Source organism: Cydia fagiglandana, chromosome 5 (genome assembly GCF_963556715.1).
Source record: "Cydia fagiglandana chromosome 5, ilCydFagi1.1, whole genome shotgun sequence".
NCBI classification, from domain to species: Eukaryota; Metazoa; Arthropoda; class Insecta; order Lepidoptera; family Tortricidae; genus Cydia; species Cydia fagiglandana.
In genome coordinates, this window is record NC_085936.1 from 8072068 (window position 1) to 9080757 (window position 1008690).

The 1008690-nt window shown below is 36.9% G+C and overlaps 29 protein-coding genes and 2 long non-coding RNA genes across 74 annotated transcripts; 16 read left to right on the forward strand and 15 right to left on the reverse strand.

The window, feature by feature from the left end:
• Positions 1–36981: 36981 nt before the first annotated feature.
• On the forward strand, positions 36982–37976 carry LOC134664807 (uncharacterized). Its single transcript, XM_063521547.1, has 2 exons — positions 36982–37096; positions 37358–37976. Exon 2 carries the CDS (start codon positions 37358–37360, stop codon positions 37931–37933), a length of 576 nt encoding a protein of 191 aa, XP_063377617.1. The 5' UTR covers positions 36982–37096; the 3' UTR covers positions 37934–37976.
• A 12500-nt stretch (positions 37977–50476) lies between these two features.
• On the forward strand, positions 50477–51289 carry LOC134664808 (aquaporin AQPAe.a-like). The gene has a single exon (XM_063521548.1). It carries the CDS (start codon positions 50510–50512, stop codon positions 51275–51277), a length of 768 nt encoding a protein of 255 aa, XP_063377618.1. The 5' UTR covers positions 50477–50509; the 3' UTR covers positions 51278–51289.
• Positions 51290–74906: 23617 nt separating this feature from the next.
• On the reverse strand, positions 74907–79643 carry LOC134664724 (venom allergen 5.02-like). Its single transcript, XM_063521471.1, has 5 exons — positions 79616–79643; positions 79239–79357; positions 76678–76759; positions 75460–75641; positions 74907–75022 (listed from the first exon to the last, which is right to left on the reverse strand). The coding sequence occupies exons 1-5, from the start codon at positions 79641–79643 to the stop codon at positions 74921–74923; spliced, it is 513 nt and encodes a 170-aa protein (XP_063377541.1). The 3' UTR covers positions 74907–74920.
• Positions 79644–100301: 20658 nt separating this feature from the next.
• Positions 100302–218998, reverse strand: LOC134664382 (fasciclin-1). Its single transcript, XM_063520970.1, has 13 exons — positions 218764–218998; positions 139032–139170; positions 119614–119792; positions 117662–117801; positions 110840–110936; positions 109338–109515; positions 108384–108544; positions 105510–105667; positions 103991–104081; positions 102746–102966; positions 102178–102340; positions 100878–101025; positions 100302–100510 (listed from the first exon to the last, which is right to left on the reverse strand). Exons 1-13 carry the CDS (start codon positions 218863–218865, stop codon positions 100317–100319), a joined length of 1971 nt encoding a protein of 656 aa, XP_063377040.1. The 5' UTR covers positions 218866–218998; the 3' UTR covers positions 100302–100316.
• Positions 146881–150071, reverse strand: LOC134664678 (uncharacterized). The gene is made up of 5 exons (XM_063521424.1): positions 149932–150071; positions 148809–149396; positions 148600–148727; positions 147985–148131; positions 146881–146986 (listed from the first exon to the last, which is right to left on the reverse strand). The coding sequence occupies exons 1-5, from the start codon at positions 150025–150027 to the stop codon at positions 146881–146883; spliced, it is 1065 nt and encodes a 354-aa protein (XP_063377494.1). The 5' UTR covers positions 150028–150071.
• A 20876-nt stretch (positions 218999–239874) lies between the features above and the next one.
• LOC134664679 (arylsulfatase B-like) lies at positions 239875–246239 on the reverse strand. The gene is made up of 7 exons (XM_063521425.1): positions 246225–246239; positions 245330–245495; positions 244318–244541; positions 242326–242434; positions 241303–241455; positions 240440–241099; positions 239875–240354 (listed from the first exon to the last, which is right to left on the reverse strand). The coding sequence occupies exons 1-7, from the start codon at positions 246237–246239 to the stop codon at positions 239975–239977; spliced, it is 1707 nt and encodes a 568-aa protein (XP_063377495.1). The 3' UTR covers positions 239875–239974.
• An 18814-nt stretch (positions 246240–265053) lies between these two features.
• On the forward strand, positions 265054–268094 carry LOC134664397 (odorant receptor 2a-like). 2 transcript variants are annotated; one of them, XM_063521019.1, is made up of 5 exons: positions 265055–266004; positions 266081–266180; positions 266453–266557; positions 267363–267518; positions 267984–268094. In XM_063521019.1, the coding sequence occupies exons 1-5, from the start codon at positions 265217–265219 to the stop codon at positions 268035–268037; spliced, it is 1203 nt and encodes a 400-aa protein (XP_063377089.1). In that variant the 5' UTR covers positions 265055–265216; the 3' UTR covers positions 268038–268094. The 2 variants fall into 2 exon arrangements, with proteins under 2 accessions (XP_063377090.1, XP_063377089.1); XM_063521020.1 differs by lacking the exon at positions 266453–266557 and having other exon boundaries at positions 265054–266004.
• Positions 268059–456549, forward strand: LOC134664396 (odorant receptor 2a-like). The gene is made up of 6 exons (XM_063521018.1): positions 268059–270200; positions 271530–271629; positions 272054–272158; positions 276632–276787; positions 278131–278195; positions 456538–456549. The coding sequence occupies exons 1-5, from the start codon at positions 269413–269415 to the stop codon at positions 278182–278184; spliced, it is 1203 nt and encodes a 400-aa protein (XP_063377088.1). The 5' UTR covers positions 268059–269412; the 3' UTR covers positions 278185–278195; positions 456538–456549.
• On the reverse strand, positions 297865–311551 carry LOC134664375 (arylsulfatase J-like). The gene is made up of 7 exons (XM_063520960.1): positions 309975–311551; positions 308423–308582; positions 303183–303409; positions 302374–302479; positions 299360–299512; positions 298252–298932; positions 297865–298168 (listed from the first exon to the last, which is right to left on the reverse strand). Exons 1-7 carry the CDS (start codon positions 310089–310091, stop codon positions 297957–297959), a joined length of 1656 nt encoding a protein of 551 aa, XP_063377030.1. The 5' UTR covers positions 310092–311551; the 3' UTR covers positions 297865–297956.
• On the reverse strand, positions 312599–337314 carry LOC134664384 (arylsulfatase B-like). The gene is made up of 8 exons (XM_063520973.1): positions 337198–337314; positions 327691–327778; positions 325127–325286; positions 324331–324557; positions 316821–316929; positions 315605–315757; positions 314183–314851; positions 312599–312971 (listed from the first exon to the last, which is right to left on the reverse strand). Exons 1-8 carry the CDS (start codon positions 337224–337226, stop codon positions 312616–312618), a joined length of 1791 nt encoding a protein of 596 aa, XP_063377043.1. The 5' UTR covers positions 337227–337314; the 3' UTR covers positions 312599–312615.
• On the forward strand, positions 355070–357083 carry LOC134664400 (inositol polyphosphate 1-phosphatase). Its single transcript, XM_063521023.1, has 4 exons — positions 355070–355618; positions 356009–356159; positions 356271–356473; positions 356751–357083. The coding sequence occupies exons 1-4, from the start codon at positions 355171–355173 to the stop codon at positions 356984–356986; spliced, it is 1038 nt and encodes a 345-aa protein (XP_063377093.1). The 5' UTR covers positions 355070–355170; the 3' UTR covers positions 356987–357083.
• LOC134664407 (RNA-binding motif protein, X-linked 2-like) lies at positions 357216–358846 on the reverse strand. Its single transcript, XM_063521033.1, has 5 exons — positions 358700–358846; positions 358471–358623; positions 358225–358354; positions 357674–357823; positions 357216–357328 (listed from the first exon to the last, which is right to left on the reverse strand). The coding sequence occupies exons 1-5, from the start codon at positions 358711–358713 to the stop codon at positions 357242–357244; spliced, it is 534 nt and encodes a 177-aa protein (XP_063377103.1). The 5' UTR covers positions 358714–358846; the 3' UTR covers positions 357216–357241.
• LOC134664390 (esterase E4-like) lies at positions 359293–364505 on the forward strand. The gene is made up of 4 exons (XM_063521010.1): positions 359293–359434; positions 359733–359873; positions 361624–362909; positions 364300–364505. Exons 2-4 carry the CDS (start codon positions 359745–359747, stop codon positions 364454–364456), a joined length of 1572 nt encoding a protein of 523 aa, XP_063377080.1. The 5' UTR covers positions 359293–359434; positions 359733–359744; the 3' UTR covers positions 364457–364505.
• On the forward strand, positions 366191–372324 carry LOC134664409 (transcription initiation factor TFIID subunit 13). Its single transcript, XM_063521035.1, has 6 exons — positions 366191–366322; positions 366467–366645; positions 367209–367366; positions 368077–368131; positions 371771–371806; positions 372218–372324. The coding sequence occupies exons 1-4, from the start codon at positions 366281–366283 to the stop codon at positions 368088–368090; spliced, it is 393 nt and encodes a 130-aa protein (XP_063377105.1). The 5' UTR covers positions 366191–366280; the 3' UTR covers positions 368091–368131; positions 371771–371806; positions 372218–372324.
• LOC134664386 (uncharacterized) lies at positions 372834–423507 on the reverse strand. 3 transcript variants are annotated; one of them, XM_063520975.1, is made up of 14 exons: positions 423367–423507; positions 422580–422753; positions 418020–418214; positions 417115–417225; positions 415304–415324; positions 412829–412940; positions 412241–412358; positions 411228–411363; positions 388962–389101; positions 382934–383052; positions 380406–380560; positions 379353–379482; positions 378647–378828; positions 372834–376792 (listed from the first exon to the last, which is right to left on the reverse strand). In XM_063520975.1, exons 2-14 carry the CDS (start codon positions 422746–422748, stop codon positions 376677–376679), a joined length of 1704 nt encoding a protein of 567 aa, XP_063377045.1. In that variant the 5' UTR covers positions 422749–422753; positions 423367–423507; the 3' UTR covers positions 372834–376676. The 3 variants fall into 3 exon arrangements, with proteins under 3 accessions (XP_063377045.1, XP_063377044.1, XP_063377046.1); XM_063520974.1 differs by having other exon boundaries at positions 415271–415324; XM_063520976.1 differs by lacking the exon at positions 415304–415324.
• On the forward strand, positions 389856–393286 carry LOC134664408 (uncharacterized). Its single transcript, XM_063521034.1, has 4 exons — positions 389856–390007; positions 391472–391582; positions 392101–392234; positions 392925–393286. The coding sequence occupies exons 1-4, from the start codon at positions 389928–389930 to the stop codon at positions 393122–393124; spliced, it is 525 nt and encodes a 174-aa protein (XP_063377104.1). The 5' UTR covers positions 389856–389927; the 3' UTR covers positions 393125–393286.
• Positions 397327–401224, forward strand: LOC134664405 (uncharacterized). 2 transcript variants are annotated; one of them, XM_063521031.1, is made up of 4 exons: positions 397327–397847; positions 398935–399117; positions 399664–399824; positions 400572–401224. In XM_063521031.1, exons 1-4 carry the CDS (start codon positions 397816–397818, stop codon positions 400751–400753), a joined length of 558 nt encoding a protein of 185 aa, XP_063377101.1. In that variant the 5' UTR covers positions 397327–397815; the 3' UTR covers positions 400754–401224. The 2 variants fall into 2 exon arrangements, with proteins under 2 accessions (XP_063377101.1, XP_063377100.1); XM_063521030.1 differs by having other exon boundaries at positions 397330–397847; positions 399664–399836.
• LOC134664376 (thioredoxin domain-containing protein) lies at positions 424866–430253 on the forward strand. The gene is made up of 6 exons (XM_063520961.1): positions 424866–425072; positions 425233–425418; positions 426271–426409; positions 426834–426995; positions 427674–427799; positions 428729–430253. The coding sequence occupies exons 1-6, from the start codon at positions 424940–424942 to the stop codon at positions 428928–428930; spliced, it is 948 nt and encodes a 315-aa protein (XP_063377031.1). The 5' UTR covers positions 424866–424939; the 3' UTR covers positions 428931–430253.
• LOC134664378 (ELMO domain-containing protein 2) lies at positions 430235–432140 on the reverse strand. Its single transcript, XM_063520962.1, has 2 exons — positions 431517–432140; positions 430235–431293 (listed from the first exon to the last, which is right to left on the reverse strand). The coding sequence occupies exons 1-2, from the start codon at positions 432033–432035 to the stop codon at positions 430871–430873; spliced, it is 942 nt and encodes a 313-aa protein (XP_063377032.1). The 5' UTR covers positions 432036–432140; the 3' UTR covers positions 430235–430870.
• On the reverse strand, positions 434234–536654 carry LOC134664387 (glutamate-gated chloride channel). Of its 30 annotated transcripts, none has more exons than XM_063520979.1 (17): positions 535981–536654; positions 458233–458319; positions 454657–454746; positions 452776–452864; positions 452584–452679; positions 451655–451719; positions 451244–451396; positions 451129–451149; positions 450813–450963; positions 450579–450719; positions 450016–450090; positions 449047–449199; positions 447665–447879; positions 445636–445686; positions 444620–444682; positions 444023–444133; positions 434234–443226 (listed from the first exon to the last, which is right to left on the reverse strand). In XM_063520979.1, exons 3-17 carry the CDS (start codon positions 454734–454736, stop codon positions 443080–443082), a joined length of 1611 nt encoding a protein of 536 aa, XP_063377049.1. In that variant the 5' UTR covers positions 454737–454746; positions 458233–458319; positions 535981–536654; the 3' UTR covers positions 434234–443079. The 30 variants fall into 30 exon arrangements, with proteins under 30 accessions (XP_063377049.1, XP_063377047.1, XP_063377050.1 ...); XM_063520977.1 differs by lacking the exon at positions 449047–449199 and adding an exon at positions 448711–448863 and having other exon boundaries at positions 535981–536652; XM_063520980.1 differs by lacking the exons at positions 449047–449199; positions 451129–451149 and adding an exon at positions 448711–448863 and having other exon boundaries at positions 535981–536651.
• Positions 455962–456789, forward strand: LOC134664725 (uncharacterized). Its single transcript, XM_063521472.1, has one exon. It carries the CDS (start codon positions 455962–455964, stop codon positions 456787–456789), a length of 828 nt encoding a protein of 275 aa, XP_063377542.1.
• LOC134664379 (uncharacterized) lies at positions 488997–492978 on the reverse strand. 3 transcript variants are annotated; one of them, XM_063520966.1, is made up of 3 exons: positions 492683–492858; positions 491134–492076; positions 488997–489326 (listed from the first exon to the last, which is right to left on the reverse strand). In XM_063520966.1, the coding sequence occupies exons 1-2, from the start codon at positions 492828–492830 to the stop codon at positions 491136–491138; spliced, it is 1089 nt and encodes a 362-aa protein (XP_063377036.1). In that variant the 5' UTR covers positions 492831–492858; the 3' UTR covers positions 488997–489326; positions 491134–491135. The 3 variants fall into 3 exon arrangements, with proteins under 3 accessions (XP_063377036.1, XP_063377033.1, XP_063377034.1); XM_063520963.1 differs by having other exon boundaries at positions 488997–492076; positions 492683–492978; XM_063520964.1 differs by having other exon boundaries at positions 488997–492076.
• LOC134664726 (uncharacterized) lies at positions 511701–512576 on the forward strand. The gene has a single exon (XM_063521473.1). The coding sequence runs from the start codon at positions 511701–511703 to the stop codon at positions 512574–512576; it is 876 nt and encodes a 291-aa protein (XP_063377543.1).
• Positions 536655–550519: 13865 nt separating the features above from the next.
• LOC134664423 (poly(rC)-binding protein 3) lies at positions 550520–575052 on the reverse strand. Of its 7 annotated transcripts, none has more exons than XM_063521066.1 (12): positions 574857–575049; positions 574267–574472; positions 570863–570919; positions 570409–570525; positions 568600–568752; positions 568308–568415; positions 567356–567475; positions 566083–566190; positions 563576–563681; positions 562516–562640; positions 561874–562028; positions 550520–555266 (listed from the first exon to the last, which is right to left on the reverse strand). In XM_063521066.1, the coding sequence occupies exons 2-12, from the start codon at positions 574345–574347 to the stop codon at positions 555182–555184; spliced, it is 1215 nt and encodes a 404-aa protein (XP_063377136.1). In that variant the 5' UTR covers positions 574348–574472; positions 574857–575049; the 3' UTR covers positions 550520–555181. The 7 variants fall into 7 exon arrangements, with proteins under 7 accessions (XP_063377136.1, XP_063377137.1, XP_063377131.1 ...); XM_063521067.1 differs by having other exon boundaries at positions 563588–563681; positions 574857–575048; XM_063521061.1 differs by lacking the exons at positions 550520–555266; positions 574857–575049 and adding exons at positions 559549–559900; positions 574574–574733.
• Positions 575053–588145: 13093 nt separating this feature from the next.
• On the reverse strand, positions 588146–832817 carry LOC134664810 (uncharacterized). Its single transcript, XR_010098290.1, has 4 exons — positions 832009–832817; positions 714743–714779; positions 640031–640070; positions 588146–588188 (listed from the first exon to the last, which is right to left on the reverse strand). It is a non-coding gene; the product is annotated as an uncharacterized LOC134664810 (long non-coding RNA).
• LOC134664809 (uncharacterized) lies at positions 749359–750251 on the forward strand. Its single transcript, XR_010098289.1, has 2 exons — positions 749359–749668; positions 749892–750251. It is a non-coding gene; the product is annotated as an uncharacterized LOC134664809 (long non-coding RNA).
• A 40683-nt stretch (positions 832818–873500) lies between the features above and the next one.
• LOC134664414 (uncharacterized) lies at positions 873501–878066 on the forward strand. Its single transcript, XM_063521038.1, has 8 exons — positions 873501–873666; positions 875112–875360; positions 875688–875956; positions 876440–876626; positions 876706–876805; positions 877107–877211; positions 877307–877462; positions 877548–878066. The coding sequence occupies exons 1-8, from the start codon at positions 873524–873526 to the stop codon at positions 877599–877601; spliced, it is 1263 nt and encodes a 420-aa protein (XP_063377108.1). The 5' UTR covers positions 873501–873523; the 3' UTR covers positions 877602–878066.
• Positions 878067–923986: 45920 nt separating this feature from the next.
• On the forward strand, positions 923987–941841 carry LOC134664415 (molybdenum cofactor sulfurase). Of its 3 annotated transcripts, none has more exons than XR_010098247.1 (8): positions 923987–924023; positions 931743–931847; positions 932460–933267; positions 933628–933922; positions 934955–935573; positions 938490–938917; positions 939577–941457; positions 941609–941841. XR_010098247.1 is itself a non-coding variant. In XM_063521040.1 (8 exons), exons 1-8 carry the CDS (start codon positions 924002–924004, stop codon positions 941637–941639), a joined length of 2526 nt encoding a protein of 841 aa, XP_063377110.1. In that variant the 5' UTR covers positions 923987–924001; the 3' UTR covers positions 941640–941841. The 3 variants fall into 3 exon arrangements, 2 of the variants coding, with proteins under 2 accessions (XP_063377110.1, XP_063377111.1); XM_063521040.1 differs by having other exon boundaries at positions 939577–939794; XM_063521041.1 differs by lacking the exon at positions 923987–924023 and adding an exon at positions 931522–931652 and having other exon boundaries at positions 939577–939794.
• LOC134664416 (migration and invasion enhancer 1) lies at positions 941718–942614 on the reverse strand. The gene is made up of 3 exons (XM_063521042.1): positions 942448–942614; positions 942266–942363; positions 941718–941987 (listed from the first exon to the last, which is right to left on the reverse strand). The coding sequence occupies exons 1-3, from the start codon at positions 942513–942515 to the stop codon at positions 941824–941826; spliced, it is 330 nt and encodes a 109-aa protein (XP_063377112.1). The 5' UTR covers positions 942516–942614; the 3' UTR covers positions 941718–941823.
• Positions 942615–942965: 351 nt separating this feature from the next.
• Positions 942966–951857, forward strand: LOC134664426 (ras-related protein Rab-27A). The gene is made up of 5 exons (XM_063521070.1): positions 942966–943316; positions 943628–943695; positions 945786–945900; positions 946355–946551; positions 951597–951857. The coding sequence occupies exons 1-5, from the start codon at positions 943173–943175 to the stop codon at positions 951700–951702; spliced, it is 630 nt and encodes a 209-aa protein (XP_063377140.1). The 5' UTR covers positions 942966–943172; the 3' UTR covers positions 951703–951857.
• LOC134664420 (uncharacterized) lies at positions 947066–950386 on the reverse strand. Its single transcript, XM_063521055.1, has one exon. It carries the CDS (start codon positions 949637–949639, stop codon positions 947741–947743), a length of 1899 nt encoding a protein of 632 aa, XP_063377125.1. The 5' UTR covers positions 949640–950386; the 3' UTR covers positions 947066–947740.
• Positions 951858–1008690: the final 56833 nt, after the last annotated feature.

The following is a 1008690-nucleotide window of genomic DNA, read 5'->3' on the forward strand; positions in this document are numbered from 1 at the left end:
AAATAATACAATGATGGTGACAAACAGGAATACGGCCCGCCCGATGGTAAGCGATAACCGTAGCCCATGGATGCCTGTGACGTCAGCAACAATGAGACTTGTCGAAATGTCGCACCTGTCACGTTACGTCACATTGTCACGCCAGGGAGTACATCTGAAAATTGTGTGTTCCCATTTGTCCCCATACCGATAAGGTGGGAAAAAATGGGAAATATTTACATGCAAATCCTATTCCATCTGTTCCCTACGGGCATAAATGGGAATACATCTGAAAATTGTGTGTTCCCATTTATCCCCACCCCGATAAGGTGGAAAAAATGGGAAATATTTACATGCAAATCCTATTCCATCTGTTCCCTGCGAGGATAAATGGGATTACATCCGAAAATTGTGTGTTCCCATTTGTCCCCACCCCGATAAGGGGGGGAAAAATGGGAAATATTTACATGCAAATACTATTCCATCTGTTCCCTGCGGGGATAAATGGGATTACATCTGAAAATTGTGTGTTCCCATTTGTCCCCACCCCGAAAAGGTGGGAAAATTGGGAAATATTTACATGCAAATCCTATTCCATCTGTTCCCTACGGGGATAAATGGGAATACATCCGAAAATTGTGTGTTCCCATTTGTCCCCACCCCGATAAGGTGGAAAAAATGGGAAATATTTACATGCAAATCCTATTCCATCTGTTCCCTACGGAGATAAATGGGAATACATCCGAAAATTGTGTGTTCCCATTTGTCCCCACCTTGATAAGGTGGAATAAATGGGAAATATTTACATGCAAATCCTATTCCATCTGTTCCCTGCGATGATAAATGGGATTACATCCGAAAATTGTGTGTTCCCATTTGTCCCCACCCCGATAAGGTGGGAAAAAATGGGAAATATTTACATGCAAATACTATTCCATCTGTTCCCTGCGGGGATAAATGGGATTACATCTGAAAATTGTGTGTTCCCATTTGTCCCCGCCCCGAAAAGGTGGGAAATATTTACATACAAATCCTATTCCATTTACGTACAAAAATGTCCCCCTGTCAACTTTCAATCGAGATTTAATCGATAATTTATTCGATTAATATTCAGATTAATGCAATTTCAATCTATGTTAGGTCGACTAAATTAATCGCGATTAAAATATGAGGATTAACTTTTTTTTATTCCACGGCATGGCTCTTACACTTTGAGAATATCTGAAAACGAATGAACACTAGGAGCCATTTTGCAAATCCAGTAACTTTGTTATTACTTTTGACAGCGCGTGTCATGTGTCAACACAGAGTCGACACAAAGTCGAAACATTTGCGACTACTTTGTGACTGCAATATTTCTCAGCCTTAAACCATATTTATATACATCATAATTAACAAGTTTCGTAGTATGTAAAGCGTTATTTCTGTTATTTAAGTATAGTATACGCATCGAAGTACTAAAAATGCATCAAATAATATAGTTATGAACACAGGCACTGAGAAGTAAACAATTTCATTTCCGGCTAAACTAAAACAATGTGGTGGCGCGTTGATTATATTACACTTAGTTTATCAAATCACTCGAGCAGTTTAATTCCCCATAATAATTTAAGTCCTATTGTAATATAAATGCAAACAATATATAATTACGTCTTGTAATCCGTTTTAGAGATGGCGTATTAATGTCACTTATTTTTATTTAAGCATTTTTCCATCTGACAGTTTCCATTTGACAGGAACGAAATGAACGAATGATTTTGGCATAAAGTAGTCGCAAACCCGAAACAATGTGTGCACACGGCGACCACACTTTATGTCACTTTGTGTCATGTGTCGACCCTTCCCCATTTCTGGTAACTGTGTCGACACGGCGACGACTCTGCGACTGGAATTGTGACCGAAACAGACGGTGTCGACACAAGATGTGTCAACACCGCGTCGTAACGGCGACTAGAAATGGTTGTATGGGATCTATCATCCGTTTACGGCTTGATGTCGATTTCTGGGACACCCTGTATATATTTCCTACATACGGCACTTCAAACATGTGTTCTAGTTTCGATTCTCATTTTTGAACTGTCAGCCTGGTAAAGGGTTAACTCATTATACAATTGATTGAAAAGGCCTTTAATAAGGATGATTAGTTAGTTACTTAAATATTACTCAAACATATGGATGTGGTGATTTCCTGCCACCTTATCGAGTTCGATATCTACTCGCCTAATTTAAGTCGACTCGTCTTGGCAACCAGCCCAAGATAGCAGCCAATTCTCCTATGTTTGCGTTCTTTAAAATAACACCGGTAATTGTGCAGATTTACTGTGGAGGCCACGTTAGTAGAAAGTATTCCCCGATTCTGGCCCCGCCTCTCAGTGGTCCCCGCCCGATCCTGACCCCAAGGCCGAGCCACCGCCCCTGCTGAACCTAAAAAAAAAAAAAAAACCATTAGCCCCCCATTTGAATTGATTGCGCTAGGTCTCAGCAGTGCCCGGCGCCTCCTTCAGGGACTTACGAAATACGCTAATTAAACAATACACCTTGTTCACCACGGTAACAATAGGCTTATCGACCCTTTTCTATTGTTCGATCTCGACTCGGGCGTGCTATTGTGTTACCGAGCATACTACCTGCCTGGACCCTTTCCTTAACCCACCGACGTCTCCATTCATGCCTTCTTTATGTGTGTATACTGTAGGTGTTTGTGATAGGTATTTTGCAATAGGTATTAGCGACAGCTATTTGCAATAGGTATTAGCGATAGGTATTTATTTGTGATGCATAGGTACTCTAACTATCAACTCTAATAACCCGCATTATCTTATTACCTCTTGGAGCTATTTCGATTTATAAGGAATACAGTTCTAACCTTCTTCTGACGTAGAATTTACACTAGTAATCCTTTGGCAGCCTAAACTAACCTTAACCTTTTACCAAACCTAACTTATTCTTCGAAAACCTAACCTAAACCTAACTTGACCAAACCTAACTAAAATCAACCTAACTCATTTCAAACTAACCTGCTTTCACCTAGTCTTCCGATATAAAGTAAACTCGTAGTTACTTGTTTCTTTCTATTATTTAAAAAAAAAACGAGGCGTGTGAGGCATTTCTTGTGCACTTGTGTTCATTGTTATAATAGCTTAATTGTTTTATTGATAGACGTCTATTATATTTTATACTGACAATGGATTTATTGTTTCCTATACCTATTCTTTTATAATTTGGGTTTGAGTAAAGAGAACGTCTGTTTAGATGAACTTGTTGATACATGTTACTTTGTGTGATTTAAAAAAAAGAACGAGACATGTCAACTGGTTTCAACATGATTTAGTCTAATACATCAACATTTCTTGTGCGTTGCTATTCATTGTTATAACAGCATAATTGCTTTATTAATAGACGTCTATTATATTTTATGCTGACAATGGATTTATTGTTTCCTATACCTATTCTTTTATAATTTGGGTTTGAGTAAAGAGAACGTCTGTTTAGATGAACTTGTTGAGACATGTTACTTTGTGTGATTAAAAAAAAGGAACGAGACGTGTCAACTGGTTTCAACATGATTTAGTCTAATACGTCAACATTTCTTGTGCGTTGCTATTCATTGTTATAACAGCATAATTGCTTTATTGGTAGACATCTATTATATTTTATACCGACAATGGATTTATTGTTTCCTATTATGCTTTTGAATTTGGGTTTTAGTAAAGAGAGCGTATGTATTAGATGAACTTGTTGAGACATGATTTTAACGGTACTGTACCCTGGTCATAGTGACACAGTATAAAAGCCGAAGAGAAATGAGTTTGAGTAAGTATTACCGTCGTGGCAGTCCACTGTATCAGAGCTCCTTGTATCTATTGCAGTATATAGAAATATAGTGTTAATTCAACAGTGAAGTGTTTAAGTGTTTATAGAAAGACCCAACAATGGATGTAAGTATGTCTTTTATTACCGTAACTTACTTTGTTTTGTTTTCACTTGTGTTCTTTGTGTTTTAATTATCAAGATTGTAGACAGTGTGTAAATTATTGTTTTATATTGTTTCAGTTCACTGAAAATACTTTCAAGAACTATTACTACCCGGATAATAATAAAGACGAATCAAGCGATGAAGAGGGTACGCTTGGTTTCAAAGTTAAACAAGCCATCGCAAAGAAACGTTCAGGAAACAATATCGATAGTTTCTTTGAACGACCTAAAAAGCAACCCAAAATTGTGAAACGGTCTTCGAATGTGAGCAAAAGTTCACCAGACGGTGTTGCAAACTTATCATCCGGACAAGACGACGGGGCGTATGCATCACATTTGATTAAAATCGAGATATATGATATGCAAACAATTAAAAACGTCCCACCCATGGAACACTGGAAGCATGCGGACTTCAGATTGAAATATTTTGCGTTGGAAGACGATTTGGAGCTACAAAATACGCGAAATATTATTTATAACATAACAAAGCAATTAGCTTCTAAGGACAGTAGTGTGAAATATTTTATAGATAATAAGAAACAGTGATAGTTATAATTATTAATGATAGTAGTAGCTTAATGATTGTGTTAACGTATTTCTCATTTTTTACCTCTCCTTAAGTACATTTTCCATGTAACAGATTTTTTTGTGTCGTCTCGTTTTTAAGTAACAAAGAATGTTAAGAAATATTTCGTAAATAATAAAATTTAAAAAAAATGTATAGTTTAGAATGGTCTTTGTATTATATGAAAAAATAAAAAATCTTATTTAAGTACACGTATTATTTTATTTCACAAAAAATGTTTTAAACATATTCCTTAATATAAGGTCATTACATACAGAATTATCAGAAAACAAACTTATCATATCTTTCATAGTTTTTCCATGATATTTAAAATACAAATAAACTAAACAATATTCACCACAAACTGAAGTAAAATGGTTTTGAAGAGGTTTATTGTTATAAAACCACTGTCTGGTGTTTCTTTTTAAAAATAAGTTATGGTAACCTGAAGGCTTCCTTCCAAAGGAATCAAAATATTCTCCTATACCAGTAACATCAATGTGTATGGCAACCCAGTGGGAGCCTGGTTTCGTGTCAGGGTCCAAATTACTAACAATAAAGACAGGTAGATCGACCCAAATAGGTATTTTGTTAGCAGCAAAAACATTTGTTTCAAAAAGTGGGTTTAATTTCTTCATACAAAATTGTATCTCATTAGTATCCATAATTACTTAATTAATAACAATTTTGTCTTGATGATGCTGCAAACAATGACTACAACAAAATAAAGTAAACGAAAGAAAACATTGTATTTATATAATTATGTTTTTCAACTATTATAATCTACAGATACATCACGGTTTTTGTTTATTTCAATAATGTTATCAAATTCTGCATAAACGATACAATTAATGGTGCTAGTTAGAGCCGAATCAAAGCGTACTTCTATCCGAACACTTCCATGTCTAACAAGATTCCAATGTGAAGTTGAACTAGCAGATAAATCTGGGGTTAAATCAAAACATAACAAACAATAACCTCCACCATAATCTGTTCTACTTATTCCATTACCTTCGTTGTGAAAATGAATACCAGTTCCGGAAAATAAGGTGTGATATGCCGCCGCTATTAAACCAGAACTAAATGACGGTTGCAATGTTTTAGAAGGAATTTCATGACCATCTACAAACAAACTAAATGAATTCATATTATAGTTTTGAAAATTAAATGGATTCAAAGCTAAATTTCCATTAAAACCTGAATTTGATACAAATCCAATAATACACCGTTTAGGAATTTGTCCGAGAAATATATTATCCAATGTTTTACCCTGGACCCCTGATGGTATTGTGAGAACCTTAACTTCTGCTCTCGTAATGGGGTACTTCGCAGTCGTTGTTGCCAATACTTTTTGATGGGCTAACAAAACGCTAGGATTAATTTTTGTTCTTCTAACAATGAGACTAGCATCTGTTATTTGTACTTTAAATTTTTTATCTTGATGACAAATTAAATTAAACGATTCTTTTGATCGGACTAACTTAATACGCAATTCAACGCCATTTATCAAGAATTTCTCTTGGTTAAATATATCGCCATGCAAATGTCCAATCATTTCCACTTGCTTACTCTCTTTGATAAATTCTAGTCTTTTCTGAAATCCTTTGTTGTTGGCGTCAACGGTATCCATAAAATCTGGGGTATCCTCATACCATAACCCACAAGTAAGATGGGTTTTTTTGGCTGCCGGTCCATAGTTGAGAAGATTTTCCATATAAGCACGGTAAGCATATGTATTGTTTGGGGGTGATATGAGTTTTTGATTTAAATATACATCAAGTTGGTTGAAAAGGGTATGTAGCCAGTTATTGGTGGGTCCAACTCCGGCATCTGCTTTTAATTTTGTCCCATCTTGATTCAACACTTTAGCAGTAATATGTAACATTGTGTGTGATAGATCAATGTAGTCATCTCCTGATCCAGGTACTTGAAATTCAATGGGGCCATCATCACTTAAAGATGAAATTGGTTTGTAATGAATCCAATGTCCGCTTTCAATACTTGTTTGAGTTGATGGAAGGGCAAATATATCTAATTCTGATTTTGCACATTCACATGAATGACTGTGTAGAAATGACATTGTTTAACTTGAAAATATATCGTTATTTTTATTATTATTTTTACTTCCTCTTCGTCGCAATGCTTTTCGAGTAATGAGCGGTTCTCTTCTTTTATTCGACATTTTATACCCAGATCCTGACATGAGAGAATCAATTTTTTCATCAGCCTTTCTTTTTAGGTTAGCGCTCGCTTCCTTAAATCGTGATCGAATGGAACTATCCATAGGACGAGAATTTACCATATCAGATAACAGACCAACCCCTGCCCCTAAGGTTTCTTTTCCAATGGTTTTTAAACCGCTAGATAACAAAGGGAGCACTGATCTAAATAGTCCACCCAAAAAACTGCCTATACCATGTCCTCGTTGGTATGGAACTCCCTTATAGACAATACCTATCCCAGAGCCGGCTTGGTGTGAATAATAATGTTCGTAAGGACAAGAGACTGACGATCTGTTGTAAATCATTTTACTCGTTGAAAGTGTAGCTTCACGCAAGAAGATCCAAATTGAAATGGTACTCTGACACCAGTCGTTGTTCTTATATCTATTTCAATTGTATCGAACTCTCTTCGTAAAACTGGTACATAATGAGCGGGTGAGAAGATGTGAGTTTTATAAGCTCCATAAATGAACTTAGTTGGATCTAAAGGTATTATTCTGAGTAATGAAGTAATAACATCTCCGACTACTTGTGGATGTATTATATCAGTATAAACAAATATTTGAGATGGTAAACCTAAATATAAATTTGCAGGGTTTTTTCCTAATGTATTTTGTTTTAAATTTGTTCTCGGTTTAAAACCCAATTGCAGACTTAGTATCGGAGTTGTTATGATAGATGTTATTTCTTTATTTGTTGTTGCTATTCCAACCAGTTTTGTTAATCCATCATATCGAAATTTTACGTTATTTTTTAACTGTGGGTTTTCATTAAACGCTTGAAGAAAATGATCTATATTATCATATGTAGTGGCTGGTATATGAGTTTTTATATCCACTATTTTTGTAGTTTTATCGGTGGGTGATAACACCGTTTTCTTTAAATAAATGATGTTTTCGTGCTCTTGAACATTATACATGGAACAAGGGTATTGAAATTCCACCAACCCAACTACCCATTCTCCATCCAATTTAATGGTCTTTGGTAATTTAGTTAAGAAATGTGCAGTCGTGTTATCCGTGTAGTAATCTGATGAACTATTACTTAACAAAGTTAGATAAAAACTATTTTCACTCATATTTTCTTTAAGTTTGATTCAGGTATCCAAGAATTAAATTTATTAGGATAACCTTGCCACTTAACTAGTATTTCCTTTCTGCCAGCAACTCGACGCGAGCGTATTATTTTATCAATTTTATACTCGTTGGAGGGGAGGTAAGTTACTTTTTGTAATTCTTTAGAATAAAATGTACCAATGATGGGTTCACCTTCTAAATCCTTTATTGTATAAACAACTCGTGGCGATCTGTTAATAATCGAATCAATAATAAATATTTCATCACTCCAATTACTTTCACAACCTTTTTGAAACACATGCTTATATTTAGTGAATCTAACATGATCACCTACATTTAGTTTTTTAGTTTCTGATGAAATTTGCCTATCTTTTTTGCGATCATATAAATTACACCAAACAGTCATAATATTATTAGAGCTAACATCAACTGGGCGCATTTTAATGCTAGAATGATAGCTATGGTTGTAAGAATGTAAAAGATCTTGTAATATATTTGTGTAGTTATATGTATTCTTATGAGTGAAGTAACGCCACATTTTCATTTTAAGTGTTCTTTGAAACCTTTCTACTATACTTGCTTTAATGTCGGGGTTATTAGTGGTATAATAATTAATATTTTTGCTCTTAAAGTAATCTCTAACCGCCCTTGAAACAAATTCTGTACCTTTATCAGATTGGATGTGACGGGGAACAGAGTTGGCTTCAGTAAATATGCTTTCAAAACATTGTTTAACAGTTACTGAATCCTTCTTCTTCATGGCTCTTGCAAAAGCATATTTACTGAATACATCAATAACACAAAGAATATATTTGTACCCATCATTATATTGACTATAAGTACTCATATCACTTAAATCGGCTTGCCAAAGTTCATTAAAGTTCGAGAGAATGTATTTATTTCTAGTAAATCGTCTATGAGTAGGTTTATGCAGCGTGTACGTATCTTGAGATTGTAACCATTTTTTCACTTCCTCTTTGTTCATTTGACCTTTCATTTCCTTTGATAAATTATTTAAACTGCTATAGCCAGCTGGATTAGAGACATCATAGTAGATTCTGTTAATGTCTAATAAGGAGTCCATCTTTCCCACTCTATTTTCTTTCCGGATCGCTTTTGCTCCCGTGTAGCAAGAGGTGTAGAAGTATTATTATCTTTATCTGTTGAGGCTCTCGTCTTCACAGATGTGGAGGGGGTAAAGGGTTCAATCAAAGGAGTACCTTTAATAAATGCTAAATTTGTAGGATTACCTATGCATGACCTAGGAACTTCGATATCTTTTAAAAGTAAAGCAAACAGTTCCCATCCAATTGGCTTAGGACGTTTAAGACATCTAACGGTGTCGCTTACCAAATCAGTAATATTACTATTTTGAATGGTTTGGTTATTTATAACAACTTCACCAGTCTGTTTCCACCAAATTTTCGGTTTACTTGAAACAATGTAATCTAACAACGTTCGAGCTTTTCTTTCATAAGATTTAGGTAATATGTTTATAATTTTTGATGGACTAATTGGCATTAGTTCTTGATTTATTTCACCAGGTGGTGTATTAAACGATGACGGTGTGGCTGCTTCAGTTATATTATCTGTAACTGACTCATTTCAAAGTCAAAGTCAAAAATACTTTATTCATGTAGGCCTAGTAACAAGCACTTATGAACGTTTTACATAATAATATATTATCTTAAGCTAATTATCAGAGCAATTTATTGAAGTTAATATTATTCCATATTAATATTGGATTATTATACAGATCAAATTTAATACTAAGAATTTCACAAAAAGATCGTCAAACATAAAAACTAATTGTATAAAAAATACTAGTCTAGAATGTTTCTAGAATAAAATCTAATAACAAATGTCAATAAAACTTAACAAAGAAGTACATACATTGAATTATCTATTTCGAGTCACCATTAATCCCACGTTGTTTTATCACTCATGTAGTCTTGTGTGGTATAATAAGCTTTAGAAATAAGTTTACGCTTTACATAATTTTTAAATTTATTAATTGATAATTCAGTAATATGGTTTGGAAGTTTATTATAAAATCTTACACAATTACCCATGAATGATTTTTTAATTTTATGGAGCCGTGTGAAGGGCACTGCGAGCTTATGTTTATTTCTAGTATTAATATTATGAATGTCACAATTTTTCCTAAAATTAACAATATTTTTATGTACATACAGAATATTCTCATAAATATATTGACAGTGCACTGTCATTATGTCAATTTCCTTGAATTTATCTCTAAGTGAGTCTCTATGGTTCAATTTATATATTGCTCGAATAGCCCGCTTCTGCAGAACAAAAATGGTATTTATCTCTGAAGCACCGCCCCACAGTAAAATACCATATGCCATAATGCTATGGAAGTAACTAAAATATACTAATCGAGCTGTTTTCACATCAGTTAACTGACGGATTTTGCTCACTGCAAAAGCTGCAGAACTCAGTCTACTCGAAAGAGTAGCAATATGGGGACCCCACTGAAGTTTAGAATCTAAAGTTATACCAAGAAAAACTGTACTATCAACTAATTCCAATTCCTCATCCTTCACAATGACACTTGTTTGCACATGCCTTACGTTACTATTAGTGACAAACTGAATACATTTAGTCTTTTTCTCATTTAACAATAAATTATTAACATTGAACCAATTTACTACCTTTGAAATAGCATCGTTTACATCATTGTACGCTTGTTGCTGTCGTTTGACTTTGAAAATAAGTGAGGTGTCGTCTGCAAACAATACTATGTCATGGTGGGTCTTTACAAGGAATGGCAAGTCATTTATGTGACATTATTTTCATTCTCCTCCTTTTTGTTCACTTTTGTTTTTATAATATCATTACTTTCGTTGATGACTTGATCTAGCCCCTCCATCACGATGGGTATTGTTACCATTATTATTTTAGGGGGCTAATTAAAATGGAATAAAGGAAACTAGTACATTACTTATAATACATTTATTTGACTAAACGACAAATATCTAAGTTTAGAAGTGTCAAATGTTAACTTATGACATTATAATATATTAAATAGCCTCGGCTAGCTTACTACAGACTTAACTAAAAATATGAGAGCAAATGTGGGTTTGGCGGCTACATTTCTTATGGTTGGGCACTCTGGGTACGTGGTATAAAAAATAAGGAAAATTATTTAAAGTAAGTTGGGCGCCTTGGAGAATATAATAAATTGGTTGTCTCTGACCTTTTAAGTAGTGACATTAGAAGGAAGGTACCACTGCCGACACACTAATGGAGACTCATGTCGCAGTACCTCTGCATCCATGGTAGTTGTAGTAATAGCGAACAGGCCCCGACCGCCGGTACACCAAGCTGGCTGGGGGCTGCCTTACAGCCAAACTGTAGACTAAGTGGTAGGCCCTGTAACGAGTTACAGGTAGTAAGACAGGGTTCACAGACTTTTGACAAGCTGGAACCTAAATAAAGGAGAAAAATCGGTTCATGATTTAAAGAGCGGACCCCCGCATGGGCGTAAGGATTACGAATTCAAAAACAAGTAATTAACTTACCCATCGAGGAGAAGCGGCATACGTGGCCGGGATTGACCAGCATGTCGACTCGATGAGGCCTCCACCAACGACCCATCGTCTCACACGACTTCCATATAGGATACAAATCCGGGACTGTGAAATAAAATTCACCACGCTATTAAATGGAATCTTATGCACAAAACCCGTCGCAAAAATCACCAAAATACTCACTTAAAAAGGAGATGTCTCCCGATGGGATGTATTATAGCCATGAAACGGCTTTCATACGGCGAAACACCGCAAAAGAAAACGGTCCACGATCTTCATTTTGACAGGAAGAATAATGACAAGTCAAATGGCAGAGTTGCCACAGCCCGAACTGGATTCGTGCGATCCTAGGTGATTTTGAAAAGAAAACATTACCTTTCTTCTTTACTTTATTTGGACTAATATTAAATAGAAAGAAAAAACAATATTTGAAGACAATTTTAATTTACAAACCCCTTTCGATTAAAAAAATAAACAAAAATGTAGGAAGGCACCGAAATTATTTTTAATCTAGCAACCCGGACCATGTTGTTATCGACTGAGCTCGCTAGATCGCGGTAAGGGTATCAAACGAAGACGGGTCACAAACTAAACAGTATTGAAAAAATGCAGAGTTAAAATTTTATTGTTACAGTGCTCCCCTACCCGAAGAAAATTTTGACTACGGCAAAATTTTGAGCTGGCCCCCAGCTCGCAAAACCACCCTCTTATTTTCTAGACGAAGTCCCAAAAAAAAAAATCGACACTAAAGGCATAAAGGAAAGCAACGACCACCCAATTCGAACCCACGCATTAAACTATAATAAAAAAAATAAGCACAGCCGAGCTGTGCCCAAGTTACCACCTACGAACTATAATATTACTGTACTGTAATCTACACTACGATACCCTAAACGTATATTAACCTAAACGAAACTAAACGCTAATAAGCGAAGCTGCAAAGCTCCCTACCTACGCACTGCTTCGCTGTATATCTCACTGTGGATAGACGGCTTATAGCCAATGAAATTTAACTAACTAATATCGGTGACTGCTACTTTACACCATTCAAGTAACGCGCATTTATCAGGCCGTGCCTTAAGTCGACACAGGTCTGGACGCGGAAACGAGACAAAAACACAACACAACGATACGTTGACCAGCTGTGTCTGAACGACAGGCAGACGGTAACGTTCGAAACAACACGAGACACACAAGGAAGTCGACTGTACAGGCTCCATTTCAAGCAATGCAAGTCTGTCAGTCTGACACACAAAAATCCGATGTTTGCGGACGACGCTTTAAGGCGTGTACCGCATAACAACCCCCTAACATCAACATTAACGTTCACGCATATGGTTTAAGTCATACCGCAAAGCGCTAACAAAAGAAGACGGCACTGCTATTAAGAGCTTGACGGTTTAAAATCCGCCAAAACCCGACCAGCCAGTGCCGATTGGAATGCTGGTTTAAAGCGCCAGCACCCCGGTAAAACACGCGAAGAGTCTTTAAATCGTCCTCTCCGCCCACCAACAACAAACAAACCACGTGACTGAGTTACGTTTGCTCAGACACGATCGAAAGAAAGTAATACGTAAACAAAACTCCTGCATGCAACACATAAAAAAAACTCCTACCGAAACATCAACAACAAAAAAAAACTGCGCGATCACGATATTAAACTAATAAGTAAGTATTTACTTCACCGAAGGTAACAACAATAAGGAAAAAACTCGATTTAAGTCGAGACAATAGATAAGGAAAAGTAGGTAATAAACATAACTCCCGTACGAAACCACTTTCAAAAACCACTACAATAAGATTCGACCTTAAAGGTAAACCGCTATTTGAATATCGGTAAGTTATTTAAAAAAAAAACGTAAGTCAACAACAATAATTGTGACTGACTGTACCCAACCACGTCAAGAAACTATTTAATATTAATTTTATTTATTTTAAACTTCAACTCCAAACATCCCGTAATAAACTTAATAAATGTAAACTCCTGCTGACTGTACTTCACTATAACCTCCAAATTTGCTCCCTTTACATTATGTAATAAATTTATAATACGGTCCATCCTTTCAAACAAGATTACCATAGTAGTACAATTACCAGTAACTAATCCTTCACATCAAGTATATAAAAAAAACAATGGAAATTAGGTATTAAATTTTTAACACTTTACTACTAACCCTCCAGTAAATTATAAACTTTTGTTTGAAAACAAGTCACCAAAAAAAAATTGAAAGTAAAAAATAAATTAAAGTTTAAGCACTTAAGTACCTCACTACCCGGTAAGGGTTTAACCTTCTGTGAGTGACTCTAAAACATGATATAAATCACAAAAAAAATTACAATAGTCAAAACATAGTGTGTCTGCTATCCGGTAAACTACAACGTCTTTTATGAAGTAAAACTTTTAACATTAAGAGATACTAAGGAAATACATTTATAAAATAAATTGTCAAGTTTACGACAATTGTCTAAAATTGCTTTAAATTAATAACATCTGGAGTTTTTAAATACCAGCAAATGAATAAGTAATTAGACTACAACTCCTTTACAGTACAACATAAGTATATAAGTAGATAATTGACAACATGTGGCTGTCCTAACCACAATTAAATAGTGTTAATTATTTTGAATATTGCAGTAAACAAAGGTAGGTACAATAAAGCAAACAGGATGTCCAACCATAAGTTCCTTTAGCTAACTTATATGTGACTAAAGGGTGCTCGCCAAAAGAAAAGCCCCGCGATGGGTGACACTGTTACCATTCTTATTTTAGGGGGCTAATTAAAATGGAATAAAGGAAACTAGTACATTACTTATAATACATTTATTTGACTAAACGACAAATATCTAAGTTTAGAAGTGTCAAATGTTAACTTATGACATTATAATATATTAAATAGCCTCGGCTAGCTTACTACAGACTTAACTAAAAATATGAGAGCAAATGTGGGTTTGGCGGCTACATTTCTTATGGTTGGGCACTCTGGGTACGTGGTATAAAAAATAAGGAAAATTATTTAAAGTAAGTTGGGCGCCTTGGAGAATATAATAAATTGGTTGTCTCTGACCTTTTAAGTAGTGACATTAGAAGGAAGGTACCACTGCCGACACACTAATGGAGACTCATGTCGCAGTGCCTCTGCATCCATGGTAGTTGTAGTAATAGCGAACAGGCCCCGACCGCCGGTACACCAAGCTGGCTGGGGGCTGCCTTACAGCCAAACTGTAGACTAAGTGGTAGGCCCTGTAACGAGTTACAGGTAGTAAGACAGGGTTCACAGACTTTTGACAAGCTGGAACCTAAATAAAGGAGAAAAATCGGTTCATGATTTAAAGAGCGGACCCCCGCATGGGCGTAAGGATTACGAATTCAAAAACAAGTAATTAACTTACCCATCGAGGAGAAGCGGCATACGTGGCCGGGATTGACCAGCATGTCGACTCGATGAGGCCTCCACCAACGACCCATCGTCTCACACGACTTCCATATAGGATACAAATCCGGGACTGTGAAATAAAATTCACCACGCTATTAAATGGAATCTTATGCACAAAACCCGTCGCAAAAATCACCAAAATACTCACTTAAAAAGGAGATGTCTCCCGATGGGATGTATTATAGCCATGAAACGGCTTTCATACGGCGAAACACCGCAAAAGAAAACGGTCCACGATCTTCATTTTGACAGGAAGAATAATGACAAGTCAAATGGCAGAGTTGCCACAGCCCGAACTGGATTCGTGCGATCCTAGGTGATTTTGAAAAGAAAACATTACCTTTCTTCTTTACTTTATTTGGACTAATATTAAATAGAAAGAAAAAACAATATTTGAAGACAATTTTAATTTACAAACCCCTTTCGATTAAAAAAATAAACAAAAATGTAGGAAGGCACCGAAATTATTTTTAATCTAGCAACCCGGACCATGTTGTTATCGACTGAGCTCGCTAGATCGCGGTAAGGGTATCAAACGAAGACGGGTCACAAACTAAACAGTATTGAAAAAATGCAGAGTTAAAATTTTATTGTTACAGTATTCTAAACGGTTTTCGATCTGTTTCAATAAAATGTAGAAATCTTTGTAATGCTTGAGAATATAACGTCCACTTTTCGCGATCATTCATTTTACTTTTAAGGATCTTTTGCATCTCTCCATCTAGCCGAGATGAGGAATTTTCGGGTGGACTCTCATTCCGTTTCAGTCTTTCAATAAAATCTGATTCTACTAATAACATATTTTTGTGTTTTCCATTTTGTTTATGATAAAGAGTTCACTAAAGCACTTAAAACTGCACCTAAAATAATAGGTAGAAATGCACCTCCTTTTTGAACTATAACAGTTTTTCTTATTTTATGTTTCCCTTTCGAAACTAATTTTCTTAAAATATCTTTATATTTTTTTAGTTTCGTCTTTTCTTTTTTTTCTAATGGAATTTTCCCATTTAGGACGTTATAAATACACTCACAAATAATGTTGATCTCTTCATCGTCACAAGATTTAAGTAACGCAGTACGATATTTGGGTTTAAGCAACTGCAATGCTTCAAGTAAATGTTTATATGTGTTTACTCTTGCATGCATCATGTAGAACTGACTAAAATATGCTGATTTTTATCATATTTAAAACCCTTTTTAGGTACATACACTGTGCAATGCCCATCGAACGGAAATATTTTTGTTTTGAAACGGCATATGTCATTTGTATTTTGTTTCAGGTCAATCATGAGGTAACCATGAGCCTCCTTTGTAGCATCTTTGTAGGCTTCGTCCACAAACTTTGAGTTTTCTGGGTAAACTTGTCGTGACAGGTAGCGTATTTGAGTTTGACCTTGATGAAATATGTTTTGTGTAATATAAAAAACACTTAAGTTTCTATGATGACTACCTTTCGTAAAAATGTCAACGATTCGTCCATCTGATTCTCTCATCAAATCATCTATAATAAGAAGTTTAGGTTTCTTCCCATCAAAAATTGAAAAATCTGGTATTCCTTGACTATAATTTACATTTTCCAGATTGTAGAGAGGTTGCATTTCATCATAACACCAAATAATTTCATCAAATTCAACATTACATATCTCTTTGGAGTTATTCAAAAAGTTTGTGACAAATTGAGTTTTACCACAGCCACTAGGACCTGCGACAATGGTGGTGAAAGGATGATGAAAGTGAATCATTATTAAATATCGTAATCTATGTCTATGTGTGTGTGTGTGGGTGAGTGTTGATATGTTAACGGATGGACTTTAAATGGTAATATTCAGAAAGAAGATTACTATTTAAACAACTCAGATATAGTAGAAAAAAACAAAAGGATTACGTAAAAAAATAAATTTATTATATATGATCACACTTTTAATTTTTTTGTTTCTTATTTACAAAACTTCCTTAAAAGATACAATAAAATAAAATTCATACATTTTTTTTTACATGTTTACAAGTAATATCTTAAAAACATACAATGTACAAACAATAATTTGGAATTCGAATGTTCTGTGTGATTAAATTACAACTTTGAAACTTTTTAATTAATTATTGCGGTATTTTATAATGACCCCACGCAAGAGTGTCAGAAGAGTTTTCTAATAAGTATCGTTTTGTATCTTCATGCGATAATGATATTTTATTTATTTTTTGAGTGAATATTATATGTTTTATAGACTTAAATCTTAGCATTTGAGCGCGTTGCAAATTTTTATTAAATAAACACGTTTTGTAATTGTCAAGAGTAAATTTTTTTGTAACACATTTATTGACTCCTTTGGCTTTTGATAAAACACCGTATTTTTCAGTTTTCTCATCATTCTCGTCATATTTTTCAACATCTAAGGTATACATTTTAGATCTCAGACCTACGAATTCTTTTAAAATTCTACCATTATTTTCATCTTTGAAAAACCCTAATCGCTTTTTATTAATTAACGGCAAATCATATTTATTGTTAGGAGGATAGTCAGATGTATCAAAATATAAATTAAGGTCTGATTTTATATCTGCGTAATAATTTTCCGTGAAAATTTGATATACTAAGCTATCAGTATCTGTATAAAGAAGCTTAAGATTGTCTGGATATTTGGTTTTCATGTAGCTGTAGTGAAAGTCATACATCAAAGTTTTTGATATATCTAATACGCAAAATCCCAAATAAATCGGTTTATTATAAAATATTCTAGTTTTATTCAACTGAACGGCCACTAAATTCTCAGAGAATATGGATAAACTATGGAACTCGGGTTTCGCTATCAAAGATTGAACCCCCTGCATTTTTCCTCGATTTTCCCAGTTATTTAATAATTTGACATTTACACGTTTTGCAACATTTTCCATGGTCTTACCGAACACTGAATTATTCATTAGTTTAAAGAAATCTTTTTCAAAATCGGATGATGCCTGTGATCGCATGTGGGTGTTCAAATCTATGTAACTTTTTAACCACATAGACTGCTGAAATTTAAGAATGCGATGGATCTTACTCAATTTCAAACCATTTTTTAAACACTGTTTTAGATTTCTATAGTGAATGACATAATTCGTTTTTTTATTTAAATTAGGAATTTTTTTTTTCTTTGGAATTACCCAAACAAACGTTTTCAGGACAGAATGGCAAATCTGAATGAGAGCAAAATGGCAAATCATGCAACTCGTTAGGGTATTCGAGATCAACTTCTAAAATTAAACCATGATCAGCGTCATCAGATATATTAAAGTCAGTATCTGTATTTACCCATTCAAATTTACCGGTAGGAAGACATTGAGACATAGCCCACCCGTAAAGGTTATTTGCATCAAAGTACATAAGAAATGACGATGGGATATTTTGATTATAATCTGACAAAAAAATATTATTAGCCTTCGCATATCTATTACTACATTGTGATATGCCACCTCGAATATTTTTCGCTATAAAAGCTATTTTATCGATATCAGTTAGGAGTTCTAGTTTTATTTTTGTAGTTCTTAACATTGCATCCCAACTTAATCCCGGAGCAGTATAATAATGAGCGGGGTCTAATCCATACGTCTTAAGACAAAGGTTTCTAAAATTTTCAAATATATCAGTTAGTAATAAAACATCAGTTTTTAAATATAAATCAGAATAATCACCCATATTTTTGCATTGAAAATGAGACCAAACATCTTTTGCGTGATCATAATCCTCCTCTGAGATGTGACTATCAGACAAGGAACTAAAGAAATCATCTTTAGAGGGAAGAGCTGTTAAGTTTAAAGAATCGTATGATGACATGTGTTCATAGGGATATACACCCTTTCGTAATAAGCGTTTAAAATCCTCCTCGCATGAAAAATTCAATTTTAATTCATGAAATTGTTCAGGCAACAAGTTTTTTGCCAATTTGTCAAGACTACTGGACATAAATTTAAGTGAATCAACAAATCTCAATTTAACTGTGCGATTATTTATTTGCAAGTTCTTAGAAAATGAAATGTATTTCTCTTTGTTCTCTGGAATCAGTTCAATGTCGCCTTCCATCAAACCAAGCCCATGCACTATAAAATGACTATCATAGTTACACAAATTATGGAAAAATACAGGTACAAAATTAGGTGCCCTGTATTTTTCAGAACAAAATTTATGTGCCACTCCTTCATAAAGACCAGTATGGTAATTATAGGAAATGACTGAATCCTCGTTTAAATTTTTATCACAAATATAACATGTACTACTCTGAGAAATATGCACATTATTTGCATTAGATAAAGGCAATGGAGTTTTTACAAAAGTATTTCTCCTACAAATGGCCTTTAAGTCTTGTTCCATATACTTCATAAATTCCTGGGTGCAATTTTTGCCTTTATATGTTCTGTACACTGACAATTTATCATTATAAGAACATTTAATATAGTATCCAAAACTATATACCTCATGTTTTTGTATATTTGTTGTTGAGGATGTAGTAGGATTAATTTTACCTGTTTGAATCGGGTTTAGAAAGGCCTCGAAATCAGCATAAATAACAAAAGGTACCCTTAATTTACGTTCATAATTATCGAAAGTAAGTATATTGGAGGAAACGTTTTCATTGAACCAGTTTTTCTTTTTATCCTGTTCTGAAGGTAAATGTGTACAAACATGGAAACAATCGTTTCTTTGATGATTCATTAAATTGTCACGAGTTGTAAAGTTCGACAAACAACCATCACAAATATGTGCGGCATGCTGTGTATTTGATAATTGTTTGGATACTAACCTAGATAAATTTTTGATATAGCAATAATGCCCCTTACTGTCTTTGGATATGTACAATAAGTTCAAGTGGGTAGCTTTTTTGCACTTTGTTAAGTGTAATGGGCCTACTACGTCATGTATTTTACTTTTCGAATTGTATTCAAGACCAAAAACGTTTATACTTATATCATTCATTTTTTCAAATTTCTGAATATCTCCAACTTTAAGTGGGAAAGTTAAATTTCCAAAATTTAATTTATTTTTATGCGCTATATACGATTTCGTAGTGTTTGAACGATGACTTGTAGGTGGATACAAGCCTGACAATACAGCCCATCTAAAACATTCATGATCACTATTTTTTACATTAATAACTGCTTTTCTGTTCTGAATATCACGTGGTAATTCGATATAGGAAGAACCACGCAATGGATTAAATTTGTTTACATTGACATCTAGATAGTTAAATTTTACTAAACTCCATCCACTATCTTTTCTCTCAAAGTTAAATAATTTTGTTAATATATCTTTAACAACTGACTCGAAAATCTCATCTTTGTCGCTGCTAACATCAACTACATTGTTACATAATTGGAAATCAAATGTATTATTTACTTGTTTGCTCTCTTGAGTAAAATCCGCATTTAAAATAAAGTTTACTTTTAAAGCATGGTGATCAGTGAGGGAACGATCCAATAATGCAAAGATTTTATCTTTATTTCCTAGTAAAATAGATTCGGGAGTAAATGGTTGGTGAACATTTTCATTCAATAGTATTCTGTAAGTGGCCACCCTATTCTTAAAAGCATTTTCAATTAACTGAACATTAACCCATTCAATGTCAGCCCTTAAAACATTATTTTTGTGAAGATTACTATTTAAATGATTTTTAAAATATCTTTTAGAGACAAACTTATTACACACAGAACATTCAATTTCATGATTATTATTTGTACTCACAATGACATCGGGAACTGGTTCGGGTGATGTTGATGTGACAGGTTCAGCAGCTGCTGGACGGTTTTTCTTCAACAAGAATTCTTCAGTCTCCAAAACTGCAGCTGTCCTTTTTACTCCCCGTCCTATTTGAGAAGATCTATAACAATACAAAATAAACATAAATATCTTAATGTGAGATAAAATAAAAATAATTACTAAAATGGTTGGTTGTATATACTAACGTAAGTCTTTTCGACATTGCTGACAATAGGCCTGCATCATCAAAACTCCATCAATCACATCTGATGACTCAGTATTCCCCTTGGAATTTTTTATATGCCCATCACATGGTGTATAATACGGTATAATATCAGAATCTTCCAGTAACGTGTGAGGTAATTTGTTTGAAATGTACCACATTCTAATATTTCTATGAAAATATGATACAATAAATTCTTTACTTAATTCCTCAATCTTATCACGAGGTAAGGTGAGACCAATATGATAATAAGTAAACACCATTATGGGAAAGGATATCACAATACAAGCACGGCACCAAAACACTGAATGATATGAACTCGAGATACCCCGCTTATATAACCAGTCCTCTCCCACCCCACGTTTATCCTAACAATTAGTTCAGGTCACAACAAGTTACGGACCCATCCTTTGTTAAACAGGTACCGGTTAAGAGTTATAAACATGTATGAACAGGAATATTTTTACTTACGCCTCTCGATGAAGTTGGCTCACAAGACGGGCAGCCTCGCATAGATCTTCATTTTCTTCTATTTCTTCACAGAGTCTGATAAGTTCAAGATCGTAGACATCACAGCTCAAAGAGTCCATTATGAAATGAGAAATCATACAGTGCTTTCTTTCATTTAAATAGTTGACTACACGTATAAGATTTCTAAGAGTGGGGACTGTGACCTTTACAAGTGAGAAGTTTAAATTAAAACTTGTTGTAATGTTATACAATAAAAATAATCTGTTACATGGAAAATGTACTTAAGGAGAGGTAAAAAATGAGAAATACGTTAACACAATCATTAAGCTACTACTATCATTAATAATTATAACTATCACTGTTTCTTATTATCTATAAAATATTTCACACTACTGTCCTTAGAAGCTAATTGCTTTGTTATGTTATAAATAATATTTCGCGTATTTTGTAGCTCCAAATCGTCTTCCAACGCAAAATATTTCAATCTGAAGTCCGCATGCTTCCAGTGTTCCATGGGTGGGACGTTTTTAATTGTTTGCATATCATATATCTCGATTTTAATGAAATGTGATGCATACGCCCCGTCGTCTTGTCCGGATGATAAGTTTGCAACACCGTCTGGTGAACTTTTGCTCACATTCGAAGACCGTTTCACAATTTTGGGTTGCTTTGTAGGTCGTTCAAAGAAACTATCGATATTGTTTCCTGAACGTTTCTTTGCGATGGCTTGTTTAACTTTGAAACCAAGCGTACCCTCTTCATCGCTTGATTCGTCTTTATTATTATCCGGGTAGTAATAGTTCTTGAAAGTATTTTCAGTGAACTGAAACAATATAAAACAATAATTTACACACTGTCTACAATCTTGATAATTAAAACACAAAGAACACAAGTGAAAACAAAACAAAGTAAGTTACGGTAATAAAAGACATACTTACATCCATTGTTGGGTCTTTCTATAAACACTTAAACACTTCACTGTTGAATTAACACTATATTTCTATATACTGCAATATATACAAGGAGCTCTGATACAGTGGACTGCCACGACGGTAATACTTACTCAAACTCATTTCTCTTCGGCTTTTATACTGTGTCACTATGACCAGGGTACAGTACCGCTAAAATCATGTCTCAACAAGTTCATCTAATACATACGCTCTCTTTACTAAAACCCAAATTCAAAAGCATAATAGGAAACAATAAATCCATTGTCGGTATAAAATATAATAGATGTCTACCAATAAAGCAATTATGCTGTTATAACAATGAATAGCAACGCACAAGAAATGTTGACGTATTAGACTAAATCATGTTGAAACCAGTTGACACGTCTCGTTCCTTTTTTTTAATCACACAAAGTAACATGTCTCAACAAGTTCATCTAAACAGACGTTCTCTTTACTCAAACCCAAATTATAAAAGAATAGGTATAGGAAACAATAAATCCATTGTCAGCATAAAATATAATAGACGTCTATTAATAAAGCAATTATGCTGTTATAACAATGAATAGCAACGCACAAGAAATGTTGATGTATTAGACTAAATCATGTTGAAACCAGTTGACATGTCTCGTTCTTTTTTTTAAATCACACAAAGTAACATGTATCAACAAGTTCATCTAAACAGACGTTCTCTTTACTCAAACCCAAATTATAAAAGAATAGGTATAGGAAACAATAAATCCATTGTCAGTATAAAATATAATAGACGTCTATCAATAAAACAATTAAGCTATTATAACAATGAACACAAGTGCACAAGAAATGCCTCACACGCCTCGTTTTTTTTTTAAATAATAGAAAGAAACAAGTAACTACGAGTTTACTTTATATCGGAAGACTAGGTGAAAGCAGGTTAGTTTGAAATGAGTTAGGTTGATTTTAGTTAGGTTTGGTCAAGTTAGGTTTAGGTTAGGTTTTCGAAGAATAAGTTAGGTTTGGTAAAAGGTTAAGGTTAGTTTAGGCTGCCAAAGGATTACTAGTGTAAATTCTACGTCAGAAGAAGGTTAGAACTGTATTCCTTATAAATCGAAATAGCTCCAAGAGGTAATAAGATAATGCGGGTTATTAGAGTTGATAGTTAGAGTGTCTATGCATCACAAATAAGTACCTATCGCTAATACCTATTGCAAATAGCTGTCGCTAATACCTATTGCAAAATACCTATCACAAACACCTACAGTATACACACATAAAGAAGGCATGAATGGAGACGTCGGTGGGTTAAGGAAAGGGTCCAGGCAGGTAGTATGCTCGGTAACACAATAGCACGCCCGAGTCGAGATCGAACAATAGAAAAGGGTCGATAAGCCTATTGTTACCGTGGTGAACAAGGTGTATTGTTTAATTAGCGTATTTCGTAAGTCCCTGAAGGAGGCGCCGGGCACTGCTGAGACTACCTCTTTTTTTTTTTTTTTTTAGGTTCAGCAGGGGCGGTGGCTCGGCCTTGGGGTCAGGATCGGGGACCACTGAGAGGCGGGGCCAGAATCGGGGAATACTTTCTACTCACGTTCTCAGATCCATTGTGAAAGCAATTTGTGAGGTAATTACGAGGTACTTGAGTAGCTAAGAAATACTGCCATTTTAAAAGGCCCACTTGCACCATTCCACTAACCCGGGGTTAACCGGTTAAAGCTGGAGTTACCATAGTTACCAGTACAATTTGACACTGAGATAACGGTTTAACCGATCCTGTCCGGCCTGTCAGTTATTCGGAACTGTCAAAATTTTGTTCTAACTGACAGGCCGATACCGTCCGGCGGACTGTTAATCAGTGGGCCCCTAACTCGGGTTAGTAGGATGGTGCAAGTGGGCCTAAGGCTATCTATAAAACTATAGTAGGTATATTACTATTGCCAACAATTCCAGGGCAACTCCTTTTTTATTTAGATTATTAATCTATAAGTATGTATATGCAATCAAGTGCACTGAAAGAAGGGAGCAAAATTTGTATAACCTAGTTATTTATTCAGTACTATGCTGGCTAATTTACAAATATTTCACCAAGTAAAAAAAAATGTTTACTGAACCAATATTATGACGAATAGGATCTTTGCATGTTTGTGTAAAGTGTACGTACAGTCAGCCAAGAAAGTGGTCTACCACTTTTCGACTCTATCATTCTGATTGATAGAGTCGAAAAGTGGTAGACCACTTTCTTGGCTGACCGTACCTAGTAATTTTCCTATCATAATTTTGTTTCTTTGAAACACGCAAGATAATCCTATAGGATAACAGGCTATCAAACATTACGTTTTCGTTTAATAAAAAAAAAACATAAATCGATCTATGGGCTGTGGTTTTAAGTCATTAATATTTGGTATTAAAATTAAGCTACGCCTTTCCTCCATTTTTGTTAAAAGTGAAAAACTGTGCCGCAGTCGACTGATTTCCATAAAAGGAAAGATAGCTTCTACTCCTATGATGGCGTATATTTTCTAACGGGTGCGTATCGATGGCTATAAACATTTTTATTATAATATCAGTTGCAATAACGCTTATTTAGTATAATTAATAAATGATATAACAACACTTAATATATTTTCATACGATATAAATTATCATTTTATATAAAGATTAATTGATCTAATAACATTTAGCATAACATTCTTCAAGTATAATGCATATTTTCTATACTGAATTTATGATATAAAGTTATTTCATCTAAAGTAGAATTGCTGATATAATGTATTAGATATATAATTCCACATTCGTTATTACACACTAGAAAAAACGACTATTTCTACATATAACGAACTGCTATTTATAACTAGGTAGGTAATAAGGTTAAGAACTGCGACCCCTACACAAAACCAACCACTACCAGAATACTAGGTTAGGTTAGGTTAAGAACTGCGACCCCTACACTAAACGAACCGCTACCAGAAAAGTAGGTTAGGTTAGGTTAGATTTGCGTCCATTACACAAAACAAACCACTACCTAATCTGCGTTAAACATTTACATATGTCGTCATAAAAATACCTTTACTATATTATTATACCGAATAATGCTTATATAATAATACTTGTATAATAAATGAGCATTATATCACATGATCGTTATAATAAATGAATGTTATATCAAAAGATAATTATACAAAATGATATGAAACATTTTAATAATATACCAAATGTATATTATACAAAATGAGTTATTATATTTTCTGAAATTATATTAAATGTTGTTATATCTACAGAAAATATATTAATTATTTTTATATCGATCATTACACACCCTTTTCTAACATACCTATTATGATTTGTGATTGCTATATTAGGTTGTTATATATGTATATTGGTGGAGGGTAGGGTTAATTCTCCCCGCGCGCCCTCTGGCGCCGGCACTTTTGTAACGTTTGTCAGTCCGGTAATAAACCTATGTACTGAACGCACGGTTTTCTATTTAGCACCCCCGAGAACCCTTCGTACCATTCCCCTGGGCTTATATATACCAATTGGCGACGAGATTCTTCGAGCTTCACGCGAGCAGTGTTGGCAGTGGCACGAGAACGCGTTGTTTTGCGCAGTATAGTGAAGATAAGAAAATAGTGGCGGGTAACGGCAAGATGGCGGTGGGCAAGTTGGAGCCGTTCGATATTCACAAAGGCAGCTGGGAAGCGTACAAGGACCGAGTGGAACAATATTTTGTGGTGAATGAGATCAAAGAAGAGAGGAAAGTTCCACTGCTGATCACGTTGATGGGTGCAGAGGCGTACGAGCTGTTAGTGACTTTGTGTACGCCGGCAAAACCGTCTACTTTAAAGTACGACCAAATTCAAAAACTGTTATCCGATCATTTACAGCCTACGCCCAGTGTTTTGGCCGAAAGGTACAAGTTTCGTCAGCGTAAACAAGCAAAAAGTGAAACGGTAGCAGATTACTTAGCGGATTTGAAGAAATTAAGTAGGTTTTGTGACTTTGGTACTTGGTTGGACGACAGTGTAAGAGACCAGTTTGTGTGCGGCTTACATAGTGAGAGCATTCGTTTACGGTTATTTACTGAAAAGGACCTTAAATTAAAAACGGCTATAGACTTAGCGATTGCAATGGAGGCGGCGGAGTTGAACGCAGCGGAGGTAGCTCGTCGAAATAATCCGGGAGGCGAGCGAGAAGCGGCCGGTTGCCATGCAATTAGCGAAGCAACGAGTGCGAGCGGTGTGTTACGGGCTAGAGCGAGAGGCTACACACGAGCGGCAGCAAGTCGCACCGAAGGCACGCGAGGCGGCGCGACGACAAGCGGGAGCGGGCGAGCATGGCCGAACGGACAGCGTAGATATAATGGCGGCGCTAGCGCTGACATGACACTGACAGCTGATTATGGTCGAACAAAAGTAGGTCACGGTCAACTTTGTTCGGTTTGTGGACGGGATCATTGCAGTGAAACATGCAAATTTAAATTATATTCATGTCGTGTGTGCAACCAGGAGGGACACTTAAGAGTGCTATTACATTTCGGGGTTGAGCGAGTTTAGGTATTTTACGCGCTGCGGCAGGCCGTGCGAGCTCAGTATTCCGATCCCTTCTACCACACTCGCACTACAATTATGGATTAAACATTCTTGATCCATTGCGAAGCATATTGAAATCAACCATAACAACACTAACTGTACTTAACTTATAAAGTCCTAAAACTGTTATTTGGTAAGTACGAAAATACTAAATGCAGTGCAAATGTACATAGGGGCTGTTCATAAATTACGTCATCTATTTTTGACCCCCCCCCCCCATCCCTCAAATCATCTAAAAATCATGCTTCGGATGACTCTGTTTCCTCCTACGTCATGCTACCATCATCCGATGTCCAGACCCCCCCCCCCCCCCTAGAAACTGAAGATACACAGGGTCTGATGATGGAGCTGGAAGGTGGCCACGGGTACCAGTCTATCATGTAACTAAACCACTTCGTGTTTGGGCTCGTTTGATTCGTCTCAACAAGATCTTTGACACTGAAGATACACAGGGTCTGATGATGGAGCTGGAAGGTGGCCACGGGTACCAGTCTATCATGTAACTAAACAATTTCGTGTTTGGGCTCGTTTAATTCGTCTCAACAAGATCTTTGACACAAGACAGTACTCAGGGTCTGATGATGGAGCTGGAAGGTGGTCACCATTACCAATCAACCATACAACTAAACCACATCGTGTTTAGGCTCGTTTTATTTATCTCAACAAGATCTTTGACACTAGGTGATACTCAGAGTCTGATGATGGAGCTGGAAGTTGGTTACCGGTACCAATCAACCATGCAACTAAACCACTTCATGTTTAAGCTCGTTTGACTAGTCTCAACAAGATCTTTGACACTAGGTGATACTCAGAGTCTGATGATGGAGCCGGAAGGTGGTCACCGGTACCAATCAACCATGCAACTAAACCACTTCATGTTTAGGCTCGTTTGATTAGTCTCAACAAGATCTTTGACATTAGGTGATACTCAGAGTCTGATGATGGAGCTGGAAGGTGGTCACCGGTACCAATCAACCATGCAACTAAACCACTTCGTGTTTAGGCTCGTTTGATTCGTCTCAACAAGATGTTTGACACTAGGTGATAAACCAAACACGAAGCCCAAACACGAAGTGGTTCAGTTATGTGATAGATTGATACCCGTCGCCACCTTCAAGCTCCATCATCAGACCCTGAGTAGTATCTTGTGTCAAAGATCTTGTTGCGACGAATCAAACGAGCCCAAACACGAAGTGGTTCAGTTACATGGTAGACTGGTACCCGTGGCCACAGTCCAGCTCCATCATCAGACCCTGAGTACTAACTTGTGTCCAAGGTCTTGTTGAGACGAATCAAACGAGCCCAAACATGAAGTGGTTCAGTTACATGATAGCAGTGTTGGCAAAAAATCAATTCGAATTGACGATTGAGAATTGACCGATCAATTCGAATTGACGATTGACGAAACTAATTCTAAATCTACTGATTGAAGATTGACGATTACTAATCGTTAATTCAAATTGATCGGTCAATCCTCAATCGTCAATTCGGATTGACGATTACTTTGTATGTACCTACCTAATGTCCTTTTTATTTAGGCCATTTTTGTGAAACTGACCAAATGCGTTCAAAAGCGGTGTCTGAGTTTACCAAAGGTTCCGAAACATGTTTCCGACGGCTATATGAAGGATGTCCTTTTTGGAACATTTTCGGGACTTTCCTTAAAATTAACCGATAGCGTTCAAAATCAATATCTGAGGTGCCCAAAGGTTTCGAAACTTGTTTCCGAGGGAAATATTGAGAGATGTCCTTTTTTGAGACATTTCTAGAAATTACCCGATTGCGTTTAAAATCGATATCTGAGGTAAACAGACATTTCTAAACATTTTTTCAACTGCAATATTGAAAGGTGTCCTGTTTTGGGACATTTTAGTGACATTCTTTGAAAGTGACTGATTGCATTCAAAATCGATATCTGAGGTGCAAACTATGGTTTCAACGGCAATATTTAGATTCTACACTTTAGCCGCGTACTTACTTTACTACCTGCATTACACCACCCTGCTGAAAAAAGGTCATTTCTCGGTATTGCCGTCAGAAACATGTCTCGAAACCTTTGGGCACCTCAGATATCGATTTTGAACGCAATCGGTTAATTGGAAGAAATGTCCCATAAATGTCCAGAAAAAAAAAGGAAACTCCGTCTGTATTGCCGTCGGAAACATGTTACGGAACCTTTGGAAATCTCAGATATCGTTTTAAAGTGCCAACGATCAATTTAAAAAAATGTCCCGAAATGGAAGGGACATCCTTCAATACTGACGCGCGAAACATTTTTCGGGACCTATGGTCGACATCGATTACGAATATGAACGTAATTGGCCAATTTCGAAAAATGTCCCTAAAAGGGACATCAGTCAATACTGACATCAGGAACATGTTTTCGAACCTCTGGGAACCTCAGATATCGACTTTAAGTCCAGTAAGTAAGTGCTTAAAAAGGACACCTTTGAAAACTAATCTTAGGGAAGGGAAAGGGACCCTAGGTTAATCTAGATTGAGAATTGATTTAATCCGAATTGAGGATTGATGCGTTAATTCCAATTGATTCAATCGGATTGACGCGTCAATCAGAATTAAATCAATTCGAATTGATCAATTCGGATTGATCAATTCGGATTGACGCGTCAATTCGATTGATCAATCCGGATTGATTTAGTTCAGATTGATGCCAACACTGCATGATAGACAGGTACCCGTCGCCACCTTCGAGCTCCATCATCAGATCCTGAGTACTATCTTGTGTCAAAGATCTTGTCGAGATGAATAAAACGTGCCTAAACACGAAGTGGTTCAGTTACATGATAGACTGGTACCCGTGGCCACCTTTCAGCTCCATAATCAAACCTTGTGTATCTTCAGTGTCAAAGATCTTGTTGAGACTAATCAAACGAGCCCAAACACGAAGTGGTTTAGTTGCATGGTTGATTGGTACCGGTGACCACCTTCCGGCTCCATCATCAGACCCTGAGTACTATCTTGTGTCAAAGATCTTGTTGAGACGAATAAAACGAGCCTAAACACGAAGTGGTTTCGTTGCACGGTTGATTGGTACCGGTGACCACCTTCCGGCTCCATCATCAGACCCTGAGTACTATCTTGTGTCAAAGATCTTGTTGAGACGAATAAAACGAGCCTAAACACGAAGTGGTTTAGTTGCATGGTTGATTGGTACTGGTGACCACCTTCCGGCTCCATCATCAGACCCTGAGTACTATCTTAAGTCAAAGATCTTGTTGAACCGAATCAAACAAGCCCAAACACGAAGTGGTTTAGTTGCATGGTTTATTGGTACCGGTGACCACCTTCCGGCTCCATCATCAGACCCTGAGTACTATCTTGTGTCAAAGATCTTGTTGAGACGAATCAAACGAGCCCAAACACGAAGTGGTTTAGTTGCATGGTTGATTGGTACCGGTGACCACCTTCCGGCTCCATCATCAGACCCTGAGTACTATCTTGTGTCAAAGATCTTGTTGAGACGAATCAAACGAGCCCAAACACGAAGTGGTTTAGTTGCATGGTTGATTGGTACCGGTGACCACCTTCCGGCTCCATCATCAGACCCTGAGTACTATCTTGTGTCAAAGATCTTGTTGAGCCGAATCAAACGAGCCCAAACACGAAGTGGTTTAGTTGCATGGTTGATTGGTACCGGTGACCACCTTCCGGCTCCATCATCAGACCCTGAGTACTATTTTGTGTCAAAGATCTTGTTAAGACGAATAAAACGAGCCTAAACACGAAGTGGTTTAGTTGCATGGTTGATTGGTACCGGTGACCACCTTCCGGCTCCATCATCAGACCCTGAGTACTATCTTGTGTCAAAGATCTTGTTGAGACGAATCAAACGAGCCCAAACACGAAGTGGTTTAGTTGCATGGTTGATTGGAACCGGTGACCACCTTCCGGCTCCATCATCAGACCCTGAGTACTATCTTGTGTCAAAGATCTTGTTGAGACGAATAAAACGAGCCTAAACACGAAGTGGTTTAGTTGCATGGTTGATTGGTACCGGTGACCACCTTCCGGCTCCATCATCAGACCCTGAGTACTATCTTGTGTCAAAGATCTTGTTGAGACAAATCAAACGAGCCCAAACACGAAGTGGTTTAGTTGCATGGTTGATTGGTACCAGTGACCACCTTCCGGCTCCATCATCAGACCCTGAGTACTATCTTGTGTCAAAGATCTTGTTGAGATGAATAAAACGAGCCTAAACACAAAGTGGTTTAGTTGCATGGTTGATTGGTACCGGTGACCACCTTCCGGCTCCATCATCAGACCCTGAGTACTATCTTGTGTCAAAGATCTTGTTGAGACAAATCAAACGAGCCCAAACACGAAGTGGTTTAGTTGCATGGTTGATTGGTACCGGTGACCACCTTCCGGCTCCATCATCAGACCCTGAGTACTATCTTGTGTCAAAGATCTTGTTGAGCCGAATCAAACGAGCCCAAACACGAAGTGGTTTAGTTGCATGGTTGATTGGTACCGGTGACCACCTTCCGGCTCCATCATCAGACCCTGAGTACTATTTTGTGTCAAAGATCTTGTTAAGACGAATAAAACGAGCCTAAACACGAAGTGGTTTAGTTGCATGGTTGATTGGTACCGGTGACCACCTTCCGGCTCCATCATCAGACTCTGAGTACTATATTGTGTCAAAGATCTTGTTGAGACGAATCAAACGAGCCCAAACACGAAGTGGTTTAGTTGCATGGTTGATTGGAACCGGTGACCACCTTCCGGCTCCATCATCAGACCCTGAGTACTATCTTGTGTCAAAGATCTTGTTGAGACGAATAAAACGAGCCTAAACACGAAGTGGTTTAGTTGCATGGTTGACTGGTACTGGTGACCAACTTCCGGCTCCATCATCAGACCCTGAGTACTATCTTAAGTCAAAGATCTTGTTGAGCCGAATCAAACGTGCCCAAACACGAAGTGGTTTAGTTGCATGGTTGATTGGTACCAGTGACCACCTTCCGGCTCCATCATCAGACCCTGAGTACTATCTTGTGTCAAAGATCTTGTTGAGATGAATAAAACGAGCCTAAACACAAAGTGGTTTAGTTGCATGGTTGATTGGTACCGGTGACCACCTTCCGGCTCCATCATCAGACCCTGAGTACTATCTTGAGTCAAATAAATACATATAGAATGTCAGGTCGTTTCAAATATTTTTAATCCTGTTCGGTAGTTTATTAAACTGTACCATTATAAATTATAATACTATAAAAACAGTGCTAGGATCAAAGTCTCTCGTTGCGGTTTACACGCACACAGTATAGCGTTTTACACGGCGCCCGCCGCACACAATGATAAAAACCGCGTCGTCGCCGTTGAAAATGTGCGGAGCCGACCGACACACGTCCTGCCTGTACAAGCTCTGCCGCGGCACTGAGCTGGCGAGCGCGCGTCATCGGTAATATAGAGTAGTTTTCAAAAAATTGCCAAAAAATTATAGTAGAATTTCATAAACACTAATGTATACCAACAGTATAAGCAAACGTTGCAGATTGCTTGAGTATGAAAATGACTTCGATATTAAGTAGATTTTCGTAGAAATTGACACTTGTTTCGGAGAGAAAATTGAGTTCGTTTTACTTTGATTTTCTCTTTCTCAAAGGTATGTAGGAAAAATATCGTTTGATATGCCTAAAGTACAGGGTATTAGTAATACAAAATAGCCAGGTTTAGCAGAGTAAACTTCTCAACATTTCCAAATAAGAGCTTGCCGTTCAGTGCTTCACGGGGTTTTTCGGAAACGACCATCAGAAAAAAATTCATTACTAATTTAATAAGTCCTTTTTCTAATATTTACAACGATATTTAAAAAGATAAGAAGACGCTTTTACTGGAACAAGTACTCATTGTTTCTAATAATGAGCACAAAGTCCTGAATTTCGTCGACTAGTATCATCAATTTTGCATTATTTCGACTTTTCTTGTAAGAGCGCTCTTAAAGAAGATGTGCCCGCGATTGTCCCGTTCCGTGGGACACCATTATGTTATTACGGAAACGGGAAACCAATCGACCCCGGATGATGATTTAGAGGTAACAAATCTTTCTTTTGTTAAACAAAACAAGGCTGATTCCAAATATCCGCCGTACAAAATGATGATAAATGTGAACAATAGGGATATATTTATGGAAATTGATACTGGCAGCCGAATTTCATGTATTAGTACGCAATTTTATGAAACTCATTTTAGTGATTGTGTGTTAGATACCAGCAATTTGAGGTTAAGTTATTTGACAGGAGAAAGTGTGCCTACGTTAGGAATGATAAAATCTGTAGTGCGTTTGGGCAACTTGAGTAAAGTTTTGAACTTGTATGTAGTAAATAATGGCAAGGAAAACTTGTTAGGAAGAGAATGGTTAGAGGAATTTGGGATTATTAAGAGGGTTAAGCAACAGTTAGAATTAATGCATTATGTAAAACCGAATGAAGTTTTTGATTTGACGGAATTTAGTTCCAGATTTAAAGACGTATTCTCGGAGGGGCTGGGCCGGTACAATGGCGGGCTGGTCACGCTGCGGGTGAGAGACGGCGCCAGGCCGGTATTCATGCGCGCGCGGCCGCTGGCGTACGCTCTTCGTGGACCAGTGGAGCGGGAGCTCGAGCGACTGCAGCGCGAAGGTGTCATCACACCAGTGGAAACAGCAGACTGGGCAACTCCAATTGTGCCCGTGGTCAAGTCAGATGGATCCCTCCGGATTTGCGGAGACTACAAGATAAGTTTGAACAAGTATTTAGAAGTGGACCGTTTTCCCTTGCCAAGAGTAGAAGATTTGTTTGCCAAATTACATGGTGGTAAGAAGTTTAGTAAGATTGACCTGTCACAGGCATATGCACAGCTAGTTCTGGATGATACCTCCAAGTATACAGTCATAAACACACACAAGGGCCTATTTAAATATAATCGTCTTATATATGGTCTATCCTCGAGCCCCGGAATATTTCAGAGGATTCTGGAACAAATGTTTGTGGACATACCTCGAGTTGGTGTGTTTTTAGATGATGTGGTTAGATTACAGGGTTAGATGATCAAGAACATTTAAAGAATTTAACTGCAGTTTTTGAGCGACTACAAAAGTATGGTTTAAAAATTAAAAATGAAAAATGCTCTTTCATGTCGGAATCTATAACATACTTGGGTTATGTAGTAAATAGTGAAGGTATTCATACTTGCCCTAAGAAGATAGAAGGAATAGTGAATGCAACTACACCTAGCAACGTAACGGAGCTGAGATCCTTTATAGGCATGACAATGTACTATGCTAAATTTGTAAAAAATATTAGTACAATAATGGCCCCATTATATGCACTATTAAAGAAGGAAATGAAGTTTAATTGGACAGCGGAGTGTGATATGGCCTTTAATGAAATTAAACATTTATTGTCTTCCAGCAAGGTGTTGCTGCACTATTCACCGGATCTGCCGCTGATTCTGACTACTGATGCCAGCAGCTATGGAGTGGGCGGCGTTATATCACACATTATGCCAGATGGTACAGAGAGAGCTATAGCATATGCTTCCCGAGTTTTGAATAAAGCAGAACGAGCATACTCACAGATTGACAAAGAAGCACTGGGAATCATATACTCAGTAAAAAAATTCCATCAATTCCTGTATGGTCGTCGGTTTGTTTTAAGAACCGATCACAAACCATTAGTGACAATCTTTGGGGACAAAGCCGGTATTCCAGTAATGGCTGCCAGCCGCTTGCAAAGATGGGCAGTGATCCTGGGTGGCTATCAATACGACATTGAATACATTCCAACAGCTAAGAATGCAGCGGATGCATTATCAAGATTACCATCGACTAGTCAGGATGTCAAGGACTATACAGAAGTAACATATATAAATTTTGTGCAAGATTTCCTACCTATAACCAGCATGGAGGTGAGGAAAGAGACAGAAAAAGATGAAACATTAAGGAAAGTAAACCAATTTTTAAGCAGGGGCTGGCCAGATCATTGTTCAGAGGAAGAAATGAAACCATATTTTGCACGAAGACAAGAACTATACACTGATACTGGCTGCATTATGTGGGGGTATCGGATGGTCATACCAGCAACACTGCGACCTACTATTATGAAGGAATTACATAGCAGTCACCAGGGTATGGTGAAAATGAAAGGCATAGCCCGCAGTTTCGTTTGGTGGCCAGGTATTGATAAAGATATTGAACAAATTTGCAAGCTTTGTGCAATCTGTGCGGCAGACGCAGCGGCAACTGCGAAGTCAGCACCACAGCCCTGGCCATACCATGAGCAAGCATGGAGTAGACTACACATCGATTTTTTAGGCCCCTTTGAAGGAAGAATGTTCTTTGTCATTGTGGATTCCACATCAAAATGGATTGAAGCTTTTGTAATGCAGAGGACTACAGGAACTGCGGTGATTAAGGTATTAATGGAGATATTTGCTCGCTTCGGGTTGCCAAAAGAAGTGGTTTCAGACAATGGACCGCCCTTCACGAGTCAGGAAGTGGATCAGTTCATGACACGGAGTGGAATTAAACACACTTATAGTGCACCATACCATCCCGCTTCAAACGGAGCCGCAGAGGGGGCTGTCAAGCTATGTAAACGGGCTCTGCGGAAAGCCACCAAAGAAAAGGTAGACTTGGATGTGGCATTGCAGTCCTTTTTATTTAACTACCGGAATTGTCCACACAGTACCACAGGTGAGTCTCCAGCCATGATGTTACAGAAACGAGCTCTGCGCTGTAGGCTAGACTTACTTCAACCAGGCGCCACAGTCGATCAACGAGTCCGGCAAGCTCAAGGCAAGCAGGTGGAAAGGTTCGCTAGCAAACCATCATATCAAATGAAGCAGGGAGATCCAGTTTGGTTGCAGGAATACAGCGGCCCCGATAAATGGGTGCCAGGAACAATATCGGAGGTAAAAGGAAACCGCAACTATGTCGTGACAAGGGAAAACGGTACCACCAGTCATAGGCATACTGATCAACTAAAGAAAAGATTCAAATATTGTGTACCACTCGGGACCCAATTTAAAAACAAGGAGGATATAGGTATAGAAGTGCCACAGTCGGTCGAGCTTCCGACCCAAACCGCTCAGGACGCGCCCGCGGCGCCCGCACAGCCCGGCACCAGTACCGACCCGCCCGCTCAGGTTAAAAGTCATGAGAGTAAAAGAGTTAGACGCCCGCCCGTCAGATTTGGTTTTGAGATAGATTAAGTTTCACAATATTCTTGTTAATTGCTTTTATAATTAAGGTAAATGTCCTAGGGCTTGACCTACTGTTTCTAAGTGGGAATACACAGATATCACCTTCGTTTGACATGGAAGGTAAAACTAACGAACCACGGTCAAGCTCTGGAGCACACGGTAAATTTATATGTTCAATAACTACTGTTATTTAAGAAAAGGGGTGTTATATATGTATATTGGTGGAGGGTAGGGTTAATTCTCCCCGCGCGCCCTCTGGCGCCGGCACTTTTGTAACGTTTGTCAGTCCGGTAATAAACCTATGTACTGAACGCACGGTTTTCTATTTAGCACCCCCGAGAACCCTTCGTACCATTCCCCTGGGCTTATATATACCATAGGTAAGTATACGAAATCAGTGAAATCACTTAATGTAGTGTAGGTCATTATAATAGGGGGCATGAAAGCAGTTATCTAAAGGTCATGTATATTTCAAGTAACTATATATTTAACTCCGATAACTAAGTTCATGTGTTTGTAAACACGTGGTTTATGTAGGTACTATTATCGAGTCACGTTTCTTAGTACTACGAAGGAAAGATGATACAGACTGATTGTTTTTTTTCAACATATTTTAATACATTTTATATTATATTAGGATATCCAAACCTTTTTAACTTTTCTAACATATATTACGAAAATGACTGTACCTATTGACTCTAATTAAATTGCAATTCAGTATCAGAATTTTTGTATCTTATTTACTTAAGTTACTAATTTAATATTTATTTTACTAATTAGCTGTCAGCAAAGCTAATAGTTTTGCTGATTAAACATAAGATTGTATTTTTGCTGTAATAAAATTGAAAATAGGCCGTAAATTTAGAAACTTATAGTGATAAAATTACTGCCAAAGTATATTTTAGCCTAATTTATTAGCGATTATGGTGAACATCATGTATAATGTATATAATAGTATTCATAATAGTTAAATAAATAATTATCAAGTGCAAATGCACGACTAATTGATGTTTATACGACTTGTGACCTGTTATCAATGCAATATACTCTTACTGTTAGATAGCCGGTCATTTCCTGCCTATATAATACGGAACTGTTTCAATTCAGACTCATTCCAGATTAAACTAGAAGAGAGAGTTCACCAAAGGTAAATGATAAATATATTACATGCATTTTGCAACATTTGATAACTTTTAATATGATAACATCATACCTCTTAAAGCACTAGTTCTTAACCTTTCGATGATAAGAAACCACTGGGAAATATTTGCTAAGGACCACCAATTATCTATTAGGAGGGAGCAATCTAAAACTTTCTTCTGTTGTTCTGTTTATAACTTTGCTCTCGGGATCACTGCCTTTAGTGAATCATGATATTAATGATTCTGATCGCTTTTATTACTTACAGATGGATACTGGGACCATAAGGGCATTCGCGATATTCCTGGCTGTAATACAGCCTACCATCGCCGAAATATTGACGAATCAACCCGATTGTCAAGATTTTAAATCCTGTAATTCATGTCTATCAAAAGGATCGTGTGTGTGGTGTGTTAACAAGGCCATATGTACTACGGATTCATGTGGGAACGACAATATCATATATCCATCCCACATCAGAGCCCTCATGGCGGGCTCACAGTTCTGCCCTAGAGTTGTGACGCCAGAAAATAAATTAGTCGTTCAAAGTGGGAAAGAAGAAAGGATAGTTGTGAGAATAACGCAAATTTATATGTATATGGCATTTACTCCTTGGAAGTGCAAGATTTCTCAAGATGGGAAAGAATCGATAATAAACGCGACGCTAGTTGCTGACGAAGTGTTCTGCGAGCCTGTGGTTTTGTACAGTTATTCGCGGCCATACGCAGATGCTAGTGTATCCGTCCTATGGGAACACAGCAAGGCGTTTGATGGGGCGCTACCGTTGATAATATGCCGATGCGATATGGATCCTAACTGCCCGGCATGTAAGAAGCAACGTTAACTAAAATAAGTTTGTATTATTAAATGTAATTTTAATATGTAAATTCTTTTTTCTTTAGCGAATTTAGCAGCTACGTAAGTACCTAATTAATAGGTAAAAAATATTTTATTAATATGATGATCATGAACTAATTTATATATATTTAGGTACTTACCTGTCTGATTCTGTTTGAATCTGATTTAGGGGAAATCAAATGGCAAATAGGTACCAATTTTAATTCGTCTTCATGAAAATGCAATAGTGTAAGTTTGTATAAATTGTACATATGGTAGGTAGGTACCTAATTACCTATTCTAAATCGCAATCAACAAATAACGCTTCACGCACTTTTTCTAAAAATAATTGCAGAAGGTATATCTCAACATCTATTGCCCTAAAGCAAGAGCGTAAGAAATATTCTAACAAATTTTCTATTTTCGATGTTCGCAGTAGGCGTCAAACTCCTTACACAAAAGGTTAAACAAAAGAAGTTTACGTTTAAGCCGGAGACAAAACGCGCCCACGACAGCCGGGCAAGTTTCACGGGCCGACGTATGCAGGGTTTCTATTGTCCCGAGATATTGTTCAGGTGCACCTTTTGAGCGCCTGATATTAATTAGGGAGCTTACTTTGCCTAGCCTGAGTTAACGAAGAGAATAAATCAGTTTCTCTAGTAATTTTATTTTAAAGTGGCTCGGGAACTGGCAGTTTTCGGCGAGGTGGATGTTAAGAGGACGACACATGATAGGTAATAATAATTATTTTTGTAATTGTTTTGGGTGCAAGGTCGCAGTCATTGTATTCATCCGAGCATTATAAAATTAAATGTGGCAAAAGGACCTAGATAAGATTCTGGATTAAAAAATCGAACTTAGATAACGTCCCTAATAGCATTTTCTTGTAGGGATTTTGTTGGGCCTTTGTTTACGTATTAGTTGGGCAACCGTTATATTTGGCCGTACGATTTGCTGGAGGGCCCTCGACAAAGGCCCTCCCGAAGATTCCCAACAGAGGGCCATTAGAGTAATTTTTTCGTTGGGCCTATTTAAATAAATCATACAATTATTCAACGGTGGTGGTTTTGGTTGGGCCGTGGTTGGGACTATACACATTTGTTTGATGGTTGGTTAATTGTTACATTTGGCCGTATGGCTTGCTGTAGGGCCAACTGCAAAAAAATAAAAAAAGGCAATTTTTTCGTTGTGCTTCTGTTTGCAAATTCAACAATTACCCAACGGCAAGTCAGGTAGGTCGGTAGGTAGTCGTGCACCAGGTTGAAGGCCGAACACAGCTTGTCCCACAAAGGGCCAACATTGTAACTTTAACGTTGGGCCTTGTGTAGGATTCTTACAATACTACCGTAGGTACATAGTTGTGTAATTTATAGTGTGCCTACAGTCTAATTATGTAATGGGCTTTTGTTTACGAGTCCTACAGTTACCCTACGTTAAGTAAGTGGTTGTGTAATACGACGTTGGGCCTTTGCTGATAAATATCACAATTACACTATGGTAGGCATTGGTTGTATCCACATGAAGGCCCTAGGCAGCAGTTGTTATTAATCTTCTCTGTATCGTTCCAATTTTAGTATATGTACTGCCGAAGCAAGTACACTTACTATACACTCTAATTTGTATATATACTAACCGCCCTTCGAAACTTCGTAAGCGAGATTTATGTTTTTTGAGATTTAAATTGAGAAAATGTTGGTAAAATACAATTTTTTAAATGTATGTATAAATTTATAGTTATAGCTATTAGATTTATAAGTTACTTTAAAAAAATATTATGATAATATCCGGAATAATCGAGAAAATAACTATAACTTCGATGTTTGGAGACAGTAACGCCATCTAGTGACGCCACAAGCAAACTCAACTGGTATTGTTGGGCATCAGTACCACAGCCAATGTTGGTAAATGCGATATTTGTGCTCACTGGGCCAACGAATGTTATCGTTGTTTAGCCACCGGTACCAAAATACACAAAGGCCCATTGTTAGGCGTCAGTGCCACAGCCAATGTTGGTAAATGCGATATTTGTCATCATTGGGCCATCGTATGATATCGTTGATTAGCCAACGTTACCAAAATAAACAAAGGCCCATTGTTGGGCATCAGTGCCACAGCCAATGTTGGTAAATGCGATATTTGTCATCATTGGGCCATCGGATGATATCGTTGATAAGCCAACGTTACCAAAATACACAAAGACCCATTGTTGGGCATCAATGCTACAGCCAATGTTGGTAAATGCAATATTTGTCGTCATTGGGCCATCGGATGATATCGTTGATTAGCCAACGTTACCAAAATACACAATGGCCCATTGTTGGGCATCAATGCTACAGTCAATGTTGGTGAATGCGATATTTGTCGTCATTGGGCCATCGGATGATATCGTTGATTAGCCAACGTTACCAAAATAAACAAAGGCCCATTGTTGGGCATCACTGCCACAGCCAATGTTGGTAAATGCGATTTTTGTCATCATTGGGCCATCGGATGATATCGTTGATTAGCCAACGTTACCAAAATACACAATGGCCCATTGTTGGGCATCAATGCTACAGTCAATGTTGGTGAATGCGATATTTGTCGTCATTGGGCCATCGGATGATATCGTTGATTAGCCAACGTTACCAAAATAAACAAAGGCCCGTTGTTGGGCATCAATGCTACAGCCAATGTTGGTAAATGCGATATTTGTCGTCATTGGGCCATCGGATGACATCGTTGATTAGCCAACGTTGCCAAAATAAACAAAGGCCCATTGTTGGGCATCAGTGCCACAGCCAATGTTGGTAAATGCGATTTTTGTCATCATTGGGCCATCGGATGATATCGTTGATTAGCCAACGTTACCAAAATACACAAAGGCCCATTGTTGGGCATCAATGCTACAGCCAATGTTGGTAAATGAGATATTTGTCGTCATTGGGCCATCGGATGATATCGTGGATTAGCCAACGTTACCAAAATACACAAAGGCCCATTGTTGGGCATCAATGCTACAGCCAATGTTGGTAAATGAGATATTTGTCGTCATTGGGCCATCGGATGATATCGTGGATTAGCCAACGTTACCAAAATAAACAAAGGCCCATTGTTGGGCATCAGTGCCACAGCCAATGTTGGTAAATGCGATATTTGTCATCATTGGGCCATCGGATGATATCGGTGATTAGCCAACGTTACCAAAATACATAAAGGCCCATTGTTGGGCATCCGTGCCACAGCCAATGTTGGTAGATGCGGTATTCGTCACCATTGGGCCAACGAATGTCATCGTTGTTTAGCGAACGGTAGCAAAATACACAAAGGCCCATTGTTGGGCATCACTGCCACTGCCAATGTTGGTAAATGCGATATATGTCATCATTGGGCCAACGAATATTATCGTTGTTTAGCCAACGGTACCAAAATACACAAAGGCCCATTGTTGGGCATCTGTGCCACAGTGAATGTTGGTAAATGCGATGGTGGGCCAATACAAAATTAATGTTGGCTACGGAACGAACCTCATCCCAACGTTTTCCCTACCGTTGGCACCGTGGGCCCCAACGAAAATGCTACTAGGGGTCTAAGTTATAATATTTTTTAAAATGGTAGTATCTAATCTAGCAGCAATATGTTGTAGATATGTAAACTACACTCTAGAGAAATACACATATGTTATCAGGTCACTAGGTATGGATAGTGATCAAGAAATAAGAAGCAATAATAAAAATTTAATTATCCAGGTCTGGGCAACGATAACGTTATCAATCAGCAACGGCTACCTACCTAGTTGTTGATTTATATCTAACGTTAAGATTAAAACTTTTTCGATTAAATGCACATGCATGAATTACCTTAGAGTTACAAAGTAAGATTTTCATTCCAAATAGTGGCATGTTACTAAACTTTACGGCTAGGTTAAGTGCGCGAAAAAGACTGACAAGTTTTGACGGCGAAAATCTAAGAATAAGATCCAAGCCAATTTTTGCGCTTTTGAATTTGGAATTTCTTTTATTTATACAGAGTTCATAACTCGAATTTAATTTGAACTTGTACAAGTACGCAGGAACTTACGAAGATAAGTAATGAACCCTACTTTTACGTTGCAAAAATATACTTTTAACTATTTCTTTTGCCGTCTGCTGTCTGCACGCACCTATGAAAGCGCTTTGAATTGAGAAAAGCGCTCCTTCAGGCCCCAATTTCACATCGGTGACAGGTGCGACGAATTGTAAAATCACTGTTGCTGACGTCACAGGCATCCATGGGCTACGATTACCACTTACCATCGGGCGGGCCGTATTCCTGTTTGCCACCATCATTGTATTATTTAAAAAAACTTTATTATATCGGAATAAAACAGATATTTCTCCTGCGAAGTTTATGACAATTGTCAAAGATTTAGAAGAATTGTAGGTAATTCTTGACAGGTAATGAGTTATATGTCGGAATTTCGTGACAATTGTAGTGTTTCTCGTGACAATTGTCATAAACTTAGCAAGAGAAATATCTGTTTTTTTCCGATATCATAAAGTTTTTTTAAATAATACAATGGTGGTGGCAAACAGGAATACGGCCGGCCCGATGGTAAGCGGTAACCGTAGCCCATGGATGACTGTGACGTCAGCAACAGTGATTTTACAATTCGTCGCACCTGTCACGTTGGTGAAACAGGGGCCAGGTGTGAATTATACTTGAAGGTGTTTTGTTCAATTAGAACGGGTATTTCCTTCCCAAGTACCTACTGCTCGCCGAGAGAGGAGAATAAACAAATCATGCCTGCTTTTACACTCGGCTGAGTCGGAATACCTACTTCATCAAATTGTGAACATCTGGTGCTAATGTTACGTTCATTTTGCCCTAAATTGTATAATAAACAATATTTATAATATTAATTAGAGATGCCCGGAATAGTGAATTTGGCCGAATACCGAATATTCGGCCCCTCTCTCGGCCGAATGCCGAATATTCGGTGGCCGAATATACGGCATGACATGCGGACATTTTGAGTCACAATTATTATGAAAACTGTTCGCCAACAAAGCACAACGTTTGCTAAGATAGTATTAATTAATTTAGTAGAGTCAATCAAATCAGACTCATGATAAGAATAAAATATTTTGTAATCAACGAATGCTCAAAAACGTGCCTTCGTATTTATCTACTTTCCAAGAATACATTTTAAATTTTAAGTATACCTAGTCTTTGGTTATTTTTTTGTGTAATTTTTCATTTTAGGTAGGTGCAACAGATATTCGGTATTCGGCGGAATAAGCAGGCAACATTCGGCCGAATACCGAATAATTGCCGAATATTCGTGGCATCTCTAATATAAATACATTAAGCGCCTACTTCGGTTCACCTACATATAATCGAAAGATATCCTTTGTAAAATAATATCAGCTATACGTCGTTACTATATACTTTTAAATTTTATCGTGAACTGTAGACTAAATCTAACTATAATATTTATGTTTGTAAAAATATATTTGGCAGATAGAGATTTCAATACATATGTAAGTATTTCAGTTTCGGTTAAATATGTATAAGCACAGAAACCTTTAAATTTGGAATAGTTCGAAATTATATAATTATGATGGTCTAATAGGTAAAAAATTAAAATTGTATAAGAGGGATCAGTGAAAGGGTAGCTACTTGCCACTAGCGTAACTAGCGGAAGCTCTTAAAGTGCGGTTGTACAATTGCACATGCATTTAGTCCGCAATAGAGCGTGCTCGCCCCGTGCATTCCAAATGGTTTGCTTTCATCAAGAAATAAAATATTTCCCTGTCCAATTCTCCTTTGAAATGAAGATGCATGCAACTGTTTCGGATTGCAACGTAAAATTGTACCTATTCTATTTTAATAATTTATTTTTATGTCTGTGGGTGTGGAAGGATAATTGTATCTGGGGTTTCCATTAACCCTTTGGTTTTAAGGTCATTAATTTCGCAGGCCGACCCGACCGATACGTTGGCATGTCTGGATTGTCTGGGCTTAATACGCAAACCATCATACTTAGGCCCACTTGCACCATCTCACTAACCCGAGGTTAAGCGGTTAAACCGTTAGCCTAGCGTCAATTTGTACTGGTAACCATGGCAACACCAGGTTTAACCGGTTAACCCCGGGTTAGTGGAATGGTGCAAGTGGGGCTTAGGTACGTAACTATGTAACTCTAAAGTGTAAGAATAATACGAGTAGGTACGAGTCGTGTAAACTTAAGATTTAAATGAAAAAGTAGCTTTGGAATTTTATTATTCCTAAAAATGCTATAAAATCAACATATTTTTTAATAATTTTATAATATAGAAACAAGCAAGAATAAATAATTAGAGGATAATTAATATAATTATGAACGTAGGCAAAAAACCTAAATTTTGACATGTTGAACAGGTTTCCTGACACTCCTAACAGGATGCCGTGTGTTCTATACTTAAACTAAACATTCATTTTGTAACCTCAACTCATGTTTTTTTGTAAATTAAATGTTTTTTTAGGTAGGTATAGTATAAAATTATACTTTGTTTTATTAAATTGTAACCCACAAGAAACTCCTGACTTTTTCCAATTCAATGAGTGTTCCGTCAAACTAGATACGGGCAATAGATATTAATGGCGGGGTTCCCGACGCGCAGAAAGGCCAGAAATATGAAGCAGTCCAACCAAGCAACGTTAGCCTTTTTGCCAATGATTATAAGGATTTTTGGAGAATCTTGGCGCTCGTGGTTGTACCCCGGCTCGCAATTAATCAGTCGGACGGCGCGGCGCTTCAGCCAGGATCATAGCAAATGGCTGGGATTAGACACGCATCACTTTCCCTTTTTATTCAACAATTAGAACTGATGTTGGCTGAGTTGCGCCTATCTCGCTTTTGCAGATCTGTAGACGGATAATAACGGATGGTATTTCATTGTACTATTATCAGTAAAGATTACTGAGTCTGGTTGATAGCTTGATAATGATGAAAATATATTATTAATTGTGTGCTGCTCTGCAGCGGCGCCACCATAATGAATACCAATGAATTATATGGTGAAATGATGTACCTAAAAGGTACATCATGTACATATAATGTTTATGACTGTACCTGTGATACGAAACGAAATAATCGGCATTGAAAGTGGCGCCGCTGGAGAGCATACTCCCCAGCGGCGCCACACAGTACTCATAGATAGAAATGATATTAGCTATTTTTTTCTTATGTAAATTGATGTACTAATGCTGTTTATTACGTACCTATTGGAAAAAAGAATTATTTTGCATTGATTAGTGATTTTATTTACATTTTAATTCCGCGTTCCGCCTAAACGATACGAGTTGTAAGAGAGGCGCGCGGGTGAGCGAGATGGAGATAGAAATTCTTCCCGCGGGACCGCGCTCCCGCGGCTCGCTCCGATTTTCAATAATGAATATTTTTGTTTATGCTTTCGTTATGTTTGTCTGTACTTCTGTATCAAAAGGAAAATTATATTAAGTACGTTATATTGTTATATATTTAAAAGTATATAATTAAATAACATTTTCTGTATGATAGAGTCAGACCACAGAAAGTATGCAGCGCTAAATAAAAAGTAGCTTTTAGAAATCAGTATAAATAAAAATAAATAAATAAATATTAGAGGACATTTTTACACAAATTGACTTAGCCCCACGGTAAGCTCAAGAAGGCTTGTGTTGTGGGTACCCAGACAACGATATATATAATGTATAAATATTTATAAATACATAGAATACAGCCATGACTCAGGAACAAATATCTGTATCATCATACAAATAAATGCCCTTACCAGGATTCGAACCCGGGACCATCGGCTTCATAGGCAGGGTCACTACCCACTAGGCCAGACCGGTCGTCACCATAGTATACAGTATAGTATGTGCCAACACCATAGAAAATGGATTAAATAGTCTTGATACTTGTGAAATTTCGACCATATTTCGTCATACGTTGTATTTTTTTATAATTAAAAGTATATCTAGACACGCGGCAGCGTGTCCAGCCAAGTTCAAAGAAAAAGGAACTGGCGACGCAGCAACCGTGTGTAATATTACACGAACCATTTCCAGCTACTTTTGACCCCTTCACAACTTGAAACCTACTTTACACAAATGAAATTTGGCACATGTATTCAAACCCTTTAGCTTGTCCAAAATACAAAATTTTATAACCATAGCTCATATAGTTATTGATAAATCAACGTGTAAAAACCGGCATTTTTGTGACTGATTGACATATAGACCAAAAACCTAACCCACTTCTATATGACTTAGAAACTTGATATTTGGCATGAAGGTAGACTATTAGGTGTATATAAAGGGAAAAATCTGAAAACTGGAAATTATTGATATTTCGATGGAAAAAAAATACTTATAGACCAAAAATCTAACCCACTTCTAGATGACTTAGAAACTTGATATTTGGCATCAAGGTAGATTTATTAGGCTTATACAAAAGAAAAAATCTGAAAACTGAAACTTTTTGACAGTTGACCGCGCGTTAGCGAGGGTCTTCTTTTCAGCTGAGGCAAACTGCTTTCATGATGAATAGTAGGGTGTTTCATTTTTCCGAATTTTCGATTTTCATCTGACTTTGCTCGAATTTTAACTGATAAAAAAATATTATACGTTAAATAAATTAAAATCGGTCAACATTTAGAGGTTGCACAACATCAACAAAGATTTTTCAAATAACCAACGACTCTACATCGGAGGATAGAAAATGGTTTAAGAGGCTACCATCAAAGCAGAGAGTAGTGTGATACTGAACCTTCTACATATAAATAAATTTTAAAATTAGTAGTAAACTTAGATTTTGGTTACTTGATAAATGTTCTAATTAAGATTTTTCAGTTTTTCCACCTGTTTCCAAAGGAAAAGTGCTTTTATCGTATTTTAGACGCCAAATTCAGTTTTCTCATTCGATTTTAGTATCAGTTCATTAGATTTTGTCGTTTTAAAACATAGTTCATTTTCACGCAATGTACCTATGGGGTTCTCACTCTACATTTTCAACTTGTGCTACCTCTAAACGTTATTCGATTCTTTTGAAAATTGAAATAGATAGTTTTTTTTGTGTGGGGAGACTCCATTGGTGAGCAAAGTCAGGAAAAATATTACAACTTTTTTTTCTCCATACAAAAGTGAATCACCCTAATGAATAGAATACTTACTATAGTAATTTCTGTACAAAAAGTAATGATATCCCAACAAAAACATAAATGTGAAATGAGAGCCAAGTTCAATATTAAGAATATGTGTCGTTGTTGACTCGCCGACAAAAGAATTGAGATCTATATGCGTGCCAAGTTCTGTGCTGTCTAAAAAATCCTGAAATTATAAAGGATTCGTCTTGGCTAGTTTATTTTATACCTAATACGTAACGTATAAGTTAACAACTCAAAATTTGCATTAAGTAATTTAATTTTCACTACACCAACCGGTAAAGCTCTCTTGATTGTTCAAAAACTGATAGCAAGGTTGCATTTTATTCACATGTGAGGCAAAGTAATCAAATGCAAAATTTGAGTTCTTTTCTTATGTTTGCTAGCAGAATTGACTTTTAAACTGTCGCTCATGCTTTGAAACCATGCTTTAGCTTGAAAACGAGCGGTTAAACAACTTTGCCCCTTGTAAAACAACTATTTTTCTTTTTACAGAAACATAAACATAACGAAAGCCAGAACAAAATTATTATTGATAATAATAAGTTCAAAAACCAAAACCCGACTACCGAAAAACGCAATGAAACAAGATAAAATTCTTATCTCAAACTCATCATTCAGGCCTTTAGCATCATGGCAGATGATTTATGCAGCGTCTGTTAGCGAGGAACATTGTCTCTCGTGGCTGTATAAGCCAATGCGGGACCGGCATTTGCGACCGCATTTATGGCAGCTGAAGCAGGGAGTCATGTCGGCATCATCAGGTGGATTGTGCCTCTTTGCGCGTTTTCGGGCAAGGTCTTGGAATCATGCGTTGTCGTGGATTTCGATCTGGATCGACCTGGATCTCAAACTATCATACAGAAAATGTTTTTAATTAAAAGTATATACTTTTAATTATAAAAAAATACAACGTATGACGAAATATGGTCGAAATTTCACAAGTATCAAGACTATTTAATCCTTTTTCTATGGTGTTGGCACATACTGATTTCTAAAAGCTACTTTTTATTTAGCGCTGCATACTTTCTGTAGTCTGACGCTATCATACAGAAAATGTTATTTAATTATACAGGGTGATTCAGGAGACGTGAGCAGGACTAACACTGTGCATTTCGTATATTATAAGCAACTGTTTCCTATCAGTATTAGTGAGGTTAACGTTAATTTTCTAGTCGTGTTGAAAAAAAAAGTTAATAATTTATTTACGACATAGATGGTCACTCTAACATTGGAATACTAAACTAGCGATATTCTGTGTCAAATTGAATGTCATCACTGTCATCACGGTTTGCTTACTTTTGAAAACTCGTATCTCACTCAGGTTTGACATTTTATTTTCTTCGTAAAAGAGGTTTTATGTTTATTAATTAGGTCTTGTAGGGTGACCATGATTGTAGAGAATTAAATTTGCCCTCACCAAAAAGTTGAAAAATAAGAAAAAGTGTGGTTGTTTCACCTACATACGACGGTGATCGATCAATTATCAGTTACTGATTGTGCAGGATTAGTCCTGCTCACGTCTCATGAATCACCCTGTATACTTTTCAATATAAAACAATACAACGTACTTAATATAACTTTCCTTTTGATACAGAAGTACAGACACAGAAACATAACGAAAGCATAAACAAAAATATTCATTATTGAAAATCGGAGCGAGCCGCGGGAGCGCGGTCCCGCGGGAAGAATTTCTATCTCCATCTCGCTCACCCGCGCGCCTCTCTTACAACTCGTACCGTTTAGGCGGAACGCGGAATTAAAATGTAAATAAAATCACTAATTAATGCAAAATAATTCTTTTTTCCAATAGGTACGTAATAAACAGCATTAGTACATCAATTTACATAAGAAAAAAATAGCTAATATCATTTCTATCTATGAGTACTGTGTGGCGCCGCTGGGGAGTATGCTCTCCAGCGGCGCCACTTTCAATGCCGATTATTTCGTTTCGTATCACAGGTACAGTCATAAACATTATATGTACATGATGTACCTTTTAGGTACATCATTTCACCATATAATTCATTGGTATTCATTATGGTGGCGCCGCTGCAGAGCAGCACACTATTAATTGGGACTGTAAAAACAAATGGCTAAGTGTGTGTTCGGGATTCGGGATGTATTTTCCTTCTTCTTCTTTCTTCCTTTCAATAAATATAGACACTCTGTATTTTGTTTCGTGCCTACATACAGCGGATGTAATGTTGATAATAAATAATAAAAGATTAACTGGAAGAAATCCCTTAAAGGGATAAGTTCGCCTTTGTACTGCCTATCCTGTGACATAATTTTGTGTTTTGTACAATAAAGAGTTTATACATACATACATACATACATACATACATAAATACATAAATAAATAAATATTATAGGACACTCTTACACAGATTGACTAAGTCCCACAGTAAGCTGAATCTACACTGAGAGAAAAGGATAACAAAAACACACTTAGAATTACAAAAATAAACTTAATCCGGGGACAAGGAGAGTCAACTAATAGGAACAAATTGACTTTTGCAATTTCTATTAGTTCTTGCAATTTCTATTATCTGTTTGTTGAAATTAGATTTAGGATTACTGAGCTGTTTGTAGAAATAAATAAACTTTACAGAAATAGTGAAACGTCTATAATTATTACTAAACTTCATTTTTTCCCCCAGTACAGAACTGTTTTGTACCTAATAATAATCTTTAATATAATCTTTGTCGTTGTTAATTTGTTTATGTATAACATGCGATTGGTCTGCTCGTTTGCCTCCCTGTTTGTATATAAAAAAAATTGCGTTTGTTCGTAATAAAACAAAAAACGCGAGTTCATAAGCCATATTAAAATATGGAATTTTCTTACCAAGTGGTCTTGATTATCTTACTCTAATCTCAAATAAAAAGCTAAAATACTTACTTAATCATATTAAGATAACTGAAATGTGAGAGTAAAGATCTCACATCTAAGAAATGTAACCAACACAGTCGTAAAAATAGTAATAAACGGATAACAATAAAGAAAAATACTCAAATAATGGAATTTTACTAGGTAGGCACTTTTAATATTTAAATATAGTATCTATAAACTATAAAGGATTACTTTGTAGGTTTATCATATTTTAAATAAAGTATAAGCGTATGAGCTGCGTCTTATAATTGGGGTTATTGTAGCGCTAATCCGGCTTGATAACTGGTTCCATGTCGCTGTATAGCTGTAGAGACGTCAATATTACTTAAACCTCAGCACAGGCGCGCCGCCGCGTATTTCGCTCGCGAGGATATTCACTTTCGATTATTTTAACAGGATTGTGTTTCCGTCATTCGCACTTTACTGTTACCTATAAACAATGGCCGGACAATGAACCACTTATGGCTCAATGTGCGTGAAGTGAAGCGACTAATGGCGCTTCTTGCCTAATACATATAAAGAATTTGAAAAAATTACAATGGTTTTAACTAACATGGAATCGATCGTTACGGTGGCAGAAAACAAAGTTAAACATGATGCTTCGACCGTTGTGGTATCCTGGTGCCGTTCAAACTGGACCAAGCTTGTATCGGAGGTTGTTGCCACGTTCTTACTGATATTTTTGGGATGTGCGTCATGCATACCTATAGACGGGTTCGACCCTATGCCGCCCATGTACGCGCCGCTCACATTCGGGTTTGCGGTTCTGATAAACGTGCAAACGTTTGGTCACATTTCTGGGGCACATATGAACCCCTGCATAACTCTACTATCAATATTCTGGGGTAAGATATCAATAGTGTTAGGAGTATGCTATTTCATTGCACAAGTTTTGGGATCTACTTTTGCGTCGTGGGTTTTATTAAATGTGTCACCAGTGGATTTTGTTACGGAGGGAGTGTGCGTGACGCAGCCCCACGTGCGGCTCGAGGCGTGGCAAGCTGTTGTTATAGAAGCGGTCTTGACGTGCACACTTTGTCTCACAACCTGTGCACTTTGGGATCCTGTTAATGAGAAGAACCAGGAATCTACTGCGATCAAATTTGGGCTGACTGTGGCTGGTTTGTCGTTGGCGGGTGGGCCGCTGACCGGGGCTAGCATGAACCCGGCTCGCACGCTCGGCCCAGCGCTGGTGGCCGGTAAATGGGCTGCACAGTGGGTCTATTGGTTAGGACCGCTCCTTGGAACTTTCATAGCAGGGTTATACATGTTTATATGGCTCGAAAAACCGAGAAAATCGTTATAAGACTACTACTTAGGTGCTAAGATTTTTTTATATCTCCAATAAAATTATATTTTTTATTATTACCTGTTGTCTTCTTATTTGAACTGAACTTACGTGTACAATATTTTATGCATGTACTTACTCGTGGCTAGCAATTTTGCCGCGGTAGGCCAGGTAGGCAAACACAAGACATTGACACATATTGTAGTAAAATGTTGACTTGAAATTTTTGATATTAGCTAAAAATTACATAGAATTTTTTATGTACATATTTAAAAATACATGAATGGTGCTACTTTAGTTCCACTTCCACCTATAGATTGTATATGAATAGTCCTAGTGGGAAAAATATCACCTTGTACTAATAAGGGTTGAGTACGCCTTACGAAATATCCTAACAAAATATCATCCGTATTATTTTATTTTTAATAAAAAATAGAATAATACGGATGATATTTTGATAGTAAATTTCAAAGAATCGTTCGATCTGTTGTTTATTTAGAATCCACGACGGCGCCTGTTAAAAAGGCGAGCGACATACCGTTAGGCTACCAACGCTTATCAATGCGCTTCATGTTAATCAATGTGACAAGATACACTACCGTTAAATCTATAATCCCAATGTCGATATATCAAATAACACTGCGTATAACATGTACCTAAGTTGTTTATGCGTATGGCTACCGAACACTAACTACTATTATCTGTTACGCAATTTATATTTACGATCCTTGTGTAATTCAGAATTCAAATCACATCACAATAGGCATCACATCAAATGAAACGCATTATGTGCGACTAGGTCGATCTGTGTATGTACCTACAGTAAAATTGTCCTATAATATTTATTTATCCATTTATTTATTTACCATTCGAGGTTAGGACGACATTTTCCCAAGTTCATTTTCCTTATCTAGTCCTCCGAGTATACTATAAGGAAAACCAAAATACCACAGAGATAAGCAATGTAAAAATAATAAATAATTGATGGCTCCAAAGTATTGTACATTTCTCTTACTTTTTGCTTGATAAATGATTCGCCTACTTTTATTATTTATTTATTAACATAAAAGTATACAGCTTATACAGATACAATGTCCCACAAAACAGTTTACACGGTTTGACTGTGGGATCGTGCAGTCTCTACTCTCTTATATTACATTAAAGTTTACATCTGTCAACCACCATCTGTTTACCAAATTTTACTTTATTGACTTCCTGTCTGATATATTAATGGACTTAACAAATAGGTACCAAAGGTAACATTAAGTACATAGGTACGGATAAAATATTGCGAGGTAGGTCAGAGGGCGTTCACACTGCCACGCCATCACCGTGTTGAGTCTCGGGCTGCGTGTTTCATCGTGAGCGAGGTTAGCCCGCTACATTCAACTTGTATACCGCGCTTGGATTGCCACCTTTCCCCTTAACCTTGCGGGATCCATCCGAGGGCTTGCCTTGGAATGAGATCAGGGTCGCATATAAGAAAGAGATGTGTGATCTGATTGATAAGTAATTATTTAGGTAATTTAAAGCCTGACAACAGTTTATTTAACCCTGAGATAGTGTCGCTGCAAACAGCTTACGTATGGCAATAATGTACGTCTCTTCTTCTTCTTCTTAGTCGGATACTCTTGTCAGAGCAGTCGTGGTCATTGAGGTCGTTGTACGGCCTTTTTTGTTGTTTCCGGCCATGCTTCTCTATTTATTGCATTCCGCACGCACAGATTTAAAGGTGACCCGGTGAGAGTTTTAATTTGGTCGGTCCATCGCATTGAAGGCCGCAATCTGGGTCTTGTGCCATCCACTCTGCCTTGAACTACCAGCCTCTCCATGGCGTCGTCTTCCCTGCGCGTAACGTGACCGAAGTAGCTAAGGATACGAGAGTGAACGATTGCCGAAAGTCTTTGTGTAACTTTGAGCTCCTGGAGAATGGATATATTAGTGCGACGCTGAGTCCATGATATCCGCAGCATCCTTCTCCAGCACCACATTTCCAAAGCATCAATGCGTTTTAGTTCACTCTCTCTCACTGTCCACGTTTCAGCACCGTAAAGCAACACTGGGAAAACGAGAGATCTTACGAGGCGAGTCTTCGTTGCCTTTGTGATGTTACGGTCTCTCCATATCTTGCAGAGTTTCTCCATTGCAGACCTAGTAATAGCTATGCGTCGCTTGATTTCATCTACGGAGCCTCCGCTGTCTGAGATCAATGACCCCAAGTATATGTACGATGATACAACTTCACAGTTTCCAATCGCTTTTGGTTTCTTTACGATGTTACGGTAATAATGTACGTACGTCATGTATTTTTTTTTATATTATTATGAATGGGCTTACTCATGGCCACAGACCAACCACAGACTAGCCGAGGCGTAGACGTGGCCTACGATGTAGCGAGCTCGCCCAGAAGGTGCCTGTTCACTCTTGATTTGAAGGTTGCCGGGTTATAAGAACACGGAAATATAGACGCCGGCAAGGAATTCCATTCCTTGGCAGTGCGCATAAGGAAAGTGGAAGCAAAGCGCTTCGTGCGAATTGGTGGAATATCTACCAAGTAAGGATGGAAACCGGCCGTGCGTTAAAAGTCCGATGGTAGAATGGGGACGGTGGAATAAGCTCGTGTAGCTCTTGGGCACACTCCCCGAAGTGCAACCTGTAGAATACCGACAGGCTGGCGACTTTAGTCGTAGTATAGTCGGGGTAGTGGGCATTGGCTTCATGTTGATACTCGTATAATGTCAAAACATTGCTTATAGAGAATTCGGTTCTTTCAATTTACCTATTCGTCAAAATCTGATTCGAAATATTCAATATTTATATATTCTTCGTTTTCTGACTCTGACGAAGTCTGATTTCCATCAGATGTTGTGTCGCTTTCAGGACCACCAACCTGGATTATAAAACGTTCAGTTTCCAATTCGATTATAGGATTTTTATCGTCGATCTACATAAACCTTAAATGAAATATTAAAGTTTAAACCAAACAACTAACCAGTTCAATAAAACCGCACTATAAAATGTCAATACCGGTCATGTCAACAACCAACTTTAAAACATTGTTTATTAAAATGCTATGTAATCCTTCGTCTTTTTTAAGCTGTAAGTATTTGATTGCATTCACTACAATTCTTTTCACATCTTTGGTAAAATTTTTTGGCATTTTTGTAATAAAACCGTTTATATTTGAATATATTCATAGATATTTTCCGTTTGTTTACATCGGTGACATTCGATGACATCCAACGTTCGTTGTCAAAGAGTACTTGTTGCCAGTAAAAGAAATTAGTACCATTGAAAATCCGCAAAATGGCGAGGGTCAAATAAACTGTTGTCAGGCTTTAACAGATTTCTGGAAGGCGTTCGTTCGTTTCTGAAAGGTGTGCATTTGTATGGGGCACCGTCAACGATTGATGTAAATCATATAATTAAACCCCTTTATTCATAACATTAAACTTAGAAAGCATTTGTCAAAGTTCTCTCTACGAAAAATACAAAGGGACACAGTGGCGTAGCTAGCATGGGTGGCACCCGGTGCGGAAATTTTGGGTGTCATCCCAAAATTCAATCAAAATTATATTTAAAAAGAGTAATTGTAATTTTTGTTAAATAGCTGAGGATTTACTCCATCGCTTTCTTTTTACGAATTTTTATAGGTGGCACTACTGATGTTCACGGTCGGGTGACACCCCCGCCCTCGCCCCCCCCCCTCTAGCTACGCCACTGGGGACACACGATAACGGCGTGTTAGATTTGACAGACATTTTATGAATAGGTACCGTCATGTATGCATGCACGGAACAAAATCTTTTTACAAACTATTAATGTAACATCTTACCTTCTGAAATATCAACTTCAAAGTTTATTTTTGAAAAAAGTCGGCACAAACCGGACTTTCCTCATCAGATCGTGACCAAATTTAATGTGCCTTCGTATGAGGGGGTCGAGGTTACTTTTGGTATTATACGAGTATGACATTGTCTAGGATAATAAACATTAATAGTAATAATATATACAATACAATACAAATACTCTTTATTGCACACCTCATTAGGTACACTATACTATTATTACTATTATGTTATATACTGTAGGTATTATATCGATTATTTTCTGACACAGATGATCGTCGATGTAGAATAAAGAGTTAACTAATTCATTGGATTCGTTAAAACTTGATCGCATTAGCAACTACAACTGATGCCGGAACAAGGATTTTCACTTAGCGCGAACTAGCTCTCTGAATTTAAAGTGCTTACATAAAATCCAATCTGGCATCAAAACGGGCGGTCCCAGATCGAGGCGCGGAACGCGATACGTCAGCGGCCTCCGACGCAACACGATTTGCGAAATTGAACGGAAGGGCCCGACTATTTTGTCGGGTAATCTTTATAATGCCAGCAAAGTAAGGGGGAGATTTATAGCCTACGCCGCATTCTCCCGGTGACGTTCCGTTGTGTCCCCGATAATAATATTGCAAGCTACCTACCTGTAAATCACGTAGGGTAAATAATGTCTCGAAATATTTACCATCATAGTCTTACGTTTCTCCATCCTCTTTTTCCTCTTCAGTGAGTCAACTTACTGCTTCACATTTATTTTTATGTTCAATATTAAAAGAATAATATACCTACTTAGTGTTTTTTCCAAGTAACTAATTAGGTAATGTAGAGCATTGATCATCATCATCATCAGCCTATAAGTGGAGTTAGCAAAACTTAGCATTGCTAGACATTGGTCTTCCCTTAGAGGGATTGGGGACTTCGCATGCTGAATGTCTTTGCTTCTTCTATTTTGCAGGTTTCCTATGTTTTTACAAAAAGCTAATGGTGGCATAGACTTACGTCCAATATTGGACGTCTTTCGGCTGATATGATGATGACGACTAGTATCAAAACAGTAATTTTGTTTCAAAGGGTCATTAACTGTTCAAAACAGAGGTTTCATAAAGTGTGCGATGCTTCTTAGCACAGAGCGACTTATGGTGGTCACGACCCTCAGACATGAGGATTCGACTAGGAAGAAGAATATCATAATGTTTTAACCGAAATTAAGATTTAACAATATAAAAATTGTAAAATACATAAATTAACATCCACTTTAACAATTCATGTAACAATTTTGTCAGTGGATGCGTGAAGGACGTTGATCTCGATCGGACACGTATCTCGACGCGTCGCCCGCTCGACCCTCGTCATAGCCACACAATAACGTAATATTCACGAAACGTTCCGCATCGACTATAAGCTCGTTCGTAGTTTACTTTACCTAAACCTAAAAGCGACGCTAGTGATTTGAAAATTGTGCCTACATGTCAAGCAAGTGCCGAGACACGACATGAGCATTCGATTTATTGATACTTTAGGAGACAAATCCCTCACCGTCAACACAAAAGCTCAGAGGGTGGGACAGCTTAGTTAGAAATTATGAAATCTTATTTCACTACTATGGCTTATGGTCATATGAAACGGTCGATATATGTATAACACAGGAAAAAGACACATAGGAAAAACCTAAAAGCAGCGCAGCGCAGCGCAGTTGAGCAAAAGATCATATGAGTTGGAGAACATCAAACTTAAGCAGTTTAATTCTTTCGGTTGACACGATACGGTATTGACTATAAGTATTGTATGCGTTTTATCTATCTATCTACCTATCTAATTATTTATTACTACGATACGATTACTACTTATACTGGTCTGCCTACGGCGAAGTGCTCGGCATGAGTTCTAAATTGCACAGCAGATCGCAGATAGAGATACGCCTGCTTGTTAGCGGTGCCGGGAAATGCTAAAGATACGTCACATTACCTCTTCTATCAATCCATGGGTAGCTAGAGCGTATAAAATAAGCAGTCAGTGCTCTAGCTTATTAAATTTTTACCTACATAATAGTGGAAAGGCCAAACTAGTTTTTTGAGCAGTATACTGCTGACGACTGCTGTCGTTGTATTCAGTCACGGTTCTGACGCAGGAAATCAGCGGTCGTCACTTTCTAAAAGTGTACTGAGGATAGCTGTGACATCGATTTTCAATCAAATGAAATAAATGTGTATCTAGATTTTTTTTTTAATTTTATGGCATACATCATTTATTATTCAATAAATATATCACCGTTAATACATTTGTAAATATTTTCCTCACAAATTCATAATATAAGAAAACAATTCAAATCAGAACATAAATAATAAATCTGTTTAATTCAATAGTTGCTAAATATCGATTAGGACTTGTTGGTATTTCAAGTATCATTGTATAGGCATATCCCTGTTTTAAATTCTAAAAACTGGGATAGAATGGTAGCTCGTAGCTCGAATAGATAGGTACCACGTCAAATTTCGTAAACAAAATTTGGTATGCAAACAACAACAGCGATACGCAGCCGGGTACACGCACAGGAAAAACGAAAAGGAGTATTGCCAGCGTGGAGCTAAAAAATTTAAATTTTTAGCTAAATCCTAACTAAAGCTAAAAAAAAACTGAATGAAATTCCAGAACATGTTTCAGATCGTAAAAAGTAACTTTAGAGTCAGTAAAGGCGAGTTAAAACTGTTAAAAGTGTTGAATAAACTGTGGGAGGCAATCAATGGATAAATTTTCAATAAATGGATGTGGGTATCTCCGGACGCAGCTGGGGCTGGTATTAGAGCTAAGTGAACCTCGGCTTACGGTACGCCTGGATTCAATGCATCGCTGTTAATGGAAACTTTCAGCAAACAACCTTTTGACCGGCACTGGTCAAGCGGTCAGCTCTTACTGAGTAATTTATGAAAAAGGGCTTACTAGGCACAAAAAACCTGTATCGATTTAAATGTTCACGATTTTTAAACATTATGCTATTCTTTTAACAAAGAACTTATTAGGCTCATAATAGCTGAATTACTAATATAATGTCCCCCCTGTATTTATTATAAGTGAACGCTGTAACGCAGGCCTTCTAGTTAGGAGCCAATGATTTTTATGTACCTACATAACGTCGGTATACTTCAAAAACATGATAACTGACGAAATGGTCAAAAATGAGTTATTTATACAATTTTGTTCAAATTTTATTGCTTTAAATATATATGTGACATTTTTTAAATTATGTTTATTATTTACAAAGTTACACAGTGTAAAAAAGTACTAACAGACAGGAAATTAAATATAATGTACACGTAAAACATAATAAGAGTATTTAACACTACCTTATCTCATAAAACTGGTCACGCAAAATATATAAAGTAACGTTAACATTTTTTACCTGAATGTACCTATAATTAAGAACCTAGTTAATCTAGTTATAGCAACTGGTAAAACATTATAACATTATTCATTACTATTTACCTGTAGACATTTCTTTCAATACGCTATCTATTATACAACTAGACAATATTAAATTCACTTTAAACTGATTAACATTATGCTCGTTAAACGCTAAAAAAATCAGTTACATAATTTATTGCAGTAATTTAGTTAATAAGGAGTGTATTGTCACATGTTTCTTCAATAAAGGAGGGAAAAGTCAAAAATTGTAATATTAGAATCACTTATAACTGTTTACCTGTAAATAATAACATGTTGTATGTAATTTATTACTTTTTGTTGCTAACGGTAGTTTTTAGAATTTACTTATAATGCCGTGTGAACTAGTATTTTTATCACTGTCATTATTTTTAATTATATATAATTATTTTTTATATGATTATAAATTACTAAGGACTGTTCAGTTTACTAAGCGGACACTCTTACACCTCTTTTAATCGGCGAATTTAAAATCAATTGACGTACAGCTCATAACAATATAATTAACAATCCCTTATTTATCAATTGCTACATATTTGTTCCCATAATAGTCAAATATTTTTCCCGAAGGACCGAACAAATTTGGAACATAGCAAGTTAGTTCTGCAATAAGGATGCACAGGCTAGTATTCACTGCGAAAAATCGTAAATATGTACAAATTTTCCAAGTTAAACGTGAATAAAATTATTAAAACATTTGCAGAGCATCATATGCTTGATCAGATTTTACAAAATCCCGGCACAGAAGCGGCCCGGCCAATCCAGAAACAAAAGTATTGTCATGCGGCTGTTAAAATCAATAAATTACTTATCGGTTCGCGAAATTTCCTAAGACAGCAGGCGTTAGAGTAGGCACAGATTAAAATATAAGAAGTATGTACAATAAATGGACCCATAGAAAGAAAAAAATGGACAAAATAATTACAGAGCAGCGAAAGCAATCGAAAAAAAGAAGCGTCAAACTGTACTACATTTTACATTAAGATAAATTTCGTAGCATTTTAATGGACAACGGAAAATGCGTAAAATGTTGCTGTAGTACGTTACCAATGGCCCTGATGCTACCATGCCGTTGTAGAAGATCATATATTCGACGAGGAGAGTAACATCAAAATTAACCAATTCATGAAGAAAGTCCTTGTCTGGCAGGCAATTGGTTCCTGTGGCCTTAAAAAGTTTGTTCTATTTTGCGACATGAACTTTGGTTGCGACATTTACAGAAAATAATGCATCTAATAACGAGTACTTTCCGTCTATCAGACGCATAATGTCACCTCTTCATTTCGGCCTGATTTGGCAAGTGCCCACTATGCTGGTCAGAAAGTAAAGCTACTGAATTTGAAAAACATTGATTTCGTTCAAAAACAAGTCAACTCATCTAATTGCCCGGAGCTCCACTCCATCGAGTGACACTAGACCAATGTGAAGATGCACTTAAAAAAGGGTAGATGAGAAGCTAAAACATTGAAAGAATTCAAACGAATGTTGTTTACAACTTGTCAAAAAGTGTCAAAAATTGATGTGCAGGCACTTGAACGGCGCAACCGTGTAAAAGTACGAAAATCTTACCGATGTTATTATATTATACTATATTTACATTAAAATGTTTTGCGTTGGTTTCCGTTTTTATTATATTTATCTAAATAAAGCGATTCCAGAATTAGAAAAATGTAATTTATACTTTTTTGTGTGTCCGCTTGATAAAATGAACAGTCCTTAGGCAAATATCAGTCCATTTTTTATACAGGCAAAACATGATAACTAACACATCCCATGTTTTTGTCGGCCAATATTTAATATTTTTCGGTTCAAAAACATCAGTTTTATCACTTTATAGACAATTTTAATATCCAAAAATTTTAAATGTTAAACTAAATTTGTAAAAACGCGTTTCTAAATTCCCACATTCGAGGATCAAACTTTCAACTCGCGTTTTCTCGAAACTATGTTTCAGGTAGTTATCATGTTTTAGAAGTATACCGACGATAATTCCATATTGTATGGCTTTTTAAATTGAATTAGCATATGATTAATAAACTTCTTAAAATCTCTCTTTTATAATGTTACAATTCTACTACAATTCAGTCTAAATATAATTTATTTTAGCAGTGCGATTACATGACGTGGAAGCGAACACTCGAAACACTATGATGGATACAACACTTGACTGTTAAGTAGTAATTAGTGTAACTCGCAAAATAAATGTACGGGCTGATTACAATTTATATTAAACTCGAATTAACTGCTTAATGTATCGTTTATAGAGATCATTATTGAATCATTTATATAGAAAGCATTTGCAATTCACTTGAATGTGTCGTAAATAACTTAAAATTAATTGCTTACCCCATTGGTTAACTACGTTGAATTATTATAGTATTGTGTGTGTTTATTGGATAAATTTATGGAGACGAGGGTCGAGTAGTAAATGTTAAAAATACATAGATAGACAGCAGCCGCATGAATATTTCTGCTGCGTTGCAAGCTCCGTGAAGTATGCAGAGTGGCAGAGGTAAACAGAAATATTCCGCGCGGAACGTCGAAAATAAGTTACGAAACGCTACCAAACGTAGAATTTTAAACGGATTAAAACAATGCTTATGAAGCATGTTTGGCGTTCCTTAAATAGCATTGTAGTAAGGTCCTGCCCTGATGTAATGAATTATTCTCATTGTAGGTGTAGACTGTAGCCGGCGCGGCCCGCGGGTCCTGCCGCTCTAATATTTATGTATACGCCGTACGAGAAATTCAAAGTAACAAGCTAGAATTTGCTCTGTCTATCCCGCGTTGTTAGGTGTGACTTGTTTAGAACTAAGACTGTAAATAATGAAATCTTTCAATGAAAATTGATACTTAATGATTTAGAAGTAGAAGAACGAATTTTAATCACAGTTGAACAATTATAATGATTTATTGAAGTATATATATTTGTAATTTTTTTGTGGGTTTCGCAGAAGCTGCTGGATTTCAGTAATTGTTTCTTAATTGGTCCAATAATATCACTGCCATGTCAAAGAGCAATTAAAATTCCAGGGAATCAAACCGAATAAAAAAAACAGTTCATGTTAAAATTTCTCCAAGAGACAGGTCTTAATTACACTCGCCTATCGTACAAAATATCCATGAAATCGAATATTTAGTGTTTTTTTAATTTACCACCCCGGGAGTCAAACCCACTTAGGGTTTGACTCCCGGGAGAGACAATGGAATTAAAAAAAATCTTTGTATGCAATTTCGCTTCTTTATAAAAAAATATTTCATTTCAGTATAATGAGGTAACTTAAAGTTTTAAGGTACTTTCCTTCCAGGGCCCATTAATATTTCCACACTGTATTGTACTTGTGTATGTGTAGGTACATGTTATATTTTATTGTTACAATTTGCATTAAGCCGCATTAAACCACACTGTGTATGGGTGAAATGAACATTGTTTTCATCATAATTGACTAGTAATCAGCGCCAGCGGGTTGCAAGTAGCTATTGTTACTTTGATAATCGTAATTAAATATAATGGATGTAACAATGTTAGCGTTTAGTAGCACTTCAACATTGGGTTAAAAGCATTTCATCCCATATCAAATCACAAGTGATTACTGATTTCAAATTGTGGATGTAATTATATTTGGTGTTAGGTACATTGAAATATTTAGGTACAATTAGATTATGATTTAAACATACCTATTATGCATTATAAATAGGAGTAGAAACATACCTTCTAACACTAGATTTGTAACTATTATTATACGTATCTCTATTAGCCTGACTTTTCGCTCCTTCATTTAAAATGGTTCGATGAGATAGTCGTGGATGTGATGTTTTGCTCGCTTCGCTTAGAATGCGACGGGCATAGTAGCTGTGGGACAAGTGACAATTATATAAGTAGGAAACACACATTGAAACTAAGATAATGTATGAAAATGATAACGTTACACATAGGTAGTTCGTATCAGTCATCTCAATACATTTTTCCTTTTTAATGACAAGAATACAATACACTTAGACAAGTAATTCGACAAATATTACTTAGCAATATAAATTCAAACTAATTTGGGAATCCGGATAGGATTTATTGGTTTGATTTTCGTATTTTTACGTTTCGGAAAGCTTAAGTCTCCAGTTTCAAGCACTAATCAGTGCTGATGGAGCCGCGGTCACGTTTGCCTGCGTTAATCTCTCTTAAAGCTTGCAATCTTAAGATCGTAGGATTATTCGTAGGTAGGTATAAAAATAAATACATTAATATACCTGTAAATAAACACGATAAAATGCTAACACTACTTTCAGATGAAGCTGGCATTAGCATTTGTATCGTGTTAAGCAATTAGTATTCAATGAAACAATAACATAATTGAGAACTCCGTGTATTCCACCAGTCAGTTTGTTCGTTACAGTTTTTGCTTGGACGCGTCGGTCACGTTATAGTCACGTGATCGTAGTGTGTTCCAAAACGCCTTAACTAAGAACATGATACATCTTCCCCCTTATGTGATAAGTCTGTCTCATAGTCTTTAAGATAAGCTGGAGGGTTAATAACACGTTTAGGTCTGCCTTCACAATTAGCCGAAGGTCCAGGTTCCATCATTCGTTCAGAACCCATAGGCAACTCCGAGTCCCCATCCTCAGGTATAACGCATCGCCTCGGCGAGCTAACAGAAACATCTGATGGTATATTGGAAGTTGCTGATGGCTTCAGTTGCAAAGAGTTCCTTCTTAACATAGAACCCTGATCATCTTGGATCAAGTAAGACCTGGGCGAACTGTGAGAGTCCACTATTTTGGCTGGCAACCATACATTTTCTCTGCGATATACAACATCTTGCCCTTTTTCTAGAGTATAATTATAATGTCTGGCAGTTTTATCATAATTAGTTTTATTCATAATGTTTCTTTTTTCATTAATGCAACTAATGGTTGATGATCAGTTTGGACTACAGTATGCCTACCATATATATAATAATGAAATTTTTTACAAGCAAATAAAATGGCTAAAAATTCCTTGTCTATTTGACCATATTCACATTCAGTTTTACTTAGGCTTTTAGATGCAAATGCAACTGGTTGTTTAAACTGCATCAAAACGCAGCCAATTGCATTTTTTGAACTATCAGTCTGGATAGTTAAAGGTTGCTTGGGATCAAAATTTCTTAAAACAGGTGGACTAATAAGAATGTTTTTGATTTGTTCAATACACTTTTCATGAGTCGCTGCCCACTGAAACATAACATCTTTTTTTAAAAGTTCTCTTAGCGGGCTTGTTAATTCGGACAATCTTGGGATGTAATCTCTCATATAATTTACCATGCCCAGAAACCTTTGTAAACTTTGTTTATCGGAGGGCGAGTCATAATCCATTATAGCTTTAACCTTATTTTTATCAGGCATCAGGCAACCATTAATTATCTCATGACCAAAATACTTTACTATTTCAGGGAGATATTGAAATTTTTTAAGATTAAATTTAATGTTTAATTCTCGTGCCCTTAATAAGACTTTTTCTAAAGCCACATCATGTTCCTCTTTTGTTTTGCCATATATTAAAAAGTCATCAATGTATATAAATGTATTTTCTATGTTTTTGAAACAATTTTCACAGTTTTCTTGAAATATTTCAGCTGAAATGTCTAATCCGAATGGTAAAACATTAAAATTGTATGTGCCAAAGACTGTTGAGAATGTACAAAGCTTTTTACTAGATTCAGAATGACCAACTTGCCAAAAAGACTCTTTCAAGTCTAGGACCGAGAAATATTTAGCGTCAGATATTTTAGATTTAAGGTCATTTATAGTTGGTATTTCATAATATTTCTTAAGAATACACTTATTTAGATCCCTAGGGTCTAAGCACACACGGATTGCATTTTGGTCTTTCTCAACTATCACAATTCTATTGATCCATTCTGTGGCTTCATCCATCTTTGATATGACACCTTTTTTACACAATCGTTCAAGTTCAGACTTAAGTTTTTCTTTTAATTTTAGAGGAACACGATGAGGTGGTTTTGAAATTGGTACAGACCCTTCTTTTAGTAGTATTTGACATTCAGCTGGAAATCTCCCTGTCCCAGTAAATACATCTTGGTACTTTGCAATTAATTCAATTTTCCTTGGATCATCTGTAACAATGTCATTTTCCAGTGAGTCAATTTTATTAATGTATTTTCTTTCAACCAAACCTAGCATGGAACAAGCATCTCTGCCCAGGGTTGGTTGAAACTCTGAATCTGTAACAATAAATTCTATAAAATAGCATTTACTCATTAATTTGACTTCCAACAATATAGAGCCATATACTTTTATCCCTGTATTGTTGTAAGCATAGAGATTACATTTAGAAGATTCCAACTTCAGGTTTTTTCTTTGTTTAATCGCTTGATAATCACTGAACGGAATCAAGTTAACATCTGAACCACAATCAAGCTTAAACTTGATACTCTTGGTGTCTTCTATTAATAATGCTTGTGTCCATTCTTTAGAACGTACCTTCTGAACACTGCCACAATAAAATTCGCCATCACTATCTTCCTGATTGTCTGCAATAGCTTTTACATATTTGCTGCGGCACACTGTAGCATAATGGTTGTACCGATTGCACTTTGTACATAATTTGCCACGAGCCGGACACACTTCGAGTTTACGCTCATGTTGTTCTCCGCACCATTTGCATTTCAGTACCATATTATTATTATGTACCGGTTTGCTGTTCGATTTTTTTTCAATCACCTTATCAACCTTGACTTTGCCTTGGACCTCTGCAGCATGTTGACGTCCTAATTCGGCAAGTCGCAACTTTGTAATTACCATGTCCAATTCTGCATCGCCTTCTATGACTATCTTTTTCTGGGTATGCAGGTCATTGGTACCCAATACGAGTCGGTCGCGAACAGCATCATCTTCTTCCGCTCCAAATTTACAACTCTTAACTAGCCTCTTTACATCAGTTAGGAAGCTGTCAAATGGTTCACTCTCCTCCTGCTTTCTGGTGTAAAAAAGGAACCTTGAATGAAGAACATTCTTTTTAGGCTCACAATAGTCCTTGAACTTCTTCATGACATCTTCAAACTTTACGTCTTCCGTCGTCGTCAACGCAAAGTTATTGTAGATTTTAATGCCATCCTCACCAATTACATTTAAAAGGATCGCCACTTTCCTTGTGTCATCGCTTTTGTCTAAGCCGGACGCCACCAAATATATTTTCAGGTTCTGTTCAAACGTTTTCCAATTCTCCGACAGATTTCCTGATACGTTTAACTTTTCAGGTATGTTAAACATCGACATGATTGACGGAGTAGACTGCGACTGCGCCATGTATCGTGTTAAGCAATTAGTATTCAATGAAACAATAACATAATTGAGAACTCCGTGTATTCCACCAGTCAGTTTGTTCGTTACAGTTTTTGCTTGGACGCGTCGGTCACGTTATAGTCACGTGATCGTAGTGTGTTCCAAAACGCCTTAACTAAGAACATGATACAGCATTGATCCCAAAATGTGGTTATTTGATATGTTTTTCCCACCACATTTGATGCAATTTAGCGCTTCGACGGCGGCTTAATGGAGGCGGCTAAAGTGGAGCAAATATATCTATATTGCGAAATGTTTATACATAAATGTGCCTACATGTGCGCACTTAATTTAATTCAGTTCGGTTTTTTGAGTGGAAAGCGTGAGATTTGTGTCACTTTTTTTAAATATTCTAGAATGAAATATGTATTTAGATATCATACATATTTTTATTTCTTTTACGGTACTTGATGAATGAATGAAATATGTACCTATTTAGAATTTTAGATATCATACATATTTTTATTTCTTTTACGGTACTGGAAGACATTGAATTAGACTTACAGGCCACTTCAGTGGGTCCAGTCAGCAGAGCAAGTTGCTAAGCGTGTTTCTGTTCAAAATGATCTGAGCACAACTTTATTTTAAGTAAGAGCGTGTACTCGATCACTTTACCCGCTTAGCTACTTCTATTTCTGACTCTGCTCTTCGTTAACTGTAGTTTTAAAAAATTAGACCATTCAATTTAAAGCCAATAAAACACTATATTTCAAAGTACAATTTAAAAATGAAATATTCAATAGTATCCGATGTATATTTAAATAATGGTGCAAAGGCTGGCCATCGCTATCCAACGTGGTAACGCGGCAAGTATCATGGGCACCTTTGCACCCGGTACAGCCCGCGGAGGTCTTTTAGATTAAAATATTTTAATATTTAGATATATTTAAGTTACTTTTGTATGATTATTTATATACCATTAACCCTTTGTATAATAAATAAATATATTTTTTAAATAAAAGTTCTTTCTTAATTTTAACTTTATATTATTCCCTTTTGTTGAGGTTTATTTTCAACCAATAAACGTGAAGCAAAATCCAATTACTGAGAAAATAAAAAGCTAACAGACACCGATCTTGTTTACCGCCGAGGCAGGTATGTAAATTAATTTACCCGGGTTGACTTTCACGCCTTTAGAAAATTCTCACGTACAATTTATTATATTCGTATTAGTAGGGGTAGACGCTGTAATAACTGGTTGGTACAGTCGACTTCACAAACGTGAGAAGCCAACGTTCCAAAAATATATTTACACGCCTCTAAGATACTTACAATATGTTCCTGTAAATATATTTTTGGAATGTTGGCTTGTAAAGGTGTTTGTGAACTCGGCCGTAACTACCTATAAGTTATTTGCTCGTATCAAAGTTTATCGTTTAAATAATTTTTAAGAAAAAAAAACCACTTCTATGGGGCCCGGTGAAAGATTATGGTAGATGGCGCACTATGTAGAAAAGGAGGTAAAACCAGTACTTTCTAGTAGCATTTCGTTTCCGTAAGGGTCGTAGTTCTAGCCTAACCTAACCCACTTCTCTGATAGCAGTTCGTTTCTGTAAGGCTCGCAGTTCTAACCAAACCTAACCCACTTTTGTTCGGTTCTGTGAGGATCGCAGTTCAAACCTAACCTAACCCACTTAACGGCGCATGCGGTGCGGTGTACGGGGGTTTGAGCGGGAGGGGTTTGGCATCATCATACTTTATACCTACATTTTATGGTAGGTAATCATAGCGGTTTATTTAGTTTAGGTATCATAGGGGTTTTCCGGGTCAAGGTCCGGGTCTCTGAGTCCGAGTCCGGGTCCGAGTCCCGGTCCGAGTCCGGGTCCGGGTCCGGGTCCGGGTCCGAGTCCGGGTCTGGGTCCGAGTCCGGGTCCGAGTCCGGGTCCGGGTCCGAGTCCGGGTCCGAGTCCGAGTCCGAGTCCAGGTCCAGGTCCGGGTCCAAACCGGATCCGGGTACGAGTCCAAGTCAAAATCGAAATTCGAAATCACCAAACGTGTACTATGCGTCGTTGAAGAGTTCTGTTCTGATCATCATCAGCAGTTCCACTTCATCAAATGCGACAGTTTTTAATGTAAATGCTTGATTTTATGATGAAAACACAGAAAATTCTATACGTATGTCTTTAAGATTTGAGGAGTTCCCTCGATTCCTTATGGATCCCATCATCAGAACTCGAGCTTGTCAGAAATGTGGCTTAAAAACTAAACTTGCTTAACAAACATAACGAAGAGGACAAATCGCCAAACGTGAACTATGCGTCGTTGAAGAGTTCCGTTCTGATCATCATCAGCAGTTCCACTTCATCAAATGCGACAGTTTTTAATGAAAATGCTTGATTTTCTGATGAAAATACAAAAATCTCTATACGCATGCCTTTAAAATTTGAGGAGTTCCCTCGATTTCTCATGGATCCCATCATCAGAACTCAAGCTTGACAAAATTGTGGCTTAAAAACTTAACTTGCTTAACAAACATAACGAAGAGGACAAATCGCCAAAGGTGAACTATGCGTCGTTGAAGAGTTCCGTTCTGATCATCATCAGCAGTTCCACTTCATCAAATGTCACGTTTTTGAATGTATATGCTTGATTTGTTGATAAAAACACAAAAATCACCATATGTATGCCTTTAAGATTTGAGGAGTTCCATCGATTCCTCATGGATCCCATCATCAGAACTGGATTTTGACAAAAACGGGACCAATCTGTATGCATATACATACAATCAAAAAAATAATTTTCAAAATCGGTCCAGTAATGACGGAGATATGGAGTAACAAACATAAAAAATAAAAAAAATAAAAAAAATAAAAATAAAAAAAAACATACAACCGAATTGATAACCTCCTCCTTTGGGATTTGGAAGTCGGTTAAAAAGTGAACGAAGCGTTAATATTATTGTTTTTGTTACACATACTCTTACCTATATTATGTGTAATACATATAAGAAACCAAAGTGTTTTTTCATCTCTCGTTCTTATTTCACTCAGTTGGTAAATTCGTTTCTTACAATGAAATAATATAACGTCGGGTGACAAGCAAAAGTCACTAAGTACTACCAAAATATTACAGTAACATTGCACTTTATTACACTTGTAACACGGTTTATTGTCCAATAATTTCAATGGTGTTAATTAGTGACTTTTGATTGTTACCCGACGATTTGCAAAGTAAGCTAAGCATGGGGATTGGGGATACTTTATCACGGGTGAGTTTTTAATAATTACCTGATCTTATAGTATAGCATGATTTAACGTTTATTGGTTATTAGTCATCATTACCTCATACTTATAGCGCGCTAAAAATCAGACACAATCTTATTTGTAGAGCCATAAGAGCGTGTCAAGTATTTTTTCACGCTTCGTTGTGGATGATTTTATTGCAGGCGACTTTTTGTTTCAAATCAATAAACTACCTACCAGGAAAAATAATTTATTAAATTATAGGTATATGGTTCATTATACTTACAGTAATATGAGGATATTACTCTACCTCCAAATAACTAACTAACAAAAACCGATTCATTGAGTATGTTTGCTTGCAATCAAACGAAAAGGATAAAGCCGGAATAATTTGCCAACTAACAGGAAAAACAAAACTTATCATTATATGGATCATTGTTTGTTCAGCGTTTCTCTAACAAATGAATATAGTTAGAGTTTCATAGCATATTATAATAATAACAGCTGCGAAAAGTAGGTTTTATTTTCCATGTTTCTAATATTTCTCGGAACTGTGGTGTTATTATGTTATTATGTATACCTGTTGAGGGATATAGGATAACATGGATAGGTACGTTGTCCTAGTCCCAAACTACAATCCATAATTCTTTAGGTTGATTCCTTATAATCTTTAGAATAACAAAAACATTATCTATATTGCAATATTTCTTTTTTCAAAACCGACCGTGAAATCTTCTTTAAAACTTTTTTTATTAGTTACAGATTTCTGCTTGTTTTACAAGTTACAAGGATTCATTATAGCGACCCAAGATGGCAATTGAATATAGATGGGAATTGAATTGATAAATAAAAACCAGCGCTTACCTTGAATCTTGTAGTTATGAGAATAACAGCATTCCTATAGTTCAGAGCATAGACTAGGAATCCTCTAGACCGAGTTTAGAGCGATTATTTCATGCAACCGATGATGCCAGAAATGCGGGGGTGCGCGGGACGACGTGAGCGAAGTCCGTGCCGTGATTGGTCCCTTCAAAGACACGGACGTCACACAAAGACACTTTCTACTCGAATATGGAGTAAAACTACCGTACGCGTGGCAGAGGGGGTCGAGCGACTATGCTCAGTCTGGAGGATGTTTTGTCTAAGGTTCAGAGTGGCATTGCAAGTACAAGAAGTAAGTCTTCGGTAAATTTCGAAGTACTCGCATTCCAATAGTGTCGCGCATACCGAGACACGAGACAGCCGGCCTCTAACTTTCCGGTGGAAACTTTAACTCCACGTTAAGGGGCAAGATGTCCGATGTCCTTTCTTTTTTGTCACAACTTTTAAATGAAGCTTCGTCGTATTGTTTCTAGTGCTTCGCTTAAACTGCTTCGACAACTTTGTACTGTGTAAGTTGTAGGTACTAAGTTTTAAGAGTCACCTTGGAAATATGTTTTTAATTTCTCCTATTAAGGGAGTTTACTTTTGATATGTAGATAGCCGGGTTGAAATTTGCTTTTCCTACACAAGGGAGTTCCACTTTAAGAAGGCTCTTGTCTTAAATTTTTAGATTTCCATCAAAAATTTTGTTCAAAGTATTCAATTCTGATACCATGCCTAAGATAAAACCTAGTGTAAGTTTTCATTGCTAAATATTATGATTGTTCGCTGCAATATCAAAGAGTAATCAGAAAACGGGCAAAAGTGGAGTAGGTAAATTGATTATATTATTGAAAAATAGTATCCTACGTAAAATAAAAAAATAACACAGTAAATGAAAGCAACATTAATAAAAACATTTTAAAATGTATCAAGATGTATAAATGATAAAGCGATAATCTCATTAAATATCCACACCGTAAATTTCAGTTTACTATTTTTATTCTGGAAACGAGTTTTAATCAGATCAGAAGCTGCGTAAAACTGAGCTATGCCTTTTTGTGTACATTCGCGAAAATTCGTTTATCGACCAAACATCACTCCGCGTTGAATCGAAAAAGCTCCATTTGCATATTCATGGACACACGAGCTAGTTTAAAAATCGTTTACTGCAATAATAACAATCCCTGTGTTCAAAACTATAATATTATTTTAGACTATTTGCTATGGTACACTAGTTGTTGATAGTTAGGTACTGTTATGTTTGCGTCACTTCGAAAACACATTTCAACTTCGTGACAGTTCAATCAAACCGTCACAAAAAAGTGCGCGAATATTTTTGATATATGCGATATCTACTAGTTGCTTCGAACAATACCAGGAAGGGAGTCGGCATTCGCACTATTTCTCTTCTGCCGAAGCACATGCCCAACTGGGCATGCACACAACTAGCGCGGTTCGTGTTGTGACTCATACTTACACAAAAAGAAATCGAGGCCTACAAGATTTGTCTTTGACGTGTGTCATTTTCTATGTATGTGAGTCGTCATTACAGATTGGATTTTGTATGTAATAAGTGAGAAGTGCGACTGTGCCCACGTTTTCCATCGCAAAAAATGGCGGAACGATTTGTATGGTATTAAGATATCGCTTGGGGTCCTTACTTCCGACGTGTCGGAAGCCGGTGTTGCTCAGAGTCTAGATGTCTCTGTGTTACTTTTAATATTCTGTAAAGGCGTACATTTGAAAAAGCGGGTTTATCTGATACAGGTATATATTTACTAATAAGGAGGACTCAAATCCAAAGGTGGTTTTTTATTTAACCTAATAAACTTATTTCATTTTAATTTTTCAATTGTACGAACCTTTGCGTTAAAAAAACTGGAAGGTACGAGTATACATAGAAAATATGTCAATTTTATTAGGTACATGTTTGAAATTGAAAGCACTTGCAAACAAAGTAACGTATTATATGGCCGGTTATGTTCAGTGATCCGTGTTAGTTCCCTTATGTAAATTATACCTTTCACTTTGGATATCTAGTCGTAACGTATAGGTACCGTATTTTCTGTGAAGTTTATTCAGTTGAACGATTTTAAGAGATCTCGACCAATCCAATACATAACCTTTCAGTCTTGTGTTGTTTTAAGGACCCTTTGTAAATATGTACCTATGTAGAAACTTATTTCGTGCCTCAAATGTTTCTTTGTCTTGTGATGTTATGGTTTTTTTACGTTGAGTGACCGTTACATGGAGTATTTTTGGTAGGCAATAGATGTGGTATAGATATAAGATGTTTTATTAAGTGTTCACTATGTATCTTCTTAAAGAATTTTCAAACTTTTAAATTCATTGGAACTCTGAACACTTAAGTTGAAGTGTCATTCTTATTCCTTCTGTCTACTTCTGTCTTCTTTATTAATTTTATTATTTATTAGTTAGTCCGTTTGCGATGGGGTTACGCACTACTTAAATTAAAATGGTTTTACTTTAATTTCTTGTTATGAATTTAAACTTTTTAGTTTACCATGGCATAAATAAATTATGTTTAATAAAACCAGTGAATCATGTGACTTTCCGTTGGAGTCTTCTCAGCACATGGAGCATAAGGACACTTTTTCTGATGGGAAGTCACAAATGATAGGTGGAGTCAGCAGCAGAAGTTGATAAGCGGGACAGGTGTTCAGAATGATCTTCACGCGACTTTGTTGCTAAGAGAATAAGAGCGTGTCAAGGTAATTTTGAACACCTCGCCCGCTTAGCAACTTCTACTGCTGACTGCACATCGGATGATTAGCTCTTATTTTCCCGTGTTTTCTTGCTTAACAATAATATCCATAAGGCCTATGGCAGGTGCGGTTTACGCAGCGCAGGTAGCCGGCAGCCCCGTTGCTGGAGTAAGGAACTTGGCCAAGGAAGTTGCCTCTGAAAAGGAAACGCAATTTTGTATGGAAGCATTGAAACAATGTTAAAAAATATGAATATAATAATATACTCGTAAATAAAATTCATTTTTTTTTATTACTCATGGCCACAGACTAGCCGAGGCGTAGACGTGGCCTACGATGGAGCGAGCTCGCCCAGAAGGTGCCTGTTCACTCTTGATTTGAAGGTTGCCGGGTTATAAGAACACGGAAATATAGACGCCGGCAAGGAATTCCATTCCTTGGTAGTGCGCATAAGGAAAGTAGAAGCAAAGCGCTTCGTGCGAATAGGTGGAATATCTACCAAGTAAGGATGGAAACCGGCCGTGCGTCTAAAAGTCCGATGGTAGAATGGGGACGGTGGAATGAGCTCGTGTAGCTCTTGGGCACACTCCCCGAAGTGCAACCTGTAGAATACCGACAGGCTGGCGACTTCATACGAACCAAGATGAATGGGTGTTACTTTAAAAATCCTAATGCTTATTTAAATTAATAACGTTTTTAAATATTTTTACACAATTTACAATTGTGGCTGAATGCCGGATGTCCGTGCCAGAAGCCTAGCCTGTCAAAAATTTACAAATGGCGGACATCTGTTTGAAATGTTACCGTACTTAGCTCCGTAAAAGTAGCTGCAATAATTTCAGAGTCGTCCTAGATACTAAATAATGGAGTAAGTATCTGAAGTATTTGTCCGTCAGAAAATATTTTTATTTTATCAATATCTCCCTAACTGTTGAATTTTCAAATTCAATATCATCAGTCATCAATTTTTTTTTTCAATACAAAATACAAGTTTATTGATAAGGTAGATACAAATATTAAAAATGAAAATAAACTAACTTAAGTCATCAATTTAGAAAATTGTTAGTATTAATTGTATAGATAACTTAGATAAGATAATAAGGATAACTATCCTAGTTTGAAACTACTATACTGCAGCGAAAAAACAATCTACCTTCATCGTTCCTTGACAACTACGCTTTGCATAAACCTATTTGTGATCACGGCCGACGCATGCCACTGAAAAATCAAAGGTAAACCACCAATAGGTACTGTTGATCAATACGTCAGACCAATCCTGCTTTTCCCTCTGATTCCACATTTTACTTTTCCGGTTTAGGGTTATTCCCAAGAGCTGGTATAAAATGGTTAACGGGATTTTCGTTTCCAGTATGTCATCACTATCGTCCTACCTGTAGAGATACGTCCCTCTGCTGGGAATGGCCGCTTCTAGTGGATGAGTGGAATCATAATTTATCTATGGTTTTTCCTGGTAGTTAATAAAATAAATTACAAGTTTATTTCTTATGTGTTACTCAGCTATAAATAATTATAAAGGTGTACCTAAGGATTATTTCGGATCACCGCCTTCCGTATTATCATTATTATTTTGGATAGAGACCGTCTAACCTCAAATCAAGCTTAAGCTGAAGTCAAGCTGACTTTGAACCGATATGAACAGAACAACGTGAGGAGTGTAGACTGATAAACTTCATATTATCGTAAAAAAATGACATTTATAATGAAATTACATACTTTGTCATTGCAAATATCACGCTTGGTCCGATTCCGTCGAGCTTTGATTTCTTATCTCACCAAAGTTTTATTAGTGAAAATAAATCTCACCATATTTAGGTACCACTGGGAATAGCCCCTATTTCGGCTAGCCTGTTCATGGTTTACTGCGAGATATTTCAACGTAAAATTGAAATTGAAAACAACAGGGTTTTCCAATAGGTAAGCTGATAAACTCCGCTTAGAATTCCCTTTGCAAATGCTCCTAATACAGTAACAGTTGTCTACATTTGCTCGCATAGAATTGTAAGGCACTTGGCGATTGCATTATCAAGTGTTTTTCTAAAATGTTGCAGAAAGCATAAAACAACAGGAAACAACTTGACTATGAATTTGCTGGCTCCTTCACACGCGCTTACTTACTTAAATTAACGACAATAGTACACAGTTACATGACAATTGATAAAGCTTATAGCAACGGCGTAAGGACTATCTTCTATCAAAAGCTAGTTAATTTATGCTAGTCTAATTAGTCCTGTACTAATAAGGTGTAACTTACGTGGGGGCGTAATTACAAACAGTCAACGTAGTGGTCCAACCGTTCTCTTTCTTCTGTGAGATCCCACAGCCGACATGGGTAGACTCGGCCCACACCATCTGAAAACCGCATGTATGTAATGTGTTACCTACCGGATAATAATAATAATCTTTATGCCTACCATACCTACTATAACCAATTATTTGAACAGCCCTCTTAAGGTAAATGTATATTAAAAGTCCTCCCGGTTTAAGTTTGTCCTTTACTTAGACCAAAAATCATCATGTAAACATAGTTATAATTATTACGGTATACATATTAAACAATAATGTGCATACGTAGTACATACTCGTATATGGCAAACCTAGCTAGCTAAAAGGTCACGTGTTACTTGGTACGGGCCCTACCTCAATGTATTTCTTGTTATTATCCAATCAGCTTTCTTTCGGGTTCGTTAGAAATTAGGACAGTACTCGTCTAGGTATTTTTGTATGTAGGAGCCAGCAGCGCTAGCAGTGCTAACCAGCATTCGTTGATAAGTATTATTATGCATTACTTGCGTGTAGTGACCAATAGGTCGCGGCGTAGCGAGGCTGTATGGCTCAAATCCATAATTTGCGTGCTCGTCAAACCAGCTGTCCAGGGCTTCCTCGATATTCGGAATAACTGGCACATAGAACGGCCTCGGCAACGTGTTTATAAAGACATTTTCACCAATCTGGCCCCATCTTTGTGAGCCTACAAAGAGAACAAAGGCTGAAATGGGATGACTTGTTCACATTGATCCAATCTTACATTCAGCTCTTACTCGTGGTAAGTACATATATTCGCTTGTCCACAGATTATGTTGTTGTGTTCAGCTTAATTATTTGGTTAATTTTACAATTTAAATATAAGTAAGTATTTAGTTTTTGTATTCAAAATTATATTCTTCCAACTCTTGTAATATTATAATTTAATATATTAAATAGGATACAATTACGAAAAACATCATTTTAATATAATCGGTTGACCCATTGATGATTTTTGTCCAAAAACCATCTCTACTTATTAAAAGGTACAAACCCCTTCATTATGCGTGGCTCGACACGCACTGGCCAGTTTTTATCTGTTTTACCTCTCGTATCGAATAACGGTCCCTATGACAGTTCTTTCAAGTATCTCTTGGTTGGGCTTAATTAAAAAAAAAAACTGATTTTCAAGACCGAAGTGATCCCATAAGTGTACCGCGAACAAAGTTTTGTGCGGTACACAAATAATTGAAGAAATCGAATTTTACCGTATCTTTATTAATTACTTAAATGTTGAAGAAATGTATCTAAATAAAGTAATGTGCTAAACTACCAATAAATCTCTACAAACATTTTACGTGACTGCTACTCCATATAAAACTTAACATTCATAGAGACCATCGTTGGTCTCGAGGGGTATAATCAATCATTCACCAATTGACCATCCTTAAGTAGGTAAGCGGCTTCACGTAAATTACGTAGTAATGACCAATTAAAGTAGCTAAACATCGAAATTAGGCTAGAGAACTTCCGTAAGTTTCTACTTATGATACGAGTATTATTAGATTATTACTTATTCAGTGGCACTAGTTCGATACGGGGCGGTTTGAAGAAGACTGATTGATACGTATTGAAATGATCGCTGAATCGAATAGTAATTCAGGGAAACATTCATTTCGGCAAAAGCGGAACCAAATGTTCCAGCGAATATTCGATTCTGTTCTGTATTCGGCGCATTACTAATCAAAGGGTAGTTTAATTACCAACGGTCTTAACTGGATTATGGCCAAAGATTCCATTTTCAGCCCATCTCGCTGCTTTTTCTGCTAGTTCTTCGTCCCACACCTAAAAATAATTATGATATATTTCAATTAGTATAGGTATTTACCTACCAATTTAACCTTGTTTTGGTTGTATGCAAATAATGTTGTTCGTTTCAGTTTCACACAGCTGTTTGCTGACGCAAATGAGGCACCTGTCATTAATTAACATAAACTGAAAATTAGTTCTGTATATTAGCAATTTATTGTATTTTATTCATTTAATTCAAGTAACATGGCTCATAAAGCTTTAAAACATATCAAATTAAATTAAAATACAAACTTTTAATATTAAATTATTACTAAAATAATTTATTTATTTTACTATAACATGTCATACGTAGGTACAATAATTTTTAAGAAAAAAAAACCGACTTCCATGGGGGCCGATGAAAGATTACTGTAGATGGTACACTATGTAGATAATTTTTAAGAAAAAAAAACCGACTTCTATGGGGCCCGGTGAAAAATTATGGTAGATGGTGCACTATGTAGAAAAGGAGGTAAAACCAGTACTTTCTAGTAGCATTTCGTTTCCGTAAGGGTCGTAGTTCGAGCCTAACCTAACCCACTTCTCTGATTGCAGTTCGGTTCTGTGAGGATCGTAGTTCGAACCTAATCAAACCCACTTTTCTAGTAGCATTTCGTTTCTGTAAAGCCCGCAGTGCTAACCAAACCTAACCCACTTTTGTTTGGTCTGTGAGGATCGCAGTTCAAACCTAACCTAACCTACTTAACGGCGCATGCCGTGCGGTGTACGGGGGTATGAGCGGGAGGGGTTTGGCATCATCATACTATATACCTACATTTTATGGTAGGTAATCATAGCGGTTTATTTAGTTTAGGTATCATAGTGATTTTCCGGGTCAAGGTCCAGGTCTCTGAGTCCGAGTCCGGGTCTGAGTCTGGGTCCGAGTCCGGGTCCGAGTCCGGGTCCGAGTCCGGGTCCGAGTCCGGGTCCGAGTCCGGGTCAGAGTCCGGGTCCGAGTCCGGGTCCGAGTCCGGGTCCAAGTCCGAGTCCGAGTCCAGGTCCGGTTCCGATCCGGGTACGAGTCCGGGTCCCAGTCCAAGTCAAAATCGAAATTCGAAATCACCAAACGTGTACTATGCGTCGTTGAAGAGTTCTGTTCTGATCATCATCAGCAGTTCCACTTCATCAAATGGGACAGTTTTTAATGTAAATGCTTGATTTTATGATGAAAATACAGAAAATTCTATACGTATGCCTTTAAAATTTGAGGAGTTCCCTCGATTCCTTATGGATCCCATCATCAGAACTCGAGCTTGACAGAAATGTGGCTTAAAAACTAAACTTGCTTAGCAAACATAACGAAGAGGACAAATCGCCAAACGTGAACTATGCGTCGTTGAAGAGTTCCGTTCTGATAATCATCAGCAGTTCCACTCCATCAAATGCGACAGTTTTGAATGAAAATGCTTGATTTTCTGATGAAAATACAAAAACCTCTATACGCATGCCTTTAAAATTTGAGGAGTTCCCTCGATTTCTCATGGATCCCATCATCAGAACTCAAGCTTGACAAAAATGTTGCTTAAAAACTTAACTTGCTTAACAAACATAAGGAAGAGGACAAATCGCCAAAGGTGAACTATGCGTCGTTGAAGAGTTCCGTTCTGATCATCATCAGCAGTTCCACTTCATCAAATGTCACGTTTTTGAATGTATATGCTTGATTTGTTGATAAAAACACAAAAATCACTATATGTATGCCTTTAAGATTTGAGGAGTTCCCTCGATTCCTCATGGATCCCATCATCAGAACTGGGTTTTGATTTGATTCAATCAAAAAAAGAATTTTCAAAATCGATCTAGTAATGACGGAGATATGGAGTAACAACATAAAAAAAAAAAAAAAAAAAAAAAAAAAAAAAAAAAAAAAAAAAAAAAAAAAAAAAAAAACATACAACCGAATTGATAACCTCCTTCTTTGAGATTTGGAAGTCGGTTAAAACAGATAAAACAGAAAAGAGACCTAAGAATATATTTTGATAATTTGACGCTATTGATGATAGTGAACGGCCGCGTCACCATACAAACATAGTTCCCATTTTCCTCCTTAAATATCGACATTATGGAAAATCCAACAAATTTTATGGTTTAACTGACGTGTTTTTTAGTCACTAGCGCGACACGTTAAATCGTAAAATGAGCTTAATGCTAGTATTAATACATTTAGCGTTTGCGTTAAATCCGGTAGTTCTGATTTTTTGCAGACTTGTTTATTTCGATTTTTGACAAAGTTGCGTTCGGCGCTCGATGTCACAAACTTGGACTATTCATTGGGCCAACATCATGAATAAGTCTGCAAAAAATCAGAACTACCGGATTTTACGCAAAAGAGCCAGGTTACAAAATTCGACATAGTTACTGGATTATACAATGTCTCACGACATGCGACATTTTTATTTTGTTTTTATTATTGGAGGCCTATGTCCAGCAGTGGACGTCATCTGGCTGATATGATGATGTCCCTTCAACTCACCATGTATATCATGTTGGCGGCCGTAGGCTGGCGCGGCACGACGCCGCGCGCCACCCTTTGCCGGCGTACGTTATGTCCGTCCACGAACTGTTTTATTTGCGCACATGACAGCTGCAACCCTGATGTTAAAGATAAACGTCAAATGGTATTAAAAATAATTCATTTTGAACTAAAGACACTCTGAGTTTCTCAGTTAATTAACTTTTTTATGAGGCGGAGCGTCGATGTAACTTGATTACCATCCGCTTGTGATTGAAAAGAGTTCAGCACCTTATTCTACAGGTATTAAAGAAAACACTTAAAATAATGTATTCTCGACAAGCTTTTCGCATATTTTATAAAAAATTTCAAAGGTTTATTAGATTTTATCTCCAAACCGTAATTATGGCAAAATATTTTGGACATCATCAGGAGTTCCACTTCACCAAATGGCACTGTTTTGGATGAAAATGCTTTATCACCGCGGTCATCGTAATAAAGTGGGGATCATAGCTATAATAGTATATCTATTATGGTAACAAATTGCATGGGCTATCGGGCTAAAGCTGCGAGATTAATAGGGCCGTTTTGAAGAGCGGCACCAACTTCTCTCGATTTGCATTGTCATTTGCCGCGGGTGCACTAAGCCCGGCGGGTAATGAATTTTGTACTAGCGTTAGGGTTGTTAACGTTACCATTTATTAAAACGAGCCGAATAAAAATATCCAAACTGTTAAAATTTGTTCACATTTTACAAATCCCATCCATCAACTAATCTAGACGCTTTTCCGTTTGCCCGACTTTAACATGTTTGTAAAAGCAAATTAAAAAAAACCGGGCAAGTGCGAGTCGGACTCGCGCACGAAGGGTTCCGTACCATAATGCAAAAAAAAAAAACAAAAAAAAGCAAAAAGAAAACGGTCACCCATCCAAGTACTGACCCCTCCCGACGTTGCTTAACTTTGGTCAAAAATCACGTTTGTTGTATGGGAGCCCCATTTAAATCTTTATTTTATTCTGTTTTTAGTATTTGTTGTTATAGCGGCAACAGAAATACATCATCTGTGAAAATTTCAACTGTCTAGCTATCACGGTTCGTGAGATACAGCCTGGTGACAGACGGACGGACGGACGGACGGACGGACGGACGGACGGACGGACGGACGGACAGCGAAGTCTTAGTAATAGGGTCCCGTTTTACCCTTTGGGTACGGAACCCTAAAAACCGGACAAGTTCGATTCGGTCTCGCCCACCGAGGGTTCTGACCAAATTTAACTTGTATTTATTGTTTACAAATGTATCGTTTTCTGATTTTTCCCTGTCTTGTAGTGTAATACGATATTACTTGCCAAAATTCATAGTTCTAGGTCAAAGGGAAGTACCCTATACATTTTGATTCCCTTGTGAGTGTCGAAATATACGATTTTTGCGGCATAAACGGCCGTATCTTTTTACGTTAGCTTATAAGCTTAATTTTATCACAGCTTCAAGGCACTGTAGACCTAAATATAATTTACGTATATAGTTAGTTATTATTCAATCTAGCTAGCTACGTGCACGGGCAGCGTTCGGAGCTGAGAGATTATGACAGGCGGATAGAAATTCGTTATTCGTAAATCGTTATTTCGTTATTTGCCTCTCTATCGCCTTTGGATATTATTAGATAGATACAGAGGCAAATAAACGAACGAACTAAGTGGTTCGCGGTAGGCCCTTGGGCTTTAAACTGTACCGATGTCGTTCGATTTGCATTGTCATGAGCCGCGGATGCATTAAACCCGGAGGATAATACATTTTGTACGAGCGTTATTGTACAGGTTTCCATTTAGGGTAAGGGTTCAATTGGACCGAAAAGTAAGTATAGTTCGTTTTTTTAGCATTAGAAAGAACTTGAAGGAAGGTAAGCGATCTTGACATGTCTCTTATTATTTATTTATTTAAACTTTATTGCACAAAATATATACAACAATGTACAAATGGCGGACTCAAATCAAATCAAATCAAATGGTGGGATGGTGGATGGGTCTTTTAATTGAAAAACGCTTTTTAAAAATCAGTAACTATTACTTATGAAAGCAAAAGAATATAAATGATCGTATTGGATTCATAATTGTTACATATTTGCCCCGACTTATTTTAAAAATGTGTTTTTCAATTAAAAGACACATCAAGATTGTTTACCTTATTTCTAATGCTAAAAAAAACGAAGTATAGGTAACTTCAAAATAAAGATTTACAGATATTAGTAAATAATCATTGTGTAAACGGGGTCCTAGTATGAACCACGACAGTTCAATTTAAATTTTAGTTTGCGTTTTAAAACGAGTACCTATTTTTTCAGTTTTCACTTCCTACGAAGAATTATGATATACTTCCTAGAATTATGATATAAAAAGATTTTTTTTTTTAAGTTTTAATTTCTAGAAAAAATATGTTTTTACTACGTCATTGTTAGATCTATTTTCGTATGATCTGTAAATAAGCAAATATAATATTTTTCAGTTAAAAAGTCTAAAGATTGACCACGGAAATAAATAAATGTAACTTACTTTGTGGACTTGCACTATCACAGTTATAAAGGAAAAACGAAAATACAAAAAAGAGCAAGAACAACATTTTGATGATCTAATACTAGTATTTAAGCATGATAAATAATAATGTCTGTTGTCAACGTTTGATAACGCTGGTGTGAAATGTGTGGCTTGAAATTGTAAGTAATATTAATATATCACTTTATCCAATTGTGTAAATAACTTAGGTATGCAGAAAATATTCTGGCAAGCAAATATGACTGCAACTGTTACTCATAATTGAGTAATAAACTAGATACGCATACATATTGTTACCATTATTATTTTAGGGGGCTAATTAAAATGGAATAAAGGAAACTAGTACATTACTTATAATACATTTATTTGACTAAACGACCAATATCTAAGTTTAGAAGTGTCAAATGTTAACTTATGACATTATAATATATTAAATAGCCTCGGCTAGCTTACTACAGACTTAACTAAAAATATGAGAGCAAATGTGGGTTTGGCGGCTACATTTCTTATGGTTGGGCACTCTGGGTACGTGGTATAAAAATAAGGAAAATTATTTAAAGTAAGTTGGGCGCCTTGGAGAAAATAATAAATTGGTTGTCTCTGACCTTTTAAGTAGTGACATTAGAAGGAAGGTACCACTGCCGACACACTAATGGAGACTCATGTCGCAGTGCCTCTGCATCCATGGTAGTTGTAGTAATAGCGAACAGGCCCCGACCGCCGGTACACCAAGCTGGCTGGGGGCTGCCTTACAGCCAAACTGTAGACTAAGTGGTAGGCCCTGTAACGAGTTACAGGTAGTAAGACAGGGTTCACAGACTTTTGACAAGCTGGAACCTAAATAAAGGAGAAAAATCGGTTCATGATTTAAAGAGCGGACCCCCGCATGGGCGTAAGGATTACGAATTCAAAAACAAGTAATTAACTTACCCATCGAGGAGAAGCGGCATACGTGGCCGGGATTGACCAGCATGTCGACTCGATGAGGCCTCCACCAACACACCATCGTCTCACACGACTTCCATATAGGATAAAAATCCGGGACTGTGAAATAAAATTCACCACGCTATTAAATGGAATCTTATGCACAAAACCCACTGCAGAAATCACCAAAATACTCACTTAAAAAGGAGATGTCTCCCGATGGGATGTATTATAGCCATTAAACGGCTTTCATACGGCGAAACACCGCAAAAGAAAACGGTCCACGATCTTCATTTTGACAGGAAGAATAATGACAAGTCAAATGGCAGAGTTGCCACAGCCCGAACTGGATTCGTGCGATCCTAGATGATTTTGAAAAGAAAACACCACCTTTCTTCTTTACTTTATTTGGACTAATATTAAATAGAAAGAAAAAACAATATTTGAAGACAATTTTAATTTACAAACCCCTTTCGATTAAAAAAAAACCAAAGATGTAGGAAGACACCGAAATTATTTTTAATCTAGCAACCCGGACCATGTTGTTATCGACTGAGCTCGCTAGATCGCGGTAAGGGTATCAAACGAAGATGGGTCACATACAAAACAGTATTGAAAAAATGAAGAATTAAAATTTTGTTGTTACAGTGCTCCCCTACCCGAAGAAAATTTTGACTACGGCAAAATTTTGAGCTGGCCCCCAGCTCGCAAAACCACCCTCTTATTTTCTAGAAGAAGTCCCAAAAAAAAAAAATCAACGCTAAAGGCATAAAGGAAAGCAACGACCACCCAATTCGAACCCACGCACTAAACCATAATAAAAAAATAAGCACAGCCGAGCTGTGCATAAGTTACCACCTACAAACTATAATATTACTGTACTGTAATATACACTATGATACCCTAAGCGTATATTAACCTAACGAAACTAACGCTAATAAGTGAAGCTGCAAAGCTCCCTACCTACGCACTGCATCGCTGTATATCTTGGCGGCGCAGCGAGCGACCTGGGTCGCGGGTTGCACGTCCAAGTTATATGGCGGAATGTGCGTAAGGTAACAGATTATTCCATAATCTGTGGTAATGACTGAGTACAGTCAATTACCCATATGAGTTAAGGGCAGTGTCCGATAGCTCGGCTAAAGAGCCACTGAGCTAGCAGTCGACACTCCTCACAGGAACACTGGTCCTGCAGTGCGAAATCAGGGATTTCGCCCTGTACTGCCAACACTCACTGTGGATAGACGGCCTATAGCCAGGTAAAATTTAACTAACTAAGATCGGTGACTGCTACTTTACACCATTCAAGTAACGCGCATTTATCAGGCCGTGCCTTAAGTCGACACAGGTCTGGACGCGGAAACGAGACAAAAACACAACACAACGATACGTTGACCAGCTGTGTCTGAACGACAGGCAGACGGTAACGTTCGAAACAACACGAGACACACAAAAATCCGATGTTTGCGGACGACGCTTTAAGGCGTGTACCGCATAACAACCCCCTAACATCAACATTAACGTTCACGCATATGGTTTAAGTCATACCGCAAAGCGCTAACAAAAGAAGACGGCACTGCTATTAAGAGCTTGACGGTTTAAAATCCGCCAAAACCCGACCAGCCAGTGCCGATTGGAATGCTGGTTTAAAGCGCCAGCACCCCGGTAAAACACGCGAAGAGTCTTTAAATCGTCCTCTCCGCCCACCAACAACAAACAAACCACGTGCCTGAGTTACGTTTGCTCAGACACGATCGAAAGAAAGTAATACGTAAACAAAACTCCTGCACGCAACCATAAAAAAAAAACTCCTACCGAACATCAACAAAAAAAAAACGCGCAATCACCGATAGTTAACTAATAAGTAAATATTTACTCCATCCAAAGTAACAACAATAAGGAAAAAACTCGATTTAAGTCGAGACAATAGATAAGGAAAAGTAGGTAATAAACATAACTCCCGTACGAAACAATTGTGAAAACTACTACAATAAAATTCGACCTTAAAGGTAAACCGCTATTTGAATATCGGTAAGTTATTTAAAAAAAAACGTAAGTCAACAACAATAATTGTGACTGACTGTACCCAACCACGTCAAGAAACTATTTAATATTAATTTTATTTATTTTAAACTTCAACTCCAAACATCCCGTAATAAACTTAATAAATGTAAACTCCTGCTGACTGTACTTCACTATAACCTCCAAATTTGCTCCCTTTACATTATGTAATAAATTTATAATACGGTCCATCCTTTCAAACAAGATTACCATAGTAGTACAATTTATTATTCGGGCCCCACGTTGGGCGCCACTGTTACCATTATTATTTTAGGGGGCTAATTAAAATGGAATAAAGGAAACTAGTACATTACTTATAATACATTTATTTGACTAAACGACCAATATCTAAGTTTAGAAGTGTCAAATGTTAACTTATGACATTATAATATATTAAATAGCCTCGGCTAGCTTACTACAGACTTAACTAAAAATATGAGAGCAAATGTGGGTTTGGCGGCTACATTTCTTATGGTTGGGCACTCTGGGTACGTGGTATAAAAATAAGGAAAATTATTTAAAGTAAGTTGGGCGCCTTGGAGAAAATAATAAATTGGTTGTCTCTGACCTTTTAAGTAGTGACATTAGAAGGAAGGTACCACTGCCGACACACTAATGGAGACTCATGTCGCAGTGCCTCTGCATCCATGGTAGTTGTAGTAATAGCGAACAGGCCCCGACCGCCGGTACACCAAGCTGGCTGGGGGCTGCCTTACAGCCAAACTGTAGACTAAGTGGTAGGCCCTGTAACGAGTTACAGGTAGTAAGACAGGGTTCACAGACTTTTGACAAGCTGGAACCTAAATAAAGGAGAAAAATCGGTTCATGATTTAAAGAGCGGACCCCCGCATGGGCGTAAGGATTACGAATTCAAAAACAAGTAATTAACTTACCCATCGAGGAGAAGCGGCATACGTGGCCGGGATTGACCAGCATGTCGACTCGATGAGGCCTCCACCAACACACCATCGTCTCACACGACTTCCATATAGGATAAAAATCCGGGACTGTGAAATAAAATTCACCACGCTATTAAATGGAATCTTATGCACAAAACCCACTGCAGAAATCACCAAAATACTCACTTAAAAAGGAGATGTCTCCCGATGGGATGTATTATAGCCATTAAACGGCTTTCATACGGCGAAACACCGCAAAAGAAAACGGTCCACGATCTTCATTTTGACAGGAAGAATAATGACAAGTCAAATGGCAGAGTTGCCACAGCCCGAACTGGATTCGTGCGATCCTAGATGATTTTGAAAAGAAAACACCACCTTTCTTCTTTACTTTATTTGGACTAATATTAAATAGAAAGAAAAAACAATATTTGAAGACAATTTTAATTTACAAACCCCTTTCGATTAAAAAAAAACCAAAGATGTAGGAAGACACCGAAATTATTTTTAATCTAGCAACCCGGACCATGTTGTTATTGACTGAGCTCGCTAGATCGCGGTAAGGGTATCAAACGAAGATGGGTCACATACAAAACAGTATTGAAAAAATGAAGAATTAAAATTTTGTTGTTACAATATGTACAACTTGCGGAAATTTTATAAAGCGCATAAGAAGGATCGCCAGCAGTCTAGATTAAAAGTACCTACATATTTGATTAAATAAAGGCATGAAAAACGCGTGGTTACGGCTCTGTCCATTATTAGAATTCCAAGCTAGTGCTTCAAATTCGAACTAGCGTACCTAGTCTTCGAACATCGATAAAAATAAATCATGAAAATATCTCTTTTGATATTTTACTGCGCTGCGCTTCCAGTGCACACGTTAAATATGAGTTGAATGGGCATTAATTTCCCTGGGTCGATGGGAGTATGTGGCAGGGCGGATAGATTGGTGAGCGAGGGCGGAAGTCGAGGGCGGGCGCTTCCGGCGGTTCCTTCCGGAGACGCGAGTAAACTTGAATCCTAGATGTGTGTGCATTTCGCTTACCGAGTTATCGCTTCAAATACTAGTACCTATATAAGTTACATAGGGAATAGCGGTCAGTCTCTCCCGCAATTCTAGACGTCAACTTCATTAAGTGATCTGAGCAAATATATCGTGCGAAAACTAGGACCTTGTTCGAATTTGAAGCAGATCCACTGACAGAGACACTCAGCTTGGTATCACGGAATGACCTATAAAGCACTCTCCGTTATGCTGCTTTTCAGTCAATCTTAGTAACTAAGACAGGATGGCTAGTAAAACAAAAGTTTTAAAATGTACTGTGATTTATTTTATTTAAATTTTGTTAACAATAACAACTAACAAATTACCCTGTGGTACACCTTATACCGTTCTACCCTAAACACTGACAAAATAAGAGTAGATAAAAAATAGGGATTCAAATTGCTACTACGGATCTCGATGACATATTAATATTATCCTGGTTTGGCTTAAATTAGGTGAGCGCTCGTGGTTTATAAGAATAGCAGATCTGATTCTCCGTACCATCCAGTTGCAAGCAAATTATTGGTTTGGAAACTTACCGACACTAGCAAATATTATTTCGTTTGCTATCATCAACCCTTTCAGGAGTTGTAACTAGCTTACAAGCAACCAACCAAACCAACACACCAACCAACCGACCAACTAGAAAGTTCGTTTGTTTTCTATTTTTAGTTACTTCAATATAATTAAACAATCTTAGAGCAAGATTAGATTTTTGTTAGAAAAAGTTTATTTTAATGCCTAGTGGCTTCATCTTGCCCTAACTTTTAGATAAAACAATGATTTCTACAGGCGTCGGTATTCAGTTTATAATAACAGGTTATGAATTAGATCTGAATTAATTATGGATTAGATCTGTCAGTCAATCCATGACTAATCCAGATCTAATTTATATCCTGTCATTAAAATCAGAATACACCTGTTAGTCTGGGCGTAAACCGCAGAGGGAATGTGAAGCATGCCAGCTAAAGGGTTAACTGACTTTAAAATTTTAAAGTAGTTTCGGGGTTCTCATTTAGTTCGAATAGCTCTACCTACTGACGGTCTTATATTCATCTCTTGATTTATTCTTCTTCTTAAGTTAGGCATTTTATAATATGAATATTAAAACACTAACAAAACATTAAAAAATACATACTAACACATTATAAAAAACCTAACCTAAGACGCCGCATGCAGCGGGGCAGATGCCCAAGCTGCCGTGCCGGTACGAGTAATAAATAAATAAATAATTATGTCGGTTATGTTTTATTAACTAGCTTTTTTATTAGAAAAGATATATCTACTCTCTGGCATGTGCCGAGTATTGTCGAGGAAGCTTCGACACGGCTGCTCCCAGTGGACACTCGTTATCGCCACTTGTGTGTGCCCGCTGCCGTCGACAGATGACGCGTTAGATAATGTGAATTGGAAAATGTTACGGTTTCTGTAACAATGGTAGATTTTTCTAGAAATATGCTTTCCTCGCCCATCCAAACGGATTTAACCCCTTTATTTTTAACTTTCTATGTCACGGCAGGCATGGCTTACTCCGCGATTTCGTCGCTTTGCTACAGGTAGCTAAAAGTACATCCGTTCCACACCAATTTTGGTGGCTAGCCATAAGCCGCGCGTGGCGCTGTTGCCACCTAGCGGCTATATCTGTCCTGATCGTAACAGATGCGCTTTGTTAGAGTGAGTCTTCTCTACCTAGTATTATTATTTATTCTGTGATCACGGTCAATGGTCGACACATACAAAAAGTATTTTAAAACCATAAGAGGGCGTGTAGTGCTATTTAAGCGAAAAAAGGTACGCTTTCAAGTTTTTAACACCTACGGTCGGTCGGCTTAAAAACAACTACAGTTAGTTATCATTGAGAGAATTGAATTGGTACGAGAATTGTTAGCTTCGCGCGGTATTTGCCGATTCCACTCGTGCAGCTCCCGATGGAGGCTCGTTATCGCCGCTTGTTTGCCGCGGCCGACAGATGGCGGCACACATTACAGAACCTCTAGTTATGCCTCTTAATGACGCGAATTACAATTGTTGCAGAGACGAGTTTGTGTGTTATGTTACCTACTGAAATATATTAGATGTATTTTTTTGGTTAAGCACAATTGAAGGGATGCAGGCGCGGATCCACCGTTGTGGGCACGGTGGGCATGCCCACAACCCTAATAGGGTGCCCGATTGATTCCTCGAGTAGAATTACGCCGATTTTTGTTTCGCAGACGCTTTGGCAGAGGAACTTTTGACAGAATTTCATTAGGTATAAATACGCAGAGTAGGTAGTCAGTTGATCGATAGGTAAGCAGATTTACTAACTTATTGTAGAATGATCGTTGAGTTTGGTAAACGTCAAAATTGCCCGAGTAAATTAACTATTGGCTGAAACACGGTAGGTACCTATACCTATATATATTATACCTATGAAGGTACTTAGTTAAATAGAACTACCTGTCATAAGTATTTAGTATCAGCTGACAACTCAAATTATTAGTGATACAGAATATAAACAGCATTTTTGTTAATTGTTAACTTATGGAGTCTTAAATTTAAATTTTAAACATGCCATGCCAGCTTTCAATTGACTTTGACTGTCATAGGAGTTTTAGAGCGCATGTCTATATGGGCATGGAAAGGGCTCCAACTCCATAGACCTTACAAAAAATCGCATGCCATTTTTGGTCAAATTCCGACTACTTCAGTGTAGGGGCAAGTGCTCTAAATGTAGACTCTCTGCTCTCTGCTCTAAATGTCATAAACTTATTTATTTCTTTTGAATAATTATTATATAGTCTATAATTGCAGACTAGTTTTGTCACGTTAGCTAAATAGGAACCATAGATATAAAATAGATGTTAAAATTTATATTTTTGTCCATAGGTACATCTACTGTTTGTATAGGCAGGGTTTGTACCTATGGACAATATTATTGGTACAACTTTTCAGCAATTATTATGGACTTGATATTGTCTCCAGGGTCTACAAAGACTTCGGAATCATCGTTTAGTATGCAAAGCTTTAGACGAATAATAAAGTTTGATTTTTCGTTAGTCAGGGTGTCCTAACTTCGCTTCACTTCGGAGTTTTAGGCCCAGATGAAGATTGATACCCGGCCTTTTTGCAATATTGTTAACAAAAAATTCACAATTTTCAGAATTTGCGATATTATTAACAAAAAAATTCGCGCTCGCTGCGCTCGCGTTTCTTTTTTGGTTCTATAGATGACCCTGTATCTATTCATATTAGCTTGTCTGGTAAATTAATGGAGCGTACGACCAAGAAAAGTCTGCAATGATTTTGAGAGGCATACGCAGTGCAAGTGCTATTTATAAGTCATCATTTCATAGAAGTTTTGAAGATTAAAATAATAAATATAATTTGTGATTTGTGTTTTGTTTTTAGATATAATTTGTATTGGCTTTGTTCACATATATATGTGCTTGCGATAGTGCGTAACCTTAGTATAAGTAGTACCTGTTAGTTTTAATATTATGTTACTACCTGTAAGTTCCTATAATTGGCTTTCTGTATCCACTATAATGTCTATGGTATTGTCATAGCTGTTGGTTCTACAAATAAATAAAATAAAATAAATAAAATAACACTTGCTCTGCGAGTGCTATCAAAATTGTTATTGTAAATAAATTAAAAACGCAAACTTATTTCCCTGTACTGAATATGCTGTGTGCAGAATTGACTGTAAGAGGCCCCGAGCCTCGCACTGCCTAGGGCCACATGCTTAATCCGGCCCTGGCTGCGTCCCTTGTAGTGGCCTGCGTTGGCCCATCGTATAGAGGAGCCATAAGCAAATGCTTTTTTTTTTAAGTTCACGATGGTATAGTCTATCTATCGTTAGTAGTTCTTTAAATACCAGCAGTGTCCACAGGCAAAACCGTCCACAATACCTATATGTAGTGTGATCGAGTGCCACTTGACAAAAACTTTAAAAAAGTTATATAGGTAACGTTACTCGACTGAAGGTTGCTTGATGAAAAGATTACTCTACCAAATTGGTCTGCTAATTTACACAGAAGCGAACTGAATGATATGTGAATCAAGAGTCTACCAAAAGTTACATCTACGAATAATTGACTCTGCGAAACCATTTTCGGCGAAACGTTGTAGGTAAGCGAATCGACAATTTGCTAAAAATTGGTCGGAGAATTATTAGGCTAGGTACCCCAGCTGAATACAGAGCCCTAATTATTTGCAAGAATTATATATTTACTAACAGGGGCAGTTATTTCTAGCTTAGTTTTTAGCTTTTTAGCGTAGTAATCTATCTAAGTGTGTATAAGTAGACTGAAATAAATCGCTTGCGATCCCTCTGCGAATTTATTGGTCGGGGATCATCAGGTACCCTCGACTCGCACTTGGCTGATTTTGGAGTGGCTGTGACCACAACCTTTTTTGAGGGCTGGATCCGCGCCTGAAGGGATGTTTACAAAAACAACATAACTGACTACACTGGTTGACACCTGAAACGATTGACAATGTTCTTAAAAAAGTATCAACCGCTCTAAGCAGATAGATAGATAGATAGAATACTCTTTATTGGCACACCTCAGTAAAAAGATACAAAAGAAAAGTATAATTATGTTAAAATACAGTTAAAGTACAGTTATGTTGTTTTTGTAAACATCCCTTCAATTGCTTGCTTCATAATATGTTATTGATGTAATGTTTTAAGCCTTTACGTACTAGGCTAAAGCTAGGTTTAAACACTTTAAACGTCAGTACTGGTTTCAATAGGCCTTGTCTTACACATGGTTAGTCCCTGGTTTCTCCCGGACCAGGGCCCAGGGGGGCTACCGCGAAAACCGAAATTCGCAAATTGCGGGGATCTTTCTCTTTTACTCCAATGAAGGCGTAATTAGAGTGACAGAAGAAAATGCCCGCAATTTGCGAACTTCGATTTTCGCGGTAATAGCCCAGGTGGCATGCGTAAACGCATTTCCCCAACGCCCCAAAAAAAGGCCTCTCTATTCCCGCTAGGGATGGCAGCCATTTATACGAGCCAGACCCAAAAACAAGCCACCACTGGCAACCACCACTGGTTTTGTCGTCGACTTTTTACACTGTGCTAATACTTTTTACAAGTACTTTTGCTCATTACTTTTAGAAGGCAATATAACTTATTAAATGTGTTAGGAAATTGCTTAGAATCTTGTACATAACAACATTATGAGTTCCTGAGCGAGTTTTAATAATTTCAAGTCAGGCCGCGGTTCTGAGAATAATATCGCAACTTATTACGAGTTATAAAAGCCATCTCTTTCCCAATTATCATTCTAAATTACAAGGCTTCCACTATTACATTTTCATAAATTAAGCAATATTAAAAGATGGACTTGCTGATTATATTGATCGCTCTTTTAGAATTTAAATTGCAAATCCGACTTCCATTCATTTTCCTCCACGATTTATCTTATTCTTTACCCTTAAGATTTTGCTGTGATTTTCAATGGAGTCGGTTCTTATTTAAATCGAGGGAATTCAATTCTTTTTCACGTACACTTAGCTCAACCGTATTTCTGTGTAAGCAGAGGGTTTTGATTGAATCCCCTTTTGCGCGTAAGTATTTGCGGAAATGAGGAATGATGAGCTTGCCTAACGGTTCCCGGCCGCCTGAGTGAGTGTCTGCTTACATATGTATATGAACATACTTATTATTTAACTGTAAGATTGCGAACTTTATACAATACGGGCAATAAATTAATCATTAATTAAGATTTTTTAAATGTAAAGTACAGTTAATTCATCTTCTTCAACCTATAGCGTTTTCCCGGTCTAGCGCCAGGGCTATAAGCTATAACCGCGAAAATCGAAGTTCGCAAATTGCGGGGATTTTTCTCTGTCACTCTAACTACGCCTTCATTGGAGTAAAAGAGAAAGATCCCCGCAATTTGCGAATTTCGGTTTTCGCGGTAGCCGCTCAGGGTCCGCTTTCCTGCTTAATCTTCGCCACGCTGTCCGGTCTTCAGCATCATCAGGTGTGAGATTGGTTAAGTAGGTACAGTTAATTATGACCCCGTAATTAATTTTTGTAAATTTACCAAGCAGCAATGTACTGCAAACATTACGAGACATAACAAGACAATATGACATTACGAGATACGAGCTTTTAATAGTAACTGCCAACAAGCGTTGACACTGACAGTTACTATGAAAAGCTCGTGCCTATTTCGTAACTTGTGTGTTACTTTACATTGCGGGCCGAATAATTTTGTATGGATAATTTTTTTATTGATTTGTAAACGAAAAATATCTCAATATAGGTACTTCATAGTAATCTTAGGTCCTATGCTAACCACCGTTTAAATATTCGCCCGTATTGGATTTAGGTACACAATGTATGTAAGTTTATACATCATTGTTATCATGAGATGGTAAGTAGCTAGTTTGGTAATCAATCTTACGTGTGTTAGTTTTTTATTGTCGAATTCTTGAATTGATTTGATTTCATTTGACTCATTTTATTGAAAAAAAAAATGAATTTAGCACGAATTTTCATAGCATATCTAATTATATTTTATTGTGGTTACAAAAAAACCATCACAATACTAGCTTACGTTTCCTTTTCACGATTGGACAGACAGACGGACATCGTTTCGCTAATAATGTCCGTTCACTGCGTCCGAAACTATTTCAGCGCAAGTTCGGCCATTAAAAGTTGTACGTACTTACCTAACTTGTTCAAGTTAAGCTAAAAAGAAAGCAAATAAATATCAGTGAATCGGTCATAAAATATGAACGTGTGATTTTTTAAACTACACTTACTCGTACGTACTTAAACTTTATGCTCACGATAATAAATTATGTGGACGTGCGTGATATTTTTGAGTTAATTGTAGCAGGTTTATATGTATTTAGCGCATTTATATTGATGCGCGCGTTACATATTTCAACGCACTTATCGTTTTTCAACCAGTCTTTTGTCAGTAGGTAAATACCTACACCGTTCTACTCTAAATATACTATACTGAACGGTGTAAATTGTACCACAGGGTAAGCTGTTGGTTACTAACGCTTGTTCTATGTCACGTATGAGGTTCGCTTCTAGGGGAACGGAAAACGAGATTTGTTTAATTTCTATATTTTTTGTACTTGAAGGTACCACCTTGAGGTGTACACATTTGTCCCCGCCAGACTCAGATGGGAATAGGCGCTTCATATAAATCATTTCAATTTATACCCACCTCATGTATGGCGGCGGTCACGTGGGGCGGGGACAAATGGGAATACACGTACTATTTGATATTATTGTAGATTTTAAAACGAATTATTGCTAAGAAGGAATGTTTTGAGCAATCTTTACGGTCCGTTCATTGTTAAGTACTCCAGATTTCAATTTCAGATTGCCTGAAGTTAATTACTTCAATAATGATTGTTGTTCTGAAACTAAATAGGACGTAGGTAACAAAGGTCTTCTATTCTAAAGGAATTAAAAGGATTTTGAGCTCAGACGTATCTGTAAATGCTCAGTGAGATAAGTTTAGTATTTAGAATCAGAGAATAATGATTATCTCGGTGAGGTACGATCACTATTAGAGTATTTAATATTTTAATCTCGTTAAAGTAGGACCACTCGGATAGAGTAATAGAAAACAATTTTACAATACCTAGCTCGGCACGAAAACTTTCTATTTAACTAAGATTATTAAGAGTGCTATACATTTTGTGACAAGTTTGTTATGTGCACAGAAGATTGATAGCATTCCTGTTCAAAAAAAGTGGGCACCTCCGTTGCCGGGGAGTTATTTTCGTAGACCACTTCCACTTGAGGCGCGAAGATAAATCGAGTCTGTAAAAACTTTTATTTTGCCCCACCTAGGAGCAGGCTTCGTAACAGCTTGCATTTATTTTATAAACGATATGGGAAGAAAGGTGCCTACTGTGAGTACCCACGGTGCCTTTAATATTTCGCGACCCTCGTATTTTCTTTAGGAGGCTGCCAGTGAGCGATATCAAAATAATAGAAGGCGCTCGTGATAAAATGTTTATGTGTAAGGCAACTAATCAACGTAAAACTTTAATGCTTTTTAGCCAATAACGCACCAGAGTTATGTTTTAATAGCATCTATTATAAAGTGTTTGACAGCCTGCGATTAAAACGGTTATTCGCTATTATATTAATTCAGCGTGAAGTCGTCCAGTCTCTATTAATTTTATCCATGGCATTCGTTCTATAATTAATATACTATGCACCTACTTACGCATCTTATTATATTATATGGTTTATATGTACGTATTTACTTTAAGTTAATTTTATATTGGTGTTTTCGGCTGATATTATTTCATAAGGCGCCCACAATCTCTCTTGTTGCCTTAACTTTTCTTTAGTTCAATCAAAATTAAATAAGTATACCTACTTAAATTGCATGAACATTTTCTATACCTAACAGCTAAAACCTTTACCTGGAGCTTTAATATCTTTACTTAAATATATGTTGCAACTTTGAAATCGGATTTCCAATACCGCTTAGTTATCTACTCACCCGATTCGACTGAGATTCAGCGCACGCTAGACTGACTCTTTTGCGGTAGACTGCACTGTTTCACTGCCGATATTAAAAATCGGTCACAGAGTTATCTTCCACGGAAAAATTGTACTCTAACAAGGGCCACACAACGAACGGAAATAAAATTCCATTTCTCGCTCCTCTGTAAACTTACATAATAAGAGTAGGTACTCTCACAAACTTCATGATTTGCCAGCACCGAGTTTATCGTAAATTCACTATTGTTGTCGTTCAATTTTCCGTACGTCTATCTACGTAAGTGCGAATACAATACTTGTCTATTCACAAGAAAAATAGGGGTTGTTTATGAGAGAAATACGACTTGGATAAGGACATAAATAATTCGTGAAAAAGTATGCCACATAAATACATGACTTCATAGTTTGCGAGATACACAGGTACAACAGCTGAAATATTGAGGGAGCAATCTTCATTTATATAAATTTATCCTGGTTCAAATGAGGGTTGAAATAAGTTGACTAACCCTACTCAGAATGCGCTGGGTTTGGGAAACGACCCGTAGCTCCAGAAACGTTATAACTTTCACGCCGTGATTAACATTCAACTGGGCTCTAACCCACTCAGCTTTCCTTTGGGATATTAACTTAAAAGTATCTCGTATGTAAATCATAAGGTGCGATTGATTTATTGATGCTAAGGAAATGAAATGTGCTCTTGTTATGGTACTGACACACATATACATAAATAATGAGAAATTTGCATAAAAACTAGGCACGTACTTAAATGTTTTTTTTTTCTACTCTTTAAGTACTATGGCTCTAAAGTTTTATTACATGCTCGCAGGTGGCCTAGCGATAAATATAGAGTGCGGTTTCCGAACAAAGTGGTCATGGATTTGAAATCTGGCTCGTACCAATGGTTTTGAGCAATCCCAATTGAAACTGATGATATTATTACTACGGTACTTGAAGGACAACCAACTACAGTGCGCCCTTAAAATACCCTTGTAACCAGGACGGATATTATCTTGCTTGGGTGGAAGGTAACATATTCGGGGTATCTCGGAATGAGCGGAAACAGACCGCACATCCCGCACTGACGGTGTGACCGCGGTGAAGGCTACGTTTCAATTGGCGGATCGATCCAACTGATGTTTTACTGAATACCTGCATAGTCATATAAAATCTTAGTTAACCATTTTGTTAGAGTGGGTGGCGCAAATTTCGTATTGAATTTTTGGATAAGTAGGTAATTTGTATACTGTAGGAGCATTCCACGGGCTGTCCCGTACAGACGTATTTTATTTTCTGTGTTGCGAATTTTTTTCGGCATTTAAAGCAGGCGATTCTTTTTCTGTGCATAATTTAGACCATTTGTCATAGAAAAGAAAACTCATATAACTGCAAATCGCAAATTCGCGTTCGTACGGGACAACGGTAGACAATTTCATGGAACGCTCCTGTAGGTATGTGAAATCTGAAACTTTTTGCGTAGCTACAGCGTTAGCGCGATCATTTGTCAATCTTCTTGATAAAAAAAGAGGGTTGATTTAAACGTTGTAATCGTGACAGGCATTCGGAAAAGTCAATAATGCAATTTTACAAGGAAATTAACCGTGATATTGCAAACGTCAACGCTGCAGCAATACCTACCCAAAACAAAATCATCAAATTAACGTTCACTCACATCTGATTTAGGTAAATTTTATCCTTTACAATTTTTCGTTCAGTGTAAGTAAAATATAAATTAATCTTAGATCTTCGATCTAAAAGCCCTGAATATCGCAAATCACGTGAGTTAGAACTATACAGCTTGATTCCTATCCATCAAGGGATTACAATAAGAGCTTCGGTCCGTCGTCGCAGGCCCTTATGGATTAAGTCGTCGGGCTGTCTAACATCCTCCATTATTTAGCTTCGCGTATGCTTCACTTGGGAAGGGCCAAATAAGGCTAATAACTTTGTTCGTGATAATAATAAGCCGCTGCTCTTTATTGTTACAGTCATCATAAACTAAGATATCAAAACAATTAAAAATCAGTATAAGTTTATTAAGTCGTGCTGAGTAGTGACGATCAATTTTAAAGTATCGATGAACGTTATTTCTATTATTATGAAGACTGATTATTAAGAAATTTGTGTCAGGAAACAATCGATAAGCTGTAGACCCTCGTTATTACCTGCTTAGAACGCTATAGTATGATGAATACACCAGTGAAACCAGTGATATGAAGATATAGTCGGTCAAGCAGATCTTGTCAGTAGGAAAAGGCGGCAAATTTGAAAAATGTAGGCGCGAAGGGATATCGTCCCATAGAAAATTTGAATTTCGCGCCTTTTTTTACTGACAAGATTTGCTTGACCATCTATAAGTATTTATTATTAGCTGTGGCTTCATTTTATGATATTACCAAGTCACCGCACCGAGAGCAAGGGCATTATTGTTTTAGAACGGACGGGTAATTAATTACAAAAAAATATGAAATGCAATTCTTACTCGTAGGTAAATTCTTTATTAATTCAACACGTACATTACTCGTCATTCCTCCTAATTTGACGTAATCCGAATACGACGAACACACCTCCGATGGAATCCAGTGCCGCCGCTCACCAAATATTTGGTTCAATATTTGGTCACAGTATATTGTCTGGGGTATTTACGTCCCAATTAACGTTTACTTCAACTACCATTTTAAAAATCTGCTGTATACAGGTATATAGTTCAAAAGGTAATACTACGACTTATGATAATGACTACATTTGATAGTTTATTGTAGTTTAACAGTAAAATCTTATTCAAATACTCTTATAATCTGGAACCGGTTGAAATAGCATTAAGCTTTGGCTTTTATAAACTTACTTAGTTATTTGTATATTATGTAAACCCTATAAAGCGAAAGATTATGTTTTTATCAGTATGTTAGATATAAACGGCAAAAACCAACAAATACATAATATACTGTAGGTACCCTATACCAATATTATCTTCTACCTAAAGATTTTATTTTCTAATAAATGCTGCTTTTTGCCTCCTTGAAACAGCGAATATGCCTTATGATATTAATACATTTTCATTAAGTATACGTAATAATAAGTAGTGGACTCACATTTCTCAGGAATTATAACATTACTTATAGAGTACACACGTCAATCATCAGAGAAGTGTTTTTCTTTGAAAGAAATATATAAAACTTTCAATAAAGCAAAAAGCATCATTTTTACAGTAAAAGTATTTGATACCTTTTATTAGCATAAGGTGTGATAATGTTTTAATTTTCAGTCGCATTCAAGTAATAGCTAATAAATTAGAGTACGATAATTATAATGGACTATAATTAAACTTACACAAATTATTTACACCTGCTTATCGAAAATAAAAATTCACAATCGCACCGTACTGTAAGCACACCTTTCTTTCAATAATAACTAGAATTTTACTTCTTATTAAATACAATATTAGCAATTCAATAAATATTGGACACACCCATATCCTTTACATGTTTCTAAATATTCACTGAAAATCGTCTTTTATAAGCATAATTTTAATCACTACAAAAATTCCCGCCCGTTCATAACTTTTATAGTTTCAAATTATGGACTGAAAGAAAAGACGACGAGAATACTTTTGTCATGGAATGATAACATTAATAAATTTGTTAATAATATTTGAATATACTAAATAGATTTTTCAGATAACAACATGGAATGTAGTCTATGAAGATGTTCACAGTAAATAAGATTTGCTCTAGGAGATAGATTTAAATAAATAATTATTTAATTTCCAAAGAAGGCACGATGGACCAAAATTCTCAAATAAAGTAAACGATTTTAGTAACATTAATACTGGGTAATAAAGAGCATGCTCTCAATATCATTTTTTATAACTGAATTTGTTACTTGTACACGTGAAATTATCTTTTTTTATGTTGGTCATTTCATTTGTTATTTTATTAAAAAGGTACAATTATATAAACATATTTATATATAGTAAATTTATTTAAAATCAAGATATTACCGAGTTAATTGCTTAAATGTGGCAGTTAAATTATTTCAATGCACAATACCCCCATATCGTACACAATTCAAAAATATACAATCAAACCTAAGGTAACTAAGTTTCAAACTCTCGTAACTATAAGTATACCAATTAACTACCACACTAAGATACTGAGATATCATCATGTACAAACTCTTATATACTAAAATTTATACCGTTGAATTAATATCTCACTAAAGTTGAAACCAAAACAATTAGAATATAGCATAAAACAAGTTCAACTTGTTAAAAATTAAGCTGTAAATATTACAGCTTTAAATTTGGCAACCAAACAAATATAATGCGATTTAGAAAATGTATGAACATAAATATGCTGTAGGTACACCCGACGGAGCGCATCGCGATTGCTTTTCAACTTTTTGCATGTTACGTTCTATAAACGTCACGTTTAAAAAAAAAATTGATTGTCCACACACTAAATCGAATCATCGAATGTTAAAATATAAACATTCTTCTTTTAACACACTCCGACAGGTTACACGTACCTAGAGTCAGACCAAGAATAGTCTGCAGCGGATTTGATAGCCCACGCAGTGCAAGTGTCATTTATACGTCATAATTTCATAATTATGACGTATAAATGACACTTGCACTGCGTGGGCTATCAAATCCGCTGCAGACTTTTTTTGGACCGACTCTAAACTGAAATCCTGTTCGAATTATTTTATTTACAGCTAGTGACATAGCGACCATTTACGGTTTTGGTTAATATGAGTAGATGCGATTTTACCACAAAAATACTTTCCTTAATGCATAAAGTTAAAGTGGACTTTTTATATATTTTACTTTATAGTTTTGATGTAATACTTGTCAAAAGGTTATGCTGAAAATAGCATTGGAGACGTCTTCCATTCTACATCATTTGCTATGTCACAAGCTGTAAAAAAATCTATCAACCTTTTCGACGCCGTGTCAAACACAAAAACCGTCACCCGGAAGCCACGTCACCGAAGTGTCAAAACTGAAATTGAACTTTATGCTTATGCACGTAGGTCTTTATGCTTATGTTGCTCTGTGGTCAGTCTTTGGCGTTGAACCTGCGGTGCGGATATATCGGTCATTGGCGTCCAAAAGGTTAAATAACCTCAGTTTATTGAAGGATAGTAAGACAGATTGAGATCAGTAGCATTGCAGCCGCGTGCGCGAGCGGCGAGCCGGCGCCGGTGGCGCGCACGTCGCTCTCCAGCAGGAAGGGCTCGTCGATCACGTGTATGATGCCGTTCGTGCACTCCACGTCCGGCCGGAACACGTGTATCCAGTGCCCGTTCCATTCCACGTAGTAGTCTGGCCGGAACGGAATTTGAATTAGTCGACACGTTTGCCATGTTAACAATGGAGATGTGTAGGGATATAGTATTTGCGGTTTAAAAAAACTCGGCGAGTAACAGAATTATTTGTTTACTTCTCATTTTTTCAATAAATGAAGCAAGAATAGTGCAAGAATACGAGTATAATGTAAGTACTTGTGACCGATCCTACCTTTCAAATTTAGTCTGATTGATGTATGTATCTCGATTGTTCAAACTTTTAATTTAGAGAATTTTAATTTTAAAAGGCATAAGTTCCACCGATGTACAGTTAACAGTGTGAGCCCACCGCTCGGCGCCGCGCCGAGCGGCAGCCAGTCCCGCTCTAGTATCTGTTAACTCACTTTTGTCAGACTCCTTGACACGCAGTCGTAGCGGGTCGCGGCTCGTGGGCATCACGAACGGGTGCGTCTCATTGGCGTGAAGCTTTAAGTCCGAGATGGTATACGAGCGACTGGCGCGGATCACGTGCCTCTCCAAAATTTGTTTCGTCTGTGGAAAGTAGGTAGTTTTAATAAAAACCATCCCTCCTCACAAATCTCGAGGATACAACAAGTCCTTCGCAGTGCGTCCAGTGAAGCTGTGGAATGAGCTGCCTGTGTCGCTCAGGCAGGCACAATCGGTTGCGTCGTTCAAGGAGAGGTTAAAGAAGCTATGGTTATCTGATTTGACTGATTAATTTGTCTATATTTCTATTGTATAGTTGCTTTATATCGTTCTAATTCTTTCCAATTTTTAGTGTATTTTCCCCTTTCCTTTTTGTGTAATATATGTATGTTTATCCTATAAATTTTGTATGTATTTATATCCTTTATCTTTCTGGTACCTTGTTGTACATTTTGCTGCATTTGTCACCCTCTTTTCACTCTCTCCTCTCATCTACTCAAAGGTTAACTGGAAGAGATCCCTCAAAGGGATAAGTTCGCCTTTGTACTTCTTGCTAATTGTATGTTATTTTTAATATGTCTTTTTGTACAATAAAGAGTTTACTACTACTACTACTAAAAACACGCTTTTCTGTCATTTGATCAGTGACACTGATCACTTGATCAGTTAGCACCTAATATGATTAAGCAAATTCTGTGAAAAACATTATCTCAAACATTTTACCCTACATTTCCTAAATTCATGGCTGAATTCCTAGTGAATAAATACTTATACGCATATCCGAGACAAGGAAACTACATTAAACTAAACCCTCGCGTTGCCTTAGGCGTAAATATGCCCCAGCACTTTTGGAATGTCCAAAATGGAAATACAGGAATGTTAAGTCGTTCACCACGATAATTTGCATTCGGGGTCGGCATGTCCACACCCTTCCGTATTAAAGTCATAAAATGTATGGTTTAGGGATTCACCACGTTTATCGATGCCAAGTATTTAGCTGACGTACAATTTGGCGGCAAACGGATGCGACTGAAGCCGTTTGGACTGTCTGAATTTGTTCGGGAATCGTTAGCACGCTAGCGTAATGTCACTATCAGAAATTCAGTATGAAGCACGTTCGTTAACGGCCGATATTTAGCCGTGTCCTCCGAATCCAACCTAATGAGACGATTGTTTCTTTCTTCTAGGGACATATATTTTATATCTACGAGTAGATGGTGACTCCCCTGATATGTTTTAAAATATGAATAAACTTACGTAATACCCGAAGTCCATTTTGAACAGCGCTTTGAACGCTGAGGGGTGTCGCACTTGGAATTTGAGCCATGCATGGTCGCGAGGTACGAAGTATGTGTACCGGTGTTCCAAGTCGTTCAGTTGTGTGTTGAACATCTCCCGCTTGCCCAGATTGTATGTGATGCTGCGATACATTAAAATACATATAATGACTGACTGTAAGCCTAATGGATGAATGTATGGAAAGACGGTGGGAGCCTCGAAAAGCTTTTTGTGACCGGCAAAGTGGATGGGAAAAGGCCTGGACGTGGACGTTGGTTCCACCAGATCCGCACCGCTCTTAAATCCACAGTCCACATAGCTCTCCACACCGCCAACAAAACCAGATATAGAGAGATCGTGAAAAAGAAGGTGATTTAAAAGGGAGGTCACGACCCTCAATACTTAGGATTGCGACGCAAGGAGGAGGTAAGCCTAATAAAGGGCATGTGTCCGTCTACGTTATTTTAGCGTGACACTTCAAAAAAGTTAAAACGAGTTAAATAAGTTTCAAAGTAAATGTTCTCAAACAGTTTAGAATATGTCTTACTTCAGCATAGGGTCCGTCTTCAACTTCTCAAATATAGTGGTGTAAGGAACTCCCAGAACTCTGTCGATGATGTGAACGAAGCCGTTTGTCGCGGCGATGTTGGGCAAGGTCACCGTGGCGTTTACCCCGCCCCCCTCCACGGTGAGAGTCTGATTGTTGTTGTGGGTGAGCACGTTGAAGTAGAGGTACTTGCGGTGCATCGCTGTCGGGGCTTGGTAGATCTGAAACATGAAGAGATGTCTTATACGACTCATACAGGTTTCAATAATGGACCAACAACCATCAACGAGGTCAGGTTTAATGCTTTAACCTTTCGTATACTCCTGTCAAAAATTTGTCATTTATATTGCAATCATAATAAATACATGTTTTTTAAGTTGAATATATGGAGCAGATCTGCTCCTAAGCGTACCAAAGGTTAAGCCTGAAGTCTTATATTTTGAGTTGAGTTTTTACAGGGTTAAGTACACCACATAACGCTGTCAGTGCCATGCCTACACATATTTTGCCTACGTTGGACACTTAGGGGAAAAACAAAGTTTTGAAAATTTACTTTTACATTAAATTGGCACAAAGATTAGTACACAAATAAACATCTACGTACATTGAAACAAACAGCCATGCATCTACCTAATTTGATTCCAGTCCAGGGAACAAGTTTAAAATAAATAAATAAACAAAATATCACGAATAGGTACTAGGTGTGATTCCATATTTTTTTATAAAACCATTCTGATACAGTTTCGGTATTCGTAGAACATGCTGTCTCTAACATTGACGTAGCCGAATCAAAGGGAAACTAAAATTCACAAAAGCTTTGTAATTATTGTATTTTGTTAATGCGTCCGACATTAAAATTTCATTCATATATTACACGTACAGTTCCAGGGAGCTGAGTCCGCGCAGCCAGAACCACAATAAAATACAACACATGAGATTAATGTTAATAATAGAATTGCTTTCTGCGATATTAATGTTGCCTCGTATTTTCGTTCTCTCATAGATTATCCTTTTACTAAATCAATTGTCTTCTTTCGAGACAATCGGGATTAATACACAAAATAAAAGTTTGTCCGGTTGCGCAAGTTCGGGTTCGTTCGTAGAAGATAACATTTCAATGAAAGTTAATGCTGATTATTATTTTACATATTTGTTAAAAATTCACTGTCGTTACTTTTTAATACCGACTGTCCTGATTTGCGCAAATAGACTGCAACATAAGAATAAAATAAGCAATAATATTACCTGATTCATGTTATTGTGTATTATAGTATCCATAGCCAGTCTTTCCCGCACTAGATGCAAATTCAAGATCTCCTTAAGTTTCTGGTGGTTCCTGAAAACACGATTCTCAATAAGATAGTCATTGGGAAGTTGCAGAGATAAGTAAATTTAAAAAGAGCATCAACTCTCATACAGTGCTATCGTGTGCTTCATGATTAGATCACACTATTGATTGTGATTGCATTTCGCGCAGACCAATTAGTGCGAGCAATCAAGAGATGAGTCAAAAAATAATATGAAAGATGTCTATTTTTCATTTATTTTCATACCCTGCATACCACAGCGGTTTATTTTTAGTATACTCGTAAAATAGCTAGTGATACTCGAATTACCGATGGATTTAAACAGCCAAACAGCTAAAATTTTAAACAGAATTATACTTTCACATTTATCAAGATATGTCTTCCGTTGCAAGTTTCGCGCAGCACACCATATCCTTAGTTCCCTTCTAAGTAATTCCCTGGCTTTACGTCCACTTTTAAGAAATCGTTGACTCAGAACCGGCCTCCAGATCCCACGGCAGTAATCAGATACGCATATCCGCCCACATTATATACCTTTCAATTACCGTTTCCCAATTCTTTTCTCTTCATCGTTCGGGAGATTTTCAGGGGATTTTATTAGATTTATTGTATTGGGTTGAAATGAGGATTTATGTAACCCACATCTTGTTTATGCATTTGATAATTAAATTAATATCTTCAGCCACTCGCGAAATTACGTATGCTATCGCATTAACCTTGTCTTTCATTTTTTATACATAACATCTTGTAATTTCACCGTTGTATACATACAACTTTACATGTAAAGTAGAAATACCTAATGTAACATTATTTAACTAAAATAAAATGCCGCGCAATTTTGAATAAAATACATCTTGTTGATGATTATTGTTTTCTACGGGATTCCATCAAAATATATTGTTGTTTATAAGTCATCATCATCATCTCAGCCATAAGACGTCCACTGCTGAACATAGGCATCCCCTTTGTTTTTAATTTGTTTGACCTGTTTAACTTGTTTATAAGAAGTACCTATATTGAAAATTGTTTTTTACTTCACGATAATGTGAAAAGCCCATTGACGTATAGTATCTAAGGACGGGCACTACGGGCACTGAAAATGGTACTAGTTCAGCGGTGTTATTCACAAATTCCAGCCAATCGTGCAGTATAACGCAACTAGTTGCGACCAATAGCGCGTGTAATGCGAACTCATCAACCAATCGCGTTGTAGCGGTGTCACACTGCTGTACTGGCCCCTGTCATGCCTCATTAATTCAGACATATAGATGGTCAAGCAAATCTTGTCAGTAGAAAAAGGCGCGAAATTCAAATTTTGTATGAGACGCTATACCTTCGCGCCTACATTTTTCAAATTTGCCGCCTTTTCACAATTTGCCCCGCGGATTCCTATGTCTGCTCATTATTATTGCCCGTAAAGCCAGTCCCAATATCTATGTCAATGGAAAAGCCCATACCTGACGATGTTCTGCACGCTGGGCTCGTTCCACGCCTCGTTGGAGGGCGCGAACAGCGTCATGTCCTTGGCCGTGGTCAGCTCGTTGAGGAACTGGTTGTTGTTGCCGAGGTCCAGGATCACCTCGTAGAACTTGCACAGCGGGCCGTCCTCTTTTTCCTGTCGTATTAACATGTTTATGAGAATGTGAGGTTTTCTTACCTATCAACTGCCCAGTTTCGCCTATTGTATCTACATACTTAAATGTTTACGAGAATGTGCCAATATGCTGTTTTTTTCTTAGTATATTCTATAGGTACCCAGTTATTTTTAGTGAAACTACATTTTTTTTAATTGTAAGTAAACTGAACTTAACTTAGAGATGTATTTTTTGCCTTCGTTACAAATTTTTATCATGAATGCATATTCTACAAGCAACGCAATGACTCTGATATTTCAAATTACTTACGGCGTGATTCGGGAAATGAATTAGAGATTCACTAGATATGCGGCACGGCAAAAGGTACCATTGCCCCGGCTGAATATTGGAGCGGCGGCGTTAATAATAGCGTAAGTCCCAGCCGCCGTAAGGTACCTTTTGCAGTGGAACGTCACATATCTTTACTATTTCCTATCTAATGAAGCTCTAATTCATTTCCCGAATCGCGCCGTTAGCACCAATTAGGTACATATATTGTACGCGCGAGGCGCTAACTTTTCAGCAAGGAACGTGAACTTTTCATGTGATTGAGCAGGTGTAATAGAAGGATGACTGTGGCTATTAAACTTGTATTCTATTTTTAGTTTCTGAATACGCTTCCACGTGGCGAAGTTTAAAGTAGACCTTTTTAAAAAGATGAAAGATTTGGGGCTTCAAAGAAAAACTTTTTCTAAGGAATAAATTTCTTCATAACGAATCACTCTTAAGAAATATTCGGATAGGCAGTGTTATACCATCATCAATTTCATCGTAGATAATAATTCGGTTAGTTAAAGGGGTTATTTATTAATTAGAATTTATATATGGAATCACCCTTAAAAATGTTATGTAGGTAGATACGTTAGCATAGATGTTAGACATGTTCGTAGCAACATAATAATTTAGTGTCCTAAGGAAAATACTATTAGTTTATACTTACAAGAGCTCAGTAGGCAACATGGGATAAAATTAGCTCTTAAAGTACAAATAGATATTCAAATACCATTTACCTTATCGTTGCGTAACAAATAAAAATGTAGTTAATATTCAAAGATAGCATAGGGTAGATGCAACCATAAGAAAAGGTAGGAAGTGTGGAAACAATGAGTACGGTACAAGCCAACCAACATGCGACTACCGGATACTTACAATCCCCTAGAATAGTGGTAAGTCATGCAGGGTCCGCGGCGGGCAGGGCGGGCACAAACATACGAAAGAGAAAACATTGCTTCATCGGCACAACTATCCAAAATAGATTTACAAATAGAATTATCCACGTGATACACTTATGATAGTTACAGATGTGTATGAATGTGTTTCATGTTTAGGTATAAATATAAAACAATTGAGAATATTTCACTCAAAAACATTCCTGATTTAGAAAGACCTGTCTTGAATTTTTTACTTATTTATTTTTGCGGTTTTTCTTCACCAACTAAGCAAGGCATGACTGGGTGTAATCATAACCGCAAATATAATTTGAAATCAATTAAATCACCGCCTTGATTCACCGGTGAAAAGCAAGGAGAGGTGGAAAGCCTCTGTGTTTGGTACCAGGGGTATGAAAGTTCAGCGTGTCTACACAGGTTACCAAATGGTTTCTACGCAATGCTACTTACTCAACTTTTACTATAGGTATTTGCTACGGCGACCTTACAATGATTTATTCAAATTCAACAAATACTTCAATGGTTTTATAAACGTAATTACCGTTTTCTATCATAATACTTACAACACTTCAATGTACGGCAGAATAATCTACATTTCAAAGGTAAACGTGCTCAATAAATAATTAGTAAAATTAAGAACAGTATCAACAAAAAGAAAAAGTTTTAATGGAGTAAAGGGACACTCACAAAAATGGATAATTAGAAGAAATAAATGAGACTCTTTTAATTTTACCTTCATTGCCTGGTTCCGTCATGAATGGAGCGGAAAGTATACAATGATAGTATACAACAGTTTAATAATGACGTTTTTCAGCAGTAAATAAAAGACATTTGTTCATAAAACTCTTATAAAATATGCAACGTAAGTAGGTTACGTAGAGACGGAAATATCATAAAAAGTTTCGCATTAATTTATTTACAAATTTAAATATAAAAGTCATTGGGACTAGGTTTTGGTGTTATGAAACTTTTAACACAAATTGATAATTAATATAATACAATCAGCCAGTAGCTAGGTAATGATAAATGTTTACGGCGACGACCGGCATGATATCTGGAGGTTAATATTGTATTATTAGTGTATAGAAATTCTAACACTCTTCGTTCATGTACTTATATAATTAATAATATTTCATTACAATTCTGATTTTAAGTATAGAATTGTTAAGAACGATATACTCGTATTTCATATTGTTGCTGTTTGTACGTACTCGTACTGCCTTGATTCACCAACTGCATCTAACTAAGATCTTATCATAAGTATGCTAATAATTTAAATAACTATCCAGTAACCTTTATTATTAAAAGATCAAACGTATATCGTAACGTTTAAAGCAAAGCATCCCCTAACTTCAAACATTTTCAAAGTCCTTGAAGTTAAACGTTTCACAGTATAATTTGTTGGTCTGATTAAATATAATGTGCGTGCTCTTTGACTATATCTGGAGCCGACGAATTTTGATCGGCATTATGAATAGTTTATGTGGTAGTAAAGTGTGTATATATTATTGATGTGAAATTGTAGTACCTTGAGGAAGTCGATAACGCTTGTGTCGACGACCATGAGCGGCCTCTGGATAAGGTGGACCACTCCGTTCTTGACGGGAATATTTGCGCGCACGATGTCCGCCAGGACGACCCCTCGGCTGTGCTTCGCGTCTCCCGCAACCGTGTTGGATTTTACGTAAGCTGTATAAAGGTAATAACTGTCAGTTTCAATCATAAGATAAGCCGGTTAGCTCGGTCAAAGATATATTGGTTGACCTGACGTTCCTAAACGGATAGCCGGGTGGAAAAATAACGGCACCTGCACACATCTCAAAAACAGGGAACTCCATTTTCATTATCCTTTGAAACGTATTTATCGTGCTTCCCATGGACGTAAAGGAATTTTTTAGTAAATATCCACTTACAAGTATACACTTTATTTTAAAAGTAAGTAAGTGTTTTATTAAGATACTAGCGACCCGCCCCGGCTTCGCACGGGTTACCCAAAAACTTAACAAATTATACACCTAAACCGTTGTCAAGAAGTGGTCAAGAATCACGGTATTGATAGATGGAAACTGCATGAAAAATCGCACAAGAGTTATCAAATTTAGTACACAAATAGACAGACGCGACGGGGGACTGTTTCATAAGGTGTAGTGATTAAGTATTAACAGACACCAATATTTCTATAAGTTGAAAGTAGGCAATAAACTACTCCAATACTATTCGCGTACAACTTACTGATTATAAACTGAAATAAATGTCATATACTAAGAAAAAGTGACCAAGGCCTCTAGTGCCCCAGGCTGGAATCGAACCAGCGTCCTCTGCTATCGCGGCAGGTGCCTGAACCTCTCGGCCACCGTGCCACAGCGGCATAGGTCGAATTTTTCCAAGTATAAGTATGCACCTCTTACTGAAGGCTTGTTAATAAAGCTTGAAGCTTGAAGGCTTGTTGTTGTTAATTTGTTCAAATACTTCTAGAACTTACTGATTTCCTCATTCCCATTCATGGCGGTGCTGAAGGAGATGATGACCTTGACGTTGTCCCCGAAGGCCAGGGTCTCGAACTCGCGCGTGTCCGGCGTGGCCTTTGTAAAGAGCACGTGGTGCGGGATCACGTGCCCGTCTATCACCTTCGCGTCTATCAGGTCCGAGCGGGTCGTTGGCTAAAATAATACAACAAGTTTTAATTTTTAACAAGCAAAAACGTCTGCAAACGATGCTATTAAGCTTAGAATACATTTAAAAGTGGAAAAATTAAGCTTAGAATAAATTTAAAAGTGGAAAAATTACTGTCTTGGGTGAGACTTAAACTCAAGGCCTCTGGATCGATACTCCAGCGCCACACATCTGGCCACGTAGCCAACATGCTAATCGCTAACGCTCCGTAGCGAACGAAACGCAACTGTCACTGGGCCCGATTCGGATTTTGAAATAGACATTTATTAGATATCTTTTAGACATCACCAAGATACGATAACGATATGTTTAAGATCTAACCTGTCAAATTTGACATTTGCGAGATTCTGGAGATACTCTTGAACGATTTCTACAGGATATGACTTAGAGATCAAATTCACATCTAATAGATATCTTACTCTATCTAACGTAAAAGTGACATTGGTTGTCCGAATTGCGCTGCAAAAGACAACTAGTTGATATCTAAACTATAACGTATCTAGAAGCGGGAGTAGCAGTCAAAATTCAAAAATATGTTATTCATCTCGCTCGCGCTTATTTATTTAGTAGTAAGAGATTGAAAAAATTGAATGCTGCTCCTAAATATAGGTTGATATAATAAGTACATATTTTCTATACAGAAACACTCACAGTGTATTAAAACTGCTAGTTCATGTAGTTAAAAAATATTTTATAGTTTCACACTGTAGCGCTAATGGAAATCAATAACACGGTGAAATTCGAATATGAATTTCTGGTAAATCTCTCAATTATCATGGAATAAATGTTATACCGCATGTTTCAAAACTTATATTAGCCTCGGTAAACGCGCATGGAAATGACGGATTCGTTCGCTACTGAGGTTAGGTATTCGTTGAAATGGCTATACGTGGCGTCGTAGTCCGTAGCTTTAAAAAATAGCAAAAACCTTCTGTAGAGCTGCATTAATGTGTCGAAATTAACTTTAAAAAGATGTAATGTTTTAACTTCTATTCAGATTAGTATATATTATAGGTATATTTATTGTCTGTACAACCAATACAATCGGTGCTTTATCTTTGCTCTTTAAATAGGTAGGTATTGATAATTTTGAATCAATACAAAACATAATAATGTAATGTACTACAATTTTAAAAGTGATACAGCCAGCTACCCCGTCCTAAAGGAAAGAGAAGCGAAGTTGTCCAAATTTCGTCAATCCATCTAAAGTTTTCCTTACCTTTCAAGAATATTAATTTCTGTAATTATGCTAAAACGCAATAAAATATACCGTAGATGTAGAAGTTCCAATGAATTTTTAAATTTACAAACCTTAAAGCCTTCGTCCACAGGAATAAAGAAGGTATGCTTGCCGTCGGCATTAAAAACTTCTTTCTTGTGAAGTTGATTAACTTTTTGCCGGAATGACCTGTATAAAAGAAAAATATGTATCATTTTATCCGCTATAAAAGAGTTTTTAATAACCATTTAAGTATTCTCGTAATACAACTTGCTGCGTAACAATTTATCCAAGTTGACCTACTTTATCAGGTTGAGTACTTATTTGCGATGTATGAGTTAGTAATAATTAAGCTGTTTCAGCCCTCGTGCGTAATCCCTTAAGAAACCTTAATAGAGTTAAGTTTGTTGGCGCGCTCGTACATAAGGCTCGGAAGTTATCATTTTATGACTTGCTTTCACGACAGTAATTTGATAACGGCAATGAATATTTATGCGCCAACATGTCATGTTCTTCGAAGGTCAAAGTTTTAGCAGTTACCGTCACGGATTTGCGTTCCCTTTTCCCATAAAATATTAAGCGAACCAGGGTCGAACGGGCGCGCTCCTGGCAGGCACACTTTCATTTTTCATTTTGTACTTGTTTATAATTTACACGGTGAAACGCCATTACTTTTCTTTGACATAACATGAATGCTTTAGAACTTTTATGAAACGAAATTTGTTCTCAGCAGCCATTTAGCCGAGGCCCTCATTTGCGGTCTATTTACAGAGTAAATAAATTAAAAGTTCATTTAAAAGTTCTGCTTTTAAAGCAATTTGTAGGTGCCGACATCAAACTTGGTAAATTGTGTATCGCGTCGAGTTCCAGAAGTTAATGAAATATTCGGCAGCGAACGGGATCGAGTTCAATAGATTTTTATATTTGTACCGTGGTGGATATTTCGGACGTTCCCGCGCGGCCAGGATGTATGTGGTTATCTCCGAACGAACGTGCGGCTGAATAAATAACTCCGATTACAGCGCTTTTGCTGCACCATTTCAATAAAATATAAGTTTCAACCTAACCATCCCAACTCGTTTTTAATAAAAAAAAATCCATCAACTTGTAGTCGAAAAGTAGATTTTGTGAAGCCTGCAAATGATATAGTTTACGAAAACAGCTTTTGAAATGTAATTACCAATCTCTAGGAAATCGTTTATTATTTTGCAGGATATGTAAGACCCTAAATAATACTCATACTCATACTCATACTCATTTATTCATAATATTCTTAAAATATTACATGTCAACATCAGAAAATAAAATACACATTATTATCACATTATTGAGAATAATAAAAAATGTATGTCTAGAATTAAAATTACAATAATCATTATGTTCATTAGATTAAAAATACAATTGAAATAGTATGACAAGATTAAAATAGGTAACATGTCATGTTAGTAGATAGGTACATATTAGTTATAGTTAGGTAATAATTAATTAGTTATTGCATTTTTCAATTTCAAATAATTGCATTACAGTATAAAAGGTTCTATCAATAAGCCATTTTTTAAGTTTGTTAATAAACATATTAGTACTATCTAACATTTTGATGTCATTGGGCAGTGCATTATAAATCTTCGGACCTAAGACATGCATGGTCTTTGAAGACTTGCTTAGTCTGTGGGGTGGTGGTAGCAGTCGTTCCTTGCTACCTAAACGGGTGCGTGTGAGTTTGTTGGTAACAAAAGTGTGTTTGTGTGTGTGTACGTGTTTAGCTATGTTGAATATGAATTGAGAGGGTAATGTGAGTATCTTCATGTCTGCAAATAGATGTTTTGCTGACGTACCTGGTGAGGCTCTGGCTATGATTCTTAGGGCACGTTTCTGAAGTACAAAAACTCGATGCCACTCTGCCGCTGTGCCCCATAGTTCCAGGCCGTAGCACATTATAGAATGGAAGAGTGAGAAGTAGGTTGATCGTAGTTCTTTATAAGGCAGTACGTGAGCAAGCTTACCTAAAGCAAAGCATGCACCGGAAAGCTTCTTACAAAGGGTGTCTATGTGTTGGTCCCATTTGAGGGCGGAGTCTAAAGTTAGCCCCAGAAATTTTGCGTGTTGAATTTGTTCTATGGGAGTGTGGTCAATGTGAATTGATAGAGGCCTAGGAGGTCTACCACCTAAGTTGATGTGCATTACTTGTGTTTTCACAAGGTTAAGGACTAGGCCATTGAGGATGAACCAGTTTTGCATTCGATTGATGTCCTGTGTTATGAGTTCCTCTAGGTTTTGTATGGAGGGTGCTGTCAAAATGTCACAGGAGTCATCAGCGAATAGGTACATGTCACCTTGGACGTTAGCAGGAAGGTCGTTAACCTGTAATAAAAAGCACAGGTTGGCCAGCGACGATCCTTGAGGTACACCGATATCTACCCCCCCGTATTCCGATTGTACCTGGCCTCCGTTCAAGGCCACCACCTGCTTTCGCTGTTTTAGGAAGTCAATCATAAGTTTATGTGCTGTACCGCGAATCCCGGCGTGGTGGAGTTTTCCCGCTAAGACGTCGTGATTACATAAATCGAATGCGCGGGTCATATCGCACAATAAAATAGCGACGTGAGACGAGTTCTCTTTAGATTTCATAATTTTATTTATTGTTTCGCGGATCACGTTAATGCACGACCTGTTTTTCCTGTACGCGTATTGTTTATCGCTTAGTATATTAAAACTTTCGAAGAAAAGGGATAATCTTTGGCATAGACAGTATTCAAAAAGTTTTCCAATCGCTGGTATTATACTAATTGGTCTATAGTTTTTTATGTCATCGATTTGCCCTTTTCCTTTATAAATTGGTACAACTTTTACGTTTTTTAGAACTTGTGGATAAGTGCCGTTTTTAATTAAGAAGTTGAAGATATGTATTAATTGTTGTAATATGTACGGCAATGCGATTTTTAAAAGTTTTGTGGAGATATTATAAATGTCGAAAGCATTTTTACAAGCTATTTTATTCATTACGACGTCATGTAGTTCTTTGCCCGTAACAGGTTGTAGGTAAATTGAGACATTGCTAGGATTTGCGGTATGTAGTAACAAACGATATGATTCGATTGGATTTGCGGTAGGGGCGTGAACGGCGGCGGCCGCAGATAGAAAAAATGTGTTTACGTCGCCTGCCAACCGGCCTAATGACTCATAATACACACCTTCGCTGTCGCGCAATGCACTGAGACTGCATTGATGTTTTGATGAAGCTCGGCCCGTGCATTGATTAACTATTTGCCATAATGTTTTTTGTTGGTTAGTACTTTTTTTTAAAGTGTTGGAATAGTATGATTGCTCTGCACGTTTCATGGTTTCTTCTAGTTTTAAGGTTAATGATAGTATTACTAAAATGAAGTGTTTATCTTTTGTGGCTGGGCCGTCTAACTGTAACAGGTCGTTTAGTAGTTGTTTTTGCATAATTATATCATTCGTTAGCCAAGGGCAGAGATTAGTGCGAGTGCGTGAGTTGTTTTTAAGTGGAAAACAAGTGTTAGATTTGCTATTTAAGATCTGGATTATGTGTGAAAGAAGTGCAATTGGATCGTCCGTGTGTTTATTTGACACACTAGTCCAGTCAATGGAGGAGATTGCCTGTTTAAAGGAAATTAGACTCTGATCGGAGAAATTACGGGTGAGTGTGTTTACCGTACGATCGACTTTAAGTTCTACTGTAATTTTTTGTGCATAATGATCTGACAAATGTGTTGTAGGTAATACTAACAAGGATTTATATTTGGTACAGATTTTGCGATTTATACTAGTGATAAACGATCACTTTCAAAGAGCGATGACTTATTAGGCATATATTATTTATAGGGAGATATTTCTCCGCCGTGCTGGAAAGATTTGATAACATCAGTTCTCGCGCGCGTGAACGCAACTCATGCTAGACCGCCTGTTACATAGAACTTCGTTGTAGTATTTACGCATCAAAACTGCCGTACTTAAATAGAGATGCATCAGCAACATTAATATCATCAAAACAAAAACGACCAGTATGACAAGAATGCATAACTGAAAGCGATAGCACTAACTAGGTAAATGCTTTCCATAACAGACCCGAACGAGATGGTACATTTTCCGAGGCATTATTCACTCGAAAGCAAAAAGTAGAATGAGAGTTGTATACGCAGTTAACCGGTCGTGTTTCGCAGTAATTGAAACACGCGAAACTCTAGTTAGACGGCACACGGGTAATCGCTGTTGTATCCTAGTTCCATCCTAGTTCGCGGTGCGTTCATTCTCGTTGCAATGTAACTTATCGAACAGCTATAGAGGTAACGTACTTAAGTGGGAGCTGAGGTGAAATACCAATACAAATTGGTCTATTAAATCTCGAACTTGCACGTAGTGAAAGTTCCTAGGGCAGTTGGGATATGTCTGTCTGTATACATTGTGCCGGTTATATAGAATTACACGTGGCGCTTTTTATTTAGTGGTAGGAAGATTTTTTTTAGGTTTGGATTGGATTAAATTTGACCGGTTTGAAGAGCTTCTCATAAAGGAAGGAGAAGGGCGAAATAAAAATAAATTCCAAGATAGGGCAAAAAGTTATTTTCACCACACCAGCTGGTAAAGGCTCTCTTGATAGTTCAGAAACTGATAAGAAACTGCATTTTATTCATATGTGAGGCAAAGTAATCATTTGCAAATTTTTATTTGTTTTCTTATATTTGCTTTTAGAATTGATTTTGAAATGATGATTTTGAGTGATAAATATTTAGAGGTTAAACAACAACTTTGCGCCCTTGTAAAACAAATCAAATAGCTATTGTTATATAAGGCGGCTAAGTTGTTGTTTAACCGCTCGTGCTAATATTGATACTCGAGCAAGCGAAAGATTCCAAAATTGACACACCCGTCACACCCTATAATCTCGTCACTATTATTTCTGATGCTCAAATAATATTACTTATCTAAAGGCCTTTTATGATTTTAACACATAAGTTATTTTAATAAAATGGAATCAAATCGGGTAAAACACTTACGGGAATACATATTGAAAGAAAAGGGCCTCGCAGGTGTGACTTCGCCCACGGCTAGATTAGTTCACGCTACACCTCTGATAATGGGTTGGTCCATTGGCGCTTAATGGTTTTGGTTAAGAGTTTTATTTATGTATGTTGAATAACGTTCCTGTTTTATTTGGCCATTTAAATCTTCATTTTTGATCTTTATACAACAATTGGTGGATGAGTTTTTACATTTAGTAACGCCAACGGTCTCGGGAACGACTTACAGCTTGGCAAAAAAGAGTAGAAATTAAAAAGTGGCAACTCTGTAGTGTCGTCCCTTTCAAACCAATTTATATAAGAAAACGGGAAATAACTACAATGTTGCCACTTTTTAATTTTTACTCTTTTTTGCCAAGCTGTATTCTCAACAAATAAACTGGGAGACATAAAAAATATCAACATCTGTTATTTTTTATAAAATTATACTAGTAAACCACTGTGTCTTATATTTATGTTCTTAAAGAATAACGTCGGCTTTTACTAGACATGCAAAGGATAAATACCAGCGCCCCAGGCCTTTGACGCGGCGGAAGACAATGAGCGAAGGCACGGGAGACGAAGCTACTACGAGTAGTTTGCATTAAATTTTGACTAACTGAACTCCAAAGTTGTTAAACAGCAATTTTGTTCGTAACGAGAATATGATACAGTACAGTTTGCCTGCAATTTTAAAGTTTCTATGAACTACGGTTAGATTATGCTTATAACAACTAGGCATACTGAAGCAAAAATAGTTTCTTGTGAAACGTAGGGTAATATTGTTAAATCTAATAAAAGGAACAATGGGACGCGGTTGGCTTTTATGACTCGAGTTTGTAATATTGTTAACTTCCTAGTTCACATAATTTTTCATCACACTTGCGAGGAAATAAATTCAACGTTACAATTACAAATGTTAATCACAATTTAACTGATAAACAATAGTACACCACTATGTACATTGTACTTGGAATCAAAAACCCATAGGTACTTCTAGGCACCGGCATAGCTATAGTCGCCATCAGATATATCGGAGCGGCCGAGGTTCTCACAAATATCTGAACACGTCTCTATTGTAAAGGCGTTAGAGCGCGTGTTCGGATATTGTGAACACCTTGGCCGCTCCAATATATATGATGGCGACTGTACAGCCAGGTACATCAGCAACAAACAAGCGTCGATTCATATTTAAACAGATTATTTTGGTAGTGCCTACTAAGTAGTAATAATAGTGAATTAAACTTTTTAATTTAAGTTACAGGTACTCGCTTCCAGTACAGGCGGCCTACACGTACGAGGAAACTTAAAGCAGTATATTTCCTAAAAACTACAAAACCACCGTATAAAAATACACCGTCGAGATATAAAAGCAAATTTTGTAGGTCACCGGGTGCATACACTTCCAGAGGATAAACTTTTCACTTGAACCGAGTCCATCTAAACTTTCAAACATTTCACGTGTCGGATATAGGTGCACCACTGTTTTCAATTTAAAAGTATACGAGAGCATGTTCTTTTTATATAACATTGGAGAGCTATATTTTCATTTGCTTAATTTTATTGCACCATAAAAAGCAGTCGCCCCTGGATATAAGCAACATCAAAAGAGCCACTTATTAGTTAACGACTTTTGATAACCCTGAATACTTGGTTCTTTAAGAACCCCATGTTATAACGTAAAGGAGATATCTCAGGAGTTACCTCATTCCACATACTTACTGCACGTTCCAAAGTGTCATTTTATAGAACTTGCTAACTATGTAAACAAACTGTCACTGAATGATGATTTCAATATGGTGGTTTGTTTACATAGTTAGCAAGTTCCATAGAATGACACTGTAGGGAAAAATAGATACCATGAACTCTGAGGAAAAATTATCAGTTAATTACCTGAGTCTGTGCTGGCCAATGTTGAAGAGGTCGGAATGCTCGAGGAACTGGTAAGCGTTAGGGCTGTAGACGGGAGAGCTCAGAGAGCCTGGCCCGTGTGGCTGCAGTGGCTGCAGCACTTGGTCTATCACGTGGAGGACCTACAACAAACTGTAATTGTTATACACCGTTTTTTACTGATTTAATTATTGGTAGAATAACACCTTAATCAATCTATAAAACAGTCCCATTGCTACCAGTTTATGTATGTTATTATTTTTATTTTATTTCAGTTTGTACATTACAAAGAGCTTCCCGCTTATTATTTTGCTACAATAATGTGTACATATCCGAGCAGCGGGAGAGAAATAAAGTTTACATAGGTGTAAAATCAACTTAAAAATAAAATTAATCTCATAAATATCGGTTTGATTGAATTCTCGTGAAATAATGAATGAATAACCATTCAATTCATATTTAATTGCAAGCCAGGATTTAACATATTTGATGCATTTTATGTTTTTCTTTCTCGAAGCGCGAGTTTTAAGTACAGTATGAAATCTCGATAATCCGGAACTTCGATGGTCCGGTATACCCAGTAATCCGGCACTAAAATTGGGATATAAATGATCATTTTATGTCCTAATTTACTATGTGCGCTTACATTTTCGCTCTTCTATCTCTTTATAAATGGCTGGTATCGTCTTGGGTCGTCCCATTCGTTTTTCGTCAAGTTCTTAAATTAGTCCTAGTTATTCTGTTTTCGTCACTCATTCTACATTGAAAGCCACCGACGATTGTGACGAATGTAGCATGAGTTCCAGATAAGAGTATTTTTTTATTTTATTAAAATGTATTTCTACGACATACTATAAAACACATCTATAATATTATGCAGATTTGCTCTAACTTCCAGTAAACCGATTTGTCCATTAATCCGGCTCTCTTGTATCAGCATTAGTGCCGGATTAGTGAGATTGTAATGTAATTAGTTTTAACATTAATCTGAGAGCAAAGTTACATCTTCGTATGGCCCGTATGGGTGTAGGTTTCAATGTAAGCAATTTCGACGTCGAACCGCCGAGTACTCAACCCCCTGAGCCAATTTCAGCTAATGGGATGTCAAATTATTCGGGCTCAATGAGCTGTAAACTAAAGAGGTAATGTATACTTTAGTTTCGTACATAATCGGTAGCTTTGCAGGATTTGGATTTAATAAACTCTACTTGTATTTTTAATAATAGACTATTGCTTTCAATCTAATACACTTTAGGTATAGAAATGAACGTACACTTTGACTTGCTACGTTCGCAAATTCTGTTTAAACTTTGCTCTTTAGATAAAGTTATTTTTATACTTGGTCAAGCAAATCTTGTCAGTAGAAAAAGGCGCGATATTAAAATTTTCTATGAGACGATAATCCTTCGCGCCTAATACATTTTTTAAATTTGCCTCCTTTTTTTACTGACAAGATTTGCTTGACCAAGTATATGTAGGTAATTTTATAGTATTACAATGTTTACATAACCGATTTCCGAAGAAACCTTATGTCATATACAATGTATTACAATAAACTATTTATCAAAGATTTCGATCCATTAGTAATATTTTTAAATATTAGGTCTTCGTTTTTAACATATTGTTGCTATAAAATTATTAAGGGTAAAAATTTTGAGCCTAATTTTGTTTACCGTCCAGAAACAAATGTTCATTAGGTCAAGTTTAAGATTATTTATTCGAATTGAATAGTTCCAAGTCTTCTAGTAAAAGTTAAGCTTAATGAATACTAATGTTACGTAACTATCGGTATAACCATTCAGCCAGGTGGACTGACGCCCTAGTAAACGTCGCGGGAGTCCGCTGGATGCGGGTGGCGCAAGACCGGTCATTGTGGCACTCTTTGGGGGAGGCCTATGACTAGCAGTGGACGTCCTCTGGCTGATATGATGATGATGATGATCGGTATAACTGACCTGCCGTTTGTTATTGGAGTTGGTGGTCTGGTAGGACCTCGCCACGAGCACCTTGGCGTTGTTGACGTATAGGTCGTCGTGCGTGGCGTCGCGCCGCCGCGTCACCCACAGGGGCGGGTTGCCGTCCAGCTCTGACGATATTGCGTAGTCGATGTTGGTTAACGTTGTCGCGAGGTTCGCTGTAAATAAAAACAACCCTTTACTGGTTTATCATGGGTATTACAATGTGTGTAGATTCCTAACTGTCAAATTCTCTAATAAAATTCGCGAATCAACCTATGTAAGAATAATTAACCGTTAACCCAGTGTCATATTGTACTGGTAACCATGGCAACTCCAGGTTTAACCAGTTAACCCGGGTTAGTGGCATGGTGCAAGTGGGTGTTAAAGTCTGGAAATGAGGGATTGTTTATTACGTGGGCTAGGTATGGTAGGTACGCCAATCGTTCCAAATAAGGGGTATAGTGCTTTGCATTCAATAATGGCCGCGTGTCGTTTTAAATAATAGTGACAAATGCTTACTATTGTAAAATACTGGAAAAACCATTAAATTTTCGGATTTTGATTTTATTTCTTTTCATGACTTAGTTATGTCACGGCAAAAGTCAATGGAAAGAGTTAAGCAGGCTAAATTTGCAATAAAATTAGTCAAATTTGGTCTACGTAAATCTTATAGGTATTGAGATACAGCTGCCCACAGTTAAGTACTTGTTTTTCATGATACATATAAGAATTAACATTGTCCAGAATTGGTAAACATCAGAACCGGCTTTCATAATTTTGTTAGGCATAGTATTAAGCCTCTAAAACAGTCCGCAAATAGTTGTGTATGTCTCTTTGAATATTTAATCAGCTTTCATTTGATACTGATGATGTGGCAATCAACTGTTTGGGTGCGATTTGCACTATTTGTAATAAAGCGGCAGGCATTTGATGATGTAATTAGTGTAATTACTCAGGAAATTGACTACATCAAAACTATAATAATATGACTGTAACAAATCAGCCAAACCTTATTTAAGTGAAATAAAGCATTTCAATGGCCTATACACGTTTTGTTGTAGACCAGCAGTCGGCAACCTGCGGCCCGCGAGCCGCATGCGGCTCGTGAACCTGTCACTTGAGCCGCCTTGGCTATTTTGTATGTAATACTGACAAACGACAATGTCTCATAAGGGCATTTTCACTTAATTGAACACCTTTAACGGCCGGTTAGCAATCGTTACAAAACTGACGATCAATGTCAAATCCCATACATTTTGTCAGGAATGTAACGGTTAAACGTTACTGAAACACGACTTAAGTCGCGCTTAACTTGTACAAGTTAAATGAAAATGCCCATAAAGTCATAAATATTAACAAAGTACGGCCCGCATCACCTCCGTTAACTACTATGTGGCCCTTGGCTGCTAAAAGGTTGCCGACCGCTGTTGTAGACGATGCAATGTTCCCAGCTAGAGTAAAAAAATATAGGGCATTTTATCAATCTATTTATTTCGATTAGTTGAAATAACCCCGCAGTCGAAATTATCCCCACCTTATGTGATATTTACATTAGAAATGTACCCCCAAATAAGCCCTAGTGGACATAATAATAGCAAAAAGCCTGGTACGACTTATACAAACTCTCAACAGAAACAAATGCGGAACTCAAATTAAATTTAGCTTAGGCCGATGTTAGCTGATCTCTTTCGTAAATAATTCACGAAAGGCAAATGACAGCTCGTGAAATGTTTGTAGATACGTCCGACTAGCGGCTCGATTCTGGAAATGAATTAGAGATTAACTAGATACGATCATACGATATAGTAAAGATATGTGACGTTCCACGGCAAAAGGTACCTTATGGCGGCTGGCGCCGCTATTCGGGAAATGAATTAGAGATTGACTAGATACGATATAGTAAAGATGATATCTTTCCATCGCGCCATAGTTGTAGTAAATTCTGACACGAGTCGGGATTCATTTGGATGTTTATTTTACCAGACTACGAGTATGGGAAGGGTAAGATTTAATAGGTATACTGTTTAACTCAGGCGGTTGATAAGAAGTTATTATGGTCAACTACAAACTGGTAGCTTAACTGCATAAAGCTGATTTACATAATTTTAAATAAGTGAAGTTGTATACCTTGTCTAATGTTCTATTAATGGTGCAAACATAACATCGAAATAACCTCAAATAACTTGTAAATGTTAGGTAAAGGAGATCAGCTGTTTAATAATTTGCGCTCAGCCCGAGGCATGTATGTTGAGGAGCAACCTATACATACATGTCAGAGCCCCGTACTACTTGATTAAGAGTAGAAAGTATTCCCCGATTCTGGCCCCGCCTCTCAGTGGTCCCCGATCCTGACCCCAAGGCCGAGCCACCGCCCCTGCTGAACCTAAAAAAAAAAAAAAAAAAAAAAAAAAAAAAAAAAAAAAAAAAAAAAAAAAAAAAAAAAAAAAAAAAAAAAATTAGCCCCCATTTGAATTGATTGCGCTAGGTCTCAGCAGTGCCCGGCGCCTCCTTCAGGGACTTACGAAATACGCTAATTAAACAATACACCTTGTTCACCACGGTAACAATAGGCTTATCGACCCTTTTCTATTGTTCGATCTCGACTCGGGCGCGCTATTGTGTTACCGAGCATACTACCTGCCTGGACCCTTTCCTTAACCCACCGACGTCTCCATTCATGCCTTCTTTATGTGTGTATACTGTAGGTGTTTGTGATAGGTATTTTGCAATAGGTATTAGCGACAGCTATTTGCAATAGGTATTAGCGATAGGTACTTATTTGTGATGCATAGGTACTCTAACTATCAACTCTAATAACCCGCATTATCTTATTACCTCTTGGAGCTATTTCGATTTATAAGGAATACAGTTCTAACCTTCTTCTGACGTAGAATTTACACTAGTAATCCTTTGGCAGCCTAAACTAACCTTAACCTTTTACCAAACCTAACTTATTCTTCGAAAACCTAACCTAAACCTAACTTGACCAAACCTAACTAAAATCAACCTAACTCATTTCAAACTAACCTGCTTTCACCTAGTCTTCCGATATAAAGTAAACTCGTAGTTACTTGCTTCTTTCTATTATTTAAAAAAATAACGAGGCGTGTGAGGCATTTCTTGTGCACTTGTGTTCATTGTTATAATAGCTTAATTGTTTTATTGATAGACGTCTATTATATTTTATACTGACAATGGATTTATTGTTTCCTATACCTATTCTTTTATAATTTGGGTTTGAGTAAAGAGAACGTCTGTTTAGATGAACTTGTTGATACATGTTACTTTGTGTGATTTAAAAAAAAGAACGAGACATGTCAACTGGTTTCAACATGATTTAGTCTAATACATCAACATTTCTTGTGCGTTGCTATTCATTGTTATAACAGCATAATTGCTTTATTAATAGACGTCTATTATATTTTATGCTGACAATGGATTTATTGTTTCCTATACCTATTGTTTTATAATTTGGGTTTGAGTAAAGAGAACGTCTGTTTAGATGAACTTGTTGAGACATGTTACCTTGTGTGATTAAAAAAAAGGAACGAGACGTGTCAACTGGTTTCAACATGATTTAGTCTAATACGTCAACATTTCTTGTGCGTTGCTATTCATTGTTATAACAGCATAATTGCTTTATTGGTAGACATCTATTATATTTTATACCGACAATGGATTTATTGTTTCCTCTTATGCTTTTGAATTTGGGTTTTAGTAAAGAGAGCGTATGTATTAGATAAACTTGTTGAGACATGATTTTAACGGTACTGTACCCTGGTCATAGTGACACAGTATAAAAGCCGAAGAGAAATGAGTTTGAGTAAGTATTACCGTCGTGGCAGTCCACTGTATCAGAGCTCCTTGTATCTATTGCAGTATATAGAAATATAGTGTTAATTCAACAGTGAAGTGTTTAAGTGTTTATAGAAAGACCCAACAATGGATGTAAGTATGTCTTTTATTACCGTAACTTACTTTGTTTTGTTTTCACTTGTGTTCTTTGTGTTTTAATTATCAAGATTGTAGACAGTGTGTAAATTATTGTTTTATATTGTTTCAGTTCACTGAAAATACTTTCAAGAACTATTACTACCCGGATAATAATAAAGACGAATCAAGCGATGAAGAGGGTACGCTTGGTTTCAAAGTTAAACAAGCCATCGCAAAGAAACGTTCAGGAAACAATATCGATAGTTTCTTTGAACGACCTAAAAAGCAACCCAAAATTGTGAAACGGTCTTCGAATGTGAGCAAAAGTTCACCAGACGGTGTTGCAAACTTATCATCCGGACAAGACGACGGGGCGTATGCATCACATTTGATTAAAATCGAGATATATGATATGCAAACAATTAAAAACGTCCCACCCATGGAACACTGGAAGCATGCGGACTTCAGATTGAAATATTTTGCGTTGGAAGAAGATTTGGAGCTACAAAATACGCGAAATATTATTTATAACATAACAAAGCAATTAGCTTCTAAGGACAGTAGTGTGAAATATTTTATAGATAATAAGAAACAGTGATAGTTATAATTATTAATGATAGTAGTAGCTTAATGATTGTGTTAACGTATTTCTCATTTTTTACCTCTCCTTAAGTACATTTTCCATGTAACAGATTTTTTTTTGTGTCGTCTCGTTTTTATGTAACAAAGAATGTTAAGGAATATTTTGTAAATAATAAAATTTAAAAAGTAAATGTATAGTTTAGAATGGTCTTTGTATTATATGAAAAAATAAAAAATCTTATTTAAGTAGACGTATTATTTTATTTCACAAAAAATGTTTTAAACATATTCCTTAATATAAGGTCATTACATACAGAATTATCAGAAAACAAACTTAGCATATCTTTCATAGTTTTTCCATGATATTTAAAATACAAATAAACTAAACAATATTCACCACAAACTGAAGTAAAATGGTTTTGAAGAGGTTTATTGTTATAAAACCACTGTCTGGTGTTTCTTTTTAAAAATAAGTTATGGTAACCTGAAGGCTTCCTTCCGAAGGAATCAAAATATTCTCCTATACCAGTAACATCAATGTGTATGGCAACCCAGTGGGAGCCTGGTTTCGTGTCAGGGTCCAAATTACTAACAATAAATACAGGTAGATCGACCCAAATAGGTATTTTGTTAGCAGCAAAAACATTTGTTTCAAAAAGTGGGTTTAATTTCTTCATACAAAATTGTATCTCATTAGTATCCATAATTACTTAATTAATAACAATTTTTGTCTTGATGATGCTGCAAACAATGACTACAACAAAATAAAGTAAACGAAAGAAAACATTGTATTTATATAATTATGTTTTTCAACTATTATAATCTACAGATACATCACGGTTTTTGTTTATTTCAATAATGTTATCAAATTCTGCATAAACGATACAATTAATGGTGCTAGTTAGAGCCGAATCAAAGCGTACTTCTATCCGAACACTTCCATGTCTAACAAGATTCCAATGTGAAGTTGAACTAGCAGATAAATCTGGGGTTAAATCAAAACATAACAAACAATAACCTCCACCATAATCTGTTCTACTTATTCCATTACCTTCGTTGTGAAAATGAATACCAGTTCCGGAAAATAAGGTGTGATATGCCGCCGCTATTAAACCAGAACTAAATGACGGTTGTAATGTTTTAGAAGGAATTTCATGACCATCTACAAACAAACTAAATGAATTCATATTATAGTTTTGAAAATTAAATGGATTCAAAGCTAAATTTCCATTAAAACCTGAATTTGATACAAATCCAATAATACACCGTTTAGGAATTTGTCCGAGAAATATATTATCCAATGTTTTACCCTGGACCCCTGATGGTATTGTGAGAACCTTAACTTCTGCTCTCGTAATGGGGTACTTCGCAGTCGTTGTTGCCAATACTTTTTGATGGGCTAACAAAACGCTAGGATTAATTTTTGTTCTTCTAACAATGAGACTAGCATCTGTTATTTGTACTTTAAATTTTTTATCTTGATGACAAATTAAATTAAACGATTCTTTTGATCGGACTAACTTAATACGCAATTCAACGCCATTTATCAAGAATTTCTCTTGGTTAAATATATCGCCATGCAAATGTCCAATCATTTCCACTTGCTTACTCTCTTTGATAAATTCTAGTCTTTTCTGAAATCCTTTGTTGTTGGCGTCAACGGTATCCATAAAATCTGGGGTATCCTCATACCATAACCCACAAGTAAGATGGGTTTTTTTGGCTGCCGGTCCATAGTTGAGAAGATTTTCCATATAAGCACGGTAAGCATATGTATTGTTTGGGGGTGATATGAGTTTTTGATTTAAATATACATCAAGTTGGTTGAAAAGGGAATGTAGCCAGTTATTGGTGGGTCCAACTCCGGCATCTGCTTTTAATTTTGTCCCATCTTGATTCAACACTTTAGCAGTAATATGTAACATTGTGTGTGATAGATCAATGTAGTCATCTCCTGATCCAGGTACTTGAAATTCAATGGGGCCATCATCACTTAAAGATGAAATTGGTTTGTAATGAATCCAATGTCCGCTTTCAATACTTGTTTGAGTTGATGGAAGGGCAAATATATCTAATTCTGATTTTGCACATTCACATGAATGACTGTGTAGAAATGACATTATTTAACTTGAAAATATATCGTTATTTTTATTATTATTTTTACTTCCTCTTCGTCGCGATGCTTTTCGAGTAATGAGCGGTTCTCTTCTTTTATTCGACATTTTATACCCAGATCCTGACATGAGAGAATCAATTTTTTCATCAGCCTTTCTTTTTAGGTTAGCGCTCGCTTCCTTAAATCGTGATCGAATGGAACTATCCATAGGACGAGAATTTACCATATCAGATAACAGACCAACCCCTGCCCCTAAGGTTTCTTTTCCAATGGTTTTTAAACCGCTAGATAACAAAGGGAGCACTGATCTAAATAGTCCACCCAAAAAACTGCCTATACCATGTCCTCGTTGGTATGGAACTCCCTTATAGACAATACCTATCCCAGAGCCGGCTTGGTGTGAATAATAATGTTCGTAAGGACAAGAGACTGACGATCTGTTGTAAATCATTTTACTCGTTGAAAGTGTAGCTTCACGCAAGAAGATCCAAATTGAAATGGTACTCTGACACCAGTCGTTGTTCTTATATCTATTTCAATTGTATCGAACTCTCTTCGTAAAACTGGTACATAATGAGCGGGTGAGAAGATGTGAGTTTTATAAGCTCCATAAATGAACTTAGTTGGATCTAAAGGTATTATTCTGAGTAATGAAGTAATAACATCTCCGACTACTTGTGGATGTATTATATCAGTATAAACAAATATTTGAGATGGTAAACCTAAATATAAATTTGCAGGGTTTTTTCCTAATGTATTTTGTTTTAAATTTGTTCTCGGTTTAAAACCCAATTGCAAACTTAGTATCGGAGTTGTTATGATAGATGTTATTTCTTTATTTGTTGTTGCTATTCCAACCAGTTTTGTTAATCCATCATATCGAAATTTCACGTTATTTTTTAACTGTGGGTTTTCATTAAACGCTTGAAGAAAATGATCTATATTATCATATGTAGTGGCTGGTATATGAGTTTTTATATCCACTATTTTTGTAGTTTTATCGGTGGGTGATAACACCGTTTTCTTTAAATAAATGATGTTTTCGTGCTCTTGAACATTATACATGGAACAAGGGTATTGAAATTCCACCAACCCAACTACCCATTCTCCATCCAATTTAATGGTCTTTGGTAATTTAGTTAAGAAATGTGCAGTCGTGTTATCTGTGTAGTAATCTGATGAACTATTACTTAACAAAGTTAGATAAAAACTATTTTCACTCATATTTTCTTTAAGTTTGATTCAGGTATCCAAGAATTAAATTTATTAGGATAACCTTGCCACTTAACTAGTATTTCCTTTCTGCCAGCAACTCGACGCGAGCGTATTATTTTATCAATTTTATACTCGTTGGAGGGGAGGTAAGTTACCTTTTGTAATTCTTTAGAATAAAATGTACCAATGATGGGTTCACCTTCTAAATCCTTTATTGTATAAACAACTCGTGGCGATCTGTTAATAATCGAATCAATAATAAATATTTCATCACTCCAATTACTTTCATAACCTTTTTGAAACACATGCTTATATTTAGTGATTCTAACATGATCACCTACATTTAGTTTTTTAGTTTCTGATGAAATTTGCCTATCTTTTTTGCGATCATATAAATTACACCAAACAGTCATAATATTATTAGAGCTAACATCAACTGGGCGCATTTTAATGCTAGAATGATAGCTATGGTTGTAAGAATGTAAAAGATCTTGTAATATATTTGTGTAGTTATACGTATTCTTATGAGTGAAGTAACGCCACATTTTCATTTTAAGTGTTCTTTGAAACCTTTCTACTATACTTGCTTTAATGTCGGGGTTATTAGTGGTATAATAATTAATATTTTTGCTCTTAAAGTAATCTCTAACCGCCTTTGAAACAAATTCTGTACCTTTATCAGATTGGATGTGACGGGGAACAGAGTTGGCTTCAGTAAATATGCTTTCAAAACATTGTTTAACAGTTGCTGAATCCTTCTTCTTCATGGCTCTTGCAAAAGCATATTTACTGAACACATCAATAACACAAAGAATATATTTGTACCCATCATTATATTGACTATAAGTACTCATATCACTTAAATCGGCTTGCCAAAGTTCATTAAAGTTCGAGAGAATGTATTTATTTCTAGTAAATCGTCTATGAGTAGGTTTATGCAGTGTGTACGTATCTTGAGATTGTAACCATTTTTTCACTTCCTCTTTGTTCATTTGACCTTTCATTTCCTTTGATAAATTATTTAAACTGCTATAGCCAGCTGGATTAGAGACATCATAGTAGATTCTGTTAATGTCTAGTAAGGAGTCCATCTTTCCCACTCTATTTTCTTTCCGGATCGCTTTTGCTCCCGTGTAGCAAGAGGTGTAGAAGTATTATTATCTTTATCTGTTGAGGCTCTCGTCTTCACAGATGTGGAGGGGGTAAAGGGTTCAATCAAAGGAGTACCTTTAATAAATGCTAAATTTGTAGGATTACCTATGCATGACCTAGGAACTTCGATATCTTTTAAAAGTAAAGCAAACACTTCCCATCCAATTGGCTTAGGACGTTTAAGACATCTAACGGTGTCGCTTACCAAATCAGTAATATTACTATTTTGAATAGTTTGGTTATTTATAACAACTTCACCAGTCTGTTTCCACCAAATTTTCGGTTTACTTGAAACAATGTAATCTAACAACGTTCGAGCTTTTCTTTCATAAGATTTAGGTAATATGTTTATAATTTTTGATGGACTAATTGGCATTAGTTCTTGATTTATTTCACCAGGTGGTGTATTAAACGATGACGGTGTGGCTGCTTCAGTTATATTATCTGTAACTGACTCATTATTTTCATTCTCCTCCTTTTTGTTCACTTTTGTTTTTATAATATCATTACTTTCGTTGATGACTTGATCTAGCCCCTCCATCACGATGGGTATTCTAAACGGTTTTCGATCTGTTTCAATAAAATGTAGAAATCTTTGTAATGCTTGAGAATATAACGTCCACTTTTCGCGATCATTCATTTTACTTTTAAGGATCTTTTGCATCTCTCCATCTAGTCGAGATGAGGAATTTTCGGGTGGACTCTCATTCCGTTTCAGTCTTTCAATAAAATCTGATTCTACTAATAACATTTTTTTTGTGTTTTCCATTTTGCTTATGATAAAGAGTTCACTAAAGCACTTAAAACTGCACCTAAAATAATAGGTAGAAATGCGCCTCCTTTTTGAACTATAACAGTTTTTCTTATTTTATGTTTCCCTTTCGAAACTAATTTTCTTAAAATATCTTTATATTTTTTTAGTTTCGTCTTTTCTTTTTTATCTAATGGAATTTTCCCATTTAGGACGTTATAAATACACTCACAAATAATGTTGATCTCTTCATCGTCACAAGATTTAAGTAACGCAGTACGATATTTGGGTTTAAGCAACTGCAATGCTTCAAGTAAATGTTTATATGTGTTTACTCTTGCATGCATCATGTAGAACTGACTAAAATATGCTGATTTTTATCATATTTAAACCCCTTTTTAGGTACATACACTGTGCAATGCCCATCGAACGGAAATATTTTTGTTTTGAAACGGCATATGTCATTTGTATTTTGTTTCAGGTCAATCATGAGGTAACCATGAGCCTCCTTTGTAGCATCTTTGTAGGCTTCGTCCACAAACTTTGAGTTTTCTGGGTAAACTTGTCGTGACAGGTAGCGTATTTGAGTTTTATCCCTGGGATTTTTAAAAAATACAATGTAGCTTGTATTCAATGAAATATCACGTTGACCTCGACCTTGATGAAATATGTTTTGTGTAATATAAAAAACACTTAAGTTTCTATGATGACTACCTTTCGTAAAAATGTCAACGATTCGTCCATCTGATTCTCTCATCAAATCATCTATAATAAGAAGTTTAGGTTTCTTCCCATCAAAAATTGAAAAATCTGGTATTCCTTGACTATAATTTACATTTTCCAGATTGTAGAGAGGTTGCATTTCATCATAACACCAAATAATTTCATCAAATTCAACATTACATATCTCTTTGGAGTTATTCAAAAAGTTTGTGACAAATTGAGTTTTACCACAGCCACTAGGACCTGCGACAATGGTGGTGAAAGGATGATAAAAGTGAATCATTATTAAATATCGTAATCTATGTGTATGTGTGAGTGTGTGGGTGAGTGTTGATATGTTAACGGATGGACTTTAAATGGTAATATTCAGAAAGAAGATTACTATTTAAACAACTCAGATATAGTAGAAAAAACAAAAGGATTACGTAAAAAACAAAAATTTATTATATATGATCACACTTTTAACATTAATTTTTTTTTGTTTCTTATTTACAAAACTACCTTAAAAGATACAATAAAATAAAATTCATACATTTTTTTTTTACATGTTTACAAGTAATATCTTAAAAATATACAATGTACAAACAATAATTTGGAATTCGAATGTTCTGTGTGATTAAATTACAACTTTGAAACTTTTTAATTATTGCGGTATTTTATAATGACCCCACGCAAGAGTGTCAGAAGAGTTTTCTAATAAGTATCGTTTTGTATCTTCATGCGATAATGATATTTTATTTATTTTTTGAGTGAATATTATATGTTTTATAGACTTAAATCTTAGCATTTGAGCGCGTTGCAAATTTTTATTAAATAAACACGTTTTGTAATTGTCAAGAGTAAATTTTTTTGTAACACATTTATTGACTCCTTTGGCTTTTGATAAAACACCGTATTTTTCAGTTTTCTCATCATTCTCGTCATATTTTTCAACATCTAAGGTATACATTTTAGATCTCAGACCTACGAATTCTTTTAAAATTCTACCATTATTTTCATCTTTGAAAAACCCTAATCGCTTTTTATTTATTAACGGCAAATCATATTTATTGTTAGGAGGATAGTCAGATGTATCAAAATATAAATTAAGGTCTGATTTTATATCTGCGTAATAATTTTCCGTGAAAATTTGATATACTAAGCTATCAGTATCTGTATAAAGAAGCTTAAGATTGTCTGGATATTTGGTTTTCATGTAGCTGTAGTGAAAGTCATACATCAAAGTTTTTGATATATCTAATACGCAAAATCCCAAATAAATCGGTTTATTATAAAATATTCTAGTTTTATTCAACTGAACGGCCACTAAATTCTCAGAGAATATGGATAAACTATGGAACTCAGGTTTCGCTATCAAAGATTGAACCCCCTGCGTTTTTCCTCTATTTTCCCAGTTATTTAATAATTTGACATTTACACGTTTTGCAACATTTTCCATGGTCTTACCGAACACTGAATTATTCATTAGTTTAAAGAAATCTTTTTCAAAATCGGATGATGCCTGTGATCGCATGTGGGTGTTCAAATCTATGTAACTTTTTAACCACATAGACTGCTGAAATTTAAGAATGCGATGGATTTTACTCAATTTCAAACCATTTTTTAAACACTGTTTTAGATTTCTATAGTGAATGACATAATTCGTTTTTTTATTTAAATTAGGAATTAATTTTTTTTCTTTGGAATTACCCAAACAAACGTTTTCAGGACAGAATGGCAAATCTGAATGAGAGTCATGCAACTCGTTAGGGTATTCGAGATCAACTTCTAAAATTAAACCATGATCAGCGTCATCAGATATATTAAAGTCAGTATCTGTATTTACCCATTCAAATTTACCGGTAGGAAGACATTGAGACATAGCCCACCCGTAAAGGTTATTTGCATCAAAGTACATAAGAAATGACGATGGGATATTTTGATTATAATCTGTCAAAAAAATATTATTAGCCTTCGCATATCTATTACTACATTGTGATATGCCACCTCGAATATTTTTCGCTATAAAAGCTATTTTATCGATATCAGTTAGGAGTTCTAGTTTTATTTTTGTAGTTCTTAACATTGCATCCCAACTTAATCCCGGAGCAGTATAATAATGAGCGGGGTCTAATCCATACGTCTTAAGACAAAGGTTTCTAAAATTTTCAAATATATCAGTTAGTAATAAAACATCAGTTTTTAAATATAAATCAGAATAATCACCCATATTTTTGCATTGAAAATGAGACCAAACATCTTTTGCGTGATCATAATCCTCCTCTGAGATGTGACTATCAGACAAGGAACTAAAGAAATCATCTTTAGAGGGAAGAGCTGTCAAGTTTAAAGAATCGTATGATGACATGTGTTCATAGGGATATACACCCTTTCGTAATAAGCGTTTAAAATCCTCCTCGCATGAAAAATTCAATTTTAATTCATGAAATTGTTCAGGCAACAAGTTTTTTGCCAATTTGTCAAGACTACTGGACATAAATTTAAGTGAATCAACAAATCTCAATTTAACTGTGCGATTATTTATTTGCAAGCTCTTAGAAAATGAAATGTATTTCTCTTTGTTCTCTGGAATCAATTCAATGTCGCCTTCCACCAAACCAAGCCCATGTACTATAAAATGACTATCATAGTTACACAAATTATGGAAAAATACAGGTACAAAATTAGGTGCCCTGTATTTTTCAGAACAAAATTTATGTGCCACTCCTTCATAAATACCAGTATGGTAATTATAGGAAATGACTGAATCCTCGTTTAAATTTTTATCACAAATATAGCATGTACTACTCTGAGAAATATGCACATTATTTGCATTAGATAAAGGCAATGGAGTTTTTACAAAAGTATTTCTCCTACAAATGGCCTTTAAGTCTTGTTCCATATACTTCATAAATTCCTGGGTGCAATTTTTACCTTTATATGTTCTGTACACTGACAATTTATCATTATAAGAACATTTAATGTAGTATCCAAAACTATATACCTCATGTTTTTGTACATTTGTTGTTGAGGATGTAGTAGGATTAATTTTACCTGTTTGAATCGGGTTTAGAAAGGCCTCGAAATCAGCATAAATAACAAAAGGTACCCTTAATTTACGTTCATAATTATCGAAAGTAAGTATATTGGAGGAAACGTTTTCATTGAACCAGTTTTTCTTTTTATCCTGTTCTGAAGGTAAATGTGTACAAACATGGAAACAATCGTTTCTTTGATGATTCATTAAATTGTCGCGAGTTGTAAAGTTCGACAAACAACCATCACAAATATGTGCGGCATGCTGTGTATTTGATAATTGTTTAGATACTAACCTAGATAAATTTTTGATATAGCAATAATGTCCCTTACTGTCTTTGGATATGTACAATAAGTTCAAGTGGGTAGCTTTTTTGCACTTTGTTAAGTGTAATGGGCCTACTACGTCATGTATTTTACTTTTCGAATTGTATTCAAGACCAAAAACGTTTATACTTATATCATTCATTTTTTCGAATTTCTGAATATCTCCAACTTTAAGTGGGAAAGTTAAATTTCCAAAATTTAATTTATTTTTATGCGCTATATACGATTTCGTAGTGTTTGAACGATGACTTGTAGGTGGATACAAGCCTGACAATACAGCCCATCTAAAACATTCATGATCACTATTTTTTACATTAATAACTGCTTTTCTGTTCTGAATATCACGTGGTAATTCGATATAGGAAGAACCACGCAATGGATTAAATTTGTTTACATTGACATCTAGATAGTTAAATTTTACTAAACTCCATCCACTATCTTTTCTCTCAAAGTTAAATAATTTTGTTAATATATCTTTAACAACTGACTCGAAAATCTCATCTTTGTCGCTGCTAACATCAACTACATTGTTACATAATTGGAAATCAAATGTATTATTAACTTGTTTGCTCTCTTGAGTAAAATCCGCATTTAAAATAAAGTTTACTTTTAAAGCATGGTGATCAGTGAGGGAACGATCCAATAATGCAAAGATTTTATCTTTATTTCCTAGTAAAATAGATTCGGGAGTAAATGGTTGGTGAACATTTTCATTTAATAGTATTCTGTAAGTGGCCACCCTATTCTTAAAAGCATTTTCAATTAACTGAACATTAACCCATTCAATGTCAGCCCTTAAAACATTATTTTTGTGAAGATTACTATTTAAATGATTTTTAAAATATCTTTTAGAGACAAACTTATTACACACAGAACATTCAATTTCATGATTATTATTTGTACTCACAATGACATCGGGAACTGGTTCGGATGATGTTGATGCGACAGGTTCAGCAGCTGCTGGACGGTTTTTCTTCAATAAGAATTCTTCAGTCTCCAAAACTGCAGCTGTCCTTTTTACTCCCCGTCCTATTTGAGAAGATCTATAACAATACAAAATAAACATAAATATCTTAATGTGAGATAAAATAAAAATAATTACTAAAATGGTTGGTTGTATATACTAACGTAAGTCTTTTCGACACTGCTGACAATAGGCTTGCATCATCAAAACTCCATCAATCACATCTGATGACTCAGTATTCCCCTTGGAATTTTTTATATGCCCATCACATGGTGTATAATACGGTATAATATCAGAATCTTCCAGTAACGAGTGAGGTAATTTGTTTGAAATGTACCACATTCTTATATTTCTATGAAAATATGATACAATAAATTCTTTACTTAATTCCTCAATCTTATCACGAGGCAAGGTGAGACCAATATGATAATAAGTAAACACCATTATGGAAAAGGATATCACAATACAAGCACGGCACCAAAACACTGAATGATATGAACTCGAGATACCCCGCTTATATAACCAGTCCTCTCCCACCCCACGTTTATCCTAACAATAAGTTCAGGTCACAACAAGTCAGGGACCCATCCTTTGTTAAACAGGTACCGGTTAAGAGTTATAAACATGTATGAACAGGAATATTTTTACTTACGCCTCTCGGTGAAGTTGGCTCACAAGACGGGCAGCCTCGCATAGATCTTCATTTTCTTCTATTTCTTCACAGAGTCTGATAAGTTCAAGATCGTAGACATCACAGCTCAAAGAGTCCATTATGAAATGAGAAATCATACAGTGCTTTCTTTCATTTAAATAGTTGATTGACTACACGTATAAGATTTCTAAGAGTGGGGACTGTGACCTTTACAAGTGAGAAGTTTAAATTAATACTTGTTGTAATGTGATACAATAAAAATAATCTGTTACATGGAAAATGTACTTAAGGAGAGGTAAAAAATGAGAAATACGTTAACACAATCATTAAGCTACTACTATCATTAATAATTATAACTATCACTGTTTCTTATTATCTATAAAATATTTCACACTACTGTCCTTAGAAGCTAATTGCTTTGTTATGTTATAAATAATATTTCGCGTATTTTGTAGCTCCAAATCTTCTTCCAACGCAAAATATTTCAATCTGAAGTCCGCATGCTTCCAGTGTTCCATGGGTGGGACGTTTTTAATTGTTTGCATATCATATATCTCGATTTTAATCAAATGTGATGCATACGCCCCGTCGTCTTGTCCGGATGATAAGTTTGCAACACCGTCTGGTGAACTTTTGCTCACATTCGAAGACCGTTTCACAATTTTGGGTTGCTTTTTAGGTCGTTCAAAGAAACTATCGATATTGTTTCCTGAACGTTTCTTTGCGATGGCTTGTTTAACTTTGAAACCAAGCGTACCCTCTTCATCGCTTGATTCGTCTTTATTATTATCCGGGTAGTAATAGTTCTTGAAAGTATTTTCAGTGAACTGAAACAATATAAAACAATAATTTACACACTGTCTACAATCTTGATAATTAAAACACAAAGAACACAAGTGAAAACAAAACAAAGTAAGTTACGGTAATAAAAGACATACTTACATCCATTGTTGGGTCTTTCTATAAACACTTAAACACTTCACTGTTGAATTAACACTATATTTCTATATACTGCAATAGATACAAGGAGCTCTGATACAGTGGACTGCCACGACGGTAATACTTACTCAAACTCATTTCTCTTCGGCTTTTATACTGTGTCACTATGACCAGGGTACAGTACCGTTAAAATCATGTCTCAACAAGTTTATCTAATACATACGCTCTCTTTACTAAAACCCAAATTCAAAAGCATAAGAGGAAACAATAAATCCATTGTCGGTATAAAATATAATAGATGTCTACCAATAAAGCAATTATGCTGTTATAACAATGAATAGCAACGCACAAGAAATGTTGACGTATTAGACTAAATCATGTTGAAACCAGTTGACACGTCTCGTTCCTTTTTTTTAATCACACAAGGTAACATGTCTCAACAAGTTCATCTAAACAGACGTTCTCTTTACTCAAACCCAAATTATAAAACAATAGGTATAGGAAACAATAAATCCATTGTCAGCATAAAATATAATAGACGTCTATTAATAAAGCAATTATGCTGTTATAACAATGAATAGCAACGCACAAGAAATGTTGATGTATTAGACTAAATCATGTTGAAACCAGTTGACATGTCTCGTTCTTTTTTTTAAATCACACAAAGTAACATGTATCAACAAGTTCATCTAAACAGACGTTCTCTTTACTCAAACCCAAATTATAAAAGAATAGGTATAGGAAACAATAAATCCATTGTCAGTATAAAATATAATAGACGTCTATCAATAAAACAATTAAGCTATTATAACAATGAACACAAGTGCACAAGAAATGCCTCACACGCCTCGTTATTTTTTTAAATAATAGAAAGAAGCAAGTAACTACGAGTTTACTTTATATCGGAAGACTAGGTGAAAGCAGGTTAGTTTGAAATGAGTTAGGTTGATTTTAGTTAGGTTTGGTCAAGTTAGGTTTAGGTTAGGTTTTCGAAGAATAAGTTAGGTTTGGTAAAAGGTTAAGGTTAGTTTAGGCTGCCAAAGGATTACTAGTGTAAATTCTACGTCAGAAGAAGGTTAGAACTGTATTCCTTATAAATCGAAATAGCTCCAAGAGGTAATAAGATAATGCGGGTTATTAGAGTTGATAGTTAGAGTACCTATGCATCACAAATAAGTACCTATCGCTAATACCTATTGCAAATAGCTGTCGCTAATACCTATTGCAAAATACCTATCACAAACACCTACAGTATACACACATAAAGAAGGCATGAATGGAGACGTCGGTGGGTTAAGGAAAGGGTCCAGGCAGGTAGTATGCTCGGTAACACAATAGCGCGCCCGAGTCGAGATCGAACAATAGAAAAGGGTCGATAAGCCTATTGTTACCGTGGTGAACAAGGTGTATTGTTTAATTAGCGTATTTCGTAAGTCCCTGAAGGAGGCGCCGGGCACTGCTGAGACCTAGCGCAATCAATTCAAATGGGGGCTAATTTTTTTTTTTTTTTTTTTTTTTTTTTTTTTTTTTTTTTTTTTTTTTTTTTTTTTTAGGTTCAGCAGGGGCGGTGGCTCGGCCTTGGGGTCAGGATCGGGGACCACTGAGAGGCGGGGCCAGAATCGGGGAATACTTTCTACTATTAAGTATTTATAACATGTTCTCTTGGCATACCCCCTTCAGTGAAATTTGCTTCAGATAGGATTTATGAACAGAAACGAATTGGTATACAGGATGGCTAAAAAATAACTGCATTCCCGTTGCCAGGGAGATTTTGGGATTATACCTACTGAGCAACTTTTACTTTTACTAAAAAATTTGGCTGTCTCATACATTTTGGCTGGTCCCACAGACCAACCTGAAGACGGTTTTCTGTGGGCTGATCCATTTTCTATGGGAGGGTGCGTTTTTTTCCGCGATTTCGGGGCTGGTCCCATAGTAAAAGTTGCTCAGTATAATCCCAAACCCTCCGTGGCAACGGGAATGCAGTTATTTTTTTGCCATCCTGTATACCAATTCGTTTCTGTTCATAAATCCTATCTGAAACAGATTTCACTGAAGGGGGTATGCCAAGAGAATAAGTAATTAGTAATAGTTATGTACTAATCGACATCGATTAGTTAAAAAAAGCCTAATCTATTAAACTCGGGCTACTAATTTAACAATGTTATCTTCTGTATAAATCTGCGAGGACATCAATATTAGCTTTTATCAACAGGCAAGCTGTAATTATCCAATGCTATTTGGCAACCTGTGCCAAATCGGGCGAAATAATCGGGGGAGACTAATGTAGGTACCTACACAACCGTGCATGGAAATCAGCTTAAACACACATCTGGAGCAATAAGCCAGGTCTCAGTTGGAGCAGGCCTAGGACTACGCATTATGATTGCCTCACTGCCCAAGCTTCGCATACTCTAAATTACTATGTAATATTTTATTAGATTACACCCACTGGGTAAAATTGTATTGATTCTCACTGTATTGCCCAGCGTAACATGTACACAATTACGCAACCAAAATAAAATAAAAAAAACATTTATTTATACAATTGATTTTTATTTGTAGAGTTAATGGTATTTTGGGGACGTTTGTGCCGGGTACTTACTGGATTAGGCTACAGATTTTTGGCTTATTATTATGTGATTTGTAATGACCAATTCCTTTTAAATTTGACGATGCGTGTTGCGGATGACATATGTAAAAATGTACACTTTATTTTGACGAAACCTGAGGAGCTTGCGCTGTGGATCTGAAGGTACCTATGCTATTATTACTAAGTTGGTTTTTTTTGGGTCAATAAATTAAATATTGAATAGAATGAGGCGTTACTTTGCTTTGTATTATTCTTTTGGTGGTGGTTTGTTATATTTATTTGCGTATTTATTTTTGCGGTGGGAGGGTGGGAACATTAATTTCATGTAAAAAATACGCAAGTAAGTATAAGGGGTTAGCACTGATTGACTAGCACGTTATCTTTTGCGCGGATTAGCAAAGTAATATTTTGGTTATAATCAATAAATTAATATATATTTATCTAAATACTTACAGATGTGGTATAGCACTAGATTGTCGTCCATCTCTCCGTTGTACCGCTGGAAGGCCTCGTTGGTGGGCGCGAACAGCGTCATCTGCCGGTAGTGGAGGCTTGTGTTAGCCACCGCGTTGCGCGATAAGAGGGCCAGGAACTGCAACAAATTATATTTCACATTGGATATAAATATGTAAATAAATATTATAGGACATTCTTACACAGATTGACCAAGTCCCACAGTAAGCTCAAGAAGGCTTGTGTTGTGGGTACACAGACAACGATACATATAATATATAAATACATAGAAAACAACCATGATTCAGGAAATATCTGTGTCATCACACAAATAAATGCCCTTTCCAGGATTCGAACCCAGGTCCATTGATCATACCCGTTCGTTTCACAACAAGGATAAAGTTTCTGGATGATTCTGAACAGGTCTCCTGTTCTTGAGCTACTATGACTACGAGTATGAGACAATGACACTTATTTACATAAAGAATGGGCAGAGAGATAAAATCTTCAACTTGTAACCTCCACTCCTTTGCATCTGAGTGATTCAAACCTGCAAGGAGCATGGCACGTCAAAAGATAACGCAGTTGGGATAAACCGTACAACGCGCCTAAATTGTTGGTTATACTGTTTGGTAGTAACATCATCATCATCTTCCTTGCGTTGTCCCGGCATTTTGCCACGGCTCCTGGGAGCGTGGGGTCCGCTTGACAACTTGGGATTAGGCCGCTTTCCTCGCGATGTTTTCTTTCACCGAAAAGCGACTGGTAAATATTAAATAATCGTCATCATAATTCTCTTGGCCTTGTCCCATTCACTTGGGGTCGGCGCAGCATGTCTTTCTCTTCCACACCTCTCTGTCGCCCGTCATTTCAAATCAAATAATATTTCGTTCATAAGTTCCGAAAACTCATTTTTACGAGCCGGGGTTTAAACCCACGACCTCCGGATCGCAAGTCGCACGCTCTTACCGCGAGACCAGCGCTTCTATTTTTCTATTTGGTAGTAACATTCTTCGTATTATATCCGAAATACTATTAATAACATATTCACGAACATGAACAATTTCCATAAACACTGACAACATTCTAGAGCTTCTGCACGACACTGCACTTATTAAATTTGTATCTAATAGCTAAGACTTTACTTACTAAGATGTTAACGTTTCATAAATGCATGATAGAAAATAACAGCATAACGATATTTGCAAGCAAATAAGAGCAGGTGTTCTAACAACCCTAAACAAACACTACCTTCTCCCATTAAGAGCTAACGCTCGGCTATCAATTCTCGAAATAAATAAAATATGTTAAAAAAGAAACAAATATGACTCTAGTCTAGAGCATTTAATATACCTATATTACATATATAACATATATACATACATTACCTACACTACATAATTATGGCACTAGTGCGATAATTATCACATTACGTGTAACTACGTTGAAAATTTCCACGCAGAGAAGATTATTTTATTAATTTCTATTTATAATTTTCTAAAAGTTGGTATCCAAAGGTTATCTCGAAGAGATCGCTAATTCGCGATAAGACTGCATGTTGTTTACTTCTAATCATATTTTACATATTGTATTCTGTATTTATCGATATACTAATCGGAAGTCGATAAACGAGAAGTCCCTATGACAGTTCAAAAATGCTACGAGAATTCCGGGCTCTGGTTATGAAACAACTAATAGCAAATAATTTTCAGTTGTAATCTCTGAATATTTCATGCCGCTGGATACATTTAGTTAATTATCTAGAAATGTAATAGTTATCAGGAGGAGTATTCAAATTTCTAAAATATTATAGAAATAAGAATTCCTATACTTTTTACCGAGAGATTAATTGTACCAAAATACAGGTAGTGTAAAAAAATTCAAGCCTTAAAAAGTAAAATGCAAAGAAACTTAAGTATTTAGAAGTTGGTGAGTTGCCAACTTTCAGTAAAGAAATTGTATTTTTCCTCAATTACAAAAGGTGAAGTATGGTGAAGTATCCCGCAGAGATATTCCTATCCGCGTAGTTATTAAAATCCATTCCCTAACGATTAAATCAGACACAAGCAGGGTGCTCACTCTCTACAAGTAAGCCAAATGGGTCGCCCGGCCGGATTTAAGGTGGGCAAAACTCGAAATGGCTAATAGAAATTACGTCCCTAGCGCTAGTACCGCTGCTCAACAATGAAGTCCCCTGAGAACAAACTTTTGCCGCCATGTCCAATAATAACTACGTGGAGTTGAACCCTCTTGCCATTAGTTAAGATCTATAATGTTAATGTACCTACATAAATTGATCGCTGTTACACGACCATCGACCATTTTGCTAATAGGTGATACATTTTCTAACACGAAGGTGAAACTAAAGACTATGTAACATCAGGTAGGTACATATTACTTTTGGGAGGAAATTGATTCTCCTTTTTGTTATAGTTTATTTAATTAAATACTAAATTGGTTTCCTGTATGTAACCTTTCACTTAACAGGTAAGAAACCTTACTTGATTTTGCACAAAATGTATAAAATATAACCTGCCTAGGTACAGTGAGCATCAAATAAATATCTAGTGACATTGGCCAATTATGTATATCGTAACACCGTACGTAAAGTATACCGTCGGGTGACAAGCTAAAGTCACTAAGTACTAGCAAAAAATTAGGGTAACAATGCACTTTATTACACTTGTGACACGGTTTATTGTCCAATAATTTCAATGGTGTTAGTTAGTGACTTTTGCTTGTCACCCGACGATACCATAGACAAGGATATACAAGATACATATACATAATTATCTCGATATATTTGGCCATTTTACCCGCCACTATTTGTTTGATGCTGGCTAACCTAACGATATACTAGTATGATATGATACGAATGAATTGACAAATGAGTTATATGTCAAACTTTACGGAGGCGTTTACAAATGGCACCTATTTGTAAACACGCGCAATTTGGCAACATTTACCGTGATTAACGGAAACTCTGTGACGAGTGGCGGTTAAATCGCACGGCACTAACAGCGCCCCGCCGCCGCGCCGCTATAATCTACCTGCTATCATAGAGTAATACCTATAAGTAAAGAAAGAGTAACCCTATACCTACATCAGTGTTCTTACTAAAACCACAGAATAAATAATAGTACTAGGTACTGTAACAACAAAATTTTAATTCTTCATTTTTTCCAATACTGTTTAGTATGTGACCTATATTTGGTTGATACTCTTAACGCCATCTAGCGAGCTCAGTCAATAACAACATGGTCCGGGTTGCTAGATTAAAAATAATTTCGGTGTCTTCCTACATTTTTGGTTTTTTTTTAATCGAAAGGGGTTTGTAAATTAAAATTGTCTTCAAATATTGTTTTTTCTTTCTATTTAATATTAGTCCAAATAAGGTAAAGAAGAAAGGTAATGTTTCTTTTCAAAATCACCTAGGATCGCACGAATCCAGTTCGGGCTGTGGCAACTCTGTCATTTGGTCTGTCATATCCTGCCAAAATGAAGGTCGGACATTTTCTTTGGAGTTGTTCCGCAAAGAACAAGCCTTTTCAGGCGATTTCTAACCCAATCGGGAGAAATCTCCCTTTTGACCCAGGCGAAAAAGTGGGGCACATGCAGCCCCAAATTTAAGGGCCTTTGTGGCCGTGTTTTATAGACCTCGCTTGTGTCGACATATGTTGCAGAGCACCCTTTGCGGGCCATTTTTCCACAGCGAGGTCTACAATTTTACCTGTAAATCCGCCTGGCGCGGGTTCTACCTACTTGTGTGCCCGGTGAACAGCGTTGACTGGTGATCGGCGGGTGCTGCCTTGGCCTGTACCGAGAGGTTGACGACGTGGCGGTGTTGTTGGTACCCTAAACTCTGCGGACCAGGTCAGCTACTTCCAATCTTTAACTTACTTCTACGGCGCCCAACAATATTCTAGTTAAATTGTAAATTTTCGAGTAAAAGTGTTCAACCATAATATTTTAGCCGCTAACCCACATTCGCTCTCTCGTCCCTAGTGTAGTCTCAACTTAGATAAAATTAAGAGCTAGTCTAAGATAACTGCAGTGTTTGCAAGGCCCTTAAGGCCCTAGTAATAACTTTCCTTGTCTTTTTTTTATAAGAGAATAAACGTTGTAATTACAGTGGTTGTATTTTTTTCTTTTCTCGCCTTAAAATCTTTAGTATAGCCACCCTAAAATAAATTTTGGTAACAGTACAGAAGACTCACTCTCTAACAAAACGCGTCTGTTACGATCAGCACAGATATGGCCGCTAGGTGGCGACAGCGCCACGCGCGGCTTATGGCATATCCCAAAATTGGGGCCGAACGGATGCACTTTTAGCTACCTGTAGCAAAGCGACGAAATCGCGGAGTGAGACACGCCTGCTAAAACGCGAGTTATTTCGTAGTCGACATCTAGCGCCAAGTAGCGGAATTTATAAGTACTGCAAGTTGACAATAGATGTCGCGGCGATCGAAAACGCTAATGCTAATATTATAACCAGTTAATCCGGTAAAGCTATTTTCAACTCATTTTGCTTATAATATTAGTTGTAAATTGTTTTAGTAGTACCTAAATTTTTCGTCAGTAGCGACATTTGTGACATCTGGTATCAAGTAGAGGTACTGATAATTCCACGGTTCCACTACTTATAGTTAGATGTCGACTACGATATAACTTGCGTTTTGGTAAGAGAACTGATGTATGGAGTATGGAAGGTAGAGATGAGGAAAACAATCTTCATGTATTAAAAAGTGTCCCTCAAAAACATTAAATAGGCCGCGCCGCGGCGCCACTGTGCATCGCGAACCAATTTTTGACGGTCTTTTAGCCTTGTCGGTAGTGACCCCGCTTATGAAGCAGGAGGTACCGGGTTCGAATCCCGATAAGAGTATTTATTAGCTTTTTATTATTTGTATTTGTAGGTATTTAATACCAATATATAAATTAATATTGATATACATATGTAAGTTGAAAAAGATAGAGAACAGAAATTGTGATGACCAGCATCACTGGAGGAGGCCTTCACCCTCACAGGAGGGGTTGTTGCAGAATAAATTACAAGAAAAAAATATAATTACTTACTACTTATTACATAACCAAGCATAATAGAACATTGATTTGAGGAATATTAAATATTATTGTAATACTAAACCTAATGTAAATTTAAGTTTATAATATTGTGTTTGTTTTACCGGCGAGAAATAAAAGGCTCTTTTTTGTTTTTCGTTTTTAATATTAATATAAAAGTAAAATATAAAAACACTTACAAAACAAAAAAAAAACACCCGAACACATTTTTATATATGTATAATGTAGTGGCGGATTTGCAGTCTTTGCCGCCCTAGGCCCCAGGCCCTGTAGCCGCCCCTTTCTCAGCACCCATCATATTGACTACATTTTGAGTTATTTCTTGTTAACATCAGCGAATGTTTTGTCACAATTTGCCTGCATCTGACCCTTGATCCAGTCTCTAGGTGTTGGTCGAGACTCTTCGCTATGAGACCGTCCGCTGAGACGACTATCGCAACAATGATCGTCGAGTCAACATCCCACATGGCGGTAATCTCGTATATAAAGTATTACTTACCTAAGTATCACTAGTGAGATTGAGTTGGAAATCAAAACCTGAGTGTGCGCGCTGCGCGGTAGTTTTCAGCGAATGCGAGTTCTTAGTTCGGGGCGAACTATTAGTAATTAAGACAATAACTTGGCATTTTTTCTATTCATTTTAGTTTTGGTTTTGGCTGCGGCGTAACGTTTATTTTTATATTTTGCCAGAAAGTGGGCTCGCATAACTACGTACATATCGATAACATTTTTTAAATATATGTTTGAAATGGTCGACACGTCCAACTTTTATCAATGCGCCTTTTAGTCATTCTTGCGTAATTTCACTGATCGTCTCCATATTGGTTAAAGCTTTGCTTATTACTCTTAACATACATTTCTCTATCATTTTGGTCAGATTGAATAGATCGTCACTAGCATAAATTAACCCGCCGTATAAATCCATTTTATCGATTACGTCGTTTCTCACTAACAGTGTTCCCTCATTAGGACTCATTTGTATGAGTTTCAAACAATTATTGCATTTTACGATTTTTCGCAATTTGCGGACGATGTACCCAGCAATGTAAGACTGCACCGCGTCACTGGTGACAGCCTCGTTGTAGTCATGGTCTTCATAACCATCAATCAATGGTTCACCATTATCTAGTATATGGTCGAGGCTTTCCAGCCATGCTTGCTTAGCCTCGTTTGAACCAGTTACCATATCCTTTGCTCCTAGTAAGTTCTTCAGCAAATCTTTGCCGGAAACGTTACAACCTTTCGGAGGGCGTATTAGGGAAAAACAAGACGCCAATCGGTAAACTTGTGCAAACATTTTGGGATCAGGGTGATCGTTTCCTCCACACGAATATCTCATGACGGAGAAAAATCTCTGAAAACAAGTCAAAATTATTATTCAATAAAAAATATAGGACCTCGGGTCTCAAACTATCTCCATAATTTTATCTAAATTGGTTCAGCGGTTTAAGCGTGAAGAGGTAACAGACACACTTTTGCATTTATAATAGTACTAATATTTGTATGGCTATGTTCGTTTTTTTAGCATTAGAAAGAAGGTAAGCGATAAAAAACGTCCACAGCCCAAAGTTACGCCTCATTTCAAAAGAATTAAACCCAAAAACACCAGGCAGAAATATATTGATGGGTACATTAAGTATATGGACTAGGTAGGAACTGTATCCAAAAAAAAAATATGTGCCACCTGTCATGCTTAACGGAGCTCTCTTAGACAGAGTACAGAGTTTCAAGTACCTAGGGCATATTGTTACTGCGGACCTCAAGGATGATGTGGATATGGAGCGGGAGCGGCATCTCTTGGTATACGCGAAGACATAGCTTGTATCAAATTGAATACAAGATCAATAAATTTTTGTGTTGCAGTTGAATCCTTCAATTCCTCGCAATAGGGTTGATAGTGAGCCATGGCGACCGAAATTTCGTGACCAAACACCTGTTTTTATAAGATTAATAATATTAGTTTTGATGAGCCGAAAGTCCTACGAAATAAATCCGGACAATCAATGAAAATTATTGATTTATAAATTCCTTTGGCAATGCTATAATTCGCCTACAAAATGATTATATAATAGTAACGTTCTGGCATCCTCTGTAGGCTGTCAACAAGGCGACCCGCTCGGCCCGGCAATTTTTAGCCTCGCTATACATCCTTTAATTAAGGAACTAAATTCTAAATTGAACATATGTTATTTAGATGACGGGACCCTCGGCGGCGAAGCGACTTCCGTCCTCGAGGATTTAAAAAAAATTAACATAGACCTGAAAGAAATTGGCCTCTCACTAAATTTTTCAAAGTGCGAACTTTTTATTACAGATTCCTGTCCCCGGACAAGGACAATACAATCAACCTTTTTAGACAACTCGCCCCTGGCATCAAAATTGTAAACAAAGAATCGCTTCACCTCCTTGGCTGCCCCGTCCTAGACCAATCCTTTGAAAATTTCGTTGACTCAAAAATTCAAAATTTTACAGCGACATCACACCGCCTGGCCAAAATTAATCTACATTCAGCCTATTCCATCATTAAGCATTGTCTTTTCGTTCCAAAATTCACGTATATTCTTCGCGGAACCCATCTTTGGAAACACCCCAATTTGGTCTCAAAATTAGATACATTGGTCGTTGAAACACTCACATCCATCTTTAACATCTCTTTTGACGAAAGGTCTTGGACCCAGGCTAGCCTACCCATTAGGTTTGGGGGCCTGGGCATCCGCAAAATTTCTTGTGTATCCTTACCTGCGTTCTTGTCCTCGGTGCATGGTGCTCAAAGCCTTATAGGGAAAATACTAGGTCCTTCTATTGGATCTATGGAGGCCGCGCACTGCTCCGAGGCCAAGAACGTCTGGTCTATAACCTGTCCCAACACAGACCTGCCTGAAAACCCCTGCTCGCACTTAATAGAGGCTTCTGTTGACCAGAGGGCTGGCCACTATTTCGCCCAGCGTATTAGCATCGCTATACAGCGGGGAAATACGGCCAGCCTTCTGGGCACCTTGCCCGTTGACGGCGATCTGGGGCAAACTTCTTGCTCAAGTTTCTTTTTGTATTATTTTACGTCTTCAATTATACAAATACAGTATATTATAGCGTCGCCTAGTACCCATAGTACAACTTTTGCTTAGTTTGGGGCTAGGTTGACCTGTGTAAAGGCCAGTACACAATGGGCCAGCGTGGGCCAGTCTGGGGGACGCATTTATGCGTTAGAGGGAGCAAGTGATATTGCTATCTCATTCTACCGCATGGCAGCGTCCCTTGGCCTGGCCGGCGCTGGCCCATTGTGTACAGGGGCCTTTAGATGTCCCCTAATATTTATTTATTTAATATGTTTTTGATAAAAAGCCGTAACAGACTACCGCACCATACCGCGACTTTAGTGCGGTGCGGCGCACGTATCGATAGTCGTAAGGTGGTCGCCGTACGTGCGTTAAGAGCCCCCTCCAGACTATGCGAAGCCGCGAACGCGAGTGTGGAGTCCAGAACGCAGACCTGCGAAATCGACTCCACACTCGCGTTCGCGGCTTCGCCCGCGATTCACGCGCATAGTCTGGAGGGGGCTAAGGATGTAGCTATAATTTGGAGCGTGAAAGAGATATTTTAACCGCACCATCAAGGTCGTGGCGCGGTGCGGTAGTCTGTTACGGCTTTAATGCCGGCTACATACGTAACGATAAATCGTTGCGATAAAACTGTGCAGTCCGATTGTCCGATTGTCGATTATCGTAACGATTTGTCATACACACGGTTCGATTTATCTGCACAGTCGGACTGCACAGTTTTATCGCAACGATTTATCGTTACGTATGTAGCCGGCATAAGACTTACCGTCCTCTTCAGACGCTTGCATTTATGTACAAGATTTGAAGCTTGCCGTTTAGCTTCTGCCATTTTTTGTAATAGAGTTGAAGTGGAATTACGGTTCTGCAAACGATTTCGTAATATTCGACAAGATTTACATCTTGGGTACTGTTGATTTCTTTCGTAAGTATCATCACCAATAATCACACCTTTACAAAATCTGAAAATTGATGTAATTATTAGATAAATTCGTTTTTATCTTTGATTATTCTCCTGTACCATTGTTTATGTATAAATAGTGCTTTAATCTACAGGTACCTACATAATAAGGGTTCTTAAAATACACATAAAAGTCGAGTTTTAATAGGATAGGTTCGAGAATTAAGACCTATTTAATGTACCGTTACATACAATATTTTTAATGACAAAAATGTTAAATAAAATCAAAGTTAGGCTTACGAGTTATCCTTTTATTTTAAATACAACTGTTACATTATGGTATATATATTCATAAGACGACTGCAAACAGTTGTATTATCGCCTACACCCATAGTACAAGCTTTGGGGCTAGGTTCCTCGTATTCGAAATGAAAAGTAGAGTGTTTAACTCGGGTGAATGGCATCATTTTAGCCTCGGACTATACTCTCACTGCGTTCATCCCTTGGTTAACAATCTACCAAAACTTACTTATTGTCGTCAATCTGAGTACCAACGCACAAAGGCCATCTTTCAACCGATTTTAAGTAATCGTAGGTGTTGTCATATGAATTAATTTTCTCCTTTAGTGGCAATTGTTCATTATTGGGAAAAATTACCTGCAATTAAATAGCAATTATGTTTCGTTACAAATTCAAATCATGCCAACCGAATTTATTGTTACATTAATAAACACTTACAGTGACAGTTAGATCATCGTTTAAACGTATATGATGTTTAATCTTCTGAGTTTTTGGATCCATTCGCATAAATTCCAGCCCATTAGGATTTTCTGCATGTAGCCAAAAAGGCGGCAACAACGAAAATGCCCGAAACTTACTTTTAAAATTCTCTATTGGATTTATTGTTACATTAGTATCCTGATATTGACTAAACAATGGTTCCGCAAAGTCCTGTTGTATCATTTCATAATCCATTAAATAATTAGAATCATTTTGATCTTCTGATAATTCCTGTTGCTCGGCATTGATTTGTTGTTGCTGCTCGTCCTTAGGTTGATTGGGGTATGGTTCGAAAGATTCCTCTATGTGAATAGTATTGGCTTGGAGTTCATGTTCGGGAATGGGAATAAACTGATGCTCAATCGTGGGCACAGCTTCTTCCTTAAGCGTTTTTCTTTGTGTAGGAATATATTTGAGCTCTCCTTTAATAGTTAACTTTTCGTACATATTTATATTTTCTTCTTTAAAATGAAGATGGCAAATATAATCATTTGCTTTTAATGCAATTCCTAACGACTTTTTCCAACTTTCTAACCGTGCCGGAGTCTGAGAATTAATAGAAAAATGAAGAATTGTTGAAGTGAAATTGTGAATTTTATAAGAAAAATATAAAAATCACAATATAATATTTTATTAAATAACTAGCGACCGGCTTCGCACTATAGTTCGTTTTTTTTAGCATTAGAAATTAGGTAAACAATCTTGATGTGTCTTTTAATTGAAAAACACATTTTAAAAATAAGTTACGGCAAATATGTAACAATTATGAATCTATTACGATCATTTATATTCTTCTGCTTTCATCAGTAATAGTTTTTGAATTTTAAAAAGCGTTTTTCTATTAAAAGACATGTCAAAATCGCTTACCTTCTTGCAAGTTCTTTCTAATGCTAAAAAAAACGAACTATAGTCAACAAATTATATACGTAAACCTTCCTCAAGAATCACTCTATTGATACATGAAAATCGAACTGAAACCGTCCAGTAGTTTGTTTATCGCAAAGATACATTCAAACCCACGAACAGACAGTCGCGGCGGGGGACTTTGTTTTATAAGGTGTAGTGAAAATTACATACTTACCGTTGGTTGGAAAAAAGATACGGATTTCGTAACATTTTTCTGTTTTTTCCTCTTACGCCCACTTTGGCAACTGTTTACGATGCAAACTTTTCCCATTTTTACTATAGAAAATATATCCTATAGCGGTGGATTTGCCCTAAAGCCCCACATTCACACTCCTACCTTGTAGGCCGCCTCGTAGTCCACGTCGTTGGGTAGGATTGTGTATGGGGGTTGCGGACTACGAGTCGTCCTACCGTTTAGCCGTTTGTAGGACGGCTCGTAGTCCGCAACCCCCATACACAATCCTACCCAACGAGGCGGACTACGAGGCGGCCTACAAGGTAGGAGTGTGAATGTGGGGCTTAAGGCCTGGTAAGCCCAGGCCCGAGGTGGCTAGATAACAGAGGTGGCAGTCTATATGATGCGTACTGAGACAGGGGCGGCTAGTTTTACTGCACAAGGAAATCCTAAATTAAATAAATCACTTTATGAAAATTTTTAATAAAATTTCAAAAAACTGACAGCGTACTTCACTCAGTCAATAAGGTCTAAATTCATGTTAGTTCCCGGTGCTACCTACTAGCGCCACCGGAGAGATTTCGAACTATTCTTTATACTGACAGCTGGACACTTTTACAACCGTCTTATCATAAAAGATAGCTCTCCTTTACTTCTACACTCCATAGTATGGAGTGTCCACTCTCTCTTTACTTTATTACTCTATGCTGCTGTGCAAACGTAACTATAACAATTTGAATTACAAATTCGTATTGGGTTCTATTTACATTATATATATACTATCAGTATCACTAGGTATTTAGCTCTAATAGATTAAGTTAATCTACATGCTAAGTACTAAACGGTGGGGTCGTCATTTCATCGGTGTTTGACATCACTACGGTAACCGGCAAGGTCACATCACTAGAGGTGGTCGTCCATCTTAGATTGGTTTTACGCGAGAGCGTCCTTGCATATTATTTTCAGAACTATATTCTAATATTTGTGATTCCCTAATAAATGTTGTTATAAAGTGGTGTCTGGTGTTTTTACTCTTACAGCTTCAGAAGTGCGATGTGACCTTTTCGCCTACTACGATATATTTTGTCGTAAATTGGCAATACAAAATTAACCGGGCGTAGTCCTTTCTTGTTTCATTGTTATTGAACGTTATCGTTATATAAAATAATGAAACTGATTGTAATGAGTAAACGCATCAACACCACTCATCAGTTAGGGATTAAAATATACAAGGTCTTACCGTCCAAGACCTACAAGGATAACCTAACTAACCTCCTAAACCACTGTCGGCTGCCGACGTACTTACGTACGTACGACGTACGCCTTTGCCTTTTGTTGTGTTTACTTTCAGATATCTATTTCAGTTTACTGTCCATCATCAATGAACATGTCTGGCTAAAAAAAATACATATAGACAGTGTAATACAGCTGACTCCAAGATGATGATGATGGAGATTACAATATTCACAGCAGAAGTTTACAAGACATAAACTGACAGTATGGTGTAATGTATAACAAAATAAATCCTTGGGATTACAAAGTAAGAATTAAAGTTGACTCAGGTAAGCAGTCGTTGATCCAACACCTAAGAATGCTCCGGGGCCAAAGTGGTAAATATTCACTGCCTCTCTTATATGTTGTGTTATTTTTGTGATTCATGTGCTTTCAGATACATAACATAATGTGATTATATACACATGACATATTAACACAATGCTATGATCATTTTCTAATGGTTGTGTGCGGTGAGAAGTACATTCAAGTAAAAGTCATACAAAACAATTTTGGTAATATAAATTTACCTTGATTGATACTATGTGTATGGTGATGTTATGCTTTCACAATTAACAATGAGCGCTACTTAATACTTTCCCTTTACAGTCAAATTAAAATAGATTCCAAGTTTTCAAAACCACAAACCGGTAAGGAAAGTGAATTGTTGTTTCACATATGTGTGTGTGTAAAACATGCTTATTGCAACTGAAATAATGCTTTGTTAGTATGTTTTTGAGTTGTGTAATTTCCAGAAATTTGACAGCAATGATTCTTGAAGTGAATTACCATACCGTTGAAGGCATTAGAGCTCAGACCTCTATAATGAACCCAAATCGACATGGATAATATTTCAAAGTTAGTTGGTTATGGATGCCAGTTATATTATGTTCAAGTAATTCATTATATGCAGAAAATGTTGATAAGTGACTAATCTCTGATGTCATGGAAAATGAGGTATTTATTTAGAAATAAAATTATTGTTCATGTTTTACATGGATACTAATGGTTAGTATGTGTTACATGGACTGGGTTGGTAAAATGCACTTTGTGAATAAGCAAAAGGAATTATTGACATCTATTTGTAGCTGGTTAGTATTGTCTGTGACAGGTTTAGTCACTCCATGTTTCCGGAGCCTACTCAGGCTGAATATTTAAAAAAAGATGTTCCATATCTCATATAACCTCATACATCCTTGCAATTCATATTAAGTTGGAGACATACTGCTATAGTATCTCAGTAAAAATGGCAAGGAAAGTAACAAGGATAATTTCTGTCTGTCTGTACATATTATCTTATTAATTATGAATAAAATGTTTATCCAACCGTTCCATACAACTTATAGTATGTTGTGTTGTGATTGTTTTGTTCATAGGGATGTTGGTTTATGTTTGCATTGCAAATATTTTTCACAAAATGTCATGTTATAAAATGTACCAAAGACATATATTTAAACAGACTTACCAAACTAATGAAAATTTTATTGGCATTACATTGTCAAGTGTTTGAGTTATTGACAAAGATAATCATTTGTGTTCTAGCAGTATTTTTCAGATGCATTTCCTTATAACAAAACTTGATTGCTGGTGAAGTTTTGATCATAACTTTATAATATTTGCACCGGTGAAGTATGATTACAGGAGTTTTCAAGGTTTAAATCTTATGAAAGAGATGGACATATTGAACTAGATATTTATTTACTGAGCTGAATATGATTGGTAAAGCAGGTTGCTGCTAATGGTAAGCAAGGTGAATTCTTTCAGGAGTCAATATAGACTTTGACAGTCTACATGATGTACATGTCTTTTACATACAATTGCTACTGGACTCTAAACGTACCGGTCAGTTAAATGTTAAATGGATGAATACTAAACGAAGGTAAATAGCTTGGTTAAAGCTTTCTAAGTAACTATTTTAACCCGTTCACTGCTGCTGAACATTGACCGAAGGATATCATGTCATCATGAGTTACTGTTTGAAGTTATTAATGGTTTTCGTCTGAACTTGTAGTGTGTTATGGTACTGTTTGCATTATAAAACAGTACACTTTTATTGCTTCTGGGTTTCATAAATCAGAAGTTAAAAATAATAATAATAATAATGTTTCACAAATTTTGTGGGTTCACTAAGTATCTATTTCATTGTTTTGCAAACTGCATAAATTGTGGTTTATTATGTTATGAACTCATTTACTTTTAAATGTGTGCTTGCATGGCATTTAACAAAATTATTTAGTTTTGTGCAGGTATAAGATGATGTGATGAGTTACCTACACATAAAATGCACATATACAGCTGAAGAAAATCAACCTTGTGTCTTGGGATTGAAAGCTTTATGGTTTAAGCATATGTGCCATTGATTCGGCTGATTGATCATTATCAATATACACTTTCATGATGGTTGAAAATACAAATTTGTGAAACCTCGGTAAGACGAACCTGGGTAACAGAGGAACCTCGATAACGTGAACTTCTGTTCAGGCTCTACTGTAGTTCAACCGTGGTATAGTAAGAGTGTTGCCTTTATTTAGGGGCACGGAAGAGGCACGCCAAGTTGCACATGATCATTTACATTGGTTGCATAGTAGCAACTGCTTATTATTTTATATTTTCCATGTTCACGCCAAATGCTGTTATTTCAGGTACCGTTTTCAGATTAAGAACTGACGACGAGTATATTCTCAGATTAAGAACTGAGATATAATTTTATTAGACACTCGGATTAAGAACTGAGTTATTATATTATTTATATTACTTACTCTCGGATTAGGAACCGAGTTGTGATTTTGTTTTATTCCAGATTTAGAACTGGGTTACTGTTGTCATACTAATGTGTTTTGTTAACGGGTTTGCCGACTAATGAAGGCAAGTGCTGTTATTTCAGGTACCGTTTTCAGATAAAAAAACTGACTATATTTTCAGACTAAGACTGAGTTATACTTTTATTGAATACTCGGAGAACTGAGTTATTATTTATATTACTTACTCTCGGATTAGGAACCGAGTTGTGATTTTGTTTTATTCCAGATTTAGATCTGGGTTACTGTTGTCATACTAATGTGTTTTGTTAACAGGTTGCCGGCTAAACCTAGAAAATAAACACATTTGCGCTTGATTAAATATTGTAGTAACCGTGGTAATGCTTGCGATATGTTATTTTATGCCACCTCACTGTTAGCCATTTTAATCGAAAGGCTGGTTCATAATTCTACCGGTTGCTTCAATGTCTGCTATAGAGCTTAAATTATTGTGTGCTCTTTAAGAAGGGCTGTTACTTCGTCATGGCAAGGGATACTATCCTTAAGAGGCTAGTTCCTGGCGCCGGTAATAGCAACAAAGGCTTTAAGGAGCGGTCTGTTGCTTGTCACTATCCTTAAGAGGCTAATTGTTTTTGGTTTCTGCAGTGTAGGCCTTAAGAGGCGGTCCATTGCTGATGACATAATACTAACCTTAAGAGGCTAGTTGTTTTTGGTTTCTGCAGTGTAGGCCTTAAGAGGCGGTCCATTGCTGATGACATAATACTAACCTTAAGAGGCTAGTTGTTTTTGGTTTCTGCAGTGTAGGCCTTAAGAGGCGGTCCATTGCTGATGACAATTAAGTCATAGTATTAACTATCCTTAAGAGGCTAGTTGTTTTTGGTTTCTGCAGTGTAGGCCTTAAGAGGCGGTCCATTGCTGATGACATAATACTAACCTTAAGAGGCTAGTTGTTTTTGGTTTCTGCAGTGTAGGCCTTAAGAGGCGGTCCATTGCTGATGACATAATACTAACCTTAAGAGGCTAGTTGTTTTTGGTTTCTGCAGTGTAGGCCTTAAGAGGCGGTCCATTGCTGATGACATAATACTAACCTTAAGAGGCTAGTTGTTTTTGGTTTCTGCAGTGTAGGCCTTAAGAGGCGGTCCATTGCTGATGACAATTATGTCATAGTATTAACTATCCTTAAGAGGCTAGTTGTTTTTGGTTTCTGCAGTGTAGGCCTTAAGAGGCGGTCCATTGCTGATGACATAATACTAACCTTAAGAGGCTAGTTGTTTTTGGTTTCTGCAGTGTAGGCCTTAAGAGGCGGTCCATTGCTGATGACATAATACTAACCTTAAGAGGCTAGTTGTTTTTGGTTTCTGCAGTGTAGGCCTTAAGAGGCGGTCCATTGCTGATGACATAATACTAACCTTAAGAGGCTAGTTGTTTTTGGTTTCTGCAGTGTAGGCCTTAAGAGGCGGTCCATTGCTGATGACAATTATGTCATAGTATTAACTATCCTTAAGAGGCTAGTTGTTTTTGGTTTCTGCAGTGTAGGCCTTAATAGGCGGTCCATTGCTGATGACATAATACTATCCTTAAGTGGCTAGTTGTTTTTGGTTTCTGCAGTGTAGGCCTTAAGAGGCGGTCCATTGCTGATGTCATAATACTATCCTTAAGAGGCTAGTTGTTTTTGGTTTCTGCAGTGTAGGCCTTAAGAGGCGGTCCATTGCTGATGACATAATACTAACCTTAAGAGGCTAGTTGTTTCTGGTTTCTGCAGTGTAGGCCTTAAGAGGCGGTCCATTGCTTATAACATAGTACTATCCTTAAGAGGCTAGTTTGTTCCTGGTATCTGCAGTGTAGGCCTTAAGAGGCGGTCCATTGTATGTGATATGAGATTATCCTTAAGAGGACCATTATTTCTACTACCGATAACTGTTTTATCTATATCGTACTATTTGTTGTTGACCTTGAGAGGTTGGCTTGAGACTGTTTACAAAAGGATATTTAAATGACCTTAAGACTGATGATCTCAAGGTTACCTTGAAAGGGTTGCTTGCACTAATACCTTCTAGAGATCGCTGGCGCAGTTCCGGATCCAGTAGACGTTGAGGTAGTGCCTGTTCAAGATGCCCAGTAGAACGAGTGCGTGCAATGGGCTCCGTGACAGCCTTATCGTGAAGGGCTGACTTCTACGGTCGTTGCCCCTACAAGGGCAGTGATATTCTAGCCTGCATGTGGTATTTTAACACGGTAATGTTTTCTTTTTGTCCAATAATCAAATCTGTGGTTATATGCCATTAGTCACGATGCTAGAAAGCGGTGACATGAAGTACCTACTTGATTACGTCGCCATTAAGGGTGATTATGTAATTTATTAACAATGTTGCTAAAGAGTGCTCATGAGTTCTGTCCAATCATAACTGCATCTTTCTCATGTATTTACAGAAGTAGACCTTTTGACTGTGATGGTTATTACGGTATAATTTTATGGCTATCAAGCCGGACCTGTGATCAAAGGGTCTAACTGTGCCATTTGCGCATTAATATATCGTCGAAACCTTATCATGATTATTTTGAACAACATTGTGGTATGCTAATGCAAAGCCTATCGATGGCGCTAGGGTGAATTATAACGCCTTAGTTATATTAAGGAACTGAGGCTTTTCACATGTATGTTATAGAGTTTCGTGAATAAGAGTTTGTACTGTTTACATGTGCTGTATCGGAGGGCACCTATGCACATGCATGAGACGTGTCCCACATTAGCCTCCCACCAGTTGAGGAGCCAACTCAACGGAGGAGCCAACCAGTAATGAACTGGTGGAGGCTACCGCCACCTGGTGAAGGCCCAGCTTGCTGCGACTGCGTTGGCTGCGGCAGTCTTCAGTGGCGGCCTTGATAACGGTGACCTGACGGGACGTAGGTCGGGTCAGAAGATGGCCGAGCTAAACGGTGGGGTCGTCATTTCATCGGTGTTTGACATCACTACGGTAACCGGCAAGGTCACATCACTAGAGGTGGTCGTCCATCTTAGATTGGTTTTACGCGAGAGCGTCCTTGCATATTATTTTCAGAACTATATTCTAATATTTGTGATTCCCTAATAAATGTTGTTATAAAGTGGTGTCTGGTGTTTTTACTCTTACAGTACTTAGTTAAAACCAGAGGCTTTTGACCTCAAGTTGACCAAATGCGGGTCGCGAACTACACAACCGTATTTAACATTATGGATTAGTAAGGAATATTAGTCTGGCTTTATGATACCTAATCAGACATACTTACAAGTCTTTTTTGGCAAAAACGAGTGTTTAAGAGTTACCGAGAAATTTTAATCAACCACGAAACGGTACATAATTATTTTATTACATATATATACATATTTAGTACTTACAAATTAAAACGTTAACTATAGTATACAGTATCAAACTGCACAACGGGACTTAATCGCGTATTTAAGTTTTAAGATTTACCTCCGACGTTTCGAGGACGGCGTTGTCCCCGTGGTCTCGGAGAAGACTGGCTCAAGTTGACATCAACATCTTCTAGCCGCGCGAGTTTTTCGAACTACCCGCACTTGGTCTTGTTTATCAGTTTGAACGTTTTGCGCACTAGGGATGTCACTCTGTCGACACACAACACTAACGATATTCGATTTATCGACTGTCGATATTCGTTTCCGCTTGCATTTACTAATGACTGGATTCCATGTGGATGAGATCTTAAAACCCTCGTCCCGATTAAAATTGCAATGTTTTTTTATTTCAATGGCTTCCCGCACTTTTCTACTGTAGAAATGGCGATCCGTGGAAAGGATTTTAGGGTTATGCAGCTCAATCCAGTGGTTTGGTCCTGACTCCAGCAAATGCTTAGCCACCGCAGACTTGTTGACCTGACGATTTTTGACAGCTGCGATATGTTCCTTAACTCTTTCTGCTATGGTGCGCTTAGTTTCTCCGATATAGGAACTACCACAACTGCAATCTATTTTATAAACGCCAGGTGACTGGAACGGAATAACGTCCTTCGGTGACCTTTTGATGATGTTTAATAATCGTGAAAGTTTAAATCAGTGTTATAGTATACAGTGGCAAAATAATAGAAAACTACCAACATATCAAAAGAGAAGAAGATATCGAACGTGTTATGTATTTCGCGGTAGCTATCTTCTTATAAAATGTAATCAAAATCTAAGTATAACGTTAAGGTAATAACATCGATAACAGACATGTCGATATTTTATTTAGTCAATTATTTTTTTTTGCCACAAAAACTTCTACGTCTGTACCTAATAAGTACCTGTAACAATAATATGATAAGATAACTTATACATATAACCCTTCGCATAGCAAATTCCCGCAGCGGAACATGTATATTTGAAATAAAATTATTTGACAGAAAGTTATAGGTAACTACAGTCTCCAATAACTTTAAAACCGGGCAAGTGCGAGTCGGACCCGCGCACGAAGGGTTCCGTACCATAATGCAAAAAAAAAACCGGGCAAGTGCGAGTCGGACTCGCGCACGAAGGGTTCCGTACCATAATGAAAAAAAAAAAGCAAACAAAAAACGGTCACCCATCCAAGTACTGACCACTCCCGCCCGACGTTGCTTAACTTTGGTCAAAAATCACGTTTGTTGTATGGGAGCCCCATTTAAATCTTTATTTTATTCTGTTTTTAGTATTTGTTGTTATAGCGGCAACAGAAATACATCATCTGTAAAAATTTCAACTGTCTAGCTATCACGGTTCGTGAGATACAGCCAGACTGGTGACAGACGGACGGACGGACGGACAGCGAAGTCTTAGTAATAGGGTCCCGTTTTACCCTTTGGGTACGGAACCCTAAAAAGGCTACGTAGTTATGAGTGAGTATGTAGGTAAACGAACACCAGGAAGGGCTTGAATATTAGATTGCTTACTTTTAAAGGAAAAGTATGGGTATGAAGAAACATGCATGTGAAATATTACCTAGCTTCGTGCAATAAATCCATAAAGTGCAGAATATAGGTAGAAACATTTAATAAGAAGCCCCGCATTGCATCTTAGCACGGCATTGCAGCTTAAGGAGCTTAGTAATGAAGAGGCAGATTTCAAAGAAAAACGTAAATAGGATTTCTAATATTATACAAAATTAGTACGTGCAGCGTCGTTACGTTACAAATAAATACATTGTGTGTATTATGAATATTATGATGTACAAAACCTTAGCAATATCTCTTCTTCTCAGCATATTTGCGTCCGCGGCTGAACATATGCCTCTTTTATGGATTTCGATGACAGATACGGCCGGCCCATTCTTACATCAGTAGCACAATTTTTTTGGCGATGTCGGTAACTTTCGTGCGTTGGCGAATGTCCTCTTTTCGAATTCTGAGCATCGCGCTCTCCATACCTAGCAATAGGTATCTATTTCCATCAAAATCTATTTAGTACCGAAATCTGTTAGCTACGAGAGCAGCGAAAGTGTTTTTGGTTGTTCTCCCGCTAACTGGAATCCCGGATAAACCGAATGGAAGTTTTCGTTATCTAAACCCAAACATTCCCTTCAAAAGGCAGCGACTTCAAAGAGATTCTAGTAGTAGTGCGGTAGCACCTTCTGGTTTGTCCCGATTCAGCCCGTAGGTATATATATAACTAGAGGGAATCTTAATAATAGATATGCACAGTGCATATCTATTATTAAGATTCCCTGGCTTTGTTTGGCTGATTGTAGAAAATACAAATTTTCTATGGGTCCATATTGGGTCGCATAATAATTGATTGTCCTAATGTAATGTTACGCATATAACTCATTTCGCATAGTTGTTATTGTGCTGGAAATATTAACATTTCTGAAAAATTATAACACAAACCTAACCTAATCTACCCTATTCTACACAACCTATGCAAAATATTTTCGAAAATACTTTCTGTTTCAGCTGGAGAAAAAATAGGTATGCGAAAAGAGATTTATGCGTAATAACATTACATTATGACAATCAATTATTATGCGATGAGATAGGATCCCATTTTCAATCTATATTTAATTAGTCAGTGCAAATGTTGTGTTGCATAAAGTTTTTGCTTGCAGTAAATAATACTCAATCCAATCAAACAATTCAGGCGACGGATTTAAAGCGAGATTTTTTAAAGGAGATATGCGTCTGAAATAGGTACATTTTACGCGATTTCAGGGTTGGTCCCATAGTAAGTAAAATTTGCTATAGTCGCGCCAATAAAAGTCTGCAGCGGTTTTGATAGCCCACGCAGTGGAAGTGTTATTTACACGTCATAATTTCATACAAGTTTGACGTTTAAAATGACACTTGCACTGCGTGGGCTATCAAAATCGCTGCAGACTTTTTACGGTCTAACTCTAAGCGTGACCCCGTAAATTATTGCAGGTGACTAAATAAACACCCTGTATATTAGACAGCAGAAACAAGCCAGAGCGCTATGGTCAGTTTTTTTTACATTCACTTTTAACTTTAACCCGTAAAAAGGCAGAGTAATGCCCGCGCAGGTGCACGAACGGATTACGGCCGCGCGACTAATCCCCCGAGACACATATTTAACCACAATACTCATACTCACTCAATTAAAGCCTTCATTAATAATGATTACAAGCGCTGCCTACAATACGATTGGGTACATTCATTGCATAAATTTAATTAACTGCTTGTTTTGACTACATGACTAATCTCTGATTTATACAATGATAGCAATGTTATCATTGTGCTAAATGTGATACTTAGGGGCTAAGATTTGGCTAAACGCCCGTGACACTGGAAGAAAAGCTAAATCCTAAATAAAGGTGCGGTAAACAGTGTAAAGGAAAAAAAAATATTTAAATTGCGTAACAGCCCTTTCGCATGTCAATGTCAGTTGCTAGACTAAATCAGTCAAGGAAGTATGATTATTTTTTGGGCGTCAGGAAAATGTGGCAGCGAACAGGGCAACAAAATGAAAATATTTTAGTCAGCAGGGATGTGAGCTGGTTCACTTGATTGATTAGTACGTCTAGCAGACAAACAATACAGATAAAGTAGAGAGACTTTAGTACCTGAAAGCCGAATTTATTTATGGGTATTTATACCGATCAAATGAGTACCTATAATAAAGGTAACTTATATGAACATAACTTAATGAAGCTGTTTGTCTGTTTCATTCTCACGGCTTAACTACTAAAATAAAATATAGAAAGATTAAGAGTGGATTAAGTAGTTACACTATAATAGACAGAAGGCATGAGAACGAAGAACATTTTACCAATAAAGATAATAGGTGACTTGGTTTTGTCTTTACCACAGACAAAAATAGAGTCTCAACAAAAAAAGGATGGGAAAAGGTTGTAACTATTACGTTAAAGCGGGCCATTTAGGGTCCTAGCTAAATTGGTTGTTCAATACTTACGCTATAGACTTTCCAATTTATCAAGAAGCCTAAATAGCATAACAACCCCGTGTTGTGACTACTAGTACATCTGCATCCATCTTAATAATTATTCTTATTCAACATTCCTGCGACTGTCTCAGTACAAGCAAATGGCTGCGGGAGCGTTCTCACGCGGGACGGTCCTTGCAAATAGAATTACTTAAGTATGCAAGGCGTGCGGAGACCGACGGGACACGTTAACGGGGACAGGTCGTATCTTGCCGCAACTCCTTACTAAGGAGACTACATCACTAGCTTAGTTATACTTTTTTGACAACATATTTTTTTCGTAGGTAGACAATTAACTAATTTTGCTCTCTTACGCGTAAGCCAGTTTTAAGAGAAATCGAACAGATTTTTGTTATTATGATTGCTTTTCAAGCGAGCTGAGTTTCAATTTCCGGTAGAATTCGTTTCGGTTTTTATATGTAGGATAAATATTATACGAACTTTGCCTAGTTCAGTTGTATGGTTGGTAATGCTCAGTTTAGGTTTAATATAAACGTAATAAGAAGTAATCAATTCCTATAGATTCAGGGTATTTTATTCAAACATGCATAATTTATACAGATTTAATCTTTCACGATTTTTACACATTTTAAGTAATTAATTACGAAAACGGGACTTAATCGCATATAAGTTTTAATATTGCCTTCGACGTTTCGAAAACGGCGTTGTCCCCGTTCTCTCGGAGAATACTGTCAGTTTTTCTTTAGTACATTACGATCACATTCTATAATATATATGGAGATTAGATCGTACGTCTTTAGAACCTCTACATGCTTCAGTATTTGTAAAGAAAAATACAAGGAGTACACTACGCTAGACCATTATCCTAGTCCCTCGGCTATCCTTGAAAGTCAACATGAGATAGTACTAGTTTGAGTTATAGAGCCGTTTAGCGTGATATATTATGCCCATTACACACAACATCAATATTTACTATCACGGCGCGGTGTTGACAGATCCACTGACAAAGTACTCAGCGTTGAGCACCTAACCAATGAGTTGTGAGCAATATTGGCGGGTAACATAACCTGTAATGATTTTCCATCCTGTCTCTTCAAATATGGTTTATATTATTCTTCAATCTTGTGTTATTCGTTTAATTTAATATTTATCATTCTATAGTATAACAGTATAATAATACTGTTATACTATAGAATGATAAATATTAAATTACACGCATTATGCATATTTGATTATACACGATTAAGTCCCGTTTAAGTACCTTTAGAGTCGGACCAAGAAATGTCTGCAGCGGATTTTATAGCCCACGCAGTGCAAGTGTAATTTATACGTCATAATTTCATAGAAGTTTGACGTTTAAAATAACACGTGCACTGTGTGGGCTATCAAATCCGCTGCAGACTTTTCATGGACTGACTCTACCAAGCTGACAGTTCAAAAATGACAATCGAATGTCACTATCAGTCTTAGTCATCGAAAATAGAACACAAGTATGAAGGTGCCGCATGTGGGAAATATATATCCCTTAGCCTGGTAAAGGGTTAACAATGTGTAAAAATCGTGAAAGTGAATATTTCTACAATGTATTGTTTTCTGTGTGCTGTGGCCATTCAAGGTAATGTATAGTAGCCGGAAGACATCAATCACGAGGGTGCGGTTAAACAGAAAACTTTTATAGTTCAACTTAAGCGGACTGTCTCTTTGAATTCATTGATTTAAGACTGCAGAATACAAATTAGTCTTAAAAGTTCACAAATATTGTTGTGTGGTCAACATCGAATCCAAAATAAGGGTAAATAATTATGTCGATGTAGCTAATTCCGTCATACGGGAAATTCCGTCAACAAGCGTTTTTTTCTAAAACAGCACTCAATTAGTAATTTACTCGATAAAGTAACGAGTGCTTTTAGTTTCAGCAAAGTATTTAAATTTATTACGCGATTGAGAACGTTGTCATAAATTTTGATTTTAAAGGAAAGTAAATTACCTACGCGTCAAGATTTCCTTAAGCGATGTTGATGATTAAAACACAGCTCATCAAAATCTAATTAATAAGTAATAACCTAAAATGAAAAAGCTCAACAGGAAGCTTAAGGTTACTTGTAACTTTAGGTTTGTTTTATTAGAAATAAAAATATTAAAAAGTGTTTCTGTTTCCTTTTTATCACATCTGCGGTAAATAAGCATTTAATCTGTTGGCAAGCGGTCGCCGTAGCATAAGAACGGTTTCAAATATGCGTTACCTAATCTTACATTTTAAATAAATAAAAAATATTTTTTTATTTATTTATTTAAACTTTATTGCACATACAATAAAAAATAATTTTTCATAGTTTCAAAGCGTTAAGTAGACCTCTACTGTACTCCGCCCTTTGTGTTAGAGCCCTTGTTTTCTTGTTTAATATAAGTTTCTTATATATTTCCTTAGTAATGTCTGTAACAGGTTGCCTGGCGCCAAGGCGGTTTCAATAAGCAGCCGCAGCTGGGGCACTGCCCATGGGGTGGGTGAACTGCCTATATTTTCACTGGGACTATTGCCTTTCTGTGCTTTTGTTTGCCTGTCAAAAGTTTACGCCGCCTTGCGGAAAGGCAATCAGAATCTTTATCTTTTTAATTCAGATGGTTTCTGCAATATATGTAAAATATACTGGGTACCAATGTGGATGAAATGTGTAGGTAACGTCTTCTACTTCCTCGCGTTGTCCCGAAAAATGGATGGATTGTGTGGATAAAATGTGTAACTATATATCAATAATATAAAATGAAGTACAGATTATTTATAATATCACACATTTGTGCCGCCCGCCCCATCCATGGGCACTTGTTATATTATTTATGTTAATGTATGTCTAACGATTGATATAGATAATAGACACGTTCATAGACATTGTCATAGATAAAAGACACGTCACGAATAATTTAGAAGTCAAACATAAACATTGTGTGGGAGAAACATTTACTGTTACTTAGATTACGAAAACTATGTACTTACTTAATATTGTATAGTACCTGTATAGTCTTAAAGAAAAGTCGTAGAATTTTATAAGAAGTTATAAGTAATCAAACAAAACTTATTATTTTAATCGGTTAACGGTCATTAAGTATGCGGGAGACTGTTCTTAACCTTCTTAGATAATTATAGCTAGAATTGGTAATAACCAATTTAACTAGTAGGTAGTAGTAGGTAGGGTAGTAGGTAGTTAAGTTAATAAGTCGTAATGTCAAATTAAATATAGTGGTCAAGCTCTATTTGTGTAGGGTACCTCCCGCATGAGGGTCTGACACTTTTGTTATTAAACACCGTTATTATGATGTAACGTTTTCGGATGTCATCAACAGACATCGTAACTTTTACAGCATTTTTGGTGCAGCGGAGTGGTGTTAACGGAATTTGTATAGATAATTCCAACTGAAATGGTAAATTAAGGTTAATGTTAACGTAAATAATGCTAATTAATCATTAGGGTTGAAATTGTTTATACCGATTCCGTTAACACCACTCCGCTGCACCAAAAATACTGTAAATGTTACGATGTCTGGTCTTCAGATGTGTTTTAACAGTAGTCAAGTTAGTTAAATATAGGCATATTATTAATATAGCAGACACCTAAAAGTCATCAAGTTTTATTTAGCTGATGTTTTTGAAATGTGTTGCGTATAAATAAAAAAGTAGGTACCTACCTAAATACTAAATAAAGGTAAGCGCTTTTAGAGGGAACTTTTGTGCTGGTAGATTTGTACAACTAAATAAAAATACGAGTATCTACCCTAAATCAACATGCGACAATACAGAAAAGCCAATGTTTTTTACATTTTGATTGCTCATCTGACATACGTCTCATTGTAATATTGTAATAGTAGATAGCCTTCAGAAAATCATGCTTGAATATGAATAAGTCGGGCTCTTTCCAAGTAAGATAACTAGGAATAAACAATGCATTGTCTACCCGCCAGCGGAGATTGCGAACGGCGATAGTTTTCCCTCTAGAACAAAAAGTTGCCCACAACAATCAAACCTCGAGTACATACGACATTGTCTTATACGTAGGTACACGAGCAAAACATGGCGAGCCCTTCTAATTAGGGAGCGCAATAGCGCCGCAGCCTGTCCTGCATGCGATTATGCGAGGAAAACCACAAATGGTATGGGATTTGAAACAATAGCTCCTGCAATAATACACCGCCTCTGGCAACGACAGGTTTAGGCATAGTGGAATTGGATTAGCGTTTTTCGCGTGAATATAAAATCCACAGAGCAGCGATCGACAAATTGAATTAAGCAAAGCGAATTGAAAATTATTGTAATGACGATAAAATTCGTAGAATAAAGTGCAATAAGTGGTTTATAATTTCTATGCTGTATAATGCGAGCAAGAAACACGGATAACAATAGCAGATTAAGATTAGATTTTAAAAGTTCAAATAGGGTTCATCCATAACATCATACGCGGACATACCTATAGGCAAAGGACTTATTATTACGAGTACGTAATAGGATTTGAGTCACTTTATGTAAAGTGTCATTCTATGGAACTTGCTAACTATGTAAACAAACCGCCATATTGAAATTGTCTCTGAATGATGAATTTACTAGTGACTTTTGTTTACATAGTTAGCAAGTTCTACAGAATGACACTTTAATTATCAGTATTATCACGATTGAGTAAGTACTCGTACTTACTACGTATATTACTCCCGAAATTAAAACAGAAAACATTAAAATTTTAAAATGGAAATAGAACTCGGTTTAACTTAGTTTTGGGAAAAATATAGCTATTAAATAAAATAGTTTTAATGGAAAATGTCGAGCTTAATCGAACGTTGAGCGAGCGCGCTTAAAGTTGGCTAAGTGAAAATTCTGAACTTGTTTAGACCATTGGAAAGCTCCCAAACTCCGAGTTTTATAAAACATAGAGTAGTAAATAAGTTCACAAGAGCCTAATCCCTTAACTTCCTTTTACACTTAACCAACAGAAAATCTAATAATAAAGCTCCTCCCTTTGAAGTAACCTTATTGACTTGTCCGAGGGTTAGCCGGCTTTAAACCGAGCTGCCGTGCGCCTCGCGAATAATGTTTTTATAACAGGTTGAGGGACACTCGTAAATCACCATAAAATTGTAAGAGCGTACTTTTGTAAAACGAGTTTGTCAAATTTATAGCAATCTCAAACCATAAAAAGTACTTACACAGATTTATCCCAAAATACTCGGCACGAGAATTTTCTTTTGGGTATCAGTGAGTTTTTTTTTCTGGGGACTTGTAGGTACTTTAAGGGTGTAGCAGATGGCAATGGAACAACGATGCGGGTACCAGATTTTCTTGTAAGTTTATTTAATGATTCTTTAAGGTTATGGTGGATTGTTATGCTCCACTTTCTACGCATTTTATTCTTAATAAAATGTTGAAAGTTAGCTTGAACCCGTATTTACATAATAATGTTTTTTTTTACTTTGGCGTTTTCGATGAAATTTACAACATAGGGATAATAACATAACATAGGGGGAATGTTAATTAAAAAAAAGAATATAACAACTAATTTAGAACATTGGAATTTTAAACTGAGATTATCTGTGGTGAGTGTTAATTAAATAAAACATTGACTGTGGTGGATAGAATTTATAATATATATAGGTAATTGTTTATAATTAATACTATATGTATAAACAAACTCTAAATTAATTTTACAGTAGAATGACGTCAGATCGTCATATACCTACACATCTAGAAATGATGGCTGTTAAAAAAATGAAACTGTCTAAATATTTTTGTGTATGTACCTATGACATTATAACCACGAACAATATTTCCCTATGCAAACAAGAATCAAGTTACCATTTCTCACGCCGCCGTCGACACATCAACAACCGATGTTTGTGCAAGTCACTTTGATAAAGCAAAGGTGCAGGACAGGGCGGGCATTAAACAAACAGGAGCACCTTAATGCAGTTATGTATGGAATGACATTTAATGCACTGAAAGCGTAGTGAGTCACGGTGTACATTATGGATGGTGTAGACAGATATAGACTGCAGTTAGCCGCGCGGAATACGCTGCTAAGCGTATAAATCGTATCAATCCGTGAAGACGCGCCCGACTTCATATTAGTGCCGAATGACAAGAAGTGGGAAGAGTATGGTGCGAAGAGTAAAAATGAGTATGAGTAAGAGTATGAGTCTTTGTGGGGTCATACATTCACATTCTACATCTGCAGGAAGCCGTACATATGGCGGGTGACAGAAGCCTATGGAAGAGACTGGTCAGCAACATTAGGACATGATGTCACGATCCTCAGCATTGAGGGAACGACTGATGATGATGATGACATTCACATTGGTATTTTAATTAAATCGTAAAGGGGCCCACTGATTAACAGTCCGCCGGACGGTATCGGCCTGTCAGTTGTTCGGAGCTGTCAAAATTTTGTTCTACCTACACAATTTTACACACAACACACAACACAAAACAGTAATTTTGGACGGAACATCGAACCCTTTCCATTTGATATGTGAATATTTTTTATAGACTTACTGTTTGAATAATAGAAATTAGAAGTCTACTATTATAATAATAATAAATAAATAAGTTGCTCAGATTCACTCAATTACTTTATTTCAAATTCAGTTAAAACTGTATCATAAACTATGCGTAGGTTGTACTATGTGATTATTAAAGAAATACGAGTACAACATCCTAAAGAGCAACGTGAAACAGGCAGGTTCATAAATTAACCGTTTAAGATTTTGCGCTGAAACGAAACTGTAATAAACTATACAGCAAGCAGCTATGCGATAAAGGCACTAATTCGTTTTTTTTCTATCTACAAACAACATTTTCGTTTGAAATCTAAATACGAATTCTCTGAGTCTTGATTTTTTTATTACTTTTCTTTTTAAATTGCTTTAGTTTTTAAATTCTATGTTGTGATTGTTTTCAAATTAAGCACGTCCGTATTAAGTAATTTAAACATTTAAAATTCCACTGTAAGTATGCTTTAACGCTTGAGAGTATTTTAAATGAATTCTGCGAACTATGTTCAATATTGATGGCTAAATCCGCGATTTAGCTGGAATCACATTTAGAATCCTCAAGTAGAAGTTGAAGTGCTCGTGTCTCAGTTCTCATGGGTCGGCGGTTACAGTTGCGCTGCTGATCTCACTTCAATCTACTTGAGAACTTCGGTTCCAGCCATTATAGGCACCAAATGGGGTTTAATGGGAGCTTAAATCTGAATCAGGCATATTGTAATACCTAGCGGTAGCGGTTTGTGGTTGCGGCTCTTTCCAATAAATCGGTAATATAAAATAGTTGTCCGTAACAAAATTACTGTGACTATCTCCGCTTATTTTATACAAATCTACGATAATTGTTTTGCAAATTAAATTGCAATACGTAACTGTGTTTTGTTAACACCAAAGAGGCATCCCTTATAGAGATCGATTTTTTTTTTTAATTAACTTCAGTTATCATCTTTTTGTATATATTTTCCATTGCCATTAAATATATTTTCCAGAAGTTAGTAAATCAAGGCAGTTCTCCAAATAGTACTAATAATACCCAAAACTTCACATAAAACTGTTTTGTAGTCGTTCACTTAACGATAAAATCAAAACGCGCGCAACCCCCCGATAACAACGTGTGAAATTGTTTATTTCCACTCGCATTTAAGCGCCCCATTGTCACCAAATTCAAATGTAAAGAATTACATTGTGACACCCTAATCTTGATCCCAAATCGTTCACAATGCGCTGTTAAAAGTGAGTGTTAATCAGATTTAATATATTGTGTTTGCGCGACAGGAGACGTGTATGACATTTTTTGGATTCAAAGGCCCGCCCATGGAGGGTAGAGTGAATTGCTTTAACGACACTATCTTGGCTATTGTCAAATTAATGGTCTCGGCGATACTGTAGACGCCGCAGTCGTAGAACATCAGCTACCTTTTATTGGTACCTTTACTAAATTGCTTTGTGGAGATTTATTTCAAGCTACTTTCTGTGGCTTTGTCTTAGTGAAGTGGTGATGATAAAAACTATGCTTTAACAGTTTCCCGGGACTCGAACTATCTCATACCAAATCTCAACTAACATACTCGGTTCGGCGGACAGACAGAGTTATCTTCGCATTTAAAATATAAGTAGATATTACATATTTGTAATCTGATTTACTAAATTCCGTCGAGATGTAGGACTTGAAATATGAAAAAAAGGTAACGTAAACTCATTTAACTCCGTCACTAGCTCATGTCATGGAACTTTCCTAGATGCAAGTTAGATGCGAGTTGATAATTTGTATTTAAGAATTGCAAAGAAGAAATTGCCAAGTTAGGACTGATAAACACATTTTTATTTCGGTTACTATAAAATTATAGAATATTTTTAAATTTTTCTTTATCCTTGGTTATAAAAAGGTAGAGGAAGGGGGACACAATATTTTACTAACTTCATAACTTGGTAGCGGCTCATTTCATCATTTTATACTACATTTCATTTACCATGTCAGGATTCCATTTGAGGCGGTCATTAGGCGTAACGTAAACAATACGAGAAGTGACAACAAAAGATACCCGGCATACTTTTTGCCACCACATGCTGACTTTGAAGAGCAGAGGTCGTAAAGTAATCGTTATCAACATTAATGCTTCTCTTTTTGCAGTTTCAAGTGGAATCTCGCTATGGTACCTAAATGAAATGGTGTATACTTATATGGTTCAAATTCAAGTAAAAGCTCATTCGGAGATAGAATCGGAGATCTCAGTGGTCAATGTATATTTAGCAGAAGCTGTACAATAAACAATCCTTATCGGAATAATCCAAATCGACCGTGAATACAAGTCTAAAAGACGACGATTTTATTACGGCATTAACTCCGCTAATGTTGAAAGCAAAAGTTATTTAACAAATTTATATTTACAAATAAATGTATTGCGAATAGGGATTATCTACTCGGATAAGAAAGGTCGTAACGAATTCTGTTCGGGCATCGCTAAATCTGTGTCAAGGGATAATACAACAATGAAAATTGGACTTCAAATATTGCTTTAGCCGAAAGCTACGAATTCTTTTATGATGAAACATTCCTTTCACTGGCAAAGATAATATCATTTAGTCAAACGTAATGAAATTCTGACTGTGCTGAAAGGAAAGTATTTTATATATTGAATTAACTAATATTTGTTGGGGTTTCGTTGGTACCTACAGAAATGCAAGGACAGATATCATCATATTCATCATATCTATGACGTTGCATTTTTATCGTAAATCGTGTCATGCTAGAAAGGGATGGACATATGGACAGAAGGTATTAAAGAAGAGTCGAAGGTATCGATTTCATGTTTATCTCGCATTTTTTTGCATTGCACATTATCAGATGGACCGTACACCATCTAAAGTGATGTAAAAAATGTTAGAGATCCCTAAAATTAAGTTCTCATTGATGAACGATGCTTATTAAAAGGACCTAAGAAACTAGGCGTCTGAAGTACCTAGACTATTATTTAATTTAATGCACTATTTGTGACGTTCTACAGTTAAAGGTACCTTATGGCGGCCGGCGCTTAAGTTGTTATCAACGACGCTCCAATACTATCGCGGTGTTACGCGACGTAAGTTCCAACCGCCATAAGGTACCTTTGCATGGTGACGTCACTTTTAGTAATTATTTGTCAGTGAAATTTTAAATCAATTAAATAAAACATACGATAACGGAAACATTATTCTGACATTATTCAACCCGTATGTCAAAGCCGCCTCAATACTGAGGTCGTGGAGAGGACTTATGTTTAAGTTTCAGGAATCTTAGTTTAAGTAGGTATGTATTTGCTCTTCTCACTCGGGCCCGGCGGCATTTCCTATTTCCTTGTTGATTTTAATTTCAACGACAGCCAGAGTGCTGGTTCGTTTCAATTTTGCTAGACATATTAATGTATACATGTACCTATCACTTAAATACAATACGAAATGTTTACTAGAACAAGATGGGTTTCAGATTAATTTTGTTATTGTCGGAAGACTGGCTACACGCTGAGGGTGTTAAAACTGTTAACTAATTTAATTTAGATGTGTATTTATTTATTTTGTCTTTTCTTTTATTTTGTAGTTTCACAGTGCCTTGGTTTTTATACTGTAATACTGTGTTACATTTGATAAATCAATCAATTGTATTCAATGTGTTGTGATAAAATGTTATTACAGTCATGTTCAATTGCAAAAGGAAAGAGATCATACGCACCTTCGATAAAGTATCGCCTCACTGCCAAATGTTTTGGCCTAAATAATTTAATTAGTTTCCGTTTCCGTTCCCTTTGGGAAATAAGTGTGATTATAGATAATGTATACCTACATGTAGGTTATGTAAGTTAACCTCACGAACAATTAATAGTTTATATTATGTGTTTATTAATTGCTGATATCCAGCATTTGCGTCCACTGCCGACATCAGAAGAGCTAAATAAGCACGCTTGACAATAATTTATCTACGTCTTTATAATAAAACAAAATCTGTCGCCGAAATAATGACCTCATAAAGCTAAGAGATAATAAACGTGAAAGGTTTCCTGGTATTGAGATAACCAATATATTCTCATTAAATTATGACTTTTGCCAAATTTATTGCGCAGGTTATTAAAATACAAATTGTAATTTGTTGTTGGATTTATCCAGCCACGTTCATAATTTACCGTCATCCGCCGACATCAGATAACAATATCAGCATATTGCACAGCTAAAAATACATTAGTTTCAATTGAAATGAGGAATTCAAATGTATTGCCATACATATACACGGTGTAACATAAGTAAACCGAATTATTTTAACAGCGTATTCCTGATCATATTTAGAGACAAAAATGTCCTATAAACTTTTTTGAAATTCGCCTAGTTTCAGAGATATTATTAATTAAAAAATAAACAAGTTTTTATTGTTACATAGTGTAAAAGGCCTTTTTGATGGTGATGTTGCTCCTATGGGACGTAGTCTAAATATCCTTATCTATAGATGTCAAAAAGTGACAGTAACACTTTGCAAAAAGTGGGTTTTACGAAAAAAAAATGTAAAAATCAATTTTAAGTGACAAGTTTACCAATAACATTTATTTATTAAGTACAAATACATTCAAAAACGTGAAAAAAACAAAACAAAAAAAATTTTTTTTGGCGGAATTGACCTTAACTCATATTTCATTTTTTACTTCTTTTGACCTCAGAAATGCGTGGTTAAAATTATTCGGTTACCTCATGTTACACCGTGTATTCTGATTTAATCAGTTTTTAAACTATGATAATCTCACAGGAGATAATCTCACCATGGCCAATTTTTCGACATTTTGACTGAAGGAGAGCGTCCGAAAGACGATACTATTTTGCCAATATTGACTAACAGGCCAATGACTTTTAAAGCATGTCATTTAGATATCGTGCATTTCGCTCGTACTTGTCCGTATCGTAATTGGCCCAAGCGTGACGCACGAGAACTAAATGACATATAGTTGGTCAAGCAAATCTTGTCACTAGAAAAAGGCGCGAAATTCAAATTTTCTATGAGACGATATCCCTTCGTGCCTACATTTTTCAAATTTGCCGCCTTTTTCTACTGACAAGATCTGCTTGACCAACTATAATTCTAATGTCAGTATACGTTCTGTCAGCTGTACACACTCGTTATCGGCCTGTCTCGGGGTCTCTCGACGCGTATGTACAGCCCGCAGAATTAGCCTGTAAAGCAAAATAAGTTACGTACGTGAGATAGTAATAGTTTCTTGTTTTGGTTAATATGCAAAAAGTCAACCATGACAGACTCTGACGTCTCTTAAATTCAGAAGTAAAGTGTCTTATTCAAACTTTACCACGTCCTAATTGTGAAATCACAAAGGAATGTTGCAAGCACGTCTTTTGTTTCAGAAAAGTTGTTAATTTGATTAAAATTTATTACGAAAACGGAATAAGGAATGAATACAAAGGTGCTTTTAATGCCAATATTTCTCCCTTTTATTGGGCAATTTCGTCACCAGCAGAGAAGTTTCGAGTTTGAGAATTTCTGAGATGTCAAACTTAAATATTAAAACACGAACACTTAAAGCACGTAGGTACCTAATGATTTGTGATAACAAGATGATTATTAGCCCTGGTACAGTCGACGTCAAATATATGCTTACATTTCTCGCCTTATTACAAAGGAGTAAGATGCAAAAATATAAACATATCTTTGACGTCGACTGCAACGGAAAGTTTTAGGTGAATAGCCAATCTTTACAAGATAATCCTGTAAAGTTACCGATGACAGAATTGACTTATTAGCTGCCTAGAGCATGGCACATATTTTTCTTAAAAAAAACCTAAAAATAGCAAAAATAATATGATACTTTATTTTTGTCATTTAAATGCCCTAATAATTCTCAAGAAGGGAATCCTAGTTAGAGCCCAGTAAATTAATGAGAGGGAAAGTGGAGGGAAATGTTCCAGTTTGTTAAGCTCATTTGTCGGCACCCAGGCACGGCGGCTGCGTGCTTTAGCTCGTGGTTTTTAAATTTTAAGGCATTGCATGTTATACTACACATACATATTACAATTTGAACATATACCGGGTGTGGCCTGTAATATGAGCAAAAAATTAAACTGTAGGCCTCATAATGACCAACAATTGTTCAGCATCTTTTAAAAATAACTTGTGTTTTGAATTTTAATACACTTTAAAGTTTATTCTAAGACGCAATGTATTGCGAATTTTGTTATGTTTAAGGCGTGACAAGCAATGTCAATCACAATGATATGGCGTGGCGATGGCGTCCATTGAAGATAATATTTATTTTGTATGAAAAATAGTGAGTCTAAAAACTTCATAATTTTTAAAAGTTGTAGAACAAAAGTGTCACCGTTTGAGGAGTACGATCTATGTTTTAATTATTTTCTCATGTTACAGACCACACCCGGTAGAATTGTTAGGCGACGAGTCCGGAGATATTTGAAGTTTGAATTCTCTCTCTCTTCAATCGGTCCCTCATTGCTGCGGATCGTGACTCCGTTTGATTCCGTCAACTAGTTGTCTTCATCGGTCCCGTTCTGTAGCTTGGTGGAGTGCGTCGCTGAAGTTAAGAAGTTTAAAATAAATAAATAAATAAATATTATAGGACATTTTTACACAAATTGACTAAGCCCCACGGTAAGCTCAAGAATTAATTAATCAAATTTCAGTATGGTATACACGGGTGTAAGTTGTAACAACGTGTTTTTAAATTAGGTATCCTTATTGGAATAACATCGATCGAAACAGCTAACGGATTTGGATGTAAACAAAGTATCAGAGGCATAGAAAGTTGTCTTAAAAATATGATAAATGTCATAACGGGCTGTCAACAAACACCGTTAAATTTCGCCCCTGCGGATAATTCTGGTACATACACTTGCCGCCTCATATGGTGTGCAAGGGTTGGCAAAATAAATATTTGCTTTAGTAATTAATGTAACAGATTAACAATTTTCAGGATTCATTGAATTAAGTTTAACGAATTTGAGCAGAATATTGCCTTTTAGGAAATTATTTTAGAAAACTACTTACTAAATAAATAAGTATTTAAACATGCTTTAATATCGTCAATCATTCATCAAAAAACATGAATCAAACCCGGATCAGCCGTTTGCTTGTACAGACATCATTTTGAGAGCTGCGATGCCATGGACAAGACGGTTATCATATCTTGCCGCAATTCGTAGGTACGACTTCACATATCAAGTCACGCCGAAAGATTCTTCTCGCGCGAATCACTGCAAAATATGCTAGCCACTTATGCTTATACTCAGAAATACAATATTCGTGTTAAATTTTCAGCTTAGATACATAAATGTTAAAAAGGTGTATCTCAAATAAACGAACGACAGTTGTTTTGAGCCTGAAATAATTTGGCCAAGTCCGAGATAGCTCGAGGCATTTAGTGTTCCGTACGGCTACCATCAGTTTGGCATTGACATAAACGATATCGTGAACGTAATTTACTTCCTATAGGTATATCTCTTTCGCACTAATATGTCAGTACGAGCGAGATGCATAGAAAGTAAATTACGTTCACGCCCACGGTAGCGTTTATGTCAATGCCAAACTGATGGTAGCCGTACCGCTCGCATCGTTACATTTTACAGAGGTTGTTTGCCTGTTTTTAGGGTACCGTATTCAACTACACACACAGAACAATAGTACAAAGTGTCTAAGTGCGAAGGCCGAAGGCCGAGCTTTAGCAAAATGTCATCGCTTTAGCACAGAGCAATAGTACAAGTGTCTAAATGTGAAGGCCAAAGGCCGACCTCCGCGTAGCCCGAAGGCCCGAAGCGTCCAGGATGTCAGTGCTTTAACACAGAACAATAGTACAAGTGTCTAAATGCGAAAGCCGAAGGCCGAGCTCAGCGTAGGGCCGAAGGCCCGAAGCGTCCAGGATGTTAGTACTTAAACACAGAACAATAGTATAAGTATCTAAATGCGAAGGCCGAAGGCCGAGCTCCGCGTAGGGCCGAAGGCCCGAAGCGTCCAGGCTGTCAGTTCTGTGTTTAACCACTGACATCTTGCAGGCGTCGGGCCTTCGGCCCTACGCGGAGCTCGGCCTCCGGCCTTCGCATTTAGACACTTGTATTAATTACCTGTGTTTAGAACTGACCTCCTGGATGCTTCGGACTTTCGGCCCAATGCGACTTCAGCCTTTGGATTTTGCGACTTAGACACTTGTACTTAAAAATACTTGGAAAAGTTACGGGAGGCGCGCGTCTGTCGGACGCTTCGGATCTTCGAATCGCTCCTTCGGCCTTTGCATTTAGTTAGATTCTTGTACTATTGCTTTGTGTTTGAATACCGAAGTCGAGCATCTCGCGAATGCTTGATGTATTATAATAATTTAGAGTAAGGCCAAGCGCGCACCACGATTTTTTGTCCTGCGATAATTTTGTCGCAGAAATGCAACGTATGTGTTTATATGTTAGTGCGCGCATATGCGACAAAAAAATCGCAGCGATTTTTAAATTGTGATTTGTCACATTTTTCCGCAATTGTTCGCGACGCGATTGTCGCAAAGTGAATTGCAGCATGCGGAGTTGTATGGCCCCGCGCGCACTATGATAATAAAATCGCACCCCGGCCGGACCTCAGTCGGCATTTCGCTCTCCAAACCCCAACATCTCGGCACCTGCACCTCCAATGGAGTCTCAAAATGAGACGCTAGATGTTGACCATTTAATTATGGAAATAGACGGGGATCACCAGTCATACAGCAATCGCATATTAAAGACACGTTTCATGACAAGCGACTGGTCGGCTTTTTCATTTTCATCGCAGTGCGCGCAGTGAATTTTCTGCGATATATTACAGCGCGATTCTAAAATCGTGTCGCAAAAATTTATATCGTGGTGCGCGCTTGGCCTATAATACCTTAAAATGTAACATAACTCCTTCAATTTGAATTTAGAACTCATTATTATTTTTTATTTGATTTTGTTTCTAGTTCTATGCCATATATATAGACTTTAATATTATTTAGAACTGCTAATAAAAAAAACACTAATAAGTTCAAAAACTAAAACCCGACTACTGCAAATCGCGCTCTAAAAAGTATGAAACAAGATAGAATTTTTATCTACAATTATCAAGCAGGAAATATTATAAATGTTACCATTTTTTTATATAAAAATACAACGTAATATAATTTACTGCTTTTTTTTAAACATATTTACAGAGATTCAGAGGATCACCGTGGTCGTATGCCACGATTATAAACTTAAAAGTAATGTGGCATACGACCACGGCTATCCTCTGAATCTCTGTAAATATATAAAAAAAAAAATCAGTAAATTATATTACGTTGTATTTTTATATAAAAAAATGGTAACATTTATAATATTTCCTGCTTGATAATTGTAGATAAAAATTCTATCTTGTTTCATACTTTTTAGAGCGCGATTTGCAGTAGTCGGGTTTTAGTTTTTGAACTTATTTTTTATTTAATTAATTTTGGGGTCATGATTTCGTTACTAACTTTTTGAAGTCACTTTATATTACTTTTGCGCGGGCGTCCTCAGTACAGAAATGTACGCAGAGCGCCGCCTATATCGGGCTACGCCCAACTCCTTTAGTGCCTATGAGGGCGCCGATGGCGGCCGTCTTTGGAACGCGTACGTCGGGTTACGCTCGACACTTTAGTATGAGGGCGCCGCAGGCGCCCGGTTTTGTAACGCGTACGTCGGGCTACGCCCGACTCTTTTAGTATGAGGGCGCCGAAGGCGCCCGGATTTGGAACGCGTACGTCGGACTACGCCCGACTCTTTTAGTATGAGGGCGTCGAAGGCGCCCGGCTTTGGAACGCGTACGTCGGTTTACGCTCGACTCTTTTAGTATGAGGGCACCGAAGGCGCCCGGCTTTGGAACGCGTACGTTGGGCTACGCCCGACACATTTAGTATGAGGGCACCGAAGGCGCCCGGTTTTGGAACGCGTATGTCGGGCTACGCCCGACTCTTAGTATGAGGGCGCCGAAGGCGCCCGGCTTTCGAACGCGTATGTCGGGCTAAGCCCGACTCTTTCAGTATGAGGGCGCCGAAGGCGCCCGGCTTTGGAACGCGTATGTCGGGCTACGCCCGACTCTTTTAGTATGAGGGCGCCGAAGGCGCCCGGCTTTGGAACGCGTATGTCGGGCTACGCCCGACTCTTTTAGTATGAGGGCGCCGAAGGCGCCCGGCTTTGGAACGCGTACGTCGGGCTACGCCCGACACTTTTAGTATGAGGGCGCCTTCGGCGCCCGGCTTTGGAACGCGTACGTCGGGTTACGCTCGACTCTTTTAGTATGAGGGCGCCGAAGGCGCCCGGCTTTGGAACGCGTATGTCGGGCTACGCCCGACTCTTTTAGTATGAGGGCGCCGAAGGCGCCCGGCTTTCAAACGCGTACGTCGGGCTCCGCCCGACTCTTTTAGTATGAGGGCGCCGAAGGCGCCCGGCTTTGGAACGCGTACGTCGGGCTCCGCCCGACTCTTTTAGTATGAGGGCGCCGACGGCGCCCGGGTTTGGAACGTGTATGTCGGGCTCCGCCCGACTCTTTTAGTATGAGGACGCCGAAGGCGCCCGGCTCTGGAACGCGTACGTCGGGCTACGCCCGACAATTTTAGTAAGAGGGCGCCGAAGGCGCCCGGCTTCGGAACACGTACGTATCTTGTAAAAAAATTGACTGTTTCATACATTTTGGCTGATCAGGACTTCTATACCTGTTCACGTTATAAAATGTTGCAGGACATTAAAAAAACACCATGTATAGCCAAACAAATTTCTTTTGCAAAAACCTTCTTGTATCGCCGTAGTCGAGTAACACGCGGATAGAATCCAGAGCGCTTGTAGATTCTTAGTTCGAATCACCTAACCGATAAATTAATGTTTTATCTGGCGCATGCAAGCAAAGCCGGGTGCAAAAGCTAGCAATATTTATATATTTGAAATGTGCTAATTGAGCTCTTTCCAATGATGTATAACACATCATCATTACTTAATTTTAGTTTTTTGGTTCGTGACTTTATGACCTCTAGAGGGCGCAATGTTCATTTTTTTGTGATGTCATATAGCCTATAACCAGCGGACGATTAAGACGATTCGAATGACACATCGTTTGTTAAATTATAATAAGTACTTTAGAAGTTATGAGGGAACAGATGAACATACATACATACATACATACATACCCACATATGTACATACCGGTCAAAATCATAACCCTCCTTTTGCGTTGCCGTAGTCGGGTAAAAAACAAGATCGGCTTACTTTAAATATTTCGTCAATTTTACCTTTGTTTCTAAAAAACTGTGATATTTAACTGTCATATAGGTACTATTTATTAATGTCTTCCAAAATTATTTTCTCGTAACAGGACTGAGGGGCTACCGCGTAAACCGAAATTCGCAATTTGCGGGGATCTTTCTCTTTTACTCCAATGAAGGCGTAATTAGAGTGACAGAGAAAAATGCTCGCAATTTGCGAACTTCTATTTTCGCGGTTATAGCCCTGAATCTTGTTGCTCACCGATCCGTTCAAAAATATACATAAGTACTGAATATAATTAATAGATATTATAATTATACAATTAATACAGAAATGTAATGGTACTTAATGAAAAGGAATATTGTGTATATTGTTTCGACGAATCAGATACTCTCAATAAAATCTATACATGAGGCCAAAGCTGTTCATAAATATTAAATGACTTTATTATCTCTATACGCCTTACTAACTCTATGTGTCCTATTGTGGAAAAAAAAACACAACGACAGTCAAGAACGGAATTCTTAATTTGAATTTTTCAGATTTTTGAGATGCTAGTCCATTGCTTGGAAAGCCCGTTCGAAATTGAAACTTATTTGCAATATAATAAGGTCGTATTTTGTAGATCTCTCTCATACTTATAGTAGGCTATTAAGATAAAATTAAATATCCCACAAAAATAAGCAAGCAGAATTAAACTTTATGTCAAAGACATAAGTCATAAATTTCAATGCCAAAGTTTTAACTAAGGATGTTTCTCGCCTAATATGAATTGACCAGTGTAAGCATCAGTTAGCTAGCCCTAAGCAACCAAAGGTCAAGCTGCAGTTGAAAAACTAATAAAGATAAAGTTAAGCTGATAATTTTCCCGCCGTCTCCATGCTTCTTTAAGTTGGGTATTGACTGGTCAGCTGCCTGTTAGCTATAGTTTTCGCGAAAATCGCCAGGACAGAGGTGAAAATTTTTGTATGAAAACTTGCAACTTTAAATGCATTTTTTGACGAAACTATTGCAGTCTAAAATGAAGTCAAAATCAGTCCATCGACTCAATTTTTTGCAAGCTTTCTAATGGTACCCCACACGATTCTTACAAATGAAAAAAGTTTCAGCCTACCCCTCTCAACCCCCTAAATTTCCCCCTTTAATAAGAAATAAGCAGTTTTGACTTATTCACAATATGAGTGGTGGTAATTGCTATAACTGTTCCAAATTTTAGGTATCTATGTCAAACGGTCTCTGAGAAAAACGTATTTAACTGATTTGCAAGACCGAAGTGATCCCATAAGTGTTCCGTAAACAAAGTTTTGTACGGAACACTAAAAACCAGACAAGTAGCAAATAGCACTTTAACCGTTTTCAATACCTGCAAATAAATCGTATTATATCGGCAGAAAGAGATCAATGAAACCAGAGCGGCACGCATCCCGATGGGTCGTAAAACAAATCACCGCTGAACAAATATTTCACGCACGGGATATTGCGATCAGGAAATAAGATCGCCCGCCCGCGGCCGACATCTTAAGTACACCTGGATTTAATAAAAATGTGCATGAAAACTCTTTTATGTTGTTCAACTGCTCTCTACAACGTATAGACACCTTTTATAACTTGATAAAAAATGGAACAAACGATAAAATAGTTTTGTTCTTTGGCAAATAGGGAAATGTAAGCTATGTAATCGGTTCCTTGCTGAGGTAAATACGTTTCATTATATAATTAAGTACATACCTAAGCAAACAATACAATGGTTTATCTGCAAGAAATACATTTCTCTTTAAAGATGCGGAGGCGGATGAATGGTTTTCTTTTTATCTTATTAACAACATGAACGTAAATGATCAATGATCTGTACATTTATATTAACATAATACCTAACAGTGAAGTCAAATAGAAATCGAATATTAATTAAATTTCTAGCGCCGCTCCTGCTCCTGACAACATGTCACCAAATTAAGTCGAAGCAGGCGCTTTGTCTCGACGATTAGCTCGTCCCCAGTTAAACTTATCTTTGAAATCCGTAAAATGTATTCGTAACTAGACAAACATATCCTATTCAGCCTGGAGGGTGCACTGAGTAAGTGATGGCTAGAAATGTCCTCAGGCTTTATTCAGAATAGATAAATTCAAAATCAATCCAATATAAACATGAAAATTGCTTTCTCCAGCGAACGAAGAACCCAATCTAAAATGTTTTCAATGCCATTTTAATGTCATATTCACGCTGAAGAATAAGGTCCCTGGCATGAGCACAGACTGCGTTGACTCAGCTGAGTGTTGAATAACAAAGTTGTGTCTACTTCCCTAAATTCGGCGCCAATGCGTCGCGCCGGCGGAGCCAGGACGGCGCCAACAGGGGATGTTGGCACCAGACGACACTCACCCGGGGTCACTGTCCGAATGAACTTTAATTGCACTCGCGTAACGCAGTAGCAAATTACGACTATTGCCCTATTAAGAGGCAGCATTCGACTATTTTTTAGCACTACTTTACGGTCATACTACAATTTTGGTGATCTGTCCACTAAAATTCCTATGTTATTTCCCGGGACTCAAGCTGCTAAATTTCATCTAAAGCGTGAAGAGGTGACAGAAAAACCTTCGCGCTTACATAATTATAATTTAGTAGGGATAGGTACCAAAGTTACTTAGCATAGTCCAGATATGGAATAAGAATAACCCACTGAAATAATAAATATTAATCAGTCGTCAATAGTGTATGAAATACCTGTATTTAATTTATAAACACGGTCTACCTTAATAGTAGTTATTTTTGGTATATATATAAGCAAAATGAATAGACATTTTGCTTATATATTAAATACCCAGGTACTGTAATGAGAAAAACTCGGCAGGGTGTTTATTTGCCTTTCTGTGTTTGAAACAATAAATTAATATGCAGCTCAGAGATCAGTTTAAGTTTAAAAAACTTACAAAGCTATTGTGGATATAAACACACCACAATAATATTTACCCAAACATAAAGTATATATCTCTCGTTTGTTTTCGCTTTACCGTTAGCGAGTTTAAACAATAACGATAGTAAAAACATAACTCGCAGGAATCGCAGGAGGTACGCTTGGTTCCAAGGTGAACAAAGGAATCTGGGAATATTTATTTTGCGATGATAGTTTATTTACTCTCTTCCATATTGTTAACCATGAACGACTGCGTCATATGCATCCGTGAATATAGGTAAGTATAATACATTTTTGGGTTTCTCTGTTTTAATTATATATAATATTGTTTACATATAAATTAATTAGTGCACGCTAGCCTAAAAAGTGTTGTTTTATAAGTGTGTAAGTGAATTTTGTAAATTCTTAATGAGACAATAAATGTCTTAAACCATAATTGAAAACTTCAAAATTAAGACTTTTAAAAACAATCCTCCAACCAGCGTGCACGTACCATAAATCGGCTAAATATTTAAATCCCGCCATGTGTGACAACAGAAGGTCGACGCACAAAATCATACCACTTTCCCCGCGAGGGTGCATCGCACGGATATTAATGATTAAATTTGCAGGAACAATCGTCCGGAGCTTTGTTCGGTTGATTACGGGCTGCTTCCTCGCTGAATGAAACATAAGTCATTTGACTTTGCCGACCCCATCGCACCCTTTGTTGTGGATAACTGAATTACAAATTAGTACATGTGATATCTACCTGAGTATAAGTTTAATTACAATGTAATTCTAATTCAATCACGCACCCTATCCATGGGATCCAAACAGGTACCAAAACTGATTTATCCTGTTGTATTTCATGCATCCACAATCATTAAGTATGTGGTCTTCATCATCAGGTCGATTTCATTGAATTGATGGTTTTCGAGGCGAAATTCTTGAGTTGCTTAAAGAAAACATCCAAAACACCACACCTGTGCCTTTAAAAATTGAGGAGTTTCTTCAATTCCTGATAGATCCCATCATCAGATCAAAACCAAATTGATATGAGACCACCTAGGGTACATAACTCCTTTCAAACAAAAATACGAATTACTCAAGTCGGTGGTCGGGGCTCGAAATAATCGGTGAACATTAGGAAAATAAAAATAGCCACAACAGAGAACCTCCCTCTTCTTGGAATTATTGGAGTTGGTTAAAAAACGTATAAGTTAATTTGAAACCGAAACGTTCTTTGATGTCGGGCTTGCAATACATGCGAACGTAATAAATACCAAACCTGATGAAACCGGAACGTGCTCGTAGCTATCGATTTTCCAAATCCGTTCCATTTTTTGCGCTAGCTTTTTAGTTCTCTCCATCAAAAGGTAACAGATAGACAAAAACCTAGTCTAGAGCGTTTAAGAGTCCTTGCAAATGTTCCGCGAACTCGTTTACGGGCATATTAAAAAAGTCGGATTTTTTTCCACGAGGTGAGACGAGAAAATCTTAGGATTTTCGTGTCCCTCAGAGTTTACAAAGTGAATCCTGTAATATTTTTTCAGTCATCATTTTATTATATTATTCTTTGCATCAAATTTTCTACTTCAGTGTGGTATAAAATGATGGAAAACAAAACTAACCATATATTTATACAAATCACCTGTTTTAAGGCAGGTACTACAAACAATCTATGCATATTTACCTATATGTACTCGTATATACACACAATATTTCTATCCATCCCCATTTTTTCCATTGTACATATTTTTTTAAAGATTGTTGTGTAATCATAAAATAAAATAAAAATAAATATATCCTTGTGATTTTTTTTCAGGCACCTACATAAATGTCTGTGTAAAAGCGTCAGAAGGAGGATATTTCGAGTGGTGTTCTTGAAGCAGACAGTAGGTGGCGGAACAATAGCACCCGCATACTCGCAGCAGACGTATCGCTGGAAAATGGCTTTTCAAGTGCTAGCTAATCCTTGCTTCATTAGTGAAGATATACGTCGTCAGTTGCAGGTTATGTTACGAATTACTAAGGTTTTAATGATTCAAGTCAGTCTGGGTTTCTATTAAAACAAACTTGGGGACCAGTGATACACAATAAATAAAGCCAAGGGATCTATCTTCGGATGTATGCGAATTCAAAAATTTGTGATGTCTACCTACAATTTTGTTATGGACACTTCGTCGGCTAGTTTCTCAAATCTTTGATTTGTCATTTTGCTGGAACATCATTTATCTGTCACCGCGACCACCTGCGTCACCTGCGTCTAAACGTCGGGAAAGGTAACAAAATAAATTCGCGAGTGACCGTATAAATATGAGTTTTAATACGAGTTCAAAACGCGAAAGTTTTAAATGTTATATTGGGTCAGTATACTTGTAATACTTATTTTGGAACATATCCTTGAATTTTACATAGATATTTCATTTTAATTATCAAGGTACAGTCGTCCATGGGCACTTATTCTTGTATTTATTAATATAAATTACTAAAAGACATAAACGGGAATATAAAACTTAAACTATCTACAATTAAAATAAAAAATACTTAAAATTATAAATACCTATCAATATTTGGTGCCTTTGGCACTTATTAAGTCCCTAGTAATATTAAAATATTAAAATAGAAAGTATTTAATGATATAAATCATTAAACAGTTAGTTGAAAATTAAACATCTATCGTGATCAAACAAAATCATAAAAGCAATATATACCTAAACACAAATAAACTCCACTATCACGAGAAAGTAAGAGCGTCATGCAATATTTATTGTACGATGTATTGTATAGAGAGTAGCACTTTAAAAGCGAATACAGAAAATGTAATATTGATAGTCTCTAGGTATCGCGTGACTTTATCCAGTTGTGCGACCTCCGTTTCAGCTTTTAGCCTCAAGGATTCAGTGGATTTACCTAGGCTTACAGCTAAGCAAACCCGCATGTAGCCGACTGATATTAAGGTCAAGACAGGAGACGCTAACTACTATACCGATAAATGTAGATGTAATAGAACTACCATCTTGTTTAACCTGGACATTGAATATTATTGACTATTATGTTACTTAAATTGCCGCTTATTAACTACATACTTAGTACATTACAAGTATATTATTACAACGAAAATGTTGGGTGCAACGTCTTATTATTATTACTTACATAAATAGTAAGCCTTATAATTCCGAAGTTCGATAATAGGCAGCTTGTTATTTCAATGTTAGAATATTTATTACATTTTTGTACCGCCATTGTTTGCTTACATAGGAATTATAATATTGTAAGTTCAAAGACGTGGCCTTTACGCTCTTCAGATGGGATGAAACCAGATACTTATTCCCGGGATATTACGCCTTCTAAATGAATATCAGACCACCAAGCGCGGAGTTCCTGCGTAAAAGACCTTTTGATACGATGGCTGCCCGCGCGGCGCGCTTGGTTGCATTTTAATATGAGCTACTTTACCGAGGACAAAAGAACCAAGGTATTGTTATTATATTGCGAAGGGCCCCAATAACATCACCGGTATTTTTTGCCATCAACTTTATTTTGTCGTGAATTTTTTTTCTCGATTGTTATAAACGAAATATTTTACATATAAAGCTTCGCATTAAAATATATTTCATATATTTTGTCTGTACTTACAAAATCTCGTTTCATTCAAACTAGGCGATCTAATTTCTTACCATCCCGCGTAGCCAACATGCCAATCGCTGACGCTTCGTAGCGATCGAAATGCAAGTGTAACTGTCGCATTTATGTGGAAGAATGATAGAGAGACACAATGCGTTTCGTTGTCGAAGCGATAGCGATTGACATGTTGGCTAGGCCGGCAGTATTATAATGACAAGATTAAAGTGTTTCTATCCACTTTCACTCTGAACTATCAGCATGTCCCTAATGAACTTTTAATGTGGGTACAGAAACGATGACATGACAATGGAAGCATGCCGGACACGGCCCGTTATCACACGGACGCCGAATTCGCTGACTGATGCTTTCGGAACATTTATTGATGGTTCTATAGCAGAACTGCCATCGATTCCACTGGACCCATATAAATCAGACAAGCGGAGTTCTGAAAACTGTGATCATTCATTTCGCTGCAACGTTTGTGACAGATGTCCCGGCGGACAACGCTGTTTTAGTTTTAAATAGAAACTACTAAGGATTATACCCTGTAATTAATGAATAGTGGTATGACACTTGCTTTAAAAGATAACGTTTTGTATGTGACACTTTTGGGTACGCGAGAAGTGTATTAGACAAGGAGTGAAATATTATTCTTAATTAAGTAACTCGGCGTAGGGTATTCTCATTACCTTAAGTTATATTGCTTTTCAAAATGAAGAGTTTCTCAGAAGTTAATTTATTTTCTACTTTAATTGCGATTTTAAGAGGTATTTATTTTCCGTAACATGATAAAATCTTGACTCGCGTAATTAACGTTATCAACCTCGTCGTTTATCTAAATATACAGGGTGATTCATGAGACGTGAGCAGGACTAATCCTGCACACTCAGTAACTGATAATTGATCGATCACTGTCGTATTAAGGTGAAACAAGCACATTTTTTCCTATATTTTAAATTTTTGGCGAGGGCAAATTTAATTCTCTGCAATCATGGTCACCCTACAAGATCTAATTAATAAACATAAAACCCTCTTTAACCGCAATGACAGCATATTGATTACGAAGAAAATAAGCTGTCAAACTTGAGTGAGATACGACTTTACAAAAGTAACCAGACCGTGATGACATTCAATTTGACACAGAATATCGGTAGTTTAGTAGTATTCTAACTGTAGGGTGACCATGCATGTCGTAAATAAATTAATAATTTTTTTTTAACACGACTAGAAAATTGCACTGCACCGCACTAATACTGATACGAAACAGTTGCTTATAATTTACGAAATGCGCAGTGTTAGTCCTGCTCACGTCTCCTGAATCACCCTGTATAGGTATAGGTTAAGGATGCCACGAATATTCGGCAACTATTCGGTATTCGGCCTATTCGGCCACTTTGCCGAATATTCGGTATTCGGCCGAATGTTGCCTACTATCCGGCTGAATACCGAATACCTGTTGCGCCTATCTAAAAGAAAAATTACAGAAAAAGATAACCAAAAACTAGGTATACACCGTGTTTTCTTTGATTTCCGTTAATTTCAAGGGTGCATTCCTGAGCTTAAATCAAGTAACTTTCTCAAAGACACCGATATTCTAATTAACTCCATTTCGGAGATAATCAATAATTTATTTTTTTCCTATAAGGCCTCTACAAGCGTGTACACTTGCCTTAGGGCCGGTTTACATATTGATTAGTGTTTAGAATGAGTTCATACATTTGCTACTAAACTTAAGTACAATCTCGGTCGATCAATGTTCGAAATAACATTGATATCTCATAGATTTCAATTGTTTGGTTGAGTTAAATGTAATGCCCGTGTTACAACAACGCTATATACTACATTTAATTAATTTTTAAACTTAATTTTTTTTTTACAAAAAGAAGCACGGAAATATTTTTTTTTTTGAAAATTAACTATGCCATTTAGTTCTCTTATACGTACTTAACCATACCCCGAAGTTAACGGAATTCAATAAAAACACGGTGTATAATGTATTCTTGGAAAGTTACTTAAATACCATGGTACGTTTTTGAGCATTTGTCGATTACAGAATATTTTATTTTTATCATGGGTCTGATTTGATTGACTCTAACTACATTAATTGATTCTGTTCAACATAAAAATATATGTTAGCAAACGTTGTGATTTGTTGGCGAACAGTTTTCATAATAATTGTGACTCAAAATGTTCGCATTTCATGCCGAATATTCGTCGCCGAATATTCGGTATTCGGCCGGTGGGTGGGGCCGAATATTCGGTATTCGGCCAAAGTCACTATTCGGGGCATCTCTAGATAGGTACCTATAAACGATCGAACAACGAGTAACTTCAAATCTATATAAATGGTAGCTTTAGCAGAAAAATCTTTTGTCAAAATGACCCTCGTCATTTTATAAACGTACCTGGCAATAAAAATATTGGTTTAAACATTTTATGTGCCATTACCCTACTACATATATAATATATATAATTATAGCATTAAGTAGGGACCGCCGGAAAGTAACCACAATAGAGCAGCTAATGACAGCTTAGCAGCTAGCATAATTTATGGTACTGCATGGTACAGTGAAGTGCAAAAATATAGGTGCATACAACTTTCTTCACAATATCTCCCATAGTTATTTATTCGCCGACGTGCTATGGGACATTTTTGAGTAAATTATAATTATTGTGTGCACCCACATTTTTACATTTTACCAGCCAGTCTGTCTTTAGAATTAATAAGTCCGTAAAAAGTAGCTTATACATGGTGTGTCTGACCATGGGGCTTTAAATCGTGGGCTTGATTTTACTCGCTAAACTGAGATACTTTTACTATGGGACCAATCCTAAAATCGGGGGGAAACTTTTGGCTTTTCCGTAGAAAACATCGACATCTGATCAGCCAAAATGTATGAAGAAGTAAAAAAAAAATCGGGATTTCGGGGTTGCTGCCATAATAATAGTAGCTCAGTTTAGCGAGTAGAATCGAGCCCTGAATTTAATGCCCCATGGTCAGACACACTCTGTAGAATGGGTAGCTGATATTAGTGACTATAGCCACATGTCCCTAATTCCTCTATCACAGGTGACACGGTTGCGGTGTGAAGCCGTACGGCGCAAGCCGGAACGGCCCTTGAGGAGCTTCCACGCCACATCATCCATAAATACGTGTATCTATATATAGGTATACGTGTCGCTATCGCGCTGACTAATCATCCTAAAACAACCACCGGCGCGATTCGGGAAATGAATTAGATACTCACTAGATATGAAATAGTAAAGAAATGTGACGTTCCACGGCAAAAGGTACCTTATGACGGCCGGCGCTTACGTCTCATAGCGCTGCAATAATATTGGAGCCGCGTTAATAATAGCGTAAGCGCCAACCGCCATAAGGTACCTTTACCGTGGGACGTCACATATCTTTACTATATCGTATCTAGTTAATCTTTAATTCATTTCCCGAATCGCGCCGTACGTCAATTTGACGGAACATTACGATTTTGATCGAAATTATGGCATTTACAGCTCGGCAGTAAATATTGAAATCGGGTCGCTCTGACAATCACCTGCGCCTCGTGTAATGTACTCCTCATTAGATTATTGCTTTTATTATGTGTTTAGGTTAAATATTCAGATTATTTTTAATAATTGAATAAGTAGTAGATTGTACAACAAGGGCATAAAGTGACCCATTTTTACCCGAGGCAATTTTTTGCGAAGACCAAAATAGTAGACGAGGGTAAAAATGGACATTTATGCCCTTGTTGTACACTCTGCTTTTCACTTCGATTGCGAGGAAAATAAAACAAATTTTTCACGGGAATTTACACCACGAAATTGTCGTAAAGCGAAAGAACATAATACATAACCAATTCCCGCCAACTAACTTTTTAATTTTTTTTTTAATTTTCAACATGTGATCAGAGTTTCAGACGCTTGGTTTTCTGCCAAGTGAAACATTTCGGAGCATTTTTGAACGAGAATCGACTCCTATTTTATGTGATTTACTAAATTTAATGACAGAAAATACGAATTTCAATAAATTGTAGCAAAAATAAAATAATATAACAAGTTTTGTCATCTACACAATTTTATTGCTCAGTAAAATTGTGAGATATGTTTTAACTGTTTGGCTGTTGAGACCGATTACCTTAGTCTTAGAAGAAAATTTTACTTTTATGCTCTAGTCTAGAGCATAAAATGCGATTTTATGTTGTCTACGCACGACATAAAGGTGCACTTTTTGAGCATGAGAAGTGAAAAAGGCTTTTTTAATTGTAACATTGAAGACTATGTTTTACTCTCCTCGCTCTTTGTGTAACAGAAACACAAATACAAACGTTTACTTATTTATTTTATTTTTACATGTCAATCATAGTTAATTAAGGTTAATAATAATATATGCCAGTTTACTAAATATTGAATTTCATTTTTATTAAACGTGTTTTATTATTTCACTCTGAATCAGCTATATGGGTATTTATTTGAGATAGGTTTATTATTTTTTATATTGATTATTTGTTTTTCATTCCATAAAAGTGATTTGCAATACGCTTATGCTGTTTTGGTTATAAATATACTACTATAAATAATATCATTATGTGAGTTATGCACGCACCGTTATTATCATAATGCACACGCGCTCGAAAAATATAATCCATAGTAGCCTAACACGGATAATGCCCGCATTTTCAATTATGCAGCACAATGGAACCCCAAATATTATCATTGTCCGTCGCCGTCACATACATGCTCGTGTGCTAATACTAACGCATACACAATGCCATGTTACACAACAAGCAATTTTTTGTGTCCTGACAAAAAAAAGCAGAGCTCACAACACGTTAGCACGTTAAACCATTTCGTATGACAAATAAGCGGCGGATTACACCCGAATTTTACTGCAGCGGGTACTTTTTGTGGCGTTTAGCGGCGCGTATGGTGTTTACTTTCGCGTATCGATGTTTTAATGGCCGCTGGATTCGGAAAGAGCTATCTGCGTTTGTCATAAAAGTAAATTTATTGCCTGGTCAGATGTTCTTCCCCTACAGTCAACAGAAATGACTGTTTTTGTTTATTCTAGGTACCTAATAATGTAGGTAAATACTTATTGGATTTTACTGATGCATCCAGATAAACTTTTTTTATTTAATTAAGACTCTTTTTCTTTTTTTTCCTAGCCTTTTTATAATAATGTAGGTATTTATGTAGGTTAGGCAAGATAACGACTCCATAGAGCGACTGGTCGTACACTCTAAAAAAAATTTGGTTGGCCCTATCAATATTTTGATAGTCGTAATCAAGCATCTTGATTCCATACGAGCCTAACAAGGACTTCGACATTTCAAATAAGGTAATTCTGATTGATCTTACTATTGCTATGTAACTGAGCCAACTAAGATCTTGTTCAATATATACATGAAAAATAATTATGGTAACTAATTGACCCTAGTAAGATCAACTAAGCTTGATATTTATTGAATCAACCTACGTTACATAATTATGTCAACAAGTTAATAATAGATGCAAGGTATACAATTGTTAGGATTAATAAATACCTACTTTATTAGTTCAATCACAGATACACTTATTGTTTTAAGTAATCAGCTTTCATTGATTTATATAAGATCGTAATTGTTGTAATTAACTTAACGTCAACTAAGTAGAAACTGCTCTTAGTTGGTCTTCATTTTTTAGAGTGTACAAGGAAGAGTGGAGGGAACCAGATCATGCGGCAGAACACCTATGCGCTGGACTGACCAAATAAACTCCGCAGTGGGAAACCGCGTACCTGACTGTGCCAGACAGTCTGCCAACAGGGAGAGATGGCGGGAGATCGTGCGAAGAGCTGTGTCCGCCTCTACTACCGATGCAGACGCCTCAACGTGACCACGACCGCTCTGTCAAGAGCGATACGACAGAGAAGAAGAAGACGAGGTATTTATGTATCTTATCTATCAAAAGCTAGGTGAATCTTTGAGACCCTGTTCTTTACTCACTCTTACATTTAGGCATTATCTAGTTGAATTTATACTGCCAGAACTTTGTCCCAAATTTCTCCAAAATTAATTAAATTTGTTCAGTTGAACTGTCGTTAATCCGGTTCATTACTTTTTAACAATTTTGGTATAAAGGCGCTTTAACAGGCAAAGTTTGCAAGTGGAAAATAATAACTTTTTTTACTAGGAAAGTGTCGAACACGGACCTTACTGGAAACTCGAACCCCACCTGTAGCGCAAGAAAATAAAAAAAATCAAGTACCAAATCATTTACAAATTCAAAATGAATACGTTATATGTATAAATTGGAATGTGAGAACTGTCTCATTGTAACACATGTTATTATTGAGTTATTTCGTAATAGTTAATTATTCTGTTCCTCTGTTCGTTATTTTATTACGAATAAATTATTCTGGTGAGATTCAATTATCTGATTATGCACAGAAGATCCAAACAAAATCTGTTAATGTAAAACGAATAAACCTGTTTATTTAGAATCACATTGCTCAGACCGGCAGGACCCTAAAATATTTAAAACAACAGGGAGGCCTGTGAGCCTGTGATAATGGTAAATCTAGTGTTATTAATGAATTAATAAAAGCTATAAATTAATATTCGTAATACGTGACATAATCCGGCGCATCTAAGAGTATTAAGCTCACTAACTTACCAATAAATAATAAGGATAAAATAATAACGACGGGGGTTAGAGCATGAGCAGCTCGGTGCAGGCTGTTCATTTAAATTGCAAATTCTCTAATCGGCTGAGATAAGTCGAATTTGCGACGTTGAATAGAAAAGGAGCCAGCCCGTGGCTCTGGTAAAATTGTATCTATACTTTATTACTGGTAAAAGGCTGCTTTTATAAGGCAAGTTCAGAACGGTAAAGTTAGTCCAAACGGTAAAGTTGGTCGAATGATTGATGGTTTAAACAACTAAGCATCTTTATTACAAGTCTATTTATAAACAATTTGTGCGAGAACTTATAATAATACGTTGTTGGTACAAAAGTTTGTTTAATATCAGTTTGATTTGATTTACTGCGAAATTTACCCTCGGGTATATATCGCTTTTAGGTACTTTATCAAATCTTGCATTACAAAAAGTGGTATCGGACACCCTTCAATCAGATTGTTTCTTTTAAATAGTCATTTGTAATTTAAATATCCATAGTCCTATTTAAAAGCTGGAAATGTATTAAATATACGATGTTTTCACTATCAGGTAAATCTTCCCCTATAAATTAATTCTAAATTGAAATAGGAAAAAATACAACCTCTCATAAAATTACGCTTTTTAACATATTTATTTTAATAAGATTTCGTTAAGTGGATACAAAAATTGAAAAAAAAAACATAGTCTAATATAAACCCATTTCAATATGATTTTTAACATTATTTTAATTTATTCAATAACAAAACTTATACAAACTATTATTAAAATTAAGTATAGACTAAATAAATTAAAACTAAAACTAATAAAATAAATAAATAAATAAAACTTACCCACCTACCTTAGATCCCCCAGATCTGTCCCCTGCGGAAGTGTGCCCATAAGGCTGGCTACATTCCCACGCTGAATAGCTATGCCTATTCTTTGGCCTAGGAATGAGCCAGCCCTAGGGTCACCCGTCGTTTCCAACAGTCTTTTTTTAAGGTCTTTAAAAAGGTTGTGGGCGTCACGACACCACGGCCCCAGGGTCTCTACCGCGAACGCCGCAAATATGTGGTTGTTTGTAAGACCAGCATATTTGCGGCGTTTTAGGGTTTCAGCCGCTGCTGCCGCGCCGCCAGCTCTCTGAGACGTGGCGACTAGATGGGACGGCGCTAGGGTGTCTACACATGAGGCATCCCAGATGAGCGGCCGTCCCATCTGCCAGGGGATGAGGGTTATTCCATATGATTTTGGAACTTGAATAAAAATTACCGTGAAGCCAATATCAAATTAACCGTCTACGACACAGGGAATTTCAGTTAGAAACGCAATAATTTATCTCATTGGTTCATTGTGGAAGTTTTGTCGCTGATCATGGCTCATCAAATTTTATTACTAGGGAGTAGGGCCGACAAATCGTCCGATGACAGAGCCAATGGGCCGTGCGTTCGTTTTAAAATCCGTCAAGGGACATGATTCATTCGGAGTCGAGACGATGATTATTCAAAGTAATTGAATGTCAACTCGGTTCAAAAGTACTTTAATGAACTTAATGAAGAGAGTTCCGCTATTAAATTTGTCAATAAATTAATTTAATTTCTAAACAGTTTAACATTCGTCAGATTTCATTAATTTAGATGTTAAGAAATATTAAACTCCCTTCATGCGGTAGATTCGATTTAAAAATTTTATATATTTCTTAGATATTTAATACCTTCGCCTTGAAGATAAATATAGAGTGGCTAAAAAGTAACTGCATTCCCGTTGCCATGGGAGGTTTTGGGATTATACTGAGCAACTTTTACTATGAAACCAGCCCCAAAATTGCGAAAAAACAATTTGGCTGTTTCATATATTTTGGCTGCTCCATTTTCTATAAGAGGGTAATTTTTTTCGCGATTTCGGGTTTGGTCCCATAATAAAAGTTGCTCAGTATACTCCCAAAACCTCCCTGGCAATAGGAATGCGATTATTTTTTAGCCACCGTGTAAATGCTGTCGGTATTTAGCCGATTGAGATGTTAACGTAGTATTAAAAGCATAATTATCAGTAACTAACTAGATTGAGTGCGTATAGACGCCACCACATGCCCTTTGCGCCTCTACTCTACTGTTTTAATTTTTCTGTGGCGATGTCAACGTGTGATAGGCACATAGTAAAACTCGGGGTTGGAAGAAAGGAGTTGATTCCGAGCACGTGACTTGCGAGATCTGCCAACCCGTCTCAACAGTATCCGCATTAAGCAAATGTCGGACTGGCGGCGAGAAAGTGACTAGCGAGTGCTAGCGATCAACTAAGCATTGAAAATAAAAATAATTTTTTTAGCAGAAATTAATGAAAATATTTTACATTTTTAGACCGCAAATTCTACGTAACAAAACATGAAATTATTTACTCTAGTCTAAATTTTACCATAGGTAGGTACATAATCGACGGCAATAATTAAGTCTAGGCACCTAGTATCTCCACATATGTAATATATGAATTACGATTTACATTATCTATTTTAAAGTACAAGGAACAAGAGTGTAATTGTAAATCCCATGTGACCAAACCAAACTGACTGTTTGTGTTTGCTAACTTTCTCTGGGAGAATACACCAGCCCTCATAAAAATCCCTCACCGCTTCTCGTTTTTCGCCGGCGCTCTGACAGCTACCTAATGCGTGTCCTCCATCCCCTTTTATTAGGCCAAATCTCTTAAAAGCGCGCATGCCCCGAAATAAACGTATTCATAGCTTGTTTATTGTAGCGACGTGTTTTATTCCTATATAACAGTTTTTGCATAAATCTACCTTTTTGCTTTTACTACCCTTCTACACCTCCATAAAATCGCGGCAAAAATTTCGCATTGTTTTTTGATAACTTGTGACATCACATAATATTTACCCTTACCTTGTAATAAGACCATCAAATCACGAAAGTTTCTTTAAGTGAGTCCACTTAACTCAAATTATATACTAAATTTGCCATTTTCAGAACAGGTATTTATGGTATGAATCTTGTATTGACGTTATACTTAGAATTTACCCATAGTTCCTTTAGAAGTCGATTTTCGTAAATACTATACTATAAGTAAATTTTTTAAATTATTATCTAAGTGGATATTAAAGGTTATCATTTCACCGGACACTTCGAATTTGCCTTGTGTACGTTCAAAATTAATTTTATCTCGCTACCTGTTTCGCAGCTAACGTCACATTTGGGACCAAACTACATTACGCTTTTATGTTGAGGCCGGGTCATTCTAATGTCTACAAACAAAGCATTAGGAAAAGTCATCCAAGACTGCCAAGTCAGGAATATAATACATACTTACAAACTTTAACAGTATACGTAAATAGGTAAACTCTCTGCGGGTCGAGTAAGGAAAGACAAATGCCTCCGTCATTACGGTTGCTCCCCGCGTAGTGAACGAATGGGCCTGAAACTAGTGGGAAATGTTTTTCCGAATGTAATGCCCATTTAGAATCACTTCTTTTGATTTATCAATCATCCGTATCTACTTTCCTTTTCATTCCTAGTGTAGAGACTATGGTTGGACCTAGGTATAAAGGTAAAGATTAGAATAATGATGATGGTTACATATTTTTATTTTTACTTTTAATATTTTTATCTTCTTCTCTTCTTAATCGCTCCCCCATTGCTGAGGATCGTGACTCCACTTGCGATTTATAAATTGCCTCCAACTGTTGCGGTCTGATGCTTGATGGAAGGCGGTGGTAACAGGTAGCTCCAGCTGTTCGGAGATCTGGTCCGACCATCTCTTTGGACTTCGTCCTCTAGGTCTTTTACCCTCGACCTTTCCCGTCACCACTAGTTTTTCTAAATTGTTGGCCCCTCTTCGTGCGATATGGTCAAAGTAGGTAACAACACGGTGTAGACATATAGAGGACAGACGTTGGGTGTTCTCCATTCTGAGTTCTTTGAATATAGCTGTGAATATGAATATGTTAAGGATGTATTTATACATGTTATTTTTAGTACTTATTACACTTTTGGTAAGGACAATGAGGATCGAAGCGTTTGTGCGGTGGGCTGTCCAATAGCGGAGTCAGTTATGAAGTTGACCCAAAAATGTTTTATTAAGCTATGAGCTTCATCACATATGATCTTTGAGTAATTCTAAGCATTTCAAGCCTGGGAGGCAATAAGGGGAGGGGGGTACAAAGATGGCCGCCACCCGTCATCATTCAAAAAAATCTGTTCTGGTCATGGTGGCTACTAGGGCAAGTTTGGTATCATTTTCGTATAAACCGGAGACGTAGAATTCATTGCTGATATTTATTTTTTTCAGCTTCATAGTAATTTTACAAGAAAAACGTAAAAAGATGAAAATTTAGGATGGAGGTTTTTGCTTTAAGAGCTAATAACTTTTGTATAGTGGCCAAAAATATCATATAAAAAATACAATAATAAAGCGTAATTCATGTAGATTCTAAACATATACACGTTGAGTAATATCCTACTGCAAAAAGATGGTGAAAAAATTATTAAATGACCGCAGCGCGGGTAGTTGGACTTTCGTTTATCTTGCGGACCGTCGTTTATCTTACAAAATGATCGAGTACGAGTATCTACGTAGGTATGCTTACTTTGCTAGATTTTATGATGACGAATAAAATACTTTCATCCAGACATAATTCATCATACAGACATAATTTTATGCACTTTAATTTTAATGCACTTGCAACGATTTGAGTGGGGCCTAGTGTTATTTGACCGGTGTTTTCTGTAAGGTGGAGGTAAGTACGTACTTCTCCAGTTGGGCTCTGCTCGGATAGATCTGGAATGACATCCGCTGTGCTGTGCCCTACCACTCAAAGCGAGATGACATTCACAGTGCCCATACCTCTCTTTTGAACGTAGTTTAAGGATATACCCGGGTCCAAAATTGGGTCCGAGAAATAACTATTATAAATGAAATTATTCTAATAAAATAGCGCTCTTATTTTTGCTGATAATATTAAAACACTATTTATGAGATAAATTGTACTACTTAGGAAGAGGCAAAATATTTATTTCACGATCATTTTCATGCTATAACTCACTTTAAGTAATTTTATAGGTACTTACTTGTTGTTTTTAATAAATAACATCAACCTGCACATAACATTCATTTGGATTTGATTTGGTTTGATTTTGTTTGATATTTTACATTTAATATTTGCTTCAGGTTGGTGTGGTGAAAAATTATGTGTTTCACTCGGCGGCAAATTTTGTTTAACCCTCGTTCTTTGAAACCCTTACAACGCTCAAGATTCCATTTTTCGAACCACTCACTACGCTCGTGGTTCAATTTTGAAATCTTTCGCTTGATCGGGTATCAATATTAGCACGAGCGGTTAAACAACAACTTTGCCCCCTTGTAAAACAAATAACTATTATGCTGAGAGCTTACATTTAGAAATCATAACAGCTATGTATATTTGTCATACTAATATAGGTTATGCAAGTATGACTTGGTGACAAACCAACGAAGCCCCGCCTCGCGGGGCTTCTATTTTCTGCTCTGAGGGATAAAAGATAACTAACGAACCTAACCTAACCCAACCTGAAATTGCGGTTGTACATGATCTTATTTGTTAAGCGAGCCGCCCTCCTCTTTAGACATGGGGATACCTGTGTGTATTTTTTTAACCTATACCAGAATTATGTCTGTGTACTGGAAACTGCGGACATTAGATATACAGAAAGCATTTTATTTGTCATCATAAAATCTAGCAAAGTAAGCATAGTTACCTACGTAGATACTCATACTCGACCATTTTGTAAGATAAACGCCGCCTAGCGAGAGTCCAACTACCCGCGCTGCGGTCATTTAATAATTTTTTCACCATCTTTTTGCAGTAGGATATTACTAAACATGTATATGTTTAGAAGCTGCATGAATTGCGCTTTATTATAGTATTTTTTGTATGATACTTTTGGCCACTATACAAAAGTTATTAGCTCTCAAAGCAAAAACCTCCATCCCAAATTTTTATCTTTTTACGTTTTTCTTGCAAAATTACTATGAAACTGAAAGAAACAAATATCATCAATGAATTCCACGTCTTCGGTTTATACGAAAATGATACCAAACTTGCCCTAGTAGCCACCAAGACCAGAACAGATTTTTTTGAATGATGACGGGTGGCGGCCATCTTTGTACTCCGCCCTCCTCGACTAGACGCACGCTTCTTATCGCCTCCGAGGCTAGAAATGCTTAGAATTACTCAGAGATCATATGTGATGAAGCTCATAGCTTAATAAAAAATTTTTGGGTCATATATGGCAGCGATCCGTAACTGACTCCAGTACAAGGAATCCTTAACATACGGCGCCAGCACCACATTTCGAAAGCATCGATAATAAATAATATTTTATAATGCTTTTTATATTATGAAGTAATGACTTAAGTTCCTGTCAATAAGGTATCTAGTTTAGTATTATACGTAGATGTGTTGTTACTAAAATATTTTGCGATAAACTGCTTGCTTTGTTGATTGTTTGACCAATCAAGGTAAAAAAATATTTCTATTGAATTGCACCAAATCACCTAATAAAATCTAATAATTCTTTAACAGAATCAGTCGCCTAAATGGAACAAGCCTTTATTTTTCCTTATGTTCCTTTATATTTTTTTACCTTATTCGGCATAGCATTTTTAACTGCGAGAAATAATAAAAAAGTATTTTATATTTGTGTTTATGTTACCGTATAGGTAACTACTTATGTAAATACTAAATAATATTTTGCGTACCTATTACCCAAATATTTGAGTATATTTTTTTGCCTCTTTTATTTGTGAGATGTGCGACATTTTCTACTGTACATACCTAACTAGAATTCATGATAATAATGGCACTTATTAATATTCCGTTGACACACAGATAGGAATCGACACGTGCGTACAGCAATACAATACACTTTAAATATAGATGTTAGACTGGAAATGGAAATTCTCAGATATAAGGGTAGGTATAGCGAACATAAAGACCTCGCATCTCGATGTCGGTTTACTCTTCTGAATATAAAGGGCTTCCACCTGCGGGTGACGTGACATGAACGTGTTATGTGCTTCCGGAATGCTAACCTAACATTATTGGATTCCATTCGTTTGTCGTCAGCCTGCGCTCGGATCCCATTAGGTACGTCTCGAGACGCTACGCGCGGATTCTGGTAATTGGTTAATAAACGAGAATCCAAATCGAAGTTCTCGATGACAGCGTCAAGAGCTACGCGCTTGAAGTTTTAAATGTTTTGCCAGGATTTGGTAAACAAGAGCTTGGAGTTACTCTGGAACAAATAGACTAGGCAGTAAGGTAGAGAAAATACTGTTGATTCCATTGTGTAAAAAATAAACATAAACGCATATTTCAACAGGAACCTTTCAATAAAAAAACACTCAAAAGATCAACTGTGGTCTGTAAAAAGTTCGTTTAAATGATTAAAAGTTAGTCAGCAGCATAAATTACAAAGCAAATGAGAATCCCGGGTATCGGTTGACACCCGCATCACTGTCAAGTGGCTCCGGGCTTTATTCGCGTCGGCAAAACTCCCGGAACAACCCATGTCATATTAAATTAAAATGTTTGAAAAAAAGCTTGTAAGAACACGCACAAGTGGGTACTTGGCAGCGCAGGTGCCTTCAAAATTTGTGTTAATAAACTATATTTACTATTTTAAATTATATCGGTCACATGTTGCTTCTTATTGGATTGTAGTTGCATGTGGGCTAATTTCTTTTAAAAAACCTACTTTTCAATTTTAGGATACTAAGACTTCACTGTCCGTCTGTCTGTTTGTCACCAGGCTGTATCTCATGAACCGTGAAGGCTATACAATGAAATTTTCTAAGATTTTTTTTGTTGCCGCTATAACAACAAATACTTACTAAAAAGTACGGGACCATCGATGGGCGAGTTCGACTCGCACTTTTCCGGGTTTTTTTGGAAGGATACTTAGTGTATTACTGAAACGAACTTCTAGTCGACTAAGAACAACCTTTCGTTGTGTTTAATTATATTTCACAGGCTAAAGGGGCCCACTGATTAACAGTCCGCCGGACGGTATCAGCCTGTCAGTTAGAACAAAATTTTGACAGTTCCGAACAACTGACAGGCCGATACCGTCCGGCGGTCTGTTAATCAGTGGGCCCCTAAAATAAGTAGTTTTATTGCATTGCATTTAAATATAACCTATGCGTTATAAATGCGTCCACGAAAACTTCACACACACAAATTTATATCAAATAACTGGTCTCATACTCTTTGAGTCAAAGCCACAAGGCATGCAGAAGCAGTCACGTAGGACAAAGCCCGAGATTGGGCTACGTAACTAACTTAGGAGCATTATTACAGCGGCATCCGTAATCTTATGTCAGCAAGCATGTGGTTCAGAAGGCTTGGAATGATTCACATTGAGTCTGTGAAGCTACGGAAAAAGTGGTTGGGTTGTTGAAGTACTGGAAGACTGGAGAACCTGGGCCGTTCCGATATATCTATATATGATATATGACGACTGTACAAACCATTGGTTTAGCATACCTAATCATTTGGTTGGCACAACGATAAGCTCGCCTTGCCGAGTTACGTAAAGAAATCCCAAGAACGTCCAACTTTGAAGATATTCTCCCAAAGTTTCGCATTGTACCTAGTAATTATTAGAGCTCCGAATGACTAGTCAAAATACTCGACAACAAGGGAAGCCTTTGTGCATTCCTCCCGCTTATTAAATGCTGCCCGGAGACCGTTGCGAAAAAAAAAAACTCTTGTGAAATAAAATCAACGTTTTCATTTTCATTGAAGCCGTACAAATGACCAAAGTTACATACAATACCTAACTCTTTCAACAATATTTGCTGGAGTTGTGAACATATTGCAGCTTTACAGACTTTCTTTACGGGTTACAAGTACCTATAAAATTATTAAGCAAAATGAGTACCTAGCAATATAAAAGCTTCGTCAAAATGTATTGCTGATTTGTATAGATGAAAATTTATACCTAATATATTCACATGTTTAAAGATGGCGTTAGAGTGATTCAATTCAACCCTAAAGGTTTTTATTAGCAGGCATCCTCGGATTGAATTGACGTGACGATTTTGACAGTCCATAAGCCAAGTCAGTGTGACAACGCACATGTCGCCTAAGAACAAGATATCTATGTAGGTTTTTATTATTTTCAAAGTGCTTATTCGACTTTAATTGGCCAGAATTATGTATTTTGTACCCACTAAGCAAAGTCACATGCTACGAAAAGTCACTTGACTATTTTCATACATTATTTAAGTTTCAATTGGCTTTTTCTAACAACGATTTTCATCTTGGCTAGGCCCCCACCCACATAGAGACAAAACAGGGATAGAATACACAAGTGACAGACGCGCGTCACGCGCAGGGCCCGCATCCATCGCCTTTATTGAATTCCCCGCCAAATGATACTCATACTTCGTCACCTCCAGGAACGCCGGATACGATAACAGGAAACATTTGGTGATTTATCGCAATGGAACCTGTTTATTTATTCAATTTTTCTAAGCACGTAATTGATCGTTACTTCAGGTACATTGTGTAGATATTTAAATTGATATATTTTAACGGACTGTAGGAAGCTCAATGCCACTTATAATAAGCACAGGGTGTCGATAATGGAGCACCAGATGTACTGTAAAGATATTTTCCTACTCGTCGACTATAATTCTTGAATTAAGATTTCTTATACCAAACTTCTATTGGGTATTTTTAATGTATGGGCTCCCAACTCAACTATAATATTCATTACGATACAGTTTAGTCAACTATAATGAAATTGACCAATCACAGCTCTCCGCGATCAACAGGACGAAACAAAACCAAAGCTCAAATTAATTATTTATTTTAGGTTGTATAGTAGAAACAATTGGTTCATAAATCAGGAACGCGCATGTGACACCCTTAAAATAGCAACATCCATAGACTACGAAAACCACTTAGTGTTGCTTGTTAGTCTCCATAGGCTACGGTGGCCAAAATCGAGAAAACAACAGTCTAAAAATTTAACTTAGCGCGGAGCAAGTACCAGGGCCTCATGAGTTACGAGAAGATGTGGTTGACCAACGCGCCGGGCGCGGCGGCGGGGGCGCGTACCAGTATGAAGGTATCGCGGGGACTTGCGTATTTTAGCTGTGTATACTTTTGGTTTGGTTTGTTTGTATGATTCTACTAGTTTAAAGTATTATTTATGTTGGCTCGTAGAAAAAGTATTGTATACAATAGTGATATAATCAAGCTTTTCAATCTCGTACCTGACTTAGGCAACTTAGCAAGCTTCGTTGCCTAAACACGGTACTCGACTGAAAAGCTCTCTATTATATCACGATTGTATAAAATACTATTATATGTATTCGCATTTTTGCACTGTTTTATGTTCAACAAGTCTAAAAATATTTAAATATATTTATTTAAAAAAAATAGTTATGAAAACCTAAACCTAAACTATCATTCTATTATTCTTACCCCAAATTCTAATTCTAAATTCTATTATTCTTACCAGTAAATTAATTATTATTAATTAATTATTGGAATTTCATTTGCTTAAGCGTAAAATGAAAAATGGATTTGGTAGCGAAGTATTTATTATATAGTAAAGAATAAAATTTCCTCTTAAGATAATACTGCCTGTCATCTCACGCTTAGTTGGATGAGTAATGTTGTTGAGAGATGAACTAACCTCATCAAAGCCGACCCAACTGGGAAAATCATCAACTAAATTAAGTAATCGGTATATTTCAACTAACATGAATGTTAGTCTAACTTTTCACTTGAATGGTGTAAATAAAGACAAATTATGCTAACATTATTGTAGGTCAACATCAAAGTATTTTTACTGCAGTTAATTGACTATGCAAAAAAACGTACCAACTTAACAAGCGGGGTAAATGTTAGACGTAAAATTTTACCTCTGTATTTCCAATAGATGTATCAATTTGCCGTTGCACAAAGAATTTTACATTAAAACCGCTGTAATTTCCTACTTCACCCGATTCCAATTACTCCAGACCTGGATGAAACCACACAAAGAAAATACGCGGTATAAAATACACCCGGAAAATGTTATCGTAATTCCAACGGAGATATTGAATTCATAATTGAGACAGCATTCAAATGCTACTATTAGTTTTATTATGTGTTCATACACCTAAAACTCGATTTACTCTATTTCACTTTGATGACTTGGTAGCTAGTAACAGTAAGTTTGATGACTAGGTAGTAAAAACTAACGAGTAAAAGCAGTTTTTTTCCAGCAACTTCATTTGTTAAATCTCCCCCTTATATTACCTTGTAGTAAAGTATAAGTATTTAAACACAGTTTGTAAATTTTGTGCCAGCGAGAAATGAGAAAAACACGGTTGTATGAGACTTAACGTGGATTTAGAAATATTCAAATGTAAACATTTAACTTTTATGAATGTTAATCCTTTTTCTCTTTTTGAGCCAATCCATTTAGATCCTCCCCTGACCTTTATGTCTGTCATTCCGTGCAAAGAACTGTTTATGCGCATACCTGGCTCGAGAGAAATTTATTAAAATACTTTCACTCTGACGGATAACGTGCCATTGTAATGCTGTTGTTGATATACGAAATGTTTTTAATATTAACATTAATAAGTCAATTTATCGCAAACGCGTGGATAGCATGAAATTAATAGACACTCTCAATTCTCTTCTCCACGCGTGAATGGCCTATTTTGGACTATAAATACATGTTAATATTACCTCAACGATTTAACTTGTGTGCGTAGCCGATTCAAATGAAGCATATTATAGACTTTCGTTAAAATATATAATCACGAAATGTTTTCAATAGAAAATAGCTCCACTACACACGACATTTGAGCCCGGGTCTTATTGGTTCATTTTAAAGTGGTGTTGATGCGTCCACATCATTTTATTAGATCGGGACCCTCATGGGTTCCTCTTAGGTAACCTTATATCCATCATGAGTCGCAACCTCTACAAAGGAAGCTCAAATGAAATTTAACTGCCCGTTGATCGACGAACGGATCCGTTGTCCACAATAATTACCTCTAAGAGGAAGTGAGTAAGACGAGATCAACAAGCGTGGTCCAAGAATTTACAATTTTAACATCTGTTCCAACGCGATTTTGGTCATTTTCACTTACCAGTGTACCAGTAACGGCTGGTTAGCAAACGTCACAAAACTAACGGTCAAATGTCAAACCCCATACATTTTGTCAGGAATGTGACGGTTAGACGATACTGAAACACGACTTAAGTCACGCTTTAAAGTACAAGTTAAAATGTCCTTTTACATCGTCTACAGATATCTAATTCTCTTGAACGCTGAAATGATACTTAAATGCCGACAGCCTCGAATTAAATTCTTGATAATGTTCGCTCATTTAAAAGCCGACTTTGGATTACATTAATTGTTCTAAGCAACCAAAATATAAACAATTTGCGGTAAAGTTTCGCAACCGTACATTTAACTCATTCACAATGTTTTCATTTCATCGCTTAAAATTAAATGAGAGTCATCATGGTCCCTGGAGTAGAAATGGCTGGTGCCGTTAATGTCCACATTTCTTCAGACCCATTACCACGCCATGCACCGTCGAGTGTAAGTATCTAGGACGCCTGCTATTACGCCGATCCTGTGTTTCCCTTTTTAACCCTCGCTCATCTTTGTAATGTTGCGGATGATTGTTTTATTTTTGCTTATTTTTTGTCCCTGTTGTGAGACTCATTTGAAGACTAAATGAAAAAGTAGGTATGTTTTTCCATGTACATACGGAGGAACTGAAATTTTATTTGAGAACAATATATTTGAATGAAATTTATCCTATATTATTCAATCAATACAACCAGATTTTGTAATATACCTGCAATGTTACCAGTTATGAAACTGATATATTGTTGTCAAAAAGAAATTATTAGTTTTACACAATCGTGTGTTTTGGAAGTAGATCGTTACTTCCTATCTCATTTTAAAAGATAGAATATACCTGTTTATACAATACAAAGACCGTTAAATGGAAACGGCATTTTCATCTGAATAAGAAAAGTTTGAAATAAAGTTGGACCACAGCGCAAGTTAACCAACATAAACGGATGCAACCGTTTGAGACGCTGCGTTCAATTATGTAACCAAGGCCTACAGCGACTTCAGTTTCTGTTCTTTTATAGTTAGTGCTGAACTTTTAATAAGAAGTTAAAATACTCGTATGAACTTTACTATAAAACACACAGTTGAATTTATAACAAAGTCAAATAACTTGTGGTTGTTTTCTAAAGAAAAATATAAATATCATTTCTTTGTATTTTTTAGTGTCCGTTAACCGTCATAAATTACTCATTTTCTATCTATTTAACTGGATTATACCCACCGTGAAATTCAATATATTGTGTTATCAATATCATCTGATATACAGTTCAACGTGTCCAGTCGATATCAAACCAGCCGGCCTAGCCAAGGTTACAATCGCTATCGCTTCGACAACGAAAAGCATTATGTGTCTCTATCACTCTTCCATATAAGTGCGACAGTGACAGTTGCGTTTCGATCGCTACGGAGCGTAAGCGATCGGCATCTTGGCTACGCGGCCTGACGTTTCATCGTAGAGCTTTAGTAGTACTCTCAAGAGCCAGGGATCTCGAGTTCGAGATTAATTTGACCCACGTAACAGACAGCTGCAGCCCTCCAGATGCTCGATTAAGTCAAACTGTAATCAACGTGGACAAAGACCGTTTTGACGTGGTACAGTCGACGTCAAAGATATGTTTACTTATTGACGTACTTATATTTCAGGACTGGCCTTACGGGAAATAAGAATATTGTATGAATGGGGCCAGTACAGCGGTGTGACACCGCTACAACGCGATGGGTTGACCCTTTAGTACCGTTTGGTAACCAAAATTTCGTAACCAGCTACAGAATGGGAATCAAGATTGGCCAGTTGGTATTTCTTTCCCGTTTCAAGCTGGTTACCAATTTTTAGTTACCAACCGGTACTAAAGGGGGTTGACGAGTTCGCAACACGCGCGCGATTGGTCGCAACTAGTTGCGTTAGACTACACAATTGGCTCGAATTCGTGAACACCGCTGAACTAGCACTATTCTTAGTGCCGGTAAGGTCCGTCCTGAGGTATACGTCAATGACTTTACTCCTTTGTTAAAGGCGAAAAACGTAAACAAATTTTTGATGTCGAGTGTACCTTCTTCTCAATTTCTGATTCGTTGACTTATGAATGTTAACTGTTGCGGAATTGCTTTGTTGCTTGACATCTGATACCGCCCGAAGGTAGCTAACCTCACGGCGTCCTCAAAGCGTTGATAACTCGACTAGGAGGTAGGTATTCAAATTTCGATTTAGAATATTCCGATTTCATAGTATGATACCTATAATAGTAGGTATTTTTAAAAGTTGATAACTGTATCGGACAGCGATCAAAATACTGGAATAGTTTCTGTTTTGGCGGAATTGTTTAATTTCGCAGCGTTATATTAGTTTTTAGGGTTCCGTTTTTGCCGATTAAGTTACGGATTACTTTGTTATAGGATCACTTTGTTGTCCGTGTGTACGTGTGTTAAGAACCTTTTTCCCAAGACGCGTGAAAGTACTATGTTGAAACTATAAACTAAATAAAAATTAATAAAAAGCATAACATGCGAATACTGCGTCGTTGACGGTTGAGAAGCCAAGCTGCGAGTAGAATGCAGAGACATGATCATAATTGTGTAGGCAAAAAATGAAACGAATACAGCTATTGGGAAGGCGATCCAATTTATCGAGAAGTACTTCGAATATGTCCGGATAACATACATCAGCATCACCATAATCAATATTGAGTAGAATAAGAGTATTTATTCAGATAATATTAGACTAGTCTTAATGGGCAAAAAGTGCTTGAGATTGTTAAGAGAATAAAAAGAGCTCTTCCTTCCTTTCTAATCTTCCTTCTTTTCTTACCTTCTTTAGATGATTTCTTTCAAATTACCCGTAGTTACCCTTTTGGTTCCTATTAAAAAATACGGCATTGTAGGACGACGAATTTTATTGCATTGTAGACTTCCAAATTGAAATCTCCACATGCATTTTTAATTTCATTCCCAAGCGAAATGTCGGTTTCCCTTGTCTCATAGCAAAGCGAAGCCCATAAGTAATACACGATTTTCCGGGATGCAAATAAGTTTGCATGCAGATGTAGAATTAAAAATAAATATAAATCAACATTGAAGCGCATAAACGTCCAAATAAATTATAAAATGGTTACTTTCTGACAAAGAAAATTTCCAGAATGTGTAATTCGCTGTGTTTTCTTACTATCTACAATTCTACATAATAGTAACACATTGTTTAGACCCCCTAAACGACTTGTCGCAATTTGCACCGTGGTCAATAGGATAACTTAAGTAATCTAGGGACTATAACCTCTCTGGGTGAATGTCCTATCATTTGTAAGCATCACAATAGTTGATATCCTGTATGTTACTTTATACTGATAATAATCACATGTAGTATGCACCTGACTTTATACTTTTTGGTTATTGTATCTATGGTCATGTTTGTTGAGGGAGAACTGTCAGATTTGGCGGCAGGGCTTTTGCCCCGAGGTTATGTCCGATTTGATCTTTTGTAATCTTATAATTAATCCTGTATATCGATGTAATAAAAGAAATGTTACTGGAAGCAGTGGTTTGAGTGCTAAACCCCTTTTACTGAGCACTAAATCTATATATGATTATATCTCAGAAGTGGGATTATGAATGCAAATGCCCACATAGAAATTGGTTAATTGTTTTCACCTGTATAGAGGTGCTATATTGAACCATCGCACTGGGAGATTTCGGCACAAGATCGGCAGAAGTAGAGGTTTTCAGCGAATAAAAAGTGCAAGCCTTTGAAGAGCAGAGGCGAGTCGAACTCGACGCAAGATGAGTTAAAGGCCCGAGCACCTGCGGTCATAAACTACAATTTTGTCGGAAGTGTGCAGACCTGCGGTGAATGTGGATGTTCATTCACTGCAAAAATAGGCTACGTCAGCCACCTGAGAGGTCACGATCATCGTTCTCACTAGCCAGTGAATACTCAGTCACCGAGGCCGAAACCGGCTAGGACAGGATGATCAGAGGTGCGTAGCAATGTATGTTGCTTGGTTTTTTTTTTTAAAGTTTGAGTTTGTTTGATTGACAATTGGTTTCATTTGCTTACCATAAAAGGTGTTTTAAATTTGCAATGTAAGTACTTGACGTTTGCTATGTATTGATCTAGTTACTAACCCCTGTTTTTTTTGTCATTGTTTGTTTTTGGTCTGAGAGATGACACGTTGGAATACAATGAGAATAAATCTCGACGAAAACGCAAGCAAGCAACCATCAGCTTCATCACAGTGAGATTGGTGAGACACAGAGCCAACATGGTTACGAACGAAGTCAAAAGGGTAAGGATGACATTTTGCAGTATTCAGGTACAATATAGGTGCTTAGTGAAGTTATTTATTAACACTGAGTTGTATAATGACATTAGGTGAATATATACTAGGTATTATTACTATTTTGGATAGTCTAATGACACTAAAAGGTATTTTATTTCTAATGATGTATGAGTATAATGCCTATATATGGCAAGAGATAACAATAAAATGTTATGGATTGGTATCACAGAGGTTATTGCCATGATGAATTGATAGGATAGCGAAGATGAGAGGAAGAAACTGATAGCGGGCTAGAATTGTAGATTGGCCCATGACGGTTATCAGTGGAAAGAGTTAAAAGAGGCTTTTACCAAGCACCACACTTATTGAGATATAGCTCTATTTCTATATTCCGGTCTCTAATTCAGAATAGGTGGTAATTTATAATAGGTGGATGTGCATATAAATTATTTTAGATAAAAGACTGAAGTTAGTTTTTGATTTGACAACAAAGAAATTATTTATAAACTTTTGTATATGAAAAAAAAAATGTTAATTGAAGATATTGAATGGTATATTCTACATAGGTTGGTACATGCATTTAGTTTCATATCATTGTTATATTGGAAATTATCAATCTGGATACTTAGAGAGAAGCACATACAAACAATAATGAATGAATGAAATTACACACAGTATAAATTCGAAATTTGAAATGACAGGTAGTTTCACATCTATTTCATAACATTTATTTAAAGGTCATGCATCTCAACAATCCAATTCATTAGATATGTAATTCATTCTGAAGCCTGAATTTTGTATATGAGCAAGGTTTATATAATTTAAAAATGAAAAACAGATGTGCAGAATTTTTGGAAATTGTCTAGGCTTACCTCACGCTTCGCATACAAATCAAGGAAGTTTACATTAATGATATTAATATTTCAAAATGTAAAAGAGACTTGTACTATTAATGGTGTCACAATTATTTTACATCAATTTACCAAAGAATTAAGTTTGAAAATATAAGTAACAATTTCAAAGCATCATTATTATCATTCAGGGAACATCATGCATGGTCGCATTGTGGATACTGACATTGCATATTAAAATGAAAGGGTTAAGATCTCCTTGTAGGTATTTAAAAGAAAGTGAATAAGTTCACTCTATTTGGAATTCTATATAAGTAGATATCTACTTCATACCTTCGAATTGTTGACAATTGGTATTTATATTTAAACCTTATTGCACAAAATAGGTATACACCAGTGTTCAAATTTGTTTTTCTAAATTTATAAATTTAATGCAGGTCTTGTCTAATGACTCTAGTGAAAGCGTTTGATGTATGGGATTGGCTAAACAAGAACAGATTACTTTTCGGTGTTGACACAATATTTATTGTCTAATAATATTGCATAATATTCAGTTATATTTTTAAAATTTGACTAGGTATGCGAAGTTGAAATAGTACAGTTATACATCTGTAATACCATGGATTGCGATGAAAAATTATTATGATTACAATCCAGTAATAAACCACAAATGAAACTATGAATTATTGTTGCTATGAAATACAATTTATTTGTGGCTTTATGGTTTCATTTGCATAAAAACTTAACAGCTGGTGATGCCTAATTAAGTTAATCAAATGGACGGATCCTAGAGGTCATAAATTGTGGAATTTGGGTTGCTAAGAGGTGGGTAATGGTCAGGAATAGTGTCGGTCGAATGCAAAAGCAGATTACTTGTATATACATTATCAATTATAAGAGGGTCCATTTATAAAATTAAAATGTTGGCAAGAGCAGTGCCTGTTTGAAAAGACAAGACTTAAAGAATTCTCATTGAAAATTGACTTAAAGAGTAAGGTCGATGAGTGGGTACAAATAATGTCACAAGTTTTAGTGCAGGGTTTTAGTATGGTTTTGTGCAAAAGTCTGTGACTGACTTAAACAAAAGACTCAACACCAGAGTAAGTTGAATGAACGAATCTAAAAGTATATAATATTCAAATTTAAAGAAGCCTTATAAAGTAAGCTGTGTAGAAGTAACTTGGAGTTAATTTTTATTTTACATTTCTTTTCAATTCATTAAACTTTGAAAGTATCCTTAAAATTTGGTTTATTGTTAGGTTTAACACATGGTACATTTATGATTTTATGACGAAGACACAGTGATGACAAGAGAAATAGGTTGGTGATATTAACCATGTGAACCATGATTCATAAACACAACATTTATGGTTGCAGTTTTACAGCCATAGCCGATTGGCTCTAACTATTAAAAAAAAAAAGGTGTATAAATATATTGGAATTTAATTACTTCCAATAGTTTCAATAATATAGTAGGTGGGGTAATGACGCTAGTATTTGCTACGGTGTACTCGGTGTAGTATACGCTTGTACCTATTTGGAGCCTTTTCTTTCCGGGTGCATGTGACCCCGAGGTTTAGTGTTGCGTTTTTTACCATCCCTGTGGCTGAATATTACTATGGTGAAATGTTGCACGAAGTTTAGGACGAAACATCAGGACTATCAGGTTATTGAATAAATATCTGTTTATATAAATTCAACAAAATAAAACATGATTTAAATGTAATCTTCTCAAAGTTGATAAATTGATGAATATTTATTATTTTATTTTATTAATGTTGAGGATTTTTGATGAAGATAATGATTGATATCCATGACGACATTGACGTCTAATTACAATTTTAGTAACGATGAGTAGGTGTCTAATATAAATACTTTATTTATAACGCTAAGGAAGATCTTAGGTAACAGAGGTCCGATAATGATGATGATGTAGGTATATGACTGAACATGTCTACTAGTTAAGTAAGTGTCGATGTCGGCGACAATGTTTGCTCCGTGACTATGACAGGGTCAATAACTGGCCATATCGATGATAAAAACGGAGCTGGATGATTTCGATGACAATGTCGGCGATAAAGCTTGACTGACCACTTTGATGACGATATATAGATGACGTTTATAGTAAGATTAATTGATGATGGTAATGATTGACTGATTCCATGTGTATAATCAATGATTAAATTGTTGACGAGGACTGAGACTAAAATGATCGTTGCTACTGCCAATAATTATAACATTTGTTTTTATTTTTTTATGTTACAACGCTGGTAACCTGGCTGAATGGATGAAGTTGATAATGAGCGAGGGCTTCGCAGCAAGAGCTGACTGAAGTAAAGGAGGTTAAACTGTTAAGACGGTGCTGCCAGCAGTGGGCAGGGCCCAAGCTGCCGATGGACAGGGCCACAGAGCGAAGAACCGACACACATACGTGCCGTGTCCGAGATTACTGCCTTCTGCATCTGATCCTTGATCCAGCGACCAGCGAGAGTATCTACAGGTGTTGTTTTGGACTCTTAGCTGACAAGATTGCTATTATATTAATATTATGAATCTAGAATATAACCGTTGAGTTTTGGCAGACTGTCTAGTGCAGGCCGTAATGGCAGACTGTCTAGAGCAGGCCATGACTGTTTATTATGTTAGTTTATGCTTTGGCAAAGTTAGGTTCTTGTAATATGGGCCTTGTTGTCTGATCCAAATAAATATATATACATATTAGTTTATACTTTGACAAACTGTCCAGCGCAGGCCTTGAAGGCAGACTGTCTGGGGCAGGTCGTGATTGTTTATGATGATTTATACTTAGGCAGACTGTCTAGAACAGGCTTTGATAGTAGCCTGTCTTCTAGAGCAGGCCATAACAAATTAATTAAAATAATTAATTAGGTATGAATGTGCAGACTGTCTAGAGCAAGCTTTGATAACAGCCTGTCTTCTAGAGCAGGCCAAAACAAATTAATTCAAATAATTAATTAGGTATGAATGTGCAGACTGTCTAGAGCAAGCTTTGATAACAGCCTGTCTTCTAGAGCAGGCCAAAACAAATTAATTCAAATAATTAATTAGGTATGAATGTGCAGACTGTCTAGAACAGGCTTTGATAGCAGACTGTCTTCTAGAGCAGGCCGTGATGGCAGACTGTCTAGACAACTCAAGTCTAGAGCAGGCCATAACAATTTATACTTTGGAATGATATCTAGAGCAGGCTTTAAGGGCAGACTGTGATTGTTTATGATAAATTATACTTTGCCAAACTATTTAGAGCAGGCCTAAATGGCAGACTGATTGTTTTGATGAATTATGTTTTGCAAATCATTTAAAGCAGGTCTTAATACTGTGATTGTTTATGATGAATTATGTTTTGCCAAACTATTTAGAGCAGGCCTAAATGGCAGACTGATTGTTGTGATGAATTATGTTTTGCAAAACACTTAAAGCAGGTCTTAATACTGTGATTGTTTATGATGAATTATGTTTTGCCAAACTATTTAGAGCAGGCCTAAATGGCAGACTGATTGTTTTGATGAATTATGTTTTGCAAATCATTTAAAGCAGGTCTTAATACTGTGATTGTTTATGATGAATTATGTTTTGCCAAACTATTTAGAGCAGGCCTAAATGGTCTTAATACTGTGATTGTTTATGATGAATTATGTTTTGCCAAACTATTTAGAGCAGGCCTAAATGGTCTTAATACTGTGATTGTTTATGATGAATTATGTTTTGCTAAACTATTTAGAGCAGGCCTTATAAGGGTAGACTGTCATTGTTTGTGACGTTTTATACTTTGCCATACTGTTTAGAGCAGGCCTTGAGGGCAGATTGAATGTTAATGTTGGCTTATACTTTGGCAGATGTCTAGACCAGACCAAGACTGTAAGTTAGTTCATATGTATTGAAAGTTTATTGAAAGAAGGCTATTAATGCTACCAGGTGCTGGTTGTATTAAATTACTGTTTAGTGTTTATATGATCTCAGGTTATAGCATGTGAAGATTGTGAAGTGTGAAGACTGATTTCTCAATAAGGTTAATATATGCAACTAGTCATTGGTTGTGTGATTGACTAATAAAAGTCTATAGTCAGAAGTTTACAAAAACTGTTCTTATGAATGTTTGTTTGATATCGATAAAATTGTTATGATATATTGCTGTTGTTATTAATGTACAATTGTTTTTAGTGAGAGGACTCACTATAAATAAAAGGACGGCCGAGTTGTAAGCATCACAATAGTTGATATCCTGTATGTTACTTTATACTGATAATAATCACATGTAGTATGCACCTGACTTTATACTTTTTGGTTATTGTATCTATGGTCATGTTTGTTGAGGGAGAACTGTCAGATTTGGCGGCAGGGCTTTTGCCCCGAGGTTATGTCCGATTTGATCTTTTGTAATCTTATAATTAATCCTGTATATCGATGTAATAAAAGAAATGTTACTGGAAGCAGTGGTTTGAGTGCTAAACCCCTTTTACTGAGCACTAAATCTATATATGATTATACATTAGAATGCAAATGACCGACCTAAAGATGGGAATTGGGATTAAGTGCGGTGCCGTGTATGACAAGTAGTGGGTGGTGCAAATTGAAATTGCATTTTACAGACGTTTTATTCTTTATGTTGATTTATTTTTGTTATAACACAAATTGTGCGAACGTTAGAACATCGAGGATTCAATAAAAGCGTTTATACGTAAGAATAGAGTACTCAAATTTTGAAACTTACCTCCATTTTATCATTTTTGTGTATATTTTAGTGTCCGTTAACTGTCGTAAATTAGGTACCTACTCATTTTCTCTATCTATTTAACTAGATTGTAGTATGAGGTTAAGAATATAGTACGAGGGACAGCGCAACCTGTACATGTACAGTCGCCATCAGATATATCGGAGCGGCCGAGGTGCTCAAAAATATCTGAACGCGCACTCTAGCGCCCTGATAATAGAGGCGTGTTCAGATATTTGTGAGTACCTTGGCCGCTCCGAGATATCTGATGGCGACTGTAATTACATTTAAACTAGTTCGTTGAAAGGCACATTTGACAATATAGTAGCTAATATAACCTGTAACCTTTTTTGTTTTCTCTTTGTTCGATTTGTTGCTGTAAGTTTTGTTGCGACAATAAATGACTTTTTATTTTATTTTATTTTTTTATAATATTTTGGTTAACATTTATGTACTTATAATGAAAACTACACTTTAATAACAGTACCTACCTTCTTTTGAACTGAAATGCTTTTAAAATTACGTTCAAAGCTTTGCACGCAATTATTTCTATTTTTTCAGTTCGCAAATTGAACTTTGTGTTTGCACTATAGAAACCCATCGTACCTCGCTATGACCTACCACGATAAAGAGAGAAAAACACAACATAAAGGTACTGTAGTAGACTGAAAAGGAAAATGTGAAAGATAAGTGGTATACATACAGAGATGTGAAAAATACTTTATAAAAAGTATTTAAATACAAAATACAAATACTTCCTTGATAATACTATTTCAAATGCAAAATACAAAATAGTTTTTGAATTTGTATTTAAATACAAAATACGAAATAGGTATTTTCAAAATACTTTTTAAAAATACAAATACTTTGCGATAAAAGGTACTCTGAGTAGTAAATACCTAGTCTGAATTAAAAAGTATTACTCGGAATTTCCGAGTTGAAAAGACTCTCTTTATTCTTTGAAATCAATCCTCTATCTAAAGTGCAAATTTCTAGTTGTTTGCTCATATTAACCGGTAGGATGTAGGTATGGATGATGGTTTTTAACGGCCAACTTTTAAAGCATTAATTTGTAATGTTTTACAGCTAGTATAATGCCTCTCGTTAGTGTGATGAAAACGTCTCGTTTATGTTTCACCAGGGCAGAAAAGTTTGTTCTCCTCTCGTGCCTTGAAACCCTCGCAACACTCAAGATTCCACTTTTTTAACCACTCGCTACGCTTGTGGTCATGTGCGACGTTACTAAACAGATTCAACAGTTCCATGTTAAAAGAATGATAGAGTTGCCAGGATTGTAACATTAGAAGCGATTGTAACTCCTACCTACATTACCTACCTACTATAAAGTATTTTGTATTTTGAAAATAGAAAATAGGTCCCAAAAACTATTTCAAATAAAATACAAAATAGTTTTCTTCAAAAGGTATTTAAATACAAAATACAAAATAGGTATTTTGCATTTTGTATTTGCATTTTAAATACAAGTATTTCAAATAAGTCACATCTCTGTATACATATACACATATGACGTTCTACGGTTTCACTTCGCGGTGACGGTGACTCACGACTTAAACACCAGGAGCCAGATGGCCGGTTACAAATCATTGCAAATTGTATGCAGCTGCCGGATTGTGTAATTTTATACAAACTCTGTATATTTAATTAATATACCCTTTCTCTAATACGATTAATATAACAATCGGCGTTAGTCATCGGTTTAATCCTTCGTGTGTTAAATGTTTCCTATTGTAATAATGTCTTTCCTTTATATCTCAAACGAAAGTAACGCTCATAATCCATACTAATATTATAAAAGCGAAAGTGTGTCTGTCTGTTACCTCTTCAGAACCGATTTAGTTGAAATTCGTTATTAAGATAATTTGAGTCCCGGGGAAGGACATAGGATAGTTTCTATGTCGGAAATCATCCCTGAAGAGAGTGCAAAGGGGGGTTGAATTGAAAGAGTTAATGAGTTGCCTAATAATTGAAGTAAGCAATACGCGAATTGAATGATTGCTATTAGCATTATCCGGGCGCTATATCTACTTAAGCTGCTGTCACTAATTCCACGAAGATGAAGTCGCGGACAAAAGCTAGTAGGTACCTATATTTTTAGTGTTCCGTACAAAACTTTGTTTACACTTATGGGATCACTTCGGTCTTGCAAATCAGTTATTTGTAAGTGTATTGTAAGCACAACATAGGTACCCAAGCCCATTTCTCTTTATTATTGCAATGTGCACATATACAGTCGAGCGTGGAAATTCAAAGGCCGGGACGGGAGCGGCAACAGAGTAGACTCTAATTGCCCAAATAAATGGACGCACCATTTTGTGATTTTCTAGGCAAAATAGTGAAATGCTTTATCGAAACCACAGACACTGATTGACGCCACCTAAAAATCTAATGGTAATCAATCTTTTAACCCTGGTGGCCTAGCGGTAAGAGCGTGCGACTTACAATCCGGAGGTCGCGGGTTCAAACCCCGGCTCGTACCAATGACAAAATATTAATATGTATGTACGAAATATCATTTGACATTTACCCATTCCTTTTCGGTGAAGGAAAAACATCGTGGGGAAACCGGATTAATCCCAATAAGACCCAGTTTCCCCTCTGGGTTGGAAGGTCAGATGGCAGTCGTTTTCGCAAAAACTAGTGCCTTCGTTAATTCTTGGGATTAGTTGCTAAGCGGACCCCAGGCTCCTATGAGCCGTGGCAAAATGCCGGGATAACGCGAGAAAGAAAAAGAAGGTACCTACAATCAATCTTTTAACCCTTAACCTATTCTTGTCTTACACCAATTAGCACTAGATAAACTTACAATAATATTGTTCATTCCCCGTTTATCGCTTTAATACATACAATAACATGCGTGAGTTACATGATGTACTTACCTAATGTTAATTGCGATCAGTAGCATTATGAAAATAAACACGGCCATCATAATACCTATTTCACAACAACCGTGCTAATAAAATACCTAAATGTGGACCTTAGACTGCCTAGGTTCTAACTAACTAACGGCTCGATTCGGGAAATGAATAAGAGATGCACTAGATATGAAATAGTAAAGATATGTGACGTTCCACGGCAAAAGGTACCTTATGGCGGCCGTAACTCTGTGGAATAGGTACTTAATGTACATTAAAATAAATATAAATATTAAATAAATATAAATATTAAATAGTTATTATAGGCACATTATGTAGTACTATTACTTATTCTGTGACATTATTACACAAATTGACTAAGACCCACGGTAAAGTCAAGACTGGTCAAGACGGCTTGTGTTGTGGGTACTCAGACAACGATACATATATAATATACTCGTACAAATACTTAAATACATTTGTATTTGGTAAATCAGTTTTTGTTTTAAAGGGTATAAGGACTGTACAATTGATCATGTTTATTGTCGTCACGTCATGATCTGGAAAAATCAAGAGAACTCGAAAATAAAAAGAGAAGAGAACTTATAGGCCCACTAAAATATTTGGTGATTTGGGTATATTTGATAGTAATTCGTGCATTTACCTCGGAAAGTCTCATTCGGTAGAATACAACTGCTGATGGAGAACATACATTGATGGCATATTGTTTTGTGACTTCGGTTATTTGAAAAAAAAGACAAATAAGCAAACCGTACGGTACAAGGTCTGCATTAGGGGCCCACTGATTAACAGTCCGCCGGACGGTACCGGCCTGTCAGTTGTTCGGAACTGTCAAAATTTTGTTCTAACTGACAGGCCGATACCGCCCGGCGGACAGTTAATCAGTGGCCCCCTTTTGTAGTAGGTTTCACGAGTTGACCTGAGTCCTGAGTACTTAATTCAGTATCCCTTGCCAAAAGTTTCTAAAAATATCTTTGGTTAAGACAACCACATTTTTCTAATATTAATCATTCAAAACTTATAAAAAAAGCCATACTGACAACAGTACCTATGCCTTTTTTCTTCGCTCATTTATGAAATCGTCTATTTTGAAAAAAATAAACCTGATAAGTTTGTAAGGTAGATTTACCTACTTATAATAATAATATATGAAGTTCATGCTTAATTAAAAAAAAATCTAGAATAATTGTCCTAACTACGAATGCAAAGTCACTTATTATATATGTACCTACTTTAATGTTATAAAAAATTATAGTATTGAATTCGATTATTCAGTTCAGATTAAGTTCAGACATTTTTAAAACTATTTTACTAGGTACCTCTCAGATAATCAAACCTAAAATAAGATAACTAGTAAGTAGGAATCTAGAACTTTTCCTGTTCAAACGGAGCACCAAGTGCCTACCTAATTGGAAACTTTAACTTCTCATCCTCCAATCAGATTCAGAAGTCTGAACTAACATAACTTACTCGTACCTACTAGTACCGGCACATGAAGTTCCCGATCAAATCCCTTCCTTTAATGGCAAAACTAAACAACGTTTTAACGCTCGAAAAAGTTCGCCGAACCTCAAGTTCCCGAATCAAACTTAACTTTAACATACCTGCGAGAGGTCCGCATCTTCCATAAGTTTCTCGGCTATGCTCATTCTCCTGTCGGCCACGGCGCTCGCAAACATCACAAAGAACAACACTAGAGGTCCCATGTTTACGTTTATGTTATCCAGATCACTTTGAAACTTCACTGTAACTCGAACACTCGCGATGTCATAGGCGTGGATCGCGCGAAGGACGCGCCGCAGTAAGTAACTGCCGGAATAGCGCGGGAGGTACTGACGCGGCTGCCGCAGCCGGCGCGCTCCCCTCCTTCCCACTCGTCCGTTACGTTAGTGTATACTCAGACTGGTCATTCCAGTCACCGTAATGTGGCCGTTGTGAGTTCAAAATTGGCACTCCGGCTCACTCCGAGCGGAGTACACTTCATTGTCGAAGATTAGTGCTCTAACTGTGCAAACGACTGAGACAATGGCTAATGGTAGTACTTAGAGCCAAATTATGCTTTGGCCAACGCATAATGTGGGTCGTACGTTTTCAAAACTGTCCTAATTCTCCTGTGTCCAAATCAAGCAGGTACCTTACTCAAAAGCATTCATCCAACATTGGTAGGTATTTTACGGTAAACTCAAAAATAAAATTCTATACATTGGTGCCCTATTTGTACGAATATTGTATTATTATATAATTTAAGCAATACATATTTATTTTTCCGATAAAGTTCTACAATTACGTGGGCCATACTGAAAGTTTCCGGATTCTGATATATGAGACGACTTATTTTTTCTAAGTAGCCAGTCCAAGAATTTTCAGTATGCCCTAAGTATAGGTCTTAAAGGTCACGCTACACCAGTCGACCCGAGAACGCGACTCACTCAAGCTGACGCTCTCGCTGCCTTTAGGAATACGCGCTGTTTTTACCTGCCGTCAGCCTCTCAGCGACGTGACGGAAACCGATTATTGCCTATTGTTCCCTATCGCGGGGCATCTTTGACTTTCTCCCACTTTTTCTACCCTTTTGTTACTATCAGTGGCAAGTTAATAGGACTGCGTTATGTAATAACGAATTAAGCGCCAAAATCGGAAAAAAAGTTATGAATGCAGATCGATTATAGCGGAAGCAGTTATAAAGTTGACCCAAAAATTTTTTATTAAGCTATGAGCTTCATCACATATGTTCCTTGAGTAATTCTAAGCATTTCAAGCCTGTGAGGCAATAAGAAATGTGTGTCTACTCGGATTTGTAATGGATTCAAACTTTCAACCCCTTTTTAACCCTGTTAGAGGATGAATTTTACAAAACGCTGAAATTACTTTTCCTGTCTTTTAATAATATCCCCAAATACAAAGATTCAAGTGCTGCGTTCGAAAATTTTTTTGATATCCATACAAACTTTCAACTCCTTTTTCACTACCTTAGGGGATGAATTTTCAAAAACGCTGAAATTAGTTTTCTTGTATTTTAATAATATATCGTTTTACGAAGTTTCAAATTCCTAGCTTAAAATAAAACTTGAACCCCATACAAACTTTCATCCCCTTTTTAACCCCCTTAGGGGTTGAATTTCTCAAAATCGCTTCTTATCTCTTGTACACTTTATAAATGTAATCTAGTGTGCAAATTTCAACTTTCTATCTTTTGTAGTTTCGGCTCCGCGTAGCAAAAATCTCCAACCAAATTTTTCACCTTTTTACGTTTTTCTTGTAAAATTACTATGAAATTGAAAAAACAAATATCAGCAATGAATTCTACGTCTTTGGTTTATACGAAAATGATACCAAACTTGCCCTAGTACCCACCAGGATCAGAGTAGATTTTTTTTAAAGATGACGGATGGCGGCCGTCTTTGTACCCCACCCTCCCCCCCACTTCAGGCTAGAAATGCTTAGAATTACTCAAATATCAGATGTGATGAAGCTCATAGCTTAATAAAAATTTTTTGGGTCATGTATGGCAGCGTTACATAACTGACTCCAGTATTATGGGCATGATAAGCTATGTACGTAGGTCCTAGATAGACCTACCTCATTAGTTATATTATGTTATATAATAATAATCTATGTCTGATTGTGTTAACTATCGCGCTACTTGTCGTAACTGTGTCGGCTACCTACAGGACAGGCACTGCCTAGTGTAGGAACCATGTATAATTTACTCTTGGTTTATGTTATTCGAGTACCTTCCTATGCTTTATGTTTAATACTTATACCTACTCTATATCATATATGTACTGAAGTAAAGATTTACTTTACTTTACTTCATAAAATAATTTCTATTGCCTTATTACAAGAGGTTGAATTAAGCAAAATGTCAGAATTTGTTACGACTTATTCACACATTCGTTTTGTAAAAAGGGAATTATGGTAACATTCCATTTCTAACCGCAGCTGCACTCCTAGCACAGCTGAACGCGTCTGTGCTATTGTCAATTTCCATAGTAAAATGAACAGTAATGCAGCTGTCATTGGAAAAAGCCAATGCAAAAAGCACATTGTTTTTATCACAACGAATTAAACGCTCACATTTTGGTAGTTAATCCGTTACTGTTTACTATTTATCTCTACTAAAATTGTACTCTTAACCTTAAAAAACTTGTAAAGAATGAATATACGTCAACCAATTAACTATAAGTTACAATATTATCTTTGTAACCCATCTTCTCAGTTTTAACTCAGTGTCGCTTGATCGCTTATTACATAAGTTACATAACACAATCCAATTAGAAAAAGTAACTTTCCATACAAATTAGCTTTCCTCCGAAATACGTTTTCCATTTTCATTTTTATTGTACTCTTTAGTGAGGTTTCAGTTCCATTAAGCTCGGCTAGAGATTGCAATATTTGACGAACTACAATAAAACAGTATTAGATAACAGTCCGCCATTTTTACATTTTTCTTTGTTTTTTGTGCAATTAAGTTTAAATAAATTAATAAATAAATAACACATCCATGTTGTCTCCCATTTTAACAAGGAGAAGGCAGAGGACCTACATGCATGGAAATCGCTCCACCGACAAGAGTCTCTTAAATTATGATGATGATTTTATCCAGATTTTTCATGAAACGCTACGGAGCCACGCCGTTACGTCGTCGCCCAAATCTAATGTTTAGTTAATTTAATTTTTTATGTGTATTGTTTTTCTTTGTCTTTTCTTTTACTTTGTAGTTTCACAGTGCCTTGGTTTTATACTGTAATGCTGTGTTACTTATTTGATCAATAAAATAAATAAATAAATAAATGAACATTTGAAGATTAAATTAGCAGTATTTATAAGACAATTAGGTACCTACTTCTACTCATATCTAAAACTACATACGATTACCTTTTAAAGTAACAGCCTCAAGATAACATTATGGTGCTGTAACCTCTGCTAACCGGATTCCGTGCGTAATTTCATTGCTCTACTGGATGTATAGAGGCTACTTTAGCTTTCAGCTTTATTATTTTAACGAAATAAAAATGAAAACGCGACACAGGTGCTACGACGCTTCCAAAACGTTATATAGTAGGTAGTAAAATATAAAATTAAATAATTATTTAAATATTAAGAAATAGTACACCGCCATCAGATATATCGGAGCGGCCCGGCCGAAGTGCTCAAAAAATATCTATACACGCACTCCAGCGTCTTGAAATTAGAGGCGTGTTCAGACAGATATTTGTGATATATTGGAGCGACCAAGGTGGTCGGATGGCGACTGCAATGTACCTATTTAATAAGAAAATATAAAAATCAATTGTTTCCTAAAAGAGAACGTAATAAAATTGCCTATTTAAGTAGGTACATCGTGCATGTTACTAGAAACAATACCTGGTGTGGCTTGTAATATGAGCAAAAAATTAAACTGTAGGCTGTAAGTACTCCTCATACTGACCAACATTTTGTTCAGCGACTTTTAAAAATAACTTGTGGTTTGATTTTAATACACTTTAAAGTATATTCCAAGACGCAATGTATTGCGAATTTTGTTATGTTTAAGGTGTGACAAGCAACGTCAATCAAAATGATATGGCGTGGCGATGGCTTCCATTGAAAATAATATTTATTTTGTATGAAAAATAGGGAGTCTAAATACCTACTTCATAATTTTTGAAAGTTGTTGAACAAAAGTGCCACCGTTTGAGGAGTCCAATCTATGTTTTCATTATTTGCTCATGTTACAGGCCACATCCGGTATATTCTTAGTATTATAATGATAATTTACTTATTTTTCTTTTTACTGATAAATACTTACTAGTAATGAATTGATAAGTAAAATGCAGCGATATCCAAGTGGTTACAGCGTGCGACCAATAAATAAGTTTCTTGGAAATTATGCACAGAATATTATTTGATGTTTGCCGACAGTGTTTACTAATAGATAAAAGAAGCTGGTTTGTTCACAAAAAGTTATATTACTTATCGTTTCAAGATTGAAACTATAATTAATATAGGCGGCAGTTGCTTTAATTTAGGTATAACTTGTGCCCATGGCATAATATTTGATAGTTACATAATCATAAGTTTATTGATTTATATTAACCAGCCATTTTTTTGTACTTGATTTGACAGTCACCTTAAATCTTGCAGATTAAACAATTTTGAAGGGATGCCTCACGGTGATCAACCAACTTCCACTGGCAAACCACCGTCTACACGATCGAAAAGCTTACGTTGGTCGGAAGCTTTGTTGGCGCCCGTGTGGCCACCCCTTAATCGAAGCTCCTAGATAATTGAGCAAACAGCGAGCTAATTCTGTCGAATTACACCACTAAGGCCTTCGTCTGCAAAGTTGTCGAATAATCCATTGATCAAACAATAGCTCTTGTGCCTCATTAGGCTCATTATGATTATGCACGATTGGAGAATTATAATAAGACTACATCAGATGTTGATATATATAGCTTAGTCTAATTAGTAGTCTAATTTTAGGTTTAAGGAGGTTCACGTACTCCGTGATTAAAGGTAACAGTCCATTTCCAACGACAGCTGCATTAATGTTCATTTTACTACGGAAATTGACAATGACAGCGACGCGTACAGTACCGATAGTGCAGCTGCGGTTAGAAATGGAATGTTACCATAACGGAGACGGTCCTAGCATTATATAAGGACAACATGAATCAAATTTTATCAGCATTCCAGTATCAAACTCCTTAAAATGCCTTCGATGAATTCTTTCAATACCTACCTACGGTTCTGATTTTAATTATTGGTTCTGAAACTGTTATGAATTTGACCTGTCAGCTGTCGAAAGTGACATTACTGGACCAATCGATAACAGTTTCAAAATAAGATATTAAAATAATAATCGGGCTCCAGGACTAAATAAAGTTGCGATGCGATAAGTTCAAACTCAAGCGATATTTTTAAGTTACTGTTGGTGTCGCAATAGACAAATAAAAAACTTTGAACGAACTATCAAAGTTCTTCGTAGTCGAAGATTAATCAAGCGACATAGGGGATTAAAGTTCGCGTATATCTCTTTGCATAAAAGTAACTACCGTCTACCTACAAGTAGGTAAGTTTGTTTATGAAAATATTCTCACTTATAAATAAAAAGTAAAGTAATATTTTGTAAAACTTGACCGGGTATTCGACTTTTTAAATCACGCCCATGACATGACGTGATGGTAGCATGACAGAAAATGCAATTTAAAACCAAATAAAAACACAGTGATAACGTAAAAGAGGCAAAAAAATGCGACAGAAAATGAGCAACAGTATTTACAGGATGAAATAACTGAAATAGTTATTTAAACCACAAATGTGGATATGAATCTATGATTACTTAAAATAATTTTGCCATTCGTGAACAAATTAGTCAAAATGTACATACTTAATAAATTATTGTTCCAAAGAATTCAACTTCGCTACCGTGAATTTTGACACCGGAGTCTGACGCTAATGACATGCTACAAATGCTTGTAGAAACCGTGATTGCCTCTCATAACAGAGCACAGGATAGCTTATTTTCCAATTGAAGGGGGATTTAAATCTTCTCGGGGCAGAGGTGTACGGTTCGAGCCGGTAAAGGTTTATTTGACGTTCATAAGCGCATTGTAATATGCCTACTTGAATAAACTATTTTTTATCTTTTTTTATCTTTATCTTTGGATGCTTCACCTGAGTCATACACATTTTATTGTAACTCGTTCACTCGTTCGCATCTTTCCTGTAGCCAGAGCAAAGTTAAGAGAACCAAAAGCTAAGTTTTCATTGCACACTTAGCTTACATAATACGGGATTCTTTTTTCAGTACTCGAGACTTATTTTAAAAAAATCTGATGAATATGTACTCTGACCGTAAAATTTTATTGTTTTGTCTACAGACCTGACCTTTCTGTGATTATGCGTATGATCCACCTCGTTATCATGAAGCTACGGGATGGGAATAAAGCAAAATTTTTTCATATTGTTTATAAAATGGAGTTCATTCTACTTATCTACCAAAAAATCAACATCACGCGCTATTACGCGGTCGCTGCAAAAAAAGGACCAATCAGTTGAAGAATTTAAAAATACATTAATATGTAATGCAACAAGTCCTTTAAAAGGAGACTGCATTATCCGGAAAATAAATGAGCACCAAATAATTGTTGATTTGTTTCAAATGCTGTTCTTATTTTATATGATTGTCTTTCTGAAAAAATAAAACCATACGATTTAGATGTTATCTACCTTATTCGGTATAGTCGCTACTAGTTCGTTTCAGGGGATGCGTTAGATGCAATGTGAATAACAACAGAGTACCTAATGAGAAGATCTATTGTGAATGCGGAGCGCTGGTTCAACTGACAATAACAAAATAATGCAATTGAATGCCGATGACTATGATACAGACAGACAGATACGAGTATACCGGGTGTGGCCTGTAACATGAGCAAATAATTAAAACATAGATTGTACTCCTCAAACGGTGACACTTTAGTTCAACAACTTTTAAAAATTATGAAGTATTTAGACTCCCTATTTTTCATACAAAATAAATATTATATTCAATGGACGCCATCGCCACGCCATATCATTGTGATTGACGTTGCTTGTCACGCCTTAAAAATAACAAAATTCGCAATGCATTGCGTCTTTGAATAACCTTTAAAGTGTATTAAAAATCAAACTACAAGTTATTTTCAAAGGTCGCTGAACAAATGTTGATCAGTATGAGGAGTACAGCCTACAGTTAAATTTTTTGCTCATATTACAGGCCACACACAAATACCGGTATTTGTTCAATGCCCATCGTCAATATACATTCTCCTCGGAGGAATATACTATTTATTTTATTTTTTGACAGCTTTTGACATTGCAATTCGTTTGTCATTGTCGAAATATGTCTAAATAAACTAGTATTCCGAAATATGCACTCAACATTAATACCTAATAAAAGACCAATTTATCTAATCATCATCATAATTATAAGATCGAAATTGTTTTACATTTTAAGTAACGAATGACTAATAATAGGTATACAAGTACTGACTTATATCGATCGAAAGTGTTTTACATTTTAAGTAACGAATGACTAATAATAGGTATACAAGTATTGACTGGTACATGCGACCAGTCAATTCAGACTCGCTACGATAACCGTCCGCCCTGTCTTCACTTCCTAGAACGTAGCCACTAACCTGCCTCACAGATCGCCGGAGGCAAACTGCCACAAACCCCAACCTTACAGTTGAGTTCAGCACAATCTGTAGAGACATCTACGACGTCATAAATTATTTCCACTAAGTTTCGGGATGTACATCCATTAGTCTCTTAATTACCTCGGGTTATACAGGAATAATGTATAACAACCGCCCGTTTCGCTCTGTCAAGATATGAAAGCCCTTTATGCTAAAACGGGCGAAAGTCAAAGTTCGTCTAGACAGCCCGCCGAGCTGCGGTTTGCGATAACCGAGGAAAATAAATTAGTAATATGAACACATTGTCTTGTGTAAGAGTAAATCTTTATCCAGAAACTAGTTTTGTATCAAAACTTCGTCTTCAGTGCTCAAAACTAGAACAGCAGATTCGATATGAAGGAGTAGGTATAAAGATTATCAACAGTATAAGATTCCAGCTTATATCCATTTTTAACTACACTACACCGTGTTTTTTTAAACTCCGTTAATTTCAAAGGTATAAAGGTATAAAGGTATATTAATCCTGATCGTAAATTAAGTTAATTTGTCCCAGACACCGGTAGTCTAATTAACTCTGTTTTAAAGATAACCAATAATTAATGGTTATCTGATAAGGCATTTCCCAGATTGCACAGTGCACAATTGCCTCAGATTACTCGTATAGTCTGAGATACGTCAATCAGTTGACAATACACGAAATGAACATTGTAATTTGTTTGTTGATAGGCAAAATGAAACTACAAATATCTAATCTTGTTTTATGCATTTTGTTAGTTAGGCATAAGGGTCTCTAAGTAACCATGAAAAACGGTCTCTCATTTTTTTGTAAATCATTTACTGGGAAATGTAATGAATTTGAACATAATCTAATAAAAAGAAAGATGAATATAGTAGTGTACCCTATGATGGGCGTGGAACCAGTAATGGGACAAAAAACCACAAATCCTGTAAAATAAGTGTCTAAAAGTAGTTTATAAACACTGCCTGTATATTATCATAAATAAGAGTCCTAGAGCTGTTTCCGTTTGAATTTTTATTAAATTTGGTTGTTTTTTAAGAAATTGGCGTCAACCCAAAAGTTGTCGTGTCACTGAAAAAAAATACCACTACGAATTCTTAACAACTTCGCTAAGAGAGGCGAGTTAATTTATTAAATTTTAATTAATTAATACTTGATGAAAACTAGAATGTGTTTTGTTAATTGAATTTACCATGAGATAAGGTATACAACATACTATGTTGTGACTCCACAGATGTAAAAAAATAGTGGTATTTGGCCCAATCCCATTATAGGAGCTGTAAAACTGCATACTTCCTATAATGGGACAATTTACATAATGATGCTTGCCATGCCATCATTTCATGTTTAAACAATACAGAAGTAAAATGTAGTTACGAAATATGTCAACCAGGAGGCATTGCTCGGACTTCGGATAAATTAATATCGTTTTTTAGTGTGGGTCAAATCTTGGTAGCCGAGTTTGAGCCACTTTCCCGTTTTCCGATTGAGTTGAAATTTTGTATTCGTAATTAAATATCCAAATCGGATGATAATGCAATATTATGATAACATGGACCAGATCTGATGACCTATTTCAATATTTTATACTGATAGAGCAGTGTCCATTACTGGGGGGCCCATTACTGGAGCTTTGGTGTCCATGACTGGAGAAAAATAGCATAGTTTTAATTTGTTAAGTATGTGGAAACTCATTGCAGTATCTTTGATACAACACGCCTGAAACATGAAAGACGGGTAGGACTTTCATCTTTCAATACGCTAAGCGGTAGACCATTCACATGTATTAGGGAAATATCACAAATACTCCAAATTCCCTCTTAAATGTCCCATGACTGGTGCTGTTACTATATATATATATTTTTATATTCATCTTAAATTAATGGAAAGTATGGAAGTGAAGTATGTGTGTTTTAAGGATGATTTTAGGTTTTTATGTAGTCTCTTGAGTTCTGTTGATAAAACAAATTGCAACCGACATTTGCTGATACTTGCTTTCGTTAAGAATGAACTACCTATCTTCTTACACCTAGATTAAATGTAATCAACGCTTTAATATGAAATCACAATCATTTTCACTGAAGTAGGTAACTTATGGGTTGAGTAGATTAATCGACTTACCTTATAAATTGTTTTACATAAAATATGTACCAATAACACATCTCTATTACATTATTATAAAAATAGGTTCTAATAACTCTCCGGGCGAAGCAATGCGGTGCTGGTAATTAAATCATAACAAGTCTAGATATTCCCCGAACATTCTGGCACATTGCTAATAGTTTTCTTGTTTATACAACGACTTGCGAAATAAAACCAAAATGTTAAAGGTGAACAATGAACATCAACCAAGTTTAATTAAATAGAAGACAATTAAATGAAAGTTGGTTACAACCAAATTGTCAACGACTGACAAAACGCCGACTTTTAGTTAATTAAAATAATATCATTCGTGAAGTCGGAGACACGAATTGTAAAGTCGTAAACTCTGAAGAATGTACCAACCCGTAGCAGCGGATCGTAATACTTGGCTCGTGAATTTCATAAATATACTTTATAATTAGGTATGGTGGAGGTAGGTAACTTTTTACGTCGCACACAACTTTAAGTTACCCCATTATTTTACAACCGTGTGCACGCTTGTATAAATTTTATCGAATATAGGCACCTATCTACTCAGATATAATTTTCATCACATAGGTACTACTGGATACATTGAGCACAAACATATTTTTATATTACCTAAGTGGTTTAGGGCTTTACACTCACTTTTTAACTGTTTCGCACATGTTTTTTTCTGTTTTAATTACAGTTAAAGTTAAATGGCCTTAAAAAAGAAAGGTTTTTCGAGGGCGGAAGCTACTCTCTCCTTACGTGTGCATATGAGTCGCCCACAAGGTTGCTTGTATCTTTTAATTGATCTCACCTCGAGGCGGCATTTCTCGCTGCTGGCTCCTAGTGACAGCTTGAAAATCGCAAAATTACATCTAAATAACTTCCATAATACACACCTGTAAATATTTTCGAAGCAATTTTATACAAGCGTTAAGACGTGCTGCATTCAAACAGAAAATCGTGACTTTCATGAAATTTGTGTATAAAATTCCAGGTAGTCTTTGGTGTCTAATTCCTAAACAAAACTTAGTTTTCTCTTTGGAAAATATCTTCAAAGCGCTTAAATAAGAAGAAAAGTAACCTTTTTATCCCAGATACCTTAACGAGAGACACCACTTTTTTACCACGAAGGATGCAAATACGCTTAAATCCCTCCCTGGTCGTAAACGGTGGCTACAGATTACTCACATGCACATTTTGACCCTTTTAATAATAATTAACTCGGTGTAATTCAGAGGTTTAGATATAAAGCTCGGAATATATTCATCAAAGAAGCCTAGGTCGTTTCTCAAAAAGTTGGCACCGCTAGGTTAAATTTATGTTTTTCAAAAATTTTGCATTTTCGCATTTTTTTTTATTGGGATCGTTAAAAGGCAACTTAAACTATTAGAAAATGTGGAAGGGAAGCAATTCCTTCCATTAGTTTAGAAGATATAGGCGTTTGAAATTCAGGTGAATGATATCAAGGGCAGGTGAAAGATATTTTGACTCCAGGTTATCGATAGTAGAAGCAGGTTATCGAGAAATAAGTACAAATTCCAATGAAAATATTGACAGGTTATCGAGAGGCGTCATTAACCTGTGTCTGTTGCCGTTAACCTGGTTTCTTGTCATCATTCACCTGTAATGAGTGTCATCCACCTGTCCACCACATCATTTCAATGCCTTCTAAAAAGAATCGAAAAATGTGTCATCTTCAATAAAAAGGGAACTTATTGTCCACCACGATATTAAAATTTTGGATTCTGACCCACCTCACCTTCGATTCGATTCCCAATTTAACAACAAGTTTCTGTGAATAAGTAAACATTCAATCTTGCTGTCTATTCACCCTGGCAGTACCTAGTGGAACTCAGGTTTGGTGCAACATAGACACACGCTGTTTTGGTCATCCAACACGTCTTGATGAGCACTTGGAAGTGCAGTACCCAAGATAGAGCTGATGCTGAGCCCTCGCAGTACCTACTGGAACTCAGGTTTGATGCAACATAGACACACGCTGTTTTGGTCAGTCGACACGTCTTGATAAGGACTTGGGAGGGCAGTACCCAAGATAGAGCTGATGCTGAACCCTCGCAGTACCTAATGGAACTCAGGTTTGGTGCAACATAGACACACGCTGTTTTGGTCATTCGACACGTCTTGATGAAGACTTGGGAGAGCAGTACCCAAGATAGAGCTGATGCTGAACCCTCGCAGTTCCTAGTGGAACTCAGGTTTGGTGCAACATAGACACACGCTGTTTTGGTCATTCGATACGTCTTGATGAGGACTTGGGAGAGCAGTACCCAAGATAGAGCTGATGCTGAACCCTCGCAGCACCTGGTGGAACTCAGGTTTGGTGCAACATAGACACACGCTGTTTTGGTCATCCAACACGTCGTGATGAACACTTGGAAAAGTGGTTACTAAGATAAAGCTGATGCTGAACCCTCGCAGTACCTAGTGGAACTCAAGTTTGGTGCAACATAGACACACGCTGTTTTGGTCATTCGACACGTCTTGATGAGGACTTGGGAAAGCAATACCCAAGATAGAGCTGATGATGAACCCTCGCAGTACCTACTGGAACTCAGGTTTGATGCAACATAGACACATGCTGTTTTGGTAATTCGACACGTCTTGATGAGCACTTGGGAAAGCAGTACCCAAGATAGAGCTTGATGATGAACCCTCACAGTACCTAGTGGAACTCAGGTTTGCTGCAACATAGACACACGCTGTTTTGGTCATCCAACACGTCTTGATGAACACTTGGAAAAGTGGTTACTAAGATAGAGCTGATGCTGAACCCTCGCAGTACCTAGTGGAACTCAGGTTTGGTGCAACATAGACACACGCTGTTTTGGTCATTCGACACGTCTTGATGAGCACTTGGGAAAGCGGTACCCAAGATAGAGCTGATGCTGAACCCTCGCAGTACCTACTGGAACTCAGGTTTGATGCAACATAGACACATGCTGTTTTGGTCATTCGACACGTCTTGATGAGCACTTGGGAGCGCAGTACCCAAGATAGAGCTGATGTTGAACCCTCGCAATACCTAGTGGAACTCAGGTTTGGTGCAAGGTCAGGTCAGGTTAGGTCCGGGTTCAGGTTTAGATAAGAGCCGGGATCCAGGTCCAGGTCTGACTCCGGGTTTGAGTCTAGGTCCGGGTCCGAGTCACAGTCCGGGTCCGAGTCCGGGCCCGAGTCTGGGTCCGGGTCCCAGCCCCAGTCCCAATCCAAGTCAAAATCTAAATCGCCAAACGTGTTGAAAGAGTTCTGTTCTAATCATCATCAGCAGTTCCACTTCATCAAATGCGACAGTTTTTAATGAAAATGATTGATTTTCTAATGAAAATCCAAAAGTCACTATACGCATGCCTTTAAGATTTGAGGAGTTCCCTCGATTCCTCATGGATCCCATCATCAGAACTCGAGATTGACAAAAATGCAGCTTATAAACTTATCAAACACTTAACTTAACTTAACAAACATAACGAAGAGGACAAATCGCCAAACGTGAACTATGCGTCGTTGAAGAGTTCCGTTCTGATCTTCATCAGCAGTTCCACTTCATCCAATGTCACTTTTGTGAATGTATATGCTTGATTTGTAAATAAAAACACAAAAATCACTATATGTATGCCTTTAAGATTTGAGGAGTTCCCTCGATTCCTCATGGATCCCATCATCAGAACTCGAGATTGACAAAAATGCAGCTTATAAACTTATCTTGCTTAACAAACATAACGAAGAGGACAAATCGCCAAACGTGAACTATGCGTCGTTGAAGAGTTTCGTTCTGAGCTTCATCAGCAGTTCCACTTCATCCAATGTCACTTTTGTGAATGTATATGCTTGATTTGTAAATAAAAACACAAAAATCACTATATGTTTGCCTTTAAGATTTGAGGAGTTCCCTCGATTCTTCATAGATTCCATCATCAGAACTGGGTTTTGACAAGAACGGGACTAATCTGCATATACTTATACTTTTTACAAAACATTTTAATATATGTCTAAAACTAAAAACCCTCATAAGGTACCTTTTCCCGTGGGACGTCACAAATCTAGTTTGAGCATATGTAACGTGGATTTTAAATAATTATCGATCACCTGTCATATGGCAGGTGAATGACGCTTCGTTCACCTGCCATTGCATCATTCACCTGACTTTTTTGGACAGGTTAACGAGACTTAAGACAAAAGTACAAAAATTTCAATAATATGCAGCTTTAACAGACAGGATAGTTTTTATTCCTAAATTAACACACAAAAGCGATATAACCGCTATATAATTATATAGTTACGAGTATTAGTTGGACGTAGTTTAGGGTAAAAGATCCAATCCACAAAAATCTGTTAGTAAAATTTGAACTTTCTGTCAAAGGGAAAAGTCATTCATTTAAATGACAAATTTTAGAGGATGGATCTTTTACGCTAAACTACGTCCAGTTGTGGTATCAGTGACATTAACCTGCCGCAAAATCTCATCCACCTGGCAGTTTTAGCCAGGTGGACGATATGCAGGTGATGGGGAAAATGGCAGTTATATCGCGAATACACAAAATGTATTAGCTTGATGAACTCCATACTTAGGCATATAAAACTAAACTATTGTTTACGTTACATATCTTGATAGTAATGCGATAGGTTACATAATTAGCAAGATATCGACTCCAGGATAAAGAGTACTTACCCATTACAAACTCCAATTTCCGATACTTTGTCGTTTGTGTTTTATTTGCGAAGCACAATAACCACGTCTTCGTCCTACCAGGTGATAGCTGATAAGTGTCGGCTTCAGCTCGTGCGGAGTGAGACGGGAAAGGTGCGGTGGGGGTTATACAATCGTCGTGAACGTGACGCGACAGGTGACTGTTAAGAATTGCCTTGGACAAACTTTGAAGCCGAATAACTTAAAATATAATTATAATATTGTTATGCAATAGTAATACTTTAAAAGTTAAGGATATATGTTAATAAAATACGGTAATGCCGTTAAATTAAGTTAGTATCTTGTGTGGTTTTCATAGCTCGGAACATCAGTACCTCGCGTTGGGACACGGCAGGTTAACGGATAAACGTAGTTACAATAATTTTTTTTTGTAATCAATATTTATTAAATCTTTTTCAAAGTATTAGGCCTCTGTGTAAAAAGTCTCTCTAAATATGTATTAATTTTTTATATATAAAAATAGTACATAACGAAATAAAGTTCTAACATAAACCTATTTACAGGTGGCGGTGCCAACTTTTTGAGAAACGACCCCAGGTAACAGTAACGTTCATGTATATTCTATGACAACGGCGCCGTGTTAATCGTCAGCACGTGGCGGTACCTAGTGGCTAAGGCATCATCTAATGAAAATGTAAAGCCGTAACTTGGCAAGAGAACTGTTGCTTATTTAGGATCACAGGACACCGAGTAATGCATAATAAAGTTGTTAGTACCCGGCCGCTGGCGAGGCGCCAGAATGCGTGCCACTGACTGGAGATACAAGGAACTTGAGTTGAAGGTTACACGTGGCGAGTTGAATTCACGAGAACAAAAGTAACTAAATTTACACGAAAGACTAGACTTTGACCACGTTAAGCGCAATCATATTTTAGTCCACTCAGCTCGCAGTTCGTAGATAGTCTACAACGACATCTGTCTCTGCATATAAGCGGCTCACATTCGACTTTCAAATTTGAAACGTCCTGCTTAAACTGCCTGCTCGTTGGTAATATAGGTTAATCTAGCCTTGGATTATCACACTTTTGGGGCCCGCTTTGTACCTTGCAGATATGTAAATTAATGCCTGTAACAAATAGGACTGTAACTATGCGTTATTGAAACTGCGTCGAGCTAATGAAATGGACATACTCGTACATGGCAACACGTCCTATTCATGAAACTTCATTTAAACTTAGCCGATCCTGTATATTGGTTTGGCTGAGCATCCAACTCGTGATGCCATCGGAACGCCCCCTGCTTATAGACAAATATGTGGCTTCAAGGACATCGCTCCAGCGGAGGCTGAGATTAGAACCATCTTGTTAGGATAATGGCGGAGACGTGACACTGGCTTAACACTAGAGCCAAACTAAATTACGATCCGTTCAAGGGACACAATTTTGCTATCGAGATAATGGCGTGAAGACATCATCTAATTAGAATGTTATTTTCAACTTGCTGGAGTTTGTAATTAACTTATTTATCATTTGCAGTTAGCACAAAAAAGCGTGACAATGTTTTATAAATAACTAACCTCTTTGTATATAAAACTTTACAAGCCTCATTTAATTAAATTATGTTTTATCCAGCTTTTCAATGTTGATTAGTTAGTATTAGTACCTACATATGTCCTTACTCATTACCCAGTAAATATACATAATGAGTAGATTTTTTGAGTACTTATTAATTCGAGAAATACCGTAGGTAATACAAAAGAAATAAGACGCCAATTGAAGTTATTCAGCTGTTTCCATCCTAATGCCTAACAAAAACAAAATGAAAGCAAAACAACGTTATAGAAAGTTTTGAAAGAAGAGCAATTTTTCGCAGATCACTATTCCCACAAGCCAGCTTTGCAAGAATGCAATACAAATCGGCCTGAACAGAAGCTGATATATATTACTCGTTCGGCGTTAGATTAGACTCTAGTCGTCGGGATCCAAGATTTATGCTGGCAATAAGTACCTAAGTCGATTTAAAACGTTTAGCAATCCTTTATTGCGCACTTTACTTTAAGTAGGTAGTATAAAAAAAACTGGCTGTTTAAAAAAGTTGTCACTTTTTTTACAATGGCTGGCCGACGCAATAAGAAAGTAAATACAGATTTATATATTTAAAAACTTGTAGGGTTGATTGATATTTTTAGTGATCCATAAGACTCGAGCCCGGTTAGCTCTTTTTTTAGGGCTAGCCTCATCTCTTGACGCCTAAAAGGCTAAAAGCCTATTTTTCTAATTAAATGGAAAAGGCTCTCTTTCTTGTCTTTTTCTCTCTTTAAGTCTTTTGGATCACTAGATATTTTGGCTACGGACTAAAATCGGGTTACTTCTTCTATAACAATACACAGTAGATATGACTAATCAGCTGCTTTCAAAGGCTATTTCAAAAACCGATATAAAAATTAAAAAGTCAGATCTCTAAAAAATCCGCTCTTTGATGCATTCTTAATGAAGATAGAAATTAAGCGAATAATTCAGAAATGGAAAGAATGGCTGGTTTACAATAAATAACTAATACCACAGGAAATGAAACCTTGCAGGAATTTAATATTTTAGGGTTCCTTGTGATCATTAGTGGCTTGCTCGGATGAGGAAAATATATTAAGGCTTTTATCGTATCCAAATAATTTTAATATTACCTCCTACATACATTCTTGTTAGAAATGGTAAAAAAGTAATAAGAATATTTTCTTTTACTCACATTTAAGAAACCGTCACACAATACACAAGTTATACATGCTATTATTTAAGTAGTGGTTAGTTATAAACAGTGTATTTCAAGTCAATTTTAATTTTATTAAATATAATAATAAAAAAAATATGGGACTAGAACTCGAACCCAAATCAATCTAGTCGTGTGGTTACTGGACAACGAATATATATAACAATGATAATTTTGTATATGCAGGTATAACAAGACAACGATGTGAACAAATACTTAAATGATATAGAAAACATCCATAACTCAGGAACTTTAATGATAAACCTTATCGAATTTAAACTAATAGGTAGCCTTATGACCAGTGGCGTGCAGTGGAGATAAGACTTAAATCGGGCTCTAGAAGAGTCATTCTTGAAGGAATGTAACGCAAACTATAAAAATCGGCAACTTTTTTTTTGGTCATTTTGTATGGACTGCCTACCCTAGTGCCTACCTTTTTTTGTATGCACTGCACGCCACTGCTTATGACACTGACATATTCCCTAGCGTGTGCGTAACGTACTTTCTATGCATCTCGCTAGTACTCGCATATTAGTGCGAGCAAGATGTATAGAAAGTAAGTTACGCAGACGATAGGGAACATGTTAGTGTCAATTCAGTGATAAGCTCGTGGTAGAAGTAAGGATCTCTAAAATATTTCAGTTTTAACTCGATTACTCGAATTTTAATCCATTATAATCCAAAACTCACAAATAAAATGAAAATCGTACATTTCACAATGTGTACCTAGGTGTTGCTTTTTGTAGGGTCATGGATTTCATTCCAATTATACGAGACCAATTGGAACGGTAGCATCGGATGTATTATTCATGATGCGTCACTCCAGTTTTGTTTTGTGCCATAATGTTTTCTTCGTGGTCATAAAGCTTTTGATATAATATCTTCTGTCCGTAAATATACTTACAGAGAGAAATATATAAGTAGATTGGAGTGGTTAAATTTCTCTAACTGTTTGTCCTAAGCAGAACAACGAGTTTTGTGAGTTTAAGTAAACTATGTCCTATTCGAAAATACTTCACATCTAAGCAGGTAGGTAGTCAATCAATCCTTCATTTTTAGGGATTTCATTTAGATGATTTTGATTACCTAAACAACTGTTTAATTTAATAAAAAAGGATAGATAGATAGATAGATACATAGATAATTAGATATAATACTCTTTATTGGCACACCTCAGTAAAATATAGAAACGAAAAGAACAATAGATTAAAATGTAGAGGCAGACAACGGGCGGTCTTATCGCCAAAAAGCGATCTCTTCCAGACAACGCTGGAAGAAATAGAATATAGGAGAGACAGAATATGAAAGTTACGACGAAAACGAATAGGCGGCCACTTGAGCTGTGAGCGAAAAAGGATTATGGTTATTATTTTATGTAGGTAAGTAATAATGTAGGTAAGTACGTATGGGTGAGTGGATAGCTAAGTACCTACCATGTATGTCGTGTGCTTCATCTCGTAGCGTTGAAACTACTACTGAGCCGATTTTGATGCATTAGGCTTTAATCAATTTTCTTTTTTTTTTGTTACAGGATGCTTTTTGCTTAGAAACAGCACGAGCAGGCAGTGCGATTTTAAAGTAGGTATTTTTGTGATTTTGACTAATCGGCAATAAGTATGAAAATATGATATCCAGTTACAACAAAAAAAAACCTTTTTTAGTAATTGTTAGAAAACAATAAACTCAATCAACTATTTTCAGTTGCAAAACCATTTACTCCAATTAAATTGCACATCTCAAATTAAAGCAATAAAAAATAGCAATTCGCAAGTTAATTTTCACCGTGATAACGTGTGTCCGGACGGTTAGGTGAACCCGAAAAGCTGACCAATTTCCCCATTTGCTGCACGCACTGATCAAAGGGCGGCCGACGAGGCGGTGACAAAAGACTTCATCGGTTCATAAAATTCGTTATTTCGGCGCGGTCGACCCGCCATCCCGTGTTATTGCTCTTTGCCTTTGTTCAAGCGAGTTCAAGACTCAGTCAAAAGGGCCTGTAATTTGCTAGTTATGATTCCATTGCAATATTCGACTTTAAAAATTCCTTCATAAAATTATTTATATTTATTCTACCATTAGGTATAGGTACTCAGGTATTCATGCTTAGGCTGTCACTTAACAAACCCACACCTATTTTTATTAAAGAGAGAAGTACATATATTAAAAGTGTCTTAAAGGGACCCACAGACAGTCCGTCGGACGATATTAGCCTGCCAGTTGTTCGGAACTGTCACCTTTTGCGATTAACTGACAGGGGGTCGTGCACAAATCACGCGAGGTATTTTCGGCTACTTTTTGACCCCCCCTCCCTCCTGGTGATATTTGGTGAGATTTTTGGTTACCCCCTCCCCCCACACAACCTCACGTGTATTTTTTGAATTTTTTTTATTCGACCTAATTAAAAAAAAAATTGTATTGTATATAGAAAATCTTGTTTATTTTTCTATTTTCGTTAAATGGACTCGCTATTTTGAAGTGCAGAGTGAAGATTTATGTTTAACGAAACCGAGAAAACATGTGGTAGGTGTTTTTTTCATGGTTTCGTTCACTGTAGAAAAATACACGTGAGGTTTCCTTATACCCCCCCTCCTCCAACGTGATCTATCGTGATTTTTTCGTGACCCCCCACCCCCTATCGAGCTCGCGTGATATGTGCACAAGCCCCAGGCTGATATCGTCCGACGAACTGATAATCTGTGGGCCCCTTAAAAGAGACAGAGGCGTCCTGACATAGCCGACAAAATGTGTGTTAATAGATATTAATCACCCGGGGGTTTGACGCGACTTTTCTAAGCGCTTGGAATATCACGCCTGTCTACTGTGACGCGAGCTCCTCTTGACTCTTAATTAAAGAGATAACCAACATTATAAATAGAAAAATACTTGTACAGTCACCAACAATAATATGCACACACATCTGACACGATCATATTTGTAGAGCTATAATGTCACATATTTTTGCAGCCTTCGAAGAGTAACATACTATTGCAGGTGACTGTACTTTGTTATATTTAGGGGTTTAAAAGTTTGTTGTGCAAATTCTGTTGTCATTTTATGCAAGTAATTTGCACAGCGGTTTTCTAGTGGAAGATAACGTATTAGTTAGTTACCAAATCTAGTCGTTATTTACCATATTTACTTAGTAAGCTTTAGAGTTAGACCAAGATAATACTGCAACGATTTAGATAGCATACGTCATGATATACCTACCTATATAATACCTACTGTATTTATTTACCAATACCAATATAATCTTAAGTCTAGACATGTTGAATTGCTACCAGTCACGGAATAATCAAACTGGCAATCTCCACTACAATAACTTTCTTCGTCTATCATTCATGCAACGAAATAAACTGTAAGATAAAACCACATCATTTACATTTGTTTTGTGTTTTTTTTGACTTAGTTAAATCTGCAATTTGATTTGAGTCGACTAGGAAAAATAAATATTCTACCAAAGTTCCATTCAGTTCATAGCTGTGGCTGTATTACCATACAAAAAATAACAAAATCGATAGTGCTGCCCGGATTTAGGCAGTAATGCAGTTAGCAGTAATGTCACGCTGCATATTGCTCCAGTAATGCTGGTGTCGTTCTGAATCCGAATGGGTACCTTTAGTCGAGCAATTAAAACTTATAATAATTTAATATATTTTATTATTAACATAATAACTTATAACCTAGCAGCTGTCGGACTTAGTTATATTCGGACAAAATATTCAAATAGATACAAAAGTTACAACTATAAAAACATTACTTATTTAGCTCCTTGACACTGCATACCTACCTAAATACAAATAAAGCCTGAGGTTACATTTTATTCTAAGTTTGTTATTAATTATGTTTATGATTAAAAAAAATATAAATATTTTTTTAAACCAATTTTTTATAAAGTGAATATTTAAGCTCTACAGCTAATTTGTATTTAGTTAACGTAACGTAAGCGCAACGTAAGAATCAGTTATTTTATGAATTGATCCTTAGGTATTATGAAGCTAAGACGGTTTAACTGATACTTACCTTGTTGGTTGGTTTTTGGTTTCTACGTTACGCCGACTATAAGAACACAAATATTACAAAATAAACTAAAAATTAAACAAGCCACCGACGCTCGTAACAAATGATGCTCCCATGTTTTTAATGTACTCGTGGATTTTATCTTTGAAAGAATTTAAATTGATGTCGACAACGTACTGCAGTTCATCTCTTGACACCTGTAAAGGAAAAGGTGGGACGGGTTTTCGTGGTGCATCGATTTTTTCTTCATTAGGTACCCAAGAGAACCACACGTAGTTCTGATTTGACGGATTAGCTCTAGGATCCGCTTTGGGTAGTCGCCTTGGATTCATTTCTGTCCAGAGACCTCTTAGTCGTAAACTCATGCGTCTAACTATATCCATTTTTGCATGCCACAGATCAAAAGCCTCAGTAGGATCTTCAGACACTTTAAATAGGCAGCCTTTTGCTGTAAAAGTAAAAAAATCGGTGTTTTATATCGGTTGAGAGTAAAGGTATTCAAAGTAAGTTAAATAAATATTGCGTCAATTCACCTAATGTTGGAAAACAAACTGCCTCGTCTGGTATATCATTAACAGTCTCTACCAGTTTACTGTTATTGCGCATCTCGTAGACTGAGTCTATGTTTAAACGCAGATCCAGTGTTTCTTTAAATACTAAGCATGCTTCCGATGCCAGTAGCACATTTTCGTACGGAAACGGGCCATGTCGCACTGCCTTGAGCTCTTTGCCTTGATATTTACTCTTCTCTTTGCTTACATTCCCCACGATTATTTTATAGTCACCTTCTCTGAACGCAGCCCAACCATTAAGATCGTCAATTGTTATTAGTACGCTGTCCCGTTTAGATACTTCGCCCTTTACAATTGTAGGCAATTGGTCGATTCCGTCAATATTTTTGGGTATATCGCCACCTGCGGCTGACAGCAAAGTGGGCAACCAATCAGTAACGTGGAATATCTGATCATTTCGGTTAGGGGTCACTGAAGCGTGCCATATGAGAGCCACAGATCTAACAGCGCCTTCCCACGGAGTACTTTTCTCTCCTCGCAGCGGCAAGTTGCATCCAAAATTTTCAGTTGCACCTGCTCCGTTATCAGATACGAAAACTATGACCGTATTTTTTAACATTTCCCTCTCTGCTAAAGCTGCAATTATATGTCCAACGCTCTTGTCCAAGCTTGCGACAAGACCTGTAAATGTCCAAATTGTTGTACACATTTATATAAATCTGCTATCTGTTTTTCATCACATATTAGCTTATACGAATACGTATAAGTTAAGCTACTATCACACACGACATCGACAATAGAAACGCATGGGTTAAGGTCGTGTATTATGACAATCTTATGCGTTTGTCGTTCAGTTAGGAGAATACAGTAATAAAAATGCATACCGGCATACATGCGCCTAGCTGTGTGCGCTATATGGCTGTTTTCAGCCAAGGTGTTGACAGGTGGCTGCAGGGACACCAAGCCTCCGCCGGTGTGTGGAGCCGCGTGCGATACGTGGAGGTACAATGGCTTCGATGTGTTGTGGTTTCTTATCACTGGAATATGTTAAAACATAGACGTTAGATTTAGATTCCAATCTGGTTTTCCTGAGAATCAAACGTCTATACGGGTACGGGACCCATCGCATTGAAGCAATATACGAGTAAAAGTCAGAAATTACAGTCAAAGTCTGATCATTGTACTTTACGTACTAAACGCATGTTACTAAATTTTATCGTGACGTCACGCTTATGTTGAAGCCGTCTCGATATATCGAAAACGTGAAAATTACTATTTTGACGGCGAAATATTGCGTTTATAAATGTATATCGCACGGAATCGTATCATTTTTTTGATGTTAAAACACCTTAAATTTTGTAACTTAGAGATCTTGTATTTTTAATATGTATTTCCATATATTTTTTATGCCTCATTTTCTTAACTCTTTGAGATTTTGTTATAAATTTTAACTTGTGAAGCGAATTAAAAAAAACATATCCGTTTTTACGCTGACTTCACAGATCTCTTAATTAATATCTCAAGAGGCATTCATTCATTTATTTATTAATTCTACTGACGTGTAGGCTTTCGATCAATTACAATCCCAGAGGTCGTTGCATCATAGCAATCATTGACAGGCTTATTGAATAGATGAGGAAATCAATTTTTATTCAAATATATTATAAGAAAATAATAACGTAATAAAAATGGGGCACTTTGTAGGGCCATTTTAGACAAGGTTCAATTGCAAAAACTAAATTTTTTTACACAGAATAATACAGATATTAAATTAAAGAAATAAAACTTTCTACAAAACTAGAAACCGAAACCGTTTACGGAGTATTTCCAGCTTTGCTTATATGGCAGGTTATTCCTCAGTATGCCTAGAGTGCGGACTCAAAGGATTTGTCGGGAACACCACTTACATTTAACAGCTCTGTCAGTGAGTATTTCCGTAAGATGTCCACTTAGATCCTCCACGGGCGCCAGGTTTTCATAAAAATTGAGACCAAAGAATGATGTGCCGTTACAATTCTGTAAAAATAAACGATTTTATACTTGGAGATTCTTGTTAGACAATTTTCTAGACCTTAAATAAAACAGTAAAAACCTGGAGCGGGAAAATAAATATTTTAAGCTAGGTACGTAAAAGGTATAATTAACTCGCTTTTACTCTTAATATGAATGTATCGTACCTGTGGTCTCGGTTACAATGGTTATTGTAACCGAGACCACAAGAATATGAATGAAGAATATGTAATGAACAATAGTACATTACTACAGAGGCCGGGACAAAAGGGGTTGCCGGCCGAAGACATATAGACGGCCGAGCGAAGCGAGGCCGGATAGGTCTGAGCGCGGGCAATCCCATTTCCCGCTGAGGTATGTATAGTGCTTTTCTCAAACATGCAATGAAATAAATAAAATAAAAAATCCACGAAACCCAAGTTTTATTTATAGAAAAAACTAAAAGTAAACTACACCCAAAATATAACCAACACGTACCTATATCATTATCACGCGTATGTTTTACACGAGTCGTGTATTTTTACTACCCGTATATTTTCATGTATCTTTGATTTTTTCGCCTTGTATCCGTCTGACTGTCGTTTTCGTCACATAAGTTTACATAGTATTTCATATTGATATCATGTTACACATACATCGTTGCTTTATGCATGGAGTAAATAAGTATAATTTCCACAGTGTTGACGAATTTGTAGTTACATTCATTTAAAATATGCCACAAAACTGTTTCTAATAAACTGTAAGCCATTTTTCTTAGTTTCTTAAATAATAAAATTGCCATAAGCAACCATATACATACTTCGTCTTTGACTTGGCGGCAGAGGCAGCAAGTTATTTAAAATCAATTCTGCTTACGCTGCCAATTCCAACACCTACGATTACAATTAATTTCATTATTTCGTCGGAACTCGTATTAAAGTAAAAAAATCAACAACGCACCATAAATCCAATAAAACAGAATGAAAAATTTTCAACTTTACCTCCATAAAAATTTAAAAAAAATAACTACGCTTGTTTGAGTAGACCTTTTTACCGCTAACGTTTAGATGAAATATTTTAAATGTTTTTATTTGTGTAGTTAAATTTATAATTCAAAATTATAAAATTTGGTTAATAATGTATTATTTATTAAGTTCATGTTGATTTTATACAAATAAAACTGCAAATTATAGCAAACATTGTTTTTTGTTTTTTTTTATAGGCGTAGTGGCAGTGTCATTACGAACCATAAAGCCAATACTGCCCCTAGTTTTTTTTTATGGATGAATGCCACGATGCTGTGTCACAAATATCTGTGAAATGAAAATTAAAAAAGAGGACTTTGCCGGCCTAGGCCTGCAAGATTTGTATGAAATTCCATTAAATACCTTTTGTCCTAGCCGCACCTGAAACGTCATACTTCGCAGCCTATTATAAGGAACATAACATCAATATTTCATTGCATGTTTGAGAAAATTAATATTCGAGTTTGGTTTACTGTAGTAATTATGATAATGTTCGTTATTCATCAGTGTTTAAATAATTTTACGGCAAAGCCTAAATGAAAATACCTATTATAAGTAATTGATTTTGATATCAGTAATGTTTAATCGACTTAACAGATAATGAAGGAGAAGGTACTATAATGTCACTGTTATACCTATTTATTTTGATTTTTATATGGTTTAGAAAATACTTGTTTATAATTACATAGGTACACATAAAAGCATGCTACTTTCTATACAATTTGCATAAAGTACCATCGCCTAATTAGAGTCTGTTCGTAAAGAGAAGAGTCGTGGAATGTATTGGGCCTCATACATTCCACGACTCTTTTCTTTCCGCACAGACTAACTAGGTTAATCTATGTCTAATTAATCTTAAGCCGACCAGTAGTCAACTAGTCATACCTCGACCAAGTTGTACGTATAGTAATCCACGGAGCCGTCGAGGAAGCCGTAGAAAGTATCAAATCCCCTGTAAGTAGGCAGATAGTGTTCCCGGGATTTGCCGACGTGCCATTTGCCAACCAAGTGCGTGTCGTAGCCTAGTTCCCGCAGGTACTCGGGTAGCAGCCTCTCCGATACTGGGATACCTCGGTCTTCTGTTGCTAGTATGGAATCGCTTTGTGTGCCTGTAAGTTAAATATACAACGCGTGCGCTATTTGAAAATGCTCCTCATTATGGAGCGAAACATGTCGAGCAATCATCGACATTATAAATGTGAGTGACGCGGTTTAACCTCCTAAGTCCTTGCGTACAATTTTTTGTACGAATTCCAAAATCGATTTTAAACTTTTATTTTGTAACTAAGGGTTCAAATTTCAAGAATAAAATAATTGCTTCTGGGTCTCAGGAGGTTAATATATTCAATATGTCAATGTCTCACGGAAGTTTTGTTATAAAAATTGCCTGAAAGTTGTTACACGTTTACTGCAATAACTCAGTTAGTGTTGTATTATTGACTATTTGAATTGAGTCAGACAGGCCCTAATAATGATTTTCTGTGTTACTGATTGATATTTACAAGAAATAAAGCTAGGAATAATAAAATATGCAACACTATGTTAATTTTACAACACAAATGTGGTTATTGATATTTTAATAATATATATGGGTAATGTACAATAAAATTAGTGAAGTGGAAACCAAAAGCTGTATAAATACTTACTTTTTAATGAGTGATTTGCAATGAAATTGTTTGTAGTTATGAATTTGTCCTAATACCTTTTCATACTACGTTTTTTGATCCATTTAGGTTTGTGTTAAATATTTCTAAGTAAAATATTGTGATTTCAAACGTCGTAACCTACAGTAAAAACCTTGAAAACAGGCTCTCCATGACACATTTTCAATAAAATGTTAAAGCCTGTTGGGAAAAAGCTCGTAAACACATTTTGCTGATAGTAAAAAAGTATTTACCGAGTCTCATAGGGTATATTCCTGTGAAAAGGGCGCTCCTGGCGGCCGTGCCCTGCGTGTCCGAATAGTATTGCTGAAGGATGGTGCCCTGGTAGGCGAGCACGTCGATGTTAGGGGTCATTATTTGATCGGACCCGTGGAAACTGACGTCATCCCAACCCTTTAATATAATGTTTTAATGTTTATTTGGGCACAAACGGTACAATAATCCTTACAGATAGTAATATTATTCAATGTCTGAACAAATGAATGTGTAATACAGTTTTGATGTAAGTACTTATACTTTAGTTCTTATGAAGAACTAATACAATTTTTTTATGTAAGTAATAATATAACAAATCGCTAAAAATAATTAGTTTAACTGAAATATAAACTGACATCATTAAATTTTACAAATCATCTGATCAAATATCTTAAAGTAAATTCACTCATTTTAATAACGGCCTTGCAAAATATATTTAGCCCTAATAATTTTAGCTTAAATGATATTTACAATTACGTAAAATGAGTGATACAATTTTGTAGATAATAATAAACTCTGATAGATACAAAAGAGACTTTTTCGAGCCTCGCTAACAGGTTATAAAATTAGGCTCTAACCTTAAGTGAATATTTTAATATAAGTACATTTTTATGAACAGCTTAATAAATTAAAATATCATTTGAATCTTCCTTTACAATAATAATATATTGTTTAGGCATATAATAAAATAATTGTGTTTATAATATGTTTTGTGAAGTTTTTTAACTGTTCCAAATAAATACATTACTTTATTTGTAGACGCATTTACGCAAACCTAATTACTTACATACAATATGTAATTATATACCTACTATATAACTTTTTCACGATAAAAACATTAGTAACATAAGAACTATAATATAAAAAACTTACCAAGTCATCCGCCATTATAAATACGATATTCGGTTTTTTATTAGCTTGTGCCATAACACATGTGACCAATAAATGCACACAACTGAAAAAATATCATATTTTAATAAGTAATTATCACTTAAACTTAACCATGTGTATGTATTGAAAACTTTTCCTCGCGCATGTTTTAACAGTGTATCTAAGAAACTCACCAAACATATTTAGATATCATAGTGAACAAATTAATCCTGAAGTCAGTTGTTTGAATCGGCTTTGTTCTTTTAAAAGAGCCCACTTGGTCTTTACTGAGGATCGCAGGGCACACAGACAATCGTTAACGGAGCGTGTAATAAAATTCACAGAAAGAAGACGTCCTGATTAAGTAAAATGAATAATCGCTCTTGAGGAATAAAATCTCTCGCAGTCGGAAAGTCAAACAACTGAAATATCAGGTAATAATGACCACAGCTGACAAGCGAAGAAAAAGGTTTTCACGATACAAATACATTAATAAGACTGAACATGTGATAACGAATTTGTATTGTATTATTTGCCACTGTGTATAATATAAACAGGTAGGTATATACTGAGAAATTACCCATATTATTCATAACTGTAATGTTATTTCAGATGTTCGAGTAACTAACTGAAGGACCGTCATTTTTGGGCATGTGGCTTTAACTTATTTAGCGTAAGTATTTCATTGAAATCATTATTTAATTTTTGTAATCATTCTGTCCAACGTAGTGTCTCAGTGAGTTGGTACAATGTTTCAAAGAATTTTATAATGATAGTAATTACCTAAATATTTCATTAAGTTGTAAGTCTGAATAATTTTACTATAATGGTATGACTATCATTTTCATACCTACCTACTTACTTAAGTATTTTGTAAAAGAGTTACTGAGAACATACAATATTTTAAAGTTTCTAGTAAAATTTATGCTTAAAACTTTGCGCCAAACTTCAAAAGCATTTGAAAAACGTAGGACTTGTTGGAAAACTTGCGTGGGTTTAAAAAATAAGAACGTTTAATTTTCTTTTTTTTCCTATTTGGATTTAAACATGTAGGTACTTTCAATGTAGTGTAAGTAGTATGTAGTCTACCAAGTTAAAGTTTTTGCAAGTTAATGCAGCTACGTTTCGTATAACGCTGGGAAATGTTCAGCTATCATTAATTATGCGTTCGAATGGGTACTTTGCTCCCCTTTTTCATCAGGCGCTGAGTACATGTTCAGTCGAGTAGAGGTATCGACATCTGATTTAATAAGTAATATACTGTACTGTTTGTCTTAATAACTTCGGTGAGACAAGATTAATGAATATTGCTAGTGATTTTGATTGATTGTCAACTTGATACTTATTTAATAACATAATTATTTTTCCCCAATCTTTTTGTCATTCGTCATTCTGTCATTCCATCATTCCAACTACCATATTGTAATTAATCATGACATTACTTATTTATGTCTGGTGTCGGGTCCGTAATATCAAAAGGTAACAATAATTTTATTAACAAAATAATATAATTAAAATTCTGGTAAACGTAACGCCTAGGTCACAGAATAAATAATAGTACTAAGTACAGAAGACTCACTCTCTAACAAAACGCGTCTGTTACGATCAGCACAGATATGGCCGCTAGGTGGCGACAGCGCCACGCGCGGCTTATGGCTTTCCCCAAAATTGGGGCCGAACGGATGTACTTTTAGCTACCTGTAGCAAAGCGATGAAATCGCGGAGTGAGACACGCCTGCCTAGGTACCTACTCACTCACGAATGTGAAATGTATATTCTTTGCCTTTACTATGCCCTTATTATTTAGGTCAATTATTTGAATGTCGAATTTCATTTAAGACCAAATTTTTGTATTTGATGGAAAAATATATAACATAATAAAAAAATAATAACATAAAAAGGGCAGACACTTGTGTGTCTGCCCTTTTTATGTTATTATTGTGTTATTATAGTGTGTATGCCATGCCAAAATTTACTGGGTAACATTATTTTCTCACGTCATCCTTTCAAATAGGTACATAGGTAGTTTTTTTATCTATTGAAATTAAAACGTTTGTGAGAAGAACGAAGCTTTTATTCAATATACTTAAAAGAGATGCCTTGCTTACATTAAAAATATATTATGTTATGTATGTTATATGCTGAAAACTCGAAGTGGGTATTTCCTTGTACCTATCTTTACCTTTACTTTACCTAGAATCCAGAAGAACAACTGTGATCGTGTATGTGTGTGTGTGTGTGTGTGTGTGTTACGAGTATCTAAGTTATTTTCGGACCGCTCAAAGTTTAGGTGTTGCGCAATTATAGAGCAACTTTTACTTTATTATTGTCTGATACATCGTCTTGGGGCCCGATTCGGATTTTGAAATAAATATCTAATAATATCGTTTAGACATCACCAAGATACGATAACGATATGTTTAAGATCTAACCTGTCAATTTTGACATTTGCGCGATTCTGGAGATACTCTTGAACGATTTCCACAGGATATGACTTAGAGATCCAATTCACATCTAATAGATATCTTACTCTATCCAACGTAAAAGTTACAATGGTTGTCCGAATTGCGCTGCAAAAGAGATCTAGTTGATATCTAAACTATAACGTGTCTAGAATGGATCCAGTACGTGTCGTCTCTTGTGAATATCTTGAAATTCGAATACGGCAGTTGAAAGCAAGTTTTAGTGCGCAGATTATCAACAATACTAAACTAAAATAAAATAAAAATAACAACATTAAATAACAATAGACTTTCTCATCCACTGTGTACCTATAGGTATATCTAGTTTGTACCTATTTATAGATCAGTCGATCAATAAATAAGTTTTTCTCAAAAATGGACGGCAAGGTCGACTTTGCCGTCTAAAAAATAGGTCGCGAAGCGCGTAGTTTATGGTCACTCAAAAATTAAAAAGTTAAAAACATTGCAGTCTCGCTTTTGGGACTGCAATGTTGCATACAAATTCCATTATTTCTCGAGTTCCAAACTTTTTAAAATTTGATATGGCCATATTAAATGAAGGCACAGGCCCATTAAACAGCCAAACAGATGATTAGTACCGCGACTATTTAGTTGTCTCAAATAGGTTGGCGTATTTTCGGCAGAAAAATACACTTCTATTTTTTTATTAAAAAATAAAAAGGCGGCAAGGACTTTTTTCTGTGAAAATATATACGTAAGAACGTTGGTTTTGTAAAATATTTCTATGATATTTATATTTCTTGCATCATTTTTGAGAAAAGCACTATATATGACTCGGCTGGAAGGCTACTTGCTGGCTTCGGATTCAATTAAACGGACTCCCAAGGTCGTCCGTTTAAAACGAATCCTCAGCCTGCAAGTAGCTACTTCCGAGCCTCGACAATAATGTACTATTAGGGTAAAGCTAGTCAGCTTTACCCCAAAACTTTGTTTTGCATTGGGTTAACAGATTTCCAACATTGTCTTCACTCATTTATTTGTGGCATCTGGGACCGCAATATTGGTTTAACTTAGACACAAATAAAATTCAAATTCCTACGTATAAAGAAATTATAAAGTATTTTTTTTATCTTTGTGATAGGTATTGTAATTTATATCCCACCAAAAACATAAATGTAAAAAAGGAGAGCCAAGTTCAATACAAAAATTATGCTTGGCTGTGGGGCTCGCCGCAAAAAGAATGGAGATCTAAATGAGTGCCACTGCCAAGTTCTATGCAAAATCCAAATATGTATTTATAGGAACAAAATAACATTATAAACAAGTATTAAACTCTATTTCTTTGCTTTATTGGATACCTATAACAATTGCTGTTATTTAAAAAAATGTGAGATCTTAAAGTAGGTTAGATTTGACTTGGCCAGTTTTCATTACATCAATCATTTTATATATATTGTAATTCTGATAAAACCTGGCCAAGCCAAATCTAACCTACTTTAAGATCTCACATTTTTTTAAATAACAGCAATTGTTATAGGTATCCAATAAAGCAAAGAAATAGAGTTTAATACTTGTTTATAATGTTATTTTGTTCCTATAAATACATATTTGGATTTTGCATAGAACTTGGCAGTGGCACTCATTTAGATCTCCATTCTTTTTGCGGCGAGCCCCACAGCCAAGCATAATTTTTGTATTGAACTTGGCTCTCCTTTTTTACATTTATGTTTTTGGTGGGATATCAATACTTTTTGTAAAGAAAACTAGGCAGATATTGAGATTTAATGTTTTTTCTTGTGTTTCCGCTGTATGGTTTTTACTTCTGTTCTTTGTATAATTATGTGGTGCCGCGTGCCGCCAACGACACACCGTTGGCCGGTTGTTTAGAGCGTATTACAAGTTTTTTTGTATGGGGACACCACTTATTTTTTGACTAAACTTTATTTTAATATAGCAAATGTAATAATACATATATTGGGGTAGTTTCAAATATCTGCTTGTAACGGTTCCAACGCTACAATAAAAAATATTTTTTTGTATGGGGACCCCCCCTATTTTTTTACTTTTTTTTATTTTTAGATTTTTTTCTACGCTTACACACAATAACCGAGCTGGATTCCAAATTTCATCCTTCTAGGTCATCTGGAAGTAGGTTAGGTTTAGGTACTTACATATATGTCAGTCCCAATAAAAAATGTTTTTTTTGTATGGGGACCCCCCCTATTTTTAAACTTTATTTTATTTTTAGATTTTTTCCTACGGTTACACACAATAACCGAGCTGGATTCCAAATTTCATCCTTCTAGGTCATCTGGAAGTAGGTTAGGTTTAGGTACTTATATGTCAGTCCCAATAAAAAATGGTTTTTTTTGTATGGGGACCCCCCCTATTTTTAAACTTTATTTTATTTTTAGATTTTTTCCTACGGTTACACACAATAACCGAGCTGGATTCCAAATTTCATCCTTCTAGGTCATCTGGAAGTAGGTTAGGTTTAGGTACTTATATGTCAGTCCCAATAAAAAATGGTTTTTTTGTATGGGGACCCCCCCTATTTTTTAACCTTATTTTATTTTTAGATTTTTTCCTACGGTTACACACAATAACCAAGCTGGATTCCAAATTTCATCCTTCTAGGTCATCTGGAAGTAGGTTAGGTTTAGGTACTATAAGTCATAAGTCAGTCTTAAAATTTACGACTTTTTGACCTTCATATCTTTATAACCGTTTGAGCTAGCTTCATGAAATTTGGGCTTCTAGATATCCTTATGGATATAATTAAACACACGTAGTTTTATGTGTTTACGTCAAAGATGTTTTGAGTTATAGAAGGGTCAAAAGTGGCACCAAGTGGTTCGTGTAATATTACACTCGGCGCTGGCTAGCCAGTTCCTTTGCTTGAACTTGGCTTGACACGCTGCCGCGTGTCTAGATACAGTCAGCAGCAGAAGTTGCTAAGCGGGCCAGGTGGTCAAAATGATCTTGACGCGACTTTATTGTTAAGAGAATAAGAGCGTGTCAAGGTAATTTTGAACACCTCGCCCGCTTAGCAACTTCTGCTGCTGACTGTACAATAGGTATACAACGTATCCGTGAAAGACTCACAACCTAATTCGAGTTATCTTTATAAGATCTGTTTCTGATATGATTGTGATCAGTCAGTGTCAAAAGTGACATTTCTTTAACCAAAAACGTCTTATAATTAACTAAAAGTTTTAATTACTAAAACTTAATAGGCCTGTTAATAGATTAAATGCCTGCGAGTATTTCAGTAAAATATCAAGAAAGTGTTTTTAAGCAAACACAAAGTGATAATTATTATTCATAACATTATTTCTTGGTAACTAATATAAATACTAGCGGTCCGCCCCTAGTACTAGGCTACTAGGGTAAACAAATTATACAGCTAAACCTTTCCTCAAGAATCACTTTATAGATAGATTCATTTTTTTGAGTATATCGCGAACAAACAAACACACAAACAGACAGGCGCGGCGGAGGACTTCGTTTAAGATGTGTATGTGTAGCTACCTTACCTACCTATAGTCCGTTTTTTTAGCATTAGAAAGAACTTCGCAGAAGTTCGCTTGTGGTTCTAAATCTGGCACTTTTAGCGGTAAAAATTTGAAGTAAATTATATGTATTGACCATGCTACATTAGATAATTCAATAATTATTAACAATTAACGAGCCTGATAAAAACTGCACGCTTGCTTCTGCGGAGTTCTTTCTAATGCTAAAAAAACGAACTATATATCAATTCACAGTTGATACAGCGCCTAACTACTGCTCGTTACTTCCTCGTATCTTTTCGTATAAAATGCCGATTTGCACGGAGCTGCAGGGCATTATCGCTGTCGTTCTGTATATTATGGTAATAAATCTCTCTAATAGCTATTTTGATATGGAACGCTGTTTTTCTCTTGCTGAAGTAACAGCTCATAAAATTAACGCACTCTGAAAATAATTGGCGAAAATATACATTTATAATTACATATACATTATTTATTTATATACGCACATAATATAATAAAGTCAATATGATTGTCGAACTTATTAAATAATTAATTTAATGCGAGGGCACGGCATAATGAGAATAAATTTAATTTTATGCAAATATACCTATTTAATACCCAGGAGATTGGTTACGAATGGTGGTTTTACTCTACCTAAAGTTAATCTCTGATCATAAAATATAATATCGAATTGTCAAGCGGATATCATGAAACCGTTCGTAGCCGCATTATTTTAGAGGATTTGTGGTTTTATGTCCCATTACCGGTTCCACGTCCTTTATAGGGGTGTCTACTTTGGGTACTGCCGCAGTTAGAACATTCAATCCGTCACTTATTTTATCCAGAAAATTGACAGTGACAGCGCCCGTGTCAAGGCCGTACCAATAATGCTGAAACAGCAATTCAGCTGCATTTGCCATTCGAATGTCACTTTTAAGTAAATTTTCTTTTAACTAGACTTTTTCTTTCTATTTAGAGGCTTTTTTATTGGAGGAAGACTATGTCAGGTCAATAAAGTTATACAAGGTGTCCAGAAAGGGTATCGGGTATTTGTTTTAGCGCCATATTCGAAACGGGGCCACGAAAGGGAGCGGAGAGGGGTTCGTGGCGTGCGCCATTTAGTGGAGTTTTAGCCACGATGGAAGTACTCGGGGACGCATCGCGCATTTTGCGTACGAGCGTATTATCGTAACGGTGATTCAATAGTGACTGCTCAACGTCTGTATCGTGCAGAATATCGTACACGCCACGCGCCAAGTGACGAAATGGATCAGGATGTTCGAGAATACAGTTTTGAATTTTAATCGTCGCACCTGTATTCTCGAACATCCTGATCCGTTTCCTAATGCTATCGTCACTTGGCGCGTGGCGTGTATGATATTCCGCACGATACAGACGTTGAGCAGTCACTATTGAATCACCGTTACGATAATACGCTCGTACGCAAAATGCGCGATGCGTCCCCGAGTACTGTTCCATCGTGGCTAAAACTCCACTAAATGGCGCACGCCACGAACCCCTACCCCGCTCCCTTTCGTGGCCCCGTTTCGAATATGGCGCTAAAATAAATAGCCGATACCCTTTCTGGACACCTTGTATATCAAACTTTTTGTTGACAACAAAAAGGCTCTCATGGAAAACAAAAGAATTTTGGCCACATTTGCAAAAAATAACGATGACGCTAGCGATCTCACAAATTTTACTAAAATTTGATTGTACACTGTTCATATAAAGTTCAAGTGATCATTATGGAATATTTCTTAATTGATATTATGATTTATAACATTAACAATGTTAACATTTTGCATTAAAAAAAAATGCGTAATTATGCTGTATTAAATTTAATTTAGTACTTATAGCGTTAGAAATCCGCAGGCGGTTTGCCGGCCGTTTCCTTCAGGATTAACCCTCCGACGTACAGTAAGCAGACAGGAAAACTGCGATCAGAGAAGGAAAGTAGGACATATTTCACGGCGTGGACACGGGATTACAGCTGAATTATATCGACGTGAACGGATCGAGCCGGTCATAGATTGTGTATAAATCCGTTTGACAGTTCGGCTTTGGGAAAAAGAAAGTTCATTTATAATGTACTTAAATGTACCCACCATCTATGTTATGATAAAAATGGTTTGTTGCTTCTGATACTGAAATGTTACCTTGTTACAATAAAAGCACTTACTACAAAAGTGCTACCTTGGCAGTTGGTTTGTAAAATAGTTGATACATTGTTATTTCACTGCGCAAGTTACTTTCTTGTGTCTACAGGCAACAGCTCGGCAATCTAAATTGTATATTACTATATACAATATATCTGCTCGTTACTATTTTCTGTATTATGCTAAAGAGGCAGGTACCACCTTTAATATAAAAAAAAACAGTTCAATTCAACAGGATAGGTATATTATTTTACAAAAAGAGTCCTTAAATCAAAGAATGCAAGTTATCATATTAATGTTTAAAATGAAAGGCAGAATTTTAAATCGAAGTAAAGATTGTACGAGTCCCACCTCGGCACACGTGACCGCCAACTTACTGAAACGAAATTCCCCAAACCTGACGCAACAGCTGCTGACTGAATATTTCCACAAAATTTTCTTCCAATTCTCACATTTTTAGAATGTCTATTTTACATATTCGTCGTTTGTTTTATTCGAATTTTTCCCAGTCTTTCGCCGATGCAATAACCAAGTATTCCAGCTATTTCTTGCTGGTCGGAGTGGAAAAGTAAAACAGCGATTACCTAACTGTGAGGGCGAGTTGGTGAAGAATTCTCTTTGATTGCGAATAAAAAACACGCGGCTGAACTGTAGTCTGCCGGAAACCTTAATGCTTTTTTGAAAGTTAGGGAACTAATTAAAAGTTGAACACCTCTTGTTGGTAACGTTTCCGAGGTGTGCCGGCCGCGCCCGCTTGCAAATTACTTCGAGTTTACATGTTCGAACGATTTACCTTCGCAACACTTTCACCTTGTAATCAAAGCTAATTTAGTGATCATTATTAGATCTTGTAGCTTTCCTATGTATACATATAGCTTACCTACAATTTTCTTGGTATAGTTAAAGCAAATGAGTTTATTGAGAGTAGTAAATAACGAATCTCGGGAATGTATGAATATAACTGCGAATCAAATATTTTCTTGTTCTTGATTTGTAATACCTTGAGCCTTATTCTGATTTTAATTTCTTCTTTTAAAACATGGGCCCTTGTCATTCTGGTATGCTTCAGTCTACGAAGTGCATCGTAGTATTCGTAGTGCACGGAGAGCAACATAACTATAATTTATAACCTTTTTAAACTTTTGCGTATTGAACACAACAATATGCATAGATTTTTTAACCTTCCATCTGCCCTACAGAGATTTTGAATAACGAACGAACTAACCAATTGATAGTTGTAGTAATTAAGTAACTGCGGCAGTGACTTTAGTCATTTGGGAAATTAGTCGAAGCGGAACTAAAACTAAACTTAGACCTTTGACATTTTAATGGCTTTTGTTCACAACTGACGACGCTAACTCCAAACATGCCAATGCGCGACTGAAACTATGCTATTAGCAGTGAATAGTAAGGCATCAACCGCACCGAAGCTTAAAATAAACCAATTCTACATAATTGTATGCAAAGATTCGATTCGATTTATTTAAGTAAGATCCCGAAATGGATTTGCAAATCAACTGTTCCGTGTGCTGTTCTACTTCAGTGAATGATTTAATTTTACTCGATTGGTATTGTCCCTATTAAGTCAAGAGATGCTAATACTGCCATTCTAATCCAAAATCCATAACTGATTACAACCTAAACTACCTATATAACATGTAGGTTTAGCTCCGTACAATTAGCTGTTTGTTTTGTTCCACTAGCTCAGTTACCAGCTTTGGCAAATTGTTTTGTTACTAAGTCAAACACACAGGATTGCTAGGAACGTAGTTACAAACGGAGTTGTAAGCGACGGCAACACTCCTTACCCAGCCTGGAGCTACAATCCAATTTCGAAAAGCGGACTCCAAGGCCTCGGTGGACGTCTGCCGAGTGCACTTTACTTCTACTCAAATAAAACTAATTTGTACTCCCCACGACCTAATAAATATACTACGTATGCTTTGTACGGGTACAAAGGCCAGTGTTTAATATGGAACACAATATGTTAGCTTCGCTATTGGGAAAGCATTTTCTGTTCACGTTTATAGATGAAAGAATTATTCGCAACGTGTTTGTGTGTAAATCTTATTGTTTTTCTCATCTTCTCTCCACCGGCCACTAGCGCGAAGATTACAGTTAATGGGGGATTTTAATTAATATTTATTTAATAATATTACCAACCATCGGATTCTAGAGTGAAAAATTTAATGACAGGCAGAGAGTTTAATATAAATAAACTCATTATCGATGCTTCTCTTTCACTCTCTTCTCTCTTTACTTTCTACGGAAAATTCCATACATAATGCTTTATTTCTTTTATTTGTAATTTAAAGCTTAAAGTTAAGTACTTTTTAATTATCCGATTAAGACGTTTCGTATTATTAAAGTAAGAATAAAAAATTCTGAAACTATTTTATGTGATAAAAACTGACATTTAGTGCTAATTGCACTGATCAATGTCACTCATCAATGAACTATGAAACTACCAATACAAAAACATTTAGCGAACGTTTTATCTGTGACAGAAACGACAGACATGGTTTAGTGCAACCGATCCTTATGACTGGTAATTGCCTCTCGCAAACTTTTAGCTATCTACCATATATTAATATAAATAACTGCCTATTTGTGCATGACAAACAACCGACAAGTTTAAGCAGCGACCAGCCGTTGAGAAAGAATAGGCTATAAACCAAAATATATTTTGACGCACGTTCCTAGCAAGGGTTGGCTGTACGTGTACGAGCCGAGTCGTAAAATAAATGGAATAACTGGAATACTTCATCTTCAAGGTTTTATGGGGACTAGCCGATATAGTCAACTGATTTACATAGATCCAATTTTACTTACACAACGGTTTTTTTTTACAAATGCGGTCAATTAATATATTTAGTCTGTTAAGTGCTAATTGAACTAATTGAAAAAGCGCTGGTGGCCTAGCGGTAAGAGCGTGCGACTTTCAATCCGGAGGTCGCGGGTTCAAACCCCGGCTCGTACCAATGAGTTTTTCGGAACTTATGTACGAAATATCATTTGATATTTGCCAGTCGCTTTTCGGTGAAGGAAAACATCGTGAGGAAACCGGACTAATCCCAATAAGGCCTAGTTTCCCCTCTGGGTTGGAAGGTCAGATGGCAGTCGCTTTCGTAAAAACTAGTGACTACGTCAAATCATGGGATTAGTTGTCAAGCGGACCCCAGGCTCCCATGAGCCGTGGCAAAATGCCGGGATAACGCGAGGAAGAAGGAAGTGCTAATTTAACTAGGACGCTGATTCTGACTTTATTAGTATGTTAAGGTTTAGATCTTGTTTTGATACGACCTTGACAATCGCTTAAAAATGCAATCAGAGAAGTGTTGGTTATTGTTGCGTGTGACATGCCTAGAATATACCTGGAGCGACCTTAGGAAAAAATTGGGTTTCTTTGTAAGTATAAAATGATCGTAAAATTAGTTCAATTCTTTATTTAGTCGAACTATTCATGTAAATACTTACATTGCTGTGAATTTTTGTCTAACAAAAATCTCTTGTCTATAGAAATGCCTGAAGAAATTCTTATATCACCCCGTTTTGCAATATATATATGTAGGTACTAGTAAATTCATTAATTTTACATATTTCCAACGTAGATTTTCCCTTCCATTTTTTTCTGTAACTTAAATTAAGTACAAGCTGTTGTAGTAACAATTAATTGGTGTCGGTAAATTTACTCATAAAATCTCGACATAAATAAAAAGTAATTGAATGTTAATTTCAGTGATGCAAGCGGATTTTCTTTAATCATGAAAATCCGCAGTAATTGGATGCCGGCATGTGGTTATTACTTGTTTTTAATATTAAAATAATCAACATAAAATTACTTTTGAATTATGCGACTGAATAAAGAAAATTATAAAAATGATTTATGTCATTTCTAGACCGTAACCGATATTTGTCTAGTAATTTATTATAGGTATGTCACCTAAACAAAATGTAGGAAAATATATTAAGTCTGCATGTTGGCTATCGTTGCCGACGCTACTATTGTTAATGTTGTGATGATTTCACTCATGAACTGTAAAATTTTGCACTTCTACATAACGCTTTAAGATTCAAAATTTGAATCCTACTATGACGTTGTGTTACAAGATTTTGTAGCAGATTTTTGGAAATAGTATTTTTATTTTTATTTTAGACAGTAATAGCTGTGGCTTTCGCCATAATGACATCTATGTCAAGAGGTTGCAGTTTCATGAGCTGCCAAACAACAATATGTAATACCTCGATCGGACTTATAATTGGATATGGTTGTAATTATCCGATCTGTTATAGAACTCAACAAGGCACTGCCGGCGAGCGGTAAATTACGGCCGTCATAGCCGGCTGATGATTATAATCGGCCATTGTATTGATGATTCACGTCAGCGGTCGTGATGACACACGTGTGCCACTTGTCACGCCAGTTTGTATGAAAGGTGGAGCAATATTTGCGCAGTTATTTTGATAGGTGTGTTAATTGTCAATTAGATATTTTTCAATGCCATCTGCTTGTTTCATAATCATAGTTTATTTATTACATCCATGATTGTTATAGTAATAGTAAGTTACATATGGACCCAGCAATAGTCTTAAATCTAAATTATGATATTAAACAAATTAGGTATTTTAACGATGGTTAGGAGATAGAAATTTAAAATTGTAATTTATTGTTGATTATAGTAAGTAGTAAGTAGGCATATTGTCAGGACTATACTACTTATACAGACCTCTGATTGGAAGTATGAAGAAACGAGAGCGTATAATTACTTACTACGTCAAGCCAGTACAGATGGGACTTAAATAAGACTCGTACGTTAGAATTTTGTAGAATTAAGTACAAGGGAGCCCACCGAGGGACAAATTTCCCTTTTGTATTTTAGCTATCGTTTATTCTGTGATGCCTGATTCTGATACCTTTAACTTCTTTAATATTTATAAGCCTTTGATGTTCCTTAAAATGAAGGTGAAAGTACGCTCCTTTTCTTTGTTGTTTCAATTTACAATTTACTTAGATTAGCAGCTATTACCGCTGACGATTGTATTGAAAACGGCCGTCAATATCAGGATCGGCGTAGACTTCACCAAATTAATTAGCTCGCTTGTTAAATTGATTGCGGAGAAGCGTTCGTATCACGAATTCAATTAATTCGCAATGTTTAGACTGAGGCGGGGCTCATAGATCACAGCCGGATGTTACACTTCCATCAATTCACCTAGCAACACTTCGGTCATGCCTGCTTTCACTACCGTTCTGATTTCATGCACCTATACCTCTTAGGCTAGTTGAGAATTCCTGTATTGTAACCTCGTATAATGGGGCTGGCGTTATTGCTATTTTGTGTTTTTCATATTTTTTAATGTACGAGTACGGACGTGGTATACTAAGCATTATTCAAATTATTTTGTAAAGAATAAAGACTTAAAGAATCAGCCATAGTATATAGTATATAGTGTAGTATATAGTTGAGCCATTCTCAAGTAACGAAGTAGGTACGTGCTTACACATCATTTTCAAAATATCTGTAGAAATAAACCTCTAAGCTAACTTAAAATCTCCAAAGAGACAATTTACATATTATTATAAATTTGCTATTTCTAGCTCAAAGTATTTTACAACGAATCCTCAAAAGATTTATGTTATTTTATTGGCGTATCTATGCGAAAATATGAGACTATCTAAAACTGGCAATCCGAACCCAGAGTTTGCAAATGACAGTATCTTATTCGTATGTAAATAGATTTGAGACGAAAATATTCTTAGATTTTTGTGAAAAAGAATACGTATACTACGTAGGTATACATTTCTTGGTAAATAATCAGTCTGATCTGATGTTTTCCGGTGATATTTTCGTGAGTACATATTTATTACTTAGTGACGTATTTATTGAGATTGAATAGCATACGATGATTGCTTGCCAAAATGAATTTTGTCACGGACTTTTGGATTTGCCTTCTATAAGTGATAAATTTTACTTACATGTGAGTTATAAAATTTGCTTCAAGGACTGTAAACGGATTAAAACAGTCGCCAACTTTTTACGCGAGTTTAACATAACACGATTCCAAAATCTGGAGAACGTCAGCTTTCAACATAATGACGCCCCTAATATGACGGTGCCTGGTTACAATTGTTGTTATACAGTGTTACAGAGCATTACGCGATTCGAGCAATGTCTCGTCACGCGGGGGGTTAGGGTAAGTAGGGGGTAGTGGGTGAAATAATGCTGATTCTAACGAGCACTCCGCCGCGGCGCGTGACGTGGATACTCGCTTCACGTGGGTACGGTGCGTTCCACTCGACAACTCACAAAGCTTTACGTGTTCATTTAGAAGTTCTCAGTTTGAATTTGAATAGGATTCCGACGAAACATGAGATGTATGACGTACTTGAAAGACCATGCGTTTCTTATGTTTACTTATAGCCCATTGGTAGGTACACATCTGACGTGTTCAAAAGCCGCACGCTTCATATGCCTACTTATGTAGTCATGTTTTTTATAATAGGTACCTACACAATACACATGTACTTTACTTTCCTCGTATTCGAAATGAAATGAACGTTTAACTCGGGTGAAAGACACCATTTCAGTCTCGGACTGTTGGGTGTTGGCGCTCTCACTGCGTTCAAGCGTCAAACTATCTAGAGTAGATTAAATGTCTTTCCACCCCCTAGTTAACAATCTACTGCTCGTATAACTAGTAACCTGTTGCTGTTCATGGCGTAAGTATATGTCTATACAAATGAATATTCTGATAGATGAACGAACGGACAGTCGGACAGCTAAGGGTTAGTACAGTCAGCCAAGAAAGTGGTTTACCACTTTTCGACTCTATCAATCAGATATTAGAGTCAAAAAGTGGTAAACCACTTTCTTGGCTGACTATACCAAACGGAATTTCGGTCGACACCCTCCGGTTACGGAACTCTAAATACTGATTTGTTAAACAGCGTAGTTTTTAGAAAAGTGGAACCGGCGCGGCGCAAAGGACGCAATGTTTCACTAATTATTATTACCTACATGTGGCGTCGTTCCCTGAATCCAGAATCACACCGCGATGGGGACAATGACCCTCTTATTATTAATAGGGATACCGTACTAATAGGATCTTATAACGACTCCATATTTACTTAAGTTTAATATAAGTACTTAATGAAAAGTTACAGTATAGGAGCAAATGCGCGAAATCCCTCAAATTGGACTTGGATACTCGTAATGAAATAAGACGGACAGTATTTTGATTGTTATGCATATTGAAAGCGTTTTTATGTTTTGATTTTATTTAAAATTAAAAGGAGAAATGGTGCGTTGGAGCTGTTTGATGGTGGGTGTGTTAGTTGTGTTACTATATGAATAATTTGTAACAAATACCCTCATACTGACATTACCAGAACATAGTTTTATGTTTACACAAAATTAATAAAAGAAGCAAAAACAAGGTATGATGAAAAAAGTATCTACGTACTACGTACATAATAATTAGATATTGTTCTGAGTGGCTGCCGTTGCAAAGACTCATTAAGGTCAGCTATTACCTTTTTATTTTTTTATTTTTTTTATTTTTTTTTGCTTTTTAGTCAGTAATGAGAGCCTGTATAATACACAAGATGATACTGAACTGCACAACATTGGTACTGAATGTTTAGTATTATTTATAACTAAAATCAACTTGGCCCGCAGATTCTGTTTTAATTGAATGCTCACCGCTCTTGCTACGAGTATTTATCATAAAATCGACTCAAGGAAAATGAAAACAGATGTTGAGAATGGAATAAGGAATTCAGGAAAGCTTCGGTTCTTTGGAGCGGACTTGGAATACAGATGAACAAAGATTAAGTAAAAAAACCAGCCAAGAGCGAGTCGGACTCGCGCACGAAGGGTTCCGTAACATTACGCAGAAAACGGCAAAAAAATCACGATTGTTGTATGGGAGCCCCACTTAAATATTTATTTTATTGTGTTTTTAGTATTTGTTGTTATATCGGCAACATCATCAGCTGTGAAAATTTCAACTGTTCATGAGATACAGCCTGGTACAGACAGACAGACGGACAGACGGACGGACAGCGGAGTCTTAATGATATGGTCCCGTTTTTACCCTTCGGGTACGGAACCCTAAAAATTATCTGATGCTTGCCTAAATAGACTCGGAAATGTTGACACAGTTCGTATCGACTGCTGTCTCGGAAATCCCTATGGAAATAACATGTTAAATAGCAACGGCTTTAGTAGGTACTTTTGTCTTAGTATACACTGTTTACAATATATTTAAATGTTCTTGAAAATTATATTATGAAGTAGTAGTGTTTTGAACAATTTATCAAGAAATTTACGAATACACATAGCAAATACAAACTGATGCTTTGAATTCAATATTCGACGCTAACCTTTTAAAAGAAACAATTTTATAAATGATAGAACAGTTGATATTTATTAGAATTCTTATTGTGCAGGTCAAGACACGCTTTTGATTAGCATTCTCAAAGTACAGATTACTTTTAGAGACGCTTGTCGCGCTTGGTTTAGTTTTTGTTTCACAAATACTTACAGCCCAAGTAGTCAGAACCATCCATTTGTCCTCTTCATAGCGCTGTCATTCAACAAATATGTGTAATATTTCGTCCAATGAAACAACATTATGTTTACAGATAGATTAGTGTTGCCATTAGATTAGTTATGCAGAATATGCCAGCGGTCTTTGCGTACCGTCGGCGGCCCGCGCGCCCCCGGCGGAATACAAAATGAACCCGAGTTTTCCGTTAAAATTGAGCATTTAGCACTAAAGAGATTTTTAAAAGCCCAACAAAGGACCTGTTAGTATTTCTTGGGGCTTATGGTGATATTAACTGAAGGGAAAATAGGCTTATCTATTGAAACATGTGGTACACTTGAATATATACATACAGGCTAATATGTAGAAGTTTAAGTGTAAGGTTACATATAGCAAATGCGACACGTCTGGCTACGAGGTAGCTCATATATTTTATCAAAATATTATAAGTACTCAATTATAATATTTCAAAGTCCTTCAAATCAAAGTCCTGGGTACAATTAATTACTTTTATTCTGCTCCAAGTTCTTACTTCAACACTTTCGACATTCTTAACTTAACACGCAGTAAGCCTTCCTACTCAATGTTACCGGTTCAAGCGCCAAAGCGAGAATCACTCTAGCGACTGGCAGCTATGAGCTTGGAGAATATTATCTCGGTCGCTGGCTAACGACGAGTTATCAGAATTGGCGCCACCCATACCACAGGATCTAATGCCTCCTACGCTACGTAGTCACCTACGATTCATTAATACTTAGTACCTGCATATCAAATCATCCATATAGGTACATTGACTAAATTTCGTAACTTTAATCCAAAAATTCGACTACTTTTTTTATTTTGCGTTCCTAATGGACATTATCAATGACAATGAAGGTTAGTTCTCAGAGCAAAAGTTTTACGTGTTGGTATTAGATTGAAATTGTGCTTATTGATAGATACTTACCCACTTCACTAACCTGAAAGTCCTGAAACACACTAGATGTACGATGAACTGATACCTAATCAAACTTAATCTAAATAAGATTGAATTAGATTAAGACACGTAGAATGCTGGCTCTACTTCAATTATGCGTCCCTTTGTGTTAAATTACAGGCAAGGCGACGTGATTTGATGTTTGTTACTGATTGATGACAAGTCGCGTAGAAACTTCGAATCAATCCGAATAGTTGATGAATGACGCAGCGGCCATTATTTTGTCAGCTCCCGTCTCTACTAATGTCAGGTAATCTGGTTTACAAGTCATGTCGTGCTATAATTTGCACAAACTATTGCATTCTCTACCTTCTTATGGGAGTTTGGCCTAAAGCATAGGAGATTTAGAATGAAATTATTCTTAATATTTTTTCGCTTTTGTTCTTTCGTAAACGTAAACTGTATTATAATGAAGCACAATACTTTTATGCCCACGCCGCATTTATCTGTTATTACTTAAATTGTAGCATTGACAATTTACAGGCGGTTTTTTTGTTATCTTTACATACACTCGTGTATGCCAGATGTAATATTGAGATTACTTTGAATTTACGCAATTACTTAAGCTCTTAAATAAACATAAAAGTCAAAACGCTTATCAAGGTAATTAACTACAATTTGATTGGTGTATAAGTATTTTATTTAAAATATTGGTGCAAGTCTATTTAGCCCTAAAACTTCCGACCTTAGGCTTCTAATTACGCATACAATCAATACTTTTGACAATTTATACTACCGCATTAATTGCATAATAAATAAATGTATACTACTCACAAGAGGGAGGCCTATGTCAGCAGTGGACGTCTTATGGCTGATATGGCTAAAAAAACTAATCAGTTAAAAAAAATTGAGCGATACTGAAATATATAAGACGAAAAGAAAGAGATTTACAGGAATAACATACCAAAATAGCTTGGTTTTAATATTACTAACGTAGATTTTTGAAAATTACAATTAACGATTTTTAGAATACAATAGAAATTATTGTTTTCTTTATATTAAACGCCTACTTGTAAAAAAATTTAACTTAACTAATAAGTAACGTGACTAAGACAAATAGAATAAGAAAAGACCATCGTTGTCTTTATGACAAACATGAGACTCCCTACCTCTTGTCACAAGCCGGCCACTTAACGTCACCCGCACGCGCAAATTCTCACCCAATATTTTCACCATTTGTCATAAAAGAACTCAGGACTATTGCCTTTAACTAGTTTAAGGAACTAGCGGTCTACACGCATTCATAAAAAAAAAATGACCAAAAAAAAACAACATAATAATAACAGCATAGGTACCTTCAGATCCACAGCGCAGGCTTCGTCATCATACAGTCAGCTCATCCACCTCAGGTTTCGTAAATAAAAAAATAAAAATGTCAAAAATACTTGATCAGAACATGAAATTCGATAATATCTTTTGGATTGCCACAACAGCAATGCGTCTGAATCGATCCCATCCTTTCATCCCGCGGGATAAGAAATGGCGCACTCAATTTACTGCTATATCAATTTTATCGTTTTTCTGTTCTTCGTTCTTGATGTATTCAACATTTTTCCACGACATACCGTGTGGTGCATATGCTGATGCTAGCAAAAGTGCAATAATGTCAATAGTTGCTATCACGATTACGTACAAGTACTTGATTATTTTGAGATATCAGGAGTCTATTGTCGATCTTATTCGCATTGTGGATGAGGATTACGAACTGGCCAAGGGGTTCTGTGAAGAAGAGCAACGCATCGTTTATAAGTACGCTAAGAGAGGGGTAAAAGTTACCCAGTACTGGTTCGTTTCTGCTTGTTCGACGAGCGCTATTTTCCCGCTCAAAGCGTTTGTGCTTATGGGAAAGTCTTATTTAGCGGGTGAATTCCAACTAGTGCCGTTGTTCGAAATGACATACCCTTGGATTCTGAATGATTATAAAAATGTTCATGTCGTTTTCGTAATGTTATTCGGTTTAACACTCTTCTTTGATATTTATGCGACTTCGATGTATGTAGGATTCGATCCGATTGTCCCGATATTTATGCTTCATTTGTGCGGGCAGTTGGATATCCTTAACCTGCGCATATCGAAATTGTTCTCCAATACAGAGGACTCCGCAGAAACTAGGCGAGAAAACTTAAGACGAATTATTTTACAACTTCAAGATATTTACAAGTAGGTATAAAACGATTTATTTTATTCTCTACCTTTAGTGGTTGACGTTTGGATGAAATATATTTTTGTCTTTCAGATTCATTGACATTATTAAAACCAACTTCACAGTGTTGTACGAATTCATGATGAAAACTACAACTTTTCTACTTCCTCTGACTGCGTTTCAAATTACCGAGGTAAGAAAGGGCAAAAATGAGCACGTGATAGCATCAAGTTACGCGCGTGATAGCCAAGTTCAAAAGGGAACTAGAACTTGACACCCATATGAATCTCAATTCTTTTTCCGGCGAAGTCAACAACGACGTATTATATGTATTTAGTATTGAACTTGGCTCTCATTTTACACGTAGGTTTTTTTTCTTATTTTTTTATATAAGAGATATCGTTACACGAGGATAGGACAGAATAGATAAGTCCTCTAACTCAGTAAATATTTATTTTGTTTCAGTCTCTTCGAAACGGAGAAATTAATATAGAATTCATTGGATTCTTTAGTGCCGTGATATTACACTTCTACATACCTTGTTATTATAGCGATCTCTTAATGGAGACGGTATGCGTGTATTCTTATTTTAATTTTAATAATTTATTGTTTCATTTTTTACTAAAGGTACTTGAGAGTAAAGTAAGCAAAACGCGTATTCACCAATATATTTACAAACCGAACTGAACTCAACTTATCTATTCGTTTTTCTTAGCTGTGTAATTTATTATTTATACATTTAATACACTTCTTAAATAGTTAATTACAGCAACTCGCAAATAGAGTTTCGGTTAGCCCATCTGCCTACTGATAGTAGTGGTATATTTCGTCGGGTGACAAGCAAAAGTCACTAAGTACTATCAAAAAATTAAAGTAACAATGCACTTTATTACACTTGTAACACGGTTTATTGTCCAATAATTTCAATAGTGTTAGTTAGTGACTTTTGCTTGTCATCCGACGATTTGATGTCCAGTCTATAAATGATTTCTGTCGTGACATTTCTGTTTGTTTGAAACAGACTAAAATTAACACAGGTTTGTAAGAGGTTGTTAAATGAGGGGAGATGGGGTAATTCGCCAGTAACTGGCCACGGGCCAATAACTGGCCATCCTAAACTAAAAATGTCACCTATAAACAGAATTCATTTTAGTATGTATAAGGTTTCCATAGCTGGGCAGCCTTTAATAACTAGCCACCTTGTACTAAAATGAATTCTGTTTATTTCATTAGATTAGATTTAATTTTTAGTTTAGGGTGGCCAGTTACTAACAGGTAGCCAGTTACTAACAGGTGGCCATAGTGGCGAATTATCCTAGGTAGTCTTTTACGCGCACGACAAACGTACAAAGCGTCACCTATTTAACTCGTGCAGGGCGAAAACTTCCGTCTGGCGATATATTCTTGCGGCTGGGAGAAGCACTCGGACACGCGCGTGATGCGCACCATCCTGTTCATGCTGACACGCGCCCTCAAGCCGATCGTCATTAGCACCGTCTTCTGCGCCATCTGTCTCGACACCTTTGCCCAGGTAACTTATCGAGTATTATCTTTGAGCTTTTTCCCACATTACTGACGTCCAGTTTTATGCAAGAAGATATTCTGCGGGATCCCTTTTTAAGTTTTTAGTAGTATATGAGCTAATAAAGTAACGTTCACACGAGGATTCTGTTTGCGGATACTGCACGCATACTACTGGAAATGGGATCCTGCAGAAAACCGTACTCCGCAATAATGGTAACATTCCATTTCTAACCGCAGCTGCACTACCGGTACCTACTGAACGCGTCGCTGTCATTGTCAATTTCCATAGTAAAATGAACAGAGGTGCAGCTGTCGTTAGAAATGGACTGTCACCTTAAACTGGACGTCAGTGGGACAGAGCTCTCAGAAGAGGTAATCAGTAGTGTGTTTTGAATATTAATCAGTAATATCAATAGCCTAAATTTAAAATATAGTCATAGCAAAAAAAAAACATTATTTTTATATTTTTCAGATGTGCCGAGAAGCGTACTCCATATTTAATCTCATGAACGCAGCTTGGGCTTAGGGTGAAGCTTTAACGAAAAAAGTATTAATCCACGCTTCTACAGTTAAAAAACAAAACATATTTTTAGCCAATACTATTGAATAAATAAAGCACTTTATAACATAATACTTACACAAAACATCACTTAAAAATCCATGAATTCTTTAGCAGTTTAAATTTTGGTTTGCCAGCGCCATCATAAAGTATTTATAACTTCGCTCCTCTCGCACTATTCACACTAAAACGCAGATGTTTTTTGAACGAGAGTGGAGTTAATAAATATATCGGGTATTAAAACACGGAGTACACATGTAACCGTTATGTAACGTAATGATTACTGACGTCACGAGTAAACTACGTAGATGACAAGTTATATGTTCAGATGCAACTACTATTATTATTACAAACTACTTAATTAACATATATTTTATGTTTTCATCGAACGCTTAAGAAAATGTAAAGGCAATTAAACAGCCGCTTGATTTTGTGGCAAACCATGTTTCTGTTACAACGCTTACATGACAACTTACATGAGGTGGGTGATGATTAACGTCAAGAGTACGATGAAAAAATCACAGCGGTGTGCCGTCAAAACGTGACGACACGAAAAAACATCGTTTTAAAAAATCTTAGTACATTTCAGATTTGAGAATGTACCTATTAATACATAACAGATTTAAAATACAAAGTGCGAAAATCTTACTTACTACATATCGCAATGCCTAATAACTATTGGTTAAATAAACTGTAAATAAAATTATTGTCAACAATTACGAGGAAGGTAACCTAATTTAACAATTTGGCGAACTCCGCTTAGATCGTGTGGACCAGCATCTAACAATTTTGCATCATGTTGTTCAAGATATTTGACAGGAACATATTATTATATGTATGTATTAAGAAGCAAGTACGGAAAATCACAAGAGCCTAATAATAATAATAGGCCTTTTCATCTGTGTCAGATGTTTTAAGCAGCATCCTAGTGACGACACAATGCGTTCGTGGCTGTATAGTACCGCGTGAGGATCCTGCGTCCACTAGTGCCTATATATAACGAAAATAAGAAAAATAACATACATACATACATATACACTGTGTGGTCCCGAAACTAGGGCCACAGTATATTACTTAGTTAAAAACACTTGCAGTGCCCGAAAGGTACGGTTACGACATTTATGTCACAGATTTTTTCGGAACGGTAACGATAGTCACGGTTTTTTTTTTAAACGGTAATCTAAATGTAACGATTTTCCCGTGTCTACAACTCACAAGCTGATCAATTAATGTCACCCGCACGCGTCCTGTTCTCAGGTAAACTCTTCACCGTTTGTTACAAAAGAACATCGGACTGTTAACTTCAAGTTTTCTCGAGTAGTGGTTTACACCAACAGATAAAATGTCCAAAATTCTAGACGAAGATATGAATTACGATAAGATTTTTTGGATTGCTACAACAGCAATGCGTCTGAATCGCTCACATCCGTGTATCGCCCGAGACAAGTTCTGGCGCACTCAATTTATTGGAATTTCGCTTTTATCCCTATCCTGTTTCATATTTTTATTGTATTCTATTCTTTTCCACGATATACAATGTGGATTATTTGCTGATGCTAGCAAAAATGCTATAATGGCTATAGTAGCTTTCACGATTACCTACAAATACTCGATTTTGTTACGATACCAGGATACCGTTATAGAACTTATTCGCATAGTTGATAATGATTACGAATTGGCTAAGGAGTTCTGTGAAGAGGAACAACGTATCGTGCTTCACTATTCTAAGCGAGGAGTCAAAGTATGTCAGTATTGGTTCATTTCTGTTTGTTCTACGAGCGCTATTTTCCCTTTGAAAGCGTTGATGCTCATGGGAAAATCATACATGGCCGGCGAATTTCAATATGTGGCAATGTTCGAACTTACTTACCCATGGATCTTAGAAGATTATAAGAACGTTCATATTATTTTTACTATGCTATTCGGTTTGGCATTATTCTTCGATATTTATGCAGCCTCGATGTATGTAGGGTTCGATCCGATGATCCCGATATTTATGCTTCACTTATGTGGGCAGCTCGATATCCTTAATCTTCGTATATCAAAGATTTTTTCTGACACTAAAGATTCCGATGAAACTGTTGGTAAAAATCTAAAAGAAATTATATTGAAACTGCAGGATGTTTACAAGTAAGTTTTCCGTATGTTAACTACTTATTTATTATGAACACAGTTCGTTCGTATTACCTACTGTTATATGTCTGAGCTATAAATTATTTTTCTCAAACATGCAATGAAATATTGATGTTATGTTCCTTATAATAGGCTGCGAAGTATGACGTTTCAGGTGCGGCTAGGACAAAAGGTCGTTAATGGAATTTCATACACATCTTGCAGGCCTAGGCCGGCAAAGTCCTCTTTTTTAATTTTCATTTCACAGATATTTGTGACACAGCATCGTGGCATTCATCCATTAAAAAAAACTAGAGGCAATATTTGCTTTATGGGTCGTAATGACACTCTGCCACTACGCCTATAAAAAAAAAAGCAATGTTTGCTATAATTTGCAGTTTTATTTGTATAAAATCAACATGAACTTAATAAATAATACATTCTATAATTTTATAATTTTAAATTATAAATTTAACTACACAAATAAAAACATTTAAAATATTTCATCTAAACGTTACCGGTAAAAAGGTCTACTCAAACACGCGTAGTTATATTTTTTAAATTGTTATGGAGGTAAAGTTGAAAAATATTCATTCTGTTTTATTGGATTTATGGTGCGTTGTTGATTTTTTGACTTTAATATGAGTTTATTTTGAGTTCCGACGAAATAATGAAATCAATATTAATTGTAATCGTAGGTGTTGGAATTGGCAGCGTAAGCAGAATTGATTTTAAATAACGTGCTGCCTCTGCCGCCAAGTCAAAGACGAAGTAGGTATGTATATGGTTGCTTATGGCAATTTTATTATTTGAGAAACTAAGAAAAATGGCTTACAGTTTATTAGAAACAGTTTTGTGGCATATTTTAAATGAATGTAACTACAAATTCGTCAACACTGTGGAAATTATACTTATTTACTCCATGCATAAAGCAACGATGTATGTGAAACATGATATCAACATGAAAGACTATGTAAACTTATGTGACGAAAACGACAGTCAGACGGATACAAGGCGAAAAAATCAAAGATACATGAAAACATACGGGTAGTAAAAATACACGACTCGTGTAAAACATACGCGTGATAATGATATAGGTACGTGTTGGTTATATTTTGGGTGTAGTTTACTTTTAGTTTTTCCTATAAATAAAACGTGGGTTTCGTGGATTTTTTATTTTATTTATTTCATTGCATGTTTGAGAAAAGCACTATACATACCTCGGCGGGAAATGGGGTTGCCCGCGCTCAGCCCTATCCGGCCTCTCTTCGCTCGGCCGTCTATATGTCTTCGGCCGGCAACCCCTTTCGTCCCGGCCTCTGTAGTAATGTACTATTTACTTTGCAGATTCATTGAAGTAATTAAAACGAACTTTACAGTGTTGTACGAATTTATTATGAAAACTACAACATTTCTGCTTCCACTCACTGCGTTTCAAATTACAGAGGTAAGTATGCAAAAAACAGTGCATTAATATAATTCTACAATGATCCCATTTTAACTGAAATCATGTAAACAAGTGTTAACGCGTGTAAAAATCGTTGTGTAAAATAAAATAATGTTTTATTTTATACCTACGTATGGAAACGAGATAATATAAAATCACTTTGTCTTACAAAAAATTTTACACACATAATAAAATTATAACATAGGTACTTCTTTATCACGTATCAAAGACGAAATTATCCCTTTATGTATTTCTTCCAATTAACATTTGAGCAGTTGAAGAAGAGTCAAAGTCACAGATGCAGAAAGGCTGTACAATAAAAAACTATGTGTAACTTAGTAATACACCATACAAATATCATAAACCAGATAAATATCTGAATTTCATATTTTGTTCTGAAAACTTAGCATTTATTTTGTTCCAGTCTTTACGGAATGGGGAAATAAACTTTGAATTCATCGGCTTCTTTACCGGTGTCATTTTACACTTCTTCATACCATGCTATTACAGCGATCTTTTAATGGAGACGGTAGGTACAGAGTATTCAGAGTATTCAGACATAGAAGTTTTTGTGGCAAAATAAAGTGATTGACAAAATAAAATACCGACATGTCTGTTATCGATGTTACCTTAACGTTATACTTAGATATTTATTACATTTTAAAAGAAGATAGTTACCGCAAAATACACAATACGTTCGATATCTTCTTCTCTTTTGATATATTAATAGTTACAGTTTACGTTTTAATTTATAAGTACTAAATATATGTAACAAAGAAATTATGTACCGCTTTGTAATTTATTTGCATTGTTGAAATTTCTCGGTAACTTACTATACTAGTAGAAAATACATATTTTAAATAATAATCTAAGTATCTACTTATCGATAACAGATTTATCTATGTTTCATTTTCTCAAACACTCGTTTTGCCACAAAACATTCTATGTCTGCTTATATTATATCAAGTCTTAATACGCTATGACAACGTTATAATTAAGGCGTACCCTCAGGCGTAGTATTTCCAGTAATCCCAGCGCGAGATAGCACAATGAATGTCGAACGGCAATTAAAATCATAGAGTCAATTCAATCTGCAACGCAAACATGGCTTTTATTGATTCAGACATTGTTACTACGAGTATATTTAATTATGAAATTTCCATATCAATTGTTGATCTAGAAGCGAAGCAGATTTGTTATAATGACAGTTTTTATCATGTATGTTATATTTTGGTGATGTTTTGATCTGCTGAAGCCGCTGAAACTGAATGGGATCTGGGAGCCCATTATCGTGCCGTATTTCTACTATATTAAGCGCGGCTTGACCAATAAAATTGTGCGAATCAAATGTTCCCTTTTTCTTACCACTTCCATCAAATGCTTTCTGGTCATCAAATAGTCATTGAACAGACAAAAAAAAAACATATGTACATAGGTCTTTTCAAAAGACCTTTGACTTAGGTGTCTACTTCTTAACTAAATAAATAAACATAACTCTTTATTAATATTTTATCTACATACATAGACACACTATGCGTCACTTAGGTACAATTTTGCCACACAAAACCAACTAGTTATTTATTAGTTAATAGTTTTTATAGGTACTTTTCCCGACATTTCGCAATGACAACAATGATTGTTTTTATTCGGTCCTTTTCACCTAAACTATCGCACCTAAAAGGAAAAATCGTGTCAGACCGTGGCGCTCTGGACACAGCTTAGGCAGTCGGGCAGAAAATGCTAAAAATGAGTATAACTTTATTCAGTTACGAAATCGGCTCAGAGACCGCTCGGATTTAGACACGATTACGTCCCAAGACGATCAATCGCAGTTATCAATCAGATGGACACCATACCAAGATCAAGGAAGAGGTTTGGCCGAAATTCCGCAGCCGGGTCATTCTACTTTTTCGTGGTCATTAATCTATTGCCAGAAAAAAATATGAAAAATATTGAATTCGTGTATATAAATTTGTATTCCTAAATTGTACCAAACGATTGGAATTTGTTGTCCAAAATTCATATATTAATATTAACGCAGTGATATAGTAACAGCACCAGTCATGGGACATTTAAGAGGGAATTTGGAGTATTTGTGATATTTCCCTAATACATGTAAATGGTCTACCGCTTAGCGTATTAAAAGATGAAAGTCCTATCCGTCTTTCATGTTTCAGGCGTATTGTATCTAGACACGCGGCAGCGTGTCAAGCCAAGTTCAAGCAAAGGAACTGGCTAGCCAGCGCCAAGTGTAATATTACACGAACCACTTGGTGCCACTTTTGACCCTTCTATAACTCAAAACATCTTTAACGTAAACACATAAAACTACGTGTGTTTAATTATATCCATAAGGACATCTAGAAGCCCAAATTTCATGAAGCTAGCTCAAACGGTTATAAAGATATGAAGGTCAAAAAGTCGTAAATTTTAAGACTGACTGACATACCTATAGTACCTAAACCTAACCTACTTCCAGATGACCTAGAAGGATGAAATTTGGAATCCAGCTCAGTTATTGTGTGAAAGCGTAGGAAAAAATCTAAAAATTAAAAAAAGTTATAAAATAGGGGGGGTCCCCATACAAAAAAACCATTTTTTATTGTGACTGACATATAAGTACCTAAACCTAACCTACTTCCAGATGACCTAGAAGGATGAAATTTGGAATCCAGCTCGGTTATTGTGTGTAAGCGTAGGAAAAAATCTAAAAACAAAAAAAAGTTAATAAATAGGGGGGGTTCCCATACAAATTTCTTTTTTATTGTGACTGACATATAGTACCTAAACCTAACCTACTTCCAGATGACCTAGAAGGATGAAATTTGGAATCCAGCTCGGTAATTGTGTGTAAGCGTAGGAAAAAATCTAAAAATAAAAAAAGTTAAAAAATAGGGGGGGTCCCCATACAAAAAACCTGTAATACGCGCTAAACAACCGGCCCACGGTGTGTCGTTGGCGGCGCGTGGCACCACATAATTAATACAAAGAACAGAAGTAAAAAACATGCAGCGGAAACACAAGAAAAAACATTAAATCTCAATACCTGCCTAGTTTTCTTTACAAAAAGTATTGATATCCCATCAAAAACATAAATGTAAAAAAGGAGAGCCAAGTTCAATACAAAAATTATGCTTGGCTGTGGGGTTCGCCGCAAAAAGAATGGAGATTTAAATGAGTGCCAAGTTCTATGCAATATCCAAATATGTATTTATAGGAACAAAATAACATTATAAACAAGTATTAAACTCTATTTCTTTGCTTTATTGGATACCTATAACAATTGCTGTTATTTATATTAAAAAAAATGTGAGATCTTAAAGTAGGTTAGATTTGGCTTGGCCAGTTTTTATCAGAATTACAAAATATATATGTTGAATAACTTTATAAAATGATTGATGTAATGAAAACTGGCCAAGTCAAATCTAACCTGCTTTAAGATCTCGCATTTTTTTTAAATAACAGCAATTGATATAGGTATCCAATAAAGCAAAGAAATAGAGTTTAATACTTGTTTATAATGTTATTTTGTTCCTATAAATACATATTTGGATTTTGCATAGAACTTGGCACTCATTTAAATCTCCATTCTTTTTGCGGCGAACCCCACAGCCAAGCATAATTTTTGTATTGAACTTGGCTCTCCTTTTTTACATTTATGTTTTTGATGGGTCAAAGATACTGCGATGAGTTTCCACGTACTTAACAAATTAAAACTATGCTTTTTTTCTCCAGTCATGGACACCAACGCTCCAGTGATGGGCCCCCCAGTAATGGACACTGCTCTATCAGTATAAAATATTAAAATAGGTCATCAGATCTGGTCCATGTTATCATAATATTGCATTATCATCCTATTTGCATATTTAATTACGAATACAAAATTTCAACTCAATCGGAAAGTGGCTCAAATTCGGCTACCAAGATTTGACCCACACTAACTAACAGGGCAAGTTAAATGAAAGTTTGGAAAAACGATATTAATTTATCCGAAGTCCGAGCATACCTCCTGGTTGACATATTTCGTAACTACATTTTACTTCTGTATTGTTTAAACATGAAATGATGGCATGGCAAGCATCATTATGTAAATTGTCCCATTATAGGAGGTATGCAGTTTTACGGCTCCTATAATGGGATTGGGCCAAATAGCACTATTTTTTTTACATCTGTGGAGTCACAACATAGTATGTTGTATACCTTATCTAATGGTAAATTCAATTAACAAAACACATTCTAGTTTTCATCAAGTATTAATTAATTAAAATTTAATAAATTAACTCACCTCGCTTAGCGAAGTTGTTAAGAATTCGTAGTGGTATTTTTTTTCAGTGACACGACAACTTTTGGGTTGACGCCAATTTCTTAAAAAACAACCAAATTTAATAAAAATTCTAACTGAAATAGCTCTAGGACTCTTATTTATGATAATATACAGCCAGTGTTTATAAACTACTTTTAGACACTTATTTTAGAGGATTTGTGGTTTTTTGTCCCATTACTGGTTCCACGCCCATTATAGGGTACACTACTATACTTAATGCTTAATTTTCATACAAATCGGGACTATCGGGAAACAATCAAGAACCACTAAGTTACCTACTGATGGGCTTAAGAATAATCATATTAGTTATGTATTGAACAAAGCTTTCGAGATTGATAGCCTAATTAAGCATATTTCTCTAAATTAAAGTAATGACCAAGTACAGTCAGCCAAGAAAGTGGTTTACCACTTTTCGACTCTATCATCTCACTGATAGACTCGAAAACTGGTAAACCACTTTCTTGGCTGACTATACCTGTTCTAAATTATGCATTTTACGAAAGAGTGTCAAAAACTTCTCTATGTAGGTACAACAAAAAGTAGAATGGCCGGGCCATTTCCCTGACACCACGGGGTTGCGTAACACTTTGAAAACGTAGTTGGTTCTAGTTTTAGTTTTACATTTTACGACAATTTTTTCATAATTATGCTTGTTTTACGAGTATGTGTGTGTTGCAGGGTGAAAAGTTTCGTCTAGCAATATATTCTTGCGGCTGGGAGAAATACTCTGACAAGCGCACGCTACGCACCGTCCTGTTCATGCTGACGCGAGCCATCAAGCCAGTCGTTATCAGCACGGTTTTTTGTGCCATCTGTCTTGACACTTTCGCTGAGGTAAGTCTGTGAAGTTAGATGTCGGATAGGATACGAAATAGCAACAATTTGCATTACATTATGATGGTCAGCGAGACTTACTTTATTCTGGTTCTTACTCTAAGAATATCCAGTAGAAGGAAACCGGAAGGGTAGGTTCCGGAAGGCATTCTTATATAAATATCCTCGTCATATTGTAAGTTAAAATTATGGTGCGACATTACTGTCGCTCTGTATCTTAGACTGCGTTTACACGCAGTCTAAGATTCAAATCACACCATTATCTGATTTGAAGAGACAGTACTTTATTACTTAACTACATATATTAATTAAAATGTGACCGTGGCATTTGGTACTGTCTAATATTTGATAGCGTGTGAACACAGGACAACCCGTAGGCCGTTTTCTGTGAAGTACCTACTTACGCAAGTCCACTATAGTCCGGCTAAGCTAACTTTGCACTGGCTTGAACAGAACTGAGGAAGTGTTATTATAAACATAATGTTTTCATATAAATTTGCAACACTTTGTCATTACAAATACCTGAAATATTTTCCATGTAAAGTTAGTTTGGTCCCACTCTAAAAACCCAGCCGAGCCGGGAGAAGATACAAAGTCCCTGCCATATCTAGCAGTAGTTTGGTGTGACTTGTATACTTTGCGCTTGAACTTCCACAGTATTTAAATTTCAAAGAGTTGAAATGGTAGGTAATGGCAATTTAGGAACACGCTTGTACTTACGGCACATAAGTCAATACCTTTCTAGAATTCAATCGTTGACTATTATCAGAATAAACTTTCCTATAAATCTGAATCGACTTTGCATCTCCCTTAAGTATAGGTACTTAATATAAAACCGTGTTTGAAGCGTGAAAGACGTAGACAAAAATTTTACAGGCATATTTTATTTATTATTCAATGACCCGAGCTCAGTTCGGGTTTTCGCGACCCCTTCCGTCAGTTTGTCGCAAGCACTCGCCTGCCAATTTCCGCGTTTCCGGCAGCCATGGCCGTCCGACTTCCGCCAGCATTTGTTTAAAAGAATAACTATATATACATATAAAGTATTGTATAGGTACATAAGCAGCAGACGGCTTTCGAGTTTCATTCAGAAAACTTCTAGCAAAATGAAAACACTCAAACTGAGTGGATTCTTTAAACATTCAATTCTCATCAAAATCATTGTATTCGGGAAAATAATCACAACGCCCATTTCTGAGGCACTGCTTTTAAATGGAAATTATTCATATATAGAATTTTGATGCAGAAATGCATCAAAATACATAACAGTTTATAGACTGTTATGTATTTTGATGCATTTCTGTAAACTGTTATGTAAATATTCATGAATGCTATTTTTTCAGATGTGCCGAGGAGCGTATTCTATTTTTAATCTGATGAATGCAGCTTGGGCTTAGTGTCTCAAGGAGTCAGACATTCAGCACTTACTTAAGTAGTGGTACTAGTGGTAGAAAATATAGTACCCTGCCGCAAACTTATTAATCTCAAGCACTGAAGCTATAGTATAGTATTGTAGCAGTACGAGGGTCGCACTGAAATATTCGGGAATGGGACACTTAGAAATAACATAATAGAAAGAGGCATATAATTTATAAAAATGTAACTCTTTATAAAACTTTTAAGGTATATTCCATTTGGTTGTCATTTGTATTTAAGAATTACTGGCAATTTGAAAATTGTATGTCGAACATTATTTGAATTTTTGACCAAGTGATTTTTCGGATCATATTTTTAAACGGTTTTCAATATGCCCTCAGCGAACAAATAAAAGTTACAAAGGGCTTCTCTTATTTTTTTATGAACTAGAGTTCATCGTACGCTCGTTTGCAGTTAAAATTAAATATGAAAGTCACTTTCATTTTATCCCATGGGTGATCTTAAAGAAGCATGTCATTCCAAAGCGACGTCAAAAATTAAAATCGCATTTGTGCTGTTAATTAAAAAGACTGCCAAAAAAGTTGCATGTCGGCAGATTTCGACATTCCTAAATATTCATATGACAACAGTAAAAAAATCTTTTATATACATATATATGTAAAAAAAACTTCAATTCCGTTGGCTACTCCACGAATTTCATACAAAACCACTAAGGCCCCAAAATCGCCATACAAAAAGGACTTTGGGATTATGAGCCGTGTGCATTACAGAATGATTACTTTCAAAAGAAAATTTATATGCGTGGTCAGTTTGAGTTTAAGTATGCATTAAAATAAAGATTGACTGTCTAGATGCGACAGTTTTCTCTATTCCCGACATTTTCAGTGCAACCCTCGTAGTAGGTAGTGTAGTATAGTAGTAGCTGGAACAGGCGACGGCAACCGTGTTTAACTTTTAAGATTTTCATTATTCTATGTAGATATGTTAGTTTGTAAGGTATATATCTAGGGGCCGTATATACCTGAAAATAAATGATATAAAAATTAATTTTCATTACCTTGTAATTTATAATTATTGGTATACTTACGAGGTGTTTTAACAAAAATTATCCTTATTTTGCGAGCAATATTAGCAATATTTATCGTCCTAGGTACTCTAGACAAGTACTTATTTTGTGCGTTAATTAGTGGTCCGCAGGAGCAAAGGATATGCAAGGTACTATCTTATGCTCTTCTAAACCTGTTGGAAAACCAGGCCAGGTTGAGATTACTTCAGTTGCTCGCAATGTTTTCTTTGTCAGAAACCTACTTAGTAGGTACGAGTCAAGATACGAACCCCTAACAAATACCGGGTGTGGCCTGTAATACGAGCAAAAAATTAAACTGTAGGCTGTACTCCTCATACTGACCAACATTTGTTCAGCAACTTTTAAAAATAACTTGTGGTTTAATTTTTAATACACTTTAAAGTTTATTCTAAGACGCAATGTATTGCGAATTTTGTTATGTTTAAGGCGTGACAAGGAACGTCAATCACAATGATATGGCGTGGCGATGACGTCCATTGAAGATAATATTTATTTTGTATGAAAAATAGGGAGTCTAAACACTTCATATTTTTTTAAAGTTGTTGAACAAAAGTGTCACCGTTTGAAGAGTACAGTTTATCTTTTAATTATTTGCTCATGTTACAGGCCACACCCGGTATAGAGTTCAATATCTGGTTTTAAGTAACCTGCCTTTAATCTGTGCCTAAACACAAACATTGGAAGATAATTCGCCAAGATAATTGTTAGATAATCGTTAGATTATGATCGAGGTGGGTGCGTCTGACACGGCGGTAATAACGGTAGTAAGCCCCCGACAATCGCCTGCTCGGGATAATTGGTTGTGGAGAAAATATCACCAAACCCTCCTTCCTGCCCACAACATGTCATAGACAAGCAGATAAACAATCTACTTAAACATATATTATAATTCTAGACCCGCATGTTGGTTATTTACTACTTATGGAAATACAGCAGTAAACGTATAGGATTACAGCAAGAAATTTCACAGTAATACAAAGACTCATTATTCTCATTAAATGGCTTGGAACATCCATTAAGGACCATTTGAATAAATATTCGTTTAGGTGTCTTATTAAGCAAGTCTCAAGGTATTCCGATTTTTTTATTGACAAGTTTATGTAGGTACTTGTGGCACATGATTGTTGTCCCCATTGCTATTATTATTTTTAGGGTTCCGTACCCAAATGGTAAAAAAGGGACCACCCTATTACTAAGACTCCACTGTCCGTCTGCCCTTCTGTCAGTCACCAGACTGTATCTCATGAACTGTGATAGCTAGACAGTTGAATTTTTTTCAGATGATGTATTTTTGTTGCCGCTATAACAACAAATACTAAAAACAGAATATAATAAATAATTTAGTGGGGCACCAATATAACAAACGTGATTTTTTGCTGTTTTTGTGTGATGATCCTTTCGTGCGCGAGTCCGACTGGCACTTGGCTGGTTTTTTTTATGATTACCTAACTTATTTATTATTTATGGGTGATACATAGATGGCGATCTCTCAAAATAAGGTAAGCGAAAAGAAACAAGACTAACCGACAATTATTTTTAACTAAGCAGTTTTTAACTAGTTAATAAAAATGTAGGCAACTAAAGAAGCAAGCATTTATTTCAGTATGTATATTATAAATAAAATTAGCATGAAAGCGTAGCGACTACGTTTCTGTAGGAATTGTTAGAGTAAGTGGAGGAAATTCTTGCAATTAAATTTGTACGTTTAAAACGCTAAATTAACCGAAGCGACAACAGGCTAATTAATTTGGGCGATGCTGAGTAAGTGGCAAGATAAACACCAAACACTAAGAATTACAGTGAAACAGACCGGCAAGGAGAGCAATTGTGCTTCTACAGATTGTTAAAGTCATATCTAGTTAGTTTGGCACTAACCATAATCTTCAAAGTTGGGAAAAGGTACATTCAAGTATTTGAGGAAAGTCTAAGATTTAAGTATATTTTCCAGAGATAGGTTGTCAACGACGCATCATCATCATCATCATCATTTCAGCCTATATACGTCCCACTGCTGAGCACAGGCCTCCTCTCATGCGCGAGAGGGCTTGGGCTATAGTCCCCACGCTAGCCCAATGCGGATTGGGGACTTCACATACACCTTTGAATTTCTTCGCAGATGTATGCAGGTTTCCTCACGATGTTTTCCTTCACCGAAAAGCTACGACGCATATATAACATTATATTTAGCCTAGTGAATTGTATTTATTTAAGTATGTCGAACTGAGAATGAGGTAAATAAACTTGCACGTAAGTATTTCAGATTTTTCACTTAAAAATCTTCTCCGCAAACGAGCTGAGCAATGCTGGGTCAATTTCTGAACACGATTTTTTTTCTGTCCGTGATGAAAATCGCGGGTTAGCATCAAATAATACTTACCATTTTTTTTTTACATAAAGAAGCCACACTTTCACACCGGGTTCCATATGAATTCACTGATTAATTGGTTTTTAGAGTACACTTAAAAATACCTAAAGGCTCAAATTACTACTCCCGTGCCCTGTCCGGAATCTACTTTTGAGCATAATGAAAAATCCTACGAAAAATTCTACATAAGTCACACTAATTTAGTGTCAAATACTTAAACTAGATGATATTTACTATCACTGAGCACATACACTATTAACTTCATTGTGGTAAATAACTCGTGATCGAAGTTTAAATTTTGTCCGAGCGCGCGAGTAAAATTTCGTCGGCAAAACTCAAAGGGCTCTCACAGCCGACGTCTGTATCTGAACCGCCTCGTATCCCGCCTCACCTGTACTGGCAGTATTCGGCTGATACTCAAAGCAAGCGGATGTACGTCAAGCCGCGGCCTGTTCGAGCAAATCGCATAAGTATTTCGGAATCCGGGAGGGCGACAATTTTTTTCTAATTTCGATGCCCCTTATAAATTTTATTTCCCACATAGCTTTTCAAAAACAATTGTCATATTTAGGAGCCCTTTATGTATCTTTATGTAAGCGATAACATAACAGTTTGGTTAAACACGATTTAAATTTTTGGCGAATTTTTTTATTACGAATTCTAATTTCCGTGCCCTAATTCCCATAGAATATTTACCTAAAACAGCTGATTAAGTGGCACGGGAATTAGAAAGTATTACATTTATTGTCAACAAGTTTTTAATTGGGGGCACTGTAAGTTAATTGGCAATGTTTACGTCATATTATTATTACATATATATATATTGGCCTTGAATATACATTATATGTAATAATAAAATGACGTATATCTTTCTATTTTACATTTAAGGAAATCTCAGAGAATGCACAAAATTCTATGAACGGTTTTTTAGTATAAGTACTATAGTACATACTTACAGGGTGGACCCGAATAAACCGGGCAATTTTAATCAGTAAGGTAAAGTGGGGTAAGACGACACTGGGGTAAGACTATCACTTGTATGGAATCCTCGTACTGTTAGTCTTGCGCCGCCTTACCTTATTCATTTATCATATTATAATATTAAAATATTATATAAACATAAAACTATTTTTGGAATTATTACATATTATAATACCCGTACCTAAGGTTACATGAAACAAAATGAATCAAATTTACAATGGTTTTATTTTGTAAATTTGACAGCTGACAGCGTAAGCCGTATAAAGTTTAAATATCTGGGAGACCGAGCTTTGCTCGGAAAACATATACCTACCTAAAAACTCAAAAATGCGCGTTTTCCCAGAGACACCTAGCTAGATCGATTTTTCATCCCAGAAAACGCCCATACATGATCAAATTTCATCGAAATCGTTAGAGCTGTTTCCGAGATCCCCGAAATATGTACAAGAATTGCTCGTTTAATAGATTAGTTGTTATAAATTAGCTTTTCTAATAGGTACAAGAAAAATTAAATATATCCTATTCTTACTATATTATAAATGCGAAAGTATCTCTGTCTGTCTGTTATCTCGTCACGCTTAAGCCGCTGAAACAATATCATCTTGATAATACATATTTGGTATGGAGATAGTTTGAGGCCTGAAGAAGGACAAAGGATCTGGGAGCACGGCAGTGCCACCGCCAAGTCGAGCAAAACAAAGTGGCACGGCCGTACCATCAAATATTAATAACATTCTATCTAAATAACATTTAATTTGAGCATGTAGTCTAAGAATTAATACACTTTAAAATCCCTTAGTTTTGTCACTGGCACAATCACTCTCAATCAATATTATTTTAAGGTACTTCTAGCATACCCACAAGTTCCAAATTTGAAACGTAATTAGGTTTTAGCTTTTTAAGCCAACAAAAATCTAATAATACTGCAATATTAGTCACGTTCTAAAGATAACTGCATAATTAAGTTTGTAATCCTATAGAAATATATGCGATAACAACGTTACCTTTAAGTTCTTACAATTAGTAGGGAAAGTAAAGGTACACTACGATGGACGATGTGAGTATGAATAAAGATGTATTATGATATGTATATACATAGTATCAGTATGGTATGGGTATGTTTACCCGAAAAGAAGGACAGCCTACAAAAAGAGATGGGATCATTTCAATTCATGTAAAAAGATGCAAATCTCGCAACGCAGTTCTTCTACTCTACTACAAAAAAGTTTTGGGATGTAATGTGAAACCAAGTCGGTTATTTTAGTCAGTGCCAGGGGGTATTTTGTAAGCAAGTTTTTTTTAGGAAGATTATGATATTTTTGAAAAATTACTTAACCAACCTACACTTTGAAGATTTTCCCGCAGGGCAGGGACACCCCGTATACCTATGTGTAAAGTAAGGTGGGGTAAGACTAACTTAGTTTATTTTGATCGGGGCAAGACTAACAGTATGAGGATTCCATACAAGTGATAGTCTTACCCCGGTGATAGTCTTATCCCACCTTACCTCATATGTGTTCAAACAATTTTTTGGGTTATTAATTTATGAAGGCAGCATATTCGATTTCTTCAGATTAACTTACACAATAACTTCTTCTCACTGTGCCCCTATTTATTTCTTAGTATCATTTCCTATAAGACCATATACCAGATCATACACCTTGTACCTATCTACATGCAAATACATAATGACACTTTTTAATGAATAGTTTTGTATGTAAAGGCGGACAAGTTTACGAAACTACTCAAAGTATTGTTTTGAAATATGTACATTTTACTAAGAAAGAGAGATTAGTTGCCATTAAAGTAAAGGAAAGGATTAGTCAAATACGTAGTTTTAGTGTAACATACTTTCGTAGATTTGTCGTTCGAAACTAAAATTAAAGAAGGTAAATATGTCCGATACCACTTCAGTATGGTTGCAGTATATTATTGTAGATTAAAATATACATAAATAATAGTTTTAAGTACCAAAATAAGTTAAGAAAACAATTCCCGTGCCGTGTTCTAATTTCCGTCCTAGTAAAATCTAATTTCCATGGACACACTAATTCCCGTGCCCTGACCAAAATTTTAAATTTAAATAACTTTTATAGTTTTATGAATATTTTTATCCCATAAGAAAATTAATATTTATTATATTTTATATCAAATTCTCAGCATATTTTTTTTGTGTAATGTTGGTATTTCAAAATTCCATGGAAATTAGACAAAAATGTTCGTTTGGTGAAATTGACCCTGCTGATTAAATAAGTCCATTAACCGAGTAGAGACTAAAGCGAGCCCTGAACAAACAAACAACAATTTCCACCATTTGTTTCGACATTGGCGATGCATTTTTTTTCTTAGTCTGTCCGTCCGCTTCAATTAGCCCCGACCCGACGCGCGGTGGCTGACAGCTCGACACAATCCTATTCATCACACTTTCTTAATTAATGCCTTAAAATTTGCTCAAATATATTTCCTTATTGCTTAGGGTACCGTTTCAGTTTTAACAAGCACGCTCGACACGCATTTAAATAAAGAGTCGGCGTAATTACTACAGTTTTCTCTATTCCAAAAACTTACAGTTGCCCCTCGTATATATAGAAATATTGCAGGTTCAATAAATATATAATAGAAGGGATCCCATCTGTATTTTGTTTTGGATCTCTCATTAAATCATTGTCGTAAAAAATCGAATCAACCAGAATATTTAGCCAAAGGTACATTCCTAGAGTACCTATATAATATTAAATATTAATAGAACGCTTTTAATTATCTATTGTGATTACTGTTGCTAGGAGACTTCAAAACTCACAAGATTTCCGTCGATTAATTAATCAAACAAAAGTAGTCATTAAGATAATTAATTTCGAACGTCTATATTTTGATTTTGGTTGAACCGCTTCAACATTAATTAATAAGAATTTTAATAATCCTCGATAACGGCAATGATTAAATAATAGCAAACTTATAGCCGTCATTTTATGGACCTATAATACTTTTCAAACTCGATGGGTAGGATGACAGCTGTCATTTCAATACAATTTTGCGAGACTTGGCGTTTTTAGGTTAGGTATAAATTATATGGAGACGACACTTGCCATCGTACCCTTCGAGTTTGAAAAATATTATAGTATGGCGAGGTTTTCAGCAAAAATTTTATTTCACTGGAATATTTAAGTACCAATTTTTTTCTAGCACGTTTAATAAACTTCTAAGTTCTAGTATAAATGAGCTTTCATTTGACAATATTTTGACTTGATGAACTACATACTGGTGGAACGTTTCTAGGATTCTTGCGTAATTATATTATATTATAACCTAAAAATATATCAATATAATGTAAAATAAATCTGGCCATCTTTTTCGTAACCGCATCTTTACTGGCCTACCTAATATTGACGGACCGATGGGCGAGGCTGGTAAGTATACTAATCCACTTTAAAGGGGTCGGTTTAAAGGCCCCATAAAATTTTCCTTAAAGCATGGTCGTTACTTTCCATACAAAAGAATGCAATGTAATAAATTCACCAATTCTAGTATTACTGCTTTTCGTCTCTTCTACAACCGCCACTCATTTTAACTATCATATTAACTGTAATTTTAGTTTTATTATGTAATATTGTAGTCATAATGTGTTCTTTTATAATTTAGACGTAATAATCCATGGCCCCGACGGAAGACCAGCGCTAGACTTTAGGCTAGCACCTGCTGAGTCGGGACCATTTCGTGACCGTGGTAGTATTACTTACCTGTTGTTTTATCTATTAAGTTTTGTCACGAATAAAAACATTCTATTCTATTCTATTCTAAATAAAGTTAAAATAGCAGCGGTAGTATTTACACTTTATAAGTATTTTCTTTCTTTCATCGGTCAATAAATGAACCTGCGTTCATAAAGCGATTCGACGAAATTCATTTGAAGATAGGAGGAGGAAAACGATGACAATCCATTTTTCTTCATTGTAGATGTTACTACGTAGTAGGTACCTACGTTGTATAAGTCAGTAAAATGACTGAAGGAAGGAGGTAAAATTTGTTGTTTCGAACCGATATTAATCAAATGTTGTAGATTACATAGGTACTCTGAGAGAACTTTAAAAAAAGGCAGTAAGACAAAAGAGAGACGGTGTTGAGAATATTATAGTATGTTGCTAAATAACTTCGACTCGTGTATTAGAACTATGTTGAGTGTGTGACATATACTTAGTATAATTGAATGCATTGTTAAACATTAATTCGATATTGGAGGGATATGTTTAATACCAATACCGCATTAGTATAACTTTTATAAAATCTTTTCTATAATACGATGAATTGCCTGCTTAATACGAGAATATTCTGAAAAGATCCTGATAGCAATAAGAAAGAGTTCCTGCAACGGAGCAAGGGAAGGCGTGGTAAATACCCTCTCAGTGAGTCAGCTGCGGACCGGCGATCCATCACCGTCTCTCTGGGACACTAATACTGCCTTACACTTTTGTTCGTGTAAGTTTTCAACTATTAATTGAAGATTGAGTGGATGAGGTGCATTCGAAAATCGAATCTAAAAGTACCCTTAAGCTCCCATATTCGAACTATTTGAAGTGCCTAAATAGGTAAAGCAACATAGATTGAATATTGCGTTTTCAAACTTAGCTGTCACAATAAGTACCATATACCTAACCTACCGTTCGTGAATTTGTACATTACCTAGCACAAGACTGTTCTCTGTCCTACTTTCGCGTGCTTATCCATATTGTCATCGTCTAACCTTGAGACTTCCATCCGAGAAGTAAAGAAAAACGGCAAGTCAAGGTGTTCTTGCTTTATTTCCATGCAATAACATTTTCGTTACTTTTTAAGCCAAATATTTTTAGACGTATAAAATTAAATATTAAGTTACTTCAAACTACTTTTAAAACAGTACCAATAACATAATAGGTAGGTAACGAAAAAAATATATTTATCTAACACATTTCCACTAATAAAGACCCCAAAGTTCTATAGAAAAACAGTTTTTTTTGGATATTGGGATTTCGATGTTGGAGCCATATGAAAAAACTACAAAGCTATAGTGCTAAATAGAATAACTGAGAATTAACCTCACACAGGTAGACTGTTCGAAACGCGCTATAAAATTACTTTACCATGCTCTTATGCATGAAGCTAACTATAGAGACTTCAATGTGTTGACAATGTGCTTACAGGAGTTACAGGGCATTCATATACAGGGTGTTACTGACCATCGGGCTTTAAATACAGGGCTCGATTCTACTCGCTAAACTGAGCTACTTTTATTATGGCGCCAACCCCGAAATCCCGAATTTTTTTTTTACGTTTTCATACATTTTGTCTGATCAGATGTCGACGTTTTCTATGGAAAAACCAAAATGTATCCCCCGATTTTAGGGTTGGTCCCGTAGTAAAAGTAGTTCAGTTTAGTGAGTAAAATCAAGCCCTGGAATTAAAGCCCCATGGTCAGACACATACTGTATTCATATATTGTATATTGTTACCAGGGCGGATTAGGCAGAGGGCCACAGGTAAAATGTTGTCGGCGCGGCGTGAGTCAGCGAGGTCGCCATCCATCTATCAGCTGCCATACTCGTAGCTGACCTCGACCGATACAGCCGAAACCCGACTGACTAATCTATTAGGTTCAAATTTCCGGTAAAATGTATTTTTACTGCAAAATTTATGAGAAAAATAGAAACAGGTTAGGTGTATTTTTAGGTAAAATTGTCTAAAGTACGAAAATACGTTTATTATTTGCATCAAGTAGGTTTGTATCGGTACTTGCTGCATAAAATTTACTTCCACTTCATATTCTCGTCTAAATTTTGCTAGGGTTGCCATTCTATTTCTTACCTAAAAAGATATGATTCCTTACATAGTACAAAAATATAATTGTATTTATCTATTTAACGTTTATTTCACAAAAGAAAACATATCGTGCAAATGATGGACATAATGCTTTATGATTTCTCTGTATCATGTCTAGTTAATGTAATGCGCCATACGATTAAATAAATAAATGCCTTAGCTATATATATTTATTAATAATTTACCAGTGGACCGTGGAATAAAGCAGATAACTTATTCAAATGTGTGTATTTCATACAATTGAAATCTGTACTCGTCTCCAGTTGAACCAATTATTGGAAATAATAGTCAAGTGCATAAATTTATATCAACGTTAGATAATTAATGCTTAAATAGAATAACTGAGAATTAACCTCACACAGGTAGACTGTTCGAAACGCGCTATAAAATTACTTACCATGCTCTTATGCATGAAGCTAACTGTAGAGACATCAATGTGTTGACAATGTGCTTACAGGAGTTACAGGGCATTCATATACAGGGTGTTACTGACCATCGGGCTTTAAATACAGGGCTCGATTCTACCCGCTAAACTGAGCTACTTTTATTATGGCACCAACCCCGAAATCTTTTTTTACGTTTTCATACATTTTGTCTGATCAGATGTCGACGTTTTCTATGGAAAAACCAAAATTTATCCGCCGATTTTAGGGTTGTGTAACTAGCCGTAAGCCCTATCTATAAATATAAAACATTTAAGTAATAAAAAGCCTTAATTATGAAATTGAATTAGATTTTACTCATACTTCAATATAAATATTAAGTTAAAACGTTTGATAACAACGCCATCTGTGGGCAGTGGAGGGAATTAAGTTCATAATAAGTTATGTATTGACCGTCGGAGCGTTATCGACGAGACACCTAACGTTCAAGTAGTTGCGTAAGAAATCCATAGATGGCTCTAAGATGTGACATCAATCAAAAATAAATCTTACGTGTGAGGCACAAAGGCTACACAGATAATATGTCGTTACGACCTTTGGTTCTGAGGTATCAAATGTCCCAATTACAGAGCGTGTCTGAACTACTTCGTCGGGCCAAAATAATTCTTAAGTGAAAGATGTAAGGTTGATTTTTGTAGATAATTCGTTGAAGATAGGTATAATTTTCAAGGTAAATGTGACTGAACTAAGGGTGGAGGCGCAGGTGCGCTCGTAACTCGGACATGATTCTTGGAAGAAATGTCTGAGGTAGGCAGGTGTTCTGTCTCAACTAGGGGTGGCGCGCAGGTGCGCTCGTACTTCGGACATGATTCTTGGAAGAGATGTCTCAAGTAGGCAGGTGCAGCACAGATGTTTTGTCTGAACTAGCGTGTCTGAGTTAGCAACGAATCATATAAAAGGGCTGAGAGGAGCGGTCACAAGTTTAGTTTATCTTCAGCATCCGGACCGACACCTGACTTTGGTTTTCATAAAGTGCGTCAAAATTACTGGTGAGTGGAAAAACTCTGTTCATTTTTCTAAGTGTTTGGCTTTATCGAGGAAAAGACTATGTCTTTGTCTCATAGAGTTAATATTTGGAATTCGTATCTTTGTTTGGCATTGTGGAAGCAATGTTTTGTTTTCATAATGTTTAAGCTTGGGTATTATTCGAGCGGAGTATTTTCACTTTGCTATTAATTTTTAATAGGAGTTTTGTAACGAAGGTTTAGAGTCTAGTGAATACTCTGGTTATCTATCGTTGGCTTTCGGGGACGAATGTTTTCGGAAGGCTAGAGTTAGAAGATGTGTTATTGTTCGGACAGTGCGGGGTCAATACTTCGTAACGTTGGAATTTAATGCATCTGTACTGAGTATTTCACTATCATTTTGGGCCTTCTTGACATAGAAATGAATTAGATTCAGTTTAGTTATTTGTTTTAAGTATAATGTCTATTATATGGCATTATTATTGAATAATTAAGGATAATTGTTTCAAAATTGTACCTGAAAACTCCTAGACTATTTTTATATATTTCGAAACCAAATCAGTGTCTAGACAGACAGTTTGTCTAGCCTTTCATCTGTTATCCTAACGGTGACAAACGACGGATGGAAGGAGGTTTTTCCTATTTACCAAGATGAGGGTTGTCTTGGGGCTTATCTTTTTACCTACATAGAAAGCCAAATATCTCTCCCTCCTTGGTCTACCGATGTCCAGCTGTAGCTAGTAAAATGGGAGATTTCACGTGTGAATCATCTGGAGTGATCCGGGCCCGTTTGAAACCTACAGTATTCGGGGACCTCGTATATTAAATATATTTATTTATACCATTCTTAGACACAATAGGGTCGTCCTACCCGAGTTGCCACCAGGTCTTTGTACCAAATGCCTCGGGGGGGGGCAATAACTCGAGCCTATAGGTTGAAATTCTCAGAATCGCTCGCTGAATGATTACAGCTTCTCGTAGGGACTACACTTGCGTATATTCCAAAGTACCAGGTCAATGGTAAGAATGAACTGTGCTTTGGTTATACTAGATTAGGGACAGTGGTTAGAGTTAGGGTAGAATCACACACTCATTTGTTGTTTTTTAGGGTTCTTTTAGTTCTAGTTTATAAAATTAATATGGTTGATATAATAATAATATATTTATCTTTAAGGGTTTAAAAATATGGTTTCTTTATCCTAAAATATGTGTGTTTAAAAGGTGAAGGTTCTACTGTCTAAATCTTCCTATTTTCTAATTTATATGGGGATCATTAACGGTTTTATAACATTTCTAATTTATATTTCTGATTTTCTGGTGTGGGGACGAGGTACTGAGTGGTTCAATCAGGTTTTCATGATCAATACTTAAATATCAAGCTGGGTTTAGGAGTACAGGCTGGTCTGAGATGGAAGGATCGAAGATTAGTTCTGTTTTAGGGACCCCTTTGGCAAGACAAGAGTAGTTCAATGGGAAAAGTTGAGTGAAATAATGCTCATCTTGATATTTCAGTTTCAATAAACATAATAATTAGCAAATAAACTCGGTACTTTGTTTATACATCTAGAGAACTAGGAATTCTGACTATATTATCAGTTCTGGGGAATGGGACTAAGGGATTAGTATCCCTAGCTTTTGAATATAAAAAAGATAAGTAATTTTGATGACTGATGGATACTTTGGCACTTCTTTCCATCGTCATCTAGGTGCGCATAGGTTCTGGAGTGCTGGTCAAAGCCCGTCTGGCTAGAGGTAGGGTAGGTGATCCGATTGATATTGTTATCGGACTAAGAGCTCCCAGACCTGCATCGAAATATGGAGGCAGTATGTGTGAGTAAATCACACGTCGTTTAGAAGATGATAGTTAAATATAATTATCCTTAAAATGCTAGGGAGTAAATGAGCTTACCTCAGGAGTGCTGCCTCTATAGTACCCCGGGAGCTTAATAGGCGTAGCAGGATTTTACCAAAAACATTTTTAAATTCAATATTATATTCATACCATTCGAATATTTAACAATAACAATAATATCTTGCCTTGAAATTTGTTCAATATACTGTGTCTGAGACTCAATTAAAATACCCTTCTGATTATTCTTTAATATCATAATAAAACATATCTTCAGTACTATAATCATCCTTTTACAATCTAGGTAAAGTAAAGTAAAATTAGAGTCCAAAATATAGCTGTTACTCATTAAAGAATCTAGGGTATCTCGGTTCACTTCAGAGGGGTCCTAACTACTAGACTAGACGATCACGTGGCCAATTATTAGTGTAATTAGGAAAATATGTATTTATATATTTATTTATATAGGTTAAGAGGGGTGGAGAGTGACAGTTGGTCCCGTAGTAAAAGTAGTTCAGTTTAGCGAGTAAAATCAAGCCCTGGAATTAAAGCCCCATGGTCAGACACATACTGTATTCATATATTGTATATTGTTACCAGGGCGGATTAGGCAGAGGGCCACAGGTAAAATGTTGTCGGCGCGGCGTGAGTCAGCGAGGTCGCCATCCATCTATCAGCTGCCATACTCGTAGCTGACCTCGACCGATACAGCCGAAACCAGACTGACTAATCTATTAGGTTCAAATTTCCGGTAAAATGGAATTTTACTGAAAAATTTATTAGAAAAATAGAAACAGGTTAGGTGTATTTTTAGGTAAAATTGTCTAAAGTAAGAAAATACGTCTACTATTTGCATCAAGTAGGTTTGTATCGGTACTTGCTGCATAAAATTTACTTCCACCTCGTATTCTCGTCTAAATTTTGCTAGGGTTTCCATTCTATTTCTTACCTAAAAATATACGATTCCTTACATAGTACAAAATAATTGTATTTATCTATTTAACGTTTATTTCACAAAAGAAAACATCGTGCAAATGACGGACTTAATGCTTTATGGTTTCTCTGTATCATCATCATCATCATCTTAGCCATAAGACGTCCACTGCTGAACATAGGCCTCCCCCTTTGGGGGGTGAATGCCATTTAATCGCCACGCTTGGCAGGCGGGTTGGCGATCGCAGTCGAGTACACCGAATTTGAGGGACGCTGCTGCCCGTCCACCGGTGGTCTTGGACGTAGTTTAAGGACATACCCGGGTCCATGTCTGGGTATCTGTATCATGTATAGTTAATGTAATGCGCCATACGATGAAATAAATAAATGCCTTAGCTATATATATTTATTAATAATTTACCAGTGGACCGTGGGATAAAGCAGATAACTATTCAAATGTGTGTATTTCATACAATTGAAATCTGTACTCGTCTCCAGTTGAACCAATTATTGGAAATACTAGTCAAGTGTATAAATTTATATCAACGTTAGACAGTGCATGCGAAAACGATTCGACAGGTAACGCAGTGTTGCGGGCAAACATTTGGGCGGATGCGAATACCTGAGCAAGGCATTCATTCATGCAATTGCCACATCGCATATTCTATCTAACGAGACCGGACGGGGCTGCAGAACGCTAAGATTCCCGAACATATCGCCTGAGTGAGCAAACCAAGATACATCTGCAGAGTGCAACTAGCGTGTGACGTTTATGGTGCAGCATTGGCTGTTATATTATATTATATAACTAGCGACCCGTCCCGGCTTCGCACGGTTTACACGAAACCTTATATGAAAACCGCATGAAAATCCGTTCAGTATTTTTCTATTTTATCGCGAACATACATACACGCAAACAGACAGACCCGGTAGGGGACTTTGTTTTATAAGGTGTAGTGCATAGATTTATTAGTTTAAGGTGTAGTGACAATAGTGACAGGCACAACATGATAGTGATGAATATAGGTACAGAAAGTAAGTTACGCAGACGTTAGCGAATAAGTATGTCAGTGTCAAACTCGTGGTAAGGCTACTAAACTTTACTAGCCTGTGCCATTAAATATTTAAACAAGTAGTTATCAAATAAACTATTTTACTAAAATCTTTTTGACCAGACACGTCATCGAAGTCAAACTTATGACTTATTTATGAGATATCAGAAGAGCAGTGTTTTTGGCCAAAATTAATTACTACTTGGAATGGTTCCATTCTCGTAACGTTTGTGAACATTCACCTAAAAAATTAAGCATGAAATATATTTTTTCGCAAGTCATCGGTATGGCAGGCGAGTAGGTATTTGCAAAATCATTTTTGTGAAATACAGGTAATACTAATAAGCGCCTTCAAAAACAAACAGGAGAGCATTCGAACTTTAAAAACTTGGTATGCTACTCGAAGTGCATTTTGCTCGCACTAATATACACGAGTGAGATTCACGGGCCACTTTCGATCAAAATGAGATCAAATTGGAAGCTGAAAACGGCTTCTTGATCAGAGTTCATGGCCTTCAGTTGTTTGTCGGCTTATAAAGGCGTCTAAGCGTTTGACTGCCGTGCCGGCCAGTTCAGTTTAAGATTTATGAGATTGAAAATTTCTCTTTGCACTTTTTCTTCATTTTTACCGTGTCTGAGTCGAGTTTCTCGTTTAAGTGGCAATTTATTTCTTGCCTTCTTTTCTATCACAAACCTCGTTTATTGAAATACGGAGTAGCTAATATTAAAATTATGTTGTTGGCATATTTCGTAATTTCACAATTAAAATTGTTAATGTACCAACTAATTACCTACACAAAATTCTTATTACCTAAATTAATTTAATGACCTATGGCACTTTCTATTGATTCCTTTCTCTCTCGTTATTGACAAAGCGCCTGTAAATAATTTGAAGAACAAAATGTCGTTCAAGCTATAGTGCTATGAATGCTTTGTTCTAAATTAACTAAGAAACTTATTATATAAATGGTAAATGGAATATTGCTATAAAATGGGCAAGTCTCTCTAGGCCGAAACCGGACATACCTAATTAAGTATTTAACCAAAACCCCGCTGGATGTCGCGGTTTAGTCAATTACTCACAACCCTTGAGCAAAATAAGAACATGGGCATCCAAAGACAATATGAGTTAAATGATCAAATATAGTATGCGTCACCGAAGTGAAATATCCTGCATGTAGCCTTGATATGATAGTATTTAGTTATGCACCCGGCTTGTGCACAATTGCTAACATTATAATTAATCAAGAACCAATAAGTTTTATTGTTCAGTTTTATTGTTTATACTTTTCTATAAAAGTAGGTTATCCTTACTTAGACCTAAACCAACAGAATAAACTGCAAACAAGGCTACGCGGAAATGTATTCGTTCCGAAAAGTCGTTTTACGACAGGTCGTAAATGAGAGTTAAAGGCAACCAATGATTGTTGATAGGCTCTGAAGTATTTCACTTCGCCAAATGCCTATTGGACAGCCCTCATTTATTTGAGTAGATCCAAACAAATCGAAAATACGAGTATACCGATTTCACTTCATAAAAAGTTACAGTCATCCATTAAATCAGGAATTCTGGGCACAGATACGTATAAGTACAATACTGTCTGTATTGAAATGTGCGCACGCAAGAAAATTTTGACTTACATATTTACAAGTATGTAGATAATTCAAAATGACGCCCATAATAGCTAGCTAGCTACAATCAAACATCAGATACTTACATGAGAACATGGGAAAATGTGCGCACGCAAGTTGATTTGAAACCCAACTTAGAAGTTTGCTCTTTGGTACCGGTAGAGTGTTTACACTTGATTAGTTATCTACCTACAATTCTACAGGATGCACGTTTGAACTACATGTCCCGAGCTAGGACTTGAGGCAATAATTATACCGTACATGCGTAGGAAGGTTAGTTAAAACTTCCCGAGCGTCTGCGTGAACTCACTATGCTGTAGAGCATCTGCGAATAAGCAAACTTGAACACAGTAATAATAAATACTCACCTATGACTCGAACTAAGGCTTGCTGGATATTCGCTCTGCACATGACATCAGTTGAAAGTTAAATTGGCATTATTCCTACGCCATGCGTGGTCGTCGCCAACTCACACTTCGCAAATACTCGTATAGTCGGACCAGGCGTACTCTGCATGGCATTTACAATGACAAATTGTGGCTTCTTCACTTTATTTGGTTCTAGTCTGTGCAAAGTTAGCTTAGACTGATTTAGCCAATACTTCATAGTACCCAAACAGATGCCACCTTCAATTGTAATTCTTAGAAATGGGGATTGACAAATACGGGCTGTTAAATATTGGAATTAGGCTGTCCAATTAAATTAGTACGCTATATGGTGATTAAAGTTATTACTTAAACGTTTCTATTCTTATTAATCGTATTTACTTAAGCTATAAATCTATTTATTGTGAACCTATATGAGGCTTTCGAAAAATCTCACTAGTTTACCAGTGTTTCACTTCTCAACGTAATACAGAATTAATAAAATAGTAAGTTATTGTCTAATTTGTAAGTTCATTTCAAATTAGACCGGTATTTAAATCAAAGAGGTAGGTTTCTAATTTATTTCAGTCAGCGAGTTAATTAAGAACTAAATTAAACTTCACTCATAAGGTTCGCCGAGAAATATCCCACCATAATTAGGTACCTAAACAAAGTTTACATCGCTACGTATGAAATGAAATAGAGAAAACCGTACCTCTACAAATTTACATCGGTTTTATTAACTTGGGCTTATGTTTCTCATAAGTATCTAAGCCTTGTTAAGATATTTACTAGAAATAACATGTTTAGTATCTAATATTAATTCTAAGTTATTAATTTAAAGCTCTGCCACACTCAAACTGTTAGCAGATATTTAGTAAAAAGTAATTATGGTTAGTTAAGATGTCGTTGATGGTAAGAATTTGTGCGGATAATTTGTATCATGTTCAGCAAGTAAAAAAAAATTAAATACTTACTACTTATTTAACAAAACCGCATATTTAGCTGACATAGTTATAATTCATTTATTTCCTATAGGAGACCAGATACAAAACGTGTTCGCTGGGTCTTGACCTTTTCGCACCCTTTTTAGGGTTCCGTGGCCAAAACACAAAAACGAAAAGCTAATAGTTTCATCATGTCCATTCGTCGGTTCGTCCGTATGTTACAGCCATTTTACTCGAAAACTATTAGGTATGTTTAATAAAATTTGGAACGTACCTAGGTGTATTTTGTGCCTCAAAAACATGCTATTTGGTTCGTATGGTTTGAAGGTACAAATCCCTCCATTATGCGTGGTACGACACGCACATGGCTGGTTTTCTAGTACCTAAGCAGTAGTCTGCATTTGATAGCTGCTGTATAATGTACCAAATGATATTTATTTAGAACTTAAGAAGCTCAAACTCGCCATTATGGGAATCAGTTTTACCTCGTACATGTATACGGAATAAGTATAAAAGAAAATAATCTTAAGTAGGGCATTAATCATTGTTTACTTAAATATTTACAGCATAAAGTAATTTGCGGAGTTTTTTCTAAGCCAAAAAAACATAGGTACTATAGCCACGGGAGCTGAGGGCCTACCGCGAACCACATTCAACGTGTTACCTCCCCTGTCACACTTACGTGCGCATTTACAAGTGCGACAGAGAGGCAACACGTCGAACTTGGTTCGCGGTAGGCCCTCTGAGCGGGCCCGCGCGGCTGCTACCGAATTCCGGAAGCTACCCGGATGGGATGAACATGCTTTGATGTTAACAGGACAGGCAAACAAAACAAAAACCTTTTCAAACTTTAGTGTAATTTTATTTTACTGTTGGTCAGTATCCGTTTTTTGCTGTCGCGCGGCCGGATTAAAAGGACCAACTGTGGGTAAGTATATCCAATTGTTACAAATCTTGTTATCTATGTGCAAAATAAATCCGAAATTAATGAAAAAATTGGTTTTGCCAATAAGTGACATAATTAGTATCCTTTTCTAAAAAAAATCCAGCATAGACTTAAGGACTGTGTTTTGGAAAGTAGAGACCTGTCAATACTGGATCTCACAAAGGTCACGAAGATAAATTTGAAATTGCCGCAGGGTCAATGAAGTCTAATAGATATAAGTATTTAAACACAAATGTGTCACAAAAATTAAAACAAACCTTTCTTCATAAAATTTAATTCGATGACTCACATGTGTCGTAATAACTAAGTTCCTACTTCCTACTGATCCTCAAACACATACACATCACATATACCACCTCCAATAATTCTGACTTGATTTATTTAATATGTTCTGCCCAAGTCGACCAGGCATAGTTAAACTGGTTCGGGTGAGACCTAGGGTCTCGCACCAAGGGCAGGATCCTAGGTATTGTTCTATTCTTCTCGGTTTCCAATTTCTGAAGCAGTTTCTGCACGATGTCTGGATATAGTTTTGAGATGTCCTTCGTTTCGCAAGGATCTTCAATGATATTGTAAAGACAGACGGTTCCTGGAGGAAAAAATAAAGCAAATTAGATATGGCTGTGATAATTTTAGTGAAATACTACTCGTATACTTATAGCTTACACGTACCATTTTCAGGGTAACATAATGACACATCTCGTTCTTCGCTTCTTTTCAAACAATCAATTTTGTATTTGTATCTCTTCCTCATTTCATCATCGGCCATATTCACTTCCAGACCAGAATTGCGAAGAACAGAATACATAGTGCTCTTTTTTACAACATCAACGTATGAGGGAGGGCTGGGGCTGCCAATAATCCCCCTAAGATCGTGGCCCTGATAATTACTGTATTCTTTTATCACACTCCCTGTTATTAATTTGTACTCTGCCGATATAATCATATAGAAACCTTGGTAGTCATCGATTTCAACTATTTCATTACGCTTGGATGTCGCATTTGTAATAATGTTGTCCCATTGATTAAACCCGTCTATACCTGGCGGAGGGTCGGCACCCACTGCGTGGAGCAAAGTCGGGAGCCAGTCTGAAATATGCATATACCCATTCCAAGCCCGGCTCACCGGATTTAAGTTTGCCTTCCACAAAAGTCCGGTTACCCTCACGGCGCCTTCGAATGGAGACATTTTAATCCCTCTCAGCGGCCAATTAGATCCATAATTCAGGGAGTTCCCCGACGTCATGCCACCGTTGTCCGATGTGAACACTATGATGGTGTTGTTTAATATCCCTTTATCGGAAAGTGATTTTACTATATCGCCTACGCTGTCATCCAGTTTTTTAACCATAGCTGAAACAAAACATTATATATCAGTTCTATCACTATCGTTACATTGGCTACACTTTATAATATGTGTATGGCGGTTATAATGTTCAACTATATTGATAGATCTTAAAGTTCCATTCTAAACCTTATTGCCAAGCCTTACAAGCCTTATTGAGCTTACTGTAGGACAAGGTCGATCTGTGTAAAATTGTCCTATAGTATTCATTTATTTTAAATAGAAATATTTTTATGAACACACCAATCACACCATGTAAACGACGGCAGGGTCGGCAGGGTCGATGGCGGGACGATCTGGAAACATTTCTTAGCAACTGGACGGATGCTGCAGTTAATCGGGAGGATTGGAAGTCTAGGGGGGAGGTCTTTGCCCAGCAGTGGGACACTTTATAGGCTCGTTAAAAAAAATATGACGTGAAGAAAGGGAAGTCACCTGCCAGTATGCGCCGCTGTTGTGACTCGATATGGCGCATGCGGCGCACCTCGTCCGGCGGCGCCTGCAAGATGGCGCCGTCGTTGCCGCCGTGGGGCGCGTTGTGCGCCACCATCAGGAACAGCAGCGACGACGGGTCGTGAGCTTCGATAACTGCACCATACAATAGTTTTGTTATCATCCCGAATGGTAACGATGAACTTTATGCAAACTTCTTCGTGGTCGTGACCTCATGTCTGGGGGACGTGGGGGGTTATTCTTCCTACCACTGCTCTCCAGGCCTCTCGATCTTCAGCCATCTGCATCGTTGCCTGGAGCGAAGTCTGGGTAATATTTTGGACCACATCTGACCATCTACTGGGTGCACGCCCTCTACTCCTTCGTCCATCGCAAACTATCCATACATATTTGAGAGGCAGTTTGAACTCGGAATTTATTAAGCGACAATAAAAAGTTTTCATTCAATTAGTTGCTATTTACGCCTGGTGGATATTATTTCAAAGGCTTCCTTATTTTATTAATGTAAATATATATTTAGCAAACTAATATACTTACTACTCATCAAACATCAACTCAACTGTCACAATTTGTGTGCTTTGAAGGAACAATGAACTATTCGCGTCGTAACAAAAACAATTACACTTGTAACAAGATGTCCGTCCAATTTCTAATTAGTTACCTACTCCGAGCTACGTAACCTGAGTTTACTTGACGTAGCCACAGAATAAATAATAGTAAGGTAAATGTACGCTTCACCGAATGCTTAAGCCCTAAACTTACGTTTAATTTTTTTATTAGTTCTGATATTTTCTTACGAATATGTTCAATACTAAAATAGAAACATAGATAAATTTGTCCTCATTTAAACATACCTGTAAATTACTGAAATGATTGGACGTGTATTAAAAACATTTTTAAAGTCATTTCTTCCAATTTCCTTGTTTGTACCGTTTACCGAACTAAGAAACGTGATTTGCACATTATACCGAATAGGGAGCCCGCATTACCGAACTAGGAAATAATTGTATGAAAATATGGTGTTGAGTGGTGCTCAAACTTCAGTAGTTCACTATTAAATCCCTACTATGCTTCGTTTTTTAGCATTATAAAGATGGTAAGCGATCTTGACGTGTCTTTTTTATTGAAAAATACTTTTGAAAAATAAGTCAGTAAGTAAGGTACGCAACAATTATAAAACATGTACGCATGTGTATAAAAAAATTTGGCTGTTTCATAAATTTTGGCTCGTCCATTTTCTATGGAAGGGTAAATTTTTTTTCACGAATTCGGAGTTGGTCCCATAGTAAAAGTTGCTCAGTATAATCCCAAAACCTCCCTGGGAATGGGAATGTAGTTAATTTTTAGCCACCCTGTATGGGAACCCCGGAATTTCATAACTAAAGATAAAAGTTTAAAAAATCACAATCGCCCAAGACGAGAGGAATCTAAAAAAAATTTTTGGACATCTAGGTTTGGACCACCCTATATAAAATATTATTGCTTCATTATTTTTATTATCCTATTCAGTTTTTTTGTCCACATTCCAAGACTATTATCAGGCGTCCAATAAGTATGTCTAAAGTTTGAAAAGCGCTGGCATTGAAATAATGGTCACAAAAAATAAACATATAAATATCGACCTAGCCGTTATCGTAATAAGGATTATATTCTCATGAACGTCGAATAGAAACATGGCCAACGCAAACATGAGTTCGGTAGCAGAGACCATGGGTACCATTTACCGAACGGCCGATCGGTGAACGAAACATGGAAAATATGTGGAACCTATTTCGCGAACGGATTTTGAAAATAGTATTGAAATCGTAATCAATGTGGTATAACTACAAATCTATCATTAAATTTAATACTTGAATCCATTACAAAACCGTACATGTGTAAAGTTCTTGCTAATACTGACGTAAAATATCTAAAATTATTGTTTGATAATAGTCTTGCCAAAAACCTTATTTTGATGCCAAAAAGTCGTAAAACATGAACATTTCAAACGCAGTTTTATAATAATCTATATAGGTTATTGTTGTTCGGCAATTGCTCATAAAATTACAAATACATTAAGTTATTTGTGAAATTAGGTAGTTAATCTAAATAGTTCGTAATCAACCATTAAAAAAATAATTTCATAAACATACGCTTTCCCTGATTCCGGACGCTGTTCGATAATACATTCCAATCAAATTGTCGGTGTACTCATCACCGAACTCACATTAAGCTTAATTTCTGATAATATGACTGCACTAAATTAATTAAATTGACTAAAATACACAAACTAATTAAGTAGTCACACTGAAAAACCATACTTTGAAACACAGAAATAAATTTAAAAGGTTTTATGACCTTAAGAAATATACGCAACTTCTTACCGATTTCTTTAAGGTTGCCCATACAAAGTGGCAATCGGCAGCAACGATCCGTTTCGATCAGTTGCCACGTCCCAACTGCGGGACAAATTGGCCGACTCTGAGGCATAGTGGAAGGGATAGGTATTTAACTCGTGGAAAAAAAATACGCAAGTAAATATCAGCTGTAAATAATCGACTTATAGCCTAAAATAGAAGAAATTCGGTGATACGGACGGAAATTGAGCGTTCGGTGAAGCGTACTTTTACCTTACTGCCGTACAGAAAGGAAATTTCCTACAAAACCGAAGTTTGACAGCGGTTCAGGGTAGAATCATGCTGTCCCGTTCTTATATATGACACTATGCCTTTCGGCTATTTAGGGTTGTCAAAATTCAAGCCATTATCTTATCTGTGGTCGTGCACGCAAAGGAACGTCAAGTTGTGTTAACCAATTGCTCGAAGCAATGCTGAGCCGAATGGAGCCGAGTTTGCACGAAGTCAGGAGTTTCCTCCTGGCTGTACAGCTGGCCTAGCCAAGGTGACAATCGCTATCGCTTCGACAACGAAACGCTTTGTGTCTCTCTATCACTCTTCCATATAAGTGCGACAGTGACAGTTGAGTTTCAATCGCTACGGAGCGTACTCTGAGCTTACTTGATGTAGCCTCCCGGGTGTACAGGTCGGTGACATAGCCCGTCGAGTCCCACGCGGGGGTCTCATTCCTGTACAAGTCGTAGCCGGACACGGTCCCAGAGCTCCACTGAAACATCAATCAACAAGATTGATTAGTCAAAAAAATTGGTAAAAACTGAAATACAGAAACTATTTTAACATTTCTAAGGACATTAGGAGCTTACTGTCTAATTATAGTTTGGTAACTATTTTATAATCAGTAAACAAAGTTATAAATGCACAAAACCCTGGGGTATGAATAATAGGTAGGTACCTACCTACTTACTTAAACAAAGCCGGAATAATACTTGTTGTTACAGTATATATTTCCTTTCCAGTTTTCTTGGTTAGAAGTCACAGAGGCATATTCGGATACGTGTTATGGATATGATCTGTCAGCTGTCAACAGCAATGACACTTGATCATATCTTACTATAACCATTTCATAACAAGATCATAAAGTTTGATGTTTCTTCAGGTTGTTTTTTCAAAACTTTAGGTCGGTTTAGAAATTCAGTTTTTAACTACATAATATAATTAATAATAATCATGTAATTGCTATTATCGCTAAAAACATCATCATTTCATCCATTACAAGAATTATTGTTATTATTTTCCTAGACCCGTTCCCGTTATTATTTTCCTAGATTTTTCATCGCGTGGGCATTAAACAAAAGAATCACGAACTGCAAACGCATCAAATTTAAAACCAGTCTTACAAAGGTTTAAGTACCAGCTTTAGTTTCGACAATAATGCAGTAAAAGTCGCATAAAATAAATGGAATATTTACCGACTCCTCAATCGTGTACTCATAGTAATCAATATACCCGCCCCGGTGCCCGAAGTGTGTGTCGAAGCCACGCGCTGTGGGCAGAGCCGCTGACCGACACATACCCACATGCCACTTTCCCACCAAATGCGTTGAATAACCCAACTCCTTCAGATATTGTGGTAAAATCTTCTCGTTTAGCGGTAGAAATCTGTCCTCACTCTGCACGAGAGGATAACCTTGCATGCCTGTAATGTTACAAACGACGTAATAAGGAAAATTTGTACATAAATTTAAAGTGTACGCAATAACGCTGTTTCTTAATATTTAATACCGAGATAATTGACATTGAAGTGGAGGTAAGTATTTCGTCGTGGGGCCCGAATAATGTTTTTCATTTTTAATTTATGAGCCCGCGAATTTCTCGACCGGTCCAGATCGCGTGGACGCCATTTGAATTCTTTTAAGATTAATAAGTCTTTATAGTCTGACAAGCCAACTTTGTCAGTAGTAAAAGGTGCAAAAGTGAAAATTTGTTGGTATCCCAACCCTTCGCGCCTACAGTTTTTTGCCGCTTCTTTTTACTGACAAGGTTAGCTTGCCAGAATTTTATAAATATTGAATTTTTTTTTTTATTTGTAAACTTTTAAAAAACCAATTATAGTTAAATAATACTTTTTTCTTATAAGGTACTGCAGAGCCGCCGCCGAGACGATGGAACAAAAACAAAGATTTGTTTTTATCTGGGAGAAAACTAAAGGTGCGTTGTGTAATTTCTAGCACCTTCTTATTCTTAGTAGATATTTGGTACCTACATATTTAAACTTATAGATAGGCATATTTGCGTTTGCATGTATATGATGGTCGATCTTGTCTACGTGACAGCGTGATAAAACGGTGTCCGTCACTTTTTATCTGACGGTGTTAAAAAAGTGTCATTTATTTTATCATATGAATAAAGATGGATAAAATCATCCATAATACGCCGGCTAGACGGAGAGTACATACCTGGCCAAAAAGAAATATTTTAGACTTGCCAACACACATAATATTGTATATAACACATAACTTAAGCACTGCGCCTTGACATTGGCAATGTATGTATTTACCTTCATCCTTCATCATTTTAGTTATTAATAAGAATGATACTCTACTTATTATTATATTTAGGAACTAATTATCTAAATAATTTTCTCTTGGGCTGATAAAAAAGATTTAAATTTGACAATCAATTATTTTAAATAGATATTGTAACATTGCATTAATTTCGGCATAAGATATTCATCTCGGATTGCATTTCCTAAAGAGGCGCTATAATTTTTCGCACAGGACAAAATCTTTATATATAAACGCGAGCGGCTCTGACGGTAAAACCGAATGAAATTATGCTCAATCGAAAGAGCTTGAAAAAATATCACTTTTGAATCGAGAACATGTATCCGCAAAATTCGTATTGTCGAGTATTTTGCATTTAAAAGTGAAAAAATTTCGACAAAGAATGCAAATGTTCAATTTGTTGGTTGTCATTTGACAGCGTTTGTTGCGTTTAGAAACTGCAAACATGCTTACAAGTTAGGTTGGTCGTTTTTTTTTAATAAAAAGCAAGACGACTATTACTGTTTATTTGATGACTTTCCGGTATGTATAATGGTTATTATTTGCATTAAGTTTCGTTTCATATGGATATGTATACCGGTAGAATTATTACATAATTTTTTTTTAAACCAGAACGTGCGATAGTCTGTTACGGCTTTTAAGACGATTGCAACACTGCCTAGACGTCAACACCATTCGGCTTTGGGGTGTTTTGAATTATTAATTTATTCGAAAATACGTGATAAAAACCTGTTAAATAGTGTATTGTGTGTGTTAACAATAAAAAATAGTCACCGAACATAGTGCAAAGTGCAAACGCCATCGTAACGTAACGATATTTGAACTTCAAAGCGTTCCATGGGAGTATTGTGTTTAGTATAAACATCGGTCTCTCAGGTAAAACTTTTCAGGTAAAACTACTTTTGACCAACATGCTCAGTCAAAAGCAGTTTTGCCTGTTTTTGTCGGTTAAAAGTTCTTTTGACCAGTTCACACTTTTGACTGCAAAAGGTTGGGCTGGACATATGGCAAGGGAAGGTAAAGATAAGTGGGATAGAGAGGTAGCGGAATGGTATCCTAGAGATGGAGAAAGGAGAGAAGGAAACCAATAATGAGGTGGTCGGATGACATAAAGAAGCATGCGGAGCCGAATTGGATAGGGACGGCAAGGGATAAAGAGCTGGGGGAGGCCTATGCCAAGAAAGCACTGACTGAAATAATTATTAAAAAGCAATGACATAAAAATTATTTAATAAAGTTACTAAGGAAAAAATATTGAAAAACTAATTGATATAAATGAAATGTGAATTTATTTAAATGTAATATGTACTGAAATTTATTTTTTTGGGCAATAAAGGCTATTCTATCCTATTCTATTCTAATTTGACAGGTGACAACAAAAAAAACATTAATTCCTGCTAAAATTTCAGAGTCATAGTTAAGCGTAGTACCAAAACTAGGTTGATTTTTAGGGTTCTGTAGCCAAAGGGTAAAAACGGGACCCCTATTACTAGGACTCCAATATATTATTAGAACAAAACAAATTATTTTCAGAAAATATTTAATTTAGGCTCCATAAGCCTTCAGTAAGTAGTGCATAAGTATACTTGGAAAAATCCGACCTATGCCGCCGTGGATGGCCCGGTGGCAGAATGGCACAGGCACCTGCGGCAATAGCAGAGGACGCTGCTTTGATTCCAGCCTGGGGCACTGGAGGCCTTGGTCACTTTTTAGGGTTCCATACCCAAAGGGTAAAAACGGGACCCTATTAAATACTAAGACTGCTGTCCGTCTGTCTGTCACCAGGCTGTATCTCAAGATCTCATGAACCGTGATAACTAGATTAACTAGACAGTTTACATTTTCACAAATGATGTATTTCTATTGCCGCTATAACAACAAATACTAAAAACAAATTAAAGAAATATTTAAGCGGGGCCAATGAAATGAGTAAATTTTTATTAATATGTTTTAATATGACATGTTGGTCGCAAACAAGATACAAGGCTGTTAATGCCGATGGTAAGTGGGAGTTTAGACTAGACCTCTGCTTCTCCAAGGGACTCACATTGCTGACCGAGTAAATTTTTATTAATATGTTTTAATATGACATGTTGGTGGCAAACAAGCATACAAGGCTGTTAATGCCGATGGTAAGTGGGAGTTTAGACTAGACCTCTGCTTCTCCAAGGGACTCACATTGCTGATCGAGTAAATTTTTATTAAAATGTTTTAATATGACATGTTGGTGGCAAACAAGCATACAAGGCTGTTAATGCTGATGATAAGTGGGAGTTTAGACTAGACCTCTGCTTCTCCAAGGGACTCACATTGTTGACCGAGTAAATTTTTATTAATATGTTTTAATATGACATATTGGTGGCAAACAAGCATATAAGGCTGTTAATGCCGATGGTAAGTGGGAGTTTAGACTAGACCTCTGCTTCTCCAAGGGACTCACATTGCTGACCGGTTACAAATCTATTACACTCATACTAGGGTACCGTACCTGATTAGGGTATCGTACCATACTAGGGTACCGTACCTGAAGGGTAAGTAAAAACGGGAACCTATTAGCGATTCCGACTCGCACTTGGCCGGTTTTTCTTAGTAGGTATATGACATTTGTTTCAGTTTTACTTCATTGTCCGTCTGTCTGTCTGTCTGTCTGTCATCAGGCTGTATCTCATGAACCGTGATAGGCAGTTGAAATTTTCACAGATGATGTATTTCTGTTGCCGCTATAACAACAAATACTAAAAAGTATGGAACCCTTCGTGCGCGAGTCCAAATCGCACTTGACCGGTTTGATATTTCAGGCTCCGTCACACAGGCGCGTTTCGCGTGCGGCGCGTGAGCGGGGCGCGCCGCTTTTTCATATAAAACGCTCAGGCCCGGCTCTGAAAACGCGCCGGTGTGACGGAACCTTTATTTCAGTTTACTCTACTGTCCGTCTGTCACCAGGCTGTATCTCATGAACCGTGATAGCTAGACAGTTGAAATTTTCACACATGATGTATTTCTGTTGCCGCTATAACAACAAATACTTAAAAGTGTTCCGTTCTTGATGGGTGAGTCCGACTCGCACTTATCCAGTTTTTTTTTTTAACGAATTTAATATTAACGGATAGGCATTAATATTAAAGAATGAAATAGTAGTCATAATTTCCATACTTTCACTTTAGTGCCATGAAGGGTAGGTACAAAAGGGTTCCCTCTTTTGAGATTGGAAAGTGGGCTAGGTTATAAATGCGGCCTTCACAGAACCGATCTGCGACCAGAAAAGTGGGTCAGGTTAGAACTGTGATCCTTATAGAACCAAACTGCAACCAGAAGTGGGTTAGGTTAGGTTAGAACTGCGACCCTTACAGAACCGAACTGCTACCAGAAAAGCAGATGAGATTTTTTTAATTACATATTTGTTTTTAGATATATCGGAATAGTAAATTTTTCGAGTTAATGTTACGGATTTAAAGTTTTCTGAGATGAGATAGGTTTGTAACCGCCTTGATGAAGGTTTGAAGTCTAAAAGTAAATAATTACTTAATTCATAATGAGTATTACCTATTACTATTATTTATTTTACCCGAGCGAAGCCGGGTTTTCATCTAGTTAAATCATAATCCATCCATCCATCCATTTGCCAAAATTATATCAGAACCTATGTATTCTAGAGCTTAGCTCTCTTGAAGTTTTTGAGACATATTTTGTTTATAGTTTATTTACTTTGAGTAATTAGTAACTGGAGACGCCATGGCTGTCATTTTCTGTACAAAACAGTCTGCCGATTTTCGCGGGGGAGGGGCATGTCAAACGTATGACTATTTGTACATGATTTGTACCTACGTAACTTACAAACGTCAGTCCATACAAAAGTTTGCACAATTGTGCGAGGTTTTCGGCAGAGGGGTAAGCCCTTAAAGGCGACTCCGGTTATTAAATGCTCTAAGTTTATTTATGACCTACCCATGGTATAATAATATACTCCGCCTGGTACTCTCTTCCCGTCTTTTCTAGGTCACCTGACTGACACAAGCCTACGTCATCATGCGACAGCGCTATATGATAATATGCGATAGCGCTATATATAGCGGCCATGTTATTGTGACTTAGGCCTGTAACACTCTGGGAAGAGAAGACCATGTTTTATTAGACTATGGACCCACCCAAAGTATAGGCATGTTTTCCAGTAAGCAGCGCCGATCGCGAGGGCGTGCACAGGCAGTGCGAGTAGAAGCGCTGGAGGGCGACGCCGGAGCGCGCCAACAGGTCTATGTTCGGCGTGCGCACCTGCTCCGAGCCGTGGAAACTCACGTCGTCCCAGCCCTGCATCATGGTATAGTCACCACACGGGATTTTGGCCATTTAGTGTTCTTGCTAAATTGAAAATTCTATAGCGTATAATATTTAAAACTTCCGCTTTTTGAACACATATTAACTCACATTTATAGACGGGTCTAACGCGAAATTTACACAGGTGGTGAGCGACCACGACCAGTGAAACCTGTGTCGAAACGTCGGTAAATAAAGGTAATTGAATAAATTTCGCGTTAGACCCCTCTATAAATGTGAGTTCTATAGCGTAAGTATTGAACTACCAATTTAGGTAGGACCCTAAATGGCGCAACAATCGCGGAGCGTGATGGTACAGTCGCCATTAGATATATCGGAGCTGCCAAGGTGCTCAAAAATATCTGAACACGCACTCTAGCGCCTTGACAATAGAGGCGTGATCAGATATTTGTGAGCACCTTGGCCGCTCCGATATATCTGTGGCCTATTTTATAAAGCTACAAGTTACAATTTTCAAGCGGAAGTCTCTTTCTAACCCTATGCGTTAGAACGAGACTTCCGCTTGTAAATTGTAACTTGTAGCTTTATAAAATAGGCCACTGATGGCGACTGTACAAGAATATACTGTAACTGCGGCGGTAGCACGGTCGCATTTTTATCGCTTGTCACCATGCCTGTCACGTTCTAACAAGTATGTAAGTGCGAAAGTGACGGGCATAGTGACAGACCATAAAAATGGAACTATGCTGCGCCCGCTGGTCACTACGATGCAGACTTCATAGAAACCGCATTATGAAGTGTTTTCAAACAAGTAGGTAAAGGACGACTAACTACATACTACTAACGCTACTACTCGTGTGAGTCATCCTTGAAATGCTAATCCGTAAACAGAAGGCCTACCGCGAAAACCGAAATTCGCAATTGCGGGGATCTTTCTCTTTTACTCCAATGAAGGCGTAATTAGAGTGACAGAGAAAAATGCCCGCAATTTGCGAACTTCGATTTTCGCGGTTATAGCCCAGCACTGTGTAACTGCCCGTGTTCATTCCTAGAATCCAGGAGATAATTAGGTATTTAGAATACTTTAGAGTAATTTTTAATACCTAGTAATGAAAGAACTTGAAAAAAGTCAAACGTAGGGGCTTAGGCTTAGCTGTGGTTAATGTACATTTCTAAAAATATTATTTCGTAGCGTTAATTTACTACGTTTGTATGAAGAACTTTTACAAAATCAAAGAAGAGAAGGCACGACATTAAATAAATTGTAAATGTAAATACCTACCTACAAAATTTTATATAAAATCGGGCTTGCTTAGAACCTTAAAGGACTTTTCTTAGAAAAAGGTAATAAAGATCTATAGAATCAGTACTTATGATGATACGAACTACTTTTTTATTAAAAAATAACCAGCGATTTTTACTTACCAAATCATCTGCAAGTATATAAACTATATTTGGCTTCACATTGCTTTCACCCCTTACCCCGAGAGTCATCACAATTAATAAAATCACTGCCAATTTCGTTTTCAAACACTCTGCCATTATCTTTATTTTTTATGAAATAAATAATATATTATTACATAAAATAAACCTAGCTTCATTATCGCAGAGCACAATAAGAATGAGAGAAACCGACCGAAAGGCCAATTCGAACGTACATTTTGACATCAAAAAGATGTCACTCTGTTATCATTCGGCCGTGCGTCTCCCTCGCGTCAGATACGAGCGAAATGCGCGCATGAATGATAACTAATTTTCTCTTTCTTTCTTCTTCCTCGCGTTATGCCGGCATTTTGCCACGGCTCATAGGAGCCTGGGGTCCGCTTGACAACCAATCCCAAGGCTCTAGTTTTTACGAAAGCGACTGTCATCTGACCTTCCAACCCAGCGGGGAAACTAGACCTTATTGGGATTAGTCCGGTTTCGTCACGATGTTTTCCGTCACCGAAAAGCAACTGGTAAATATCAAATGACATTTCGTACATAAGTTCAGTTTCATTGGTACGAGCCGCGGTTTGAACCCGCGACCTCCGGATTTAAAGTCGTACGCTCCTACCGCTAGGCCACCAACGCTATTTTAATGATATATAATGATAACTAATTTTCATTTAAATAAATAAATGTACGTTCGAATTGACCTCCGATACCGTCCGTGTATCAAATATGGAGATAATGGCCGGTCAGTGCACAGTGTAGTATATTCGAGTTTCGAGTAGGTAGCTTAAAACGAGTATGCATAATATATCATTCACATGTATATTTGCTTTTTTTTATTAGACTTTATGTAAATTATCCAAACATTTATTACAGTCGATTTGTTTAATAGATCACAAATATAATGCTGTAAAATTTTTACTACTGTTTTTTTAGATAGGAAATTAAATTTATTTACAAGCAAGATATATACAGTGGTATTTCTTTACTGTTTAATTACTAATTCACATATGAAACGTACATTTTCTAAATAACCTAAATACCTAATAGGGTATTTGACTGTATTTAAAATAAATTATTTTACACCATGAAATAAAGCACCAATAGATTACGTGGAGAAAAACGTGGACAGCAGTTATTTTTAGACACAATTCCTATTTTTAAACCCGCATAAAACTATAAGGAGTAGGTAATTTGATTATGACATCACATGCTAGTGTTTCATATAAATTCCATTGTAGCAAAAGTGTTTTGACAGTTCGGAAAAAGAAACCGATTTGACTAGTAGTCAAATATCCTATTGTTTATTATATTATTAAAACTATTACTGTTTGTTTATAAGTAAGTCATACAAGTTTTTAATCATAGGCAAATACTGTAAATATGTAAGTAACAAATCAATAATAACGTACGAGATGCACTGAGCGCACATGCACATCGTATTCATATCAAATCAATAACATATTTTAAAATGTTAATGCAGCTAAATATAAGTGTTGATGTCGTCTGTCTGTAGCCGGAAAGATTACAAGTACCGTTATCTAGAGAGTACCTATCTAAGAGCATGTCGAGATTGTTTAACGGCATAATACATATATGCATCTATGCTAGACTAGGAATCCTCTAGACCGAGTTTAGAGCAATTATTTCATGCAATGCAACCGATGATGCCTAAAATGCGGGGTGCGCGGGACGAGGTGAGCGAAGTCCCGTGCCGTGATTCATCCGTTCAAGGACACGAACGTCACACAAAGACACTTTCGACTCGAACATGGAGTAAAATTACCGTATGCGTGGCAGAGGGGGTAGCGCGACTATGCTCAGTCTGGAGGATGTTTTGTCTGTGATGCATAGTCATGCATGCAGTCGCATGTATTATCTATGTCTGCTGTAAAGCTAAATAGACAGCTCTTTATCATTTGTCACCGTGCCTGTCACGTTTTATCAAATATTTAAGTGCGAAAGTGACGCATGGCATGATAGATGATAAAAATGTGACCATGATACCGCTTCCGAATTGGCAGTACTTAATTACTACATATTATGTTGTGACGTAATATCCAAAAATCACAACTAGGGCTGCACCATTTTTTTACTGAAATTAATTTACCTTGAAAGGTCACTCACATCATTTTAGACATTTTTGTCGAATACCGGGACAAGGTGAACAGTGCGTAGGAATATCGCTACTGCAAGTGTTGATCCTCAAAATGGATCGAAATATGTCCAGTGATAATCGTCATATGACAATTTTGTATATTTCTTATATTCCAAACAGAGATTTTTTTAGGATATCTAAGAATATTGAAAATCATAATGTTAATATGTACGTATATATTTACATGTATTTTTTTCTTATGCTATATCACACGTTATATTTATTTCAAAAAACAATCAATTAAGTCTTTATCGAGTTGTACTCGTATACAACATGGAGGCGTTTGCAGTAACAACCACTCTATTTATAAATAAAATCACAACACTAAATAAAACATAACATAATAGAGAAACCTACAATAATAAATAATTACAAGGATCATCCGAAATCCGATATCGGTTCAGACAATGTGAACTAACGTAGTTACGTTAATATTACGCTAATAGTTATTAGACCCACTGAAATTAGCAATAACTACAGAATCGTTCTTAAAATGCACAAAAAGTTTCTAATGCCCACTGTGCCGTTGCAATTGACCATTATGGCAACGGTGGTATTCGTACTGTCAGCGTTGGGTTCAGTCTTTGCTATATTTATTTCTCCTCTTAACCTGGCCGTGACGTTGGTAGCCTGGTCGACCCAGGGCATCCAGAAGTAGTCGAAGTTGGCCGGGTCAGCCTGCGGTTGGAGGATGACAGGACCCCGTCGCATCTGTGTGGCCCATAAAGCCCGCAGTCTGCTAGTCAGCAGAGCCGCTATGTTACTAGCTTGTGTCCACAAATTGTGACTCTCCGTTGGATCACGCACTACATTGAATAGGCAACCTTGAGCTGAAAACGAACACATGTTGAGTCATAAAGATATCTTAGAATTTGTGTGTTCGGATCTTCATATCGAGCTTAAACGGTTAGTGTAAAAATGTCTCCCGGTAAAATGTAACCCAGAATCTTAGTGTAGATAGGTATTAGTTTTTAGGGATTGCTATTTGACCTTCTAACCAAGAGGGATACTAGGACTTGTCGGGATTTAACCTTCATCATCTATTAGACCTATTAACGATACTTACTCACGATATTTTACTTCATTGAAAAGCTAATAAGAAACGTACAAAGGTCTTTTTATTGTTAATATGAGCTAGGTTTCGAAGCTATTGTACGGTCATTACCATAGTGTAGACATTTTAAGTCATGTGACTTGCGAGAAAGTGACTATTGTGTCACTGAAGTTGCGACAGTTTGCCGAACCGATTTCGGAACATGCTATAGGCGCAAACGCAACCGTTCTTGCTAAGTGATCTTTTGTCAATGTTAAGTCACGAGAGATGTTTAGACATGATTACTTGGCGACGATTACCTATGATGATGGCTATTGCATAGGTAGGTGCTTTAGTACAACTTTTTTTCAGTGATCTGGCAAAATAAAATGCATTAGCAATGTTTTTTATACTTGCATTATGTAGGTACCGTAAAACCACCCAACTAGTAATGAATTACTAATGATTATAGTCAAATATCAATACTACAAATGGGCATTTTCATGTTAACTTGTACTTTAACGCGCGTCTGAAGTCGTGTTTCAGTAACATCTAACCGTTACATTCCTGACAAAATGTATGGGATTTGACATTGACCGTCAGTTTTGTAACGATTGCTAACTGGCTGTTAATGGTAGGTACACAGTTTAGTGAAAATGCCCAACTACGTGATTAAGTATCAAAACCAATGGTTTCTTTTTTCCTTTCTGTTTCAGTTATTTTTCTCATTTATGAATAATCTTGCCTCAGAACTGAGTAATTTAAATAGTTACGCCTAAACAAAGATATTCAAGTTAATTTTAGACCATGATTGGAAGATTTTAGACTATACTCGTAGTTCGATGATTTTACGGTACGGTGATTTTGTTATAAGCTGCGTACTTTCAATAGTTGTAGTGGTCGGTTATGTTATGTACAAAAGTGCGTGGTATAGCAATGACACAGCAATTTGTGATGCAACACTATTTGAAATGACACGAAGCCAATCTAAATAGGCATTCAACTTACTTGGTGTTGGTTCACAAGGTTGCGAATCCCGAACTCTATCCAGCTGTACGACGGCCGTGGCCCTCCTCATCGCGTGTACCTCATCCGCGTCCAAATACATGCCCAAAGTCTCGAGGGCCCTCGCTGCGTCGCAAGTTCTTAATATAGGGAAGTATTCCGGCGGTTGTTGTTTGTTCACCATAAATGGTGCCCCGTAATAACCATTGCTTACGCCTGTGACGTTACCAACTACAATTTTATAGTCTCCTGCTCTATATGCTGCATAAACATTACTTGCGCTGTCTTCAACAGTTATCAGCAGTTCTCTGCGATTTGATTCGCCGTCCTGTATTATGGAGTCCCATTGGTTTATGCCGTCAATATCTTTATTAACTGCTCCGCCTGCTGCCGCTATCAGAGTAGGCATCCAGTCGGTGATATGCATCAGGCCAGTCCAGACTCTAGGTCTGAACGAAGAGTGCCATATGAAAGCCGGGACCCGGACCCCGCCTTCCCATGGTGTATATTTTTTGCCTCTGAACGGCAAATTGATGCCCCAATTGTTGTACTGTCCATTCGTAGGCGCGCCGTTGTCTGACGCGAATACTATTATTGAGTCGTCGAGAATATTTCTGTCAGCTAAAGCCTTGACGACCAATCCAATACAGCTATCCAAATGTGTCACCACCTCTGAAATAACAAGAACAATTTTTTTTTTGCCTAAGTAGGTGTCCTACTGCTGGGCAAAGGCCTCCCCTCGTTTTCTCCTCATAACATGCCGATAACAAGAACAATTATGAATTATAAAAATGTAAGTATTTCGGATTCATTGTTTTTGACCAATACATTTGTTACTATTATAAAAAATTCTGAAACAGTCAATTTTAATATAAATGTGCTGCGAATTCAAAAGGTGTGAATTGGTGTGTTGAAATGGGTTTAAATTTATTAAAGAGCGTTTTTAACGGTCAGGTGACGCGCCTAAATTTCCTTTTTCATATTTCTCTTATTCACAAAATCGAGCAAAATACAATTTAAAATAAATTGTATTTTGCTCGATTTCTTCGTGTTTACAAACAAAAAAAACAAACCTTTATTAATTATTATGCGAGCAATGTTATTATCTTTTAATCTTGATAGGAATAAGAATCGATGACGGCATAAACATTGTTTGTAATTAACCTGCATACAACCATCAGTCAGGGCAAGGAAATTGAGTATTCTATATTTAATTCCGGCTGCTATGGTGTGCCGGAGTCGTATACGACAGAATGTAATGTTATATCCTCTAGCCGTCCAGAGACCTATAAAAAGGTCTCCTGTTCCATTCTAATCTAAACAATGTGTTGACAAAATAAAATTTCATTTTGCTTAGCAAAGTTTGACATATGGGCGGCTAGAGGATATCATAATGCTATTAATGAGGTTCAAATTCGAACCAACCTGCATACAGGCGTCTGTCCGGGTTCGCGATATGTGCGTTCTTCACGGAGGAATACAGCGGCGGCTGCAGCGACGCGCCCGGGTTGCCTGCGTGCGGCGCGTTGTGCGCGATGTGCAAGAACAGCGGCTGGGAGATGTTGTGACCGTTGATCACTGGAAAAAGTAAATGTTTCTTATTTCCAGCAGGGCAAAGCAATCGCGTATCTCGGCAACGACATTGAGCGTTTTGCGACGGCGGCAGCGATAACCATAGGTTGGAGCGAGACACAGCGATCAGACCTTTTGTTCCCATCTATGCTTGTCGCTGCCGCCGTCGCAAGTCGCTCAATATCGTGGCTCATGGCCGAGCCGTCATACATGATTTTCTAAACGATTTGATTGTGCCTAAAAGTATTTCAACTACAGGAATATAAAGTATTTCTTTGCAGTTTGATCTATCTCAGGGAGTTATATTTTTAATTATTATATTTTTAATAATAAAAACACTTACAGGTAATTATACTTTTAACCATATGTTTTTAGGGTTCCGTACCCAAAGGGTAAAACGGGACCCTATTACTAAGACTCTGCTGTCCGTCCGTCCGTCCGTCCGTCCGTCTGTCACCAGGCTGTATCTCACGAACCGTGATAGCTAGACAGTTGAAATTTTCACTGATGATGTATTTCTGTTGCCGCTATAACAACAAATACTAAAAACAGAATAAAATAAAGATTTAAATGGGGCTCCCATACAACAAACGTGATTTTTGACCAAAGTTAAGCAACGTCGGGAGGGGTCAGTACTTGGATGGGTGACCGCTTTTTTTTTTTTGCTTTTTTGTTTTTTTTTTTTGCATTGTGGTACGGAACCCTTCGTGCGCGAGTTCGACTCGCACTTAACCGGTTTTTTCTTAAACAGAATCATTGATACTGTTGAGCGCCGCGCCGGGGAGGTTTGAACTTACGGCCTACCGTGATTTTTGCCAAATTAAGGGTTAAGATACTTATGGTTTTGTTGATCCTATTTATGTAAATAAATAGAATGCATGTAAATAAGTAAGTACATGTCTGCCTTTTTATTATTTATACAAATACAGTGCAAACATAATCTAAAGTAGAGCCACTGGTAGTTATTTTATTTTAAAACACATTATTGACTTTGATATGATGCGGTATATATGTATATGATATGCACGAAATTAGGTATTAACTAATTACCAATACAATATTTACTTACCCCGCAAAGCTCTGTCTGTAAGTGCATCGACTATGTATCGTGTTTCAGAGTCTTGCGGTATATCGTTGTCAAACAAATCCACCCCAAACATTTGTCTCCCATTTGGCCACTGAAAATAAATGCGAAAGAGAAATGAGAATCGAATTTTGAAAATATTTTTTTCCATTTCAGCGTTTTCAAGCAAATCATGGGGAGGTACTCAAAGTTGATACCTAAGGTAAAGGTACTAGTGCTCGACGCGGTCCCATTACCTACATGTTACCTACATCTTGAAACTTAAGTCATTGTCAATAGAGGTGACAGCAGGGTGTCATCTATTGGGCATTAGCATGTCGAGCACTAGTAGGTTTACCTTATATGTATGTTCAACATTACGAGTATTGTGTAGGTACCAACTGAAGGGCTACCTACCACTAATCTCGGGCTCTAAAAGAAGTTGCGCGGTGATTTTCGAATAAAAGTTAGCTTTTGGAATTAAAAATAGTTTATTACATTTTTCTTTTTTACGAGTAATCTAGACACGCGGCAGCGTGTCAAGCCAAGTTCAAGCAAAGGAACTGGCTAGCCAGCGCCGAGTGTAATATTACACGAACCACTTGGTGCCACTTTTGACCCTTCTATAACTCAAAACATCTTTGACGTAAACACATAAAACTACGTGTGTTTAATTATATCCATAAGGATATCTAGAAGCCCAAATTTCATGAAGCTAGCTCAAACGGTTATAAAGGTATGAAGGTCAAAAAGTCGTAAATTTTAAGACTGACTTATGACTTATAGTACCTAAACCTAACCTACTTCCAGATGACCTAGAAGGATGAAATTTGGAATCCAGCTTGGTTATTGTGTGTAACCGTAGGAAAAAATCTAAAAATAAAATAAAGTTAAAAAATAGGGGGGGTCCCCATACAAAAAAACCACTTTTTATTGGGACTGACATATAAGTACCTAAACCTAACCTACTTCCAGATGACCTAGAAGGATGAAATTTGGAATCCAGCTCGGTTATTGTGTGTAACCGTAGGAAAAAATCTAAAAATAAAATAAAGTTTAAAAATAGGGGGGGTCCCCATACAAAAAAATCATTTTTTATTGGGACTGATATAAGTACCTAAACCTAACCTACTTCCAGATGACCTAGAAGGATGAAATTTGGAATCCAGCTCGGTTATTGTGTGTAAGCGTAGGAAAAAATCTAAAAATAAAAAAATAGGGGGGGTCCCCATACAAAAAAATATTTTTTTATTGTAGCGTTGGAACCGTTACAAGCAGATATTTGAAACTACCCCAATATATGTATTATTATATTTGCTATATTAAAATAAAGTTTAGTCAAAAAATAAGTGGTGCCCCATACAAAAAACTTTTAATACGCTCTAAACAACCGGCCAACGGTGTGTCGTCGGCGGCGCGCGGTACCACATAATTATACAAAGAACAGAAGTAAAAACCATACAGCGGAAACACAAGAAAAAACATTAAATCTCAATACCTGCCTAGTTTTCTTTACAAAAAGTATTGATATCCCACCAAAAACATAAATGTAAAAAAGGAGAGCCAAGTTCAATACAAAAATTATGCTTGGCTGTGGGGCTCGCCGCAAAAAGAATGGAGATCTAAATGAGTGCCACTGCCAAGTTCTATGCAAAATCCAAATATGTATTTATAGGAACAAAATAACATTATAAACAAGTATTAAACTCTATTTCTTTGCTTTATTGGATACCTATAACAATTGCTGTTATTTAAAAAAATGTGAGATCTTAAAGTAGGTTAGATTTGGCTTGGCCAGGTTTTATCAGAATTACAATATATATAAAATGATTGATATAATGAAAACTGGCCAAGTCAAATCTAACCTACTTTAAGATCTCACATTTTTTTAAATAACAGCAATTGTTATAGGTATCCAATAAAGCAAAGAAATAGAGTTTAATACTTGTTTATAATGTTATTTTGTTCCTATAAATACATATTTGGATTTTGCATAGAACTTGGCAGTGGCACTCATTTAGATCTCCATTCTTTTTGCGGCGAGCCCCACAGCCAAGCATAATTTTTGTATTGAACTTGGCTCTCCTTTTTTACATTGTACGAAGTGACTTCAATGGCGGTTTATTCTCAACTAAAAACATGGTCAAGCGCGAGCGGCCTACCCACCTATTTATACATATTAATAACTTGTTAGTTATATCTACCTACATGTAGTATTGTTATGTACCTACGAGTATATACTACACTACTTCCCCCCTCACCGATAGGTTCGATTTTGTCCATAGATATATGTACCTATAAGTATAATTAGGTCAAGCGAGCAACAGCTGTTATATGACTCATGTCGGAACTATAAGTAAGAAGGAATGTGGTGTTTACATAATTAGGCGTTAATTCTTACCTATTAACTAAAGTTATAACAAACGCAAAATCGTTTACCGGTTAAATCTCAAGATTGCTAGGGGTGAGTAACTGAAGTGACCTGGCGGCGCAGTTGTACTGTATAGGTACTTATATACCTATTTACTCTCCTCTTAATCTATGTAGGTACAATAAAGAAGGAAAAAAAAAATGTGGTGACTTAAAACTAGTGCTAATTATTAATAGTAGAAAGGTATCATAGTTTAAACTCTTATGGAACACTGTTATTCTTATATAGCACTAAATATTAGTAACTAATAAATATCTTTAATGTAATCTGAGTACCTGCTTTTCAATTGGAAAAGATTAGTGATTGTTTTGATTTGGATGATGCGGGTTGTAAAACAATACAAATTCCTCTGACATTTTTTTTTTGTAATTTATGTCTTGGATATATCTACATTACATATCTAATGTTAGCCAATAAGGAACAATAAGAGACAATTTTTATTCGCGTGTTTACGGATACACCTCTTCAAAACCGTAACGCCTAACAGGCATGCGAGCGCGCGACGGTCTGGGGCTAGCAGCGGGTGGCGGTGGTGCATCCCTCGGGACCCCACAACCAGCCGCCGCCAGGGGAGCCACGCGAACGTCCGGGGTCACGTCGTCGTGGCGTGCCTCGCCCCGGCGACTGGACTCGTCCGTCGGCGCCGTACCATTATCGTGGCGTGCGCGCAATTGATTTGTGTGCCGAGATATCATCACGCCTTCCTCTGTCTGAGCTTTAAAATTGTTGTTACCTAATGTCTGTACAATCGTAGCCTCAATCCACTTATGACCCTTACGGAAGTCTCTAGCCCACACTAAATCCCCGACTTCAAAGGACCTACTATTCTGGGGTCCACGAGCTATTTTTGTTTGCTTATTTTTTTCAACAGTGTCAAACAAACCGGTTTTGAGCAAGTCAAGTCTTGTTTTTAACTGACGCCCTAGCAACAATGCAGCTGGTGAGTCGTCCGTGGTGCAGTGCTTAGTGTTTCTATAATCTAACAAAAAGCGTTGTAAAAATTGATTAGGGTTAGTGTTTTCTTTCGTTGCTTTCTTTAAACATTTTTTTATTGTGCGCACAGCTATTTCCGCTTCCCCATTAGACGCGGGGTGGTAAGGAGCTGACGTGACGTGTGTAACCCCATTTGTCAATAAAAAATTTGCAAATTGTTCACTACTAAATGGGGGTCCATTATCTGAGACTAACTTGGATGGAATCCCAAATCTAGCAAATAACTCCCTCAACTTATCTGTGGTTGCTTCGGCCGTCGTGGTAGTCATAGGAAACACTTCTATCCATTTCGAATAACTATCTACGACTATAAGATATGTTTTCGCGTTGTATGACAAAAAATCTATGTGTATTCTATCGAATGCTTTTTTTGACGTAGTCCAAGGCACTATGGCTACTCGCGGGGGTGCGTCCGCTGTCTCTGCACAGACACGGCATGAGTTGCATAGCTGCTCGATGTCCAGATCTATCCGAGGCCACCAGACGTAGCTCCGCGCGATACTCTTACACTTGACAATGCCCAGGTGTCCGCCGTGCACCTCGGCCAGCACTGCCGCCTGTAGTGCCGCCGGTACCACGACGCGAGAGCCCCATATGAGACACCCACCTTCTATGTTGAGCTCCTCTCGTCTTCTATAATAAGGGAGCAGGTCTGCTACCACTCCTGTCTTCGGCCAACCTGATTTGACATATTGCGACACTAGATTGAGCGTTTTATCAGAGGCAGTTTCCCTTTTGACGTCGAGCGCGCGAATCGGGAAATTATTTTCTATAAACTGTACAAAACTGCAATCATCGCTGGCGTCGCTTTGGTCAACTATGGGTAACGGTAAGCGAGACAATCCGTCTGCTATGTTGTCTGCTGATTTTACGTACTCAATGTCGTACTGGTAGCCCGACAACAGTAACGCCCACCTAATGAGCCGGCCAGCGGCGGTGGCTGGAATGTCTGCTTTGGACCCAAAAATGCTTACCAGCGGACGATGATCTGTGCGCAGGGTGAACCGCCGACCATATAAGTACGTATGAAATTTTTTTATGCCAAAGACTATACTGAGTGCTTCGCGGTGAATCTGGCTATAATTTCGCTCGGCCGCATTAAGCGCGCGCGATGCATATGCGATGGGCCGTTCACCCTCCGCCGTTCGGTGCAGTATGACGGCGCCAACCCCCGTCTGGCTCCCGTCACAACATAGAATCAGTGGCAGACTCTCACTGTAATGAGTTAAAACTGGACTGTTCGTTAATGCGACTTTGATTTTGTTAAAGGCTTCTTTTTCCGGTTGGCCCCACTCCCACGTCTGTCCCTTTTTTAACAATCGGTATAATGGCGACAAAATGTCTGTAAACCCTCTAATGAATTTCGAATAAAAATTAACCATGCCCAAAAAGGATTTCAGTGTAGACGTGTTTTCGGGTGCCGGAGCCTCCAATATGGGCTTAATTTTATCATTGTCCGTTCTTACCCCATTTTCGGAAATAATGAAGCCCAAATATTTAACTTCTTTGGCGAACAATGTGCATTTCTCTTTGCGCAGTGTTAGCCCTGCGGCTTCAAAGCGATTTAGGACACTTTTTAAATTTTTGATGTGATCGGCTTCACTATTTCCCGTAATCAAAACGTCATCCTGATAAACTGTCACATTGGGAATTCCGGCCACCACCTGTTCTATGACGCGCTGAAATATTGACGCTGCCGACGCTACCCCATATACTAGTCTGTTATACATGTATAAACCGCGATGTGTGTTAACTACTGTGTACTTTTTAGAATCTTCGTTGAGTTCAATTTGCATATATGCTTCCTTCAAATCTAATTTAGAAAACAATTTTCCCCCATTAAGATTATTAAACAGCTGTTCGGCACGCGGAAGTGGATATCTGTCTACTTCTAACACGGGATTGAGGGTGGACTTATAATCCCCGCAAATTCTGAGGCTACCATTGTTTTTGACAACAACAACTAAACATGAAGCCCAGTCAGAAGAAGAAATCGGCGTAATTATACCTGCGCGCTCCATGCGCTCGAGTTCGGCGTCGACGGGCGCGCGCAGCGCCAGCGGTAGAGGGCGCGCGCGTCGGAACACGGGTTGTGCGTCCGGCCGCACGCGCAGCGTCGCGCGAGCGCTCACATGCCTTCCTAGGGACTCGCTAAATACGCGGGGATGTTCGCGCATCAATGCTGACGTATCTAACACTTCACTGCACGTGTTATTACTTTTGTCGATTTTTAACACTGAGTCTGTGACGATGATGCTCATGCCCAATGGTTTTATCCACTCCCGACCTAGTAACGGTACACCACCGTTCACTATAATATAAAGGTTCAGTTCTTGTGTAATATTTAAATACTCCACGTTTACACGTATGAATCCAAGAGACTGGATTAGTACATGATTGTATCCACGTAACTTTGAATCCTCTTTATGTAATGTGTGGTGTCTGAACAACTTTTTGTATAGATTTTCGTTAATACAAGCAACCGGTGAGCCCGTGTCAACATGCATGTGCAGCTTCTTCCCGTCGACAATGACCTCGGCAACTACCGGCTCCCGTCCCGTCAGTTCCACATGGTACAGGCCCTCGAAGTCGCCATTCTGGCCTGACTCCCAGTCCTCATCTGGATTACTGCCTGAGTCGCTATTTGCCGTGTGGGTTTGCGTAGTATAATTCATATCACGAATGTTGGGACACACTCTTTGTATATGGCCCTTTTTTAAACATATTTTACAAACGTACTCCTTGAACTTGCACGTGGCTCGGTCGTGACCTTGGTCGCCACAGCAGACACACTGTTGCCGTGGTTGTCTCGGGCCCCACGAGCTCCGGGCCGGCCGCGCCGCGGCGCCCGCAGCGCCCGCGCCGCGCCCCCGGGCCGCCGTGGCGGCCGCCGCGCCCCCGCCGCCGCCCCGCCGAGCGAAGCGCGCGCCGCCGCCGGCGCCGCGCCCGTGTCCCGGCGCCGGCGCCGCGTATACCGCATGAAGATCGTGTTCTTTGGAGCTAGAGGGTTTTTTGTCTACAACATTTGCGGCGTTTTTGGCAGCGGCCTCCAACGATACCGCCATTTTGTAGGCCTTTTTAAAGTCCAAGTCGTTTTCTTCACAAAACAAACGTTGACGCGTTGTTTCGTCTTTTAGGCCACATATGAACTGGTCCCTCAGGTTGTCATCTAAAGTGGTTTTGAAATCGCACGTTGTTGCTAGGTGCTTCAACGAGGCGGCAAACTGGGCAACCGATTCACCTTCGGTTTGTTTTGTTATACGAAACTTGTACCGCTCGGCGAGATAAGATGGCTTCGGCTGAATGTGCGACGCGACCAACGCGATCAAGTCGTCGTATTTAAGGTCCTTTGGTTTCTTTGGACTGCAAAGATCTACCATTAACTCGTATGTGGCAGTGCCTACACACGCTATCAGTATAGGGACCTTCTTCGCGTCATTTACATCATTGGCTAAAAAGTATTGTTCCACAATCTCACAATATGTCGACCACTTTCCGTCATTAATATCAAATGCTTTTAACTTTCCCACAGACATATCCTTTCACGTGCACTATCCACTATACAAATAACTTGTAGATTCGCGACTGCGCCAAATGAAATGTACGTAAAGGGTGATAGAAAGAAACACGAAGTGACTTCAATGGCGGTTTATTCTCAACTAAAAACATGGTCAAGCGCGAGCGGCCTACCCACCTATTTATACATATTAATAACTTGTTAGTTATATCTACCTACATGTAGTATTGTTATGTACCTACGAGTATATACTACAACAACAAATACTAAAAACAGAATAAAATTAAGATTTAAGTGGGGCTCCCATACAACAAACGTGATTTTTGACCGAAGTTAAGCAACGTCGGGTGGGGTCAGTACTTGGATGGGTGACCGTTTTTTTTTTTGCCTTGTTTTGCATTATGGTACGGAACCCTTCGTGCGCGAGTCTGACTCGCCCTTGCCCGGTTTTATTTTTATTGTGTAATTTTTTTTTTAGGTAGGTGCAACAAATATTCGGTATTCGGCCGAATAGTAGGCAACATTCGGCCGAATTCCGGATAGTTGACGAATATTCGTGGCATCTCTAATCTCACCTCATCAATTTTGTTATAGGTATAGTAATCGATGGCGCCTCCTCGCAAGCCGTAGTGCGAGTCGTATCCCCTGTTCGTCGGCAGATACTCCTCCCTGGACATGCCGACATGCCATTTGCCCACGAGGTGGGTGGCGTACCCCAGCTCCTGCATGTAGGAGGGCAGCAGTCGCTCCGTGAGTGGTATGCCACGGTCTTCTGAGTTGAATAAAGGAGCTCCGTGCATTCCTGGAATCAAGAAACAACATATTTACACAAAGGAGAAACTAATATATGTATACCTACTCCTAATGCGATATATTTTTATTATTTTCTTGAAGCTGTATCTTGTACTGGGGTGTACCAATATAGTATTTTATACAATCGTGATACAATAGAGAGCTTTTCAGCCGAGTATAGGTACCGTGTTGAGGCAACGAAGGTTGCTGAGCAAAATATTGACTTACAATGACATCAAGTTGAAATTGGCGTCATCGTCAATCTTTAAAGGGAAATTTTATAGAAAGTAGCTGAACGATGCCCCACTTACAAGAGAATAATTCTGCAGAATATGATGTAAAACGAGTCGTCATTCAAGGCCAATATTTCGCGCCTTAGGGCCCCCCACATCTAGCGTCTTTCGAGCGTCGGCGTCTGGTCAGCGCTATGGAAAATGACGTCGCTGCGCAGTTGCGTCGACGTTGCGTCAAGCGCGGCCATACAGTTGTAGACGCCGACGCTCGAAAGACGCTAGATGTGGGGGGGGCCTTAATAGAATCAATTAAACGGCCCTACCGGCTTGAATTAAAAGTCCTTACCAAGTCTCATAGGATATTTTCCCGTGAGCAGGGCGGTGCGAGCCGGCGTGCAGATTGGCTCGCTATAGTACTGCTGCAGTATGACGCCCTGGTACGCCAGGTTGTCGATGTTCGGTGTCAGGATCTGATTCGAGCCGTGAAAGGACACGTCGTTCCAGCCCTGTAATTATTACATAATCACGTCACAGTAAACTAAACTTGCACTAGACTTGACTTTACTAGCTAGAAATAGGTTAGACAAAAGTAGGTATTACATGATTCATGCAACTGTAGTTGCGAGCTGTCACCCTTATTTTCACATAATAATAGAGGTCACTGAAAAATATCAATCATGTGAGTGGTTATTTATGTCCAGCCTTTGCAACGAGCCTATATTATGGCGGTATTAGGGTGACTGTTATACTCACGGGCCACTACATGCCACTACATAGTAATTGGCCACTCTTACCAATTGGCTTTTTAGGGTTCCGTACCCAAAGGGTAAAACGGGACCCTATTACTAAGACTTCGCTGTCCGTCCGTCCGTCCGTCCGTCCGTCCGTCCGTCTGTCACCAGGCTGTATCTCACGAACCGTGATAGCTAGACAGTTGAAATTTTCACAGATGATGTATTTCTGTTGCCGCTATAACAACAAATACTAAAAACAGAATAAAATAAAGATTTAAATGGGGCTCCCATACAACAAACGTGATTTTTGACCAAAGTTAAGCAACGTCGGGAGGGGTCAAAAAAACAAAAGAAAGCAAAAAAAAAAAACGGTCACCCATCCAAGTACTGGAATGTAGGTATAAGTAACATAATCTATTATTGTAGTAGGTACATATAGAGGAGAGTCATCTTACATGACTCTCCGTATATGGACTACATTTCTAACCTAATATGGAGGAGAGTGATATTACATGCCTCTCCTTATATGTACCTACTACAATAATAGATTATGTTACTTATACCTACATTCCAGTACTTGGATGGGTGACCGTTTTTTTTTTTTTGCTTTCTTTTGTTGTTTTTTTTTTTGCTTTATGGTACGGAACCCTTCGTGCGCGAGTCAGACTCGCACTTGCCCGGTTTTTTCTGATTTGTTAGGAGTGGCCATTTACTATGTAGTGGCCAATAACTATAGCAGTCACCCTATATTCTTCTTAGTGTTCTTATGGCCACTTTACATGCTCATCATGAAACCAATCCGAAGATACTATAGCATTGATTGTTACCGAAGTTATATGTTTGTAAAATTTCAAGTTAGTGGAACATCGGAAACTGGTTTTCAATTTTTGGAAAGTTTGATACAGTTTTAATGTTAAAGTCTGGTTAAAGTGGAGAGTGTGACCGGTGTAATCTCGACTGTAAAATGCCAATAAAAATGAAAGGCCTCGTGTCACCATCATAATTAAAGGCCGGTCCTCACTTATGGCAGCGAAATATGGCCAGTTACCCCGCGACATGTCCAAGCCATCAATGATCCATGTGCAAAAGAAGGCCGCCTGAATTCGTAGGCAACAGAGCTCTTAGCTTTGCTTTGCTTTGCTATGCTTGGGCATATTTTTATATATTTTGCTATGGGAAGGTCAAACCAAGGCATCGGTGCCGCAATGTCGGGATAGAGCGAAGTGGAAGGGGAAAATCAGAAAAGCGGACCCCGTCGTAGTCAGCATCAGAAGTTGCTAAGCGGCCCAGGTGTCCAAAATGATCTTGACGTGACTCTATTGTTAAGAGAATAAGAGCGTGTCAGGGTAATTTTGAATATCTCGCCCGCTTAGCAACAGCTGCTGACTCTACGGGACAAACAGAAGAAGGATGATGATGATGATAGAGTTTTCGCCGCGTCAATCCAACAAAAAACCGTTCGATAGCGTTTTTCAATAAATAAATTGGCATTATGGCCACGCCCCTGACACTGACGTGTCGACCAGACCTCCTGATCGCAACTGATGGATCATTTAGCATGCTCCGCACTCACTGTTGCGCGGGCGCCGAGTTACGCAACCCACTAATTACCGCGGGTAAACGCCACATTGTCCTTGGCCTCGCATCCTTAGAGCCTGGACTGGTTTTCCGGTCAATGGTATTAAGAGTTTTGACATTACACTAGACTTATATCGACCGAGATATGAACCGTGATTACCTTTTGTATTGTTTTCGAGCTCCCGATATTTCAACTCAGTTACATGCATCTTGTTTTGATGATAGCGGGTGTTGTCCGCGATATAAGTCTAGACTCTGGTGAATCTAACCGTGAATCATTCAAAACTGTTATTGTTTTCGACAGGTGATTAACTGAATATCTAGAGACCAATTCGAACGTACACTTTGACATTGAAATGATATGTAAATAATGTCATTCAGTTATCATTCGTGCGTGCATTTCACTCGTATTTGACTGGACTTGTTATGACGCGAGCGTCTTTCGATTGATATAAAGACACAGATTACCAGTTTGCCGGACGATATCAGCCTGTCAGTTAAACACAACTGACAGGCTGATATCATCCAGCGAACTAGTAAGTAATCAGTGGGCCCCTTAATGCGAATGATGGCCACATAATGAGTTGTTTACACTGACCATGTCATCCACCATGATGAACACGATATGCGGAGGCTGAGACTGCGCAGATGTAGCCGCAAGCAGCAAGAGGACACACCATAGCTGCCTGACGAAAAAAAAAAGAAAGTTAAGGTTTCATTTCTGCAGTAACGTCTTGATCAAATATGATTGCACAATTATTGCAATACAAGTGCGATGTATGATGTTGAGACTTATGATGGTAACGGGCCACCTACCTACATTATTTACTATGCATGTAAGTAAATGGCCCATACTTCAGGAGGCCCTTTAGGGCCATTTTCTAAAAAAATATAACCTTCGCCCATGGACATCCGCAACACCAGAGGAGTTAAGTACCTAATTATTATTTAAGTGTGTGCATGTGGCTTTACCAAATTCATCCAGCAAATTAAATCATTAAACATGAGGCAAATTCAAAAAATGTAGGTACCTACTTAGGCACGGAAAGTAGGTATTTTAAATTCGTGCCTTGTTCTAATAAAAGCAGTGGTTATTTGGACTACAGAGTGTTGTTAAAACAGGTTTAATGGGTCTCCTGTGTCACATATTTAACACGTGAAAATTGCCGTATAACAAAAACGAAAAAGTAAAATAAATATTTTAGGTAAATACCTTATTCAGCTCAAAACTTGTTTTCGTTTTGCAAACATTCCTGTTTTTTACAAACTTAAGTACCTTCGTATATATAAGGTATGTATACCTAATTCAAACGCAAATTCAGCATGCATTTATGCAAATTTACCAAATCAGTATACCTGTGGCTGTTATAAATGAATATGGGATTTATAACAACCAGGGTAATTGAAGAGAAATGATACATATCTACACTTTTTTTAACTACAAATATAAATAAATAGCATATATGTACATCTCATCCTACTATCCGTAGACCTCGAGCGCATAACCTAAAACTGAATGAATATAATGGCTCCGCCATTTGGAAAAATATCCAAAAATTGAATACTAAAAAACTATTCAATCATCGAACATTGCTCAGGAGAATTTTAAAAAAATTGCAAATTTTCACGAGAATCTTTTGAGAATTACGACCAGGGGGCCGATTTTTGGTGGAAAACGGCGAAATACTAATTTTTGAAATTCGAGCGATAGAAATTGGGAATCTAGTGGTATTTACCACTCGTTTTCAATTCTATTAGTGGAATTTAAATGCCTAGTAGTGGAGATATTATTTAATGAAATACACGAAATCGAGTGGTCGAATTTCAAAAATCGGTCCCCTGCAGAGAAGAACATCCGGACGTACGAAAGCATTTTTGCCCAAGCTGAAACGGAGACCTTCGCTAACGCTCGCTCAATTAGCAGGATAGGTATTTTTGGTCATTTGACTATTGGTTTTTAGTTGTTTTTAACCGACTTCCAAATCTCAAAGAAGGAGGTTATCAATTCGGTTGTATGTTTTTTTTTTTTATTTTTTTTTTATGTTTGTTACTCCATATCTCCGTCATTACTAGATCGATTTTGAAAATTCTTTTTTTGATTGAATGTATATGCATACAGATTGGTCCCGTTTTTGTCAAAACCCAGTTCTGATGATGGGATCCATGAGGAATCGAGGGAACTCCTCAAATCTTAAAGGCATACATATAGTGATTTTTGGGTTTTTATCAACAAATCAAGCATATACACCCAAAAAAGTGACATTTGATGAAGTGGAACTGCTGATGATGATCAGAACAGAACTCTTCAACGACGCATAGTTCACGGTTGGCGATTTGTCCTCGTCGTTATGTTTGTTAAGCAAGTTAAGTTTTTAAGCCACATTTTTGTCAAGCTCGAGTTCTGATGATGGGATCCATGAGGAATCAAGGGAACTCCTCAAATCTTAAAGGCATGCGTATAGAGATTTTTGTATTTACATCAGAAAATCAAGCATTTACATTAAAAACTGTCGCATTTGATGAAGTGGAACTGCTGATGATGACCAGAACAGAACTCTTCAATGACGCATGGTACACGTTTGGTGATTACGAATTTCGATTTTGACTTGGACTGGGACCCGGACTCGGACTCATACCCGGATCCGGTTCGGACCCGGACCTGGACTCGGATCCGGATTCGGACCCGGACTCGGAACCGGACTCGAACCCGGACTCGGATCCGGTCTCGGACCCGGTCTCGGACCCGGACTCGGACCCGGACTCGGACCTGGACCTTGACCCAAAAATCCACTATGATACCTTAACTAAATAAACAACTATGATTACCTACCATAAAATTAATGTAGGTATAAAGTACGATGATGCCAATCTTACTAGCCCCTCCCGCTTAAACCCCCGTACACCGCACGGCATGCGCCATTAAGTGGGTTAGGTTAGGTTTGAACTGCGATCCTCACAGAACCGAACAAGGATTAGGTTAGGTTAGAACTGCGAGCCTTACAGAAACGAAATGCTACTTGAAAAGTGGGTTTGATTAGGTTCGAACTGCAATCCGCACAGAACCAAACTGCTATCTGAGGAGTGGGTTAGGTTAGGCTAGAACTACGACCCTCATGGCTCCTCTTCACGATGGGCCAACGCCGGCCACTCCAAGGGACGCATTTATGCGTTAGAGGGAGCAAGTGATATTGCTATCTCATTCTACCGCATGGCTGCGTCCCTTGGAGGGGCCGGCGTTGGCCCATCCTGTACAGGAGCCATTATACAGAAGCGAAATGCTAGTAGAAAAGTGGGTGGTTTTACCTCCTTTTCCTCATAGTGTACAGTCACCTGCAATAATATGTTACGCAACGAAGGCCGCAAAAATATCTGACACGATCTTATTTGTAGAGCCATAAGAGCGTGTCGCATATTTTTGAGGCCCTTGAAGAGTAACATATTATGGCAGGTGACTGTACCTACCATCTACAATAATCTTTCATCGGCCCCCATGGAAATCGGTTTTTTTTTCTTAAAAATTATGTTTAATAAATAAAAGAGAACTCGAGCTTTTATTTTTTAGTAAATAAAATATTTTTGAAGTAACCTAACCTACTTTATCAAGTTACAAACTATACGATAACGAAACTATTGCTAAAAAAAATGCAATATGTGTATATTGGTCAAATTAAACAGTTTTTTGTCGCTTACCGATAACATGCTTATAAATTACATTTGCACTTGCAGTTAGTGCAATATACTCGTACTTTTTTGGCAAATATTTCAATAGCATATTGACACTTCAGACCAATTGTGGCTAACATATAGCGAACCACAAAAATCACAAAATTGGTTGTGAAAACAGTAAGGCCTAGCCGATCCCATACAACATAAAAAGAAATGCTTGTCTACTACAAGCATTTCTTTTTATAGTTTGTAGTTGTTGACTGCTGTTGAAAAAATTATCAGTTTAGTCTAAAGTCCCTTTTTTTAGCATTAGAAAGAACTTCGCAGAAGTAAGCTTGTGGTTCCAAATCCGGCACTTTTAGCGGTAATCATTTGAAGTAAATTATATGTATTGACCATGCTACATTAGATAATTCAATAATTATTATCAATTAAAGAGCCTGTTAAAAACTGCACGCTTGCTTCTGTGGAGTTCTTTCTAATGCTAAAAAAACGAACGAAGACTAGGTATTCATTGTTATATGGAAATCCAATATGACCGAATAAATAAATGGTGTCGGATAGTTTACGATCTGAAGAGTCAATAAGGATAACTTTTGGTGAATATTATAACGTGTATTAAATAATTCCATGTATGCTATAGTTCTCCGTTAGCTGCTTATTTATGTTACCCTGACAATTAAATTATTGGTTTAACTAATAAATAAATATTATAGGGACATTCTTACACAAATTGACTAAGTCCCACGGTAAGCTCGAGAAAGCTTGCGTTGTGGGTACTCAGACAACGATATTTATAATACACAAATACTTAAATACATAGAAAACATCCATGACTCAGATGATGAGATGATTCGCTATCGGGCTGCGCTATTTGCATCTCTGTCCTCTATATATCAAACAAAAGCGACGCAACAACGAAGCACGAAGTAAGTTTCGTATCTGTTTTATCGTTATTTCTATAACCGTGATCTCAAATAACTTATTTAAAGTTTACAAAATAACATTAACCTATCACTCACTTAAATATCAATCGTGTTAGTCAATATATTTCAAATAGGTCACAACATTACGTTAAAACATCGAAACATAAATAATAGTTATGAGTTTTTTTTTGTAATACGAAATGAAGACATCGGCTAAAGTTTACTATTTTTTTTTTATCAGAAATCCACCGAAGCACATGGTACAGGAAAGTAAATAAAAAAACCGGCCAAGTGCGAGTCGGACTCGCGCACCGAGGGTTCCGTACCATTACGCAAAAAACGGCAAAAAAAATTATTTGTTGTACATATGGAAGCCCTACTTAAATACATATTTAATTTATTCTGTTTTTAGTATTTATTATTATAGCGCCAACAGAAATACATCATTTGTGAAAATTTCAACTGTCTAGGTTTCACGGTTCATGAGATACAGGGTGACAGACAGACGAACAGCGGAGTCTTAGTCATATAAATATGATTGTAATATAAATAATAATATAATGTGTAAGTGTGCGGATAAAGTGCAAGTGCAAATGTAAGTACCACATGTAACTATTAATAGCTTTGTAAAGTATTTTTTCGTGCAAAATGTAATTAATTAGCATATTGTTGTGAATTTTTACTACGTCAATGGCAAACAAACATGCGGCCTGCCTGATAGTAAGCGGTAACCGCAGTCTATGGGCTCCTGGAACAGGGGGAAGCGAATATTAAATTTCGATCACTCGAAAATCGGTCGGAAATGGCGAAATGCAAATTTTTGAAATATGTACGATAGAAATTAGGAATTTAGTGGTATTGGCCACTCGTTTTCAACTCCATTAGTAGAATTTAAATGTCCAGAAGTGGAGATATTATTGAACAAAATACACGAAATCGAGCGGTCGAAATTAAAAAATTGGCCCCCTGGAGGTGTGTTATATATATTATAGTGTAACCTACATGTATTATTTGTCCGCTAATTATAAAAAAGGGATGTAAGGGAGAACAAATATCACCTCAGTGCTCCCACCAACCTCACCTGCTCGTGGTGCATCCTGCCGGACAACAGACGAGGCTCTGGACCGACTGATGGCGGTATAACCATTTGTAAACAAGCGTAGCAAAATCCAACAGACCAGTGTCGGGCAGCAGCGACACTGGTGCGATATGTTACGCTCTGCGATCGCCAACCCGCCTGCCCAGCGTGGCGATTATGGGCAAAGCCTCCATGGAAGCACACCAAAAACCACGGCCCCCAGTTCCCGGTCGCCCTGTCGTCCGGGACCACGGCGGCGGTTTCGGTAACGGTAGGGTAGGGGGTGCGAAGAATCGCCGGGTGACGGAAGGCCGCCACAAACAACTGACCTTGGCGACGTACAACGGACGCACGCTACGGCTGGATGAGCACCTGGCACAACTCGAAGAAGAACTCGGAAGGATAAGGTGGCACATTCTGGGATTATGCGAAGTCCGAAGACAGGGGGAGGACACAGTAACCCTCGAATCGGGTCACCTTATGTACTTTCGAGAGGGAGACCAGCTATCCCAAGGTGGCGTAGGGTTCCTGGTAAACAAAGCCCTCTGTGACAACGTCGTGGAAATGTCGAGTGTGTCGAGCAGGGTTGCGTACCTCGTAATTAAGCTCAATGAGAGATACAGCCTCAAGGTGGTACAGGTTTACGCACCGACCTCGACACACACGGACGAAGAAGTGGAAGATATGTATGATGACATATCGAAGGCCCTACATCGCACCACCAAGGCCCACTTCAACGTTGTCATGGGTGATTTCAACGCTAAAGTGGGAGTACAGAATTGCAGCGAGTCGGTAGTAGGATCCCATGGTTTTGGTAGCCGGAATCATAGGGGGCAAATGCTTGTCAACTTCCTCGAGAGAGAGGGGCTTTTCTTGATGAATTCGTTCTTCAAGAAAAAGCCCCAAAGGAAGTGGACATGGCGGAGCCCCGATACTATGACAAAAAACGAGATCGACTTCATCATAACCGACCAAAAGCATATATTCAGAGACGTCTCAGTGATCAACAGGTTTAACACCGGTAGTGATCACCGACTTGTTAGAGGCTCTCTGAATATCAATTATAAGCTCGAACGTGTCCGTTTGATGAAGTCCAGGCTCCGACCTAGCCTGCTCCAAACCATGGTAGGATCTGAAGCATTCCAGTCAAACCTGGAGAACCGATTTGCTGCCGTGGAAAGCACAAATGCCGTTGATATAAACCAGACCCTCAAAAATGTGGTTGGAATCCTCAGGGATGAAGGTACGAGATTTTGCGAAGTACAGCGTAAAGCCGGGAGGTCGAAGCTTTCGGAGGAAACCCTCAGGCTTATGAAGGTACGACGGGAAGACCCACCTGCCACTTCGTCACAGCGAAGGGCTCTAAACAAGAGGATTGGCAAACTAGTACGACGTGACCTCCGGTGTGCCAATACACGCTTCATTGAGCAAGCGATTGAGCAGAATCGGGGGTCAAAAGTTTTTGTCCAGTCCCTTGGAAGAAGCCACCTGACGAAGCTGACCACAACCGGTGGGGCTGTTGTATCGTCCCGGTCGGGGATTCTCTCTGAAATCGAATCCTTCTATGGCCAGCTATACGCTTCGCATGCATCTCAACCAGATTCCGAAAATGAGGATTCGAGAGCCACATTAATCCGCCACTTTACCGAAGACTTGCCAGAAATCAGCACTGACGAAATCGAGATGGCCCTCAGACAGCTTAAAAATGGAAGAGCCCCAGGCGAGGACGGCGTTACAACTGAGCTTCTGAAAGCGGGTGGCAAACCTGCACTGAAGGAGCTCCAGAACATCTTTAACGCCGTTCTCTTCGATGGGAGAACTCCAGAGGTGTGGAGTAGGAGTGTTGTCGTGCTGTTCTTCAAAAAGGGAAATAAGTCCCTATTGAAGAACTACCGACCTATTTCGCTCCTAAGCCACATCTACAAGCTGTTTTCGAGGGTCATCACGAACCGCCTAGCACGAAGACTCGACGAATTTCAGCCACCGGAGCAGGCCGGATTTCGAGGAGGATACGGCACCATAGACCACATCTTCACAGTGCGGCAGATCATACAGAAGACTGAAGAGTATAATCGGCCCCTGTGCTTAGCATTTGTGGACTATGAGAAAGCCTTTGACTCCATTGAAATCTGGGCTGTTCTGGATTCCCTGCAGCGATGCCAAGTCGACTGGCGATATATCCAAGTGTTGAGATGTCTGTACAACGCAGCTACCATGGCCGTCCAAGTCCAAAACCAGCAGACTAAGCCTATCCCCATGCATCGTGGTGTGAGACAAGGGGATGTGATATCCCCCAAATTGTTCACAAATGCTTTGGAGGATATGTTTAAAACGCTCGACTGGAAGGAACATGGTATTAACATTAATGGCGAATATATCTCACACTTGCGATTTGCCGACGACATCGTTATAATGGCTGAGACGTTGCAGGATTTAGAGCATATGCTGACCGGTCTAGCTGATTCTTCTCAACGCATAGGTCTCCGGATGAATTTGGACAAAACGAAAGTTATGTTCAACGAACGTGTTGCTCCGGGACCTATTGCAGTACAAGGGGCTGTTCTCGAGGTTGTTCAGGAATACGTCTACCTCGGGCAAATACTGCAGTTAGGACGGAACAACTTCGAGAAAGAGTCGAATAGAAGGATACAGCTGGGCTGGGCAGCATATGGGAAGTTGCGTCGAGTCTTCACGTCGTCAATCCCACAGAGTCTGAAGACAAAAGTCTTCAATCAGTGCGTCCTGCCCGTGATGACATACGGAGCCGAAACGTGGACACTCACGGTAGGACTGGTTCATAAATTCAAAGTCGCTCAGCGAGCTATGGAAAGGGCTATGCTCGGAGTCTCTCTGAGGGATCGTATTCGAAATGAAGTCATGCGTCAGAGAACTAAAGTCGTCGACATAGCCCACCGGATTAGCAAGCTGAAGTGGCAGTGGGCCGGTCATATTAGCCGTAGAACCGATAACCGTTGGGGTAGACGAGTTCTGGAGTGGAGACCGCGCATCGGCAAGCGTAGCGTAGGACGCCCTCAGACTAGATGGAGCGATGACCTTCGTAAGGCGGCTGGCAAGAGCTGGATCAGAGTTGCCGCAAATCGTGCTCAATGGCGTGCAATAGGAGAGGCCTATGTCCAGCAGTGGACGAGAGTAGGCTGATGATGATGATGATGATGATGATGAATTATAAAAAAAGGTTTATAATGAATTATATGTACCCTACCTGTTTTAAATAAAAACGAAACTTTTAGACCTTCCCCATTAGTTCATACGCTACAGGGGGCCGATTTTTGAATTTCAACCACTCGATTTCGTGTATTTCATTAAATAGATTTAAATTCTACTAATAGAATTGCAATCGAGTGGTCAATACCAATAGATTCCAAATTTCGATCGCTCTTATTTCAATAATTAGCATTTCGCCGTTTTCCACCCATTCTCGAGTGACGAAATCGAGCGATCGAAATTAAAAAATCGGCCCCCTGGTCTCTTTCCCTTATTACCTATCGGTTTTATAGTTTAAAATTTTGGAAATACAACAATTTGGTACCTATTACAAGTATATGATTGTGATATAGTGTGACGCAGGCTTCCTAATAGGTATACACAAGGGCCAGTTTCGGCCAAAAATCCTTCGGCAATTTGTTTTAGGAAAAATTGAAATAAAACGTATTATCTTTCAAAATGTTCTCCTTTGGCTTTGGTACACAAACGCAAACCTAAATATTGTAAACCTATGTTAAGATTATCAACCTAGTTTATTAATTTGTGCTATCAATAATAATTATGCAGTACAAAATTGTCGACGTAGGAATTTTTGGGCCACCCTGTATGTGTGGCCAATACGCTTCATAATAAAGATTACATTAACGGCAAGTAATGATGATGAAATAGCACTTTTCGTGCGTATGTCAAAAGTTTAAAGGGCCACATGTACTTAAAACGTTGTACGATACACGTGCGAATAAGTAACTCACAACTCGTGTCGATTTAAAATACTCCCTTCGGTCGTGCCTTAATTTATCGCCACTCGTTTCGAATTTCCTCTTTTCCGCACTTGTATCGTAAATAACTATTTTAAACTACTATATTATATTGAAAAATAGAACATGGCACTTACTTATATATTCACCATCAATAATTGCGTATGAAACAACGCGCAAAAAGCATCTGCAACACTTTAAATTGTTGTAAATATAGAGACACATCTCTTTTGGTTAAGCTATCAGAGAAAGGTCCGAGTAGATACTTTTGACGCTTAGTCTGATACGCTTCATTGATGATGTTGACTGTACCATAAGACCAAAGTTCAGTCATAAAAAAAATAACTGTCTTGCAACACTATTGTAATTTTAGATAATCCTCCTTTTGTTATTTAATTTTGTCGAATACTAAACCTAAACTAAATGCTGCAAAAATATTTTTTTTTACTTACCGGCTCAACTCATAAAAATTAAATATCATTTTTTAAGATAAAACTTTTTTTCACAATCACGACACTTTTTATTTAGACACAAAGTTAATATTTAACTTAAAGATTGTTTTAATGACATAACTTTTTAATTTTTTTTTTTTCGTTCAATGTTATATTTTTTTCAGGCGCTGCACGTATTCGCTATCTGCCGGCCCGCACGCTCGCAACCGAGTGGTTCGTGTGGCATGAGTATCGGTAGTGACTTTGTGCGGATAAGGTTAAGTTTACTGTTGTCTTTTTTACCGGGTGAACTAAATAGATAAAACCTACTTCATATTACAAACCTTTTTTTTAAGATTTACATGCCTTGTTTTCTTGTTCAGTTGTTGCTAATTGATGTTGATTTTGGATTATTTGCAAGACCTGTATTCGTTACACTAGACATGTAAGTAAATAGAAAAGTAATTAAGAGATAGGAGGAATCTTATCTACGTACCTAACTCTTATTTATTTTATTTATTTATTTGGAGATCCAACAGCTACGACAATACCATAGAAATTATAGTGGATACAGAAAGCCAATTATAGAAACACACAAAAACTAAAATTAAAGGAACTCTTAAAAGTGACGTTTTTTATGTCCAACGTGAAACGATGAAAATATCCCGTTTTAGGACTCATTTCCATCGCCTCCTTTTTCTTAGCATTTTTATTTTTCTGTAATTATATGTTACCTATATGAGTATATTTGACATGATACTATGGTGGTATGGTATGGTGGTGGTATGGGTATGTTGGTATGGTTATGGTGGTATGGTATGGTATACTCTCACGATAGAAAGTTAGTCCAGTGCATTACGAGTAAATACCTAATTAATACATGATTCGTAATTTTGTGTGTTTGAGAAGGAAAAATAGAGCGAAAGAGAAGAAGAGGAAGACCGAGAATAAATTATTTCAACCAAATAAAAGAAAAATTTCAGGTTGTGTCATACCAGAAGGTTAGGGAGTTAGCAGAGGACCGGACGAGTTTGAGATTGCTCCACCGACAAGAGCACAGCTCTTAAATATAAAGAAGAAGAAGAATTTTGCGTTGTCGGACATCGGTTTTGTCAGAAAGTGAGAATTAAGTTTAGTTATTTATTACGAGTATTATCTGTTCTGTGTTACACGGGTTCGTCGGTAAGTTCGACTACAGAAGGCCTATTCTGATAGTAATTTCTTGACTAACAAGATTATAAGGCCGGAGCCCCACTGCTGCGCACGCTATACACGACCCACGTTCCCATACAATATTTCGTGGGCTTGCCCACGGGTGGGCCGTGGATGTAGCATGCGCGGCAGTGGGGCTCCGGCCTAAAGCTCGAATCTCCAGGGATTCAATGGGAAAAACCAGGGACAGATTGACGACAGAAATGGAAACCATTTAATCGTGGCAAACATGAAACGTAACAAATAAATGAAAAACAGGTATAGTATGAATAATCTCAGGTGAATTTTTCGGGCTCGGACCCTGATCCGTTAAACAAAAGATATTGTTTCCTTTATGCAGTGGTTACAATGCTTACTGCTAGTTAATAGCCCCGACGTAAGTAACGGGAACAAACCCATTTAAAAAGCAAATTTACCATTCTAATTATATGGTTCAAATTCTTGAATCAGCCCATTCGGAGATAACACGTTTTTGTTATCTCAAAAAACAAGACCACCCTAATTGTTCTCTGAACAAGCTGTCATATGAATTTGAACCTTAATACTATCACGATAGTTGCTTTTTAAACGACATGGTTGCTTTGGCTCGAGCTGTAGACCGCTCTTAAAAGAAACAAAGGCTTTTGTTTAACGGATTAGCACCCGAACTCGAAAAAATCATCTGAGATAATTCATACTATAAAAAATAGAAAAACAAACTAACAACACGTAACATAACATAACACAGTAAAAGCCACAAAATGGCCCCGACACTCCCGTTCCTGACTCAGCATAGTGCTAGTCTGGCTAGGGTAACTCTGATCTTCTGTCGGCGCAATAAAAGAGTGAAAGCACGGAGTGTGACACAACATAATATATAAATATTAAAAAGACACAGCATTAAAACAAATAATTGACTGAAAAAGTGCTAACTATAAGTAGTTCGTTTTTTTTAGTATTAGAAAGAAGGTAAACAATCTTGATGTGTCTTTTTATTGAAAAACACGTTTTAAAAATAAGTCACGGCAAATATGTAACAATTATGAATCTAATACAATCATTTATATCTTCTGCTTGCATAAATAATAGTTACCTACTGATTTTAAAAAATCGTTTTTTCAATTATAAGACATGATCGCTTACCTTCTTTCCAATGCTATAAAACGAACTATAACAGGGCACAATAAATTTATAAGATACAATTGACAGTCGCTACGTACTTACCTACTTCGTTTTCTGCAACTGCTAGGGCATAGAAAACGTTTTCCCACAATGTATCCAAGGTTCGTGTCGTCTCGTGTCATTAAAACGGTGACCAGTTCATTATTTTACCAATTACGGTGGCTTCTCTTTGTAAAAATACGCTGACGTTTATATTATTATTATCGTGATTATACAATTATGCATTTAAATACGTTACTATCGCTTAAAATGACTTTAGGAAAAATGATTTTTCAATAGATGTTAAGTTATTGCTATTACTCGTAAAGCAGCATTATTTAATCAATTTAATACAATTTTCTTAACTGGAACGCGATACTAAAATGCAGTAATGTCAATAAATGAATTAATTCGTTTATGAAATTACTGGGTGCAACTTTTTGTGTTTCACTCGATGGCATGCAGTTTATTTAACCCTCGTGCCTCGCTCACGCTCGCAACGCTCGAGATTCCATTTTAAACTACTATAGTTCGTTTTTTTTTAGCATTAGAAAGAACTTCGCAGAAGTAAGCTTGTGGTTCCAAATCCGGCACTTTTAGCGGTAATAATTTGAAGTAAATTATATGTATTGACCGTGCTACATTAGATAATTCAATAATTATTAACAATTAAAGAGCCTGATAAAAACTGTACGCTTACTTCTGTGGAGTTCTTTCTAATGCTAAAAAAAAACGAACTATAGGTACGCTAATGGTTCAATTTTGGAACCTTTCGCTTGCTTGGTATTAATATTAGGATGAGGGGTTAAACAACAACTTTGCCCCCTTGTGAAACAAATGACTGTTATGCAAACATTTATTTCAGTGCTGTTGAAAGGAACAGGTGAATGAATGATAATCTGCATTAAATAACACATAACAGATGCAAGTACTATACCTACTTACAATAAAATTGTGAAAAATACGTGTATTATTTATATAATATATGTATCGTACAGACAGAGACAAACAAAGACAGGAATAATATAGGTGATCACTGCGTTATACCTACTTAATGAAGACTTTTATTACACTGTAGATATCTAACCTAACCTGTGTATATATTTTACGTAGTATATAATATATATGCAATTTCAAAAAATGTCTACAATTCCCGATAAAAACTTGAACTTAATATGATGGCAAAATGTAGGAATCTAATAATAGTCTAATAATTGGTACACACGAGGCGATATTGTGCGCGCGAATTGTGTTGAAGCGCGCGTAATAAGAAAGCCGATATGTGTAGACGCAGTGTGGATTGAATTTGCCGTCTATGGCACCTCCACACTCTGTGACTTGACTCTTGCAATTTTATAAAACTACATTAACATTAGCAAAGGTTAGGTAGGTAGTTGTCTGAGCACCCTCCACGATTAACTACAGGTGGTGTAACGCACGTCATCCTTTCCAGATAACACAATAAAGCCTTCGCCGTCCGATCCTGAACAACACGCATTGACTGACACAACAATGTACCCACTTGCATATTACTTATATTCTGATGTCACTGACCTATAGATTACAAAGACTGTGTCTAATGAGCTATTAAATAGGCGTAAATAACTTTATTAGACAACAGATGTAATGAAAAAAGAATCTAAATTGTAAAGATTTCATAAGTATTCGGACAAACTCTGTTAGCTGCGTTAAACTATTGGAAAGTTCATAGGAGCCTTGCCTAGATAACAATCGTACCTCAATAAACGCCAAACGAAAAGAAAAATCGGGATGACAGTATGCTACGACAAGTCACGTGACTCATCTCAGCCATAAGACGTCCACTGCTGAACATAGGCCTCCTTTTTTGGAGGGTGAATGCCATAATCGCCACGCTTGGCATGCGGGTTGCCGATCGCAATCGAGTACACCGAATTTGAGGGACGCTGCTGCCCGTCCACCGGTGTCCTGGACGTAGTTTAAGGACATACCCGGGTGACGTGACTATTTGCCATATATAGATTAGATTAGATTAGATTTCTTTATTTCAAGATGAAAATTACACTATAAATTTGCTACATTCGTCAAAATTATGTTTATCTTCTCATCATGATCGTCAAAAATTACATTATATATTTAAAATTACATTATATTACTTAAGTTTAGATTGGCGTTTTTTTATCAACGATTGTCATTTTGATGTATGTGATTAGCCTAGCCCCTGGAACGTACAGTTAGTTACCTGCATGAATATGTTACACAACGAAGGCCGCAAAAATATCTGACACGATCTTATTTGTAGAGCCATAATAGCGTGTTACATATTTTTGCTGCTTTCGAAGAGTAACTTATTATTGCAGGTGACTGTATGAAGCATTTAATTCCATCTTGCAAATTTGACGAGGTGATTCGCCTAGTGGTGGAACGCAAGAACTTTATTATTTTTAAATCCGGAATTTTATTAATATTGAAGGCAACGCGCGTAATCTAATAAAATCTTTAATTGAATCATGAGTACGACTTAATGGTTCCTTAAAGTTGTAACAATGAATGCATTAAAGTCCTTGACTTACTAAACTTTGCTCCGTTTCCAACGATCACTATCGAAGTGACAGGAACAACATAACGGGGCTCAATGGAAAACGGTATCGTAAACAATAAAAGTAATTTCAGTGGAATGGATAGCTAATCGAATTTAAATCACGATTATATGAATGGTGTTGGATTTATACTTAAGTGCCTATTTAGTTTCAAAACTTGAGATGAAAGATACTTATTGCCCTTTGCCGCACCTAATTTACTTCCACGTACCTACATAATGCATAATAAGTACTTTAAATATGAAACGAAGTATTACGTAGAGTCAGACCTAGAAAAGTCTGGAGCGATTTTGATAGCCCACGCAGTGCAAATGTTATTAATACGTCAAAATTTGATACATGTTTGACGTTTAAAATAACACTTGCACTGCGTGGGCTATCAAAATCGCTGCAGACTTTTCTTGGTTTAACTCTAGTAAAGGATGGCTCCGAGGGGCCGAGGAATGAGGAATAACGATCAGTCGCAATTGTCAATCTAACGTGATTTACAATCCTGAATGAATCACATCTAACATATTTTTTTATTGACATTCATTAAGAGTCCACAGCAAGCTCGGTTCTCCGTACAAACATAGTTATGGACTCATTTTACAATAGGATTAGGACAATTATGACAATAGAATAAGGTACATATATGCCTGTAAAGTTTATGGATCTTCAGATATCATAGTTAAAAAAATACAGCGAATGTAAGTAGGTACCTAATTCATACAAAACTTGTTTTTGCTCTATTTCATTTGTTTTATAAGCTGAAGCTATATAAACTAATTACAGGCATAGATATACCTGCAAAGTTTTATTACAATCCAACACAGTTTTAAAATGAGTAATGACGAAACTCCTTTTGTACATATGAAGGTTGCTGCGGACTCTTAAATATAATGTGACAAGTGTCAAATAAGTGTCTGAGACGATTACGACGATGCACGATTGTGCAATTATTGGCTTAGTTCGTGACGTTTTTTACAGTAAGCAAACGATAATTCATTTTCAATTGGGTGATATTACTCAACTGGTTATGGTAAAAACTTAAGTTAAGCCCCTATTGCACCCAGTTACTTACAGACCTTACAGTTTACAAAAAACATTAAGTACCTATGGTACATTACTTGACATTGACAATCATTTCTGCTATAAATATCTTCGTGGCAATTGAATTATTAATGTCATGATTAACAGAGATTGGAGATTTGGTCACCACGCCGCGGGATCACGCCGCGGGAGACCGAGTAGAAATGTTAGTATGGATATGCCATTAACTTTTAGGTTTCATCCGATGTATTATGAATGGCTTTATCCATCTTTATCCACGTAATAAAATAACTGGATGGTGTTTAGCAAAACTGAGTCATCCCACATGCATTTTGCAATAAAATGTCAACTTTAAGCGTCAATTTTTTGAGTTGACATCTTATTGAAAAATTAATGTGGGTAAACATTATTGCTTATCAACATCCTGTCACTGTTTAACACCGTGGGATAGAAAGTGACGGACACCGTTTTATCACGCTGTCACGTAGACAAGAACGAGCATCATATCTGTAGGTACTGGGCAATATTCACGAAAACGTTGGTTGTATTGGGAACGCGCGAAGTCGGTGGCGCTGATCGTCACAAACACAGGTAATCTTGAACTAATTTTACTCCATAAGAATTAACGTAGATCCGCCAAAATGAGGGCAGCACCAGTCGTGCACATAGCGAATACCTACGTATATACATATATATGCTTCCTGCAGAGAATGAAATTGATTCTACAACAAAGGCATATATGTAAAGGTGGTCAGCAAATTGTTTCCTAAGGCTACGAACCGCTTGCCGCTAACGACGTAGTATAAAAAGCTTCACCCACAAACAGAATTAAGTGTTACTAATGTTACTATGAGAGTTCAATGCACGCATCACGTGCTTCTACCAAAGGCTCGCTGGCCTTTGAGGCTGCGTCGAAGGTGTCATCATCTCTTGATGCAATGGCCACAAGTGCGGGAATGTTCGGTAATTTACTGACGCCTATACAAAGGTTACGACACGAGATTGTAACATAAAAAGATACTATTATTACATGGGTACATAGATGGTTAAGCAAATCTTGTCATTAGAAAAAGGCGCGAAATTCAAATTTTCTATGAGACGATATCCCTTCGCGCCTTACATTTTTCAAAGCCGCCGTTTTCTACTGAAAAGATCTGCTTGACCAAATATAATTACAACCATTTTCTAATTCTTTGTCGAAGAAAACATTTTATATATTTTGTAGAGCGTTCAGCTTTGAGGCTGGTCTTCTGTAGTAACCAACCAATAAGGCAGTTTCGACAAAATAACACTTTGAGATTTTTTTATTTTTATTGCTAATTTTCTTTGCTCTATACAGTGTTATGATAAAAAATATCCTTTATTTTAAATCTATATCAGTTGCAATGTGATATTGATACAGGACCTGTAACGAATTAGGTATACCTGCCTACATACATAGAATATATTTTTTATCGTTACCTCTAATAAGAATTGGTACAAGTAGGTATTATATTTTGACTATTGAATTTTTTACACGTAGGGAACAGAATTTCATAGGTATGTCTAGGTACTTATCAGATTATGTCAGTCATTCATCCAGTTTTTTAATGATTACCTATAGGTATAATAGGTACCTACATCCGGCATACTTTTTGTATTGCAAATTATATCTTAAATCTATTGCACAAAAAGCTACATTGAGTACCTAGAACTGGATAGTAGGCACATGGTAGGCACTTAAGTTTAGAGGTACCTAACGAACATCAGTCCAAGTAATAAAGATTTTTTTTACTTTTTAACTAAATGCAAAAGAGGTAAAGTTATTAACGATGAAAAATATATAATTTATGTAAAACAATACACGATATTTTAATCAGATAATTATACATTAATTGTCTTTGCGTCACCTTGCGTGTCTATTCCGAAGCTGCACGCTATAGCCATGTCTACCTAATGACGACTTTGGTCTATTACTACTCATCTTTAAAACATGACGCTAAGAGGACCTAGATGTATTTAATTAAGAGACTAGCCGCATTAGCATCATTGAGAACAATGGCGCATTTTACTTTGTTAGACGCCAGGATAAGATCGCTAGTATTAACTACTATATGTATTATTAGTTTTCCTTGATAGTACCTAGGGTACCTACCTACCTATGTGTACTCGTAGCCTATGTAGGTTGTACTTAATCTTTTTTAAAAAGGTTTGCGAGCCCTTGTAATGTTTTAAAAGTATATGGCAACACAAAGTAGGTAAAATTAAAATAGGTACCTACAATGCTTTTCATTGCCTTAAAGGAAATCTTTGTCAAGTTGCAGTAGGATCAGCTAGCAGTTTTTGAATAAAAACTCTACTTTTCAGACAGTTATGATTGGTTATGATAGTTATGAATAAGTTTGACCTCGTGCTACAATTTTTGAGCCGGCTTTAAACACGATTTTTGACAGCTTTTGAAATCAGGACCGCAAATGGAATAACATGGCCGCCAATATCACGAAATTGGAACTGAATTGCATTTCTTAATTCTAATAACAGAATAAGAAGTGTTGCATCTACTTCCGTAATCTAACACGAGCCGAAATAAAATAAAAACCAGCCAAGTGCGAGTCGGACTCGCCCACCGAGGGTTCCGTACTTTTTAGTATTTGTTGTTAATTGTTATATATATATATATATATAATTTCATCTAGCTATCACGGTTCATGAAATACAGCCTGGTCTTAGTAATATGGTCCTGTTTTTACCCTTTAGAAACGGAACCCTAAAAATAACTACGACTGCAGTAGGTAAGTCTTCACAAGCGATAGCGATTTCATTGTGATATTTGTTATAGTTTTCCACATAAACCATATCCGAAGAATCTTCTTCTGTCTAATACTTGTATCTACGAGTATTAGACAAACTACATTTGTTTAAAAGCCGTCATAACACAACTATGTAAATATATATGTAATTGTATGATAGTCATGTCACGAACTTTCATTAAAACGAGTTGAATTCGCCTCTACATTAGAGTCGTATTCATTCATAGGCAATTCTTACGCTAGCCACACACAATGGACGTTGTGGATTGGTTAACATTACGTCAATACACTAGCACTAATTACATCGACATTGGCCGCATGTGCCGCAACGAGGCCTAGGTCGCCTGTCAGATCTGCCGTGAGACATGACTAAGACAGAAACTCACTAACGAAATGAGTGAGACGGAACCAACGTTACGTATAATAATTGAGCCAACCATACCAAGTGCTCACGAGGAACCCGAAAGATTCTGACAGTGTCTTCGTCTTGGTCGTGACCTCATGTCTGAGGCACCTCCTATGGGTATTCTTCCTATCACTTCTATCCAGGCCTCTCGATCTTCGGCCGTTAGCATCGTTGCCTGGAGCGAAGTCTTGGTAATATTTTGGACCACATCTGACCATCTACTGACAGTGTATTCCTGATCATATTTAAAGACTAAAATGTCCTATAAACTTAGCTGGAATTCGCCTAGTTTATAGTTAATACCAATTTAAAAAAATATATATATACCTATCTTTTTATTGTTACATAATGCAAAACGGCTGTTTGATGGCGATGTTGCCATTATGGGGCCTAGTATAAAAATAGGCGTCGTTGAAACCTTACGGCTTCCTCGTGAGCAACTTGTATACGTCTCACTGCCGAGCACAGGCCCCTTGACTTGGGCTATAGTCCCCACGCTGTCCCCAAAGCGGGTTGGATACTTCACATACACCTTTGTATTTCTTAACCACACTAAAACCGCTTACTTTTTAACTAGCGCGCCGTTAACTTTTTTAATTACCCGACTCATAAGATAAGGATGGGCGAAAACAATATCCAATGAACCTATGTATATTTACTATGTATATTAGGTATGGTTATCTATTTCTTTGGCACGATCTTAAACACAGCTTGAAGATTAACGTGTCGAGTGTCTTGTTCGTGTCAGTTATATGTACCTACTTACATATAATTTGTAGAAATAAAGTTAAGAAACACACATTTACAGCCGGCGAAATAATGGCCTTCAGCATGGTCGCCCTTCTTGTCGTATTAATTACTTTAATTAGCGATTACTATAATACGATACCGATACACTTGTGATTCGTGTAACATTAATATTGCCCGCACTGCGGGTGTGACAGCCATGCAATAAGGTAAGGTGGGGTAGACTATCAGCAGGGCAAGAGAAACATTTATACACTGAGAGAAAAGTACAACAAAAATACACTTAGAATTACAAAAATAAACTTAATCCGGGGACAAGGAGAGTCAACTAATAGGAACAAATTGACTTTTGCAATTTCTATTAGTTCTTGCAATTTCTATTATCTGTTTGTTGAAATTATATTTGGGATTACTGAGCTGTTTGTAGAAATAAATAAACTTTACAGAAATAGTGAAACGTCCATAATTATTACTAAAACTTAATTTTTTCCCCCAGTACAGAACTGTTTTTTAATTACTGGTGATGATTTTTCTCTCAGTGTATGGAATCCTCATAGGTACTACTGTTTGTCTTGACCCCAGCAAATTTGTCTTACCTTACCTTACGCTATATAGAACTGTATAAAACTTTCCTTACCTATAAATATGAAGAAGGAAAAATGCTGGAAAATAAAAAGAAGTCGTGCCAGCGTAAAGTTGTCTATAGAATGTCGGAAATGCATCGGTGTAATTCATCCTGTACCTACCTCTGTACCGTGCATCAACATTAGTTATGTATAGAAAAACGCGTCAAAAGTATACGTACCTGCCAACCTCTAAACCTTTTAAAAAACAACAGTTCAATATTACAAATGTTTAATTGATATTAATATATATTATAAGTAATCACCAGTAAGTTAACTTTTGTGAACCAGAAAATAAATGATGTGTGACTAAATACCCGTTTTAAGACATGCGTTCTTCATTTGTTGCAAACCACAAAAGTATACGAGTATGATTCGAACAATAATAGGCATTTCATAAACGTTTCAAAGATGTTGATAGACGTAATGTTTTCGTGGCTGCCTACATACCAACTTTTAATTTTCGTTTGAATTCCAGTGCAAAGTATGGTCTAAATACTGACACGCGAAATTTGACTAGTGAGGGTTAGGTACTTATCCCCAGTAATTATCACTCACTGCATCCCACAGAAAGGTAGATCTTTGGTTAGTTCTCCTGTATGCGAAATGGTAGCTTTTAATTCGTCGACTTCGGTGTTCGTTGATTTTCTGATGACTCACGCTACAACGGTCCGGGTCCGGGCCAGGGCGTCCAACATGAGAAGAAATTTAGCACTGGCCACATACGTTTTTAAAGTATTAAGGGGGATAATTCACAACCCGGAAGTACTTGGTTCACTGGGACTGTTGGTGCCTCTAGGGCCTCGAAGGCGGGCGCCGCGCCGCGCCTGTTTGCGCGCCCGACTGCACGCACTAATTTACTTGCCAAAGCGCCCATTGTCAGGGCAATAGTAATATTGAACGAAGTCTCCGCCAAAATAGATATATTTAACTGCACTCTGAGTGAATTCACAAAGATAACAAGCTGGAAATTATGCTATCAGCCAAATATTTAGTTATACTGTAATAATATTTACTGTAATAATATTTTTAAGTGGGTTGTAAAATGTTAATTATATATTTATTTTTGTCTAAATTGTAATAATAATCTTTGTGTAATATTTTTAAATGTGTTGTTACCTGTAAATTATTTATTTTTGTCTTCCTTTATGTAATACATATCGCGCATTGGATTACTCTGTAAAGGGGTACTGTATACTTGATTATTAAATAAATAAAAATGAAAAATAAAAAAAAAACATTTCAGTTTTCTGTAGAAAGCATCACGTGATCACCGACCGCCTGTCATTGTCGGGAGCCTCCCCGCGAGTGAGTCATCCTTAAGTCCGGCCATTTTTAGGGTTCCGTACCCAAAGGGTAAAACGGGACCCTATTACTAAGACTTCGCTGTCCGTCCGTCCGTCCGTCCGTCCGTCTGTCTGTCACTAGGCTGTATCTCACGAACCGTGATAGCTAGACAGTTGAAATTTTCACAGATGATATATTTCTGTTGCCGCTATAACAACAAATACTAAAAACAGAATAAAATAAAGATTTAAGTGGGGCTCCCATACAGCAAACGTGATTTTTGACCAAAGTTAAGCAACGTCGGGCGTGGTCAGTACTTGGATGGGTGACCGTTTTCTTTTTGCATTTTTTTCCGTTTTTTTTTTTGCTTTATGGTACGGAACCCTTCGTGCGCGAGTCCGACTCGCACTTGCCCGGTTTTTTCTTATGTCTTATGTACATCTCCAAGTTAGAAGAGTTAGTGCATTATATATCACCCAGCCTTCAAGTTTCAAGTTTTTTTTAAACAAACTGAGTGAGATCACTGTCTATGTGGATAGAATACCAAGTACACCGCCACTGTCATGACTGGTCTTATGTAATCAGAGGTCATTATCTGGGCACTGGGCACGATCGAGATTCACATCTCGAGCCGAAAGTGAAGGCCAGGGTCGCTGTTACTTTTACGTCACCAAGTGATTCAGAATACGTACCTATAATATTTATTTATTTCATAACATTATGTTTAATTGTAAGTTTTTCTCATTCACGAATCAAAGATGTTCCGGACATTTATGAGACGAGTGCGAAGTCGACGCCAACACGTAGAGCCCTTTAACAATATAATGAAATGTAATGTCCCTACACTGAGCTGATGTTGCCCTTGTCCGTGTCAAGGGACGAATCCAGGGGCAGCAACTAAGGAATGCTCCCGGTACTGAGTTTGTACGGTTCGCCATACCAGAACCGGGAATACCCGGTTCGAAAACCGGGTACTATATTTGTATAGAAAACCAGGGCTATAACCGCGAAAATCGAAGTTCGCATATTGCGGGGATTTTTCTCTGTCACTCTAATTACGCCTTCATTGGAGTAAAAGAGAAAGATCCCCGCAATTTGCGAATTTCGGTTTTCGCGGTAGCCGCTCAGCACCGGGAGCGCTCCCAAGCAGCAACCGCCAGGGTGTTAGAGCTGTTGAAAGTTTATGGAATTCTAAAATGTCCTAGGCTAAACACTGGGTAAGTGGGCAATGACTGCGTACACACACTTTGATCCATTAAACATTGCATAATAATCAGATATCTATGTAAATATTTAAAATAAGTTTCATGTAAAAGTTATTAATGAAAACACTGTTATCAATCTAAGTATGCGCAAAATTTAAATATGCTGCCTACCATTAAAAACCGGGCAAGTGCGAGTCGGACTCGCGCACGAAGGGTTCCGTACCATAATGCAAAAAAAAAAAAACAAAAAAAAAAGCAAAAAAAAAAACGGTCACTCATCCAAGTACTGACCACTCCCGACGTTGCTTAACTTTGGTCAAAAATCACGTTTGTTGTATGGGAGCCCCATTTAAATCTTTATTTTATTCTGTTTTTAGTATTTGTTGTTATAGCGGCAACAGAAATACATCATCTGTGAAAATTTCAACTGTCTAGCTATCACGGTTCGTGAGATACAGCCTGGTGACAGACGGACGGACGGACGGACGGACAGCGAAGTCTTAGTAATAGGGTCCCGTTTTACCCTTTGGGTACGGAACCCTAAAAATGTTGTTGCCAAGCACTCTACTTACGCCCATTATAATTGCTACCAACATGCGAGTACTTTCAAAGTCAAATAATGTTAACCAGTCCAAAATTAAACAAGGCCCCTTTCCCTGCATTATGCAATTAAACCCGATAAAAAGGTGTGTGACAAAAAGCGTTCAATTTATAGTTTTGGTAAAAAATATAGGTAGGTACAAGTTTTTAACGCTAACTGTATTTTCCACATAACTAAAACTACAAATACTTTGGTCAAAAAAATATCTTAAATAAAAGACTAAACAAAAAAACCGAACTGGTCACTTCCGGTGTCCATAACGCTCGCGGCATTCCCGCGTCGAATAGCTAATAGAAAGCATTTGCAGCAGATATATTTTATTTGCACCAGAGATATTATTTTATTTTAAAACGTATAGCTATTGACTATTGATACTTTAATAGCGCGTGCAAGCCATTCCTTACCTACATTAATATACAACACGTAGACACGTAGAACAAGTTTCACATTTCACGTTCAAGGTGAAGGCCGCTTGCACGCCAACGAAACATCTCATTCAGACTTGCTTTAGTGACACCCTGACCGATAGAACTATGTTTACTAATATTGTCTAACTAATGAAGTAGATAAAAGTCCCATTTAGTATTTACGGACTCGCCCTTGGCCTTAACCAGGCGTGGCTCACTCCGCGATTTCGTCGCTTTGCTACAGGTAGCTAAAAAAAGTACATCCGTTCGACCCCATTTTTGGGGTTTGCCATAAGCCGCGCGTGGCGCTGTCGCCACCTAGAGGCCATATCTGTGCTGATCGTGACAGACGCGTTTTGTTAGAGAGTGAGTCTTCTGTACCTAGTACTATTATTTATTCTGTGCCTTAACCACTTAATAAATATATATTTAATGCTTTTTATTCATTCCCTACCAATTGCATTTACAATAAAGGTTTTTTTTTTTGTAAAGAAACCTCTGGCCTTTTGAATGAAGGCATCTTCCAGATTCAGTCAGTTTTGTCTATGCTCGACCAATCTTGACCTAGATAAGGGCCATTACAAAATCCATTGAAGAAGTATTTTTTGTATGATGGATTAACGTACTACTTATCTAGTCCAGAAAAACGCGAGTGTCTAAATTAATTAATAGTGTACACCCTCGCCGTAAATTTGTAATTTTGCTCCCTTGTGATACAGTCTACTATTATTTAACTTAGGAACAAAAATATTTGTGATAAATCCACAAATAAATGCCTTTACCAGGACGCAAGATACAGCAGCAGGCCAGAGGGCCTACCGCGAACCACGTTTGACGTGTTGCCTCCCTGTCACACTTATAGTAACAGCACCAGTCATGGGACATTTAAGAGGGAATTTGGAGTATTTGTGATATTTCCCTAATACATGTGAATGGTCTACCGCTTAGCGTATTGAAAGATGAAAGTCCTACCCGTCTTTCATGTTTCAGGCGTGTTGTATCAAAGATACTGCAATGAGTTTCCACATACTTAACAAATTAAAACTATGCTATTTTTCTCCAGTCATGGACACCAAAGCTCCAGTAATGGGCCCCCCAGTAATGGACACTGCTCTATCAGTATAAAATATTGAAATAGGTCATCAGATCTGGTCCATGTTATCATAATATTGCATTATCATCCGATTTGCATATTTAATTACGAATACAAAATTTCAACTCAATCGGAAAACGGGAAAGTGGCTCAAACTCGGCTACCAAGATTTGACCCACACTAAAAAACGATATTAATTTATCCGAAGTCCGAGCATACCTCCTGGTTGACATATTTCGTAACTACATTTTACTTCTGTATTGTTTAAACATGAAATGATGGCATGGCAAGCATCATTATGTAAATTTCCCATTATAGGAGGTATGCAGTTTTACAGCTCCTATAATGGGATTGGGCCAAATACCACTATTTTTTTACATCTGTGGACTCACAACATAGTATGTTGTATACCTTATCTCATGGTAAATGCAATTAACAAAACACATTTTAGTTTTCATCAAGTATTAATTAATTAAAATTTAATAAATTAAGTCACCTCTCTTAGCGAAGTTGTTAAGAATTCGTAGTGGTACTTTTTTTCAGTGACACGACAACTTTTGGGTTGTCGCCAATTTCTTAAAAAACAACCAAATTTAATAAAAATTCAAACTGAAACAGCTCTAGGACTCTTATTTATGATAATATACAGGCAGTGTTTATAAACTACTTTTAGACACTTATTTTACAGGATTTGTGTTTTTTTGTCCCATTACTGGTTCCACGCCCATCATAGGGTACACTACTATACGTACGAATTTACAAGTGCAACAGAGAGCCAACACGTTAAACATGGTTCGCGGTAGGCCCTCAGCAGCAGCAGCAGCAGGAAAGACATTATCGAAGTAAAACTTTCAGACTGAATTTCGCACGACGACGCACGACTTAACTAAGTAGGTATTTGAATAGGCTACCACAAATGAAAAGGCGAGGTATTGCCTGTGGACCATTTTAAAATGATTCGTTGAATTTATCAATTAACGTTATAAACATTACTTTAAGGGAAAGTTGCCATTCAGCAAAACCCATTCACATGGCAAATTGGCTGTTCCGATTTTATGACACCAAGGACGCACTACTATAAAAAGTCATTGGTGTTGTGTAAGAAACGTGCTTTATTGAAAAGTGCACGGAACGCGCTTATCGACGGATTTATGTTAAGGTCCGAATATCGCCAAACTAGATCACGCTTTGCGCGTGCCGACCTTACTTACTATACTACCTATATCAGATCACATATAAGAGTAAAGGCCAGACCACACCGCATGCGTATTGCAACCTGGCATGCCCCGCGTAGTACAGTGGAGTCGGTGCCTTATTAACCTAAGTCCACTTTTTTATTGGTAGGCAGGTAAGATAGTATGGCGACGGAACCCTTTTGGAAGCCAAATATTTGATGGTGCCCCAAATGAAAAATTGTCGTTTGTCAAATTAACTGTGGAACAGAGATATAGGAGAGCTGGTTATTGATTTGTTTTCGCTTTTTTCCGGCTAGGGCTCCACGGAGCACACTTTGAGAATGTCTGGTCTAATCAAACTATAATACTCGTAAGTACCTACCTAATTCATTTTAATAGCTGGAATCATCATCGTCATTATTTTCCTCACGTTTGTGCCGACCCGTACAACATTTTAAATAATTTTAACCGACTTCAATTCGAAGAAGGAGGTTGTTCTTTTTAATTTTTAAAATGTATGAAGCGCGCGAAGGGATATCGTCTCATAGAAAATTTGAATTTCGCGCCTTTTTCTACTGACAAGATTTGCCTGACCATCTATATCTACGTTGTTAGATATAATTTAGTCGGGGAATATTAAAAGTAAGTATAAATACTTACTTAGTATATAGATAGTCAAGCAGATCTTGTCAGTAGAAAAAGGCGGCAAATTTGAAAAAGGTTGGCGTGAAGGGATATCGTGTCTTAGAAAATTTGAATCTCGCGCCTTTTTCTACTGACAAAGATTCGCTTGACCATCTATAAAACCCACGAAACAATCACTATAGATCACGTTTTTATAAGGAAACCTCACGTGTATTTTTCTACAGTGAACTAAGAAAAAAAACCTAAGTACCACATGAGTAGATACTTTTTCTCGGTATTGTTACTCTGCACTTCAAAATAGCGAGTCTATTTAACGAAAATAGAAAAATAAACACGATTTTCTATACCTATACAATACTTTTTATCTTAGAATGAATAAATTTCAAAGAAATACACGTGAGATTGTGTGGGAGGAGGGGGTAGGGTAGCCAAAAACCTCACCAAATATCACCAAGGGGGAGGTGGGTCAAAAAGTAGCCGAAAACATCTCGCGTGATTTGTGCACAACCCCTTAGTGTAACTTGGTCTTGATATGTTGTGTTTGACAGACTATAATTTTAACATTAATTACAGAAGAAATTAATTACAGTAGAAATTGGACTCTTAAGAATATAATACTCACTAGAATAAGAGCTTATCATTGCTTGCGAAAAGGAATACTACTACTATAAGGCCTGAGTTACACTTGTAAGTTTTACTTACGTAAGTAGGGACAAAGCTATTTGTTAGAATGAGATAACGATATTCATCTCTCATTCTGTAGTATAGCCGTGTCCCTACTTACATAAGTAAAACTTACAAGTGTAACTCAGGCCTAATATCTAAAACCGACTTATGACATTTACTGAAGATGAGGCAGTATGGCCTATGGTCTTAGCCTGGAAAGAAGGACGAATAAAAAAAATTGTCATTTGTCAATGTCAAAAATGACAGCTGTTTGTTTATATCTTGGAAAGTGCGCGTGCGTGTGAGAAATTCAATGGCGCAAATAACTTAATTAAGTATTTTTTGAAACTAATCGATACAACTAATAAAGATACATGGTTCTTCAAAATGGCAAACGTTTTGGAAGCTTTAATTTATGCATCCGAACGAGCCGCCTGTATTGCAAGATATTGTGCAGCTAGCTTAAGTGACGAGAACCTCGTTGTTACTGAGAAATCTGGAGACGAAGCCAACAGCCGTTTTGAGCATGATTTCAAGACCATTGCTGATGTTTTAGCTCAAGAAGCCGCTAAAGTAGAGATAGGCCACCACTGCCAAAACCTTGCAAGTAGTGTTTGGGGTGAAGAGTGTGGTGAAATCGACGGTCACCCTATAAAACTCGGAGACAATGTTGATAAAACAGCTCTTCTATTAAGCCAAGTTGTGCCAAAGGAGCAAGCACTTAAACTTGCAGAAGGCTGTCATTGTGAATTAAATCCAAAATTATTTGGTGAATTACCATATGATCTTCCTGCTATAGATGATGCTACATTAGGAGTTTGGATAGATCCCATAGGTATGTATATATTTTTTTCATTATACCATGTTGCCGAGGTAATTTGAAGTTGTTCCATCTTCAATAGCACCTGCTGCATATTACCATTAAATATATAGACTTCCAGGCACTACTTAAAATAAGGATAAAATAAACATTACCCCAATATAAGAGTTTTTAAAATGTATGCGGCACTTTGTAGGCACAATAAAATTGTGGCTCTTCAAGAGACCAAATTATTCACATTTAGTTCTTAGACCTCTGAAAACAACATTTGGGGCTCTTTGAGATTCCTAAAACTGATGATTTCTACTGCAGTTGACTCTTCTCAAGTTTGCTGACCCCTGACCTAGTTCTAAACACTTCAGTTATACATTTTCTTTGGTATTCAATCTTGTCCATTTGTTATAGATGCCACAGCGGAATTCATAGCCGGAGTGAAGAACAAACACACAGCGGACACTGAATCAGGGCTATCTTGTGTCACAGTTCTAATAGGGGCATTTGTGAAGTCTACGGGGGAACCAGTAATGGGGGTTATCAACCAACCATTTTATGATAAGTATGTTAATTACATAGACAAGATGAGATTATATTTTAAACTTAAAAGACATAAACTAGATGGAGTGGAGTTTCATACTTATATTACAAATTTTATAATTGATATTTGCAGTGGTAATGGGCGTATATTATGGGGTGCAAGCTACAGTGACTATGGCAGGTTGGGAGGATGTGAAACACCAATCTCTCACAATGACAACACTGTGCTTGTTAGCGGCGCTGAATCACCCGAGCTAGTGGAGAGATTCAGGTCCAGCGGGTGGGAGGTCAAACCAGCAAAGGGATGTGGTCATAAACTTCTAAAAGTTGCCTTGGGTGTGTAATGTTGTGATTTTTAATTTGCATGGACACCTTTATCTTTTTTCATATATTTCAACTAAATGGAGTTAAAATTAATGTCCGACTGAAGCAGAAGATTCAGGTTTTGAAAACTTTGGTCAGATAGTACTTAAAATCTACATACCTACTTAAGTAGCTTTTACAATATTCCCATTTGTTCTATGGTCATTATAGAAAACAAAATAGAAGTCTTAGAGAAGAAAAATTCCGAAGTTTTAATAACATTTTAAATTTATTAAATTCTTGTTTTTAGGTGAAGCTGCTGCATATGTTGTGACAAAAGGAACAACATTCTATTGGGATACCTGTGCCCCACATGCTGTCATTAAAGCAAAAGGTGGGGACATACTCTCCTGTTCGGCTCTGACACCTGTTACTTATATGACTACCACAAATAATGAGAAGGCCCACTGCAACTCTGATGGTATAATTGCTTACAGTCAACAAAAAGTTCTGTATGGCCTCAAATTAGTATTTAACAAAACTTAAGAGTGACAAACTAACCATAAAATAGAATGCCTTAGGTATGATGTTATGAGTCATTTGTCTTTCCAATAATCAGAGAATTTATAAGAAATAAGGTGAATGATGTAAGGGAATAATGTTGTTCAATTAATTGTTAAACTTATGTAATCTTTTTATTAACATTGATCTCTTGTTATAGTATTTATGATGTGTAGTGTTGTGCATTGTGTGAATGAAAGTGAAAATCATTAAATTAGTTAGAAGATTATATTAATTAATCTAGTCACTAGAATCAGAACTTCTACTTCTTTTCTTTTTCTTCTTTTTGCTCTTTTTGACTTTTTCCTTTTTTTCCTTGACTGGTTCCTGCAAGTAAATTTTATGGTAAATATTTATGTAACATGTTCTTTTATTACAACATGCCAATTGACGACAAGAACAGATCTAAATTTTGGTAGATAATAGGTAGTGGCAATATGGATGTAGTTAGAAAGAGGGTCTCCTATATCAGTGCTGTTAATAAATAAGGAAATATATCTATGTATTTGTAAGTTAACAAACCTAAGCTGGGAAAGTGTTCAAAATGACCTTGACACACTCTTATTCTCTTAACTATAAAGTCGCATCAAGATCATTTTGGACACCTGGCCTGCCTAGCAATTTCTGCTGCTGACTGTACATATAAAATACAGGTATATATTAAAGCATTACTTGTTTTATTGTAACTGGTTCCGCTTTCGGTACAGCAGGAGCGCACCCCTCATGTCGCAGGGCTGCTGTCACCTCATCGACCTTACTCATGTCAGCATTCGGTGCTCGGTATGACTCACAGTGATCTACTCTCACAGTGCGACCCAAGATCTGAAACATCAATATTGATTGTTAATAAGGTACTAGGAATTTTTGACATCACAGACAAGGCATATTATTTAATCTATCATTTTCCCTGTCCTCTGTAAGATAAGACCCTGCAGAGGGTCTAAATTCAAGGAGATAGCCCGTGTTTTTCAACCTGAAGGTCAAAACCCCATTTAAGCTGTAAACCAATACATAAGCAAAACAAAATTACATACTAACTTATTGCTTTACATAACCTTATGAAACAGGTTGAAAAACACAACCTTAAGTTTTCTATGAGACCTGTTAAATAAGGTGCACAATTGTTTCAAATCATTTAATACCGTTTCTGTAGTTATTCTTTAAAACAGTGACAAACTCTTTGCTTTGCATTTATTATAACATTAGTATGATGGGGTAAGTACCTTGATTCCATTCAAATTGTCTACAGCGAGGATAGTTGAGCGTTGGTCTTCGTAGCATATAAATGCGAAACCCCTCGATTTACCTGTGGCTTTGTCCCTTACCAAGTTTATATTAACCACTTCTCCATATCTGAAATCATTAAATAGAAAGTTTTTTGGTTTCTTAAATAACACTTAAACTGGTAATTGTATCCTCTCTGCTAGGTTTTATGAGAGGTTTCAGTTAAACTTTAGAATAATACTTACTGTGAAAACACACAAATGATATCTCCCTCGGTCAAATCGTACGGCAAACCGCCGACAAATAACCACGCACTGTCTTTGTACTGATCGTGCCATGAAGATTTGGAGTTGCCGGCTAGCTCTTGCTTGCTTAGTTTTAGCACGTTCTTTACATTGCTAGAAGAAAACAAATAAAATATATTTGATGTACAGAATAATATACATTTGTAAAAAAGACTTGTTTGATACTAACGTCATAGGATTCATCTTGATCTGTGTTTTCGAACACTTTATATTAATACATTACAATACTTCGCATCGTACTGACAAATAGTAAAATTAATTTGTAAGTTTAGAATTAGATTATGAAAATAAAACAGCTTCAGCTCTCGTCCGAAGTGAAGAAATGTCACTGACGTCACTGTCATTGTCAATCAAATTGTCATCATGAGCGCGTTCAAATCAGTTCGAATATTATTCACGGTGCGGATCATGCGCGTATGCGCGTGCTCTTCTCTGGCTCTTTTAAAACAAGGAACCACTAATATCGGACAAATATGTTGTTTTGTTAAATACGTAAAGTTAATTATTTCGTATTAATTGCAAAAAAAAGACTAATGTATTTATGCCACAATAAGTTGTAATGTAATGAATGGAATTCGAACGCTCTTCAAAGCCATTCCGTTTCACTCACATTTTTTTAATTGAAAACGTTTTAATTGAATGAAAATGGGGTGATGGACATGTGATGGGTGAAGATTGGGTGAAGGGGTGAAGGGGTGAAGACGAATAGGTGAATGAACTTCAAACAAAATTTGAAAGGTGAACTTTTCTTGTTTGACAGGTATTTAAATGTAAATATTGTTTTATTTTTAAATGATGAACATTTGCATCTACATAATTTATGCTAAGATAACACGACTTGTAACAGATTGTTCTCATGCTTAACACAATAAACATGTTGTTTAGTGCTCGCCAATCGAATTAGGTAAGCAATTAATTATTACTTTTTACAAACGCCAGTCGTACCGTGTAGATATAGGTATTTCTTTGTGTCTTGATCTATGATCACTTGATCACTTTTCATGATAAAACATTAAAGATAAGTTGCTTTTGCGATATTTGTATTTGCATTGGTTTCCTTACGACCCGTAATACGAAAAGATTGTAAGTAACCTTACAGATTTCCTATACAAAATGCGACCAAATGACCAAAAAATCATTAGCGTTGCCACCAGTATGTTTTTTGCAAATTTAATGTAATAATTTTATAATATGTGTTCCAGTAGGTAAAAAAGATGTCCTGCCAAGTGAAAGTCAAGCAGGGCATACTCCAAGGAAAATTGTGCAACTACAGTGGAAAGGAATATTATAGCTTTGAAGGCATACCATATGCTAAGCCACCCATTGGGGATTTGAGGTTTCGGGTGAGTGCTATTTATAATAAGGGCCTTCTGACTATGTAAGAAATATGGCACTACAACTTTCCGTCTCAGGTCAAAGATCCAAGGGCAGACGCAGAACAAGATGGAAGGATATAATGCAGACATGAGTGAGTGCAAGTTATCTGAGGATGAGGTCTTGAACAAGGTGAAGTGGGGAAAGGGGGGGAGGAAAGCTGACCCCACCATAGGAAGAGAGACTGATATTAAAACTAAAATGATTATATATTTTATACTCTCATTGAGGTGCTAACACATACTATTGAAATGAAAATATTTATTTTCAGGCAACGGCCTATAGATAAATACCTTAAAACTAGCATACATATTATTACAAAATATTTCTTAAAACTAAAAACACAATTATGACTGCAATGCTATTATGTTACAGTACCTATACATTTTGGTAGGTAAGACGGTTTTAATGAGATTACATAAATACAATGGGACTTCTGCCATCATAAGCCAATTAGCGGCATCTCTAATCAGAATTGAATGCAAATATATACCTTAAATTCTTTAGCATTATTCATAAAAGGTCAAATCTAATAAATCATTGTTAATAAGAGTGATAGACATAGCCATCCTCAGGCCATCCTTGTTTACCTAGCAACACAAGTTGTATGTAACATCTGCTTAGTTTTACTGATTTAATCTCTGAACAATAACTTGCAACATTATTGCCTGAGTAGCAAACTCAATAACAAGTTTTCAAGGTGATACAATATTAATAATTACGGAATAATCTTAGTCATTAATGCCTACTGATAAAAGTGGCAATAGAAACTAGTAGTCTACAATAGTCAATGAGATTAGATAATACTACAATACTCTATGTAGTGTTATTATCTACTCTTTTATAACAAATAGTTTTAACCCAATCTGTTTCCCAACATACTGCTACATATGCATAGGCGTACCCACGCCCCAACGTGGGGCAGTTCCCCACCCTGGTCTCTGACCATAAGCTAAAAATTTATGTTTCGACCGTACCCTGTACAGCGTATCCAGCCTCCCCTACTTCTGCCCACCCCTTAAAAAATGCTGCGTACGCCCATGTACATATATGTAGGATTATACCTACAGTTAAGTATTCCTTAACCATCTCTTGTGTCAAGAAAATAATACATACTTATGTATATTCTAATAATCCCTGGCATAGTCAGATGCTTAAACAATTTTTAATTGTTGCTAAACACTTTCTGTATCAGGTCATTCCTTAAGTAAAATAGTGAAAATTGGTTTATTTTGTCTTAAATACATATAGGTAAAGGTATATAGCTATACATATAGGCATATTTCATGTCAAAATAAACTTCGAATAATATGACTCTACTAGTTTCAATAGATAGTTTTTGTCAGAGATTAGTAAGTAAGAAAGACTTGCAAATTCCCATACTTTAAACCTTTTTAAGGCAGAGGGAATATATTTCCCACCTGATTTTCAACTTTATAAACTTTATTCTAACCCAGCGGTCGGCAACCCGCGGCCCGCGGGCCGCAATGCGGCCCGCCGACCTCTCGCTTGCGGCCCTCGAGCCTCCGTGGCTATTTTGTATGTAATACTGACGAACGACAATGTCTGCTAAAGTCACAAATATTACGAAAGTGCGGCCCGCGTCATCTTCGTTAACTACTATATGGCCCTTGGCTGCTAAAAGGTTGCCGACCACTGTTCTAACCTAATTTAATACTTTACAATTAAAAATAATTATATGCGTCTCTGTTTAAATAGGAACCCCAGGAGCCGGAAAACTGGACAGGTGTCCGCGATGCATTAAAACCAGGAAATAGCTGCATACAATTGAAGCCAGGAACAAGAGAGCATTTCGGATCCGAAGACTGCTTGTACTTAAATGTTTACACTCCAAGTCTACCTGATAAAGAACTTAGAAAACTTCCAGTGCTAGTTTATGTTCATGGTGGAAAATTCTTATTTGGATATGGTGATTACTACAGGCCAGAATACTTAATAGAGCAAGATGTCATCTTAGTTACATTGAATTACAGACTCCACGCCCTAGGCTTTCTATGCCTTCATATACCTGAAGCTGCAGGGAATATGGGGCTTAAAGACACTGTAATGGCATTAAAATGGGTTAAAAATAACATAAGCAACTTTAATGGTGATGAAAATAACATCGTGGCGATTGGTGAAAGCGCGGGTGGCGCTATAGTGACGTCATACTTGATTAGTGAAATGGCAAATGGCTTGGTGAACAAAATTATAGCTTTATCCGGAGTTTGCGTGTCAGATTTGTTTATGATAGATGACGACCCTATTTTTAAGGCTAAGCACTTAGCGACCATATTTCAACAAGAATTTAGTGATGTGAGAAGTTTGTACGATTATCTTATAAAACTTCCTATCGAAGAATTGTTGTACGCAGCCGCTATGGTTGAATATTCTAGACCGCCGTCAATAATAAGTGCTTACTTTCTTCCCGTTGTAGAAAAGAAATTTATCAACAAGAGATATTTTGATGAATACCCTGTAATTAAATTCCGAGAAAATCGACATAAAAAGTTGCCTGTTCTGTTTGGCATGAATACTTATGAAGGTGGTTTTTTCATCCGTCAAGACAAAGCAGGAAACATTAAATTTGAGAATGATTTTCGTTATTTCATACCACGTTTCTTGTTTGTCCAACCATATACTGCCGATGCTGTTGAAATTGCAAAGAAGATAAGAAATTATTATTTTGATGGTGCACCAATAGATCAAACGAAAAAACTGAAGTACATCAATTTTGTATCTGATGCGTATTTCAAAAGGGACATTATGACATTTTTAAATACCTTTGGAAAGCGCTCTGATCGTGGATTATATGTTTTTCAACTTTCACATTCGAGTAAAATGAATACCAGAAAAGCGCAACAGCTGGGATTAAAAGGCACAGTCCATGGAGATCTGTTACAATATATTTTTTACAGAAAGGGAAAAGCTGACATTGCAAATGAAAAAGACAAAGAAATAATAACCATTATAAATCAGACAATTAGTAACTTCGCTAGAACTGGGTATGTATAATGGAAATTAAATCTGATAAGTAGTTAAATATTAGTAGTTATATTATTATATATAGTAAGTGTTTAGAATGTTGATTTTACTTCGCTCAAAAGTTACGTTTTTTTTCTGTTTATATATATAGTAGTAAGTAGAGAATGCCTATAACGGCATTAAGTCCGCCTGTTGTACTTTTTGTGTGCAATAAAGTTTAAAAATAAATAAATATAACGGAGAAACCTTATTGTTGAAGTAATTGTACAATTACGAATAGAAGCTACTACCTACCTACCTTATAGGTATTAACTGTAGACTGTTTCCTCCTCATAACGCTTTAAATTAGCTAGGAGTCCCCTTGGCAACTTAATCCTATAACTATGCGCAAGCACTAATTTTACTGGCATATGAAGACATGAAGAGTAATTAATACCCTTATTTTTATCGTAGGTATACCTATATAATTTGAGTTAGTACCTACCTATTTGAAGAGTTAATACAAGTTCTGTTCTATCTACAGTACTGCACAATAATAGCGAGTACTTTTAGTAAACCAGTTCAAATTGATACAATATAACAAATTCGCTGTTTTGAAACGAAGGATATTAGCAGTCTTTATCATATATTTGTCTCTATTCGTATCCATAAGGTTTAAGTAGGTAGTTTAAATTCTTTACTCTAATAAAATAATACTTTGTAGTCTTCTTGTCTATACCTAAGTGCCAGTTGCACCAACCACATTTGACAGACTGATCATCGTCAGCCGGCGCGCCCCGCGCCTTTACTATGAAACTTTCCAATACATGAAAATTTAGCGAACTCTTTAACGTTCGTAACAGTTTGGTGCAACCGACCCTTAGTCTGTATCTTTAGGAATTTAAATAAAAATAAACAAACATTTGTAAATTTTCGGGTATGTATAACATTTATTTGTTAACCAACCAAATACAAAACCGCCCGGATCAGTCACTGAAAGACTTGACTTTAACCTACATTATTTGCTCATGTAATGTTTTCATCTACCCTCAACTGGCTTAAGGAACCATTTGAGGGAAGATTTTGTTTACTTTTATTTAAATACCTAAAGATACAGAGTATAACTACATGTCGGCGGCCGATCGTATTTAAGATCAGGCATATCGTGAAATTCCTAGGCATATCGTGAAACGTGAAAATCTTTGACTCGTTCCCTGAGCCGACGGAGACCCGCTACACGGGGCTCCTATTTCTGGGCAGTTTGCCCTTCTGGCATCTGAAGCAACCTAACAAACCTATCCTACCTATATCTTGGATTAATGTGACTATCGTCAAACATTACACAGGAACATTACGATCTGCCTGATCTTACGATCGGCCGCCGACATACATACACTACATTACACTACATTTTTTTTCGTATGCTTTCAGTGTTCCGCGATGGTCCAACATGCCTATTGAATGGAAACCTTACACAGACTGCCAACGTCATGTTCTAGAGATTGACGAGAACATTAAACTTATTCAGGACTTTGGCGACGGAATTGACAGATTTTGGAGTAGTTTGGGGCAGAGATCAAAACTGTGATATGAGATTATTATTGTTTGTACAGTATAAATATTGAAATTACTATTAGTATACATATTTTTTAAAGGATTTATCAGAATAAGTATAACGGTATTTTGTATAGTCAAGCATTGTTTTTTTTTTACCCGAGCAGCAAGGTCAAAAGGAAGTTTTATGATTTTGGATCTGGTTTCAAAACTCTGAGACTACTATGAGGAAGCTAGAGTTAGACCAATATAAGTCTGCAACGATTTTGAAACCACACGCAGTGCATGTTATGTGCAATATTTCAGTGAAGAAATTATGACTTATATATATGGTCAAGCAAATCATGTCAGTAGAAAAAGGCGGCAAATTTAAAAAATGGAGGCGCGAAGGGTTATCGTCCCATAGAAAATATGAATTTCGCGCGTTTTTCTACTGACAAGATTTGCTTGACCAAGTATAAGTAAAATTTACACTGCGTGTAAAATAATTGCAGTCTTAAAGCCGTAACAGACTACCGCACCGAGACCTTGGTGTGGTCAAAATATTTCATTCTCGCTCTAACATATAGCTGCGTCCTTAACGCACGTACGGCGATCATCTTACACCACAGACAAAACATCCTCCAGACTGAGCATAGCCGCGCTAGCCCCCTCTGCCACGCATACAGTAGTTTTACTCCATGTTTGAGTCGAAAGTGTCTTTGTGTGACGTCCGTGTCTTTGAACGGACCAATCACGGCACGGGACTTCGCTCACCTCGTCCCGCGCACCCCCGTGTTTTTGGCATCATCGGTTGCATGAAATAATTGCTCTAAACTCGATCTAGAGGATTCCTAGTCTATGCCTTACACACTCGATACGTGCGCCGTACCACACCAAGGTCGCGATGTGGTGCGGTAGTCTGTTATGGCTTTAATGTTTGCTATCTTTTACTTTTTTTTAAGTTAGAAACGCTCCACGTAAACGCATTCACAACGTCAAGTGTCAAAAACGCATAAACGTCAAAACGTGAGTCAAGTCAATCATCAAACCGTCCAAGGGCCCAACCTTTTCTGTTCTCTTTCACGACGCAGCAACTAGTATCATTTCTCTCTCCTCGCTCTTTTAAAATGCCGTTTGTCAAAAAAGGACAACCATACTGTTGACAAGGTGGACTTCAAATCAAGTGTTGCCTTTCTTGATGCGCCCAGGCTGTGTATGTGTGCGTAAAAGCGTATATGTGTGCTCTTTTAGGGATGTGAAAAGTCGATTTTAATCATGTTATATATCGATAAACGCTACACAGCGGAACGAAATAGCGATTAATTGAAGCTTCAGTATCTTCGTTAAACATAAACATAATTGAAATGCTAATGGATAATGAATATATTATAATATAATAATATAATTCAATTATTGCGGAACACCTATTTTAGGAGGTATTTATGTATTTTAATTAAATATCTGATCTTTCCCTTGGTTTCCTGCTGGGGCGTGACTATAAAATTGTGATCTGATAACCACAATAAAGAATAAAAGCGTTTTTGGTCATTTTAGGTATCGTTAAGCCTTTGAAGAAAAATTAAAATTGCAAGAAATGTCGATAGTTTATCGATATGACTTTATCGACATGGCTACAGCAACGTGGGCCTCATTGTTAATCGTACACTAAACAAAAGTGGCAACAGTGACAGCTCGCTGAGACACCGTCTATATATATATTATGTCTATGAAACCGTCATTATGTGGTCGAAGTCACTCAAATAAATGAACTTAATGAACTACACACAACAGTTGTCGTTATAGAAAGGCCTCGAATATTAACAGTGTACAGAAAGTTCCTTTTGAAAAAGACTTATAACAATCATATTTTATTAAAATGGCTGCGCCTACTCCTGATGCTCCTGAAAATTTCGACCAGGTTAGATATTATGGTTTTGTTATATGAATAATTAGTGTCAATTTTCGTAAAGGAATTAAGTTGTTTTGAACTTCATACCTGCTTTTTGTCTACTGAACTTTTACTGTTAGTAAAATAATATTATTGTATGTATGACATGTTTAGTTTGATGATGATGAAACCGAGCAGCAACTGGGTTCAACAGGCTCTGGCCGGAAGAGACTCTTCAGCAAAGAGCTCCGTTGCATGATGTACGGGTTCGGAGATGACCAGAATCCTTACACGGAGAGTGTGGACTTCTTGGAGGATTTGGTTATCGAATTTATTACGGAAACCACGCACAGGTAAGAATTATTAACTATTTGCATTGTCCACACTGTCGTAGATAAATTAAGTAAGCTTAAAGTGCCCCAAAGATCAGTTTCCTTACTTGATAATAATGTAGCCCGCACGACAGACAAAAGATGGACCATACAAACCACAAAATGGACAAGGGACCACACGGAAAACGCCCCCCCGACAGGCCGAAGAAATGCTGAAGACATTACCCAAATAGCCGGAAAACATTGAATGGAGACAGGAGAAGACAGAGAAAGTTGGGAAAAACTGGAGGAGGCCTTCACCCAGAGAGGGATCCATATAAACAAATAAAACAACTAGTTCAAAAATACATAGCCAAACTAAAATGGATATGGAAGAAAAGGCTATAATAATAATAAAATATGGGGTTAAGCTTAAAAATTCCCATCTGTTCCTGGCGGAGACAAATGGGAATTCACCATTTAAAATTGTCAGTTTTCAATGCGTTAAAAACATGGATTAATTGTTTAGTTGTCTCATGTGTCGCTATATTAATAAATTTAAACATTAAATTTCTCAATATGTAGCAAATCACCTACTCTTACAGAGCAATGGAAGTAGGAAGAACAGGGAGGGTCCAAGTGGAAGATATTATATTCTTAGTACGGAAAGATCAAAGGAAATATGCCAGGGTCAAGGACCTCCTTACTATGAATGAAGAACTGAAGAAAGCTAGGAAAGCTTTTGATGAAGTTAAATATGTTGGTAAGTAAGCCCAATTGTTAAGTAAAATTGTTGATGAAAAACAATTTTCTGATGAAATTTTGTTGTTTTGGCTTATTTGAATTAATACATTAACAACCACAACAAAAGTATCCAATGAAGCATCTCAATTATTGCTGTTTAGTGTTCTGTAGAAAACTTTGGTCACAGAGTACTTATGGGATCTGTAGTGTATTTAAATATGAGGGTACTTCAGCAAAACCAGTCTGGATTTTTCTGGTACGCAATCACATGTGATCTCCCGAATTTCGGCAATAATATACAATAGGATCACTTTAGTCTTACAAATCGGTTATAATAAATTGTTACATAATAGTTATGTCTAAAGAAAGAGCGGCGCCACCCAACACAGGCATTTTTGCTTACCGGGTGGCTCCATCACTTTATATTATAAACAAAGTTAACAAAGTGTGTCTTACATAATAAAGAATTTTGAATTTTTTAATAAATAATAATTCGGCGTAAATGCGTCCCACAGGCCTCCCCTCACGTGGAAGAGGGCTTGGACTAACCACGCTGGCCCTACGCAGGCTGGCAAATCAGTTAAATACTTCTTTTTAACTTATTTACCATGCAATCTTTTGTATATTTTTGGTGTGGTTGTTCTGATTATTGTTTTTTTTTTGTTGCAATGACTAGTTTTTTTAAGTATTTGACGTTTGTTTTTATTGCGCAATTTTGTAACCTTATAGAAGACCAACAATAATGATGATGGCGAACAAGAGACAGCTTCTAAGGCTGATGCAAGTAATATGTATAATTTATTATTGATGCAATGCTTATGTGTTTGCATGTCCTACTAATGTTATGTTGCATTGTTCATAGATTAGATTGTTCAATGAACTTTGAGAATGTCCATAACTTAATACTGATTTTAGTATTTCGAAAACAGGCATTCTCAGAGTTACTTTATTGATAATAAGTGTAAACTAACATGGGAATACCACCTCATGCCACTAGAACACCAATGGCCTGTTTCATGGAAACTTGTATCTTATACAAGTAGTTCTTTCAATAAAAGGAACAAAAAAAATAGAAGTAACAAGTTTTTATAAAACAGGCCCCTGGAATTATTTGGAATCATGAGTCATATTTGCATATTTTACACAATTGTAATTATTAGACCAAATATTAGCATTTTGTTCTAAAAGTCGCCATTGTGTAAATTTGTAAAATATTAAGACACAAAATTTAACATACCTAGTTCCAAATAGCACGAAGGGTTCTAAATATCTCTTCTACACAGTGTGTGACATTCTCAGGTAAAATATACCACTTTGTACCTGTGTATGTTGGCAATAATGATGATTTTTGGGGGCCTATTGCATAATAAAATGTGACGTTCCACGGGAAAAGGTACCTTATGAGGGTTTCTAGTTTCGGAGATATGAAATGTTTTGTAAAGAGGTGAAAAAATGCTCAATTTTTTTTTATTGTGTGATCTGAAACCTTAATGCGTAACGTTTGTTTACCTGTTTTTATTTTTGTTATAAGTTAGTTATAAGCCTAGTAATGTCGTCTCAGAGTTTAGTCGAAAAGGTACCTTATGGAAAAAAGATTGAAAATTCCCAAAAAAACTAGTCAATACGGGAAAAGAAGTTTGGTAGAGAACTGTATTAGCATTCTGCAAAACTAATTTGATAATTTCAGTTCTGGTTGGGGCGCCCAGCAAATATTATAACCGTACATCGACCGACATTACAAATCCAAGTAGCCTGCTATTATACCAAAGTTACTCTCGTCAAGTCTTTCTTAACTAGAATAATCTTCGTTTGGTTTGGTCGCATGCAATAAATCAGCCATTGGTTTGCTGAAAAATGCCAATACCCGACGCATTACCTTATGGAATATCTGAGGTCATTGAACCTCAATGCCGCTTGTCTTCAATGGCAACCAAAATATATTATTGATAAGTAATAGACTATTTATACCATCTTTACCCCAAAATATTATTAGTTTATCCTAACTGTTCCTTCATCATCATGCCTCATCATGTAACTTAACCACAAGGTACCTTTTCATTACATACAAATTATTGGTCTTTTTTAAGATTATTATGACGAAGAACTAATTAAATTTGTGGCAGTTTAATGTAAATTAATATTTTCTATTCATAAAAGATAAACTTCAATGTGATTGATGTTTTGTAGTGATGTATTATTAGATTTATTTCCATAAGGTACCTTTTCGTAAATGTATGGAGCAAATACTGTAATTGTTATGTAAGTTTAAAGTGGCATAAGGGGTTAAATATAGTATTTAGTTGGGGTTTTAGGATTTATTTCATTTGAATGATAGAATTTCTTTCATATGTGCTCAGAAAAATTGATTGTTTGTTACATTAAAAGTAAAAATATTCAATTTTCTGATTTTATATGAAAAAGTCAGAAAATACATTTTCACCTCTAAATCGGTATTGCTTTTTGCTTAAACTGTCTTTCAGTGTCGTTTTCTAATAGATACAATTTAAATCTTGAGAGCTCATTGCAATCAATCGTGAAAATGAAATAAAACTTTATTTCCAAGAGATTGGTTAGTATACACATAAATCAGTCGATATCAAAGGTTTCTATTTGCATTACAGAACAAGTCGCAACATTTTTTTAATCTCAGATATATAAGGTATTATTATTTGTAGTCAACTATGTAACTTACTTCAGGAACATAGTTTTCTAGGTGGCTAAACTTAAAACTTCTCTATTGTAAAGTTGCTCATTTCACAACATTATTTTCAAAAAATCATATCTCTGTAACTACGCAACTTAGAAGGTTGATCTTTTGTGTTATCGATAGCTTATTTATTGTAGATTACTGGGGTATGCATAACTCCATACCCGCCATAAGGTACCTTTGCCCGTGGGACGTCACAAATAATAATATAATTATGTAGCTTGTATTTTATGTAAGCTTGTATTTTATTTTTGTAGCTTTAGCTTGTGTTTTACATACAAAATCACTATACTCGTAGTGTTAGCTTGTATTTTATTATGCAATAGGCTCCTGATTGTATCTTTATGAAACACAGCACCTTAAATATATAGACAACCAACAAATTGGTACAATTTTTTGAGAATAACCACCTTGTGAGCAACGCGCGAAGCAGCTAAGTCTGTAAATACGTACCACGCCTGAGGCAATTATACGCGCGGTCAGGATGCTTCCTCGGGCGAGGAATGTCTTCACAGACCGTACTGCTTGCGTGGCAGTTTGCTCGCGAGGCGACTCGCTCTATGTGGACCCGTCTAACAACACATTTGTAGTTAATGTTGTGCAATATTAAATAACATAGTTTCGCACTTGTAGCACTTATTATGTATGAATTAAAAATTATATAAAACATAGGTAATTACTGTAGGTACATATATCTTTTTTTATTTGAATGAATACCAGTCAGCCATCCATCAAATTACATCCCAGCATAAGCTTGTTTGTATAGAAGTTATCAGTCATCCTATCTCTGACAGAATTAATTAAAAAATTGCGTAGGTATAGGTAAACTTGGATATGGGATTGGGAATGCTCGCATTCACGTTAATTATTAATAATTGCCTATGCGGCATGGAGAGTACGAAGAGCCACCTTTATAGTATCAACCTTCATAGGTTGGTAGGTACCTTGTCTTGGTCATAGCCGTCTAACAAACTAGACTCTAGACCTTTATAATGTTGTGACTAATTTCGCCCAAAACCGACCCAAATAGTTCGTACTGAACAAGAATTGCGGGCATCGAATTTACCACCAACAAGGAAAATTAAAATAAGAACCTAAACTGTGTATGACCCGTATTACAGGCGTCATAGGTTTTTTTAGAAAAGTCCCTCGCTGACGGTATGAACAGGCGTTACAGGCGGCAATCAAAGATATCCACAATATGCATTTCATGTCAGCGATGGAAGAGAACTGTTAAAAAAAGCGTGTAGTCTGTGCGGAAACAGAAGAGTTGTGAAATGTATGGAATCCAATATATTCTACGACTCTTCTCTTTCTGCACAGACTACACGTCTATAACCATTTACCATGCCCGTACCATAATGTTGTATCTCATTATCATAGGATTCATAAGAATCATAAGTATATTAAGTTTTTTTAATGTTCCCACATTGCTTTATTCGAATGTTTGTTCATGAAATAGTACCTAAAACTCCCATTTTCCTTCTTGTCTCGTGCTGTCATACCTACAAATAGTATTTAACCTTTTGACCGCCAATTAAAAATAGCCAAAAATGTCATGCACACGCCAACACCATTCTTACAATATAATGACAACGCATTGCATTTCTGACGTTATAGGTACAAAAACTCACGAAGTTTTAAGGGGTTTTGGCGTTCAGAGGGTCGATACCTGTTAACTGGAAGTGATATTAATTTAATTCCTTTCTTTTTCAGAATGAAGAATCGAGATATGATTAATAGTTATGTAATGTGAGTATTGTAAAAATCACTTTTTTAGACTCTGTGCGGAAAGAGAAAAGTCGTTTAATGTATGGGATCCCAATACATTCTATGACTCTCCTCTTTCCGCACTGACTCTATGTGACTTAATTTAATTATATATATTTATTTTATAATTTCGCATATAGGTAATTGACGACACACAAAAATATTTATTAGATTAGAAGACCTTACTGCGCTGTGCTGTCTGGAGTATTTAAATAAATAAATAAATATTGCAGACATCTTACACAGATCGACCTAGCCCCAAACTAAACATAGCTTGTACTATGGGGCGACGATATAATCATACTTATATACATATAAATCACCCATGACGCCCATGACTCAGGAACAAATACTCATTTCTCATTCTCCCCTATATATTTATTTTTGTTTCAGATAATATATCAGCTGTTACGCTAAAATTGAAGCAAGAGGGTATAACTAGATAAGCCAGTTAGCATAACCAATAATACGAGTAAATAATAAAGTATTTTGTACATTCACCTTGTTTCTTTGTTATACTATACATAAGTAGGCGTTGCAGAAGGGTCCTTATGCTTCATGTGCAATAAGACCATTCTATCAGAAATTTGGTTGGTATTCCAGATAAAAAGGACATTGGAAGAATACTTGAAGCATATTTGGACACTTCTGTGATGAAAAGCCACATACAGTCTGTGTCTGACCATCGGGCTTTAAATCCAGGGCTTGATTTTACTCCCTAAACTGAGCTACTTTTACTATGGGACCAACCCTAAAAGTGAGGAAATTTTTTTGGCTTTTCCATAGAAAACTTCGACATCTGATCAGCCAAAATGTATGAAACAGTGAAAATTTTTTTCGGGATTTCGGGGTTGGTGCCGTAATAAAAGTAGCTCAGTTTAGCGAGTAGAATTGAGCCCTGGATTTAAAGCCCCGTGGTCAGACACAGCCTGTATATGTATCGAGATGTATTTTAAGTTATTTGATTATGAGCGCTAGTCTTGAGAGAGCGAAAAATGAGATTCAGCCATAGTTCAAATTCATTTATTTGTGCGTTCATTACAAAACAAAATAACACATGATAAAATTACAGGTATAGGTAATTATGGATAGGTATGGATAACACAAATATACAAACAAACATTTAAATTATACAAACACATCGCCATTAAAGACGGTAAACCAATTGATTGGCATTAAAGATACTAAACATTGGGTATCCAAATTATACAAATTTTTGATCATTATTGCCTTAAAATAAGACTAATCATTTTATAGCGGTGCCGATGACGGGCAGATTTACCCTAGCTGACAATACTGCAAATAAAAATGCAAAATAATACTACAATGTAACCAAAGTAGACAACGAAAAATAGCTATTAGATATAGAGCTGTTTAAATAGGGGTTATTTCAAAAAAATACTTAAAAAGTTTGTAAAATGGCTTCAAGACAATGCAATCTTAACTAAAGTCTTATAAATAACTAATACACGTTCAAGTAACTCTATTCGTTTAAACTGCGTAAAATGTAATTCTAATAAAACTATGCAATGTGTCAAACAACAGTGATACTTATATGTAGATATAAATAATTTCAAAAAGGTTTTCACAATTCAGGCGACTAGACCTGGTTTATTAAACGAAACAGCCATGTACTTAACTTTGGTTATTAATTATTTACTTCACAACTTTTTTACATATTATTTAATTAGGCATATGGTTTTATTATAGGCCATTATGGCGGGCAGTAATCACATCTACAGTTAAGAATCCTAACAAAGATTAAGCTCTGAAACAGTAATGTTATCTATCGTAATTAATAATATTAACTCATTCACCACCACTGACCAAGGCGTGTGGGTAATTTTTGAATATCACGACGGTGGCAAACATGCGTGCCGCCTGCCTGATGTTAAGCAGACACCGTAGCCTATAGACGCTTGCAAGTCTTGCAACGCTAGTGTAGTTACACGTGCGTTGCCGAATCAACAATCTTACAAAGATTCAACATTGGGAGCTTAGTTCTGGGCGATTTCGTGCGCATGTGCGAGCGGGACATCATTATACACATATGCATAATGCCGTCTCGCCCACACATTGGAGCGGTGTACCGATTCCCACCTAATCTAATCAGTGTGATAGTCGAGTAAGGTGCTAAATGTGTTAATACTCAAAAACCATTACATTTCAACCTGTATAATATTGTGCTTGTGACCTTAATATCAAAAGTCCTACAATAAAAGGTAAACTATCCTACCTCTATAAACGGAACAATCTATTAAATATTTACTCAATATATTAAATATGGATTTTACAGGTCTTACCTTGCAATTCATAATTTTATTTACCTTTGGTAACATAGTTTTGTAAACTCTTTCACTACTATTGTCATAATTATTTGTGACAATGTAAATTGTAAAACGTATCTTTGCGAAGTATTTTAAGACAATATTATATTAACGAGATAAATTAAATGGTCAACAGTATAAACAATGGTCATTTTACAATCATATTATGCATTAATAATAGAGAGGCATATTATGATTAGTACAAAATTAAACTTTAACTTGCACTGTTTTCTCTTTGCTTTAACATAAGGCCTGATTCGAATTCAATCTGCCAAATTGAAAACCCTATTAATGGTACTGAAGCTAGCTGAATCAAGATTTGTTTTTCCATAATTTATTGAAAATTTGTTTAAAAATTGTTATTTATAAGTAAATTCATCATTTTCCATTTCTTCCCGCTCCTGTCGTTAGTTTTGTTGTATGCCCTCCATCATACATCCGACAGTGTTTTTTGACAGTTTCTTAGTTTGAGTCCTATCAAGAACAATGTTTATTTTGAAATATTATATTGCATATAGTTTTTGTTGTTTTAACGAACTAATTCCTTGGACACTCCACTCCATACCGTTCAATAGGTCAATACTGTGGGACTTTGTTGAATCAAGTTTTTTGGTCCGATTTCGAGGGTACTGGCTTAAGCATGCTGATTGCCTCATAAACATCGTGGATCATCTCCAAATATTATCAAAGTAATATTGGAAATCCGCATTATTAAACTAAAGCTGCGAACCGTTTCTTTTAGTGATGTTGGTGTCGATTTCTCTGTCGAAAAGTAACCAATGCCCGGTAACTGACACCACATCGACGAAATTCCTGATACGCCAGATATTTGAAGATATGTCTAGATCCTCATTGTTTCATGGATATTGCAATGAAATTACCTTTCAGTATTGGTATAATATTAGGTAACAGGTTATGTTGGAAATTAGTTATGTGCAAGTTTCTTCCATACTTATCAAGTTTTTGACAGCAATTTGGCGCCTAATTAAAAAGACGGCGGCGTTTATTTGATTTTTTTGATCATCTTAGAATTGATAAAAAAAAAATTTTTTTGGTATAATAATTTTGTGATACTGATAATTATAATGTCGTAGTGTATATATAAAGTAAGCTAGAAAATATCCAAGAAAAATCACTCTGAATTTGTCAAATTTGTTTCGAATCAGGCCTTATATAATAAAATTATGTTAATCAACTAACCGTGCCAATAGAAAGTGGAGAAATAATCAAAGGGGCAGACATTTTTGAATTTCGATCGCTCGATTTCGTCACTCGAAAATCGGTGGAAAACGGCGAAATGCAAATTTTTGAAATACGAGCGATCGAAATTTGGAATCTAGTCGTATTGACCACTCGATTTCAATTCCATTAGTAGAATTTAAACTAGTAATGGAGATATCATTTAACGAAATACACGAAATCGAGTGGTCGAATTTTAAAACTCGGCCCCCTGAACTCTATTATCAGCAACTACTGAGTGTGTACAGTCAAGTGTAAAAATATGGGTGTAGACAACTTACTCAAAAATATGTCCCATAGTTCTTAATTCGCTGACATAAGAGCTATGGGACATATTTTTGAGATGATTTATGCACCCATATTTTTACACTCGACTGTCCACTATCACGATTAGTTGACCAGAAAGTACGGAGCAAATTATCAATAGGTTTTTGGCAATAAATGGGAAGTTCCAACTTGAGCTGTACATTTGACACACTCTTATGGCAACAGCAGTACCTGCCTTGTCACAATAAATATACTTAAAATGGAGTCTTGACCCTCCAATCTACGAAATCTCACTGAAAAATGTATACAATTTACTACTTGAACTTTCACAGTACATATTCAAAGATCCTCGATCAGATAAAACATTTTATATGTAAATTTTCATAACAGCCAAATTTAATTAAGGCAAGTAATCCTGTAAATTAATTTACTAGTCTAAAGACTAAAGTCAATTTTCTTGAAACTTTATAGTCATTGACAATATAATTCTAATCTAGGCGAAACTATCTTAAGTAGATGGCTTATCATTTTAGGCATAGTGGCTTATCATTTATTTCGGGGTATATTATGGGAATGTCAATAAATACTAGAAAGGTAATGCAAATATTCAGTCAGTGAAGGAAGATCCCCTAGATATATTTTATTACTAGGGCAGTGTTGAAATAGGATTATCTACTAGCGTTAATCCTAACAATAATGCTTTAGTTTATACAATTTAAAAAACAGAAAGTGAACGCCCTCGCATGGCGACCTTGCCAGGATTCATGTAATGTAAAGACGCACAGTTCATGCATTTACACCATTCTACGGCGTGACCGTATGCTAGGATTTATAAAGAAAAGCGGGTATGATTACTATGATTCGGTTGCGCCAGTATTAAGGCGTCTATCACCGTTAGAACGTTCGCGAAATTGTATTGTACGGAAAATTTCATAGTTAACTGCTGAATGGCGCTAATGAGTCCTTCAGTTATGGTTGGTGCAATTGGTCTTATAGGTATATTACATGTAAATGTTAGGTTAGTCCGTCGGCGGGTCCATGGCGGCAACTATGGCCTTCATGACGGCGGCGGCGGCCAGCGCCGCGTGCGGCTGCCAGTCCTTGCCGCGCGTGCCGTCGCGGTAGTCCGATATACCTGTAATGAAGGAAAATTTCAAAATGACAATCCCAATAAAAGGAGCAGACATGCTACGTGTGTGTGCCCTAAAATGTTGGAATTGTTCACGCACACGTCACGCAAGCGGTGTGCTCTTATAAGGATTTGTATATTACAATGCGCAAGTGACTGTGCACAGAGGGCCTACCGCGAACCACGTTTGACGTGTTGCCTCTATGCCGCACTTGTAAATTCGTACGTAAGTGTGACAGGGAGGCAATATGTCGAACGTGGTTCGCGGTAGGCTCTCAGACGTTAACCTTTTGAACGCCACAGACGGCAATTAACGTCAACACAAAATCGTGACAACGACGCCAAAGACGGCATTTGACGTCGATCGTTTTTTGATGGAAATCTACTGAAAAACACCCCACCTTTAGGTTGGCATTATTTATTCACAAAACTAAATTTTACCCTCGTGGCGTCAGTGGCACGGCAAATGGATGCGTTTGGCGTTCAAAAGGTTAAAGTTCCCAAAGGTAACTTTGTTTGATGGGATGTACGTATTTTTACTTTGCGAAGATGACTCGATTAGTCATGGCTAGCTCCGAAATTGAAATTTACCCCACCGTTTTCAGAAGAAAAAAAAACAGTCTAAAAGGTTGTGGAGAACTGCCTTCTGATTGTAGGTGTATTATTTTATCTTTTCTTTTACTCATGACTGAGTCGACCACAGCGTCGGACTCGCAGTAGTAGAGTCTTTAAGACTAAGTTCGGCATCCGTAATTGCTGAGGTCGCCGTCATCGAAATCGACGACGAGGACTATACAGGGTGATCAATCCAAATGGGTCAGTATGGAGAAGTCAGAAACTATAAGAGATAGCGAAATCTGTTCTTAGAAACCATGGCTTCGATTTTAGATTTAATAATAATGGCATTCAATTTTTTTAAATTTATCATACATAACCCGGATTCAAACCTGCGGGCGCAGCACGGCTCCATTTTTATCGACTATCACTATGCGCGTCCCTTTTGCACTTACATACTTGTTAGAACGTGACAGGCATGGTGACAAGCGATAAAAAGGCCACCGTGCTAAGCCGCCTGGTCAATATTCTTGTTGTTTGTTTGTATGGCAACTTTTAAACGATGCGTGATAGGTGGGGTGTGCATGACCAAATATCATAGAGGGCCCCGAGACAAAACAAACTACATTTAAAAAAATTCAAAAGGGCCGATTATTTTTTATTTTTTAAGTTGGTCCGAGCGCGCTGAGATTTGGCATGCGGCGATTCAGGCAGCTCGGCCTTCGGCCTCGCGTTTTGGGAGTCGGGGTGGAGGCTCCGGGCCTTCGGCCTTCGGTCTCCCGGCCTGAAGCTCGCCCTTCGGGCTCGCTTAACCTACTTGGAAATTTGACTTTGCCCGTGTCCGCCGCCATTTCGGATTTTTTCAAAAAAAATTTTTGACATGGTAATCTTGGGCCCCCAGGCTCGCCGCATGCCAAATCTCAGCGCGTGCGGACCAACTTGAAAAAATAAAAAAAAGTCGGCCAGTTTGATTTTTTTTAACGTACTTAGTTTGTTTTGTCTCGGAGCCCTCTATGATATTTGGTCGAGCACCCCCCACCTATCACGCATCGTTTAAAAGTTGCCATACAAACAAACAACAAGAATATTGATCAGGTTCGAATCCCGGTTATGTATGATAGATAAAAAAAAAATTGAATGCCATTATTATTAAATCTAAAATCGAAGCCATGGTTCCTAAGAACAGATTTCGCTATCTTTCATAGTTTCTGATTTCTCCATACTGACCCATTTGGATTGATCACCCTGTATATATAATAGACCTGTAACAACAGAATCTTCAACGATAAACAAGTGTCTACTGACCTCTGATGGAGACGAAGCAGTCCTTCCTGTTGCCCTTGACGGAGTCGAGCACGGCGTCGAGCTCGCAGTCGTAGGCCTGCGCGCGCTTGTGCGCCGCGAAGGCCGCGCGCGCCTCGCCCGAGCACGACACCGCGCGCCCGCCCGCCACCGGCGCGCAGTGCACGCGCAGACCGCCGCGGTCTCTGCAAAGGTAATAGATGGATATGTTCCAATTTAGGCTATTATTATTACGACACTAACGGCTCGGCTCTTGCTGAAAATTCCGAAAACTGCAAGATTCAAGGCCGCGCACACCAGACAACTTAGTGAGATTTAGGTAGTTTAGGCACTTTAGCTGTCAAAACTACGACAAAGTACAACATTTTGAACGTGACTATTCGTATTAGTAGGAGCGGAATGCGCTCTAAATGCTCCGTAGATCGAAGTAAGGCGTCTGAACCATCCACGAGCGCCTAACAGCACCTCGAACAGCTCCATTGGAAAAGACCTTACACCAGCAACATCATCATCATCATATCATCCAGAGGACGTCCACTGTTGAACATAGGCCTCCCTCAAAGAGTGCCACAAAGACCGATCTTGCGCCACCATGAGCACCTTGCGCATCCAGCGGACTCCCGCGACCTTTACCAAGTCGTCAGTCCACCTTGTGGGGGGGTGTACCCGCCACCACCAGCAACAGTATAGGAACAAAACAGTCACTCACACTTGGTCGCCGCTGGGCGCGGGATGTGAGACCTCTATGAAGGCTCCGTTGCCGACGTCCATGGTGAGACGATCTGAGCCGCCAAGGGGCGCTTCCCAGCGCCCCGGTACGCCTCGCAATCGTTCCAATCCTGAAATTAATTGATTCCGATTAACTCCAGTAGTGTTTAAATGCAGACTTGACGAAAGATGTGACTTACGTGATTACTTTCCAATATGACTTTCCATTGACTAATCCCAGTGAATTTTCCTGTTACCTGTTAGATATCATTGCAGGTTGGAATTTGAGAACTTGTTATTTTCAAGAATTTATCATATGCGTAAATTGTTTCAACATTCTGATGTTCAATCCCGATGTCTCTGTTCCTTCTTGGAATTGAATGTCTTTCATAACCAGTTTCCGTAATATCTGAACGTTTAAATTATTACAGTAATAAAAGTAGTTAAGCGGTTACATCCTGTTTCATATTAGATTAATATGTAGGTACTATCGGCCAAAGCCAGAGTCGACCACCTTAAAGGCGCATTTTGTTTGAAGCGGGAACATCTGCCCGAGGCTCTTCAGCTTTCGTCCACCAATGAAATTTGGAGGCGGACCACTAGAACTTCTCTTGAAGTTTTTTGTAAAAAAAATGTGTATGGGTATCGGTCATCTGTTTGAAATGCAACGTCTGGTCATGTCCTTTCGGACCCCAGCAGGTAAACGCAGTTATTCGATGCTTGACTGTCCAACGAAAAACCCCCACGCTATAGTGAACGTCTCTAATATTTTGGAGCCCTGGACTAGTAACAACTGTTGGTACATACATAATTTGTGACTGAAAGTGATTTTCAGAGTACATATTGAAAATGTTGCCTACCTTCATTGACGTAAGTAATCCCAAGAAGCGTGCGACCGCATCAACCGCAGAGCGATATCTTGAAGTAACAAACTGTTAAGCTTGTATCAGGTGCATCACGATCTCAACCGGGATTCATGTTACGCCCCGCTTTCTCGCCGAACACCTGTATTCTGCTTCTCCAACTATAGGTACCTAATAAAAATATTGCCTACCTTCATTGACGTAGGAGTCCCAAGGCGCGTGCGAGCGCATCAGTCGTAGTGCGATATCTTGAAGTAGGAAACTGTCAGGCTTATAAGGCTTCACTTCGTAGTCCCAACCGCCTTTCTCGTTACGCTCTGCCTTCTCGCAGAACACGTAAACACTCCTGTGAATGGAAAACTAACGTTAGATACAATTTTCATTCCAAAAATAACGAATAATCAGACTGTTTCAAAAAATAGGTAGACAAATGCGAAGTAAATTATGATGAATTAATGTGGTGTCTAGTGAGTAGGCATTAGGTAGTCATAATAAATGACGAAAGCCGACGTTATCAGAAATAAAGTCTATTAGGCATTCCATCTCATCTCAGTTGCTGTATATTCTTTGGTAGAACTAGCCCATCTGCTCCATCATGTTAATCATGTATTATAGCTTCAACAACGATTGTAATATCAGTTTGTATATGGAATTTATGAGCAAGAATACGTAAGTATCCCTGGTACGGTAGGGCAGCTACCTACTAGCTTTAAGAATTAGTTATAGATATTCAATTTTTTTCAATGCTTATTTCGGTATGAATAAGTAAAGAATGTGTGATTTTCCATAGCTCATGTAATTCACGACATTTTTGCATGTCACGCGCAGAGTTGCAATGAAATGCGTCGTTGAATTTTCCCTTAAAGGTAAAACTAAAATGACTATGTACTATACACTAACGTCACTAACTCGTCACGTATACACTACACTGACTACACATCCATCTCTATCCTATGTAGTTTAGAGCCGGGTGTCTCAATAGTACTCTCCAGGCCCATTTACATAAATACCTATTGCCTTTTATGCCGTTTCAAGTTACCTAATTTACTCACCAACCCATGCCGGTCGTTTCATTCTAATTTGAGTTTGCTGCTTGTATTATTGGCTAGGTGTGTTGTAGTTCAACAGTTTTCTGGCTGTGACGCATCATCTACGTCAAGTGATTGACTGACTAACACTGCAAGTGTTATGGTATAGTGTAACACGGTGTTCCCCGGCCACTCATGCCAGACGTTTTACTCATTATCTGGCGTGGCTCACTCCGCGATTTCGTCGCTTTGCTACAGGTACATCCGTTCCACCCCAATTTTGGGGAAAGCCATAAGCCGCGCGTGGCGCTGTCGCCACCTATATAGCGGCCATATCTATGCTGATCGCAACAGGCGCGTTTTGTTAGAGAGTGAGTCTTCTGTACCTAGTACAGTACTAGCTATTATTTATTCTGTGTCATTATTAGGTATATATGGTAAGAGAGTTAGGGCGACTCTGTTAAGATTACTGAAGAGGTTGGTTGAAAGCATTTACAATTCTGGTTCTATACCTGGTCAAACAATTTTGTCAGTAGAAAAAGACGGGAATGATTTTCCCATTTTTTTTAAATACGATAATAAGTCTTCGCGCCTACATTTTTTAAATTTGTCGCTCTTTTCTACTGACGGAAATGGCTTGACAGAGTATATATTTGAACGTAAGTGTAAATTACCACTACTTATAGACTTAATAATTTATTGGTAATAAAGCATTGTAAAGGTGTCAAGTACTGGCAGCATAAAAGTGAATTCTACAAGTACTGTAGTAAAATATGAAGAATGATTGCCTTGTGAGACATTGCAAATGTGGTACCTAGTGATTCTTGAACGTTGCCATTTCAGAATTAGTTTATCTTTACACAAGTAGCATGTCTGAATAACCACATAGGTATGCATAAAGTATCTATTGCACCAAGAGCACACAAGTTCTTTACGTTTTTGACACGTTCTTCAAAGATAAGCGTTACATAGCTCGAGTTAATAAATAATGAATAGGTTTGAAAGTATGCGTTGACCTACCGCAACATTCGGAGTTTTTACAGACTTCAAAATATTATTTGGAAACAATTTTTTTTGCGACACTACAATAAGTATTTTGTATTATGGTCCATTAAATTTGTGATTTATACCACTCACCAATTTTGTGAATTTTCCTGTATATAAATTGTGGGTTAAAATTAGTAACAAAACACGTAAATTTCCATCAGTTCGGCAAACTCCTCAAACGCATTATTTCACTCATATGAAGAATTCATTTCCTCACTTGAGTTTGTTTTGTTTTTACCTCCATATAATTTATTATGTACCTACAACGATAAACTTTTACATAACAAGCGTATAACACCGGATGAAGGAAAATATTAAGGAAATAAGACGATGTGGACAGACAGAAAAAGACGGTATTTGAAGGATGAATGGGTTTACCCTATGTAGTATTTAATTCAGTATGTATTTTATTAGTATTAGGTTAGAATGCTGGCGATGGCACATTCGTCTGTTTGTATTTATAAAGATAAGATTGTTTAGTAGTACTATGGGAGACTGGGGTCAAGCGGAGTGTGGACCGTCGTAAATAGTTTTTTCCACTCTTTTTGGCGCTCGTAGTCGGTGTAGTGCGGCACGCCGCCGCCGACGCCCACGAGGAACACATACTCCACCTGACAACAGCCACGGGGTCTGATGTAACTCACTTGTCAGTCAGATCCGCCGCAGGGGTGGACACCACGACGTCTCCAAGCCGCACGTGGCGCTCGTAGTCGGTGTAGTGCGGCACGCCGCCGCCGACGCCCACGAGGAACACATACTCCACCTGACAACTGCCACGGGGTCTGATGTAACTCACTTGTCAGTCAGATCCGCCGCAGGGGTGGACACCACGACGTCTCCGAGCCGGACGTGGCGCTCGTAGTCGGTGTAGTGCAGAACGCCGCCGCCGACGCCCACGAGGAACACATACTCCACCTGACAACAGCCACGGGGTCTGATGTAACTCACTTGTCAGTCAGATCCGCCGCAGGGGTGGACACCACGACGTCTCCGAGCCGGACGTGCCGCTCGTAGTCGGTGTAGTGCGGCACGCCGCCGCCGACGCCCACGAAGAACCATACTCCACCTGACAACTGCCACGGGGTCTGATGTAACTCACTTGTCAGTCAGATCCGCCGCAGGGGTGGACACCACGACGTCTCCGAGCCGGACGTGCCGCTCGTAGTCGGTGTAGTGCGGCACGCCGCCGCCGACGCCCACGAGGAACACATACTCCACCTGATAACAGCCACCTGATTTAAGCCTGTCTTAGGCAAACAATATAGACATGTTTCAATGAGTCGAACGCAGTGAAGAACTCTGAAGTGACAAAATAACTAACACCATGGTTTTGTACCTACCTATTTTTTTACTGAACTGTTCTGTTTTAGTTATGTAGATACTTTGTATTATCTTAATTTTACTAATTTTATATTTATGTCAGTGAACTCTCTCTTCTTTATTAAAAATTTACCTATGTACTGGTGTTACTTTTAGTTTTAGTTTTCTATTTTAGGATTTGTTTTCGTGTCTTGATAATCAGTTTCGTGTAACTACTTAAGACCTACGTAGGCATGAACCGACTTATTAACTGTGAAGGTTTTATTTATTGCATGTTAGCCGGCTAATAGAAATCAAATTAGTAAGTAGGTACTAATGCTGTAAATTAATAACAATAGGTACCAGTTTCGATCGTTTATTTTGTAGAGTAAATGCCCATTAGTCTGTGTCGTAAATACTTTAACGCGGTACCACTGTTGTCGTAAAGTCATCCAATACGCATAAAATTGAATTGTGTCTAGACAGTAAAACGAAGAATCATTTTGTTGTATACTATTTTGAGCACCCTCCCTTTGCGGCTATGCACACATCATTGCCGATATGAGTCAATTCTATTGTTAGATTTAGATACCATACACATATCGACACGCATCGTTTAGAATGAAGAAAGGAATTATGTTGAACCAAAACAATTTTTTTTTATCAAGCAGAAACGTCGGCGAGCGATACTTACTAAAAACTTTCAAATTAAAGGAAAAATGCAAAAAAAAATTTTTCTATTTATCCTTTAATAAAAAAAAGACTAAGTATCTATATAATAAAAAAAAAAGTTTCAGTAGTTAACAAAATAGTTCAGATCAAGTTTTGGAGCCGGATGTACAAAATACTTAACCCTACAGTTCTGGTAATCATGACGTAAATAGAGTAAAGAATGTTAGTTCACAATAAAGAGTTCCTCGGTCCCCTTACCAGACCATTATTTTTTTCAATAATCGGTTAGTCACGTGATATCAAATTGAACTCCAGGTTTAAAAACCTTTAACGTTTTTATTATGTTCTCACACACACACACACACATACACACCTGTAGGAAGTATGAAATTTATACCTACACAAATTTTTAGCACATAAATGATGTCACCATGGACGAATTAAACAATTCTGAATGAACTAATCCACTTGACCTTAATAAGCGATCTTGAAATGCGCTCTGCAAATTTTTCCATCCCATTATGCATATCATTTTAAACAGAGCTGGGCGCCGTTGCTCAAAAAGTTAACTTCGTTAATCCGTTAAATAAAAAGTTAGCGTTAAACGTTAAAACGTTACTTTTCAAAAGTTTTAACGGAAGTTAAAGTTAATCGTTAACTCGAAATCGTAAATATACGCAATAGGAAATAAAACTAGTAGAAATAATCATAAATTTTGATTTTTATTAAAGATTAATGTACTAATTAACATGGTAGTCACTACTAATTAATAATAGCATAGCCAATAAAAATATAATTCGCTAGCATCTGCTATAAGATGCATGTTCCCCTTCATGAACATGAGCAGGGCCGGATTAAGCATGTCGGGGCCCCTAGGCAGTGCGAAGCTCAGGGCCCCCTACAGTCAGTTCTGCACACAGCACATTCAATACAGGGAAATAAAAGTTTGCGTTTTTAATTTCAATCTTCCGGCGTCGGCCGTGTCGATCCAAATCGAACGATGTCTTTTTCGCTCTTATTGCATGGACATAAAGCTTTATGCTATCGGTTTTTGCCGATTCCGCGTCGCGTCAAGTGTGGGGCGAGCCCTTTAGGCTTAAGGCCAATTCCCAGTGGAATACCAAAAATGAGAGCTTCAGCGTCACTTTCTTATCTACCTCTAATGGCCAATTTTAAGCGAGGCTAAAAGCTAAGCTCACTAGAGCCGCACAGTTGATTTTCTCAATAGTTAATACATATATTGAGAGGCTGAACAGCCATTGTCCGACCATAAGACCAAACGCCGAGCCACATGATTAGAATCAACCTAATAATAAAAAAAAATCCATATATTAAAATTACTTACATTACTAGAGTTAGACCAAAATAAGCCTGCAACAATATTGATAGCACTCGTAGTGCAAGTGTTATTTTAAACGTCGAAACTTCTATGAAATTATGACGTGTAAATAACACTTGCACTGCGTATGCTATCATAGCTCTATTAATTCACTTGCCAAGCTAACATGTAGATACAGGGCCAAAATTAAAGAACTAAAAATAAACGCGAGCGCAGCGAGCGCGAAATTTTTTGACAATATCGCAAATTGTGAAACCATGTTAAAAAGCCGGGTATCGATCTTCATCGGGGCCTAAAAGTCCGAAATGCCCCAGTGAGGCGAGCTTTCATGCGAAGTCAAAGCCGTGCTTCATCAGGCTTCAGGAGAAATAGTTCAGCACAGACACGAACCAATGTCCTTTATATTAAAAAGTGAGACCGCAGGCCGAGCTTGGCGCAGCGACGCCAAAGGCTAAGCTGAAGTAGAGGAGATGTGGAACACAATAAACCAATGGTAAATTGAGGCTGAAGGTCGAGCATTCCTTTGAAAAACTGGGGACACTTTCGTCATCTTTCTTTTTCTTTGGTTCAACCAATCTAGTCTTCGTGGTTCTGAGTCGAAATAACCCAAAAGTTGTTGGTTGTTTGAAATTTTTTCGAACCATTTTTCCTGAAAACCTCTATTATTACAACTTTACAACAGGTACTTACGCAGAATGCGCCTCGTAAACTTTTACGTATTGCTTCAATTTTATTACAGTAGGTATTTCATTAATTTAAAGAATGGATGAAAAAAAAACAATAACAAAGCATACCTATTCATTATTATAAGAATAAAAAATTTACTCATGAATTTTGAGCCTATGGAACAAAATTTTATTTGGTGCGCGCTGAGCCCCGGGGCCCCCTAGCCGAGGCGGGGCCCCCAAGCCGAGGCGGGGCCCCTAGGCAGTTGCCTACTTTGACTTAGGGTTAATCCGGCCCTGAACATGAGCATATTAAAATTGTCGTCTGATAGCGACGCCTGTTTTGGAGAAAGAATATCTTTTCCCGCCGAAAACAGGCGTTCCACACTGAGTAGGTACTTAGGTATTAACGATTAATGGACTTAAGGAAAGTTAACGGAAGTTAAGGTTTTTAAAATTAAGTTAAAAGTTAATCCGTTACTCGAAAACTTAACTTCGTTAATTAACGATTAACGGATTAACGGACTTCTGCCCAGCTATGATTTTAAACAGGTTAAGGAGTTCTAATCAGAAAATCTCGAGTAGCAACTAATCGCCGTGTTAAATAATGTGCACATAAACAAGCACGTTTACCAAAGAATTTAACATTATAATATATACCTACATTGCATATTTCTACCCGAATTCCGTTTTGATCAATCTATGGTATCATACAGAGCTTGCAAAATGTGAGACATGCAGTGTGTTATATTTTATCTGTCTATTCTCGTATCTCGTATATTAGCAACACTAACTTATTTATAAACCAGTGGCTGGCTGGAAGTACGATTAGCATAGCAATGGATTTCGTCCGTTCTGGAATTGGATTCCGTAGCAATCATGACCATTTTTATTGCCGGACGTTCCTTTTCAGTTGACCGATAGGTACTTATTAGTGATGTACCGACTATTGATTTGGCCGACTAGCCGACTAATCGGCGCTCGAATGGCCGATTAGTCGGCCGACTAGTCGGCTAGTCGGCCAGATCATTAGTTTCGTATAAGTTCAGGTGAAAAACAATAGTTTTGCTCTTTTGGTTGCGCTATTCATATATCAGCTTGACTAAAAGGTGTTTTCTATTGGTTCAAAGACCTATCACAAGAATCCTCGTTCAATTTCTGTCTTTCTTTTATTTTGCGATCCTGATGAGCAGAAAAAGTTTTCACACCCTGAATAGGTATTTTGGTAAAATAGACATAAAACATATGGTAAATATTAACTGTTGGTTTCTTTTTTTCTGTTTTTCTTTCACTAATAAAGTGCCGACTAATCGGCCATTTTTGCCGACTAGTCGCCGACTACAAATGTGGCCGGATAGTCGGCTTTCCCGACTAGTCAGTACATCCCTAGTACCTATCTAAATGCAATTAGGTAAGTACCTAATATTCTTGCAGGACTCATACTTCATTCATAGTAAGACTAAACCGCATTAAGTGACGTATGAGGGTGTGAAAAATACCAAAGGTCAAATACTATAGGAATAACCTGTAGCATAAATCTACTGCTGATGCTCTTTTCCAAAATAATTTCATTTTCATTTGGCATAAAATAGATTTTGTTAGCATATATATATTAGAGTTAGATCAAGAAAAGTCTGCAAAGATGTTGATAGCCCACGCAGTGCAAGTGTTATTATTTTAAACGTCTATGAAATTATGACGTACTTATAACTAGGGATGTACCGACTAGTCGCCGACTAGTCGGGAAAGCCGACTATCCGGCCACATTTGTAGTCGGCGATTAGTCGGCGACTAGTCGGCAAAAATAGCCGATTAGTCGGCACTGTATTAGTGAAAGAAAAACAGAAAAAAAGAAACCAACAGTCAATATTTACCATAAGTTTTATGTCTATTTTACCAAAATACGTATTCAGGGTGTGAAAACTTTTGTTCATATAAATGACCGTTTGATCGTTATTGTATGGTGGTGGGCTGGTGTTTTCCTCTACAGGTCGATCTCAACTGATTCTCGTGTAATTTTATGGCCAAGTTCTATACTGAAAGGATTTTATTATAATTCAGTTTTTGTTTTTTTTAATGGTGGAGCCATGGGGAACTATTAATGTTATTGCAAAATTTAGAGACTTATAAACAGGGCACGTTACTCGTAAAGACGCTGACTACAGGGGATAGGTTCTTAACTGGCGACTACGTACGGGAAATAGAGCCTTGGAAATACCTCCTAGAAGTTGTACCTACTGACGGTCTGCTCAGGATCGCAAAATAAAATAAAGACAGAAATTGAACGAGGATTCTTGAGTGATAGGTCTTTGAACCCGTAGAGAACACCTTTTAGCCAAGCTAATATATGAATAGCGCAACCAAAAGAACAAAACTATTGTTTTTCACCTGAACTTATACGAAACTAATGATCTGGCCGACTAGCCGACTAGTCGGCCGACTAATCGGCCATCCGAGCGCCGATTAGTCGGCTAGTCGGCCAAATCAATAGTCGGTACATCACTACTTATAACACTTTCACTGCGTGGGCTATCAAAATCGCTGCAGACATTTCTTGGTCTAACTCTATAGGGTTTTTTTTATTATTATTTTAATTATCTACGTACATATTTATCTATATATACGTTTCCGTCAGTCTTCTTTCATTCATCTTCTTTACTTTATAAATGAATAGGATCAGTTATAAGATTCAAGTACCTTTTGGAAGATGCCAAGGAGTCTGGTGGTTGTATTGCCTGCTGCTGTCATCGCTTCTCTCGTGCGACCCACGGAGGGAAGTTTTGTGGTCACCACGCGATGTGCTCCGATTGTACCCAACGTGTATACGTTGGATTCGCCTAGAAACAAAGAAACAAGGATTAGGTACGCCTAATATTCCAATACGCTATCTCTTAAGAACCTTTGTCATTATCAAATTCAAAAAACGTCAACGTTAGACAATTTTGTAGAGAAACGTGATCTTTACAAATGTCTGATTAACAGGTGCTTATGCTTAGGTGTTTTACAGTCCGATAGCGACTGCAGCGTTGACGCGGGTGATGTCACTGTCAAACTCCCAGATAAAATCAGCGACGGACTGACCGTCATAATCGCGACCGTAATGCGAGAACGACATCAACGCAATTTAGCAAGGAACCTGACAGTGAGATGTCACTGGGCTGTCTCATATGGGAGATATCTCATATCCTCTTGTCGCAAGGCCGCAGCAGTAATGCTGTTGCAGTCGCCATATGAACGTCACCTTTAAAACAATACCTTAAACATTGGGAGTTAACTAAAATATTGTAAAAAGGATTACATTGATCATGATCCCATTTTTGCTATGAAATTGAGGTCATTAATGGAAACCTAAGGCATATCACCGTGGTGAAGATGCATTGGAGGGAATTCTATGAACAAATTAAAGGGAAAAGACAACAAACTGAATCCCCTACATGTACGTAAATCGTAGTTGAGTCACAATTAATATGCGATATAAAGGATGCTCATTAAACAATAACACCAGTTCACAAAGTGGTTCAAAATAGTATGGTCCTATTAGCATAACCATTTATTTGGTGGCAATAAATAATAGGTGCCTTTTAAATTTGCTCCATACGTTTAACACTGTCCTTAAGGATAATCCTGTTAATCCTATATTTTATTAGTTTTGTGTATATAACTATGACAATGGAAGTTGCAGTGTTTTTTGTTTGCATGGCAATAATTGCGCAAATTAATGCTGCACCAACACCAGAGTCAGGGTAAGTCTTGAATTTATTAAATGTACCTACTTAGGATGTTTTTTTTATATGTAATAAGGACATGTTGGGTAAGAAAAAAAAATATTTTGCTCGGGGCGAGAGAAACAGTATCGGCACCCTAAGGTGGTTCGCTTTCCATACAAGTTGAAAGTAGACAAATGCGCACATATTTATGTAGTAATAGCACAGGGCGGACACGCCATACATCGAAAATCATTTGCGTTTATATGTGTGCACGGCACGTCTGTACACGCGTCATTGTGTGAGTAAGTGGCTTAGGGCTGACTCGTGCGGCGCGCGGGGAAGGCGAAGCCGAGGCTTGCCGAGGCCGGCCGAAGGACACGACGAGCGGCCCGCTGCGTTGCATAATTCGACCGAAATACGTAAAAAAACAAAATATATGTTTATGTTTTATTTCCATCCATTCCAATTGTTGAATTGGCTTTGTCAGTTTATAGTCCTGCACGTACTTGGACTTTCAACACGCCATTATTAAATGTACCTTATTGTTTTGATGACTATTGATTATTTTATATAACATAAATATTAATTCTTAAATTCTTAAAATTAAATTAAAAATCAAACGCGAATGTCCCGCGACCAACAAGTTCTTTTTTGTGAAAAGAGTGTTAAACTAAAAATAAAACATTTACGAGGAATATCTGTGAAGAAGGTCTAGTTACCTTAGGTACTTTAAATATTAAATGTTGGCTTAACATTCACAAATTCAACGAACGGGTTTTAATTCATATGATATTATTATTTTTACGCAAAAGTATAGCCTTATTTACTGATACACATTTCGTCTCTTTGGAAAACTATATTATTATTCAATTCTACAATAAGTAGGTAAGTACCCGTGCATCGCACAATACACCGGCATTTTGAACGTTGCGTCATCGCGTCGCGGCGTCGCTAGCCGAACTGAGCGTATGTCAGGAGTCCGTCAGAACTCAGTCGCGGGGCGAGGTAATCCGAGTCGGGGCGGGGCGGTGCGTGTCCGTTCTGTATGATAATACTATTACTTATTCTGTGGTAATAGTGTGTAATTACTTAATATAACGCAATTGGTTTTTGTATGGAAAGCGAACCACCTTAAGAGTGTTTATCTTGCCCCAGTATTTCTCTTAACCCACCAAACATTACAACATTTCTAAGGAGAAATGTTGGTAGGTATTCGTAAAAGTAGCGTTATTGATCAAATTAGTTTAGTTTATGCTACTTTATGATCGCAAAAGCAAATTAAAGGGTTGATTAATTAGGTACCTACTAACCTATATACTTTCAAAACAGTGTACTAAATTTCATCTGACAATCATAATTATATCGATTTTAAAGTCAAAGAAAGTTATCAAGACAATTTTGAATTTGCGAGTTGCGAGAGAGGTTGGTACCTAATGAAACGTTACATCATAGAATTGTATCGTATTAGTGATTTAATGTAAGTTTTATATCATTTTTTAGATCCATCGCTCACCAAAACAACGAATTCGATCTACCGCCTATGGCTCGTGGAGGATTTACTATGAACGTAACAGTATCAGTCTCTACAAGTGCAAGCACAAGTAATCAATTGTAAGTTTTTATCAGGATTCACTTATACTGATATTTGAAAATTTTAAAATTTACAATAAATTTAAGAAATGGTTTTATTACATTAGGGGCCCGATTCGGATTATGAAATAGACATCTTTTAGACATCACCAAGATACGATAACGATATGTTTAAGATCTAACCTGTCAAATTTTACATTTGCGCGATTCTGGAGATACTCTTGAACGATTTCCACAGGATATGACTTAGAGACCTAATTCACATCTAAAAGATATCTTATTCTATCTAACGTAATAGTGACATTAGTTGCCCGAATTGCGCTGCAAAAGAGAACTAGTTGATATCTAAACTATAACGTATCTAGAATGGATCTAGAACGTGTCATCTCTTGTGAATATCTTGAAGTTCGAATACAGCATTAGGTCCGGAATACCTACTTGCATTCGGCATCATCCTAATTCAACTTATATCTGGGTACCTAATATCCATTAGTTACCTATATGAATATCTGTTACAATACTTATGTTAATTATTATAGGAAAGTGAAAATGCTGCCGAAAGCGGAGGACGATAGCGAGTCTATACCCGATTATTGCATGAGCAACAACATCGAAGGCAAGCATATCTGCGTTATGCCGAACCAGGAATGGACCAACAGATCGGCGGAACCTAGTAAGTAAAATATTATTGCAAACCATTTTAATTCTACGCTTCTTTATTTAATAGGGATCATCTCCGTATGAGACACCAAAAGAGTAAAGTGATGTTACGTTAACTGCAATGACCTTTGAATCTTTTATCTACACACATATCATAAATCCTATGATCCGTTAAAAAAACACAAATTACGGCCTGCCTAAAACAAACTATTTTGTTAGAACAATGTTCTTATCTGTGAAAATTTTATTATTGCGTTACAATAAAGTCATATCGATTTAATAATTACATTCAAATTTTTAACACCATTGAAAAATAAAGGAATTTGATTTGACCTTATTTCCAGTATCAGTGGAGATGACGGTTTATTCGAAATTAAATGTCAATAGCAAACAGTATGATCAGATGCTGCAATAGCGGTCGTAACATGCGGTTTCTGAACAAATTATAGAGATCTTATAATATGTGTGTAGAATCTACACTGTAGATAAAGCAGTGTATGTAACTGCACATACCTACCTAAAACACTAATGTGATTCTATTATGAAACTCACTTCGTTCGTTTCGTAAACTCACACTAATGTTTTAAAACCCATCATTTCATTAGTGTAGCAATCACATAAACAACTATTATTTGTAGGTTTCTCATAAAATTACAAACGGGAAGTATGGTAAAATATTTATAAGAAATTCGTTTGTTTTCAGAAGAGATCATCGATCACGTTATAGCCATCAGGGCCGGACGCATAGATAATAGTCTCATGCTAACAGTGGAACTAAATGGAAACCATCATGACGCCGCCTTAATCGACCTGGCAGACTTTGATAAGCTCAAGCATTTTTCGATTGGAGGCATTGAGGTGATAAAAAAGTTGGAATTTGAATTTAAACACGAATATCAATAGTAATTTAAGCACGTATGAAATTAATTAATGCTCAAAAATTGGAAAGAAATGACAAACTGTATGTAACTCTTTTTAACAACCGGGCTAGCACAGGAATGGCGCGACAGTACGAGTATCTCGCCCGCGAGATAAACTACCGGTCCGTCTTTAATTAATCATCATCATCATCTCAGCCATAAGACGTCCACTGCTGAACATAGGCCTCCCCCTTTTTAGGGGGGTGAATGCCATAATCGCCACGCTTGGCAGGCGGGTTGGCGATCGCAGTCGAGTACACCGATTTTGAAGGACGCTGCTGCCCGTCCTCCGGTGGTCTTGGACGTGGTTTAAGGACATACCCGGGTCCTGGACGTAGTTTAAGGACATACCCGGGTCCAATAATTTAATTATTACAGTAAGAAATAGGAGAGACCCTCCTGCGCTAGGTCTACATCAGAGCAGGGTTACGGTAGAGATTGCCACCGTGACAGATCCGTCTGTCGTAATCTTAAGTCATAAGGCTGAAACGTTATAGTAAAACTGTCATTAAGTGGCTACTGTATTGTTTTGAAAAATATGATTTATTAATTCATTTGCCTAGTATTATGTTCCTAGTAAATTTTATGTAAGTACCTAATAAGTATACTCTTGTAGACATTATATACAGATATTACAGATTCATAGGTAAAGCGATGGGTCAAATTGGTACAAATTCTAATTACATATAGTGTTGAAAAAACTTAATGACAAAGTTGGGAATATATTCAGATTTAAAATAATATCATTTTTGAAGCTGTATAGGTACCTGTGGATTGCTATGTTTACTTACTATTATAACTACTCTAATGTTGTTCTATATAGCCTTATGGATTACCAATTTTAGTAAGTACTACCAAATGGCCTAAATGCACTAATATAAAGTTGTTCTATATAGCCGTTTGGTTTAACTTATAAAGAGACGTGTCTGTATCGATGTAGAAATACAGTTATCCTAGTATTGTCTTGTATATAAATAGAATAGATTAAGGAATAATGGTATTAAATCCTAGTCAAATTAATTTATTTTATAGGAAGATAATGTAAATACTGTGATTATTTATTCTAGTATAAGTATAGTAAAGTAAGTAAACCTGTCGACAATTTCAAGTAAATTAAACGAAAAGGAAACATGATGATTCTTTATTTATTTCTAACGTTATAAAGATGTGTTATGTTATTACTTATTACGCAACAATGATTCAATAAACGAGAATACTAAGTGAACCTGTTTTACTGAAGAAATAATGTTCATCCCACGTGACGTGACAACTTACATCCGCAACAAGTATGTCTCTAATTAATTAATTATTAATCGTAGTTATATTACTTGCTGTGTTACTTATTTGACTAATAAATAAATATTACAAGATTTGACATTAGGTACTTATAAATGACAAAGGTATCTACTACTACTAATTTTATGTTGTTCAAGAAATAATATACGATGTATTTATTACTACAAAGTCAAATTATGAATAACAGATAGAAACGTAACAACATAATTTTTAAGAAAAAAAAACCGACTTCTATGGGGCCCGGTGAAAGATTATGGTAGATGGTGCACTATGTAGAAAAGGAGGTAAAACGAGTACTTTCTAGTAGCATTTCGTTTCCGTAAGGGTCGTAGTTCTAGCCTAACCTAACCCACTTCTCTGATAGCAGTTCGGTTCTGTGAGGATCGCAGTTCGAACCTAATCAAACCCACTTTTCTAGTAGCATTTCGTTTCTGTAAGACTCGCAGTTCTAACCAAACCTAACCCACTTTTGTTCGGTTCTGTGAGGATCGCAGTTCAAACCTAACCTAACCCACTTAACGGCGCATGCGGTGCGGTGTACGGGAGTTTGAGCGGGAGGGGTTTGGCATCATCATACCCACATTTTATGGTAGGTAATCATAGTGGTTTATTTAGTTTAGGTATCATAGTGGTTTTCCGGGTCAAGGTCCGGGTCTCTGAGTCAGAGTCCGGGTCCGAGTCCCGGTCCGAGTCCGGATCCGAGTCCGGGTCCGAGTCCGGGTCCGAGTCCGGATCCGAGTCCGGATCCGAGTCCGGGTCCGAGTCCGGGTCCGAGTCCGAGTCCGGGTCCGAACCGGATCCGGGTATGAGTCCGGGTCCCAGTCCAAGTCAAAACCGAAATTCGAAATCACCAAACATGTACTATGCGTCGTTGAAGAGTTCTGTTCTGATCATCATCAGCAGTTCCACTTCATCAAATGCGACAGTTTTTAATGTAAATGCTTGATTTTATGATGAAAATACAAAAAATTCTATACGTATGCCTTTAAGATTTGAGGAGTTCCCTCGATTCCTTATGGATCCCAACATCAGAACTCGAGCTTGACAGAAATGTGGCTTAAAAACTAAACTTGCTTAACAAACATAACGAAGAGGACAAATCGCCAAACGTGAACTATGCGTCGTTGAAGAGTTCCGTTCTGATCATCATCAGCAGTTCCACTTCATCAAATGCGACAGTTTTTAATGAAAATGCTTGATTTTCTGATGAAAATACAAAAATCTCTATACGCATGCCTTTAAAATTTGAGGAGTTCCCTCGATTTCTCATGGATCCCATCATCAGAACTCGAGCTTGACAGAAATGTGGCTTAAAAACTAAACTTGCTTAACAAACATAACGAAGAGGACAAATCGCCAAACGTGAACTATGCGTCGTTGAAGAGTTCTCTTCTGATCATCATCAGCAGTTCCACTTCATCAAATGCGACAGTTTTTAATGTAAATGCTTGATTTTATGATGAAAATACAAAAAATTCTATACGTATGCCTTTAAGATTTGAGGAGTTCCCTCGATTCCTTATGGATCCCATCATCAGAACTCGAGCTTGACAGAAATGTGGCTTAAAAACTAAACTTGCTTAACAAACATAACGAAGAGGACAAATCGCCAAACGTGAACTATGCGTCGTTGAAGAGTTCCGTTCTGATCATCATCAGCAGTTCCACTTCATCAAATGCGAGAGTTTTTAATGAAAATGCTTGATTTTCTGATGTAAATACAAAAATCTCTATACGCATGCCTTTAAGATTTGAAGAGTTCCCTCGATTCCTCATGGATCCCATCATCAGAACTCGAGCTTGACAAAAATGTGGCTTAAAAACTTAACTTGCTTAACAAACATAACGAAGAGGACAAATCGCCAAACGTGAACTATGCGTCGTTGAAGAGTTCCATTCTGATCATCATCAGCAGTTCCACTTCATCATATGTCACTTTTTTGGATGTATATGCTTGATTTGTTGATAAAAACCCAAAAATCACTATATGTATGCCTTTAAGATTTGAGGAGTTCCCTCGATTCCTCATGGATCCCATCATCAGAACTGGGTTTTGACAAAAACGGGACCAATCTGTATGCATATACATTCAATCAAAAAAAGAATTTTCAAAATCGGTCCAGTAATGACGGAGATATGGAGTAACAAACATAAAAAATAAAAAAAATAAAAAAAATAAAAATAAAAAAAAACATACAACCGAATTGATAACCTCCTCCTTTGGGATTTGGAAGTCGGTTAAAAACAAACAAATTACTTATGTTATAGTTTATTACGAATAAATGCGATGATTCTGATTCTGACAATGATTCTGATTATAAATTAACTTAAACCTATTAAAGAGGATTTCTATACAAAAGTTTTGCAGATTTATGGCGTAGGTTCCTATACCTGTTTGCTAAATAATTTTCTGCTAATATACTTATATTGATAGAATGATCATTATTTTAGTTACGAGTACCTAATTTTTTTTGATAAATACGAATACGCTGCCGTCAATCAATGACGATTCTCTTGTATGAAAGTCTTCTTTATTTATTACTTTTATTAGACTGCTTTTACAATTTAAAAGTAGGTACCTATAACTGTTCGTATGCAATGAACATACCTACCTACTTAAATACGCCTTTTTATTGAGAATTGTAATGTCTAAATATAAATTGATCGGTTCCACATTTAGGAGAAGTATTGGTGTGTGTCGGAATGTAACCCACACCACGCATTGGTACCACAAAACACAGCACACATTGAAAAACGTTTACGGTACCGTCTCGCCGTCCGCTCCATTTCGTACATCTCACTCACAAGCATAGCCTTTCATACAGAGAACACGTCTAATCCATTCATCTTACTCCCACACGACTAGTTATTAACATATAAACTGACGGATTCGAAGTCGTCAGAGAGAATACCCAGATCAAGTAAATTACTATAATTTAAACCTTACAAGAGAGGTGAATAGCGCGCAGCTGTGTTTCGTCATAACGAAATCAACTTGGTTTTTCACAACGAAGGCTGCGATGTAGTTAGTATAGTAAGATTTAGTTATCATGGTCAGGTAAAGAGAGGTGCGCGTGTCTACACGCGAAGTTGGTCAGAGCATTTTATACAAGGAATATAACTACAAAGCATTTTTAAGGTCAATACAGTGGAGTGATAAGTGATAGTGTACAAAACTCGTAGTACGAGCAAGCGGGTATGTGAGATGACGCGATAACTGTTAACAGCGGTGTGTTCATGTATTGTTTATTTTCAATATTACGTCATCGTGTTAATGAAAACCATCTTTGGAATTTTAAGCACTGTACCGTTCTTTGATTTATTGTCGTGTCTTGAAATCAGTTCGGTTCGCAGTTTAGTGTTAACAAGTGTCTGAAGATGTTGAAAGCATGCTGGGATTGTTGGACAGGGTATGGAATAAAATTTGAATAAATTAGGCTTTATCTTTATTAAAAAAAAAACTATCTATGCCCCCGACATCGTTCGTACAGGATTTTAATTTACTGAAATTTTAACGTACCTAATATAATCATTACAATAATCTTAATGTAAAATCTTGTAAGTAGGTACTTTTCTATTGTCAAAATCTTTTTTATCTAAGTGCACCATTAGGCCAAGCACATGATTGGCGCGACAGTATCTCGCCGCGAGATAGACTAGGTGCCCGTCTTTTTCTAACTGTATAAATTAAAGAGGGATAAGAGATGAAAGGCTCTTATTTTTAAATGAGTACATTGATTTAAACGATATGTAATACAAAAACCCGGTCAATAACCCGTCCATTAAAAGTTAGTACCTACCAAGATGTGAATATTTCGTCGACCTTATCTCATTTTTTATTATTTTACCTTATCAAATTTATTTTAATACCTACGGTACAAACCATACCACACCATGTATGATAGAAATAGATGGACAGGTAGACGGAAGTAGCCAAAACGGAAGTTTTCAGATAAACCTGACAGCCTGACTGGCCTAAGTATATATATAGGCACCGTAGACACCGTAATTTTCTTAATAGGTAGGTAATATCAATATGTATATACCTATATAAAATCTTAATTCATACTGTTATTTTATATAAACCCGTAAAATACATATCATTATGTCGTGTAAAAAAGTACTACGAACTCAAACTTTTTAAAGATGCTTTTCTCGTAGGTACAAAAATTTCCAGACGTGACCCAAATGTCAATGTCAACGACGCGTCAGTGTAATCGTAGTTTTTTTCAAGGCTATTATTATTTCGTACGACAAATGAATAATAATGTATGAAAGTGAATCATATTTTATCAAGACAGCGTTTATCCTCAATTGATAGTAAATGCTGTTACCTTTACAACGTTGGACACGGTTAATAAGTGACACTTGAATCAATATCTCTGATAGGTTAGCTCGGCTTTTCGTAAGTTGTGATTTGTGAAGTGTCCGACCGAGATATTTTAAAATAATCTGTTGTATAATATAGGAGACTAAAGTTAGTTATTATTGATTTAGAAGCGGTGTGGAAAATGGGCGTGGTGATGGCGTCTATGGCAATGGCACTCAGTTGAATGGCGGCAGCGAGAGCGTTCCCCTGCGGCCGGCGCGATCGACAGAAAGAAACATGTTTGTGATACCGCGGGCGCTGAGCAACGGAGATTCCTTGGAGGTCTCTTGCACTATCAATGATCCTAACAGGTACCTATGCATAATTTTTAGCTGGTCATAGTTAATTTACTTTAGTGGAAATGTCTACCCCTTTATTCATAAGACTTAGCAAACCTCTGTTAAATTTCGTCCCTTTTATCAAACACATATGTCAAAATTATGGATAAAAAACCGGACAAGTGCGAGTCGGACTCGCCCACCGAGGGTTCCGTACTTTTTAGTATATGTTGTTATAGTGGCAACAGAAATATATAATCTGTGAAAATTTCAATTGTCTAGCTATCACGGTTCGTGACATACAGCCTGGTGACAGGACGGACGGACAGCGGAGTCTTAGTAATAGGGTCCCGTTTTACCCTTAGGGTATGGAATGGAACCCTAAAAATTTACGATTATCACATAGGGCTTAGTTAGACTTGACAAGCATTAACAAATAACTCAAATAACCTCTACAAAATTTTTGTATCTCTTATTTTGGATTTCAACATATTCAATTATTTATTGTAAAGGATAAAAATTTAGAAAAAGATGTTGTTTCTGATTGAAAAGGTTATTTTTTTATTATCTTATTTCCAGATTCACTGCTAATTTGTTGACGGGATCACAAAGGCCAGACAATAATAATATTGCCTGTCAAATAGACAGTGATTTCCAGAGAAATGAAATAGCTGTCAGAGTGATAGAAAATGGTCAGCAAGCCATACCAGAATCTGATCAGGTCAAAGGCCAAGCCAATGGTATGATGTCAGGTATTTATGTTTTAATTTTATTATTAATGCCGCCTAATACCAATGGACAAAGTGGTATGTCTACTGTTTATAATGATGATTTAGCAAAACTGGCACAAATATGATAAAATAAAGGAATGATCTCTAATAACACATAATCTTTATTATAAACATTTAGATTACAACGAAAGGAATGATTAATTGTGTAAGTTTCAGTTTGTTTATAAGTAGTTTTTTTTTTTGTAGCATTAGAAAGAAGGTAAGGAATCTTGACATGTCTTTTAATGGAAAAACGCTTTTTATAAATCAGTAACTATTACTTATGAAAGCAGTAGAATATAAATAATCATATTAGATTCATAAGTATCACATATTTGCCGTGACTTATTTTTTAAACATGTTTTTCAATAAAAAGACAAATCACGATTGTTTACCTCATTTCAAATGCTAAAAAAACGAACTATAGGTCACACTTCAAAGTCACTGTATGGAATTATATTGCATCAAATATATTTTTTAAGACCATTTCTTCATACACTATCTTATCAAGTAAAAAGTATGTGTTCAATTTTTCTAACTTTTATCATGTAAAAAGTATGTGTTAAGTACACAATTTTTCTAACTATTGCTGACTGATGTTACTGTTATGTTATGACCTAAAACAACAATAATACAACATAGGTATTATTTCACTAGACTTATATCAACCGGGATATGAACCATGATTACCCATTCAATTTAATTGTTTTGTTACAGGTTCCTCAGATGTCTTATTAGAATTCAAATTTGAAGGAGGCTACGGAAGAACTACTTTGGAAATGTATATAAATAGATCATTTTTAGATGTCCTTGAATTGAAACATGATGTTGAAAAAATTACATTTTTGGAGATGTTAGGAGATGTGAAGGTTACCGGACTAAATTTTAAATTTGCTTAATAATCTTGTACATAATATTTATGTATAAATATTTTTATTAGATAATAAATATTTAATCATCAACAATTCACTATTTCACGATTTTGAACCCATTTTAAATAGTTATCAATACTTTTTGTATACATATTTTTTGTTTAAACACTTCACAATAGTAAGATTATAATTATAATGCTTAAAGGTTGTGTCAAAATCGATAACTGGTATTATTTGTTGCACATTCTGAACTATTTGTTGTAATATTGATCCCATGGATGCTTGTTGTAATTAGTGATGACGCAATTGGTATTAATGTATGTGAAATTACTTATTTATATTCAAGTACAATAATTTAATACATAGTTATAATCACGACTGTATTAATTAGGGTGATTATTTATTAAATGTCTTTATTTGATTTTGCTTTATCTCTTAAGTATTATTCATACATTTGTATTACATTCTTACATAATAAATTTATTTATTTAAACTTTATTGCACGATATAAAATTGTACGAATGGCGAACTTAATACCTCAATGCATTCTCTACCAGTCAACCATAAAAGTCCATAAAAGAAATTAATTAAACCTCATGCAGGCCTTTTTTGACACCGAGTTGAATTCATAAACATTACGATCTTAACGCCACAGAAATATAAGAAGATGTCAACGGTCAACGTAATTTAGTCTTCCGCGCTCATGAGGTTAATTAATTTGGCCCACTGTTCCGCATGTATTAACAGCTCTTAACTGAGCATATGTGAACCTTATGTCTTTGTAATACGGTATACAAATAGTCAGTCAACAGTGTGGACGGATAGTATTAACCGACTCGTGCTATCTTGACCCTTGAGTAACAGACGTCACACCCATATGCAAAGCCAGTTCTGGATGGAGCATCGTAGTTCGTGTTTCTGATAAGATCTGCTGTTGTCTATTATCAACCAGGATATTTATGGTGTACTTGTTTATATGTTGTGCATCTGATGTTGTATTTTTAAACACATATATAATTTTATGCAGTAATACATATATGTAGTTCGTTTTTTTAGCAGAAAAGACTACGCGATCTTGAAGTGTCTTTTAATTGAAAAACGCTTTTAAAAATCAGTAACTATTACTTATAAAAGCAAAAGAATGTAAATAATCGTATATGATTCATAATATTACATATTTGTCGTGACTTATTTTTCAAAAGTAAGTATTTTTCTATAAAAAGACACATCAAGATTTTACCTTTTTTCTAATGCTAAAAAAACGAACTATAGACTTGTATTATTATGTACTGCTAAATGTAATTGTGTATATTCATAATAACCTGACAGTTGGGTAAGTGTTAAGTGTGTTAACACTTTCAGTGCCCATTTCCAATACAAAACGAACACACCTGGCGTGTTCTTGGCAGTAAATGTGTTAATAAACTTGTCATGCGATAGTGCCGTTGCGGAGCATTTCCCTCTTCATCTGTACAGCTACGAGTATGATAACTTAAGCTATATAATTTTACTTCAGACAAAACGAGTGATTTCTATTTTGCCCCACCACGCAATAGTTTACCGCATCGCGTAATAAATTATAAGTTTTCCAATGACAAAACTGGGGCACTGGAGGCCTTGGTCACTTTTTAGGGTTCCGTACCCAAAAGGTAAAACGGGACCCTATTACTAAGACTTCGCTGTCCGTCCGCCCGTCTGTCACCAGGCTGTATCTCACCGTGATAGCTAGACAGTTGAAATTTTCACAGGTGATGTATTTCTGTTGCCGCTATAACAACAAATACTAAAAACAGAATAAAATAAAGATTTAAATGGGGCTCCCATACAACAAACGTGATTTTTGACCGAAGTTAAGTAACGTCGGGCGTGGTCAGTACTTGGATGGGTGACCGTTTTTTTGGCATTTTTTTCCGTTTTTTTTTTCATTATGGAACGGAACCCTTCGTGCGCGAGTCCGACTCGCACTTGCCCGGTTTTTCTTAGTATATGACATTTATTTCAGTTTTCCAATTACACTTACGGTCATTATGCTTGCATGATATAAATTAGTTAGGTATTATGTTATTCATATAATCCCACCGTTGTAAACGCTATCAGGATATAAATGTGCAATTATTTTTTTTTAACAAACAATACACTATGATATAAGTTGATTAGGTGTAAAATACACCTATCCATGTAAACAACTTACATAATATTGAAAGCTCTTGTCGGACCGATGGCGAAAAAAAAAAAACTTAATAACACTGTCCTTTAACTGTAAACTTAAATAACTCTATGCAATAAATAATAACTAATTTGCAAGACCGAAGTGATCCCATAAGTTTTCCGTGAACAAAGTTTTGTACGGAACACTAATAACAGAAACAGAATGTTTGTAATTGTAGAAAAGTTAAAATGTAAAACGATAGTCTTATATAATTCGGTATGTTCTATGTATTTATATAAGCATTCACACTAATTTATGCATTGTCACTAATTTATGTACTTATGTGTTTAATACTGTGCCTTATACACTGTAAGGGCCACTTGCACCATTCAGTAACCCGGGGTTAACCGGTTAAACCTGGAGTTACCAAGGTTACCAGTACAATTTGATACTGGGTTAACGGTTTAACCGCTTAACCCCGGGTTAGTGGGATGGTGCAAGTGGCGCTCAGTAGTGTTAGTATTATATAAAGATTAAGCTGTAACTGTAGTTGTTTGTACTAGCAATAAATACTAGTGTTTAAAGCAGTTTACACTTTAAGCCTAGCCTTCAGTAAACAGATAAAATACGTTACATTTCAATGCGTCAACTCATAAGTCTCATAACTCCCATGTCTGTAACGTTAACTCGTTTACAAATCCAAATAAAGGATGTTTAAAATAGATTGTCAGTTTCCAACAGTTACACCCTCAACTTTTAAAGTTTACGTGTGACATCACATAACATGATAACTAGAACGCGTTATACATATAGGTATATTTATTATTACGAGTACTTCAGTTACTTTAAAGGTTCCGTCACACAGGCGCGTTTTCCGGGCGATGCGTGAGCGTTTTATAGGTAATATTACGGCGCGCCCCGCTCACGCCCCTCCCGGAAAACCCGCCTGTGTGACGAAGCCTTAACCGAAGCTTTCATGTATTGTATAGGTATTAAATATTGTGACACGCATTTAGATTTTCATTTCAAGTATTACTTCAACTGGTTGAAATAACATTTGAAAAGTGGTAACCATTATTGTTATTTATTTTTGGTGTTTCATTTAGGAAGCTTCAACGCGTATTCAGTTTTAGCAGTTTATGTATTCGTATGTAGAATATTATTTTTGCATCACAACGATATTTGTAAATAAATATTTATCATATATATACAAACGTGTTTAATTGAAACTCAAGCCGTTACCCCACTGCAGCGCACGACTACCGTTAAACCCGTTCGATTCGAACATTTTTAGTGTTCCGTACAAAACTTTGTTTACGGAACACTTATGGGATCACTTCGGTCTTGCAAATCAGTTAAATACGTTTTTCTCAGAGACCGTTTGACATAGATACCTAAAATTTGGAACAGTTATAGCAATTACCACCACTCATATTGTGAATAAGTCAAAACTGCTTATTTCTTATTAAAGGGGGAAATTTAGGGGGTTGAGAGCAAGGACCGGAAAACCCCTCTTTACGCTTAATCCTATCAATTCGGTAACCCAATCGATGCGGTTACCGTATCATTCGGTAACCCTATCATACTGTTACCTGATTGTAACGGTAACCTTATTGAAACGGTAACCCTATCTTTGTTAAGGGTTTTTAACAGGTTTTCATTCAGTTAAGGTAACCTTTATTATCGGTTGCTTATTGGTTTGCTACATTTAATAGTACATTATTGTCGAGGCTCGGAAGTAGCTACTTGCGGGCTGAGGATTAGTTTTAAACGGACGACCTTGGGAGTATTTATTTTATGTTTTTTATTTACTCTATTTTATTTATTTTATTTCTTTTATTTATTTGTTTTTTTAATTTATTTTATATATTTTATTTTATTTATTTATTTTAGTTATTTTATTTCATTTATTTTATTTATTTTATATATCTTATATCTTTTATTTATTTTTTATTCATTTTATCCATTTTATTCATTTTGTTTATTTATTTATTTATTTTTATTTATCTTATTTTTTTTTATTCATTATATTCATTTAATTTTTTTATTTACTTTTTTTATATATATTCATTATATTCATTTTATTTATTTTGTTTATTTTATTTATTTTATTCAAAAATGTTCATTTATTTTAAATACAGCCAAATACTCTTTCCAAACAGTAAAAAGCCTTAAAATAGAAAATACAAACTAAAATTAAAAATAAGCTTAAAAATAAACTATAAATAGAAAATTTGCCCTTTGCCCCAATTTTTATTTATTTTATCTTTATAATAAGAACACACCACACAGGTAGATATAAAGGTAAACAAAGGAACGGCAAAAAAACTTGTTTGTGCTGGCTTCATAGACCGCCCAACGCATGCCAACCTCGGTTATTCAATAACAAGTTGACTTTAAGATTACAATCGTTTGAACTGGTCAAAAACCTTATAATGAGGTAACCGAATAGACTGGGTTTTTATTTCGGTTACCGGTAACAGAGGTTAACCGTATCTGATACGGTTACCGAATCAAAGTGTTACCTTAACAGACGGTTACCGTTATGGTAGGGGTTTTTATAACCGCTTCTAAAATAACCCTATGAAAAACCCCGGTTAAGGTAACCGGTTCCTGTCCCTGGTTGAGAGTGGTGGGCTGAAACTTTTTTCATTTGTAAGAATCGTGTGGGGTACCATTAGAAAGCTTGCAAAAAATTGAGTCGATGGACTGATTTTGACTTCATTTTAGACTGCAATAGTTTCGTCAAAAAATGCATTTAAAGTTGCAAGTTTTCATACAAAAATATTCACCTCTGTCCTGGCGATTTTCGCGAAAACTATAGCTAACAGGCAGCTGACCAGTCAATACCCAACTTAAAGAAGCATGGAGACGGCGGGAAAATTACCAGCTTAACTTTATCTTTATTAGTTTTTCAACTGCAGCTTGACCTTTGGTTGCTTAGGGCTAGCTAACTGATGCTTACACTGGTCAATTCATATTAGGCGAGAAACATCCTTAGTTAAAACTTTGGCATTGAAATTTATGACTTATGTCTTTGACACAAAGTTTAATTCTGCTTGCTTATTTTTGTGGGATATTTAATTATATCTCAATAGCCTACTATAAGTATGAGAGAAATCTACAAAATACGACCTTATTATATTGCAAATAAGTTTCAATTTCGAACGGGCTTTCCAAGCAATGGACTAGGCATCTCAAAAATCTAAAAAATTCAAATTAAGAATTCCGTTCTTGACTGTCGTTGTGTTTTTTTTCCACAATAGGTGTATAGATTTTATTGAGAGTATCTGATTCGTCGAAACAATATACACAATATTCCTTTTCATTAAGTACCATTACATTTCTGTATTAATTGTATAATTATAATATCTATTAATTATATTCAGTACTTATGTATATTTTTGAACGGATCGGTGAGCAACAAGATTCAGGGCTATAACCGCGAAATAGAGGTTCGCAAATTGCGAGCATTTTTCTCTGTCACTCTAATTACGCCTTCATTGGAGTAAAAGAGAAAGATCCCCGCAAATTGCGAATTTCGGTTTACGCGGTAGCCCCTCAGTCCTGTTACGAGAAAATAATTTTGGAAGACATTAATAGTATATGACAGTTAAATATCACAGTTTTTAGAAACAAAGGTAAAATTGACGAAATATTTAAAGTAAGCCGATCTTGTTTTTTAGCAGTTCTAAATAATATTAAAGTCTATATATATGGCATAGAACTAGAAACAAAATCAAATAAAAAATAATAATGAGTTCTAAATTCAAATTGAAGGAGTATACATTTTAAGGTATTATAGGCCAAGCGCGCACCACGATATTAATTTTTGCGACACGATTTTAGAATCGCGCTGTAATATATCGCAGAAAATTCACTGCGCGCACTGAGATGAAAATGAAAAAGTCGAACAATCGCGGAAAAATGTGACAAATCACAATTTAAAAATCGCTGCGATTTTTTTGTCTCATATGCGCGCACTAACATATAAACACATACGTTGCATTTCTGCGACAAAAATTATCGCAGGACAAAAAATCGTGGTGCGCGCTTGGCCTTACTCTAAATTATTATAATACATCAAGCATTCGCGAGATGCTCGACTTCGGTATTCAAACACAAAGCAATAGTACAAGAATCTAACTAAATGCAAAGGCCGAAGGAGCGATTCGAAGATCCGAAGCGTCCGACAGACGCGCGCCTCCCGTAACTTTTCCAAGTATTTTTAAGTACAAGTGTCTAAGTCGCAAGATCCAAAGGCTGAAGTCGCATTGGGCCGAAAGCCCGAAGCATCCAGGAGGTCAGTTCTAAACACAGGTAATTAATACAAGTGTCTAAATGCGAAGGCCGGAGGCCGAGCTCCGCGTAGGGCCGAAGGCCCGACGCCTGCAAGATGTCAGTGGTTAAACACAGAACTGACAGCCTGGACGCTTCGGGCCTTCGGCCCTACGCGGAGCTCGGCCTTCGGCCTTCGCATTTAGATTCTTATACTATTGTTCTGTGTTTAAGTACTAACATCCTGGACGCTTCGGGCCTTCGGCCCCACGCGGAGCTCGGCCTTCGGCTTTCGCATTTAGACACTTGTACTATTGTTCTGTGTTAAAGCACTGACATCCTGTGGCCTATTTTATAAAGCTACAAGTTACAATTTACAAGCGGAAGTCTCGTTCCAACACATGGGGTTAGAAAGAGACTTCCGCTTGTAAATTGTAACTTGTAGCTTTATAAAATAGGCCACTGGACGCTTCGGGCCTTCGGGCTACGCGGAGGTCGGCCTTTGGCCTTCACATTTAGACACTTGTACTATTGCTCTGTGCTAAAGCGATGACATTTTGCTAAAGCTCGGCCTTCGGCCTTCGCACTTAGACACTTTGTACTATTGTTCTGTGTGTGTAGTTGAATACGGTATCCTAAAAACAGGCAAACAACCTCTGTAAAATGTAACGATGCGAGCGGTACGGCTACCATCAGTTTGGCATTGACATAAACGCTACCGTGGGCGTGAACGTAATTTACTTTCTATGCATCTCGCTCGTACTGACATATTAGTGCGAAAGAGATATACCTATAGGAAGTAAATTACGTTCACGATATCGTTTATGTCAATGCCAAACTGATGGTAGCCGTACGGAACACTAAATGCCTCGAGCTATCTCGGACTTGGCCAAATTATTTTTCTTGTTCGTATCCACATGGTTCGTATTCGCGCGTGTTATGCCACTAATGGATCGGGTCTTAACACTTAACACAAGTCTATGTGTAGTAGGTAACGTCACAAGGTTTCCGTACATCGCACATTTTTTGAGATAGGTACCTATGTAATCATAAAGGAAAATTAACATTTTATTTAAGTTTTATGTTAATCATAATGCCTTATTTACTCTCGGTCTAAACGTCAAATATTGTCCTTATCCTTATTTAATTTCAATTATTAACTCCGACAGTTTTGTTATTTATTATGAATGCATCTTTCGGGAAATAACATACAGAAATAGTAGGAGCATTGACGTAAATGTAAATATATCTTAATTCATAATAACAGTTTATGAATGAATTAGTTGTCCGTCTATTATGATTTTCCGGGTAAATACGTGTGAATGTACATATAATGTGGTTTTAGATAAATCAAGTAGGTATATACAGGGTCATTTTTGGACCGTTAGCCATATGGTGCGAGGTGATTTTTTGGCAGTTTCATACATTTTGGTCGAGTGGATGTCGACGTTTCCTATGGGAAGGCCAATTTTTAGGGTTCCGTACCCAAAGGGTAAAACGGGACCCTATTACTAAGACTTCGCTGTCCGTCCGTCCGTCCGTCTGTCCGTCTGTCTGTCACCAGGCTGTATCTCACGAACCGTGATAGCTAGACAGTTGAAATTTTCACAGATGATGTATTTCTGTTGCCGCTATAACAACAAATACTAAAAACAGAATAAAATAAAGATTTAAGTGGGGCTCCCATACAGCAAACGTGATTTTTGACCAAAGTTAAGCAACGTCGGGCGTGGTCAGTACTTGGATAGGTGACCGTTTTCTTTTTGCATTTTTTTCCTTTTTTTTTGCTTTATGGTACGGAACCCTTCGTGCGCGAGTCCGACTCGCACTTGCCCGGTTTTTTTATGGGATTACGGGGTTGGTCCCATAGAAAAAGTTGTTCAGTATGATCTACCTAATCACCTCGCACAATATGGCTAACGGTCCAAAAATGACCCTGTATATATTTAGCAAGCAATCAGTTTCAATTGAAATTTCCTATGTAGGTAGTAATATAAAAGTTATTTTATTATTTGTTTACGAAGGATATTAAGACAGATACCTAAGTATAATTTGAACGACACTTTGCCTCGGTCTACCCTATAGCCTAGCCCTTCTGTCGTCAAGACCCTGTTACAACCCGTCACAGTTCCCATGTTACTTGTGGACTTGTGGTGTTACCTGACTATTTAAAACGATAATTACTCCTATTCTATTTTACCTTAGCGTAACAATACACAATATATATGACGTTGAAGGTGTATGAGTAATTTTATGTTATTGTAGTTATATACGAGATGTCACGTACATATACCAATTATCACTTGTTAATCTTGTTAATTAATATAAAATTATAACTAGTTGTAAAATAGTGAATTTCGGTAGGTTTCGCTAGTTTTCACTAAACTGCCCGTAATTCGGAAACTAGAATCGACAAGGTGGGACCTTTTACTAAACTTTGACACGTTCACATTTATAGGTTGATAATTATACGTTATACTCGTACGTTACAAAAGGCATACTTCCGTTGTACCTATATATTAAACTGCATATATTTATAAACCCCTTTCCTAACCTAATCACCGCCAGGACTCGGCAGCCGGACTGCAATAAGGTCACTAAGCCGCTTAAAAACGCAAAAATTGGACTATTATAATTTCATTAGTTGTACCTAAATAAAGTAAAAAAAATGCCACCATAAATTAATAAATTTCTCTGTCTATAATTTTTTGTCAGCGTTGCGTGACTCCATCTACATTCAATCAAATCAATCTTAACGTGAAAAAAACCGGGCAAGTGCGAATCGGACTCGCGCACGAAGGGTTCCGTACCATAAGCCAAAAAAAACGGAAAAAATGCAAAAAGAAAACGGTCACCCATCCAAGTACTGACCACGCCCGACGTTGCTTAACTTTACGCTACGTCTTACGTAGGCGAACAACGCGCGAACGCGGCGCGGCGCGGCGCGGCGAAAGCGGCCGCCGCCGCGCCGCGCCGCGCCGCGCCGCCTGACATTCGCGTGCAAATCGCGCCGCACCGCGTTCGCAACGAGATCGCTTACGTAGGACACTTCTATGGGCATCAAAGGATTGATTTCGCCGCGCCGCGCCGCGCCGCGTTCGCGCGTTGTTCGCCTACGTAAGACGTAGCGTTAGTCAAAAATCACGTTTGCTGTATGGGAGCCCCACTTAAATCTTTATTTTATCCTGTTTTTAGTATTTGTTGTTATAGCGGCAACAGAAATACATCATCTGTGAAAATTTCAACTGTCTAGCTATCACGGTTCGTGAGATACAGCCTGGTGACAGACGTACGGACGGACGGACAGCGAAGTCTTAGTAATAGGGTCCCGTTTTACCCTTTGGGTACGGAACCCTAAAAAATACGGCTGACAATAACAATATAATCAAGCACACAATTGATTGGAATGGCTGGCGCCATTATTGAATTATGTGACTTATGCGTTAGCGTTTGACGTAAGAGTTAGTTCGGAAAATACGGGTTTTGCCCGAATGATCACTGCGACATCACTTCACCTTGTAAAACAAAGTCCCCCGCCGCGTCTGTCTGTTTGTGAGTATGATATATGTTTGCGATAAACTAAAAAACCTCTGGACGGATTTTCATGCAATTTTCACCTATTAATAGAGTGATTCTTGAGGAAGGTGTACTGTGTATAATTTGTTAACCCGTGCGAAGCCATGACGGGTCGCCAGTAAGTGACTATACCTAAAAATACATCTTTAGGTATTTAAATAAAAGTAAACTAAATCTACCCTCAAGCTCCTTAAGCCAGTTGAGGGTAGATGAAAACATTACATGATCAAATAATGTAGGTTAAATTCAGGTCGTTCAGTGATTGATCCAGGCGTTTTTGTATTTGGTTGGTTAACCAATAAATGTTATAACTACCCGACAATGTACCAATTGCTTGTTTACTTTTTTTTAATACTTAAAGATACACCCCCTAATTCATAAACGTTTACTAAAGTTCCGACGTATTGGTATGATGGAAAGGGACAAACGATTATTATCGGCTTGTCAACTTTACTAAACGTTTATGAATAAGGGGGACAGACTATAAAAAACACTTACCGACTGTCGTATAGCGTACGAACGTCTCTTGATTATCCATCATGGCGTCCACAGCTTGCTTCTCGCAGTACAGCGCGGTTATTACAGCTATGCTTGGTTGTCGCGATGAACATAACTTTGGCATTTGTTTCACGACCTACAGACAGAGATACAGTGAATTAGGAGAATAATTGTGACGTTCCACGGCAAAAGGTACCTTATGGCGGTTGGCGCTTACGCTGACGTAAGTGCCAGCCGTCATAAGGTACCTTTTGCCGTGGAACATCACAATTTATTATTAAAATATTAATATGGAAATATTATATGGACATTCTTACTCAAATTGACTAAGTCACACGGTAAGCTCAAATAATTGGTTGTGTTGTGGGAATTTTATTATATACGCCTATTACGAAGGTAAGCCCTGAAAATGCCTACTGAACTATACGAGTATACAGCGCGATCCGTTTGTATGTAACTTTGAGTGAGGTGTTCAAAATCACCAAGACATACTATCAGAGCCACCACACTCTAGCGTCTTTTGAGCGTCGGCGTCTAGTCAGCGCTATAGAAATTGGCGTCGCTTCACGGTTGCGACAACGCTGCGACGAGCAGTAGCCATAGAGAGTAGACGCCGACGCTCGGGAGACGCTAGTGTGGGGTGCCCCTTATGCTCTTAACAATAAAGTTGTATTGAATGTTGCACCTCGCCCGTTGTTGTAAATACCAAAATATGCATAACTACTAGCGCCATCTATGCGCAACTTGTAAGAAACTTCTCAGTTGATAAAGCATTCACTTTTTTCATTCGAACTAAACTCGTCGTTTTATTTTAGGTTATGAGCCCAGCCACTTAAAATTACTATTTTACAAGTTAATAGAGTAGTGACTTAGACATTGACTGTACAAATACCGACCTTACAGTCTAGCTAGGCAGGCTTTACCTACATACCTAAGGATACAGAGTAAGTAAGGAAACTGATGTATGGAGTAAGAGACTTTTTTCTCCATGCCGCTTGACTTCACTTGGTTACCTGTGTGTCAACGCTGTGCTGCCGAATGTATAGTCCGTCCGACATGGCCCGTGTGAGACCCTTTTCTTCTAGCGCCTCCAGAGCGTCCTTTACTTCTGCTTTCGACCATTTTCCTGCTCTGGAGAAAACAAAATATTGGAATATGTTACTCAACTGAACATGTGATAGAAATCCAAATAGAGTCCATTTATTGATAAGTATTTTGCATGTCAACACAAATATCGATTATAGTAATTACTACAACCACTGGCGACATCTAGTAGGGTTAATTAATATCACGAACGCAACGCGATCACAAATGCATTAACAGGAAAACTCAATAAAATCGTCCTGCCCTCAACAGATGGCGTAATTTCTAAATTACCGATTTACTTGTTTTTGTACAGTCAACTGTAAAAATATGGGTGCAGCCAACTTATCCAAAAATATGTCCCATAGTTCTTAATTCGCTGACATAAGAGCTATGGGACATATTTTTGAGATGATTTGTGCACACATATTTTTACAGTTGACTGTACCTCCCATGCCACTCGTCAAGTATGTGGCCGGGGTGTAAGGCTTCATAAATATCCAACAGAGGTTACTTACGTGATGAAATCATCCACTGTCAACGGGTTCGGGTAAGCATTCTCGATCATATCCAGTACTCTCTGTTCTGATATTACTGGAGTTTGGTTTGCCGCACTTTCTTCAATAAACGCTGAAATATATATTATACGTTAGTAGCTATAAAAACAAGTACTTAATTAAGTATAGGTTGATACACAAGAGCTGGCGCGAATTTCGACTGTACTGTAGAAAATGTAGAAATTCTTATAAAAAATGCGTGACTATTTGGTCACTCAACCTAAAGTACAGTGTAATGCATAACTGTTTCCCATTGTATTTTCTTCGTTCGTATTTGTCGTGCTAGTTCAGTCATTGTCACTACTTTTTTGTACCGAGACCAGGCGTGTCTCGCTCCGCGATTTCGTCGCTTTGCTACAGGCAAAAAGAATAGATAGTATAGAGGGGTCCTGTCATTGTCAATTTTGTAGTCACGGTACATTTACTGCCATCTATCGACACACGATTAAAACTAAAAATAAAATTGAAATTTTTTAAATTAATCAAAATATGTTTACGGATAAATGATTTTTAATTTTTATTGTTCCATACTGACCCATGTTCTTTCACTGATATGTGTTAAAATTGTTAAATATCAAACGTTGTCCTCAACGCCATCTAGCCGAGAATAGGCCAAAGGTATAAATTATAATGGCGCCATCTATTCGAGAATGACTTATTCTTGATATCCGAGGCACGTTTTTTTCTTAGACTTTATTTATCTTATACGGAGTTATATATATCTCTGGCTACAGGTATTAGCTAATAGTACATCCGTTCGACACCAATTTTGGGGTTTGCCATAAGCCGCGCGTGGCGCTGTCGCCACCTAGCGGCCATATCTGTCCTGATCGTAACAGACGCGTTTTGTAACAGACGAGTGAGTCTTCTGTACCTAGTACTATTATTTATTTTGTGCCGAGATCGACTAAAATAGCAAGACAAAGTGCACTTTCGTAAGTTCCCCGTGAAAATACGATGGAAAATAAGTATGCACTACATCTGTAAGGCGTTCGGTTTTAAAATTCCGATTTCTGGGTAAACCCTTGCTGCACCAAGTAATATCAGTTGCTCTTCGGTGAAAGAAAATTAAGAAAACATCGCGAGGAAACCACCCTAATCCCATTAGGTAACGATGGGTTTCGTTAAATATAGGTCCTGTGCCGTGATCGTGAGATTAGGTTATTCCGATATAAATACCGAGAAAGCGGTGAGGACTCCTCATTAATGAGGATACGCAGCGTTGCGTATCAAGAACAGTAACCTTCAAAACAACGTCACTGACAACAACCATCTCAACCGTATAGTCTATACGGTAGAAAGTATCCTGCGCAACGGTACCTACGTATAATAAATAACCTATTATGTAGGTACTTATTCTTATAGTGCACATGATCTCTAATGTTATGTGAGTGAAAATAAGACAGCCCTTTTATGGCTTTATTACTAACTTAACCTCGTAAGACCTAAAAGTTTTCAAATTATTAATTTGAACCTTATTCAATAAGTAAATTAGAACGAATTTAGTTTGTTTTAAAAAGCAATGAGACAAAAGAAATGCTAGGTACATTATTTGGTTCATGAAAGGTTCCAATTAGTTTGTAGATTGTAATGTACAGTCGTCATCAGATATATCGGAGCGGCCAAGGTGCTCACAAATATCTGAGCACGCCTCTATTGTCAAGGAGTTAGAGTGCGTGTTCAGATATTGTGAACACCTTGGCCGCTCCGATATATCTGATGGCGACTGTACATTTAGTCTCAGGAGGTTAAAACAGTCCTAGTACTAACTCTTATTACATCGAACGAATGGTAGTAGGTATCACGTTATTTCGTTAATGTTATAACGGTTATTCTGCTAAAAGGTGGCTACAATGCGTAATACATATATTTAAGGTGTTTTACATAGGCAGCTGTACAGCATACGGGCTTATGTAGCTACATGAGTATTAGATTCGTATAATTACTGTTATATGACCCATGCAGTGTCACTTGGTACGCGCACATGCATGTTTACATATTTATGATTGCAGCTGTATATAGTATACTTGTACATTCGTCAGCTAATAATTACAAGCGGCCAAGGTGCCCAAAATAATTGAACATACACTCTGACATCTCCACAATAATTAAATAGTTAAATAAAATAGGACAATCTTACACAATAGAAGCGTGTAGAGATATCTGTGAACACTTTGGCCGCTGCGGTATATTTGATGACGAGTGTACAATGAACGGTATTAGCTATTAGGCTATTACATTACGTATGGGTCACTAATTAACATAAGATATAAAGGTCTAATAGCACATGCTACATTAATCAAATTAACTAAGAAATAAGAAATATTAAGTAGATATATCTCATAATCATGTCGACAGAGGAACATGCTTGCACTCAAAATAAGAAAATAATTGTATACATACAGCCATTACAATAGACGTAAGTATATGTCTTACTTGAAATAACGCCATTTGATTCTGTACGATAAATAACAAAAAAAGTTATAATAAATATATGCAGCGATAGAAGTATAATAGTAATTATATCTTAAGCCATCCACCACCCAATTACCTTTTATTTTTTATCAGAGACAGTTTAAATTATTTATAAAAATATGAATTTAAATTCAGGAATCATGACATTACCTACGTACAGAAACTGAGCTTGTAAACTGAATATATACCGAGATGAGTAGTTTACAGGACATAGAAATAATAGATTGGTCTACAAATTATTAACGGTGCGATAAGTGTTATAACTGCACCCGTTTTGGTCATAAACAATCAACTGTCACGAAGATGATGCAATGAACTCATAAATTTTATACTGCCCTATTTTTAAATCCGAACTATACACTCTCTTGACCTACTTCTATACTTGAGCGCTAAAACGATTAAACTAAAAGATCGTATCTGCAAGATGGCTACGTTTATAATTTAGGAGGTTTGATAGTGAATATAATACTAGCAAGTTTTTAGGGTTCCGTACCCAAAGGGTAAAACGGGACCCTATTACTAAGACTTCGCTGTCCGTCCGTCCGTCCGTCCGTCCGTCTGTCACCAGGCTGTATCTCACGAACCGTGATAGCTAGACAGTTGAAACTTTCACAGATGATGTATTTCTGTTGCCGCTATAACAACAAATACTAAAAACAGAATAAAATAAAGATTTAAATGGGGCTCCCATACAACAAACGTGATTTTTGATCAAAGTTAAGCAACGTCGGGAGGGGTCAGTACTTGGATGGGTGACCGTTTTTTTTTTGCTTTTTTTTTGTTTTTTTTTTGCATTATGGTACGGAACCCTTCGTGCGCGAGTCCGACTCGCACTTGCCCGGTTTTTTTAAACAGTCTGGAAGGTATCTATTACGCTCCTTTCCGTCAGTTTGAAGATTGGATGTACAGAAAACAAGATAAACGTAGTTTAAATGGTATTAGACAAAGAATCATATAAGTCCGCATTTGATTAATTTAGCCAATTTTTTTTATAAATATGAAAGTTGGAATAGCTCTACCCGATATTTTAACGCGTTAATCAAAATATTCCCCAAATTACCTCTCGTTTCAGAGTCTTATTTTCACGAAATTAGCCGGAAGGTATTAAAAGAGCCATTAAGAACTAACATCCCGTTGATGCCCCATTAACCTGATTCATTCATTCATTTACTATTTCGGCACGTTTCTGTAGAAAGCAATTAGCGATAGTAACTTTTGTTGTTTGTTTACACTTTGATTACTCGGACTGTGCTAATTCGAGGAATTATTAAATGAAGTTTAAATGTTTTAGTTTTTTTTTCTATAAGTATCATCACAAAATACGTAATACATAGTTATCTATACTACTCGTGGAACAACTTACATTATTAAAATATTTAATATTGTAACTTTAGGACTTTATGAGTATTAATTATACCTAGATTAAAATTCGAAAAAATTACGCGACACATAACTCATAACTTAATTGAGAAAGGCATTACTTCGACGGAATAGATGCTCTTAGAATGCGGCGGATAGAATGATTTAAAACTTTAAATCCTGTTTTTTACTATGTTTTGGACATTGCTTAAGGGCCACCCCACACTAGCGTCTTTTAAGCGTCGTCGGCGTCTAGTCAGCGCTATGGAAAATGGAGTCGCTGCGCAGTTGCGTCAACGTTGCGTCGAGCAGCAGACATAGAGTTGATTAGTCGCCGGCGCTCGGGAGACGCTAGTGGGGTGGCTCAAAACCGTATAAGACATCGAAAATGTTGAAGATACAATATAGCATACCTGGAGGTGGCGTTCCCGTTCCTTCTTGTCGTAACTCTATCTCTAAAATCTTTAATTGAAGGTATTTGTGTTGCATAAGCTTTATTATCTTCTTAATGAATCCCACGTAATCTGTAATGGAGAAAAACAGATTTAAAACCACTTATTTTTTAATTGTCATCCGTCATCGATGTCGTCATCGCTAATGATAATAACAATGGGTTGTACCATGACCAAACAAAGTAGAATAGGTACGTACGTAAGAGCCGGTCGGTACAAACGGACTTCACGGACAACAACCCTACTGCAACTTGTGTGGAAACTGCACACCTTTTCTGTTCGAATTTCAGATAAAATGGTCCTTGTTGAACTTGAAGTATAAGGACCGTTCTAAGTATGATGGAAAGCCGCATATGTATTTCTACAAGGGAGTTAGAGTAAGTAGGTAGTTCACGAATTGGCCAGTGAAGTTAAAAATCAGTTAAGGTAATGGATCCGCCTCTTTTTAGGAAGAAGAGCATCAGTAATGTCCAGCAAATGCTATTATGAAATGGAATTTTCTCGACTACACTCTAATAACAGTTCCGTGTAACCCTCGGGGAGCCTTCCGGAGTGACCCCCTGTGTCTAATGGGGTTACTCGTTGGGCGTTGTTTTCCGCCTTCCCGCAAACGCTACTATTTGGCTATATGGGCTGTAAAAACTTGAACCTTTTGGGAAGTCTTGCCTTGCGGGCTGACCAGCTCCCTGAAGAAGGCCTGCGCCTCGTGCGGCCGCTCGCCGGGCGTCATTTGGGGTTTGAACCAGATTCTGAGCGCGCGCGCCTCCCGAGTGTGAGAGCCGTTTGCGGCTGACACTAGGTACACTAACCGGAAACTTTGCGTTGTAGGTAATGTAAGGGAGAGTTGTATTGTTGTAGGTACATACCTTTTGGGAAGTCTTGCGGGCTGACCAGTTCCCTGAAGAAGGCCTGCGCTTCGTGTGGCCGCTCTCCGGGCGTCATTTGCGGTTTGAACCAGAATCTGAGCGCGCGCGCCTCCCGAGTGTGTGAGCCGTTTGCGGCTGACACTAGGTACACTCGGAATTCGAGTTGCGCGTGACATGGCTCTGTTACGCCGTTTTCTGGAATATTGAAAAATAATTGAAAAAAAAAACTAAACAATGAAATAATTCGTTAGGATTTTCATGGACATAAGAAGGTCCCAATTAACTCGAGATACCCTACGGTCTAAGTTTGTCAATATTTTGTATTGTCGATAATCTACGTTTAATATTGAAAACGCTGCCTATTCTGAATTATCTAACCCTGTAAACCTAAAGCGCATAATATTGACAACTTACAATTACAGACTTTATCTAAACTACGCCTATTCATCACTTAATCCATCGTTAGTGGTTTTATCCAAAATTCTCTCGCTCTAAACAAAATTGTTGTGAAAAAAAAGGGTCGTTATACATACGAAGAGGTGTGTCAACTTAAAAGCATTCCATAGAGTTAATATCTCTACCTAAGATAAATGAGAAGGGTTTTGGATGCATTTTCACTGTGTGATACCTAAATTAGGGAACGTTATGATAACGTGGTGAATTGGTGATGTAATGAAAAAATTACAAATAAACATTTGTTAGGTAGATAATGCTAAATATATAATTTCTCATTCACTACACTTTTAAAAACACCACGGTGTTTCACTTGTGATTATGTATATATAATTAAATTCCCTACACCCCATGAGCGCAAGATTGGACCATTATAGGAAAAAAATCGAATTAATTTATCTCGGCAACTATTCGACTATGTACAAGTCATTCCTACTCCTTACAGGGAGCTTATACACAATAGACACGCGATCTAAGGATTTCCTTTTTACAGCTAGTCGCTAAAACGTCACGTCTTCCCCTGGCCAGAAAAACGGTTTTCAGCCAGCGCAGCGGGCGGTAATTGCGAAATTACTTACACAATCAGAAAGCAATAAGTGAAGTGAATGCATATAATTCAAACACAATCTCGACAACCCTACATATTACGGCCCTGATTGACTGCTATTATGGTCAAGCACTGCAATTTTGTAATGCAACAATGACAAGTTCATTGCACGGTCACGACTAATACTCGTATATAATAAGTACAGCTGCCGTCAGATATATTAGAGCGGCCAAGGTGTCCAAAAATATCGGAACATGCACTTTAACGTCTTGATGCCTCTATTGCACTGTTCATATATTTGTGAACACCTTGGCCGCTCCGATGTGTGTGAGACTGTACTGTAAGATATGTATACCTACTTTACTCTCCTTGTTAAGTAGAATATAATAAGGTTCAAGTGTAAATATATGTGAGGTGTATTCGGGTAATTCCGACTATTTCAAAATGTCGGCTAGCTCCGAAAATCACCCGTAATTCCATCTAAAGAGACCATTTTTGGGATTACCCCAAATTATGAACTTTCCGGGATTACCCGAATAAAACTTTATATGTATAATAAGACTAGATTAGACTTCTTCCGCGTATATCGCTATTCTGCACCCTTTTCCCGTACCTATGTACTCTCGTACTAAATTGCGATTGAAATTGCATCCCCTTCGTGGTTAAAATCCGGGATAAAAAGCAACATATCCTTTTCCAGGTTAATAGACTATTTTGTGTTATAAATTTGATCGAAATCCGTTCAATAGTTTTGCGTGCAGAGGAATGAACAAGCAAATATACAAACTTTCATATTTTTGTAATATAATATTAATAGAATGTCAACTGGACGTAAGCAATTTTAAGTCATATTACGTGGACATAGGGTATAAAATGTCAACCATTTATTACTACTGAATGTTCATTATCTAGTGTCTAAGAATACTTAATGAAGTCATTGAACGTAGGTAATTAGAGATAATTACACATCTGCCGTGTAACGCAAGCGGCAGATATATCTGCACGGACGACCATATCAAAAATTACTGTCCGAGTTGTCCGACCCACCCAGGATTTTAGTTTTTAATGCCAAGACCTGCTATAAGGCTGTAACCGAAACTAAGTACCGAAGATACAGTTTCGGCGCGGCCGAAAGGTTCGTCAGTTTTTCGGCCGAAACCGAACCTTCGTCCGAAGCATGATTTTTTATACCGAAATCTAACGTTTTATACCGAAACCTAATGTTTTATACCGAAACCGTATATATAGAATATACTACTCGCCGTAATGTCAAAAAAATTGTTACACAAAAAAAAATACTTTTTAACGCATCTAAATCTAACCTTATAAAATAACTTACAATTAAATAAAAACTAAATTAAAACTAACACAAATAGTACTCCGTAAAAACTCTCCGTTAAAAATATATTACCATAAAAGATACATAGATAAAATTTTGTACAACCAAGAAAATAGCTTCATTATTATTGAGGTTTTACTGGCCCCATTTGCAGTCTCGTCGCCCATTAGGGGAACGCGCCTACTATTTGGACGCTCCTAATCTAGTCTAGTAATGGTATATTGTAGTCAAGGAGATAGATATACATTTGTACTTACTCTACTTCACTCTAGAAAATAATGTTTTAGGTAGGTACTTGTACCTGTGTTGAAAATAAACACTAGCATATTAATTATCGAAAAACTGATAAGTTAATCAACATTTGCATGATTGCCAACATTTTTTGGTGCCCTAATTAACAGAAAAAATCGTTTAAAATATTTTTTGGTAAGTAATTATATTTATTATCAATTTTTCACATAAAAACATTATTCTAAAATCTGCAATACCTACTTACATGTAGGTAACATAATAAAATTCCAATAAGAGGCATATATATGTACTTCAATCATGGTTAGGGTGGTATTCCACTTGACCAATTTCTTTGTCCAATGTCAGTGCGTCTCATTTCCTCATTAAAACAAAATGTGAGACGCAATACATATTGGACAAAGAAATTGGATACGTGGAATACCACCCTTAGGTACATATAATTTTAATATGTCAAAATAAACTATATAGGTACTTACAGACTCTATCCGTACAGTGAATACCACGTATTTAGTTCATAAAAGCACAAATCTAATTTAAGGAAACTCGCGAATGGCGAGAACGGAAGTTACAAGGTCAAAACATGTGTTATCAACACAATGTCACAAAATAATTTTAGCTGTTGTGTTACGTTTCCCTTCTTTGTCTAACTCATTATGAAGTATGTTATTAGAAAAGGAAGGAGTTCATAAAATGATTGGTTAAATAGAAATAGCACTGATGAAGTGTATGTTAATTGTGTTTTCCTATCTTTTGTATTTTTTTTTAAAGTTTAAAGTTTAATTTTTTTTTATTGTTATTGTTATTTGTTATGTATACTTTTATTAAGTTCTTGCAGTAACTAAGTTAACATATGGCATACAAGACAGGTCAGGGGTCGTCCATTAATTACGTCACAGGAATTTCTAGGTTTTTTGACCCCTCCCCCCCTCCTTGTCACACTTGGTCACATTTGGCAAACCCCTCCCCCCTAGTGTGACGTCACATTTTTTCTACGAAAGAAAATTAAACGAATAAAAACGATTATCGTTTTAAAAACTTGTTATTTAAATGTACAGCGAATAAAATAATTTCAATAAATTTTCGGTTACTGATGAAGTTAAAGTGACGTCACAAAGTTTGTGTCTCCCCCCTCCCCCATGTCACAATTTGTCACATTTTCTTGACCCCCTCCCTCCCCCTAAACGTGTGATGTAATTAATGGATGACCCCTCACAGGAAAAGAAAAATCACCCATGCTGCTTGCTACAACAGTAGCATATCAATATATATATATCATAGCAATAATATCATTAGCATATTTCCATGGCAACATAATCTTGACCCACTTCCCACGGAATATAATAGAGAATGTTTTAACTTATAAGAGTTATGAGTGTTCAATCACTTACAATAATGAAGAACTAAATAGAAAATAGAGAAAAAGTCAGACAATAACACTGTTGTAAATACAATCTGCTGAATTTCATTGAATAATCATCTTTAATACAGGGATAAAAAAAGAAAATTCGTATATTTTTTGCTTTAGAAATACAGATCATTGGCACAGTGGTGAAGGAACAGAGGGATCATGGCCTCTGATGGCAAAAGAAAGGGGGCAGAATAAAATAACTATGGCCCCAGATAGGGAACCCATACTACACTATTTATTAAAGACCTGCCAGGGATCTATTAATCAGGAAGGCAGAAAATCGTATAGAATGGAGAGCCTTGGTGCACAAAATAATGATCTCATGTGGTCGCTAAGTCAAACTAGACCAGAGAGAAAATCCCCCCTCTCTCTTCACATAAAAGGAATGGTGGTTAATGGACCGCCACCTTGAAAAAGAAATGTATGTACATACAATCTGATTATGGCTAAGAAAGCCGATGGCAGATGAAAGCAGACTAAAAAAAATGTGGTGACCTCCAGTCATAAGGAATCAAGGAAGAAGAGACTATTGATATGAATACTATCAAAATGTACTCTTACCATAAACTTGTTCCTTGTTGATAATGATGCCAGTGTGGTCCCCTCCAGCCACATGTATCTTGTCACTAGCCTCAGCTTGCACCACCTTCCTCTCAACTACCAGAGTTGTGGATGTGGCCGTCTTGCACTTTGGGGTCATTATCACTTTTTCTTCTATATTGTCTGCCATTTTTTCTGTAGGATTTATTAATTGTATTTATTTTAGGGATGCAAAGACCTTTTACTTTAAACAAGGACCTGAGTTATATTAATTTTTTGCTTGAAGCAAATGACAAAATAACAAAACTTTTCTGGGACAGGTTAGTTAATTTATTAAGCCTGTTCTTTATAGAGCCTATCAATTTGGACAATAAATTAATAATGTACATTAGTATAATTAAACACACCCACCCACTTGCCACTACAATTGAATTAAATTATAAAATGGTTTCGCGCCATATCAAAATTTAAGTAGGTATGTCAACAAAGAGATCACTTTTCGTATAAGAATAATAATCCTAAAATCCGTGACCATCGCTCGTTCCCGCCTCAATAAGACACCGATGACTCACTTCTTTCTTTAATTTATGACGAATGGCACAGAGTTGCACCGGCACTATACTACTAAAAGATGTAGGAGGTCACTTATACTAAGCTATGATTATAAGGCAGGACTATCGAGCGAAGTATTACAAGGCGAGCCTGTTTTGATACGAATTAGGATCAAAAACAAAGCGAAACTAAAGTGTAGTTAGAAAAGAAATGATGTGATGTAATATGATACAAATGTATACTTTAGTGTCATTACCTGTTTATTTTTATCACTTCCAAGTTGAAAGAAAAACAAAATAAACAATCCTTTCTAATCAAAATCACGAGTAAAGGGTGCCACAACCTAGCGATGCAATCTCTAATCTGACACTGTCAAGTGTCAGTGAAGTCAATGCAAGGGCCCAACCTTTTCTGTTCTCTTTCACGACGCAGCAACTAGTATCATTTCTCTCACCTCGCTCTTTTAAAATGCCGTTTGTCAAAAAAGGACAACCATACTGTTGACAAGGCGGACTTCAAATCAAGTGTTGCCTTTCTTGATGCGCCCACCCTGTGTATGTGTGCGTAAAAGCGTATATGTGTGCTCTTTTAGGGATGTGAAAAGTCGATTTTAATCATGTTATATATCGATAAACGCTACACAGCGGAACGAAATAGCGATTAATTGAAGCTTCAATATCTTCGTTAAACATAAACATTATTGAAATGCTAATGGATAATGAATATATTATAATATAATAATATAATTCAATTATTGCGGAACACCTATTTTAGGAGGTATTTATGTATTTTAATTAAATATCTGAACTTTCCCTTGGTTCCCTGCTGGGGCGTGACTATAAAATTGTGATCTGATAACCACATTAAAGAATAAAAGCGTTTTTGGTCATTTTAGGTATCGTTAAGCCTTTGAAGTAAAATTAAAATTGCAAGAAATGTCGATAGTTTATCGATATGACTTTATCGACATGGCTACAGCAACGTGGGCCTCATTGTTAATCGTACACTAAACAAAAGTGGCAACAGTGACAGCTCGCTGAGACACCGTCTTTATATATTATTAAGTCTATGCTCATTTGACACCACTGATGACAGGAGTTTCCTTTATGAGGTGCGTTCAAAGCACTTTTCGTTTTCACATTAATCTATAGTCTGGCAAACCAAATTTGTCAGTGAATAAGAATAAAAAAAACGATACTCATCCCTTTCTTTCGTGTTGTAAAAGCGCTCGTGCAAATGAGCACTGAAGCGGCTCGACACTTGTGCGCGAATCGCGGCGCGAAGCCGCCGACGCGAGTGTAGAGTTGTTTTCGCTGATCTGCAAACTCGACTCCACTGGCGTTTAGGCCCCATTCGCACGGTAGCCTTTTCAACGCGCGTTAAAAAAGCGTTTGAATAACACAAATGGATATTTATTCACACGACATGCATCGGTTGCGCTCTTTATCAAGCGTTGTTGGATTTTCGACTTTAAGCCTTAAATCGTTAAATCGAATTTAGAGTACGGACAGATAATAGCGCTTTTTTAACACGCGTTAAAAAAGCTGTCGTGCTAATGGGGGCTAACTCTATCTATGGTAACATTTAGAAAGGGACAGAGGTCTTGCCTCTCGCTCGGCATATTGTTTCTCTTCCTCCTTGGCAATCGAAATTAAACTTTAGATTTATACAAATAGAATACATTTTGCTTATTAACTTTTCTGACAGTACTAGCTCCTTTTGTATGAAAACTCCTGCGTCAAGCCTGTGGTTGCTAAAAAACTGAGTCGAGTCAGACAATTTCCTAACCTCTCCCGACTTTCGTATTTAATTGAAATAAATTTATAAAAATGCTACTTAAACTTAGTTTTTTAGTTTTATTCTTAAGTTTAATTAATGCAGAAAGTGGCGTATTGCAAACAGTTAGTGATGACGAGTTACTTCAATTGATAAAGGACAGAGAAAAACTTATCGTCTTGTTCAGTAAGTATTTGTTTCTTCTAACAATAAATGAATACAACATAATCTGTTTATGCGATCTAATAATGTATTATACTCTTAAGCGGCATTTTATAAATCCCGTATCAATTGTACTTGAGTAGTTTGTAAGAGATAAAAGTGAATGAAAAACTTTTTGTTTCAGCTAAACCTGGTTGTGATGTATGTACAAAGTTGAACAACAATTTGGAAGGACTGAAGGAAGACTTTAAGAAACATTTAAATGCCGATACAGTTAAGGTTTTGAATAGCCACCTGGCCAGGCTGTATAGCCCGACCAAGGAACCTGCAATTGTCTTTTTTAGACATGGGATACCTTTGTTGTACAGTGGTAAGATGTTTATAATTTACCCCCTTATTCATAAATGTCTGCTAGAGTTGACAAGCCGATAATAATTGTTTGTCCCTTTCTGACGTATTGGTATTATGGAAAGGGACAAACAATTATCGGCTTGTCAACTTTAGCAGACTTTTATGAATAAGGGGGTAAGTGTATAAATATTTCACCTTATCTATTTCAAATAATTATTTTTAAATGCACTGTAGATAAAAGGTTGGTATGCATTTTCTCTTATCTACCATATTATTAAAGTGATATAACAATATTATTAATAGGTATCTGGCTACTATGTGGCTGAATAAACACCAATAATTACCCCAGGGACCGAGGCTCCCATGAGCCGTGGCATGTGCAAGACAATATGAGTTGCTTAACTTCAAACTCTGGTAAATCTGTCTATCATTGGTATTAAGAAAAGGTAATAGGATAGATATTTGCTGAGGGTCAAATGGATTTACCCGAGTTTGAAGTTAAGCGACACATATCACTGGCCCAATATTACAGGGTTTGATGTTACATTTTCAAGAACTATGACACTGTTCATATTTCAGTTTGATAAAAGTGAAACATAGAACCCTGTAATATTGTACTAGCGATATGTGCCTGATTAACGTGATTAAGGCAATCAATTTGAAATTTAATTAAAAAAAGAGGTACTATTAGCAAAGGATTATAGTATAAGGTATCTCATCTTTTATTCATACTGTAGCAAATTAAGCCAATGAATGGCAGAACAAATGTGCTATTGAGTTGATAAAATTTTCTAGCCCTCTCTCTTCCTTCCCAAATTTATCTTTTATGCGGCAAGTCTAAATGTCAAATCAATTAACCTTGTTTCTGCAGGTGAGCCTGATGAAAATGAAATCTACGGGTTTTTGGAAAAGAACCAATCACCGGTAGTCAAAGAACTCAATGATAAAATCTTTGAACACATAACGCAAGCTGCTACTGGGGCAACTACCGGAGACTGGTTTATTATGTTGTAAGTTTAATCATTAAATTTAGTATTTTAGGGTAGTCAAGAAGTAATTCATAGTGTCTTAGAGGAGTCTTTCTCTGTCATATAACCTTGAGACACCTTGTCTGTAATTCTCGGTTCAAAACAGTCTGCCGATTTTTGCAGGGGAGGGGCACGACAATTGTATACGTAACGTAAAAATAGCCATGTCAGATAAACGTCAGTCCATACAAAGTGTATGACCATTGGCCGCCTATTTTCGACAGAGGGGAACGTCTGTTAATGGCTACTTCGTTTGGTAGTAGAGTGTAATTCTGTTGCTGCTTTATTTTTTATTTATCACTCTAAACTAAAGGCTTATCACAAGCCAGTGCCTTGGGACATATTGACATATCATTAAAATGAAGACTAACGGTTTTAAAATAATTTTTCAAAACTAATTTCCCAGCTACGGGGCATCGTGCGTGGAATGCCAACGCCTGCACGCAGTATGGGAAGGCGTGGGCGCGACTCTACGCGGGCGAATCAACGTCGCGCGCATAGACGCCAATCTAGCTGGCCTTAATACTGCCAAGCGGTTCCAGGTCTCTAAGCTGCCAGCGTTCTTATTGTAAGTACTCCATAATCAATAAACCCACCATGTAGTTTCCCAATTTTTTATTTGAGCCTTATTCTATAAGTAAATTGGCACGATTTTTTTTTGTTTTAAACATCAATGAAACAAAAGAAATGCTACTTTATTTGGTTCATGAAAAGTTCAAATTAGATTGCAACGAATTCGTACATTCTAAGGGCCCCCCCACATCTGGCGTCTTTCGAGCGTCGGCGTCCGTCGACGTTGGCCATAGAATTGTAGACGCCGACGCTCGAAAGACGCCAGATGTGGGGGGGCCCTAATGTACATTCAGTCTCAGGACTCTCAGGAGGCTACTAGCGCTGTTGGTTCTCAACTTTATGACGACTTTTTCTGTCCCATATGATACAAATACACATGGTTTATTCGCAGTAATATGGTTACATAGTAATGGTGGTCTTAAGTAGGTACAAAATTGTTCTACATATTACGCCTTTTCTGGCGTGCGAATATCAAATGAAAAACTTAAAATTATAGGACTAAATCTATCATTCAACTAACTTAACTAATATATTACAGAGTCTTCTTTGCTAGCAAAGAACTCGTTTATTGAGTAAAATATGACCAGAGTTTACGTAAGTCATCGAAAAAATGCTTTCTGCAGCTAATTCTTTTCTTTGAAGTATTTAACAATAAAATTTATGTTTGTTTCAGTTTCCGCCTTGGTAAACTTTATAGGTACAACATACCTAAAAATGATGTAAAATCTTTCGTCACATTTGCTCAAGATTGGTACAAAAATGCAAAGGCTGAGAGTGTGCCTCTGGTTTCATCACCATTGTAAGTATAATTATTTCCTTGGATTGTAGCATATCTTAGGACTATTATATGACATTATACTCGTACTTAAGGGGTCATCCATTAATTACGTCACACGAATTTCTAGGTTTTTTGACCCCTCCCCCCCTCCTTGTCACACTTGGTCACATTTGGCAAACCCCTCCCCCCCAGTGTGACGTCACATTTTTTCTACGAAATCGCCAAATCGAATTAAGTAAGTATCTAAGTATTATTAATATTTTATCAAAATATTTTTGACTATATAAATATTAGTAATTTTATAACCCAAAACTGCTTAGGAAAGAAAATTAAACGAATAAAAACGATTATCGTTTTAAAAACTTGTTATTTAAATGTACAGCGAATAAAATAATTTAAATAAATTTTCGGTTACTGATGATGTTAAAGTGACGTCACAAAGTTTGTGTCTCCCCCCTCCCCCATGTCACATTTTCTTGACCCCCTCCCTCCCCCTAAACGTGTGATGTAATTAATGGATGACCCCTAAGTTCTTGATGGCGTTGAAGCAATTGAGCTTTCTTTTTCTTCATCCCAAATATCCCAATGAGAGCAAAATATTGTTTCTTAGTCGTGTAGGTAGTGTAATTTCTAACTTGCCTAAGAAATACTAGCTATAGATTACCTAGGTCAAATAATGCTTAGAAATAAAAGAAATATGTAAAAATCTCATTGTCTTGCTAGGCGCCCCCTAAGGTGCATATGAATATGCTGTCAATGTTCGCTATCAACGTGTAAGTCTCGGTAGCTCAGTTGGTAGAGCGACGGGCTAATAGTCATAAGACTCATAAGTTCGAGTCTCGCGAGAGATAGTGAATTTATGTCTTTTTTTCTTTATTTCTAACATGGTGATATGGTGGCATCGTTTGCAGACATTAACGCCATCTAATTTTACAATTGATTTTTTACAGTGACGAACTTGTCGACTGGTGCGTGGAGATGATTAAATTTGGCGTCGCCCTCGCACTGGAGTTGCTGGCGAAGTACCCCTGGATTTGGCAGATCGGAGGAGCCGGTTTCGGCCTCGTGGCCATCACGGCTCTTATTGCGCTAGTCAAAGCTGGCCGATCAAAACCAGCGAAGGAGACGAAAAAGGAGAAAAAGAGCAAATAGGATGTTCTGATTGACCAGTGGTTCTTAACCTTTTTTGCCAAGGACTACTAACAGTTACGTTATCCTACATGTTGTAGTCAAAATGTTGATATATTTTTTTCTTTTTATACATTTTTCCGGTGCTTCTAGGGATTATCGGCTAAGAACCACTGTTATAGACTGATTCAGCATTTATTTGTAACACAGATTGACAACATATTGTGATCATTTATGTATTGTATGTTATAAGTATGTGTTTACATTTGGTATGTACAAATATTTGTGTCTATTTATATGTTCTAAGTGGATTTGTTCAAGATTGTCTTTATAACAAATTGCGTTATTTTAAGTTTTATCTGACAAATAGGAAGATTGACATCTCTTTTGAATACATATCCGGAAGAATATATCAATAAACTTTTTTATTTAGGCTTTTGACCGCCAATCCAAAATGAACCTTTAATATAGTCTATTCTTCAATATATCTGATGCCTACCATACAAAGTCTTACTATCACTGTTAGTGAGAACGGATCATTTTGGATTTGATATAAGGTTACAGGGTTTCCGTCCTAAATTAAGATTATGTATTGTTAAAATCTAGATGGTGGATGGATCTATGGTCATAGTAAACTGCATTAAATTATATTTTTCTACTTTTGTACAAACTAAATGTTTTTAACCTTTTGAACGCCACAGACGGCAATTGATGTCAACGCAAAATCGTGACAATGACGCCAAAGACGGCATTTGACGTCGATCGTTTTTTGATGAAAATCTACTGAAAAACACCTCACTTTTAGGTTGGCATTATTTATTCACAAAACTAAATTTTACCCCCGTGGCGTCAGTGGCACGGCAAATGGATGCGCCGTTTGGCGTTCAAAAGGTTAATGAAATAGATAGAGTTGATCTTTGGAATAATTTGTTAGCAAGGCCTTTCCTATAGTATAAATGTATTGTCAACCATTTAACATGCTAAGGGAGATATATTTCCCACATACGGCTCTTCAAACATGTGTTGTATTTTTAATGAGTGAGATTGACATTCAATTGTCATTTTTGAACTTTCAGCATATATTCAGCATGATAAAGGCTTAAACATAGTAAATTTAAATAACTTAGGAATACTGATAAAAATTGCTAGTATTTGTATTTACAGGATTCTGAATATCAAATCTTTACTTTTACTTATTCTAATGTAAATTCAATAAATGTACCTATGTTTTAATGCTGTATTACGCCTCAAACAGTACTTATCTTACATTAATAAATATTTCAGAATTATTTATTTACATGACTGGACAATAGAAATAAAACAAAGAATAAAATAATGTTGCATTTATTTAGCGTTTTGCATCCTTAATTTATTACAATTAACACACATTAAAGCAGATGTTATTTGAACACCATTTAAAGCAAATCTTGACAAACACAAACCATCTTCACAAAACACACCCAATTAATCTTACTAGGGTCCCTGGTTACCATGTACTGCTAGTAGTATCAAACAACTCTAATGTACTAACCATGCATTCTAGTTAGACATTTTTAGTTGTGTACTTAAAAATGTGCTACAACCAGACGTGTACTTAACACTACACACATGTAAATTGAGGATTAATTATACATTCAGTGTGGGACAAACAAAATGTAAATTATAAAACAGTAATAAATAAGATTATACACAAAATTTTTATGTACAATTGAGATGGTTAATACCTTGTAGAATCACAGAGGAGTCAGAATTTACCTTTTTCCAAAACTGAACAAATGTTCATAATTTGCAGATCCTCACAACATCTGTTTTATGTAAATACTGTACAGATCAAATAAATTGCTTTATCAAGGCAATGTGGCAAGAACTTGCACGCAACATCACAACACTCGAACATGAAAAAGGGTGAAAATAAATAGAGGTTAAAGAACCTTTAAAAAAATTAGACTAGCAACAGGTCATTGTTATATTGTATCAACTTCTATGTTAATTCTAAATACTGAGGCTGGATCAGCTAACTCAGTTCTGACAGCATCTTCAAACCTTTTGAATATTATTGAAAATTCCATCATATTTTCAGGTTTTGATTCAATCCACATTTTGTCAAATTCATAGAAAAGGTAGCAGTAAAATCTGTGGAACAAATTCATATTGGGTAAGTACTGTTTAGCATTAAACATGTAAGTTTTAGCTGAGCCATCCTTCAGTAAATAATAGGCCATGGAAGTTAGGTTAATGCCCACAATTGCAAAGGTGTAGCCATATTTTGGATGATGTGAATGGCTCAGAACATGGCTTGCAGCTTGTGGATACTCTGAAGCAAAAAACAACAAGTTTTCCAATCCAAGCAAACCCATGCCACGGAAATCAGTCTTGGGATCGTCACCCTGGAAAAAAACAAACACTTGCAACATTACATTTAGTTCAGATGCATGCTCATTGAATATTTACAATGAGAATATTTTAACCCTTTATAAGGCGTAGTGTCAGGAATTATGCAAAATTGATCCCTATCACTATGAAATAAAGTTCAAAATCATGTGGGAAATATATTCCCTCTGCCTTATAAAGGCTTAATCAATTTAAAAAATCTCCTGTGTATCTACTGACCTGAAATCCTATGTACTGCCATTGCTTGGTCACTCTACTCTCTAGATCTTCATTGGGTACTAATAAACTCCAAAGTTTCAATAGTTTCTCTTCATGATCAGGTATTGTACAGTCATAGGGAGTCTTACGCATTTCTTCTACCCCTTGTACTAACATTCTGTAACTCCAAATTTGTTCCAGGCATCGCCGAAATGATACAATGAACAAATCATGTAGTTTTGGATTAATTTTTTTCGCTCTGAGAATTATAGCCACAGACGGGTTTAATATTTCGGGAAAGTTAGAAGGAACAAACCGCCGCTCGTATACTACTGTATCTAAATATGAAACTACTTGCTTTACGTCTTCAGTGCGGGATAGCATCAGAGATCTTTCTACATTGCATGACCGTTCCGCGCCAGGTTTATCGCCATAACATATCCTTTGTAACTCACATAGTCTTGTTGTTTTCCTGAGAAACCATTTAATGAGAGGTCTCAAATACCATTGTAGTACTGACCAAACATTGAAGAAAACCATGTTAATAAATTAATCAATTATTATCTTTTCACTTTATACATTTTTTACAGGTTGACGAAATTGTTGTCATGACGATTTCACATTTCATTGACATTGACAGTGACAATGACTTTCCTGAACATAAAGTTGCCCTTTGCAAATAATTTGTCTATGGTTTTCTGAACCACTAGGTATTTTAAGCTACTTACAGACGCGCGTAACGGACAGACCGTGGTCCGGTTAAAATATCTCTTTCTCGCTCACACTTATAGCTGCGTCCTTAAGGGACGTAAGGTGAACCATTTTATACACAATCGAACAAGCCTCGGGCCGGACCAAGGTCGCAGTCCGGTGCACGTTCTATCGTGTGAAGTACGTGTAAGTGTGTCTGTCACGGCTTTAAAACACTACATATTCTCTTTGGGTACTGACAGTTGGTTGACAGCGGTTTATGCGGGAATGGGAATTTTCATCAAGTTACATTACGTTATTAATTTAGTTTAATTTCTTACAATCTTACAATTCCATCACAATTGTATAACTAATACATCTGAGATCTGAGAAAAAATGCGCTGTCTGCCGGTGAGTTTTTAGTAGTACTTAGTTCTTAATTGCATAAAATTACTTGCTTTGCCTGTTATGTGTTTAGTTAGCTTTATAATGATTACGGCGTAGCTTCGCAAATACTTACCTAGGTACAGCATTTCGTTAGGCCTATTTTACATTGTTTTTCGAGGCATTGAACACATATTTGGAACACAAATGGCAATGCAATGGGCTTTAGGGCAAGTCTACGAATGAACATTGACCTGCGAAAAGGCATTGAGAAATTATGAATGAATTCATTGATAGTCTCCATGCACTTTTACGGCTGAGGGTACCCAACGTACCTAACTAATGATAATTAAATTTGCCATATTTTATGTATATTTTGAAATGAAAATTGACATAATTATACTGACTGACGAGTGTAATAAAATAGATATACCTAAATAAATAATACTGTTTACAAAATCTTTCCAAATATTGGTGTTAGGAATGATATTCAATTTCAAACGCTCAAAGTGCATTGATACATGGGTACTTTACTCAAATTATTCTTCTTCAACCTAGCGTTTTCCCGGCCTAGCGCCAGGGTCCGCTTTCTTGCTTAGTCTTCTCCACTTTACTCAAATAAATAATAATAATAAATAATAACCCCGCGGGGGCAGCTTGTGGCGAGCTGACGGTGAGTGGCGACACCGCGGACCCCTATTCCAGAGGGCCCTGTCATCTGGCCCTCACCTCTGTGCTTGCCTTGATTGGCCGGCCAGAGTGGAGTCGCAAGAGCGGGACCTATGCTCCAGGTTGGAAGTGTAAAATGTCATAACGCCGGCGGCCCTTGAACGGATTACCGGGATCTGGCTACCGCAGACTCACCTCTCGACAACCTCACAGCCGCTCCAAAGTGTTGCCCTGTTGTCGCACTGTGCGTGCGGCCATTGCGGGGCCCACTCAATGAGTTGGCGAGTCACCACCTGTCTTATAAAATTTTGAGACTGATTGTCACGGCAGGTGTCCGCTAGTCTCTCCCATAGCCCATTATCCAGTCCATCCAACTTTCAAATCTATAGCCTCATGGGCCACAAAAGTGCTGCACTGCAATAGTCTTTGCACCTGGCGGGGACCATCTCCGGATGTATCACATTGTGCGTTCGGGGATGGTATCCGCCATATGTGTATCCCTTGCTTTTAGATTAAAGTGTCTTAAAGGGCCTCTGCGCTGTTGGCTTCGGCCCCACGTACGCCTCCCAAAGGTCCGGGACCCCATGGTCCCGAGATATGGAAAAGACATATAAATAATAAAATATATTTATTTTCACCTCACAAAGGATACATTTAACAATGTTAACTATTAGATAGAGTAAAGAACAACTTACTTAACAATTTATATCCTCTGTGAGAAGAGTCTGAACTAGGCGTAAACCTGTATTACAGATCTCCAGGCCCTCACCCCGGAAGACGAGGAGTAAGATTACTCTTAAAAAATAAGTTGCAATATAGTAACTTGGGTCAGTGGTCATTTGAACAAACCATTCGTAGTGATTACCTTGTTCTCTTTGGAACCATGTGTCAAAAAATGGTAACCCATACGTAGGCTTTTTGCGTGAATAATTATTTTAAAGGTAGGTCGGTAGGTGCTTTTTACCCATCTGGTAAAAAGGAAAACAAAAACGATGTAAATTGAATTTGTGTTTTATTTGATGAAAATTGTAATTAATAAATTTTACATTAAAAGTATTTACAATGCTACAGTTTTGGAGCCACATTACAAACACGATGGCCAGTCATCGCATACATTTTATTTACAAAGGCTATGCGTGTCAGTGATTATTGTACAATACAGTAATAAATTCGAACTACAAAATATGTAATTCGTGAGGATGCATATATTTAACTAAATAATGTAATGTAACCATAGACAAAGCACGGACAAAGTGAAGTGATATATTGTTGGCGGGTTTTTTACACTGAACTAGATGGCGCCGTACGCTGACGTACATTTTGCATAATTGTTTTCCATCGTATTTTCTCGGAAACGTTCGTATTTGTCATGCTGCTTAAGTACTTGTTAAAATAATTATGCACTACATCTGAAAAGTTTCTACTTTGTTAAGCGTTAAGTTGACAACCCGGTAACACCTTATATCGCCATCTACTTTAGCCGTTAAACCAGAGGCCTGTATTATATGACTTAACCTGAGTCTTATTATTGCTTTGTCTATGACGTATCTAACTAAAATAGAGTGTACATTATCAGCTATACAAATTACAAAAAATACGCGGATACGGTGACATTTCAGGCTATCGCATGAACTATTTGCCCTTACCTACATGTAGCGCAATCTTCCACACTAGAACTATGAGTATTTAAACATTTTAAACAAAATCTTAAATTTATAATGCACTTATAAATTTATGCTTACCTACTTGATTTCTTATTACACGGTAGAAATAATGAACCACTTCAGCAAAGTGGTTGCTTTATACAAATATGATATTAGCTTTGACTATAACTTTACATAATTCGAAATATAGGTACAACGTAGGTATATATTTCTTGTAGCACGAATACCTTTAAATTTGTGTTGGTGGAAAGTTTACAAAATTCCGAAATTTTCTATATGGATCTCGCAAACTTCTTAAGATTTACTTTGGGGAACTAAGTTTAAAATTTCCAAAATTCCAAACTGGAAACTTTTATTATATACCTATTGTATATTTTATTATTTTCTGACAACTCTTTCCAAGTTTATGGAAACTTTCAGCAACTTGCATATGCACATACTTTACTGCTGATACGAAACTTTCTTCAGCTTTGTTTACGATTCCCACATAGGTGATCAGAAACGGGTTATATTGTAAGGACATTTACATGCAAAGTGACCCGTTTCCATAGCTCTTGAGTCTAAAAATAAATAAAATATAAAGCAAAGTGTATAATGATTCCTTTGATATTACATTCATTGAACACGCGAAGGCACCTATTACCTACTATCAACTTAATTGCTCGGATGATGCTTCATCTAATTGTAAGTAAAACAAAAACATTTAAATATTTTTGTAGGGATATTCGTGTAGTTACATTTCCTCTATTTAAATTTCCCTTTTTCTATGTAGTTATATTACACATTTATTCTCGTACCCAGCATATCTACTTGAATGAATAGTGTTATGATGGCCTAGCTAGGCCAAGAATCGGAAAATCGCGGTTATTTTGTTATGTTGTTTTGGATCATTAAAATGAATACAGAGGCTCTATAAAATTCTTGAAAATGTTTTCTACTGTATTATACTCTTTTAACTAAAGAATGGGCCGTGTTGTCCACTCGATGGATCACTGCAATTGTTATGTATATTATGTACATTAACAACGAGAGGTATCGTGCTAATTATGCTAGAAGTGCATGGATATTTACTTTTTATTGAAAATATAACCGTTTTTGATCTATTCTGGAACATGTAAGCTATTTTATTTAAAGTTGTTTTTTTTTATTCGGATATTAATATGTGATTCTTACTCAGAAACTTAAGCTCTTTCGATCTTAATAGGAGAAAAAGACTTCATTTAAACGTAGTTGCCACATTACAATCTATAAAATGTATTATCGACAATCCAAAAATGTGGGTTTGAATCCCACGTTAGCCAGATTTGATCATCGTTAATTTTTTAATTGTGATTGAGATCTGTATAATATATGCAATATACAGGGTGGAAAAATCGAGTGCCACATGGATGGCAACTACCTTAAATATTGTAAATAGCACATTTTGTGTAAAGGAGACTTTCCTTTGTTTTTAAAAACAATAAATTCTGCATTTAAGGATTTATGAAAAATCGCTTGCCTCAGTCGGGACTCGAACCGGTCAAATGTGACAAAAAAACAAAACAAATACAATCAGAATAACGGAAGGCCATGAAAACTAACAATTATGTTAGTTTTCATGGCCTTCCGTTATTCTGATTGTATTTGTTATTTAGAGAAAAATGAACCTTATTAGTAAACCTTTTAATCTGCATCATAAAATTCATAAAATACGGCATGTTATTTTTTGTCACATATTTCTATTCATGTTTCGTTCCTTCCGTTCCGTTACTAAGTGTATGAAAAAATGGCAAGGGAATGGAAAAATACCCTTGGACCGTTTTTTCTCCTATTAGGATTGAAAGAGGTCGTGATTCTGAATAGAAATATGTAACATAAAAAATTCCCAATAAATTAAAAAGAAGTGTAATGTACAATTTTGAATAAAATGGCCCAGATACTATTATTCAGCCACGAAATTGGATAAATTGCTGCACTTCCTTTATGTTTTAAATTTATTATGAATTAAATTGAAGTCAAATTGGTTGTCACTGAATGTGAGCATGGATTGAAATGTTCAATATCCTACGTTCAATTTTAAAACAATACGAACAATATAAAGAACTTTTAACATTAACTACTAATGAATATTGGTTATTTTTGTAATTATTTATCTCACTAATGTCTTTTCGTGCCTTTTTATATATTTTTACCTAAATATGTTATACATTTTACATACTTCTCCTAATTAGTTTTGTCTACCTAGATACTAAAAATAGGGTGTCCGGCGACGATATAATAATAAATATCATGATCATAATATATATACTATATACATATTTATATGTAGGTAAGTATCTACTTATGGATACATAGGCAGTAGGTATATTCTAAGATATTTTTTTTCTTGTTGGTCTTATTTATTGGCATGTGAAGATCATACAATCTAAGACATCGACATAATGTACGACATTTTTTATCTGATAAAATGTTAGAGTCACAGCCACGATATTCATTGCTCGTTTTACGAAGATTTGCTTGTTATTAATGTGGGTTTAGAGTTTTCGGTTGGATTTGATAGGTTTTTGGACACTTGTGTTTTGAATGGATATTTTCATCGCTTTTTGCTATTATTTATACAACGGATGAATGTAATCGCTACGGACACCCAAACATGATTATAGCTACATTTAGCTGGCGATAGCAATGTAGCGTCAGCAATGGTTTACAAAAGATATGCATGTAAAATAATAGCTGCCTCTTATTTTTACATTTGACTAGAATTTTTAATAAATTGATTAAGACTTCTGGTTCAATTGAAGTATTTTGACACTGTTAGCGCGACATGTTTCGGGTTTCTCGGGAATCCATAATTGGGATACGGATAAGCACGTACCTCACACGTAGCGCCTACAGTAAATTAATACGTGATTTAACCGATTCTTTTTTACCAACAACGACGTTAGAATAACTCACAATAATATTAAATTAAAGTCTCTAATTGTTTTTCATGAAGAAAATAATGTTACTGCAAGAAAATGGTTAATACTATTTTATTAATATTGACTAATAGTAGTATTATTTAAAAATAAATAGATACTCAATACAGTAATAAATAAAAAATCAAGGGGAGAGGCCTTTGCCCAGCAGTGGGCCACTATAACGGGCTAAAAATAAATAAAAAATATAGTTGTATTAAAAAAGGAAAGACAAGATTATGTGAGATTAATATTATCGATTAAATGGTTCATTTACCCTCGATCTTTTAGTTTATAGCCATAGCCATTCGAGTCTGGTCTGTTATAATTTCATCTAGTATTATGGCACAAGCCCGATATTAAATTGTAGAGTACGAGTTAAGCACCACTGGCTTACACACCTACTGAATTGGACGGGTCAAAGTATTTTACAAAAACTAATTTAACCAGACTATTACTATCAATGCAAATAAACGTTCGTTCGAAAATAAATTGAATGACAGTAGTATTCAATGTCTATTCTTTTGGTATTTGGATTTTAAATGTATTAAACAGGACAACAGTAGCAATACAATTTAAACACATTTATGAAGCTAAACTGGCACGGATATAAATATATTAAAACAAAACATTTTCAATTCAATAAAATTCGTCTTATACCTACATCTAGCACTTCATCACGACGACTCTAACAGACAACGCCTGGCCTTTAAGAGTTTACTTTCAGAAAAGCCTAATGGTACAATAATTTGGTTCATAACGTGTTTGCAAATTTTGACCTAAATAAACTATGTAACTGTTTTCTGAGCTAAATTAAGTACAGCTTGTAAACAAATAAGCCTTCTTCTGGTCATACATTCCATACAGTAAATTTTAATCGTAATACTTTTTCTTGTTTCAAAATACTTATTTAGGAAACGAATAACAGTTTATCAGAAAAAACAACATAAGTCATTATTAACCAAAACAAAATTACAGAAAGCAACTTCATTCTGAGGCTTGATATTGTTATAGGTAAGTACATTAATGTATAATGCGTAATATGATATTGCATTTTTTTTGCGCGTACCTAAATAATAATATCATGTTTTACATTTAGATTACATTTTTTATTGTATTTAGTAACTGCGTTTTGCAGCAGATCTTTTAATGAGTCACATTTCAAGTAGAGACAATAATCATATAAAATAAAATATTAGTATCTAATGCCAGGCACAACACTTACACGATACTTTTATTTAATAATAAATAAAACGGATACAAATATAGAAAGCCAGCACAAAATATACATTTCAGTTTTAACTTTTAGTTTAACAGGACATAGCACAATTTAGGTAGATATCTTATAAAGCGAATGATATGTTATTTTTTATCTTATAGTTTAATTAGTTAAAAACACTGCGAATAAAAGTAGTATCACTTTCATACTTAATAAAAAATTTAGGGAATGGAAACATTGTACTCTAACATCAATAAACTTTAAAATATTAGTAACGTATCAGAATATAACAAGAGATCATTTATTTGTATATGATTTAACATAAACAGTTTCTGTTACAATTTTATAGTATGTATATTGTTTTGCATTTGCAGTACTTTCGCTTAAGCACTCCATAGCATAAGTAAAGTATGGGATCTCCTCTTAAGTGTTATGTAGGTAATTAATTATGATTATAATTATTAAAGCCGTAGTAGCTAGAACTACTTGCAACCTTAATACAGATACGTTACCCCGAGTATATATGTATATATTATTTTTCCCAGAGAAAAAAAAACCTAAACTTATTTTGAAAAGACGTAACAGGTCCTTAAAGGTATATTAAATTTACATAAGTTGAATCAAAGCACAGCCAAAACGCATTTGTTCTTAAAGGTACTCTTTATTATATTTTAGACACCTACAAAATCTACTTTCCAAAACAGTTGACTGGTTGGTCCGCTCTTTATTAAGCAAAAGGCATGGTATCAAGTTTCAATAGAAATAATATGGATAATTATTAAAATAGTTTAATATTATATTCGGTAAAAGATGAGGTAAAGTCTGTAGTAGGTAATCTGTGAATTTATTCGATGCCAGTTAATACCTTAGGGGCATTCCAGAACAGTGTCGGATACGAGACGCTATTTTGAACACTTCTGATAAAGCTAAGAAGTCAATATTTGGCATGGTAATATATGACAACTTGATATAATACAGTTTTTTGGTTATTAAGGTAGCTGCTATACGCGTCACGTCCACGACAAAGTAAACCTTTTTGTGGAATGCCCCCCTAAGCGCCGCGCGCCTATGAGGGATTTCGCCACATCGCGAAATTTACCCTTAGGCTTCAGTGTTACGCGACGTAGCTTTGGGCCTTGAATGGCTTAATATATTTAAAATAACCATAGATGATGAAACGACGATTCTCTTGTTTATTTATCTATCAATTGACACGCACACATATCTAGCCCGGCTGGCGGTTGTGATTACATTAATTGTTATAACAGGGTGATTCATTAGACGTGAGCAGGACTAAACCTGCACACTCAGTTACTGATAATTGATCGATCACCGTCGTATTTAGGTGAAACAACAACACTTTTTCCTATTTTTTAAATTTTTGGTGAGGGCAAATTTAACTCTCTACATTCATGGTTACCCTACAAGACCTAATTAATAAACATAAAACCTCTTTAACCGTAATGACAGCATTTTGATTACGAAGAAAATAAACTGTCAAACTTGAGTGAGATAAGAGTTTTCAAAAGCAACCAGACCGTGATGACAGTGATGACACAGAATATCGGTACCTAGTTTAGTATTCTCATTTTAGGGTGACCATGCATGTCGTAAATAAATTTATTAATTTTTTTTTACAACACGAGTAGAAAATTAACGTTAATCTCACTAATACTGATACGAAACAGTTGCTAATAATTTACAAAATGCGCAGTGTTAGTCCTGCTCACGTCTCCTGAATCACCCTGTATATTCAGTTACCATAGAAAAAATAGACTTGCAGTCCATTCCGCAATTAAAAACATAAATGAGCAATTAATTAATTAAGTATTTCTATAATAATATATATGTATAGTACAGTCTATAAACTGTTTTTTTTTTAAGATTTGAATTTTTATAACCTCAAAAGTAGTGGTAATAAACTTTTTCTTCCGAAATTCTGAGTATCCTATGATATATATTATTGCGGCACAAAATTATGGAAACGACACAATAACTCAGTGCTTAGTTACACAGGTTTAATTTTGGGGGAAATAAGTTACAACTACTTTTGAAGTTAAACAATTTCTAATCTGAAAAAGCGGGGTCTAGTAAGTACCCACAACACGAGTCTTATTGTGCTTACATTGGACAATGCTGAAGTTTAAATGCTTACATTTTTAGTTTTAATTATTTTAATTGTAGTTAGTTTTAGTTTTATATTCCTATTTATGTCTTTTAGTAGTTTATGCTGAAGGCTTAAATATGCCGTCAACCTCGCATTTTATACAGCCGGACTAGTATACCTACATGGCTACATGTAGTAGGTTGAGCCGTTTTCCTTTTTTTTGTTCTTCTTTTCCATGTACAATTATAAGAAATTGATTGTTGTTAAGAAATCTTGAATAGTTAAGTAACTTTAGTGATTATATCTCTCTTTGTTGAAGGCTGGTTAATTAATTATTATTAAAACTTGCGTGCGCTTTATTACTACCTCAATACGTTGATAAGGAAACAATCCTTAATCAAACATTCTAACAGAGCTATAAAGAACAGGAAGTGTTTAACTTAAATAAGGCATAAAACTACAACAGATGGGGACAATATATAAGCAACAGTGTTACGGTATGCATTATTCAAATTTGATTCAACACCGTAATGCTTTTAAGACGTAGGTATTTCCTCGCGGAAGAAACAAAAGTAACGTAGTTAAAAATAATGTAACAGCATACTCGCGCACAAATACCTAAATTTTCACGTCCCGCCATGTTAATTAAGTATATATCTACTCAGTGGATATGACTATAAATTGATTTAGATACTTTTATTTAAATTTATTTCATTGTAACAAAGTACTAAGCACCCTAAATAAACATATAATGGTGCCCAATAGTGTGATGCTTTGTTGTACCTGCCAAGAGTCTACGGCGGGCGAGCTAAAGCTAAATCCTACGTAATGTCAAGGCTGCAAACAATAATTAATGTTAGAAGGCATGTTCATGGTTTCACATTAACACAGCTCACAAACTAAAACGAAGTATTATTATAAAAACAGACAATCCGAGAATCCAATGTATCTTAATAACGATAGGTACTAATACATACATTTTGAAATAAGAGTCTTGAGCTTCATCTTGACTTATATCTAATCGAATATTTTGAAACTAAACTTTAACACACATTATCCAGGAAATATTTGAATAAAATCTACACGTTTCTATTGTCTTTGTAGCTCTTCTAAAAAGCAAACATATTTAACATTGAATTATGATATTATCACAACTTTAACTTGTGTGGGTGTATATTTATATACATAATATGTCACATATACTATAAATAAAGGAAACAGTGGTGATTAAATGTAACATATATAAAAGTTATGTCTTTTGCTATCTTAAAATACTTATACGTCTCATGAACTTAAAGCAATGATTTACATTTGGACTGTCTTAAGGTTTGAAATAGATTTCTTTATTCTAACAAAACCAACTTTCAGTTGCACCTTTAGAATGCGCATTCAAACACCGCTCATCACACAGTCCCGAGTATCGTTATCTGCATAGATGCAGAATATTCATAGTAATATTTTATTGATCCCTCTTTATCCTATCATAAGTTTCCTGGTATTGATAAGAAACTAATAAAATTCGTGCCCCATACTCAGCGATCCTCAACTTATGAATAATTTTTGAAAACTATTTCAAAACTTGTAGAAAATTCGCATTCGTCTCTAATCCTTACTTCAAGACGTTCTATTTAACAACGGCAAGCTGCAACTATTCTTTGCTTTTGCAGCTTTGAAAATGGTCCTAATCCTAATATCAAATACTATCACTATAGTGAGTAATCATCACAATTTGCAATGGCAACAAATGTCAACATCAACACTCGTTAGGCGAACACACTGCACCGAAGAGGTTGTCACTTGCAGCGCGATCCAATTCATACGAGCGGTGAAAGAAGTACTTACGTACAAGATCTAAGAATATAACTGTCCAGTTCATGTGAAGCAGCCTGCAGCGGGAAGTAATGTAGAGGCAGCATTAAGAAAAGGCCTTGTAGTGTATAAAGAAGAAGATTAGAAACACGGCGTAGGCAGTGGGGAACGTGATGCGCGCGATGACATCGATCGTCTTCGCCACGCGAATCGGATGAGGGGGTTCTTTTTTGCGAACCTGGACGAAACATGGCTGAAAGAAATTAATTTGAAACGGTGAGCCATGGCAATGATGGACTACTCTAGCTGAGAAATGAATGAATTAATCTTTTAATTAAGTAACATAATTTTGTACTAGAACTAGAATGTGTTTCATGTTTGGGATGTTTTTATTTTAGTTTATTATTCTCTTTATTTATTTTTGGTCTTAAGTTAGGTTATTTATAATATGAATATAAAAGTAAAATATAAAAACACTTACAAAACAATAAAAAATACATATAAACACATTATAAAAAACCTAACCTAGGGTGCCGCCGGCAGCGGGGCAGGGCCCAAGCTGCCGGTGGTCAGGGCCGCAGAGTGAGGAACCGACGTACTATACGCGCCGTGTCCAAAATTACCGCCTTCTGCATCTGACCCTTGATCCAACCACCCAGCGAGAGTCTCTCTAGGTGTCGGTCGAGACTCTTCGCTATGAGACCGTTCGCTGACACGACTATAGGAACAATGATCGTCGAGTCAACATCCCACATGGCGATTATCTAGCTTAGTTTATTTATTATTACTATCATAGTTTAATTTTAGTGGATAAGAATTAACTATACTTAACGTTTTACTTTACATGTTGTGTCTGCAATAAAGGTAAAACATTTAATGTATGATCTCTTGGCCTAGCTCCAGTTATTTTCTAACGAGACAGTGGTTAAAATGCAAAATGGTGAAGGCGATTCCACAGCGCACCTTTACATAGCGGAGTAGTCTTTTGTTTGTGGATTAAACATTCAGTTTGAAGAAGTTGGAGAGCAAATAGAGCTTTGTTTAGCTACCTCGGATACTCCTCCGTTGTTGGCAGTGTGTGTGCAGGAACCCGGCGCTCCAGTGCACGTAGTACACGATACTAGGTCCGCAGCACCTGTCGACTCTCTCTTTTTGTCTCCCTAAAATTAACAAAGAAAAATTATCATATGCTTTCGTATACACTAAATATAAAATACGTACGGTTATGGACTTAACAAAGCTAGTAATATGCTGGAAATAATTACAGATAAGTGATAAGCAAGTAATTGGGCAATTCGATGGCTTCGATTTTTTTATTAGTACGTACAAGACCATTTTGACTTAGTTATGTTCCGTATTAAAAATGCATGTATACCATATCATTCACTATACACCTCACGACATGTTTTGGGAATGGTGAAACCGTTGATACTCGTACAATGCAAAAATATTTTGTGAATGTTAAAAATATGATTGAAACAGACTAGACAACAAACATGGACATTGAAAATATTGGTTGGTCAGTATACTTACAGGCTGAAGTGATCCAAAGCAGCATTAAATGAAAGATCATGCGTTAATTTCGTGAAATCAGGAATACGGTGATGAGGAGGGGATACTTTGAACTGTTCAGTGGCATCACTTACGGCACCGCTTGGCTCTGGTTCATTCGCGTCTGATTTAGCCCATTGTAGGAATGCCATCGCCTCCTATATAAATTGACAACTATTTTTAGCTCAAGCATCAGGCTGAGTCGGAATCATTTGTGATATTTGGCTGGCAGAAGCTTTATCATTGCTGTTCTTCAAATCTACTTTTTCGCTTTGCCTCTTAATCTAAAGAAAGCTTATGACAAGCATGTTGCATGTTTGCTTAATTTTATTTGCGTCAGCCTATTTACGTATGGATACAAATAAGTAAGTAAGTAGATAATAGAAAAAATTGTAAGCTGTGACTGCAACTATTTAATGTAAGTAGGTACTTAGATAAAATGGCGTATTCCAGAGAAGCAATTCTGTAGTGTGATCAAGTTGGCGTGTAGCGTGTACCTACCTAACTTGTCTACTGTCAGGACTGAATAGTTTGATAATTCGGCTCGCCGACTTTCTAGATGAAATCTTGGTTTGATATAGTGAGTAAGCAACATCATTTCATAAGTTACATCATTTTAAATTCATAGCATTTGTTTGTTGTGTAGTTACATGCATGTGAGTAGGATCACCTTACTTACTAACGAAGACGTAGCATGTGTCCAGAAATAATGTCAGAAAATACCTGTATATTATATTTTTGTAGTCATCTTTTGATTTTAAAGTTAAAGTTATAAATAGTACAATAATACTTACCAATTTTAAAATATATGAACACACTACGATACAAAACTAACGCATGCATATAACTCGTGCAATGGTTCATTGGTGGAGTAAGATTATGATTTTGCAATATATGTTATATTTCTTTCTGCAAAATATTGTTTGTTATTATTGTTATCCATTAAAAATTACAATTACTCTTAAAACTAAATGTATATTCATATTATACGCATTACGTATTAGGAATCATTAGCCAAAAATCATACAGTATTTGTTTTTGAGTAGATAAAGAAATATAACAGTATGTATAATTTTTGGAAAGTGCCTATGAATGCGGCTAACGTTCTTACCAAGGGGCTGGCCAGTATAATGCCAATTCTGCTCAGGACTGCAGGCAGTCGCTGTGAACACATCACACACACAATTTTGTTCACTCGTGACAGATGGTCTTACGATGTGCAACCGTGAACACGGACTAGTCTGTGGTGGCCAGGGAAAGTACTTGTTCTAAACATTAATCATGAATATATCTTGGACGGTTACGGGTTTTACGGGTGTTAGTGATATTCGCGGAACATCTTTGCAATGTTTTCTGGTTTCTAAAGTTATAACAAAATAATTAGCGGATTGAATGACGTTTTAAGAATGAATGAATTATCAATGCGAACTAAGGCCACACAAAATAGTCTTTGTGTAAATTCAGTGACATGAAACTGATACGATTGCAAATGAAACCGTGTGATGACTTCTGGCCTACCCGAAATACAATAATCGTCAAACACAAGGAAAGTACATGCAGAGATAAATTTTGAACATTGATTGTGAGCATGCTGATACAGAAAATCTGTGTTGTTGGTGTGTCAAAAATACCGCGTGACTGTATATATATGTAGGTATGTACATACTTGAAAATTATACCTAACACTTGTGGAGCGGGTTTATTTTTAAATGTAGGATTATTTACAGATACCATATTTACACGGTTCTACGATTTTTAATCATCTATCCAAAATTTAAATATAAAATTGTACACCGGATTAAATTGTATTTATTTTAATTACTACACGCGTTTGGTGTTATTGCAATTGGTACATTTAAATTGAAACATTTGTTAAAATAATTGTTTGAAAGTTCAATGACTTAGCAGTTCCGGATAACGGATTTTTGAAAACCAACAACATCGATAGAAACAAATTACCAGCAGATTGTGCCAATTATTGATAAGTAGGTATATTACTTATGTAAAAGGGAAAACATTGCAAAGAGTAAATAGTTAAATAAAATACACGTCTACTTATTGAAACTTAACACAGTCAGTTTGACATGGCTTTGATAAAACAAACTAACAAGCGTGTAGGCGCTTATCACACTGGATCCGATTCGCACGTCGCTCCGATGTTTGAGCGAGATAACGCTAAGCGCATATTATAGCGACATCCCGCTCGCACATCGGAGCGACATACGAATTGCATCCATCGTGCCAAGCGTAGGTAATCGTAACTGTAGGTAATAATTACATTTAGCGGAAAGGTAACTTTGGATTTTTAGCAATATTTCTGGTACAGTCAGCAAAAAAAATATTGGAAGTAACAACGTGCCAAAAGTATCTGCCACCATGGAGTACTCTTCCAAATAAAGACATATTTCTTTAAATTCGCGTTCTAAAATATCTATTTGTCAATGTCAGATTGTTTTACATAGGTATGTATAAAGATGAATCTCTTTTGTCCAGTTATTAGAGAATAGTAGATAGGTACTTTTGACGCGTAGTCTGATCCGTTACTTTTACTGCTGACCGTATCATTGTGTTTAAAATATTACTACATTTTGTGTTCAATAATTAGTGTGCTTTCCAAAATAGTCATTCTCACTAGTAGTGACTCAAGGGTATATAAATTGCAGTTTTAGGTAAATGGTTACTTTATTTCTCATGTTTTTCTGTATTATAATTCTAAAATAAAAAAAGAAGGTAACAGAGTTGCGGTAATGTAGTCAGCATACAAAATATAATGTGTATGTACAAAGTATGCCCTTCGGAGTAGATATTTTATGCAATGTGTAGGTTTTGAGGTAGTTAAACGAATGTAATTTATTGACTTTAAAGTGTAACCTCTACCATGTAAGGTCTATTATAACTGAGGAATAATATGTACGTTACCTATTCGTCCAACATACCAAACAAAACTAATTTTGTGTATATTCTGTAATACATTGACACACTAAAAAGATTTTAGATCAATATGAAGCCAAATTTTGTTATTATTATTCACATACAAAAAATAAATTGTCCTCATATGCGACCTCAAATCTTAGCGGGGAACACAAAACCACGTCAAAGAGACATTTAATGCTTGTAATGTTAAGATAGTTCATATTCACCTGAGTAACAGGATTCTCCCCTGGTCTGTAGACGACGTTATGTAAAGGCCGCTTTCTTCCCACATAGTTGACACACACGAACTCCAATAGGGAGGCGTATATAAAGCACATGCACACGCCGTCCCATACGTTCATAGCTGTTAGGTTGGATACCACGGGCAGGGTGGAGCGAAAACCATTTGATGTTGTGAAAAAATTCAACATCGTCGTCACACCTGCGTACGAGACTTATGTTAGATATTTATGATTGAGAATAATAATAAAAAACAAATAAATAAGCGTTAAGTATGTAAAGTAATACGCAAATTAAACATATAAATCCTTAAGATACTAACGTTTAAACATGAATATAAAAAAAACTATGTAAGCTATGGATACAAAATATCAACTTGGCTAAGACACTTAAATTTATAAAAATTACCCGTTAATCAGGCAAGGCCAAATGCAGTGTTAACTATGTATATACAACTAAATAAATGTAGACATTGACTATCTACGAAATATACATCAATAAAGAATTAGAACAATTTGTCAATTTACTTAAAGTTGACAGTGTTAAATATGAAATAATCCGGCCAAAGCTAGTGAGAATTGATGATATATGCCAAGTTGGTTATCCGCCAAATACTGTAAATGTAATTATACCTAATGAGTGATTGTATAAAGATGTGTAAATGTAAATGATTGTTTTATTAACTAGTAGCATGTGTGTAAGATAAATGGCAAAAAAATGTCTAATTATTAAAATGCACCTAAAATTTCGATTTCACATTACTAACCGCCTTATACATACATATCTTAAAGTAGTAGAAGCTGCATGTAGGACGATGTGTGTAGGTAAATGAGTAAATAATGCCTATCTTCGAATTTAATGTTTTAGGTTACATACGTTTCACTCGTAGCAATTAAGTTACGCGATAATTTTGTGCTTTGAAGTTTGATCTGATATTAATTTTAGTCATAAAGAAGGTCATTTTCTGGTATGTTATTATTTAAATAAAAGGAATAGTGTAAATAAATCAAAGTAATACAAATTTAACACCAACCTATCATAACTCTAGCAGGCACTGCATTCCATTCCAGCCAAAAAGTAATAAACGATGAGGTCACCAAAATTATGCCCGGAATGAAAACTGTAGTGAAGTAAAATGATCTATCCCGTGTAAAGATGAGATCCACCTTCAGACAGCTGTAATTACCTAGAAATAGCAAGCATAATCTAAAAATAAGAAACCAAATAAGTGCATTGCGAAAGTTGACCGTAGTTCGGTATGCGAAATGAGAGCTAGCGTGTTACAATCAGCCCCAGCCACTTCTAGATGCTACGAAGAAAAGATGCGTATAGTACAGCCGCCATTCCCACTGCTGCGTCGGGCCGTTACCTATCATGGAACGCGCCGGGACCGCATTCCACTCCAACCAAAACGTGATAAACGAGGAAGTCACCAATATTATCCCAGGAATAAATACTGTAGTAAAGTAGAACGCGCGGTCTCTTGTAAAAATTAGGTCGACCTTTAGACAGCTGTAGTTACCTGTGGAGTTAACATTGTTACGAATACTAGCACATCAAACTAAATAACATTTACACTTTGATGTATACGATAAGTATATAACATGTTGGAGGTGGCGTGAATATATTCCAAGTAACTCCATTCAGTCTCTGGTCTTGTAGTAAACACCAAATGTCTAGCAAGTCAAACAAAAATATTTAATGTAACAACTAAACTAAAATACTATCCGGTATGTATGAGTAAAGCGCATAGTGTTCAATGTATAAGAACATATTTAATGAAGTGTAGTTTGTCCAAAAACATGAGCGCAAACTATTTCAAACACGTGCATTCAAGTACATCAAATTTACTACGTGCAAGGGTATGGAGGATGAAACTGAGTATGACTGTTGGTTGTTTCACTCATTGCCATTCATATGACAATAATACAGAAGAGAATAAAAAGAAAAAATAAGTTACAACTTTTAATATCTTAAATATCATTCAAGTGAGTATAATGCAGCTTTACGTAAGCAAATAGAGCTTTTTAATATGACTTGCTATTAAGTGTTGGTTATTTCTAAAAGCTAGATCAGTAGCAAATTAACAGAACTAATATTTCTGAAAATAACGGTGTGAGAGACTGTGGCGGCAAATGAAACAACCAAGTTGTACTGCTATAACAGTTGTGGCCTGAGATTCCACAAGGCGCTGTAACGAGTCTCCATGTATTTGTTCGCGATAACGTCGCATCGAGCACATGGCCACAACAACGCATTTACTCACACATAAGCGGAATAATACTGTAAAATGACCGGACGGCACCGGACGGAACGGCGATCGTCCAGCGCTCAGTACCTTGCTCCTCAAACCGTCTCTGGCAAAGATTACATGTCAGCTCTTCATCTTCTTCGTAAAGTGAATTACCCTCAGCTGCTTGCAAAGACGTTAATACAATCTTACATTCTATACTCTAATTATTTTTACTCACTAACATTTAAAAACATCTAATACTTGTTGTAGGGACATACTTTGTTACTGTCACAAAAATCTATGTTGATTAAACGGCTGTTTCGATTCACTGAACCAAACAACTAAATGACATGCTAGCTATATACTAAGGTTTATAACTTCCACAGTCTAAAAGCGTCTACTTATGTTTACATGAAATAAAGTTTCAAAATAACCTTTAACAGAAATCAAGACCAAGCTGAAAAGAGTTAATTAGAATTTGAATACAATATGAAAACATCACTTATCCTTTATTGTGCAATGTGTAAGGATGTGCTTAGAAAAAAAATTGGGAGGCTAAACTACATAATTTAAATTAGGATTATCTTTATTGTTTATGTATAAGTATAAATATAACGATGTAATAAGCGATGTTGGTATGTCATGGTTGCGGGGAGATGGCTGCTTACCTCTCCAACTCGCTTTGATGGGGCAAGCGATGGTTTGGTTCTGGATTAGATACGCGTTCAAAGTCGTCAATGATGGCGACTTACGAAGCGTATCCTCATCGTTTTTCCACACATACGTTATTGCTGACTGCTCGTATGATACTGAAAATCGATAAGAGGTATGATTTTGGTCATAACATGCTGTAGATAGTTAATGCAATAATATTTGTGAGTCACTCTGTGAGTTCTACTTACTACTTTCTAAGGCAAATGAACACAATGGGTCATCAAAAGGAAAGATGTTGAGCCGCCCCTGACAGGACAATATTAGATGCCGCCGCATCAGATAGTTTATAGTGCCATTACGATAGATACGCAACGCGAAGTGCATTGGTATTATTGGGTCCTGAAACACAACCACACAAAGTAGAATGCAATATCAATAAAAGGTGAGAGCATGTGTGAGATGGTACTTTACGACCTGTGTGTACCCTAAATGAATTTAAAAGGCATATATATATACATAAAGGCCAATGAAGTTGAAAGCGTTTTACTAGTTTGTCATAAATACCCATGAGTGCTGGGAAAATTCCTTCAGACGAGAGCATGGTGGAAATAATTTACTATAAAAATTGGTTTACATTGGTAAAGTTAGTTAATATGTATGATGTAGGAATGGAACTGACCTTGAAGTCTCCATGCATAATGAAGTAGGTGTCAGGAAGCCAGATGTCCTCGTGGTGGTGGATGGCGTTGAGGAAATCGTAGTGGGACTGGTTAGAGTAGCGCAGTCGCGGATCATACCACTGCTGCTGTAGAAGGAATTCTACCTCGTATTTCTGAAACGTATCACTTGCAGTTAGCATCCGTATGTAACATGTAGGGCATTGGAAAAATCATTATTTTAGTTAGTCTTTCTCAAAATTTATGTATCGGTCCTTTTTACAGAAACACATTTATCAGAAGGAAATGGAAACTACAGCTAAATGTTTATAGCTTTTAGTGTTTTGAAAATTAGCCTCTTACAGCTGGTTGTTTGACATTTGATAGAACAGATAAAGATATATGATATAGGTAGTGGGATGACATCTACTTACAAGACTAGATTCGTCTGGAGATGCTAAACTAAGAAGTAGCACGCTAACATTTACGGTGAGGACACCTGAAAATGAATACGCACAAGTTGTAAACCTTAACATGAACGTTCTAAAAGCAAAGATAGTATCATTCTTACAGAACATACTGCATGACATAAGTAGACATACATGCACTTAGGCTTATCTATAGGTTTCATATAATATATATATATAGACATTAGGAAGTGGCTAAATTAAGTGCAAGGACCTCTATATTTCACAATAATTCGACTTACACTGCCATGTAGTTATAATCTTACCCCAGCAAATCATTAAATAGAAATAAGAAGTGCCTACATAAAATATTGGTCAGTAAGAGGCATGGTAACCGCAAAATGTTGCAATAATAATTCAAACTAATAAGAGCTACACCCGAGATTTAAAGGACAAAGGAATACAGCATAATATTATTATACGATTTGTGTTTGATGTTTGTGAAAAGAGAAAACGTAGGAAGTAACAAAGCGGAAAACAAAACAAAAGGCACTCTACTGAAATGTTTTAGCTGTCAAACGAAGTTTTAATTTTATTTTGGGTTATAACGTCAGCCAACGATGCCTGCTTAATAGAGATTTAATTAAGTTACAACAGTGAATACAGTGATTAAATTATCCTTGAATTACCCACTTAGTGTTAATTAGTGTGCATAACTAACACATTTAGAACAAGGTGCATGGATGAAACATAAAGTGATTGTAAAAAATATTATACACAGATAAAGAAGTATCTACCGCAAGAAAAAGCCAACGTGGGAACGGATCCTAAACACATAAATAGCGTGCAAACAAGGTAGGCTCTTAATACATTTAAGGACTCTACGATAAAAAAGTAAATCCAAGACGCTCCACATGGAAGGATTTCTCTTTTCAAAAACATAAAACACAACGCACCGCGATTGTGCGAGCGGGGCCGCAGCGATGACAGCCCGACCCTATTTTGAGCCAGAGAGTCATTGGGCGATGTTAGACCACAACAAAATTCTGGATCTGCAATTATTACATTAATCTTAACATCCTATTAAAAAATAAAACAGCTAATGAGTGACACTAATTAAGACGTGATGTGTATGGGGATAAGCTTACCATCTACGGGAGGAAGCAGTCTTTTATCATAGCGGGAGTTTTTCAGGAGGTTGTCCAATATCTCTTTGTCCGACTTTCCCGCTGCAAAACTGGAAATAATTTAAAGAAAAACACTCAATTTAACAGATGCTGTATCATGTTCACGATATAATTAATTAAGCCGAATAATTTTGACCATTACAAGCAGAAGAAACATCAATCTACCACGCATATTATCACGGCAAATTAAGTGTGTGAGAACGCGGAATGACAGACTTGGTATTGATTTCAGATTAGTACCCATTACCTTGCCACAACAGAGGGCCGGGCTTATAACATCTAAAAATATACTTTCTCACACCAATAATCGGACGTAAGTACACAATGAGATTTCTGGAAAGAAATCAACCCTTTAACAGTTCATTTAACACATAAGATACCAGAGAAAGAAAGATCACCAGAGGCACAATGAGGGGCGAAATTTAAATTTTCTATGGGACGATTACCCTTCGCGCCTACATTTTTTTAAATATTGCCGCGTTTTTCTACTGACAGAAATGGCTTGACAGACTAGTTTAAATTTATTAACGTGATAATATTAGAGAACTATTTCTGTACGAATGCTCCTCGCATAAGTCAAAGTAGCTTCTTTACATGAATAAGACTAGTTATTATTAAATTAAAGGAAGTATAAATAATCCTATTATAATTGAATTTGTTTAACTTTTTTCTGAACAAGTAGCTCGCGGAGATCTCTTATGGTTTTTAGGAAAATAATCATAACTTGGTTATATACCTTCGTATCAAGACGAAGCAACGCTATTATTTGGTGAGTATTTAATGTTTAATTAATGCCTACTAGTTATTATTTACAAGGTTCATAACAAAAGTGTAGTTGAATTGAGCCCATTTCACATTGATATACCTATTATATTACTTATGTATGTAGTAGGTACCTAAAATTAACAAAATTCCAATTTCCATAGCAAGTTCCAGCATTAATCTATAATTATATACACAAGGGGCGCCAGAGCTCCACAGATGATTTACATAGCCCCTCTAAAGGGTCTATAAATGGAGCGAGGAACTTAACGCTTCGGCGAGCCTGTAGCGGCCACCGCGTTACCTTCGCTTCGTCGCCCGCCACTCGCCTTTTCATGGTTTTACTTGTATGAAATTAGTTTATATATTACTCTACTTATATATAAAAGCTTGAATTTAATTCTGCCCCAGCTATTTTCATTACCGCGCTCGGTTCTCCATACGAGGCGAGCAACTCGATTTCAATTAGATCGAAATGTCGATATCGCAGTCGACCGCAAAAAGCGGCATATAGGGTTTGTTTATTGGTAAGAGTTCCATATAAATCTACCAGTCGGTAGTAAGGTGTTTTGAATTGTTATGTTTACAATTTTATATCAATACCTATCACATATTTATTTATTACGTTTGGTCTCATTTTCTGTACACCACATATGTAGGTACTTAGAGTAAACTATTATTTATCCTTACACTTTTCATTAATTAAATCTAAATATAATATACCTACCTATTTAATTATTCTACTTACTCATTAATATTTTTACGCAAAAATGCCTAAATCGCAAAATTCTGAATTGTGTTCTGTATGAAATGCACTCAAAACCCATTGGCTTTAGGGGCTTCTGTGGGTATAAAACAAACTAAATCCTTTGAATAACGTGCCTTACTTTCCTCTGAAAGCCGGTTGAAGATCTAAGGTCGATTTCCCTACATTGCCGAAAAACGCCACAATAGCCCATATAACGCTGGGTTGAAACTATTGGAAAGTCAAATTGCAGTGGTTTTCGTAAAAAGTGCTTAGTCTGACTTGACCAGGTTTCCCAAGTAAGCCATGGAAGATGATGATATGTGGTAACTCACATGTCGGACGTGAGAGCCGATACTTGGTTGAGCATGAGGAAGAAGGCCACGATGCGTGCCACGATGCATGACCAACCCATATTAGGACATCTGCAATCAGAGAAAAAGTCTTGAACATTTAAAACTAACATCTATTTTTTTATCTACAATAAACATTTTTAGTCTTCAATCAGTTGTTCAACTTTTATAAATGTCGTTTTCGGAGAGAAAATAATAGTCTATTATTCTAACTAAAGAGTCCCCCCTATATATTTCTCCAGAATCATATCACCAGTTCTGCTCTACTCGTTATTGTAAGACCACCGATTGTACCTATTAAAACATATTCTTCCAATAAAGATTTCACACTCCAATTCAGGTCCTGATCTTTTGAAATAAAATATTGAATTTTCCAATTTGGCCAGCTCTTCATGAAATTTAAGCACTGATATAAAAAACTAAAGGTCCCATATCCCAACGTAGTGAGAATAAATGATAATTGATAATATTGATAATCTTTTGTACCATGTTGAACACAATGTGTTCAATGTCGTGTTAAAACCGAAATAATTTCATTACAGCCCAATGAAATTAGTGGTTCGGGTACGTTAATTATTAGGTAATTTACTAAGGTAATTAGGTATGGTAGTGTTTATTGGTCAGTACAATTACGTATTCATTTTTGATCTACGAGAAATGTCAATATTTTTAATAGATCGTAGGATATGTTATGCAAAAAACTGAACAACTAAAACGACATGCGATAGTGGCAATTAAAAAGAGTTTATTTTCTACTTTTAAGTTTAAGTTTCAATTATAGGTACTTAAACTGCTCCTTCAATAAAATGTTTTTTGTTCACCTCGGGCACATTTATTGGTTTTATTAAGATTTCCCTTACTGATAATTACAACTGCATAATTTTCATACGGGAACAGTCATGCGAGGCGCGGTCGTTCATGAGCAACTTACATGTCGCAAGGTCATGAATAATAATTATACATATATTTTTTGCCACTGGCCCGGAATTGAATACATGACCTACTTTCAAAAGTTGTTATGCTTATGACGTCAATAAAGGCACGAAGCTTTGATGCGGTGCTAACATAGACATGAAAATGTTCGCTTTAAAATTTAAATTGCTGGCGCGCTTAATTTAAATAAATGCCTTATCTTATATTCGGATTACTGAATATTTCTTAACAAACATTAAAAAAATACTAAATTACAAAGTATTAACCTTTACTCGTAGCCGGTTTAACATCAACTACCGATTAATCTGTCAAAATAATACAGTCCGTGAGCTCTCAATATAGGTACGCTGTCTTATGAGCTTGCTTGGCTTGCCTTGGACATCTGAAAAAGACCTCGAGGATATCGACTTTGCAGATGACCTCCGTCTTATAGCAACCACGCGTGAGCAACTCCAAGATAAAGCGGAAGATCTAGCAGAGGAGGCTGAAAAGGAAGGGTTGCGCATTAACTACAAGAAAACAAAGGAAATGCGCCACAATACCACCGATTCAACTCCGCTGCTGATTAAGGGAAACCAGATCGAACAAGTGGCGAGCTTTTGCTATTTGGGCAGTATTGTCGACCAGAGTGGAGGAACGGAGGCTGACATTGCAACTCGAATAAACAAAGCCCGAGCTGCATTCAGCCAGCTTAAACCTGTGTGGAACTCCTCTATCCTAACGAGAAGAACTAAAGTGAGGATCTTCAACTCCAATGTAAAGGCCGTGCTACTGTACGGGTGCGAAACCTGGTTTGTCCGCAAAGACCTAATGACAAAACTCCAAGTATTTGTGAACAAATTCTTAAGGCAAATCCTACATATCTTTTGGCCTAACTGGATCACAAACGCTCACTTATGGAGAATAACCGGACAAGCCCCCGTACACAAGGAGATCCAGACGCGGAAATGGCATTGGATTGGACATATCCTCAGGAAACCTGACACCCACCTATCCAAAGTGGCCCTGACCTGGAAGATGCCCGGCAAACGGAAACATGGTCGCCCTAAATCGACTTGGCGCCGTTCTGTGAAGCAAGAGCTGGGTGTATTGGGGATAGGGTGGGAGGAGGCTACCCAAGCTGCCCAGGACCGGAGTCAGTGGAAGAAAAAGATTCGAGCCCTACACCCCAGCAGGGGGTAACAGGATGGCAAGAAGAAGAAGGAGTCTTATGAGCGACAAATGTGTTAGTGACAAATCAAAGATTAATCAATACTCGCATAGTGTAAAGAATACAAAATAGAAACGCTCTAAAACGTTCGTAACAATTGCAACACATTTTAACTAACGTAACTCAACAAGTTAAAACGTTTACCTTCCGGAGCGAGAAATCGAAAAGGCAAACAAGGAACGACCCTCGAGACGTCGCCAGACCAAACTCTCTATCAACTTCGATTGGCTTAGTAGTTCGTACTCGCGCTAGAACCATACTTGCATACACTCGAAAATTTTATTGATATTGAATTTCCAAGTTCTCTGCAAGCGATATTGGCGGAGACGGGATCGAAGCAACAACTTTGCTGAACATCAATGAACTTTATGAATGCAAAATTGCAAACTACAGCTCGACTTTCATTGAATATGTTCGTGATCAAAGGTATTGAATATTGTCAAGACACAATCGCTCACCAGATGCTATGAGTAAAATTTATCAGGATTACCGATGTCGACTTTCAAACAAATAAACGAAGTAGAAGTAGACTACCAAAACATATCGGCAGAGTACCTAAGAAGCTTATTGAGAAAGTAAATTAAACCACTATCATATCACCAATTTGATTTAAATTTCAATGACCCCCTTTCTTTTTGTATAAGACTGCAGTTTCTAGCCGTAGTAGGATGGGTAGAGGGCCATCTGGAGCTTTAACAGAAGAGAAAATACGTAGTTTCAACGTCGCAAATTTTAAATGAGGGCACGTTTTTTAGCAATACGGGTTCGTCTCTATTAGAAGTTTTGGAAACTCTGGCATAGTGCGAGTTGATTCGTTCTACAATACCGAGCCAAAATAACTTTGCAGCCAGAAAGTTTGTTTCCCGTGTGACTTCATAAAGTGGTTTTCAAGAGAGTACTGATGTAAGTCGTACCAAACTAAATAAAATACGGCGTGAAAATTTGACCGACAATTTACTTAGGACTGTATTTAGAGGCGATTCTTAAGAAATCCTTATGACCACTTTTCTGACATATTATCATGATATGACTTTGATAATGAGTAATGACTGAATAAAAACGAAAAACTATTTCAGAAAAAAAAAGAAAAGCACAATTCGTTGGTGGTTGTGGTACCCAAATAGGTTGGTTAGACTGAAAAACAAACAAGTTAGCTATCGCGGTCGTACTATTATTAATTGCCTGCTGACTTTTAAATCAAGCAAATAGCAAAATAAAATCATCTGAATATTTTTCCTTCTCCGAAAAAGCTAAATTTGTAATTTGTAACACATTCATTGCCACTAAGTGCTAAGGGTTACGCTCGTAGCGCGTAGCCACGGTTTCGGTATATGTAGCGCGTAGTCGCTACGAACAGTGTACCCTGGCTTTCATGGCCCTGAATGTGTTAATATCAAAATATAAAGACACAATACCTTTCTGCTGACTGCAGAGTGGTGTCGGCATGTGGAGTGATCAACGCGTCCGCGCAGGCGCCCACCGCCGCACCATCACGTTGCTATCTGAAACAATATAACCACAATTTGTAACTACATATTTAGCTATTTATATTATAGGTACAGTCAGCAGCAGCAGTTGCTAAGCGGGCGAGGTGTTCAAAATTACCTTGACACGCTCTTATTTCGTTAAAAATAAAGTCGCGTCAAGATCATTTTGAATACCTCGCCCGCTTAGTAACTTTTGTTGCTGACTGTACATTTTAACATTTTTACGAAAATAGCTTTTAAAAGTCCATAGGCTAGATCAGCGGTCGGCAACCTGCGGCCCGCGGGCCGCATGCGGCTCATGAATCTGTCACTTGCGGCCCGAGTGCCGCCTTGGCTAACTATTTTGTATGAAATAGTGACAAACGACAATGTCTCATAAAGTCATAAATATTAACAAAGTACGGCCCGCGTCACTTCCGTTAGCTACTCTGTGGCCCTTGGCTGCTAAAAGGTTGCCGACCGCTGGGCTAGATGATAAGTTTTCATAAATGGGATGAGTCGATCAAGTTTGTTTTTGCACTCTTGCACTGCAAGTCAAAATCGTTGCAGACTTATCTTGGTCTAACTCTGTAGGTAGAAATAGCCTTATTTCACGAGTATCGGGGTAAAATCGGTCCAGTACCATAGAGAGATGGCGCCGATTGTGACCTTCAGGTCTTGTTTCATGACATAACTAAATCCTTACGATTATGATAATTCTATAACGCTACGTTATAACCAGCGGGCGCAGTACGGTTCCATTTTATCGAGGTTTCATATTTAGTTATATGAATGTATACTAATATTACTGGTTATGACAGTTATGAGTCTATGCCATGCCTTTGAAATTACTAAATTGATGTTGAGTAATTGTGTCCTGAGGTGTGCCTGCAGAGTGTTCTCCAAAATAAAATGTAGGTAGGCACGTCATTGACAAAAAGGGCTATCGGCTGTGCTAAGTCGTTTCACGTGGTTGTCTCTGCCGGTGCATATAGAAACTTTGTAAATGAACGTCTATCAAGAACCTCACGTAGAATAATCGAAAACAAATTTAATATTCCCAGAAAATTCGATTGTTCTGCAGACCAAACATAATTTTGTTCATATCAAGCATGTCTGTTAAAAAATCCAAAATTATTCGAATATGGAACGTACATGGCGTACAGTTATGTTTCAATTTAGGGTTAATTCGCGTCGCTAGTATAAATGTGAACGCGTTGGGTTATATTTCAGCCTTACACCCCCTTTTTCATCAGCTCTCTCCCGGGCTTAATTAAGTCAACAACGGCTTCCCATTTCTGCAATTCTTTCGCGGACGTGTTTTTGTTTTGCTCCACATTGCCGTTTACTGCTGGACACTTAACAATGTCCATGGGCGCGACTCTCCATTGTCTTTATCAGTTTCGTGACATTTTTTTTTTGACTTACTAACAATTTGTCTTGCTTGTTTAAAGTTACTATAATTCTTTAATTTCTTTATGATCGCAATGTCACGCCATTATTACCTCCCCTTATAATAAGCGATAAATGTAGCTTATTTTACGCTCGGTTTATTTCACGATAAATAATTCATTATCATTATTAAAGACAGTGTAAGGGAATGACAATGAATTTTTTTTATTGTTGACTTTTAACAATTCACTCTCATGTGACATTATTCTATTTTGTATTTGTAAAATATTTATGGCGTTATTCATAATTCATAAACGTTTGTCAAACCGATGATAACCGTTGGTCCCTATCCCTCATTCTGACATTTCTTTTATGAATAAGGGGGTTACTACAGACGGTTAAAATAGGTACATTAGGTACATACTTAACAATGTAAAACAGATGAGCCCAATAACGAAAACAATGTCGGCGTCGTCAGTCCGAGGGAAGATTATGCTAATAGAGGATTCGCCGAGCCGTCGAGATCAGTTTCGACAAGAAAAACATTGTCTCTGTTTTTCTCAGGCCCTGTAATTCCTGTTGCTATCTGAGCACCTGCGCACAGGCGAACTACCTAGTTTACCGTTACCAAATAGAATAGATAATATAGAGGGGTCTTGTCATACTAAATTTTGTAGTCACTATAAATTTACTGCCATCTATCGACACACGACTAAAACTCAAAATAAAGACGTACTTATAAAATTATCAAAATAGTGTATATACCTACTTAAATGGATAAATGATCTTATTATTTTTATATCATTTTGACCCATGTTCAATCACTGATATCTATGAGTTAAAATTGTTAAATATGAAACGGTGTCCTCACGCCATCAAGCCGAGCATAGGCCAAAGGTGTGTGCGGTGCGCCATATATTCGAGAATGACTTTTACTTGATTTCCGAGGCACGTTTTTTTCTTAGACTATTCATCTTATACGAAGTTACAATATGTCTTTGCCGTTACTCAAAGCGCTTAAGTACAAAACACAAGGTCAATCTTATACTGGTTCTATTACAGTGAACTATCGATGACACTCGGCAAGTTATGAGAATGCCCATCTCGACTGTAATAAGATACTTAAAATAGACAAGAAAAATTTCCCTACGTTTTAGATATTTTACTTTCCTTTACGGTAAAAGCTTCGGAAATGCTAATTAAGATAAACAAAGTCTCCCGTTGCAGTACCTTCATTATTAAAAGGCATGAAAAGACAAGAGACTGGAAGTTGTTCTTATATTTTTCAACTAACCTTTGTTTATCAATATCATGCACACATACATAGTTGTTACAGGTCTTTCGACCACACTTATTGATTTTTAACGTGGAGGTTAATAATAACGTTTAAGTATTAATTGGTGAAAACCACAACATGTTGACCAAAAACCACAACTTATTTGGGTTAAATTCACTACTGATATGATATACCCTCTTACCTAGTTTTAGTTACTTAAAAACTATAAAGATGCTTGGAAGTTAGTTCCATCACCTGTCATTTGGTTATAAATATTGCGAAACCCTTTAAAGCCCAAAAATATAATCCATAACCTTTTATGTATATGTACGTAACTAGTTATTTATTTATTCAACAGCCAAGTTGATTGGTAAAAAAGAAATAGGTACTTAATACTCGCCCGAAAAGCAAGAGTGCATGTTACGAATTTGCGTAAACGTTTTTCGATTGCTCACGTTGTAGTTTGTACAAATACACAAACATTCCAATGCTAATGAATATACATGCTACAAAAGTTCAACAAAATCCGTGAGTGGGTATATACCTACCTACTCAGTTGTGTCATTGACGTCATTGTAGTTTCTATTTTAAACATTATTAAATATTGGTTGCAAGCGCCTAATGGCACTTAGCGCATAAGAAAACGTACAAGCGGGATGCAACTTGACCTCATCTCATGGCCCCAATACAAGGCCTGAAGGTCTAACTTACGAACTTTACAAAATCGAAATCATTCATGAAGTGAATACCTATACGCACTTTTGCAGCTTGGGGTACGTTCACATTGGCCTCCAGTGGAAAAAGATGCCCGCAATTTGCGAACTTCTATTTTTGCGGTAGGCTTCATGGACAGTAGTTAAGTGGTTATATGTAGGTAGGTACCTATTATCTGTTTGTCATAGGTACTATTGCGTTGTATTGTTTAAAGAGAATTAAAAAAAAACTTTCTTTTCCTAATAATCACATTGATTTCGAATTGTTATAATTGAATGTAGGCCCTTTGAAGTTAATGGGTAAACTTTTGTTCACAAACGGGAAGGCAATTGAGGCTATTGTGACGGCTTACAGCTAATGCAATTATTTAACGTGACGTAGCGAAGCCTCGTAACTCGTAGGCCTACTGCGACCGTTGAGCGTAATACAAGTTATTTGTATTACAATTATGGAAAGTAAGCATTTCTCAACGAATAAACACCTAATTATTCATGTTTTTTTAATAAAAGAGACATAAAGCCAAGCATAGTTACGCTTTATATTCCCAGGTTTATGTTGCTTCTAGCCTAATGGATGTAAGTGCATTAGTGCATCCAGAGATTACTTTATAGTGAGATAGCCGCGTCCGTGGTGCAGTAAATGGAAAACTACTCTGTGAGCCGTGGGTCTCTTAAACCCCCATGTTCCGCCATTTTGTAAAATGTCTGATAGGTACCTTTAGAGATGAACAGTCAAGTCAGTCACTCTTCCTTGTCGTATCCCGTAATGGCGATTTTATCAACAGTTCTTATACAGATTATGAAATGCTCTAATGTTGCTTGCAAAACGATACAAACTGAACAACCGGGCATATGAAAGCATTTTTCCCAAAGTTGAAGCCAAGTTTGCTTGCGCTTTGCGCTCGCTCGGTCACTTTTCAAATTTAACCGAGCTTATCTATCGGGTTGTAATTAAAGGATTACACCAGTTTCCGGCATTTGCATCGGTGTCCGGTCTGACCGGGGTTTATACACCGCTTCCGACGGCCGTGCCGTAAGGAAGTGAACACAGTACGTTTTAATATACCTACGGTTATGATAGAGGTTTCACAATTTATGTGGAACGGAATTAATCGTACACACAGAGGAAAACATTTTCGAGACAAAAGTTCTAAATTAAAAATTTTGGACCAACAGTTTCGTGTCTGCGTGCTTGGTCAGCCTGTACTTAGGTGCTGTACTTAGATACTGTATACTTATTATTTAACTATTCCAAATGAATTTGCGTTTAAAAGCGACATGCAGTAGAAATTATCACCACAAATACTCATTGGAAAGAAATGTAGCAGCTATAAATACAAGTGAAGTACACATTAAACATATGGGATGCATCATAAGTCGCCACATGTCAAATCCAGCGTGACTTTCAATTGGATCACACAGTATTAGATACGTCAAATTAGAGATTTTCAATGAGTCATTTACTGTGTTGTGTGATTGAGCGTTCGAGTCGAGTGCCGATATACATGTACGGTTTCTCATTACCGTACTATACACACATGAGTGAGACCTAATGCCAAGTAGCAGGTGTGAATGAACCTTTGCCTTTCTCTTTGAATGCCTTTATCCCACCCTGACACATACTCGTATCCTTTCGTCCCAGTTGGCTACCCTCGACGGATTTCTCCTGTTTACTTTGAAACAATAATTACAATTTATGGAAATGTATACAATATTATACAATAATATAGGTACCTAAATACAGCAAAACCATATGCACATAGGTACATAAACTAAAAATATTAGCCTCCCTACCTATAAATTATTTCCAATTCGCCATACTTCCGGCCTGTATGTGTATAATAACTAGACTACCTACCTACATGTTCGCTATAGTTTTCATTAAAGGTCTTTATCTGGCCGAAAGGTGTCGTGTTTCGGAGGTTCCGGGGCAAACTGCCGAATCCGACACGAGCTGCCGATGCAACGGAGCCACGCCGTTTTGTCGATTAAATAGTGTTTTAGTTTTAAGTTTATAAAATAAATTATGTATGTTAGTCTGTAAGGTATTTGTAATATGGGCCTTGTTGCCTGAATTAAATTTCTAAATAAATAAAAATAAATTAACCTTTACTTTCATGACTTTTTTTCATATTTTTTAAACACATGGTTCAAGGGGACTTTTTGTGAGCGATTATTATTGCTGAAAAAAATATCTAAACAAAAAAAAAAGAATTTACACTACACCTCACACGATTGGGACTAACAAGTAAAAATTCGTATTATCTTTTTTTTGGCCCGCGGGATTGATTTCTTAGTGTAATACTTATTATTAAATAGTGAGCTTATAAGCCCAAGCTAAAGGGGCGTAGTAGATACTATGCCCTCGAAGCAAAGTGATTGTTCTCAAAGTAATATACCGTGTAAAGAATGGACGAAGGCCGCGCTAAGGCGCTACCCGCGGTGAACTGCGTCGGGGTTATTAAATGCGTTCTTATAGGGAAATGAGCCCAGATCTGAATCCAATGACCTGACAACCAAATCAATTCAAATGTAATAACAATATATCAACGTGCCGCGATTTTTTACATCGTTGAATTCGTGTCAGTAAGGCTAAGAATTACATTTTCTTTTCTACCACTCTATACCTATATGGGAAAACATTCATTAAAATACATATTTACGACAGATTCGCATGTTAAACTGATTTCCGCTTTCTTGAGCACGGTTCATTCTTCTAATTCAAAAGCAGTAAATTAATCGTGAAAAGTCATCTTACTATTTATTATCTACTCTTCAACTATTTAGCCTATACTATACTATATCTATACTGCTAGTAGTGGAAAACCAGCTACACGCGCTAGCGCCAATTTATACTCTACATAAATAATAAAAATACACAAAAAAGCGTGAGTGACTCGTTTTAAAATATTTAATGTATACTTATTTTCCTTGCGGGAAGTATAAAATATGTTACAAGAATTTTACTCTTTTTTACGTGAAAGCCGAGTAAAAAAATGTAAAGGGATTCCGGAAATAAATTTACTTGAAGTTACATTCTCCGACAAAAATTCCTTTTAAGAAAATTCAATTGATATTTGATCGGACATTTGGAAAGCGTTGTTAGAAATGCAATTCGTATTCGGGTTGAATTCAATTTTAGCGACTCGAAGTAAAGCTTCTTATATTCGCACCAATAAAAGTCTGCAGCGGATTTGATAGCCCACGCAGTGGAAGTGTTATTTATACGTCATAATTTGATAGAAGTTTGACGTTTAAAATGACACTTGCCCTGCGTGGGCTATCAAAATCGTTGCAGACTTTTTACGGTCTAAATTTACCTTTTTACCTACCTACCTAATCCGGTCAGAAACATTTGTACCCATGTGTATTTAAATACTAGTTTCGTTAAAGAAATATACAAACTTTGGTTAAATAAAGTGTTGATTAATTGAACGTCAGATAAATGCACAGACCCTGAGCTAGAAAAATATAATTTTTCAAGAATATATGGCAGCTCTTCCGGTTTCTTTCTCATAACCACATAAAAGGCAGTGCTTTCCTCCATGACGGGAACAAAACTCTCAAAACTCAAAGAAAATTACCTTTAAGCTCCCGACCACAAAAACCTCTTCGTTTTATTCGAACTGTAACATGAAACGACGCAATCACATTTTTTTTAACGAGGTAATTACGCCACTGCTTTTCAAGTATGCAGATTAAGGCAGAGTTAACAAAGGGAATTACTTTTTCCAGAATACACAAGCCGTTAAATATTAAAGGGACCCTGTCTAATTATGATAATATCAATTCCCGGAAGATTCTAAATTCACAAGGGCCGGGCGATACGACTCTTGTCGATGTTACACTTCATACCAGAGTTGTCATTGCTAAAAATAATTTCTAATACCTACTTAACAATAGCTGAAGTGTGGCAAACGCGGTAGGCAAATATTATTTAAATATTCATATTCAGCGCCTTTCTACTTTCAACCTCGAGTTACCTACCAATTGTATTCCAGTAAGTAATCTTTGCATAGAATACGAGTAAATATATTAATATTCTCTAAGTAGTAACTCTAGGTGAAGGAAGTTATTGTGAGGAGCTACACTAATTAGAGTATTCGAATCATCCAACAAGGACTAGTCCCTCCCTGGGCACAAGATCGGATTATTTTCATAAAAAGTAATACCTGCGCCACTTATTGAAATTAAACGGGCCTTAGGGATCCTTTCGACGACGAAAAAGCTCTTAGGATGAGGATTACAAATATTTTAAAAGTAAAAAGCCTTAGCATACAAAAGCTCCTCCATAACTCTTGGGTTATCATTCTTGAAACGTTTCAAAGTATATCCCGCCCGCCATCGATACCGTTGCTTCTGAAATGTTAGAGAGCGGCGGATTAAATATACTTGGTCAAGCAGATCTTGTCAGTAAAAAAAGGCGGCAAATTTGAAAAATGTAGGCGCGAAGGGATAGCGTCTCATAGAAAATTTGAATTTCGCGCCTTTTTCTACTGACAAGATTTGCTTGACCGTCTATATAAATGAAGAATAACGGACGGCTCGGCTGATCTATGAAAGGTTAATGCGGTACTTTGGGTGCGAATACTGCGCGGGCATGTAATTTAAATGTAAAATACATAGAATATCTGAACTTAAAAGCCACACTAGGTACGCGTTTCCGGTTGGCACTAAAGTTATGTTATACATAAATCTCGTTTAACCTCTCGTTTTATACATAGAACTGACATATAAATAATGAAAACTATGTTAGGTATATTCGGGTAATTTCGAATATCCAAAACCGTTGGACGGTTGGGTAATGCCGATAAGGGACTTTTATAAATACAAATACATCTTAATAACAGTCAATTCAACACAATTGAACAAATAGTAAATACCTTCTATAATAAGTACGAGTATGATAGTTATTTACGATACAAGTGCGGAAAGTAGGATATTCGTAACGAGTGATGATAGATTAAAACATGACCGAAGGGAGTTGCGAATTACCTATTCGCACGTGTAGGTATCGTACAACGTTTTTCAGTACTTACATATACATGGCCCTTTAAATTTTCGACATAGGCACAGGAAGTGCTTATTCCCGCATTAGTGTGGGAAAGTCCATATATGTACTGTAAAATACCATTTTGCCGTTTGATGTCAAAACCTTCATTGTATCTACGTATAAGAAAATGCAGCACAAGTCGAACTGCAGTTTTTGATCGATTGCCGATAGTGAGAAATTGAATTGTGACCCAACATTTCTTTCACATTGCCAAATAACGTACCTGTGCGATTTTATATCCGACAGAAAGAATTTTTAACGGCAGAAATGTCCGAATCCGTCAGACAATTTCGTGCTTGCGCTTTTCTAGTTTAAATTCTGGAGACCTTTGGGAGTTTATCCTATAAAAAATTGCCTTTCCGTATGCAGGTTTGAAAGTACGCTGATATACCTACCGCTAGAAGAAAATACTAACATCATACTAACATGCACCAACTGTTACCTATACCTGCATACCTATTAATGCCTAGTTTATTTTTTAAATTTATCTTCTATAAAAGATATTTAAAAAAAATTGTTACCTCGTGGAAAAATGGATATCAATCAAGCATTACGAGGTTGAAAACTCGGGGAGATTGTACATAGGGTAACGTAACATACATCCTTAGTAATTTGACCTACGCTCTTAAATAATACACATAATATATGTATTACCTCACCTCACCTCTCTTACCTCATAGGAAAAGTAGCGAAATCGGTAAAGTTAAATACCTACTTATACCTCTTTCGCTACGAAGTGTAGGTGAGTGGCCTGAGAAAAGCGACAGCTGTATTGAAATTGATATTCCATATACCTTCTCCCGCCTACCTCGATGGTGTTCAGACCTATTATTACCTTCTTGTCTATACAATACCTACTTAACGCGCATACTACCGTAATATAGTTATTATTAGAGACTTACTTCTCTGTCAAAAGTTTAATTATTGGTACAAGTATTGTCGCTTATTGTTCGTTTTTGGGGTTCCGTCCGTAGTCAATATAGTATCGCTATGTCCGTCTGTTTGTCTGTCCGGCCGTCCTTCCGCGGCTTTGCTCCGTGATCGTTAGTATACCTACTATTTTGGTTGAATTATTATATTGGTTGACAATCTCTTATTCAAAGAGGTTGCACAATTATTCAAATTAATCTTATTTTGTTTTCCATAAATACTGTTCCAGTTGTAACAGTATATTGTGTGGTAAAAATTGTTATTACAAATACCCTAGTTATCACACCGTACGTTCAGGCTTTGTTCTGCTATTTTAGAGACTTCATAATATTTCAAACAAAAAAGTTAGCCATTTTGCTGGCACAGCGTAGTTATACAGGTTGTCCCAGAATTCGACGTCAAGCCGTAAACGGATGATAGACCAAGTCATAACAGTTATCATAAAAATACAAAAAAAAAATCCAACTCATGTTCTTTAAAAATTATGGTCACTTTAAAAATTCACTAAAAAATCCACACCCTGTAATGGTTTTTTAACTCTTGTTACTACAAATTCCATAATTTATTCTAATTTTTTTACTATTGTGTAATCTTGAATAATTACAGGGTGTGGATTTTTTTGTGAATTTTTAAAGTGACCATAATTTTTAAAGAACATGAGTTGGATTTTTTTTTGTATTTTTATGATAACTGTTATGACTTGGTCTATCATCCGTTTACGGTTTGACGTCGAATTCTGGGACAACCTGTATAACTACGCTGTGCCAGCAAAATGGCTAACTTTTTTGTTTGAAATATTCGGCTCCGGCACAGTGAAGGATGACACGTCGGGCTTGAACTGGTGGAACATTTGTTGTGAGGTTGGTGTACGCTTTCCTTCCATCCTAGAAGCAGTTTTCCAAATTTAAAGTTAAAGAATTTAGTAGAATCATATGTGATGGCAAATGATAATTTAGGGACTAACAAATTTAGATAGGTCTGCTTTCTGCTTGTAAATTATTTTAGAACCATTTCTGGCACGACCCAGCTCTATCGTCTGACATTATTAATATAAGGTGCTTATGCTAGCTTGATGATTTACATGTAGAGTAACTGCCCGTGTTCGAAATAGTAATAAATGATGTGTCACAAAAACTAACTTTTCATTTCATATCCTTTATTGCCCTGAATAGCTGATGGAAATAAGTTTAGCACCTGCTTGAGGTTTTGGTAAGATTTAGTTTTTATTTAATTCAGTAACTTTAATTGTCCGTGAGTTTCCTCACAGGGAAAGCCCACAGCCGGGCTAGGAATATTCGCGTGACAGGCTTGACGTCGAATTCTGGGACACCCTGTATGCATCAATGTAAAGTTAAAGAAAATACTGTTACTTTCTGTTATTTTCAACGGTGAAACAAGAATAAAACTGGCGTTTGCTAGTATTTCCGAGCCCTAGACAACCGTCCCTCGAGATGCCGCCATGAGAGTTCCTCGCCGGTGATATTGCCTGGGGGAAATCCAAAATATCCTCTCCAGTAATACGATTACCTGCCCTTTTATTGTATATGAAATGCTGATGAATAATATTACATCATCGGTGTGGTATTCATTACACTCGCAGCGAAATTGGGTATTGACAGTGACAGCGCCTGGCGCGTTTGGGACACATTCATCATACGACATTAGACAGACCACAAATGATTACTCGACTCAGAAAACGCACCGCGCCGTTGGATTGTTTTCTTCCATATACGCTAAATAAAAAAACAAGGAGACATTAATAATAAACCAAGTAATATGTGTCCAAAAATAAGCAGACAACGTTAAACAAATATTTTATATCCTGGTTGAGACTTGATTAGTTCACCGTAGCAATACTTTATTTACTATGTAGGTGTACTTCTTAGTGAGAGTGTTTCAGGAACTAGATGCACACAATTATCCAATAATTAATTGCTTATAATTATGTAGTCTCATTTTCACTTTCACAATTCTTACACATTATTACCAATGCAGGTAGTTCTAAAAATTCGGGCAGCTAGATGTTGATGTCAACTTTAACCAGTCATTCTTCGAGACCGCGGGGATAATGCCGTCCCGTCCTCGAAACGTCGGAGGTACTTAATTTTAAAACTTAATTATACACGATTTCGTAACCCATTTTCGTATAAGTTACGAAATAAAAAATACATATAAGTACCAACCAATTTCATAAAAATAATAAAACTACTAACTACTTACTATCCGTCATCCTAACTGATGCGACCGTGTGACATCGCCAAATAACCAAAGTTAGTTCGTTGTGATGGTGCAAACAAAAACAACGTACGTGCACTATCCCTTGACATTTATCATCGTTAACAAGACATAACTTTATCTATCTAGTTTGCATAAAGTTTTTATAGTAGGTACACTGAGCTAAAAATATTTTAAATTTATATCAAGTCTGAACGGAGTCGCGCTGGTTTCTGGGGAAAATGTAAAAGTTCTGCATATTAAAATGTTTGCTTTACATTACACTCGTTTCACGCCGAGTTAATTAGCGAGATCGCGTAGCCTGCAATATTTGTAGGCCTCATCGTTGGAAAATTCGTCCAATTTTGCTAGTTTTAACGGGCTTTGTAAACATCCAATACACATCCTTTAAATTATTAAATACGTCGTTGTGAATTAATGAAATGTAATAAAAACTAAGGTGTAATAAACTGAATTGGTTTCATAAAAAAAAAATCCTTAGCTCTATATAATATTTAAGTGCGTGTATCTACAATGTCCTATGCAGATAATATTAATATTAAGGCTTCGTGCTGCATGTTATTATAATATAATATTCAGGCCCCTGTTTCACCAACGTGACAGGTGCAATGAATTGTAAAATCACTGTTGCTGACGTCACAGGCATCCATGGGCTACGGTTACCGCTTACCATCGGGCGGGCCGTATTCCTGTTTGCCACCATCATTGTATTATTAAAAAAAACTTTATGATATCGGAAAAGAAACAGATATTTCTCTTGCTAAGTTTATGACAATTGTCACAAGAAACACTACAATTGTCACGAAATTCGGACATATAACTCATTACCTGTCAAGAATTACCTACAATTCTTCTAAATCTTTGACAATTGTCAGAAACTTCGCAGGAGAAATATCTGTTTTTTTCCGATATAATAAAGTTTTTTTAAATAATACAATGATGGTGGCAAACAGGAATACGGCCCGCTCGATGGTAAGTGGTAATCGTAGCCCATGGATGCCTGTGACGTCAGCAACAGTGATTTTACAATTCGCCGCACCTGTCACCGATGTGAAATTGGGGCCTGGAGATCGACTTTTCAAGCGGTGTCGAAATGTGTTAAAAAATATTTTTGGTTTATAGTAAAAAAAAACCTTTCACCCTATTTCATCTCGTGTTTTACTTAATGGTCATAAGTTTCCAGATTACCAAGCTCCGTGTGTTCAATCCCATTATAATTTTTCATATATATAAATAAAACGTAATATAAGTTGATATTTAATGTTTCAAAAACTACGAATGTCAAAAGTAAGGGCGGCCAAATACTCTCATATATTGAAGTACCTAACCCCAGGTACAAATTGGGACTTGAAAACGAAAAATTGTACGAAAGTAATAGCGCGCGCATATGAAATGTGGAATCCTAATTGGTCAAACTTTAGAGCACTAAATATTTTACGCCACGTAATTTGACGATACAAAAGCTTTAGTTATTTATACAATATATCTGAACGCCTGACAAATCCAGCGGATATCGCCCGCGTCAGGCAGCTCTGTGCCGTAATCCCCGCGCTCTCCCCGCGTATGTTTGAGCACTGACACCGCGGGATAACCATTTAGCCAACCGGGGCGTTGTTATGCTCCGTAATTCTAAAACTGAAACAGGCTTGTAGGTACAAAGTGCGACATAAAATAGTAGAAATAAACGAGGGCGCCACTTTCTTCAGAACTGTCACATTTTTGACTTCTTATTTATTTGTTAGGCAACATTAAAAAGGCACGTTAGTATGTTGAATTGGTACCTAGTAATGTTAATGATCCAAACCCCGGTACTTAACGTTATAGTTAATTGAAAATACCTAAGTCTTGTCAAAAATATGTGTCTAAAATTCGCCTTTAGTACTTTGCCTTAACTAACATTAAATCATATATCATTCCACTATAAATTCTATGATAGGATTCATGGGTGTATTCACGACAGACTGATCAAAGTTACACTGCAGATAACTATGAAACTTCCAATAAATTTATTTAGCAATCCTTTTAACTGTGTAAGTTGAGACGGTTTAGTATAACCCTCCATTAAAGTAAAATCAAATTACCGTCTAATTATTAACAGTCTTCTGAAGAACAATTTATGACAAAGTGTCCCTGGTTTATATTTTAATTAATATCTAAATATTTAATTGATCTTTACACAATTACGAGTATTTTGTTTCACCATGGCAGTTTCGTCAGATGAATTATTAATTTTTAGCCGAGGCGTGCCGCTCTACCTACAAAGTGTGTATTTTACATTTGGCCTAATTTTTGAAGAGAAAGTTAGTAGCAACATTTAATTTACACGTTGTGACCAAACTTTAAGGGCTACTCCGACTAGGTACCAGTGTTAAAGTGGTAACCAGTAAGAATTTAAAAGTAAAAAAAACCGGGCAAGTGCGAGTCGGACTCGCGCACGAAGGGTTCCGCACCACTATGCAAAAAAAAAAAAGCAAAAAAAAACGGTCACCCATCCAAGTACTGACCCCGCCCGACGTTGCTTAACTTTGGTCAAAAATCACGTTTGTTGTATGGGAGCCCCATTTAAATCTTTATTTTATTCTGTTTTTAGTATTTGTTGTTATAGCGGCAACAGAAATACATAATCTGTGAAAATTTCAACTGTCTAGCTATCACGGTTCGTGAGATACAGCCTGGTGACAGACGGACGGACGGACGGACGGACGGACAGCGAAGTCTTAGTAATATGTTGAGTTGAGAGTGAAGTTGAGCCGCCAATGCTAGGAGCGGTGCGACTTACAATTAGGGCATAGCAAGTTTTGCTCGATTTGTATAATTAAGAAAGAATGAATGAAAGTTTTAACGCCGGATTGTTTAACGTTTTTTGTATAATGTATAAGTGCACATTTAACTTATGGATCGACCCTTTAGAATTGAACCTAAATATAACCTGAAAAACACGTAGTGAAATATTAAACGTAAACACCTGCGTTACCCTACCTTAACATAACCATAATCACACTGTGTAATGTCGGTAAGTCGGTATGTGGGCCAGCAATAAACGGAAAGTGCAGACCAGGCGGCCTAGCCAAGGTCACAATCGCTATCGCTTCGACAACGAAAACCATTATGTCTCTCTATCACACTTCCATATTAGTGCGACAGTGACAGTTGCGTTTCGATCGCTACGGAGCGTAAGCGATCGGCATCTTGGCTACGCGGCCAGACCTTTTCCATCCAATTTTAATCTTATCCCGTGAGCTTCTGAAAGTGAAAACCAATATCGTGATTGTTGTTTTCTGCGTTCCTAGGGAAGTATTTGTTCCCTGTGAGCTCTCTCAGCTATTACTGAGAAGACATATTTTTTAACCGCCTTTAAAAAGGAGGTGGTTCTCAATTCGTCGGAATCTGTTTTTTACGTACAACATACTTTGCTCCCTATGGGTAATTGTGCTTCAAGAGTTCGTACGAGTAAGAAAACTATATCGCAAGCTCATTAGCGTTACTACATGATAGTAACATACATCGGCAATTAGTATCTACATACCCTTTCATTTCGAATTTTAGAGCAAAATAGGCACATTTCACAGTATGCATAGTGTATTCCCATTGAAATCTCGTTCAGTTTTCGCTCTACGGCTGTGCCGATTTGGAAAGTTATTATTTTGTTTGAAAGCTCCCACAATTTGCCCCGTTGTCAATTGTCATCACGTCCTGGAGAAATGGAGGGAACTCGTCTTATGTTATAGGCAAACATATTTTTTAATAATTGCATTTTTCTTTATAATTCATGCAATTTTATTTGGCGACATAGAACTGCTGATGATGACTATAAGAGATGAATCTTTAAAAGCAGCAATGAGTGCGTACAGATGATAAATTGGAAGCTAGCAGGTAAAAAATATGGACAGAAAAATAAAATAATTCGAATCTCATTCCGGAACAAAAATACCAGCGAAGCGAATTCAACGTTAATTAAACCTCGACCACATTTTTATGTCCCACAAGGGTCACTCATTATGAACGCGTGTAAATTACTGCTTACATACTAAACAAAACCCCTTTTCTTCTCACGTGTCACATGTCATGCCAGTGGAGGTCTTTTAAAAACGAAACGTTTCCGAATACCAAAATAGCCTGGTCGAGTGTTTAGACATCAAAATTTTCTCTCCTCCTTTGGCGCGATTCTCAACTTTGCATGGTTAAACGGAAAGTTGTTTTCGCAATAAAGACATTCGAGTTAGATAGGAGCTTAAAATGTAGGAAGTCTAAATAAGAGACTTTAACCGCCAAGTCTGGGGAAACGCGGCCGGAAAATAAATTTGTCGGATCGATAATGAATTAATGAATGAACGTCAGGTCTGTTTCATTCGCAAATGGAAGCCATCATTTCAATTAATTTATTTACGTAAAAGACCGGAAATACTTTGTTTCCTTATGTTCCGTTTTATTAACGTTCATCTAGCGTTATAAAAAATAATTTCACTTACCAACTTAAATGCAAAATATAATTTAAACCAAAGTAAAATTACAATTGCGGTGCTGTGTAAGAATAACAGTAATTTTATTCTTTAATACAGTCAACTCAAGGTTAGTTTTGTTCGCGCGCTGTTTTGATATCCTTGAGTGTAACCTTCTTCACTGCAGACACGATTAGGTATAGTACTGAGGACTTGCTTAGTTCGCCGTAACGTAACGTAACTATAGTTCATTTTTTTAGCATTAGAAAGAACTTGAAAGAAGATAATCATAATCATCATCATTTATTCGATGCAATCCATGGTGTTTATACAGGTGTGATAAGCGATCTTGAGTGTGCTACTCTGCAGCGGCGCCACCATAATGAATACCAATGAATTATATGTTGAAATGATGTACCTAAGAGGTACATCACGTACCTATAATGTGTATGACTGTACCTGTGATAGAAAACGAAATAATCGGCATTGAAAGTGGCGCCGCTGGGGAGCATACTCCCCAGCGGCGCCACACAGTACTCATAGATAGAAATGATATTAGCTATTTTTTTCTTATGTAAATTGATGTACTAATGCTGTTTATTACGTACCTATTGAAAAAAATAATTATTTTGCATTGATTAGTGATTTTATTTACATTTTAATTCCGCGTTCCGCCTAAACGGTATGAGTTGTAAGAGAGGCGCGCGGGTGAGCGAGATGGAGATAGAAATTCTTCCCGCGGGACCGCGCTCCCGCGGCCCGCTCCGATTTTCTATACTAAAAATTTTTTTATTGCTTTCTACTTCTGTATTACGTTGTATTTTTTTATATTTAAAAGTATATAATTAAATTACATTTTCTGTATGATAGTTGCAGATAAAAATTCTATGTTGTTTCATTGCGATTTTCAGTAGTCGGATTTTAGTTTTTGAACTTATTTTTATCAATAATATTTAGATGTTTGCTTTCGTTATGTTTATGTGTCTGTAAAAAGAAAAGTAGTTATTTGTTTTACGAGGGGTCAAAGTTGTTGTTTAACCTCTCGCGCTAATATTGGTAGGTACCCGAGCAAGCGAAAGGTTCCAAAAGTATACAGGGTGATCATTCCAAATGGGTCAGTATGGAGAAGTCAGAAACTATGAGAGATAGCGAAATCTGTTCTTAGTAACCATGGCTTCGATTTTAGATTTAATAATAATGGCATTAAATTTTTTTTTTAAATCTATCATAGATAACCGGGATTCGAACCTGGTCAATATTCTTGTTGTTTGTTTGTATGGCAACTTTTAAACGATGCGTGACAGGTGGGGGGTGCTCGACCAAATATCATAGAGGGCCCCGAGACAAAACAAACTACATTTAAAAAAATTCAAAATGGCCGACTTATTGAATTTTTTTCAAGTTGGTCCGAGCGCGCTGAGATTTGGCATGCGGCGAGCCTGGGGGCCCAAGATTACCAAGTAAAACATTTTTTTGGAAAAATGTAAAATGGCGGCGGACACGGGCTAAGCTAAATTTCCAAGAAGGTTAAGCGAGCCCGAAGGGCGAGCTTCAGGCCGGGAGGCCGAAGGCCCGCAGCCTCCACCCCGACTCCCAAAACGCGAGGCCGAAGGCCGAGCTGCGAGAATGCGGTGCTTCCAAGCGTTCTACCACTTCTACCAAGTCAACTGTCTTGATGAGCGAAGCCGGCGGGCCGAATGCCCAACGGCGAAGCGTCGAGGCTTGCGAAGGCCGAAGGCCGAGCTCCGCGTAGGGCCGAAGGCTCGAAGCGTCACACGAGAGGGGGAAGTTGGAGCTTAAACACGACCCAACACTTTTCCTATTGGGAGTCGCGTTTTGGGAGTCGGGGTGGAGGCTCCGGGCCTTTGGCCCTCCGCCGGGGTTGGCCTTCGGCCTCCCGGCCTGAAGCTCGCCCTTCGGGCTTGCTTAACCTACATGGAAATTTGACTTTGCCCGTGTCCGCCGCCATTTTGAATTTTTCCAAAAAAAATTTGACATGGTAATTTTGGGCCCCCAGGCTCGCGGCATGCCAAATCTCAGCGCGCTCGGACCAACTTAAAAAAATAAAAAAAAAGTCAGCCATTTTGAATTTTTTTAAATGTAGTTTGTTTTGTCTCGGGGCCCTCTATGATATTTGGTCGAGCACCCCCCACCTAGGGTTACCAGTTACAAATTTAGAAATTCCTGACAAAATTCCTGATTTCCGAATATTTTTCCTGACATTCATATTTTTGACAACAACGACGGGGGGGGGGGGGTCTAAACAAGGTATTTTACCTACATTATTTTAAATCATAGAGACAGAGGATACTTCTTGCTATCTTTAAGATACAAATGCGAATATTCTAAAACATATATGTATAGTGCGTCAAGCAAATCTTGTCAGTAGCAATGTAAAGCAAACTAAAGTAGGGCAACACTCAAAGAGTAGTATTGCGCTAAGAAAAGCAGCAATGTACAATGTACATCGAACCAAAACGTTTTTTTCCGCTGAGCGCGCCCTGTTACGTACGTTAATTCAAATTGTCACTCGTGGATTCTCTATTGAAAATGTTTGAAATTATTATTAAATGGTATGGACGGACAATTTAAAAGCGGTGTGTGGTGAATTTGAAGATCTCAAAATAAAATTAGAAGTGGAATATGCTGTTAAACAAGAATGTAATGAATAAAATCATTGCTTCAGCAGATAGATGTGCTATTGGATTTTAATATTTTATTAGATTTATCAGTTGGAACTGTAGGCATTGTAGGCACCTTAGCTTTGATTAAGCACAATTTTATTTAATATATTGGTATTTAATGGTGACACAGCAGTAATATCTCTTGAAATAGAATCGATTCAGAATGTAAACAAAGATGATGGCTGTCATTCGCGATCCACATCCCACAGATAAAACACAGATGACACGCGATTTTCGAATTATTCGAATACAGTGTTGCTAACCCGCGATTTTTCAAATTTGCCGCCGTTTGCTACTGACAAAATTTGCTTGACCCAGTATATGTACCTATATGCTTGAGTAAAGATTTGTTAATTCATAATTACGTATTTATTGATAAGTTGAATGGATCTCATTTATTATTTTTGGTACTTTATAAAAAAAGACTACCAATTCAAAAAAATCCTGAAATTTTCGTGTTCCGTCCCCATTCCTGACAAAAGGCCAAAATTCCTGACATGTCAGGAAAATTCCTGTCATCTGGTAACCCTACCCCCACCTGTCACGCATCGTTTAAAAGGTGCCATACAAACTAATACTACACGCGATTACATAAAGAATATTGACCAGGAGGGCGATTTTTGAATTTCGATCGTTCGATTTCGTCACTCGAAAATCTGTGGAAAACGGTGAAACGCTAATTTTTGAAATACGAGCGATAGAAATTCGGAATCAAGTGGTATTGACCACACATTTTCAATTCGATTAGTAGAATTTAAATGCCTAGTAGCGGAGATATTATTGAACGAAATACACGAAATCGTGCGGTCGAAATTCAAAAATCGGCCCCCTGGTTCGAATCCCGGTTATGTATGATAGATTAAAAAAAATGAATGCCTGTATTATTAAATCTAAAATCGACGCCATGGTTCCTAAGAACAGATTTCGCTATCTCTCATAGTTTCTGACTTCTCCATACTGACCCATTTGGATTGATCACCCTGTATACTTTTGGAACTAGAGATGGGTCGCGGGTATTTACCCAATTTACCCACCCAGGTAAATACCCGGTAAATACCCATCTACCCGGTATTTACCCGTATCTACCCAAATGGGCGGGTAGATTAATTTCTTGTTGCACATGTCGATTTGTGTTAAAGTGGAGATATAAACCGAGTTAATGGTTGTAATTATTGTATGTCATTTAAAATGAAATGGTTTAGTGAACCCTGCAGTTGTAACTAAGGAATTTTGGGCACAATTTTGATAAATATTTAAAAAAAGGCCGTCATAAGAGTATTTTATTTAGATTTGAGTAAATTATCGTACTTATACGTTAATAATACACATTCTAACTTCGATCGGCGGGGGGTGTGGTTGGGGGAGGGGGGTAAAAGTGATTTTTTTCATATTTCTTGGAAGCTGTCATTAATATTGAAAATTCTTGTATGTACAAACTAAAGTAGACAGAATTTCCTACAAAAAAGGTTATATACATTTTTGTCCTAAAACTAACTGTATTTGACTTATGAGCTTGCCAAGTTGTGACACTGCAATTTTGTTTTTTATTATCATTCATAAGTAGTCTTTATTTTCATCTTTCTAATGTATAATTAAAGCATTTTAAAACATTTCCGAAAGCCAGGGAATGATTTTACACGATATTTATAATTGGACTGATATGTTAAAATCGAACTTCATAGCAACCTTTTCGTAATTAGTTTGAACATACATTTTATGTAACATTATAAAAAAATACTTAAATTAATCTTATTTATACTCATATACCATTAAACACATCAAATTTAGAAGAAAAACGAAAATACCCGCGTATTTACCCGCGGGTAGGTAAATATCGGGTATTTACCGGGTAAATACCCGCTCTCGGGTATTTACCCGGGTAGTTACCCATCTCTATTTGGAACCTTTCGCTTGCTCGGGTACCTACCAATATTAGCGCGAGAGGTTAAACAACAACTTTGCCCCTCGTAAAACAAATAACTACTTTTCTTTTTACAGACACATAAACATAACGAAAGCAAACATCTAAATATTATTGATAAAAATAAGTTCAAAAACTAAAATCCGACTACTGAAAATCGCAATGAAACAACATAGAATTTTTATCTGCAACTATCATACAGAAAATGTAATTTAATTATATACTTTTAAATATAAAAAAATACAACGTAATACAGAAGTAGAAAGCAATAAAAAAAAATTTTAGTATAGAAAATCGGAGCGGGCCGCGGGAGCGCGGTCCCGCGGGAAGAATTTCTATCTCCATCTCGCTCACCCGCGCGCCTCTCTTACAACTCATACCGTTTAGGCGGAACGCGGAATTAAAATGTAAATAAAATCACTAATCAATGCAAAATAATTATTTTTTTCAATAGGTACGTAATAAACAGCATTAGTACATCAATTTACATAAGAAAAAAATAGCTAATATCATTTCTATCTATGAGTACTGTGTGGCGCCGCTGGGGAGTATGCTCCCCAGCGGCGCCACTTTCAATGCCGATTATTTCGTTTTCTATCACAGGTACAGTCATACACATTATAGGTATGTGATGTACCTCTTAGGTACATCATTTCACCATATAATTCATTGGTATTCATTATGGTGGCGCCGCTGCAGAGTAGCACACGATCTTGACATGTCTTTTAATTGAAAAACGCTTTTTAAAAATCAGTAAATATTACTTATTAAAGCAGAATTCATAATTGTTACATATTTGCCGTAACTTATTTTTAAAATGAGTTTTTCAATTAAAAGACACATCAAGATTGTTTACCTTATTTATAATGCTAATAAAAACGAACTAAGTATAGTTAGTTCAAGTAAACGGAACAGTTCGTAAGTACGAGTAAAATGTCATCAGGTTGCATTAACTATCAAGTTGTAATTAGTTACCAATCCTAATTACAATCAAAAATATATTTGCCTGTTGAATGAAATTATCCTTTTTAGTTAAACATTTATACTTAAGGTTCATTACATACAAATAGAAAAAAAATAATTCAATAGAAATTGCATTTGCAAGATTGCGATTCCGAAGGCAAACGCTTAGGTGAAACGTCCCGCTCGACATTAACCTCCACTTAATTTTCACCTTCCGAATGTTAACCCTGGCTCGTCGCGTGACCGGGCCTCATTTTGGTCGCGGATCCTTTCCTTCGTTGCTATAAAACGAAAGAGAGAGCTACAAGATACGAGATATTTGATTACCATAACTAGTCGAATAAAGGTTAACACGTGAATTGTACCTAAATAATGCCACCAATAGTTACCTTCGAAAGGAATATTTTTTTGCTTATTTGCTACACTTTTTCAAGCCGCAAGCTAAGCGGATGGTCTGTAACCCGTAGCAGGTAATATCTCGCATGTAGCGAAACAACACATCCCTGTCAGCGATCTGCCGGCCTAGTCAAGGTTACAATCGCTAATATTGCTTCGACAACGAAAAGCTTTATGTCTCTCTAATTACTCTTCCATATTAGTGCGAAAGTGACAGTGCGTTTCGATCGCTACGGAGCGTAAGCGATTGGCACCTTGGCTACGCGGCCAGGTTCTCTGGTCGCAGGCGCTTTTCGCTACATACGGGTACATACATACAAATATTTCCCACGTTACAGGCTACGCTCGTAGCGCGTAGCACGCGCTGACACTGAATGTGTTAAGAGGGGGCGCGCGCCAATACATGTACGAGCGAAAACTGATGAGATGTGGTGCTGAGATCAGTGTATGTAGGTTCGTTAGAATTGACCTGAGAGGTAAGTTATTGAGGTACGAGTAAAACGTTAAACCTCTCGCGATCGCGAGTTTCGCCCTTGTTCCTTTCTGATTTCCTAGCTTAGAAAGTGATATAAGAGACAACAAATTAAATAATAAAATGTGATTATACCCTTTTGAAATATGTAAGTTAAAGAGCTGTGGCCCGCAGGAATAGCCCAGCCTCTGGCGATTAAGTTTCAAAAGACAGAAGCTAAACTTCTTAAAAGTTTGTAATAACTTCCAAAGTCCCAACATTTTATGCCGCTTCACGGTGATGAATATTGCGCTTTGTCATAATCTGTTTCGCTAGGACACGGTTTCAAAATATTTTTTGTTAGCCCCATATTTTAACATTTTGTAAGTATATAGGTACTGTTTAATATATTTATTTAGACACGTTGATATTATTAGTTTCTATACGCTGAACCGTAAGTGATTTAACTTTTCGTTGTTTATCCATCCATCCATCATTAATGCCTAAATTTACCTTTTAAGTTTTCTTTTAAATCCAGTACGGATATGATAGTCATTCTTGTCTACGTGGCATAGTGTTAAAACGGTGTCCGTCACTTTCTGGTGTTGAAAAGTGACAGTTATTTTTAGTTAGGCATCCTTAATACGCCTGCTCGTTACGTTTATTATATACTTACGCAAAAGTTACCTAGGTGTTTCTATTTGTTTTGTTTAAGAGTAACGCTCTGCTACGACTGTTGTTAGTATAGTATTTATGGCAAGCTTGAGGCTTTAATGTCCCCAAAGGAGTGCTTGCGATACCAAAGACTTTTATTCGAGTCCTCTGACACTTGAAACACGATATGCCTTTTTATTACTCATTTCCATTTTCTTACCTTTCTAGGCAACAGACCAGAGTTACGAATTATTAATATACCACGATGCATATTCATTTCGTTAGCTGCTAGTGTATTGAATATTTACATCGTGAAATTAATCGCGAAATGTAGGGCGTTTAGTGTACGATTCATTGCGTGACTGTTTCCATTTTGTTGGCAATGTTTGGTCCTCGGACATTTCCGCAGCAGCAACGATGAAGGAGTGGCCGTGTCCGTATCATGTTGGCTTTTATTCAAACGTTATAATCGCCAATTTTCGAGATTGTTACAGTTGTATCTGTTGTATTTTCGCAAACATTTGGGTTTAAGACGATACTCGATGGCGCTTCTCCATACGGGTACAAACGTATATTCCTCATTTTCCTCCCTGGAAATAGTTATTTGTACAACAAGAGATCAAAGTTTGATATTTAGAATCTTGAGCGTAGTAAGGGATTCAAAAGCGCACGAGATGTAAATAACTTTGATCTCGTGTAGTACACAAAAATTTTCACCCTAAGCAGTGAGAACATACCTAGAGGGACAGAGATAATAGAACCCAAGTATATCGACCTTGTATTAGACCACTTCACTCACTTGAATGTCATTTTGTCTCACTCAGTGAGCAAAATCGCATTTTGCTCACTAAGTGAGACACACTCAGTGAGCAAAATCGCATTTTGCTCACTGAGTGAGACAAAATGACTCAGTGAGCAAAATCGCATTTTGCTCACTGAGTGAGACAAAATGACTCAGTGAGCAAAATCGCATTTTGCTCACTGTTTTTAAGAAGCAAAGTACCCTTGTTCGAGCTGCTGAGGTGAAAATACTTTTACAGAATTTCTTGTATATTCACCATAGCTATACGGAAGTATACATATAAATATAAAAATAACCATAGCTTTTTAGGGTTCCGTACCCAAAGGGTAAAACGGGACCCTATTACTAAGACTTCGCTGTCCGTCCGTCCGTCCGGCTGTCTGTCACCAGGCTGTATCTCACGAACCGTGATAGATAGACAGTTGAAATTTTCACAGATGATGTATTTCTGTTGCCGCTATAACAACAAATACTAAAAACAGAATAAAATAAAGATTTGAATGGGGCTCCCATACAACAAACGTGATTTTTGACCAAAGTTAAGCAACGTCGGGAGTGGTCAGTACCTACTTGGATGGGTGACCGTTTCTTTTTTTGCTTTTTTTTTGTTTTTTTTTTTTGCATTATGGTACGGAACCCTTCGTGCGCGAGCCCGACTCGCACTTGCCCGGTTTTTTGATTTTTTTCATTATTTTAAGAGTTACAAACTTTTCAGAATTTGTAGGTATGGAATTAGTTTTTTGCTCATAACTTTTATAATAATCAAAAACTCAAAAAAAACTATAATGGGAATATCCAGAGAGGAAAATGGGGACTATCTTTGTATGGAGAAACGGTGACGTGAATTCGTCCCCCTTTCCTCTTAAGAGTTTCTGTTAAGCTTTAGGTACAGCAGGGGACTGTAATAAATGCAGATTAAAAAAAATCTAAATAACGAATCCGACTGCGATACAAAAACTTCAAAATGTATTTACACATTGAAAACCAAGGAATGTAATTAATAATGTACTTAATTACCTAATCCTAACGAGTATACTAACTACATCATTCTATTATTAAATTGTCATCTAGCAGTTTTTTTAATAAGTTATCTTCAGCAATTTGGTAATATTCCTATTTCTGTAGCTAGAAATTATAGTATAGACTATAGATAGTAGTGTCCATGTGGATTGAGGACAAAAATAAACACAGACGTCATCCCGTTCAGAAATAGTTCAATCCGAATATGGACGCAAATGGAGTCTAATTTAGAGCGAAGCGAATCGTTATGCCGCTGCTAAATTGACTTCGTGATGATTTCAGACTCTAAGTGCCAGGAATAAATATCTCAATCTATTCTGAAATTACTAATCAACGACGTAGTACAATTTGCTAGAGAATGAACTTTTTAATCTTTGGTCCGTGACATTAGTCCGTTCAATGAAACATGTTCTTTGGAATGGCAATTAAATATCAGCTGTATCTACTAAGTTGATGTACATAGATGTAGCGTGTTCTAGTTTAGTCTTCAGTCTAACTGGCTCCATCGATATTTAACATATTTTCAGCCGATTGCCAACGAAGACACGACGACGACGACGACGAGAATGAAGTATAATGCACTAAATAACGTATATAGGTACATTTAATTAGGACGTTTACAGAAAAAATATAGGTTAATAATCATTTGAAGACAGTTAACGTTATAGTACAGCGGCCGCATAGGCTTTAGGTTAGTTTTAGATTAGATTAGATCGATTCCACTTGCGAGGTTTGCGTTCCAACCAAGTTCCAACTTAAAAATATTCGTGTCGACTTGTAGTAGGTATGTACTTCCGCATCAATTTTATAAGAGACGAACTTTATTGATCATTTAGGCACAATAACCGCAATATAGACCGACTGGCTCTGTTGGCAAGTGATAGCGTTAATAAAGGTATTTTATTGTCTTTGGTGATACTGATAGTGTTACTACCTCAGTCGTCAGTATGTATTTCGGCTAGTAGTACATAGTTAGTTATACTGGGCATTTTCCGCAAATCGACAACCATTGTGTCTATTTTGCGTGAAAACGAGGTTGCACTACTGTAACCACCCCAGTTCCTTCATGAAACCGCAGTGTCTTCAGGTTGCTAATTCAAGTAGTAGTATTAGTAATATGCTAATACATAGTAGTAGTAGTAATACTCGTATGTCTAGTACAGAACTTAAATTCTTAACAAAGTCTATAACGCAACTTAAACTTATAAACTAACAGAACCGAAAAGTAAAAAACCGTCTTAGAACCGAAAAGTAAAAAAACCGTCTTCAGTGCGTAGATAGCAGAGGTACTTGCCTGGAAATATTTCTTCGGATTGAAATATAAACAACGTGTTGCTTTATTCCTCAGCTATTAACATTTACTTAAATAATTAAAGGTGCGTTTTAGCCTTTTTGGAGCGTCGACCTTATATTGACCGTTTCGGCGACACGTCGTCTATATAATAGTAGTGGCGATATCGACCGGCCGGCAGAACGCGAACGAAATAAACGTTCGTTCGATAACTCGCTACGCTACTGCGAATTTTCTTTTAACTTTGTCAGAGTTAACTGTTTAGTTTTCAGTATAACCTTTCATAGATATCGGTGTAGACATTTTTTTATACTATTGACATCACGAAACTATTCGAGTCAATATGCGAAGTGTTGTACCAGATGCAAAGATAAACATACATTTACATGGTATTGTTGCAAATGGGATTTGTTTGCTCGCTTCAACTGATCGACAACACGCGAGGTGCAATGCTATTACTTACTACTCGTGTTGGAAGGAATACGGTTATTTTATACTTTTCTTTGTAAAGAATTACCATATTATTATTCGCATTTATGTAATTGAATCACAGGCTACCCTTTCTCGTCACCATATTTACTTATTGTGAGTACAGAAATAGGTACTGACCACGTACTGACTTATCTGAAATTATATATTTCAGGAGTACAAATGAACATAAGTAAAAAATTTAGCTTTAGGTATTTCCAATGTCCGAAAAAAGGCTTCGCAAAAAAATGCAGCCCAATGAAAATATTTGGCGAAATCAATCAATCTAGGACAAGTATATCTTTACTTAGAAGATAGCTGATGGTAACTACGCCCGGCGCATGTCTTATTTTTCTGTCTTCGGCAAATCGATGACCAAACACGCAACTAACCGATCATGGGTGTCAAATGGGTCGTCGCTAGCAGATAATATATATTGAATTTCTTAGACCTATTATTGTATCTGGTCAGTTTTCTATCCTAATTCCTTGAAAAATATTTGGATTAGATTTCCATAGAGCAGTATCAGTAGCAGTAATAAAAAGCTTCTTCTTCGCTTAAAACACACCTTCAAGACGCCGCATTCGAACATCTTGCCCTGATTTAGTATTTATTTAATATTAGTTATCTCATGCGTACTCATGGTTTCATACATCCTTTAGGCACGTATCCACACTGGTAACCACCAAGTACACATTCATTGCTTTGTAGTATCAGAGTGTAGGTAGGTTCAGTCTCTTCCATAGCCGCTGTTTATTTTACGGATTACGTATAGGCCAAACCAATAGTATTTCGAATGATGACAAGTGTGCCTTCAGTAACACGATCCCGTTCTCTATTTTCGTCTAAAAAGGAATTCGTTCTTCCGTAATAGTCTGTGGGAGGATTTTTCGTCGTCGTAAAAAATATATGATTGTTTCCTCTCAGTATAACGATCGTACTTGGATTCATATTCTTATAACATGGATGGTTTGATAGTGGATTTTTGTAAGGTGTCGTGGTAAAAAAAATGTCTAGTTTCCGTTTATTATTTTCTAACAATATAATGGTAGGTAAAAAGGAAGGCAAGATTAAAGTTACCGACCGACACAATTGGTAGGATTTGATTAAGTGCGAAGTAGGTCCAATTGACCTATCTAAATTATTGTCAAAGTGAATGGATGCCAATACACAGGGATGGACTAAAACTTAACAAGTCCCGTTCAAAATAGTTCCCGACAAAGGATGGTTATGTGCTTTGTCACTGGTCGCACAATGGGTCACTCGAGCCTCTCTCAGAGCGGCCACTTTAGCTGGCATCTTTAGCTTCTGAGGGCTCTCCAACTTCCCAAAACTTTTGTCAACCAACCCCTAAAATGGCTTTTAGTCGGGATATTAACTAAAATAACATGGAGCGCGATTACCGCGACTTGCGTGACGTAATTTATATTACGATCTCTTTATTATTCTAACCTATTTAGTTTCTCAGAATTATATGACTAAAGTTTCGAGTAGATTGTAGCGCGTATATGGTAAATTAATGAATTGTAACTAACATTATTTCCAAGTGCCGGAATGAAGTCGTACAGGAGTAATATAATCTACATTCGTAATTAATACGCTAACTAGTTTCTCGCGTTGCGTTCGACGAGATAGTTAGTTCGACGAGATTTTATGGAAGTGCAGCAGCACATTGAAATCCATGTTGAATTTGTAACTACGACACCAAAAAGGAATAAACATGATGTAGGAGATTTATTTAGGTGACAGAGTTGAACCAAATTTCTCTGGCAAATCTATGGTAACGTCACTCAATATGGCCTGGATTATTTCAAATTGCGAGCGCTAAGTCCTATAATTAGTGGTTCAAATCTGACTCGCCTTACGTGTGTATTCTTGCTAAAACACATACAAACATTATGTGTATATATAATATATTAATAATTAATTCATCGTCTTAATATTTATTCTATATGATGCCAACCTTTTTCACGCTAAATAAAGCAAAAGGTTCAAGCTATATGGGTACATTAAAGCCGAGTAATCCAGACCCCGATTTCTGGCAGAAAAAGCGTGAAACATTCATTATGTAAGTACACTAAGTACCATTAGGAAGTAAAAGGATAAAAACACGAGCTGGAAGAAAATCTACTTGCTCAAGCAGCATTAACAAATGCTTTTGAGTGGAGAGCCCGCGCGGCAAATGAGATTACCTAAGAACGGAAATGCTTACGGCGGCATCGGCTCAACTAACTCCGCAATGAGCTTGAATAGCCAACTGAAAAGTAATCTAAGTATTTTCTTTCCACTACAGTAATGATATAAACGCACATTTATAGATGAGTTTATCACGAATTTACTTTATTACATTTATTTACCGACGTTTCGACACAGGTTTCACTGGTCGTGGTCGCGGCTAACTCAAAACGTAACGTAAAACGTGTGCCGAAACGTCGGTAAATAAAGGTAGTAAAATACATTCGCGATAGACCACTATACATGTATAAATGTGAGTTAATATGTGTTCAAAACGTGAAAGTTTTAAATATTATATGATATAAACGATCCTGCATATTTACCTACACAATAACACAATATATTTTATAACTATTTTTTATAATAAAATGTTTCACGAACATAAACTTGTTATAGTAAATAATTACAGGATTAAACGAACTTACCTGAAGTGAAGTTCTATCCTGATTATATGTAGTGCTTAGTCCGAGGTAGATATTACATGTAGTATCCTGATTCCAGCGTCTAAGGTCGCGATTTCAGAGCCTAAAAAAAAAAATAACCCTACCTGGCAACACTATGGTCACCACGCTTCATTAAGTTTAGAGCTAATTAAGAGGGTAAAAGATTAAGAGGGAACTATTAATCTTGGGAGGGAAGGGAACTTCCTACCTCGGACTAAGCACTACATATAATCAGGATAGAACTTCACTTCAGGTAAGTTCGTTTAATCCTGTAATTATATTTGTGCTTAGTCCGAGGTAGATATTACATGTAGATGTTCAGAGAAAATTAATAAGCATTATTTATTTACTTTAAGATCTTTTAATGTAAAAAAGAGACTTACTATCTCACATTTTGTACCTTATGTACTAACTGTATTCTTAACAGTTATGAGAACATAGAGACTAAATTTTTAATAAACTTAATCAGTGAGTAACAGTCTTATATAACTCTTATAAGCTTCTTAACTAATTTCCTAACAGTAAATCAACAATGACAATTTGTTTGTACTGTCTTAGTACAAGCCTCAACTAAAAAATTTAAATAAAACGTAACTCAGGACTTGGCTCCTATAATAAAGACTATACTGAAAACAAAATATTTTAATCTCCGAGCACTGTTCGGGCAAATTGAACTTGGTCGTTAACCATATTAGTTAGCGGTCTATTATAATGTCGGGCAAATGTTTGCGATCTTGATGACCAACCTACAGCCTTCATTATGCTGTCTACAGTAAGGCCTTCTCTGTGCGCTCTAGAAGAAGACGCATGTCTAGTGGAATGAGCTGAAAATCTAGATATATCCACCCCACTATCATTCATAATTTGCTTCAGCCATCTGCTAATAGTCTGAGTGGAGGCTTCTCTGATAGGATTTTTAAAGGTAAGAAAAAGGTTCTTGAGGGAACTGTTTTCTTGTCGTATATTTTGAGTAGTTTCTAAATATTTAGTTAAAGTTCTAGCCGGACATATCTCAGGTTTATTATTTAAATATGGTATGCTAAGTATTGTTGGAGGACGTCTGGGCCCAGAACTCTTCAAAAGGTTTGTAATTTGTATTGTGATACCGTCTGTAGAGGTCTTAATATTATTAATTTTAATATAAAAAAGAGTCTGTACTCTTTGGCCTGTTGCCAAAATTAATAACATTGCTAGTTTCTTTGTAAGTAATTCTAGTTGTAAAGATTCTAAGGGATATAGATTTCCTAAGAATGTTAATACTGTGTCCGGGTTCCAAGTATCATTATACTTGGGTTTCATAGGGCGCAACTTATAGAATCCTTTGAACTATTCAAGCGCCTAGCGCTTAATTCTTTCATCCGTGCCTATGTGGCTGCCAATTATAAGGGATAACGCTGAGCGATAGCAATTGAGTGATTGATAAGACAGGCCATTCTCAAAGCAGTTTGTTAAGTATGATATTATGATAGGGACTGATGCACTGAATGTATCTATACTATTACGTTTACTATAAAGCCACCACTGGCGTAAACAACTATTATATTGTTTAATGGAGTTCTCAGATAATGAAGCAATCATAATGTCAATTGAACGTTCTGCAATTAATCTTCTTTTAAACGCTTCCCTGATAATTTGCACGCCGCCAGGATAAGTTGCGTCTGAAGAGGGTGTGGAGTTCTGAAAGGAGACATGAGGAGGTCTTCAGATGGTCCGAATGTTAGTATATCTGATATTACCATAGATTTTAAGAGTGGATACCAAACTTGAGATGGCCATAGAGGAAAAACTAAAATGCCTGTGGCCTTTTCTGATTTAATCTTATGAAGAACTTTTAGTAGAATACCAAAAGGTGGGAAAGCGTAGAAAAAGGTAGAATTCCATTTGACTGTGAAAGCGTCAATGTTCCAGGCGAAAGGATCCCTGTGCCATGATATATATTTGTCACATTTATGATTAATTCGTGACGCAAATAAGTCTAATTCGGGGACGCCAAATTTATCAACAATCATATTAAAAATATCTGTGCAAGTTCCCACTCAGTATCTACATTAAAGTTGCGAGACTGAAAGTCCGCCTCAACATTTTCTTTTGATTTGATGTAAGATGCGAAAATCCACAGATTTCTCGCTTCACACCACCTCCATATCTGTCTAGTAATATCATTTAGTAACGGGTATTGCACTCCACCCATACGGTTAATATATGCTATAGCAGTTGTGTTGTCTATCCTGAGAAGTACTTCACAGTTATTATATTTATCTGCGAAGCATCTTAGAGCAAAGAAAGCTGCTAAAAGTTCTAAATAGTTAATGTGTTGATTGCGCTCCCACTCAGACCAATTGCCCTGTGTACTTTGGCCATTACAAAATGCACCCCATCCCATAAGTGAAGCATCTGAGTATATTTCAAAGGAGAAGTTATATTGTTTAATGTGATTACTCTTTACTAAAATGTTCTCTTTCCACCACATTAAATCTTTTTTGATTGGTTTATTAATGTTCATCATTCCTTCAAAATTATCATTATGGTATTCTAGAGCTAAAAACTTTTCTCTTTCTAAATTTTTTGTGTATACAAAACCATAAGGAATTGCTATGCAGACTGACACTAAATTTCCTAGTAATTTTGCAAATTCTCTAATACTGCATGATTTAATTTTAAGGAAGTCTTTAATTAAGGAGTATAAACTATTGCGTTTCTTTAGTGTAGGGCTTAAAGTCATGTTTCTTGAATTAATAGTAAAGCCTAAATACTCCTTCACATGGGATGGAGTTACAGAGCTCTTTTCATCATTAATTATGAAGCCTAAACATTGTAATAAATTACATGTTTTTTGGGTGTTATTTAGACATTCCGTGTAAGTACTTCCAAGACAAATTATGTCATCAAGGTAGATAATAAGCCTAATACCCTGTTCTCTCAGAGTTTCAATAGCCGGTTTTAAAAGTTTAGTAAAGACTAGAGGTGCCGTAGATAAGCCAAATGGCAAACAGTTAAATTCATATAATTTCTTATTGAATGTAAATCTTAAATATTTCTTATGTGATTCATTTATAGGCACCAAATAATATGCATGTTTCAAGTCAACAGTACACATGTAATCATCTGTTGTAACTAGTTTACATAATGTCCTAATGTCTTCCAGCTTGAAATGTTTTGTTATAATAAATTTGTTTAAACACTTTAAATTGAGAATAAATCTGTGAGATCCATCTTTTTTAGGGATAGTAAAAATATTAGATAGAAATTGCCCTTTACTTGGTTGACATTGGGTAATAGCCCCCATTACAATAAGTTTATGTATTTCCATTGTAATAATCTTTCTCTCAGAGGTATTAAATGTGTTATTAAGAGGAACATTATGTTGATTTGGTTCACTATCAAAAGGTATGGAATATCCATTTATCCATTTTAGGATTGTTTCATCATCTGTCAAAAATGCCCAACAATTATAAAAATGTTTAAGGCGGCCAGCAAAATTTACCTTTATGGGTACTTCGCACGACCTCCTCGATGATGGGATGTTGTTGGTCGGCGGGTAGACCTCGCGTGTTGTGGTGGACGTTGATGGCTGCGCTGTGGCTTGTAGGTTGAAGCCTGATTGCTCTGGTATGGTCTTGGTTTGTAATTCATGTTGTTTGTTCTGGGCGTGTACTGATTTGGGGCGGGTTGTCGCCTGGGATTCTGATAGTTTTTTGGTGTATTTTTGGGTTTTAGAATGTTGATTGTGCGTTTCATTGCAGAGGATGTTTTTACTGATTCCTCTAGTTTAGAGTATAAAAACTCGGATCTCTTGTTTTCATTTAGGTTTTGTGTCAACGACTTATCCATAAATGGTGCAATCAACTTTCTTCGAATTTGAGTGTAATTGAAATGCAGGTTACTGAGTAGTCTTATGCTGTCACTCAGGGACTTTATTGCCTGTAATTTGTCAAAATCTTTTTTAGTTAGATCATTAATTGTCTGAGTAACTAAAGCAATTGCTCTGCCCAGGTCTTGCTGTCTATCTTTCAGTAAGTTGTCTCTATTAGTCATGGAGTTGTTGAGAAAACCTGCAAATTCTGTATTTAGTTTTGGAGCATCTAACAGTTTGACGTTTCTCGGGATCTTAGTTTTTGATAAGGATTCATGCATCTCTTTATTCATTCCATCTGTTAGTATAGTGTCGATTATCTTAACAATCTCTGATTTTATTTCAGCTCCATAGTTAGCATCATCGTCCTGTCCCCCTTCTCCGAGGGCAGCCAGGATGTCTTGGGGCAGGTCTTCCTCTATCTCAACATCACCTTCCTCTTCTTCATGTTCTTGATGGTGTTCTTGGGTTTCTTCTGGTTTGTCACTATGAGCATTATTTTCTTCTTCCAACTTATCACAATTTTCATCCACACTATTTTGCTCCAAAATTGACAATGTTTCTGGATCCGCAGCTGAAAATTTTTCTGTGTTACATTCCAATCATAAGCTTATGGTAAGTATTTAGGGTTATACCTAAGTCCACACTAAGATACCCAAATTTCAGAGCCAACTTTGCCTAGTGAACCGAGCAAGAACCAATAAATAAGTAGCCATATCTCATGACTCTTGTGTTATATTATTTAAAAACAATTTAATATCTCAACGAGATCCTCCCCTTTATCCAACGGATTCTGGGGGTATGATTAGATGTTATCATCTAAGTTAATTTCACCCAACGGGGACATCGGGTCTTCGAAACTCGAAAGAACCCGGCATGAGGTCATGCAAACGATTGACAATCTCTTAAGTATCTATTATATCTCAACGAGATCTTCCCCTTTTCTAACGGAAAATGAGGGTGAGGTAAAGGACCAGGTAAATCCTCTCAACGAGAGAAGCGGGTTTCGAAACTCGAACAACCGTTATAGGTTATGGATAATTTTACATCCAAATTCATTGTATCTCAACGAGATTTTACTATGCCGAGGCAAAAAACATTCAAAACCAAAATAACCTGCTATGTGTGGAGAAAAGAACTGGTATAGCAAGTCAAAATTCAATGTTTGAAGAAAGCTTACCTGTCATGGCTGCTTTGTATTTTTGTATTTTCTTTTCCATCTTACGTATCTTCCGTAACTTTCGCGTATCATCATCCTCACCTTCACTCGATCTTTTAAGCATCTTTTTTCTCACAAAGTACGTAATTTTTCGCATAAAACAATGCATAAAACTATTTGTTTTCACGGGACGCGAACCATTAGTTTTCGCGCTAAAACAGGAATGAAGCGTGGTGACCATAGTGTTGCCAGGTAGGGTTATTTTTTTTTTTAGGCTCTGAAATTGCGACCTTAGACGCTGGAATCAGGATACTACATGTAATATCTACCTCGGACTAAGCACAAATATAATTTTGTGTAATATGACGGTTTCGATGAATGCGTAAAAAGGGAAATCTTCTTAATAATTTACTCCGAGGAATCATAAATATTTATCTACATTCGTTTGGCGCCATACCATTTATTTTATTAAAAGTATCTTGGCAATAGCGTAGATCTTATTATCGTAGTAGAAGTCTGTCCCAGCGCAATACATCTTGACCGGCTCGTTTGTCATCCGTCGGAAAAGCTATTAGTCAACTAACTCTGCTTCGGAAATCAAGCCCAATATCCCCAGAATTCGTTCAATTGTCCTTGCATTGAGCCATTCTTGAACGCTAGTCACGTAAGGTGCGAAGGCGGTAATAATTGGTCCATGAATAATTTCATAGCTAATTTAAGTTCTTGCGAATAATAATTAAAACAATGTTTGTATGTATATAGTTTACGAGGGTTAAAGTTGATTATGCTGCTATTTAGTTTGCATTTTATGATATGTATGACTTTACTTAAATTACTTTAACCCTGTACCCACTTTTAATAGCACTAGAAAGCAATGCACCTAAGTAATTAAATTATATATTGCAGCAATGGTTTATGAAACAATGTTCGTTTCAAAGAATTTTATAGTTTCCGCAATCTAGCGTCTAAGAATTAAAAGAATCTTCGCGGAGACCCAGATTACATTGTAGGTATTTAATAATAGCGCAGCAATAACTTCTTATTACTCAAATAACAATATGTATTGGGAATAGCTTGTTAGGGAATAATGGCCATTGAGTATACACTCGTAAGATATTTTATTACGTGTATCTCAATGTTACGCCATATACCCTTATAATATAAGGGTATATGGCGTGGCGTGGCTCATATTCAATTTATAGCCAATCTAGCGCTACACAACCTGCCCTCCCGTAGTGCGGACAGTTCATGTCGGAAATCGGTAGCTCGTAAAGGGATGTCCGGCGGACATGATCTGTCTAAATATTCACCAGTTATACAGACCAGATGGCAATGTCAGCACTGCCCTAACTTGCTCCCGAGTTGTTTATGCTCCGTCTTAATAAAAGACCGTGCTTGTGCAAGGGCCAAATCGATTAATCAGATCTATGGGTGATCTATTTCTAAGGCTCTTCATCATATTTAAAGGGTCGGCAACGCGCAAATTTAGTTACGGTCACGCTTGTCGTACTTGTTCCTCGACAACGGGTAGAAAAAATATTCAATTTATATCGACAATTCTATAAATACTCGTATATATTCTACAGAACTCATTAGCGCTTTAAGACATGTATAAGCCCATGTTGATGTGCGATGCGTGTGTAATCTTGCACTGTTAATTAGTACCATGTACGGGCGGGGAAATCTAGCGTGAATTGCCACCAAGTGGTTTAGTGCAAACCAATCGGGATCCAATTGAATTGAGCGTAAGGTCTTGCTACTAATTTGCGACTCGTCCCTCGCAATTAGTTATACTATGGTTGTTGACTAGCTTCAATGCAAACGGGAGAGAATTTCCTGATTGTTTTTTATTCATTACATCACTGATGCTGTTATTGTTAATAATCCTATTTTATGTTAGGTCAGATTGTTTAATATGTTTTGCTTTTTAATAAGTGTTAAAGTGTAATTTCTTTGTTTGCTAAATTGTAAAGGCTTTTAGCTTGGTTAATTTGATTTGTGAGAATAGGGCGTTACCTATTTAGTACAATAAAAAAATTATGAAAATATTGCATTATACCCGCATACTTGTGGATATGAAACTGCTGTCTTAATACTTTTTTTATTACGCGTTTTTATTTTCTTGTGAAATATTAACATCTAGCATTTTTTCTTTAGGACTGTGGATCTCAACGACGAGACTATTAGAAGCCGTAGCCAAGATGATAGTTGATAGTAAAATTGTAAATTGACAAACGCTAATCAAAGAGTAAAGAATTAAAGATGAATGGAAATGACAACGGAAAGTGACGTGATCGCTTTCATATACCTACTTATTTTAGTATCGTTTGGCGTTTTTCTACAAACGATTTGTCACTTGGCTAGAACCCCAGATATTTAATTATACAAATCTGCATATCGCTGGCATCGTGTTTAACCCTACAATGTCTCGGTGGCCACACCGCAGGGCCTCAGGAATGCATTAGCAATGCTGGCACGACCACGATAGACATAGCTTTCACTACCTGCCAGCAAGCCCCTGAATAATATATTGTTTTAATCAACTGTGAAATTGTGAAACCTCGACGGCTGCTCGTAATAAAGCTACGATTCTTATGTTCTTCCGTCTGAGAGAAACCAGAACTGGTAATAAATAATGTAATAGGGATGTTTCCTTCACTTAAAATAAATTATTTCACACAGTGCACGAAACAAAGCACTAGATAATTATAAAAAAAAAGTACTTATCAGTTATTTTTAAATACAATTTATATTTAATAAATCGGATAGAAATATAAAAAGTAGGTGAGTTGACCGTTACGTCACTATACTCGTTTTCATATAAATTCCATATTAGCAAATCATTTTAACAGTTCTAAAAAATTAACTGATTTGACTAATAGGAAAGTAGCCTATTCTTGGATTTATAAAGTTTTTAACACCTGCAATATATGTTATAATATAGGTAGGTAAGATGTGATATTACACCCTAATAATAATAAGATGGAGATTATATTTACAAGATGAACTCATAAAATTGTCATAAAACCAAACGTGTTTCTTAAAGTAATTACGCACACATATAATACTGTAGGACCTGTAGTAATACCCACCCAAACTACATTTAACGGCGCCCCTAGTGATATTCGCTTTTAACGTTACCTCGCTAAAGCGAGCAAAAACAGCAGTTATTCTAAAAACTTCGCTGGGAGTGCAGCCTTTTAGACAAAATGGTATATGTGGGGCGGACGGACGTTTACTTCGGAACAATAAACAACTAACATAAACATTGACCTATTTACATTAAATTTGTGAAAGGTCTGCCTTCGGAGTAACCCAATATAGAGCAAACTGAACAAACATGACGAAGTGCATAGCGAAAACAGAATAGGTATGTACCTGCACTGAGCTACCCTAAAATATTGCTATTCCGTAAGTGCTGAAATGCAGAGTATTCATGTCCCTGTGCCAATAAATAAATGGTCACTTTAGTGCTTCATTATAATAAACTTACATTTTTGGAATTCAAAATCACTTGATTGTAAATATGCTTTATGATATTCATGGCCCCAAGGCACATCTCCGGATCATTTAAATAGTTGTAGTGCAAGGTAATTTAACATGTTATGTTATTAACAGACATCGTAAATTTTATAGTATTTTTGGTACAGCGGAGTGGTGTTAACGGAATTGGTATAGATATTTCCAACTGAAACGGTAAATAAAGGTTAATATTAACGTAATTAACGCTAATTAATCATTAGGGTTAAAATTGTTTATACCAATTCCGTTAACACCACTCTGCTGCACCGAAAATGCTATAAAATTTACGATGTCTGACGGTTATTAAACGTACCTTATTAAATAATTTTTGGCAGATACTCTAGGCGTGATTGTAGTATGCATAGCATTCCGTGTCTGTGTTCTACACGGAGCCATTTGCGTGAAATTCCACTTAAGTAAATACATTACCTATGTGCTATCAGTAAGCACTTATGGCGTAAATCACAGGTAAATGTATGTGTGTCAAGGCCACTGCGACGTTTATTACTGGTTATTTTAGTGGCGAGGGGTTACAGAGTCTTTGCTGTCCTCATTTCTATTCAAAGACTGGGGTATGGGGTATGGGGTATACGAACATTAATATTACTGTTGAATTCGCTGACTTACCCGTGCATTAGTTGGCATCTTCAATCAAGTGACACGCAGGATTTCGCTTAATAGAATTAGGGTATCGAACATTGGACCATGTTTTCTTTTGTGCTTTTTAGAAAGGAAATTTATTTGCGTTAACCTCACTTGCAAAGTTAGAAATCCAATCTTTAACAAATGTATATAATACTTATTTAGACTTAAGAGTATCTAAACTTAATAAATAGCGTTTCAACATAACTATCGGCTTCTTCCACAATCTTACAATCTAGGTAGTGTTTCAGTATTAAATTATGTATGATATTTCAGTTTCAGTGACTTCTAAGACAACTTTTAGAACGCCACAATCAAAGAGCATATAATCACTACGTTTTAAGAGTCGGCACTCTTGAACAATCCTCGAACCGAATTATGAACGTACATATCCCAACACACCAAATACAGGCTTAAAGATCTCGCATCCAGGCCATAATTGTTAAAAAATAAACCACACACAATACTACCAACACAAAAAAAACAACGCTAGGGCTCGACACTTCCAGTACCTACTGTTTATCGATATCGATAAATGTGCGATACGTGCTGCTGTATTTACCTACTGTACTACTGTAACAGTACATTTTGAGAATCACGTGGATTAATAAAATAAAAGAACATTATATATATAAACAATTTTATTTTACATGATAAAAATAACATACTTTATTATTCAAGTAGGCATATTACAATATGCTGAATTCGCGCGCATTCTTTTTTAATCTGGTCCCTTTTTATTGAAGGCACTGGATGGAGAATGATTTCCACAAATGAACTTGTTTCCATTCAGCTTTTGAATAGGTAAATAAATACGCCAAATCCTCATTTCCTTTTCCTCAGCTTTGCCCATAATCGACATCTGAAATAAAGAGATTATCGATAAAATTGGTCGTACACTATTCGTGTCATAGGTTACTTAGACTTTTTTACTTAAAAATACTTTATTGACAAAATATTTTCGTTTTAATCATGGATTGTACACGACTAAAACTAATTAAATTAGTAACTGTTAACGACTCAAAGTAAAAAATGAAAATATTGCATACAAACATCAGTTTACCGACCTGTTCGGATCAAGTTGGAAATTTGGCCAAAAATGCGTCAGTAGTTAGTCTTCTTACACACCCACTACAAACTTCACATTTCCTTAAAGATTTGGCCCCCATTTAAATAACAGCTAAAGTTATTTTACCAATTACAATAAAAAATAACCACGTATTTCCACGTTCACGACAATTCAAATGACGTTTGACGTTTTACTACCAATCATACCAACCTAAAGAAAAGTAAGTATAATACGTCTATGTTAAAAGCAAGTATGGTATGTGCCACCAAAATGCAACAGCAGTCATTTTAATTCGATAAGATTATTTCTATACCTCAATGTTGGTAACAAGTGCTTTCTTAATTTATCAAAGTATGGGGTGTCGATGGGCTGGCCGCAATGAAGGTGTATACGAGTCTCCAGCTTAAGTATTATCTCTCATTCATTCTACGTTCTCGTGGGTAGGTACTTTTGACTTTTTATTATGTTGATACCAAGATATTCTAGCTTCCTCCTTTTGTTGACAAAGCGAAGGCCATATCAGATAGTTTAGTTTTCAACACAAATGTGTGTGTCCTACAGATTTTTTTATTGCCCAGGAAATCGGATCCGTTTAATCACACGGTGAATAAAATGATGAGGTTGGTTGGGACATACATTATGCGTCATCCTCAAAACCGTTACACGTACGTTATGTATATTTACTAAGGTTGAATGTAGCGATTGTGCTCAGGGCTCGGAACCGGTTTTTTGAAAAAACCGTAATACCCCAATATTTTTAATTATTTTATGCTCTATACGCAGGACTGAATCATGTATTTAGCACCTAACAACTTAGTATTCTTAGATTCTTGGTATTTTTTGTATGACGAAAAATTGTGGTTGTCAATCAACTCTACACTGTACTATTTTCAAGAACTTTGAGTACGGAAAAACGAAGGAGAATGGCACCTATCCTTAGGCCCCTTAGGGGCTACCGATTTGACCCCATAACCTATGTTCAAAAATCTCATAGAAATATTATAGGTAGGTAGGTATCAATAGCAACGCAAACTGGTCACTGAAAAAAAAATGTGTAGGAAATTGTAATGCCTTGTATAAATTCATAGCTCGAAAGCTTTTGTAGAATTACGAATATTGAATAGCCTTTCAGCAACGAACCAACAGATTTAAAGGATTACCTGCATGTGCTCGATTATTTTGGCCGTAACACTCATAATAGGATTATCAAGATTTAATTTTACAGTCACATCGTTCACGGCACACAGTGTTGAAACAAGTTGCAATTTTGGTATTGATCTCTGATAAATTTAACTGAAGTATTAATTTTAGGCATTTTTCATTAAAATCGATATACAATATGTCTATAGAACTTCAGACAGCGAAGCAATTTGCCTGCTTTGTTAGAAAATTAAGACTAAGTACTTAATTACTATTTACAATACACAATACATAATACATGGTGTACACAACAAGTGGATAAAGTGACTGCTATTGAATTACTTTTGAGTAAATATATAATTTTTAGTTGACTCCCTAAATTAACCTACTTACGGAAACTATGGCAGTAAACCTTCCCAGTTTTTTCGCCCTATATCGTTAAATCAGGATACAAACGAAACGAGCTCTTTTTCATAAAATAAGCACAACAATCCAAATAAAGAGAGCAGTTGCTCCGAATTGCCTCACGTCTTAGCGCTGCGTGTCAGCACGGCACTCAGCATATTTCTTAGAAAAAAATAAGGCGGCGTAAAATCTCCATACGAAAGGCGCGGAGACGTTCCTTAGAGAACATGCGCGAACAGGGTGCGCTGAATAATTAACTATGCTAAACTTTGTATGGCACCTAGTGTTGAGCCGGGCTTCATTTATCCGCCGCTATACAACCTCCGGTGAGGTTTCCGAGCGCTATTTGCTGATTTCCGGAAGTTTGCTGGCAGCGTTCGCGGTCGTGACTAATTAGAAAACTCAAGGCTAGGGGTAAAGAAGAACTATTTAATTCTAGATAAAGGTTGGCAGTTCAGGAGCTTTATTGATGTCAATACGATTTCATTTTCAAAACGTTAGCTATAATATTTTTCAAACTGGACGAAACTGGTATGATGATATAGATATACAATTTTACTACATTTGGCATTTTTAAGGCATAAATTGTATGGACATAACATTTATCGCATCGTACCCTTCCAGTTAGAAAAATACTATTTAAGGTAAGGTATATTACGTTAGTATATTTTTATGAGATAGAATATAAACTATTGTGAGTTACCTACATATGGGGCTGCTTGTCTCACTAGTTATTACAATTTCCAGCTGAATCATATTTCATGTTTACGAATATAAATCAAAGAAAATTATGTTTTGTGTTTGAAATTCTGATGAGTTTCAGTTTTGCTGATAAACAGTTTCAAATAGAGCTAACTTTGAAAATGAATAGTGAATGTTTACATTGTTTCACCAGCCATCAATAACAGTCTCTTTTATACAGATCCGGAACAACAATGGACAAAATGTCATCCTTTACAGCTCGTTGCATCGTCGTGTTCCAGTTCACAGCATATTTACCACATCACACTTGTTTGATGACCTTTAATTAAGCGTAATATCTACGAAATATTGCATTATCATTTTATTTTTACGACATTTATGACCGTAACTCAAACAGGTAACGTGTCAATAATTTAAAATGAATATTTTATGTACCTAGACATAAACAATTGTTATAATGTTATGTTATTGTTTTACGTTTGCGTGTAAATATTAGTTTAGTTAATTATTGTACGCCCGAAGACCTATCGACCTATGTACACAAATACGCTTTGACAATAAAGACAATCTTTGACAATGACAAACTTAATATTAAAAACTACATTCAAGGGTATTAGGTAAAATTCTGCATATTTTTTGATATATCGGGTATATACTTGAATAAATTTTTCACCCTTCGTTAGTAAAAATGAGACTCCAAAACATACTTTAAAATCTTTATCTGTATCAAGATCGAAATCCATTCTGGAAATGGAAGTAGGTATTAACTGATTCGATGTACCTATTGAGTTGAGTTTTACTAGCTATTTAATGAAAAGTCACAGCTAAAAAGATATTTGGTTCCCATCAACTGATTTGCTACTGGATTCAAGCTATTATTCCAGGCTATTTCATAAAATATTATTATAGTTAATTGGCACACCATTGGAGTCCCGCTGAGAAGAAACAGTAACCGTAACTATTAGGGGTTTCTTGTTTATTATCCCCACAAAGAAAACACTCTTGATCACAATAGCTTAGAACAAAAGCACATTTATAAATATATAATATAATACCTACATAGGTTTCTTTACAATATTGTTGCTCTTGTTTTCAAAAATAAAGGTAGGTCATAAGTTATGTTCCTTATTTCATGATTGATATATAATAAACTATTATTTCATCATTAATATTGAATAGATAATCAATAAGACTTTTCAAGTGTTCAAGTCTACGTATATTGCAAAAGTAATAATCAATTAATCACTTAAAATAATAAATTGGACATGTAACAATAAGGGGGAACCAGACTTCCGTATAAGTTGCTTATTTTCTAAGCTATAACGATAACATTGAAACCTTAATTGCGAAATACTTTGAGTGATTTGGTTCTGTAACGAAACAACTAGAAAGAACGACTTAATAAATTTTACTAACCTTTCCTTCCGTCGACCTTCCTATAAATAAAACTGTCAAGGAACTATTTGTACCTCAGATACTGTCCTTACACGGTGGTCGGAGTGGCGATAAAATGAATATAAATCGTTGCCCCCACCGCTCCATTTGGGCTTAAATTAACCACGACAACTACCACTTACATTGTTATAATTTACGTCACGGTAAAAGTAAACAATTCACTTATATTCTAACTACAATCGTCAATACTAGAACTATTTTACCACACACTATTTTTATGGTGATCATAGAGCTGGCAGCTTCTTCGCACAAAGAATAAGTGTTGCGATACAGCGAGGAAATGCTGCCAGCATCTACAGCACCATTCCGCAGGGGACTAGTTTGTAGTTATTTATTTTTAGATTTAGTTTTTATGTTTTATAGTTAGTTATTTAATTATGTTTTATTTATAGTTTTAGAATCGTAAATAAATTTATTTTACCGCATGACATTGATATAGTAAAATAAATAATAGATAAGTATGTTTTCTTCTCTACTTTCACGCGCTAAAAGAGTGATGTGTTATGCAAACTCTGGTAAGTAATGTGCGAACTAATTTTCAAACGCCAGTACACATCAGAGCAATATTCGATCAGATTCATTGAATTTTTAGGTCAATACACACGATGGGGCTGATAAATTGACTTATCGAAAATTTCACCAACAGCATGTGTTTAAGGTTTCAAATGAAAGATGCCTCATGACTACCTTCCTACCTACCTTACCTACCTTCCTTACCTACCTTACCTATACCTTCTACTTGCTTTTACTAATGTAAAGGGGTAAAATACCGATAACGAGGTCCGAGTGACTAATTCGTATGCATTGCGCCAGCTCAATCGAGATATACGAGGGCGCCCTACTTGGGTCCCGACGCGACGTTTCCGATATTTTCTAGGTTTTTTATTCATTTAACGCTTGAGAACAGGTAGAGAAAGTATAAAATAGTATCAGTATAAGTCAGAATTTTATAGAAGTATTCGTTTAAGAACAAATACTTACTAAAGACGCCAGTACTAATGACAAATGTGTAAGACGCGGTCATGGGCAGTGGTGGCCAACTTGGCAGACGCCTCTAGGTTAATTTTATCGATCTATACCAACTACATACTAACTAAACCAACGCCTTGTTATAATATGAGCAAATACTTCCTCGTAACAAATTTATAAAGTGCAATTTGCATAAAAATTCAATTGGAGCCCTGGTTCAGCAATATGTACCTATTGTTACAAACTGGTATTTAAGTAAGACATATTTAGCGTCTTGGGAACACTATACCTACTATACTAAGAATACCTTTTTATGGTTCTAAAGATGTGTAGGTGCAGCTGTAAACAATTTGTAAACTAGGTACTCGTAAGTTTTTATTTTCGCTGGTAGATATTAAAGCGTTTTATAGCAGATTTCCATTTGAAAAGGTATCGTTTTCTTTTCATTACAAACGTTAACAGATAGGATGATCTCTCGTATAAAATTATACGGATCTGAACATAACTTTGGATGTTAACAGGGAAGGGAAAGGGCTTACGCGACCATCATGATTTATGATAGGCGATGACGGCTATAGAGACTTAAAGACGAATGTGATACCGAGCAATATAAAGGAATAACGCTTGTATAAGTAATGTAGGTACTTATTTTCCTTTTCGTGTAGTACATATATATGAAAACCGTTACCTATCACAAATATATGGTAAGTATGTAGGTACAATACATAATGTAGCAGTCTGTTTCGTAACCGATATAACTTATAGTGTAGTCGTAGCCGTGGGGCGATTTAATCAATTGATATTTGTAATTATCCGAATGTGGTTTCAGGGAAAAAATCTACATTACCAACCTGAATAGGTATAGGTATGTAGGTAGGATGTTGGTATGTTCGTTCAATTTTCATCAAATCCACCAAACGGTTACAAATAAAATTGAAATTTGAGCGAAAACGTTGCCGGTTCGCTACTGAAAATCTACTTATTGAAATTTTACAAGCTTTGCAATATTGCCGAACAAATTGTTAAAACTGAAGCAATTTTGCAAACAGCCGATTGTTTGCACAACTCGTTTGGAACTGCTGACGTACGATTAGTGGGTAATTAAACTGCGGTAATCAATATAAATATAAAAGTTAAAACAATAATACTTTGAATCAACAAATATGTATCAATATATTATATACCACAATATTTTTTTTTTAATAATTTTAATTTTTGAAACAAATCTTGGTGCAAATTAGGCACCTTACGAAGTGAATGTTAGGTTATTTAAGCCAACTTTACGTTTCAGCCTGATAAGGGCTATAACCGCGAAAATCGAAGTTCGCAAATTGCGGGCATTTTTCTCTGTCACTCTAATTACGCCTTCATTGGAGTAAAAGAGAAAGATCCCCGCAATTTGCGAATTTCGGTTTTGCCGGTAGCCCCTAACATTATATTGTACGGATTGTACAGTCAAAGAATTTAATTTTCCACCCACTTTGTACCGTATCACAGTGAAAATAATCATGAGGTCTCTAGCGACTTTCATATTGATTGTCACTGTGACAAAGTACTACGAAATGGATCGGAAATTATATTCTTTGACTGTACCGAATGATGTAGGTAATAACAATATGGCGTCCAAATGTTACTTTAAAATATTTACTGCCTTATCCCACTTAATTTTTAGTTAAATAATTATATAAACAAAAATAGAACCAGCTGACAGCTACGTTGTTGTTATAAAAGCCTTGTACCTTTTATAGCACGGACCAAGGCTATCGACCTGAAAACTAATTTGCGAATGTAACCCCATAGGGCGTTACCTTAAACATACACAATACTAATTAGCATAAACGACCCCGTTATATTCATTCGTAATTAAATCCCTAACTGACGTCACTATTTTTTTTATATAGAATTGTAATAAACAAACTTAACTATTTACGAGAAAAAATACTGAAAATAAGGCTAAAAAAATATGATTAGGTATACCGGGGTACAGTCAAGGAATTTAAATCCCGACCCATTTCGTACTTTGTCACAGTGACAATCAATATGAAAGCCGCTAGAGACCTCATACGGTTGTCACTGTGACAAAGTACGAAATGGGTCGGAATTTAAATTCCTTGACTGTACCTACTTTAGATGATGGCAGCATAAATCACTGCCGTTTTGCAATGCAATGCGTTGAGTGAGAAAGCTGTCAGTTGTGATTAATATTTACCTATAGCATTTGCAAATCATGATACCTACTGTTTCCATCTATAGTCTGTATCTTTAGGTACATATTTAAAAAAGAGTAAATTAAATCTACCCTCAAATGGCTTCTTAAGCTAGATGAGGGTAGATGAAAACATTACATGATGAAATAATGTAGGTTGATTTATTAGTCAGGTCGTTCAGTTACAGATCCAGGTGGTTATGTATTTGGTTGGTTAATCAATAAATGTTATAACTACCCGAAAATGTACAAAATATTTTTTTACCTTTATTTAAGTACCTAAAGATACAGAGTATATTTACGAAAACGTGCCTTAAAAAATATTCAGCTTAAGGAGCCCGGTTCAAAAGCAGATTAGGAAAATATTGTAATTTATTTTCCATTTAGAATAGGCATAAAAGTTAATTGTATCCAAGTAGGTAAATTATAGCGACGTGTACCACAATCCAGGAAAATTTATATTAGTGGAAATTTGGTTTACTTTTGGAACCACGTCGCTTGCCGTCGTAATAATAATTTACTGGGAAATACGAATCCCGTGCCCTTATTTTACTGGCAAATTAAACGAAAATGTGCCTATTTAAACAGTCACTTTTTGTTGTTATTTATTGTGCTTGGGAATTCGATGGAACGAGTACATTCGGTAAAGATATGGCTTACCTACTCGATAAGTCCAACTTTTGAACTTACGAAGGAATCTGGTAGATAGAATTCAACGGCCTCCTAGCCTAGTTGGTAGTAACCCTCCCTACGAAGCAGTAGGTCCCGGATTCGAATCCTGGTAAGGGCATTTATTTTGTGTTTTTATCACAAATATTTGTTCCTGAGTTATGGATGTTTTCTAGCCTTATTGAGCTTACTGTTGAGCAATGTGTGTAAGATTGTCATTATAATACCTATTAATAGAAATAAAAATACAAGATTTACAATAGTAGTAGTAGAGGCGGACAAAGTCAGCACTAATTTTCATCCTATCCCCTTAGTAGAGGACTAACAAAATAAAGTGGTCGACTGTAAAGATAATCTACGAGGCTTCAGGCACGGACAAAGGAGCACTGCAATCTGCCCCGCGGTTGCCCCCCGGGCGAGCCCTCGCCAGTGCACCGACTTCTAACGGAATCTATTACTACACGTTGTTACATAACTCTTATCTTCATTAAAATATCAGAAGATACGTGGATTATTTGAAATGTAACTGTGAATCTAGAACTTTGAGAATTGGAAAATGGAAACACTCTTTCACAAAAACTGAGCACAACCTTAAGAAGAAAGTGGACGACTGTCTTGAAACCGTAATTCTGTACAAACGTAGTCCCCATTTTCCTCTCTGGATATTAACTTTTTTGATGTATATCAACCTATCGAGTATAAAAGTTAGGAGCATTTATAAAATTGAATGGTTTTTTATTTCTCTTCTAACTCTTTTAGTAATAAAATAAATCAAACGTAGGGCCCTCCCTACGTTTGATTGTGCCCCTGCACATCTATGGTCATTATACATCATACTTCTATACCTACTTAGTATGAATATGAATAGAGGAAACGAGAATACGTTTGTATGGGGAAGTAGTCGTCCCCTTTCCTCGGCCTCGTTTGGCGATTCAATATGGATTTTCATTTCGCGACAAATAATTCAATTTATATTCAATATACTCGAGAACATTGAGAATTGATAATATGGAAAAATAAACGGTTTACAAGTAGGTACCTACAAGTATACGAGTAAGCATATTGTACATGTAATGGCTTAATTTAGCTGGCGTCAAATTCTCGATAAAATTTTATAACCGAGATGTTCGTTTCCAAAATGTTTGACGCTCCGAGCGTGTCCCATCTTCCGGTTCTCTTTAGCCTTTTAACCTCAGACAATGCCGAAGGAAGATTGCGGTTTACACAATTTATTAGGCAACAAACAATGAATTTAGCCAATTACCTTGTCAAACTAACTTGAAACAATAAGCAAACATTAGGGAGCGAACTTACAAATTTACAAACTCAATTTTAAGTTTCCACATCACGAAGTTGGCGGGACTGTGTCTTGTATACGAAATACCGCTAACTCTAGAACGAGAAGACTAAATTCAGACCCGCCGTATAATGTATTTACTTGTATTTCCAACTATTTATAGCGATGGCACTATCGATTTGGTACCTATATGCCATCTATTTCTGCTTTTAATCGTATTTGTTTCTGTGATGTAATTAGGTATTTTCAGTTGTTTCCTCACTAGCAAGGTGTTAGGTATGTTGACTTTGAATATAGTAGGTAAGTAATCGTTTAATTTGCAATATTTTGTATAGTCGATACAACCAAAAAAATGTATACCTACCTAAGTTCTAAAACAACAAAAAAAATGCTTTAGTGTACATAGTACGAATAGTAGTTGTTACGATTTTATTTTATTTTTCATCCGATATGACTCTCACAAAAAAAGAGCTTATGGAATATAAATATAATATAAAATTCAACGCGTGGATCTAAGTAGATTTACGTCACTTTTATTGTCGCCTTGGAAAGCACTTAACTGGGTTGCGCGACTGGTAAGTACATACTTAGGACGAAGAAGCCGCGATCGGATGTCGTTAAACAGGTAATGTTGAAAAACAAGCCTGCCCTACTACATGTGTAAGCACATGTGCAGCTTTTTATAGCATATTAGTCGACAAGATTTCTTAGTAATAGCCATATATATAATAACTTAAAGATAGAATCACAACATGTTCCTCTATGTAGATGTAAAATTTTCAGGTTGGCTAGGTTTTAAATATGCAAGTTGACAATAACTATAACCTACTTATGCTGTGGCATAGTCACATATCGCATAAAAAACTTCCAACACATTACACTAACACCCAACGAAGTACAATATTTAAATTAAATTAATAAATACTATAATATACGTTGAAGTATTATTCTGAAAATTAATTTAACAACAACAAACAATGTTGTTTGTTTTCAAACTTCAAGCCCTCGGGCAGTTTTCGCCACGTGACGTCCCAATTTCACGAGAAAAGGGTATCATACACGGATATAGTTTCAGTCAAGATTGTCTTGGATGCCGTTATACTACGATAATTATCATTCATTACAGCGATTTCAGACCGCCCTTTCATCACGACTTTGCGCCGTCTCGTTATGCCGTATTCAAACTCAGACCACTCCTTGTGTATTTAAATAAAGGTCGCGCGAAGAACGTCTGTCGTATAAAATGTGCAGTAAGTATACACGGTGGCCAACAAATAACTGCATTCTCGTTGCCAGGGAGGTTTTGGGATTGTACTGAGCAACTTTTACTATGGGGCCAACCTCGAAATCACGAAAAAAAATTCACCCTCCCAATAGAAAATGGACCAGCCAAAATGTATGAAACAGCCAATTTTTTTATTCGCGGTTTCGCGGTTGATCCCATAGTAAAGGTTGCTCAGTAAAATCTCAGAGCATCCCAGGCAACGGGAAAGCAGTTATTTTTCAGCCATCCTGTATATACTTATTATATACCTACTTTCCTACCTACCCTTTCAAAATAGCAACTAGTAACTAGCCCACCTTTTTTAGAGCTGTTATGAAACCGTTTTAAGCGATAAATAGCGATCGCATAGGATTTACTAGAGAATTATTGCCGAAGTTAGGAGCGAACTTATCCTGGCGTATAACTTTGGTATTCTATCGGTTTCCCGACTTAGATTTACGAGGTGGGTAATATGATTGTTCTTTTGTCCATTATTGCATTGTTATGGATCCTGCTACGTTATACCTACTTTATTAATTTTTGCTCCCATTGTTTAGGCGAGCATGGTTAGCTATTTGAAGTGTGTCTTTTATTTCGATCTTCTTAGCGCCACTTGCGCCATCCCACTAACCCTGGGTTAACCGGTTCAACCTGAAGTTACCATGTTTAACAGTACCATTTGACACTGAGTTAACGGTTTAACCGGTTAATCCCGGGTTAGTGGGATGGCGCAAGTGGCGCTTAAGGAAAGCGGGCCGGCAGGTAACGGCCAACATAAAGCAAATATAGTAGGTAGGTTTTTCGGGAGGTGTACCTAGCCAATAGCACAACCGTTTGAAAAAACCTCAATAGAAAAGTAAAAGGTATCGGGATGACAGAACGACGACAGACGTGGAAAAAGGACGTCATCGCTTCTATTAGGTACATCATGGACTTGAAATACACAGTAAAAAATATGTTTACTGTTAAACAAAGTTTCATAATATTCTCAGTCATGCAAATTGGCGTTCAAAGGATTTATTTCCCCCCAAGCAGCTACATTCATATTGCCTTTATTTCTCCGTACTCCTGTGGTAGAGAAATCTTGTGCCGCGTATAAATGCGATGCCCGCCGGTAAAAAGACAAAGGTTTCTAGAACAGAAAACTGAGTAAGTAGGGTAATATTTTTATACAACTACAGGCACTGGCAGAATAATGGACGAGCGAGTGGGATTAAATGCCCACATCTGTTTCTACGCGGATTGATTAAATTTGTTTTATGAGACCTATTATTCTTAAAAAAGTAGGTTTACGAGTATCTAGGGGTAAAGAATCGTAAGCGAAGTGAAATATAATATTGGCCAGAAATATATAAAGCCTAAAGGACCCTGGTCCTTTAAATGCAACTAGGAAAACCCTATGATGATGATGAGGATTGTTGATAAAATAGTGATTGCTCACAATCATCATCATTGGCCACAGCATCTTTGCAGATGATAGTTGCAGCGACTAAAGAAGGTATTTTGGATTCGACGAATCAGCGATTAAAGGAGGCAGTCTACAGCCTACAACGACTGCGATGAATGTATAGGCCAATGGCCGGATCGGCACTTCTTGCCGCATCGATCACAGAAATAAGGACACACAAACACACAAAATTAATAGACACATAGAACTATCACTGCATATTGCTCCATAGATTCATCATCATCATCATCATCTCAGCCATAAGACGTCCACTGCTGAACATAGGCCTCCCCCTTGGACCTCCATTCGTACCGGTTGGAAGCCACCCGCATCCAGCGTCTTCCGGCGGCTTTAACAAGGTCGTCCGTCCATCTTGTGGGTGCATCCATAGATTCATGACGCTACAAATTAAACACATTAACATCGAACGTCTGCGAGCCAGGAGTTATGTGTTGAGCCGCCTACTAATTCACAATTATGCTGGCGTTAGTACATCTAAGGGACGCATAATATCACGAACATTCCAGATTTGGGTTAACTCGATATCATCAGTCAACGGGAACTGGCTAAATGCCTTGGGTGCTGTTTATTTGTATACTTAACCTAAGTTAAGTAATACTGTATTTTATTAATGGCTTTTAGTTAAAAAAAACTGGATCATACAAAATTCACTCCTGGTAGACAAGTAGTTAACCAGCTTGTGTGTAAATAAAAAATGTTTTTCACTTTTTTTACCATTTTCCTCAAGTAGCTTACATATTTGTGACACCAACTTGTATAAAGATCTCAGACAAATGGGTACGACCCTAAAATACTGTCATAAATATTGAAAAAATGTATCCCGAAACTAAACGAGTTTGTCCGTAATATGTCTCGCAGCGACAATTCGATGATTGGGTCGCTCAGCTCGCTCGCAGCGTGCATCAAATGGTGTTTGCAACTAGCCAGCTATGCTATGCTGCCAAAGTCGCAAATAAATTGTGTTATTGTTTAATTACATTAACGGCGTAGGCAATTGCATGGCCGCGTTAACGTTCGATATGAGGGTGGATAGTATGGATACACGAAATACTTAATTATGTAAAGGCACCTTTATATACTTACTAATGTGCCGCTGGAAAGTTTCCTAAACTGCTAAATTTCCACGAAGGATAATTTAGGAAACATCTCATATTTTTGTACTAGTAGATTGAAACTTTTCCTTTCCAAAATAAAAATTTCCATGACATTGTGGCGACCACCTACATTCGTGGGAAGCCACCCTTATAATATAACCAAGGCAACACTAGCTGTCATGTTGACAGACAGAGAAAAAGCCGGGAAACTACACGTGTATATGATAATAGAATTAATATGTAACTAATAAACATTATACCTATTCAACACAATACGGTCGTTATTTAATGTTCCTGACATCACCTCACTGCACTCCCACATTGGTGACCACCGAAGTTGCGCAGTGGAGGAGCCCGATTTGCTTGCGCGTGCGACTCATGTCCGACGAGGGCAGATTCCCAGAAGTTTGGTGCCTACATAGTGCTTGGCGTCTTTGCACAGGCCGACAGCTGCCCCGTGATAGCGGGGTGCGAGGAATTAGCGTCAGGTCGACGCTGCCCGGATCAGCACCAGACGCGTTACGCATTTCGTCGTCGACATCGTCGTGCGGACTGCAGATCGGATTTGTAAGAGTGGTGAAGTGCAAGTGTGCGTTATAAGCTTTACGTGAGTGATTTTTCCCTAAGGAACCGAACCTGGCCGTACTACATAACCCAAGAGACACTTGTAAGTAAAATAACTATTATAAAAACTGATTCCTACAACGCTATATAATCTCGTGCTTTACGTGTGGTGCATTATCTCAAGCTGGTGTTCAGAGGACAATTAACATTTTAACCATTTCATGTACATCATTAATTAATTACCTAACATAACCCATTTAACTCGCCTTTGCTTTTATTGTGTTCAACTATTTTATTCATTCATGGACTATTGAGTTGTGTACGTTTGTTTTGCCTTACAAAGCCCCCTAATTTACCTTCATTGCATTTAGTACATACTTATATTTAAAAATAAAATCTGTTTTGTATCTTAACCTATATTGTTATGTTTTTGTTACGAATGTTTTCTGTGTTTGTTAATTAACATAACGTTTGGCTTTAGTACTAACTGAAATAGTTTGTGTGGTGTGTCATATTTAGGCCATATTTGGGTGGTGGCATTTGCATCTGAGCACATATTTTATTCCCCGAACCATGTCGGCAGAGGAACTCAGACAACAGCTGGCTGACCTGCAGAGCAGGAATGAAGCACTAGAAGCTCAGCTGCAGGGACATGAAGCTTCCCCCCAACCCACACCTACACCAGCCACTGGAGATAAAGTGTGCAAAGTATCTGTAAAATTACCTCCGTTCTGGGCAGACAAACCTAAAATATGGTTTGCCCAGGCGGAGTGCCAATTTCATGTAGCAGGAATAAAATGTGATATGACTAAATTCAGTCATGTGATTAGTATTATAGACCAAAAGCTGATTGGGGAGATTGAAGACCTGGTATTAGATCCTCCCAAAGAAGACAAATATGAAACTTTAAAAAAAGAGTTGATTAGACGACTGGCTGTATCAGAGCAGGAACGAGTAGAGAGGCTAGTTAGTGAGGAAGAACTTGGTGACAGCAAGCCTTCTGCTTTTCTCAGACGGCTCCGCTCTCTTGCAGGGACAACAAAAGATGAAACCCTCCTGCGGCAGCTTTGGATGAGGCGCTTACCAAACAATGTTCAGGCTATTCTTGCTGCTCACACTGATCTTTCCCTAGAAAAGCTAGCGGGGTTGGCTGACAATATAATTGAGGTGTCACCAGGCTTGTCAAAAGTCAACAAAATTGACAATAGCTGTCCACCAAGCGAGATGGCCTCGCTCAAAGAGTGCATCGAACAACTGTCCATGCAAGTAGCCAGCCTTGCCGGCTCTCACACCAGAAGCCGCTCCCGTAATCGCTCATCTTCAAGAACCAGAAGCCGAAACGAATCCCCAGTAACTCGAAAATGCTGGTACCATAGGAGATATGGCACAAGAGCCAGCAAATGCGTCCCTCCTTGCAACTGGGAGGAAAACTCCAACCGCAATCAGTAAGCGCGGCGACTGATTGCTCCATGTTAAAAAGTTATAGCCGCCGCTTATTTATTAGGGATAGGGGCACTAATAAAAAGTTTTTAATAGACAGTGGATCTGACTTATGCTGCTACCCTCAACGCTGGCTTAAGCACAGAAAACCTACTAACTGGGAACTCAGTGCAGCGAATGAGAGCAGCATAAAAACGTATGGTACAATCAAACTTACCTTGGACTTAGGACTGCGGCGTGAATTTACTTGGCAATTTGTGGTTGCTGATGTCAGCACCGCAATCATAGGATCTGATTTTCTGGCGCACTATCACCTTTTACCAGACTGTCACAAAAAGAAATTAGTCGATGGTACTACAGGTTTAAATGCTGCAGCTTCAGTTGCTATTACATATCACTCAAGTGTTAAAACCATAAATTCTCAAAACTCGGTATTTGCACAAGTGCTTACTGAGTTCCCAGATGTCGTTAAACCGCCTGGTCTTCCACGTGTGATAAAGCACAATACAGTGCACCACATCCGGACAACAGACGGACCGCCCCTTTCTTGCCGTCCACGTCGTTTAGCGCCCCAAAAACTAACAGCTGCCAAGAAAGAATTTGAAGATCTGGTGCGGAGCGGTATTGCTCGACCTTCTGAAAGCGCTTGGTCCTCACCGCTACATATGGCTTTGAAGAAGGACGAGTCATGGCGCCCGTGCGGTGATTATCGGACTTTAAACGCGAGGACCATTCCAGATCGGTATCCTGTCCGGCATATTAACGATTTCACCCATAATCTCGCCGGAGCCAAGATATTTTCAACCTTAGATTTGGTGAAAGCATACCATCAGATACCCGTAGCCGAAGAAGATATCCCAAAAACGGCTATCGTTACCCCGTTTGGCCTCTTCGAATTTCCTTTTATGACCTTCGGGTTAAGGAACGCCGGCCAAACTTTCCAAAGATTTATCGACGAGGTCACGCGGGGTCTCGATTTCGTATTCCCCTATGTTGACGACATCTTGGTATTTTCAACAAACGAGACTCTTCACAAAGAACACCTAAATATTTTGTTCAAACGGCTACAAGATTATGGCGTAGTAGTTAATCCGTCAAAATGCGTGTTTGGTGCCAAGGAAGTCAAGTTTTTAGGCTTTCAAATCAGCTCAGAAGGTACTAAGCCTCCACAAGATCGAATCCAAGCCCTACTCAATTTTCCCCCTCCGAAGACCGTCCAGGGTGTGCGCCGATTTCTTGGCATGATTAATTATTATCGCAGATTCATACCCCATGCTGCCCGTTCACAAGCTCCTCTCATCGATGCCGTCGCTGCCATAAATGGTAAAGGTGCAAAACCATTCTTATGGACACCCGAACTTTTGCTGCGGTTCGAGGAATGCAAGGCGAGCCTGTCTAAGGCTACTCTATTGCAACATCCCACTGACGGCGCTTCCCTCGGGCTTTTCACAGACGCATCAAGCATCCACATTGGGTCCTGTCTTCAGCAGCTCGTAAACGGTCAATGGTGCCCTCTCGCTTTCTTTAGCAGGAAACTGACCTCCCAGCAGACGCAGTGGCCGGCATATTATAGAGAGTTGCTAGCGGTGTACGAAAGCGTACAGCATTTCCGCTACATACTCGAGGTTCAGCACGCAACTATCTACACGGACCACAAGCCGCTGCTGTACGCTTTCGTACAGCGTCGAGAGAAGCTTCCACCATCACAGCTGAACCAACTGTCCTTCATAGGACAATTTACTACGGACATTCGTTACATCAAAGGTGAAGACAACGTGGTCGCGGACACAATGTCACGCATTGAAGCTATTTCACTAGACGTTGATTACGCGGCACTCGCTAAATCACAAGAGTCCGATCAAGATCTCGCGATTTTGTGCCAAGGAAATTCCAGCCTTAACCTAACAAGGATTACACTTCCTGGCACAGAAACTTCAATTCAGTGTGACGTATCAACTGGAAAGCCCCGTCCCTACTTAACCCCTTCGTTTCGCCGAGCAGCATTCGAACAGTTGCATAGCCTCAGTCACCCGGGAGTCCGCGCCACCATTAAATTGTTGACGAGCCGATACGTTTGGCCATCAATTAAAAACGATGTACGAAGATGGGCCCAGTCGTGCCTCGAGTGCCAACGAGCTAAAGTGACACGTCACATCTCAGCACCCATCGGCCACATTCCTCAGCCATCTGGACGTTTTCAGCACATTCACATAGATATTGTGGGTCCCCTGCCAGTGTGTAACGAATTTCGTTACTGTCTGACGGCCATAGATAGAGTCTCAAGATGGCCGGAAGTGTGGCCCATGCATACTATCACGGCGGAGGAAGTAGCTGATACATTCATACGAGAGTGGGTGTCTCGTTTCGGCGTGCCGTCAATAATTACAACAGACCAAGGAACTCAATTTGAGTCCGACCTGTTCCGCCGCCTCACACAAACCTTTTCCTCGAAGCGCATCAGGACAACCGCATACCACCCTTGCGCCAATGGTATGATAGAGCGAGTCCATCGGCAGCTGAAGGCCGCTCTCATGTGCCACGCCGATTCTTGGGTAAAAGCTCTACCCCTCGTTCTACTAGGCATGCGGACAGCATTAAAAGAAGATCTTAATGCTACTGCCGCGGAAATGGTCTACGGCGAAAGCTTGCGTTTACCAGGAGAAATGTTAAACCCTGTCCCAGCGAGAATGGAAGACCCAGCCGACTTTGTCACCCAACTTCGACGAAAAATGGCAGCTTTACAGCCTATTCCAGCCTCACGTCATTCGAAACCAGCTATCTTCATCTACAAAGCTTTGTCATCAGCGACTCACGTTTTTCTGCGCGACGACACTGTTCGCCGTCCATTACAACCTCCTTACACGGGGCCATACGAAATTGTATCTCGTTCATCCGACGGCAAAACTTTGACACTCCGCATCAAGAGTAGGGAGGTTGCGGTAAGCGTCGATCGAGTAAAGCCAGCCTTCATTGAGGCCAGTGCTACAGAACCGGAAACCAGAGCACATATTCAGAATAAACCCACTCCTAAGCCTATTGTCAAGCCAGCCGGAGTCCAATCGCCTAAACTTTCTTGCACGGATGAACCCGTCAAAGCTCCCGCGGATGCCACTACCCAAATGCCACCTATCACGCGATCTGGCAGAAAGGTGACTTTTAGCAAACGCGATGATTTTTGTTATTTTTAATCGCCTGATGGGTTATTTCTCTCCGTGGGGGGGTGGTGTGGCGACCACCTACATTCGTGGGAAGCCACCCTTATAATATAACCAAGGCAACACTAGCTGTCATGTTGACAGACAGAGAAAAAGCCGGGAAACTACACGTGTATATGATAATAGAATTAATATGTAACTAATAAACATTATACCTATTCAACACAATACGGTCGTTATTTAATGTTCCTGACATCACCTCACTGCACTCCCACAACATTTTCCAGGAATTTCTGGAACTTTTAAAAAATCTTCTGCAAATTGTAGGCGGTTTTACCTAAGTTTAATGTTCAGTATTAAATCCTATTTACAAGCGGAATACCGTTTGATCGCAACGTCAATAATTAAACATCACAGTTTAATAATAGGTACGTTGGGTACTGTGTTGCGGACCGTTCGCGATGTAGACTAAAAGCAATATAGGCAAAATATTACACTAATCTTTATGCGTTCTAGACCGTCCGCGACTATACCCTGTGTTGTAACAGTTTTTCACGAGATTGATCCGAACATTCAAACCAAAATACTTAAGGGACCCACAGATTATCAGTTCGCCGGACGACATCAGCCTGTCAGTTGTTCGGAACTGTCAAATTTTGCGTATAACTGGCAGGCTGATATCGTCCGGTGAACTGGTAATCAGTGGGCCCATTTAGGCATACTTTCACACTAACGTACGTTTCTTTTATCAAAAAGTCACTTTTGACATTGACATATCTTATCCATATCGTATGTAGCCGTAATATTTGACGTATCTTAAAGTTCGAATCGGGCCGGAGCCTCTATTGAGTTGATTCGAAATACGAGTAGCTGCCAAAACACCGCCGTAGTCAGCTTACTTAATGCTTGTCAGCTTAGCGGATTACGATGGTCGTTGGCACTCGGCACCTCTAAATCGCAAAATCACCGCTTATCCGTGTCAATCTGAATAATCTCGATCTAGGACAATATTTAATTTTCTTTTTATTCTCAAGTCCACTTATTTGATAAGATTCACGATTTCAATATGCCATCATCAAATAACTTAAAACGATGTAAGTTTTGCTACACGGTAAACTACGCCCGGCTACGTCGTCGTAGAGTGCGGAACAGAATATTACCCGACGCTCTATCGAATATCAGAGTCTATTGCCGTACCTATACCACGTAGACAACTGGTGTTTTAATATTAAAGCGGGACTTATTACACTATATCCTTCATTCATAAAAAAATGGTTTATAGAATACTATATCAATACTATATAGGGTACCTACTATACAGGGTAAAATAACCCTGTTTCGGTTACTTATGTAAATATGCAAGCAGATAAACTTCTACCACCCAATCTGTAGGTATATAAACATACCATACCTACTTAAACATCTAAACGTCCCGGTTATGCGGTATTAATATGACATTACTAAATCAGTAATGGTAATAGTGTTAGCATGTATAAAAGTATTAAAAAATCCACGCAACGCTCCCACCATAATCAATAATTATGCTATTTTCGAGAAATATAAATATGAATTGTTAGTAGCACATAACTACTCCATTAGTATCGATTTTGTTCGAGGTCTTTAAACTTTATGCGATGGCGGCAAAGCGACGGTTAGCCTTTTATTAATAAACAAGAACATTCCGTTTTATGTACTGCAATAAAAAATTATCCCTGTTTATTTTATCACATTCTTTAAGGTAAAAGTTGAGTTGCGACTTTAAAACCACTATGCTCACATCATATAACCGTAAATAAGATATTTTTCAACATGGCCTAACTGAAATTCCTGAAAACGGGAGCACCCGTGGCATGTCGGGCGAGCCGTACAAATCCCCTTGGATTAGGTACTTACCTCAACCTCCCTGTTCCATCACTTCCACCTAAAACGACATTTTTAAAAGTTTTCCAAATTGGGAACAGGCGTTCGCTGCCTGGGCTTGAGACTTAAAATTACGGGTCATTAGGTACCAAGACCGATTGACATTTAAAGGCTTGGCCGCTAATCGATTCGTGGGGACCTACTTTTACCCGTATAAATTATTAAAATGCTAGCCAGACGTAGGTGGCCACCTCTTGCAGCTACCTATTGGAATACTCGTAGCGATGGGGATTAACTAAAAATAACTATGTAATTAAGGTAACAGAAGATATCGGGTACAATATTCATGTAATGTTATATAATTGGTTTAATCATCAATTAAAACGTCTACCCGCCAATCGTTAAATTTTTTTTTGTCGGTTCGTTAATCGATATGTCAAAAACGGGTCCAAATTAAGAAAGGAAATAATGATAATATATGTGGACGACGCACCTTTTTATACGTTTACTTTTTATAATTTTATTGTAATTTTGAATTCCTTTGTTCTTATAATTTTATGTTCCTTTTGACACCATATTTTTGTTCAGTCTTCTCTCAGGTTTCATGAAATAAAGTACTATCCTGAACCAGTGCGCCTTATCAATAACATTGCGTTAACAATAATATACAATATATATTTATTTGATACCATATGTGTGTAGGTACACATACGAGTACGAGTAGATACTTTGTAACCATGTAATAAAAATAAAAAGAAACGGGTACCTACCTACACAATGAAGTGACGTTTTATTCTAAGCATTTACTTACAACTGCTAAATCGGCATGACTTATCGCCCTATAAGTAAAAACTGGCTATTTCTAAAGAACGACCTTGACACTTACACAATGCCTGTAAAAAACAATAAATCTTTCCATAACAATGTCTCAATCCAATCCGCTAACAAAGAAATGCTATTTCCGAAACACACGTGTCCACACTTCTAATTTGCGCGGTGTTAAAATAGCTTTTAGCAATGATGATCTATCATTGAACGTTAGCATTGGATAGTGAGTGAGACGACTACAATGCTCTGCGTTGGACGTGTGAGCTTCATTGGTTGCACGAGTCCAATCGAGTAAATGTAATGTGACCCGAATACCAGTAATAAGTATTCATATTCGGGAAGCGTTTATATTCTGGTTAGCCAAACGGCGCGATTCGAACTTTAAGATATCGCGCCGTTAGACATTTTTACTAGATATGAAATAGTAAAGATATGTGACGTTCCACGGCAAAAGGTACCTTATGGCAGCTGGCGCTTACGCTTATTATTAACGCCGCTCCAATATTCAGTCGGGGTAATGGTACCTTTCGCCGTGGAACGTCATATATCTTTACTATATCTTATCTAGTGCATCTCTAATTCATTTCCCGAATCGCGCCGAAAGCGATCGACTGGTTCATACCTGCCAATTTGCATGCCAACCCTTTCACCCTAGAACATTAACATCCTAAATGCCATGATTACGAAGGTAACTTAAGTCCCTTTGAACCACAGAACGCTGCGCATCTATTTTTACTAAAATGTAAATAAACATGCAATGACTCTCTGCTGTATTCGAACTTCAAGATATTCACAAGAGACGACACGTTCTAGATCAATTCTAGATACGTTATAGTTTAGATATCAACTAGTTCTCTTTTTCTCAAAAATGGACGGCAAAGTCGACTTTGCCATCTAAAAAATAGGTCGCGAAGTGCGGAGTTTATGGTCAGCCAAAAATTAACAAGTTAAAAACATTGCAGTCTCGATTTTAGGACTGCAATGTTGCATACAAATTCCATTATTTGTCGAGTTCCAAACTTTTTAAAAGTTGAAATGGCCATATCAAATGAAGGCACAGGCCCATTAAACAGCCAAACAGATGATTAGTACCGCGACTATTTAGCTGTCTCAAATAGGTTGGCGTATTTTCGGCAGAAAAATACACTTCTATTTTTTTATTAAAAAAAATAAAAAGGCGGCAAGGGCTTTGTTCTGTGAAAATATATACGTAAGAATGTTGCTTTTGTAAAATATTTCTATGATATTTATATTTCTTGCACCATTTTTGAGAAAAGCACTATATATGACTCGGCTGGAAGGCTACTTGCTGGCTTCGGATTCAATTAAACGGACTCCCAAGGTCGTCCGTTTAAAACGAATCCTCAGCCTGCAAGTAGCTACTTCCGAGCCTCGACAATAATGTACTATTGCAGCGCAATTCGGGCAACTAATGTCACTTTTACGTTAGATAGAGTAAGATATCTAATAGATGTGAATTAGATCACTAAGTCATATCCTGTGGAAATCGTTCAAGAGTATCTCCAGAATCGCGCAAATATCAAATTTGACAGGTTAGATAATAAACATATCGTTATCGTATCTTGGTGATGTCTAATAGATGTCTATTTCATAATCCGAATCGGGCCCTCTGACATTCGATAAAGCGCCGAGCGGTATCTGTTTCGGCGTTTCCGTTGTTGACTTGTCGTGAAGATTTGTAATGGCAATAAAGCGATTTCATGGGTTTTGAATATGGACTTTCTTTTCAAAAGCCTATTTGAGGAGAGTATTTTCAAAAGGGCGTATTTCTTTATAAACACCTTAGAAAAATAAGCCATTTTGAAAATTGATTTAACGACTACTACTTAACAGAATATGTTGATGAGGTCGACACGATTTGGCTAAGTGTGATATGGCGTATATCACTTTTAAAAGTCAAACAGCCCCTCAGTTACATACCTCTTTTTGTTTTCTGTTATAAATAATATTATGAACAAATCTTTGGTTCATACAAAAAAGTAAACAATTTCTTATAAAGTCCCAAGTAAGCTTTATTCTATGTTTTATGTTCTACATGGTGTATTCTGAAATAGGCACAAATTACTCGTAGTTAGTCAAGTATTATTAGGTACCTACTACTTAAAATTCCACAGATTTTTACGTAGACTGTAGTTACGAGTCAATCTAGCTAGCCAGCTCTACTCGTACCTACATAGTTTCGTAGTTGAGCCGTTCTCAATGATTGGACAACAAAATGATGGAGTAGGTAAAAATATAATGGTTTGATAATACGTTTGTGTGCCGCTCAAAGAATGCCTGTGACACAATTGTTTGTTTGTTCCGGGAAAATGGCGGTCGATATTTTCCAAGAGTTGTATTATGAAACCATGAATTAGATCGTAGCAATCATTTCATACGTTAATACATTTATGTATGGATTTAGTACGCGTAGAGTGGATGGTTTTTCAATCCATACTAAATAAATGCGATAGTAATTCTATTTTGTCTGGTACCTCTTCAAGCTATTCTTCTATTCTTTATTGTGTCGAATCCCCTTGTTTTTTTACCAGGAAGTAGGTAATCATTTAGAGACTATTTCTTTGCCATCTTGCTGCGCTACTCGTAGTATGTATGTTTTTGAATATTATGTCGGTGGCAAATAAGCCTTGTGAACAGATGGTAAGGGAACACAGAGTTGTAAGCCTCTATGGATAGGTACTGAAGAATATATGCTTTGCATAACATACACTGATCTATATGCTTTGCTACACCTTAATTATAGCGTTAATCTAAGTATTTGTATTATGTTTTAATACTTTCAACCGGGGTGAATTGGAATGGCTGGGGTGAATAGGGACAAAACTGGTTTACCTGACGATTACTCAAAAAATACCCGCACAAATTGTATATTTCGATTGAAAATAATAGTAGATTTTGTATGATACAATTTGTCTGCGTATTTTTTTTTAAATTGGCAGGTAAATTATATTTTAAATTTTGTCCCTATTCAAGTATTCACCCCGGTTGACGGTACCTACTTACACGAAAACGCTGCAGCATTCGCGCAAAATTTAAAATACGTGGTACGTTTTCACCTAGATTTAAAACGCTGGCTAATAAGAAGTAAAAAGCTCCATTTTAATGACCACTGCACAAGGGAAGTACGTCGTTACACGAGTCTGAGGATGATAGTATCTGCAGAACGTTGCGGATCTGTACGCTTCTTTCTCCCGAGATCCCCCGTTATCTCAGTTACAAAGTAAAATAAAAGATTTAACAACATATTATGAATAAATAAATTTAAGTACTTAGATCTTAATAATGTTATATTTATATCCACATTGCGGGTTCTCTGTTCGTAGTCGCTTTCCTTTATAAAACGGGAACACGCTGGAATCGGCTACAACTGCTACAAGGGTTGCTATTCAAAAAAATATGTTTATCTGTAAAATCGGTTTACGGACGATAATATTGCGTGATAACGTCATAAGAAAACATTATCATTACATTACGTAACGTTACCATGGAGATTTGTTCACAACGTTACCATAGAGATCCGTCCACAACGTGACACTTTTTCGTGCATGCTACCGGTGTTCATCGATTTATAAGATGTTATCACGTCAAAAAGCAGCAAATTTCCAAAGGCAGTCCTGCTACCTTGAATACACGCACGATACACACACAGATACTAAAACTAAACTTCAACTTCATGGTGAAATCTAATGTATATCAGTAAACATCATTGCGTGCACGTACGACGTAAATATAAAAAAAAATCAAGGATAGTTTACATTTTTGTTATTCATCCACTTTTGAGCAAACAGCTGTCAAACTCTCAGGCAAACACACTTGGCAGCTAAGGGCATGGCGCATATACAAAAATATTAGGCCAGCAACATAAAAAATTAAATATGTAGACTGTAGTAATATGATATAGGTACTTTATAACCCATGGCTAAGAAACTAAGTTTTATAAGGTCAGGTGGGTTAAGAGAAACATACTTAGTTTAATTTGCTCGGGCTTGCCGTATCAGGACAGGACTTAAGTAAAGCCGTAAGGATTTTAAGTAAATTTTATTCCTTGATTAGTATTATAATTTTACTGTTTATTTTACCACTTTACTGTTTACTTCGCTATACCTACCTCTACTACTATTTACAAGGATTGTACAAATGTACAAATACTCAGTATATAGTAGTATTTAACTTAATTTATTATGTAGGTTCATTTTATTTGAATTCACGGTTAAATTTGTCCCAGTTATTAATTTTTCCTGCACCAACATACGTCTGTTTTACCAAATAGTTGACTGGTAGATAATGCCTTTTGGCATCAAGTCCACCATTTTTAAATTTTCTTTATTTTTGCAATAAAGTTTAAATAAATAATATATACTTAAAAGCAACCGAAGGGTAGCACGAACACGAAGTCATTTAATTATAGCCAGAAGCATATGTACTTAGTCCCGGAGGTGAGTGACAGCCAGTCGCGGCCCCATTAAAACTTCTGCCTTATCACGAGCGTACCTACTTTTAGTATAGACAAGCTTGACAAGGTGCAACCTATGTACCTATAGATACTTAAGTACAGTCAAGTGTAAAAATATGGGTGCATACTACTTACTCCAAAATATAATCCCATAGTTCTTTATAATTCGCTGACGTATATAAGTGGACCCATATTTGTACACTTTACTGTACAAAATACAAATTTCTTTATTATCAGATAATAATTGATCCAGTTTTGTTAGTAGGTATATACACCCCATATTATTATTTTTTATAAGAATCTACAATAGTTATTTGTTTTACAAGGGGGCAAAGTTGTTGTTTAACCGCTCGTGCTAATATTGATACCCGAGCAAGCGAAAGATCCCAAAATTGAACCACGAGCGTAGCGAGTGGTTCAAAAAATGGAATCTTGAGCGTTGCGAGGGTTTCAAAGCACGAGGGTTAAACAAAATTTGCCCCCGAGTGAAACACAAAATTTTTCACCACACCAACCCGAAGCAAATATTAAATGTAAAATATCAAACAAAATCAAATCCAAATGAATGTTATTAAATATTTATCATCCAAAAGCATCATTTAAAAGTCAAATCTACCAGCAAACATAATAAGACAACTCAAAATTTGCATTTGATTACTTTGCCTCACATGTGGATAAAATGCAACTTTGCTATTCGTATTCGAAGTGCAAAGTAAGCCTTTCCGAGCTGGTGTGGTGAAAATATATGTTAGTAAATGTTAATTTACTAAATTAAAACTATAACAACTAGTACAAGCACTTCAATCATTTTGAAAAAAATGAATAATTTTTGACCTTGAGCTGTTTTTGATGCAAAAATTGTAATACAAATAAAATAAAGTATCTGGTTATTTTGAAATAAAAGGAACTATCATTGGCCGCACTGCGCAACCTATACGTATAAGTATGTATACTTATCTATTACCACGGAGTGCTAATCAAAGTGTTGTCCGAAGCCCTATAGCCATTATACGTCCATTTCCCATTCCTATTTTACGAGCTCGAAGGTAGTACAAGACCAAATAAAAATCATGACGTGCGCCAGTCGATATTGAATTGGTTACAGTCCACGACATTCCTGCAGACTCATTTATAAGTGCATAATTTTAAACAAACTTGATTTCAATATTAGTGAAATCACTTCATAGACACATATGTTCTAATAGTGCTTGACATGCTAATGCCGATAGATGACACCCTGCTGTAACCTCTGTTGAAAATTAGGTACTTAAGTTTTAATATGACATGTACTAGGACAGTGACCAGCACTCGGACGTCTTTGTTATATCATACCTACTGAGACATCAACTGCGCAATCTAGCGTAAGTCTTCTATTTTAATATTTTAATTGTTTCGAGAGGGTCGCACTGGGATTGAGATAAAGTGCCATCATAATATAAGTAAACGCCTGCCTAGTTGTAAAGCGAAAAAGAAAGGAAGATTGATACGTTCGTACTTAACGTTACAGTCGTAGCGTTTTTTGCCCCGTACGTAGCGAAACATTTTCGTAGTGACGGGTCCATCACGTGTTATGGGACGGAAAGGGGTTAAGAAATAAGTTAGTAAGCTTTGAGTGTTATCGAACAATAAAATTGGAATCTATAAATTGTAGGTAAATACAGATGTCTATCACAATGAAAAAAAATGACACAATTGGTAACGAATTGGACTGGCAATCCCCTAAGGATGTGGGTTCGAGTCCCACGTTGTTGGCCAGAGTTGATAATCGTTGATTTTTTTGTATTAACAATCTATAGATTGTAATAATGTGGTACGTCTCACAATAAAAAAGGAAAAAATATATTAACATTTTAATAACATAGGACTTACAAAAATTAAATCACAATAAAAATAGTGGACCCATAAGTTCTATGTCCGTATTACACAATGCTTTTGTTTGATACATATAGATACAGATCTCGATAATAAAAGCTATAATTGCCCTTAATTACGGGGTAACATTGTATAAAACATCATGAAATTCAAAGGGATAATACAGGTAATAGAGTAGGAAATGATTAGCAGTTGTTAGTCAGCTCTGAAAGCATCGGAAAGCTTGAACTAATCCAGTCGGAACGAGCTTCCGGCTACGGGGCTCGACGCGCACAATGGGAATTTACAAAACCATTAAAGAACATCTGTTTGAATTTTTACTTCGAAGAATGAAAAGATTAGAGTTATCCCGTGATTATGATTCGAATGATTTCTCGTCTTTATGTGCCCCTTTTTTAATTGTTTCGAAATTGAGACAGCGAAAAAAGGTACTCATATGTGATATATTAGGTATAATTCGCAAAAACAAGGTTGATAATGTTGATAGGTTGATACTGTGACCATCCGCAGAAACGAAGATACCTATTTTGATAAAAATTTGTAAATAAAATGCACTATTTAATATTATTAAATCAAAATAGATCACACGAAACTATATAAAATTAACATTATACAAACACTTATTATATGAAGTGTAAAGTTAGTTATTTTTTGTTAACATTATCTAAAGAAAAATACATATGTATGTCGGCGCATGGCACCTGTAAGCTTATAGTGGCTGGGGCCCACGAAGCGAAGGTGGCCCGCATTCCTGGTCAAATGTTTACATTAACAGCATTAGGCGTGATTGTCACAGAGTACGTCGTTGTTTCTTGAAGCGGGGCAGTTATTGTAAACACTGCCGAACGTAGCCGTGGGTCTGGTATTTGAATGAAATTTGATATTAGTTCTTTGTTCTGAGCTTAGCTTTGAATGCCGGGCGGGCATTAAGATTTGGGCCATGGTTGAGTTGGGACGCGTGTTGTCCCGTGAGCCCGTAACCGCGCCGTGCGATTTCGTGTGTGCTTTAAGTAGGTACCTACTTGTACCACTTGACCCACGGATTCGTTTCCGTTTCTTGATAAGTTTGTGGTGTAAAAGACCCACGGATTCGTTTCCGTTTCTTGATAAGTTTGTGGTGTAAAAGCTTTGATTAACTTGGTGTGATTTCTTTGTGATTTGAAACTTAATTAATTGTCATTATAATTAATTAATTGCTGTACGTATCTATTACGTATTTACTAGTGTCAGTGAGTTTATTGCATCTACATTGTATTGTACTTGTGTACGAGATATGCCCACTATTTCCGCCCACCATGGAGCCGATGCCTGATGGTCCCCTGATGCCTTCGTAGAGCCACCGGCTCCGACATCAGAAGTGGGATTGTGAACGAGGAAAATCTGGGAAATTGTGGAAAATCCTAAATTGATTAATTATCAGAATTTGATTGGAAATTGATTGAAGATAATTTGCAGAAGGTTTGAAGACCGTTTTTTTTTTGCGATTTGAATATCGCTCACTTGGATGTTGCAACCTACCTAATAAGATAAGAATTATCTAATATGAAAGTATTTTTTTGACGAGATGCTCTTAGATAGAATAAAAAATTACAACTATTTTGATAAATGTGAGTGAGAAACAATGAGAGATGTGGGGCTTAGTTATTAAACATGACTTGTGACCTACTAGAAGTTATGGTCGTGAAACCTATTTTTTTTATATCGTGTTTCTCACAACACTGGATAAGTAAGAGAGCTCATAGTTCTGGAAGTAGTTCCTGTGAAACAAGTGACGTATGGCGATATTTGATGGTGCGAAGGCTGAAATGTGCAGCAACACCGTCGTGGTGTGGTGGCCCTGGCTTGCGAGAAGGAGTTATCCGGTGGGATGACAAGATAAGTAGTAGAAGTTAAGTGGTATTCACCGCTGTGTGTTGTCTTTATTCAATTTGAAAGTTTTTAAGATTGTGAAATGTTAACTCTTTTGTTAACAGAAATCGGTAAAGCTCCGAATATATTGGATGTGGTTTAAATCATACGATGAACCTAGAGAATGATATTTTATATCTGAAATGTTGTTTCATGAGGGAACATCTTATTTTTATTTTTACTGTATACATTTGTGGCTTTATTAATGATCGGTGATCGCTTGTCGGGTCTGAAATAGGCCCTTGATGATTGTTTGACCTTTTGACATTTGTGTTTGTTGGAGTGTGACGGAATTTGACAGATGTTTGCTAAGTTTTATGAATAGAGGGGAGAATTTATATCGTGATAGAAAATTTACTTAAGACACACTCACATGGTTAAACATTACGTACTAACCTACTTGATTTTCTCAAAGTTTTTGCAAAGAGTTGCAAGATTTTTGTGTACTTACCTATCAAAAACATAGGAAGATGTAGGTACCGCTAATGATATTTGATATTAGATTGAGTGAGAAACCACTCTGAAGCAGTATAGTATTTTGGTAAAGTAACTTTGGCAATGGAATTTTGATCCAATATTTCGGTCGGTAAACACTTAGTAAGAGTACCATCATTATTTTTGTACTTACGTACTGTCATGAATTTATAGTAAAGAGAATGCAATCTATTGAAATGGTTAAGTGGAAAAGTTATAGCCACATGAGTAGTTGTGTATCTATTTACTGTATCAACGCAATTTTTGAATTTGTTTGATTTGAAGGAATTAAAAGTTATTTGTTGTGTCGTTTAAATGATATGACAAAATTACCTAGATTTCATTGATATTATTTTCCAAGGAGCAAGACAACAGTGAAATTCATTGTTTTGATTTTAATTTCATTCATGAGGAAATGATTTGTTTGAATGTTTGGTCAGTTATGAAGTGATAAATCCGATAATAGATCATAAAATTGAATAATAAACTATTGACCTAAATCGTGGTTATTATTTGAACCATAAAAGTTGAACAAAAAGAGATAGTTAGAAAGATTTAAAATTAAAGAGACAATGACAAACTTTATATTGATCAGTTTTAAAAGGAATGGGACAGGGACAATGGTGTGTCTCAATACAAAATAAAAGGCTTGCATTCTTTATGATATGTGTTAAAGCACTAGTGGTGCGGTTGTTGTGTTAGCCAGATTTGGCTGTGTCTGAATCGGGTTGATGAGTCGTATTTGTGAGAGAGTCACTTGGCTAGTCTCGACTTAGGTGGCGACAGAGTTGTCCAGTCTTTGTGTGAGATGGCAGCAGAGTCGGCCAGCCTGTAGTGTGATAATCTCAAGTAACATTTTGAAAGTTTGCCAATCTTGTAGTAGATTGCGAGTCAACCATATAACAGAAAATGCAGAGCGTTTGCAAAGTAGGTGCTTTTGAGTTTTGAAAAAAATAAATCTAAATATCATGTGATGTTGAACAGTTTGTCAATGCATCTTTAAATATCTTGTTGAGTCTATGACTCGTTTTTAGTAAAACGATTTCCGTTTGGACGTTTTTCTTACGATATTATGTGTGCCAGCTCAGAGTTGAATGAAATCACTTGTGGAGAAATTAGACCTAACCAGTGTGAAGCGGTGGCTTTTGTGAATTTGCCTCTTGTTACAACAATTATGCAATTGCAGAAACTTATTGGTTTACTTTGATATTTCTGCCAATTTAATCTTAATTTTTCAAAGTTATCAGTGCCTCTTTATAAGGCCATTAACTTACAACAAGCAAAGTAAAGTTTCAGTAAATACTTGCATGATGCATTTCTGGAGAATATGCCAAAAATTTTGACGTAACTACTGTTGATTTTTTTTTAACGATTACTTTTCGTTAGTAATCTAAATTACCAAATGCATACTGATACTGCTGGTTCAGTTACTCTATAGTGTTTTGCTTTTTACAAAAGCAACATAATATGTATCATGTCAGAGAACAATAAAAAAAAAGGTTCATTATCTTTAAAATAATTAAATCAAATGGGATTTTCAATACCATTAAATACTTACAACCTTTCTTATAAGGTAGTCATATTTCACAGTACCTACGAGAAAGAATTGGTGAACTGAACACACAGAAAATAAAGTTAACACCTAAAGTTCATAGGTGATGGATCTTCATGAGTATTTTTATTTTGATATTGATTGTAGAGACGGGAAACGAATGGGTCCTGTTCATATTTTTGTCGAAACAAAATACTAAAGTGCTACAGATTTCGAACACTCAGTTACGTTACGTTACATCCAGAACGTGATTTCAAGATTATTGAAATTATTTAAAACGAAATGTTGTTACCAAACAAGATCTCACAGATAAATTTTAAAGTTTGATGTTTTCATCAAAACTAAATTGAACACCTGTTTACCAATTTACTTCGTTTTAAGTTAGTGTGAGATAAAATTACATTTCATTACTATGCATTTCGGCTGAAAGAGACTTGATTTCTGGATAGCAAAAGTTTGTGCCGTTTAAACGATATCTCAATTGAAATTTGAGAAAACTCAAGCTGATATTCGTACATGTACAGAATACCGTCACTTTAAAAAAAAAAAGAGAAATTATGAACTTTTTAGATATTGATACCACTCTGAGAGCTGTTGAAGCATTATTATAAGAGTGTGAGTTTATGGTCGATTACTTGCAAATAAAAGTAAAATCAATCATGTTAAAAAAAAAAAACTTCGCGTACCATCTAGACTGTACTTTCAGGTTTCGCGTATTATGATCACAGTAAAGGGCATGCTTTTACTGCTTTGGATATCAATTAAGAGAGAACATGGCATGATGATGATGCTGTTCATGACTTATGTTATAACTTATAAGAGCTGTTAGTATGTAGTTGGAAAATCGAAGCAAACTGACAATCATTACATGCGTTAGGTGATAATCATCATTTTGACAAGTATAAAGGTTATTTCGGGAGCTATGTTAATTTAAAAAAAAAGTGTTTGTTTTTTTTATGGAGGAGCATACTGTGGATATTATTTTTGCGTATAGCAAATATGACAAAACCTGCGCTGTGGGTTGATATTGTATTTTGAGGAATGAAGTTTACGTGCACATGATGATTTTCACTACATTTATTAAAATTAAAAATCATGAAAGAAATCAAACTAAGTCAGACTTGAAGTTTTAAAGTCCGTTTAAGATAATTTAGATATGTAATTGATTTGTTAGCTATTGATCGCAATAAAACTAAAAAGTAAGCGCACTATTGGATGCGTGCGATGCGATGCTTCGATGTCAAACTGTTACGTTCCCATGGAATTTGGTTAATGTTCATCTGTTGATGAAAGTAGAGAACAGTCAGGATCAGCCCGTGTCGGCGAGGTGTGGTGATACACTTGGATGCCGAGATTTTGATGATACACATGGTTGTTTGTATGCCACATGGCTGGCATTGTATTTGCGACGTGATCTACTGACTTGGTCGCTAGCCGTAGGTCATATTCCAAACCCAGTGTAGCTGGTACGGAGACTGCGCGGTATGGTGACAAACAGGAGGGTTACGGTTGCTTTATGGCCTTTTTGGTCTGTTTTGGCGTGTGGCCTTTGATATCACATGTGTGATGGTGAGACAATGGGTTTGTGTCGAATTTGAGAAATTCGATTTTGGGCTGTTTCTGATCTGTGTCTTTTGAGAATATTTAATTTGTTACTGTTGACGACTTGATTATAAGATCCGTCATGGATTTTGGGAACTTAACTTTTTGTCATTGTTGTGATCTGATGGCAGGATAGCCGAGCAGATTGACTGATTGGAATTTTACTACTTTTGAGAATCTGTGATGTTGTTGGGCACACTGGGACGTGTGACAGTCAGGATCGCCGTGTCGGCGCATGGCACCTGTAAGCTTATAGTGGCTGGGGCCCACGAAGGTGGCCCGCATTCCTGGTCAAATGTTTACATTAACAGCATTAGGCGTGATTGTCACAGAGTACGTCGTTGTTTCTTGAAGCGGGGCAGTTATTGTAAACACTGCCGAACGTAGCCGTGGGTCTGGTATTTGAATGAAATTTGATATTAGTTCTTTGTTCTGAGCTTAGCTTTGAATGCCGGGCGGGCATTAAGATTTGGGCCATGGTTGAGTTGGGACGCGTGTTGTCCCGTGAGCCCGTAACCGCGCCGTGCGATTTCGTGTGTGCTTTAAGTACCTACTTGTACCACTTGACCCACGGATTCGTTTCCGTTTCTTGATAAGTTTGTGGTGTAAAAGCTTTGATTAACTTGGTGTGATTTCTTTGTGATTTGAAACTTAATTAATTGTCATTATAATTAATTAATTGCTGTACGTATCTATTACGTATTTACTAGTGTCAGTGAGTTTATTGCATCTACATTGTATTGTACTTGTGTACGAGATATGCCCACTATTTCCGCCCACCATGGAGCCGATGCCTGATGGTCCCCTGATGCCTTCGTAGAGCCACCGGCTCCGACATGTATATGTAGGTGTCCTACAGGCTAAGCAGCGCCGCACGGCCGCAGTCACGTACAACTAGCCTCGTAACTTTTCGTTATGATTCTGATATGTACTTCCTTATTAAAGACATTGACCCGGTAATCCCGGTATTCAATTAAGGTAATTGCATGTCAAGCTTACGTAGCTGATAAATGATTACCCGTAATGTCATTACATCGAAAGTATTGTGGAAATTGGTACCCATTTTAAATGGTCCATAGATCACTAAGGGGCGTGTCATATAAACATACGCCTACCGTCTATCACAGTCAAAGTAGTTACGAGTAGGTATATACAGGTTGTCCCAGAATTCGACGTCAAGCCGTAAACGGATGATAGACCAAGTCATAACAGTTATCATAAAAATACAAAAAAAAAAATCCAAATCATGTTCTTTAAAAATTATGGTCACTTTAAAAATTCACTAAAAAATCCACACCCTGTAATTATTCAAGATTACACAATAATAAAAAAATTAGAATAAATTATGGAATTTGTAGTAACAAGAGTTAAAGAACCATTACAGGATGTGGATTTTTTTGTGAATTTTTAAAGTGACCATAATTTTTAAAAAACATGAACTGGATTTTTTTTTTGTATTTTTATGATAACTGTTATGACTTGGTCTATCATCCGTTTACGGCTTGACTTCGAATTCTGGGACACCCTGTATATAGTAGGTGCAGGAGCCACGCCGTTTTGTCGCCTAAATAGTGTTTGCTTTAAGTCTATTAAAATGTAGGTAGGTACATGTATGTTATAGTCTATAAGGTATTTGTAATATGGGCCATGTTGCCTGGTTAAGGAGTTACAGTCAGAATCAAAAGCGGATAATAAGTAAGCGTCAAAAGGTAGATACTTTTGCTTATTCTCAAACAATTAAACAAATAGATATTTTAGGTATCGCGTGACACATGCAACTTTTCACCTCAGTAGCGAGAATAATAATTTATAACAATTATACATTATTAAAAATAAATAAAATATATTGTAGACTAGCTTTTTGTGTAAATAAGTTACCTGCCTTGATTTTTCTTACTTCACACAATGAGTAAAATGCGATATTGATAACTGTTTTTACGCTGGTTTCTTCTTCAAGATTCATTTAAGGGGCCCACTGATTAAGTAACAGTCCGCCGGACGGTTAGAACAAAAATTCCGAATGACTGACAGGCCGATACCGTCCGGCGGACTGTTAATCAGTGGGCCCCTTTACAGTATTTGGCAGGCAGTAGGTATTAAAAAAACCGGGCAAGTGCGAGTCGGACTCGCGCACGAAGGGTTCCGTACCATAATGCAAAAACAAAAAAAAGCAAAAAAAACGGTCCCCCATCCAAGTACTGACTACTCCCGACGTTGCTTAACTTTGGTCAAAAATCACGTTTGTTCTATGGGAGCCCCATTTAAATCTTTATTTTATTCTGTTTTTAGTATTTGTTGTTATAGCGGCAACAGAAATACAATCATCTGTGAAAATTTCAACTGTCTAGCTATCACGGTTCGTGAGATAGAGCCTGGTGACAGACGGACGGACAGCGAAGTCTTAGTAATAGGGTCCCGTTTTACCCTTTGGGTACGGAACCCTAAAAATAGTGTTTTGTTTAGTACCTAATTAATTTTGTCATCTGTTCTTAGTAGAGGATAAAAATAGGACAAAAGTCGGAGCAAAAGAATATCAGCATTTCGCCTCAGGCCGTTTTTGTGGCCTAACAAGCAGTACAAGTGTATAATTAGAAGTTTTGTGGAAATCCTTCGCAGCGGGCTTCTGAGAGCTAGTTCTTGGAGATAATTAATTGACGAGGGTTGGCTGCGGGTCGTACCCTTTACAATTAGGTGAGGAAAGATTCACATTTACCACAGAATCGTAGTACAGTCAGCAGCAGAAGTTGCTAAGCGGGCGCGGTGTTCAAAATTACCTTGACATTCTTATTCTCTTGACAATAAAGTCGCGTCAAGATCATTTGAATGGCCCGCTTAGCAACTTCTGCTGCTGACTGTACCTGAACCCTCTATGCCTGGGAAATAGCGAAAAGAACAATTTCGACATGCAACGTTCAAAAAATTGTATCAGTCAGGTAAGTTGGTTTAGTTTAACACGTTCGCGGACGCGGATTGCATAGCATCCGTTTTTGCACTACTCCTGGTGACGCGTATGCTATAGCATCCGTTATTCGTTTTAAATTTCTGCGTTGAAATGCTTATCAATCCGCTTTACCACAGTATAATATTATTCACCAACTTTTCCTCTACCAGTCACCAGAATCAAAGTTTGCATACTGCCATATTACATAGTTTTATCGAAGTTAAAAATTATCCTGTGACGTCTCCAATTGGGCCCCCCTTTCTGTGACGCACCTGTTATAGCATTCGTCTTTGTATGGGAGCTCCCTTAGTAGCCCGGCAGGTGCGTCTGGGAGTAGACACATGAAATTTGGGTGATTTTCGTGCGCGATAGCGATTTTGACGGATTTTTATAAAATCGTAATTAATGTTTTTCTTACAATTTCTTTAAGTTTTTCAATGTGTTTTAATAAACGAACATATTTACTAGTGGTTTATTGTGCTTCAATCAAATTTTGATAACGGTGAATGTGAAAAAGTGAGGCATGAATGTGTATACCTATCATTCAAGTAATTACGTTACTAGTCATAGTTTTGATGATATAATTGTGAATTATAAGCCTGCTGGCGCTCGATGATCACCTCTTACAAGGTAAGACCGTTTATGACAAGTATTGTGGCATAATTCTTGTATATTTCACGCCTTATGTTTGGTGCAGATGCATCTGAAAAAGAATATAAAGTTGGGTGAATCATCGCTTGACAGGAAAAGTGGTGGACGGTTTACGTCCAGAACTTAAAGCGGCGGTGACTTACAGGGAACTCAAAAAGTGTAATACGGTAGAGATTGACGATTTTGAAAGTGGTGGTGGCGTAAATGCTGCGTATACCTTGGACAGCTGGAAGAAAAAACCTCTCTCTTTTATGAGAGCTCAACCGGCTCCAGTCGGCTCTTTGCAACATGCCATGAGTGGGCATTTAGATTCTTCAGACATATTATGCGGTCTCCAACGCATGATGTGTAGTATCACATAATTTTAGGTCCAATGAATGACGAACGTGCTTGGGATGGGGCATGTATGAAAAGGACATAATATTACAATGATAAGAAATGGGGGAACGAAACAGAAGTAGAAAAATGTTTGAAGACTGTCAGCAATGAGTCTTTAGAGCAAAAATCTCGCCTCTAGGAAGTCAGAAGTCTCAGCCATTAAGTCCATCAAGTACGATGAATGAATGCTATAACATGCGATGTCATATAAGATCACATCTTGAGCACGTCATGTGACGGAGATGCTTATGCATCCGAATTGTATAGCATTTGTTGTCACATAGCGTATAAAAAATATACTTCATATTGACGCGGATTGCATAGCATCCGCCTTGCATAGCATTACGCGTCATATACAAACCTAAAAGATATATTTGTAGTGACAGGTATGCTATAACAGTCGCAATATTTCCATACAAAATTTAGGTGTCCAAATGGTGTGACTGAGCGTCCGCGAACGTGTTAAAGGACTGTCTCATTTCAATCATAGACAGAGAGAATCATACTATCTTTGTTTTACACTAGTACTAGCACCCAAAAAAAAAAGGATGAGTACCTATAGTTTTCCTGGTTTTTTACTGGCTGACAAATGGTTTGACCAACTATACCTATGTATGTCTATGTAAGCAGGTAATATTGTTGTATTTAAATCAGAATGTGTTTTATTTATTGGATAAACCACGATATTGAGACGACAACATATTGTGTCGCTTTAGATAATTACCTACATGCAAGTGGACGACCCGATAGAGATAGACGATAAAAGCGGGGCCACCGGGGGGGTTACAAAGATGTTTGTTTCATGGCAATTTTGTGTTATATTCGCGTTATAAAAAAACCTATTTTTAAACCTAGTCTTCGACTATGTTGAGACCTTCTGCAGTAACATGCATTCTACGCATCGTAGGTATAATATAAGTTCAGTATTCAACACGTTAAGCGGTAAATTCCAAAAACAGCTGCCTCAAAGTATTTCTTAGGCTGCGTTTCCACCAGAGATGTGCGTGGAGACATATCGTGGGATAAGTTTGTGTACCTACTATAGTAAAATACATTCTTACAAAATATTTGATAAAATAAAAATGACTTATTCAGGCATTTATATACGACTGTGGGTCCTACACACGCTAGACGCTGATTCATGCCTATTAATTAGAGTACCTACTATTCCAGTACCTAGTTAGGCATTTCAACCACGTTTGCGTACAACGTAAAAATGTTAGTGTTAGCCCATTTATTTGACCTAGTTTCCTTTGGATACTATGTACGTCATCAGTTTGGCTGGATCCCAAATTTGGAAAAACCACTTTCAGTTAAGTTATGTAAGCTGTAAGACTGTTACACAAACATTTTTTACGGTCCAATTTAATTTTAGTGTCTCGGTAAAATGTAAAATACACAGGCACTAAGTTGTGCTCGCCCGAAGTTAGGAAGATAGCACTAAATCTACGGTTAGGTACTTTAAATTACCTACTATTTACATTACTTGACTTTAGGTAATAAAAATAGCGGTGCTTCTAAGCGATCGTTTTGCATTAAAATTACACCTAATTATATACCATTAAACTTATTTCAAAATAAGTTATATTTGACACATAAAACTTTTCATTGTTGAAAGCAACTCTGAACTTACTTCCAATTTCTTTTTTGTAATAGTAAGAGTTACTTAGACTATACAGTTTCATTTTATTGGTAAACAATGAGCTAATAAAATTTACCTTTCGCCGCTCCCACCGCAGTCGGTATCGATTCCCCACCAGCGCTGCCACCGGCGGCTTCTACCACTCGCCAAATTAAACAAAACAAGCAAACTAAAACAAATATTAACCAATTAAACACAACACGTAACGTTTACACTGTTTTAAATTGCCGCACAATGCTTCTCCACTTACAGTCAACTTTAACAACTTGAAAAACTTAAAAAAAACAAAAGCCGCAAGCGAAATCCTGGGTGTACTGAAAATATGGGTGAGTTTCTTGATATTTTCGCGTAGGTTCGGAAAAGCGCGCCGCGGGAAAGTTAAGTCGTTTTGCGCTCGTACAATCCGCGAGCGCGCACGGGACGAAAGTTTTCGGCGTAGCGTTTGAAGGCGAGTGTGCTTTGTTACGCAATTCACTGCGGTGCGAGCCGCCAGGGGGCAGCGCACCGATAGTGGCGCAGTGGCGGGCATGCGCCCTGCGGCGCGCCGCCCGCCCGCCGCCATCGCTACCGTCATAAAACTTTTCACTCCTCACAAGTCAACATCCCTCAACGGGGACACGTTTAGCGACAACTCTGGCTAAATATCCCGGCGCTATTCATACGACCTAGACGAACCGTCAGCACAACTCCGCGCCGCTTCAATTACTCTATAGAATAGTTAACTAGACGGAAAGTCGATAACAAAGCGTCGCAACTCGCAGGTCAAGCTGTTAGACATCGCGTGTAACCGAGCTCCGAGTACAAAGCGAGTTAATCTTTCATAATTATGCAAATAAATTATGTACACTAACTTAAATAAGTGCCTGATTTTGCATCACCTTGGAAGGCTGTTTTTTTTTTGACCATAATTTGTGACCATAAAAATATTAACCGGTCTTATTAACAGACATCGTAAATTTTATAGCATGTTCGGTGCAGCGGAGTGGTGTTATCGGAATTAGTATAAACAATTTCAACCCTTAATGACTAATTAGCGTTAATTACGTTAATATTAACCTTAATTTACCATTTCAGTTGGAATTATCTATACCAACCCCGTTAACACCACTTCGCTGCACCGAAAATGATATAAATTTTACGACGTCTGCTATTAATAAGAACCTAATTACATTACAATCTAACAATCCCATACAACCATTTCTAGTCGCCGTTACGACGCGGTGTTGACACATCTTGTGTCGACACCGTCTGTTTCGGTCACAATTCCAGTCGCAGAGTCGTCGCCGTGTCGACACAGTTACCAGAAATGGGGAAGGGTCGACACATGACACAAAGTGACATAAAGTGTGGTCGCCGTGTGCACACATTGTTTCGGGTTTGCGACTACTTTATGCCAAAATCATTCGTTCATTCGTTCATTTTGTTCCTGTCAAATGGAAACTGTCAGATGGAAAAATAGTTAAATAAAAATAAGTGACATTAATACGCCATCTCTAAAACGGATTACAAGACGTAATATATTGTTTGCATTTATATTACAATAGGACTTAAATTATTATGGGGAATTAAACTGCTCGAGTGATTTGATAAACTAAGTGTAATATAATCAACGCGCCACCACATTCTTTTAGTTTAGCCGGAAATGAAATTGTTTACTTCTCAGTGCCTGTGTTCATAACTATATTATTTGATGCATTTTTAGTACTTCGATGAGTATACTATACTTAAATAACAGATATAACGCTTTACATACTACGAAACTTGTTAATTATGATGTATAAATATGGTTTAAGGCTGAGAAATATTGCAGTCACAAAGTAGTCGCAAATGTTTCGACTTTGTGTCGACTCTGTGTTGACACATGACACGCGCTGTCAAAAGTAATAACAAAGTTACTGGATTTGCAAAATGGCTCCTTGTGTTCATTCGTTTTCAGAAATTCTCAAAGTGTAAGGAGCCATGCCGTGGTCAGAGATGAGGGCATTAATCGACTAACTGTTTATTCGACTAATTAATGAAATAAAAAAAGTTAATCCTCATATTTTAATCGCGATTAATTTAGTCGACCTAACATAGATTGAAATTGCATTAATCTGAATATTAATCGAATAAATTATCGATTAAATCTCGATTGAAAGTAGACAGGGGGACATTTTTGTACGTAAATGGAATAGGATTTGCATGTAAATATTTCCCACCTTTTCGGGACGGCGACAAATGGGAACACACAATTTTTGGATGTATTCCCATTTATTCCCGCAGGGAACAGATGGAATAGGATTTGAAAGTAAATATTTCCCATCTTTTCCCACCTTATCGGAGTGGGGACAAATGGGAACACACAATTTTTGGATGTAATCCCATTTATCCCCGCAGGGAACAGATGGAATAGGATTTGCATGTAAATATTTCCCATTTTTTCCCACCTTATTGGGGGTGAGAACAAATGGGAACACACAATTTTCGGATGTAATCCCATTTATCCCCGCAGGGAACAGATGGAATAGGATTTGCATGTAAATATTTTCCATTTTTTCCACCTTATCGGGGTGGGGACAAATGGGAACACACAATTTTCGGATGTAATCCCATTTATCCCCGCAGGGAACAGATGGAATAGTATTTGCATGTAAATATTTCCCATTTTTCCCCACCTTATCGGGGTGGGGACAAATGGGAACACACAATTTTCGGATGTAATCCCATTTATCCTCGCAGGGAACAGATGGAATAGGATTTGCATGTAAATATTTTCCATTTTTTCCACCTTATCGGGGTGGGGACAAATGGGAACACACAATTTTCGGATGTATTCCCATTTATCCCCGTAGGGAACAGATGGAATAGGATTTGCATGTAAATATTTCCCAATTTTCCCACCTTTTCGGGGTGGGGACAAATGGGAACACACAATTTTCAGATGTAATCCCATTTATCCCCGCAGGGAACAGATGGAATAGTATTTGCATGTAAATATTTCCCATTTTTCCCCACCTTATCAGGGTGGGGACAAATGGGAACACACAATTTTCGGATGTAATGCCATTTATCCTCGCAGGGAACAGATGGAATAGTATTTGCATGTAAATATTTCCCATTTTTTCCACCTTATCGGGGTGGGGACAAATGGGAACACACAATTTTCGGATGTATTCCCATTTATCTCCGTAGGGAACAGATGGAATAGGATTTGCATGTAAATATTTCCCATTTTTTTCCACCTTATCGGGATGGGGACAAATGGGAACACACAATTTTCAGATGTATTCCCTGGCGTGACAATGTGACGTAGCGTGACAGGTGCGACATTTCGACAAGTCTCATTGTTGCTGACGTCACAGGCATCCATGGGCTACGGTTATCGCTTACCATCGGGCGGGCCGTATTCCTGTTTGTCACCATCATTGTATTATTTTTAAAAACTTTATTATATCGGCAAAAAACAGGTATTTCTCTTGCGATGTTTATGATGATAATGATGAAAATTGTCACAAGATTTCAAAGAACTTTCGGTAATTCTTGAGTTATGTGTCGGAATTTCGTGACAATTGTCGTATTTCTTGTGACAAATGTCATTAGCTTCGCAAAATAAGTACTTATGAACTGACGATATAGTGGAGTTTTTTTTAAATTAACATGTTGGTGGCAAACAACCACACCGCCCGTCTGATGGTAAGCGATTACCGTAGCCCATGGAGGCCTGTGACGTCAATTACAGTGATGTAGACAATTGTTGGACCTGTCACTTCCTAAAACCTATAAAACGATATTCATGACGACTTTTATGACAAAATGCGTAGCCGCCATCTTGGATTATAAAATAGTCATCATTTTCGAATTCTGCACTCCCTAAAACCTATAAATTGACATCCGTGACGACGCAAGTTATCTTTATTTTCAGAACTAACCAATTGCTACAGAATACAAAGGACAAAAAAAGAAGCAAGGAGGTAATGAAACAAGCAAAAATACTGATGATTCCTCGACGCAATTGGATGATTCTTAAATTGTGTCCAGATTTTTTTGTCATAAAAGTTTCTATTTTTCACATATAACTCACACAAGCTCCGTGACATTTCGACCTTGTAATTTTTTTAATGTTTTTTTTATCTATGCGTATCTCACTAGAATAATATAATCAAGGTATGTTTATGTTTGATGATTGAAATAGTAACTCTAAAAATTATATTTGTGTCATATATTCCTGCCGAAGACTTTTATTTTTCCTTTTCCTTCTACACAAGTTAGGCCAAGTAATAAGAATTTAGGGCTCTCAATTTTATCTTGACTTCTACATCAGTAAAGCTACGAGGCCATGTTTGGTATCGTTTTCGTATAAATTCACAGTACCAAATTTAGTTATGGTATCACATTGACACAATTCCGAAGTAAAAACATATAAACTTATTAAAATACTTTCTTTTAAACTCCTCTTCACGCTTAAACTGCTGAACAGTGTTAATTTAAAGGTACACATATATTTTGAGTCCCGAGACAGGACATAATAAGTTATCTCAAAAATCATCCTTTAAAGTTGTGAAATGTGGTGCAGGGGGGAATTCAGAATTGAATTCTTGAAGTTAATACTTACTGTTTAAGTTTAGGTTTGAAGTCATGTTTTTTATAATTTTCAACTAAATCAAAGATGTAGAATTGTAGACCATCCCAAATTTCATATAAATCGGTTCAGCGGTTATTGATTTTCCGTACAAATTTTCACGCCACTTTTCACACCTTCAAAAGATGATTTTGGTTATAAGATCTATCCTATGTCCTGTTCCGGGACGCAAACTATTTATATACCAAATTTCAACGAAATCGGTTCAGCGGTTAAGCGTCAAGAGGAGTTTAAAAAATACCGGCCAAGTGCGAGCCGGACTCGCGTATTAAGGGTTCCGTACATTAAGTCCGCCTCGCGCTTAGCTGCACATTTCTAATAGGTTTTCCTGTCATCTTAATAATCGTGATAGGTAAAGGACTATTGTGTATTTTTTTCAAAATTAGAGACCTAGTATTTTCGGAGATAAAGGGGGGGGGGGGGGGCAATGGTAATTTTTTGGGTATAAAATCAATTTGTTTACATTACATGTCCGTCTTTGGGTCCCTAATTTACATATATGTACCAAATTTCAACTTAATTGGTCCAGTAGTTTCCGAGAAAATAGGCTGTGACAGACGGACAGACATACAGACGCACGAGTGATCCTATAAGGGTTCATTTTTTCCTTTTGAGGTACGGAAGCCTAAAAAAATTGTTTTGGAACACGGCCTAGCACCTTCACTGATGTAGAGATCAAGATAAAATTGAGAGCCCTAAATAAAGTTTCAAGAGCGGATATCTCAAAAACTATTCAATATATGGAAAAAATTGACTAAATAAACTTGTTACAAATTAAATTAACTTTCATTTTGGCCATGTCGCTAAGATGCATAGTTTCCGAGATATAATCGAAAAACCGGAAAACCGGGACCTTCAAAGCCCCCTCTCTCTCCCCCGCTCAAGGGCTACGGCCGAGGACTTTTGATATGTTCACCTCCTAACTTGTCCAAACCAAGTTACGGAGTCAAAAATTGTGTTCCGAGCATTTCCCTCTACAACTTTTTTGAGCATTCGTTGCCTGACCTAGTAGCGTATTGCATTTCTTTAAAAACTTTTCTGTAAAAGGTTGACGGGTGTTGGGTGTTTATACATGGTGTATGGTTTTGGTCGATTTTTATCATTCGCATCGCCCATGATGACTTACTAGAATTACGAGCACACGAGACACTAATAGTAGTTTGACAAACCTTGGTTTTCAAGGGGTATTTTATTTTGACATTTGCTGTCACAAATTTGCTGTCAGATTTATTCGCAAACCGCACGCAAAGTGCACACAAATGTGTCGACACCTTGTTACGGAAAAGTGTAGACACGGCGACGACACTTTGTTTCGAAACAATTCTAGACACATTGTGTGGACTCTGTCACGACACATCTGACATTTAGTTACCACTTTGATGATTCTGCAACTGGAATGGTTATATGGGAACATTCTGTGGGGTTTATGAAAGGCATAAAATTAATTTCATAAAGTAAAAGGTACCGACTTGAGAAATTCAATTTATATTAGGTACCTACCTAGTAGATATTTGTAGATCTCATAGTAGGTACTTATTACTACCGTTCACAGTAGGTACCTAACTACGGCAGTACTACTACTACTAGTACGCTACGCATAGATTGCGTTTTTATTAAGCAGCTAAACTTAATAAGTTTCCTTTCTTTTGTTAACAAAGGAAATTCGTAAAAAAGTGTTATTTTTTACGATTGCCACGCCAACTTGTGAGCAATTAGTTGAAACAGGGCGTCAAACTTATTAACAGAAAGTATGTCGTATTTCTCGACAGATGGCGGTATGACTAGAAAAAAGAAGGCCGCTGTTCGTTCTCTTGAGCTCTTGCTCGGTAAACTCATCAGCCTATGCTTTGCCAAGTTAGCTGTATAACTGGTGGTGCCATTGACTAGAAACGAGTTAACGAGGTAAATCCACGAATCCTCGTCAACACATTCAGTACCGAAAACCCGACTATCGGGTATTTCATGATTTCGTTCCCAGGCCGGACGTCCCGATAGTCGGGATCGTGGTAATACTGCTTTATATGACGAAATTGTTGTGGCCTGGCGCGGACGTCTTGTTTGGCTGGGTGGCAATGAATGTGCATTACTATGAAGACGCTTGTATCACTAGTGAACTCAGAAACAGTTTAAAACGCTGTTCTCTCTTTGGTGGCAGATACTTTTGGCGCGTTAATTGTTTCATCCACTACTATTGATCCTGACTGTACGGCCGATTACATGGATCAGTTCTGTTACTAAGAGTGTACCGACCGTCCAGTGGCGCCCTCATTAGGGGGATAGTGTTTTTAACCGACTTCATCTAGTTTAACCTTTTGGACTCCAATTACCGATATATCCGCATCGCAGGTCCAACGCTAAAGACGGATTAATCGGTCACAGACCGCAGAGCAACTTAGACCTACGTGCATATGCATAAAGTTCAATTTCAGTTTTGACACTTCGGTGACGTGGCGTCTGAATGACAGCTTTAGCGTTTGACACGGCGTCGAAAAGGTTAACCAATTAATTTCTGTAAAATTTTACTATTAATTGGTTTATTAGAAAACACAATCCTCCTAATGAGGGCACCACTGGACGGTCAATACCCTCTTTTAAATATCGACATAATTCTACCAATGTTAAGGTAGAAAATCAAACGTAAAAAAACTATAACATCGTAAGGCCCGGCATACAAAATTCTCCTATTTTTAATTTGAACCTTGTTGTGTAAGTAAATTGGGATGAATTTCGTTTGTTTGAAAAAGCAATGGAATAAAATAAATACTACTTTATTTGGTTCATAAGTTTCTACGCAACGAATATTATTGTATAACCCATAACCCTTCGTATGCCTTTGTCAAAAATTTGCTACTAAATAAATAACCTTCAAAGTGTAAATTACAGTCCAAATTGAGTGGTACATAGGTACAAGGTTAAGTTAATTGAGCCTTACGAGGATATAATTATTATAAGACGTTCTTACACAGATTGACTAAGTAAGTCCCACAGTAAGCTCAAGCAGGCTTGTGTTGTGGGTACTCAGACAAAGATACAGTGAAACCTGGTTAATTGGCACCTGGATAAATGGAAAACCTCAATAATTGCAACCAAAAGTCCGGTCCCGGTCCCTTGAGACCAAAAGGCCTCTATAATTGAAATTTTGGAACCTCTATAATTGCAATCTAGATTTTTGTGCTTTTCGTAATTTTGCCTCTGTAATTGACCACATCGCAACTTAAGACCTCTATAATTGACACTGTGCTAAAAAAACCGTTATTTTTGCTTTTGTTTTTACCTCTATTATTGAAACGAGTCTTACTTATTACCTCTGTAATTGAAATAATGTAGTTGTAGACAGCAGAAACAATATTTTAATAGCTATGATCATTTTATTTATATCTCCATCCAGAATTCAATTTATTTATTGGGTATTATGAGAGGGTTACCTCAGGAGTGATAAAATAATACTGCCGTGTAGGTTATAGTCAATCTATTCAGTCACAACAACAGAATCCGTACACTAGCAAGTTATTTTTGTTCACACAGTTTGGGGGTTCAAACCCAATAATCACTAAACTTAATCTACCGTTATTCATTAATTATTCACAAAATAAACAAAACTCTTCGAGAGCGCGGTGAGGCGTCGTGTGTCGAGAGACAAGACAGACCCGCGCTCGCCATGATGCTACGCGGGAGCGGGACGGCAACTCTGCGTCTTAGGTTAGAACGAGACGGATGGCCATAGCTTCCGCTCTACTTAATTACTATATCGCGCCGGGAGTTGTCCACGAGTGGCGCGCTTTACTCGGTTTGCTATATGCTCCCCCTCTAGTCCTGGAGAACGCCCCCGCTCCTGGACTAGTACCCTATCATTCCTATCAGCCTTAGCTGGACGTCCGCGATTCCTCTTAGGAATAACAGGTCGTGGGGTATCGCCATCGTTACCTTGGTAACGGGTAAGGTCCTGAGTGTGGTATCTACCGAGAGAAATATCCGGTTGGTCGGTGCTAGCGATTGTGTACGTCGTAGGACTAACCTTCTCTGTTATGACGTACGGTCCATCGCGACGTGGGAGAAACTTAGCAGTTACATCCTTCGATGTATTACTCAGCAGATGCGACTTAAGGAGGACTAAGTCACCTACCTCAAATTCATCTGAAGGTCGGCGCGACGTATCGGCATACTGCTTTGCTTTATCCTGTTGGACCTCCACACGTTCCCGAATACCTGATAAGGAGTTTAAAAATGATCGGAGATACGGAGTTATCTGTGGGACAAAGTTATCTTTATCCAAGATGGCACGTAGGTCATGGATGACCTCTGTGGGTGACCGCATTTCCCTCCCGAAAGTTAAATAAGCGGGTGATTTACCTGTGGTGCGGCATCTTGCACTGTTCAAGGCGAACCGAATCACCGGTAACTTCCGTGGCCAAGAGGTGTGGTCTTCTTCCACGAGCTGTGCTAACATCGCTTTCATGTCTCGATTTTTGCGTTCCGCAGGGTTGGCTTCTGGGTGGTATAACGGGGCGAGATTCTGTTTTATCCCTAGAGCTGCCATGCACTGACGCATAACTGCGGATACGAACTGGACACCATTGTCGGAAATGACTCTACGTGGTAGACCAAAACGCATAAAGTACTCCTCGACGAGAATCACCGCACAAGCTTCAGCGGTGGCGTCCTTGAGTGCGTATAGCTCGGTCCACCGGGTAGCAGTGTCCTCGACGAGGAAAATCCACCTCTCCCCCTGGTCTCCTGGTGGCAAAGGACCGAATAAATCCATGGCCAGCACTTCATTGCGTTGGTTCATGAGCGGTGTCTGCAAAAGACCTGGAGGCTTGGTATTTGTGGCTTTGTAGCGTTGACAGTGTATGCAGGCTTTGACATAATCAGTGATTATTCTCCGCATACCTGTAAAGTAGTACAGCTGGGCAACCTTCTGATACGTACGATCGACGCCAGGGTGTCCGGCTACCGGCGAGTCGTGGCATTTCTTTATAATCTCCGCTCTGAGACTACTGGGTATCACGAGCTGTGGGGTCTCACTATCTGAATCGGGGTTGTACCTGTATAGTACCCCTTGATCCATTAAGTAGCCGCGCTCCGTCCATCGTCGAGATGCCACCTCGTCGGAACCCTCGATTTCTTTGATAATCTTCTCCACCTCGGGGTCAGCGAGCTGTTCCCGCCTCAACTCTGCTGGATTCTTCTTTGGTAGGTCGACCATAACCGAGCAGATTCCGCAGTCCTCACGGGAGTCCCCGGAGCAGACTGGCCTACTCAGCGTGTCGGCTACCACGTTCGCCTTCCCCGGAGTGTATTCGAAACGGATATCAAAGGCCTGGAGTCTAAGGGCCCAACGTACCAACCTTCCTGCTGGTGACTTCAGTGACAGCAGCCAACGGAGGGGCTGGTGGTCACTGCCAATGACGACCGGCTGGCCGTCCAGGTAGGGTCGAAAACGCTCTACCGCCCACACCACTGCGAGAGCTTCCCTTTCCGTAGTGGAGTAGTTCCGCTCCGCTGCGTTAAGAAGGCGACTAGCGTACTCTATAGGTCGCTCTTCGTTCCCGTCACCTTGAAGTAAGACCGCTCCAAGGGCGTAATTGCTCGAATCTGTCCTGAGAATAAAAGGACGACTGAAGTCGGCTTGAACCAAAATTGGAGCTGTGGTCAGAAGGCGCTTCAGCTCAAGGAATGCTTGAGTCTGCTCTGATCCCCAGATCCAGACTTGATTTTTCCTAGTTAGGCGTGTCAGTGGTTCGGAAACCTTAGAGAAGTTTGGTATAAACTTCCTAAACCACGAGCACGTTTGTAGAAAGGTTCGCAGATGCTTCAAGGTACCTGGTTCCTTCATCTCGAGTACAGCACTCACCTTATCAGGATCGTTGGAAACGCCTTGTTGCGTTATGACGTGGCCGAGGTACCTAACGCTTTCACGCGCGAAAGCGCACTTCTCCCTGTTGACGTGGAGGTTGAACTCGGCCAAGCGTTTGAAAACTGCCTCGAGGTCTTGTAAGTGACGTTGATAACCTTCCGAGATCACTAGAAGGTCGTCTAAGTAAGCTAAGACAGTTACGTCTTTTAATGCTGAGCAGGAGCGTAAGCGGTCGATCAGCCGTTGAAACGTCGCCGGGGCATTTTTCAGGCCAAATGGCATACGCTTAAAGCGGAAAGTACCTAAAGGACACACAAATGAGCTTTTGTCCCTGTCCGCCTCTCTTAACATTACCTGCCAGTACGATGAACGAAGGTCAAGGGTGCTCATGTAGCAATCTCGCTTCGTATTCTGCAACAAGTCATCGATGCGTGGCATCGGGTAGGTATCGGACTTGGTAATTGCATTCAAACGACGGTAGTCCACACAGAACCGGATCTCACCATTCGCCTTCGGCACCATCAGAGCTGGTGAACTCCAAGCTGACTCACATTCTTCAATGATATCGTCTTTTAACATCTTATCAATCTCCTTCTTCATCAACTCCTTCTTGGCTGGATTGAGTCGATAAGGTGGTACTGCTATAGGAGGATGCTCACCTGTTTCTATCCGATGCTCAGCGTAAGGGGTCGGAGCTCCCCCTGGTGTGAAGACGTGTGCGTGCCTAGTAAGAACGCCAGCGAGCGCTTGACGCTCAGCTGGTGTAAGATGACTTCCCTCGTCAGCCCGTAGGACGTTTGTGGCAGCACAGGTTACACTGGGCGAAGTAGGCTCGAAACACAGGTTATACTGAACGGTGCGGTTCCTGCTAAAACACCATACCAACTCGAGGAAATCAATATCTACCCCGGCAGCAGTAAGAAAATCGATGCCTAACAACGTTTCATTATTAGTCGCGTAAGGGAAAATTATGAACGGAATTTTAACGATTTCCTGTTCTAATCGCACCTCTAATACAGTAACTAGTACTTCCATTGTACGCGACACCCCATCAGCAAGCTTAATGTTGCGCGTTATCGTGCGAAGCGGATGGTTCCGACGCAAGAGAATAGCATATAGCGTGTGTCCCGCGACGCACCGCCTCGCTCCCGTGTCTACCAAACCAGTGCCTTTCACGCCTAAAATCTCTATATTAAAAATCGGTCTTGTCGTTCGACTCACTGTCTCGCAATCCCCATCAACATAAGTCATGTACAGATTTAACAACTCATCATCAGAAATTTTACTACAGTCCGCGTCAAAAAACATGTCAACTTCCGTAACGCCCCTGCCATTTGAAGGGTTAATGCACTTTGACGCGAACGATGAGTAATCATTATTATTATTGTTACAGGCACGATTATTATTAAATACGCACAAAAGTGGGTTAGGACCGTTTGATATATTAGGCTCGTTTTGTTCACGACTATCCATCATCGAACCTTTTCGCGCGACTTCACTTGAAATTATTGAATTATTACTAGAACACATCGGAACTATAGTAGAACTAAGCGGTCCGCGGCTGCGAAATTGTTCGTTACATGAATGAGGGTTAGTCGTTTTCAAAGAATGATTAGCACACATAATATTTTTAAAAGCTATAGGTACCAAACAATGTACACATTTCTCGCCTATAGTTATAGTGTTACATGCAGGAATCTTGTTACCACTTGGCCCATCGAATTCATAAGAATTATGAGTAGTGCCACTTTCGACTTTATTATTATACGAAATAGGGCTCAAATTGCTGCATGTGTCACTCATAGCAAAATAGGGATTTTGCGATCTATCTTTCGACGTGATATTGCACGGGTTAAAATCGATACTATAAAAGCTAATATCACTTGTTTCACTGTTAGATGGCACATTTGCACTATTTGCAGAGTTATTCTTAGACGTGGACTCACCTGAGTTCATGAGCTTACGGCATTGGTCTTTGGAGTGTCCAAACCTTCGACAGTACGCACACACGGGTCGCAGCTTTTTCGCGGTCGCGTCCGCGGCGGCGGCGGTGGTGACACTGGTGACTGCAGCGCCGGTGCCTTGCGCGACCGCCGGTTGAGCAGGCGTCGGCGCCGGCGCGCGCGGCTGCGCGAGCGCGGACGATTGCGGCGCCCGGGGCGGCGCGGCCGCGGCGCCGCTGGCATGCGATGTACCCGTACGCGCCGTGGTTGTTGAAGCGGGAGGCGCGCGTTGGTTTGAGGTCACCGTGCGGCTTGAAGCCTGCGACGGTGTTTGTTTCCTCTCCCCCTCGTCGAAAGAATCTTCCACGCTTCGCGCACGGCGGAGTAGCTCTTTAAAAGTTGCGAAGTCCTCCCTCCGTAGCCTCTTCCTTATCCTGCTATTCATGAGTCCGTACGTCATGTCAAGTTGCGCCTTTTCGGAAATATCTCCCTCGGGGAGTCGCGCGAAAAGGGAACGTATTCGCGCCACAAACACGTCGGTGTTTTCCGTTTGCTGTGGCGATGAAAATATCTCTATATATAAGCGATGGGGCGGGCGGCGGTCGCCGTAGGCACTTATAAGATTCTCTTTAGCCTGCTGCCATGAAGTAATTTGCTGTTTCACACCCTGCCACCATGTCGCCGCGTTTTCTTTTAGAAGGTACGCCAGACCGCGCAGGACATTTGTATCCGAAACCTGTGCGCATTCACTATAGGCGTCTACTGCGTCAATAAAAGCTTCCACTGACTCCTGCGGCTGGCCGGAGAACGTGGTCTTGCAGCCCGTTAACGTTCCTTGACCTTGAGCTGTACACGACGTAGTACGCGACGATACTGATTGTAACAACTCTTTCAGGGCTTCGGTCTGCGATCGCTGTAGCGTCTCTATGATGTTTTGCACATTTTGAGTCGAAAACATATTAATGTCGGCCAATGCCGTAGTCACCGCGTCGGCTGTGTCCGCCTCGCGAGCTTCTTCATCACCGCCATTTTGCGGTTCTTCGTCGGTCTCGGGCTCTGTACTGGCCGCTTTTCTCGTTTTCGGCGGCATATCGACACACTCACTAAAGAAATGTACTTTCAACTACACTTTCGAACGAACTTGTTATTATTTCACGTTGGATGCGCCATATATGAGAGGGTTACCTCAGGAGTGATAAAATAATACTGCCGTGTAGGTTATAGTCAATCTATTCAGTCACAACAACAGAATCCGTACACTAGCAAGTTATTTTTGTTCACACAGTTTGGGGGTTCAAACCCAATAATCACTAAACTTAATCTACCGTTATTCATTAATTATTCACAAAATAAACAAAACTCTTCGAGAGCGCGGTGAGGCGTCGTGTGTCGAGAGACAAGACAGACCCGCGCTCGCCATGATGCTACGCGGGAGCGGGACGGCAACTCTGCGTCTTAGGTTAGAACGAGACGGATGGCCATAGCTTCCGCTCTACTTAATTACTATATCGCGCCGGGAGTTGTCCACGAGTGGCGCGCTTTACTCGGTTTGCTATAGTATCTATAAACAGGTGAAATAGTTTTGATCAATAAAAAACAAAGTATGCTTTTTACATTCTAATAAAACTTTCTTTTACAATTCAAGGGAAAATTTTAAACCCAAATGATAAGAAAATAAAGTGATAATTAATGTAGTGTAAAAATGCAAGTATAGACAGAAGCAATATTATACATATAGACCAGAAACCCAGAACGTAAGCATGTAAATCAATGTAAATCTACTTTAAATGGTTATTTGCACCTCCATAAAAGAAATTTGTCAGAACGCAACCTCTATTAATGAAAACCTCTATAATTGACAAAACGATTTTTTGAACCTCGTTAATTGACACGACCTGCTTAAATGAAAAACCTGGTTAATTGACAAAAACTGGCCGGTCCCTTGAGATTGCAATTATCCAGGTTCCACTGTATATATAATATATAAATATGTACTTAAATACATAGAAAACAGCCATGGCTCAGGAACAAATATCTGTGTCATCACACAAATAAATGCCCTTACTGGGATTTGAACCCAGGACCATCGGCTTCACAGGCAGGGTCACTACCCACTAGGCCAGACTGGTCGTCAATTATGTCTTCATCATTATCATCAGTCAGCTATGCTATGTGTCAGGATTGCCTACAATAGTAATGAAAGTCAATGATATTTACACACTTTATTGAATTAACATAATGAAACAAACTTTTTTATATTGAAATTAACCTCATGACAGTATACTGTAACCGTAAGTACATTAAAATTTATTAACAATTCACAAAACGATTATATATGTCGACAAATATGGTGATACGAAGTTTAAGAGTGAACATCTAAGTGGCAAGAGCGTAACACTCGTGTCCCGGTCCACCTTCACTACCTACCCCTATTTGTGTGTGAGATATGTTTACCTTTCTACCAGGCATGTTAACACTAGTCATATCGTCCGTTAATGAGAGTTTTTAGAACCGCAAAAAGCGATCAGGTCTAAAATGGAAGTTCGTAGAACTCAAATATTGCAAAAGCGATAGATTTCGATAGACGAACCACAGAGAGCGACCAACGCAGTTTTATATCAATGCAATGTGTGAGAAATTCGTCTATCTGTCCATCGATTAATGCAAAATCTAATGATATGGTCGAACTTCTCAATTACAGCCTTATGCTTCTGAAAACTCCCATTATTCTAGTCGCCAGCTCATGGTTTCCGTATAGCTACGCCTCGATTTTTATGTGTCGAACGATATACACTTATAGTGCTTTCACGGCATTGGTGACAACAAATTAAATGCTTACTCGAATTGCAGAACGAGATGGATTATTTGGCATTTTTTGATTTTCTTAATTATACTCAGTCAATACCATTAGCATTAATACTAAAAGAGTACACTGAAAACAGACGTCGGCATAGCCCATACAAACCATGTATCACATGGAATCTGTCCAAGGTTAAATAATATTATTCACATTTTTACATGCATACCTTTTATTTGATCGTATACGCTATGAGACTATGCCTGTCACCATTTTATCTGGGTTTTATATAATTTCCCTTTTTTCTGTTTATTAAGAATTTAGAGCAATGTTCAAGTTGTTATAGAATAGATCTTTAAGCATTTTGAACTATAATTATGTTCCGTTTGAACGCTTGTGGAAGAGAAGTGCAGTTATGTATTATTATTACCCTGGTGTATTATTAATTAGTATAGTAATAAGATAAACATCCTCTTATTTAATCCTTTAGGTCGACCCAGGAGGATCTAAATGGGATTGAAGCAATATAATATTGAATTTTGTAAATCCATAACAAATCACACAACCCTTTTTACCCAAACGTCTCAGACCTGTATGCGGATTAGATTTTACAAGTACCTAGCAAAATATCCAATAACAGCATTGCATTTTACATATTAAACGATCCCTCTGACGCACAACATGTATTGTAAATATTTCTTGGCAATATTATATTACAACCAAATAATCCTAGTAGCCATACAAGAGGGAATTTTGAAAATGGTGCATTTAAAATTCAAAATACAGGTGCTAACACGAATATTTAAAGGAAATTCGCTATTACATTTATAAATATTTGCTAAAATTGAATTTTATTAGTTTAATACACTATAATACAGCGCTGTCGGACCCTGTCAATAAAGGCTAAGTTATAACATTAACTGAATTCAGTAAAATATTCAAGCGAAACCTATGAACAAAAGGCACCAACTTTTAGTTAAGGTGTGCTTCAGCTGCAAAGCACACACACTTAAACCAGAAAGAGATTTTTAGAACCTGTAACAGTGTACTGTTTGCTGCATTAACACATACTAAATACCTTTGTATATTTGATATGGCATTATGATAAGAGTAATTGATTTAACAATAATAATGTTTTTGGCTAAGTAACCTGCAACTGTAGGGACAGAACCAGATCTTTTTTGAAACATTTTATACACATCTTAATACATACCATTGCATAGTCATGGTTATGTGATTTCATTTGTCTTTAGTATAAGAAAAATCTGCCCCCACAGTATACACATAAAAAAGTAAAAACTTACAAATAAATTTTGCACATACAAATGCTAACAGACCAACGAAACAACTTAAATTATGATATCATATTGTTTATATTCTTACAAGTTTAAAATTGAGCAAATTAAAATAACAACAACAATAATGAACCACAATTATTATACTAATGAGTATAAAATAATATTTAGTACTTGATTAATAGAAACTGAATACAACGATAAATCAACGTTATTTCCTAATTGCTCTTAAATTTGCATTTATTCAGAATAAACGTTATTGACAGTCTGCCAGTGCTGCGGACCGGTCGGCTGCCTCGACTAGTATTGGCTAAGACTCGAGTATTTTTAGAGGTCTCCTTTAAGACTCAATTTCAGTTATGTATTCGGCACGCGAGTCCATTTTAGAGCAGACTCAAATGTTTAACATTTTTCAAATCTGGTTATTTCACAATACAGTATTTTAATCCGGACGATTTACGGACCTGTCTACACTTTGAGTGACACTCAGTGTGTCTCATACGACTCGAGTTCTAACCAAGACTAGCTCGACTCACAAAATAATGTCCGTAAACGCGTGCAAGTTGCCGGTACGGTGGCCGTGCGACTACACGTGGTGCACTAACCCTACACCCGCGTCCCTTCATCGACGCGACAGCATGCCTGACGAACATTTGCACAAAAGTACACTCCCAATTTTAATCACAGCTATAAAATCTCTTCTCTTTATTAACTTTACGTCTTTTCTCAACCGTCTCCTTCCAGAGCTATCACTACCTATTTATCCTATTAATATCTGTGTGGTACTTAATGTACAAAGCTCTATACATTGTCTTAATTGCGACTCATTACACCTATAATATAATTGATTTTATCAAAAAAATTATTGCTAGTTTAATTTACTTCAAGCAATCCCACACAGAATAGAGAATTTTAGATAAACACAAAAACAAGAATGAAATAATTTTGACTAGAATATATAAAATTTAAAATGTCTTTTTCATCAGAACAGGTTGACTAGCATAACCGTTATATCAATAAAATGATAATGTTCTTATTTTATCAGTACTATACCGTCACATTCAAATCCATACATAAAATTTTAGTCACAACTTTGGCACAATCATTCATTATTAATTTCTATAATTAATTACTGAAATACTGAAGGGGAAGACATAGGGAAAATATGTTATTGGGATATGTTTCGAGTCTATATTGTAAATCTAATAAATTGTGAATCTTAATACCTACAATGCTAAATTAATAGTGTGTGGATACATTTGTAAATATTTGCTTTAACTTGACACTTTAATTATTAAAACGTATTTAAAACTGACTGTACGCCTATAATTAACTTATACCATATTGCTTATTTACGTACGAAATACAAGTTCAAATTAAAACGTTGGCACTGCATTTTTGTTTTCTTGTGGCACAAAATTTGTTTATTTCTGTGAAGACAGAAAAATAATTGGAAAGCATGATGTTACACTGGTCCTATACTTACCTTAACCTAAATTACCCTAAGCTTTTTTTTTACTTTTTTTGGAAATATGTCGATTACCACAGGACTATCTATATTGATCTAGGACTAAATACGATGAGCAGTCTGGAGAGGGTGATAAAATAATTCAAATTAACGTTCATACGTTACATTTTAAACATTAACTACATACTCTCAGAATAATTTATCATAAATCCACAACAATATTAATGTTAAACAAACTTTAACAATCTTTGGCTTTGATCCCTAGACCAATATTATTTATTCGACTTAATTTTTTCGGGTAGCCGATGCACACATTGCTTATGTGTTTCAGAGATCTTAGTAATTCAAATGTAAAATAAATTAGAAGACTATCACATTTAACAACTCTATTTTTATAAACCTAACGTCTGATTGTAATCGAAGACGACTCTACATGATGCACTGAATGTTCCTTCGCCTCTATCTCCGCTTTTAATGTAAGTTTCTTAAAGGATTTGATCCCATCGGTTTCGTATCGCCGCGCCGCGCCCGAGCGGCGCAACAGTTACTGTAATACCTAATTTCCAGGTCATTACGATTATTTATGTACAAATATTGTCTTTAACCCTCTCACTCTGTTCGCTAATCTAACGCTACGCTACGTCAGCGGGTCCGAGGTCGATAACGCTCTACGCCTACTATACGCCGACGCTCGACTAAACGTACTTTGAACATTTTATTTATTTGTGGTCAGTACTGATCATAACAAAATTAAATTCAACAGATAATTCAAATACTCGACCGCTTAACTCCATAGTAAATTCGATCAGCTTAGCTAAATCCTGTTGCATACATTGTTATTATAATAATAAATTAATAATCCGTGACCAGCGAGCTCCAGTGAAGTTAAAACAAAATACCAATCGTCCGCTATAAAATAAGTGCTTTGTGTCATCGTCGCTGCTCACGGATTACTCACAATTTTTAACGTCAGTCGCTTACATTTTTTGGCTGCCAAAATTACGCCGACCTTCCATAATCGATTACTTGACCGACCTCTCCGAACAATCAATTAAATACAGTGGAGAATAAATATAAGAATATCTAAAATACTTATAAACTCGTAACAAATGTAAACATACGTTCAGCTAGGTATCTAGTTTTGCCAATTGCTTCCCCTCTCATTTTAGAGATTCATTTTGGTCTTCGCACTCACTTGAAGAAATATATCGGAGCCAGTGTCCCGTACTGCGGCTGGAGGTAGTACGCGCGGTCGGTGAGGAGCTTGCACGCGACGGACGGCTGGCCGAGGAGCCCCGCTCAATGGATCGGCGCTTTCACGATGTGGTTCGGAGCGATGTAGTGGTAGCCGGGCAGCGGCAGCCCCGCCGTCTCCATCGTGATCCTGCAATACACCACCGCACCTTTAGCGAGCCGTACTAAACATATTGTACTAACTACAATCATCAACTTGCTTCAACCAACAGTGTACCTACAGGTGAACTCGAAATACAATTCCATAACTACACGAATCTTAATTTAAGATAACGTATTAGAAGAATCAGACGGTTACATTAAAAAGATGAATGCTATAATGAATGTGAGAAATCATTATGGATCGCTTGGAAATGGAATAAGAGGAAACAAATATCAGGGCAAAGAAGTTCGAATTTCCAAAAATTATAAACATGCCGTATGGTGTTACCCCAATGTGAGTGGATATTCTAGGACGTAAATTAAAATGTAAAGGAAACATCTTACCGGGACATCGGATCCAGTGAGCTGAGGAGAGGTACTCGTGGGCGTTCGGCGGTTTCGGTTGGTATCACGGGAATGAGTGGTGCCTGGGTAGGCAGGAAAATGGCGTGGGTTCTTGAATAGGAGGCTTTAGATTTGAGAAATTACCTGCGCTTAATAAGACAACTGCGTAGACAAAGGGAAAGGAAACTAACGTATATTATTATTATTTTTATTAAATATGTACTTGTAACAATACACTTTTACTTAACGATTCTAGCGAGTAATATAATTCCTGAAACGATATGAAAAACGTTAAGTGCCTTAAAATTAACATGATTTATCATTACAAATAAAACTGATCTCGGCGGCGGAATTACAAGTACCGTACAAACACTCCATTGGACCTCGATTTAAATTTTGCACTAACTAATGAAAGGCAGCGTAAAGGCAAACTACTATTGCTAGGCGAATCTGTTTGCCTTTACCTCGCCCACTGGTACAAATACACAACATCTACACCTACTGTGCAAATATCAATAGAGACAAAATTAGCAGAAGTAGCACTAACTACAATGCTGTTGAATTTAGTTAAACATCGTACAAATTCAAATTAAATGGCATCTGAATATACATCAAAACCAAACAAAAAGCGCTTTGCCATGCCACCTTTTGTTATAAACTAAGTTACTCAGTATAGTAGTTACTGTAACTTATACCAGTCGGTACTAGAATTCACGATCGGGAATATAAATGTAACACTTTAAACTCACGCGTTTTGTACACATATTTAATTACATAAACGGGTCTACCACGATATACTTCCATTGTTTATAAATATTAATGTAGACGTCGCCTGTGCTTTAGAATCATTAAATTTATTAAATTTTTAGTAGTTACTCGTACTATCGTTTGAATCAAAATCGTCTGAATAGTTTTGACGCTAGGGAAGAACAAACGGCAGAAAATTAATCATTCTTTGCTTTCCCTTGTAGGGCCCATTTCTCGAACGATATTACACTAATATTATTAGTCCATGAAATGTTACATCGTATAGATGCCATGACAACACACTAATAAGTAATAATATTAGACTAATAACGAGAAATGGGCCCATAAAATAATCGAGAAATGGGCCCATAGACGAGTAAAAAACAACAGTAATACGCTTGCGCGTGAAAATAACGTAAAGTGTAAAAGTGATCGTCTATAATTAATTCGTACACAAACGGGTCTACCGCGATATACTTCCATTGTTTATAAATACAAATGTAGACGTCGCCTGTGCTTTAGAATTAATTAAATTTTTAGTATGTACTATCGTTTGAATCAAAATCGTTTGAGTAGTTTTGATACTAGAGTGGAACAAACGGCAGAAAAGTATCTAACGTAAGATCAGAAGCCATTCCTCTTTGCTTTCCCTTATAGACGAGTAAAAAAGAACAGTGCCTAATACGTTTGCGCATGAAAATAACATAAAGTGTAAAAGTGATCGGCTATAATTAATTCGTTTAAATTTTACTTGTAACACTGTTGAAATTGGCAAAGCGCTTTCATTCCAGAGTGGCAGTGATGCAATCTTCGAATGGCAACGTTCACAATGTCAAGAATCAGTAACACGACACAATATACCTACAAACTTTCTAACTTTAATTATAAGTATCAAACAAACGAGCCAAACGCTGTGTATTCTAAAATAACACAGTATTACAATTTTGTGTTTCAAACAACCTTACAATACAATGCCCATCAAAAATACTTCCTAAAAAACTTTATTGCTCTACAGAAATGTTTCAAATCTATCCGACATTGTTTAGTAAGTCAAAGATCTAAAAGCGAGTAATTCTGAAGTATATTTTGATGTTTTCGCTAGACACCCTGTATTTATTCGAATAGAAATATGTACAATCTTTCATACGCGAAGCATTGTATTTCCAATAGAATAATTATAATTTAAGCATCTATGTATTTTCTACTATTGTCACGATCCCTAGTTATCGATAGTTGTCATAATTACATACGATTAATTGTTTATCGAGGCAGTATACCAAAATTTAGCACTTTTATAATTAATATTTACCAATGCTAACGGTTGCGGCATGTAACATGAATTTTAACCGTTTCCGCCTATATTCCGAACCAAACTGTGAAAACCACGTGGCCTGAGGAATTTTAATTTATGTAACAGACGTAAAACGCTGAGCTTTTAACACAGTGTTTCGTTAAATATATGTACTACAATAAATTATAGTAATTTTGACCAAAATCAAGTAACAGCATGTTTTCGAAAATGGTAATTTAGCTAATCGCAGTAGGTGTGTTCAACGAAATTTTAACAATGAATGTTGTTTTCAGGTAATCAATATCGATCGGGAAGTTCTTAAAGAAGATTTCTCATCCTGCATCCATCCTTACACTGATTGCTCTTAATAGAACGATATTTTTTCTTGAAAACGACACATTTAATTTTTAAATGATACAGTTTTGAGTTGTGGCACAGTTATTCTGGACCCTTTCGTAAATAAATGACATTAGCAATGTTGAGTGTTATTACGCGAAGCACTTTAGTATAACATTTTGACTAAATAAGCCTTTTTCGTAGGAAAATAATCAAATAATCACTCGACTAGACCCTATTTGTACCCTATGAGTACTTTTAACTTCATTAGTGGATCTTAAATAACCTAAGAACGTTTGCCGATTACTTTACAACCACATTCTTATTTCGTAAATGCAATTGTGTATTTTGGTTTAATTTAAAACAAACTTATCAAGATTACGCAATACTATAGCAGACACCTTTTAGATGTGGTTGACTATGACGCAATGTATTGTTTTAATGTGATTTCGGCATTCAATGCATGTTGTTAAAGATCATTTTCACTTTCGAACTAATCTTCCATTCAAGTTTGGCTGCAATAGTATTAGATAATCCTTTTCATTACTAACAAGCCTAAACGATAGAACTAATAATAAACTTACAAGCAAAAAAATACGAATTTTATCGTAAAGAAACGCATCCATTTTTAATTTAATGTATGTCAGTCGTCGTCAATTAATTATAATTACATGATTATCAACTCCGTTAGTCAACTTATGCGACGTATAGATTATTTTGATACGTCTTAACCTACTCGTATAATGATTTCTGGAATTTAGTTTCAGGAAGTCCGATTTTATACACATTTTTACAGTGTGGTGAACGTAATAGTTCTTTAGATAAATTAAATAATGACGTATTCCCGAATGATTGATGATTTAGTCAGTTCTCGTAACCTCGGTTACGTCTGATATTGGAGTGATTAAAACAAATAGCTCGTTAGCTTCATTACGTCCCTATCAAATCGACTACGAAAAGTCAAATGCATAGTCCATTCGGTTTTAAACTGAGCTTTTATTTTTACAGCATACACCGGCTAAATTCACGTCGGAGCGCATTGATTTATAGGCACTCACAGTACTAGTCATTTGAATTTACTGTCTAGGACGCTGATCTGATAATTAAGAAACAAAATAAAATGATGGCATGTTACCCTAGAATCCGACAATGAAAAACTAAGTTTAAAATCGAACGTCTACGCCGCGGCCTGCTATCCTAAACGAGCTAGCCGAACGGCACTAAGTGCTGATGTAGACGGCGCGCGAACTCGTATGCGATTTTAGTTACATTGCGGACCGTTGGGTACGTCCAATTCAACCGACCGATCAAAACCCGCAAAGGTAACTCAAATGCGAGTTCTCGCATCGTCTAAAGGCCTGTGCACACCGGCTGCGTGTGCGTGACGTGCACGTGCGTGTGCGGCGTTGTAGTATACAGATCCTTATGAGAGATGGCACACCGCTTGCGTGACGTGTGCGTGTGCGGCTTCAACATTTTAGCGCACGCACACGCGCACGACACGCACACGCAAGCCGGTGTGGCTCGGCTTTAAATGGGCTTAATCCTATCGCGCAACCTAGCCTCAACGACGAGATCCAATCCGCCTCTAATAGGGGTTATATTTGTTCCGCTCTTTAGAGGTCTTGGTGGGGGTCTCGTCGTCGCTGCGGCGGTTGAAGGGCTTGTGGTTGCGGTGCACGCCGGTGGTCTGCACGGGCTGCTGCGGGGCGGAGCCGGCGAGCAGGTCGGTGAGGCCGCCGAGCGCGGACAGGCTGTTGAGCGCGCCGAGCGCGCCGGTCTTGGTGAGCAGCTGCGCGAGCGGGATGGCGGACGCCAGCGGGCTGCTGCTGGAGCCCGCGCCGCCGCCGCCGCCGCCGCCGCCGCCGCCGGAGCCCTCTAGATTCGCCTTCTGTAGCTCCACACTGCGGGGGCGGGACAGGATTTGTAAAGGGCTAGGCGACCAGCGGGGCCGGCTCGACGCGATCGGATATTGGACGGTTGAGATTACGTGAGGTGAGGTTAGCGTTGATGCATTTAGAGGAAAGCTCGTTTTGATAGTACCTACCGATACAACAAATACTATGTCACAGGACTGTTTTGCACCAAGACAATAGTAAGTATTTAGTCTATAATTGTGTATTATACAAAATATAATAACTTCAACCCGACCTGCACGCAGAAAATTGAGAGATAATAATGTACAAATAATAATTATACATATACCTACGGTTTATGTTTAAATATGTACCCTAATAGGTCAGTAAATGAATGCTCAAAAAACGTTGTAGAGGGAAATGCTAGGAACACAATTTTTGACTCCGTAACTTTGTTTAGACTAGTTAGGAGGTAAACATATCAAAAGTCCCCGGCTGTAGCCCCGGTGCTGCGGGGTAGAGGGGGGTAAGAAGGTCGAATTTTTCGGTTTTTCATTGATATCTTGGAAACTTTGCATCTTAGCGACATGACTACTAGGACAAACCGAAAGCTCATAAAATTAGTTACAAGTTTTATCTAGTCAAGTTTTTCGATATCTTGAATAGTTTTTGAGATACCCGCTCTTGAAAGTTTATTTAGGGATTTTAATTTTATCTTGATATCTATAACTTCTTATTTCTTGGCCTATAAAGTATTTAATTACGTTACTTTCATACTCAATAAAAAAATATAAAAAAAAATTGTTACCTTAATTTAACAACGTTATTAAGAAAGTTCTTTTTTTAACTCATTTAAATATCAGTCCGCGACTTCGACTTTAGTCGCTCCTTCATCTGTGGCAAATTTGTTTTGCTAATCGACACAGATTCAACGACGCCTTTGAACCGACGAGACGACACATTTCATATTTATTCATGACGCTCGAAAATTGTGACGGAACTTTTTGTCCCAATTCTCGGCGAGACCACGATCTCTTTTATAAGCTTGCAGTAACGTGACGATATTTTTTTTTCAATTTAATTGATTTTATTCACCAACCCAACCTCACGCACATAGGAAAGATTTATCGAATAAACATGGAACCACTTCAAAATGTAGAAATCGAGCCAACCCGTCAAAAGGTAAAGATAAACCAGAGGATAATCGTGGGATGTTAAAATAATTGATTCTCAGGGGCCAGGCGTGACTCAAAACGGAGAGGTAAGTCATTTGGTAGGCAGAGGATAAGGCAAGTGTGTGTTTTGTGTGTGTACCCTCGTTTGACCTACTAAACATTTGATCGAATGTAACTTTTCGTCGAAGGTTTTATTTCATTTACATTTTTCTTTAACTTTCTGGACTGTTGTTAAAAACCTTAACCTAGCTTTATGAGATTCTGAAAAGTATACTGTTAGTACAGAGAAAATGCAGTAACTCACATGTAATTGACTACAGAGATAACTTTCGTGGATAATTTTGATAGCTGAAGTAGGAACTGAGGTCTCTGTCAGCCGTCATATTAGCAAAAATTTATTAGTTGTAGTAGATTTGTAAAGAGTAAACCAAATTCGTGCTTCGTTTGACAGATAATGTGTATGGTACCATACGACTCCTCACATTATGCGGCATACCTGCTCGTCAAATCAAAAAACGTCTGACAATTCAGTTACCACAAAATATATGGCCCAGTACAGTATTATCGACATTCTTCGACTTATCAAACTAGAGTGACATGATTTTTTCTTATTTGTTATATAATCATTTATTCAGTGATATACGTAGAAAAATTCAAAGAACTACACCTTGAAGAGTTACTACACCTTTTTTTAATTTTACAGACAAATAAGCTAGAAACTCAGTACTGTCATAAAACGTTCGACGAAAGGTCGTTCGTCAAATGTTCTCGGCCTCGGTCGGGCGTCGGGCCTCGCTAACCGCTCGGCCTCGGTCGGGCGTGAGGCCTCGCTAGCTTCTACCTCACCTCATGTTGATGAGATACTGAGCCAGCGCGACGGAGTCCGGGTTGCCGGAGATGGTGATGGTGCGGTCCGTGCTGCCGCCCTCGCGCTCCTCGCAGTTGGATATCCGGATCATGGCGCCCGAGATCTGCCGGATCTCCGCGATCTTGGTGCCGCCCTGTCGAACGTACAACGCATTAGCGAAAGCGAACTAATATTTCAGATAATAATAATGGGGTATTCTCCTACTAGTCAAATCAGTTTCTTTTTTAAAACTGTCAAAACGATTTGCCAATATGGAATTTATATGAAAACTGTTATAGTGACGTCACGGTCAAATCATCACTTTTTTTTGTTCTATCGATTTGTGGCTTTTCTATCGAGACGGTTCTGAGGGTGGTATTCCACCTGTCCTATATTTGATCAAATTTGAATTTGCGTTTCACATTTTGCTACAAATTAAAGGGTTCTAAGGGTAGTCCCTTAGAACCGTCTCGATAGACGGTCATTTTGTTTAATGAGAAAGAGGGAGAAGCAATCCACATTTGATCAAATATTGGACAGGAGGAATATTACCTTAAGGTAGGTTTCATCTCACTAAAAGGAGGTGTTTTCTATTGCTGTGTCGCTTAAAATATATTTAAACCATTGAACAAATGTATTACCTTGCCGATGATGCACCCGATGAGCTCGTTGGGCACGGTCATCTCGTGCGACTGCTGGTTGGTGGCGGGCTGGTTGCGGGACTGGTTCGACGTGCGGAGCTGCGAGCCCGCCAACGCTGCCAGTGCTGCGTTCATACATTAACATTATTTAATATGAGCATCATTATATTTGGTCATTTTAAAATCACCTTTTTGAGTACTTTCGTAGTTGGTCTAGTAGTTCTTTAGGTATGCGCTGTTTCTGCGAGACGTGCAATCATATAAAGAGTTAAATACGAATTTAATCTAAAAACTATTTTTGAACTAAGTTGGATACTAAGTAAACACTTATTATTGCGCATGAATTTGATTAATGACTTATTTGAACTATGATTTTGTTAGTTGTGTGTACAGTCAGCGTCATGTAGTATATAAATGGTGTACCAAACTATTTAAATACTTTGGATGCACCTACTAAATGGCGCTGACAGGAACTTAAATGTTGTAGAATAAATACTAACTAGGTACTTAGATACACATTGCAAACTGCATTCCATTATTGGCATATTTACAATAATGCAAAATTAAAAGAAATCTGACGTATTCGTAGCAGTTATCTGAAATGTGAATATTGATTTATTAATTTAAGCTTTAGCTCGAAAAGTCAGATAACCAATTTCAGTTGAGTATATGGTCAGTTTCGTTAGGGTATTAGTTTTGCTACTCTACTTTCTAACTACAAATCAAAAGGGACGTCAAAATTAGCGATTAATAAAATGTGATTATTCAATCTGTGGCTTAAAGTTACCATTTAATTTGGAAATTAATATGCGTACCAGATATTCGTTTAACATTTATTTCACAAAACAATATTAAGATATATTTTTTTAAGGTATGAAATAAAAAAATCCTCAATTGGATGAAATCAATCAATTAACTAACCAGATACATACATATATAGAAAGACGATGTCATAAAATCGTTATTTTGGCCTTTCACGCAAGCCGTGAAAATCAAAACTATAAGCCACCGATGAAGAAATAAAATTAAAAATAAAAAGGTAAAAATCGGGAATACGTGCTTTTGCCTATACCTGCCGGGTTGAGGCCCCCGGTGTTGGTGGGCGCGAGGCCGCCTAGCCCCAGCGCCGCGAGGCCGGCCAGCGGCGATTTGGCGAGGCCTCCCATCTAAAACACAACATAAAACTATTCAAGTGTCATTTAGTATGTAATATGTACATTCATTCACGAAGCCGCTACCAACTTTTTGTCGCTCCTCATAAATGACTGTAGTGCTTGTCTGAGACGGGGTCATCGTCATCATTAAGCAAATGTGTACGGTAGTCGAAAAATTTACAAGTTTCTAAGACTAAATAAATAAAAAATACGTAAGAACGTAGGCAAAACCACATCCACGACTGCATCAGACTTTGGAGTGACAAGAAGCGAGGCGCAACTTTGTGAAAATCGCGAGAACTTAAGCCACCATTGTCGTCATTCCAACCTTTAACAATATTTTTTATATTGCAGAATTTGAGATGATTTTCCATCACCATGTACAAAATTATTGACTGGAAATGAGGTCGATGGCGCTTGCAGTGCTCGCTGTCGTATAGTTTTATCGCAAAATTTGCTGCAAAACGTTTTCATTTCAGCTCCAGCTGCTTGTTTTTCTTCTCTGACATTGCCGGGATGGGATCGCTGGATAGGGTTACCTGGGTAAGAACCTTGAATACATTAATCTAAGATAATTCGCAAGATAAATTCACACTACAAAACGTTCAATTTGCGAATTTCCTTAGCACGAGCATGAATCCACTTCGCGAGTTCTTGAATGGTGCTGCCCAAGTAAAATGCACCTTTAAAAAGTTCCTGTTAATTTAAAATCTGAAATTGAACTCTATGAACACTATACGAGTCACGTTAGCCATGCGATACCATGGTTAATCAACGGTAAATATCGCAAGTAAACAGAAAAATTAAAACAATATTCGGAAGAGGCAAAGGCAAAATAAGGAGAGGTGCAAGTACGGGAGTGGTCGAAAACTTCTCGGCAACGATGCACTGTGCGTGAGTTTTCGGCACGAGGGTACCTCGGCGATGCCAGAAAACAAACAGATAAAGCTTTGCGAATGTGTTTGTTTCTAAATGATCCGTTTGTCACGTTCGATCAGTGTGCTTAATAAAATTAATGTGATACAGCTATTTCTAAGGACCAGCGCTTATGGATACGGGGTCTAGACAAGAAAATTTACATTCGTCTGGAACGTGCACTTAAGATAAGGGGATCGACATGAGTCACAAGCGTAAGGGAGATTACAACGCAAAATAAAATTCATACCTACATTCCACATCACCGGGGTCTAGTCTATGTATTTACATTGTTAATAATCTGCAACTAAAGGGGATTCGACACCACACATCCAAACCAATTTAAGGGATTCTGGGGCAGCACCAATCACATAATGTCACTCCGTAACCACACAACCTCATAGAGATACATTTGCAATTATAATCAGAATTGTTCGAATCTAATTACGCCGCAAATTTATATGCCACATTTACACGGATTTTTACAACATTTGCTAACATTTTTCTTTACCGTACATACAGAAAAGGTACAGAAAATTTCCTACAATCTTAAGCTAATGGTGAAGAAAAAGGTTTAAAAAATGTTGGGCCGAGAGTCGTTTCGGGGGAGGGGTCTACCACAAGAAACGTCCAATCGAGCATTCCGAAAGTTCAAGTTTCAGTTCTACAAGGTTTAGAGAAGATGCGGCAGTTACACCTGGCGTTGCAGCCCATCGGCACGAGTTACATTCAGAACAATAATAATGATAGTGGTTTTGGATCGTCTTTCGAATTCCTCTTGGCGATGAATCTGCAACATATGGCCCAAGGTGTAATTTTAAGAAACCAAATCCGACCACCAAATTTGGTTGATTACTATCGTCATTAAAATCTAGTGTGCAGCTGAAATCGTATTAAAATCGTCTAGGTATCGTGCCCTAACAAGACATCTAGGACCATGGAATGATCCCAAATGTCCTAGTAAATGTTCTACAATCTATACATTACTTTCGCGTCAGTGTACTCTACAAAACAGATGTATAGTCTGTAGATTTCTAACTGGCCCCGTAATGTTAATCCTTTGTCTATTGTTAAGTAAAACCGCACGTGCTACTTGCCTGCAAAAAGGGTCTTAATTATTCTAACTGGCACCTGAGCGCGGGCTAGTCCAACGTTCAAAAAACCAGTGTAGGTGCGCCCTCTGATAACACGCCTCTGGATGACACATTTTAGACTGGTTCGACTCGGCAGCACTCGGTAACCGTAGAGAATTACACGACCCTTTTTTACAAGTAGAGGCGCGTGCGGTTTTACTTAACAATAAACAAAGGATTAGCGGCTCAAGGCCAGTTACCAATCGAAAGACTATATCTCGTCGTCAACTCATGTATCCGAATAAATCCAACAGTAGCACAACCAAATCTGGTGGAACGTGGAGTCTCTCGGCGGCGGCGTGTCGTGGCAGGTGTGGGGTCTCTATGAGGTCGGTGCGAGGTGTCGGCGTGGACCCGGGACTCACGAGGTGGTGCTCGTGCAGCTGCGGCGCGGGCAGCAGGTGGTGCGGCGGCAGCGCGCCCACGAGCGGCGGCTTCACCTCCAGCAGGGGGAACACCGGCGCGCACACCGCCTGCGCACCCACTCGTTAACCGATGCGACCCTACCGGGCGAGCGGCCGACACGTGGCGGCCCTGACCTTTCCCATCACGGCAACCCCCGATGGTATACGCCAGGGATCTCCAAACCCTGACCAAATCCGGCCCGCGACGCGTTCCATTCCGGCCCGCCGACACCCAAAGGGAGGGTCCACTGACCGGCCGGCGGGAGCCAGGCTCCAGGGGTTCAGCATTGAGAGTGGAATTGCTCCTAACAACAGCAACCAGATACCCTCCCCCGGCGCAAAAACCGACGGTGGCCCGCGCGAAAGTTTCTGAGGCGCAATATGGCCCTCAGATAAAAAAATTTGGAGACCCCTGGTATATGCGATGCCCGTAACGGTAACACAATAACTGACGACTTTCCCCTTCAAACATACGAGTACATCCCCAACACACAACCGTTCTGTTCCTACACTTAAATCCCGTCCGGCGTTTTACTATGCAATGGTAAGTGACCGCAGTATTTTATTTCTTTTCGATTTCTCTAAACAGGTGTGTCCACACACAATGAGCCGCCTTATGAAGAATTTGCCACGGGAAGCAATTTAATCTGTGTAGATGTGCCTCTCCCGAGATATTGCGACCGCACGTACGTGTCTTGGGCGAGGGATATCTATACAGACCGAGCTGTTTCGCACAATCTATAAATCTATAGAAATTATTTTCAACTATAATGATTCTAACTACGGAGTCAAAATTTAGATGGCGCTGCCATACACTTTTTTTTTAAATCTAGTAAACGTTATTGGAATTTCAAGGGGTGCATTTTACCCCACATTTATGAGTAAAATTATTTGTACTAATGGTAAATTACAAATATGGTAACTCAATATTAAAAAACCGACTAAAGTAAAACCAATTAACGTTCAAAAACTATTTAAACACAAATAGCAATCGTCATTTATTGTAAATTACAGTCCCCTAATTTAATTGTTTTTGGTCATAAGTCATACTTATCCATAGATAAACTGAAATAAATGTCATACACTAAGAAAAAGTGACCAAGGCCTCCAGTGCCCCAGTATTTTCTGAAAATAATTTAATTTGTTCTAATACTCCTAATAGTATTCATACATAGTGCAAATTTGAACATAGATATTTGTTTAAAGCTCATTTATATGGAAGGAGAGGACTTACGTCTTGTGCAGGCACGGCATAGTTTCCTTGGATGGTGTAAGCCTGCCCTCCTGCCAGGATGACCGGCCCGGCCACGTTTGGCTTTGGCCTGTAAGGGATTGTGGCACCTTTAGGCGGACTCTGAAAAGTCAAAGCAATGTTAGGTAAAATTTGAAGTTTTTGTACCAGATTTAGGTGGACAGACTTTACAAAAACAAATAATTTAATGCTAAAATCATATATCTCATAATCCGGCCCTTGCGATCATGTTTAGTTTTTTACATTAAATGAATATTGTCGCATTGGGCTAGCGTGGGGCCTATAGCCCAAACCCTCTAGCGCGTGTGAGGAGGCCTGTGCCCAGCAGTGGGACGTATATAGGCTGAATTATTATAATTATAAATGAATGTTATTTTTTCGATATCTAGAATAATTTTCCTTGCTATATAAGTTATCTTTGTCATTGCGTTGGACCATTGCGCCATTCTTGATAATCATATTGAGCACTACTATTGTTAGAAACTAACGTACAAACAGCAACACTCCTAACTATACATCGGTGGACTTTATTTTATTACAGAAGGCATAAGGTCCACCGATGTACAGTTAACAGTGTGGGCGATGGTACATTTTGTATGTTTGGGTTTGGGTGTTTCCTTAGTCCTTTTAGACAAATTGTGAGGATTGATTAAATTTTTACCGTCAATTTTATCACATGCCACAATACTTCATTTACAGTATCTACCCTCGATACCTTAGTCCTAGCCATAGGCAATGTCAAATCAAAGTCATAGGGATTTTTTACTTTTGATACATTTTTTATGAAAGTTGTCGACACGTTATCGCGACCAAGAGACCTCAGTGTTACTGGAATGTAATTGAATTTTAATTGTCACTGACGATGCGATATCGCGTCCGTGGGATTCTAGGAGTTAAATCTCAAATTCCGGAGGATATAAGGTTGTCAACTAACCTCTAGCATGACGCAGCAGATGTGGTAAATGCATTGCGTGATGGCGTCGCACGTCCCGCTGATGGTCACGGCTCTTTCTGTCGAGTTCGGCAACATTTCGCTCGCCACCTGTCCATACAAACAAATAAGTCAGTGATTATATTAACAGAACAAATAAATAAAGGCATACACAGCATATTATACTCGTACTATGCACTACATATTTTATAGTTCGTTTTTTTTAGCATTAGAAAGAACTTCCTACTACTACTACTTTTTTATAAAAAAGATATTTCATTTTTCAGTTAAATACCTGTATGTTAGCGCCGGTGACGTCCCGGATCTCCTTGATCTTGGAGCCGCCCTTGCCGATGAGCGAGCCGCACTGCGACGCCGGCACGATGAGCCGCAGCGTGATCGGCGCGCGCGACCCGCCGCCGCCGCCTTCATTGAACTGAGAGCACCACTGGAATACAAAGAAAAAATTACTACACAAATTGACTAAGTCCCACAGTAAGCTCAATAAGACTTGTGTTGTGGATACTTAGACTAGCATATTTATAGATACTTAAATACATAGAAAACACCCATGACTCAGAAACAAATATCTGTGTTCATCACACAAATAAATGCTCTTACCGGGATTCGAACCCAGGACCATCGGCTTCACAGGCAGGGTCACTACCCACTAGGCCAGACCGGTCGTCAAAAAAATAATGAGAAAGGCGTTTATACGGGAAGGGAGAGCTTGTCTGGGGCGTCCAACTGGGAGACGTCCGGTCGGAAGGCCTACCGATGGATCGATGAGGTCCAGAAAGACCTGTGTGACATCCAAGCGGCTGAAGGGCGTCGGATCGCACTGGACAGAAACGAATGGCGAAATCTAGTGTCGGAAGTCAAGATCCAGTTTGGGTCACTGAGCCAGCGAATAAGGGAAACTCTTAATATGGTTTGGCAAAGCAATTTTCTCAGTAGAAACTTTAAATATTCTATGGGAAACATTTCGCCACAATATTTATCAAATTTGGCGTCCAATTCTACAGACCGAAATGGCGTATACATAAAATGGTTCAGGTTTTGTCTGCTACAAATAACTCCTTTATCGTGACGCCCGGGGTCCTTAAAATTGGGAGAGTTCACATGTGAATCGTGATGCAAAAGTTGTCCATCTCGATTCAATGTGTGTGTGTGTGTGTGTGTTTGATTTAATGTGTCAAATGTGAACGTGTACGCGGTAAACGTGAATAAATATTTTGCAAATTCATGTGTGTATGCAAGTTTCTTGAGGAGGGTTTGATATACTTTTTATTTTGCGCTCTATCCCAGCTCATCTCGTCCTCATCTGTACCCATTATGGTTTTATTGCAATGCAACTTACGAAGAAGATATTTTTTTATAAATTGATATTTAAAATTCTCAGTTGATGTCAATTAAAAACTATTTAGGTAATTAAGTGCCTAGAATGCAATACAATGATTAGATAATATTCAAGTGCAGTATCCTTCAAGAAATATAGTTATTATACAAACAACAAACAATGCTAGATGTTATTAGAGTGATGTAAGTTTATCTCTGAGCCTTGAAAGATCGAGTGAGTGATCTAAGAGTTTATCAGTATCTGTTGAATAACAGACAATAGATATGGAAAATCCATTAAGAAATAACTAAGCTATTGAGATTAGTTGTTCAAAGAAGTAGGTCATATACACATATATTATGAATTACTTTATTTCACTTGAATGACTGAGATTTCTCTCAGAGATGTTGATATGCTTGCAAGTGAAATAATTAATTAATTTGGCTTAAGAAATACTCGTCCTATAATACATACCAACCGTTTCATTCCCGGACTTTATTACATCATTGAGTTTTTTTTTCATGTATTTATCTTTTCCACAATGCGGATGAAAAGGGGGTTAGAAGTGCGGCCGAAGTGGTGGGAAGCTAAGCGCGACCTACACTAGATTTTAATATCCTCCCCCTTGTCATTATTGCAGTTTTGAATTTGGAACCTTCCATTGCGTTCCACCTTGCGTTCCATTCTAATTAAAAATTCGATTTGGATTAAATCCTTTATAAATGCCTCAGGGACTATATAGGATATAGAAGAGACAAAATTTACCTCTTCAAATTTCTTGCATATGAGTGTGAAGGCTTTGAATATAGCGCTTGTGTTGCCGGTGACTGTGACGATGCGCTCTGGGCACGATCCATCTGATATATTGATTTTTGCTCCTGACTGAAAATACAAAAACGTTTATATTAAATTAAAGCCCTAAATATTTTTTAGTAAATTTTAAAACCAGTATAAAAATGTCATTCAAGTTGACAGTCCATTTCCAACGACAGCTGCATCACTGTTCATTAATATCATAATAATACCGACGCGTTCAGTACCAGTAGTGCAGCTGCGGTCCAAAATGGAATGTTACCCAAAACTCTCATTGAATACATTTTACGAATGACGCAGTATTGTACTTAAATTATATAAGTAAGTAACTGAATTATAACTTATAAACATGTCAAGCAAGCTCCATACTGTTTTATTTTTTAACTTAAAAATAAAAGCGACTTACTTCTTCTCTAAACCTTTTGACAATTTCTCCCTTTTTCCCAATAATACTGCCAACTTCCTGTAAAAAAACAAACGATCAATGGTTAGTTATAAACTGAAAATATTGTACATGAATCTTAATAATACATTGCATTCACTCAGTTTTTAATGTTTGCTAACATTCATTTTAAAATGTCTCCTTAATGAAAAAATATTGTATTTTGCGTAATTGCATTTTTGTCCAGAGTCAATAATTTATAATAGGAAGATGACGGCGCGGCGTCTCAAAACTACTAGCCAAGGCTGTATATAAATATTCGTTGAATAATTTCCAAAACTCAACTGAAAACGTCCCCACAATTGGCTAACTATTGTGCAACGAACGCACCCGTAATTAATGCAGACGCAATAAGATTTATAGCATAAAAGGTTTCCTATGCCAATAATAGCGCGCCGTCAGACATTTCTTTACAGCAATAATAGCACGGGGATACATCACTGCTAGGCTAGGCTGTCGCTGGCAACTCTGCCTGACTCCTGCAGTATGTGAACAATGCTGATACACTAGGCGTCAATGCACTGACTGCAGACGCAAATAGCGAAGCTGATAGATGTTGCAAGCAGGGAGCAAAGAACTCTACCTACATTAATTATACACTGGTGCGACTGTAATTAAAACCCCGGCTTATCAGAAACATAATGCAAAAAACATGTGTAATAAAAGTACAAATGTGCATTATCTTTAACTTGAGAATTTCTTTTTATTTTTAAATTTATTTGTACTTTCGCTTACGACATGTGCTCTGTGGACACAGGCTGGTGACCATGTGTTTACATTACACATAATTTATGTCATGTCAAGCGCAATACTCACTATTAAGCACGTAATATATCATCAAGCTATGCTTGTTTTGCATTAAAATGCTGACAAACAGTCTTACATTAATTTCTTCACATGCACACACACAAACAAAGCAAATCTATTGAGGAAGTGCAAGCGACCACAACAAGAGCATTAGACGTTGTAGACATAAATTAGAAAAAGGTACAAATCGATAAGTTTTATGAACTGAGCAACTGCCAATAGCTGGACAGGTGCCAAATGTACTTTGTATTGGATTACAGCCAATTAAAAGCACCTAGATGTACGAGTTGGTTATACCTCTATCTTAACATCAATATGTCTCGCATGTCATAGCAATCTAGTTGCATCTAGGTGTGCTAAATCAGTTCAACTGTTAGGCAATCTAGCCAGTCTACTATACTAATCAAGTCAGTCAACAAAATAGACTTCTGAGCCACCATGGGAGTACATCACATTGAAATTATGAGTCGTATCACAGGTGTAGTTGAGTTTTGGGACTAAAACTAGTTTAAAAATCAGCTTCATGTGGCCTAGCCTTCTGCATACCGCATTGGCCATTATTATTGTTGCAATTAATTGAAAATAAGAGTTGGCAAAACTATTTACCATAGGGAACTCTAACTTCACCGTTGAGGCCCAAATTCAAAATGTTAAAATAATATTTTGACTAAGAAATAGATATAAATTGAAAAATATTTTTTTAAATTACATTTTGCCACCCATGAATCCCCCAACAATCCCACTACTGAGGATGCCAAAGACCAGGCAAATTGGAGAAGATTGAGCAGGAAAGCGGACCCTGGCGCTAGGCCGGGAAAACGCTAGGTTGAAGAGGACATTTTGCCACCCATCTCCAACTTTGCCTAATATTTTTTAGTATGAGAAATATATTAAAACTTATTCCTACATGCTCAATAACTAAACACCCATGTTAAAATTTTAGTGGAATTATAATTTAATGCTAGTTAAGGCGAAGTTATATACTTAAGGTGACAACACTTATTTTCAATGAACTGTAACAGTGATACCAGGTTTTGATTTAAACCTTCGTAATATGAGATCAGTAAAATGCTCGAGCATTAACATACTAATTGATTGACATTAATATGAAAGCCTAGACGTAGGCAAGCCATTACGGGTAGCAAACAGGATCTGGTGTCGAGCATCCCTACAAGTGCATGTTCCTAACAAGATTTGTAAGACCAATGTCATATTAGATTACCATATATTGAAAACATGTACAACTCTTTTGGAAATAATCATATTAACATAGTAGCCATTCTTAGCGGAGACTTAATAGAATTTTTAATTACGTAAAGTACAAAACATCTTGCTAATTATATATCTTTTTATGTTTTCAATTATGTTGCATACAACATTCTTTAAATGTATTTATTAGAATAACGACATTTGCAAGAAATTGAGTAAAGGGGCCCACTGATTAACAATCCGCTGGACGGTATCAGTTGTTCGGAACTGTCCAAATTTTGTTCTAACTAACAGGCCAATACCGTCCGGCGGACTGTTAATCAGTGGGCCCCTTAACAGTGTAAATGCAGAATGTAAAAGTAAAAAAAGTGTCAGATTATTGACTTATAATTTCCAATAACACATATAAAAATATTTAATATGAAAATTTGTTCCCTAATTATATCGAAATCTGACGACAACTTCATCTCGATAGTACCTATACTGATCCCCCTACATTTGTACTTTCATACTAACTTTTATACCCATTTCACTTTGTAAGGGGATGATTTTGGAGAATAAAAATGATCCTATGTATCAATCATGGTAATAAGCTATTTGTAACTCAAAGTCACAATAAATTTTTAGACATTTTTGTGTGTTATATTTTATCCATAAAACAAACACTTACATATTCTAGTAAATATAACATTTTGTGTAAACGGTTTTCTATTTAAGGTTTAAATTACCGTCCGTAACAAAGGAATTAGATAAAAATGTTTGCATTTGAGCAATTAAAAGTAATATCTAGGTATATTTTACTGAGAGGACAGTTTCACTAGTAACGTAAAATTGTAACTGTTTATTTGAATATGCTATAATAGAATCATTCTGTAGTTTATTTGAATTTGCTATTTAGAATCATTATGTTATTATCTGTAGCTAATAGTAAGTAAACATCTGAGGGAAGGTATAAGCACATTCAATGGACATTGAGAAGGAAAACAATAGGATAGTTATTAGCATGCAGGATTGTGTGACTACCTAACTAGGCCATATACAATGCATTTTCAGTACTAGCTTAATGTTATGTACCCCAGCTCTCTTACAGCAGTAAGAGAATTTGAAAATATTGACAATGCACATCAATTAGTATCAAAGCTCTGTTTTCATATTATACTAAACATATGCCTTCACAATTGAGGAGTCATACATAGTTGTCCGTGATATTAATCGGAATATTGCTGAGGCACATAACTTTAATCCTAGTACTGTACTATCACCACAAACAAGTAGTAATTTAGAAGAAGGTAAAGTGAACACTTTCACAATATTTATATTGAAAGATGCCAAATTGTAGAGGTTTCTCTTACCTTCCCCTGCATAATCAGTCTGATGGTGAGGGTGACTTTTGAGTCCTCCTCATGGAGAGCGGGGGCTTTCTCCAGTTCCATGCTGGAAGTGTCCGTGTCGCGCGGAATAGTGGCGGCGGGGCTACGTGTGGGCAGACAGGGGGCACTCCACTCAATCTAATGGCTGGGACTCGGGGGCTCTTGGCACGCACTGCAGGCAAGGTAAGCTGGAAAACAGGCGCACATCTCAAAAGGGACGTCCGGACTCGAGCTCACTAAAGGTATAGGACATGGGCACTCCTCCTCGATCAAAAGCGAAGCTGATTACCGAATATTTATTTACAGTGACAGTCGGCAAGCGTAACGGAATGAGGGCGGCGAATGAGGATCAAGACACTATTATAAACTAACTGGTCCCGGACCGGATTCTGCGGCTGTAATGCGAGTCGGCGGTCGGCGCGCTCCGGCCGCCGGAACCGTTACTTGAACTCGGCGCGCTCGCGACATAACCTCCGCGGCGCGCCTCATGGCTAGCCGAGTGCCGACCGGGTTATCGATCCCGCACTTCCCAAACAAATTCCTGAGAGGTAGCGCCGTGACACTTTTCTTACCTCATTAAGTTTTCCACAGCTCAACAACAACATAACAAGTCTTAAATCTAATGTATATCACCGAGACGTGTATAAAATCACACTTATCACAATTTTCTTTGTCACTAAAATTATAAAATTAAATAAAAGCCGACGCAGATGACGCGTCGGTATGAAGCTTGTCTTGTAATGCGTAGCCGTAATGCCAAAATGCCAAACCAAATCAGAGACAATAGAAAAATGTCGCAACTGGCGCGCCTCTGGTGGAGAGCAGATTACTTACTTTTGACACTCAAACGTCAAACGTCATCTCGGTCGGTAAAGCAGTTTTAATTGTGGCGTTTTTGCTTGTATGCGAGTTGTGACTGATCTGTGGCGTATAATATTGGCGCGGGAAAAAGAAGTTGGAGAAGTAAAAAGCTCGTAACAAATTGAATTAATGATAAAATCGAAATCTGCAATCATGGATAGGTAGTGAAAGGTTCCAGTATACAATTTTGAGGCGAATTTTGAAACATCACAGTAATTAAAATTTACAGTACCTACCTAATTACATACTTCCACATGAGCAAGTGTAGAGTCTGTGCGGAAAGAGAAGAGTCGTGGAATGTATGGGGCCCAATACATTCCACAACTCTTCTCTTTCCGCACAGACTCTATAATTTACCTATCTGACAATAATTTTATTTATGACACGTTCTAAAAAACCTTGCAGCATTACAGAAATTATGCGCATAATTTTTATTAAAGTACTTAGTTTGACGTAAAAGAATTGCTTGAGCTGAAAAACTGTCTTGAGAGCGACGTCAACTCTCATTTTAACTTTCTTTTTTTTTATAAAAAAGAACGTCCCTACACGGCTTTATTAAATTCGGAGTGCTTTGTCCCATGCAAATCGGTTCATCGATTTTATTGTTACTGATGAAACGTGGTGAGACGAAGGGGTATACGGAGCAATTTGTATAGGTAAAGTGCCTACAGGTAAGATGTGAAAGCAAGTTCAGGAAATAATATAGGTAAGTAGAGTCAGCAGCAGAAGTTGTTAAGCGACCGAGGTGTTCAAAATTACCTTGACACGCTCTAATTCTCTTCACAATAAAGTAGCGTCAAGATCATTTGGAACACCTGGGCCGCTTAGCAACTTCTGCTGCTGACTGTACCTATTACAATCTACCTGTTAAATACGAGTCTCTATCTAATATTATATATCCATCTATGGTATGGTGTGTGGTATGGTTTGGTATGGTGGTGGTGGTGGTGGTATGGTATGGTATGGTGGTGGTGGTGGTATGGTGGTATGGTGGTGGTGTGGTATGGGTGGTATCGTGGTATGGTATGATTTCATTGAGGTCAGTTAGGGTAACTGAGCCTATTTGACGATCGCAGGTGTGGTATCCCTTCTACCATTATCATTTTTCGCAGGAAGGAAAGGAAGCGCGGTCAAGGGCAGTTGTCTAGACTAAAGTTATTGCGGAGCGGAGCCACATTTCGCTAATATGAACAACTATAATGTTAATGTTACCTACATATTGGTTATGATTTCATTAATTAATACCTAGGTATCTAATATTTAGCCTGATATAATTTTGAACTATTTGTCACAGAAGAAATAATAGTATTACCGTACAGAAAGGACACTTCCTACAAACCCGAAGTTTGACAGCGATTCAGGATCGAATCATGCTGTCCCTTTCTAATATATAGCACTATCCCTTTCGGCTATTTAGGGTTGTCAACATTCAGGTGATTATCTTATCTGTGGCCGTGCACGCACAAGGAAGTCAAGTGGTGCCAACTCTAATAATTGCTCGGAGCAATGCTGGGTTATACCGCGAAAATCGAAGTTCGCAATTTGCGGGCATTTTTCTCTGTCACTCTAATTACGCCTTCATTGGAGTAAAAGAGAAGGATCCCCGCAATTTGCGAATTTCGGTTTTCGCGGTAGCCGCTCAGAGCCGAACGGAGCCGAGTTCGACCGAAGTCTGGAGTGTCTCCCCACTGTAATTGTCGAGTTGGGTGGGTATACCTACCTAGGTTACCCGTAGACACTATATGTAGGTAGGTACCTACCTATAGTTTCATAAGGAGGTAGAAATATGATCACTTGGGATATAAACCTATGTATTTTCTTTTCACTGTTTTCTTTTTACTAGGTACCTGTTATACATTTCGTCTGCAAGTGTCGTAAAATGTTAACTGACCCAAATAAACTAGCAATGATGAGACATTTTAAAAGTTCTTGATTGGAAGTCGCCTAGGGCGATAAAAACGGTGTTTTCTCTTTAATGCTTTCAGGGTGCAGATGGCGGTACCTCACTCTTTTAGAGCTTATTTTATAGTCTAGTATCACGACCTTTAGCGATGCTCTCTTATTTAATTTATTTATGACTGTGCCTCGCACAAAGTGTACCTACGATCGCTTTCAATTCAACAAAAGACAGACGTTTCATTTTATATTCAAGTGATATTTACATCATATTATACTTTTCATTCATTAACAATGTTTGTTGTAGTTCAATTAAATAATGGAGAGGTTTTTTGGGAAAATTGTACCTCGATGTCATTGTATTTTTTTTGCAAGGAACTCTGAACTAAACAAATGTCATGTGATCAGTGAATGCCTCCCCGACCGAGATACATTATTATAATCTCTAAAATAAAATTTAAGGTAGTATTTTCTGATCCTACCCTACGATTTTCAACCCGGGCACAAAAATATGGAATAAAAAAATTGACCTATTTATAGTAACAGCACCAGTCATGGGACATTTAAGAGGAAATTTGGAGTATTTATGATATTTCCCTTATACATGTAAATGGTCTACCGCTTAGCGTGTTAAAAGATGAAAGTCCTATCCGTCTTTCATGTTTTAGGCGTGTTGTATCAAAGATACTTCAATTAGTTTCCACATATTTAACAAATTAAAACTATGCTTTTTTTCTCCAGTCATGGACACCAAAGTTCCAGTAATGGGCCCCCGGTAATGGACGTGGATCCAGTAATGGGCCCCCTATAATGGACATTGCTCTATCAGTATAAAATATTGAAATGGGGAATAAGTTACGGCAAAAAAAACAATTTTTGGTATAAGCTTTTATCGCTGAATGTATTTTTCTTTCCACAGCCAATTATTATTGTATTAGATCCATCGAGACAATTCTAATATTCCCAAACACAATTAGTGAGGGTTTATTGCGATAAAGTTCCCATGGCCACCTCCTGTCTCCATCATCAGATCAGGTCCATGTTATCATAATATTGCATTATCATCCGATTTGCATACTTAATTGCGTACTTACACAAAATTTCAACTGAATCGGAAATCGAAAAGTGGCTTAAATTCAGCTACCAAGACTGGACCCACACTAACTAACAGGGCAAGTTAAATAAAAGTTTGGAAAAACGATATTAATTTATCCGAAGTCCGAGAATACCTCCTGATTGACATATTTCGTAACTACATTTTACTTCTGTATTGTTTAAACATGAAATTATGGCATGGCAAGCATCATTCTGTCATTTGTCTCATCATAGGAGGTACGCAGTTTTACAGCTCCTATAATGGGATTGGGCCAAATACCACTATTTTTTTTACATCTGTGGAGTCACAACATAGTGTGTTGTATACCTTATCTCATGGTAAATGCAATTAACAAAACACATTCTAGTTTTCATCAAGTATTAATTAATTAAAATTTAATAAATTAACTCATCTCTCTTAGCAAAGTTGTGAAGAATTCGTAGTGGTATTTTTTTTCAGTGACACGACAACTTTTGGGTTGACGCCAATTTCTTAAAAAACAACCAAATTTAATAAAACTTCAAACTGAAACAGCTCTAGGATTCCTATTTATGATAATATACAGCCAGTGTTTATAAACTACTTTTAGATACTTATTTTAGAGGAATTATGTTTTTTTGTCCCATTACTGGTTCCACGACCATTATAGGGTCCACTACTATATAGTTCGTTTTTTTTTAGCATTAGAAAGAACTTGCAAGAAGGTAAGCGATCTTGACATGTCTTCTAATTGAAAAACGCTTTTTAAAATTGAAAAACTATCCAGGCCATAATTGTTAAAAAAAAAAATTGAAAAACTATTACTTATGAAAGCAGAATTATTAGATTCATAATTGTTACATATTTGCCGTAACTTATTTTTAAAATGTGTTTTTCAATTAAAAGACACATCAAGATTGTTTACCTAATTTCTAATGCTAAAAAAAACGAACTATAGGAAATAGATTATTATTCACCGAAATTCTACCAAAAAAAATCTATACAAAATGTACTCGCATCCGTCAGCAACTTTGTAAACTTATTGATTACATTTTTAGCCGCTTTTCCTGTAAATATCTGAAATGTAGGTATCATGTTTCTTATTTTTATCTCATCTCACAAGGCTTAAAGCGGAAATCAAATTACTGTGTCTCCCTTCTTAACAAAAGTTCCCGGAGATGTTTTTTATGATAAAACAAAAGCATATTCACATTTAAGAAAGTTTGACATGCTTTAACTTTGGGTAAATATAATTTTAGGCACAGTTCCGCCTCGGGAGGCTGAACGTTTGGGACGAGATTTTGTTATTGAAATGAACTTTGATCCTAAACAACCACTTCAGACCTAGAGCGGAAAACAAATACCTGTTCAGTATTACTGAAGCTTGAAAAGGGACCAATCCTAGATAAATCGAGGTATTCCTCGATATCTCCTATATCTCCTCAGCCTATTGGCTGAGGAGATACATTTAGTCAGAAGGAGGAGTTAGTAAAAAGATTAAGTAGCTGTGTAACCTATTAAGCAATTTTAAAACGGCGTTTAGGTAATAGGTTCGTTATATTGACAAAGTACCTAACTCTTCTTACACAAGGTTTCCTCCACTATGGCTGACTATAGTTCGTTTTTGAAGTGAAAAGTTCTTTAGCGGCGTTGTGCACTTTTGTGATGGAAAAAAATGTTAACTCGCGACAGGTCACGTGACCTGATCGACTCCCGGAGTGCAACCCCTTGTTTTTTTAGCATTAGAAAGTAGGCAAGCGATGTTGACCTGTCTTTTAATTGAAAAACGCTTTTTAAATGTATGTAAATTATCGTATTAGATTAATAATTGTTACATATAGATGGTCAAGCAAATATTGTCAGTAGAAAAAGGCGACAAATTCAAAAAATGTAGGTGCGAAGGCTTATCGTCCCATAGAAAATTAAAATTTCGCGCCTTTTTCTACTGACAAGATCTGCTTGACCAACTATATTTGCCGTGACTTATTTTTAAAACGTGTTTTTCAATTAAAAGACACGTCAATTTTTTTTTCCTTTTTCTAATACTAAAAACAAGACCGAAGTGATCCCATAAGTGTTCCGTAAACAAAGTTTTGTACGGAACACTAAAAACGAACTATATGTAACTATAGTAGAGGAAATAAAATCTTATGTTGTATTTTTTCTTCCAAGAATTTCCGGTGACTAAAAGTTTCTCAGGTTCAAAAACTATCCGAATTTCAAAGTAACTACTTCCCAAGTAACATTTTAGTCCTATAATTTTAGTTTTTATCGCTAAAAGCTTGTTTGTATAGACGTCGTATTAAGGTTTCAGAGGTGACCACCTGTTGTATAAAAGCGTTTGGCAACACTTTTTTGCTCTATAGGCTTATACAGCTAATGTATTCTATAAGCAATTGATGTAAAGGTTTACTTCACCATTTTATAGAGCCGTTATAGGCGTGTACTATAAAAGCGTCAAATATAACCACTATAGAGTAATATTACTGTATAATAGTATTTGGAATCACTTTTATGCAACTAATTTGCGCTATTAAGGTTCTCTGCAAGCAACTATAGTTTTAGTGTTTTAACAGTGACAAAAACCCAACTATACAACGATTTTACGATATAGAGGCTTTAGAGATCACTGCTATAGTACATAATACTTTAGTAGTTTGCGCTATTAAGGTTCCCTGGAAGCCGCTATAGTTTTGTGTTTTAACAGTGACAAAAACCCAACTATACAACGATTTTAGGATATAGTGGCTTTAGAGATCACTGCTATAGTACACAATACTTTAGTAGTTTGCGCTATTAAGGTTCCCTGCAAGCCGCTATAGTTTTGTGTTTTGACAGTGACAAAAACCCAACTATACAACGATTTTAGGATATAGTGGCTTTAGAGATCACTGCTATAGTACATAATAATTTAGTAGTTTGCGCTATTAAGGTTCCCTGCTAGCCGCTATAGTTTTGTCTTTTAACAGTGACAAACCACAAATATACAACAATTTCAGGATATAGTAGCTTTAGAGATCACTGCTATGATACATAATACTTTAGTAGTCATATGAATACTATTATAGAACTGTTTTGCTCTATAGTAGCGTTTTTGGGACATATTTATAGCGTTAAAAAGCGCTTTAGTAGTTTTCAAATCCTTATTATATATCATCGCTGTAAACGTCACAATGACTATTTTATATCACAAAACTGTTGTATCTATAGTGGTTTTGTTTTTTTCTTTTAAAAGACAACAGCGTTATAGCTGAGTTTTTATGTCTTTTACAAACCGAGTTAGATACATAAAGGTAGAAAACGACTACTTGTAAATGATAAATTTGATCTGTAATGGCTACTTATATCTTGCTTATATAAGTTCAGGCCTAAGCCACATAATGTGGTTCCGTACAAAATATTTTAATATTAATGAATTGATAAAAAATACCCAAGTGATATTAGTGATTGTAGTTCAGATTTATCATCAATGATTTAATACAAGCATAAAATCGTGGCGGTTTAGATATTTATCGACATCCATTATTAGCACATTTTTTTACCGATCACACTGAAAAAGAAAACAACAGTAATTAACTACATCTAAATTTAAAAAAAATCATATGTCTTTCTAAAGAGTTTGTAAGTGTAACTGGGTCACAGCAAAACTCTTTTGGAACCCTAATTTTAATCATGATGGCGGTGAATATTTCCTCGTAAGTTCTATAGTTAGCCTATAAAAGCGTCGGATTTACTTCTTGGCTGCATAGTAGTAACTATGGTGAATATCATAATATTTTATTAAATTATTTTATTAAAAACATAAATAAATCGAGGGGGCATTTAAAATTCCTTATTAACCTTATACTATTCTAACGGTAAAACTTTCGTCCCATATGCTTTTTGCACTAAGGACCGAATTATTCGACATCTAAATAACGCATATTAATATAAAGTCTTTACTTATCACCATTTTACTTAGTATCGTTTTTGTGAAGTAAACACACAATTAAACCACTCACAATAGTTGATGGAAAACTTGGTAGCAAATTGCGTTGTAAAGGAACTATGAATTCTGCAATACTATAAAAAAGCACTATAATAGAATTTCAAATACTACTATAGTATAAAACAAGCACTATAATGGAATCTCTTATGCTACTATAGTATAAATTAACACTATAATGGCGTTACTGACAACAAATTAGCACAAGAGTCATCATTATATCACTTTTATAGACCTAAAACGTCACGACTGACACTGCTACAGGTCTAGTATATCACTGAATGGCACATAAGATGCGCCATTTCGGCTTTATACAACCTTCTTAGGTCTTATATAGGACCTTAGGTGGTATTTAGGAAACGTTCTATTGACCACTATAGTACCACAAATTGTTACTTGGGTTGGTACTTGCATTATTTATTAGGCTAATTACTTACATGTAAGTATCTGTACAAAATTGTATCATGACGATTTATTCGTGATACCAAATAAAATGACATTAATTTTGCTGAAAATTAAATTTGTATTGTAGTACCTAGATTAAATTAATTCATGAAACGTTTTTTATTATGTTGGTTAGGGACCAAGGCAAACAATTAATAAAAAAAGGCAAAAGGTATAAATTCGCTAATAACTTCCTTACCTAAGAGGATTGAGCGTATTAAAGAACGTAAGCGTTAATTCTTGGTGGTTTAGCCCCGAATTATTCGACTCATTGGAGGCTAATCAAAAGGATTTCTAATAATAAGTATTTTCTGAGGTACAATTATTAATACTGCGTAACTTCCCTCCAAGTTTTCGTTGAAGTGGTCCTTAACTTTCCTTTGGGGCCTTTTTACAGATCCAATTATAATACTTTTATATCATCTACCAGACTTTGTGACCTTCTAGGAAATTCTTTTACGAATTGAAATATTCATAATTTGATGAATTTTCATTTAAACAATAATTACGATGTAAACATATGTATGTTTACATCGTAATTATTGCCGATGAGAAATAGTAGAAATTAAAAAGTGGCAACATTGTAGTGTCGTCCCTTATAAGGTATGCATTAAGTAATTATAATTTAATTATAAAGTTCCCATTTAGGCTAATAAAATGACCCAAGTTGTTATTAAGTATCGCAGTTTAAAACAATTAGAAACAATTGTATCTTACGAAGTTGATAATCGACAGCGCAGCAGAGAGTGCTACCATAATTATACAAGTTACCATCTGAAAAAGATGGGAAAGGTGGAATGTATGAGTGGAATAAAAGTGAGATTTTACCTTGCGAATTATATATTTAATTATGATTATATTTACAAATGGATGAGAAAAACACGTTTTTATATGACTGCCAAATCGAAACCCAAAATTATGTGACAATTTCCTTTTCTTTTTAATAATTTCGAATTTTGATAACTTGAAATAAGAATGATATAATGATAATACTCCAAAGAGTATGCAACACCATCTTCCATACTGTTAAGTGACCCTTCGTAAAACTTACTTGCCAAGATATACCGTCCATCAATGTTGAGTTACGCGGATTACTTAAATAATATAATTATATTTGTCAAGACCCTGATATTGCAACACGTAGCGTTTTTGGTTCCATTAGATACACCACTACGACAATTTGTAAGCATAGAAAGATAAATAATCTCTGAAGCGAATTCAAATTTGATTACTGGTTACGGTCATTTTACTCTCGTATTTTCAAGGGTCTCTCCCGCGCAAGCGCATTAACTCACAAGTCAACCACGAACGGATTTTAAAATCAAGAAGCGAAATATCTGGCGCATAAATCCTGTTTATTATTTTATGCAAGTTTTCCCACACATCATGAACACTTATAGTGCTGGTAGTAAATATTTGTGAGAGAAAAATGCGCGCTGTTTTCCGTGCAGGCTCACTAATGGACTGGTTCACTCCTTGTTTGCGCCTCGGGATCACCGGAGTACGTAACGACTTCGCCCGTAGCGCGATGGAAGTGCATGGCTATTTTTTTATATTTTATAACCGTAAAATAGTACCTAGAGAAGATAGTGTAATGTTAAAATGTATTACAGTCAACCGGTAAGACGTGCGGTGCGGCTTCTAAACAGAATGCCATGGTCCAAGACCCGCTAATAGGTAACTTTACGAAATAACGTTATCAAATTTAATATTTAGCATATATCTGCGAGGAAATCTAAAGATGTACCAATGTGAAGTCTCCAATCTACGTTGTGTTATAGCGAAGACTTAAGACTAAATCCTCGTTTGAAAGACGCTTGTGTGCAACAGTGCGACTAAGTGATACTTAATAATTATAATGATAATGTGCCTAATTCGTTTGAGAGAGATGGATGAGATGAGACAAGGTAAGTCGAAACCAGGGACGTAATCCTCCTTGTTTTCTGACAGGAATTTCACGGCAATTACTACGTTTCTTTGTAACTATGTAGGTACATAATATCAGTGATGGTTCGTTAAAATTGTAGGGAAGCCGCAATTAATTTGGCTTTCCTTTGCTTCATGAGCTGTAGTAAATGGAAATGGTACCTTATTTGAAGGAAATTTGTATAGAATGAGTTTTGGTCTTGACGTCTTGAGTGTATATAGGAAACGCAAATAATAATAAATGTCGGAAGCAAGTCACGCGCGGGTCTGAAATCCTACTTTTTATAGCTTTTTGCCGTTTGATATGGCAAAGTAAGACAAGGGCAGGTGTGATAGAATTTTAGAACAAGAGTAATAAAGTGAAATAAATAAAAAAGTTGTTGAAGTGCGACGTTCAAACGCCGTAAAATTTATACGACCATTTGCATGTAGGCCGGACACTTCGGGATTTCACAGCCCCTTTTGGGAATTAAATCTTTCTCAATTTTATTGCTCTTTTGTTTTAAATCAGCCTTTTCGAGTATTTTGTTGAGAGAAATATTTTTAAACTGGCAAGGAATGATTTTATTTATGTATTGGTTCATTTTGTTATTAGTATAATTCTATCGTTTGTAAAAATGCGTAGGCAAAGACAATTTTTAACTGACAAGTGTTGCTTGAGTACTCCCCCTAATGTAGGTATATTCTCTCACAGTCGAGTCTGTCTAATGGTCTATATACATATAAATGCTATTGATAATCAAATCAAAAACAAAACCCATCTACCCGTACATATACAATACCTATAGGTTAATACATACATGCGCGAAAGATGTTAATATCATCCTTGGTCAGATGAAAATGAAATAGGTATTAATTAGTGCTTTTAAATTCCGTTCATTATATTTTTACAAGCACCGTCATTTGTCTTCCAACAATAATTCAATAACGGTAATACGGGGGGCTCTCAAATGCCGTGTCAAAAACGGCGGTTGGGACATGAAAGATAATGTATCGTGGGTGAGCACATAATCCTTACACGGTCACCGTGCGCGACAACAATTCATTCATCACGACGAAAGCCCACGAAACATGTGACGCCGTCGCCTGAAGTGTCATTGGGGTATTAATTTTGTGAATGGTCCCTGAGAATAAACGTGGAATTTTTTGGGACAACCCTTAACGGTTAATGTTCGGGATAGCCATATATTTCGGACACCAAATTGTAGCGCCGTATTTAGTATAAAATGCTTAATAAATTCCTCTTATAAAAAATTCAACACAATTGTAGATTTTTTCATCACTCCAGAAACGTCTAGCAATAAAAATAACTTAGATTTTTAACAAGGGCTGTATCAAGCATTATATATGTTGGTCAAACAGGTGCCTGCCAAAATTTTAGCAAAATGTCCGAATTAGTACCTAAAATTATTTCATCTCCTCTAAGAGGGACACGACACGATCCACGTTCGGTTTGCATTGTTAATCGAGAATTTTCACGTCTAATAATCCCGTAAATTGACGTTCATCCTTTAAAGCGATGCGGTTAATTTTACGGGTAATACAGTTTCCGGGAACGCAACCGCTTTGTTTGATATGGAGTAGATTTGGTTTTCCGTTACGTTACTACCAAATATTTGAAGCGTCACGCCTTTATACGGGTGGAGGTTTGTTGATCTTAAAGATGGCAGGATGAGTAGGTACCTAACTATGTGCCTGAGGTTATTCGGATATCAAGAATTACATCTAAATTCAAATGATAGCTTTTAGAAAAGGCATGGTAATGGTTTTTTTGAGTATTTTGTCTATTTCTCTGTACCGGGATGACAGATATGCTACGGAAAGTCACGTGACTATTTCCATACATTGTTTAGGTTCCGATTGGCGTTTTCTATTAATGATTGTTATCTAGGCCCCCTGTAGCCCAAACTGCTTAAAGTCGGATGTTGAATTGAGAGTTTGTTTATTGTAACTATTCGCTACGTTAGTTTATATATGTTGTGAATTGTGATAAAAGCTTTTCAATTAACCCGAGGCAAAATATTCGGAACTTTCAAGATAATTCCTCACATCCATTTCCGTGTCCCGGCATTTTGAGGTTTCTCTTAAGACCGGAAATCCTTTAACAACTATGGCTGTCTGTCCATATGTTTTAGCACAATGGGATTATTTACGCGCGAACTGTTCAGGACCCTGGTGGGTTTGTATTGTAATGGAATTAAATTTAGAAGTACATATGTATATTTTTAGCAAGTAGTAGGCATGAGGATTTGACACGTCCTGTGGATTAATTAATCATTTTTAGGGTTCCGTACCCAAAGGGTAAAACGGGACCCTATTACTAAGACTCCGCTGTCCGTCTCCGTCCGTCTATCACCAGACTCTATCTCACGAACCGTGATAGCTAGACAGTTGAAATTTTCACAGATGATGTATTTCTGTTGCCGCTATAACAACAAATACTAAAAAGTACGGAACCCTCGGTGGGCGAGTCCGACTCGCACTTATCCGGTTTTTTAAGTACTTTTTACCCGGTGCATCCATTTACGTTAACACGAACTAAAAAAATACTAATTTTCCTAATCATTAGCATGTAAAACAAATCATAGTAATTGATTTTGTTGGAAAAATTGGAAAGCGCCAAATGGGAATGATAAATGGGGCAGCCCTAAGACTTTAATCACAGTCATTAGCACGGACGGTATTTCCATCGCTTACTGCTTTGGGCCAGTGATAGGTGGTTTTGAGATCCTTAATAGCTATGAGTAATTGGAGTTCATACTTGAATTGGTTCGATGAGGTGAGTGCTCAGTGGTTCGATGAGGTAAATCGCAATTCAGATGTAGGTATGGCGGCCTTGGAAGCTCTTGTTCCTCCTAACTTATTTCCAATTTTAATTTTTGTGGCTAGGCTTGTTTTACTTAAAAATGTACCAGTTTATGTTGTATTTGTTTTAGAATACATTGTGAAATTAAATAATTCGCATCAGTCTTCTTGTAGTTTTAAGGAGACTTGAGTCAACATGTGCAAAGTACGTGGACTGATAATTATTGTGAAAAACAAGAAAGAGATGAATATTAATTAGAGTTTTCTTGTCGTGAAAAATGTGATTGACATCTGTGTTAACTTGAAAAAATTAACTGTAATTACCTAATTAGCTTAATTGGACTGGATGGTAACTAAATTAGAAATAATTATGTAATTAAAAATCATAGATATGAAATTACGTCAAATCAATAAAGATAACTTAATAACTTACAGAGATATTTGAAACTTAAAACTGGCTAGGATTAATGTATCCGTATTTATGTATTCGTTTCCTAAAACGATACATCACAAAGGTACAAGGATGTTTGTATCACCACTATAACTTATTATAATCCCGTAAGTAACTTACATTCATATTTTATCTGTGACACGGGTTCCGAAGTGCTAGATATTATTTTCCATTTGTCACGGTCTCTATTAAATATAAGTTTCGGCTCCATTTCTTTTACTATACCTACCTAATATATATCTTTCGTGACATTTATTGTAAATGGTGCTAGAAAAGAGTTTCCTAAGCTACATTTAGCAATGAATTTGATTAAATAATATTTTGGTCTAATATATGTATGAAAGAAAAAATAAAACTAATAAGTTTATAAATATAGTATGTAGCTGTTCGCGAATATACCTTATTAAAATCTACTTACATTTCAATATCCTTCAGGTCACGTGTTATAGTTTCAGGGAAATCTGAAAAGAAAGGGAAGTAAGTATTAATACTCGTATAAATAACAAATGAGATACAACCATAACAATAATACGCATTTGACTATGTTATTTGAAATCAATAACAGAGGGCTACGTGGAAAAGTGGTGTTACCAACACATGTTAATTTCATTTATAACACCTAATACATATTAGACCCTAAAAAGCTGAAGTGGACATTTTGCGACATTTATTTTTGAGATGTAGCAAGCTGAAAAAAAATCGACAATCGTTGATCTCTTTTTAAGTGGCTAAATTACGTCGGTGATATTTGTAAGAAGGTATTCCAAATTCGCAGAACCAATTAAGGAGGTATCTGTAGAGTTCCTTTTAATGGAAAAAGACGAATTGTGTAAGGGCAGAGGGGAGGCTTGGATGGCTTTAATACAGCGGCACTTTGTTGGTAGAGATCGTGGCATCATCTAAACATTAGCACAACGACGGATCGTGTTCCACCTCTATTGATACCTGCGTACCACCCGGAGATTTAGCGGGGGATATTTACATAAAAGGAGGGTGAATAAACGGCGAGTTTGTTGTCGTGACGTAGGCACTTTCGTAACAACTAAATAACATGAAATGATAAAGAAACAACAAGATTAATGAGTACCTACCACACCAGGAAAAAAAGTTAATGGAAAATTTTGTTTTGTCTATGTGAGCAACGCCCGTGTGTTGTGATATTTGTTGCTATTAGGTGAAGTATCTTTTAACGATACTCGCGGGGACAATAAGAAATGCTACTAGAATGTTTTTTATTGGTTGTTTATGTTAACTGACTAACAATATTCAGATTTTTTATTCTTACGGTTGGAAATAGGTAACGAACACATGCCTCCACGTGCGAAAGAATTACGTTGGCAGGAAATTGGGCGAATACGTTAAATTCATTTGCTGTCGATATACATACATATAATAAATAATATATACTTGACGACGTAAGCCAGTAAATAATGGTAAAGCGGAGAGTGTTTTTGGTGCGTCGATTTATTGGAATACAATGGTCTATCACGCGTATTCGGGTAACGAAATAATCACAAGATCTAGAGACGATATAGAGATCAACTAGATTTACATTAGATATCGACTAGATGTGACTTGGATATCTAAGTCATAACTTGTCGAAATCGTTCAAGAGGACCTCCAGAATCGCGGAAACGTCAAATTTGACATATCTATCTTAAAAATATCTTTAAATTCTCCATATCGTAACTTCTTGATGTCTAAAAGATATCTATTTCATTTCCCGAATCGAGCCGTATGTCAGTATCTACATTAGTACATTTTCAAAGTATGTGATTAAAAAAGAGGTTAAAACTAGTTTTAACTAAGGCATTTGGAAAAACTAGATTTAGGTATATATTTAATTAAATTACCGAATATGGGGTTTATTGTAACATATTATAATCCGCTATTCCGACCTCACAACAATACTAGTTTATTAGTTTTAGATAATATTTGTGGATCTAAAACTAAATAATATTTTGTTTAATCTAAAATAATTATTTTTGTCATATTATAATTTGAGGTTATAAAATACATACTTACTTTATCGCGTATACATGTTTAACAGATAGAAGATAAAAACATAGAGCTCAAGAATTTGTTCTGATCTTTTATATTATAATAGCCTCGTTTCTATCAGTTATTGTAAATCATTCAGTCTATAAAAAAGTCCTACTTACCTATAAAATGCCGGAATTGCATAAATGTAGCAAGCTTAGCTAATATTTATTAGCTAGTATTATTTATTACTTAGTATTGACTCGTAAATACTCCCTCCATAAGTCCATACATTTGCAGTTTATTGTCATATACGAGTACAAGCTATAAGACATATTCCGCAGCTTGTCAGGGCTTAGAACGGATTTTATGAAAACTATGGCTCATAGTGTAAGCAAGAGGGTAGACTGATATTTCTGGTCCTATTTTGTAATGGTAACATTCCATTTCTAACCGCAGCTGCACTACCGGTACTGAACGCGTCGCTGTCATTGTCAATTTCCATAGTAAAATGAACAGTAGTGCAGCTGTCGTTGGAAATGGATTGTCACCTTAAAGCTACAAGTTTGGTTTTTCTAAGGTCTGAGGTCAAAAGGCTTCTCGCCTTTAAATCTCTAGTACATATTGTGACGTGTAACTTTATAAAACAGGAGGCAATATTCTAATTGTAATATTAGGTTATGAATTTGACCTGAATTGTTATGGATATGATGTCAGTGTCAAAAACGACACTTCTGATTGTATAAAAATTTATATCGTATTATTACAATCCGAATAACATCCGTGGCTACTTGGTAAACAATTGTTTGATGCTTCAGGAGCGGCTTGCTATAACAGAGTGATTAAATATTCGTAGGCTTTCAAGAGTAGGCGGACTGAAAGGAGCGATGTTACAATGGACGCTGTCTCACAGCAGTCCAGAACCCAATTAAAGTTAATAATCCCCTCACAAAAAGATTATAAAACGATCTCTTTTTAAATTAAGTCTTGGATTCCGTTGTTTTATCTTGGCCAGCGGATTTTTAATGCGGAAATTCCATCTTTAGACATTTACCTTCGCTTTCGCTTTGGAGTACAGTCAACGGTAAAAATATGGGTGTAGACAACTTACTCAAAAATATGTCCCATAGTTCTTAATTCACTGACATAAGAGTTATGGGACATATTTTTGAAATGATTTGTACACCCATATTTTTACCGTTGACTGTATACGATAAATTCTTGAGGTTGAGGATTTACCAACAGTAAAGCATAACCCACGTTACAATCGTTTGGGCCCGAGTCGGGGCCTCCAACACGTCAGTTTTCCATAGAAAGTATCACGTTATCACCGATCACCTGTCATAGAAAAAGAAGTGTTGGGACGCCCCGGCCCAGGTCTGGACTGTTGTAACGTAAATCATTCTTAAGACTACATTTGCAAAAAAAAACGAATACTAATAGGATATTACCCACGATCGCGTTTTCCCGTGTGAGAGAATGGGAGAAACATCATTTATTTGTATTCTCTTGGGCAGTTGCAACGTCTTTTGTATCTGTAGGATGTGGGATTCAATCGTTGGTGAGTTACTGTGATCAGTCGGACCCTCTTTATCCTTTGAAAGATTTTGTTCTTTGATGTAAGAAGATAGCAAATAAGTATATGAATGGGGGAAAATGGTGTACAGTCAGTGTCAAAAGTAGGGGTAAGTGTGTTGGGGTAAGATTGAAAGGGTTTTTCATGAGGGGTAAGATTAAATGTCGCCCGTAATGCTTCGGCCAACGGACGATTTTTTGTCTTCGATGATTTGTGTTTGTGTTTGATTTTTTTGTCCTCGTGGAAAACCCGTAAATTCGAAAAGCTCAAAATTCAAAACCGATAGGAAAGTACTGTTACTTCCTGGTATCTGTATACCTCTCTGAAAAAATACCATAGACCGACTTTTACTCAAAGGTATGTATTGAAAGTAAAAAAAATACAAAGCGAACATTCCCGCCGAGACAAAGTATTTATCCGGTAACTGTATCAATAACAGGATACCGTTGACAGAAAAGTCACTTTTTTCCTCTCCACTCACGACTGCAGGAACTCCTTTCATCGAATGTCGTATATTTGGCAGTTATAGCACACATGAAGCCGATATGCCGCAGGAATCCGCGTGAGCAGTAAATGTACCTACAGAAATTCTCCATATTGCATTCCAGAACTGTAGTGTGGGTGTTACTTGATGTTGAAGATATTCGGCGCTACAAGAAACTATAGGTATTCTCTATGACATGTCGTAATTACGAGAATGTTATAGAAATTAGATTCAACTTGAGTGTTTCAATATGGTTGGCAACTGTCACAACTGTCAAAAGTTTTTATAGATAGCATAGATTTCCCTAGTTTCTAGTTTTATCGTGTGAGACAAAAAAAACAAGAATTTGACACTAATCGCAGAAGTGACAGAAGAAACTTATGCCGGCGCCATCTGTAAAAAACTTCGATCGGCAAACTCTATTGCATCAATTAACCCTATTGAATTTATTCCATTTTTAGGGTTCCGTACCCAAAGGGTAAAACGGGACCCTATTACTAAGACTTCGCTGTCCGTCCGTCCGTCCGTCCGTCTGTCCGTCCGTCTGTCAGCAAGCTGTATCTCCCGAACCGTGATAGCTAGACAGTTGAAATTTTCACAGATGATGTATTTCTGTTGCCGCTATAACAACAAATACTAAAAACATTATAAAATAAAGATTTAAGTGGGGCTCCCATACAACAAACGTGATTTTTGACCAAAATTAAGCAACGTCGGGCGTGGTCAGTACTTGGATGGGTGACCGTTTTTTTTTTTGCATTTTTTTCCGTTTTTTTGCATTATGGTACGGAACCCTTCGTGCGCGAGTCCGACTCGCACTTGCCCGGTTTTTTAGTTTTATTGTGTGAGACAAAAAAACAAGAATTTGACACTAATCGCAGAAGTGACAGAAAAAACTTATGCTGGCGCCATCTGTAAAAAACTTCGATCGGCAAACTCTATTGCATCAGTTATCCCTATTAAATTTATTCTGTTTTCTTTCTATGTGAGCTTTTCATTCATGTGTATTATTTTATTGCCGTTACCTACCGTACAGCCTGGCAAAAAAGAGTAGAAATTAAAAACCGGGCAAGTGCGAGTCTGACTCGCGCACGAAGGGTTCCGTACCATAAAGCAAAATAAAAACAAAAAAAAGCAAAAAAAAAACGGTCACCCATCCAAGTACTGACCCCTCCCGACGTTGCTTAACTTTGGTCAAAAATCACGTTTGTTGTATGGGAGCCCCATTTAAATCTTTATTTTATTCTGTTTTTAGTATTTGTTGTTATAGCGGCAACAGAAATACATCATCTGTGAAAATTTCAACTGTCTAGCTATCACGGTTCGTGAGATACAGCCTGGTGACAGACGGACGGACGGACGGACGGACGGACGGACGGACGGACGGACGGACGGACGGACGGACGGACGGACGGACGGACGGACGGACGGACGGACGGACAGCGAAGTCTTAGTAATAGGGTCCCGTTTTACCCATACGGAACCCTAAAAAGTGACAACACTGTAGTGTCGTCCCGTTCTCTTATATATATTGATTTGAAAGGGATGACACTACAGTGTTGCCGTTTTTTAATTTCCACTCTTTTTTGCCAGGCTGTACCTACATCTAAATATTGTGCTGAAGTTTTTGAATTGGGGCTAATAGTTAAATTAATTTAACGACTATGTAAATGAGTTATGGTTGGAGAAAATTGCTACTAAATATATATATTTAGTAGCGACAATTCTATGTTTCTCAACAGCGATCTGCTTACGTACGTGTATTGCGCGCACTGTTGTCCGCCAGCCTGGTTGTATCAGCTTAATATTTGACAGCCATACTTTAAATATCAAAATGACATTATGTGTAATACAATTTTGTGCTTATAAAAATGGAGTAAGGGAGTGTAACAACTGTAACAAGTGACTTCAATAAAGCGGAGTACGACAATTGGTGGGCGTGTATTAAGTGTAGTAATATATCCGTGCAAGTGTACGTGTAGTAAGTTAAGATAACATATAGATGCGTGCAAATCAACTAACAAAGTTTTGAGTGATTATTTGACGTTGAAGTCGTCTTCAAAGTAACAGGTCATATTTATTATAATATCTAAGTATAAACCATACTACTATTACTACAACTATTTCTATGTAGTATTGTAAGTATGTATGGTTTTGTTGTGTATTCGTTTTATGTTAAGTGATGGAGGTTAGATTAAGTATTGTTTTAGTTATTGTATTTTTGGACTAGTTGTAGATATGTACCTATTTATACTTAAATTTTACGTGGTTGTTGTTCATTTATTAATTTAGTACCCACCTAGTTTTACACTCACATTGCCTCAGATTATTGCGGAGTTTAAGCCACGCTACAGCGCAATCCATCGCTTTTGCCTGTCAGTTAGTTATAAAAATATGTATTAAATACTTTCCAAAACACCGATAGAACACTTTCACAATCAGAATGTACTCATTAAAATATCTTTAGATATAGGTACATACCTATTCTACCCTCTTACGTTTCCGGCAAGCCGTGGGTCTGCCATAGAAATGCGAACATGTTGATCTCTTTTGAGTCGGACCCTTACTTCTGCATGCCGGTGAACATTAAGGATCCAAGATAAATGATTGTTTAACATGTGCAAACCTAAATTATATTTGTATTGTCTCGGAAACGTTCGTATTTGCTACTTCAATTAACCTTAGTCAGTACTCTTTGTACCGAGACTGACTGAAATAGCAAGACACGTTCGTACGTTTCGATATACGATAAAAAATAATTATGCACTACATCTGTATTTTTTGAGTTTGTTGTCTCATTCATATTTTATATTAATCTTTAGACTGACCAGGAAACAACCTCTTTAAATTATGTATACACAATTTAATCGTTATTCATTAAATAACAAATAAGTTATTTACAAACTGATACAATTTCTTTTAGCCTATGTACTAGTATCGAATAGCACGTTTTCGTAAGGTGTCAATGTAAATTATTGAAAGTAAAGTCTATAAGCATTCAAAAAATACTTCCTATTCGCTCAACCTTGGGGGCTGTCCATAAATTACGTCATCGATTTTTGACCCCCCCCCCCTAAAATCATCCAAAAATCATGCTTCGAATGACCCCGTTTCCTCCTACGTCATGCTACCAACATCCGATGTCCAGACCCCCCCCCCCCCCAAATTTGAAATGAGGTAATTTATGACTAGCCCCTCGCTGCAGTCTTTTTACTTTATTTGTGTAACGAAGTACCTATATCTAAAGATAAATAACCGTACTTAATAAGGTATGCCCAGTCAAAATACCCTACTGAGTTATTCAGAGAAATCATTCGATTGATGGATCGCTTTCCGAAAAAGTTAACTAAGAGTATAAAGAAAACACAAGTTGCCTATTTGGAAAGGAAATTGGTTGGTTGATATGACAGATGAGCCTCTAAGGCATTGGTCGAGAAAAAATTAGGTTATTTATATATTATACTTATCAATCTCGATCATCTCATTAAAGCTGATTAAATGATATTTGAAGTATTGATGTATCAAAATATGGTTTGTATACAGAAAATGTGTCATGAAAATTGAAACCAATATTTTATTAAATCAAGTTCCTGGGTACTTCCTTGCCCAACGAATTGACATTGCCATTCAGCGCGGCAATGCCACCAGCCTTCTGGGCACCCTACCATCCGGCGCCGAGCTAGCTCCCATTTTTTATTTGTAAATATGTGTATTTGTTAGAGTTTAGTTTTAGTTTTAATATTATTTTTTAGTTTAATTATTTTTTTATTCTTTTATATCTGTACGCTGTGAAATAATTCACTAAATACATATATAGTTCCTATTGATTTTGTTCGACAACATTCTTGGAATATGAAGTTATACTTAACCCAACAAAAAAGAAATCGTGAAGTTAGTCAACAGAAACGCCCATTACAAATAATTTATTGACGTGAAAATATGAATCACCACCCGTACCTATAAAAAGCATATTTTCGACGTGAATAAGCTCTGCTCAGATTAATTTATTAAGACTAACCTAAGCGACTCGCGAAATCCAAAACAACCCCTAGACAAATAATTACTTTCCTTTTGGACTTCAAAAGGCTTCGACCCCTACACGTTTATTGTTTGTTCTTGCGAATGTTTTCTAAGTATCTAATACGGATTTTTATTTCCATGCTAATGTTTTTGTACGTAGGTATATTACGTTATGTTGCGTTAATATTACGATTGTTTTTGTTGTATTTACAATGATTGCAGCAGGCCAAGGTATCTCGCCGCAAGATAGCATACCCATCTTTTTCTAACTGTATTAATTAAAGAGGGACGGGTAGTCTATCTCGCGGCGAAATACTGTCGAGCCAATCATGTGCTAGCCCGGCTGTTCGAAGTACGTTTGCTACGCCGTAGCTTCGTAGCGTTGTCTTTCTTGCGCAGTGGGCAAAACTGTATGTAGGTACTTACGTCATAGGTCTTGGGCTGTTGCATGTAAATGTTACCTTAAATATTTCTGCCATACCTATAACTATTATCACGGTACTTTAGATGTTATTGCACAGTTGAACATAGAAGGGTAAGTATTCTATAAAGTCAATATGAATATTTTGAAGACATGAATGGAAGGTAAATTTTTTTTGGAAAACGCTCAGCTATCAATTTGGCGCGTCTCGCTTGGTATAAACGGAACGTAGAATAATCTTAGATTCATATACTACGAGTAAGTATATTATTGTCTCTAATGGTAACATTCCATTTCTAACCGCAGCTGCACTACCGGTACTGAACGCGTCGCTGTCACTGTCAATTTCCATAGTAAAATGAACAGCTGTCGTTGGAAATGGACTGTCACCTTAATACGGTATTTCGTTTTATAACTGCATCGATACAAAGCATTTCGGTGATGCTGTTTGTCAAAGAAATAAACACACCGACGAGTAAGCGTACTATTGGAAAACTTTGTCACTCGGGTGATATAAAAAACACGAGACATAAAATGATTGGAACTTAGGTAAAACAATAAGTCTGCAAGCCACTATATTTTATCGCCTGCCCGCTCGACCATAACACAGGACCGCCATTGTGCAGCAGCGCTCAACGATATTGGAATAGTTTGTTTGTATTTACCTTTCGACAGGTTACATACACCCCTCGTTTTGTTCGTTCCGCGAGCCTCCGGCCAATTCGGCACTATTGCATGTTTCCTGCATTCTGTTTAATATGCTTTCGTTTGACATCTGCGGACGGACGAAACGGAATGGAACTGTGGCGGGGACAAATAATCCTTCATTTAAAATTTATGTCATACCACGAACTGTGCGGTCAGTGGGTACAAAATATTGTTGATGTGCAGTGAATCTTGAAAAATATTGATAAAATAAAAATGAGCATGTGTATAGTTACATCGTCCAATAAAAAAGACAGCAAAGTAAAAAGGTAGGTGGGTACCTATATATATTTATATCTGAAAACTGTTAAGGGGCCCACAGATAACCAGTTCGCCGGACGACATCAGCCTGTCAGTTAATCGCAAAAGGTGACAGTTCCTAACAACTGACAGGCTGATGTCGTCCGGCAAACGGGTAATCTGTGGGCCCCTTAAGATTGAGATATCTTTAATAAGTCATAATTATGTACATGTACAATATTTCAAGCAGTAACTATAAGCATATTCTAAGAATATCAACAATGTCTGATACAACAAGTCAATCGAATTTATTTGGATAATCAATGCGTCGCGTCGCTGTGGTGGCCGCTGTTAGTAATGCTTCTGGAATGGTTGCAAACTTATGCAAATACTATCTAACTAACTGACTAAGTGATGCTGCTTGATTGCAGCAAGACCACAAAGCTTGGACACTCTGACTAAGATATAACAAAACCTGTCGCACCTATTTTACACGTGAAAAGTTAAGCAGCTTTAGGTTTGACGTCTGGACCCAAAACTGCCAGGAAACAATCTCAAAGTACCTTGTCTCCCGAGTAATGGCGTCAACAAAATGGCCGTTGTACCTTATCGCTAAACAACGCTTCTGTTATCTTCACGTGCTGCTGTAACTAAATCCAGGCAATCATATCAATTTGAGGCAACTATACAATTAAGTTTGAGTCGGGTTCACGTCAAGTTTTCAAGTTTTAATTGGTTTGTATGACTTGACGCATTCATTACAAACCTCGTGAAAGGGATGCATTCTCAGGTCGCTTGCAAAAATACACAGCATGTCACGTTGTTATTTCAATCATACAGAAATGCAGATGGATATTTACGGATTTTTATCCGTATCTCAGAATACGAGTATCTTTTTGGCGATAGCGGATTTAACGAGGAAACAACACATACAAACGAACACAAAAGATCTTGAAACAAATAATATTCAAGGACCGAATATAAGATACTTAATACATAGGTATAAGAAGAACCAAGAATTTTGACTTTTTTATCAATGTGAGAGTGCTACATAATTATAAATACTTCTAAAAAAAATTTAACAATGCAATGTTATCAAGTATTCGACCACAGATCTAAGTATTTATAGTATTTATAGATCCAAATAGTCCTACGGGCTATATTTTAATAACTAGCACTCTAGCATGGTGTCTAACTATGCTAATAAATGCGTGTTAAAAGAGGAAATGCTGTATGGTAAATAAGTGTATGTGAAGAGCCGATTACACAGTCATGCCTTGCAAGCGTTTTCTGCATCATAGGGAGGTGCTTGCAGTAATTTGCATAGGAAGGTTAGGTTAATAATAATAAGTAGCTGCTTGGGTATAAGAAATCTCTAAAGGTATAAATTCACATTTTGACGTGATGACGTCTTATAAATTCGATAAACACCGGTAGCATGCACGAAAAAGTGTCACGTTGTGGACATATCTCAATGGTAACGTTGTAGACAGATCTATAACGTTACGTAATGTAATGGTAATGTTTTCTTAAGACGGTATCATGCAAAATTATCGTCCGTAAACCGACTTTACAGGCTATTTTCTTTTGTTTGTTATAACTGTACATATACCTACTAAACATATTTTTCTCAAAAATGGACGGCAAAGTCGACTTTGCCGTCTAAAAAATAGGTCGCGAAGCGCGTAGTTTATGGTCAGTCAAAAATTAAAAAGTTAAAAACATTGCAGTCTCGATTTTGGGACTGCAATGTTGCATACAAATTCCATTATTTGTCGTGTTCCAAACTTTTTAAAAGTTGAAATGGCCATATCAAATGAAGGCACAGGCCCATTAAACAGCCAAACAGATGATTAGTACCGCAACTATTTCGCCGTGTGCCTGCTATACTGCCACAATTCAAAATTTTTGATTTTCTGGATTATTGCAGATTCGTATTCAAAATTGTTCAATTTACGACCTTATTTCGAGAGCCATAGCAAAAAAGGTCTTTAAGAGCCTTTTTCTCACAAGTGGCCTTATGCATTTGACCATAAATTGTCAGACAATTCCCTGCAATACAGCCACTTTTGAGTTGTGGCTATAAAGCACACGTTTTAAATGAAGCTTTTGAGTTGCGTCCTAGAAAATAATAATTAGCTGAGTTACACATATTATTATTATCGCGTACAGTGATCTTGTTCCTATCAAAGTTGATATAAGTTCAAAAACTAAAACCCGACTACTGCAAATCGCGCTCTAAAAAGTATGAAACAAGATAGAATTCTTATCTGAAGTTATCAAACAGGAAATATTATAAATGTTATAATTTTTTTAATAAAAAATACAACGTAATAAAATGTATTACATTTTTGATATATTTACAGAGATATTCAAAGGATCGCCGTGCATGGTCGTATGCCACGATTATAAACTTTAAGGTAAAGTGGCATACGACCACAGCTATCCTCTGAATCTCTGTAAAAATATAAATAATGTAGTAAATTATACATATTACGTTGTATTTTTTTATTAAAAAAATTATAACATTTATAATATTTCCTGTTTGATAACTTCAGATAAGAATTCTATCTTGTTTCATACTTTTAGAGCGCGATTTGCAGTAGTCGGGTTTTAGTTTTTGAACTTATTTTTTATTTAATTAATTTTGGGGTCATGACTTCGTTACTAACTACTTATTCGAAGTCACTTTATATTACTTTTTCGAGGGCATCCCCAGTACAGAAATACACGCAGAGCGCCACATATATCGGGCTGCGCTATCCTTTGGCATGGAGGCGCTTTCGGCGCCCAGCTTTGGAACGTGTACAGTGCGCCTCCTACGTAGGGCTACGCCCGACTCTATTCCTATGAGGGCGCCGAAGGCGCCCGGCTTTGGAACGCGTAGAGCGTGTCTTGTACGTCGGGCTACGCCTGACTCTTTTAGTATAAGGGCGCCAAAGGCGCCCGGCTTTGGAACGCGTAGAGCGAGCTTCGTACGTCGGGCTACGCCCGACTCTTTTAGTATGAGGGCGCCTTCGGCGCCCGGCTTTGGAACGCGTACAGCGAGCTTCGTACGTCGGGCTACGCCCGACTCTTTTAGTATAAGAGCGCCCACGGCGCCCGGCTTTGAACGCATACAGTGCGCCTCGTACGACGACGGGCTACACCCGACGCGTTGAGTATGAGGGCGCCGAAGGCGCCCGGCTTTGGAACACGTACAGCGTGCCCGCACGTCTTTTGTACGGCTGTTTCATGCATTTGCCCGGATTTGGTAAGCGTCCAGCGTGTCACGTATGTCGACACTTTTAGTATGAGAAAGTCGAAGTCGCCTGGCTTTGGACTGCTTGCAGCGCGCCACGTACGTCAGGCTACGCCCGACTCCTCTAGTATGAGGGCGCCGAAGGCGCCCGGCTTTGGAACGCGTACAGCGAGCTTCCTACGTCTCTTGTACGGCTGTTTCATACATTTTGGCTGATCTGGACTTATACCTATTCACGTTATAAAATATTGCAGGTCATTAAAAAAAACACTATGTTTATAGCGGCCAAACAAATTTATTTAGCAAATACCTTCTTGTATCGCCGTAGTCGGGTAATACGCGGATAGAATCCAGAGCGCTTGTAGATTCGTAGTTCGAATTACCTACCCGATAAATTAATGTTTCATCGGGTGCATGCAAGCAAAGCCGGTCGCAAAAGCTAACAATATTTATATATTTGAAATGTGCTACCTGAGCTCTTTCAAATGATATACATCACGTAATCATTACTTATTTTTATTTTTTTCGTTCGTGACTTTATGACCTCTAGAGGACGCCTTGTTCATTTTTTTGTTACTTCATATAGCCTATAACCAGCGGACGATTAAGATAATTCGAATGACATATCGTTTGTCAAATTATAATGTGTACTTTAGAAGTTATGAGGGAACAAATGAACATACATACATACATACATACCCACATACATACCGGTCAAAATCATAACCCTCCTTTTGCGTTGCCGTAGTCGGGTAAAAATAAAGGGATTTTAACTATTTTGGTGTTTTTATTTATATTTGCATGGTAACCTTTATCCAATAATTTTGTGTTTAAATTTGGCCGCATCTCAAAATCTTTAAAAAACGTTTCTGCAATACGGCCACAACTCTAAATACCTGTCTTTCGGGCCTTGTGTCTTAAAAAATATACATTTCTTTTAAAAAGTGGCGTGGTCATAAGGAAGGTTATATCATTCCGAGTAAAAAAAGCTAAATTTTAAATTCATAGACCTAAAACTAAAGGAGTAAGATCCTATTAAACACCCTGAACTATACTCTCAAAACTTTGAGACGCGATTTCTCGAAAAAACGGTTTTTTGAGATGTGGCAGTGTAGCAGGCACACGGCGATTTAGCTGTCTCAAATAGGTTGGCGTATTTTCGGCAGAAAAATACACTTCTATTTTTTTATTAAAAAAATAAAAAGGCGGCAAGGGCTTTTTTCTGTGAAAATATATACGTAAGAACGTTGCTTTTGTAAAATATTTCTATGATATTTATATTTCTTGCACCATTTTTGAGAAAAGCACTATATATGACTCGGCTGGAAGGCTACTTGCTGGCTTCGGATTCAATTAAACGGACTCCCAAGGTCGTCCGTTTAAAACGAATCCTCAGCCTGCAAGTAGCTACTTCCGAGCCTCGAAAATAATGTACTATTGTCTAATTATTAGTAGCCACTACAATATTGAAATAGTTTTAAGTTAGGTTAGATTTTTTCATTATTTGTGACGTTTTTTAGTACAAGGACAAGGTATCACTGTGTTATACCATTAATAAAATAAAAAAAGACAACGAAACGCTATCTCTCTCTGTATCTAATATGGAAGAGTGACAGAGAGATAGATAGCGTTCCGCTGTCATAGCGCTAACGATTGTCATGTTGGCTAGGCCCCCAGCTTATTTGATTTTCCTTGAGTCCCGATATTGGGCTAGCGCCGTTCGCGCGAATGCACGAACAAACAGCTTAAGTAAATGTTGCAGTTTACCAAATTCCTTAATTGGCGAGTTCATACCTCTACACAAATTACAGAGGGCCGACAAACGTAACTTTATCCGGACTCAGTGAGGTTGCTTGGTTAAATGTTAAATCCCGAGCACTAAATCTACAGACTGGAAGGTAATATACCTACCTAATGTATGACCTGTACTTACAATTAGGGTTTGCAATCCGGATCCAATATATATGAAATTATCCGGATCTGGATCCGGATCCGCGGATCTTCCCATACATTTCTGATCCGTCGATCAAACCCTACTTACAATGTATTAGTAATAGATACCTAGTACTAGTTTGGCATCAGGAGTAATATTATACTAAGTTACCTATATGGATAACATAAATACATTAAATATGTATGTAACATTGATAGATATTACAATATTTATAGATACAATTACAAACTCGTAAGAGCCACTGACAATATATAGTTTTTCAAGCAGATCTTGTCAGTAGAAAGAGGAGGCAAATTTGAAAAATGTAGGCGCGAAGGGATATCGTCTCATAGAAAATTTGAATTTCGCGCCTTTTTCTACTGACAAGATTTGCTTGACCATCTATAATTTTGATGTCACAATGTAAGTTTCAGTTTACCTCTATGTTGTTTTATTTAGTCAACACGATGTATGCCTTGCTCAATGACAATTGCTTTCGTAAAACTAGTGTCTACTAAAATTTTATTATATAAAGATTATTCAATTAGAAATATTTGATTTTAAATATAGTACCTACAGGGCTTATTTAACACGTAAACGGAGGAGGAGGTTTTTGTTTACAAAAGTAAGTTAAGTGGATATAAAACTAAAACAAGATTTAAATTTTCGAAATAGGTCACTGTTTGTATATTTCTGTCGTTTAAGTATTAACTTGAAAACCCAATGATTCCTACTTTAATGCATAGTTATTTTAGTTCAAATAAATGGAATGAAATAACAACATTTTCTGCCGTTCGCAATGATATAAAAAACGCAAATAAATGTTATATACATATAGCATGAATGGGTGTTCATTGGGCTGCATTTAATAAAAGAGCATCCAAACAAGAAGTGGAAATATTCACGACTTCGATTTTCGATTGAGCAATGCATAATAGGCATGTTGATTAAAATAAATAAATTAATTTGTACGAAGTTGAAACGACAATAATTTGTTCTTTAAACGCAGCTAACAATACGTACGATAGAGTCACTCAAAATTATAAACTTAGGTACGTTGTTTTTGAAACACACAGGGAAAAATATTGTCAAATATTACAATATTTATTTTTTTATTATGAATGGGCTTACTCATGGCCACAGACTAGCCGAGGCGTAGACGTGGCCTACGATGGAGCGAGCTCGCCCAGAAGGTGCCTGTTCACTCTTGATTTGAAGGTTGCCGGGTTATAAGAACACGGAAATATAGACGCCGGCAAGGAATTCCATTCCTTGGCAGTGCGCATAAGGAAAGTAGAAGCAAAGCGCTTCGTGCGAATTGGTATCATACAAATTTTATGACAGTTTTTTAGAAGTAATTTTGCGTGCGTGGAGCCGAACCCAACACTTAGAGGCCCTTTCGGATGCTGCCGTTGCCCGTGCCATGACATGGGATGCACGCATAGGCAGCACCCGCTATCTAAAATGAACTAGGTTATTTGGTGAAAGCGATTGACTAAATATTGAGCTAAAGGATAAAAAAACTGGACGACAGCCTTATAAAATGGTAAAAAAAAACATGTTCTCATTATTAGAGCGCAATATTGTTTCAAATCTCGCTAGCCAACGGCGATATGCCTTTCGGGTGTACCCCGTAGCGGAGCGCAGCAGATTGTTAGTGTTTAGACATATTTCCCTCGTGCCAGGCGTAATATTGCCGAGTGGGGTAATCCGATTACATGGTCCGAGGAACTGAGGTCTTATTCTCGAGCATTTGAAGTTTCAGAATTATATCGGAGACACATTGGTTGCCTTAGTAAAAATTTTAAAAACACTAGTGTTAATTCTACTAGAATATCGCTTGTTGAATTAGCTGCTCTTGTAATTGTTTTGACAATGCTAGAAAGATATTTGGTTTGATGATATTCCTTAGTCTAGCTTTAAAAAAAACCAGAACTCGGAACCAAGAGCATGGAAGGCTCTCTTAACAACACTTCTTGAACTTATACTTATTTATTATATTAGTTGAAAGACGTCCTGCTGGAAAAAGTCTCCCTCGAGGATCTCCATATCGACCTTTTGTATACTGTACGATCGATGTAACACCGAAAATAAATACCTTGAAATTGTATCATTTTCATGTGGAACACGATAGGCTGGATAAAGCTTGAGCTTAAAGAACGATCACCATTCATGATGGACGACACTACCTGTCGGATTCAATTCAAGATATTCACGAGACGAAACGTTCTAGATCCATTCTAGATACGTTATAGTTTAGATATCAACTACTTCTCTTTTGCAGCGCAATTCGGGCAACTAATGTCACTTTTACTTTAGATAGAGTAAGATATCTATTAGATGTGAATTAGACAGGTTAGATCTTAAACATATCGTTATTGTATCTTGGTGATGTCTAATAGATGTCTATTTCATAATCCTAATCGGGCCCCACCATAAATAATAATTAATTTCGAACGCTCACTCACTCAAGTCACTCATAAAGTAGCTACATGTATGAAATTACTATAAATTAGTATTAAACTGCTGTTGAATTTTGATTTCTGAATACATCCTCTGTATGCTGAGGTTACAGGAGATCGTCAGATCAACTAAAGACCTGCTTCAATTTTGTACTGAAGCACGTTAGCTTTGTAGAAATAAAACTCGAGTTAAAAGGCTGTCTTTTGATTTGTAGTGCCAACAATTTTATTGACAGTTTGCTCTTTGTTATGTTTATTGTTCGTCTCAGTACACCTGTATACTCAATCAGTTAAATTTCTGGCGAAATATCAACCCTTATCGAAATTTAAATAAATCCGCAGTAGGTTTTAAATGATATCTCGTTAGAATAAATACCTATACCTAATGTAATTTAATTAATTTATAAGAATTCTCAGTAAACTATATTCCCATGCGGACTAGGTAGCTCCAACTTCTCTTAAGGATTGACCAATCAAGTTGTTAACCAGATAGGTGTTCACTGTAAACGTCGCAAATTGTAATAAAATGACCATATTCTGAAACTACCAATACGGTACCAATTCAATGTGAATATTATTAACTTGTTCCACATTCTTAAGTTACACTTGAATTCATTATAAGCATTCTGTATTGGAATGACCAAAGATTGAATTAAAACCATGGAAACTATTCTCTAGATTGAGCGCGTAAACAATACGATTTGTTTAATTTAGAACATTTCATTTGTGTACTTATCGCAAATAGTTTTTTAGTTATGGATTTTTTTTATATATGTAATAAGTATTTATATATATTATGTATAGAGCGCCGTCTGATACTCATAACTAATACAAGCCTTACTAAGCTTACTGTGGGACTAGGTGGATCTGTTTAAATTGTTGTATAATATTTAATTTTATGAGGCCTAATATTATTAAATATAGCCTATAGGACACTTCTCAGTGTCCTTTGCCGACAGGCACACTGGACTGAGAGACTTCATATATACATTCAAAACTAAATTACTATCATTAAATCAATAAACATGTTGTATGCATATTGTATGCATTCCACAGTGCCATAGTGTCTCACTGTAATACTGTGTAATATGTTTGAATAAATGAATAAATAATAAATAAATAAATGTTCAGAACAAAGGGACATAAATAAAAAAATATTTAATATGACTTTATAGAGACAACATGCAAAATATTAAGAGCATGTCGCAAGTCACATGATCCTGCATGCATGATGACGTAGCCGTTTACAAGCATAGCCAGTGTATCGTGTAGGTGTCTCGACGTGGTGCAGATGAGATGAGGCTTAATTCCCGCCCGCCTAGTGCCGGTGACAGGTAATATGTGTTTAACGTAATCAACTAGATTTTGACGTCCAATTTTGTATGTAGGATGTATTTTGTAATAAACTGAATTGTGATGTTTAATTATGTGATACACATAATATGTCGTTCTATGAGCCGTAAAAATGATATCTAAATAAGAATATACGTCTTCAGCCTATGCAAGTATGCATATACGGATACAACGTATGCATTAAATATAAAATAAAAAGTTACTTATTTACCAACACAACAATGAAGTGCATGTACAATTTAAAAAAGCATATGCATATGCAAGCCCATATAAATATATAACGCAAAGGGTCAAACAGGAATTTGTTAAGTCAATGGGAGCAGAGACAATACGATAGTCTACAGAACGGAAAAATGAAGCGAAAGATCTACCTACCTACAAACTAAACCATTCGATCTACTATTTCGGGTTTCGTATTCTAAAAAGAAAAATAGCAGCCTTCAAAAAATCACGCACGCGTCTGTCTGTCCGCGACAGGCGGCACGGCGAACTCGATTTTTAGGGTTCAGTGGTCAAAACGACCTAACCTGTATCGTAAAGTTAGGGAAACGGGAACACAAATTCCAACAAACGCTCTAAAATGATATAAGAATGTTACAAATCGAATTAATTTTTGACATCGGATCGAATTTTTACGACATCGATTATAGGTATATATAATTTGGTTATCGGGCTATATAGGTAAATAAAATAAATATTTAAATTTTGGGAGCGTTTGAGTTTCCTTAGTTCCTAATTGCCCCAAGTGATCAATAATAATAGGTATCATTCAAAATGATCACTCACGATTGTACTTTTAGTGAACTTGAAAACACATGGGGTTTGAAAGCAGAGAGTATATAAGTAAACTAATATGGAGTCTTTAACTTCAAAAATTCTACCCTACTTATCTATCATAAGAAGTATAAACAATAAAATAAAAGTTGAAAATATTTAGTTCGATTAATCCTGACCGCATGTGCGTAGGTTCCGAATCTGACAGTCACTTAGGCACATGAAGGGCACTTCAAGTTTGTGTTAAACATACTCAAGATTATGTAGTGTGATTAGAAGTACTCTATATCTCACTGTTCCCAATTACTCGTCGGTACCAATAGTTGATGCACTCTCCCCTATAGCTACGTTTCGTTTAGAACTGCAGATAACCAGAGACAAAGGGCTGACGCATACGAGATGTGGTGCTGAAAACGAATGTTGCGAATGCCTTGGACTGCGGAGCACCCTAATGCATTAAACCCAGCTCCGAGTGAAAACTCGTCTGTCCACCATATGGCAACAACGCACCCTCTCATATTTTTGACACACAGTGCGCAGAGGCTATAAGTCTGGAAAAACTGATTGTGGCTGGAAACACAAAAGGCAGAAGATCGCGCGGTCGTTCAGCAACAAGATGTACCGATCAAGTGAAAGACTCGTCATCCTGTGATTTCTCCAGAAACCGCTTGAGGCATATCATCCGCTCTAGATGCAACCCTGATACTGGCCACGAGGGACCGACCCGAGAGAGAGATAGCAGAGATCAATTGCGACTGCCGTGAGTGATGACGACGATGATGATGATATAGATAACAATGCCTTTGACCATTTATCCGGAATCAAAGGATCCTTCCTTGTTTGGAGAAAAGATTCTTCTAAAAAAAGGCTGGTTACTATCTGTACTGCATGTGTACTACTGCTCATAATTTAAAGATTTGTACATTGCCAATTGCTTTGTCACCACCGACGAGACAAGAGCCTTAAGCCGTGTCCGCACTAGAGCACCGCAGGCGGTATTGTGCTAGTGCTGTGATCATAACGGAAGAGCCATTGTCCCCACACATGTCCTAAACGCCCGGTGTTGTGTTTGCCGCACTGTGACAACAACGGTCATTTAGGGTAATAGCTATTTTGACGCACGGGGTTGGTCGCCAGTGCATTGCGTCTATCTGCCAATAATATTATAATCTTTTCTTTGCGTTATTTTAATAGAACCTTCATCGTGCAATAAGAGCGTTAAGTCCAGTCGATTTTTAAGAATAGAAAAATAAGTGTTGTGGTTATTATAGATATAGATGGTCAAGCAAATCTTGTCAGTAGAAAAAGGCGCGAAATTCAAATTTTCTTTGAGACGCTATCCCTTCGCGCCTACAATTTTCAAATTTGCCGCCTTTTTCTACTGACAAGATCTGCTTGACCAAGAAATATCTAAATGAAATGACAAATAAATATAGTACCTAAATGTACCATATTTGTCATCACACTAGCGGGAACATTTTGAGGGTATATTTTCATTCATTCGTTTAAAAACACTGTCAATTTAAAAATATTATTTCTCGCATTGTTATGATTTCAGCCCGCAAATTTTGCAAATTTTATACAAAATTCAACTTTTTGTACCGGCGCCTTCAGCGTGATTTGCCGTTTGTAATTGATACTACAAATATATTCGCGTTCCTATTTTAATAAAAACTGCTCTCTATCCAAAATCGCCGTGTAAAAAGTACATAAGTACCTAATAAAGCGTTTCAGATTAGTCTGAAGTGTAAATGGCGCATCAAACCAATTTGATCGTATAAAAATTGTAGACGCGTTGTCTTATGTTTTTGAAAGCAAGTAAAACATACCTATTTATTCTAATTTAGCGGTCCTTTTTTATTTAAAACTCTCGGCGTTACCCTTGTAAATGTTGGTGACCCGTTACTTCGTAATCGATTACTACTATTACATTGAGTTGTTACCCGTGGAAGGCGACTTACAAGAATGATTGTGTAGTTAAATCCAGCCGAAAGGCGAATTCAGTAGGTAGGGAAGTCGTAATTTATATAAACGGGGAGATTTTATCATTATGGGGTTATTTACGCTTTCTGCACATACAAAAATGTATCAATCGTATATATTTTGTCTGCGTGGGGCGGTAACTAAGGAATTAGCAAGAGAGAGATATAGTCAAGTCCGAAGGCCGATTTGAAGCTTGAATTCTACATTGTTATACAAGTTACAAGTTTACTAAATGTGTAAGAAATAAATAAAAGTTCACAGAAAATGTACATAATTATAATCAGTCATATTATTATGAAATAATAACTTATCGGTTGAGGATTTTGTTTCATTAGGGGAGACCGAGCTGAGTTAATACAGAGGTAAGTTGAAACAACGTAATTTTTGAGACATATATAACTGATATCTTGGTAAAAAAAACGACGTCTAGCCGCGTCCCGCTGTGGTCCATCAATATGCGTCCTTGCCTCAAGACGATAAGTACCGCAAAATTCACATTGTTTCAACTTACCTCTGTTTTAACTCACCTCGATCTCCCCTACCTAAAAATCCCCTTACAGCCGAAACATAATACGATTCCAATATCCTTTGAAGCAGGTATTATTACTGAAAATTTACAATATCGATATCAAAGCTTAGTCAGTAGCTATAATACGTACATAATATTCGTAAGACGTTATGTGCGTGCAAACACGAAATTATTTTATAAAACATAATACGAACACGTGTAAGTATTATTTACGACAAATTAGAGGATCCAATTATTTTATTATATTAGAATCAAGCAGAAAGTTTGAAATTAAATGTAATTAAATTTTAACCCAGTTACTCTAACTCAGTTAAACAAACCGAATGGAGCCTGAAATTTCTCATAGACGAGTTTAATTTCTTCCGACGCGAAAGAAATGAACAGACACCTCTGCCAAAATGAAAAGAGCCCTGATTTACAACCTGCGTAAAACCCGAGGCCAGATCTTATTAACATTACTTTTTATAACACGGGGGGCGCTAAATTGTAACAATGTAGACTGAAATTTAATTAAAACGTCTAGTCAGTAGGTGTTAACTAGCGCTATCAAAGTGTATGAATGTTTTTGTAGATAACATGCGCTCGGGATTTGGCGGTTTTTTTTGTAACGGACGGACGAACTATCATTACGTAGATTATTTAATGCATATTTTTCATGAAGTTCATCAACGCTGCGCATTATTACATTTTGAGTGAAGTAATATTTTGAAAGCGGATGAAATGTTTAATTTAAATTTTCAGTGTTCCAGAAATATGTCTAGTATTACTGTCTAGCTAGTCGTTGCGTTTGTTGGGAGATGTTTCGCTGTTTTTGGATATAAATATGCTTCACACGTAGGAATCAAAATAAATATAAACAAGTTAGTAAGCATATCTTGATTAATGTATAATTATTGGTGCAATAAATAATATTTACTTACTTAATATTAGTAAGGTAAACTGCCTAATTATTAGCTCCTATTCATTAGCGACTATATTAGTACGAAAGTCACCAGACTGTTGCCTTTCTACAAGGTTGACGGGGCCAATTACTAGGTGGGCGTTATTATTAACTAGTAGCAAAAAATAATGATGCGTGCTACCTTAAAAGGTCCCAATATTATATTTATTCCTATTCGTCTCTGATATGCGTTACATACTCTAAGCGTATTGTAGGGATAACTAAAAGGTCAGATCCTTTAATGTGACTTACAGTTGAAATCTTGGAATAGTATTGGATAGTTGGCCTCCCATCAGGCTTCCCAATTCGGCAGTTGCCCGGGGCGCACTTGCCGTGCTCTAGGATATTGCACATCAAACTAGCATTTAGGAAATACATATAGGTACCTTTACCTATGTTGATGGATGGAATTAAAGTCAAATGATTCAGTGTCGTATCACTCAGTTTAAGAATTTATTTATTCGTTAATGTTTTTGTGTGTTTTCACATTTCAGTCTGCTTAGTATGTTGCTGATAATATTGTGCTGTATTTATACCGGGTGTGGCCTGTAACATGAGCAAATAATGAAAACATAGATTGGACTCCTCAAACGGTGACACTTTTGTTCAACAACTTTAAAAAAATATGAAGTATTTAGACTCCCTATTTTTCATACAAAATAAATATTATTTTCAATGGACGCCATCGCCACGCCATATTATTTTGATTGACGTTGCTTGTCACGCCTTAAACATAACAAAATTTGCAATACATTGCGTCTTGGAATAAACTTTAAAGTGTATTTAAAATAAAACCACAAGTTATTTTTAAAAGTCGCTGAACAAATGTTGTTCAGTATGAGGAGTACAGCCTACAGTTAAATTTTTGCTCATATTACAGGCCACACCCGGTATAGCTAAGCCATAGGAAAAAATAACAACCTAGACTTTGATTTCGATCATTTTATGATGAAGCTCATCTTCGTAGAAGAATATTTAATAGGTACTCATTCATTTTTAAAACATTCATAGACAACATAACAGGTATACCTGTTTATAAATCATAAATAAATGTCAGTCACATGATTTTAATTTAAAGTCAAAGGCATGCATATAAACTTCTTTTTGCTTTTACCTAGTTAAGTTGAATGTGTGGACCAATTCACAATTATCACTCTAATTCTCTCATTCTTTGTTGAAAATATGCGAAATCCTTTCATAAGCAACATCGCGCTAAAAAGTAATATTCACTTAAAACTGAAATCCCCTGTCCAATGCTACAAAGTGGTGCGCTGAGCATTGAGGAAGGTTCAAATAGTTTTTGTTCGAGTTTAACTGAATATCTGTTTTGTTGCTGATAAATGCTGACACGCTGCACCTTTCTTTTAGTTGTCATTTTGGAGGAGCTTATTAAAGTATTTCATTGTTGCATGCTTTGGCGATGTTCTGTTTAGCGTGATCTGTTTGAATTCTTTTGTATTGCAAATTTATATAGCTCAATCTTTGTTATGTAAATATATAATCAAACTGTACCTACGTATTAAAGTCTATACACGTACAAAATATTTTATCTTTGTACCAATGTCGCAACCTACGAGGTTGTTGTAAGAATATCGTCATCGTTTTTAGGGTTCCGTACCCAAAGGGGACCCTATTACTAAGACTTCGCTGTCCGTCCGTCCGTCCGTCCGTCCGTCTGTCACCAGGCTGTATCTCACGAACCGTAATAGCTAGTAACCGTAATAGACAGTTGAAATTTTCACAGATGATGTATTTCTGTTGCCGCTATAACAACAAATACTAAAAACAGAATAAAATAAAGATTTGAATGGGGCTCCCATACAACAAACGTGATTTTTGACCAAAGTTAAGCAACGTCGGGAGTGGTCAGTACTTGGATGGGTGACCGTTTTTTTTTTGCTTTTTTTTGTTTTTTTTTTTTGCATTATGGCACGGAACCTTTCGTGCGCGAGTCCGACTCGCACTTGCCCGGTTTTTTAAGTCAGTTTACAATGAACTAAAAAACGAAATAAAGTTGTATTCCATTAAAAAAATTGTACAATGACTGATGATTAACTAATTACTACCTAAACTACAATTTTATTGGTTTTCCGAATATCCCCTGAGCCTATGTCAGGTATCTATATTCAAATCGGTCACTGGCAACAAACTATCATATGAAGATATTGACAGGCACAGTGTCGAAAACTAAACGAGGGTTCGAAAAGGGTCCGGACGCAGGACAGATGTCGGTAGAATAAAAGAGATTGCGAATAGGGAAGTTTGCTGTAAATATACTTCGATTGGCCGATTGTATTCGATTGTCGATTGCCATATTCAACCGGTGGGCCGGTACTATTGAGAACCTGTGTTGCTGTACGAGTGACAAGTCTGTGTTAAAGGTCTAGCTAGAGTAAAACACATTGTTCAGATTTTTCGAACCTCTTACGCTTTAAAGGTAATTAAGTTGTATAAATACAATTATATATAAATAATTAGTATAGTTTCAACTTTTATACCTAAATATTTTATTGAACATATACCTATTTATGTTTTACTTAAAATAAATGAAATGTTTACATAATTGCTAAATTAAAAATAAAGTCACATTATTTTGTTTGAGTGTTTCATTGGATTCAATGAACAAAAAAAGAATATTAGGAAAGCAGAGCATTGATGTATGGCGGGCAGGGCCGAGACAAGGGTATGTGAACGACCAGATGTACCCCGAATAAAAAAATACCTACAAATCTGTAGCTTTGCCTTTCGCTATTGTACTGCGTGTGTTCATAATAATAATACAGTTTAAATTCCCAAGAGAAGAAAATAAAAATAATTGAATTCCTTTATACTAGTTTCCAATGTTTATTAAGCCATTACCGAAAGCCATACCTATGAAAATAAAATTTTGTTTGCATATTTCTTTATTTTCTGCTTTCAGTTGTGCTAGTTTAAAATTGATTAGGTATGTGAGTAGATTTTCATTTTATCATGACTTTATAATTAAGTAAATCACTTTTATGATAATAAACCATACTAAGCGGTTTAAATACGAGTATATGACGATATTACAGGATTAAGTTTCCTATGTTACGTCAACGGGCTCTCTGTCCCTATAGTTTCCGAATAAAAAAGCGATGAACCCTTTCATCCGCGAGCTCGACCTAGGCGCGGACATGTGAATCAAATTTCATTCGAACACAAATTTGGCTAGGCTCGATTTGCTCATATATCTTTACGTACTACACGGTATAGACCCCTAACTTTTTTACAGGACTAGCTATTTTGAAGCGCGCGATTGTTTGAGTTCCATGAAAGTTTTATTCCGTTGCTTTGAGCTTCGCAGTTTGTTGTGTATATTTTTAACGAAGTCAATGTTTATAAAAAAAGCATTTTAATTTTTTTAAAGTTTAAATAGTGAATAGAATCAGGCGTTACTTTGCGGAAATCCATATTAATCAAAACCAAAATATTACTTTGTTAATCCGCGAAAACACACGCGGATTAGCGCCATTCGCACCATCCTACTAACCCGGGGTTAACCGGATAAACCTAGAGTTACCATGGTTACCAGTACAATTTGACACTGGGTTAACGGTTTAACGGGTTAACCCCGGGTTAGGGGGATGGTGCAAGTGGCCCTTAGCAAAGTAGCTAATATTTTGGTTTTAATTTTTAAAAGTTAAGTCAATTATTAAAATGTACCTATATGTATAAGTTTGCTCCAATATCGCAGAGTCACTGAATAAAATTGCAATTCGCGGTGCCGTTTAATCCAGTCTATAGACGATAAATGCTAATTCCGGCCCAACTTTGAGAACAAAAGTAAAAATTCACCGCTCGGGCCAAGGCGAAAGCCTTTTCCTGCAAATATTTAAGAAAAACTTCGACTCATAGTTTCCATCTAAAGCTGCTTTAAGTTTTAATATTCTGGCTTGTGTATTGGGAATCTTAGTCAGCTGACTTGGTTCAGGATTTTATTCTAGGATAATGAAATTAAGTAGGTACTTTACTTAGCAACTTGTTTCTAGCAGTAATTATCCTTAGTTTCCTTCATTTCTACCTGCACATACCTACTTAATTTATATAGACCTATCACTCTACCTACTATACGTAACAGTATGACTTGTGCCAGTTTCGTGGTTTTAATTGAAACCAAAATATTACTTCGCTAATACGCGAAAAAAAAAAATAAAGTAATATTTTGATTTTAATTAATATGGATTTCCGCAAAGTAACGCCTTATGCTCATTATTCACTTATTCACACTTATTACTCATACTCATTATTTACTGATATTCATTATTTTGTAGTTTTATTGAAACAAATTGTATCATAGTTGAGTAAGTAAATAGGTAAATGTAAAACTCTAAAAGTAATTTTTATTATGAGTTATCTTAATAAATTAAATTTCATTCATTATACAATAAAATACCTGGTACGTATCATACAAAAATATGACACCCACAAAATGCTAAATTTGCATATTAAATCAATTATGCGCGTCGCATTAATGATGCAAATTGGCAAATAAGCTTTGGTATGGTATCGTCGGCGATCCTGCCCGCGGGGCCGTTAAATAAATACGACTACAGCGACCGCCTAACCGGTTTCAATGGCTACCGCAAATCTACAGGATGTTAACTGTATCATGAATCTATAATTATAAAAACCGTTATAAGTAATAGGACGCATTCAAACCGTGATTTTTTTGCCAAGACTAATGCAAATTGATAAGTAAGTCTGCGTTTGTCACGACCCTGTTTGATCAGGTTGTCTTTGATGCTAAATGAAAAGCGCAGTGTGTATTGTATGGACCAATCGCTTACAATCGCTCCTGTATGTGTGTGTATGTGTTTCAAAACATGTATGTACGTACATATTTAATGCGTTGATTTATCTTCAATTTTTAATCCATTGAGTGCATCAAAATAGTTGTGTCACGTGATATACATAGGTACCTAAATATGTAACACTCTTTAGAAAAACTACGCTCTTCTTGAAATTGACGAACTGAGTATATACTTGTTACACGCTGGAAACATTTTAAAGTGGCACTGTTTTCTGTCTAGTAATTTAAATTGCCAGGATCAATAAGTGAATAAACAATTTAAATTGATAAGTAACCCTTCATCGAAACGACCCTGTTTTATGAAACTGTCTCCCGTGGGGACGCTAAACAGATATAACTGCGCCTTGTATAGTGTACCAGTGTACCTTATACGGATCGATTGCTTAAAACAGTAACTCCTGTAGATTTGGACAAATTAATGATGAGTTTCAAAAATAAATACATAGTTAAGGCGATGATATAGATAACTATCTACTTTTTTAAATCCATTCAGTAGATAAACGGCCCGATTCGAACTATAAGATACGTTAAAAATTTGCTAAAGATGCAACATGGGTCGGATATGTGACTTTTGACAGTGACATATCCGATCCATATCGTATCTTAAAGTTCGAACCAGGCCGAAAGTATCGAATATACTCGTACTTTTAAAAACTAAGTTCTACCTGGGATACATCTAAGAATACTTATGCTTGAAATAATTGAATTTAAACTATCGTGAGACATACTGACATTACCATATTGTTATTGGTTGGTGGTTGGTAATACGGTATTATATTTGGTGAGTGAAACCGTAAAACTAGCTTTATATGCTTGAAACATTTTAAAGTGCCATTGTTTCCTGTGTATAATTATTTAAATGACCAGGATCAATAAATGATTAAATAATTAAAATTGATGAGTAACCCTTCCTCGGCGCGACCCGTGTTGATGAAACTGTCTCCCGCTGGGACGCTAAATAAATAGTTGCGCGGTGTACCTTGCGCGGACCGGTCGATTACGGAAACTCACAATATTTTGATTCTAGAATATGCTTATTCAAAAGTAAATAAAATACGTTCTTCATAAGTGGTCGTATTTATGACCGCAATATATTTTGGAATTTATTATAATTATATTTTTATTACATGACTTAATTTTTATAATATATTGGGCATTGGGCTTGTGGCCTTACTTTTCAACTGTCCTTCTTACCCTTGAGAGCGTCCCCGTATTAACTTTTAGACTTCCATTCTAAATAAACTCCTTTAGGGGATGAATTCCGGGATGGTAAAAATTATGTTATTTGTAATGCAATATTGTTTTTCAGGTTATAAACTTCATTCTTATGTCCTGCCATCATCAATACTATCCTAATTCGTTTAGCCGTATCCAAACGTACCTATAAACTATCACATTACTATGAATTTTGGAAAAAGTGTTTTGTTATGTCCCAATCAGTATAAATAATGTTTTAAGCAAACAAATAATTGCAAATGTGTATTTGTACAATTATAAAAACTGCTTACATACATGCGTATTGTGCAATGTGTTGAATTACGATGTGAGCCTCCGATTGCTTGCCTTCAAACTCTGAATGTTTGCAGAAACATTATACTAATGGGTGGGCAGAAACATTTCAGTGTTTAATAATCCACTTAACGATGCGACATCCCACAAATTACTTTATTACACCCAAAACATGCGTTCCAAGTTATTAGTTTCCAAATGTTCAAATCATTGTTTCATATTTAACCAGCGTAAAGAAAATATACGCGTCACCTAAAAGTAAATGCAAAATAAACAAATTAATTTATCGCTGAACATTAACAATGCAAATTGACGAATAAGCTATCATTGGATCCAAAACCAGGAATCGTATCTGTAAAATAAATAAAGCTGCTGCTTAAAATATGTGCTTTCATTCGCTACCGAGTAATGGCAAGGTATTACGAGACCACTAATAAGCACAGAGTTTAAAAGGTTTAAAAGCAAAGTAATCTCACTCACGTGTATACGATGTTATTGCACAATTAAATATTAATAGAAGCAGTGGTTGCAATGAGTAACGAGCCAGAATACAAACTTTGGTCGGGCTGTTGGAACCTTGGTGGAACAATTCTTGTGGTCCATACGGGCGCGTGCTCGAATATTGCTGCTATTAATCAGATTCCGCGGGGCATGGCCCAAGAAGAATGGCACCGCGAACAATAATACCCCTATAACTTTGTGCCTGCAGTAATTAGTATATTTTATTAGAAAAAGGTTCGCAATAAAAATCGTATGCTCAGCTTAGAGTATAAACCGGCTCGGATAAAGTAAAAATGGTACCTACCTGTTAAAACTTTAATAAATTATTTTATGAAATATGAAGCCTCTTATTTTAATACATATTTCTAATTGTACATACCTATACAGGGTGATCAATCCAAATGGGTCAGTATGGAGAAGTCAAAAACTATAAGAGATAGCGAAATCTGTTCTTAGGAACCATGGCTTCGATTTTAGATTTAATAATAATGGCATTCAATTTTTTTTTTAATCTGTCATACATAACCGGGATTCGAACCTGGTCAATATTCTTGTTGTTTGTTTGTATGGCAACTTTTAAACGATGCGTGATAGGTGGGGGGTGCTCGACCAAATATCATAGAGGGCCCCGAGACAAAACAAACTACATTAAAAAAATTCAAAATGGCCGACTTTTTTAATTTTTTCAAGTTGGTCCGAGCGCGCTGAGATTTGGCATGCGGCGAGCCTGGGGGCCCAAAATTACCATGCCAAAATTTTTTTTGGAAAAATCCAAAATAGCGGCGGACACGGGCAAAGTCAAATTTACAAGTAGGTTAAGCGAGTCCGAAGAGCGAGCTTCAGGCCGGGACGCCAAAGGCTGACCCTGGCGGAGGGCCGAAGGCCCAAAGTTTCCACCCCGACTCCCAAAACGCGACTCCCAATAGGAAAAGTGTTGGGTCGTGTTTAAGCTCCAACTTCCCCCTCACGTGTGACGCTTCGGGCCTTCGGCCCTACGCGGAGCTCGGCCTTCGGCCTTCGCAAGCCTGGACGCTTCGCCGTCGGGCATTCGGCCCGACGGCTTCGCTCATCAAGACAGTTGACTTGGTATGGTAGAACGCTTGGAAGCATCCCATTCACGCAGCTCGGCCTTCGGCCTCGCGTTTTGAGAGTCGGGGTGGAAGCTCCGGGCCTTCGGCATTCCGCTGGGGTCGGCCTTCGGTCTCCCGGCCTGAAACTCGCCCTTCGGGTTCGCTTAACCTACTTGGAAATTTGACTTTGCCCGTGTCCGCCGCCATTTTAGATTTTTTCAAAAAAATTTTTTGACATGGTAATCTTGGGTCTTTAGGCTCGCCGCATGCCAAATCTCAGTGCGCTCGGACTAACTTGAAAAATTAAAAAAAAAGTCGGCCATTTTGATTTTTTTTTAATGTAGTTTGTTTTGTCTCGTGGCTCTCTATGATATTTGGTCGAGCACCCCCCACCTATCACGCGTCGTTTAAAAGTTGCCATACAAACAAACAACAAGAATATTGACCAATGTTCGAATCCCGGTTATGTATGATAGATTTAAAAAAATAATTGAATGCCATTATTATTAAATCTAAAATCGAAGCCATGGTTCCTAAGAACAGATTTCGCTATCTCTCGTAGTTTCTGACTTCCCCATACTGACCCATTTGGATTGATCACCCTGTATACGATGGAACTTCTGAAAAGGATAAAGAACTGATACGTAGAAAGGATAAATAAATTTAATGAAAAGGGATATTCGGGACAACGTAAGCCCACAAACAATTTGTATCAAGTCTCAAACTTCTAAAATTTTACAATTTCAATTATGCTTAAACAAGCAGGTAACTTTCATTTGATAATTACTCAAGAGTCTTCGCTTCGCTTCTGTATATCTATGTTAAACGCATGTTTCAATCTCGTTTGAAGCACAGTGCCATTTTCCGGGAACCACATATTGTCACAGGTTACTTCATTACAAAAGTTAAACAATCTTCTCTAACTCGTAGTCACATGAACTTTTCGATTGAACTATCAGAAACAGCCACATATTGGCTTTGAGGAACCAATTAAACTTTTCATCAGAATTCAGAAACTAATTTTCAGGAGTTTGACAGAGTCAGCGGTTTGGCCAGCAGGTAACTTCGCGCCCGGAGCGAGCTGGACTGCACGAGTTATCGACGAGCTTTCATTTCGGGCCCAATAACTAGGTTACCCTATAACTATTAATTACCTATCTCGCAAATTTACCTAATGTTTTCAGAATAAAATTTTAACTAGTTCTATAATGAACTTCAGTACCTATCTAAAATGCAAGCCGTTACAGTTTGAAACAAAGTTAGCTACAGTACTTAGTTATCATACGTCATCATAATCCTAATTGACTTCAATCTTCACCCTAGTCTAAGTTTACTCAACAAATCTCTTCATGCATCAGCTTCAGTGTTTGAGATTGAACTAAAGTGTACAGTGTTGATCTTAGTTCGTTCTGAACTAATATGTTTAACGATTATCTTGTAAAGTTCATATTTTAAAGCTGCACAAACTTAAGTATGCGATTTAGCAGAAGCTACATCAGCACGTAGGTAAAAGTTATTACTTACAAAGTTTAAGTTTGTTGCAAATTAAGCAGTTCAATCGCAGGTCAAGCATGTTTTACTAATTTAGTTTTGTTTGCATTAAACTTGCATCGCATTCTATTAAACTTGCGGTGGTGCTAACAAATAATTATGAACTTGCTGGCTTTGTGGGATGAGAAAGTTTGCGACTTCAAACACTGAAAGTATTTGACAAGTTTAATAGTTTTCTCTTTCAGATAGGTATTACTTTTGAAATAAAAACAGTAATACTGACACTCCCGAGTTAGTTACGAAGTTTGTGTTTTTACGGTTTTTTAATGTCACCTAATTCGAGTCATAACAACAAAATTAGGTACTTATGTAAAAAAAGGACTAGTGGCACGCTGTCTAATTGTAATACGCATATATTGAACTGGACTACTTTTATTATCTACTACACAGTAAAATACTTTCGGCTATTTGTGAATTTTCGACGTCCCGGGCTGTCAATAAATGTTGAATCGGGACCCAAGAAACACTTCCATCAGTAGTTTTCTTTTGTTTTGTGACGAGGATTCTCCCGCCGATACGGGCTGTGAACTAGTTATCACCTATTGAAAACGTCAACATGATACGATATCGCGGTGAGGAGGAAACCTTTACAAATCGCATAGAAAGACTTGTAATGCGATAGTGGGCAGAACAGATGTAGGGTAGCCATTGTTAAGCATAACGGTCGACGCTCACGGAAGCACTTGTCACTGTCACGTGCGAAGAGGACCGCGTTCAGATAAATGTTGTTGTATCACCGACGCGGGCATTACACCCTGACAATATGATGGCTTGTAGACACGAACGAATGTAATGTATAATATTATACTACTGTGGAGTTTACATTGTATTTTAATACAATAGAACGACGAAATTTGACTCGTTAGGTGTAGTTTGAGTGCCACCAGCTTGTGCGTGTCTACATACTTATGCCGTAATACGAGAAATACTTTTAAAATAAATAAGAGTTTTGTTTTTACTGAAACTTTGCTGGGCTAAGTATTAAGACAATATTTGTAGTTTTACTAAATTATCTCTAAAACCTAACAAAGACTTCTAGTTGTGTTTGCTCAGAGCAAAAAAAGGTCCACCACGGCGTTGCATGAACAAGAGATTTCCTTTAGCAGGATTGGTCTTTAGGACCCAAGGATGGATTTAAGAAGTGGAGCCACCCAGATTTTTGATGCAGGTGGGGGGGGGGGGAGGGGGGGTTAAGCGTCTGCGACGTTTGAGGTTAATAATTCTTTTAGTTTAGGTTCTAAGTCAAGTTTAGTATCATTTTCAACTAAATCAAAGATGTAGACATAGATTTCATCGAAATCGGTTCAGCGTTTATTGATTTCCTATACAATCTGACACCTTACCTTTCATTTTTAAGATATTTTTTTTTAATAAAAACTATTCTATGTTTTTCCCTGGGACTCAAACTATCTCTATACCAAATTTTATCTAAATCGGTTCAGCGGTTATTGAATCCCCATACAAATTTCCTCTTCCCTTTTCACACCCTTAAGGGATGATTATTGAGATTAAAATTATGCTATGTTATTCCCTGGGACTCAAACTATCTTTGTACTAAATTTTAACTAAATTGGTTCAGCAGTTTAAGCGTGAAGAGAAATTAAAAAAAAAGTATTTTTTTCATATTTTATGTGTTTTTACTTCGGAATGGTGTCATTATGATATCACAAATGAATTCGGCACCCCCGATTTAAACGGAAACGATACCAAACTTGACCTACATAGTAGCTTAAAGGATACAGATATCAAGATCAAGTTGAGAGCCCCCCCCCCCCCCTAAAAATTTACATCAAAAATCTCGGTGGCTCCACTTCTTGAATCCATCCCTGGGTCCTAAGGACCAATCCTGCCAAAGGAAATCTCTTGTTCATGCAACGCCGTATATTAGCTCCAGCGCCATCCGCTATTCTTATTTTCTATAGAATAACTTATTCTAAACCTCTCTTATATCTCCTCTCCTATCTCTCCTCGTACCTCTTTTATCTTATGTTTTTCTCTTTATCTTATTTTTTATTGTCATAAAATAACTTATTATTAACTTATTCTTATTGTATTCTAAATTGATCAGCCTGAACATGAGATATTTTATAAGTTTTAATATTGAATACATATCGTTCTGCACAGTCCATTGATACTTAAATGGTTCACTGAAAGGCTTAAGCAACAAATTAGTAATGCAAATTCTTTAAGCCCAGCTCATATTATGAACCGTATCCTTTCAAGGACCTGATAAATAAACATGAAGGTGGGACGATCGGGCCCATGAGGGTCCAACTCGATCTGATACCTACTAAATGCTAATTTAATTTTGAATTCCGGCTAAGCGGACCATGCAACAACTTTCTCTTTTATGCCCAAAGTGCTTGACGGTTCAGATTTATTGTTTATTACCCACTTTTACCCGGATAAAAGCGCTTGTATATTTTTAAGTATAAAAGTAACGTAGCAATTTTGACTTCAGGCGTTATTAAGGAGCTCTTATCTTTTTCATTTTGGTGTATAATAATAAATAAATGCACATTCCGAGATTTTTATTCGCTATTAATTATCCTTAAGAGCTTGAATATTTCTTAGCACAAATTATGTAACAAAACCCTAAGCAAACAAAATTAAAAACTTGGAAACAAAATAAAAATGTTGACGATAAAAACTTTTTTACTTTCGCCCCTGCAGAACCGTTGGTTTATGGAATTTATCCCGATCTTAATGGCAAGGTAGTCGATAAACATGATTAACCCTTAAAAATAAAGATTCAGCATTCTCAGTTACGGTTCATGAGTTTCAGCGAAATTACTTTCATTAAATCTGTATCTGATAAAGATAAATTTAAATAATCATTTATTTCAAATAACAAAGATAAAGACTAACTGATGTTAATGGATTAATTAATTTTATTAAGATGTCTATTTCTTTCAGTTGGTAATAATCTAAGCGCTGATAAAGCACCGCCAGCAATATTGGAACAACATCTAACGGACGCTATAAACTTGAACTTTACACTAACATGATTCGGATTTTGAAATAGACATCTTTTAGACATCACCAAGATACGATAACGATATGTTTAAGATCTAACCTGTCAAATTTGACATTTGCGCGATTCTGGAGATACTCTTAAACGATTTCCACAGGATACGACTTAAGAGATCCAATTCACATATAATAGATATTTTACTCTATCTAACGTAAAAGTGACATTGGTTGCCCGAATTGCGCTGCAAAAAAGAACTAGTTGATATCTAAACTATAACGTATCTAGAATGGACCTAGTACGTGTAGTCTCTTGTGAATATCTTGAAGTTCGAATACGGCAGTAAAACTTATACAGGTATTGAATGAAAGTTATTGCTAACCGGAAGCCTTAACTCGATAACAACCGGCGATTCTAGATTTATCAAAGTGGCTTGTATAGATCTGAGATAGGAAATTAATTTGCTTTCAGTTTGTTGCCAAAGAGAGGGCAATTTCATACAGTATTTATGTTACTAATTGCCTGTAAACTGAGAGGGTAATTTCAGAGTTACGAGTGCAAAACAAAGAACAACACTCATTTTGGAATCAACATTAAGTAACAAAGTGTAAACGATTTTTCGCGAGTAAATAAACTAACTTGCTCGTCATTCGCATAAACCCTCGCAGAGTTTGTGAATAAAAAAACCGAGACGCCTAAGTTATTTGTTAATAGAACAATAAGTCATGATTTTCGCCCAATAAAGAAATGCTCTGTGTTAAAGGCATCCGGTCGTGCATTCCCCTCTGGGAGCGGGAATATTTATTCTAGTAGCGTAACTGAGGACTCGCAATTATTGGGCAAATGTTTACGGAGCCGAGTGGCCTGGCCTCTTGCTCGCTGCTCTGTACATGTGCCAAGTGATTCCCCATTACAGCAACTTACTAGTTGCTTTCTCACGGCCTCTCCGCCTCTGCAGTGCAATGAGCCAATAAAGAGGATCTACATAGCTACTAGCACTGCAGTAATGTTTCAGTGAAAACAAACATTTTCAAAGTCGATCTGACCGTCGATTTATTTGCTTTTTAACAAGCATAACGAGGTATTTTATATTTCATATTTTCATTCAGTATTTCAAGCATCTAGTTAGAGAGAAATACAGACGTTGAAAAAGGAAGTAGGCGGTAGAACTATTTTCGACAGTGTTTGGAAACGGTAACTGATATAAGCGTTAAGGCGCGGTGTGTAGTAAAATGCGCTTTTTTGTAACCATATTTACAGACTTTTACAAGGATTTCATGCATTATTTTCTAGTATGTATAACTTTAGTCCTTGAACTACGTTATTGCTTGTCAGAAACACAACGGCTCATTATTTTCTCGATAGAATCTTAAGTTGAAAACATGCTTAAAGCTGTCTTTTGATCCATATTTTAGAAGTACTACGACGAAAATGGATATGAAACTTACCTCATTCGATAGCTTTTAAGCAAATCTTCGTTTTTGCTGGTTCTTTTATCGATACGTTAATCTTTTCATTCATAATTTTATGAATTCAACTTTTGCCTACTAAATTACACCCTACGCGGCAATACCTTGCGCCCATTCCCCGCGCCAGTACGCCCGTGGCCACTGCCAGCGTCGGACCTATGCTAGTTTATTGGACGTTTCATAAAATGGGTAACCACTGTATAAATATGCAAATATGTTATACACACAATGTTTTTCAACATTCTTACGAAGAAAAGCAAAATAATTCTTAATTACTGTGACATTTCAGACATTCGCCCGTCATATTGTCATTTTATAACAAGTTGGGAAGCAAAGGCGCACACCCATCTAACCAATCCGGAATTCAGTCACGATTGATAAATTGTGTAAACATATTTTATTATTATTAAAGGCTATTTTAAATTGAATCATTTTTAAACATAAGTATGTGTACGGGATTCAAATACCTATGTGGGAGTGGTTAGTGTATGGTGGTACCTAACCATTTCACCGCTTTTAGTATCCGAGTTACCTACATGCGTTTTAAGGGAAGTGGTCGAAAAATGCCTAAAATGGTTTTGTGTTTAATATTAGGTAAGGTAGAAGTACTAGTGCTCGACGCTGCACTAGTATTCGACATGGGTATAGTGTGTAGCTTACAAATAGAGCTCGACGGCTAATCCTATTGTCTATTGTTAAGTAAAACCGCTCATGCCACGTGGCACAACCACCTGCATAAAAAATACGTACTCCGGTTACTGAGTGCGGCGAGTCGAACGCTACGGAACCAGTCTCAAATGTGTCATCGAGATGACACAAAGGCGCGTTATCGGAGAGCCTACCTACACTGGTTTGTTGAGCGTTGGCCTAGCCGGCGCTCAGGTGCCAAATAAAATAATTAAGATCCTTTTTTGCACGTAAGTAGCACGTGCGGTTTTACTTAACAATAGACATATATAGACCGGGAGATAGTGACACATTTTACTGGGTCATTTGTACCAGTATGGCGGTTCGTCAGGGGTCTAAGTACGTAATGAACGAAATAAAAATGATGGTCATAGCACTGGTACCGGCGACCCAATCGCGTGGTCGTTAGTCGAACGTGTCGGATAAAATACGAGTGTCGAACGATTTGTTCCACAAAAATCCTCGTATTTTTCGATAGTCCATAAAAAAGAAGTAGACGGTAGCGTAATGCCATACTTCTCCGGTGTGACTTACAGCCCGCCATACTGAGGCGAACACATTAATTAAAAATAAACAATTCAATCATTTGTGCCAAGCTAATTTTTGCACAGGTGATCATCGTCGAGCAGCCATTCATGGACATCACCATGCCATACTTTTCGGATGGTTCCAAATGGCCGCCATACCGCCGCAAAGGAGTTAATTTTTTTTTATTGCTAAACGATTTGTACCATCTTGTAATTTTTTTTCAAGACTTTCTGTGTGATCATAAATGGAAATCTCATAATGCCATACCAGTAGGAGGTGGCAAATGTGTACAATTTTTTTTTTTTACTTCAAGTATGGTGTCCCCTTTTCCCCCTATTAGAAGTATGGCAAATATAATAATGGTCACATTGCATCATATAATTTCCAAAAATCCAAATGCCATACTGGTACAAATCGTCAAAAAATTGTTTTTTGTTTTAAGTCTTGGCTTAAGTCTCACAGTCGTCCGCCCCGTAGTTATAATCTGAAATATTTTTTTTTAGTTATAATTGTATCCAAACAAACAGAATATGATGATGCCATGCTGTAAAAAAATATTTTACGTATACATAGTCGTATTTTTGAAATTTGTCGATTAAATAAGTTTTTCAAGTATGGCAGCACTTTTTCCCCCTACTATAAGTATGGCAATTATAATAACGGTCACATTTTATCAAATACTTTCCAAAAATTTAAATGCAATACTGGTACAAATCGTTTAGCAAAAAAAAAATAATAACTCCCTTGCGGCGGTATGGCGGCCATTTGGAACCGTCCGAAGAGTATGGCATGGTGATGTCCATGAATGGCTGCTCGACGATGATCACCTGTGCAAAAATTAGCTTGGCACAAATGGTTGAATTGTTTTTTTTTAATTAATGTGTTCGCCTCAGTATGGCGGGCTGTAAGTCACACCGGAGAAGTATGGCATTACGCTACCGCCTACTTCTTTTTTATGGACTATCGGAAAATACGAGGATTTTTGTGGAACAAATCGTTCGACACTCGTATTTTATCCGACACGTTCGACTAACGCCCACGCGATTGGGCCGCCGGTACCAGCGCTATGACCATCATTTTTCTTTCCTTCATTACGTGCTTAGACCCCTGACGAACCGCCATACTGGTACAAATGACCCAGTAAAATGTGTCACTATCTCCCGGTCTAACAATAGGATTAGCCGATGAGCTCTATTTGAAAGATACACACTATACTTTATGTCAAAGTAATATAGGTTAAATTTGAACGGCGACGATCTTTCTGTATACAAATTTAATTCTTGTCACTTTGACATAAAGTGCCCGTGTCGAATACTAGTGCAGCGTTGAGCACTAGTATTTCTACCTTATTTCCGCCAAGTCCGTACCCTGCTATATGGAAATTTATTCCAAAAAATGCTGTTCTTATATACCACACTGGTGGCAAGCCAGCATACGACCCGCATTCACCATAGCCTATGGACGCCTGCAGCTACGGGGATGTGACACATCATGCCAAATGTTGATTGATTTTATATAAAATAAAAGTCCTAATATATAAAATAAGCTTTCATAAGTAATAGTTACTGATTTTTAAAAAGCGCTTTTCAATTAAAAGACATGTCTAGATCGCTTACCTTCTTTCAAGTACTTTATAATGCTAAAAAAAATGAACTACAGTATTCTTCCTTATTTTCAATACCTACTTTCCCGAAATTGACTTCTAGAATTAGACTAAGTCTGCGACGATTTTGATTGCATACGCAGTGCAAGTGTTAATCATAATTTCATGAAGGTTTGTCGTTCAAAATAACACTTGCACTGCGTGTTGCAGAATTTTCTTGGTCTAACTCTATTATATTTTTAAGGTAAGTACTTAAGTACTAATTTCTGTCTCATAGTAATTGGGTATAATTTGATTAGGTTCTTAGTTTGTCGGGGTATACTCTCATATTGTATATAACTTCATTAAGTACTCATTAAATTACGAATTTGCTAATAAACCTTATTCGATATTATTTGCCGGAAAAAATCCCGGAACTGACAAATCAGAATATTCAGAATACCGATGGCGCCAGAATAAGGATGTAGACGTGCTGCGCGGGAATGGTGCGGCGGGGCGCGCGGGGCGCCCGCCCGCCTGTTCTACCACTCGTCTGCTTCACCCCCTCGGAAACGTAAAACTCAACTATAAGAGCGCCTTAACGAAGTGAAATGTGCCTGATTTAGCATAGGTATTTTTTCTTCATCTAGTTTTCACGTAAAAAGAAAATGTTTTTGAAATAGGAATAGCTTGAAAGCAAATAAATATTCGTAGTAATTCTGCGCCACTAACGACATCAGACATCAAAAGAAATATCTAAAATCAAATTTAATAGCAAGCAAAAAATTATCGATAAGTCAATCAGACACCCACTGAAAAATGCGAGAGCCTTTCATAAAGTTTAGTACGTACCTAAATCTCGCAAAGACCTCTTGTAAGCATATAAATCCGGTCGTGAAAGATAATCGAGTTGGCGGAACTGATTCGCTCGCAAATTGAATAAGAGGTACGGAATATACCCCGCGGGGGACGCGCGCTCTCCCTTCATAACATACTGCACTTTAGTCACTAATAAAATCTAAAAGTTGGAAGCTAGCGCTAGATTATTTGCAATGAGGATATTGTATTTTTTTTCTCCCTGAAGACGTTAATTTTATTAAGGTGCAGTGAGAAATAGTCGATTTTTCATAATTTCAAATCGATTTTCTTTCACGTGAACTCTATACAATAAAAAGTAAATTATTTTACTAACCATGAGGATTTATGAATTTTTTGAAATGTATCACGGAAATACAAAAATACAATGCATTATTCTATAATTTTCTCGACATTGTATAAAACATTAGGTTAAATTCATGTCCCTCGTGAACATCCATTCGTCTTGGAGCTGACAAAATCTCGAGGGAGCATTTCATTACTTTTATCTAATTTTGCGGAAAATCAAATCTTTCAATGAGATTATCCCAAGCGTCCGCGGATGGTGCGCTCCGGCGCGTTCGCGCCTCGTGACCTCTCCGGAGGATTCGGGCGGTGTGATTTTTTATGACCGGTGAAGAGCGCATACACTTTTGTTCTCCTCCCCTTATCATAGTCCTTAAAAAATATAATTATAATTAGGTCATATAATGTCATTCCAATCGGGCCCTTAAGCTGAAATACTGGGCACTAAATTGTTCAACGTATCATTAAAGCTCGCCTAAACGGAACGGATAAGTAAGGAGCCATGGAGTCGAAACGGCTCGCCAACGGAAATTTCATTACTTCATTCAGATTTTTGCGGCGCCTTTGACTTTTCTCGCGAACAAAAAGGCAACGGAACTGCCAGTGGGCGCTTTGACGGAATTAATTGAAGTTTTCGCGTGAAAATACCTAACTAATTAGCGGTAGTTTGGCGGCGGCGGTTTCGCTCGCAGGTACGGGGACGGAAGTCCGCGAGGATTTGCCGCATTTTCCGGCGACCGACGCCCCACGCCTAATTCCGTCGTGTATAATATAATATTGCAAACTTGTTGTTTGTAATATTCAAGTATCGTATCAAAGATAGTTGGTTATATAAGTAATTTGTGCTAGATAACATTTTGTTTGTCTGCGTGCTAGAGAGATGCGCTCTAGAAAAAATGCTAGTGTAAAAAAATATGTATATATAAAAACTACAATTATAAGCCCCCTTTTAACTTGCATGTATTATTCCTCCATATCTTTCAAATGTGGAAGCATCAATTCGCCGCTAAACTTAATAAGTACTCGTAGGTTTTATCGGAAAATAAACCGAGGATATTAATGAAATATGGTGGTGATTATAAATCCTGGAGCCAAGGGAAATCTTGCATAAGTTGCTGGAACAATGACTACTAGTTACTATCTGAAGCTCCTATACTTTACTCAATCGTGTTGTTGCAATAAACTATCTTATACAGTTCAAAATAGAGTTCACGTTTCAAGAACAAAAAGTAAGCAGTCGCTATGTAACCCGACTAAATACTCCTTTCGCCCGGAAGTTCAACTATCATTTACTTTGTTAATCAGACGGTTGCAGGAATCTTTAATTAAAATGAATGACCGTTCTATGGGCTCTTTGTCGTCTTTGAAATCACATCAATCTGGAGGCTTTGTTTCTTAAGTTGAAGTCAGTTTATTAATCATAATCAGTGTACCTATCAATTAAGAAATCTAAGAGAATTGATAGAAATCAATTATGTACAGTAAGATCGATTCTAAGTAAAAAATATGGCCATTTACTACCGCGGATGCATATTAAAATAAAATAAAATAAATAAATAAATAAAGTTTTATTTTCAGGCATCACGTACAGTAAATAGTACACCCATATCAAACTAAATATAAAAACTTAAAACTAAAATAAACTAAAAGCAAAGTAAAACAAGTTAAATAGTTAATTGTTACTATTTTTTGTTTCCGTTTCGATGTACTGAAAGCCAGTGCCTAAACATGTTACATGTAATGTTGCGGCACACCGACACGATGATGGTGTTATGCGAGCGGCGCATCCCCTCCCAGAAGGAAGCAATGCGTGCGCGTACCACTGCAAAGAAGTCAGGGATTCTGGCTTCCGCGAACATGGTGGAGGCACTGCAGGAACGCGGCAGCCCCATCAGTGTCCGGAATATATTATTATACTGCACACGGATGGCGCTGTACGATTTCCTGCTGTACCTGACCCACAGTTGACAGGTGTAGAAAGAGAGACAATATGCATTAAATAATGTACGTTTGACTCCCCTGCTACACCCGGCAAACCTGCGGGCTATCATGTTGCCACGGACAGCCAAAGCTCTTCTTTCGCGTTCCATGTCACTGTCGTCCCTCATGTCTTCCGTCAGTATATGGCCAAGATATTTGAACCGCTGCACAATACGCAGCTTCTCTCCATTTAATTTTACTTCCGGTATGTTATCCGGACCCCTTCCAGCCTTGAAAACCATCAGTTCTGTCTTAGCCACGTTGTAAATCAGCCCATGAGAATTGACATAATTTTCACAGACTGAAACCAGCTTTCTCAGACCCTTGATGGAGGGGCTGAGCAGCACCATGTCATCAGCGTAGCTGAGACTGTTCACACAGACGTCACCCACGTGACACCCGACTCCAGTGCTCCTCAGCCTCCCCATCAAGTCATTGACGTAAAGGTTAAAGAGGTCCGGAGAAGTAAGTCCACCCTGGCGTACCCCGCATTCTACTCTATAATTATTAGATGTCGTGTCGCCCCATTTCACACAGTTGGATTGGTTTCCGTACCAGCACTTGAACACACGTACCAAGTCCTCAGGTACTCCCGAGCCGTGCATTTTACCCCACAGAATTTCATAATTCACAAGGTCGAATGCACGGCTAAGGTCGAGAAAGCATGCGTAGACCGAAGTATTGTTACTCACGTAATGGTCCACCGCATGTTTCAGACTTACGATCGCGGAATCGGTCGAGAGACCGGGACGGAAACCAAATTGCGCGTCGTCTATTCTGAGAGCCTTGAGTAGTCTGGGCTGCAGCAACCGTTCAAATATCTTGCCCAACACCGTTCCAAGGGATATTGGTCGGTAGTTAGCCGATGATGACAAATCTCCTGTCCGGTTCTTGACAATCGGGACGACAATGGTATGTATCATGTCTGCAGGAAGATGAGAGTACCGCAGACACAAATTAAATAAGGTGCAAAGTTTCCCATAGATGACGTCACCCGAATAAAGTATGTGCTCAAGGCTAAGGTCATCATGGCCGGGCGATTTGCCTCGCTTCATGTTTCTAACTACCTTCGCGACGTCTTCAGCAGAGAAACGAACAGGGTGTGGCTGAGCATTGACGGTTCTATGGCCTACATCCTTAAGCACACACTCGGGCACGGGTCTTGGTGAAACTTTGAACCTATGACTAAAAATATCGGCTATAAGCGCCGGTTGCTTGGCGCCGTCCACGCTTACTGGTAACTGGGGTTTGAAACTGTGCTTTTTAATTTCATTCCAAAATTTCGTAAAGTTCTTGTTTTTCCTAGACGCGGCTAAAATATCCAATTTAACTTTTTCTTCATTTTTTTGACACCATCTTAGTTTATTTTTGAAAAGTCTGCGACTAGCGCACATGTTTTCAAACAATTGACCTGTGGACGGCTTACCAGCGGCCAGCCAACAATTAAAATGTAGTCTATAAGCACTGTGACATTCCTTAACATGAAAATTCCAACCCGGTACAGTTTGTTTCAAATGCCTCTTGGTTAAACGAGGACATTTCGTTTTCTTAGCTCCTATTGTTAAAATTGATGTAATACTAGAGTATAAATTATCAATATAAATAAAATGGTCATTTAAAAATTTACAGGTACTTAAAGTATCACAGTCATGTGCGTTATCGCAATAATTACATTTAAAACTATCATTTATTTGAGATAATAATTTATCACAGTACGAGTGATAGTCTCTGATTTGTTGGTCATTCCTTATCCCCCAGCGCACTCCAGTCCGCCCGGCGTCACAACTAGCGGCGCATTGTCCTTGAGCTCGGTCCAGATCGCAAACAACACGTAACGGAAAGTGGTCCGACCACGATACATCGTTAATGACGTTCACGTCTATGATAGTGTCCCAACCAGCTTGTGTAGCAACGCAGTGATCCAGCCACCTATAGGCATTGTTAGCCTCACTAATGAACGTGAACGAGCCAGAGTTTATACCTAACTTTTCGATATCCGCGCATAACCACTTTTCTTCCGCACAGAAACTAGAGAGCTCCCGACCGAAGTTTGCACTTGGATGCGCGTTAAAGTCGCCAAGTAAGAAAGCCACCTGTATATCGCTCTCCTCTATTATTGCGCTAGCGGCCGCGAGACAGCTTGTAAATTCCTCGAGATTGTCAGGATGGTCTGTAGGCATATAGATGTTTAAAATTAGTACTGAGCGGGTGCCTAACTCGATACGAATAGCATTTATTCTATTATTTTCACACTTGATGACAGCAACGTCGGGAAATCTAGATTTCCTCCACAATATAGCCAGCCCGCCATATGGCCGGCCCCGCAATACACCTGCCGATGTGTCAACAGATGACGTCGCTGTACACGCGAAGTCCGGGTCTATGCCGTGCACGAAGTCAAGGTCGTGCGGGAGAAGCCAAGTTTCTTGACAGGCCACAATATCGGACCCTTTGCACAGCTCCCGCACATATGCTAATGATCTCTTAATCGATTTACAGTTGTATGTTGTATGAAACCATAATCGTCTTAGTCATATTATTATTATTGGGTGTACTATTCATAATTATATGTGTGAAGACTGTTTAACTTTATTCATCATTTTGTCCATCTTAACATATCGCTCTCGATAAATACGATACTTAATTCCTATTGGCCAAAAAGTATTGCTCAAAAATGTATTCAACTTGTCTTTGCGTATAATAATTTTGAAAGATTTAAATGAAGTGTCATATTTCTGCTTTAGCATTTCGACTTCAATACATTCTTCGCCTTTTTCGTGCACATAATCTTTTAGGTCTTGTTCGCTTGATGACATCGCCAGCCTGGACACATATATAGCTGCAGGAATCTCAGCTACGACTATTTTTGTAGAACTTGGTGCAGATCCACACATATTACCCTTGTGTTTCGACCGTTTTTTACGCTCCACTAAAGTGAAGTCATCCTCCTGAGACGACCCATCTTGGACCTTAATTGCATTACGATTATTGTTCATATTTGTCTGCCTAATGAGCTTATCACGATAACTGAACGCAGGAAGCGCCGAGCCGCCGTCAGCAATATTGCAGGTGCGGGTGAGCGCTCGAGACCGCTGTGACGTAGGCGAGAGCTCGGAGTCGACCGGTTTTTCGCGCGGCTCCTCTGGCGAGCTCGGTACTAGGGCTCGCGGTCGAATCCGTGTTTCGTTTACACGTTTCGAATACCCGTTTCCGAATAACACGTACACGGTTTTCTGGCCCGTTCCGCACGTGTAATTAAGAAACGTGTAATTAAGATCCGTCTCCACGGATAAACGGGTATTCGAAGAAACGGATCTTATTTACCCGTGGCTCCGGACACGTCCTTGACAAGTAGCGAAGGAACGAACCGGCGTACTTAAGAGCTACAAATAAATAGACAAAAGATTCATGACGAGTTTCCGTCATATTTAACCTTATTCCGTGGTTCATAGAGTCGAAATTCAATAAACGGTTTACATAACCCTTTTCTGAGCAGGTAGTTTTTCCTTGCAATGTTACAATACGAGTAGAAAATTAGAAATATGTACAGTATACCTATGCTACTTATCAAAATACATAATATTTTATATAAGACTTCAAATAAACTTGTTTTTACAGAAAGTAAGACTTTTCTTAAATTCATTATCTTATTATCATATAAAATGAACTTTAAGACTGTACTAATAAAATTTACAATTTTTTGCAACAAAACAACAAAAATATTTTAAATTAAAGTAACTTGGAAAGACCGTATTTTACGAATTGGCCGACTAAGTGGCGAACTGGAGTCATACCTACTTAAACACAATATTTTAAAAGTCATATTTATTTCTTGTTCATTTGCTTGGATACATTTGCTTCTTTAATTTTAGCCGCTGCATTTCTTACAATTTCATATATGTGTAGACTAGTAGGTTCTCCTTATTACACCGACATAAAGCTTATAATTGGTTGTGGCAGTTCTGATAATAGTTTGGGACGCTACTTGTTTTCGGCGATATCAGACAAAAGGGTATTGGAAAACAACACGTTCTAAAATGAATGGAACACCACCGGCCGGCATTTATTACCTGAGCACTAGTGTGAAAGTGACCCAAGTGAACATGAATGATTACCAATTTTGAGTTCTATCTTAATGTATTTGACAATATAATTGCAAGGTAACCAAGGTAGCATGGGTTTTTAAGGTTCTCGCGTGAAATCCTGCGTTTCAAATGCCGCTTGTGTGTACTTTTTTTTGCAGCATTGGTAGATTTGCTGTTCTCGCGCAACAGTTAGGTAATTGATAAAAATAACAAATAACCACAAAGTAGTAGCAGGTAGTATTTGTCTGCACACCTATTCTTCGCGAAACTATATAACTTACACCATTATATATAAAATGTGTTTCTTTGATTGAAATGTATTATGTAATGAAATTAGCTTAAAAGCAATAGTAAAAAAATAAGGTTCTAAACTAGGGACGAGTAGGTTTAAAATTAAAAATAGTAGACTATATAGAATAGGGACACCTACTTAAAACTAAAAATAGTAGACTATATAGAATAGGGACACCTACTTCCATTCATATATTGTATAGTTGGCTAAATATGTTATATTAATACATGTGTTAAAACTGTTAAGTATATGTAATTTTAAAAAATTCGTACGCCAAACGAGTTCATCTGAATTCAACATTCAATACTAGACCTTGCATACCCAGACCTAGAGCATTGATTGGCTCAAACTGTTTCGGATCCGTTCGGGCCGGTGTTAAGTACCCGTGTAAACGGAGATACGTATCTGAGAAACGTTTCTTGGGAACGTTTCTTGGATACGTATCCGGATCCCGGCGGTTCCGTGTAAACCGTGTTCTTAGCACCGCCGGTCTTAAGAACACGGGTATTCGTTTCGGCGTGTAACACGGATACCGGGAGCCCTACTCGGTACATGTACCACCGTGTTATCAGCTGTGGAATGTGCAACCGTGCGTTGTTTACGGCGTTTGTTTGATTTCCTACCATTACTCAAGTTTTGACGCTTTTTCGGGGTGCTAGAATGCGGGTTTGATGTATCGTTTGAACTGGTGTTATTGAGCAACTGCTTAATTTCTTCTATATCGGTTTTCAAACCATCGATATCGGTAGAACAGTGCTGAGTAGCACAGTTTTTTGATTTGAGCATGGCTAACTCGCTTTTTATCACCGCCATTTCCTTCAGAAACGCCGTTACGTCAACGTGGTCGAACGTAATTGCAGGAAGCTTCTTTAGAGTTTTGGCAACAAAAATGGGCAAACTGGACGGTTCACTTTCTTTAATTAATTTAATTATCTCCAGAAGGGACTTTTCTTCGGAACCTTCTTTTCGTCTCATCACTCTCTTGTTTGGGGCTAAAAGCGACATCGCAATGTGACGGGCATCTTCAATCTCTTCCGAAGTATACGCACTTGTGCAGATCTGAAGTAAGGCCTTGTCGTGCAGGATGTCCACTTTATCAGCTATAAAAGCTAACATTTCGTTGATAATAACATTACACACGGAGCACTTGCTATCGCAGATATAATTTTTTGCGTTCGCATTATTCATGGCGGCTGCGGGCCGCGCACGGGGGGATGTCATCGTGCACGCGCACAACGCACGACGCACGGCACGAGACTGACTATTCCTCTGCTCGAAATGTGAATACCTATTCAATGTGATGTGATCATCCTTTACGTAAAAGAGTTATACCCAATAGCTATGCATGTAAACCTGTGTTGTGTAAAATAAAATGATTACTACTTACTACTACTACTAATCCATGAGTATGAGTAAATGATAGTAGAGACTATCATTTATTTAAGCTCATGGATTAACCTGTCTTTGGATTGGCTTGTAACTTTTTTATGTTTGACAAAGGATTTTTGGGAATAAACGCTAAATTATAAAAGACCGGGCAAGTGCGAGTCGGACTCGCGCACGAGGGGTTCCGTACCATAAAGCAAAAAAAAAACGGAAAAAAATGCAAAAAGAAAACGGTCACCCATCCAAGTACTGACCACGCCCGACGTTGCTTAACTTTGGTCAAAAATCACGTTTGCTGTATGGGAGCCCCACTTAAATCTTTATTTTATTCTGTTATAGGGGCAACAGAAATACATCATCTGTGAAAATTTCAACTGTCTAGCTATCACGGTTCGTGAGATACAGCCTGGTGACAGACAGACAGACGGACGGACGGACGGACGGACGGACGGACGAACGGACAGCGAAGTCTTAGTAATAGGGTCCCGTTTTACCCTTTGGGTACGGAACCCTAAAAACTGGTAGGTAAACTTCTTTTACGTCGAGTTGCATATATTGAAAAAGTCATATAAAATATATTTTTTAATACAGTTGCTCAAAAAGTGCTACTTTACGTAGCTGTTTAGCGTGCGGAAAGTTGGTTATCTCGAACTAGTGCTTTTTACTTTTCCAATTTTTTTAAATTTATACTTGTTCCAATTCACGACTACTTATTGATGAGTGTTAATATTAGTTTCCTTTAAACGTCGTAATCAGCATAAAAACCTACCGTTAATGTAAGAATACGAAAAATATTACATATTTCATATTTAATTATTTAGCTCTTCATCATTATAACACGTTTAGTTTTTAATATTCAATATTGAAAATTCCGTTCTTAATAAGTTGACTGAATGGAACGGAATAGCTGCCAAACGCCCATAGATATAATATACTTAAAGACGACGTTTAACCGAGCTGTCACTGTTACCACTTTTGTTTAGTGTACGATTAACAATGTTTTTCTTATTTTTTCGCAACTGTATTAAAAAACGTCGTTCGATACACGTGCGGAAATGTCATTCTTCACTCGTCCCGAGTCTTGCCACTCGCCTGCGGCTCGTGGCAAGATATCTCGGTACTCGTGAAGTAATGACATACCTTCCGCACTAGCATCGAAATGTACTATTGTCAAAATTGTGGCTTTATACCAAAAACGCAAAACCATGCTTACGGCTAATTAAGGTTTAAATGAGTAGACCTACCTGTATCAAAGGAGATTATTGCAGTAATTCCGACCATGTATTTCAATTAAGGTACACAAATTCCATTAACCGACATCGTTATTTTTATGCCAATTAAACAGCTGGCGGTTGCCTATTGGAAATGTGGAGGTGAATTTTGAACAATTTTTTTTCGTTTGTAAAAAAAATGCTGCTTTTGAAGCTTGTGGTTGTGTTGTATTGTATAGCTAATACGATTACAGGATTTTGATAGGAATATTATATACCTACGTCGAAAGAACGCATGAATAGTTCCCTAAAACAGAAGTGAATCGACCACTTGTCAATGATTCATTCTAGATTTAGACCATGATAAGTCTGCAACGATTTTGAAAGCACACGCAGTTCAAGTGTTATTTTAAAGTTCGAACTTCTATGAAAGAAGTTTGAAGCAAAGTTAGAAACAACACTTGCATTGCGTATACTATCAAAATCGTTGCAGACTTTTCTTGGTATAACTCTGTTTCTACTTACTCGTGGTTTAAATCGTGCATTCATTCAAATGTTTAAGAGCTTTTTTAAATAATAGTTTGTTGTTCAATCAACTTTACATAAAATATTTACAAAACAGTTACCTATAATCTACCCGCTCATTGGTTAGCATACTATATGAGTATGAGTACCTATGTTGTTATGCTGTGTACATTATTTAGTGTTTGTAACTGGTCATTAAGTTGTTTTACTGACAAAGTTATATAGAGGTAAAGTGGGTTTTAGTGTCGCCATGTGCATCCTTGCGGGTAAGTTTGACCATAGCAAACTTTGTACTCTGCTTTATGTGCGCACACAAAGTTATAAGGTAATGGTAGTTAGGTGCAAGGAACGTGTGTTCTAATTTTATAAAAGCTGCCGACCTAAATAGCACAACTTGTAAAGACTTGTAAATAACTAACTATAAGATATGACGTAGCTGTTTATTTTTGTAATGTTCTATTATTTAAAATAATGTAAGATAAACATACTAAATAATTGAACAGGCAAAGCGTTGGCGCAAATTTTATAACACGAAGTATTCCAAATACTTAGGGCATACTAAAAATTCTTGGACTGGCCACTTAAAAAAATAAGTCGTCTCATACATATATCTTGTTTGGAAGAGATCGCTTTTTAGCGATAAGACCGCCTGTTGTCTGCCTCTATATTTCATCAATTGTTCTTTTCTTTTGTATCTTTTTACTGAGGTGTGCCCAATAAAGAGTATTCTATCTATCTATCTATATCAGAATCAAGAAACTTTAAGTATAGCCCACGTATTAGTACGTGCTACGAAAACATTACATATTGTATTATTGTAGGTTAAATTTTAACTCAGCAATTAGCTGGTACAAATTAATTCAATTTTGTTTGGTAGCTTTTGTAAACAGGGCTCTAAGGTCACGCTGCGGTAATAATAAATTGTCAACTGGCATTTTTGACTTATTTACTTTGTAGAATAATGGATAACTTGTAAACTATGCATAAATGCCTATATTTTTTAAAATTTCTTATATATAGACACTGGAATATTTGTTTCGATCATACTAATTTTATAGTATATGCTTAATTCGTTCGCGTCTTTCATGTACCTATATAGTGCACCCATAGGCGGGATATTTCTTTTAAGTACTTAGGTGCCCGAGACTCGAGTAAGAAAAAGGTGATAGGTATATTATATGTATCAATCCAAGTCCGTAACTCTTATTATGTTGTCCATAGAAGTGACCTTATTTTAAAATGATTTTCACCCGGTCATAGTTGGTCGGGCTATTCGGGCCCTCCCTTTATTAAGCATGAATTTAGAGACAATTTGAGAGACATGGATATAAATTCACGAAAATATAAATATGTATTCAGAAACATAAATCCTTTCAAACATTGTGACTAAATATAATACTTATTTATTACCTAATTAAACACGTTTTATACCTACCAACAACTTAACTTTTAAGGGTTCCTTCAGTTTAAGTCTGATTAAATAACAGAAACAAAGACTCTTCATTATGTTTTTAACGGCTTCACCCTGAATGTTGCCAGGAAAGTAAATCCTTTAAGAGTACAGCTTGGAAATAAATAACAATCTTATTTGTTCGAACAAGTTGCACGTAACCTTTGTTCGGATACAATAACTTACAAATTCAAAGCAATGTTCGATTTCAGTCCGATCTCTCGTATTGCAACAAACAAACTATGCCTGGCTGCGCCTGGATTTAAAATAATTGATGTTCTCTGAAGTGAGCCTGAATGAACTGGATAGCAAACGATTTTAAACATTTCGATTTTTTTAAACCGTGCATGGGTTGTAGAATGTACAGGCGAGAGAACCGGACGCAATTTCAATCGCGTGACGTCGTGGCCATTAAGCCAATTATGTGATAAGTGGTGGTGTCACCGGCAAATTTTTCAGTTTTGCTTTTCGAAATACATTTATCCAAACAGAAAAAAAGTGATATTACCCTTGCGTTCTATATGTTTGGCCAACATTTCATACAATTCTATCATCGGATTAATGATGAGTTGCAGCTCTTACAAAACGAACTGGAATATCGGCCCTGTGTAAAATTTGACGTGATTTTTAAGCTAAGCTAAGCTTGGAATTGGAAGGCATAAAAGTAATTATGATTTTGTGACGGCAATATATCAAAAAAAAAGTTTCGTGTTTTAATAATCCTGCGAATATCTTTACAGGCATGCTTTGGAAAGCGAGATTTATTATACCTAGATGGGAAAATATTTTTATCCATTTTAGTTGTAATACAATAAAAACAAAGGTTTTCCAATATAAAACTATAGAATAATAAAATATTCTAATAAAAAATACCTGCGTGATGCCTCAGATTTAACGTTGTATTCAATATTATCTGAAACAATAGAAACATATATAAATTAATTATTGTTATTGTAATAGGTACCTACAAAGAGTCATGTTTAAATAGAAAAATCCATTTAAAAGTGAAAATTTAGATTGTAACTTATATTTAATTAAATATACTTAATAGCATATAATCGAATAAAAGTAGTGGTAGTATTCACTGTACCATAGTTATCAACCAGTAGGCCAAAACCCGGAATTCATCCACATTACTGATGAAACAGGTAGTGGTTGAAAGTATGGATGCGGATTGTGGAAGGTTAGGTTATAAAATTACACGCGAGCGTTATCTAAGACATAAGTCGTCAGTTAACACTTATCCTAGCATTTTATAAAACTTCTAAATTTAACACAATGTAAAAATGCAAAACACCGCTGGATATTCAACCTTCAACACGATATTAAAAACAAGTAAAATTCTAGTAATTTATGGAATTTTTATTAAACGTTCATTTACGAGGAAAATTGAGTAACAAATCCACGCCTGCAATGGCACGAGATTAATGTAATGTCTATTGGTTTGCCGATTGCTCCCTCCTAATGCCCCGATGCCTTTACTATGGTTCCACTAAGCAAACAACTAGTCGGCGGAGTGTTTGTGCTAAACCCAATAAAGCTCCGCTATTTCGCTCCTAAATTAGGTTGCTTTTGGAAACATTTCACATGATTACATTGACAAGGGAATTTTCTTGTCGCTTACTTTCTTAGATGAGAAAAATTCTTGCTGAATTGGGATATACTTCTTATAATTTAGGTAAAACTTGTGAGACGTAAAAAACCGGGCAAGTGCGAGTCGGACTCGCGCACGAAGGGTTCTGTACCATAGGTAATGCAAAAAAAGGCAAAAAAACGGTCACCCATCCAAGTACTGACCCCGCCCGACGTTGCTTAACTTCGGTCAAAAATCACGTTTTTTGTATGGGACCCTCACTTAAATCTTTATTTTATTCTGTTTTTAGTATTTGTTGTTATAGCGGCAACAGAAATACATCATCTGTGAAAATTTCAACTGTCTAGCTATCACGGTTCGTGGGATACAGCCTGGTGACAGACGGACGGACGGACGGACGGACAGCAGAGTCTTAGTAATAGGGTCCCGTTTTACCCTTTGGGTACGGAACCCTAAAAACGATCCTCCGATTTTCAAAGCTTGTGACTAGTAACTGTCAAAACTTATTCAGTTTTATAATTCGAGTATAAAGATCTGGACATATATGGATTATATGGCACTCCAGTTAATAATGTAAAATATGGAAGATATTTCGATTAGTTGAAATTTCCCCGCAGTCGAAATTGGCCCCTGCCCCTTAAGTAATGAACTTTAATAATTCTCAAATTAAAATTAAGCCATAATTATAATCGTTCCCGGCGTTAACATTCTTTAGCCCTATGTAAACGATCGTAAGGATTTAAAAGAAAAGGGTTGTATTATAGAGATAAGATAAGACAAGGGAGTTTATTTAGTCCCAACTTCGGAGAATAATAGCAGCTACGCAATAAAAGAAAGCCTGTATTGTACTGTAGGTTTGTTGTAATAATTAGCGGTAGATTCTACTATTAAATTTTACATTTTTTGCGTTGAAATTTTAATAAAACTGCGTAATTGTTAAGTATAAGTTATCTTTTTATATTCTAAAGCAATTAGCTTTTTCAGTATTCTCTGTAGGCAGTAAGTTACTTGAGTCATTCCCGCAAGACAAATGGAGCGGAGAGCAAAGAGTTGGCGCGTTTAGCGCGTCGTTTGTTAGTATTAGCGAACTTTCTTACCGGGATCATTTATACGAATGTAAAAATAAATCGCGGTCAGTCCGGTGGAATTGTATTTTAATTGAAATCTGCTCAATTTAGTTTTTCAGGGTGTTATGTTATATAAGTTTAAGCTAGTTTAGAAACGGGGGGTTAACTCTTTCCTATAATTACATGCTACGTGCTACACACCGCTACGAACCTAAGTATCGGTATTGTTCAATACGAGAAAATACAGTCAATAACAGCTCTAACAATTTAATTCAAACACTAAAGGTCATACGCCGGGATCTAACGAATATTATCTTCAAAATAATCCAACTAGGTCTGTAATTAAAACATTGCACATGACATAAATTTACTTCAAACAAATTTTAATGGAATATTAATTAAAATCCCGTCATTTAATTTAATCGAAGTTTGATGTAAGCGACACTGGTGGGGTGTGATATCGGGATATTGAAATTAAAACATATTCACGCGGCGTATTAATTCGCATGGCGGTTCCTCGGCTCTTCGCCGACAGGAATTCCCGATTTTAATTGAAGTTGTGATTACCACTATCCTGGCGTGATAGTAACCAAACGCTGGTAACAACACTAATAGGGGGTATTACTGCAATGTTCTGCCGCCAGAGTGCATCATTAAGCTAGCTAGTAAACCATAGAGTAACTTATACATACTGTGCCTTAAACTGTTTTATGACAAGTTTTTACAGATAATAAAATATGACTTCAATGCATCAAGGCGGTTTGTTAATAAGGGCCTACCGTGAAACGCGAAAAACGCGAAGTTAGGTAACAAAATTTCGATTTTCTTGTTTTGCGGTAGACCACCAGTTTGTGATGGATTGTGGTAGTAGCGCCCCCTACGCAGAGTTTCGCGTAATATTCCCTATTTACATATTCATTATTCAACATTATCGATCCACAATTATACCTAATTAGCTACATAAATAACTACTTTACGTTACGAACAAAACAAAAGTAAAACAAATCATCCGCTCGAATCTTTTGCAAATCGAAGGTCTTCTCGTGAATTTGCAATAGCTTTTTAGCTACCCGAAATCAATCGTGGCATTATATTGTTTCGAGGAGAATCTGAAATTGGATCTTAAGGATAACAAGCTTACGACTCCAATTGTGTCGTTGATAAAAGTACGATGTGTCGTTTGGATTGTTGAAGAGTAAACAAATAATGGGAATAAGGGATTGATAGAAGTGAATGAGTTCACGTCCTAAGCAAACTTTTGCAGTGATAGCCGAACTACGGCCATTGTGTCGGATTCAAAACGCCCGACCCACCCAACCATTGTTAAAATATTGATCTTCTATAGTTTAACCTCACGCGTCACACCTGAGCAGAATCTCAAACAAGCATTGTTTTTCACCATTATTTTAACTGAACATTTCTCTTGAAACTATTCTCATAAAACGAAATAGATATATACTCTGTATTTTTAGGTATTAAAGATAAGATAAGATTTAGGTATAAAAGTAAACAAAATCTACCCTCAAATGGCTCCTTAAGCCAGTTAAGGGTAGATGAAAACATTACAGTCATGATTAAATAATGTAGGTCAATTCGTCACTGGTCAGGACGTTCAGTGACTGATCCAGGTGGTTTTGTATTTGGTTGAATAACCAATAAATGTTACAACTACCCGTATATGTACAAATTATTTGTTTACTTTTATTTAAATACCTAAAGATACAGACTATAATTGAAAGAAAGGAATCATGAACTAAGGCAAAAGTGTAACAAGTTCATAAAAATCAGAAAACAAATAGGTGCTGTAATAACGCAAACCACAAAGATGACACACAAAGATGTAGAGTTGACATCAGATTAATTATATTCAGCCCGTGCTCGTGCCGGCACGACACAACTTTAATAAAAGTTAATCTGATTAACACCCAAGTTACTAAGCTCTTTTATTGTCGCTCCGAGTAATGTACACTGGGAAGAAAATATTTTAACACCACTGAAATTAACAGTTACGTACAACGAGCGCGTTAAGACGTTTTATTAGATGCGCCAGGATTGTTGAGGTGGTTTAGTTTTCATCAGCTTTAGGATTGCGTTAGAAATTTAGGACGATAAGATAAGATTTTGTGATAATTTCCACTATTAGGAAATACTATAGTTAATGCTTATTTTATTGTAATGGTTAAAGGTGTGCATGTGTGGAGTTGGGACTAAAGTGCAACCCCTCTTGTATAAAGAGATTAATGAGAGAAGATCTGTGCCTAGCAATTGGATATGTATAGGCACCCGGTCTAGTCAAGCTGACAATCGCTATCGCTTCGATAACGAAACGCTTTGTGTCTCTCTATCACTCTTCCATATTAGCGCGACAGTGACAGTTGCGTTTCGATCGCTACGAAGCGTAAGTGATTGGCATGTTGGCTACGCGGCCTGGTTATGGTGGTAACATGAATAAGAAAGTTTTTTATTTAGGTACGTGCAATGCGTATCTAGTCATATATTTCGCATAAAATTTATGCCGTGGTAAGCGTTGTGAGCCTGATATGTAAGAATGTTCACAATATGCCTAATTTTCTAAAGTCGATTTATGCTAAACAGCTGTCAATTTTATGTAAGTAATTTCCTCCCCTGGAGCTGATTCTTCTTGCACGAAATGGCAAATAAACTTACTTAGACGGGCTCAAGATGCTCAAGTTTAACATAAACAGAAACTTGGGAGTAAATGGAGTGTGAAGTGAAGAGGGAAGGGATCTGTGGGCGGATGGTAAACTAAAATTGTTAAGATCGGTATCGAGATACGAATTAGGTATTTTGTTGTTTAGGAGAGGCTTAAAGCAACATTAGGGATTAAAGTAGATTTTACAATGAGGATTTATCTCGCCGAGTTGGTTGTATAGTGAATAAAGCCCGGCCGGAGGCCCCCCGCCCCGAGGGTTCATAGGGGCTAATACTAGTCGGGATAGCTCACCGGGGGTTCTAGTTTATCAATTTGTATATATTTAGGGATACTTGAATTACCTGATATAAAAAATGATTCGGTTTATTTATTTTATTATAATATATGAAAGTATCTAACGGTTAATTTACATATTTTCTCTTACGTTACATTTTGTAGTCCGCTATGGGCACTATGCACTCTATACAGAGACAAAAAGATTTGCATTGAAATTGAAAAAATGAATGAAAAAAGAGGATGCTATTATCAATATAATAATCTTTATTGCATAGCTCACTATAGAAAACAATACAATGAATAGAGCAACTCAAGGACACAAACTGGGTTGAAAAGTAAAAAAATCAACAGTTTAAACGTTCCAACTATATTTGTCTCAAAATAGAATCACACGACGGTGTCGAAGCAATTGCTTCTCGCGGCTGCTCAAACTGCGACACTGCAAGAGTTAGCCGACACCGCCGGCCGCGAACTTTCACTTGCGTGAAAATTTAAATGTATAAACTAGACAACGTTACGAAGTTAGCGCTTCTAGTTTATTTTTCCGCTACAGGGTGCACGTTTGCTGTAAATACGTGAAAAACTCGACAAACAAGTTACATCATTGTTAAAACAACTTAATCTTCAACAGAATAAAGTTCACTTTTCAAATAAATGTTATAGGAAGACGTGATGTTGCGAAAGTGAACAGTAAAAACTCGTAATTAACGTGGCTTTCATGACGAGCCTGAGTGCAGTGCCCTCAATGGGATTGTTGCTGGCGGATGAAACTAGCCCGGTGTAGCTAGATTTTTTTAACAGCTTAGTTGAAAGGGGAGTGCGACCTCAAAAATATTTTAGAGAGCAATATCCAGCGAACAATTGTTGAACAGTAATTGCATGTTGGATACAATAACTTCAATAAAAAGAACTTCAAAATAAATAAACAACAACAAACAAAATTTGATCCGTCTGTGCAATGTTTTATTTCAGAGCGACGTCTATTATTTGTTTAATTGGAGGTTGCGTCCAATTTCAGTAGCTCATACCTATGCAAGTGGTCCTAGGTTTGTTGAATTGTTGACAGCCTATCTGACTTGCAACAAACGGTTTGAAGTTTTTGCCCTAGTTTGCCTAGTTAGGGAATTCAAAACTCAAGGGATTATTGTATAATTATAAGTATTTTTTTCTAAAATCAACTCTTAATTTACCAAAGATTTTTTCACCTCTGATACTAGAGGACAATTACGAGTGTAATGTTAAATATAGAACTAGTACTTATAGGACTTTATTTCATGAATTTTAGCGTAAAACGCCGCAGGTGCAGCTTAACGCTCTAATGAGGCCGCGGATGCTCCCCGCACGTTATGAAGGGATTATTATCCCCTTTTATGCGCCATGAATAGTGTGTTTTATTAACTTTTTCTAATGTTCACATAGTTTCTACACTTTGAGATACCTACTACATACTCGTAAGATTTGTATTCTTCGTTGATTGTTTATTTAACAGCCAACAGGAGTGGTCATTTCTCCATACAAACGTACTCGACTGTTTCCTCCGTGGGTTTTGATGCTAGAGCAATGATTTTTTCAACACAATTGTCAATACCTGTGTCGGACCGTTTTGCTTTTTTTGATTTTTAAGAGCCCTTCAAAAATGGCCAAAATGGCCTCATTGACTATGCCGCAATGAGAGGCGTAGTATTCAAAACGGATATGAATTAGCCAAAAAAGCAAAACGGTCCGACACAGATAATTTCACAATCATTTAGATTTCCAAATTTGGTTACGATTGGTTAAGTTTTGGAGGAGGAAACAGTCGAGTACGAAACCTCGAGTTTTGGGTTTTTAACGCAGTTTTTCGCCTTGTCCTTATCGCACTAGTTTTAGGAGCCGCTTCCGTTAGCGAGACGGGTATATTTACCTAAAATTTAAAACTCAGCTCCTGTTTCGTCTTAATTTATTTACAAACAAGAAATATATAGTGGTATTCTTCTTCAACCTAGAGTTTTCCCGGCCTAGCGCCAGGGTCCGCTTTCCTGCTCAGTCTTCTCCACTTTGCCCGGTCATCGGCATCATCAGGTGTGAGATTGTTCGCTTCCATACAATACAGTATTATTACTTAAAGAAAATAAGCTTGTGGCGAGCTGTTCGGGAGTAACGACCCCACGGACCCGAGTGCTCCCGAGAGTCGGTCAGGGTCTCCGTCTCCGGCGTGTCTTCGTCGGTCGGAGTGGACCCCAAGGGGACCCGCAGGACTCTCAGCTCTGGCTTGCCTTCATTGGCCGTCCAGAGAGGAGTCGCTAGAGCTATATGCTCCAGGGGTGGAAGTGAAAGATGCATAAGACGCGAGTTGGCACAGTGGCTGTTAACAGTCACTGGGTAGAAAGCGGCGCACACCTCTCGACACCCCTGAGTCGCTCACACCGATGTTGCTCCTGGTCGTCTTCGCGACGGCAGTTTCAGGGGCCCATCTAGTCAGCGGCGAGTCACCGCCTGCCTCGATGACGGTGTTAACATTGTTATGGCAGGTGTCCGGACCTCTTTTACAATAGCCCAGTCTCATAGTCCACCCAAACATCAATCCATAGACCGGAATACTGTTCACTTTTTCTACAATAGTCCCAATGCCTGCTGCGACCGGTTCATGGGTGTCTATTGTTGCGCCTGTGAACGGGTTCCAGCAGGCGTTCTACATGACATTAAAGCTCTCCAAGGGGCCTCTACGTGTTGGATCTATATCCCCGCGCAAGCCTATCAAAAGACCGGGATTTATAGGCCCGTGAAATCCAAAACTAACTTAAAAATAAATTATTTAATTAAATTTTAATTTTAAAATTTAAATCAGGCAACAAAGCCCATATTACAAATACCCTACAGACTTAACATGCATATGTATTTTATAAACTTAAAACTAAACACTATTTATGCGACAAAACGGCTCCATTGAATCGACTGTTTTAGTGTCGGATTCGGCAGTTTGCCCCGGAACCTCCGAAACACGACACCCTTCACATATTACACATGACTCCTCTCACAAAGGATTAGGTCTTTTTAATGTTATTTAAAACTAAAGTAGGTAGCATGTGTCCTACACCACAGGGTTAAAATAAAGTTAGTTTTTATTATCATATTTCAATCAAAGCCGTACTTTAGCCGTGAAAAGGTAATAAACAGAGTTACTTTCGCATTTGTTAATATTACAAATGTGTAACGTTACTTTAGATAGTTCCGAACTTGTATGGTGTTTTAGCACTTACTACCTATCTGCTTACTTGTAATCTGGCCTTCTTAATAATAAAGGCATCTCTCCCATTTCCGAAGGCAATCTTTAGCAAGATTTAGGCAAGAACTTTCACTATTTACTGAATACATACTCATATATTAAGATATTTATTCTCATAATATAAAATTACAATATACAATATCTTGAACATTAGTTTAGTTTAGATTACTACACGAATTTGTAATACAATAATTACATACAATTTACATTATTTAATAAATTTAAAAATATATGTTAAATATATAGTTACTAAGTAATCATATGTCAACAGTTTTATCCATTTATGTGATGTCCAACTAAAATATATATGAAAATATACAACGCTGCAATACAACGGAACTAAATAGTTGCTAAAGCCGATAACATTGTATACTACGTCGAATATTTGCTTAGTGAGCGGAGGTTGACCACATACCGATATCTTGATGAACATTAATTAAGGAGCGTCCCTCCATCAACGACCTTGACGATACATTTAACCGGCACGTGTAAACTTAATTTTAATGTACCTACTAATCATCGTATCTTTAAAATATGTAATGTGTGACGTTAGAATCGTCACAGTTTTTGTTTGGTTGTATTTAAAACTAAATCTCTCAAAAACTAACATGTCACGGCTTTAACCCTACTTATTCACCATTAAGTTATGCTCGTAGCGCTACGTCGTAGCTGGTATGGTCCCAACTTATTTAAAATAAATTACTGAACCGTGAAAAGGTTAAAGAATTTTTCGTTGTTATCCCCAAAATAAACCTAAACAAAGACAGAAATGGCCACAGACATACTCGTAAGTTAAATTTCCATACAGAACCTCATTTAAGCGTTCACAGGTGTACATTAAGCCAGTCGGATAGAGGACTGTGGCTTCACCGAAATTGAATTTAAAAAATATTACCGCCCGCGAACTGTTGGCCTCTCTCCAAAAGACAATACGTAGCGCCCGTCTTGTATATTATATATTCATTTAAAAGAAATATGTACTTACTCTTGTGTAAGCAGGGCTGTGAGCACTGCTCGCGCTTGTTAGCAACTGAACGCTCGGAGCTTCTGAATAATGACCTACAGTTTTATAATACCCATAATATAATGTATTCCCTGTACCTTGCTGAGTCACCGTCTATTTTAGATCGTCTGATAAATTCAAGTCTCCAACGGAGCTCAAAGTGTATTGAAAATTTAAAGGGACTTTCAATTTAGTTAAAATTTTTACGACGACGTTTATATTGGTACAGTCACAGATAAACATGGATACCCTTCGTCTCCTTTACCTCATTTGGTTTTATGTATTTATATAAATACCTATATACATGGGTAACACGAAGAAATAGAAGTGTAATATGCCTCTCCATTACTACAACCTACCAGTTTTATTAAGATAAAGATTTCACTAGCTCGTTTACATTAAATATAGGTTAATAAATATTGGCGTTATTTATATGAAATATAATAGTGCAAGGAACTCGTATAAGCAATAAAAAGTATAATTAATGCTTTTAATATTCAATACGAACGCTCAAAGTTAAACAACGAAACTTGTAACGTTTTCGTTACGTTCGTGTCGGAGTCAGAGTATAGCACTTACACGCGAATGTTTTGGAAGTGAACAAAACAGCGGTTCCGGTACGTGGAAGTTTTTGCATTAGCCCCTGGCCAGTCTGTTTGTTTCGTACCTTCGAACCTGCTCTGTTCGGGGTCTCATTTAAAAACTCTCGCCCGACAGAAATTTTAATCATAAAGAGACAATGGAGATGCTATTCACTAAACTTTCGGCCAGACTGATTTATGCAACTTTTTCACCAGCGTTTAACTGACTGTGGTTAATATGATAAATATGTTTGGGGCTGTTTAGAACGGACGAGTTTTGTGGCTGCGTGCGCAATGTTTTAACTCGACAGATAAATCTTATTACGGTAAACGGGAGGTCTGGAACAATGCCGTCAAATAACACCCCGAAAAGTTTAATAGACCCAAAACTCCTTGCTCATCCAACATCGGCGGGGTGTAAGCCAAACGAAAATTCCGTAGATAATTTTCTACCTTTACCCATTTGCTTAACTTACCTCACTAGCGCGATAAACTACGTTGTTAACCCACATCCTAAGCAAACTTCGTAATCGTGAAATCCGATAATATAAGTGGGTCGCAGAATAAGTTTATAATAAATTCTAAGTGACTTAAGACAGACGCTCACAAACTTGCAGATAAAAATTGGGGACTGGAAAGTATCCAGCGGGCGCCGCAATGGGCGGGCGATATATTTCACATTCAATTTTAAGGAAAGAGCGTCGTAGGCTACTTTGTGTAATGCACAGTCGTTGCTTATTTACGTGGGCTAAAATATAAACGTTTCAAGGTAAGACACTTTAGTCACTGTCACATTTTATATCTTTAATTTTGATGTTATAATTTTTGTATTAAGCTTGGATGTAGGTACCTAGTTCAGGTAATGATAATAAATCTTATGAGGAAATATTATCTCATCTACACTACACACCTTATAAATGAAACCGCCCCATAAAACAAACAAACAATCCCTCAACGCGTCTGTCTGTTTGTGTATTTGTTTGTTTGTTCGCTATAAGTAAACTCAAAAACTACTGAACGGATTTTAATGCGGTTTTCACCTATCAACAGAGAAATTCTTGAGGAAGGTTAAGGGTGTACCTATAATTTATTAACCCGTGCGAAGCTAGTTCGCTAGTTTCAATTTAAGAGAAAATGCTACTCATTATCAATTTATGCAACGCAATGCATATTATTATAGTGTTAACCAGTAGGAGCCTAACTTAGGTAGGTACATACATAACAAACGATTAATCAAAGTTATTTTAGAACGTTATTAGAAAATATATTTTCGTCATATTATGCAAAAAAACTTGGAGAGCTCATTTAAAATTTCGTAATTATTTTAAGAGTTCAATTATATCAAATTTTCCATTTCCAAGGGGAGCATTATGAGATTTCTCGGTCGGTTTAGACGATAATGAGTTTCCGGGATAACAGTTTACCGCGGCGAGCTTCAGTAGCCGCTTCATTTTGGTATACCATCTATTAAATGGAATATCAAATATAACGTTAACTGGGGGATTAAAAAGTTTGATTGAGGTTTCTAGACCTGCCCTAAAATAACATGTTTATTTAGTGACCCACCACCATAGACTAAACAAATATATGGTTCTTAACGAGTTTTGTCTACTAGGCTTAGATTTAATACGACAATCGAAATGAAATTTAGTCGCGTATTAAATAAGCTCGAAAACTACAACTTTCGAAAGCAACATTGATGTAATAATCGTCAAAATTGAAACCAGTGGCCGAATTCAATATGTATTTATTTTGATACGCTTTATATTTGAATGAAATTTGGCTTCTAATGTTACAGAATTTAATCATGACACTATCCAAGTTAATCCTTTCCATTATTTCGTACAACGATTGTGCTTCATAATTGATAATATTTAAAACTTTTAGCGGTAACACGTACCAACATAAAACATCTCCCCTGTAACCCGGAAAAATATCATATACATATATTGATGTCGTGATCCGCTGACACACATTTAAAATAAAATGGGAAGGCACAAATCACTTAACGTCCTGCGATTTATCTCGCGTTCAACTTAATGCGGGTAATTAGTTAACGGCACGGTTTTAATAACGCACAATTTTTGGCAAATTAACAAATCGCCAAAGCTTCTAAAGTAAACGTTGGACGACGTACTAACTATGTCATAGTGGTTCATAATTTAAGGTGAAGGTTTCACATGTGCTAACAAATTAGGTGTGTGTTTGAATGCGGAATATAAGATAAAAATATTTCGCATGAAAACTATTTCTTATAAATTCCACTGTTCCACGGTACACAGTGTAGGTACCTACACTGCTGCGGATAGGCCGCCCTTTTTTTTCTTCTTTAAAACACAAACGTAGATAACAGTGCTACGACGTAGCGCGTAGTCTGTTAATCTGAAGCGGCATTCGAATAATATAACTTGATCTCAGTGTGACATCAATGCGTATTAGCGCACGCTCTAGTACAAAAGAACGAGCGTGATTCGTCAATAATTTGCTAAAGATACGATATGGATCGGGAATATCAGTGTCATAAGTGAAGAAACATCACTATTGACACTGACATATCTGATCCATTCGTATCTTTAGCAAATTTTTGACGTATCATAAAGTTCGAATCAGGGCGTGAGCATCGTACAAGATTTTCATCGCTATTGTTTTGTTAAATTGGAGTCTGTAAGCGTTCATACACTTACCCAATTTCATGTGACCAATTACGCAAACCAGTTTATTTATAATATTTTAAACTTTCGCGTTTTTAATACATATTAACTCACATTATAGACGGGTCTAACGGTCATTATGTGTGGTGGGTGGTTTGAAAATGTGATGTCTACCCCAAACTTTTCCATACACTTTTCGTCGGGTAGATGCACAAATCTCTGTTTTGACATTTTGCTGGGACATCAGTCAGCCGCGACCACGACCAGTGAAACCTGTGTCGAAACGTCGGTAAATCAGTTTATTTATACTCGTAAGTATGTTACTTTTTCTCTACCTATATATAACATTATTGATAACTTCGCTTCCATAACCTGCTTGTTTACATAACCTGTTTGCTCATATTTACCTACATAAATATTTTTCGGCAAACTTTTCTTATTAATTTAATTGGGGCCGAGAGCCGCACGGAGGGTAATTTATCATAAAATGAGATTATGCTAACTTATTTTTTAGATAATTGTCTGAAGCGGAAAAGTTAAATGCTCACATTATTTATTTTTAATACCCTCAATGACCGCAATTTGGTTTCTTTGTCGGGTGACATAATTATATTTATGGGCTAAAAGCTAACTGAAAAAAACCGGAATTGAAAAAAAGTTTAGGATTTTTCTTCATTGTTTTGATTAGCTAAAGTCAATGTTTGTAATATAACGACAACTTAAGTATTTATTAAAAGCCTTTTACCTATTCAGCTTCAAGGTATGGCGAATTACAGACTTAGGTAAATGCATGCATTCACACGAATAAACATAACCCGCCCTATTACTTCAGCTTGGTAATAATTTGTCGGTTCAGCAACAGTATGAAAATAATGATGTCTTATCTTATCTTATCTTATCTTATCTTATCTTATCTTATCTTATCTTATCTTATCTTATCTTATCTTATCTTATCTTATCTTATCTTATCTTATCTTATTGTTTTCGGGGGCCCTTGCGGATACACTTCGACCCATAGGGATAATTTGTGCAGTTACCCTTTTGTGCAGTTAAAATAATGATGTCAATGTCACAATGCGGCCACATCGCACCAGGGAGTGAATTCCGTCACGGACTTTTTCCAAGCGACTCACCTCTTGGTGATATTTTTTAAATTCAATTTCGACGCGACCCGCTCCAGTACTCTGTCTAATGTACCCGCGGTGTACGTATTTACTTAGGTTTCCTTGCTCGAGTAATGCTTATAATATTTTTATAACTATATCTTGTCTGTGGACTATATTTAGGGGTGCCCGCCTCATAATAAGTAACGCTAAGTTGACGGAGTTATTTATAGTAAGGACGTATTAAAGACTTCTTAGAGTTACTTTATCATTTTAGGAAATATTCCTAATTTATAGGTATTGTTTCCGATCTACTTGGTAACTTTATCATAGATACAGAATATAATAAATAACACTGGCTACTGTAATTCAGTTAGTAAATTAATTTGTATTTTGTTAGTAATATGGTTAATTCCTCCACTCGTCTCTATTTAGTGCAATATCTGGCCAGCCTCTCAAAAAGGAGTCCAAGTTATCCAGCCATCGCCGACGAGGCCATCCGGCTCCCCGGTTAGACTCGTGGGGCTCCCACTCTGTGGTTAACTTGGCCCACAAGTCGTTCGGCATTCGGCAGACATGGCCAGCCCAGTCCCATTTTAACTTGGCGTGGAGGAAGAGGGGGGAGGCCTTTGCCCAGCAGTGGGACACAGTGGGCTTTGAATAATAATATAATACGGTTAATTGTGTATATGTAATATTTTGTATGTAGGTAATGTTGAGGGAAAATGAATTATGGGAATGGCTTCGCTTTGAACTTTCGTAAATAAATATTCTTCTGAAGTGGCTATTTATTGAAAACACAAAATTGATTTCAGTTACTGAGTTGAATCGACACTGATTATGTATAAATCAAACGGCTGTTTCAAGTCTATGTTAATCCAGATGTACACGATCTTGCTTCCACTTCGTACTGAATAAAGTAATTATCACAGTAGTTATGAAATTGTGACAATTATTCAAATCATGCGTGAAGCTAAACTGTAACCCGATTTCATTGCACACATATAATTATCGGCGAGATCATGAGATTCAATGGATATTATAGATTGGCTTCAGTGTTCAATGATTAACCTGATTAATAAACCTGTGTTGCCTAATTTATTGTTTTCATTTGAACTAACTACATAAATAGTAATAATTCGAAACAGCAAAATGTATACTTAGTTATAATCACCAGATTAAAACAAGTGTGATGACCTGATGACGTATTATTGACGAAATTATTTTACAGTTGTCTGACACTTTAAGTGGCATGGTAGATTTTAATAAAAATGAGGTTATCAACATGAAACGATATAGCTACAGAGGATTATATAGTAAGTAGTTAGGTAAATACAGCCACAAAACATTCAAAATTGCACGTTTTGTATCCATATAAAAAAATAATACACCGTCCCAAATATCAGCAAGCATATGTAACGAGTCGATAAAATGCAAACTCCCCCTCAAATCCCCTGACGCAAGCGAGACATATTAAAAGCACATTGACATAAAAACAGTCTCCCCTGTAACCAAAAGCCCATCTAGTGAAATTGCCATCCGCGCTCATTACCGACTGAGCCAACCGCGGGATCCGATATCCCGGCACGTGACTAAAGGAAATTGAAATCTCTATCGGTTAATCGAAATATTCAATTGAATTTTTAGAAATAGAATTTTAATTTCCAAAACGTAGTGCATGTTTTGTCGTGAATGAATGCCGCAGCGGATATCCTTTGTCAGGTTTGTTTTTTATGTTTTTCTCGAGTGATATCCACTAGAAAACGAACGTGCTAAGTTTTCCGATAAATACTCTAGCATTCAATTGGCTGTGAGCGATACCGTTTTTTAATGGAGTCTCGCTCTTGGGTGCTAAAAAAGGATTGCTAACCGTTTTTTACTCATTGGTTCAACATCCAGATAAAAGAAAGTGGAGCAAACTGCGTTTAACTCCCTCTGCCATGTCGTCCGCTGTTTAATCTGCGAAGGATTTATGAAGTCTCAGTTACCAGGCAATGGAGCGGTGCTATCGCTCGAAGGTCAACGGTCACCTGTAGGAAAGAGAAAATAAAGGTACCTACAGATCCGTGATAAGATAAGGGATGAAGGGCGCAGGCGTATTCCACCCTGATGGAACCCCTTATTATGAACCAGCACGGCTTGGCTCTTGAACACGTTTGCTTGCCACAGTTAAGATTGTTTCGCTCGTCGTTCAATTCCCCTTTTTCCGTTACAGGAATTTATGAATTTTCCGCGAATCCTGTAAAAAATTGGTTTCAAAGAACGGCGGGCTTATTAATCTGTCTCCGTAATGTAACGGATGTTGTCGTTTCCGTCGCCTGTTTACTGTTTTTTGTATTATAAGAATCTGTTATCTTTGAATCCGATCAGGCGCTGTTTTAGAAAAGCCTGTAACTGGTAGTAAAGAATAGGTACAATATTCTTTATTGGTCAAAACAACAAAAATAAACTTAAACAAAACAATATGATTCGTAGCCAAAAACAGCCCTTTCGAGAAAATACGATATTCCATGCAAATTTTATTGTCTTTGAGAAAAAGCAAAAGAATCAACAAATTTGACTTGGTGTGTAAGTAAGATTGAGTATTTAATTGAGAAATTAACAAACACTCGATTATTTACTTACATTAGCACAAATAGGTAAATAAAAATTATTATTTGTTCCCCACCTCAAAAAGTGCACAGCGTCGCTAAAGAAGTTTTCACTTCAAAAAATTAAAAACGTGGGGTTATCCGCAGATGGTCTAGAACGCAAAATGACTAGTGAGTATTTTTCTAAACAGATATTTCTGAGGTCAATAATTTAACAACATAATTGACTATGGGCTTCAAAATTTGAACCAATTATTATTTCAGGTTAAGGTGTATAAACTGAGGCGATTATATACCTCTAACGACTATTAGCAGCGTCGAGCCGGCTTGCATGACAGAAAGGTGTAAATGGAGGCAAATTCGTCAATTTATATGCGAGACAGGCCGCCTTTGAGATGGCATTATTGCTTTGAGCCTAGGCTCGCGTTGCTTTAAAAATGTTATTTAGGTTATCTACGAGTTTAAGTTTACCTAGTTTACGAGTTATAACTAGTTGAAATTTTTTTCCTGGCTTGGTTTATAAGAAAAATTAAAGAAGTATGTATTTTTATTTAGTTTCGGTACATGTATCCTTAGATCCTTACATTAAATTACTCTACATAAAAAAGTCACTTTTGTTTACAAATTATTGAATATTTTATTAGGTTACTGTTGTTACTAACATAAATGATAAGCAATAACTAACAAATTTATGAACCATAATGTTGTCTTTATTTATTTATTTTATTTTATTTTATTTATTAGGAAAACTTACAGCTTGAGTAACAAGTTAGGTAATAACATAGAAACAGTAAGCCAATTACAAGTTTCCACAGGTAGAAACTGTATAAAGTATATAGCGTGCGAACTTACAAATTTAATAAATAATACTTACTTAATATTTTGCTTATCATGCTTAACATGGAGAATAGACTTACACAGTGGACGAGAAGAACAAAAGAGAAATACTAATATATTAAAAAAAAAACGACAGAAGTAGGTACATAAGTGTTAACAGTGGGAGAAGTCTTGGCTCATTAGTTTGCGTATAGAACTAAAGCTGTCACAGAACAGATCGATGAAATCATGATGTTTGCAAAGCTGATTGAAAGACCTAGAAGCTCTTAGAAGAAAGGAGTTTTTCCTGTATTTACTACGAACAAAGGGAATATGGAACGTTTTTTTGGTGCGACAAGGTATGCGTGAGGGGACTGAGAGCATCAATTTCGCTAATAGATCAGGACAGTCTACATAGTTCTGAGCAATTTTCATAATGTAAATTACGTCAGATATATTACGCCGGATATAGAGAGGTAGAAGATGAAGTTTGGTACAATGCTGATTATAACTTTGTTTTGGAATTTTGAATTTAAATCTCAGAAAACGAATAAACTTTTTTTGGATTCTTTCAATTTTTGAAGTATAGATGTCATAACAGGGGTTCCAAACCTGAGAGGCATATTCTAGATGGCTTCTTACAAATGCACAGTAGACAATTTTAATTGATTTTAATCTTTTGAAGTTCTTGCACGAGCTTAAGATAAAACCAAGTGCCTTAAATGCTTTATTGACTATTGAATCAACGTGCCGATCAAAGATCAACTTATTGTCCATTACGACACCCAAGTCTCTTATTTCACTACACTTGGAAATAACCTCATTTTTTAACATATAGTTAGAGTTTAATAAAGAAAATTTAATTTAATTTTAATTTAATAACTTAGATATTAAGTATTTTAATATTAATGCATTTAAGAAGCTTAAGATTGCAGTCGAATTACCCAAGAATATCTCGGTCGTTCGTATCAATTAACTATGTGATTTTTATGGTTATAATAAAGCCTTATTACGCGGCAAGCGGCGGGGCTCGTTAAAAATCTCTTTTCACGTTGCTTGACTTTAATTATCCGTTTTCTTTGTTCACGAAGCGTTGGGTCTCGGAACACCTGGCAAATAGTTCGTTGTATTTTACTAACCGACTTATAAAAATAAACGTTTCGGCGTTTTACCGACAAAAATGACTTTTCTATTACCTTTGTTTTAATTGTTTTGCCTGCTATGATAATAAAGCAATTTCTTTTTACTGCAGGCTGGTTGTAAAAACGTCTGTAATCGAGATTACGTTCGGTAACATTTTTTTTGTAAGGGAATTTTAATAGTTCCATGCCAAATAATGGTAATCTATCCATCGAATATAGTTAGTGTAACCGCACCTTAATGTTTAACCAAGAAAACATAATATGAAAGTGGCTCTTAATGGTTCGTGTAATATAATATAACACACGACAGGATTGCTGCGTAGTCATTTCCTTTTTCTTGAACTTGGTTCGACACGCTGCCGCTTGTCTAGACAGTAGCTAACATAATATAATAATATGTTGTACAACATATGCTGACTTTTACATCCATGGAATTTTTATACGCAAGCGTCTACAAGTAAGTAGGTTCATAAATTTTGAATTTTATTTAAACTATCAAACAGTCACAGTCGCTATAAAGTCAGATATAATAAACTGAGAGTAATTATTAGTTACCTATTACGTGTGCCACAATATTATTGACATTATCACAGGTCGCGTAAATATTCATGAGTGTTTTTGGTGTAAAATAAACACTGTTCATAGTGTTTATTCAATCATTCAGCTAGCGTGATTGGTAAGTGATATAATTTAATTGTGGGCTTTGAATCAATGTTGCGCATATCTGGGCGCATGAACGAGAATAAATAACACTAACGTAATTGTAATTATTAAATATTAATAAAATGTACATAAAATATGTTCTTTATAAACAACTAGATAAGAATTGTAGTAGATTCTTGGTAAGGGTGATTTTGGAAATATGGAGTCTTAGAAAAGATTTTAATATCTATGTTTATTAAGTACGTAAGTTACATTATAAATGGGAAATAGTGCTTGAATACTACATATACCTATATTTAATTGTTATGCCTACATTGTTGGTTACCTCAAACGAATAATACCTATATTGTGATTAGATATTTATAAATTTAAACACGCAATAATTGTTTCGGTACTTGGTATCGGTTCGTCTCCAATTATTGGCGCCATAAAACTGACCGAGGGTTTGAAAGTCACTCATGTGACTGAACAAAAAACTATCACTTGAAGCTGACCACTACACAGCACATCACTTAACTCCACTATAAACTTGTTACGTATTTTAGACGACTTTAACTTTCCACAACACTCCTTTTTTCTCTCGCTTCCAATCACTTTTTATTACAGTGTTTGAAGATAAAGCACTTAGTGTTTGCGGCTTTGTAAGGTCTTTGCGGTACTGACTTTCAGTGGAAGAGTTGTGGTTTTAACGAATAAAAGGCAATGGTGCAGTTGGCTGTTGTTTAAATGATAACATTCGACTTGCTAGGTTTAGAATGACCTAGTTTAATCTAGCTAGCTAAAGAAGAAAAATAAAAGTGTCGTGTTGTATGTTGGAGATCAATTATCGAGCGAAATTTTGTATCATAATCATAATTTACAGTAATTTACGGTTTGTACACTTGTACAATCTGTATCCACATACGTAAGGTCACAATATGTTTAGACATTTTATTCCACCCTTTTTCACGTTTAGCTACACCTATTACCAAATTTTGTTTAATTATTCTTAATTACCTAGCGAACATTTGATATTATTTTAATGTAGACATCAGTCTTCATCATTAAGGCTTCCAAAAATTAATGAATGATGAAACAATATCCTCAGGAAAGTGGAATTCTTCTGACATTAAATCAGCTGGAGGGAATGTTGGTAGTTAAGAGAAAAATATCCTGTTACAGTAGAAAATTAGAGAGAGTCCTGGCAAGAGGAGGGTAATTTTAGGCTCCATTTACCTTATTACATCGCGGCAGATAACGGGCACATACGAAAACCTCGGTATCAAGTACAGCTATTAGTAAACTTACATAGCAGGTTTCCCTAACTATTACCTTGAGGTCTATTCAGATAGTAGTTTCTTGTAATAGATATGATCTGTCAAAAATGACATTACAAATAAAAAACAATAAATCCTATCTGAATAGACTGCTTGTGACTGCCTATATAATTAGAGTTCTACCTCCCCTTTACGTTCTACCTTCCTATGTTATTAGAGTTATATGATAGTCAGCAAATGAGCAGAGGAGCCTCCTGATGGGAGACACTAATAGACATAAGCAACCCCTAAGAACGCTGAATACCCGCTTTTTTAAAAACCCCATGTCGTAATGCTTAGGAGGTACCTATTAACTCGTTCCACATTCTGGAAAAAAACGAGCGAGATGCCCGCTTATTCTTGGTGTGCCATTTATCTAAGACGTGAGAATGAGCTTTGCTTCTTTAGAGGGAGTCAGAGCATTCCCCATTTTACAGACGGTAGAAAAAGCATAGAGAGAAAACGTCTCTTTGAAAGCTAAGAGCCATCAGTAAGTTTAGGATCTCTAACAATACGAACTTCATCTCCATCCGCCTGATGATGAGCCAAGAGGAAGGAGCTGGTATTGTGGACCACCAGACCAGAGATTAGATGAGTACATATTCTAAGAGATCTTATTAATTTCTACGTATTTTACGAGTACACACTACACACTTTATTACTAGATTTCATTCATAAATTATCCATGCACTTTTGTAGCTGGATGTACTTAATTAATACCTCATAAACGATATCAATCTGTTGATACAATCATAGAGACCTATTTTGAGTAAAATCGAGACCGCATCTCGATAGATTTTGAGAGAAAAGTGTAAGCGGTCCAATATATCAAAGTGTCCCATGTCTCAGTCTCCACTTACTGTCACGTAGAAATGAGCTGCGCAGTACCTATTATAAATAGACGAAACGAAAAGGACGCATAAAACTCAGGTTACACGCTTCGCCTTACGTGAAGAAAAATTTGTCAGAAATGCGATTCCTTGAGTGACAGTACAATAGGTTTAATCTTCGCGTAGAAGAAAATGTGATGTTGGAATACGGAAGCCGCGGGTAATAGAAAAAACGTCAGGTTTTTATGCTCATAAAATTCTCTTTGAAACTCGTTAAGCATGAAGGAAGGAATAAATACGAATCTGAGGGGACTCCAGAACCTACGTTAATTAAAGGCTAATTAACCTATTTAGGGTACTTTCTCTGGCAACAAGAACTAGTGAATTTATTTCATTACATTACAGTTTGAACGTAAGAAAATATAACAGTTTAAAAGAAAAGATATGAAAATAGCTTTATTTTCATATAGGTAATAGATATACGTGATCAGTTTTATTTCTCTACGTGATCGAATTAGAAATGAGGAGATCCGTAAACGAACTAAAGTCACCAACATAGCCCACCGAATTAGCAAGCTGAAGTGGCAATGGGCAGGCCACATTGCACGCAGAGAAGGTGGCCGATGGAGTCGAAAAGTGCTCCTTCCAACCGGTACATATGGAGGTCCAAGGGGGAAGCCTATGTTCAGCAGTGGACGTCTTATGGCTGAGATGATGAATAGATGAAAATTATAACGAAGTGTCTAACAAAAGAACATTTGGAAAGAGAACAAATTTTGGATTGTGCATAAAACTTCAACGGAGTATGCGAATTAGTTACCTCTCGTAACATTGAGTATAATAATATTTCAGCAATAGGAAGAAAGTTTTCTTTTCTCTAGGTATATTGTTTTGTGGGATACCTTCTTCTTCTTCTTCTTCTTCTTTTTAGCCCTTTTCAATCTTTGAGATGTAGGCCTCCTTAAATTTTTGCCATTCTGGTCTATTTTGTGCTCTTTATACCCATTTTGATGCAGCTGTTCTTTTGATGTCATCATACCAACGCATCTTTGGTTTTCCTACTGGGCGTAACTCTCCCCAAGGTCTCCACTCTACCAGCCTCTTACACCACGAGCCGTCTTTCCGGGCGACATTTTGTTAGACACGTGTGGGATACCATGCTAGATATAAACATACATGTTTAAGTATTCTTACTCGACCACCGAAATTGGGAGGCTTTTCGAAAATACATATACATATTGTATGAATATATGTTCATATAACTTTTATTGCGGTTTGAACTTCGGATTTGTCCCAACTCACCCCATTTTACGGCATTTAAACGTAAACAAAAAGCAGTAGATCTGCCCGAACAGCACTCAACCTGTCATATTACGTCATTATATTGCATTACTTTACGGGCTTTTCTCTCTTGAAGATTGTTGTTAGATCAAACAGGAACCCAATCAAAAGTAAGCCGTTGTTCAAAGTAAACAGGTAGGTACCTAAGTCGAGTTCTAGATTGACAATCAACGATTATTTAACCCTTAAATGCATGATTTTTTCTTTTTACCCGAAATTAATCTATGTATCACATAATTGTTTGCCGATTCTAGGAAAAATAACAAAAAAAAAATTACTTCGATTTTCACTGCGAAATCAGTGTTAGAAGTTGAATTGGCTAAATCATATAATTATATGTAAATATATAATTTTTAGTAATAGATACATATATGAAATTTTTTACTACCATTAGAAGGGTACACTATTTGTGATATACCTATGATAAAGGTTTTAAATATAAAATAATTACATACCCCGAAAACACCGTTCAAAATCACATACTAAAAATTAACAACTTCTGGATTTTTCCAAGCTTTCCGACTTTTCGTCTTCAGACGAATGTAATTTTTATAAATTAAAAATATTGCGTAAATTTAACCCTTAAATCATCACCCTACTACTTGACGTTTGGTATAAAGGTGCGTTCACGAACGTAAGCCTTTTTTTATCTGTGAGCTGTTTAATGCTTTGTAGACATTTGGCATCACTATGCATTTAAGGGTTAAGATCAAATAAGACGACATTATGTTTTAAGCACCTCTTTTTACTTGCAAAGTTAAGGTTTCGACTAGCAAATATTGGAAATGTTCCTAAGCGTTTTGGTAATTGAATGAGTTGCGCTTTGTACTTATATTATATTTGCAACAATTTTTATTTTTAACATAATCGTTATACACCGTGTTTTTTTTGATTTCCGTTAATTTCAAGGGTGCATTCCTGAGCTTAAATCAAGTAACTTTCTCAAAGACACCTATGTTCTAATTAACTCCAATTCGGAGATAATCAATCATTATTATTTTTTACTATAAGGCATCTACAAACGTGTACACTTGCCTCAGGGCCGGTTCACATATTGATTAGTGTTTAGAATGATTTCATACATTTGCTAATAAACTTAAGTACAATCTCGGTCGATCGATGTTCGAAATGACATTGATATGTCACAGATTTCAATTGTTTAGTTGACTTAAATGTAATACTCGTGTTACAACAACGTTATATGCTACATTTAATTACTTTTGAAACTTAAAAAAAAAGTATAAATTTTTTTTTCTTGAAAGTTAACTAAGCCATTTAGTTCTCTTAAACGTATTTAACCATACCCCGAAGTTAACGGAATTCAATAAAAACACGGTGTAACATGAAGAAATCGAATAATTTAAACCACGCATTTCTGAGGTCAAAAGAAGTAAAAAATGTAATATGAGTTTAGGTCAATTTCGCCAAAAAAAAATAATTTTTTTGGTTTGGTTTTTTAAATTTTTTGAATGTATTTGTACATAAATAATAAATGTTATTGGTAAACTTGTCACTTGAAATTGTTTTTTTTTTTCGAAGAACCTACTTTTTCAAAGTGTTACTTGTCACTTTTTGACATCTATCAATAAGGATATTTAGACTACGTCCCATAGCAGCAACATCACCATCAAAAAGGCCTTTTACACTATGTAACAATAACAGCTTTTTTTTTTAATTAATAATATCTCTGAAACTAGGCGAATATCAAAAAAGTTTATAGGACATTTTTGTCTCTAAATATGATCAGGAATACGCTGTTGAAATTATTCGGTTTACTCATGTTACACCGTGTTTACGTAACGTCAGCATGAATAGCTATGTAACTATCGAAAGTTACGAAAACAGATAGAGTTAGACCAAGATGTCTGCCACGATTTTGATAACACACGCAGTACACTGCAAACTTCTATGAAATTATGACGTATAAATATTGTCTATCATCATATGATGCCGTTTTGTCGGTTGTCAAAGTCTTTGCGACTGAAAAAGGCATCTTGAGCCTTAGAACGAGACGTTTAATTACAATTTGCCGTAGGTAAACCAAGTAAAGGATATTATTTAGTAGTGCGTTCATAGCGGCAGCCGACCGTGCCGTATACAAACACGGCGAGGCGCTTGACGGGACAATTTGTTAGGACTGTTCTTTGTAAACGTCTCGCTTTGTGATTCCCGTGAATATAGCGTGAACATTTTGACAAGTGGAATTTGTTTTGTCAGAGAGGGCGGAAATATACATCCTGACATTGATAAGTTTGCGGTCGCGGGAATAAGCTACCGTTCAAGTTTGTTTGCTTACCCATTTGTAATACGGCACAATGTTGCGACTCCAGAGCGCTGTACCTACCCGCGACCCCGACTGACAATTCACTTCGGTGAGCAATAAAGTAGAATATGTGGATGGGAAACCACATTTGGGGAGAATTATTTTTTATGTGCCTCCGTTGTAAAGTTGAAAAGTGCGTATTTTTCTTCGTTCTGGTTTCGGATGCTTTCTAATCAAATCAAGTGCTCGAAGGCGAGTGAGGTAAGCCAATAAGGCGTACAAAAGGTTTCGTGTACCGAGCACGCGTTTCAAGTATTAATGCTCCCTTTTTTGTACTCGATACGAATTACGCCAATAGCCTGTTTCCCCATATTTTTCTCATTAAGTATTCAGTTTTGCAGTTCATCATCATCATCATCATTCTAGCCTTCAGTCGCCCACTGCTGAGTATAGGCTTCTCTTCGTTCGTTTTGCAGTTAATTTACGATTAAGTACCAGTTTGTAGTTATTTATTATAAGTCTATTACATCATAATGCCAATCAAGTAAATGCCAGAGTGATAAATACCTTTGTAGGTATAAAAAAATGTGTGAAGCAGTTCACAGCGCGCAATCAAGGAATATGGATCTTATTGCTTAAGAATAGATATCTAGGATATTCACTTATAAATATTGATTTTATTGTGTAAAAAAGTAATCATTTGAATCGTACGTTTTGTTGCAAAAATGTCGGTGTTTAGTCTTTTTTCTTTTAAATCAAAAACAATGATAGGATTTTTCCTTGTTTGTGCAATAAAGTTTAAATAAATAAATAAAGCCTAAACCAAATACATATTAAGTTGCGAAAACTTATTGCAAAACGATCGCTCGCGTGGCGTATGCGTATTTTTCTATTTGTTAATTTCCTTCTGTAAAGTTTTAATTCTAGACGTAAAGCGAGCTTAAAAGCGGTGTCTGGCAAGTTTCATCATCGCACAGATGCGTCGGTAGGAAGCTTACTTTGCACACAAAGCCTACAAGTACAAAAGGCTCTGCCTTCGCTCCATTTTGTGTCTGACAAGCCGGGAAGTCGCGGAATGAGGCGCGTCAACTCTGGCTTGACGTCAGCAGTTAAAATGTTCAATGTTACATGTGTGTAACCTAGAACGCGTCTAAACATTTAGATACCTAGGTATTTCTTCGTTATGATTGGCTTTTACAAGCTTTTATTTAGTTTCACCTGACAGTTGTCTGTCTGTCTGTCTGTGTGTAATCAAATCTTGCAAATTAAATTTGATCCACTTTCCGGTTTCCGGTTGAGCTGAAATTTTGCATGCATGTATAAATCGGATGACAATGCAATATTATGGTACCATCAAGCTGATCAGATGAGGTGGCCATAGGAACTGTGATGAAACAGTCAGCGATAAAAGCTTGTACCAAAAATGAAATTTTTGCAAAAACTTATTTAAACAATAAATAAAATCTAATATTATTAAACGCAAAAATAAAGCTAAAAACTGTTAAAGCGAAAATCTGATTCTTTATAGAGATACTACACTCTAGGTCAATTAGTTAAACGAGTGTGCACTTAGATGCTAAGTTTAGTTTGAATTACCATTTAAAATATTATTCATCAAAATTAAGCGATTGTTTACCTAAAAAATAAATAAAATAAAAGTCTATAAACATACCATTCATATACCTATTATTACCTATTGTTATAATTTATTGTTGTTGTAGATAAACGTTATAATATAAACAATCCTGTTAATACCATCTACCACCACAAACTAGTAGACACCAAAATAAAACAAGATGGGCAAATATTCATATAGCAAGGAATGTAATAATTTCAATTATTTAGTTGACTGAACGTACTTATTTAAATTAAAGCTGATGTGCTTTGAGAGATCAGTTACCGCATTAACTACGGCGCTCAGTGAGGAAACAATTTTAATACTGCGGCAATTTTAGTACTCATCATCCCACGCAGACGAAATCACGGGCAAAAGCTAGTTTTATATATAACCTTTTTGTCACTTCCTGCAGAATATTGCTGCATGGCAACGTTGCAGCAGTAACGCTAAAAATCTAAATGTTGCAGGTAAACAGTTACACCCGTCATCCCGTCAATAAGGGTAACATTTCATTTCTGACTGCAGCTCTGCCGCCTTAAGAAAAAAAACCATAAGTGACAATTTTTGCGAAATTGAGTTATTGACACCCTCGAAATCAGGAAGAAAAATGTGATTTTTCTATCTAGCAGTTATTTCTTTATCTCTAATAGGTCACGATTTAGACAAGCATAACTACACACCATTTTGGTAAAGTTGCTGCCTTTTAGAGAAAGAAAAAGCATAAGTATATATTCATAGACAGAAAAGTACTAAATTGACGACTTGTGTTGTTTTTCCTTTGTCTTGAATTTGAGGCCAACAATTATTTCACAAGAAGAAAAACCATATATTGGTATTTTATCAAATTTCTATGTAAAAAACCCATAAGTCGACAGAAATGTTCATTATTGTTAGTATAAAATAATTATTAGTCATAACTCTCGGAATCTGAAAAAACACAAGTTGCACGTTGTGTTTTTTCTATCTCGTATGACTCTTCCTTATGCTTTTTCTGCTTAGTGTCGGTTTCAAAAAAGTAAACTTGTGCTTTATTTATTAAACGTTGTGGTCAGTTATGTTTTATCAGGCTAGTAGGTAGTCTCCTCTCCGGTTCCCTTAAGGACAGATTTCGGCCAGTTCACTCGGCGCGCGCGGCTTGATATAGGTTACTTTCCTTCGGAAGAGGTTGCGCGTACGTCGCACGTTTTAATGACTCCTGTGTCTACTTCGAAAAATATTAGAAGTGTTAATGTGTATACGTGATTGTAATTTTAAATTATTCGTAAGTATACTTATATCCATGTTACGTTTGTCACCTTGTCGCCTATTCCAGATTTTGCCTATTTTTAAAAAATAACTTTAGGTATATTTGTCGCGGTCATTCTAGTACAGTCACGCTCGGCGATTGTTGCGCCATTTGGGGTCCTAGTTAAATTGGTAGTTCAATACTACGCTATAGAATTTCCAATTTAGCAAGAACCCTAAATGGCATAACATTCCCGTGTGGTGACTGTACCTACGTTAAGGCTTGGAGCGCGTATTTCATTTCATTTATTTATTATATTCAAATGTATATGCGTATCTAGAATTACCATTACCTATTTATTTATATTGGTGTTAAGTAACTTGTCTATTGAGACTGGTGTTGAGTACCTACCTATTTTACATAACCTAACCACGAATTTAAGGTACAATGGTTTGAAATAACGTGGCTTTAAGTTTCGATCCTATGTATGATCACTCCGGCACCACCGAGCTTAATTTATGTTGCAAAGTAACACGCACAGTTTTACATTGGCACATGGCTTAATTTTATTACATGATACACCGCCCAGTCATGCTTGTTCATGAAACAGGCTTTTCCCAACTACTTATTTTTCATTATGTTTGTTTCCTGAGTATTGCTGTGTTGTAATTTTTATGATTGCATGTTTTGTTATGATAAAATATAATTGATAATTTTCTGAGTGTTTGAGCTAATATTTTAAACATATTTTATTCTAAAAGTCAAAGGCTGTTTGTGCTTGCTTCTTGGCAGTGGGTGTACGCTTTTTTTTGTTTTTGTTATCACTATCAGTTTAGTAACGATGCGGCAGTCATCCAGGAGCAGACGATTGCTTCTTATGGCCAGAGGTGAAAAACAAGATAATAATGTCGGGCCACAAACATCAGAAGCGTCTCAATACATTAAGGACTAGTACTTAGTACAATCTACTTGTACCTCATTTCAGTTTTGTATTACATCATGACATTTTAAAGGTATCTGATAGCATTTGTACTTATGTAATTAGTGCAATCTAATTATGGAACTGTTTAGTTTTATTAATCAAAGATCTCTAAAAGTATCTCATTTGTTTTCTTTTAATAAATAATTCTGATTCTTCATCGTCTTTTTATGAATTATTTTAACGAGATAAATCATAATTTGAAGACGTTAACTAAGCAAAAAAAACATAAAGTGCCCAATTGTGCTTTTTCAGCTAAGAGATCGGTCAGTAACATAAGCACAACTGTCTACTTGTGTTTTTATTTCTTAGATATCGTAATGCAAAACTAACACAAAAACCATAAGTACACACTTATGTCATTTAATATTAGTAAAGATATTTTTATTTTATTTATATTACGAAGCAGAAACTATTTTTTCTGAATAACTTATTTAAATAAAAAGATAATCGAATAATTTACTATGCAGAAAAATTCTACACTATTACTTTGTTCATTAACAAAAGTTTCAACTTCGTACTTTGAATTTAACCTATTTGAACAGGAGTGCAAAGTTTTTTGGCTTTTTCTCGAAACTTACTTTTTGTCAGTTATGGTTTTTTTTCTTAAGGCGGCAGAGCTGCACTACTAGTATGAACGCGTCGGTGTTATTGTCAATTTCCATAGTAAAATGAATGGTATAGTAGCACTGCCGTCGTTGGAAATGGACTGTCACCTTAAAGCAGGCCACTGACGAGCCTCTCAAATGGATGCCGTTACAATGAATTCATCCAAATGGACGGTATCCTAATATTAAACATTGTACGTTTCTGACATTCACGGACCGATTTTGGATTGCAGCCACGCTATTTGAACTGTTGGAAGGCTCGTCAGTGGCCATCTTTAAACATTACTAAAGATACAATGTCAATTAAGGTAAAGGGCCCCTGTTTCGGCAGGTTAAGGCTCTTGAGAGTGAGTTGAGACTTTGTGTATTTTTTTTTTATATTACTAAGCATATCAATACCTTGAAAGCTTTTGAATATGTTATATTAGTTATTTGTTAATAATTTAATGTATAAACTGTAGGGTTTTAGTTGAAACTTTTTTTTATATGAATATTTTCGTGAACCTCTTATTTGGCTCCCATTTCGTGATACAAATTTAGGTCAGCTCCTAAATTCGTGAATTCGTGTCCCCTGTTTCGGCATAAAGTTTTCTTAGAGTAATTGGTGATAAATTGATAATTTGCTGATAATCATTTTAAATATTTAACGGTCTTACCTACTTACGAATAATTGTAAGGTCAAATTAAAAATAATAATAATAATAAATGTTAAATTGAGAGCTAGCTTAAAGTTTTTTGTACTCGTCGACTTTAATGGTTGAATTAAGACTTAGGTAAACCATATGGGTACTTTAATACTTGATTATAAGTCAAACTATTTAATTTCAATAAAAAATAAAAAAATAAACAAAAAAATTCAAAAATAATTAAAAATAATTATTATTTACAAAAAATAATTTACTATCTTATACGTTAAAAATAGACATGCACAAAAATAAATCAAATTTCAATAATAAATAAAATTGTGCTAGTACATAGTTAATATGAGAATATACGTGGAACATACCTTAAAATTTTTTACTCGGGTCACATTCAAACTCGTTTTATGAGAATTCTAGTGAAAAAAACATATACCGAATTTCGCTCATACGAAACTTCATGAAATACATTAATTGTTTTCTAATTTATTTTTTTAATTATCTTTGTTGTTATATTTAAAAACAAGCACTCAAAATGTATCTAGAAAATCCTTGATTCGTTAGTGGCACGAAATAGGAGACACACGTAAGATAAAATGACCGCTATTTCGTGAGTCGATTTATTGCAATTTTAAGTTATTTCTATGCATATATTCAATCTTTTTTCTTATCAAATCAATTACTAAGGAACCCACAGAAACACTCCCAAAAACTTTTATTCGAATGGGTTTAGTTTTTCCTTCCTATAAGCTTAACAAGTGAGAGCGCGCACCTTACGCCTAAAAAAAGTGCACGCATACAACACAGCTATTCGCGGCCGTCTAACAGTTTCGACCGTCGTATTACTCTTAGTTTAATCACTAAAATATTGGTTATCATTTTATTGAAGAGATTAAATAATACAGATTTTTTTCATATGTATAATTTGAATAAAAGATATTTGAATTCCTTATTATTTGCGTCAGAAAAAAAACTAACGAAATAACGTACTAACACGAACTTGGGGCCGTTTACCTTATCACGTCGTAAGTGACAGTAGCTAAACTACTTATTTATTTAATCAGGTCACATTTCCGGAGTAGTCACTGCTCAGCACGCAACAGTCATCTGTAAGCCGTAAATGGATGTGTTGCTGGTTACCTTACCGGCTCTTCCCCTTATCCCATTACTTCCGTGATGCTTCCGCTTTAATTCTACCTGGTAATGCAGTTTACTTATTCAGCGGCTATAGAGTATGTCTTTTATGTCCATAATAAAAGATTTTTTAAGACAAGGATTTTATTCAAAAAAATCTTGTGCAAATATGTGTCCTTATATCAATACATAGAGACAGACAACTCAAAGTTAAACAAAACCATCAATCGAGTCTATAGTTCGTTTTTTAGCATTAGAAAAAAGGTAAATAATTTTGATGTGTCTTTTAATTGAAAACCACGTTTTAAAAATAACTAATAATGTAACAATTATGAATCTAATATGATCATTTGTATTCTTCTGCTTTCATAAGTAATACTCGTAGTTACTGATTTTTAAAAAGCGTCTTTCAATTAAAAGACATGTCAAGATCGCTTACCTTCTTTTTAATTCTAAAAAAAACGAACTATAAGAAATTGCTGGAGGGAAGATACCGTTGCGGCACTCTTGTGCTAAACCTACAACCGTGTTTATAGGCCTGTAAAGCTATAATTAAGTACTTAGAATGTTTAACTTTTGATTAGTACTATTTTGTGATACTTGTAACATACGCGACATGTCACTAAGGTGAGGACAATAAATAGAATGCGATGGTCGGGACGCGGGACGCGGCGTACGTCAGCCGCACCTGTCCGGCGATTAACTTTGCACGAACGCAGCATTTAATTTGGAAGCCGATCGCCAGGGCTGCTAAACCTTTATAGCGTGTCGTTACGTCGAGAATAATTTCGCCTCGATCAAACGCTTGACGGTAAATTATTACGGCCGGTCTTTGAATTTGATCTCCGAAATTAATTATGTACGGCTAATAACCATACTGAATATTGGTTTTGCATAAATGTTTGTTGATTGATGGAGAACGGTATGGCATTTTGCAAACCCGGAGAGTACTTTTTGCCGTGACGAAAAGGTATATTAAAAAATTTACTTCTTAAAGGTGACAAAATTCTAATATTTAGGTATATGACACATGACAGGTATATGACAGGTTGAATCTTCTGAACGCTGCTAAAGTCGCTATCCGAATGATACCAACCTATGCTGTCCGCCAGTCTGTCTGCCCGTAAATATGTCCTTCTGTCTGTCTGTCTGTCTGTCCGTCTGTTTGTCTGTCAGCAGGCTGTATCTCATGAACCGTGATAGCCAGGCAGTTGAAATTTTCACAGATGATGTACTTCCGACTCGCACTTGGCCGATTTTATTCAAAAAGAGCTTTGACTTTTAATAAGTTCCATAACATAGTAGTCAGAAGATGAATGTTTAACGTATTCGAGATTCTCGCGCATGTAATGCGAGCCCTAACCGGGTAAGACGGCGTTGTCTACCCGACGTTATTATTTTGGCAATAATATCATACACTCAGACGCTACGCTGGCACAAGCGAGCTACCGAAATAGTATTAGAAATTCGTAGTCTATTATTGAACGTGTAGTTACTTTCGTATTTAGGACGTCGAGCTTTTGTTTTGAAGTGTCGCGGTTAACTCGCGATTATGGGATAGCACTTTTTTGCGTGATTGGACCTCTGCCAGACTGTGGTCTGTTTTTGTACTACATAGTTTTAACATGTAAACTAAAAATGTATTAAATTGATCAGCGCCCTGGGAGTACATACCTGAAACAAAAAAGGCAGACTTTAATAATCTTTTATATTTACAGCAAAATAACAGGCAAAATAAACAAAGAAAATTACTTCGGTGTTAGTCTAATAATTACAATAGGTACTTCATTTTAAGGATCCGTATCTAAACAGAATTTAAGACAAAGAAGGAGTACTTCACTATATTACTAAGCCTACACCGTTTTTCTGTTTGACTGTCTATCTGGAAAACTTAAGATATTTCAAAAAGCCTTTTCACATCGCTAAATAAGGAAGAACCGCGAACGGAGTTCTAAGTGCGCAAGTTTTATCAATTTATACCGCGAAAGAGTTGACGTCAGCGCTAATATAATATAAATCGAACGAGTTTTCCATCGAGACATAAAAGTCCCCTGGAAATAGAGGCGCATTCGCGGCCAGTGACTGATAAGAGGAGCGAGTCTCACTTATGCTGAACAATACGCTTCCGCTTATGGCGCCGGCGTCGGTCGTTGCCTCGACAGCAACAGCGTAGCAATAGCAACATTCATCTAATTCTATTACATTCAAGAGTGCGGGAGTGTCTAGTTCTAGCCCGGACTAGTGAAATGTGGCCTCAAGATCGGTAACGACTGTGCGTAATCTGAGATAATAATTACACTGGTTTGCTAGCCTTTAACTCGCCTGTGTTCAACGATTATTTTCTTTTGTAATGTAACACCCTATGCATTGTTTGTTTTTGATATTTACCATTCTTGCTGATATATTTAAAATATAGTTAGATGGGGTGAGAAAAGCCCTGGCACAAGAGAAAGACATGCATGAAACAATATATGAATAAACAGTTAAATGTAGGTACTATAACATGCTGCCTATAGGTACTTTAGCTAGAAAAGTCTAAGGAGCGAAAACAAGGTGTGATGAATTTCGTAATTTAGATTTCGCAACAATAAACTAAGTACCTAATTATCCAGTAGGTATATGTATATCTAATAAAGAGGGGTTTTATTTCTTGGTGTAGACCATAAATTTTTCGGCCTATATATTAAAAATGATATCAGAACTAACGCTTGTCATCTTTCAATCGATTAAAACAATTAATGTCTTTAACAAAACTTCTTACTTTGCATTTGCCAAAACTTTTGTTTCGCCGTCGAAAACGGGATGTTCCAATCTAAACATCTAACATCTTATGATTAAGGAAATGGTTCGTTTCTAATTTTGTTTAACATCAAGAGATAATCGATGATGTCAAAAGCACCATTAACGAAGTTATAATCTTAAGAGTTTCACACGACTCTCCTCTCAAATACAGGGTGGGTCTCTAACGTGGACAAAATGCAAATGGTAGATTTTTGACGTAATCGGTAATCAGTCGGTGATTTATTTTTGAAGAGTTTAATATTGTATAAAAGTCTTTGCATATTTACTACGTTTTTGTACTAGGGAGGACAAAAAGATTACGATTTATTTAATAATATGTATATCAGCATAGTTGCTGTGGCATAATTTAGGCTTGATGATCCAACAAGTTTAACTGCAACGATATATTATGATTTCAAGGTTTTTAATAACTCCCAATGTTTCAGTATTGTCCCAGAGAGTCCAGGAAGATAGTCTGTGGAACCATCTGCTTAAGTTTTTGCTCGTATTACAAGGCTCACCCGGTATAGCTGTTAATAGGTCGAGTTAACAATCGGCCCGTTTCGAACTTTAAGATACTTAAGTACTTACGTCAAAAATTTGCTAAATATATGACACGTTTTTGTCTGAGCAAACGTCACGTTTGCTACTGGCACATTCGATCCATATCGTATCTTTAGCAATTTTTCGACGTATCTTAAAGTTAGAATCAGGCCGATGTCTTTGTAATACATAGCTTTGAATTAAACGTATGCGTCGCGTATAAATGTTCATGTTCTCGGAATTAAACTATTGCTCAGAATATATAGGTAAGTAGTTTGTTTTTGTGTAAAACTGTCGAGTGGGTTACACTTATTGTTTTAAGTTCAATATGTATTTCAGGGAGCATAGTAACCCTTTTTTGAACAGTTCTGACGGTAATATCCGTTTGTTTGAAATGTTTTAGACTTTAAAAGGGGCCTGTCACTTCAGTAAGCCGAGCGGAGATAACTCGATGACAGAAATTATTTGCTTCACTAAATATAAAAGTTGAAAGCTTTGAAACATTTCGCCCTTTTAAAATACACGCTGTGATTTTTTTTGTGTTTAAAGTCACGTTTGTTGGAAACGGGGATGGATATTAGTTTCATGTAAATTAAGGTTTTGGGGAAAAGTGATTTGTCATTTTTGCATTTTTCCGTAGTTATTTAGGTACTCGTTTTATGTGGAAATGTAATTTCTGTTTTAATAATTTACACTTATTTAAATGGAATTTTTGCCACGGTTTTAAGTAATCTGAGAAACAATATTATAAAAGTATTTCCAATGCACTTTGAACTTACAAGATTAGAATATAATAAATTAAAGAAACACATACCTATTATGAGGAGGGCGGGTAAGTAAAACCGTGCATAATTGCATGGTGTTTACTTAGCATAGGTAAGGTAGAAGTACTAGTGCTCGACGCTGCACTAGTATTCGACATGGCCACTTTATGTCAAAGTGACAAGGATTAAATTTGAATACAGAAAAATCTTCGCCGTTCAAATTTAACCTATATTACTTTGACATAAAGTGCCCATGTCGAATACCAGTGCAGCGTCGAGCAATAGTACTTCTACTACCTTACCTACTTACATATACCTAATGTTTTTTTTTAACTGTATTGTATCTATTCTCAAAACGCTTCCTTAAAGTAACGCGTAACAAACAGGGGTCGATGTCAACATTTTGACGCGGTGTCAAGTGCTGCTATGAATGTAGGTGAAAGGCTAAGAGGGTTCTGTACAAATCTCCGAGTCGCTCGGGGCGCACTCCGCGAAACTTTCTTTATGTTGGATGAACCCGACACAAAATAATCGACATGTGACGTTTTTTGTCTCGTTTTTTTTCTGACATATAAATCAACAAACATATGTAAGTTGGAGGCAGTACGCATAGTACGTACACTAGTATAGACGGCTTTTCCTTAAGGATTGTATGATCCGATCCATTTCAATACCTATATGCTTAAACTAATCGTGCGTACCTACTATGTATATGACGATTTATCTTAGAGAGTAACAATAGCTATCATATATCGTAGCCATAAACATAAATAAGAAGTATTATAAACATAAATACGAGTATTTATTCCTCAGTTATTGATATTTATTAGAAAAACATATTATTTAGATTTTTTCTTCTGGGCTCATTAAACATTAAAACACACGTACCTACCTACTTCTACCTCTAGTATGTTTCGAAATAATGTGTACCTACTTACAATTAGTTACTTAGTTATGTAGTTTTAGCTTCAGTTTCAGTAGGTATCACTCAAAACTTTGTTATCTACTTGCTCTACCATCTAGTTACGTGATATACAATAAGTTGACAGAAAATAATTTATTAATGACAGTAACGTATGTAGTTTCGCAGCCGAACTCCAAGTATTCACGTCGCGACGGTAAAATTCCTTCATTTCCGCGAAGTCGTGTCACTCCAGCAATGCACTCGTGCAACAACGTCGTTTGAAAACATATCATACTAGCAACGCACGACTATGAAAACTTTCTGTTTGCCGGTGAATTTTATTTGAAGGTGAATTTTACATGCCGGGAAATCGCTTTCTTTTTTCCCAGTTATAGCGGAATTTCCATTCTTTATTTACCTATGCGGTTTAATATCGCAGTGAAATTATTTGGTAGCAAGTAATCAGTGTTTTCCAGTTTCAACGCAGTTTGTTGTTACAATACTCGTAATTATAAATCTTAAACACTGAATGCTTATTTCTCCAGTCAGCTGCACTAGTAGTGGAAGGTACCTACCTATGAGGTATTCAAAATAAATAAATATTTGGGAACAATCGTACAGAGATAACAAATGTATTCCCTTACCGGGATCGGTTCTCGATTTTCTCGAATAAGCAGTGAAGTTTAAATAACCATTTTTTTACTTTTGCTCAATCTACTATTGAACCCTCTTTAAAGTCAACGTCTAAGATACGATTACAATTTTGGACCATATTTCTTTGTAATTTAAGGCAAACATAACTTGTAACATATTGGTAGCAGGCAAAGCCCACTTTTTTGAGTAACTATGGTCCTAATTAATACCAGGATAATAAACGATTATTTAAGGAAGACTATGTTCATCTTATTTCACGTTTCGTATGGCAATATCGTTAAACGGCTCATATTGCCCCCGGTTCACCTAAGACGCAACATCGCGAAATCACGTTACGACACGCCAAGAAGATGTTCCCTTTGACAGTAACATCGCTTTAAGGCACTATTTTCCGGGAATTCCGCCAGATTTAAGCACTTTAGTAATAGCATTATCGCAAAGTACTATACGTGATGTTAAGGGGCACTCGCATAGTGCATCGATTTTTAATGTACTCCATTAAAGTGAGAGAGAGCCTTGATTGCTCCATCAGCGGCGTAATGCGTCTGTCAGCCTTTGCCGTCCAGGAATTGTGGCGTATTCCTGAAAGCGATTTCCCCTTAAATCTTATCGGAAGTCAAGTTTAAAATTAAATACGTAAAATTAAGTACCTAGTAATTACCTGGTTTCGCGAAACGTACGTCTCAGCATATTCCTTATTTCACCCAAAACAATTATAAGATTCGTTACGATGGATGGATGGATAGGTAATTTATACTGTCTTAGTGGTTACGTGGAAAACCATGCCAAAAGCGCGACTTGCTAGATGGATGAAGTCAATCTCCGGGGTGATCGATGTTCATCTTAATGTTTATGATTAATTTAAATTGCCAAGACTATGGTTTGTGATACTCAAGTATTTATATTGGCGCATGCATAATATCCACATAACTATATGCATAAGCACACTATCATATTAAAGCATCCGCTGCCTGTTAAACACAAAACAAGGGGGAAACTCCACACTTCTTGAAGTATGCGGAAAATAGTTTCCCGATTACCATATTTGCTCTTACTTTGCACGAAGGCAATGAGAAGTTTTCAGACTTACGTGGCGTTGTTAGCTGGATAAATAACTTAGAACGAGTTGCATAATCGTAATGTAATAAGATACATTTTGAAACTTTAAATCTCTTTACCTCAGGGTGATTAAAGCCAGCGCTTCGGCGTAATTTATCTAAATTGTTAACAGTCTTCTGTTTTGCGTTGAAAAAGACGTTTTAACTCGTAAAAGACATTTCTTTTTTAACTTGCAAAACAAATATGTGATTTGGGGCAAATTTTCTATTTATAGTTTATTTTTAAGCTTAGTATTAAATTTTAGTTTGTATTTTCTATTTTAAGGCTTTTTATTGTTTAAAAAGAGTATTTGGCTGTATTTAAAATAAACTTCCCCATTTTGAATATGTCTATAATACGAGTAAAACTTAAAGTTGATAACAAACTTGTTATTTAGTTAGACGTGAGCTCCCGATATTTAAACACTTTAACAGCATTATTAAATGCTATTATAATTTGGATAAATGACCATGTTTCCTTCAACATATCGTGCTAATTATGATTTAATAATAAATATAATTGATTACCAAATGGCTCTGATAAAATTACTGTACTGTATCTGTTATATTTCGACATACATAGAATCAGTGTCGATCACAATAAAAGTTTACACACAATAAAAGACGAAGCGTAATAACGCTTAACCTGTCTACTTCTTTATACAATAAGTATGTATGTATAAAGATATAATTCGTATTAGGTATTTAAGACGGATTCTTGTCGACGGGCCAGCGGGATGGACCCGACTTTAACCTGATCTTGTGGGCGGGGAACTGGATGTTTCCTTCTTTGCAAGGCGTACGGGTAGTCAGAGAGTAAGGGCTGATTTAGACGGCGGGCGAACTCGCATGCGATTTTAGTTACATTGCGGACTGTTGGTTAGGTCCTATTCAACCAACCAATGAAAACCAACCGCAATGGTCTAAATCAGACCTAAGGCGCGAATTTAGCTATTCAATATTATTTATTCGATCAAGAGTAATCTTGACAAACTCAATGTACTTTAAAAGGGTTATTATGCTAGATCCTCACCTAGTAAAATAATATTAACCCCTAAATTGTAATGGAATATATGACACAGCCTCCAGGGTCATGTATCCTCAGATCCCTACTATTTTGGAGTCCTAATGTCGTACTTACTCCAAGTATTTATTACATTTGAATTACATGTCCTTACATAATTAATAGTAACGTGCATTAAAATTCCTTTGCTCGCAAATTATGCCTTTGAAGTAATTTCAAACTTTTCTCGGTCGGCTCATAATGTTAACTACGAGTATGTACGTACATAAAAAAAGTGTTGTAAAATAAAAGAAAAAGACTAGAATAAGGTTTCTTTTAATGAAGGAACTTCAAAGGCTAGTTTAAGCTATGCGGTTGAGAGTTGAACATTCATCTTATTCTTCTTGAATACCTACGTAACAAGTTTTCTCTGATTTTCTGTGTAAAATAATAAGCAAGCCCTGTTTCAGGCGCCTTAATTGGAACTCGCAAAATGTTATCTGCAGTGAATTGTATAAGTACGAAACTCAAATTAAATTAACGTTTTGTAAGGAAAGTTATAAAGGTTAAGAGTATACCCAGGTATTTAATTTTGCCAGTTTTAATAGATTTTCAATGTCTGAATTTTTGTATTGTAGGTATAAACTATTTTAGATATACATACATACATAGATGTATATACTTATAATGTGTCATCATCATCATCATCATCTCTGCTGAACATAGGCCTCCCCCTTGGACCTCCAAAGTACCGGTTGGAAGCTACGAGTATCCAGCGTCTTCCGGCGGCCTTAACTAGGTCGTCCGTCCATCTTGTGGGTGGACGTCCTACACTGCGCTTGCTAGTCCGTGGTCTCCACCCGGTCCGTGGTCCGTGGTGGTGGTGTTATAATGTGTACTAAGGCGAAATTCTGTAGCAAAAGTAGGAAAGGCTAGTTTTTTTATCTTTAAAATATGTTTTTTTTTCTTACATTATGATACGACAACGATTTATGTTGGGTAGGCAAGTGCAAGTACTTACTTACCTACCTGGAAAAAATTGACGTACCACCGTGAATACCAACTCATTACATAAAAAAAGCATTTAAGTTACCTTCACGATATACCTACTATGTATAATCGAGTTCATGCAAACTTTATTTACTGTTCACGTATGAACGCAAAAAGTAATTTCCAAGTTTCCTGCGTTTGTTTTATTAAGGATACGGAATGAAATCGAATATCGCAAAATGATATTATATCGCTGTGTTCAATGAAACAGCCAGTGTTAGCCGACCCATAAAATATTTCATAAAAAAAACCTGCGGCGCGATTCGGGAAATGAATTAGAGATAAACTAGATACGATATAGTAAAGATATGTGACGTTCCACGGCAAAAGGAATTTTATGGCGGCTGGCGCCGCGATTCGGGAAATGAATTAGAGATTCACTAGATATAAAATAGTAAAGATATGTGAAGTTCCACGGCAAAAGGTACCTTATGGCGGCTGGCGCTTACGTCGCATAGCGCCACAATAATATTGAAGCGGCGTTAATAATAGCGTAAGCGCTAACCGCCATAAGGTACCTTTACCCACGGGTAAAGGTCCCACGGGACGTCATATATCTTTACTATATCGTATCTGGTTAATCTCTAATTCATTTCTCGAATCGAGCCGTTATCGGCGGGCAGCGCCCACTCGCGAGGTGGGCGGGGAAGGCCAACCAACGCTGGTGAGGGCGTATACGTGCGAATGTTTCAAAGAGACTCCTCTAAAGTGATCTTTTGATCTTTCCCTCCTTGTGCTTCACAGGATAAAGACGAGTGATAATTTATTTTTTTCTCATTCTGTTTGTGTAAATTTCTGTTTACGTTCAATTTATAGCTTAATTACCTGTGCTTGGCCCAAGGTTGCGGGTGCCCAAAACACCACGATAGGATATTTATATGAAGTTTAATTCCGTTATTGGATTCCACCTACGATAAAAGTGACACTGGCTCTATTTGATTTGATACATACCAATTGTGATTTAACAACTTGTTAAGTTTTTGATCTGGTTTTGATACGTGCTTGAAGATTGCTCAATATAATTGGTGTGCACGAAATGCAATCAGAGTCGTGTCATTATTTTTCTCTCGCAGTTATTGATGCGCGTAAAATGTTTAAAGACATTTATAATAAACTGATAAATTAGAATCAGCCTCATAATATGAAAGGTAGATATAGTTATTTCATTCACAATGAGCCTTCCTTGCTCCCGCGCACCGTGCCCCCATCGACTAGTATTTCAAGTATTTTACCATATTTATCCGAATATTTTTTTGCATCCTTTTCCTTTGCTTAGAAAAACAAAAAGATGCAGAGCCGTATTTGCCCAAAAAAGGCGAAGTGAATCGCAGGTTTCAAAGAGTGGTATTCATGCTACTATCTGAGTTTATCACTTCACACCCATGCGTTTTCAATATAATTTAGAAACGCATACCTACCTAATATATCTATACGGCACGCTATAATTTTATTTATATTCCTTTGTTTCTACTAATTCTTACAAAGCTTTTGATTTTGATTAGATTAGCTCAGTTTATAGAGCCACAGAACGGGTACCACATAAAGTCGTCAATTGGAATTTTTACGAAGACGAAAAATTTATAACTAACATTTTTTTTTAATTAAATCAAATTGCAATTAGCTTGCTTAAAAACGTAGCTAAGCTAAAATCACGTAAAATGTACATTCAATATCTGCTCCAACGAATAAGAAATAAATTATCAGTCAGACCTTAAACTTTCAAGGACTTAAGTACGTACTAAAATCCCAAACGATATCAATATCGCCTAATGAATTAACAATAATTTTGCCTGGAGTTTTCGGGTGGTATTGATTTTTAATTTGCACCCTTAAATCAAGATTGCGCAATCTGTTTATAAATGGCGTCGGGGTGCGAGGTCGAGCGGTACTACATTAAACATAAGACCAGTTAAGGGTTAATGTCGGTTATTTATAAAAAACCTGACAAATGTGGAACGAAATGGTGTAAGTCTACCTACCGTAGTGCGTTCAAGAGGCCCGATTCGGATTTTGAAATAGCCATCTATTAGATATCTTTTAGTCATCACCATGATACGATAACGATATGTTTAAGATCTAACCTGTCAAATTTGACATTTGCGCGAATCTGGAGATACTCTTGAACGGTTTTCCACAGGATATGACTTAGAGATCCAATTCACATCTAATAGATATCTTACTCTATCTAACGTAAAAGTGACATTGGTTGCCCGAATTGCGCTGCAAAAGAGAACTAGTTGATATTTAAACTATAACGTATCTAGAATGGATCTAGTCCGTGTCGTCTCTTGTGAATATCTTGAAGTTCGAATATGGCAGTTAGGCTTACGTAACTGCGTTGTCTTTAATATTGTTTATTGATATCCTGAGCAGCTCAGCTGAGGGTGCCAAATTTTAATTGCCTATTAAAGTAAACCAATTTTATGTAAATAACAATATAGTTTATCAAAAACCTTGTGTGTACTCGTGCTTTTAGAGTTCAGTGGCATTTATGTATGACAAATGGTTGTTCCAACATTATATTATTACATTAAATATGAGGGTGTCTGTCTCGCGGACATGTTTCGAGTCCCCGAACATCTTGCTAATTGCTTCTATTGTTTACGAAACTAACTTAACGATATAAATAATCACAGCCATTCAGCCATTGTATGAAATTTGCGTATTTACAACGGTGATTTGAATAAATAATATTATCCAGTTATATTGGCCTAATTGGATAATGTTATTTATCAAATTAGATTTTTTCGAAGAATAAATTTCCAGCAAACTGGAAATCGTTTTAATACCTTAATTTGGTCCTAAATTCGTGTAATCAGAATTTGTGCAAACCCAGGAGAAGCAAGAAACAAACTTTATAATAAAACATACTATGAAATCACGTAATCAAAAATAAAAATTATAGGCGATTGATTTTTCTCAGAAATGAAAAATTTTAATCGATATTTCGCAAGTAAGTAGTTTCGAAGTTAAGTGTTATTGAATTTGAAATACCTATTTCAAATTTGCTCCAACCGCTTTTAATTAAAGGTATACTTACAATTTAAACACAGATAGAGATGGAAGTGTAAAGTTCGAGTAGGGACAAACAAAGGAGGGTCTTCAAAGTTACGCTCTTGACAAGGAAACTTTAATTAATTGAAATGTTTATGATGTTAACCGTTGGGAAGTATTACGAGTATTTTGATAATATTACGCAGTTAGGATGCCATTATGGATCGTAATTTTAATTTACCACTTAACTCCAATTGTTGGTTTTTCAAGTTAATGAAGAAAATATAAACACAATAACTATTGATGGGCCAAACTCTACGATATCGCTTTAAAATTTTGCAAAAAAAATAGAATATAATAGAATTGAAATCATTTAGTCAGACAACACATCAATACAAATAACACGTCTATATACAAGCACAGGGCAAAGAAAAAAATGGAATTCATACAGATCATATACGTCAACAGGAAGTACCCTATAAATTTTGATTCCTTTGAGAGTGTCTAAATATACTTACGTTTTTTGTGGCATAATCGGCGGTCTCTTTTGTCTCTTTTATTAAATTTCAAGCTGCAAGAGACTGTAGACCTGAGTATATGGTTTTTTTTTTCAACTTGATACCTCTACGCGTTCCCGAGATAAAATGTTGACAGACGAACGAACGGACAACATAGTGCTCCTATACGGGTTACGTTTTTTCAGGAGAATGTCTTACACAAATAGATTTTAATGTTATGGATAAAATAACATTTTGCTTCAAGTGAGAGCATCTAATAAATAATTTAACCTCATAACACTAGGCGGCCCAAATTGGCCGAAGCCGTACACCAACACCATAATATTTTATTCACATAGTAAGGTAATGGTTTTCCTTCTCTCTCTCTCTCTCTCTCTCTTTTAAATATCCAAAAGTGTAATTTCCAAAATGACGTCACCAAAGCAAATCCGGAGTATTAACGAAAACTTGTTGAATTTTCCTCCGGACTTTTATATGGATTTTTCAACGGTCCGTTTTTATCGTTGTGCAAATTTTAAATTGAAAACAACTTAATAAAATAAAATTTTGGAGCAAAGTAAGACATTTGATCTGTCGGTACAGGGGAGTTCCATTACGTTTGTCTAGCGACACTATCCGAAAGCGACTCGATCGGCGCGCTAAATGAGGATTGACGTCGACAGGTTTTGTAAAAGCATTGCACTGTTGAATTATTAAGGCAACTCCGGCTGGCTCTATATTCGTACTGCGCGCAGCCCGTCAGTAAGCACAGACCTATACCTACGGGGGTAATAGCCCGTTTACAAAAGCGGCTCATTTAGAATTCTGACACCCGGATAAAGTGGTCAGAATATAGCCGCACGGTAAAAAACCATCTTTGGTAACCTCACCACACAGGTCACTCAGCAATTGCATTTATTGTTTCAATAAATAGTTAAGCGCTAGGTTTTCGCGCCGCCGTTCCGGAGTCTACGTTCTCTTGATCGGTATGACGCGTCCTTTTATTTACATTTGTTAAATTAAGTAAACCGACTATACTTTAAATTCTATTAATGGTGTCTTTTATGGTTAATGCCCGTTTTCACTTCCAATACATTTTGTCAGGAATGTGACCGTTAGATGTTACTGAAACACGGCTAAAGTCGCGCTTTCGTCTGGTAGCTAGGCAAGTAAACAGTAAGACGTTGTTAATAATGCAAGGGCTACACTGTATCAGGTTTCAAACTATTTCTTCGAATATCGAGATTGGAGCTTATTAACCCTTATCTTGGCAAGGCACAAAATATCTTAAATATAAATATTTTTTTAGTTTTTCGTCACCTATTGAGCATACTAGACTATTAAAAAATAAGGAAAAAATTCCAGGATTTTCCAATTTCGGAAAATCATATGTATCATATTTGATACAGTGCCAATCCGTCGACAATATAGTTACCTACATTTTAGAAGAAAAATGCGGATTTTAATAAAAATAAAACGTGTAATGCAACAGAAATTATCATTTATTGCTAATTAAACGCAATCCAAAGCATCAGATAACTATTACACCTGTAAAAATAAATTATATCTACGAATACCTGATCACATGGGCGGAAAATTTGATCCCGTAAAGTTTCAAAAAATCCGTCAGCAAAAAGTTGAGTAAAATATGAAAAGTATACAAATAATTTAAAAGTAAAAAAAAAATTTTTTTTTCACTTTTGGGGCATTTTTGCCATGCACAGATTTTTCCGTGCTACGGGCTACGGCGTAGCAATTATGCTACAGCGTACGAATATACAGTTAAATAACATCTAGTACTTTTAAAAAAATCTAAGTTCAATGACTAAATAATACGACAACTAATATTAAATACTTCAAACATGTTTTGTAACCCCACAAATATAAAAAAAAATAATAAAAACCTGTAAAACTATTTTGACGAGAACTTGGCAATGTATTAAATGTAATACAATCCTTTCGATATGTACATTTCCGAGTTCTTGGCAATGTATCAAATATAATACATAACAGTTTTATGTCAGGTTCTGTGTATTAAATGTTTTTAAATTCGAAAGCATTGGAAATATTTATGCACTAACAAATAGTAAATGCATCAAAATGTAGATTATGGAAAAATATATACTAATCTAAGAAATAAATGCAAAACATCCAGTGCGAACCGAAATCTGTTGTTTCCGTGGCGCCATGTTGATTATTACTAACTAATTTACAATGACACTTGTGTCCATTATTTTTTTCTATAAGTAAGGAGGGTACCTCGACTTATTGAGGGCAGAATTATTTTGTTAGGTACTACAGTGAATCTGCTAGATTTTTTTAAGTTCCATGTATCACGGGTGTTACGATGCCAAGATAAGGGTTAAGAGAGCAAAAGTTCGAAAGCAATTTCGTGAAAATTTAATGCTCTCGAAAACTTAGAATGAGGAGTTTGCGAAATGAAGCGAACACTGAGCATAGCTAATTTGTTACGAATTTTGAATGAGGTCCACCAAAGCGGCTGTAAAGGTTTTTTGTATTAAAATCTTTAAGAACTTTTGTAATTGCTTCGTAAGCCTGCCTTCCATTACAGTCAGAATGAAGGTGACAGGCGAGGAAATTACTGTTTTAAGGTACCTACAATATAAATCCCGTGAAAGACATTTCTTTTAGCGGGAAAGGCCAAGTTTTCAGTAAATCTGGGACCTACAGAAAGTTTTTTTCCCTAGAAAGCCTATTTTCAATGTTTAGTAGTAAAACTTTATTCGTCGAAATATTTGTTTTCGGTATTATTTTTTTAAGGTATGATAATGTAATCCATTCCTTATAATTCAGGTAATTACTCGTACAATAAAAATAATCATATTTGGAATATTTTATATTTAACCTAAGAACCGATATCTAAATTAATGGAAAGCCTAGTAAATATGTACACAACGAAAACTTTCAAATTACCTGGTTTCAAAGTTAAACACAGTAATTAATGCTTATATTTGTTACAAACTCTGATACTGACAATACCGCATACCGGTATAATACAACTTATGCTAACTTCAAGTAGCTATTTATTAACGGTTTCAGCATGTAGGTACCTAATGGTAACATTCCATTTCTAACCGCAGCTGCACTCCTAGTACTAAACGCGTCGCTGTTATTGTCAATTTCCATAGTAAAATGAACAGTAATGCAGCTGTCGTTGGAAATGGACTGTCACCTTAACTCACTGAGCTGCACTACTATGCCGGCTACCTTTAAAGATGACCTAATACAGTTAGGTCGTACTATTATTACATATTACAGTGTTTATTATGTAAAATTAAGGCAAATAAATATCTATTCTGCATACAGAAGCCATAGATTTACGTATTTTGTTATTTGTCAATATTGGGTTCAATCTTATCAAATTAATGTATCTAAATGGTTGAGTAGTAAATGGAAACCAGTAATGGTATTTTTCCGAGTCCATTGTTAATTGCAATTTGGTATTTGTTGATTAGTGATTTGGGTTACATCGACGTGTTACTCAGCGCACAATGTTATTACATCTGATAATAAATGGATATTTGAGTGGATTTTAATGAACAACATGAAACCGATTGCACAATAGGTACCCAATTCCTCAAGTGTTTAGGACTAATGAAATTAATAATTCCCAAAAATGTAATTTAATGTTTTGTCCCTGCCGGTCCGTCTGTATCAAGTTGGTAACAAATGCTCCCGAATTAGTTCGTTGAATTCTCAGTACTGAGATACCTATTAGTTAATCAAGATCCGAGTAGTAATTTAAGTTTAACGTTCCAAGCGGCTTGCGAGCTAACTAAAACTTATTTACGCCTCCGCCATATAAAGCAAATAAAGACGAATGTTTTATGGTTTCAAATTTCACGAATTTACTCCTCAAAGTCCTCAACGAATAACAATTTTACAGTTCACTTTCGATATTCGGCTTTAGAGATGTGATTACGACTAAAGCTACGGGGTAAAGCCACCCTTCAAAAGGTAAAACAAACTAATTACTCGTTTAGACTATTTGCTCAAGCATGTCGATTGTTTCGCCGCCGCGGGGCGAGCGCTTACAGCGAACAGACTGCCGAACACTGCCATTCCATTTCTAAACGTACCTTGGAAATATATTTAAATTAATATTCGCTCCCAAATATTTTAATACAAATTGAAACAGATATGATATGGATTTAATAACGGACCAAAACAAATACGTCGCTGACGACATCTAAACATAAATATAACACTTTATATACTCACGTCTTACGTACAAATTGCTAATAAATAAGTTGTTATATTTGAGATAAGGAATTATGTGTCTCGGTTATTTACCTACATGACAAAAACAAAAATGAAAGCTAGATCATAAAACAAACTCAATATACACACGAAATGAAAATTTTATGACATAACTGGGACTGGGACAAAGTTTTTAGCACGAAGAGATGACTGAAAATATCTGCATTTATGAACTGAATTCCAAATTTAGTTTGTGAGCGCGAGTACCCGCGGGTTCGACTTATCTACTCGAGGCTGGCGCACACATATAGAAACCACTTTGCTAAATGGGCCGTCAAAACGAAGTTACAGGTTGATTGTTTTGACGTGACAGCTCGCATAACTCACAAGAGCACAAGTTTTCCTTCATCCGCGCATAATTATTGTTACACTGGCTGCGTGAAAATTTATGACTGGCATTTATATCTTGGGCGCTTTAATAATGCTTGATGTTTGGCCATGCAATATAACAGGATAACTTCCGTCTGCGGAGGTATTTCAGCCACGTGGGTAGTTTGCCGGCAGGTAGGCTCTGTCCCTCTTGCACTGACGTAGTTTTGATTAAGAGCAAGAGGGCAGGCATAAATCCACCGCCATGAATCAATAAGCTGGTACACTCACACAGGGGAGGCGAAGTGTTGTTACGTCACACAGCCTAGGTATCCGCAGACGATATTTTGACGGGAGGCTGTTTAGAAATTACACGGCGCGGCGCGGCGCGGCGCGTCGAGCGCCCCGACAAGGAACTGCCTATTAATTGTATGGATTTCCCGTTTAAAATGTATGTAACCTCCTAGTTCGTAAAACTTATTTGTACTCATAAAGCCAGCATGCGCTTTTGTTTAAAACTTAATTTATAGAGATATTTTATTTTTGTTTTTAGTTATCAATCTTAGCAGCAACTGAAAATATGTAGGTGTGGTAAATATTTTTTTAAATAGGATGATTATTATTTTAGTTATACTTACATACATAAAAAACGTAAAAACAGACGTTCTTATTTTATAGTGAATAAAAAAAAGTAAATAGGTATTTTAGGTAATCTGAAAATTGGTTTTAAACTTCTCTTATCATACACTATGAACTGCAGGTCTGCAGGGTAGCGGAGCGATATCAGCCCTTACATTTTTAAAGATATTTTCTATTTTCCAAAAATACTCTGTGTTTTAAAGATTTTTTCTCTTTGCCAATAATACTCTGGGTATGATAGGAGAAGTATGAGACTTCAGCTTGCCTTAAATACTTACTCTATAGTGTCTACCAGCTCTTCAGCTATTATTTACGGGTATTATAACACAATAGGTGTTATAACGCCCGTAAATAAGACAGTAAGTGTGTTATACTTCTTAAGTTCTTACGCGAAATGCTGTATCAAAGCGGGAAAATAGTGACAGTTACCTTGGTAAACTTTTGAGATGATATTGCACAACCTTCCGATAACGGCATGCGTTCTGTAGTGTGAAAATACGTATAGACATATTCAAACGTTTTATCGGAAATTCCTTGTTTGTCTACGAAAATGTTTTAAAGAACCTGCCTACTGATGCTTAGATAACCTCCGTAAGCTACGTAAAAGAAAACGTTAGAAGAATGAATAGTGAAATAATAAACTAACTTAGCTTTGAGTAAGGTCTTTTGAAACGTAAAACACAGGTAAATCTAACCTAAACTAATAAAAACAAATCAAACTAGAATAAAGAATTACTAAAATAAACTTTTCAGCATTGTTTCTGTTTGTGTACAACGTAAAAGTCTAAAAATAAATTTTAAACTTAAACTCTTAAATTAAATTTAACCGTAATGCGAACTTAAAGAGCTGAATAAAATATCTATTAGGGAAACCTCTCAGATTGTTCCCTAAACAAACTTGAAAGCGGGTTTAAAATGTATGGCAATAGCAGCACGGAACCGCGGGCAATGTATTTTCATCACGTTTCGCCTGTTTGAAATATTCAACAGCATCGATTATCGGCCCACTTTGTACACAAATGCTTTTTTATTCAATTTCCAATATACACTTCCAAGTTCTAAAATTTTGTGTAACAGGGAAAGTTTTCTCACGGTAAAGTTGTCAGTTCTTAAACATACAAATTTAAAAAAAACGAAGTTAACCATTTTTTTGCATAAGTAATCTTTTTGAATGAAACACAAATATCAAGCCGCCTGTTGTTACCTCTACTGTCTTTGTTTATGTTATTGTCCATTTATTGTAAACTACGTGTATGTGAGGTGTGCAATAAAGAGTATTGTATTGTATTGTATTGTATTGTATATCAAGATATGTCAATTTCATTTTATATTAATAGCGTTCATAATAACTTTTAACTCATTTATATTATTTGTTATACGTCCTGCGGGCGCAGCACGGTTCCCTTTTTATCGCCTATCACTAAGCGCGTCCCTTTCGCACTTACATACTTGTTAGAACGTGACAGGCATGGTGACAAGCGATAAAAACGCGACCGTGCTACGCCGCCTGGTTCCAAACTACCGGCCAGTGACAATAAAAGTATTTACGATATATTTAGACAATTAAATTGGAAATATAATCGAAATTATCAAATATCGGAATGAATAGGTACATACCACCTCTAACCGCACGAATTATTTAGAAAGATGACGATGATTAATCAATTACACTATTTAGAATACTTTTCCTCGTATTCTTGTATTGCAGTGAGAGCTTTTATTTTATTTACTTGCATGCAACCTTCGCCCAGCCTCACCCTATTTCTTAAGCTAAGAATTAGCGAGAAACTATATTCTTTCAAAGATTTAATCACTAAATGACGGCACATTCTACGCAATAAGAAGACGCGCTACGATCGTTAATGAAGATAGATACTTACCTACCTATTATCAAATCAGAAACCTGTTCATTTTAATTAATACTGGACTTCATTATACGCTTCTTAATTGTTTTCTATCTCTTTGCAGTTAATCAAGAAATGAAATAGAATCTCCTTGAAACCATATTTTATTATAGAGAAATAACAGAAACGCGTCCTACTTGAGTAAATTTTTTAGCTCTCATAATTTTTAAGAAAATATGATTATTGACTAGAATGGGTGTCTTCTTAAGACTGGATATTAAACATACTAAAGATATTTGTATGCATAACTTCGGGATCAGATGGTCTATCAAGGGATATGGATTTATTGTTTTGATTGCGATGCGGATTGCGTTAATGTTGTTACTGCATTACTGTCGCAATCAGAAAGGCAATTGATACTGAAATCTCTAGCCCAAATGCTGTTACCGACACCTAAATTTGAAGTCAATTCCGGTGTAGTCGATCCTTAATCGTGGAAATAATTTAACAAGTATTTAGCACAAACTTAACAAAGTTAGTCGCAGGTCATATGAGTAATGTCGGTTTGGCTTCATCATGCTGATTTGAGATTCAGTTGTACATATCCTGTTAGGAAGGGACGCGCCGCAGGCTAAATGAGCTCGTTACGTCCAAACATAGTGGACAGAAAAACGGGAAACGTTGGAACTTGTTCCTATCGATGTTGACACAATCAAAAACTAAAAATTTTATCGAGGTTGGGGCCACTGTATTCCACTCACGAAACAGTTAATATACCGGTCGGATTCAGACTACAGAATATACTGTTACAATAATACGATTTACAAAAATAAAAATTTGCAGTATTTAAGATACGAGTACCTATATACTTAATCAACGTGTAATTATTTGGTCCCTACCGACGAAATGGTCCACATAACATAAAAAGGAGCAGAATTCAGTTTCTACAAATTCATTAATGTTTTGATCTTAACACGACTAATTCATTAATGTTTTGATCTTAACACGACTAATTCATTAATGTTTTGATCTTAACACGACTAATTCATTAATTTTTGATCTTAACACGACCGTGTTTATAAACGTTTAAACATCATGAAACGGCAAAATTTTAATACCGGTCAAAATAAAAGCGCACTTAAAAATATTAGTAAAATAAATAGTCGTAACCAAATAATATGTGTAAGATTTTTTAAATAGGATGGCACCAGTTTAGTTAATAAGCTCTGAAATAATATTCGTTGTTGTAAAATAATTCTAATAATTAAAAGTAAATTAGAATAATATATTAGAGATAACAATGTTGCATAGTATTTCCACAAAGTCTGGTTTAGCAACTCGCTAATTATGTGCAGTAACGGTGTTTCAATTAAAGCATGTTTTAGCAAATATTCTAGTTATATTTTGATACGCGAGTAAGACAAACATTTGATCAAATCCGCGGAGTGCGGAGCTGCCGTAACAAACCCTATTGTTCAAGTTTTTGCGCGGGCTAGTTAGTTGAACAGAATGACGGCTACGGGGTGGCTAACGGCAATTTGTGTATTTATGGTTGCCTGGTATATTTTACATTTTTTTTTAAAACAGTGAAACGACAATCTGGTCAATAAAAAACGTTTAAAATGTATTATTGACAGGAAACTATATCAGAATGTAGCCTCATGTAATTTACAGCAATTAACAAAATACATTTTTTCATGTGATTCGCAGTAAGCGCTCTCTAGAGCATATTTCCCCTGGGTTGTAAATACAGTCTATTATTTATTTATTTTTAATTAAGTTACAAAGCGCGTTCAATACAAGTAAAAGTGAAATTCAATTAAAAAGCATTGACGCGTGCGTGCCGGTTTTCCCTTTGAGCTGTGACAGTGGTGCCCATGTTCAATTTGCCCTGATTGACTTGACGGTGACGTTTCAGCACTCGATACTTGCTGATTGAAATCCCGATTTTGACGATAAACCCAATTTCGGTGTGTGAATGGATCCGATGATTCGTGCGACGTATCACGTAACCGTTTTATACGCCTTTACTGCTACCATATTGTAATAAAATGTAATTAAGTTTGATCATCAAATCTTTGACAGTATTGGAAATAATTTACTGTTTTTTTGTGCAGTTTAAAACCTTAAAAGTAGAATTTTAACAATGAGTGCAAAAATATTTCTAATAAGTGTTTGAGGTACCCTGCTTAGAGTGCTTAGTGCTTACTGCTTACCATCAAGAAAACCGTTGTCTTATTTGCCAGTTGTTTATATGGCATAAAATGTATGTATAAATATTTAAGAAAAAAAATTGTAGGTATAGTAACATAAAAGTTCAGTAAAATCCTTTCGATGAAATTAAGTAAGAATGTAAGTAAAAAATGTACGTATTGTAGATAGGCAATAAGTCATATATAACAGGAAGTACATACTTACATGTGACATGTTACATATGAATGTACGAATAGTTGATCAAAAGTAAAAGGGTCCTGCGTCCTGCTTCTGATTATTTCGGAGTATTGCAATTCGGACTATAACCTTAGAACCATTAATTTTCGTCGAAACTGTGAGGTAAAGTGGCAGTTGCGGGCGGGACCCTACTCCGGGATATTAGCGAAATCACTATTGACTTGATACATTACCCTCTGTCGTTTGATGAGTATTGCCTTTTAGAACAAACTTTACTTAAGGGACACACTGTTTACTGAATCGCGGTTGACGGGTGGCATCAGATACATTCTAAATTGATATTGATAAGATGCAGCGGGGCAATTTCGACTGCGAGATAATTTCAACTAATCGAAATACCTTCCATGTTTTACATTATTTACTAGAGTGCCATATATGTCCAGATTGCGAAAAAGATGTGTTGTGCGTGTTGAGTGTGACTTCAGTTTAATAATGTAAAACATGGAAGATATTTCCATTATTCGAAATTGGCCCGCTGCACCTTATATGAAACTTTTACATACACTCTGCCTTAAATTTTATTATCAACATAAAGGTAAGAATACTAATTGACTTCTAAATGGATATACTTATAACACATTATAGCTCCTACCTCACAAATTAAAGCACATTTTTTTTAAGTAACGAATTAGACGAGTCCCGGAGGTCTTTATAAAGGATTTAATCCAAATGGAATTTTGAATTAAAATGGAATATAAGAAGATTCTAAATTCAAAATTGCAATAATAACAAGGGGGACTCTGGAAGTTAATACTAATTACAGCTTTATTTGATTTACAACGTACAACGTATTGAGTTATAACGTAACAATGATGAATATTCTAAAATCAGCGAAAAATATCTAATGTGTATTTAGGACCATTAATTACAATAAATAATTCGTTATAAGAACCAATCAACAGACGTAACCAAATATCTAACTAAATTATGAATTCTTTATGTATCTATTTGCCTTCACTTTGTGGATTACTAAGGGTCGATCCTCCTTAGGCTCTTTACTTTGAGGTATATCAATTAGTGAAAATGATATCCAAATATACTCGTAGTCGTAGTCTAACATTTAGTGGATTAAGTAGTATTCAAAAATTCATTGTATGTTTTGAGATTAAAGAATAAAAAATTATCTTATAAAAATATCTAGAGAATTTCAACACCCAAAATAAACTAAAATAAACGTGTAGGTATTATTCATGGAAAAACTTGTGATAAATATATTTGTACTTACATCAAAAATAAATAAGCTATGAGAGGTGGTTTCAGTCATTTGTTCGCCGCACATTGTTCCTTAATACAATGCGCATGAATACTGGAAACATTTTCTACCTCAGAAAACTACAAAATATGAAAAATAACTTTTCCAAAGAATCTAACGTCTAACATGAAATGGAGCGTGGTCGGAGTCGCGCAGCTACAATATAATCTTAACTTGCGCCTTTTGGAGAAACAGCAGCGAAGATGTTCGGCCGTTGTTCAGTGATTCACGTCTAGTTCGTACTTTATGCGGTTGGAGATTTTCTCCACTCGTATAATATTATATTAACTTTCACGTTCGAGAACATGCGGATATTGAATAACATGCTGGCTTAAGAGCCAACAGGATTGGTAATTTCTCCATACAAACGTACTCTACTGTTTCCTCCGTGGGTTTTGATGAGCAATGATTTTTTCAACATAGATTAATATTGTCAATATCTGTGTCGGACCGTTTTGCTTTTTTTGATATTTTTGTTTTTTAAGGCGCTAGAGCCCTTCAAAATTGACTATGCCGCAATGAGAGGCGTAGTATTAAAAACTGATATCAATTAGCCAAAAAAGCAAAACAGTCCGACACAGATAATTTTATAGTCATTTAGATTTCCAAATTCGGTTACGATTGGTTAAGTTTTGAAGGAGGAAACAGTCGAGTACGAAACCTCGATTTTTGAGATTTTTACGCAGGATTTTTCGCCTTTTTCTTATCGCACTAGTTTTAGGAGCCGCTTTCGTTAGCGAGACGGTATATTTACCTAAAATATTTAATACTCAGCTCATGTTTCGTCTTAATATTTATTGATAGTATAATTTTCGGTTATATTAAGTTTTCCGAGGATTGCACCTTTCTCAAAGACAGACAAACAGCCGAAAAGATGGACAACGGAGGCTTTGTAGCTGTGTTAGGCTTGTTATCTTTTGCATACGGAACTTTAAAAAGTAGAACAAAGTTATTTGTAAATAGCTAAATATTTCCGCCAGAACCCGGTACATAAATATGATAAATTCGTCACTTGAGAGAAGGCCAGTTTTGATCAATCTTAATTGCCCGGCATCTTCCAGAACCGAGAGCCATTACTTAAATGAAAGAAAAAGGGTCCGGCTGCGGTGTGGACTCGTCATTTATTTTCATATTCTACCCTAAGAGGAGACCATTTCGACTTATTTTAAAGAAAAATTGCAACATGCCTTCCAAGTTATGACTGACGACCGACCGGTTTGGCCTAGTGGGTATAGTAACCCTGCCTATGAAGCCGATGGTCATGGGTTCGAATATCGGTAAGGCCATTTATTTGTGTGATAAACACAGATATTCCTGAGTCATGGCTGTTTTCTATGTATTTATTTGTATACGTATATATATCGTCGCCTAGTACCCATAGTACGTTTAGCTTGGTTTAGGGCTAGGTCGATCTCTGTAAGATTGTCCCCAAATATTTATTTATTTTTATTTAAGTAGCCACGTTTCATTGACCATAACACCGGAGCGGAGTAACAAATCATTGAACTGATTAATTATTGGAAACCTGGTTAAGGTAACATACGGATGGCAACTGCAGCTGCATTACTGCAGTACTGCTGTGGCCATGACGCGGGCGCAGTAATGTCAATTTTAATAAAATGAGTGACGGATTTAACGTTGAAATCGCGGCAGCAATGTGGCTGCGAACGTCAATATTTTATTCATGTTAATTGACAGTGACTGCCGCAGCAGAAATGCAGCTGCAGTTGCCATCCCAATGTCACCTTTATAAACACGTCCTTAAATGTCTTATCTATTGACTCGTCCCTTTTACTTATTGAAAAAATCTACATTTACAAACATATATTTAGATACTTACTTGGACATTAGAGCCATTTGGTTCCGGAAAACGTATTAATGAAATGTGTATATACCTACCATAAAATTACCTATAACGATATCATTGTAGTTACTTATAAGCACTTTAACTCAGTTTACAATGAATATGTATGTAAAAACTTGTTTAAAATAACGGTGTACTAAGGTATAATGCAATAATACTTTCGAAACCTTATCCTGTCTTTATCCTTATATTATCCTTCCTTCCTTAGCCCTCCTTCCTCCTGCTTCCTTAACGTCCAATGTTTTTTTATGTCTGTTGTCTTCTTTTCTATATGTAAAATGTTGCGGCGTTAAATAAATTTATTTTCTTTCTTTCATTCTATTCTCATACATTGAATATAGGTATAACTTATTAACTCACATTTATAGACGGGTCTAACGCGAATTATATTCAATTACCTTGATTTACCGACGTTTCGACACAGGTTTCACTGGTCGTGGTCGCGGCTGAGTGATGTCCCAGCAAAATGTCAAAACAGAGATTTGTGCAACTACCCGACGAAAAGTGTATGGAAAAGTTTAGGGTAGACATCACATTTTCAAACCACCACATTATTTACACATAATGTGAGTTAATATGTGTTCAAAACGCTAAAGTTTAAATATTATATAGGTATAACTTCTCCAATTCAACAGTCTGTCCGAAGCTTTACCGCCTACCTAACATTCTGTTCATGATTGGCGAGGACGGACTAATTAAAATTTTAATTACGACACGCATCTGTTTCTGATACTTTCACGTGGGCGGAGAAAAATACCAGGCGATATTATATCACGATTCATGTACACACATTGGTATACTTACTTATGTAACTACATTAAGTACCAGGGGCCATTTCTCAAATGGTTATTAGTCTAATATTTTTAGTGTGTTGCGTGTTGCCATGGTAACCCAGCATACGACTTTACAGTTGGTGGACTAATTATGAGTATTAGTCTAATATCGTTCGAGAAATGGGCCCCAGCATTATTTAAGTTACTTTTATTTGCTTTATTACATACCTTCGCAATATTTTAGAATATGTCAAATATTAATACATGTTTAGGTTTGTTGATATCACAGACAATTTTAATGTTCTCATAGTTATTCGGGGCCATATGTTTTTAGTTTCGAAATATTTTAAGTAGGTACTTTGTAAACAAGGAAATAATAAAAATATAAAAACCACCGACATGAAATGACTCAAAGAAGGAAAAATAAGAGAATAATGTAACGATGGTTCTCTTTGGGTAATTAATTCCCTTTTTATTTATTTTTAATTATTCTTATATTTCTTTAATTTCACATTGTGATTATGTTATTTTGGATTTTTAAATATTTACCTACTCAATCTTATTTTAATTGTAATGAGAATCCTTATTGTAGCTATAATTTTAATTCATTAGTAATGTTAACATTATAATAACGATTTTATTTTTCTTTCGACGAACATGATAAAAATTCGTATATTTTTGATATCATTCAAACCAATTTATGTTAATGTCTTTCGTGAAATAAATGATCGTATCGTATCTTATAGTATGTAATTAATATCAAGATGTCTCAATCAGTCATCAGCTTTTCTAATATTTAGACAAAAATAACACGAAAGATTTACAGTTAAACGTGTACACGATTCTAAGCTACCGTGATCAGCGAGCAGCTAACAAACATTAAGAGTATTATTTTTATGTCCAGCCAATAAAGGAATAAAACTTAAAACAGGGAAAAAAGAAAAAGCCATTAGCGCAGAGCCGATTAGTACTAGTAGTATTTCTGTGGCACCGGCTCGTTTGCAGCTTTCCAGTTAGTTACTTTATTACTTATTTTTATGGTTTCACCCATTGGACGAAGGGATAGACGCTAAAAAGAGCAATAATCGAATTAATTCATTAACAGTAGATCTATTGTGAAATGATTCAATAAATTATTGGATTTTAATCGGATTAGTTCGTGCTGTTCAACGGGACGATTCATAATCAGATTCAAATTAAACTAAAATCTCGGAAGGCATAACCATTTATAGAAATAGAAAATATTTTATTGGCGTAATAAACATACATTAGGTACAACATCAAGTTAAATAAAGAAACATATGTCGGCGGCAGATCGTAAAATCGGGCATATCGAGATATTCCTAGGCATATCATGAAACGCCGCCATTTCATGATCTGACTAACGACTACCAGTCATATCGTTCAAACCTCAACGTTTGACGATTTGCCTGGCTACGTTTAGGCATATCTAATAAGTAGGGTGTGATATTCCTAGGCAGATCATGAAACGCCGGCATTTCATGATCTTCCTAGCGAACACCAGCCATATCGTGCAAACCTCAAGGGGTGATATTCCTAGGCAGATCATGAAACGCCGGCATTTCATGATATGCCTAGCGAACTCCAGCCATATCGTGTAAACCTGAAGGGGTGATATTCCTAAGAGGCAGATCATGAAACGCCGGCATTTCATGATATGCCTAGCGAACACCAGCCATATCGTGCAAACCTCACGGGGTAGATTTTCCTAGGCAGATCATGAAACGCCGGCATTACATGATCTGCCTAGCGAACACAAGCCATATCGTGCAAGCCTCAAGTGGTGATATTCCTAGGCAGATCATGAAACACCGGCATTTCATGATATGCCTAGCGAACACCAGCCATATCGTGTAAACCTCACTGGGTGATTTTCCTAGGTAAATCATGAAACGCCGGCATTTCATGATCTGCCTAGGAATATCACCCTGTGAGGTTTGCACGATATGGCTGGTGCTCGCTAGGCATATCATGAAATGCCGGCGTTTCATGATCTGCCTAGGAATATCACCCTGTGAGGTTTGCACGATATGGCTGGTGTTCGCTAGGCCTAGCGAACACCAGCCATATCGTGCAAGCCTCAAGGGGTGTTCCGTTCTTAATGTTTAGTTTTTAAGTAATTAATCAAATTTCTGCGCGCTTCTACCGTTTATCGATGCAAAGCCAAAACGCACTTCACAACGATACAATATTGACATTTTAGCCAATAGGATCGTCCAAAACTCTCGGGCGGCACGCTCAGGATGAGCCTCAGCAGCGCCTCTGTTGGCGAAAAAGAGAACTAGCGAGACGCCGCGGCATGCGGATCGACCGCTATCGATTTAAATCACATTATATGTATTAAGCCTCCAAAACTAAGTGTTTTAGTGATATATCGTGCGTGACAAAAGGCCTAAGACTGTTTAACGTACCGCCGGCCGGCGTGTGAAAGAGGAGAAGGTGCTGAACGTAAAAAAAGAACTAGTGGCATCGAGAGGATTCCGCCATTGCTGCAGTACCAGGTCAGTCCAGTGCGTGATATCCTTTGGTTATTTAATCGTGTTGTACCGTTTATTACCGGCGAGTATAGATATTTATGCTCGATCCTGAATGTTGTGAATTAGCATTGCATCTCATTCCAAAACCGCGTCGTTTTGCAACAAGGGGTGATATTCCTAGGCAGATCATGAAACGCCGGCATTTCATGATATGCCTAGCGAACACCAGCCATATCGTGCAAACCTCACAGGGTGATATTCCTAGGCAGATCATGAAACGCCGGCATTTCATGATATGCCTAGCGAACACCAGCCATATCGTGCAAACCTCACAGGGTGATATTCCTAGGCAGATCATGAAATGCCGGCATTTCATGATATGCCTAGCGAACACCAGCCATATCGTGCAAACCTCACAGAATGATATTCCTAGGAAAATCATGAAACGCCGGCATTTCATGATATGCCTAGCGAACACCAGCCATATCGTGCAATCCTCACGAGGTTATTTTACGATACGCCCGGTATGAAGCTAGGAATATCAACGAATGCCAATGCTCTGATCGATCTGCCGCCTCTTTTATAAGGCAGATCGTGATATGCCTGGGCAAATCTTAGTCAGATCATGAAATGGCGTCGTTTCATGATATGCCTAGGAATATCTCGATATGCCCGATTTTACGATCTGCCGCCGACACATACACCGAATAGAATTACGCTCTTAGGATGATTTCTTCAATTATCGCCTCAATGGATATGAAATATCGATTCCGAAATTTAATTGCTGTAAGTAAAGTGTAAGTATTTTGGATAAAATGTAAAAAAAAACTAAAGTGTGAATGTCCCCTAGCGTATTTAAAACAAAGAAAAATAGCCCTGCGGCTGTGATGTAGATGCTTTAGGTGTCTCTGTTTATTAAGTTTTTTATTGGGTTTTACACTTTAGTATACAGTTTTTCAAAGCCTTTTACATCCTATCCTATCTAATCTCTTACTTGCTCGAAAATAAAAATAAACCGGGCAAGTGCGAGTCGGACTCGCGCTCGAAGGGTTCCGTACCATAATGCAAAAAAAAACCAAAAAGAAAGCAAAAATAAAAAACGGTCACCCATCCAAGTACTGACCACTCCCGACGTTGCTTAACTTTGGTCAAAAATCACGTTTGTTGTATGGGAGCCCCATTTAAATCTTTATTTTATTCTGTTTTTAGTATTTGTTGTTATAGCGGCAACAGAAATACATCATCTGTGAAAATTTCAACTGTCTAGCTATGACGGTTCGTGAGATACAGCCTGGTGACAGACGGACGGACGGACGGACGGACGGACAGCGAAGTCTTAGTAATAGGGTCCCGTTTTACCCTTTGGGTACGGAACCCTAAAAAGCTTTGTCTAACTTTGCTTATTTCTTTGACATAGCAAATAATGGTCTCAATTTCTGCTTGGGCTAAAACTCTTTCGTATGTCCGGCTGCTCTCCAGGTTACAAATTATCAAATGACTTTTGTGATTTTTTTTTAGTATTATATGTTTTTTTTGGCATTTAAGACAATGGAATTATTTGCAAAACGTCGGCGTGCACAAAGTCTACAGCTCTCAGAACCACTAGTCACTAAATTTGATGTGATTTTATTCTTCATTTTGGTATTTAATTACAGCGTTCTTTTAACATACAATTTTAAAACTGTTACCTTTTAATCAGAAGCTTTAATGGCCATAATCACGTTTATGCGTCAAAAATAATGTAGAGAGACAAAAGTATACCGAATTTGCCAATTCGCAGTTCGCTTTCTTGGCTCGGCGGCCAGTGGGCCGGCCAAACGTCGAGAGATATTGTTGCGGTCTGCCGTGATCGAAACTCGAGCGCGGCCCGTGCGTGTTAGATTCCACATTACGGCAGTAAGTAGCTTAATGACCCGGAACATATTGCCAATTTGCACTTGGCCGATCGTAAAATTGGCGCAGCGTGAGTTTTTGCACTGGAGTATATTAATATAAAGTCCGATTACTTTACTGTTTTTTTGTTAAATAAATACTTCATTTTTAAGTACAATACATATAGTTTCTTACATGTAGTTCATGTATCCTTTGCAACTTTCAATTGCATTGCGGCAACGTTATTACCCATTTAGTAGGAATGTCACTAGCTAATTGTTTAGTTACAGCGGTATACAATTATCGGTATGCAAACTGTTTTAATGTTTTTATACGAATGTTGTTATGTTTTTCTCTCTTCCCGATTCAATGCGTCACATAATGTATTAATTTGCATTTTAATCAATCTAATAGTTATAGCTAAGTTATCCGTGATTTGAGTGAGCGTTATGCGCCTAAAAGCTCTTGGATTAGGTTTAGCAGGATCAATGAGAATAGAGTGTATAGAGACGGATTGTCAAAGTAAATTATGTAGCCACTGTAAATTTACTGCCATCTTTTATCTTTCGTCTTTGATCCTTATTCTTTCACTGATATGTGTTAATTTGTTAAATATTATTATTAACGCCATGTACTCAACACTATGCACTAGGCCAAAGGTATGCTGCAATGTTTTCCAACGATGACGCCACAACCTTCAGCCTACGCTCCTGTAGATGACGTTAATATTAATATTTAACAAGTTAACACATATCAGTGAAATAATAATGATAAAAGTCAAATGACTTACTAAGTTTTAATATCTGTCGAAAGATGGCAGTAAATGTACTGTAGCTACATAATTTACCATGACAGTCACTCTCTATTTCAAATACTCTTTGGCAGGATACTCAAACCAGAATAATGAATTTTCACATACACCATTATGAACCTAAATTATTCCATTTAATCTGCTACGCTTGGGAAATAGGGTTTCGAACTAATTGCGTAATCATAGAATTATACATTTTGCAGTCGTTTTTAACTACGAATATAACGAAAATTTATTAAACAACTCTTATACCGGGTGTGGCCTGTAATATAAGCAAAAAAATTTACTGTAGGCTGTACTCCTCATACTGATCAACAATTGTTCAGCGACTTTTGAAAATAACTTGTAGTTTGATTTTTAATACACTTTAAAGGTTATTCAAAGACGCAATGTATTGCGAATTTTGTTATGTCTAAGGCTTGACAAGCAACGTCAATCACAATGATATGGCGTGGCGATGGCGTCCATTGAATATAATATTTATTTTGTATGAAAAATAGGGAGTCTAAATACTTCATAATTTTTAAAAGCTGTTGAACAAAAGTGTCACCGTTTGAGGAGTAGAATCTATGTTTTAATTATTTGCTCATGTTACAGGCCACACCCGGTATTATTTATATTATAATTTAAACTACTAGAACAGCGAACGTCCAGTAGGTGGGAAGATTGTTTTACGAGGCATTTGTCCAGCAATCTTTTGACGATTAACGATGACTATATACAGGTTTTTTTCAGGTAATATTTATCAATCAAATACCACTTTGGTAGAAAATAACATGTGGCCCAGCTGACGGTAAGCGGTTATGGTAAATTTTTAAAGCTCCATATGTGTCACAAGCAATTTACGTGTACAGGGTGGAACATTTTTAGAGACTGATCTGAAAGTATAGTGTTATCTAAGTGATCTACAATCGAGTTATTATAATCGTAAAGTTGGATTTAAAAATAAAACAAAATCATTAAAATGAAATATTTTTATATCAGTGACAACCCTAAAAAAATATTTACGTTTTATTTTGACACATTTCGTGACATTCAATAGGATCTAATTGATAGGGTTGAATCATACAGATTTTCGCACTAATGTTTAACAAACTAGAAATATTAACGTGATTAATAAAGTACGTAGCCTTAATAATTCCCAGTTTGCTTAAAAATCCTTCATTCTGTTCCACTTATACACTTTTTACCCTAAACTATGGCCCCACGATTTTTAGGGTTCCGTACCTCAAAAGGAAAAAAACGGAACCCTTATAGGATCACTCGTGCGTCTGTCTGTATGTCTGTCTGTCCGTACCAATTAAGTTGAAATTTGATACACATATGTAAGTTTGTGACCCAAAGACGGACATGTAACGTAAACAAATGAATTTTAAACATGGGGGCCACTTTTGTGGGGTAAATGAGAAAATCAAAAAATAAAGTTTTTCAAATTATATCGTGTTACAATCAAATGAAAGAGCTCAATGTGAGAATCTCAAACATACTTTTTTTATAATTTTAGAATAAACAGTTTAAAAGTAATTCAAGAAAATAGGCAAAAAATGACCATTCCCCCCCCTTTATCTTCGAAACTACCGGGTCTAAAATTTTGAAAAAATACATAAAATAGGTCTTTACCTATAGATGACAGGAAAACCTATTAGAAATATGTAGTCAAGCGTGAGTCGGACCAATTACTTAGTTTTTAATCCGGCCCCTACGGGTTTTTTAAAGGTTTTTCGCGTTTCACATATATATAAAAAATATATTGTTAAAAATTTAGTAATGTACGGAACCCTTGGAACCTTGGCCGGTTTTGAAACTGCAGACGCATCCTAAAGTTTCCTTCTCAAAAGCAAAAGCAATCTATCAAGGAGGCTTTACCAGGTAATCTCAATCAGGAGGTAATCTGGATGCATAATATGGGCTCCGTATTCGCATACAATTTAATGGCGATGAGCCAAAGGCTACCCTTGCTTGACCTTCCAAGTTGGGGGTCGCACGTGACTCGAATGTATCGTGTTTACCTCACAAACATGATGGTAACTTCGGTGTTGAATTTTTAACAAGTTATAGTTTGTCCATTAGTGGTTTACTCTTGTATCTGCCGCGTGAGCTGTCAAGTTTGTTGCTGTATGACACGGAATGTAACAGACACTTATTTTTAACAAAATTGGAATTGTGAATCGGTAAGTGATGAATTGGACACAAGGTGGACTGATGACCTGGTGAAGACCGTGGGAGTCCGCTGGATGCGGGTGGCGCGAAACCGGTCATTGTGGCACTCTTTGGGGGAGGCCTATGTCCAGCAGTGGACGTCCTCTGGCTGATATGATGATGATGATGATGATGATGATAAAGTGATGAATTGATGATCGATGCGGTGTAAGGTGGCCACTGACGAGCCTTCCAACAGTCCAAATAGCGTGGCTCCAAAATCGGTCCGTAAATGTCAAAAACGTACAAGTCTAATATTAGGATGCCGTCCATTTGGATGAATGCATTGTAACGGCATCCATTTGGAAGGCTCGTCAGTGGCTTTCTTTAGCAAGCGCTTGGAATCGTATTATGTATGATAATTATTGTTATGAATTTGATCGATTTGATAGCAAAGATCCGTCAGTGTCAAAAGTGTAGTTTCTGGTCACTTTTTACACTGCAAGAGCATATCAATAACAAATACCTACAGATAAAATTTATAACTAAACGAAATTAATAACTAGCTTAAATCTAAAATAGGCCCCTAAGGCATTGTACCAACGATGCTGGCGGTATTTCCCCGCTGTATCGCAATGCTGATACGTTGTGCGAGGTAGCCGCTAGCTCTGCGGTCACCAGTTACGTCAACCAGACGCTTCGCGATTTATGCGAACAGCTTATGCGCGCTGGGACCCCATGGACCTAGAGTATCAGTACTACTTTTAGTAGTACCACTGTATATATATATATATATTATGTGAATAAATTATTTTTAAGTATTTTAGTATCTATAGTGACATGTAATTGAATTGTATTAATAAATAACTTGTTATTACAATCATCGCCTCATAATTAAGAGTGGCCAAGGATAGTGAGTTCATGGTTACCAAAGAATGCATGCTTAAGTAGAATATTACATTGTAGTACGTAATATATTCTCTTGGTTGATTGATATAATTTGGATTAGAAATCTCCATACATGTAGTATAAATAAAATACGTTATTTCATATAACTTAACTCAAAATAATTCCGGTAGCTCTCTCTACACATTTCAACATAAAGCTAACGTAAGTAACATTATCAACAGCAAATTAGTATAGCGTAGCTCGAGCCCCAGCTACAACCGTAGCGTCGCTACGGCGTAGAGCTCACGATAATAATACATATACTACTTATTAGAGTTTATTGCCTTCGCATATTACGGTTATGCATTTTAAATACGAACTGGAATGGCATTCGAGCTTTGGAAACTGGCAAACATAATGCGAGCAAAGACATATGTAACTTCGTATAAGATGAATAAAGATTAAGAAAATAAGTGTTCCGTAAACAAAGTTTTGTACGGAACACTAAAAACGTGCCTCGGAAATCAAGAAAAAGTAATTCTCGGATAGATGGCGCACACACCTTTGGCCTATGGTCAGCTAGATGGCGTGACGACACCGTTTCATATTTAACAATTTTAACACTTAAATATCAGTGAATGAACATGGGTCAAAATGATATAAAAATAATTAAATCATTTATCCATATATATTCATTTTTTTGATAATTTTATACGTGTTTATTTTGAGTTATAGTCGTATGTCAATAGATGGCAGTAAATTTACAGTGGCTACAACATTTACTATGACAGGACCCCTTTATACTATCTATTCTTTTTGATGCGAGCGAGATGCACTGATAGTCAGTTGTCAAATTAATACCAAAGCATTATTGGAAATGCAAAAAAGTATATTCGATTTAATAGAGTTGATTGAAAGTGTTAAAAACTATGAATATGTATTAATCACAATGCTGACACCTAATTGCTAACAGAGATAAAGTAAATTCTATTAATTCTCAAATGTTAAATATTAATGTTAATTTCATTTCGCATACTCGTATGGTTATACCAAATCAGGAACAGTGAAATTAATAATTATTGTTTGCCCTAGAAAGAAGAAAACCTTTGTATTTTAATTTGTACAAATTCATGCTTTGTGAATCCATGCACGAAATACGTTGTTTACCTACTTTGTATCCTGATTGCAAAGCCGCAAAAAAGGTAGAAGTATATAATCTGAAAATACGGAGCAGGAAAAGCACATTTTCCCCCTTACTTCACTGGACAGAAAGTGAGAGATTAATAAGATATAAAGTACCTCCAACTTGTTTAAATATTCAGACAATGGATACTCCCTTTAGATTACTGCTGTAACCTATCTGACAGGACCAAACTAATCTTGACGCAACAAAGTTCAAGTTTCCCAGGAAATATTGCTTCCATTTAAAGAGTCGGTTGCTTCAGAGCAATATTAAATCTACTCTGCGACGCAAATGAAGGTATTTCTTCATTGCGAATTTGCTTTGACAAATAATATTTTATTTTCACATCATTACAGTGCTGTGGAGGGCGGGGTTGGTAAATAAAAACTAGTGAAGATAATGAATGAAGCGTCAGTCGTCATAATTTCTTTTCTATATTTGCCTAGGTAAGGTAGGTACTTATGTCTATTGACGATAATCTGCCGTATTCGAACTTCAAGATATTCACAAGAGACGACACGTACTAGATCCATTCTAGATAGGTTATAGTTTAGATATCAACTAGTTCTCTTTTGCAGCGCAATTCGGGGAACCAATGTCACTTTTACGTAAGATAGAGTAAGATACCTATTAGATGTGAATTGGATCTCTAAGTCATATCCTGTGGAAATCGTTGAAGAGTATCTCTAGAATCGCGCAAATGTAAAATTTGACAGGTTAGATCTTAAACATATCGTTATCGTATCTTGGCGATGTCTAAAAGATATCTATTTCAAAATCCGAATCGGGCCGTCAGTCGTCATAATTTGTTTTCTATATTTGTCTAGGTAGGTACTTACGTCTATTGACGATAATGTTAAGAGTATATAGTAACTGTTAGTTTGTAATGTGTAGAGCATTGATTGGGCAACCAACTTAAGATTTTAGGCAAAATCATACCTATATAATTTATGTAGATATATTTATTGAATAAGAACGCAGCCGGTAAATATTTAGTATGAGAAATACTAGTAATTTACCGGTAAAAATAAAAATAACGGTTTGTAATCTCTATTATTGAACAGTTGATTACTTTAAGCGGTAATAACAAGTTTAAACAAGTTATAGGCCAACTCGAGTTTTTTGGTTTAAGAAATGTCACTTTTGACACTGATAGGTCAGTATCATATTGGAAACAGATCGAATAACTAACAGGCCTATTCGGATTTCGAGATAATCACAAGATCTTGAGACGATTTAGAGATCAACTAGATCTACATTAGATATCGACTAGATGTGACTTGGATATCTAAGTAATAACTTGTCGAAATCTTTCAAGAGGGCCTCCAGAATCGCGGAAACGTCAAACTTGACATATCTATCTTACAAATATCTTTAAATTATCCGTATCGTAACTTGTTGAAGTCTAGTAGAAATCTAATTCATTTTCCGAATCGAGCCCTAAAGCTCGAATTGGCTTGTTAGTTTAATAACAATAATAACACACCCAAACATACCCAATAAAGATAGAAATTTATTTGGTCTTCAACGCTATTTATTGTCTACCCTTTTTTGTCGAGTAATACTCGTAGAATATATAAGAGCAAATTACTAAAAAAAAACAGATATAGGGATGCTGAAGGACTTGGGATTACATCTAATGTTATAATAATAAAGCGTATCGGTATATTTCATGTAGACATAACTATCGTTATGTACCAACTTTAAAAACAATTGTTAATAATATAAAATGTCATTTCAGATCAGTAGTGAAGGCAGAGATGGAGATCTATTGGGTAATTGTAGGGCGATGTCATAATAAATTGGGTCAAACATAAAAAAATAATGTCTCTTTAGTAATGGGATAGGTTTACTACTGACCATTTTCTGGTTGTGACCCTGCCCAAAACCCGCACCTTGTTCGTTTTTGTAAGAATAAAAAATATTTTTAAAGATTTTTATATTATTTCAGTCACAGATAATGCTTGTGTACCCAGCACAATTCGTGAAAAATGTTGTCAACTCAGCGAAAATGGGCCTCTAAGTAAGGACCAATAATTTTTTGATTACGGCAGACGACGGGTCTAAAGGTTTTTTGCTGAAGAGGAAAATTAATTAAGAACGGCTAGTAAAAACCAAACCGTGTCGCTTAACAGGCTTTTGTTTCATTTTATTACGTTGTTAATAATTACGGGTAAGTTAGCACGTCGTATACTTAGAGAAAAAGCCTACATAAAGGAGGAAGTTTATCTCCGTCGCTGCAAATGCAATCAGGGTCGGTCTCACCTTCCTACGCACAGCTTTATGATATGATAAAGAAAGCAGGGCCAGGATTATCCTGACAGTCGGAGGGTCGGTCCGCCGTCCGTCGTACGCTAACGAGGTTCCCTCAAACAATCAGAAGTCAAGCAGAAATTGATGGGGCGCTCCGCACGCCCACACAGACGTGAACGCTTACAACCCGGCTTAATTAAAAGACTTCACTCAAGCGTTATTCGCAATATTGGAAGATTTGTCCCTGTGATGTTCGCAACTTTATGAAATTACACGAAGGTGTAAACAATTAATTAATTCAATGTAATAATTTTCAATAAATGCGATTCATGAAATATAAATAGTAATAGTAAATTCCAGCTCGAGCACGAGTCAAGTTACCGTCATTGTTACAAAGGTTTATTAATACTTGAGCCGCTGCTTTGTTGCGCAAGCACTACAGTACCCATTATATCATGAATGTTCTTAGCAGTGACTTTATTGGAAATGCTTTATTTTACAGATATAATAAAACCAACAAAGTTGTCATTCATTACTGAATGTAACAAGCGTGTTTTTAAAACTTGTACATACTGTAGACAATTGTATAGGCAATATTGCACTGTAAATATGTTATAGTGTCGGATGCAATGAAGGTTAGGTTAGGTTACAACATTTAAAAAGTCTAAAAGCGTGTTTCTACTCTAGTGGTTTGCAGTTAAATTAGTATTAAAAAATATTTAATGTTTATAAAATTAATTTTTAAAATTCGTTTTCAGTTAATTGCAAGAAATTTTTTACAGTATTCTATATGAAGACCGGTGCCAGCCATATTTGACGTTAACCGGACCATTAATGTTTCTGATGCAATCCGCACTAAGTGATGCTAACGGCCAACTTTGCTCCACTTCAGCATATTTTATTACGCACGAATAATTGAGCGCGATTAATTACGTAAATTTCAAGGGAAACTCCCGATTTTCCTGGCATATAACAAGTTAATTAAATGTAAAACTAGAGAGAACAGCTCGCGCGTGTCAGTGTTTGTTCACAGGCAATTCAACGCCACGCCAGCCCATTAAAATGTGTGCTCGTGTACATGTACGTACTTACACGGGCATCGTGTCCATACACTAGATACAATGGCTCTCCTAGAGCAACGCATCGTTTGACATCAAGGGCGCACTTAAAGCTAGATTACACTCAAGTGTCCTACAAGAAATGTACTGATGTGTGTGATCTGGTGCACAATAAAATATTTTTATTGAAGAGATAATAAATAATAATTAATGTGGCAAATTACAGTTTTGCGTTCTAAGTGAAATATTTTATGGATAGTATAATGCACGCTCAGTTAACGGGGGAATAAAACTTTAACTAAAGCATAAGAAGGCAACGTATAAACGGCAGTTAAATTACTCTAAACGCTGCGGTCGTAACAGTGCATGCCATTACGAAGACGGGGGCATTAAAGTTAAAGCAACTGGAATTAAATTAACATATAAATACGCATGTTGAATCCTACGTTTCGATAGTCTTGTTAATCAGCGATGCGTCTGAAAACCCGTGGTACCTTTTAGTTATGATTCAATTAAATAATCCCTACTACTACTATGCCTACTATTAATATTAGCAATGCGGGAGAAACCCTGCCTGTTACCTCTTCATGCTTTTTAAACCGCTAAGCGCCACTTGCACCATCCCACTAACCCGGGATTAACCGGTTAAACCGGTAATCCAGTGTCAAATTGTACTGATAACCATGGTAACTCCAGGTTTAACCGGTTAACCCCCGGGTTAGTGAATGGTGCAAGTGGGCCTAAACCGATTTGGAATAAATTTGGTATGGAAATAGTTAAAAGCCTGAGTATAGACAAGGAAAAGTAGTTGTTATCATCAGCATCATTTCATGCAGAAGTTGCGGGCAGAAGCTATTTGGTATTTAATTACTTTAAAGCGGTCCTAGTGAAATATAGTATAATAATAATAAATAATATTTAGAGTCTCGACCAACATCTTGAGAGACTCTCGCTAGGTGGTTGGATCAAGGGACAGATGCAGAAGGCGGTGATCTTGGACACGGCGCGGATAGTCCGCCGGTTCCTCTCTCTGCAGCCCTGACTACCGGTATATAGCTTGGGCCTTGCCCCGCTGCTGGCGGCACACTAGGTTAGGTTTTTTATAATGTGTTTATATTAGTGATGTACCGACTATTGATTTGGCCGACTAGCCGACTAGCCGACTAATCGGCGCTCGAATGGCCGATTAGTCGGCCGACTAGTCGGCTAGTCGGCCAGATTATTGGTTTCGTATAAGTTCAGGTGAAAAACAATAGTTTTGCTCCTTTGGTTGCGCTATTCATCATAATTTAGCTTGGCTAAAAGGTGTTATCTACAGATTCAAAGACCTTATCACAAGAAATGAAATGAAAAATTGCAATAACATTAATTCTGTTTTTTTATATAATTTTACATTTTCGATGAAAAAATAAAACATATTATCAATAATAACATTAATAGTTCCTCATGGCTCCACCATTAAATAAAAACAATAACTGAATAATAATAAAAAAATGTAACTATCGAACTTGCACATGCAATTACACGAGAATCAGTTGAGATCGACCTGTAGAGGAAAACACCAGCCCACCAACATATGATACTCGTAACGATCAAACGGTCAATTATATGAACAAAAGTTTTCGTATGCACCCTGAATAGGTATTTTAGTAAAATAAACATAAGACATATGGTAAATATTGAGTGCTGATTACTTTTATCTGTTTTTCTTTCAGTAATAAAGTGCCGACTAATCGGCCATTTTTGCCGACTAGTCGCCGACTAATCGCCGACTACAAATGTGGCCGGATAGTCGGCTTTCCCGACTAGTCGGCGACTAGTCGGTACATCCCTAGTTTATATGTATTTTTTATTGTTTTGTAAGTGTTTTTATATTTTACTTTTATATACATATTATAAAAACCTAGCCTAAGAAAAATGATGAATAAAGGAAAATAATATTTCAGCCTATTACGTACCACTGCTGGGCACAGGCCTCCTATCATGCGCGAGAGGAATTGGGTTATAGCCCCGCGCAATAATAATAAAAAATCGAAATTATCCTCTCTCGGCCCGATTCGAACTTTAAGATACGTCAATAAATAAATCTAGAAACGATATGGAATAGATAAGGTCAATGTGGCGAAGTCCGGCATACTTTTTTTTTTTGACTTTGGAGTGATCTAGTTCCGTTAATTATTCACATATGTTACTGCTTGAAATCGCATACGATGAAGAATTTAATAATTAATAGTTTAGCCTTAGTGACAGATCATTTCAAGCACAAATTAAGCAAAAAGGCATTTGTTAAAATTCGGCGAGTAGACGGGCTTCCCGTGCAGTTTAAGGGAAGTCCGTCTAGTGATATCTGCCAATCTATGGGTGCGTATATGTTCGTAGTCAAATTCCTAAAAAGAACGGATCAAGACAATGAAATATGTACTTTAAACTTGTTAATATACGGTTCAGATTCGAAATAAATACCATTTTTCTAAAACAAAGGCAAGTCTACAAAAATGGGGTGGTAAACCTTTTTTGCCAAATAATTAAACATAATTATTTTTTTGATTTACGAAATAAAAGAACAAAAGTGATTTTAAAATGAATTTTAATCGTTTATTTTAATTTACTGAGATCAACATTTAATAAAGTAACATCATGCGCAAAGTCAGGAGGATTTTTTGATACCTTATCAAATCGTTATAATATTAAAGTCGCAAAAACAGTTGGTAATCTCTGAATTAACGAAAGTCTTGCCTTGACGGATTATGACGGACTTGCCTTGAACATAATAGACGGACTTTCCAACTTAGTCAAATTTTAATATGATAAATTGTGGAACGTATAATTACAAAACTAAGCTAATTTCTGATATTTTAAAAATAAAATAAAGACAGCTGGTTTTTATGCTACCTACGTAGTTACTTTTTGATGCACAATCTTTTCTAAAACTATTTTTAACAATTTTTTTTCGAACTGCTGTCGCACTATGACTTCGAGTTCAAAACACGAAATGACTTCTTGAGGCGGATCGCTCTGAAGTTGGTTGTCACAGCGCCATCTGTTTTACAGTGACGGAACTAGCGCAAAAACCTGGTTAATCGACTGGACTCCAAAGTCGCATACGCCTTCAAATTCAAAAGTTATAACGTGTTGACGGACTTGCCTTGTAGACGGACTTACCCACATTGACCTTATGTCAGTATCAAATGTGACGTTTCTTCAAACAAAAACGTCACTTTTGACACTGACACATCTAATCCATATCGTTTCTAAATCTATCAGTTGACGTATCTTAAAGTTCGCATCGGACAGTCTCGCTTCCAAGTGAGCGACCTCTTAATAAACCATACAACCGTAAATTTTCCTACTGCTGACTGAAGCAAAACAAATAAAAGGTGTTCCATTGTGTTGTACGGCATTATTATTGTGAGCCGCACTGTCTTACTTAGAAAACCTTTTTCTACTTCTTTCTCTCTCCGCTCGTTTGTGCAGTATCCTTGTTTTAAGACGTCGCACGCATTTAAATGGTACTTACAGCATTATTTTTAAATAAGTACAATAACGAAGTATTATTCTTTATTCGTTAAATTGTTGAATGCCTGTGCCAAGTCGTTTTTTCTATTAACTTTTAGGGGTGTATGAAATAAAATCTGCGAAGATTTTAAGAGTGCTCAGCTTATGCCTTTAAAGGCTGGGGGCCCTAAATGTCAAGCCCTTTGGGTCAGCAGTATCGAGGGTGGCATGCTCAGACGGTTATCGACCGCGAATTTGCGTTTCATTCTCATTTTAAAAGACGTTTGAATAGGTATCAATTTATTTAGTCCTTTTAGTCAGTAAGAAATATGAAGTTAAACTTTAGCTTGTTCATAAAGTTTGGCTGCCATGTAATTTAGACTTAATTATTTGAATAAATATGGTAGCTATGTAGAGTTACCATAACTTTAGTATATTTCCAGCTACCATTATAATATTTAATAGTGATTTCTAATTAACTGCGTCCCTGTTTGCATTCAAGTTGCGATAAGTAACTACTAATATAATTTATTAAAACCATGATAGCGTAAGTATATACATATACGAGTATGTTATATAAATAATTTGTACAAATATTATAATTCTATTTGTAAGTACCTAGTAGCTACAAGAATATTTATAATACTTTAGTATAGGAAACTCATTTTCATCAGAAAACCATTATTTATTCTAATACTAGGTACTCTTTGATAAAAGAAGGGACATCTACAAAAACAAGTCAAAAAACAATAAATAAAAATAACTTAAAATTAAACTAAATACAAACTATTCTAAAATAAAATAAAACTAATCTAAACTAAATCTAAAAAAGGCCCCTGTGGCAAGGTCCCCAAGATGCTGGCTGCGTTACCCCGCTGAACTGCCATGAACCTATTATATGAATAAAGTCTCGGGTATAATTAATATTAAAACGACTTCACTATCAGTAGTACTCAAGATATTAAAGTTGTTAACATACAAAGGGTCCATATCATATCTGCAAAAACCTTCAGACCCTCGTCGGACCCTGTCTGTCGTGCGCTTGTAGGTACAGTTTTGGTATTTCGCTATAACATGTTTTTGTACTTGCGAGTCATTAATGTTCTAGCTGTGGTGAAATGTCGAAAATACTTATGATAAATGTTTATGATAAATTTAACGAATTTTGACTATAATATTCAATCAACTCATAGTTTTTAACACGTAGGTAGCGCAACTATCTAACCAAAACTCTTTTTGTAGTATTTGCACTAATGTGCCTATTAGGTACTTATATCCATAACTATAATTTGGACCGGAAATCAGGAAATATTACATTCTATAGTTAATATTCATGCCTTGATAATGGTCTTATCAATACTAATCTCTGTCAGTTACATTGAGATAGCGCCCATATTGTATTATTGTGCCGACGTTTATACATTAAAGTTTATATTGTTGTACTTCAACAATTGCAGGTGGTGATTATGGAAAAACCCTATTATTTATCATTCTTTGATGTACCCGCATTGAGGAATATTTTAATCTTATGTAGTTAAGCATAATTTCCTTTTAATATTTGGTATGAAACTTACACGATTCTTACAACTAATAATGTAGACCGTTCTTCGAATTATTCTAATAGATGCCTACTACGTATCTACATGTATCTACATACGTAATAGGCATAAAATTGTATCTACGATTTTTTTTATTTATAATAACGGTAAAACTCTCATTAATTGACCGTTAGTGGCGAACACATCAATTAATATATAAGCGTGTTCGTAGAATTAAGATCACGTGCCTGCGGGCTCCTTCGCTCTCCTAATGATAAAGGTTAAAGATCCCAGTAAGAAAGAAACAAGGGGTCATTTCTGTTCTTAGCTCGGAAAGGGCCGGTGTTCTTGTAGGTAACGAATACAACCGAATCTTTGTAATATTTTTCCTGCAAGGGATTACTATTTAAGACACCAGCTTTTGTGCATGTCTAAAAACATGCTCAATGTCCATTCCTAACATTTGTGACAAGTTCAATGTTATTAACGGACTTGACTGGTAGAGAATGCCTTATGGCATTAAGTCCGCCTTTTGTACTATAAGATTTTTCTTTTGTGCAATAAAGATTAAATAAATAAATAAATAAATAAATTAACAAACCATTAAAGATGACCCACTTTAGACCGGGCCGGAGCTTCCGGCGCATCGTTTTCTATGGAAATCATCACGTGATTACCAAAAAAGTAAGCCCCGGAAGCTCCGGCCCGGGCACAGCCCGGTCTAACGTGAGTCGTCCTTTAACCACGTCATAAAAAACAACATATGGACAATTAACTAATCACTCGCACATACCTCAGCGACGATTTCTTTGTTACGATGTACTAACAATCTGAAACAAACAAGAAAAGCATTAACACAGAAAATTACTGCGTGACCTAAAAAGCCATATGGGGAAGACATAAGACGGTAAATGCGACTTATCGTGTCATAAAAGTGAGTAGGTAACAGTTTATTGACCCTAAAGGCGTGTTATCGTTACATTTGCATAAGGATGGTTATACACGCGACCTTTTGCTGGTATCCGCTACCCTCCCGTTTTATGACCAGGAGTTTGAGCTTCTGCATACCTACTCCAGTTAAGATATAAAGAAATCAAATGATACCTACGAAACGTTTCCTGTTAGGAAATACAACAATCAATCAATTTACAATCTAATTCGAGGGAGTGAGTCGGATACGGTTTCTATACAAAACTATATTGATTTAATTAAAGCAGATAATTGGTTTTATTTTTAGTAGGTAATATACAGAATGCTTCCTGTAACAGGAGCAATAAATTAAACTAAATGCTGTCCTCCTCAAACTGACCAACATTTGTTAAGCAACTTTTAAAAATTATTACGAATCCTTTAGACTTCCTCTTTTTCATACAAAATAAATATTGCCTTCAATGTACGCTGACATCAGTGTGTTTGACGTTACTTGTCACGCTTTTAACATAACAAAATTTGCAATACATTGCGTCTTAGTATAAACTTTAAAGTGTAATAAAAATTAAATCATGAGTTATTTTCAAAACTTGCTGAACAAATGTTGGTCAGATTGAGGAGTACAGCCTAGGTACAGTTTAATTTATTGCTCCTGTTACAGAAAACACACTGTATCCAGTATTAGTTTTTTTGTATTTTTTATTGAGCTACTAAAAATGCCCCATAGAAATAACATTGATAGAATTGCATCATGTGATAAACACGACATCCAACTGATCTACTTTCAAAGTTTCGAACTCGAAAGTTAACTAGTTATTTTAAACCTTACTGCCTCAAAATAAGGCAGTAACAAAATCTGAGAAGCAATCTACTGCAATCCAGCAATTTATCTTAAAAGTTCGAACATCTATTGCAAGTTGAATCTCAAAGTATACACAATAGATTTGTATTCTACAAATTCTGTAACTTAATAAAGAAGTTAAAATGGAGTTGGAATTATTTTTAACGAATTCTGTTCAGGTCCATTTAAGCATATTTCTTGTTTAAATGATACCTTAATTTGAATTAATTCCGCACTTTGAGTAAAAACAAGGCTTATTAGGAGTTTTTACAGCGGCGGTTCTCGAAAGTTAATGACAATGACAAGAAATTAAATTCCATTGTTACATGCGTATTGTTGTGTGCGTTTGTTCGGTATTTAAACATTTTTATAGGCTAATTAAAGAAATTCTCGTTTTGAGGTATAACGTCAAAGGTAAACTATTTTAGCATTAGTTAGTACGCCAGCAAAAAGTATAAAGCGAAAAATTGTTAATCAAATAGGTACAAAAATAATAGGTATACTTAGATCGTTACTTCCACGCATCTAGTCACTGTAAAAAATACATAATTAAATTTTCGAACACATAAATTCGATTACATAACAGAATCAAATCTACATTATTGTATTCTTCTCTACGATGTTGGTTAGTGGGATCAGTTATAAAATTAAATTTATGAATAGAGAAGTACTCCTTAATCGTCATAAAGTGTAGGTGAATAGCTACAAAGAGCAAGAATCGCAAATCACTAAGCATGGTGCGGTTCAAGTTTGGTCTCGCGAGGTCGCATCACAACTCCTCCCTTAATCGCCCCAGACGCTTACTTATCGCCGACTAACTTATGCTGTTATGCTTAGTTCTCACAAATTGTGGATGTTGATTTATTAAGTTCAGTCTGAAATTACTGTCAGAATTCTAGATGCGCAGAATGTAAATAGGGCCCCACTCCTCGTGTATTCTCGGCGGTTAAGATGTCTGTTTTCGGGATGATATGGCAACTAGTATACAAGGTGTCAAAAGCAGTCTATATGAATTATTATCTGTTGTTCAACAATAGTTAGATTTAAGCACTATTAAATATAAATATGATTAAAACCTATAACATTAATAGCACACATTCACATATGGATCGTTTACTTATTTTATGACCAAGTTCTATCTTATAAATAACACATAAACTGGTTAAATTAATATTGTATAATGAAGCATTGTGAAGGTAAGCTGCCGCTAAGTTGGTGGGATAACGAACAAGAGCACATACCTAGACAAAAAAAATATATAAATAAAACAATGTCAATAATCTTCCCGAGTAAAATAAAAGTTCGTAGAATGGCGTTTACTTCAAATTTAAGAAAGCTGTTTTTACCGTTTTTTAGAAATACATTTCCTTAAATCTTTGTATTTAGGCTTGTTTCAAGTAATTAAAATATTCTCACAAAAATGCTGTCCATAAAATTTATTTAGGTCCTGATCGCCAGTAGATAGTAGGTATACTTAAATTTAATTTTATAATTGCTATTAAACAGTATTTATTACCAATGTCGCCAACTCACCAGTAACAGACAAACAAAGTAAATCAATGAGATAAATTTTCAATACGACATTGCATATTATTTCAAAATGTCTGAAAGCCTTCAACGACAATGGTTTTCCAATAAGTAATCTGATCGTTAAGGCTTTTATTGTTGCTTTCCAACGATAAGCCACCGTGTGACTAACAATTTAAATTGATGTTTTAATTTAAAAACGTCGATTCATTCACGTAAATATAATACAAAAACGTGTTGAACAATTTTGCCGTTTTAAAAAGTAGACAGATGAAATGAAGAGGGCCAACATTCATCAAGACTTTTATAAATGATTTTTAAGGCAGGCACAACGAGTGAATGGCTAATGAGGGGCCGCATTCGGTGCTTTGTTCCAGTATATTCATTACCTGCTACCGTTTGTTTACAAAAAGTTCTTATTGTTCCCCCAACACACTCTCTTGAGAATAAACAAACAATATCTCTAACAATTTTGAGGTCAAGCGCGTTCCTCGGCTAATGTTCTCGAGGATAATTAACAAAGCAAAAAGCATAATTAATACAAAAAATAACAATCGCGAGTAAATAGACCTCATAATTAGTATACTTCAAGCGAAGTTTCACGAGGAAAGCGAGCTTCAGTCTGTTTTATTGCAATAAGTGCCTACATTTTTCACATTAAACAGTAGTAGTTTATATTTGTTTTTACCATTTTGTTCCTTTCTCGCTTTTACAGAATTTAGCATTTTTATTTAATATATTCAACAATTCTGGAAGCAATTATTAATAGGTAACAATTAACGTCGTCGTATTCAGAAATAATCGGGTATCTCATAGCGAAATTCAGTCACAATGAAGTGTTTAATATGGTGTTTGGGAGAAACTGGCTTAACTCGGTATAAGTCGCAACTCGGGAGTTAGGACGAATCAAGTTTTCGGAAGTTACAGTTAGTTTATACTTGGGCTTATTGCTGCGATAAACGGATTCAACCACTTACAATTTCGTCATTTGTTAACATCTACCTACTGTAGGTTTCGTGCATGTATTTAAATATGTTTTCAAAATAACCACAATTGGAAACGTACATTTATACCATAAAATTAGTAAACAACAAAATAATTATTTTACCTTGATAAGAGATTATATACAGATAAGATGTTTGTGATATAGGTAATGTTTATCTTTATTGTGTTAACTGTGCAAAATAAATACATAAACAACCCACACTAGATATTTTATTTCAAGAAGTAGGAATCAGAAAATGGCTATAGGATCTTATTTGCGACTTATTCTCGAGTTGGCGCGTCGATATTCAAGAGTGCAATAGACTACATCGTCGGAAGCCAGAATCTCCGTATCCATATTTGAGCGGATTTAGCCAACAACACTTGCATCACTAAGAGGCCAGTTCTGTCCTAGAACTTTGATATGGTATTCATCTAATTTTGATCCGGCCTTATATATTTAATTACACAAACGGGTCTACCGCGATATACTTAACCCTTAATCAAATATCGGGAAATTATTTCCCACTTCATTCTAATTTACGAACTATTTTTTATCTTTTTAAAGGCAGCACTCAGCGATACCAACCATACAAATTTAAAATCTTAGTAACATTTTGAATTTGAAAAATGGCAACACTTTTCTAATGGTCGCCATTTGTGACCATACGTCAAAGTCAATGTCAGTTGTTGTGATTTTTTATGCAATAACGACAATTTTTTTAGTGTTTTGAGGTTAAGTGCGAAAAAAAATCTTATAAGTGCATACACTGAATACTATCATAAACTAGACTTATTTTCCCTGTGTTTTGCTTGAAAAGAATTGTGATAACGATATGATTAGGCCAAGATTTTAAGGTTTTAGTAAGTGGGTAATTATTTCCCATTGTTTGTTCCGGAACGTACGATTTACAAAAAAAATGGTAGGTTTTATCAAGTGGGAAATTATTTCCCAGTGTTTGTTCTCCACCTAAATTTTAATTGCTTTCCATAAATAAAAATACATGCCCGTTTGCCTGTTACACAAAAAAATCTGTGCCTGTTTTTGTTTTCTTTTTTCTTTTATTTGTTTCTTTGATTTTTAAAGATAACGTCAAAGGATCATACTTGAATTCCAAGCAAAGCCGGAGGGGAGCTACTAACTAGTAAAAAGTTCGTAACCGTATCGGACAATGGGAAACTATTTCCCACTTCATTAAAATTTTGCTATTCCGTTACGGATAACGGGAAATTATTTCCCACCGCAAAACCCCCCTTTCCCCCCCACTAAAATTCTTTTTACATATTGTTTCGTAATCTACGCACCCAAATTACCTAAAAACCATTCTTAGTTTTCAAAAATCTCATAAAAAGTGTTCCGTTTGATTAAGGGTTAATTTCATTGTTTTTACCTTTAATTCCGACGTTTCAGCTGAGTTGCACCAGCTGTGGTCACGGAAAGACTGACGTCCCAACAAATGTCAACGGATGTCGGACGGACGGATTAAATCACGGTAGACCCGTTTGTGTAATTAATTATGTGTACAAAACGCGAGAGTTTAAAGTGTTATATGATCCGGCCTTGACCGGCCTTGACCGTGAACCATCAATGCCGTAATTCAAACAGCAACACTCAAGTTGAGAGTGTTGCTGACAGGTGAGAGTCTCAACTGTCCATCTGTGGACCTTATTACAAAAAGCATAAGGTCCACCGATGGACAGTTAAGTGTGGTCGATGGTACAATCAAGTCGTCTCATAATACATTTCGCTCGATCTTATTGGTGCGCGTGATATGCTTGATAATTAATTGGTAGGTATTCGGGCGGGTAAAAATATGTCCGGATAGGCCGGATACCAGATAGTGACACACACGACAAAAGGTCGTATCTAAATCAGATGAAAACCATATCAAATTAATAAAACAGAATCAGAGTCCAGCGCGCACACTGGTGCCGAGATTTGCGTATCGAACATTTTCTCTTTGGGCCGCCATTACAGGGTTAACCTGAATAGGATTAGATTTACATGTCCGTTTACTATTTTGAAGATTGCAGAAAGTATCGTAAATAGCGTACAAATGAAAGATTTTTTATCTATCTGGTTGATTTGATTTCTCTTTCTGAGATTAAGTCTTTTTGAGAGTAACTAGTCGAACCCTAACAAAAGTGTCCACTTTTCTATACGGCTAGTATGACGACGAGAGTTAAAGTGGGACACTTACTGTACAGTCGCCATCAGATATATCAGAGCGGTCAAGACGCTCACAAATATCTGAACACGCCTCTATTGCCAGGGCGTTAGAGTGCGTGTTCAGGTATTGTGAACATCTTGGCCGCTCCGATATATCTGATGGCGACTGTACCTCGTCAAGTTCCACGATAGAGACAACATAGTCGCTGCCTTCTAGTTGAAAAGTAGTAAAATTGCGATTATTGATTTCGCGCTTATTTCTGCGAGTTAGTGTTATTACCTTATTACACTAACTTACATGTCATTGAATTATAACTCAATAACGTATTCAGTTGCCGCACGATATTCGTACGACCTTTGCCTTATATAATAAATATACGACCTAAATTCGTCTCCAATGTACGCCCGGCCTTGCAGTCATATTGAAAGAAAACCAATTAACTTGATATGTGAACAAAAATTGGGATTAATAATTTTTATCCTTCTAGTGTATCAATAAAAATATTTATAAAATTGTAGCGAGAGAGCTAAAAAGAGTAATGAATTTCCAGTACGTTAATCGATATTAATAAATCAGTTTACCAGCCTCTGCTTTAAATATGAATAAGGCTTAAATATTAAACTACTTTTCTTTTCCCGATAAATAGATACAAGCAAAATAAACCTTATATTTTATGAAATATTTTTTATGCTGCTGAATACCTACTTATTTTAACGCTTTGTATACTAAAGCTCCCAGATGATTCCTCCGAAATACATACTACTTATTATGTATGCAGAATAAAATATAAAACATATAAAAGCAGTTTATTATAGTAAGAAAATTCAATCATAACATTATGGTCCCGTAGCTAACAACATTCGCAAATGTACTTGCATCAAGCTATCGTTATTCAGCTATTATTAATACGTATTTAGCCAAGCTCGTGCTACAAGCAAACTAATGCATGTTGTATTAGACAACGCACAAGCAAATGAACAGCTCGCTTGATTGCGATGTGAGCCACGTCCTATACAGGTCGGGTCATCTAAAATTGATGGCATACGTTAGGACCGCGGCGATACGTGTCGTGCCCTCTTGACCGTAAACCATACCGGTGCATGCGAAGTCACTCGAGACGGAATTTGAGACGCATTGCAGTTTTCAGGGCATACACATTCGAAGGAGTTCCGGGCGTTTATTCATACGCTTTTGTAGCAAACTGAAGCTTTCATGGCTTTCACTGTTTCATGACGTGATAAGACTTTATTATTATTTTAGTGTAATATAACGTAGGCCGCAAAAAGTCTATATTGTTCAGGTTTATTATCTTACAACGACGTGCGTTGAAAAATACGGTGATAATTTAACATGCAAATCATTTATAAGACAAATTAAAACATTTGCGAATTGTGTTCTTGTCAAGGGTCTCTTTTTGAGGTGACTGAACTTACTTTATTAAAAGTGTTTTGTACAATTACCATTGGTGAATCGTTATTTGGGAAATTGTAAACCCAAAAAAAATATTTTCATTCATGGTGATAATTAGGACTATTTTGTTCTATACCTCGTTTTAAAATGTTTTTCCAAAAATAGGGAACACCGTTAAATCTAATACGTGTACCAATACTCTCTTCTTACCTAGTTAAATATTATAATTTAATCTACACAAATCTTCCTAAATTCCTATTAGGAAAATGTCTGAGAATAGATTCAGAATAGATACTACCTACGGTATTTATGTAGTATATCACTACACCTTTATAAAACAACGGCCCCCGCCGCGTCTGTCTGTTTGTATGTTTATTTGCGATTAACTCAAAAACTGCTGAACGGATTTAAATGCGGTTTTCACCTATCAATAGAGTGATTATTGAGGTAGGTTTAGTTGTATAATTTGTTGACCCATTCGAACCCGTAGCGGGTCGCTAGTTATGTATGTGTATATTTCGATCAGTATTACCGTTTTGAAAATTATTAACCTAATATATTATTTATCATTTTGTAATATCAAATAGAATAGGCACTTCGTCACAGGAACGCGCTACTGGATAGTATATACTTATAGTCTGTATCTTTAGATTTTTAAATAAAAGTAAACAAACAATTTGTAAATTTTCGGGTAGTTATAACATTTATTGGTTAACCGACCAATTACCTACAAAACTGACTGGATCAGTCACTGAACGACCTGACTTTAACCAACATTATTTGATCGTGTAATGTTTTTAGTTGCCCTCAACTGGCTTAAGGAGCCATTTGAGGGTAGATTTTGTTCACTTTTATTTAAATACCTAAAGATACAGACTATAGGACCAAATAGTACCTATCACCCAAAATTATATTCCTAACAGTATTAGATCGCAACGTTGTATTCTGACCCTATATAAATTCGAACACATATTCGCAGTAATATCGTACTGCCTGAATGAACATTTGTATATGTGATAGTACATTTGAATATGTTAATGGCTGAATTAGGTCAATAATCTTGGGCAGCAAATAGAATTGAGACACCACCGTAACTAAGTAATGCGCGTCAATTAGTTTCTAGCTAGTAGATATAGTTATTTAGTACTTATACGATGTACAAAAATAATGTACTTAATAGTACTCATTGTACTTAGGTGCATATAGCGTTTATTTTCTTCTAATCATATCTGTTGAGTTAATATTAACACACAAATGAAAAATGTTTAGTTTGACACCAATGTGGTATAAAAAAGCCACCACACAAGGTAAAACTAGTGATAGACGTCGCATTTTTAGAATTTAGACACTTTTACTGTGTAACCTAACACTAAACTCTCGCGTTTCGTACATATATTTCATGTCATTAACGGGTCGTGTCAGCCGGGTTGCACTAACTGACATGGTCACGGAAAACTGACGTCCCAGTAAAATGTCAATGGATATACGAGTATTAGTAAGCAATACTACTAGCAAAAAGAATAGATAGTATAGAGGGGTCCTGTCATTGTCAATTTTGTAGTCACGGTACATTTACTGCCATCTATCGACACACGATTAAAACTTAAAATAAAATTGAAAATGTATAAAATAATCAAAATATGTTTACGGATAAATGATTCTTAATTTATATTGTTCCCTACTGACCCATGTTCTTTCACTGATATGTGTTAAAATTGTTAAATACCAAACGGTGTCGTTAACGCCATCTAGCCGAGTATAGTAAAAAGGTAATGGCGCCATCTATTCGAGAACGACTTTTCCTTGGCCGTCCGAGGCACGTTTTTTTCTTAGACTTTATTTATCTTATACGGAGTTATATATATCTCTGCTACTAGTATAGACTACCCGATATAAGCTGAAACGTCAGATAAAAGTGAAAATAATGCAATTTTATCGTGTTAATGACATGAAATAAATTTAATGTCTGTAACCTGCAAACGGATATATAGGAATAGAGGCTGTAAAAATATGGGTGCAGCCAACTTATTCAAATATATGTCCCATAGTTCTTTAATTCGCTGACATAAGAGCTATGGGAAATATTTTTGAGATGATTTATATAAATTTAATGTCTGTAACCTGCAAACGAATATAGAGGAATAGAGGCATATATTGCCCGTATATGCAGTCAACTGTAAAAATATGGGTGCAGTCAACTTATTCAAATATATGTCCCATAGTTCTTTAATTCGCTGACATAACAGCTATGGGAAATATTTTTGAGATGATTTATATAAATTTAATGTCTGTAACCTGCAAACGAATATAGAGGAATAGAGGCATATATTGCCCGTATATGCAGTCAACTGTAAAAATATGGGTGCAGTCAACTTATTCAAATATATGTCCCATAGTTCTTTAATTCGCTGACATAACAGCTATGGGAAATATTTTTGAGATGATTTATATAAATTTAATGTCTGTAACCTGCAAACGAATATAGAGGAATAGAGGCATATATTGCCCGTATATGCAGTCAACTGTAAAAATATGGGTGCAGCCAACTTATTCTAAGTAAAGTGTGGACATGAAAAAATTTGGTCGTACATATTTTTTTGTAATTTCCTCAATAAAACGAAATTTAATGTTTTAACTTTTTTTTTACTAATAATACATGTCAGAGGCTATAAAAATGCAATACAAAAGTTACTCAAGTTTATGCGTGTGTATGACATTACGTACTTTAGACTTCACCTTCGTCATCATTCGCTGAACAACATAATCAGAAACTTCTTTACTAGCTTTTTGCCACTTCGCCTTAAAAGTTTTAACGTCTTTACAATCCGTTTTATACTTTTTTAGATTTTTTTTCACTATGGCCCAATATTTCTCAATGGGCCTCAGTTCTGGGCAATTGGGGGGATTTGCTTGTTTTGGTACTACGGTTACGTTATTATTTCTGTACCACTCCATGACAACCGCACTGTAATGGCATGTCGCCAAATCCGGCCAAAACAGTACAGAACCCGTATGTTGTTGGATGAAAGGCAGCAATCTCTTTTGCAGACACTCCTTCTTGTAAACTTCTCCATTGATTGTCCCAGAACCCACGAAAGCTTTGCTCCTCTTACCGCAGGAGCATATCGCTTGCCAAATCATGTGACGTTTTGGGAATTTTGATAATTTAATTTTTTTATATTCATCAGGAATAGTTGCCTTATTTTTTGCCACATAAAACTGTTTCCCAGGTAACTGATTAAAATCAGCCTTGACGTATGTTTCGTCATCCATGACTAGGCAATCATATTTTGTCAGAAACTGGTCGTACAATTTTCTACAGCGTGATTTGACAGAATTTTCTTGTTTTTCTGACCTATTAGGTCTGACTACAGCTTTATAAGTCTTTAAACCTTCGTAACGTTTAATTTTCTGCACATACGATTTGGACACTTTCAACGTTTTGCAACATCTCGGATAGATATGCCCGGATTTCTCGTAAAACACTCGACTACCTTCTTTGCCTTTTTTTTGTCCACAGGTCCACTTTTTCTACCGCTTCCTTGCTTCCGTTCCACAGTCAAGTCCTTTTTGAACTTAGAAAGTACCGATTGTACCGTCGATTTATTGATTTTCAGACACTTAGCAATGTCGTTTTGTGAAATGCCTAGATTTTCTTGAAACATGTTCACGATTTTTTTTCGTATTGCAAGTTCTTTGGACGGCATTCTTTTAATTACATCATATATTACAAAAATACCGAAACAGATTGATAGAATCGAGTATTGACAGTAAGGTTTGACATAATTTTTTTTGTTTTTAAAACAAATGAACGCCGACAGACTGCATTCAAACCGACCAGATTTTTTCATGTCCACACTTTAATATATGTCCCATAGTTCTTTAATTCGCTGACATAACAGCTATGGGAAATATTTTTGAGATGATTTGTGCACCCATAATTTTACAGTTGACTGTACATACGCGTCTTACGCCAATCGCGTTAAATTACATTTTGTCATACCTCTAATTGGAAGGAGTCGTAATGCGACAAGTGTCAAAATGACGGATAGGGACCAAATTATTATTTAAATACAAACACATATCATTAACCAGCAGGGAATTAACACATGCTGAAGTAGGTATAAGGCAAATGTAGCATACCGACATACATCAAGTCACTTAATAGAACTGATCAAAATCAATATTAATTCGAGTCTCAAATTAGCAGATGTAATTCCACCCGATGTGTCGCTCCGTTGCGTTAAGCTAACACCAATTACGCATTTACATCAAGACCATTTAATGCGACCTTTTAAAACATGATTGCAAACGAATATATAGGTATATTACTCGTATACATACGCGTCATACGCCATTAGCGTTAAATTACATTTTGTTACCTCTAATTGGAAGGAGTCGTAATGTGGGGGCAATATTTACAAATAGATATTACTTTGGTGATTTTATAATGATATACGCCCTCCTGAATCATGCATTTTGTCGCTTTCTAAGCAACACAAATGTAGGGATAAAATTATTATTTAAAAAAACGGTAATTAATAAACACATAATTATTATCATTAACCTGAAAATTACCTCCGACTATTAAGAGTACATACATAAGTAGTGGCAGTTTGTTATACTTAGGGCCACTTGCACTATCCCACTAACCCGGGGTTAACCGGTTAAACCTGGAGTTACCATGATTACCAGTACAATTTGACACTAAGTTAACGGTTTAACCGCTTAACCTCGGGTTAGTGGGATGGTGCAAGTGGCCCTTATGCAATTAAGATTAGATTTATTTAAGCAAGAAATTCCCATCATTTTTTTGCATCTTAAGCTTAGACTTGTCCGACGAGCTTTTGATTCTACGGTCTAGAACAATACCTACCTTCAAAAAATAAATATACTTATCCTAAAATTGCGTGTAAAAAGGGGGAAATAGAAAAAAGAAAGTAAAGTTAGGGTTTGAGTTTGCAATGCCTTCCGGATAGGTATATAATAAAAAATTTAAACGTTAATCCTTGCGGATAAGCAGTATTCACATATCAGAGTTGTGTGTGGATCGAATGAATAAGTATATCCATTACTCATAGAAATGTTAGTATTTAGGTGCATTAGTAAGTAATTGTTTCACGCAGTGACTATGACATACACCTGCTGACAATAACAATTGTTTTTGTCTTGACAATCACAGAAATCAGACAGAATACCTATTCTGTCTGGTTGACCTCAACAATTAGCATGTTTCATCGATGATATGTCAGCAGGCAACTTGATCAACACTGCTTCACCGCATCTAGCCTAGTTCCTCTTAATGAGGGTTTCCGCGATCGAGTTTTTCACTAGATGACAGCACCGTGGCGAGAGGTCTAGCTGTCATAATCCACCAATCATGTTTAACCATGTTTCTTTATTGGTGGATTTTGACAGCAGCTGTCAAATAGACCTCTCGTCACGGTGCTGCCATCTAGCGAAAATCTCGATCGCGGAAACCCTCATTAAAATAAACACAATATTCCCAAAATATTCCATATATTTAATATCGCGAGCTACAGTGTGCATAAAATTATAATTGGGTTGGGAAATTCAGGTTTAATGTGAAATATTTACGTCAAAACCGAGATACGGGTCGTACGCCACGTCTCTGTGAATTAGTGAGCTACAAACTGGATTATCTCCATATAAAAGGGTTTTATTGTGAGCTAAGAAGATCGTGTGTGCAAATTGATAGGGATTCTGCCTAATCCCGCTCAGATGTAAACGGCAGCTTTTGACGCTGTCATGATTTAACTGTGTGGGTTACCTACTTACTTAGTTACTCGGAGGCAAGACATTCAGGCCCTGTAATAATTAAACGAGCTAATAATTAAAACATAATACATGTATTATTGTACTCCTCAAACAATAAATAGTAGTTTATGTGACTGCTACATAATGAAAGGCATTAAAATACGAGTGTGGGTTTATGAAACGAATGAAATGAGTTTCATAATAGTATCACACGAGTGTTTTAATGCCTAATTATGTACAGTTACATACACTGCTTTATCTACACACATATTATAAACTTTCTATGATATATTCACTAACTTCATACTACAGCCGACTTTGCTCTCTGGCGGAACTCGCGGATATGCGATGGCGTCTCCCAAATATCTTTATCGCACATTTTACACGAAACATTTGTTATAGTTTCTTTAAAAACAACAAAACAAATTATTTTTTACTTATTAACTAATTAAAAGATAAACTGTACGTCAAATGGCGGCAAATGAAAACTTTTTTCACGCAGGTCACGCATCCGTAGTTTTTTTTAATTCAAAGACAAACTAGAGTCTGGGTCGATTACCATATCGTCCGATACCAACTTACATGCGAGATTTGTCAATATTGTATGCAATTGTCATTTGATTTCGAATAAAACGTCATCTCAACTGATATGAAAATAGGGGTCCAATCAAATTGCTTTTTTTTCAGAGATGTTCGAAATTTGAAATGCATTACCAAATCGATTTTGATATAGTAATGAAGCTATTACCACATTTTCACAGATAAGAAATTTGCTGTAACAAAATAGTTTATCGTAATGTGGGCCATTATTTACGAATTTTGAAGGCATCATAGACAGTTTATGATATGTGTGTAGATAAACTTTATTTTAACAACTTTTAATAATTATGACGTCCTTGACCTCCTATTTTTCACACAAATTAATTATTATCGTCAATGTATGCTATCATCATCGTAATTGAAGTTGTTTATCAACCTTTATAAGTAACAAAAATCGCAATTCATTGCGTCTTAGAATAAACTTTAAAGTGTATTAAAAATCTGAACAAGTTATTTTTAAAAGTAGCTGAACAAATGTTGGCCAGTTTGAGCAGTACAGCCGACAGTTTAATTAATTGCTACATAAAATGGTGACCTACAATGCAGCTTTAATAGTAATTAAGAATAAATACATGTATTCCACTAAGGTAAAACACCATAAATAAGTAACATACTACTAAAGTTTAGTCATTATGCCGAAGAGAGGAAAGGGTAAGGCTACGTTCACACGGCGACCATTCGGTTCGCTATTTCCTCGTAGGTACGATACATTTTTCGAACGGACGGAAGGTCAGTTGAAGTAGGACTACCCGGGAAGGAAGGACGTTTGAGTAGGATTTACAACAAATATATTGTTTTTACTGTAGCATTATTGTAGCCATATCGCTACTTCAATAAAAATAATTACTTATATATACCAAAATTTTATGCATAATTTTTGGAAATTATTATCACAGTGTATTTTCATAATTTGTTACCTAGCATTTAATAACCGCTGCCACCGCTTAATGTATCATCAAACCGTTAATAAAATTCTATTGCACGGTAATAACTTAAATATGATAACAAAAACCTATAAGAAAAGCCACCGTGATTCATTCACTTTTAACAGCGGAGCCATTAGCTTTTCATTGGGATAATAAAATAAATACGAGGCGGGTGCGGACATCTAGTAATCGCATTCGAGATGTGCTTGACGTGGAGTCTAGTGGACTGTAATACCGATAAGTCGCACTAAGGACCAGGATCGTCGTTGTGAGACAACGATGATATTTGCGCTCTCCAAATTAAATTTATCAACGCCTTTGTGAGCATTAACACTAATTTACCCCAGAGACAAACTTTACAATAGGGAGATGGTTTCAATTTATCGTTGACTTGGAGATTGAGAAATTGTCGCCAAGGAATCTAATGTCAGATCCTGTTCGTGAATATTGTGAGTGTTAAAATGTGCCGGACTGTTGACTATGATTATTATAAAGTGATATGGGTGATTCGAAATGTTTAATTGCTTACTTAAGTTGTAAGAAAGTTGCTCTTTTTCGGCATTCTTTCGGATCCTCTAACTGCCATCGTCTCTTTCGACGGGTCACATTAATCTTCCTTAACACATTACGTTCCGTGACTAATTTAATAGATTATCGACGGGTAATTAAAAGACGGTTTACCTGAATCTCTGTTTACATTTTACGGAGACTTTAATAATCAGTGACCACAACCGGTGAAACCAGTGTCAAAACGTCAGTCTCTATAGTAAACAAATTTGTTGGGTCTGTGTCGTCCGTCTTCGTCGGCTATCTGTCGTGAACTGGTCAGGTTTTGTCTTGTGGATGTCATGTCTAATTTTGAATTTAAAGTCCGAGTTCCAAAGTTCCAAATATGTATGTCAGTCAGCCAGTCAGTCAATCGGTCTATGTCAGGTCGCCACGGAGGTCGGAAGCCACGACATCCCCACCTCCAGTATTGGATGTCTGCCAATACTCAAAGGCCGAGGGGCTTCCGACCACCGTGGCTTAGTCAAGTCGGGCCATGTCGAGTCAGGTCAGGTCGTGTCAAGCCATGTCGAGCCGGGTCAGACCACGTCAGGCCGTGACAGCCTGGGTCAGACCACGTCAGGCCGTGTCAGGCCGTGTCAGACGCCAGGCCATGTCAGGCCGGGTCAGACGCCAAGCCATGTCAGGCCGGGTCAGCACGTTGAGCCGTGTCAGGCCGTGCTGACCTGGTCCGTGTCAGGCAGCGTCAAGTCGGTACGTAGAGTCAAAGTCTGGTCAAGTCATGACTCAAGTCAGTGCGTCAAGTCTGGTCAGGTCGTCGCTTAAGTCGGGGCAGTCAGTTCAAACCTGCGTCGTCGGTCTTAAAGTATGGTCACCGGTAACTGCAAGTCAGTAGTAGAAGTCGACAGGTCTGTTTAGACGTCTTGAGCGGTTGTTGGTGCTTGCGTCGCGCGTCGCGTTGTCGGCATGGTCAGGGTCCGTCGGCACCCACCTCCAGTCACGGAAGTCCGTCTCGGTGACTTCGGCACTTGGTGACGCGATGCGCGACAAACGGCGATAACCGCTCAGTCAGTCGGGTAAATATTTATAGTCAGGCGAGTCGGTCAGTCGGTCCGGAACGTCCTAGGTCTGTCAGTATAGACCGTACGTCGTCGTCGTTGTCGTCGTCGATCTGTCAAATTTGGATATACTCCCTCAAACGCGGGGGAGACTAGCACCCATGACAACGTCAGCTTAGAGTACCCAGTAATCAGGCGAGTCGGTCAGTCGGTCCGGAGCGTCGTAGGTCTGTCAGTACAGTCGGTCAGGAACGTCGTAGGTCTGTCAAATTGGATATACTCCCTCAAAACGCGGGGGAGACTAGCACCCATGACGTCAGTCGGGAAGTCAGGCCCGCTAAGGAGGTTGAATGATTTCCTCGACACCCTAGCGGCGCAGTCAAGAACTAATCGCAGCTTGTCAGGTTTGCTAGGATTAGAAGCCGCAAAGTGTGGTGGAAATCATGTCTTTCCTGTACTGACAGCTGTATGTATACGTCTGTCATTTAATTTTAAAATATAGCCTTTTTGGAGGTTTACTTTAACCTTATCCGAGTAACGCCTCGCGAACTCTGGCAGTTTAGACATTTTCTTTTTAATGCCGTCAGGACGTTTGAGCGTCAAATTGTAGATGTCAGGTAGGTTAGTTATGTCATCTTTCCAAAGGAGGCCTGTCTCCCACCTGTCATCTACTAATTTTGACGTATTCTCCAAAAAGGCTATGGCTCTTTAGTCGTTTTTTCAACCGAGGAACATCGATGTACGGTTTGACACCAAATCCCTCGGTCAAAATGACCGTTTTATTGCGTCATTGAGTTCGTCACAAGTGCATTAGTGCAGGACTGCAACGTCATTAGGCAAATGTCAGGATTTTTCTATGCACTACGTGTCTCAGGGACATGTAGAGTCACTGCAGTTATGCCCTGGGAAGAACTCCCTAAGCTCCTACTAAGGTCTATCATATTGTCACTATCTAAAAGAAGTAACAGTTATTCGTCAATGTCGTCAGTCGTCCCTAAGTCGTCAGAAAAACTTTATTAAATTGTAGTTACGCCCTAGCCTACCTAAATAGCCTACCTAAGTATGAGTTATGTTTATACATAGGACAAGCTAAATATTTAACACAAAAATATAGGAGTCTTCAGCCTTCATGTCGTGGACGTTGATGTTGACTCGCTGCCGCCCCTTGGCCGCAGTCTGCGTCCTGCAGGCTGCAGGCTCCCGTGAGTCCTAGGTCCGTCGCAGGACTCGCAGGGCAGGAGACTCCAAGGCAGGGCGCGATGTACTCGTCCGGAAGGCTGGCATTCGCTCCTTCGTCAAGCATCGTCAATATGGTCTCCGATCCCAGCGGCCCACTGACCATCACTCTAGCGATTTTGAGGATGACGTGAGTGACGACAGCGGCGGCTGATAGGGTTTCGGATCGGGCATCGTAGGCTTCGTTTCGGCGGGTTTCGACTCGGCGTGCAGCGTCGTGTGGCAGCAGTCGTGTGGCGTGACCTCTGGCAGAGTTCACATTTCTTCTTGTTTACTGTGAACACGGCGGGTCGTCGTCGTAGGTCGCTTCGTCGCTAGCGCGAGCTTCTTGCATGGTGGTACGGCGTGGCGCGCCGCCGCGCCGCGGGCTCCATCGCACGGCTCGGCTCCTCTACGGGCGATGTGAGTGGCCGCGTTCGCAGTCTTCATGATTCAGTCGGCCGAAATTCGCATTGTCCTGCGATCATAATTTCTGGCGTATATTTGTAGGATAGACGGTCATTTGGAAATAATTCCCAAATATATTTTATATTTGTCCGATTTCTTTTGTCTTTTCTGTCAGTGTCATTGGTGCCACGATGCTTACACGGAGTTTGTAACAAAGGCCGTTTACGACGTCATGTGTTTTCGTATTTTACGGGACGACTTAGGAAATTGAGTTCACGACAGATAGCCGCGAGCGTCTTCTTTTTACTTCTTGTTTCCATAGTCTGGTTTTTGAGGTTGAAGGACCCTCTTCTTTCCATAGTCTGGTTGTTGAGGTTGAAGGACCAATGTTGGGTCTGTGTCGTCCGTCTTCGTCGGCTATCTGTCGTGAACTGGTCAGGTTTTGTCTTGTGGATGTCATGTCTAATTTTGAATTTAAAGTCCGAGTTCCAAAGTTCCAAATATGTATGTCAGTCAGCCAGTCAGTCAATCGGTCTATGTCAGGTCGCCACGGAGGTCGGAAGCCACGACAAAATTCATTCACGATTGATCCAGTAAAACAGTACTTATACACAGTTCGTGCACGATGACCAAGGAAACATATGGGAATCACCCGCTTGTGCCATCGCCACGACTATCTACCCAATTTCAAAAAAGACTTTTCTTATCAAAAAATATAGAAAGTCAATATTACAATATCTTTAGTTCCAGATGTACCCGTGATAAGAAAACAATCACGGCATAAGCACGGGACCCGGTAAACTGATTATAATATATGATAATCTGAATCTCAAGTCATGTACATAATCAAAACAGGTAAACTTGGTAGGTTATTAGGCAGACCGTAAACTATAGGTATTTCCAAAGCTTAAACAGGCCAAATTAATAGAAAATGGTTTCTTTTTTAATTACAGGTTAGGTTAGGTAATTGGAATATACAAGTTCGGTTGCCAAAAGAGCTTTGCAATTAAATTCTAGTAAAAATCAGCTTTCTCCATCTCTGCCGCTCAAATACCGCAAGAAGGATCTTCCAAATCTTACAATTTTCATATTCGCGGTAGCCTGCAAATCTAAGAATGACTTCACATGTCACAGCACACTTATTCAATAACATAATTTAATTGAGAGCGTAGATGCCGTATCATGCGTCTGAAGTCTTATTTAATATTCCATTTCGTGTTCACCCACTCCTAAATTTGCATTTTAGGTAAATTCAAAATCAAATTTGGTGCCCGGTTATGTAATTATGTATTTATGGAACTCGTGTTTTGTAACATTACGATTTTATTCAGAAACTGTTTTATTTTTAGCAAAAATATTTATAATATATGAAGGTATAAAAATAAGTACATGTTTTGCTGTCAGTTCCATTTCACTCAAAGCTCTGCTTAACACAAAAGTTATTTCTATAAAAATACACACATTACCTCATACTTTTTGAAGACGGTAGACAAATGCTCGGTTTTTATCATTTCTAACATCAAACATTCAATATTAATCTTACCCAAAATTGAACATGTCTGCATGATTTGTTTCTTATAATGCAAGGTAGATTTCTCTGTACTAAAGGGCAACGCTTCAATTGAACTTCATATACCACAGAAGCGACCAAAGGTCCCTCCCTATATGTGACCCGTAAGCTTCTATTGCTTACCTTATACTCTTGTTCTAACCCAAAATAGCGTATTTAGCTTTGCGACTTATAACGGGATAAGCCCTTTTAGCCAAGCATGTAATAGTCAAACGTTATCAGCTCCCTTTGCGTTTCACTCAGGCGCCTAGTAGTGGTGTAACGTTAATTAATATACCTACCCTTATATTGTCAGTCAACGGGGATAATGGTTCTACGAGTACCTACGTATTGTTTTAATCGCTTCTTCAGCAGATTCTCGACTAAAGAGAACAAGTGTAAGTTCGAAGTTGAGATTTGTAATTATTATGCGTAATCGAAGACTATGCTTATAGTGGTCAGTCGGAGTCCAGTTCTCACCGAATGACTGATTGAGAATTTGAGATTCCACGGATACTTTAATCTTCATAATTTCGTGATCTGAAGATTTCCAGTTCGTGGGAACTCTGTTTCTCTATAACCTAGTACCTACTCACCGTTTTGTATGGAGATTACTATCTCCTATTAGGTATATTATTTACGCCTATATTACTCTGTCTCACACTGGCGAATAAACAGGACCATGAGACCTAGGTTCATCTTGATTTTGAGATCCGCTTGAGCATTATATTTGCCCGTGCTCGGCCAGCAATTGAAATAACATCCTTGCCCTCAATAATCTTATACTCCGGAGGCTATTGCGGTGATAACGCTCACTCTAATAAAAGTGATATAAAAACGTGAATACGACACGACCCCAACTAGGATTTAATGCCGCAATCATTTTAACACCATTATAATTTCTAATGGGTAAACGTGCACTTATTCCGCGAGAGCTCGGCCGGATAAACAACGCGCCATCACGTCATCGCTCGTTGTCCCCGGGGCGTACTTTCCATTTTAATTAACTCTGTTGTATTTTAAACCTTGGAGGCATATTCAGTAGCGTAATATGTTTTATTGAAAAACCTGTGTTGCGCTTGCACAAGTTTCACTGAGCTCGTACGCTGTGCCACGCACGGATATTGAAATAAAATGGATATATTTATTTTGGCACTTTTATTCATACAATGGAGCAAGCTAAGACTAAATACCTACCTAGGGTATCCGGGCACATCGAAGGAGGCAATTAGCAACCTGGATACCTTGCTAGGCTTCGTGAAAGAGCTGGGGTGATAAGAGTAGGGCTACCTCATTTCATGCAAAATAAATAGGCACAGTGGATGTCGATTTCCGGAAAATGCCCAGCAAAATTAACTAAAGTCTAAAATTTTCTATGGGACCAAGGCCACAGACATAAGTAGCTATGTGACATTTCAGACTAAGCGGCTAAGAGTGAGACATATTGCTTTAAAGGGGACTGGGTAAGACTGGAGGACGGACGCAGCAAGAGAAGACCTACAACAACAACAAGGTAGAAAGTGTAATAATGCGCTATGAAAACTTGTATCACGGGTGGCTCATATTTGATGGTGGTCAATTATTTGAATTTCACAGGATGCTTCAGCTTACAGCCAAATGCAGCTCCGTCCATATCTACGAAGTAAACCGTGAAGCAATATTTTTATGGCAGTGCTAAGATAAACACAAATCATAAACTAAAATAAAAACAAATTAAAATATTTTCCGAAAACAATTTAATTTGTTCTAATACTTCTAATATTAGAGACAAATTATTTTTGGGTGTTTGTTAAACAAAAAGAGATTGAAAATATTAGGTGGTTATTGATTCAGAAATGCTATTTCCAAGTTGCCAAAAATTGTGAATATCACGTTTCATTTCAGAACCCAAGTCCTTTAAAAGGGCTGACATTACAATACCTCGCGAAATAACGATTTTAGTCGTTTGATGTCGCCCCATTATTGAACTCCATTCATAAAAGCCCGCAAAGTGGGCCCCGGTACATAGCTACACACTAATCCACGCATAGCTGACTAACGGTCGAAAAGTGTACGGTTTTATAATAAAATTGACTTGGTGACTTTTTAACGGTAAATCAAAATTAAATTCCTATAAAAACACTACCTATCGATTGAGCGGTAGGTCGGTCTGTCAGATTTTTCGTGGACACTAAAAACGCTTAAGACTGCATCGAGCAAAATCAGCGAAAAAGGCAGTCACCGTTTAGTCGCTAACGTTCACATCTCTTGATAAAAAAAATTATAATAAATGTCATTATTATCCCAAAGAGTGTGTTTACAACGAATCACCCTTGAAAATCTGAAATATTTTACAATATAATAAATACACTTATGCAAAGTTGTACCTAAAACGAGATGAACGAGTGTCAGCGTTTAGTAAAATTTGTATAAAAAAATCGATGCTCATGCTATAAAATCGAGTGATTTCGAAAGCCAGATAACTGGACTACAACGAATCAGGCTTTTCCTATTTTTCCTCTTAAAGGCTACAGAGAAATTCAATCGTAAACGTAAACTTTCGTAAAATTTCCATACATCCGCCATATCTGTCAAATTCTCCTTTCAATCAGATGCCCGCTGGGCTTGGTTCAAAGCGGACGCGTACCAGGATCTCCCAGTTTGACAGTTTGAAATTCATATCCGTATACGAATGATGATACCAGTGAAAAACTGTGTTCAAAATAAATAGGGTAAATAAATAACGTCACACGGAGATCTAGAGTCATAAAAATTTCGACATCTTTTTATTCACAAGTCATAATACTTAAAAAATATAACAAATTATTTAATAAAATATATGAATACAACCGAATCAGTGTAATTAGCTTCTTCCTAATTCACTTAAAATGAAAAAAGTTTGAAGATTTGTTATTTCTTATTGGAATAAATTTTCATTGTGCTGGTATTCATGTTACGTCATTTTAAAAACATATATGACATAATGTCAATATATTAGATAAACAATTTATCAACAAAATTCTTCACATTTTAGCCTAAGCAATATAAATTATTAAAATTTTATTTATGAAGACGGAGCAATGTTGTTCACATAATTTCAGCAATAAAATTCTTAGTTTCAACTAGTTCTGTTGCTATTCTAAGAGCTATCACGAGCTCTGAAAGTTAATTCAATGATATATCATCAAGAAATTGAAATCAAGACTCGACCTGCAGTCTCAGCGAGTTTTTGTGGCTATATTATCAGTTGAAAGAACGATATTTAAAGCCAATACCAGCAGTGGTCTGTTTTACGAGTACCTATATTGGTTTCATGTGACGATGTTTATATAAATGTATCTATCAAACAACAACGTGCTTTTATTTCATTGATATTCGGTGCAAAACGATAACTCAGTAACGAAATAAAATTATGAGAAATGCCTTTGGTTTTTTTCAGTGAACGTTTATGTTTATGAGGTCGTTTATAGGTTTTAAGGTCTTATGGCTTATCAGCGTGGCTTTGGCCTTTGGACATTTTTGTAATGCTTTGTAATAAGATAGGTGAGGTATCTACTTATATCCCTAATTGTAATAACCTTTTTTGAAATGAATTACAATTTAATTATTTAAATAAAAAAGTGGTCCACAATAATATACATCCGTTCGGTCCGCTAAAATAATATAAGTGCCCTTCATAATATTAAGTAGGTATATTTAAGATTAACAATCAGTAAACATCATTAATTACAAATTGGGTGAGATCAGTGGCGTGCAGTGCATACAAAAAAAGGTAGGCACTAGGGTAGGCAGTCCATACAAAATGACCAAAAAAAAGTTGCCGATTTTTATAGTTTGCGTTACATTCCTTCAAGAATGACTCTTCTAGAGCCCGATTTAAGTCTTATCTCCACTGCACGCCACTGGGTGAGATATTTCCAACATAAAACCTAAAGGTAAAAGTACAATTTGCCAAGTAAACTGTCAATCTACATTAATTATTATAATAGATAGACTCTTAGAGGTCAGCTTACTGAAGATTATGAACAACATATAGGTACTTTCTAAATAAAATACAATTTGTTTTTCCATGACTCATGTAGGCCTTATTTTACTAGACCATTTAAATTAAAGATGAAATTAATTCATGATAAAAGGTAATAAGGCCCGGTAATATTCTCTGTTATTCTTGAACTTGTACTATGACTCAGACACTGACACTGACAGTGCAAGTAACAAGGCCCGGCTCCGAACCAACATGGTATGGTTTTTTTATAAAACGTGTATTTTTCAAAAGCGCCGGAATATTATTATAACTATTTTGGTATATGAAGAAACATGAACAAATGAGAAATCTATATTGAATTGAATTGGTAATAATATCCTGATTATTTATAAAACTATTTCAGTTAAAATAAAGGTGGGCCTTATATGCCTCACCTAACCCTATTCGTTCACATTTAGATCCTATAGCTATATTTGGTCACTTTGGCCGTCACTATCTATTTGATACCGATTGTACTAACAATTAAAAGTACAGCTCATATGTACTTTTTCCTGTACTGAAACTTATAAGGTATGCCCACCAAATACGCTCATAAGAACGATATATTCGATAGATATAGGCTATGAACTATCTAATGATATACAGGGTGTAATCGTTAAGTGTAGCCAGGCTATAATTCCGTAAATATAACAGATATCAGAAAACTTCAAATTGATATCAAAAGTGCGTTACCCAATGAGTAAAATTACATTAATAACTTTTTTTAAATAAAAACAGAAATATCCCAGACATTAACTCTACTCTAAGACATTAACTCACAAACCCTCCCATACATGTAGTACGACGATACGATAATTGTAGGTATAAATTTTGCATGCCAGCTACTGGTGAAATGTGTGCTTCACTTATAATTGTTGACCATCTATTGTACCATGTTTTAAGCAACATAAATGATTTATGATTAAATGATTTATGATTATGACGACTCACCCTTCAAAGAACGTTGGTGTCGTAAGAGATAAAACTGCTTGAGATTCATTATTTGCGATGATAAACTGTAATAAAATAATAAAACTACCGTTTATGAAATAATAGATTTATTATTTCATAAACGGTAGTTTTATTATTTTATTACAGTGAGGGGTGAGTCGTCGTACTAAATGTATGGGAGGGTTTGACGTTAATGTTTGGGATATTTCTGCTTTTATTTAAAAAAGTTATTAGGAATCATCCATTAATTACGTCAAATTAATTTCTATGTTTTTTGACCCCTCCCCCCCTCCTTGTCACACTTGGTCACATTTTGCAACTCCCTCCCCACCTGGTGTGACGTCACATTTTAGGTAATTTTGTTTTCAACGAAATGGGCAGTACTAACTCGGCATTATTTAAAAAAAAAATATTTTTGGTAAAATAAATATATATAATTTTATAACACAAAACCAATTAGGAACGAAAATTACCTACATACTTCCAAAACCTCATTATTTAAATGTACTGCGAATAAAAAAATATAAATTAATTTTCGGTTACTGATGAATAGTGATGAAGTTAAAGTGACGTCACAGTGTTTGTGACTCCCCCTCCCCATGTCACAACATGTCACATTTTCTTGACCCCCTTCCCCCCCCAAACGTGTGACGTAATTAATGGATGACCCCTTAATGTAATTTTACTCATTGGGTAACGCACTTTCGATAACAATTTGAAGTTTTCTGATATCTGTTATATTTACGAAATTATAGCCTGGCTACACTTAACGATTACGCCCTGTATAAGTTACTTCGGGACGCGTCATGGTCATGGCCCAGAACCCATACTATCCGGGACACAGTTCTTTAATATTATGTGGGGCTAAAAAGGCCCTCTGTCAGTGCAGGTGACAAGGCCCGGTCCCGGGCCTTATTGAACGTATGAGATGGAATAGTAAATTTAAATATTTTAATATAGGTAATTATGAGTTTTTTGATTTCCCGATAAGTTTTAAGTAAGCATCACTTACTGGCTTACAAAAGTATAAGCGTAGTACCTGCATTCTATTAGATGTTTTTAAAGCCTTATTATCAATAGAGCTTTAAAAATTAGTTATAAGTAAAATATAATAAGCGTGTTTACTTGTAAAAAATATGTTACAAGACCTATATATAACTAATGAAGGGATAATTTTAGATATAAGTAGTTCACTTCGAGTAGGTAAAATAGACGATTTCTTATATCTTTAATAATAAAACTCCTAGTTTTAATTTGGTCTATGTCTACAAACCGCATACTTACCATCGCACACCACCACACTGTTAACTGACAGTTCGTAAACCTTATTACAAAAGGCATAAGGTCTACCGATGGACAGTTAAGAGCGTCGCCGTTTGTACCTATCTTAATACAAAAGTCAACAACGAAAATAAATAATTACCTAATACGTCACATACCTATGACATGACATGAACAAACAAGGAAAGCTATATATAAAAAGTGTTTTTTCTCTGTCTTCTCACAAAGGAAAGTTTGACAGTTTTAATTCCTCAAAGGAGGTCAGTAGTTAACACTAAACTCGAGACAGCACCTTTAAAAAAACATTAGGGGTCACTGACCTGTCCCAGTAAATTGAGGTAGTGTGCGTGAGCTGCGTTTGTGCGTGAAATGGGGTAATTTGACAGAATCTGAAAATTTACCCTCCTCTACGCCCTCTTAAGCGTTAGGGGAGCGACTGTACTATTTATAAGTAATAATACATAGCATTTCATAGAAGTGACATCGCGGCTTTACAAAGCAAGCAATAAAATCTCACGTGTAAGGATGAACAAGTCAATAGCGATTTTTGTAGTGAAATATTGTATTTCAGCACAAACTTATCTTACAATTTCTTTTTGTCGAAATACAAAGCAATGTTGACATTCAATTTACTTTCAGATAAGAAAAAGACTAAAATTTCCGAAACCTGTCTAGTACAAACAATACTCAACTGTACATCGGTAGACCTTATTATAAAGGCATACGGTCCACCGATGTACATTGTATAGTTGACAGTGTGGGTGATGATATCTGTTCTTTCGATTATATTTTATCGTTTCTATTTTATTTTAGGCAATTGGGTTATCTATATTAAACTAAGGTAGGTACTGATAATAGTTTGATAAAATGCCCTCATCATTACTGAATGGCTTTTCAAAATTTGCTATATGTCGTAGAAAATTTGATGGGATATATTGGTCCACTTGTTTTAAGTTCAAATTATTTGCCTTATTTGAAAATAGCTGAGTTCAAATTCTTATATCTTTGAAAGTAAACAGACCTCTAGTACCTTCGAACGTCGCCCGAGAAGCTATCTGGTGCAGCGTCCTTCATTTTGCATTTTAGAGAGTCAGCAACGTCTAAAAGAATGTATACATAAGTATACACTCCTATCTTCTGTATATCGTAAAGCTTCCTATAAGTAATCAAATTTAATATACTGAACTTAATATGCTTTTTCAAGAAGTTATTAGAATCAAAATTATATTTCCTAAAAAGCTGCCAGTGAGTAACGGCCCGATTCTAACAAAGTTCGGATCCGGCAGTAAGTATAGGTATATGAGATTTATGATAATTTGAAGCAAAAAAATTGGTAACTGAGCTGGTTTTTTAAGACGTTAGTGTGTATGAAATCATATGAATGTATTCACCTCATCGAATCAAGCTATTCCAAAGTAGTGTGCCAGCGCGAGCCAGTCGATCTTCGAACTCCGAGTGAATAATGACCTTAATATCCACAACTACCTTGCGTAATCTCAGAGCGCACTTAATAATGGTTCACCTGGGTATTTGGCTACCCGTGTCTGATGCCCTAGGATCGCCTCGTGCTTACATTTATTTAATCAGTGGGCGATGAGCCCACTCTAATAGAGGGAGTACAAATATTATGGAGATAGGATTATCTATTATGGATCCCATAATCCCATAGGATTATGGGATCGTGATAATTTCAAGGGCTTCAATTATGTTGTAGGTTTCTTTGTCCTTCCTTATATATAAGTGTGAGCAAATCCTTGCGGAATTAGAAACAAGTCATCTCATACACATACAGTGAGGTTATCTATTTCCAAAATGTATATTTATTAGGATTATGCTATTTTGCTTTACTGCACTTGCTATATTGCAGATACGCTGCTAACAGTCAAATAATGAACTTAGAATTAATCAATGGTACTCATTGCACGCCTTTACTCCCAAACCTCGAACGCAAAGGTTCAGGGAAAGCTCAACCCTATATTAAATTTCTTACATTGTTGAGGCATATCGAACGCGCCGTTTTCGTAAACCACGTGACCTAGAAATAAATCTATATATATAAACGTGAAAGACCTGACTGACTGACTGACTGACTTAAATCAACGCACAGCCCAAACCGCTGGGACTAAAAAGTCCAAATTTGGCAACTAGATTCCTTATAAGGTCTAGGGGTCCACTAAGAAAGGATTTTTCAAAATTCATCCCCTAAGGGGGTTAAAAAGGGGATGAAAGTTTGTATGGGGTTAAAGTTTTCTTTTAAGCTAGGAATTTGAATCTTCGTAAAAAGATATATTATTAAAATACAAGAAAAATAATTTCAGCGTTTTTGAAAATTCATCCCCTAAGGTGGTGAAAAAGGGGTTGAAAGTTTGTATGGATATCAAAAAATTTTTCGAGTGGTGGACTTGAATCTTTGTATTTAGGGATAATATTAGAAGACAGGAAAAGTAATTTCAGCGTTTTATAAAATTCATCCCCTAACAGGGTTAAAAAGGGGTTCAAAATTTTAATCCATTACAAATGCTTTCAAACTTCTTAGAAAGGCATAATAGCCGATTACAAAAAAAAAGTGATTGCAACGTTTTTGGAAATTCAACCCCTAAGGGGGTTAAAAATGGGATGAAAGTTCGTCTTCGGGTGCAAATTTTATTTTAAGCTAGGAACTTGAAACTTTGTAAAACAGTATCAAATTCAAATACAAGAAAACTTATTTCAGCGTTTTAGAAAATTCATCCCCCAAGGTGGTGAAAAAGGGGTTAAAAGTTTGTCTTTTGTTTGGAAAGTTTGTGTTTGGATATCAAAAATTTTTTCGAGCGCAAGACTTGTATCTTTGTATTTGGGGATATTATTAGAAGAAAATAAAAGTAATTTCAGTGTTTTGTAAAATTCATCCCCTAACAGGGTTAAAAAGGGGATGAAAGTTTGTATGGGGTTTAAGTTTTCTTTTGAGTTAGGAATTTGAAACTTCGTTAAAAGATATATCATTAAAATGCAAGAAAACTTATTTCAGCGTTTTTGAAAATTCATCCCCTAAGGTGGTGAAAAAGGGGATGAAAATTTGTATGGATATAAAACATTTTTTCGACTGTGGGACTTGAATCTTTGTATTTAGGGATATTATTAGAAGACAGGAAAAGTAATTTCAGCGTTTTGTAAAATTCATCCCCTAATAAGGTTAAAAAAGGGTTGAAAGTTAGATTCCAATACAAATGGTTTTGAAACTTCTTAGAAAGACATACGAGTAATAGCCGATTACAAAAAAAAATTAATTGCAAGGTTTTTGGAAATTCAACCACTAAGGGGGTTAAAAAGGGGATGAAAGTTCGTCTGAGGGTGCAAATTTTATTTTAAGCTAGGAATTTGAAACTTCGTAAAAATATATATTATTAAAATACAAGAAAACTAATTTCAGCGTTTTTGAAAATTCATCCCCTAAGGTGGTGGAAAAGGGGTTGACAGTTTGTAGGGATATCAAATTTTTTTCGAGTGCGGGACTTAAGAATCTTTGTATTTAGGGATATTATTAGAAGACAGGAAAAGTAATTTCAGCGTTTTGTAAAATTCATCCCCTAACAGGGTTAAAAAGGGGTTGAAAGTATGAATCCATTACAAATGGTTTTGTAACTTCTTAGAAAGGCATAATAGCCGATTACAAAAAAAGTAAATGCAACGGTTTTGGAATTTCAACCCCTAAGGGGGTTAAAAAGGGGATAAAAGTTCGTCTTCGGGTGCAAATTTTATTTTAAGCTAGGAACTTGAAACTTTGTAAAAACGTATTAAATTAAAATACAACAAAACTAATTTCAGCGTTTTAGAAAATTCATCCTCTACGGTGGTGAAGAGGGGGTTGAAAGTTCGTCTTGGGGTGTAAATTTAATTTTAAGCTTCGAACTTTAACTTTTTGCAAAAAAAAGGTATTAAATTAAAAAAACATGAAAACGAATTTAAAAATTTTTGTAAATTCATCCCCTATGTGGTGAGAAAGGGGTTGAAAGTTTGTATGGAGATCAGATATTTTGTGAGTGCGGAACTTGAATCTTTGTATAAGGGCATACCTATTATTAGAATACAATAAAAGTAATTTCAGCAACCAACATCAAAATCCACTTGACTTAAAACTTCATACAACATGCTAAAAAAAAGTAATTTCAACATTGCTTGGATATGAAATTTATAGGTATAAGTACTGAAGATGTAAAATGCTAAAGATAAGTTTCCACGCGGACGAAGTCGCGGACAACAGCTAGTTAAGTTATAAAATAGAAACACGCGAGGCATGAAAAGAATGCGAGCAGTCGAGAGGACGTGTCGGGCGTTGTCACGCAAGACAAACGCGTGAAGAGTATTTAAAATATTTTACAAACACTTAAGTTATTAGGTACCGATAAATACCTACTGAATAATATTTCGTTCATTTTAAGATTATAGCATTTATAGCAGTAGATAAGTTACCTACTTATTTTGAATAAGGTATATAAAATTTTATTTTTTTGAGTTTGAACTTGCTCTTTGATGGTTCTGTAGGCGTAAGTACCATTTGATTGCGCCTTTTTAAAATGTTATTTTTAGAGTTCCATACAATACTTTGTTGACGTAGTTCTTATGGGATCACATCGGTCTTGCAAATCCTTTAAATGCGTTTTATATTAAGTCACGACTCATGCTTAAAAATAATTATTAAAAATAATTATTTCAGTTGAAAAAAAGTCAGATATGTAAATTGCTTTTCATGTATTGTAAAACCACTATGTTTATATTGAACTTCCATTTTTCATTAATTATAATATATCTATAATAGAATAAAAGGTAAAATTGATTGGTAAATAATATCAGTTGCTATATTGTCCAAATCCCGTCTGTCTGTCCAAAACTGTCGAGCTTTGTCCTGACTGAAATTAAGTAAACCTGGACTGAAAACCTATCCAGTATTTTTTCTACGGACCGATGCCGCTATTAATCAAAGCAGCTAATTCAGTGGAATAGTGAAAGAAGATTTATGTACTTACATTTAGCAACTTCTCAGCGGGTTCTAGGCACTAGATGGAGCCATTTTTCCCCATCTTTATACGAAAAAGTCTTCAATTACTACAAATTCTGTTATTTTGTACTAACCGGTTCCTTTTTAGAGATTAAAACCTCTAAGCTATGTATGCTCCACCATTCAACCATATTCGAGTCCCACTCAAAGAGTATATGCGTTCACAAGGCATTCCTGCGTGCCTTTTGAAAGCCTTTCTCCTGGTTTTAATAAAAGTTGAGCGAATACCGATCGAGAAACTCATAACTCGGAACTTTTTTATAGAATTAAGATTAACAAGAACTGACACTAAGCGTATCCTTTGTGCATTATATGTGCATCCTTTGTTCATACGAACAAGTGTAAAGTTGAAATTAGTTAAATGCTAGTCTATTTAACATTAAGTTTCATTAGCATTCTATTCATTTTACACTAACAATTAATAGAGCTGTTTATTATCTAGTGATCGGAACAAATTAAGTTAGTACATCTTCTTCCTCACGTTATCCTGGGCCATTTTTGCGTGCGAGCCTGGAGTCTGCTTGACAACTAATCCCAAGAATTGGCGTAGACACTAGTTTTTACGAAAGCGACTGCCATATGACCTTCCAGCCAAGAAGGCAAAGTGAAGTTAATACATAAACTTACATAGCATACTACATAGAGCCCAGATCTTGTACAAGCCTACCAAAAGCCAATTATCAAGCTTAAATTGCTCGGAAGTGTAGAGGGAGTCTTTGTTCTCAATTATAGCATTATAATTGGGAACAGTAAGGTCGGATCCCATCAATTCACAAGATAAACACATCAAGAATAAAATATTAGATATAAATACTAATAAATATAAGTCGGATTGCGTACATAACAAAATAGTCGATAAATTATTTTCCTTCTGTGTTTTGTAACTAAGTATCATCGCCCACACTATACATAGGTGGACCTTTGTAATATAATTAAGGTCTATCGTTATTGTAAGTTAGGAGTTTTGCTGTTTGGTCATAATCTTTCCTTAAAATACTGAGAAGAAAAACAACGCAAATAATGCGATATCTAGATATGAACAGAATCATATTCTACAAAATAACTAAGGCGACAAAAATGACTTAAGGTTCAAATTGAAGTACCTATGTTGAATATAAGTACTGTCTAAAGATAATTACGTCACTGCAAACGGACATTTAATTCCAAATGGACGATATAAAGTTCTTTATTTAACATCTATAAAATTATGATCAAAATTTTAATTAGGATATCCACAACGCAGGCTTCGTCAGGTGGCTACAAATGCAAATCCGCAACATGCTTCATCCAAAACAAACCAATGATGATATCCGCAACAGGCTTCGTCATTTTTTTTTTCCAAATGGACATTTAATAGTAAATAAAAGTAAATGTACTACCGACGCTACCGTAATTTATTGATTTAATAGAACAAACCTATTGGTAGTAATCGCTAAGCAAACGTCTATATACGAGTAGTTAAATAAAATGACCGTGTCTCAAGTGTATCCGTATCCACTGACACGGCAGCAGGGAACGATACGTCCAGCGGCAGCGATTTATTTCTGGCGACGGCAACTACCAATCTGCAGCTCCGAGAGCAATTCTATTGAGCACCTCATACACTTAAGAAGTAAATATTTACAAATTTAATGTGAATAATACACTATTGTACAGTAATATACTATTGTTACTTAGCTGTTACAAAAGGTTAGGTTATTTTTGAGCTTTCTTAGTCATCCTTATTTCTACATGATCTACGTAAAATGTTTTAGAAATCACTTCTAGCTTGCATTTTGAAGTCATTTTGTTAAATACTCGAGCGAATGAAGACAAGATGACATTATTTTGATGTCAAAATGTAAGTTATTCTAACTCATGTACCTACGTTTTAACTCGCATCTTCTGGCTAATAAAAAAAAATTGCATGAAAATTTTGGAATTATGAACTTCTATAATTATACCTACTGAGAATTAAAAAAACGAAAACGAACCACCGAGTGCGAACGTACCTAATTAAAATGTCTCCATGCGTACCATAATACCCAAAAACGTTACATACTGTAAACATAATCTAAAGCTGGCGGTTTTTTTTTTTCATTCCATATTATATGGAATTATAATAAATAACGCAACAATGCATAATTCCAGTGTGCTATTTAAAAACCGGCTGCACTGTGCCGTGGTTCGGCCGTGTATAAATATTAAATGGGCATCAGTCGAGTATTAAAACTGTCAGAAGAGATTTCAGCAATTTCGTATGAAATAATAGCGCCGACTGTACGAATAGGTACAAGATGGGATGCAAAGTACACGTCATGGAATTGGACACAGGGAGGAACAATGACCAACGAAATCCTATGTGAATAGGCTTATTTCTGTTCATATTATTCAAGAGGTTGTATGACTTGTATGTAATATGATATGAGTTCATTATGTACCCACAAAAGGGTCGTGACAATGATCAAATAATTTATTATTGCATATGTGAACCGTTGATTAATGATTTTGGTACCTGTAACCTTACATCGAGCTTGATACTGACATATTATATACATAATATTATTAACTTATAATGTATTCTTGCATCTCGCTCGTACGGACGTATTAGTGAGAGCGACATGTATAGAAATAGAAACTATAGAAAGTAGGTAAGTTACGCAGACGTTAGTGAATATGTCAGTGTCTAGTGATAGCCGTACCTGTCATGTAGCATTACATTTAAAAACACAAACTTTATGCAGGTTTTAATTGTTGTCACAGAAAATTGAGGAATTTATGTTAGTAGCAATTTTGCTTTTTGTGTTCTTACGTTTCTTTTTCTAGGGTTTCTTAACACTTAAATAATAGGGTACATAAAAGTTAAGTAGTATGCAGGGGTGGTACCTTTTCTCCGCAGCTGACTGTACATACTGAAACCAGATTACTAAGCCTCTATTGTATTAAGCTATCCGTCTATAAATATATATATATATATATATATATATATATATATATATATAGACGGGATATATATATATATATATGTATAATATATATTATGTATGGCCGTATCTCATAAACATTATGTGTAAATGGGACTTATGGGACGATGGGAAAAGGAGCGGAATGGTTAACAAATGATATATGTGACGTTCCACGAAAAAGGTACCTTGTGGCGCTTAAATCGCATAGCGCCGCAATAATATTGGAGCGACGTTAATAATAGCGTAAGCGCCAACCACCATAAGGGACCTTTACCCGTGGGATGTCACATATGTAAATAAAAAAAAAATGAAATAATATAATTACGGACCATTACCTACTCAACCACCTAAAATATAAAAAAAAATATATAAATGCATATTTTAAAATCTTTCCTGAACTACTGATTGGGGAATTAATTTCGAAAGCACAGAGCGTTAGCCGTGTAAATTTAATCATCCTGGGAACAAATGACAGAGGACCCTCGCATTATCATGAAGCCCGGACCAAGGTTAATATGAAAATGCGGGTAACCAACGCGAAAATATGACGGTATTAATATAAATTGCACTTAGCGAGGGGCGCTGGGGAAAAACAACTATTAGCGAAGCTAAAAAGGAATATAGAGAATGGGAGCATATTATGAACTCTTGGCCATTAGCGGGTGTTAATTAGCGGTTATGGTATTATTTTCGTGAACTCATTATGAGTGAATGTTGCGATTGAGCTTGGATTATGTTTCATGTAGGTATTTTGGGCCATGTTACACAGATTTAGGTCGCAGTTTGGCATTTAACTATGTACCCAAATAATTGGTAGTCGGCCTAAATCTGGAATTATCGGAACTGATTTCAGGCAATATGTAACACAGAGATAGAAATAAGGCTTCATTATTCTTTCCTTTCCGGTACAGAATGTAATGGAAAAATATTTAGATAACAAAATACTTCTATGAAGCCGGACGGGCGATTAAATCTGTGTCTCGAATAGTGTCGATGGACTGTCAAGTTGGCAGCGATTCCGTCCACCAGGGAGATAGGTCTGAATCCCTTCGAAACCAGTTCGATCGACAACTAGTTCTTACCAAAATAATTATTATCATTCTCCATGAAGGGGTAGGAATGTATAGATTGTCGAGTCTTCCTTTCCCTTTCTTAAAAAATATCATACCGTGCTTGTCCAGCAGCGTTTACCACGCTCTGTTCTAATTTCCGTATTTAGAATTTCACGTCAGTTTTGTTAAATGCCTTGGGATTGTAACCCTGGCAACATCGAAGAGGAGGCACCGAGGGAGAGTGATTCGGCCATTTTGGGACTTGGATTTTCTTCCCCGACCTAGCCGGGCTCGGCTTTATATTAAATAATTGGGACAACGTTCTCATCTTTGGTAAGTAATCTTACATTCGTTTGTGAAGACCGTGAAATTCGGAATCTGTTGTTGGATTATGCGATTATTGACGTGAACCGTTTATTTCAGCCTGCCCTCAGGTGTACCTTGAGGTTAACCCGTTTCCCGAAACGGCGAACCAGGAGCGTCCTGGGCACTTCGGAGTTGATATTCGATCACTCATAAACCCCGGCAAGACGATTTTCCTCCGACAGGTAAGGCGTCGTTCATATACTTTTGTCAGAAATTGTATGGCGTGCCATGCGGCCACATAAAAGTATCCCGCGTAGCGCTGAATTCTATACTGTAATATAACCCCAAAGGGTTACGCATGGAAACCCTTGTTCCTATGTGAAACGGACTCTCACGTGGCACGGACCACAGATTCTTGGCGTGACCTGAGCCAGTGGAACTAATCCCGTACCCGGAATTTTCCAGGAGGTGTCTACTAGGGGCGCGGCCTTTGGTAGGCCAGATTCTGTGCCAGTCGACCTGTGCAGCTGGCCCCGCCAGAGTCGGAGCTATTGGAACCTCCGGCCATCTGGTCGAGAGAGAGCCGTCGACTGTCGCTACAGTGCAGCTAAGCCTTTCACTACTTTTTCCTAAACTGCGATTTTGGACTATTCACCTTTTAGTATTAACTATCCAATAGCGCAATCGACCAAGTATCACCAACAATAATTAAAACCCGGTTAGATAAATATAAATTTAGTTTACTATCAATAAGTCGTTAAGTAGTGTTTAAGCTCAAAAGTGTAAACTTAACCAGGCCGGCAATTAAATTGTACCTGTCCACTATCGGGTTGTTTGTTTTATCCCCTTCAGGACCCTTAGTTTAAAATTAAAGTATTACAAGAACAGATAATATTTGGATATGTTTGATAATAACATGTTTTGATTGAAAAAATGAAATGCAGTAGGTACCATTTATCATGGATATGGATTTGTCCAAGTTAAATATTTTGTGTTAGTTGTTAGACCACTCTTAACTATTAAGTGTCAAATAATTTTCCTTAGATATTTTAGCATTCTCGTGTTACATAGCAAAAATAAGACTTAAAAAACTTACTTGAACGTATCTGAAGAAGTGATTTACTGGCCAGGCTCCTATTGTAGGAAATAAAGTTGATGTACCTATGGACAACAATAAGATTATTACTTTAATAATCTATTAAGTACTTATTTATAAATTAAGCACTTCCGCGCTTTCTATGTTTAAACATATCTAAAGACGTCTTTCGAGCAATACGCGCATGCAATTTATATTCATTTCAGTAATTGGGCATTTTTGGTTAAAGTTGTAAGCTCAAATGTTTGTGGTTGAATTGCGAATTTTTACATTATTTCTACTTAGAATCGCACCAATAAAACCACCGTAATTAATCGGACAAACTAAAATTAAATAGATAATTGTATGAAATTGTGAAGTCTCTTTTATTTTTGCATTTTAATCGGAGAACACGTGATTGTGAGCTCGAGACTCGTTACAACTTAAAATAGAAATGCCAAATTTTGTTAACAAAATTATTGAGAAATTTTCCATTCCCGTCAGCATTCCTGCCTTAGATCTCTGATATTTAAAAGGCAGGACCTTTGATTAATATTTCCGAAGAGAGAAGTTTAAGCTATCTAATCTACTAATCCTTTGCACACTAACTAAAATATCACCAGAGTTCAAAGACGATAATTTGCATTAGTCAGGGAAAAGCACCTTTGCGGTCTGGTGGGCTAACTAAACTAGTACACCCGTTACCCGTACAGTTTGAATAAAAAGGCCAATAATTTGTGGCCTTTACTTGTGAAAACTAGTCTGTAAGGCCGGTGTACACGTATTAAATAACTTGTTGTCTAACGGCCCGATTCGAAATTTAAGATACGTCAAATATTACGACTAGAATACAATACAATACAAATATTCTTTATTGCACACCTCATTAACAGAAGACAATACAAAAGAAAACAGAAATACAAGCAGAGGTAACCAACAACAGGCGATCTTATCGCTAAAAAGCGATCTCTAAAAATGTTTAAATAGTTATATCTTCTGAGTAACTATCGCGGTAACCGAGGTCAATATTAAATATAAGTACATAGGCATGGCATAGGTTTATTAAGAGTTCCGACCAGGAATATTTTTGATATAAAAAATATTTATGAATGTGAAAAATATTTTCACCTCAGCAGCTCGAACAAGGGTACTTTGCTTCTTAAAAACAGTGAGCAAAATGCGATTTTGCTCACTGAGTCATTTTGTCTCACTCAGTGAGCAAAATCGCATTTTGCTCACTTAGTGAGACAGTATGAGTGAGCAAAATCGCATTTTGCTCACTGAGTGAGACAAAATGTCATTCAAGTTACTTTTATAGTCAAATGTCATTTCAACATGCGGGGTCTAATACAAGTTCGATATACTTGGGTTCTATTATCTCTGTCCCTCTAGGTATGTTCTCACTGCTTAGGGTGAAAAATTTTGTGTACTACACGAGATCAAAGTTATTTACATCTCGTGCGCTTTTGAATCCCTTACTACGCTCAAGATTCTAAATTAGATTCACTCGCTACGCTCGTGAATCTATTATAGAATCTTTCGCTTGCACGGGGCTCAACATAAGCACTCGAAGAAATATCAAACTTTGATCTCTTGTTGTACAAATAACTATTCCACGCGTTGGTTAATTCATGCGCATTATCCAAAATAATTCCACCATGAACTGTGACCGTGTGTTTTGGGCTTAAACAGCCTTCCCACAGAGAAGAGCAAACGTGGGCAGCAAAGGGTGTTTTCTTTGAAAACTGATCCGCCCAGCCACGCTCCGCTCACACGATTTGACTCTGATTCCTGACGACCTTTTGATATCAACTTTCGAGAAGTTTGTTTTCATAATACAAAGGGTCAATAATTTGATATTTTTACACATTAGGTACTCCGTGATTTTTTGCCAGATTTTTTTTTTTAATCCTCATCAGGTTTCAGTGTTCGCTTGATGATATTCTTAAACAAGCATTTAAAGACGCGGTTAGCTCTGGGAGTTGCTAATACGTAACACTTATTATCAAATAACTCCTTATATGCTACGGCGCGTTGAATAAGGTTGAATGAAAAGCGATTTTATAATATTTATTTCCAGCTGACAATGGAAGAGATGGTTATATTACCTATGTATCTACATATTTCGGTTTGTATGTAAGATATATTAAAGTCGAGATTCGAAAATAACTTTACATGGGCCAAAATTTAATTTTTCTTATGTTTTATTCCTAAGTAAACAAAGCAACTAAATAGCTAGTATCGGCTTGAGTTGTATAGAAATATGATAAACATACAGTCGCTAGTTTTGTATTACAGGCTTGTTTTCCCTGCATAAACACAGCGAGGCGTCGTGTGTCCGCCGATAGCCTGCGGTCTGACCGCAAACCGCAAGCACAGTCACAACGTCCATAATACGTGTGCGTAACCTTTACGCACGCAAGCGAAAATCACTCCTATTTCTATTAGGCTTAGAGCATTTCAATAACATATTGTATTGGCGCATTAACACGTACTTTGCTTATCCATCAATAGGTCTTGACGGAACCAATGTTTGGTTTGCTAGAAGGGTATCATAGAACAAATCTAATCAAATATGTTCTACATTTAACAAATTTTGATTGAGTAACATTTGACTAAAAAAAACTTCCAATATCATTTGAAAAAAAAACTACAAAATAAGATTTTATTTAGGTACTGTAACGGTCCGAGTGCCGAGTGCCCGTTCGACTACAATGACTATCACTTGTTGCGAAAAGTATGTATTTAATGTAAGCATTGCATTGTTATGTTGTGAAAACACGGAAAACTATTTTTTTCCAAAAGCAAATCCAATTTTTATTGTCGGCGTAACTCTTGGGACTTGTAGGTAAACTAGTACAGATTTAGATCGATTCCCAAAAAAGTAAAATTTTAACATTCATTTATTAAACAATTGCACAATCAAACTGTAGTAAACATTATGTAAATTAATTAGGAACATTATTACATGGTATATGTAACGATATCTGGCTCCATGGTCCTTGAAACGGCACACCCTTCTCAAACTTTAGAGTTGTAGCTCATATATTATGTCCGTCTATTTGGCCCTTCCTTTGTCATGTAACATGTACTCCCAAGTCCATTTATAAAATTAGAAATACAAGGATGTCTTGCTGGGAATTGGATTTTTATGCGATACTTAATATTCTAGATATCAATGAATTTATATAAACCTCGGTTTTTTCCCTGAGAGTATCAGTCTTCGTACATTAGGTAAACAATAAACATTCGACATGTCAGTAAAAAAACGAGAACAAAAGAACGTTATACTATGCGTATACGACATAGGTATACATACCCATACAGTGTGAAGGTATAATCAATGATACATGCAATAAAATGAGAGTAAAAGGAAAAATATCACTCCTTCTCGTACACACTTTATTATTTGTGTCAAAAATGTATTTTTCAATATTTATGTATCAAAGGATTCAATTCTAAGCCCCTGTTTTTAGGTTGTTAGAAATTGTTTAGTCCCTAACAACTTTCAGCATAATGTATTTAAAATCCGATAGGCCACGGCCGGCTTTATGTGCTTATTACAAAGTCGTAACCAAAAATAGTTTTGGTATAATATTCTTAAGTGCCTATTTACCGGCTCTCGATCCAATCTCATTCCGGCCCAAAATTAAGCTTCGGCTGAATAATTTCGCCTGTACCCGTCACCCGCAGGGACATGCAATAACGCTGACCGAAGGTGCCTCGCGCCGCCGAACCTCGGAGGTTATTAAAGCAACATTCTTCAAATAGCGCCATTTGCAAATAGCAAGGCGCTTTGACACCTGAGCACCCTTCACTGATGTTTTGCTATGAAAATTAATTATTGTTTAATTTTTTATGCATAATCATTGAATGGCGGTTCGTAATTTCACAATACTTAATTACTTATAATTAAGTACTTAATGCAATATTAAACAATAATAATGATGACATATGGCATCATTATTAAATTATACCTATAATCATATTTGTTGTAAGTCTATTTAAATTAATTTAGTCTGATAAATATAGTTGTTTGAACATGGTTTGCTGTAATTGACATTACCTACATTATTACGTATCAACCAGAGTGTGAATATGCATTTGAGATATGTAGGTCCATAAAATAAATTAATATCCCAATGAACATTAACGAAGCAATTTAAATCTGCTTAATATACGAAGTCAAATTAAGCAGTCTGAGGATTCGTGCATCCTCCCAGTTGCCTCTTAATGCGCTTTTTAATTACATATATAGTAGTCACAAGTAATTCAAAGACATGAAAAACCCGTGTAAAGGATGACTCACGTTAGACCGGACCGTGTCCGACCCGGAGCTTCCAGCACATCGTTTTCTATGAAAAGCATCACGTGATCGCCTGTCACGTCATAGAAAAGTAAGCGCCCGAAGCTCCGCTCCGAAGAGTCGTCCTTAAGGTTAACAAAAGGCTTGTACTTAATAAGTATTTAACGCTAACTATACTAGCATTTTATTTGCTATTTAAAAAGTATTTTTCAGTATTTTAATTGCTCCCGTTTGTATTGAAGCCCCCCCCCCCCCCCCCGTTTGTATAAATTTATCATAATCAGTCAAATCACGAAAGAAACAAAAGTAGTATTCATATGAGCAATAAAATGTTTTGCGGTATATTCATCATGACGTCAGAGCGCCATGATCTGCCCAGTCAATAAACGAGCCCTTTACAAAATAAACGCGAAAAAGTCCCGCGCTTTCATGCGCAGTCCCACCGTCCACGCTTCTCCCGAGGATAAAGCGATGGAAAGGTTATAAAAGGAAATGTGATCATAATACGTTGCTCCCATATTTGTTTGGGATAAACCTTCAGCCCTGAGGTGAAATCTTTCGGGGTTACCATGCAAAAAATAATTCCTTAATGTGTTGTATGTATGTTGTTAATTCTATTCACAGAATGTGGTTGATGTTGGGTGTGTAGTGTGTATTATTAGAGGTATGATTAGTTAAAGTTTATTATTACGGCCAATTGCTAGTGAAATTCAACTGTCAAAATAAAATGAATACATAGTTTAATTTATAGGAATACAAATTACAACTAGCACAAATAAAAATTAAAACTATAAATTTAAGAAAACAAACCGCTCCCTAGTCCCGTCCCTATTGCTAGTTTAAATATAATAATTATATTCAATTAACGAGTAGGTTTATAATGTCAATATAAACCGTTCTCATATGTCAATGTATACCACCCACTCTCGCTAAGTGAATATACTTATTACGTATTTCTTTTAACTATATTTCGCAAAACTTAGTGTTTTAATTGTAGACACCGCGAAATTATAGGTTAATAAAAACCGGCGGAGTCTCACGGCAAAGAAACGGCTTTACCTATTTATCCTAGGTATTGGGCTAGGCAGATCTCCCTAGTTAAAATGTTAATTTCATAGTAGTACCACTTAAGCCATTTTCATTTCTAAATACAATATTTCCTTACTTTCTGCTAAGTAACTAGGTAATTAAATTATTATGCGAGTTTTTATAAATAAATTTTAATAGCCATCGTACAAAAAGAATAAATAATCGTGTTTCCTTAGGAAAGTAATTAAAACTAGCATAGCTACTCATTAAATACTCAGAGCTGGGTCTCTCGAGTCTCTTATTTACAATGAGCATCATAATGTAATATTACATTTGTAGTAAATAAATAAAATAAGACATTTTATAATTTTACGGCTCCAAAAATGTAATTTTAAGAAAATTAGATACCTCAAGTTAGACCCATATAAGTCTGCAGCGATTTTGATAGTACACGTAGCACACGCAGTGCAAGTGGTATTTATACGTCATAATTTCATAGAGGTTTAAAATAACACTTGCGCTGCGTTCGCTATCAAAATCGTTGCAGACTTGGTTTACTCTATTCAAGTATTTCAGTAAGATTAGTGACTGAGTGAAGCGAAGGTCTCAGTTTCAACATGGGCAATAATACTTTCGTATGTCCGGATATTTCCTCTACGGTATAAATCTTCAACCGATCGAGTTTCATATAATTTTGTGAGTAGGTTCAATAATTAAACATCTTTTTTGTGGAAACAGTATTTGGATTACTTATTATTAAATAGCAGAGCCATGGGAATTCGCAAGGCCTACAGCTCACAGAGTCATGAGTATGTAAGGTGCAACTCACCTGAGGTGAGTTGTGACAGAGGAGAGTTGTGACATCGTCGATTTTTTGGAATGTATTTACTAGAAACTAGGTCGCAATAGCGCGCGTTTGTTAGTTCTGGTTACGAGCTAACAAACGCACACTGTTGCGACCTAGTTTCTAGTTAATAGATTCCAAAAAATCAACGATGTCACAACTCTCCTCTGTCACAACTCACCTCGGTCTCCCCTACATGTACTACTTACGAATAAGTACACTGAATAAAGAGTAGTCGACAGATGTATATTGATACTAATTATGTAGATAGCTACATAATAAGTATCAAAACCAGTAGTGAGGAAGTAGATTCCATATTAACATGTAACTAAGTCATTATTGAAATATATTTCCTACTAAATATACTAAGAGCGAATTTGTCACTGCTACTGGGAATACTGGGATATAAATAACTTAAAGATATTTTAGAACGGTCGTGTTAGCGGCTAATATTATATTGTACCTACTTCAAATACTTAGTGATTATTAGGAATTTTCAATCTTAAAGGATGGCAAGTTCGTAAACGGACAATGAATGCAATCGAATTCAATTAAATATTTTTTTTTGTAAATTTTCTTAATTGTATGATCTAAAATTAAAGCATAGGTAGTACATATGTCATAGTCTGACCTCTCAGTAAGTTGTATGTGGTTTTAAAATACCTACAACGTAACCCAAAATGATTACAATAGTCGATGATTACAATATTAATATACAATATTTCTTAATAATTTTTGCACACAAAGCGCTTTACGCTAAATTATTTTGGTATGGAGTTTACTATTTACATATTAGCCTATTTCCCAAAGAGCAAATGTTTACTGATTTATGCTTATGCTTCACAAGAATTTTAAAGAATAACCATAGTAAGATGTGATTATAAACTAACAGATATTAAGTAGACAACAGCCTGTAACAAGTTGAATGGTGAAGGTATCTAAATATAAACCATTAAATACGAGTAGGTATGCTTTCATGCCAAACCACACGAAGCTATCAAATTATCCTTAGGATACTCCGAAACTTTCAAGGATAAGTTGTGACGTAATCCATGACTTGCGATTTAATGGACTCTGGAATACTCATGGTATGAGAGTATGAGTCATATAGTCACCTTTGTGCTTTATTTTATTTTGGACAACAACCACAACCAAATAAGATGTAAATCTTAAAATATAAACTTACCCCCTTATTTATGAACGCGCTACAAGCCTCAATTAGCTAGTAATCGTTTGTCTTTATCTGTCATTTCCTCCTCCTCCTTGCTTCGTTCTCCTCAGTGCTGAGGGTCGTGACCTCCTAGAGGAGCACATGATTCCGGGTTGTAGATTTCCAGCCTATTCGATCCCTTGCGACTTCTAAGGCGTGGACCTTCATGGATAGCGATTTGCTAATCTGGTCGGATTATCGCGTTGGACTGCGGCCCCGCGATCTGTCATTATGATTCTGGATCTGTCATTTAAACTTATGTATTTTTAAGAAAGGAAAAACATAATTTAACTAAATCAGGCCCGTAAAGTTTTATGAATAAGGAGGCTTGTATCCAATACCTTTCCTAACGGGAACTTTATTCGTTCTGTTGTACCAGTACACAGTAATTAGTTCTCTCCGAAGTGTTTGCAACCTGCAGTATGACAGCGTTCAACAAGCCGAAACAAAAACAAGCACCCATCGGATTGGTACCGAAACTAATCACAACTTTCATTCAAAGGAGTTGAATACAGTTCGAGGAGCATTGCTGTTTTATTGAACGAGTACCGATACCGGATAACTTTAACTTGAAAAAACAAGTTTAATGTTTAATCTGTTTCAGAATTAGTACCAGAAAAGCTGCTCAGTACCGGATATAGATAAAACTGATCGTACATACTGTGGTTTACCGGAGAGGTGATCTGCATGCAGGTAGTATTAATATACATACTTATATACTTACTGGCTACAATATATGTTTTCAGCGAGGCAATGCGGCCAGCCTTCTGGGCACCCTACCTACGGACTACGACTTAGGGCCAATTTTTATTTATAAGTTTTCGTAGTGTTTAGTGTTTTTATTATGTTATAATAATGTTTTATCTGATGTAACCAATATTTCTTTCTTTTCGTATAATAAAGCGTTTACTTATTTACCTACTTACTATATTATGTCTCATTGTATAAGTAGCATATATCGCTGCTGCGCTAAACCAGAATACATTTAGACTTTGCGGGAATCGCTTTTCATATGTAAAATTATTAGTTGCAGGTATGCTTATAATAATATATATGATTTCACATGCACATGATAGACATACGTAGACCTTCGATAAACCGCAACATATAGCCATCTTAATGCCACCGATACACGAAGACCGAATTCGTGCGCAACTTCCTAACCTGAATAATTACTGCTTTCTTAGAGTTTGGGAGTGACAATGCGGTTACGAGGCGCAGGTTAGCGGAGTGAGTCAAGATACTCTGATGAACTAAAGTTGGTTCGAAACAACTAAGGAACATTACATGCAATCTACCTTCAGGTACGTAAATTATTCGTGGACATTAACCCAAATTGTATTAAGCATATGGTTACTCGAGCCAAAAACGAAATTTAAAAGTTCGATAGGGAGGGACGCTTTATCTTATAGTTACTGCCGATAAGCGCAACACATCACAGAACAGTAGGCAAAGCACGGTGTAGGTTGTATTATGTATCTAATAAGATTAGAAGCATTATAAACGAGTCCTTTTTTACAGGAGTTTATAAAATGCAATAAAGTCAACCCAGCAAAGTTAAAAATGTTGTCTGGTTTACAAAAGGCAGTAGGTAGTACTAGTTTTATGGTAATCTGGAGTTTAATTGTTTGCTTAACTTGCAAGCAGTTGTAATTACGTTTTTTAGTCTTAGATATAGCGTGATATGATATTATAACGGCGATACTTTATGTGCATAAGAGTTGAAATTTTAGTACCCTATTTCTGATTGATTGTGATCGCTACCTTCTGCTATTTTCGATAGCCTTTAAACAGGTAGGCACCCTAACACCTTTAAATTACCGAGCATTAAAAAAGCATGATCAGTAACATTTCCAATCAGCTTTTCTGTAATTATAGTCCCAAACGATACAAGCTAACGGCATAATGGTCTGGGCGACCGTCAAGTCAAATACGGCTTCACAAGGAAATCGCGGCACGCGCCCGGCGGCCAATCAAAACGGATTAGCAGTTAATTGTGAGGTTGCCGATGCTTGCTGGTTGCCTAATTAACCTTTGTGGTCCTTTTGGTAGGCTTGCCGCACCACACCCCTAACACATTTGCAATACGAGTATTAAGCTAATTATTTTCGGTTCAAGAAAATCTTCCTGAAATACGTTAACCATGTCCGGTGAACCGGTGTGAAGTTAGCAGCCAAAGTTAGCAGCCGCCGATAACCCAACCAAATTAAGAAGTCAAAATTTTTAATGTAAAAAATGTCATAGAAAACCACTAAAAGAGCACCTGATACATGTAAGTACAAAGTAAACAGACCGAACAAGACTACAAGTGATGAAAAACTAAAATATGTACATTTTCGTCACAGAACTCATGCTATCTGTAATATCGCCTAATAAAACGGCAAGCTAGCTCTAGAGGTTTTTAAAACCGGTTCCATGCAGCATGCAGCAAAAGCTGCTGGGATCTATAAGTGATACTCGACCATAAACTTGGAGAAAAGGGGAGACCAAGGCAAACTGAACCCAAAATATTCTAAATAGTTCCAGTATTCAAAGATTTTTACCATGAAGGACGGCAAGCAAGGGATTTTCGACCTATGTGACAGATAGCTACTGTCATAACCTACAAACGATTGTGCGTCGCAAGTTGATACTCGATCGATAAGACTAGTCAATTAACAGAAAATTATAAAATTAAGATTTTCTAACTTAAGTGGCTGCTGAGAGCTACAAGTGCTGAAACGGCCAGCAAGAGATTTTTGAAACCTGAACTATACAGCTAGATAATCATGCTAAAGAACTGCTGAGAGCTTTAAGTGATACTCGACCGCAAACATTGTGAAAAGGGGATAACAAAGCGAAATGTACCCAAAATATTCTGAAAAGTTGCAGTTTTCAAAGATTTTTACCATGAAGGACGGCAAGCAAGGGATTTTCGACCTATGTGACAGATAGCTACTGTCATAACCTATAAACGATTGTGCGTCGCAAGTTGATACTCGATCGATAAGACTAGGCAATTAACAGAAAATTATAACTTAGATTTTCTTACTTAAGTGGCTGCTGAGAGCTACAAGTGCTGAAACGGCCAGCAAGAGATTTTTGAAACCTGAACTATACAGCTAGATAATCATGCTAAAGAACTGCTGAGAGCTTTAAGTGATACTCGACCGCAAACATTGTGAAAAGGGGATACCAAAGCGAAATGTACCCAAAATATTCTGAAAAGTTCCAGTTTTCAAAGATTTGTAGCATGAAGGACGGCAGGCAAGGGATTTTCGACCTATGTGACAGATAGCTACTGTCATAACCTACAAACGATTGTGCGTCGCAAGTTGATACTCGATCGATAAGACTAGTCAATTAACAGAAAATTATAAAATTAAGATTTTCTTACTTAAGTGGCTGATGAGAGCTACAAGTGCTGAAACGGCCAGCAGGAGATTTTTGAAACCTGAACTATACAGCTAGATAATCATGCTAAAGAACTGCTGAGAGCTTTAAGTGATACTCGACCGCAAACATTGTGAAAAGGGGATACCAAAGCGAAATGTAACCAAAATATTCTGAAAAGTGGTAGTTTTCATAGATTTTTACCATGAAGGACGGCAAGCAAGGGATTTTCGACCTATGTGACAGATAGCTACTGTCATAACCTACAAACGATTGTGCGTCGCAAGTTGATACTCGATCGATAAGACTAGTCAATTAACAGAAAATTATAAAATTAAGATTTTCTTACTTAAGTGGCTGATGAGAGCTACAAGTGCTGAAACGGCCAGCAAGAGATTTTTGAAACCTGAACTATATAGCTAGATAATCACGCTAAGGAACTGCTGAGAGCTTTAAGTGATACTCGACCGCAAACATTGTGAAAAGGGGATACCAAAGCGAAATGTACCCAAAATATTCTGAAAAGTTGCAGTTTTCAAAGATTTGTAGCATGAAGGACGGCAAGCAAGGGATTTTCGACCTATGTGACAGATAGCTACTGTCATAACCTACAAACGATTGTGCGTCGCAAGTTGATACTCGATCGATAAGACTAGTCAATTAACAGAAAATTATAAAATTAAGATTTTCTTACTTAAGTGGCTGCTGAGAGCTACAAGTGCTGAAACGGCCAGCAAGAGATTTTTGAGACATGAACTATACAGCTAGATAATCACGCTAAAGAACTGCTGAGAGCTTTAAGTGATACTCGACCGCAAACATTGTGAAAAGGGGATACCAAAGCGAAATGTACCCAAAATATTCTGAAAAGTTGCAGTTTTCAAAGATTTGTAGCATGAAGGACGGCAAGCAAGGGATTTTCGACCTATGTGACAGATAGCTACTGTCATAACCTACAAAGGATTGAACGTCGCAAGTTGATACTCGATCGATAAGACTAGTCAATTAACAGAAAATTATAAAATTAAGATTTTCTTACTTAAGTGGCTGATGAGAGCTACAAGTGCTGAAACGGCCAGCAAGAGATTTTTGAAACCTGAACTATACAGCTAGATAATCATGCTAAAGAACTGCTGAGAGCTTTATGTGATACTCTACCGCAAACAGTGTGAAAAGGGGATACCAAAGCGAAATGTACCCAAAATATTCTGAAAAGTGGTAGTTTTCATAGATTTTTACCATGAAGGACGGCAAGCAAGGGATTTTCGACCTATGTGACAGATAGCTACTGTCATAACCTATAAACGATTGTGCGTCGCAAGTTGATACTCGATCGATAAGACTAGTCAATTAACAGAAAATTATAAAATTAAGATTTTCTTACTTAAGTGGCTGATGAGAGCTACAAGTGCTGAAACGGCCAGCAGGAGTTTTTGGAAACCTGAACTATACAGCTAGATAATCATGCTAAAGAACTGCTGAGAGCTTTAAGTGATACTCGACCGCAAACATTGTGAAAAGGGGATACCAAAGCGAAATGTACCCAAAATATTCTGAAAAGTGGTAGTTTTCAAAGATTTTTACCATGAAGGACGGCAAGCAAGGGATTTTCGACCTATGTGACAGATAGCTACTGTCATAACCTACAAACGATTGTGCGTCGCAAGTTGATACTCGATCGATAAGACTAGTCAATTAACAGAAAATTATAAAATTAAGATTTTCTTACTTAAGTGGCTGATGAGAGCTACAAGTGCTGAAACGGCCAGCAAGAGATTTTTGAAACCTGAACTATACAGCTAGATAATCACGCTAAGGAACTGCTGAGAGCTATAAGTGATACTCGACCGCAAACATTGTGAAAAGGGGATACCAAAGCGAAATGTACCCAAAATATTCTGAAAAGTTGCAGTTTTCAAAGATTTGTAGCATGAAGGACGGCAAGCAAGGGATTTTCGACCTATGTGACAGATAGCTACTGTCATAACCTACAAACGATTGTGCGTCGCAAGTTGATACTCGATCGATAAGACTAGTCAATTAACAGAAAATTATAAAATTAAGATTTTCTTACTTAAGTGGCTGATGAGAGCTACAAGTGCTGAAACGGCCAGCAGGAGATTTTTGAAACCTGAACTATACAGCTAGATAATCATGCTAAAGAACTGCTGAGAGCTTTAAGTGATACTCGACCGCAAACATTGTGAAAAGGGGATACCAAAGCGAAATGTAACCAAAATATTCTGAAAAGTTGCAGTTTTCAAAGATTTGTAGCATGAAGGACGGCAAGCAAGGGATTTTCGACCTATGTGACAGATAGCTACTGTCATAACCTACAAACGATTGTGCGTCGCAAGTTGATACTCGATCGATAAGACTAGTCAATTAACAGAAAATTATAAAATTAAGATTTTCTTACTTAAGTGGCTGCTGAGAGCTACAAGTGCTGAAACGGCCAGCAAGAGATTTTTGAAACCTGAACTATACAGCTAGATAATCACGCTAAGGAACTGCTGAGAGCTATAAGTGATACTCGACCGCAAACATTGTGAAAAGGGGATACCAAAGCGAAATGTACCCAAAATATTCTGAAAAGTTGCAGTTTTCAAAGATTTGTAGCATGAAGGACGACAAGCAAGGGATTTTCGACCTATGTGACAGATAGCTACTGTCATAACCTACAAACGATTGTGCGTCGCAAGTTGATACTCGATCGATAAGACTAGTCAATTAACAGAAAATTATAAAATTAAGATTTTCTTACTTAAGTGGCTGATGAGAGCTACAAGTGCTGAAACGGCCAGCAGGAGATTTTTGAAACCTGAACTATACAGCTAGATAATCATGCTAAAGAACTGCTGAGAGCTTTAAGTGATACTCGACCGCAAACATTGTGAAAAGGGGATACCAAAGCGAAATGTAACCAAAATATTCTGAAAAGTGGTAGTTTTCATAGATTTTTACCATGAAGGACGGCAAGCAAGGGATTTTCGACCTATGTGACAGATAGCTACTGTCATAACCTACAAACGATTGTGCGTCGCAAGTTGATACTCGATCGATAAGACTAGTCAATTAACAGAAAATTATAAAATTAAGATTTTCTTACTTAAGTGGCTGATGAGAGCTACAAGTGCTGAAACGGCCAGCAAGAGATTTTTGAGACATGAACTATACAGCTAGATAATCACGCTAAAGAACTGCTGAGAGCTTTAAGTGATACTCGACCGCAAACATTGTGAAAAGGGGATACCAAAGCGAAATGTACCCAAAATATTCTGAAAAGTGGTAGTTTTCAAAGATTTTTACCATGAAGGACGGCAAGCAAGGGATTTTCGACCTATGTGACAGATAGCTACTGTCATAACCTACAAACGATTGTGCGTCGCAAGTTGATACTCGATCGATAAGACTAGTCAATTAACAGAAAATTATAAAATTAAGATTTTCTTACTTAAGTGGCTGATGAGAGCTACAAGTGCTGAAACGGCCAGCAAGAGATTTTTGAAACCTGAACTATACAGCTAGATAATCATGCTAAAGAACTGCTGAGAGCTTTATGTGATACTCTACCGCAAACAGTGTGAAAAGGGGATACCAAAGCGAAATGTACCCAAAATATTCTGAAAAGTTGCAGTTTTCAAAGATTTTTACCATGAAGGACGGCAAGCAAGGGATTTTCGACCTATGTGACAGATAGCTACTGTCATAACCTATAAACGATTGTGCGTCGCAAGTTGATACTCGATCGATAAGACTAGTCAATTAACAGAAAATTATAAAATTAAGATTTTCTTACTTAAGTGGCTGATGAGAGCTACAAGTGCTGAAACGGCCAGCAGGAGATTTTTGAAACCTGAACTATACAGCTAGATAATCATGCTAAAGAACTGCTGAGAGCTTTAAGTGATACTCGACCGCAAACATTGTGAAAAGGGGATACCAAAGCGAAATGTACCCAAAATATTCTGAAAAGTGGTAGTTTTCAAAGATTTTTACCATGAAGGACGGCAAGCAAGGGATTTTCGACCTATGTGACAGATAGCTACTGTCATAACCTACAAACGATTGTGCGTCGCAAGTTGATACTCGATCGATAAGACTAGTCAATTAACAGAAAATTATAAAATTAAGATTTTCTTACTTAAGTGGCTGATGAGAGCTACAAGTGCTGAAACGGCCAGCAAGAGATTTTTGAAACCTGAACTATACAGCTAGATAATCACGCTAAGGAACTGCTGAGAGCTATAAGTGATACTCGACCGCAAACATTGTGAAAAGGGGATACCAAAGCGAAATGTACCCAAAATATTCTGAAAAGTTGCAGTTTTCAAAGATTTGTAGCATGAAGGACGGCAAGCAAGGGATTTTCGACCTATGTGACAGATAGCTACTGTCATAACCTACAAACGATTGTGCGTCGCAAGTTGATACTCGATCGATAAGACTAGTCAATTAACAGAAAATTATAAAATTAAGATTTTCTTACTTAAGTGGCTGATGAGAGCTACAAGTGCTGAAACGGCCAGCAGGAGATTTTTGAAACCTGAACTATACAGCTAGATAATCATGCTAAAGAACTGCTGAGAGCTTTAAGTGATACTCGACCGCAAACATTGTGAAAAGGGGATACCAAAGCGAAATGTAACCAAAATATTCTGAAAAGTGGTAGTTTTCATAGATTTTTACCATGAAGGACGGCAAGCAAGGGATTTTCGACCTATGTGACAGATAGCTACTGTCATAACCTACAAACGATTGTGCGTCGCAAGTTGATACTCGATCGATAAGACTAGTAAATTAACAGAAAATTATAAAATTAAGATTTTCTTACTTAAGTGGCTGATGAGAGCTACAAGTGCTGAAACGGCCAGCAAGAGATTTTTAAAACCTGAACTATATAGCTAGATAATCACGCTAAGGAACTGCTGAGAGCTTTAAGTGATACTCGACCGCAAACATTGTGAAAAGGGGATACCAAAGCGAAATGTACCCAAAATATTCTGAAAAGTTGCAGTTTTCAAAGATTTGTAGCATGAAGGACGGCAAGCAAGGGATTTTCGACCTATGTGACAGATAGCTACTGTCATAACCTACAAAGGATTGAACGTCGCAAGTTGATACTCGATCGATAAGACTAGTCAATTAACAGAAAATTATAAAATTAAGATTTTCTTACTTAAGTGGCTGATGAGAGCTACAAGTGCTGAAACGGCCAGCAAGAGATTTTTGAAACCTGAACTATACAGCTAGATAATCATGCTAAAGAACTGCTGAGAGCTTTATGTGATACTCTACCGCAAACAGTGTGAAAAGGGGATACCAAAGCGAAATGTACCCAAAATATTCTGAAAAGTTGCAGTTTTCAAAGATTTTTACCATGAAGGACGGCAAGCAAGGGATTTTCGACCTATGTGACAGATAGCTACTGTCATAACCTATAAACGATTGTGCGTCGCAAGTTGATACTCGATCGATAAGACTAGTCAATTAACAGAAAATTATAAAATTAAGATTTTCTTACTTAAGTGGCTGATGAGAGCTACAAGTGCTGAAACGGCCAGCAGGAGTTTTTGGAAACCTGAACTATACAGCTAGATAATCATGCTAAAGAACTGCTGAGAGCTTTAAGTGATACTCGACCGCAAACATTGTGAAAAGGGGATACCAAAGCGAAATGTACCCAAAATATTCTGAAAAGTGGTAGTTTTCAAAGATTTTTACCATGAAGGACGGCAAGCAAGGGATTTTCGACCTATGTGACAGATAGCTACTGTCATAACCTACAAACGATTGTGCGTCGCAAGTTGATACTCGATCGATAAGACTAGTCAATTAACAGAAAATTATAAAATTAAGATTTTCTTACTTAAGTGGCTGATGAGAGCTACAAGTGCTGAAACGGCCAGCAAGAGATTTTTGAAACCTGAACTATACAGCTAGATAATCACGCTAAGGAACTGCTGAGAGCTATAAGTGATACTCGACCGCAAACATTGTGAAAAGGGGATACCAAAGCGAAATGTACCCAAAATATTCTGAAAAGTTGCAGTTTTCAAAGATTTGTAGCATGAAGGACGGCAAGCAAGGGATTTTCGACCTATGTGACAGATAGCTACTGTCATAACCTACAAACGATTGTGCGTCGCAAGTTGATACTCGATCGATAAGACTAGTCAATTAACAGAAAATTATAAAATTAAGATTTTCTTACTTAAGTGGCTGATGAGAGCTACAAGTGCTGAAACGGCCAGCAGGAGATTTTTGAAACCTGAACTATACAGCTAGATAATCATGCTAAAGAACTGCTGAGAGCTTTAAGTGATACTCGACCGCAAACATTGTGAAAAGGGGATACCAAAGCGAAATGTAACCAAAATATTCTGAAAAGTGGTAGTTTTCATAGATTTTTACCATGAAGGACGGCAAGCAAGGGATTTTCGACCTATGTGACAGATAGCTACTGTCATAACCTACAAACGATTGAACGTCGCAAGTTGATACTCGATCGATAAGACTAGTCAATTAACAGAAAATTATAAAATTAAGATTTTCTTACTTAAGTGGCTGATGAGAGCTACAAGTGCTGAAACGGCCAGCAAGAGATTTTTGAGACATGAACTATACAGCTAGATAATCACGCTAAAGAACTGCTGAGAGCTTTAAGTGATACTCGACCGCAAACATTGTGAAAAGGGGATACCAAAGCGAAATGTACCCAAAATATTCTGAAAAGTGGTAGTTTTCAAAGATTTTTACCATGAAGGACGGCAAGCAAGGGATTTTCGACCTATGTGACAGATAGCTACTGTCATAACCTACAAACGATTGTGCGTCGCAAGTTGATACTCGATCGATAAGACTAGTCAATTAACAGAAAATTATAAAATTAAGATTTTCTTACTTAAGTGGCTGATGAGAGCTACAAGTGCTGAAACGGCCAGCAAGAGATTTTTGAAACCTGAACTATACAGCTAGATAATCATGCTAAAGAACTGCTGAGAGCTTTATGTGATACTCTACCGCAAACAGTGTGAAAAGGGGATACCAAAGCGAAATGTACCCAAAATATTCTGAAAAGTTGCAGTTTTCAAAGATTTTTACCATGAAGGACGGCAAGCAAGGGATTTTCGACCTATGTGACAGATAGCTACTGTCATAACCTATAAACGATTGTGCGTCGCAAGTTGATACTCGATCGATAAGACTAGTCAATTAACAGAAAATTATAAAATTAAGATTTTCTTACTTAAGTGGCTGATGAGAGCTACAAGTGCTGAAACGGCCAGCAGGAGATTTTTGAAACCTGAACTATACAGCTAGATAATCATGCTAAAGAACTGCTGAGAGCTTTAAGTGATACTCGACCGCAAACATTGTGAAAAGGGGATACCAAAGCGAAATGTACCCAAAATATTCTGAAAAGTGGTAGTTTTCAAAGATTTTTACCATGAAGGACGGCAAGCAAGGGATTTTCGACCTATGTGACAGATAGCTACTGTCATAACCTACAAACGATTGTGCGTCGCAAGTTGATACTCGATCGATAAGACTAGTCAATTAACAGAAAATTATAAAATTAAGATTTTCTTACTTAAGTGGCTGATGAGAGCTACAAGTGCTGAAACGGCCAGCAAGAGATTTTTGAAACCTGAACTATACAGCTAGATAATCACGCTAAGGAACTGCTGAGAGCTATAAGTGATACTCGACCGCAAACATTGTGAAAAGGGGATACCAAAGCGAAATGTACCCAAAATATTCTGAAAAGTTGCAGTTTTCAAAGATTTGTAGCATGAAGGACGGCAAGCAAGGGATTTTCGACCTATGTGACAGATAGCTACTGTCATAACCTACAAACGATTGTGCGTCGCAAGTTGATACTCGATCGATAAGACTAGTCAATTAACAGAAAATTATAAAATTAAGATTTTCTTACTTAAGTGGCTGATGAGAGCTACAAGTGCTGAAACGGCCAGCAGGAGATTTTTGAAACCTGAACTATACAGCTAGATAATCATGCTAAAGAACTGCTGAGAGCTTTAAGTGATACTCGACCGCAAACATTGTGAAAAGGGGATACCAAAGCGAAATGTAACCAAAATATTCTGAAAAGTGGTAGTTTTCATAGATTTTTACCATGAAGGACGGCAAGCAAGGGATTTTCGACCTATGTGACAGATAGCTACTGTCATAACCTACAAACGATTGTGCGTCGCAAGTTGATACTCGATCGATAAGACTAGTAAATTAACAGAAAATTATAAAATTAAGATTTTCTTACTTAAGTGGCTGATGAGAGCTACAAGTGCTGAAACGGCCAGCAAGAGATTTTTAAAACCTGAACTATATAGCTAGATAATCACGCTAAGGAACTGCTGAGAGCTTTAAGTGATACTCGACCGCAAACATTGTGAAAAGGGGATACCAAAGCGAAATGTACCCAAAATATTCTGAAAAGTTGCAGTTTTCAAAGATTTGTAGCATGAAGGACGGCAAGCAAGGGATTTTCGACCTATGTGACAGATAGCTACTGTCATAACCTACAAAGGATTGAACGTCGCAAGTTGATACTCGATCGATAAGACTAGTCAATTAACAGAAAATTATAAAATTAAGATTTTCTTACTTAAGTGGCTGATGAGAGCTACAAGTGCTGAAACGGCCAGCAAGAGATTTTTGAAACCTGAACTATACAGCTAGATAATCATGCTAAAGAACTGCTGAGAGCTTTATGTGATACTCTACCGCAAACAGTGTGAAAAGGGGATACCAAAGCGAAATGTACCCAAAATATTCTGAAAAGTTGCAGTTTTCAAAGATTTTTACCATGAAGGACGGCAAGCAAGGGATTTTCGACCTATGTGACAGATAGCTACTGTCATAACCTATAAACGATTGTGCGTCGCAAGTTGATACTCGATCGATAAGACTAGTCAATTAACAGAAAATTATAAAATTAAGATTTTCTTACTTAAGTGGCTGATGAGAGCTACAAGTGCTGAAACGGCCAGCAGGAGTTTTTGGAAACCTGAACTATACAGCTAGATAATCATGCTAAAGAACTGCTGAGAGCTTTAAGTGATACTCGACCGCAAACATTGTGAAAAGGGGATACCAAAGCGAAATGTACCCAAAATATTCTGAAAAGTGGTAGTTTTCAAAGATTTTTACCATGAAGGACGGCAAGCAAGGGATTTTCGACCTATGTGACAGATAGCTACTGTCATAACCTACAAACGATTGTGCGTCGCAAGTTGATACTCGATCGATAAGACTAGTCAATTAACAGAAAATTATAAAATTAAGATTTTCTTACTTAAGTGGCTGATGAGAGCTACAAGTGCTGAAACGGCCAGCAAGAGATTTTTGAAACCTGAACTATACAGCTAGATAATCACGCTAAGGAACTGCTGAGAGCTATAAGTGATACTCGACCGCAAACATTGTGAAAAGGGGATACCAAAGCGAAATGTACCCAAAATATTCTGAAAAGTTGCAGTTTTCAAAGATTTGTAGCATGAAGGACGGCAAGCAAGGGATTTTCGACCTATGTGACAGATAGCTACTGTCATAACCTACAAACGATTGTGCGTCGCAAGTTGATACTCGATCGATAAGACTAGTCAATTAACAGAAAATTATAAAATTAAGATTTTCTTACTTAAGTGGCTGATGAGAGCTACAAGTGCTGAAACGGCCAGCAGGAGATTTTTGAAACCTGAACTATACAGCTAGATAATCATGCTAAAGAACTGCTGAGAGCTTTAAGTGATACTCGACCGCAAACATTGTGAAAAGGGGATACCAAAGCGAAATGTAACCAAAATATTCTGAAAAGTTGCAGTTTTCAAAGATTTGTAGCATGAAGGACGGCAAGCAAGGGATTTTCGACCTATGTGACAGATAGCTACTGTCATAACCTACAAACGATTGTGCGTCGCAAGTTGATACTCGATCGATAAGACTAGTCAATTAACAGAAAATTATAAAATTAAGATTTTCTTACTTAAGTGGCTGCTGAGAGCTACAAGTGCTGAAACGGCCAGCAAGAGATTTTTGAAACCTGAACTATACAGCTAGATAATCACGCTAAGGAACTGCTGAGAGCTATAAGTGATACTCGACCGCAAACATTGTGAAAAGGGGATACCAAAGCGAAATGTACCCAAAATATTCTGAAAAGTTGCAGTTTTCAAAGATTTGTAGCATGAAGGACGACAAGCAAGGGATTTTCGACCTATGTGACAGATAGCTACTGTCATAACCTACAAACGATTGTGCGTCGCAAGTTGATACTCGATCGATAAGACTAGTCAATTAACAGAAAATTATAAAATTAAGATTTTCTTACTTAAGTGGCTGATGAGAGCTACAAGTGCTGAAACGGCCAGCAGGAGATTTTTGAAACCTGAACTATACAGCTAGATAATCATGCTAAAGAACTGCTGAGAGCTTTAAGTGATACTCGACCGCAAACATTGTGAAAAGGGGATACCAAAGCGAAATGTAACCAAAATATTCTGAAAAGTGGTAGTTTTCATAGATTTTTACCATGAAGGACGGCAAGCAAGGGATTTTCGACCTATGTGACAGATAGCTACTGTCATAACCTACAAACGATTGAACGTCGCAAGTTGATACTCGATCGATAAGACTAGTCAATTAACAGAAAATTATAAAATTAAGATTTTCTTACTTAAGTGGCTGATGAGAGCTACAAGTGCTGAAACGGCCAGCAAGAGATTTTTGAGACATGAACTATACAGCTAGATAATCACGCTAAAGAACTGCTGAGAGCTTTAAGTGATACTCGACCGCAAACATTGTGAAAAGGGGATACCAAAGCGAAATGTACCCAAAATATTCTGAAAAGTTGCAGTTTTCAAAGATTTGTAGCATGAAGGACGGCAAGCAAGGGATTTTCGACCTATGTGACAGATAGCTACTGTCATAACCTACAAAGGATTGAACGTCGCAAGTTGATACTCGATCGATAAGACTAGTCAATTAACAGAAAATTATAAAATTAAGATTTTCTTACTTAAGTGGCTGATGAGAGCTACAAGTGCTGAAACGGCCAGCAAGAGATTTTTGAAACCTGAACTATACAGCTAGATAATCATGCTAAAGAACTGCTGAGAGCTTTATGTGATACTCTACCGCAAACAGTGTGAAAAGGGGATACCAAAGCGAAATGTACCCAAAATATTCTGAAAAGTTGCAGTTTTCAAAGATTTTTACCATGAAGGACGGCAAGCAAGGGATTTTCGACCTATGTGACAGATAGCTACTGTCATAACCTATAAACGATTGTGCGTCGCAAGTTGATACTCGATCGATAAGACTAGTCAATTAACAGAAAATTATAAAATTAAGATTTTCTTACTTAAGTGGCTGATGAGAGCTACAAGTGCTGAAACGGCCAGCAGGAGATTTTTGAAACCTGAACTATACAGCTAGATAATCATGCTAAAGAACTGCTGAGAGCTTTAAGTGATACTCGACCGCAAACATTGTGAAAAGGGGATACCAAAGCGAAATGTACCCAAAATATTCTGAAAAGTGGTAGTTTTCAAAGATTTTTACCATGAAGGACGGCAAGCAAGGGATTTTCGACCTATGTGACAGATAGCTACTGTCATAACCTACAAATGATTGTGCATCGCAAATTGATACTCGATCGATAAGACTAGTAAATTTACAGAAAATTATAAAATTAAGATTTTCTTGCTTAAGTGGCTGATGAGAGCTACAAGTGCTGAAACGGCAAGCAAGAGATTTTTGAAACCTGAACTATATAGCTAGATAATCATGCTAAAGAACTGCTGAGAGCTTTAAGTGATACTCGACCGCAAACATTGTGAAAAGGGGATACCAAAGCGAAATGTACCCAAAATATTCTGAAAAGTTGCAGTTTTCAAAGATTTGTAGCATGAAGGACGGCAAGCAAGGGATTTTCGACCTATGTGACAGATAGCTACTGTCATAACCTACAAACGATTGTACGTCGCAAGTTGATACTCGATCGATAAGACTAGTCAATTAACAGAAAATTATAAAATTAAGATTTTCTTACTTAAGTGGCTGCTGAGAGCTACAAGTGCTGAAACGGCCAGCAAGAGATTTTTGAAACCTGAACTATACAGCTAGATAATCATGCTAAATAACTGCTGAGAGCTTTAAGTGATACTCGACCGCAAACATTGTGAAAAGGGGATACCAAAGCGAAATGTACCCAAAATATTCTGAAAAGTTTCAGTTTTCAAAGATTTTTACCATGAAGGACGGCAAGCAAGGGATTTTCGACCTATGTGACAGATAGCTACTGTCATAACCTTCAAATGATTGTGCATCGCAAATTGATACTCGATCGATAAGACTAGTCAATTAACAGAAAATTATAAAATTAAGATTTTCTTACTTAAGTGGCTGCTGAGAGCTACAAGTGCTGAAACGGCCAGCAAGAGATTTTTGAAACCTGAACTATACAGCTAGATAATCATGCTAAATAACTGCTGAGAGCTTTAAGTGATACTCGACCGCAAACATTGTGAAAAGGGGATACCAAAGCGAAATGTACCCAAAATATTCTGAAAAGTTGCAGTTTTCAAAGATTTGTAGCATGAAGGACGGCAAGCAAGGGATTTTCGACCTATGTGACAGATAGCTACTGTCATAACCTACAAATGATTGTGCATCGCAAATTGATACTCGATCGATAAGACTAGTAAATTTACAGAAATTTACAAAATTAAGATTTTCTTACTTAAGTGGCTGATGAGAGCTACAAGTGCTGAAACGGCCAGCAAGAGATTTTTGAAACCTGAACTATACAGCTAGATAATCACGCTAAAGAACTGCTGAGAGCTTTAAGTGATACTCGACCGTAAACATTGTGAAAAGGGGATACCAAAGCGGAATGTACCCAAAATATTCTGAAAAGTGGTAGTTTTCAAAGATTTTTACCATGAAGGACGGCAAGCAAGGGAGTTTCAACCTATGTGACAGATAGCTACTGTCATAACCTACAAACGATTGTGCGTCGCAAGTTGATACTCGATCGATAAGACTAGTCAATTAACAGAAAATTATAAAATTAAGATTTTCTTACTTAAGTGGCTGCTGAGAGCTACAAGTGCTGAAACGGCCAGCAAGAGATTTTTGAAACCTGAACTATACAGCTAGATAATCATGCTAAATAACTGCTGAGAGCTTTAAGTGATACTCGACCGCAAACATTGTGAAAAGGGGATACCAAAGCGAAATGTACCCAAAATATTCTGAAAAGTTGCAGTTTTCAAAGATTTGTAGCATGAAGGACGGGAAGCAAGGGATTTTCGACCTATGTGACAGATAGCTACTGTCATAACCTACAAATGATTGTGCATCGCAAATTGATACTCGATCGATAAGACTAGTAAATTTACAGAAATTTACAAAATTAAGATTTTCTTACTTAAGTGGCTGATGAGAGCTACAAGTGCTGAAACGGCCAGCAAGAGATTTTTGAAACCTGAACTATATAGCTAGATAATCACGCTAAAGAACTGCTGAGAGCTTTAAGTGATACTCGACCGTAAACATTGTGAAAAGGGGATACCAAAGCGGAATGTACCCAAAATATTCTGAAAAGTGGTAGTTTTCAAAGATTTTTACCATGAAGGACGGCAAGCAAGGGAGTTTCAACCTATGTGACAGATAGCTACTGTCATAACCTACAAACGATTGTGCGTCGCAAGTTGATACTCGATCGATAAGACTAGTCAATTAACAGAAAATTATAAAATTAAGATTTTCTTACTTAAGTGGCTGCTGAGAGCTACAAGTGCTGAAACGGCCAGCAAGAGATTTTTGAAACCTGAACTATACAGCTAGATAATCATGCTAAATAACTGCTGAGAGCTTTAAGTGATACTCGATCGCAAACATTGTGAAAAGGGGATACCAAAGCGAAATGTACCCAAAATATGCTGAAAAGTTGCAGTTTTCAAAGATTTTTACCATGAAGGACGGCAAGCAAGGGATTTTCGACCTATGTGACAGATAGCTACTGACATAACCTACAAATGATTGTGCGTCGCAAGTTGATACTCGATCGATAAGACTAGTCAATTAACAGAAAATTATAAAATTAAGATTTTCCTACTTAAGTAAGAAGACCGTCAAAATAACACTATTTAGGGCATTTTGTCAGTCTTTTTATACGTGCAGCCTGTGGGTCAAGTGTACGCAGAGATCTCTCAATGCCTTACGCATTCAGTATAATAACGGGTTCAGAATGTTGTTGGGGTTGCCTCGATTTTGCAGTGCGTCGGGGATGTTTGCCGAAGCGCGCGTGGCTGGCTTTCAAGCCATAATGCGCAAGAGAGTGGCCTCCCTGATGCGCCGTGTTAGGGAAAGCCCCAGCAGCCTTCTGAACACTGTTATAGACAATTTACAGTGTCCAATAGTGCGCAAATGGAACTCTATGCACATGGACCATAGAGGTGCTGTTGGGCAAACTTAGTTAAGTATTTTAAGAAGTAGTTTAATTTAATTTAATTTAATTTATTGTATTAGGTATTTATATATGTAATGTAATTATTAAAATGTATGGATCTTGTTATCCGAAATAAAAATATATTAAATTATTAAGTGGCTGATGAGAGCTACAAGTGCTGAAATGGCAAGCAAGAGATTTTTGAAACCTGCACTATACAGCTAGATAATCATGCTAAAGAACTGCTGAGAGCTTTAGGTGATACGCACCCGTAAACTTTGTGAAAAGGGCGGAAAAAAGCGAATAGTACCCTACATATTCTGAAAAGTTGCAGTTTTCAAAGATTTTTACCATGAAGAACGGCAAGCAAGGGATTTTCCACCTATATGACTGATAGCTACTGTCATAACCTACAAAAGATTGTGCATCGCAAGTTGATACTCGATCGATAAGACTAGTCAATTAACATAAAATTAAGATTTTGTTACTTAAGTGGCTGATGAGAGCTACAAGTGCTGAAACGGCAAGCAAAAGAGTTTTGAAACCTGAACTATACAGCTAGATAATCACGCTAAAGAACTGCTGAGAGCTTTAAGTGATACTCGACCGTAAACATTGTGAAAAGGGGATACCAAAGCGAAATGTACCCAAAATATTCTGAAAAGTGGTAGTTTTCAAAGATTTTTACCATGAAGGACGGCAAGCAAGGGATTTTCGACCTATGTGACAGATATCTACTGTCATAACCTACAAACGATTGTGCGTCGCAAGTTGATACTCGATCGATAAGACTAGTCAATTAACAGAAAATTATAAAATTAAGATTTTCTTACTTAAGTGGCTGATGAGAGCTACAAGTGCTGAAACGGCAAGCAAGAGATTTTTGAAACCTGAACTATACAGCTAGATAATCATGCTAAATAACTGCTGAGAGCTTTAAGTGATACTCGATCGCAAACATTGTGAAAAGGGGATACCAAAGCGAAATGTACCCAAAATATTCTGAAAAGTTGCAGTTTTCAAAGATTTTTACCATGAAGGACGGCAAGCAAGGGATTTTCGACCTATGTGACAGATAGCTACTGACATAACCTACAAATGATTGTGCGTCGCAAGTTGATACTCGATCGATAAGACTAGTCAATTAACAGAAAATTATAAAATTAAGATTTTCCTACTTAAGTAAGAAGACCGTCAAAATAACACTATTTAGGGCATTTTGTCAGTCTTTTTATACGTGCAGCCTGTGGGTCAAGTGTACGCAGAGATCTCTCAATGCCTTACGCATTCAGTATAATAACGGGTTCAGAATGTTGTTGGGGTTGCCTCGATTTTGCAGTGCGTCGGGGATGTTTGCCGAAGCGCGCGTGGATGGCTTCCAAGCCATAATGCGCAAGAGAGTGGCCTCCCTGATGCGCCGTGTTAGGGAAAGCCCCAGCAGCCTTCTGAACACTGTTATAGACAATTTACAGTGTCCAATAGTGCGCAAATGGAACTCTATGCACATGGACCATAGAGGTGCTGTTGGGCAAACTTAGTTAAGTATTTTAAGAAGTAGTTTAATTTAATTTAATTTAATTTATTGTATTAGGTATTTATATATGTAATGTAATTATTAAAATGTATGGATCTTGTTATCCGAAATAAAAATATATTAAATATTAAATTATTAAGTGGCTGATGAGAGCTACAAGTGCTGAAATGGCAAGCAAGAGATTTTTGAAACCTGAACTATACAGCTAGATAATCATGCTAAAGAACTGCTGAGAGCTTTAGGTGATACGCACCCGTAAACTTTGTGAAAAGGGCGGAAAAAAGCGAATAGTACCCTACATATTCTGAAAAGTTGCAGTTTTCAAAGATTTTTACCATGAAGGACGGCAAGCAAGGGATTTTCCACCTATATGACTGATAGCTACTGTCATAACCTACAAAAGATTGTGCATCGCAAGTTGATACTCGATCGATAAGACTAGTCAATTAACATAAAATTAAGATTTTGTTACTTAAGTGGCTGATGAGAGCTACAAGTGCTGAAACGGCAAGCAAAAGAGTTTTGAAACCTGAACTATACAGCTAGATAATCACGCTAAAGAACTGCTGAGAGCTTTAAGTGATACTCGACCGTAAACATTGTGAAAAGGGGATACCAAAGCGAAATGTACCCAAAATATTCTGAAAAGTGGTAGTTTTCAAAGATTTTTACCATGAAGGACGGCAAGCAAGGGATTTTCGACCTATGTGACAGATATCTACTGTCATAACCTACAAACGATTGTGCGTCGCAAGTTGATACTCGATCGATAAGACTAGTCAATTAACAGAAAATTATAAAATTAAGATTTTCTTACTTAAGTGGCTGATGAGAGCTACAAGTGCTGAAACGGCAAGCAAGAGATTTTTGAAACCTGAACTATACAGCTAGATAATCATGCTAAAGAACTGCTGAGAGCTTTAGGTGATACGCACCCGTAAACTTTGTGAAAAGGGCGGAAAAAAGCGAATAGTACCCTACATATTCTGAAAAGTTGCAGTTTTCAAAGATTTTTACCATGAAGGACGGCAAGCAAGGGATTTTCCACCTATATGACTGATAGCTACTGTCATAACCTACAAAAGATTGTGCATCGCAAGTTGATACTCGATCGATAAGACTAGTCAATTAACATAAAATTAAGATTTTGTTACTTAAGTGGCTGATGAGAGCTACAAGTGCTGAAACGGCAAGCAAAAGAGTTTTGAAACCTGAACTATACAGCTAGATAATCACGCTAAAGAACTGCTGAGAGCTTTAAGTGATACTCGACCGCAAACTTTGTGAAAAGGGGAGACAAAAGCGAAAAGTACTCTAAATATTCTGAAAACTTGCAGTTTTCAAAGATTTTTAGCATGAAGGACGGCAAGCAAGGGATTTTCGACCTATGTGACAGATAGCTACTGTCATAACCTACAGACATAAACTATCAAATAACACTATTTCTAGAGTGATACCTACTCGACGGCATATTAACGGTGCATAGGGAATTAGTAAGAAAATCAGGTTTTATATGAACATTTACATTCAATGAAATTTTTCTGCATCTTAGACGGCAGGCGAGTAATCCACAGTGATGTGAAAAATACTTTATAAAAAGTATTTAAATACAAAATACAAATACTTCCTTGATAATACTATTTCAAATGCAAAATACAAAATAGTTTTTGAATTTGTATTTAAATACAAAATACGAAACAGGTATTTTCAAAATACTTTTTTAAAATACAAATACTTTGCGATAAAAGGTACTCTGAGTAGTGAATACCTAGTCTGAATTAAAAAGTATTACTCGGAATTTCCGAATTGAAAAGACTCTCTTTATTCTTTGAAATCAATCCTCTATCTAAAGTGCAAATTTTGAGTTGTTTGCTCATATGGGGCATTCATTCTACTTAAAGTTGTCCCCTGCACTTTTTTTCAAAATTGGGATTTTTTATGTTATTTCTACTCAGAATCATGAGTTCTTTTGATCCTAATAGGAGAAAAAAAGTGTCCCAAGATTTCCATACATTTTTCGATCTTTCCATTCCGAAACCGCCATACAAAGTCTATGAAAAAATGGTAACAGAATGGGAAAAAACCTTGGGACCCTTTTTCCTCCTATAAGGATAGAAAGAGCTCGTGATTCTGAGTAGAAATAACATAAAAAATGTCAATTTTGAAAAAAAAAAATGTAGGGGACAACTTTAAATAAAATGGCCCATATTAACCGGTAGGATGTAGGTATGGATGATGGTTTTTAACAGCCAACTTTTAAAGCATTAATTTGTAATGTTTTACAGCCAATTAGCCAATTAAATGCCTTTCGTTAGTGTGATGAAAACGTCTCGTTTGTGTTTCACCAGGGCAGAAAAGTTTGTTCTCCTCTCGTGCCTTGAAACCCTCGCAACACTCAAGATTCCACTTTTTTAACCACTCGCTACGCTTGTGGTCATGTCCGACCTTACTAAACAGATTCAACAGTTCCATGTTAAAGGAATGAGAGAGTTGCCACAGTTACATTTGATTACCTACCTACTATAAAGTATTTTGTATTTTGAAAATAGAAAATAGGTCCCAAAAACTATTTCAAATAAAATACAAAATAGTTTTCTTGAAAAGGTATTTAAATACAAAATACAAAATAGGTATTTTGCATTTTGTATTTGCATTTTAAATACAAGTATTTCAAATAAGTCACATCTCTGGTAATCCACACCCACTGCATCGTGGAGTGCATTACATAAGCTATCAAATAACACTATTTCTAGAGTGATTCTCGACGGCGTATTAACGGTGCATATTCAATTACTTTTTCTATGAATAATTGCGTTAATTCAAGATTTGCAGCATCTTACACGGCAGGCGAGTAAACCACGCCCACTGTTTTCGATATATAAACGCAATTTGATAGACAGTTGTACATTTCTACTTTTAGTATGGAAATCAGTCACATAATTTTATTACGAAAATTGTCAGTGCTGCAGCAGTAACTTTGCAACAGAGTAATGCTGCTGCAGTCGTCATAGCTTAGAAAGTTATTAATAACGCGAGCGAAGCGAGCACGAAAATTGTTCGATATAAAAACGCAATTTGATATACAGTTGTAGATTTTTTCTTTTAGTATGGAAATCAGTCACATAGTTTTATCACGAACATTGACAGTGCTGCAGCAGTAACGTTGCAACAGAGTAATGCTGCTGCAATCGTCATATCTTAGAAAGTGACTGAAAACGCGAGCGAAGCGAGCACGAAAATATTTCGATATATGTATAAACGCAATTTGATAGACAGTTCAGTTGTACATTTCTTTAGTGTTCCGTACAAAACTTTGTTTACGGAACACTTATGGGATCACTTCGGTCTTGCAAATCAGTTAAATACGTTTTTCTCAGAGACCGTTTGACATAGATACCTAAAATTTTGAACAGTTATAGCAATTACCACCACTCATATTGTAAATAAGTCAAAACTGCTTATTTCTTATTAAAGGGGGAAATTTAGGGGGTTGAGAGGGGTAGGCTGAAACTTTTTTCATTTGTAAGAATCGTGTGGGGTACCATTAGAAAGCTTGCAAAAAATTGAGTCGATGGACTGATTTTGACTTCATTTTAGACTGCAATAGTTTCGTCAAAAAATGCATTTAAAGTTGCAAGTTTTCATACAAAAATTTTCACCTCTGTCCTGGCGATTTTCGCGAAAACTATAGCTAACAGGCAGCTGACCAGTCAATACCCAACTTAAAGAAGCATGGAGACGGCGGGAAAATTATCAGCTTAACTTTATCTTTATTAGTTTTTCAACTGCAGCTTGACCTTTGGTTGCTTAGGGCTAGCTAACTGATGCTTACACTGGTCAATTCATATTAGGCGAGAAACATCCTTAGTTAAAACTTTGGCATTGAAATTTATGACTTATGTCTTTGACACAAAGTTTAATTCTGCTTGCTTATTTTTGTGGGATATTTAATTTTATCTCAATAGCCTACTATAAGTATGAGAGAGATCTACAAAACACGACCTTATTATATTGCAAATAAGTTTCAATTTTGAACGGGCTTTCCAACCAATGGACTAGGCATCTCAAAAATCTGAAAAATTCAAATTAAGAATTCCGTTCTTGACTGTCGTTGTTTTTTTTTTCCACAATAGGACACATAGAGTTAGTAAGGCGGATAGAGATAATAAAGTCATTTAATATTTATGAACTGCTTTGGCCTCATGTATAGATTTTATTGAGAGTATCTGATTCGTCGAAACAATATACACAATATTCCTTTTCATTAAGTACCATTACATTTCTGTATTAATTGTATAATTATAATATCTATTAATTATATTCAGTACTTATGTATATTTTTGAACGGATCGGTGAGCAACAAGATTCAGGGCTATAACCGCGAAAATAGAAGTTCTCAAATTGCGAGCATTTTTCTCTGTCACTCTAATTACGCCTTCATTGGAGTAAAAGAGAAAGATCCCCGCAAATTGCGAATTTCGGTTTTCGCGGTAGCCCCTCAGTCCTGTTACGAGAAAATAATTTTGGAAGACATTAATAGTATATGACAGTTAAATATCACAGTTTTTAGAAACAAAGGTAAAATTGACGAAATATTTAAAGTAAGCCGATCTTGTTTTTAGCAGTTCTAAATAATATTAAAGTCTATATATATGGCATAGAACTAGAAACAAAATCAAATAAAAAATAATAATGAGTTCTAAATTCAAATTGAAGGAGTATACATTTAATATATCGCAAAAAATTCACTGCGAGCACTGCGATGAAAAAGTCGACGATTTGTTCATTCTCAACATGGATTTCGTACCAGTCGCTTGTCATGAAACGTGTCTTTAATATGCGATTGCTGTATGACTTTGAGCATTTATAACACAAAGGTGATCCCCGTCTATTTCCATAATTAAATGGTCAACATCTAGCGTCTCATTTTGAGACTCCATTGGAGATGCAAGTGCCGAGATGTTGGGGTTTGTAGAGCGAAATGCCGACTGAGGTCCGGCCGGGGTGCGATTTTATTATCATAGTGCGTGCGGGGCCATACAACTCCGCATGCTGCAATCACTTTGCGACAATCGCGTCGCGAACAATCGCGGAAAAATGTGGTAAATCACAATTTTAAAATCGCTGCGATTTTTTTGTCGCATATGCGCGCACTAACATATAAACACATACGTTGCATTTCTGCGACAAAATTATCGCAGGACAAAAAATCGTGGTGCGCGCTTGGCCTTACTCTAAATTATTATAATACATCAAGCATTCGCGAGATGCTCGACTTCGGTATTCAAACACAAAGCAATAGTACAAGAATCTAACTAAATGCAAAGGCCGAAGGAGCGATTCGAAGATCCGAAGCGTCCGACAGACGCGCACCCCCCGTAACTTTTCCAAGTATTTTTAAGTACAAGTGTCTAAGTCGCAAGATCCAAAGGCTGAAGTCGCATTGGGCCGAAAGCCCGAAGCATCCAGGAGGTCAGTTCTAAACACAGGTAATTAATGCAAGTGTCTAAATGGGGACACGAACATAAATATACTGATATCGAATAGTGTTGTCGAGAGTTATAAAAACACCTTGTGTGAACAGGGGCTCCAGAGCGGAATCAATGAGTGTACGCGGGAGGAGGTACGCGACGGTGTGCTAACAACGTCATGTCTCGACCATGTGTGGGTGCGCGCGCGCATGTTTGCTGATACGTACATACTCACCTGTAAGTTATCTGACCACCATATGGTAGGCGTGAACTTGAACATTAATAATATCAGAGGTTCAAAGTCCAGTGTAACAAAACAATGCAAAATGCAGACAGGGTCCAAGCAAATAAGAAGTTTTGCCCCTAGTAAAATGAATGACCATGAAATTTTTCGTTAAACAACAAAAATACAGGGAAAGAAGGCGTTCAGATATTTGTGTATAAGAAAATAAATCTATCGGAAAATATGTCTATACGGAAAGAAGGCGTTCAGATTTATATATACAAGAAAAAAAATATACCAGGAAATATATCTATAGGGAAAAAAGGCGTGCGGAAATTTTTATACAGGGAAAAAAGACGATCGGAATTTATTATACAAGAAAAAAAAAATATCGGAAAATACATCTAACAAATCAGAGGTCGGATTGCCTTTGGCCTTCATATTTAGACACTTGTACTATTGCTCTGTGCTAAAGCGATGACATTTTGCAAAAGCTCGGCCTTCGGCCTTCGCACTTAGACACTTTGTACTATTGTTCTGTGTGTGTAGTTGAATACGGTATCCTAAAAACAGGCAAACAACCCCTGTAAAATGTAACGATGCGAGCGGTACGGCTACCATCAGTTTGGCATTGACATAAACGCTACCGTGGGCGTGAACGTAATTTACTTTCTATGCATCTCGCTCGTACTGACATATTAGTGCGAAAGAGATATACCTATAGGAAGTAAATTACGTTCACGATATCGTTTATGTCAATGCCAAACTGATGGTAGCCGTACGGAACACTAAATGCCTCGAGCTATCTCGGACTTGGCCAAATTTTTTATATCTGATTTTGCTTTTGTCATTGATTTTCTTTGATTTATTAAGTATGGTGCAGTGGTGCAACATTCTTTTTTATTTTTTTTTGTCTGTCCCTTCGCTAACATAACATTCTTTTGCGTTTTATTTTTTTAAATCAAATTTTGTTTTATTTCATTTTTTTTACGTTTCTTTATTGTAACGACACATTAGTTTAGTAGTTTGTACATCATATCGTTCTCGCTATCCTAAACTCTAACATATTGTTTTTTACATATTTATTTTAATCTGATTTTGTTTTTTTTTCATTTATTTTCTTTGATTTACTTTACGTTTTTTATTATTGTCACGATACATTTGGTTTAGTTGTGATTTATTGTAATGACATGCGTCTCACAAGTTTTTCATTCCTTTTTTGTTTTGTACATCATACTTTTTTCGTTGTCCTAAACGCTAATTTTTTTTAATACTATATTTAGGTATATATTTTTTATCTTTCATTTATTTCAATCTGTTTCTCTTGCTTGCCGTTTCAGCACTTGTAGCTCTCATCAGCCACTTAAGTAAGAAAATCTTAATTTTATAATTTTCTGTTAATTGACTAGTCTTATCGATCGAGTATCAACTTGCGACGCACAATCGTTTGTAGGTTATGACAGTAGCTATCTGTCACATAGGTCGAAAATCCCTTGCCTGCCGTCCTTCATGCTACAAATCTTTGAAAACTGCAACTTTTCAGAATATTTTGGGTACATTTCGCTTTGGTATCCCCTTTTCACAATGTTTGCGGTCGAGTATCACTTAAAGCTCTCAGCAGTTCTTTAGCATGATTATCTAGCTGTATAGTTCAGGTTTCAAAAATCTCCTGCTGGCCGTTTCAGCACTTGTAGCTCTCAGCAGCCACTTAAGTAAGAAAATCTTAATTTTATAATTTTCTGTTAATTGACTAGTCTTATCGATCGAGTATCAACTTGCGACGCACAATCATTTATAGGTTATGTCAGTAGCTATCTGTCACATAGGTCGAAAGTCCCTTGCTTGCCGTCCTTCATGGTAAAAATCTTTGAAAACTGCAACTTTTCAGAATATTTTGGGTACATTTCGCTTTGGTATCCCCTTTTCACAATGTTTGCGGTCGAGTATCACTTAAAGCTCTCAGCAGTTCTTTAGCATGATTATCTAGCTGTATAGTTCAGGTTTCAAAAATCTCCTGCTGGCCGTTTCAGCACTTGTAGCTCTCATCAGCCACTTAAGTAAGAAAATCTTAATTTTATAATTTTCTGTTAATTGACTAGTCTTATCGATCGAGTATCAACTTGTGACGTTCAATCGTTTGTAGGTTATGACAGTAGCTATCTGTCACATAGGTCGAAAATCCCTTGCTTGCCGTCCTTCATGGTAAAAATCTTTGAAAACTGCAACTTTTCAGAATATTTTGGGTACATTTCGCTTTGGTATCCCCTTTTCACACTGTTTGCGGTAGAGTATCACATAAAGCTCTCAGCAGTTCTTTAGCATGATTATCTAGCTGTATAGTTCAGGTTTCAAAAATCTCTTGCTGGCCGTTTCAGCACTTGTAGCTCTCATCAGCCACTTAAGTAAGAAAATCTAAATTTTATAATTTTCTGTTAATTGACTAGTCTTATCGATCGAGTATCAACTTGCGACGCACAATCATTTATAGGTTATGTCAGTAGCTATCTGTCACATAGGTCGAAAGTCCCTTGCTTGCCGTCCTTCATGGTAAAAATCTTTGAAAACTGCAACTTTTCAGAATATTTTGGGTACATTTCGCTTTGGTATCCCCTTTTCACAATGTTTGCGGTCGAGTATCACTTAAAGCTCTCAGCAGTTATTTAGCATGATTATCTAGCTGTATAGTTCAGGTTTCAAAAATCTCTTGCTGGCCGTTTCAGCACTTGTAGCTCTCATCAGCCACTTAAGTAAGAAAATCTTAATTTTATAATTTTCTGTTAATTGACTAGTCTTATCGATCGAGTATCAACTTGCGACGCACAATCGTTTGTAGGTTATGACAGTAGCTATCTGTCACATAGGTCGAAAATCCCTTGCCTGCCGTCCTTCATGCTACAAATCTTTGAAAACTGGAACTTTTCAGAATATTTTGGGTACATTTGCTTTGGTATCCCCTTTTCACAATGTTTGCGGTCGAGTATCACTTAAAGCTCTCAGCAGTTCTTTAGCATGATTATCTAGCTGTATAGTTCAGGTTTCAAAAATCTCTTGCTGGCCGTTTCAGCACTTGTAGCTCTCATCAGCCACTTAAGTAAGAAAATCTTAATTTTATAATTTTCTGTTAATTGACTAGTCTTATCGATCGAGTATCAACTTGCGACGTTCAATCGTTTGTAGGTTATGACAGTAGCTATCTGTCACATAGGTCGAAAATCCCTTGCTTGCCGTCCTTCATGCTACAAATCTTTGAAAACTGCAACTTTTCAGAATATTTTGGGTACATTTCGCTTTGGTATCCCCTTTTCACAATGTTTGCGGTCGAGTATCACTTAAAGCTCTCAGCAGTTCTTTAGCATGATTATCTAGCTATATAGTTCAGGTTTCAAAAATCTCTTGCTTGCCGTTTCAGCACTTGTAGCTCTCATCAGCCACTTAAGTAAGAAAATCTTAATTAGTAATTTTCTGTTAATTGACTAGTCTTATCGATCGAGTATCAACTTGCGACGCACAATCATTTATAGGTTATGTCAGTAGCTATCTGTCACATAGGTCGAAAATCCCTTGCTTGCCGTCCTTCATGGTAAAAATCTTTGAAAACTGCAACTTTTCAGAATATTTTGTGTACATTTCGCTTTGGTATCCCCTTTTCACAATGTTTGCGGTCGAGTATCACTTAAAGCTCTCAGCAGTTCTTTAGCATGATTATCTAGCTGTATAGTTCAGGTTTCAAAAATCTCTTGCTGGCCGTTTCAGCACTTGTAGCTCTCAGCAGCCACTTAAGTAAGAAAATCTTAATTAGTAATTTTCTGTTAATTGACTAGTCTTATCGATCGAGTATCAACTTGCGACGCACAATCATTTATAGGTTATGTCAGTAGCTATCTGTCACATAGGTCGAAAATCCCTTGCTTGCCGTCCTTCATGCTACAAATCTTTGAAAACTGCAACTTTTCAGAATATTTTGGGTACATTTCGCTTTGGTATCCCCTTTTCACACTGTTTGCGGTAGAGTATCACATAAAGCTCTCAGCAGTTCTTTAGCATGATTATCTAGCTGTATAGTTCAGGTTTCAAAAATCTCTTGCTGGCCGTTTCAGCACTTGTAGCTCTCATCAGCCACTTAAGTAAGAAAATCTTAATTTTATAATTTTCTGTTAATTGACTAGTCTTATCGATCGAGTATCAACTTGCGACGTTCAATCGTTTGTAGGTTATGACAGTAGCTATCTGTCACATAGGTCGAAAATCCCTTGCTTGCCGTCCTTCATGCTACAAATCTTTGAAAACTGCAACTTTTCAGAATATTTTGGGTACATTTCGCTTTGGTATCCCCTTTTCACAATGTTTGCGGTCGAGTATCACTTAAAGCTCTCAGCAGTTCTTTAGCATGATTATCTAGCTGTATAGTTCAGGTTTCAAAAATCTCCTGCTGGCCGTTTCAGCACTTGTAGCTCTCATCAGCCACTTAAGTAAGAAAATCTTAATTTTATAATTTTCTGTTAATTGACTAGTCTTATCGATCGAGTATCAACTTGTGACGTTCAATCGTTTGTAGGTTATGACAGTAGCTATCTGTCACATAGGTCGAAAATCCCTTGCTTGCCGTCCTTCATGGTAAAAATCTTTGAAAACTGCAACTTTTCAGAATATTTTGGGTACATTTCGCTTTGGTATCCCCTTTTCACACTGTTTGCGGTAGAGTATCACATAAAGCTCTCAGCAGTTCTTTAGCATGATTATCTAGCTGTATAGTTCAGGTTTCAAAAATCTCTTGCTGGCCGTTTCAGCACTTGTAGCTCTCATCAGCCACTTAAGTAAGAAAATCTAAATTTTATAATTTTCTGTTAATTGACTAGTCTTATCGATCGAGTATCAACTTGCGACGCACAATCATTTATAGGTTATGTCAGTAGCTATCTGTCACATAGGTCGAAAGTCCCTTGCTTGCCGTCCTTCATGGTAAAAATCTTTGAAAACTGCAACTTTTCAGAATATTTTGGGTACATTTCGCTTTGGTATCCCCTTTTCACAATGTTTGCGGTCGAGTATCACTTAAAGCTCTCAGCAGTTATTTAGCATGATTATCTAGCTGTATAGTTCAGGTTTCAAAAATCTCTTGCTGGCCGTTTCAGCACTTGTAGCTCTCATCAGCCACTTAAGTAAGAAAATCTTAATTTTATAATTTTCTGTTAATTGACTAGTCTTATCGATCGAGTATCAACTTGCGACGCACAATCGTTTGTAGGTTATGACAGTAGCTATCTGTCACATAGGTCTAAAATCCCTTGCCTGCCGTCCTTCATGCTACAAATCTTTGAAAACTGGAACTTTTCAGAATATTTTGGGTACATTTGCTTTGGTATCCCCTTTTCACAATGTTTGCGGTCGAGTATCACTTAAAGCTCTCAGCAGTTCTTTAGCATGATTATCTAGCTGTATAGTTCAGGTTTCAAAAATCTCTTGCTGGCCGTTTCAGCACTTGTAGCTCTCATCAGCCACTTAAGTAAGAAAATCTTAATTTTATAATTTTCTGTTAATTGACTAGTCTTATCGATCGAGTATCAACTTGCGACGCACAATCGTTTGTAGGTTATGACAGTAGCTATCTGTCACATAGGTCGAAAATCCCTTGCTTGCCGTCCTTCATGGTAAAAATCTTTGAAAACTGCAACTTTTCAGAATATTTTGGGTACATTTCGCTTTGGTATCCCCTTTTCACAATGTTTGCGGTCGAGTATCACTTAAAGCTCTCAGCAGTTATTTAGCATGATTATCTAGCTGTATAGTTCAGGTTTCAAAAATCTCTTGCTGGCCGTTTCAGCACTTGTAGCTCTCAGCAGCCACTTAAGTAAGAAAATCTTAATTTTATAATTTTCTGTTAATTGACTAGTCTTATCGATCGAGTATCAACTTGCGACGCACAATCGTTTGTAGGTTATGACAGTAGCTATCTGTCACATAGGTCGAAAATCCCTTGCTTGCCGTCCTTCATGCTACAAATCTTTGAAAACTGCAACTTTTCAGAATATTTTGGGTACATTTCGCTTTGGTATCCCCTTTTCACAATGTTTGCGGTCGAGTATCACTTATAGCTCTCAGCAGTTCCTTAGCGTGATTATCTAGCTGTATAGTTCAGGTTTCAAAAATCTCTTGCTGGCCGTTTCAGCACTTGTAGCTCTCATCAGCCACTTAAGTAAGAAAATCTTAATTTTATAATTTTCTGTTAATTGACTAGTCTTATCGATCGAGTATCAACTTGCGACGCACAATCGTTTGTAGGTTATGACAGTAGCTATCTGTCACATAGGTCGAAAATCCCTTGATTGCCGTCCTTCATGGTAAAAATCTTTGAAAACTACCACTTTTCAGAATATTTTGGGTACATTTCGCTTTGGTATCCCCTTTTCACAATGTTTGCGGTCGAGTATCACTTAAAGCTCTCAGCAGTTCTTTAGCATGATTATCTAGCTGTATAGTTCAGGTTTCAAAAATCTCCTGCTGGCCGTTTCAGCACTTGTAGCTCTCATCAGCCACTTAAGTAAGAAAATCTTAATTTTATAATTTTCTGTTAATTGACTAGTCTTATCGATCGAGTATCAACTTGCGACGCACAATCGTTTGTAGGTTATGACAGTAGCTATCTGTCACATAGGTCGAAAATCCCTTGCTTGCCGTCCTTCATGGTAAAAATCTTTGAAAACTGCAACTTTTCAGAATATTTTGGGTACATTTCGCTTTGGTATCCCCTTTTCACAATGTTTGCGGTCGAGTATCACTTAAAGCTCTCAGCAGTTATTTAGCATGATTATCTAGCTGTATAGTTCAGGTTTCAAAAATCTCTTGCTGGCCGTTTCAGCACTTGTAGCTCTCATCAGCCACTTAAGTAAGAAAATCTTAATTTTATAATTTTCTGTTAATTGACTAGTCTTATCGATCGAGTATCAACTTGCGACGCACAATCGTTTGTAGGTTATGACAGTAGCTATCTGTCACATAGGTCGAAAATCCCTTGCCTGCCGTCCTTCATGCTACAAATCTTTGAAAACTGGAACTTTTCAGAATATTTTGGGTACATTTGCTTTGGTATCCCCTTTTCACAATGTTTGCGGTCGAGTATCACTTAAAGCTCTCAGCAGTTATTTAGCATGATTATCTAGCTGTATAGTTCAGGTTTCAAAAATCTCTTGCTGGCCGTTTCAGCACTTGTAGCTCTCAGCAGCCACTTAAGTAAGAAAATCTTAATTTTATAATTTTCTGTTAATTGACTAGTCTTATCGATCGAGTATCAACTTGCGACGCACAATCGTTTGTAGGTTATGACAGTAGCTATCTGTCACATAGGTCGAAAATCCCTTGCTTGCCGTCCTTCATGCTACAAATCTTTGAAAACTGCAACTTTTCAGAATATTTTGGGTACATTCATGGACCTAGAATACTACGGACGTAGTTTTGCTAAGATAAAAACTGTGATTCCATCATCCACCAATTTCCTAGTATTTACGCATGACACACACACATTGACAGTTATCTCAATGCCGTCATCCTCCAATTTGCCGTCAGACGGATCGGAACGTCAGTGAAGTAAATTTGTCCAAGAAAAATGTAAAATATTTGCGTAGTTAAATCCTGCAAGAATTGTACCGATCGAAAGAAAAAAAGTGACGGAATCACTTTTCATAGCTAATTTTATCAATTATCGCGGTATAGTACATAAAATCTCCATATTTCATTGTTTATAAATACGAAACAGGAGTGTGACCAGTAAGTTGAATAGGGTAATTTCCCGAAAGTAGGGTAATTGATGCCTTTCTTATTAAATCATTATGTTAGAGATCATTTAGGATATTTAGGTAAATAGCTAAATTATTGATTTTGCATTTCAAACTAGGTCGATATTTTAATTTCCCGATAATAAGGAGATTAAAGACGTTTACATGAATAATGTTTGATAGTTAACGTTTATTTGTTATGTAAGGTAAACATACTTATGGTGCTCGACGCGGTCCCAGTCCAGTACATGTCATCTTGAAACTTAAGTCATTGTCAATAAAGGCGACAACAAGGTTTCATCTATTGGGCATTAACATGTCGAGCACTAGTACATTTACCTTATATTTATTTTTTGTTTAAAACCAGATATGTTACAAGTTAAATATCATTAGTTATTGATAATAATAATTATTTGCACAAAGTAATTGTCAACAATGCTCATTTTCAAGACCTATAAAATCAGTTAGGTACACACTTTTTTTATTGTCTGACTTAAAACTGTCCTATTTTAATATTTGAAAACAAGGACGATATTGAAAATAATTGTTTCACCATTAGGGGATAATTTGTGTTACATGGTATCACTCGTCTACACGCACACTTTCAAACCGTCCGCCATTGCAGTGTCACAGTTTGTCTTCAGTGACATTCCCTCTGTCAAATATATAACTCTATGGGTACATTTCGCTTTGGTATCCCCTTTTCACAATGTTTGCGGTCGAGTATCACTTATAGCTCTCAGCAGTTCCTTAGCGTGATTATCTAGCTGTATAGTTCAGGTTTCAAAAATCTCTTGCTGGCCGTTTCAGCACTTGTAGCTCTCATCAGCCACTTAAGTAAGAAAATCTTAATTTTATAATTTTCTGTTAATTGACTAGTCTTATCGATCGAGTATCAACTTGCGACGCACAATCGTTTGTAGGTTATGACAGTAGCTATCTGTCACATAGGTCGAAAATCCCTTGCTTGCCGTCCTTCATGGTAAAAATCTTTGAAAACTACCACTTTTCAGAATATTTTGGGTACATTTCGCTTTGGTATCCCCTTTTCACAATGTTTGCGGTCGAGTATCACTTAAAGCTCTCAGCAGTTCTTTAGCATGATTATCTAGCTGTATAGTTCAGGTTTCAAAAATCTCCTGCTGGCCGTTTCAGCACTTGTAGCTCTCATCAGCCACTTAAGTAAGAAAATCTTAATTTTATAATTTTCTGTTAATTGACTAGTCTTATCGATCGAGTATCAACTTGCGACGCACAATCGTTTATAGGTTATGACAGTAGCTATCTGCCACATAGGTCGAAAATCCCTTGCTTGCCGTCCTTCATGGTAAAAATCTTTGAAAACTGCAACTTTTCAGAATATTTTGGGTACATTTGCTTTGGTATCCCCTTTTCACAATGTTTGCGGTCGAGTATCACTTAAAGCTCTCAGCAGTTATTTAGCATGATTATCTAGCTGTATAGTTCAGGTTTCAAAAATCTCTTGCTGGCCGTTTCAGCACTTGTAGCTCTCAGCAGCCACTTAAGTAAGAAAATCTTAATTTTATAATTTTCTGTTAATTGACTAGTCTTATCGATCGAGTATCAACTTGCGACGCACAATCGTTTGTAGGTTATGACAGTAGCTATCTGTCACATAGGTCGAAAATCCCTTGCTTGCCGTCCTTCATGCTACAAATCTTTGAAAACTGCAACTTTTCAGAATATTTTGGGTACATTCATGGACCTAGAATACTACGGACGTAGTTTTGCTAAGATAAAAACTGTGATTCCATCATCCACCAATTTCCTAGTATTTACGCATGACACACACACATTGACAGTTATCTCAATGCCGTCATCCTCCAATTTGCCGTCAGACGGATCGGAACGTCAGTGAAGTAAATTTGTCCAAGAAAAATGTAAAATATTTGCGTAGTTAAATCCTGCAAGAATTGTACCGATCGAAAGAAAAAAAGTGACGGAATCACTTTTCATAGCTAATTTTATCAATTATCGCGGTATAGTACATAAAATCTCCATATTTCATTGTTTATAAATACGAAACAGGAGTGTGACCAGTAAGTTGAATAGGGTAATTTCCCGAAAGTAGGGTAATTGATGCCCTTCTTATTAAATCATTATGTTAGAGATCATTTAGGATATTTAGGTAAATAGCTAAATTATTGATTTTGCATTTCAAACTAGGTCGATATTTTAATTTCCCGATAATAAGGAGATTAAAGACGTTTACATGAATAATGTTTGATAGTTAACGTTTATTTGTTATGTAAGGTAAACATACTTATGGTGCTCGACGCGGTCCCAGTCCAGTACATGTCATCTTGAAACTTAAGTCATTGTCAATAAAGGCGACAACAAGGTTTCATCTATTGGGCATTAACATGTCGAGCACTAGTACATTTACCTTATATTTATTTTTTGTTTAAAACCAGATATGTTACAAGTTAAATATCATTAGTTATTGATAATAATAATTATTTGCACAAAGTAATTGTCAACAATGCTCATTTTCAAGACCTATAAAATCAGTTAGGTACACACTTTTTTTATTGTCTGACTTAAAACTGTCCTATTTTAATATTTGAAAACAAGGACGATATTGAAAATAATTGTTTCACCATTAGGGGATAATTTGTGTTACATGGTATCACTCGTCTACACGCACACTTTCAAACCGTCCGCCATTGCAGTGTCACAGTTTGTCTTCAGTGACATTCCCTCTGTCAAATATATAACTCTATGGGTACATTTCGCTTTGGTATCCCCTTTTCACAATGTTTGCGGTCGAGTATCACTTATAGCTCTCAGCAGTTCCTTAGCGTGATTATCTAGCTGTATAGTTCAGGTTTCAAAAATCTCTTGCTGGCCGTTTCAGCACTTGTAGCTCTCATCAGCCACTTAAGTAAGAAAATCTTAATTTTATAATTTTCTGTTAATTGACTAGTCTTATCGATCGAGTATCAACTTGCGACGCACAATCGTTTGTAGGTTATGACAGTAGCTATCTGTCACATAGGTCGAAAATCCCTTGCTTGCCGTCCTTCATGGTAAAAATCTTTGAAAACTACCACTTTTCAGAATATTTTGGGTACATTTCGCTTTGGTATCCCCTTTTCACAATGTTTGCGGTCGAGTATCACTTAAAGCTCTCAGCAGTTCTTTAGCATGATTATCTAGCTGTATAGTTCAGGTTTCAAAAATCTCCTGCTGGCCGTTTCAGCACTTGTAGCTCTCATCAGCCACTTAAGTAAGAAAATCTTAATTTTATAATTTTCTGTTAATTGACTAGTCTTATCGATCGAGTATCAACTTGCGACGCACAATCGTTTATAGGTTATGACAGTAGCTATCTGCCACATAGGTCGAAAATCCCTTGCTTGCCGTCCTTCATGGTAAAAATCTTTGAAAACTGCAACTTTTCAGAATATTTTGGGTACATTTGCTTTGGTATCCCCTTTTCACAATGTTTGCGGTCGAGTATCACTTAAAGCTCTCAGCAGTTATTTAGCATGATTATCTAGCTGTATAGTTCAGGTTTCAAAAATCTCTTGCTGGCCGTTTCAGCACTTGTAGCTCTCATCAGCCACTTAAGTAAGAAAATCTTAATTTTATAATTTTCTGTTAATTGACTAGTCTTATCGATCGAGTATCAACTTGCGACGCACAATCGTTTGTAGGTTATGACAGTAGCTATCTGTCACATAGGTCGAAAATCCCTTGCCTGCCGTCCTTCATGCTACAAATCTTTGAAAACTGGAACTTTTCAGAATATTTTGGGTACATTTGCTTTGGTATCCCCTTTTCACAATGTTTGCGGTCGAGTATCACTTAAAGCTCTCAGCAGTTATTTAGCATGATTATCTAGCTGTATAGTTCAGGTTTCAAAAATCTCTTGCTGGCCGTTTCAGCACTTGTAGCTCTCAGCAGCCACTTAAGTAAGAAAATCTTAATTTTATAATTTTCTGTTAATTGACTAGTCTTATCGATCGAGTATCAACTTGCGACGCACAATCGTTTGTAGGTTATGACAGTAGCTATCTGTCACATAGGTCGAAAATCCCTTGCTTGCCGTCCTTCATGCTACAAATCTTTGAAAACTGCAACTTTTCAGAATATTTTGGGTACATTCATGGACCTAGAATACTACGGACGTAGTTTTGCTAAGATAAAAACTGTGATTCCATCATCCACCAATTTCCTAGTATTTACGCATGACACACACACATTGACAGTTATCTCAATGCCGTCATCCTCCAATTTGCCGTCAGACGGATCGGAACGTCAGTGAAGTAAATTTGTCCAAGAAAAATGTAAAATATTTGCGTAGTTAAATCCTGCAAGAATTGTACCGATCGAAAGAAAAAAAGTGACGGAATCACTTTTCATAGCTAATTTTATCAATTATCGCGGTATAGTACATAAAATCTCCATATTTCATTGTTTATAAATACGAAACAGGAGTGTGACCAGTAAGTTGAATAGGGTAATTTCCCGAAAGTAGGGTAATTGATGCCCTTCTTATTAAATCATTATGTTAGAGATCATTTAGGATATTTAGGTAAATAGCTAAATTATTGATTTTGCATTTCAAACTAGGTCGATATTTTAATTTCCCGATAATAAGGAGATTAAAGACGTTTACATGAATAATGTTTGATAGTTAACGTTTATTTGTTATGTAAGGTAAACATACTTATGGTGCTCGACGCGGTCCCAGTCCAGTACATGTCATCTTGAAACTTAAGTCATTGTCAATAAAGGCGACAACAAGGTTTCATCTATTGGGCATTAACATGTCGAGCACTAGTACATTTACCTTATATTTATTTTTTGTTTAAAACCAGATATGTTACAAGTTAAATATCATTAGTTATTGATAATAATAATTATTTGCACAAAGTAATTGTCAACAATGCTCATTTTCAAGACCTATAAAATCAGTTAGGTAAACACTTTTTTTATTGTCTGACTTAAAACTGTCCTATTTTAATATTTGAAAACAAGGACGATATTGAAAATAATTGTTTCACCATTAGGGGATAATTTGTGTTACATGGTATCACTCGTCTACACGCACACTTTCAAACCGTCCGCCATTGCAGTGTCACAGTTTGTCTTCAGTGACATTCCCTCTGTCAAATATATAACTCTATGGGTACATTTCGCTTTGGTATCCCCTTTTCACAATGTTTGCGGTCGAGTATCACTTATAGCTCTCAGCAGTTCCTTAGCGTGATTATCTAGCTGTATAGTTCAGGTTTCAAAAATCTCTTGCTGGCCGTTTCAGCACTTGTAGCTCTCATCAGCCACTTAAGTAAGAAAATCTTAATTTTATAATTTTCTGTTAATTGACTAGTCTTATCGATCGAGTATCAACTTGCGACGCACAATCGTTTGTAGGTTATGACAGTAGCTATCTGTCACATAGGTCGAAAATCCCTTGCTTGCCGTCCTTCATGGTAAAAATCTTTGAAAACTACCACTTTTCAGAATATTTTGGGTACATTTCGCTTTGGTATCCCCTTTTCACAATGTTTGCGGTCGAGTATCACTTAAAGCTCTCAGCAGTTCTTTAGCATGATTATCTAGCTGTATAGTTCAGGTTTCAAAAATCTCCTGCTGGCCGTTTCAGCACTTGTAGCTCTCATCAGCCACTTAAGTAAGAAAATCTTAATTTTATAATTTTCTGTTAATTGACTAGTCTTATCGATCGAGTATCAACTTGCGACGCACAATCGTTTATAGGTTATGACAGTAGCTATCTGCCACATAGGTCGAAAATCCCTTGCTTGCCGTCCTTCATGGTAAAAATCTTTGAAAACTGCAACTTTTCAGAATATTTTGGGTACATTTGCTTTGGTATCCCCTTTTCACAATGTTTGCGGTCGAGTATCACTTAAAGCTCTCAGCAGTTATTTAGCATGATTATCTAGCTGTATAGTTCAGGTTTCAAAAATCTCTTGCTGGCCGTTTCAGCACTTGTAGCTCTCATCAGCCACTTAAGTAAGAAAATCTTAATTTTATAATTTTCTGTTAATTGACTAGTCTTATCGATCGAGTATCAACTTGCGACGCACAATCGTTTGTAGGTTATGACAGTAGCTATCTGTCACATAGGTCGAAAATCCCTTGCCTGCCGTCCTTCATGCTACAAATCTTTGAAAACTGGAACTTTTCAGAATATTTTGGGTACATTTGCTTTGGTATCCCCTTTTCACAATGTTTGCGGTCGAGTATCACTTAAAGCTCTCAGCAGTTATTTAGCATGATTATCTAGCTGTATAGTTCAGGTTTCAAAAATCTCTTGCTGGCCGTTTCAGCACTTGTAGCTCTCAGCAGCCACTTAAGTAAGAAAATCTTAATTTTATAATTTTCTGTTAATTGACTAGTCTTATCGATCGAGTATCAACTTGCGACGCACAATCGTTTGTAGGTTATGACAGTAGCTATCTGTCACATAGGTCGAAAATCCCTTGCTTGCCGTCCTTCATGCTACAAATCTTTGAAAACTGCAACTTTTCAGAATATTTTGGGTACATTCATGGACCTAGAATACTACGGACGTAGTTTTGCTAAGATAAAAACTGTGATTCCATCATCCACCAATTTCCTAGTATTTACGCATGACACACACACATTGACAGTTATCTCAATGCCGTCATCCTCCAATTTGCCGTCAGACGGATCGGAACGTCAGTGAAGTAAATTTGTCCAAGAAAAATGTAAAATATTTGCGTAGTTAAATCCTGCAAGAATTGTACCGATCGAAAGAAAAAAAGTGACGGAATCACTTTTCATAGCTAATTTTATCAATTATCGCGGTATAGTACATAAAATCTCCATATTTCATTGTTTATAAATACGAAACAGGAGTGTGACCAGTAAGTTGAATAGGGTAATTTCCCGAAAGTAGGGTAATTGATGCCCTTCTTATTAAATCATTATGTTAGAGATCATTTAGGATATTTAGGTAAATAGCTAAATTATTGATTTTGCATTTCAAACTAGGTCGATATTTTAATTTCCCGATAATAAGGAGATTAAAGACGTTTACATGAATAATGTTTGATAGTTAACGTTTATTTGTTATGTAAGGTAAACATACTTATGGTGCTCGACGCGGTCCCAGTCCAGTACATGTCATCTTGAAACTTAAGTCATTGTCAATAAAGGCGACAACAAGGTTTCATCTATTGGGCATTAACATGTCGAGCACTAGTACATTTACCTTATATTTATTTTTTGTTTAAAACCAGATATGTTACAAGTTAAATATCATTAGTTATTGATAATAATAATTATTTGCACAAAGTAATTGTCAACAATGCTCATTTTCAAGACCTATAAAATCAGTTAGGTAAACACTTTTTTTATTGTCTGACTTAAAACTGTCCTATTTTAATATTTGAAAACAAGGACGATATTGAAAATAATTGTTTCACCATTAGGGGATAATTTGTGTTACATGGTATCACTCGTCTACACGCACACTTTCAAACCGTCCGCCATTGCAGTGTCACAGTTTGTCTTCAGTGACATTCCCTCTGTCAAATATATAACTCTATGGGTACATTTCGCTTTGGTATCCCCTTTTCACAATGTTTGCGGTCGAGTATCACTTATAGCTCTCAGCAGTTCCTTAGCGTGATTATCTAGCTGTATAGTTCAGGTTTCAAAAATCTCTTGCTGGCCGTTTCAGCACTTGTAGCTCTCATCAGCCACTTACGTAAGAAAATCTTAATTTTATAATTTTCTGTTAATTGACTAGTCTTATCGATCGAGTATCAACTTGCGACGCACAATCGTTTGTAGGTTATGACAGTAGCTATCTGTCACATAGGTCGAAAATCCCTTGCTTGCCGTCCTTCATGGTAAAAATCTTTGAAAACTACCACTTTTCAGAATATTTTGGGTACATTTCGCTTTGGTATCCCCTTTTCACAATGTTTGCGGTCGAGTATCACTTAAAGCTCTCAGCAGTTCTTTAGCATGATTATCTAGCTGTATAGTTCAGGTTTCAAAAATCTCCTGCTGGCCGTTTCAGCACTTGTAGCTCTCATCAGCCACTTAAGTAAGAAAATCTTAATTTTATAATTTTCTGTTAATTGACTAGTCTTATCGATCGAGTATCAACTTGCGACGCACAATCGTTTATAGGTTATGACAGTAGCTATCTGCCACATAGGTCGAAAATCCCTTGCTTGCCGTCCTTCATGGTAAAAATCTTTGAAAACTGCAACTTTTCAGAATATTTTGGGTACATTTCGCTTTGGTATCCCCTTTTCACAATGTTTGCGGTCGAGTATCACTTAAAGCTCTCAGCAGTTATTTAGCATGATTATCTAGCTGTATAGTTCAGGTTTCAAAAATCTCTTGCTGGCCGTTTCAGCACTTGTAGCTCTCAGCAGCCACTTAAGTAAGAAAATCTTAATTTTATAATTTTCTGTTAATTGACTAGTCTTATCGATCGAGTATCAACTTGCGACGCACAATCGTTTGTAGGTTATGACAGTAGCTATCTGTCACATAGGTCGAAAATCCCTTGCTTGCCGTCCTTCATGCTACAAATCTTTGAAAACTGCAACTTTTCAGAATATTTTGGGTACATTTCGCTTTGGTATCCCCTTTTCACAATGTTTGCGGTCGAGTATCACTTAAAGCTCTCAGCAGTTCCTTAGCGTGATTATCTAGCTATATAGTTCAGGTTTCAAAAATCTCTTGCTGGCCGTTTCAGCACTTGTAGCTCTCATCAGCCACTTAAGTAAGAAAATCTTAATTTTATAATTTTCTGTTAATTGACTAGTCTTATCGATCGAGTATCAACTTGCGACGCACAATCGTTTGTAGGTTATGACAGTAGCTATCTGTCACATAGGTCGAAAATCCCTTGCTTGCCGTCCTTCATGGTAAAAATCTATGAAAACTACCACTTTTCAGAATATTTTGGTTACATTTCGCTTTGGTATCCCCTTTTCACAATGTTTGCGGTCGAGTATCACTTAAAGCTCTCAGCAGTTCTTTAGCATGATTATCTAGCTGTATAGTTCAGGTTTCAAAAATCTCCTGCTGGCCGTTTCAGCACTTGTAGCTCTCATCAGCCACTTAAGTAAGAAAATCTTAATTTTATAATTTTCTGTTAATTGACTAGTCTTATCGATCGAGTATCAACTTGCGACGCACAATCGTTTGTAGGTTATGACAGTAGCTATCTGTCACATAGGTCGAAAATCCCTTGCCTGCCGTCCTTCATGCTACAAATCTTTGAAAACTGGAACTTTTCAGAATATTTTGGGTACATTTCGCTTTGGTATCCCCTTTTCACAATGTTTGCGGTCGAGTATCACTTAAAGCTCTCAGCAGTTCTTTAGCATGATTATCTAGCTGTATAGTTCAGGTTTCAAAAATCTCTTGCTGGCCGTTTCAGCACTTGTAGCTCTCAGCAGCCACTTAAGTAAGAAAATCTAAGTTATAATTTTCTGTTAATTGACTAGTCTTATCGATCGAGTATCAACTTGCGACGCACAATCGTTTATAGGTTATGACAGTAGCTATCTGTCACATAGGTCGAAAATCCCTTGCTTGCCGTCCTTCATGGTAAAAATCTTTGAAAACTGCAACTTTTCAGAATATTTTGGGTACATTTCGCTTTGGTATCCCCTTTTCACAATGTTTGCGGTCGAGTATCACTTAAAGCTCTCAGCAGTTCTTTAGCATGATTATCTAGCTGTATAGTTCAGGTTTCAAAAATCTCTTGCTGGCCGTTTCAGCACTTGTAGCTCTCAGCAGCCACTTAAGTAAGAAAATCTAAGTTATAATTTTCTGTTAATTGACTAGTCTTATCGATCGAGTATCAACTTGCGACGCACAATCGTTTATAGGTTATGACAGTAGCTATCTGTCACATAGGTCGAAAATCCCTTGCTTGCCGTCCTTCATGGTAAAAATCTTTGAAAACTGCAACTTTTCAGAATATTTTGGGTACATTTCGCTTTGGTATCCCCTTTTCACAATGTTTGCGGTCGAGTATCACTTAAAGCTCTCAGCAGTTCTTTAGCATGATTATCTAGCTGTATAGTTCAGGTTTCAAAAATCTCTTGCTGGCCGTTTCAGCACTTGTAGCTCGCAGCAGCCACTTAAGTTAGAAAATCTTAATTTTATAATTTTCTGTTAATTGACTAGTCTTATCGATCGAGTATCAACTTGCGACGCACAATCGTTTGTAGGTTATGACAGTAGCTATCTGTCACATAGGTCGAAAATCCCTTGCTTGCCGTCCTTCATGGTAAAAATCTTTGAATACTGGAACTATTTAGAATATTTTGGGTTCAGTTTGCCTTGGTCTCCCCTTTTCTCCAAGTTTATGGTCGAGTATCACTTATAGATCCCAGCAGCTTTTGCTGCATGCTGCATGGAACCGGTTTTAAAAACCTCTAGAGCTAGCTTGCCGTTTTATTAGGCGATATTACAGATAGCATGAGTTCTGTGACGAAAATGTACATATTTTAGTTTTTCATCACTTGTGGTCTTGTTCGGTATGGTTACTTTGTAATTACATGTATCAGGTGCTCTTTTAGTGGTTTTCTATGACATTTTTTACATTAAAAATTTTGACTTCTTAATTTGGTTGGGTTATCGGCGGCTGCTAACTTTGGCTGCTAACTTCACACCGGTGTCCGGTGATTGGGTAACCTGTTTGGTTCAAATTACTAAAATATATAATTTTTTGCTGTTTCCAGAAAGCTAAAGATATTAAAGCTAGCCTTGTTTAGAGATTCATCTATGTACTTACATCTTTTTTTTTATCTGAGTTTTATTGAGGCTTGGACACTATAGGTGAACATGTCTCATGAGCCTCATGGGTGCTTTCATAGTTCCCTACTCAAATGTACATATTTGCTTCATAATTTCTTCTTATAAGTATTAGTTATTAATGTTGATATTCTTTAGCTCTCCATGCGCCGTGATTCACTCGTCCATGGCCCCGACGAAAGACCAGCGTTGGCCCATCAAGGCTAACACCATGCTGAGTCGGGACCATTTCGTGGCTATTTACTGTTCTGTTATGTAATGATATGTGTTGTAATGTTAAGTGTAAGTTTTATTTTTGTTCCTCTTTTGTCTGTTTTTTATGCCACGAATAAACTACATATTTCTATTTCTATAAACTATGTATTTCTATTTCATTGTCAGAAAAAGATCGTAACTTAATTATTATTTAATAAGCTTCATTACCAACAATGTATTCAGCGCCATTAATGTCGAAGCAAGCAATCGAAAAGTATTATTTCTGTTTAGACTTATAGAAGGATGTCTTCTCGCATCAAATAATCATTTGTCTAGTACAAATTGGTTACTGTTCCATTAAGTTTGAAATGTAATACTCGTAAATTACAGATAAATTGAATTTTAATTACGGCCCAATTTGTTTCAAGCATACTTCTTTACAAATTACTGATGTGTACATTACACATGAATTAAATAAAGACTTCTACATATATTCACATACCCTATCCACTAGAAACAAGCTACCGGCGTTCAACAATACTGCGAACATGCTAGGTTTAAGCCTAATTAGTAGAAAATAGCTTTTTTCCAGAACAAAGTCATGAAACAATAGGGGAGTGTGCGTCTACGGGAATAATTGGCTGCAATCGTCTATTGCGTCCGAACGCAGATAAAAATGTTTAAAAGCCAACTTGTCTGGTGTTTTTGCCTCGTTATATTGCACTGAATGGATTCTTTTCTTCGCTTAAGTTGGCAGTGAATTCAGCATTTATTTTCATACGTATTTCAATGCTATACTATTATATTAATTTTTTAATGTTTTTATCAATAATCCCGTATATGTATGCATTAACGAGTGATGTACACTTAGAGTACCTATATGACTTTCATCGACTTTTGCCATCACGAGTACCTTAATTGCATCTAAAAACATTAAAAGAATAAAGTTACGGTTAGCCTAAGCTTGCCACTATGAACTTTTCCAGATTTGTTGCCATAAATGCTAATATTCGCTTACAATAGTAGATTTCAATGAATGAAGCCGGAAAGTTAGCGATAGAGAAGCTACTCAAGATCAACACGAACATATACGAATTCTATTCAAACCAGCTTAAACGCTGACTTGCAAACAAATTAAATGTGGGTTGTATAATTTGTAGTTTAGAACTTAACATTGAACAGAAGTTGCACTGCACACAATTATGGTGCCGCTAGCACTAGCATAGCTCTTTAACAATGGTGGGGACTCGTGAAAGACCGGTACTCGACGTTTATGTTTCACATTAATATGTTACGTATGTTAAGTAAGGTTATAGTTGCATGGACAATGCATGCTGGATTTCAATTCACGACGTTATAGTACTAGAAATTGACTATTTTAGCCCGAAAGGGTACGATTAGCGAAATTAAGTACTATTACTGGATACATTATGTATGCGACCATCGGTGTTCCTCGATTACCAATATGACTTGTTGGAAGCCGTCCCATGCTGCGTATGGTGTCTACTCTAAATATAAAGGTATTTAAAAGCGTGCAGTTAATTTATATAAAAGTATAAATAGATTTAATGGCACTAAAACCTATACTAATGTTTCAGTGAGGGTTACGTAACAATTCATGCAAGTTTTAATATAAAATATTTGCTACATCTAACTATGTCTATATCATCCTGTTTCCATCAGCTGAAGCTATCAATTCCTTCAAAACGCATTTGTTATTTTAAATCACCCGATACACAAAATGGATGACAATGTTGGAAAGCCATAAAGCTGGTTGTATTTGTGCACTTTCGTGTCCATTGCGACGACGAGTGCACCGTATTGTTTTCCGATTGCAGGCGACAGGAGATGGATTCCTGCTTCCGATCACATACAAGCACATTGTGGCTTAAATTTTTTGGATTTTTCCTTCAGAAAGCAGTGGAATTCAAGTATAATTTTGGTACACATAATGTGTTATTGAACCTACATATTGTGAGTATGATTAACGGGGTTATTTATACATAGACATAACATTGCTCTTTTTAATAAAGTGTCAATAAGATGTCGTTGTCGTTATCAAGTCTCTAAACTGGATCCGACGTACAGTGTAGGTTTCAGAATTCTACTCTATTACCACAATTATACATGTAAATGGGCCTTTATGTTTATTAGAATACCCATTGTTAAGGGTGTATATGTAAATAGGTTTTGATACGTTTACACTATTATCTATGTCTAGTCTTAAGTTCCTTTTTAATTCCATATTTAAATTCTAATGTTATTTTGACTGTTTATATTGTTGTTTGTCAGTTCGCTAATAAAATCCATCACAACTAGTCGACTGCCTGGTTTATTGATTATTTTCCACTTTAGCTATCGAAATTCCCTCTACTTTACTTGTCTGTCTTCTTTATTTTGGTCCTTCTTCCTCACTTATGATCTTGCGATCTAAAACCAAGCAGTCGGCTAAAAGCGCTAAAATGACGCGCTCGGAAACGGGTACCCCTGCCACGGGTAGGCTCGGCCAGTCCAAAAAGTTGGATCACGGTGCGGCCGACGCCACCGTACCACCCGCGGCTTCCGACCCGCAAATCCCCGGGACGTCTCGCGAGTGCCTCACAACCGGCACCAGCGCCGAACAAGTTAATGTTCCCCTCAGTTGCAGGTCTCGCGCTTCGGGCTCTACGCGATCATCGGCCACGATTAGGGCACGACGATTGACCGCGGAGGCCCACTTGGCCCGCAAGAGCATAGAAAGGGAACAAGAGCTCTTTCAACGCGAACGGAAACTCCTTGAGCAGGTTAAACAGGTAGAACAGCTTGAACTTGAAGCGAAAATAGCCGCCTTAGAAGCCGAGGAGCGTTCCAATCACACGGTTAGTAATGCATATTCTCGTACAGCATCTTGGGTTCGTGACGTAAATCAGGAAAGGCAACCCGTAGACACACGGGCCGAAGTGGGTGTAACTATTCCGCCACATATAGCGGTAGTTACCACCATGACCGCCGATCCCCCTATAAATTTACGGCCAGAACCTACTGTAGAGTGTAATGTAGTAAATAACCGTATTAATTCACCTTTATTGCGTGAAGACGTCAAACGTCAAAACGGCCACGATAATGCACTGATTGATTTTAACAATGATCATGTAAATGAAGAGTGCCGCCGTCAAGATCAAACCGAGCCAATAACCGGCTCTGCCACGCTTTTACAAGCTATTGCCGATACGGCTGCCGCAGCTAAAGCGCTCGCCGCACGAGACGTGCCAAGAAAAGCTAAAATTGAGCTTCCAACTTTCTATGGCAACTCGTCACAATGGCTTCAATTTAAGTACTTATTTGATAGTACTAAAACTTCTTATTCCCCCGCAGAAAATACGGCGCGTCTATATAACGCACTCCGCGGGCCCGCCCGGGAGGCCGTCGCCTCTTTACTCAACACCGCGGCAGCTTCCGAAGATATCATGGCAGCACTCGAACGTACATTTGCTTGTCCCGAAATGATTGTCTTCGGCGAAGTCCAGATTTTGAAAACGCTGCCTCGGCTCGGGCCTGACCTAAAGGAGATAGGTATTTTATTTCGGTTCAGAGAGGGCGCTGTTGCCATAACAGCTGATATTAAGGAAATGTTTCCTCAAATAAAAATCCGTGAACAAGATCGTGACGCACTACGTTTTTTATGGCGCGACGTTCAGTCAAGGAAAACAACGCCTCTAAAAGAATATCGGATGACAGCTGTCATTTTTGGAGCATCGTCTAGTCCTTTTACTGCGTTGTACATTAAACATAAAAACGCTATGTCTCACCAAGATTCGTATCCAGCGGCAGCCAACGCAAGTATCCATAGTTCCTACATGGACGATTTCCTGGATAGCCTGGACGATGTGGACGAAGCTGCACAGATGGCATCCGATGTTGTGACTATTCATCGTAACGCATGTTTCGAAATGTGTGGCTGGATTTCTAACGATCAAGGAGCATTGCGTCTTGTACCGACTGAACTGCGCGCCGCCCAGACTAGTGAGATGTCACTTGGTAGTGAGTCAAGTAGCGTCAGAGCCTTAGGTGTTTCATGGGATCCTATATCAGACACTATCGGATTTAGGACCGGTTTAGAAGGTCTCATACTACAGGGCAGTTTTAATAAACGCAAAGTGTTGTCCCACCTCATGAAAGTATACGACCCACTAGGTTTGTTGGGCCCAATAGTGGTCAAAGGGCGTATACTGCTTCAGGAGGCGTGGAGATCCAATATTGACTGGGACACACCATTTCCACCATCACAGATTTTAAAGTGGAACGAGTGGTTTAAGGAACTGTCTGACGTATCTACAATTAGGATTCCACGATGGTACGCCAAGCTCAATGGAGAACCTATACACAGGGAGCTACACATTTTCGCGGACGCAAGCGAGCTTGCCTTTGCCACCGTCGCTTATTGGCGCTTATTGTATGCAGATGGTACAGTCAAGCTCGCACTCATCACCAGTAAGACGAGAGTCTCACCTTTGAAGCCCACTTCAATTCCTCGTCTAGAATTGCAGGGCGCTTTGATAGCTTCTCGCCTTGCTGTCACTATTAAAGAGTTTCATAAGAAAAAACCTTTACGAACTTTCTTGTGGACAGATTCAAGAACTGTCCTCGGTTGGCTCAGAAGTGACGCACGAACGTTCAAACCCTTTGTGGCCCATCGCGTAGGAGAAATTACAGAAAATACGCGCGTGCAAGATTGGAAATGGGTCCCAACTGATTTGAACGTTGCGGACGATGCCACTAGGATTAAGCCGCTTCATCTTAATCCAAACCACCGATGGTTTACAGGTCCCTCGTTCCTCCTCGATCCTCCGGAGAATTGGCCTGTTGAACCAGCTGGTCAGCCTATAGTCCAGGAAGAGCGGAAGCAGACTTCTGGACTTGTGGTTGGTCATCTGACAATTACCGCGGATTTCAGTCGTTTTAGTGACTGGCTACGATTACTTCGTGCTACTGCTCGCGTTTTGCAAGCTGCATCTAAATTTCGCTCGGGTTTAGATCGCGTAGGTCGCGTTGCTCCTAGCACCGATGTTAGGCTTCGTCAACGCACGAATACACCTACGTCCACCACTCTAACCCCCCTGACAGCGGAACTTATGGAAGCCGCAGAAAGGCACGTCCTGAAGAAAGTACAGTCTGAATCATTTAGTGACGAAATCCCAATAATAGAACGTGGAGAATTGATACCAAAGAGTAGTCGCCTGGCGAAGCTTTCTCCCAGAATGGGGCCAGACAACTTGTTGCACCTAGCTGGCAGAATCGTTGCCGTACAAGACGTCGGTTCCGAGATCAAGTTTCCAATCATTCTAGATGGACGACACCCAGTAGTGCGCTTATTGGTCAATTTCTACCATCGCAAGGCTGGACATGCAAACAATGAAATGGTGGTCAATGAGGTTCGACAAAAATATTGGCTTCTTCATCTGCGCAGTACTGTTCGAAGCGTCACCAGCAAATGTTTGTTCTGTCGCATCAAAAGAGCAAAGCCAATGAATCCGATGACCGGTAACCTTCCTCCTCAGCGGCTTGCCCACCACCGCCGCCCATTCACGTACACTGGCTTGGATTATTTCGGCCCGTTAAATACCAAGATCGGTCGAAGACAAGAGAAACGTTATGTGGCCCTGTACACCTGCATGACATCCAGAGCCGTTCACCTGGAGCTTGTACATTCCCTTTCTGCTGACTCCGCAATAATGAGCCTGCGACGGTTTATTGCTAGAAGAGGAACTCCCAATACTGTATATTCTGACAACGGTACATGTTTTATTGGTGCAGACCGAATTTTACGAGAATTTTATCAGCACGAGGTCTACGATTTTGCTGCCAATAGAGGAATAAAATGGAGCTTTATTCCTGCCGCTGCTCCTTTTTTCGGCGGATGCTGGGAGAGACTGATTCGCACCATCAAAGTCGCGCTGAACGCCACATTACGTGAAAGAGAACCTAATCCCGAAGTCCTAGTAACTCTCCTTCTAGAAGCTGAGGCAATTGTAAATTCTCGACCTCTGACCCATGTCCCTGTTGGCCCTGAAGACCAGGAAACCCTAACGCCCTTCCACTTTCTAATTGGCTCATCTTCTAACCAGGTTCTGCCTGCAACCCTTGACGACCGAGACCTTTTAAGACGTGCTGACTGGAGGAAGGCGTTGAGATTGGCCGACCACTTTTGGAACCGATGGGTAAAAGAAATTCTGCCAACCATGCAACCTCGCCAGATAGCGGAGAACAGAGAGCACGACTTGACTGTTGGCGACTTAGTCATCATTGTAGACCAGAACCTACCCCGAGGAACCTGGCCACGCGGCCGCGTCGTTGCTACATTCCCTGGCAGAGACGGAGTGGTCAGGGTGGTGGACGTAGCCACATCAGGTGGAATTCTTCGTCGACCTTCTAAAAAATTGGTCAGATTAGAGGCATAAAGTCTCAGTTTATATCTAGTCTGGCTAGTTTTGTGTGCTTTCGCACACAAGGGGGTGGGATGTTAAGGGTGTATATGTAAATAGGTTTTGATACGTTTACACTATTATCTATGTCTAGTCTTAAGTTCCTTTTTAATTCCATATTTAAATTCTAATGTTATTTTGACTGTTTATATTGTTGTTTGTCAGTTCGCTAATAAAATCCATCACAACTAGTCGACTGCCTGGTTTATTGATTATTTTCCACTTTAGCTATCGAAATTCCCTCTACTTTACTTGTCTGTCTTCTTTACCCATCATCGGAATAAGTCTACTCTTTTACGGGAAAAACTCTCAAAATGAGGGTCGCGTGCCAAATTTTATGCGATATTCCACAAATATGATAACGGAAGGGGTGTGCGAAAATGTCACGTTGCTTTCTATTACGAGGTAAGGGGTAACATATTTTTTGTCGAATGTTTTGATACGATTGTGTTTTTTCCATGGAGGCTCCACTAGGCGGGATTTGTACGGATTTAAGCTGCCAATCTCTACGCCGCAACCGCCGGAGGCAACTGAATACTTCGACCGACCGGATAAAAACGTTCTATTTATTCCTTGTTAACAGATTTCTAAAGAAGTCTCCAAAAAGGAAAAGGAACATATTATTTCTCTCATTACGGTTGTTAGGCTTACATTATAAAGGAACGTTATATCAACATGTTTACTTATTTCAAAAAAATATCAGATTTTCGAAATAATTCTTTTTTTGAGTATTTAATTACGACAAGAAATATTTTAATTATTTGACCAACAATATAGAAATAAGAGAAACGCACTAGGATCAATGTGTAAAGTTCGATTATTGCTCCAGGCTTGACTTTTGCAAAAAATGTTTTTTTTTTTAATTGAATTGCGGGCGCAAACTGTAACCAACAAGGACACAGATGCTTATCATTCAACAAATTATGCAGGACCATATGGAGGGCTAATCCATCAACGATCAGGATCGTATGCTGGGTTCCATTAATCATCCGCTATTGATTAATGTGTCTCTACACAAAGTAATTTACTCTACATCCACTCTAAATTGATGAACTGTGCCTTGCTTTTTCGACACGTATGCCCGTATAGTCTAATCAATTATCTTCCGTAAACTCCTGACAGGTACGTTCAATGCAAGTTTGTTTGAAGTAAAAGCATTTTAATCAGGGAAAATCTGGAGTTACAAAACTGCTAAAAGATTGACAGTTCCAATACGTGATTCAACCTGCTCGCTGCAGAAACTTTACAGAATTCACTTCCGTTTTGCTTTTGCGCATCTGAACAAAACAAAAAGGACCCTTGTTACTCTCACATTCGACGTGTTAGTTTGTGAATGTGATTTTCCCACAGCAATACCGAGCGTTAAAAAGTTTCTGAAGCGCGTTATTATAGCACTTCAATAATTCTAATATTCATGACATTTTACGTCGGCGCTACTGGGATTTTATGAAATCATAAAATATTTTAACGTGCTTTTGATACTCTGATGATATTTAAAAAAACATGAGCCTGATTTAATCCCACCATGTAAAAAGCTTTCCTAAAACTTTGATGTATAGTGAATTAAATCAATTTATAAAGGTACCTAGGCACTTTTGCAGCTGTGTGTAAGTAGATGTAAAGACGTTGTAGCACTTGTAGCGGATAAGAGGCTGATATGAGACGTTAAAAATGTCATGTTTACAGGATACCTAAGACCGGTTACACCAATCATATAAAGCAGGCCACTGACGAGCCTTCAAATGGGTGCCGTTACAATGGATTCATTCAAATGGACGGCATCCTAATATTAGACATTGTACGTTTTTGACATTCACGCACCGATTTTGGATTGCAGCCACGCTATTTGGACTGTTAGAAGGCTCGTCAGTGGCCACCTTAAGATGTAGATAAAGTACTAACTATAGTGACTATATCAGCTGGGAAAGATTTTTGTTTGCGAAGGTAAGAATAATTAAATACAATATAGGTATACGGTTTTGTGCTATTTAACATAAGTCAAATCATCATTTAAATTTTGGCTCGTATTCCGCACATACCCTTATGCTAAAATCGAGAATGATATAATTTATTAAACACGAAACTTTATATTTTTGTTGAACAGTGGCCTAATTCCTAGACAAATTCATTGTTCCTGGCATTGACCGAGCCATCAGGAAATCCGTAGAATTCTGGACCCCAACAGATGATTCTGTAAAGGTCTCATCAAATAGTTATGCGCGGCATATTGCCGTTTGTGAATTCTACGGGCACCGACCGTTATTAACCCGGGGAGTCAATCCAATTGCTTGGATAATCACATGCTCACCAGTATAACTGGATCTTCCTAAAAAACATTTTATTTTAAAATTCTATAAACAATCAATTCAGAAGCCAAATACTAAGTCGATTCTAACAATAGGGGAATGTTTAGGTCGATTTTGTTATATTAAGAATTATTTTTCTTTCGACATTGGTCATTTTTGTACTTATGTACCTACTAGCGATTTATATTGATCATTTTTTATATCACTGTGACAAGGAACGAATTGGAAATAAAATTCGTTAACTGTATTTATGTTTCGGTACATGACAATTCTGGCATTGTGTGTCTGTTAAAACTGTGCTGTTGAAAGCGATCTTAAAGTAAAAGATTTAGTATAAGTTCAGAGTGGCGTGGTGACAGATCTCCCCATAGTTGAGCGGTAAAAATCCTGACTGCGCTTTACTTTTAAAATGATTCGGATGTCAACTGCAGTTATACTACTATTGCGACATTACTTCTGCGGCGTCGATTCCGCCGCGCCGCTGTATCCGTCAATTTCCTTGATAAAAGGAGTTACGGATTGAACGTCATAATCGCGGCAGTGGTGAGGCACCCAACGTCACTCATTTTACCAAGCAAATTTTGTCAAGGCTGCATTATGGTAGCATTCCATTTCTAGCCGCAGCTGCACTACCGGTACTGAACGCGTCGCTGTCATTGTCAATTTCCATAGTAAAATTGACAGTAATGCAGCTGCGGTTAGAAATAGAATGTTATCCTTAGTAACGTCGCAACAGTAATACAGCTGCAGTTGCCATCCGGACGTCACTTGTATCCAAGATTTTTGTGCTACGTATTTTTTCGTCAGGTCACGTTTCACTGGGTCGATTGAGAACTCAACTCGCCAGCACTCGCGTGAGCAATGACAACGCTATGCCAGGACATTAAGCCCGTGGCCGCATAATTAATATTGCAAATGTTGTTAGCAGTTACAGGTATTAGCAAAGATTGCCCATTGTTTGTCAACATTTTGTTGTTACAATGAATGTTGACATAAATGGAAAATCTGTAAGTGTTAGTCTCCACCAGAAATAAGGAACTTATCAACAACGCCACTCAGCGGTGAACTATAAAATTTCTCTCCTTAGTGGGTGCCTAACTATGATAAAATTTTAAAAAATGACCATTTTACGATACAATAAAATTTTGCTAACGTTTTAACGGTGACAGAATTTTGTGCAACTGAACTTCGTCAAGTACCTATTAAATTTTATTTGGTGCCAGATTATCCGCTAGCTATAGGTAACCTATAGGTAAAAAACTAGTAAGTAGGTATATACGAGTGTCAATGTCAAAACAATTTCGCGTGTTACTGTTATTAACGAGCCACACTTCGCCACCTCGATTTCAAAGTGCTTTAAATACCTATGCTAAGCATTTTTTGGAAATCCATAGAAAATATTTAGTATAACTTAGGACCTGATGATGGCTCAATGATCCTGTCATTGTCGTATTTGGTACTTTTAAAATGTCGCAATTCAAAGTTTTCTAGAAAAAGGTTCCTATGGGAAACTTTTTTTATATGTTTCGTAAATTAATTGTTATTTTTACCCTGTTTTTTGTAATAAATGAATCAATTAAAGCTAATAATTACACCTAATGGGAACCATCATATACTAATGCTCTGTCGGTACCTGCTATAACTAAGAGGAAAATTACCAGATGAAAATAACAACTTTCTTTTTCGCGCGGAACGGGTAAGTAATGGGGTGCTACGCGACCAGTATACGTCGTCACAGTAGGCAAGTTGCTAACAGTAGCTCATCTAATAAATCGCCTTCGCTCTCCCCCTTCTCCAAAATGTACAGATCCAAAATTATAAAAATTCATTCACACGCAAAATACATATACAAGGCAAATATTGATACCATGTCTAAAAGTAGGCTATTACTCAGCAGTTTAATTTTATACCTAGGTAATTTTTCCAACTGCGAAAGAAAATAATTAAGGTAAGTTATAAAGTATATTCATCTGCCTTAATTGTGTTCATTAGGAAAAGTTTTAATTGCATCATTGTGATTTTGGCGTCACGACGGCATATCTTTAATTTTACGGTACATGCCTAGCTGTAATGCTATATGTATAAAACTTATATAACTTTAAAGTAATTATTATATTATTTCTTAATTTTTGCTAGGATTTCTTAAATACCTAATCAAAATGCTTTAAAAATTGCATATGATTATTGGTACTATAAGGACATTCCGCATTGGGCTAGCGTGGGGAATATAGCCCAAGCCCTCTCGCGTATGAGAGGAGGCCTGTTCTCAGCAGTGGGATGCATAAAGGCTGAAATTATGAAAAAAAAAATGATGATAAGGACATTAAGTAATGAGATCAAGTACTGTTCTTAATAAGTTTACTGCGCGGCGCCATAACATACCGCGCAATTCCTATTACCCACGTTGATATACAGCGGATAGATGCGCTCTCTGGGAACTAACTAGAAACTTGGATGCCGGCCTAGATTGATTTACATCCGCACTGTACTCAAGCTGTATACTGTTTTTTTGATAATAGGTTAGAAAAATAATGTCGTTAGCATTAACCCCTGGAGCGCCCCAGAATTACCGTAGTATGGAACTCCTATATTAGTTACCAGCACACGTGTCTGTGTAGGGCGCTCCACGGGTTAAAAAAAAAGCCTTTTTCATCAACTGTGTGATGGTTTAAACAGCGTCCAGTAAAGTGCGACACTTAGGTGATTCGTAAGTCCAATACTAGAGCGGCAGCCATCTTTAGCATTTTCGACAGTAATAAATCTGTATGTACCTGTGTATACCATGTGGGCACCTTCTCTTAATCAGTCTGTAGGTATGTATTTGTAGCGTAGGTTATAATTAATTATTTTTCATTATTTGAGATTTCGACTAGGTAGTTACCGAAGAAGTTAATATATCACTTTAATTGTAGTTTCGGATACTAATAGGGTCTTTGCAACAAATACCAATATACAATATGTTTCCTTTAAATACCTACTTAGTATTTTACATAAAATATTTATGTAGGTGTCAATTACAGTTTATAGGGTTAAATTGAATATGTATGCTACCCTCTGTATTTAGTACAATAACACTTAAATTCTAGTCCATTAAGTCGTCTGATTTCAACTATACGAAATTATAACTTGAGACGCTAAATAATATTCTTATTCAAATTATATTCCTCTTTTATTCAGTCTATTAACTAAACTAAGTGTTAAAATTCAATAACTTGACGATTAATTTGACGATTCTTAAATTCAATTCAAAAAACTCTTTTAGAAAAAAATGGTGTCTGAATATACATATAATATAAGTCCAGCTTGACTTGTGATAACTTGTGACGTAAGTAGTTATCGATCATATTATAGGTACATACAATTTAATGTATCTTTAGTACGATAGTATACGAGTAAATTAGCCACGACAATAGTAATTGGTTGACCCATCCAGTAAATGCATTGCTAATCCCGGGCCTAGGTTGATGACCTATAAAAAGGCTTCATGTGTACGCGGAGTGGCTGGGACCCTCGGCAGCCTAGTCAATGCGGGCAACCGGATACCTGCTTACATCTAGGTCTATGGTCTATAAAATGTTTTTTATAAGCACACATAATCACAATTTATTAGGAGGCGAAACACAAAACACATTTTATTTATAGATTAATCGCATTTCTTTATTTAAATTATTTAAGTATATCATACAAATTCTTGAGGATATAAAGTCTTATTAAATTAATATTCCGTGTATATAAAAACCATCGCGAATTCCATTCCAAGTATATTGCGAAACGGGAAACGTCTATTTTTTTCTTTCCGTGACAATAGATAATAGTCTTAACTGCCTGTGTTGTGCCAGTCACTTGGTAATAAGGTAGGTAGGTAGGCTGCTAAAAAAGCGTATTAGTTGAATAAACGTTTCAATCAAAAAATATTCAGTGATCATAGTGGGCATGTACTCGGTAGGTACACAAGACGAAATTAAACCTGTGCTTTTGAACTTTTAGGCAAAAACCACAAACGACACAGCTAAGCGCGTGTCAAATACGTGCCTTCGACGTATTCATGAACACTGACAGCACCAATTCTCATTAGAATTCTGAACCTCATTCCAGCAAGTGTGAAAGCTAAGCAGCGGTTACGAACAGATACCTCCTATTTTTAATTCACATGCTTGCAATCTCGACCTTATTCGGTCGGTTTTAAGTTGAATGTTGGGACAAACTAGTGATGCAATACGAGTTTACGATAGTTGTTTGTGGAGTAGAGGCAAGTGAAGTGACCCGTGGCCGGGTCGAGCTTTTGTTTTGACGTGCGCGAGAGGACAGACGTCGAAGCAGGCTTGTCTGTATGAAGCGTGCAGCTTTAATTAATGTAAACGAACACGGCGCTAGTGCGATCTTAATGGAAACGGGAATAATATGAAGGGGGATAAAGGGGTTTGCGCCGATTGCGATTTATTTAATACTTTTGACCATAATTATAAGTACAACCTTTAGGTACTCGTACGTGTAAAATTTGACGCTGTATTACAATAAAATGTATATCGGGTGGGATAGAATGAGGGGCTTTTATGCAAACAGGAATTGTTTAGGCTGAGTACCTACTTTATTTTTACTTATAATCATAATCACGTTAATATTTCTAACCGTTGTTAAGATAGAGTTTGCTAAACATTAGTGCAATAATCTGTAAGTTTCAACCCTAGCAAGTAGATCCTATGAATGACAGGACATGTGTCAATTTAAAATGTAAATAATTTTGTAGAGTTGTCACTGATATAAAAATGTTTCATCTTAATGTTTTTGTTTTACTTTTTAATGCAGCTTTACTGTTATAATATCTCGATTGTAGATCACTATCCTTTCAGCTCAGTCTCTAGAAATGTTCCACCGTATATAAACAAAGGTAATATTGCCTGCAATCGTGTGAAGTTGTCCACTTAATGCCGTAATATAGCATTACACAGACGCTTTGGCATAAATACAGGCAAATAGGTACGAAACAGACAACCCAAACTTCAAAACTACACACAATCGTGATATCAGTTTCGAAATGCAAGCCGTGGCATTAGCTCGATAGCTTCACAACAACTCGTATTACAAGTGAAATCTGCCTGTTCTGTAGGTTTCTCTACGTGTGATAGCGTTAAGCCTCGCTCGGCACTTGATAATCTTGAGAGAACTCTGCTAGACACATTTCCACTACTTGTGAATATAAATATTAGAACACAAGCAAAAAAAAAACTTAAGATTGTTGGAGCTTAAAATTACTTCAGAATATGTCATTATTATGAATTTAATAACGACTACGTGTTAGAGTTAGACCAAGAAAAGTCTGCAGCGATGTTGATAACCCACGCAGTGCAAGTGTTATTTTAAACGACAAACATCTATGAAATTATGACGTATGAATAACACATGCACTGCGTGGGCTATCAAAATCGCTGCAGACTTTTCTTGGTCTTAGACCAAGAAAGATAGAGTTAGCTCTATGATGGCTTGAATCCGATATCTAGTTAGATTCGATTTGTCGATTATTTTTTACATATTTAGCGAGACTTTGCATAAGTACGAATGGACATATACTTTAATTATTGAGCAAATGCTACTATTGCGAGAAGAAAATGAACTATGGACTTGCTTTAGGCGCAATTGGCGCAAATATGTACAAAGAATACCTTAGAGTCCTTAGACCATCAGCAATACCTTCCAAAATAATTCACTTATTTCGTCTTTCTAAACTCAAGCGAGACTTTCGCTATGATTCTAAAGCGTGCAATACAGTATTACTCATTCAATGGGTGTTCGTTTTCCTTCATTGAATAGCTCCGCAGAACATTTATTTGAGTAACTAGCGAGACGCCATCGCCATCGGGAAACAATGAAACCCACTCGAGGGAACGTCGCTCACTTCTCGCGATATTGAGACGTGCACCTTCGGCACTCAATGCATTCCTATTGACGTGAGGAGCTTGGCTTAATGCGAAATCCGGGTACTATCAAAATTTGAATGGATTCTTTGTGTAGAGGTCAGCCGTAATATTTGAGAAAGAAAAGGGAAATAATTAATTTTAATGGAGTTTAATATTAAATATCGCGCCGTCAGATGTCATTTACTTAGTGGCAGTCTTCCAATAAATAAATACTTATTATTATATTATTTACAAATAAAGAAAATAAATACATTTATTTAACACTACAACATCGTCTATGTACCTACTGTCTATACACAAAGACACATGCAGACATACATATCAATATACAACGACTGATTTTGTATATACATATCACCAGCTGAAATATAATTATGTTTTACAAGCAATATTCTCGTTTATTTAATTACTTATTTAATAAAATATTTTAAATTCCGAAATGATGATATTCCAATAACAATTGTAAACTCATACACGGTAACCTGGCGCTAAAGGAAAAAATGCAAATTAATTAATATAAAATTACGATACACGTACGGATTTACATTCCATTTCAGAATGCTGTTTTAAAAATTAAAAATACATTATGTTCCGGGATTGCGGTTGTGTGTATTATATGACGCATCATTAATGTTATTCTGCTGAATAATGAATAACCTACAGCATCAAAAGCCTTTTTTAGGGTTTCGTACCTCAAAAGGAAAAAACGGAACCCTTATCACTCGTGTGTCTGTCTGTCACAGTCTATTTTCTCGGAAACTACTTACTGGACCAATTAAGTTGAAATGTCGTACACTTATGTAAATTAGTGACCCAAAGATGCACATGTTTATAATTTTACAATAAATAGTTTCGAACTTATTTAAGAAAATAGCCAACAAATTACCATTTCCCCCCCTCCCTTTATCTCCGAAACTACTGGGTCTAAAATTTTGAAAAAAATACACAAACTAGTTCTTTACCTGTAGATGACAGGAAAACCTATTAGAAATGTGCAGTCAAGCGTGAGTCGGACTTATGTACGGAACCCTAGAAACGCGAGTTCATACATATTGCAAAACTTTATATTTTTATCAGATTATATAAAAACAGTCAAAACTTCAATTCAACAGTTACGCCGGAAATAAGTTTAGCTTGAAACATATCGAATAGGTAATCAGCTTAAAAGCTATACCTGGTTAGTTCGCTAACAGAACTGACCATAAAAAGTCCCCAGTGACTGCGACGTACACTGCAGTAAACTATGCAGCTATAACGGTAATGCGTGGACTAGGCCTGCTTAGCCGTTAATCATAACTTATGCCATTAATTTGCCATCTAGATTTGATAATTTAGACCAAATTTATAATCCAGATACATTTGGAATTATGACATGTAAAGGTACCTAAATACCTATATAATCATTTTAGCTAAATATATTAACCTAACCTACCTAAATAATCATTTTAGCTAAATATATTATTTATAGGGGAATTAGAATAATAGCGTTTAGGTTTATTTAAGCTTCAGACATTGATGCCAATTTTAATCCTTTTTGCTACGGTGAAAACTTCTATTCTAGCCCTGGAAGGTTTTGTCTATTAAGTCTACTTAACCCTTTACCCCATACGAAGCCATATAATATGGCGGATATGAAATTAATCTTTATTGACACCTGTCCTGTTAAAGTTCAAATTTAAACAAATATTTTTATTACATGCAGTAAGGGGTTAAGACGTCATAGTCAAATTTCGATATTTCACCAGTCGCTATTTGGCGAAGGGAATCCCATTGAGGCCAAGGGCCTAGTTTCAAAGGTCAGATCGCAATCGCTTTCTTAAAAGTAAGTGTTCTGTGACTTCAGTGAACCAAGTTTTGAACGGAGCACCAACTACTGCCTGTGCCAACTAGGTTGCTGATGGGACTCCAGGCTCCCTCAGTGAGCCGTGGCCGTTGGGTGTTCTTGGATGTAAAATGTATGAAACATTTTTGCTGTTTCATACATTTTGGCTGGTCTATTTTCTATGGGAGGGTAAGTACATTTTTTTCACTATTTTGGGGTTGATCCCATAGTAAAAGTAGCTCAGTATAATCCCGAAATCTCCCTGGCAACGGGAATGCAGTTATTTTTAGTCACCGTGTATAAAAAACACATAGTTAGGTACCAATAACATCAAAAAAGAGAAACCATTCAATATATTTCACTCCGCTTAATTAATATAATTTAATTTTAAATGTTTTTTGTAGGTACCTTATCGCAAACCAAATGTTACAATTCAATTATTTTTTACAATGAGAAAATCTTTTCAAAGACTCGTGTTGGAGGCGATATCGCTTCCGTTTCGAGCAAAATCTATCTCGTCACAGCAGTGATGCGCGAAGCGGGGCGAAGGAGGGGAGCCAGTCACGCGTACTAGATTGACAACTGACGAAAAATACCGAAATACAGTCCACGGAGGACACGTGCTCGAAAATCATCGAAAATCTTTTTCGACATTCAAGCGAGAAAGCACGTCCCACTGCCAAGCGAATGCTAAACGGACGGAACTGAACAGGAAATGCCCAAGTGGAATGTGCGCAGAAAAGTGTTTAAATTCCTTTCATCTCTGTAATTTTGTTTCGATTTAGCTTTCTTTTCAAACATCCATTTCGAATGGACTTTATAGAGCAGTTCAACTAAAAATAGAAATAAAATTAAGCTGCGCTAATTTATATAAAATAGAATTAAAGCAGCGACAAAACTCGAAGGCATTAAAATGGCGGCTGCCTACACAGCATCCCAGCAAATGTTCCCAAAATACCTTAAAATCAATACAGAATATCTGCCCGAGGCCGGCTAAGTTATTTAAAATGCAGTCGACACGTCATCCGAGTGAAAATGCAATATTCGAGTTGTCCATGCGGATGCACGGTTTTCAATCGCGTTTTAGCATGAAATGTCATTTAAAATATGAGCATGATAATATAAACGGCAAATTATTGATGTCAACGGTATATTAATTTTAAAATGTTGCCATACCATATATTTACTGCCGTTAAATACTCTAATTTCCTTTATGGCTGCATTTATTTTCCGGCTGCAATACAGACCTTTAAGGGAATGAAACACGTACGGGAGGTAAATTTACCGCCAGACACGAGCAAAACATTGTTATTTTTCTAAGCACGCAACGAAAAAAGTGAAAAGGAATGCGTTTTAACACGGATGAATGGGGACACATGCATGTTTTGCACTAAGATAATGAGTAAAATCTAGGAGTAAGATCCGGGAGTTGATATAAAAAGCCCTCGCATGATGGCGTATCGCAGAATGGCGTAAGACACGATGATTTCTTTTTGCATTACGTCCTTTTACGTTATCGGAAATTGGGGGCAGCTCGGTCTCCTGAGCTTTACAAATGATGGCTTTGCCTGCTGATTCCAGCACGTTACATGCGTCTGCACGCGTCGTTTATATTATACTTTTCCCGAAGGGTTACTTTTACTTGTGCTTCCTGACTGATATAGGGGCTATCAATCTACTAATACTCTTACCACGAGCTTATCACTGACATGACACTGACATATTCGCTAGTTTGTACGCATCTTTGTATGCATCTCGCTCGTACGCGCATAAGGTGAGATATAGAGAAAGTAAGTTACGCAGACGTTAGCGAATATTGCAGTAGCATAGTCGTGAGCGTCAAAAGTATCTCATATAATATTTATTCTATAATCTCTCTCTCTCTCTTTGCTCGCTCCCTCATGACTGAGGATCGTGGTCATCGGTGGATGTGGATGCTCCACACCTGATCTTTATGATCTGCCTCCAACGGTGCCTGTTCATCGCGTCTCTGACAACCGAGCAAAAGTTGGTTGAGGATGGGGCCCCTTTTAATTGATCGCTCCATCTTGTTGGAGATCGTCCTCGGCTTCGTTTGCCCTCCGTGTTTCCAACAATGATCAGCTTTTCAAGGCTTTCATCTCCCCTCCTCATTATGTGGCCGAAGTAGGACATTTATTCTATAATAGCTTAACACAAATAAATATGTCTATATTTTTATAGAACAAACAGTCTGTATATAGGTACTTTTGAACGAATGCTGACAAAATATATCTCTATTTAGAAAAGTATTTGATGTTGGCAGACACTTTTGGTGCATTGTATTTTAAGCTAATTTTGACGCTTACTGTACGTGTGGTTCGACTATTTTCTAAACATATATCTGGAAAGCATTTTATCGCCATAATTTGCTTCGACGAAGTGATTACGATGCAGAAATAGTATCGATTCCTTTAAAGTATCGATAAAATCCTATAAGGGCTTGACCGGTGGCCACGCTATCGTATGGTTCTAACGACGGAACCTGTTCCGAGCATCACCCGTTGACGGAAGCTGATACTACCGTTATGTTATAGACTACCGGGAGACTTGGTGCGTCGTTTATAAGATGAGTTAAACACTATGGGTTCAGGTACGCTAAATTACTAGAAAAATATCACCGTCTGACATATGACCATTTTTTAGAGTCAAAATTTAGAACTTAGGTCAAGATAGCACGGGACCGCTGGGCAAAAATATTGCATCATGCAGCTTTGGACGCTTTTCCGCTGACATGACGTTCATCATCATCATCATCATCATATCAACCAGAGGACGTCCACTGCTGGACATAGGCCTCCCCCAAAGAGTTCCACAATGACCGGTCTTGCGCCACCCGCATCCACCGGACTCCCGCGACCTTCACCAGGTCATCAGTCCACCCTGTGGGGGGTCTACCCACGCTGCGCCTTCCGGTGCGTGGTCGCCACTCGAGAACCTTTCCGCCCCAACGGCCATCGGTTCTACGGGCAATGACGGGCGGGACATGACGTTAATGATTATTTATTAGCGCAAAAAAATGTTTTTATCATTCCTTTTTTATAAAAATAAAATGATTAAACTTTTTACTGTTAATTTGATTTTAAGAAACAGAAAAGTAAAAGGTTGATACAGAGTATGTCCTTTCAAAATAAATACAAACAGTACCTACGTTCAAGGAATATAATTTCAGTATTAATTCGTACCTTGTCACAGTGACATAGTATGAGATCCCTAGCGACTTTCATATTGATTGTTACTGTGATAAGGTATTCAACAGAGATGTGACTTATTTGAAATACTTATATTTAAAATGCAAATACAAAATGCAAAATACCTATTTTGTATTTTGTATTTAAATACCTTTTGAAGAAAACTATTTTGTATTTTATTTGAAATAGTTTTTGGGACCTATTTTCTATTTTCAAAATACAAAATACTTTATAGTAGGTAGGTAATGTAGGTAGGAGTTACAATCTCTTCTGATGTTACAATCCTGGCAACTCTGTCATTCTTTTAACATGGAACTGTTGAATCTGCTGTTTAGTAACGTCGCAAATGACCACAAGCGTAGCAAGTGGTTAAAAAAGTTGAATCTTGAGTGTTGCGAGGGTTTCAAGGCACGAGAGGAGAACAAACTTTTTGCGCTGGTGAAACACAAACGAGACGTTTTCATCACACTAACGAGAGGCATTATAATAGCTGTAAAACATTACAAATTAATGCTTTAAAAGTTGGCCGTTAAAAACCATCATCCATACCTACATCCTACCGGTTAATATGAGCAAACAACTAGAAATTTGCACTTTAGATGGGTCAAACATCACTGTGTTACGTTCTTTCCTGTAGACATACACAAGAGTTAAGGGCTATAAAGGTTAATTTTCTTATTTAACCCTTACCCACGTAAAAAGGTCCTCCTTTTATTTACAGAACCATGACAAAATCATTACTTACATGCCCACAAGCTGTTAACTATTGCCCACAGGAGAGAAAACTAGCGTGTTCGCGCGAACTGTACATTTTTCTCTCCTGTGGGCAATAGTTAACAGCTTGTGGGCATGTAAGTAATGATTTTGTCATAGTTCTGTAAATAAAAGGAGGACCTTTTTACGTGGGTAAGGGTTAAATAAGAAAATTAACCTTTATAGCCCTTAACTCTTGTGTATGTCTACAGGAAAGAACGTAACACAGTAATTTGTTTGACCCAGATAGAGGATTGATTTCAATGAATAAAGAGAGTCTTTTTAACTCGGAAATTCCGAGTAATACTTTTTAATTCAGACTAGGTATTCACTACTCAGAGTACCTTTTATCGCAAAGTATTTGTATTTAAAAAAAGTATTTTGAAAATACCTATTTCGTATTTTGTATTTAAATACAAATTCAAAAACTATTTTGTATTTTGCATTTGAAATAGTATTATCAAGGAAGTATTTGTATTTTGTATTTAAATACTTTTTATAAAGTATTTTTCACATCTCTGGTATTCAATACTTTGACTATAAAATGATGGCACGTAGACCAATTTCCCAAATCCACTTGTCCCACAAATATCATGTTTAATTCAGATATCAAAATGGATACCTTGCAGCCACCAACAATCCAAACCTCTGCGGACAACCGGCGGGTGATTTAATGTTAATATGTCGAGTAAATACTTTCTTTTTACGTACGATAGTAAAATACTTTTGCGCAAATGTGTGGAACCCAACGCCTGAAGTAATCAAAACAGTTTTATGTCTCTTTGGAACTTAAATAGTAAAAGTAAAAGTTACTATTAATACGACGAATGTCTTTTATTTATTTATGTTCCTCTTTATGTTTACTAAAGCAGAGATATTTTTGAACTGTCAATTGGGTAATATTAACTTTTTTTTAATTTAAAATCACTTCCTTGTTCTTGTTCTTCTTTAATATATTTTTTCTTATAATGAAATCATTGGCATCTGCCAAAATTAATACAAAAGGAATATGGACCACGTTTTATCATTTACTAGCGACCCGCCCCGGCTTGGCACGGGTTAACAAATTATACACCTACCTACAAGTACACCTTCCTTAAAAATCACTCTATTGATAAGTGAAAATCGCATGAAAATCCGTTTAGTACTTTTTGAGTTTATCGCGAACAAACACACAAACAGACAGACGTGGCGGGGGACTTGGTTTTATAAGGTGTAGTGATAGTGATTGAAACACATTATAGAATAAACATGTCAATCGGGCCCCGTAGTTTCCGTTTTAATCTAATCCTAGTAAGTAGCTGCTGGGAGCAAACCGAACATCCTCGGAACTATTTAGTAATAGATCGGTTTAGATCGAGACTAGCCGTGTAATGTTCCGAACCAGTGTTCAAAGTACGTAAACCAAGACGGGCGCAGCAATGCCATGGCTCGCATAACTGGTATGGCAAGATACTTGCTTTGAAACTTGGTACCGTGAAACGAAAGCCGTTGGGGACGATTGCGCTTAGCTAGAAGTTGCAGCGTCAACCGGCACTCGGCAATTTTCTAACATCACTTGACTTGATTTGAGAGCAAAGTCGTACAAATATGTACATGCACGGCGGAAAGAATAACGATGCAATTTGAGGAAATAAATGGAATGGATGCAAAGTCATATTAGTACTTACCTTCGTTTTTAATTCGTGTAACAATACAACAACGTTGAAATACTGCCTATGGTATCATTTGATATCATGTTGCGTGAAGATGGTACCATAGTTTATTTATGGTTTCCTTTTCTTTTAAATAAAATTTAATATTGATTATTTAATATGTATGTGTTTGTACATCCGTACCTACTTAAGTACAGTAGGTGCCTACATAATAAATGAAATATTTATAACATCAAACAAAATCTTTTTCCGATCTAAACTATTTCACCACATTAATTATGAGTTAGTCATATGTATATTATCGCTTAACTTATTCACTGCCAGCGACCCGCCAGGCGGGTTCTCCGTTTTTCCCGTGTTACCGGCTACGATCGTAGCGCGCATAGATTAGTATATGTTATTAACTGTAAGTAGCGCGTAGCTCGCGCTGTACGGATATGATGGTCATTCTTGTCTACGTGACAGCGTGATAAAACAGTGTCCGTCACTTTCTAACCCACGGTGTTATAAAGTGATAGTTGTTTTATCACGTGGATAAAGATCGATAAAACCATCCATAATACGCCGGCTGGTAGTGTTAAGTCGAGACAATGGAATCCCTTTGACTCCCGTTAACATGCTTGAATTTTGAAAGTAAGTAATTGTTTCCCATATTCATGACCAACATGAAATACGATGAGGTCTAAATATTTTGCACCCGAGTAAGTAGCGCCTGTACATAAATCCTCTTAAAAGTGACTGTAGTGGCGGGCAGTCCATCATTCCCCGCTTAGTTTCCATTTGTAAGTTCTCGAAGCCACAGCTTGTTTTATATTAAACGCCAGCCTACATTTAGAGGAGAACTATAAACAATTGACGTAACTTTTATCAATTCGTAGAACATCATTGCAATTATTGCAATAGAAGTAATCAAATATGATCGCATACGCAAGGATAGGTATAGGTAGAATTAGAATGGAGAATATTCTGTAGGTACCTACACAGTCACGCTCTTACACTGAGAGAAAAATCATCACCAGGAATTAAAAAATAGTTCTGTACTGGGGGAAAAAATGAAGTTTTAGTAATAATTATGGACGTTTCACTATTTCTGTAAAGTTTATTTATTTCTACAAACAGCTCAGTAATCCCAAATATAATTTCAACAAACAGATAATAGAAATTGCAAGAACTAATAGAAATTGCAAAAGTCAATTTGTTCCTATTAGTTAACTCTCCTTGTCCCCAGATTAAGTTTATTTTTGTAATTCTAAGTGTGTTTTTGTTGTACTTTTCTCTCAGTGTAAGGCTCTAGAAATAAGATTGTGTCAGTTATTTTTGCGGCCTTCGTTGTGTAACATATTATTGCAGGTGACTGTACAATACCTTTTATTGTTCTCAAAATTAATAAATAGAGTAATTAACAAAAAGACTTATAGTAGTAGACCCTATAATGGACGTGGAACCAGTAATGGGACAAAAAAACATAATTCCTCTAAAATAAGTATCTAAAAGTTGTTTATAAACACTGTGGCTGTATGTAATCATAAATAAGAGTCCTAGAGCTGTTTCAGTTTGAAGTTTTATTGAATTTGGTTGTTTTTTAAGAAATTGGCGTTAACCTAAAAGTTGTCGTGTCACTGAAAAAAAATACCACTACGAATTCTTAACAACTTCGCTAAGAGAGGTGAGTTAATTTATTAAATTTTAATTAATTAATACTTGATGAAAACTAGAATGTGTTTTGTTAATTGCATTTACCATGAGATAAGGTATACAACACACTATGTTGTGACTCCACAGATGTAAAAAAATAGTGGTATTCGGCCCAATCCCATTATAGGAGCTGTAAAACTGCGTACCTCCTATGATGGGACAAATGACAGAATGATGCTTGCTATGCCATAATTTCATGTTTAAACAATACAGAAATAAAATGTAGTTAAGAAATATGTCAATCAGGAGGTATTCTCGGACTTCGGATAAATTAATATCGTTTTTCCAAACTTTTATTTAACTTGCCCTGTTAGTTAGTGTGGGTCCAATCTTGGTAGCTGAATTTGAGCCACTTTTCGATTTCCGATTCAGTTGAAATTTTGTGTAAGTACGAAATTAAGTATGCAAATCGGATGATAATGCAATATTATGATAACATGGACCTGATCTGACGATGGAGACAGGAGGTGGCCATGGGAACTTTATCGCATTAAACCCTAACTAATTGTGTTAGGGTATATTAGAATTGTCTCGATGGATCTAATACAATAATAATTGGCTGTGGAAAGCAAAATACATTCAGCGATAAAAGCTTATACCAAAAATTGTTTTATTTTGCCGTGATTTATTCACCATTTCAATATTTTATACTCATAGAGCAATGTCCATTATAGGGGGCCCATTACTGGATCCACGTCCATTACCGGGGGCCCATTACTGGAACTTTGGTGTCCATGACTGGAGAAAAAAAGCATAGTTTTAATTTGTTAAATATGTGGAAACTAACTGCAGTATCTTTGATACAACACGCCTAAAACATGAAAGACGGATAGGACTTTCATATTTTAACACGCTAAGCGGTAGACCATTTACATGTTTATGGGAAATATCATAAATACTCCAAATTTCCTCTTAAATGTCCCATGACTGGTGTTGTTACTATATGTATATTAAAATATTTCTGCAGTGGTCCCAACCTAATATTGGCCTTTATTTTATTAAATAAAGAACACACTTTTATTATTATTTAAAATTAGATAGAACAAAGACTGAACCTATAGACATATCAACAACACGTATCTAAAAGTATATTATTAAATTAGAATAATATGAGAACAGTTGGTGTGCTCATAGTGAATAAATTTATTAATCTTCCTGCAGTGAAAGTGCTTTGTTCCGCAGAAACTAGACTCGTTGTTAAAACATTTTTTCTTTCTTTGTGGCTTAGATATTAAAAATGCTGTTTCCGTTTGTTGTGCATTTTTGTTTTTGGTTTTAATTAAATAAAAATACATAGGTGCAACCGGTATATAACCAATAACTTATAAAGGGTAAATCACGTTTTTTGAGTTTTGCTCCACAACGAGGAGCTTCAACAAGAGCCCCACGCGTTGGCTGACCGACGCAGGCAAAAAGCAATTGATCAACTGAACTTAATTAGAAATTTTCATTTTACTGAAATAATGTTAACAATGAACAGTAATAAATAATTTGTAAACGACTCTCCAGTAGAATTAAATAAATAAATATTGGGGACATCTTACACAGATCAACCTAGCCCGAAACTAAGCAAAGCTTGTACTATGGGTGCTAGGCGACGATATACATACTTATATAGATAAATAGATACATATATATATATATATATATATATATGTATATATATATATATATATATACATAGAAAACACCCATGACTCGGGAACAAATATTTATGTTCATCACACAAATAAATGCCCTTACTGGGATTCAAACCCAGGACCAACCACGACCAATTTCAAACCCTAAGTAGGTTACCTTATTAAGGGTTCAACGTGGTAATTGTGCTAAAAAGTGAATTAGTAAATCTATACCGAGGCCCGACAATGATACTACAACATTCGAAAACATGATGTAATAAATTATCCTGATTCAAACTTTTATCACAATATGTCATTTTCCAGAGCTATAGACGGGTCTTATGAGCTTCTCATAAATTGCGGTCTGGTAGGCTATTGAAAAACACACAATTCCACTCTGAAATAGGGTATGAAATATGAATAGGACTACAGCACTTCCCGTGGCCGGGCATCTAGGTCGACCATAATAAGTCCCGAGGTCCCAATAGTGGAATATGTCTCCATTCTGCGCCCCTAGGCGTATATAATTTAACCCATAAAAGCCCTTTAAGGAGAAAGTTAGCGGAATATTTATTTTATTTGCAGGAATGAGTTTAACTTTGTTGACGGTAGTGATTATATTTATTTAATGTCCTTTTGGCACGTTTGTATTACCATTCCATGTACCTACTTAAGCACTTAGAGCATTTTTGAAGGAGTAGAGTGCGTATCTGGAGAATATCATGCATTGAATCCATTACTAAAATTACTTTTTTTTTCTTTTTTTTTATATGATATTGTGTAATTATAAATTTAAAAAAAAAAAACTAAAATTACTAACATATATCACCTTAAACTAGACCAGACCTTACGATGGATTTGGAATAAGTATAATATATTAGCAATGACACACAATTGAAATATCTTCAACGTGACAATAATCCTAATCCAGTTTTATTTTCTGAAAAATGAAAGAAAAATCTCTGTACTTATTTTGCTGAGGTGTGAGTTATGCAATAAAATACTAATCCGTCAATCTATCCACATCGATAATTGATAACAGAGGTAGTCAACATGTATCACGTCAACAAGATCATCCAACCGTTAAATAGGGATGATTGCATACATTACTACACAATAATAACATCTTGTACTCGTAAACGTTCCATAAAACAAATTAGCACAATGTAGCAAACATAAAACAACAATGGCCTTACCCATCTCAACGATATCCCTCCTTAAACCTCTGAATACATTTGGGCAATAACGTGGTGAAGGCATGTTTTCAGATGTTAATAAATCACTTAACAACGGATGTTATTATTCGTATTACCAAGGAAAATTCAACGGTTAAATTGTCACAGGGAACGTTCAGGTAAGTATATAAGTGAATTCCATATCCTTAAAATTAGCACCGACAGAATGTGAATATCCATATTCACATTCTTGTATAAAGTAGATGTTATTAATAAACAAGGTTTTTGGTAAACACGAATAACTTAAATAAGTCTAATCCTGACCAATTCTCCTATTTCAATCAATAGTTATCGTCAAAAACATAAAATAAACTCTAGGTCATGTAAAACTGCATTACTAGCGAAAAGCTTTTTTGGAATGGCACCAAAAATACAAACTACCAATAGAGATTTTAAAACAGAATGATTTAAACGAATTTAAAAAAATGCTGTATAATTTCCTAATAACTAAGGCATACTACTCAATTCAAGATTTTTGTCAGACTCTGGAAATTTTGTAACCTATTAATTTAACGTGTATTATTTTAATTACTTATTAAGTTTTAGTTTAAAATGTGCCATACATGTCTTCTATATTTGTATGCCATATGGCGAAGCATAGTGATACTTTATTATACATTTAAGACCTGTTGTACTTATGTTTAACAAATAAATAATTTGGAATTTGGAAATTTTGTTGGGTAGATGTCGCTATATGCCACTCCATAGGCGACGTGTATACATAAGGGAAGGAATGGAAAAATTCGCGAGTTTCTGGTAGGCTTCCGTAGCTCAATTGGTTAAAGCAAACGCACGGATTGCGGACGTTGCGGGTTCAAGTCCTGCCGGAAGCGTACATTTTTAATTTTTTTCCTATAAGTAATATAAAAATTTAAAATTACGTAAAAGTAAAATCGGAAGGTTATCAATTTCGTAATGTAGCTTTTCAAAACCTTAAAATTATAAAAGTAGTGTTTATTTACAAATGGACTATCCAATTACCTTAATTTCCCCTGATAGAAAGAATGTAGAATCGTAACCTTTGAGATATGGCAGGGACATGAGACATGACACACACGCACGCTCCACAATCTGCCAAAGAGTGGAAGTGATCGCGGTAGTACGATAGTGTGCTGTGTCAGCATGACTTATTTATTTTGAGACAGGCTGTTGGTAGAACTGATCTAAAACTGCCGTATTCAAACTTCAAGCTATTCACAAGAGACGACACGTACTAGATCCATTCTAGATACGTTATAGTTTAGATATCAACTAGTTCTCTTTTGCAGCGCAATTCAGGCAACCAATGTCACTTTTACGTTAGATAGAGTAAGATATCTATTAGATGTGAATTGAATCTCTAAGTCATATCCTGTGGAAATCGTTCAAGAGTATCTTCAGAATCGCGCAAATGTCAAATTTGACAGGTTAGATTTTAAACATATCGTTATCGTGTCTTGGTGTGTCATGTCTAAAAGATATCTATTTTAAAATCCGAACCGGTCCCAAAGTTTCCAAAGAATTGAGTAGCCAACTTCATGGTGGGTTTTAAAAGTATGCATCTGAAGTAATATACGCTGCAGTTATGGTTGTGGGACACCTGCAGAGTAGCGTAAGGCTGCAAAGAGAATGCAGTGCAGCGCAGACCTCGAATGTTTGGGAGTAGACATAAATAGCTTTCTTCGAAATCAAAGCCTTCTACATTAAGGTTAACTTTATACAGTTTATAACCATTAAAATCCCGTGAATTTGATAAGCTCAAAGCAATAAAATTGACAGTTGCGTCCACAGATGACTCATGCTAGACCGGCCGGAGCCTCCGGCGCTTCGGTTTCTATAGAAAGCACCACGTGATCACCGATGAGCCGTCATAGAAAATGACGTGTCGGATGCATCGGCCCAGGCCCGGCCCGGTCTAGCGTGAGTCATCCTTTATGCACATATTCGGTTACATGCAATACCAACTAAACTGATGAATCACCATATTTTTTCCGATACATACAAAGCAAAATCTACATTTCAGTTCATAAAAACTATGATGTTTTCATGCATGAGGTGGGTGCCTAAACGAACAGAGAATATTTTATGCGTAGTCACGTCTGCATTTTAGTTCACTTGAGTGCACAGTAGATACCTATTATTAGCTATGTAACGGCTCTTTGTATGTCCACATAATACCTATCGGGACAATTCTAAGCTACTGAGTAGGCACAATTTGATCGATCAGGAATATTCCATGGCCATTATCTTTAGTTGGTTAAGAGTGAAATGTAGAGTTGAATACACGAGTATTTACTACTATAGGTTTACCGTTTACCTGAGGCGGTTAGTAGATTAGTTATTTACGATACAAGTGCGAATTACCTATTCGCACGTGTATCGTACAACGTTTTACAGTACATATGGCCCTTTTTGGCTCCTCTATAGGATGGGCCAACGCCGGCCACTCCAAGGGACGCATTTATGCGATAGAGGGAGCAAGTGATATTGCTATCTCATTCTACCGCATGGCTGCGTCCCTTGGAATGGCCGGCGTTGGCCCATCGTGTAGAGGAGCCATTAAATTTTCGACGTAGTTATGTAATGTGCTTATTATAGCACATGGTGTCGTAATGAAGCACCACATGTAGGTACAGTCAAGGAATTTAAATTCCGACCCATTTCGTACTTTGTCACAGTGACAACCGTATGAGGTCTCTAGCGGCTTTCATATTGATTGTCACTGTGACAAAGTACGAAATGGGTCGGAATTTAAATTCCTTGACTGTACCTACTGTAAAAGTAATTATGGTCAGCTCCGCACTGATTGAAGGCTTGGCTTCATGAAACTGATTTGTATGTATTATGTTATGTAGGTAGGTACGTAAAATAATAATTTATCTACTTCTTCGCGCTACTTCTTTACCAACCGCTAGAGATAAGTGGTCAAACTATAGCTTACCTGTAGTTTTATGGCTGGTATACGAGTACTTAATGTTTAATCTGTTTGACCATTGGAAGTAAATACAATAATAAATCTTACAGATGAATAATCATCAGCGGTTTGATCTACGGTGCAATTAATTATTCACCCAGTTATTGCGTAGTGTAGTGGATCTAAAAATACAAATAGGTACAAGCTCACAGTCATTTTATAATTAAGCCCGTGCAGGTGAGAAGTGTTGAAAATATTTATGAGCACGATATTTATGAGTGTGACGTATATTGCGAGTCGAGAAATATGTAAAATAAATCATAGGTAACTAAATTAAATCTCGTCAACGCAATGGTTATTGAGTAATAAACGCAACGTGATTAATATTTGTGATAAATAACCTTCAATATCAAGGAAATCTGTAATAACTTTTTGCGCTAACTTATACAGACTTCTAGTCAAAACACTCGATGGTAAAACTTTGAAATTCCGCTAACGAATGGTGTCTTTGTCCCGACTCGTAGTCGTTATGAATGAGCCGTGCTATTGTCGCAGATATATCTCCCAGCTTACAGCTAGCAAACGTCTGCCTCCGGCACATCAGTCAGCGTTTTAATAATTCAAATGTAGGAGGCCGAGGCAGACTGCGCGCCGCGTGTGTGACCGGCGTAAATACGCCGCTTTACAGACCACTTACCTGTTTGACAGATGCAAATGAAACGCGAAGGCAGCTCGCTTCACTTCAGAAGTTCAGACACTTTCCGTCAATCCAAACAATCCTTTATTTACGGTAGGACACAAGCCCTTAAAGTTTAAACGCTGACGCGTTGTATTTATATAGTCCGAAACACTGAGAGAAAACTTCGAAACTCAACTTTGAAAGAATACTGACCGTTACTACGGAGCCCAGGTTAACGGGTCTGTGAAGGGTTAAGCGCTAGGGATATGTTGTTAAGAGTCGCGTCTAGGACGCGGCGTACGTTAGTACCGGTAGGGTTCGGAGAGATCGCACGTCGCGGACAGGAGAGGTTCGGACACACGACCGAGGAGACCGAGTCGACGTGAGTGACGCCGGGCGCCTCCCGCCCGCCGAGCGCCGCTCGCCGCGCGCCGCGAGCCGGGAGCAAGAGGGATGCAGCGAGTGGAGTCCCGCGCCCGCGAATATCGCCGCTCGGATCACATCGCCAAAGTCTCAAGTACCCTCTACTGCAGCGCGAATTCCGAGAGGGAGGGCTCAAGTCCACGCTATTCCTATATGACACAAACAACTCCTCACGTGCCCGGCTAATAAAACACGTAAGGCTTATACCATAGAGTCTGTTTAGGTTTGATAGTCTCGAGATGAACACCTGACGTTCGGCGTCATATCGAAAAACATATGCCCCGGTTGGCTAGGTGTAGCAAATACCATAACGAATACTTTGGCTGAACACGCGCCATATTATGCAACGTTACAGGCTTGTATTGTGCACTCTGAAATTTCCTCGTCCTTCGTACGGGCGAGCTTTTAGAGGGTGCCTTTCGCTTTGTACTCGTATTGAAAAAACAATGTTGCAAGATACTGGTGAATCATGATAGTATTTTAAATATCTTTCTGAAACCATGAAAACTAACATGGCCTATGTTATATTGTATTTTCATTAATACTGGCTTTAGTTTTAAGCAGGTACTATAGTCGCACCAATAAAAGTCTACAGCGGATTTGATAGCCCACGCAGTGTAAGTGTTATTTATACGTCATAATTTCATAGATGTTTGACGTTTAAAATGACACTTGCACTGCGTGGGCTATCAAAATCGCTGCAGACTTTTTACGGTCTAACTGTAATAGTATTTTATTTATCTGTGGTATCCAAAGATGAAGCAGACTTAGCAGACTCTGCGAAACTCATTGTACGTAGGTACATTAAATATGCTTTTATTAATTGAAGTTAGGTAGGTACGATTTCTTGTTTATATTTTTCCTAAATTTTCTTTAGTCTATAAAAACTTATAGACACCACTTAGATAGGTATCTATACTCATTATTACCTACATACCTTATTCCACGCTGATTGTTCAAACCGGGAAATCGATTAAAATCAACTCAAAATGAAAATGTTGTTCAAAGAAACAGTAAATTATAAAAGAGGCAATTATTACCCATTTCTCATCAAAAAAGTAACGGAACCTTCATTGTAATGAGAATTCGCTGGCTGTCGTTCGTCTGTCAAATTAACAAGTAAACAAAGCTTTGGGAAGATGTTGGGAAAATATTTAAGTTGTACGCGCCCCGCGTTCCAAGCCCTCAAACGATTTGGCATAGCATAGTACCATAGTAAATATAAACGAGTACTTAATCTCTTACTTAGCAGTGATGTGGTTATAATGAAATCATTTATTTCTTAGTGAAAATTATATTATGATATATCACAAATGTCACATACTAATCCGAATACTTAGAGTATTTAGTAACTGTAGATGTAATCGCTGTCATTTTCTTTACGAAACAGTCTGCCGATTTTTGCGGAGGAGAGGACGTCAAATGTATTGCTATTTCTACATTTATACGTAACGTATAAACAGCCATGTCAGTCCATACAAAAGTTTGCACATTTGTGCAAGTTTTTCGGCAGAGGGGTAAGCTCTTAATGGCCACTCCGGTTATTAAATGCTCTAAGTGTTTGGGAAAATATTTTTAAGTTTTACGCGGCCCCCGTTCCAAGCCCTCAAAAGATTTGGCATAGCATAGTATCAGAGTAAATATAAACGAGTACTTAATCTTGACAGTGACGTGGTTATAATGAAATCGTTTATTTCTTAGTGAAAATTATATTATGATGTATCCCTTTGTTCCACTCAGACAACCAAGTTTGATAACTGGTTAACTAGACGCACTATTTCTTCCGCGGAGATAACCAGTTATGCGAGTGGAAGTCTAATTCCATTTTCTTAACCGAATTTAGCTACTAGTTGTCTAGGGGGAAATCACAAATGTCACATACTAATCCGAATACTTAAAGCATTTAGTAACTGTAGATGTCATCGCTGTCATTTTCTTTATGAAACAGTCTGCCGATTTTTGCGGGGGAGGGGACGTCAAATGTATTGCTATTTCTACATGATTTATACGTAACGTACAAACAGCCATGTCAGTCTATACAAAAGTTTGCATATTAGTGCAAGTTTTTCGGCAGAGGGGTAAGCTCTTAATGGCCACTCCAGTTATTAAATGCTCTAAGTGTTTGGGAAAATATTTTTAAGTTTTACGCGACCCGCGTTCCAAGCCCTCAAAAGATTTGGCATAGCATAGTATCAGAGTAAATATAAACGAGTACTTAATCTTGTCAGTGACGTGGTTATAATGAAATCATTTATTTCTTAGTGACAATTATGATAGATCACAAATGTCACATTGTATCCAAATAGTATACTTAAGTATGAATTCACAAAAAAATCGTCATAGAAAAGTGTAAAGTCAAATTTATGTAGCGGCAAAGACAATAAAATACCGGTAAAGTCAGTTACCTAACGAAACTACTCTGATTTTACGTGCTTGATCAAATTAATTGTGCAGCATATGAGCACATGTATAATTATTTTGCTTACCAGGTAAAACTAAAATGTAGGTGAAGCATTGACAGCAATATTACTGTATAAAAATTCGAATAACAGTAAAAACATGGTCACTCGTAATTTACTCTTTAACATAGATCTAGTAATATCCTAAATCTTTTAGTGTGTAAGTTTGTGCAGTGTATTTTGGGTTTAATAAACTGTTTGGGTTGTATTCAAGAGTTTTCTTCGAAACTCCAACGGAGGCTGCCCTATAACAGGTCGTTGTGGAAATAATAATATTTTTGAGATATCTGTGTCCATCAGTGCTCATGTTCCAGTTGAATGATGATTTTACAATTTCTCACAGAGTGATTAAAGTGCTGTATGCAGTAAGTCACTCTTGTAAGAAGAAATAAGATACGATGTACACAACAAAGACACTCTTTCATCAGAATTAACATGAATTAGGTAGGTAGTAGGGACGAGAAGTCGTTGCGTCGCGTCGTCGATTTTGAACGTCAAATATAAATTCCGCAGATAGGTTACTGTTTTAATACTTATGCTGTAGCAGCACAATCTATAACTATAAAAGTTACTCTTTTAACTTATCTTTGATGGGTGCCTACAGTTTTTATTTTTTGATGTAGAAATGTGTAACTTTCAACTTCTTGTTTAAGTTAACAACTTGTTACCAGTTAATCGATTGACTAGGAAAGCAGGAGGCCAATTCAAACTTACAAATTGATATCATTTTGATCTTATTTTTTATTTACTCATTTTGTGCATCCCTCTCGTATTTGTATACTGCGCATATTTTTTGATACGATAAGGGTAGTTAGTATAGGCCTAAATGAATAAACATTCATATACCTAGCTACTACTAGGTACATATGTTTTGATAGACAACTGGGCAACCATATGAGATGAGATGTCAGTTCTATTTGTTTTCGCAGGTCAATTCAAGCTTACATTTTGACAACAAAATGAGGTCATTTTGCTATCATTCGCCCGTGCGTCTCGCTCGCGCCAATACTATGATGGAATTCATGAATAAAGTGGACATGCACTTTTGCAGCTGGGTACGTTCGAATTGACCTTCCGGTGGCAGTCTCTAAGTGTCCACTGAGACACCACTCAGATCTTAGTGCCTTTTGGCCAACCTATTTGGGTGCATGAGGTAGTCATGCCCAGCCCAGTCCCACCCTGTTCAAATGTGGTTTTTATTTTATTTAAATTCTTAAGAATAAAGTTGGATATAAAACGGGAATAAGAGTCACCGCAAACTAGGAATCGAATGATCATGGTTTACACGATGTTCAATGGCCTCTACGTGTTAAATCTATATCCCTAAGAAAGCCAAACAAAAAAACCAGGATTTATAGGCCCGTGAAATAAAATAAAAAATAATTCCAGTTCAGTTTCAAGGTTAAGGCGTCATCATGAAAGTCAAATACCGCTCCAGGTAAGGAAATAAATTTCATCTGTCTTGCAGTAACTGAGTTGCAGTTACAGACACTATGTACTCAATTCCCAGACAGAGTGACGGCCAAGTATTACTGCTGTACCACTGCACATCTCGTCTTGCTGGGAGTTTTGGATTACCACCCTCTAGATACCACTTCATTACTACCGAATCCGACACAAGAGCAGGTTCATCGGAACCACGCCGTTATTTCACCAATTTTTTTGTGATATAGAAGCAAACGAGCAGATGAATGGCCAGAGAGCCTACCGCGAACCACGTTCGACGTAATTGCCTCTCTGTCGCACTTGTAAATTCTTACGTAAGTGTGACAGGGAGGCAACACGTCGAACGTGGTACGCGGAAGGCCCCCTGATTTTAGCCGTTAAGATGGGATTGAAATTTGAAGATCGTGTCGGTCCGGAAATACCGCATGCGACAGTTCATTCCACAGTTTCGCTGGATGTGTTAGTCTATAAGGTATTTGTAATATAGGCCTTATTGCCTGATTCAAATTTTAAAATTAAATTAACTAAACGGAGACGCGTTTCAGCTTTAGCAAAAATTTGTTTGCGTATTATTTCACCATCGGCGGCCCGACAGCCTACAGCCCCAATTTGTCAAACCGATGTGTTATTTTAGTACAAAAGCGGTGTGTCAATCGGTGTGTGTCAAATCGAATTGTCATTTTAGTATCTCGGTTATAAAAAAAAGTTTACACATATACGTACTTTTAAATTACATGAGTAAAAACAATTAAGAGCATACGACTTTAAAGGCGGTCGCCATATTGCATTCTGTATGAACGGGGTAAAACGTGTGTGGTGACCTGACCTCGAGCTTAAATGCTCCATCTAGTAGGTATTAGTAGTGATCTGTGCCAAGAGTTTATTGTTACTGTTGCTATTATTGTCAACATTCGGTAAGACGGCGGTACTACGTCTAACGAGAGCTGAATTTATAAGTCTTATATTATTATTCTGGTTAAAGTACCAAAGTACTTATGTTAAAGACATATAATAACAATAAATTATGATTTGGTCGTCCGAATTCGTAATATAAACAATATTACCTACGTATAACTCGGAGTAATTAACAATGGAGACGCCATGTCTAAAATTTTCGGTACAAAATAGTCTGCCGTTTTTTGCGGGGGAGGGGCACATCAAATGTATAGGTACGTCATGTCAGATAAACGTCAGTCCATACATATGGTTGACATGTGGTTGACCATTGGCCGCCTATTTTCGACAGAGGGGAACGCCTATTAATGGCGGCTCCATTGTTAATTACTCCGAGACGTATAAGTATCTCCTATGGTTATTCGAGAACAAAAAATAATAATTAAGCGATATAACCCGTTACCGTACCAACAATGAATTAAAAGCACATCCCGATGTTTTAAGCTTGAAAGCCCTTTTACCAGCACCCGTGGCCACGGGTAGACTTATTATACTTACGTGAAATTATCCATTAAAATTGTTTTATTTCGTGTAAATCCATTTAACTTAAGGTCAGGCCGGGAAAGAGAATATTTTTTCTTTATATTGCACCACAAAACTGTTTCATGGAGGTTTTAGGATTTCAATATAGTAACAAACAGTATATAGGACTCCCTTCGGTCGTGTTTTAAAATTCGCCACTCGTTGCGAATCTCCTATATTTCGCAATTGTATCGTAAATAACTAATACAGTAGGTATTGGATTAACAAATTTTCAAGAAACGTATACCTACATATTTAAGTAGATAAGCAACATAATTATTTAATCATACAATGTAAGTACCTAAGTAAACTTCGTAACTAAAACTTCGGCCGTCACTTAGCGTTTGACACTTGATTTCCCTATCGGCGCGACGCAAACGTGTTGCCGGCACAAACAAAACTGGAAAAAGTTTCCAACAATTCACTGCAAACCTGACGAGGGAAACATGCTGCCGTGTTCGAACTACAAGATATTCACAAGAGACGACGCGTACTAGATCCATTCTAGATACGTTATAGTTTAGATATCAACTAGTTCTCTTTTGCAGCGCAATTCGGGCAACCAATGTCACTTTTACGTTAGATAGCGTAAGATATCTATTAGATGTGAATTGGATCTCTTAGTCATATCCCGAGGAAATCGTTCAAGAGTTTCTCCAGAATCGCGCAAATGTCAAATTTGACAGGTTAGATCTTAAACATATCGTTATCGTATCTTGGTGATGTCTAAAAGATATCTAATAGATGTCTACTTCAAAATCCGAATCGGGCCCATGGGTTATTCTCAGCTAGTGACTTGCGGGCGCAGCACGGTTCCATTTTTATCGACTATCACTATGCGCGTCCCTTTCGCACTTACATAATTGTTAGAACGTGACAGGTATGGTGACAAGGGATAAAAACGCCGCCGTGCTACGCCGCTTGGAAGTAAAAGTATTTTGTGATGGAGATAAGTAACAATAAGACGGGCAGTCGCCATTTAAGTCCGTTTCAAAATGAAGCGAAATCTCGCATCTTGAATCTTTTTGTGTCTACACTTAACGCTATTTACTTTATCGGTCAAGGGCTCAGTTTTCTCGAGCGATATTCTAGATGGGCCTCAAATAAACTATATTTGATCGTATAATATTTAACCCATTAGCACCTAGATATGCCTTTTTTCTTTGCTCTAAGTATTTGCTCTAGTACTCTTTTGCTCTTACTATAATTATAATAAATAAAGTCAAAATAAGTGCCTCACCGTGTTTCTAAATGTTATCAATTTAACTACTTATGTAGTATTCTTAAGAAAGTTACGTTGAGTTGCTACTGCCACAGATACTTACCAAATATAAAACAGAGCGGAGGCAAAAGTATGATGACTGATGATATACAGTCTTGATTATTGAGATGTCTCTTTTACAAAACATCCGTTTAAATATTTCTAGAACTTTTTAGGTATTTCTGTTAGCCCGCCAAAACTTCCTTGATTGTTTTATCTTTTGTTCGAAGTACTCGTTTAAAGTAGTTTAACGCCGCGATTCGGGAAATGAATTAGAGATTAACTAGATACGATATAGTAAAGATATGTAACGTCCCACGGTTAAAGGTACCTTATGGCAGTTAGCGCTTACGCTTATTATTAACGCCGCTCCAATATTATAGCGACGCTATGCGACGTAACCGCCAGCCGCTATTCGGTACCTTTTTCCGTGGAACGTCACATATCTTCACCATTTCATACTAGATATGAAATGGTGAAGATATGTGACGTTCCACGGAAAAAGGATCTCAAATTAATTTCCCGAATCGCGGCGCCAGTCACCACGGCTCTGGTACCTTTTGCAGTGGAAGGTCACATATCTTTACTATTTCATATCTCGATTCGATTCGGGAAATGAATTAGAAACTAGTGAGTCTCCGCCGTAATTCTTTAGAGCGGAGATTTTACGAGAGGGTGTAGTAGACTAAATTGTTTTGTGTAAAAGGGTGTGAATGCCAACCGCAATATGCGGTCAACTTGACCTCTCATGGCTTCTCTACACGATGGGCCAGCGCCGGCCACTCCAAGGGACGCAGCCATGCGGTAGAATGAGATAGCAATATCACTTGCTCCCTCTAACGCATAAATGCGTCCCTTGGAGTGGCCGGCGCTGGCCCATCGTGTAGAGGAGCCATCAGATTAAATAATGCGAACGTGTGACGCCACTCCTGTCTGTGACATCCACGTACGAGTAAAGGTACAAATAGGTATTATATATTAATCTGGTGAAACTATAATAAATAGTTAGGTGTTATTTTAGTTTCGTCCGTTTTCTGGAATTTGGCAGTAGGTAGTTATGAATACAAAGGAAAGTATTTTGATAATATTAATGAGTGTTTCTTTATCTTGAACTTCAGATGTATTTTCAAGACACCTCTTCAAGTTAAAATAAACAATACAAATGGTACTTATCTTAAGCTGATTATTGGCATTTCCGATTCAATTTTCCGTTAATGGAATTTTGTTCTATTTGAAAACTCTAAACGTATTTTTCAAGAATGCAACCAACCCGTATACTTAAAAATATACGATATACCTACGATGATGTGAAGAGATATAAAATAAGCTTTAGAACACATTAGGTACATAATAAACAGTGTAGTACCGAGGTAAGTAGCGTCAAACTAACCTCCCTAAATATAGAAAAAAACTACGAGAAACTACCAGCGTCTAGGGACCAAAAGCTTTCTACTAGACAAACTCAAAGATTTGCGTTCACAAATGCTTGAGCATATTACTTACTAACTTTAGTTCCATCCTTCCATCTTTATTCGCCTCAAACAATATAATATCGGATCTGACGTGGCTGCCACCCTTGTCAATCCATCAATCTATTACTAGCTGTTACTCGTACTTTGCTATTTGCTGAGCGATTGCCTATCCATAACCTCTAGCCGCCCATACGTCTAACCTTGCCAAGCAAAATTAAATTTTATTTTGTCAACACAAAGTTCAAATTTAAATGGAACAGGAGACCTTTTTATAGGTATCTGGGCGGCTAGAGGATATTGTGTCCGGAGACATTCAGATTAACTTTTCCTGTGTTTACTTACTTGAAAATGCAATAATTATGCTAACTACTGAAACATTGAACCATTTCTTTTATAGGAAATAGCTATAATTGTCATTTATATAAATGTTTGTTAGTGAAATTAAGTAGTAGTAGTAGTAGTAGTAGTAGTAGTAAACTCTTTATTGTACAAAAAGACATATAAAAAATAACATACAATTAGTAACAAGTACAAAGGTGAACTTATACCTTTGAGGGATCTCTTCCAGTTAACCTTTGAGTAGATTAAAATGTTAGTACCTAATTAAAACGTAAGTAAAACGACTCAAGACTTAATTTAATATGAATTTCAGATGAATGAGTTATTACTACTGAGGTAATTTTTTCTTAAGCTACAAACGATCTAGTTATATAATTAAACTTATATAACTAGACTATCTATGAAATATTGAATAAAATATCACAAAAGTACGTAAAAAAATACGCGATTAAAGGAAACAATTTATCCTGCACAATATTTACATTTAATTCAAAACGTAGCCGCGCAAACTGTTCAGTAGAAGTTAATTAGATACCCCAACATATGTTTGATGCACAATTCGAATGATGTACAAACGCTTTATAGAGAAATATTTAACCGTGCACCAGTCGGAAGTTGCCCGAGCCATGTAAACAAGCGGCTGCGTCGAAACATTTCCAACTTTTGCACTTTTCATCTCAATTTTTCTTTTTTCCCATTTATTTTATTTTTTAATCTCTCTGGCCTTCCGTCTAGCGGCCATTTTAGAGGACTGTAATTGATTTTGTGTAGTGTTACGTGTCAATAAAGAGCAATAAACCCTGCATCTACGCCGCCATTTATAAGTATTTCATTAAATCGCTCAAGTTTCTATTAGTAGTAGTAGTAGTACTAAGTATTATTTAATGCGTACAGTTAAAACAATATTAAATACCTAATTAACATAACGAGCTAAGCAACAACAGGCGGTCTTATCGCTAAAAAACGACCTCTTCCAGGCAACCTCCAGGTAGTAGAATTTACGGTAAGAAATAAATAAATGGGTAGCAAAATAAATGGAGAACAAGAGTAGGAGAAAAAAAAATCAGTACAGATAAATAACAATATATTTACGTACATAATACTCGTAGTTACATACATAAAGAGCATACTAATATATATTAAAACTGACTGACTTACAAAAATGTTTATTCCACTTTCTAGTTAAATATAATTAACAACTTTAATTTGTAGATGCACCGACTGTTTCTTTTCAATCCCGCTGTCAATGTCATTCTTGTTCCAAAATCGCGGCAAAACTAACTGTCACTTGTCAAACATTTAAAAATAAAACTAAGATCCGTTCGAGATATCCTGAACATCTAATAATATTTATACATACATATGTACGTACTATCATATTAGCCTTTTTATTAATTACAGTTTACCTACTTTAATTGTGTTAATGTGTCCACATATCCATTTAACAAAGAGGACAAAATACGTCCTTGTGTTGGTCTTAGTTTGGAATATTACTTATAATTCTATTGTTTCCTTTATTAAAAACAAGTTTTTTGTGTTTATTCCGCAGTCTCCGTGCGATTATTTTGAGACATAAGACAAAATCAGATAAGTATTTGGGAACTATGTTTATCTGTACGGCTACCATCAGTTTGGCATTGACATAAACGCAATCGAGAACGTAATTTACTTTCTATATATTTCTTTCGCACTAATATGTCAGTACGAGCGAGATGCATAGAAAGTAAATTACGTTCACGATAGCGTTTATATCAATGCCAAGCTGATGGTAGCCGTACTCACCAAAATGGAGAACTAAACTCACATAATTATTGTTTTGTTTCTCGCAGGACTGGAAGTTCAACCGAGTATTAGCTTCACCTTTTCCAGATAGCGAATTGGTTCTGTAACAAGACGAATATTTTATTAACTTTCTAACTGCAAAAATAGTTTTAAAGCGAACTAGAATAAAAAGCTGGAAACTCTACAAACAGGCAAAATTAGCTTAATAGTAACCAAATTAACACTAACATAGCAAAACCAACTTTAGGAACTAGGTACTCGTATTTAGTAGTTAAGTATGTTTAAAAGTAGTATTAACGATTCCTTTTTCACTTTTGACGTTTTGATTTTCTTATGTTACGACCTTGACAATCGCTCACTCTGATTGGTGCGCGCGAAATGCACTGGGAAAACAACAAACTCGTACATATTGCTGCGCGTGAGACTACTACGAATCGTGTCAAGTTCGTATACGTAAGTATACGAACAAAATCAAAACTAACAATTTGTTTTGCCAAAATCGGCCTCTTGGAAATTCTTTAATTTAAAGCCCTATTTAAACAGTTGAAGAACTTGCATGCAATATTCAATACATTGTTAAATACAGAGAACAATGAATTCAGTCGATCGACCAAATAAGTATCGCAATGTAACGAAAATCGCATGCAAGTTCTTGAACCCTCTAAATGAGGCTTACTGCCGTATTCGAACTTCAAGATATTCACAAGAGACGACACGTACTAGATCCATTCTAGATACGTTATAGTTTAGATATCAACTAGTTCTGTTTTGAAGCGCAATTCGGGCAACCAATGTCACGTTAGATAGAGTAAGATATTTATTAGATGTGAATTGGATCTCTAAGTCATATCCTGTGGAACTCGTTCAAGAGTATCTCCAGAATCGCGCAAATGTCAAATGTGACAGGTTAGATCTTAAACATATCGTTATCGTATCTTAGTGATGTCTAAAAGATATCTAATATATGTCTATTTGAAAATCCGAATCGGGCCCATAAATGGTTTCGGCTGATCACATATTTACATTTTACTGAAACGCTCAATACCTATAGATCCCTTTGTCACTATTAGGAGTTCAAATATCGTTGAACAATAGTTGTAAAGTCAGCGCGAACAGTATGCCTGTCAATAAATCTTAATCAAACTAGCTCAATCGAATTTGTCACATTTACACAGCGAGGGGTTTAACTAAATAAGGGTTGTCAGTAAAGACGAAATGGGACATCAATCAAGCGCGACACGCGTCATACGCCCGCAGACATATACAGGCTGAGATGTAGGATCAGTATCGCCGTTATACGTGCCACGGTTCTCTTATTTATCGCCGAAAATTGTATGGCCGATTATCACTTCCCAACTCACGTTTGGCGGAATTTTATTTCGCCGAATTTTCATTTCCCAATTTATCAAATGGTTTTTTTTTATTTGCCAACCGTACAGTTACCAACTAAACGTTTGGTCTGTGTTTTATAATGCCAATTTTCAAAATGCCAACTTTCATGTCGTAGAATGTTTTAGTTGGCATAATATACACTTAGTTGTTTATTGTCTACAAATTGTTTCATTTGGTCAGACTGTGCCAAAGGGGGGACGTTTTGTAGGAATAACTTTTCCCTAAAATCTAAAATTTTTAGGTTGTTGAAAAAAAAAATAACCTCGAAGACTAAGGCGGGAGCAAAGCTCCCGCCTTAGTCTTCTAACCTAACCATATCCAAGTCGGCTCTGCCCAGGAAGGTCTTGCTCGCTCGCTTCGCTCGCTCGCTGCCACTGGCTTCAAATATTAAAATATACATTATAAAAAGTCGAACAACGGCCATTTTTGATTTTTTGGTATGTATCTTTTTCTAATTTGTAACTTGCCTAATGTATGAAAAGCGAACTGTAGCTTCAACGAAACGTTATTCGTCCAAGAGTTGTTCGACCAAGTGAAAGATTTGAGAAATGATAAGTCTCCCAAAAGTTTAGAGGCGGTATAATAATCTGCTTTACAATAATTCTACCAATTGAAACGTTGTCATACAAAAATTTGCTAATCGTTAGTTGTCAAAGTGAAACGTCGGCGAAATGTTGGTTGGCAAATGAAATTCCGCCAAAAATAGTTCTGCGAAAAGGCAGAACACCACGTGCCACCGGCATGTGTATCCGAGGCGCACGCCACCGTTTTAAGTCCACCGCCAGGTGGCTTGGGTTCGACGACGGTGCCGCCCTTCCACACATCGATTGAAACCACTTTTCTACCTTACCCACATATGTATTACCTAACCCTTTGCCTATGTATTGTTTTAATGTAATAAATTTTTGGTGTTCTTTGGTTGCTGATTGCCCTTGCACATCTATCAGTTGGTCCAGACCTTTTCAGAGATAATAAATTTTATATGGCTGTGGTTGCATTTAGATTGCATTAGAACAATTAACAACTATTCCACAGATATTTAAATATTTATTTTTCCTCCACTAGGTACATAATTTAGCTAGAGGCAACCTGAGCTAACCTATGCTATGTCAGCTTGGTAGGATATGGCCATAGAATACGTATGAGTATCATCACATCAAAACTTTCCAGTACAAATGCAAATTAATTCAAGATTAAATGGAATCGAAGGCCTTTTCATTCGAGGCTTGTATGTATGTAGTCTATCTAATAAAAAATATGTCTGTGCGCGCGTCATGCGGAGTCATGGCTTCCGTCAGCGACCGTGTCCAGCGCTATTCACACCAGGGATTATAAATCAACATGACAAATACGAAGGTGCACGTGATGTCCATACAAATGTAGATCCTGAAGATTCTTAATAGGTAGGTAGATAACTCTAGTTACAGCTATATTCTGATACGGAACGCGTGTTAGACGTTAGACTACTATCATGTCATGAGCAAAAAAATTTAACCGGACAAGTGCGAGTCGAACTCGCCCACCGAGGGTTCCGTACTTTAACTTATTGGTTTTACTTTTTATAATTTTAGTTTTAAAATTTTTCCTTGTACTTGTAGTATTTAAAACGATATACTTAATTTGCCAAATTTTATAGTTCTAGGTCAACGGAAAGTACCCTATAAATTTTGATTGTGAGAGACTATTATTTGTATGTAATATACACTTACTTTCTCAAAGACGTCGAAACAAAAAAAATACAAAAACGGTATGTGTACTGAATAAAATGATGTCATGTAAGAAGCATAAAATTGCAGTAACAAACATTTCCCCGCAGGCCGACACTATTTTAACAATTTGATATGGTTTTCTTCATATATATTTCGATACGATTTTAAGACAGAATGCGCTGCTGCCGCTGCACCAATACTCCTGAGCTGCTAACGCTAATAGGGCTCATGAAATGCAACCAATTTCGTCTCATAAGGCATCTCGCTCGCACTTATTAGTTCGCGTAAGATGCCTGATGACACGAAAACGACTCAACATCGTATCAAAACCAGATGCAATCCTTATCAATTTTTTAAGGCAAGTTCAGCCTCTGGGGAATACACAAGTCATATCAAAAAGCGGACTTATTTTATGCCAATTTCCGAGCTCCATCCGTTTTATTACTGCCAAGGTATGCAGAAATCTTGCATCGTAATGTTACGTCGAGCATTTAGCCTCGTCTTTGCAAAGCTAAGTAAGAAGATGCATTTCGTTATAAATGTGCTGCGAAGTATGCAGTTGTGTATTTACATCTCCAGTGACATAAGAATTAAGAGTATTAAAAAAATAAAATTTACATATTACGTTTATATGTAGAGGTGTGTTCAGATATTTGTTAACACCTTGGCCGCTCTAATATATCCGATGGCGACTGTAGTACCGAGATATAGGTACTGACGATTAGTTAAATATCGCTACTACGGTAAAAGGTACGATGTGTTTGTACGGGACAGCTCATATGCCCTAACGAATGGGAATACACCTGTTTTTCCTATGTGACAATTTCCACCATGACAACGATATCAACAGAGGGACCCAATACAGGAAGGAGGTATGTTTAGAGTTAAACCATGAAAAGTCTGCAATTATTTTGATAGCTTATACTGTGCAAGTGTTATTTATACGTCATCATTTCATAGAAGTTTGACGTTTAAAATAACACTTGCACTGAGTGTGCTATCAAAATCGTTGAAGACTTTGCTTAGTCTAACTCTACCATACTTCTGCCAGTGGGGAGACACTCCTGACTTCGGACAAACTCGGCTTTGTTCGGCTCAGCATTGCTCCGAGAAAATATTGACGTTCTTTTGCGTGCACGAACAAATTCAAATTATTAATGAACTCGTGCAGAAATTAACCCACAAATTGCTATAACATGCCTCTAAACATGACGTGACCGTATAAGTTGCAGCTGCAGATATAATGGGCCGCATATGTCCGCCAAATGCGGATGTTACTCCACGCGCCGAAGTTATACTAACTTCCGGTTCCGTAATCGTATTTCCTTTGTTTCTGGCTACACTGAAATTTATTAGCAATGATATTATTTGCACGGAGTTCAAGCTTTTTATAAAGCTGTGTGTATTGCAGTTTAGGAATAAATAAAACTTTTTGCAATTGCATGGTGTTATATCCGTTATGGTAACATTCCATTTCTAACCGCAGCTGCACTACCGGTACTGAACGCGTCGCTGTCATTGTCAATTTCCATAGTAAAATGAACAGTAGTGCAGCTGTCGTTAGAAATGGACTGTCACCTTTACACGGAACTTCTACCCTTTTTTTATTTGAATTGGGTTCCTATATCATAAATACGATAAATACTGAGTTATGTCGAAAATATTAAGGTGAATGTAAGTTAAGTAAAAAAAAATCAGCACAAGCAAGTCATCAATCCATAGTTCAAAATAAGCAACGGAGGCTTCGTCAAGTGGAAAAAAACAACCTTCGCTACCTACTAACATATAAAATGAAATCGATAAATCTACACGAATGGAATGTACAGCTATTTGAAATCTGAAGTAGGAAAAAGAGAGTAGAAAGTGGGATAGTATAAATGTAAGTTGTAAGTTGTTAAAAAATATCGAAAGTGCCTAAATTGTAATCAATACACAGTTAATTAAACTGTGTATTGATTACAATTTAGGCACTTTCGATATTTTCGACAGGGGTCACATATAAGTAATAAAAGGTGCTACAATCACCCAGTCAGGTGCTAATGTTAATACATGTCAGCTACATGTAACTCTAGCTAATCCAACTCAGTTAAACCTCGCCAAATTTTCAATTACCCAAAAGTTCCAACACATGTCTCAAAGTCCAGCGCGGAGGTGAAAAGCTCAATTTGTCGGCGACCGGATGTGAAAAATTAATGTGTTCCGTAATGGCGGAGACCATTTCCGGTGGCGGAGACTGATCGGTGGTCAGCGGGTCTAGCAATTATAACGGAATGACACACATGCATAATTCAGGACGTGTTATCGTGAAATGTGCACTTAAGGGAATATCGATAGGAATAATGTTATAAGTACAATTTAAATTTTAAAACACAATGTACGCTTATGCTCGTCCAATGAAAAATTCTGGCGTTAATCAGCTGGCCTGATGATGTACCTAGTCGGAAGGTGACGATAGGAATTCGGTACTTATTACTAAAACAAGCAACGAATCCAAAACCGAGATGTGTTTGTCTTTGTTCTGGTTTGAAATAGAACGAAATAACTTGTTCATTTATTTAGTGACTTAAACTCTGACCATATTTGGAATTGTAATTAATATTTGAATCAGGCCTTGAATATTTTACGGAATTATTATTTCCTAGAAAACTCATCATGCGCTATTCACATTAGAATCATGTCTGTTATTTCATATTCCGACGGATCTCCACAATTACTGGTCGAGCGTTGCCCTCATCATTGGCTACTTGCGTGTTTGACCAGGGGGCCTTGCCAAGATGACAGTCGTTGATAGAAAAACGCCTTTGAATCTTAAATAATGAATTGAAACGTTGGTCCACTTTGCTGGAGGACAGGTTGGATTGCCCCTCAAGAGCATTTATGTCCCAGCAGCCATCGGTCGCAGCTACATGCAGTCTTCGCAATGTAAACGGATCCGCAAGCCGCTCCGGTTTACGAGTGGGACATCGGTATATATGTGTATTGTATACATAATCTGTCTCGCTCATACTCCGGGATACATCCCCATCAGTGTGATAATCGCGTAAGTCTGGCAACTTTCCGAGCTTCGCTACCCTATCCCTTTAAGTCGCGTTAAAAGTCTGTATTAAGCGTACATACATGAAAGACGTAAGTAATTGTCAGGCTGGAAACGGCGAGTGTTACGGCAAGTGCCGCCGTTTCAGCCTGCCGCTTATAGATAAGTCACGTTCTCACACAAACTTTGATGAACAACGGCAGGTTTAGCCTTCCGCCTTTATGACGGCGGCTTTAAAGATGGCTTTATAAAAATATTAGTTACAGACTTCGGCTCACAACCTTCAGTTATGCAAACATTAAAATCCTGTATGAAAATCGGTAGTCACTGTTATATGTATGCCAATTTTACCGATTGGTATCTCTTTTGCCGTTTTTTAGGTGAGATAGCAAAAAATACAAATAAGTACAGTTGCAGTTACAAATAATAAGTAATAACGATATTGACTTAAATTTTAAACTTAACAAACAATATTAAACGATAGTATAATAGGTAAATCAAATTCCAATAGAAATATATTTCTACAGGATTTACAAAATCTACCTTCCATTATTTAAAAAGTTTTGTTATTTAAATTACTCTTAAATCTACGAACACGAACCTAGTTAAATAATTGAACATCTGGATTAGGTTCAGTTTACTTAATGAAAATAGTACCAACTTAATTGAACTGAGTATTGAATCTTTTGATATGGAAACTCCATAGTGAATGTTCTATAAAAACGTGATAAAAACAGCATTAATGATGTAGCTGTCGACAAAAGTTGTAGTTTATGACCAAATAGTAAATTGTATTGGAAATAAGCAAGAAATGGACACCCTAGAAACTATTAGATTCCAATTATCCAAGATTAAGAATCATTTATTAAGCGGCAATAATTTATTTCATAGGAAAAAGACAGTATTAAGTAAATTACTTATTCATATAAGTCGCGCACACAGTTCAAAGAATACGACATGGTGTTCAGAGCGAGTGCTACAAACTTCTAGAAATACTTCAGCACTACTATATTAACTAAGGAATGTTCCACTCAGACCACTGTATAAATGTATAACTTCTATATAGGTACTAACTACCAACAGTAAGTTAATTATCTGGCATGTTTTCACTTTACATCGTAGTTAGCTTCAGCAACCAGAATAAGTTAAGTATAATGCATGCAGTTATTCTTAAAATAATAATTTAAAAACGGCTGCTCTTAGAGTGTGTGGGTGAGCTTTTATTTCAATTATTAACGTGCTTATTAACTTGTAAAGTTTCTTCTACATAATGTTTACAAAAAGTTTGTTTACACGTGAACATTATTAAGTGTGCGTTTTACCATGTTTTTCTCACAAACCTTTATTCTAACATTTGCCGGCCCCTGATTTACATCCCGTGTCCAAGTCCCGTGATGAACTTTCTGAAAAAAAAAACAACCATTCAATTTACTTAACTGTCGTGTCGTCGCGTCAGAATTAATAGTTACATTCATTAATTTTACAAATAGGTGACTCAGTAGTAGTAATACAAGCTTGAATTGTTTTTTTTTATAGTAACTTACCTATCTCCTCTTGCATTGTACAGTCACCTGCAATAATATGTTACACAACGAAGGCCGCAAAGATATCTGACACGATCTTATTTGTAGAGCCATAAGAGCGTGTCACATATTGTTGCTGCCTTCGAAGAGTAACATATTATTGCAGGTGACTGTACTTTTATCACTGCGTGACGCATAAACACTCTCATCAGAAAACATAAGTAACTTACTCGCCTCTTTTAGTTCCTCCAGCAAGACATCTTTGACTCTTTTAAAGCTGGATATTACACCCCGGCAGCCAATCTAAATGAAACACGAGCTTTATTATTTTTATGAAACTACATGTAAAAGAAAAAAGTAGTGTTTTCGGTTAAATATTTATTTAACGGCGCTGGCGATTTATTTATTTAATCTTTATTGCACTATGGTACTAATGGATAATGAGTATGGAATGGACATTATAATTACCTTTAGCATTAAAGCCTAAAGCTTTCCTCACTTAGCAAGTTCATCAACCTATTAATACACACATTTGTGTTGTTTAATTTATTTAGGTACTGTAATGAGTTAAAAAACAATTTAAAAAAATTATTACCTTCATTTCAAATACTTATCAATTTAGTCCTAACAAGTCAAAATATTAGAAGCCCTGAATTTTCCACAAACCTGTAAGTAACTGCTTGAGATCCCATGTATCCAATCACGAAGTGCTTTCTAACGCTGGCCGAGACAACCTCGCAGTGAAAGGCCAAAGCCCGGAAGATCCTTTAAAAGCGTACCTCGCATCTGAAAAACATGAAGTGCACAGTTTACCTTTTTTAAGGACGGTTTATATCTGTCACTGTGGAGACTTAGATTTTAAAATATCAGCGAGGAGTGTTTTTTTTTAATATTAGAAACTGACATGCCGTGCTTCGCTTATATTTTGTGACATTATTGGTGCGAGCTGACTTTTTTACTTTGAGGTCGAATTTTTGTTTAGATTTTTCATATTATGTCATGAGATCATCGTAGTATGTAGTTACATTTCCGATTACATGAAAGGGGCTTGAGGATTTATATTAAAATTGTGTAAGGATGTTAAAGGTAAGTAAGTATAGTTAATAGAGACAAACATGTAGGTATATTTTTGTTAAGCTATTAGAAATGGTAAATACTTTTGACACGTAGACTGATTTGTGGCTAGCGTAGCTTTTGTGGCGTAATTAATTACCTAGTTATTGGTGTTATTACAGTTTTCCCTTTTGTGTTTTTATTAAATACTCCACGCTTATTTAAAATGGGAACCTACAACAGTCGACAATGTGATATACCTTGGTGTAAATAAAACTAACAATTTTTGTATTTTTTTATTTCAGAAAATGTCTAATTTTAATATATTGCATTTTAATTACTTACATTGTTACAAGAATCTAGTACCTAATAATGTCAATAAACCTCTCATTCCCCAACAAAGACATAATAAAAATGAAGGCAAAATGGAGTACCTAAAGCTAATTAATAGAAGATCAAAGGAAGTTTGTTGAAAACATTGTAATTACTAATTAGGCATTAAAATCCTTTAATGCGCAGGCTTATAGGGATAACGCGGAACCCTTACGTTCCCTTGGGGATTCCGCTTCAAATAACGACATCGATTTATATTGATAAGCTCTAATATGAGTTCTTCCTTTAGATTTTGTTCCTCTATCCTATCGGGTATTAAATACGAGTATAAGTTACAGGCCTAAGGGCTTACTTTTGTACAATTAATCTTAAGTTTGCAGGAGTCAATAATGATCATATTTTATCTTATAAATAGAAATAAGAATAAGGGATCTAACTTTTAACAAAATTTACCGTCACTACTTTTCCCGGTTACATACAATTTTTAAAAGTACAATGCATTATTTTATTACATATAAAAAATAAGCCGCTGTTCTATGTTTTGAATTGTTATTACCTACTTTACGTGTTTTTACTCTAAATCAGTTGAAAAATAGTATTATACATTTAGTAGATTTGAATCGTATACACGGTGTAACATGAGGAAACCGAATAATTTTAACCACGCATTTCTGAGGTCAAAAGAAGTAAAAAATGTAATATAAGTTTAGGTCAAATTCGTCAAAAAAAATATTTTTTTTCGTTTTGTTTTTTCAATTTTTTGAATGTATTTGTACATACAAAATAAATGTTATTGGTAAACTTGTCACTTAAAACTGGGTTTTAAATTTTTTTTCGTAGAACCTACTTTTTGCTTTTTTTTTTGTCATTTTTTGACATCTATCAATAAGGATATTTAGACTACGTCCCATAGCAGCAACATCACCATCAAAAAGGCCTTTTACACTATGTAACAATAAAAACTAGTTTTTTTTTAAACTAATAATATCTCTGAAACTAGGCGAATTTCAAAAAAGTTTATAGGACATTTTTGTCTCTAAATATGATCAGGAATACGCTGTTAAAATTATTCGGTTTACTCATGTTACACCGTATATGTATATAGAACAGGGTTAGTTTACGTTCGATGTAAAGAAAATTTAAAGGTTTACGAACAGAAAAAACGCTTAGATACGGGTACCAAAATAGCTAATAAAAACGCTTAGATTCGAGTAACAAAATAGCTAATTTTCGTAACAGTTTAAACACAATGTAGAGGTAATTTATGCAAATACATTATCATTGGCGTTCTATGAACTGTTCAGTGTTCATATACTATTATTAGCTGATTTGAAAGGCTTTATTGACTAAATATGACAATAGCCCCGCTATCTTATTGTAGTTGGCGCAGCACGCGTGATTGGTGCCCGCTCGGATGTGAACTGAACACTCAGGTGTATAACGTGATAACGACTCCCGTGAAACTCGCGCGTCACTTTTGAGCTAAACTGACGGGAATTGTAATATGCTACGCTTTTACTTTAGCGATTTGCGCTGAAGGAATGACAGAAAACTTTAGTGCCTACGTTACATATTTTTAAATACACCTTACTTAAAACGGGTAGGTACTTTGTGTACAATTTTTCATTTAGAGCGATCCATTTTTCTTGTTTTTGAGAGCGTGTAAAAGGTTGCTTACTTTCTAACACTAAGTATATATTTTATGTTCGGATCTTAAACATTTATAGTTATAGGTACTTCCTACCTTTTCTTTTTATGTGGATATTAGGCTCAAAAAAAAACAATTCCTTATTACCTACTTATGACGATAAATATGATCTTGGGCGGTTGGGGCGGGATCCGATTAACCACATAATAATGTACCTAATTAACTAGGTTACTTAGCTCGGGATTATTCTCATATATTATCTTGTCAAGAAACAGTCAAACTTTATTATTTATTGGAATGTTATATTAGGTGCATCAAATACAGGCTGACCAAAGTGACCTAGCAAACTATTGCACAAAAGTAAAACCGAGAGCGCGGGCCAGCGCGCTGCGAATCCGCGTCCTATGAATTTAGATTGCAAGTTTACTCCAAGTTCAAAATTCATCCGATAGCCGTACATCGCCATGTATAATAATTTGGCATGAGGAAATTTGATTCAGTTACTAGGTATCCTGCCAAAATACAATATTTAGAGTTGCGAACCTAGAATATTTAAGCCTAAAAATACATACGAACTAAAAAGTACATCAGACATGATGACGTGATTATTCGTCGTCGTATTTATACAGGGTCATTTTTAGACCGTTAGCCATAATATTGTGCGAGGATGGTTAGGTACTCAACAACTTTTTCTACGGGACCAACCCCGAAATCCCAAAAAAAAAAAATTTGGCCTTCTCATAGAAAACGTCGACATCCCCTCGACCAAAATGTATGAAACGGCCAAAAACTTTTTGTGGTTTCGGAGTTGGTCCCATAGAAAAAGTTGTTCAATATGGCCTACCTAATCACCTCACATCATATGGCTAACGGTCCAAAAATGACCCTGTATCTACAAAATATCAAGAAAGTAAATATGAGTTTTAAACGTAAATATATTATTTATGTGATGGTAATATTATTGCTGCGTGATTACAGTGATTCCCAGAATTTGTATCATGAAAGTAACACTGAACCCAAGGAACACTTACTCGTAGGTATTTTTAAAAATAACACAGAGAAGAGAGAGACACTTATTACAAGAATATTCTTTAAATTTTTACATAATAAATACATAGGTACTTGAGCGGTATACCTAGTGAAAAATCATAAATAAAATATCCTTACATGGATTCAAACCTAGGTTTAAAGCAGCACCGAATACCGATATAATTTTCATAAAATTTAGCCGGTATCCAATTTCAGTATCTTGGTTGTTTATGTATATTTTTGCACATAATTTAGATAATCTGATCAATCATTATCCTTACCTAAATACTAACTAGTTATTCTACAGAAATAATGTGAAAGCTATGAGATATATAGATTTTTAGTTATAACGGTAACGGTTCCTGGTTTAAAGGATAAAAAAACCGGGCAAGTGCGAGTCGGACTCGCGCACGAAGGGTTCCGTACCATAATGCAAAAAAAAAAAACAAAAAAAAGCAAAAAAAAAAACGGTCACCCATCCAAGTACTGACCACTCCCGACGTTGCTTAACTTTGGTCAAAAATCACGTTTGTTGTATGGGAGCCCCATTTAAATCTTTATTTTATTCTGTTTTTAGTATTTGTTGTTATAGCGGCAACAGAAATACATCATCTGTGAAAATTTCAACCGTATAGCTATCACGGTTCGTGAGATACAGCCTGGTGACAGACAGACGGACAGACGGACGGACGGACGGACGGACGGACGGACAGCGAAGTCTTAGTAATAGGGTCCCGTTTTATCCTTTGGGTACGGAACCCTAAAAATGAATATTTATTTATAAATAATAAAATGGCATGACGACTTCGATTCGCAACGAGGGATGACAGGATCAATTTAGACTGAGAGGAACCATCGCGCCGGTACCGCGTCACGTGTCAAACTCTTGCAAAATTCACTTACGTTCTGAAATTCAACCAGTCTCTCTATTACCAAGTTGAAAGGTCGAGAGTTGGGGGGTAAATGTATTCAATATTGGCAGCCGGTATGCCTTTATGCGTTATCTACGGAGCACACGCGTTCCGTCTAACGGAACGTCAAGTGAGCACACAACAAAGATGAGGCTGACGAGCCAAAATGTTACATCGCTTCATAGTTTAGAGGCACACCTTGCCGAAATTTGCTTTGGCAGGCATAGTTATGTGAACTAATTAAAATTCCCAGTCAGTGAATCAATGTTTCGTATTTCATTTTTCTCCGCGTCAAAATGAATAGGCCAAGTTACGATTTCACAAAAAGCTTTTAGTTAAAAAAAAATCTGAGACTTAGGTTTTTGACTAAATAAGTACTAGGACATAACGTAGGTTTCCAGCAGCCACCAACCAGCACCACCATAACTTGGAAAGGTTATAGAAAGTGGAACCTCTTGCCCTAATAACCAATTCTTATTAATAGACGATGGGAGATTTTGTGTCGCTCGATTTTATTTTAACTTGACATACCGCACGTCATGATACATTTTATTAGTTGACCCTTTAGGTTTCTCGTGACTTGATCAGACTAGACTCTTGGTCACATTGTCATGGCAACGCTTAAACTAAGTAAATTTAAAATCGATCGACGCTGCAAACTTAATGAAAACAGCTTTAGCTCTTCATTTGAATTTATCTAATAGTTTATTTAGCAAATGTAACACAAACATAATTCTTGCTGGGATCACACAAACAACGTCGATAACGAATATCACAGACATATTTAAAAACAAGTGACTAGTACTGACTAGTCATAGACATGCACTGGCATGCGCATTAACTGTATTGCTAATGGCTCCTCTACACGATGGGCCAACGCCGGCCACTCCAAGGGCCGCATTTATGCGTTAGAGGGAGCAAGTGATATTGCTATCTCATTCTACCGCATGGCTGCGTGGAATCCCATCGTGTAGACGAGCCATAAAACATGCAGAACACAAACCGTACCGTGGCCAATTTTGTTTCCGATTTTTTCTCCGTATAAATTCGTTTTAGAACCTGTTAAGGTAAAGTTTTCTAATTAACTAAGTCTTTCATATTTAGTTGCCAGCTCGATCTTTAACTAACTAACTAACTAACTATTTTGGCTCAGCGATCCAAAGAGAACCTTGGCCTCCGAAACGAGAGCGTGCCACCTGTCCCGATCCTGCGCAACTTCCTGCCAGTTACTGACGCGAAGCTGAAGCAGATCCGCCGCCACACTGTCTTCCCAGCGATACCTGGGCCGACCCACTGGACGGCTACCAGTCGGTCGTCCCAAGAACGCCTTCTTGACAGCCCGATCCTCTCCCATTCTGAGTAGGTGACCGAACCAGCGAAGTCTGTGCGCTTTCGTTTCGGCGATGATATTGGGTTCGGCCACTAACTCCACTAGCTCGATCTTTATTAAATAAAAATATTTAATTGTTTTATTTAATTTTTTTAAGTAATAGGTATGTTTTGTATAGGTTATACAAAAGGTTAATGGTATATAAATAATCATACAAAAGTAACTTAAATATATCTAAATATTTTAATCTAAAAGACCTCTGCGGGCTGCACCGGGTGCAAAGGTGCCCATGATACTTGCCGCGTTACCACGTTGGATAGCCTTTGCACCAGGTACGAACCCGCGCGAGCATCAGAGGTCCTCTCCCTGATTGTACGCCCCACCTCCCTTATAAAAGCTATTTATTTAATTCGATATCAGTTGAAAACTTTGCTCATTTAAATAACAAGTCGATGTATATGATGCTATGTGATGTGATATTCTTCAGTTTGACATTAATACGGCCCCGACACTATCATTAGCAATGACATGAAATTTTATGACGCTCCAGCGTTTGGTCCAGTCAGGTCATGACATTCCTAAATCTCCCCACACACTTATCAGTATTTTCATCATTACCTTTCACGGGGAATTTTAAGTTATTATTTTCCTAACCGTTCTTAGTTATGTTGTAGTGTACGTTTTGAAGAACACAAAACCAAGACATTATTCAATCATCGATTCAAATATTTCTAACCTGTCGTAATTATACTATGTACTGTGGCAACTCTATGCCCGATGAGCCAGAAAAATGCAGAAAAAGAAATAGTTAATTAAAAAGAATATTTATTTGTTTCAACCTTTTCGTGCGTGCGTGCGCCATGACTGTGTGAAAGATTGGTAGTTAAAAAATGTATCCAAATTTTTTTTTTATTCTTACCACGAACCGGGAATCAAACTATTCTTAAAGTACAATCAGCATTATATAGTAGGTAGCATCCAAAGTACCTATTCAAATAGTTCGGTACGCCATACATACCTATTATATGGTATACCGAACTATTTGAATACTTTGGATGCTACCTACTATACGACGCTGACTGTACCTACTGGATTCTTCTGTTATGTAAGAATGTATACGTATTTGGTTAAGAAAAAAGGTACCTGATATGTAGGGATTGCAATCCGGTCCGGCGGATCCGGTAATCCGGCCGGATCCGGCACATTTTTCAAAATACCGGATCTGGTAAAATTCACCGGATCCGGTCTCGGATCCGGTAAAGTGAATCAAAGCGCTAAAATATAAAATAACATCTTAAAACACTGCTAAAATTTAAAAGTTCTCGCCAATATTCGAATTTGCTCGCTCGCAAACAGCAACACAACAAGTTGTTTGTTAGTTGACGCCAGTCTTCTAGCCGACGAAATATGTGTAGTCGTAGCGTTGAGATTTCCGTGCACCGTAAGTACTGGATTGGTTTATATTCAATTTATTGTGTTATTTCATTGTAATTTAATGTACATGTTCTTTCGTTTTATTTTGTACAAACCATTATAGCCCACTTTAAGACACAGGATTTTGGGGTATCCGAAATACTAATACTTGTACAAAATTATGTTATATATTAAAAAAGTGGTTAGGATTTTGCTGATTAAAACTAGTCGGGGTTTCTGCGGTTGACCTGACGTTTAGTAAAAACAATATCTGTGGAGGTTCGAAGTAAGGAGGTATAAAAAAAGAGTCCGTCATAAAGCAAGTTCGAACGGGATAGTCTTATATGGAACATTCAACCATAAACACTAACTATTCATTCTCAATTAGTCATAAAACTTTTTAAGCTTTACAGGCCTGATTTAGTTAATATGTTTTATCCTTCTTACAAATGCATAAGTCAAAATGAGAGATAAAGACCAAAACGAGAAGATCAAAACTATTCATAGCTAATTCAGGCCAGTAACGCGTTTATAAATAATGCCATAAACCAGAGAGTTTACTTATAGGATAGATGCATACTTACAACATGTTACTATATAAGGCCATATACAGAATATACAAAATAGGGATGTTGACCATATTTTAAAAAATATATTAAACTCCATGCACGAAATAAAACGCAAAAGGGAATATTACGCAAAAGTCGGCGTAGGGTCCACTAGCAAATTCAGAGGGTCTACTTCGAAATGCGAAAATCGAAATTTCGTTATCAGTCTCTAACGCTCGAATACGCAAGAGTGATAAAGAGGCAGAAAACGAAATTACGCGGTAAGCCCTCAGTATGTGCTAGAGGCGCCCCCTACGCAGAGTATTGCGTAATATTATTTCTATTTCCCTGAATAGGGAATATTACTCGAAACTCTGCATAGGGGGCGCCACTACCACAATCCATCACATTCTGGGGGTCTACCGTGAAACACGAATTTCGTTATCTAACCTCTCTATCACTTTTCATCATCATCATCCTCACTTTTGCATATTCGAACGATAAAGAGGCAGATAACTAAATTTAGATTTTCGCGTTTCCCGGTAAAAATATAATTAAATTGTTGTAAACAACATAAAATAAAAGGTATTTAATTTTTATTTCATGTATGGAAACTTTTAGAAAGGGACAGAGATTTTCTTTGTGCATCGTATTCTGCATGTTTTCCTTTTTTCTTAAGAGTCAAGTGAAAATAAACTTTAGAGCAATGATAATAGAGTAGGTATACTTCACTTATTGATTTAAATGCCAGTAATGACTCTTGTTAGTATAAAACCTTCTTCTAAAGTACTTTAAATGACGGAATGAGGGATTAGAGTGGTGCGCTCCACTCACTATCAGTATAATGTCATTATTTTGACATTTCTTCAAAAATATTAAAAATGTTTAATAACTTCATTATCGTCCATCATTCTTTCTGTAATTTCTGATTCCATCATTCTAACCAATTCACTGTCAGTATAATGTCATTTCTAGTATCATTACTTTGACATAACTCCAATACTGACTGAAATTATTAAAATAAACTTCATTACTTACCGTCATTCCTTCATTACACTCCCTACACTATCACTAAAAACGTCATTCCGTCAAAGTAATGTCAGTATCCATGATAGTGTCGGGGCCGTATAACACACTCGTTTGACATACAATAATTTTCAATCACATCAAAGTACGCAACATCAGAGATATATGTAACTCCGTATAAGATAAATAAAGTTTAAGAAAAAAACGTGCCTTGGAAATCAAGAAAAAGTCATTCTCGAATAAATGGCGCCATTACCTTTGGCCTATTCTCGGCTAGATGGCGTTGACAACACCATTTGATATTTAATAATTTTAACACATATCAGTGAAAGAAAATGGGTCAATATGGAACAATAAAAATAATTTATCCGTATACATATTTTGATTAATCTATACATTTTCAATTTTATTTTAAGTTTTAACCGTGTGTCGATAGATAGCAGTAAATGTACCGTGGCTACAACTATGGCAATAGCCTTATATACTATCTATTCTCTTTGGCAACATCTATGCAGTAATATGCAGGGTTCCTTAAGGAAGGCAATGAATCGGCCAGGATGGAGAGCACTACAGCACAGAGCGACTTATGGTGGTCACGACCCTCAGACATGAGGATTCGACTAGGAAGAGATGCAGTAATATGTCTGTGTTGAATACCTCAGCTCCACAGACACGGGCATCGTTTTCTCCCACAACTTTATTATAACTTTGCTAGTTACGTGATCTTCTCTCCGCATAATACGCCGCGTTGACTGCATTTTCAGAAAACTCCGATAATAATTCCTTGTGATATAAATGTCAGCGGCCGATCGTAAGATCGGGCAGATCGTAATGTTCCTGTGTATTGTTTTGAGGATAGTCACATTAAACCAATATATAGGTAAGATAGGTTCGTTAGGTTGCTTCAGATGCCTGAAGGGCAAACTGGCCAGAAATAGGAGCCCCGCGTAGCGGGGCTCCGTCGACTCAGGGAACTAGTGAAAGATTTTCACGTTTCACGATATGCCTAGGAATTTCACGGTATGCCTGATCTTACGATCGGCCGCCGACATAAATACAATTTGACGCTAAAAAATGTCGTTAAAAGTTAAGGTACCAACGTAATTAAAAGTGAAATTTGAATAAACGTTAAATTTGAGACTGCGCGGCGAGTTTACGAATTCAAATTGAGTTCCTCCGTACCAAGGCCTATTGACTTCCTTGGAATGACGTGACCCTTCATAATTGTACATGTGTGCTCCGTTTCTAGAGCTGTATTGCTAGTAATTACCATAAAAATATTTTACTACAGCAACATTGCTAGAACTGGCTTTGTCTATACGATTTCTAGGAACAAATCCAATTATTTTATCAAATATATTTTGATTTGTATTTTATGAAGTAGTCAAAGTCATATGTAAATTATTATTTATTTTTTGAAATATGTAAATTATTATCTATTTCAGTTTGTCTTTGTCTATGTTCATAAAATCTATGAAGGGTAGACGTGCCTCTACCCTCCTTGATAAAATTTAAAAAAAAATCTTTGTCAATAGGCCTCTTTGATAGGCCTTGATTTGAGTCTGGCCGGTAAGAACATAGACAAGACAAAATTCTGTAATGTCAATGCTGTCATTTAAGTCATGTAACGCCAAAAATATTAATTTTCATATAAAACGATTTATTCACTTGAAATATATTTATTTTACTATTAATTTAAAAATAAAAACTATTCATATGTACGAGCAACATATCTAAATGCGTCTTCGCACAGACTTAGTTAAATTTAAACCGTTATCTCTCTTCCTTCCTTGCTGTATTATGTATCCGGCAATGGCGACTTCATCAACAATTCTTATCCGGATTATGAAAAGCCCTAATGAGTGTGTGGAAACCGTTGTAGTAAACCAGAAACAGCGATAATTTCAAGGTAAGAAATATATCAATCTTTAAATAAAAATGAGCGTACTAATTACCAAATTCAAATATAATAATTTAATCTTACTATCCCCGTAAGTCCCGCGGACGCTATATCGCGTCCGAAATTATAATCTAAATTCATCATAGATGTAAAACCTCTCATTTTCATGTTTACGAGTAAGCTGGTAAATTTAGACCTTAGGAATTAGCGACGTTAGTAATATTGTTTAATTTGTGACTATTTTGTTTTAGAAAGTGAATCATGGCTTGAGCGTGAGATAATAATATAATCCTGGCCCGTCATATGATTTCTTGGAAAAAGCTCAAAGGGCACGTATCTGCTGCATATACAGACTAGTTTTCCGGTGACCAAGAACGCTGCGTGGAGCTGTGGAGCAGAAATATCCGATAACCGGATAGATGATGTAATAACAACTTGTAAACATTTGCCATATCAATGTATGTATTTATATGTATTGCTCCTAACATATATACAGTAATCCTAATAGGAATGAAAATATTTATATCTTAATAATACGTAACTTTTTGTAACCTTTTATATTTGACGAATTTTTAAATATAGTACCTAATCATTATCTTATAACGTATTTCTTTATTTATTTGTGATATGCTAATTTAAGAGCCCAACAACGTGCACACTAGCACCACTGCTAAAATAAATAATCGTGATTATTTAAATTTAACGACAGGTATTTAAAAAAGGGGCCGCTACTGACTGTATTGTGTATTTAAGTACCTTTTGAATACATCAAACTAGTTTTTATGTTGCTGGATTCGTCAATCTATGAGCTCAAAACAAAAACGGCCGTTTTAGTTTTGAACGGGTAGGTTGACGAATCCAGTAACATAAAAATTAGTTTAATGTATTCAGCAATGGCACTAGTGTGCACGTTGATGGGCTCTTAAAAACCTGACCCCAACAAAAAATAAAATAATACAAAAAGAAATTCCCTCTCCGGGATTCGAACCCAGGACCATTAGCTTCCTGGACTGGATTACTGCCAATACCCGCTAGGCTAAACGGGTTGTCAATTCTAATTACAATGGTATCCTACCGAGCGCTAGTAGTATAAACGAACTTTTGAAGGGGACATTTTTTTGTATGGAGTTATCGTTCTTCTCCTAGTGAGTATTATATTCTTTGCTCCGTACAAGGTGCAAGTCAAGTACCGGGTTGGTAAAGTGATACGTGGTTAATTAAAGCTCAGTTAGAGTAAAACAGGAGTTTCAAGCTACCTGGAGGTTATTCTAATCACTTACCGAGTCCCCTGGCGAGTCCAAGGTCGTGATGAATCAGTATAACCACTTACTTAGCAACTAGCCTTAAGAGGAAAGGAGACGACTGTTTCCCCATACAAATATATTCCTTATTTTCCTCTCTGGATATTGACATTATAGAAAGTATTTGTACCTACACAATTTAATATAATATAATATATTGACCATAGTTATGCTCCTTGGTTTGCTTTTTTTCGATTATTAAATTATATACTAAACTTCAATACTTTAGGTCACTTTTTCTTTAGAACCTAACTAAAGAAATATTAATCACCCCTCCAATGGCCAGTAGGCCTAGAGGTTCAGCGCGTTGGCCACGTAAGCTGAAGAGAGTTTTTTCTTTAGTATAACAGTTCTGTTTATAGTGTATATTTACTGGTGTGACTAAATACATATAAACACAAATTAAACTACACATATTTACAAATATTCATACAAAACTTCCTGCCCCTCCCGGTGCGAAGGTGCCCATGATGCTAGCAGTATTTCCATATGGTCGACTAAACAACTTGCGATCTTGTCCAGATGCGTTCTATCGTGATGGTACGCCAAGATGACAAAGTTAGGTATGTATTTGTATCTCGCGGCCTCGAGGCCATTGTTAGTCTGGTTCGACTCGCAGGTATATAGCTTGCTAATATAAATACAGCCGGGATACGGCGAGCGGTAGACAGCTTTCCTCTTGACAGATACATACAACAATCAAATGCGTACTACGACTTTCATTGTCTTGCTTCGTTGTAGCTAAGTAATAGGTACCTAATGTTTAAGATATTCCTTATTTATTAAACGCGGCGGTTAGGGTCAGTACTTACGCCTTATTATATGCTACTTGTAAGGCAGAGACACATCCCACGTACCTACGCAACGCTATGCAATGCATTATGGCATCTGATCCCTGAAAGTATGCTTAGAAACATACTTGTCATGCGTTGCGTTGCGTATGACAAGTATGTTACCATAAGCGTACAAATTTCAGGGTGACATCTGAATGTCGTAATGCATTGCAAACGTTGCGTACGTGGGATAAGTGTGTCCCGAGCTGTATAGTACGACAACAGATATATACTTAATTAATGTCAATTATACGATTATGCCTAGCCCGAGACATATCATATATTATTTCACTTGAAGAAGCCACCTTTTCACGTGATATTCAGAGAGTTGGCCGCAAATAAAAACTTAAAACTCGATGACACCGCTGACGACTTCATTCACTTTTTTCACGTGTCAGTGATAACACGAAAATATTTTCTATAAATTATTTCTTTTAGTGTGTAAAGAGTGTACCAAGTTGAGAGTACAGGATTATTGCCCCCCTCTCCACCGACCTGTTATAATGAGTGTCGGAGGATCTTATAACAGCTGACCTGCCGGACGATGAACATATTGAACATGCAGTTTGTCCGTTCACCAGCGGAAACATGACCTAAAGTGCTTGGTAAATCCTTCCGCACTGCCAGGTATTTATTTTCTAGATTCTGTCTATTGTATTGAAATTATTATGCTCTTACGAGTATTTTAACAATCGTAGTACTAGTACGAGTACTATCTACTCATATGCCCATTTCCCACTTGGGTGCTTGTGCCATTTACACAGTCACAAACTCAGTCGGAGTGCACAAATTCAATAACAAATAGTTATATATATATTGTTCACTAAATGATTCTGTTCGAAACGATTGGATCCTAAATGAAATTGGATGAGTAGACATTTACCACCCAAATGGTTTTGGTAGGATCGTAAATGATCATACATGTAGATAAGTACTGTCTGAAATTAATAGACATGTTTTGTGCTAACGATTCTGGTAGGATCACAAATTAATAATTATGAATTGTCTAAACGTCGATGTTCTTGGTAAGATCACTAAGGTGCAGATCTATCATTTAAACGGTTCTGGTAGGATCAAAATGTATGGATACGTATTGTTTGAACGGTTCTGGTAGAATCGCAACGCAGAGGCATGTAATATCTGAACGATTCTGGTAGAATCGCAACGAATAGGCATGAAATGTCTAAAGGATTCTGGTAGATCGCAACGTATAGACATGTAATGTCTGAACGATTCTGGTAGAATCGCAAGTATCGCAACGCATAAGTAGGCATGAAATGTCTAAAGGATTCTGGTAGATCGCAACGTATAGACATGTAATGTCTGAACGATTCTGGTAGAATCGCAAGTATCGCAACGCATAAGTAGGCATGAAATGTCTAAAGGATTCTGGTAAATCGCAACGTATAGGCATGTAATGTCTGAACGATTCTGGTAGAATCAAACAAATGCTCTATTCTAGTTCTTGTCGAAGCTGCACTTTGGTAAGGCATTACTATCCACGAACAAGAAATACCTATGATACAGAAATATATACCGAAATGATTAAGAGGATTGAGAAAACTATTTTGAAAATGTCGAAACGGTTACTTCGGCTAATTAAGTTAATAAGGTTCTGTTGCATAGCTGATTTGAGGCCAAATCTCGATCAAGACATCATTCTTGTTAATACACCTGACGATGCTTAGAGTCAAAAATCTCCAGGAGTGGCCATTGACGGTCGATGTTATTTAAACTAAAGGTCTTGGATGTTTTTTGACAGTAGACGTTCAGTCTGTTAAAATAAAACTACAGATGTTTGAGCCTCTAAGTGAGGTATCCAGGTTGTTGAGAATACCAATAATCAGAAAGCTTGCTGCTGTTAACCGGCGGAACACTGAATATATTATCTTTCACTTCGGTGCTAACCGTGCCACGAAATCGGCGTCTACAGTCTTAGACGTAGAATTCTTCAACACCAGTTTGATGGTTGATGATTGATATAGTTTAAGGCACAGGTAAACTACCGGGCCCTCCTCACTAGGGCCACTACAAACAAGAAGAAGGGGGGGGGGGGGGCAGATATCATCAGCAGAGAAGAGAGAAGAGAAGAAAAGAGAGGAAAGAATAAAAGCCTCAACAGTGCTTTGTGATGTTATATACCTATGTCTAACTATAAATGTCCTAAGTACTTCGTTTCTTGTTGGAAATAAATGAAATCATTTAAGACGTATACTCGTGCAGTCGTTCTGTGTTGGCGTCATGGATACATATTCCCTTCTATTGTGCCTCTCTCAGCAGACAGCGTTCCAAACAACAAATTTTTTCACGACTATAAGAGGCTGTTATTTTATTTATAACAGGATTAATACCGGTTATTTAAACTGGCGTGTAATGTTAACCTACCGATGGACAATAAAATTCCTATTTACGTTTTTACAGCCCCAGGCGTCCCAGCCCAATAGTAACCAAGACTGATTTAAATTTGAGTCATAAAATTGATTTATTCGCAACATGGAATAATCTAGTTGACCTGACAGAGTTAACCTGCATAATTTAATTTGGAAATGACAAAGTAAGTCTTTAAAGTATATATAAATTTTAAGCTAATATAACTGGTATAGGTTATACTGGTTAAGATTTGCTTTGAAGTGCCTAGGGTTCATACTGTTCATAGTAAACCAAGGAAATTTGTACCTACACTTGAACTGTCATGAGCCATTACTCTAAATAATAGAGTAGGTACCTTAGCTTTAACCTATGTAGTGAAATAATTAGTTTTTGTTGTTAACCTTATCTGTGACAAGCCATAAGTGAGAAACAAACAACTGTGTTAATACTATTAATAGTACATTATTGCAGAGGCCGGGAAAGGGCAATTCGTGGATGAGTTTTGCTATTCCTGCCGAGGCATATATAGTGCTTTTCTCCAAACATGCGAGGAAATAAGCTAAAATAATTATTATTTAAGCATCAAGCATCACTCAAATCAAACCTTCACATCCAAAATGTCAAAAACAATTTCCCTCTTTAATTAATTTTTAAAAGTTAAAGGCACAAACTTATTCTGCCATTCAGTACCATTCAATATTCGTTCATTCAATATAATTGCGCAATATAGTTTGTCAAACCAACTTTTCAGTCAGTAAGAACCAGGAAAACTATACCCATCCTTTTCTTTTGGGTGCTAGTACTAGTGTAAGACAAAGATAGTATGATTCTCTTTGTCTATGTTTGAAATAAGAATTTATGAACACGGATGAGATTTAAAAAAAATAATAATAATCTTTGATTTTATTAAGCAGTATTCGCACGATCATACACGTGAAATGATAGCTGATCGGGTCGTGTAGAAGCGGCTCGCGGCAATTATAATTGGCTGTTTGCGTTTTTTATTATTAAAAAGTAAAAAACACTACAGTAATAAGTTATTACTGTAGTGTTTTTTTACTTCCCGTCCGCTAGAACAGGACAGCGATAGTTTGATGTTTTTTAGTTAGAGTTTGACATTAACGAAGAACTTCCCGTACTATTTTTGCTACAGTAAGGTGAACATTTCCGAGCATATTGGAGAAAAAGTAAATACAAACTTTATAATTATGTCAATATGGGAGTTTGCGAGATCACACATAATTATAGTAATTTTAGTACCCAACCTGTCATTGAGCTGTAGCTCAAGAAGTATCTTGTGGGTACATGTACAAGTACATGTACATGTAAATTATTATCTTATCTTATGTACATCAAGTGATAGATGGTGATATAGACAAGTGCTCATAAGTGTTTTATACCGGTGGTTCAATTTTATATCCACTTATATATGTTATAATGTAGGTACCTATATTTGACAATTCGAGTTTTCTATTTGCATTTTTTCTGACAGCTCGAATACCTACTGACGGAGGTTTTTATATAGGTACAACGTGAAAACACCGAGAGGTTTATGTATGGACGACGGAGAAAAATATAAATTAATTATTACTTGGAATTAACTGACTGTCGTTATAAGTTTCTGATTTTCTATAAATTTAAAGTTAACCTCTAATGTAATTGTGTATTACCTTATGTATTACGTAGTACCTTAACGGTTTAACCCGTAAATTTGGACAGTGGTGCGGAATTTGTAATTTTTTGGTATTTTGGTCTAGACGTCACCTAAATCTAATGTAGATATGAAAGCTAATTGAGAACCTAGCTGTTAACAATGTCTATTATAAATGGAATTTATAAATGATGTTTTCGATCACATTTCTATGCTGAGAAAATCGTTTATCGATCTGTTTGCGATGAGAGCTACCTGTTAGCTAAGTATATTGTTGCCTCTACAATTGGCTGGGTTCTGTATGGTCTTCTTGATTTTTCCCGGCTGTTTATGATTCGCAATCCAGTGTGATGAGACCTTATGATTATGGATTATTCTTGTAATAAGGATCTCTTGGCCGTGCTAATACTTACTCTGTTTGGGGATGCTGCTGTCTCACAAATCTTAATGAGTATATAGACCTTCTAATTTTCTGCTATAGTCACCCTTAAGAACCCTATGTTCTACTGATTAAAGGAAGGAACCTTTTTATTTTCTTGTACACTACAGGTTAACGTTTTCTACTTAGCCTTTTGAAGGAGTTTTCTGATAGAAGTGTACATGATGTAATTATAGAATATTGTCTTAAAATTTTTATAAAAAATGTAGTAGGTACAATGTTCAATTAATTCTACTTTAGTAACGGAAAAAATCGCATTAACAAATGTTCAGAATTTACCTATAGACAGAGTATGCAGCGTATAACAGGTTTTACACAGTTTTGGCTTTAAAATGCCATACCTTTTGCTGTTTGTTTTCACTCAGCTAGGGGATTATAGATCATCATTTTTTATGAAATAATTTTTCGTCTTTAAGCTAGTGCCTCAAACAGATCGTTAATTCAAGTTGTTTCTGCTTGAGTGGTGTGGACATTAAAAAATTCACGCCACACTCTATGCGACATGCATCTAACCTTTTATGCTGGACTAGGAAAGGTATTTGTTTTGATATTTAAAATATTCAAGATATTTAAAAATTAGATGTAGAATTACAACCAGTACTTATCCTGTACAATTCGGAAATATTTTAAGTTTTGCTATATCTGTTAGTAATATGAAGCCGCATTCAGTGCTGTATAGTTATGCAAATATTTTATGAATCTATATTTAAAGGATGATTCTTTGTTTATTTATAAACCTTACCTACTGATTAAATATACCATTACCACTTGTATCTAAGTCTAATGTAGGTACGGTATAATAATAAATATAATAATTATGGAGAATAACATTCTTATCTTCTTGCCCGTAACTCCAACCTCTGAACATCTTCAAGTGAAATAATATATGATATGTCTCGGGCTAGGCATAATCGTATAATTAAAAGATTAAACGAACTTACCTGTAAGTGAAGTTCTATCTGTATTATACGATATGCCTAGCCCGAGACAGGAGGCACCCTCCCTCCCTGTACATTCCTGACAGTAATGTTTCCCATTTATTGGAAGTTGGAGTTCACAGGCAAGGCTCAGTGATTGCAGGAGTGCTCTAAAAGTAATGAAGTCGTCAGCGGTGTCATCGAGTTTTAAGTTTTTATTAGCGGCCAACTCTCTGAATATCACGTGAAAAGGTGGCTTCTTCAAGTGAAATAATATATGATATGTCTCGGGCTAGGCATATCGTATAATACAGATAGAACTTCACTTACAGGTAAGTTCGTTTAATCTTTTAATTATTTATCTAAGTACCCACAATGATAATAAAGTAAACAACATTAAACAATACGAAATATATTTTCATCCACTTGAAACACCGCCAACCGCTTTTGTGTATTTACACTTATACTATCGATTTATATGTATCTTAAATCCACCAGCGACCATACCAATTCTCCACAAACTAACCACATAGATTCCGGACGCTTTTATTTGTTTACGTTGGATGCATTTTTATAATACTCGGAAAAGTATATTTACTCCCGCGTATTTGAAAATATCAATTTGTCGGCTAACACCGACCGGTTAGGTCGTCGGCTACGTGACACCAATCACAACGATGCACAGGAATGTTCTCATTGGTTATCTGAAGTTACCCAGTATAATTTGACTTAGAGATCCATACTAACTTTGTGCTATCGAATGTCATACTTAAACTGGTTCCGGCGATGTCCAAGTTTGGAGGCGGATGTAACAGGCAAGCTTCAATGGATTTAAAAGAAATGGCGCATTCGTGGGAGCTTGATGCGATGGTGTGGGAGTCAATTGAATATTCTGTGAATGAACTTAGATACATTAATGTGAGATATGTTGAGTCCGCTAATCGTACATATTCTATTTTATCCCTTTAGAAGATAATTTCAAGAACAAAAGTTTTCTAGAGTCAGACCAAACTAAGATCGTTTAAATCGCTGCCGACTTAGCTTGGTCTGACTGCATATCTTATTCCAGATTATAATTAAATCAATTTCATGCGAATCCGTTTTACCTGGGCATTTTCACTTAAATGTGCAATCGTTACAAAACTGACAGTCAATGTCAAATCCCATACATTTTGTCAGGAATGTAACGGTTAGACGTTACTGAAACACGACTTAAGTCGCGCTTTTAGTACAATTTAAATGAAAGTGCCCATCTACAAAGATTATGAGGCTCTTACGTATCTCTTACAAGTCTTACATTACAAAATATCAACATTTCTGCACGGTAGCTGTAACTAATTCCCAGGTACCACTCTATAATTACGTTCGTTGCTCGAAAAGCGTTCCAGGGATTAGCCACCTCTTCACTCGTACACGACCACTATTTTTAGTATTTTTTATACTAGTCAGTGGAAAACAATATTATGGCTCACATAATAGTAAGCGGTCACCATTGCCTAGTAGACGCCTGCACCTCTTTGGACAAGCCCCTTATTTATGTTTCGTGTCATCGATCGAAAAGGTGGCACCATACCTTTGGCCTATCCTCGACTAGAGGGCGATATTTTTTGACATTTTACAAATTTAACACATATCAGTGAAAAAATGAGGATAAAAGTTAAGTGGCGTTCTAAAAGTGTTAATCATTTGTGTCGAAAGATGGCAGTAAATTTACTGACCACATAATTCACTTTGACAATATTCCTCTAGTCTAAATTCTCTTTGCTGCTACTGCTACCCAATAGCAAAACCCAGTAACATAAAGCCAGTGGTTAACTGCAGCCACCTGTGTCTAGTTGTAAACGTGAGGTTTATCGCTCAAGTGTTACTCTGAAGACAATTTGTTTTAGCCATTAGCCAACTTTGTGTACAAATTGAGCGAATAGACCAATGTAATAGTTTTCTTAATTGTTATACTTGATTAAACTTTGTAATCACAATCCGACCGTCATTCAGTGTAAATAATCGACTTAATTTTAAGTACATAAATGGATCATCGAACCATATTTTTCTATGCCTATGTCTATAACCATATATGTGCAGTCGCCATCCCACATCACAGCCAGTCGTCGCCAGATACACCTAAGCTACCGAGATGCTCGAAAATATCTGAACATGGTCTTTAACATCTTGATTAGGTGTCTAGAATTTTAGAGGCTTTGTTTAGATATTTGTGAACACCTTAAACCGCCCGATATATTTGACGGCGACTATATAAATAGATACAGTCAAATACTCGTAGGTACCTACTAACTGTTATTCATAGACGTCCGTCAAACCTAATAGAGTCAGTGCGGAAAGAAAAGAGTCGTGTAATGTATGGGGTCCAATACATTCCACGACTCTTCTCTTTCCGAACAGACTCTGTAAGTATTTTGACAAATATATCAGTTGTGTAACGCAAAGTACTTAAGTTGATTAGATACCTACTTACTATTGTTATAGCGAAATCTAGCACTAAAATTGTGTGAAATTAAATAAAGCTGGAAATTGCTTTGGTAGTAGCTAATTACATTTTTTTGCGGTGCTATAAAAATGTTAATTTACGACATTTTAATTCAGAAAGCCGTCTGCTAACAACATCGCAATGTTTGTAATTTGAAATCAGCTATGGAAAATCTCAAGCCTCAGATCGGAATTCCGGGATGTTTCCCCGCCGATGATATTGTGGATATTTTATATATAATACAGTGATTTTTTACATTTTTCCTTTTATTTTTCAAACATTTGTGTTCTTGTTCGTTTATTTAATTTACAAATACCTACTACCTTTTATAATTACCTACCAGTACCTGTCAATTCGGCCATTACCAGTACTGGTAAACCGAGAGACTGAAATGCAGGGGCGGCTTTGAAATTTCGGTTCTTAAGCCGTAATGTATGTATTTTTATACGGTATTCATAAACAAGAATGAATAATAGCCTTGTAACATGAACTGCTTGAGAGAACAATGAATAATGCTAATTTAGGGACCGTTTTAAAACTATCAAAGTTACCTGAAACTTTCCTAAAATCGCCCCATTTTACGGTACATGTAATATAAATATATTAAATGTACAAGCTTGAGTATGAGCGCTATAACCTCATACATTGAAATTTTAGTTCCAATGTATTATGCAAAATTCTCACAATCCAACTTAAAGCACGTCCCGGCTGTAATTTATATACATATTATCTCGACAACTAAGTTAGGTTTAGTACAACTTTGCTGATACACGTATTGATGTAAAGAGTAGGTATACTCGTATTGCGAAATGTTTTACGAAACAGACATACATTTGCTTCATATAATCTCTTACATATTATTATTAATCACTCTAATCAGTTATACTGACGACGAATAGACGCCTCGCCTATACAATATGAAGTTAAAATAAATTTAAGTTGTAGGTATACCTAATCTGAAAGCGCAAAAAACAAATACAAACTTCAATCTATTACAAAATCTCTATTAGGATGTTTCCAGAGAGTATATACTCGTATTTACCTTACTTGAGCGAAATTGCACTGATTATACATCGGAAATAAAGCGCCGATGAACGCAGTGTAGGTACTCATAACTTCCGTTTTTTAATACCCCATGCAAAGATATGTGTTATAAGTTGTGTATCTGTGTGTGTAGCTTTCAAACAGATAAACTGATCTGAAAGGGTTGTGATATGACATCAGCAATGGTTCTTAAGTAGGTTATAATTAACTAGGTGGTACTTTTATAATTTTGCAAGGGATTTTCGCATTTTATGTAGAGTAATAAAATCATCACTTATCTATTACAAGTACCTAAATCATACTTTGCTACCATAAATTGAGTCAAGGGTGCTCGTTTCCTTAACTACTTCGCACGCGACACCGCTCGCGGCGTCTCCGCAAATTCCATGTAATTTGAACCTCGAAATTATGAGCCAGAAAATATCGTGAACACCTAATAAAAGAGTAGAACAGCTAGTAAAATTCACTGGAAATAATCACTTAATCGAATTGAAGCCGTATTACGTATTATATTTTTTATTGTGTCACGATTTTCGGGTTTTAGTTCAGTTACAAATAATGTTAATACAGTAAATATTTAGGTACCTACACGAGCAATGTTACTACTTACAACATAATAGGTTCCGGAAGAAAAATTCGACCTTCTTATCTATTCATAAACGCGATACAAGCCTGTTTGGATATGATGGTCGCTCTTGTCGACGTAACAGCAGGAGACAACGTCCGTCACTTTAAATGGCCCGGTATAAAAAAATGACGGTAATTTTATCACGTACATAAAGTCATCCACGATACTCCTGTTGAATTAGTTAATAATCATTTCATGAAATTAATTGTGTCATGAAATTAAAAAATAATAAAATTCTTACAATATTTCTATATTCATGATAAAAACGATAGCAATTCTAAATCGCATGCAGAATTAGCTACCTACTCGTATTCTTGTAGCACTTTCTCCTTGTCGCTGATGTGCAGCAGTCGCAACCATGTTAGAAAAACTGAAACGGCTTTATAATAAAGATGACTTTGACTATTCCACTGGGCAGGTGGACCCTTACAAGTTTCATTCTACGTTTTATTTTATGATGAAAGCGTTTACAGTAATTGACGAACCTATACCGAAGTGGAGGTAATGTATTGAAATCTAAATTTTTTTTTTGACTACATGAACTATAGTTGATTTAAATGTCACCTAATGGGAAAGGAAGTCTATCAAATATCCAGTGCAAGAGGTAATTTTTATTCAGCCAGTGATGGATCGAGTGTCTATTTTCCTACATTTCCACTAAAGTACCTACCTATTATCGTCGGTGCGAATAAAAAAATCGCTGTGCTTTTTTAACAGTTAACAGTTAACAGTCATACTATACGGATCCGATCCGATATAATTCGATAAAATAAGAAGGAGAAATTAAATAAATTAGAACTAAATTAGAACTTTTTTATTTATTACGATTTTTTGATTTTGGCATATTTGAATTCCTTTTTAAATTTTCCGTCGACCCACATAAATATTTTTGTTATATCTTTATTAGTTTTGAAAATAAAAATTCCGCTATGTGAACACAGAACAACATTTGTCCAAAAAAATAACAGAACAGAAACAAAAAAATAGCTACGTGAATTTTTAGCTCATAACGATATTAAATGCCTTGATTTCCGTCGAGGGTGATGGCGATAATGTTGCACATGGCGATTTATTGTAGAATAGATTACCCGACATAGACCCTAAAATCCGCTATGTATCATCTATTGTAGAATGGATTACCCGAGATAGACCCTAAAATCCTCTATGTATCATCTCTCGTACTATGTTACTTTGGCAACAAATCGCTATGTGTACAAACTTCACACATGACGATTTTAATGAACCAAATTTAAGTCGCTATGTAGCAACATTTGGTTAAAATAATAATATTGTAAAAAATTACATATACATAAATCTGTTTATTTTCTTCATAAGTATCATGTAAAAATCATTGATCTATCAGAAAAAAAATACAGGCGCAACAAATATATTACAAACAGGAAAATAAACAGTTATTTTTGTCTCCTGAAAAGTATCTTAAAAATACATGGCGATTTATTTATTCGCACCGACGTTATGTAAGTGAGTAAAATATTCTTTGTTGTGCACCATACATTTAAAAATACACAGCAAATGAAATGCAGTTAAGAGCTAGGTAACAACAGGCGGTCTTATCGCTTAGAAGCGATCTCTTCCAGACAACCTTTGTAATTACAGTACCTGCATTTTCCTAGATCTTTTAAAGCAAACGTCAAGTTATATTTTAGCTGTGTGCTCCGCGGCTAACGGCGCAATTCGGGAAGTGAATTAGAGATTAACTAGATACGATATAGTAAAGATATTATTTTCACTATTTCATACCTATCTAGTCAATCTCTAATTCATTTCCCGAATCGCGGCGCCAGCCGCCATAAGGTACCTTTATTATTTCATATCTAGTGAGTCACTAATTCATTTCCCGAATCGCGCCGTAAGTGGCTACAGGCCCTCGAGCAAATCTTATTTTTATTTTATTAAATATAATATACCTATGTATTATTCTACAGTTACATCTCTCTTGCGGTAAATGTATTCGACGCAGCAGTCGCTGTGTTTTTTGCTGGTGTCTCAACTTTTCACGGCATTATGTTACTCGATATATCAATCACAACCGAGGCTGGTGTGTACTGTATCGTTCTGATATACAAGTTGCTGATTCTCACCTGCACCCAACTTGATAAGGCACACTATCATTGTTTGTTGCGGTTTCTGCGAGAGGATTTCCGATATGTGTGTGCTGAAGGAGCTAAGTACAGGTAATCATTTTATAGGTATTAAAAATGATATTTTTCATAGACTGCTGTTCACAAAATTGAAAAATAGGCTGGCTTTTCTGACAGATAGTGTTTTAACTTAAAAAAAAATCAGCAAATTAAATTCCATGACAACAAAAATAAAATATCAAAATTAAACTCTCGGTAAAGATCCCTGATCACTTTTTCGATAGAAAATAGATAATAAGTACAAATCTGAAATCTACTACTGTCGGAAAAGTGATAAGCCTTTGTTACTCGTGTCAAAGGATCATTCGGAAGTAAACATTATTTTCATTTCCAAGAAACGTATTTATTTTCACATTACAGAGAGAGATTCTTCGAAAATCAATTGGAAACATGGAAAGTGTCTCTGTGCTCTGTGATATTCACGTTTGGCATTGCAGTTGGCATGAGTTCATTTGCTCTGTTGTCGCTCTTTTACTACCTAATGACAAGAACTCCTGGCGACGGCAGTCAGCGACCTCTACTAGTCCCCTTTTGGTTTTGGGACCTGGACTTTGGAAAAACGCCTATTTATGAAATAGCCTTAAACTTTTCGAATTTCTGCTTTGTAACATATGCATACAACTATGTTTGTGAGTATGGCTTGAATGAACCGTTCACATATACGTAGGTATATAATTTAGTAACCGGATAGACTCTGTCTAACGAAATGAGGAACTGAGATTTTTTCTAAACAACATTTGATTATAGACTTTTTCAAATGGCAACAATTACACCTACCTACGTGTCAAAATGTGCCATACGTCACTTATTTATTGTGCCAGTTTAGGACAATATTGCATTATTGTTTACAGTTTTCATGTAAATCACGATAAAATTATCAGAAGTAATTTGTACTCGTAGACTATCTCACCAGGTTAACAAGTCTAAAAAAATACCAGCCGCCTATGAACTTACAGAATACATTAATAATAGCTTGCTAAATCAATAAAATATAATGTCACCAAATAAACAGAAAAGTAGATGCAGTAGATAAAGTAGATTGCAAAAATTAAATACCTAACAAACAACACGTTTTTAAAATAAAGCTCACGCTCCCCAACCTTTACTTACAGTTATGATACAAACACAAGTGGTGTGGGTGAGACAAATCGCAACAAAAGCCGATTTAGTAATTTGGGCCATCGAAGATCTCTTGCAGGACATCAACCCGGCCACCAACGAAGAAGAGAAAGCGCACTACGCAGAGTTAATAAAATACAGAATGCGAGAAATAGTCTCTCAGCATCACTCCATGTACACGTAAGAGCACTCTCGCCTCCTGATTTAATGAACATCAGACTTAAAAATATTACTAAGCTAAATGTTATACATTTCACAGTTTGATGGAGGCTTACGCTGGAGTTTACAAGAAATTATTAATGTATGAACAAAAACTTTGTGGCCCTGTGGTTTGCTTGACAGCCTACTGTACCGCCGAGGTAATTCAATCTTAAACTTGTTAAAAAATCTTTATCATCCACGACAGTTTGCATTTATAGAATTAAAATACAGGGAAAGTATTGTACTCCGGGGTATCTAAGCCTGAAATAATGTGATTGGGTAAAGAGGCTTAATACACCCTTTTAATAGGTCAAAAAAGCTTCAGTAAAATTATGGAAGAATAAGTAATTTCTCGCATTTCAAGATTGGGTATTCTTAGCTGAAAAAGAATAACTTTCGAGATCAGAATAAGATATTCCGAACACGGCTCAGTTGATTAATATTTAATTTTCTTTTCAGAAATTGGACGAGGGTGAATTTAACGCTATACTAGTATTGCTTTGTGGTGCAACGGCCACGTTAGTGTTCATCCCGTGTTATTTGTGCACCTTTCTGGGATTAAAAGTAAGCACAAGAGACGAAAAAGTGCCGTGTTGTGTAAATTTAATGTCTACCTTAGGTCATCAGTGAGATGAGTAATATTATTATGTTTTTTATAGGTGAGATCAGTAAGTGATGCTTGCTGGAATATTTCGTTTTGGAACGCTGGTCGTGAGATACGGCCATACTTGGTTCTTATCATGCAGCGATCATTGCGCCCGCTCCCGCTTCAAGCCCCTGGCTTTGAAGAAATATCTATACAAACATTTTCCACAGTAAGTTCTTAAGTTGCACTATAATAGCATCATAAAAATAACCGATTTCAAAAATTATTGTATTAATATATTTTTTTCTTTTCAGAAAATGACAAACGCTTATTCGTTATTCAACATGCTGCGGCAGACCAGTATATAGAACTTTCTTGGTTCCAAATTCAGTTGTAATTTGCACATAGCGTAGTGTTTACACTTACCGTACAGTTAAAAATAACAAATTGTTTTCGAAACGAGATAATGATTGTATTTAATATTATTATGTATCTTATTGGAGTAAAGTATCCATTTCCTTATACGACTGCCCAAATTGCCCATTACACTGCACATGCTTATCATATTTAACATAATAACGCATTTGATTTACTATATATTTCTTTTAAAAGTAAGATAAATGCTCGTTTACTTTTGATTAACACTCCGTTAAAATTAAATCAGCTGTTAGTAGCACGGTTAGACAGCCGTAAAATTCGTGTCACGTAAAACTGGCGCCCAACATGGGCCCAAGCAAATACATTGTTGTTACCCACTAAGGCAATTATTTGCTCTCGTCGAGTTTGTTTTGTAGTATTTTTGGTGCTTACTGTAACAATAAAACAATATTTGAGATACTTGCTTTGTGAAAAAACCTTCTTAATAATTTCATCCGAGTGTAATTAGGCAAAAGTTACTGCATTGTTAGTTGTTGATTTCTAATTGAATTCTAGCGCCTTATTGTCAATAAACAACGAGCGTTCTTTTGCGAGAGAACGTCACATTAAGACGAAACGGGAGCTGAGCTAAAAGTCAATTTTGAGATTTCAAGCTGAATATACCCGTCGCTCTGACGGGGCGTAACCGCGGCGTGAGAGACTGTATTTGTATGTGTAATGCACGCACACAGACGCGTGCGGTGCGCCCGTACTCGCGCCGACGCGCACCTCACTGATTGCAATTTGCATTGCCACTTTTTGTTACTGCTACTACTAAGTAGGGTAATTCGCCAGTAACTGGCCACTTTTAATAACTGGCCGCCCTAAACTAAAAATGAATCCTATTCACCTATAAACAGAATTCATTTTAGTATAAGGTTTCAATAACTTCAATAACTGGCCACTTTATACTAAAATTAATTCTATTTATAGGTGAATATAATTCATTTTTGGTTTGGGGTGGCCACTGACGAATTACCCTATTGCGATTGAACTTTTTTACTTACCCGGCTTACGTTTACGGAACTCGATATCGAATAGGGTAATTCGCCAATAACTGGCCGCCCTAAACTAAAAATGAATTCTATTCACCTTTATACAGAATTCATTTTAGTAGGTATAAGGTTTCAATAACTGGCCACCTTATACTAAAATGAATTCTATTTATAGGTGAATAGAATTCATTTTTGGTTTGGCGTGGCCAGTTACTAATAGTGGCCTGTTACTGGCGAATTACCCTATTTATGTACTTAGTGGTTAATACTAGTATCAAGTAAGTATTTTTTTTCAATAATGCTCAGAAACGAAGTATAGACATGACAAATATAAATATTAACGTCTTTGTAAGGCAGGATTGGACATTCTATAGAGTAAGAGTAAGTGTATGAAACAACCAATTCAGCTAGGACTAGAGAATGCTATCTAGATCTCGCAATTTCGAGATCTCGCTAGATCTCGCACGTATTTTCGAAATTTAACCTAGTTGACAGGAAATCTCGATATATGCAATCTCGGTCGAGATCTCGATTAATGTATTCGAGATCTCGAACAAGACTGAAAGTGAAATACTTTGTTTTAAGTAATATATGACCTTAGATTCATGTTGTTCAGGCAGTGCTATTATGTGTCCGGCTTTAGCTCTATTATTGTTACGCAGTTTCTAAGTAAAGGTAAATAGTAGAGATGTACCGACTAGTCGCCGACTAGTCGGGAAAGCCGACTATCCGGCCTCATTTGTAGTCGGCGATTAGTCGGCGACTAGTCGGCAAAAATGGCCGATTAGTCGGCACTTTATAAGTGACAGAAAAACAGGGCAAAAAGAAATAAACAGCTAATATTTACATAAGATTTTCACCTATTTTACCCAAAGTCCTATTCAGGGTGCTCATGAAAACTTTTGTTCGAATTATGGACCGTTTGGTCGCTTTCTTGTCCGATTATCCGGTTGTTGGATGAAATAAAAAATTAGGATTCTTTTATTTATTAAATTTTTAGCGTTACTATTTATAATATGAAGAATAGCGCGACGAAAGGGGTAGTTACGTTTTTTTTCTGTTTATTTCTCACTGCACCCACATGGACGCTTTTCTGTTTCACCCTATGGTTGACTGGTAGAGAATGCCTATAACGTCATAAAGTCCGCCTGTTGTACTTTTTGTACGTGCAATAAAGTTTAAAAATAAGTAAATAAATAATAAAACAGTTGTTTTTAAGTGCATCTGAACCGAACTTAGACGAAACTAATGATCTGGCCGACTAGCCGACTAATCGGCCATTCTAGCGCCGATTAGTCGGCTAGTCGGCTAGTCGGCCAAATCAATAGTCGGTACATCATTAGTAAATAGTGGTTTAACATCGATAGCATTTCATAGAAGTAAAGTAAAAATAAAAATTGATTTTATGTTAAATATTTAATTTGTTGTTGTTATTTTCAAAATATAACATGAGGTACCTTAAATAAGTAGTATGTCGGCGGCATATCGTAAAATCGTAATCCTTGGCGTATCATGAAACGCCACCATTTCCTGATCTAATATTAACCCAGGCATATCACGATCTTCCTTATGAAAGAGACGGCAGATCCATCAGAGCAATGCATTCTTTGATATTCCTAGCTTCATAGCGGGCGCATTGTAAAATAATTGATCGAGAAATCATATACATATTTTCAATGATTTTGTAAATGACTGCAGTTATGACTACGGTTATTAGAAACCAATTATAGTATGTTTAATATTCTTTCTAATGGTATGCATCACCAATTGATCAGTAAAATAGAACCCGAGAAATAATGATCAGTTGAGGTCGGTCGCCCGCCATTTACGTGACGGAACAAAATTCATCATTACTTTGTTATATGTATAATATCATACATCAATAAAACTTTTTTGGAAAGCTAATGAAATTTTTCGTATATTTTATAATAACATTAATTGCGGTAAAGTTATAATTTATTGAGTTAGACGCATGTTTTGTCAGTACTTATGCTATCCATGCACGGTAAAAAATCATATATTTTAAATATTTTGTAAATGACTACAGTCATGACTACGGTTATTATAAAACAATAATTGCACGTTTAATACTCTTTCAAACGACATCTCACACGAACCGATCGGTCCCATAGGACTAAAGACGTGAACAAATATCAATGCTGGTCGGCCGCCCACTTTTTCCTTCCTTTTTTTCGATAAAATAAAAACCAGTCTATTCATATTCTGGAGACCACGAGGAACACGTCCATACCAGTTTTAGGTATTTGTTTAATTTGCCTATAGACTATAGGAATATCAGAATATCACACCTTGAGGTTTGCGCAAAATCGCTGGTGTTCGCTAGGCAGATCATGAAATGTCGGCGTTTCATTATATTCCTAGGAATATCTCCATACGCCCGATTTTACGATGTCTATATCTATGGAATTCTTAGAGATTATTGATTAAAATAACACATTTTTAGTTACTTTGTCAAATTCGATCTCGTCGAGATATTAATCTCGATCCCGAAAATCTGACTGTCGAGATCTCGAAACACCCAATCTCGATTCAGATTTTTCGTGCGAGATCTCGAATCGCCAATCTTGGTGCGAGATTTTATTCCCTAGCTAGGACCTTAAATTGCTCGACAATTACGGAGCGTGACTGTACCTAAAAATGTTGTAAACCCATAACCATGCAATAAAATATTTTTGATTTTGATTTCTAATTTGAAATATTAGAATCAAAAAGTTCAAAATAGATTGTACCTATGTAACTACAAAAATGTGTTCCCTCTCAACGCAAAACCCCTTGTGTCTTAGGAGGATCTAGATATTTTCACACAAGACGGTTTATCGATAACTTCTTACATCACTAGATTATCGACATTAAATGTCGACTATTGCCCATCACTTTTCTGGCTGTGTACGTATTTAGAAACTTGACTCCGCCCCTAAAATTAGTGCGATAGGGACAACTGCAGCTGAGGCGAAAAATCCTGCGTAAAAATGACAAAAATCGAGGTTTCGTAGTCCTCTTTTTCCTCCTCCAAAACTTAACCAATCGTAACCAAATTTGGAAATCTAAATGATTATGAAATTATCTGTGTCGGACCGTTTTTCTTTTTTGGCTAATTGATATCAGTTTTGAATACCACGCCTCTCATTGCGGCATAGTCAATTAGGCCATTTTGGCCATTTTTGAAGGGCTCTAGCGCCTTAAAAAACAAAAATATCAAAAAAAGCAAAACGGTCCGACACAGATATTGACAATATTAATCTGTGTTGAAAAAATCATTGCTCTAGCTTCAAAAACCACGGAGGAAAACGAGGACTACGTTTGTATGGAGAAATGACCACTCCTGTTGGCTCTTAAACTCTTATCTGCATATACTTACATAATATACTTATTTTTAAACTGGGCAATAAGCAACCAGAATCACAATTTGATTAAAATAACGGAGTCACGTCGTATACAACACGTAAATTATTACGGTCCAGTGAACATTGAAAATAGACAAAGAGGAAAGAGGAGAGCTTTATCCAATAATAATTCTCACTTGAATCGCTCTATTTGCTCGACGTCGCACGATCTGATATTGAATATGGATAAAGTGAATTATATTCAGAGTGGCGGGCAGCGTCGACTCGCAGAGTTTCAGATAAGAGGATTACTTACAAGTTATAATTGGTTCTCGCTATTCGAGTGAATAAGAGAAAAACCAAATGTCTTTCATAGCACCTCTAGAGATTGTAGATAAAGATCGTGCTTTCGTATTCAATAAAGCCTTTCAGCCGAGAAGGGCAGTTCAGCCTTTCCGATTAAGATTAAAAAGAAAGTATTCAGTGATTTAACTGAACAAAATTAACCTAGGATAAATATTAATCATTGAGGAGCTTGGCCTTTTCTGTTCACCAAGGAGAGTGATGTTTCAGCATTTATTAAAAATTATTAACTCGTCCTTCTATAGAAAAAAATCTCATGCTTTTTTTTATAAAATAAACATGGGTGAGATTTTTTGTCAAATAAATTAGGTAGTCTACAAAATTATTGTGTAATATAATATCCCTTATCGAAATAAAACTTATTTTTAAATATAAATAATGAATACTCTTCTAATGTTTAATTTTTCAACTATCAAAGCTTAAGAAAGTTAAACAATAGAGCACTTCTATTACTTCTTAAAATTGTAAACTAGTACTAGAAGAATAGCCCTAATTGCGATCAAATTGAAATAATTTATTAAATCAGTCATTACTTTGCACAAACCTAATTTAACTAAAACTATAAGCTTAGTTTTTAAATAGTTATTTTCAATTACAAAGTGTAAATTAATTGACCATCACATTAGTAAAAATCTTATAGTTTTAGTCATCAACTTCACAAAAAGTGTAGTGTCTGTATGCCCATGCTCTTTGGCGGCTGGTATGGTATGTAAAAAAGCCGTCACGTTGAATGGGCACCATTAGGAGCTCTCAGCCCGGACATGTTTGTTGGTAACACAATTACCACTGCACCGACGGCGTCCTGCAATCTGATGCCGATTCAATTAACATCGAGGCTTACCTATTGTCTCTCTATTGGTTTACATGAGCGCTTTGAATGGATTTAGAAGTTGTTGAAAAATATTTCAATTCAAGCTCTGTGATCAATTAACTAGTAACGTTTAAGTTTTTACAAAAAAAAATATTTCAAACTGTATCTAGTTTTTTTTTATATATTACTTTCAGATTTATGTCAATTAAACTTATAAATACGTTGATAATTTCAGACTTAGAGAACGACATTAAGCTATAGGTATTGTATCTTGTAATAATCATTTAAAGGATATCTTTGGCGCGTGGAAGTCTTGTAGGTACCTGTAGAAGAGAGTAAGTAAATTAATTCGTCACCGCTTTCATCACATCAAACAAAATTAATGGGTTACACGTGTAAAACGAATAGATTGATAGATATGCGATATCAGGTCTCATTCACTGTTATATGTTTCATATACGAGCCAATTGTAAAAAGCAAGTTGTATGGCTAATAATATGTGTCTGATTCTTCTTTAATTTTATATGAATCGGACCTTTCCACGCGACCTTTGTGATAAAATCCATCCCTCCGTCCATCGCGAGTTGTCCACCGCACTCGCGGTCACGCTGGAAGCTATTTGCCGGACTGACATTATCGTAGCGGCGAATTTTCTACAATCTCTGTCCTTTTGTATCCGCAACTGGTCGTGACATGTCAATTACGATATCCTGCGAGCTTCTGCGGTCGTTACAAGCGGGGCGTCAGTACGTATCCAAGGATGTGACCATAATCTAATAAACCTACATATATTATATCCGCTAGTGCAAGCGTGTCAGTGGTTTGAGTAAGTATAGTATGAGTACTGCATTTGTAGTAAAACTTACTGACGTTAGTAAATTTTTATTGCATCACGCATATCGCATATCGTTAAGCGCTTGAATAGTACATACCTATATACATTAATTTAATCTTTTTGGAAATTCGAGACGAAATATTTTTTTTACATTTCTAGTATTGTTAACGGTGTTTTGCTATTTTATGAAACAGAAAACTCAACTCGGCTATTGGAAGTCCATGCATTTGTTAACACACGCGTTTTACTAAAAAGACCCCTGATAAGGGATTGAAGTAATATATGCGCTTTACGTCGATTAATACAATGTTTGGAGATAAGAGTCCCGGGGAAAACTTAAACTATCACACTACTCTATGACCAAGTATGATCAATATTATGTACTTAAACCTAAGCCTCTTCTCAACTTTCATAAAATTTCATTTCTAGTTGATTACGTAGTTAGTAGTACGTCAATTGCGAGTTGCAGTCGCGATCACGTTAAAAGTTGTTTACCGGACTAACATTATCGTGGCAGCAAATTTTCTACAATCTTTGCACTTTTGTACGCGCAACTGGTGGTGACATGTCAATTACCATGTCCTGCTAGCGTATGCGGTCGTTACCTACATGTACTTGGCGTGAGTAGATATTTGTAGGTAAATAATTCAGCCCACCTAATAACTAAATATAAGTTATAATTATAAATAGTAGTAGTAATCACTTTATTGTACACAACATAGGTTTACAAAAATAAATTACAGTAATGGGAGTACAAAGGCGACCTAATTGATCTAAGAAATCTCTTCCAGCTAACCTTCAAGTTATTAAATTACGTCTCTATTTTATTAAAATTTATCAACCTTACTTTCAAGTTTTCTTATAAAAATATCTTTTCTAACTACTAACAAAGCTAGAAATACCCCAGAATACGTAACCTGTAAAAGCATTTTGCTAAAAAAATACCTGCAAAAGTAAGAAGGTAAAACATATTTACGAAGAACCCAAAAGTGTCACAAGCGAAACTAACAAGTAGCCCCTATATACCATTCAGATAAAAACATCTCCGTGACAGATCAATGCAAGAAAAACTATTGATACATAACAAAAGCACGAGTGTAAAGTAGCGCGTCGTGATTTCCGGCGTAGCTCTATAGAATACTAGTAACGCCAACACTCTTTAACTGACCATCGGTCGACCTTATGTCCTCGCAATAAGGTTTGGGTATTGTCAGTGAACAGTGTTGAATAGTACTGTGACAAGCCTCCAGCGCGGAGGAAATAAGATGCCACTCAGAACACCGTTGACGGGCGGACGCGGACGTCACGTATCCTGTGCAGTCACAGATGTGACAGTTTTGTGAACTAAATATTTTCCAATAAATAGGAAACGGCTCTTGTCGGACATTTTATCGCATGAACGTTTATTGCAAAATGTTTTTGAACATCCCAAGACACAACATATGATTTTAAGTACCTAATTAGGAAAATGTAGACGATGTTTCTTCATGGTCGATTTAAATTGGTCATCTACACTCTTTTATTTTACACAGGTTTTCGTATCATGTGCATAGTCACGGATGTGACACTTGTGAACTAAATATTTTCCAATAAATAGGACATTTTCGGACACTTTATCGCTTCAACATTGATTGTAAAATATTTTCGGAGAGACAAGATTTGATGTTAATAAGGAAAATTTGGGCATGTTTTCTGCTTTATAATCTTGTATTTTACACAGGAATATTTTAATGTTGAGTTTTATAACATTGAATATGTATTTTATTATAAACTTAATGTACTTACATATGTTTGCAATAAGAAATCCGCAATGCAGGCTTCGTCCGGTGGCATTGAACATTGAATTATGAACTTAACTTATATTTTAGTATACTTTTAAAAAGCTATTCTGAACTGGGTTGTTTTTTTTTTTTAATAAAAAAACGGCTTTACATTTTCCAACTGTTCTCTTTTCTAAATTTGTAGCGCGCTTACTTTGGTCGCCGTAGTTATATAAATTTGATGTTAATGAAAGGTAATTGGAAATAGGTAAACTAGCCATAATTACATTTGTTAACACAAATGATGGATGGGAATTAATTGAGGTGTTACAGATAATCTGGTGTACTTAACACATTATGGCCTGTCACCGACCAATCAGCTATGTCGTTTAGTTATGTAAATACGAGTATTTATGTTGTTCTTTTCGATTAGAATTACAAATAAAAATAAACATTACATAATTAAGGCCACTTGCACCAGTTGCACAATTCACTAACCCGGGGTTAACCGGTTAAACCTAGAGTTATCATGGTTACCAGTACAATTTAATATTGGGTTAACGGTTTAACCGGTTAACCCCGGGTTAGTGGGATGGTGCAAGTGGCGGTTTGAGTATAAATTAAAGAATAAAGGTTAAATCTATTTAAACAACAAACTTACAATAAAAATAACCTAAAATTAAAACTATCTACAAAACCAAAACTAATAACTAAAAATTAGAGTTAAGTATAAAAATATGAGAAAAATTTTAATCAGAGGAAAAGCCTTTCCTCGTTTATTTTTAATAACTTAAACTAGATACATTAATTTATTCATGAATGATGCAAACATGCAGTTTTATGTGGTCAATCATATTGTCTAGGTAGAGTTAGTTAAATATTTCAACATATTTTCAGAAATTGGTGAATCGAAGTATACCTTTATCCATCGAAAACATTCGGTTAAAGATTGGAAAAATGCATGATTTATGTATCCATGCCGAATTGCAGCTTTCTAGCACTAACTATCATAGAGCAAAGCCGCGGACAGACAGACAGACGGACATGGCGAAACTATAATGGCTCCTCTACACGATGGACCAACGCCGGCCACTCCAAGGGACGCAGCCATGCGGTAGAATGAGATAGCAATATGACTTGCTCCCTCTAACGCATAAATGCATCCCTTGGAGTGGCCGGCGTTGGCCCATCGTGTAGAGGAGCCATAAGGGTTCCTAAAGTCAGACCAAGAATAGTCTGCCGCGGATTTAATAGTCCACGCAGTACAGGTGTTATTTTAAACGTCAAACTTCTATGAAATTATGAAGTATAAATGACACTTGCACTGCGTGGGCTATCAAATCTGCTGCAGACTTTTTTTGGTCCGACTGTAATTGACTGCGAAACCCTAAAAAGAAGTGAAAATTGAGGTACCTATATACTAACCTTTTAAATATTGAGCTACTAAACCATTATACTCTAACATTTCCTCGTAAGTAGGTGTACTTACATACTCTTACAAGTAAATTCTTCCCAGGTACATTAGACTTAACCTAGCATTCAATTCTCGCTGTTCGTGCACAGAAAAGGTATAAAGCGAGAAACTTGTCTTCTTACTCTAGTACAGTCATTATAGATTTTGACCCGTGAATAATTAGTTATTGGATTTTTTTTTCGTAGGTCCCTCGGGGGGGTCACTGAGAGTGTAAATTCAAAAAGTAGGCTTAATCAGGCTCCTGCGTATATTCAAAAAATGGTCTTTTTAAAAAAAAAACGGTTTTTCTTCAATAACTCGGCCATTTTTGATTTTACAGTAAAACCGTAAGGACAAAAATTGTAGGAAATTTGATTCTCTACAAGTTAGTCCAGTCATTATATCCAAAAAAACCGATCCTTCCCGTGAATAATCAGTTCTTGGATTTTTTTTTCGTACGTCCCTCGGGGGAATCACTGGGAGTGTAAATTCAAAAAGTAGACTGAATCGGGGTCCTGTGTATATTCCAAAAACGGTTTTTCTTGAATAACTCGGTCATTTTTGATTTTACAGTAAAACCGTGAGGACAAAAATTTTAGAAAATTTGATTCTCTACAAGTTTGGTTCTCACAATTTTTCTTCTAGGATCGATAGTTTGGAAATAAAATTTGAAAAAAGCGACAAATTCAAAATATTTTCAACATCTCGTTTATTTTCAACTTTACGACATAAATGAAGAGGACTAAACTTGTAGAGAATCAAATTCTGAACAATTTTGGTTCCCACCTTCTTTCCCCCAAAATCGATATATGGTTTAAGATATTTTATTTCTCATAAGATTTTACAAATCACTTACTGAGAAAAACAGAATTATTTTTACTTATATCTAGGTAAGAGGGTAGCATGCAGAACTGTTAACGAGGTAGGTACTCGTACTTACAATAATGCCCGTGGTAACATGCGCAGAGCAACAAACAAGTAGTAGGCCAGTTAAACCAAAACTTTAAACATTAGTTAGTTAACGGTTGTGCATGCTTGATTCAATTTCTACATTAAAATATATGTAAGTAACATAAATCTTTCTAACAATTAAATTAATTAATATTCCTATTTTTTATAATTAAGTGTAATATTTATAATTTCATACATTTGCATTAACCGAGCCTTACAATATGTGATATTAATCATAGTATCATCGAAGTTCGGATAGTAGGGCATTATTTATTTTGTGATAATATAATGTTTTAAAGTTTTTTTAAAAATTGTTATTAATTTGGCAACTTTTATGTCATTAGGTATTTTATTATACAGTTGAGCTCCTTCATATATTATGTTCTTTTTTCCATACAGTGTTCTAGGTGGACGTAGTATTATATTATTAGCTTGCCTAGTGAGTCGTTTTTGCACCTCTGATCTTTTTGTAAATGTTATGTGACTGTGTATATTTTTATTTATTATTTTTCTTATTAAAATGCAGGTATTATAAATATATGTTTGTGAAATGTTTAATATTTTAGTTTCTTTGTATACCGTACTAGTTGGTGTGAGATGCTTATAATTGAATAATAATTTCACAACTTTATTTTGCGCCGTTTGCAGGGTTTTCAAGTTAGATTTTGCAGCAGATCCCCATATTTCTATTAAGTAGTCTAAGTGAGGTTTGACAAGACAGTTGTAAATAGTATAGCGAACCCTATTCGGCAAACAACATACAATTTGTCGAAGTGCACCGGTTAGTGACATGATTTTAGAGCGTAGAGAATCGACATGTGATTTCCATGTTAGCTTATCGTCAAGGGTTAGGCCAAGGTACTTTTCTTCTTGAACTTTCTGCAGTGTTACATGATTTATAATTAACGGTTCATGATTTGATACGATTTTATTTTTAGCAGCAAATATGACGTATTTAGTTTTTGATTCGTTCATAGTTAGTAGGTTACTAAGAAGCCAATTATGCAGTAAATTTAAGTCATTTTGCGCTTGCTCAATTAGAGTGTCTATGTTGGGACCAAAGTAAAATAAACATGTATCATCGGCGTATAATGTTAAATGGGCCTTTAACCCTATGTTATGCATGTCGTTCACGTAAATCAGGAAAAGTAAAGGCCCCAAAATGGATCCCTGCGGAATGCCGTATTTAATTTCTTGAGCTTCGCTCTTCAGTTGACCTATTTTGGTAATTTGTTTCCGATTGGTCAGGTAAGATTGTAGGATTTTAAATGCATTTCCCGAAATACCAATTGAGCTCAGCTTAGACAGTAGGCGAGAATGACTCACCGTGTCAAAAGCCTTTTTTAGGTCAACGAAAATGCCGATATATTAGAAATTAAACCTGAAAAACGCGACAAATTCAAAATATTATCATTATCTCCTATGTTCCACGCTTTAGCGATGGGCGAGTCGAGTTATCTGATTCGAATAATCCGAATCAACCTACAGATGAGTTGATTCGAATCAAGACTATTGGCAATCCGAATCAACTCGGCCACTAAACTGACTGGTAACTTGGTATCCGATCCGCATGAATCGCCAATTCGCCAACTCTCCGAGCCGAGTCAACGCTACGCTAAGGGGTTACATATCAGAATACCGAAAATCGATTTACCTAATGCTGAATCACCTATGCTCGTTTCACCTATTTTTTTAAATACCTAATGATCAATTAACCTAAGCTCATAACACCTAATGAACGAATTACCTATTGCACGTTTCACCTACAATTGGTTTACCTAAGCTCAGAATACCTATGCTCAATTCACCTAAAGTTGAAACACCTAATACTCGAAATACCTAAAGCTAATATACCTAATACACGAAACACCTAATGTTGATATACCTAATGCACGAAATACCTAAACTCGGTATACCTAATGATCGAATTGCCTAAAGTTAACATACCTACTGCACGAATTACCTAAAGTTGGTATACCTAATGATCGAATTACCTAAAGTTAACATACCTAATGAACGCAATAGCTGAAGTCGATGCACTTAATGAACGAAATATGTACCTAAAATAAAAAATATAATTATTGTTTAGTAGAATATTACTAGGACATACAACATTTAGTATACATTTTTTAGCCAAATCATTCAATTGGCTATTTTTTATTATAATATAAGGTCTAGTCATTTATCAGAGTCGAGATAGGTGCGACGCCGAGTAAAGCGAGGAGGAGCGTGTTAGGTTAACTGCGACCAAACAGTGCCAAAACCGACTTTTATTTCATTGTCATGATGTTAACTTACAAAAATTAAGTTTTTAATAAGATAGGATAAGATAACTAATTTTGTATCAGACTTACAAAATCATTCTACTACCTAAAAAGTAGCGTTTGAAAAAGTGTATTTTTAAGTTGTTATCCGAACAAACAGTTTCTACTGTAAGATTGGGAAATCATACGAATTATTGGGTGGAATTGCCACTTGATCATTCGGCAAAATGATATGAATTTTGTTGTAGGTATATAGACTTTAGGTATTCCGTGCATATCGATATTAGGTAATTCGTGCAGGAAGTATATCAACTTTAGGTATTTCGTGCGATAGGTTTAACAGTTTTAGGTATTTCGTCCATTAGGTAAATCAAGTTTAGGTACATCGTTCATTAGGTATATCAGCTTTAGGTGTATCGTCCATTAGGTATATCAGCTATAGGTGATTCGTGCATTAGGTATAATAGCTTTAGGTGAAACGTGCAATAGGTAAAACGTGCATTAGTTATATCGTGCATTAGGTGTTTCGTCCATTAGGTTATTTGAGCTCAGGTATTATAAACTTAGGTCAGTCAATGTTTAGGTAAAATGTTCGATAGGTAATTTAAAAATAGGTGAATCAAGCATAGGTGATTCAACATTAGGTAAATCAGTTTTCGGTATTCTGATATGTAACCCGCTAAGGCCATTCAAAAATAAACCTTAATTCGATAGCCCGAAGGTTCTTTTTACAACAACTGCCGCTTGATTCGCTGTCTCAATCCGAGTTGACTGGTACTATGACCATTCAAAAATAAACCTTAATTCCGTAGCCCGAAGGTTCTTTTTACAACAACTGCCGCTTGATTCGCCATCCCGAGTCGAGTTCACTGCTAGTATAGCCATTGAAAAATAAACCTTAATTCGGTGCCCTGAAGGTTCTGTTTACAACAACTGCCGCTTGACTCGTTTGCGGCTCCGCGGCCCGTGACCGTGTCGCGAACCACGCAAACCGTCGTATCCCTAGGGATATAACTATACCTCCGCCGCACCGCTGCACTCCTACTTACAATTATTTCACTAAACTGAATCCAGTAATATAACTATATCACTAAACTAAAGCCGTATTATAGTTATATACCTAGTAAGATAGTAATGAATCGCTTTCGTATAACTATGTTACGTCATATAATTATATCCCTAGGGTTATAACTATATAACGGCTATATCTATCTTAGTGCCACATATACACTGGAAAAAAAATCGTTTAAAACAATTGAAATTTCATTAACGTTTAATGCTTTAAACAGTTCCGTATGAGCCTGTCGAACCAAGCAGTAAAGTTTACCGTTCGTACGTTACGTACTTACTTACGATGTACGTACATTAGTTGATATTGTATATAGGTAGCAGTTAATCTTACTGAAATCACTTTAATGTGTGCTCGATAGATCATAATAATATTTTTTTCAGTTTAATAGGTTATATAGCTTCAGTAATCTGTGCATGCTGAATATACAAGCTTAAAAGCCGAGTTACTGCACAGTTATCTTTTCTGCGAGCATGGATAAGGTACTGTTATTACCAAATCAAGTTAACGTTTGAGGAGAACGGCTTCACGGACTGTTGGGTTACTGGTATTGGCGTAATGTCAGAACATAGACATTAACTAACTGATCAAGTAAGTATATGACTTCAGTATCAGATTATTGTTCATTCTGGCCGAACGAAAAACCGTTTTCGAAAAGAATGCATACCTAGAACCAAAGAGAATAGATCGTATAGAGGGGTCCTGTCATAGTACATTTTGTAGTCACTGTAAATTTACTGCCATCTATCGACACACGACTAAAACTCAAAATAAAGACTAATAAAATTACCAAAAAAATTGACAACATTGATTTTGATTGATTTGACTGATAAAGAAAAACAAAATTGGCCATGGTTATTTTTTACTACTACGCAAGAACAATTTGAAATTTACGAAAAACTGGCATAGAAGCGAAAAAAAAATATGCGTCAAATCAAAAATTTCTAGGCCTGAGAAGAGGGGTCATCCATTAATTACGTCACACCAATTTCTAGGTTTTTTGACCCCTCCCCCCCCTTGTCACACTTGGTCACATTTGGCAAACCCCTCCCCCCTAGTGTGACGTCACATTTTTTCTACGAAATCGCCAAATCGAATTAAGTAAGTATTACCTAAGTATTATTAATATTTTATCAAAATATTTTTGATAATATAAATATTAGTAATTTTATAACCCAAAACTGCTTAGGAAAGAAAATTAAACGCTTAAAAACTATTTTCGTTTTAAAAACTTGTTATTTAAATGTACAGCGAACTAAATAATTTAAATAAATTTTCGGTTACTGATGAAGTTAAAGTGACGTCACAAAATTTGTGTCTCCCCCCTCCCCCATGTCACAATATGTCACATTTTCTTGACCCCCTCCCTCCCCCTAAACGTGTGACGTAATTAATGGATGACCCCAGATAGCAAATGACTCAACCTATCTGCCGTTTTAATTTGGCAAACGATGTACCAAACACCCTGTATTATACACAAATCATTGTTGTATTATTTACTGTGCACCACATCACAAAAAGAGAATACGGAAAAAAGCATACACATAATACATAAATAACTTAACTGACGGAGAAGAGCTCTGATGCTCGCACGGGTTCGTACCTGGTGCAAAGGTTGGCCATTGCCATCCAACATGGTAAGTGTGATGGGCACCTTTTCACCCGGTGCAGCTCGCGGAGGTCTTTTTGAGTAAATTATTGGCATAGGTATTTATTAATTTAGGTATATTTATATTGTATTTCTATAATTATATACAGAATGGGGCGGATCACGGTCTTGTAGATCCGTAGCTTAGTACGTCTACTAAGAAGCTTAGACACCAAAACCTTATGGAGCGCAGCACTGCAGCGTAAGGCGTTATGAGTTCGGATGTTGACCCAAGGACCCCCGTCAAAAGAGACGATGGCAGTTGGAGGATCCAAAAGAATGCCGAAATAGAACACCTGATAGCCGAGCCGAACATAATAGGTGAGACCAAAGCGCATCGTCTCCGCTGGCTTGGCCATCTCGAAAGGATGGGTGAAGATCGGGCAGCCAAAAGGGCCTACCTGGGTCGACCAACTGAGCGCCGTCCTGTTGGTCGTCCTAAATACCGTTGGGCAGATAGAGTGGAGGCAGATCTCCGTGAGCTCGGCGTCGGCGAAAGCTGGCGGGATACCGCTCTGGACCGATCAAAGTGGCGTGCTCTTGTGTTGGAGGCCAAGACTCATTTTGGGTCACCGCGCCAACAAAGTAAGTAAGTAAGTAAGTTTATAATTATATACATAATTGAAATCGATATCTGCTTAAAACTATTACATGAATAAGTACCTAATAATGACGTTGAGCATTGTCTGAGCATTTAATGTAACCTGTATACGTAATACATATACATATATATATAAGTATATATATAGATCTTCGTGAGTAGTTGAGTAGACACATGGGTGAGACCTTATCGGAATATTATTTATGCAAACAATAGTATTCAAACACTGCCAAAGATCCCACGGCAAACATTATGATTCTGATTAAATTGGTTATACATACTTGTGTGCCAACGCCAACGTAAATGTGGCCACTGACGAACCTTCCAACAGTCCAAGGAGCGTGGCTGCAATCCAAAATCGGTGCGTGAATGTCAAAAACGTACAATAGTTATTTAATACATGGATGCCATCCATTTGGATGAATCCATTTGGAAGGCTCGTCAGTGGCCTGCTTAACAATTATTTGTACTACGTTTCGTTCGACAAATTCCTTGCTCAGATTATAACTCTTTTTAAAGAATACATGAAAACTAATCGAGTTGTTTGCGCATGTTGGCTGATATAATTGACTTTGAAACTATGATTTGGATTAATAAATATTTAATAACGATCTTATTCCCTTAACAATAAAGTCGCGTCAAGATCATTTTGAACACCTCGCCCGCTTAGTAACTTATGCTGCTGATAGTATCTATGTCGGCGGCCGATCGTAAGATCAGGCATATCGTGAAATTCCTAGGCATATCGTGAAACGTGAAAATCTTTAACTCGTTCCATGAGTCGACAGAGCCCCGCTACGCGGGGCTCCTATTTCTGGGCAGAGTACCCTTCGGGCATCTGAAGCAACCTAACGAACCTATCCTACCTATATATTGGTTTCATGTGACTATCGTCAAAACGTTACACAGAAACATTACGATCTGCCTGATCTTACGATCGGCCGCCGACATCTATAAATCGCCGTGTGCCTGCTACACTGCCACATCTCAAAAAACCGTTTTTTCGAGAAATCGCGTCTCAAAGTTTTGAGAGTATAGTTCAGGGTGTTTAATAGGATCTTACTCCTTTAGTTTTAGGTCTATGAATTTAAAATTTAGCTTTTTTTACTCGGAATGATATAACCTTCCTTATGACCACGCCACTTTTTAAAATAAATGTATATTTTTTTAAGACACAAGGCCCGAAAGACAGGTATTTAGAGTTGTGGCCGTATTGCAGAAACGTTTTTTAAAGATTTTGAGATGCGGCCAAATTTAAACACAAAATTATTGGATAAAGGTTACCATGCAAATATAAATAAAAACACCAAAATAGTTAAAATCCCTTTATTTTTACCCGACTACGGCAACGCAAAAGGAGGGTTATGATTTTGACCGGTATGTATGTGGGTATGTATGTATGTATGTATGTTCATTTGTTCCCTCATAACTTCTAAAGTACACATTATAATTTGACAAACGATATGTCATTCGAATTATCTTAATCGTCCGCTGGTTATAGGCTATATGAAGTCCCAAAAAATTAACAAGGCGTCCTCTAGAGGTCATAAAGTCACGAACGAAAAAAATAAAAATAAGTAATGATTACGTGATGTATATCATTTGAAAGAGCTCAGTTAGCACATTTCAAATATATAAATATTGTTAGCTTTTGCGACTGGCTTTGCTTGCATGCACCCGATGAAACATTAATTTATCGGGTAGGTAATTCGAACTACGAATCTACAAGCGCTCTGGATTCTATCCGCGTATTACCCGACTACGGCGATACAAGAAGGTATTTGCAAAATAAATTTGTTTGGCCGCTATAAACATAGTGTTTTTTTTAATGACCTGCAATATTTTATAACGTGAATAGGTATAGAAGTCCAGATCAGCCAAAATGTATGAAACAGCCGTACAAGAGACGTAGGAAGCTCGCTGTACGCGTTCCAAAGCCGGGCGCCTTCGGCGCCCTCATACTAGAGGAGTCGGGCGTAGCCTGACGTGCGTGGCGCGCTGCAAGCAGTCCAAAGCCAGGCGACTTCGACTTTCTCATACTAAAAGTGTCGACATACGTGACACGCTGGACGCTTGCCAAATCCGGGCAAATGCATGAAACAGCCGTACAAAAGACGTGCGGGCACGCTGTACGTGTTCCAAAGCCGGGCGCCTTCGGCGCCCTCATACTCAACGCGTCGGGTGTAGCCCGTCGTCGTACGAGGCGCACTGTATGCGTTCAAAGCCGGGCGCCTTGGGCGCTCTTATACTAAAAGAGTCGGGCGTAGCCCGACGTACGAAGCTCGCTGTACGCGTTCCAAAGCCGGGCGCCGAAGGCGCCCTCATACTAAAAGAGTCGGGCGTAGCCCGACGTACGAAGCTCGCTCTACGCGTTCCAAAGCCGGGCGCCTTTGGCGCCCTTATACTAAAAGAGTCAGGCGTAGCCCGACGTACAAGACACGCTCTACGCGTTCCAAAGCCGGGCGCCTTCGGCGCCCTCATAGTAATAGAGTCGGGCGTAGCCCGACGTAGGAGGCGCACTGTACACGTTCCAAAGCTGGGCGCCGAAAGCGCCTCCATGCCAAAGGATAGCGCAGCCCGATATATGTGGCGCTCTGCGTGTATTTCTGTACTGGGGATGCCCTCGAAAAAGTAATATAAAGTGACTTCGAATAGGTAGTTAGTAACGAAGTCATGACCCCAAAATTAATTAAATAAAAAATAAGTTCAAAAACTAAAACCCGACTACTGCAAATCGCGCTCTAAAAGTATGAAACAAGATAGAATTCTTATCTGAAGTTATCAAACAGGAAATATTATAAATGTTATAATTTTTTTTATAAAAAAATACAACGTAATATGTATAATTTACTACATTATTTATATTTTTACAGAGATTCAGAGGATAGCTGTGGTCGTATGCCACTTTACCTTAAAGATTATAATCGTGGCATACGACCATGCACGGCGATCCTTTGAATATCTCTGTAAATATATCAAAAATGTAATACATTTTATTACGTTGTATTTTTTTATTAAAAAAATTATAACATTTATAATATTTCCTGTTTGATAACTTCAGATAAGAATTCTATCTTGTTTCATACTTTTTAGAGCGCGATTTGCAGTAGTCGGGTTTTAGTTTTTGAACTTATATCAACTTTGATAGGAACAAGGGGTGCCCCTTAATACGCCTAACATTAATTGTCATAATATGAATTCGCATAACAGATTTGGCATAAAATAATTGTTCATAACATTAAACAGGCATAATAATAAAAAAGCATAACACTTATTGCGCATAATAATGACTCCGCATAATTTAAATATGCATAACATTATTAACTATAACTGTAACTGTCATAAAATGAATTAGCATAATTTTATAATGTAAATGGATCAGGACGAAACCAACTTAACCAACTCGGTTAGGTTAGGTTCAGAAGGCCTTAGCCTTCGATGTTAGGTTTTTTTTTATAACAGATCGATAATATTATAGATATATTCACATCCTGATTATCTCCTCAGATATATTAAATAAATAAAATAATATATACAATCAAAATTACATTTGTCAATACCTCTAACTGGTAAATAGAACTTATACCTATAAATCGGTAGGATAGAAAAAAACCATCCAAACTAAACTTTAATTTAAATTGGCTGCAATTGCCTCCAAATACCGCTTTATGGTGACATAACAATCTGTTACCTTCCTTTTATATTTATACCATTTAATAATTATGCAAAGTAGCGTTATGCTTATTACATTTATACTAAGTCATTGTTATGACAATAAACGTTATGCGCATTAACATTATGCGTACTCAGTTATGCGAAATAATGTTATGCGATTTAAAAGTTATGCGTAATCTGTCTTATGCCAATTTGAATTAGGAGTATTACGTTATGCGAATTAATATAGACCCAGGAACAAGATCACTGTACGCGATAATAATATTATGTGTAACTCAGCTAATTATTATTTTCTAGGACGCAACTCAAAAGCTTCATTTAAAACGTGTGCTTTATAGCCACAACTCAAAAGTGGCTGTATTGCAGGGAATTGTCTGACAATTTATGGTCAAATGCATAAGGCCACTTATGAGAAAAAGGCTCTTAAAGACCTTTTTTGCTATGGCTCTCGAAATAAGGTCGTAAATTGAACAATTTTGAATACGAATCTGCAATAATCCAGAAAATCAAAATTTTTGAATTGTGGCAGTATAGCAGGCACACGGCGAAATAACCAAGTCTATTTTTTTACCATATTACTTAATTTTGTTTTGGCACTCTAAAGAGTAGTAAGTGATATGTTTTATTTTTATTGCTCAATCTGGTATTTTACTGGGTTTTCCTATTACTTATTGCAGCTGATCATCGCGTGCTACCAACGCACTCGGGCCGCTAATCTCATCTATACGCGTAATCAATTTCCCGTTGTTAATTATCGTGTAGTGGATGTCCGCTCTAAGTAATCATGCAGTTTCTATTGTAATTCAGTAATCCTTCGTAGATCTACGATGTAAGTGACTGACAGCCAATTAGTGCTAAACTGTATTAAGATCTAGAAATGTAGACGCGTAATGTAAAAGGACTGTGTAGGCGTATATTTTCTCGTTCAGTGAATGTGATAAAGTGAAATAGCACCCACCCATGCTGATTTTCGGAGTTATGTCATAATAATAGTTGTTAACTCATCATAACATCGAATTGCAGAATATTGCTAATAGTTTAAAAAACCACCTGTTAGTATGATTATTTTATGTCTTTTTATAGAAACATCATTCAAGTATTTACAATATATGTACTCCTAAGTACATTAAGAAACGCTCACTACACTGTACCTACACTAGAAACTTTTACAACACTTGTTATTCTACAAATTAGGTAGGTAGGTATAAAAAAGTATATTGTGATTTGTGATACCCACGTACACTTTTCTATTTTTGACTAAGCTGTAGGTTCAGTACTTTGCAGCCTCCTCAAGCCTTTTCTAATGAGCCCAAGCTCGATGTAGTTGCGTTTTTTGTCGAGGAGTTCCTTTAGAATTATCAAATCTCCATGTTAGTATTATAAAGCAACGGACGTATACAAAATATTAGCTTAACCCTTTAAACGCCACGCCTATCGTGTTAATTGTGAACATCGTTTCAGCTGACGTCTTTGGAGCATTCCATGAAATTGTCTACCGTTGTCCCGTACAAACGCGAAGTTTCTGAAGATTTAAAGTTATAAGAGTTTCCTTTTGTATGACAAATGGTCAAAAATATGCACAGAAAAAAGTCGCAACACAGCTAATAATTTGCTTTTGTACGGGACAGCCCGTGGAATGCTCCCTTTGGCGATTAACCAGATACAGAAAGCATAACCAGCAATTTTACCACTAACTGCCTTATCAGTGTCAAACTGACATATTCGCTAACGTCTGTGTAACTTACTTTATATACGTCCCGCACGCACTACCTAATATGCCAGTACGAGCGAGATGTAGGCATAGAAAGTAAGTTACGCAGACGTTAGCGAATATGTCAATGTCAAACTGGTGGTAGCCACTGCGGCTAGTTGGTAAAACATCCTATATCTCTACACCTTATAAAATAAAGTCCCACGCCGTGTCCGTTTGTTTGTGTGTTTGTACGTTTGTTGGCGATAAACTCAAAAACTACTGAACGGATTTTCATTCGGTTTTCACCAATTAATAGAGTGGTTCTTGAGGAAGGTTTATAATTTGTTAACCCGTGCGAAGCCGCGGCGGGTCGCTATACTCTGTATCTTTAGGTATTGAAATAAAAGCAAACAAAATATACCCTCAAATGGCTCCTTAAGCCAGTTGAGGGTAGATGAAAACATTACATTAAAATAATGTAGGTTAAAGTCAGGTCGTTCAGTGACTGATCCAGGCGGTTTTGTATTTGGTCGGTTAACAAATAAATGTTAGAACTACCCGAAAATGTATTACAAAATTGATTGTTTACTTTTATTGAAATACCTAAAGATACAGACTTATAGTATGGAATAAAGCTAAGTAAAAGCAAGTAGATAGTAAAAAGGAGAAGGTACGTAATAAAAAACGCAGGCACAGTATAAGGGCTTCACAAACAGTTACTACGACGTATCCGTTAGATGCCTAGCGGTTTCGCTTTTTGTCGCACATAAGTTCACATAACTTCACTACACATTTACACATAACTTTACTGATGTGTTAATCCACTGGTGACATGGTTTATTGTACTAGCAATCTATAAGATTTATAGTTATATTATACATAGGTAGATATAATAAGGGAAAAAAGGAAAAGCTACCTAAATAAGTCAATATACAAACCTAAGTCAAAAATATTACAGTGTGCCATATTTTCATATAGAAACATAACGTTTACGACAACACTTCCACACTTTGTTCTGTCAAAGTCGGTGGTGAGATCTAGTTTAAAGGAGTCTAGGTATTTTAATACCTTCATCATCAAGATTGAGCTCAATCTACTTGAGCAATTTTGCTTGATAGATGTACAAAAGCTAGTCAAAGTCAAGCAATTTTTTTCCGCACTTATTTATTAAAACTAAATCTTGACGTGACTAAACTGCTATTTTTTAACCTTTATAAACCGGTTTAAAAATTAGAAACAATCGATCGTCGATCAAAGAGACGTGGATAATAAAGGCGGGTACAGACTCATCGGCAGTCGGCCCGTTAATAATTCATGAACACGCTTAGAGCGCTCCTCTCATCACCGCGTGGCGCCGACAACACCGCTACAGTAGCGCCGAGGGTTATTAATTCAATAAAGGATACTATTTTTTTTGTTATCTTATCTTATCTTATCTTATTGTTTTCGGGGGCCCTTGCGGATACACTTCGACCCATAGGGATCTTTTGTGCAGTTACCCCCTAGAAGAGATCCGTCAACTACTCAAGAGCTTTTCCCACCATATCCATGTGTCGGATGATGGAGCTCATGGGTAGCGTTTTAAAGTCCTTTGGTTCCAGGTATCCTGCTCCAAAGTCCTTCATTCTTTGTCTGGCGAGGGCGTGACATTCACACATTAAGTGTCTTACTGTCTCTTCCTCTTCGCCACACATACGACAATCGGTGTTGTCAGAGTGTCCCATCTTGGCCAGGAATCCTTTGACCCCGTAGTGGCCAGTAAACACCCCCGTTATGATTTGGAGTTGTCTTTTGCTAAGTTTCCAAAGCTTTTTGCTCCAGCCGGAGTCTATTCCTTGCATAAAGAGATTTGCATGCTTTAGACCCGTCAGACTATCCCATTCTTCCTGGTGTTTAGTCTTGGTATGGTCTTTAATAGCCGTTGTGATGGTTCTCTGTGAGAGCCCCACGAATGGTTCCGGACCTATAAGGTTACTTACAGATCCGGCTCTGGCGAGTTCATCTGCATTTTCATTGCCTATGAATCCCTCGTGCCCTGGGATCCATACCAGTTGCACCCTGTTTTGCCTTCCAAGCTGGTTCAGAGCTTGGACGCCATTATATACCAGTCTAGAGTCCACTCTGGGAGCTTCGAGCGCTTTGAGAGCGGCCTGACTGTCGCTGAGTATATAGATATTCTTCCCTTGGGTTCGCCTAACTATATTCTCATGAACACAGGCAATTATAGCGAATGTCTCGGCTTGGAAGACAGTGGCGTAATTGCCCATGCTTATGCTACTACTAAAGTCATTTGCATAAATGCCTGCCCCCGTACCAGATTCTGTCTTAGACCCATCTGTGTACCATATAATGTCGTTTTCATCAGAGATTGGTGCTTCAAGACCTTCGGTCCACTCAGCCCTTGTTGGAATTTTAACGTTAAAATTCTTATGGAACACAAACTTGGGTTGCATCTTATCGCAGCCCATGTTCGTAATCCTTTCCATGAAATTGTCGCATTCCATGTTTGTGTGTTTGGTCTTTGGCTTGCTATCGCTCCAGAGTCCTGTTAGGGTCAACCTGTGTAGCGATTTCCGCGCCTCAGATTGTATCACTAGGTGTAGCGGCGAGAGGTCTAGCAGTACCTCCATCGCCGCTGTTGGCGTCGTTCTAAACGCACCAGTAATAGCCATGCATGCCGTTCTTTGTATTTTCATAAGGGCATCCCTGCATGTGCTCTTTAGTGTCCTTGGCCACCATGCCAGGCATCCGTACAAGATGATAGGCCTTACCATCATGGTATAGATCCATCTTAGTACCTTTGGGTTTAGACCCCACGTTTTGCCATAAGCCGATCTACACATTCCAAACACTCTAAGTGCCTTGGTGGTTGTTAGTTCGACATGCTTTCTCCAGTTCAGCTCTTTATCTAGTGTAACGCCTAGATATTTCACTTCATTGGACATTTCCAGTACCCTTCCATAAAGCTTCAGCTGCTTCATGCCATTAAGGGTCTTTTTCCTGGTAAACGGTATTACTACTGTTTTGCCTGGGTTTATGGAGAGTTGATGACAGTTGCACCATCTTTCCACTTGCTTCAGTGCTTTATTCATGATTTCCGATACTGTTCCCGGGAATTTCCCGTTTACAAGAATCACTAAATCATCTGCGTACCCTACCGTATGTATTGGGCCTTTGTTTAGTTCTTCCAACAGTGAGTTAACTACCAGACTCCAGAGAGTTGGTGAGAGAACCCCACCCTGTGGACAACCCTTCGTAGCCGTAGCTAATATTTCATCTCCCATAAGGGAGGATTTTATTAGTCGGCTATTTAGCATAGTACCAATCCATCTACAGATTGTTGGTTCTATGCCATGTTTAGATGCTGCAATATTGATTGCCTGATACGTGGTGCGGTCAAATGCCCCCTCCACGTCTATAAAAGTGGCCAGACATAGTTCTTTGTTCTCTATCGCCTGTTCCGCTCTGGTTGTCACCAGGTGTAGTGCCGTTTCAGTCGATTTACCCGGCTGATACGCACACTGCAATTGGTGCAGCGGATGCCTCTTAAGAGGACCATCCCTTATGTGTCTGTCTACCAGTTTCTCCAGTGTTTTGAGGAAAAACGATGACAGACTTATCGGCCTGTATGATTTGGCTTCTGTGTAATCTGCTTTGCCTGGTTTAGGCAAGTACGTTACCTTTACCATCCTCCACACACGCGGTACGTGTCCGAAGGCTATGCACGCTCTGTACAGTCTACCTAAGTGCGGTATTAGTACATTAGCGCCCTCTTGTAGTAGTATGGGGTAGATTCCATCTGGCCCCGGGGCTTTGTATGGTTGAAATGTGGATAGTGCCCATTGTATCTAATCGTGATCTACTACCTTTTTAGACGTGTCCCAGTTGTACCTGGTCGTGCTGATGGATTGTTCCATTGCACCGGTTGCTACATCGTCCGTTACGCTCTGATGTATTATCGAACCTGGGAAGTGTGTGTCACACATAACTTTGAGGGTTTCTAGCCCCGTTTCAGTCATTCTTCCGTCACTTCTTCTGATGGAAGTGAGTGGAACTGACTTTGTTGCAGCTAGTGCCTTTGTAAGTCTCATGCCTTCCGGTATGGACCTGATTTGATCGCAATGGTTCATCCATGCTTTCCTTTTTGCTTTCCTCACAGCTTTGCTGTATTCCGTGAGTTTTCGCGCGTAATGCTCGAAGTCATTGGTCCTTTTAGCATCATTGAAGACAGCTCTGGTTTCCTTCCGGAGTTTTGCAATCTCCGGGTTCCACCAGGGCACCTTCTTTGCCAGGATTTTCTTTTCCGGGCAGTTGTTTGTCCAAGCTGTATAGACAGCTTGTGCTATTCTGTCTGTTTCAAGTTCTATGTCAATAATAGAGTTTAACTTGCCTTTAGGGTCTCCCAGTTCCACCTCCAGGTCACTTTTGAATGCTAACCAGTTGGTGTTCCTGGGATTCCGTTTGCGTATAGTTTCTAATTGGATTTTAGTCTTATACCTGAAGCATATATATATCTGTGGTCCGATAAAGAAATCTCCCCAGAGACATGCCATGAGCTAATCTTATTACTCGCGTTGTTGGACGCTAGCGTTATATCAATAACCTCCCCCCGCCTTGCATTGACGAATGTCGGTTCATTGCCTTTATTTAATAGTTGTAAAGAAGAGCTTACCAGAAAATCCAGTACCTTCTCTCCTCTTCTGTTGACATCCGAGCTCCCCCAGATGACGTGGTGAGCATTTGCATCGCAGCCGATGATCAGGTCGGTGTTCGCCTGGCTGCCGTAAGCAGCGAGATCCCTCAGTTGCCCAGTGATTGGATCCGCTGCCTCGTAGGGAAGGTAGGCTGATGAGATGATTAGTGCCTTACCCCCCCCCCCTTGTTTTGGATCTTGACCGTAGTCAGATCCCTGGAACAGAAAGCATGTAGAAGCAGAGTGTCAATGCCATTTTTAACATAGATACATGTCCTCATAGTACTCTCAGGACAAACATATAACAATGTCCCGCCAGTACCGTTTAAGCCTCTTATCTCACCTTTGTAAATGTATGGTTCTTGTATAAGAGCAATATCGAATTTATCGCTTTTTAACAGCTTAGCCAGAAGGGCAGTGGCTGCTTTATTGTGCTGGAGATTAATCTGTACGCACCTTAAGCCCTCCATTGCGGCGTTTATTGTTTGGTGGTGCTGAGATCAGCAGCCACCTCCTGGACCGTGTCGTCGAAGGACATAGGTGACATGGTACCCTCCAGGTAGAGTTCCGCCAGACCACGCAGATCCTCTGAGCCCGCCATCGATGAGATCGGTGACGATGCTCGAGTCATGCGCGGTCCAGCATGGTCCTCTCCTAGCTGCACCATGCCCCCCGCCTCCTCCGGCTGGTCCTCCGCCACCTCCACAGGTGCGTCACCGGCTGGTGGCGCCTCCCGTTCCGGGGCCCCCCTGTCGCCACAGCGACCGTAGCCTTCTGGGCTACATTCCCCCCCTCACCCCCCTCCCTACACGGCTCGACCTCAGCCACCCCAGGCCCCTGCTCCCGCGCTTCCTCCAGAAGCTTGAAGTGGCTGGTGTCGAGCCCCGTGTGCAGAACGTAGTCGGCCTCCTTGATGACGGCGGCCCCGGCTGACCCGGTCCATCAGTACGATTCGCCTGGTGCTCGGCCCCGACTCCACGGTGTCGACTACCTTCCACTCGCTCGTGCGCAGCCTAGGGTTCCTCCTCTGCAGCACCCTGAGGGCTCTCGCCATGTCCTGAGTGCCATCGACCACCATTCTCCAGGCCATCTTGACCGGTTTCGGCAGATCTTTGGCACTCACGACCTTCAGGCGCAGCCCGGCAATCTCTCCACCTCCGATTACCGTGCCGAGCCATGCCGCGGATTCCCTCCCCTTGCAGGTGACGTTGAGCGCGCCCCCCACGAGGTTGCCGAGTGTGATGTCGGGCATGGGTTCTTCGGCCTTGTCAAGAAATAGGAGCAGAGCTCCTACGATGGCCGACATATGCTCCTGCACCACTTTCTCGGCAGGAAAGGCCACTGGGACGATGGCCATCTTCTCGCTCGCCGTGACTTCCGCGAACGATCCCCCTACCTTCGCTCTCTTGGAGTCACCGGCGAGCAGAGATGAGTCGCCACTGGCCCCCAGTGACCTCTTATTCTGTGGCCTTCCCGCTCCACTTGTGGAGGGTCCGGCCACCGATTCCGCGTCCGTTCTTAGTCGCGCCTTCGCACGCCTCTTCTGCCTCCTGGACTTAGCGGCTCCTCCACCCGACTGCACGTCCACGCCCTTAGGCATGGCCGCGCTGTCGAGGGCGCCCGGAGCAACGCCAGCAGGATTTGGAAGCGGTGCTCCCGTTTGCCTCTTGCAGTAGGCCATCGTTCCGCTGCCTACTCCTCCGGCACCTGCGCTAGTCGGTCCCCCTGGGGGAACTTGCTCGGCGCGAGTGGTACCTTTGGAGTGGCCTGCTCCACCATGGCCTCTGCCTTTCGCGCCGTGCGCGTCCTCCGTCCTCGCGGACCTCCAAACCTTACCGCTACCTACTCTCGCGTTCCTGTCAGGGACAGGCCCACTAAGAGCTGGTGCAGCAACTTTTGCGCTATGCGCCTTTGCCTCATCCCGTACGGGTCCGGCTTCTCCTCCTTCCGTCGTTTTTGGTATTATGTTGTCCATAAACCACCAGTGAAAATTTCAGCAGCTTGGCTCCCCACCCTCCTCGGAGCCTCACATTTGGGATGCTTTGACGCATCAGGGATACCAAGCTGATATAGCGTCCCAAAGTGCGTTGCCCATGAATCCGCACGGTGCCAAAACCCTAGTCAGCTCCACAGCCGACATGGGAGTCGTGCTCCGCCGATTATGGACCCCTACACCCCAGGACACTCGCCATGTGGCCATCTGACTGGACACAACAGCCGATTGATCTTGACTGGCTAGGTCTAGACCTCCCGTGTGAGATGAATCTAGAGCCAAAGGAACTTCTTCTAACGGGGATAACGACAACAGACCCCCGCTTCGCGCCCGCTCCCAGGATCTCCTTCTCCACCCGTACGGGTCCCCGCGCACGGCACAAACACGCGGGTGGCATTCTACCGCTAATCATCCTTCTTTGTGGATGAGAAGCCCGCTGCGACATGCCACATCATCGCTTACGGCTGATTACGTAGGATATGGATCGTTATTTGCGGCCACCAATCTTCCCGCCCCTGCATGCTCGCCTCCGTCAAAGGAGACGAACCTACAGTGGCCTCTCGATGTTGGCACACAAATACAGATCCATCTGAGGGATAGGGCTAGGTTGGGATTACGTGAAGGGTGTTCTTTGCACTGGTTCACTTACCTGGCCCCGTTGTAGATGAAGTCATACGGATGACATCATCGACTTCCGAGCCCGGCGTTCGATCCGTTGCAAAACTCACCCTGAGATAGTTCAACTGGTTGTTTCCGTTCTGCCTGTTTCTACGGTAGAACCAGGCAGTTAACAGGCAGTAACCTCGGGAAGGAGCACAACCAGTTTTGCCTCGAGGATCTCTGCAACTTGTGCTCCCCCCGAGACCATTCACCATGCCAACTACCGGACAGGTAGCTACCATAGAGGCAGACCCATCGCAAGCAGCGACCGGCCGCAAATTATTCCTTGCATATGGACCCGCCTCCGCCCTATTTTTTTGTTACTCAACTCACCATACTTTGAGGGGTGATAATGTGGGTCACATGTAACAACTTTTGCTATTCAGTCAACCCCGACAACGCGAAAAAAAAACCGGGCAAGTGCGAGTCGGACTCGCGCACGAAGGGTTCCGTACCATAATGCAAAAAAAAAAAAAAAAAAAAGCAACAAAGAAAAATGGTCACCCATCCAAGTACTGACCACTCCCGACGTTGCTTAACTTTGGTCAAAAATCACGTTTGTTGTATGAAAGCCCCATTTAAATCTTTATTTTATTCTGTTTTTAGTATTTGTTGTTATAGCGGCAACAGAAATACATCATCTGTGAAAATTTCAACTGTCTAGCTATCACGGTTCGTGAGATACAGCCTGGTGACAGACGGACGGACGGACGGACGGACGGACGGACAGCGAAGTCTTAGTAATAGGGTCCCGTTTTACCCTTTGGGTACGGAACCCTAAAAAGACGTAATATACCAGGACGATTTTGGATGTTTGTTATTAAATTTGAGCACTCTGTTGCTAAAGTGTCTATGAGGATTATTGTATGACATGCGAGACACCAGCTTATAATTATTATTTTTATTTGCATAACCCTTCTTTATACCATTTTATTTTCGTGGTATTGTACTCGTAACCCGTCCCTACTGCGCCTTTCTCCATAACAGTTTTAGCCGCAGCTTACTCGCCCTTTACTCCCTGCGTTAGGGTTGAAACAAAATGCTTCACTTCCAAACCAGTGCATACTAGGGTTCTGCATCGTTAGTTTTATGTATGTAGGGTCACTAACTAAGTTTGTTTTGTAGCGTTAACGCAACGTTTTGACTAAAATGTGTATGCCTGCACCGACGTTTGAGGGACATTTTGCGGTATTCTTACATATCCAAATGTACGGTAAAAACCTTACACATACCTAAAATTTATCACTGCATATATGCCGGTTAATTATTAAAACTAAATTTTAAAAACTAATTAATTAGAATAGTACTAGCCGTTTGGCGGCGTTATATTCTTATTGACCTCTAAATCCAAAACTAAATAAACCCGAGTAATTTATGATTCTTAGCAGAAAAGTGTTAACAAAAATACTGTATAATTATAGGTATAACCTAGATATGTTCATAACTATAGCTTCAAATAGAGCCAATTAAATTATTCAGCCGTAAATCTCTGGCGAAAATTTAAAGGAAAAGTCGAAAAAGCACACGATTTCAACAGCAATATTCATATGAGTTCATCTTAATTTCATTGCATCATTATTTCGCATGAAATCATTCCATTCACCTGAAAGCCATTTCATTGCCGTAGAAAGACAAATAAACAGATGGATAAAGTTCGAACCACGTCTGAACGACAAGTACTTACCCTCTTTCGTATGGGTAATAAGAATAACTCTCAATCTTCGGAAAAGAAAATAAGTGTACTTAAGAACGGTGTATGAAAATCCAATACAGAGTACCTAACAGTTTTCATGACATATTAAAATGATGTGGAATGGAAATGGGATTAACTTTATACGCGTTTGATGAGGTAGATGCACAACCAATTAAGAGGCAACTGGAGTGGTCATTTCTCCATACAAACGTACGGCGACGGCGATATTCATCTCAAAATTTCAAAATCGAGAACTAGCTCAGCTCTTGTTTCGCCTTAAACCACGAATTTTAAACGCCATCTTACTTTTATCATGTGGAGAGCAGATATAAGTATGTAGTATAATTGTTTTAAGTAATTACCTGGTTACTACACTTCACATATTATCTAGGGAGGTATAGGTATTCAAAATCGTAACTATAATCAATAACCTGTATCTACTTTTCACTGATATTTTGATAGCAATACGATAAATCTCTACAAGCGAGGGTTTTATCGAAGAGCGGTTATCCGACATCAATGGGAAAAGCTTTTAAAACAATTAGTTCTGTTGTCCAATAACGTTGCGGGCACTCACTCTGATTTATATTAAAAATATACTTTTCGTATTTTCAATGTGCTTTCGCCAGTTAATATTTTTGGTGAACGAAACATTTTACATTTCCCATTTCCATTATTAACTTTAACAAAAAAAGGTACATAATGAAAATACATACTTACTTATAACATTATTTATTAAGAGTTCCAATAGGTATTAAATTGATTTAAAGCTTAATATTAAAAGCAGTAACGAAAAAGTTACATCATTATTTAAAATGTAATGTATCCGATATTATTTTCGAACTGATTTTTAAAATCTCTCGTATGTAATGTAATATAATTTTAAATATTTTATTATTGGCTTGGTTCCAAATTTTCGGAAGAAAGGGAAAACAAACAAAAAAATTTATTATTTTTAATTATAATATTAAAGCACCAGTTTTTAAAACGGACCCGATCGTATTTTTAAAGTAGGTAGGTATGCAATTTATTTTGATTGACTTTACTTAAGATATAGACTTTATCTTAATTTAGGCTCAATATTTAGATTAATCTATGTACATGAAAATAATATCTGAATATAAATACATAATCAACACTATACACTATAAACAACAACAGTTGTTGTTGTAAGTATGCACTTTTATTAACATTGTAAATCTGTTTCTGATTTTGTTTTTCTTTTGTTAGGCAATAAATATTTTTTGGGTCATAATCATTAACATTTTATTGTAGGCTAGACATCGCAAAGAGAACCAGAAGCTTTAGCACCAAACGCTTATAAGCGGGACACGCTTTTCTGGTATTTGAGACTCAAATAAGTAAAACGTGATACAAATATATATGCCTGTATTATGTCGGGTCGTTACCTTTAATTATTTTGTCCACAGCAGGGAATTTTTACCAAAATGTACTTACTTTTATATTAATACTTACATTTATTAAAAGAAGGCACTTCTGCTTGCTCCCAGACCTGGTCCCAACCATTATTATAGTTCATTTTTTTAGCTTTAGAAAGAATTCCGCAGAAGCAAGCGTGCAGTTTTTATCAGGCTTGTTAATTGTTAATAATTATTTAATTATCTAATGTAGCATGTCAATACACATAATTTACTTCAAATTGTTACCGCTAAAAGTGCCAGATTTAGAACCACAAGCGAACTTCTGCGAAGTTCTTTCTAATGCTAAAAAAACGGACTATAGGTATTAAAATCATTGTTCAGTAAATAAACAGCAATCAATAAGGTCCATAATGGCATGCATCGATCTCGTTAACCTAAATGCTCTACTCCAATAGTCATGTCGGCTGGGCACGGGCAGGTTAGAGTTTTATTTATGTGCCACTTTGAAGTAGGGCAGAGGACTGAAAGGGGTAATTAGGCGAGAGGCTCACACGACCGCTGGGCCGAGTGATCGCATTAGACAAATTAGAACGTATTTATTGAGCAAAGAACTTGTTTATAGCCTATGCTACATAAATTCTCGCTTGAACGCTGCTTAACCGGTTACAATGCTTTGAAAGGGATATGAACTATCACTACACCTTTTAAAACAAAGTCGTCGTCGTTGTCCCGCCTGTCAGTTTGTGTGTTGAAAAACTACTGAACGGACTTCCATGCGGTTTTCACCTATCAATAGAGTGATTTTTGAGGTTTAGGTGTGGCCGGACTGACCATTTGTTAGCTGCACGTCCAATACGCAGTTCGTTATGCTTGTTATTTCTAAAATTCAGTCTAATTTGTGTATCAGTAATTTTTAATGATTTTGTGGTATGAAAATACAGAAAATAATGTATTGGATGGTATTGATTATTACACCTAATTGCCGGCGGCCGGGAGGAACGTGCTGCATTGAGACCCGAGTGGCGTAGAGACCTATGCGTGGGAGTGAAGAAGCACGACGAAGGTTGGCTGGAAAACCTGAGACAACTGCTTACCATCGGGCGGGCCGTATTCCTGTTTGCCACCATCATTGTATTTAAAAAAACTTTATTATATCGGCAAAAAACAGGTATTTCTCTTGCGAAGTTTATAATGATGATGATGGTTATTGTCACACGATTTAATAGAACTTTCGGTAATGCTTGACAGGAAATGAGTTCTGTGTCGGAATTTCGTGACAATTCCCGTGTTTCTTGTGACAACTGTCATTAGCTTCGCAAAATAAGTACTAATTTATTGGCGATATAATGGAGTTTTTTTTAATTAATGTGTTGGTGGCAAACAAGCACACCGCCCGTCCGATGGTAAGCGGTTACCGTAGCCTACGGAGGCTTTGTGACGTCAGTAATAGTGATGTCGAATTAATGTTTATTGGCACAAAACGGTGTGCTATAATATAACTTTCCAAATACAAACTGGTGTGAAACTGGACTTATAAAACTTACCATAAACCTAACCAGTAAAATACAGGGTGATTCAGGAGACGTGAGCAGGACTAAGACTGCGCATTTTGTAAATTATAAGCAACTGTTTCGTATCAGTATTAGTGAGATTAACGTTAATTTTCTACTCGTGTTGAAAAAAAAAATTAATACATTTATTTACGACATGCATGGTCACCCTAAAATTAGAATACTAAACTACCGATATCCTGTGTCAAATTGAATGCCATCACTGTCATCACGGTCTGGTTACTTTTGAAAACTCGTATCTCACTCAAGTTTGACAGTTTATTTTCTTCGTAATCAAAATGCTGTCATTACGGTTAAAGAGGTTTTATGTTTATTAATTAGGTCTTGTAGGGTAACCATGATTGTAGACAGTTAAATTTGCCCTCACCAAAAAGTTAAAAATAGGAAAAATTGTCGTTGTTTCACCTAAATACGATGGTGATCGATTAATTAATTATCAGTTACTGAGTGTGCAGGATTAGTCCTGCTCACGTCTCATGAATCACCCTGTATATTATGGCCCTGTCTAACAAATAAACACAAATATAAAAATGACAGATAAAAACAAACGAATATTTAATATTTAATAAATAAGGCTTACCTGCAGCGACACATTTGCTTGACAGGTAAAAAAATAACACAATATTTCAATTTTTACCGGTACCATTATATTCATATATAACTTTTGTGTTCTGGTATAACCGGGGTTGCCAGCTTTAGACAGGACTTGACATTCCAATTTTCGCTCAATTGAATTCCCTCCCGCTACCAAATTTGATTCCGGACAAAACAAAAGCCCTTCCATCAAAATATCAAAAAAACCGTTTCAATAGCGCCTGGCTTGAATAGTATAGCAAAATAACGATAATTGTTGGTTTTTAGGGTTCCGTACCCAAAGGGTAAAACGGGACCCTATTACTAAGACTTCGCTGTCCGTCCGTCCGTCCGTCCGTCTGTCACCAGGCTGTATCTCACGAACCGTGATAGCTAGACAGTTGAAATTTTCACAGATGATGTATTTCTGTTGCCGCTATAACAACAAATACTAAAAACGATTTAAATGGGGCTCCCATACAAAAAACGTGATTTTTCACCAAAGTTAAGCAACGTCGGGAGTGGTCAGTACTTGGATGGGTGACCGTTTTTTTTTTGCTTTTTTGTTTTTTTTGCATTATGGTACGGAACCCTTCGTGCGCGAGTCCGACTCGCACTTGCCCGGTTTTTTGTAAAGCTACTTGTTTATTTTTCAGAATTTCTGGTTAACGAGTTTTTTTTGTTTTTATTTATTGTTAGTGCTGAAAGGTTTTCACAAATAAAGCTGATTTTTAAATTCTTTCGTAAATCGTCAAATAATAATAAACTTACGTGTAAAGTTTCGTATTTAAAGATTAGCAAAAGTAATGTTGAAGAGGACTGATGCTGAAAGAAGATGAAGTTATTTAAAAAATATAGGTACTTTAGAGGGAAAATCTTATTAGTTACGTGTTAATTTGTACAGTCGACGTCACAAGCATCTTTATAATTCAACACGTTCCAAAAATATATGTGCTCGAACACGACCATACTAAGCTGAGGTCAGTGTTTCAGAGGCGGGTAAATATATTATGGAAATGTCTGTCAACTCCACTATACCAAAAATGTGGTATAGCTACTCATTGGCAGAAGAATTGAAATGATACAGCATACGTCATTTTCTGACAACACTTGGTATAGTTGTTCGATTTGTAGATGGCCCCGAACGACTAATCCTTCATCCTTATAGCGACAGAAAGGTTAGCGCTATTATATCATGTCTCGTCGTACGCGATAAACGCAACCATCTGCAGCCCTATCTAAAACTCCATTGCATTCAACTTTATCAATAAACGCATCGGCGACAAACGCCGCACGTACGCGATTCACAAACCGGAGCCGTGTTTCTATTTCGATTACTGAAATATTGGAAATAAAATATAACCGCTATCGCGTTTCCACGCGACGGCCGGAAATAAAGCCCGCCGACAAATCGCAGCCGTGTCACCTATCCCACGTATAGCCATAGCATAGATTAAACAAATAAAAGGAACAATCCGATCGTTTTTCACTTAAGACGGAAGTATGGCTACTGGCAAAAGTTACTTTCTCCATTCAATTTCCATTTCGGGAGAAAACTTTTCCACTAACTAAATCTTAACATATCACTTTGATTTTGATGTCGATTGCTTCATAATACCATATATCGCTTCATATATTCTATGTATATGGGTTTCGCTTTTTATGAAAAAAAAAAACTTTTAATGTTCTTTACGGCAAATTTAAAAAAAAAGGAAAACCTATAACCTAGTTCTTTATTGTGGCAATAACATACCTACTAAAAAATCATGGAGAATGGAAAATATTTAGAAGTGGAAAAACCTTTTCTCTTTTTGTACAACGTGCTAACTCCCTCTTAACTTAATTACCTAATTATTGATTGTACCTAATGTACGGTTAGTCAAGAAAGTCGTCTACCACTTTTTGACTCTATCAATCAGATGATAGAGTCGAAAAGTGGTAAACCACATTCTTGGCTGACAGTACCTACCTCTAATATAATGTATAGTTAGCAGCGTTTTGTCAATCAAATCGTATCTGTATGAGCGAGATGCATTGAGATGAGAGTGATGTCAAAATGAGATCAAGTGCTAGTTCAGCTGTGGGACATGCCTACAGCCTACAAATGTACCTACATCTTTATTCGTCACTTTAAAAAAATATGGTTCCTTACTAATTTAGTAAGAGAGTGACCGATTCTTTATGACCAGTACATTACAGTATAATTAGAGGTTGCAAGTGCAACGGACCGCGCTGTACCTACCTAAGAATGATTCAGTATTAGTGTTTTCATCGTTACATTGCCGTATCTGCCATCGTGTTTTATATAATCTGTGGTCGTAGTGTTTGCTGACACCGTCACGTGAAACGCACTGTAGGTAAGTGCCGGCAATCTTTGATCCGCCGCGGTGTGTGATTGCTAGTTTGATGTGCATTAGGTACTCGTAACTCGTAGCTTTCATCATGATTTAGAGACTATCGGCAGTCATTTAGGTTAAGACACAGGGATAAGACTACCATACTTAGGCTCACTTGCACCATTCCACTAACCCGGGGTTAACCAGTGAAACCTGGAGTTACCATGGTAACCAGTACAATTTGACACTAGGTTTACGGTTTAACCACTTAACCCTGGGTTAGTGGGATGGTGCAAGTGGGTCTTAGGTAAGTAGATATATTCTAAGGGCCGATTCTTGAATTTCAAGCGCTCGATTTCGTCACTCGAAAATCTGTGGAAAACGGAGAATTGATAATTTTGAAAATTCGAGCGATAGAAATTGGGTAAAGTGGTACTGACCACTTCGTTCTCAAGTCTATTAGTAGAATTAAAATGCCTATTAGTAGTGTACATATTGAAGGGATCCACACGAAATCGTGCGCTCGAAATTCAAAAATCGGCCCCTAGTTACTACTACGAGTTACGTATAAATCCGTCAACAAAGATTCTCAACCTACATATAAATGCGACCACATTCATTGCCACTAAGTGCTACTTACGGGTTACGCTCGTAGCGCGTATCCACGGTTTCGCCGTATGTAGCGCGTAGTCGCTACGAACAGTGTACCCGACAGTCGGGTTCTTGGCCCTAAATGTGTTAGAAGAAACGCCGGACATGCAAAAGCATTTTTGCGCAAGCTTTTTTCCCACGCTACAGATTCGAAAAAAAATCCGGGAAAGATAAGGAGAAACCATTACAACATTATTTAATTTGGTATTTTAAATATAAGACGGAAATAAACATTAGAACGATCACATACATCAGCTACACTGAGCTGTCTGTCAAAACCCCTTGTGTGCATGTTTATGTATATTTAAGCAGGGCTGGTGAAAAAATATTACATTTTCATTTTTCATTCGGCGTTCAGCCAGGCCCGAAGCAATGAGCACGCGTCGAAAAAATGATGATAGACATTTGTTGGCCATTCATTTCGGTTGCAGCACCGACTCATATGGCTCCTCTACACGATGGGCCAACGCCGGCCACTCCAAGGGACGCAGCCAAGCGGTAGAATGAGATAGCAATATCACTTGCTCCCTCTAACGCATAAATGCGTCCCTTGGAGTGGCCGGCGTTGGCCCATCGTGTAGAGGATCCAATACATAGTAGACCACGGAAATAGTACTTCCAGCCAACAATCATGATCTGCAAAGTTTTCATGCAATAGTAGACTCACAATTCCAGTTTCAATTGTTTTCAACATTAATTAGAGTATTGTTCGTTTGCTAGAACTTGCCTTCATAGTATTCGCGCCGGCATCTGCCTAGATATAAATGCGGTTTATATAGGTCCAATCAAGAAGTATTAATCAATGAAAATAGGTACCTCCCTAGAAATTAAGAACAATCTTCCAAAATTAAATTGTAATGAGAACTAAACTCATAAAACAATAATTACGACCTCATTAACAACTACAACTTGCGACTGTCATTATTAGATATATAGATTAGAGCAAATTTCAATTGAACTTTGTAAAATGTATCCATTCTACGGGTCTCCTGTTAGACCTGTTTCCCACTGACGTCCAGTTTTTTGCGGGTACCTACGGTTTTTTGCAGAATCCAGTTACTGTTGTATGCATGCAGGATCCCTCAAACAGAATCCTCGTGTGAAAGTTACTATATTAGCACCTACACTACTATTAAAACGGGATCCTGCAAAAAACCGTACCCGCATAAAACTGAACGTCTCAGAGGGAAACAGCTCTAACATGTAACATCTACTAAGGTAACACTCTGTGGAAAGCAGCAATATACGAAGTCGAGTGCTGCGACGTGAAATGGCCAATAAGAATAGTAAGCCGGGAATATAAAGGACTGCAATCGGTCACTTTTATTATTATTTCTAACGAACTTTTTCGGCCTCTATTGTACTCGGACGGTGCGAAGTTGCGAACGATGCTGTTAAATTTGTATTTGGGATTTCCGACTTACGGGCCGATTCGAACTTTAAGATACGTCAATTTATTACGTCTAAATACGATATGGATTATAGACCGCGGGCCAGGAGCAAGTATCGTCAGTCATCGCCTCCCGCTTGATATTGTGTAAGATGATAGTTTAGATGCTATCATGAATTAAAAAAATAGTCAGCCATTTGTATCGCGATGGAAAGGCCGTCAGTTGATCATGTCCTCAAATCCATAAGGCGTTTATACCTGATGAAATCCTACATGCAAAGTTTCATGATTTAGTTATTACTATAATAAAAAGATACAGCGCTTATTTTTTACATGTTTATGCAATTAACACGGTCTTTCCACCGCTATACAGGGTGATTCCGGGGTCGTGGAGCAAGCGATCAAGGCATGATACACAAGCCCATACTGAACAACTTTTACTATGGGACCAACTCCGAAATCGCGAAAAAAAAAATTGGTAGTTTCATACATTTCGGCCGATCACATGTTGTCGTGTTCTATGGGAAGGCCAGTTTTTTTTCGCGATTTCGGATTTGGTCCCATAGTAAAGCCAGCGATCAAGGCATAATACAGTGATCGGCCGAAATGTATGAAACTACCAATTTTTTTTTCGCGATGTCGGAGTTGGTCCCATAGTAAAAGTTGTTCAGTATGGGCTTGTGTATCATGCCTTGATCGCTTGCTCCACGACCCCGGAATCACCCTGTATATCCGGCTGACGGTTGTTTTTATTTATAATAACATCTAAACTATCTTCTGACAAAGTATCAAACGGGAGTATCAAAATTCTTTACATGTTTCGGTGGCTGCCTTTCCTCAACCCACCAACGCAGCGCCAGCTGACGACCATGAGGGATCCTCATACATAGCCGTTAACCAATATACGAGTTATCGCCCGGGAGGCGATTAGTCATGGAAATCTTTTCGTTTCTCGCGGTCCATTATGGCTCCTCTACAAAATGGGCCAACGCCGGCCACTCCAAGGGACGCATTTATGCGTTAGAGGGAGCAAGTGATATTGTTATCTCATTCTACCACATGGCTGTGTCCCTTGGAGTGGCCGGCGTTGGCCCATCGTGTAGAGGAGTCATTAGATATGTCAGTGTCAAAAGTGACGTTTCTTCAAACAAAAACGTCACACTAAATCGTGCGCACGAAATTCAAAAATCGATCCCCAGGTGCCACACGAGTCACACGACCACGAGCGCTTCAAACTATTCACGATAAAATTAGAACCGGTTAAGCAAGGACACGATAAAGAGCGTATGGGCTCATTAATTTCAAGCGTTATGCATGAGCAACTGCAGTTTAAGGTGAAACTCTCTACATATAATTAAGCGTTGAAGATCACAAACCTATCGTTATGTTAGAAATACGCATACAAAACATTGAATACAATCAAACATGAATCAAACCTATTTAAAAATTTAATGACGTCATAGTTATGAAATTAAATATACAAATAATATAGGGTCATTACGTTAGTTTTCGTCCGGCTCTAGTTTTCGTCCACTTTGCGAAATTTGAATATAATCCTTCATTGCTGCACAAATTTATACTAAGGCAATCCTTAATATCTGAACAATTTAACTATCTACATAAAAATATATTTCAATAGTAGCAAATTATAACTGAAATGAATTAATTAGGTACATATTTGCTAATCCGTCAAGTCGACGGAAACTAACACTGGACAGTAAACTGACGCAATTACCTTACATTGAACTTTCTACTTATATAAAAAAATCTCAGTTAAAATTTATTTATTCTTTTATGCAATATTTCAGACCGATGACATCAATAGAGACAACACGCATAATTATTTATAACAGCCTCTGAATTCAACAGAGGGTAAATCACAAATACAATAAGGGCTGATTTAGACGGCGCGCGATCTTGCATGCGATTTTAGTTACACTGCGGACTGTTGGTTACGTCCAAACTCGCATGCGAGTTCGCACGCCGTCTCTATTAAATCAGCTCTTAAGGGATTTCAAAAAACTGCACATAACGGTACAGAGACACTGTCAGTGGATACCATGCTTTTGTAAAAGGCAATAAATAATTAAACCCCTCCACAATTAGGGGGTTATTTTAAAACTTGACCTTTATTCCCGACCGATCATTACTGTCCCATCCAGCAATGAAGGGCCTGTCGCCCGGCTTACGGCCGCGTTCATTATATGGACAAAGCAGAGTGTTTTCCACGTTAAATTGAGTGTAGAGAGGCAATACGGCCACTATCCCTCACAACCTCATATCTCTGTGATACGTTTAGGGATTACGAACCTTAAAAATAATGATCCAAGATTGTTTTTGCGTCTAAAGGCGTGAGTAGTATACGAGTTTGACGCAGAAAATGGTGGAATTCGAACTAGACTGCTGCTCGCGACACCGGTCGACAGCGGGGTTTTTAATTTTTGGCCCGGCGCAGGTAACTCATGTTTGTTTTACTTTTACCTACCCACCCGGTTAGAAATGAATGTTGGCATAACCCGTTTTCCAATTAGATGTCAGAGACATACAGGATGATTTTGTTATGTCTGACCATACTGTGAGGGGTGAATATGTTGGTTATACTGAACAACTTTTACTACGGAACCAACCCCAAAATAGCGAAAAAGAAAATCTTTTGTTCCATAGGAAACTTTAATTCGCTGAAATGTACACGACAACAGATTATTTTGCTTTTCGGGGTGGGCCCTATAGTAAAAGTTGTTCAATATGACCTAGTACATATGTACATATTCAACCTCAGAGTGACTATTATGGTCAGACAAAACAATTTCACTCTGTATAATATACTAGTACAATCTAAACTTCTGACATAAAATCATTGTAGGAGACCACGGACTAGCAAACGCAGCGTAGGACGTCCACCCACAAGATGGACGGACGACCTTTGTTAAGGCCGCCGGAAGACGCTGGATGCGGATCGCTTCCAACCGGTACGAGTGGAGGTCCAAGGGGGAGGCCTATGTTCAGCAGTGGACGTCTTATGGCTGAGATGATGATGATGATGATGAGGTAACTACAAAACAAGAATAACTTGAAATAGTGGTACAGTCAAAGAATTTAATTTCCGACCCATTTCGTACCTTGTAACAGTGACAATCAATATGAAAGTTGCTAGAAACCTCATACTATTGTCACTGTAACAAAGTTACAAAATGTGTACCTAAGAAATTAAATTGTTTTACTGCACCTAGCTATGACGATATAAGTTTTAAGTAGTTAATATAAATTTTGAGTAATAATAACAGATTTATACAAGAAGCCTACCTACAGTAGAATTGTGAGTAAATTGCGAGGTAATTATAGAAGTACCTTGTCCTGTCCTTAATACCTGATTGAATTTTCAAAATTAACCAATGGCCAAAAGAAATTGAAAGATCGATTGTCCCGGTGAAATGACAAAGGAAGCAGGAAGATAACGATTTTTATTGTTTTGCGCATGTTTAATAAACATCAAGGTCCCTCGGCTTGCGAAATAATTTAAGTGACTTTCCTTGTAGTTATAATTTAATTGCTCTGTTAATTCTGGCCAACAAAACGTAACAGCCGTAACAGCCATAGTAAAACTCATTTAATTGTTTACCGTATTGTCAAGCAACAATTGTCAAATTAAGTAGTATACGTGGGTCAGTGAGAATTCATAAACGCGCTACAAGAATCAATTCAGCTAATTGTCGTTTGTCTTAATCTGTCATTTTGACTTGTATAATATTATAAGGAAGGGATAAAATATAAATTTAAAACCGGGCAAGTGCGAGTCGGACTCGCGCACGAAGGGTTCCGTACCATAATGAAAAAAAAAACGGTCACCCATCCAAGTACTGACCCCTCCCGACGTTGCTTAACTTTGGTCAAAAATCACGTTTGTTGTATGGGAGCCCCATTTAAATCTTTATTTTATTCTGTTTTTAGTATTTGTTGTTATAGCGGCAACAGAAATACATCATCTGTGAAAATTTCAACTGTCTAGCTATCACGGTTCGTGAGATACAGCCTGGTGACAGACGGACGGACGGACGGACGGACGGACGGACAGCGAAGTCTTAGTAATAGGGTCCCGTTTTACCCTTTGGGTACGGAACCCTAAAAACTGAGGCTAGTAATTGCGTTTATGAAACGATACAAAATGGAATACCTACTCACAGTAAAGGACTGAACTAATACAAGTTGAAAGTAATAATATTGCATTATGTAACTTTACCAATATTAAACAATATGCCCCAAATTATTAGCGTTTTCAGCAACGTAAACGTAACGTAGTGCTCGCGAGTTCACCTATTGAATTTTCACATGCTCAGGTATAATATTAATTTAGTTTATGGTCTCATATTTAATTCACTGCTATTGTATAAAACCAATAGGTTGTATAATTTGATTGCATGCGGCATTTTAAGCCAAACTATACTGCAAAAGTGCACACTAATTGTGTTAATGTTTAGTAATTGGTTTACCCTTGAATTGCCGACAGACATTTCATCGAATGTTATTTCGAAGACAACGTTTCAAGTATTTTCATTTCATCGACAAGTTATTGCGTCGAAGAATCGATACTAGTAAATTTAAATCGGAGACTTTTAATTGGTTACTTGAGTTATTTTGTGTATAGTTTATATCGTGGTATTTCTTTACGGGTTTTCTTATTTCATTTTGTATTGTATTTAATAAATTGTATTACGCGTAAAATTACTTCAATTTGTAATAATTCGTTATAGAAACTACACGCAGTCTGTCAGTCGGCTCACTCTGCGCGATTATAGCTATGTGGGTAGTTTATGTGGGTAGCTGCCATTTTGTTTTTGGCCAAATTATAAATAGGTTGGTAACAATAATTTAAGCCGTTCATTTCTGTGTAGGGTCGCAGTTCTAACCTAACCTAAACCTACTTTGAAAGCCGTTCGTTTCTGTGTGGGGTCGCAGTTCTAACCTAACCTAAACCTACTTTGAAAGCCGTTCGTTTCTGTGTGGGGTCGCAGTTCTAACCTAACCTAAACCTACTTTGATAGCCGTTCGTATCTGTGTGGGGTCGCAGTTCTAACCTAACCTAAACCTACTTTGAAAGCCGTTCGTTTCTGTGTGAGGTCGCAGTTCTAACCTAACCTAAACCTACTTTGATAGCCGTTCGTTTCTGTGTGGGGTCGCAGTTCTAACCTAACCTAAACCTACTTTGAAAGCCGTTCGTTTCTGTGTGGGGTCGCAGTTCTAACCTAACCTAAACCTACTTTGATAGCCGTTCGTTTCTGTGTGGGGTCGCAGTTCTAACCTAACCTAAACCTACTTTGATAGCCGTTCGTTTCTGTGTGGGGTCGCAGTTCTCACCTAACCTAAACCTACTTTGAAAGCCGTTCGTTTCTGTGGGGGTCGCAATTCTAACCAAACCTAAACCTACTTTAAAAGCCGTTCGTTTCTGTGTGGGGTCACAATTCTAACCTAACCTAAACCTACTTTGAAAGCCGTTCGTTTCTGTGTGGGGTCGCAGTTCTAACCTAACCTAAACCTACTTTAAAAGCCGTTCGTTTCTGTGTTGGGTCACAATTCTAACCTAACCTAAACCTACTTTGAAAGCCGTTCGTTTCTGTGTGGAGTCGCAGTTCTAACCTAACCTAAACCTACTTTGAAAGCCGTTCGTTTCTGTGTGGGGTCGCAGTTCTAACCTAACCTAAACCTACTTTGATAGCCGTTCGTTTCTGTGTGGGGTCGCAGTTCTAACCTAACCTAAACCTACTTTGATAGCCGTTCGTTTCTGTGTGGGGTCGCAATTCTAACCAAACCTAAACCTACTTTAAAACCCGTTCGTTTCTGTGTGGGGTCACAATTCTAACCTAACCTAAACCTACTTTGAAAGCCGTTCGTTTCTGTGTGGGATCGCAGTTCTAACCTAACCTAAACCGACTTTGATAGCCGTTCGTTTCTGTGTGGGGTCGCAGTTCTAGCCTAACCTAAATCTAAAGTACGACATATAAAAATGTATTAAAGTAATACGTCGAACAAATGAATTGCAATGTTTAGTAGTTGTGCCAATTAAAATAATTTGAAACGAATTAGCGATCAAGTAATATTCGTTGAATAGTATTTCTACGCAGTAAGAAAAATTGAAATAAATAGTATATGAAACAAAATAACGCCAAACAATATTACTAGTACTATTGTTTCGATGAATTGTTGTCGATGAAATAATATTCGATGAAAAATTTGTCGGCAAAACAAGGGTACACCTTAGTAATTATAAAATAAAACTATTATTAATTTATTATACCAAACCAGGTACTAATCGCTATACATCGCTATCGCTCGCTTTTTGGCTTTTATTATTTAATTTATCTATTTAAACTTTATTGCAAAAAATACAAAAATATTCTCTACCAGTCAACCATCGGGCTAAACAGATACGTGTAAAAATTATGCAAGGAGAAAACTAAAAAGATATTACATCGGAAACAACTGAAAACCTTGATAAATTACATATAGAATACACAAAAAAAAATATTACTTTACTAATAATTTTTTATTAAATTTAATTTAAAAATTAAAGTTTCTCCAATAGTTTTACGAAGCCATAACTAATCTGATGATTGTGATGATGGTGGTGTCACTTAAATCATTGTAACGATCTGCTTTTTATGATCTCTAACTTTAACATAATATATCCATCATCGATTTTTTAACTCAGTTAATTCTATGTAAATTATTCGTGGGTAGGTGTTAATTTTAATCTATGTTTAGGTCGTGTTGTGTTTATGATCCTTGATCAAATTCGTACTGGGGCTGTGTTAATTGTTCAATGACCCGGTGATCGCATAGTCGCTAGCATCCAAATTAAACCGCCCGGCCCAAAGCCTTCCCTCGGGGCGATGCCACTCATGAAATATTTACACTAGGCACCAAACTTAGACTGGCTTAGGAGTCATAGCCTGGAGGTATTCCTGTGCGGTTGAAAATACCCTGCTAATTGAAATGTATTTTGAGCCGTGCAACCGGTAAACTTCAATCAAAGACTTCGACGCCCTGCCAAGACTGAGAGCCGATCACCGCGAATGTGATGCATCCAAATGCAGGCTTCCGTGTTAGGCCAAAGCCAAACTTTAGGGTGGCTGACATTGGACACCTGATTCTCACCACCGAGCTGCTCGGAGGGCCTTAAACCTGGAGCCGCCCAGTGTGGTGAGCATCCGAGCGAGGGCGAGCTGTAAAAAGAGTCAAGATCGGTCGCGTAATAAAAGACGTTTCAAGAATTATATTGAGGCTGTGTAACTGATAGAGGTACGTAAGTCTGCAACGATTTTGATAGCACACGCAGCGCAAGTGTTATTTTAAATGTCAAACTTTTATGAAATTATGACGTATAAATAACACTGCACTGCGTATGCTAGCAAAATCGTTGCAGACTTATTTTGGTCTAACTCTATAGCCTACCCGTTTTTCAAAACCTTCTGTTAGATGAGACGATGAAAATTTTACTTGCCTTTAACAAGTTAAACAAAAGGTCCCTATGCAAATGTAGGTCCCTATCTAGTAATTGATAACAAGAACAAGTACCTGAGTAATTAGATTCCAATTACAATTAATGAGTGAGTAGCATTTCAACATTGCTCGTTAGTTGTTCGCTGGAAATCAGTCGCACCAAAAATAAGTATCCAATATTTGTAAGTGTAACTGATTTTTTTTTAGTAAGTAGGTACTACAATATACGGGGTATGTGCAATAGGTATACGGGGTGGGTGAACTAAATACGACGATGATAAAATTAATTAGCAAAAATGTAGATTTCCATTAACCGACATAAATTAACCAACAGTCAATAATTGTCACGAACTCTCTCTAAATTAAATATATTGAATTAAATGATTATGGTTCTTGCAGTTATATCTTAATTTTAATATTTGTTTGTCAGGTTCGCAGTATCCAGGCCAAATTATGGAGCGAAGGCTTGCTCAAGGTAGGTAAACGTGCCATACACGTACGTGTAACACATAGGTACGTGTACCCATTGCGTCTCAGATCTCACATTCCTTGGCTTATATGTTTGCTTGTGAATTCGTCCGCATGTAGACGTCGTTGCGTATACACTGGATAGTTACCTTACTTGACTCGCAAAACTATTAGTCTCGTCCGTAGGCATTCACCAAAATAAGTTGACCCCTAATTGCATAAACTATACACAGTCAATATTCAGGCTTATGCTGGACATTTGTGGCGAAGACGATAAAACGTTATGAACGACCTCTGTGTAAATTTGTTAGAGAACCTTCGTCATAGGCAATGGTAGAACATATCGACAGAATTCGAGTTTGCTCTGACCACAGGTTTCTACGTAGGAATTGAATGACAGTTAATAAACCTGAGATACCTAGTAAATGTAAATATTTACGATATGTTGCTTAAACGTGTTTAGTTACAATTATTTATCTTATAACAGTTATAAAAGCATCTAAGAAAGGTACTGTACTTATGTGCTTATTGTGTTTTTTTTTTCTTTTTCCTTGTTTTTTTCTGTTACTTACTGTATGGTTTGCAACAATAAATGACTTTTTTTTAACTTATTACATATTTAGACTTCGCAGTTTTCATTAAGTAGGCAACAATATTATAAGTATTATAACTCTAGATAGGTTATAATATAAGCGTTCCAAAATTGTAGCGCTTACCTTGTACAAATTGTACAAGTTGCCTTTAGTCGCGCCTAGGCAAGCGAGTATAATGTGCACGTGTTAACTTGCTCCTGCACACCAAAATAGAAACAAACAAGCTTAGGGATCATCCATTAATTACGTCACACGAATTTCTAGGGTTTTTGACCCCTCCTTGTCACACTTGGTCACATTTTGCAAATCCCTCCCCACCTGGTGTGACGTCACATTTTAGGCAATTTTGTTTTCAACGAAATCGGCAATACTAACTCGGCATTATTGTTTTAATATAAAAAATATTTTTGGTAAAATAAATATTAGTAATTTTATAACACAAAACCAATTAGGAACGAAAATTACCTACTTCCAAAACCTCATTATTTAAATGTACAGTGAATAAAAAATATAAATTAATTTTCGATTACGATGAATAGTTAAAATGACGTCACAATGTTTGTGAATCCCCCCTCCCCCATGTCACAACATGTCACATTTTCTTGACCCCCTCCCACCCCCTAAACGTGTGACGTAATTATTGGATGACCCCTTATATGTACAATAATGCAAAAAAATATTTAAAAAATAAACAGATTTATTGACAGGTGATGAAATAAATACGGAAATACTTTTTGTATTCCATGTGTATGAGTATAACCTATTGTATGTAGGTGACAATGGACAATTGAATTAAGTTAACTCGTTGAAGCGCAATTACTTATCTGAACCAAAGCCTTAAAGAATTTCTTTAGCGTTATTGGAGTAACGGCATCATCAGCATGCCTATAAATAAATAGTTTTATTTAATTATTGGTGATTTAGTTCGTTTTCCCAAATGACCTTCCATTTAAGTAATTTATTATTAGCCTTAAACTACCTAGATACCTATGTATTTACTTACATTTTTTCCGTGAATAGAGAAACTGAAATATTTAATTAACTGTAATACATATATTATATCTATATATATCTGATTTGGATGTGTTAAATACATTAAAATCGTTCTTTGAATTATTTAACCAGTATTGTAATCTATCGCACAAATTAAATTTGTGGTTTAACATTGCCCATAACAACAACAAATAACCGAGACCAGTCATCCTAATAATCTGTATCATTATGTTTGTGTACAATTACACTATTATTTATTTTAGTAAAAGTTACTACACAAACAATTATGTTGTACCGATGAATAATCATAATAGTATGCAATCGAGTTATACTCAGCAAAGCAGATTGGATGGCAATTGACGATATGTTAATCAATAGACAATACCTGCCGGTATTATCCATACATAGCATACCAGCTGTTAGTACACAATAGGGCACTAGTGACCTATAAGTAAGAGCCTCTTGATAGGGGTAAATCATTTGCCGTCAGAGTGGAAAGAGTGCAGTGTGTTACGCAAAAGTGAACAGACAAGTTAATCAACAACGTTTCAATTTTGTTAATAAAGTGAAATAAGTAAAGAACATACTATATTTATGTGTGGATTTAAGAGGCAAACAAAGGGGTCTAAATAAATAATATTCCAGTTTGTTGTTGTTCTAGCCAGTACCTAATAAATCTTCTTGTGTATCCTTTGAGTGGTGTGTAATTTTTTAGAAGGACGTTGTGATCGTCATACAAAGTGAACCACTTACCCCCGTCTCTGGGACGCATTTTTGATCCTGTTTACGATAAAGTGTGGTCTTAGTTTTTGTACTAATTGTGCAATTACCTATTACCTGACTGTGGTAAGTTTTTTATGATTTTATTTTTTGCAAAAAAGGACATGTCGTTTGTTTCGGTACGAGATAAGAACGCATAGACTAGGAATCATCCAGACCGAGTTTAGAGCAATTATTTCATGCAATCGATGATGCCAAAAATGCGGGGGTGAGCGGGACGAGGTGAGCGAAGTACCGTGCCATGATTGGTCCGTTCAAAAACACGGACGTCACACACAAAGAGTATTAAATCACTACGTTTTAAGAATCGGCACTCTCGAACAAGCCTTGATCCGAATTATGAACGTACATTGTGCCAACACACCAAATACATGTGGCTTAAAGGACTCGCATCCAGGCCATAACTGTTTAAAAAAAAACAACAAATACATGTCAATACTACCAACATAAAAAACAACGCTAGGGCTCGACACTTCCAGTACCTACTGTTTATCGATATCGATAAATCACGTGGATTAATAAAAGAAAACATTATATAAATAATTTTATTTTACATGATAAAAGTAACATAGTTCATTATTCAAGCAGGCAAATTACAATATGTACTTATGAATTCGCGCGCTTTCTTTTTTAATCCGTTTCCCTTTTCATTGAAGGCACTGGATGGAGAATGATTTCCACAAATAACTTGTTTCCATTCAGCTTTTCAATAGGTACACCAAATCCTCATTTCCTGTTAGCTTTGCTCATAATCGACATCTGAAATAAAGAGATTATCGATAAATTGGTCGTACACTATTCGTGTCTTAGGTTACTTAGTTTTTTACTTAAAAAGACTTTATTCACAGAATATTTTAATTTTAATCATGGATTGTACACGACTAAAACTAATACAAACTAATTAAATTAGTAACTGTAAACGACTCAAAGTATAAAATTAAAATATCGCATACAAACATCAGTTTACCGACCTGTTCGGATCAAGTGGAAATCTGGCCAAAAATACGTCAGTAGTTAGTCTTCTTACACGTCCACCACAAACTTCACATTTCCTTAAAGATTTGGCCCCAATTTAAATAACAACTAAAGTATTTTTTCTAAATCACAATAAAAAATAAACACGTATATCCACGTTCACAACAATTTAAAATGGCGTTATTGACGTTTTACTACCGATAATACCAACCTAAAAAAAGTAAGTATAATACGACTAAGTTGAAAGCAAGTATGGTATGTGCTACCAAAATGCAACAACAGTCATTTTAATTCGATAAGATTATTTCTATGCCTCAATGTTGGTAACAAGTACGTTCATAGTTTATCATAGTATGGGGTGTCGATGGGCTGGTCACACAAAGACACTTTCGACTCGAACATGGAGTAAAATTACCGTATGCGTGGCAGAGGGGGTAGCGCGACTATGTTCAGTCTGGAGGATGTTTTGTCTGTGTAAGAACGTCTTCATTAAAAAATGTTGTAGGCAACTTGTTTATGAAATAGTTATTTAAAAACTATAAATAACGATTATTCTTAAACCGGTCTAAAGAAACGCTAGCCTAGACTAGACACATTAAGCAAATGCATTTCGATGAGATGATGATACATCGCCACCTTTTTACTAAAGAAGAATGTATTGTGACTATATAGATATAGATATTAGATATAGATACATTGCATTTTGATACATTGCACCTAATCTGATAAAGACAATAAGACATTCCTCAGAATGAGCGAGCATCAGACAGACCAAAAATATACACATGCAAACACTAGTTACATGGGAATCCTACTAAGAGCGAACGTCCTCAGAGATGCACGAAACTCTTAAAAGAGCCATTTTAAAGACATTTTCCGAATACCATACTCCCTTTATCTATAAACAGGGCGGCGCGGACGTCAATTCACTTAAGGGGAGTCGATCACGCCACCGCTTGCTACTAAAAGCTACTAAAAGCCCTCCATAAAAGCAATAATTAAATTGGTGTAACGCAATTTAGTAAGGCGATGCTCTAAAGGTACTACGGATGTGTGCGCTGCAGCTAAATCGTAAATGAATACCTTTAGATACGTTACGCTATTTGACTATGTTTTACCTACGTATTTTCTATCTGAAAGTATTTAACAGGCAAGTCATCCTTCGTTGTGTAACATATTATGGCAGGTGACTGTACGTAATTAGGTGGTATTCGGACCGTACTGTAGATTGACAAAATTGCAATTGCCGTAACAGACTTACTGGCCATTAGGTATTTTAAGTAGGTAGGTAACCTACCTAATTATCGCAATTTTAGCTTCCTGCTCACTGTCCATGAGAATAAAAACCTAGCGTTATGTCACAGGGATCGTACATTTTCCAGCATTTTTGGTGCACGAAGTGTTGTTAACGGAACAGGTATAATAATTTCAACCCTAATGATTAATTAGCGTTTATTACGTTGTTATTAACCTTAATTTACCATTTCAGTTGAAATTATCTACACCAATTCCGTTAACACCACGTGAATCGATTTGGTGCAGCGGAGTGGTGTTAACGGAATTGGTATAAATAATTTCATCCCTAATGATTAATTAGCGTTTATTACGTTGATATTAACCTTAATTTACCATTTCAGTTCAAATTATCTATACTTAATTCCGTTAACACCACGTGAATCGATTTGGTGCAGCGGAGTGGTGTTAACGGAATTGGTATAAATAATTTCAACCCTAATGATTAATTAGCGTTTAGCGTTAATTACGTTAATAATTATTAACCTTAATTTACCACTTCAGTTGAAATTATCTACATATACCAATTCCGTTAACACCACTCTGCTGCACCAAATATGCTGGAAAATGTACGATCACTGGTCATATTAGTACTTATAAGATTGTTAACATCATCACCATTATTTATTCAGGCAGATAAAGTACTTATAATCTCTTGTAACGGGCGATGGTACAGGGAGAAATCTGAAAACTATAATTTTATACACATTTGAAAAAAAAGTAATATACTTATACCTAATACATAGGTAAGTTAAAATTATACGGAAACCTCGGTGACCGAGTCCGACTCACACTTGTCCGGGTTTTTACTACTCTTTTGCAAAAACTTTAAGTTATAGGTAGTTAAGCATGTACATGGGACCCGGGTATGTTCTTAAACCACGTCCAAGACCACCGGTGGACGGGCAGCAGCGTCCCTCAAATTCGGTGTACTCGACTGCGATCGCCAACCCGCCTGCCAAGCGTGGTGATTATGGCATTCACCCCCCAAAAAAGGGGGAGGCCTATGTTCAGCAGTGGACGTCTTATGGCTGAGATGATGATAATGATGATGAAGCATGCACATACATACGTACGTACAAGTAGGTAAGTAAGAAAGTTTTCCGAACCGAACCGATGGGGTTGGAAACTGTCAAAGGTTTGTATAGATGGCGCCAGCATACCTACTTAGGTTTTATAACTCTGGCAAGTCAGCTTTGTCAAAAAACAAGGCGGAAAATTTGAAAAATGTAGGTGCAAAGATCACACAAATTTGAATATCGTGCATTTTTCTACTGACAAAGTTGGCTTACCAGAGTATATACCAGTCTAGTTATGATCTAACTGTAAGTGATTTGGCTTCCAAGCTATAACATTCCAAAAAGAAACAAAAGTTTAACAATATTCGTAGGACTGACAGGTAAAACCTACGCTGGCGCCATCTGTAATGGAATACCAGCAAAAATGTGCAAATATCTGCCTACTACTTTTAAGTGCGTGCCTATTAAATCTTTCTTTCACAAAACAAATTAAAATAGCTCGACCGTCGCATTCACGTCCAATATACTTTTTAAATTAATTCAAGGGAATACCCGAACCAGGGGTGGCTCAATCCGCGATTTCGTCGCTTGCTGCAGGTAGCTAAAAGTACATCCGTTCCACCCCAATTTTGGGGAAAGCCATAAGCCACGCGTGGCGCCGTCGCCACCTAGCGGCCATATCTGTGCTGATCGTAACAGACGCATTTTAGTGATGGGCCAAATCGAAAAATTTTCAAACCGAATAAGTCGACTCCGATTTAAACCCAAATCGGTTTGCAAACCGATTTGGCCAAGTCGATTTAACTTCTACTTTTTAAGACTTAAAATAAGTATCAGTAGTTCAAACCGCTCCGTAGTCTTTGAGTTGAGGAAATTGAATTGTCAATTTTACGCTTTGTTCGATCCGATCGACAGCAAAAATGTTGACTTAAAAGTTTTGTAATATTTTTTTAGTTTTGTTGCGCGGTAAATCACAATTTTATAATTTCTAAAGCTAAAACGGGAAAGCACTATACGAGCAAGCAGGAAAGAGCGTGCGGTCTCGTGCGATTTCGTGACATTGCCGCGAATCGTTGAGTTAGCAAATCGACGCGGCGCAAAACTTCCAAACCGATCCAAGTATACCGCCAAATCAATCGCTTTAAGCCCATGCGAAATTGAACCTTACAACATAAACAATAAGTTTCATTTTACTTTACCTGTAGATACCAAGTTTCGACTCGACTCAATAATGGCGGCAATGTGCATGGCAACATTTTTCTTCGTGGTTTGAAATCGATTTGTGTACATTTTAATCCTCAATATGTCAAATGAAAGTGACGCATCAACAAATATGAAAGGATGCGTTTAGAGCGGGTGAACGTATCTTAAGTCGATTTACGGAACACTCACGTCGATTTAGTCGACTTCAGACCTAAATCGGTTTGAACCGATTTGTGAAGTCGAATCGTAACATCGCTAACGCATTTTGTTAGAGAGTGAGTCTTCTGTACCTAGTAGGTACTATTATTTTATTCTGTGCCCGAACAGTGCCCGAACAACTACAGGGCTATAACCGCGAAAATCGAAGTTCGCAAATTGCGGGCATTTTTCTCTGTCAGTCTTATTATGCCTTCATTGGAGTAAAAGAGAAAGATCCCCGCAATTTGCGGATTTCGGTTTTCGCGGTAGCCCCTCAGTGCTGCCTTGTAGCAGTCGCTGTTTTACGTTCCTATCTGTCATCTTTGATTCATTTTATAATAGACCTTATTATAATGAACTGAATGATCATTTTAGAGAGCTGTAATCTTAATTTTTTAAAGAAAAGTATGCAGGCCTAAGTTATCACATGTAAACACATACTAAAACCTGCTCGTATGTCATATGATAATAGATAATTCCGTGTTCAATTAAATGTTTACTGCAAATACAAGGTTGCAAAACAACAAGAAATTATATGTAATGGTTTCATCAGTTAAACATCAGCCGCGGCCGCCGTCAATCGTATGTTTCGTTATTGAATAAAAAAAAAAAACAGTGGAGTGAAACCAAAAAACGAATGTGTGAAGTAAAGGCGACTTTATTTTGTTACAGAGACCGTTAATCAAAGCCAAAGTAGTGCCAAGATGACGACGTTAAGTAAAGTATTTAGTAACGATCAAATGCAAAATATATGTGGAGAGTTTAAGCGATTAAAAGGTGAGTTGCGCACATGCGAATATATGTAAACATCTTTCATTATAACTTCACTTCATAATTTATAACTTAAAATATTTTAAATCACTTGTTTACATAACTGTTACCATAACTTGAGTACATAATAATACATGTAGGTATTATTTGGTTTGACTTCAAATTCGTTGAGTACTAGTTATTCTGTGTTTTGCCCGTAATATTAGAAATTAGAAACCTTTATTAAGTAGGTCACTTACTTTACTGACAGACTATCAATCTGTCTCAAATGTCAAAGGATATTTGAGATTTTTCGGAGTCGGCAAGAGAGTAGGTACCTTTCAGTTATATAACTTAACATTTTACATGTGACATTTTAAAAAGTATCAAAACTGTTTTTCTTTTCTTTTGCTGATATATTTCATTAAATTTTAAATTCACCCAAATAGTTCATATCTTATTTTATCGGAGGCCAATTGAATCTTCCTTTTAGTGCTTTCTACAGATATTTTTCCCTTTTATAGCCCATGGATGGTTTCAAAAGAATTCAACCTCTTACTGTCTAATTTTATCATTCACTTGTGTAAACATTATTATTATTTTTCTCTGTACTTATGACTATTATTATGCTAATTTCAGGCAGATGTTACCTAGACAATGCTGGCGCTGCTTTGTTCCCAGAAAGCCTTCTGCATCTTGTCAATAATGACTTACTAAATAATATGTACATGAACACACATACGGACAAATATACAGCAGACTGTGTTGAGCAAGTGAGATGTATGGTTTTAAAGCATTTTAATACAGATCCGTCAGAATACACTTGTATATTTACCTCAGGCGCCACTCAGTCACTCAAGTTAACTGCAGAATCATTCCAATTTGCTAGTGATGACCACAGTGGTTCATTTGTTTACCTCCAAGAAAACCATACTTCTGTTCTTGGGCTCAGAGAAATTGCAAAGAGTAAAAATGCAGACGTGATTCACATTTCACATGAAAGCTTCTTAGATGCTTTGAGCACTTCAAATTCTCAAACCTGGAAGAAACATAGTAAAAATACCAGCAACACTCTTCTGGCATACCCGGCACAGAGTAATTTTAATGGATACAAGTATTCCTTAGATTGCATTGACAATATTAAAAATGGCTGCCTCAATCATTGTTTAAAGAAACTACTATGTACTTTAAAAAATAACTGGTATGTGCTACTTGATGCTGCAGGATATGTGCCGACAAATAAACTAGATTTATCTAAGATACAACCTGATTACATTTGCCTATCTTTTTACAAAATATTTGGCTACCCGACCGGGTTAGGAGCGCTATTGGTAAAGAATAGTAGTGCTAATGTTCTAAATGATAAACAGTACTTTGGAGGAGGTACAGTGGATATTGTGTTGAGTACAGAAGATTTCCATATGAAAAGGACAGTCCTACATGAAAGGTATTCAATACTTTACTGCATTGCATGTTAGAAAATGTTGAAAGTATCAGAGAGGAACTACTTTAACAATAATATGGACTCATATTCAATATTATTGTCTAAAGAAGGAAATAAAGAATGACATCTCATGACCCAGGAAGCAAATCCAAGTCATTTAGATTTATTGAGTGACAATGACAAAGACTAAAGTGACCCTTGAGGCTGATCAATGTGATGTCACTCTACCTGATTTTGCTAAAATTCTTTTCATCTCAAATAGTTTCAACATGTGTAGTTGGTACTTATAGTACTTATACAATAGCTCTATTTCGACATATTTGCATGTAAGAAACTAACATCTTCCCTATTTTGTTTTTACAGATTTGAAGATGGCACTGTCAACTTCTTATCGATTCTTGCCTTGAAACATTGTTTCGATACAATGCAAAGATTAATACCAAAAGTAATAAATAATGATATTATGGATACTATATCATATCACACATTCGGCCTGGCTCATGACCTATATGAGCAACTGAAGAATCTCAAGCATGCAAATGGCGCTCCAGCAGCTGTTTTATATATGGATGACGAGTTTACTGATATTAGAAAACAGGGAGCTATTGTAACATTCAATCTATTGAGAGAAGACGGAACATTCATTGGATATGCCGAGGTAAAACTATATTCAAAACATTCACTATAAATGGTATGCAGAAAAGGTTAACAGACACGGATACACAACAACATACAACATTTTTTACTCTGAAGTAATAACTATATAGTTCGTTTTTTTTAGCATTAGAAATAAGGTAAACAATCTTGATGTGTCTTTTAATTGAAAAACACATTTTAAAAATATGTTACGGCAAATATGTAACAATTATGAATAGAATACAATCATTTATATTCTTCTGCTTTCATAAGTAATAGTTATTGATTTTTAAAAAGCGTTTTTCAATTAAAAGACATGTCAAGATCGCTTATCTTCTTTGAAGTTCTTTCTAATGCTAAAAAAACAATGAACTATAGTTGCGCTCGTGGCCCCATCCGCTTAGGATTTAATCTACGTCAGTTACGGTATAGTTTTATTGCTCGATTTACAGCGTGCGGTGACTCTGTAGGCGGTATAACAAGAACAAGAAGTGAAACTCATGCGTTAATGCGCAACTACTTTAAGTATAACATGCGTTATGGAAATCTTCCGTAACCCTCATATCTATCCAATGAAACTGGGCCTTTATCTTCAACCGATATTATAGCTATGATAATACTATTACTTATTCTATTATATAGCTAAGCTAGGCACACAACAGCAACACCTTTAACTACCCATTGGTGAAGTGCACTTTATTTCCTTGTAATAAGCTATGTATATGAAATGTCAGTTAACAGTGGATAACCACATCCACACTGTTAACCATGCCCGGCAACAATCCGACCTTAAGCGAAAACTTGAAATTAATTGATTTATGTCGACCCCAATCATTGCTTTCTGTTACTCCGTCACAAACTTCGCGCTGCATATTATGTTTAACCCTTTGCACGCCGCGCTTATAGTGTGCGGCTTGTCATCCTAAACCTTGTTGGGATGGACGAAGGTTGATATTGGGGTGTAGCCGCGCGCATCAGTGACCGTCTATGCCATAGACATAAGACTATGGCGCTCATATGTAACTTTGTATGTGTGTTTTCATTCATTTTTCAGTTCCAACATATGGCGGAGCTTTTCAACATAAACGTGAGAACTGGATGTTTCTGCAACTCAGGCGCCTGCCAACGCCACCTAAAAGCATCCAACAAGGACTTGAAAGACATGTTCAAAGCTGGCCACAAATGCGGGGACCAAGTGGATTTACTTCACGGCAAGCCTACGGGAGCTATAAGAGTTTCTTTCGCGTATTACAACACGTATAATGACGTCGATACGCTAGTCCTAACGATATGCCGTTGCTACCTTCAGAACAAATACAGGAAACCAAAGCGTTACGCTACCAAGATTATCATAACTGTACAGAATCCACTGTACAAAGACGACACTTTGAAAATTCCAATTGAACTCTTAGAAACTCGTGATGTTACTGATTCTCCTGAATTAGAATCTAAAATAAAATTAATAGAAATAAATGTATTCCCCGTAAAATCATGTGGGGCATTCAAAGTTACAGGCGATTGGAAAATGGGGCCGAAAGGCTTCGAATATGACAGGGAATGGATGATTGTGAAAGACAATGGATTATGTTTGACTCAGAAACAGAATATGCTGATGTGCATGATAAAACCAATAATAGACTTAAATAAGAAATTGTTGATATTGAATTTTAAAGGTAAGTTTTTAGTTTTAACATCTTTCTCTGTAATAAGTTTTTTTTTCTGTAAATTCTGGACTCCAGCGTTTTTGACTAAGAGTAGGTAGTATAGTACGGAGTTCATTTCGTAAAGAGTCTGTGCTGAAAGAGAAGAGTCATATAATGTACCCAAGTAACAATTTGTGGTACTATAGTGGTCAATAGAACGTTTCCTAAATACCACCTAAGGTCCTATAAAAGACCTAAGAAGGTTGTATAAAGCCGAAATGGCGCATCTTTAGTGCCATTCAGTGATATAGTAGACCTGTAGCAGTGTCAGTCGTGACGTTTTAGGTCTATAAAAGTGATATAATGATGACTCTTGTGCTAATTTGTTGTCAGTAACGCCATTATAGTGTTAATTTATACTATAGTAGCATTAGAGATTCCATTATAGTGCTTGTTTTATACTATAGTAGTATTTGAAATTCTATTATAGTGCTTTTTTTATACTATTGCAGAATTCATAGTTCCTTTACAACGCAATTTGCTACCAAGTTTTCCATCAACTATTGTGAGTGGTTTTGTTGTGTGTTTACTTCACAAAAACGATACTAAGTAAAATGGTGATAAGTAAAGACTTTATATTAATATGCGTTATTTAGATGTCGAATAATTCGGTCCTTAGTGCAAAAAGTATATGGGACGGAAGTTTTACCGTTAGAATAGTATAAGGTTAATAAGGAATTTTAAATGCCCCCTCGATTTATTTATGTTTTTAATAAAATAATTTAATAAAATATTATGATATTCACCATAGTTACTACTATGCAGCCAAGAAGTAAATCCGACGCTTTTATAGGCTAACTATAGAACTTACGACGAAATATTCACCGCCATCATGATTAAAATTAGGGTTCCAAAAGAATTTTGCTGTGACCCAGTTACACTTACAAACTCTTTAGAAAGACATTATGATTTGTTTTAAATTTAGATGTAGTTAATTACTGTTGTTTTCTTTTTCAGTGTGATTGGTAAAAAAATGTGCTAATAATGGATGTCGATAAATATCTAAACCGCCACGATTTTATGCTTGTATTAAATCATTGATGATAAATCTGAACTACAATCACTAATATCACTGGGGTATTTTTTATCAATTCATTAATATTAAAATATTTTGTACGGAACCACATTATGTGGCTTAGGCCTGAACTTATATAAGCAAGATATAAGTAGCCATTACAGATCAAATTTATCATTTACAAGTAGTCGTTTTCTACCTTTATGTATCTAACTCGGTTTATAAAAGACATAAAAACTCAGCTATAACGCTGTTGTCTTTTAAAAGAAAAAAACAAAACCACTATACAACAGTTTTGTGATATAAAATAGTCATTGCGACGTTTACAGCGATGATATATAATAGGGATTTGAAAACTACTAAAGCGCTTTTTAACGCTATAAATATGTCCCAAAAACGCTACTATAGAGCAAAACAGTTCTATAATAGTGTTCATATGACTACTAAAGTATTATGTATTATAGCAGTGATCTCTAAAGCTACTATATCCTGAAATCGTTGTATATTTGGGGTTTTGTCACTGTTAAAAGACAAAACTATAGCGGCTAGCAGGGAACCTTAATAGCGCAAACTACTAAATTATTATGTACTATAGCAGTGATCTCTAAAGCCACTATATCCTAAAATCGTTGTATAGTTGGGTTTATGTCACTGTAAAAACACAAAACTATAGCGGCTAGCAGGGAACCTTAATAGCACAAACTACTAAAGTATTGTGTACTATAGCAGTGATCTCTAAAGCCACTATATCCTAAAATCGTTGTATAGTTGGGTTTTTGTCACTGTTAAAACACAAAACTATAGCGGCTTCCAGGGAACCTTAATAGCGCAAACTACTAAAGAATGATGTACTATAGCAGTGATCTCTAAAGCCACTTTATCCTAAAATCGTTGTATAGTTGGGTTTTTGTCACTGTTAAAACACAAAACTATAGCGGCTTCCAGGGAACCTTAATAGCGCAAACTACTAAAGAATGATGTACTATAGCAGTGATCTCTAAAGCCACTTTATCCTAAAATCGTTGTATAGTTGGGTTTTTGTCACTGTTAAAACACAAAACTATAGCGGCTTGCAAGGAACCTTAATAGCGCAAACTACTAAAGTATTATGTACTATAGCAGTGATCTCTAAAGCCACTATATCGTAAAATCGTTGTATAGTTGGGTTTTTGTCACTGTTAAAACACAAAACTATAGCGGCTTGCAGGGAACCTTAATAGCGCAAACTACTAAAGTATTATGTACTATAGCAGTGATCTCTAAAGCCTCTATATCGTAAAATCGTTGTATAGTTGGGTTTTTGTCACTGTTAAAACATTAAAACTATAGTTGCTTGCAGAAAACCTTAATAACGCAAATTAGTTGCATAAAAGTGATTCCATATACTATTATACAGTAATATTGCTCTATAGTGGTTATATTTGACGCTATTATAGTACACGCCTATAACGGCTCTATAAAATGGTGAAGTAAACCTTTACATCAATTGCTTATAGATTACATTAGCTGTATAAGCCTATAGAGCAAAAAGGTGTTGCCAAACGCTTTTATACAACAGGTGGTCACCTCTGAAACCTTAATACGACGTCTATACAAGCTTTTAGCGATAAAAACTGAAATTATAGGACTAAAATGTTACTTGGGTATGGGCTCCCTTACATTCCACCACTCTTCTTTTTCCGCAAAGACTAAGATCAGGTGGAGCAAAATACAAAAACGTACCTACAGGCCTGTTCTAATTAAAACATATTGTAATGTACTTTCCTTTCCACAATAACTCCTAAGAAGCATTCTTTCTTTTTCTTTCACGTTCTCTCAGCACACCTACCTTACAAGTTTGTGGCGGACTGTATCTTAAATTTATGTTTCAGGCAAGGACCCCATTTCGATACCTCTGTACCCCTCACCAGAAAGTAAACTAAAAGAATCCAGGATTTGCAGCTCCAAAGTCTGCACAGACATTGTCCAAGGCATAGATTGTGGAGACGAAGTGGCCGACTGGATATCTGAAGCTCTAGAAATCTCTTACTTACGCCTAGTGAGACAGTCAAATGACAGAAAAATAAAAAAGAAAGGCGAATCGGAAACCAAGCTACTATCTCTAAGCAACCAAGCACAATTCCTTCTTATAAACAAGGCAACAGTCAGATGGTTAAAGGAAAAAATTGATGATCAGTTTTTCAGTGATGACGTGGATCATTTAACTGATCGGTTTAGAGGAAATCTGATTATAGATATGGATGAAGAGCTTGTTGAGAGAGAGTGGCATCGAGTCATTATTGGGCGACAGGAATTTAAGGTAATACAAATTGTCTACTGCATCATTGTTTCTTGGTTTCTTGCTTTACAACAGACCAAAGCAATAATTATTTTTAAAGCCATTCTTAAAAGTTCTCGTAAGTAATAGTCTCTCATGGCTATGGTGCATTGAATAAAAATATTCACATCAGCCCAATACCTTCGTAACCACTGGCTGACGACTGCAGCTCATATAATGTTTTTTGCATAAAGTCACAAAAGTTGAGAAAGTGAAAGAAACCTTTAAGTTTGCTGAACATAGGTACGAGTACATGATGGGCCAATTTAGTAGTACGGTATTATAGTAATAGTTATATACGATACGGCTTCCCATTTTTCGCACTTGTAAGTGCGAAAAATAGGAAGCCGTAGTTACATAATGTGCTTATTATAACACAGGGTATCGTAATGGAGCACCAGATGTACAGTAAAGTATTTAAAGTGGGCGTATACGAGTAGATCACGTATTCATAAATATTTATTTATTTAAACTTTATTGCACAAAAGAAAACTTATCGTACAAAAGGCGGACTTAATGCCAAAAGCATTCTCTACCAGTCAACCTTAAGGCAAAGCAGAGAGATTGTGGGCGGTGCAACTGCTACTACTACTAACAAAAATGAAATATAATATTTTGAAATAGAATATATTTTTTTTTAGGTGGAAGGCCAATGTAACCGCTGTCAAATGGTCTGTATAGACCAGTCAACAGGCGAGAAGACTGTGGAGCCCCTTAGAACAATCTCAGAACAATTTAGCGGGAAACTGCGATTCGGAATCTATTTAACATATATTGGTACAACTGACGGGTCTAATGATACCACACTGAAAACACAATCACCAGTCAAACCAATAATCAATGATGATAATATAAGCAGGTGAAATTAATTAGGAAATTAGAAACTAGATGAAATTAGATGTGAATTTTACAGGTAGAAATTTTTGTATGCACTTTAGATATTTATTTGTGGATAAAAATATGTGGTCTTCATTAGATTTTTAACTCAAGGGTACTAAAACAGGTCACACAAATTCTATACAAAGCTAACTTGCCCCCGAGTTTTCCGGCTAAAGGAGATGGCGCTGTAAGGTTATTATGGTAACTGATTTGTCAAATCATCAACATATGACAACCGCATAATGCATGAAGGACAGTGCCATCTGCATAAGCTGTCTAACTCAAAGCAGCATGTCTTAGGCTTACGGCTCGGCCACGACATCAAGCGACTTGCGACGGCGGGAGCGATAACCATAGGTTGGAGTGAAATGTCCGATCGCTGTGTCACGCTCCAACCTATGGTTATCTCTCCCGCCGTCGTAAATAGCTCGATGTCGTGGCAGAGCCGTTAGAGTGCACTGTGATTAATTTCTTACGGTTTCAGTCTTGTAAGTACGTTCGCTTATGAAGCATGCCGAAGAGTCAGCAGAAGTTGCTAAGCGGCCGCGGTGTTCAAAATTACCTTGATACGCTCTTATTCTCTTAACAATAAAGTCGCCTCAAGATCATTTTGAATACCTGCTGACTGTACGTTAAATCATTTGTGGTTCTGAAACCGTAACAAATTTTATTAATCGCAGTGAATTCTAAGCCTAAGTCATTTTATAAATTATACAATCATTGAATCTCTAATACAACTTGGCCTATTTTTATTGCTCTTGAGCCTTTATGTATGTTGTAAAGTTTGTACTTTGTAGATAGCTCATCTTTAGCCTTAATATGGTTAGATATGTGGTAACAGATATGCAAGTCTGATTAATAATATGAATTTTATATGGACACTGCATTGACAGTGATTACTGTTATTAGTGAATCAATAGAATATTTAAACTGGACAAGGTCTGAAGACATTCCATATTAGAATCAAAACTGCATATGCTATGACAGTTTGTACAAACACTATTTATAATATTTATTACATCATTGCACCTCATAGTATTTTTATATTTCGTCTATTATTGTTAGATATTATAAGTGGAAAAGTAGCCAAACTCTGACCACTCAAACTTTGCACGAACTTCGCAATAAGGATGCATATTAGGCCAGTCAAATTAGATGTTTTCCAGGGATAATTTCCAACAAGCTGGAAAATTTCTTAATACCTTCATTTGGTGTAATCCGAGTTTGCTCCGTTCCAGGAGTTGTGGAAAAATATTTACCTACTCTCTTTCAGTTTTTTGCTTGTAGTTGCGTCCGACGGAAAAATTGCTCTTTTCATGATAATAATTGACATCTGATGATCTGAAAAGTACCGTAATATGAATTCATAGTCAAAGATTGTAAAAAATGACCGCAACTTAGAATTTTTTTGGTAAAATTATTGTGTTAACATCCGAAATTTTTATTCACCAGTGTCTGATCCACAACAACCTTGCAACCAAGAATTAAGTGTGAGTGGTGACATTGTAATTGATGGTGGTTCCTTCTACATTGAGTGGTTTTGTTAATCCAAGGTAAAATGTATCTCCCAAGGCTCCATAAATTTGTCCACACCTCCTGGGATGAAGCAAACTCGGATTATACATGTTTAGGACCAAGTGAAGGTATTAAAATTATTTGCTTGCTGGGAATTAATTCCTCAAAACGTTTTTTTTGAATTGGCTATATTTTAGAACACTGTATATTGTATTACTTTTTTTTTGTTATTTTCACAGATGTGTATTTTATTCTATTGATTTTATTTTTTGTTTACAGGGTCAAATATAAGTTCCTATGTATTTCATAGTATAAGGTACTATTATTCATCAAATATTTTGGAATGTATGGATTTTTTGGATGACAGTAAAATGAAAATCATTCCTACTAGATTTAAACTTGCCTTATTATTAAGATGCATTTAAGACTAGTTTGTTACAGGGATTTTCAAAGTTAAAGCTAAATATATACATTATATATTTTATAAATACATATTATGATATTACACAGTTGATTGGTTGTTGTCCTTTTATCTCCCTCGGTGTGTTTCCATTTGATACATCATACACTACTTGAGACACTTCATTGTAATCAGGTAATGCCATGGTTTGGAGTTTTGAATATACCAATTTATCATTTATTACTACCTCGAAACTGCCTGGGAAGTAAGAAAAGTACTTTAAGTCCACAATAAAACAAAACTTAAGCTTTTTACAGGGATATTTTGCAAGATATACTAATTAAAAGTGAATAGTGTCCTTTTAACATTAAATTTCAGAGAAAAAAAAACACCTTTAGGGTAAATTACTACAGGTATGTATTCTCCCAATCAGTAATTACTAAGGGCAATATAAAATAAATTTTACTGAACAGTTCATAAAAGCTGAACAACAACAAAAGATGATGATTACATAAATACATGGTTAATAAACCAACCTTGTCGTCCTCGCTTACAGAAGACTGTAGCATTTGGAGTACTTTGTCGAATAGTCTGAGCAAGTGCAAGGCAATGTCCCCCATAGTCACAGACACCACTGAAATAAAACAAGCATTAAACATACCTTATTGTATTTTTTGATATTTATGACTAGTGTAAATGTACCTAATAATACGGTTACCAATATTCTACGTGGACATTTACACTATGTGCAGTATTCGGGGATTCTTTTTTTGCTAATTCTGTCATTACTGCAAAGTTTTAAATAAAAAATGCAAAGATTTAAAATTTTGAAAGTGGTAAATAACAATAATAAAGCAAGTCAATATGGAAGGTAGAGATGATTACTTCTACACTCCATACAAGTCAACTTCAAAAAAAATCATATGACATTTCGATTTGAGCACGTTCATAATCAATTAATCAATCATATTTTGATATATTTAGTCTTAAATACTTGAGGATAACGAATAATAACGAAGATTAACAAACTGATGTATAGCCGTCTATAATACAAGTACCGATTAGATTATTATGTAAAATATGAATTGTGAACTAAAAGTATAAGCGGTAAATTTTTAATGTATTTCTTAGCGAAAACTCTTTTCTGAACTTGATAATAATGCGATTTCTGGGCGCAACTTCCTGATGTAAACTGTCAAGCGCTGTCAGATGGCTGTCAGTAGGTGCTACAACCAACTGCCACTGTCATTGTGACAGACTTTGCAACGAAACTGGGTGTGTGTGTTGTTGTGATTTTAAGTTTATCATTTAATTTAAATTTACAATATCAGTGAATTTTAAACTTACAAACACTAGTAATTCCGTGAAAAATACTATGAATCATATTTAGTGGCAGATTAAACCCCTGCATTTACCTTTGGCTTAATTGAAAATTCGTTCAATATGGATTACGACTATCTTATAAAACTACTGTGCGTTGGCGATTCAGGAGTTGGAAAGACCAGTTTCCTGTATAAATATACCGACGGCGTATTTCACACTCAGTTTATCTCGACAGTTGGTATTGATTTTCGGGAAAAGTCTGTGGTAAGTATGTTACTTTTATTTATTGGTTGGTAATTCGCATACTTACACTTAATTTCGCGGTTTGAGCGTGATGAAAATTAATACAAAGAGGCAGACAATTGCTTTCGCATTTATAATATTAGTAACAAACGACGAAAAATATATTATAATGAGGCGATTTTTAAAATTTGATAGGTTGAAGACTCCTAATTCTGGGCATTGAATACAAGATCACAACTTTACTTTACTTGTTCCAAAAAAATGCATTGCATCCGTTGTGTTACAAAAACACCATACTTATTCGTAACTCATTGAAAAATTTGAAATTACAGATTTATCAACAGAATGGAAGGCAACACAGAATACATCTGCAATTGTGGGACACCGCAGGACAAGAGAGGTATGGGGAAATAATTTATACGTAATGTCGAGTTAAGATCCAATGTGATTGTACATTAAGCTGCACAAGTGCTTGGACAAATTTTGAATTACATTAAATTTATCCATTCATAAAGTAGCCATGCCATTTTGCAGCTTGGTGTCATAACAACTTAACATTAATTACATTAATCATACAAAACAGTTTCATCCACAATGTAAAAGTTTCATTATAAGAGCTCGGAAAGGAGCAATTTGCCTTATAATATGACGTAAGACATGTCAAATTATAAGGTGAATAGCTAATCTTGTCCTGTTGTCTCTGTTCATTATCATGGCATAGTAACATTGCATGTTAGTGTCACCTGCATAGCTGCTTGGTAAATATTCATAAATTTATTACCAAGTGTCAGTTATATCTTCATAAATCCATCTATTTAACATTTATTTTATACTAAAACCTTTCATTCGTAAAATGTTTGTCTGTATTGCATTTACACCCTGTATGTAAAACCTGCACCACTGTTGATTTGTATGGCACCAGTACTGGTGTGCCAGTTCATGTCCCTACATGTTGCAACGTAACTAGGGTTTGCAATCTGGATCCGGATCAGCGGATCTTACCATCCATTTCAGATCCATTGTGCAAACACTAAATGTAACATGGGGCTATTCATAAATTACGTCATTTCGAATTAGGGGCGGGGGGGTCTGGACCTCGGATGATAGTAGCATAACGTAGGAGGAAACGGGGTCATTCGAAGCATGATTTTTGGATAATTTTAGGGGGGGGGGGTCCAAAATCGTCAAAAATCGATGACGTAATTTATGGACAGCCCCCATGGTCCAATGGCATGATTTTTTTTATATCTGTTAATGTGTTGGCTTCATTTCTACTTCATGACGTATTTTTTCTTAAGCAGTCACATAAATGTAGGTCAATATTAAGTCATCGGAGGTCATAATAATGCACTGGCTTAGCTTCCGTGTTAGTAAAGGTTCACACCCCATATGGTATTTAACATTCCATTTCTAACCGCAGCTGCACAACCGGTACTGAACGCGTCACTGTCATTGTCAAATCCATAGCAAAATTGACAGTAATGCAGCTGCGGTTAGAAATGGAATGTTACCCTTAGGCTCTTAGGTTGAAAAATATTATCTAGAAACACTGTAAACAAACATGGAAAATATTTAAACATTGTAGCATTCTATAAGTGTTTTGCTTCTCATTCATGTATTTCAAGGATACCAAAATTTTGAGTTGAGAGGCTTAGACAGTGGCATATTTTTTTAGTGGTTTTTAGAATAGAATAGAATAGAATGTTTGTTTTTTTAAATGATAAAAAAAAATTGAGCAGCACAACCTTCCCTTATTTTCATTGTTCATTCATTTGTCATCATTATCTGCATTTGTAAGCTGTCTGATGTGTAGCATGTTTAAAAAAACACAGAGTATTGGTAAGTACTTCGCCTATACTGTAATAATCTATTTAAATCAATGTATCCACAATGACTGTAAGCATGTTTATCATTTAGCACAGCGGTCGGCAACCTTTTACCAGCCAAGCGCCACATAGTAGTCAAGGAAGTTGACGCGGGACGCACTTTTGTTAATGTGTGACTCTATCAGACATTCTTCTTCCTCGCGTTATCCCGGCATTTTGCCACGGCTCACATAGGAGCCTGGGGTCCGCTTGACAACTAATTCCATGATTTGACGTAGGCACTAGTTTTTACGAAAGCGACTGCCATCTGACCTTCCAACCCAGAGGGGAAACTAGGCCTTATTGGGATTAGTCCGGTTTCCTCACGATGTTTTCCTTCACCGAAAAGCGAGTAGTAAATATCAAATGACTCATTGGTACGAGCCGGGGTTTGAACCCGCGACCTCCGGAGTGACTTTATCAGACAATGTTGTTTGACAATTAAATATTGCATACAAAATAGCCAGGGGGGCTCGCGGGCCGCAAGTGAGGGATTCGCGGGCCGCTTGTCGCCGACCGCTGATTTAGCATGTTATATAGTTAGACTAATTTTTTTTTGCATGAACAAATTATATACTAGATACAGATAACCCAACATTGAACATTTTATTACAATGAATTTCAGGTTCAGAAGTCTAACAACAGCCTTCTACCGTGACGCGATGGGTTTTCTGCTTCTCTTCGATCTGACGAATGAGGCCTCTTTCCTGGAGGTCAGGAATTGGATTGAGCAGTTGAAGGTAATGTTCATTTAGCACCATTATACCTAGTTGTGAAAGGTTGTATATTAAATTTGGACTGTATATTGTATAACATTGGGTGACAATGACAATTTGGAAAAAATGTCAGTGTGGATGCTTCATTCACTCAAATTGCGCGCTCGGCTCGTAACTGCTCCAAGCAGTTATTAAGGCACGGTCTAGTGAGCAAAGCTAAAGTCGTTTTACACGACTTTAGCATTAGAGAGAGACCAAGTCAAACATCGATTTTTGTCAGACAGCGAGTTTACCTAGAATTCAAATTACCTGTATGCAGACCCATGCTATACAACAGTATTTTTAAAACTTTTGTGTAAATACCTATTAGCCTTTAAATCTTTTTGTGATTAATGATTATAATCCTCAATATAATAATTTTAGTGTTTACTGTATACAAACTCGTCTGTTACAGTTATTGTTTTTTTTTTAATTCCAGACACACAGTTTGAGCGAGGACCCCGACATCGTCCTCTGCGGGCACAAATGCGATCTCCAAGAGAAGCGCCTGGTCAACCAGAATAGAGCTCGGGAGTTCGCTAAGAACTACAACTTGCCTTATTTAGAGACCAGCGCTAAGTCCGGACAGAACATAGACCGCGCTATTGAGATACTGTTAGACAAAGTGATGATCAGGTAAGTGTGTTTATTATCGTATAAAAACCGGGCAAGTGCGGGTCTGACTCGCGCACTAAGGGTTCCGTACCATAATGCAAAAAAAGGCAAAAAAAAACGGTCACCCATCCAAGTACTGACCCCGCCCAACGTTGCTTAATTTCGGTCAAAAATCACGTTTGTTGTATATTTTATTCTGTTTTTAGTATTTGTTGTTATAGCGGCAACAGAAATACATCATCTGTGAAAATTTCAACTGTCTAGCTATCACGGTTCGTGAGATACAGCCTGGTGACAGACGGACGGACGGACGGACAGCGAAGTCTTAGTAATAGGGTCCCGTTTTACCCTTTGGGTACGGAACCCTAAAAGCTAAGTATAGTGGAGTTTATAGCAAGGGCTGGAGCATAGAGAGAATCATAGGTAAGGTCAATGTGGAGAAGAACAGCATATAAAAACCGGACAAGTGCGAGTCGGACTCGCCCACCGAGGTTTCCGTACTTTTTAGTGTTTGTTATAGTGGCAACAGAAATACCTAAGGTACTTGCGGGTATTAAGGCCTAGCTAAGGGAGATTCTTAATAAAATGAAAAGTTGCGAACAAAATCAACATATTTTAATTTTAATCACTCTGCAGTTTCATGCACAGCAAAACAAACTAAAAAAATGGCAGCTTCAGCCAAAAACAAACCCATAAAAAAATGTTTTTAAAAACCTTGCTCATAGGCCTTATTTTACTGTGGCAGTATAAAAAGGCCTAAGACTTTAACAACTTTTTAATAACAAAATACGTCATATATTTGGCTCAATGAGATCAATAATCATTTAAGATGAATAATTACGTTTATATTCCTAAGCATAGATGCTTAATAACCTAGATAACCTTTATTTAGCACCCAAAATCATCAGTAACTTCCGGTCACTTAACTATCAATATAAGGAACAATAATCAGTCTTGGAGAGTACCGTACATAACAAATAAACAAAAACTGCACATTTTTGGCATAAACAAAAACAAAATTAAATATTTTTTACCATCTTACCTGTAGGCCATATTTTACTACAGGCCTTATTTTACTATTTGTAGGATAAGAAGGCCTACGTCTACTTTAACATAAAATTCAAATTAATTTCACGTTACACGTGTATAAATTTAAGAATATTGATTATTAATTAAGGTTAATTCAAAATGAGAAAAATAATGGGCTCCTCTAGCATCCATTTGGGCATTCAAAATTTTCTGTGTCTGTCGCTGACAAACCGACGCACTCCTCGTGATACCATTTACCACATTTAACACATTTTCTCATGTCAGCTACTTTATCCTCTTGGCAGCCATGACAGTACCAGCTTTCTTGGATTTTATTTTCTCTGCCTTTGGATTTAGAGGTATTTTTCTTCTTTGCCATGGAAGATTTTACTTTACTATTTCTACTTTTGTTTTCTTTCGCCTTTTTGTCAAACAGATCTTTTGTTACTGGAGTACCTCTATAATTAATAGCTTTTTTCCTAATTGTTGGTGTTTTGTTTAAGGCTTTGAGCGGCGTAGGCATAAGATCTTGAAATGCAGATTTTTTCAACTGAATGAGCGGCATATTGTCTTCATCATCATCGGAAGTAGAACTATTATAAACCGTGCGATAAAAGGTCCCAGCCGGTCTAACTGAAGTACTATTCGTTGATGACAATGTTCCAGAAGGTGACATATTACGCGACCTTGAAGTTGTTGGCCTTACTGGGGTCAATGCTTCTGATGGCGATCTGTTGAGCATTGTTGGGGAGTTGTTCGTTAAGGCTAACAACATTTCAGGCGACGAGCTAATTGGAGAGCTTCTGGTTGGTGTTAAGGGCACTTCAGCTGGAGAACTGCATCCCAGAATCTCTTCCTCGACTGCATCTGAAACTGGAGGTGCTGGAGCTTCTGATAATATTGATGGAGCGAAAGCAGTCTCTGGAATAGCCTGAGGGTTCAAAGGATACAAGCCAGTAGCCTTAAAACCACTAGTAATGTTACTATGGGTCATGCATTTGGACCAGACATTTGTTAAAATCACATTGAAGCGAGCCTTGGTGATTTTCTTATCTGGATTTTGGTCCAGAAATAACAAAACTTCAGCATCCCAGTGGTGTTCAAATGATCGATAGACAGCTTTGTCGAGGGGCTGGAGCTCATGAGTGGTATTTGACGGCAAACAGTATAACGATATGTTGAGTGAATCAGCGACTTCGACGATAGACAGATCTAAATGGCAGGCGGCTCCGTCGAATACCAAAAGGCATTTTCCACCACTTTTGTATCTGGCCAGGTGCTTTAAAAATTCTTTGAAAAGTTCATTGTTCATATAACCCTTCGAAGATTTTTCAACTAATGATCCAGCAGGCAAATTATCGTATAATTCTGGCTTCAACCGCTTGCCTTTAAATATGATCATCGGTGGTATGGCAGTACCTAGTGCATTTACACATCCTGCGATGGTTACACTTTCTGCATGCTCCGATGATACTAAATGCACTCTTTTGGCTCCTTTCTTAGCTAGAACAGCTTGCTGATGGTGGATTGTCAGGCGGCAACCTTTTTCATCCATATTGTAAATTCTTTCAGGATGATCTTTTAGATCAAGTTGATTATATATTTCGTTTATTCTTTTAAAGTGATCATCGACAATGAATTTGTTCAGCTTTTGCGCTCTGGCTGGATTCATGAATTGAGCCTTTCTCTTTGATATTTCTGGATGCCTTTTCATAAACGCCTTGTACCAATCTTTTCCAGCTAGTCTCATGTTTTTATTAAAACTGTGTTTGATGTCGTTAACCTCGCAAAATTTATAAACCAAACGACGCAGTATGCGTGTTGTCACAGGTAAACCTATATCAGCAAACCTGATTATTCTGTTCACAAGATCGGTTTCTTGGTCATTGTTCAGTATAGTTTTTCGGCCTAGTGTTTTTTTCAAATTGCCACTCTTGAGATGATTTCTTATAGTTCTTCTTGGAACCCCATACCTCGCTGCAGCTTTGTATGTGCTAAGTATTCCTCTTTGAACTGCCTGAACTGCAGACGCTAAGGCATCTTCTGACCACAATGCTCGTTTTCGCGGCATTGTAGTCATAAACACTGAAAATATAACAAATCGTTATATACTAACGTCGTGGTTATCTAAAATACATTAAATATATATACGAAAAACCGATATGCGAAGTAGGAGGATAATAAAGCCTAAAAGAAATAATTGTCTTTATATACTGACAATTTGTATTTCAAAACAAATCGTTAAAAATAAATTAATTCATAAAAAAATAATTATTACAATACACCTAAACCGATATGTGAAGTAGGTGGATAATAAGGCCTATAAGAAATAATGTTTCACACTATGAAAATATAACAATTTATTACACACTAACTTTGTAGTAACCTAAACTTAGTTATAGAATAATCAAAAGTGATATTTTAAATACGAGGATAATAAAGCCTAAGAGAAAATTCGTTTCCATATAGTGCAATAAGGCCTATAGGTATTTTTTGTAGGCCATAATAACCACCAACCACGTTTATAAACAAAAAAGAATGAAAAATATTTGGATCACATCACATTGACCATATATTCAGCCCATTAGAAGAGTTTATTAAGAAAGAAAATAAACGTCAATTGACATTGTCAAATGCAATAGTACAAAAGATACTTACGATTCTTTTGGGCCTATTTTTGTTACACGTGCCACGCGGCCACTTCGCAAACTGAATGACGCAATACTGGCGGCGGGGAGCGGGGCAGCCGCGCCGAACGAACTTGTAGTTCCTTGTTTGTCCGCTAGGTGTTACTTACCGCGGCCTTGAGTGTAAGCAAGCATTTTAAATAAGATTTTCGCTACTTAGGCCTTACTACCCGACAGGCTTTATTACCCGCAGGTACCTTACATCATCTGTGAAAATTTATATTGTCTAGCTATCACGGTTCATGTGATGGTGACAGACAGGCAGAAGTGGAGGCGTAGTAATAGGGTCCCGTTTTTATTACCCTTTGGGTACAGACCTAAAAATTGATTGCAGGTATAGTGTGTAGCTTTCAAATATAGCTCGACGGCTAATCCTATTGTCTATTGTTAAGTAAAACCGCACGTGCTACTTACCTGCAAAAAAGGGTCTTAATTATTCTATTTGGCACCTGAGCGCGGGCTAGTCCAACGCTCAAAAAACCAGTGTAGGTGCGCTCTCCGATAACGCGCCTTTGTTACGCATCTCTATGACACATTTTAGACTGCTTCTGTATCGTTCGACTCGCCGGCACTCACAATCAGTAACCGAAGTACGTATTTTTTTATGCAGGTGGTTGTGGGTATGCGAGCGGTTTTACTTAACAATAGACAATAGGATTAGCCGTCGAGCTCTATTTGAAAGCTACACACTATAAGAACGTCATACGTCGCTCAGCTCAGATACAGTCAGAAAGGAAAGGCTTCACTCCTTCTGCTTTACCGACCTTCTATTAGTGGAGTATGCGTGTGCTGATTTTTCACCTAGTTAATGTTTGGCAAAGATGATGATGAGCATATAGCGCTATCCCGCTTGCATAGCATTGCATTGCATTATCTTAGTAGTAGGTATAATAAATAATAGTAATAGTCTAATAGTAAATATAAATGTATAAACAGATTAGTATATAGTTGATACTGGGTCTAAGTGCAATGTCATATTTCTATCATCCTTGTTAAACGATAAAAATTGTTGCCTTAAATGTTGCATTGTATACGTAAAATAGTACATATGTAAGCGATCAGACCTTCGGTATAATATTTTTAACTTGTGTATACTTCACAACCAACCTTTGCATTGCTAGAAGTAGCGGTGGTTTATTCCCTGATCCCTATAAGACAGGTTTAACTAGTTTCGGGCTCAGGACACTATTCCTAGGCTGTCTAACAATAGAATACTTACTCCTAGAAATGTAATACCCTTCTACTATGTAATAAGCTGCATTTTTGATACCTAAATATTTTCATAGCGAGGAAGCGTACCGATCTGCATCAAATGTGAAGACGCCTAATATTTCGTATCGTATCTTTCAGAATGGAGTCGTCAGTAGAGTACGCGATGCTGTGCGCGTCGGGACGGCGGCGGCAGTCGCTGCAGAGACTGCAGGCCAAGCAGGACAGCAAGCCTTGCTCCTGCTAGACTTAAGGCGGTCCCACTGCGACGCACACTACAGAAGCTACTAGAATGACGCACGAAGCTATAGCTCGTTTTTTTAGCATTAGAAATAAGGTAAACAATCTTGATGTGTCTTTTAATTGAAAAACACATTTTAAAAATAAATTACGGCAAATATGTAACAATTATGAATCTAATACGATCATTTATATTCTTTTGCTTTCACAAGTAATAGTTTTTGATTTTAAAAAACCGGACAAGTGCGAGTCGGACTCGCGCACGAAGGGTTCCGCACCATACTGCAAAAAAAAAACCAAAAAAAAGCAAAAAAAAAACGGTCACCCATCCAAGTACTGACCACTCCCGACGTTGCTTAACTTTGGTCAAAAATCACGTTTGGTGTATGGGAGCCCCATTTAAATCTTTATTTTATTCTGTTTTTAGTATTTGTTGTTATAGCGGCAACAGAAATACATCATCTGTGAAAATTTCAACTGTCTAGCTATCACGGTTCGTGATATACAGCCTGGTGACAGACGGACGGACGGAGGGACAGCGAAGTCTTAGTAATAGGGTCCCGTTTTACCCTTTGGGTACGGAACCCTAAAAAGCGTTTTTCAATTAAAAGACATGCCTAGATCGCTTACCTTCTTGCAAGTTCTATCTAATACTAAAAAAACGAACTTTAGTTAGGCGTGCGTAACGCCAGTCGCATATTGCACACGTTTTCATTCGAAATTTGTGCAACCGAGGCTGCCGCGCTAAGCATATTAGCAGGAACTCAATTTGAAATGTCTTTCAATTGTAAGTGTAGTGTATTGTGTTTCAATAGAACATGTGGTACAGTCGCCATGAGATATATCGGAGCGGCCAGGGTGCTCACAAATATCTGAACACGCCTCTATTGTCAAGGCGTTAGAGTGCGTGTTCAGATATTATGAACACCTTGGCCGCTCCGATATATCTGATGGCGACTGTACAAGTACAAGGTATACTTTTGAATGACATTTCAAAACGAGTTACCGCTCTTATGCTTAGCGTGGCCGAAGGACGATTTCGTAGAAAATGAATGCGATCACTCGTTTGCGTACTTAGGCCTTCGTTTCAATGTGCTGTGCGATTGGCCAAAGAATAACATTAATGAAAGTTGGAAAATCAATCTTCATTATAATACTAAGCGAATCTTAAAAAACGGATGTAGTGTCGCTGCGCACCGCAGTGGGTTCTCGTATTTATTATCTGTGATTTTATACACCCCTAATATTTTACAATCATTTTCGATTTTTTGTCCTAAGTGCCAAAGACACAAGTATCGAGAACAGTTAAGTTTCAAAATTTTAAATGAGAAATATATATTTTAGTTTAGCCATAAACAATATTGGGACTAAATACAGTATGCGAGACTGATTTTGATTTTATAGTACAAATGAACTATTTATTGGCGGGTTAAAATGGTCATAGGTAGTGGAAAATACTTAATGAATACGGTAATACTACTGAGTGTTGAATACCTTAAATGATTGAACTTTTAATTAGTCTCGAAAGGCTATGGAAACTGGGTAAAATGCGCTATTTCAATGAACTCAGAACTATTCGGCGTTCGCCATCTGTTATGTCGTATCGCTATGCACCTACTTATCAAAGCGTCCTGTATTTGAGAGGAATACACATTCAACACACTAGAGCCTCTTTCACACCTTGACCATTAAGGTGTAAAGATGAATGTAGTCACTTGTTTTAGAATACTTATAATTTATCTCAAAATGTAGAGCTGATCTAAAAGTTCAATTTTTAAGCATAAGTAGGATTTTGTGGAGTTGTAAGGATCGTTTAAAAATACCCTGTATACTTATTATTATTATTTAACTTATTGTATCGATACCAGGGTTTTATGTGAACCAAATTATGTAAATCTAGTCAATTTTGTAGATACCTACCCTTAATTATTTTTTGTGGCACTGTTTTTATGATACCACATTTTGCACGATATTGTTTTATGTGCATATAATTGTATACATACATATTACAATTAAAGTAAGTAAACATAAGTGAAAAGATCTCTAAACTTTTAGGTATTTTATTAAAGCTAGTCGATTTTAATAATCTTTTGCTACGTATGAATACATATTCACGACCAAATTATTCCTTTGTCAGGCCTATGTACGGGTACATAATTTTATTATACATATATGAACACGATATTTAATTATACTGTAGATTTGTACCTAAGATAATAATTACTTATTTATCAAGTCAACTAATATTTTTTTGTATTACATATTCGATATATTTCATCAGTATTCTAACTTTGACAAGGTTAAAAACTTATGAATTGAGGGTAAATGAAAAATAAACATGAGTGTGCATTTATCAATACCCATATCAAGGAAAGTGAGTATAGTACATTTTCTAAAGGAATTTATTATTGTAATATACCTACTTATTAATAAAAGTATAGTTATGACTGTTATGAGCAGGAGAGTTGAGGTGAATGATTGATCAAAAACTGTGTAATCTCAATTCTGGCCTGTAGTATGCTGCGAGCCGCGACAGAGACATATGCGACCGAGACAGAAGACCGCGACCGGAGACCGCGACCGTCACTTGACGGTAGGCAACATATAAGCGACAGTTTGCGAGCGAGACAGAGACAGGCGACATCTACGCGAGCGGGACAGACTCGCGTCTGTCCGACCGAACTGTCGCTTGTGTGTTGCCTACCGTCAAGTGACGGTCGCAGTGTCCGGCCGCGGTCTTCTGTCTCGGTCGCTTGTCAGTCGCGGCGCGAACCTCCACCTTATGGAGTGAAAAGGCTGTCTGGTGCCGATACCACCTATCTCTATACCTACTTTAAGCTGTCTATATCCTATCCTAGTGATTTGAGTAAAATTTTATGAAGATTTGGTCACTGTAGCGACAAAATCTTTATTTTACAGTATTTTGACTGATATCAAGTATTTCTCTACAATATAAAATTTTATAAAATCGTATAGTACCATTGGATATTGACATGATATGTATTTAATTTTGTATGAATGTAATAAGCGCCTATATCTTCTAAGCTAGATTAGTTTATGAGAAGAAACGTTTTGAATATAGTCTTTAAGGCTTACATTTATGTAACTTTATTGAGCGGGTATTATATATTAATCCGTATTTGTTAAATGCACAATGAAAGGTGATAAGACTTTTTTGCTACATTTGTTAAAATTTAAATTCGCTATGGGCACATACAGTTTTGAAAATTCTGTTTATATTAAAACGCTATAATTTATTGTTTGTCTGTAATGACCTCCTAAGGTTCACGGTCCTAGCCATAGCATCGGTTATCCGCAGATGGTCTAGAACGCAAAATGACTAGTGTATTGTTTTGCCTAAATCGCAATTAGTCTACATTGCAAATGGTCTAGAACGCAAAATGCCCACTTTTTATATCACCACATTTTACATAGGTAGGTTAGGTTCGTTAGGTGTCTTCAAATGGCCGAAGGCCAAACAGCAAAGAATAGGAGCCCCGCGGAGCGGCGCTCCGTCGACATCGCTATAAAATTAAGATAAAACGGAAAAAATAATTCAGGCATTTTGCGTTCTAGACCGTTTGCGATGTAGACTAATTGCGATTTAGGCAAAACAACACACTAGTCATTTTGAATTCTAGACCATGCGGATAACCCCTTAAGAGGGGAAGGCTCGGTCGGTGGTGATGATTTAGACAGTTGTGAAGTGTGTGTCGATTGTGGGAGAAATCATCAGTCAGTACTACAAAATCTCAGGATCCTAAGGGTTTATTTTAAGGAACTTTGTCTGATTAGATTTTGTACAATCAACCATTTATCTTACAAAAGCACAATTAGGTCAACCATGACCAACATGATAAATAAATGTATATTTTTGTATATATTATTATTTTCCTTGCCTTAAAAATTTTGCATATCCAGATATATGCACGAATCTTGCAACACTGCACTTTTTAAAGGAATAAATGAATATTAGAAACAAGCCGTAAAGTGGTTTAAGCAGTAACAGTTAGTTGAGCGAATCAACTTTTTGACCTACAGTTTTGAGTGTCCCTTGCGTTACTCAAAATGTCTCTGGGGTTACCTCGAAATCGGGTTTCTGAAAATGGTAAAGCCATTATATTAAAGGTACAACGAAGTTTAAAAGTTGTGGACATATTTGGGCCGCTCAAAAAGTTGATTCGCCCAGTTAGGTACCTACCTATCACTTTACAATACCTCTTATTTATTATATTTCTAAAAGTATAAAATAATGAGATAATTTATTTTATTTTATTCCATTCAGTCTTATCCCATATATAATCATAATGCAAAACAAAAATATTAGATTAATCATAATATTTTGTTTGGGCTTCGTGTAAATATTATAATGTACCTAGGTACCTACCTATTAAACGTATTGGAATCTGATTCCGATTAGATATGTAGGTAGTTTTTTTAGGGCTATGGTTAATGGAAATGGCACTAGGGGCCCGATTCGGATTATGAAAAAGACATCTATTAGACATCTTTTAGACATCACCAAGATACGATAACGATATGTTTAAGATCTAACCTGTCAAATTTGACATTTGCGCGATTCTGGAGATACTCTTGAACGATTTCCACAGGATATGACTTAGAGATCCAATTCACATCTAATAGATATCTTTCTCTATCTAACGTAAATGTGACATTGGTTGCCCGAATTGCGCTGCAAAAGAGAACTAGTTGATATCTAAACTATAACGAGTATAACGTATCTAGAACGGATCTAGTACGTGTCGTCTCTTGTGAATATCTTGAAGTTCGAATACGGCAGTAGGTATTTAGTGGAATCGTTGCATTCAACGAAACTAGTTCATATTATTGAAGACTGATAATGTACCTAACTAAACTAGTGTTACCCGAAAATTAAAATTATTAGAGCAAACCACACTGAAAATTAGAAATGAATGACATACGTATTTTATTGGTGAGTATATACATACTCACCAATAACATATACTTACCCACACATTTTAAAACATTTATAATGGCTCCTCTACACGATGGGCCAACGCCGGCCACTCCAAGGGACGCAGCCATGCGGCAGAATGAGATAGCAATATCACTTGGTCCCTCTAAGGCATAAATGCGTCCCTTGGTGTTGGCCCATCGTGTAGAGAAGCCATAAGCATTGTTTTGTCTATTGCTTAGGTATACATTTAACTACGAACTTAACCCGAAGAACCAAATTAATTCCTAAACATTTAACAAATGAATAAATTAACATTCATTCAGAGTATAATGTAGGTTAACTACAAATTTACAATTTCCTTGAAACTAATATAATTCCGCAAACCGGCATAACACATGTGAATGCAATTGGAACATTGTAGCTTTGTACGATTTATTTTAAAGCCAACCATATGGAACTGGGAATGCAATATATCTCATCTCATGAACAGGAACACACACGGTTTTATTTAGTTAGCAATCCGAAACTTTTAGGGGCTTGTTGAAGCTCTGCACTGCAATCATCTGGCCCCTCTTTAAACGCACGTGATATACACCTACGAAATGCGGGTGCAGCATTTTTTTCACGATCCCCAAGCGAGTCTCGACCTAAACGTGAGGTTATAGAGTTGATTTTTTATTTGGTTTTATCTCTTGCGCTGAAACATAGGGTGACCATGCGGCGAGTCAAACATTGCGTAGACTTTATTAAAGGGGCGGATGGTATAAATTGGCGTATCGAAAATTGCGAGGCATCGGGCGACCCCAACGCGCATGGCGCAGACGCGGAAGCGACGTCACTGTAGCGCTAATCTGGGGCCTACCCAATGTCCTGGTTGCGTATCGGTGTCGCTAAAACTGCATTGGTACATTAAATCTTATAGACGGAAATAATCAATTGAAAATATGTGTGGCTCTGAGAACGTTACAAGAAAAATGTTTCATATGTGTGAATTTCTTATCGTAGTGCTTTTTGAACTATCCATTTGAGTTAAATAGTCATATACATATACTACATACATACATATAATCACGCCTATTTCCCGGAGGGGTAGGCAGAGACCACGGATTTCCACTTGCTACGTTTACCTTACATACTTACCTCTTTCGCTTCCTTCACTTCGGGTCATATACTATGTTAGTATTTATTCATGAACAATTCAGGATTGTGTTTGAAAATACATGATTTACATGAAGAGAGAGAAAAAATAAAAACAAAGAACTTATCAAATGTACAATAATTAATAATAATTTTAGTAGTATTAATATTTTTATTTTAGTAAAAAAAAAACTTTGGACAAATACATACGACCAAACGAATTGCCATATTTATAAAGAAAGATCGCACTGACTGTTGTATGCTCATTCGGCATCTCAGTAGCTATAGTTCGTTTTTTTTAGCATTAGAAAGAACTCCACAGAAGTAAGCGTACAGTTTTTATCAGGCTCTTTAATTGTTAATAATTATTGAATTATCTAATGTAGCACGGTTAGTACATATAATTTACTTCAAATTATTACCGCTAAAAGTGCCGGATTTGGAACCACAAGCTTACTTCTGCGAAGTTCTTTCTAATGCTAAAAAAAACGAACTATAGCTTCAAATACTCGACAGCAGAATTCGTGGTAGCCCCTCAAACGCTGCTAGCTTCAGTCCGCTCTGAGTTTGTTTATGTATTGAAAGACAACAGATTGGTACAGCCGCCGGCTCCAGGCACGGATGTAAGATGTTCCGATTTCATGTGCGTTTAGTACGGTGTAATTATAACTGAACAGTGTCGTGACTCAGTGCTGTGTTGACGTTTTGGACTGTGCTATAGATTGTGCATTCAGGTAAGGGCTGCTCGGTTTAATTGTTCTATATGCGATGTTCACTTCGGTGTAAGCTGCTGTTGTTCACTTAACTTCAATTTTTGTGGCCCGACCGGCTTTTATTTCAGCATGTATTATTGTGTTTTGAACAATTGTTAGTAGGAACCTGGTGTTGCATCAGTTATTTGGTTCTTTAGCAATAAAATATTATTATACGGGCAAGTAAACTAAAAGTCAATTGATGCGTGTTATGCGCCTTACCTTGATAAAATATAATTCTTATTTGAAAAGCAATATGTAAAATGGAAAACCGTAGACTTTATTGACAGACACGGGGGTTAACATTCAGATGATTATGTTTCGGTATTTTATTAGTAGATTTAGGTATCTACCTAAAGTTACCTAAATAAACTTTAGTTTTAAGGTTTTGTAGAGTTAGTTATTATCGTTCAATTTGATCAGACACATTGTTTTTTTTTCATTTTTTCAATGGCAGTCTCTTTCAAGTAGGTAATACAAAGTATTCAGTTAAGTCAAAGAAAATTAAAGTCTTAATCGCAATAGTCTATCTCTATTTTTGAATCGATATCAATGTTATTTGAATTGGGTATCGCTAAAGTCGATACCTAATATTCCACCCTGTTAGGAAGTGTTTTGTGTTAAGTACGTACATGTAACCTTACTCTGCCCGTCATTAGCAGCATGTGTAGAACCTTTCCCAAACTTGGTTCGGAGCCGTTTATTAACTTAAAGGGGAACACAAACAATTAGTTCCGTCGTGTTTAGCACTTTGGCGGGTTTATTCATGTTTGAGGGTAAAGATAGATGGGTATAGTTTAAATAGGAAACGTTTGATTTCATATATGAAGCTAAAACACACTTTGAATAATTTAAATCCATATTGTCCAAGTTATGTCGTGAAAACGAAAGCTACTTAAATGTTAACTAATCCCAAAAACTGAATAAAATATAATAACCTTTGGTAGGTACCATCTTCATGCTCGCCAGATAGTTGTAAGTTGTAAGATTCATGAACCGATTTGGTAATTTTTGAAGTGCGGTATAGACCCCTAAAATCTAATCAAGAGTTCTGAATAAATCACAGTAGTTATTTAGTGGCCGACACCGTAGATACTAAAGTAAATTAAGAGGTTAAGACGTCATCATCATCATCATCATCATCATCATCAGCCTACTCTCGTCCACTGCTGGACATAGGCCTCTCCTATTGTACGCCATTGAGCACGATTTGCGGCAACTCTGATCCAGCTCTTGCCAGCCGCCTTGCGAAGGTCATCGCTCCATCTAGTCTGAGGGCGTCCTACGCTACGCTTGCCGATGCGCGGTCTCCACTCGAGAACTCGTCTACCCCAACGGTTATCGGTTCCACGGCTAATATGATCGGCCCACTGCCACTTCAGCTTGCTAATCCGGTGGGCTATGTCGACGACGACGAGTTCTCTGACGGATGACTTCATTTCGAATACGATCCCTCAGAGAGACTCCGAGCATAGCCCTTTCCATAGCTCGCTGAGCGACTTTGAATTTATGGACCAGTCCTACCGTGATGTTAAGACGTTGATGATTTTAATTTCGATGAAATTTAAATCCCTAATAATCGATACAGAATACTTTTGAAATGACATGATATGAAAATTGGAATGAAACGAACGAATCGAAAATTACTATTTTACATGAAATTCTAACTGATAATGCTGCTCTTGGGTGTAGAGCCTACGCCCCTTGTATGTACTCCTAACTTTACCAATAAAACCGGGCAAGTGCGAGTCGGACTCGCGCACGAAGGGTTCCGTACCATAATGCAAAAAAAAAACCGGTCACCGATCCAAGTACTGACCCCACCCGACGTTGCTTAACTTCGGTCAAAAATCACGTATGTTGTATGAGAGGAGGGAGGATGTTGTTATAGCGGCAACAGAAATATATCATCTGTGAAAATTTCAACTGTCTAGCTATCACGGTTCGTGAGATACAGCCTGGTGACAGACGGACGGACGTACGGACGGACAGCAAAGTCTTAGTAATAGGGTCCCGTTTTACCCTTTGGGTACGGACCCTAAAAAGGGCAATCTGTACCAATGAAGGATTGACTATGAAATTAAACAACCAGTCACAAATAAAGCCAATTATCAATATATTCAATAGTACATTATTGTCGAGGCTCGGAAGTAGCTACTTGCAGGCTGAGGATTCGTTTTAAACGGACGACCTTGGGAGTCCGTTTAATTGAATCCGAAGCCAGCAAGTAGCCTTCCAGCCGAGTCATATATAGTGCTTTTCTCAAAAATGGTGCAAGAAATATAAATATCATAGAAATATTTTACAAAACCAACGTTCTTACTTATATATTTTCACAGAAAAAACCCCTTCCCGCCTTTTTATTTTTTTTATTAAAAAAATAGAAGTGTATTTTTCTGCCGAAAATACGCCAGCCTATTTGAGACAGCTACATGGTCGCGGTACTAAACTTCGGTTTGGCTGTTTAATGGGCCTGTGCCTTCATTTGATATGGTCATTTCAACTTTTAAAAAGTTTGGAACTCGACAAATAATGGAATTTGTACTTATGCAACATTGCAGTCCCAAAATCGAGACTGCAATGTTTTTAACTTTTTAATTTTTGACTGACCATAAACTACGCGCTTCGCGACCTATTTTTTAGACGGCAAAGTCGACTTTGCCGTCCATTTTTGAGAAAAATATATTCCAAACCCTTTGTATACAATCCCCATAAACATTTCAATAGCGCGATGTAGAAATCGCCACTCCCGGTACAGCGCCATCTTGCGTGATATTCGGTAAACGTGTTTAGTATGAAAGATACTTCACGGAAGTATGGACGCGAACACCCTACGGAATTAAATAAAGAGGTACCTATCTAAGAAGGCATTTGACAGCAAAAATTACGAACACGAAGTACAACTGTCTACAGTAGTAGGGGGAAGCGGGGCAGCTTGGTACACCTTTTTTTGAAATCGATTTTAGGCCCCAAAATGAACTAAAAATACATTTTTTTTGTACTTACTAGATGACAAATTTACTAAGGTATAAAAAGTGTATCATTTTTTGTTAAATTTATGGCCAGTAAAAGAGATATATGGATTTTAACAAAAAATGGGATTTGTTCAATTGTGCCCCACCTGCAGGGCACTTTGATACATTACATGGGACACTTTGATACATCATTTTGGGGTACTTTGGCACGTGAATCAAAGTGCCCGGTAAGTGTTTCAAACTGCCCCCCAGAGCACACTTTACAGACCAACTCGGTTAGCTGACCAGTAGTAAACTTTTTCAACATTATAAAACGTCTATTAAGTGCGGTGCTATTAGAACATACTACAGTTATTAAGCAGCAGCTGCATTAACACTACAAAAAACAACTTTTAATGAATTCAGTGTCAGATTTTGACAAAAAGCTACTTTGGTTGTTTTAACTTTTCTTTGTTAATTTTCTTACTCTTTGTACGTAAAAAAACTACTACACAGTAAAAAAAATCACAACAAAAACTGGCAGGGGCACTTAGATACACTAGAGGGGCACTTTGATATGTTCAAAACTGCCCCAATCTTTATTGTACCAAAGTACCCCAATGGTCAAAAAAATTAAAAATAATTTATTAAAAATATACTATTAAGTATTACTTTAAAATAATAAGCTAACACTATTACTGAATAAACGTACTAAGTGCTCATTATGATGTTCATCCGGTAAAGTCTAAAATTTCGCACCACAACTCGATAAAAAACACCTAATTTATTTACTATGCGACCGCGGAAACACGTTTTCAGGCACCAAGCGGCAACGGCTGTCAGGAGAGATGTGCCGAAGCTCGTACCTCACTCACACATACAAAGCCACGTTTTAGTGTTGCAAAAGGTGAACATAAGTTTTTAGTTAAGGAATTAGTGTGGGTGTTCAAAACTGCCCCTTGTGCCTATCTACCCCGCTTCCCCCTACTTATAATATGGCTACGATTGCATTGCATGATTGCACATGCTATATGAAATTTGCCTCATTTTCTTCGATGAGCTGTTACATAAAGATTAAAAAAAAAACAAATAAATTCCTGTCTGTGTAGCTTCCGCTGTCATACCTATCCAGTGTTAGAGTTAACGGTCAATTAAACAGTCTAAATTATAAGAATTATGATTGATGTCTCAGCCCTGAGTTTTATTTTGAACGGGTTGGCGTCTCCGTTTTATTTCATTTTTTATAACCTTTACTAAGATTATGAAGTAAATAAACGGACACTGTGATCACGTAGGTAGGTAGGTACCTCGTTTTACTCTCAGAATAGATAGTACCGTAAAATGGGGTGAGTTGGGTGAAATTTGACTTTCAACCTCGATAAAATTTTATTTTTACATGTGAAAACTGAATGGTGTATATAATAAGTGGTTCGGACGTTTGTATTTTAGCTTGTATTTTATTTTGGGTAGTTCCATTTCATAACTTTGACGATAAAGAGGAAAACCCACCTCACCCCGTAGTGCCTCGTATTTGGGGTGAGAGGGTTTTTCATACAAAGGTGATTTTGGAAGATTGTTGGATCGATTTTTTTTTATTATGCGTATTATTATAGCCCCATTTTAAATTGGAATACATTATTTTTGTAGCAGTAGCCTTAAAATTGCTTCTCACCCCCCTCTCAAACCTTCTCTCCCCATTCATAACCCAACTCTCCCTGCGAAACCTACTCACCCCGTTTTACGGTAACATTAAAATTTGAGTCACCTACGCATAAAGTTTCAGTCCAAGTTATTAGGGCTGATGTTCAGAAATCGGTGAAAGTTTAATATTTCCGGCCACGTGTTTCGATAAAACAAGTAACCAACTGACCCTAACAATATACCTATATGTAGTAGGTATACTAATTATTAGTAATAACAAACGCATCTTTGTGACTGACATATCGCAAGCAATATAATTGTGTTATCATTTTGCAATGATGCACTTATAAAAGAGGCTATAATACTTACCCAAGTAACACACAAGCAGGATAATAGAGTAAAATTATCATCTTATTCAAATTAAGATTGCATAAATTTTGTGTATATGCGGTGGAAATTACTAAATTCGGAATAAGAAAATATGTGGGCCTAGTGGGGCCTTTATACCAATAAATGCTGAATAAATTTTGCATAGTATCGGTTTTGCATATTAAAGCTGAATAATACTTATTTCTTACACAGTTACTTAGACATTATTCAGCTTAAAGCATTTGTGGTTACTAAAAGCTGCATAATAGCAGCATTAGCAGCAATTAGCTGTATATATTCTGTGTTGTATGATTTTAAGCAGACAATATTAAGAAAAATGTGATAGTGGCTACTAAATGCTGAAAAGAAGCGTCGGTGAAGACTTTCAACTGTATAAAAGCGGTTGCAGTTTCTGTTTTAACGCTAGTTTTTGAATAAAGGTGGACGCTATTACTGGAAGCTGTAATAAAGTCCACATATTATTTGTTATTCAGTAGCTGCATATATGGGTTAATTATGGCTTTTATTGACATAACGTCTGAATAATAAATACTAAAACAACACTTATAGTTAAGTTATAGCGATTTTAGTACACATATACTATATTTTCTTGCTAAAAGCTGCAAAATGAACGCAATGAGAAGCGCTATTCAAACTACTGCTTAGTATCAACAAGTGCGCAGTGGAGAGGGTTCCGTAGCTTTATACACGGTCAACAGTGCTACTTGAGTCTGATTGCTTTGAGCTTGAGCGTGTTTTTATTTTATTTTGAACGCATCAAGAATAAATACGCATATTCTTTAATCCAACCATTATTTAAAAAATCGGGGTTTAGTTTTCTTAACAATTCTCTTCGATTGGTTATTTTACACAAGATGCATAGTCCTTTTAATTAGAGATGCACCGGATATCCGGTTACTATCCGGCCTATCCGGCCACTATTTTACTATCCGGCCGGATACCGGATAGTGACCTTCTATTCGGCCGGATACCGGATAGTAACATTGCATGATTTCGGAGTAAACAAATTGGATTTAAGAAACAGACACGGTCATAATCGTACTTGTTTATTATTTTAAAACAATTAAATCATTCCACTGACTTGCACGCGCACTCATTTCGAACCTAGAAATGAGTCCGCGCGAGCGTTTACTAGGAAACAGGTCAAACCTGCAGAATGCGCACCTGAAAAACCGAAATGTAGGTATAGTTCCGCCGGCCGAATATCCGGCGGCCGGATACCGGATAATCGGCCAGTGTCCAGGCCGGATATCCGGAATCCGGCCAAACAACTATCCGTTGCATCTCTACTTTTAATGACGTAAAACAATTGCTAGTTACCATCGTAAACACTGTTAACTGACCATTTTCATACCTTACTGCAACGAGATAAAGTTTACCAATGGCCATTTAAGGTTGTTGTTAGTTGGCAAAAAATGTGTCAAATGCTAGTTATTCATATTGTTGCATTAAAAAGTTGTAGACTGGACTGGGTATGAGAAAAATAAAATAATCACCCTCATAGCGAAATCAATTCTCCTGTCGAATTTGAACAGACTGTTTTTAGTTTTCAAGTGGGTCTACTCATACCCATCCCACACTGTACTCGTACTCATACCTAAACAATACTGCCCATATCAAACTATACTTAATTGTACTCATACCCGTGATACCCGCTACTAATATGAATGAATGAATGATATACCCTCACCTTCGCACCTATACCATATTCATATTCATACCATACTCGTAACCATACCACTCATATTATATACATCTTCGTACTCACGTCGTACATCTTTGCGTTACCTTTACCTACTACATATTTGTCGGAACTGATAACGGAAAAAATAACTGTGTAAACTGCCGTGCCCCCAGATTTATCATATAACTTATATATTATATCGCGTTTATAATATTAGTGGGAAGTAGGATTGAATATTGCCCGTGTTACATACCTATAATGTTTTATCATCAAAGTAGCGAGGATCTATGTGGTTTTTACTATTTGTGTATAGAACCCTAATAGGCTTTAAGATTGAGAAAACAATTACTATTATACTGATGTTATTCAAAACTTGTTGTGTTAAGACCATTATTATCTAACATGTTGCTTAGTAACGCGAATAATGTGAATGCTTATTCAGAAATTAGCACAATAATAGCTGTGGCAGCAGCTTATATTCAGCACAGTCGGACGCCATTACGGTTGCTCACTTTCTAACCTCTACAATTATATAGGAATTGAAAATGAACTGAAAAACCCATTTTATTCATTTATAAAACTAGTTTTATCGTAGCATAACTTGTTAAAGTACATTTTCTATCACTAAAACATCTAAACAAAGCAGAAAAATTACAAATTTAAATATGGAGTAGTAAATTTTCTATATTTATTTTTGAAACGGTGCATTATTTACGCGGCGCTTTAAAATTTTAAATAAAATGCATATATATATTAACAGTAAAGTCGCATGCGCAATGAAATTGAAGTTATGTAAACATCAAATAAATATATGGGTGATGTCCTCCTTATTTTGTAAGTTTTCACTGCAGAAACTACACTTTGACACGAGTTCACAAATTAAAATGGAAGACAAATCATTGATTTAACACAAATATCTGAATATATTTTCTGCAAAAATGCACTTTGGAACCAAAAGTGTAGGTGACGGTCGCCTACAGTGACATCTACGATAGCTCGCTCAGGTTCGGATCGTAAGAGAAAGTTCAAAATAAACACAGGATCTGATTTATATAAAGGTTCTTATTGAAAGGTTCACAACTGTTCACAAGGTTCACTTAAATATGAGTTTACTGTTCGCGTTTCAGGTTCGGGATCACACCTGGTCTAGGTTTAGGCTTAGATTCTAGCCTAGGATCGGGTCACGTCGGTTCGCGTGGTTACTCGTTCGGGTCTTGGAGCACTACTAAACTAGGTTTAAGCTTAGGTTCTAGCCTAGGGTCAGGCCACGTAGGTTCGCGTGTTACATGTTGGGGTCCCGGATCGCAACTAACTAGGATTTTCCTGCTCCGCTCGTATTTGTATGATTTCGAGCACTGAATTATAGCCAATGACGATCAAGTGTTAGCGGCTCTCTTTACGGTAATTACTGGCGCGCGACATTGTTAGAACTCTGTCGCACCAACTAAGCCGCAGCACACCATCGCGGCGGTGACGCGCCTGTTCAATGGGATCACGCGCTCGGGGCACTTCCCAAGCGCCTGGAAACTTGGCCGGGTCATCATGATCCCCAAACCAGGGAAGGACAGGAGGAGACCAGACAGCTATAGACCCATCACGCTGCTGAGTACCCTCTCCAAAGTGTTCGAGAGACTGCTCCTGAACAGGCTCCAACCCCACATCGAGCCCAGACCGGAGCAGTTCGGGTTCCGCACCGAGCACTCGACGACACTTCAACTGACGCGCGTACTCTCATTCATGGCAGAGCGGATGAACCAGAAGGAGCACATAGTAGCAGTATTCCTCGACATGGAGAAGGCCTTCGACAGAGTCTGGCACGAGGGCCTGCTGGACAAACTGTCGACATCTTCGGTCCCAAGTCGAGTGATGCGCGTACTGCGCTCCTTCCTGACCCAGAGACGCTTCCACGTGGCAGTGGAAGATGCCATCTCTACGGAGCGCCCGATCCTCGCGGGAGTTCCTCAAGGGAGCTGCCTGTCTCCAGCGTGCTACGCCTGGTTCACCGACGACATCCCGGTGGTCGGCGACGTCAAGCTGGGACTATTCGCGGACGATGCAGCGTATTACGCAGCGTCCATAACACCCGCACACGCAGCCATCAAAATTCAGAGACAGCTTGACGTCCTACCCGAGTGGCTGACCAATTGGAGGCTCTCGGTGAACGTGGGCAAGACGCAGGCGCTCCTGACAGGAGCGAAGGAATACCCGCCGCCACTCAGACTCTTCGGGGAGGAGATCCAGTGGCAGCACACGGCGAAGTACCTGGGGGTCACAATAGACAGGGGCCTCACGATGAAACACCACGTGGACGAGGTGGTAAGGCGAGCGAAGTGTGCTCGCGCTAAACTTCGTCCAGTCCTCAGCAGCAGCCTACCGTTCCGCACAAAGCTGGGGATCTACAAGGCTTACGTACGGTCCAGACTGACCTACGCGTCTCCCGCCTGGTATGCCAGGACGGCAGAGTCCAACAGGCGGAGACGCAAAGCCTCAGGACCATCGTTAGAGCCCCACGCTACGTGCGGAACGAGACCATCTTCAGAGACCTGAAGCTCCAGAGACTGGACGAGTTTGTGGGACAACTGGCGCGCAAGATGTTCGCCAACGCCGACTCGTCACGACACCAGCTGTTGAGAGGGATAGCCCCCCTCCATGCCCGCCCCCCAGATGCCCGCCGCGCACGAGCCCAACCGCGAGAACTCGTGCCGCAACCAGAGCCGTAGTCCGCAAAGCCGCAGATTGGCCAACATGACCTCCAAGCCATGATGGCCAACCAAGTCACAAGATCAAGAAGGAGAAGAAATGCCAATCCAATTGGCAACAACAGACCGGGCTGTCGTAACAGCCCGCGACAGAAGCCGCCAAAATGGGCGTAGCCCAGAAATGGCCAACGCACACCCCCAGAAAGGGGGAGTGACAGAAACTCATGCATGCACCAACTAACGCGTTCGGTCTCTCGATTGTGATTGGCTAATATTGTTTGGTAAAAATGCACAAGTTTAGACGTATCTGCTCCAGTCTTTTGTCTTTCAATTTGGTATAAATCTAAGTTTCCTACTTTAAGCTAAATCGTTCGGCTATATAACTATATGTTTTTAGATGCGTCTAACTACGTTCTATATACTGGTAATAGTTTAAACTAGTGCATGATTACGGTCTAGCTACAAGATCTAATTTAATGAGCCAAAGTCTGTCAGAATAACATTTGTTATGCACATTTTCTTGTCCTACGGTTCGAGGAGAAAAGTGTGAGTCTAGATTTTACCTAGATCATAACCTTTACCATTTTCCACAATGTTTGTCATACGTACTTCTAGCCGCAGTTCTAAGCCTGAAGGCCCTGAAGTAGGTATGAGTACCAAAGTTTTTCCCCAATTATTTTGGGGGAAAAATACCATTTGTATACCTATTTACACACACACTCTTCCGCTCTACTGTGGACCAATTACAGAACGAAAGAGCTGTCTTTCGCCGTGGTATGGGTTCACCACGTAAATATAAATTGAATGTAGGCAAATTTGGGCTCATTCTTATTATGGCTGGGATAGAGATAGGTTCTAGTACTTATTATAAATTAATGGTTAAATTAGGTCTCAAATAACATTACAACTTAGGCATAATACATAGTCTACCTAGATCTTAGGCTACCTACGTCGATCAAGATCTTTATTGTTAACTGTTACAACTTAAGTATCGGATTCAAAACTTAGGATCATCTATGGAATAAGTATGTACGGTTGTGCTCCGCGGGTCGGCTGTCGCCCACAAAAAGCTTCATAACGTGTGAATAACTGATTCATTGTGTACAAAGCTGGATAACTTTGGTTTAAAAGTGGTATATAAGCTTTTGACAGCCTCTATACAAGTGTTATTCAGCGATTCAATGTGTGGGCATACACTTATATAGCTATTACATTACTGTTATTCAGAAATAAGCGGCGTGGGCACTGCCCACTTTGCGCCCAAACCTTCTGTATAACGTCTGTATAACGCTTATTCAGCTGTTATACAGCTACCTTATTCAGCATTAAGTACGGCATGCTCTATTATTCAAACAATATTCAGCTACGTTGTGTTACTTGGGTAGGTTCCTTGTGGGTTCCTTATAGGCTGCCTTTACACTGAGGCGGAGACGAGCGGAGGTGGGAGGAATCAACCAATTTGCCGGGTTGTAATCCAACAGTATATATGCTATTGGTTGATTCCTCTCATCTTTGCTCGTCTTTGCTTCAATGGAAAGGTAGGCTTAGTCAGCGCACACTTTTGCCGTGATTCAGCTGCAATACAACTTATTCAACAACGATTCAGGTCAACCGGAATAAGGCGGCTACTCTAGATAAAATCGTAGGTAAATAAAACGTTAACATAGAGACCCTCTGACCGTGACCATACTTTTCCCCGTAAGAAAATTAAGGGAAATTTGGTTACGGTAATGACCACTAACTCTTTACTTAACCCTATAAGCGCTCTTGACCCGACAGTCCTTATACGACCATCTGTTTCGTGTACATATTTAGCCGCCATAGGGTGAAAACAAATAAATCTGACTTCAGTACTGAGTTTACATTACAAGCTCAAATTAAAGATAGAAGGCGCATTCCAATTTAAAAAATAAAGATTATTTGATATTGGTTCCAGCGTATCGTGCACTGAGAGAGCAGCGGCACTCGTCTTATAGGGGGAAATACCTAGACACTTGAAATGAGGAGCTGAGAATGTAAACTCCGTATTGGATTAAGATTTATTTGTTTTCTCCGTACGCTGGATGTTCAATACTGAGCACAAAAGGGAATTCCACAAAGAGGTCTACTTTGTCGGGGACGAGACGCGTACGGCACTTACTTCAATTATCTTTATTATATACCGTTGAAATCGTTGAATTTAAAGCTAAGTTATAAAAACTTAATCACGTCAAAAATCGGCTTATTAGCTGTAGGTATCAGAAGTAAAAATAACGTCACGTGCGAAACACTTCTGGGATGCTCTAAAGACAGTCGCTACTGTCGCGCTACGTTATCAATATTTAGAAAATCTTCAATCAAATTAAATAATCATGATTCAGTACCTCAAGTAAATATTTGATAGAATTACTTGATTCGACGATTTAGTACCATTATAAAAATTACTCTCTAGAACCGCCTTGATGCTAGAAAAATTCGACAATCGTGCAAGTTCTTATAAAAGAAACGGCAATCGCTCCTTGAGAAAAAAAATCTACACTGGATATGTTACCAAGTCGGTTTTGTACAGTCACCTGCAATAATATGTTACTCTTCGAAGGCCGCAAAAATATGTGACACGCTCTTATGGCTCTGCAAATAAGATCGTGTCAGATATTATTGCGGCCTTCGTTGTGTAACATATTATTGAAGGTGACTGTACACTCATAAAGATCCCCTGAACAATAACCTCGTTTTATGATCGGTATCAAATGAACTATAAACTGAAGAATGACGTAAATGTATCTAACAATGAACAAGTGTTCGTTCATCGACCTGATGATATAGACTCTAATAATTACTAATTGCTCATTTTTTGTTTAGGAAGCAAATAGATGTTATTTGCCGTTTTCTATAAAATAAGAGGTTAGACTGTTCGAGCCGATATAGTTTGATGTCCTAATTTCCTAAAAGATGGCGCTGTTGCAAATGCAAACTAGGTAACGGTAGTTCATCGTAGAATATACATATATACTGTCAAATATGGGCCGGACTCTTCCGGCCGACTCTAAATTCCACGTTAAAAAAAAAGAAACGATTGGTATTGGCATAGAATAAATAATAGTACTAGGTACAGAAGACTCACTCTCTAACAAAACGCGTCTGTCACGGTCAGCACAGATAGGCCGCTAGGTGGCGACAGCGCCACGCGCGGCTTATGGCAAACCCCAAAATTGGGGTCGAACAAATGTACCTACTTTTAGCTACCTATAGCAAAGCGACGAAATCGCGGAGTGATCCACGCCTGGTATTGGTAACTTAATAGCAACTTATTTAAACATAGACAATATTGTTGTAGACATTTTTATTGTTGAGGTATAACGCAGTAAGGCACGAGTAGAATAGAATAGGCACGCAATCAAAAATCGATCACTAAAATGTTAATGTCTTTTAAAATAAAACGTCGCGTATTTATAGCACTTACTTACCATTGGATACTAAACCCGATGTTCAATTCCTGACTTGTGGTGTACGCTTTCGGTTCATAAGGGTTGTAAATTTCCACGACATGCTTCGCTTTAATATTTCTAATGAAGCATGGTTTCCTAGTACATAATAGAATTACAGTGAATGAAAACCTAACTGGAATGTTCCGACTGTCCCTGCTTGCAAGTTTCCTGGCAACTATTTCACATATTTGGGAATGAAATCGAGAGTAGTAAATTTTCCAATCTTTCATTTGTTGAAAAAGAAAATATGTAGGGAGGTACCTACACTTTAAACTCTCGCGTTTTGTTTGTATTACACATATTTAAAATAATTACACAAACGGGTCTACAGTGATATAATTTCCTTTGTTTTAACCTTAAATTCCGACGTTTCAGCTGAGTTGCACCAGCAACAACGACAACAACAATGAAATTATATCGCGGTAGACCCGTTTTACGGGTTTGAATTACTTCCTGTTCATTTCATGTCTTATATACTAATTACTTCTGCTCGTGGCGGACCGAAAAATAAAAGTCGTTAAGTATTCAAGTGCCTATTTGAGTGCTCTATTACTAAAGGGCATCACTGATAGGAGTTTCGATCGATAACTACGGCTTCGTTGTCTGTTTCAGGGCTTATCCAGGACTTTTTTCTTTTCTTTTTTTTCGGGATTTATAGTTTTTTTTTTTTCAGTGACAAGACAAAAAGCAAGTGTAGCCGTGTCATAACAAACGTCATATCACACTTTGTCATTGCCGTGAAGAGTTAGCTTGGGCCGACAGTCGATACTATCTATTATCTGAAATAGGATCGAAAACGTATTAGGTGCTTGCTAGCTCACTTTATGGGTTAGCTAGGAGACAATATTTTTAGAGCATTTTAATAATTTAAAATCTAACAAAAGTCGATAAATGTAAGTCCGATAGAAAAATCGAAGTGCACTCTGATCTTTTTTACGCGCATTTCAGTAGTGTGTGTACCAATAATCAAACAAAATAGGTAATCCAAATGTTGCCTACAACTTCTACATAGAGGAGATTGAGATTAAAAGCAACTTAAACAGGTATATCTAATCTAATACTTTTAGGCGATCAATTCTTGTTTCGTAGGATTTCTTTCGGGGATCTCGGAAACGGCTCTAACGATTTCGATGAAATTTGCTATATGGGGGTTTTCGGGGGCGATAAATCGGTCTAGCTAGGTCTATCTCTGTGAAAACGCGCATTTTTGAGTTTTTATGTTTTCCGAGCAAAGCTCGGTCTCCCAGATGCTGTACTTAATATGAATTATTTGGTAAAAACGATAGCAAAGACAATATTCATATTATTAGCGTAGCCAACCAACCAAGTTTAAACTAATCTGCCAATAGTGCAAGTTAAAGGACGACTATAATTTTGCGTGACCCAGATACTCAGTTCCAATATCCGCAGAACCAAGCTAAGCAAACGCCCCATTTCCCCGCATTATCTCTAAGCTTCATGGAAATCATTTCAATATGCAAAAGATTTGCGATAAACGGCTCCGGTGATAGCTTTACGATCCGTCGACGACCGTCCGGCGTTATCTGTCCCAACCCTTTTCACTGCCACTCATTTAAAACGTACCGTATAGCTCTCCACTTATCTATAACGAACAGTAGGCGCCGCGTCAAAGATTAGGTATATTTTTTGGTGACAGGAATTCTGACAATTCTGACGACAAAAATCTCTAGATCACACCATGCACTCGGTATTTTAAGCAAGACTACCGAAGACAATATATGTTCCTATTTACTCAGTAGAGCAAAGATGGCCGCCTTTTTATCATGTGTCACCATGCCTGTCACGTTCTAATAAATATGAAAGTGCGAAAGTGACGCATGACATGACAGGAGATAAAAATGCGACCGTGATATCCACATGCTGCGGCGGTAGCACGGCGAATTTTTATCGCTTTTCACAATGCTTGTCACGTTCTAACAAGTATTAAAGTGCGAAAGTGACGCATGACATGACAGGTTATAAAAATGCGACCATGATATGATGCTGGTCGAACGTCAATTATGAACGATTTTTTTCGACCGATTTTTTATCTTTACTGTGCCGTAGTATTTAAATAGTAGGCTAAAAAAATATATTCTCCTATTTGTAGGAGCTTTATAATCGATATGAAATTATTTTATAATGAAAACTGAAATATTTTCTATTATAAGAGTAAGACGCCCAACGCCCAAAATGTTATGGACGCAATAAACTATCAATAAAATTTAATAACTTACACTAACACTGGTCTAATCTGAAATAAATAATTTGATTTTGTACTACCTATTTCGAGTATTACTCGTATAAGTCGGACTCATAATAGATAACATCAGTACTCTATTAGGCACCTAGTGTCTTATCGTGGACATACTTAAACCCCGAAACCCGTAATTCTTGCCACTTTCTTCCCTGCAGTCTAATAATCTGCCGCGCTAAGCATATTCCACGCATTTGCATTTGCAAACTCATTCGATTGTGTACCTTGTTACCATGCCACAAGATACATAACCAAACGAGTTTTAAAATGCAGAAACAGCGAATATTCTTTACGGGGCAGAAAGTAAGGAACGTTGCAGGAAAACTAAACGAAATAATTATCTACTCTAGTCCAAAACGAAGTTTGCTAGCATTAAGGCTAGTAACTAGAATTAGCACTTCGTGAAATGTTAGCAAGTAAGTTAACACGAGCTAATTAGGCAACCCATTCAGGGCATTGAACGAGATTCTTCGTTAATTTCCAAGCGGAAACCTAATGTAACTTTAGTAAATGTCTATCATTGTTTAGATTGTAATAAAATTAATATGTCACTTACATACTGACAACCATGGACCTAGAATACTACGGACGTAGTTTTGCTGAGACAAAAACTGTGATTCCATCATCCACCAATTTCCTAGTATTTACGCGTGACACACACACATTGACAGTTATCTCAATGCCCTCATCCACCAGTTTGCCGTCAGACGGATCAAAACGTCAGTGAAGTAAATTTGTCCAAGAAAAATGTAAAATATGCCGGCATGTGTAGTTAAATCCTGCAAGAATTGTACCGATCGAAAGAAAAAAAGTGACGGAATAACTTTTCATAGCTATTTTTATCAATTATCATGGTATTGTACATAAAATCTCCATATTTCATTGTTTATAAATGCGAAATAGGAGTGTGACCAGGAAGTTGAATAGGGTAATTTCCCGAAAGTAGGGTAATTGATGCCCTTCTTATTAAATCATTATGTATATAAGAGATCATTTAGGACATTTAGCTAAATAGCTAAATTATTGATTTTGCATTTCAAACTAGATCGGTATGGTAATTTCCCGATAATAAGGAAATTAAAGACGTTTACATGTAATTTTTGACAGCTAACGTTTATATGTTATGTAAGGTAAACATACTCATGGTGCTCGACGCGGTCCCAGTCCAGTACATGTCATCTTGAAACTTAAGTCATTGTCAATAGAGGTGACAGCAAGGCGTCATCTATTGGGCATTAACATGTCGAGCACTAGTACATTTACCTTATATTTATTTTTTATTTAAAACCAGATAAATACAAGAATACAAGTTAAATATCATTAGGTATTGAAAATAATATTTGCACAAAGTAATTGTGCAACAATGCGCATTTTCAAGACCTATAAAATCAGTTAGGTAGACACTTTTTTATCGTCTAACGTAAAACTGTACTATTTTAATATTTGAAAACAAGGACGATATTGAAAATAATTGTTTCACCATTAGGGGAGAATTTGTGTTACATGGTATCACTCGTCTACACGCACACTTTCAAACCGTCCGCCATTGCAGGGTCACAGTTTGTCTTAAGTGACATTCCCTCTGTCAAATATATAACTCTATGCTGACAACTATTCAGTAAAATACTGCGAAATTTCTTCCATCGTCCAGTGTCGTATTCTCACTTTCTTTGAACATATTACACGTCGAGACGATACATCTGTCGGAAGACTTGTAGTGCAAGGAAGTCGAAGGCACAAGGCGCGGTAGGTCACCACTGCGTTGGTCAGACCTGGTCAAAAATGCATTCAATGAACCATAGACCGGGAGATAGTGACACATTTTACTGGGTCATTTGTACCAGTATGGCGGTTCGTCAGGGGTCTAAGTACGTAATAAACGAAATAAAAATGATGGTCATAGCGCTGTGGCGTATGGCGGTTCGTCAGGGATCTAAGCATGTAATGAAGGAAAGAAAAATGATGGTCATAGCGCTGGTACCGGCGGCCCAATCGCGTGGGCGTTAGTCGAACGTGTCGGATAAAATACGAGTGTCGAACGATTTGTTCCACAAAAATCCTCGTATTTTCCGATAGTCCATAAAAAAAGAAGTAGGCGGTAGCGTAATGCCATACTTCTCCGGTGTGACTTACAGCCCGCCATACTGAGGCGAACACATTAATTAAAAAAAAACAATTCAATCATTTGTGCCAAGCTAATTTTTGCACAGGTGATCATCATCGAGCAGCCATTCATGGACATCACCATGCCATACTTTTCGGATGGTTCCAAATGGCCGCCATACCGCCGCAAAGGAGTTAATTTTTTCTTTATTGCTAAACGATTTGTGCCATCTTGAAATTTTTTTTCAAGACTTTCTGTGTGATCATAAATGGAAATCTCATAATGCCATACCTGTAGGAGGTGGCAAATGTGTACAATATTTTATTTTTATTTCAAGTATGGTGCCCCTTTTTCCCCCTATTAGAAGTATGGCAAATATAATAATGGTCACATTGCATCATATAATTTCCAAAAATCCAAATGCCATACTGGTACAAATCGTCAAAAAATTGTTTTTAGTTTTAAGTCTTGGCTTAAGTCTCACAGTCGTCCGCCCCGTATTTATAATCTGAAATATTTTTTTTTAGTATAATTGTATCCAAACAAACAGAATATGATGATGCCATGCTGTAAAAAAATATTTTACGTATACATAGTCGTATTTTTGAAACGTGTCGATTAAATAAGTTTTTCAAGTATGGCAGCACTTTTTCCCTCTACTATAAGTATGGCAATTATAATAACGGTCACATTTTATCAAATACTTTCCAAAAATTTAAATGCAATACTGGTACAAATCGTTTAGCAAAAAAAAAATTAACTCCCTTGCGGGGCGGTATGGCGGCCATTTGGAACCGTCCGAAGAGTATGGCATGGTGATGTCCATGAATGGCTGCTCGACGATGATCACCTGTGCAAAAATTAGCTTGGCACAAATGATTGAATTGTTTTTTTTTTAATTAATGTGTTCGCCTCAGTATGGCGGGCTGTAAGTCACACCGGAGAAGTATGGCATTACGCTACCGCCTACTTCTTTTTTATGGACTATCGGAAAATACGAGGATTTTTGTGGAACAAATCGTTCGACACTCGTATTTTATCCGACACGTTCGACTAACGCCCACGCGATTGGGCCGCCGGTACCAGCGCTATGACCATCATTTTTCTTTCCTTCATTACATGCTTAGATCCCTGACGAACCGCCATACTGGTACAAATGACCCAGTAAAATGTGTCACTATCTCCCGGTCTACCACTCAATAAATGTACAAGAAGCTAGGGACAGTACGAGAAGAATGGCGACGGATTGTGAAGCTTTCCATGCGCCCTGATATGACAACCACGATCATTCTGACAAGAGTGTGACGACAAAGAAGAAGAACTGCGAAATATTTAAGTTGAAAAACCAGAGACCGAAAACTGAAAAAAAAATATTTCATCTGGTACTGAAACATCTCTCATAACAATTGAACATCGACAAACTCAAAAAGAAAATCAAAAATGTTTCGAGACCACAAATGCTTTGAAAATTCACGTAATTATTTCCATTGGAAAAATAAAAACTTGATTTTCGTAAACGAAAATACAAATCGAATTTAAACTGTTGTTGTGTGACGCTGCTCGCACTGTTAGTGCTTGAGAAAGGAGACCTAGGCTCTCCGAACTATGCCGCGCGAGTGACTAAAACAAGTGAGTCTAAACCGTAAAATTATTAAACGAAAATACAAATATTTAACAGCATGAAAGTAGTTAAATAGGACCCAACAAATGGGTCGCCGAGGGTCGTATTGTTACACGGTCAACTACAGATAAGTGAAAATAAGGGCATATAGCCCTCATAAGTTTTACTACCCGTTGAACGCTATTGTCGTTTATTTGTGACTCACTTAGCTGGGATGCGAAAGGGTTAAAAGGAAACGGGCAGTTTTCATCTTCGAAATCATTGATCTGAACCCGGCAATTGCGAATAATTTTGCAATTGGGAGATTTGAATGACTGATTGGCAAAATTATGACTGATGACAAGTGATGACCAAATTCAGTAGGGTGACTAAGTTCACCTTACGGACGTACTTATAGCAACGAATCTAGCTTCATGGATCAATCTAACAATCATATTATTATGATAGATACATTTTATGCAATAGGTGCCTACGGAACATTAGCACTTCAAAGTTTTTTGAACTGTAACCGCAAACTTAAGATAAAAGAAAAAAATAGCTTAAAATATTACAGGTGTTTAAAGGCACAAATACTCGTATTTTTAGAAGCAATCAAACTGCTGCTTATGCTTATTAATTAACGCGTTTATAGTTCTTAAAGACGGTCTCTCATCAAAGTCTCTTTCGTATTCACAGAATTTCTCCTATTTGTCCCGTTTTATCAAACTAAGTAAAATCAACCACTACTAGGGTTTCTGGTTTCTCGACCTTTTTAATTTCTCGAGGCACGGGAATTCTCGACCAAGATTTCTCGAGTTTCTCGAGTATCTCGAGAAATTTTGAAAGCTAACTAAAAAACACCATGTTATTTAATTTTTTTTTGCTTTTTTACAAATCAGACTCGTAGGAATCGTAGGTGAGATCGATAATCAAATATATGGTACATTTTTAGTCACCATAAATTGCACTTAATAATCAAAAATACAACAGCAAAAAAACTATAGGTGCAGACGTGCGCACCGACGATTTGTTATGCTATAGTGTATTTCTTTAGATAGGTATTGAACAAAATGTAAACAAACCACAATATAGTATTTTATTAGGCAGCAATATTCAAGTCAATAAATTTTACTCGATGTGACAAAACTTACAGAAGTTTTACTACTTACTATGAATTACTCGTACTTACTCAAGGTAACAATAAAGCTGCTAAAATTGTAATATTTTGCTAATAGGAATATATCGGGATGATTTGATTTATCAATAGTAATTTAATTTTGTAATATTTGTTATTACACTTATTCTCTCATAGGCCTTTCAGTCTATTGCAGACAGATTGCAGACTATACAAACAGTGTCAGGCAGGGCGACAACGTTTTTCGTGGCTTAGCTTACTACATTCCTGTAATTCTTTACAAAAAAAATTAAAGCGTTTTTCAATAAAAAGACACTACTTACATGAATGTCATTAATCATGATAGTTCAAAAGTTTCAAAACATGAAAATTGGTTAAAGCTAGAACGATAGGGGATGGATCAAGGTAGTTTTTTATTTGGTTGGTAATAAATGTTTTAAGTAGGTTCCTACCTGAAAATGTAAAAATAACATTGTTCATATTTATTAACTACCTAAAGAAATACATTATAGACACATCATGTGTTATACGCGTGTTTTCTTTTTACTTATCACAAGAGATTTATTTCTCGAGTTCTCGAGGCAATGAATATTTTTTTCCCGTCTCGACTTAGGACAAATTTCTCGAGATTTCTCGCCTCGGGAATTCTCGAGCAGAAACCCTAACCACTACATTTTAGAGGAAATGTAGGAAAATAAGTTAGACTCACATTAATTAAACGTGTACGTCTCCGAACTTTTGCCAATCTGGTTTCGCTAAGTTACCAAAAGTATTTGTTTTGTGACGTTTTCTTACACAAGTCTCTCACCGAAGTTTTAAAAGCGTAACACGATTTTTCTTACTAAGTTAGGTACCTACTCAAGAACATGTTACTTAAGCAATTCATTTTCGGGGAAAGTAACTACTAGTTTCTCGTTTTATTTTCCATTAAATACAATTGAGTTTTTTAAAGTGAGGGGTGTTAATCTGAGACTATACACCAAATAATTGAGGTACTAATATTCTTGGTTGTTTGAAATGAAACTGTGTTTTTCTTGCTTATGAAATAAAGAAAGAAGATTGCTACGTACAGCGACAGCACTGGTATTTATCTGTTTTCATTTTTCACTGCACTATTGAATTCTGCATTTCCAGTTGGCACAGAGCCAGGCAATTTTTTGGCTAGAATTTACAGATCCTTTGGACTTAAATGAGCCAACTGAATAATGGTTCTACAATTTATTTTATACAGCGTAGTCAATTTAAAGAGATCGTTATTAAGCTCTTTGATAACCTTAACTGTATCTATCAATGGTTTTGTAAAGCCGAACAAAACTGTTTTAAAGCTGCTCGATGGTTGTTCCTTCCAATGCTGGGTTTGTGGGAGGAGTAGGTACTTTTTTGCTTCAGAATGAACGCTTACCTCTAATCCAATAATTGTATTTGCCAATGGTTACCAAGCCGAATAGAGATTACTTAACATAACATTTGAATTTTGATAATGTAACCATTGTTGTTGCAAATAAATATGTCAACTCTTCGCTTGGCAGTTGAACACTCTCAAGTCTTCTAGTACCTAACCTGATGGTAATATGAGACAAAATGGTGGCGTAAATCCTACTTTATTGAGGTACCTACATAATTTCCGAGTGACGTGACATTTGGACAGACAGTAGATGATGATTCATACACGCTCTTATGTAAGTTGTAACTAGTACCTAACTAGCTGATAACAAGCAACCTAGGTAGGAACTTTGTTATGAAAGTATTCCAATTTTATTGAAAAAATGCTTTATGCAAACGCAGTTGAAAGGCGAACCACCAAACAGCTCATAGATCCTCTTAAAATATTCAAAATGCGAAGCTGTTTTCTTTAACTGTAAGTTCGAAAACTTTCACAAAGAAAATGATTGATAAGTTCTAGAAAGACCACTTGCATTTAATATTAAAATAGTTTGAAACGTCGTTCTCGACCAAGTAGGTGCCACTTCAAAGACTTATTGTGAGGGTATTGACCGCAGCCTCTTTGTACCACAGTGTGGCTTTGTATGCTGGTAGCATGATAGATTACACATATTCGTTATCATTTACATAACAATATTAAGTTATAGGGTTAGGATGATATCGGCGTGTGCAACGCGGCATTTTTTTGGATAGGAGTAGCTGCAAGGGAGAGATGTTATTTTATGTCGCGGTGCCGCGTTTGACAATATTTAGTTTCATTTTTGATCCCCCTATCGCGAACTTATTAACTTATTTTCTTAGTTATTTTTTTAAATCGTTTGACGAGTGTCTAACTTCTTCTTACCCGTCCTATTTAGAACACTTTCCCGCCACCTTTTTCATGTGCTCGTTCATAATTTTAGTAACCAAATTTTTTTTAACTTATTTGTACTTTTTGCACGGTGTTTAGACGTAATTTCAACTAGTCATACTCAATAGTATTGCGTTGTGTTATTATATTAGCATATTAGTATTACAGAATTTTTGCTCCGGCTACATTATCAGACCAGCTGTGGCATACTTCGTATTTGTAAGCGGGTTATTATAACATTTATAACATTACGGGGGATTTTTTCTTTTCCATATTTTCATAACTTTAAAGCTTTTGTCGCTTACGGAAGCGAAACAGATTACCATTTCGTGACCTATTTAAATAGAATAAAAAAGGGATGCTGCCAATGTAATATATTATTCAGAGTGAGCGTAAAAAAACATATGCAAAAGTAAAATTGTAAATGTATGCTTCGCAGCTATGCGCAGAATTCCGCAAGTTTTCCGGTCGACCAGTTGCTGGGGAATTTTTAATAGAATATGGCCTAAATAAATGGATCTGTGTTTATATTCTCGTAGCGCGATAGGATTCTTGCCGTAGGCAGAAGGTACTTATAGAGCAACTATAGGTACCTACTTATGATATTCTGTAGCTATATAACCACAAGCAATTTTTGTTATTAGTGTACCTATGTAATACTAAGCGCGGCATTAATTTATTGTATCTTCGAATTTTAAATGTGTTTTGTATTTCTGAAACAATCTGTTTACCAATTTGTTGGACATTTCGCCGGGGTCAGTGACGAACTATTTTAGATTTTGATCCAGTTCCCATGTTGCAATGATCGGATGCGGTTATAAAGCAATTGCAGCATGATTCATACTCGGCCGGTATTTGCGTACAACGGCCCGTTCATGCTGACCCAATAGCAAATATGGGCCGTTCCGCACGTGGTTTATGCTGAGAGTATATAGGAACAGATTCTGTTATATTCCTTTCTCAAGACCGAGTGAGGAATATCGAGATCCGACGCCGACGTCGCACCAAGGTGCAAAACGTAGGATATGTCTTTACCATAGGTACTAAAATTTAATTGGGCGGGTCATGTTGCCAGGCAAAGTGATGGCAGGTGAACCAAAATGTTAACTACATTCTGGTAGATATGATGGTCATTCTGGTCTGGATGACACCCATTCAATACTGGATGAGAGTGTTGTACGTATAGGTACCCTTTGAATATTTGATTTTGATTGTTTACAGTTAACGGATCTGCTTCACAGGAGTGAGCACAACAAGCTTATTATTTGTAGTGACTTCTAATCTGAAATTCTTTAAACTTAAATGCGTTTGTTACGCCAGATCAGAAAAAGATGCGTTGCTCCCTGCACTTTAACTAACTTTTTTGTTTCTAATCATAATCATAATCATAATCAATTTATTCATAAAACCAGTTTACATGTCAATATTCTATTTATAATTATTTACAATTTTTTGCATACATTATTCATTTTTCTACCATTGTTAACTAAAAAAAAATACTGCATTTATATATAAAGCACGTAAAATGTCATCGAATGTAGAATAAAGTCTGTTGGCTCCGATATCGATATCGTGTCGGATTATGTGAAACGGTTTGAACAGGCGAGGATCGGGGACCGAGCTTATGTGGTATACTTAGACCACTACTCACCACTAGATGGGGCATTCAACTCGCGTGCTCGTTACTAAAGCCCGACCAGTAGTATATGATCATTGTCAAGAGGGCGCTGTTATTCTCATGTATATAGTGACAGTTCAGTATAGTATGAAAAAATTCGTTCCAGTGGAATTCCGCAACATGGCGCGTGATCATATATTCCTGGTCAGGCTTTAACACGAGTTTCGTGTCGCACTGTTGCTATTTAATTATCTAACGAGAATTCATAAGTAGGTATTAATTGAAAGACGCGCCGCAAGCCGCACCGTTCACTTGTATTCCGCGTTGTTTATGCTTTAAATTACGTCTATCCTCAGAACAAAATTTAATTATTTAGGTATGAGATTATGGAATAAATGGAAAATATAATTTGACTAATATCCAATAGACCATCAGTACTCCTTCGGTTAAAGAAAAAAATGTGAATCACAATAAACCTTTAATGTAGAAAATAAATTCTAGCTTTGGTTTAGTGTTTATCAAAATAAATATTTCAATGAAATCTTTTAGATTTAAGAACATTTAACAGTTCGTCGTTAAATAAATTTAGTTTTGTTGTACTAACAGGATCTAGTGAGAGGTAATCTATGTTCTGCGGTAAGTCCACGCTGTCAGCCTGATTTATACCGGTCGTATATTCGATTCCCACATACGTACGTAGTTATTATTTAAAGTGCATCCCAAGTACGTAATCCATAACGTCACTGAATGCCGATACATGGTATATTGGTGCATTTAGCATTTTCTATTTTGCATTTCTGTTCGGTGGTATATTGACGTCATCGTCACAAAAGTACTTCGGTTTCGCTTTATCAAAAGTTTAGAGTAGTTTCATAATAGTGTAAAGAAACTCATCTGTTTATTCAGTAGGTAGATTTTTCGTGAGACATATTTTAAGTTTAAAAACAACAGTTGTTGCACGAGTTGCAGTCGCCGCGAGCATTCGAGCCTGGGGAAGGACCCCTGAAGGGTTCGGGCCCGTGAAACCTTGTCGTCTAAACAGGTACATTTTTACTTCACAGCAGGAGTCAGGAAACTTTTTCGCCCCTGGGCAACGGCCACATTTCCACTCCCATTGCCCAGGGGCGAAAAAGTTTCCTGACTCCTGCTGTGAAGTAAAAATGTACCTGTTTAGACGACAAGGTTTCACTCACTTGAATTTTTAGTCGCTATTGGCGACATGTTTCGGGCCCTTCAGGGGTCCTTCCTCAGGCTCGAATGCTCGCGGCGACTGCAACTCGTGCAACAACTGTTGTTTTTAAACTTAAAATATGTCGGGTCTGTCATTTAGGAGGTCGGACTGTATGGATGTGGAATTTGGCTTTATTGGCGGGATCCCTAGTTTGGAGTACCAATTATACCACCGTGATTTAGAGGGCTTCATCGTTGTCGATCCGATTTGGCAAACTTTCCAGGGTCGTAGTTTCAGTTACATTACTTTAGGCAGGTCCCCTCAGATACCTCTATGGTTCCTCTGCTTCTGCTTTACCTATAGAAGCTTTAATACCAGATTTCAAAGAGTGCCTCAATATCCTTGCCGCCCCAGCGTATCCCCGTACCTTTACCAAACAAAACCAAACCAAATTTGATCATCTCAACTAATCAAATTGTGGATGAAGGGTATTGAGGTTACGGAACAACCTGCCGAATCGATCCGACGCAATGGACAAATATCGTCAAACTTGAATTAATATGGTAAATGATGAATGAAATATGAGTCTTTGATGCCTGAAATAAACGATTTAGTTTAAATTAAATTCAACATCGTTGATCCTTTGCCGTCTAAAATCCAAAATAACGGAAACTCCACTGATATCGTTAAAGGTACACTGAAAGCAAATCAAAGTACCTACCTTCGGCGTGTTCTTCATAAACTTATTACTAACAACAGGGAATAAACTCGGTCCCTTTATACCGACCCTTTGCCAGAACACTAGGTGAACCGACCAAGTAATAAAATACCAAATTCTTGACAATTCCGATACAATTTCATACAAAATTGGCGACTAAAGTGATGGTAATAAGGGTGAGATTGGATTGGATATTGTTTGTTTATAGACGCTTTCTGCGCCCGCGGGTAAGGGTCAATTTAATTAATTACGGGAACCACGACATGCCTCCTATTAAACCTCTGTTACGCAGTATTATTTTGCTGTCCACGACCAATAATCTTATTTTATTGTATATTGCGGAGCAAACGATAACAGCTTGGATCTCTTTTAATTACCTCAACAACTGTTAATTGTAACCCCTGGGGTTGTTCGAATTCAGTAAAATCATTAGCAGACATCGGCTTAGAGGGGGCAAAATTTATCTAGACCAAGTTATCTTGGTCGAAATTTATCTATACTTTTTCTATGTATTAGTGATCGAATCAAGTTTTCTCTGATCATTATTAGCTTTTAAAATAATATAATGTAGTCTCTTCCAAAGTTCCGACTTGCAAGGTTACCTTTTAAATACTATTTTTCTTATGGTTGATTTCAAATAACCGCAAAGGTTTCAAATAGTTCAACTCGGCGGTATTGCTTTACAAAACTATTCAATATTCCAGAACGTTTCCCATCCATAAAACATCGACTGAAAATTAACATTGAACCGCGGAATGTTTGAAATTCATTCCGTATGATGCAAGTTTAAAACTGGACCGCGTTCTTTTATAAACGTAACGTAATATTGATGTTATATTTAACCTTCGATTAGCCAAATGTAAGGTGAGTCAGCTTCTATTATGAGCTAGCAACGTCTTTGTACTGACACTTGGTTTGACGCAGGTCTATTCACGTCTCCAATAAACTTGGCGATCCGTCAGCCGTCGGACAGGTACCTGTATGCGTAAATGTTCGCTATTTCGATGTTATTACATGTCTCTGTTTGCTTTCACCTGTCCCGGTGTTTTCGAGCACTCGGAAGTTAGATTAATATTTCATATGTGACCTTGTAGGAATTGTACGAAAGTCTTGATGTGGTTGATAACTGCGCCAGTACAGTCGACAATAAAGACTCGCGACAAAGTTATGAAAACTTAAGTTAGTACAATTTTATCACGTTGGTGGCAAAATACCTCATAGAAAGTGCATACTGTAGATACATACATACTCGTACGAGTATTGCAACTATTTAATACAGATTCTACAGAGGTGTGTCACAAGCGCCTGACCCATCCTTTCTGATCCGGACTAATGTAGGTCCCTCGATGTCAACGCCACCCTTACTCACTTTTTTTAATACCATGTCAGAGGCAAAGAAGTATATGGTTCGCCTGATGCTAAGCAGTCACTGTAGCCTGCAACTACATGGGTGTTACATGTGCGTTGCAGGCCTTTAGAAACTTGACCTTAGAGACTACAGACTCGTACTGCAAAGAGTAAGAAGCTGTACGTGCTATGCTTTAGTTCTTCTCTGTAAGGACTGTACTTCCTTGGACTGCTCCATAATCGAGTGTGACCACAGTGTGACTTCACTGCGCTGCACATTTTCTATGCAATGCAGGGAACAAAAGCTGTAGCAGTTGGCTTTGTTAATTTAGGAGCTTCGTATACTGAGGCAATTACTCACGCGGAGTTCTCGACGTGTTGGCAACAGTTTAGCGCAAACTGTAGGTAACCTTATTTAGCGAGTTAGGTTTTTGTATGTGTCAGTAAATTAATTAAGGGTCATTTAGAAAAACATGGCTACTTCCTCATCAATATTCTCAAAAATATCATCAGTGTTAGATTGCTGATTTGTATAAATAGCATTTGGCTGACATTGGTTGTACAAATTTGCTTCCAACATGCTTCCAACTTACCATCAGATTTGTATGACTCGCCACTGGTTCCCCATATAAATAGCTACTTATTATATATTGAGCACGAATTCATTTTTGACATACAAAGAAGGCAATTGGATGTTAATGTCACAAATACAATTTTGCCATGAAGTAACTTTTCTCACTTCTACCCATTCCCAAAGGAAACGAACAAACTTTAAATAACGGTAACTGAACGTGAACAGGGTAGTAGCTTGAAAAGGCCATTGTGGGTGACACGTCGCGATGGGTGACAGGGCCGATTCAGCCGTCACTCGCACGCCGCCATCGAGGCGGGATGCAACGTGCGGGCTCAAAGAGATTTCCCAAGTAGTTGGGTTTTGTAGAAAATACTGAGTCACAAATTGGGGTCATATGAGTGAATTGACAGTTTCACACGAGAGATGAGGAAAAAATGTGTACAGTCAGCATCAATACGCCTATGGAATATCGCGCTAAAAGTATTCGCCAAACTCGAATATTTTTCGAAATAGAGAGATATGTAGGTAGGTATACTTAAATGTCAACAGTAAGCGTTAATAGTACATTATTGTCGAGGTTCGGAAGTAGCTACTTGCAGGCTGAGGATTCGTTTTAAACGGACGACCTTGGGAGTCCGTTTAATTGAATCCGAAGCCAGCAAGTAGCCTTCCAGCCGAGTCATATATAGTGCTTTTCTCAAAAATGGTGCAAGAAATATAAATATCATAGAAATATTTTACAAAACCCATGTTCTTGCGTATATATTTTCACAGAAGAAAGCCCTTGCCGCCTTTTTATGTTTTTTAATAAAAAAATAGAAGTGTATTTTTCTGCCGAAAATACGCCAACCTATTTGAGACAACTAAATAGTCGCGGTACTAATCATCTGTTTGGCTGTTTAATGGGCCTGTGCCTTCATTTGATATGGCCATTACAACTTTAAAAAAGTTTGGAACTCGACAAATAATGGAATTTGTATGCAACATTGCAGTCCTAAAATCGAGACTGCAATGTTTTTAACTTTTTAATTTTTGACTGACCATAAACTCCGCGCTTCGCGACCTATTTTTTAGACGGCAAAGTCAACTTTGCCGTCCATTTTTGAGAAAAAGAATTTGCAACAATATAATTGTTATATATACATATATATTTACAGGCATTATTTATTTTTGTTAAGCTATAATAGGAGAACGGCAGACACTTTTAACGCATACATTGATTTGCCTCTTTTGATGCTGACTTATACAGTCAACTGTAAAAATATGGGTGCACAAATCATCTCTAAAATATGTCCCATAACTCTTATGTCAGTGAATTAAGAACTATGGGACATATTTTTGAGTAAGTTGTCTACACCCATATTTTTACAGTTGACTGTACCTACGTCTATTTATTTGACGGCATTGAAGCAGCAAGCAGTTTGACGAAATCTTAATCTGATATTGCAGAGAAGTCGTTTCTTAGTAGGTGAGAATGTTATGATATGAGCTTTGAAATTTTCTTTCATTTGTACTTCAACAGTTTGATATTAGTGTTAGATACATCATCACATCACATCACATACGATATAAAATAAAGTTATTTGTCGAGGCAAGAAATCGGAGTTAGAATGCAGAACGATAAACTAAACATAAAATAAAAATATGTGCAAACTGCGGGTAGTTTTAATTTAAAAGACTTAGACGGAAACGAAGCAGTTCCCGACACGCCTTTTTAATAGTGCCGCCTCAAGCAGTTGCATTTACTTGCACGAGATTGCTCTCCACAAGATACAGCATATAGAGCCACTGCTCTTTACCTTAACCTTTCAGTGATGGGGAACCATTCCGCAATTGTCTTTTTGCCAGACCACTAACTCTTTGGTACTTGCACTTGCACGAATAGCGAATGTAAAGCTTGGGTGTGATTCGACCGCTGAAAGGTAAATGTAGCTAAAGGTTCGCCCTTTTTTGATACGGTTAGTCGCTTATTAATTTCGCCGTTTATTGTGCTTATATTATAAATTGCTATCCTATCCCACGAGCGATAGATTCAGTTGCATCGCACAATGTTATACAACGGTATCTGTCTGAAAAGTATTAGATTTGGTAGATAATTATTTCCGCTACAAAACTTATTATGTACTTACACCAATTAGAGGATAATTACCCATGTAGTTAAATTTGCTGTGATGAGACTCAGACTCATCAAGTCATCACCCAATGTCACAGCACTGTTACAGTTACGAAGTAACTGACGACATGAAAGTTAATCATTTCCATGTGAAATACCATGTTAATTCAATTGTTTATTTCCGCTATATCAGTGCGAGTTAGGCGCGAATTGTCGTAGACTCTCCATAGCGCGAGGTCTACTGGGAAGTTATCTGTACTTGCACCATAAATTGAGCCTTCACTATCACAACGCCTAGTATATTGTAGGTATAAACCAAAGTCCGCGAGCGTCGGTGTGCCTGCTTGGGATAAACTAGGAAAGAATGAGACTGACATCAAATATATTTCACCTATCAGTTTGATACCTGAGGGTAAATAATTTTTAAGAAAAAAAAACCGACTTCCATGGGGGCCGATGAAAGATTACTGTAGATGGTACACTATGTAGAAAAGGAGGTAAAACCACCCACTTTTCTACTAGCATTTCGCTTCTGTAAAATGGCTCCTCTACAGGATGGGCCAACGCCGGCCACTCCAAGGGACGCAGCCATGCGGTAGAATGAGATAGCAATATCACTTGCTCCCTCTAACGCATAAATGCGTCCCTTGGAGTGGCCGGCGTTGGCCCATCGTGAAGAGGAGCCATGAGGGTCGTAGTTCTAGCCTAACCTAACCCACTCCTCAGATAGCAGTTCGGTTCTGTGCGGATCGCAGTTCGAACCTAATCAAACCCACTTTTCAAGTAGCATTTCGTTTCTGTAAGGCTCGCAGTTCTAACCTAACCTAATCCTTGTTCGGTTCTGTGAGGATCGCAGTTCAAACCTAACACCTAACCTAACCCACTTAATGACGCATGCCGTGCGGTGTACAGGGGTTTAAGCGGGAGGGGCTAGTAAGATTGGCATCATCGTACTTTATACCTACATTAATTTTATGGTAGGTAATCATAGTTGTTTATTTAGTTAAGGTATCATAGTGGTTTTCTGGATCAAGGTCCGGGTCCGAGTCCGAGTCCGGGTCCGAGTCCGGGTCTGGGTCCGAGTCCGGGTCCGAGTCCGGGTCCGAGTCCGGGTCCGTGTCCGGGTCCGAGACCGGGTCCGAGTCCGGTTCCGAGTCCGAGTCCGAATCCGGGTCCGAGTCCAGGTCCGGGTCCAAAGCGGATCCGGGTCCGAACCGGATCCGGGTATGAGTCCGAGTCCGGGTCCCAGTCCAAGTCAAAATCGAAATTCGTAATCACCAAACGCGTACCATGCGTCATTGAAGAGTTCTGTTCTGGTCATCATCAGCAGTTCCACTTCATCAAATGCGACAGTTTTTAATGTAAATGCTTGATTTTATGATGAAAATACAAAAAAATCTATACGTATGCCTTTAATATTTGAGGAGTTCCCTCGATTCCTTATGGATCCCATCATCAGAACTCGAGCTTGACAAAAATGTGGCTTAAAAACTTAACTTGCTTAACGAACATAACGAAAAGGAAAAATCGCCAAACGTGTATTATGCGTCGTTTAAGAGTTCTGTTCTGATCATCATCAGCAGTTCCACTTCATCAAATGCAACAGTTTTTAATAAAAATGCTTGACTTTCTAATGTAAATACAAAAATCTCTATACGCATGCCTTTAAGATTTGAGGAGTTCCCTTGATTCCTCACGGATCCCATCATCAGAACTCGAGCTTGACAAAAATGTGGCTTAAAAACTTAACTTGCTTAACAAACATAACGACGAGGACAAATCGCCAACCGTGAACTATGCGTCGTTGAAGAGTTCTGTTCTGATCATCATCAGCAGTTCCACTTCATCAAATGCAACAGTTTTTAATGAAAATGCTTGATTTTCTGATGTAAATACAAAAATCTCTATACGCATGCCTTTAAGATTTGAGGAGTTCCCTTGATTCCTCATGGATCCCATCATCAGAACTCGAGCTTGACAAAAATGTCGCTTAAAAACTTAACTTGCTTAACAAACATAACGAAGAGGACAAATCGCCAACCGTGAACTATGCGTCGTTAAAGAGTTCCGTTCTGATCATCATCAGCAGTTCCACTTCATCAAATGTCACTTTTTTGGGTGTATATGCTTGATTTGTTGATAAAAACCCAAAAATCACTATATGTATGCCTTTAAGATTTGAGGAGTTCCCTCGATTCCTCATGGATCCCATCATCAGAACTGGGTTTTGACAAAAACGGGACCAATCTGCATGCATATACATTCAATCAAAAAAAGAATTTTCAAAATCGATCTAGTAATGACGGAGATATGGAGTAACAAACATAAAAAAAAATAAAAAAATAAATAAAAAAAAATAAAAAAAATAAAAAAAAACATACAACCGAATTGATAACCTCCTTCTTTGAGATTTGGAAGTCGGTTCAAAAGAACCAGCGCTGTTTACAGACTTTCGAAATAAAAGCGGAGATTAAGAAATACGATGTTTTAACGGAATTCTATTATTTCTTAATCATTATGGCTTTTGTGGGTAAACATTTATACCTAGCTGTTTTTTAACCGACTTCCAAATCTCAAAGAAGGAGGTTCTCAATTCGGTTGTATGTTTTTTTTTATTTTTTTTATTTTTTTTATTTTTTTTTTTATTTTTTTTTATGTTTGTTACTCCATAACTCCGTCATTACTGGACCGATTTTGAAAATTCTTTTTTTGATTGAATGTATATGCATACAGATTGGTCCCGTTTTTGTCAAAATACAGTTCTGATGATGGGATCCATGAGGAATCGAGGGAACTCCTCAAATCTTAAAGGCATACACATAGTGATTTTTGGGTTTTTATCAACGAATCAAGCATCATCATTGGCCTTTACGTCTATTGCAGACGATTTATGGTGTAACATACATTACACCGCCTGGGACGGAATTAAGGAAACGCAGGGATGCCCAGCACCTGCATTACCCTCTCGGCTTCACTGTCTTATGCCACAGGAAAGGCGAGCCAATACGTGTGGAGACAGGTCAGCTTCAGGAATCTGCCGCATATTTCAGGTTGGACCCTACTCGCGCCTTACGGAAACTCCATTCCGGGTTTTATTTTGGAGTATCCTTCTCCTAGATGGATTGCAAAACAATGCTAAGAGGACCATCTCCCCTGTGACAAAATAGCTTCTTACTTCGTTTGTGGACTTAGTCGCCTCGTACGACACCCTATCCTATGTGAAGGTTGGCGCTATTCTAAAGCCGGCCACCACACGGAACGATGTTGAGGATAGCGCAAAGTGGAAGCGAAAGATACTGAAAGCTGACGCCATCACCATGTGGGATTTATAGCTTGGAAGAGAGAGAGAACGCTACACTGATCACTGAGATCAGCAGGTGATAGATCACCTTTGGATGCTTATGCTTTTTAAAAAATTGGCGTTATAGACTAATACGTCTAAATGTAATAACACTCGCGCATGACTGCTCATAACTTAGATTAAAATATAAATTATAACGCTCCCTGTACATTATTATGCTGCGCCATACGAGACAAAATTATAATCTAAACCTGATAACGAAACCCTATTAAGTTAAACACATTATGTACCGTTATGTTAAGGCGTTTAATCTTTTACTATATGCCTAGTCAATGAAACCATGCACTACCCAATCAATATCATCTCGATCCGTTTCAATAAAAAATAATTCACCAAATTGCAACTCGGGCAACATGAATGATTGATACAGAAATATTTTTGACTGCAGTACTGTCATTCCTAGCGCTTCGCTAACACAAGCATCGACTCAGATGGTCCAGTGTACGATACTCGTAATTAAATCACCGAGTATCATCATTCATTCATTCGCTGATTTATCATCAACGTCTTCATCATCGCCATCAGCAGCATATTAGCCTATCGTCCGATCCGATATCAAATATCGGATGACCCCTTGGAAAATGACTACTGCTAGAGAGTGCCCCGTTACGTGGCATCTATTAGAGTCTGTGCGGAAAGAGAAGAGTCGTGGCAGAAACGGGAACTAACATTTTAAATTTTATATGGCAATCAAACCTTTGACACCTATCTTGTAAAAAGTAAACAAACTTCTGTCATTGTATATTTTGATTAACAAAAACCGCAAGTTTTATGTATAAAATATTTTCAAAACACGATGAAACCGTACATAAAACTACAAGAAAAATTATATTTAACATTGTTCGGTTTTGTCAGCGGGAAGAAAACGGCTAAAAGCCGACAATCGACTTACAAAAAGTCGCGGAACGTTATACCGCTATTCGCGGGTATTGATGTTGTATTTAATATTAAATAATTACCTATTTTTAATAAGCCCCCTAAGTAACTTGTCTCCGGTACATAATCGGTAAGTATATTCATTCAAAATATATTAATTTTCATAAATATGCAGGTCATTCATGATCTTTAAAATAACTGACAAATAGTCTTGATACTTGCCATTTTATGCATATTTATATGTAATTTTTTTCAGGATTGTGTAAAAGTACCTACGGTATCTCGAATAAAAGACCGCTAAGTAGGTGATATGCAAGAATTCGTAATCTACGTGCCGGATTCAAGCACATCCAGTTCCTCACATCAGTCCCAGGGCCCAGTATTATAAAGTTACAAGTTTACAGGCGTTTACTGGCAACACTTGCTCCGTTTTTTACAATTTGCGTTTTATAAAAGTACTGTGTTACAATTTTACAGGTTACAGGTACAAGTGCCTGTAGCTCAACCATAGACGAAAATATGGGAGTTTAATAGTTTTAAACTCATAATCGAACAAGCGTTTTATAAAAATATTGTAAATGACAAGTGTAGATTAGTACACTTGTAACAAAAACTGACATACGTCTTGAGTCCTGTAACAGCACAATAGCAGCTACTTGTAGTGTCTCAGTGACTCGCTCTTTCGCTCGTAATTCTTAATTTTAATTGTAATTATTCGTTTTCTGAGAGATTTAAAACTTTACTCTTTATTGTTAGGCACCAACGCCAACGATTGTGCCAGGGCATGCATACGTTTCCATGCACTGACTTTATCAGTTTTTGTTAATGTATCTGAAATATATGTAGTAAATAGGAAATAAAGTGACAATATGTTTGATATTGATTTTATTGATGATTCGTTTTATTTTATCTACTAGGCAACGGAAAGGGACTGGTGCCTATATTTGTCGTTGATTTATTAGCATTCGTCTCTTTATTTAAGTATAGTGTATTCACATTATGATAAAGTGTACTATTCATAATTTTCGATACACAGCGTACTTTGAGCCGCTACCGAAACGATACATTTTAATGTAATTTGAAACAGTACTTATTTACTTATTAGGTAAATATTTCATTAAATCTAACTTAATCTGAATCTGAAAACGGCCCAAAAAGCATCCGTCCTTGGCATCGAACACCGCTCTCAACCACTCGATTTTTCCTTAATTTCTGGCCATTTTCCAGTAATTAATATTTTACAACAAAGTCTCAACAAACAATAACATAGCATTTAGTAGAGCACCGAGTATCTATGACAGACGTTTTTTGTTTTAAAATAGTGATGTCCTTCACACTTGTAGATTTCACATGTAATCGAGATTGACCGTGATTCTTTACAACTGTAATTATCTATGTGTATTTATAAAACACCTGTAGCCGTTCACAGTGCATTACAGGTGCATGTAGCCTGTACTCTTGTAACCTGTAACTTTATAAAACTGGGCCCTGGTTGTTCTGAAGCTAGCTCAAACATAAGTGACATTGAATATTTTAATTCAGACGTCGATTACAAAGAATAAAACCTTTTCATAAAAATATTTCTTTGTTTGTAAGTTCGTTTACTAGGTTCTGTTAGTTACGAAATTATAAGTATTTCATATTTAGCAGACTTTTCGGCGAAGTAAAATATCGTGAGATGAGAGAACCGGACATATCCCAAAAAGGCCTACCTACTTATGCACTATTTTTATTCATATTCATATTTATTATTACTGTACACATACATTACAAGTCAAGTTTACAATGGGTGAAATATATCCCAGATAGTAAAATTACAGTTCCAATGCCCAATTACTACCCGATCTACCCGGTTTTGTATTAAAATAACTGTTGGACTGCACAGATTAGGTAGTACATAAATGAGACTCTATCTTGTTTGGTACTAAAATTACAGTTGTATTGGGCAGATTCTTAACTAGTTTAAAAGTGACATTCCATTTCCAACTGCAGCTGCAATACTGTTCATTTTACTATGGAAATTGACAATGACAGCGACGCGTTTCCATAGTAAAATGAACAGTATTGCAGCTGCAGTTGGAAATGGAATGTCACTCTTAGCAGTTTTGTCAATCGCACTGTCACTTTTTAGTATCTGAAACATAAAAACAAAAGTGTGTTTTAAAAAGAAAACTAGTGCCTGCGCTAAATCAGAGGATTGATTTGACGTGCCGACACCACCACCAGGCTCCGTTTAGTAAGCCGTGGTAAAAAACCGGAACAAAAGGGATACAAGTATCATGACCTTTATTGTCGTACTATAATCACGTGACCAGTGTTGTCAGCATAGCAAAAACCATAAAATAGCACTGTCGCGCCCTCAAATCCCACGACTCTTCTCTTTCCGCACAGACTCTAACGCTTTTTTATATTTTACTTTTTGTGTTCATCCGATATCGGATAGGATAATGTAGAAACGCTCTTTACCTCCTCCGGTGATCCCACGTGACTCGGTCCTTTACCGCCCAGCGTTCCTTTATAACTATGTACTTATTTGTATACTAGCTGTTGCCCGCGACTTCGTCCGCGTGGAATCTTATCTTCAACATTTTACATCTTTAGTGCCTATAATTTTCATATCCAAGCAATGTTGAAATTAAGTACCTGTTTTAGCAAGTTGTATGAAGTTTTAAGTCAAGTGGATTTTGATGTTGGTTGCTGAAATTTCTTTTCTTGTATTCTCATAATAGGTACCTATGCCCTTATATAAAGATTCAAGTTCCGCACTTACAAAATATCTGATCTCCATACAAACTTTCAACCCCTTTCTCACCACCTTGGGGGATGATTTTCAAAAATGCAAAAATGTAAAAATTTCCAAAAACGTTGCAAATACTTCTTTTTGTAATCGGCTATTATGTCTTTCTAAGAAAAGAAGAAGTTAAGTTAAGTTAAGAAGTTTCAAAGCATTTGTAATGGATTCAAACTTTGAACCCCATTTTAACCCTGTTAGGGGATGAATTTTACAAATCGCTGAAATCACTTTTATTGTCTTCCAATAATATCGCCAGATACAAAGATTCAAATCCCGCGCTCGAAAAAATGTATGATATCCATACTAACTTTCAACCCCGTTTTCACCACCACAGGGGATGAATTTTCAAAAACGTTGAAATTAGTTTTCTTGTATTTTAATTTAATACCTTTTTACAAAGTTTCAAGTTCCTAGCTTCAAATAAAATTTGCACATGAAAACGAACTTTCATCCCCTTTTTAATCCCCTTAGGGGTTGAATTTCCAAGAACGTTTCAATTTTTTTTTGTAATGTGCTATTATGCCTTTCTAAGAATTTTCAAAGCATTAGTATTGGATTCTAACTTTGAAACCCATTTTAACCCTGTTTGGGGATGAATTTTACAAAACGCTGAAATTACTTTTATTGCCTTTTAATAGTATCCCCAAATACAAAGATTCAAGTCTCGCGCTCGAAAAAATGTTTGATATCCATACAAACTTTCAACCCCTTTTTCACCACCTTAGGGGACGAATTTTCAAAAACGCTGAAATTAGTTTTCTTGTATTTTAATTTAAAAGGTTTTTACCAAGTTTCAAGTTCCCTGCTTAAAATAAAATTTGCACCCGCAGACGAAATTTCATCTCCTTTTTAACCCCCTTAGGGGTTGAAATTCCAAAATCGCTGCAATCACTTTTTTTTGTTATCGGCTATTATGCCTTTCTAAGAAGTTTCAAAACCATTTGTAATGGATTCAAACTTTCAACCCCTTTTTAACCCTGTTAGGGGATGAATTTTACAAAACGCTGAAATTACTTTTCCTGCCTTCAAATAATATACCGAAATACAAAGATTCAAGTCCACCACTCGAAATTTTTTTTGATATCCATACAAACTTTCAACCCCTTTTTCACCACCTTAGGGGATGAATTTTCAAAAACGCTGAAATTAGTTTTCTTGTATTTTAATAATATATATTTTTAAGAAGTTTCAAATTCCTAGCTTAAAAGAAAACTTTAACCCCATACTAACTTTCATCCCCTTTTTAACCCCCTTAGGGGTTGAATTTCTCAATATCGCTTCTTATCTCTTGTACACTTTATAAATGCAATCTGGTGTGCAAATTTCAACTTTCTGGCTTTTGTAGTTTCGGCTCTGCGTTGATGAATCAGTCAGTCAGTCAGTCAGTCAGTCAGGACACTTGCATTTATATATACAGTGTGGAATTCTTATACGGGCGATAAATTAAATCGGACATAGTATTCATTAGTGTAATCATGAAGTAAAAGGTTTTTTTAAGTTGCAGTTCATTACGATCTCATAATTAATTTTTTAAAAATTTCTTAGCAGCAATGTACTGTAAACATGGTTGCGGTACCGAAAAGTCAAATGTTCATTAGCAATACAACAATAGCATTTACAAACTTACCTATCTGGAGGAACATTCACAATACATGTTAGCATTACACAGCGTTTAATGTTTTGTAGTTATTTTGGTAGATAAAAGTACTACTAGGCGTGTTAAAAGATATTAAATCTTATTTATTTATCATGTTTATCAACAAGAAACTGACTTCATTTTAATCAGTCACGATGACAGCACTTGACGTGATTATTTCTAATCTGAGCAATAGACAAACACCTTTGATAGCACACCTTTTTTGAAAATTCATTTAATAGATACTGATGTATCTCATAAGTGATTGTTGTGTATTCATTTCGTATTTAATTTGCCTGATTTTTTATACCAGGATGGCGGAAAATAAGCATACGGCCCGCCTAATAGTTGTACAGTTATTACCAAAATTATTTCGAGAATTAACTAAACCGTTTAAACACCACAAAACTTGGTACATTGTGTGAAAACGTGGCAAACTCTTTGGTGGAATTGCAAGTTTCTTATTTTTTATCTCAACTCTGATTTGACAATGTCAGTCTTTCGATTCAAAAGTAATCGTATGTTATAAAAATGCCTCGTTTAACAACTTTTACTGCTCCTGAATTAATGGACATGATTTTAATTTACGGTGAAACACTACAAAATGGTCATCGAGCGCTAGTGTGTACAGAGAGCGATTCCCTCATCGGGTTGTACCAAGAAACGCTCGAGTAATTATTGTAAACGCGATACAGCGAGCTCGCGAAGGATTGCCCGTAACTGGAAGAGAAGAGAGAAACTAAACTCAGGTTTCTCAAAATTTGTATTGTTGTAAATTGTGTTTTTTAGTTTTCTCTTTTAGTTGGTTTTCTTTAGGTAAGTATTTCAGCAACTTCAGTACATTTCAGTTGTAATTTCAATGGGTCGTTATTAAAATAAATGATTGCTTTAATAAGATTTTTTGATGTAATTTGATTTCAAACTATAGTAATTTCGTCCGATAAAAAACATCATACTTATTTATTATTTACCCACTCATGACAGGTAATACATTACATACGCAATAGGAGTTTTTGAAAGTAACCTGTCAACGAGCGTTTAACGTGAGTGTGTTTGCATTACATTGCGGGCTGAATTATTTTGTATGGACAAAATTACTGTTGCAACTTTAAGTAAATGTTATTTAATTACCTTTACTTTGTCCTATACTAACCACCGTTAAGAGATTCGCCCGTATTAGACTTCCACACTGTATAGATAGATAACGCTCCCTGTACATTATTATTCTGCGCCATACGAGACAAAATTATAATCTAAACCTGATAACGAAACCCTATTAAGTTAAACACATTATGTACCGTTACGTTAAGGCGTTTAATCTTTTACTATATGCCTAGTCAATGAAACCATGCATTACCCAATCAATATCATCTCAATCCGTTCCAATAAAAAATAATTCACCAAATTGCAACTCGGGCAACATGAATGATTGATACAGAAATATTTTTGACTGCAGTGCTGTTATTCCTAGCGCTTCGCTAACACAAGCATTGACTCAGATGGTCCAGTGTACGATACTCGTAATTAAATCACCGAGTATCATCATTAATTCATTCGCTGATTTATCATCAACGTCTTCATCATCGCCATCAGCAGCATATTAGCCAATTGTCCGATCCGATATCAAATATCGGATGACCCCTTGGAAAAATACTGCTGGAGAGGGCCCCGTGCCGTGGCATCTATTAACGCTTTTTTAATATTTTACTTTTTGTGTTCATCCGATATCGGATAGGATAATGTGGAAACGCTTTTTACCTCCTCCGGTGATCCCCACGTCACTCGGTCCTTTGCCGCCATTATCCAGCGTTCCTTTATAACTATACTTACTCGTACATGTATGTATATAAAGTCATGTTGTGCACGATAATAAGCTTCAAATCATCTTATCTACACCTACGTTTTCCCACCCACTTTGAGCTTTTCGGATTTGTTTTTGGTAATATCTAATTACTCATTATTACTGGTTCTCTATATGGTTCATATGTTTACGTCTATTTCAAGAATTAGGGCACAGAAAAATGTCCTCTTCCTCGAATCTAGAGCAGCCTCACATTAGGACAAGTAATTCATTACTAAAGACCAAGACCAGCGTTAATAACACTACTACTTTTACATTGTATATATTTTAGGTATCTAGGAAATGCAGCGTTGACGTCAAGTGAATTATTTCTTCCTCTATCAATTCAATGCATCCTCGTATCTTCTGTAAAGGTTTGACAACGAGTTAGTGACACCTGTGTGGTAATTGTTCATAATTTTAGGTTTCCACTTACCACAAGACGACCGTCCACTGGTTTGCCCATCGGGGTATAAAAACCTATAGATTTTCTTGCGTCGAATACTCGCTGGCAATAGGAATTCTGAAAGGGTAGTGGCGTAAAAACACATGGCTACAGCTTCACCGCTCTATAAAAATCATTCGCTTTATAAGGATTTATGCGCCATTGGAAATGTGATACGTTTTCATCTCTCCTTCCCAGTATAAAAGTATACAGGGCGGATCTAAATAACTCGACCAACTTTTCGGTTGATTTCAATGCTTAATTTATTAGCGCAATAAGTTATGTTCGTTTTAGTAGGCGAAAAAACGCTTAGATTTTCCAAGATTAGCAACACAATGATTTATTGGAAAACTCATGCGATGCTTGCTGTAAGTATCAATAATTGTTATTAAGGCGATATATTTAAAGAGCTAATTGTGTTTTTTTTTTAGAAAATTACTAGGCAAATTGAATATGGAAAAAACTTTATCTAACATTATCTAATCATAATACTGTCAAAGAATAAGGGTTAATCAACATGTTTTCAATTTTATTTTGCAACTGCTCCTTTCGGTATTTCGATGTATGTAGGTATATACTAATGGCGCCCGCCTGGTATTTAAGCAAATATAGTTACAATACTTACAACCTTTTACAATAAGTGAGCTCGATGCACCGGCTTTGTTTAATTTATTTAATCGTCCGCTCAGTAATTTATTGTTACAATTGTGATAAATGATAAATGACCCGGTCAAGTGCTAGTCAAATTCATAAATATTGGGCCGAGTTTCATTTGTAATTGAATAATAGGGGTTAATGCGTGTTAGCTTGTCACTTAAGAAACAACTATTAGTTCAATAGTGTAGAATAATCGTCTCTTATTTGAATAAGGACGGCACTACACCTTACTTATACATCAAAGTCCCCCACCGCATCTGTCCGCGTGTGTGTATATACATTAGTATTTGTGATAAACTCAAAAACTACTGAACGGATTTTCATGCGGTTTTCACCTATCAATAGAGTGATTCTTGAGGAAGATTTAGGTGTGAGTGTAATTTGTTAACAGTTTGGGTACCGGGCGCCCCGTTTTCAGTACAAAATGAACACACATACGTGTTCATGGCAGTGAATGTGTTAAGGTTTTGTGTAACCCTTGCGAAGCCGGGGCGGGTCGCTAGTATAGGTATTATTGGTTAAGTAAAGCGAGTTATGCTTAAATTCTAGATATTACGTAGATCACATATCCCATAATCCCCATATAATATAATCCCATACCTAGTGTAGCAAACACATTTTGTTCTCATGCTATACTTAGAATTAGATGAAATAATAGGTCGTCCTTTAAAATAATATTTAACTCCACGTCTGCCTAATTGATTCTCAATTAAATTGGATTGGGCAAATGTTTTGGTGTAAACGTACACCTATGCAATCTGACAGGAATAGATCTATGTATAGGTACGCGATTACGCACACTACGGCCTTCGTAACCCTAAATAATTATTTACGGGCGCACTGCAAGTAAGGACACGCCTTACATTGTAGATACAATTTGGAGTGAATACATATATTGGTAGGCATATGTATAGTATTAATTTTACACGCTCATGTTGTTACGTAACGGAATCCGGTAAAAACATATTTCTTCAATTATTTTTAGGGTTCCGTACCCAAAGGGTAAAAACGGGACCCTATTAATAAGACTCCGCTGTCCGTCTGTCTGTCACTAGGCTGTATCTCTTAAACCGTGATAGCAGCAGTAGCAGTTGAAATTTTCACAGATGTTGTATTTCTGTTGCCGCTATAACAAAAATACTAAAAAAACAGAATATAATAAATAGTTTAGTAGAGTTTTCATACAACAAACGTGATTTTGTTGCCATGTATAGTGTAAATTTGTAGCGTAGGTACGGAACCCTTCGTGCGCGAGTCCGACTCGCACTTTACCGGTTTTTAAAATGATACCAGTGTACACCAACCTTTAAGTGATCCGTGAGAAAATCACATTTGTTGTATGTGATTTTTTTTGCTGTTTTTTGCGGTAATAGTAATGGTACGGCACTCTTCGCGATTCCGACTAGCACTTGGCCGGTTTTTTTTTAATTAAGCCCAGATAGCGGAATAGACGTCGTGTGTGTGACTCTAGTTAATAATGTAAAACATGGAAGATATTTTGATTAGTTTAAATTACCTCGCAGTCTAGATTGCCCCCGGCACCTTACCTATACCTGTATATACTTAATTAGACAATGTAACATAATGTTCTGAAACACAATATAACGAGAATAGCCTACGTGTGACGCATACTACACGTCGGCTTTGTCATGCATTCTATTTATTTCAAACTGATACTATACATATTACATAATATCGATCTGATTATACATAGGCGAAAACGGTTGCATATTGCGCATAAATTAAATAAGATCTGCACGGATATGATGGTCGTACTTGTCTACGTGACAGCGTGAAGACTTAAAATAATTTAGAAGTAATGCGACTAAGGTTACATTCTTACATATGTATAGCGTTTTACTAGGTATACCGCTTTTTCCTAGTAAATTAATTGCACATTTTTTCTGAAGACCAATATGTTGTGCAGTACTTTTGTAATTTTTTTTTAATTCCAAAAATAAAGTAGGTATCTTACCAATTTTTTTAACATGTGCTAAATGAAAATAGAATAATATGAGTCCATTCAAATATGATTATAGAGCAATCATTAATCTGTCAAAAGCATACTTGCATGAGGGGTGGAGAGACTTAAATTACATAATGCCAATACCTCATTAAATGCCTTTGACGTCACTAGCAAAGCGGAAAGTTGTAAAACCCTTCAAACTGCTTGATACATATTTATTTAGACTCTCCTTTCACTAAGTCAAAGTCTGTCATATTTGTATATATGTGTATGATTTGTGGATCTGAAACCAATTATCAGGATCAGGACGCCTATTCTTTCAGCTTGTATTCTAATTTACAGGAAAATAATGTCACTGAAGTGAGAACTAAACTATACATAGGTATATTGAATAATATTACAGTAAGATTTATTTTGAATGAAGCGCTTTAAAACGGTAAAATTATACCCTTACCTATTTATTTATTCACAAACTTGTTGACGATGATACGACTCTTATTTTAACAGTTTATTTTGCCTAAAGGTCTTTACTGAACTATACTTCAACCTTCTAAAGTCTGTTCGGAGAGAGAAGAGTCGTGGAATATATTGGGCCCCAATGAATTTCCGAACAGACTCTACTAGTATTTGCAGCATTTTAGCAAATTATTTTAACATTTTCCCTCTAAGAGCCGGTTGCACCCACCACAGTTGATAGACTGACTGACGTCATCGTCACTCATCTGACTATGAGATTTCCCATACAATAAAATACTCTTTAACGATGACAGACAGTTTGGTCGTACCCGAAACTAATTATACCCTCACACTCGGCAACTTCGGCAAGCCTTGTCCACATTACTACGATTTATACACTGACCGCGAGCGTGTATTCAAATTGGTTCCGCGAGCACGGGCGATTCCGGATTAGATTAGTATGACTCATGTGTGACCTGACCTCTCGATGCGTAACAACGAGATGGAATAAAAGAATACTCGGGTACCCTCAATGTGGGGTCATGATACTCATGGTGCTTTTTTCAGGAGGCCGTGCTTCCACTATAAGGTCACAACCAGGCGTTTAAGATTGGAGTACGCTCATTTCTTCAAGATTTGATCGTATCTGTTTTTGCAACGGCCTCAAAGGCCACGTCAGCTCTCGTGATGGTGCGTGTATAGAGTACCTACCTTAGTCTCGCTTTACGACAGGCAGCTACAATACATCCGTCCCACACCAATTTTGGTGGCTAGCCATAAGCCGTTCGTGGCGCTGTCGCTGCCGTGGCGTTTAATCTTTTACGGGACCGACATTCTTTGAGGGGTGAGTCGTCGTACTAAATGTATGGTGGGGTTTCAAGTTAATGTTTGGAATATTACTGCTTTTATTTTTAAAAAGTTATTAATGTAATTTGACTCATTGGGTAATGCACTTTCGATATCAATTTGAAGTTTTCTCATATATGTTATATTTACGGAATTATCGCCTGGCTACACTTAAAGATTACACCCTGTAGACGCGTTTTGTTAGAGAGTGAATCTTCTGTACCACCTAGTACTATTATTTATTCTGTGCCTACGGTCGCCAGTCTCAGGGACCACAGGATGTCTATTCCAGTCTGTACAGCCATTATACTGGGTCCCTAGAGCAAACAGCACCCACAGGAATTCAGAATGCGATTGGAATAACGTTCCTGCTGAGCTGTGCTTTTAGAACCGTGATTATACTGTTGTTTATGCAGTAAATTAGGACTTGATAGCGCTAAAGTGGCCTAGAAACCAAGTGGGTGAATGAGCGAGTTAAACTAGATTAGCTTTTGGAAACACGTAAGTTAGGCAAGTATTAAGAGTTTTGTGTGCAAAATGTATTTAAAAATACCACTTACGAGTTGTCGAGCTGTCGGTGTTCAAAACATTTCCACATGCATCTATTCACTAAACACAACACAGCAAACATCATGGGAATCAATACATTTTTTAACGTATTATGGAGGTGTTATGGCTCCATGCAACTCAAAGTCTTCATGACTCCACCAATAATATATAAATCTCACGGGAAAACTCGTATCAAACGCACTGACACAGTCATAACATGACAGTCTGAAGGGAATATTCTGTGGCTGTTTATTTTTGGCTGCCAATATCAAAGAGTATATGCGTCGCTTAACTTCTAACTCGGGTAAATCCATCTGTCAGATTATGCGATTTTGGTATTAAGAAAACGTAATAGGGTAGATATTTGCTGAGAGGGTCCAATGGATTTACCCGAGTTTGAAGTTAAGCGACACATATAGTAACTAAAGTTTGTCAAAGGACTGCCTCATTTTAATCATAGACAGAGGGAATCATACCTACTATATCTTTGTCTTACACTGTACCTGTAAAATTGTTAAGAATTAAATAATATTTAAAAAAAGTTGTTGCTAACCAAGCTTTGGTGATACTTTGGTGTGGTACAACAAGACGTCTATCGTTTTAATGTGGCAATTGAAAAGAGACTATCACAAGGACTTACAATACCTAATTAACCTAATAGCGCTTTCTCTGCTATTTCTATTGAAAGTTCCATAAGACTATCCCGTTTGGTCATCTCCACATCTCTCTCCCCCTTGTCTTCTTCATAGTCATACTTCCTTAAGTTTTAGGTAGGTACTTTTTCAAAAGCTTGTTAGAATTTCGCCCAAGTTGTCGACCTTTCCACCTTGTTTGGGGTCTACCCACGCTGCGCCTTCCGGTACGTGGTCGTCACTCGAGAACCTTTCCGCCCCAATTCCAAGGTGGACTGATGACCTGGTAAAGGTCGCGGGAATCCGCTGGATGCTGGTGGCGCAAGACCTGTCATTGTGGCACTCTTTGGGGGGTGCGTATCGATGGCTATAAACATTTTTATTATAATATCAGTTGCAATAACGCTTATTTAGTATAATTATTAAATGATATAACAACACTTAATATATTTTCATATGATATAAATTATCATTTTATATAAAGATTAATTGATCTAATAACATTTAGCATAACATTCTTCAAGTATAATGCATATTTTCTATACTGAATTTATGATATAAAGTTATTTCATCTTCATCATCATCATAGAATTGTTGATATAATTTATTAGATATATAATTCCACATTTTAATATTAGAGACTACAAAAAACGACTATTTCTACATACAGGGTGTCCCAGAAATCGACGTCAAGCCGTAAACGGATGATAGACCAAGTCATAACAGTTATCATAAAAATACAAAAAAAATCCAACTCATGTTTTTTAAAAATTATGGTCACTTTAAAAATTCACTAAAAAATCCACATCCTGTAATGGTTCTTTAACTCTTGTTACTACAAATTCCATAATTTATTCTAATTTTTTTATTATTGTGTAATCTTGAATAATTACAGGGTGTGGATTTTTTAGTGAATTTTTAAAGTGACCATAATTTTTAAAGAACATGAGTTGGATTTTTTTTTGTATTTTTATGATAACTGTTATGACTTGGTCTATCATCCGTTTACGGCTTGACGTCGAATTCTGGGACACCCTGTATAACGTACTGCTATTTATAACTAGGTAGGTAAGGTTAAGAACTGCGACCCCTACACAAAACCAACCGCTACCAGAATACTAGATTAGGTTAGGTCAAGAACTGCGACCCCTACACTAAACGAACCGCTACCAGAAAAGTAGGTTAGGTTAGGTTACAATTTGCCTCCATTACACAAAACAAACCACTACCTAATCTGCGTTAAACATTTACATATGTCGTCATAAAAATACCTTTACTATATTATTATACCGAATAATGCTTATATAATAATACTTCTATAATAAATCCTATAATAAATGAGCATTATATCACATGATCGTTATAATAAATGAGTGTTATATCAAAAGATAATTATACAAAATGATATGAAACATTTTAATAATATACCAAATCTATATTATACAAAATGAGTTATTATATTTTCTGAAATTATATTAAATATTGTTATATCTACAGAAAATATATTAATTATTTTTATATTGATCATTACACACCCCTCTTTGGGGGAGGCCTATGCCCAGCAGTGGGCGTCCTCTGGCTGATATGATGATGATGATGTCGGTCTTTGCTAACCTAAACTTTCAATGTTGTGGTAGTTCTGCTAGTTTTGAATACAAGCTCAGTCTGATTTGCTAGTCTTGAATAGAAAGACGTCTGATGATTACCAGTGGAATGAACTCACACTTTCAGCAATGCGCTATGTAATCAGTCTCTGGTTTTCCTGTAGGCGTTCTGAAGCAAACATTTAAAATAACCGTCAATGACTTTGAGTCATAGTAATATAAATACTTAAGCATTAAAAGTGTACCTTTTGGATTTATGGTGTATACTTCGGTCGTTTATGAGGTAGGAATCTAAGAACAAACCAACTGAGCCATAAAACTATATATACACTTGCCACCCATGCATTAAGTGATTTAGTAGCAACTAGCAATGCGTCATTCAGTTCTCAATTCATAATTAGTTACAGTAATAAACTAGGTACCTGTTTAAGGCACTTGTCCCACCAAGAGCGAGTAAGCGATTGGTTGACTGGTAGAGAATGCCTTAAGGCATTAAGTCCGCCATTTGTACCTTCATGTATTGTGCAATAAAGATTAAAATAAATAAATAAAATAAGCGATTAACTATCGGCGATTGTCTCGCCCAAGAAACGAACAAAAGATTAGGATCCTGTGTTAGTAAAAGAGACCCATATATTAATAGTTCATCGCTGGCTGTTCACACTGCCGGCGAGAACACTCGCTCTACTAGTTTGTCGCCGCGATAAGATAAAACTAGCTCAGCGGTACTCGCTCGGCGATGCTCGCTTCGTAGTTAGAACTCAAGCTGCGAGACCAATCAGTCTGCGTGTTCGGCTACGCTGCACCGCCCGAGCAAGTGACGCGAGTAATAGCCCGTCGCACTCGAACACTCGCCTATAGCCGAGCGACAAAACTATTGGAACTAACACTCGCTTCTCGCCGCTCGCCCACTCGTTTCTAACTAGTTTATCGTTCTACTCGCTTATCGCTCATCGTCGGCGGTGGGACAAGTGCCTAAATGTAATGAGAAAAGAAAAGTAATGAGAAAAATATTTTCGTTGATGATAGATCGATCACTTATTGTACTTCTGAAGTACAGTAAAAGCCCCGGCGAGGATGGTATTACGGCGGAAGCACTAAAAATAGGGGAACCAACTCTTTTACCTCATATTACCAACTTCTTCAACTCTATTTTAAAATTCGGTAAATTTCCAACAACTTTTTGTCACTCTAATATAATTCTATTACACAAAAAAGGTGATAAATCCGACATTAATAACTACAGACCCATTAGCCTCATCTCACACCTTTATAAAACTTTTATTAAGATAATAGAACGTCGCATTGCTGGAAAACTGGACAGTCACCAACCTCCCGAGCAGGCCGGATTTCGGCCTGGTCTTTCTACCACGGACCACTTGCACGCAATAAACCAGATCATCGAAAAATACATAGAATATAAAATTCCTCTTTATTTAGCCTTCGTAGATTTTTCCAAAGCTTTCGATAGTTTATCTCATTCATCTATATTTACCGCACTACAAGAACAAAACATAGAACCCACGTACATTAATCTCATCCACAACATCTATGCCTCAAGTACTGCCTGCATAAAATTACAGTCTCCCGGCCAGTGCCGGATTTACCACTAGGCTGAGTAAGCTGAAGCCTAGGGCGGCAGATTTTAGGGGGCGGCAAATTTGGGTCAAAAAAATATTTTATTTGCTGTTCAGATAGGGTTGACCGGAATTTTGCCGCTCCCCTATTTATTTGTAAAATTTAAATAACAGGCTTTATTTGTCGGTTTTGCCGCCCTCTGTCATGTCAAGACCCTTTATATTGAGACAGATAAACGGCCGGACGGACAACAAAGTGATCCTATATGGATTCCGTTTTGAAGCTTGGAATCCTAAAAATGTACCATGTTCTATCAAATTGCGCTATTTCTATCGAAAAAGTTTCGTGCTCGCTACGCTCGCGTTTTTATTTAGGAACGTTATTGATGGGCCACATATAAAGGTAGGCAAAGGCCTCCCCCCTCTTCTTTCACTCGTCCCGGTTTTGAGCTACATCTGGCCAGTCTCTCAAAAAGGAGTCCAAGTTATCCCGCCATCGCCAACGAGGTCTACCGGTTCCCCGGTTTGACTCGTGGGGTACCCACTTTGTGGTTAACTTGGCCCACAAGTTGTTCGGCATGCGGCAGACATAACCAGCCCAGTCCCACTTTAGAGTAGACGTGCGCGCCGCGCCGGCGCCGCCGCGCCGCGCCGCCATTCATACGCGCCGCCGCCGCCGGCTCATCCACTCGGCGCGCCGGTGCACGGCCGTATATATGAATTTTCTCAAAAATGGACGGCCAAGTCGACTTTGCCGTCTAAAAAATAGGTCGCGAAGCGCGTAGTTTATGGTCAGTCAAAAATTAAAAACTTAAAAACATTGCAGTCTCGATTTTGGGACTGCAAACTTCCAAACTTTTTAAAAGTTGAAATGGCCATATCAAATGAAGGCACAGGCCCATTAAACAGCCAAACAGATGATTAGTACCGCGACTACTTAGCTGTCTCAAATAGGTTGGCGTATTTTTGGCAGAAAAATACACTTCTATTTTTTTATAAAAAAAAATAAACAGGCGGCAAGGGCTTTTTTCTGTAAAAATATATACGTAAGATCTGTATCTGCTTTCGTGAAATATTTCTGTGATAATTATAGTTCTTGCACCATTTTTGAGAAAAGCACTATATATGACTCGGCTGGAAGGCTACTTGCTGGCTTCGGATTC

Bases quoted from the DNA above. Each gene is read 5' to 3' on its own strand.
- LOC134664415 (XM_063521040.1), top strand. From the start codon at position 924,002: ATGGAGCGAAGGCTTGCTCAAG. The intron at 933,268-933,627 runs GTATTCAATACT...TTGTTTTTACAG, and splicing joins AGGACAGTCCTACATGAAAG to ATTTGAAGATGGCACTGTCA. The intron at 939,795-941,608 runs GTGAAATTAATT...TTTTGTTTACAG, and splicing joins AATGATGATAATATAAGCAG to GGTCAAATATAAGTTCCTAT.
- LOC134664416 (XM_063521042.1), bottom strand. From the start codon at position 942,515: ATGACAGAATTAGCAAAAAAAGAATCCCCGAATACTGCACATAGTGTA. The intron at 942,364-942,447 runs GTAACCGTATTA...GTTTTATTTCAG, and splicing joins AATGTCCACGTAGAATATTG to TGGTGTCTGTGACTATGGGG. The intron at 941,988-942,265 runs GTTGGTTTATTA...CTTACTTCCCAG, and splicing joins CTGTAAGCGAGGACGACAAG to GCAGTTTCGAGGTAGTAATA.
- LOC134664382 (XM_063520970.1), bottom strand. From the start codon at position 218,865: ATGGGACCTCTAGTGTTGTTCTTTGTGATGTTTGCGAGCGCCGTGGCC. The intron at 105,668-108,383 runs GTACTACAATTT...TTAATACGACAG, and splicing joins GCGTTATCGACTTCCTCAAG to GAAAAAGAGGACGGCCCGCT. The intron at 101,026-102,177 runs GTAAGTTTATTC...TACTTTCCACAG, and splicing joins AAATGGACTTCGGGTATTAC to ACGAAACAAATTTTGGAGAG.
- LOC134664807 (XM_063521547.1), top strand. From the start codon at position 37,358: ATGGATACTGGGACCATAAGGGCATTCGCGATATTCCTGGCTGTAATA.
- LOC134664725 (XM_063521472.1), top strand. From the start codon at position 455,962: ATGAGCTTGCTTGGCTTGCCTTGGACATCTGAAAAAGACCTCGAGGAT.
- LOC134664387 (XM_063520979.1), bottom strand. From the start codon at position 454,736: ATGGGTTGGTCATGCATCGTGGCACGCATCGTGGCCTTCTTCCTCATG. The intron at 451,397-451,654 runs GTAAGTAGATGT...GATACGTTTCAG, and splicing joins CTCCAGACGAATCTAGTCTT to AAATACGAGGTAGAATTCCT. The intron at 449,200-450,015 runs GTACTGAGCGCT...TTAACTCCACAG, and splicing joins GAGACGGTTTGAGGAGCAAG to GTAACTACAGCTGTCTAAAG.
- LOC134664679 (XM_063521425.1), bottom strand. The intron at 244,542-245,329 runs GTAAATACTTTT...TTTAACTTACAG, and splicing joins AATATACCCTATGAGACTCG to GCACACAAAGCGATTCCATA. The intron at 241,100-241,302 runs GTATGCATTTTT...GGACATTTACAG, and splicing joins AGCTAGGCGCATGTATGCCG to GTCTTGTCGCAAGCTTGGAC.
- LOC134664390 (XM_063521010.1), top strand. From the start codon at position 359,745: ATGTCCTGCCAAGTGAAAGTCAAGCAGGGCATACTCCAAGGAAAATTG. The intron at 359,874-361,623 runs GTGAGTGCTATT...CTGTTTAAATAG, and splicing joins TTGGGGATTTGAGGTTTCGG to GAACCCCAGGAGCCGGAAAA. The intron at 362,910-364,299 runs GTATGTATAATG...GTATGCTTTCAG, and splicing joins AGTAACTTCGCTAGAACTGG to TGTTCCGCGATGGTCCAACA.
- LOC134664408 (XM_063521034.1), top strand. From the start codon at position 389,928: ATGACAATGGAAGTTGCAGTGTTTTTTGTTTGCATGGCAATAATTGCG. The intron at 390,008-391,471 runs GTAAGTCTTGAA...ATCATTTTTTAG, and splicing joins GCACCAACACCAGAGTCAGG to ATCCATCGCTCACCAAAACA. The intron at 391,583-392,100 runs GTAAGTTTTTAT...TAATTATTATAG, and splicing joins GCAAGCACAAGTAATCAATT to GAAAGTGAAAATGCTGCCGA.
- LOC134664409 (XM_063521035.1), top strand. From the start codon at position 366,281: ATGGCTGCGCCTACTCCTGATGCTCCTGAAAATTTCGACCAG. The intron at 366,323-366,466 runs GTTAGATATTAT...TGACATGTTTAG, and splicing joins CTCCTGAAAATTTCGACCAG to TTTGATGATGATGAAACCGA. The intron at 366,646-367,208 runs GTAAGAATTATT...CTACTCTTACAG, and splicing joins ATTACGGAAACCACGCACAG to AGCAATGGAAGTAGGAAGAA.
- LOC134664423 (XM_063521061.1), bottom strand. From the start codon at position 574,347: ATGGAACTGGAGAAAGCCCCCGCTCTCCATGAGGAGGACTCAAAAGTC. The intron at 568,416-568,599 runs GTATTTAACTGA...TTGTATGGACAG, and splicing joins TCACCGGCGCTAACATACAG to GTGGCGAGCGAAATGTTGCC. The intron at 562,029-562,515 runs GTAATACATTTG...TACGTTCGACAG, and splicing joins TCGGGTGCATCATCGGCAAG to GGCGGCACCAAGATCGCGGA.
- LOC134664726 (XM_063521473.1), top strand. From the start codon at position 511,701: ATGTCGGCAGAGGAACTCAGACAACAGCTGGCTGACCTGCAGAGCAGG.
- LOC134664396 (XM_063521018.1), top strand. From the start codon at position 269,413: ATGTCCAAAATTCTAGACGAAGATATGAATTACGATAAGATTTTTTGG. The intron at 271,630-272,053 runs GTAAGTATGCAA...ATTTTGTTCCAG, and splicing joins CTGCGTTTCAAATTACAGAG to TCTTTACGGAATGGGGAAAT. The intron at 272,159-276,631 runs GTAGGTACAGAG...TGTGTGTTGCAG, and splicing joins GCGATCTTTTAATGGAGACG to GGTGAAAAGTTTCGTCTAGC.
- LOC134664407 (XM_063521033.1), bottom strand. The intron at 357,824-358,224 runs GTACTTACCCCA...TTGATGTTTCAG, and splicing joins ACAATTTGAATGGAATCAAG to ATCTTGGGTCGCACTGTGAG. The intron at 357,329-357,673 runs GTAATGCTTTAA...ATTTACTTGCAG, and splicing joins AACCAGTTACAATAAAACAA to GAACCAGTCAAGGAAAAAAA.
- LOC134664414 (XM_063521038.1), top strand. From the start codon at position 873,524: ATGTTAGAAAAACTGAAACGGCTTTATAATAAAGATGACTTTGACTAT. The intron at 875,957-876,439 runs GTGAGTATGGCT...CTTTACTTACAG, and splicing joins ATATGCATACAACTATGTTT to TTATGATACAAACACAAGTG. The intron at 877,463-877,547 runs GTAAGTTCTTAA...TTTTCTTTTCAG, and splicing joins CTATACAAACATTTTCCACA to AAAATGACAAACGCTTATTC.
- LOC134664426 (XM_063521070.1), top strand. From the start codon at position 943,173: ATGGATTACGACTATCTTATAAAACTACTGTGCGTTGGCGATTCAGGA. The intron at 945,901-946,354 runs GTAATGTTCATT...TTTTAATTCCAG, and splicing joins ATTGGATTGAGCAGTTGAAG to ACACACAGTTTGAGCGAGGA. The intron at 946,552-951,596 runs GTAAGTGTGTTT...CGTATCTTTCAG, and splicing joins TTAGACAAAGTGATGATCAG to AATGGAGTCGTCAGTAGAGT.
- LOC134664376 (XM_063520961.1), top strand. From the start codon at position 424,940: ATGCTACTTAAACTTAGTTTTTTAGTTTTATTCTTAAGTTTAATTAAT. The intron at 425,073-425,232 runs GTAAGTATTTGT...TTTTTGTTTCAG, and splicing joins AAAACTTATCGTCTTGTTCA to CTAAACCTGGTTGTGATGTA. The intron at 426,410-426,833 runs GTAAGTTTAATC...CTAATTTCCCAG, and splicing joins GGAGACTGGTTTATTATGTT to CTACGGGGCATCGTGCGTGG.
- LOC134664678 (XM_063521424.1), bottom strand. From the start codon at position 150,027: ATGGGAAAAGTTTGCATCGTAAACAGTTGCCAAAGTGGGCGTAAGAGG. The intron at 149,397-149,931 runs GTAAGTATGTAA...ATTAATTCTCAG, and splicing joins TATCTTTTTTCCAACCAACG to ACTCCGGCACGGTTAGAAAG. The intron at 146,987-147,984 runs GCAAGCTTCAAA...GTTTTCAGGCAG, and splicing joins AAAATGGCAGAAGCTAAACG to GTCTGTGTTGGGACAGGTTA.
- LOC134664405 (XM_063521030.1), top strand. From the start codon at position 397,816: ATGTTGAAAGCATGCTGGGATTGTTGGACAGG. The intron at 397,848-398,934 runs GTATGGAATAAA...TTATTGATTTAG, and splicing joins TGCTGGGATTGTTGGACAGG to AAGCGGTGTGGAAAATGGGC. The intron at 399,837-400,571 runs GTATTTATGTTT...GTTTTGTTACAG, and splicing joins AGCCAATGGTATGATGTCAG to GTTCCTCAGATGTCTTATTA.
- LOC134664379 (XM_063520963.1), bottom strand. From the start codon at position 490,959: ATGGAAATACATAAACTTATTGTAATGGGGGCTATTACCCAATGTCAA.
- LOC134664386 (XM_063520974.1), bottom strand. From the start codon at position 422,748: ATGGCAGACAATATAGAAGAAAAAGTGATAATGACCCCAAAGTGCAAG. The intron at 417,226-418,019 runs GTATGTACCTAC...TCTCCATTACAG, and splicing joins CCCGCAAGACTTCCCAAAAG to ATTACGTGGGATTCATTAAG. The intron at 376,793-378,646 runs GTCAGTAGACAC...CCTTCATTACAG, and splicing joins CTGCTTCGTCTCCATCAGAG to GTATATCGGACTACCGCGAC.
- LOC134664378 (XM_063520962.1), bottom strand. From the start codon at position 432,035: ATGGTTTTCTTCAATGTTTGGTCAGTACTACAATGGTATTTGAGACCT. The intron at 431,294-431,516 runs GTCAGTAGATAC...GTTTTTTTCCAG, and splicing joins GGCAGTACATAGGATTTCAG to GGTGACGATCCCAAGACTGA.
- LOC134664400 (XM_063521023.1), top strand. From the start codon at position 355,171: ATGGCAAACGTTTTGGAAGCTTTAATTTATGCATCCGAACGAGCCGCC. The intron at 355,619-356,008 runs GTATGTATATAT...CATTTGTTATAG, and splicing joins AGTTTGGATAGATCCCATAG to ATGCCACAGCGGAATTCATA. The intron at 356,160-356,270 runs GTATGTTAATTA...TGATATTTGCAG, and splicing joins AACCAACCATTTTATGATAA to TGGTAATGGGCGTATATTAT.
- LOC134664397 (XM_063521019.1), top strand. From the start codon at position 265,217: ATGTCAAAAATACTTGATCAGAACATGAAATTCGATAATATCTTTTGG. The intron at 266,005-266,080 runs GTAGGTATAAAA...TTTGTCTTTCAG, and splicing joins CAACTTCAAGATATTTACAA to ATTCATTGACATTATTAAAA. The intron at 266,181-266,452 runs GTAAGAAAGGGC...ATTTTGTTTCAG, and splicing joins CTGCGTTTCAAATTACCGAG to TCTCTTCGAAACGGAGAAAT.
- LOC134664808 (XM_063521548.1), top strand. From the start codon at position 50,510: ATGGTTTTAACTAACATGGAATCGATCGTTACGGTGGCAGAAAACAAA.
- LOC134664375 (XM_063520960.1), bottom strand. From the start codon at position 310,091: ATGGCAGAGTGTTTGAAAACGAAATTGGCAGTGATTTTATTAATTGTG. The intron at 308,583-309,974 runs GTAAGTAAAAAT...ACCATGATGCAG, and splicing joins ATATACTTGCAGATGATTTG to GGCTGGGACGACGTGAGTTT. The intron at 298,169-298,251 runs GTACGTGTAAGC...TTTTTCCTCCAG, and splicing joins ATTATGTTACCCTGAAAATG to GAACCGTCTGTCTTTACAAT.
- LOC134664420 (XM_063521055.1), bottom strand. From the start codon at position 949,639: ATGACTACAATGCCGCGAAAACGAGCATTGTGGTCAGAAGATGCCTTA.
- LOC134664384 (XM_063520973.1), bottom strand. From the start codon at position 337,226: ATGATATTTAATTTTTATGAGTTGAGCCG. The intron at 315,758-316,820 runs GTAAGTAAATAT...TACTTTTTCCAG, and splicing joins TACAGACAGAGCTTTGCGGG to TGATCAACGGTCACAACATC. The intron at 312,972-314,182 runs GTAAGTTGAATG...GTTCGTTTTCAG, and splicing joins ACCTTGTGAACCAACACCAA to CTCAAGGTTGCCTATTCAAT.
- LOC134664724 (XM_063521471.1), bottom strand. From the start codon at position 79,643: ATGTCCAAAATATTTTGCCATAATTACG. The intron at 76,760-79,238 runs GTGAGTTGAAGG...AATTATTTTTAG, and splicing joins CCGCCAACATGATATACATG to GTGTGGGACGAAGAACTAGC. The intron at 75,642-76,677 runs GTAATTAAACTA...TTCTCTTTGTAG, and splicing joins TAATCCAGTTAAGACCGTTG to GCTCACAAAGATGGGGCCAG.